The 998698-nt window shown below is 36.1% G+C and overlaps 2 protein-coding genes across 2 annotated transcripts; one reads left to right on the top strand and one right to left on the bottom strand.

Annotated features, from left to right (window-relative positions):
* Positions 1–215504: 215504 nt before the first annotated feature.
* Positions 215505–968526, bottom strand: LOC101393374 (catenin alpha-3). The gene is made up of 9 exons (XM_087433001.1): positions 968428–968526; positions 948885–949077; positions 906147–906313; positions 888365–888484; positions 679700–679963; positions 624802–625005; positions 226318–226398; positions 216367–216519; positions 215505–215612 (listed from the first exon to the last, which is right to left on the bottom strand). Exons 1-9 carry the CDS (start codon positions 968524–968526, stop codon positions 215505–215507), a joined length of 1389 nt encoding a protein of 462 aa, XP_087289127.1.
* On the top strand, positions 369337–373852 carry LRRTM3 (leucine rich repeat transmembrane neuronal 3). The gene is made up of 2 exons (XM_004427081.3): positions 369337–369844; positions 370183–373852. The coding sequence occupies exons 1-2, from the start codon at positions 369841–369843 to the stop codon at positions 371718–371720; spliced, it is 1542 nt and encodes a 513-aa protein (XP_004427138.2). The 5' UTR covers positions 369337–369840; the 3' UTR covers positions 371721–373852.
* Positions 968527–998698: the final 30172 nt, after the last annotated feature.

Raw genomic sequence — 998698 nt, 5'->3', positions numbered from 1 at the left:
GTCAATGCACTAAGAGGTGCAAGAAATATAAAGATAATTGGTATCTCCCTTTAGGGAGCTTGTATATTACTCAATGGGAAGGGCAACCTATAACTGTGACTCAATTCAGTATGCAATACATGCCATAACTACAAATAATGGTCAATAGTCTTTGGAGAGCAGAGAGGTCATTTTAGCAGAAATTCTAAGGACAGGCTTTAAGGAAGACTAACATTTTAACTGGTCATTTGGATTCACATTGCACAACCAGGTAGTGAATGCCCACTACATGCAAATCACTGGAATAAGATCTTTGACTTCCTTGCGGACTTGTAGAATTCCACCAGTAGAAATTCATTATTTATTAATTTATCTATTTGTTTGTGCACTCATTCATTCAATATTTCAAATGTATTCTGAGTGTCTTTTATGTATTAAGCACTGTTCTAGGTTTTAGGGATATGGTGATGAACAAAACACAGGCAAAAATCATTGTTTTCATAGAGCTTATATTCCAGTTAGGGGAGACAGGCAATTAGCAAGTTAAATAAGTAAAACATTTAGTCTGTTAGATGGTTATAAGAACTAAGGAGAAAAAATAAAGCAGAGAAGGATAAGGAGTGGAGTGCTGGTGAGGATAGGATGTTTGTAATTTTAGGAAAGCCTTGCGTTGAAGCGAACATTTGAGTAAAATCACTGGTGGGAGAGAATTCTGGGACAGAGAGGCAGCAAGATTCAAAAGGTGAGAAAATAGGGGAAAGGCTGTGAAAATAGTGAGCAGTCTCACCTAGAGCCTGGGTATGCAAAGTGGACCAGCAGGAGTCCTTGACTGCCCTGCTCAAGACTGGGGCCTTATTTGGTAGGCACTGGAGAGTCATTTTGACTTTTGAGCAATTTGCTCAGAACTACACTTTAAAAAAATTAATTTGGCATAGGAAGCTACTGCAATAAAGGTTACAGGAGTAAGAAAGAGCCTGGACTACAATGGTGGAGGTAATGAAAAGGTTTTCATGAGACTTTCAATTAATTAAAGGAGGATGAAGATAGGTCAACTATTGCCAAAAATACGCAGCAATTAACAAGTCTGTGGAAAACAATATTTAAGGACATGGAAATACACCACAACAGTGCAATAACAGTAGATTATAAAACATTATGCTTCATAGAATGTCATTTCTAGCAAACATGCTAGAAATAAAAGTTAGATGAATACATGCAACAATTAACAATGATTCTCTCAGAGTGGTGGAATTTCCAGTGCTTTTTATTTTATTTTTTGTGTGTAACTGAATTTTTCAGATTTTCTATGGTGAATACGTTTTAGTTATATAGTCAGAATAAATGAAGTTATTCTTCAAAGAAAGATGATTACTAAGGGTTTTCCAGGAGTAGTGGGGAACATGATTATAGTATTGACAGAAAAGGAGAGGCCAGAGAGTTAAAAAGTCAGTCAGGGTTGTAAAAGCAGACTTGGGCAATAGTTTTGAAGGATAGCGTTGATGAGGAGTATTAGATGTCAACTTTCCTATTAAGGAGGTTGAATTTGAAGTGACTCTTGGCTTTCCATACAAATTACATAGTGACCAATCAGTGATATGGAATTGGAGCTCATTAAAAAAGTTGCCATTCATTTACCCATTTATTGTTCATGCGTTGAAAGAAATTAGTGCTGTACGGCAACAATGTATCAGATTCTACACTGAATAATAACTAATGACATCACAATGAAAAAGATTCCACTGTAGTTTCTAAAACAGCCCATAATCTAGTAAGGGAATCAGCCAAAAGCCAGGCAATTGCAACATAGCAGCGATTCTCAGACTTTAGCCTGTATCAGAATCACCTGGAGGACGTGTTAAAACACAGATTTCTGAGCCACTTCCTAGAGTTTCTCATTCAATTGATGTGCTTTGGAGCCTGAGAATTTGCGTTTCTAACAAGTTCCTAGGTAATAGTGATGCTACTAGTCTGGGGCTCCCACTGTGAGAACCACTGCAATATATAAGTGCGATAAGGTAGGAGCTATTGTAAGGGTAAGCACAAGATGCCCTATAACATATAGGAGAGGTACCCAGCTCCATAGGGAAAGATGTCCCGAAGGACTGAAATCTGAAAAATAAGTAGAAATTAGTATAAGATGATATTGTTTTAGGAAGAGGCAGTAACATGTGCAATGTCCTAGAAGCGAGATAGAGCCTAACCCAACTCCTGGGGAATATTCAGCAGAGAGGAGAGACTAATAGAGTTGGAAGAAAATCAAAGAAGACAATGGGAAGAGGAAGGAGAACACACCTTTGGAAAGTACTAACACGTACAAGGAAAGGATAAAGTGGAAGTGATAACGATGAGAGAAGGAATCATCAAGAAGGAGGTAGAAAACTAAGATATTAACGAGTTAAGATGAGGAAGAAAACTTTTTCAAAAGGTCAAATGCTGTAGGAGAGTCAAGAATAATGAGGACTAAAAACGGTTTTTAAACTGGAAAACAAGAGTCATTGGTGCAGCAGAATGTTGGACAAAGAATTCAAATTTTGCCAAAACATAACGGCAACAATCAAAAGAACTTTTTTCTATTCAGTAACCTAAAGCCTGCACCATACTTAAGTGACTTTCACCACTTTATTGAAGGTAGAGGTGGGGAGAAATTAGTTGCTTGAAAATATTATGTTGATATTCTCTTGTTTATTTTTTATGAAAGAGGAATCCATTAAATTTTAAGGAAACACTACTTTTAGAAATAACTACTGTGCAGTATCTGTTGACTTCCGTTTTAGAGTTTTATTAACTTATTAACTTACAGGGTACGTTTGTGTACACTGAGAAGGCTCAGGTCTCTGGTGTTTCATTGTCCCTGCAATTGGACAACTGTGCACACATGTGGTTGTGCTGGAATTATGCCTTCACAGAAAGCCATACTTTTAAAGTACTGGTGCAGAACCCTCAGTGGGGATATAGAGTCAGAAATATAAGGCAGGTTATATTTTGTAAGAACATTTTCAGTTCTGCTGCTGATCTAATTTCTCTGATTCAACACTGTGCACTATGAGAAAACTTCATCCTACTTGACTCTCTTGATATTTAGCTTAAATCTAACAGCAGACAAAATTCAGATGTGCTAACCCTCTTAAGGCAGAAGAAATCTTCGTCCCAACAACACACTCCTAGCATTTCAGCTGTATATCTAGAGGGGGTAAAAAAGACCATTCTTAAATCCTCTTCATGCATAACTAAAGATGACTGAAATGAATTATGCTGCTTTCTGAGGCATTTTTCTTTAGATTATGGTTGAGATATATATATGTCAGAATCACCCTTGATCCTGTAAATCACCTAGTCAGTCAGTTCACCTCTAAAACAGTCTCTTGAACTTCAAGACCTCATCATATCTTAACAAGACTATTTTAATAGCCTTCCAAATAGTTTCCTAATTTTAGTCCCTGTTTACTCTAAGCCATTCTGCTTACTATAAACACATTTCTTTTTCAAATGCAGAAGTGATCGTGTCCCTGCCTTGCTGAAAACCTTTGATAGAATCCTAGTTGACTAAAGATTGAATCCAAATTCTTTTCACTGATTCAGTCTATAAACCTCCACAGCTGGCCCTTACCTACAGTGTACTGTGCTGTAATAACACCCTCATTACAGCCTGGGTTCCAGCCATACTGTCTTCAGCTCCATTTCCTGACCATACCATGTATCTTTATACCACTATGACTTTATTTTTACAATTGAATCTGCCCTAATGCCCTTGTTCCATTCCTTTCCTGCTCTGGTCCATCTGAGCAAACATTTCTTATCTTTAACAAACCTGTTGAAATGTTACCTGCATACTGTGAAATCCGTCCCATCCCCTATACCCAGGAAACTGAATTGTCCTTCTGTGTTTTTAAAATACCTTGTCCATATAACTAAATAGTACTTAATCATACTGCATGATTGTTTATACATGTCTGCTCCATACGACCCTCTTCGTAGGAGGCACTATGTCTTACACACCATTGCTTCTTGGTATACTAAGTATGTTAATCATAGTTACTGCTATATTCATTAACTGTTCCTAAAAGACACTATTCTACTCGTAGTCCACTCTGAGAGGATTGCCATCGGGAGCCTAGTTTGGTATCATTTTCTTCCTCTTCAACACTGTTTAGGTCATAGGCTAGCACCCAATATGAGGATAGCCAATCTGTAGGCTGGCCAGTGATTGGTCAAGACATGATGTAAAAGGTTGAGCTGTTCAAGTTTCTCTTGAAAATTTGAACTAGAACTGACGGAGAAATAGTTAGTTAGTAATGGAAACTAAAGCTGAAAATATATATTTAGAGAAGCCATCTAGTAAAATCAGAACAGAGGGGGCTATTGGAGCTAAGGTCCTGAGGGAACTAGAGTAAGCCAGATTTGAAAGGAAGAAGAAACTGTGAGTAGACTGAAGTTACCGGATAAAAAAAAAAAAAGAAACAGAGTATAGAGTAAAATAAGCCAGTGGATTGAAAGAGAAGAATGGAGAAAATATGTAAAGAGAATCAAAAGCACAAACAGGGAGAAAACAATACTTAAAGAACAAAAAAGACCTGGGAGTTGACTTTTTGAGAGCATCCTATTTTGAATTAAAAGTCCACAGAAAAAATAACAATGACAATAATAATAAATATCAACACTCAAATTCCATACTTCGTGCCAGACACCATTCCAAGCACTTTCTATTAACCCATCTAATTTTTACAATAACTTTATGAGGTAGGTGCTATCATTTTCCCCATTTTTCAGACAAGATCATCCAGTTATTAAGAGGAAGAATTGTCGATCTGACTCAAGCTCATGCTCTTAACTGCCACACCGTACTATCTCCTGCAGTAGTCCTATTACAATTTATGACGCCATGAGTGAGTCTATGATCCTTAAAACCAAAGGGGCCTCACTGAAGAACACATTACTATGCCTGGCATGGAAAAAAAAAAGTTGTGTGTGTGTGTGTTAAAACACATGTAACATAAATTTGACCATTTTGACCATTTATAAGTTTAAAATCCTGTGTCATGAAATACATTTACATTATTATACAACCATTATCACTATTCATCTCCAAAACTTCCACCTTCCTCAAATGAAACTCTCTACCCATTAAACAATAACTTCCCATTTTCTCCTCCCTCCAGCCCCAGTAACCACTATTCCACCTTCTGTCTCTATGAATAGACTATTCTATATACCTCATAGAAATGAAATCATACAATATTTGATCTTTTGTGTCTTGCTTTTTCACGTGGAATACTGTCTTCAAGGTTAATCCATCTTGTAGCATGTGTCAAAATTTCATTCCTTTTTAAGGCTGAATATTTTCCACTATATGTACACATCATATTTTGCTTAATCATTGATCTGTCAATGGACATTTGGGTTGTTTTCAACTTTCGGCTATTGTGAATAATGCTGTTATGAACATCGGTGTACAAATATCTGGTTGTGTCCTGGCTGTCAAATGTTTTGGGTATACGCCCAGAAATGAAATTGCTGGGACATATGTAATTCTAAATTCAATTTTTTGAGGGAATACCATATTGTTTTCCACAGTGGCTGCACCATTTTAAATTCCCACCAGCAACGCACAAAGGTTCCAATTTCTCCACATCTTTGTGAATACTTATTTTCTGTTTTTTTGATAATATCCATCCTAATGGGTGTGAAGTGGTATCTCATTGTGGTTTTGATTTGTATTTCCCTAATGATTAGTGATGCTGAGCATCTTTTCATGTGCTCATTGGCCATTTGCATGTCTTCTTTGGAGAAATGTCTATTGAAAACATTTGCTCATTTTTAATTGGATTGTTTGTTTTTTTTGTTGTTGAGTTTTAGAAATTCTTCATATTTTTTGGATATGAATCTCTTAATAGACATATAATTTGCAAATATTTTCTCCCACTCTGTGTGTGGGTTGCCTTTTCACTCCCTTGGTAGTGTCTTCTGATACACAAAAGGTTTTCATTTAATAAAGTCCAAATGACCTATTTTTTTCTTTTGTTTCCTGTGCTTTTGATGTCATATGCAAAAAGTTATTGCCAAATTTAATATCATGAAGCTTTTCCTCTGTGTGTTCTTCTAAGAATTCTGTAGTTTTAGCTGTTATGTTTAGGCCTTAGATCCATTTGGAGTTAATTTTTGTGTATGGTGCAAGGTAAGGGTGCAACTTGATTATCTTGCATGTGGATATCCAGTTTTCCCAGTACCATTTGTTGAAAAGACTGTCCTTTACCTATTGAAAAGTCTTGTCACCCCTGTTGAAAATCATTTGACCGTATTTGCAAAGATTTATTTCTGGGCTATCTATTCTATCCCATTGGTCTACAAGTCTGTTTTTATGCCAGTAGCATATTGATTTCATTACTATATTTTGTAATAATTTTTGAAATTAGGAAGTGTGAGTCCTCCAACTTTGTCTTTCTTTTTCAAGATTGTTTTAGCTATTTGAAGTCCCTTGAGATTCCATATGAATTTTAGGATGTATTTGTCCCATATCTGCAAAATTATTGTTGGGATTTTGATAGGGTTGCATTGAATCTGCTTTAGCTAGTATTGCCATCTTACTGTTATTAAGTCTTAGAATTCATGAACATGGAAAGTCTTTCCATTTATTTAAGTCATCTTTAATTTCTTTTAGCAATGTTTGTATCAGTGCATAAGTCATTCTTCTCCTTGGTTAAGTTTATCTCTAAGCATTCTATTCTTTATGATGCTATTTTAAGTGGAACTGTTCTCTTAATTTCCTTTTCACATTGCTCATTGTTAGTGTATAGAAACACAACTGAGTTTTGTGCATTGAGTTGCTATCCTGCAATTTTGCCAACTTCATTTATTCGCTCTAACAGTTTGTGTGTGTGTGTGTGTGTAACCTTTAGAGTTTTCTAAATATAAGATCTTGTCATCTGTGAACAGTGATAATTTTACTTCTTTTCCAATTTGGGTGCCTAAAGAAAAAGAGTTTTTTTGAGTTAGATTTTGTCAGGCAAGTTAGAAGGGCAAAGGAGTTGAGTGAGGTTATAGGAATAGAACACAGCACCCCAAGGACCTGCTGAGAGCTCTTGTCAGCCCCTTCCTCTTCATATCTGGCTTCTGCTATCCCTACTACATTCCCTACACATGCTTACTGAGAAAGGCTGTGTTTGATGTTAACTCTCTTTCTGACTAATTTTCATTTCTCTTCTTCACAGAGCCTGTTCAAACTAGCTCCTATGAGACTTTGTGCATTGGGTTATCTGGCACCCCTGGAACTAGCCACTTTAGTTTCACCAGGTCCCATTCTACCTTCTTCAGGCTCCCTACCATTTCTACTTATATATGTGGCCAAGACGTCAGCATGCCTTACACTAAGCACCCCCCTCCCCACCGCCATTTTTTATGTTACATCAGATAGGGTATTTTTATTACATCCTGCTCTTATTTGCCTTGAGAAACTCTCAAACATGTAAACTAGATTCAGAATATTTAGGATTTTCAGATGTCTCAAAGTTTTCTTTGTTTCCCTCCAGGTATCAGAAGTTTATAGTTCAGGACCTCTCACTTAGAGGCCCCATCTAAGACTCCCAGAGAGCCCCCAGAAATGTGTTAACATGGTCATTTGTTCTAGTAAAATTTGCCACAAGTATTTTGGGATCCAGCTAAGGGAAGTTGAGTTGGGTATACATTTAGTTTGGGTTTAGTGAGCTAATTTTAAGAGGTTTACAGTCACTTCCTTATATGTCCTTTACTACCCTCATACCTGTGGTACTGACATCATATCGTGAGAGAACATTTGTCGCCCCTAATTGCATGCCCCCTCTTTCCTCAAACCTTCTTAGACAAACTATATAAAGACAAAGACTGAATCGTCTTCCTAGTTTCTCTACAGAAAGTGATATTACAAAATAAATTATTGTTATTTAAGAGGTGATCAACAGTGTGCGAAAGAAAGAAAGACAGACAGACAGAAAGAAAGAAAGAAAGAAAGAAAGAAAGAAAGAAAGAAAGAAAAAAAGAAAAAAAGAAAGAAAGAAAGAAAGAAAAAAAAAAAGAAAAAAAGAAAGAAAAAGAGAGCAAGCAAGCAAGCAGAGAGAAAGGATAAGAAAAGGTAAGGGAAAGAAAAGAAAAGAAAGAAAAAAGGTTCATGGATATGCATCTGGCAGATAATAATATAAATATTATATCATTTTTCTGGATTTTGTGATATTTTGGTATTTGTCAACATTTTAAAATGAGTAACCAGTTGTCATTTATGTTTGCATTCTAAATAAACACTCACTTTTTCCTAAAGAAGGCCTTTACAAGTGTATGAGCTTCAGGCTTCACACAGCTTGGTCCACCAGAGCCAAACTGTATTTTTCATAAAAAGCTACCTATTGCCTGAAACGATAAAAGGAACACAGATTCCACTGCAATATTTCATCTGAATTCTGTCTTGACAACAAGGTGTTGACTTTGCTTCCTTAGGGAAAATAGCAATGCCAGATAAAGAAGCCTTTTTTAATATTCTACATTATTTAATCCTTTGTGGAGACAAGCAACTCCTTTCCCTCCACCCTTTCCTTTGGTGTGATAAATTTTTTTAAAGGATTCCTTTTTATTTCTAAAATTTGGTTGCAAATGGAAAAATAGTGTAGTAATCATAGGACTAACACTACTGAGAGCCTGCAACATTCCAGGCATGATTTCTAAACACTTGATTTGCAATAATGTTTTTAATCCAATGAAGAAGACCCTACTAGCATTCCCATTTTACTGGTGAGACCACGGAGGTACAAAGAGATTGAATAATTTGTGCACAGTTATAGAAGAAACTCTAGATTGGAAAGCAAGGGGCTTAAGTCAGAGTTTTACTTTCCTTCAAACTGATTGTATGTCTACAGAAGAGTCATATTAACTCTCCCAGCACTCATTTTCCCAGAAGCTATAGGTATGTGTGCACTGGGGTAGGAGTAGGGGGCAGTGTTTGAGTTAGCTGATCTCTCTCAGGTTCCTTCAGATATGAACACACAGATTTAATGCTATCATCTGATGTATATACTTCTTCTCTGAAAATTTCTGAAAACAGTTACCTAAAAAGTGAAAATAAATCTATGTAACAATTTTTCCTCAGAGATATTTCAATATTGGCATTGATACAAATAATCTTAAAAACCTCAGTTAATATAACAAAAGCATTTTGTGGATTAAAAAGATGAGTTATGTGTAAGTACTTATAGGTCTGATTACCTCAGTGTCATGGCATGTAGAGAAAATTAAAATAACTAGATATATGATACCTCAAATACATCTAAGCTAGTGTGTGAGGGGAATTCATATGACATCTATTTAAATTGGTAACATCATAATAATTTTGGAATTGTAGCAACCATGGTAATGACACCAAATTCAATGCTTCAATTCTGTGCATTCTTTTCTTAGTTGCTTAGTGTTCTCCTACCAAATGTTTCCCACTTTCTATGCTGGTTTTTCCACATTTACTTAGTTTTGATAACTTTTTCTTTTTTGTCTTCTCTGTTACTTTATTTATGGAAATTATCCTTGCATTTTAAAAGTAAGCCATGCAATATTTGTCATCATGAATCTCCCTAGTCATATCTTTAGTTAAATGGCAAAGGCATTTCGGGGCTGGGGACGGGGTGGTAGTGAGGAGACATAACTCGTCATGGACTCCCACAGGTTTAGAGACAATTAATTAGACTGCATTCAACTTGAGCTTCACAACATTGTAATCTGGTTACTCCATGAAGGGATGATCCCTGCATGATAGGATTACTCACACTAAAATTTCTCAAGAGGCTTTAACTCGATTTTGGATACTCATAAAAGAAACCAAAATAACCTTCTCTAGGGGTTAAAAGCAATTTTTGAAAAGGGAAGTGGGCAAAGCTTATTTCTGGGAGTATATGGCTTTCTTTTTATATATTTCTTTTACATAGTCTAGTATGAGCTTTCTTATCTCTTAATCCGTACTGCCAGAGAAAAGGAGAAAAATTCAACCTAGGACTATTTAGGTTATGGAAAATGTAATAAACAGGAAAAATAATGCTCCCCAGAAGGTCTGTAAAAGGCAATAATTTCACATGAAAATCAAACTGTTTATTTTCCTGTCTTCTATACTAATTACTAAGACAGGACAACCTATTAAATCAAATAAGTAAATGAGCAAGGAAAAGAATATCAAGTGAATTGTTTAGCAGAATAGAACAAAATCACCAATAATTAGGTTTTGCAGACAAATGAAAATGAAATTTGGGGTGAGGTTCCCACATTTTAATCCAGCTCCATTAGTTATTAGTTTTGTGTGATTTTACACAAATTATTCACTCTCTGAACCTCAATTTCCTTATCTGTAATGGTTATAAAAAGGCTTATTACAAAGGTCTTTGGCAGAATTTAATTAGATTAGCTAAATAAAACAACTAATATTCACCTAGCACAGAGTTGGACATTTTATGAAACCATGCAGATAGTTTGAGAAAAAATACAAAGAATACTTCGTGAATTTAAACACTATATATACAAACACAAGTACACACAGATTTTACAATTTTGATAGGCTCAACAATTATTTTGATATGTTAATTATAAAAATGTGCCTTGGTTAAATAAATATGAATTTAAAGAAAATTGAGTCTACAGAAATACTATAGTTTTGTGACTTACCTATAACATAAAACTAAAGAGAAAAATTGCCTTAAAAAATTCTGAAATCAATAATGTAGATTACAACATAAGGTAATGAAAAATACTTTAATTTCCAATGATGAAAAAGCAGAAACAACAGAGATTTTTGGAGTCATTATCATCTGCCACTCAGGGATTTAATAAGTCTAGAATTTGGAGTAAAAGAAATTTCTACTATCCAAACCATTTGGGTTCAAGTGGAGGAATTAAAAATGAATTTGATATCTTTGCCAAACTAATAAATCCCCTTTTTTATAAAAAGAAATTTTATGTCAGAAACATCTACAAAGTTCCTTTTAATGCACTATCCAATTCCATATAAACATAAAGGCAAAATGCAAGCTATTCATTAATTGCCAAAATGTGTTTTATAAGAGGTTGGCAAAAGTTAAAAAGAAAACTAACGTATATATTTGCAATGTCTGAATGCTTGGGATTAGATTTTTCTCCATATATTTGGAATTTCTGAAGATTTAATTTGGTTTTATCTAAAACCATGAACTAGAAAGAGTTCATATAACATTAGGAGATTTAACTTTTTTAATTGTCAAAGAATATTTGCTATGTACCTACTATTTATCTAAGGTAGAAAACATTAGACAGGACAACTCAGAAAATATTTTGTTTTAAGAGTGTTAAGAGAGAAAAGTCATGCACAAATATTCAATAAAGGCTAACAAGTATATAAAATCCAGATCATATAAGCAATATTTCCCCTGAACTTTCACGATGTGTTAAGAAGATACATGTATACGATATAGGGTATAAATTGGATTGAAATAGTCAAGGATGACTTGCTCTGTCTCCCTTTCTCACCGATTTTGTGCTCACTTTTTCTCTCTCCCTCTAATGGGTTCCTAGAAGGGAAATTTGCTTAATATCCTTGACATAGTACTTTGACTTATTATGTCCACTGCCACGACCCTACTCTATGTTACCATTATTTCCCAATGGGATAATTGTAGCTTTAACCCTGCTCCTAGCCATTCTCTATAAATTGATATTTCCAAATAACAAATCTCATGAAGCTCCCATTTCGCTGTTTATCTAAGGATAAATTCAAAAGTTCTTAATTTGGCCTAAAGCCCTGAAGTATTGGACACCTGTTTATCTCTCTAGATCATTTACCATCAATCCTCCTTTCTACTTTTCTTCCTTGCCAGGGGGCATTCATCTATGCTGCTCCTTCTGTATAGATCTACCTCTTTCCAGGTAACTCTGATTCATCTAGTAGAGCTCACATCAAGCATCACTTCCTCGGGGAAGCTTTATCAAATCTAGGTCAGGTTCCTTGATGATATACTCTCATAAAACAACATCCCTTTCCTTTTGAGTACTTATCTCACTATGTAATGGGATGCTCATTAGAGTGAACATTGAGTTCATTTGATAAATGTAGGCTCCCCATCTCTCATTTTACTGAAAAGCAGGGATTTTAATGTCATTTCCCCAGGGTGTGCAAAGAGCATCGAGTAAAATCCCCTTCCCATATAACTGAGGATCCAGTCTAAGGTACCTTCTACTTGACAGGCCTACATATTTATTAAAACTTTTTCCCAAGTGAACAAGTCCATTCCTACAAGGAACTCTTATATTAGTATCTAAGATGATGAAAATACATCCATATTGTTTTATTTATAACTGGACACTGGAGTCATAGAAAAAAATAAGGGCACTGATAAGATTTGTATTCAACAGACAAAGTGTTGATCAAATCTCCATACTAAGATATTTCAAGGGCTGTTCCAAGCTGAGAAACAGCTGCCAATGGACTGGATCACCAGGCTTTCCCTATTTATATACCCAATGTTCAATTCAAGAGAGAGACCAGAGTTAGAGAAAGGTAAACATTAAAATGGCATTTTCTCCATTGAATTGCCCTACTCAAAGATTTGCCATTTTGCCAGTTTTTCAGATTTTAATTATGTGACTTTGTCAGCTAGAGGTCATAACAGAAAAATAAGAATGAATTCAAGCTGGAAAGTCCATTTGGAAATACTGTGGCAATTTTATCACATGTTTAGGATAAGTAAGAGAGAGTTCTATAATCTATTCACATTGCCCTGAGACAATAAAACTAAAGACTTTTATTATGAATCTATACATGGAAAAGTAAAAATGAAGTATTAAAAAATAGTCGGATGCTACCAATAAAAGAGAATATTGTTGAATTTTTCTCAGCTAGTATTTTATAAAAATCATCTCTCTATCTTTATACATATATATTTACATATTTAAATATATATAAATTTAAATATATACACATACACATATACATATATACACACTCACACACACACACACACACAGACCTATTGAGAGAGAGTGAGAAACAAAATTCCCTGCGAATGAAGTAGTGTTGCCTTTCTCAAATTAGAAGCTTTATCTACAGTTTGGGCAACTCAATCTTTGTATCTCGTTTCCTTAATCTGTCAAATTTGGAATATATCTAGCCTACAGAATTATTAGAACTGAATAGTAAAGTACAGTGGGAGTGATTTGAAAACATAAATGAAGTATACAACCTTAGAGTATTATTATACCAAAAAAATTTTCCTGATTCTTTTAAGTTATTAAGAGTTAGAGTTGAGGAGAATGTCATTTTCATTCTGGAAATGGAAGTAAAAATAATCATGTTTCCCAATCAAATAATTATAAACATTATTGTTTAAAATTGACAACTACAGGGGCCAGCCCCATGGCGCAAGTGGTTAAGTGCGCATGCTCCGCTGCGGTGGCCGGGAGTTCACCAGTTCGGATCCCGGGTGCACACCGACGCACTGCTTGGCAAGCCATGCTGTGGCAGCGTCCCATATAAAGTGGAGGAAGATGGGCACCGATGTTAGCCCAGGGCCAGTCTTCCTCAGCAAAAAAAGAGGCAGATTGGCAGATGTTAGCACAGGGCTGATCTCCTCACAAATAAATAAATAAATAAATAAATAACATTGACAACTACATTGGAGAATACTACTTCTTGGTTACAATAGACTGTAGAAGTTCTGGATGTTTATTTCACTCTCTAGGACCTGGAGTCCTTAATTGCTGAAGCATCCTCACTGGTGCATGCAAAGCACCACAGCGATGCACTACTTATTCTAATAATCATATGTTAAAGAAGCCATGGCCTACATTCAGGAAAACTCTCTTTGTGAGCATGCTTCTTAAGGAAAACAAACAAACAGTCTGAATTCTCAGTTACAAATGACTTAGTGGATAGACAGGTATTACCCTAGGAAGATATAATGATACTATACACTGGAAAATAGCCCCTCTTTGTTGAATGTAGACCTGAAATTCTGAATTTTTTTTTTTTTTTTTTTTAAAGATTTATTTATTTATTTTCGCCCCAAAGCCCCAGTAGATAGTTGTATGTCATAGTTGCACAGCTTCCTAGTTGCCGTATGTGGGACACGGCCTCAGCGTGGCCGGAGAAGCGGTGCGTCGGTGTGCGCCCGGGATCCGAACCCGGGCTGCCAGCATCAGAGAGCACGCACTTAACCGCTAAGCCACAGGGCCGGCCCTGAAATTCTGAATTTTAAAGTGCTACTTATTCTGTGCTCTGCAGGCTTGAGCCATAACATGCATAGTAAAAGACAAATAAGGCTGGGGTTTTTAATTACAGACTTGAACACACTGGGCTATGTATAGAACTCAGGAATAAAGTACTACTGCTTCCTGGGAGTTGGACTATAAAAATTAGATTGAGTAGTAGGACACAAAGCCATGAATAGGAGGGAATTCTCTCTGGGGAAATATAGGTGACAAACCTACAATGGCCTTCAGCAGCTGGCAGGGTCTATTTGAAGAGCTAATGTCATTTTACATAATGGATTAGGAAGAACTGGACGCTCTCCATAATGCAGGCCAAGCATAATTTCCATGATGACACAAAAGACATTATGTTTCCTTTGATTTTCTAGCTTCGTTTTCAGCCCCTGTGGTGAGGGATGGAAGAGAGAGGTCTACATTTCTTCATAGTCAGCTGAGGCTATAACTGCAGCGAAAGCAATATTCAAGGGATAAATAACATGCAGAATTCACAGAACTATGACCAGTCGAATGGGAAGGATGAGAATTAAGGAGTCAAGGATAGTCCCCATGTCTCTAGCTTCAGTTACTCAATTCATGGTTCCAGTGATGGAAATAAAGAATACAGAAGATATGGTTTCGGGGAGCAAAATTATAAGTTGCAAAAGCCCAAGATTAAATTAGAAGCAAAACATTTTATGTGGAACAAAATTTTTACCAAAAAAAAAAGACATATGAAATATTAAACGATGGGTGGCTCATTTAGTTGTATGTGTCAGATTTTTTTCTTTTATAGAAATTGTTTCCACTTTCCAAATAATCTGAATGATTTCTTCAGTTCGAAAAGTGGTTATAAAAACTAGTTCACAACATATGAGAAAATGTAGCAATCAGTTCCTGTACAAAAGCTGATCCTTAAACAAATCTTAGGAACTAACAATCAACAACAGTAAGGGAGACTAGGATTGGGATCACACTCACAAAGACCAGAGGGTATGGAGTTCACTTACATTCAAGGTTCAGTATTGAATGCATGATGGGCAATAACACAGATCCCAGTCCATAGAGTGACTTTATTCATTAACTTTGGAAAATCCTCCACTGAAATTAATCCTCCACTTAGTTTATCTATGTTTATGAAAGATAAACTCAAGGCAAACTTTTGTGGCCCCATTCATTTCCCTTTTCATAGTGCTTTAAGAATGGGGTCTTTTAACGATGTTATTAAAATCAGCAAAAAGGGTTAATATTTTCCTTAAAGCAGAAAAAAAAAATGGAACACCACCTTCTTAGGTCTTTCTCTAAGATCCTTTTGCTGTACTGAAAGTGTAAAAGACATAAGTCATTCCTTAGGGCATATCCCAAATCCACTCACTGCCTCCCCCATCCCCAGCCCCATCCACCACCACATGGAGTAATAACCACCCTTTCAGCAAGTGAATCATACATATTTTCTTAACGTTAGATAACACACTCTTTCTTACAGACTATCCCCTAAGGGTAGGAGCACACACATGGTCCCACTGCCTCAGGATAATCAATTCCTCACTGGCTACCCTTTAGAGACACAACATTTTTATTTTTTCCCTCCCTTTTATTTAATTTATCTATATAAAAGAGCAGACTAGGGCAGTCTTCAGATCAGTAACCAAAGAAAATCTTTGTCATACAAGTCAGCAGAAGCCCTTATTCTGGCATTTCGGGGTAGTGGCCTTAGAAATATTAGGGTAATTGGACTCATTGGACTTAGCAGAGACAGATTTGCTATTTCTGGGGAAGATACGTTTCCAGAGTTTAGTGCTTGTGAATCTGCTGTGTTTGGGACTGTTATATTTAGTGACTTTGGACCTATTGCCTTTGAGCTTGAGCAGCCCTTCCTGTGGCAAATTTTAAGAATGGGACAGCGTTGCAACCAAAAGAAAAGTGCTAAATCAAAGGAAACTAAAAGGAAAGTGCTTGATTTTCCAACAGTTCAGCCTGACTGCTTCTAGAGCAGACACATGATGCTACTGAATCAGGCATTTGAGATCTACTGATGAACATTTTAAATTATTAGGAAAAGGTCACTTGCATATGGCACTGAATAGACGAACCACCAAAAGCATGAAGAAAATTGCTGATTTTAAGCATCCTGTTGACGGGAAGTGCTGTGGATTTAAAGAAAAGATAAATGTCTCCTGTTACAATATTGCCTTAATGTAAACAAAATCCATTCTAGCTAGTGTTTAGCTGACTAGGAAAGGAGCATTTTTAGAGATAGTTAATACACTTTACTCTTCAGGTTTAACGCATTTTCATTACGGTGGGTTTTTTTTTTTCCTTGCCCTATTAGTTTATTATTCCTTAACTTATCAGTTTTATTTGTTCACTTACTAGATCTATTTTACCAACCTTATAGAACTTTCGTTCCAGTAAGATGGTGTATGTTAAACTACTACTGTTATTGTCATCGTTGCTGTCATCATAATTATATGACCTCATAGAGTTGTGTAAAACCTTGTTACTCAAAGTGTCATAGGCTGACTAGCACCAACAGCATCACCTGGGAGCTTGTTAGACATGCAGGACCTCAGGTCCCATCCCAGACCTACTGAATCAGAATCTGCATTTTAATAAGATCCCCAGGTTATTCACAGGCACATTAAATATTTAAAAGAACTAATCTAAAGGATTAAAATTACTTAGGTAAAATACCTATAATAGTTCCTCATTGATGTTTAATAAATGTTTCCTTCCCTTCCTTACTAACTCAGAATATGGATTAATCCATTTTTCCCCTCACCTTAGAAAGCTGAGCTTCTTTTATTTTTATTTATCATCACACAAAAAAAGAACCACTATCATCACAAATATCAATAATAAAAGTAGGGATTAAATATCTAACTATTTTAAATACTGGGGATATAAATACAAGCTATGATCCCTGAAATAGAATGTATGATCTATATGAGATGACAGGACATTTACATAGAAAACTTAAATGTGAGGTACTTGTATAAATAATATTAAATTTCTGTCCGTGAATAATAGCATCACAACAAAATGACTAGGTGGCTGGTACGTTTGGAATGGTCTCACTTGAAATAAGGGTTATTTGTAGTTCATGAAATTCACTTTGGTAGTTTCCGGTTTAGAGAAGATCACATCCCAGAAAGCTAGACGGTCATCTTTGAGATCAGCAGAAACTGAGATACAATACAGGAGAGGATCACTGACCACTGATTGAGAGAGACATGCCACACGTATCTGTTACTTTGGACAGAAAAAATAAAAATGATTTCTGGGACAAGACCCAAATTGCAAGTCCTTAGCATAGGTGTTCTAAATAGCAGAAATGAGGTGGAGCCATTTCTCACATAAACTACTGTAGGTGAGAATAAGCAGCAGTATCTTTAGGTTTGTTTTCCTTTTAAAACAATTCTTAAAAAAACAATACAGAGACAACCACCTAGTACAAGGTTTCCTGGAATTTGGAAGAGCTGGATCTAGGTGGGGGCTGATTGACAAAATGCTGCATTCACACTTCTAGTCTATGAATTGATAGTCTGTGTTCACCTTTTTATGCCTTTCAAAACTATATGAAATTATTCCCTCTCAGACTTTATCTTTTTAAATGGATGGTCCTCATATACAAATTCTTCTAACTGATAATTTTCCTTAATTTTACCTGGGTCTTTTCCAACTTTTTTAAAAAATCAAACTATAGCAACTAGATCTACATGCAATATTTATGACATATGCTAACATTTTCTGGGCTTTTTCCTCTCAAAAAACCTCAAATAAACCTTAATAATTACCAACATTTTTTAACCCATTTTCTAAAAAATCAATCCAGTGATTTCAATCTACAGTGACACTCAGTTTCCTCTTCTTTGTTATTATTCCCTGCCCAAATTTCATCTTCGTTCAGGGGTGGCTTCAATTATTTCCTCTTAAATCTATTTATAGCAAAGGAATCTGATCTCTTTCATTTCTGCTCAATCTCTCAGAACTGTAAATAATTCCTCAAATTTAATCACATCAATTTGGCATCTTCTTGGTGTTTTCTTTCTGTACTTCCACTTCTGGATCACTGGCAAAAATATTAGTGTATTAGAATCCCAATAAAAAATTTTTTTCTATCAAGTTTTCATTAGCTTTAAATTTGTTCCCTGCATCTAAGCTACTTCCATTCACTATAAAAACTGTTTCTATAATGAATGCACCTCTCACTCAATCTTTTATTAACCCATGAAAAAATTTTGACATATTATTAAGCAAAAAGTTCTTCTATAGAAGTTGTCCAGTCTTTTCTCCATAACGTTTTTCCTTAAGTATTCTGTGATACTAAGACTTTAAAGTGGTCTTGACTTCTACAAAGCCAAGATTTTTTTTTTCATTTAATGGATGAACTATTACATTGTAAAACATGTGTTTACTCCAGGGGAGAGGTGTCTTTATTCTTTCCCTTGCTAATCAGAGGATTCTAACTTTATAACATTTAAGCGACGCATATTATCAAACGGCTGCTAAAGACTTAAGACTACGTTTATGTGTAAAAAGTATTTTGCAATGTATATTTAAAAATTTTAAATGTGCACACTTCGAAATAGAAATTCATTTTATAAATTCCTTTTAATGAAATAATCAAAGATGTACATTGAAATTTAACTTAAAGACATCACAGAAGTGTTTAATAAATAAATAGTACCTAATAAATGACCAAAATGGAGATTAAGTAAATTATAATACAGCTCTTTAATGAAATACTATGCAGCCACGAAAAATTTCATTGCAGAACAAGATTTAGCATCATGGAAAGGGGTTCAAGGCATTTAAAGTGAAAGAACAGGTTAAAAATACAAGTGTGATACAATTTGGTTTTATGTATAAAAATATCTACCAATCATTGAAAAATTTAAAAGGATGTACACCAAAGTATTCTCTTCATTATTTCTGGTAGAGGAATTACAAGAGATTTCTATTTTTTAATTTATTTTTGTTTGTTTAAAAAACATGAATTACATTTCTAAAGATTGGGGGGGATAAGGCTCTATTAGAGCTATCCAAAATCTTTCCTTTCAGCTTCTCTGTTTCTCTTTCAAGCTCATTTCAATTATGAGGGAAGCTGTGAGTAGCATGTAACAACATCTGATTCACAATAATGAGGGGATTAAAAAAGTTTCTTCTCCTGTTGTGAAATACAAGAATTTATGAAAATTTCTGAATTATCCTTCTTCAGAATTTACCTAAGCTTTTTGATATATATATTTGTTCTGCAGCATTTTAATTTTATTCTATCTGCTTTTGAGCCGTATAAATACACAACCTATTCTATTTGCCACCTCCATCAGTAACTTTATTTACTGCTTCAGCCCTTGAAACAGATTAATGCAGAAGATTTAACAGTATTTTAGGATTTACTTCACACAGAAAAGTGACCCAAGGTTTCATCAGCTATAATGTCCCCTTTTGTATTAAATATTTTAATGTGCTAACTTTGACAGATACAGGATGGCCAGCTTCCCAGTAAATGGCCAGCCTGCTAGCAAATTTCCCTCTCCCTCTTTGTGTCATGCAGCTTATCAACCTACAAAATCCTTTCTCCTCTAATACATGCAGGAGATCTTTACTGAAGACTTGATTTTGAACATTATCTAAAGCTGGAGAAGACCCTATCTCAGGAGTGTGGGAAAGGATAACTAATCATTACAAGCAAACTTTGAGTTGCTGAGACTGCAAATGTCACTTTGGTCCATTTTCTATTTCAGTGATTTTGTGAGTATGAAACTCAAAAACCAAGCCAGACGAGCATTTTAATAAATGTAAATTGGGATTGCTTTTGTAGAAAATATAAGAAATTCATACCTTATTTTTAGTAATACATTCTAGGTCAAAACTAATTAATCTCTTGAATATTCCATACACTCAACTTTTACTACCATGTCATGTGAGTGAATAAGCCATCACCTCAGGAAAAATGAAATCAACACTCAATTTATATCTGTGGGATAATAGTGTTTTGTTTTGCTTTTATCTCAAGTCCACAGCCTAGTAAACACAAAGCTATCAGAAGAAAGTTTAGTAAAATATCTCATTCTATATTGTTAAGTAATATTAAGAACCTTCTTGCATTTCACGTAAAGAGAGAATATATCTTGTGTGCTTTGCATTATTTTAAATTTGTCGAGGACCAAACCAACCAACAGTGTTCTATCGCCCTTCCACTAGTTTGGGAAAAGATTTATGTAACAAGGTACTATCTTCTAGTTAGAAAGCATAAAAGATGAAGACTGTTGTTCCTGTAATTAATCATACTATGGTGTAAACCTCTCTCACAGTAACTTGACAAAATGCGTGTAGATATGAATCTTAAATATTGAGAATAAATATTAGAGATGAATGGGTAGGATATTTTCTTTTTTTCTTTTAAGGATTTATATAGTGAAATAAGACAAAATAAAAAATATATAAAACAAACAGAATGTATGGCTTTAAAATCATCATAGCCAACCTCCAAGGTGAGAAAGAGAATATAGCTATGATTCATACATCCCTATAACCTTATTTTTCTTCATAATTCTACTGCATAAATATACATTTCTCAACACTATAGTTTAGTTTTACCTGTTTCTGAAATTTATGAAAACAGAAAATTTTAAGCCTATCTCCTTTTAGTCGATGTTATACTTGTGAGATTCACCCAGGTTGTTGTATGTAGCCTACTTAGCTTACTTTTCAAATTAAGGTCAGAGACTTGTTTTTGTATTTTTTCAGGATTTTTAATTGTGATCCATGAGAAGAGTGGGCTATAGTGAACTTATACCACTATACCAAAACCAAAATTGCTGGGGTTTTTTATGGTTCCAAACCCAAATAGTTTATAATTTGTCTAGGGATTGAATATTCATCGACTTCAGAGATTGGCCTATAATTTGTCTTTTTGAAATGACCCTATCTATTTTTTGGTCCTCACAGAACAAGTTGAGGGGTCTTCCCTCTTGGTCTAATTTTTGGTGGAATTTGTGTAATATTGGTATTTTATCATTCTTAAATGTTTGGAAGAAATCATCAGTGAAACTACTTGAGCCTGAAGTTTTCATTGCAGAGAGGTTTGTTAATTGCAGATTCAATTCTGTTAATACTTACAGGACTTTTCATATTTTTAATTGCTTCTTTTGTCAGCCTTAGTAGGGTGTATTTTTCCTGAAACGTGTCCACGTTATCTAAACTTTCAAGTTTATCAGCATGAAATTGTTTATAATATTCTTTTAATATATTTCTAATCTATAAGATCTATAATGATGTCTCCTTTATGTTCCTGACACACTGATGATTTCAGAAATCTATTATTCCGGATCAATTTCATTGGGGGTTTATCAATTTTATCGGTCTTTTTAAAAAACCAACTTGAGTTTTGTTGATTTCATGTTTATTTCTACTTCATAATTTCTGCTCTTATCTTTATTATTTCCCCACTGCAAATGTGTGTGTGCTTCTTTTGCTGGTTTTTTAACTTCTTAGATTGACGCTTACTTACTAATTTTGTGTCATTCTATGAATTGGAAAATTTTCTCTACTGTTTGTTTCTAATTTTTTTCTAATGTTCATTGTGACATTCTTTGACCCATGTTTATTTAAAAATGAATTGATTAATTTTCCAATATATTGAAATGTATCAAAATTTGATATATATTTAAATATATTTAATTTCTTGTTATCTTTCTGTTAGTGATTTCTAGTTTAATTTCATTATAGGCAGATAACCATACTGTATAATTTCAAACCTTTGCGACTTGTTGAGACTCACTTTATGTCCAAGAATATAGTCAATCTTTGTACATGTTTTGAATGTGCTCAAATAGAATGTGTCTTTGGACGTCGTTAGGTGCAGGGTTCTACTAGGGTCCATTAGGTCAAGTTTTTAAAGTGTTATTCAAGTCTTCTCTATCCTTGCTAATTTTTTGGTTGCTTGTTCGACCAATTACTGAGATAGATGAGTTAAAAATCTCATAACGTGATTGTAAATTTTTCTATTTCCCCTAATAGTTTTGTAAATTTTAATTCATGTGTTTTGAGAACACATTTTAATTAAGTGCATAGATACTAGATAGGGATGTATGTATATTTATCCATCTTTAAATTTATCAGAAATTTTTGAATCTATTTTCAGATTTAGGTAATTCTCAGCCAAAATGTTTTTTAATATTCATTCTCTTTTCTTTTGCAACTTCCATGGTAAGCATGCTAGAACTCCTCATTCTATTTTTAACACCTACTACTCTTTCTTTTGCATTTCAATCCTTTGTCTCTTTATATGCTTTTGGGGGAGTATTTTGTGGCCTACTTCCGAGTCCTCTATTTACCTGTACGTAATGTGCTTTTTAACCCATTCACTGAGTTCACAATTTCACCTAGTTTTTTCTCACTTGTAGAATTTCTAATCAGTTCTTTTTAAAAATGTAGTATATCACTTTCTATAAATTATAGTCCCCATATTCAATCTTGTTTTTTATCCCATTCACATTGAAAGCATAGACTCCTTCCTTCTTTCCTTCTTATTTTCTCTCCTTCCTTCCTTCTTTCCTCCTTTCTTTCTTCTTTTCTCTTTCTGGTGTCCTTGTGTTTGTACTTCTTTGTTAATTTTTTTTTCCCTGCTGTTTCTTGTTCATATAATTTTAGTCTTATGGCATGCTTAGTTCTTTGATTATGCACTGGACATTTTATTTAAACAATATTTGTAGGCATATTTGAGACCCAGGATGTTGATTCCATCTGAAGGATTTTCATGGAGTCCTGGGCATTATCAATCCAGGATTACCTTAGTCCAATCTCAAGATTTAAGATTTTTTTGGCCACTCAAATGACTTGAAAATAGGCTCCAGTCTATGCAGGGACTCGTTAAATTTTGTTTTATTCTTATTCCTACGTATAGTTCTTAAACGTCCCAGCCCAAAAGAGGTGGTGTTTCTTCTCCCTTTGGCAGTTCCTTATTCTGACTTTTATTCCATATTCTTTTTTTTTGTGAGGAAGATTAGCCCTGAGCTAATACCTGTTGCCAGTCTTCCTCTTTTTGCTTAAGGAAGAGTGGCCCTGAGCTAACGTCGGTGCCTATCTTCCCCTATTTTGTATGTGGGTCACCGCCACAGCATGGCTTGAGTGGTGTAGGTCTGTGCATGGGAACCGAACCTGCGAACTCAGACCACCGAAGCAGAGCACACCAAACTTAACCACTACACCACCAGGCCAGCCCCTGTTCCGTATTCTTGAGGTGCTGTCAAAAATTCTGTTCAGCCTTTCAACTGCCTCTTCCAGAGCTGCAAATGCCCCTAGTTTTAGGGTTGCCATGCTTAGAAAATAAAAATATAGAATTCCTGGTTACATTTACATTTCAGATAAACATTGCATACTTCTTAGTGTGATTATGCCTCATGCAATATTTGGAAGATACTTATACTTCAAAAAAAAAAATCACTGTTTATCTGAAATTCAAATATAACTGGGCATCCTGTGCCTTGTGTGATAACTCTACCCAGGTCAAAAGTGACCAGAATGACTGGATTATTTAGCTGGATTTCCATTTTCACCTAGACCTTAGCCTAGTCCATCCTTACTATTTTGTTAGCTTTTTGATGCTTTTCAGAAGATATTTTAAGCAATATTTTATCCAGTTATTTTAATTGTTTTCAGTGAGAGGTTTAGTCCAAATTACCTAGTCTACCCTCAGCAGAATCAGAAAGCTAATATCCCATTTTCTAGGTAGATTTAACATCAAATATACCAAAGATTACATCAAGAAGCTTTAACATTTGAAACGATGAACACAATACTTTGTAACTATTTTTGCTTTTTATAGTCATATCGTTTATTCCTACTAAGTACCTATTAAGTATTGCTTTTATGATTTCCTCAATTCAGAACTAATCTTCCAAAAGAACACGCATTCTCTATTTTTCATCGGATTAAATAATACACATATTATGCGTGCATATAGGGAGAATGGTTTGCATGCTACAAAATGACAAAAAACAATATGTATTGTTATTTCTAGAAGATCAATTTTCCACAAGTTCTCTGAAATATAAAGGTACCATAAATGGGGCCCAATAGAGTTGACGACTAAGTGACTCCTTTGAATAAATGATCATTATCTACCTTTCAAGCATTATTCACAAAGATGAAGATAATGGTGTCCATCAATAGCTATTCCAGATATGATCTGATAAGGACACAAAAATTGTTAGATACCATGTTCAGTCTCTGGTCATCAAACACATCATTAATATGAGAAGTATACTTCACAGTGAGGGTTTGTTAAAATAATGACAAAGACATAGAATGATGAGTGAATTTTCTGCAACAATGGGGTTTTTGTTTCTCTCAGTATGCCATCTGATTGATAGCAATGTTGAAGTGAACTAATAGACAGGCCTAAGTTATTTCTGGCTGTTCATATATGAAAGTGTACTGCCACAGCTGGAGTGCCTATATTTATCTCCTTCCTTGGCTTTTAAAATGTTTCTGTTACTTTTTTCCTGATTATGAACGAAATATTCTTAGTCTGTATTCTTTATAAAACATTCAGTATTGGAATAGCCTGATTATCAGATTATGATTTTAAAAATATTTCTTTTGCTTTTCTCCTGTTACCAATTTTAAGTTGTTTTTATCTGATTCATTTACTTCTGGTGATTAAACTCCTGGAGAAACAGCTATTAGCTACAACAATTGGCTAGTAGTTGAGTCTGTTCAAGTATTTCCAGTATACGTATTCAAAAAAAAAGTATTACTACCTTCAAGGCCAATTATACTCCTTAACCTTGAGAATGACGTTGTCAGAGACACTAAGGACTGCCAGAGAGCTGAGGATAGAAGGTGTAAAATGAGAAAATATGTGCTGGGGAACCCTGGGATATGGATGAGCAAATGCCATCATTTGGATAAGGCTTGGGTACATTTGGCCAGAGCACTAGGTTTCTGGCCTTGACTTCCCAGGTCCTGCTGTCAGACATGAAGTCTTCAGTTATGCTTGTAGCAGCCTTCTCTCTGCCAATTCCAATACTTTACAAAAAGCCAAAACACTTCCACTTTTCTATGTGAGTTATGTTTTTAATTTAACTGTCTTTCTTTCCTACTCTTGCCAGGATTTTGTTCATATTATAATTTTCTTTTGGGGAAAGGGAAGAAACAACTGCTTTACTGCTTAAAGAGGCATATTAGGTATTGAAAATCTTTGACACTTTTCCAAAATTCACCAGTAGCCTACAGAATTCTGGGTGAACAATTTAGCCAATACTTCCACCTTACGATAACAATTAGGTATCATATACTGTATACATTTCTACACGGAAATAAAGACTAAAATTCACATCTTGCTAGACTCTACTTTTTATCCTTCACATCCCATATGTGTGTGTGTGTGTGTGTGTATGGGTGTGAGTGTGGGTGCATACACACATGTGCATGCACTGTGCTTTGTGTTCTTATTCCATTAATGAATAAATATAGAAAAATATTTAAAATACTTGACAACTTCATCAAGGTTTATGGCAAACCTGACAGTAAGAGTCTAGAAAGGAATTTAAACTGCTATGGGGAAGGTTACTGGTCATGACTACAACTTCTTTGAGGGTAGAGAAAATTTCTTACTCAATTCTACATCCACAGTTTTAATTAATATCTATTAAAATTTCACTAAAACATTTCTATCTCAGTGTCTCCTCTGAACTCTAGATGCATATCCAAATGTCTTCTTGATATTCCAACTTAGATTTTAGAAAAGTCACTCAAAAAAACATGGCAGTCATCCTCATCATCAATTTTTCTTTTTGTGTTCCATACATCAGTAAATGACACAATTCTCTGCCCATCTATGAAAGGCAAAACTGAAGATTCATCTTTGACACCTCTTTTTCCTTCAGACTCCTTATATTCAGCCCAAATATCTCTCAGGTCTATCTTCAGTTTTACATTTATACCAGAACCTCTCTACAAACATCTATTATTACCTATTCAAATAGCCTCCTTCTAACGATTTTCCTTGCATCGATTCTGGTCCTTCTCCAATCTATTCTCTACTCGGCAGCCACACAGATACTTTCAACACAAGCCTGGTCTTCTTGTCCCTTTTTTTAAGAACTCTTCATTGGCTTTCTTTGGTTCTTAGAATGAGGACAAAAATCCTTGAATTGGCCTACAAGGCCATATATGATCTGGTTCTTACCCACCCCTCCAACACTATCATATAGGTTTTCTTCAACAGGGGGCAATTTGCCTCCTCCCAGAGGACACTTGGCAATGTCTAGAAACATTTTTTTATTGTAACGACTAGAGTGGGAGATTTACTACTGGCACCTAGGAAGTAGAGGCCAGAGACGCTGCTAAACATCCTACAATGCCCAGCACAGCCCCTTGCAAAACAAACAAACAAATAAATAAATAAAAGTTCCAAAATATCAAAAGTGCCAAGATTGAGAAACCTCGTTCTATGAGTTTTAGCCATAATACCTGTGATGGTTATGGTGATGCTCTGTTTAGATTCTCTCGCAAAGAAGGACTTGTTGGGAATGCTTATCAAACAGGTTCATCTGTCAGTCCTGTCAGGGATTGATTACCTCAGCTGAAGAGCACCTCTTCACACAGGACGGCACTCTTCCCAGAACAGCTTTCATCCAATGCCTGATGGAAGTAGGGGTTTTAAGATCTGGCCATCTCAGCCTAAAACAGCCTTTGATGGGCCACTTTAAGTTCTGTAGTTCCCATAGAGTCAGCTTAGCTTCTCCTTCTGCCCAATTCTACTTCTTTCCATTCCCTTCCCCACATGTTAATCCCAAGCACACTCCCTAAATATATCCTACACTCTTATCAGCATCTCAGAGAACTCAGTCTACTATGTTGACTTTATCTTTTAGTTTCTTGTGCCACCATGCACCCCCACCTCATGTTTTAGGACCTTTACACATGCTCATCTCTCTACATGAAATGCTCTTTCCTCATTTACCTGGTTAACATGTACTCATCCTTCAGAGCACAATTTAAATCATAAGGGTCCTCTTCTACTCTCCCTGACTAGATCAAAATTGCTCCCCCCAGCTTTTTTTTACAACACCATGTAGCATGTCATTTTTAGTGCTTCTCTTATCCAATTTTACTTTCATTGGAATAATATTTGGATAATGTCTGTCTCCACTTCTACATTGTAATCTCTTATTTTGTTCACCATTTTATCATAATTCCTTATCCAGTGCTTGACGCATAGCAGGCACAAAATAAAGACTCATAGGAAGCAGGGAGAAGGGGAGGGGTTTTGTGACTCAAACAAAGACTTCTCAGAAATGTTTGAGAAAATAAAGCCATAATGTACTTTTCCATCTTTTTAAAAGTTTAAAATTAACAAATAGGAATTATTCCCTAATATTTCCACTTTTTACTCAACAGATCATAGTGAAAACTCCCTCCCTGTGTTCCAACTTCTAAGCAAAACATTACAGAGGATTTTAGGTTTTAGAGTCAGATTGCTCTGGTTTTACATTTTGAAATGGAGGCTTGAGCAAATTTTCTAACTTTTTGAGCCTCACTTTTCTTATCTAAAAAACAATAACCTACCTCATATAGCTATTGTCATTTGAATTGCCCGCGAAACACTTAGCACATAATAGATGTACTATAAGTAGTTTTCTAACTATTATTATGCTAACCCCAACGCTAAAAAAAATAAGAAAATTTCCTCTATGTCTTTGCAACACATGTTATTGCAGAAGGTGTTGTAGCACACGGATACGGAGTGTTACACTCCCACTCCTATAGTATTATCGTGACTTTTTGCACTTTATTCTTTTGAAATCCATTGCTGCATATCTTAGACTATTTATAAAGCTAAATCTATATCATTTATAAATTCATTATTTCAATAAGACCATTATGTGCTCAGTCATGATCCATCATAGGATGATTCTTTAAAAAGACATTTAAACTTAAGAAGGAAAAAAATGCCATAGAGACATCATTATAAATTAAACATTAACAAGTTATAAAATAAAGAGTTTTATAGGATTTTTATCTAACCAAGGGAGTTAGAATCCTGAAATCTATCAGTGTTCCTCTTCAATTTTTAAATTCCCTCTTTTCTTTTAACATAATATGTAAATGGACTAAGGGAGCAAGATAGAGGTCCATGCACACTAGAAAAACTATATTAGTGGATTTATGTTATATCTGACAATTATTATTAAACACTTGCATTGTAGTAGGCATTGTACCCAATACTTTACATATATTGTCTTAATTAGCCATCATGGGAAAGACCTACTATAGGAGAATATTATTTACCACATTTTACTCAGATACATGACTAAACCTGCCCAATGTCACTTGGTTAGTGCATGGTAGAACCGAGTTTTCAAACTCAGACTTTTTAAAACATAAGCACATTTTTCAAATTACTTCAATAAAACTTCACCAATGTAATATAATTAGTGATAGGAGGAAAAAAGGCTCTTTGTCACCGTAGCTAACATCTGATGGGAAATTAGAATAGATTTTCATAGTACCTTCTTTTATAGGATAAGGAAAGCAAAATGGACTGTAGGTCACCATTATCTTCAAAGGGAGACGTAATATGTCTTAATAACAGGAAGAAAATATAATGTAAAACTTCCTTCTTTGTAAAGTGACTGGAAGAGAAGGGTTTAACCAGAGAAAAAAAGGAGTGTTTGATTATGCAAAGATAGAACCAGAGTTAGGTGAGACTCTGCATAATACAGGAAGGGATTAAGGGAGAAGTCTGAGCAGAGAAAACTTTGAAAACAGGAAGCAAGGAGATTTTGTTGACCTGGATAAAGGGACTAAAAAGAACCAAACAAAAATGCTGCGGGGCTTTGAAAATTTTATATAAAGGGGACTTTTGAGAAATTTTCAGTGTTTGGGTGGCTGTAGGATTTATGAATAGGTATTTTTCACATCCAAATTTTAATTGTTTGCATTATTCTATATTTCATATATTCCTATATGGTTTGCATTGTTCTATATTGCTTAAAACCTTTAGTCATATTGGCAATATACTTTGTGAGTTTGGTTTAGAGGGAAAGGGAAAATCAAAGACAAGGAATTGAGTACCATATATGGGATAGGTTAGAGCAGAGGGAAAAGAACAGAGGTGGGAGATAAAATCTAAGTGTGAACAAGAGTTCAATGAATGGAACCTGAAAGCCATCTATAGATTCAAGGCAGTCCCTATCAAAATGTCAGTGGCATTTTTCACAGAAATAGAAAAAATAATCCCAAAATTGGTATGCAACCAGAAAAGATCCCAAATAGCCAAAGCAATCTTGAGAGAGAAAAACAAAGCTGGAAGTATTATGCTCCCTGATTTTAAAGTATATTACATAGTGATAGTAATCAAAACAGTATGGCACTGGCATAAAAATGACGCATAGACCAATTGACAGAATAGACAGCCCAGAAACAAACTCGTGCATATACGATTAGCTAGTATTTGACATGGAAGCCAATACTACTCAAAAGGGAAAAGATAGTCTGTTTAATAAATGGTCTTGGGAAAACTGGCTAACCATGTGAAAAAGAATGAAACTGGACCCCTATCTTACATAACTCACAAAATTTAACTCAAAATGGATTAAAGACTTAGACATAAGACCTAAAACTGTAAAACTCCTAGAAGAAAACATAGAGAAGAGCTCTTTGACATTGATTTTGGCAATTATTTTTTGGACATGACCCCAAAAGCACAAGCAACAAAAGCAAAAATCAATAAGTGGGTCTACATCAAACTAAAGCTTCTGCACAGCAAAAAGAACAATCAAAATGAAAAGGCAACCTACAGAATGGGAGAACACATTTGAAAACCATATATCTGATAATGCATTAATATTCAAAATATATAAGGGATACATACATCTCAATAGAAAAAAAAATTGATTAAAAACTAGGTGGAGGATCTGAATAAATATTTTTCCAAAGAAGCCATACAAATGGTCAACAGGTATGTGAAAAAGTGCTCAGTATCACTAATCATCAGGGAAATGTAAATCAAAACTACAATGAGATGTCATCTCTCACCTGTTAGAATGGCTACTATCAAAAAGACAAGAGATGACAAACGCTGGTGAGGATGTAGCAAGAGGGAACACTTGCACAGTGTTGGTGGGAATGTAAATTGGTGCAGCCACTACAGAAAACAGTATGGAGGTTCCTCAAAAAATTAAAAAGAGAACTACCATATGATCTAGCAATCCCACTTCTGGGTATATATCTAATGAAGATGAAATCACTATCTCAAAGAGTGAGTGAGCTCTCCTATGTTCAATGTAGCATTATTCACAGTAGCCAAAATACGAACACAACCTAAGTGTCCATGGACGGATGAATGGATAAAGAAAATGTGAGATATACGTATTTGTTATGGAACATTTTTCAGCCATAAAAAAAAGGAAATTCTGCCATTTGTGACGACATGGATAGACCTTGAGGGCATTAAGCTAAGTGAGATAAGTCAGAGAGAGAAAGACAAACACCATATGATCTCACTTATTTGTGGAATCTAAAAACATTGAACTCATAGAAACAGAGAGTAGAATGGTAGTTTTCAGGGGCTAAGGGGTAGGTACAGCATGGTGACTATAGTTAACAATACTGTACTGCATGTTTGAAACCTGCTATGAGAGTAGAGTTTTAAGGTTCTCACCACCACCACAACAAATTGATAATTATGGGAGGTGAAGGATGTGTTAACTAACCTTATTTGGGTTAGCATTTCACAGTATATATGTGTATCAAATCATCGCATTGTACACCTTACACTTACACAATGTTATACATCAATTTTATCTCAGTAAAGATAGGGAAAAAAAGAACAGAACTCAGAGTCAGAAATTACAATGAAAACATAAGGCCTGGAATTTTATAAAAAATAATTAATTAAATATATACACATATATAAATACATATGCATATATATTAGTGAGGACACAAGACATTGCACATCTCATAGAATGCTGGTGTTGGAAAGGAAACTGAGGTCAATTTTATTGATGTTTCATTGATCAAGAAGAACTTTAGCTAAAAGCTCTGCATTGTTATCATATATAAGGTAATTCACAAATTGCATTCATACACATTGTTTTTAATTCTTACTACAATTTTATAATGTAGATATTATTATCTTTACTTCAAAGAGAGGAAACTGAGCTGGGATAAGGTTAAGCAACTGGCTGACATTCACTCAGGTAAGTAGATGGCCCAGGTGGGGTTTCTAACTCCAAATCCAGGGTAACTTTCCCCACACCATATTTGTACCTCATTAAGAAATAGTTAAGTCCTCTTTATCCGTTAGGCTTCTGAGAGTTCCTAATACAACCATTTGAAGAAAATTGTAAAGGATTACTATCAAACACACATCAAATTTTACCACACTCAATTACTTCACAGTATTTAAGACTACGTTAAATAATATCAGGTATATAATAGCCCTGCCTAGTGGCTGGAACATAACAGAAGCTCAGTCTTACTTGTGTTGTCCTTGCATTGTGTGAATACATACTGAACGAACATCATGTTAGGCTATCTCTTTTAGTTTATCGACTATAAAATATTTTAATAGCTATGATCATTATTTTATCAAAAATAAGACTTTTAAGTATAAAAAGTATTTTATTCTCCTAAAAGTTCAAAGTATTTCACTGAAAATATCTTTACACTATTTGATCTATAACTCATCTTTCATAGTCAGTTACCTTTCATTCTGGCTCCAACATAGTATAACTATTAGTGAGGATTCTTATGGTATTTCTCAAAAATTAAAATAACTTTTCTTAAAAATAGGTAACATGAGCTTGATCCCTATATACACATTTTAAGGGAGGGTGGCTCCATGAACACATCATCACTTGCTTTTGCTTTTTATGGGCTGGTGCAGAACCGTCGCTGCAATGTAACACAGCCCGCGACTTTAGAGCACTCAACCTCCCTTGACCTCCCTTTGTGTTCTGTAAATTATAGGAGCTTTATAATTCCAAAGTTCATAATTATATTAAATAACACAGTATAGAATAACTACCAGTCTTTTCTTCCAAATCCCTGTCATTGATAAACATCCCAGCCCTCCACACAGTCATAAATGCATTAGGCAGCACAGCTGTTTTAGACTAGAGCACGGTTTTACAAACATGGAGGAGCAAATCAAATTAAATAAGCACATCTCCTTTATTTTGCAAATTACAGAAGAATTAAAAGTAATTTTTCTTACCAAAGATTTATTTTTCTCTATGAATAAAGGCATTCCAAACTCTGATTTGGTTTTCTGTGCTGAAAATATGCTGTCACTTTGCAATTCATTTAAAAAGAAGAAGAAAGAAAAATAGTTGCATTTCAGAAAAAAAAGATTTTGTAAAGACCTAACTACATAATAACTTTGCTAGTTGTTTTGTACTCTCTGTCATAGGAAGAATTGATAGCATTTTACCCATAGAGATAATGAGGGCCCTGGCTAATCCTCTCCCTGTCTTGAGAGACTTTGCCAAAAGTTGTCTGCTGTGGTCCATCTTCCAAAGCTGCAAGGCTTGTATTGGCTCAGAGTTAAATGGTGAGAAAGGTCCTTACTGCTGTGCTTGTGACTACCACAGGCAAGCCTTCCGGCCAGAGCCCATAACCAGCAGGTGCACAATGGCCAAACTACAAGAAAAGGCCTTGGTGTCATTCAGGAGTTGGCTAGGCTGTGGCGTCCATGGCTACACTCCCCCATTCCCACTCATGGGCTTTCTTCATTCAGAATCCAATTCTCTTCCCTCTAGCCTCTCCAAGCTCCTCTGGAAATGGAAAGTCACACCCATAGGGTGCGACTGTCCCACTGCTCAACTATGTACTAGTTGGCAAATGAAGAGTGCTAGGTCGACATTTGTAAACTGAGTCAATGAATGGCTGTCACAATGTGAATGCTGAAGTCTTCTCTTCCTGATTTTTCAGGGGCCTGTAAACCGCAGAACCTCTCTTTCTCAGTAACCTGCCCACGTACTCAACTCCTGACAAGTTGCCTAAAGTGCTGATGCGATGAAGGACGTAAGAGGAGAGAGAAGGACAGGGAGAAGAGCTAGGTAATTTATATATGATATTTATTCAATTATTACAATGAATGAGCAAGGGGAGTATTATATTTTATTTTTCAGGTGAGAGAAATGAGTTGCTCTTAAGTGAAAACACTTGCTCAAATAATAGAGCTAGTAAAAGTTGCAAATAGCATTAGAACCCGTGTATCTGGCTATTTCCACTGGGCAGCTCTGCTTTTTCTATACATACTTGAGAATCAAATACATTCTACCTTCTTTCTCTTTGGGAAAACACATTCCAAGTTTTAAACTACTGAATCATAAAATAATAATTGAAATATTTCACTTCCTTATAATGGAAACTTCTTGTATTAATGACATTGTAAAAAAAAGAAAGAGACAATCCTTAAATATTTATTATATGAAGCCAATAAAATTGACAGCACTTATAAAACAATTACTCCACCAATTTGCTATTAGGTACTACTTGATCCAATGGATACACTAAATTCTTACTGTTCTGAGCACCATTTTAGGTTCTGGGACCACAAAAGAAACAAGAGATAAAGAGAGAAATATAGTCAAATATGCGTGTAACAATGAGATAGATGCTAAACAATAACTAATGCATATAAAATGATATGAGAACTGAGAGATGAGAGCTATTCATTCTTCCAGGCCATGAGGTTCAAGAATAGGAGCCATAAGCAATGTTAAGAAAGACTGTCCTTAGAAGTAGTATTCGAGTTGGATCTTGAATGATGAATACTCCATAAAGCAAAAGAAAAGGGGAAGATAATTAAACAGAAAGTTTTACCAAGTATCTAAGGAAGTAGGAAAACCTGGGGCAAAGGCCCAGGAAAACTTGCAGCAGGTTGAAGGATGGCAGGTTACCTGTTGCAGATAGCGTGGGGTCTCACCTGAAGTCACTGCAATTCATTCTCCAGATCTCTGCTTTAGCAACAGAAACTCAAGAAACTTTTTCTAAGCCCCAAGACTAGGTCAGGTCCCTCAGGCATATGCTTTCCTAGCTCTGAGCTCCTTCCTCTCATAGCACTGATCTTTGCTTGCAAACAAACACTTGTATAATTTGATTATATGCTCACTCCCCCAGTGGGCAGTAAGCATTATGGGAAGAGGAACCCTGTCTGGTATTGTCCTTCATTTTATCCCTAGCACAGTATCTAACATATCTAACATTAGCAGGCATTTGAAAGAAAAAACAAAGAAAAGTCAAATAAAAAAATGTTGAAAGAAGACAAGGAATCATGAAGATGGTAGGGGCCAGAATGCCAAGAGATTAATGATCACTGCCCTGTGGACAATGGGAATCACTAAATTTCATTTATTTATTTTCAGCAGGAGGAGAACATGATCAGGGCTGTTTTAAAGGTTAACTTTTGCTGCAATGTAGAGGACCAATTGCTGAGAGCAGAGCCTGGGGGCAAAAAAATCAAATGAACAAGTGTTTTCATATTCACACTAAGAGATAATGAGGTCCCAAACTAGAACAGCAATTAGAGTTGGAGAAAAGGAGAAGGACATGAGTGATGTATATTCAATCATTACTATTTGGTGATAGATGGAGGAGTGGCAAAGGGAGGAGTCAGTGATGATCATCACTAGTGTCCTAGATCACGTCAGTGAATACAAAACTGCTTGAAATTTAATGAAAAGGATCAGTTCTTTTCAATAGCAACATTTTGAAGATAAATATCTGCTCAGATTCATAGGCAGCTTAGCTTACAGAGTTGAAATCATCATATCTTAAATATTCAAACAATTCAAAATCAAATCCCAAAACATTTCTCATGAATTGAGTGAGACTATTTATTTCATTTTGGGGTTGCATGAAAAATGTTTTTGAATAGGTAATACAAGGCAAGAAAAATATAGCAGAACGAAGTGTATACAGTAAAGAGGGAGTCTCTATCCCACTCATGTCTCTTAGTCCCCTATACACTCTACCCAGAGGCAACCCCTATTATCAGTCTCCTGTGAATCTTGAGCAGGAATATTATGAATCACCCAAAAAAGGTCAAAAGAGAAACTAATTTCTTTCCAAACAGTGATTTGAAGTAAACTACTGGAGATTGTCAGTGAAAATGGATATTAGCAAATAACTTTAAACTACAGATACATCATGGATGTCTGCTTTACCTCTCTTCTGAATCTGAAAATCAATCAATCAATCAATCAATCAAATGCCTAGGTAAATTTTTAAGCCTAAGGTTCATTTTTCAATATCACTCAGTGCTATGTTGAATCACGCAAGGGGAACTCACTGACAGTTGAGGGACATGAACAAGGATTCCTATTAATAAAGTAGACAGCATGGAGTCCTATGGAGGAACACAGAAGAGATGATGTAACTGCGTATTAAACATTCTCCAGAAACCAAGAACTCCCATGATCTATCCTCCGCTATCTGACATCAGAGTAAAACAACACCCTGAATGAAAGGGAATTTCAAGAACAGTGCCTGAAAACAATTGCAATGATGTTGCAGGTGAGACACCATTTCCCTTAATGGCAAAAATTATCTACTTTACATAAATTTATCATCCTGGCATTATACTGAGACTGTTTTCCCACATCCTTCTTTTAGGTCATTGCCACTCGACCATATTCAGTTTTGCTATCCTCATCTATGAGTTGGCTTCTATCCATCTAGGTTGATCATGCATGTTCTCAGCTCAGAGACTCAGGGTCCCACCACAGCAGTTCTCCAGGTTACAACAGTAAAATTTTCATTGGCTCTGCTGATCAAACAATCTGGGCCCTGAAAATGTTGTAACTGACACAGCTGCAGCACTATCCATTGAAATAACCACATTAAAATATAGCGATTCTTCAAACATTCATACTTCCCATCTGCAGTAGTCATTGTGGCTTTACTTTCATTCGCCTCTCTGTTTTCCTTCACCTTGCAATGAAGTAATCAAGGAGAAGTGAGTAATAGACAGGGCCCAATGAAAGAGCAGATAAGTCTTAGTCAGAAAAGTGATGCTTTACAAAACATTCTTTCCAAATAGAAGTGGGGCAAGGACCTAAAAAACTCATCTTTCATATCCAAATTGCTGCCTAAGTGAAGCAGTAGCTGAGAGTGCTTCACTTAAAACTGGTCAGAGACTAACTTGATTGTAGATAGAGTCATTTCAACAGAACTGACAGGGAATACATCTCTATTTTGATAATGTTTACATGCAGGAGGGGAAAACACTGGAGAAACATCCAAATAAGGCAATTTCAATGTGTGAACTATGTCTCCTGAGTTCATGGACAACATTACTAAGTGCTGACATCAATTCCACTAGGGTTGCTTTTTTCACCCCTCTGGAAGTGATTGCAAAATTTATTAATGACATATCATAGGGTTGGCCATCTCTACATGTTGAGTTGCATACTGAACATAGAATTTTTAGAGCTTGGAATCTGGGTCAACTGCCCTTCATTGCACAGCTGAGGAAATTACAGTCCAGAAGGGTTAAGGGATTTGCCTGAGGCCACGCAAATTTGCTGCTAGGAAGCAGTAAAACCAGAGCTTAAAGTCAGCAGTGCTGGCTGCAGCCCTGGCCTCTTTTTTGCATTCTTCTACCTGTATCAGTTGGACACTAGCAGGAACAGAGGAACACTCAGAAATGGTGACTAAAGAGATACTGATGACAGAACAATTTACAGACATGGGTAGAGGTAAGGGAAATTAACATGGGAGGTGAGTCCACCAGGGCTAGCAGTAGAGGAAGACTTTTCTTCCTATCTCTAGAACCTGAAGGAATAAAGAGTGGAGAGAGGTTACTGAAATCCAGAAAGAACTGTATCTATAGCCTAGGGCCTGCAGGAACTGTGGCCTTGGAAAGGAACATAGCCTCTGATAAACTGTGGCTCTGTTAGGAGAAAGCTAGGGAACAAAACCCAGACCTCACTTTTCTCCTATCCTCCAGTCTCCTACTAGTGCTTCCCATTGGTCTTGCCCAATCGGAGGCCAGATGGCAGAGGAGCCCCACTGAAGCTATTATCCTAGGCCAGCAGGAGGAGAGAGAGAATGTAGAAAGGCAAATGGAGAATATTCAGTACAATACTTCTCAGCTGTACCAGCCTTTTGCTTTGCAATCTTTTCTTCCTTACTATCCCTTACTTTCTTTCATTGAGACAAAAATTATCAAGGTTAATGAATAATGATAGCTCATGTAAAAATAGCATCATACTCCACGATGAACTTCATCTAATATTTACTCAAGTGTAATAGAAGTCTGTAGAGTACAATAAGCAACAGGCATACTTTGCAATATTTAAAAATAATTAATCTCAGAAGTGATCATCTCAGTACTATGACTCAGCTGGAATAAAACACAGTAATAATATATTTTGTGCACGGAACAATTTTAATTAATAAGCAGGACATACTTATTCAAAAATTATAATAATATATGATAATAAGATATCTCAGAACATGAACTTTGATGGCAGGTGCTAGCATCCTGTTGAGTTCCAGAGAATGAATTTCTGGATATTAAACACGATTGCTTAGAGACCTCAAACATATCAGCCTTGTGCAGTCAGCTATTATCTACACTGACAATTGTTTATGGCTGTGAACCACCCATGCCTGATGAAATGTCCAAAAGTACTTCAGTAAGATATTATGAGCAATATCAGATGTGGGTGGTGTAAAAGTCATTTCAGTAATAAAACAGAGTTCAAAGAGTTGACTCAATGTAGAGGTAGTACAAATAAAATAATATAAGCAGAAATCTAAAAAAAATGTGTTTCCTTTCTTTTTAAGGGCAATGTTATAAGAGGAGAGGTGAGAATAGGAAATTTGTCTGCAACCTCTAAGACTCTCGACCTTTCTTTGGTTTAGCACAAATCCATGCAGGTATTAACAGTGACTCTAATCTCTTGCCTTTCCAAAATGAGGTGCAAGGGAATCACTCTGTTATAGTCAGAAAAGATGATACAAAAGCAGTCTGACCTGAGACTGGATCCTTTTTGACCTTCTGACTTTAAACTGGACCTGTCTGACTTTAGTTAGAAGATTTAGTTCTGTGTGGGTTCAGTGTACCTCCCCTAGAGGTACCACTGAGACCTAGGTCCTGGAGAAAATCCAGGATTGCCTCAAACTAAGTTTAACTTATAACTTAAAAGTTTTCTTAAAACTTCTGATAATTTTTTCTAAAATATGGGTTCAACAAGGCCAAACACATCAGAATAGACTACCTAATTTGACTTTTAAAACCTACCTGAATTATAGACAAGATTTTATATTATCTGATGAAAAAATTTTCTAAACTACATGAGCTAGTGAAACGTATCCTTTATCCTATAAAAGAAAAAAGAATCAATTGTTTCCTAGCTGAACAAAGTGCCTTGAGCAAAGTGTCTGTGAGCATACATTTTTAATATCCTCGAAGGAAAACAGTTTTGAGTGAAGGGCTCTCAAAAAGGTATCCTGATGTTCTCCTAATACAATAAGAAATAAAATTTCTCCAAATGCTGAGAGTCCCTTAGCTTTTGGTATATGTTCCCAATTGATCTGGCTCTAAAAGAAACATTATTTAAGCAAGATAATAATCAAGAGGACTGAGTATCTTAAAAATTACTTTACAGCATATGCTAAGGCTTGGCTGATAAATATTTATTCTCTTTCCATTATTTTCAGAGGCAGAAATAATGTCTCCATAATTTGAGTTTTATCAAAGCATTTACTCTGGAACTTTCTGATGTGTTAGCATGTTCTACCTTTAACATAGTTGTATGGGTAGGTGTCTTATCACGCCTGCTAGACCACAAGAAGAGAGCCTGAATCAGTCACCTCATTCTTTTTTGAGACAAACTATCTCCAAAGGCATTACAATCTGCCTTGTATATCAAACTAAACACATACTTTCATACAAATTATCTCATTTGGTCTACATAATAACCCTGTGAGGAAAACAGGGCAGCGATTATTGCCGCCATTTCATGGATAAGGCAACAGTCTTCCGAGAGTTAAAGTGGCTTACTCAAAGTCGCAAGGCTGAACAGTTATGGATCTCTGACTCATAATTAAGCCCAGTTCAGGAAAACACATATTTACTGAGTGCTTTAAAATCACAATCCTAAGTCTTTTGGATACAAGGCAGGGTACAGATAGTAGACTAACAGATAAAAAGAAAGATAACACTTATACATTACTTATTATTTGAGAGGCCGTTTTATAAGAACTTTATAGATTTATTTCAGTTAATCTCATAACAAGCCTATGGGGTAGTACTACTGCCATTGTCATGGGATAGACGAGAAAGGTGAGTAGATGACTAACTTGTACAGGATCACGGAGGCAATTTTGACTTCAGAGTCCATGTTATTAACCATTACACATACTGACTCTGGAGATTCCAAATTGTGTAGACAACTTTTCATTACTACATGGCCTCCCATGGCAAAGTATGAATAAAAATTAATATGAGCCTAGCAAAAACACATACACAGAAGCATATAGATAGACATAAATTATTTATCTATCTCTATATATGTGCATACATCTTACACTAAGGGACTTGAGTATGATTGATGATCTCCTTGTGTATGGCTATCACTCCATTTAAGCCAGGATTCCAAAAAAACCTAGATGAGTGAGATATTCTAAGCCTGAACTTTAACTGGGGAGAAAAAAAGAAAAAGAAATAAAAACTTCCCTGATTGGAGACATACCTCTCCATATTTAATTTTCAAAATCATCTTCCTCAAAATATCTTTGTATTTAAAAGAATCCATCAGCCTTTGCAAAGAGAGAAGAGAAAATAGACTTGAGGAAGATGTTCTCTTCTGTGTGACTCAGGAGACATGCTTCCTCTCTGCGACGCTGTACCATCATCTGCCAAAGACGTGTGTGCAAATATCAGTCCTGCAAACAGACAATGTTTGCACTACACTGAGGCCAACTTGCCATCTGGTTATCAGATGTTTGGAGTCCAAATTGTACAGTTTCCCATGTGTTTCCTCTAATGACAATTGGAATGATGAGGCTCTAATAACAAGTATGCATGCACTGGACCGATACCACATCTTTCTGCACAGTAATAGGAACAGTGCATGTAAGAGAAATGGCTTTTTTTCTTCTTTTCTTTTAACCAATGGTTTTACATGGGTTAAAGAAAAGAAGGAAGTATTTTCTATAGTTCAGGTTCACATGAAATATAAACCTCTTAGTTCAGAATGTGATGTATTCTTCTCAAAAGTTAGAGAATATACTAATGTTCTATGCAATTGTATTTCAGTGTTAGGTCTTGCAGAGTACATCAACTAAAAATGCAATCGCAGTAAAAAATCATAATGATATGCACTATTTCTGAACAAGCAACTGCCAAAAGCACAATCTCAACATAATACGAATGATGTGATTGACTACTCGGGTTGCTCATAACCCATAGTTTCAGGTAAGAATCTGTCTCCCACCATTAACGAGAAAAGAAACAGCATTTTCTGTTTAAAATTAATAACTGTAACAGTCCAGGATTATAGGAAAAATTCTAAATGTTTCACACAAAGTGCTTCACAAAATTTTACAGAAGTTCAACAGAATCATTACATAACAAATACATATGAGAAATTCTTCTTTATGGCTTATTCTACTGAATTGCCTATTCATTTTTACCTGCCCCGAATCTATAATTTTCAGCAAGATGAATATTAGCAGAAATAAAAATATACTCTTTATTTTAATATATCCTACTCTCAATTGGGAAAAAAAAACAGCTTAGTCATTTAATATATTAGAATTTTCCTGGGCCAGCCCTGACGGCCTAGTGGTTAAAGTTCAGTGAGCTCTGCTTTGGCGGCCCAAGTTTGGTTCCTGGGCGCAGAACCACACCACTTGTCCCTCAGTAGAGACAGCTCACACAGAAGAATTAGAAGTACTTACAACTAGAATATACAACTATGTACTGGGGTTTTAGGGAGGGAAAAAAACAAGAGCGGAAGATTGGCAACAGATGCTAGCTCAGGTCGAATCTTTCCAACAGAAAAAAAAAAACAAAAAAGAGAATTTTCCTTACTTACAATGGCTCAGGTATTAACTATATTCTTCTATATAATGAAAACTATTGTTTTTAGTAATAGGAAACACCATTCATTTCTAATTCATGTTATGTCTTTTTGGATGACTTTGGGCATTGGATCACCATCAGTAATATCAATAGAATAACATCTTTCTTTGAAGAACTGTAATAGTAATGTATTTTACCTTCATAAATAGTACGATGCTTAATATGCTCTTAAACACAATAGAAATTAATGATATTTCAGGAATTTCTAAATTTGGGGAGGTTACCAAGATTATCTATCACTCTTCAAATAGCAACAGCTTCCTCAAAAGACTATCATGTCTGCTTTCAAGACTGTGCAGATAGTTGAACACAGAGGAACCTAGTACCCATATATCCATTTTAATTATCTTTCCGGTTGCTGTCCTACTAAGACAAATTTAACTCAGAAATAATGGTGATAATCCAGGGTACAGTAGGGCAGGGTAGAAAGGGAGAAAAAAGAAAAGGATAAACAATGACAATGAATGATACAGTCAAGAGGAAAGTTAAAATGTAGTCACTACTATGTTTTAGTCAATGATCATTGAAAAATTCAGTAAGATATGGAATGAGGTCAAAGTTTCTGTGATGTTTTTATAAAGAAAGAATAGCCCACTGGAATATTAGAGGGAAATGAAGTCAAAAGTACCAATGGAATAAGTAAAAATAAAAAAGAAGAAATCAGAACAGATGAAAAGAGGAAATATATTGCTTCCTACATCTGAATAATATTTTTTCAGTTTATGAAGTGTAAACCACAGATCTACTATCCAAAAACATTTCCTGATTAATCTGAAGAGAAAACCTAAACCAGAGTGTTGAAAAGGGGTCTGAACCAAGTCAATTTTCCTCCTAGCATGTTACTACCTCAAGCAACCAAATTGTGACCTCTGACTTATTAGGCAAAGTATAAGACACTTAAACATCATTTCCCATCATTACTTTGAGTTTTCTGCAACTACAGCAGTTTTTCATTATGATTTTTCCCTCTAAAAACAGAGATGCAGCTTACAGATTCAGGGATGCCCATGCCATAGTCTATGATCAAGAGACAAATCTCAGTCTGTATTTAGACCCAAACAGAGTCTAAAACTAACCACACCCATTCTTTTAATGTTGACTCTATTGCATGGGTTGGAGGTCCCAGGAAGGCACTTAACTAGACGTGTAATTTCAATTCAAGAACCTAGAAAACATGACAAACTAGTTTCCAGAACAAATAATCACAATCCTGATTTTACTCAAGAAGACTGGAGTCTTGTGGCTCCATCATCAATCATTTGAAAGCTGCAATCATGATTTAGTCACAAATTGAATATCAGCATTATGAACCAGAATCTGATTGTAAATCCACGCACTGTCCTACCCAGTATCTGAGGAGAGAGGACTGGGGACGTGGAAAAGGGTATGACGGGAGGAGAAAAGGTGAACTAAATTCTTTTAGAGCCTTACACCAATCCTTGAGGTAAATATTACTACCCCTTTCTTTTTTTTTTTTTTTTAATTTTTTGTTTATTGCAGTAACATTGGTTTATAACATTGTAAAAATTTCAGGTGTACATCATTGTACTTCTGTTTCTGCATAGATTACATCATGTTCACCACCAAAATACTAATTACAACCCATCACCACACACATGTGCCGAATTATCCCTTTCACCCTCCTCCCTCCCCCCTTCCCCTCTGGTAACCACCAATCCAATCTCTGTCCCTATGTGTTTGTTTATTGTTGTTATTATCTACTACTTAATGAAGGAAATCATACGGTATTTGACATATGTACTACCCCTTTCTTTACGAAAATATGAGGCTCAGAAAAATTAAGCAACTTGTGCCAAAGCCACAGAGGTAAGAAATACTAAGGCAGGCATTCATTCCAGGTCTGTGTGCCTCTGAAGTCCACTTTATAGCTTCACAGCTGATAATTCCGCTCAGAAGATTTAAAATTAAGTTATTAGTAATAATAGGCAAAAATTCCTGTGTCTCTGACACTGTGCAAAGTGATTTCCCCAAACTGAAAATAATAATAGTTGCAATTTGTTGAGCATTAACCATGTGGATCATTTCAATTAATCTTGACAATGCTGGTCAAGGGAGTATTATTATCCTTGTTTTGAACATGAGGCTTAGGGAGGTAAAATAACTTGCCCCATATCCTACAGCTGGCAAGAGGCAGAGGTAGAATTCACATCTGCTTTCTCTGAAATTCAAGGCCTGTGCCGTTCCCAACCCTTCCATTCCCCCTCTCCTCCACAAGTTCCCATAACAACCATTTGAGTTCAGCAAGTAGGAATTACTTCTGTTTTCAATGAGGAAATAGGTTCAGAGGGAATGCTACTTGCTAACATCATATAACTAGTGTATGGCCAGGCAGGGATTAGAACCCAGGTCAATTTGTCTCCTTAGCCTCTTGTCACTGTACCCTGCGGACAAGGGCAATGAAAGAGAATGAAAAATGTGTGCCCCTCAAAGCAACAGATCTGTGCTTTAAAACCTGCCATCACAGCTGTGGGATCAAATGCCCTGGAGCCTTGAACCAAGCTGAATACAGAGCCTGAAAATATCCTTGTGAAAATAATTGTGTGTGTTTGGCTGCTGAGTTCAGCTGGATATCTCACCTATTAGGAGATGCTAGGCTGCAGTGGACATAATGGCAATGGAATTCCATTAGAAAAGGCATAGAGGTGTGGGAGGAAGCCCGGCACAAAATACTGTGTGTGTTGATGAAAGAAATCATTCCCACTTTGCCCACAGCTGGTGGCATTGATGAAGGTCTCTCGTACAATCTAGGGCTAGTGAGTCTCAGTCTCTGGCATGGACGAGAATCATCTGGGAGCTTGTTAACAATAGAGTTTTAGTGTCACTTCATCTGAGATTCTAATCTAGTAAGTCTAAGGTGATGTGAAGGAATCTGCATTTTACAAATATTCCAGCTGATTCTGATGTGAATGGGCTATGGACTTCATTTTCAGGACCCTGATCGAGTGGATGAGGGAGTCTTTTGGTGAAGCTGCCAACATCAAGCTTAAGTCTGGTCAGAAGAACGCAAGATAAAAGTTAAGGTCTTGGGGCCGGCCCCGTGGCATAGTGGTTAAGTGTGCGCGCTCCGCTGCTGGCAGCCCAGGTTTGGATCCCAGGCACACACTGATGCACCGCTTGTCAGGCCATGCTGTGGCGGCGTCCGATATAAAGTGGAGGAAGATGGGCACAGATGTTAGCCCAGGGCCAGTCTTCCTCAGCAAAAACAGAGGAGGACCAGCATGGATGTTAGCTCAGGGCTGATCTTCCTCACAAAAAAAAAAAAAAGTTAAGGTCTTAAAAGTCAGGAAATTGGCCTTCCCTATATTCCCATTTATACTGCATACATGTACTATAGATTGTTAGATTATTAAAGTCTGGAAGAAATAGACTCAAAAAAAGGAGAAATGCAGGAACAAAAGAAAACAAAACATCTTGTAGTAGGGAATTATTTCACTATGTTCATTGCAAACATTTTTTTCCCTATATTGTCACAAACCTAATTTAATCAATTGTTTCTTAGTTAAATTCCACAGTAATCAAAGTAGTCATTCTTTTAGAGAAGGTCAGCTGGTGACAATTTCTTTTAGTTTTCCCTTATCTTAAAATATCTTGATTTCCCCTTCAATACCGAAGGATATTTTTACTGGATATAGGATTCTGAGTTGACAGTTCTTTCCTTTCAGCACTTGAAAACTGTTGCATCATTTGCTGCTGGCTTTCGTGGTTTCTGGTGAGAAATTCAGTTCCATTTGAACTGTTTTTTCCTCTATATGTAATGTGATATTTCCTCTGGCTGCTTTAAAATTGTTCACCAGAGGGGAAGGGGGGAGGGAGGAGACTGAAGGGAGTAAAAGGGCATAGGTGTATGGTGACGGACAGTAATTAATCTTTGGGTGATGAACATGATGTAATCTACACAGAAATTGAAATACAATGATGTACACCTGAAATTTATATAACGTTATAAACCAATGGTACCTCAATAAAAATAAATAAAAGTAAAGGAAAAAAATAAAACAAAATTTCTTTTCTTTATCTTTAGTTTTCAGAAGTTTGACTATCATGGGTCTTGGCGTGGATTTCTTTGGGCTTATCATGTGTGGGGTTTTCCCAGCTTCTTATATCCGCAAGTTTTGGGGGCTTTGGCCAAATTTGGGAAGTTTTCAGCTAGTATTTCTTTAAGTGTTTTTTAAGCTGCTCTTTTTCTCCTCTCCTTCTAGAGTTCTAAGGATATAAATATTAGATATTTTTTTATAGTCCTAAACATTCCTAGGACTGTGTGTGTGTGTGTGTGTGTGCGCGCCCATATGTGTATGTGTATGTGTTTCTGTCTGTTTTCTCCCTGTTGTTCAGATTGGATAATGTCAATTGCTTCATCTTTTAGTTGACTGATTCTTGCCTCTGTCCCCTCCATTTTTCTGTTGAGCCCATCTATTGAGGGTTGATGTTCTTTTTTTTTTTTTTTCAATCTCAGTTATTGTATTTTTAAGCTCTAATATTTCTATTTGGTTCTTCTTTGGTGGAATTCTAGTTCCCCACTGGGCCTTTGCTGGCATGAGTGGGATGGGGCCACCCTTTATTAAGTATTTTTTTTACTGGAGTAGAATGGTTTTGTCTAAAAGTTTTCTGACTTCCTAGGCTGTCCGTTTCCTGGTCCTTTGACTAAAAAGAGAAGGCTTTTATTACAGTTGCGTTTGTTTGCCTGTTTCTGGGTTGCTAGCTTCCTCAGCTCCAAGTGTGGAATATAGGAGGTAAAAAGAAATCCCAGGGATCTTGCCACCATGTCATTCCTTTAGACTCAGGAACCCTAGCCAGTCTGCCTTCTTCTCTCCACCTTTCAGAGTCTTCTTATGTTTGCTATGTATATCACGTCCAGAGTGTTTAGTTGCTCACAATGGAAAGAATAGGGAAAAGTATGTCTACTCCATCTTTCCTGGGAGCAGAACTGTTCTTTCTGGGTGATTTTAATGAATTACTTCAGTTTTTATCCCACAGTTCCTTGATTATCAATGAGGACACCACTATAGGCTGTGACAGTACTTAGTCAGCAAACATTAGCAGATTTTAAACCGCATTCTAATCTGAAAATTTTTAAATGAAGGAGGAGAAAAATCCCCAAAGTCATGGCTCTCCTATGAATTTTTTTCATGGAAAAAATGGAACACATGGAGCACATGGAACCCACTAATTGGTTCCAATATGTGAATTAATTTTTTCTTTCATTTTCAATCTTTCATTCAACAAATATTTGTGGAGAGCCACATAAAGAGTCTTAATTAAACACAAGGGATATACGATTGAATAAGATGTGTTTTTTGTACTCATAAAGTTTATAATCCACTGCTTCAATAAACTTCCTCAATTTCCTTGTCTGGGTCAGGCTTTGCCTCTGCTCTTCTGCCCATTGTACCCTGGGTTTTCATACTATATTCTGTATCAGTTTATTGTCAATCTTCTCTAATAAGCTAGATATCTCCTGTTAATACAATTCTTAAAACTTCTGCAATTTGGCTTCCTTCTTTATTACATTATTTGGGGCCAGATTGATATTGAGGTATGGGCTTAAAGATTAACTAGTTAGCATATTAGCCTTATTTCATTTATCTTATTAACCCATTAGTTCATTCATAATCCAAAAATCAGAGACACGCAGGAAGAGGAAGAGTACTAGCACATTCGGATGGGAAAGAAAGAAGAGAGAGTTCTTGAGCATCAAATATTATGGGAATTAAGCATGAATCTTGGCTAATCCAAGGCACAAAGAGGGAGTTTGCTTCCAAGGATGGAAAAGGCAAAAAATTGTTTAAAATGTACCTAGTTTTAGGGATTGAGATGAGCGGGCAGTGGAAATGAAAAATCCTTCATCTGAAACAAGCTGTATCAGTTAAGTTGCTTTTGGTTGCAAGTAGATAGTCAACTCGAATTAGCAACTAAATAAATTTGTTAGCTCACGTAACTGAAAAAATTCAAGCTATGAGTGGTTTTCAAGTGAGGATTGATCTGGAAGCTCAATAATGTAACTGAAAATGTGTTGTTTCTTTTCTCTTGATTTCCACTGTGTTTCCCGAATTTCACTTTGTCCGTAAGTTGGTTTTCTTTGTGGTTGCTAGAAGGCTGCCAGTAGCTCTTAGGTCTATTAAATGTCTTTGGTCACATCACATTCAGAGACAGAGATGTGGTGGTGGGGGGGTGGTGGTGAGGAGAAGAGAGGAGAGGAAGGAAGACCCCCAGCTACCTAATGAAATTCTTCTATTCACTTTGATTGTGACAATATACATCACATGCCCAACAGGGAATTGTTGGTTTAAGTTAATCAGTACCCCCCACCCCACACCACAACCATGGAACTTAGGAAAGAGCTAGAATAGGTGTGGAAGAAAACTGACAATATTTTCTACATCAGCATTTTCTGTTTTACAATAAATACCCATGGCTGTTGCTCTACATATCATTGTGCATCAACATCACCAAGACTTCCCCTCCCTCAGGGTAGGAAACTAGCATACATGTGTGACTGGGTTTAATCAGTTAGTGATAAAAGCAGAGATTCCTTTTTACTATTTTCCAGAGTGGGACATGCACTCTGAATTTAAAAAATAGCATACAAGTTGAGATGTGTTAATATTAACAGAAATAATGGCAGCTGTTTAGTCTGTTCTAAAACAGATGGCTTAACATGCTTTGACTCATTACTTGCTTCCATTGCTTTTGCCCTTAGATGAAAACACTTAGGGAAAAAAATAGTGTTCATCAGATTAAAAGAAGGACCATTCCACATGTTTCAGTGGGAAAACAAGCGGGCTTAGAGTGCTATGTTACACGGATTGTTTTGTGACTCCCATAATAAATGTGTCCCTGTCTTTTTTTTTTAACAATGAAGTAGGACAAAATAAATTACTTTCTTTTAAGGTATGCAAAAAAAAAATGAAAGGAGTAATATTTATGAAGAAAAAATATTTAGTAGTATAAAAAATGTTTAAAAAATATTGAAGGTTGTGAACTGATGATTCAAGGATATCATTTCAATCAGTCAAATTATAATATAAAATATTTGTTATGTGTTTAAAATATGTTATACTGGTACAAAATTTTACCAAGTTAAAGACCTCCTGAAATTATAGAATTTTAGATTTAGAAGGGACCTTAGAAATCTAGTTCAAATCCACCAGTTACAAAGGAAAGATTAGAGAACCTGAGAGTCGAAGGTTCAAATGACTTGCCTAAAGCCACATAGTCAATTAGTGTAGAAGACTAGAGTACCCATTTCCAGACTAGAAGCCGAACTGCTCTTTCTACTTTTGACCTACATGAAATATGAAACCACCCATACAGAACAGCTGGATACCAGCAAAGACATGTTGCATGTTTCATTTTGAGAAAAAATGAAATCTAGATTATTCTACTACTTATTAAGACATATACCTAAAGCTATATACATCCATCCAGATACAAACCTACTGATTATGATTCTGGTAAAATAAAGTGAATGAGGAAAATGTATAGAATAAGAAAAATGAAAAAAATGAATCAGAAAGCCAGTTTTATATTGAATTCAGTGAGACCAATTTCATTTATTAAAATTGCTACTCCACTTATTTTTTTAACATAGTTATGTAACATATGGGGATAATGTAAAAGTGACTATAGTTTGCCATACCTCTAAGGAGGGAGAGAAAACAGTATTAAGGAATAGTAATTATAAAGGCCATAAAGTATATCATTGATTGATGATGCATTTGATTAATAGAGAAATGGAAAGAAATGGCTTATATATGTGCAGAGAAGGCGTTGCTAATATACTAGAAGCACTTAAATTGTTTGTGGAAGCTAAAAACACAGGGACTTAGTTTTGTATGCAGAGTACAATTTAATACAGTTTATAACTGAATGGGAGTGGTTTTAAATGAGAATTATTTTCCTGTCTTCTCTTATTAAGAAAATCAAACAACAGTTTTGTCCTATTTTGCTGAGGGTGGTTTCTGCAGTGTGATTGCTACTCAGGCGGGAGTGAACAGAACATCATCTGTATCATTCTAAGAACTTGAGTTGGCTCTTAGAAATGTTTATAATTGCCCTTGAAAAAGAGAGCAGCCTCAGCAGGTTGGAAAATTACTGATCAGTCAACAAGTGTTTATTGAACTCCAACTATGTATTGAGAACAGTACTGAATAGGACATAAAATATAATGTTTTTTTCACCTTATTGGGGACTTTCAGTGGGAGGAGGGATGTTGGAGAACACTATCAATGCACATGGAAGGAAGAGTAATTAAAAGCCCTTTAATTATTAAATATGGTCCATCAGTGCAACTACATATCAGAAGGGGGAAGATCATTTTGAGTAATAGTAGCCTGAAGGCAAACAAAAGAGATAATAAAATGCCAGAATCTTTAAACATGGAAAATGCTTTGCTTGATCACATTCAATGATGAGATGTCGCCTGTTTCTTGAGGCTACCCATTTCACTGGTGAGCTGCTCTGACTCCAAGAAAGTTTCTCTTTACTTTGAGCTGAAATCTACCCCTCTTTAATTTCCATCCATCTCCCTATCTTCAGCTCTCAGCTGCTCCAGCCTTTCTAGGTGACAGAATTTCAATGCAAGTAATAATATTACCTTTCAGTATTCTCTCTTTATCCTGCCAAGTATGATAAAGATACCATCCTGGTACTCGTCATTTTATGCTGTATAATTTGTCAAAATCTTCTTAAATATAATATCCAAAAATGACACAATACTCCAAATGAATATTGGCTAGTGAGAATACACAAGGAAAATTATTTTCATTGATCTGGATGCTAGATTTCTGTAATTGCAAAATAAGAGCTTGTTAGCTTTCTTAGCACCTGTATTGCCCTATCAGCTCATATTGAGCTTTGGGGAATTTTATTTGACCTCCCCCATGAACTGCAGTCAAGAAAATTCTGTGAGAACTTATAAATATGAAGGATACATTTCATTTGAATATAGATTTTATAGTTATTATTGTTAAATGTGCCTTGCTGATTTTTGACTCATTCTTCTAGCTTAGCAAGAAGAATGGTGACTCATGACTTGATCATCCATAACATTAGTTTTTCTCCCAGATTTATGTTAACCATAGATTTGATAAATTAGATTTCTGAGTTTTCAAGGGACCCATACAATAATACCTCATCATGGAGTTGCTGTGAGAATACAAATGAGATAATATAGGGAAAATGCTTATCACAGTGTTTAGAAAATAGTAGATGTTCAATAAATGTTATATCTTTTCCTTTCTTCAAAATAAGTATTTTAAAAGAACATAAATAAGTACAGAACTTCCTTCAGAATAAAATTGATCTCCTTACTGAATGAAATCTTTTGTGTTAACCTGCTGTAATTTTCCCTAATTGTACTAACACTTGGCCTCCATTTTTCTGTCTTGGATATAAAGACATAATTAGAGAGCTTGGTCAAATACTTGTTGGTAAAATAAGTCATTGAGTTGGAATGTGTAGGACAGATAGAATGTATATGGAGGCTCAAGAGGGATGGAATGAAATAAATGCAGGTCAGGTCTCCACAGGGTTATGAGCAAAAGCTTAGACATAGGAATAGAGTAGGTGGATTCAAAAGATGAAGGGATGGATTCACGTTGATGTGAAGTGGAAAACATCTGGTAATTGGTGCTAGGTTTTCAAGCACAGAAAGGAAATTGGAATTGATATGGGAAGCAATAGCAACCATTAGATAACCTTATGTCTGAGGTGGGAGGAGAGAAGAGGGAGAAACCAAAGAGTCTGCACAAGGTAACTATGTTAGACAGATAAATAAGAGAAGACTATCATGGAGATAAGCTGTGATAATAATGGAGGCCAGAAGTAATGAAGATCTAGATTAGAAGAATGGTAATGATAATGGAGTAGAAATTGTGACTTCCGAATTCACTACTTATAGGGGATGAAGATGAAAATAAATTGAAAGAGAATTTTAAGGATCATGCAATTAAGAAACGTATAAAGGGGAAAGGAAGAACATTCGAGAAGTATGACAGCAGAAAATAAATTTAGTTCTGATGATTCTTGAAGTGTGGTCCCAGAATCAGAAGCAGCAGCATCACTTGAGAACTTGTTAGAAAAGAAAAATCACAGGATCCACTCCAGACCTACTGAATTTACCAGTAGTGGTAATAAAGGAATAGAGAGGAGGGGAGCCCTCGTTTGTAACATTTGGGGATTTCTGATTTCTATGGAATATATACTCCCACCATGGCCAATTTCAAGCCACCAGTGACATGGAGTTGGCAAGAGAGACACACAAACAGCTCTCCAGACCCTGTAATACGCCACTCGAGCACACCACTGTCCCAGGTGAATCTGTAGCACCCATCAGAATTGCCTGGTAGACTTGTCAAAACATAGCTGGGCCACATCACCAGGGTTTCTGATTTAGTAGGTCTAGGGTGGGGCCTAAATATTTGTATTTCTAATAAGTTTCCAGGTGGTACAATACTGAAGGTCTGGGGGCCTCACTTTGAGAATCACTGCTCTAAGGGTCCCTTGGGCAACCTTATTCAGAAATTTAATTAACATACAGAGAGAGTCTTAATTACTAAAATCCTATTGAATCAAGTTTTGTCTGTTACAGCCGTTTGTGACCAAAATCCAAAGAGCGGTTTTCAGCTCTCATCTTACTTGAAGTCTCAAGCAGTAACTGACATAGGTTAAACCCTTCCTTCTTGAAACTAATTCTCTAGTTTTCCGCTATTCCAGTCTCACGGTTTTCTTCTCACTTCTCTGGCTATTTTTCTCTATTGCTTTTTGTGGGTTTCTCCTTCTCTGCTGTTAGGTGAATGTTGTGCTCCATGATTCTAGGCTTCCTTCTTTCCTCTTCTGAGGGCTGAATTCTCCTTCTGTGTTATATCATCCATCCAATGGTTTTAAATATCATTTATATGTTGACAGTTCCCAATTCTGACTAAACCTCTTCTCTGATCTTCACACTGGATATCTCTCCTTCACCTGACATTTATACTTGGCTATCTCATACCTAATATTACCTAAATAGATTTCATTTTTCCCCTCCCCAAATGACATTTCCCCAGATCTTTCCCAGTTCAGTAAATGGCACCACTATTCACTCTGATGCTTAGTCCCAGAATCCCAAAGTCCATACTCGATTGTGTTCTTTTCTCACCTACCATAACCAATAAACCTTATCACCATTATTTCCAAAACATCTTCTCAATGTTACAGGCTTCACTATCTCCACAGTCAACGCCATAGGTTAAGCCATTATCATTCTTTCCTAGACAACTGCAACAACCTTCTAACTAACTCATCAGCCTTCTTCCACTCTCATTCCCCTATAACCCATTTGCCATACATCAGCCACTAATCCGATTAAATCCTCCAGTAGTACTGTATTACTTCCTTAGTATGGCCCTACATAATCTAGTCCCTGTCCTCTCCTTTCCCATCCTCCCTCAACCCTGCACCTCTTCACTCAAACAGGTCGAGTTCATTCCCATCTGGGGCCTTTTCCACCTATTTCTTCTGCCTGGAAAGCTGTTCGTCCAGAATTTTACATGGCTTGTTCCTTCTTGCTATAAAACTATCAACTCAAATGTCACCTCTACATCAAGGTATTTTTTGTCCATTGTCTCTTTCTATCTTAAAACTTATCTGATCTTCCTCAGAGTGCAGTAGGCAATTTGGTGGGTGAGAAAACCAAACTACCCAGGTTTGAATCATAGCTCCCCAGCTTCTTCTCTCACTGACTTGGCAAATTACGTGAGCTTTTTTGGACTTCAGTTTCCTCATCTTTAAAAATGTGTAAATAATAATATCTGCTTCTTAGGTTTATTGCAGGAGTTAAATAATATATAAAAGGTATTTAGAACTGTTCTGCCATATACAAGAGCTACATAAATGTTAGCTACTATTATCTAAAATTGTCTCATTTCTGTGTTTGTGTCTATATTTATTATCTCTAGCTCCCACCTAGAATGTAAACTCCAAAAGGACAGGCACTTGGACTGTTGTGTTTGCTACAGGATCCTTAGTGCCTAGAAAAGAAGCAGGGACTCAATAAACATTTGTGAAATGAATGGATGAATCTTCTATATTAAGTGGTATGATTCCATTAAAAAAAGAAATAACAGGCCCAAAAATGGCCCCCATGACAGCAAACCGAGACTTACTTGCAATGTTCAACCTATCCCAAGAATATAACCTTTGAATAGTCAATCTGAAATTTCCTGATTAGCACCAGGGAGGCAATCTGCATGATAAAACCCTTGCTATTCCTTTCTCCCTCAAAAGAGGATGTCCTGGCCTAAAAATAACCCCTTCTTTTCTTTTGTTAATAACTCCCTTGCCCCATCCTCCTTCCTATAAAAACCTTCCATTTTGTATAGTTCCTTGGAGTGCCCTTCTAGTTGTTAGATGGAATGCTGCCTGATTCATGAATTGAATTATTCAATAAAGGCAATTTGATCTTCGAATTTACTTCATTGAATGAATTTTTTTTTAACAGATTTGGTGGCAGCAGTGGGACCAAAGTGAATTTCTGAAGGCATTCAAGGAGGAGAGACAGAAGTGTGGTGCCCAAGAACCCCATTTTGAGTTTACTGTTTTTCTCACCATTTGGGGAGGCCATTAATTAGCGTCTTTTGGCTTAAGCTCCACTTTCTTTTTGCTTATGAGCTCCCAATCTAATTGGCTTTCTTTTACAGGGCAAGTCAGCTTAAGCTGGTAGACAATTCTACTTGGAGCCAACTGAGCTTGCAGAGAATTATACCTGGAGCCAATCAAGCTGGTAGAGGATTCTGCTGGAGCAAACTGAACTGGCAGACAGTTCTACCTGGAGCCAAGCTCCTAGCCTTTCAGACCACAATTCCCCAGGTGGAAAACCCCAGCCTTTAGCTCTGTCCCTGGATTCCACACTGGGAACTGCTGACGATTTAGTCTGCAATTCCCCACTTGTTTGGAATCAGCTCCCAGATTCCATCTTGGGAATTGTTGGTGACAGCTGCAGTTCTCCATTTTGTTTGGAATCAGTCCCCGTTCCTTGGGGTTTGCTAGTCCAGTCCTTTCCCCCAGTCCAAGGTTCCCTGGGAATTGTTGGCACAGGGCCTTCTTTGTCCAGGATGGAGTAACATCTCTTGGTTACTGTCAGTATCTTTAGGTGCACAGGTTTGTTTGTCTTGTTTTGTGTAGACAAAGGCTAGCTAAAGAAATGAGATCCTTTATATCCAAAAAACTGAGCATACCAGCTTCTCACACCTGTTTAATTTATGTTTAAGAACTATAGTCCTGGAAGCTGCAGATATCTAGCAGGATGGTAAAATTTTATGGGGAACATTCCAAATAGATAAGATTATTTAGAAAGCACACTTAAAAGCAAGGGCTCCCAAATCAAACAAACACATGGGATGCTTACTTAAATTGGTATGCAGAAGCTTCCAAAGGCTTCAAGATTCATTGAAAGATTCATTGCAAAAGGCTGATGAAAAATTAAAGATAGAAGAGGTACCTAAAATAAAGAACTATAAGACTGATGTAACCCTTATTGCTCCCCTCCATCCTCCTTTATTTGAGTACTTATTCTATTAATCCTCTGTCTGAATTGTTTTTCCACTCTGAAAAGACTACATGACTGTAAAAAAATGCTTGTCAAGTTAACGGCTTCACAGACATCCCCATATCTACCTTTGAAGGAGGACTCCTGTACGGGTCCTTCCCAAAGTTGGAAGGACTCTCAGAGATTTCCTGATAAACTGCTATGTTATTCCCTTAAACAGCCAAAGGGAAACAAAAATTAAAATTAATGGGGTTGTTCAATACTGTCAGAAATATTTACGGTTTGTTCTGGCCAAAACCTGACAAGATATTTGAAAGGATTTAATAACTTTATGATCAGAAATTTGGCCAAATTGGAAGCTGATATTCAGAGCCTGATAGGAATATTTTTTAGGGCTTCTCCCCTAAGCTAAATGCACTCAGAGAGAAAAAAAAGAAAATTGGAGAAAATATAGTTGGATGGGAATGTCAGTACAATTCTTTAAGGAATTAAAAAGGCTGTCTTTGTTTTACAAACCTAATTTTTACAGGACCAAAGGTGTGGCTCCAGAAGTTAATACTTTTTTTATGTGTTTCTGACGCAGATTTTCTATCCTCATCTTCTCTAGGACCTAAGATCCACTCTAAAATGCAAATATTTCTCATCAGAAGGGAAAAAAAAAGAGGGAGGAGATATTTGGAAACTGGGCAAATGAAAAATCTTAAGTGTCTTCTCCAGATATATTAGTAATTATAATCTCTGCATCTGTCTATGTGTCTGTCTATATGTGTGTGTGTGTATATATATAGATAGATAGATATACATATATATAGTAAATGTGAGATATTTGTCTACCTCTGATGGTTTGCCAAACTTAATTTATAAAAGAGCTCTATTTAATTGGGTTAAAAATCAAGCACTTTTAAGGACTGGGCATGTTAAAGTTCTCAGAAATATAAGAGAAACTAACCCACATGCTTTCCAAGTTCACATGATCTGAGGTAATCTTCGGTAAATAAAAGCTAGCTTAAGTTTATTGGTTTAATTAAAACAGACATGTCTAAATTTTTCAACACTGAACATAAGAGATAAACAACTTTTGTTCTACCCAGGTTTACTAGTCAAGTTCATATTATTTCTGTTGTAAAATTTGTCAGCAAAAAAATAATTTAGAATGGGGGCTGATTTTGTCTCATGTCTTATGAAGTCTTTGTGGGCAACCTAAACTTAATTACTGGGGGCAAATAATTTAGATAGATGTAAGTGATACCAGCTCAAGACAAGGTTGACATGAGAGAAGCCATGTTGGAGAAAAGAAACCTTACTATAACTTTGGATGACCTCTGACTAATGAACCCAGCCAGATATGCACCCTCCAGGAGATCTAACTGCTCTGTAGATTTTACAGCTCCTGCTTGTGCATGTACCTCCCAGCTGCGATAAGATAACTTTGTTCTTTTGAGTTCCTTAGGAATGTGATGACACCCGAACAGAGAGTCTATGCTGTTAGCCATCATCAATGAAATGTGAAAGATCTGGTGTGGCAACTCCCAGTCTGTAACACCAGAAGGTCAATATTCCTAACCCCCTCCCCTATAACCCACTGGCCTATATAACTGCTGTAAGATTCTGTGCCCCCTTAAGCTGGTTCTTTTGGACATGAGTCAGCCATCTTCCCTCTTGCTAGCAAGCTGTAATAAAAAGTCCTTTTTCTCCTACCACCTTGCCTGCTGACTATTGGCATGTCTTGCGGCAGGCAGATGAACCCCCTTTTGGGGCAGTAACATAAGTGGGATAAGAGTTTTTAGATGAACTGTTTAGCAATAATTATATGGTATGTGTACTTAAAAATAGTTTCCCAAATCTCTTCGGTAACTTGAAACTTTAGAGTTTTGCTAAATTAAATTAAATAATAGGAAATTCATTGAATATCTAGATGATTTCTAAATAAGATAAAATGGTGAAACATTTTTAAATATAATTACTAAATATAGGTACCTCTACTTTTGGCTTCTCATTGCAGACAAGTTAAAGATATTTCTGGCTATTAGTAAACATGTTTTGTGTCATGCTGAACAATGTCCTATGAGAAAGTACATTTCTGAAAATTATAAAAAGTATTTATAAATCTTCTAATCCATAGAATGCTAATGTAAAAGACAGTTCACAATTGCTTCCAAAAATCAGATTCTAAATGAAGCCTTTTTGACAGGGGAGAAACTTTGGGATTTTTTCAGGGGGCCCCTGGAACATTCCAAAAGATATTAAATTAATCAGGATTATCTGGTATGTTAAATTACATGAGAAGCATTGTCAAATAAGTAACATTAAGCCTTCTTGATGTTGTGTCTATATATAAGAGTTCTAGAAATTGTGTGAAATTCCTAGAAGTCTGATAAGTCCTGGTATAAAATTGTGTGTCATCAAAATTGAGGCTCACACTAAAAGGACTGAATCTGAGTATCAGAGAAATGCCCTAGCTGACTTTCATGCAAAAGCAGCAGTAACAAAATCTATAAAGACTGTGGCACATGTGAATGAAGTCCATTTTGCCTCTGCAAAAAAATGACCCCTCATTGCCATACTTTTGCCATCCTGATGTTCTTGTAACATAGCAACGGTCTGTTCCTAAATCAGAGAAAGTAAGATAGGCAAACAATGGTTGTAAATTAAACAGACCGTTAATGCTATGGGAGACCCAAGGCGGCCTCTTGGTTCTTCCCACCTTGCTGGGAAACCCCATTTTTTGGTTTTTGCATTCTTTCACTCACCATAGAAGAACATTTTTTTTGTCCCCAGAAGTCTCAGACCTCCTCTCTCTGGATCCTTTGAGCACCTGCAGCTGGACTTCATTCAACTGCCACTTAGTATGGGTTATCAACATGTTCTTGTTACTGTATGTATGTTTTATGGATGGGTTAAAGCCTTCCCCTGCTGCAGGGCTCATGCCCTCACAGTGGCAAAGAAATTGTTAGATAATGTATTTTACGCTTGGGGTATACTTCCCACAATCTCCAGTGATCGAGGCACCCACCTTCACTGGGAAAAATCATATGAGCCTTAACAAAAACCTTGCAAACTTCTTGGCATTTCACTGTCCCTATCACCCTCAATAATCAGGCAAGGCCAAGAGAACTAATGGAAAAACTAGATTCAAGCAGATCAAGTATTAATTACATGGGACTGCATGAACTGAGGAGAATGCTCTAACATTTCATTTTTCCAGATTTAAGGAAACCTTTTCTCTTAAGCTATATATAACTTACAGCAATTTGGTAAAATATACCTTTGTGAACAAAGATGAAAATATTTACTTTTTCTCCCTACCTGATCCCTCCAGAACTCAGAAACTCTCAGTGAATCTTCTTATTTTCATGACAATGTATTTATTTGCATAAGTTCAATAAGAATCTCTTCTTCTTGTAACAATGAGAAACATCGGCTATATTACCAAGGCTTTGACTAGAATATCATATTTGAGATAGATGTGCATAGACTTAGATACCACCAGACAGCTTCAAGAAACTGCTTGGAAGTATCGACCTGGAACCTTGCTTATAAGGTTCCAGTAAAGCAGTCGTAAAAAGAACTTACATGGTCAATCACTGTTATAAATAATCAGGCCAAGTTTCATGCAAATAAATTCAGCTTTACTGTGATTATCTTTGGTTAAAAAAAAAGAGGGTAATTGTAGAGAAAAAAATTATGCACCTTTGTAGATATTAGATTCTAGTCCTGTTAATTGTCTTTGAGGTTTTGTTATACACCTGTAGACTGAACTCCCCTGGCATAAACTACTGCCTTTGATCTTGCCGACTGTTTGCAGTACCTACTTTGGAAAACATAAATTTACTCCACAAGAGATAGTTACTGGCAGACCAATGTCTATTGGTACACAATCTTCTGCTGATCCCTTGTTTTTTCATGCCAGTATAAGCAGCTTCTCTAAATCTCTACTGTCTTATGCTCTTCTTTCACCAACAGGTTAAAGAAGCTTTCCTGGATCCCAATTCAAAGATCTGGTTGGTCACAGTCTAGAGCCTGGTGACCGGGTATTCTAGATGCATCATCAGAGGAAGACAGCCCTCAAGCCCCACTGGAAGGGACCTTACCAAGTGCTCCTAACCACTGACACTGCTGCAAAACTAGAAGGCATTGAACCTTGCATACACATCTCACAGCTAAAGAAGGCTCCACCTGACGTCCAGTCCTATACAAATGCTGGAGACCTCTGAATCAAATTGATGAGGAAGAGAAGTAGTTGACATTGATGTAGACTGCTTTCACCCAAGGCAAAGATCAAGACTTCACACTTTAACTAAACCCGAAACTCTTTCTTCTTTTCTTTCTTTCCTTTACTCCAGCATTGCCCTGGAAAGATAACGCCATCATCCATATCTCCCAGGCCATTGCTAAGGAGGGGAGAGGTAACCTTTGGAATTTAGAACAACTTTTTATTTCAGGCTAAGAGAAAATCTAAGTGACTCCTGGCTCTAACGAGCAAATGCAACAATCCCTACAAATGAATCCGTTAACATTGCCACCTTAGTAGGAGTAGTTCGTGCCCTGAAAGGCTCCTTGGGCCTATGAATGCCTAGATGGCTGATGCACAGCTGGGCAATGCCTTCTAGGTTAATTAATTGTGTGCTTAACTGTTCTAGAAAGGACCTTCTAGGAGGCTTTTATGATTAAGGATTCACTTCCTTTGGCAGGGCCCTACTTCCTCGTTTAGGAGTGAATACAAATGAGGCTATGGTCAGTAACCTCTCCTTAACTCTTGGAGACATGGCAGATTCTGTTAAGACATTAGTTGCCCAGCAAAGACCTTTAGACTCTCTGGCCAAGGTTGTTTTTGGTAGTAGAATAGCCTTTAATTATCTTTCAGCTGAGCAAGGAGGTGTCTGTGCTATGGCCAACACCAACTACTGTACCTGGATCAACACATTTGGGGAAGCTGAAACAGTTGCATAAAATGATTGAGCAAGCCACTTGGCTTAAAAAGGTGACTCTGTCAATGGAATCTTTAACTTATTTGATTTTGATTGGTTTGAGTCTTGGGAACCATAGCTCTGAAGTGTACTACAAACAATGGGAATTGTCCTGCTTATAGTTATCATAAAAATCCCCCTGGCTCATTGTATTCTCTCAAAAGCTTTAAATGCGTGTTTGTAGCCACTAACTACCAAGCAAATAATCTCCCTGAGACTGAATGTCAGAAAAGAAGCGAAGAGAATGACCAACTTAAAGGTTGTGAACCTGGAACCGTGAACTGAGAGTGTCATAGGTTTAAGCAAAATGTCATAACATGTGAATATCACATAGAGGATCAGAAAAAGCTGAGAGAACTACAGAGCAGTAGCTGAGAGTGGCTCCAATGCCTTAATTTTTCATCATATCTCTTAGTTAGGCTGAGAGTCTTGATCAAAAGGGGAAAATTGTTAAAAAAAGAAATAATAGGCCACAAAATGGCCCTCATGACGGCAAACCAAGACTTAATTGCAATTTTCAATTTTCAACCTATTCCAGGAATATGACCTTTGAACAGTCAATCTAAAATTTCCTGATTAGCACTAGTGAGGTAATCTGCATGATAAAACCCTTGCCATTCCCTTCCCTCAAAAAAGAAGTCCTGGCCTAAAATTAACCCTTTCTTTTCTTTTGTTAATAACTCCCTTGCCCCAGCCTCCTACAAATAAAACCCTTCCATTTTGTACAGGCTCTTGGAGTGCCCTTCTAGCTGCTAGATGGGATGCTGCCCAATTCATGATCACTCAATAAAGCCAATTAAATCTTCAAATTTACTAGATGAATTTTGTTTTCTAACAGTTCCCAAAAAACAATACCCAGTGACTTACATATAATGTATGTTAAAAACCCTGTGCCTCCCAGTGAGATCTTCCTAGTAACTGTTTATAAAAACTCTGTCTTGAGAAAGGCTACAAATAACTGCAACAAATGACCTCATCTCAATCATACTTTTGTTCAGAATGGTTTTCAAATCTTTGTTTCTGAATTTCATGATTTGTAGGAAACATCTGGCAAAAACAGAAATCATGATTATTATTTGTTGGCAGTTGACAGTGTACTAAGCACAGAGAAACAAGAGTTTCAACAGGAAAATGGCTGTCATCTCTTTATTAATTTATCAGCAAAGCTTTGCTAACAGGCACTTTCTCCCCAGGTCACGGATGTAAGTATTTGCTTAAGAGCAAAACCATGAATTCTTCCTGGACTGCTAATGGGCAGTTTTGGACTCATGAGCTGTGATATTCCCTTAGATTTCTGACTCAGTTCCCCTAGGCTGCCTCACACTACAGTCTGCTATTCTATTTGAGGGCCCCTATTCTCAGATTGGTACCAGACCTATCTGGAAGCCAAAGGCTTTTTCCTTAAAATAGTTTACCTCACTATTGTATTATCTATGAAATATATTTTTCTATACAACAATACTGCTGGAAAATGCAATAATACTTATAGCAGACTATAAGGGTTTTGAGCAGGGAGGAAAAAAAGGACTCTAAATAGAAATCAAATATTCCACTATAACAAGGCTCTAAAAACTGGCTACAGGTAGTTTTCTTTTCTTTTCCTTTTTTTTTTTTTTTTTGGTGGGAAGGGGTGACCTCAAAGTGTTTTTAAAAAGAAATTTGAAGGCCTTAAAGCAAGCATTTTCCAGTTTGCCACAGTTTCTTCCAGCCTTATGCCCTGTCTGTTCACATATTAAAGTAACTTTTCTGGACTCCATCTTCCACCAACATCATTTAAATATCTTCAGCACCACTACCAAAAATATTCAAAAGCACTTACATGTGAAGGACAATAGATGTCCATTGGGTCCCTATGTCACCTCCGAAGGGAGCTAAAGTCTTGGGAAATATTTATTATTTCATTACTTGTTTGTAATTAATAACTGGCCAGATTAGAAGAATGATTTGAAATGATTCAAAATAACAGGCATATATACAAAGTCACTGTGGATATTGAAATAAATAATCATAATGAAGTAGAAAGAAGAAGTGAATTTAACAAGCATCAAGGCTAATATAGTTACTGAGATCGAACCTTAAATTTACTCTGAACTCACCTGTAATAAACACTTAAAGATAAGTACATGGTTACATAATTTTATTATCTGATGAAAGATCCAATGTTCTGAAGAGTAAGAATTTTTTTTTATGATAGTAAATTCTTAAAAAATTAAGTATATTGTCATGGTTCTTAAGCAGGGGATTTTAATATAAAAGAATGTCTTTCAAGAAAATAAGGATACATAGCTTAAAACAATTCAATATTTTAAACTCAAACTGTTCTTTCTAGCATCATCCACATATGGGTTCAAAGAGACAAATTTTGGTCTATTATCTTAAATATACCCAGCTACTTGCCCAGAAAAGATCCTTCTATTTTTGATGAAAAGCTTTGACTATTAAATATTTGAAAATATTATACCAAAAATACATGATTAACATGTTGATCCACCTTTTTTTTTGCCCATTCTGTTAAGTAGACAAAGATGTTAATTGAGTGATTTTGGAGGACAAGAATTATATTCCAACCTTTTTCCCCAGTTTGCTGTGTAAACTCAGAGAACTCACTCAACCTCTCTGAGATCAAACCTTTCTGAGTGTGATAGTTTAAAGAAATTGCAAAGCCTATTTTAATAATAAAGTGATATATAAATGTCAAATAACACTGCTATTCTTTGTAAAGGAACCAAGGCCTAGAATTCTGAAATAGCAAGTCCTAAATACATGAGGGTCAAAAAGCATTACAGACTCAATGTTGAAAAGAAAGTTTCCTGGGAGATTTTCTTTATCACCTTTTTTACAACAAGGAGAAATAGAAAAAAAGTCTATGTTCTTTGGAGAATTACACAAATATAAATAGATAAAACTCTGACTGTTGAAATAATTCCTCTAAAATCAAGAAGAATGTTAGTATCCAAATCCTAAAGCATTTATTTTTTGGTTCTTTAACTTTAGGCAACTCAGTTAACATCTCTGAATTTCTTCTTGTATATAAAATGAGTCCAATAATTCTTATGTCACACGACTATTGCAAGAATTAAGTATGATAACCCTGACAAAGCACCTGCCACATAACAGATGCATGAGAGAGGGCCATCTCTTCCTCAGTGGACTTTGTTACCAAGTACACACATGTACCCTGCACAGAAGGTGTGTACATGTTCAGAAGGTGTGTATAAGTTCAGAAGCAGATTCAGGGTTTTAAAGTAGTTTTCAAACAGCAGAGATTAACAAAAATGATATGTTTATTTTGTGAGCAATTAAATTCATCTTGTCTTCCATTAGGCAAAGACTGGAATTTTATTGTGGCATAACTACAATGATTTTATTTCTAAAAGAGTAGGCCAAAACAGATATTAAAAAACTATGCAATGCCATACAGATACCTTGCTACTTACAACAATATTTGACTCTCATAAATTCCCCAACCTAGTTCATTCTGTCTTTTGGAGCAATTATCTTACAGCTCCTGGATCCCAGTACAGTTCTCTTTCCCTCCCCTTGATCTGGTTTCTGCACACTGCCTTTTATACTGAGCGCACATGATAATGGTATGTCTGTTGAAATGGTTCCAAATTCTCCTTGTCCTTTTCTCCCTGGATTACCCAAAATGCCACAGTATTTTATTTTACGGAACATTGTCAACAAAGGCAACTTTAGAACAGAAACTATAAAATTAAAAAAAAATTGTTGGGGGGCAGCCTGGTGGCGTACTGGTTAAGCACAACTGCTTAGGCAGCCCGGGGTTCATAGGTTTGGATCCCGGCATGGACCTATGCCCCGCTTGTCAAGCCATGCTGTGGAAGGCATCCCACATATAAAATAGAGGAAGATGGGCACAAATGTTAGCCCAAGGCCAATCTTCCTCAGCAAAAAGAGGAGGATTGGCAGCAGATGTTAGCTCAAGGCTAGTCTTCCTCACCAATAAATAAATAAATAAATAAAATAATGATTTTTGGTCTATGTATATTTTTTCACATTTATTCTTAAATCTATTTCATTGCTCTTTTATTTATTTATTTATTTGCTGAGGAAGATTCACCCTGAGCTAATATCTGTGCCAATCTTCTTCTATTCTTTTGTATGTGGGTTGCCATCACAGCATGGCTGATGAGTGGTATAGCTCCGCACCTGGGATCCGAACCCGTGAACCCGGGCTGCTGAAGCAGAGCACACTGAACTTAGCCACTAGGTCACGGGGCCATCCCCTCATTGCTCTTTTAAAACTGACTTTCCCAGGTCATTATCCTACCCAGTTTATGTTCCAAGAGACTGGAGTCATCTGCCAGTGCCAAGCTTCTGGTTCAGTGTGAATACAGAATTGGAACTCTGTCCTCTTGAAGAGAAGGCAGAAAAACCCTCTCAATCTAAATTGGAATGTAGGGGTCAGTGGCATTGTCAGGTACAACACATATAATGAGAGCTCAGTGTCTTTCAGTTATAGGATTATAATTTGGAATCTTGGTCATGCACAAGGAAGAGGACAAATGATTGCTTGGGTCTGTATAAGGTGCTTTGTTTTCAGGAAACACGGTTACAGATAATTTTCATTTAATCCTCAAGGCAAAGTTCTTGGGAGAAACATTCACAGATATTCTCCATTTTGTTAAATATCCTGGTACTAATAGATATTTCATTTCAGACTCATATTTAAAATGACATTTAAAAGTAGTGTGACCGACCAAATATTTTCACCACTAACATTACCTTCTGAATGGCATAGTGGTATCTGAAGTTCTAAAGCTGTTTTTCTTATCTATGTATTTAAGATTCATTTAAGTTTTAATCACCTGCAAATCCAGGATATCTTATTTATTACTTATTAAAAATTTGTGGTAGGTCCTATTAATATTTAGCTCCATGAGCCTGAGCTCAATGAATAAAAACATATTTTAGAGAATACTGCCGGAATTGTTTTCAAAACCTAATGCACTACGTAGATTCTAGAGGTGAAAAGCAATATTGAAAAGTTAACTGTAAGTATAAGGTATGGTAGGACTCTATGGTAAAAGTGCAAATTGGGGCTTTCCAATGTTTTTCTTTTCCACAGTTAGGTTTACTTTTCAATTCCTGGAGAAAAAAAATCTGGAAATATATCCTCCGGTCTCCACTCTCTCTTCCTTTCCACAATGCCACCAGAACCTCTCTTGTTAAGATCACTGCTGACTTCTTAATTTCCAACTCCAACAGAACTTGTCAACACTCCTCCCACTGAACCTGTCTGGAGCACATGGCACTGCTATCCACCAAGTTGATGTGCTCCACTTGCTAGGCTTCCATCAAGCCACACATTCCTGACATTCCTCTTACTTTGATGATTGTTTGTTCTCAGGTTCCTTTTCTTCTCCCCTAGATGTGTTTTCTTAAGGTTCTGCCTTTGATCCTTTTATTCTCTCTTGCTCATTAGCAATCTTGTTCTACATGTACAGTTCCAAGCATCACCTCTATATGAATGGCTACCATATCTAGCTGTGACATCTCCAAGTTCTGGTACAAGTTGTTTGCTAATTTCTCCTAATAGAATCACTATCTTCCCAGGTGCCAAGCTAAAACCCTCAAGTTTATCCTCTTTTTCCTCCATCATTATCATCATCTAATTTGTTTTCAATTTCTAGTCAATTTATACAGTCCATTTACAATTTGTCCCACCTACAAATTTTTATTTCTACATCCCTTATTCAAATTCTGAATTCTGCATATAATATTAAATAAGCTCTTCACTGGTTCTCTTATTCCTTTTTCCATTCAGTTGACACACAATTTCCAGATTAATTTGCAGGAAGCTCAGCTGTGATGACGTCATTCTCCTACACAAAGCATGTAATGACTTGTCGTACTCTACTAAATTGCAAATCTAAATTCCTTCACCTGGTAGTAAGGGCTACTGCCTATGTTTCAATTGTGTATCCAACCTCTCCCTTTTCCACAGCCTATGCCCTCCCATTTGTTCTGAAATGAGGCAGTATCTCCTGGGAGGCACCTGGAAATGTGTAGAGGCAATTCTGGTTATCACAAAGACTGGGCTGGGGGAGGTGGTGGTTGTGTATACAGTGCCCTAAATTCTGGGTTTTCTGGCATGTAGAAATGCCAGATAGTCACCTACCGCTGTGACTATCCCACACAACAAGAATTGTCCCACCCAAAATGCCAGGAGGTCCCCTGTTAAGAAACAAAGTGGCTTAGACACACTCAATTATTCATTTTTCTCAGCTTCTGTTATATGCTTTTCCAACTCCTCTGCCTAGAACACCGTTTTCATATTTTCCCAAACCTCCAAATCTTGCTTATCCTTTAAGGCCTACAGAAAATGTCACTTTTCTGAGAGCCCTCCCTGAATCCCTTAACTGACACAAATCTCTCTCTAACTCCCATGGCATTTCAACATATTCCTCTCTAACTCGACTTCATTTCTACCTGGATAATTCAGTTTCCCTTCTCACTGGAAACTTAAAGTAACAAAGCTCCATCTTTGTTTTTCTCTATGGCTAGGACATTGCCAAGGCTGGCACAGATCCTTTATGCTAACATGCTTAATATTCCAGCACATACCATGAGCGTAAATGAGGGCTCCAGCACAGACTCTCTGGTTTGTGATTAATTCTGAAATTCTTTCCTCAGCCTGCATGTTAAATCATACTTAGTTCTGCTAATGACTTTTAAGTCATTATCTAATTTTTGACCCCATGTCCCCACTAAAATTTAATGCCTATGACCTCTTCCACAACTTCTGTTTCTTCTTCCAGGACACACTGCCTCAGATGTTCTTAGATAAAGCCCCTCCTAGTTGAACCCAGACCTTATTCCTCATAACTGCTCCAGTAGGTACTCCATGAATCCCTACTCCCTGCTCCTGGATCATCCTAGCTTCATGGATGCTCACAGTAGGTGGTCAGCAAATATTTGTTTAATGAAGAGATCCTTGGAATGAGAGAAAGGGAGTGGCTGACTATGTAATTGGTACAGGACTCAGAACAATGATAGTACAATAACTGAGCCTAATTTCCAGGCTTGGAAAGCAACAGTGTTCACAGCTGCACTCAAGCACTGTCTCCGCACATAAATATCAGGGCACCACAGGTAAGAGATTGATCCTAGGCTTGTGGTCTAAAATCATCCTAGACAGTCTTGAAGATCAATCATTCAATCATGATCAGCTTTAAAAAAAAAAAAGATCACCTCATTTTAGCCTTTTTATAATCTTACATGACTCTTGGTTTCCAAAATCTTAGAGTATTTTTTGCCATTCTCGGAAGAGAAAAGAAATAAATTAGGTATAATTGTAAAAGACCTGTCATAATTCTCATATGTACACCCTGGGATTCTTAAAGAATATGATTATTTCAAATTGATTATTTGAGTCCTATATTGTTTAGCTGCAAACAAAACATCTATCATCATCATCTACAGAAGATATAAGAAAACATTTCTGCTTCCTCAGAGCATGATACTTAGAAAACTAAGTGCTTTCAATTCATAAATATGGCAGCTTCTCAATCACAAAAACAAACCAAAAAACGCTCTACAAATCAGGGCATGATTTTCTGTTTGAAAGAGATACCAATGCCCTTCTGAAGCGTGTACTAAATACAGTAACATCATAACTTAATCAGAACAAGCTGCTGTTATAACAAAACAATGCTGCCCATGCAGAGGGAGATAATGCCAGTCACTTCACATGATTTGTATTGCAAGCAGACAAAGTGTCATATGGGGATCTTTTATCACTTTGGTTAGAAATTGGGAGTTTCTACACCTCCCAGAGTACAAAGAAGGATGAGGAACAGTGGTAGCTTTCAATATTAACTTGACAATGTCTACAATGCAAAGTAAGTTCATGTGATATAATCATTCACTCCATAAATACGTACTGAGTGCCTACTATGTGTCAGGCATTACTCTTAGGATACATCAGTGGACCAAAAATTCCTGCCCTCATGGAGGTTATATTTTTCCATGTTTAACTATGAACACAGCTGATCTCCAGAGCACAATCTCCCTCACGCACTCTGTTCTTTTTATCCTTCACAAGCTTCTATGTCTGGGGCAACCTTGACTTTCTTCTCTACTTTTCAACACACCCAATATACAACCCTTTTAGAAAGTAATTATAGATTTCCAATAAGCAACTTTTGAAAATATATCCCCAAGCACATCACTAAAAATAAACTACATGCCTTTGCAAGCTGTTTTAGCTCTTTCAGGTCTTTGGATACCATTTGATAAGAGGGGTAGTACTAGATATTGATTCAAATGTGACAGTGATTACAAAACTTAACTTGATTTTTGAAAAGCTAAGCACTTGTGAGAGTCTGACTGAGTGTACGTGTATTCACCATAGGGAAAATATCCTAGGTTTTCACCATGCTTTCTATTAATTAAAGAATCTTATTTATAGAAAGAACATTTAAGCCCATCTAATACCTCTACCACCCAACAACAAAATTCTCTTTCCAACATCTTTGACAAGGCACAGCCTATCTGGTTTTTTTTTAGGCACTTGCAGTTTTTAGGTAATAGTTCACTACAGTTTAAAACAACTCATTCTTTTTCTGCCTAGCCCTTAAACTACACGGCTTAAACCTAGCATGATATTCTAGCCATGGACATCCCTGTGCCAAGTACACTGTGAATTTTCCATTTCACAAGTAAGCATCATGATCATTTTAAAGCCGTAAGATGGTCCTCATGTCATGCTACTGACTTACATAGTTGAGTCATTTAAATTTGTACTGTTAATTTTCTGGATTTTTCAGGCCACAAATATTTTTGAAAGAAGGAGGTAGAGGGAAAAGGGAAGTAACTGACATGGGATTGGGAAATTTTTATTTTGCCCAGTAAAGAAAATAACCATATGACAAGCTATTATCTATTTTCATTATTTTTTCATAAGTCAAATGTTTTTGATGAATATCAAACAAGTAGAAAGTATATAAATTTCAAATAAAATGTTGAATAAATTTTACTTCATGAAAAAAAGCTAACTATACTGACCTAATTTCACTACAGACCATGAAAATGCTTTCATAGACCAGTGTTTGGAATTCATTGAACTAGATAACAAATGTCCCTCTCAACTCCTGATGCCCCAGGTGCTTCTGATAAGCTATGTTTTTCTTATCCACTCGTGCAATAGATTTCATTTAACCTAAGGCCCTGATTTTATATTTACCCTTATTAAATTTCAGCTTATGAGTTTTCAAATATTAATCCAAATTATCAACACATTTTAGAAGCTTGAATTCTGTCTGTCTTTCTCATTTTTGTCTCATATGCAAATATAAAATGTTTACTTTTAAGATATCCTTCCAAGTCACTTGTTAAAAAGAAACAAGGGTCTGTATCTTTCCACCTGGTTGAATTCAAAGAGCTATAGTACTCTAGCAATGCTATCATCCAGATCACATTTCTCTCCTTTATGTGAAAGACAAATTCATTGGAGGGTCTCAGGATTGGGCATTAAAAGGCTTGTAGGACAACTACTCACCCAAAGCTTGTACCCTCGATTCAGTACCTTGGGCAAATGGCCACTCTTTTTGTGTTTAAATGTCTGTGGTGATGGGAAACTCCAAATCCTTCCTTCTCAACAAAGTCCAATTCCTTTCAGGATAGCTCTGTTAGAAAACTCATTCTATATTGAGAAGAAATTTGTACCCTTCTAGTTCCTGCTCATAGGTTGTAGTCCTGCCCCTCAGGGACCTTTAGAACATGTCTTTCACGTTATAGTCCGTTAAAGATTTGATAACAGTGATCATGTTTCTCCAAGTCTTACCTTTTCCTGGCTAAAAATTCCCTGTTGCTTTTGTGAGTTTTTCATATGACATAGTTTCAAGTCATGTCACTGTGTTAGATACCCTCTGCCAAATATGCTCCAAGTGACAATTTCTCTTTAAAGTGTGATACCTGTAACTGGGCAAAGCATTATAGTTGTAGTCCTTTAGGCACAGTAAGAGCCAGGATGATCCAATTCACTGAAACCTAGTGAACTCAACTGTATTTAACAAACAGGAATTAAGCGCCAACCTGTCACCTCCTCCTGACCCTGTGTTTTCTCAACCTGATTCACTCCAGAATCAATCTAGAAATGTTTTTAATTGATTGGGTCTTATTTAGAAATTAATAAAATACCTATTTCTATTTATTAAAAGAAATAAAATGGAATGTAAAAGTATTCCTCCTTATTCTTTGTTCCAAGTTTCAATTCTTAAAAGTAACCACTACTAAAATTCTCATGAGAATCTTTTTGAAAAATTTTTTATAACTACATAAACATATAGCTCAATCTATCTCTTTTTTTTTTCCCACATAAATGGGATAACATACACACTCATCTGAAATTTGTCTTTTCACTTATCATGGGTATCTTCCATACCAAACATACATTCAGCCAATTTACTACTTTAAACAGCTTTTAACGTTCACGGCTAAGAGACATTTAGGTTGGTTTTAGCTTTTGCCATTAGAGATAAAACTGCATAAAAACCTTACTCATAGACTTTTGTGCATGCGCACACATATATCTGTACCATAAATCGCTGGAAGTGGAATTAGTGGACCCAAATGTATGTGTATGTTTTATTTCAATAGATATTGCCAAAGTGGAACTTACATGTGCACACACACACACACCCACACACACACAACTGGGTCGCACTCCAGACCTACTAATCCTGAATTTCGGGATATACTGTATAAAAAGTATGCAGTTTAAAAAATAAATTTGAAGTGCAGAGAAAGTTGAGAATAAGATTTAGAACTTATTCTTTGATGAAAAAATGTCAAATCATATTAGTTTTTCTGACAGCTATATCACACTCTTGATTTACATTGAAATTACTGTCAACTAAAACCTGTAAGCCTTTTGGAGTGTCAATTTTTTCTAAGCCATATTTCTTCCATTCCCTATTTTGAAATTTGTTTTATAGTGCCCAATATATATGGTTTAATATTTATACCTATTAAATTTCATCTGGATACTGAGATTTAGTCCATATTCTAGAATATCCCAATTCTCTGTGACTGGATATTTCAGCTAATATATTTCCTTTATTCTCCTATTTTTAACTGAAAATTTTAAGAACATTATTCTATAATTTTATCCAAATCACTAGTAAAACACTGAAATGAGCTGGGTCAAGAGCAGATCACTGCAGCCTACCAGTAGAGGTCTCACCCGTGGTTACCAACTGTACATTAATCATTCATTTTAAGGATTTTTTTTTCATCAGTTGCAACTCAAACTAATTATACTATACTTTTTGTTTTTCATCTTGTCAAATGAAAATGAAATGTCAAATGAAAATTCTCTATCTACACACTAGATAAATATTTTTGGTGAAATTGATAGGACTTGTTAATGGATTAGATAGGAAAAACAGCTATTAGCTATCAGAATATAAGCTTCACAAAGGCAAGGATTTTTGTCTGTTTTCTTTACTATTTTCTCCCCAGATGCACAAAGAATGCCTACCACATAGCATAGGATCAATAAATATTTACTGAATGAAGAAAGGAAAATCTCCAGGTTTTTCGCCAGAGCAACTAGGTGAATGGCCATGCCATTAACTAAAATCAGTAAGACTGAAGAAGAAGCAGAATAAGATGCAGATGGAACAATCAGGAGTTCCATTTTGGCTATTTTAACCTTTAGATTTCTTCTAAATATTAAAGAGAAAATGTCAAAGGGAAAACTAGATATTTGAGTCTAGTCTTTAGAAGAGAGGTCTGGCCAGGAGAGAAAAATCTGGAAGCCATCAGCATATAGCCATGGAATTTATTGTAATAATTAATAAAAAATTAAAGAGTCCCTGAAGGACATTAAAAAAAAGATCTGATTATGGAGATCCATAAAACATGTTTACTAATGGAAAGATTCAACATCTCATAAAACATGTTTACTAATGGAAAGATTCAACATCTCAAAGGAGTCATTATTCCCTAAAATAATCTAAAATTCAAAACATTTTAACAATTTCAATAAAAATTCTAACATGTATTTTCATGGAACTTGACAAGTTGATCCTGAAAGTTATATGAAAGAGCAAAAAGTAAGAACAGCAACAATTTAAAGCAAAAAACAAAGTGAGCCAATTTGCCTAGAAGATATCAAGATTCAGTACAATTAAGACATTGCAGTACTGTCACAGGGATAAAGAAATAGAGCAGTGGAACAGAATGGAGAGCCCAGAAACTTGTATACTTTGAAACGTATTTCAATTTGTCTACCAATCTATATTTACATATGGAACAGTAGTAAAAAAATTATACACATTTGATATGTATGTATTATATATGTATAACATATTATATAAAACATTTATTGGGGGCCAGCCCAGTGGCATAGTGGTTACGTTCGGCATACTCTGCTTTGGCAGCCTGGGGTTCATGGGTTCGGATTCCAGGCAAGGATCTACATTACTCATCAAGCCATGCTGTGGCAGCAACCCACATACAAAATAGAGGAAGATGGGCACAGATGTTAGCTCGGGGCAACTCTTCCTCAAGCAAAAAGAGAGGAAGGTTGGCAACAGGTGTTAGCTCAGGGCCAATCTGAGCTAACACACACAAAAATTATTGTATATGTATGCATGTATTATATATGTGTATAGTATTACATATATGTGCCCACAAATTTGTGTAAAATAATGTAAACATTTAAAAAGTGTGTGTGTGTGTGAGAAACAATGGTAGCATTTCACATTAATTGGGAAAGGATCAACTATTTAATACATGATGGTGGCCCAACTGTTAGCGCTGCAAAAAAAGAAAGAAATACATCCCTACCTCATGTTAGACATAAAAATAAATTTTAGATGAAATAAAGATCTAAATGCTAAATAACAATACTTCAATTTTTTTAAAAGAAAATGTGAGAACTATATAACATTTTTGTTGGAAGAATTTCTTAACAAGGCACAAACCAACAAACCCTGGCACAGGGTAGGTGCTCTATAAATGTCTACTGAAAGAATTAAAAGATGGATCATATGTTTACATTAAAGTTCTTAAAATCCTCTATGATTAAAATATTATTTTAAAAGTTAAAAGAAAAGCTATGGTCAACAGAAGATATTTTTAACAAACCTAAGCAATGCAATAAGAAAAAGACAACACAACTAAAAATTGGCAAAGGGTTGAAGCAATTCACAGAATTAGAAAGCCAAATGGTCAATAAACATTTGAAAAAAATGTTTTCTTTAGTAATCAGAAAATTATAAATTAAAACCAATGAGAGATATTTAATACTCTTCCGATTCAAAAGACATTTTAAAAAGTGACAGCACCAAGTGGAAAAGTGAGAATACTCATAAGCTGTTGAGGGGAGTAATAAGTGATTTAACCACTTTAGAGACCTCCTTCCAGTATTCTATTCCCTGTGGGATCTCACAGAACACTGACATCACTTGTGAGATCTCAGTTGTAGGTCCTCTAGATGCCACTTCTCCAAGTCAGTTTTTACTTGTTAATCAACATTAAGTCAAAGTTTTAACTTGTCAATCATCATTAAGTCCAAAGAAGTGGTATCCCTGACTGTTTCCTCAATATTCCTAGAGATGAAATTGTCAGCAAGGCAAATCAAGAATTTATCACATACTCTGCTTTTAGTAAAATGAGAATCTCAGCAGATGTCCAGAGACTTGAAGTCTCTAATCATTGTCATATTTCACATCTGTACAACATTTGTGGTCTCTTTTAGGAAGTAATTATCCATATTATTTCTTGCTTATTCTGAGACAAGGTGTTTATGATTGCCCTTATGTGTATCCTGATTCATGACTTCAAGACTACTAGTCATCTAGAAACAATTCCTTAAAAATGTGTTGCTCCTTAGATTTTAAAAAACTCCTGAATTGCAGACAAGAAAATATTTCTTGGCTTTTTTCAAACTCATGTCTTCTTTAGATAAAAGGAAAAAGAAAGTCATTCCTTTCATGCTATTTGAGATTTTGAAACAAACAATGACCAAAATAAATAAAATCTATCGGATAAAGCACTGCCTTGATTTCAAACTATACCTTTCTCTTACAAGAATCTGATATGGTCCCTTACAGAATGTTACAAGAACCAAGTGCTAAGTAAAGAACTAGGTGCTTAGTAAAGAATAAGACATGACCTTAGGATGAGTCATCTTCTGTGTTTAAAATAAATATTTTAATACCTTTCCCATATGTATAAAAGTCTGAAGCAGTACATATAATTTTTATAGCTGGTTTAATGAAAGAGACAGTAGCTTAGTTATCATACCTGTGGACACAAGGTTTCCAGGTGATTGGCTGCAGTTTTGACAATTTTAATCCCATCTTCATTTGTTGACATGGAACAAGCAAGATTTGCCACCTTAAATACAATCCAAAATAATGGAAATTATTTCAGATTATCAAGGAAATTCAGAAACATTTTTTATCCTAGACAAATAAGAGTATGTACACATTCATTGAAAATATCAGTGACAACAGCATTTTTATAAATGTCAGTGGTATCTGTTTTATGGAAGTATTCAGAGAATCTATTAAAAGAAATAACAACAAAGAGCTCTAGAAAATTGTTTAAAACAAAAAGGAAGACTGGTGAGTGAATCAATAAACCCTATACAGTCTCTTGGTATCAACATCTAACCCATAATAAGATGCTAACTATTATGGTTTCCTATGAGACTGAAAAAAAAAGTTTATCTATGGATTGAATGTTAATAGGTTCTTGGAATCTCATATGATTGTGGTTTATTTTAAGTTTGTAATTGGTATATTATTTCCCAGAGATCTACTACGCATACTTAAGTTGCATTAAGCATGACTGTATCTTTATTCATGTTTTATTCAGCATCAAATATACTACAAAGCTGGACAAATACAAGATAATTAAATTCTTCTTCCTGTTCTTGATTTTCTACTACAATTGCATGAGCACTCTTTGACTTTCCAGCGGTTGATTTGATTCAAACAGTAGTAACACCCAAATTCCTTTATATGTTACTGCTTTTGAAACGTATACTCTTTTCTAGGGAAATGGGTGCTCTTTTAAATAAGTACCTTTATGTCCATTACCTAAGTCTGATATTTACAAATACTTTCTTTATGCCATGAAACAGTCATGTGAAAGAACATGAGATTCCTTTCCCTTCCTTTGAACCTCACTCTTATTCAACGTCCCTCTTACTAGCAGGTGAGTGTGTTATACAGAGCAGCGTTTTCTCTGATCTACAAACTACGTCATTATCTTCATCACTGCAAGGAGATCACCTTTCTAACAATTATTTTTCTAACTTTTCTCTGTTAGTTATTGTATACTTTAACATGTTGTAGATTTTGCTGCTCAAATCCAAAACGCATTCAGTTGCAGAGAAACCGTATATTAGCTGCATGCAATGGAAGTGAACAACAAAAATATTTTTGGATCACTATTTGTAGAGTACCACAAAATGTTACTTAAATGGATTTATAGTCTTTGTTTTTTTATAGCATTACTTTTAGTATGTCAAAAGTGAAACTACTCCTTGGTTTGCATTTACATATAATGAAATAACAGCCATACATCATTTAACTGCGGAAGGGCATTGTTCACTTTATTAATATACATGGAAATGGCTTACTTGAAAAGGTCTTTTGCTGGCTTGAAGGTCACAATGCCTCAACTTTCATATATGAACCATAATTAGCACATTTTCACATTATTTGAAAAGGGCAGCAGTTTCTGTGCCCGTCTCCCCTGCCTCCCAAGCCCCACTCACAGAAAGAGAAATTCAGCAGTCTAATTGCTTTAATATGTTTTATAATAATTTGCACTGAACTTGCAGAAAATAACTACCTGTAAATTTGAGCACCGTTGGTTTTAAGTAAAAAAATTAAAAATCAGTAGCTCAACCTTTTGGTCAAATCACATGAATGCTGGTTAATTGAAAGTTTAAAAATTACAGAAAGGTGCCCCACATAGACACTCTTTTACTTTATTTTTTAATTCATCATCTTTCTCTTTTTTTTTCCTCTTTTAAAAACAAACATTCTTGTTCTGGACATTTGCTGGCCACCATGTTTATTGTAGGCCAATTTAGTGACTAATGTAACATGGAAATCATACCAACCACAAAGTTTCTGTTTATATTAACAGACTTAAGTTTTATAAAACTCCTAATTGAAAATACAACACAACTAAAAGTTTTCTACCCAACTAATGATCATACTAACACTCTTTCTGTCTTCCTTTATTCAGACATACCTGAACTACTCCTTAACAGAACTGTTCTAAGTCAGGTAAACTTTCTAGATAATCAAGTACTGGTTTCAAATTAAGTCATGTGGAGTTTTAGTGACATTTTATATAAACAACTTTGAAATTGTAAGATAGCTGTTATTTTTTGACAAAACAGAATATGTTAAGTGATAGAAACAAACTCTCGTAACATTTCTAATTTGAGTGATTTGTGACATATTTTCCAAAGTCACATCAATGTGTAAATGAAAGCCAAAATTTCTTCTAACAATATTCCTAAGTTCTGCGTGGCATTTTAGGGGGTCAAGTAGGTTCCTGAGCACAGTATGTAGCCAACTCCCTACTGGTCAAAGAAAACAGCATGCAAATAAAATATTTTGTAAAATAGCTTGATATATTTGGACATCTGACATCTTTCGTATATCTAATTTTGACAATGTTTGAAAAGTCTATATAAAGCTTCATTATTCAAGACTTTCTTGTGGAAAGTTTCTACCCACTAAGGGAAATTAGGCATAGGAAGGTTTTGGGGACAAACAGATCCGGATTTAAACCTCATTCTCACAATTAATAAACTTTTTGGCTATGGACAAAATGTTAACTTCTCTGAGTCCATTTTGTCACGTGTAAAATGGGTATGATAATATCTGCCTCACTGGAGTGCTTTGAGGATTAAATGAGATGGTGTGTGGAGATGACCTGATACCAGGTAGCCCTGGCCATGTATGGATTTCTTTCCAGCTCATCTATCTCTCTATTAATGGGGATGGGAAAGAATATCCACTCTCTGAAGAGGTTCTATAGAATTAAAACCTTAGGAGCCTAAGGAAATTTGACAAAATGTATAAAATGAGAGCCACAAACTCAAAAGTGTTCAGGACTCATGCAAGGAATATAAACATAGAGTCTAGATGTAACTCAGTGGCTGGGGTGGGTCCCCAGGCAAACATGAGCGCCTATGCCCTACCTCAAGGCATTAGAACTCATTAAAACAAGATGAAATAAAAGGAAAAACTCACTGTCTTGAGCAAACTAACAGTCTGCTGGCTTACTTTAGTTCATAGGTCACCATTTGTGATTTCTGACTCCATTCTCTAATTCTCTATTGTATAGAGAGGAAAACAAAGTCAAACGGGGAGAAGAAATATACTCAAACCATCCAGTGACAGGGAGACTATTAACTAGGGATACGCATGTGCTCTTTATGCCACCCTAAATTAAAGTATTGACAAATGTTCCTGCATTGAAATGATTGACCAGATTTTTTATTGATATTGTGCTATATCCTTAGCCAAGTCCAAGAAAATCAGAGTCTAAATTATCCTAAAGAAATGGGACCAGGGGCCGACCCGGTGGCGCAAGCAGTTAAGTGCTCGCGCTCCGCTGCAGCGGCCCGGGGTTCCCCGGTCTGGCTCCCGGGCACGCACTGACGCACTGCTTGTCAAGCCATGCTGTGGCGGTGTCCCATATAAAGTGAAGGAAGATGGGCACAGATGTGAGCCCAGGGCCAGTCTTCTTCAGCAAAAAAAAAGAGGAAGATTGGCAGATGTTAGCACAGGGCTGATCTCACAAAAAAAAAAAAAAGGGACCAAAGGCACTCAGGTAAATTCACAAGTTTATTAAAAAGAAAAGACTGGCATTTAATGTTCTGTCATTTTTTACAAAAGACTAAAGTATATCATTAAAATCATTCCTGATACTGTATGTAATAATTGCAAAAATTGAATAAAAAATCTTCAAACAGGGCCATATTGGCGTGTGACTGAGAGGGGAGTGATTTTTTTACATCGGCACCTCTCTCATAAGCCTCTCTCCTTCTCACCCGTCCTTCTGTCCTCTAAGATGTGTGTCGCATCGTAGACCCTTTAAGCTTGACTAAATTTACTGCCCTATCTGGTCTGTAAAAAAAAACGTGTAGACAACGAAGCCTGGCCAGATGATTCCTGAACTAATTATCGTCCTATTGACGTTTGTTCTCGTCTTCCCGGTTCCTAGTTCAAGTTCTGTGTGCCAGTTTTGTATGTTCTTGTCATCCTTTCTATCCTGGGCTTCAGTGTTTCCCTTTTTCCTGGCATAAAACATGTCTTAGGTGAAAAATTCCCTGTTCTGAAACCTGCCTCATAGGCTAATTCTGTCCCTCACTTTCCATCAAGGTCAGGGAGTTGGCCATACTTGACCCAAAAGAATGACTCACTAGTGGTAGAGCCAAGGACAGCTATAAGAAAGATATTTGGGGATTGAACATTTTCTCAATGACCTTACAGTCTACCATGCCATAGGCTTAACTCTGCTTTTCGTCATTACTTTGCACTGATCTGGCAAAGAGATTGCATTTTAAAAGTATTGAATACCAGAGAATGCTACATTTTAACATTCTAATATCAAGTTTTATTTGAAATCTCAGGAGCACTAGGTGTCCGCTCAGTCATCTTAGAGAACTGAAATGGTATCGTTACTAGGAACAAGCTGACTATTTGGACAGCTGCTCATCATACATCATTCAGTCTGTCACTAAGGAGTTCTCACACAGATATTTATCTGTGATATAATTTCTCAAGAACATGAATCAAACTTCATGTTTGGTGAGATTTCCATTGTCACACATTCATCGTTTATATATAGTTCGCATAGTTAATTGTGATATCATGTCACCGTGTATCCTAGCTCTCAATGAGGGAGAAAGGTCACTGTCTCATTTTCATTCATTTTCCTTTGTGGCATATAGTCATGCAACTTCCTTGTAAACACTTTCAGAGACAGAGAATTCACTGTTTTGCAGGGCAGCCTATTCTCTTTGCAGGATAGTCCAAGGTTACTGTGCAGGATTGTCCAAGTTAAGAGGTTCTTCGTTATAAGGAGGTAAAATCTTTCTCTCAACCACTTTCTCATAGTGGTCATAGAAGCCAGAATGTCAAATATCTTCAATAGTAGAAATAAGGTTGGGCCCATAGAAAGTCTATATTAGTAATCCTCAATTTGTGGGATAAGTTAGATGGTGAGCATAATAGAATCACCAGTAAATAGCTATCGAAAAGAAAAGTCCAGGTTCCTTCTGCCAAGATATTCTAATCTATTAAGTGTGCCTATGGGTGGAAATTAAGGGAGTGTAAATTATGTTTAATTCAATTTTTAAAAGTTCCCCAGGTGATTCTTATATACCACCCTGCACACACACACACACACAACGCACAGATAAACATTCGGACTTTGGGTTGATTTTCATTTGTTTGGACAGATACTACATTTGAAGGTTAATGTAAAGGGGTGAAAATCTACAAGAGGTATGATCTGAATATATAAGGAAGGAAGTCATAGAAAAGGCTTCACAAATTAGAGACAAGAAATAATGACTTATATTACTACCAGAGAAATAGTGCTTAGTCTATTAGGGCTACTATAACAAAAATACTATAGACTGGGTAGCTTATAAACGACAGAATTTATTTCTCACAATTCTGGAGGCTGACAAGTCTAAGATTTAGGTGTTGGCAGATTCGGTGTCTGGTAAGCACCAGCTTCCTGGTTCATAGACAATGCCGTCTAGCTATAACCTCACACGGCAGAAGAGGTGAGGGATCTCTCTATGGCTTCTTTTAATAAGAGCACTAATCACATTCATGAGGGTTCTGCCCTCATGACCTAATCACCTCCCAAAGGCCCATCTCCCAATACTATCACCTTGGGGGTTAGGATTCCAACATAAGAATTTTGGGGGACACAAACATTTAGTCTATAGCAAATAAAGAAAAGTTTAAAAATCAAAATACCCAGGAAACAAGAAAATCAAGTGAAGGAGAAATTTCTGGTCTTCTACCCAGAATCCAATCCTCCTCCTGGCAAATAACACTCTGATTTCCCTTTGGAGACCTGTTCTCTCCTCCTCTAACCCCATCGTCTAAAGTCTTGATATGACAGTTAATCAAGGCTCCTAGTCCTCCCCTAGCCCTGGCATGGGCATATCCATCACTTCCTACTGCCAAGAGTCCTGGGGCAGTCCTTGTTCTTGCTCAATCCAAGCCCTCTTCTTTCCTTTTGCCTGTACTTATGTGCAGTACCTTGTGTCTTTCAAGGAAGTCACTTCTGTTTTCTACTTAAAGAAGCCAAATTCATTTTATGTTACATGAAACCATAACTGAATGTAGTCCCGAATCAGATATTTACACACCAATTATGTACTACTTTCTGATGGTTACTCTCAGCAAAGGTAAATGCTGGCAATGCAGAACCATAATCATTTAAGTGAAAGGCACCTTCTAATCAAATGTCTGCCTTTGGATTTACGCAACCTGAATGTCCTAGTGTCAGGGGCAAATGCAAGGTAGGAGGTGTTCATTTCAGTTCCTGCACATATAGATAAATGTATTTATACCCGTCTTCCTTTGAATATCTAATCCCTCAATGTCTATTAGAACATTTTCTATATCAGGTACAAAAGAACATCTAATTCTTGAAGAAAATAATTTTGCATTTTATCCTTTAATTTGTTTTTTACTTAATTTTTGGGTTTATCCTTTTGCAAGCTGTTCATTCTTTCTAAAAACCATCCTTTGATAAGCTCTTTAAGTTCATACCTATACATCAAGGCCTGGATCAAATACCATCTCCTCTACAACCTTTCTCAGATGCCCACAATCAGAATTCATACCTTCGCCTTCCATTCTTCCACAGTTACATATAGTACATACTTCAGTCTTCCTAGACTCACTTATGTACCTTTCAGATGGTAAGCTGCTGGAAGGTAAGGACAATGATGTATTCTATTTTAAAATTATTTTTCTTAAGATAAAGTATCATAAAGAGTATTTACTCCATGTAAATAAATAAAAATAATAATTTATCTTTGTTCATCTGAAAACTGAACTATCACGGATAGAAATGATTTTCTACTGGGTCTTAAACTCACACATTCAGTGAATTGTGTTTCTTAGAGGCTTTAGTACAACTTAATTTATTCATTGGAAACTGTGTTCTTCCTCTGTCCTTTCCTCATCAAAAAAAGAAAAGTTCCTAATTATCTTTAATATGAGCATAAATGTAAGTATTATTACTTTAAGTTATGGAAGAAGAATACTTGAGAAAAGAAACCCCTTGGGTCATTAAACTTAATTACCTTGAGTTGATTTCAGTCTGACTGTGTATGTTTATTGGGAACATCAAAATCTGACAAAGCAAAGATACAAATGAACACAGGCAAACTTTGAGTAAGGGTACAGAAATAACATAGCTGAAATGAGTTCTTTATTTTTAACTTGGTATTTGCAAAGGAGATTTGGATTTCTTTCTGAATTTAGAAAAGAATAAAGGTTCACAAAATTTTGTAAAGAGGCATGAAGAAGGAAAAGAGGCCTATCCCCTTTGGACACAATAAATTGCAAAATTATAAGTCATTGGCCAAATCATTGATAGAAGGAACACTGGAAGTTCTTCAGGTTGCTGAGAAATGTCCAGAGTTGGACTAGATACTTTGAATTTGAGTTGCCATTGAGATACATAAGTAGACATAACCAAAAGGTAGTTAGGTGTTTAGTTAGGAGGAGTGTACAGTGGATATTAATTAGCAAGGCACTAGCTTGTCAATGGTAATTGGATGTGATTGTGTAGGGAGTAAATATTCTTAGGAGAGTATCTAAGACACCAGTATTTATCAGGCAGATAGAAGAGGATAATCCTATGATGAGTCTCAGAAAAAGTGGCCAGAGATAGAGAAGGTTACCCACAATATTTTCAAGTCATAGAGGCTGGGAGAAGAGAAAGTTTCAAGAAGGTGGTCTCAAATACCAAATACTGAGAAGTCAAGTAAGTAATCCCTGAAGTTATCCATTGATTCAGCCATTCAGAGGGTCATTCTTAGAGTGTTTAGGCAGAATGAAGATGGTGAAAATAGCCTAGTGTGGACAGAGGACTGTGTAGGTGGTGAGGTAGTAACTGATGTCTTGTGTCTTGTGACTCGTGACTCAAAGCAAAGAGCTAGAGGCTGCCTGGACAATACTCACTCTCCCATTCCCATATGTATCCATTTCTTTTGATTTCACTTCTCAAACATCTCCTGAATCATCTACTTTTCTTGTTCCCCACACTAGTCAAGTTTGTCAGTTTTATTTTTTCATTCTTATGTCCAGTCTTAGCTTTTATTCTCAGCCACTGCGCCTTCCATACAATATGTTCACCATACTGCAGCAGACAAATTTTTTCAAATGCAAATTTGATTCCCCCATCATCATCTTCATCCCCATATCATATCACTTCCCCTACAAGGTCCAACACAGTCTGGTCCAAGACTTATCACACATAGTTCTTTTTCTCTCTTTGCTTCAGCTATATCAACCTACTTTCAGATACCCATGTTTCCTCTGCAACAGGACATTTGCATATGTTGTTTTCTTTAGCCTGGAATGTGCTCCTCCTCCTTTTTCACTGCTACCTTTACACCACTTAGACCTACTTAACTGCTATCCATCAGATCTCTGCTCAAAAGTAATTCCTCGAAAAGTTTTTCACCAATACCACAACCCCCACCCACCCCTGAGACCTCCTCCTACAAAGTCAGGTTTTTCCTTCAGAGTATGATTCTCAGTTTGTAATTATACAGTCACTGAAGGGATTATTTAATTAGTGACCATTTCCTCTGCTTTATAAGAGCAAGGGCATTACCTGTGTTTGCTCACCATTGGGTCCTCAGTTCCTCATATCTGATATATGGTAGTCAAACAATAAACAGTTCTTCAGTGAATAAATAAATGCATGAATGCACGAATTATTATGCTTAAGAATGTATCAGCCCCAAAGAGAGAACAAAAAATGGAGTTTAGAGGGAGGAGACAGCAGCAAAAATCCAGGACAAGCGAGAAAGGGGAATGAAATTTCCCTTTGATTTGCAATATTCTGCAAAGGCTTAGACAGCTGGACTTCAAAGAAAAGTAACACTTTTCTTCCAGGCTGGTCATCATACTTAACAAAGTTTGGGGGAGCAGCTTCTTTCAAGTTTTACTTTCACTTAAGATATCAGATTGGGAACAACTGAGTAGCTCCCAATTTAGCTTTTAATTTATTTGTTTTTAATCAAGTAAAATAATTCTTCAAAGGGCCCAAGCTGGCTGCCAAATGCTGGTGAGTATGGCAGATGGAAAGAGGTGCGGTAACTCCTGTCAACAAACCCAGGAGCTTTAGTGTCTCCTGCAGAATATAATGTAACGCATGCTTTGTTTCCAGGCAAGTCTAGCTCAGAGGCTTGGGGCTAAGTCTGAGAAGTGTAGAAGGGGGTCTGTGATCTCCCAGTGTTGGCATCCAAGTGACCTCTGGCTAAACAAGCCAGCTCTTCTATTTCTCCTGGCCAAACAGTGCTGCTCTGCTGCTCCTTGTAGTAATAAGAAACCACCATGAATTATGAGTTTTGAAGAAAATTTAACTAATAAAATTGTACTATAAAATTGCATAGCAAGATGCAGGCAAACAGCCTCCTCACGTAACAAATATTGATTATGCACCTATTATGTGAGCTGGGCACTGCCAGGGAAACCAAAGACAGTGGAAGTGGATCTCAAGAAACACAATCTATTTAAGGGGACATACGAAAGAGTCAGAGAATAAAACTGTAGTTTCTAAGCACAATACGAAGCTAGAGGTAGGTGAACCTCATAGAGGCGAGTGTAGTCAGGGTTTTTCATGGAAACAAATTGTTAGCCAGGAACTTCATATTCTCTTGGACTTTGCATCTCAGGCTGCCTCCCAAACTTTATGAATCTTAAATCACACAATCCTGTCTCTGATATTAGTTTTGCTAATGTAACCATTTACCTCTCTGTGTTGCCTTATCCATCTGTAAGATGAGGAACAGATTAATTATTTGATTTCTAGGCCCCCTCCCATTTCAATAATTGCATTTTACCGATTATGTAACCTGACAAAAAAATGAGACAGGAATTAGACAGGGGGCAGAGCTATCAGAAACTTTCGTTGTTAATTTGAACATAAAATTTCTAAATAAATAAAATATTAGCAAATTAAATGTAACTAGGTAATAAAAGAATAATAATACAGCGAGACAATGTAGTTTATCCTAGAAATAAACCAGTGGCTCATGATTGAGAAATTTAACAATGAAATTCCCTATTTTACTATATTTCAACAGATTTTGGAAAAGCATTTGATAATAGTTTTATGCCTATGTTTATTGAAGCAAGAACAAAGCTAAACAAACAAAAAGCTATTCATAGTGAGCTATGCATAGAAGGAATCATTCTTAACCTGAAACAGGTCAAATTCCAGAAATTTACAGCAAATATCCTGCTCAAAAGTCAAGATTAAGACAAGCATTCCTACTATCACTGAGGTCAATCAATATTTTACTCAAAGTTCTAGTCAATGCATACGAACCTGAAAAATAAATGATAGCTCCAAATATTGTAAAGAAAGAGGAAATATTTATATTCTCAAGGGACTAAATTGTCTACCTAGAGAATGAAAGATAATTATCTGAAAAGCTGTCATTACTATTGAGTATTCAGTAACATGGCTTAATATAGGACAAATAATGTGTATTACTTTTCTATACATCAGCTAGCAACAAAATAAAAGTTTTAGTAACACAATGTCTCTGTCATAATAGCAACTAAAGTTATAAATTTCATAGTATATATAAGTATTAAGAAATAGGTACAACTATATTATATACAGGCATATATGCACATCTTTATATGCATATGTGTATATGTATTAAATTTTACTCAATGACATAAAAGAACAACTGAATAAATGGGAAAAATATCATATTCCTGGATGGGAATACTCAATATTGTAAAATAAAACGTTAACTCACACTAAATATGTCTACTAATTTAATAGATCTAAATTGAACTTAGGTTAATTTTAATGTACATCTGGAAGAATATATGAAAGACTAGCAAAGATGATATACAAAAAAGAAGAATGAAGGGAAGTATAGTGAACGAGTAATTAAAACACACAGAAATTTAGTGCTTTTCAGAGTAATGGGAAGAAATAATGGTGATGGCCCAACTGGCTACTACTTGGTGGGGGGTGAAGGAGTTCAATGTATGTAAAAAGACTGGCACACATGACTGAACAAAAATTTTTCAAATTTCAAAATAATGAAAACCTATAAAGTCAATGCAAAAGATGGCCAAAAGTATTTGTGATATATAATAACTCCCAAAAGATTATTACCCATAAGGTATAAATAGCTCCTAAACATCAATAAGGAAAAGAAGCCACTAAAAAATGGACTACAGAGGGGGCTAGCCCAGTGGCATAGTGGTTAAGTTCATGCGCTCCGCTTCGGCAGCCTGGGGTTCACAGGCTGGGATCCCAGGCTTGGACCTTTCCACCACTTATCAAGCCATGCTGTGGTAGGTGCCCCAGATATAAAATAGAGGAAGATGGGCACAGATGTTAGCTCATGGCCAATCTTGTTCAGCAAAAAGAGGAGGATTGGCAATGGATGTTAGCTCAGGACTAATCTTCCTCACCAAAAAAAAAAATAAATAAATAAAAAGGACAAAATAGGTTGGCCCCGTGGCATAGTGGTTGGGTTCAGCACACTCTGCTTGGGCAGCCCAGGTTCACGGGTTTGGATCCTGGGCGTGGACCTACACCATTCGTCGGCCAGGCTGTGGCGGAAACCCACATAAAAAGTAGAGGAAGATTGGCACAGATGTTAGCTCAGGGCAAATCTTCCTTAGTAAAAAAAAAAAAAAAAGGACAAAATATTTAAACAGATACTTCACCTATAAAATACAATGAATAATAAATACATAAAAAGATTCCTAATCTACCCCTTGATCTATTAAGCAGTAAATGCAACTGAAACAAAAAAATGATATTTTTGGCTACTAAAGTAGCAATAATTAAAAAGTCTGATATTATCTGGTCTTGCTGAGGGTATGGGGAAGCGAGTGGAAGGTAAATGGCCAACTTTTCAGAGGGCAATTTAGCTTCATCTATGAAAATTTAAAATTTGCCAAGCTGCAGCAATTCAATTTAATGTAATCTTCAGAAATCCTTGCATATGTGAACATACAGCCACAGGTAAGTTCATTGCAATTTTATTCGTAAAAATGAAAAGGAACCTAAATATTTATCAATGGAGAATAAATTAAATTATGTAATGCTATGAGTCTGTAAAAAAAAGGAAAAAACTTTCTGCTAACAAAGTATCTCAAATATGCAGTTTAAGTGAAAATATTGCAGAATGTATGTAAAGTGTGTTCCTACTTAAACAAAGTTATGTATGTACAATTATGCATAAATGCAACATGTGAAGTCCACGGTGACAAATCCCAACTGGTAACATGAGTTATATACTGGAAAGGAAGTGGATTACTATTGCCATGAAGAGAAGCATCCCATTTTAACTGTATGTTTCTAAATTGATTGAAATTTTTCCAAGTATCTTTTTTCACTAATAGTTATCTAATTTTAAAAAAGGTGATTTATGAAATAGTTCTAAATGTATTGACTTGGAAACATGCCAATGACAAGTAAAACAGAATGAATAACATGATCTCATTTATTAAAGATGATGAGTATATATGTGTATGTGCGTGTGTGGGTGTGTGTATAAAAATGTGGTATCTAAAATGTTGTTCACCAAAATGGTAATTGTGGTTATATCTGAGAAGCAAGACTCAAGATAATTTCAATTTTCCTTTTTCATACTCTAAAAAAATGTATAGTTTGGGTTATTACAATGAGAATGAATCATTTTTATAACCAGAAAAAACAATAAAGTATTTTCATTTTGAAGAGAATAAAAAATTTCTTTGATCAGGAGGATCATATTAATCAAGACATTTACTGTAAAATCTGAGGATCCAGAAACATTTAAAAATAGAGTTTCCAGAAAATACAGATATATGATGATTCAGTGCTACTACGTAGAAAATAGTTTTTATTGTCTCATATGCTGCTATATTTAAAATGATGATTCACAAATATGGTTGATAATTCACAGTACAAGAACCAGGCACTGGTTTTACCTCATGCTTATTTAATATAATGGCAAATAGCAAATGAATCAAAGCCTATTGCCAATGACAAAATCAGACCACCCAAAAGTGATGTTAATAATGAATAAAAATTCAGTTTGTTTGAAATGCTAAAGGGATTCCATACACAGGGTGTGTATGTATGTGTGTCTTTGACTGTGTCTTTGTGTCTGTCTGCAGTAGACACAAGATTCTTGTGATTAAGGGATTATAATATAGTCTTCACTTCTTTCCTTTTCTTATCTTACCCATGCCATCCAACTCTATTCAAATTTGCATCTGCACTTCTTGTTCCTCTCCAATGAATCATTAAAGATGAAAATATTCATTTGTCTAAGAGGACATATGTCAATGTTATTCTAAAAAAGAGGCATTAGTATGCTGTGTCAGTATGTGCCATCACAAAGAAACAAATGGGATGAAAACACACACACACACACACACACACACACACACACGACTGTTAGAGAGTTGTTTCCAATAAATTATCTGAAGTATATGTACCAGAGCTCAAATTGAGGTCTGCAATGTATACTGCTCTAAGAGTCCCATTTACCAAACACATTTCTCATCTTTTATTTTGGAACAATATATAATGGTACCTGAATACACGTACACCATATTGATATGCAATGTAAATTATAATGGTAAAACTAGCTAGATGGTCTCCTCAAGGTCCCTCTCTAAATTAAGCTATGATTTACCTCAGAATCACCACCCAAAGGATAAAAGTATGTGCCACCTGCCAAGTAAAGATAACATAATAAACAGCATCAAATAAAATCCTTTAACTACCAAAGAGACAATACAAATCTAAACCACAAATTAAATTAAAGACAAGATCTGTGTTGTTTCCTGAACTACTAATGTACTTTGTTGTCTGCTGAGGGTCAAGCATAAATATGAAGCATGCTGGTCCAATAAGTCTTTATTAATAGGATCAGTGTGTAAAGGGCAGATGTCAAAAGATACTATAATCCGCCTTCATTATCACTGAAATTGACATCAAATTTCAAAGCAATTTTTTGACCAGTGACCTGATCTGTCAAGTGGCAGAAAGAGAACTGATTTTCTTAAAGAGAGACAAAATATGCTGAAGCCAATACTGTATAAAATTTTCAGTGAGTTTAATTCTGAATTAACATTTTTTGTACATATCATCCTATTCAAATGCCATGATGGAAACAGAAGTTGTCATACACTGCAAAGTTAATTCAATCATATTGTATAAACTTCGTGGATATGGGTGAGACAGCTGATATCACCTGATTTCCTAACTAATCAAGACATCCACACACAGATACACTCCTTACTTTCATAAAAGAAGGGGTCTTTTAGTAGAGTGACAGTTGGCAATCAATTGTCTGACAGCTTTTATTTTGGAAGACATCAGAACAATAACCTGTGCAACTATTTTTTTCCTTGCAGGCATCTGTTTATGATTAAATTCTAACTTTGAGGGAAATAGGTAAACAAGCTTTAAAATTACTAGAATTATAATCCTGGAGAAGGACTCTTGTCTCTCAGCATAAATGGCCCATAGTGAGTAAGACAAAGTGAAAGAACACATGTGTGAGAGAGTGTGTGTGTACCTGTGTATGGAGAAGTGGAAGTGCGGTTAGTATGGTGGTGTATATGTGTATGAAGCCCTCAGAAAAATATGCCTACTATTAAAATTTTAAAAAAAACTATTAAAAACTAAAAAAAAATATACTACTATTAAATACTATAGTTTCTATATCCTCTCATCCTAGGGTTCCCCACGTGTTGTGAGGGCCCTTTGGATGGGTTCTGGACTTAAATTACATGATAAATAGTGGGGTGTATGTAAATAATGAGATATAGGATGAAAAGAAAATCAAAAGAAAAGAAATTTAGGCTTGTAACTTTTGCAAAGATATGAGTTATTATATGTTTGATCTTAAGTACCCCTTGGACCTCTACAGCATACTGAAACATTGGGTCCATACTGTGAGTAGCGGCTGTCATTAGAAGATATGATAATGATAAGATACTTGCCATGAATTCTTGGCAATGTTTCCTGATATTACTAACAGTTCCCAATAGCTCTAGAAGGGAGGAGGGAGATGAAAGGAGAGAGAGACTTTATTTTACTAACCTTCCTTAATTAGGGCAAACCAATACATTAATTCTATCTACACAAGGTTAAATTGTGAAGTCCTTAGCGACAGAAACCATCTTACCTCTCTTTGCAGTTCTAAGATTTTGCAAGCAATGGTGCTCACAAAGCCTCCGTCAAATTGAATGAATTTAAGCCAATATTGCAAATAAAATATTTTTCACATTGTCTTCTCTATAAAGGTTTATGATTAACCTTTTTACAGAGGGCTAAAGACAGCAACAGCAAATTCCACAAATATTTATCATGTATCAGGTCTATTTTAGACATTCAAGGAAGAACAGAAGATGGGGAAAAAGTAGTTCCCAAGCTTCAAGAAATAAAAGATTTAGGGGCCAGCCCAGTGGCGTAGTGGTTAAGTTCACACACTCCACTTCGGTGGCCCGGGGTTTGCAGTTTCAGATCCCAGGCGTAGACTTACACACCGCTCATCAAGCCATGCTGTGGTGGCGTCCCACATACAAAACAGAGGAAGATTGGCACAGATGTTAGCTCAGGGCCAATCTTCCTCAGAAAAAAAGAAAAAAGATTTAGCTATAAATACACATAATAAGATATTAAATGAGTAAAACACTGATTGATGAGTTTCAGAGTAAGGAAATAATGCAATGAAGCTTTAAAAAAATTTAGCTGAATTATCTTAAAGAATCTTAAGAAAAGCTTCTATATAACAAATGAAATATTTTTTAAACTATGAATATGACCATCTTGATAAAAGATATGTGTTAATAGGAAATATAAAAGTTTTAAGGAGCCAGCCTGGTGGGGTAGCGGTTAGGCTCGTGCGCTCCTCTTTGGCGGCCCAGGGTTTGCAGGTTCGGATCCCGATTACAGACTGACGCACTGCTTGTCAAGCCATGCTGTGGTGACGGCCCATATAAAGCAGAGGAAGATGGTCATGGATGTTAGCCCAGGGCCAGTCTTCCTCAGCAAAAAGAGGATTGGCAACGGATGTTAGCTCAAGGCTGGTCTTCCTCACACACACACACAAAAGTTTTAATAAATCTTACTAAAGTATCAGAAGACTTCTGGATGATACAAATCAGAAATTTCTAGATAAAATAAAAATTCCTGTTTAATAAATAGTGAATGGTCTAATGAAAACTAATGTTATTCCAAAAACCTAAAGTTAAATTTTATGGTATTCCATTTCTATCTTTACATTTCCTATGTATTTACTTGTTTTCCATTCTGATCTCAAGGGATGTGAAACTTGAATCAAATTCAACAAAGCAGTGCTGCTCTGAAGCCAGCTCCATGCACATCAGCTACACAGCTCCAGATGGCTGCAGAAGCCAGGGCTGGATTCTCACCAGCACTGCTTCAAGGTCTGGAGGCAGAGCTGCAAAAGTTGGAGGGCATTTTGCATCTAGTCCAGTTATTGACCCTGCTTCAGCATGCTGGCTTGCTTGCACTGCACCTGGAGCCTTTCAAACTGTTGTCAGTATCAGCCTCTGAAGAAAGAAATCCCACAGCGTTCTGGCCTTGCTCGGTGTGTGCAGTTTTGTTCCAGAAGTCAGGAGACAGGCTGCTTCCTTTCCCGGTTCTTGGGGACAGAGGCTGGCTTTCTCACCTATGAGATGATAACCTTACCAAGTGCCTCCCTCTTGGGACTGAAAGGAGAGTACAAAGTGCCCTGGAATGCTTAGCAGCCAGAAACAGAGAGTGCCAAATAAAAGCCCAGTCCATTTTTCAGCAGCTTCTGTTCGAGTCCTACTTCACCTCCAGCCTCTGACTATTGTGCATTCCTCCTGCCTCAGGCTGCCAGGCTTTGGAAAGCACACCCACACCTTGTACCTCTGTCTCCTATTGCTTAATTAACACCAATGGGCAGCTGTCGTCCCTGCATAAAGCCACAGCCATCGTGGGATGACTTGAGGGCTAATTACGCTGTTTGTCCAGGCCCGGTGTTTCTCTTCCTTCCAGCAGCCTACCCTTTGGACCCTTATTGCTCATTATCACCTCCAGCAGTGGAGGAACAAGACAAGACTGTCAGCTGTGCCACTTCTTACATTTCAAAGAAAAAGCTTAAATCTAAGCAATGCTACTCTAGGCTTCCTCTGTAGGGGTTTTTAGCTCAGCAAAATCCCTCTTATAATCTTTGTTCATAATTTCTCCCTAAATGCTGAATTATATTATTAAGAACTAGAAATCTTTTCTGCAAATGACTTACTTTTAAATTTGCTTTTCAGGCATCTCTATGGGTCACTGGCAACACAAGTGCAATTCTTTATCTTCTCTCTTCTGGCACATTCTATTCAACCTATTTATTTCAATTGGATGTATTTTTCTTCCTCATCCTCTAGGAACAAACTTTAAAATCTATTGCTCTTTCTTTTCCCATAAGTAGACGAATGCCAGTCCCTACCATCTTCCTCCATTCATCTTCCACACTAGTCTTCCTTTTTCAATGCCACCCCATCATCTTCCTTTTTCTTAAACTAAACTCCTCACTCTCCACATAATCAATATACTGCCACAATCACAGCTGGTCCTTCCGGACTCTCCAGGCACCACCGTTAGCTACCTTTATTGATTTCTAGGCTCTGAACCATCCTTTTTTTTTTCCTCACTCCTTATTCTCTTCACACAATTTCTTCCCCTCTCACCAATTTTTCCATCTTCCAGATTCTTCCCAATTTTTCTCTCATTCTATTCTTTTCACTTCACCGCCTCTATGGCAAATGAAACATAATATATAAACAATATGGATTCTTTTCTCTTTGTACTTTAAAGATAGCATATTTATCTGCCTTCTCCTTTGGCGAATAATTCATTTCCTGCTGTTTTGCTAATACAGTCTGTGAGACAGGGGCTAGTTTTACATGTATGTTTAGTAAATTGAATAGTAGAATATTTTGTCATAATGCAGTAAGTGTACCGGAAATCACTCTTTTGGGAGCTGTGAATTTCTGACGGACAAGATTCAAATGCTATGATAGATTAGTTAAACATAGAAAAAGTAATTAATTATAATTGCAAATCCAGTTAAATATTATGAATTACAGTGAGTGTTTAAGCTAGTTTTTAAAAAAATTCTTTTATTATTTCAAGGCTTCAATTCTGGTGACAGTGGCCACTCTTTTAGTAGGCCCAGTAAAGTACTCAAATTTATCTTCACTCTCTTAATAGGTACAGATGAAATGGAGATTGCTCTAGGAAAATATGAAGCAGCATGATTTGAAAAAGGAGAAATGGCAGTATGGATACTGGGATCCAGAGATTGAACTCTCTGTGCTATGATCTTGTATTTTACTTATAACATCTACCATGCAGATGACTAACCTCAAAGGTCATACTGTCAGTCTAAAGTATTGCCCTCAAATATGTCAGGCTAGTGGTAACACATCATCTCTTAGAGTATTATTCACTAATATAAATTCAAATCCTTCTAACTCTCCACTCTTTCAAAATATCCAGGAAAAAATTAAGTTTGAAGCATCTATTTAGAAGTCACTGTGCATACACTCTGCTTTGGGACTTCATAACTAGCTTAAAACGATATAATCTGGAACAAGAATCATTCTAATACAATGTGTCACTTTATGGTTAAATAAGTATGCATGCGAAAGCAAAAATGGCCCTACTAAATTCACCAAGTTAAATTTTCTACTTCATAAATGTTACTTTTAATTCATCACAGTAATCATGTAAAATTCCTTAGTAATTTGAAGAAAGACTTCTTTTCCACAACATCTATCATACTGTGGATGAACTCTTTGTACACATATATTTTTTTACTTTAAATATTCAAAAATTTAATGATTTTAAGATGAATGTGTGCTTAACGTTAAATATTTGTGAAACACCATTAAATATAAAAGAGTAGACACGTTATCAGTGTGGATAAGTTGGCTCACCTAATGCCTACTCTCGAGTCCTCTTTCCTTTCACTTTTTCTATCACTCTAATGCACACGGTGGAGCTCTAGCCAGATCCCCTCTTCTGAATGAATGCACTCATCTCCCAGCTGTTGGGAATATCTGCTGTTGACCATGTACGGCTCAGTCCTTCACCAGGAACTGCCGTTGGCTGTAGGAAACCACCTTCCCCAAGTTAATGCCCCTAGCCAGGAGGCACTTACAATTAATGACAGCCTGAACCAGTAAAGGGCTCAGCCCCCTTGCCTCAATTTGTGACAATTCTCAAAGGCCATCTGAGTTCCGGAATCCCCAAGAAATCAGGTGAGATCTCAGTTGCCACCACATTGTAAACTAGCTTCTCCCTCTATTCAATTCTGCCTTTCTTCCTGCCTTACAGGTTTATCTCCCCAAACCACACCCCAATAGACCTTCTGCATGCAATTTTCTATATCACAGTCTGTTTCTAGGGGACCTATTTTAAGAAAACTAAAATTCCTAGAAAACAAAATACTCACTTTTTCTATCTCCCTTGTTGTTCAGCTGGACCATGTTCCAATGAATTTAGGCACGATTTCCCAGGGAAGGATTTTTTTTTTGCCTCTATTCATAGCGAAGTTTACCTAGGATATGTTCTTTTTTCTTCTTCCCTTTTGTACTCCTCCCACCATAGATGTAAACAAGCTGCCTGAAGGGCAGCAATATCAAAGCTCACATAGCAAGGATCCAAAAAACCCCCAGATCCTTGAAAATACCACTGAGCAAATGAACTTATGCCAGCAATCAACAACCCCTAAACTTTTGGATAAGTGGGAAAAAAACAACTTCTTTTTAAAGTTGATTGTTACCTGCAGCCACATGTAATTCCTAAATGATACAATTAAGGAATCATTCTATCTACAAATATATGTATGTGTGTAGGCAAGTGTTATTTACAACAACAAAAAAAATGGAACAGTTGTGTAAATGGTAAATTGTGACCTATCCTTAGGAAAGAAAATTATCCATATTAAAATAATCTTTTGAAGGACACATACACACCTATATACATTTCATGAAGCCATCAATCTTGTGAAACTTCTTCATAGACAAATAAATTTGCCTGCCATGGCATATTGTATTTTCTAAAGATGATTACACTATGGTATATCTCATCTCACATGCTCTTCTAAAAATGGGTCTAACACAGTTTCCACTGAAGGGTGAGGTCTATATTCCTTCACCTCAACTCTGGGCAAGGGCTTGTGACTGCTCCTGACCCAGAGAAGACAAAAAAGATGATAAATGACTCTTGTTGTTTTAAGTCACTACCTTTTGAGATGATTTGCTATGCACCATTAGATAACGGGAACATCTGTGGATTATCTCAGTTATTATCTGATCTTTCAAAATACAGTTTTTAAACTTGAAAACTGCAGAAAAGTTTATAGCTGTATTTGAAACATATTTAACATGTGCCCATTACTCCTTTTAATTGTGATGAAAAATGAGAAAAACACCTTAAGGTTAGCTTGTTAGGTGGTGGAATCCAGGACCTTCACCCTAGAATTACTGAGTCCTAGCAGTTAAAACTGCACCTGGCAAAATAATAATAGTCAACATTATTGTGCCTTTGTTAAAAGTGCTTCAAAATGTGTGCCAAACATATTATTTCTTCTACCAGCAGGCTTGTCATTCCTTGTAGGGACTCTGTAAACAAAGAAAAACTAGAGCAGAACATATTTGGATCTATGAGTAAAACTGTAAAAATGCCAATTCTAGGCTAAGGTTTGAGAATACAGAACTTACTTGAGCCTGTTGCCTCCTTCTGTGAAAAAGCACCCTGGTGGGTAAACGGGCAGCAGATACCTCACACTGCAATGTCATGTTATGCAGATAAAATGCAACAAAGATCAAGAAAGCACCTTCCTTCTAGATGTTCTTTGGGTCAGGCTCATCTATCCCCTAACTTCCCATATGTAATTTAGACAACCACAGTCTGAGATAAAGATTACTAAAATTCTCATTTCCTTCAGAAAAGTCTCCAATAAAAATGGCAATATTTCTTTAACACATGCACACACACCCTTAAAATCAAATCTATAGCCCCTCCACTGAGAAAATACGACTGGGTCATTTAAGTAATACCAAATATATTCAGAGAAAATCAGCAGGTCAGGTAGAAAATCACTCACCCTACACACTGGTTGTGCAGAACTTTGCAGGGTCTGAATTGCTGCCAAGATATTTGGCATTGGCATATCTCCACTTTTCAATTTGCTACAATGCACTTAACCTACCACTGTTATTTAGTGTATTATAACTGCAATGCAAGTGCCTGTGTGTTCACCTGAGCTCAACTATTCCCTTGGCTGGAAATATTTCCAAACAGGGTGATAAATATAAATGCCTGCCATTTTCAAAAGTACATAGAATAAACATTCCTGAAATACTTTGAAAGCCTACAGTTAACAATATGCTTTTGTGTACACGGATTAGAGAATAAGGGGAAAGGAAAATTTTATTAGCACACTATTAAGTACTTGATTTATTATTTCTGCAGTAATATCCTTGCATGATTTCTTCAATAACATGAAAAGTCAATATCTCAGCTGTTGAAGGACCTGTTTAGAATCCCAGGGGCATACCAAAACAGGTTTTAGTGATTATTCATGAAACAAACTGTGCCTACACCCAACTCATTAAACAGACCACTGAAAAGACCTTTTCAAATCTTACATATAAAGGAAAGCTTAGATAGATAGATAGATAGATTAGATAGATAGATAGATAGATAGATAGATAGATAGATAGATAGATAGATAGATAGACAGATAGATAGACAGACAGAGAGAGATCAGGTGATAACAAAGATCAGACGATAAAACTAAACCACAGGTGGTCCAGTTAGCTAATGGAGAATAATAAATCATCCAAAAATTTAGTGATTTAAAACAACAGTAATCATATAATTTACAAGATAAACTTGTAAATCCTACCAATAGAAATTGGGAGTCCACTTTATCCTCATATCCAAACAAAATTTTATTTCCAAGTAGAAAATATTTTCTTTCTTAACTCTATGCTGATATGAATGCAGTATGTCTGGTCTCAGACATGAAGATAGGCAACTTTGTTCCTCTCAGTAATTGATGACCTTGTTTGTGACTCAGAGCATGATATTAATGTACTTCAAATCCTCATTTCTTAAATGAATCTACTCCTTGTCAACACTTAGCTTAGAATTTGAAAATTCTGTAAGCATAGCTTTATTTGCCCCATAAATTCTAAATGAGAGACTATTTACAGGCATCTTCTTATTTCTAGTAGAGTTGATATCATTATTACCAAACTATGTAGGTAGAATAGGTATCTAGCCTAACCTATCTCCTTTTATAACTTATGGACAATTTCCCATGGTCCCTTGCTCTATTTTTCCAACTGTTTTAACACACAAAGGGGTCTAACAAATACTTTATCCTAAGCTTTCTCTGCTGTAAATCAGTTTATTAATTTATTTCATCGACAATTACATCAACAACTACTTGCTATCTGTCCTCACAAATTCAAAATCAGCCATTGTAGAAAGGATACATATCCCATTGCCTTTATTCCACATTGGTTATATCTATTTTTCTACTTTCAAAGATTTCTTTTATTCCCAATCATGATACATTCAAATAAGCTGTATACAAAGAAGAAAGTACAATAGTTATATTAGTCCCAGTAAAGTATATTTCAACTGCTCCACAAAAAGAAAATGACAAAATTATGGTGTGTTCATGCAATATAATACTATACTATTACCTAAAATAAATTTTAACTGAAATATTTCTTGAGATAATTGTAAATTCACATGCAGTTGTAAGAAATAACACAGAGACATCTCTTGTACACTTTGTCACCTTTCCTCCTATGCTAACATTTTGTAAAACTATACTACCAGGATATTGACAATGATGTAATCTACTAATCTTATTTATATTTCCCCAGTTTTACTTGTACTCTTTGTGTGGGGGAGTGGGTAGGTATGTAATAAATTCTATATAATTTTGTCACCTGTGCAGGTTTATGCATTAACCACCACAGTCGAAGTATTGAACAGTTCCAAAATCACAAGAATCTTTCACATTGCCCCTTTATAACCATACACATCCCTCTCCACAAAACCAGTTATCTGTCCTCCATTTCTAAATTTTATTATTTCAAAATATTGTATAAGTGGAATTATACGGTAAGTAACTTTTTGGGATTGGGGTTTTTTTTCACAGCATAATTTCCCAGCAAATTCCAATTTGTTATGTGTATCAATAGTTCATCTATTTTTATTACTGAGTAGTATTCTATGATATGTTTGTACTTCAATTTTCTATCATTCTGTAGCTTGCATTTTTATCCTTATGTGAGCATTTACAGAGCAAAAGTTTTTAATTTCCTTTGGTCTAATTTATCAGTTTTTCATTTATGGTTCATGATTGTGGCATTAAGGCTATTGTGATATCAAGTCTAAGAACTGTGGCTAGCCCTAAATCCCCAGAATTTTCTACTATTTTTTTCTAAAAATTTTATTTGCATTTGACTATGATCCATTTTGAGTTTATTTTTGCGTATGGTGTAAGACTTAGTCCAAGGTTCAGTTTTTTTTTGCCTATGAATGTCGAAGTGCTACAGCACTATTTGTTGAAAAGGCTATCCTTCTTCCATTGAATTGGTTTTGTACCTTTGTCAAAAATCAGCTGAGCATATTTGTGTGGGTCTATTTCTGGATCCTATATTCTGTTCCACTGATCTGTGTATCTACGTCTCTGCTAATGCCACACTGTCTTGATTGTCGGAGCTATATGGTAAAAATTTGTTGTAGCTATCAGGTAGAGTAATTCCTCCCACTTTATTCTCCTTTGCTTAGAGTCTTCTAGCTATTTTAAGGCTTGTGCCTTTCTACATAAATTTAGAATAAGTTTATCTATGGCTACAAAAACTTGCTAGGGTTTTTAAGGAATTGCATTAAACCTATAAATCCATATAGGGACTATAAATTGAAATTGGAGAAGGAAACAGAAATGGTCTAGCGTTACGGAGCAAAGAGAGATAATGTTGTGATACTGGAAGAAAACTGATGAACTAATTCAGGATGAAAAAAATTGATATGAGAAAATAGGATATCTATTTAAACCATACATATGGATATGTGTGTGTGTGCATGTGTGTGTACCAAAGCACAATTGACGAATCGGTAAAAACAAAAAATGCGATTGTAGCAGAAAGAGTTAAACTTAAATATATAGCCATCACAGAATGTTGCTGGAACAAAACCAATAACTCGACCGCAACAATAGAAGGCTTGGCTTTGTTATAAAAGTACTGACTTTGTGTGTGCGTATGTGTGGTTTTTTTTGGGGAGTTGGGGGAGGAAAGTAGGAAGTTGTCCATAACTATATGCCTCCGTGGAAATCCACATATCTTGGGTTAGTAGTTTGCTAAAGCCATCTACTTTTGTTTAAATGCCTCTTATGTAAATAAAGCAATATCATTTTTTCAACAGCTTTATTAAGGTATAATCAATATACCAAAAAACTACATATTTAATGTATACAATTTGATGAGTTTGGATATATGTGTATATCCATGAAATGATCACCACAATCAAGCTAATAGGCATATCCATCATCTCCAAAAGTTTCCTTGTATCCCTTCTTTTTGTGTGTTTGGTAAGGACACAACATGAGATCTACCCTCTTAACAAATTTTTAAGTACACAATACAGTATTGTTGACTATAGCCTCTATTCTATGCAACAGATCTTTAGAGTTAAGTCATAACTTATGTAACTGGGAGTAGGAAATGGAGAGTTGTTGTTCAGTTGCTACAAAGCCATGTACTTTTAAAGGTAAAAGGAGAGAGGAAAATAATGATCTTATTAGAGTGTGCTCTAAACTGTCAGGCAAGAATGAGGAAAGGGATGTGGCTTTCCTGATTGAGACTCTTCAGCTAGAACAAAGGTAGCACAGAGTAGTGACCTGAGCTTCAATCACTGGGTTCCCGCTGGAATAAAGCATCCTTGCCAAGTTTTGCTCAGACGGAAAGGCAGTACAAGAGAAGTGCTTTTCAATAATCTCATGCTAACCAATCAGAAAGAATTTGTGACCGAAGCAGTGGAAACCCTGAGCAAAGTTACTATGTTACTTTAGAGTTTGTAGCAGCTAGAAATATGGAAATGGTGGATTCCTAAAAGTTCAGAAAAAGGTAGGTATAACTCCATGGCCTCAAATTCTATAAAAGATGACAGTTTGAGAGGGTTTGAAGGCTTTCAAAAAAATTCTCTGATCATAAGTAGGAAAACATAAGAATAACATGGCTACACCTTAAACTCCATAAGATGTTCATATATAAAATGGACAAAATTGAGATAGAAATAAGTGCCAAGCACAGGTCCTCACACATAAGATGTGCTCAATTTATGTTCTGGTAAAATAATGAATGGATTGTGTAAAACAAAGATAAACATGTAAAACTTGCATATACTAGGGGCTAGCCCAGTGGCATAGTAGTTAAGCTCAGTGTGCTCTGCTTTAGTGGCCCAGGTTCATGGGTTCAGATCCCAGGCATGGACCTACACCACTCATGAAAGCTATGTTGTGGAGGTGTCCCACATACAAAATAGAGGAAGATAGGCACAGATGTTAGCTCAGGGTGAATCTTCCTCAAGCAAAAAGGGGAAGATTGGCAACAGGTGTTAGCTCAGGGCCGATATTCCTCACCAAAAAAAAAAAAAAAAAAGTTGTGTATACTATAAGCCAGGATAGTCAAAGTAAACATTATCTATTCACCTAATCATTCAGTCCAGAAATACTTATTGAACACTTGTTATGTACTTGAAAGCAGGTACTTTCTGCTTTCTGGAATCTCACAGTCCACAGAGAAAGACTGATATATAAACCAAAAAAAAAAAAAAAAATCAAAATACAGGAAAAGTAAGTACAAACAGATAATTGTTTAAAGTGCTTTGAGAATAGGCAGGATGGAGTTATTAATTAACTGAGCTTGGGGAAAGGAAGACTATAAAAAACTTCACCTTGTAGTTAACATTTCAATAATGTTGAAGAGCTAAGATAGAGTTTAAAAAAGAACTCCATATAAGTTTAAAAATGAGAAAAATGTGTATGCTGTTTAAAAACCAATGGTGAAATGTTAATGAGTGCAGAGCAATGGCAAACAAACAAACTATCTGCATAGGATTTAGAAGGCTAAATTGCACCATCCCTGGCCAGTTCCAAAGACACAAGTACCCTATAAAAACTTGGGGCAACTAACACTACAAAGGTTGAAAAAACTTTATCTTTGATATGGTTCTTCCCTGTCCCCTTAAATTTCATGTTTCCATCCCATTGACCCTACTTTTATGTATCCTCCCCTAGCCTAGCAATTCTCAACTAGTGGTTTTAAACCCCGGCAGCTTATTAGAATGACTGGAAGAGCTTTTACATAAGATTTTTGCCTGAGTCCATCTTGCAGAGATTTTGACTCAATTGACCTAGGCTTGGGACCCCCTGTGCTGCCCACAGTGAGTGATCTGCTCAAAAGCTCTGTGGGAAATCACTCTGGCCTTCCACAGTGAATGAGTGTCCAACAGAAGAGGGTAAAACAAACATCAGAAAGAAGGAATTAATGTCATGGAGTTTTACATCAGTTCAGAACTTAATGACTCATGCTATCATACAGAGAGAATTTGCCCAAGATAGCTCTGTAAATTGCAGCCAGGATCTTTAACAAAGAGTTGAACATGTAAATGCTACCTAAAGACTGGGAGACAAGTGACTATTATTCCAAATTTACCCTAGGCGTAATGCGGAGCTACTGAAAAGTTTTCTGGAGCACATTGACAATTTAAGATTTGCACATTACAAGAATTATTCTGGCTGTATCCAAAAAAATTGATTGGAGAAACATAAAGATGATTCCCAGCCTTTTTGTTTGGGAACCCAGCTGAATGTAGATACCACTCACTGAGAGGTAACAGAGGAAGAGGTACAGGCTGGACAATGAGATTAGAAGGGAACATGACAAGTCCTCCTCTGGACATGTTGACTACTGAGTAATCCAGGAGAAAAATCCAGATGCAAGATATACAAATGAGATCCATTTGTATATAGCTGGGTTTTCAGTCATAGGAATGTGTGAGCTTGCCCTGGGAGGTGTGGACTTCTCTTTGAGAGAAGAGAGTCCAGGACAAAATTTAAAAGAACAATAAAATTGGCAGTAGAAAAACATCCACAAAGCAGATTAAAAGAAACATAGGAAACAGTCAGAGAGGTAGGAGGAAAACCAGAAGAGTGTGGCATAATGGGTGCCAACAGAAAAGAGTGTTTACAGAACGAGTTTGTAGACAGAGAACAACAGTTGTCAAATGTTGCAACAGATTTAATAGAGGATAAAGTAGAAATCTTACTATAGTAGATTAAGGAGTGGATGGGGGATAAAATAAAAAGTAGAAACAAGTACAGTTACTTCTTAAAGACATTTGCAAGGTTGATTAAAAAGATTTTCCCCTTTCTTTTTTGAAGCATACACATATACAATATAGTATAGATATTTTTTTAAGAAGAAAGAAATGTGAACACTCTAGTTCTAGTGAACAGAATCTAGAAGAGAGAAAGATGGTGAAACTAAAGGACAGAGAAATGATAATTGTTAAAATATAGCAAAATACCTGGGATGGAAGGAGGGGAGGTGGAGGGATTAACCTGAACTTGGCCCTTGGAGGAAGAAAATTCCAGAATAATGGAAGAAAGCATGAATATGCATGTGGTATGACTGGAGCATAGTTTAAGGGGGCAGCTCTGGTCTAATGGCTTCAATTTTCTCCTTGAAGGAGGAAAGGTCTAATAGTGAGGAAGCAACAGTAGAATCCAAGATTTAGGGAGCAGAATGCGTGCAGAGAATCTGAGGGAGAGAACTGATTGGGAAGTGTAGAAGAATTGCCAAGGAGCATGGAAGCCCCACTATTCTTCTTGAGTTAGAAAGAGAAGTGTATAATTTTAGGGGTAGTGATATGTAAATGGCAGAAAGTATGTAAAAGCTATACAAGTATTGGCTAACTTGAGGCTCAATTCCATGCAACAGAAGGTTAGGACTCACAGAAAAGCAAATGGCATTCGTTATTAGAAGTACAATAACCAAAGCAAAGAAGATGTGGCTCATATCTGCCATAGGAATAGCAGTAGTAGTAGTAGTAGTAAATATTTATTGAGTACTGACTGATTTTTTAAAATTGTTTTACATAAATTATAGTACACAGGTGGTAGGTACTGCTATGATTTTCAATATTCTAATGAGGCAACAAAGGCACAAAGAAGTTGAATAATTTTCCCAAGGTTAAGCAGCTACAAAGTGGCAGAGTTATTGAACAGCGAATATAAGTTATGTCCAGAGGAAAGTGAGCAGGACAGCAAAGGGTCCAGAATCTCTGAAATATGAGGAAGAGTTTGATAGTTGAGGATATTTTGCCTAAATAAGACAGGCAACAGCAAATAACTGTTACTTCAATACTTTAATAGTTGCCATATGGAAAAGGAATTAGACTTTAATATTATGTAGCTTCGGGGAGCAGAACTAAAACTAATATGCAGAAGCTGCAAGGAGGTAGGTTTCAGCTGGAAAGCATGAAGATTTTTGTAGCCATGAGAAATATGGATAAAGGAGAAGCAGCAGCTTCACAAGTGAAGTTCCAGGGACGGAGGAGCTTGAGCCAAGGAAAGGGGTCTTCGGGAAGGAGTTCAGACCTAGGGGTGGAGAGGACAGGCTGGCTTAGATGAAGCCCAACACCCTTTCTAATACCGAAAGTCGGCGTCTAGTGTGCATTTTATTAATGTACAATAAACATTTACTTTTTTATTTTCTCCCCAGAGTAAGACCATCTGGCAGATACATAAAGCATTTGGATCACTGGTATGACAATATTTGGATATAATAGATAAGAAATAATGCTGTGCCAAGTCTGCTAGATCTGGGCTTTCAATTGCTTCAGAAGCTCTAATAATTCAGATGAAAGAAAAAGGGTGAGAGAAGGGAGCACTGGAGAGAGGGAGAGAGGCAGGGAGGGAGGGAGGAAGAGAAGGAGGGGGGGGGGAATCCTTTTAGCTTGCAATTTAGCCTCTTCCCAAGAGCAAGCAAATATTGTACAGACAATTGTAAAACTGTTTCCTGCCAAAATTATCCTTTTTGAAGTTTTTAAAAAATAATCCATATTTCTCCCACACTTCTTCTTACTCTCACCCGTTTACACAAAAATCTCAAACAGGAGATTTTGAAGCTTTTTTCTGAGTAGATGTCAGCGTTTCTGGTGCAGCGCCAGTTTTAATGAGATTTTCTTTTCTCTCAAGAAGAAGGCACGAGAGAGCTGCATGCTAAGAAGTAAGATAGTCTCTGCCTAGACCTGATGCCAAGAGACGGCCCATGCTATATTTTATTTGACATTTTTAGCCGTGATCTGGCTGCCAACTTTATTGAAAAGATTAATATTCTCTATAGGTTTTAGACAGCAAATTTTGAGTTTTGATCCTGTCCTGCCTTAGAGAACCTTTCCTTATAAAGCAGATTTTGTTTGTTTATCTATTTGTTTGTTTGGGGTGTTAGGATGCCACAATTAGGTACAGCCATCATGCCAATCCATCATTATCCACAGACAACACATGTAGCCACTAATATGCACAGTAAATCTTGTAAAGATGACCCTTAGATTTTGAAGTAAATGACATTCCTCAACTTCTCATTTCAGGAGCTCCTTTCCCTCATTTGTCTCCTTCTCCAGGAGCTGTAATCTTTGCAATTCCTCTCAAATCTGGTCCTATATTATTGAACAATATACTTGCATATTTTAGTCTTTATGGACCACCGCATACATGTTTCTTTATAAATTTTAATTTATTAATTGAATATAGACTTCTACCCATTTATCAAGAACATAACATGTGGCAGTCCTAGTCAACAAATAATGTTAAAAAATATGTCCACAATTTTGCTACCTGGAAATCAGATTATTGTTTTATTCTTTCCTTCAATATTGTAAGGTAGAGACAGCATGCAATTAGGTTCTGGTTATTAACAGTTTCAGGAGGAAAATTGCCCATGGCAACATCACAGCTGAAATATTTACATTTGAGTCCCTAGCCGCCTTTTTTCGCCAATTGTTGGAAGCAAATCCAATCAGGAATGTTGGCAGTGAGTAACCGTAATATGAAACAAAGATGGAGATGTGCACACTCATCATGCAGATGGGTATCCTTTCAATTTACATTAATCTGTCTGATGAATAAGGAGAGAGGCATTACTGTTTTTGTTTTGTTTTGGGGTTTTTTTTTACACCTTTCATCTTACTCTGCGTAACTTGTCAGAAGACCTGGGCTTGAGTCCTGTTTCTGTCACTTGTCAGCATGTAACTAACAAACCGTTCTCTCTCTCTTTCTCTGGACTTCCATTTATTCATTTGTAAACTCAGGGGCCAGATTAGATAATCACTAAAATCTCATCCAGCTCTAAAATTCTGTTTCTATGAGATACTATTTCTGGATGAGCAATTAGGAAATAAATAAATATTTAAGTGTTACGATAATCAAGAATATGTAACTAAAAGGACACGGGAGAATATATTATCTTTTTTAATCCCTGAACAATTCAGCGGGGTAATTATTCTGCTTCATTGAAAACATATGAGAGAAGGGTAACTTTCTGCATTATAATCTTTTTGACACACCCAGTCAGTGGGGCCACAGTCAAGTGCCAGCATTTGAGAGTTAATACATCAACCCAAAATGGGTAAAAAGCGGGAAAAAGAATAAGTGTGGCAAGCGGAGGGTAACCTGAACATCTCCAACTTGACTATTTCTATTTTCTTCACAGTTTCTTTCTCTCTCTTTTCTTTCTCCCATACTTCCCTCCTCCCTTCCTCCTTCCTTCTTCCCTCCTTCTTTCTCTCCTTCCTTGCCTCTTTCCTTCTACTTTCCTTTTCTTTTCCTTCTTTATTCATTCAACACGTATTCATTGAACAGCTATTTATTAAATACCTACAAGGTAACTGAAACTCTTCTAAGAACTGGAGCTATGTCATTGAACCAGAAAATTTCCCAGATGTTATGGAACTTACATTTAGGAAGGTAAACAAAAAATAATAATTAAGAAAATACTTAAATATATAGTTCAATTCAGGTATGAATTTCAATGCTTGAAAAAAATTGAAGCAGACTAATGAGATAAGAACTAACTAGGAGAGAGGCTATTTAGTTAAAGACAGAGAAAGTCTCCTGAGGAAGTGACTTTGGGCAGAGACCTATATGAAGTGAGGGAGAGAACTGCACAAAGATTTCTGGAAGGAGCTTAAGTTTTGTCAACTTAGTGACTGAGATCTTTGCTTCCATTATATTTTCTAACTGGTTGTTATTAGAAAAGACTTAGGAAGACATTAAATGTATACTTCCAAGGTATATTTAAATGCAAGGAGACTAGGGGATTTAACAAAAATGGAGTACTTCTAGAAATAAAAATATTATTATGGCAATATTCCCGGTTCCAAGAGAGAATAGAGAATTAGCCTATCTACTTGGGTTCCAGGCTCTTCCCTGCCCACTGGTCCACGTGGCTGGTGACCAAGCATTGGCTCAAGGAGTGGAGAAGCTCTTTCTCTGTCAAGTTGTATACCTCAAAGTACCAGTGTGTTGCTTTGAGATCCCCAAATATTGTTTGAAATTCTTTTAACTGAGTGTATTTTGATTCATGAGGCAATTGAGATAGGCTACCTTATGATATGCTCCAAACCTCTAGTCTAAATCCTAAGGGTGGCTGGGGCCTCCATAATTCCTTAGGGACAACCTTCAAAGTGCTGTAGTTCTCAGAGCTGTGAGAGTGAGACTAGGTTATGGCATTGAGCCTTGCAAAGATCAGTGACCAACTCGCCATCTCAGAAATAGGTGGTTAGTTACAGAGGGGCCCTGATAAAAGAATGTGAATGCATACAAAATTTATTCTAAATTTAGAATTCAAGCATGTGTTATTTATGATGTGAACTGTAATCTAGTTTTATGATGCTGGCTTTATTTAGGATGATATAAGAAATAGCCACATGAAGAATTTGCCTCTTCTATAAAACAGTTGCTGCGGATATCTATTATACTTTTCAATGTTGCTTGTTGCAGCAATAATTTTCTCTTAGATGGAGTCAGGATGGTATGGATGATGAAATGTAAAACAGTCAAACATATCATACAGAATTAGGTAGAAATTCCAACTTTGTCACTTGAAAACTGAAGGAACTTGAGAAAGTAGTTAAACTCTGCTGGCCTCAAATCCTCTTTCTGCAAAATGGGGAACATAATACATAAAATGAGGATTAAATGAGATATGACCTATAATGGACCAGGCGTAAGGTCTGACACACAAAATAAAGCTTTTAATATCCATTATTTTTCTTCTGATATTTTAGTTTTTTTGAGGAATGTTAACTCATTCAGGTACCTTGGGTACCAATTAGCATTTTTTTTTTCCTAGAAATGGATTAGGGCTTTGAAATAATGCAGATTAATAATCATAATAACAAACTGTGGCTTTAAGTGCTTAAGGCCATAGGAATTATAGGTGTCCTCACAGTAGTGGGTTCAAATTTAGGTTCTGTCTCTAATTATTTTGTGATTTGCGGGCTTCCCCCCAGCCTCATTTGTTTATTCCTCTTCATCTTCTGACTTAATATTGTATTGCTGCAGAGCTCAGTTCTTGAATCTAAACTCTTGCCTATCTATTCTCACTAACCCCTTAATAATAACCAATATTATGGCTTTAAATAAAATTCCAAAATTTATATCTGTAGTCCAAACTCCAGATTTATATGTTCAACTGCCTACTGAACATTTCTACTTGGGTGTCTAATAGAATTTAAATTTATCTTGTTCAAAACAGAATTCCTGATGTTCCCTGACAAACAGACTTACTGCAGTCTTCCTCATTTCAGTTAATGGCAACTCCTGGCCCTCCAGTTGTTCAGGTCAAAAACTTTGGAGTCAGCCTTATCTCTCTCTTTTATACCCCTCACTCAACAAACCAACAATCTTGACAGTTCCACTTTCAAACTATAGCCAGCATCCAACTACTTCTCACTATCTCTTCTGCGTGCTCCCACCCTGGATTACTGCATCTCTCACCAGATTGTTAACACAGGTTCAATCTGGCCTTTCTGCCTCCTCACCTGTTCCCCAGCAGTCTGTTCTTAACTGCCAGAGTGATCTTTTCAAAATTAAAGTTAAATCAGGTGACACATTTATTCAACACCTCCAATATCTTTCCATTTCATTCAGAGTAAAAACTAACATTATTATAATGGACTACAAAGCCCAAATGGCACCACCTCCTCTATTTGACCTAATCTTTTCCTCATTTCCCCTTTGCTCACTCTATTCCCAATACCTTGGCTGTTGATTCAACATGCCATTGATGTTTTTCCCCCTAGGGCCTTTGTATTTGCTGTTCCCTCTCCCTGGAATGCTTTTTTTGTTTTTTTGCGGAGGAAGATTGGCCCTGGGCTAACATCCAGGCCCATCTTCCTCCACTTTATATGTAGGATGCCTGCCACAGCATGGCTTGATAAGTGATGCATAGGTCCGCGCCTGGGATCTGAACCCACGAACCCAGGACTGCCAAAGCAGAGTGCGCGGACTTAACCACTACGCCACTGGGCTGGCCCCTGGAATGCTTTTTTTTTTTTCCCAAATGACCACATGTATCACTTTTTTACCCCCTTCAGGTTTTTGCTCAAATATCAATAAAGTCTTCCTTGAGCTCCCTATCTAAAATTGGTCTCTATTCCCATTAATCCCTGTCCCCATTTCCAGCTTTATTTTTTTCCAAAGCATTTCCTACCATCTAATATCTTGTTTACTTGTTTTTGATTGCCTTTTGCCCATGAAATGTAAGCTCGATGGGGTCAGGTATTTTTGTATCTTTTATTCACGACTATTCCAAGGCCTAGTGTGACCAAAATTTGTTGAATGGATTCATGAGTTCCTATCATGTTTTTGCTAGAATTTAGTAAGTTAAATGTTCAGTACAGTAGCTTGTACATAATAAATATTGAATAAATCATAGCTATAATAATTACTATTAAGAACCAACTGAATCAGTATATATATTTTTTTGATACGAGGATACTGCTTTGTCTCCAGAGTTTAGATAAATTCACCAAAAGAAAAACTATGTACTCCTCGGCCACCATTGCTAGACAGCTTACTTTTATTAGCCTGAAGGTTGTTAATGCAGCCTTTATCACTGAAGAGATTAATGTAAAAGTTGCCGAGAGTCTGTCAACAGGGTAAATATTCCCAGAGAGATGGCAAGAGCAGCAAGCTAAGATATTTAAGTGCATCAGCATTTCTTATTATTTCTTAGCAAAAATATTTAAATAGTTGAATTAACATTTGGCAGATTTACAATTCAGCCCAGAAATTAGTTTATGAAAATCACACAGCTTCAAAAAGTCTGGTTCAAAAAGTGGTGCATTGCCCACCATCTATACACATCAGGAAATGAATAAGAGTCCAGCCACCACAAGTGACCCCCACATTTGCAGATGGAAAATTTATGAACTTTAGCAAGTAGGAACACATGGTAAAAAATTATTCATTGCTTATCTAAAATTCAAATTTAACAAGGTGTCCTACATTTTACCTGACAACCCTATTCACAGGAAAAATATATTCTCCAAAAATTCTGCCGTTAAACTATTGCCCTCTTAACTTAACTTTCCTTAGAACGATAGAAGTACTGGTATCCATAAAACAACATTAATTAATCAATTAATTAAAACATACATTTCTCACAATTAGAAAACACAAATAATTTGCTTACCGGTCTCTCTGAACTCATGACCACCAACTTCATGAGGACACTTAGTGTAGACCTGCAATCCTACTACCTCTCTCTGGAACTTGCCCACACTCCTAGATGACCATGTCCTAACTTTTCTTCTCTCCTTAAATATGTAACAACCTTACCACTGTCCTTTGTCTTTGCAGGTAAACTTGCTTCCTCTTTCATTGAGAAACAGAAGCAATTGGAAAAGATCTTCCATATACTCTCTTCATATCTATTCACCCCCACTCCCCATTACCTATGGCCATGTGCTGTGTCTTCTTTCTGTCTCAGCCCTATGTAAGGCCACCCCCTCCTTTGATGCACTAGATCCCATTTTGCCTCTCAGGGGTATTTCTTCCACAGTTTTTGCCTGTCCCTCTCCCAAAATCAACTTTCTCTTCTCTAATGGATTATTTCAGTCCGCATTCAAACATGTGGTAATATTTTCACCTAAAAAGAAAGAAAGGAAGAAAGAAATGGAGGGAAGAGGAAGAGTGAGAGAGAGGGAGGAGGGAAGAAGAGGGGAAGGGAGGAAGAGAGGAGGGAGGAGAGAGGAGGCAGGGAAAAGAGAGAGAGGGGAGAAAGAAAGGAAGAAAATGCTTCCTTTGCTCTCCTAACTCCCTTCAGCTATGATCTCATTTCTTTGCTTCCTCCTTTACAGAAATACGGCTTAAAAGATTTACCTGTACTTACTGCTCCCAATTCATTCCATCTTCTCTCTTGTCTTGAACCCAATACGATCAGAATTTTAACCCTTCTCCTCCACTGAAACTGCTCCTGTCTAGTTCACCAATAATTCCACCTAGCTGAATCCAAAGGCAAATTCTCAGTACGCACCTGATTCTCTATATTCTTTTCCTAGGGCTGCCATAACAAAGTACCACAAACGGGGTGGCCTGAAACAACAAAAATGTGTTATCTCACAGTTCTGGAGCCTGTAAGTCCACAATCAAGGTATTGGAAGGGCCATGATCCCTCTGAAATCTGTAGGGAAGTCCTTCCTTGCCTCTTCTTAGCTTCTGGTGCCTTGCCAGCAACCTTTGGCATTCCTTCTCTTGCAGGTACAAAACTCCAATCTCTGCCTTCATCATCACATAGCATTCTCCATGTATGTCTCTGTCTTCACATGGTTATCTTATTATAAGGACACCAGTCATATTGAATTAGAGGCCTACCTTACTCCAGTATTGCCTCTTGTTAACTAATTGCATCTGCAAAGCCCCTGTTTCTGAACAAGGTTACATTCTGTGGTACTGAAAGTTATGACTTGAACATGTCCTTTTGAGGGAACATATAATATCTCCATTTGAGTGTTGGATAGTCATCTCAAATCCCATATCCAAACACCTAATAAAGTCTCCTAAATGTTATGCTTCCACAGACTTCCACATCTCAAAAATGGCTACTTCATCCTTCCAATTGTTTATGTATAAAAATCTATGAAGTAATCATTTCCTCTTTTCTCTATGCACTCTACATCAGCTCCATCATAAAATCTCATCAGCTCATTATAATTCCTAGCACCTCCATTGCTACCACTCTGGTCCAAGCCCACAGTATATCTCCCGTAAACCATTATAATAGCTTCCTGACAGGTTTCCATACAACTAGTCTTACCTTACTACAATCTATTCTCAACACAGAAGTCAGAACCACCCTGTGAAAAAGTCAGATCATGTTACTTAGCCTAAAACCCTCTAATTATTCCCCTTTCTTTCAGAGTAATTGACAAAGTTCTTACAATGGCCTAACAGCTCCCCCCACCACAACCACGGACCCCCAAACAAACACACTATTCTCCTTACATGCCTCAGAACTTACTCTTCCCATTTTGGGGGACTCTCCTCCTCCAAATTTGTCTCAGATAACTTCATCTCTCTCTCTCTCACCTCTTTACTTCCCTGCAAAAATATGCACTTAGCAATAAGATCTTCTCTGATAAACCTTCTTTTTCTTTTTTTTTTTACAAAGCAACTCCTCTCCAGTACCCCATTATTTCTTTCCTGCTTTATTTTTCACAATAGCCCTAATGCCATCTGAAACACTACAAATTAATAAAACCATCTCTCTTGTTTTCTGTCTCTCTGGTTTATTGCCTTTCTCTCTAGTGGAACCTAAGTTCTAAGAAGATCAAGATTTTTATCTGTTTTTTCCCCCACTACTAGTGCTGAAAGAAGGAATCAATGAATCAATCACAGAGAAAAGTGTCAAAAATTAAATGGAGTTCAATTTTGTATACCAAGTTCCGTGTCTTCTGATCAGTGAATGCTCAAATTGAGCAAAATAAATAAAAGTTGTAATCTAGAAGCCATAAAACTACCAATACTTAGTAGTCTTACATAAAAATTAAAGGTCATTATACTATGTAAATTAAACATAGTTTTCTTTTTTTTTAAATTATCATTAGTCTCCAATGAATCTTCTCTGGTTGCACAGACTCCTGTTACTTATATATTCTCCCCTCTGTCACCTTAAAACGTGACATTCTTTGCCAGTTAACCTTTTGTCCCCCTTAATAGAAGATTAGAACTTATGTAGTCACTTCAACATAAAAAATTCAGCCTATACCTCTTCTGCCAAATGTCTTTGGTACTAATTTTATATTTTATATTAATTTTTTATCATATACAAAAGGTTAATCTTTTATACAAAAGGTTAATCTTTATTCTCTGTCCTGTTGAATACTTATCAGAAGTTTAATCTCTCCCAGACACTTTTCTATGAATATTTATAGGGTTGATGTTGAATAATAAAATGAAATCCTATGATACTCTTGCCCTGTCACATCACAAGTAGTTTTAAAAAAAAAGTGTCAGGGCCGGCCTGGTGGCGCAACAGTTAAGTTCCCGCATTCCACCTTGGCAGCTGGGGGTTTGCAGGTTCAGATCCCGGGCACGGACTAGGCACTGCTTATCAAACCATGCTGTGGCAGGTGTCTCACATATAAAGTAGAGGAAGATGGGAACGGAAGTTAGCTCAGGGCCAGTCTTCCTCAGCGAAAAGAGGAGGATTGGCAAGAAATGTTAGCTCAGGGCTAATCTTCCTCACCAAAAAACAAAAAGTGTCAAGCAGCTTTATAGCACTAACCAAGTCACAGATTTGAACATTGCTTGAGGACCCTAAATTAACCAAACATAAAGGAATAATTTTAGAGAATGTTTGGAGCTTGGTATGTAACTGGTGGAGGCCTTCATGGATACTGGCCCCATCTCTGTGCAGAGAAGAGCAACTCTTGGCCTCTGATCTAGTTGTGAGGTCTGATGAGACTGGGTTGGTAGTTCTGAGCTTTGCGAAGCCCTTTGGGAAACCACAGGTACAGGCTGGTCATCTTTGGTGCCATGACTACGACAGGCCTAGAATCTAGGAGCATGACTCTTAACTGAGTGGAATCATCTAGGCATGTTTTGTCTCTTCTGACTCCTCCTAGTAGGGGGCAGAATGTAGCAATCAGCCGAGACACTGCTGTTAGTAGGAAGAAAAATTCCATGGAAGAAATATCACCCATGCTTTCCCTTGGGAAATGTTCACCTGAATAGCCCCTTTCAGGGCTCTTTGACAATATTACTCAATTTTGTCTTCACAATAATACCAGAAAGCTTTGGTTCTCAACCATGGCTGCACATTTGAGTGACCTAAAGAGATTAAAAAAAGAGAGAGAGAGAAATCCAAGCTCTCCTACAAACTAGGTTAGGGCATAGACATCTCTATTTTGAAGATTCTCCTTGTGATTCCGATGGATAACGAGGATTAAGAATTATGTAAGAAAGATTGATTGGGCCAATGTTGTCATTCCAATTTACTGGCAAAGAAAGAGAGGTTAAGTGACCTTTCCAAGGTTACACTGCCAACATAAGAACTTTTCTTCCCATTACATCACAGTGCCCCTTCCAATCTCCCTAATCTCTGCTATCACACATAACTTTTCTGCCTTTTCAGCTAATGAAGCATATTTGAGGTCACAGGAGACAAATGCTAAACAAAGTTGGACTAAAGAGCAGGTAGGAATGGTTCATGGAGAATAGCCAATTATTATGTTATAGTCACCCAGCCCTCCCAGCCTAAGTCAGCAGTGGAGAGCAGCCAGACACTTTAGGGTGTGAAACAGAGGTAAGGAAATCAGGCGAACACTATTATTACTATTACCAGTACTACTACCACCAACAATAACAACAAAAACAGAAACAACAACACTTTTAGTACTTCACACATTAAAACCCTGTTTATGTTGTAATTTCAATAACATTTCCCACAAATGCAAAAGCCACACAACTTTATCCTGGTGTTTTTTTAATATACTTTTGATTTTAGGTACTCTATGCAAAGGCTTAGATCTCTACTGAGTAAACTTCGGAGAATCTTTACTCAACGATGAGTTCGAAAAAGTCAACTGACAGATTCTTATAAACCCTGTCTAACCTCTCTGACACATTTTAATTCCTGCATAGGCCAGTAATGCCACCTTTGTCCAGAGAAACCTTAAAAGCCTGATGTTCTAGAAGTATAAAAGACTCCCAACTGTAGAAAGACGGTAATGGCAAAGACTGAAGCTAGCAATGTCTTTATATGACAGTAACTTCTACTTTTTATCATAAAACACCTCTTTAGGTTAATGAAATTTCTCTTCCTTCTACTCTCCCTGAGATTACACTTTCTAAAAGATGATATTTTTGTCACATATGACAACTCAAGGTCCCAGTAGGGTAGTTTATGATTTATAGGTACTTTGTGAATTGCTTGAGCTGATGGGAAGATTGGACAATAGGAACAGCATCTTTCTAGCATAGATTACTGAGTCATAGAATCTTAGATTTCTAGAAGTAGAACAGATAGATGTAATCTAACCTAAATCCAACATATTGCAGGTAAGGATGTTGGTGACTTGCTGGGGTCAGACAGTGAATTTTGGACAAAGTGGCTAGCAGAAGCCAAGTCTGTACACCCTGATTTCCATGTCTAAGAACCCAGAGTGCCTACTTTGGATATTATATCCTCTAAGCATATCTAAATCTGTCTTTTCCTTCAAGTTTCAGTTCATCTCCTACTGCCCAGTATCACAGAATCGGGACCATGTTCCCCACCACAGGGTCATGTACATATAGTACATCTAATGACAAAGAAAATCATTCCTAATGAAATGACCCTTTTCATCTTTGGATACTTTGGACTAAGTAACTTATTATAATATTTAGCCAAAATATGTTTTTCTAAAGTAATTGCTCAATAATTAGATCCATTTTGTCATATAACAGCCTCTTATATATTTGAAGATAAGTATAAGGACCGCTTTAGTTTCATTTTCCCCAGAATAACGATTCCCTACCCTTTAAAAATTCTTCATGTCATGCCATCCTTATTGCTCCTCTTTGAACACCATCTAGTTTTGAAATATGTCTTAAAATGTGGTGTGTTCAGAAGTGAACACATTATTTTAAACACTAAGAACAATAGAATTTTCCTTCCCTCATTCTAGAGTATTCTCTATTAACAAAGCCTGTGAATTCTCAATGAGGGTGGTATTGCCCACAAGAGGGTAAAAATTGATTCTTGTGAAAAAAACTTACTCTTTTTACGTATAAAGCACAGACATAGATATAGTACATTAAAAGATATACAGTATATCTGTGCCATTAAAGTTTCATTGGGGAAATGATTAGGAAAAAAATTTCTAAGAGGACTCCTTAGAAGGACAATAATGAAAAAAGGTTGAGAAACAATGCCATAGCCTAAGATCACACTAGCTGTTTTATTGACACCATCATACTATTAACTCCTATTCAGGTTATAGTCAAACAAAATCCTTAAGACTATTTCACTTGTGCTGCTGCTAAACAGTGTCTCCTCTCTTCTGTGGTTTCTAGTTTGGTTGGTTAGTTGGATGGTTGGTTTTGGTTTTTAAGGAGTGGTAGATTTTGTTTTGTTTCTTTACTACAAGACCACAAGTTTAAATTTATTCCTGATAAAATTGTCCTTGTTAAGTTTTGTGTATTCCTGCCTGTCCTCATATTTTGGAACATAATTCAGCCATCTAATACATTCAGTATTCTTCCAAGCTCTGATTATTTGCAAATTTTATTTCCTTTCATCTAGATTACTCATGGCAGTAATTTAAAGAACCAATGTTGAAGAAAGAAGGGCTGAGAATATTGTCCTGTACATCCCTCCTCCATTTTGTGTTAACTTGTTAATCACTATGCTTTGACTAACACTTATTCATCCACTTAATAATGTGACTAGCTATACATATCCACGCATAAAATCCATAGTTTTCTGTTTTTGTTCATTTGTACACTGTGAGAAACTTTGTCAAATGTTTTACAGAAATCCAGATATCCTGGCTGCATTACACTTTCTAACAGTCTAGTAACCCAAGCAGGAAAAAAAAAAACAAAAAACGAAGGTTTAGTCCTTTTTCTTTAATTATCCTGTACTAGCTCACTATGATTACTTCCTCATGTTCTCTATACTTATAAAACCTCTTTTTAATAATCTGTAAAGCCACACTTCTTTGTAGCAGGGGTTAAATACTCTATTGATTATATTTCTTCTTATACTAGTATTTGTCAGTTATATTCAGTTGACTCTCGTTTTGTTCACTTATATTTCCGTGGATATATGTCTTAAGTTTCCAAAAAAACTGTAAATGCCCAGGGCTGAAGCCTGAAGCCTGTATGTCCCACAACTGCCCATCAAAGTGCCATAGAAGATAGTAAAAATATACTATTTTATTGACTAATTAATAATATCGCTTGATGTCTACTCACTAGCAAGTCAGATCAATGATAGGAGCATAAATCACACTCACACTTGAGACCAGGTTTACAGATTGTTTTAAAGACTTGTCCTAATAAGAGAATATAAACATCATCCAGTTCAACTCTCAGTTTAGCAATTTCTCACCAAGAAATAATGTTTTCACTAACTAATAGGGAAATTAAAAACTGACAATGAAAAAGGAAAAGGGAATTATATAGGTTGTATATGCAAAATGCATAGGATGTTTCTTTAGGATAGGGAGTCTCCTTCCATTTTCACAAATGAAAATCATTTTAAAATAGACATATCAGGATGGGCTCCTAAGACATTTTTCTAACTAAAATTAAGCATATATGTATAATTTATTTAAATTATCATGCAGCTCTGTGGGTGAGGCTCTCAAATTAGACATTCTGACTGCATTAAAAACACATCGACTGCTTGGTTGAAAACTGGCTTGCTGAATTATCTAAATGAGCCATTTGTTTGCCATTTGATGATGGTGCATTTTTATGTCTTAGATATTACATATATTCTGCGTGTATGTATTCTGACATTCGAAATCTATAACGCAATTCAATTATTTGAAAGAATATTAAATGATCAGGGATGCAGTCTCTAAAGATATCCACACAGGAGGTTCCTGAACTCCTACCCTCCCACAGACACACTGAATGAATAGCTACACATGGAGCAATTCCCTCTGAAAGAAATCTAGAAACCCACTGAGCAACTCTTATCTATTGGGTGAACAAGAAAGTAGCCACATCAAAACAGGTAAGAAAGGCTGAGGTACACTCATACCATAAACCCCACCCCTAGCACAGTGCCATACAATTGGGAGGGAATCCCCAACTCCCAGCTTCTCCCCGATGAGTGAAGTGTTTGGACCTCACTTCTAGTGTCCTCACTTTTAAGACTCCCACCCAAGGGACGGGCCCCCAAAATACCTAGTTCTGAGAGCCAACAGGGCTTGCGTCCACGAGACCCACAGATTACCAGAAACAAAAAAAGAGTTGTTAACAGGCATGAGTACTCCCTGAACTATCATCCCAGGGCCTAGCACAGAGGGTGCAGGCAAAAAACCCCCATCTCCTAGTCTTTCCCTGAAAGGGATCTATTTGCATACTTCAAAAGCTGCTGCCTCAGGGCTAGGCTTCTAAATTGGCATACATTTAGGGGTTGACTGCCTCCTCCCTGGAGACCAGGGAAGCCTGCATAAAACTCCTCCACCCTCTCCTTCCTGCCTGCCCCAAGTCACCAGTGTCTCCCTGGAAGGAGCTTTTACACACAACTGCACCCCAGCTTTTGTGGCTACCATTGGAAGGATGGGTCTTCATATCACCTGGCTCTGATAGCCAATGAGGCTTACATTCAGGAGTCCCATAGGACTGTAGCAAACAAACAAGAAGTTCTTAATGGGTGCAGGAGCACCCCTCTCCCACCACACATATCACAGCTGTATACCCAGGCCCAGGATAGAGGGAGCAGGCAGAAATGCCCACCTACCAGTTTCTCCCTGGAAGGGACTTAACTACATACATTCTCAGCTGCTGCCTGAGGGTCCAGCTTCCAACTAGCCTGCATCTAAGTGCTGACTATGATCCTCTCCTTTGGGAGCTGGCACACTCACAACTACTGGGAGCTACTAAGAACAAGGATAGCAACTTGGAAAACCAAAGGATTAAGAGACAACCAGGAGCATGGGCTGGGCTGACTGACAAAGTTCATCTCCTACACAAGACCATGCTGTCAAGACTGGGAGAGGTGGCTGTTTTATCTAATGTACAGAAACCAACACCAAGAGTGAAGGAAAATGAAGAAACAAAGGAATATGTTCCAAACAAAGCAACAAGATAAAATTCCAGAAATAGATCTTAATGAGACAGAGACAAGGGATTTAGCTGATAGAGAGTTCAAAATAACAATGATCAATGAGGTCAGGAGAACAGTCTATGAACAAAGTGAGAATTTCAACAAAGAGACAGAAAATATAAGAAAGTACCAAACAAAAGTAACAGAGCTAAAGAATACAATAACTGAACTGAAGAATTCAGTAGAGGGTTTCAACAGTAGGCTAGATGATGTGGAAGAACGGGTCAGAGAACTTGAAGACAGGGCAGTGGAATTCATCCACCCAGAGGGGCAAAAAGAGAAAAGAATGTAAAAGAATGAAGCTAGCTTAAGGGACTTATGGGACATCATCAAACAGACCATTCATTACACCCATTGTAAGAGTCCCAGAAGGCAAATAGAAAGAGAAAGGGGGCAGAAAGCTTAGTCAAAAAAATAACGGCTGCAAACTTCCCTAACCTGGGGAAGGAAACAGACATCCAGATCCAGGAAGCCCAGAGAGTTTCAAATAAGATGAATCCAAAGAGACTCATACTGAGACAATTATAATTAAATTGACTATATTGAGAAAAAAGAAAGATCTCAAATAAACAGCCTAATTTTATACCTCAAGGAACTAGAAAAAGAAGAACAAAGTAAGCCCAAAGTTAGTAGAAGGAAGGAAATAACAAAGATCAAAATGGAAATAGATGAAATAGAGACTAAAAGAACAATAGAAAAGATTCATGAAACTAGGATCTGGTTTTTCTGAAAAGACAAAAAAAATGACAAACTCTTAGCTAGACTTGCCAAGAAAAAAAGAAAGTGGACTCAGATAAAATTAGAAATGAAAGAGGAGATATTACAACTTATATCACAGAAATATGAAGGATCATAAGAGACAACTATGAATAATTACACACCAACAAATTGGACAAACTAGAAGAAATAGACAAATTCCTAGAACTCTACAACCTACCAAGACTGAATCATGAAGAATGGAAAATCTGAACATACCAATAAGAAGTAAGGAGATTGAATTAGTAATCAAAAACCTCCCAACAAAGAAAAGGACCAGAAGCCTTTACTAGTGAATTCTACCAAACATTTAAAGAAGAACAAAAGCCAACTCTTCTCAAACTTTTCCAAATAAAGAAGAGGAGGAAACACAAACACAAATTCATTTTACAAGGCCAGCATTACTCTGATACAAAAACCAGACAAGGATCCTACAAGAAAAGAAAATAACAGGTCAATATCCCTGATGAACATATATGCAAAAATCCTCCACAAAATATTAGCAAATCAAATTCAACAATAAATTAAATGGATCACACACCAGAATCAAGTGGGATTTATCCCGGTGGTGCAAAGATGTTTCAACATCCACAAATCTATCCTTATGATACATCACCTTAACAGAATGAAGGATAAATATGATATGATTATCTCAATAGATGCAGAGAAAAGCATTTGACAAAATTCAACATCTTTTCATAATAAACACTTTCAACAAACTTGGTATAGAAGAAAAGTACTTCAACATAATGAAGGCCCTCTATGACAAGATCATAGCTAACATCATCTTCAACAGTGAAAAGTTGAAAGCTTTTCCTTTAAGATCAGGAACAAGACACAGATGCCCACTCTCACCAAATTATTCAATGTAGTAGTGGAAGTCCTAGCTAGAGCAATTAGGCAAGAAAAAGAAATAAAAGGCATCCAGATTGGAAAAGAATAAGTAAAATTATTTCTATTTGCAGATGACATGATATTATAATAGAAAACCCTAAAGACGCCACCAAAAAAAATTGTTAGAAGTAATAAATGTATTCAGTAAAGTTGCAGGATACAAAATCAATGTACAAAAATCAGTTGCATTTTTACCCACTAACAATCTTCAGAAAGAGAAATTAAGATAACCATCCACTTACATTACCAAAAATAATAAAATACTTAAGAGTAAATATAACCAATGAGGTAAAAGATCTGTACACTGAAAATTATAAGACATTGATGAAAGAAATTGAAGACACAAATAAATGGAGAGATATTAATATTGCTAAAATAGTCAAACTATCCAAAGCAACCTACAGATTCAATGCAATCCCTATCAAAATTCCAATGGCATTTTCCACAGAAATTGAAAAAATAATCCCAAAAATCTATTGGAACCACAAAAGATCCTGAATAGCCAAAGCAATCTTGAGAAAGAACAAAGCTGGAGGCATCACACTTCCTGCTATCAAACTATATTACAAAGCTATACAAAGTAATCAGAACAGTGTGGTATTGGCATAAAAATAGACACATAGATCAATAGAACTGAATAGAAAGCTCAGAAAGAAACCCAGGCACATACGGTCAATTAATTTATAACACAGGATCCAAAAATATACAATGAAGAAATAATAGTCTCCTCAATAAATGTTGTCATGGAAACTGGATAGCCCCATGCAATAGAATGAAACTGGATTCCTATCTCGCATTATACACAAAAATCAACTCAAAATGGATTAAAAATGTGAATGTAAGACCTGAAATCATAAAACTCCTAGAAGAAAACATAGGGTAAGCTCCTTAACATTGGTCTTAGCAATGATTTTTTTCGGATTTGACACAAAAATCAAAGGCAACAAAAGCAAAAATAAACAAATGGGACTACATCATACTAAAAAGCTTCTGCACAGCAAAGGAAACCATCAGAAAAATGAAAAGGCAACCTGTGGAATGGGAGAAAATATTTGCAGATAATATACACAGATAAAGGGTTAATATCCAAAATATATTAAAAACTCATACAACTCAATAGCAAAAACACAAACATCCTGATTAAAAAATGGACAGAGGAACTGAGTAGACATTTTTCCAAAGAAGACATATAAATGGTACATAGGTGTGTGAAAAGGCATTCAGCATCACTAATCATCAGGAAAATGCAAATTAAAACCACAATGAGATACTACCTCACGCCTCTTAGAATGGCTATCATCAAAAAGACAAGAGATGACAAGTGTCGGCTAGGATGTGGAGAAAAGGGAACCCTGTGCACTGTTGGTGGGAATGTAAATTGGTGCAGTCACTATAAAAAACAGTGTAGAAGTTCCTCAAAAAATTAACAATAGAACTACCATATGATCCAGCAATCCGACTTCTGGATATATATCCCAAGGAAATGAAATCAGGATCTCAAAGAGATATCAACATGCCCATGTTAATTACAGCATTATTCACAATGGCCAAGATATTGAAACAACTGAAACGTTATCAATGAATGAATAAAGATGCCATATATACATTTATTATATCATAGATATATTTATATATATACATATATATTTGAATATTATTTGGCCATGAGAAAGAAGGTCATCCTTCCATTTGCAACAACATGCATGGAACTTGAAGGCATTATGCTAAGTGATGTAAGTCAGGAGAAAGACAAATACTGTATGATATCACTTATATGTGGAATCTAAAAAAGCTGAACTCATAGAAACTGAAAGCAGAGGGGTGGTTACCAGGGACTGGGGGGTGTAAGAAATGGGGAGATAGTGGTCAAAGGTTACAAACTTTCAGTTACAAGATGAATAAGCTCTGGGGATCTAATTACAGCATGTGATTTTAGTTAATAATACTATACTATTTACTTTAAAGTATCTAAAAGAGTAGATCTTCAATGTTCTCATCACAAAAAAGAATAGTAACTATGTGATATGATGGAGGTGTTAGCTAAAGTTATGGTGGTGATCATTTTCCAAACATATAAGTATACCAAGTCAACAGTTTATATACCTTAAACTTACATGATGTTACATGTCAATTGTATCTCAATATAAGTAGAAAAAAAGAATAAAAATGGGCCGGCCTGGTGGTGTAGTGGTTAAGTTCACACACTCCACTTTGGCAGCCCAAGGTTTGCAGGTTCAGATCCCCGGGCGCTGACCTACGCACCGCTCATCAAGCCATGCTGTGGCAGGCGTCCCACATATAAAGTAGAGGAAGATGGGCACGGATGTTAGCCCAAGGAGAATCTTCCTCAGCAAAAAGAGGAAGATTGACAACAGATGTTAGCTCAGGGCTAATCTTCCTAGCCCCCCTATAAAAAAAGAATTATAAAAATGATTAGGAAGGGGAACAAATGGAGCCTCCATTATTCTTACCGTTTCTTTCTTAAGCTGATTGGTGCTAACAGCAATGTCCATACATTACTCTCAAAGCCATTTTGTATGTCTAAAATATTTCATAATACAGTATTACAGTAGGTTATTTGTGATATCAGATGATATTAAAAAAGTAAACAAAAAAAATCTGAAGTTGTCATTCCTTCACTCAACTTTATTTGAGTTTATTTTTTATAGCTTTATTCATGCTCAGCACCTCTCTTCTGGCTGCTGTTTTTAATTGAGGGAGGGGAGCATTCAGTGGAGGATGATATGAGCACACTCCTTCCCAGTGGACTCTAAATAGCAGTCCCTTTAGTATGTATTCTCCAGTGACCTGACAAGAGAATTGAAGAGGTGAAGAGAGGATTAATCTTTAAGTTATTGTCAGCATACAGTTAATTAAACAGAGTTTATTCTTTCTCAGCATTATAACCTTTAGACGTACGGAATGCTGAGGACCTTAAATGTTGTCAGCAGGACAGTGAGGGTAGGGAAAGGGTGGCAGGAGGCAAAAAAATGCATGGAAAATAAAATAAATTCTGATATTTCTTAAGAAAATAGCTGGTCCAATATTGAAAACTGAGGAGAATTTTGAGAAAGAAACATTTGAATACATAGTATTGATCTCCTCTTACCCAAAAATTCTTTACGTTCTTCTTTCAATGGCTCCTGAGTTACTAAGATCCACTATCTGAGAGCATTATGTCCACAGTTTTTCTGGAGTATATATTAGCTTCCTGTTGCTGCCATAACAAATTACTACAAACTTAGCAGCTTAAAAACAACACAAATGTATTATCTCATAGTTTTATAGGTCCGGATTCTGGGTAGGTTCAGCTAATTCCTCTGCTCTGGGACTCAAAAGGCCCAAATCAAGAGGTTGGCCAGCCTGAGCTCATATTTAGAGGCTTGGAGGAAGAATCCACTTCCACACTCATTCAGGTTATTGGCTGGAATCAGTTCCATGCTACTTTAGGGCTGAGGTCTCCATTTCCTTGGGGCTGTCAGCCAGGGGTCATTCTTAGCTTCCAGAGATCATCCAGATTCCTTGGTTCATGGTCCCCTTCCTATATCTTCAACGGCTCAACAACGGGTTGAGTCTCTCCCATTTAGAATCTCTCTGACCTCCTCTTCCACCTCATCTCTTCTGTGCTCATCTCTCTGACTCTTCCGCCTTCCTCTTCTACTTTTAAGGGCTTATGTTATTACATTGATCCCACTGGCATAATCCAGGAAAATCTCCCTTTTTTAAGGTCAATGGATTAATAACCTTAATTACATCTGCAAAATCCCTTCACGGCAGTACCTAGATTAGGGTTTGATTTTAACCAGGAATGGGAATCTTGAGGGAACATCTTCGGAATTCTGCTTACCAGAGAGTGTGCCCATCAGGTTCAAAGTGAACTAGATTTACAAATAGTGGAAGACACTTGAAGAGATATTTGCCTGGAGGAATGCCTCTAATACCCCATTTATAAATGACGCACACACCACACACACACACACACAAAACATGGCACTCAATCTCTTATTCGACAAACTGCCAATTAGAAAATTGAAAGATATGTGTTTTTACAATCTGTAAAACATAAATGTTTACCTAAATAAAGTATTCTCAAATATTATTTGATTACTTGAGTGGATAAATTCATGGCTAATGATAAATCTTTTCTATTAGGAGTTTCAGTTAAGAATGCTTTTATTTGTTTTGTTGTATTTTTAAACAGGTCATGGATTTCTTGGAAGAAGCTCTTCGAAGAAGAGAGAAAGGGTATTCTGTGATTACAATTAGAGATGTCCTTTTGTAGGAAGCAATTATCAGTATAAGTAAAGTACCAAATAGCAAATTCAATTATTCTTAAGTAGTTACTAGAGAAACATTAGTTTAATTGTAATTCTTCTGGAAATTAACACCAGAAGAAATGTTATAAAAACATGAATCGAGTTATCATGGTTAAAAGTATGATGCAATAATGATATTACAACATCTATCTAATCCATATTAATTTTGTACAATTGCTAAAAACCATTTATTGAAATCATATTGTTAATATTTAAATTGGAGTGCATTAGGTTACTCCTTTTAAGATTTATGTATTACCAAAGAAAGAGGAAACCAATTGAAATACCAATTAAATAAAGATATTTAGTTAAATAAATCTTTCAAATTCTCCGAATTCTACCTTGCAGTGAATTTACTTATTGTGGAATCAAAGCATTTTTGAAATGATGGAAAGGACCAATCAAAGTAATTTTGCATTCTCTCTTTTGTTTTTCTTGTTAAACTCTAATTAGGTATAAAACTTGTAATGAAAATGCTCCTTGTCACTGACCTCCACAAGAGTGGCGACAGGACTTTTTCACAGTTGCGTATATTCTGCTGATACCTCAGGCACAGAGGGAAGTTTTTAAGAATACAGGACTCTGGAGTCAGACTATTTGGATTTCAATCCAACTCTGTCACTTACCACCTGAGTGTCCTGAAGCAAATTAGCAGCCTCGCTGTGCCTCAGCTTCTATCTGTGAGATGGGGATAATATTAGAACCACATCCCTCCTAGGGCTGTTCCAAGAATGAAATAAAATAATACATATAAAAATACATATAAAGTTGTAAAAGTGCTGGACACTTAGTATGGGCTCAGTCAGTGCTACTTATTATTATTCTTAAAGTGATGTTCATCATTAGGATCCAGACTGTGACAAACAGAGACCTACACTGTTCAAATCTATGTGAACTTTAGAACATGCAAGGGTACAGCCTTGGCCTCGGTAAAACTGTCCTGTCATGAACGCAGCTGGTCAACAGAGAGGATAGAGGAAGAGGCTGAAGAGACTCCAGCAACCAGTTTTGCACACCTACTAGCCAGCTATGTTTGCACTGCTGCAAAGACATTGTCGGTGTTGTGTCCCTCATTCTGGCCATTCACCTTGGTCATTCATTATTTCATCAAAAAATTAATGAGCTTCCATGATGTTACAGGCTTTGTGTATCTCTGTGGAGATACAGAGGTGAATATAAAATGTTCTGCCCTCACAGAGTTCTCAGACTTGCAAACACACACTGGCAGTGCCAAGCCATCCTTACTTCTGACTCACTGTTTTGAATTTAACAAGAAAGCCACTTTTCTATTTAAAGTAATAAAATTTTGGGAAAATGTTGAAAATTACATCATGAGATGTGGAAGTTGAGATGCCATCAACGCTTTTTGGGATATGTATCAAAATTTTTAAAACTCTTCTTGCCATGGTACCACTCACATTTTTATTAAAACAGAAAAACTCCAGATAGCTATGAAAGGAACACATAGTGTCTCTGGCTCCTATAAGGTGTTTGATTATAGATGGGAGAGGAAACATAAATTATCGTTTTACTTCCACACACCCACACCAACTCTCCATCACTTCTACCCTTCCTCTCCCTAACCCACTTTAACCACTATCTCAAGACCAGGGGCTATATTATCAACTCAGTTATGCTATTTCCAATTTAGGTTCAGGAAATTTCAGAAGGGTCCTTTAAGATTAGCAATTTAAATTCAAAAAACTCTTAGGATTGATCAGCCTTCTATCATATAGCCTATATTCTGAAGATCTCAGAATCTTAGGCTTGAGAGGAAAATTTAATATCTAATACAATTATTTTCTTTTTCTGGATATTTGAATAATTTTCCCAAGGGCCCACAAGTGGTTGGTTTACAAAGCCAGGACTAGAACCTAAATCCCATTCCTATTTCAACTTCTTTCCACATCAGCTCATATTCTAATTGGATGTAATGGGCATTTACTATTGCAGAGGATAGATTCTAAACTAGTGATTTAATCCACGGGTAATGAGGCATTAAATGTCCACAGCTGATAACAAATAGCATGTAAAATACTTGAAAACTGAATTTGTCATCAATTTACCATAACTTTAATGGGATTTTGTACCACCTTTGTTTATGTATTTCATCATGCTTATCTCTTTGTTAAAGATTTTTGCTCATTGAATCGTCATATAGATAAATTATATACATTAACGAAATCATAATCTTGACTTTGAGGGTTAATATAGCTAAAAATTACTGGAAAAAGAAGAAAAGATTCATTAAATGTTGCTAAATTATGTCAGGCCATGTTATGCTCCCCCCAAAACAAAAGAAACAATCACATTACAACATTCTAAAAGTAAGACCTCAAAATAAAATGGCAACACCCTAATAAACCAGGCTTGACTGGATTTGAAATTTTTCTTTTAGTTTAGGATACAAAACTTCTAGATGCTTGTTTATTAAGAATCACTTCATTGATGGAAAATGATACATGTAAGCTTCCAATTGCTCAATAATTAAATTCCTACAATTAGATATAGCAAATGCAGCTATATCATCAAAGGATACATTACAGAATCTTGAAGGCAGTGCAGAATATATACGGACCTTATTATATTCATCATTTCAAGGTAAACATCAAAAGACATCTGAATAAAATAGGGGCATTTTTCTGCTTATTTCAAGTGCTTTCCACGTACAACGTCTGACTTAGAGTGTCAGATTAGAAGTTCAATGCCAATTTGATTCTTGCCTTTGTAAATATTTTTGCATTCTATCAGGAAGTTTATAGGGTTTTCTCTTTATTTTTGAAATCCCGAAATCTCACAAAATAATGTCTAGGTGTGAGTCTTCTTTTATTATTACTGACTCAGTTCTTATCAATTTTTTTAGTCTAAAGCCTCAAGCCTTTAGCTCAGAGGAATACTTTTTTTCTATGATGATTGTTTCTCCTCAATCAACTCATTTTATTTTTATAAGATTTTATGTATTGGATCTTTGTGTCTAAATTCCATGTTTCTAATATTTACTAAGATTTTCTAGCTCCTTGTTCTTGAATCTAACGTATGGGATAATTCCTTGAGTTTGCTTCTGCTTTTTATTTGTAGCTGTTCTGCTTTTTACTTTTCCTACTAAGGTATTTTTGTTTGTTTGTTTTGTTGTTTTGTTTTTCCTTTAAAACAATAGCTACCCTCCAGAGTATAATAATTAAGGGCATGGGTTCTGGACTTAGGTCCTTTTGAGTCTTGGCTTAGCAACTTAATACCTGTTCAAACTTGGGCAAGGTATATTACCTATGCCTCAGTTTCCTCACTCCACAGAGATCAGAGTAACACATCCTTCATAGGGTTGTTGTAAGGACTGAACAAGTTAATGCATCTAAAGAACAGAGAACAGTGCATGGTGCGTAGTAACCTTTCAGAAAAATGACTCTATTGCTCCTTTTACACAGCATGTGCTATTTTAAAGAGTGAAAACAAGAAGAAGAAAAAGACAACTTCTCAAATATCAATGAGGACACTAATTAGAATTTTAAATAGTTCTCTTCTGGTTATCTGCAGTATCTATACTTCATTTGTTTCATTAGGAACATGTGCTCTGACTCCCAGCTTTCTTCTTTTTCTCCCCAGTGACTAGTGACACTTCATTATCTTTCCATATTTAAGTTTGCAGGTTTAGCCAGCCCATACTGGTGGGTGGCATGGGCTCCCTATGCTTCACCAATATCTGATGGCATGAAATTGCAGTGTTCAGGGAACAGAGAGAAGCAGAAAGGCTGATTTCCTTACAGGTACTTGCACTGGGTGTGAACCTGACAAATTTGTTCCAAAAAGAAAAAGCAAGAGTGAGGTGGGTAGGAAAAGGTCCAACTGCATTTAGGATGCTGATGACACCAACAGGAGGAAGCATCAGAGCAAATTTTGTTCAACATCTCTCTGCAGAGTTCTGATAAATTCTAGAAGTCCTATTGTGTGGTTCTTACTGATACCTCCATTCCTCTCAATGTGGGTTAAAAAGTGCTATAATTTCCCAAGCCTGGGGTTACATCAGTTTTCTGTTGGAGAAACTTGCTTGTCTCTCAGGGTTTCCCTACTTTGCTCATATTAGGCTTAAAAAAAAAAAGGCTTTGTCAGCTCCTCAGTAAACCCAATACATCTGCTCCGTTTTTTAAAAATAAAATCCTGCAAGTGTCTGCTTTATTGATGTCACTCTTCCCTGTTTTCCAGCATTGTTACAGATTTTCTTTTGCTCATTTGGTGCTTCTTTAGTCAGTTCCATGGGATTAGAGTATGAAGGGAAAGAAAGGAATACGGGTTGGTTTAATTTTCATCCTGAAGCTGGAAAGCCTATTTTAGGTCTTGAAAATAACGGAGACGTTCATTTTTTCTACGGCAATTGAGTAAGCTGAGGAATAGAATCTACGGGGTAATGTCACGTTAAATTGCTTACTTAGCTAAAATGATGCAAAGTAAATAGTTGTCAACATGATTAAAATTATTGGCAATCTGAATTTAATTAATTTGAGAGCTATGTTATTTTCTCACTTCCTCCAGCCTCTTGACCACTTAATTAGTAAGATTTACTTTTAGTTCACCTCAAAATGTCTATGTTCATGGTGAAGAGCAGTGGACAACTCAAAAGAGAAAACCAGCCTGAAACATTTTTAATGGCATATATGCCCATTATCTGACTGTTTGGGTTACAGTTTGCCTTCCTAATTATATTATCTTCAAGCTAATATTAAAATAAGTTTTAAATCCCTGTGCCTATGACCCAGGATATCTGGGAGAGAATAACTAAACAAAGGGAAAGCCAAGCCAGCCAGGTATTTGAATCTAGAAGCACAGAGGTCAGAAACTGACTGTATATGAAACCAAATGGACCAAAGACAGGTGCAAGATCTCAGAGTTATTGTTTATATAAAGCCAGTCATGTCTATATCATTGATAGAAAGCATTTGGTACAATGGAAAGATTTACTTACTGTTAACATAAATAATGGCCATTTATACAAGTTGCATTTAGCACCTTTAAAACACACACACACATAATTGCAATTGAATTTATCTTATTCCTTCCAGCTTGTGAAATGGACTGCAAAAAAACAGTGACAGAGAAAGAGGTTAGACTGACTTGTTCAGGTGTGGGCAGGCTGTCAAAATTGCAGCTGAGATGGGGAGAGTACTCAGCCTCATGCAATGAAGGAAGCTCTGCAGATTCCACCTTAGTATCTGTGGAGTCAAATGGTGTGCACCACACTCTACTTCCTAAAATTTATATCCAGGTGTTATGCTAGTTATGTACCTTAATCATTAATTATGACTGTGGCAGCAGGAGAGAAAAAAAATACTAGGACACATGAGCTGGGGCGATAAAGCGAAAGCATCAATCATGCATGACAAGAAAGGCAAAGATACCCTTTCTGCCTGGGATGCTTTCATTTGTGAAGCTGCAGAGTTTCCTTCCCAACAGACTTCAAACTTCAGAGACACCATTTCTCATAGTCTTTTTTTTTTTTTTTTTTTTTTTTGCAACAACCAGCTATGGTCACTGGACTCGGATGAAAACAAAATAAAATCCATTTGTTAACAACGCCTATACTTGCTAGGTAGTACCACCAGGCTCTCTCTAGATGAAATTAAAGGCAATTTCCACAAACAAAATTGTTAGCCAAGAGTTATGATTCTTTCAATAAGAGGTAAATAAGTTACGGCAAGAATGGATTTTGGAGTTAACAGTTAATAGTCATATTGGCAGCACAGGTTGGCCCACACTTTTTCATTTTGCTACAATGTTGTAATAAGTATATTGCATATGTCATCTTAAGAAAGTGGGCAGAGCAGGTGAATCTCCTCAAAGTCCCATGACAGAGGATAGTGCATCAAAAGCTCAAGACGCAGAAACACAACCCCATTCTGGTGATAGCACGTTGTGTAAATGGGGCATTGAGAAGCAGGAAGAAGACGCTATTTTGGTTGGGTGGAAGGAAACTAAGTGTTAGATTTCAATTTGCTATGGGATCTTGGATAGATTATTTCACTTCTTTAGTGTTCAGTGCTCTTGTCTATAAATGACTAGTTTTAGCCATATCAGCAGTCCTTCATCTGGAGTCCACATATGAGCTTCATGAGGATCTGCAGACACTCAAATTACATGGGAAACTTTGTTCATCAGATTTTTGAAGGGTTACTAAAAAGACATGCACCAAAGGCATACTTTTCTATGTGTCCTGAAGAACTAGTTCTTTTTGATTTTCAATCTGTCATGAACCAATGCTTTTAAAAAATATACGCAAAGTATGAATTACTAAAAAATGAAATAAAAAAGAATATACACAAATCAAATTTCAAATTTTTCTATTCGATTCAACAGGTATAAAATTACTCTGTCAAGTGGCTATAAAAATTTCTAAATGCTTCCTATCAACTGGGGTCATTGTTATGGACTAACCAGGACTAGTCTATGGACCACACTTTAGGTAGCCACTGTGCTAAGGTTTCTTCCAGCCCTAACCTTGAAAGTTTCTATAACAAAGGATATCCTTACATCCATTCTGCCGCAACTCCTCCTACTCAAATCATACAATCCAACCTGTCATTGCATTCAGCATAAGATAAAGGCCTGTCTTCCTTACAAAGCGATATAAGATTATAAATAATAATGACAACAATAACAAAATATCTTTACCCAGCCACTTGTGATTACTTGTTCCCTGAACAATAAGGGTAAAGAGGAAGGAAAGTCTGCAGAACTAATTACCACAGAGCCCAACCATCTGCTACCTGACCTACTAGTTCCCTCATCTATGCTTCTCTGTTCATGTGATTATCCAGACTTGGAATGTCTTTACCAACCTTTCCACTAATTCATATTTACAGCTTCATTCAAGATGCCTCACTGCATTTATTAGGCACTCAAAGCATATCTATTGAGTACTTACCATGTCCAGGAAGGGGGAAAAGAGAAAAAATATGGTCCCCTGTTCTCTAGTTGTTCAGAGCATACTGGTTCTTATAAGTGTATTGTGCTAAGAATCACAACTGGGGTATGCAGAGAGATTAATGAGAAAGAGATATCAAAGTTAGACTGAAGGGTCACATAAGGCTTCTCAGAATAAATTTTTTGGTGCTGTGTCTTGAGTCATGACTCCCTGGTAATCTGCCTGTAATATTAAAGAAGTTCAGTCATCTCATTAGTCTATCGTTTGCGGTTCACTACTTCCCTTACTGCTACTGCCTTAGTTAAAAAGGATGTCTTTCCCAGGTAGTAGACCCTGCTTCAATTAAGCATGCTCTAATTGACCAACAAAAAAAGTTTGTGTGTGTGTATGTGCTAATTTTCTGTGTTTGGCAGGAGATAAGCAAAGAATCAGCAAAACAGTATATGTAAACTGAGTGGCAAAGAGTATCATAAAAATATGACTCTATCAAAGAATGTGGTAGGGAGGGGGGAGGCAAGTGTTGAGAGATGACACTGGAGAAAGTAAAGAAGGGCTGGGTCATGAAGCATCTGGGATATCTTCCTAACCATTCTGGATTCATCTGGAGGGCGTTTTTGACTCACTGAAAGGTTTTAAGTAATGATGTGATAGGATCAATATTCTGTTTTACAAAGATCACTCTGGTAGCCTTGTGAAGGATGTCTAGGAAGTGAGGAGGATGGAAGTAGGAGTGCCAAGAGATTCATCTAATGATTCAGAAATGAGAAATCATGAGGTCCTAGACTGAGTCAGTAGCAGTTAGGAATGCAAAGAATGGAACATATTTGAAAGACACCAAGAAGGTAGAGTTAATGGCTACGGGGGGATGAATGAGTGGAAGGAATCATGAATGATTTTCAGGATACTGGCTTGGGCAATTTGGAGGTTGGTAATTTCATTATGTGAGAGAGAAAATGCTGATGTAAGTGCAAGATGAGAATGGAGAGAAAGAGTTCAGACTTGAATATGTTCAATAATTCAAGGTATCTGCAGAAAGTTTAAATGGAGGTGTCTGTAGGGAGTTGGAAACGGGAATCTGTGGCTTGGAGATGGGTCTGGGCCGGAGTAAGGAAAGCTGGTCAGCAGTAGTTGTAGGCATGAAATGGGGGTGATCATTTCAACAACCCTTGCCTGAGGAACTTTATTATACTCGAATAGAATCTATTTTATTCCATGAATATTGATATTTTTATCTCCTTTATTTCCCCGCAAAGTATTAAGGGGTCATACAAAAATACACACTTTTTTGCTTAAAATTAAGTGGGAAAATAAGCTAAAGTGTAAATGATGTAGAACAATAAAGTTAAAGCTGGACTGAGATTCACACATAAGCGGCAAGCCACTCGACACCGTTTGCTGCCTAGGGTTGGGTCAGACTTTTGGCTCAGGATTTTCAAGCAGTAATGCAAAGGAGGAAATTACAAGCTACATATTTAATATCTATAAAATAAAAATAAAGCAATTTCTCAAAAGCACAATTATTTATGGTACTGGGAGCTGAGAAAAATTTCTCTTGAGGGTCCTCATAAGAAAAATACTGCAATATAGTTAGCAGTGTTCTTAATAATAATCCTAAAGTAAATAAAAAATGAGATTTATATAACTATCACTATATCCATCAATGTAGGGTGATGACACAATAAAAAGAGGAGTAAAGCAAAGGCAATTCAGAGGAGGAAGGAAGGCAAATAGTGTAACTCATCAATAGAGGCTGGTAGATTGGTATGTACAGATGGACAGCTACGTTCCGTTCAAGTATTCATCTAGAATACCCTGAATTATATTTTATCTCCCAAACTAGACTGGTATGTCCTCATCTACCTTGTCACTATTTGAAGTCCACAACCTTCTTTGAGATACATTCATTTGTCCCTTCAATATTCAATGACCATCTGAACTAAAATTAAAATCTATGAGAGAAATGACACTATTTTGAAAACTCCTCTAAATCCAGTGGCTTGGATGATACCTGGAAAATAGTACTTGTTTAGCAAATATTTTGAACAAATTAATTTAACAATTTATTGAATAAATAAGCCAGATGATATGATAGAGGCTAGTAATGATATACTGTTTCTGCCCTCTAAGAACTAACAATCTAAACATGAGACAATAGAACTGATCATTCTTTCAATAAATATTAATTGAGTGCCTACTCTGGGACACGTACTCTTCTAGGCATTGGTGATACAGAAAGGAACAAAACAGATAAAATGCACTCATGGAGCCTCTGTTTCACAGTGGGAGATTCAAAAATTATATGTATATATATACACACAGATCTTCCTCAACTTACAATGGGGTTACGTCCTGATAAACCCATCATTAAATTGAAACTATCATAAGTTAAAAATGCATTTAATACACCTAACCTACCAAACATCATATCTTAGCCTAGCCTTCCTTAAACGTGCTCAGAACACTTAACGTCAGCCTATAGTTGGGCAAAATCATCTGACGCAAAGCCAATTTTATAATAAAGTGTTGCATATCTGATGCAATTTATTGACTACTGTGCTGAAAGTGAAAAACAGAATGGTTGTATGGGTACAGAATGGTTGTAAGTATATCAATTGTTTACCCTTGTGATAGCGTGGCTGACTGGGAACTGCAGCTCGCCGCTACTGCCCGGCTTCATGAGAGAGTACTGTAGCACATATTGCTAGCCTAGGAAAAGATCAAAATTCAAAGTATGGTTTCTACTGAATGGGTATCGCTTTCAAACCATCGTAAAGTCGAAAAACCTAAGTCAAACGATGGTGAGTCATCTGTACATATAACTTGAAGGAAATGAGAGGGCAAGCCATGTAGATATTTGGGACAAGATTGGTTCAGACAAAAGGAAGAGCAAGTGCAAAAGTCCTGAGGCAATGCAGCAAAAATGAACTGATTCTAGTAGAGTGTTGTCAGAGACAAGGTCAAAGATGGCGGTGGTGGAGTTGGTGAATGTCAGAGACGTCTAGGCCATTATAAGGATTTTGGCTTTTCCTTTGAGTGACATGGGGAACCATTGAAAGGTTTAGAGCTAAGGAATGACACAATTTGTCCCAGTGGTAAGTCCAGTGATTGTGATATATATATCCAATGTATTATACATACAGAAAGGGAGAGTTATGGAAGACTGAGTTGTAAAGGACACTAAGCAATTATCCAGACAAGGTAGGAGACAGGGTGGGAATAGGAACACTTCCAGACAGATGGACATGTGGCCTGAACAAAGGAACTAAGGTGAGAAAAAGCTTGGTGTGCAAAGAAATACAAGCAATTTAGCATGGCTAGAAAGCAAACGATAAGGCAGAGGGAATGATGAGAGAGGAGGTTAAGGAGATAAGCAGAAGAGCACTGAAGGATTTTTATTCATATCCCTAATCTTTGCAAATATACTTAAATTTAACTTAAGTATATTAAGTATTAATATTAATAATTTTATTAATATTAAGAAACTTAATATTCTTGGGGACAGGGAACATATGTAACATAAGCTGTGTCTGTGACACAGAGGTAATCTTCAGTGTCTATTTAAACTTTTGCAATTGCATTGATGAAACGGTTTGCACCACGGCTCAAGAAAAGCATTTGGATACATATTTGTTGATTGATGTGCCAGAAGGTATGTTTGAAATATATCATAAGAGGGCTTTTTAGAAGAAATTACCCATTTGTCTATTATACAAGAGAAAAACTGTTTCTGTACCCCCAAATGAGGCTTTGGGGAGCAACTGCATGTTATCCTGACTCATTTCACCATCGATGTGCTGAAGTCACCATTAGAGAACTGCTCCACTTCAACTCACTTAGACATGATTTTGGTAGCTTTAAATTCCAACAACCTCACAGAATACGCCTGAGAATCCAAACCAGAAACTGATCTTTATATTCCAAATAGGAATATATGTTCTAGAAAATGAAATCTAACATAACTTTACTGATCTCTACAAAAGTCAGACTGGAATAAGTGGTCTCAAAATGAATTTATCTAGAAAACTATATTCAAAAGAAAAAAATAAAACAGAATGATACTGGTGCCCTGGCCTAAATAAAGTGATTGGTTACTACATCCCACCTCAATCATCTCAGGCTCTTGTAGTATGAGGACTTTTACCAATATCAGTGCTAAAAGATTCAGTAAGGACACAATGTATTGTTCCTGTCATTTAGTGGGGCAACCTAACATGCTAAATAAGACTGAGTGTTTGTCTGTAGTTGGAAGAGAAACCTTAGGGGTTTCTTAAAAGATTTCATCTTTTCCTACTTCTCTAAGACTGGTTTTAACCTAAATCTGATTTTTTCTTTTGATGTGTACAAAGTATCTTTTTTTTCTTTGGTTTGTTTTTATTTCCCCCAAAGAAGGCTTTTCAGAGCTCTTGAATTTTAATGGAAATTTATTGCTGGGTGTTTGATAGCCAAAAGGAATGCTATTCAATCACAGGCAAATGGGAATGTTCTCTACAGCAGCACAGCAGCAGACTAGTGCAAGGCCACTGCAGCTAGCAACTGGTGGGAGTGCGGGGTCCTGAGTGTCAGTACCACTTGCATGAACCCAGTTTCTAAGTGGGCTGAGAGGAGGCTGGATCCTACTAAGCTTCAAACAGAATGTCAGCTCTTCAGCTTTGATGCAAATTCCTTCAGAATTACCCATTTGTCCATTCGTGGTAAGAGATTTTATGAAACGTGAAATCTAAGGGGCACTGTCACACTTTCTGTGTATGGATAGCTTTGGAATGACTCCTGGCTTTGTTGAGACTAGCATTTCCCGAACCAATTGGTCTTTTCATATGAGATTATACAATGCACATGTATAAGAATTAAATGTAAGAATTAAAAGAAAATGAATAAATGTTATTATGTAAGAATTAATGAAAAACAAATATAGAGGCTATCTCCTCAAAAGGGAGCCTCTAGATGGCCACAGATTAAAATACGGTTGGAAGGGAGAGTGGGAAAGAAGACGCAGAGTGTGAGAAGGAATCTAATACTACATACTTGGTATGCAGACAACAAAGCAAGTTGAGTAAATTATTTTCTCAGGAGATTGTGTCACTAAATCATTGAATTCTACTCTCTGTGAATCCCAGGGAAATCTTTGTTCTCCAGTATGTACATGGTGAAGCCTCTTCAACAGTTATGCAAGCAAGACAGAGAAATGCAAAATAAAAGAATACATTGAAATGTGAGGCAAAAGACCTAAATCGAGGGCCAATACTCATTTGCTCTGTCACTTCACTTTTCTGTGCCTCAGTTTTCTCTTCTGAAAAATGGAGGTCTTAATAATACCTGTCCTGCTTGCTTCACAGGGTTGTGGAGCAGATGAGATAACGAGTATGGATCAATCATCTCTAATTCTTAAAGGGCTATATAAATATTAGTGACTTAGGAAAGTTATGTAACTCCTATGAGCCTCCGTAAGTCCATCTGTCAAATAAAGCTCTGATACTGGCCTGCCTACTTCCAAAGTGATCTTGTAAAAATCAAGAAGTGGTGTCAGCACGCTCTTTGAAGTGTAAGGTGCAATCAAGTATAAGGCTTTCAAACCTATTCAAACAACTGGGTGGAGGAAAAGATTATAGTTGACAAGAAATGGCAAAATCTTAGACCCATTCTATAATGTTAGGAAATAAAGATGGTATGTATGAAAACCCTGCTGATGATACAAAAATTTTCACCTCTAAGAGAGAAAAATATAGCAGCAGAAAGTTCCACTGTCAAAATTCTAGAACATTAACTACCAATACTATTACAAGTGGTTAGGAAACAGTAAATTAAACCTTGTAATGCTTTCCCAAAGGAAGTGGAAATACACAGTCATTACTTAGAGTTTAAATTGGACTGGGAACAGTAGGCCAGCATGCATTACAGAGAAGGAATGCTTCAGTGGTAGCGAAGTGAACAAAATGACACTGCAGATCTTTTCCATATTTAATGTTTGACAGGCAAAAATATTTGCATTAATGCAGTAATGTGCTATGGAAGTCATCACCATGGGAATGCTCAATCAAAACTTTAATACTATTTAATAAGCATCACACTATGAAAGCATATTTTCCCTTTCAAGTGCAACTCATTCAAGTTTGAGGGAACTGCTAAATTGTCACACTTGGCAAAACTTTGAATGACAGCCCGATCTAAACAAAAGCAATCATTTTATATTTAGGGCTGGTTTGAAGAAAGATAGGGAATGTGGGGTAGGCATGGGGATTTAGGATACCCCGAAAGCAACAAAATCAGACAAAATTCTTTGCTACATTACAAAGGTAGGGCAGACAGGAGAAGGCATCAATGTTTTGAAATAGAGGACCACAATAACTAAAATATACATAGTGATCTGATATACACAAAAAAGAAGATGGAACTTAAAGTTAATTTGGAGGACTGGAGGTATGACACATGGCTCCTAAAAACAGCTGTGTTAATGACTAGTCATCTGACCTGCAATAAAATAAGTCAACCTCTCTATGATTTTGTCTCAATTTGTGTTTTCCTAAACCAGTGGTTCTCAACTGGGGGGGGCTGTGTAATCTTACCAGTGATATTTGACTTAATTGGCTTGTCACAATAGGGGGAGGATGGTGCTACTGGCATCTAGTGGGTGAGGGCCAAGGATGCTGCTAAATATCCTACAATGCACGAGACATTCCTTTACAACAAAGAATTATCTGGCCCAAAAGTCAATTTTATCGAGATTGAGAAATTGTATTCTAAACTGAAACTACCCAAAAAGTATATTATAGGGTAAATAAGGACCTCATCATTCTCAGCATGAAAGCAATATTAAAAAAAATCAATATTTTATTGATATTATTGTTATTGCTTAAGCTTCTTTTCCATCTGAGTTTCATTTTAATTATAAAGCACTTGGCAGAAAAATAAGATTCATTTCTATAGTAGGCTTAGTGCTTTCTTTTTTGGCCATCTTTTCTTTCTTTTTAATTAATTAACATTTAGCTGCTTTATTATAATGAATGCCAAAAAATGAACTATCTCCCCAAACTTTTCAGGAGAAGTTATAAAGCTCAATGAAATTATTAAATTTTTTTGATAAAGACTTTGTAGGATATAAATTTGGAAGGTCTTTCTCCCTCAAGGATGTTATTTATAAACATTTCTTGGAAGTCTGAAATAAAATCAAAAACACATATGAGGAATTCTGGAGGCTACTTATGCTAAATTCATGCTGAAAATAGAATGTTAGCACTGGACACTGGAGAATTTCTTCCTGAATGTGTCAATGGAGATGAGGTAGCTAAGAGCTAAGGCCATACAGTGAATCAGAGCTAAACCCCAGGTCCCCTGATGCCCAGTTTCTAAACTGATTCCTGTTCATCCTAAACATAAAACAGCCTACATGACTAATAAATCATTCTAAAACAAGAATTGAATTTTTATTCTCTAAGTCTTAGAATGATATTATATTAACAATATTAGAATCAGGGCTCATCATTACAAAGCAGTTCCTTGATGCTTATAACTAAAGTTTATTTGATTTGCCACATAGAATTAAAAAAAAAACTGAACTGTCATTTATGAGTAATTATTTAGGAGTAAACATGTTGTGACAATTCTAAAAATTTTGTTTTATAATCTTTGTTGGCATTTACAAAAAATAAGTGAAAATAAGAGATAACCTAGATGTAGTTCATAGATTTTCTATCATGGCTAATAGTTCATGTTTGGCAAACTGTTGGTTTGATTTATTGCATTTGCTACATATAAAAATTGAAAGTTTGTAAAAGAAAATGAATAAAATAAAATATTTAGATGTAAAGCAGGGAGAGCTACAATAAGGGATTCTTACAAGAACTATGGTTTTTGAATTTTGCCACTGTAATCAAGACCAAGAAAAAGAACCGACCAACAACAATTTTTATATATCCACAGGTTTCTCTTTTTACCAAAATTAAAGAGTGGAGTACTGGAAGCAGCATAGAACTGGAAGCCATGACACTTGGATTCTTCTGCTCACCTTGGAAATTTCTGAGATGTTGAGTAGGTTCCCCAACCTCACTGATTCTTCATTCACTTAACTTTAAATAATTGGGATTCGATAGAGAGATGCACAAAATCCTTTCCAGCTCTAAATTTTTATGGTCTTTATCAAACTTCAAGCTCAAATTTTTTTGATCTGCACATAGGGTCTATATAATTTTCATATCTTTATTTCAGTAAGGACAATTTATATTATGACAGAGGAACTAACTGAAACTAGCTGACTCCAATAAGGGAATTTATTGGTCCATCTTCCACACAGTCATCATTTGATGATTCGGTCATCGTTTAGATCTTGCCCCAGGGACCCAAATGGCATCCTCAGTACTTAGTGTCTCTTTATCTCTCAATTCTGTTTTACCTCATGTTGGTTTAATCCTTAAAAATATACATAATGATTTCCTATTGCTCCAAGAACGATTCTTCTCAGTTTCAAACTCCGGAAAATAGAGATGAGCTTGTTTCTTTCTCTCTCTACTGTCCTAGCAAAAGTCAGCTTCTTTCTAATTTGCTCTGATTAGATAACAGGCCCTTCTCTAAACCAACGACTGCAGTCAGAGAAATGTGCTACACAGATTTAAGTGGGGTGAATGATACGCTTTCTCCTGGAACCAGAGATGAGGTAACTGGAAAGGGGCTTCTTAGAGCAACAGGAAATCATAATGTATATTTTGAGGATCAAACCAACATAGCATAAAGCAGATCATAGAGATGGAAATAAACCAAATAATGAGGATGTTGTTTGAGTCCCTGGACTAATCCCTGCATGAATACTGAGGCTTTATAGAGGAAAAACCAATAAACCTCCTTTACTTACTTAAGCTAATTTAAGTTGGTTTTTCTGTCATAACATAATTAGTACCAACCGAATTAAAGATATAAAAATATTTTTTAAATTATAGAGTATTATATCCTATATCACACCAGTGAATGATTTTAAGCTCAAAAAACTCAATGATATAATCAATATATATGACATACCTTGTATTTAATAAGCACTCAGTAAATATGTATTTTTTGATACAATGTAACAAAGATGGAATTAAAAGAAATCTGTATGTATTAAGAGAGTATGTACTAAGTAACATAAGAAGGATATTTTCCTACCTATAAAATAATATGGGGAAAAAATATGAATAAACATATAAAAAATGCAGAAAAGAGGCAAAAAATTATATATTTCAAAATTGAAACACTCAAGACATCTATGTTGTTCCTCGTCTTATCGTCTCGACTCTCTCCGCTTATTCCCAGTGAGTTTCAGTAGGTACACACCCATCCTCATAGCATTTTAAGAAATAGCTTTAAATCCTCTTTTCCTCCATTCTGTTAGAATGTAAGCTCCGTGATGTCAGAGATCCTTGTTTTGTTTACTCAGGTATATACTATACTACTAAGTAAGTCCCTAGAATAAATAAGAACATAGTAAAATAATCATCAAATGAATTACAAACAGGTGATAAAATGAAGAGGTAAGAGGAGAGGACCAAGGAAAACATGAACTCTTCTAAACTCTTTCTTCTACCTTCTTTCTCACGCTAAAAATCCTGATCCTTATCGCCTGTCCTTATTCATACACACACATAACATTTAATAAGCTAGATTCCAAGATTCAGAACATATGAAGAAAGTGATTATCTTGTAGAAAGTTATATTCAAATGAAAGAGGATATTCTGTATTTTATTTTTTGGATATTTTTACATATTTCATAATTAGGGAAAGTTAGAAAAAATGAAACTGAGGCCAATTATGCTATAGAGTTTATAGGATAACTTTCCTAAATGTGTTAAAGTTTCTAGGTTTGTTGGGCTTGCAAGGGGGAAGAAAGAGAGATTTTTGTCAAGTATGAAGTCAGAAGCTGTTCTGGGGGTAAAAGATGCTAGAAAAGAAAAACAAAGTGGTAGAATGAAAGTAAACAAATATGGGATATAAAAGAAATTCCCTACAACTGCTTTTTGACCCCTGCCCTGGTGGAAAGGCCCAAAAGGGAACAGAGCTTACTTGGCAGGATAGCAAAAGGGGTGTCTCTTAGATATTTGCATCAAGAAAAAACAGAGAGCATTTCCACGAGTATCATCAAATCATGCCACCCTTCTGATCAAAAACAACGAAGAGATTCCCACACGTTTTAAAATAAAACCCAATGTTTCCCCTGCCTACTTCCTTCATCATCATCACTCATTGTTCTCATTATATACAGTCACACTGGCCTTCTTTCTTACTTCAAACTCGCCATGCTAATTTTCGTCCTATAGGATTCCTACATAGGCTGTTCCCACTCCCTGGAATGCTCTGCCATTCCCACTCCCCCAATAGTCCTGTGACTAGCTCCTTCTCATCAGTCAGGTCTCAGAGCAAATGTTATCTCCTTAGAGAGGCCTTCTCTGACATCATCTACAGGAGCCTATTCACCAGTTACTTTCTATCACCTAGCGTGCTTATTTCCCTCTTCCTACCAGAAGCTTGCTTGTTCATTTATCCTTTTACTTTACTGTCTATCTCATTTTCTAAAATGAAAGCCCAACAAGAGCAAGGGCTAAATGCCTATTTTGTGTGATATCCCCAATACCTAGAAAAGTGCCTGGCACATAGCAGTAAATCAATTACCATCAGGAAAAAAAATCTTTTAAAAGGGTTTTTTGGCTCATACCACTGGCACATAAAGCTCTCTCCAAAACTGGAGACTCAAAGGAAAGGATTAATCCATGAGAAATTGTCTTGTGTCGGTTCCATTTCAAGTATTTTTACCATTTCATAATCACTTTTATCCGAATGGGTTTAAATGGACTTTTGGAATAAAGATCCCAATTATTTGTTAGTGTCCTTGCTATTAATATTAACATAAACAAAAGAAAATTTAAAGATGTATGCATTAGATCATATTAAAATATTGTGGTCAGTTTTCCAGTGGCCTAAGTGTCCTGGGAGCAGTTTAAAGAAATTGACTATTTAGGCATCTTGAAGCTCTTTGACATGTTAATGACATTGAATGAAACTCTACTTCTTAATGAGGAGTTCATAATTTTCTAAATCACAAATAACAAGTGGACTCAACTAGATAATAAGACAGTAACCGCTGTTATCAAAAGGTAATCAGAAGACCAATAAAGGAGAATGCAGCAAGACTATAAGGAAGAGAGAGAAAAAACTGAACAGACAAGTATCTGGATGCAGCTGGGGTTTCAGAAGATTTCCAATATTCATGACCTAGTCCCACAAACACAATAGAAAGTACACAGAGAAGGCAAAATCCTACAGATCTGGCTTTGTTTTTACCGTTGTTTTAAAACTTTCCGAAATTAAAACTGAAAAATAAGGGAAAGAGGATAGCAGTGAAGCTGCGGAGGATAAAAGGACAAGGCTGAGGAGTTTTAGGCTCAGGGAAATTTGTAAGAGGGAAAGTAGACAAAAGAACCTTAAAGCTTTTCAAACCATCCTTCCTAAATAAGGACTATGAGGTGTGCGTGTGAGTATGCATGTACACGTGTGCATGTGCATATGTGGGTATATGTGCACAATCACATGTTGAATGTGACTGTGAGGGTTCATCAACAGTGGCTCTAGAAATAGGTTGTAAGAGGGACTTGGATGCAGGCTGCATTCTAATAAAACTTTATTGATACTGAATTTCGAATTTCATACAATTTTCGTATGTCACAAAATATTATTCGTTTTTAGATTTTTTTCAACCATTTAAAAATAAATAAAAAACTATTCTTAGGTTGTAAGACATACAAAAACAGGTGGATTGGGCCCCATAGGGCATATTTTGCCTCTGCTATGAAAGAGTAGCATTCTATAATCTACACCTGTGAACTTCAAGGGACCACAAAGAGACAAAGCACAATGGGAGTTAGAGCAACAGGGAAAGAATAAGTTCTTATTACTATTGCCAACAAATAGCAAATGCTACTTTTAAATTTGCTATTTCCTTCTGTGCCTCCTCGGAAATTATTTTAAATTCCTTTCAGAATTTATTTATTATTAACATACATAGTTTCAATATGAGATTTCCTCATTGAAGTGATTTTATTTTGAACTGAGGCAAAGAAATACATTTGGCTATTTACTAACTAGAAAATATACAACCAGTGAAAGGTCTATGGTATGTGAAGGATTTGACTACTTTCTTATCCCAAAATGTTCTGATACCTCAATGTCATTGAAAAAACGCTAGAGATATTTCAAGGGATTCCTTTTCCTTTCCAAAGAAGCCCGCTAAATAGATTGCTATGTAAAGCTGGACACATCATCTGTTCTTCCTCAAAAGGGGAATGTAGGTATATGCATGTTTGACTCCCGCTTCCCCGGCACTGTGGCTGAGGAATAAAACAAGCAGTTGAAGATTTTTTGTGATTGGCAAATCTTGGTTCTGCTTCCTAGGAGGTACGTGTTCTCCTGGGAAAAATGGAGTCATCGTTTTCTCTATACTGAAAATTGGACCTTAGCTCCCTCACCTCTAAAATGGAAATAGAAATTCCTACTTCCCAGGGGAGATGAGAGGTTTAAATAAAGTTAAATGAAATGAGAGTATAGGTAATGTTCACATTGCTAGCACAATGTGTAGAATCTATTATTATTCCTCAAATAGCCTCTGTGATACAGGTAGGAATAGGCACAGCTTGACCCAGCCACCTAGAAGTTGCTGGAGAATAGCTCTATATCTATAATGAAAGTCATTCCCAGAATTTGTCACAAGGATAGGAGAGATGCTGTCCTGAGTATATTGAGACGCAAAGACGCAAGAAGGCAAAAATGGAATTTTTTCTTCAATATTGTTATTGGCCTATCTGATCTTAAAAACTAGATTCCTTTTTAAATATTCATGACTAATTCATAGTGTGAAACAGAAGTTTCCATTTCTCAAGAGAACCAATGTAATGCAAATTCTGGAGTCTTTTTGTGTAGTTTAAAACTAATGGAGATAACCTAGCCCATCTGAAAATAGGATGAAAGAAGGACAGGGGAGGAGGACAATAATAATATGTTTTTCTAACTTATATAAAATATGGCCTCTTCTGAACTATGTCCTAAAGATAATTAACAGGTGAGTAATATTTTTGAAATGTCAGGTACAACAAGGCAAATCATTTTATCAGAATGGAAATCACCCTTTTAGCAGAAAAACCAATAGTTATGTGAATTTCACTTCAACTTTAAGTGCAAACAGCAATATTTGGTGAGTTTTCTAACCATTTTTAGATGTCATCAGTATTTCGAGAACTGATTTCTTTCATTTTGTAATAAAGAAATGTTATCCACTACATCACTTTCCAGCCTTTCTGATAGGGGAAAACTCATGTCAGAAGGAGACAGAAAAGCTGAAAATGTCTCAGTATAGACTATCCACTGCTTAAACCTCCAGGCTGGCAATATGTATTTAAATAATATGTCATAAAAACCTCTTGATATGTAATGATGTAATAAATATGAGAACCCCTCTAAGGCTAACTAACTTATTTTCCCAATTGCTAGGTTACTCCCTGCTATGATCCCATCACCAAGTGAAATTTTAGGCATATTCCTTTGGGCGAAAGAAATAGTGATAGGGAACAAAATATTACTAATTCTAGTTGGAATGAGAAAACAGCCTCTTAATCATCTCAAGTGTTCTTCGTGGTCAGATTTCTCTCTGCTTAGGTCGATTCAACTACAAAACTCTCAGTGATTTTTTTAATGTTCAATCTTCCAAGATACCTAGGTGGAATTGTTAGAAAAAATTGCCCATCCACAAAGTATACCTGGAGAACCTGAGATTTCATTCACTGCATTTAAGAAAGGAAACAAAAATACCCCCCTCTCAGAAGAAATTTAATCTAATCTCTCTCTATATATACACACAGAAGCTTTTACTATATATTATATATATAATCTTTTTCTATATATACGTATATATACAGAAAATTTTGACATCAGAAAGCAAAACTTATCTTTAGTCAAATGTAAATTGTAGTGGGGTGTGGAAAAACGAATGCTAGGAAAAGCAATTATATATATGTATACACACACTGCCCAAATAAATTAATCTTGAGAAAAAAATTATATACACAAATATCCATACACAGAATACAGTAACTACATACATTTCATATATATAGTGATTACAGGTTTGTTTATCAAACCCTGGAAAACTACTTCAAAGAAGTAGTTTCAGGAAAAATGCCAGCAAGTAGCATTTTACATAGCTGCTTGGAATTGCAATACTTCTGATGATCATAAGCTTTAAAAATGCCCAATGAGCTTCTCTGTGAATTTTAATATGGGCATAAATTGAAACATATTAACCTTTTTAAAAAAGTTGCATTCCCAGTACATGAAAATACACTGTCCTGAGACCTCCTCTTTGAAGTAGCTTTCAAGGATTTGGAAAGGACTACTATGAACAATAAATTAAAACTGTTCAGAGAGCTGTGTGTATAAACTCTGTGAACCTATCATGAATCTTTGGTTCTAATCACATCCTAAGCATTGCCAGACTGGCTCAGGCCAATGGTTCATTTAAAAGGATGTTTTTATCTCTATAAACCATTGATTCTTTTAGAACACAACTCATTGTAGAGTTTCAGGTGACTATTTAGACTGCCATTCCAAGGAAATGGGCCTTGTGATTTTGAAAAATCTGCAAACAGAAATTTTTTTTCAGAGATATATGCAAACCAGCTCTGCTTTTATCTATGTCAGAACATAAGTAATGATTTTTTTTTTACTAATAAGAACTCAGTATTTGTAAGCATTTCCTTAAACAGATGCACAAATGTTCTTAATGCAAAATCTTCCAGATTTAAGTTCCATGCCAAAAAGAGAAGTGGCCTAGCAAGAACTCAGCTTTCCATATCTGGTGAAGTATTTCTCTCCATGAGTGCCATAGGGAGTTACGCTGAGAAACAATGCATCTGCTCCAGTTCACATGGCCACTCCACTTCCGATGAGACTTTGAATTCTTGGTAAATGTAGCCAAGAACTTAATTCAGTCTTCTAATGTCTATGTGTTCTTATCCTTTCAATCTATCACCTACCTAAAATACCTGCAGGTGGCATCAGAAGAGAGATTTGAAATGCCTATGGAACTGATTACAAAAAATGTTAAGTAGTGTTTCATATGGTGGTGGAGTGGGCACATTCTTGCTTAAGATTCATAATTCTCATCAGTATCACAAGTGTATCATATTCAGAAGATAAAATCATACTGAAGTAATAGAATGAATTGTTCAGAAACAGCAAAAAATAGTTCAGCTCAGATGCAAAATCTTATTACAAAATGAAATCCTGAACTAACAAATAGATGTGTACTGATATCAGGCCCTAAAGCTTATATTACTGAGAGATAAAATGTCAGAGACAGAAACTTAGAGATAGGGCCATGCATTAAATTCATGATTACATTAGCTAAAAAGAAAAAGTACAAGAGATAAAGAAAAACATCGAAGAAACTCATCAAAATTTGTGCTTCAAGTAATGTACTAACATCCCAGAATATCAAGATATGAGGAAACTAATAAAAATATTGTTATTCTGTTGGATCATTTTGAGAATTCCATTTGTTTTGAAATCAAATAAAAATTAACTGGACTGCCTTGAGTAGAAGAGGAATGTATACTTGACACTTCACATATGTGTATGTCTATGCATGCCTCTTTCTCTCTCTCTCTCTCTCCATATATATATATATAATATATATGTGCTGCATGACAATGTTTTGACCTATGACAGACCAATAATGGTGGTCCCAAAAGATTAGTACCATATAGCCTAGTTGTGTAGTAGACTATACCATCTAGGTTTATTTAAGTACACTCTATGATGCTCACATGATGAAATCACCTAATGACACATTTCTCAGAACATATTCCCATCATTAAGCAATGCATGATTGTGTATATATATATATACACGCACACACATATATATACATGCACACACATATATACATATATGTATGTATACACACACACATACAATCACATACACAATATACTCTGGCTCCTCTATACTTTGTGTGGGTAGTTCTAAGATCGGTTTTTAATAAGTAAAACAGATCTGTTCTTCCCCAACATTTATTCATGCTTACTGTGAACCAGCAGGCCCCAGTAAAAGGGCTTTACATATTCATTTAATTCTTCCAACAACTTTTGAGGTAGGTACTTCTATTATCCCCATTTTACAGATAAAAGAATTGAGGCACAGGGGCCGGCCCGGTGGCGCAAGTGGTTAAGTGCGCGCGCTCCGCTGCGGCGGCCCGGGGTTCGCTGGTTCGGATCCCGGGCGCGCACTGACGCACTGCTTGGCAAGCCATGCTGTGGCGGCGTCCCATATAAAGTGGAGGAAGATGGGCACAGATGTTAGCCCAGGGCCGTCTTCCTCAGCAAAAAAAAGAGGAGGATTGGCGGATGTTAGCACAGGGCTGATCTCCTCACAAAAAAAAAAAAAAAAGAATTGAGGCACAAAGAGGTTTAGTAACTTGGTGAGAATTACACAGCTCATAGCTGGCAGAGCAACTATTTGAGCACCAGCAGTCTGACTCCAGAGACTCTGTCCTTAACACCATACCACACAGCCTCTCAATAGAAGTGGGAGATGCAAGAAACAGTAGGAATTAATCACCAGAAAGAAAAGTGTATTACAAAAGATTTAAGGGCAGAGAAAATTGGACTGATTCCGAATATTCCTCTCAAGCTTCAAAAATCAAAGAAACAATAAAAAATATTACTGGAGAATATACTATGATGCAAATATATATACAGATGATACCAGAAGGGTTAAAGCTTTGGTAGATGGTTATTTCTTTACTCAACAAACAAGAACCTCAGGTTCTAACCAAATCGATGTTTCTCTGCCGTGGCCTAAGGGGAAATCTAACAGGATCATGATAAAAACACATTCCAAAATTTATTTGAAAACACCAGCCACTTTTCTAAACCACTTTGAACAACATAGTGGGAATCAAACCAAGATTATAGGCTTAAATTTGGTGTCAGCATGGAAGAATATTCCAGGATACCTCTATTTCAAATCCTTGTTAAACTAAGACCCATATCTTAGTGGTCTACAATGGAAACTATTTTCTGCAACAGTGCTAGAGAAACAGCAGTGAGTGAATCTTGAGTCAGCTAGGTTATCACATCGGCCTGAAGGTAATCATGTCAGAAGCAAGTTAGAAAACATTCAAAAATAACAAACATGAGACTGGGCAACTTCAGTCTTGGAAACAATGAACAATGTCTCTTAGATAATTTTCAGAACTCTGGCAATTTTGAGCTGAACAGTCTATGAAATGAACTGCAAAATCACATTGAAGAACTACGATAAAAAAGAATACTACACATAAAAAAGTCCTAGAATACAGTACTTTACTTTCACTATGAAAACTCTACCTCAGATTGAATGTTAAAATGGTTAGGAAGTTGTCAGGGAGTATGAATTCACATTGTTTAGTTGTTGATATTTGTGTTGCAGGAGGAGGGGAGTGGCTTTGTTTTATTTTAAATGTGTGATCTAAATTGATTTGAACAGTGAAAAGATATGCCCTAGTCCAAGCTGTTCATTTTGCCAGGTACTGCTTGTACTTTTGCACCTTGCAAAATGAACATTAGAATTTAGGAACATTGTTTACCTAATTCTATACCTGTAATCTGGAATACATGATTTTGTACTAGAGCAGAAGCCATATATACCTCAGGCTTAGAGAAAGTAATATAATGTCATTATATAGCACATGATATAGCTAATTAATGGCATTCTTCATTTTGTTACTGTTCTTTTTTCTCCTTTCTCATACTTTCCTCTTGTTTCTTAACAGTTTTATTGAAGTATAATTGGCATAGAATAAACTGTCCATATTTAAAGTGTATAATTTGCTATACGAAGTTCATTTTTTTATATATAGATAACCAACTGTTTCAGCACCATTTTTTGAAATGTTCATCCTTTATCCACTGAACTGTCTATGTAAATTTGTAGAAAATCAGCTGTCCAAATACACTATTTGTACTCTATTCTCTTCTGATGATCCATTTTTCTAACTTTCCTTTAACACTACCCTGTCTTGATTACTGTAGTTTTATAATAAATCTTGAAATCAGGCAATGTTAATCCTTCAATTTTGTCCTTCCTTTTCAAAGTTGTTCTGACTATTATAGATCCTTTACATTTCCATATGAATTTTAGAAAGAGTTTTTCAATTTCTACAAAAATGCCTGCTGGGACTTTGGTTGGGATTGCATTAAATCTATAGATTGGTCTCGGGAGAACAAATATTTTAACCCTATTAAGTCTTCTAACCAATGAGTATCTCCATTTATTTAGGTTTTCTTTAATTTCTCTTGGCAATATTATATAGTGTTCTGTGTACAGGTCTTGTTGATTTTTTTTATTTAAAAAAATTATAAACCAACACATGGACAGAGAAAACTGGACTGTGGTTACCAGGGGCAGTGGGGGTGGGGGGTGGGCACAAGGGGTGAAGGGAGTCATATATATGGTGATGGGCGAACAAAAATGTACAACCCAAAATTTCACAATGTTGAAACCATTAAAACATCAATTAAAAAAAATGGTTAATTAAAAAAAAGTGAGTATTTATATTTCATATTTTTCTATATAACTGTGAATGGTTTTAATTCTGTTCTAACTTCTCTTGACAGTATATACAAATACAATTGAATTTTGTATATTGGTGTCGTATCTGGAAACCTTGTAAAACTCAGTCTTCAGTTGTAGTATATAGTACTAATAGATTCTATCATATTTTCTACATATATAATTATGTCACCTGCAAAGTTTTACTTGTTTCTTTACAATCTGGATGTCTTGTACTTATTTTCCTTGCATTATTGCACTGGCTAGAACCTCTGGTATAATGTTGAACAGAAGTGGTAAGAGTAGACATCCTTGCCTTGTTTTTCATCTTACAGGGAAATCATCCAGTCTTTCAGCATTAAAGAAGATTGCTGTAGGCTTTTCATAGATGCCTCTTACCAAGTTGAAGAAGTTTCTTTCTATTCCTAGTTTTCTGATAGTTTTTATCAAGGATGGATGTTGAATTTGGTCATATTTTTACCTCTTGAGATAAGCATATGGTTTTTCTTTTTTAGTTTATTAATATGGTGAACTTATAGTGAATTTTTTTGTGTTAACCAAACTTGTATTCTTGGAATAAATTCCATTTTGTCATAATGTATTAGCCTTTTTAGACATTATTGGATTAGATTTGCCTACATTTTTAAAAATAAATGTTTGAATGATTTATGTTCATAAGAGATATAAGTCCATATATTTCTTTTTTTAATGTCTTTGGTTTTAATATCAGGATAATATTGGTCTTAGCCAATGAGTTGGGAAGTATTTCCTATGCTTCGATTTTCTGGAAGAATTTATATAGTATTGGTAGTATTTCTTTCTTACACGTTTGGTAGACTTCTCCAGTAAAGCCATTGGGGCCTGGAGTTTTCTTTGTGGGAAGATTTTTAACTACAAATTCAATTTCTTTAATAGATAGAAGACTATCCAATTATCTATTTCTTCTTGAATGAGCTTTAATAGTTTGTGTCTTCCAAGGACTTTGCCCATTTATTCTCAGTCGTCAAATTCATTGACAAAAAACTGCTCATAATATTACCTTATTATCCTCTTACCATCTGTAGAATCTGTAGTACTGTCTCTCATTTCTGATATTGGTAATTTGCATTCTCTTTCTTCTTCTCCCTCTTCCTTCACTTTCCCTGTTCTGATAAGTCTGTCATCTCTCTCTCTCTTTTTATGTCTCTCTCCTGATAAGTCTGTCTAAAAGTTGATCAATTTTATTGATTTTCTCCAAGAATCAGCTCTTGATTTTATTGATTTTCTTCATTGTTTTTCTGTTTTTTATTTCATAGATTTCTACTCTAATATTTATTCTTTGACTCATAAGTTATTTAAAAGTGCGCTTTTTGGTTTCCAAATATTTAGAGACTTTCTAAAGAATTTTCTGTTGTTGATTTATAGTTTAATTCCACTCTGTTCAGAAAATATATACTCTGTATGACACAAATCTTTTTAGACGTATTGAGACTTGTTTAATGGCCTCAAAGATGGCCTATCTCAGTAAATAATCAGTGTACACTTGAAAATAATTTGTATTCTACAGTTTTTGAATAGACTGTTCTATAAAAGTTAGTTGGATTAAATCGGATGATAGTGTCAATCAAGTCATTTATATCCTTACTGATGTTTTGGTCTACATGTTCTATCAATTGTTGAGAGTGAGGTCTTGAAATCTCCAAATATAATTGTAGATTTGTTTATTAGTTCATCTTATTTGTAAGAATTCCCCTTCCTTTAAAACATTACCTTCTCTTGGTCTATTTGTATTTTTACTTTTCATCATGTTCTTCTTTGCTCTTTTCAAGGATATTGGTAGTACTAAATAGCACCCACAGTTACATTGATTTTTTGTCCTAACTTCATGTCTTCATTTCTAAGCCAACTAGGTCCTTCCACCTCTGTTTGAAACAAAATCTTTGATTCTTCTCTATGAAATGGACATCCCTTCAAATCAAAAGCAATATAATATAATCCTCCTGAACACAAATAGTTTCAAGCCACAGGATCATCTTAGACGTCCTTTTATAGAAAATACATCTTCTCAGTTCAATCTTTATTCAACTGGTGCATTGTGCTCCCTCTATTACGTTATCAGTGCATGATCCTAGTTCATGCTGTGACATCTTAAACTATTGTGGTAAACCACTTCAGTGTCTAGAATAGTATTCTGCATATCATTAGTGTGCAATAAAAACAAGAACATTTCCAGGCTCCCCGTTGTCTACAAAGCAGAGACTATTCAGGCTCAGTTTTTACTCAGGTTCTAAAATAGTTGTTCTTTCTTGCTTTCTCTCTTTTGCTCTCTCTCCCTCTCCATCCTTCTTCCATGTCTTCTTTTTCTCCCTTCAACAAATATTGACACTCTCTCTAAAACTCTCTGCTTTCATGCAATTAATCTACTCACTGTCCTCAGAAGACAGCTTATGTTTTCTTCTTTGGACCACATGATCCCACTTCTCTCTCTCCCTATGCAAGTCCTGCAAGACACATTTTTAGCCTGGCTTCTGAATGAAGATTTTCTGTCTTCAAGAACAGAGATTTCTTTCTTCTCTGAGCATATTATTGTCTGTGTATATAAGCACACTGAAAGGCAGTGGGTTAAAAGGGAAAAACACAGAAACCACTGCTGCCTTTACCAGTTATGTGTGAATGGTCAAGAATATGACTTTTAAAGTGATGGAAATGGGAAGGGAAAAATCAGCTTGCTTCTTAGAGGAATTGTCTTCGTGATAGCACTGGTGGAAAGATAATCCTTTTCCTAAACAACAATAAAGAATTATGAGTAATATATAAATAAATAGCCCTTCCCACCATGCAGAGCCCATATGAAAAGTGGGAGCTCACCAAAGCATAAATAGAAGAAAAAGTTCAGTTTGTCTGTAGATGTTCACACAAAAAGAAAAAATTTGAAGTCACAGTAATGAGAGGGTGATTCAGTAGAATTGAGTATAAAATTTGCAGGGGGAAAAACAAGGCTTGAGATATACAGAAGAGAATGTTTAAAATAAATGAGAATAAATAATTATATATGTCTAATTTAAGCAGTTAATGATGCTTATTTAAATAAAGAATAAGCCATTATTTAAAAATACCTTCTTCATTTTCAAGTTCCAAGATAAGAACATTATGGAGATATTATTCCTATCAGTAAAACAAACTTCAGTTAGACCAACTCATTATCTGATCATATTATTAATGTTTAATAAGGCTGATTTCATAGGTATTGCCTATATCTACCCTATATACAAAAAATGGAGAAAGTGGCACTGTAAAATTAATGTCTAAACAAGGATGAGCACAGAGCATTTGGGTATGACCATTTTTACAGTCTTATGTAATAATTATATTTTAATGTTTTGTATCTTCTCTTCCCAATTAGATCTTATACTCTGTGAGGCCAGGGCTCTCTTACACTCTGCATATCACATATAGTATCTTGCATGGTAGACATTAAATAAAGATTTGCTGATTTATTCTGTGGTTGTTAATCTTAGTTGTAGGAATTCATCAATGTTTTTTCTATTGATACCAACCTATCGGGAATGCCAGTATCCTTAAGATTAGATCCTCGGATTAGAGACTATAATAGAAACATTTCCTTTAGTAGGAAACAAACTAACTCAAAGTATCAATCATTTGGGGGGAAAGTACATGGATGACAAAGTGATAAGAGTGAGCTACGTATTTCAAAAACATATTCCATGTGTCAGTTGATGTTAACTAACTAGGCGACTACTGTGGATGTAAACAATCACTACACACAACACTCTCCAAGTCTTCAAATTGTACTTCCTTAGAAAAAATCTACAGCAAGTAGGACTGAAACGCAGTTAAACCTTCTCAAAATGTTATCACTTTAGATTTACTTAGGGCAAAGTGTTCTGATGTATTCAGTGTTAATTGGTAAGGAATTTCAATTAATTTTCCATTTGTTATAATGCCAAATTCACACAACCTAGGGTCTTGGCAGGTTTCTGTTTCCTGAAGAACTATGAAAGGTACAAATAAGTTTTAAAGAAACAGTAAAATCCCAAGCATATAATAGAAATGATATTGCTACTAACTGGAAAACGTACTCAACAGTAATATTGAACATTAACTCTGGCAAGACCTTGTTCTGGGGGTCATGTGATATAAGGCCTAAAACTGAAAAATGTATTGATGTGATCATTATACAGAGGTGTCTTAGTTTGCTAGGTTTGCATAAAAAAATACCACAGACTGAGTGGCTTAAACAACAGAAGTGTATTTTCTCAGTTCTGGGAGCTGAAAATTCAAGATCAAGGTGTCAGCAGATATGGTTTCTTCTGAGGCCTCTTTCCTCAGCTTACAGATGGCTGCCTTCTCTCTTTGTCTCCACATGACCTTTCCTCTGGATGTGCACATTCCTGATGTCCCTGTGTGTCCAAATTTCCTCTTCATACAAGGACACATCCAGTCATGTTGGATTCAAGCATACTCTAACAGCCTCATTTTAACTTAATCACCTCTTGAAAGGCCTTAAATTCAAATACAGTCACATTCTGAAGTACTAGAGATTAGGGCTTCAGGATACGAATTTGGGAGGGCACACAATTCAGCCCAGAACAAGATGCCAAAGAGCTGTCAGGAAATTCCAGGAAAGATAAAGTTCTCTCAGGTAATATTTTTACTGAGTAGCACTGAATTTTGAGCCAGAAGCAACTAAAAGTCTATTGTGTCTAACCACCCAAGCAATGCAGAAATCTCTCTTAAAGCTTCCCTAACTTATGGCAGTCTCTGCCTCTTTAACCAGGGAATTTACCACTCCCATGAAAATGAATTCCATACAGATAGAGAGTTTCTCATTGTTTGGTGGGATGATGTTTTGGAAATATTAACCAATGTGTTTTGTTTTCTCTTTTCCTTTTACTGCCTCTGATATTTTCTTTCTTCCCCAACTCCAGTTAGCTTTGATTCCATACTTATCACCTCAGGGAAGTGATACACAGTAGAAATTAGTGGCTTTTGTGTCAAAAAGTGATATACAGTAGAAAGTAGTGGCTTTTGTGTCAAAAAATCTAGGCCCGTGGAGATCAGGAAGGATCTAGCATATGTGCTCTCCCAGGCCCCATTTCCTCCAGGTCAAACCCAAATGGGTAAACAACAGTTGCAGAGACCTTATATGGACTTGAGGAAGAATATAGGGGAATAACAAGATCTTGGGGTAGCATGCCTGGGCTCTGTGCCTCCTCAGGTGGACCTACAAGAATCCATAGAATTTCCTGTGCCTCAGTGTGGCCCAGGAACATGATTCTATCTTCCAAAAGGTGTCTTGACATAGCTGATATAGGTCTGTGAGGATGAGGACAGGAACAAGTGTCGATTCAGCAGTAACTTGCATGGGTTAAAAACTATACAGGATAATGAGTCTCAGCAAATGCCAGATAAAATGGGAGATCAGAGGTTCTCACCCCTGAGCACTATGGAAACTCCCAGGAATTAATTGGAACCCTGGGGAAAAGTTGTGAGAATGTCCAAGTGGCTAAGGTTTAATTTTTTCCATTCAGATCAAAATCAAAATGTAGAGGGAAAAAATTAATTTTTGAATACTTGAGTTTATGACTCCCCTTATGTAAACAAATATTTGCTTCCTCTTCATTACTTCTCCACTCACTCATATTGCCTACAACAGCGTGGATTACACCAAAATTGTTGGCTATCACAAACAAGAAATGGAATTAGATCAATTAGTATATATGTTCTTATACATGGGTAATATATAGCAATTTCAATGCCTACTCATTAAGGCTTCATGAGCTGGTAAAATAGGGCTTCCTTATTCCCTATGGATTAGAGGTTTGAAACTGTATCAACAACCATGGCTGATTAGGAGCCTCCCAAAGTTTTCTTTAATAACATAAGAAGAACTCTAACATGTACAATTTCACCATTCTAATGAGATACAATGATGATATTTGAAATGCCAACTATTAGAAATTCAGAAGGAAGCCAATAACAGAATATGCTGCTCTCTCCCTCAACAGAGCAGTTATAAAAATAAAGTCCATATGTCCATCCTCTGAAATTAAGGTCAATTGTAGCAACATAGAATCTTGGAATCAGAAAGGTTCTTAGAAAACATCTGATCAAATACTCTCATTAACAGATGTGAGAATTGAGATCCAGAAACTTTAAAAGATTTGTTTACGTCAATAGCAGTCACTGGCAGATCCAGTCTGGAAGATGGTGTCTCTGTATTCCCCTTCTTTTTCTGCATGCCTTCTCATGGTCAGAACAGAATCACTTCTTCAAGGTTTTCCTATTCTTCTACAAGGACAATTACATGACTGGTACTGATTTAAACTATTTAAAACTATTCACCATTGTGAATGAGAAAACAGAGTCAGGAGACTGGTTTATCCCAAAAGCCGGGCTTTCATCTTAACCTTTACCCATCAGTAATAACATGCTCTGCTCACAGAATGATGGCATGGCCTCAATTATCTAGAATATGATAAACTCTGTGTAAAGAAATCTTCAACAATAATGTAAATTGAGTTTTTAGAAATTTACCTGTAGGGCCGGCCCCGTGGCTTAGCGGTTAAGTGCGCGCGCTCCACTACTGGCGGCCCAGATTCGGATCCCGGACGCACACCAACGCACCGCTTCTCCGGCCATGCTGAGGCCGCGTCCCACATACAGCAACTGGAAGGATGTGCAACTATGACATACTACTATCTACTGGGGCTTTGGGGGAAAAACAAAAGGAGGAGGATTGGCAATAGATGTTAGCTCAGAGCCAGTCTTCCTCAGCAAAAAGAGGAGGATTAACACGGATGTTAGCTCAGGGCTGATCTCCCTCACAAAAAAAATAAATAAATAAATAAAAAATAAATAAATAGAAATTTACGTGTAGCTCCTAAAGCATTCATAATGAAATGTCAAATTCTTTAATAACTGTTTTTTCCTGAAGTTATCTCTGTGATAATTCAAAATATATTTTTAACATATTTTAACACGTTTTGAATATATAATTCAAAATATATATTTGAAATATATTTCAAAATACAATGAAATATAATTTGAGGTAAGAACTAAATAACTGTTTGAATTATTTGTAATTCAAGGTTGAAACAAATTTTAAAACTTCATTAAGGATTTATCACACCAATTATAGTTTTGGAATTCTCTTTGCATCAGGTATGTTGCAAATAATACCATTTCTTCATACATTTACCATTTTCTATCTGTTAGAATATCCTTTAAATATACTAATAATCTTATTGAGCTTTGTCACAGAACCTTTAAGGAAAGTATTAGCAGTTCATATTGCAATGCATTTTTTTCTTCTTGTTGTAGATAAACAGATTCAGGGTGAGCCACTCAAAGTAGGTAATGCTTAAACCTACTCTCAAAGACATTTGCAATGGATGAAAATAGTATTCTTTTCTACCAATTGACACAAACTTCAAAGTGATTTATTTGTTAGAACTATACATTCTCTGTACAATCAAGTAATATGAGACTTGGAATACACAATTAATCTCGTCAACAAATTTTAGCAAGATAACACAAACACACCCTACCCTTTAGCTTCAGAAACTTCAAAAAGGTTTGAAACAATGTAAATAAACCAACTATATATCATGAAATTCAAGAAATGTATAGATTTAAGCACTTGACCTTTCCAATAAGGTATCATCCTAAGTGTCTCTCATTCACGTCTTTTGTCATTCAATCCTCTTTTGTCTTCCTTGTGTTTCTTTATGCTGCTTTCCCTGTTCAGCGTAATTTAGGATTATTTGGTCCACCTTACTTTCTATAGTTCTTACTTTTCTCATGTTTTTACTCTATAGGAGAATATTTGGCTGAGGGTTTCTACTCTTCCCAACTGTCTCTCCCCTAACTCCAAACCCAATTATCTTTTCTGGCGTTACTCATGTTCGCTAGGCCAGAACCTCCCTACACCAAAAATAAGTTTCCCTAATGCCCTCTTGTTAGCATCCAACACCAGTATAGTTTAGGTAAAGCCAATGCAGTTGCTTACATTCTCTAACTTAATTTGAATTAGCCACAAATCTTAGAAAGGCAAGGATGGTGAGGAGTTCTCTGAAGATGCTCAAATGCTAAATAGTAAACATTTAATAAATCCAAACTGAGATTCATAATGAATGCAGGGAATGTCCAAAAACACACGAACTTCAAAATAATATCAGTGATTTCCCTTGGGAGGCTTAGAGCACAGAATTTTCTAATTCCTAATGAGAAAAGAGGAAGGAATTAAATGAGAGGTAAACATCTGACCTGCTTATTGAGTAAGAATTTATTGTTCCAAAGAGCTGCCTTTGGCTCTAATATTTCAATATTGTTCAAGAGAGTAGCACATTTTCATGCTGAGGTTTTAGAAGTGTCTAACTTTATGTGAAAGTTACTAGCAATTCTTTTCCAACAATGTGGAGAAGTTAATATATGTCAAATCAACAAATCAATCAAGATCAATCTCTCACACACACACACACACACACACACACACCCAACATACCATGGCAAAAGACATTTGAATACACTGTCAACTCTCCTTGGCCTACAAATGCTAAGACACACCACAGTGGTCTCTTTCCTTTAGAGCTCCAAAGTAGCATAACGAAAACCTTGCTTAAAACTGAGCAACACATTTTCAAGCTGAATCACTTTATTTTACATTTCCTCTGATACAAGTAGAAAAGACATCTCACATTTGGCTTCCTATGCTAGACTGCACCACAGATGACACATACCTTTAGAATGTGTCTATATGATAATAACAACTGTGGAGAGCATAAAATTATCCACATACTTGTTTCCTATTTCTTCATTTTCTTATAACATCCAGGAACCACTCTCCAGGTAGTCTCCTTGGGGGCACTGGGAAGAGTCGGGTGCTCAGGAAACTCTGGGTAAACTTTTATTAACATACTAATACCTCTACTAAGGAGTCCTCCATATGTTCGAGGGACTTCTCCAACCTCCTCCCAAAACCCTCAAGATAACAGAGCTTTAGCTCCACACAGTAGGCCTGAGAACCACAAAGCTAGCAGGCTGCTGTGATCTGGGTCCCTCTGCCTGCCTTGTCTGCCTGTATGTTATTTTCCCTCCTTGTAAAATAGAAATAAGTTCCAATGCCTTTTTAAATTAGTTCTCTTCCAATATTAACTGGCAGGACCTTCACCTTGGTTCCTGTAATTGCCTTACCTCCCATCTTTATTTTTAACCACCAGTGGCTTTTTTTCTTTTGGGTTTTAGTTCCACATGTAACTCAAACCAGAGAATCTCTTATTTGACAATAATAAGCAGATTGGTACTTTAAGTGTTTTCAAGTGTGGCTCTTGGCAGGGCTTTTTTTTTTTTTTAATTTAATTTAATTTATTTTTTTCCCCCAAAGCCCCAGTAGATAGTTGTATGTCATAGCTGCACATCCTTCTAGTTGCTGTATGTGGGACGCGGCCTCAGCATGGCCGGAGAAGCGGTGCGTCGGTGCGCGCCTGGGATCCGAACCCTGGCTGCCAGCAGCGGAGCGCACGCGCTTAACCGCTAAGCCACGGGGCCGGCCCTTGGCAGGGCTTTTTGTTGTTTGGTTTTTGTCCTCATTGTGAGCAATAAGGATCTTAATTAAAGAAATTAATGAAAATATCACCCTGAGTTGGAGGCTCAATTTACAGAAATGGGTTTTCAATTCCTCTGCTGATAGATTATATCCTGGCAACATCGCTATTATACACCACCAAAAAACTGTGCTGGAATCTTCCAGATCCACCATAGACTCTCATCCTCACTATTATGTCTGGACTCCAGACTCAGGGAAATCCAAAGTCTTCCTCAGTCCATCCTTGTCCACCTATATTCTATTCTCCAAACAGTGCCTAAATCATCATTTAACATGCAAGTCACTCCTCTCAACAAAACCTTCCAGTGGCATCCCACATCATTCAGGGTAATCACCATAATCACCATGGTTATAAAGCCCTGTTTCATCTGGCCCCCTAATACCTCTCTTTTGCTAACTACTATTACTCTTTCCTTCACTCACTCCTTTCCTGTGACGCTGAATCCCTTGCTATTTCTGAAACAACATCATAAATTCCTAATTGCCTTTTCTCCCACACCCCTCTCCATTTATCTTTCTCCTGTTCGCTTCCTCCTCCTTCCTTCCCCATCTCCATCCACCTCCCGTAGTCCTTTCCCCCTTCTTTCCCTTCCCTTCTCACAGGCCCCTCTAGATACCCAGTTAGGGTCTCCTCCTTCCTACACTCTCCCCTTCCAGGCCAATATGTCTAACCCCCTCCCCTACTCTCAGCTCCAGTCTCCCTGGGGCCTTTCTTTAATTGTGTATTTTATACACAATTTGATTGTGTAAGGAATTTATCCTTTATTTGATTTCTCTAATTTGAATGCCTACTGAGAACAACTGTTCCACCAAACGACGGGTATTTCTAAGACATCAAACTTTGCGGAGAGGAAGAGAGTCAAATGGAGGGTGCTGAGGAAAATAAAGTTATAATTTAGTATTTTTCTCTTTTAAAGTATCTAAAATACCAGTATTAGTACTTGATATTTAAAGCTCCTCCTGTATGCTCTGCCCTTCACCCCTTGCTATATGGAACAGTACTCCTGTGTGCTTAAACATCCCTAAGTAACAACATCGAGGCCTCAGAGAAGAGATTCTAAACATGTGTTGCCCATTTCCTTAATGTCTTAAAAAAAAGGGATGAGGTGGGGAGGGGGGTTGGTGGTAGTGTTTCTAAATGACATGATGTGTGTTTTGTTTCTGTCTGGGTTGCAAGGACACTGCTTCCTAGTGTGGAGAGTATGAGCAATGGAACTGCTTAGGGAAGAGAAAAGACAAATTAATGATCTTGTCAAATCAGTCTCTCAGAGAAATGCAATATTTTCTTGCATTCAGTATTTCGTCCCAGGTGTACAGAGTATCCATTTCCTTTTCTCTCTTCTTCTAATTCTTTGCTTCAGAGGTCCCTACAGTAGTCACAACAGTTCCACGTGATGACTGAGCAATATTTTACAATATTATATTCATATTACTCTCATATATATGTAGATCTAGACATATCATACATGAAGTGTGATATCAAATCTTTATGTAAGCAATTCAATGGCTATTAAACACTATAAAATATAAAAATATTTAATGATTTAGATAAACTTTTAAAATTTCAGTTTTAAGTAATTCTGATTTTGAGTATTGATAAGCATAAATTATAATTTGTACTTTTTTAAATGTTACATTGGAAGAAAAAACTTTTAGAAACAAAAAGTAATTCTATTTTTTTAATTTTACATTTTCTTGACTATATATTTTTGATATAAAGTTTAAATTTTGCACATTTGAGTACAATTATGTTTTATATTTCAATCTTTTAAATCATTACTGTCAGTAGAACACAAATTATGTTAAAGCTTATCATTATAATCTAATTAGTAATTTCACTGAAATGACATAAAAATGTTATGAAATTAATGTATAACATGTATGAATTATGTCTGTCTACATTTTAAGACTCATCCAATCACCAGAGGCCCATCAATCAAAATCCCAGAGAGATGAACAATGATAAGCAAATCTAGTCATCTTGATGTATTGCCAAGTTTAAATCATAGAAAAGGCATAGCCTTACGCACGTTTTAAAAATGTGTTGTTATACGGATCTGTGTGTGTATGTGTGTGTGCATGCGTGTGTGTGTGAAGGCAAAGGAATAGAACATATTTTATTTAAGAGTTTGTTAGCCTGGTTTATAACATTTACATATTGAGACAAATGGAAGGGGCAGTCTCCATTTATACTTTTGCCCCGGTCCATTGGAATGTTAAAAGTGAGTCTGTCATGGGCCGGCCCTGTGGCTTGGTGGTTAAGTGCGCGCGCTGCAATGCTGGTGGCCAGGGTTCGGATCCCGGGTGCGCATCGAGGCACCATTTCTCCCTCCATCCTGAGGCCGAGTCCCACATACAGCAACTAGAAGGATGTGCAGCTATGACATACAACTATCTACTGGGGCTTTGGGGGGAAAAAATAAAATAAATAAAATCTTTAAAAAAAAAAAAAAAGTGAGTCTGTCTACTTCTCCCTGTGAAAGAGAGTAATATTAAATTTGACTAAACCTAAAGTAATATTTAAAAGTGTAAAGACACTATTTAAAGAGAAAAATCACATAATAGCAGCATTGCAAGGCAAAAATGCTCATTCTGACAGTTTTATCTTGTAAGAGAGAATTTAAGTCATAGACTTAAGGCAATCTCCAAAAAGGAGATAAATCCTTAACCACACTCAAGATGATGAAATAACTATGAAGGTATGTTTACCATAATAGATGAATAAAATATTAATATATTAACAATATTTACCCCAAACCTTTGCTAACGGAGTTAGTGTATTCTGTAGACAAATGACCTTTCCCTCTTCTTTGGTTTAGCATACCCAAAGTTGGTGACCCAGAGTTGTTGTATGATCTTCAATTAAATTGCACCTTTATATGAGTGACCTGGAATTAAAATGGAAATCCATTCTCTCTCGTTCTTTTGCTCTCTTTAGATTACAAATCTGGGCTACGTCATACATCCAAAGACAAATAAGCCAGATATACAGTCATCCTCAACACCTCTGTCTTCCTTACCTACACCCTCCAAGGGGTAACCAAGTGTCTTGACATGAGTACAGCCATGTTTGGCCGCTCCATTGACCTACAGCCACCAGCACAAAAAGAAATATAAAAGCTGCTTTCTGCGTGGTGGGAACTGGCCCTTCTCCCACGGAGATAGTTGCAATGTGTAAACATTTCAAGGCCCTTTGGGCGCCGCAGCCTGGGGCAGACTGGCCATCTGTTCCGGGCTGGGACGATCAACAGGGTAAACAATGCATGTACACAACTGCTGGGCTGGGATGATAGCCAGGAGGCTCAGTGCATGTATGCCACTGATAACCATTTATGCATGAGAACACTAAATGCTTGCTCTGTAAACTCTGTAACTGCTTATATAAACCGCTGGAAATCGAGGCCTTGTGAGAGTCTCACCTGTGGAGGGGACGCCCGGCCCAGGACCTCTGATGATGGGATTCCCGCCCAGCTGTGTCAATCAAAGGGACTCTCCTTGGCAGTGGGGCGTGGATGTTGTCAGTAACCGCTCTGAGGTATTCTCTTTTCAGTCAACCTGGTGTTTCTCTTTCCGGTTGATTTGTGTCATTTCCCTTCAGTCAATGTGGATGTTTTCCCTTCCAGTCGATCTGATGTTTTTCCCTCTCGTTATATGACCTATACGAATCTGCTGCTATCTTAGCCGATGTGGATATTTTCTCTTTCCAGGCAAGCTGATGTTTTTCCCTCTTAATATTTGACCTATTCGGATCTGTTTGCAGACTATCACCTTTACTATCCTCTATATAATAAAATATACCTTCAGTTCATTTGTTTGGAGTGGAAAGTTTTTTTTACATCTCTGATCGAATCCCCGAACCTCTCATAACACCAAGTCAAGTTATTATTTCCTAAAACTCTTTTATTTAGACCCTTCATCATTGCTTCTGTAATAAAATTCTCATTATTGTTGCCTGATCTATTGTAATAATCCCCTATCTTGTACACTCAGTGTAGTTTCATCTCCTTGAACTATTCACCATTCGTCCTCTTTTTGTTGAGCAGTGTTTCTTAGAGTATGGTTCCTATATCAGCAGCATAGCATCACTCAGGAATTTGTTGAAAATGCAAATTCTTGGGTTCCACCCCAGTCCTACTGAGTCAGAAACTCTGGGGGTGGGGCCCAGCCATCTGTGTTCCAACAAGCCCTCCAAGTGATTATCATGCATGCTAAAATTTGAAAACCAAAGTTCTAAAGTGATATTTTTAAAAGGCAAAACCAATCATGTCACTTGCCTCCTTGAAACTCCTTTAATGATTCCTTACTATATAAAAGATAAAGTCCAAGCTCTTAGGAAGATGTATAATACCCTTTCAGTTTTTCAGCTCTTCTCTTTCCATTTCCTCCCTCCCACCCAGAGTTTTAGTCATATGAACATTCTGAAACTTTCTAAATGCACCCTCCTTCTATGCCTTTTCCTAGTGCACCTCTTCCCACACACAATTTACCCACCTGGAGGAGTTCTATTCATCTGTCCAGATCCAGCTCAAATGTCTCCTTTTGTAGAATGATTTCTGAGGGCTAATTTCAATCATTTACTTACAGCCTATTCCAGTTCTTCTAGGCCCACCTACATAATTTTCCAAAATTAAAATTTTTTAAACATCCAGCTCTTAAGAAAGAAATAAAGTCTGTTGACTGGGTGCAAGAAGGTAAAGGTAGAAATAGAAATGGCACTGCGTATTCCACCTCCCAAGCTTCCAGCCCTGGCTCAAGGGTTAAAGATTGCCATTCAGCTCTTGGAATAGTCATGGCTCCTTAAGGATATTGATGGCTTCTCCAAGACGTGGGCTCAACTGTTTAGCCGTGAGCCCACTCCTACATTTGCAGGACCCAAGGAAAGAATACAAATGGAGGCCCACATACCACATGTCTAACTATTTAAAAGTTATAAATAAAGTAAGAAACTTCAATAAAATATGTTCTGTCATAGTGCTACCTTAAAAATATAATTTCTTATTGACAAATCAACAGTATATGTAAAGTAATGATTTTTAGATGATAGAAAGCTGGCAAAATATCAAAGACATTAAATTTAGTACTCAATGTGCTTATCTGGGTGTTCTGTTGATGAGCTGGCAATGATTACATAAGTAATAAAATAAACATAATTCATAAACTCATATATGTATTCCATAAATGTATATGTTTTGCCTTTATTTTATCAAATTATTATGTTGTTATAATCAAGATTTGTAATTAATTTGTGTACTGTTGATGATGATCCAAAAGATTTAAAATAAAATATAATTTTATTTAAATGGCAGAAAATGCAAATATATTTTATCAAAATCAAATTAATATAGAAACAAAAACAAAATTCTTTTTGTTTCAAAATTATTTTTTCTTAAATATTCAAAATTATCTATTAAAGTTAAAAAGTAACACGTATATAATAAATATCAAATTTTAATTTCAGAATATTTTATTAAAGTTGATATTTTCCCATTTTTAGTCTCATTTAACATTGCTTGCCAATATAAAGAATTTATAGCACATTCCATGCATGTTTTCTCTAGTCCTACATATACACAAATTTAAGAATAATATGGATTGTTTAGTAATGCACTATATACCTCCATCACCATGTGAAAATACTATGATAATTTGTATGTACTTTCAAATTCACCAATGAAACATGAACAGAAGCAAGAAAATTAATGCTCAGCTCTACTTGGGGAAATGATTCTTGGCTATGCAAGAATTTAGTGCATTTATCCTAAGAGGAAGAATCTGAAAAGTTAATTTATTTTTCATTTCTATTACACTGCTCAAATCTCCCTTCCCAGGGCCCCCATTCTTCAAAGCAAAATGTTTGTCTCCATTGATGTCCACAGCATCTCAACCTGAACACTTTCCTGGCATTTGAGCTCTGTTGTCTTTTGCTTCTATGATGTAGGGAGTGATGTGGAGAACATTTTCCTGGAGCCTGAATCATGTTAACCAGGAGACTGGATGTGTAGGGTTACAGTTTTCATTGAACTAGTTTCGAAGTCCAGATACTAAGTTGTTTTTTTTTTCACTGCAAATTGTTTACTAAAACACAAAGCAATGGACAGTGAAAAACATCTTGATTTTTTAACTTTTTGGTGGGAGTAGGGTGGGGCATGGAAGGTGTAGGGACAGAAGGAGACAGCCCGGAAGGAAAGACAGCTCTATCTACCCCTACTGCTTTCCCCAGGCCAGCCAGGTTCAAAGCCCCTGAACCACATCTCACTGTGTTGCTGTAAATGCATGTTGTGGCTACAAAGGGTTTATGTTTGCACGTTTGTGATATGTAGGGCCTTCTAACACATGGGGCCCAGGACAGAGACCCCTTTACTTTGGGTCTAAGCACAGAACTACTTAGGTGTTTGTTGTTCTCATCCTAGCCAGAACCAGAGGAGTAGAGTTGAGTTTTAAGGTGCTATTCTAAGGAAATAACCTCAATATATCCAGCAGTTAGAAATTTTATACATTCGCAGTGCCTCACCCAACTTCGGTCCACAGAGCAAAAGAAGCTTTTATCTTCTACTCACCATCCTCTCTCCTCATCCCCACCCCAAAAGATCGTCATATCAAAAAAGAGAGTCTCATTTGTGGCTTAGCTGTCTTCTAAACGGAGATAGAGAAGAAACACCTAGTCATGTTTCAAGAGATTTATATTTAATGTTTTATGTTTAATATATTTTATAAAACATGTTCATGATATATAAAACAGTATGCATTTATGATTGACTTCCTTGGTACAGTTACCATTTGATTCATTATGTTTGAGCCAAAACATATTCACTGAGTATCATTATAAGGCTTTGATGTTTCTGTGGCCATAGATGTGAATGGAAGGTGAAAGAGAAAAGAGAAATTTGTAAGGGAATGTTTCCACATGTAGTCAGTGTGATGATGGTTAATTTCATGTATCAACTTGGCTAGGCTATGGTGCCCAGATATTTGGTCCAACAATTGTCTAAATGTTGCTGTGAAGGTATTTTTCTGTAGATATGATTAACATTTACAATCAATTGACTTTAAGTAAAGGAGATTGCCCTTGATAATGTGGGTGGGCCTCATCCCATAAGTTGGAGGCCTTATGAGCAAAAACCAGGTTTCCTGAAGAAGAAGGAATTCTGCCTCAAGACTGCAACATAGGAATCCTGCCTAAGTTTCCAGGCTGCCAGCCTGCCCTACAAATTTTAGACTCAAGACTGCAACATCAACTCTTGCCTGAGTTTCTAACCAGTCTCCTCTACAGATTTCAAACTTGCCAGCCCCCACAATCACATAAGACAATTCCTTCTTGAGAATCCTGACTGACACAAACATTATTTCCATTGTCTTCTCTTATCCCAATCCCCAAAGGTAGATAATCACAAAGACAACGTAAACATACATATGTACTATATACCTTCTCTCTTTTCTTTCCCATAGTATATCGTACTAAGACTTTCTTTGGAATTTATGGCACAATATTGTAAAAATAGATTTAGAAGTCTGTCTCCTATTCTACACTGTGAGCTCCTTATGTGCAGAGGCTGTGTTATCATTATTGTATTTCCCAAGGGTAGAGATTGCCCACCACTTAATAGATGCTCAATAAATGTCTGCCATATATTAGATGAGCAAAATTAACGTGTTACCTAGATCAGCTGGCATGTGGTAGAGGATAGGAGTAAGGGATGGTGGAAAAGCAAAGAGAAAGAAAGAAAGAATGGGGAGAAAAGAAGCAGTTTCCCTGAAGCTAAGACGCCACATGAGATGGTACTCAGCCAGCTTTCCCAGCTCCTAGCACAGTCTTAATCACCTCTCTCTCAGCCCTTTGATAGCTCTGGCTAAGGAACTTGGTACCTGCAAGCAATTAACTTTAATAAGCCAGCAGGTGATTTTCTTAAAAGAATGCTGACGCGTTGATTTGTTGACAGCAGCTCTAGATTTTCTGGTTACTCAGCCATGGCTTTTACCTCTGCCCTTCAGAACCCAATCTGTGGTTGTGAGAATGAAAAGGTAGCCAGGGTGTGATTCTTTTAACAGTGAAACTTGTAATCAGCTTTATGGCATGATCATATATTACAAATAGTACCAAAAAGTCTTTTCTAGTTATGAATAAAAGCAAAAGCCCACAAGTGGTGAGATCTCACATTGGCATAGCACTTTATAGTTTTTGTTAATGTTTGTTAAATGAAGGGATATGAAAGTGCTTTCACCTGTATTAACCTGCCCCTGTTTTGTTCTCTGTCCCTATCATCCCATTACCCAAGGCAGAATCCTAGGAATGATTCTAAACTCCCCTTTCCCCCATATCAATAACTTCTAAATGTTTCAATTCCCTTATGGTCCTATTTATTTACTTATTTATTTTAAACGCAATGGCAGCCTAATGGGTCTCCCTGGTGTTAGTCTCAGGTATCACCTATCCTACAACATCACTGCTTGTGTCCTCTTTCCAAAATGCAAACATTATTTCATTTTTATGTTCAAAATTTTCAGTAGTTCCCCATTGCTGATTGAATATAGTGGAGTCAAATCTTACTCAGAGTTAAGTTTTAAGGAAAAAAGGCAAAAATCACATTTTATTCAAAATTAACAGCAGATATGCCTTAATTGCCCAACAAACAGTATACTCCCCATTATATATGAAACCCTGGGTAGTAATACACGTGTTTGTGTAACTTAAAATCTGTAATAAAGAGAATGTAAACTTCATCAGGGCAGAGAATTGCACTTGTTTTGTTCAATGATGTACCCCAAGGGCCTAAAATAGGGCTTGTCATATAGCAGGAGACCAATAGATATTTATTAAATGAACAAGGAAAGTCATTTTAAATAATACTATTTAAATTATTTTCTCTCTTTCTTTTTTTTTTGTAACACATGTACCACTGAAGTAGCATAAATTAAGTCTCTCTGTGGTGCTACATCACTAAATTTACATATCGTTCTATGTACTACATACGGTCTTGCATGATCTGTGCCATCAGTGCTGCTCTCATATTTAATGCGCCAGTGTACCAAATCACTCAACGTTCTCCATATATGCTGTGCTCTCACCTATATCTCTATCTTTGCACTTTGATCCCTCAAGCCAATTTAGGTGTCCTTTGCTCTCAAAGAACTTTACTTTTTCCTTCACTTCAAATATTTATTATTTAAATTATTTAAATATGGATTAAATATTTAAAATGAATTGCATTTTCATTGTTTTCTTCTGGGTCTGCCTTCTTGATCAGATTTTAAGATCCTTGAGTGAAAAATCTATGTCTCTTTAATCATTGTTTCCATAGCGCATGCCTGGCATATTGATAGACATGTACGGAGCATCTGACTTGTATTAAGTGTATATCTGTCTGTCTATTGATCTCTAAATCTATTGTGCTTTGCATGATCCCTCATGCTAGATGCTCCTTCTAAGTTCCATTATGGCCAGGTATGTTACCTTAGACAAGTCACAACTTTCTGACCCTAACTTATCATCTGATAATGCCTGTTCTACTCTTTAGCAGCAAAAGATACACTCAAATTATTTGAAGAAATTAATGAGTAAATACTTGTAGTGTCACAGTCAGGCTGCAGTAAACACTCTTCAGTCCAGTTTCAGGCCACTGTAAAGCAGCTTCAGCACATGGGACACACAGGGCACTACTTCAGGAAAACTTCTATGCCCAGAAATATTGCAGAGAGACCAGGGTAACCAGCAGCTCAATGATCTTGAAATATCTGCAGCAGCAGTGCCTGGCCTGGCCAAACCACTCTTAAGTGGTTTGTGGTTGTTGTGAAGAGGTCAGATGGACATATTTTGGGACTTATTCCTGTGCAAATGTGTGCCTCCCAGGGGGCTCCTTGAAATGACAAAGGGGTGCTTTGCTGTGGGAAAGAAGAGACATGTTCTTTGGCCTCAATGGTAGCCGCTGAACACTAGTGCAATTTAAATTAATTTTTAGATGCCTGCATTTCAACTCACACCCCAGGTAGGAATGTGAACTCAGGCATTTAGAAAGCTTTTTCACAATGAGGGCCAAAGGAACAGGTGGAAGCAGAAGGATGGAGGGGAAAGGAATAAAGGTTCCTGGTGGTTAAGTAGTTGCTAACATACATACATACATGCATACACACAAATAAAAATAAAAGCTCAATGAAGAACGCCCCTTCTCAAGCATTAATTAAATGTTTACTTTACTCTGATTTAGGAGGTGTCATCACACCAGCAAAAATATTGAAATTACATTCTCTCTCCTCATCCTACCCTCAATAAAAAAAAAGAGGGACAAATGAGCTCCTCACCATTAGAATTTCTTTAAAATGATGATAAGTTGAAGGGTTGTTCTGAAAGGGAGAAGGTAAAAATAGTTATATTTTATGCCCCTCTCCGTCCCTTCCTCCTGCCAATCATGCATTATATTTGTTGGCTCCCACAGCCTGCTTTATAAACAGTTGGAGAGCAAAGCAAAACTTCAGCTTTGGAAGAGCAAGGACACGCCATCCTTTCACCTGCAGCAAGGTGACAGGGCTGCTGCTATGCAGACTTGGCTTGGCCCCCTGGGGCAAAACCCTGCATCAGGATGCCTTCACCAGAATGGGGATTCAGAACATGGCCATCCTCTCCCCAAAGTGACTGAGGAAAACTGAAGGAAGGTAGACAAAGCAGACCCTTTCCAGGAACCTTTGAGGCCCAGATTCCCAGCATGGGGGTTGACCAGGACCGGTGGTAAATGGCTTGCTTATTCCAGTCCAACACCTAGGGCTAAACTGAGGAAATGAAGAGTCCCTTGGCAGCCTGGGGCCAGACTCATGGGGATTTTTATTTAATTCATCTGAGATGGGGCTTATAGACTTTTTTAACTTCTCCCTAGGTTAGTCAAATGTACAGACAAGACAAATAACCACTGGGTTACAGGGCCAGCATGAGAGCTGGAGTGAGATTTTAGGCTTCTGGTCTGCAGACAGAGACAGACTATCAGCTTTCGTGGTGGAAAGAAATCCAAGCGAGTGAAATGCATTTTCTGGAAGGTGACTTAGGTACTTGGTTTATGGGTGAGGTGGTCTGATTAACAACAACAACAAAAAACGATAAATCTCTAGAGCAGTGGTTTTTAAGGTGTGCACCCCAGATGGTGTACAAGATGACCCCTTAAGATATGGAAGAAAATAATTGAACTTACTTATATTTTCTTTCCATTTAAAAAAAATTTCCATCTGTGTATGCTTTAAGATATATATGGCTTATTAGTATATCAGTTCATATGGATGACTTATAAATAAATAAACATATATTAGGGGTATATCCTCAACAATATTTTATTGATAGGCATGAATGATTTAAAAAGTTTGGAAACCATTGTTCTAGAGAAAAACCATGATTCCTTACTGCAGGCTCTGCTGAGAAAGCTGACATAAGTGGTCAAATTCAGAGATGAACTAGAGGTTTCCTCCACCCAGGTGCCTGGTAAGAATGAGAAATATCCTGAATTGCTAAAAAGAATAAAAGACACAAGCCAGAAGATGGCAAGAGAGGCTGCTCTGCTGGGGGACGGTGGTGAGACCATGAAAACAGAACACGGAAGCAGCAAGAGGACCTCTTTATCACTACTGTTAACAACAATAGCAACAAAAGAAATAATTGCTAATACTTATTGAAGCCCTAGTAAGGTTGGACACTGTGCCAGCCACTTTGCTGGCATTACTATTAGTCCTCATGACATACCCATTTTACAGATGAAGAAAAAAGCGGAAAGACAATAAGTGGTGCAACAAGGATATTTTGCTCCAAACCCAGTGTTCTTGGCACTGTGTCACGCTGTCTCAAGAGCATGGATCCTGAGTGACATTAGGAAATACTCAGTACGAGCAGCACGTGTTATAGTACTTCAGGACAGTATAATCTGACCAGGTTATATTTATCGGCTATTTTTTCTTTTAATTAAAATCCTAAACTGTGGCCAATGTGTTCTGACAGCCACAGTGAACTCCTGAGCACTTCCCTAGGGCTGTCTCATTTTACGCCTTTACTCAAAGGCACACCTGTGAACTTGAAAGGAGTTTCAAGGATCAGCAGAGCAACAAGGATCATATCTTTCCTGAGAGAAAAGTATAGCTGTTGAATAAATCCAGACTTGGCAGCCCCGTCCTTGTTCATGTTTGAGGGCTGCGTGACCCCAGCGAGGTCAATGTCCCTTCTGTCCAATCGTGATGTGAGACCAGGTGATTTCTGATGTCTTTTCTGCTCTAACGTTCTAGATTCTTAGCCACTCCCTTTGATTTTCATGGACTTTCTTTTGATCTGCTCCTGTAGAGCAAGAAAGAATAAAGAAAGGGAGAGGAGGGGGCCGGCCCTGTGGCTTGGTGGTTAAGTGCGCGCGCTGCAATGCTGGTGGCCCGGGTTCGGATCCCGGGTGCGCATCGAGGCACCACTTCTCCGTCCATGCTGAGGCCGCGTCCCACATACAGCAACTAGAAGGATGTGCAGCTATGACATACAACTATCTACTGGGGCTTTGGGGGGAAAAATTAAATAAATAAAATCTTTAAAAAAAAAAAAAGAAAGGGAGAGGAGGACACAGAAAGGAGCCAACCACATAGACAATCACTTTATAACTATTTGGATATAAAATTAGCTATTTCTTTCTCTACACAGGGTGTGAGATACATGACACTTGTTTTTAGAGACATACATTTTCTCATTTGATTTTTTGAAATTTTTTTAAAGTATTCCGTACTTTTATGACAGTTAGGAAGATGCCGATGTTGCATTTTTACTTTTTGTTGCTGCTTAAATTCCATGTATCACATAGCCCCAGAGACACTGAGATCTTGTTCTAGGAGTAACAAAAAGTGATGCTTCAAGAAGCAGAGTCTGTCGAAAGAAGTCTCCTTTCTGAAGATGTTCTCTAGCTTGAGAGCTTTTGGCTTAGCTCCTTTGCTCAAACCTATAGGGAAAAGTCTTCACAGCTCTTTCTACTCTCAAATAGATTAGTGTATGTCTCTTCAGAACTACACATCTCTGAGCCCCATGAGAATACTCCAATTTATCTTTGCAATATCAGTAGTCCCATGACACAAAAAGGAATTAGATAAGAAGCAGACTTCACATGGGCAAGTTGGTTTGTCAAGTTAACACACAGTGAACATTTGATGTTTTTCCTTTCTCAGTTGAAAAAACAAAAATAAAAATGCCTTCTGAGCAGATTGTTTTTTAAACCAACAAAACTTTTGCCTGGGCTTATGAGAACCTCCCCTTCCCTCAGTCCCCCCACTGCCTTCATTCCCCTTTTCAGCTCCCATTTCATCCCAGTCTCATCTCAACTCTTCCCTGCTAGTCTCTCTCTTCCCCAGTTCTACTAAGGTGGCTTTACTGGTGAACTCCACCTGCGAGGCCAGGACCATTTCAGGCTCCTAGTTAGTCTTCACTGGTTCATCAAGCATCCTGGCAGGCTTGGCTAAAGAATAAGCAGGAGTTGGAATTAAGTTGTGTTTCAGCTAAATCCGGGATTTACAGTGCCAGCAATGAGCCTTGAGTTTCCATGGAGCCCTTAAGATGCACTATGCTGGAACTCTGCCATATGTTGGTCCAGGTTTTAGACCACAGTATCTGCCTTGATCCCTGCTCCATAACCTGCCTAGTGACACTCCTAGCCCAGTTTCTTTCTAGAATTGGGACATGCATTTAACTCAGTCCCTCTTTCTTGTTTCTTATATTTTGTCCAGCTCTTGACTGCTCTCAGATTCCAGGCATGGAGTGTGGGAATCTGTTCCCCCTATTCCAGATCATTGTCTGGAGGTCCTGGTAGTAATAGTTCTCGAAAAACTGTTTCATCCCTCACCCATTTACAGCCTGGAATCTTTCCATGTGTTGCTTTACTCACCACACTGTACCACCTAGGAGAAAGACTGGTTTTCCCTTTGAACACTATGTTTCAACTTCCTTTCACAGCCAGGCTCTGCAGCTGCATTAGGTTCCCTCAACCTAGGGCAATGACTTGTTTCCAACATGCTTTGTGGCTGAGTCCATTCTCTTTGAGAAAATATATTATTCCCTCCATTCTGCTGACAAGAGTGTTCCGTGTGTACGTGAATTAGTAATAAATTCCTGTTCAAGTCTTACTTACCTTTTACATTAATTATAATAATATTGGTCTTCTAATCCAGGAGTAGCATACTGGAAGCCTGATCTAGTCTACCAAAATACTTCTTTAGGAAATGAATTTGTATTCCTTACATATCTGAAGAGCCACAGGCTCCACTATTCTCTGTCACCTTACACCTCGCCTTCTCATGGAGAGGTATTCTTTATCAACTTAGTCTCTAAAGGCATTTGAATTTTTAACCATTTTTGTAAGCCTTCTAACAGCTTCTCCTCACTCACCTCACTACTTTCATTTTTTGCTTTCACTTCTATCTTTATGTTCCAGTGCAGCTAAGTGAATTTTCACCAGCCTCTATGTCACTCTCAGTGGAGCTGGTGAAGGCACCCACACTGCCCATCTGTACATCACTAGAGCTACATGTGAAGAGAAGACCCACTGAATTCTAGCTGCTTACAGTCAATCCCCCTCACTCTCCACCCCATGGCCTAAACCCTCATCACACAAACGGTCTGAGAACCATCAGGATTAATCCCACAAAGCCCTTTGCCCCAGTTTACTTTAGCCACTATGAGAAGCCCAGGACTCATCAGGCTACGCAGATCTTCTAACCTGATCCAATTCCAACCCCTTCCTTAACCACTCACAAGCATTCCACCACATCTTCTAGAAATCATTAGCAAAATCTTCTGAACATTCCCTTCAGTATCTTGCTTTAAATGATATCTGATTTCCCCTTAAAGGAATCTCTTACAAACCTCTCAAAGGGTGGCTATTTTCTCTTCTAAACTCCTCGGTTATTGGCCTGTAGGGGGGTGGGTTATGTCTCCTTCTTGTCACTCCATAAATATTTTTTCCCCTTCCTCAAATCCCCAAATCTCCTTTGAATCCTGAGCCGTCGGACGTAATTGCAATTACTAATACCTCTCACAGTCATTTACTGTCTTTCTTCTACATCTAGACAGTGATCACCATGATAAAGGACTGGATGCTGATTTGTTCGCTGCTGATTTTGCAAGCCTTAGATCAGTGCTTAACATATAATAGATGATCAGTAAATATTTCTTGAATGAGTAAATGAATAAAATCCATCCAATATACCTTCCTTCCTTACCTTGATCTCCTAAGTCAATACCCTCTTGTGTCAAAGGTATTACTCCTGTCACCAAAGCTGGTGACTTTACCTCGTTGAGTTTCAGAATCCCCAAATAGCTGTCCAGGACCATGCCATTCCTTGACCTCTCAGCCACACATTTGTTATAACTGGCCACCTCTTATCTTGAAACTAGCTCCTTCAGTGTCTGAATCCCTGGGTCTTCCATCTCTATCTCTTTTCATCCCTGCTTTGGTTCCTTTATCTTCAGCTAAATCTTCTCTGTTTGGTCCTCAGATGTTTCCTTTTTCCACCTTTTCATTCTCTCCTTTGATGACAGAATCTACTCCCATGAACGAAACATAAAATCTGTGTTTTAAGCCCCACCTTTATTTTAGGTTCCAATCTCTCATGTTTAACTCGCTGGAAGATATCTATACATGTATCCCACTAATATTTCAGATTGAACATGTTTAAATCAAACTTACCATCTTCCTCCCTAAACTGTTCCTTCTCCTGTTTTTCCATTCTATACCTAATAATGAAGTCATGATGCTTCTAGTCACCCATATTTGAAACTCCATAGTTATCTTGAATTCCTTCCTCTTCCTTTCCCCCATAACCAATAGGTCGTATAATCCTGTCACTACTACTCCTGTCTCTGATGTTAACTTCTTCTTTCTACTCTGCAATCACTCTTAACTGGGACATTCTTTATCTCTTGAATAGACAACCCTAATACTCCATCCCTCTTCTTGAGAGAAATTTTCCTAGAGCACATTTTGATTTTGTCACTTCCCTTCCTCAAAAACCTTCATAATCACCCCATTACCTATAAAATACATTCCAAACTCTTTGGAAAGGGACTCCAAGATTTATTTACAATGTATTTTTCTCAAATTCTTTCAAACTCATTTTTTTATATTTACTTTATTTTTCAGTTAAAGTGAACTCCCTACTATTCCCAGTTTAGGTACATAAATTTTCTCTCTTTCTACTGCCCCTCTTGTAGTTTTTTTCTTTACAGTTAGCATTCCCTCCCACCACCCTGCCTAACGCCTCATCTTTCTAAATCCTACAATCCTCTACAAATGGAAGCAATAGCATTATAGCTAATACTTCAAATTATACCCTTGTGTACAAGTACAGGCCTAGAGCACTTTGCCTTATAGCTACAGGACACGATTAGGAAGAGCTAAGGTCATCAAAAACATTGTTAATTCCAGTTCACTGCACAGAACATTCTATAGTCATCTTACTTATTCCTGATAAAAACGAATCCCAGTAGAGACTAGAATGGTGACCCTGATTGTGAATAATGGCACACATGCAGTGCTCTGCAAGGGCTACTAGAAAACAACAATGTTAGTTAATAGCTTGTGCTGTCTCTTAACTGTCCATTGCCAGCAATAGGTTTTGCTCTATATAGTCTAGACTCCCAGCTGCAAGAGTCTTCACTCCTATCAGGCAGAAGTGCTATAATGAGAACAAGCCGAGAAGGGAACGATGCAGGCAACAAGCCAAAAACTGGATTGTGTTAGAACAGCCTAGTCAGGAAAGCAGAGGAACAAATAACTGAAATTAGAAAAACTAGATTTTCAGAGGTGGGAGCAGTCTCATAAATCAGACTTGAAAATGTACTTTGAGGGCTTTTCTCCTTCTTGCATCATATTTTTTCCCTCCTGGAGTTGTGCTATGGGCCTGAACAGAGGAAGTGGAATGTAATTAATCAATGTGAATCTGCTTCATTAATAGATTGCTACTCCCTATATCTCCTCTAGTCAAGAATGTTTCTAAAAGTGCTCTTTGGCAACAATACTACATACAGTCTGGATAACAGTCCATGGCAGGAGAAGAAACACTGAACTACTTGCTCGAAGAGAGAACATGTTTGCTATTGACTGATAGAGAAATTTAGTTACTTAGCGCATTAAATGTTCTGCCTACAAATACTACTCATGTTTTTTAATCAATTGACATTTGTCCAACCAAACCTGATTTCTCACATCAATTAAATACTCGGATGTCGCCACAAGATAGTGAGATGTGAATTTCCCTTTGCAGTTCACAAATGGTCCTAAGATCCTTAGAAAACATACACATGGATGTGCATCTCTATGCCCACAGAGAATATGCCATTAATCTGCACTAATAAAGGGCAACAGCAGGCTAATCATAGCTCATTTATATTTGGCTTTGGAATGTGTTATGTGGTTTTTGGCAGAAGATTTACCCTACTAATTATGTCTTACTTAAATTAATAATACAGTTAATTTGCATTCCCTTAGCACACACCAGTTGATAGTGAAAAGAAATACGCTAAGAGATGAGGGAAAATCATCCTGGAATTTAAAAGCTTCTCTGAATAATTTGTGTGTGTGTGTGTGTTGATGTTGTATATACATTTAGAATAAAAATCCTCCACATATGAGGAAATAAAGGTTAAAATCATGTGTGAAAATTCCTGTCACCTATTGGCTAATTTGCATTATCATTGTTTCTCTGTAGAGAAGAATGATGAGAACAAAAAGAGAAACTTACTCCTTCTGAGACTAATAAATTAGAAAGTTAAACTTGTAATCAACAAATACATGTGTAGGGCACCTGTTATATGCTGAGCACTGTGCATGGTGTTGTAAAAGGTTTTGAAGAAATATAGTCTATTTTCTGCTTTAAGATGTAAAAATATGAAGGGAAAATATTAAGAGACCCATTCCTGATATGCTCTAGTTGATAATTGCCTTGTTTCTACAGATAGACATACTCTTATAAACCATCTCCTACAGACCATGGTTGCTGATATGGGGGAGATGGTAGTAATCCCGGGTTTACCTTTGAATAGAGTCAAGGAAGTTGAGATGATTTCCCAGTATATGAAGTCCATGAGCACAATAGACACATGTATCTTTGCTGAAGCTCTGTAAAGTGGAGCTTTAACTCTCCTCCCACAATTTAGAGTCAAGAGGAAGTAATATCCTCTAGCAATTCTACTCTGGCATAATCACATTGCTCACTTACTCTACTTTTGATACCTTCCCAGACAAACCCAGACAGTTGGTCACCCTGGCAGACATGAAGATTCTAATATTCTTCAACTGAATAAAGTGTCTGATAATGTAATGTTGATCCACCTGCTTTTGCAAACAATCATTCGAAATTAGATATAGAAAGCAAACCTCACTTGTTTTACAATTCATAGATGTATTTACTAGAGAGATTGCAATACGATTTTTACCTCTCACACTTTAAGTACAAGCATTGCATAAGACCCTTGCAAATTCAGATAAGAAATATCCCTGAGTCCTTTCTTTTATTTAAGTCTGATTAGTTAGTCCTTTGGGTGAATATATATTCATTGATATCATTATGACATTGTAGGAAAAAGAAAACATGGCTGGATTTAAATCTCATCTAAACTTCTTTCTTTATGAACTTGGACAAATTACTCAATTTCAATGAGTAAAATATGTATACTGATACCCACATTATAGTATAGTTATAAGAACTAGAAATAATATATGTTAAATGCTTTAGCAAAGTGCTTTGTTGTTTTACAAATACTCCCTTTCTTTGAGTGGAGCCATACTTAGATTCTTTTTCATTGCAATGATAGAAATTTTAGGACACAAAAATCAGAGAATGGTCAAAGGATTTCACAGTCTCTTTTCATAGGATAAACAGGAAACTAGAAAAAATAAATATGATGTAATTAAATAGCTAAAGCGTGGAATTCAACCACTTATTAATACATAAAAAGTATACGCCAATACTAAAGCTCAATAGAAATGAACACTATGACATGGCTTTGAAAAGCTAATTCAATAGAGCTAAATTAATAAAGTGCTGAAGTAAGTGAGATGATAGACTCATATTGTATTATGCTACTTGGGCCAAGCCAGGAATACTACAATCCATTCTGAGCACCACCTGGAGGAGTATCACCAAAAAATAAACTGGAAAGTGTTCAGAGAAGAGTGATTCTGATAAGGAAAGAGCTAAAAGGAATCACTGAAGGGACTACAAAATTTACCTCAGAGAAGAGGGAGTGTATGGAGTACACGAGAGCTGACTTCAAATATCTCAAGGGTTGTCATGGGAAAGAATGCCTATAGGGTAGACAGATTTTTTTTTAATTTATATAAGTATAGAAGATTCATCTCTCTCTCTCTTTTTTTTTTTTGGTGAGGAAATTGGTCTTGAGCTAATACCTGTTGCCAATCTTCCTCTTTTTGCTTGAGTGGCCCTGAGCTAACATCTATGCCCATCTTCCTCTATTTTGTATGTGGGACACCACTGCAGCATGGCTTGATGAGTGGTGTGGGTCCACACCCAGGATCCAAACCCACGAAGCGGGACTGTCAAACTGGAGCATGCTGAACTTAACCACTATGCCACTGGGCTGGCCCCAGATTCATCTTTTTGAAAAAAGCATGGACATAGGACCCAACAAATCCAGGAGAAAGTTTCACCTCCCATTAAGCAGCAATGTGACACTGGAGCTCTTTGAGCTTATTTTTCTAATCTGTAAATCATGTTAACAATAAGGTTAGTATAAGGATTAAATGAAGAAACATGTATAAAAGCACCAGCATAGTGTCTTGAGCTTAATAGATGCTCAATAAGAATCTCTTTCTGTTTCTATCAGTCATATGTCAAAGATGTTCACAGATGGAATTTAGTGTTACGGGAGACAGTGATTTTCTCATTCTAGGAATTGCTTAAGCAAAAGCTAAATAACCCCTAGAAGAATATAAGAGAGGAGAGTCAAGCTTCAGAACTGGTATTAACTTACTTTCAGGATTTCTTTCAGCTCTAAATTTTATGATCTTGTGATTCTAAACACACACACACATGCACACACACAGACACAAAATCTTGGAGAAAAGATCAACGAGTAGCAACAGATATATTTGCAAGAGTAAGGACAAACTGACCAATATTTGGGAAATTATTCTATCTCCCTGTTAACTCAAGGTATATAGTGGTCCACTTTACACTGGTCAAGGGAAGAAAAAATAAATGAAATTGGTAAATCGCAGTGCAGACCATGTTTCATTAAATAAGCATATCTTTCCTTGCTAGATGTACAGATCTGTTCTACATTTTCAGAGGACACTCTGACAATAATCAAAAATAATAGCCTACTTGTCCCATTCCTTGGTATTTACATTAAGGAAATATTTTTTTTAAGAAATGAGTCTTTTAAAAAGTCAACTGGTAGGGGCCGGCCCCGTGGCTTAGAGGTTAAGTGTGCATGCTCCGCTACTGGCGGCCTGGGCTCGGGTCCCAGGTGCACACCAACGCACCGCTTCTCCAGCCATGCTGAGGCCGCGTCCCACATACAGCAACTAGAAGGATGTGCAACTATGACAGGCAACTATCTACTGGGGCTTTGGGGGGAAAAAAAAAAAGGAGGAGGATTGGCTGTAGATGTTAGCTCAGAGCCAGTCTTCCTCAGTAAAAAGAGGAGGATTAGCATGGATGTTAGCTCAGGGCTGATCTTCCTCACAAAAAAAAAAAAAAAAAGTCAACTGGTAGAATAAATCCAAGAAAGGGACGGTATATAGCAAAAAACAGAAAGGAGTTTTAGTAAATCAATGAGTGGAATTTTGAATTGAGCGGTATAGTTTTGACTAATGCCATGAACTCATCCATCATATATTATGGAGAAAAAAGGGAAAATGATTTGTTAAACCAGCAGTCCAGACTGCTAGGAACAAATGTACATCAAGGGATAGGTAATATTGTTTTATAAAATTTAAAAGGTAATTATGGTGAGAGCTTTATGTAACAAATGTAAAACTTTTAATTCAAATGTGATACAGGATATATTATAGAATCACTCACGCAATGAAAATGTCACTTACTTTTTTTTTTTTTGGTGAGGAAGATTAGCCCTGAGCTAACCTCTGTTGCCATTCCTCCTCTTTTTGCTGAGAAAGATTGGCCCCGGGCTAACATCCATGCCCATCTTCCTCTACTTTATATGTGGGACGCCTGCCACAGCATAGCTTGATAAGAGGTGCATAGGTCCATGCCTAGGACCCAAACCTGCAAACCCCAGGCCACTGAAGCGGAGCACATGAACTTAACCACTACACCACCAGGCCAGCCCCTAAGTCACTTACACTTTTTTGGTTAAAACTTTATTTATGTGAGGAAATTTGGATATTGGAGAGTAGTAGGGCCCTTATATCATATCCTGCACTAAATAAAGGGTCTACTGTTTATGAAATAATGTTAAATGAGAAAGTAGAAGATAATATTGCTTATACATTGTGACAGAGCCATTAGCTGTTCATAAAATCCAGTGTTTCCTTCTTCATTAGTAATAGATTTGTAGCTTGGCACATGGCTGCCAGCATCACCACATTTGCCAATCTCCCTTATTGTTAGAAGAGGTCATGTGACTAATTTCAATAGAAGCTAAGCAGAAGTGATGTATGTCACAGATAGACTTACACTAGCCCTGTCTTCTTCACACTCTCTCCACTCCTTCTTATAGGCTGGAATGATGAGAACCATAGTGATGTTAGATACCCCATGGTGAAGAAGGCAGACCTTCCATCAGCCTGAGTCCCTGAGTGACTGTGTGGAGTAGAGGCACCACTAACCTGTAATACTCATTTGTGACTGCTACGTGAGAAAAATAAATTTCTATCTTGTTTGAGCCACTGAATTCTAGGACCTTCTTCATCGTTACAGTAGCTTAGCACTTAACCCTAAGAAATACTCTGATTAAAACTGCAAAAATGTATGTTTATATAACAATGCAACGACAAGAGACCCTAGGGAAGTATAAACAGTGATTGTTTTAGGTAATGTTTTATAAAATTGTTTAAATATTTTCAAAAGATATAACAAAATTTCTTTTGGACAATCAACTATTATGGACCAGTCAAGTGTCCATCAAACACAATAATATTTCAATATATTCTGTGTTCCTCTGAAATCCAAGGAAGGCCATATATTAAAACTAGAAGCAAATTGCTAGAACAATTCACATTTGATTCCTAATTGCACATTTACCAGAAGAAAATTTGGCATTTGAATTCAGCATTTAAATTCACTACTATTCAGCAGCAATCTGAATCCCTAAGTTCAATTAAAAAGGTCATTACCCTCTGGAACTGAAGGTGCTCTTTTAATTACAATATTGCTAATGAATTGAGAGAAAAGACAGTTTGGCTTAGGGAAATTAGCACATTTGAGTCAAAGCAAGCTCCTGTGAATATGAGTGACTTTCCCAATGGATTGTTTTTCTTTTTCTTTTTCTTTCCCTTCCTTCCTTCCTTCCTTTTTTTAAATGGGGAAGTTTGAACATAAATCTGACACTTAATTCTCCAATCTCCGTTTTATCTGTAAATTGCTGCTAAGTTGTTAATAGCTAAGTGCATACAACATTTTGTTTTACAAAACTCTTCAAATCTATATGAATATTGACAAAACAGTTTGATGAGAAATTTTTAACTTTTAGCTTACATAAACTATGTTTTCTCTAGCGAAAAACAATAATTATCCAATTGCTTTATCACGCTAGACTGCACACACTGTGCCATGGAAAAGGGAAAAAAAAAAAGTCGCCATATTTGGCTCTTTATCCAAGAGTTGTTTATCAAGGTCAATCTTTATTAGGAAATAGGTATTTCATGATGACATTCCAAAGTGAAGAATACTTTCCTGTAGAGAGCTCTGAGCTTTCCTATTGGCTAGGATTCAGATGAGTTTAACTGTAAGTTTTCAAGTCAATAAGAGACAGTATATTCCTCAAAGTGACTTGTAAAGCTCAGAAAATTAACTCTTATGTTCAAGCTAATAATAGCAAAAACTCTGCTACCAGATTAAATTTAAATAAAGTTTATAACAGCTGCTTGTAACATCTGGATTTTAACTTCAGGGGAAATAGTTGATTCTAATTTGCCTAGGTTATTCTCCTCCTTCCCTGTGCCAGTAGGGGGCTTAGAGAAGTTGTCCATGCAAAACCATGCAAAGCATGCCACAGATTTGAGTCAGCTGGACTGGGTATTTTACTCATTCACTCAACAAAAGCACCAAGTAGCCCGCTGTGAGCTTGAAGCTAGGCAGCTACACAGAGAAAAAGCTAGACTCCCCTCTTTTTGTAAATTGTCACGAAGACCTTCTCTCAGCAGAGGAGGAGTAATTTCCCTCTAATTTACCACTGCACTCACAGACATGCATTCAGCACATCCTCCTCCGACAAGCCATCTATATAGCCTCGTATCCTGAGCAAAACCTTATCTTTTTTTAATATTCTTTCTTATTATATTCAATTAATAATATATGTTCTTTAAAGAAAATTTGGAAGTAAAAAAAGGAAAACAAATATCCTCTCTCTTCCCTGAAAGAAACAGTATTAACATTTTTCTTTATTTCCTTTCAGATTTTATCTCTTTTCTTTCTCTCTTGTGTGTAGTTTTTTTTAAAAAAAAATTGCAATTATACTGTTTTTGTTCATTTCCTCAGTGTTATCACAAATTTTTCATAAAAAATTAAATGGCAGTATGTTTCATAACACACCATCAATTTTTCTTATTGTTTTCCTCATTGGGGGTTATAATGAGATAATCATTTTTGTAAATAACATTTTCCTCAGAGTAGAAGTATTGTCAAAAAGTAAATATATTTATTAAGTTGCTTCATTTATATTGTCAAAGTGTATTCCCCAAGGATAAAACAAATTGCACTCCACCTAACAAGATAGGAGAATGCCCATTTAATTTCACTCAGGTATATACATAATACATAGCTTATGCAGATGTATGTATAATTTTCTAATGAGATAGGAAAATGATTGCATGTCATAGTTATTTTAAAATTTCCCTATGTTTGTAATTAAAGTTTAATGCTCTGTGAAAGCTTCTTCACCTCCATTTTCTATTATGATGTTACTGATTTTTTGTCTATTTTTGCTTCTTTTCAATGGCTTATTGTGGATGAAATACACTATGATGAAACAATCAGGTTACTTTTTAAATTAATTTTTAAGAATGCTGTACATATTAAACGTATGAAAGTATGAACTTATATGTGGTCATATTTATTGTAAATATTTTTCAGATATGATTGGATTTTAATTTTATTTCTGACATGTTTTATGTACAGAAATAATACAATTTTTATAGCTAATTGAGATGTATTTCAAGATGTTTTCTTCCCATTTTTTTTCCAATTCTGATAAACTTCTATAGTATTCACCACAGAGTCCCACATATTTTTTGTTATTCCTAGGAAAACTATTGATTTTTAAAAGTCTTTTCACATTATTGAATTTTATTCAAATTTTAATTCAAATAAATTGTGGTTAATTCTCTTGTATGTATTTCTGTATCTATCTATCATCTGCAAACCACACTGTAATTTGTTTCTTTCTCCAGTAATTATCTTTCCTATTTTTATTCTTCTCACAGAAGCCCAAACTTCCATAACTGTATAAAATAAAAAGAAGAAGGAAGAGGTGGATGGGAGGAGGAGGGGATAAAGAGAAGAATCCCTACTGTTAGTTGTTGATGTAAGATTGGTATTATCTAGCATGTTAAGGAAATACCCTTTTACTTCTATATTTCTCAAAAGTATTTTCATGGTGGTGCTGGTGAAGAAATTTTTTACATTTAAAGCCAGAAATAGGTGTTCCATTTTATCAACATTTTTTGACATCTACCATAATGATCAGAATATGTTTGTTATTTTTATCTCTTTTTGATATAATACACATTAAAATTCTCTTGATTACATAATATTAAAATAATTCTTTTGCCTGATTGACTAGGAAATGGTAAAAGTTTCCTGAATGTTTTTTTATTTCACTTTTCTAGTATTTTGTATCGGATTTTGACATCTATAACCATAAGAAATATCTTCTATAATTACCACTTTTATGTTATCTTTGTCAGGCTTTGCTATCAGAATTTTGTCTGGATGCTTAAATAAATTGGTAGTTTTATATCTTTTTGCATGTTCTGTGACAAATTCTATAGCATGGGAATAATCAGTTCTATCAAAGGTCTATAAACTTTGGGGCCAACGTCTTATTTGAAAGTAATTATTTGATAACATTTTAATATTATTCATGACTAATAGCATATGTAGAACGCTTTTACTTCTTGGTTCAATTTTGGCAATGTGTATTTTCTCAGAAAATTGCTTCTGAGACCTTCAAATGTATTAAGATTTAGTTGTACATAGTATTTTCTTGCAAAGAGTTTTACTCTGTTAATATATTCTATTTTAATTTATAGCATTTATAATTTATATATTTAGCTCTTATTATTTGATTTGTTGTGGTTTGGTCCTTGTTTTGTTTTAAATAACCAGAGTTAACGTACACATAAACTCTTCTGATATTGTTTCTAATAAGTAAATTCTTGCTTTTATCTCTGTCATTTTCTTTTCTCATATATGTTTTTTTTTTTTTTTCTGTCTGTGGGCATTAAAAGTTTTGTTTTTTTTTTAATTTTTTGTTTATTGCAGTAACATTGGTTTATAACATTGTAAAAATTTCAGGTGTACATCATTGTACTTCTATTTCTGCATGGACTACATCATGTTCACCACCAAAATACTAATTACAACCCATCACCACACACATGTACCGAATTATCCCTTTCACTCTCCTCCCTCCCCCCTTCCCCTCTGGTAACCACCAATCCAATCTCTGTCCCTATGTGTTTGTTTATTGTTTTTTTTTTTTTAATTAGAGAGGAGATCAAAGGAGAAATCGTTATTTCTTCACAGTTTTTCCTTTGTTCCTGTTCTTGCCATGGTTCACAGTAGGCAGAGTAACTCCCTGCTCCACTGACCTAGGTTTGGCCATGAGACTTGTTTTCAGCAATAGAATGTGGGTAGAAGAGAAAGGATGCCAGGTCCAAGCAGCGGCTTTAAGAAACGTTCCATATGTTCCTCTTCGTGTGTCTTGTGTTCTGCCTTTCGCCTTAAGAACATATATCCCACATAGGGGGTGATCCTCCAGTCAGCATCACAGAAATAAATGACACACGGAGCAGATGTGAACCCAACCTGCAGACTGGAGTGGAGCCGCAGCTCCTGACCAGCCCCCAGCCTCAGTCAGCGTGTTGGGGAAATAGACATTTACTGTAGCCATTGAAATTGCACACCGTCATGCAGAGCGACAAATGAAAAGCTACAAATGCAATTTTATATGAACCTTTCTATCACAAGTTGAACTTCCACTTCATTTATGTTCTATTTTTCTTGTTTAGTAAAAAAAAAGCCAAAATTTTGCCACTGAGTATAACTTTGTTAATATGTCAGAAATTTTATATTTCCATTTTTAAAACTTTCTAAAAAGTATGAAATTATAGTTATTATTCTATTTGACCTAATATTTAAAATACATATTTTAAAATTTTTTTAAAATTTCTAGACGTGTTTTTTAATATTTTTAATGTGTTATTCATTTACAGCATTATTGTAGCGTTTTCAGAGAAATGTGACCTTACGAATTTTGTCATGCTGAATAAATTTAGGTTGTCTTTATTGCCCACAATATATTTTAAAACTGTTTTGGTAAACAGTTGAAAATAATACTTAATTGACCTTTAGTTACACTTTATATTTAGATATTTTTTAACTTAATCTGAAAATCTGGATTTAATTGGGAAGATAAATTGACTGTCTTTATTACTATGACTGACAAGTTTGGATATATCTCTGCATTGTTTGCTTTCATTTTCTTTAGTGATACAAAAATACAATTTTTATATCCTCCTAAGGTTTCATTTTTGAACTGATTAGCAAATTTAAGGAAAACACAAAAATATTGGCCCACCAACACATCCCCTGCCCCAACTTAGTGTAAAATGAAGAACATGGAATGTTTTTTCATTTCTAGATAGGCTAATTACTAATAACATATATTTTGGGATTATAGATGTTGATTATGATTATTTTATGACTAAAATAGTCATATATTTACTCTCTCACATTTTTTTAACATTTGCAATATATTCAGTGGCTAGCTTTGCAAAAAATTCTTGTGAATTACTTCTTTATATTAAACTGGAATCATGAATTCTCCATTTTTCAGTTGTCAAGTGTTCTTCATTTTTCATTTGGTTAGAAAATATTTTCAAGCAGGATTAACCAAAAATGATTCATCAGTAATATATTTTGAATCCTTGCATTTCAAAGATTGTCTTCACATACAAATGACAACATTGCTACATGTACAATTAGTGAAATGCAATTTTTTATTTCTTGTAAGACTCCATATAAGCGCTTAATTTTCTTCTGGAGTTGATTACAATGCAAACAAAATCTGATACTAAGTTAATGGTTGTGCCTTTTAAGTAACAGCTCTCACTCCTCCATACCGAAGGCTATGTCTTTATTAATGGAATTTTAAAATCTAGCAGTATATTTCTAGACATGAGTCTTTTTTTCTTTAACTTTCCATGAAACATAGTGATCTTTAAACTTAGAAACTCAAAATTTATCAGTTCAGAAAATAGTTCTGTTTTTATGACTTTATTATTCTTTTTGGTCAGTCTGTTTGGTTTTATTCCCAAAGATTGTCAGCTATCTATAAATTGCATCTTTGTTTTCTCTCCCACATATTGATTATATCTTTGATTAATTCGCATTCTTAGTGTTTTTCTAAGTTGTTCTTTAAGTCACTGATTGGATTTCATGGTTTACCGATTCTGTTTTTACCATCTCCCCTGAATACTTTTATCATTTCATAAATTTTTATTTTTCTAATTTTCCCTCTTATCCCAGATTTCTTATGCTTACAACCTGTATCTCTGCAAATGACCATTTTATATCATCTTTATCATCTTTCACCTCGTCTTCAGATATTTTGTGTTTCCTAGTTCCTTTTTGAGAAAGTAAAGAATACGCATTCTAGAAAAATTCATTCCTAAGATAATTATTTATCTTTGCAATCTTAAGACCCCCAAATCCTTCTTATGTTATTAACTCTTTCCATAGACCCTAATTTGGTTTTCATTGATTTGTATGAGGGGATCTCTACTCAAGCCCAACATGTTTCAAACAAATGGGTGTGTATGCTCCCTTTAATTTCCATCACTATTTACCTAGGTACAGCCAGATATTCACTTTCTGATCTTGTCAATGAAACCCAGCTTTACTGAGGTTGTATCTTCTCCTGCCTCCCTAATCTTTTGAGTAAAATAGGTGAATTTATTTCTGGATAATTTTAAGCAGCCCATTGTTTTTTTCCCAATAGCCATGGTATTTTACTGTTCTACTTACAATTTACTTCATTTAATATGTTGTATATTTTCCTCAATCCTTTTCTTTTTTAAACTATTTTTTGATAAAAATTGTATATTTTTAAGGTGTACAGTATGATGATTTCATATACATATACATACACATAGTGAGATTACTATAGTCAAGCTAATTAACACATCCATCTCCCCATATAGTTACCTTTTTGTGTGTGTAGTGAGAGTACCTGAAATTTACTCAGCACATTTTTAGTATTCAGTACAGTATTATTAATTATAGTCTTCATGCTGTACATTATACTTCTGTACTTATTCATCCCACATAACTCCAAGTTGTTCCCTTTGACCAACATATCCCCATTTCTCCCACCTCCCTACCTGCCCCTAGAAACCACCTTTCTATTCTCTGCTTTTACATATTTGACTTTTTTAGATTCCACATATAAGTGAGGTCATGCAGGTTTTTTTTTTAATTTATGTGGCTGGCTTATTTCACTCAGCATAATGTCCTCCAAGTTCATCCATGTTGTGGCAAATGGCATGATCTCCTTCTTTTCTAAGGCTGAGTAATATTCCATTATATATATACCACAATTTCTTTATCCATTCATCCATCAATAGATACTTAGGTTGTTTCCATATCTTGGCTATTGTAAAGAATGCTGAAATAAATATGGGACCCAGATATCTCTTTGAGGTACTGATTTCATTTCCTTTGGGCATATACTCAGAAGTGGAATTGCTGGATCATATGGTAGTTCTATCTTAGTTTTTTCAGGAATCTCCAATTGTTTTCCATAATGGCTGTGCCAATTGACATTCCTACCAACAGTGTACAAGGGCGCCTTTTTCACCACATCCTCATCAATAGTTGTTATCTTTTATCTTTTTGATAGTAGCCATCCTAAGAGGTGTGAGGTAACATCTCATTGTGGTTTGTTTTGCATTTCGCTGATGATTACTGACATTGAGTACTTTTTCATATTTCTGTTGGCCATTTGTACGTCATCTTTGGAAAAATGTCTATTGAGGTTCTTTGCCCATTTTTTAATTAGATTGTTTGTTTTTTGCTATTGAGTTGTATGAGTTCCTCATACATTTTGGATTTTAGCCCCCTACTGGATATATGGTTTGCAAATATTTTCTCCCAATCCCTAGGTTACCTTTTCATTTTGTTGACTGTTTCCTTTTCTGTGCAGAAGCTTTTCAGTTTGATGTAGTCACAATTGTTTACTTTTTGCTTTTGTTGCCTGAGCTTTTGGTATCATACCCAAAAAATCATTGCTAAGGCCAATGGCAAGGAGCTTTTTCCCTATGTCTTCTTCTAGGACTTTCACAGGTTTAAGACCTGACAGACATATACAGAACTTTGCACTCAACAGCAGAAGAATACACATTCTTCTCAAGCATATATGGAACATTCTCCAGGATAGATCACATGTTAGGTCACAAAACAAGTCCTAACAAACTTAAGAAGATTGAAATCATACCAAATATCTTTTATAACCACAATGGAATGAAACTAGAAATCAATAATAGGAAAAAAGAATGATAAAATTCACCAATACACGGAAACTAAGTAACATATTCTTGAACAAATACTGAGTCAAGAGGAAATCAAAGAGAATTTTAAAAATATCTCAAGACAAACACAAATGAAAACACAACTTACCAAAACTTAGGTACACAGGAAAATTTCTTCCGTACAATAAACACCATTTATGAAAAGCCCACAGCTAACATCATAATCATAGAAAAACTGAAAACTTTCCTACTAAGATCCAGTACTAAGCAAGGATCTCTACTCTGGCCACTTCTATTTGACATAGTACTGGAAGTATTAGCAAGAGCAATCAGACACAAAAAAGAAAGGAAAGAAGGAAGGAAGGAAAGAAGGCAGGAAGGAAAGAAGAAAGAAAGAGAGAGAGAAAGGAAGAAAGAAAGAGAGAAAGAAAAGGAATCCAAATAAGAAAGGAAAAAAGTAAAATTATTTCGCTTAAGGATGACATGATCCTATATGTAAAAAACCTTAAAGATTCCACAAGACTGTTAGAACTTACAAGTGAATTCAGTAAAGCTGCAGGATATAAAATCAACATACAAAAATCAGTTGTGTTTCTTTATACCAACAATGATCTATCTGAAAAAGAAATCAAGAAAATAGTCCCATTTAGGATAGTATCAAAAAAAAATACTTAGTTATAAATTTAACCAAGGAGATGAAAGATCTGTACACTGAAAGCTATAAAACATTGATGAAAGAAATTGAAGAAAACACAAATAAATGAAAAATACTCTGTGTTCATGGATTGAAAGAATTAATAATGTTAAAGTGTCCACACTACCCAAAGCAATTTACAGATTCAACATAATCTCTATTAAAATTCCAATGGCATTTTTAACAGAAATAGAAAAAGCAATTCTAAAATTCATATGGAACCACAAAAGACCCTAAATAGCCACAGCAATCTTGATGAAGAAGAATAGAGATAGAGGCATTACACTTCCCTGATTTCAAATTATATTACAAAGCTATAGTGATCAAAACGGTATGGTACTTGCATAAAAGCAGACACATGGACCAATGGAACAGAACAGAGAGCCCAGAAATAAACCCAAGCATATACAGTCAACTAATATTTGACAAGGGCACCAAGAACACACAATGGAGAAAGGTGTTGGGAAATGAACAGTGTTGGGAAAACTGAATATCCACATGTAAAAAAAAGAATGAACTTGGACCCTACCTTACCCCATACACAAAAATCAACTCAAAATGGATAAAAGACTTAAACATAAGCCCCAATCCATTTCACTTCTGATCGTGTTGTACCCTGTATGGTGCAGTCTCCAGAATGGGATACAGAAGGAGAAATACTGATTGTGGTTGGGGGATGTGGAGGAGAATAGGGAACTATTTCAGTCATCTTAGTCACCCTTAGGCCTGGGTGACCAGATTCTCTGGATGTATACACAGATTATAAATCTCTGAACAAAGGATCAAGAATAGGATGAGTGGAAGACATCTCCTACTCCCTTCCTACTGGACCATAAAGCTTCAGATGTCTAATCAATTGTCCACTAATCACTTAACCATTTCTCAATCCATTCCATCTCTACTGTATTTAGAGCAATGGTTCTCAAACTTTAGTGTGCATCAGATCCACCTGGAGGGCTCATAAAAATTTTTTTAAAAGATCGCTGTCACACTCTGAGAGCATCTGATTTAATTAGATTGAGGTAGGGCCTGAAGATTTGCATTTCTAATAAGTCCCAGGTGATGCTGATGCTACTACTCTGAGGACCATGCTGGAGAATCACTAGTTTAGAGCAATTCTCCCAAGGAAGTAGCCAATCAGAGATTGAAAAATTTTTTCAACTTTTCATCAGCACATATGAAGATAGAATTAAGCCCAGACAAAAACCCCATATATATATATATATATATATATATATATATATGAACGTTTTTAAAGGAAGAATTCTAATTTCCAGCTGTATTAAAACATGAAGAACAAAGCCTTTCTGGGACTACAACAAGCGTGCCCTAGATGACATGGGAATTGGGTAGAAAGGGCTGCTTGTTCCTGGCTGGCCAGATTCTGATTCTTTGAGAATTCATGCCTTGAGAGCAGAATTGTGCGACATTGTGTCTCTGTTTCTATTTGTTGCTTCGGGTTATTGGGAAAAAAAAAACTAGGCACTTTATTAAAAAGAAAATGGTGTTACTGTTTCAGTCTTATCCATGTCTTGAAAGTTCTATTTCTCTACGGGTAGCTAGGCATTGTGAGACTTTACTCAATCAATAAGAAGAGCACCATGTACTTTAACAAACTAAAGAAATTAGACTTGAGGCTGTTGTGAGAATAGTTTCTGAGTGACAATGCAAAATCTAACAAACACAGAGATGCCACACTGACACAGCATCTGTGAGGCTCAGGGGTATATATGCTCCTTAGGTTTGGAAGATGCTATCTTTCAATTCCAAAGAGAGAAAGTTCCAGATTACCTTTAAGTGATTACACTGTAATATTCATTTCTGTCAAATTATTTTTCTTTTATACATTGAACTATTCCTTTTTTCCCAATTCTCTTAAGAAGTAACAAATTTGCATTTTCCAGCACATGGTAGTTCGCCTTAAATGGAATAAAAATGTGCTCTGTTCACTTCTCTTTTGCCTTCTATAGTTTGTTTTTCTCTGTGTGAAAAGGACATTTCTTTTTCAGATGTGTGCTCAGAAACACAAACAGAAACTCCTTTTGCAATTGAATTGCCTCTCTCTTTTTTTATCTTTACAAAATTATCACTATAGGGATTTCACGAGCTAGAAAATAAGCATGATTAAATTCTACTTGACCTTGTTTGGCCCTTTATTCATAGAATATTTCCTAGAACAAGGAATTTGAGGGAATATAGAGATGAAAAACAATCTTGCCCTGAACTCTGAGGAGCAAAACTCCTCCCCTTAGTTTGTACTGTTGTTCTCAAAGTGTGGTCCATGAGCATCATAAGCATCATCTGTGAGCTTGTTAGAAATGTCAATTCATAGACCCTTGTGAACCAGAAGCTTTGTTTAAACACGCCCTCCAGGTGATTCTTATGCACACTAAAGTCTGGAGACCACTGCTATAATACAAGGTAAATCATGATTAAAAAATTTTAAAAGGATGTCTTAGTAGATTTTCGACGTGGAAGCGATGCCTTCTGATGTAGATAAGGGAAGGCTTCTGGAACTTGAACTGGAAAGTAAGGAGGGCTTTTTACAGGCCCTGATGGGGAATAACTATGTAGAAGGGAAAGAACTGCACAGGCAAATGTCCAAGGCCAGGGAAATATAAATCTGTCATTGTGGAGAGGGCAAGTAAGTCCAAATACAAAGCCTAAAGACATTATCAAAATACTTCATGAAAAAAATGTCTGATACCAAGAAAAGTGAGGGGAGGCGTTGTGGAGTAGCTTATATAGTGCTGGATCAAGGAGGGTAATTCCCACTCACAATGGTCACATAAACTGAAGACGGAATACACAGATTTAGATTTTTAAAGCTGAAAGAGGCCTTCAGGATAATCTAATACAACTCATTACACAATGCATGAGTTCTTCCTCCACAACATGTTGGATAGTGTTTGTGTGGCCTCTGTTAGGTTACATTGCATGCTACCGAGATTCCCTTAAACAAAAAGAAGATACCTAATTAGCAAGACAAAGGGGTCCTCCTCTAATGCTCTCAATTTCTTTTTGTTTGTCATTTTCACCTGCTCATGAGTCAGTATCTCTAGATATAGAATATTTTTAATATATGTTATTCTTGCCTGTTTTATTATACTGCTTAATTGGTAGGCTTGTATTTTATTTCATTTCTTCTTCCCTTAGTTTTGTACCATTTACTCATTGAATTTAAAGTAACAACATGAAAGACCAAAAAACTAATTTCCATTGATATGGAATGAATGGGTATAAAATTAAGTTATGGGACATAAGATCCAGGATGGTCCAACACACAGGCCAAGGTTGCACTTACCTATACAGTATGATCAAAGGAACACCAAAAGGCTTGACTGACCCAAAACACCTCACTACTGGATGGTTATATGGTTAAATAAGATATACATACTTTACAGGGATAAGCCTAGGTGATGAGATTGCTTCAGATATCTAAAATGTGAATAGGCTTCACCGCATCTGTTTAAATACAGAGTAATTGCTAATATCTAGAGAGTGTAGACCCCTAGCATTAGGGAAAAAGACCTCTAAAGAAGGTAGACCTCTACAAATAAAACTAATATAGTCATCAGGATATGACTTTTTACTTGTATGTAAAAGTTTGCTTATACGTAAATTAACCCCCATTAAGAGATTTTGTAAATACTTTCTGAAAAATTGAGACATCTTGTGGTTTATCTGAGATAGATACTCTAAAGCCACTTTGGACAGACGCTAGAGAGTATTCTCAAAATGACCCACCTTTTATATTTCTGCTGTAAGGAAAACTATCATACACTCAACTGAATTGTAAAATGCCTGGTGTGAAGTGCTCCCAGTTATTGATAAAAGAGAAAATTGCACAGGAAGAATGCACTCAGAGAGTGAAGAATGCTCTAGAGAGGAGAAGACAGGCGGAAAAGCAGAAGGAGGGAAGGGGAGAGAGTAAATTGTAGGTGGGAGGGCAGCAGCCTCTAGAAGAGTGACAGCTATTGTGGAGCAAAATCATTCTCTAAGACCTATATCTTCTGAAAGGATCTGATTCCATGTTGGAAAAGGAAGCTTTGGATCACTTACTAGGTTTTTACAGATGATCTGGATGAGCCAAGGACTGATTAGGTAAATTTATTATGAGAGGTTTGTTTATTTATCTCTTCTTAATACAGGTTTCCATTTCTTTGAATTGGTCAAAAATACCATTCATTTGAATAATTAAGGTCATTTACTATGGAGGACATAAAATGATGTCATTTGCATATGACCTTCTTTACATCATAGACTTAAATGACGGAATTTTAGCGCTAGACGCACCTTATTGATTACCTATCGCCACATCTTTATCTAATTGAATGGTTAACACTTCGTTAAACTCACTCAGCTAGTTAGTGAGAGAGCTGGAGAGGACAGAATATTTGTCTTGTGACTCAGTGCTGCTCTCTTTCTGCTGTTCCATATTGCCTCTTTCTAGATATGATCTAATGGTCACTGGCTACTCAGAGGTTAGTAGAAAAAAATTGTTTGCTTTGCATTTATATTTAAAAAATTTAGCTTTATGTTATTATATAATTGGTTATTTTAGTTTAAAATCTCAAATACTGTTCCATAAAATAGGATTATTACCTAATATATGACCCCAAAATAAAATGCTTACCAAATGATATAGAGAAAAATAATCAGTGTAATTAAGCCTCCTTCGTGTTTCAATAAATGAAACTGTTCATTTGAGTTTATTCTTGAGTCTGAAGTGTAATCAATATGTCTTTAGGAGTTCTAAGGGTTTCTTTATATTGGGAAATGAATTGCAATAAAGTATTTCAGAAGTCATCACCCACAAGTGATGGTTTAATGACCTCTGAAACATCTTACTTCAATTCTAGTGCTAAATTCTTGTAACCACACCAACACAGAAGCTCTTTAAAAGCCAAGAGTCACAGTTTAAGACCCTGGCTTCATTATTTTACATGGATTGGCATAAACTCAGTCACCTGTTCACAGTCAGCTCTGCCCTCAGCACTTCATGGCTCTCATTCACCATGTTGTCATCTCCATGCACCTAGTTATCAGTCACAGCAAGGTCTGTGGCTCTTCTTACAGTGCATCACGTTATTTCTTATCCTCAAGTTCAGTGCCTTTTCAAGTTTGGCATCTGCAGAAATATCAACATTGATTCTAAATATTTTAAAACTTGATGTAAAGAGTTCATATTTACCTTGTATTTGGTTATTCTGCAATTGCTCAGGGCCAACCAGTAAACTTGGTAAAAACCACACTAGAGAACGAGTTCATCTGCTGGCATTAACTCTACCATTTGGAAACACATTGTCAAGATGCACAGCATATCTGAGGGACTAGAGTATCTGCATACCATCCTTTAAAAGCCAGGCCTGATTCTAAAGGATGTCCTCCACATGTATTCACATTTATTCATTCATTCAATTAACAGAATTGCTGTTATGGGGAATTGCTACCAAATGCCCCATACATGGAAGATCTGATAACGCATAGAGTCAGAATTCTAGGTGCTGATGACTTAGCTAGAGAGAAAGGACACATAACATTACTTCATAATAAGACAAGAGATTATGAGTCATACTAACGGCATTTACAACAGCGGGATCTGGTGATCATCCTCGTACCAACTAACTGTATGCCTTAGGCATGTTCCTTAATTTTTCTATTTTCAAAATAAAGAATGCAGACTAGAAGCTCTCTCAGGCTTTTTTATTTGGCTGTCCCCTATCCAATCAAATGTAATAAAGTTGATTTTGTCATTTGGAGTAAATGCTTACACATTACTAGGTAATATTTAAAAAACAGATTTCAAGGCCAAAATCATTTCCCAAGACAAAGAAGGATATTTTATAAAAAGTATAACAGAAGAAAAAGATTCTGAGCTTTGAATCCATTCAGACCTGTGCACATACTCCAGCTCTGTCGTCTTCTAACTGTGTGACGTTAGTATGCTGATTCACCATTCTTAACCTTCCTTTTCTATAAAGTGAGGCAAATAATATCTAAATGAAATAATGCATGTAACATTGTCTGGCACACAAAAGCACTTACACAGGATAGCTATTACTATAAGTATTATCTGCATAGTGTTTTTTTTCCCCTTTTCTAAGCCCTTGCACGTTAACCATATAATTTTATCTTCACAATACTCTGTAAGGTAGTATTATTCCCATTCTGCATTTGAGGAAACTGAACCACAAAGAAGTTCAGTCACTGCCATAGGGCATATTAGGAAACAACTTCTATGTCTTTCCACAAAAAGGGAGCCTAAAGTGAGAGTTCCCTTGACTCTCCGTGAGTGTCAAATTTTGCACAACTTTTTTCATCCCGATAAAGTCAATCTTAAAAAGTTTGCTCCCACAATTTTAAATACCTACCTACCTGCTGAAAATAGATGCACTGTGGTGTGTGTGTGCATACGTGGGTATGTGCTGGAAAGACAGTATCATAGAATTGTGATTGCTGGAAGGGGTTATTAGTTGCATATTTTGTACACCTTTGGTCAATAATCTCAAAGAAATATCCAAGAGAAAAAAATATTCTTTTCCTTAGGATGACGGAGACAGAAGGCACAACAGAAATAAAATGCTAGTGGACTGTTACTTACCCAAAAGCATAATGTCCATAGTCCAGTGGCAGAGCTAGGAATAGAACCTTATTAAAATATTTTTACTTTATATCACTTGAATGTTGCTTATAAGATAAGCAAGTGTCTATCATCTTGGGCCTTAATGTTTCTATTTTTTCCTATGTGGTCTGTAACTTGGAGAAAGAAAGTATCCAGTAAGTTAACAAGGTAAAAAAAAAAAAATCCTTCCCACTCCTAGGAAAATAATAAATGAGCTGGAAATCATGGCCACATTTGTGAATAGGAAGTTGCTAAAGCTGCATTTATGTAATGATCACACCATGGAAGCCTGGAGACCTCTCTATTTAGCTCTTGTAAAACTACCTGCAGGTCACACTCTGACTGCAGTACTACAGTTCTTTTTTTAATTCAGCAAGTAGTTTTATAGCTGTGAATCTTCTGAACGCAGATTGAATTATGGAAAGCTGATCTTTGCACCACCGCTTAGGCTATCTGCCAGTCACAACTCAGATCTAATCTTTACTAGGTCCCTGCATAAATGTCTGAAACTGACCACAAATTTCAGAAGTGACATGCTGTTTTGTCATGAAAATGTGGTTTTCATATGCTGGAAGATTTAGAAAACAGGACTCCAAAAAAAGGAGACTTCTGCACCAGTGGTGAATAACTACTCTAGTGTGGGTTGTTCTGTTACAATTCTTAGGGAGGAAGGTATCCTAGAAACAAGCATAGATATAGATGGATCTTGGGTGATCCCTATGCTTTTCCTCATTTATCTTCCTCTTGCTTTTTAAAAAAGGTTTATAGCAACCATAAAAATAATAAAATTAGGTACACAATGAGAGGATATTGTTTTTCCCACTGGCATGAACTCATAGGTCAAATAGGATGCTTATATTGACAACAGTCCAGACATCTAACCAGAAGAATTGATGGTGACAGTCCGTTTCTTAAAGAAAGCTGCTGATGGTGCTTCCTGCTGTTAGTTCTTGCCATAGACCTCATCGACTCATCTCTGGCATCAAAGGTATCAGCACTACCTCTGCCAAACCTAAGCAATATTTGGAAATTGGAAAGTATGATAACATAAAATGCATGCATTCTGGAGATTAAAAGCCTTCAAAGTTCTCAAAACAAGAATGCCAGATCCATTTGTGTGTTTCCAAGCTTATAAAGTAATTCCATAGCCATTTTCACTGACTTCAAGGTTACCTTTTTTTAAAAATACTACTGCTTTAATGTTTCTCTTTTGGTCCTTGCCAATTTTGCTAAAAACTGTTGAATTTTTGAAATCAGATAAATTTGCGAATTTGAGTGTAGATGTCCCCTTGTGGCTGCTTTTCTAGGTGTATTTTATATCCTAAGTGCTGCTAGCTGACAGATACACTACAGTTCTTAGCTAGTTAATATCTGGAGATTCTGGCTATAGTGTTTATACAAAAACATTGAAATAATATTGGTCAACTGTTGATCAGAGATAAATGAAAATGTTCACTAATAAAAGACACTTAAAAATGAGACATTATCTTAGAATTTCTTTTTTATATTACCAGATTTTCATTTTTACCTGGGATTCTTAAATTAATAAAATAATAAATAAATTCTATTTTTTAGAGTCGTTTTAGGTTCACAGGAAAATTTAGAGGGAATCCAGAGATTTCTCACATATACCCTACCCCTACACATGCATAGCCTCTCCCACTATCAATATTTGCCACCACAATGGTGCATTTGATACAACTGATGAACCTGCATTGACATATCATATCATACATATCACTCTTGGTGTTTTATATTCTATGGGTTTGGACAAATGTATAATGACATGTATCAATCATTATGGTATCATACAGAGTATTTCCACTGCCCTAAAAATCCTCTGCGCTCTGCCTATTCATCCCCTACCTCAACTCCTAGTACCACTGATCTTTTAACTGTCTCCATAGTTTTGCCTTTTTTAGAATGTCATATAGTTGGAATCATACAGTAAGTAGCATTTTCAGATTGGCTTCTTTCACTTAGTGATATGCATTTAAGCTTCCTCCGTGTCTTTTCATGGCTTGGTACCTCATTTCGTTTTAGCACTGAAAAATATTCCATTGTCTGGATGTACCACAGTTTATTTGCCCATTCACCTATTGCAGGACATCTTGGCTGCTTCCAAGTTTTGGTAATTATTAATAAAGCTGCTATAAAATCAATGTGCAGGTGTTTGTATGGACAAAGTTTTTAACTCCTTTGGATAAATATCAAGGAATGTGATTGCTGGTTTGTATGGTGAGAGTATGTTTAGTTTTGTAAAAAACTGTCAAACTGTCTTCCAAAGTGGCTGTACCATTTGCATTCCCACCAGCAGTATATTAGAGTTCCTGTTGCTCCACATTCTTGCCAACATTTAGTGTTGTCAGTGTTTGGATTTTGGCCATTCTAATAGGTGTATAGTGGTATCTTACTGTTGTTTTAACTTGCAATTCCCTAATGACTTATGATGTTGAACATCTTTTCATATGCTTACTTGCCATCTATACATCTTCTTTCATTAGCTATCTGTTCAGGTCTTCCGCCCTTTTGCCCATTTTTTAGTCATGTTGTTTGTTTTCTTATTGTTGAGTTTTAAGAGTTCTTTGTATATTTTGGAAACAGTCCTTTATCAGATATATTCCTTGCAAATATTTTCTCCCAGTCCGTGCCTTGTCTTGTTATTATCAACATTGCCTTTTGCAGAGGATAAATTTTTAATTTGAATGAAGTCCAGCTTATCAACTGTTTCTTCATGTAAATGCTTTTAACGCTTTATCTAAAAAGTCATCACCATACCCAAGGTCATCTAGGCTTCCTCTCAGGTTATCTCCTAGGAGTTTTATAGTTTTGCATTTTACATTTAGGTCTATGATCCATTTGAGATAATTTTTGTGTAAGGTATAAGGACTGTGTCTAGATTCATTTTCTTCGGTGTGAATGTCCACTTGTTCCAAAATGGTTTGTTGAAAAGACCATCTTTGAAAATATTTTCTCCCATTTGATAAGTTGTCTTTTTATTTTGTTGATGGTTTCCTTTGCTGTGCAGAAAGTTTTTGGTTTGATGTAGTCCCACTTGTTTATTTTTACCTTTGTTGCCTTTCATTTTGGTGTCAAATCCAAAAACTCATCACCAAGACCGGTGTTAGCTTACCGCTTATGCTTTCTTCTAGGAGTTTTATGATTTCAGGTCTTACTTTTAAGTTGTTAATCCATTTTGAGTTAATTTTTGTGTATGGCATAAGATAGTGGTCCAGTTTCATTCTTTTGGATGTGGCTGTCCAGTTTCCCCAACGCCATTTATTGAAGAGACTTCCTTTCCCCATTGTATATTCTTGGCTCCTTTCTCATAAGTTAATTGACCATACATGCGTTGGTTTATTTCTGGACTCTCTATTCTGTTCCACTGATCTATGTGTCTGTTTTTATGCTAATACCATATGGTTTTGATTACTATAGCTTTGTAATATAATTTGAAATAAGGAAGTGTGAGGCATCCAGCTCTGTTCTTCATCAAGACTGCTTTGGCTATTCAGGGTCTTTTGTAGTTCCATACAAATTTTAGGATTGTCTTGACTATTTCTGTGGAAAATGCCATTGCAATTTTGATAGAGATTGCATTGAATCTATAGATTGCTTTGGGTAGTAAAGACATTTTAACAATATTAATTTTTCCAATCCATAGACACAAAATATCTTTCCATTTATTTGCATCCTTTTCAATTTCTCTCATCAATGTCTTATAGTTTTCAGTGTAAAGATTTTTCACCACCTTGATTAAATTTGTTCCAAAGTATGTTATTCTTTTTGATACTATTGTAAACAAGATTGTTTTGTTAATTTCCCTTCTTGATAATTCATTGGTGTATAGAAATGCAACTTTTTGTATATTGATTTTATATCCTGCAATAGTACTGAATTTGTTTATTATTTCTAAGTTTTTGGTGGAGTCTTTAGGGTTTTCTATGTATGATATCATGTCATCTGCAAACAGAGACAATTTTACTTCTTCCTTTCCAATTTGGATGCCTTTTTTCCCCAGTTTTATTGAGATATAATTGGCATATGTGACTGTATAAGTTTAAGGTGTACATCATGATTGTTTGATTTACATATATTGTGAAATGACTACCACAATACGTTTAGTTAACATTCATTATCTCATAGAGACAATAAAAAGAAAAGAAAACAAAATTTCTCCTTGTAATGAGAACTCTTAGGATCTACTCGCTTAACAACTTTCCTATATATCATACAGCAGTGTTAGCTATAGTCATCATGTTGTACATTATATCCCTAGTCTTTATTTATCTCATAACTGGAAGTTTGTAACTCTTGACCACCTTCCTCCAATTCCCTCTCCCCCCACCCCCTACCCCCCACCTTTGGTAATCACAAATCTGACCTTTTCTATGAGTTTGATGTTTTTGTTGTTCTTGTTTTATCAGATTCACATATAAGTGAGATCTTACAGTATTTGTCCTTCTCTCTGATTTACTTCAGTTAGCATAAAGCCTTCAAAGTACACCCATGTTGTCACAAATGGTAGGATTTCCTTATTTTTTTCTGGATGAATAATATTCCATTATAGATGTATATATTACATATGTGTATATATATATACATTGTGTATATAATAATATATAATATATACCATGTTATGTGTGTATATATATTATACCATATATGTATTATATATATATATATATTATACATTATACACTATCATTATGTACAGATTTTTTACCTCCTTGGTTAAATTTATTAGTATTTTATTGTTTTTAGTGCTATCGTAAATAGGATCGATTTATTTCTTTTTCAGAAAATTTATTGTTAGTGTATAGAAAGGCGACTGCTTTTTGTATATTGATTTTGTATCCTGCAACATTACTCCATCTGTTGACTAGTTCTAAAAGTGTTTTGGTTAAGTGTCTAGCATTATCTCTATATAAAATCATGTCATCTGCAAACAGAGACAATTTTACTTCTTCCTTTCCAATTCCAATGCCTTTTATTTCTCTTTATTGCCTGATTGCTCTGGCTAGGACCTCTAGTACTATTTTGAGTAAAAGTAGTGAGCATGGGCATGCTTGTCTTCCTGATCTTAGAAAAAAAGTTTTCAGTGTTTTCTTATTGTGGGCTTTTCATACATGGCTTTTATTATGTTTTGGTACGTTCCCCCTACAGCCAGTTTGTTGAGAGTTTTTATCATGAAAAAATGTTGAATTTTGTCAAATGCTTTTTCTACATCTACTGAGATCATCATGTGACTTTAATCCTTCATTTTGTTAATGAAATGAAGTATATTTCATTTCAAGTATATATATATTTGTGGTGTTTCATATTGATTGATTTGCAGACATTGAACCATCCTTGCAATCCTGAAATAAATCCCACTTGATCATGGTGTATGATCTTTTTAATGTATTATTGATTTTAGTTTGCTAATATTTTGTTGAGAAATTTTGCATCTATTTTCTTCCTCAATAGGAATATTGGCCTATAATTTTCTCTTTTTGTGGTGTCTTTATCTGGCTTTGGTATCAGAGTAATGCTGGTCCCAAAAAATGAGTTGGGAGTGCTATCTTTTCCTCTATTTTTTTGGAAGAGTTTGAGAAGGATTGGTATTAGTTCTTTTTTGAATGTTTGGTAGAATTAACCAGTGAAGATATCTGGTACTGGACTTTTGTTTGTTGGGGGGGTTTTGATTACTGATCCAATCTCCTTACTCGTTATTGGTCTGGTCAGATTTTCTATTTCTTTGTGATTCAGTCTTGGTAGGTTGTATAGTTCTGGGAATTCATCCATTTCTTCTAGGTTGTCCAATTTGTTGATGTATAATTGTTCATAGTAGTCTCTTATGATCCTTTGTATTTATGTAGTATCAGTTGTAATGTCTCCTCTTTCACTTATGACTTTATTTATCTGAGTCCTCTCCTTTTTTTTCTTGGTAAATCTAGCTAAAGATTTGTCTATTTTGTTTATCTTTTCAAAAAAACAGCTCATAGTTTCTTTGATCTTTTCTATTGTTTTTTCTGGTCTCTGTTTCATTTATTTCTGCTCTTATCTTTGCTATTTTCTTCCTTCTGCTAACTCTGGACTTAGTTGGTTATTCTTTTTCTAGTTCCTTGAGATGTACAGACTGGTTGTTTACTTGAGATCTTTCCTGTTTCTTAATGTAAGCATTTATCACTATACTTCTTCTTAGAACTGCCTTTGCTGCATCCCATAAGTTTTGGTATATTGTATTTCCATTATCATTTGTCTCAAGATATTTTTTATTTCTCTTTTGATTTCTTCTTTTACCCATTGGTTGTCCAGTAGCACGTTGTTTCATCTCCACATATTTATGAATTTTCCAGTTTTCTTCTTGTAATTGATTTCCAGTTGCAAACAATTGTGGTTGAAAAAGATGCTTGATATGATTTCAATCTTCTTAAATTTATTATGACTTGTTTTGTGGCCTAACATATGATTTATCCTGGAGAATATTCCCATGTGTGCTGGAGAAGAATATGTATTCTACTGCTGTTGGATGGCATGTTCTGTATGGGTCTGTTAGGTACATCTGGTCTAATGTGTAGTTTTAAGTCCAATGTTTCCCTGTTGATTTTCTGTCTGGATGGTCTATCCATTGTTAAAAATGTGGTATTGAAGTCCTCTGCTATTTTTATATTGCTGTCTATTTCTCCCTTCAGATTTGTTAATATTTGCTTTATATATGTAGGTGCTTCTATGTAATGATTGTGTGTTTTTAATTTCAAATTCCACTGGTCATTGCTGGCTATAGAAAAGTGATTGACTTTTGTATGTTAACTCTACAATAATCAACTTTGCCATAATCGCTTATTAGTTCCAAGAGATTTTTGTCAATTATTTCATATATTCTGTGTAGACAATGGCATCTGTGAACACAAACAGGTCAATTTCCTCCTTCTCTACCTGAGATTTTTTATGCTAATATTTATTGCAACATTAATATATTGCCAGACTTTGTCATAAAAGCTTTACAGGAGCTACCTCATTGGATTCTCAGAAATATGCTATTATCTCCATCTTCCTAATGAGAGATTAGAAGCCCAGAGAGGCTTAATAATCTGCTTAAATTCACACAGTATTAGAATCAGAATTTATTTTTCTGACTTTATGCTTTCCTACTACATTAGTCTGTACTGCCGTCTAAGGTCCTTACAAGTTTTAGTATTAAAAGCAGCATGAAACTTCTTACTTAAATTAGTTTTCAAATCAGACCAGCTAATTAATGGGCAAGTTTTCTGGAATTCTTTTAAGTGTACCACACACACACACACACACACACCCCCACCCATATACTAAGAAAATAAGTAGAAAATCTTACAATGGATATTTTTAGTATAATAAATAGGTTAACACTATTATTATTTAAATATTTAGCAACTAAAAATGATTGGATACTGAAAACTACAAAACATTGATGAAAAAATCAAAGATAGTTTAAATAATTGGAGAGATATACAATGTTCATGGATTAGAGAATTCAATACTGTTGAGATGTCAATTCTTTGTATACTGAATCTAAAAATTCAATGTAATTCCATTAGTAATTCCAACAATAGTTTTGTAGGAATTGATGGCCTCATACAAGAATTTACACAGAAAGACAAAGAAAGTAGAGTAGCGAAAACAATTTTTAAAAAGGAAGAACAATGTTAGAGAACTCACAAGACCTGATTTCGGGGGTTACTATAAAGGTACAGATTTAAAAACAACATGGTACTGGTGAAAAGTAGACACATAGAGCAATGGAATAGGACAGAGAGACCAGTGGTATACCCATAATATAGGTCAACTGATATTTAACAAAGGTGCAAACATGATTCAATATAGAAATGATATTCTTTTCAACAAATGATGCTGAAGCAATTGGATATTCATATGCAATAAATAAATAAATAAACAAAACCTTGTCCCTCTACCTTGCACCATATACAAAAAGTACCTCAAAATGGAATAAAAACCTAAGTATGAAAACAAAACAGTATAAAACTTGTAGAAGAAAACATAGGAGAAAACCTTTGTAACCATGGGTTAGGCAAAAGTTTCTTATATAAAACACAAAAGTATGATCCATATATGATAATATTGATAAATTTGACTTCACCAAAATTTAAAAGTTCTGCCCTGAACAAGATACTATGAAAAGATTTAGAAAGACAAGCCATGGATACAGAGAAAATATTTGTGAATTACAAAAACAACAAAGGACTTGTATTCAAAATATATAAAGATCTTTTAAACAATACAAAAATAAGTAAATAAATAGCCCAATTTAAAAAAAGGTAAAATGTTTGAACAGATACTTCACCAAAGAAGATATTCACATGGAAAAAAAACACACACAAAAAGATGCTCAGGGAATTAGGCATGGAAATAAAATTAAAAACATCCTAATTGGAAATTAAGAAGTACAATTATATTCGCAGATGACGTGGTCTTTCATATAGAAAATATTAAGGAATACATCCACACATATATAGAAACTAATAGAACTAGTAAACAAGTTCAGTAAGGTTGTAGAATGCAAGATCAATAGACAAAATACATTGCATTTCAATACATTGCATTTCAATACATTGCAAAAAAGAACCTAAAAATGAAATTAAAAAACCATACCATTTACAGTATCATCAAAAACAATAAAATGTTAGGAAAAAAATTAACAAAAGAAGTGCCATTTTATACACTGAAAACTACAAAACATTGTTGAAAGAAATTAAAGCAGATCTAAATAAATGGAAAGACATTCCACGTTCACAGATCAGAAGACAATATTGTTAAGGTGGCAATACTCCTCAAATTGATGTACAGATTCAAAATCCCTATCAAAGTCCCAGATGGTCTTTCCAGAAATCACATACTTAGCCTAAAACTCATATGGAAATTCAAGAGACTCGTTAATAGCCAAAACTATCTTGAAAAAGAACCAAGTCAGAAGACTAGCACTTTCTGATTTTAAAACTTACTACAAAGCTATGGTTTCAAGACAAAGAGTGGTAGTGACATAAGGATATACATATAGATCAATGGAATAAAATTGAGTCCAGAAATAAATCCTCACATTTATAGTCAATTGATTTATATCAATTCAATTGGAAAATAATAGCCTTTTCAAATTATGCTGGGACTAACGAATAACCACATGCAAAAGAATGAAACTGAACTCTTACCTAAGACACATACAAAAGCTAACTCAAAGCTGATCAAAGACTTAACTTAAATGTAAGAGCTAAAAGTATAAAACTCTTACTAGAGAACATAGGAGTAAATCTTCATAATCTTAGATTAAGCAATGATTTCTTAAATATGAAACCAAAAGCATAAGCAACAAAAGAAAAAAGAGATAAATTGCTCTTCATCAGAAATTAAAACTTTTGTGCTTGAAACGATACCATCAAGAAAGTGAAAAGACAACTCACAGAATGGGAGCAAATTTTGCAAATTATATATCTGGTACGAGACTTGCCTCTAGAATATGTAAAGAATGATTACACTTCAATAATATAAAAACCAAATAATCCAATTTTTTAAATGGGCAAAAGATCTAAATAAATATTTCTACAAAAAAGATATATGAGTGGTCAATAAGCACATGAAATGATGTTCAACATCATTAGCCATCAGGGAAAAAAAAATCAAAGCCACAATGAGAAACCACTTCACACCCACTAGGGTGACTATAATCAAAAGCAAACAATAACAAGTGTTGGCAAGGATGAGGAGAATTGAAACCCTCATACACTGCTGACGGGGATGTAAAATGGTGCAGCCTGGTATCACTGGAAAACAGTCTAGCAGTTTCTCAAATGGTTAAATACAGAGTTATTATATGACCCAGAAATTCCACTGCTAGGTATAGACCCAATAGAAAGGAAAACGTATGCCCACACAAAAACTTCTATTAAAATGTTCAACAGAATTATTCACAATAGCCAAAAAATGGAAACAACCCAAGTGTCCATGAACTTTTGAATGGATAAATAAAACATGGTATATCCACCCAACCGAATTGGCCATAAAAAGGAATGTGGTACTGATACACACTACACATGGATGAACCTTGAAAACATTACGCTAAGTAAAAAAAGCCAGTCACAAAAGACCACATATTGTATGATTCCCTTTATATGCAACATCCAGAATAGGCAAATCTATAGAGACAGAAAGCAGACTAGTGATTGCCTAATTTGGGAGAGAAGGAAATGTTTTAAAATTGATTGTGATGATTGCACAACTTTGTGAACATTCTAAAATTGACTGAAATGTGTACTTTAAATAGGCGAATCGTGTGGTATGTGAATTATACCTCGAAAACGTTGTTACAAAAATAAATGTTCAATATCATTAGTAATTAGGGAAATGCAAATTAAAGGCAAAATAAGATAATACTATATACATAGTAGAATGGCAAAAACAAAAACAACAAATTTTACAATACCGAGTACTGGCAAGGATATAGAGCAACTGGAACTCTCATTCATTGCTGGTGGGAATGCAAAATAATATTCTAGCCATTTTGGAAAACAATTTAGCAGTTTCTTATAAAGTTGAACATACACGTACCATATGACTACCTGTACCATATGAGAAATTTGAACTTTTTATTTCTGGATCTTAAATGTGTCAGTCCTTCTGTCTCTGAAATATCCCTCTTTGCCCATCTCTTTTGCCTAATTCTACTTTAAACCTAAATCCTCTTTAGTTTACAGTTTAGAAGGCAATTCCTCAAAATTGTAATGTTTATCCTAAAGTAATCCAATCACCACAGATGTTCCCACAGGACCCAGTAGTTCATCCATCACATCACTTATCACAACCGTATACCGTTGCCATTTACTTTTCTTTATTTTCTCCTAGATGGTTAGCTCCAATAGGCAGAGTCTATCTTTTCTCTGTCTGTGATTGAATCCCCAGCACCCAGCACATCTGTTTTAAAAAAAATATTTATTTGTGGGGCCGGCCTGGTGGCGTAGTGGTTGGGTTTGCACGCACCGCTTCAGCAGCCCGGGGTTCGCGGGTTCGGATCCCGCACCGCCTATCAAGCCATGCTGAGGCAGGCGTCCCACAGGTAAAAAGTGGGCACAGATGTTAGCCCAGGGCCAATTTTCCTCAGCAAAAAGAGGAGGATCGGCAACAGATGTTAGCTCGGGGCTAATCTTCCTCACACACACACACAAAATTTATTTGAGAAACAGATGGCTTTTTGCAAACATAACGCAAACTCTTTGGACACCATGTTGCTAGCAAAGGAAAATTAAAGCAACCTTGACACAATGAGTAATAATTTCGTCTGACTATACCAATAGTTGGAGTAAAAGAGTGAGATTGAGAGTTAAAGTGAAAGAAGAGGAGAAGAGGAAGAGAACTTGTAGTAGTCATTTACTTGGCTAACTCAAAGCACAAAAGTCAAGTGCTCTAAGGATGTTCTGCTTTTCTTTTGGAACTCCATGCATAATTTCACAAAAATATCACAGTGATTTAGAAAACCTAAGTCTCTTTTCAAGCTGCTTTTCCTTTAGACAAAGCGATCAATGGAATGTAGAGTAAATTTGACTTTGTTTTTCAGTAATGGGAGTATTTCTTGAGAAGCATCAAATCTAATGCTTCCATCTTGCAGAAAGCACCAAGCCTAATTGTTTTCTTATGAAAGGGATTTTCTGGATATACACAGCCACAGCTTTAACCAGGTCTAACATACATGTGAATGATCCTTTGGCAAGATCCCCCTTTCTCTCTCCCCACTCCTATGCTAGCACTGCTTGCAAGCAACAGAGGAGATAAGAGGAAATAGCTGATCTTCTCTGTGCCCTTAACCTTTTTCAATTTGCCTCCTGTTTCAAAGTTAACCACTATAGGAAAGAAAACTAGAAGGAACCCACTTCCTCAAACCAAGTTCCCTTCCTGTATTTTACCATATACCCGCAATACCAGATTCTCACTAACAGGACATCTTTCATATCTTATCTACATCACTTACAAAAATCCATCTTGCTGAAGCTTGTCTTTCAAAACTTGACCTTAGAGCTGAGACTGCAAAACTAGTGGTCCGTGGCATTATGTAGTGGCACAAATGACAGGATTGTGTTTTTGGCTCTTATTTTGTTTTAAATTGATTTAGGTGTCTACACTTAGAAATCAAGAGATTTTTACATTAAAATCTATATTTCTGGGTTCTTGTAAGAAATTGTAGTGTCTGACAACACTGGGCCCGCATTCATGCACAGCAATAACTGACCAAAGAAAAATTGAGGCCAACCCTTTAGACTGGGCTTATGCTCCCCATTTTATCACAGGCCCACCCTACAGAGCCCTGTCACTCATTACTTGTTTGTCCCCTACTGTAAGCATTTGAATTTTCTGTGCCTACCTTAGGAATGTTCTACACACAAGCCTGAGAGGGGTTTGAGCGATGGGCAGGGGCACCTCTAAATGCAGTTTAGGTTGGGAAAAATACTTATAATAAAATCATCTGCAATTTTTTACTTCTATTAGGGACTCAATAGGTTTTTGTGGACTGACGAAGCTAAATAGTATACATACCACTAATAAAAAGGCAAAATATATTCCAAGTTCCAAACAATCAACTTCCAAATGGACTACTTGTACTTTCTCATCAGAAGATGATGCCTAATCTTGCTTAGCTCTTATATCCTAGGCTAATCACTAAGCATGAGCTAAGTAGCTACCTACGAGTTACAAAGAATAACTCCATGTGGAAGGATTTCATGGGCATAAATGTGTGCTTCTGGCTTTCTACTTCTCTAGTTTGGGGAGGTGGGACAAGACTAGAGATTCTTAAAAAAAAATAAAGTCAATTCTTGGCTTGATCCATTTAATGTCAGGTCTCTTGTCCAAACGCATTCAGAAAGGTTTCTCCTCTCTCTATCAAGAAATTAAATATATAAAACTTGGGCTCACTTACCATTTTCAGATTTATTGCGCTATCTTTATTCCTTTAATCTCTGCCATTGATAGAATGGAGTTGATTCCCTACTCTTCTCTTTATTAGCTGTGTGACCTTAGGGAAGTTGCTTAATTTTTCTCAGCCAAGGTGATCTTATCAGCAAAATGGTAATAAAAGTATTTATCTCAATCATTGTGAGCATTGATATAATGAGGTAATGAGTACAAAGTGCTCTGCATGATGCTGGTACAGATTACTAAATGTTTTATTTATTTTCCTTTATTTTCCCCCTTTTTATTATTTGAAATAAAAGTTATTTTTGTCCTATAAAAGCCAGAAAAGAACCACTCCTCCAATACTTCTGGTTAACCAGCCTCCTCCATCCACCACCAGGTTACCTACACATATAAAACAAACAAAAGAACTCTTCTCTCTAGTTTCTAGAAATTTGAATGCCAGGAATGGAGAAGATTATTTAATCCTTCATTTTCCATTTACAGATAATGAAACTGAATTCCAAAGAGGTTTAGTGATTTGCTAAAGTCACTTAAGAAAGGGAGTAGAACTCACCTGTTTTAAAACACAAAAGACAAAAATGAAACCAGGTATTAAACAGCAGGGGTCTGTATAGATGAGCTCTATAGAGCACACTGTAGGGAATCACTGTATTTTTTTCAATTGAGTGGAATAGTGAATTAAAAGGAATAGATCAGCTCCAACTTGCATGATCAGACTGGTGATTGAAACAAAGTTTGGCTTCTAGGCCTGGGATTATTCACTGGTAATTGTCAGTTACCATGAGTTAGCATGTTTGTTTTTTAACTCTTGGCCAAATAACATCACGGAGAGTAATATTGGGAAGTCTCCAGTTTCAGAGAAGTTTCACACACCAATTAGTTTTACGTCAAAACTTTGGGTACATAATTTCAGCAGGAGATTTTGCACACGCCATCTTTTAGCCTGTTAATGTTCCTGAAGAACACTTTAATCTGTATTTGGAAGTTGGATATATAGGTCCAACAATTATAGTATATTTGAAATTACCTTATAAAATGAATTATCAAAAGGAAAATTTCATTGCTCATCAGAGGTACTGGAGATTCACGTGATCTCTTTCCAGATAAGAATTTGAAAGAAAAAAAAATGTTAAATAGGAGAAAGGAAAGAAGACTAATATGCACTGAACAATGATGTCCACATCATGTGGCATTTGGTAGTTTAACGTGTCATCCCATCCGATCTTACTATCATCTTTACAATACATTTTATTCAATAAGTCATGCTGTTTACCATCTTTTAAGATTTTCTATAAGATTAATGGACAGTCTACTTCATCTGTTTATACACTAATCCATTCAACAATGATTTATTGAATGCTGCACTTACTATATCTCAGGATAGGGAAACAAAAACAAAGACTCTAGACAGTATTCCTAGGGGCTAGCATACATAATATATGGTACACAGTAGGCACTAAAGACATATTTGTTGAATGAATGAATAAATGAATATACTCCTGTCCTCAGCTTGCTAATCATCTATCTAGAACTGCACTGTTCAATATGGAGCCATCAGCCACATATGGCTAATGCACTTAAAACGTGGCTAGTGTACATTAAGATAGGCCGAAATACACATCAGATTGCTAAGATTTAGTAAAAAAAAAAGAATGTAAAATTATAGATTATATGTTGAAATGATAATATTTTGGACAGATTGGATTAAATAAAACATATTATTAAGATTAGTTTCACCTGTTTATTTTTACTTTTTTTAGTATGGCTGCCAGAAAATTTAAAATTATATATGTGGCTTCCCTTCTATTTGTATTGGATAACATTGATGTACTGCCATTAAGTCCTGGGGCACTTGCTTTTCTGTTCCAATTTTATTATTAAAACTAATTTTCTTCTCTCTCTTTAATGTATGATAATAAGTTAGGTTTTAAGTCTCTGATTTTTCTATAATTGTATCACTACCCTTTTCCTGTATTTCAAAGACCATGAATGGAAAATATATAAAGAAACCTCTAAAACATGGAAAGGAACTCACTGTGCATTCAGGTTAGGCTTTTAAGGACCGTGTTTAGCAATGTCTTTTAGCTGAAAGAGGATTAAACTGCTGAGCAGTTTCTAATCCAGGGAGTGGGCAGTCACACCTGTGTGTTCTATTCTGCATAAGCAAAAGCACTCCTCACGTAGCTATAACATCCTTTCCCCACCAAAAGAGGAGAGCTGCCAAGATGCTCACTGAGAACAGTTGTTGGTTTGTGTACAAGTGTAAGTATGGGTTTGTTCTTTCTCTTTTTTTCTTTTCAAGGGAGGGAAGGAGGAAGAACGGGATGGGACTCTAAAAGCTTTATTTATAACTGAACATTCCTTATTTGATAACAGATAATCAATTAAAGCAATGTGTTACACTTGAACAGCATTCTGCCAAAAAGCAAAGATATTAGTAGAGCTGATAGCAATCAGCACTTCTTGCAAACAGCAAGAGTCCCCTCTAAAGCCTTCTCTCTTGGCGCTGGGGCTTTGTTAAATCTGGCTCACCATTTTGTGAGTGGGAACAATCAGCTATGTAGGTTGGAGGGAAGTATTATAATTAAATGTCCACCCACTTTTTCCTTTTTGATGAAAGGCTCCCATGAAACTTACTAAAATAAGGTGCATCAAGACAGATGAATTTTTGATGAATAAGTCAAAGCACTGACGAAGCTGGCTTTTCACAAAGAGAAACTTCTCTTTAATTCACAGAAAATTTTCAGGCCTAGATCATTAACAGTGTCATATGTAATGATAATTAATATGGCAAAACCCATGGGATAACTGAAGATTTCACCATTTTAGTTGGTAGCAGCTACAGTGTTCAACCTGAACTGACTTGCTGAGAACAAATTATAATAGGATTCAAAAATAATAACAGAGTTTTTAAAAATTAATTTTAGAGAAATATTTAATAAAAGCCATTATAATAAACAATGCATTCATTGAACGTAATGGCATGCTTCTGAATAATAGTTATACTACCACATTAAAGTTATCCCCATTTCAGAGATATGGGCAAAGTTCTTTAAAGATGTTATTAAATTGTCACTCAGTCCTTCTGAGGGAGATCTGGAGCAGAGTTTACAATACCCGCTTTTGATAAAGGGCAAAAGCATTTACTAACATCACTGTCAAGAATTATTTTAAAGTATCCATGTATAGTAGAGTAGGGAGGTACGCTACAAAAAAAATGGGCTCAGGCATATATCTCAAGTCCAGTTACTGGAATCCCCAAAGTCAACTTTCTAGAAAGAAAAACTGAGTTGCTGGTATGAATGTTCCTTCATTCAATACAGATTTATTGAGCACTAGCTGAACAGACTTTGCTATTAGAGGAGGCTCAAAGCAATAAAAGATAAACTCCTTACTGTTTAGATTACTGAATATTTTTATTTTTAAGATAAAATTAATATTTTAAATTTCCTGTTTAATACGTATTATTGGTGGAAGCCAGTAGAGTTAATGGTCACCATCAGCACAAGATCAAAGTACCGGGGAGCATAATTCAATGAGTACATTTGTCATTAACAGCTAATCACTATGTGACGATGATTTTTAAAATGCCAACCTCTTGACTCCTGCTTCTCATTTCCACTGTGGCTTGGTGGATCCAGAAGCACAGGGTACCTTGCATGTTCAAAGTAGGAAAAGCTTTACGTAATAGCTACTTAGTTAAGCATAACTAAGTTAAAATTAGCCACAAGGATCTAGGTTCTCCAGTTATTGTCACTCCCCAGTGGGTTATTAAACCCAGTGATGGTTTAATAACCATCATTTCACCCATGATCATTTTATACAAAACTACATGATAATATAGCAGGAGACCTCAGACATGACCCACTACAGAATGGGAATATTCAGGCCCAATTTATAGGCCACTCTGCTCTTCATTTCCATTTTTTTCTCCAATACTCCCAATCCTTTTGGTTTCCAAATTTCTATTACCATGGAATTTCTTACTGCTTTGTGTTGGGCTTTGTGTTCAGTTCCACTTTTTATTATCTTTTTTGTGAAAGTTACACGTTGATCACTATCTAAAGAGTTCCTTCAACAGCATGGAGTTTTTCTTCAAAGATCTGATAGGAATTCTTTAAAAATGGACTTTTTTTTTCCATTTAAGTCTTACTTCAACAAGTTCACTGATTTTAGATTTCTCTGACAAACATAGTTGAGGTATCAAAACCCAGACATGTTGAAAATAGCTTTTTCTTGAAGTCATTTAGAATCGAAGACTTTCTGTCCCGCTATGTCAAATTACCCAGCCTGGGAATAAGATGGGTGTATGTGCTTGTCTGTGTAGTGGACAGGGAGGCAGGAGGGAGGAGGAGGATTAGTAAGGAGTCTATACAAAGTGACTCACAATGTCCTCTAAAACTCATATATTTAAGCTCTCCTATTTCCCTGGACTCTGTCACAGACACTTCTGTCTCAATGTTTGTAGTAAATTAACAATGATTTTCTCTGTTGCTTTGGTGAGACAGCTCCTTTCAAAAAAGAATTTTCCTGGAGGACAAATGCAGTGCTTTTTTTTTCCTTCTTGATATACATAAACAATCTAGCGTGCAAGCAGTATACTTAAAAACCATCTTCCTTTTCTCCTATGTCTATATCTCTTAGAAAACTAGAAGTCTCTCAATTGTAAAAAGTATTTGCTAGATAATAGAATTTTAGAAACTGCTAGTGACCTTAGACATTATTTTGTTTAACCTTCACTTTATAGATAAAGCAAACGAAGCCCTGACAAGAGAAGTGTAGTAGATTAAAGGTGGCCACACATACATTACTATTCCTTCCACTGAGAAGTGGAGTCTCACATGCCCCCTCCCAGACCCTTGTGTTTGGGCAGGCTCTGTGATCGCCTTGACCTATAAAATAGAGTGGAAGTGGCACTCTGCCAATTTCTGGGCCCAGGCCTTAAGAGAATGTCAGCTTCTACTTCCTGTCTCTAGCTTGCCTTGGGACTTCTCATCTCAGAACCCAGCAACTGTGCTGTGAGAAGCTGAAGACACGTGGCGAGGCCCTGCATGGGTGCTCCAGTCGACAACAACAGCTAAGCTCCTAGCTGTCAGCTAACACGTGTTGAATGTGCCATCTTCTATGTCTAGCCTGGTCAAACCTTTGGAGGGCTCCATCCCCAGCCAGTATTTGACAGCAATCACATGAGAAACTCTAAGAGAATTGCCCAGCTCTGCCCGATCAACGCACAGATCAGTGAGAGAATAATAAATGGTTATTTTAAGCCACTAAGTTTGGGGATGGTTTGTTATGTAGTAAAAGCTAACTGGAACTGAAAATGACTTACACCAGTTTCTAAGTAATACCAGAGTGAGAACGAGAAGTCTCAAAAGCTAGCATAGTCTCATTATAATGTGTTAAGGGAGCACACAGAGTTAAATAAGACCCATTCTCAGTACCCCAGTAGCTCAAAATTCCAAAATCTTTTATTCTTTCAATATTTATATGAAATACAGAATTTTCAAAATCCTCAAATATTTAAAATAGATTCTTAGAGCTCTTTCTGCATAATAATAAACTATCATTTGGTAATAAATTAAGGTGTATTCTCAAGTGTTTCTTGAATGCAGTACCTTAGTAATAAGTGTCATGAAAGAAAGAGTTCCTTAGGTAAACTGATTTGCGGAAATTCTAACTTAAACTAAAGAAGTGTCTTTATCTCTGGATCTTTCAGAAATGTAAAATCTCCAGGAGGAGAAATAGATATAACTTTTTCTCAAAACTGCGTCCCTTCAAGGGGCTCCTCTTTATTGAGCTCTTCATGAGACTTATGTTGCATAAAAACACTAAAAGGAGAAATAGGACTAGGGATGAAACTTTATTCACAGAAACCAACTTTTAATTTCAGAATAATTCACCAAAAAGTTGTTTTCATAATTTGATGTGTCTTCAGCTTAGAGAATACATTTTTAGACAAAACTTTTACGACTGTCAGGGACTACACTTAGGTGTCTTTAGTGACCTGCTCCCTCTGCTCTGCTGTCTTACTTTTAACATTTTCCTGGGGAATAGCTAACAAATATTTGAGCAAGGAGTACAAGAAGGAAAAAATAAAATTAGATAAATAATAAATAACTGAATGAATTAGTTAAAAATTGTGAACCTGGAAATCAGCTCTGACTCTAATTAGTTGGGTTTTGTACCTTTATTTCCATATAAGGCGGATAGGAATTGTATCAGTTGCCCTGTCTCACAGAGTTCTTGGGAAGTTCAAAGCAGATTTCAAAGTTGGAGGTGGGGCAGTTTTAGGGCTGAAATGATCTTAGTAATCATCTATCTATCCACTCCTTTCATTCTCAACATGTGAAGACTGGAATCCAGAAAGAGAATTTATAGTGCAAATGTTGGCTACATTGGAAACTTCCTTCCCAGTGGATCCACGTTAAAGATGTTGGGAAAGTCCTCTATTTTAGTAGATGTTATATTGAATGCTGTGATTCTAACTCGGGTGGTGACTATTTCTAACTCACAAATTTTATAAGCAATTTGGGCACCAAAACACATATGTCACCAGAGTTCATGGCTAACATAGGAAGGTATGGCAGTCAAAACGTTTAATAAGTAGTATGGCATGGGTGCTGACAGTGAGAATAGAGGCTAGCCATATGCAAATGGTCCAGTCATACTGATAAGTAGCAGCAGTATATCAGCTCTAGTATACAGATCTGGTCAATCACATTTTCCCCTTCCTGCCGCTGGTTCCTGACCATTAGAGTACTATCACCCTTCTGGTGTTAGAAATTCTTCCATTCAGAATTTCTTATACTGTGGCTCTTTCTTATAATGTGGCTGCATTATTGATGCCCATAATACAGTAGGTTCTGTTAACTACCTGCTGGGACTCGCCCAGCACTTCATGGCTCCTTCAGCAATATGCCACCCTGCCCCCCAAATCATGGGACATTTCCATGTTTCCAGTTTCCAAGCAAAAGGAAATTATAGTTTTATTACCTCCTCTTACCCCTACTAGGACATGGACCAATCCATTATCCCTATTTAATTTTCCTGGATCTCTCTACCCCTGTATTCTTGCTCTATAGTCACATTACATAGTTGAATATGATTTGAAAGGCTCAAGGAGTAATATAGCCATGAAAAGATGGTAGAGAAACAATAAAATGGCATGAGATAGAGTCTTTGATACTTTTAAGTTAGAATGGGAAGAAAATATTTGTAAGGATAAAACAAAGTATCTGTATTTAACCAGTTTTTTGTGTGTAGCTCTGAAAAAATAAGCATTTTTTTAAAAAACAATACTGATCATAGTTTCATAGCTCTTTCTAAATAAATTGTTCCTTTTCCAAGCCACTGGGGGATGGTTTATACAATTTGACAAATATACCTTGAAATTACCTTGGTCCAACTCTGCTTCATCTGTAATAAGTTGTCAGAAGTTTTTATTTGACTACAATTCAACTGTTAATGGGGAATGAGAGCCTCATTCTCCTGGATTTAGAGTAGTTACAGTTCTAGTTCACTTACCTCTACAAGCCTGCTGGTGTGTTCACGAAATATTGCAGCATATTCTTTTATTTCCTTTTCCCGGCCATTCTTGGCAGCTTCAATAAGAACCAAAAGTGGGACTGTCGTATCCAAAAAGGAGTCTGACACATGATCTATAATAGCCTTGCGGAGCTGAGAAGAAATAAAAAAGATTCAGGGTTTTTTTCCTCAGAAAGTAGTTCATGTTATTTCCTATTTTTACAATCTCAATAGTTACAAAATTCATTTTATATATTTTTTGCATAATCTCTAAAATCATAATATTTAAGATGGTGTATGAAAGTCACTTACAAAGCTAAAACAAGGAAAATATCCAAGAAAAAAATCATTGAGCAATAGCTCTTTTGCTGTCAAAAATCATTAATTTTTTCTTAAATTGTATCTAGCCCAGAGGTCAGATTATAAGTGATAATCCTCCATTTTTCCCTCAAAGAAATTACACTATTGTAATGTTTATGCACATGTACAAACAACATTGCACATCATGTATTTTCATAATTACAAAATTATAAAATGTTTTCTACCTTGTTGGAGGAACTGATGATACATTTTGATTAACTAAATTGCAGACTTCATGGTAATTAAACCAAGTTAGATCACTGATTATGCCAGCTGATAATAGATTAATAGAGCAAGGAGAATAATAAATGAATTTGATGTCCAATTTTCTCTGTTTGCATTAATTGTTCTTGCCCTCACACCTTAAATTATTAAACAAGTATAACATTCTGCTACAATTAGTTCTTTTAAATTTGATTAAGTGTAAGCTTATACATGACAATCAGGCAATTACTCTACTCAGCACATATTTTCTGAAATTTAAAACTGTGTTGGAAAATTAATGAATTTTATTTATACTTCATTGAGCCCTTAAGGATCACAGTATCTTAAAATGTTTCATTAACAATGCCAATGACTATGAATGACCCTAAAGTTTTTTGGTCAACCTCTTCATTTAATTTAATAACCTCTATACAATAAAACAAAGAGTTAAATAGATATCAGACAGGAAATCTATAATTTGCCTTTCATGAAAATTATATTTTAGGGTATTTTTTTAAACCAATAAACACTTACCCTAGTTTTGGATTACATGAGAATTAATAATATATTTTAAAGGGGTTGAATGATGTAGGTGCATGAAAAGCACTATCTTCCCATAATAATTATAGGAAAATAAATCCATAATAATTATAGATTTCTGGGAGAAAAATATCCCTGCATAAGATGGTAGAGCTTTCTCAGAAGAATTGAAATTTTCTGGCTACCAACAATTTCACAAAGGCTGTAGGAAGATCCTCAAAGAAAGATTCTGCTTAGCATGTAGAAAGGCAAATCACTAATGGCAATAAACTAATATTTACTGAGCACTTACTAGGACAAGATGTAGGGTGCCAAGGGGTTAGGAGGCAAGAAGAAGACCTTGAGTAAATGAACAATGTGTTTGATGTCCATGAAGAATGGACCAGGGAAGTCAGGCAAGAGATCATAAGCTGGGAACTATAAATTTTGTTAGTTCCAGATACATAAGAGAAAAGTAGAAGGAATCTCTCAGAGGAGGAACAGTTTTCAAGCATGGTCCCTCCTCTTTAATCTTTTTCTTCTTTCATTTGTAACCAGGACATGTAGAAAGAGGGCTAAGAGGAGATCTGCATTAGAGATATGTGATCGAAAGCCAGCACACATAAAGGAGGTAATTCAAGCCGAGGATGTAGGTAGGATCATTTGGAGAAAGATGCACAGTGAGGAGATGTCCAAGAATGAAATCTTATGACATACTACCATTTGTGGGAGTCATGCAGATGGAAAAGTAGGACATAAAAAGAAAATGAGATGATGGCCAAGAAACAAAGAGAGCAAATGACCCAAGACTAAAAGATAAACTTTCAAATAAATATCTATGTCAATACTCTCCAAATGAACTTATCCTAACAAACATAACTATAATACCCACATCATGGACTTGCTGAATCTTCTTTTCCATGTATTTGATTTCATTCAATTCAACAAATATTTCTAAACACCATTTCCTTATCTTTTTACCAAAAGCAAGGTATTGTGAGAAATGTCAAGATGGAAACACATGGTCCCTTATAATCTAGTGGAGGAGTGAGAATCATTAAATATCACAATAAAGGAAAACCAGGAGATTGAAAGCAAAGAAATTTCAAGAAGATAATAGGTTTCAGAGTCTAATTTTAAAGATAAGTTAAATAAAAAGAACCAATATTTGTCTGTTGGATTTGACCACTAAGAGGTTATTGATGAACTTAGCAAGAGTAGTTTCAGTGGAAAAGTGAAAGCAGGAGTCCTATTGCTATGGTTTGAAGAATAAATGGGAGACAAGGAGGAGGAGACAATGAAAATAAACTCGTTTCCTGTACAGTGATGCATCACTTAACAACAGGGATACCCTTTGAGAAATGTGTTGTTAGGCAATTTCCTTATTGTGCGAAACACCATAGAGTGTACTTACACAAACCTAGATAGCATAGCCTACTACGCACCTAGGCTATATGGTACTAATCTTATGGGACCACCACTGTATATGCAGTCCATCCTCAACTGAAACATTGTTGTGTGGTGTATGACCGTAATGTGATTACGACATGAAGAAGCAAGACTTGGTACTAACTACATTGACACACAGGTTTAAAGAGAGAGAGTTTCTCCTATAAAAGACTTTGATGTAGGTTCCCATCTACAACTTTACCCAGAAAGTCAGGCTGTCCTCTTGTGCTTTTCAAGAAATACATTTTAATTTATCACCATACAAAAATCTAGAGAGAGAGAGAATAACTATTGTCATAAATTGTGCCAATTTTTCTAACTCCTTAAATAATTATAGCAATCTTCCTTCAGCACTGGATGCATTTGCTATGATCTGTGTGTCTCTACTCTGTGGTGCTACCTTTTGTCTTCTCTTCATTTTAATAGCATTTACTTCCCTGTTCTTTTTTTATTTCTTCAAGGTTTCAACTATATTTTCCCTGCTATTCACTCAAGTCCTTCATCCCATATATGAGTGTTGAAACACTGGAAAAGTGAGGCTTGAGGAATAGCTGATTTACTATTAATTAAACAATAAATAAATAAACTCTTTGGCTAAATTACTTTTTAAAAAATTAAACCAAATTAGGATTACATTTTTTGCTTCTTTCTAAGGCATATTGCTAACTATATAACACAGTAAATGAGAAAAGGTATACCACGGAAGGGTGATATTATGTTCAGTAGGACAAAACAGAAGGACTGGAAAAGGAGCTTTCAAATAAGTTGTGTGCCAGTGTTTTCAAAATTCTGTTGGAAAACGGACTGAAATTACCTGACATAATATAACATCAAATATAATGAGAAAAATAAATCTTTTCTGTAGTTGTGTATTCATTCAATTTAATATATGCATTTTGAACTTTCTCTCTAAGGGCAAGGCACCGTTCTAGGCAACATGGGGAAGGCTAGCATGACAAAAACAGGGTAACTGTTAAGGAGTGAGAGATACACACAGTTTGATGAGTATCTTAAAAGAAGCGCAAACAAATAAGAAACAGTTAGATGTGATTGTCATGGTTAAGAAGGTTTCTGTAAGGACAGGACATATGTATTCCATTTCAAAAGCTGAATAGCATGTTACGAGTTAGAGCAGGGAAGTGGGAAGCAGTGCATTCCAGGAATAGAGACTATCAAAAGCAAAGAAAATAGAGGGATCCTCAAGACATCACAAATATCTAGTGTGACTTGTACAGAGTGAGGACTGAAATAGGATTTCGTTAAGTACAATGGAGGTACTGGAAAGCATTTCAGGTAAAGAACAAAATAAGACAAAAAGATTAAAAGATGACAGAAAGAAATGGCCAGAAATTGGTGATTTGTGTTAAACATGTGTGATACCTTTAAGAGATAGTATAGTCAGCAGGCAGGGAGAAATCTTCCTCTTCAAAAGCATTTTAACCCATGCAACAACAAATAGTGCAATTAATTCAACCAACCCATGATTTTCTTACCAAATTGTCTGTCTTGCTGATTCCTGATCGTTTACCATCACATTCATAGCTACGATTATGGACTCTATTAGGGGCTTTTGGTGTTTACTTCTCATCTACTGGACCAGGCTCTGATTTCAGCTATTGCTATGGAAAACAGTTCTATGTCCTCTGAAGATATCCCATATCAACTGCATTCCATGCTTGTCTTTGTTATTCTTTCTCAGGGCCTGCTCCAAGTCCCTGTAAGATTCTCAGCCCAAGCACAAACAGCCTGGAAGTTCTGGAGAGTCAATACCACTGGGAGCAACCCTCAACCAACGGGGATGGGAGCTACTGGATAAAATTCCCAGCCTCCATCCATTGGTCACACAATTCTGGGAGGCATTGTGTCCCTTCTCAGAGGTCCTTAAGCCCCTGTTACCTATAGCAGCAACCTCAATAGCATATCCTTTCCTCCTTGCCTGCCTGTTTTCTTACATTTCATGTTCTCTCACACTTGCTTCTTGGAATCACTTTCCAAAAAAACTGCCTGCACTAAGGTCCCAGTCTGAGTATTCTGCTTTCAGGGGAATCCGATATAAAATAGACATATAGACATATTTGTCTGGTATTAATGTTCTTTTGTCATGTACCAAGTAACAGACTCCAACGTCTTACATAAACTACCCATTGATGACCACACTTTGTCGCTTCTGCTTTGCCCATCGCTGGGTTTGATTCTGCCATTCCTTGTTTTATGCTGACTGTGAAAGAGAAATTATTATGAGCTAGGACTAGAAATGCAGATGAGGACAAGATATGGAAGGCCTTGAATGCTATGCTAAGTAATTTTCTATATGTGTTCTGACATATTCATATGGGATATTTTTTCATTTAAATTATACAGTCATCTATATCTATGACATCTAAGTAGTCTCTACCTTATTTCCATATTATTTTCCTGCCCAGTGGAACAACTCATTCTTTTCACTTGGGTGATATACAAAAAACTTTAAAGGAGAATTCAATATGCCAGTGTAGAAATAGGGCACTCTTAGAAGCCACAGCACTAAAATCTGAATTTAGAGGGAGGCCAATAGGAGTTAGAGGTATGTATTTTCAATAAATACCTGTTTGTGGCCAGGCATGAAAGATGTCAGGCACAAAACCAAACTGAGGGGCTTTCCATCTTTTTCCACCACAGTTTAATAAAAGGCTTTGAGACATCAATTTTTCTATTTCCCATTGATGTAAGTGCTTCAAGATCTCAAATAAAAGAATATATTTCTCTACAATTGAAACCCAAAAGTGAAAGCTGTATGTGAAAACTATAAGAAACCCTGCCCCCACCACCACCAAATAAGGGAATAGAAAGAATGAGATTGTGAGGGGATGAGGAATGGAAAGAGGAGAAAGTGTTTTAGAAAAGAATCATATTCAGTGAACTAGAAAAACATATATTTGTGAATATTGTCATTTTGGTTTTAAGTAAAATAGCAAACTATGACTTCTCTGAACTTAATTGATTAATAGGAATTAAATCAACTAATAATTAATTCAGCATATACCTACTGTGTCAATTTAATGGGACTTACATCTTATGAATACTTAATATTGTTTGATGACGATGAGGAGGAAGAGGAATAAGAACCTACATGTTTTTTTCTGAGTGTGGCGCTGGTACTATAAACATGGAGAAGCAAAGGATATAGCAATTTAGCAACTCAGCAACTAAAGAATTAATCAAGTTTTTGTTTTGTTTGTTTGTTTTTACCAGAATCTTATTTTATTTGGCATACCTCAACTCCTTACTTTGGTATTTACAAAATAGACATTTTTTTCTCAATATACACAAATAAAAATTTTAAGTTGCTTTTAGTGAAATCCAATGTATATTTCACTCTGCATAATACAGTAGAAATGGAATATATTTGATTGTTTTAGTTTTTTAATGAAGTAAAGGAGGTTTAGAAATCTTCCTCCCTTAGTAAGAATTTCAGTAGGTATGCAGTTCTCAAATGAATGCTGGGAAGGGAGACTAACAGAAGAAGAAAATTTAAATTTAAAAAGGCATATAAAGTAAATAATAAGGAAAAAAAATTATGATAGTAAAATCGGTGTAGTAGGCACTGGGAGTTCTGAAGGTGATTAGGCTATTTTCCCTGGCCCCTGGCAGGGTGGTTACAAATTTGGGTTGGGGTTGGTACACCTGGACTCAAACCTTGGCTCTACCAGTTAGTTGGATAATGTTCAGTAAATTGACTCACCTGAGAGATGGAGATAATAATACTATGGCATTATTTCTTATTTTAGGGATAAAGTCAATAATGTAAGGACCACAGTTGGTAAAGAGCATTTTGAAAGCATTTAGTAAAGGAGAGATGTTGTCATAACTATCATTTTAAGGATTTAAAATCAAGTGGGAAGAAAAATCTATTAAAAAGAAAAATGCAAGCAGAATACGATCATTGCTGTAACAGAATTACACGTGCTATAAGTGGTCTGGGAAGAAAAAGATAAGTTCCAGGGTATGAAAATGGCAAAGGTTTTGTGAGAGAAGTAGCTTTTACATTAGTCTTGAACTTCCTTGGTTGATTAGGGATTGGGTAGGGAGAGTAAGGGGTACGGTGAAGGCACCAAGTTGAACAAGCCATATATACAGACATGTGTGTGTTTGGGGGTGAGGAGGGTGGTGATGGAAAATGTGATGAATGATAAGTAGACTCTTTAATCAGATAATAGGTTAATGTGCTGGTGTGGTGAGGAGGAGGAACTGAGAAAGAGAGTGGAAGGAGAAGGAACATTAAGAAAAATGGGGATTAAGTCATGGCCAAATCACAGAGATCCTGGAACACCATGCCAAGGACTTCTGTCTTTGTTCTCTAGTACAACAGACAAGAAAGTCACAGAGCAAGAAGGATGAAACAAATAAATACCAAGTCATCTCCTAGGACACTTTGTCTTATTGCCCTAAAATGTATAACTTGCTTCTCCCCAGATATGTCTAAGTGATCTATCTCATTCCTGGTAGAAGAAGTCTAAAGATTCTCTGAACCAAAGCTAAAATGTTTCTGTGTTGCTGATGGACAAGCCATGGGTAAGACTGGGCAGAAAGATGGGCTCTGCTTAATTTTTACTAAAAACAAACAAACAAACAAAAACAGATCTAGAACAAGATATGAACATTAAATATTCCAAAGAAAAACATTTTAAAGGTAGGGGCTTTCTCCTTCCTGTGTGAAAGAGTGTATATCAGATGCTTAAAACAAACTGCTTGATAAACTTTTTAAGAATAAGAAGAGGTGGAGATGACTCAGGTTGTTGTTTAAACTAGTTTTTTTTTTTTTTTTTTTTTTTTAAAGATTTTATTTATTCAGTTTTTCCCCCCAAAGCCCCAGTAGATAGTTGTATGTCATAGGTTCACATCCTTCTAGTTGCTGTACGTGGGACTCGGCCTCGCGTTGGACAGAGAAGTGGTGCCTCGGGGCGCTCCCGGGATCCGAACCCGGGCCGCCAGCATCAGAGTGCGCGCACTTAACCGCTAAGCCACGGAGCCGGCCCTAAACTAGTTTTTATTATTGCCCAAAGCATAAACCTCAGGATGGAAAACAAAGTCCTAGTGAAAGCAAGTAAGGATACTGAGGACAAATCATAGCAGCTGCCTCATTGACATTGAAGACTATGGATGTCTCCAAAGACAGCTCCTAACAATCCCACCCCTTCCTGTACACACATGCCACTTCTCCCACAAGAGATAGAGCTTCTACTTGCTCCTGTTGAACTGGGGCAAGGTTTGTGACTATTCTGATCTATAGAAAGTGGAGTAAACAACATTCTGATGACTTTGGAGCTCAGGCATTAAGAAGGCCTGGTAGCTTCCATCTCTCCTTTCTTGGAGCTTTGAATCCTCATGTAAGAAATCCAGGCTACTCTCCTTGAGAGAGAAGCCACAGAAAGAGGCCCTAGAAGCTTAGACACCACCTGGAGAGAGGGAAGAAGAAGAAGCACTGGGGCCTCAAATACCCAGCCATGAACCCAGATACAGTCACCATTTGACAGTCACTAAATGGGAGACCAGAAGTGAAAACACTACAGAAATGGACCTGCTGACCCCAGCCCACCCATGGAATCATGAAACATAATAAAATGGTTGCTATTGTTTGTGGTGGTTTGTTAAGAAGCAATACTTAACCAAAACAATGAAGATGTTGACCTGTGAAACCAAAGGAAATTTTCATACCTCTAGAACACAGCAGTTCTCTACAAGCTGGAAACTTCCCCTTACTATGAAGAAAAGTATCAGTAATCCACTGTGCTCTTTCTATATCTCACTGATGGTAGGAAGGTGGAAATACAAGTAGGATTGTGAGATAAAATACAAGATGCCTGATTAAATTTGAATTTCAGACAAACACAACTCTTTTTTTTTAATATAATTATGTCTCATGCAATATTTGGGACATACTCATACTAAAACACGTTTGTTGTTAATCTGAAATTCAAATTTCACTAGCCATTCTGTACTTTTATTTGCTAAATCTGGTAATCCTACACACAGTGGTTACTTTATCTTGACTTTAAAAAAATAATAATAATGATTCCAAAAGCTTTGGATGTATAGATGTAGACGATCTTTTTGTGCATAACTTTGTTGAAGGCAGTAACTTTGTTGAAGGAATGAGACTGGAATGAAAGACATAATAGTTGATAGTTCATAGAAACAACTTTTCCAAGTCCTGAGAGGAGCAGATGGGATAGAAATCCTGATGAATATGGAAAATAGAAGTCACGCAATGAACAGGAAGGACGGCCTCGAGGGTGAGGCCTGAGGTCTGAGTCTCACGTAGGTTATGACCTGGTGTAGGTTCAATGCCTGTTCTTCTTTAGGCAGGTCACCTCACCACACTGGCCTGCTTTCTCATCTGCCACATAAGACAAGCTGTGCTAAGTTCCTTCCAACTCTTACATTCCATGATTCTAAGTGCTGACAGTAGAAATAGAATTCACATTACTGCCATAAAGTTGAGAAATTGGAATTTCCCCAGCTTTCAAAATTATGTTTTTACACAGCTAATGTTAACTGGCTGAGGGTCCCTGTTTATTCCATTTCCAAATCTACTTCTGAATTAAAAGATTGCTCATGCCACTTTACTAAATCTTCCCATTAAACTACAATAACATATTGCATTAAAAGCTTATGGTTGAAAAGCTTTTGCCCCTCTTTTATGAGTTAATGGTGACCAAGCTAAAGTTGTACATGAAAAAGAACTCTGGTTATTAAATAGCAGAAGGGAATGGAAAGCAAAGGTCTTTGAAAATAGCTAAGTCTTCATATTTCTGGGGAAAAAATTTTTAACTTATAGAATACTGGACTTCTAAATTATTAATGAAATCCTTTCTAATCCTGTGTTCCTGATGACCCAAGGTTAAAAAGTAGCCTTAACTTAAACAGAAACTAATTTTTTAAGCATCCTGAAAAGAATTGTAAGGGGAAATTGGTAGGGTCTCTGAATTACTAGCTGTTGGCTGTAAGCATTTGGATGATAAACTCAGTTATTAATGTAATAGAATCAATTTATCCACATTCCCTAAAAACCTACTATGTACCAGGCACTGAGAGTCATTTCACTTAATCCTCACAGCCCTATTAGGTATTATTAATTCTATTTTATAGGTTCAGAGAGGCTCAGGAAGATGAAATCTGTCCCCAAGATCATACTGCTGATGAGGGCAGAGCTAGCTAGCATCTGAATGTAACTGCCTAACATTAAGTCACGTGTTCTTTCTTCTACTTTATGTTTGCCACAAACACAGCTGAGGTATATAAAGGTGGAAAGTATATATTTATTATTCTTGTTTTGTGTCCTAAATTAATTTAAAAAGAACAAAAACAAAAAACAAATACTCCAGCAATGGAAAAAAGCTTCTCTTTGCATTCTGTGTCCATGTCTCTCTCTTCGCTCACCTGTCTGCGAAGGTCTCTTGTTTTCTTGCACATGTTGTCAATTGCAATATTCAGGGTATTACTCCTTTCCTTTTTTCCAGCCTGCAAGGGAGAAAAAAAATGGCATAAGCAATGGTATCAAATTACTCTTTATCACTTAGCAATTTGCTTTCTAAATTTCCTGAAAATAACAGCTTGAAAATTCAAGAATAGGTTTCAAAACTGCTATGATATTGCATATGATTCATAAGCACTTCACTTAAGACTAAGTAGAATGGTGATTAAAGCTCACATTATTTTCTTCTTTAAGCTTCTGTAATATTTCTGATACAGAGTTGGCTTGCATTTAGTGTGGCAGTAGGCAGAGCATTATCTCCAAGAAACTCTGATCTTCATTCTTAACAAGTTGACTCTAACCGCTAAGCATACAATTAACTTAAAAGCATTAGATGCCCAATTTGTCAACTTCTGTGGGAGTTTCTGAAGTCATTTTCACGGTGTATTGTGTAAGTTATGCAGAGCCATATTGGAGTTTTGCTAAACACTAAATAAAATATGCAGCGCAAATTCATACAATTTGCAAAAGTTGACCACAATTTTAGCTGACAATATTCCAAGAACAAATTGTTTCAAGTAAGAACTGGATGCTGTTTATGGCTCTTTAAGATAATTTGTGCAACACCTTTTCATTCTTTAAGCAGAACAGTTCTCTCTGTATTATCCTTTACCTAAATCTTTAGGCTATTAAGCACATAGAGTGTCACCTTGGTTGGTATTTTCTACATATTACTTTTGTGGGAGACAACTGAATTGAATCTAATCTTACTTTTTTCAGTGATATCTTTTATAAAAGAGATTGAAAAAAATCATTATGTGATTCACCTCTAGGAAAATTGCAACTATTTAAATTAATAAACTGAAAAGGGCTCTTGAGGGGAGACCTTGAAAATCCGTAAGGCAAGTTTAAGCAGCTGACAACTGAAGAAGTTTACAGCATGAACTCTATGAGGAAGGACATTGAGGCAAAGTACAGACTATGAGGCAGCATGCCATATACTACACCTAAAGACTAAATCCATACATAAATCCATACCTTCAAGTGGAAAGACTTCTGTACAAGATGTTCAAGACTGTCTATACTCTATCCAAACATAACTTGTTAGTCCTATCTTCTGCCACATCTTCTCAAGTACTATCCTTTACCGTGACAACATTCCTATACTTTTCCATCACTTCTCCCAAGTTCTTGCATATAATGTACCTTTGACTTCATCTAGTGTCTCCCCAAATAACCCCCTTTTGAAATCCTACCTGTTCCTCAATGGTTTCCACAAAGAGTGCCCCCAACAACTCTGGTCAAAAGTAAACTCGCAACTCTCCTTGTTCCAATAGCATTTTGAAAATTTCCCAATATACTCATTTTGTTACTGTGCATTCTCAGCACCCTTACTATACTGTTAGAATCTTGATGGTGGCAGGTATATATTAATTTTTTTTCTTTTCCTGATAGTAACTTACATAGGATTTACTGAATTACCTCAACTAGTTTATAAATGAATAACTTGATTCAAAACACAACATAGTTTTATTAGGGACCTGTTATATACCAGAAAGATGTCCTATTAGATTCTGGAGGAGATTTTAGCATCTACCCATGAAGGCCCAGCTAAAACACTCTATTAGCTGAGGTTGCTGGTACCCACCTAAACCTCATTTAGACCTATATTTTCTAGGTAGTAGTGTTATTGATATTTAAGATGGGAAAAATTACCATCATTTCAGACCATCTTATACACTGCAAAATGTTTGGTATCCATGGACCCCTGTCTGCTAAATTTCAGTAACAACTCCCAGGCACTATGACAGCCAAAAATTGGCCCCACACATTCCCAGATGCCTCCTACAAGGAAACACAGTAGAGGACTTCTAAGTCCTTTACCACATTTTATTTCTGAGAGTGAGTGTGCAGTATGTGCATAATGGAGACTATGTCTAATGAAGGAAGTGGGGAGAAGAGGGAAGGAGAGAGAGGAGAGAGAAATAAAGTTCTGGATGTCAGAGCGATAAAAGCAATGGTGGCAATTACCCAGATAAAAGTTGTGGCTACCTTCACAGCTCCTACCCAGCATTCTCCATACTAGCAGTGGAGAAGTGTAAAGTTAATGCAGGGCTATATAAGGCAATGGCATAAACAGATAAACAATGGGCTATAAGGCAGTTTCTAATTTTAGCTCTTGGTTGTATCTCTTTCCACTTCATGAAAGCAGAGATAGTCAAAAGGGGGCAGGAGTGGCACAGACAAAGAGACACACACACATACAGAGCATTAGGAATAATGTGGGAGACTCCTGTTGTGTAGGCCATAAAAACTCACTAGCTTCTATGATGTGATTCATCAGAACAACTAAAAGATGCCAGCTTTCTCAGAGCTAGCAGCAGTGACATACAAAATGTTAATAAAGGATGACAGGAGGTGACAGCATGAAGAGATTCAATAAGGACTATAAAGATGATTTCCTAATTTCTACCCAGAGCTTAACCTTAGTTTAAAATGTTTCAGTGGGTCAAAGATATTTTGTTCTGTAGGTAATAATAAACAGTCTCTATCACTACAGAAAGTGTAAAGTTCTCCCTTCTTTCCTCCCTTTCTCTCCCTCCCCCTCCCCCATCTTTCTTCTTTTTCACCTCCAGCTTTTATTGGGTCCTTGCTCTATTTATCCAGATTTATTTGGCTTCAGTCAAGCCATTTTATGGTTCTTTATTCCTTTTGCATGGCATAAAAATAAATAAAGCAAGTAGAAATAGCCCGTCCTGCTTAAAAGCTCTCATTCCTTCTGTTTTCAAAGCCTTAACAAATCATCAAGCAATGAGCTAGGACTGAAGGTGAATTGTGTGCATTGAGGTAAGGGACAGAAAGGGCAGGATATTAAAACACAACCACAGATAACAGTCAGAGCCTGCCTATATCCCAGGTGCTCAGAAGAGAGGATGCTCCTTAAAGGCAGCCTTGACAGGAGCCATCATTAAGTCAACAGAGCCCTGCTCTGTTGGAAATGGTACCACTTACACTGGAGTGCCAGAGGAAAAGACACAGAAAACATGGCATGGATCAGCACTGTATAGGGAAACTAATCACATTCTTCATCGGAAAATAAACTGCCAGGAAAGACTTTATTGAAAAGAACAGTTCTGAGCATAGACTTCATTCAATGAAATTTCATTAAAATTATTATTGCATATTATAAATACTGCCCCAAGGTGATCCAGGCTTATAATCTTAAACATGAGTCTTTCCCTCAATTCTGCCTCACCACTGCTCCCATGTAACTACCATGGTTAACTGCATTCTCTTGTTGTTTCCTTAAAGCTGCCCACACATTTGGAAAAAGTCTCTTTATAAATAAACTCTCCTTGAATTATACTAATTTGAGTGTTCCATCTGTTTCCTGCTGGGACCCTGCTAGAGAGAACTTTCTAACACTGTATTATCCAATATGATAGCCATGGGTCACATGTGGCTATTTAAATTAAATTATATTAAAATTAATTAAAATTTGCATTGAAAATTCAATTTCTCAGTTTTTTAACTTAAAGTGAGCAACAGCCACATGTATCTAGTGGCTACTGTATTTTACAGCACAGTTATAGAATATTTCCCTTATCACAGAAAGATGTAATAGATAGCACTGTTCTAAAACATATCTTTGTTTATTCAAATGTACGAGTTCCGACTTTTACACGTAACCTTTAAGAATAAAATAGTGAGCAAGAAACAAACAAACAAACCCCTCAAGGTGTTTACTCTCTGGTAAAGAAACTTGAGGTCTAATTATATCCCTTCTTTGTTCTAAAACCCTTCACTCTATTCCCATTGCCGATGGAATTAAGAACAAACTCTTGATCCTGGTGTTCAAGGCCCCACATGATTTACTCCCATATTTACTCATAAATCATTAACGAGATACCTTAATGGGTCCTTTATTTTCTATGCAATACAGTCACAACTCAGGAATTCTGCTCAGGTAAAAACTTCATTTTTGTACTTGTCTCCTACTTTTCTGATTATAGACTTCTTTTAAGACTCAAATCAATTACTAAATTTTTACATGGAGCCTTTTTTGATCTTCTCGGTTGGAATCAATTATTTTCTTTCATTAAACTTTCTTATACTTCTTATATTTTTTAATAACACTTGGTTCAATAAAAAGTACAATCTATTTGATAAATCTTTATTATTTCCTAATTATATGTAAGGCATATTACATGCCAGGCACCATACTAAGGACAAATGATACATTAGACATAGTGCCTGCCTTTGAGGAGCACACATCTAATGGTAGAAATAGATATACACATAGTATTGAATAGAGGTATCCAGGGTAACATGTGGATCAAGGGGAGCAACATTCCCATTAAGGATGAAGGCAATATTCCTAAGAAGGTAACAAATGAGTATTGAAGAATGTGTAGGAGTCAGTCAGGTGAAGATCAAAGAGAAACTCATTTTAGGGGGACAGAGATAGCTTCAGCAATGGCAAAAATCCTTAAGGAGTATTTGGTAACCAGTATAAAAAGTATGAGGGGAGGCCGGATCCTGGAGGTTTGTGCCACATTAAGAAATGAGGTTGATCCTATTGACAACTAGGAGGCATACAAGTTAAGCAGGTGAGTGACACAGAAAGACCATTATTTCAAATACATCAGTCTGGCTGGAGGGTGCACAATGTATTTGAAGAGATTAAGAACAGAGAGAGGCAGAAGAGTTAGATGGTCACAGCAACAGTCCACAAAAGATGAAAAGTGTTAAAATTAATGCACTGGCAGTCAGGATAAAGAAAATTGACAGACTGAAGGACTCGGAATGAGTAAACTGCGTAGGATGATGACAGGCAGATGCTGGGGGTGAAGGAAAGAGAACCATCTAGGCTGGTGCCCAGGTTTCCAGCAGTGATGACTGGCTAGATAATGATGCTATGAACTGAGAAGGTCATTTCAAAGGGAAAACCAGGTCAATACGAGGATGATGATATCAGTTTTGGAATTGTTGAAGGGCTTGTGGAGAGCTTACTTCATTAGCATGTGTCCAGTGGTTAATTGCTTACCTGCATGCATCTCTCTCACTAGACTGCATGATGCTTGAGGGAGAGAAACATCTTACACATAATTTGTCCCTGACAGCATCTAGCACAGTGCTTTGCTGGGTGCTCAAAAGTTATTTGTTAAATAAATAGAGAAAAGAAAGACTGGATAAAGATTAACCTTTGGCAAATTCCATAACATTTCTGGGCCTTAATTTCCACACCCATAAAATGAAGACGGGCCCAAAATTATTCCTATATTCCTTTCTAACTTTAAAATTCTATGAAAGTACTATGTTCTCTAAAAAGAATTATAGAATAATATGTTACTTTTATTGTACAATTTCTTGCATAAACAGCCATTGAAAATGTGTTGGAAACGTATGTATAATATAAATCTGCAATGGTACAAATAAAAGAAGACATTTGAATTAGGAAGGTCATGATGCTGACCTCAAAAAACCTATGAAGACTTGAAGACTAAGTGGTGAGGTTTAAAACAAATGAAAATTTACCTAATTCATAATCAAATGAAAATGTTAGTGCAGAGAGAAGCCCTGTATGGAATTAAATGACAAAAAAAATGTTTTTGCTGTTATTTTGTTGTGTTTTCTTTTTGTTTTTATTTTTTAAATGTGTGCCATTTTATTCAACTTTTTAAAATGACACATTTCCCTTTAAATGGGAAATCTTTATTTCATGGTAAAGATGAAATATGACGCCCTTAACTTAGTTCTTCTCTGCAGAAATAGCTTTAAAAATATTTTATGCTTAACACATAGGAGAGGCACAGATTCTACTCCACATTTTTCAGGCATGAGAGACACACAAATAGACAAGCATAAAAAATTGAAATCTCTTCTAGAATGCCACTGTACTGAATGGTACGTCAGGAAAACATCCTGACAAGATATCCTGAAAAATCTTTCTGAAGCAAGGTCTGTGCTATGAAAATAAAACTAAAACAAACAAAAAATTAACTCTGAGACTTGAAACGAGGTTTTTAAAAAGAACTTTGTAAGACTAGAATGACCTAGCTCTCAAGGGAAATAGGTTGAAGGTTGCAAGTGTCTTGCACTTTTGTGTTGTTTGGGAAAGTAAGATGCCGCCCCAGGTAGCTGCCTGCTGGGGTGGGACTGGGAGTCAGTGAGGGGGAACAACTTTGTCAAATATCTACCACAGCTAAATATTTGCAGGGATTGTCTCAAATGCCATTCAGAATAACTCTTCACACATTTGGATATGAAAACACTGAAGTTCAGTAGGTTTAAATATCTTACTCCAGGAGGAAATGCAGTTAAGTGGTACAATCAAATTGAGCTGAGTCTAATCTCAGGCTTTATCCAGAATACAGTAACAACTTGAAGAGCTGTAACTTAAACCCAAATTAATATTTTATATAAATTATATAAATTTATTTCTTAAAAATAAGGAGCCAAATAGCATAAGAGTTTGTGGAGTTAATTAAAATTATGTTTGAATCTGTGATCCAACGCTTGATGGCTATGTGTCCTTGGACAAGTTCTCTCCATGTCTTAGTTTCCTTACCTATGAAATGGAGATAACGGAGCAATTATATTATAGGGTTATTGTCAGGAATAAAGAGATGAAGGATGTACAAGTTCTGGCAAATAGTAAGGGCTCAGGAAATGTTAGCCGTTATTATTGTACTTATCAATAGTGTCACCATTGTTACTAACACTTGCATTTCCTGAACTACACCAGCTGGCTGATTTTCCTATGCTTTTCCAAACACTAAACCGTTATCCTGAAATGCCCTAATCTTTTCTCATTCAACAGGAAAATTGTTACTCCATAACTTGAGACTCAGTTCAAGTGCCTCATCCTCTACATCATCTTCTCCGACTCTCCTCAATCTCTACCCTACAATAAAAAATAAAACATAAAAATTAAAACCCCTTTCACTTGTGTGTCCACTAATTTCTCTACATATTTCAGTTATAATATTTGTGAAACTTTTTGTCATCTTTTATTTACACTCTGCCTGATCTTTTAAATTGTCAAGTCTTAACTCGGTAATCTTAGTATCTACTACAGTGTATGGCACTCAGTTAATGGCTGTGGATAAAATAAATAAACGGAAGAATGGTTAGCCACACTTTTATTAATAGCAAATAATATTCAAACAGTTTTATCAATAAAACTAGTGTTTATATTTTTAACAAAAGTAAGTAACACTCATCCTGTTCGCTATCATATGTTCTATTCAATCGGTGTTTTTATTCAAAGACTGTTATCGTTATTTCCTACAAGAAGGTACAACATAAACTTTGTATAATAATGGAATCTAATCTGTGGATCAGAAAATTGGAGTTCTGAAATAAGCTCCCTGGGTGACCTTAACTAAGTTGAATCACCTCTCTAGTCCTTAGTCTCCGCATGTGTTAAAGGTGGCCATTACACTAAATGATCTCCAGAGTCCCTCCCAGCTCTAAAAGCGTGTGGTGCTGGAGTTTTCTGTTGATACATAGTCTAGTAAGCGTGTAGTCAAGTACTGAGAACACGACACTGCAGCCTGTTGCGTGAGTTCTCAGACCAGAGATGCTTATGGCAGACTGCAGGATTTCAACTGATAGGCACGAAACATAAAAGAAATTCATGGGTTTGCAGGGCAATAAAATTCAAATCGTTTTACTAGTGATGTTACTCACCTCTTTTGAATCTCAACGACGGATATAAAGAATGGCCTTCTCTTTTTTTTTTTTTTATTTTCCCCCCAAAACCCCAGTAGATAGTTGTATGTCATAGTTGCACATCCTTCTAGTTGCTGTATGTGGGACGCAGCCTCAGCATGGTCGGAGAAGCGGTACGTCAGTGCACGCCCGGGATCCGAATCCGGGCCGCCAGCAGCGAGCGCATGCACTTAACCGCTAAGCCACGGGGCCGGCCCATGGCCTTCTCTTTTAAAGATGCTGCCATGGAAAATCAGTCATACATACGTGCAAGTGCAGATGCAAAGATACAACCCAGCGACCAAGAGGTAACTTTGAAAGAGACTGGAAAGTCAGGAGTAAACTGATACTTTATTTCCTAAAATCATTGGCCCTTTCACTATTTTCACTTCAAGCTATTATGATCTGTAATAACTTGCCTCAATCCCTGTCTCCCATTTTTCTTCTCTTCCTGCTAGAGTTTTTTATCCTCTTCTTAAGCCCAATGAACTCTGGAATCGACGTTGTTCTTAATAAGGAGAAACTGAAAAGACGGAGTTTATTAATTTCAGTGATTCAGCATTAAACTGAATTTGCTGTGACCTGGGATCTTATGGGTTTCAGATCTTGCCAGCTCCTAGGTCAGTACCTATTCCTATGAATCATGCTATAGTTACTATTAAATGAAGGGAATATTTCAAAATTGAAGATTTTACTTAGGTTCAGGGCAGGATGCAAAGATATTGTGTATATTAATGGTTCTTAAATATCTGTCTCAGGACTCATGTGGTAAAAATACAAAAATAGAGATAATCGAGTTATTTAACCATAAGAACTGTCTTAATGTGAGAGTATTTCCATTTTTTTATGTTAAGGTTTTTGTCATTTCTTTTATAAAATGATGGTTTTATTTAATGGTAACATAATATTTTTATTTGATATAGCAAAATGATAGAAAACTGTCAGTCTTCTAGGTTGTATGTGTGTGTGTGTTCTTAATAAAATGCATAAAAATAAAATAAATACATAGCTTTGAGGATTAATGGTTTAAAATAATGAAATAAGAAATCTGCCTAATCTCATAATCAAAATGGACTAAATCAGTCAGTTGTGATCTTGGCATATAAACAGGGATTAAAATAATTTCTGTGCTTTTGATACTGGACTTATTTTCTAACTTGTTCATGATATTTTATATCAATTGCATTTCATTTAAAATAACATTTGTGTTAAACTGTTATTAAAAGTTGGTGTAATAGTGGAATCAGATAGATATTCTTCAAATCTTAGTTCCAAGACTTATTAACAAGGTGACCACATGCCAGTTACGTAAACTAAGCTTCAGTGTCCTCATCCATAGGATGAGGATGACAATACTTGCTTTAGGGGTTGTCATGAGAATTAAATGAGATAATATACATAAAGCATGTAGGCAGTAAACACCTTATAACTGACATTTAATAAATTATATTTATTATTAGCAATAAAAATAATTGTAAGATCACTGAGGGTAGGAAGGATAAACTATTTTATTCACTGTTTATATTTTCAGCAGTGCTTGGCCATAATAGATGCTCAATATTTATTTATTTGAATGAATTAAAAAAATGATTGAACTGATAAATGAATGAATGAACATATGAAACATGATATAGATCTATTTGAGGAGGATTTGCTTATAGCCATCACAAAAAGTGTAGAGATCTTGTTACACAGGACATGGAACCCTTGAAAATAGTATAATCTTTAGGACAGTCAATGTAGATATCCAGGCCAAAGTCCACAAATTGTCTATTTTTAATTAACGGTTAAATTGTACATTATGTCTTTAGTGACATTTCAATTTCCAAAATCCCTTTATTGACTCGTTGTCAGAGATTGTTAGCATATTTCAGAAGGAGATCTGGCTCATGCTAGAAACCTTTTTGATGTTGTGATGCCTGACCCAGCAGCCAGCTTCAGGAGACTCCCTACCCATGAAGACAGCAGCTGTGATGCTCATATAAGAATGTCTGTAAGCAAGTGGAAGAATACAATGTTTCATGTTGTCAATTATACCTTCAGTTCTTATAGCAAATATTTTTTCAAATGATATTCAAAACTACTACCAGAGTCTAATAAGCAATGATATGGCATTATACACATAGACCAAATAAATTTTTTTTCCATCTTTTACATAAAACCGCTGTTCTCTAGCAATTTTTCTGTCTCTACAGTGCTTTGGGAATTAGAGTACTAGAACAACACTGATCTCATTAAAATTTTATCTTCTGTCATTCCTCCAGTTTCTTAAGTCTAATTCCTACTCTTTTTTGTTTCCTAGGCAAGGTTTTCATAGTTTAATTATATTCAGTACGTTAAACTTCAGCCGACAGTGGGCTTTACAGAGTTTGAGTTATAGACTATCCAACAAAGGTTTTCCACAGCCCATACATATGAAATCTAGACGAGATAGTCTTCTACCATTCTGAATATTGTTTTCACTTTCACCATCAACTGTAATCTGTGTCTCGCAGACATATTTACTTTAACACTATAAAATAAGAATACAATGGATTTATTCTTTACTGATTAAAATAAATACTTTCTATCTTTGCTATCTTCAGTTAGCACTTTCAAGCTTCATAATTCAAAGAGTTTCAGATTCTGCGACATGGAGGAAAGTTAAATAAAGATAGGTTCCACTTCAATGAAACTTGGCATACAAACATTTTTCCTTCAAAATAAATTAGCAGGTAATGATTTTCTTTACAATTAAAATTGCTTTATAGACTTCTTATAGCAAGTCCACTTAGCCTATTGAAAATATTACTTATTATAAAACTTGATTTGTGCATACCTCTTTAAAAAAAATCTCATAAACAGGATCTAACTTATGTGCAGTCAGAATAAATACTGATCTATATGGTGTAATTTGAGAAGCACCAATAGCTCCTGCTCGAAAATATTCTCTCCTTCCCATGCCCCCACTCCCAGGCCCTACCCAATATATGAAATTTTCCATTCCTTTTTATTTTATTTAAAATGTTTAGCTTTAACTAAAGCACCACGATGCACAGAGGGCGTTTCACACTGATGTGCCAGACCAAGATAATGATTTTCAAAAGAAATAATTAAAAACAAGTTACATGATTCCAAAACTTCACATCTATAATGAAGTGTAGACTGGGAAAGATTTTTTGGAGAGGATTTATACGGATAAAGCTAATCTTGGATAACCATCCTCCCCCCTGCGTCCTAACACACAAGTCTGGTAAGAAAGACTTCAATCGGGCCATTTAGAAAGCATGATATGAGTCCTTGGCAGCTGAGATTCAGTGGGCAAGTGTAAACTCTCTCCCAAGAAATCTGCCTGGTGAGAGGTGGCTGGCTAGCTGCTAATGAATAGATAGAAGAAGAGGAGACTAAATTCCAGTGTTTAAACATTTTCCATGGTCCAGGTATGAGCTTCATGCAAAAGAGAATCGGTCTGGGATCATCTTCGCTTTTGTCCAAGATCATACCTAGATCAGTGAATAAAGCTAAGCTGAGAGGAGTTAGAGAAACTGCTGGATTTTGAGAATAAGTAGTCGGCTGCAGGAGAAGTTAACACTCATACCAAGTGAATTGCAGGTGAAATGGGACCTCTAAGAAACCGTGTAATCACCTGTGCCACGTTTTTCCATTTGCACCTCCAGATCCACTCACCACCCTTTTTCACTGCACTCTCTGCCCCCACAGCCCAGATTTCATCAAGATGCTCCCTTGTTCCTGCTTTCAGGTGGGTTTAGCCAATGGGAGGCACAGGAGGGTGGGAGGAGAGTAAGGTTGGGATATTTATTTTCTGGTTGCTACCCTGAGGGGTTGCTATAAGTTGACTATATCCCTCTCCTGAAGACCACAGCTCCTGTCAGGCAGCCTTCTTCACACAGCTACCTCCTCAAGGCCCAGGAACCATTCCCTCACTTGCTCCTTCAGGCCTGGGGGTTGCGGGGGTGGGCTCCCTGCAGTTGCTAGCCCAGGGTCTTGCTCTATCCCTTGTTGATTCCCCTAAATGTTGTCCACATCTACGTAAGTGGGCCCTTTAATACATTCTCCTCAAATTACCAGCTTGGTGTACCATGTTTTCTCTTGCTGGGACCCTAACTGATACAGCAAGTCTAGGGGAGAAGTCAGCTTTCAACACCCAAAGAGCCAGTAATAACTTTCCTGTTCCCCTTACCTCCCCTCATTCCCCTTGCTCCATGCCAGAAAAGGAGAGAAAAAAGAAAGAAAAAGCCAATAACTTCTGTTTTCCAACTGCTGATTTCCTACCTGCAATAGGCTTGACCTGTGGGAAACTGGGGCCCAATTTAAATCAAGATAGAAGTTTTGACAATTACTTTCTAACAACTGATTAGAAGAGATGGAGTGACGCAGAAGACCTAAGATAACTAGAAAAGTTTTGAGATTGCTTGACTTTTCATCCAGGGTTAGGGGAAGAATTTATCCACTCTATAAAATTAAAGGGATAGTGAGAGATAAAAATATAATTGCTTTGTTTTACTTGCTTTTTGAACATCCAAGTTATTTTAGTTTTAAATTTCAAAAGCTGCCTTAGAAGCTTCTGCATGTTGGATATGTGTTATTGGCAAAACATAGTAGGAGGAAGAGGATTTGTTAAGAAATATGTAGAATATTGACATTCTCAGAGAGCAGGTCTGCGGATGGTGTTCAGGTCAGTCAAGAGGAAAGGAGGCCACCAAAAGATAGAAAATCTAAGGGCACTGAGTCCAACCTTAGAGTGCTGTCCCAGACTCACCAAGTGCCCTGCTAACAGAATGATGCAAATTTAAAATTCTCAATGCAACTTCAAAGAAAATCCTTCTCTATTCAAACTGATAGTTCTAAGACTAATTCCAAATACATCTTTCTAAGCTTCTTTTTTCATTCAGAATACTGATGTAGAGAAAAACATCTCTACTTAGCGAGTCAGAGGAGAGGGTTTAAGTTCTAACTGTTCCACTTACTAGATGTGTGAACTTAGACAAATCACATAGTCTCTATGGGTCTCAGTTTCTTATTCTATACAATGAGGTATAGGAACAGACCTCTTGGGACCCCTTCCAGATCTGATCTCTTTATACTAAATATTACCCCATTAAAAGTACTTATTGCCTTTTGGTTGTATTTCCCTACGAGGAAGAACATTTTTATTTCACTCCTTAGAAGAAAATACTAGTGGAGGAATATTTCCAGTTTGTTGGTCCCTAAAGGAGGAGCAACTTACCAGGTGAGAGAGATTGGACAGAAGGTGGAGAGGTCTCATTCATAGCCCTATCTCTTGTGGTTTTTTCTCTCTACCTTGTTGCTCCTTCCATGGCAGAAGATGAATTGCTGAACAGGCTTTAATTTAGGGAAGAAGGAATAGGATGCTCTTTATGATGAAGACCAATCCCCTTGTCAAGTTTTGTTAGTTCTAGTTCTCCTGGAAGGGAGGAGGGGCAAGTGACAGGCCACAACAAAAGCACAAAAGTAGGTAGACACTGGTGGCAAAAGATATTCTTAGTCCAATCAGCGAGATTTAAAATGAAATATCATTTGGTCTATGGCACGTGTAATAGATGCATGTGCTATCACATCCTTTCAAAAAATGCAAATTTAGTGAGTGATTCTTCTACAGACAAGGTTCTTCACTAAGCTTCTATTAATGCTATCGAACAGAGCCTAGAAAACACCCAGGTATCTAAAAGGCAAAACTAAATACTGTATGTTCAAGAGGGAAACTATAAAATAACTATTTGAAATGTGCTTATGAATGTGAAGCAATTACTGCCACTATTTTCCCATCTTTTCAGGAGATTTGTACTTCACTCTTCATCTTAAGTTTGCAAGGCAAACTAGGCAATACCTTTGCTTCATTCTTATTTAGCACTGAACAAAACTCAGTAAATTTAACTTAATAAATTTATCATCTAGTTTGGTTCAGGGTGGTTCAGAGTCTTAAATGTTAGGTTTTTACTTGTTTAATGATCATTGCTCTCTTTCCCAAGGGTCAACTTTCCGCCTCACTGAGACTGTGCAAACTGGCCTACCCAGTAGAAGAGACGAACATCTGGGGAGTCATAAACCGAGGTTCTCTGATCTGGGGTGATTTGAACGTGGTGCTATATATCAGTTCCAGATGTCAGGGAAGACTGATAAAGCAGTGCAAAACTCCCAATGAAGCCCAGCTGAGTTGCAGGAGACTGCTGTGATGATAATCTCCAGAACAAACCATAAATTCTGGACTCAGAATTAGGAATGACCTGTAAACATCAAATAATGGGTGTCTAACTTGAAAATGAAACTATCTGTTGCCTGTAATATTTCTTGAAGGGTGGCTTAGAGAGCCAGTAACGTTAGAGACAGGCGTGATCCTTTTCAATGTCTGCTGTTAGAAAGGTGAGGATATTAACTCCTCCTTCCATCAACCTCAGAGAAACAGAGCTAAATGAACTAGCTAGAAATCATGGGGCATAAAATACAGATTTAACATTATGCAGCAAGAACATTCCAAGTTAACAAAAAATATAGAGAAGTACAGTAACGCATTTGAAGAACCACACTAGCAAGCACTAAAGGAACAAACTCAAAAGATTTACATGGGTCTTTCAACACTCATCTATATATATATATATATATATATATATATATATATATGAAATTGACCTTCTTGCACCTGATTGTAGGGAGGTGTCAGTCAATTTAGTAAGAATCTATATTACACAACTATTTTAAGGATATGGAAGTTTGGAGATCCAGGATAATTGTAGATATGCACTATTGAAGCTGGGCCATGACTTAAAGGATGTTTTAGGCACTTATTAAATAGGTAGGAATCATGTGTAATAAGTGCATTTTTAGTTCAGTAGGATAATTTATAAATAACAAGGGTGTTACTTGTTACAAGTGTTACAAGCAGGTGAAAAAAATTTTTTCTACCATTTTATAAATAAAACAGCTTTTTTGCTCTATATGCTTACTAAACCCTTATACTTATGAAAAGAAACTAAAGCTAAGATTTATAGATTAATGGCATTTAAATTTATGAAAATTTATTATTACCGCTACTAAATAAATGTAAACATACAATCCATTTATCTAAGATTTTAATTTTTATAATGACTTGTAGAAGAACAGAAGATGTGATTCTTGTGGGTTGTTGGTACTGTAATTAAGCAGAATATTTTCAGTGCTGATATAGGCTAATACTGTGCATGAAGCAGTGAAATGGTAATGTGGGGTGGGGGTAGGGACAGTGCTATTCAAAATATTTGACAAGCAGCAGGGCATGAGCGCCAGCCCTTCAGCATAGGGGCCAGGGGCAGCAGGATAGGAGCTACTGCCCAGCAGAATGAAAGGATCTCCATATTTCAGTAATCAGTGTTCTGGTAAAGGCAAGATGCTGAATGCTAGCTCAGAGGCACTTGCTGCTGGTGAGGTGAAGGGAAAAGATATTAAAATTGATACACAGAAACCACAAGGCACACCTGGTGACTATTTATAAGCCTTGTGCCTCAATTAGGAGGTGTCTCTACACAAAAGAATATTCCCTATCCCCATTTCCATGGCTCTACAGGCCAGAAATACTCAAGTTAAAGAGAAAGAGAGCTAATAGAGAAATATATTATTTCTGAATTAACAAGTAAAGCCATGGCCAATATTTTGCAGAGTATACGGAAGAGAAGCAAAGGCTAAATAATACCCATAATATAACAACAATAATGTCAAATATTAATAGTTTACTCATAACGTATCAAGCACTGAATCTATATACATTATTTTATTGAATCTTCTCAAAGACCCTATGAAATAAGTACTGTCTGTTTTTGACATAAGCATACTGAGGCTCAGAGAAGCAAACTGTTCTTCACGAACACAGAGCTAGTAGGTGATCGAGCCAGGCTTAGGACATAGGTGTGTCTGACTCCCGAGGTTTTAATTGCTATGTTACATTGCTCCTATATTGCTAAAAACCTGGTTCTAAAAATACACCTTAAGTTATTAGATTAGCAGATATTAACTAAAAATAATCCATGTACAAAAAAGCAATATCCCAGCAAAGAAAATGTGGGACAAAAGCAGGGTGAGACACAAAAGAGGACCGTCAGGCAATGGAAGAAGAGGCACAATCTTGTACAGAACATAAGTTAGTTTCTTTGCATCCTTTGTGCAGAGGAACTTGAGTTTAATATCAAAGAACCACTGGAAAGTTTATATATTTGGTGATATGCCATAGTTAATATACAATCAAATGTACATTATTCTCATCTTAGGTAAGAAGATTGGTCATCCTAATCAAATAATTTTATTATCCTCATAGAATTTGAACCAAAGAATATCTTTATGGCTAAAACCAAACTCCTGACCTTCTCACTCAAATGTGGATCTCTTCCCCACAGCCATGAAGGGCCGCACACTGGAAATCCAGATACCATCCCAGCTCCTCCTTCTTCCCCCAATAGCTCATCAAGGCCTTTCGTTTATACTGCTGGAATCCATTCACTTTTATCTTCACCACCACCACCACCTTAATCCTTTACTGCCTAGACTACTGTCATTTTTCTCTAACTGGTCTACCTGTAATTCTCACCCTCCCAATCTCCTAGCCAATGCATTCTTCACTTTACAATCAGTGTGATTTTAAAATAAATAAATGATAAAAAATTCTCTGCACGTCATGTCCCCCTCTTTAAAACCTATAAATGGTTTCCCTTTGAAGGATTTTAATCAGAGACTCAAATATTTACATCCTAAAGCTCCGTAGGTCTTATATCCTATGATATGGCCTCTGCCTAACCAACTCTCCAGCTCCATCTCAGGCCACCTCTTTACTATTTGTGTTCCAGCCATTAAGGCTTTCCAAATTCTTAAACATGCCATTCCCTTCCTCTCCGCAGGGCTCTGTCCATGCTGATCTCTCAACTCAGGATTCTCTTCCCACTCCCCACACCCTGTAATCGCATCCTGGTTATTTCCTACTCATCCTTACAATCTCAATTCCAATGCTGCTTCTCCCAGGAAGGCTTCCCAGACTCACAACACTTACAAATGCTTTTTATAGTTTGCAATTATAAATTGACTTTTGTGGTTAATTGATTAATGTATATCTTCCCAAATAAATATACTGAAAATACTAAGAGGGCAAAGGATTGAGTCACTTAACGTTCACCACTCTCTCCCCAACACTTAGTAGAAGCCTGACACTTATAAGCTGCAATAATTATTATTGATTAATTAATTACTCATATTAAAAGGATGTTGGGATTTGTATAAAATATTTATACAAACATTGGGACTGAATGGACCTTATTACAATCAAGATTTTCTTGCCAGAATAAGCAGTACTCTGTGAAAAATACTACCTCACCGACATTCATTTCTATATGGGTGGGCTACATATTACACTCATCCACTATAAACTGGTACATGTTTAACTTGTACAACTGCAAAATATACAAGATTTCACTGGGAAGATGGCACACCACATGAGAGAACAACAACACTTCTATAGCACTATTTTGTAAAATAATTTTAAAAGACTGTTAATATTACACTTACAAATTATAAATTACGATGACACATTTACCTCTGAAATTTATTTCACCAGTTGTCTCTGTCATTTTAATATACCAAATGCTGACTTAAAATATCTTATTTTCTAAAAAGATATATATATAACCTCCTTTAACATTTAGCTTGTCAAAGAATTATTTTTTCTGAAAATGGGTAATTGACATTGGGTTGGTCTTGAGGTTAAAAAAGGTACTTGAAATCAACAATCATTTACAAGAACAACTAATGTCATCCTGTCTATTAATATTCCTCATATTTCATTATTTTCAATTTGTGACCCAGTATCAATAATTAATATAAAGCACAATTTTAATTTTTAAGTATTCCAGAGCAGTGTTTCTCAAACTTCAATTTGCGTAAGAATCTCCTGCAGATCTTACTAAAATGTAGCTTCTGATTCTTTAGGTCTAGGTGGGGCCTGAAATTCTGCATTACTAACAAGCTCCCAGGTGATACTGACACAGCTCCATGGACCATACTTTGAGCAGCAAGGATATAAAGTAATTAAATACTCCTACCTAAGTCCCACACTGTTCAGATACCCAACATTTTCTGTTTTTTCTCTTTTTGCTTTGAATTCTGGCACACAAACATATATAATCAATTTAATGTTATCAATCCCAAAAATCAAAAGTCAATCACTACATGGCAACCTATCCTATCTATCTGTTTTTGAAATACCAAAAGCTATCCTGGAGTAGTAGCTACAATACTAGGCAAAATCATGGAAGATATTATCAGGAGTAATTATAGTATTCTAGAACAAACTTATAAAGATTACCTGGTCACCCAAGTCTGGGCAGGTGTGTGCCTAAAAGTGATTCTATTTAGGTAATCAGAAACTTCTTTTCTAGAAATTCACAGGCGTGCTGAAAGGTTTTCAACTAATGGCTTTTCATTGACCAACAGAATATGGAAAACAAAAAAATCGTAGTAAATATGTACAAAAGCCAGTTCATTTTATAAATGTGGAAACTGAGTCAGAAACTCACCAAAATTCAACAGCTGGTTAATGATAGAGCTGATATGAAAGTTAAGTTTGTAATCCACCAGTGCTAGATGCCCAATGGTAATCCAGTGGTACAGTATTTTTATATTCTGAAATTCCTACCATGAAAGTGGGATTTTTTAGCTTAAAATAACTTGTCTAAATAATAATTATCTAATTGTCCAGTATCTATTATATATCAGGAATTGTGTTGTTTTCTGTATATGTGTTTTATCTACTTTAGTAGCAACTCTGAGGTAGATTATATAAGAGGAAATAGGGTCATATACATTAAACTTTTTTTTATGAATAGTACAGTCCATATTCTTTACACTATTCACTACATATTTTAAATTTTTATCAGTATTTTTAACATTTTTGTTGCAACATCCTTTGAACTTGAGCTGTTGTTTAGATCCATATTAAATAGGCTCATGACATCTGCTCTGTCGAGGTGTCAGTATTAATATTTCTGTAGCTACATCAAGAGCACTTCTATTTATTCCCCGTATTGGGATCACATTCCTGACCTTTCCCCCTACTAGAGTTATATCCAGCTTGGTTCTCTCATGAGACATTAGTCACAAATTGAGTAATACACAAGCAAATTTGGAATTTTGAGTCACTAAAGATCAAAGTGTCCCACTCACCTTCTGTTGAAGCAACCATTTAATTCCAGGCTAATACATTTTAATACTAAGCATTTAAGATCAAATTACCTGACCAGAAATAGATCCTGAAAGACCTGGTTAAAGCAAAATTAGGTCATGGTTTAGAAGGTCACAGAGATAATATGGTAAGAGACCTAGAAATGTAGAGAAGACCCCACAAAACTCTAATCAAATGATTCAATTTTTAGGCCTTAAACAACAACTATCCTTTACCTGAACAATGCCTCGGAAGGAAATCAAGTATTAAGCAAATCTAAATGATAGCAGTCTCAAAGACCAAGTAAATATTAATAATGAATGAATAAATGAATGAATGAATGAATAAAATAAACCTCAGCTGTATGCAAAAGCACAGAGGCTTCTGAGGCCATGAGCCATATGACAAAGTAAAACTGATCTCAGCAAGATGATCTAGCCACCACTCTCCAACACAGTGTCAATGCTTTGATCTAGTCCACACATGTTCTGAGCTACCTAAGTTTTCATTATTATTGTTTTTATTATCCTTCATCATTATCTTTTTCCTTTTGTATTTCTAGTCTTCAAACACCTGAATAGTAACTACTCATTGGGTTTAGAGTCTGTTGACACAATTTCAAGAAAAAAACAACTGTAATTAGCGAAGAGCTTGTAAATTTATTTCCTACTGAACAGCAAGGGCAGAAAGTTAATTTGTTGACCACCAAAGTGCCTCAAGCGATTATGTTTTCTTTCTTTATTCTCTGTGTTTATTCCCAATTCCTCAGAACCAACCAAAGTCCCATCACAGAAGAGGCATATTTCTTGAAGCTGGAAAAAAATTTAAATGTATTACCTCAACACTTATATGGTGGCAAAATACCTTCAGCTAGGTGATGCCTATGTAGTAGTTAAATTATGGTTCCCAGGATGGCAATTCTGCTTTTACACCATGCTAGCAGCCCCACAAAGATACAGTTCACTGCCTCAATGGATTCAGCAATAAAAAAGAACACATTTAAATACTAAAGCCATTGTGCATGAATAAATGGCAAAATAAAGGAAACCCTTTAAGTGCTTTCCAGCAGCTTAACCCAGAACCATTCAATTTCCCTTTATTTGTTCCTCTTAACAATGTTTTTCCCTAGGTAAAGCTGGGAGAGCACAGTGCCATTGTGACCTTGAGTTTGGTATAAAGCCAATAACACATATTGACACTGTCAATAGTTATGTGTGTGTGATTTTCCTGTTTTTAAAGGAGAATTCTTTTTAAGGAAAACCAAACCAAAGGCTTGGGGTTGCTCTTTCTAAAGTTTTTATGATTGTCTTGCCCTAGGCCTCAGGTTACTTATTTCAGTTCCTTTGGAGAGATAGAACAGGGTTGTCCCTGGGTTGACATTTTCTTCAGTCTACAAATTAAGTTAAGCTCATGGAGTAAAGAAAGTAAATTAAGCTGAAAATTAACATAACAATAATTTGCACACGTAAAATTTCATAATTATCTCATATTTATTACCTCATTTAACACTCCCCTCAATCTGATAACGTCAACAAACCAGGTACTACAGCCCTTGTAAATTATTATAAATTCATTCATATATGAACCTAGATTGGACTTTGATATATATCTTAACACAAAAAGACTATTAACACTGTATAGGTTACCTACTTTCTTCTTGATATGTTACCTACTTTCTTCTTGATATTTTTACTAATTAGCTCAGCAGAGATAACTACCCACTTGAATGTTGGAATTTTCAAAAACTGCTTATGTCTCCATTGTCAATGAAGAATTAAAGCTTGGAAATACCAAATCTCATTTGGCTAGCAAATATTATTCAGTCTCCTCTAAATCATTAAAATACCCATGAAAACATATGAAAAAAGTTGAAAGTTAATAACAGTACTGATAACTGTCTTATAATTAACCTGTGTTTAGAATTATTGACTATCATTACTTAGGATGAAGTCAGTTTAAAAAAAAGTGAGCTGATTTAAAGTTCATTTAAAGGAAAATAATAGGCAAATAATAGTACAGGTGGTGTTTAGATGTGGAAAAAATTATGAAAATGGTGTAAGAGTGATGGACGTTTAGGAAACTGTAGTTCATTGCACTATGAACTACAATTCTACTACTATTTTAGGTAGGCAAAGGATTGTCTAACCCAATTAAGATCAGTAGCTCTTTCTACATCTAGTTTGAGATTCTGTATCACAGAAAATATTGGGTAGAAAATGGAGAGAACTAGGGATAGTGCATTGAATTCTAGGAGTTAAGGCCCAAAGAGGTAAACTTCTGTAAGTGGAGTGTTCATACAAAAAGATTCTAATATCACTGCGCAGTGAGTATGGCAGTCTTTTTGCCATATACTTCATCTGTTCAAGGTCTCAGAAAGTCAAAAATTTGGATAAAATATAATATTTCAGGCCTATTAAGCCATATTAGATGAAAGCCTGCTAGACAACTGCAATTGTTCTATGAACCATATGCATTAATTTGTCATTCATCTATAGCTCTAAAGGGGGATTCAGCCAGCTAAAAAAAATAGAGCGTACAACTAAATAGAGTATAATTCAAAGATAATACATATACACTGTTTCTTAATAAACAACAAGCCATGAGAGAGCTTTCCTTTCTCATAGAGGAAAAAGGAAAGGGAAAAAATTCATCATTTAAAAATTACAAAGGGAATCTAAACCAAGCTTTAACAGAATCAAAATGATCTGCCAATGATTTAACTCACTATAAGAACAAAATTCAACACCCTTAAAGGAAGATTAAAATAATCCAGAGCCTCTAAAATATATGGTCCACAATATTTAGCTTACAATAAAAATTAAATAGGCATGTAAAGGAACAGGAAAAGGTGACCGAGAAGAACTAACATAGCTAATAGAGATTCTCAGAGATTTTCCAGATAACAGTGTTAATGGACAAGGACTTCAAAAGAGCTATGACTAATAATTCAATGAAAATGAGTAACAGATGAACAAAATATATGAAAATATAGAGCATTTCCACAGAAAATTATATTCTACCAAGTAACCTATGGACATTTTAAAGTTTTATATACTATATAATCCTCAGGCTCTGAATCTATTTCAGAATATAGAAAATGTGGAAAATTTTAAAGCACTATAACATTATATGTAATTCTGTCTATGCAATTTTAAAATTTGAATAAAATGGATGTCTTTATGAAAAAAATATGACCAAATTGACTTAAGACAGGTAGTCTGAATAGGTGAATTAGTGAAGTAGCCAAAAGATTTCCAAATAATTCCAAATAGACTTTTAAGCTCAGGTGGCTTAATGAGTGAGCTCTTCTAAACTTTTAAGGAATAATAATTTTTAAAAACTCTCATGTAATATAAATTGTCCCAGACTAAATAAAAATGGAGAAGCTTCTCAATCTATTGTACTTACTAGTATAAGCTTACTTTTTAAAATTTGACAAAAATAGCACCAAAACAAAACAAAAAAGACATAGATCTCATCTATGAAAACAGATGCAAAATATTCCTAAATAAGGTATAATCATGTTTCACACCTAAAAATATTCAGAGTTAGATGGCTCCACTAGTGAATTCTATCAAAAATTTAAAGTCATTCTAATCTTACATCAAGTCTTTCAGAAAATACAGAAAGAACATTTTCCAACTTATTTATGATGCCAACATGACTCTAATACCAAAATCACACTAAATCATTACAAGATAAGAAAATTATAGGCCATTTTCTTTCATAATTATACATGCAAAAAATTTTAACAAAATGTTACAAATCATATTCACCACTGTATAATAGGGATAATACACCTTAGCCAAATAAGCTTTATCTCAGAAATGCAAGATTTGTTTAATATTCAGAAATCAATATCATTCATGACGTTAACAAAATAAAGGCAAATAATTACATGATCATTTAAATACAGAAAAAGCATTTGAGAAAATTCAACACTCTTTTATGATAAAATCTCTCAGCAAACTAGGAATAGAAGTGAACTTCTTCAACCAAAGATAAATCTATAGCTAATGTCAAAGGGTTTTTCTTCTAAGATTGTAATTAAGACAAGAATATCCATTCTCCATACCTCTATTCAACACTATGCTGGAGGTCCTAGTCAAGGCAGTGAGGCAAGAAACAAAATTAAAAGGCATAATGAATATAAAGGAAGAAGAAAAACTCTCAGACAACATGATTCACAGATAACATGATTGTGTATATAGAAAAATCACAATAAATCCATTATTGAAATATTAAAACCAGTAAGTAAGTTTAGGCAGATCATAGGCTACAAGGTCAACGTAAAAAAATCAATTATATCTCTATATACTAGCAACGAATGGAAAATGGAATTTAAAAAACAATACCATTTGAAATAGCATCAAAAATCATAAAACACTCAAGGGTAAATTTAATTTTAAAAATGTGCACAAGTTTATACTGGAGACTGTGGAATATTTCTCAGACAAAGTAAAGAAGTCTTAAATAGATAGCTATGACTTATACATATATTGGAAAAGTAAATATTGTTACATTGTCAAATCTCCCAAAATTAATCTATAGATTCAATGCTATCTCAATCAAAATCTTAGCAGGGTTTACTGCAGGAATTGGCAAGCTGATTCTAAAATTTATATGGAAATACAAAGAATCTAGAATAGACAAAATAATCTCAAAAAGGAAGAACAAAGTTGGAAGAATCACAGCACCTTATTTCAAGCCTTCCTATAAAGCTACAGTAATCAAGAAAATCTGCAAAAAGATAGTTACATAGATCAATGAAACATAAGAGTCCAGAAATAGATCCACCTTTATATAGTTAATATATTTTTTACAAAGCCTCCAGAGTAATCAATGGGAAAAAGTGTCTTCAATAAATGGTGCTAGGACAACTAGATAACTATATTAAATAAAAAAAGAACCTTAATGTCTTTCTTATACCACACACAAAAATTAGTTTGAAATTGTTCATAAACGTAAAACTCAGGAGTAGAAATCTTCTTGAAGAAAACATAATATAACACATTTGCAATCTTAGATAAAGTAAAGATTTCTTGGACATGATATAGAAACTAACTTTTATAACTATAAAAGAAAAAAAATGATAAATTAGACTGTTCACAAAACATATGATCCAGCAATTTCATATCTAGGAATTACCCAAAGAAAATGAAAACAGGATATTGAAGAGAGATATGCATTCTCACGTTTATTGCAGCATTCTTCACAATAGCCAAGATATGGAAACAACCTAAGTACCTGTCAATGGATGAATGGATAAAGAAGATGTGGTATATAGATCCAATAGAATATTATTCAGCCATGAGAAAGAATATCCTGCCATTTGCAACAACATGGAGGGAACTTGAAGACATTATGCTAAATGAGATGTTAGACAGAGAAAGACAAATAGTGTATGATATCACTTATATGTGGAATCTAAAAAAGCCACACTTATAAAAATGGTGGTGTAAAAAATGGTAGTTACCAGGGGATGGGGAGTAGGGAGATAGGACAGATGTTGTTTAAGGGTAGAAACTTGCAATGAGTAGTAAATAAGTCTTAGAGATCTAATTCACAGTACAGTGGATATTGTGAATTGTATTATAATTGTATAATAAGTGTATAATAAATATAATTGTATAATAAATACAATATCATATTATAATCTTCAAACTGGCTAGGAAACTAGATCTTAATTATTCCAACCACTAAAAAGAAACAATAATTATGTGACACGATAGAGGTGCTAATTATTGCCACAATGGCAATCATATTACAATATATAAATGTATGAAATCAACATGTTGTACACCTTAAATTTACACGATATTATATGTCAAATTTATACGAATTAAAAAAAAGACAAGAATAAAAATAGGCGTGCCACAAATTGGGAGAGAATATTCACAAGACATATATCTAACAAAGGACTTGTATGAAGAATATATAACTCCTTCAACACAATAATAAGAGGATTAAAAAAACAATAAAAATGGATAAAAAAATTTTTGAACAGAAACTTCACAAAAGATAAACGAATGGCTAATAAACGTGAAAAATTACTCAACACTGAATATTATTATGGAACTTAAAACCATTTCAACATCCACTAAAATAACTAAAATTAAAAAGACTGACCACACCAAATGTTAACAAGGATGTAGAATAACTTGGAACTCTCTTACATTGTTGGTGGGAGTGTAAAATGGCACCACCTCTTTGAAAAAAGATTTGCCAACTCTTATAAGATTAAATATATACCTATGACCAGACAATTATACCCAGTATGCATCTAAGAGAAATTAAAATATGTATCTACAAAAATAATTGTACAAAAATATTCATAGCCATTTTAATCATAATAGCCCAGTACTGAAGACAACTCAACTGTCCATCAACATGAGAAGGGATAAAATTGTAGTTTATTCATTCAAAGGATTACTATGCAATAATTAAAAGGTCCAAACTATTAATGTAGGCACCAACATGGAGAAATCTCAAAAATATTTTGCTGAGTTAAAGAAGCCTTACACATTTCATTTATATGAAACTCTAAACTGAGCAAAACTAATCTATGATAAAAGACATCTGAGCCTGAGGGGGTGTGGTGTATAGGGTCTGACTGCAAGGAGGCCAAGTGAACTTAATGGTATGTTGTAAATATTCTATATCTCTATTCCATATCTTGTTAGGAGTGTGAGTTACGTGAGAGTATGTGTTTTTCAAAAAATATCTAACTGTAACTTGTAAAATTTCTACATTTAATTTAAATATACCTCATTTTAAAAAATGCAAATGTGTTTCAACTAATTATTTACTCTTAAATACATAATTCACTTGTTTGTCTTCCCCACCCCCCCAAGCTGAGAGATTATTAATTCATTTTGGTTTGATTCTGGCTTTCCACTTGAATCTCTTCTCCTGCCTCTAACTCACATTTTACAACCACCCATATCAACGACTTACAATTCCCCAAACATACATTTGCACATGAATTCCGTCTGCTTGGAACGTCCTTTCTCTCCTTCTTCACCTACAGAACTTTCACTTGTAATTTTTAAGACTCTGCAGTGAGTTCACTTCCCCTCCAGAGCCTTTCCTGCTCTCCTAGTAAAGGCTTTGGAGAGGAAGTTAATCTTTGGAAAGACAAGGTTAATATCTTCTACTTCTGTTCAATTCTGCACCTCATATCAACTTTTATCACTGCACATTGAACATTTCGAGAATTTATTTGCATGTCTCTTCCAGGATACATAGTCTTTAAGAGTAGGGACCATGTCTATAGCACCTACTACATAGTAGCAACAGCAAGAACATGAACCATTTATTGAATATATACTTTATACCAGGCATATAGAAAAATACCTTTTGTAAATATTTCATTTAATTTTCAGCATAATTACCATTTTACAGATGATCAAATTGAGGCATAGAGAAGTTGTGTTGCCTATCAATAGTTACAAAGACAGCGTATTGAATGAAGTTAAGCTTTCAACTAAGAGCTCTCTGATTCCAAAATCCATACTCTTAACCACTAACTAAGATTAACTACCTCCCAAATTTCCTATGATAAAATAATAGAAATTAAACAATGATTGCACTAAACTGGCCAAAAAATCGTACCCTCCTCACAACACTGATAAACAAACTAAAATCGGTCAAAATCAGAGATGCCAGAATTATTATTATTTTTTTTAAGCAGGGGTGTGCATGTATTGTTTTTCTTTCTCATCTTTTGTCACTGACGTGTGAATATTTTCAGGCAAAAGTGTATTCTTTGATCTCCACTAGGCACTGATTTAATTTTTTCTTAAATACTGTCTGCCGTAATTGGTTGTGTGTGTATGTGAAAAATATTTTTTGTCTTAGATATATTTCAGTGGTTCACCCCAAGAAACAAAAGGAATATACTACAAGCCCTTAATCTGGCTTCCAAAATATTGAAACCCTGTTTGACAACCCAAGAACTCCCTGGTTTCATCTTTCAAACAGATTAGTTTTGAATTTTTTGTTTTGTTTTGCTTTGTGTTTTGAGTCTTTGGGCTTTGTGACTTTGGCCCTGGTATCTCCAGCTGTCCTAACTCCTTGTTAGTGAATGGCGGCATCATCCCTACAAACTCTCATCTGTCTCCTCCCTCAGTATCATATCTGGCAGCACTCTGTCTGCTGCCCTCCTGATAATGAGAATGAAACATCAAATCCTCTGTCCTGCACACCACATAACCCTTAGTCACCTTTTTATGTCCATACATACCCTTTATTTAACCTTTTTTTTCTTTGTACAATCTCTGAGAAGTCTAGTGAAAGGATCACTCCTTTCATAAAATATTAGAGAGAGAAAATCATGGCACTAATTTGTTCCAAATTGGCACTGAATAGATTAATTTTTATTAAACTTCTATAATATAAAATCTATATTGCTCTCTTCAATTATCTTCATACCTGATCTTGTTGTATAGTGGCTGTTATTAAAACAAGATTTTAAAAGATTATACAGATTTAGAAATATGCTAGATTTAGCTTGTGTGCAGAAAAGAGTTAGCATAGCAGGCCTGAGACTGCTATCTCTAGAAAGCCACTTTGCAAGGTTGGCCTTTGACTGGAATCTAAGAACTTGAATGGTAAACAGTCCCCCTAGAGTGATAAAATTTTCTCTAATTAATAAGAGTAGTTCACTGTGCCTAAATGTTTGTACAAAAAATATGGTTTATGCTGAAGACCAGCTTTCTTTCTGGGAGTGTAGAATTTTGGTACATGTTAGGCAGAGAGTGATTACATGGCCAGCTCCCAATAAAAACTGTAGACTTCTAGACTCAGCCAAGCTTCCTTGGTAGTTCACATGTTGTCACAATTTGTTGCTGGAGGAATTAAATGTATCTTGTATGACTCCATGGGGAAAGGACTTTTGTAAATTTGAGCCTGGTTTCTTCCAAACTCTACCCCTTTCATTTTTTCTCTTTGCTGATTTTGCTTTTTATATTTTCAGTGTAATAAATCATAGCCATGAGTACAACTATATCCTGAGTCCTCCTAGTAAATAATCAAAACTGGGGGGTGGTCTTGGGGATCCTTGACACAGCTAGTATTTGGTTTTCTTCTTTAAAAAATAAAGAAAACGGGGCCAGACCCGTGGCGTAGCGGTTAAGTGCGCGTGCTTCGCTGCTGGAGCCCAGGTTCGGATCCTGGCGTGCACCGACGCACTGCTTTTCAAGCCATGCTGTGGTGGCATCCCATATAAAGTGGAGGAAGATGGGCACGGATGTCAGCCCAAGGCCAGTCTTCCTCAGAAAAAGAGAAGGATTGGCATGGATGTTAGCTCAGGGCTGATCTTCCTCACAAAAAAATAAAATAAAATAAAATAAAAAATAAAGAAAAATAATAGAACATTCTGTGGAAAATCTCCTTTCCTTGAAGAGTACATTTAATTATGTATTAACGGATTTTTTGGTCACTTTTTGTCTCTAGACTCTTTTTTTATAAGATACTCTTCAACCGTATTCTTGGTAATACAAATAAGTAATAATGGTAATTTAAGGACGAGCAAAACATAAGGAAAGACACACTGAGATGTTTATTTTTATCAGAAAATTCAAGCCACCACTTTTATATATTCATCTGTAAAGTCAAATTGCTAAGAGGAATTGATAGATCCAGATAACAGCCAGAAAATACCAGTTGAAGTTTTAAGATTTGGTTCCTTGAAAATAACCATCATCTTCAGCAGGACATAATGCTTTGAAGGAATTATAATATCTATCTTCCAGGAAAAGAATGTACATCTGTGTGTTGGTACTAGGAGCAATGAGAGAGAATGAAATGCAACTAGTATAGTGGGAACAATGAGAGGTACGTATTGACTGGGTTCCTGTGATGTAGCTGAAGAAAGTTTCTTCAGCTTTCCTACTTACTCTTCGTTTTCTAATCTGAACAGATTAGGTGACACTCCTCTTCTTATACCATTCACAAGGGTAATTTGGACTATTTCAAAGCAATAAAATGGAAAATCAGGAGAAAAGGTCATTCTGATATACTAACATGAAATGCTCAATGGTGAATTATCAAATAAACAGATATTTGATTACATGAGTGCTTTTGGGAAATAAAGGAGCAAACGGAGAAGGAAAATTTAAAAAGCAGTAAATGCTGAATTTAGAACATGACATAAATAACAATTCCCAACAACATAGCATTTACTATGTGCCAGACATTGTTCTATATATGAACTCATTTATTCTTTGCAACAACTCTAAGAGATAGTTGATATTATTATCAACCACATTTCAGCAAAGAGGAAACTGAGGTCAGAGAGATAAATAAGAGTCACTGAAAAGCAGACATTGAGTAGGAGAACTGGAATCCAAAGCCAGACGGTCTGACTCCAGAATCCAAGCTCTTGACCACTATACTACATCGCATACTTAAAGACAAGGCATGGTATAGAAAGATTTCTCAAAATAGTGATAAAAAAAATTTTGGCTTGCTTACCAAATTTGTAGTTTTATAAGGAACTAAAACTGGGTAGAAAGACTAAAACTAAATTATTCTAACTTTTCTCACAGAACCAAACACTATTCCTTCCACACACAGATATACCCCACAAAAGGCTAAGACTTTTCTGAGGCCACATTCTCTGTGGATCTTTCATATGATTCAGAAGTATTGTGAATGGTGAGAACTACTTCAGGTTTATGGATAAACATTTCAGGAAATAGAGGTCTCTATGTTGATACAGACCACACCACCAAAAAACGAGTACATAGAAGAGAGGTGACTGGAAAAACTATGAGCTAGGATGCAAATTAACTAAAACAACAAACCCTAAGTGGTGCAGGCAGAAAGGGTAAAAAGATAATTCTCATGAATACTTAAAAACTATTTTCTAGCCTCAGACATCTTAGGCTGGCGTCCATCAGTGACTAGGGCCAAAAGTTTGAACCTGTGTTTGGAGGACTAATGTCTAGATGAATGGAATAATTAGGCCAGTGTCCATTAGCCCAAAACTCCTTTCTTTCAGTATGAGTGAAATTTCTAGATCTATTTTCTGAAAAAAGCAAAAACAAAACAAAAAAAACATATGCATTTAAAGAGCCAGACAGGCAGTTATTTTCTTTCCTGGGCCTCAGTTTCATCCTTTGAGAGCTGAATTAGAAAGAAGCTTGAGTTTTCATATGCTCTGATACCTTCTTGCATTTGTTAATAAGAGCTATATAACCTCTCATATCTATTTTGACTTAAGCTATCAAGAAACTCATTTTCAGGAGCTTCCTTTAGTCTAGGTTTTCTATTAGTATTATCTCATCACTCTTGCTTTCTTGGTTCTAACCTCAGTATGCTTAATTTAGTTATTTTATTGTATTTGGTGCTCTCATGATAAGCCAACACAAATTTTCTTCTGAAGTATATTAAATATAATAGGTTTATGAAATGCACTGCCCAAATTGAGGATAAGAAAGATCTGTCTCATCAGCAAAAATGTAAAATAACAGATCCAGAGGTTTTATTGGACAGTAAGTTCAATGTGGTTATTAGTATGCTGTGACTGCTAAGAAATCAACTCCATTTTCCTTAGGCTGCATTCAAAAGCATACAGTACCTATGATAACAAAGAATGTGTCCCTAGAAAAGTACTCAGCACATAGCAGACCAGTGAGGCAACAAATGTTTTGTAAATTTAATCTGATATTCCTTTTCTTTATATCACACACAGAATATTGTGTTCAGTGAGTTAAACCACATTTTTAAAAGGATATGTCGGGCCCGCCCTGTGGCTTAGCGGTTAAGTGCGTGCTCTCTGATGCTGGCGGCCCGGTTTCGGATCCCGGGCGCACACCGACGCACCGCTTCTCCGGCCACGCTGAGGTCGCGTCCCACATACGGCAACTAGAAAGCTGTGCAACTATGACATACAACTATCTACTGGGGCTTTGGGGCGAAAATAAATAAATAAATCTTTAAAAGGATATGTCAGGGCTGGCCCCGTGGCTTACTGGTTAAGTGCACGCGCTCCGCTACTGGCGGCCGGGGTTTGGATCCTGGGTACGCACCGACGCACCACTTCTCTGGCCATGCTGAGGCTGCGTCCCACACACAGCAACTAGAAGGATGTGCAACTATGACATACAACTATCTACTGGGGCTTTGGGGAAAAAAAAGGAGGAGGATTGGCAATAGATGTTAGCTCAGAACCGGTCTTCCTCAGCAAAAAAAAAAAAAAAGAGGAGGATTAGCACGAATGTTAGCTCAGGGCTGATCTTCCTCACAAAAAATAAATAAATAAATAAAAGAATATGTCTGACCTTACCAAGTGTTGGCAAGTAGGTGACATTGCTGATGCAAATGGAAAATGGTATAATCACTTTGGCAAACAGTTTGGCAGTTACCTAAAAAGTTAAACATATATCTATCACATAACCCTGACATTCCACTCCAAGACAAATGAAAACATACATCTACAAAAATACTTGTACGTGAGTATTCATAACAGCTTTATTTGTAATAGCCAAACATTGGAAACAACTCAAATGTCTGTCAACAGGTGAATGGATGAATAAATTACGGTATATGCATACAACAGAATACTATTCAGCAATAAAAAGGAACAAACCATGATACATGTAAAAATATGGATGAATTTATAAAGCATTATGCTAAGTGAAGAAAGCCTGACCAAAAAAAATTACATAGTGTATGATTCCATTTATATAAAATTCTAGAAAATGCAAACTAATCAATAGTGACAGAAAGCAGATCAGTGGTTGCCTGAGAATGGAGTTGGAAAGAGGATGAATTACCAAGGCCATGAGGAAACTTGAGGGGTTTAGAAATGCTTGTTGCTTTGTTTTGATGATGGCATCTGGGGTATACACATACGACAAAATTCATCAAATTTTACACTTCAAATATGTGCAGTTTATTGTATGTCAACTATATCCTAATAAAGTTGTTTAAAAAAATGGAGAAAAAATAAAAAGGATAAGGACAAATTAGAACTATCCAAAGGAGAGTGATATTGGTGGTTGAAAAGATCCAAAACCATGTCCTCATTGAGGAAGTGAGAATATTTGGCTTGGTAAACAGACTCCCCAGCAAATCAAAATAGTTAACATCAAAGCGACTTCAGTGGAAAAGTAATTTTATGTTTCCTGAATAGTCCCAATAAGCAGTCATGAAAAAAGAAACTCCTGATTTTACCCCACTGTGGGATAGAAACTCAAAACAAACTAGCAATAAACTTATTTCTCCCTCAGCCCTTTCCATCAACAAGCGGCACTACCATCCACCCCGTTGCTCACGCTAAATACTTTTCCCACAGCCAACATTCAGCGGGTTGTATGGGGTTTACCCCCAAAATACGTCCTCAGTCCATCTACTTTTCTTCATCACTTCCACTACCACTGCATCTCTATCTAAAAACAAATATGTATTTGTAAGTGTACTATAAACCTGGATCACTGCATGATATGCCTCCAAATGGTCTCCCTACTTCCACATTTACCCTCTTCCTGTAAAACCCAGTCTCCACAGAGAAACCAGGTTGATCTTTAAAAAATATAAATCAGATTATATAATCCCCCTGATTAAAACACTCCAGTGGTTCCCTATTATACTTTGAATAAAATCAAAACCCCCTACCATGTCTTACGTGGTCCAGCACCGTCCATCCTTATCTCACGCTATACCATCACCACTACTAGGTACAGTAGGCTACACCCTGACTCTCATTCTTACTATTCTTCAAATATACCAGAATTTTTCCCTCAGGGCTTTTGTCCCAGCTGTGGTCTCTGCCTGGAAACTATTCCTCCAAATTGTTGCCTGTCTGGTCCCATCTCTTCACTTTAGGTTTAACATCCCCATTTCAGATAAGCTTTCCCTGTCCATGGATCTAGAGTTGTTTCCCATCCACAGTTGTCCTCTGTCTCATTAGCCTACTTTGTTTTCCTCATAGAACCTAATGCTGATACATAATTTATATATGTGTTTATTTATTCATTGGCTGTTCCCTTGTAGAATATAAACTCTATAAGAACAGGGGTTAGGTCTGTTATAGACACTTGAGTACCCTCAGTGCTTAGAAAAATGACAGATTTACAGTAGGCAGTCAATATTAGAGAGCCATATGTTTGTTAAAGACCAAGGGTTACTTTCTAATTAAGAGTTACTCAAGCCTAAGTAATATATAGACTACTTAATAGGAAAAGAAAAATTTCTTAAGCACTCCTGGTGTTGATTTAATTACTTTTGAGTAAAATGTTGCATAATTATTTCTAACCAAAAATTTAGAATGAATTCTTTGCTTGTAGCTCATTTAAAACTACAAAATGAAAACAAACTCACTGATAAATATATCAGTAAATATATATTCAGTGAATAGATCAGTGAATATCAGTGAGTATTTCAGTCACAATCGTAAACAAATATTCTGAGAGAGCATATATTTAAATTGATAGATGATGTTGCTTTATTGAAAGCAAATTATTTCTTGCAGGATGAATATGGTACTACCAGCTGTTACAGCGGAGTGTCGTTAGCATTTGGTCACCTGAACCACTATGTATTATGTAAATATATTCACCTTTATTTCATTGTGTTCTTATTTGAACTTTCATAAAATCTTCATTCTTAAAACTCACTTTACCATCATTGGGAAATTCTCAAATATTTATTCTTCCATGGGAATTTTACAGTAGCTGTGTGTGTGTGTGTGTCTGTGTGTCTGTGTGTGTGTGTGTTTTAAATCAGGTACTTTGATTGGAATTGTATCACATTTATATATTGATTTGTCAAGCAATGACATCTTTATGATATTACGTCTTCCCATCTAGAAACATGGTATTTATTTCTAGTTATTTAATTCCTATTTTATCTCCCTGAATACTTTTTAAAATATAGATGTATATAATTATTAAAAGTCTTCCTAGTTAGGGACCAGCCTGGTGGCATAGCGGTTAAGTTCGCGTGCTCTGCTTTGGTGGCCCAGGGTTCGAAGTTTCAGATCCCAGGCTCAGACTGACGCACTGCTTGTCAAGCCATGCTGTGGTGGCATCCCATATAAAGTAAAGGAAGATGGGCACAGTTGTTAGCCCAGGGCCAATCTTCCTCAGCAAAAATGAGGAGGATTGGCATTGGATGTTAGCTCAGGGCTAATCTTCCTCACATAAAAAAAAAAGTATTCCTAGTTATTTTATGTTTTTATTGCTAGTGTGAAGAAATTTTTTTTTAATTATTAACATTTTACTTTACTAACATTTTCTTGTTTCTGGGCTTCTCACTAAATTCTCATTTTTGTTCTCAATATATTTTATTTGAGTTGTTTAGATTTGTCATCAAATCAGCTATAAATAATGATTAATTTCTTTCTTCCATTATTTATAAGGCTTAATTCATTTACTTATTATTAACCAGAAATGCCAAACAATGTAGAATAATCATGATGGTAGAAAGCATCCTTGATTTGTGTCTATATTAAAAAGTCAGTCTTTAGTATTTCTTCACATTATATGATGTCTTTGGTTTGGTGTTAGAAGGTCTTTCGCATACTTAGGAAGTTTTCTTCTATTTCTATTGCATATATGTTTTTACCCAGAATAGCTACTGATTTTTATCAAATGCCTTTCATATCTGTGTTTCTACAATTATATGATTTTGCTCTGTAATTCTCTTTTAATATAACGAATAATATTGGTATATTGTTAATCGTGAAATACCCATCTATCCATGGAGTATATACTTTTTTAAACAAAGCAGTCAAAATTATAGTTCTAAAATTGAAGAAGACACAAATACATGGGAAGATATTCCATGCTCATGTATTGGAAGAATTAATATTGTTAAAATGTTCATACTACCCAAAGCAATCTATAGCTTCAATGCAATCCCTATCAAAATTCCAATGGCATATTTCAAAGAACTAGAATAAATAATACTAAAATTCTAAAATTTGTGTGGAACCACAAAAGATCCCAAATAGCCAAAGCAATCTTAAGAAAAATAAACAAAGTTGGAGGCATCACACTCCCTGATTTCAAACTATACTACAGAGCTATAATAATCAGAACAGTACGGTACTAGCACAAGAACAGACACATATATCAATGGAACAGAACTGAAAGCCCAGAAGTAAACCTACAGATACATGAACAATTAATTTATGACAAAAGAGCCAGACCATACAATGGAGAAAGGACAATCTCTTCAATAAATGGTGCTTGGAAAACTGGACAGCCACATGCAAAAGAATTAAACTAGACCATTATCTTATACCATATAAAAAAATTAACTCAAAATGGATTAAAGACTTGAATGTAAGACCTGAAACCATAAAATTCCCAGAAGAAAACATAGGCAGTAACCTCTTTGACATCGATCTTAGTTTTTGTGGATCTGACTCCAAAGGCAAGGGAAACAAAAGCAAAAATAAACACATGGGACTATATCAAACTAAAAACCTTCTGCACAGTGAAGTAAACTATCATCAAAACAAAAAGGTAACCTACTGAATGGGAAAAGATATTTTCAAATCATATAGCTGACAAGGGGTTCATATCCAAAATATATAAAGAATTCATACAATTCAACAAGAAGAAAACAAACAACCCAATTAAAAAATGGGCAGAGGATCTGAATAAACATTTTGACAAAGAAGATATACAGATGGCCAACAGGCACATAAAAAGATGTAGAACATAACTAATCATCAGGGAAATGCAAATCAAAACCACAATGAGATATCATCTCACACCTGTTAGAATGGCTACTATCAAAAAGAAAAGAAATAACAAGTGTCAGAGAGGACGTAGAGAAAAGGGAACCCCTGTACACTGTTGGTGAGAATGTAAATTGGTACAGCATCTATGAAAAACAGTATGGAGATTCCCCAAAAAATTAAGAAAAGAACTACCATATGATCCAATTATTCCACTTCTGGGTATTTATCCAAAGAATACAAAAACACTAATCTGAAAAGATTTGTGCATCCCTATGTTCATTGCAGTATTATTTACAATAGCCAAGATATGGAAACAGCCAAAGTGTCCATTGATGGATGAATGGATAAAGAAGATATGATATATATAGATATATACCTATATATCTATATATATGTGATATATAATATATAGAGAGTGATATATATATGTGATAAATATATATGTGATATATAATATGTAGAAAGTGATAAATATACATATGTGATATATATATATACACACACACACAAACACAATGGAATACTACATACATACACTATACACCACAATGGAATACACATTATATATATATACACACACATATATATACACAATGGAATACTACTCAGACATAAAAAAGAATGAAATCTTGCCATTTGCAACAACATGGATGAACCTCGAGGGTATTATCTTAAGTAAAATAAATCAGAAGGAGAGATATAAATATTGTATTATTTCACTCATATATGGAATCTAAAAAAACAAAATAAATGAAGAAACAAGACAAAAAAAAACTCATAGATACAGAGACCAGACTGGTGGTTACAAGAGGGGAAAGGGATTGTGGGGATGAGTGAAAGGGGTGAAGGGAGTCAAATGTAGAGTGATGGATGCTAACTAGATTTTTGAGGGTGATCATTTTGTAGTGTTTGCAGATGTTGAATTATAATGTACCTCTGAAACATATTTAAAAAAAGAAAGAAAATGCTTTGATTTTGGATGGCAGAAAAAGTAAAAAAAAATTATAGTTCTAACACTTAAATGTACAAATATAGTATGGAGGTGTTCAAGCTTAGCAGCAGTTCTTTCAAACTCATTAGTTCCCCTACACCCCTAAAACCACTCCTCCCCTGCATTCCCTACCTTTCTGGAATATAACACTCTCCAGCCAGCCAGAACACTGAAGTCATCTTAGATCACTCTCTTTCTCTTACTCCCACACCCAATCTGTCCCTACATTCTGTTGATTCTACTTCCTAAACATCTCTCAATTCTAGATCTCCCATCCATTGATTTCTTTAGGCTCTCAATATTTCTACCACCTTAGCTAGAGATTTCTAACAGGGTTTGTGGTCTCTCATATTGCTCCTATACCACAAAATATCTCCCACACTTCAGCTAGGAACTGAGTATGACATTTTGTTGCTTAAAATGCTTCAATGTTTCCACATAATTAAGATGTTTTTCCAAACTCCTTAAAATGGCACATAAGGCCCTGCATCTGCCCCTCGCCTCTCCCAGTCTCTGCTTCCATTCTCCATGTGTGTAACCCACGAATGCTGTAGAAATAGCAAGCATGTTAGCAATCTCTCCCTACTCATCATGATCTCAAGTGCTCCTTTGCAGTTACACATGTCCTTTCAACTGCCTAGCTAATCAGCTTCCTGCCTATGTGCTCCTTCCCACAACCCCTTCCATTAACTTGTGTCCTTCCCTCAAAGAAATATTTCCTGATTTCACTCTCATAGAATGAGCTACTCTTAGACTATTAGTTTAATCATCCTCCTCCTCTTCATTTCATCTCTGAATCCCCAGTATATGGAAGAGCGCATTGCACAACGTGGAGATTCAATTGAGTTTGATTGTATATATTGAAACTTTAGATAAGCACAAATTGAATTTAGCAAAGTACGTCCTGATTTGCAAGTTAATACTAAAGGTCAAAGTAAACAATAAAGTCACGGTGTGCTGTGCAGATAGTACTACTCCATGTGGCATGGGACATATACTCTAAGCAAAACCATGAAAAATTAGAATAAGTCCACAGAAGGCCGTATGGTGACAACCCTGATAACAAGAGCACATAACAAGCTTTTCAAGACGTTTCAGCTTAAGAGAGGACTAGCAACAGAGCTGTAGGAACTTGGAATGTTCAGACCAGAGAAGAGAAACAATAAAGGAGACAGAACAATTATCTCCAATACTTAGAGTCTTCAACTTAGAGTTAAAGAGAAGAAAAGGAATAGAATCATGGATCACAGAAGGAAGAGCCAATTCTCACCTTAGGCAAGAGAAATTTAAGGAACTTTCATCAGTATCACAGAATTCATAGCAATAAAATAGCTATAATTCTTTAGCTTCTCCCAGTATTTCTCAAAGAGAAGTGAATGGCAATTTTGAGTAGAGGAGTTCCTAGCTGTATAGAATTATTCCGGGCATTGCAGAAAATTTAGCATCTCAGATTCCCACCCACAAAAATCCAGCAATGATCAAGGGTCATTGGGACAATCAGAAATGCCCTCAAATGCTTTTACTTGAGAACCGCTGCAATTTACACTATGTTTTTGGAACTGTGCAAAATATTTTTAATACATTTTTAATCCTCTCAATAACCAAGCAAGATAGGAACCGTCATTTCCATGTTAAGATGAAGAAATTGAAGCTATGCTACTAGCAGACAGACCTTTCTGAATCAGATTGCCTGTTTGTATCTCCGACAGCAGAACACTTTAAGATTTCTTGTGGATTACGTGGTCTATTCAGTTAACTGAAACTCTTATGTTAAGGTTTTGAGATGCTGACTATTGGTTTCACTTCTGAGTATTTTCAGTGGCCAAACCATTCACATTCAGGTTCCTGCCTCCTGAGCTGAATTTACTTCCTGTGTAGCTCTATCACACCGAGACGATCTAGTTTGATGTCCCATTCCTTCCTGGTTTGACCCATCTCACCGCAGTCAGCCTTATCATGTAACAGTATGTGAAAATTCCCTCCTTACTAAAATAAATCAAGTGGTTTAAGTACAGGGAAATGAGGCAACTTGCCAAAGATCGTAAAGCAAATGAAGCTGGGGTCATATCCATATGCCAGTACTGAAACCAATAAATTGAAGATAAAGGGAGTTATATTTTAGTCTTGTGCAACAAAAATGTTTATAGCTTATATATATATACATATTCTAGGAAAATGTCTTAATTTTGATTGCTAAATACAGAGATTGCTAAATACATAGAATTCTGGTATTTTATTACCATAAAATAGAATTATATGATATTCTGCCACAAAAATAATGCTAAATCCTAATTTATTGAGCAAAAGGGAGTGAGAGACAATTTAATGTAATATAATGCTTAAAAATTCATGAACTGGAGATTGATCATCTGAGTTTTCATCCTAGCTTGATATGTTATTAATTCTATGACTTTGGGTAAGTTATTCAAACTCCTATACCTCAGTTTCTTCATGTGTAAAATGGGATAATTGTAATATCTACTTCATAAGTTATGGATTAAATAAACTAATATATAAAAAGTGCTTAGAATATTTTCTGGCACATTAAAAATTCTCCTTAAATTTTAACTATTATTATTATTAAGGAGCTGTATAATTCCAACTCGACCATTTGTTATCTTGGGGAAAGTCATTTTATTTCTCTAGGTCTGTTTCCTTGTCACTAAACAATGATTTAAAAGAGCGCGTTCAGAAATTCTAGTTTTATAAACACAAACTCATCACAATTTTCTTTTATTCCAAAAAACTTTGACTGGATATATCTTACTGATGCATCAAAACAAGGGTATCGATCACTGGTTGCACATTTCCTTTTTGAAAATTACATAACCATTATTTTATATCACTATTTTGCTGACACCCAAAAAGTAGTTATTTTTGTTGTTCCTTGAATTAATAGGTTCTGTTAACAACTTATGACAATTGTTCATGTTTCAGTCTTTGTAGCTGCCCACGCAAGAAACATAAAGTGCAGACTGGCTATCACAGCTCTGTTTAATAATGAGAAGGGGAAAGGATATAATGCTTGCAAGTACAACATGTTCAGAGTTTCAGAATATTCAATTGATCTTCTAAGAGACTTGCTCATGAAATGTCTGTTTTATGTCTTAATCTAAGACAATTTTCTCTGCAAAATCTACACTCCAATTGCTGCATTTTATCATGTCAGCTGCCTCTTTGGGATCTTGTCTAATAAAACATACAAGAGTCTTTTTTCCCTCCTATTCATTATCACTAAAAGTATTTCAGTATCTTATTTGATGATAACAGGTATCTACTCAATTTGTGAAATGATAAGAAATCTATGTTTTAAGTCATGCTTGTCAACCACCTGAGCTTCCACTAGAGTTAGGAAAGCTTTACTCACAAATGCTGCTTTAATAAATCAGCTCCATGAATTATTCCATTTAGCATGAAATAAGAACTTCAATGAAAGGAGGAAATTTATATGTAATTAGTTAGTAAATTCAAAAAATTCTTCTAGAGGTTACTGGTCATTTCTTCATTAAAAATTAATTATGCTTTTATTATATTCCAGGCACTGTGCTGGGCATGAAAATTTTTAAAAATTAATATAACATTGCTCCCGCCTTTGACAAAAGGATCATAGTCTGATAGAGAGATTAAAAGAATTCTAAAAGAAAATCACCTTTTGAAAGATTCTAAGTATGAAGTTGGAAGGGGCAGGATCAAATTTGCCTTAGAGAACAATTATTCTGGGGAAAGTATGTGTGTATGTGTGTGAGAGAGAGAGAGCGAGAGGGAGTGAGACAGTGTGTTAGTAAGTAGAGAGGCAAAGAAATTCAGGCAAGATGCTTTCACATAAAATTAAGAAAGCCTGAATTAAGGCAGTGACAATTGAGACAGAAATAGGCAGTACAGACTGTAGAGATACTAGCAAATACATTCAATAAAATTAATGACAAATTAGATGGGGAGAAATATCAAGGATTACTTTACAGGTTGTTAGGCCAAGAGACTGGGAGGATGATGGTGCCTTCAAGGAACCTGGATATATAGAACAAGAGTTCATGTGAGGTATCTGGGATGAGTATAGAGATGTAAAAGGTAGCAACAATTTAGGGAAGAGTGGAAGCCACTGGAGTGGGTGACATCATTCTCAGGAGAATATTTAGAGAAGAGGAAAAAATAACAAAGACACATCAATTTTTCAGAAATGTGCAAGACAAAGGAGCCTAAAAAGACACTAAGAATGAAAAGTTGGAAAGAATTAGAAATTTCCTTTAGCATTTCATTTATGGTCAAGCTTAAGATGAATGATTTATATAAACATTCCTTCATTTAAAAACATTAAACAAAGTTCAAATACAAATGAAAATCTGGAGAAAATATTTAAACATATGTGACAAAGTTTAATATCCTTAATACACAAAAAATAATAAGAAAAAATAATCCAAAGGAAAAAATGGAAAATTAGCATAAACACACATAGATGGTCAATAAATGCATTTTAAAAACTTTCAGCCTAATTAATATTCTGCATACTGAAACAAAATGATGGAAATCAGTAAAATGGTAGCCTAAGGACCTCCAAAAATTCTTTCCTCCATAAAAGTGATGAGAACACTAGCAAAATGGCCATAATCGACTTTTTCAGAACTCTGGAAATTAACCAAATACTCGCAGCAATCTGGGGATCAAGTATTCCAGAAAAACTATTGAATCTCAATAAGAACAGCAAATTATGTGGTGTATTAATTTTCCCTAAATTAGATATTCCAAGGTAAAGAAAAACTAAGAGAATTTGTTGCTAGCATACCTTCCCTACAAATAATATTAATGGGAGATTTTAAGGTTAAAGTGAAAGGATACTAGGCAATAACTTGAATCTGGATTAAAAAATTGATGAGCACCAATAAAGGTAACTACATAGGTAAATACTAAACACAGTACAGCTATATTTTTGTTTGTACCTCTTTATTCTCCTATCTGATTTAAAAGACAACTGCATACGCCAATAACCAGTACTCTGTGTTGATGGGTATATAAGGTATAAAGACATAACTTGTACGACAATAACAGCACAAAGGATTAGGGGAAAATGGAGCTACAAAAGAGAAAACTTCTTGTATGTTATTGTAATTAAGTTACTACTAATTTAAATTAGATTGCTATAATTTAAGGTGTTAATTATAATTCCCAAGGCAACCACTAAAAACATAACTCTGAAAACATAGTAAAAGAAAATAGAGGGAATTGAAACAGTACGCTAGAAAATATATTTTAACACAAAAGAAAGCAGTAATGAAAGAATAGAGAAACAATATATACATATATACACATGTGTGAGATATATACAGGAAACATAATTTAATCCATTTACATTTAAATGTTCGAATTAAAAGGCAGAGATTGACCTAATGGAATTTTTTTAAAAATGATCCAACGACATGTTGTATACAAGAGACACATTTAGATTCAAAGACACAAATAGGTAGAAAGTAAAAGGATGGAAAAAGATATACCATGCAAACAGTAGACAAAGAGAGCCCCAAATACATGAAGTAATATAAAAATACATTAAGCAAAAGTGACAGAACTGAAGGAAGAAATAGAAAATTCAACGCTAACAGTTGGAGGCTTTAATACCTCACTTTCAATAACGGATAGACCTAAACAGAAGATCCACAAGGAAAAAGAAGACTTGAACAGCATTATAAACCAACTAGACCTAATAGACATTTACAGACCCCTCCAACCAAAAACAACAGAATGCACATTCTTCTCAAGTACACATGAAACTTTCGCCAGGATAGATTATATGTTGGCAAATATAAAGTGTCAATTAATTAAAAAAAACTGAAATCATACAAAATTTGTTCTCCAGTCCATGATGGAATGAAATTAGAAATTAATAACAGGAGGAACTTCAGGAAATTACAAATATGTGGAAATTAAAAACACAATCCTAAATAACCAATGGGACAAAGAATAAATAACAAGGGAAATTAGAATACTTTGAGATGAATTAAAACAAAAACATAACATACCAAAACTTCTGGGATGCACCTAAAGCAGCTCTTAAAAGGACAATTAGAGCCATAAACATCTAGGTTAAAAAATAGATAAGAGGGGCCGGCCAGGTGGCACAAGAGGTTAGGTGCGCGTGTTCCGCTGCGGCAGCCTGGGGTTCGCCGGTTCGGATCCCAGGCGCACACTGATGCGCTGCTTGGGGGGCCATGCTGTGGCGGTGTCCCATGTAAAGTGGAGGAAGATGGGCACGGATGTTAGTCCAGGGCCAGTCTTCCTCAGTAAAAAAAGAGGAAGATTGGCAGATGTTAACACAGGGCTGCTCTCCTCACAAAAAAAAAAAAGGAAATAAATAAATAAGATGTTCACTCAATAGCAGAATCTTCCTCCTTAAGAAGCCAGAAAAAGAAGAGCAAACTAAACCCAAATCAAGAAGAAAAGAAATAATAAAGATTAAAATGTAAATAAAAGATATAGAGAATAGAAAAACTATAGAGAAAATCAGCAAAACCAAAAGTTGGTTCTTTGGAAAGATCAACAAAATTTACAAACTTTTAGCTAGACTAACCAAGAAAAAAAGAGTTCTCTTGAATTATTGAAATTAGGAATGAAAGCAGGGACATTACTACTGACTTTACAGAAATAAAAAAAGATTATAAGGGAATAGTATGAACAACCATATGTCAATGAATTAGATAACCTAGATGAAACAAACCAATTCCTAGAAAGACACAAACTACACAAACTTAAGAAGCAATAGACCTATAACAAATGAAAATATCAAATTAGTAACCAAATAAATTACCTACAAAGTAAGGCCCAGGATCAGATAGACTTGCTGCTGAACTCTTTCGAACATTTAAAGAAGAATACCAGTTCTTCACAAACTATTCCAAAAAAAAAAAAAAACAGAATAGAAGGAAACATTTCCCACTCATTTTATGAGGCCAGCATTCCTGATTAAAAAGAAAAAAAAAAAAACAACATATGAAAAGAAAACCACAGACAAATATCCCTTAAAATATATGTAAAAATTCTCAACAAAATACTACCAAACCGTATCCAGCAACATACAAAAATGATATATACCCATGATCAAGCGAGACCTGTCCCAGGAATGCAAGCTTGGTTCATCATATAAAAATCAATCAGTGCAATACAATATATTAATAGAATAAAGGACCAAAACCACATGATCATTTCAATAGACACAGAAAATCATTTGACAAAATCCAACACTCTTTCATGATTGAAAAAAAAATTAACATACTAGGAATAGAAGGGGATTTTTCTCAACCTGAAAAAGGATACCTACAAACCCCCCCCACAGCTAAGAATATGCTTAATAGTGAAAGACTGACAGCTTCTCCCTAAGATCAGGAACCTGACAAGAATGTCCACTCTTGCCACCCTATTCAACATTGTACTAGAATTATAACCAGGCAATTGGGCAATAAAAGTAAATAAAAGGCATCCAGATTGGAAAAGAACATAATTATTTATATTTGTAGACGACATGATTTTGTATATAGAAAACCCTAAGGAATCTGCAAAAAAAGATTTTTGCACTAATAAACAAGCTTTGTAAGGTTGCAAAAGGCAAGATCAATATGCAAAACTCATTTGTATATCTATACAGTCGCAATGAACAATCTGAATATGAAATTAAGAAAACAACTCCACTTACAATAGCATTAAAAAATAATATTTAGCAACAAATTTAACAAAAGAATTACAAGACTTGTACACTGAAACCTACAGAACATCATTGAAAGAAATTAAAAATGATTTCAATAAATGTAAAGACATTCTATGTCATGGATTGAAAGACATTATTGTTATGATAGCAATAATCCCTGAATTGATCTACAAATTTAATGCAATCCTTATCAAAATTCCAGCTGTGTTTTTTTGCAGAAATTGACAAGTTGATCATAAAGTTCATATGGAAACATAAGAGATCCAGAACCCACAAGAATCTTGAAAAATAACAAAGTTGGAATATCTACAATTTCCAGTTTCAAAACTTACTAACAAGCAACAGTAATGAAGACTGTGTGGTATGGACAGAAGAATAGATATATAGATCAATAGAATGGAATTGAGAGTCCAAAGATAAACCTACACATCTATCGTCAACTGGTTTTTGACAAGGGTGCCAAGACAATCCAAAGGAGTAAGAATATTATTTTCAATAATTGGGGCTGGGAAGACTAGATCTCCATATGCAAAAGAATGAAATTAGACCTCTACCTCACACCATATACAAAAGCTAACTCAAAATGGATCGAAAACCTAAATGTAAGAGATAAAACTATAAAACACTTGTAAGAAAACAGGTATAAATCTTGTGACCTTGGGTTTGTTAATACTTTCTTAGATGTGACATCAAAAGCATAAGCAGCAATAGAATAAAGAGATTTATTGAATTTCATCAAAATTTAAAAGTGTTTGTGTTTCAAAGAACACTATCAAGAAAGTGAAAGAATGAACAGAATGGAGAAAATATTTTCAAGTCATTATCTGATAAGGGTCTACATACAAAATATATAAAGCACTATTACAACTCAACAATAAAAGAAAAAACATTAAAATATGGGCAAAGGATTTAAATAGACATTTCTCCAAAGAAGACATACACATGGCCAATAAGCACACGAAGAGATACTCAACACCACTGGTCATTAGGGAAATGCAAATCAAAACCACAATGAGATACCATTTTACAACCACTAGAACAGCCATAAAAAAAAAAAAAGCAAAGAAATAACAAGTGTTGGCTAGGATGTAGAGAAACTGGAACCCATGCACACTGCTGATAAGAATGTAAAATGTTGGGGGCTAGCCCCATGGCCTTGTGGTTAAGTTTGGCATGCTCCACTTTGGCAACCTGGGTTCACAGGCCGGGATCCCATGCGTAGACTTACACCGCTCGTCAGCCATGCTGTGGCGGCAACCCACATATAAAGTAGAGGAAGATTGGCCCAGATGTTAGCTCAGGGCTAATCTTCCTCAGCAAAGAAAAGAAAGACTGTAAAATGTTACAGCTGCCATGGAAAACAGTCTGGCACTTTCTCAAATGTGAACATAGAGGTTAACATAAATGTTAAACATAGGGCTACCATCTAAAACAGCAATTCCACTCCTATTTATGTACCAAAGAGAATTGACAACATGTGTTTACACAAAAAATTGCACGTGAATATTCATAACAGCCTTATTCATAATAGCAAAGAAGTAGAAACAACTCAAATGTCATCAACTGATGAACAGATAAACAGAATGTAGCACATCCACAGAAAGGAATATTATTCAGGCATAACAAGGAATGAAGTATTGATTCATGCAATGTCATGGATAAACCTTGAAAAGATTACGCTAAATGAAAGAAGTCAGTAGCAAAGGCCAAATTTTCTATTTATAGAAATGCCTAGAATAGGCAAATCCATATAGAAAGTAGATTAGTGGATGCTGGGGGTTGGAGGAAGGAGGAATAGAAGTGACTACTAATATGTATGGGATTTCTTTTTGAGTCGATGAAAATATTCTAGACTTATACAGTGATGAGAGTTCCACAACCTCATAGTAAAAACTAACAAATTATACATTTTAGTAGGGTGAATTTTATGAAATGTGAATTATATTTCAAGTAAAAATAAATGAAAAACTTGTACACATACACACAGATACATACATATAACCCAGGAATTATTAGGTGCTTTATAAATATTTGTTGAATGGCTGAAATGACTAAGGAACAAAAATGTGTAACACACATATTAAAAAGGAAATAAAAGGAATAAAGTGTCCATGTTAGTTATAGATTGGTGATGGAATTGTGAGTGGCTTCTACCATCTGTGATCTGGTATTCTATTTCAAATTTTTTATTACTTTCATTATCAGAAAAAAAGCCAATAAGCATGGTTTAAAATTATTTATAAAACTGGTTCCTAATCTCCAGCTATGACCCAAATAACATTGATTTATATACAAAAAGGCTTTCTCAGAAGAACAGTTTTTAGAAATAAAAGTCCAAATATTGGACCAAAGTTCAGTTAGATATATACGTGACATGTCTTTCTTACAAAGCATTCTGTTATAGTCATGGGCTTCATAACAATATTTTGGTCAATGATGGACCATGTATATTATGTTGGTCCTATAAGATTAGTACCATATAGCCTAGGTGTGTAGTAGGTTATACCATCTAGGTTTGTGTAAGTATATTCTATGATGTTTGCACAACAATGAAATCTCCTAACGACGGATTTCTCAGAGTGTATCCCTGTCGTTAAGCGACAAATGACTGTACACTTTGCCTCAGTTCCAACATCATTAACTTACTAGTCTATATCCATCCACTACAAAGTGCTTTAAAATATTAACAGCATACATGATTACTTAGAGAGTTACTTAATTAGAGATACACCTGAAGTTAATTTAAATCTGTGTACACATGTATGCATTCACATACAATCATAAGTACTCATCTGGGTCTATTTATACACACAAGTTCCTGGACTAAGAGGCAGCAAATCTATAGATTTTGTTATGATGACATACTTGAAAAAAACTGCTTCGATGTGCTTGGCATTTTAAAGCAAAGGGAAATATAGACATGACAAGTTAACCAATTTGAAAACCCAGAAGCCCATATAAGGTATGGCATGTCAAATTCTTTCCAAATGTATCATGCTTTGCCATCAGGTCCTGTATCTTTATCGGCATATTCCAACTATAAATATCTGAGTGAGTACAAGAGTTTGGACAACAGAGATCAATACAAAACAAAGCAGTGGAATTTAATAGGAATTGTTGTGGGAAAAGGGGCATGGAAAGAAAGAGGTAAGGAATCCAAGTATTCAGGAATTCACAACTGAAATTTTAGAGGACTATCACTGCAATAATAGAACGCCAACAACATCCTTAACCATATAGCTTTTCTACATACTAAAGGGCACTATCCTTTTCAATAGGGTTGCTTTGAATTATAAGAGCAAATGATTCCTAAGTGTTTACTGTTATTTCTAGAGACTGAAAGGACATCATGTTTGTCACTCCTTTGAAAATGTTCCTCGTGAACTTAATCAGAGTTAATTGCTTCTTCTTTTCTGTGAATACTCGATCTAGTACACACATTTATTATTGTATTTATTAGGTTTCTGTAATAGTTTTCATACCATCTCCTCTAGACAACAGAAGCTCCTCAGGACAGACGTAAGAACTTACTTAGCTCTAGATCTATAGCACTTAGCATACATTAGTTGCTAAGTAAATTTTGGCTGAAAGAAGGAATGAGTAGAGTATTGCTTCTGTAATTTATATTTGTCCTGTATATTTTATGAAGCACAAGGTTCACATTTTTTATACTCTGGAGTGTAAATAATTATAGCTGCTATGCCTTGGTCCAACATAAATGGTGATTCCAGGGATGACAAATATTTAATAATGAAATTGTCATTTCCTTGTCCCACATCCATGGCAGACGTTTTTAATAGAAATGGCATTTTTAGTATAGAGTTAGAATGGGTCTTCAGAATCCTCCTCAGTGTGTCCTAGGGAGCCAACACTGATTAATCAGAGTTGGCACAAGAGTTCTAAGCAACTGCTTTCCCTGATCTTCTTAACACTCTCAGAGGAATCTCCTTTGGAAACTCACTACTTTTCAAGATTTACAAGTACAATTCATGAAACATAACCCTTCACCTGTATATATCAAGAGTTCTCTAAAACACACTGTGATACTCTTTATGTTTCCTAGAATTCTTCTTTTGCAATGCCATGTTAAATGAAGCTCTGGTGACACTTCCTGTAGCCTATAATTAAATGTTTTCAATATTAGACTATTATCAGTAGTCATTATTTTTAACCACAGGGCACAGGTCCCATTAAAGAAAGTTACTACTTGTACTTCTCATGAGGATAAAGGGAAAGAGAAGAAACATAAATGCTCATGGATGAAGACTCTTAAACTATCCCTCTGCCAGCAAGGCCTGCCAGGAATGAAGCTGCTGCCTTGGCTGTGCAGAGCAGGCCCCGCTGATTGATTTAGCAAGTAAGGAACCTTTGCATTCCTGTAGTTGTGGGATTATCCTCTTCCTGCTGCTCTGAAGCATCTGATCCGCAGGCCAGGACAAAGAAAGCTACGTTCCTTAATTGAGGCAGAAACAGACAGAACAAGAAAGGATCTATGGCAGGGCATACTGAGAAGACAACTAAAATGAATACTCCCTGCAAAGCTAGGATTTGTCAGTCCTGGCAGGGGGCCTGTAACAGCTCTGGTAGTGGCACAGACCCAGACAAGTCTCTCAGGGCCTCCAACAAATGCAGAATTGTATATAGGGGTCAGGAAAATCTGTTTATCAACAACTTGTCCACACCGCTCGCTGGTGGTGAGAACAGAGCTGTGACTCTGAGACAATGCCAATCGTAGAAGTTAGTTCCAACTGACCTAAAAAAAAATAAAACAGAACCTGATACTCTTAAAAACTCTACTTCCTCATAAATTTCATGTGATCTCCAAGGCAAAATTCTGTATGCAAAATCCTTTTATGATTAATTTCTTAATTCAAATAGATTTTATGTGGATTTTTAAACATATTTTTTTTAAACATTATTTCTTTTTAAAACTGTGGAAGCAGTCATTCTTCTTCTGCAAGAAGGGTGAATACAGAATTGTGGTGGAGGGTTGGTGATCAGACAGTTGAAGGCTGGAGCGGTGGGACACTGGCCATCAGAATGTCTGAGCAGGATATGAGGCAGTGAGCGCAGTCAACACATCGTCTGCTGTTATCGGAATCTTGGCTGATGCATCCAGTTTTTTCTATTAGTTTATATGCTAGATACGAGGAATAACGGTAATAATAAGAACAGCTAATGCTTATTGGGCTGTTTTTTATGCTAGACACTGTGCTGGGCATGTTACATGCTTTATCCCAATTGATTCTCAAATCAAATTTGGAGGTAGACATTATTATTTAAACTTTATGGATCAAAACACCAAGGCTTAGAGAGGCTACGTGACATACATAATGTCATATTGCTAATAACCAGAAGGACCAGAATTAAACCCAAGTATAAGTTTAGAGCATACACTCATCCAGGAATAAAAAGGTGAAAAGTCACCATATTTACTTCAAGGGTCTTAAAAGCCAGAATGAATTCAGATTTATAAAGTGAACAAATAGGAAGAAAATGTGACTGCTTTTTCTTTAGTCCTAGAAAAAAGAAGAAACCCTGTGGATATACCAGGCCCCCTTTTTCCCAGGGAGTGGGCCCAAGTCCATTTCTTAATAGTTAAGGAATGTTGTGTTAAAGAAACAGTACAGGGTTCCTATCTAGGATCTCCTTGCTCAACTTTGGGTATTTCAATTCCTGGAAAGGTTTGAGAGTATATAAGAAAATGGCACAGTGGCCTGTGTGGCCACATTTGTACACTGTCACCCCAGTTGCACCTATCAGTGATACGGCAGCTAGCATCTTGCACAAAGTTCAGGCTAAACCATATGATGATTCAATTCATGAAACAGAGCACAGCTAAGCATTTAGTTTCTGTTACCGAACCACAGAGGTGACTGAATTATAACTATCAAAGGCCTTAATTTCTTGCAATCCATCATTCAAATCCTTACTGATTTGATTAAAAATCCTTCTTTCCAGGAAACCCTAGTTGGCTGAAACAATAAATGTGACACCTAAGATGAATAGGTAAGGCAATAGATACCTTGGAAAATGATTTGAGGAGAATATGAGGTCCACTGTTCAAAAAATATTAAAGTTATGCAAAATCCAAACATAAAGTTAATTAAGTTAAACTTTTCTTTTGATTTGTGGATAGAACTTCCATTTGTTATTTCAAAAGCACATAGTATGAGGAAAACATCAGATACACCCAAATTGAAGGAAATTAAACAAAATATCTAACCAGTAATCTTCAAAATTGTCAAGATTATCAAAAAGAGGGAAAGTCTGGGAAACCATCACAGTGTAAGGAGCCTAAAGAAACATGGTGACTAAATGTAATGTGATCTCTTGGATGGGATCTTGGGACAGAAAAAGGGCATTAGATAAAAACTAAGAAAATCCAAATTAAGTCTGCAGTTTGGTTAAATAGTAATGATCTAATGTCAGTTTCTTAGTTTTGACAAATGCCTCATGGTTATATAAGATATTAACAATAGGGGAAAGTGGATGAAGGGTATATGGGAACTCTAATATTCTTGCAACTTTTCTGTAAATCTAAAATTTTCTATGATAAAGTTTATTTTAAAAAACAAATCTCACACGCACACACACACAAAGGAGCCACTGCCCTTAAAATGGCCACATATTAAAAGCATATTCATTAGCACTTAAACAATGCCTGACATATAGCGGGCATTCAATAAATATATTTTTGAATAAATGAATGGATCCCTTTCCCTAGTTAAAAAAAAAAACAAAAAACAAAAAACAATGCCCTTGCTTGTCCCTCATTATCTTAAATCTACACTCAGCCTCATTTTCAAGAGTCTCTACACAAGCTAGTCAACCCTCAAGATAACTCTATTTTCTACAGATCATCAGCATATTACTTAAAGAAGTCTTCTCAACGTCCTAGGACTGTGTGGTCTTAGGTCCTGGCTTAGTTTTGTAGTCCCCTTGCCGCAAAGCTAAAATGCTCTTCCAAATCATTCTATTTGTTCCAGGCTGAATTCAAGCTCCTCTGGCTTTAAGAATTGTTCCTAAACATGCCTGTCTTTTCCTGAAATTTTCCTTCTCGGAATTCTTACAGTCTACCTTTTCATTTCAACATGTGTATATAAAATTGTTTAGAGTGGTCAGTCTAATGAAGTACACATTTAGTTCCCTTTTGATCCAAGAGTCATTTAGGAGAGATTTTTAGAGACAGGAAGGGGTAGGAAAGAGGGATTACAACAGGACATGAGGAAAATCTGGGGAATGATCAATATGTTCCTTATCTTGATTATGGTGATGGTTGCATGAATGTAGACATATGTGAATCTTACCAAACCATACACCTTATATATGTGCAATGTATTGCATGTCAATTATAGAGTGATAAAGCTTTTTAAAATGTGATCGAAAGTTTTGGTTTCTAATTTATTTATTTATGGTTTTATACAATTACTGTAAGATATGTATTATTATTTTCTGCGTTTTTGGTCAAAAATAAACCTAAATCAATTATAATTTTTGAAAATGTTACATGAGCATTTGAGAAAAAGTATGAGTGCACTCTAATATTAAATAATTTGAGACATATTTTATCTTATTCATCTGTTAAGGACTGATAAAGTTAAAGTCTTTTACTACTATGCTATCCTGGTAACCTTCAAATTGATTACACCTTTTAAAAAATTAGCAAATCAGGTCATTTCCATGGGCTTATGGTATAATACCAATTATGTGTCATGGAGTCACATCTTCATCTGGCTCTTCATCCTTCATAGCATCCTTAAGAAATTTAAACCCTTCAACCACTTTCCAGTTACTGTTCCCACACTTCATGCTCTTTTATCTGGAAACAGTGACATGACTTGTGTGGCTGAACTGTACCAAATTACTTATGATTTGTTAAGAACTGACTACATCCTGACTGTGGATTCCTCACTGACCAGCACCTGTGGCATCAATTTTGGCTCTAGGTAATTGGTATGTAAGAGGTCTCAACCTTAGAACGAAGGTGGCACAGGCTCCAGCTACAGTCTTCCCATTGGGGCTCAGTCTTGTTAATCAGCTTCCTGTCTAGGTCCACTCTCCCTTCAATAGCCCCCTGTCTTCTGCTCTACTGCTGACTCATGTCCCTTTGCAATTTTTACTCTTTTTTTTTTTTTTAACCTACCCTGCTGGCTGCAGTGCTGCTTCATTAAACACTAATTCAGCTCCACCTTCTTGCCCTGCTTCACCAAACTCACCTACCATATTGAACCTGGTATGATTATTAGTTTACTTTCTTTCATGCCTTGCCCAATCTCATCCATCCAAACCACTAGCAATGATACTTACAATTTTTGCATTTGCATTGCCAAACAAAAATTCTCCTCCTTCATTTTGATTTCCTTTTATACCTTACATATAGCAAGATTATTTTGCGAGGCAATATAGTGGAAAGAGCTTCATAACTGGAGGCTGAAGACTCTCTAAGTACTAGTTCTGTCGCGAACTAGCTGTATTATCTGAAATAATTTGCTAAACCTCACTAAGCTCCAGGTTCCTCATGTTTCCAATGGCATTGTGCGAGTTAAATGAAATAGTGCAGGTAAAATATTCTGTAAACTACAAAATGCTATACAAATGCAAGATGTTGCAAATAGACAAGATGTTATTTCTCAATGCAGGTATATTTCTTTGAGCTCTTTGAAAAACTAAGTAAAATATTCCATTTCTGGGACTAAAAGCTATCAAACCTTTCTGAAAGCCTCACAGTAGTTTGGTAGATATAAAACTGGAGACAAAAATTGCCTTTTTGAATACTAGAGCTTTATGTAGGAGATGAAGCTGAGAAAATATAAAACACAGGCTCACTTCAATATGGAGAAGGGGATAAAATTGAGGTACTAATCAAAATGTTTGAAGACTGTCATCCTTCTAAGAATAATGCCATGCTTAAGAGCCATGTGTTCAACATCTGCAAACCAAAAGCAAATAAAAAATTCTATTAGCTTGTACCAGAAATGTGAATACTCAGCTGAAACTAAGACTATTGTGGGGGGTATAATTCAAAGTAATATCAGGATGGAAATGATGAGTGAGGAGAAAAGGTAAAAATTATTACATAAACACAATTTATTTTGGAAAAGCATATGAGCACATGCAAGACAGCAAAATCTAAACTTTCTCTTGGTAATTGAATAGCAGAGTCAGCATAGGGTTTCAGAAGAAAATCAGAAACCAAACTAAACCAAACCAGACCAGTTTCATCTAGGAAATTTTTCCTGATTCTCCCAGACCAACTTAGGTACTTTATTTTTTATGTGCGATTGTCCCTTGCACTCACTTCCATTGTAGCTATTACCACAATGTACTATAACCATCTGTGTATGTGCCAATTTCACTTAAACTGCCTTTTCTGAAAGGCAGAAACTATGTCTTTTTTCCCTTTGTGTCCCCAGTGCCAAGCACATCACTTGCCATGTGGCGGTCAATAAATTGTTATGAAATGATGAAGAAACTACATTTTGGCCAGTAACATGTTGGACAGTGAATCTCAGCTTATTCTCAGGACAGCAAATAGAGATACACTCATTTTAAAATACTTAAATGTTGGTGCATGACTTATGGAAACAGCTTCTTTATTTTATTGAAACCCAACAATTTTTGTGCAGTCCTATTCTAGACAGAGTTTTAGGGGCCTATCTACCATTCAGAGAGTCATAATCTGGGCAAGATCATGCACATGGTTGATTTCTGATATCAGTGAAAGCAAAGTCACAGGGTCCACCCCGACACATGTCAGACAGAGTGGCCATGGAAGGTTTGGCAGGTTATGTACTGCACAGCTCTACGGGGGTGCCATTCACATAAAGTAAATGTGAAGAGTCATGTAACGCAATATGCACAACCCACACAGCGGTACTGATGTCAGATAGCTTGTTGATGATGAAATTAGCCTATTTTGCAGCCAAAATATTTATCTTTCTTTCCTCATCAACTTCACTATGTGTGACTTTATTTAAACAATAAAGGATTAATATTTTTGGACCACTCCATGATGCTGTATTTCAATGATTATAAAAAATGACGCACATCTTGTAAATTTCCATCATGGAACGCCAGTTTTGTGGGCTGTTAATAGATATCCTAGTAAAAGTGGTTGAGGGGCCAACTGAGTCAGAAAACACAGGAATAAACAAAGTTAAACTAATTCTTTCATTCAGAATATCCCAGAACCTCTAATATGTTAATATATTAATCTATAAAAGACAACATATTACACAGTGCTTCGCACATGTATTGTACTTCAAACACTTTTTTAAGAAACATTTTGCAAGACGAGTGTGATCTCATGGACCAAACTTGAAAACACTGTCCTAGAGCACAGCATCCATCCCTGTCTGCCTTAGACTCCACCTACTGATCAGAAGCTGTGAGGAGGAGACCAGGGATCTGTATTTTTAAAAGCTCCCACAGAAGATTTTTGTGGCCAAAAAGTTAGTGAACAACTGTTTGGGAACAACCACATACTTTAGCCCAATTTCTCATTACTAAACATTTTTATTCTCAGAAGTTAAATTTCTGTGGCTCATCTTTCACAGACCCCCAAATCTCCTCTCATGTCTATATGCAAAATAGAAAGACAGTTTGATTCTTATTCCAGATTTACTATATTTTCTAGGTTTGGATTTCTGATACTGTTAGCAAGGCTTCTCACTTGTTGCGTCTAGAATTTCAATATGCATACCAATAGGGATTAAAACAGTATTAAGATGTTCAAAATGCAAATAAACACCTGGAGGCTTTTCTCCCATAGAGTTCTTTTAAACAGGCATCCATGGAATCATGGAAGACTAAAATTGAAAGGAGTCCCGAAACAAGTTAAGTTATTTACCCACAGTCAGAGGTCATTAGTGGCAAAACTGGTGTTAAATTCAGAGCTGTGATATTCTGGTGCTCTTCCTTCTACTCACATCAACACAGCATCTAGAAATCTATTCTGAACATCTAAATCTCTCACAGCTACAAATCTATTTCTTGGGCAGGTTTTATGTCTTCAAATTAGGAACAGTAATAAAGAAGAAAAAAAGGATTTTTGTTTTATTTGTTTCTTAACAATAGCTTTAAAGACAATTATCTGAAAAGGAAATAAAGGATCCAAAGCTTTGTAGAGATGAAACACGTGCCAGTATCCATGCCACCCCCCAGTTCAATGCTGCTGCATCATCATCATCATTATCATCATCATCTCTTACCTGGACTAAAACAATAATCCCATAATCAATCTTGTGTCCCTCCAAATCAGTTTCCACCCTGCAGAAAAAGTGATCTTTCAAAAATGGAACCCGAATATGTTCTTTTCTTTCTTTCAATTTTCCATGACTTCCTATTATTCTTTAAGTCCATAACCCATAAGGCCTTTGTAAGATCTTGCCCCTCCAATTCTATTTCTGGCAAATCTCCCCTCATGCACCAGGCTTCAGCAATACTGACTTTTTTGCTTCTTAATTGTGCTATACTTTTTCCCATCTTAAGATTTTACTGTATGCTTTCCCTCTGTCTGGAACATTTCCTACATTCAACCCAGGCTCAACCTCTTTGTTTAGCTAACTAAATCAACCTTTAACTCTCAGGTTTGAAATCTCTTCTAGGATGCCTTCTCTGGCCTTCATTATTGAGCTGGTTGCTCTACCACTCTGCATTTCAATTGTTTCTTTTTTTTTTTTTAATTTTTTGTTTATTGCAGTAACATTGGTTTATAACATTGTAAAAATTTCAGGTGTACATCATTGTACTTCTATTTCTGCATGGACTACATCATGTTCACCACCAAAATACTAATTACAACCCATCACCACACACATGTGCCGAATTATCCCTTTCACCCTCCTCCCTCCCCCCTTCCCCTCTGGTATGATTCCTCTCCTAGATTGCAAGCCCTACCACTAAGGCAGATACCTTACCAGTGAATAAATCCTCAGCCTGCTTAACACACAGCGGTGATCCAATAAATACTTCTGGACAGAAGAAATGAAAGGGAAAAGAGATGGAAGGAAGGAGGGTAGGTGAGAGAGAGGAAGGCAGAGGAGAGAGGAAGGAGAAACAATGCAGAGGGAAGAAGAGAGGGGAGCATGAAAACAAGTCACTATCTGCGCTAACACAACACCTTTAATATGATGAATTCCCGTCTATCTGGTATGCTGGTATGACTGGGGAAGAGATATTCTAACTAATGCCCATTCATTTAATTAATTAAGACACAGTTCAAGGTTTCAAAAATTAATGAGAATAAGGCAAATACAGATAAAACAACACAAGAAACTCAATTGTATGGAATATTGTATCAACTCTATATCAAACAAATAACATAATGAAATGAGTGAAATTTACCAGTTGCATTAAAACATTGAACAACTTGCCTATGCATGCAGCCATTCTTCTAGAAAAACCTGGCATATTCTAAAACCCAAAGGCACTGTAACCATCAAGTCATTCACTGCTCAATTAAAGCTTATATTAAAGAAATAATACTTCTAAAAGTTAGAAGCAATACTCATTTTTTGGCAGCAAAAATGACTCCTTAGTTTTGATGATAAATTGTTATTCCTACAAAGAGAGGTCTGAGACCTTGTGTATGTCTATAAGCAGTAGACAGGACCTTAATTTTGAAAGTCTCATGCTAGACATCTAAGACCACACACTGTAAAAGCACATACAGCTCAATTTATCTGTCCTGGAAGGAAAGTGAGCCAGCTGGACCCTGCTGGGATTTGTACCTGAAAGTTAAAGGAAAATGTGAAGTTCCAGAAAAGTTCTTAAGGCACACCAGTTAAGCAAAATAAGTTGAGAAATACATTATTTTTGAGGAGGCCATTAGCTGAGCTAACAAAATTAAATGCCACAATCACTGAGAAAATAAAGAGATATATACATATATATTCTAATTTTAGGTCTCTGTTATTTCTCTGTAATTGAATATTTTTTCTACTAGCTGTAGATATATCAGTTCTCAAAAAAAAAGGGCTTTTTATGACCCAACTCAGAATCACAGATTCTTATAGCTGGAAGCAATCTCAGAAATAATTTAGTCTAAATTCTCATTTTATAGGTTAGAGAAACTGAAGCCAAGAGATATTAAATGACCTGAGCAAGGTCACACTGTGAGATATTGGCACAGTGATTAGATATTCTAATCCCCTGACTCAGAAGCTCGATTTCTGAACACCAGATCACTCTAATGAGCACGCATACTCTATTCAGTACTTTTTTTTTTTAAAGCAAATGTATCACGTTCTATTTGAGCTTGTAGACATCTAAAACCCCCAGATGGTTTCATATCAACTTCCTCCAAGGCAAATCACTTGCATCCTGAATTTGCGCAATAGATTATTTTTACTCTAAATGAAGAGTTTTATTTATATCCATGTTATATTTTATCTTGGTGCTTTCAGATCATTGTTCCTGCCTTTTGAGATCAATTTGAATTTTAGATCTGTATTCATGGTATTAGCTACTCCTCTCAGGTCTGAATCACCTATGAGTCTGAAGAGCATGAATCCAATGGCTTCATTCAGGTCACAGAAAAGACACGGAGTATAGAGGGCAGAACTGCAGCTACCCCATCTGCCAGGAGGCTGATGCATGAATCAAGACCTACTGCATGCGGCTGTTCAGGAGGCACTGAAGTCATCTAAAGATTCTTTCATTCAACCCACATTTTTCCAGCCTTCTTAAAATTCTATAATAAACACAATTGCATTGACTACATATAAAGCCTTATAGAATAAGCTTTTGGAAAATAAAATATTGTGCTTCTAGCATGTTATATAATTGACGAAGTAATTGTGCATACATTATTTCATCTGCAACTTAGTGAAGATAAACAAATCAAGGATTATTATTTCTATTTTGCAGATCAGGAAACTAAGTTTCAGACAGGTTGACTATCTACCATCAACAAGCTAATAAGTATTGAGGCAGAGTGTCCCCAGACACTTGTTTTGGCACTTTTTATGCTATTTTGTTTTGATAGCATAGGTAAAATTGTCAAATACATGACTGACATGAATTTCAGGGCACTGTACTACAAAATCTCAAGTGCATGATACATTTGATTTTCTCAACGCCATGAAAGCCCAACAGAGAAAAGAGAAGTATCTTTTAGAAGACTTCCGTGTGTTTTCTCAAGATGGACTCTGTAAGATTTCACAAACCCTGTTTCAAATATTTACCATAAACACACACGTGCACGCGCGCACACACACACACACACACACACCAGTTTGGTATTTTCGACTTTGAATACCTAGGATAGCCCACCCATCCTGCCCTTTGTTCCAGTAAGTATGCCTTTATAGTCAAGAAAAAGGTCCTAGTTGTCAGGCCAAAAAGTTATTGGGGAGGCAGTTTACCAAACATCAACAACAACGTGTACTGTTTCTCCATTACTCCTGTTATTTAAATGACACATACACTCAATTTCTTGATATCTCCATTGTTTCCAGGTAGAGAATGTCAAGCAAAATTCCAAAGGCTTGCAGCCAATCTCCAATTTTTCCTGCCTCCTAAAGTCTAACTAATAACCAGCTTTTGTACCTACTATTGTATACTTGCATCCCATGCTCAGGTTAGGTATTAGGCAATAATCAGATTCTATTTTGAGTGTCAGCTTCTACAGATTTATAAAGACCCCACACATACATACACAAGCCAGATATCACATCTTAAGGCTCTACTCTGTATTCTGACCATGCTGAGTATTATAATGGACACATGTAATGCTTTACAGTAACACAGCATTTTATAGTTTACAAAACTCTTTCATAGATATCATTGTGATCCTCACATTAGTGAAATGAAATAAACAGTACAGATGCCATTATTTCCATTTTATAGATGAGGAAACTGAGACTCAACAAATTAAATGACCTACCCAAGGTCACAGAACTACTGAGTGCCCAAGATAGGTCTTAAGTCTTCTCATTCAAGTTTAGTGGGGAACCTAACAAGTAATGCGAAGATGTGACTTTAAAAAATGAAACAGTCAGATAACAACATTAGCCACCCATATTCAAATGCTGCACTATAAGAGTTCAGGAAAAAAGATGTAGACATCCCACTTGATCTCAACAGTAAGGCACACAAGGCCTCCTAGAGCCATCATGACAGTCTCTTAAATCTTTTAACCCCAGATCATAGTTGAAACCAGTTAACACTTTAAACTGTGCTTTTCATGCATTGGAAAGAGCTCCTATTCTGTTGTAGAGAGTTAAGTAACAAGAGGATGAAACCCAGGCGGATTAAGTTATTCTATTCAAAGGAAATAAATAAATTCTACGTAAAGAAGGAGAAAAATACCTGTTCACCCTAGTGAGTGATCTGGATGGCAGTGAAAGATGTGAATCATAAGGTCACGAACACTGCAATGAGGAAGCAGCTGAGTTTCATCTGACACAATAGCAAAGTGCCAAGGCTGTAAAAACTTAGTAGGAGAATGAAGAAAAATGACAAAGTGCGTTATGACTCTGAATAACATCTTGACAGGAAATGGAAGGCTCAGCAGGCTCCTGCACATTAAAAATCATGCCCCATATGATGTGGGCTGTACCTTCTCTGAGGAGAAATCACAACCAAGCTAAATGTAGAACGGGGGAGAACAAAAAGCTGAGAAGCAGCAACTCACACAAAAACAGACCATTCAAAAGATGTTCTAGAGCAGTGTTTCTCCAAGAGTGGTCCCTGGACCAGCAGCATCAGGGTCACTTGGGAAGTTATTTAGAAATGCAAATTATCAGGCCCTACCCAGGGCTACCAAATCAGAAACTCTGGGTACGGGGTCAGCAATTTGTGTTTTAAAAAGCCCTTTAGGAGATTCTGCCTTTTAGCCCAGCGAATACAGTAGTCCAGTTACCAAACTTACCCAAATCACTTGCGTTTTGGTAGTACTTTCAGTTGAAAAATGTGAACATTAGATGATGAGTGGTGTGTTTCCATCTGCTATGAGCCCTGGAAATGATACAGTTTTGACACATCCCCACCATCCGCTGTGGGTGCTATAAATAGCAGTCCCATTTAGCATTATCCTCTGAAAGCTTGATAAGTGAAATGGGACAGTTATGAGATAATTAATCATTCAATTATGGTCAGCATACAGTTAATTAAACATAATTTACTCTTCCTCAATCATTTAGTCCTTAGAGCAGTGGTTATAGCACTTTAGCACATATCAGATTTACCCGGGAGGGAGGGTGTGTTAAAAGATTCCTGAGATGCCCTCCCCCCACACCCCCGAGTTTCTAATTCAGTAGGTTAAGGGTGGGGCCTAGTAATTTTCATTTCTAACAAGTTCCCAGGTAATGCTGATACTGCTGATCCAAGGACCACACTTTGAGAATGCCTGTAGTAGAGAACAAATTAAAAAAAAAAAAAAAAATCAGTGTTTTAGGTACACTGGCCCAGTGGTGTGCTGGTAAATGTTTAACAACTGGCTCTCCAGGAAGGGCAAGAAAAACAACAATTATTTGTAGTGTTTGCCCACGTCCTAGTATAAACATTCCAACCATGGCCCATACATATCATGCTACCAACAAGATGTCAGTGAGCTCAGAGTTAGGAAGAGACGTGTACAGTCCACTCGTGCACAGTCCACAATAGCCAACTCTGGTGCACCACTGTGGCCACCTCACATTTTTCTGGCCTCGATATGTGTAAAAACTGCAATATCTCGTTGCTTAAATTCCACAGTTCCCCAAAGAAGGAATTTGCTGAGTCAAACAGATGTTTTATGTTAATTCTGCCTCATTCTTTGGTGAGTCACTGACTCTAGCAGGAGGTGATGTAAAGATCCATTTCTCACAACAAAACTTATAGTAAATTTCCCCAAATAGAGATGCATCATCCTGAATATCCACACACAGAATTTGATTTGGGAATGACCTTGGCAGCAGACTAAGTAGAAAATGGTTATAGCATAAAAGTAAATGGGAAAATATAAAAGCTGTATTGCCAGGCAAGTCCTGCAGTGGGGTTTCTAAAGTAAGATAGAGGTGATTAAATCTAAGGAAGAGTTCAAATATCAAATGTGGTCAAACCACTATGAGGCACATAGCAAATAACCCAGTTCCTGCTTAAATATGTGATAAATGTTCCTAGAACGAAACACTCAGAAACCTTAAATAATATCCAGTAAGAAAAGATTTTTTAAAAAGAACCATATTCTCCTTTCCATTCCTTTTGAATCTCTACTAAACGTACATTATGGAAAAAACTCTTTGTTGACTCTGTGAAATCATGGCATCCTCCCCCACTCCCACTCAGCCTTTTTAAAGTGCAATTTATGCTCTGCCAACTGACCAATCCTCCATTTTGGTTAGTAATCTTGGTCAGAGTCCTGACTCACACACTGGATAACTAGCCCCTGAATAAGCAAAATGTGACTGTAAAAGTGAATTCTGTCCCAGGTCTTTCTTGATTTGTGAAGGTACAGAAGTTTTCTCTGTTCAACATGCAGAGAAAACATAGATCAGCAAACCAGGTGCCTTTAAAAGAGTCCTTTTCTTCACATCTACTTATCAACAAATTCTCCTGACCATGAGTTCCCCTGGCAAAATTATCATTGAATATATAACATCTGGAAGTTATTCATATTTATTATGAATAACCATCAAAAGCCTTTTGGCTATGGGTAAAATGTGTAATGACACCCAATTTGAATAACAATTTTTTCCATGTACTAAAGAAAGTAGTTACTTTTGACCCACATTTTCATCTAGTACTAAGGCACAAGGATAGCTGGTCCACGTATCACTTGCCAACCCGACTTCCAAGTTTTCAGCCTCCCCTTTCAACAAGTTGCCATTAGCAAGCAGTGACCCCCTGCCTGAAGAGCTTAACCTACATAGAGTTCACATGGAGTCATTCAGCACAGCTCTGTAACTTCACACTTGAAAAGTCTTTCCTGTTGTTGGACAACAATCAGAACAAAATTAAAGCGTTTCCTATTCAGTTTTGCCAACTGCAAGAACTCATTCACTTAAAGCTTGATGACAATGAGTCGATTCAATTGCCATTCAAGAAGAAGCAGTTTTGTAAAATGTGTTTCTTGTCAGCAGCCCACACTAAGCTTCCATTCTCTCTGCCTCTCTCTCTCTCTCTATTTTTCCCAAAGATTTAGAACAAACTGCATCCTGAGAACTAAGCTATTTTGGTGGTCCCATTGAGGAGAAACAGTCACTGGATTCCAATACACATACTATCATATACCATGTACATACCATTGTGCTCCTGAGGAGAGACACAATCAGCAAAGTCTAGAAACCTCCCTGGCTCTCTGCTTCCACTTGCCCATGGCTCTGCTTACAGATTTGTCCTTACTCATAGCTTTTAAACCTATGTGAGTTATTCCTTTCCTTAATCCAAACCCCAATGACAGTACAGGTTTAAGTCTGAAGGGTCTTCTTCATTATTCTCCTCCTCCATCACTCATTGCATCAACAAGGGCAATAACATGTTTTTGAAAAGAAACTATAGAGCAAATAAGACCTAAGTTGTTTACTTTTATGTAGAGATTTTTGGATAAAACTCAAAAGTTACAAAGTCTTTTATGATGCCTGACTTAAAAGAATATGAAGCAGGCCAAGAACCATGGACCAAACAGAGGGAGCGAAGCCATTAACCACTTATAGAATGCTCAGCACAGTGGAGATTACAGAGATCCATGCTTCCTAAAGTTAAGAACATACTGAGTTGATGTTAGGTGGTTCATGTATAAGCAGTTTTGCTTTAATAATTATGTGTTTTGAACCTACAACTTAGTAATAAATGGTATCTATTATTGGTACTATTATTATAATTATGTTCCTTTGTCTTCTAGAAGCTAATTCTTTAAGAAAACTACTAATCTCTGGATGGCAAAAAGGTTTCAACGTGCATGACAATACTCAAAGATAAATAGTGGATGCCTGGAGAGCTATGTAGGGGCAGATGTTGAAGCCATGTTTAAACTCAGCAGGAAAAAAAATGTCTTCATCAATTAGAGACAATTATAGGTTTGGATAGCATATCTTTTACACATTTGCCCCCTTCCTGCCCACCTCCAGCTCTAAACTTTAAGGTTCTCCAGGAGAGGAACTGTGCATACACATATGTATATGCATGCACATGCTGGCGTGTTTTACACTGCTCGTATTATTAATCTTTGGTGCATAGAATCTAATTCATAAATTTTAGTTAAACTGACTGCATTGACATAGAAGCAGTAAAATGTACCGAACAAACATCAGACAAAATGCAGGAGGTCTATGTTCTGGAACCAGCTGGTAAAAGCAAGTATCTGTAAGCTCAGACAAATCACTGAACTATCCGAGGCCAGTGTTTATAAGAAGTTGAACAGGATGATCTCTTAAGTCTTTTGCAGCTCCAAAATCTATCATTTCATCATCCCTTCCTTTTTATTTGGAGAAGACATTTGTGACCTACGCTATCAATATATGTCAATATACTCATACTTCAACAAAATAGGATCAAGGGTAAGCTCTGAAAAGGTTTGACATTTAAAATAGTCGAAAGTTGTGAAAGTATCAAATAGAATGGACTGTGATAATCCCAGAGAGCCACAGAAGATTTTAAAGGAGAGTCTGAACCTTGCTTTGCTTTTTAGAGCTGAGCCTCTTAAATCTGATTCTCTTTATTCTGTGACATTTATCAATGACCACTACTGATCACTTGATGATGTCTGAGCTATAGGTTTACAATCCGGTGATTGGAAAGGGAGGGAAGAGGCAGCTGTCAGAAATGTGACTAGAGAAAGGAGATCATAACCTAGAAGACAAAAAAAAAAAAAAAAAAAAGAAGGCAAAAATTCTAGTTCTCAGATGACACATGATACAGATATGAGCATTTTACAGACAAGTCATAAAATTGTACAGAACTACGAAGGATGCAACAAGTGAAACGTAATCTAAAAAATGTCTTATCAAAGCAAAAAGACACAAAAACCTCACAATAATAAAATTTTTCATCCATGCTGACCATCTAGGCTAGAATCCAAAATAATACTTAATGTCTAATAAAAAAGTACACATAGACAACTGGTCCATCATATTCAGACAGCGTGAAATGTGAAATATGAAAGCACTTAGGATGACTCTTCAGATGTCAATCTCCTAATTTCCTCAAAAGTTTCAAAAAAGAACAGTCAGGAAAGCACTAACTGGAAAAGGAAAATGAAGAGACATATGGACAGAGAAAGAGAACAAATCATAATAGGCAGATATCTTCCACATATAAATAAACACAAAAGTATTCTCTTCTGTCTTAAAATGCTGTGTACTATATTACTCAGTGATGATCTCCTGGACTTTTGAAGACTTCAGCTCTAACCACAAATCTAGAGTTGCCTCATTCATAACTGTCTATGAAATTCAGATGCTTAAAGTATCTAATTTTTGGTGGTAGGTGTTTACCTATTAATTAAGCAATTCTAGTCATGAAAATCCCTCAAGTCATTTGAATTAGAAAGCTTTTATGTTGCTTTAAAAACTATCCCAAATAGGCCAAGTGTTGACCACTTGAGAAGCTAAAGCTGAAGAATTACTTGAATAGTGTTCGGGCTACAATGCTATTATTCATCCTGAAATGAAAGAAGCCCTCACTGCCCAACAAGAAGTAAATGATCCCAGACCAGAGTTAACCACCTGAATCAGATGGAATATTTTTCAACTGATATTACCTTCATTTCTTTCCATGTTGTAGACAATGTCAGACCAACTCTGGCTTACCCTTAAGGACTTAGGTCCTACATTGCTGCTTCCAGGAAGCCATCTTTCACACACACACGCGCACTCTGGGTTGGAAGCCCTTCCTCAGTACTGCCTTGACACTCTTTGCAAATCTTTATCATACCACCTGTATTTTATTTGCTTTCTATTCCCAGCACCTGGAAGTACCTGGCACATTGTAAAAACAGAGAAACAAACAAGAATAAAATATAATCAATGTTGAATGGAGTCTTGAGTGTAGTGTGCCAAAATCTTTACAGAATAGCCGTACCTTACTTTCATTGAATGCATGAATTAGAAATTTTAATTTATTTGCTTTCAATGTAGAATTGCCTAAGGTCCCTATATCAAATTAATAGTTAAGGCTGTTATTTTTCATTAAACTTATATTTTCATTTCCACACTTGTTATCCTCTCTTTCCCTGTTTTTATTTTTAACTTACATTACTCATTTGATTTTCACAAAGCACAGAATTAAGACTCAGGGACACCAAAAGAGAAGCCTGGCTTGGCCCACGACTAACCACAGGCACCATATAATAAATCAATTTCTTCCTCATCTGTAAAATGAGAGAGTTGGAATAACTGACACAAGAGGTAGGTTTATACTGCACGGTTACCTGGCGTATGATATCTATTCAAGAAACCACATTAATTTAAACTATAGTAATTCGGAATGGGTCAGAACATTGACTGAGATAATCAAATCTATTGTTTTGTTTCTTTGTTTATTTCCTCTCTTAAAGAGAAGAGAAGGCTGGCTAAATAAATTAACTACATAACAAAAAAGGTTGAGGGCACCTCTACTCTGCTAAGAATGCAAACTGGTCTTTAAATCCTTTAGAAGTATCTATTTACTTACAAACAATGTAATTGTAATCTATGTAGGGCTGACACTGTTCAGACTAGTATTTTGATGAGCTAATTAGCGATCATCCTTATCTATTAATTAAAACTCCACTGGGCAGTGTTTGAATAGTTATAATAGTTGCAGTTATATGTTCTTAAAGAGATTAAAACTAAAGCAAGTATTTACCAATTTAATTAGTTTTCCTTTCAATTCACTCAAATTTGACTATGTTTATGTTAAACAAACTTACTTTGGAAAAAGTAGCTGCATTAAATAAAATGCAAGAATTTTGATAGAATGGGGTCCGCCCGGTGGCACAGCGGTTAGTGCGCACCCTCCACTTTGGTGGCCCAGGGTTCGCAGGTTTGGTTCCCGGGTGCACACCAACACACCGCTTGTCAAGCCATGCTGTGGCGGCATCCCATATAAAGTAGAGGAAGATGGGCACGGATCTTAGCCCAGGGCCAATCTTCCTCAGCAAAAAGAAGAGGATTAGCATCGGATGTTAGCTCAGGGCTAGTCTTCCTCACAAAAAAAAAAGGAATTTTAATAGAATGTTCATTAGATCCAAATTTCAGGATTGCAATAAGAAGAGCATTCGATAGGCAATCTTTATTTCCCAGAGTGTAAGGATAGCTCAACAAAAAGGGCACTTGTCATGATTTAAGTCTGTCTACACAAATCCATTCATAGTAGTATTTTGTTGAGTTGAAGCATTCTCTATAGAATGAGTGAATAAAGCATTTCAAATCAATAATCATGCATTGAGGGCTAACATTTCCTAGGTCCTGTGATAGTATAATGTATGGGGAATACATAGATAATTACTTTTTGGAATTTACAATTAAGCAGTTACACAAGAAAATATAATATAAAGTACTATAAATTGGCATAAGACATATATGAAACAAAGCTCTATGAGCTTCAAAGTTAGGAAAGATTATACCTCTCTGCCAGAAAAGAGGAAAGGAAACCAATTTTTATTGCCATGCGCAAAGCTGTTCTACAGAGTTTCCCATGTGTTCCTTTCTCAATCTGCACATCATCTCTTTAAATAATATATTAGTGTTGGAATAAGGAATAGATGTAAGATATAATCAGATGAAAAGAATGACAATAAAAAGGAGAAACAGTAATAGCTTGCTAACAATACGAGGCAGGAATAAGGAATCAGGAAGAACCAATTTGAAAGTTTAATTGGGGAGGTCCCATACTGAGAAATGGAAGAGAACAGAATCACATGGTGAATAAATGCCAGTAATCCAGGTGGAAAGCAAAGATGGGGAAAACTTACTCAAATCAAAATTGGTCAGTGTGGTTCTGTCACTGCAAAGCAAATACAGGAGAACTTACATGGCTTTGCTGATGAAGGGCTACAGGTGAGCATGATGATCTATGAATATTTAAGCTGCTGTGTGATTGATGGGAAGGGATTCAAAAGGTGTGATTAGTAGACCTAATTGGCAGTTGGAAGTGAAATAGATCATCGTTGTGTTTTTATTCTAAGTAGAATTTTTATATTATAACGAAGGGCATCAGAGACTTGGGAAATCGCTGTTTAGGGATGACTCTTTGGAATCCTAGTGGGGGGAAGAAAAGATAATCCATCTATCAAAGAGGTGAAAACATTGATGTTGAAGAGACCCAAACACGGATATCTTCAAGCTGCCTGCCCTAAGAGATTTCGATATGATTAGCCCAAAACAGCAGAAAGGGCTTGGTTAAAGTGGAATGAGCTGAGTTTCCATTCACTGCTCAACAATAGCAGTGATTAATGCTATGATCAAAGCAAGATCTCAAGAAAGAGAGGCTAGTAAAATCCAGAGCAAAGAGTCTCTTAATAGTCAAACATTTCTCTCCCAGACTAGACAGACTGGAGTCTCCCCTGTGGGAACTGTGCACCCCAAACATAGAGGTCAGGAAACCATTGTCCCCGTGTAGTAGATAAGATGTGGTATTGTCCTAAACAGGCAGTGAAACAGAAAGCAAGGGATAAGCTACCCCATGGAAGGAATAAAAAAACAGTCCAACAACTGACATCCTCACTTTATAAATGAAAAAAACAAAGCTCAGAGGGTTAAAGATCACAGGATGATCAGTAGTTCTTAGGATTCAAACCCAGATCCCTATAATTCCAGAGTTCATGTTCTTTCCACTAACTGCGTACTCCTTTATGGAGCAGGTAGAATTTGAAAAGAACCACCGGAGAGCGTTTGTATAGATATAAAGACATCAAGGCATAAGAATCAGGAGCAAAAGATGGGACAGAAAACATGAGACATGGCTAATAAACATAAAATTTGTTTTTCAGGAGTACACTGTACTTTGTGAATCATCACTCAAATAGATGATGAGATTGAGCCATGAAAACGAATTTCTTTGCAAGGAAAGATCAGGCTTCTGAAGATGTAGAGGAAGGATGTGACTACGAGAAGATAGAAAGAGGTTAATAAAGAAGACAATGGAGGGAGGAACTTTTCAGAGTGGAGAGAGCATCTTGATCAGGCAGTATCACAGAAACTAAAGAAGAGAATTTGGGCATGTTTTTAAAACACCTAACTTCATAGTCAGGAAATTACTTACTAATAGAGAAGGATATGATCCTTTTACCTGTCTCCATTCTCTTCATCTTTCCAGGTCTCCAGGCAATTTTCTTCTTCATTCCCTTCTCATTACGTGGATCACTTTTGGAATGCTGATTTGGGAGGGAAGGGCATGTAGTATTTATCAGCGTTTTGATTTAGAAAGAGAACCTGAAATATTCTATTTTCACTAAAGGAGGATGAAGGGTAAGAGAACTGTTTGTTTGTTTGATAAAGGTTGATACCAAATAGGACATTGGAGAACAATAATATCTAATTTAGAGCTACAGCTCTGTGGATCCCGAGAGCCCTGCTTTGCCCCTTGTCAGAAAATACCAAGCTTGTATAGCTGGCTAGTAATATTTTCAACTGCCATTGGTTTGAATTTAGGCATAAATTCTTCTAATTAGATTAGATTTCTTCTAAATAAGAATTTACTGTGTACTCTTGAGTTTCACTGCTCACAGGAATTAAAACTCTTTCCCAAGCTTATTCCCATCACTACCCTTATTCTTTTTGAGCAGTTTATGGCTTTTCCAAATAATATTCATTAGGCAACTCAATTACAGGGTATGGTTCTGTTCCCCGGTTATTCTTGGTCGATACTTGAGTGAAAGTAGAGTATCCTTTTCTTTCTGCTGTTTCACACTAGTCATTTATTTGGTAACAGACTAGCCTATTGATTGGTGAAGGCTTGTAAAATTAATGACTAAGAAAACCACTTAGCCTCCTAGCATTCAATGAAATCCCCAGAGTTCCTTGAACCTTGTTTGCAAATTATTGTCTTTGTGTCACTTGCTTTTACATATATACAACAGTTTTTTGTTTAAACCTTGGAAATTTGCTTCATATAAAGGTTTTTCTTCAGATCCGTGATTGACTATTCCTTTGTGGAATCTTCAGAAAGATTTATATTGAGGAGTCAGTCAGTAGCCTAAGAGGTATGAAGAAATTGTTTCATGAATCAAACCATTTGTGTCAGTGGGAACATTTTCATGCTGTTCCTGATAGAGTTCATGATTTACAATGTAATTCCCCCCCTCTCTGGTAGGGAACAGGGACTAAATTAATATTCCCTCACAAATAGTTGTTTGCAATATTTGTTTAAAGATAACTCTCTACTTTAGTTCTAACATCTTAAAAAGTTAAGTTTCCTTCCCACTAATTGCTATATTTGGTTCATAATCACTCTGGTTTCAAATAGTAAGAGTACATTGGGTGCCGGAAAGAAGTGAAGTGAAAACTAGAAAATGTTTTAAGTACTTACAGGCATTTTGTGGAACCAAGAAATACGTAAGTCTAAGCAACACAAACAATTCACAATTAAAGATACAAACTATGTGTAGATTATAGTGCCCTGTGTAATTTATACAAAAAAGGAATCCATACAAACAATAAGGAACACTTCCTTTAGGAAATAAGACTTGAGCTGGGCTATGAAAAATAAGTAGTGTTTGCATTGACCTGGAAAGGTAAGAGAAGGCATAGTAGGCAATGAGAAGGAAAGAAATAAAAGTATGGGGTGGGCATGACCTATATATGAAATGATGAATATACCATCATGATTAATATGTTTTTTAATATCTACTAGATCAAAATTATTACTTTTGTTGTTTAAATATCTTTTAGGTTTTTTTTTTTTCCTGCATGATGTATCACTTTCTGATAAGGGTGCTAAAAATTTCTCATTCTGATCATGGATTGTCAATTGCTCTTTGTAACTAGCAATTTTTGCTGTATATATTTTGAAGCTATGTCATTAGGTGCTTATAAGTTTATCAGTGTCACATCTTTCTGATAGATTTTTGCTTTTATTACTAGGTAGAGTCACTCTTTATTTGTAGTAAAAATTTCTTCCATAAATACAATGTTTTCTATATTAATAATGCTATTATTAATATCTTCATCATATTAATATTATTTTTAATAATAGACAAAAATAAAATCTTTCTTGTGATTAATATTTGCATGATATATCTTATTCTATTTATCTTCAAACTTTCTGGGTAGATTTGTTTTAAGTGTGATCCTTAGAAGCAGAATATAGTTGGATTTCTTTTTATAAAATTGGATTATCTGTCTTGTAATCCACATTCATCTGTTATGATTATTGATATATTTGGACTTATTTCTATGATCTGATTTGCTACTTCATGTTTTCTTCCTTTTTTCCCCTTTCCTGATTTCTGTTTGGTTTATAAAGTTGTTATAATTTTTTTCTCTCAGTGTATTTGGAATCTATAGACTATATCTCTTTCCTTTCATATTACCTTTAGCTTTTAACATATGTACATTTTTTTTATAGCAAAGTTTCTAAAGTTATTCAGTATTTCTCTCTTCCTCCAGGCACAAGACCCACACTCAATTTACTTAGCTACTTGAATACTTTTTATTTTTGTCTAAGATGTTAATTTTATCCCTTTTTAACCAAAAAAAAACCCTAGTTATTCTTATTTTTCACAGATGATAATTGAGTTTAACTTAGGTTTTTGAGCTCACTATTATTTCTTGTGTCCCATGTTTTCATTCTAGATTTAGTTTTCTTATTGCCAAAATGCATCTTTTAGTAGTGCGTTTACTGGTGGTTTCTATGGAGTAAATGTTTTCAATCATTTTATACATGAAAATATCCTTATTTTGGCCTTTTGAATATTAATTAGTTTTGGTTTATTAAAATATAAATCCTAATTGACAGTTGTTTTCACTTAGCACTTTTAATACGTTGTTCCTCTTTTCTGGTGTCCATTTTTGCTGAGAAATCATCTGACAGTCTCATTGTTTTTCCCTTGTCGATAATCTTTTCTCCCTACAGGTTTTAAGATTTTCTCTTTAATCTCGATGTTCGATATCTTCATAATAGTGTAACTAAGTATAGATTTATCTTTATTTTCTTGCTCAGTACTTGGAACACACTTTCTACCTGAGTATTTACATTTATTTTATTTTTTAATTTTAGAAAACTCTCTTCATATATTGCTTTACTATATTTACCTAATTTGTCTTCCTCTGGAACTCTTAGCATACTTTTGTTAGAGCTTCTCAACACTTCTCCATGTCTCCCAACTACATTCTAGTCTTTTCTTTTTATTTCTTTTTTTTGTCTTCTAGGTTAATTCTTCAGCTTACAAATTTGATTTATAATTATCTTCGATGTAAAATTTACCCCACCTAGCAAGTATTTTATTTCAATGACCATAATTTTTATTTACATTTTTATTTTTATTTGGTCCATTTTCATGACTACCTGTTCTTGTTAAAGGTCCTGTTTTTATTTATAATTTTCTGTCCTTGTCTATGGATGTGTTTCCTTTATTGTATATCGCAAATAAACTTATTTTAAAGTCTTTGTTATAATGTTGCATAAGACTAATTTCATCAGAAATAAATTTATGCTCCAAATGTTGATTTTGTAGCTCCTTTACTTAGGAATAGATTTCTTTATGTGTTCTGGAATTTTAGCTTGCAGACTCCTCCAAACCACCCGTGTGTAAACCATCAGTGCCAAACCAGGCCATATAATAGCCATTTGCAGTCTCTGCCCTGAGGTGATATCAGGAATACTACAAATCCAGTTATGGAGCCAGGGGTGGCTTGGTTATATTCTTGGTCTCAAGACCCATTGGTGCGTCTTCCTCCTCTAGGGCCAGCAGCTTACTATAAGCAGTGGTCCCTGGTCTGCTTTCAGAAGCGTGTTTTGTCTCCATACATGAGCAACAGAATCACACAGGAGCTTTTGGCTTTGAACAGTGAGCTTGAATCTAATGGCCCATCTTGTATGGACTATTTTAATTCCCTCCTACTACAGGGAGCTAGGTTCCAGGCTGCTACCAGAAGTATGCTCCACTAGTCAATGACTTTAGCCTTGCCTAACATTTTGTGTTTATGTTCTATTTCCACTCCATGGAGATGTTATTTTGTTTTTGAAAGCAGCAATGAGTTTTGCGTTTATATGATTTATATTTTCTGTTTTTGAAACAGAGTGTTCTTGTCAATGTGTGAACTTACCCTGCCACATTGCCTGACAGTCTTTTTAGGGCTGTGTCAATCATCCCAAGCTGCCATGAAGCCAGAAATAAAATTATACAGGAAACAACCATATATTAAATGTACATATTGAATTTCTTAATTTATGTTAGTCGACCAAATACTTATGAGCATCTAACATGTAGAGGTGATATAATACAATGGTTAAAAGCATAGAATTTATAGCCAAGCTGCTTGCATTTGGATGCTAGCTTTGTTGTGTTTGTTTGCTAAGTTATTTTACCTCAAAGTGTTTCAATTTCTTCGTCATTAAAATGACAATAAAAATAATACCCACTTCAGAGGTTTGTTGTGAAGATGTATTAGTTGGGTATGTGAAGTGTTTATAATAATGCCTGTTCTAACAACAAGTATATTTAAATTATTGTTCTTGTTTATTCACCACCAGCTAAAATGGTACTAGATTCTGTGGGAGATATAAAAAGAGTTCAGTAAACATGTTCTGCATGCATGAATTTTATTTTGAGTTAGTAACGGAATAGATTTGAAACAATTAAAGAATGATAAAGCCATTAGGCCATATAGTTCCAAATAGTATTTTATCAATTCTAAAATTTAATAGGAACTAATAGATAATATAATTTATAAAGACTGGGATAGCTTAGAAAAATGTCTTGAGGAGAAGAGACTTGAGATGTGTTAGATGAGACAGACAGATGGAAAGGGATCCCAGAGTGGGAAGCAATACAAATCAGAGCTTCGGAGAGGAAACAAGGGTGATGTACAGTGTGAATATAGTATGTGTGGAGAACAAGGCAGAAGATCTGAATTGTAAAGATGATGGAAACCGCAATGGATTAGCATGGATGAGATTGGGGTAGGAACATCTAAAAGCCAAGTGGAAACGTTTAGACTTTAGGTAAACGATTTTCAATAGGGAGCTACTTTCAGGTACTACTCTGGAGCAATGATAAAATGGAAATGGTATTTGGGCAAGGTTTTTTGAGGTAGTTGCACTTAATTTAATAGGCCACAGACCTAATGTTAATGCCCAGGCAACTACAAGTTTGTGTGTAATCATCTTTTGATTTTAAATAGGAATGATCTAGTCCACCCTGTATAAGGTGTTAGTAATGTGAGAAAAGAGTACCCTGGATCCTCCCTCTCATCTGACAGTGAAGGGCGCATTCCCATCACTTCTTATTTTCACCCATCAAAAGTGAGAAGTACAGGGGTCTGGCCCAGTGGCATAGTGGTTCAGTTCACGTGCTCCGCTCTGGTGGCCTGGGGTTCACAGGTTAGGATCCCGAGTGCAGACCTACACACCACTTATCAAGCCATGCTGTGGCAGGTGTCCCACGTATAAAATGGAGGAAGATTGGCACAGGTGTTAGCTCAGGGCTGATCTTCCTCAGGAAAAAGAGGAGGATTGGCAACAGAAGTTAGCTCAGGGTTAATCTTCCTCACCAAAAAAAAAAAAAAAAAAATGAGAAGTACAGGACCAGAAACATAACTTCATTTAAATCCACTTTGCATTACTACCAATGAAAATATTCTATACTCTCCCTGTGGCCCCTAAGCATTGTTTAAAGAATGTCACCATCAAACAAACACCAAATACTTACAGATAAAATATACTTCATATTATGGAGTTACCTAGGATTCACATCAGGCTAATCAAAGAGAACATGTTGACATTGTTAAAGTTAATGTATAGTAATTTAGTACTTACTGAAGATGTATTTGAAACTTATCAGAACAGTAGATATGTTGAAACACCTTGGACATCAAATAGATTTTTTGGTGTGTCCTTGAGGAGTATCTGTGCTGCCATATTAATTCTGGAAAACCACCAAATGTAACTATAATGACAATGATACTGTTAGACCTCCACAGAATTATTTTCAGATTTTATTTCATAACTGAATCATATTTTATTATTACCCTAAGATATTTATATTGCACAATTGTGCATAAAATCCTCCGCCAGAGAATTCAGGAAAGAAAGAACGAATTAGAAGGAAATAATGAAGCCATCCTCAAATTCCAGATGGATACAAAGCTAATTTGATCTTTAAGGTCCTGCCATCTGTTCTTTTTATTTATTTTAAGCATTACACATTTACATACCTTCAAATCAAGAAACCAAAAAGCAGACGCGTTTATGATGGAACACTTCATTCATTAAGAGAAAAGGCCAAAAAGTATAATTTCTTTTGTAATGGTTTGGTGGATTCTGGTTGGATATTTGAGGTATGCAAATTTTTCAAATAACTGAGAAATAATCAGGCCAAGAAGACATCAGGCAATGGGGAAAGAGAAGAAACAATAAAATTGTAGCAAATCTTATAATGTAATAGCTAAATCATTAATCTGGATTTTAAAATTTGTTCTTGTTGTTTGTTATATTTCTTCCCTATTTGGTAAGTTTGAATGAAGATATTGAAACTTTTTAAGCTGATACAGTGTGTTGAATAGTGTCCTCAAAAATTTATGTCCATGTGAAACTTCAGAATGTGACTTTACTTGGAAATAAGGTCTTTTCAGATATAATCAATCAAGTAAGGATCTAGATGAGCCATACTGAATTGGGGTGGGCTCTAAATCTAGTAACTCATCTCCTCATAAGAGGAGAGGACACAGAGAGACATAGAGACACAGAGAAGAAGTCCACGAGAAGTCGGAGGCGGAGATTGGAATAATGCAGCTAGAAGTCAAGCAATGCTACGAACTGCCATGCTAAGAATTGCAGGGAGCCACCAGAAGCTAGGAGAAGGTAAGAAAGGAAGGCTTTTCCCTAGAGCCATCAGGAGGAGCATGCCCTCCCAACACTTTGATTTCAGACTTTTAGCTTCCAAACTGAGAGAAAAAAAATTCTACTGTTTTAAGCTACCTAGTTTACAGTACTTCGTTATGACAGTCCTAGGAAACTAATACAGCCAAAAAAATTTATTGAATGTAGATTCTGAAATCTTTTGAAAGGTTAAACTTTTGACTTTGGAAATCTTTACATAGCCACGAGAAAAGCAGCATGTAGAAGTTTGAAGATATGAAAGCTTCTTCTGCACTGCGAAAATATAAATCAAATCAGACCCATGAGGAAAGTCAATTTAAAAATTTACATATAGTCCCCATTCCTAAACTACTCAGAATGTGTGTAGGTACTATTTTGACTAAAGAATTCATGCAAAGGTTAAGGAAAAAAAAAGAGATATAAGGAAGAAAGTTGTCCAAAAGTATTTTAGAAGGAATAAATGGAAATGAAAAATCTGATAAGATCCTTTGCTGCTTCCCTGTTGATCTAAATATTTCATCTTATTTCACAGGGTATGTTTTGAATCTGAAAATTAAGATAATCAATGCCTAATAATCAATACCTGATCATTATCCCTGCTTTCAACACTGTCATGTGTCTATGGGAACCAGAAGATTATGAGGGTAGAGAGGGAATAATGTGGAATAAATATCTTTCACTTTACTCTCCAAATTTAAGAGTCAGCAAGTTTGTTTTCATTTTTAAAATCTAAATTTTATTTAATCTTCTGTTAGGTCAAAAGCTTTGCTATTCTATGTGTCTCATTCATTCTTTGGGTGTGTTAATCAATTTGCAATACTGTGTGGCACTGGATTTAGGTGTATGCCTCCATGTGGTAGCATATCATATGTGATTTTTTTCTTTGATCACTTCCTTAATACCACTGTCTTTTGATTACTATTCTTAGATAGCAAGGCAACCATTTTTGTTCTTTTTTTTCCTAGCTGAATATTTGAACTATGAGAAAGAAATCTTAATTAAAATCAAGGCTGAAACTGAAAACTTATCAAGCCTGTTCATTTTAAGAAGCTCAGGCCATTGAAAAAGCAAATCTTACTTTCTGGCTTAGTTTCAGGTGACCAACTCTCTGAATCCTACAGTTTGCACCTCTTCTTCCAAAGATAGTTTCAAATTTCCTTCAGATTACTGAAAAGAAATGCATGCCATCACAGCAACAATCAATCAGTCAAATAGCATTTTCTAGGGCCATTTCAAGGATTTCAAATTAATATTTCTGAACTATTATATCTTGCTTTCATCATGCCCCTTTCTACCAAAAGCTTTGCATGGCTTCTAATGCCCCGTGAAAGAAAGCCCAAACTTCTCATTCTCATAACCTGGCTCAGAAGATACCTTTGCATACCATACATCTGATAGGGGGTTAATCTCCAAAATATATAAAGAACTCATGCATCTCAACAACAAAAAAACCAACAACCCAATTGAAAAATGGGCAAAAGACCTGAAGAGACATTTCTCCAAAGATATACAGATGGCCAACAGGCAGGTGAAATGATGTTCAACATCATTAACTATCAGGGAAATGCAAATCAAAACTATAATGAGATATCACCTCACATCCGTCAGAATGGCTATAATTAACAAGAGAGGAAACAAGTGTTGGAGAGGATATGGAGAGAAGGGAACTCTCATACACTGCTGGTGGGAGTGCAAACTGGTGCAGCACTATGGAAAACAGTATGGAGATTCCTCAAAAAATTAAGGATAGAACTACCATACGATCCAGCTATTCCACTGCTGGGTATTTATCCAAAGAACGTGAAAACACCAATGCGTAAAGATACATGCGCCGCTGTGTTCATTGCAGCATTATTCACAATAGCCAAGACTTGGAAGCAACCTAAGTGCCCATCAGGGGATGAGTGGATAAAGAAGATGTGGTATATATACACAATGGAATACTATTCAGCCATAAGAAACGATGAAATCCAGCCATTTGTGACAACATGGATGGACATTGAGGGTATTATGCAAAGTGAAATAAGTCAGAGGGAGAAGGTCCAATACCATATGATCTCACTCATTAAGTATTAGATAATAACAACAACAAACAAACACATAGAGACAGAGATTGGACTGGTGGTTACCAGAGGGGAAGGGGGGGGGAGGAGGGCGAAAGGGATAATTAGGCACATGTACGTGGTGATGGATTGTAATTAGCATTTGGGTGGTGAAAATGAGACCATGATGTAATCCATGCAGAAATAGAAGTATAATGATGTACACCTGAAATTTATACAATGTTATAAACCAATGTTACCGCAATAAACAAAAAAATAGAAAATAAATAAAAAATAAGATACCTTTCCAATTCTTCTCCTGGGATTACGTATCTAAGCTCTATTCTCCATGGAGTTAGTCCCATCCATTCACCGTTTCTAAAATATCTTATGAGCATCCCCGCTTCTGTGATTTTATTCACCTCCATCTCACCAGAAATGCCGATCACACTTTGCATACATCCAAGTCCCCCTTTCTTTAAGCCTAATGCTTCCTTTAAACTCACAGCTCTTAATATTTAGCCCAAGAATTTGGCCTTTAATCACAGAGGGCTCACAACAATGTGAAAACACTATTTTTTTATTACCAATTAATGTGCACAATAGATACTTTCACTGCCTGCATGAGTCTCACTCCATGTTCGACCATCATCCCATGCTTGACCAACTGATCAACTGAAATCTGAATCACAGAGAGTGAGATGAGGTATGTCTCAAAGATTGGGTGAGGGATGAGAATGAGAGTCCAAGTTGAGGTGGAACTCAGGAATAGATTAAGTATCAAGATGAAGGTCAGGTATTATCTTGCAAACATACTTATTTACATTTTGAACTGGCTAGGTCAAACACCATTCATGACAAGGAAACCAAGTTCAAATGGCCATGTAAAAACTATACTGCTTTGACTACATATTATTTATGGTATCTTCTGTTATTTCTTAAATTGTCTTATACGTTATTTCTGAAATCCAATGGCTAACACGAATATCAACTTGAACATAAAAAACATGATAGAAGGACCTTTCTCTGACTCCTTTCATACTTTTCAGGATGGTGCCATCTGTGGTTGTAAAAATATTTATTATTGGGTGAGTCCTAGACTCTTAGAGTTTTGGGAGGTGGGTAAAAGTCCAAAAGAAAACAACATACTTGCATTTGGGAATATATAAGAATGAAACCTAAATGTCAAGGACTAATCCTTTAAAAGGCAATAGACAAATCAAAATGGGTTAAAGACTTAAATTTAAGACCTGAAACTGTAAAATTCCTAGAAAAAAACATACAGGGTAAGCTCCTTAACATTGATCTTGGCAACGATTTTTTTGATTTGACACCAAAAGCAAAGGCAACAAAAGCAAAAATACAGAAGTAGGAGTACGTCAACCTAAAAAACTTCTGCACAGCAAAGGAAACCATCAAGAAAATGAAAAGGCAATCTATGGGATGGGAGAAAATATTTGGAAATCATATATCTGATAAGGAATTAATATCCAAAATACATAAATAACTCACACAACTCAATAGCAAAAAAACAAAACAAAAAACAAACAACTCGAGTTAAAAATGGGCAGAGGAACTGAATAGAGATTTTTCCAAAGAAGACATACAAATGGACAATAGGTACATGAAAAGGTGCTCAACATCACTAATCATCAGAGAAACGCAAATCCAAAGCACCATGAGATATCATCTCACACCTATTAGAATGACTGTTATCAAAAAGACAAGAGATGAGGGCGGCCCCATGGTGTAGTGGTTAAGTTTGATGTGCTCCACTTCAGCGGCCTGAGTTCAGTTCCCTGGTGTGGACCTACACCACTCATCAGCAGCCAAGCTGTGGCGGTGACACACATACAAAATAGAGGAAGATTGGCACAGATGTTAACTCAGGGCAAATCTTCCTCAAGCAAAAAGAGAAAGATTGGCAACGGATATTAGCCCAGGGTAAATCTTCCTCAGCAAAAAAAAAAAAAAAAAAAAGACAAGAGCTGACATGTGTTGGCCAAGGTATGGAGAAAAGGGAAACTTGTGCACTGTTGGTGGAAATGCAAATTGGTGCAGCCACTATGGAAAATAGTATGGAGGTTCCTCAAAAAATTAAAAATAGAACTATCATTTCATAGGTTGCCTTTTTATTTTGTTGATTATTTCTTTTGCTGTGCAGAAGCATTTTAGTTTGCTGTAGTCCCACTTATTTGTTTTTGCTTTTGTTGCTTGTACCTTTGGTGTCATACCCAGGAAATTGCTGCCAAGACCAATGTCAAGGAGCTTTTTCCCTATGTTTTCTTCTAGGAATTTTATGGTTTCAAATCTTATGGGTAAGTCTAATACATTTTGAGTTCATATGTCTGAGAAGGGGTTAATATCCAAAATATATAAAGAACTCATGCAACTCAATAGCTAAAAACACAAACTGATTAAAAAATGGGCAGAGAAACTGAATAGACAGTTTTCTAAAGAAGACCTACAAATGGCCAACGGGTACATAAAAAGGTGCCAAACACCACTAATCATTAGGGAAATGCAAATCATAACCAGAATGAGGTATTACCTCACACCAGTTAGAATGGCCATCGTCAAAAAGACAAGAGATAACAAGTATTTGCCAGGGTGTAGAGAAAGGGGAACACTTGTGCACTGTTAGTGGGAACATAAATTGGTGCGGCCACTATGGAAAACAGTATGGAGGTTCCTCAAAATATTAAAAATAAAACTACCACATGATCCAGCAATCCTACTTCTCGGTATATATCCAAAGGAAATGAAATTAGGATATTGAAGAGATATCTGCACTCCCATGTTCATTGCAGCATTATTTACAATAGACAAGATATGGAAACAACATAAGGGCCTATCACTGAATGAGTGGATAAAGAAGATGTGAGATTTTGTACATATATAAACAAAATGGAATATTATTCAGCCATAAAAATGAAAGAAATCTTGCCTTCTATGACAATATGAATGGACCTTGAGGGCATTATGCTAAGTGAAATAAGCCAGACAGAGAAAGACAAATACTGTCTGGTATCACTTATATGTGGAATCTAAGAAAAAGTCAAACTCATAGAAATAGAGAGTAGAAAAATGGTTGCCAGGGGCCCAGGGTTAGGGGGAAATAGGGAGAGGTTGGTCAAAGGGTAGAAACTTTCAGCTATAAGATAAATAAGGTCTGAGAATCTAATGTATAACATGGTGACTATAGTTGATAACTCTATATTGTATAATGGAAATTTTTTAAGAGAGTAAAACTGAAAATTTCTCAGCAAAAAAAAGAAAGATAAATATGTGAGATGTGTAGGGTGATGGATATGCTAATTAACTAGATGGGAGGAAGCCTTTCACAATGTATATGTACATGAAATCATCATGCTGTACACTTTAAATATCTTACAGTTTTGTCCATTTTACCTCAGTAAAGCTGAAAGGAATTTTTAAAAAACAATAGGTACAGGAGAAAAAAGTGGAACATTCTCAGAAGGAAGATAAATATAATTCTCCATAAAGTGATAGCAATACTTTGGTCCTGTCACCTCCTTTTACAATGAAGTGATATAAGATGAACACTAGGGAGATGCATGAAGAATGTTAAAGTGTATTAATTTTGCAGAATATACTGTAGTATATTTTCTAACATGGATAGTCAATAGGAAAATCAATAATTTAAATTTACAAACATTTGTAATAGTATTGTAAAATATAAGTGCACTTGGCAATTTAAATGTAAATCTTATTTTTTTCCTATAAAAGATATTCCTGCTGCTGGTAAAGATTTTTTATATATATTTTAACTTCACATGGGGTTTTTGAGGCTTTGCTTCAGCACTAATATTTTTGTTAATTCGTCTCATCATCCCCTGTAACATTGAAAAAGTTCATCACTAATGGAAATTGTCATAAGACAATAAAAAGCAGCTTTTAAATCCATAGTTAGAATTTAAGATAGCAGTGGGCCAGCTATGATCCATGAGCCACATTTGGCCTGATGCCTGTTTTACTGTAGAAAAACAAAGCTAGGAGTGGTTTTTACATTTTTAAAGAGTTGAAAAAAATCGAAAAAAAAAAATTTCATGATGTGAACATTATATGCCATTCAAATTTCAGTGCCCATAAATAAAGTTTTACTGGAACACAGCCATGCTCATTCATTTATGTATTGTCTGTGGCTACTTTTATGCTACGGGGTACTTGCAGCAGAGAGTGTGTGGCTCACAAAGCCTAAAATATTTAGTATCTGGCCCTTCATAGAATAAAGTTTGCCTATCTCTGATTTCTGAGAAAGAAAAACAAAATAATTAAGCTTTACAAAATAGGTTGTATATTTCAAATAACTTTCTTCCATGTGCAATTAAATGAGAAAATTCTATCTTCCAGTTATATATATCCCCAGAACACCTAAGCACATACTCCACTTAAAATGCAATAAAATTAATTTAAGACCAATTTTTTCACAATAACATTTAATGTTTTTATTTTAATACAAACCAGTACACAAGACACTATATACCAGTTGTGACCTGTAATTTACGAGCAACAACCACTGGTCAGGAAAAACTCACTGGTCTGTATAATCTCTAACAGGTACAAAGTGGTGCTATCTAAAGCAAACAGAATGAAATCACCCATTGTGGGAATCAGAATGATTTTCTAAATTAATATTAAGGCAAAAAACTCTACCAAGGACATCCTAAGAAATAGTTTTGTCTCCATTTTTTCTCTGCTTTGCTATTAGAGGCTCTCTGAGCATTGTTTCTCCTAGATATTGAGAAAAGTGCAGGATTTCTGATAAGTATGCTACATGTATTAGTGTTCTCTTAATGAGTACAAGTTGTAGATGCGCTAACTGCATCTGAAATGCATTGAATGTGAAATTCTTATGCATAAATGTGAAAAGGAGATGTTCAAAATAAACGACTGCTGCTATTATCCCATTTGCAATTATACTATCATCCCACATCAGCACACATATATGCACTTTTCTATTCTCTTTCCTGTTGCTTAAGCAAATGACCAGGAACAAAGAAATGCCCTATTTCTTATTTATCAGTCACTTACTTTCTTGGTTTGCGTATAAAATCAAAGAATCCATAAAATCTCTTTAAAAAGTTGACACATTTGGGAATCAAATTATTTTACACAAAATAGAGATATTTCCAAAAACAAGGATGTTTTGCACTATATCTTATATGTGCATTCGGGTTCTTTTCCTGTTCCCAAGTATAGAATTGTAGGTGACTTTAATCAAACTGCTTATTCTTTCTTCATTCATTGTGTTTTCCTTTAGCAAACATTTTTTTCAGCATCTATAATGCGCCAGGTACTGTGTGGGATGTTATACAGAATAAAAAGATGAATCATTCACAACTGTGATCCCAAGGATCTCATAAACAAGTAAGAGTATTAATCACACACACAAATAACTGTAAGGTAGAACATGATGAGTGCACCTGGGAGAGGTACAGACAAGACACTTAGAAGGTCAGAGGGAGAAGCGATTACTTCCAGCTGGGAAGATCCAGGAGGAATTTATTGATGAGGCTGCATTTGAGCTGTACCTTAAAGGATGGTTAACAAAGGTAAATTAAATTGGCAGGGTATTCCACAAACTAACAGTGTGTGCAAATGACAGGTGAGAATGTATGTGGTGGATATGTGTGGGTGAAGAGGAAAATGATACTTGTTTGCCCATAGTTTAGGATGTGTAACATGGGGCAAATTATAGATAAGTCTGGAGATGCAGCTTGAGGTCAGAATATGAAGGCAGCGTAGTTCTTCCTTGAGGAAGGAAGCCTTGAACTCAGACAGGTCTGGGTTAGAATCCCGACCCTCACATTCATATTCATGATACTGGCTATCTGGGTAAACGAGGACAATTTACTTCACCTCTAAGTCTAGACAGAAAGTCTAAAAAATGTTTACCTAATTTGCAGGCTCATTGTAAAGATGAAAAATATATATGTATATTTTCTAACAAAATGTCTGGCACATTGTAGGTGCTGAACAAATGGTAGCTATTATTGTGTCAATATCATATTGGATAATAGGATAAGAATTTTAGATAGTTCTGTAAGAATTTATTGTACCAACTATAGGAAAGTACCACAAGGTTGTCAATATCTGGAACAAGGAACTATATGGAAAATAAGACAGCCAGGGAGCTAACTAGTACTTTTTAATTGAGACTGCCCATTACAATCACCTGGTCATCTTTGTAAACATTGGCATGACTGAGCCCCACCCCAGAACAACTAAATCAGAATCTCTATGCTTAGAACTGGACACAGTATTTTTTAAAAGCTCCTCAGCATTCCTAAAGCATAGCCAGGGTTGATAATTACTATTGCTTTAGATGCAAGTTGTCATAATTAAGATGAGAAATATGAGAAATCCAGCAAAATATATTTTATTATAAAATTTGAGTTATTTTCACTCTACTACATTAATGGATGTCAGTTTTCCAGATTGTCTTTCCCTGTCTCTCTGCTATACTATTTTGCTTGTCCAAAGATCCATCTGGTACCTAATATAGAACCTGACACAGTAAAGGCCAAATATATGTTTGTTGAATGAATACATTATTGACTGATATTATTTTTATTCCCTACTAGATGAAAGTGACAAGCTGAAGAACAATATAAGATAGGTACTATATAGCAATATTTAAAATATTTACCCTTTAATCTTTGTTTTCATTTGCAAAAGCTGTCTCATTTATTAAAAGAGTTAATGTGTATGTCATGTTCATAATTATAATTATAATGAGAAATCAACTACATCTGAAAACTAGGATCATGAAACAAAACATGCAAGGGTAAATTCAAGGTTGGTAAATACATATCTTTAGACTTATTACTAACAATATCAAAGTGATGTTGTTAACTTTTTTTAAAAAACTGCATTCCAGATTGTATTTCACCTAGACTCTCTACATAGCAATGCTTTTTAAAAATTTTTATCATGCTTCATTTCAATAGTCCTACCATATTATTTTGTGGGGCAACTAATGTGTCATAGTTATACTGTTAAATTTGCTAATAATCTTAAAAGAAAAAATACTTTCATTCATATTCCAGTTTGAATAAGGAGATATTGCAGTATGCTAAAAGAAACAGACTGAGGAATGAGTACTAAGGGAATCACCAGAGACCTGTGGCTTCTTAGAATTTGAAGAGACTTTAGAGATAATCTGGGAGAATATCTCGCAAAAAGCAGGAAATTCCCCTCCTCCTGAATCTAATAGCAAAGAAAAAAACTACTTGCTTCTTGTTAAAATATTGGGAAAACATATCGAAACATCAAAGCTCACTTCCAACATGGAGGCCTGGGTTTGGGGGCTCTCTCCTTATATCTTAGTGGATTGATAGCACGTCTAAGGGCCGACCTCATTCAAAAATATAGCAAACAGATGGCAAATCCTACAGTCAGCAGAAGTAATGGGGATATTAAAATGCTACTAGCAGGCTCTCTAATGGCTCTTGTTTTGACAGGTGTCTACTCAGGTGCTTGTGTTTTCCAAGCAATGTTTCTCTATTCTTGTGTACAAGCGGCCTTCACCTTTTTATGAGTATCTATGCCATCATAGTATTTACTATACATAAGACAGTCACAACCATTAAACTGTCTCTAATCCTTTCCCCTTGGTGGTTATATAAATTATTTGTTTATCCTGAGAGTACATGAAATTTTTATAGGCACAATCTAGGATTGCATCTATCCAGCTTTCCTCTCAAATAAATCTTCTGTAAATATTTGAATTCATGTGTACCTCAATGTAACCACATTGTAAGCCCTATCTGTTGCTTTCACATAAACAATCCAGCTGGCTAAAAGACCCACCTCATAGCCAAGAGAAGAATACAATGATCAAATTCTAATTCCCTCGTTTGGTTCATTTCATAGCCTTCTCTCTTCTCACAGAGGAGGCCAAGAATATCCTGTAAACAGGGTCTCAGGGAATTCATTGCAGTCATATCTTCTTAAACTATCATATGTGAATTATTTCCCCTATTAGGCTGTAAAGTAGGTCATTTATGCAACAAATTTTTGTTCTAGGGATTGTTTTAGGCACTGAGGATACCATGATGAATAAAGGCAAAATTACTGCACTAAAGAAAATTGTATTATAGAAAACAAATAAGTATAAAGGCTTGAAGTCAGATATGTGCTATGAAGAAAAATAACACATTAAGGGAGACAGTGAATAGGGCAGGGAATACTTCTCTATAAAGGATAGTCAAGAAGTCATCTTTGAGGAGGGAACATGGAACAGAGATGTCAAGGTAGTCAGGAGATGAGCCAGGCCATTATCAAGGGGAAGACCATTCCAGAAAGAGATATAAAAGGAATCAGAAAGCCTGGAGACTAGAGTGTACTAGGAGAAAATGAGAAGTAAGGAGGCTAGAGTGCCTGAAACAGAATGGGAGCGATGGAGAGTAACAAAAGATGGGATTAGAGAGATTTGGATCTGTGATGGTTAATTGTATGTGTCAATTTGACTGGGCCATGGGGGTACCCAGATATTTGGCCAATTATTGGGTGTTTCTGCAAGAATGTTTTTGAATGAGATTAACATTTAAATTGGTAGTCTGAGTAAAGCAGATTACCCTCCCTAATGTGGATGGGTCTCATCCAATCAGTTGAAGGCCTAAATGGAACAACAAGGGTGACTCTCCCCCAAGTAAAGGAGATTTCCTCCTGCTTGACTGCCTTCAAAACAGGACACAGGCTTTTTCCAGTCTTCAGATCAAACGGAAACGTTGGCTCTTTCTTGGTCTCAAGCCTGTCAGCCTTTGGTCTGAAACTACACCAATGGTTCCCCTGGTTTTCAGGCCTTCAGACTCAGACTGGAACTAACTCATTGGCTCTCCTGGGTCTCTAGCTTGCTGACTCACTCTGTAGTTCTTGGGATTTAGCCTCCATAATCTCAGAGACAAGTCCTTGATCGATCGATCTATCTATCTATCTATCTATCTATCTATCTATCTATCTATCTATCTCCTATTGGTTCTCTCTCTCTGGAGAACTCTACCCAATATAGGAGTTTAGGAGTGACACGATCTACTTACTATTTAAAAGGATTACCCTCTGTATAGTATGGTCAGACTGTGGTGGGGCAACTGTAGAATCAGGTGAAGTAGCTAAAATGCTATTGCAATAATCCAGGCAAGACACAAAATGGCGGCCTTTACTAGGGTGGTAGTAGTGGAGATAATGAGAAGTAGTGAGAGTCTATATATATTTGAAGATTGAGCCAACAGGATTTGCTGATGAGGGACAGGGGAAGAAGAGAGAAGTTGAGAAAAATTTCCAGGGTTTTTTTTCCACAAGGCAAAACTGGTGGAAAAGAGTTTCCATTTTCTGAGATAGGAAAGGCTTGAGAAGGGCAGGTGTATAGAAGAAATTTAAGGTTCAGCTTTAGAGCCACTTATTTTGAGATATCTATGGGACAAGCAAGTGGAAATGTTGAACAGGCAATTAGACACATTAGTCAGAAGTTCAGAGAGAAAGTTAGGGTTGGGAGGTCTAATTTGGCTGTAATCAGTATATAGACAACATTTAAAGCTAGAGGGCTAGAGGAGTCCTCCTCATGAGCTGATGTGGACATAGAAGATTTCCTCAGAAATAGGGGTCATCTCACATGGTTGGTAGGGAATATTTCATAAATCACAGAGCACCTAACACAATATAGTCTACTACAGAATTCAGTAAAATGTAGGAATTACATTGAGATAATAAGTTGATAATGGCTTTTCTATTTTATGGTAAGTCCTACTGAAATGCTACCACATCATCAGTCACTTCACTCATTTTATGAGACATATTAAAGTTATTCAAGTATGTGATTAATATGCATACTGTAATTTTTCTATGCGATTATTGTTTTCACATTATAATGGTCTAGTAGGCATGTACCTCATACAAATATATACTGAAGAAATTATTCTGATAATTATACATTTTCTAGGCTAACATTGACTTGTGATTTGTCTCCAGACAAGTCATCCCTATTTTTGTCTTTATCTAAAATAATTTATTTTGGTTTCATTATCTATAAAGAACGTTTTTATTTGACAAAATTATAAACACTGCAATAGGAGTTACTATGCCCAAACTCTGTTAAAAAGTCCTGTTTAACATGGAGGTAGTTTGTAGATAGTTTATGTAGATGCAAATAAATTTAACAACTTCTTAATATACATAGAGAATCTAAAATGCATACATATACACCCCCTTTATATACTTGAAAGTGTAATATAATATAACTCTAATATAAAAATGATTGTCACATTAAGATACATAATTTTTTAAATTTACATGTTTTATAGTTATGTTGTAATAGAGTTTTTCTACTTTTTCTTCCCAGAGGTTTGAATGGCATATTTTAAGGAGAAACCACAGAATAGTGGAAAGAGAATAGGACTGAGAGTCCCAACTATGCCACCTTTGATATGATATCGAAAAATCATTTAACCTCTTGATATCATTTTTCCTTATTTATAAAATACAAGTATCAGAATAGATGATTGCTAATGCTACTTCTGACTCTAAGATTTAAGAATGTGAATAGTTATTTGTGTGTGGTTTTAATGAAGCTCTGAAAACAAGCATTATGTTTCTCCAGGAGAATTTTCATCAACCATATTTTATGCAAGCTATGTATCAGAAGTAGGCATTTCTATCATCATGTAAAAAGGCATATATGTACAGATTCCAGCAACTTCTCAGTAACTAATCAGATACTCAGTCCTGAATAGTAATTTTTGGCATGTGTGCTTTTATCACAACCACAGTATTTCATTAATGTGTTTTTTCTTGTTGAATAGTCTCAATTCCTTTAAATAAATTCTAGTTAATTAGTCACTTTATGTATATAATTATCATAATTATACTTAATTATGTTCATAGCAAAATTTATGTAATCAAATAATTTCCATATGCAATTATATTATATAAAAGCTATAAACATATTGGAAAAAATTCACAGAAGATGTATTTACTTAGACATTTTCTTTTTCACTTTCAGTTATCCATATTATTTAGTACTGACTTTAACAATTTTTGTTTTTAATTCAATTCACTAGATATCGAAGAGGAGATTTTATTCTTAAAGGAAAAATTAACAGTAATTTCCCATAGAGATGGTATATTATTAGAATATACCATAGGTAGAATGCTCTAAGAAAAATTATATGTAATATACAGTTTTTTTTCAGGTGTACTCAGGGAAAATAAAATTTCTTTTTTGCTTTTACCCTTAATATTCTTAATTTAAATGCATTAATTTCACTTTTAGTTGGACACGTCTTATCTTATCTACACCTTTGGTGGCCTGTATTTGAACATGGAATTATAGAACTAGAAAAATCAAAGAAATGAAAATAAATGTACAGGTCATCTAAGACACATCCACCTTACTTTATATATTGAGAAAATGAGGTTCCAGAGTTTGAGCACACGTGGTCACAAAGCTAGTTAGCAGCAGGACTTAGCCTGAACTCAGAACTCCTGCCAGGGCAGTCCAGGGCTTTTTCCTTCTACAGCAAGAGGATATTCAGTTTAGCACTTAAAGTACTGTATTTCAATGATCTGTTTTAGTGTTTATGTCCTTCCCTTGATTGTGAGACCTCTGAACACAGAGATTAGGTCCTTACCATTGTATTCCTCTGGAGCCTAGAAGAGTGCCTGAAACATAATTATAATTGCTCAACATACAGTTCTTTGAAAACTCTTTTTTCTCAAATTTTGACCTTTTTTTAAAAAAAAAGTTTTTGTCTCCTCACCTATTGTAGTGGGTACGCAATAAATGTTGGCTTAATGACAACTGATTGAATACCTCCTTGTAAAATAGAGACTAAATATTTGAAGCATATATTTTATTTGGCTTCATAAAATATAAAACTTTTTTATGTAAAATATGTCCGAAAACTCACACTTAATGGTAATTCTAGAGTATAAGCTAGAAGCAACAGAGTATAATAAATTCTCTGGCACTCCCGTGGCACAACTGTTTAAATGATGAACTTCTATTTATATCAAAGTCATCCTAATTCAAACACTAGTGAAAGAAAAACAAAAAGAATGGCTGATAGGTGGAAAATTAACACCACCATATGTATTTTCATTAGCTGCAGCATCAATACTTTCTCTTTGAAACCACTCTATATAAAACCATATGTGTATTGGCACTTGGATATTAAGTAAATGCTTTTCTGGGTTTCTATTCTGGAGGCTCCACAGGGTAGATTTGCTTTTATTTTGTTTCTGTTGAGAAATTCACAAAAAGTTAATGGTTGGTTGATGCCAAATCAATGACAAGGTTGAAGCCCTTAATGGCATATTGCCCTAGTATGTGCAAATAGGAAATAAGGCACTACCCAGGGCACTATAAAGACTAAACTGAAGGAGGGATTAAGGGACTTCATTAACTCTCACATTCCATATGTCCCTTCTATGGGGTGTAACTTGGGCTTCAGACGATGAAGGTACAGGGCAGGAGGAATTCAAGGCACTCTGACTCCTCCTCTCTATTTTCCATAAGGAAGGTAGCTCTTTTTGTCAAGAATGAAATATAAAACAGACCCCATGCTTAAGTTCAAGCCTCACCATGTCATTACTGAGAACACATAACAAGTATCAATGAACAAAATAAATAAAACACTCTGAACACGCAATATGCATCTGCTACGCCTTTTGAAGTCAATATTTTTTTGTTGTGGAAATGTCTATTTATGTTTCAAAAGAATCGCTCCAATTCTCATTCTCTCCACATTTCTGCCACACACCAATCTCACTGTTGGAGACCAAGCCAAGGTGCCACCAAAATAGTCTTTTAACTCAGTAGGAAGAATTGCATAACGTCAAATATTTTGCTGCTTTAAATTTGAAGGTTTTTTAATATTTAGAATACACACTCCTTAAGGCCTGGGTCTGCTCAATACATTCACGATATTAAGTATTTATGATAATGATTATGGAAAAAATTGTCATTCATTGGCAACCACAGGCTGACTGACTGTCCTAGGCTCTGTGCATTAATACAAACATTCAGACACAGTCATTACTCTCAAAGAGCTTACTATGAGCATGGGGGAGACAAAACGGTCATAAAATACATTCAACTCTTTGAGGCATTGAAAAGCTAAATAAAAGATGGAGATGATGAGCACATAGAAGTTTAAAAAATGCTAAGAAGAACAGAAAATTTTCCTGGTTATGAAACTTACTATGGGTCTTGAATAAGGGACAAAATATAGATTCAGATGTTGCAAACTTTGCCTATAAAAGTCCGCTGAATATTGCTGAGTAGGAGGGTAGATGCAGTGTTGCCATGTTTTTCAAGAGAATCTGAAATTCCAATTTCTCATGCAACAAATCCTGACTTTTTAAATAGTGTCAATTAACTCAATTGAAAAAATTAAATCCTGTCTAGGCCAATAAAACACTATAAGCTTATGGTTTGCCTGTTTTTATTTTCTTTGTCATGTCCTCAAATTTTGGAGCAAAAATGAGAAGGAACGAGAGACTGCATGAGCTAACAAGCTGTGATGACACCAGATATAATTAATTTAAAAGAAAATCAGAAGACTGGTAAAGGAGGTAAGCGGCAGGGGAGATAAATTGGGGTCATATTGGAGATGATTTTGGGATAGGAATAAAAGCATTTATGTTTAGTCTGTAGGTAGGTTAGAGAAAGAGTGGTGTAGGGACAGAGGTATGAGAGTTTAAAGTGAATCATCTTGAACAAAGTCAAACTTCTCTTCAGATTGATATTAATCTTTTTGCCTAGTTTAATTGCTGAGTATAAGCCATGGCATCTAAGATATTTTAGAAGTAGTAGGAGCCAAATACCACACACAGACCTTAAAGAAATGTTGCTATGTAAGTATTTTTTTTAAATTCTATTACTGGTAATCATAGAATATTGATTGAAAAAATCAAGACTGTACTAATATTTTCTAACACTATATTCACTTCTAGCAAATTATTGGCTGGTTAACATTTGATAATTCAAATTAAAGGAGTTTGAAAACTTTTTCTAGGATTGACCATGGCAATATCCCAAGTAAACAGTGAGCCACCAGCTTGGCCAGGCCACTAGGCCATGTTTCCACTGAGAATGTTTTTTCAAACTTCATTATATAAACATTTGGTGTCTCCTATAAACTGACAATCCAGTTTGTAAAAGATACATTATGCAAATTATGAAATTAGCAACAAATTACTTCTGATGCTAGTCATTACTATCTTGTTCTCTACTTCAGATTTGCAAAAATGCAATAATGCAGTAAAATCTACCAACGGATGGTTTGTTACCACTATTAATGGACAATATTTTATTGTAATGTTGAATTTACTGCAAAACCCAGGAATTTATAATGGCATACATTATCCTATGCAATCTAATATAATTCAATTTCTTTCATTCTATGAGAAAAACAAATGAATGCAAAATACATTGTAAACATATTTACTCGAGCTCAAACTTTTCCTGTTTATTAAATATTCAGTCCAATTCAGTATCACCCCAAGAGCTGTGAACTAGTTTTATATTCTTCAATGGAAAATTGAAGAATTTACAGTCTTTAGAATGTTGGTGAACATTCTAAGCTTTAGCCATGCTTTTTCTGCTCAATCTAATTTTAGCATCTCTCCTCTGTTCATTGATTGTTCCTATTGTTACTCCACACACTGATGCCAAACTCCCACTCCAGAGGTAGCGAGTACATCAGAAGCCATTATTGTAAATGTGTAGTTCAATCTTTCTTTCTTTTGCTGCACACTTGTTTATGCTTTTCTTCGTAGGTCCCTTTGACCATCAGTTTCTCTACCTAAATTTGACAACTAGGTCTTAAGTGTTTCTGTTTGGAACACCCTCACCAACGTCCTAACATGCCTGTACTGAGCTAAAAACCTACTATGTAAAAAGCCCAAGAGAAGCCAGATGACACATTTGACGCATCATAAACTGAAGACAGAAGCTGCTAACTAACTTCTCAGGTATTAATAAAACAGTCCTGAAATGCACTTTAGAAACAGGGCTTTTTTGTTTGTTCGTTTTGCTTTGCTTTGTAGGTTTTGTTTATTTTGTTTTGTTTGTTTGTTTAGGCAGCCAAAGTGCTTTTATATAACTCATTGGTAGAAAACACAGACGCAAAGTGGGAAAAGTCCAGCAAAGCTGACCTTCTTTTATTGAAGAAAGTCTTACAAACATTAAGAAAGCATCATCAGATAATTTGCACTCTCTAACTGATTTAAACTACTGTTCTGCTTTATACAAAGAATTTATTCAATGATATATTTTTCTAACACGAGTTCATATGGAGTTTGAAAGAACTGTCAAACTTTTACTTGGTGTTTTGTGTTTTAAAAATTCTAAAATACATAGAAAACTAAAATAATTGAGTTTTTCTCTGACTTCAAAGGAAAACAAACTCATCTTCCTTAGTGGAAGAAAGATATACAAATATTCACTCTCTAGATGGAGAAATTTCCAAACAATGTTCTAGCAAGCCTAGAATATCTGGATTCCTCTAGTGAGATATATGGTGGCATAGAGATATAAAACTAGGACTCTGTCTTCAACCTTGATGTTTAATATATCAGACAGAGCTATGTGTTTCTCAGGCTCAAATGGAAGCATATGAAGACACACCTTTCTCTTTACAGGCATGTGACTATCTAGAAAGCTATTTGGACATCTGGCTTTTGAATAATCTTTTAGTGCAGCCATTTGTCAGATTAAAGATAACCAAAGGTAAATCATTATCATACCTGTATAAATAATGAAAGTATAGTATTTTTTCGAATACAGTAATTTATAGCTTTGTCATGAATTCTTTTCATTTCTCTTAATTATTCCAAAATTTATTATGTAATTACTTCTTACTCTTAGATCATAAAATAAACCAAGATAAAATTAAATAATTGGACATAAGTATTATAAAAGAGAAAGAGACTTAAGAAGTCTGAAACATTGCCTTTCTAATTTAATGACTTTATTTATTTAAGGCATTTAGTATATTGATTAGTAAATAGTATATACCACAAATCTACTAAAATAAGAAGAAAAAAACACAAAGAATGACTTTCTTTCCAAATTTAGGTTAAGCAAGGAGAGTCTAACAGACTTCCCATTCCCAGGGTTCAAGCATGCAATTCACAAATAAACAAAAAAGTGATGATATTTTTCTTCATGTTGTTTCAACTAGCTTAAGATACTTGAGAACATCTGGGGTCTGCTGAGGTTTGGGGAACATGAATGCTGTAAGAAAATATTTGCTCTAAAGGAGATTTTGTTTCAAAATCCTGGGTCTTGCTAACAAGAATCATGATCATGTTCTTCTACATTCCCATCGATCTACCCTTAATGTTAGTTTTATTTTATTGTCTTTGCATATGGAGAGCAAGAAAAAAATTAACTGCCTTTTTTGGTGATAACTAAGGAGGTATTTGATCACTAGCTAAAGACACTTTTACTGACACCATTGCCTGGCCTTCTCACATGTGAAACATCTTTATCTCAAAACTAAAATTATTAAAACTTTTTTTAAAACATTTTGTTTATTGCAGTAACATTGGTTTATAACATTGTATAAATTTCAGGTGTACATCATTATACTTCTATTTCTGCATGGATTACATCATGTTCTCATGTTCACCACCCAAATACTAATTACAAACCATCACCACACGCATGAGCCTAATTATCCCTTTTGCCCTCCTCCCTCCCTTCTCCCTCTCTGGTAACCACCGGTCCAATCTCTGTCTCTATGTATTTGTTTGTTGTTGTTATTATCTACTACTGAATGAGTGAGATCATATGGTATTTGACCTTCTTCCCCTGACTTACTTCACTTTGCATAATACCCTCAATGTCCATTCATGTTGTCACAAATGGCTGGATTTCATCGTTTCTTATGGCTGAGTAGTATTCCACTGTGTATATATACCACATCTTCTTTACCCATTAATCCCTTGATGGGTACTTAGGTTGCTTCCGAGTCAGAAATACAAAAGACTATAAGAGAACACTATGAAAAGCTATGTTCCAACAAATTGGACAATCTGGAAGAAATGGATAAATTCTTAGAATCATACAACTTTCCAAAACTGGATCAAGAACAAATAGAGAATTTGAATAGACCAATCACCAGTAAGGAGATCGAAACAGTAATCACAAACCTCCCCCAAAATAAAAGTGCAGGACCAGATGGCTTCTCTGGTGAATTCTACCAAACATTCAAAGAAGACTTAATACCTAATCCTTCTCAAACTCTTCCAAAAAATTGAGGAGAGAGGAAGCTCCCTAACTCATTCTACGAAGCTGACATTACCCTGATACCAAAACCAGACAAGGACAACACAAAAAAAGAAAATTACAGGCCAATATCACTGATGAACATTGATGCAAAAATCCTCAACAAAATACTAGCAAATCGCATACAAAAATACATTAAAAAGATTATACACCATGATCAGGTGGGATTTATTCCAGGGATGCAGGGATGGTTCAACACTTGCAAATCAATCAATGTGATACACCACATTAATAAAATGAAGAATAAAAATCACATGATCATCTCAATAGATGCAGAGAAAGCATTTGACTAGATACAGCATCCATTTATGATAAAAACTCTGAATAAAATGGGGATAGAAGGAAAGTACCTCAACATAATAAAGGCCATATATGACAAACCCACAGCTAATATCATCCTCAACGGTGAAAAACTGAAAGCTATCCCTCTGAAAACAGGAACCAGACAGGGATGCCCACTCTCACCACTCCTATTTAACATAGTATTGGAAGTCCTACCCAGAGCAATCAGGCAAGAAAAAGAAATAAAAGGGATCCAAATTGGAAAGGAAGAAGTGAAACTGTCACTATTTGCAGAGGACGTGATTTTATATACAGAAACCCTAAAGAATCCACCAAAAAACTTTTAGAAATAATAAACAAATATGGTAAAGTTGCAGGATACAAAATCAACATACAAAAATCAGTTGCATTTCTATACACTAACAACGAAGTAGCAGAAAGAGAAATCAAGAATACAATCCCATTTACAATTGCAACAAAAAGAATAAAATACCTAGGAATAAACTTAACCAAAGAGGTGAAAGATCTGTACACCGAAAACTATAAAACATTGCTGAAAGAAATTGAAGAAGACACAAAGAAATGGAAAGATATTCCATGCTCTTGGATTGGAAGAATTAACATAGTTAAGATGTCCATACTTCCTAAAGCAATCTATAGATTCAATGCAATCCCTATCAAAGTTCCAACAACATTTTTCATAGAAATAGAACAAAGAATCCTAAAATTTATATGGAACAACAAAAGACCCCGAATAGCTAAAGGAATCCTGAGAAAAAAGAACAAAGCTGGAGGTATCACACTCCCTGATTTCAAAACATGCAACAAAGCTATAGTAACCAAAACAGCATGTTACTGGCACAAAAACAGACACACAGATCAGTGGAATAGAATTGGAAGCCCACAAATAAACCCACACATCTCTGGGCAGCTAATCTTCGACAAAGGAGCCAAGAACATACAACGGAGAAAGGAAAGTCTCTTCGATAAATGATGTTGGGAAAACTGGACAGCCACGTGTGAAAAAATGAAAATAGACCTTAAAACTTTAAAAATTGCTCTAAGAGAGGTTTGGACTTCTAAAAGGAAATATATATAAATTTTAAATATGATTTTATAAAAAAATTAGCGAATAAATATACATATTTATTTAAAAATATATGTCAATGCTACTTCTAGAAATAAATTAGGTAAATAGTAGATGCATTAACACTTTTAGGCCAGTGAAGCCTGATAAAAGAAAGAGTGAACAAGGTGCTCTGATGTAATAAATAGACAAAAATACTCTGAAAAACTAAGGGTAAAAAGTTCCCCACATTAATTGAATGGTATAGGGTTGTTCACATATGAGACAACGCCATATCCTCAACCTCTGAGTAGAGTATTGATGAGCTAAGGTCTATTATATCCTCACAAGACGTCAAAATTCTACAATCAGGGAAAAAAATCCCAACTTGCTTTCTTTTGACTGTCTTCCTTGTTGGAAAACTTGTCGATTAGCATCAGTAGTCATGGTATTCAATTCAAATGGGAATTCTGTTCTCCATGAATGCAAGATACACAATCATGAATTATTCTAATGAATAATTGTACTTATAAAATAGGCAATAACAATAAAACAAAAAATAGAAGGGCAAAATATTTCCATCAAAATTTCGAGATAGAAGAGACAAACCTACAAAACTAAGTGAATAGCGTGCCATTGAAGGGGATGTAGCATTTTGGAATCTTCACCTAGAAAAACTACAGAATGATAAATGTCAGAAAGGAGAAGTCAGCTATAACTGGCATCTATTAGAAATTCTGAAATAATTATAAATGCTAGAGTTTAAGAAAATTAATTATCTTTGACTACGTGACTGTCACATCATTTTATATGTTCAATTTCATGCAAGTATTTCACCAAAATATACAAATCGATAAATTTTGTACACAACTGTAGTACTCTCTATTCCAGAACCATGCAAGTTGCAAGTTCTGACACTATATTTTTCCACAGAAACAGGAACAGCCAATTACTTTTGTAGCACAAAAAAAAATTGTGATTTTAAAAAAACACTTACATAATATAGTTTTAAAATGTCTATCCACCTGAGAAATAAATGCTGCTTAAACTCCCGAATCCTAATCTTCTCGATTTTTTTGCTTATTTGGGGAAGCAATTTCTCTTTTTGTTTTTGCTCTTGTGTACGTTATCTCACTTAATCCATGATGTAGGTGTTATTAACCACGTTTTCTGTATGAGAAAACAAGACTAACAGAGTAAACTTTTCTAATTTCATATAGATATTATTGTAAATACCAGAACTCAAATTAAGATCTTTCTAATTCTGGAGATCAAGTTCTTAATCCCTACTATACATCACCTCCTGAGTGTATATAATATGAGCTTCACTTTTCCTCTCTTTCAATCCATCTTTTCCTCTCTACACTCCTTATGCTCTAGTCAAAGGGTCTGACTCTCCATCTGCCAAGTGTAACTTTTGCTATGTCTCTTTATTTTCTCATACTGTTTCCTCTTGCCTCTCCCATTCAGCAGGCAGGTGCCAGTTCTTAAAGGAAAATGCAAAATCTGAACTCCTTCTTGAAGACCTACCCCTGGAAAACATAACCTCTGCCTCGACTGTTCCTTCACGGCCCTCCTCCAGCTGTTTGTGCATACATTATCTCCGTCCTTTCTCAAGGGCTTTTGATGGAAGGATGAGTTAGTCTGGATCCTCTGAGAAGCAGATGCCAAGACAGGATTAAATATATAAGAATTTTGATCAGGGGAGGAAGGCTAGAGAGCTGTCAGACACCAAGTCTGATGCAGAGACAGGGAGGGAAGTTTGGGTAGAATCTTCCTAGACTGCAGAGTCTAAAGAATATTTAACAAGGCCGTTGGGAATCCTCAAGCCAAAGTCAACCAATGAAGGGGTCCGTGTGTCCCAGGAATAGATTTACTTTAGAATCTCTGCTGTGCTCAGTCATTGGCTAGACGCAGCCCTTGGAGAGTGTGTTCTGGGTACAAACATGGCAATAGATTTCAGAGCAGAGCAGCTGGAAATCCTGGTCAATTACACTTCCCATAATTGGAGGACTGCAAGGTGCATTCATAAGACTGCCAAGAGGAACAATTCCCAGCTGGGCCACTTACAAGCTCTGTCACATTGGGAAAGTTATTGAATCTCTCTGAGTCATTTTGTAAGAGTAGAACTGTCATAGGAAATAAATGTGATAAATTATGTGAAAGTACCTACTGGAGGAACTATTCAAAAACACTAGGTGTTTGTATCTTCTCTAACATTCAGTAGATTACCTGTGCATACTAGGTACTTAACGTTTTCAAAAGTTATTTTATGTATACATGTATAAATAAATACATGTATATATAAACTTTCCATGCACATACAAATAGAATGAATATAACCTTTGTTTCTATTTCTATGTTTAGAATTTAAAGAATATTTCTACCAAATTTCACGTTTCATCTTTGAACCAAACGTTTCCCCGCTTATACCAATCTATATTATTTGCTTTGTTTCTACCAAAGAGATGCTTGTACAAGTGAAGATACTAGGTCGACAAGATCCCGTCTCTTAAAAACAAATAAATAATAATAATATTATAAACTTCTTTACCTGCTGTGTTCATTCATTCACTCATTCATTCATCTATATATTCATTCCACAAGTACGTAATACTCTGTGCCAGGTACTATACTAGGGAAGCAGAAACAGACACTACTCGTATCTTCATTCAGCTTACGTTCCAGTAGGAAAAGATATTAACCAAAGGATCACGTAAATAAATGTGAAACTGCAGCTGCCACAGTGCTATGAAGGGCAAGTGCACTGTGTAATGAGAGCCCATCATGCATGGATTGGATGGAGTCAGGTGGTTGCCAACGGCTTTCTCGACCTTGTAATATTAAGCCCTAAAGGATGAGGGGTTTATAAGGTAATGAGGATAAGAAAGAATGTTCCAAGCAGAGAAAACAAACACGCAAAGTGAGAAGATGAAAGTGGGAGAAGTTTCACATGGAGAACAAGTAGGAGGGGAGCAGGTTGAGAAGCTGAAGAAATCAGGACGGGCCGTATATGAACATAATGGTTACAAAACTGTCCCAAAGGACTGTACCTGAAAGACAGATTCAGATCCCGCTCCTGGATTTTCATTACTCTCAGTGAATTACGACTGTCCATTTTGTTACATGTGATTTTAATCACTGATTTTAAAAAAAGAAAGAAAGCAAATAGCAGGAAACATGGGGAAAATGTCAGTCAGCCAGTTGCAAATCATCCAATAATATTTAAATGGCATTATAAATGTGATCACAAAAATGCGTCCTTTCAAGCCTCTTGCTCATTCTATCTCTATATATCCAATATCTGATTTAATTGTTGGACTATATAAAAGGTAGTTATTCAATAATATGACAACATAATAGAAAGCTTTAAAATAATAAAATTAGACAATCTGCTAATCCCATCTCACAGAGCAGAAGAATAAAATTGTTACTTGACCTACGAATACTGAGATATTCTCATTGGTAACCTATTTCAGTGCCTGAGGCACAACAACGGGACTAATGCAATTACTGAGGAGAAAGAGTAATAAAAAGAAGCAATCAACAACCGGCTCAGAGACCATCATTGCTAAGACACTGTATGGATCAAAAGAGTCCTTAAAGAATAAAAGCAGATTCAGAGTTTTATGTACAGTATAAACCCTTAGCTGTTTTTCAGTGTCATGTGCCTGCAGATTTGTAGTGTGTGTCTCCTTGGCTGATGTGTAAAATTCCCAAAGGTTATATCAGGCAGGCCTGAGCCTTGTTTAAGACAAATTGAGACCATGCCCTCAGTCTCTTAAGGCAGAGGTATTACTAAGTGGGATATGTAATAAATATCTACCTTCTTCCAGAAGAAAGATGTAGTATTTTCCTATTTTTCTTTCTTTATGTCTTCAGGGAAAGATCTGGATAGGTGGTAAGATGGGAAATAGAGTGGCTGCAGTGAGCATTCCTAAGAATTTCACTCTGAAAACTTGCTGGAAAAGAAAATAAAACACAAACTAGTAAAGCAGAAAACTAAGCATATATTAGCTTAAACAAAAAAAAAAATGCCAGTCAGATCACTGAGTCTTCTAAGAAAATAAATAAATTGAGACAAAGGATCATTTGGAAAATGTCTTCGTTTTTAATTTAGTTTTCAAAGCCTTGGAAAAAACAGGTATTTTCTGAGCCACTAGGTATTTCTGAGTCATTATTTCGTTTTAAAATGCCTCTGCCTACATAATATGTAATCCTTATTTAACGTAGTTCTTTCAATAATGCATTAGCATGACCTTGATCAAGAATATAATGTGGAGGGCCAGCCCCGTGGCTTAGCGGTTAAGTGCGCGCGCTCCGCTGCTGGTGGCCCGGGTTCGGATCCTGGGCGTGCACGGATGCACCACTTCTCTGGCCATGCTGAGGCCGCGTCCCACATACATGCAACTAGAAGGATGTGCAACTATGACGTACAACTATCTACTGGGGCTTTGGGGGAAAAAAATAAATAAATAAAATTATAAAAAAAAAAAAAGAAGTCAGAGAAGCCTGGCTTGGAATCACAATTAAAAAAAAAAAAGAATATAATGTGGATATATTCTCATACACATTTATATGCCTGCAAGCCAAATCTTAGAAAATATTAGTCTTCAACCCACCTGCAGCCATGATTGAAATCTGAGACCTATTAGGAATTAAAAAAAAAATAGAGCAATCCTACATTTAACCCAACAATGTTTAACTTTGGCAGGGTCAAGAAAGACCATGGTTGCTGTTAGGTGAGAAGAAATATAAATAAGGGCAAGAAAGCAGAAGCAGGAGATTAGGAAGAGTAAGGAAAAAAGGAGGAGAGAAGAAAGAAGTCTCCAGGCACAGTTAAGGAGGAAAAGGGCATTCTAAAAGCAGTCATTCTGTGACATCTGAACTCCGGAGAACTATTTGTATTAGGTTCCCTGCATAAGCCTGTGCTTTCCCCAGGAACAGTTTTGTTTGTTTTGTTCTTTTAAAGACCAGAGTGAAGTACCTAGGAAGTCCTGAGACACATAATACAAAGAGCATGATTGATCTCCGCCTTTCCTCTGAAGATGCTCAGGACTGAGTCTTGGACTGGACTGTCTGATGTTCTTGCCTCTGCATCACCTGACACCTACCTCTCCCTCCGTTTGCCCCTACTTCCCAGTTAGCCAGCTTGTTTCGATAAGACACCCTGCCTCTGTTCCCATCTTGACCCTTGACTAGACCTTATCACATTAGGACTCTAGGCAGTGTCTTCTGGCTTAATCTTAGCAGGTTCTAACCAGTAGATTGACCAAGACTCCAAAGGTAATGCCAACTCCAGAATTTCTAAAGAGGTGGAGCAGGATGTGGTGGGGACACGGAAGTGGGAGCTACAGAGCCACTCTTGAACCTGTTCTTTTTCACAGGAAGAAGACTGTTTTTCGCTTGAATTTTTTTTCTTGAAGTGGACTGGGGCCAGGGATTAGCTCCAGCTCTGAGCCTAGCTCCAGTACCTCTCTCACCAATGCCTGCTGCCTTCTATTACTGTCTCATGAGCTGTCATCTATCGGTGCTTGCACTGAAGCCAGCACTGGTTAGCAGAGTAGGAAGACAGAAGCCTGATAAGATTCTCTCACCATTTATCTGTAAGAGGACCACTTACATTGCTTCCAGGGAAGCAATGAGGAAATCTTCTTAAGAAAATAAATCCAGCTTTCCTATTTCAAGCTTCATGACCATTCTCAATTACTGACTCTTTGAACACAGTTTACAACCACTTCTTTTTATTCTATATCCTATACTCTTGCCTTGATCTAGAAAAACAAGAAATTTCAAATTTAGGGAAGTAATTTTAGATCCTACCAACAATGCAAGAAAATTGATTCCATTTTTGCATACAAATCTAACCCAGAGATTAAAAAATGTTGCTTATAATCCAGATCTATATGGATTTCTTATATTTAAAGCTTAAAAATTTTAATTTGAAAACCTAAATAGTTAAAGCTGCTCAAGTACCAGTGTTTTGAATAATATCCTTTCAGGAAGAAAGGAAGAAAATGTCCTTTAAGACATCCATGGCAGTTCTCACTGGGCACTAGGTTTTCAAAGGTCAGGAAAGGAAAGGCAGAAGCTTGGATAAAACTAAATGAAGAAAGCATTGCCACTCACTACTCCCATTGTCCCTTCATTTCATTTTCCCCTTTCCGTAAACACGCATTTTGGATTTAGTATCAAATCCAACCTGCCACATTTTGCTTTTGTGTACTTGCTGAAGTCCTTTCTCCCTTAAAACTCAGATAAATCTGTATAAATCTGTTAAATCTTTTAGAATACAATGGAGTTACAAATTCTGCTCACAGCAGCCTCAACCCCAACTTTTGAAACAAGGTATCACACTCATAAAAATGTATAAAACAGAATGGTGCCTAAAACCGCACAAGCTTCCCAGTAATTCAAAACATTTGTAAATTCCATTTTTTCCCTGCACACTGCCAGTATTCACAACAAATTAAATTCTCATTCAGCTGCTCCACTAGGAAGCATAACAAAACAAGACTGGGCATGAACCAGACTGTCTTCTTTTTATTACTTTTTCTTACTATTTATTTTGCTGTCCTAAATGGAGCTCCCCTCGGTTTGTCAAGAGCTATTATGGTTTTACAGGATTGTAAGAGCAACCGTGGTCGAGGTTGTTACATTACAGCCTCCTCCCACAATTAACCATATCTCTCATAACCCAGGCAGCCCTGGAGTCACTGCAGGGAACAGTTCCAGCAGCCCAGTGAGCCAGAAAGAGGAGGCTCCTTCTTATCTGTGCAGTGGTCTCAGCATGTGAGCTTTGGTGGGGCACCTGCTGCCAAAATTCTTCTAGATGGAGCCCTGTCTATGACTCTCCGCCTCCACCTGCCTCTGTTTTGCAAAGAAACTCCAGAAAGATACAATGTTGCTTTTTAGACTAGGAGAGTGACATTTGTATTTTCTTAAATAGCATAAATATTAGCAGTAGACTTCACTATTTTTGAGCAATAACTATCCATAAGGCACTGTGCTAAGTGTCTTGGAGACTTTATATCATCTCACCATCTTAACAATTCTATGACAGAGGTAGATATTATCACCATTTTACAGAAACTGTAAAATGGCTCAGGAAGCTGAGTCCCCAAAGCACTTAGCCACGTGTTGCAGGTTCTATAATTTGAACCCAAAACCGTCTGGCTCCAAAGCCTTGCACTCTTAACTTTGTAGTCACTTCCTAACCATGGTATTAATACATTGATTTAAAGCAGAATCCAATACCAAACATTCACTCCCATGAACCATGAACTTTCCTGGGTCATTAATTAAAAAAACTTCAAAACGTTGTTTATGTAAAATGAAGCAAAGATTTTATCATTAGGAATCACAATATTCATCTTAAGACTTCTAAGCCACAGACCTCACAATGTCAACATTCAATAGAAATAAGAATATAAATCCCTTCATAACGTTAAATACACTGCTACATGACACCAGGGCTTATGGAACACCTCAAGCAAATTAGGGCTCCCTAGTCAATCATTCAGGCATCCATTCTTCTCAACAAATCTTACCATACATTATGTTTTTAGCTTTTTCCTGAGATCTTTGAGATATGCAGGAATAGATATAGCTCCTGTCTTGCAAGTGACCTAATAGAAGAGATAAGACAAATACCCACAAAGAGTTAAGTAATGATAACCAGTCAGCAATGCATGTGCCAGCTGAGTGACACAATAATAGATGGAATGGGGTTATGGCAGAGACAAAGAGCAATCGCCTTGGGTTCCTGGACCAGAAACACTTCAGGGATAGATAGAGGTGGAGAGCAGAGTGAAAATAATCATGCAGAGGTAGACCTGGGCAAGGCATGTTTAGGAGACCATGAGTATGACTGGAGTTGAGAATTCAAGTTGAGTGTTAATATTGGAGATGCACAATGATAAGCTTAGAAATGTAGCCTGGAGCCAAACTGTAGTCTTACATGACACACACTAAGGTATTTATACTGCGTTTATAATTAACGATGGGAAAGGGAGTGTTGAAGATGAGGCAGCAGAGAACTGATATAAGGAAAGCAGTGTTATAAGATTAGTCTGGCAGCAATGTTTAGAATATACTGAAGATGCCAGAGACCAAAGCCAGGAAGTCCAGTTTGGAGACAATTGCAAGCAATGAAATAAAGATAAAGTCTAGAGAAGGGAAATGAAGAGAAGGAAGTGACAGCATGGCAATGATAATGCTCCGTGTTTACCATCTTCCTCTTTCTGGGCACATATTACCCAGTTAGTTCTGGACTATGAGCTGTAAGTGGAAGATTAGGTACAACCTCTGCAAGGCTCTTTCTTTTCCCTGCTGCAGGGACCTAGAAGCTACAGGTTGAGATGACAGAGCCATAAGATGGTCGCAGAGTGTATCCCCAAGTCGCTGATTGAAGGGAGCTGTCCTGGAGAGCCACTGGACAGACAGTAGACTTTGCATGAGTAAAAACTAGACCTGTGTACGTTAAGCTATTGATGTTTTAGGGTTCATTACTTAAACATAGTCTAATGTCTTCTTACTAACACAGAGATAACTGTGTCAGAATTGATAGCTGTGCTCAGAGACTTTGAGGACCCTGGCCTTGGAAGCAAACCTAAAAATAGCTTGGAGCCAGAATTTTCCAGTGACTTAAATAATGGCACTAACACATTACATTTAAAGAATACCTGCTGCTCAATGAAATCAATGACATTTGTTTTTCTCCATTGCTATTTCATAGATTAACTATGGGTATTTTAAAATCATAATTTTATATTAAGTAATCGACAAAACATAGAATTCCTTTTAATAACAGTAATAGCAACATAATAGTTTTTCTAAAAAGCTAAACTGGAAGCTGTGAAGAACCACATATGGCTCTGAAATCATAGCCTTACCACTCGTAGGAAAGTTTTCTTTATCTTCTTACTATACAATAGCAGAACGGAGGTGGAATAGAAGGGGAAAGCTGCAAGACACACTTCAGCATGTGTCAGTACAGGGAGGTGTTGAATTAAGCAAGTAGAGTTCATCCTGCCACTCAGTTCATAACTCTATGTCAGCTATGTCAGACATTATCAGGCGTCATTCTGGGTGACCTACTGGCAGGTTTTCTCAATAGTTATAATTACCCAATTACTATACGCATGGATATTTTTACTCTTGGAGTCTCTAAAAGGAAGCAAACAGGATGAAAATGACATGAAAGAGTTTATACTAACTCACTTCCAACATTACTCAAGATTATGTGCTGGTGCCCACACATGCAGCCAAGTAATCTGAATTATACAGTCTTCCAATGTAGGGAATGCAGAGCAAATGTAGACAAAGTCTACAAATTATTATATACACTTTTTTTTTGCCAGAGAGAAGTCACTTGCAAGTGCCCTAGCAGCATTAAAAGAACAATTTGTGATTATGCAATAGAATAAAACTAAATAACCCACATGGAAACCAAATCCATGATCTTGGATGTATTAGGACTGAACTTTAACCAACTGAGCTAATTATGGGAACAATAACCAAATAAGGTATGATTAAAAACTTCCTTCTGAAAACTAGATTTTGGACTGTATCTTTATTTTAGACCAAGACCTAGCCTGAAATAGTTCTGAAAGCCCTGACAAACGACCTTCTCAGGGTTGTGGACGAGCGCCAAACACCCATGCTGATTCTATGCTACGTTAGGTCACTGGCATTTGCCAAGAGGACACCTACAGATTCTCTACATAGGACTCGGATATGAAAATGCCCTATACATATCAAAATATTTAGCAGCAACATGCCACTTTGGATGGCATTTTAAATTGGCTTCTTGGGGGTCTTTTGTGGGGAATAATCAAGGGGTGGAGACGTCATTACACTAATCCTGATCAGCCAAACCCAAAATGTACCTCGTGTGGTCATGGAAACTATTTGTTTTAATTCAAAATTAATTAAATTTGAGTTAGAGCAGAAAGGGAGCGGTCCCATAGCTTTAATTGCAGACATTCAATACAACACAAAGACTGGCATCCCAGTGCTTTGGCCTTGAATTTCTGCCATCAAAACCATTAGTCAGTTCAGAGACAGAGCTTGAACACTTGACTGCCTACACTCATCCCCATCTGTTATGTGCACCATTGCCAGTACGTAGTCCAGTATGCCAATAGCACTGCACATTGATGGTTCTTATGGAGCATGCAGGATGCCTACGTATTTCCACCAAAGCAACATGGTGTCATCTCTCCTGCTGGAAGAATAATCTATCTAAAAGCGACACCATAAATTTATACTTGCTTATTCCTTTCTTATTACTTTAAAAAGTAGAATATATGACCTCAGTGCAAGGGGCTTGGGGTCTGGGCAAAGCAAGAATAACAAAATTAGGAACTACAGAATAAATGGGTCAAATGTATATTGAGAAAAATAAAACAATTTATCAAGGGGAAAAACAAAAATGAAAGATCAAAAGCATGGAAAGATAAGATTTAAACAAGTGTTTTTAGACTATTTTAATGTCAGACCATTTGGTCTAATGATTGTTGTAAGAGATAAAATTATCAATCTAAACCAGCAGTTCTTCACATATTAGAAATACCCGGGGAGCTTTTAAAAACCCCAGATGTGTAGGCACCACCTGGCCTCCAGACCAATTAAATCAGAATCTCTGGCATGGGACCAGGCATCAGGAATTTTTAAAGTGCTCCTGGAGATTCCAGTGTACAGCCGTGTTTGAGAACCACTGACTTAAACAAAAGAATGAGGTATCAGTTCGTGAGGCACTGTTGTTTCTATTACAACTGACTCACTGTGCTGCAAGAAAGAAATGTGTCCCTAAATTTATATATGATGAAAGATAACTTAAAAAAGTTTGCCTAAGGTCGCAGAGCATAGGCAGTAGAGCAAGAACTCAGAGCCAGAACCCTATACGGACTAACATTTTCACTAAGATACACTGAAGCCTCTGGGCAGGATCACTGAGGGCCTGGCTGAGTGGGGGCTGGAAGTGAGCCTTTGGACTGAGGAAAGCTCTGATAAACGTTGCTTCAGACCCATCTGCCACAGTGATTCCCACCACTTAGAAATTTCTTTAAGTTATGCCAAGGCCACCAAAAGTTCCCAAATACATTGCAATGGCTACTATAAGAATAATCAATGTTATTTTTATAGCTACCAATTATTGTGAACCAGTAACATATAAAACTCTGTCTTCTTAACAACAAAAAAACTACCAACCCAATTAAAAAATGGGCAAAAGACCTGAACAGACATTTCTCCAAAGAAGATACACAGATGGCCAACAGACACATGAAAAGATGTTCAAAATCACTAACTATCAGGGAAATGCAAATCAAAACTACAATGAGATATCACCTCATGCCCGTCAGAATGGCTATAATTAACAAGACAGGAAACAACATGTGTTGGAGAGGTTGTGGAGAGAAGGGAACTCTCATACACTGCTGGTGGGAGTGCAAACTGGTGCAGCCACTATGGAAAACTGTATGGAGATTCCTCAAAAAATCAAGGATAGAACTACCATATGATCCAGCTATTCCACTGTTGGGTATTTATCCAAAGAACTTGAAAACACCAATTTGCAAAGGTACATGCACCCCTGTGTTCATTGCAGCCTTATTCACGATAGCCAAGACTTGGAAGCAACCTAAGTGCCCATCAAGGGACGAATGGATAAAAAAGCTGTGGTATATATACACAATGGAATACTACTCAGCCATAAGAAACGATGAAATCCAGCCATTTGTGACAACATGGATGGACATTGAGGGCATGATGCAAAGTGAAATAAGTCAGAGGGAGAAGGTCAAATACCGTATGATTTCCTTCATTAAGTAGTAGATAATAACAACAATAAATAAACACATAGGGACAGAGATTGGATTGGTGGTTACCAGAGGGGAAGGGGGGAGGGAGGAGGGTGAAAGGGATAATTGGGTACATGTGTGTGGTGATGGGTTGTAATTAGTATTTTGGTGGTGAACATGATGTAATCTATGCAGAAATAGAAGTACAATGATGTACACCTGAAATTTTTACAATGTTATAAACCAATGTTACTGCAATAAACAAAAAATTTAAAAAAAAAAAAAAAAAACTCTGTCTTAGTTGCTTTACATACATGACTTCAACTCCACATTACATTCTGCAAGGTAGATATCAAAATGCCCAAGTAACAGTTGATGAAAGTAAAGTTTATAAAGGTTAAATAACTTTCCCAAAGTCATATAATTATTAAATGGCACAGCCATGATGAACTGGCTATATGCTCTTTTTTAATCTTTATACTATGTTGCCCAAAGGAGCTAAATATTTTAACACAACTACACTCAATTATTAATTTATTTAGGAGTTTCATCATCAACTAAAGTCATAAGACATGAGACAGGTGAACTGAAGGCAAGTATGGAGTGTGGGGGATGAGGTGGTTATAAAATATGTCTACCAATTCTTTGATATTTCTCCCTTCAAGAGATGGAGCCTGATTTTCCTTCCTTTGAGTGTCAGCTGGACTTAATGACTTGCTTCCAATGAATAGAATATGGAGGAAGTGACAGTATATGACTTCCAAGACTCAGTGATAAAAGACATCACTCACTCTGGGAAAAGCCAGCTGCCCTATCAAAAGGCCTCCTGCCAGCAGCCATGTGAGTGAACCATCTTGGAAGCAGATCTTCGAGGCCCAGTCAAACCTTCACATGACTAGAGCCCCCATCAATAGCTTGACTGCAACCTTACGAGAGATCCTGAGCCAGAAACACCCAGCTAAGCCACTCCCAAATTCCCGACCCACAGAAACTCTGAGATAATAATTGTATGTTATTTTAAGCCACTAAGTTTTGGAGCTATCTGTTATACAGCAATAAATAACTAAGACAGAGGAAAAATCTGAGGGAGGCAGATAATAAAACGTCCAGATTATGGGGCTCAATGATGCATATGAATGAACAATCTTGAGAACCCAGAGATACCAGGAGGGCACTGGGTAACTGCATAAGGACATAGAAAGGGATTGGGATAAAGAAAGAGCAAGGAAGGTCATAAACTTTACAATAACTCTTTTTTGAAGGAAAGAAAGAAATACTGGTTTGAAGGTGAATTCACTTTCCCAGGTTATTACAGAGTTTGACAGCACTCCATATGACATAGTAAAAGGCACCCAAGCATCTGAAGCAATAACGCATCATCCAGAGTCAAGCAATTTCCTCAGTGGCAAGAGATGACTACTATATCACAGAGGATCAAAAGACAGTCCCTCAACATGCAGAAATAGAAGGCAGGAAAGTCAAAATCACTTGCAGCGAAGCTTGTGTTTCTAAAATAGATGTAGATTCACAAATAGTCCTCTTCGGACATATAATATTCAAAGGTTGAAACACTAGGACTTTTAAAGTCCTTTTGCTATTTTACATAGCTCAATAAGACAGGTCATAAGAATACGATGTCATTAACGTGGACTGCATTGACCTGAGGCTAAGAATTACATGTAATATCCCTTTACCTGTTTACCTTAAGGTAAAATGTTATTTATATCCTAATAAGCAACTGTATCTACTACAAAGAGATACAGATGTTTGAGGTTCAGTTTTTCACTTTTCCTTGTTCAGGCTTTCAGTGAGGGAATGTCCAGATTCTAGACTGAAGCCCCCTCTAAATTCCATGTATGGCGTTCTAATGAGTCTGTTAGGGAAACATTGGGGAGATAACAGGATATACTGATTTTGTTCTTGCTAGTAAATCATCTCCCCAGGTAACTGTTCTTATAATAAAAATGCCAGCTGGGTAGCAAGTGTCTATGCCAAGAAAAGGTTGTATTTTAGCTCTCTCGTGCATTCAGTACAAATTTCAAAATCACAAGGAAGAGGAAAAATGAACTCCTGCTGAACAAGGGATAATAGAAGCGGGAAAAGGAAATAATTTGAGAAGACTCTTTGTAATGCACCTCTGGCCTTGCAGTTGATGCTATAAAGGGCAGATACCTTGTGTCTCCTTAAGAAAATGAATTGATCACATCATTGACTGATAATCCAATCTCTGTTTGCCCAACTGGATAATAGGACTTTCTTCTCTTGATGATCATTTGTAACATCCCCTTTCAAAAATGTACAGAAATGTGTATGGCAGGACTTCCCAAAGGTTAAAAACAAAAACAAGTTTCCCTTTTTTATTTTCCTTACTGCCCCTATTTCCTCATAGCCTCTAACCCTTTTGCTATGAACCGAAGAAGTAGAAGGAAAGAAATAGAAATGGTTTAATAAGTAGGATTGGAGAGGAGAGGGGGATAGAAATGTGGCGGGGGGGGGGGGCGGGAAGAGTGCCATGAGTTTTGGAGAAACTTCTGGGGTAGTTTTTCATCTCCCTGTGGCTGGGTGCTCAGCCTCCACTTATAATCTCACTATGATAAATCCTGCTGTGACCTCAGAAAGGATGGACTGAAGAAGCTCTGTCTCAATGTTCTGTCACTAAGCATCAAATCAACCTGAGGGTTGTTTGGTTTTGCAGTCATATATCTTTGCCCTGATCCCAAGCCCAATGTCCATCTTGATCACACTCCTGATACTTGAATTCTGTGAGGTACTGCCTCACTCTGCCTATGTCCTCACCTCCAGTGACTACAGATTTCTGTTCCTCGTCATTGCCTGCTCATGGATTCTCCATCAACATGTTGAATCTTACTCTGAGGACCATCCAATTCACTTTTCTTCTGCCAACATCCTCAAGTAATTAAAAGTGCAAGCTCTCAGAACCTAGATTTTCCATAAAGGCTAGGATTCGTTCTAAAACTCCTTCCACACCTGCATCCCATTTCCTTAATTCCAGCTTACCCCATTTTAGGCTGCCCCATGCCACTGTTATTACGTCAGGCCATATTCTGAGATACAACATTTTCCTTAGCCAATGTGAAGTGATGGAATTAAATGCAAGGCTTTCCTTTCCCAGAATATAAACAAGGAATAGTTTTTCTTCACTCCGTCAAACTTCAAACCCTGAGGCAAATTTGTTTGTCTCTAAAAAAATTGTACTATTTTAAAAGACAGACTTTGATTAATTAATTGATTCACCAGTCCCAAACTAATGTTGAGTTGCAAATAGCAACGACATTTGTAAGGGCTGTAGTGCATCTCCAAATACTAAGTAATGAATATCTGTGGAGTTTCACCAGACCAAGAGAGCCGTCACACCACTGGCTCTATTCTATATGCTCTACTGGATTGCTAGTTAACAGTTATGCAATATATATTTGCTCACTCTCCCTGCAAATAGATCAAGATTGACACTTAAAAGCTCAACATTAGGAAAGAAAGAAATCCTTAGGAACTCAGAAAAATATAATTTAAAATAAACTTCTGTCTGAAAAATGACTGGCGTGCTCATCCTCTCTCAGTAGCACTGCCCTCTTTCTATGCAGGATTCTCTTTCAAAATCAGTAGCCTATTAACTCCTTGTGCTAAAACAAAAGGTCTAGTATTAGAAGAAAGCAATGCAAATACATTTTCATGATTACTTTTGCTAAACTCTCACGCAATTCTCTTTCTTACTCCCAACAAAAGAGTGAATGCCAAGTACAGAAAAAGTATTTAATGTGCTCAGAACTTGTCTCCCTCCAATATATCAGGGACCAATGTCCCTGGGAACCAAGGACCAAGCCGCCCAAACATATAGATTTGAGAAAATTGATTACCATCATACTTGTCAGATTCAATCTCTTGTGTACAGCTTCCTTCACCCCCTAATTCTCATAGCTTCAATTCACTGAATCCCTACCTATGGGTTCAGTCGAACTTAGTTTCAGAACCAAACTTGACTAAGTCTACTGTCATGCAAAGAGTCAAGGGGAGAAATCCCCGGAGCAAGGCCCAGGAAATTCAAAGTTTCTGAGGTAGGCAACTGCTTAACAGGTTTGAGAAGAAAGAAGGCCATTGTGGCTGGAGAGTGGTGATCAAGGTCATATGAGATGTGTGTGGTAGGCAGAATTAATGGCCCTCCAAAGATTGTGTCCTCTGGAAGCTGAGAACCAATGGCACAGGGATTTTGCAGATGTCATTAAGGGTACAGGTCTTGAGATTGGGAAAGTATCCTGGATTATACAGGTGGACCCAATTTGATCACTCAAGTCCTTAAAAGTAAAGAACCTCCCAGGCTGCAGTCAAAGACAGATGTGACTATGGAAGGAAAGTCAGAGAGATGGCAGCCTGAAAATGGTAAGATGTCCTGTTGCTGGTTCTGAGATGTAAGGGCTGATGTGCAAGGACTAGAGAGAGGTCTCAAGAAGCTAAAGGTGGTCCCAGGCTGACACTCAGCAAGGAAATACACACCATTCTTACAACCATGTGGAAGTGAACTGTGCCAACACCTTAAAAAGCAAGAAAACAGATCCTTCCCTGGAACTTCCAAAAGAGCACAGCCCTGTGGACACCTTGATCGTAGCCCAGTGAGACCCATGTTGGACTTCTAACCTGCAGAACCCTAAGATAATAAATTTGTGCTGTTTTAAGCAGTGTTTTTTAAGTGTGGGTAGTTTGTGGTAATTTGTTATAGCAAGAATATATACCTAACACAAGATGAACCAGCTATACATGTGCCAGATCATGCAGGCCATCCAGGCCATGATAGAATGTGTCTTTTAAAAGCACTGGGGAGTTGGTTATGAGTTTTAAGAAGGGAAATGACTTTGTTAAAAGATTACTGTGGAAAAAATGCTCCACACCATCTGTCATCAGAGAAATGCAAATTAAAACAACAATGAGATACCACTACACACTTATTAGAATGGCCCAAATCCAGAACACTGACAAGACCAAATGCTGGTGAAGATGTGGAGCAAAATGAATGCTCATTCATTGCTGGAGGGAACGCAAAATGGTACAGCCACTTTGGAAAACAGTTTGGCAGTTTCTTACAAAACTAAACATACTCTTTCCATATGATCCAGCAATCGTGCTCCTCATCCAAAGGAGAGGAAAACTTATGTCCACACTAAAAGCTGCACATGAATTTTATAGCAGCTTTATTCATAATTGCCAAAACTTGGAAGAAACCAAGATGTCCTTCAGTAGGTAAATGAATAAATAAACTGTGGTACATCCAGACAAGAGAATATTATTGAGCGCTAAAAAGAAATGAGCTATCAAGCCACGGACAGACATGGAGGAACCTTAAATGTATATTACTAACTGAAAGAGGTCAATCTGAAAAGGCTATATACTATATGATTCCAACTACATGACATTCTGAAAAAGACAAAATTATGGAGACAGTAAAATGATGAGTGGTTGCCAGGGGCTAGAGGAGAAGGAAGGATGAATAGGAAGAACCCAGAGGACTTTTAGGGCAGCAAACTACTCTATATGATACTATAATAGTGGATGCATGTCATCATATATTTCTCCAAACCCGTAGAATGTATAACACCAAGAGTGAACCTTAGCATAAGCTATGGGCTGTGGGTGATAATTATGTATCAGTGTAGGTTCATCAACGATTGTAACAAATGTACCACTCTGGTGGGGGATGTTGATAATGGGGGAGACTATGAATGTGTGGGAGGAGGGAATATATGGAAAATCTTTGTACCTTCCACTCAATTTTGCTGTGAATATAAAACTTCTCAAACAAATAAAATCTATTATTAAAAAAATGGTCAGGGCCGGCCCAGTGGCGCAAGCGGTTAAGTGCGCACACTCTGCTGAGGCGGCCCGGGGTTCACAGGTTCAGATCCCGGGTGCGCACCAACGCACCACTTGTCAAGCCATGCTGTGGCAGCGTCCCATATAAAGTGGAGGAAGATGCGCACGGATGTTAGCCCAGGGCCAGCCTTCCTCAGCAAAAAAAAAGAAAGAGGAGGATTGGCAGATGTTAGCACAGGGCTGAACTTCCTCACACACACAAACACACACACAAAAAATGGTTCCTGCGGTTCCTAAGTGGATTGTATGTGTGGAGTAGCAGGTAATAGCAAGAATAAGAAATAGGAAGATTTAGATGAGCTTTAGAGGTAGAACTATCAGACTTTATGATGAGTAAGATATAGGGATGAGTGAATGAGAGGAACATATCAAGGATGGCTTTTGCATTTAGGGCTTGTGCAAATTGAGCAGAGATGGGGAAGCGAGTGTTGATTTGGAAATGAAAATTTCCACCTTGGACATATTAGATTTGAAATGGCCTTGAGATATCTAAGTAGAGATGCAGAGTAGATAGATACATGAATGAATCTGGAGCTCAGTGTTGAAGGTTAGGCAGGAGACATATGTTTGAAAATCATCAACCTATAAGTGCCTTTAAACCCACGGAATTGAATGATATCACCTAAGTAGAGAAGTGTGAGAGAGAGCGTAGAAATAGAAGAGCAGAGCAGAGAAGAGAAGAGGCTCTGAGGCATTCAAAGATTTAAAGGTTAGTTAGAGAAAAAGAATAGCAAAGAAGAGGAGACTGAAGACACTAAAAAAATGTGACTATCTAGGAGGGCAAGAGAAGAGAGTGATTCAAAATGGAGAAAGTAGGCAACCGTATCAAACAATGCTAAGAGATGGGGTAAGATGAAGGCAAAGCAGTGGCCATTAGATTTGGTAATGTGGAGATCTTGGACAAGAACAATTTCAACAGTGCAGTAGTGAAAAGATAGATTGGAAGCAGTTTGAAGAGTGAATGGTATATAAGGAATTGGAGTTGATGCAGATAGACTAAACATCTAAAAGGTTATTATATAGAGGAGAACATAGATGAGGGATTGTAGTTAAAGGACAGTCCAAGGGAAAGCTTTGGGTTTTCTTTTCAAGATGAGAGATTTTGAACAATATTGGTGTATTAATGGAAATAATTCAGTAGGGAGTCTGAGGATGGTGACGCAGAAAAGATGCCACCATTGAAGGAGAGAAGTGAAGTCTTTGTGAAAGAGTGAAGGTGTGAAATTCAGAGCACAAGGGGAGGAACTAGGGGAAGGGAAAGAGTCATTTGCAAGGCCCACCCGATTCAATTCTGGAAGAGATCTCTGGCCAATCCCCAAGCCCTTCTCCAACCTAAGATTCACATTAAAACCCAACCTCTTCCCCTCCCATCCTTCATCCATGGACTTGTGAGTGAAAGAATCACCATATCTCCAGTCCATATCTTAAGATATGACAGGAATAGTTATAATAACCTACTTATCCCAGTAGAATCAGTACTTCTCTTTCAGTTTTTATTTCGTCGGCTATGCATTCCAAGATGTTAGCTCATCTAATTTATCACCACAGGAACAAATACATTTTACTTTATTTTTACATATTGAGATTCAAAATACAGTTTAGGAGACACTGAAAGGGTACAGAGAAATTGAAAGAAATGCCAGGTTACGTATTTCTTCAGAAGTCAGTCAAAGTCAGTTTAAGTTCATGATAAATGGGTCTGATGATTTTAAGAACAGTAACTCTTGCTATGGAAGGTCTCATTCCAAGGAAGTCAAACTTTTATACAAATATCTAGAAAATAATTTTGAAGGGTATTTCGGTCACATCATTCATCACTTTTAATCATATTCCGAAAAACTTCAAACTTTGTCTTCAGTGTAAGAGATCAATCAATATGATATCTCCTAAAAGAGTGTAACCTTCTCTGTTATAGATGTCATACAATTACTTCTGTACATTTTCCACAATCTCCTTCTTTGATTTATCTTTGCATGGGTTTCAGAGAAAGGTCCCATTCTGCATATTTTAATAAGTGGATTATAACATGTTATGGAATAAGCCATTAGAAATCAAGATCCAGATTTAAGTCCTGGTTTTTCCATTTACTAATTATGCAATTTTAGAAAATTCTTTACCCTTTTCTGAACTCTGGTTTACTCATCTATTCAATGAGACGTTAAGAATTTTCCTATCTAGTCTATTAACATTATTGTGAGGTCCACATGAGGGTTTATAAGATTATGTGAGGCTCAAATGAGTTTGGCAAGAAAGAAGTTGGGAGAGTTAGACAGGAGGGAGGGAGAGTATAACGAGAGAGAATTTTTAAAATCACAGAATGCTACACAAATGTATAGTATGATTGCATGTAAATAAGGCTCAGGCTAAATCACCACTGAATTATACAAAGAAGTTTCCATTTCAATACAGCCCCTGAACTAAAAATTTCATATTCCTATTTTCTGGGATTCCACAAATCAAGGGATCACAAGCACTGAAAGTCCAAATAAGGAAAAAAGCACTAGACTGGATATCCAGAGGCTAGAATTTTGGTCCCAGTTCTGCCATTGTAGAACATGTAATCTTGTGCACGTCACTTCACCTCTCTGATCTATACTGATTGATAGTTTTGCACATTGTGTAATAATATTAATCACTAAATAAAAATATCAAAACCAAAATGTTAAAATTGATAGAACTGTAAGACACTTATTTTTATAACAGAAATAATTGCAGTTTCTTTATGTCTTTTATTTGAAAGGTAAGAACCTCTATTTAAAGAAAAGAGAAGAAAAACCTTAAGTACAATGGTAACTAAAATGGCAAGCCAAACAAGATGAAATTGCTTCCAAAGCACTGATCTTTTAATTAGAGACAATGTCAAAATGCAACGTGTTCTCTTAGCTTCATTATTTTGAATCTTTTTCTTGTTTCCCAATAAACTGAAGAAATAAACAGTGATTTTTAAAATTAATTATGTAGTGCAATTTTCCCCCAGGAAAACCAATATAGCTTAATTTTCATTAACTATATTGTAAATCGCATTACCCTTCTGGAAAACATTCAAGGGTGCTTTCATTTATAAACCAATAGATGAGAACTGTAATGCATATCTATTGTGTCTGGACACTTTCAAAGAGGGCTTCTTATTTGAACAAAGTAAGTAGATCAACAATGATACTTTTCCTTCTAAACTTTTTAAAATGAGAAAACCCAACAAATCCTCTAAGCCAGAAATAGTGGCATCTAGGGTTAAACTGCAGCATTCAGGATGCTAATTATCTAACCATGACTGTATGTATAACGAAGATATTAAGCTTTCTCTAAGAACATTGGAACTTGAAATTCAAATAACTAACATTATGAGATAATTGGGAAATATGATTACTGATTTAAACACTACTGAAAATGCAGCACAATTCCCTTTCAAGAGGAAGAACAAATATATTCTATAGACAATGCCAAAATCAGAATTACCACGTAGTCAAGAAAGGAGGTGACTAAGAGTACATGGGTAACCATTTTGAATAAATCACTTTAAAGCTAGTCACAGTGTGAATGAGGATAATTATATGGCTCTTAACTCTGCTCGTGTTTTTTCTCTTTCAATTGCAAATCCCCTCAACTGTCATGTTTAGTTGTCTCTTTGAGATGTTACTATACATGGTAACAGATGAATGTGCTCTTCTGTGCCTTTTAGAAATGATCTTAGCTCACGCAGCAAAGGCATTAAGATTAGATTAGGAAAGGCTTGACCCTTGGGTGCTTGCACGCAGTTTTCTATCGCAGAAAAGCTTTACAAAGCTCTATAGGAAGATTTGAAAAAACGTCTGAAAATAATTTGAAATGCAGAAAGTAACCAAGATGTCCTGTACCTTTTCATTGCTTGCACTGATTGCATGTTTACATATAAGAGTAATTGAATAAACTATTTAACAAGTGATTCCTGATAAGAAGGTGTATTTTAACAGGAATGGCTAATTTGGGCCCTCTGGGTTCTTTTAGAATGTTTCAGGTAATTATATATAACCACCCTAATAATCAGGAGATCATCAATAAAAAGAATTTAATGAAATCAGTCTAAAGCATGGATTAATGTGCAAACTTTCTAGAGGAGATGACCAAGAGAAAATTGTAGGCAACAAAATTTCAAAATAGAAGCCCTATTGAACAGAATTATAAACAAGCACTATGGAGACATAAAAATCATAATCAGTCTGCTTGACAGGAATTTATACTTGTAATTGCAAGATCGCTCCAGTGACTGGTGCTTACTAGATGCCTGTAAGTGTGCGACGATGATAAAGGCTAATAAGAAAAGCAAAACTTCTGGGATAAGATTAGAGCATTAAGTTAAGTCCATCCAAGAAAACAATGAAAAGAAAAATAGAGGAAATCTAATACACTAGAAATTAATGCAAGGTGGATCATTTCAGTACTGAATGAAATACTCCAATTATTTTGCCTAAAGGATCACAGCCAATCAAAACTAAATCCAAGGCAGACAGAAAAATTTGGCAAGTTCCTTGCTATAGGGAGGGTATCTTACTCATCCTTAGATTTTTTGCATCTAATTTTGTCGAATGAGCAATAGGTGTTCGATATATGTATATATTTTTAATTTTATGTATGAATGCCATTCTCTACAGAGTATTTTTGCAGATTAAATTGTAACAGAAAGAATAAAAGTTATTGAATATTACCTTAAATCATTTCTAGAAAAAATATATCAAATAAAACAAAAATATTAATTAGGTACTTACTTTATCTATCAATTTACTAGTTACTGTTACATGTTTTCAAAACAATCTGAGAGGTAATTTATACGTGTTAATTTTTAGAAATAAGGAAGCTCAGTTCCAGAGATCATTAATAATTTGAGCAGAGTATTATAAGTAAAGGAGTCTGAAAAGAACTCATGATTGACAGATATCAGAAACTATATTCTATACACTTTATCACTCTAAATTATCAAGATTATCCAGAACTCTGATTTTCTTTGTTTCTTTAAGTTATTCATTCTTATGTCTTCTTTTATAAGTGTTTATTCTATTTTACAAGTTTCCCTACCTTCACCCTTTCCCTCGAATATGGATAAATATTACACAATGTCTAACTTAAGTTAAACTTGTTTCTTCATAGACTAGATCAAAAAAAGGTCATCAAAAAGACACATAAAGAACATAAAGACAACTTAATATAGTGTAAACGAAGGATTTTTGTAACCAGAAAGTTAAAAAAATAGATAATAAAAATAAAACATTTAAATATAGGAGGCTATTTATATAGTAACTAAAAAATTAGTTATTTTTGTCTCCATATTTGTATGGATTCATATTTTAATTGACATTCACAATTATTTTTATCATAATATTTATCACTTTGATTCCATGTTAGATATTTGTGCAGATTTTTTTAAAAGCACAATAATCTCAACAAAGAAACTTTGACATAGGACTCAGTAGTTCCTGCTTTTTATATATCCTTGAAGCCAATTAACTGTGGCATCAAATCAGAAAATCTTGTTTCTCTTGAAGTAGGTCTTTGCAAATACTGTACTTTATGTATGCACAGTAGGCTTTTCATTTGCAAGAAAATTAGAAAAATGATAAGCGCTTTGGGTAACTACTGAAAAAATGAAGAAATTCACAATAAAATTGGAGGTAGTTCATTGAGCAGCCATGTTTCTATATAATTGTGCCATCTGTGAGGACTACAAAGAAAAAAATAAGCGAAAATGACCTGTTTGGAAGTATGCACGGTAATGCACTGTCAGAAGTGGATTCAGCCTCAATTCCATCTTTCATTTCTTTGGGGCTTAGAAGCATTGAGAATTAAACATGATCCCTTCAGAGTGACCATTGGTTACTTTGGGTCTCAAAGGCCCTAAAGCTCTGCTCCAAATCTCAAACTTGACTGTGTGAGACAGGAGGCATGAGTTGCAGCCCTTACTTTTCACCCAAACAATTGTGTCACTACCTTTGCAAGACTTCAGGTACCTCATCTGTCAAGCACTGGGTATCAAACAGATCTTCAACCACGTCCTTAAAGAATATTCAAATTTTTTGTGAAGCAGATCAAAATGTATTATCATTAAAATCAAATAAGATTTGTCATTAAGTGAGGAAAATGTTAATGACTGAAAATTTCTTAATACAAAAAGTTTTTTCATATATTTTCTTCAACTGTGTTATCTCCTTCTGCTTATTTATTTCTTTTACTATATTCCAGAAGAGGGAAGCAATGTGATATACTCATTAACAGCATCCACCCTGGAGTCAGAGTGGCTGGGTGTGAATCCAGTCCTGCCCATTCACCATCTATAAACTCTGGTAAGGTCATTAACCTCTCTACGCCTCATTTTTCTCATTTATAAAATGAGGATAGCACAAGCGCTTCCTTATAAGGAAGTCATGAGGATTAACGGAGACAGTACATACAAAGCGCTAGCAAAATGCCTGTCTGAGCACTGTCATAAATGATAGCATACAGTAAGAACAAGTTTAGGACAAGATCAGATACGTATTTTAAAATTCAAACGTAAATATTACATGTTGCTCTGCAAGAGGGTCATGATTTTTAGGTGCTTTACAACTGAACATATCCTGCCTTCCAGCTCTAAATGGCTATGACTCTGTTATGTGGGTTAAAGGACCTTATGAAACACAATTCATATTTTTGTTTCTTTAAAATTTCTATATTTAGATTATATAACAAGTTTGGGGGGAGTTAGCCAGATGGTAGGTAATTGGGCCACAGGTTGGTTGGTAGGATGGTTAGTTGGTTGACTGGTTGGTTTACTTTAATAATGTTATTTTATTAAATTTTTATTCTTTCCATGCAAATTTTACAGCATATCCAACATGCAATGTTCTGATATTTAAGAACATGATTGACAGTGACATGGATTATAAATCATTTCTTAAATAATGTTGGTAAACAACTGAATGAAGGGTGGTCTTTCTAAAATGTAACTCCTGTCTCAATAGTTCCATGTTAAAGTCCTTTCCTTTCTAGGCTACTGAGACTTTTCAAGGCCACATCCAGACTCCATGGCCCAGATTACAAGGACTTCACTGGTCAAGACCCTCCCTACCTGTTTCTCTAGCCTCATCTCTCTAGGGTGCATGTTCTCATTTCCTGGTTCATGGGAATTCATGTGTGCCTCTCCCTCGGCCTGAACCCTTCTGTCTCCACCTTTAACCTGGCCAACTCCTATCCATTCTTTAGGACTCAGCTCAAGGCCTCTCTGGTCTTGATGTCCCTCTTGTGGGCTCCTATGGCAGCCCTCTGTGCTCACTTCCATCAGAACTTATAAGTGGGGAGTAATCATTGGTTTAAGTGTCTTTTTCTGATATTAGATCTCAAGCTTCATTATGACAGAAGCTGTGGTTTATTAATCTTAGTATCACAAGAACACCACACCTATTTTTATTGAGTTCTCAGTAAAAGTTTGTTGAATGAATGAATGAATGAGATTGCCTACCCTGATTCCTGAATAGGTTCCATGCTTAAAATGTCTGCTTTTTGTAAAAAGAATGAGGAATATTATGAAATACTGTTAGGATATATTTTCTCAGTGAAAAGAAGCAAGGTGTTTAAACATAGGTAGTATGCTACTTTTTATCAAAGAAAGGGGGGATAGCAATAGATAGATAGGTAGGTAGGTAGGTAGGTAGATAGATAGATAGATAGATATAGATATATTTTTTTAAAAAAAAGGAAAGATAAACCAAAAACTAATAAAAACGGTGACATCCAGGAAAAAGGGACAAGGCAGAGAAGCTAAAGCTTTTCAAATATGCTTTACTTTGAGGTTTTGACTTTGGAAATATAATAGTTTTAAATAATTATTAAACAAAATTAATTCAAACTAAAAAAGCAATCCATAAAAACCAAAAGCAAAACAAAACAAGGGAATATAAGCGTGTATGAATTAGAAGCTTAACCACACACAAATTATTTAATAAAGTGGCATAAACCAATAATTCGATTGTATACTCTTGGTGGGTATATCCCAAGGACAATAAGAACTGCAAAGAAATCTTAAATTGTTTTTATTAATCACATGGTTAATAATATTATTGTTGTTATTCTAAAATTATTCTTAAATTATTATATATATATACAATCATATGGAACTAAGATTTTCAGTTTAAGAGGAAAGAGATAAACATACGAAATGAATTACAAACAAAAACCTATAAACTGAAATTTGAATTGGAAATATGGAAAGTATGGAAATATCAATAGAGACATACAAAGTATCTCTCTTTTAAAATCTTTCCACAGAAAGGCCTAGAAACAGTGACCAACTGAGAAGCAACAAGCCTCCCCAGTGTCCAGATTGTGGACTGCGAATGTCATTTCCCACAAAAGGAACCAAGATGCCTTAGAGATATGGCTGTTTCCTGGTCTGGGCAGAAAATATAAAAAAGCCTGGGACTGCTTGCCCTACTAGAAAATGAGGATGAATCAATGACTACTGGGATCATTTCAAAAGAACTCAGAAGTGAAATTGAAGGGACTGATTTTGGCAAAGATAAGCTAAATTCGTCATAAAGAACAACAACTGCAGGGGCCGGCCCCGTGGCTTAGTGGTTAAGTTCGTGTGCTCTGTTTTGGCTCTGTTTTGGATTTGCAGGTTCGGATCCCAGGCGCAGACCTGCACACCACTCATCAAGCCATGCTGTGATACAAAATAGAGGAAGATTGGCACAGATGTTAGCCCAGGGACCATCTTAAGAAAGAAAGGAAGGAAGGAAGGGAGGGAGGGAGGGAGGGAGGAAGGACGGAAGGGAGGAAGGACGGAAGGGAGGAAGGAAAGAACAACAACTGCAATGGATTGAAAAGTATCAAATATGATAAGATCAATGAGGTTATAATGACATATAAAAACAACTCAATAGTCATCTCTAGAGAATTTTAGAGAACCAACCTATTATTATTGATGCAGTAAGGTTCTTCCAGCTAATAAATGAAAAAGGAATGATAGAATTAGGATCTTATTATTTTGCAATACCTGTTGAAAAAATAGAACTACATAATAATCATCAGTGACAGCTAACCATTAGGTGGTAAAAAATTGATACAGAACTTTATAATGGATGAATCATGCTAATTATACATAAACCTGTGGCTCAATCTTAACACCATGATAAAGAGACATTAGACATTATGGGCTTCTTAATGTGATGCAATGAGAGGGACCCAAGATCCTAAATGAAATATTCTTGCCAAAACATCAAATCTGGATCTGATCAAACCTCTATGTGTAGACACAGCTTATAGGAAATAGGGGTCAGAGGAAAATTTTAAATGATATCATGGAGAGGCACACAGCAAAATACAGTATATGGGCTTCTACAAGACAAGTAACACAGTTTATTTAACAAATAAAGTGCAAGGGGAAAGTAGAGAGAGGGAAAATAGAGGGAGAGAAGACTTTATAGTTCAAAGGAATTTTAGATGTATATAATGAAATGCAAAGTGAGGATCTAGTTTGGATCCCGATTCAAAAAATCCAACCATATATGTATGTATATACGAGTATGTTTGTGTGCATACATATTGAATTTGATGTTGACTGGTCTTTGGTTTGAAGTCATGAAATTTTTGCTAACTAAGAAGTGAGAAAATAGCATCATAGCAATACCTTTTTTTAAAAGAGTATTTATCTTTTAGAGTTACATGTAGGTGAATCATATGATGTCTGGGATTTGCTTCAAAACAATCCATGAGGGTGGAGTGATAAGTGGGGGTATAAATAAACGAAGTTTGGCCGTGTGCTAATAATTGCTGACAGTGAACATTGGTGATGGGTACAAGAAAGTTCATTACATTATTCTCTCTACTTTTGTGTATGTTTTGGAAATTTACACAATAGAATGCTTAAAAATGAAAAATATTATTAAAGCACAGAATTAAACACAAAAATTCCTGTTGAAATTTTCATCCTGTTGCACTGAATTTATATACAGATTAATATAGGCTGTTGAGTCTTTCAGTCCAGAAACCTATTATCTCTCTTCCTTCTGTTCCTCAGTGGCAATTTATTATTGCTATCACTGCTGCTTTTGTTTCTATTTTGTTGGTATAGGTCACGCACACTGCTTAAGCTTAGTCAAAGGTGATTCATATTTGTACGACTTTTTCTGTTTTACTAGTTTATGTCTTTTTCTGTTTTACTAACAATAATCAGTTTGAAAACAAATAGGAAGCAATTGTTTTTGTATACTTACTTTTTTATTTTCCTGGTTTTATTGTCCTTCTAGTTCCAATAACTTTTCAATCTAATATCTAATGTTCTAATATCTAATTTTTGTGTGTGTGTGTGAGGAAGATCAGCCCTGAGCCAACACCTGCGCCCATCCTCCTCTACTTCACATGGGATGCTGCCTCAGCATGGCTTGACAAGTAGTGCGTCGGTGTGCGTGCGCCCGGGATCTGAACCTGCAAACTCTAGGCCACGGAAGCAGAGCGCATGCACCCAACTGCTTGCGCCACTGGGCTGGCTCCTCTAATTTCTAATTTAATCTAATCTAATTTCTCAGATATTTCAGGTGGACAATCCATAATCTACAAATAAAGAACAATTTTTCTCCTCACTTTACAAAGTATGTGCTGTGGACTGTATTGAAAGGATTGGTACCCCTTCAGTTGTTTCCTGAGATCCATATTTTGAGAGGTTTTCTATATTAAAGCAAACAGAAACTTGTATTATGTTCTTGCCAAACTTGGGGCTCTCAATATCTCATATTAGGAAATCTGAGATTAATATATCTGATGAATCCCCACAATGACTGAAGTTCTCAATTCATCCTACCATCCATTATACTTCAGAGAACACCATCAATATCCAATAGTTGAGAATAGCTATCCCCAACACATACCAAAATATGCACGCCACTACCACTGGAAGATTAGATAAGAGAAGACTTCCTTAATTCTTATTTTCAGGCTGATGAAATAAGATGATTAAATTAAAAAAACCCAGATTGTCCTTTGTCATAAAGTGGATGTGGAGAAAGCTATCAGAGAAACTCACTAAAAATTTTGAAGCCAATCTCAAAACATCAACATGAGTTTTGTTTTGGTGTTTTTTACCATAAGAAATGTATTTTGTAGAGAAGTTACATTATAATTCCAGAAGACATTATCTTGGCTTCACTACACACAGCACATCTGGGAATTGTCTGCTTGAAAGCCTTGGCTAGAAGCTCTATCTGATGGCCTGAAATTGATTCTGATATTGAAAAGTCTAAAGGAAGTCAGTGCCCGCCACACGCCAGGATACTTGGCATAAACTGCCTAAGACATCTAATTTTCCCATGGGAAAAGATCAAAAAAAGTTGGATCAGGATTCCATATTGATTTTGCATTATGAGATAAAAACTTTTCCTTTCAGAATACTGCCTCTCACAATGACTTTAAGTGCTTTTGCTTCGACCTCAAGCCTCTGCGGTGACAATGTGACTCTATGCCAGTTTTTTGCAGCATTCAACCTGCCAGACACAATTATTTTTGACAACAGGTCCACATTTGTCTCAGTCAAGTTACGGTATTTGTGGACAAAGATCTTATCCAAGGTGCCGCCATTGCACCTCATCTGTTTCAACGAATGTTTAGGATGAAAGGGTGGTGCAGACTACCAAGGATGCCCAGAAGCAGATTTTTGAAGATACTGACCAATAATTCTTCCCTGGTTTTTCTTTGATCAATATGTTACAGATGTTCACTAACAAGAGTTGGTCATGCTGAATACTAAAGTTAGGTTAAGTTTCATAGCTTGTCTCAATCATCTCTACTGAGAATAAACTGAGAATTTATAAAATGAGTAAGAAAGTATTCTTGATGCTGCTCTGGCTAGATGTACTGATCATTCATTTTTTTTAATGATTCACTTTTATCACTGTAGTTTTTTGTTGCTGGGACTTAATTTCAGTCCTTGCCTCTGCAAATCGAGTTTGGATAGGTGCCATCTCTATGAAGTCACATAGAGCCCTGTGCTTTTTTCATGATAGCACTCACTGCCCACCTTGTAACAAGTCCTTTATCTGTATACCATTCTGGATTATAAACACTCTGAGTGAAGAAATGTGTTTTTACTTTTCTCTTAATTCTACCTCCAGCACTTAGAATGGAAACTGGCACAAAGTAGACACACAAGGGCCAGATTATCAACAGTCCTTTAGGTCAGGCTTCTTCAAGCTGGCTTCTAAAGCCAGACTTCCTGATGCTGTTTGGCAAGTTTTTGTTTTTTTTTTTAAAGCTATAGATATTCCAGTAAGGTCCTTAATGAAAGCCCTTTTAAGCCAAAAGCCACCTGAGATAATATTATGGGTGAGAAACAGGAGTAAACAGCCCCAATAAATAAAGTAATAAATAAAAAATTTGTCCCCAAATTGCCCCTGCACATGTTGATAAGCAACCTCAAATAAGGAGTTGTTTTTCTGTGAATACAAGATTACCATCTTCAGACACAAATGTAAGTGCCCTCAGAGTAGAATTGCTCAGGTTGGAAAGGAATAAGGGAGCAATAAAAATCCATCTGCAATGCTTCTTAGTCAAATACAAACTGCAAATGTTGAAAAATAAACCAGTATTCTGGCTTATTAACTCAAATTTTGAGTGTGTGTCATACTCAGTACACAGATTCCACTTATACTTGAATATATCTTGGGTAGCGTAGACTTGTGAATCAGCTACAGATATTCCTTCCAGGACTCTTCATTATGAAAGAAGTATCTCTCCTTGAATCACCTTGATTTTTTCCTTTCAACAAACACATATTGAGTATGTATTATCTCTTAACAGCAGATATTTAGAGATGAATGAGATTCCACCATCCCTGAATTTAAAGAATGTTTTGTTGGAAAAATTTACATACAAACAATTATAATACAATGTATTTAAATGTCATATATACAGCATACAACCCAAAACTACTTCTGAAGAAGCTACTAAAATCCCTAGAGAAGGTTTTACGGAGAATATAACATTTGAGATACATCTCATAGAAGATTTCACCAGATAGAAAATGGGGAAAGGTTGTTCCTATAAGAGAACAGCATAAATAGCGACTTAAGCATGATAGAACACAGCTTGTTCAGAGAACGATTAACACCTCAGTGCGACTGGACTGTAGGTTGCCACATATTGGATAGTGAGTGGAAGCAATGACAAAAGGGTAGATTTGGACCAGACAGTAAAGGATCTTTGTATCAGGTTGCATCCATTGTCCTTCATAACTGCAACTGGCCCTACCAAAAGCACCCACGAAGTCTTATACAACATGACCGTGCCAACTTCACCGTGACCCTCAACCCTTCATCACATCTGATTAGACTCAAGATGATGGCCTTATCCAAGAACAACTAACTCATAAGCTGGATGTGGTGGCACAACATAAAAGGATCAGAGTTGTCTTCTCCAGAATTTTAAACTGAAAAGTATTGAAAGAATGAGCTGATTTGCAGTGACCATGAAAGCATTACAAGGTAGTGTGTAGGCAGTGAAGATATCATGGCAAGTCAACTTCATCAGGAGCAAAAACCATGAATAAGCTAGAGCTTTGAGGCAGAATAGAGGTAAATGCAGACAGGTGATACAAATGGAGAACAGCAAAGTGCAGGTCACTAAACTGAAGCTACAGTGCCCTCTCCAATAAGGCTCCTACTCTTGATAGCTGATTGGCTTTATCTAACAACAAAATGAATGAAATCAGAAGAATCTTATGTGTCATAAACACGAGTCTGCTGTTTAACTGGAGGTGACAGTGAGCTGGCCAAGGTATTTAAGCAAGACAATAATGTAACCAAATTGGTGGTAGTGTCTTAGGAAAGGGGTAAGACCATTCTGGAGTTGATATTTGGGCCATGCCACTGAAGATTCACCAAATCTCAAGAGAAGGAAGCAATAATTCTTTTCTGGTTACCTTGTCCCTTAGCATGGAATAACTTGCTATTTAAAAGATTAGGGCCGGCCCCGTGGCTTAGCGGTTAAGTGCGCGCGCTCTGCTGCTGGCGGCCCGGGTTCGGATCCCGGGCGCACACGGACGCACCGCTTCTCTGGCCATGCTGAGGCCGCGTCCCACATACAGCAACTAGAGGGATGTGCAGCAATGACATACAACTATCTACTGGGGCTTTGGGGGAAAAAAATAAATAAATAAAATTATTAAAAAAAAAAAAAAAAGATTATGTTAGCCATGTGGGAGAGAAACTACGTGTATTAGAATATTAGCAATTTCTTTCCTTTTCAGAGCCAATAATTTACATGTTTCAGTGACTTAAGGGAAGGTGAGCCTCAATAACTCAACATCAATAAAGATTGTTCTATAAACAGAATTTCCAATAGTAGAAGGAATTTAAAATATTTTTTTTGCCCACTGCAAGGAATGTGATGCATTAAATTCAATTTAAAGAAAAATTTATATAATTGCCAACATATTAATAGGGATTATCTTTGGATGGTGAGACCATGGTTTGTATGTTTTATAATGAATATGTATTGCTTTTATAATAGTAGGGAGACAAACACAAAGAATAGTTTAATTGAAGACTTATATGCTTCGTTACTATCCAATAAAACAGATTTTAAGTCTTAGTTGTCTGGATAAATCTATATGAGGCTAGTGAAAAAAATTATCTATTAATGTCCACTATTGTTTTTGACGTGGTACAAAGACTTTGGTTTAGATTCAAAGACCACAGAATGGTGTAAAAAATACACTAGAGTCAAAGGATTTAGGTTCCACTCAAAGTTCCTGTACTTATGTCATATATGAAGAGAGCTAGTTACTTCATATCTCTGGGTTTCAGTTTTCTGATATGTAAAATATGGGTGAGACAAAATAATCTCAAAATCCTTTCCAATTCCATGATTCTCCAAGCCTTTATATCACTATTATTTGGTATTACTACAGTATTTTCCAAGTTTAACTTGCAAAGCTTGTAAGCCACTAGAAACTATGTAAAAGCTCTCAAGTCTTTTAGAAGTATCCACAGAAAACCTACAAAGCTTAAGAATTAGGACTAATGGCCTAAACACATAATGACATGTTTGTTTTGGTTTCTCTAGGCAGAAACCTAGAGTACCTCAGAAGGAAAACACCAAGACTGGAAATTATATACACTACATCAAAAATATTTTATGATTTTAACTAAATACTGTAAAGACAAAAAATATAGAATCAATATAGGTTGTCGCCTTTAAGATAAAGTCTGTTCTCAAATATAGCCAATGAATAGAAGAAATAATTTATATGACCATGTGAACACTATTACTACTTTTTGAATATAGGCCTACACTGGATTATAAGAAGACACAACCTTGGATCATAAATAAATGGTTGCTTATTTGAAATATTATATTTACTTGTAAAGCTCTACTTCCTAGAGATGTAAAAACACACACACGTACACATACACATACACACATGAGTGCATACATACACACACACACCCCCCCACACCATATAAATATATATCAAGTTCAGGTTTTTCTAATTTTTTACTATTAAGTCACAAACATAAATTTGAAAAACTCAAAGTATATATTTCTTAATTTGAAAATTCATTCTAAAACATAAGTGATAACTGAAACCAAAATTTTGATACCAAAAAAAGTGGGAAAACAAATCTGTATTTCAGTTCAGAATATAGCTGGTTTCTTAAGAAAACATATACATAAAATTCTATTATCTCTATTTCATTATAAAACTTAAATTCATTCTTTCAAGTAAACATTGAGCTCAGGCAAATTAAGCATATATACAGATATTGAAAATGTTTACATTTGCAAGTAGTTATAATAAATACAAAATATGAAAAGTGAGAGAAATTTAGCTCAAATAAACATGATAGGCTGAAAAGTCATTCTATTTCCACCAAATATATTCCCTCAATAGCCATGGCAAGATATAAACACAAAAAAGGTATTTAAAAAAAATTTTTTTCCTAGCACTTTTGGAGGCTACTGGTGTGCAGAAATGAACTGGTTGGTCGAGGCTAACAGGAGGATGTGGGAGAAACCTCACAACAGTCATAATCAAAGTTCAGAAATAAATGAACAAACAGGAGGATACTTTAATCGCAACCCACAGAAGAGTAAATGAAATAATGGTGGACACACACTGAATCATACAGCCAAGGAAGGCAAAAGTAAGTACTATATTATATTACAATATTATATTACTATAGTAAGTAATATATTCAAGTTTCTTCTGATTTAAAAGACTGTATAGAGAAATATGTACATAGTAAGAAACCTTATAATGATGCTGGTTAAAGGTAGCCTGGAAGACACTAGATACAATGAGGATAGCAGCTCACTTTTTTTTTTTTTTTTTTTTTTTTAAAGATTTTATTTATTTAATTTTTTCCCCCCAAAGCCCCAGTAGATAGTTGTATGTCATAGCTGCACATCCTTCTAGTTGCTGTATGTGGGACTCGGCCTCAGGATGGACGGAGAAGTGGTGCCTCGATGCGCACCCGGGATCCGAACCCGGGCCACCAGCATTGCAGCGCGCACACTTAACCACCAAGCCACAGGGCCGGCCCAGCAGCTCACTTTTATAATTAAAAGCCTTTACCTCCATGTTTGTCCCTGGATTACAGTCCTGGTTTATATGGCAGCTTTGCAGGTCTCTTTCCCATACTCCTATCATCACCTCCCATGCCTGAAGTTTGTCATGAAAAATTCATATCCAAAACATGGCAGATTGATTGCACACTTTTATAATTAAAAGCCTTTACCTCCATGTTTGTCCCTGGATTACAGTCCTGGTTTATATGGCAGCTTTGCAGGTCTCTTTCCCATACTCCTATCATCACCTCCCATGCCTGAAGTTTGTCATGAAAAATTCATATCCAAAACATGGCAGATTGATTGCACACTTTTATTGTATCTTCCTCCTCAAAACTCATGTAATGACAAATGAATACAAATGAGGATGAAGAGGAAGAATGGATGAACGATTTCTACAAACTTGTGGAAAACATAGAATACATGATGGATGAGTCAAGTTAAGAAAGCTACAACCTAAGTCCTTACTGAAGGGGGTCTCGACATTATGCAACAAAGTCTCGAGAGATTCCAGAAAGATGGGATCACTTTAAACATGCTTTAAAATCTTCGCGAGGAGTGACTGACTGCCAGATCCCTATCTTCACCCCAAGAAACCAAGAAACTATCTTCTATAGACTGAATGGTTGTGTCCCCCTCTGCAAATTCATATGTTTAAGCCCTAATCCCCAATGTGATAGTATTTGAAAATGGGGCCTTCAAGAGGTAATTAGGTTATTAGGAAGAGCCTTCATGAGTGGGATCAGTGACCTTATCAGAAAAGACATGAGAGAGATGACCTCTCCGTCCACCATGAGAGTATATAGCAAGAATGTGTCTATCTGAAAACCAGGAAGAGGAACCTCACCAAGAACCCAAACATACTGGCACCTTGATCTTGGACTTCCAGCCTTCAAAACTGTGAGAAATAAATTTTTGTTGGGTAAGCCACCCAGTCTATGGTATTTGTTATATACTCAGCCTGAGCTGACTAAGACACTATATCTTTCTTCCAGCAGAGAAGAAGTTTATTTCTGGCAAATTCAAACATGAGAAGCTAGACCCAAGTATATGAGCTGTGAGGCTTGGGACTGAAAATGGAGGAATTAAATGAGAATGTACAAAGCGAACTTAGGGACCTCAGCACCCTTCCCCTGCCTTGTCCCCAGAACACTGGTAGCGTCCAGCTCCAGTGCTGGAGGTTGGAGGTCTTCTCTGGGGCGAAAACACATCCATATTCATGGATCTGGAGATTCCTCAGTGAAAAGGCAAGCTCACTGTTTAATCATGCTACCACAAAATCTATAGCCAAGACCTTGCCCCTACACAAGGGACCTTCTCCCAGCTTTCAGTGCCTCACTCACTAATCTGAATAAACACACAAGAAACGTAACATTTGAGAAAAGCTTCCAACATGAAATAGGCCAAAACGAACTGACTAAATTACCTCAGAGGAAACAGTGACATTGCAGCAAGCAGTATGCTACCAAAACACTTCATATAATATCCTCAGAATGAGAAAAGATGATGTCACATCCACAAAAGTAAAACAGTATACTCTGAAGAAGGAGAATAAAGCTCCTGGAGATAACAAACAGGACTGCGGGGAGAGGGAGGATCGGCAGACTTTTCTGCAAAGGGATACACAGTAAGTATCGTAAGCTGACGGGATTTAGTCTCTAAACTCTGCCAACGCAGGGTGAAAGCGTCCACAGATAACACATAAGTGAATGAGCATGAATGTGCTCCTTTATTTACAAAAACCGAACTTTATTTATACCACTTGACCCAGCAGCCTCATTGCTGGATTTGGTTGTGTCATAGTTTGTTGACACCTGATCTAAATTATTAACAAATAAATACATAAATAAAAGATTGCGACATAAAGCTGAGAAAATCACCTATAAGTAACACAAAGAGATAAAAATAGGAAAGAAAAACCAAAGAATCAATTCAAGAAGTTCAAAATCTGCCCAATAAAAGTTCCAGAGAGAGAGAACACAGAAAATGGAGAGGGGTAATTTAAAAAAAAAAAAAAGACAAATTTTTACAGAACCGAAGGACACAAGTCTCCAGATTTAAAAGGCCCAATGAACATTCAGGACAATGAATGAAAAAAGGCCCAAACCAAAGTATGTCCTTGCCCAATTTCCAAATACCATGGAAAATAAAGTATCGTAAAAGCTTCCAGAGAGAAACAATAGATTACACACAAAGGAGTGGGAATCAGAATAGCATCTGATTCTCCGCAGCAAGAGTGGGTGTGAGAAGACACTGTAGCAATGGCTTAAAGATTCTGAGGGAAGATGATTTCCAACTGTGAATTATATATACAGCCAATCTATTGATCAGTAAAGATAAATTAAAACAAAAAATTTCAGACATGAAATTTTTATTTCACATGTGCCCTTTCTTAGGAATCTCTTAGTGGATATGCTTTCAACAAAATGAGTGGTAAACTTAGAAAAAGAATATGTGGGATCCAGGAAACAGGGGATACCACCACTGGAGAGTGGTGAAGGGGAGCACTAGGTTAACAGCTATGATTAGACACTGGAGCAGAGGAATGGCGTGCTGCAGAAAGAAGGGATTATCTGAATTCACTGAGTGTTGGGAAAAAATTAGGCAATTGACAAATCTTTTAATATTGGAAAAAACAACTAGCATTAGGTACAGACTAAACTAAGCAAATTTGAGAGGGAAAGGGGGTGAGAAAATAGGGACAATTCTTAACTGCAAGAGAAACAAAAAATTAAATAAGAATGGAAACATAATCCAGTACACCACTTAATCCAGCAGTATTATTGCTTACATAGAGATCTTAAATTAAATGCTCTCTATTTAATACTATGTTAACATGGGAAATGGAAAAGCGAGACAGAGTACGATACTAAATTTCAGTTAAAATAGCAAGAAACGAAAATATCAACAAAATTTAGAAATATGAGAAGGAAATAATAGCTAAAAGAAAGTGTCTGAATCTGAAAAGAGTAATTGTGAAGAAGCTGAGAAGGAGGAGCAAGTATGGATGTTTTCAGCATAAGCCTTTTCTCATATTTGCTTCTTAAACTATGTACGTAAAATTCTGTTCTCTGTGATTCCTTAATATTTTCCATTTCTCAGAGTGACCTATTAAATTTCAACACACTGAGAGAGCTAATACAATAAGCCATTATCAGCTAATGCCATAGTATTCATTTGTTGATAAGCGGAAAAAATGTCCAAAAAGAACTGGGTCACCATAGGCACCTGGGGACAAAGTACTAAAGACAAAAGCAAATCACTGAGGGCAAGGTAAGGAAGTAGCTTGGGGAAAAGCTTCTCTTTTTATTGTGTATGAAACTCTTGTTTGAACATTGGGCTTACTGTGTGAGCAAGATACGACTGATGAGGCTTGAGTGGGTGGGGTCACATCTGATGAAGAAATATTCCTGGTGCCAACCCCCAATCAGAAATATGGATCTAAGAGAGCCAGCTCTGTGTAAGACATTTTATGAGTCATGTTTCTGTTTGTTCTCTTTGTGTTATCTCCTGAATTTCTTCAATTTAAAAAAAAATGCTTAAAATTTTGTTTCAAATTTCAGCTGTACTACTTGTTCCAAAAAGAGAATATATCTACTCTTGGGCTGGAGTGTCAAAGGGGGAGCAGTGGCTGCCCAAAGCCACTGTAAATGTGTCGGTGGTGATCAATGAAAACCCCAAAGGGAGATTACATCTGAGGGGACAGAGAGTCATATGAGTTGCTTCCTACTTGCTCTAAAATGTGAACTCCTTAGAAAGGGATTTTCTGACCACTCATCAAACTGTCACCAGTCCTTATCCTCTGTTATTTATCTTCATAGCACTTGTAGTTGACATTGTAATGTGGGCCTAAGATGTTTATTTTTGACTCTCTCATCAACTAGAATTCAAGTACTCTGACTGTAGGCACTTTGTCTTATTCACTGTTTTATCCTCAGCACTAAAAACAGTGAAAGAGCTTTATAAATATTCATTGAATAAATAAATAAATTCTCAACCCAGTACTAGATAAGGAAATTTTATTTTTATTAAGGACCCATGGCATTTGCTTCCAGGGACTAAGTTAATTTCTGCCTGAATCACAATTTTGCCACATGGGGGCTCTGCTGTTAGCTACAAGAGATTCCTCAACATTCCTCCACACTCAAGGGAACTACTTTCAATCAGGATTAAGCATTAACAAATACAGAGAATGGTTCTCCAGCCAGCTTAAGAGAGTCTCCAAATAGACTGATATATTTTAGTGTAATATAAGGACCCACAGGCTCCCATTCTCTGCTACAACACTGCAAACTTATGCAGCGTTTCCCTTTTCTCAGAAGTTTAATATCTCTTAAGTCTGCAGACTAAAATAAAAAAATCAGACATTGCTTCAGAAACAAAAGTAGAACTAACCAATGGAACATGATGCTTTTTTAGCCAAATCAAGATTTCTATTATCTTTCCCAACCTGGTGTTTAGGGAATTTAATTCTTAATGCTGATATATTTGTCAGGAAGGCAAATTAAAAAATATAATAGTGTACCCAGTTGAAACTATTATACAAAACGCTTTAAAAATACAACAGAAAATGCTATAGACTGAATGTTTCTTTCCCCCACTTCTGCCAAATTTATATGTTGAAACCTAATCCCCAATGTGATGGTATTTGAAGGTGGGGCCTTTGGGAGGTGATTAGGTCCTGAAGGCAGAGCCCTCATGAATGGGATTAGTGCCCTTATAAAAGAGCCCCTGAGAGCACCCTTACCCCTTATGCCATGTGAAGTTATGTGAGAGAAGAAGGCAGTCTATGAACCAGAAAGCAGGCCCTCACCAGACATGGAATCTGCCAGCTTCTTGATCTTGGACTCTCTAGACTCTAGAACTTTGAGAAATAAATTTCTGTTGTTTATAAGCCACCCAGTCTTTGGTACTCTGTTATAGCAGCCCAAAGGGATTAAGGAAATTTTCTTAAAATATATGTGAAGCAAATATAGCAAAATGTTTATTATGATACCATTCAAACAATATTGACTTTATATTCAAAGCACAGCCATACAAGCAAAGTAAAACATCAAATATTAAGGTGCAAATTTGGTTAAGAGACTTTTATAGTTACTCTAAAACTCCTTTGTTCTACTGTGAGAAACTATAAGAAATTTATATATAGGAATATATATAAATATATATTGAAATTTATATATAGGAATATATATAAATATATATTGAAATTTATATATATAGGAATATAAATTTTACAGTGTGATTCTGGTGCCACATGTTCCTTCATGGAATTTGTTCTAAATGAAAAGCTAGAAAACTGATTTCTCTCAATATAAATGACAACAAACAAATTTTGATTGCTGTTCTCTTGATAGGAATTCCTCTTTTAGAAGAACATCTCAACATCAATACAAAAATTAGCAGGTTTGTTTAGCAAGGAACAACATCAAGTAATTGCTTTGCTGACTACGGGCAAAAAGACAAGTGTGGTGGAAAGGGAAGAACAGAAATACCAGTAAATATGAATGTTAAACCAACATAGACTCATGGCACCTTAATATTAATTATTGTTCCCAAACTTGTCATTTGACCCATTACTGAATTCCCTAGTAGTATAAATACCACACAATAAAAATACATATTTTTCTCTGAGCTCTAAGTCTCATATTACTCAAAAGTTCTGCAAGTCTCAAATTTGCTACCAAGAGTGAATAGATGCCCAAGTATCCATTTGGGGCTAGATATCCTGCTTAAATTAATGAATAGACTCTTGCTCAACATATACGCCATTAAAAATTATTCCCTGAAAATTAAATGACACAATGGGAAGCAATCAACCAAATGCAGAACATGGAACAAACTATAATTCAAATGACCTGGTACCTCCCAACAAATCAATGGCATTAAAAAATTAAAGAGACTTCAGAAACATGGAAACCAAATGCAATGTCTGGGCTTTGCTTAGATCTTGACTACAAACCAACTTTAAGAACTTATTGTTAATTTTGTTGGGTGTAATAACGCTAGACGGTTAAATTAAAAGTCTTTATTGATTAGAATTGTATACTGAAATATATACACGGGTAAAGTAACATGATTTCTGAGATCTGCTTTTAAAGTAATCCAGAAAGAAAAAAAAAAATGTGTGTGTATGTGGGAAGGGAGGTGGGCAAAGGTGAAACAAAATTAGCAAAATATTGATAATTGTTGAAGTTGGTGTTTATTATACTATTCTCCCTACTTTTGTGTATGTTTTCAAATTTCCACTAAAAAAGATTAAACAATTATTTCTTCAAAGTCATGTGATCTGTTCAGTCTTCAGAAGTCCACCACTAAGTGTTATACTTTAAGAGTTTGTTATTTTTCCCTATCCCCAAATTTAGCTTAGGAAGTGACAATGAAGAATGCAATAAAACCTGAGAATGTGGATCGACGCTGCAGCATAAATATATCTTCAGGTAAGGGAGAGGGAGATGTGTTGGATAACTTTGTAAGGTCTCATTCATTTGAATTTGCCTCATTCCAGAAAGAGACTGAGAAACCATTTTAATGGTCAGACCTGGAACTTTCTTCATCATTTATCTAAGTCAGAGATGTTTACTCATAACCGTATGTGAGCAGACAGGGTTTTTTTTTTTTTTTTTTTTTTTTTTTTAATTTTTTGTTTATTGCAGTAACATTGGTTTATAACATTGTAAAAATTTCAGGTGTACATCATTGTACTTCTATTTCTGCATAGATTACATCATGTTCACCACCAAAATACTAATTACAACCCATCACCACACACATGTACCCAATTATCCCTTTCACCCTCCTCCCTCCCCTCTTCCCCTCTGGTAACCACCAATCCAATCTCTGTCCCTATGTGTTTCTTTATTGTTGTTATTATCTACTACTTAATGAAGGAAATCATACGGTATTTGACCTTCTCCCTCTGACTTATTTCACTTTGCATCATGCCCTCAATGTCCATCCATGTTGTCACAAATGGCTGGATTTCATCGTTTCTTATGGCTGGGAGTGCAAACTGGTGCAGCCACTATGGAAAACAGTATGGAGATTCCTCAAAAAATCAACGATAGAACTACCATATGATCCAGCTATTCCACTGTTGGGTATTTATCCAAAGAACTTGAAAACACCAATTTGCAAAGGTACATGCACCCCTGTGTTCATTGCAGCCTTATTCACGATAGCCAAGACTTGGAAGCAACCTAAGTGCCCATCAAGGGACGAATGGATAAAAAAGCAGACAGGGTTTTTAATGGAGCCCTTAAAGCAAGCAGATGGAAAGGATATTTCAGAGATGTGTTAATGCTCTGATGGAAGAATAGGATATAATTACAAATGAACAAATACATATAATGCACATGAGTATTCTAATCAACTAGAAACGAAGAAAATTTTCATAGCTGTAGGGAACTCAGTGTTAGCATTCTGACTACCTTTTTTTTTTTTTTTGGTGAGAAAAATTGACCCTGAGCTAACATCTGTGCCAATCTTCCTGTATTTTGTATGTGGGATGCCACCACAGCATGGCTTGATGAGCAGTGTGTAGGTCCACGCCTGGGATCTGAACCCACAAACCCCAGACTACGGAAGCAGCACACATGAACTTAACAACTACGCCACTGGGCCAGCTCCATGACAACTCCTTTTTATGATAGGGTAACTGAGTCAAAAACATTAAGCTCTTTACAATATCTAGATCAAATGCATTTATTGGTGAAAGCACCTAATGAATTAGAACACAGAATGGCAACGACATATGTTGTATAATAAATGGTTGTGGTATTAAAATTATAGTAGAAGGGGAATACTGAGGAATTTTTTAATAATATTGGTAAATTCTGATTCTGTCCTCGGTCATGTTCAGGACCTTTGATATATGTTTGTTCCAGTATGTGCTCATGACCAGAGAACCTAGCCAGAATGAAAGGAAAATTAATTTTCTCATAGGTACTGATTCCAGAAATATATAACAGCACTTTACAGTTTACAATGTATTTACACATAAATTACGAAAATTGATTCTAAATAAAAGCCTTAGAAATTCATAGCACAGGTTTTATGAGTCCTATTTTGCAGATAAGCAAACTGAGACCCTGAGAAGTTTGGCCAGAATGTTCCAAATTCCAAATGTCAACTGACATATGCAATAAAAAGTATATGGCATTCTCTAAATTATTCTAGAAAGATATTTTGGATTCACCGAATTTATTTTCTAGACTGCTTAGTCCAAATGTTCCCATATCTGGTCTTGATGTAATTTTCAGTTTTCACCAAAGCTTTTGGTTCCATTGCCTTCCAAGGCCATATGCAAGGATGTTGCCTCTATCTACACCACCTGAATAGAAATCCATGTTGCTGTTGTTTAGTGTCTAATTTTGCTAATCATTTCATAAAATATTTTAAAAATATATAGCAGTGTTTTGATGCCTAATATCAAGAAGATGTTTTAAAAATTAAATTAAAATCTCATAAAATTGAAGAAAAGTGAGAGCCAAATTGAGACAATTCAAATGTATTAAATTCTTGATCTTATTCCCAAAACTTGACCCACGAAAGCAGTTGATGACTTCACCATCCAGTTGCTCAGCCCATAAAAGTAAGAGTCATCTTGGGGCCAGCCCAGTGGCGTAATGGTTAAGTTTGCATACTCTGCTTTGGTGGCCTGGGGTTCGCAGGTGCAGATGCCAGGCGTGGACCTACACACCGCTCAGCAAGCCATGCTGTGGAGGCGTCCCACATACAAAATAGGGGAAGATTGGCACAGATCTTAGCTCAGGGACAATCTTCCTCACCAAAAAAACAAAAATGTAACAGTCATCTTTAATTTGTCTCTTTATCTCATACCTCCACTTCTAACCCATTGGAAAACTCCTATTTGTTTTACCTAAACATATATCCAGAATCTAACCAATTCTCACCATTTCCACTGCTATCACACTGGTCCAAGCCACTGTCATCTCTGTCCTGTACCAATAACCTCCCTACTTTCACTCTTGTCCCTTTAGAGTCTATTCCCACAACAGCAGCATGAGTGATCCTTTTAATAGGTAACTTGATCATATCTCTACTCTACACAAAATCTTGAGCTGGCTCCCAGTTTTCGCCAGAATAAAACCAAAGTTCTTACAATGGCATACAAAGCCCTCCATGGCCCAGTACCTAGTACCACTCTGAACTCATTTCCAGTTACTATACCCCTTGCTCTCTTCACTCTAGACCGATTGGCCTCTTGGCTGTTCACTGAACACATGATCTGCTCTCACCCAAGGGGCATTGCACTGGCAACTCCCCATATATATTTAAGGTTAACAACCTCACCTCCTTCAAGGGTTTGCTCAAGCCACTTTCTTAGTAGCTCTAACCACTCTATATAAAATTGCAATCCACCTCACCCCTTGCATTCCCAATCTTCCCTATCCTTATTACTTTTCTTTTTTCTATAGTACATATGATCTAATAATATACTATTTATTATTTTTTTTATTGTCTGTCTAATCCCTTTAGAATGTAACCTTAGCTTTTTGTTTTGTACACTGATATACTCCAGGTGTCTGGAATAGTGTCTGGTACATAGTGAGTACTCACCTATTGATAAGATACCAGTACATCCTCTTTAAGCTCTGATTTTTTAAATTTATATTTGGCAATTTGGTTTCATATTGGACTGACATTTGGCATTATATACTGAGATTGGATTTATTTACCCAATTTAAACAAAACATATTCAGCTATTTGAAGTACTATAAGTGCAACAAAAAAAAAGTCTTTAGATACTGACCATTGGTCTCTTCCTCAACAGTAATCAGTAGCCATTCATGGATTGGATCTGACTCCAGGCTATTTCCCATGGAGAAGCAAGGAAAGTGAGGAGAAAAATCAGAGGCTTTCAAGCATCAGATATATGAAAGATGAGTTATAAATATGATTCCCTTTAGTCTTTTATTTAATAGATACAAGTTGTCAAGCCCCATTTGGGATGTTAGATGATAAAAGTTGTAATGTGCCAAAGGGAATATTCAAAAGTATACTTACAGTTCTAATGAAATTTATGGTTTAACTATGAAGACAAGAGATGTCTATATGAAAAGTGAAGATCACTTGCTGACCATCTGAGTGTTTCCACTTTTCATTTTCTTGCCTTTTCATGCACATTCTGTAAGAACACTTTCTCCAAAATTGTACCCAATCTCACTGGCTGTGGAACTCCACAGTGATCAATCCCACGTACACAAGACTAGTATTACATAACCAATTTACCTGACATCAAATGTAGTTATGACCCCCACAAAAATGTGTTTATTCAATAAACATTTATTGAGTATCTATAACATGCCAAGTGCTGTTCTAGGTATTAGGGAAACTGAAGTAGACAAAACATTGTCTTTGTCCTCATGGAACTTACATCACAATGTCATAGGTTTGTACACCCTGTCTTCCTACTAGGAAGAAATTTATTCTTTTTAATCATTCCCCACCAGTACATTTCTTAAACCTAGTTGTCCATCAGAGTCTGTTGAATAAGTGGGGCCTCTTCCATCCCCTTGAATCAGAATCTTAGCAGAGGGATTGGGAAATTTATCTTTTTAACAAGCTTTCTGGGGGTTTTATATGGATTCATGGCATGCATAATTTGGGGGGAGCCACTGCCCTATTAATAGCTCACGTATCTGAGGAATTGGTCATTTTTATTGGACTATATCTGTGGGACCTCTTTTGATTGTCATGACTGTCACCAAACTTCTCATTCTTAGAGAATATAAAAGCTCTCCAGGGTTTTCCATAGCCAATTCACCTAACAAAGACTAACAACAAGGCAAACTTTTAAAGAAGTATACCATTTATTTTTAAACAAATGATTTTCTCTATGGGGCAGATGTTATCATATTCTGCTTTGGGGAAGAAAAGAATTACACATTAATTACGAGTTACGATCTATAGAACCAAAAGATTCATTTTAAAGATAAAGTTGAGATGATGGAGATTTAGATGTTTTCTCATCAAAGAAGGAAAGACTGAGTAAATCTCAGAAATCCCTTGTGAACAATACAAAAAATGTTCATTGAAGTAGTTCTTTGTGAGTTAATGACAGTCAATGTAGTCAATATTCATTACTACACAACATGCAATATCAGCAAATACAATAAAGTTGATATTATTCAAATAACAGCTAGGGCCAACCCCAGTGGCCTCCTGGTTAAGTTTGGTGCATTCTGCTTCAGCGACCTGGGTTTGGTTCCTGGGTACGGACCTACACTACTCGTCAGCGGCCATGCTGTGGCAGCAGCCTGCATACAAAACAGAGCAAGATTGGCAACAGATGCTAGCTCAGGGCGAATCTTCCTCAAGCAAAAAGAGGAAGATTGATGACAGATGTTAGCTCAGGGCGACTCTTCTTCAGCAAATAAATAAATAAATAAATAAATAACAGCTAACACAGGCTTATTATGTGCCTTACACTATTCTAAGTACTTTACACATATTAAGATGACTTAATTCTGAAACCTTCTATGAAATGAGTTTTTGTTATCATGTCCATCTTGTAGAAGAGAAAACTGAGGCATAGAGAAGACAGGTAAGCTACTCAAGGTTACATAGCTGGTAAATTGTAGCCAGAATTTGAACCTAGGTGCAAAAATCCATGCTCTTAATACTAGACTCAACTGCCCTTCCTTAGTTTTTATAATATTTCTTTAGAAGGCTCATACCAAAGAAGTTTATACAAGTCTATTCTAGGAAGCAAGAATTTTTTTATTACAGCTTCCCTGCCCCAATGCTTGAATCAGGCTAATTTTCATTTGACTCATTTGAAAATGAAAGAGAACAATGTTGTTGAAACAGGATCATCTAGTGGTTAGTGGCTCAACCATAAGAGAGATATGGTTCTGAATCTCAGTTCTGCCACTTGTTTGCTATATGACCTTGAGCAAGTTACCTCTCTGTCTCAGTTTCCTCATCTTTAAAATGAAGGTTATAATGGGACCTACAACATAATTTCATTTAAAGATAAAACAAGATAGCCCATTTAAAGCACTTAGATAGTGTTCAATAAATATTATTAGTGTAAATAAATAGCAGCAGCATCAATAAGCTGAACCAAATGATCTCTTGATTCTTCTACCCACACTAAATATGGTTTATTTCTATTCTAATTAAAAAAAAATGACAGCAACCATAACAACAATAAACCAAGGCGTAAGCCATTAAACCAATTATGTCTTTTGTGGGAAAACCAGAAAGGCTATCGGACACATTAATTTATATGTCATTAATTATCCCCTGTATTCTAAAACGTAAGTATCCTAGCATCTTGAGACACCTTGCATAATTTAATCACTGTGATTCCAAGAGGTCAAATGGGCAGGCAGTTAATGCTTCTCTGTGAAAAGCTCAATAATTCATTTTATAAATTTCTGTTCAAAGCCTACGCTGAGGTTAAGAAAAATTGACATTCAGTCTGTGAACTTAACGTCAAGCTCCAGAAAAACTCTGGGCAGCACATGTTTAGCAATTAAGTGGACACAGACAATAAAGATGTTGCCAAATTGTAAAACAACACTCGGAAATAACAGAAAATGTTGCTAGTTATTGATTAAGGTGATCATTCAGTTCCTATTGAGCCACCCAAAAGAATCATTCATTTTCCAGCAGAGAGCCTGCTCATTTGCAAGATAAAAGAGAGACATTTCTGCACATGCCCATAATGTTCTTCACCACTGGGGGCAGCTTTACATAAGACTGCATTCACTGAAACCAAAGCAACAGTCGGAGCAGCTTTCAGAATGACAGTCTGCAGAAGTGAGCTGAGCGTGTGCGCGATACAGGGCTCTCCTGCCTTCTGGGCTCCAACACAGCTCTGTGGCTGAACTGGGTGCTCACCATCAGAAATGCTGGGCTATGGAATACAGATGTGGCAGCTCAGGTAGCCCCACGTTGCCTGGAGGAATACATCATGCTTTCCGATAAGAAGAAATTGTAGGAGGCAGTTTTTTTTTTCCTAACGCCCCCCCCCAAAAAAAAACTGTAAAGATGCAAAAACGTAATATCCATGAAGATCCTATTACCTAGGAAGATTTTGATGTTTTGCTGCGAATGCGGTGTTGGGATTTATTTGTTCTTGGAGTGTTCTGCGTGGCTGGCAAAGAATAATGTTCCAAAATCGGTCCATCTCCCAAGGGGTCCAATTTTTCTTCCTGGGTGTCAGCGAGCCCTGACTCACTACAGTGCAGCTGACAGGGGCTGTCATGCAAGTGGCCCCCTAAGCCAAAGCAAAAGACGTGAGGACGACCTTTGAACAATACAAAGGATGGGTATGTTTTGTCATTTTTCTTCTTTCCTTCTTAAAAAAACAAAAACAAAAAAGCCTCTAGTCTGTATTAATTCTGCCTTAATTATTTTAGAGATTACCTTGCTCTGCTCTAAGACTATAAATTCAATTGCTTAGTGAACATGTTTCCTTGCTTAACTATTAAAAAAAAAAAAGCCTAAAGACAATTCTCTTTAAATTACAAGCAGATGATATTTGACGTTAAATATTGTTATCTAGATTTAAATTTTTAAAAGAAAATACATGCCTATTTTTGCTTGATTAAAAATGAATGAATTCTTTTTTGGGGGGATAACTTTTCTAAGTTGTTTTTATTTCCAGGTTTCAATGTAATTAGGCTACTGAGCGGATCAGCTGTAGCACTGGTTATAGCCCCTACTGTCTTACTGACAATGCTTTCTTCTGCCGAACGAGGATGCCCTAAGGGCTGTAGGTGTGAAGGCAAAATGGTATATTGTGAATCTCAGAAATTACAGGAGATACCGTCAAGTATATCTGCTGGTTGCTTAGGTTTGTCCCTTCGCTATAACAGCCTTCAAAAACTTAAGTATAATCAATTTAAAGGGCTCAACCAGCTCACCTGGCTGTACCTTGACCATAACCATATCAGCAATATTGATGAGAATGCTTTTAATGGAATACGCAGACTCAAAGAGTTGATTCTGAGTTCCAACAGAATCTCCTATTTTCTCAACAATACCTTCAGACCCGTGACAAATTTACGGAACTTGGATCTGTCCTATAATCAGCTGCATTCTCTGGGATCTGAACAGTTTCGGGGCTTGCGGAAGCTGCTGAGTTTACATCTGCGGTCTAACTCCCTGAGAACCATCCCTGTGCGAATATTCCAAGACTGCCGCAACCTGGAACTTTTGGACCTGGGATATAACCGAATCCGAAGTTTAGCCAGGAATGTCTTTGCTGGCATGATCAGACTCAAAGAACTTCACCTGGAGCACAATCAATTTTCTAAGCTCAACTTGGCCCTTTTTCCAAGGTTGGTGAGCCTTCAGAACCTTTACTTGCAGTGGAATAAAATCAGTGTCATAGGACAGACCATGTCCTGGACCTGGAGCTCATTACAAAGGCTTGATTTATCAGGAAATGAGATCGAAGCTTTTAGTGGACCTAGCGTTTTCCAGTGCGTCCCGAATCTGCAGCGCCTCAACCTGGATTCCAACAAGCTCACATTTATTGGTCAAGAGATTTTGGATTCTTGGATATCCCTCAATGACATCAGTCTTGCAGGGAATATATGGGAATGCAGCAGAAATATTTGTTCCCTGGTAAACTGGCTGAAAAGTTTTAAAGGTCTGAGGGAGAATACAATTATCTGTGCCAGTCCCAAAGAGCTGCAAGGAGTAAATGTGATCGACGCAGTGAAGAACTACAGCATCTGTGGCAAAAGTACCACAGAGAGGTTTGATCTGGCCAGGGCTCTCCCAAAGCCGACCTTTAAGCCCAAGCTCCCCAGGCCGAAGCATGAGAGCAAGCCCCCTCTGCCCCCCACGGTGGGAGCCACGGAGCCCAGCCCAGAGACCGATGCTGACACCGAGCACATCTCTTTCCATAAAATCATTGCAGGGAGCGTGGCCCTTTTCCTGTCCGTGCTCGTCATCCTGCTCGTTATCTACGTGTCATGGAAGCGGTACCCTGCGAGCATGAAGCAGCTGCAGCAGCGCTCCCTCATGCGAAGGCACAGGAAAAAGAAAAGACAGTCCCTAAAGCAAATGACTCCCAGCACCCAGGAATTTTATGTAGATTATAAACCCACCAACACGGAGACCAGTGAGATGCTGCTGAATGGGACGGGACCCTGCACCTATAACAAATCAGGCTCCAGGGAGTGTGAGGTATGAACCATTGTGATAAAAGCGCTCTTAAAAGCTAGCAAATAAGTGGTGCTTTATTGAACTCTGGTGACTATAAAGGGAACGTGGTGTCCTCCTCCCCTTCCCTCTCCCTCTCTCATTGCTGGCAAGGTCCTTCTCTGTCAGTTTTAGTACATTCATAATACTGGTCATTTTCCTCTCATACATAATCAACCCATTGAAATTTAAATACCACAATCAATGTGAAGCTTGAACTCTGGTTTAATACAATGCCTATTGTATAAGACCTTTTATTGATTCCATTAATGTCACACTTGTTTTAAGATAAAACTTCTTTCACAAGTAATCCCCCACATCTGCTGTTATTCTTCTGGTAGGACCAAATCTACAGTTCTAGAAGGTTTGCAGTTTATTGGGAAATCAAGGAAGAGTGAATGATCCCAGGTACTTGGAGCTTGAACTGATTCTAGGAGGTGACATGATTAAGGAACATTTAGAGAGAGAGCCTTAAAACAATGCCTGGCTTAAAAAGAAAATTGCAGGAAACTACAAAAGATGGTGCTCTGTTAAAGCAGCACCAGGAGCAGTTTCCAGAGGTATTTGCATTGTAATAAGGCAAGCCTAGGGAAAAGTGCTGAAGGGTTCAAATGCTGCAAGTAGACAACTGGAAAACATGAGGAGATGGTAAAAATACAAAGTTTTAGACTTGAAGCCTTGTCTTTGATACCCATCCCTGTAAAATCAGACTAGAGGTTTCACTGTCAATTTCTTCTAGCCTCTATGTTCCCTAAATAAAGAAATAAATAAAGCAGGCAAGAGGCAAATTTGAGGAGGTAGATTTCCTCACTGCTCCTCACCTTAGGGAGTTTTCAGAGAGGAGGCTTGCAAACGGGAAGGCAGCTTGATAAATGCATGTGATTGGGATCTTACTCGAATTCCTCTTTCCAGCTCTTTCAAGGACCCTCACGTAGTGAGTGGAATCATTAGCTCTGTCTGTTCTTCTGTTTGGGATTTGTCAGGCTGTCCTGTTGTGTTCCATTATATGCCCCGTATACACATCCTCTGGTGAGTGACACTTCAATCAGGTGTATAGAGAACACATTCCAAGACACGCTTTCCACCAACAGCCTCATTGGAAAGGATGACTTTGATAACACCTTAATAAATGTATAAAATAAATCTTAGAGGAAAAAAGACCAATCCTACGGCGGTTGTCTTTTGCTTTTCTATTGCTGATGTTACAGTGTCCATGCATTCATCTGTATTGTGAACTCATCCATCAGTACGATTCTGTACAGACCCTCTTGGCAATCTGCAAGCTGCATGCATGTTTTTATGTCATTGGTGAAAGTTTATTGACTGCAGCACAGATATCATAGCTTCTGTATTTAAGTAACTTTGACCACAGTTCATTAAGATTTTAGAAAAATGTCTTAAGCCTGTATCCTTTTTCATCTTCCAAAATGAACAGTTCTATTATAGGAGCAAAAATCAGGAATTGCAACATTGAGTCTGTTTCATTTAATTTGGCTTGCCAAGCCCCACATCTTTAACCATGTCCCTGTTCCTTCAAAACAGAATCGCTGCAGCAAAAAAGAAAAAGTGAATGGCTATTTTTACCAGCATTTTTATATAGTTTGGAAGCTTTTCATATGCTGAGAGGAAAAATCTAGGCAAGTCACCATGAAATATAATTGCAAGGAAGCCAGATTATAAAAATCATACTTTTATAAGCAATAAAGAAAAAGGAACACTTAAAGTGGGTTTCTCAAGGTACTTTGATTTTGATTAAATCTTAAAATAAATGCCAGTTTAGAAAAGCATTATAGCTACAATATATTTACCCTTGAACAATTGTTGAATATACATTTATTAATGGCAAATATTCATAGATTCCCAATTGATTAATAATGCAGATACTTCCTTACAGTACTATGAACTGGATGACTGAGCCTACTGTGATGTTTTTCACTGAAGTTGTAATTTCACATTTTTCATAAAATGTCAGTAAATATATATTCCATCTAAAAAAGAAATTTTCTTTGGTCAGCCTCATTTTTATCTGTACTAAAGATGATTGTATTAATTAAATACAGTGTTAAAGTGAAAAAGCCCATTTCTATTCTTTGACTTGACATTTTGCCTCATTTGTCATGGATACCAGATAAATTTAGGCAAGGCATGTTTACACTTATACTTTTGAATTCTTGCACATTCTCAACGCTGTGGTACTGCTAATATATATACAATATGTTTGCTGTATTAAAAGTGTTTCTAAAATTCAAAGCCACTTGGTGTGTAAGATTAGATGAATGACCAACATTTTGAAGGCTGGTCATTTTTTTAATGCCTAACTTTAACTACTAATAAATTTAATAATAGATATGAACCAAAATAAAATCTTTTAGATTATAAAAGTTATTTTGATTAGGGACACGAAATTAGAAAAAAAAAAAGATCTTTTCTCCCTCTTTGGGAATGAAGCTCGTCTAGTTCTCAGTATCTTCTGAGCTCAAATATATAATTCTTGTAGGTTAGACAATAACTAGTTCACCACTATAAATTTAACAAAGCCAACTGGCGAATGTTCTCCTGCTCAAAAGTTGTTGTCCCCACCCCCCACCATGGCACTTTCTGGACTACTAATCTATTTTCATAAGTATTTCAAACTCATTGCATATTAGAGAAATAATTGATATTCCATTTTCTATTCCAAGTTTACATGAAGTATCTGACTTTCCTCCAAGACAACAACACTTAAACAAACAGCCTGACCTGTTGAACTATACAACAGAGACACATCGATGTAGAATGGATTAGTCAGTACTTCGAATGCTTTACCAGAGAGAGAGGAAATGCAGTTTAGCCTCTGAACTGCATGGGTTTTTCCCCCATTTTTATGAGCCGCGGTACGCACAGTGCTACCGCAGCACGGAGTTAATAGTCCCAGTGCCACAGTCTTCTAAGCAATGCTTATGCAAGATATATTCCTTTTAAATGAGTTTATATTTTCCGAGAATGTTGACATTACATCTTTTCAAAGAATTTAAACCATTTTTACTTGATTTGGTGATTCAACTACCTAAGTAGACAAACAGGCAATAAATTGTATTTCTGTGGAACAGCAGTGACCTCCAGTGGCTGATTAGACTAACCACAGCTATTCATACACATTTTATTTAGTTTTTTATCCTGAATCCTTATGGAAACGTGACTTATAACATAGAGTTTTTGATCTGTGAATCAGATTTGAATCTTATTTAGTCCATTTCCATGGGAAATATAATGTAATTTTTTAAAGTTATATTTTGCATATTGACTTATTTAGTAATGCCTAGAGGCCACAGAACTGGTATCGAGGGCTAGAAATAAGTGTCCATAGATGAAAAGCAAGGAATAATGTAATCAGAATAGACAAGAAACATTTAAAGTATTTATACTCATCAATGTTGGCCAAATATTCTGATATTTTCATTAAATGGGTTAATATTTTCCATAGGCAGGATACTGAGATGATGTAATTTAAGTAAGGGAAAACAAATTTCAATATTAATATGAAAAGAATCAGTACCAGTTATTTACCAGCTAGTAGGAATGTCTGAGCTATGAAGGGTGGGAGGCCTCTCCTTCTGGATCTAGAGCTCTCCAGTTTGTTGATCATGCCAGTGACCTATGCTTTGCCCCAGTGCTCTCTCCTTCCCTCCCCCTTTTCAGCCAGCTGAACACTGGTTCTATTAGGCTCTCTGACAATGATGTTATAGTCTAAGAGGTGATGATTCATGGATAATGAAATTATGCTCTCTTTCTGGGGAAGGATAATGCAGAGTCAGATTCGTAGATTTGGCAAGGGTTTTCAGGATGCTGTAGGTGCGGGAAATATCTTCTCTTCCCTTGACATTTCCCAAGAAGAGAACTTAAATCGTTTATTTAAAGTATGGATTAGACTAGCATCGGAAACAAGCATCAGGCCGTGAAACCTAAGACAAAATAAGTTCCAGACATGACAAAATGAAAATTGAGCCATGAGAAATGAAAAATTCAGAAACTGTTGCTTCTTTTATTCTCTTTTCCCTAGATTCTCATTAGAACTGGATGTGTAGGAAACCCATGGAGTTTTGCTATTCCTGTATTCTCTTAGCCACTTACATTAAAAATCAGAGACAGCTGGAAGAAACTATGAGCATGAAAAATAATATCAGTAAATTTAAATTACAAATTTGTAAGAGAAGTAGAATTGATGAAAGCTAAATAGCTCGTATTAAATGATTCTTGAAAACTAATAAAAAATAATACACAAGTGAAAGTGACAGCTTTCCTAATCTAATCACAATTGCCTACAGAATTGGACCTAAATTTTGCTTAATCTCCAAAATCATTAGTGATTTTTGCATAGTTGGGTAGAATACAATAAAAATACTATGGAGAAAATCTACAGAAAAATAGTTTATAATCCTTATTGATTTGAAGAAAATATCACAACCATATGTGGTAGAGTTTGGGCCTTAGATTCAAGTTTCTTTGAGTCTTGCTAATCAAATGATCTTAGGCAAATTTCTTAGCTTTTCTGAACATGACTTTCCCCATCTGTAAAGTGGGCATATATTATTGACTTCACATGGTTATTGGGAGGATGAAACTTGAGACGTACTTTGTAAACTCTAAAATTGCAACTTTTCAAAGAGCACTTAGTTAGATACAGTCATGCTACATAATGATATTTCAGTCAATGATGGACTGCATATGTGACGGTGGTCCCATAAGATTAGTACTATATAGCCTAGGTGTGTAGTAGGCTATAGCATCTAGGTTTGTGTAAGCACACTCCGTGATGTTTGCACAATGCCTAACAACACATTGCTCAGAATGTATCCCCAGCATTAAGTGACATGTGACTGTATTCAGCTGTTTTTTGGTGTTCTGTGTTTGGCCAGCCTGGGTTAAAAAGACATCACTAACCTCTATGCTACAGAAGCCCAAATCCATTTTACATTAATATGAATTCTGAGACGTGGCAGCGAGTCTAGAACTTAATTTGGCTTTGACCTTTAGTTTCCATAAAAACAGTTTCTTCCATCTCATATTATCTAAGTCTAGGAGTTTATCAGTAATGATCACAATGTACAATAGTCATAAATAAAGACACCAGACAGAGAATTCTGCATCAAATGCTTATCAAACTAAATCAAAATTCTAATTGTGTCCCAAATCAGGTCATTATAGCAAGGGCTTTCAATCAATATAGGTTACTTGCCCATTCCCTCTCCAGTGTCACTATTTAGAGCACTTGTTGACTTTGTACTTTATAAATGTAACATTTATGGGAAGATGACATAGTTATTGAGCAAAAGGTAATTGCTCATAATATGTTACAGTGGGATTAGCACACATTCCAGACATTAATCACATGACATCTACTCTGTTCTTTCTTTTTCTTTTCCCCAATGAAAGGTTATCTAAAATATCCTCCTAGTATAGAAATTACTATTGACTTTATCTATCAATTAATCATTGAAAATGACTGGATTAAAACAAAAGGAGCATAAAAATACAAAGGCTTTTTTTATGAGTAACAACCTATTCACTTATGCAAAATTAAATACTTTAGAGTACTCTTTGTGGTCCTTTCATCAAAAAATGACCAATGTAATCACAAATGTCTCTCCACTAGCTGTAGCTGGTCTTACCAAGTATGATATGGCAGATGTATTTCCAAAGTTCTTACATTTTAACTAGTCAAGCTATTCCTTTTTGATAGCTGAGTTTCCATGAAATCTCTGGAGAACAGAGAGAAGATGGTGGTTTTTCAGGAGAAAAAGCATTTGTGAATTTTGTGCTGCTTTACCTTCATAAGATGGTGGGTGTGCTTGAGTTAGGTCTCCTGAACATGTGAGGAGAATTCTAGGAACACAGCAAAAACAAGAATATCTGGGTCACAATATAAGACCAAGCAGAGGCAATCTATTTTATAACTGTACTTTCTAATAACAGAACTTGCATATTCCATAACAATCCATTTTATTGAAAAGAAGAAAAGACAACTCTCTATATTTTCTTTTTATTTTTCAGTCTTCCACTCCCCCCAAGAAGGAATTTCCTTTATTCCTTTCTCCCACTCTTAAATCCTTGTTCTCTACTTCTCATATTACAAAACATGTCTTCCCTCATATAAATCAGCACATTTAGTCATCTCACTCAAAGGAGCAGCTTATCTCCAGTAAAAAAATTAGACCATAAAACAAAATTTAAGTCTAGTTTACCCTTTTCCATTTCCTCTACACCCTACAAACCACCTCTTCAGTATCTTCTGATTTTCAGTGGAAGAAAGAAGAAATATATTTGAATTATAGGCTGGCAAAATAGTAAAGCCTACTATTTTCCTTCTTAATTAACTAACTTTTAGAAAACAAAATATACGACTTTATGTATGGGAGTGTTCAACTAATCAAAAACATTTCACCAATCAAACACACCCCTACCAACAATAAGAATTTTGTCTTCTCAGGAATCAAATGCATTTTTTTTTTTTTGCCTCACATATAAAATGATAAGGGAAATACTACATTTAGCAAGAGCAATTTCTGTTAAAGCTTTATCTCACTAATTACATCTATCCAGGGTGTAAAATACATTTTGCCAGTAAAGAGCAAAGGACTTCAATTAAATATAAATCCTTATTCAGCACTCTTGGGGCTCAAACTTATTAATGAAGTAGGGGTAAAAAGAAAATGTCTTCAGACAGTGAGGCTGTAGTATAGGGAGACTGTACTATAGTGTTCATGGTTTCAATTGGGTGGTCCCCACATGTAGCTAAAAAGTGCTTCTTGTCATTAACATTGATCTGTTACACTTTCTGAAAGAAGAAATTTGCTTATCCCCCTACTTTGATGCAATCAATCAGAATCTCACAAGAACGTTTAAAGGAAACTTGTAGAATATACCATGCTGAGGTTGAATTAGTAGAGTGACTAAAATCTCTGATAAACTTGTGATAAGATTATCACAGTAAAAACTCTCTAAGAAGTTTAAAAACTAACTCAGCACTTTAGGATCAGTGTTGGCTTGTACTCATCAATTTGTGAAAGGGATTTTGCACAATTTCTACAAAATTTTAAAGTGAAAAGGTATAAATACTTCATTGGGGCACTGCCATTTATCTAATGGAAGGTGAGATAACATCACTGAATGATGATTAAAATGGAATAATTAAAGATCCTTTTAATGTGGCAAAGGCCATATTACACAAGTATATTGTGTTTTCTACCAAGGTAGGCATGTTGTAGATGCTTAGGAAAAATAAAAAGAATCCATATCCTTTCTATAAGGGGATTATTCACATTGTATTACACATTTGTGTATATGTGTGTGTGTGTGTTTGTGTAATTGAGTCCTTATTATGTGCCAGGATTGTGTATATACTTTTTTAAAAAATGTAAGAACAGAGTCCTTATATTGACTCTGTTTTCCTCTAAGTTTCATCCATTAATCCTATATTTTGTCCCTTCTTTATAGGACTGCCCTAAAATAATTCATAAACCCACCCACACAAGGCTTCTCAAGCCAAATTATCCATCTCCAGTTCTCATTACAAAATGGTTTCCAGTGATTTACCATTAGGCTATCCCTCTGCTAGCTAAATTTTAATCTGCCAATATAGTCTTCTTCCCAGCCTGTGGCACCCACTCCAGCCCATCTCATGTCATTAAAAGGCAGCATGCACTTAGTCCTATGGACTTTTACAGGGAGGATTGAGCAGTAAAACGTAAAAATCTACATATATTTTTATGGGCTTCACTTTGGTTGTTTTTATAGTCTAACACACAGAGATGTGTGGGGTCTTTATTAGTTTACACTGAAATGCAAAAGCATTAAACTAGCTATAAATTAAAAATAAAAAGTCAAGGTAGAAAAATAAATAAAGTACAAAGCTCATATTATATATTTCTTAATCTTAACAATAATCTTAAGTGATGAGCATCCTATATTTCACCTTCCTGACATCTGATTTTTACCCTCGAAGTTTACCATCTTATTCTTGAATTTAAGCTTCACATGCCTTCTATTTTTCCATTTCTAACAGAAAAGTTTCTTTTGTTTGTTTTTGGTTGTTTTGTGTTGTTTTCTGCCTGCAGATCTTTTCCTAGTTCTTCTAGCATACCACTTTGCCTGCTTTTCTAGAATCCCCACTCGAATTTTGATCCTGTTGGAAAGTCACAGGGAAATTTATCAGTTTTATGGTTAGAGCAATCAGACAGACAAGACTGGGTTTGTCTCTAGAGTGCAATCTTGTCAAGTCTGGGATATCTGCCTTCTGTCTTCCCAGCCTCCCATTTCCATGCCTTTTCTCCATTTAGAAGGATCATCCATACTGAAATTCCTCCCTCCAATGGTACCCAGGGTGCTCTCAGTTGCGTACTCTTTACCAAATACCTATTTCCAGATCTAGACCAGTATTATTGTCCCTCCTGAGGGCACTTTCATTTAAATAGAGATAAAAACCTTTAGCTAAAGGTAGGCAAGTCATATACTAAGAGCAAACATAACCAGCAGGGTTGAGGAAAGTGCTTCTGGGGGCAAAAGGTTTTGCAAGCACCTCTGAAATCATCCTACATAGATACCTCCGTATTTTTGTCGATCATGAGGTTGGGCCTTCCCAAAGGAACAAAGGCAGGGCAAATAATTCAGGTTTCGTTCAGTAAGCTATAGTTTGAGAAATATCTTCAGTGAATTGCCATTACACAGGCTTTCTCTTTAGTTTTTCTCCACAGAGAGACTATATTGTATTCTAGAAAGAACGTGGGCTATCGGTCCAGGAAGATCCAGTTTGGATTCTGGTTCTGGGACTTAATAACTGCAAAATCTTGAGTCTTAGCTTCTTTATCTTAAAAAAAAATGTGTAAAACAATATAATTATCACAGGATAATTGTAAGAGAGCAAAGAATCAGCATTTCTTGAATATTTTTATGTACTTTGTTTTGGCACATTGCATACATTATTTAATTTAATACTCGTAAAGATCCTATGATAATTAAATGAGATGATATAGATAGAATCACTTAGTACAAAGCTTGGCACATAATAGTAACTTTCTTCTTCCCTTCATTAGCTCTAACTGCTCAGAATTTCAGTATCACAGTATGCTTTAATAGCTGTATCCCACTATCTATTTTTATACAGAATAACAAACAGATCCCCAGTAGACTTTCAAGAAATAGAATCGAAACTGCCATAAGCTCAGGGGAATCTGGGAACACGATTAATACTGAAGAGTAAGGTGGTATATAAAATCGATATCCTAAACCTCCCATCAAAGCCCAACTGTATCTCCACCTTTATTTCCACACTACTTCCTGCGCTCCAACACTGGCCAGTTCTTGAAGTAGCATGTGCTTTCCTACCTCGGTGCTTTTGCTCAAGCTATTTCCTTTGTGAGAATTGACTTTCCTCCCTTCCAAGTCCTCCTGTCAATCTGTGAGCCTTTCTATAATAGATCCAACTCAAATTCCACTCATTCTAGGAGTCTTTTTAATCTTTCCCTTCCCTGTTTTCCATGATATTTTGTACCTCTATTGGAGACTACCTCACAGGCTGCCTTGTGTTAGAGTTATTAATGTGTCTGTAGTCTTTTTTTGAGGAAATGAACCACCTCTTCTTTTCTGTCTTCTTTCAGTGGTGATTGGTACAGTCTTTTATTCATGGTAGATGTTTGTTGAATTGATGTTCTTGTGATTATTATAAGGTTATTGTCAATCTCATATTTATTTATATAATCTACATATACATTTTTATTTTTTTATATAAACTTTTTCACATATACAGTCTTCTCATTTATCATTTAACTGGTTTCAAAAATTATTCTTAAAAAAAGATAGTTTTTAAGAATCATGTTCTGAGTTAAATTGCTATTATGTTGTGAATAACCTACCAATGATTTTCCATTGATAGTTACCAAGGGTATGAACATTTTAGGGGGTATGTTAAAGTGACTAAGAGCTAAAAAAAAATTGTGAGGAAAAGAAATATTTAATTCTAAGTATAAATATATCTTGATTTTAGTGGAGGCTGAGTCGTCAACTTTTGTTGTAAAAGCCATATATTTGTCACTTCTTTTTGTCCACTGCCCCTTGGGAAAGGCCCTTTTCTCTTTAGCTTGGGTGTCTCCTCATCCCATCCCCAGTTCTGCGGGACTTCTGCTTTAGACACATTCCAAGGCCTCTCCTCTCTTACCAACAAAGGAGCCACCTACACTATCACAGAGGCAAGGTCAGAGGTGTCTGGCTTTCTGATTATACACATTTCACAGTAATTATTCAACTGGAGGCTTCAAACATCAAAGACTCAGAAGTTGACACTTAGCGATGCTCACCTTTCTTACCTCCTGAATGTCGATTATGCAGAAGGTGCATTTGATCATATAGGATTGAAGCAACCGCCCTTTTCTGGGTCTCTCCTTTCCTCTCTTCTGTTCATCCTCTTACTCCTTTTCACTGAATTTTTTTTCTTTCTCTCCTCTGCACTTAAAATTTCTTTCAATTTTTTCTTCTATCCAACTTTTATTTATAAGTCAGTCTATACTACTTGAATATGCATATTCTGGCTGAGTTAAAAGGAAAATACTAATGGCTTTTATCTTCCTAGAAAAGCAATAATTAAAATGACACACTCTAATAATTTAATTTAAAAGGCAGTCAAAAACCTATTTGTATTCAGCAGCTTTGTTTAGTTCTATAAATGAAGAACTGTAATTTTGTAAATTGTAGTTTAATTTCAGAAATAGAAATAACATCCCTCCCTAAGATATTTTTAAGTCACATTTTAATTCTGATTTGTAAGGCAGGGAAGATTTGTAGAGCATCCCAATAGTCCTTTTCATGTGAGGTATTGTTCAGGCTCTGGACCAGGGTAATCTTTGCCATGAACAGAGCAGATTCATTTTTGGAACATATGTAATAAGAGAATTGAAATGAAACATTTATTTAGTCATAAAAACTTGTAGCTATAAGGATTTTTGAGAACCTTGCAGTCCATTTTCTTAACTTCTATTTGAAATTCCAGGCTAATTTAATTGTATTTTTAATGATCTTCCAAGAACTGCATTCCTTAGTCCCTCTCTCAGTTATCCACTCCAAGTTTCACTACGAACTTTGCATCATTTTTTACCTCTAACCTAAATCCTTCTTGCTTAAGATATACCCAGTAGTTACTTAAATTTTATAAAAGAAAATGTTTTTGTTTCCATTCTTATTAAAAAGGAAGAAGTATAAAAAAGTAGTTGGGTTTTATTTTTGTTTTTAATTTTCAGTGCTGGAATCTGCTTGGTCTAGTTCAGGGAGAGGGTCCTGGGCTCCATGGCACATAGTTTGAAAAGATGAAAAACCACTGTTCTGAAATTACCACTAATCTACTTTAGATTCAAGAAACTCTGCATAGGGTGACAGCTGAATGAAAGAAACCCAGTGCTTCACTAACCTATAACCAATCATATAGGCAAGAAGTTTCCAGCAGGATGCATTCAGCACTTTTCAATACCAGGCTCATAAATTATCTCTCCAGAGGTCAAATTTGCACATAACTCTTTGAACCAAGATTATCTCCTCATATTCAAGTCAGTTTAACATCCAGCAGAGTGGTATACAGAAATAATCAATGGTTAAATTATTCCCATTTTGTTGGCTCAGCTTACAGTAGCCCACTGATTAATTTAAAAAAAAAAAAAAACTATCTGATCTTCAGTTTGTATTTCAACTGTACCCAAGTGCAGATGCCATCTCCGGTAATATGACAAAACCGATTTAGGTTTATAAATGTTTCTATGTGCTCCTATAACGGCATGCATCCTTCACTAATATATTGTAGCTCCAAGTGTTGTAAAAAATGCAACTGAGTTTGCTGGAGAATCATTTTAGAGTTAATTAAACCTTCTCCACCTTTAATTTAAGAAAAAAGAAAAAGCCCAATACTCTTAAAGACCATGAGGGAAAGGCAGTTTAAGAAATAAAAGTCCTCTGTTTATCCAGGGAGGTACTTTACAAGGCAGACAGCTACACCACAGTAGAGAGACAACATTTCCTCAGCTGATTCGGTTAATTAAAATGCACAGTTACACCAGGCTTTCTTAGAGCCTGCAGCTGAATGACCGAAGTCTCCATTTTACTCCAGTGTCACACAGAACGTGAAGAGGCAAACATACTGCCCAAACACAATTTGACTCACTAAAAACCAGCACTATAAACACAAAATACATTTCTCAGGCACATTTTAAAAGACATATTATCAAGATTTATGGCATAAGGATAGAAATAATTTCCAGCTAGGCAGCTCCAGGAGACTATCCTAGGTTCCTCTCAAAGTAGTTTTAAGTAAAATTTACAAATAAATCCTAAGGGTAGAGTCCACTTTCAATGTAGAAATCTTCAACTCTTTCCTTTCAAATGTATGCAATGTGAATCTGACAAAGAACCTGGCTGTCGCTAGAATTTATGAGTGATATGAAAAATCAAAGGCCACAAAAGCTATTTGTCAAATAAATTCCAGAATACAATATCAGTCTGCAGGGCTCATTTGCAGAACTCATGATGAGCATGGGAGGAGGGGATACTAACAGCTGCAGCCTTGACCGCCCTGCCCGTGCCAGCCAGAATTCAAGCCGCGTGAGCTGAGTGTGGCTGAAAGAGGGGGCTGACAAATGAGGAAAAAAAAAAAGACCCACAACAGAAGAGGGTCTTATATCTAAGTTTTTATTAGATCAGTACATCCACATGCAGAGATGAATACCCGCAAAACCAGTTTAAGATAGATGGGACCTGCCGGTACTCAAACTAAATCTGTTCATGGAAGACTATTTTTATTTCCTGGTGTAGGAGAGAGATTACAGACGTTGAATCAGTTAGACGAGCAACATGGCATGGCGTCAGTTTCCTCATCTGTAAAATGGGAACATTGCTTGACATGCCAGTGCGATTTTGAGGATAAGCTGAAACATACATTTGTGGGCAAGGCAGGTGCTCAAAAGTTATTCTCCTCTCTTTCACTAGGTACTTTCAAAATGCAGCCGGTGGATATGAGTGGCAAAGTGCAAGTTCCCATATTAACCATTTAAATTATCAACTCTGCAATCTATAGAAAATGATTAAATATCCCTGGAGCTTAATTAATCAATCATTAAATCAAACCCGAAAAGGGCTTACCAGAAATTTGGCAACCCTCTGTTAATATCCGTTAATGGAATTGCTGTATTAAGTATTGTTCTGTTACAATTTTGCTTAGTACCACAACAAAAAAATTCTGATCTTAGTATTGTTTTTTCCTAATAATTCAGCATTTCCTTTCATAAACATTACTTGAAGAACTGACTCCATTATCTTTCATATCTCTCTTTAAAACATTTCTCTTTAAAAAGAGAGAGTCCATCTCTCTCTTTTTTTTATTGATGTTTTAATAGTTTATAACTGTGAAATTTTGGGTTGTACATTTTTGTTTGTCCATCACCATATATATGTCTCCCTTCACCCCTTGTGCCCACCCCCTACCCCATTACCCCTGGTAACCACAACACAGTTTTCTCTGTCCATGTGTTGGTTTATATTCCACATATGAGTGAGATCATACAGTGTTTGTTTTTCTCTTTCTGGCTTATTTCACTTAACATAATACCCTCCAGGCCCATCCACGTTGTTGCAAATGGGACGACTTTGTCTTTTTTTATGGCTGAGTAGTATTCCATTGTATATATATACACCACATCTTCTTGATCCAATCATCAGTCAAGGGACACTTAGGTTGCTTCCACTTCTTGGCTATAGTGAGTAATGCTGCAATGAACATAGAGGTGCATAAGCCTCTTTGGATTGTTGATTTCATGTTTGTTGGATAGATTCCCAGTAATGGGATAGCTGGATCATAGGGTATTTCTATTTTTAATTCTTTGAGGAATCTCCATACCGTTTTCCATAGAGGCTGCCTCAGTTTGCATTCCCACCAGCTGTGTATGAGGGTTCCTGTTTCTCCACATCCTCTCCAACATTTGTTGTTTTTTGTCTTGGTGATTATAGCCATTCTAATAGGCGTGAGGTGATATCTTAGTGTTGTTTTGATTTGCATTTCCCTGATGATTAGTAATGTTGAACATCTTTTCATGTGCCTATTGGCCATCTGTATATCTTCTTTGGAGAAGTGTCTGTTCATTTCCTCTGCCCATTTTTTAATCGGGTTGTTTGTTTTTTTGTTGTTCAGTTGTGTGAGTTCTTTATATATTATGGAGATTAACCCCTTGTCAGATATATGTTTTGCAAATATTTTCTCCCAGCTAGTGGGTTGTCTGTTCATCTTGATTCTGGTTTCGTTTGTCTTGTAGAAGCTCTTTAATCTGATCAAGTCCCACTCACTTATTTTTTCTTTAGTTTCCCTAGTCTGGGTAGGCATGTCATCTGAAAAGATTCCCTTATGACCAGTGTCAAATAGTGTGTTGCCTATATTTTCTTCTATGACTTTTATAGTTTCAGGTCTCACCTTCAGGTCTTTGATCCATTTTGAGTTAATTTTTGTGAATGGCGATAGCAGATGGTCCACTTTCATTCTTTTGCATGTCACTGTCCAGTTTTCCCAACACCATCTCTCTCTCTTTTTCATTTTTCTCCCCAAAACATGGATATCTCACACCCCCACACTCAGTGCTAAAGGGAACATGCTATTACTATTGTAGTAAACCAAACGGCCTATACTGTATCACTTAGCACCTAATTCATTTCTAGTGGGAAATAGTTTAGGCATTTGGAGGAAAGATACACAACATTAATATTTATGTTTTCAAAAATTCCAACTGAGTCGGTGACATGATGGCTGAATTATCCCAAGCAATTTATCCAAAGAGTTACAACAGGGGAATGCCACTGGGCATTGACTGAGCATCTACTACATGCAGGCATACAAGTGGAGTTTTGTTTTTCCTCAAGGCAAACAAAACATAATAGAGACCAAAGGATATTTGAAATTTGGAGTCATATCACCAGGAAAGCCATCGAATTATTGGACTGGTTTTGGAAAGTCACTTTTTCATAAAGCATTGGATTTTCTCTTCTCTAGAGAGAGCTTTTACACGTGCCCTTCACTGGAGATGTGATAATAATTAGTTCTTTTTAAAGACTTTGAAAAGAGCAGAGATGAAAAGAGCTATAAGAGTTTCTAAATGACACAAGATCTGTGAAGTGGTAGATTTTTAACACAAACCTTATAGAGCTGTTATGTGGATTCATTAGTTAATTAGTTAATCACTTTGAAGTGTTAAATCTTATTAGATGTTTTTTACACTTTAACACATGTGAGAGAGAAATTACTCTGTCTGAGATTAGAAACTGACTATACCATTCAACATATTGGATCTTTTCATGAAGTACCAACAAGATGTTCTTTCCTAGTCTGATTTTTTTTTTCCAGACAACACCTGAAAAGCCTATCTTGACCCTGGTCCCCAGTCCTTTTATTTTTCAGTATTGGCATTGGCTTCCAGTTAACACTAAGCACAGAATTGAGAAACCCTCAGGGTGTAGTATTTTGTGTAATAATATAAGGTGTTATTTGATAATAATAGCATCAAGTGTTAAACATAGTATTTAAATGCACTTTTGTTCCTCTGCACAGCTAGGGAGAAAAAAATGTTGGGTAAATCTGAGAGAAAGACTAGGGAAGGAATTGAAACCCAATGATAACTACCTTGCTCTTTGGAAATAGTGACTAATTTCTCTCCTGCATGCTAGGAAGTTGAGAAAGGATGGCAGAGGTATAACTAGGTTAGCAATATTCTAATATGTGGGAGACATTTCTATAGCTTAAATGAAAACTTTTGGTTGACATATTATACACAAAGAAAAGTGCTCGTATCGTCAATGTACAGCTCAGTGGATACTGGGCATGCTTATGTTCTCTGCACCTAGATCAAGAAACAGAAGATTTCCAGTTCTCCAAAAGCCCCCTTGGTTCTTCCAATCACTAGCCCTATCTCCAAGGGTAACCACTTTTACCTCTAACAGCATAGGAGAGTGTTATCTGTCTTGGTACTTTATATAAATGGAATCATAAAGTATGTACTTTTTTAAGTCTTGTTTCTTTCTGGCTCTACATCATGTTTCATGAGATTCATCCATATTGTTGAGTGTAGTTGTAGATCTACAGATTTCTATTCTCTGTCCCTCCATCTCTCCCTGATTTATACACACACAGAATTAATCCTTTTTTTATTCAAAGAATGGCCATGGATCCCTGGACTAGGAAGTCCTTGATGAAGTTCCCATCTCCTATATTCCATAGCATGGAAGACTCAGGAGTTGCTAGTGAATAATTTCCTCCAGTCTTTCTTTTTCTTGCACCAGTAAATATAATGCAATCTTAAATTATTTTACACTTTTAAAATCTGGCCATGGACAGAGCCAGCTCTAAGGAGCACCCTGAGGTAGTCATCTTTTTCAGTAGCCCTTGTTTTCAGCCCCGAAATTCCCTACCTCAGCTATCCTCCCGAGCAAGGCCCTCTGGCCCTGGCCTTCAGCTCCCAGAAAGCCTGCCCTACTCTTAACAGTAGGATAAAAAAACAATTGGGTAAACTACTTCACATCTAGGTGTAAATGCCTAAATCATTAGCTCTCCAAGGTATGGCCCCAGGATAGTGCTGTAACAGAGAGGTTCAATTACTCTGATTACTCTCTAATGGAGTCTCTTGTAGAGCTGCAATTATTGACTTGTGCTATGAGGTTCCTTTACATTGAAGGACTCTAAGAAACAGATCTGTGGCATTCAATGCTGTTTTTACCATTAGAATGTTATTGCAATTACTATTTCACTATATCACACAGTATTCTGAGAGCCCAGGGAGGAAGGGAGAATAACTTTATTCTTCTAAATAACTTTAGTTTAAAATACGTTGTTATTCATGTAAGTAATCCTGCCCATGTACTGCCCTCTCCCTCTCCCCACTTCTCTCTTTCCCTTTCTACGGCTAAAAATCTCAAAAACATCAGAGACAAACACTTCTAACCAGTGTTCAGAACTTTATAACTTGTATTTTTGGTCTGCCTTCCTCAACCTTGGTTTCATCTGCTTTTTCTTATGTTCTCTGTTCAAATGCCTTTGCATTTTTTAAAATCCTGATGAATTTAGGAAGGATATATACTAACTCAAGAAAGTATGCCATCTCTGAAGGAAAAAATTTCAGTCACTGACATTAGGCCAGGAAGGCCAATGGAGAAATATATAGTTTAGATAGAGGGCTCTTCCAGCAATTTTCAAATTATACCCCATTGGTGGGCTGTGCTCAGAGAGATTGGAGGAGGTGATATCTGAGGCACTGTATGGTGTAGTGCCTTACACAACATAGGTTTTGACAAAGCTTTGTTGAATGCATTGACTGAAGATAGGTTCTGTCAAGCGAAGTGGACAGAATGAGAGAACGTCTAGGAAAAATCTAGATCAAGAACAGGATAAAAGATAAATGTACTTGTGAGAAAATATGAAGTCATGTTTTCAAGAGAGTGGAACTGTTACCATATTTGTTATGTTTTGCAACTACTAGTCCATTCTTATTTTCAAGGCTCTCAATTAGAGTTCTACTTGGGAAGATTTGATTAATGCATTATTTATCTAAGCATCATTGATTTATGGAGCTTAACCATAAGATACAGCACAGCTCATTTTCTTTCTAATATTTATATCTACAGGAAGAATACCACAGTGACGTGGGGGTGTTCTAGCCTTGACTGGTGATCTACATAAGCAATCACCCAAACTGATAATATTGAAAATATTAAATGTTAACAATCTGTTATTTGTTCCCTTCATTGCTAGGATCCTACTATTAAAATTAAGTAAAACAAACCCCAGAAATTCAGTGACAATCCATAAATCATGCCACAAAACGGTCCAATACATATTCCAGTGAAATCTTTTCTATGAAATGGGGAGGAGATGATGTCAAATGTGGATCTCTTAATTAATTCCTGTCTTAATTTTTAGATCAAAGAAATAATTCCAGCTTGGATAAATTAAAATTGTGGCTTTTTTTTTCTTTGGTGTTAAAGCTATCTGATTATGAGACTCTGGGAAAAGCATGTAGTCCGGCAAAAAATAAGAACAAATTTATTATCAGAGATGGTGTGAGATTAGCAGAAATTTACAATCTGTGCTGATGATATTCCTAAGGTGTTCAATGGGGCCATTCAGTAATTTAACAGAATATAGTCATATTTATGTAATTTTTATTTATTCAAATATATTTTGCCAAATCCAAAATAAATTTATTGAGAAACTATCACTCCTGGAAATACCAAAGAAAACATTTCTTTTAAAAATCACTAAATCCAATAAAAAAATTAGGAACTATTAGGTTAAAATTTTCTGATCGGCAGTGACTACAAAATTAAGCATGATTAGAGTACCACTGTGTATATTTCTAATGCTGATAATGTACAAAAATTAACGCCTATTTGTTTATGCTTGGCAAACACCAGCAGACTTGCTGAACCCCAGCAACCTCCAACTTCGCAAGGCCTGCATGCCCAATGCACACAGGAAAGGATTTCTCTTTTAAATACTTTGTGATTCTAACAATGTGTACAGAGAGGAATAGATACAAAACTATGAAATGGAAAAGCATTTTACTAGATTTCTGAGTGGTTCAGAATCATAGGCCCCAAAGCCAGACACTACATAGCGAACTTGTCACCTCACAGCTCAGAAACTTCTAACATCTTCTCATGACTTGTCTCAATCTGGGTCAACCTAGTCTTTCAGTTTCTCTTGCACAATTACCCTTATACCACGATGCTCCAACAAAGCCATAATTTACCATTCTTTGAACATCTCCCTCAGAGCCTACCTCTAATTTGCTCACATTTTTTTCTTCTGGCTGAAACATTCCTTTTTGCCAAATTCATCTTATATTTTATGACCAAACTCAACTCTTTCATGAACTATTTTCTGATTATTACAGCTGGAAGTAGTTTTCTTTATCCTTCAACTTCAAACATATATTATTATTATTGCTGTTACTATTATCATTATTTTACTTCCACAGTCATTATCATTTTCTAACTTGTATTATATTTAGTTATGTCCATATATTATCTTGCTTTCAGGGAAATTTTACATGGAGAAAATATGTCTTACAAATGTTTTTTTTTTTAATATCCCAAACATGCTTAAGGCAGGATATGAGACATAGTATATGCTTAATAAATATCTATTTAATGAATTAATGTGTGAATAAATGAATGTCACACTTGTGAGAGTCGTGCTGAAACTCTAGAATGTTAAACAAGAGATTCTTATTCCCTATCCTTGCCAAAAATATTTATAAGAGGTTTGGGATACAGTTCATACCATAAAACATTGTACTACATATATTTCATATCTTTTCCGCAAGTGTTTACCATTTACAGCTATGTGAATGGCCCTACATGGCAAAAGAAGCATTGGAAATATAAAGGCATCATCCTATGAATAATAAAATCATTCTTGAATTATAAGTGGCCTTAATTGCCACATGCAAAACATTTATTGAGCTGCAACCATTTAATCTTTACCAAAAAGTCATGATTTCATGTAGAGGCCACTCTGTGGAGGGCTCTGAATGATGGGCACAGAAGGAGCTTTTAGAGGTTTTGTACAGGGTAGTAAGTTGGCTATTATTTTATAGGTAAAGAAACTGAAGAATAATCACACAGAGCTAGAATTTGAATCCTGATCTAATTAAACACCTCTCTTATAGTCACCGAACAACAATCTCCTCTCTGAATGTTAACTTCCCTGTGAATAGATGGGAAGCTTATTAAATACAAGACAAGCCATTTTGCTCTGCGGCATAGTATATACCATAAGCCATTGCCAGCTTTTTCCATAGCATTTTCTGTAAAAAAAACAAACAAGGGGCCAGCCCGGTGGCGCAAGCAGTTTAGTGCGCGTGCTCCACTGTGGCGGCCTGGGGTTCACCGGTTCGGACCCGGGGCGCGCACAGATGCACCGCTTGTCGAGCCATGCTGTGGCGGCATCCCATATAAAGTAGAGGAAGATGGGCATGGATGTTAGCCCAGGGCCAGTCTTCCTCATCAAAAAGAGGAGGATTGGCAGATGTTAGCTCAGGGCCAATCTTCCTCACAAAAAAAAAAAAAATAAAAAACAAACAAAAAACACACAAAATTCTCTCTTTGGAATGGCTTACTATGTTGGAAGCACTACGCTAAATGCTTACCTTAACATAATTCTTACAACAACCCTATGAGATAGGTACTGTTAACTCATATTCAAGATAGGGAAACTGAAACATGGAAACTTTAAGTAATACACTCAAGATCATAGAACTAGTAAGGACAGGAAAGAGAATTTGAACTCAAGTCTTTCTTATTCCTGAATCCAAGTTCTTAACCACTCTACTTTATTGTCTTTTATTCCTTTTTACTAACCCTTAAATGAAATTTTTTTTCCTTTCTTTTTTCAAGAAAATTGTATTATTTGAAACACTCACTGTTTAGAATAGTTATTTTGGCATGGGAAACATTTAACACTACACTTGGAAGAGATCTAGAGGACAGAAAATGGTGGTCAGGATGGATATAGAAATAGGCTCACCTCACCTGGTCTTATTAAGCTGTTTACCATTTTTCAGTCCAAGCCCAGTCCTAAAATGACACTGAATCTTGATCTTTAATGGAGAGAAGACCCCAGCCCAGGGCCACTTAGATAAACAGAAAATTCATCAGGGAAGCAGCCAGTGCCCTTAACAAATGGCTCGCTTGCTGCTCATCCCAGATCTGTGACTTTCAGAAGCTAAGCGTAAAATGGAAAACAAGTCAATATTTTCCAACACGTTGAGTCTATTTCCTCCCCTCAATATTTTTAAGTATAAGACAGGTGCAGAAATAATTTCAGCCACCATTGGAGGGGTGCACAGCAGCTGTCACACAGCCACACAGCAGCAGAAGTCTTCACTAAGATTCAAAGCGAAAAGAATACTCATTGTACTTGAAACTACGCAGGGGACAAAGCTTCCCAGATGCACACAAGAATTCTGAGGGTTTGAAAAGGGACAGATGCCACTTTATACTCAAGCTAAGAGATACCACCTTTCAACAGCTCATAAGGAGGTACAATCAAGTCTTGAGAGAGAAAAGACATAAGCAATACATCTGTAGTATCCAGAAGTCAATCTTTTACAAGCTATAAGGGGCCTTGAAGATGATTCTGGGTATGCCCTTTTGTTTTCCATTAGATGACAACCAGGTCTAGAGAGGTTCACATTTGTCCAAGATGACAAAGCTTTGGCATTCAAAGGCCTTGATTTCTTCATTTCTTCTACCCTGCTGCCTCTAATCTGCTTTGTTTTCTTTTGTTCAATTTTAGTTTTGTTGCTTGTTTTGTTTGTTTTTTAAGGGTTACTTAATGATAGACAAGTGTGACATGGCACCAATACAAGAGGAATTTCTTCTAATACAGGGAGTTCTATACATTGAACGTCCCTCTCCTGGCCAAGGCATTTAGTTGCTTCTGTGGCTAAAACAGAAAAAAGTTATGAAAAGTCAGAAGTTCACAGCAAGGAAATAAACTGAAACAGGTATTCCTCTGAATTGTGAGTGAGCTCAGCTCTCCCATTGTGAAAGGACACCTCCTTTTGTTTAAGAAATCTGAGTCTCCTCTGCCTGAAATACGAATTGTCAAATCACTGCTCTGTTTTATAATGATTAGTTTATACACAGATCATAAGAGATTTATGTATTCATCAAACCAAACACACATTTGTTCAGTGCTTGTTTTATACCAGACTAGATGCTGGTACTACCAAGGTTAAACATCTGATATATAATACAGCCATTTTACAATCATAGGAGAGTGACATCCTGCTCTGTGGTACAAATGATCTCAGTCAATAGTTATTCACTCACTAGTAATCAATTAATAAACATTTATTGAATAGGTTGTTATAAAAAGACTTATGATAGGCACTGTAGGAAGATACCAAAACATAAGCTTAAAATCAAATGGAGAAGATAAAATGAACTCATATGAAATGATGTCAAAACAGAATTATATTTTAATAATTGTAATGATATATTACAAGGTGAATTTATCAGTATGGTAAGATTATATAGGATTATATAGCGTAAACATAGGAAAAATATGGAAGGCTTCCTGAAGCAAGTGTTTTGAAAAAGGGATGGTTGGAAAAAGAATGGATGGAAAGAAGAGAGACCATCTTAGGAAGAGAAAATGTAAGAAAGTAGGTCCAAGTGTGGAGATTTGCAGAACATTAATCTTACTAGATTAGCTTGATTAATTGAAGTGGTTTAATTAAGATATTATAAGCAATGGAAAAAAAGTAACTCTGTGTGTGTGCGTGTGTGTGCGCGTGTGTGTGTGTGTGTGGTGATTTACTGCTTACACAATAATAGGCCATAATGAGTGGATAAATTAATTAATTCTAAGTTGATATTGCCACAGTCAGATGAATTCAGGATCTCCCTGTAACTAACTCCATTTTCATTTATAATCTGAGAAGTAATCACTATGGGTGTGCCCATTGTTTACAGCCAGGGGCTCTTCTACTTAGTCAATGTTTATGTCTTACTAGTTGTCAAGTATTTCAAAAATTGTCCCAGCTTACAATTGATTGTATAATTTCCACAATTTTCAGAGAAGCCTGATAACAAAATCAAGTTTTTTCCCAGTTAGCTAACTTAGAGTGAATAGCCAGCAGAAGAATGAGATAAACATTCCAAATGCAGGGTATCCTTTGAAATACTTCTCCTGGAAGAACTCTAAGTAGTTTTCAAAAGTCTGGAACCATTAATATGATTCCCACTTAACTTCCTTACCATCCACTGGAGAAAATAGAGCCCATTAAGAAACAACTCCAAGCATAGATAAAAACCAATCAGCAAAACTAATGGAAGTTCCTATTCACGTCTGCCCGCAGTTATCTTAAACACTAATTTGACCCATTATGTTTCCCTGAGGCATTAATAACCTAGTTCTCTCAAGATCTTCTAACTTTTCTGTGAGCAACACATCAATCCAGAACATCACGTCCAATATCCCAGGGAAGTAATGGTTTTGAGGAAGGAAATCACTAATTGTCTTCAAATGTGCTCCTGCCAACAATCTATGTTTTTAAAAACAAAAAACTTCCCTACTAAAGGCTCACTGTCAATTGTCTGAAATGAGAGAGTTGAAAATGAATACATGAATCAAAGAGGTTTATTTTAAGATTTTCCATATTTTTGTCAAATGCAAATGATTACATTATATTTTTTTCTCTACTTTCGCAACAAAGAATAAGTCATACCATCATGTTCTTACAGAATGACTCTTTTCTTAAAACAATCTTACTGGAGCCCCATGGATAGTTATGACTCACAGATTTTTTTTAAGATAGACATAAACTTCACAGATACATTACCTCATAAAAATAATAAAATAAGTAAAAAATATTGCTCAGAGAGCTTCATCTGTTTCCTACATAATAATGTCATCTTTGAAACTTCAAATAGGTATCATCTAGATTGTATTTCTGGCATGTTTTATGACAGGTGACATTGTCCTCCTAAGATAATATTAGATCATATAAGTTTATTTTTTTTTAAGTTAGCCAAAGGCATTTGTAGCCTTTGATTAATATAGTTATTAAGAGCACAGGGTCCAGAGTATATATTCATTGGTTCAAATCTCAACCAGAAGACCTGTGTGACCTTGGATAAATAACTTAACTACTCCAAGCCTCCATTTCTTCTGCTATAAAATCAGGATAAAAATAGAACCCACTCAGAAGGTTGTTAAGAATATCACAGAAGTTTACAGATGTAAAATGGTTATAGCAAAACTGGCACATAGTAAGTGCTCATAAAGTATTAGCCGTTATTTCCTTCCTGCATATACACATCATAATTCCTAACTTAAAATGGTGATCAACAATAGAATGAAATCTTCTGCTATTTAATATTTCAAGCCTCATCCAAACAAAGTTTTTATTTAAAATAAATAGTTTCCAGCATTGAACTTGAACAATACGGATTTTTCTTTGTACATTTCAGTACCTAATTTATGAATTGTGTATAACCATATATTGTTTGGCAGAGAGACAAATGTGAATCATTTTGTAAACAATATATTTGCATTTTATCCTAAATTTGCCATATGTCTACTTAAACTAATATTAAAATCAAGGATGCTGCATTATGAGCTTCTTTTGGGGCTCTTTGGTGACTGAAGAGGGGAAAAAATAACATAGAAACAGCTAAAATAATGTGACAAAATTTCTTCAAAGGCAAGGCTACCATGTACAGGAGAGCAGGTAGTGTACTGCACAATGCTACAAGGCATCATTCATGTAGATTACAGTGTTAATGCTGACCCCTTAGGGCAAAATGCATGCACTGGCCGTGGTCAAACAGTGAATATAAATACATAAACTTGGCTTCAGTTAAAATTATGTCAAATCGTTAACAGAACCAATTTGGATTATTATCCTAATATGCATACTTATCAACATATACCACTCATGTTATCTTGGCCTAGTTAGTTAACTTCTCTGAATCTGTTTCCTCAAAGGCCCTCTTTCCTATTGAAGGGGATAGAAGAGTTCCTTTACAAATATTCTACTATATATTCTATAGCAGTTTACTGTGTGCTAGCAGATGTAAAAAATGTTCACCAATTTCCTAAGAAAATATCATAGCCCAGGTAGACCCTCCCATCGCAAATTCAACTGCTACTTTTTGTTTTGTAATTTTTAAATTGTTCAAGGCCTTCCCACAAAGGAAAAGCCTTTGGTTAAGAGTAGAGATGCCTTTTCGTTTTGTTGATGGTTTCCTTTGCTGTGCAGAAGCTTTTTAGTTTGATGTAGTCCCATTTGTTTATTTTTTCTATTGTTCCTCTTGCCCGGTCAGACATGGTGTTTGAAAAGATGTTGCTAAGACCAATGTCGAAGAGAGTACTGCCTATGTTTTCTTCTAGAAGTTTCACAGTTTCAGGTCTTACATTCAAGTCTTTAATCCATTTGGAGTTAATTTTTTTGTATGGTGTAAGGCAAGGGTCTATTTTCATTCTTTTGCATGTGGCTATCCAGTTTTCCCAACACCATTTGTTGAAGAGACTTTCTTTTCCCCATTGTATGTTCTTGGTTCCTTTGTCAAAGATTAGCTGTCCATAGATGTGTGGGTTTATTTCTGGGCTTTCGATTCTATTCCATTGATCTGTGTGTCTGTTTTTGTGCCAGTACCATGCTGTTTTGGTTACTATAGCTTTGTAGTATATTTTGAAATCAGGGAGCGTGATACCTCCAGCTTTGTTCTTTTTTCTCAGGATTCCTTTAGCTATTCGGGGTCTTTTGTTGTTCCATATAAATTTTAGGATTCTTTGTTCTATTTCTGTGAAAAATGTTGTTGGAACTTTGATAGGGATTGCATTGAATCTATAGATGGCTTTAGGAAGTATGGACATCTTAACTATGTTAATTCTTCCAATCCAAGAGCACGGAATATCTTTCCATTTCTTTGTGTCTTCTTCAATTTCTTTCAGAAATGTTTTATAGTTTACACCTGAAATTTTTACAATGTTATAAACCAATGTTACTGCAATAAACAAAAAAAAAAAGAGTAGAGATGCCACTGGACTAGAAATCAGGAGCCATTCTAGCTTAAGAACTGCCATTGGTTTACAATGTAATTTTGTGTTGATTTTTATATATAAAATGAGAGTAATAAATTCTGATATCAATTAGGAAAAGTATCAAGATAATAGATGTAAATGTGCTTTGGAAAAAATTGGAGCACACTAATATATATGGTATACATCTTTCCAAATTTCTCATCATATAATACATAGCAAACAAAAAAACAGACTTCCCCTAACCTCTGAAAAGTAAGAAACTTTAGATGTCTTTGTTCTTTTGTAATCTTATCCTGAGCGTTGTTTCTCTGAAAAGATCAATTTAATTCTGAGTCATGTACTATAGAAGACAGGAAAATAAATGTTATGTACATAAATCATCAATAGAGAATAAGGAAAAAAAATCATGATTACTTTGCAGTATCATTGTATCATGTCTCTAAATAACACCTACCAATTATTGATTACTCACTATGTGTCAAGTCCAGTAGGCACTATAGAGATACAGATCTTTTTCCCACAATCACCCTATAACGTAGGTGATAAGATAATCTCATTTTCCAGATGAAGATGCCAATTCAGTAAAGTTAATCATCTTGCATAAGGCCAAGTATCTAGGAAGTTGGGGAAGCCAGAATTTAGGCACATGTCTGTTTGGCTCCAAAGCCCATATTCATTCCAGGATTCCTCATTGCCTCTCATAAAAATTGACACAGTCAACACTCAATAAATATTGACGGATGAATGAATGGATAGATAGAGACGAATGGACGGATGGATGAATGGACAATTGACTGACCTCTGGGAATTGCAATCTATAAGAGCAAGACTTAGGTAGCCTAGCTGAGCTCTGTCACAAGTGGGAGTTTAGCTTCTATTGTTCTTCCTCTTCTGCAATTTGAAAACCCCAGGTTACAAGAATCCCTTAGCAGCTGACACAAGCATCACTTGTTCTCCTGTTATTTCTGCTCCCACAGATGATGAAAAATTTCAAATTCTTGGAACCCATTGTGCCTCATCTCCCCACTGAGATCTGACTAGAGGGTATCTCTCTAGCAAGACTACAGCATAGCATTTTGCTGTTTGCTCAGGCAAAGTTTGGTAATTCTGGTCATGGGACAGTCCCTACAGGAAAGAGGTCCTCAGGTCTAACTCTGAGAGCATCTGAGTGAATTTTACAGAAGCTGCCAAAAGTAGAAAGAACACTGTGTAAGTCCAGAGCCTTGGCATTTGGTTTTGCATTTTACGTACTTTACAAATCTACCTGAAAACTGAAGGAAGAGGCACTTTCTTACTTGTTAGACTTTTTACTTCCTACATGTCGGGGGCTGCATCTGCCCAAGAGTTCCTCTTTTTCTAATTTACACAAAAGCAATGTATAGGCCAGGGGCTGTCTTGTACAACTGTAGGATGGCCAGTTCTGAAGTAATGATAATAGCAGGTACACAGAGTAGACAAGACGTAGTAGGATTAGTGCTGCATGTTACTGTAATTTCAAGAAAGGCTCCTAGAAAGCATATTCACTCGGTCATTCATTCAGCAGCATGTGTGTGTGTTTTGGGGTGGGGCTGTGGGTATTCGGAAGGTGACCAGACAATAGATACATCCTATAATTTGAATGACTGGCAATATAGTCTGACTCATAAGAAATGACAATACAATGTGATTGGTGCCATGACAGAGGTTTATATGCAGCAGAGGACCAGCAGCGTCAGCTTCACCTGGGAACTTCTTAGCAACGCACATTCTTAGGTCCCACCTCTGACTTACTAAATCAAGAAACCGTGAGGCCGAGCCTGGCACTGGTTGTTTTAATAAGCCAAACCCACCAGATGATTCTGAAGACCGCTAAGGTTTGAGAACTACCAACAGAGAGCGTTTTGGGAGCAGAGTGGGGTGTTCCCAGCGGAGGTCATAGTTAAACTGAGTCTTAAAGAATGAGTAGACATTTCCTGCTGTCTTGGTAGCAGTATGGACCCCACAAAACCAATTGATATCCAGATTTAACTAAATCTGTAGATTTAGTTCTTGTATCTCTGGCTTGCACAGTTTGAGCTAAGAATCTTTGCAAGTCATCCAGGCAATAAACAACAATTACATTATTTCCACTCCTTAGCAAGGTAGAGGCAAGCTTTGCAGGCAGCTAGTAAGTGTTGTCAGTTTCCCTTCAGTGAAATGTTCTCTGCAAAAAGTCAACAGTCAACAGGCATAGTGCTGTCATTTCAGGGTGAAATTAATGCTTCTTATTATTTTTACCTGTTGCTCTGCTTCCTCGAAGAGCAAATCTCAGCACCCTGGATGTTTCTAAAATAGATGCATCTGTATTGTTCCAAAGTGGTTGCGTAATTGCCTTTGACTGAATTTATCCATGACAATTTACGCTTCAAGAGGAGCCTGAAAACTGACCCAGTGACAGGCTCAACAGTAACCACTGTCGGGTTTACTCCTAACCGTTAGGAGAGCAGGTGGAGGTCCCATCCTCCTAAAGCATGAAGGGAGTTTAACACCTTTTTGAGGAAATGGTGTAGTGAGAGGTATCAAAGAGATCCCAATGGTTTTGCCTCAGGTAAAGAAAAGCAGTGGTAATAAAACTGAGAGAAGTAGGGGATCATTAGAAAGGGAAAAGTAGAAAGAAGGCACAATGCTACCTAGCTCTGTGGAGATGATATGTATCAATCACACATTTCCTGACACATCATCTCCCAACGAGCAACAGAAAACAAATAGGAAGATCTCAGCCATCAGCTTATGTGGAGACCTTGGCTTGGTGTTCCTATCTTGGTCAACAGAAGCCCAACTTAATCAAGGGTCCAACACTTCCCCCTACCCCAAACCCCAATCTGTCCACACCAAATGGATAAAAAGAAGTGAGATGTAACCTTTCATTAACATTTTATCTTAAATTTGCTATTTGCTTATTTATTAAAGCAAAGAATATGTTACTTCCAGGGCAGAAATAAGAGACAAGTAAAGATACTTCAAAAGACATAGATCCAGAAGTTTTATAGATGTTGGTTTGATCTTGAAAGTAGGAGATTGCAACGTTTTTAGCCTGTTGCAAAGTGCAAAGGGTATTAGAATGGGATAAGGAGACCTGGGTCCTAGTCCCAGAACTAGTGCTTACCAGAGGTATATCAGCCTGGATTCTGGCAGGAAATAGATGACACACTCAAAAGGGGTGACTCAAGAGAGTTAATGGAGCAAACTTTTGCAAAGCTGTCAGCAGAGAAAAGGGAGCCATCAAGGATGGTGAAACACTTAGGGACAGCAACAGCAAGATGCCATTACTACCCTACGGCGGAAGGGCAAGGGAGGGTAAAATTGCCAGAACTGCTGAAAGATGTGCCTACAAGAGATGGGAACCAGAAATGCAGCCAATACTAGCCTAGTCAAGGAGTGAGTGTGATGGTCTGAATGTTTGTATCCCCCAAAGTTCATATGTTGAAATCCCAACTCCCCAAAATGATGGTATTAGGAAGTGGGGCCTTTGGGAAGTGTTTAAGCCATGAAGGTAGAACCCTCATGGATGTGATTAGCACCCTTATAAAAGAGACTCCACAGAGATCCCCAGCTCCTTCCACCATGTGAGGACACAGCGAGAAGGCACCTGCTATGAAGCAGGGAGAGGGCCTTCATCAGAATGTGATCATGCTGGCACCTTGATCTCAGACTTCTCAGTCTCCAAAACTGTGAGAAATAAATTTTTGTTGTTTATAAGCCACCCAGTCTACGGTATTTTTGTTAGAGCAGCCCAAATGGACGAAGACAGTAAGTTAGAGAAATAAGAATCTTGCCCTTTGTCTCCTTCTGCTACCTAGATTTGTGCTTGTAAACTCAATATATGGCTAAACCCAACCAGAAGTAGCACGAGTGGAAAGGGACCCTATGAAGGATTGCATAAAGTTTAGCCTCTGGGTCCTGGAGCAGGGTGGAGAGGGAGGGAGTGTAGGGAGTATAGTATGAGCACACCAGCTATGCAATTTTGATCATTTATCCTTGCTGGCCTTCAGCACTTTCTTCTAGAAAATTAAAGAATCTGGGCTAGATAATCTCCAACGTTTATTCCATCTCTAGCATCATTTGTGAAGACTCAATAAAACAGAAAGAAGAAAAATAAATGTTCTAATTTGCCCAACAGATTTATTCGAAATAGGTAGATTTAGTAACTTTGCTTTATTGGTTAACAAACCATAGGTCTTTTTTCTCCACCTGCCTTCTTGTAAGAAAAACTGTCTGTGCCTCAAGGTTATTTAGAAAAGCTTCTGATAACTATTAATAGAAAGCAGATTTAACCCAGTCTCTAAAAGGCTTAACTTTGTGTACGATAGTTCTTCCCTTGAAGAAAAATAAAAAAGCTTTTTAAAAAAATAGCATATAACTCAGATTATTAGCTATCTCTTTGTCACAAATGTGCAGCTGGGTTCAGAATTTGCATGTTTCCCAGGCAAAAGAATTCAATAAGCAAGTAAGCGAATCCTGCCATTTTATTAAATACTTTCAGAAAACAAAAGCAAAGCAAGCTTTCACTCAGCCAGAACCAGAACATAATCCCCAGAGCCAATAACACATGTTAAAATTCCAGCACCAGAGCCAAATTTGGCAAACGAACCTTCTCTATCCTACTACCCCTGGAGCAACTACCCTGATTGTGATTCTCACCCTCTTCCTTTTTGAGATCCTCCAAACACGGGTGCTCAAACAAGGGAGAAGGGAATTAAGATAGGGAGAGCTAAGATTTGAGGCTTAAAATGCACTTTTAAGATACATAGTGAAGAAATGAGCTGGATATCATTTAATTTGTCCTAGTAGTTATGTTTCTGTTTGGGAGGAGGGAGAATGAAAATGAACTATCTCCTCCCTACAGCCTTTCAACACACCCTTCTCTCTTAATTACACACAGCAGCACTGCACAGTTCCTGCTGAGCACTGGTATCCACAGGGTGGATGTTGAAAAAATCATAAATGCTGTGTTTAGCCTGCTGCTATTAAACCCGCAGACTCAGGGCAAAGGCTTACAGCAGAAGTCAGCTCAGCGTCCTAATGCAGCGGATCCATCTTTCTGACAACCTTTTATTCTTTTCAAAACTTCTTCTTCTTTATAGAATTTTATATTTCCAAATCTTCAGTGATAATGGTGGCATTCTCAGAGAAAACTTCCAGAGCATCCAACAGCTGTCTGGATTGATAGTTAGGGAACTCTGAACTAGAAGCCAAGATAGGATTTCTATTTTTATTCCTGTTTCAATCTTCATGCTCAATGAAGATAATGAAATCTTTCTTAAACTCATTTATTTTATGAAGAGGAGTAGGATTATCATTCTTTCCAATTTTCCAATGGCAGTTGAGTCAAAAGACAAAAAGCATTGGAAAGATTGAAAGTCCAGTCCCTGAGTTCTAAGGGCTCTGCCCCTTATTTGCAAGAGACTTAACCTCTCTGGATTATGTAGAAAATAAAGTGGTTAAAGTAGATGATTTTTATAGCTACTTCCTGATTTAACATTCTATGACCTTATTTGCCCCAATGCCCTCCATCCATGTCTTCTACTCTCAGTGTAATTGAACTTACTTTTCTCTCATTGCAACCTTTAATATCTTGAGCTCTTCCTAATTTCTTAGCCCATTTTTCTTTTCTAGCTTCTGTTTTCTCTCTATCCAGCCTGAAACTCAAGAGTAAGACACTTTGCTGATACTCATAAACTGCTATCTTTCTTGGCGCCATTGTCTTCTACCAAAGCCATTTGGCAAGTCCCCAATCTTGGATAAATTCTGCACATCTACATTCCTACATCCAAGTTTCCAGGTATGAGTTGGCATCATCTCAAAGCTAGTCTATGCTAAACTGTAATTACTTCCTTACCTAAGTCTCACTAAGCCAGGTATGTAAGCTTCATGTGTTGACCCTCATAGCTATTTGGAAAGCTTTTTATTCACCTCTATCGGACTCCCTAAATATATTTCTTGCTCTCCTCAAGCTCTTGGCCTTCTCTCTGCAAATAACTTTACTTTTCAGTAAAGTGATTACAATAAAACCATTTTCATAATGAAAATGTTTAAAATTTAAAATATAGCAGCTCATTTTTAGTTCATTATATTAACATAAAAAATGATCTCAAATCTTCTGCAAAAATCATGGGACATTTCTGCATTTCTACATCACTTCCAAATCAGCTCCATTTTGATTTATAAGCTTGACTACAGATCTAGCTGTCAGAGCAGATGTTATATGGAAAACACAAGCTAAGTCTGATTGGATTTTTCAATCTGCTTCATTCAAAACCCTACAGCAAAACAGAAGTAGTTATGAACTTCAAAAAGTTTTAAGGCATAGCACTAATTGCTAATTGGAATTGTTTTTTCTCAGACAATATGTAGCATGAAAATACAATTTAATAATTCATAAATGCCTATAAGAGAAAAGAGAGAAAAACATAAGACATTTAACTGAATCAAAATATTATGAACATATTCCATCTTTGACATTCTAAAAATTATTGGAAGTTCATCTCATTTTTCAAGCAGCACTTCATAGCACAACATTCCAAACCAAATTTTTAAGGGGGAAATATGAAATAGAGTGGTGTAGGAGCTGTGGTGGATACAAAAGTTTTTTTGAATTCCATTTTGTCAGTGTCATTATAAAAGGGACAGTGGTAGGTTAGGAATATGGGCAGTGTTGGTAAAGGGGAGAGGGAGAAGGGAATGATCTATAGAAATCTTGATGGTGACCCTAAAACAAGGGTAGATCTTAAGCTTTTGCTAAGGACTACTAATTAATCCCATGGAGCCTCAGAACAACTTTTTCAAATGCATAAAATAAAAAACAGGATTACAAATGAATTCAATTATATTGACATAGTTATCACAATATTAAAACCACAAATTTGTGATATAGTATTATATGTGCTAATTTATGAAATGTTTAATAGCAAGATCTTGCAGCAGGTCTGATAATTGCCATCATTTAAAAAAATGATGAACATAAAAACTCTCTTTAAAGCTAACTGCAATAACTGTAGTGTGTTATGATAATATTAGTGATTTCTATTGTTGTCTATAATCTCTGACCTCCAGTTCATGTCATTGTCTCTCCTTAACTCACTCCAAAGTTTTTTGCCCCACAATTCTACTGAAACTGCTCATCTTAAGATCATGAGTGAATTCTATGTTGCTAAGTCTAGTGTCAGTTCTCAATCCTCATCTTACTTGACTTATCAGCAACATCTGACACAATTGATCACTTCCTCCTCCTTGACCTACTATCATCATTAAATTCAAGGACACTACTCACTGCTGATTTTCTTCCTACCTCAGTGGCCTCTTCTGTAAAGTTTTCTTGGCTGATTCCTTTTCATCTTACAAACCTCTTAATGTTGGAATGTCCCAGAAATTAGTCCTTGGATCTCTTCTCTTTTGTGTCTAAATTTATTTCTTTAGTAATTTCATCCATATTACTGATACAGACATATGCAGATGACTCCAAATTTATACCCATACCCTGGACCTCTCCCATGAATTCTAGACTCATATATCCAATTGTCTACTCAATGTCACCTCTTAAAGGAGTAACATACATCTCAAACTTAACATATGTAAAACCATGATCTTGATCACCACTCCCTCCCCACTAAACCTATTCATCTTCTAGTATTCTCCAGCTCAGTTAATGACATGCTCAAGTCAAAGTCTTTGGAGTCATCCTTGATGCTTCTCCTTCTCTCTCAAACCCATTATTTCCAACCCATCACCAAATCCTGTGATCAGAAGACTCCACGTGCTAAACATAACCAGAGTTTGGCATCTTCTTACCAACTCTACTACTACCACCCTGACTCAAGCCACTAACATCCCTGGCATAGTTTATTGCTATAGCCACCTAATTGGCTTCCACCCTCATCCCATATGAAAATGTCAGTTAGAGTGATCTTTCAAAACATAAATCATAGCATGTCACTCTTCTGTTCAAAACCCTCTAATAGCATCCTCATTTCCCTCAAGTGAAAGGCAAGATCATTACCATGGCCTCAAGGCCTTAAAGAATCTGATATTTATCTTCTCACTGACCTCATCACCCACAACTTTCTCCCTGCCTCATTATAGGCAGGCACCTTCCTCAGGGCCTCTGTACCTGTTATTCCCTCTGCCTGCAACATTCTTTCCCTAAATGTCCACATGGCTTACTTCCTCATTTCTTCTAAGTCTTTGCTCAAATGTCCCCCTCAGTAAGGCCTTCATGATCCCCTCTACTTAAAATTGTTTTATTTTTCTCCTTGTTTTATTGTTCTCCAGAGCAACTATCACCATATAACATAATATACATTTTGCTTATTTATTTCTTTATGTCTTTCCCAATAAGGAAGCCCATAAGGGCAGGGATTTTTCTCTGTTATATTCACAGATATATCCCCAGTGCCTGGCATAAAGCATGCATTTGATAAATAACTGCTGAATAAATGAATGAAAGGAGAGTTTCTTTGGAATCTTATCTTCTGTGAAGTCTAGCACATTTATCCATTGCAGTAAGATGCATACATAATTTAACTTGCCAAAACCACATCATGCTCTGTAAAATAACTATGATTTTTTTAAACATGATGTTTGAAATGAAACAAAGCTAGTGCTTGGTATTTGCTATAGAAATATCATAAACACTAAGTAGCAACTAACAACTGCATGGGATGGTGCATTCACAAAAAGGATGCTGCTTGATGTCATGGAAAGAACAAGAGCTTTGAGACAAACAGACATAGCTTTGAACTCCACCTTTGCCACTTGTGAGCTGTATGATGTTGGGAAATTATTTACCTCTCTAACACTCAGTTATTTGTCTAAAACATGGAAAATATCACTAATACATCTTAAATTAAATTATATATACAAAGTATGTGGGCACTTGAAAAAGGTGCACCTCGCTCCAGTCTTCTCCACATGCCTATTACTTTCTAGGTAGAAGTGAGTAAATAATAGGGTACTTTAAAATGATCAAAGAAATGTGAGAACAGGACAGGAAGGACTAGTGTCACATGAATTGTCAGTTGCCTCAGGTGGTGGTTAGGGTAGAGAGGCTTATTGGGTTCACCCTAACCCTGACAGTTCCAATGAAAATGATATGTAGGTCTCTTTTCAGGGTAAAGTATAGATGGTGTCTAGAAAATCAGTCTAAAAACAGAAGGAGGTCAAGATTCCATTCATGAGGAGTAGCAGGGTGAGATAGTATCATCTGAGAACACAAGGGGCAAAGCAGAAAGGTGAAGCTAGGCAGAATTTGTGCTAGAAAGCAAAATTGCCCCATTCTCAAGGATTTATTGTCCAAGAGTCTTTATCAGTGTATAGATATCAATTTGTATCCATAGCAATTTCATAGGAAAAACTTTGTCACACAGTTTTGGGAATCAGTAAAAAGATTCTTCTCTCTCCTTAGACATAAATAAGGTATGAAAATTCTGTAATGAAGAAGAGAGATGTTTTTCTGCCTTCAGTCAATCTAGATTTCTCAGTTACTGAGGAAAAAATAAGTAAGAGCAATGTGTTTTTCATAAATCAATCTAACATTGTTTCTCATACTTTATATATTTAAAAAAACTGGCACAAAGATAACGTCTCGGGAGAATACTAGATAATGGATAAAACATTCATCAGCTGATAGCAATTGTAAATACTCATAAATTGGGGACCAGTATTCCTATTTCCCAGGAAGTGTGCCTAGTCTGGGAGCAGCCTCACTTTAGAGGTGATGCTTAGAGATTTTCACATTTACGCATTAAATGTGTCTGTCAGGTGACTCTTGATTCATTTCAGAGAAACTGTCATCTTTGATGACCATCACAGGCCAGAGTCACCAATTAGCCTGGAGCCTGCACTTGGCTTTCTTCTCTTACAAAAACTCATGATTCCTTCCTAAAACTGTTAAGGCAGCATAGGAGTAGGAGGGAGAGATGAAGAGAGAAAGTAGAAGGGGTACAAACCGCAAACCCAAACTGGCTCTGTGATTACTAGGCTTTACCCTTCACAGATCAGTCAAGTTCAAATCAAATCTCAGACTTAAACCCTGTCTAATATAAAACCTGTGCTTGGAAATACATTTAACAGAAAAATTACCCTTTCAAATGACAGAAGATGTAAAGCTTATTAAAAATTCATGAAACAGGGTGAATTCTACAATAAGACTGCCACATTCCACCTGTTGAATTAAGACACACGAGCAAATGTTTCCTTCCTCGAACTTCCTGCCTCTACTCTCCTGCCTACCATTTTGTGAGTGCCACTTGTGGGTCAGGCTCTGACCCACATTCTTTGTCCCATGCCAGAGAGGCAGCTAGGGGTTAGGGCGGAGGCAGACAGTCCCCTGGATTTAGGCACTAGTCTTCTCTGGGTTGTGTTTAAAAGCTATTTTCTGTATAATTAAACCAAACTAAATATTTCCCAGGAGAGCAAGATGACTTCCATGTAGAAAGAAGGATTACTGGTTGCCCTTCTGAAGCAAAATTACAACAAATCACTTCACAAAATTAACTCTCTCTCTCTTTCATCTTTGCTCTTACTTCCTTGCTTTGTCAATGGATGCATATGTTTCAAAGAACATGATATAGGAGAGCAGAACAGCTTCTTTATCTTTTCTTTCTATGTTAAGTGCAAATATTAATTTATGAAGTGTGCCTTCTTATGGTTGTAAAGTAATTTTGGAAAAAGTGAATCCTCCTTGGCTGTTTCCGAAACCAGTAGGTTGCTTTGCAGGCATTACATAAGTCAGGGCAGTGGCATAAACTTAGCATAGCCCAGTACAGTAAAACCAGTGCATGGCATTGTGGTCAGGACTCAAGATTTGAGTCCTTTGTCTCCTGTGCATTAAAAAATTACTCAAGATGCCTGTACCTCAGTTTCTTCATTTGTAAAATTGAGACAATTACAGTTTTTATTTCATAGTGCTGTTGTGAGAAATAGTGAAGCTTTTCATACATAGCAAAACTTCAATAAATGTTAGCCATTTTAATCATTGGCATTAGTAAAAGAAAACAATTTCTTATATTCAGAATTTGTTCTGAATTCTTATATTCAGAACAATTTTATTATATTCAGAAACTTTATAAAAATTTCCTGTTTCCCGTTAGAATTTAATAAAGTGCCTTTTAAAACACATTTTTAGCCAATTAAATTAACCTTTTAAGTAATGATAATCTTATTCCCATTTTTGATATACAAAGTTTTACCATCATATAACTAATCCTTAAAGATTCTTTGTATGATGCAATAGAAAATAAATTTATTTGGATTTCATTATTTTTTAAAAGAACCAAATGTCATATAATTGTTTATCATTTTAAAGAATTAGCATGCAACTGGATTAACTCAACCATGCAAAATGGTTTTGTAAAGGAATTTTTCAGGAAGTACTTTTCAGATGATACAAAGAAATAGCTAAAAGTAAGCTACCCAACTCAAAGAAGATTTTTAACATAGCCAACTGTGGGTTAGTTTTAGTTATAAATCTAATGGAACATACACTTAATTTGGGAGGGGAGCAAGAACTACAATTAACAACAACAACAACAAATGGCCCTTCTCTAACCACTAATAGAAGAATAAAACCATAACAAGTTCAACATGATCATTGATTGGGGAGCCATGTACTTACAACTTGCTAGGAGAAAAAACCAATATGAACCAGTATGCACTCACATCTCCACATCTCTGCATTACCCCACACAAAACTAGCAGTCCTTCTAAGACTACTACTAAGACTACTAAAAACTACTAAACTACTACATGTTTTGTAGTTTTTCCTATGCTTTCCATAATTCATTCGCTATTTCAAACTAAAAGAAAGGTGATAAGGAGAATAGAAATATTTTGTATTTGGACAAGGTGGTCTCTCTTACATTTTTGTATGGTGTTACAATTTTTTTTAATATAAGTTACAAGAGCAAAAGAAATATTAGGCATAACATACAACCTGGTCCTATTTATTATGATCAAATGATTATTAACACTTCATTGGAAGTATTAATAGTTCTGGTAATGCACAATGGGGATGGAAAGCCACAAAGAGGATGGAAAAAATAGATTCTTTTTCTAGAAATGAAAAACTTTTATTGATATGTACATGCTCATATACAGATACATTAGCCTTGACATGAACCATGACCTTTCATTTGTTAACAATTAAAATATTGTCTATTATATAAGACCAGATCCTCCATTAGTGTGTGTGTATGTATATACACACATATATATATAGCATTTGTATAAATTACAATAAACCAACTGCCCCATCTGGCTGGATGAATTAGAACATGGCACCTTTTCCTCAGCACTGCAGGATTTCAATCACTATTTGCATCCCCACCCTCCACACACCTTTGAGCCTTACACAAAAAAAATACAACCATATGTGAGGCAGTACTGTGAAGACAGTCCATTAAAAATCACTTTCCCAGACAAAATAAGAACTGATATTTTTAAAAAAATTATTAAGATCATAAAATGAAGAATCTAAGAATGAAGTCTTGAGAATATTCTGAAGTGAATCATAAAGTAAGATTAATGTGTCAGTGATAAAGAATAAAGTAATCTCTTTAGTAGATTTGAATTATCATTAATTTTATGCAACACTTGCAAACAGTATCACTTAAGGGATATTAAATATAATATGTCTGAACATATAAAATCCTGATTAAGATGGAATATACCCCCCTTAAAAAGTTCAGTTCAACAATACTGAGTAGTTAATAGATTCTTAGAAGGGAGTAAACTGCTGTATTACTGAGTTGTAATGAAATCTATGATTCAATGTATTTCAAACATTTAAGAATGCTATTTGATGAATGGATTTTTTAATAGCTACTGAATTGGTTTTGCCCTCTTTATTTAAAAGGACAAGACTATATCAAGGAAACATATACCCTGAGCATCAAGTTACCACTTAAAGGCAGTTCTTTGCCCCATGACTGCTGAGGCTGAAAGATCCAATCTGTTCCCAGAAAAACTTGCCAATAAAACCCACAGGATTTATTGGAATTATTCAAGATAGCAGCACCATCTCCACTGTCATCAAATAAGATTAGTGTGTCACTGGCTATGGATTCTACTACAGTTTTAAAATTTTCAACCTGTTTGCAAAACAAAACCAAGACAGTCTAATTCTAGGCTATAGCAAGTAAGGATTATCTAGGACTGTTTTAGAGAGTATATCTGAATAAATATGATAGATATGATATATCTAAAATATGTATACCTACATATACATGTTAGTTTGACATTAAAGGAAAGAAAGTAAAAAAGACAATGAATTTAAGCTAGAGAAAATCCACTTATAGAACCATATTATATTTTGGAAAGAAAAAAGTGAAGAAGTTAGATATGAGTAAAGTTAGTAAATCTGAAGATAATGTGGTTAAAAGAGATTGGATCTAGGAGTTTCTATCAAAAAAAGATTGTCTAGCAAGTGTCACCAACAGCACCTAAGACAGAAAAGCCATTCAATACATATTCAGGTAAAGAAGTATAAATAAATGACTATGAACTTGAGTATATAACACCAGATTGAGTGCAAAAGGTTCACTTTTAATAGGTGGAATTTAAACATGTACCTTTTTATTTTATGAGCTATTTCTTTCAAAATAACATCTCTTGCTATATTTTCTGATTGCAAAAGCAAAAATGCTTACTTCAAAATATTTTTAAAATATCAAGTATTAATAAGAAAATGGAAAGTAAACATAATGTCAAGAGAAAGATAAAACCACCAGCAAACATTCTTGTATCTATGCACAGGCATTAATTATACGTACATACTTGAAACCATACTGTTTTTCAATTTTATGTCTTGTTTTATAACTTATAATTACATTGTGAGCATTTCTCATGTCATTAAAACTTCTTCAAAAACATGAGTTTTAATGGCATCATATTGTTCCAGAAAATGAATGTGCAATAACTGAATTATTATGTTATTGATGTACATTTCAGTAAAGTTTAAAATGAAAATATTGAGAGAGGAAATTTTAAGTGTCTTTGTAAAACATTGATTGTATCTTTTATTATTTCCTTAGGACACATTTCTATATGCCAAATTGCTATATCAAAGAGACAGATTTAGCATTTTTGATCCATAGTACCACATTGTTTTCCTGATAATGTATATTATAATTACTTCCAGTAGTTATGAAAGTACTTATTTCACCAAACTTGAAATGTAGACATTTTAAGATCACTTTTACAGTTTGGCAGGAAAAAATTGATATAATTCAAATTTGCTGATGAAATGAAACATATTTTTGTATGTTTATTGGCTATTTGTATTTCTTTTTGCAAGAGCTATCTGTCTCACGTTAGAGGGGGAAAACTACCTCTTACAACACCCATAAGGTTTCATCACACTGGAGATTCTCAATACTTCCATAACATGCTTGCTGTGTAACTCCTTCTATCAGAAATATCTTTCTGAAACCACATAAAAGGTTCTGAATCTCAGGGTTACTACACAAATATGAGAGGAATAATAGTGACCTACCTCTAATTTCTGCCACAACACAATTATTACAAAGTACTTTGAGACTAGATCTGATTGGGAATCAGGGCTAGTTACATACATATAATGAGTTGCAGATATCTCAACAACTCCAAAATCATTGTAGCGTGTAATAAATCTCTAGGATCTTATGAACAGCCATATCTTTAAACACACAAACAAGACAGATACTCTGAATTACATGAAGTTTAGAAGCCCTGAACTATATAGCAAGATCAGATGTGGTAAGTGTTAGAGTCAAGCATCCACAAAAGTCTAGTCTGTCAGTCATAAGTACAACCATTGGGATTTCTTTACAGTTATTCTGTTGTATCTTGTGAATTTATACTTTGGTTTTACGACACCATCTCTTAGGAAGACATCCATATATTTCTCACATACATGAATCTCCTTCTCTGTATGTAGTAGGTGTTTAACAACTATTCTTTTCTTCTAAGACATTCACAGTAATATAATAGTAAGTTTAGTGAGACAACTGGTGGCCAGAAACCAATTGGTCTTCTTCGTACCCCACAAAAGGTCTATATCTTCGAAGAAAAAATGTTTTCTATTAAGGTAATTTTCAGTACTTACTTATTTTCACATAAAATAATAATAATGCCAAGAAAATATGTTTCAAAGCCGGAGCTACAGAAATTTAGACGTGATTATGACCTGAAATATCTGTTAAATATAACCAGAAAATCTGTGTCTAGATAATGACAGTATTTTCACAAATCATCAAAACGGTGTTTTAAAAAGCCAGTCTGTCCTTTCCTTTGCTACAGACAGAACTATTTCAAACATTAACAGATTATTGCCCAAATAATATTTGAATTCTACCTGAAAGGAAACTCAGAATATAGATGGCAAATATAGATCTCCATTCTCAGTATACTTATTCTTTCCTCGTTATATTCCTTCATCTTCTCAAGATAATAGAGATAAGATTTCATGAAGTCTCAATGTTCAAGCAAGGAAATGTCCTCAACCAAATGAAATAGAAAGATGTTATCTATTTAATTATGCCAAGATTCCAGTTGTTCTCTTCCCTGACTTTCTTCTTCTCTTCACGCAAATTTTTTTGCATTTCTCTGAGTTATTGCATTATTTGTCTCTTTCTAGCTCTTTCTGCCTTTCCATGATCAATGGTAAAAATGAAGATTTATCAACTTGAGATTTCTTTAATTACATGAGGTATAGCAGAGAGGCAGGACAGTGATGTAGACAAAGCACAACTTTTAGAATAAACACAAGACTATGCTTAAATCCCTATTGTACCCTCTATCATCTGCGCGGCTTTGTGCCATTTATTTAACTTCTTCAAGCACGTACAATGAGGAGTATAATTCACTCATCTGCTGTGAGGATTGCTTTATGTAAAGCACCTAGCAGAGTGCTTAGGAATAGTAAGTGCTCAACAAATGGCAACTGTCATCATCATTACTGTGCTGGCGAGAGCAGATGAGGATGTAACCACTCCCATTTCACAGAGTTTGCAGGTAAGCCCCACCAACTGTGAACACCTGGCATTAATATGCCATCAACATAATTTATTTTAATTACAAAAGACCCTGTCATCTCTATTCGTCTTATAAATTCAGATCAGGCTTTTTTCTTCGATATTTCTCATTTCTTGGCCCACATCATTTTCCTTATCTACAAGGTCAGAATATATACTTTTGTTTTAAAACACTCCAATTTCGTTCTGTTGGTATTTGTTTCAGGAACTAGAAATTAAAAGCAGTTATGTTCCTCTATTTAACCTCCAGGACTTTTGAAAATTTTCCTCATTATCCTTGAAGCTATGGTGTTTAACAGTCTTTGTGATGTCTTGAATGAACTCTACACTCCACTTAGTTTTTAAGCTTTTTTTACATGTTGCCATTGCACATGTACTCTCCAATCTGACAATATGTCACTGATTTATTGTGGTTTTCATGTTCCACTTGGATGAACAAAGTTTTATTTCTCTCACAGGCTGCTCTTTTGCCTCCTTTTTTTAAATTGTGATTTGGTAGCTTAAAGCCTTTCTTAATCACATTATATGATCCATTCAAAATTTCTTGTAATACATAAATACTATCTTATAACATACTTTATTAACTTAAAATATTAAATCTTTTCCTCCTTTTTTTCACTATGAATGGTCTTTTTGGTGCTTTTGCCCTCGGAGAATAGTTAATTTTGGCCTTAACAGGCCCATCTAGATTGTTTTATTACTTCTTTCAGGTGATAAAAATTTATTTCATAATTTACTGTTTCTAAGAAAGACAGTAACATAAGCAAATCCATAATATTAAAAGCTTTATATAGATCTTACTTAAAGAGTCTACAAAATAGAACTTTTAAACATGTTTCATAGATATAGAAAAATAGGATAAAAAATAAATAGAGAAAAATAAGTACTTTTCAGAAATGTCAGCATTAAAAATTGTTGGGCCAGCGCCGGTGGCCTAGTGGTTGAGTTCAGCACGCTCCTTCGGCGGCCTGGGTTCAGTTCCTGGGCTCAGACCTACACTGCTCTGTTAGCAGCCATGCTATGCTGGCGGCGCACATACTAAAAAATAGAGGAAGATTGGCACAGATGTTAGCTCAGGGCGAACCATCTTCATAAAAAGAAAAATTGTCAACCACAAGCAGTTTTGATACCTGTCAAGAAAAAATATGCCATCATATTTGAAGATGGTTAAGAATAGCTCTTTTTATTGTTCAAAGTGATCTCATATCCTAGTCATCAATTTATTAATTGAAAATAATTTTTTAAACTTTTATAAACAAATGTCAGAAATTTCAGCTTTCAGTTGAAATGAAACAATATTGAATAAAGACTATAATTCTTGAGTTTTGATGAAAAAAATTGACATTGAGCAGAAAATTCCATGTTGTTCAATTTACCAGGCCTTTCCACATTTTTTTGGACATGACACTAACATTAATATTACAAAGACGTCTCACTAATTTGGATTAATAAGTGACAAGAACAATCTGAATTAAAATGGAAAATAAAGTTTGCTTGGAAGCATTAATTTCACCATAACAAAACTTTCAGTAATCAAGTATTTCTATATGTAAACCTTTTAAGTTTGCTCTTTAAATCTGCTTTAGTAACATTCTCATTTATAATTAGCAGCATATAATTTATGTTTTTCAAAGTGCTAAAATTCTCTTGTGTAAATTAAATATGCTCTAAAATAATTTTGTTAGACTCTTAAATTACTTACCTATTCCTTTCCTTTATTTTAAGTACATTTTATTGAGGTATAATTTTCATACAATAAAATGCACAGACTTTAAGTGTATGGTTTGATAGGTTTGACAACCATATACACCAGTGTAACTACCACACAATTAAGATATAGAAAATTTCTATCACCAAGAACGTTGCCCTGTGTTTGTCTGCAGTCAATCTCTCTACCTCCATACCAGACAACCACTGAGCTGTCTCTATCACTGTATATTAATTTTTCCTGCTTTTGAACTTCATATAAATGGAATCACTCAATGTACTCTTTTGTGTTTGGTTTCTTTGGCTCAACACAATTTTAGGCCCAGTCCTGACTCAGAGATTGTGATGACCTGGGCTGGAGTAAATTGTTCCTTAAGAAGAAAGGAGTAATATAAAGAACTGATTATTAGCAATTCATTAATTTTTATCGCTAGGTAATATTCCATTGTATATTCTTATGTAGCACACTTGTTTATGCATTCACTTGTCGGTGGACATTTAGATCGTTTCTTTGACTACTATGAATTAAGCTGCTCCACAAGTGTACAAGTCTTCCATAAACATATGTTTTTATTTCTCTTGGGTAAATATTTAGAATTGGAATTGCTGATTCATAGAATAGATACATAATTTTCTTTTTAAAGAATCTCTCAAGCTGTCTTTCAATGTGACTGTCCTATTTTATATTTCCATCAGTAACGCATAAGATTTTCATTGATTCACATCATCTACAACACAATATGTCAGCTTTTTGTTTTTGTTTTATTTTATTCATTCTAGTAGGCATGAAACAGTATCTCATTGTGATTTTAATTTGCATTTCTCTGATTATTAATGACACCGAGCATCTTTTCACGTGCTTATCAACCATTTGTATATTTTTTCTGATTTGTCTGTTCAAGACTTTTGCCCATATTTTATTGAGTTGTTTTCCTTCATATTGAATTTTAAGAGTTCTTTATAATACTCCTTTCTTTTTAAGGAAAATCTTATTCCAGCCCAGGTCAATACAAGCTCTGAATCAAGAGTGGGCCTAAAATCCACAGAAGCAATTCTGAAACATTAGGCTTTGAATCAAAGGTTCTTGATGAAGAGGAGATGAGTAATCTGGTATTTTAGACTCCATTAAGACTTGCCATTTTCTATCTGACCAAAACCATCACTCTTCAGTCACATTTAAAATCAGCATTCCACCATTTAGAGAAGCCGGCTTCAATCTAAGCAAATCACGAAGTGATTCTGCAATTGACGGCTCACCCAAGTAGTGATTTGTTTGCTAAGAAGGAGCACTTACAAAATACATAGCTCTCATCACGGCACCTTTTCTAATAAAGACGCTCACATATAATTAGTAGTAATAAGTAGTACCAGTGAGTAGTATAAACAACATTCATGCTACTTTCTTCTGTAAAGTATTAAAGCAGATGGCTAAGCATTGTGGGAAAGGATGTACTTGACTTAGCTGTGATTTGATGAGATGTTCCATGTTCAGAATGGCTTTTGAATCACCAGCTAGTGGTGTAAATGAAAAGCAAACTGGAAAAATTTTCCTTTCCTGAGGTTTTCTATCAAAGCCTGATGACTATTTGGCTGAATACTGTGAAGAAGAATCCAAAATTGTGAAGTGATCTGTCTTGAACTTCTCTCTGGACTCTCGGATTCTCTGAATCTATGACTGTCAAGTACACAGTGCTTGTGCTAATGGTTTGTGCATAACTTTTAAGGATTAATGGTGGCTTTGTGCCAGTCCATCTGCAAGATTGTCTGGTTCTCCATCTAACAATCAGCCAAGGTCACAGTCTTTCTGCTAAATCCTCAGCCTCCTATTTTCTGCTGTTTCCTCCTTTTAGTAGTCCTCTCTTTTGGCTTCTCTAAGTTAATACACGAAATTTCATTTCCTCAAGTAGTACATCAAAACCGCTCACAGGAAAATATATAAGATTCATTTATTCTAAAGTTTAAATGATGGACCAATAATTGTTTAACAAGATATTGAAGTTCAAAACATGAGTTATATTTGACTCTTTCCTGCCCACTCAGCCCCTGTCATTTCCCTGTATACTGAACAATTCAGTAAAGGCCCAACCATAGGTCAGTTAGTCCATAAAAATTTAAGTACTTTTCGGTTAGATGCTAGCAGTATTGTAGTGAATAAAACAATCATGTGGATCCCTGCCCTTGTAAGACTTAAAGTCTGGTGGGGAAGACCTTTAAAAAATAATTACATATAACTAATTAAATAAATATTTCTAACTGCAAGGTAAAGGACATAGTGTTGGAGAGCATATAAATGGAGTGGGGGTGCTAATTTAGGGGATGAAGGAAGACTTCCTTGGAAAAAGGACATTTCAGCTGAGACCTAAAGTTAAGGAATCTGTGAGGCAGAGAGAGGAGAGAAGAATATCTCAGATAGAGAACAGCACGTGTCAAACATCCTCCAGGCTCTGGAATCCACACAACCTCTGTCCATTTTCCTCACCACCACTTTTATTCCTGCCCACATCACCTTTTCCATAGGTTACCACAATAACCTCATTACCAGTCTGCCCTATAAAATGTTGAAAGATCTCTTTATATAATATTGCTGTAACAATGTCATCCCTTACTTAAAAATCTATAATGACTTCCCTAATGAAAAATGGTCAAACTTCCAAGTTTGACATTTTTAGCCCTCTTCAATCTGGACCAAATTTACTTTTCTAGTCCTATTTTTCATTAGCTACCTATCAGATTGATCACTTTCTGCTCAAAATAATTTTATTTTCTGGACTGAGTGCCTTTGTTATCATCATTCATTTCATCCACAAGTCTTTAAATCTCATGTTGAAGAAGACTTATTGGCAAAATGTATAAGGAGTCACAGGCTTCTTAGTAGAAACCATGCCTGTATTTTTTTTTTCAAACAACGTTTGTTTCCCAAATAACTAAACATGGGTTTATCATTTGGTTACTGAAGTGAATCAAAATTGACATTTCTAGTATGGAGAAGTTCATTGGACGTTTCATGTGAAATTCAATGTAATATCTATATCTAAACATTTCCATGAGAGTTAGCTAATTGTTGGTGGTTTCATTGTCTAAAATAATGACCTAATATAAATTAGTGGGAAATATCTCAAGGGCTTAAAACAGCAAAATTTGTTTAAAGGACCTAAAATGCATGGGATATATGAGGGTCTTATGATATGACCCTGAGCCTAAGCTTGGCAATAAAATTTTAGAAATTATAGTACTGGACCCAGTTCAGAGCTAACAGAAAGAATGATTGCCTGTTGTTCGTTGTCACGTGTAGAATAGAAAGCCAGAAGAACATCAGCATTCCTATCTAAAGAACTTCCAAATGTGTTCTAAATTTGTAAAAATAAACAGGGTCTTGTTTGTTTCAGAAATGACAAAAAAAACTTAAAACAGCTATCTATCATTGTTAGATAAGGAGTCACTGTTTTGCCATAACAAAGAGTAAAGGCTGAGGAGAGGAAAAAAGATTCTCCTTCTAAGATGGGTGGATAGTTGTTGTCCATAAATCCTGTGCTTCAAACTGTCAATGAATTTAAGATAAGTCACACTCTATAACCTCATATATGTTAGGATCACCTATGTTTTAATTTGTAAACTGCACAAATAGTTCACAAATTTAAGTATTCTTGCTTAATATTTATGGAACCAACATATATTTTAGGAAAAATGACACATAGTCAAACTTTTATTCCTAACTGTAGAATAACAAAAGTTGTATATAGAAATCCATACTTTTGCATACCATCATGGGTGACATTAATGTATGTCTATACATACATGCTATCAATGACGTTTCTGAAAATACGATCCTGGAGAATTAAGAGAATGGGGAGTTTCTATTCATGGGTATAAAGTTTCAGTTATACAAGATGCACAAGTTCTAGAGATCTGCTGTACAACATTGTGCCTATAGTTAACAATACTGTACTGTGCCCTTAAAAATTTGTTAAAAGGGTAGATCTCATGTTAAGTGTTCCTACCACAATTAAGAAAGAGAAAGATAGAGAGAGGGGAAAAAAGGACTGAAAGAAACTCCAAATAGCAACAAAAAAAGCAATTCAGAAAGTTTCAATGAACACATTTACTAAACATGTTGCACTATTTCATAAAGGATTTCTATTTAATTAAATAAAAAGTAGCATGAAAGCAAGATTTGACACACATAACAAACGTGGTTCTAAAATTATTGCCTACCTGAATTATTATGAAATGTATTTTATATGAAGTGTACAAAGCTTATCATTTGAAGGAAGTCTTTACTGAATCTTCCTGATAAAGTGACAAGCCCCTTCATAAAATAGCCAGTCCTAACATACCTATTTCTTAAATATGATTTTTAGAATTGGATCATTCTAAAGTGAGAAAATCATGTATTTATTGATTAAAATGGTATTCTATTGGATTTCAGTTTGTTCATAGTATTAGAACACACCTACAGAAGTTTTCCCCATTTATGTATTTTAATAAAAAATTAAGTAATATAAGAGTTTCCAACATGAGATTCTATATCTCACAAGCAGGAAAGTCTAGGTCCAGAGTGCAGACTCAGGCATTAACTTGCTGGTCTGTATAATGGCTCTGCCACGCTCTGGCCATGGTACATGGAAGAGTTAGTTAACTATACTATGCCTCAGTTGCTGCATGAGGAAAATGAGAAGTAAAACAGCACTTATAACATAGATTGGGGGGCGGGGGGAATGAATGAATTGATATAGGTAAAGTGCAGATAATACTGCTGGGCATGCATTGAGAGCCCAATAAATGTTGGCTCCACTTTATCATCATCATCATCGAACTCTAGAGTTTTCAAAATTTATCAATGTTTGCAAAATTTTCTTCTGTGGAAAGAAAGCCCTTTGAAATGGCACTGTCATTTCCTGGATTTTGAAACATCACACTCAAAAAAATCAAAAAAACTGGTTTGTTTTGAGTTTTTTTTTGCCTTGTTTTGCTTTGCTTTCCTGAAGCACTGATGGAACAGCAGGTTGTTAACTGTCAGGTTTTTATTCTTTTGTGTTCAAAAGCAGGGTAAGGAAAACAAGGTTATACCTTGGCAAGAGACACTTTTTTTTCCCTAAAGTTTGCAGAGGCCTAGCATGTCCCCAGTAACTTGTAAGGCACCAAATACATCTCTTGGTTACTAATCAAATCAGTCAATATTTCATTTCTGAACCAGGGAAGCAGACAAAAGTTACAGATAAAGGTCAAGAGGTTTGACTGACCCATGATGGTCACTAACCAGTTTTTCCTCCTCCACCAATGAAGTCAATTACGATTTAGAGACCACTGTGCTCTTTGTCTATTCTCCTAAGCAAAGTGTACCACAAGGCAGAGAAGATAACGGTTTTAGGGAGCTGAACACCAAGATGAGGGAAATGCTTACTATCTGCTCGCTCTGTTAGCAGCAAAGTGTCCTGGGGAAGCCACCTTCTGGCTCACACAGAGGAAAGAGAACCCTGGCATTGCCACAGCTGTCACTGGCCTTTTCCGTTTCTCAAGCAGAAATCAGAATTGAATGAGAACCAAAAACGGAGACCTTCCTACGCACCTGTGACTAAATGAGCCAAATGAGAAGCAAAAAGGCAGATGGCCGTGGAGTCAATGAGAATCTCACAAGCCCACAATTCTGTTGAAATAAAATTTTGCCACCGCAGTTTTCAGTACAAAATTGAACCAACTGAACCCTCCAAAATTTTTCCCCAGGATGGGACTAGTTAATCTCATGAGGGTCCCTTCTCAGCAGACAGCCTTCAAGTCCAAGGGTGCTTAAGATAGTCTCGAATTCTGTCGTAGTCTAGGTTTGCTCTGACTCTTTGTACATCAGAAATTTTTCTCAGACATTGATCACTTCAAGCACCAATGGTTTTTCTAGCAATTTATTCCTAAATCAATAGCCTCCCTACAGTAAGTCCTAAAGATGAATTATCACATTTACAGCTATTTTCCTTATGCCTTCATTTATATCTGTAAGCATTGTTCTGATTAGACCTCTTGTTTTAAAACTTCATCAGCTCACTCAGGCATCACTCACCTGTATTCTCCACTCTTTTCCTGGGCTTCAAGTCTTTTGAATTGCTATTGACCATATGAATTACCCTCCCCCACTTCCATTTCTGTCTTTTTTGGCAGCTTGACCTCAATTTCTTTCTCCTCCTCCTCATTTACAGCATATCTCCACTGATCTTCTGGCCAACTTCCATAGCACAACATTTTCTTCCTGCTGTAGCTAAATCTAAATCTGCAGCTGTTTTAATATGGCATCTGTGGTTAATTTTTGGTACAATATTGCACATCTTGAATGACAGTAATGTCCAAGGCTACTTCAATATTATGCAAGATTTCAGATGGATGGAACCTATTAACTCACTGTAAACTCATGCGTTATGGATGTGGCATGACAGTTAACTGCAAGATACTGTACCGGCATGGGGAAACTCCAGGTGCCTTCAATCACTTAAGAAGTGAGGACATTGCATCATTTTCCTGCTGCTGCAGTGCTCTATAATTTTACCACTTACTTGCTCCCAAAGTAGCATCAAAAGAACAAAGAGAAGATGAAATCCACGTGAAGTTCCCAAAGGTTGCCTATTTGGCTCAGCTCTCTGTTCATTTTTCTAGGTTATGGGATTGTTCTTGGTGACTTGTGACAATATGAGAACACTTCCCTCTACCTTTAATGATGAGACAAGGGGCTCCGTACACATACTATTACATAGATGAGAACTCAGTGAAAAAAACAGTAAGCCGACCAATATACTAGGGTAGACCAAATACATTTGCATTGAAATAAATACACTTGCATTCTGGCAGTTTAAACAACAGAGTTTTTTGGAAGAGTGGCACTAGAGAGAATGAGCCCGGTTAAGGGCAATCAAGAGCTAGATTTTGCTAGTTAAGCATTTAAAGTAAAAAACAGGCAATTGGAAGCATCATTTGGTACTAGAGAAAAGAAACACAGAGTTTAGAGTTAGAAAGAATTACTTTTAAATACCAGCATTGCCCCTCAACAAGTGACTCAAGCAAGTTACTTAACCTCTCTGAATCTATTTCCTCACCTGTAACCAGGGATAATACTTTCCTTAAATGCCTCTTGAGAAGAAAATTTAGTGTAAATCCCCTAGGACTATGCCTACTTACAGCAGTAACTTCAGTTTTTAAAGATGGCAAAGAAACATAATTATAGCAGGGTTGGCAGGAAGGAGTATAAAACGTTGCCTTAAGACTGAAAGAATAAGTGCTGTAATTAGACAAAAACAATTAAAATAGCAAAAAGAAATTTTGTTCACCTTGCAAGCTTATAAAAAATGAAAAGAAAAGAGATCAATGAGCAGACAAAGCCAGACAGCAAAAGATAAGCTAAGTAAGACAAGCTAAGAGAGAAAGGAAAAGGTGAGAGGAAAGGAAAAGTAGCAAATAGATTAAAATGTCAAAAGACAGGTGTAAATGGAGCCTTGCCTTTCCAGTAAGGTATTATGAGGACATTAGGGACTGTGAGAAAGAAGCTGAAGTCCTTCAGCTGACCTGGGTAGGAAGAAAGACAAGGAGACAGCATAAGACCCCAGGGAGACAATGCAAGCTACATCTTAAACAGTCTGTCTGCAGAGGGCTGGAGCCTTCCAGCTCTGACAGCGTCCTTGGCTCAGGCAGCACTAAAGGAAGTGCACTAATGAGCAGAAGGGCACGGTGCTGAGAGCAGCGACTGCCGGGCTTACTGGTCAGACAGAGGCTTTTCATTTCATAAATCAATTACAATCTGCTATATTGATTTCACAAAGTCAGCAGGACTTAAAAAGTTAATGAGCAAAATATTTTTTTATTATTTTTGAAAACACTGCAGTGTCCACAGCGTAGCTCATTCGGCAGAAAGACAAATGGAGGCTTTGGCTGCCTCAGATGTCATTCCCGTCCTGGCCCCCCTTCCACGTTCCTCATCTCAGCATCGGCAAAGAATCTGGAGCTGGCATAAGACCCTGGTGCGTTATGCCAATAAAATCTCTCTCTGGTATCTGGAGCAGGGGCAGCCCCAACTAACGCGTCTGTGTTTAGGCGCTGTTGAGTTTCGTACCCAGTGCCCAGGCCTCTCCAGATGGAGCAAACAAGCAAAGGAAAGAGAAATCCACCTGACGAAGGATACAGAATGCAGCAGGACTGCATTTGCGATTGTGGTTCTTGATAAGCAGTTACAGCACTATTCTTCTAAATGGTAGTAACATCTAAACTGCAGTTTTTAATAAGCTATTTCTTTTGGACAACACCAAAAATGGGAAAATTGCTGAGGATTTTATTTTGCCAATTAACCCCTGGCCCAGTGCCAAAAGCAGCAGAAATACAGCTCAAGTGGAGGGTAGCATGGATAATTTAGCTTTTCTCCACAGTGAAGAAGGTTTCCCTTACAAACAATATTCAGGAAAAAATACAAAGGGAGAAAATAAATTGTGGGTGATTAGTATTAGAGAACTTGTACAAAATAAGCTCCTAGTCAATTTTTAATTTTATAAATATTCGTACCAACACAATGCATCTTAAAAAAAAGGAAATCTTCTTTCAACTAAGCCACCTACAAATTTTAGTAAGAACTCCTTGCTTTTTATGGAAACTTTAGAAAACACCATGATTACGCTTAGAGAGAAAATCTTTCTTCATGAATCTTCCCATCAAAATCAAAATATTTTTTACTCAATGACACCAAATATAAGCAATTTTAGAGTCTCCTTTCATATACTTTTCCTAAATAAAATATTGCCTTTTCTAATAACATTTGACATTTCAAGATCATGTATTATCTTTTGCTTAAAATATTCCATGTATTGGCTGCTGAATTGGCTTTTAATTAACTCAGCTTTATTTATAAAAATATATTTCCTTTAACTTTCCCCATGAGCTCCGGAAAGTAGCTACATGAAAGTTTCCTATACATAAGTCCTCCCAAGATGCTGTTAGGAAATGGACTCTATAATACCCAGAGAAATGTGATTTCAATGTATACCGTACGAAAAATATATAATGAGAATATTGATTCCCTCCACGCTCCCACTATCCCTGTTCATTCTGGGATGTCTATGGCTGACATATAGTTTAGTACACACACACATACCAAAAATAAAAAATCCTCAGAGGTTATAGTGCCTTTGTATAAAAACACAAAAGAGAAAGGATTGAAATTACATTTAAATCGTCCATTCAGTGGACAGAGAGTTCCTGATGTTTGAAATAACCAAAGATGTGCACTGATAAAGAGGCTGTGAAAGAGAAGCACCTCCATCCACAATCCAGTCCAAAGCATTAGGAACACCATGGTGGTGCCCAGGCAAGACAGCTTAAATGGATCTGAGCTTGCTAAGGAAAGATTTCAGGGTCCCAGGACCAGGATAGATGATCACAGTGTAGTAAAAAGAACAATAACCAAGGAAAAAGAGGTTTGGATTCCATTCTAGCTCTTCTACTATCAAGGTCTGTAAACTTAAGCAAGTTGCTTCATCATGGGTATATCAGAAAATAAGAGAGTTTTAAAGTAGACTGTCCTTAGATAACTCAAGTCCAAAATTCCACGATTTTATTTAGAATGCTCCATTTTAATTAAGGCAATAGTGCTACTTGCTCCAAGAAGTGGCATTGTGTTATAATGAATCTACAGCTTTATGCTTAGTGGAATTGACATTATCTCTTCATGGACCAAGTACAGGTGGAAAGGAGTTATCAGTAAAGAAAGGTTGTTATAAAGAACTAGCTTGTCTCCGTGGTAGATAGAGAATTCCATGTTTTTTAAGAGTAATGTGTTCCTTTAATATTCCTGAGTTCTATTGGGTCTTTTATTTATATATATATATATATAGTGTCTTATTTATAGGTATACATACACACACACGCACATATATATTGAGGGTAATTATTTAGATTTTTTGACCTCATCTAACACACATTAGTTAATTGGCATCAAAGTTAACTCCTGGAACAATAATAATAATGCCAAAACAGTTCTAATTTAAAAACAAACAAACATACATACATTCAGTATTTTCTCCACTAGTTGGGATCCAGGTGACAGTTGCATTCTTCGTCTAAACACTATGCCATTAAGGAATTATAAAGAAAAAGAGTAATATCACTACACTTGAACATATAGCCATATAAATGATAAATGGGAACAAAGTATAGTACAATTTAACTTATGTCTTGGAGATTTCTGCTTTCCACCCCCTCACTCACTAATAAGTTAATATTTATCTTTAAATGTTTCTGATAAACAATGAAAAAATTTGGCAATAAATAAATCCTGCTAAAATTTTACTGTTAAAATTTACTACCTGTTAAAAATGCACTATTCTTGGGTTATAAAATAATTACTGTTAATAATAGCTAACATTTGAGTGATTGCTATGTGCTAGGCTCTGGTTAAACCCTGCGCATGCATTACATCATTTAATTCTTAGAACAATCCTAAAGAGTGGACACTATTATTACCTTAATTTTATAGTTGGTAGTAATTGAGGTCTAGAGAGGCTAACTATCTCCCCCAATGCCACAGAGTAAGTGGCAGTTTTAAGTCGTCTCTTTACCACTAGAGCCTGTGTTTTCCAGCATTCATTCCATCAGTGAACATTTATTGAGCATGTAACACATGCCAGGCCTTATTCTAAGTGCTATCCATTACCAAAACCACACTTTAGATCAAGACAATGCATTGACCAGAAATGAATATATTTCAGGGACTAATAACATTCTTTCAGAATGTGATTTCATTTATTATCAGGATAGAGAAGAGAACCAAAATTGCAGAAGATAGTTGATCAACTTGCTAAAGGAATGCCAGGAGAATAGCAAATATTATTCTGAATATGTAAATCCTATAAAATAGAGTGATATATAAGAGGATGGGGGAACAAGAAGGAAGATAAGAAGGCTAAGAAGTTAATTTCATCTTGCATGGAGGACAGAGGTGAAACTGACCAAATGTAAATATGAGAGAAAAGAAGATAACTAACGTTAACTCTAAGGAAAATCTGCATTTCTTAGAAAGTCATTTTGGTCTCACAAACAGAAGAAAGCAACAAAAATAGATTAAAAAAATAATAAACTGCTATATAAACTCGACCTTCAAATTATTTCTCAATGAGTTAATGATTCCTTTTAATATTATGAGGGTATATAGAATGTATAGCCTGCAGAAGTTTTACCCTATTAATTATTTACTTCCTTTATGCTTTTTTCTTGTTATAATACTTAAATGACTTAAGAAAATGTGCTACAAATAAAAGAAAATGTAAATTATTTTTAGTAAGTTTCCTTTCACTCCTCACAGAACTCACAAATAGGCAAAATTAGGTAAAGGCACGCCACACAAAATATTACCATTTACTGATACATTTTTCTTGCTTTGTTTTTGTTTTTGCTTTTCAGTACCACAGGGATATTAATGCAAAGTCAGAGATCTGGCACCTGTCTAGATCCCACCCTTATTTCTTATAGACCTCCCCCTTGCTCACCATACTTGAGCCAAAATCTTTCAGTTCTACAAATACACAGAGCTCATCCCTACCTTAGTTCCTTTGTCTCAGATGTTGCCTTTATCTAGAATATTCTTTCCTGGATCTTCTCCTCATGGCTGCCTTCCTCAAGACTCACATTATCTATTACGTCATCAGAGAGGCCTTTCATAACTACCTTTATCAATCATGAGTGAGCAGGAAATAAATGATGCAATCATAAAGTATAATTAACAAAAGGACTACTTGTTATAGTAGTGTAACTATGATTTATTATAATATGTTAGGGAAAACCAACCAGACAGAATGTAATATTCAGGTACTACAGGAGCCAAGGAGGAGTGGTTACCTCCCCTACGGGTGAGAGAGTAAGGGAAGGAGCAGTTCCTAAAACTCAGAGCATGAAAATGTATGGATACAGTCACCCAAAAGGAACATGGCCTTAGATAGAAAGAAACGCTGACTTCCCACCAGTAGGGACCTGGAAAGAAGATTCCAGGGATATATATAACCAGCTCTCACCCTCCCCCAGTTTTCAAATCTTCTGCTAATGGTTCCTATTGTTCAAATAAAACCAGAGACAATGGCAAAGGAGCCCAATGATACAGTCCATCAAAGTCAGCCTCCTGAAGTATAAAGCAGTGTATAAAGTATACAGCAGGAGAAGGGCAAAGAGCAGGTCAGAAGGGCAAATGGAGAATATCCAGCACACCATCCAAAAGGGTTACTCCTTGTCACTTTCTACCACATCACCTTCTTTTAATTATTTGCATTGCACTTACAACTCTAATATTTTCTTCTTAATTTGTGTATCTGTTTCTCTAACTGTAAACTCCAGGTTATTCTGTCTTGTTCATCGGTATGTCCTAGAGACTGTATATATTAGGCCCTCAATAAGTATTTGTTGAACTAATTAGACTAGCAAGACTTCTATGATAAGAAAAAAAAATTACATTGAAAAATCTAATCATTCATGAGGAAATACTCTGTAGATTATAGGAGAATGATACAAAATGATATCTCATTTCACCTAATAAGAATTTTAGAGTGAATCAGTCATAGTGAACTATAATGGGTTTACAACTCCATGGCTGGCAAGTCGATCACTTTGACTTATCACATCTATCAAATGGAGATTATGCCACCTATGTTAGAGTTAACATGGAGGTTAAATGACACATATGATAGTCATTCATTTCTTTACTCATTCATTTATTCATTCAACAAATATTTATTGAATACCTGCTATGGCACTATACTTGGCACTATAGCTGAATATAGCAGTGAACCAAACAGCCAAGTTGCCTATCCTCATGATGTTTACATTTAAGTAAATGGTCGGGGTCAGGTGGTCAGAATAGGCCTTACTAATAAGCTAACATTTGAGCAAATATCTGAAGGAAGCAAGGGAAGGAACCAAGCAGATATCCAGAAGAGTGATCTGGATAGAAAGAATGGCAAGTGCAAAAGCCCTGACATGGTGTCTGGAGCAAAGTGTGTAGGTCATGAGCAGTGGAGACAAGGCAGGATTGATAACAGAGGGGAGCAGAGTGTGTTGTGAGGATTCAGCTTTCCCTCTGAATAAGATGGGTGGACAAAAAGAGACACGTGACATGATCTGACTTACATTTTAACGGGAGAATAAGGCAGAATTAGAGAGCCAGTTATAAGGATATGACATTAATTTGGGTGAGAGATGATGATGTGAGAAGTGGTCAGAGTCTGTGGATCTATATTTGAAGGTAGAGATGAAACAGTTTCCTAACGACAGAACATGAGGCTGAAGAATGAGAAAGGAGTCAAGGATGATGCTGAGGCTTTGGGTCTGACCAATCAAAGTTGCTCAGGAATGGTTTGTTTGTTGTTTGTCTATTTGATTTGTTTGTTTTCTATTTCACTATTTTCTATTTTATTATTGAGCTCATTGCCATGAAAACTCATCCAGTTATAATTGTTTCATTGCCATGAATCACTGAGGAAATGTCTGGTCTTTAAACTTTGTGAAGTCAACTTTGGAACACCAATTTTTCATCAAAGATGTACCACTACACTTTAAATTTAGAAAACTTAACACAGGGTAAGACTTTGGCAAAGTAGATATTTCAGAACTATTTCATTTCTGTGAATTTCCTTCATGATAACTAAATTTGGATGTTTTGAAAAATGAATATTGATCCAGATTTAAGCAGTGGCTTTACAATTTAATGTTATTTACGATAGATTAAAGTAATCCTTTTTATTCAGAAGATTTTGAAAAATCGGGTTTTCATATTAATGTAATGATTTTTCTTTTTTTTTGGTGAGGAAGATTAGCCCTGAGCTAACATCTGTTGCCAATCCTCCTCTTTTTGCTGAGGAAGATTGGCTCTGGGCTAACATCCATGCCCATCTTTCTCTACTTTATATGTGGGATGCCTGCCACAGCATGGCTTGATATGCAGCACGTAGGTCCATGCCTGGGATCCGAACATGCAAACCAGGGGCCGCCGAAGCGGAGCACATGAACCTAACCACTACGCCATCAGGCTGGTCATAATCAAATGATCTTTTTAATAAATATTTCCATCATATCAAACATGGGTTAGCAAATTATAAAGACTTAAAATACAATGATATGCAATTAGCACTGAAACTTTGTTTAATATATTTTAAGTTTTTGGTAAATAATTCACCATGCTTTATTTAGAGCAGTAGAGCCAGTGTAGTACAGTGAAGGAGAACAAGCTTTGGAGACAGAAAAAAATTCAAATTTCCAGCTCCTTTCTAACGTCCTAGCATCATGAAGTTGGATCAAGCTCCCTAATCTCTTAATCTAAATGTCTTCATTTATTTAAAAATGATCCCCAAAATAATGTTACTGCATAAGGCCATTGAGAAGATTATATTCAAGTTTTTGTTTATTTTGATTCAGATAATTTGGAATTTACTAATTTAACATAGACCATGAATTTGATAGAAATCTATCAAAAATGACATTTGAGCCAACATAATGATTTTCCAGCTATTACACAGACATTTATCTAAAATTAAAGTATAGATCTTCTACTGCTATCTACAAACTCGGTCATTCTTACTAAATTAGAAAGCTCTGACCTCTGAATATTGTGTATTTTTTTATTCATTGGTAAGCACAACAATTAACAATTTTATTCTGAAGGTAAACAGATTTTTGGACCAGCATGCAGTATTTTATAGCTTGGTGAAGAAGCTGGTATTTTCATTATGGTTTACCATGTTACATTAGTCTTTCTGACTGCCAAAAATTATCAGTTTGTGTTTAAAAGCCTCCCAATCATTCTGCAGTCTGATTAGGTCTCCTCTCAATACTAGAAGCTAAAATAATGCCACGGCTAAGGAAAAAGGAGAGGGGTGAAATTTGTTTTTCCTACCTAAGGTCTTTTCCCAATAACAACACTTACAGTGGATAGATAATTATAAACCTCTCTCCTGAAACTGCCCTCTCCCCTGATAGTGCCCCCTCAACATACACACTTAAAGGACACCAGGGTCACCTCTTCACTCTGACCACCCATTGCAGGCTCAGATCTCTCTTCATTTCCTTACACATCAAGGTGCTCCCTAAGGTCTGGCCCTCAGTTCTCTATCATGTTTATAAAAAATCAATTTCTCCGGCCAGCCCTGTGGCTTAGCGGTTAAGTGCGCGCGCTCCGCTACTGGCGGCCCAGGTTCGGATCCTGGGCACACACCAAGGCACTGCTTCTCCGGCCGTGCTGAGGCCGTGTCCCACATACAGCAACTAGAAGAATGTGCAACTATGACATACAACTATCTACTGGGGCTTTGGGGGAAAAAAAAGGAGAAGGATTGGCAATAGATGTTAGCTCAGAGCCGGTCTTCCTCAGCAATAAGGGGAGGATTAGCACGGATGTTAGCTCAGGGGTGATCTTCCTCACAAAAAAAAAAAAAAAAAAAAAATCCATTTCTCACCTCCCTTCTGTCAGTCTCATTATCTCTCATGGCAGTCACGTGTTTTCTCCCTTCTCTGAATTTCCTGGGCATTTTATCTGTTTCACTTTGATGGCTCATGTCTAACAACTAGAAATGAAGAATCAGATACAGATTTGGAGTAAAAACTCTTTGAAGGTGATCCCAAAATCTTATTGCTCTTTTCTCCCCCACTGGGCCTAGCAAAGGACACTGTACAGACTTGATATTTAACTCTTGAATCAATCAACTGCTATTTCAGAATACAGCGTAAAGCTCTCACTTATTCCCTGAAGTCCACAGAAACAAGCATCACAGCAGAGGAAAATCATCGAATGTGAAAGATTATTGTTCCAAAAACTTGCTTCTTGGATATATTTTTTATGTGTAACAGAATTAGACTATTTTAATGGCTAAATTTGTTTTTATTTCATTTGTGGAATGAAATGGATCTTGCAGATGCCATACTATGGTTAGACTGTCACGTATGTTTTGTCATGTACTTTTAGCCTGATACATGCACCAGCTCAAATGTCCATGTTAGCTGACATACAAGAGATTGCTATACATTTTGAAGGAGACTTTTGTATACAGATGTGAATAGTTTATCTAGCACAACAGACAATTTGTACATAATTAGGCTACTTATTTAAATTTTTAAAGAATTTACCTCTAGAATGGGTTTTGAATGAATTTTCTTAGAAAATTCATCTCCATGGCACAGAGGATTGCCAAATTTGGCTGCTGGTCTGAGCCCATCCAGGAAACAGAGTTGAGTCTTTTTATTACTGGGTAGAATGTAAGATCTCAAAGAAGAAAAATTACATTATTATTTTTTTTAGTGGTACCAGAACTTACCATAGTGCCTGACCCTTAATCAGTGTTCAATAAATATTTGTTGAACTGAATTAAGATAACCATTTCAATATCTTGGTTTATACACACATTTACAGGAACATGTATATTACACAAAGAAAGACACAGCTATAATCCTTGCACAAAACAGATAACTCCAGGAAGTCCATCTCAATATGAGACAGGTTAGCAAAGTCTTCATTTTCTATGAGTTTGTATTTCAAGCTTGTGAGTAGACAGAGTTGAATTACTGTCAAATTCGTTCTGTTGCTCAGTTGAATCTGTTTTATCAACCAAGTCAAGTTCTCTTTCATGGTAAAAATAATGCGGTGGGGCCAGTGTGTCCCACTGCCTCCCAACATCCACAGCAGCCACCCAACACCCTGCAGTGCTGCGGCCAGGCAAGGGGCCTCAGAAAATGCAGGCCTATCTTTTGAGGCTACCACAATTCTTCTCTGTTATTCTGAATAACCACATCTTTGTTTTCAGTTCAATAAGAAAGAAGCACAGAGGCTTAACCCACCCATTATTTCATGATTTCAAGAAATAAAGGATAAAATGTACAGTTGTTGAAAATATTTTCCATAAGGAATTTCTAGTCACCAAATTATTCCAGAGTTCCAGAAAGTATTTCACATGGATTGCTCCTAGATTATCTGCACATGGAGACCTAGAGAGTCACAGAAAGAATTAGAAATCATCTATTTCTAGTATAATACCTGCATTTAGCATTCAAGGTAATCAAGGAATAGAAAGGTCAAATGTCACTCAAGGTGACCCAGCAAGTTAGGAGCCAGGTATGGAACAGACAAGTGTCCTCTCTTATACTCCACATGAATATTGCATATTTATAGCAAAGCTAACATTGAACCCTTTAGGGTTCATTTGGACAATCCAGAATTTGTATATCTCACTACATGTTCATAGATTGAATGTATAACCCAAAACTGCCCCTTTCCAATGCTGATATATCATTCAATGAAGTCAAATTTCACTAGAATTATGGGCATCTTTATCATATCAGTCTTTGTAAATAAAGTATAGTCTTTAGTTAATTTGCCTTGAATGGGAGGGCAAGCGCAGTGTCATTATGCCTGTTAACACTTAATGGTTTTTCAGTAGTCAAATGGCATGCATTAAAATTTTAGTGATACAAATACTTGCTGGTGGTACTAGTCTTATAAGATATCCTGCAGCAGAACTTCCAGAAAATCATCTTTGACCTTGTAGAATAGATATCCTAAAACCACACATCACAGGGGTTTTGTACATGAACAGCACTTTAGAGTTTCCCCAACTTTTTCAAAAACTCAATAAATTTAAAATGCCATTATGCCAAGTTTTCTAAACTTCTGTCTTTTAAATTGATATAACTTGAGGGAAGTTATTGGTTTCTAAATGATCTGCACATTGCTCAGCAAGACATAGATTTCTATGTGCCAATGTCCAGAAAGTAGTTTGCTCTTCTGAGATGATACTTCTTTTAAAAGGGACATTTGATCAATATGAATAGGCTATCTAAGAAAATTACATTGACATTAAATAACATAATACAGTCATTTTTATGTCAATCTCCATCTATTTTGATTTTTGAAATATTTTAAAAGCACTTATTTGAACATTTTAAAATACCACTAACAAATAAATACAAAGATTTCATAGACTTAGTAAAAACAAAAATTTTATCCACCATCAGTAACATTTGTCAGAACTCTGTGCTGTTTAAACTTAATAAACATACAGGATGTTTTCTAGTCCCTTCTATATATAATTGCCAGGATAATTTCAAATACTGTTATTTCATCAGTTCTGATTATTTTATACCAAAGACAATCTTCTCATTCTAGAAAACAAGGCCATCTATTAACCACTTCTGTTGACTGTTAGCCCTCTCACCCTCTCAGTGTCTCTTAGGTCTTCTTTCATTGTGTCTTTTTGGTAGTTAGTTGATTTGATCCAGTCCCTGTCTTTAAATATAATCTAAATACTATTGACTACCAAGCTTCTATCTCTAGTCTTTACTGCTCCTATAAGCTCCAGATTTGGAACTTCAATTGCATTCTCTCCTGCATCTCTGGTGTCTCACTGTTAGCTCAAACATGACATGTCCTAAACTGAACCCTGCAACTCAGTCTCGGCCATCACTCCCCCAAGCTCCACCAACCCACCCATCCCACCCACCCCATCCCAGATTAAGACATTGTGGCCAGACTGATCCTTTTATAGTAACTAGAACATTGAGGTTATTTCTCATTCTTTTCCCTGCTATTAACCACCCTGTGGCAACACATCCTTGTATGTCTCCTTAAATACTTGAACACTTAGGATATGGACTTCCTCAGCTTTACCAGATGTTGCCAAATTGCTCTCCAAAGAACTAATATCAATTTACATTCCAACCAGCAGTGAACAAAAGTTTCATTTCTGCACCACCTAGACATTTGGTATTGTCATGCTTTAATTTTTAACATCTAATGCCTGTGAGATGCAATCTCATTATTGATTTAATTTTTATTTCCCTAATTACTGGTGAAGCAGAGCGTCTTATTATACATTTATTTGTCCTTTGGTTTTCTTTTTCTGTAAATTGCTTGTTTATACCCTTTGTCTATTTTACATTAGGTTGTCTGAGGCTTTTTTCTTCTTTTTTTTAGTTTCTAGTTCATAATACCATCTAGATACAAATTCTTTGTCAGCTTGATGTATTACAAATCTCTTCTCAGTTTGTGGTTTCTTTTTTAACTTTGTTTATGGCAACCTTTTATTATACAGAAGTTTAAATTCTAATGTATTCAGTTTACCAATCTTTTCATTTAATATTTAATGCCTTGTTGGATAAAATCTTTTTATCCCATAGTTTTAGAAATATTTTCTTGAATTTTCTCATCACAGTTTTAACATTTGTTGATTGCATTTAAGTCTTTAATCCATCTGTTGTTTATTTTGGTTCATAGTGTGAGGTAGGAATCTAATTTTAATTTCTCCTTGTAGATACCTATCATTTATTAATTAATCTATTCTTTCCACCCTTTCTCCAATTTTTAATGCCTTTTTAGTTGTACCCCGAGGCCCTTATAAGTGAGAATTGCCCTATGGCTCTCTATTCTCTTCAACTTGATGATTTTTCTATCCCTGTACCATTATCACACTGCTTCAATTATTATAGCTTTATAATAAGCATTTACATTGGTGTTTCAGTTACCTATTGCTTCAAAACAAACTGCTCCAAAACTTAGTAGGTTTTTTTTTAATCCTTTTTTATGATTTTGTGGGTAACCACAAAATTCTACTTTCCATGGTATCTGCTTGGGCTCTGGGACAACAATGAGCTCCAAAATAGCCTCATTCACATTTGGTGCTGGATGCCAGGTGGGAGCTCAGCTGGGGTTGTCAATCAGAAGCTTTTGTCTTCCTCTACTTGGGTCTCTCCACATGGCTGTCTGGGCTTTGCAGAGCACCACGGACGAGGTCCAAGAAGAAATGTTCCAAGTTGCAGATCTCTTAAGGCCTAGCCTCAGAGGTGACTCAAAGTCATCTCTGCCTCATTATATATTGGCCCAGTAGGTTCAAAAGGAGATAAAATAGACTCTACCTCTTGAAGCGGAGAGTGGCAATGTCACATTGTTAAAAAGCACATGGGAAGGGAGATAGTGTTGTGGCCATATTTGGAAATACAATCCACAACATTCTGGCTCGGCAAGTCTTCCTTTTTATTATGCTTCTTTAACACCATTTTGTTATTTTGTCTTCCATCTGTGAATCTACGAATTTTGGGTTCAACTAGTCAAGTTTATCCAAAAATCTTTTTAAATGGGATTTTGAATCAAGTTTTAGATAACGTTCATTCAACAAATATTTATTGAGTGCCTACTATGTGCGAGGCACTGTTTTAGTGCTACTGATACATAAATGAACAAAAAGGTCAAACTGCCTTCTCCAGTTGAGCTTAGGTTTCGGATAATTTGAAGAAAATAGACATCTTTATTACCTTTTGTCTTCTAATCAATGAACATATTTTATTTCTCAAAATTAGTTAGGTTTTCTTTTCTATCCTTCATTGAAGCTTTATAATTTCTTCTTATAAACTTGTACCTTTTTTTCTGATTTTTCTTAGGCAACTTATTGGCTTGTTTTCTCCTGCTTTGAGACTAAGCTCTTCAAAGGCAAAAGTTTTAACTGCTTTGTGTCTTCTCATACCACTCAGTACATCACCAGATACTGTAGAACAATATAACTTGTTGAATGGATAACGGATTGAATGAATAAATGCACACTGAAGTGAAAGTTTAATTTTCCATTTGGAAATCTTAACAGTGCCAGGTCAAACTTTCTGAACTAAGCTAAGTTGCTAGAAATGGGCAGCATTTGTGTAGCAGGTGGATTGCCATCATCATACAGTTATGGAGAGGCCCCTATATAAAAGCCAGTAACTAATGGAAAGAAGCAGCGTACCCAGTTACTTCAGTGGTTAAAAAAAAGAAAGAAAACGCTTTCTAATCATTATATGGACATTTAAAGAAGCTAAAAATGTGTTTGTCTGGCCTTGGATAATCACACCTTTAAAAAATAACTTTGAAATGTACTTCTAAATTAGTGATGGTAAGGAACGAATTAGTTCACATTATAAATGGAATAAAGCTCAGTGTATGTCTCTTTAAAAATATAAATCCACAAACATTCTTATTTTCAGATCCCCAATTACCAAATATCTACAATTCTTAGTTTTACAAGCATGCTGAACTTCTAAAAGTGTGAAAAAAGTGGGCGAAGTAATAACACAACACGAAATGATCCAAAAAAAATAGTGTTAAGTACTGAGAAGACATAAGATTCATATTTCAATTCTGCACTCTCAAGAGGGTAGGTCTGACACCAGGCAGTGTCACCATGCATCAAAACTGTTGTCAAAATCTTGACTATGCCGTCAAACAGAATTTCCAAACATTTCAAGTTGTGATACACAGATAAGGAATATCCTAATGACAATTTCACTATTTTCAATACCATTTATAGGTTATAACCACAGCCCTTTGTATATCTCAGAATTATTGTGAAGAAAGTTTATAAAACACCAGTCCTTTGAGAAGTTCAATAACTGTATAAGTAATTTGAAATCTGCAAAATGCTACAATATGAAATGTAAAACTAGGAAACCAGAATGGAAAGAGTGGGAAATATAAGCTCAGCTAACACCAAAACACACTGCTAAAATGGAAACTTCCACATAGTCTCTCTTTCTGCCCCTTCTGTGCTGGTTCCCTAGGGTTCTTTTCTTCTTGCTCCAAGTGCATGCTAAATAACTCCTAAATCTAAATCTTTAGCCAAAGATCTGTCAGCTGAGCAACAGATCCATGTTTCTAACTCCCCCGAGGTATCACTGCTTGAATGTCACAGGAACACCGCAGACTCAGCAATCCCAAAGCAAACTCGTGATTCCCACCCCCACCCCATCTGCACCTCCTCTTGTATTTCCTATCTCAGTGAATCGTACCACCATCTACCCAGGACTCTATACCAGAACACTGAGTGTCATCGCAAACCCCTTTCTCTCTCTTATTTCCCACATCCAATTGATTACCAAGACTTGGCGGTTATACAGCATCTCATCCTTTAATGAAGTATTGCCTAGTTTTCTCTTCCTCATACCCACTGCTACAGCCTTGGTTCAAGCCCTCATCATCTCCTACATGGACCATAGTGGCGGGCACCTAGCTGGACCCCTTGCTTCTAGATGTATCTCCTTTAGTCCATTCTCCACACAGTTACCAAATGATCTCTTTGAAATGTACAGAAGATCAAATTACCCACCTGTTTAATACCTTTCAAAGGTTATCAATGTTCTTGCAGGATAAGGTTCAAATCCTTAGCATGACTTGCAGGGTCCTCTATGACCTGGCTCTTCCCTACATCTCTAGCTTTCACATTAAGTCCTGGTTCTCTCCTCAACTCGCTACCTACCCATGACAGACTACCTAAACTCACTAATTCACAGCTTTGCTCACACTGCTCCTTCTGCTTCAAAGATCCCCTCCTTATCCTTAACCTAATGAATTTCTACTCATTCTCAAAGTCCAACGCAAGCATCATTGCCTCTACAAATCTTCCTGAAATCTATATGTGGAATTATAATATATATAATAAGAACTAATTGTGCCATAAATATAATAAGAACTAATATTTATAGACTACTTGCCATGTGCTAGACATTGTGCTCAGTGGCTTATTTCATTATTTCATCGTTGTACCCTATAGATAAACTTATAAACTCCTTCCACATTACCTTACTACTATATCCTACAAATACAATTATAAATAAATTCAGGACACTTTATTTTACCTACTTATTTATATTTTGTATCTTCTTCTACTAGCCTGACAACTATTTAGGGCTGAACTATGTTTTATCTTGCTATCTATTACCTAAAATCCTTCACCGCACAAATAGTTCTCAAAGCTTTGCTAATAAATGAAGTTTAAAGGTTCCAAGGAGATTGACACAATAGGTATAGCTTCAATAACCTTGTACGTACTTAGAGGTTCTCCTAATACAACTAGAGATGTTATAAGAAACATTTTTTAAAAATTTAAAAATGCATCCTGGATCAAAGCAATTATCTACCTAACTGACTAGCTGTTCAACAAAGGAAAAAGAGTATGATTGCCATTCATGATATCAATCTCAAAGATAAGCTAATTTAATAATGCATGTTTATATTAATCACTTATGCATTTATCTGAGTTAATTAAAGCCTATACAAATTTTCTCCTTGCTCAACTTATTGGAAGAAAATTTTTTCTAAGGGCATATTTAAAAATACTGTCTAAAGTAGCATTTGAAAATTTTATCCTGCAATGGTATTATTAAACACAGTAATTCTAAACAATTCCATTTTAGCTAACACCTGTAAACATTCAGCAACAATCCACCAGTTGAAAGTCTGTGATTCAGCTTTGTGTTAGTGCTTGTGACATTAAATCAAGAGATTTGATATCTTGGATTAAATGCAAAAGACAATAAAGAATAAGCCAGTCATATAGCTGCCTGACAGCAAGGGAGTTATAGATCTGTTGATACTAATACTAACAGAGTCACAACTTCCCAAAACATTTAGCTATGGTGGCAAGGATAAGAGTAGAAGATGATTTGCATATCAAACAGCCTCTTCATCCTTGCTTAGTGTACTAATGTTTGGCAAAATGACCCTTTGTCTTATTTCAGCATTTTAGGGGTCTAATTATCCATGGTTGTGACTATAAGGGTAACTTACCCTATGCCATTCATAGGCCGAGGCCATGAAAAAATGAATATAATTGAGATACAATGTAAGCAGGAGGTACTTATTTATTGCCAAATAACCATAAATATTTTCTTGTTTGTAAAAATCTACTTACCTTTATTAAATTGTTTCAACTATAATGATTTTAAAACCAGCACTTTAAGAATGATGCGCCCCCTTAGCAACTAATAAAATAAAATTTTCTGAAGCATATCTGTGTTTTGTTAGTGCCCTCAAGTCAATTTTGACTCCTAGAGACCCCGTGTACAGTAGAGCAGAACCCTGCCTGGTCTTTTTGTACCATCCTCTCACCTTCCAGCACTATATTAGACAATGCTCCACTGCTATTCATAGGGTTTTCATGGCCAATTATTTTGGAAATAAGTGGCCAGGTCCTTCTTCTTAGACTGTCTTAGTCTGGATGCTCCACTGAAGCCTGTCCACTATGGGTGACCCTGCTGGTATTTGAAATACTGGTGGCATAGCTTTCAGCATCATAGTAACATGCGGCCACCACAGTATGACAACCAACAGACAGGTGATGTGGTTCCTTGGCCAGAAACGAACCTGGGCCTCAGTGGTGAGAGTGTCAAATCTTAACCACTAAACCACCAGGGCATATCTAGAATATTTTAAACCAAATTCTTGTCTGTTCATAATTCTCCTGTAAAACCTTTATATGCCTGCTATTTAAATAAATATATCTCTTAATGTTTATTTATATAATTAAGTATTCTTCCTATACATTGTTTTCACTAAATTCAGGGCTCTGGATGTTCTTCCGTCTCTATTAGGAAAATATCTCCCTATTATTGGCATTCTTTCCTAGGCAGGTTTGTCATCTGAATGCCTCCTTATACTTTATGCCATCATAACGATCTATAAGAGAAACACTCCCCAAGCAGGGGCAGTCCTCAAATTTGCTGCTATATCCTAATTTCTTCATTAGTGGCTTGACCATGTTCTCAAGCACCTAAGCCAGAAACCTGTAGTCATCCATTCCATTACAACCATAATTGGTCATTAGGGCCTATTGATTCTTCCTCCCGAATATATTGTAAATCTATTGTTCCTCCTCAAGTTCACTACAACTGCTTCATCACTCATCACGTGGATTATTGCTGTGATTTTCTCATTGGCCTCTCTGCTCCCTAGCCTCAGCTTCATTCCCCATCCCAGTTCATTCCTCTATAACAACTGTAATTATATTTCTAAAGTGAAATGGATAATGCTATTCCCTTGCACAAATACTGCTGACAATAACCCATGGGATGAAAGCCAAATTCCTGAAGACAGCATAGCAGCATGGCCTTTAGGTATCTCACCAGACTTATGTTACATCATCTTCCCACATACTCCCATGCTGCAATTCTCTTACTATAGGCAGAAATATGTGACTCCTTACTCTATGTTTATGCGTACTTAGTTCACATTGTTGTTTTAGTACTAGCCACAAGAAAAATTAAAATTTTTAAAAACTAAAAATAGAAGACTATTTTTTTAAGCAGTGAGAGAGTAGCACAAATAGATAGTACAACATAAAATGGTAGAAATAAATCAAAATATATCAATAATCAAGATAAATACAAGGGGAATAAATTTGTCAGTTCAAGGACAGATATTGTATATTGGAAGCCACGCAACTAAAATACACAATGACACATAAAAGTTGAAAGTAAACAGAAGGAAAAAGATAATGAACAAAAGAAAGTGAGATACTCATATAAAGACAAAACAAAGCACATTGGAATAAGGAAGTTTCTGTAAAGTAATAAAAATGATTCAGGTGGAAAATACAGTGATTCCACATTCATATATAAATAATAACATTGCATCAAATATACAGAGTAAAATGGAGAGGATTAGAAAGAGCAATCATCAAAGATCAATAATAGCAGGAGATTTCAGTATACTTCTCTCAGTAACTGATAGACCAGGCAGCAAAAAGAATCAGCAAATTCTGGAAGATTTAAACAGCACAATTAAAAAGTTTGATGTAATGGACATACATAGAACCCTGTACTCAACAATGAGAGAACACACATTCTACTCAAGTATATCATGAACTTTAAAACGGAGCATATGTTAGGCTCACAAAGCAAATCTCAACTAACAAAAAAATCAGTATCACACAGAACTTTTTCTGTGAAAATAAGACAATTAAGTTAGAAATATAAGTGTTAAGACTTTAGTTATGGTAAACTGGAATGAGAGGCAGAAGTTTATAAAATTGAAGCACTATAGAAATATAGAAAGGGCCAGCCCAGTAGCGCAGCAGTTAAGTGTGTGCACTCCGTTTCGGTGGCCCAGGGTTCGCGGGTTTGAATCCTGGAAGTGCACCAACACACCGATTGTCAAGCCATGCTGTGGCGGCAGCCCATGTAAAGTAGAGGAAGATGGGCACGGATGTTAGCCCAGGGCCAGTCTTCCTCAGCAAAAAGAGGAGGATTGGCATGGATGTTAGCTCAGGGCTGATCTTCCTCACAAAAAAAAAAAAAATACAGAAAACTCTAGGGTTTGAGATTTAAAGGTATTTAAATTACTTTTAATTTATCACTTTCAAATGATGGTTTGCCCCAAATATTTCATTAATCAAAATCTTGATTCTTTCAAGGACATTAATATTATTTTATGCTTTCAAATTTCTCAGTTGAGACTTGTGACTGAACTTCAATGTAGATTGATTAATGAAATAATGGCATTAATAAATGTACACTGGAAGCTGAACTATTACTGGCCTTCTGGCTAACACTTCCAAAAGAAAACTTAGGACTCCTGAAAAATAATATATAACTGAGTTATTTAGATAGATGAGCACCCAATAATTAAATTAATATCATCAATTTGCACTAAATTCACAGAAAAGTGGGGTGTTACTGACTAATATGGATTAGAATATCATTAGGCAATAAAATCTATTCATCTAGCTTCAATCACTGCTGCCTCTCTTATCTGACTATAGAAGTGATCAGACAGCATTCCTTTTAGGTCATAAAAGAAATCCTATTAAATGCCAGCCTATAAGTGGTGCTCCTGGAGACATAAAAACCGGATCTGGCTTAGTTTAGGATGAAATGGGCCTTAACTTGGATAGAAATGGAAATGAATAACGTATATTTCAGAAGTCTTCATGCAAAAGATATTGGCATTTCACTGTATTTTATCATTTTAGTTTAGCTGAATTTCACATCGCTGACAAAAAGATGACTTGACCATCAATTTTTCAGATTTGTATAGTACTACTGGTTTTATTTTCCTAAAATCTTTCCTTCTCTAGTAACAGAAACCTATTCAGAAATGGTAATTAAAAGGCATTGAAGGTCATCTGATTTGTTGTATTGGCTTTAGATCAGTGACTAGATTTTACCAGTCACTGCTCTGTCAGCTTTAATACAAAGCACACATTTATCTTACTAACAGTTGAATTTGTGGGATAGCTGTTTTTCACAATTAAAACCACCGAAGCTTTAATATACATGGAAATTATCATGATAGCATTCTCTCCACATTTTTAACAATGCTGGAAGTCTCTATTATATAAATATATATGGAGGACTACAGCTAGTTTTCTGAAGACAGCTTTTAAGATTGTTATATGATCTCAAGAGAAACATTTACATGAATCTTAAGATAAGTTACTGAGTGCTGCAGAAATAAGACCATTTGGAACAGATTTATAGAAACACCCTTACATAAATTATTGGTGAGAGATTGAGTAGGAAAGGGCTCGTCATACTCTTGGTGATGAAATGGACAAGACAGCTGATTGAGGAGAGTTGGGGGAGAATTGACATAAGAAGGTTAATTGCAGGAGAAATGAAGCTAACCCGCTCAGTGTGATGATGTTGATTCTAGTTGGTTCTATGAGAGAAAACACCTACTTACACAAAATCTTCCACTTAATTGTATTTAAGCCCAGATCAGTAACCACAGAATTATGAAGAGCTAGAAAGGAATGTTCAAGATCACCTACTTCAGCCCCTGTATCTATGAAGAAACCGGGAAGTTTCATAATTTATCCAAGAAATACAAATCAAATCTGCTATCTCCCATTACAGGGTTATTTCCAATGAATTAAATTGAATTAGATGTGTGGATTCAATAGAAGCAATCTTGCTGTAAAGTCAATTAGTATGAATACAAGGCCCTCCCCCCCAACATCTGACAATTACAATAAAATTCTATGGGGAATGCATTATGAAGAATAGAAAAGAATGCCAGTGCAATTCTGCTAAAGCTAAGGCAATCTGAGAATTTAATTTTGGCGTGTCTAGCCAAAGTCAATTACTCATGCACAGGCGCTGGAAAGTGACCAAGGACCAACTCAGCAGCTTTCAAACTCTACTGTTGAATTAAAAAAATAAAATAGGAAAGTGGGGAGAGAGGGTGGGGAAGGAACCATGCAGGAAAAGGGTATGAACTAAATACATTAATAGCGTAATAGTAAAATAGTGAATACCGGGCTGTGAATTGACTACAAGAATGCTAGGTGCTCATGGAAACTTATCTAAAATCAAAAGACGGCAGAGTAGCATCGTTGTAAACTTTAAATATATACAATTTTCATCTGTCAATTATACCTCAATAAAGCTGAAAAATGTAAAAAATAAAAAATGCATTTAAATCTATTAAAAATTTTTTTAAAAGGATGATGAAGTAGGAATTAGAGACAGGGATGGGAGGACAGGAGGGTGGAGAAATGGCGATGGGAGCAACAGATGTGGGAAAACTTTAGAGGAATCTAGAATTTTTCACCAGCTTGAAGTGACACTTTCTCATTAAAAGAAAAAAATCTCTAATATATAATAACTTCATAGCATTACAAACAGATAAATTTAGTGTTTAATATTCAAAAAGAATCATTTTATGGAGGAAGTTACCACAGGACTCCTCTAGATAGTGGATCCTAGTTGTATTTATAATTTGATTTATAAAAATGTGATTTACATGCAGCCTGTCAGGAACACAGCCAGGACACAAAAAAGTACACTCATATTATTTTAAAGCATGAAAAACAAGGAGGCTATAAAAAAAGAAATCCACCAATTCTACTGGCTATAGCTCTTCCTTTTCTTTATTTTTATTCTTGTCATCTTCACTGAGAATCTTAGGAAACTTGCTCATCCCTATAGCTCCATTTTCTACAACCAGGCACTTTTCTTTCAGTTAGGGCTTCACTGTGGCTGAGAAATGAAAATCGAGGGTGCAGAAATGGGTGCTAGTCTTGGAGTCTGAAGACCTAAATTCTGAGGTGGTCACTACCTAGTTGAGTGACCACACTCAAGCACGTCATCTCTTAAGAGCTCAGTTTCTTCATCTAAAAAATGAAAAGGTTGGATTAGATGATCTCTAAGCTCTCTAACAGCTTGAAATGGAGTCAATCAATTACTTCTCCTGTTTTGAATTTTCCTCACATTCTCTTTAATGTGGTTAAATAGGTAGCTTCTGCAAAGAAATAAGTACTTCTTTCTTATCTATAATATTCTACTTACATATCAAAGTTCCCCAGCCTTTGCCAAAGGCCTTGGTAGACAAATAACTTCAAATAACTACTAACTCTCAGAGCAGTACAAGTCATCTAAGGTCACCGTTTACATTCTACATTGATAGAAAGGTTTTTGCAAAAGTGAGAAATGTTTTTAATGCTTACTGAAATAATTTAATGGTAGGAAAATTAATGCTTTCTACAAGGATGAATCTAAATTCAAGCCATAGATAAGAGCTACTTCAATTTGTATGATGTCTGTGGTTGAGGAATAGAAAAAAATCCTTTAAAAGTTTTTGTTTATGACAGTCTAACACTACGGCTTTGACAAAATGGACAAAGGTAAATTATCTTGGTGCTGTGTTTAATGGCTTTAATGGCCAGCTCAGTACTGGGCCATTTATCTCAGGATACCTATTTCTTTGTACAACTCATTTCCAAAAAACAGGTTAACATGGTACTAAGTTACCATGTAGAGAAATATTTTTAAAATTCGAGTCACTGCAACACATAATCACTGGGTAAAATAAACATACTTAATTTTTATTTAGCATGTATTTGATTACAGATGTCTTCATGTAAACAAAAACAATTTTTAAAATAAAATAAGTAGAATAGGAATACAACTTGTGATAAGAACTTAATACCATTATTATTCAAACATTACAAGGCTCAAGGTTCCTTTACTTAAAATGTAGTCTTAACAAGGCTTGTGTCTGCTGAAAAAAATTCAATCATCAGAGGCAGCATTGCTTGCATGGTAATTATGATACTGTTTATAATGTCACGGTTCCGTCCTAAGGCCACTAATATAATGCAGTCTTTTAGCTGCAATACTCAAACAATGACACCATAATTACAACGTTCCTCTCCATTCAAATACTCTGTGCATCCTGCCACAGTGACTTCATTCCACACTGGGCCGCTTGTAGAAACATGCTGCCCCAATTATTCAGCCACGATGCCTGTGCCTATGACTAACCTGAGATAAAATTAATGTTCACAACTTCCTGTCTGTTTTTGCCACTCCTTTCCTTTCTTTGGTGTCTTCTTTAACCCTCATACTGAGTACTCTTCAACTACTCCTGGCATAAAGAGAGCCTCGAATGCTATGAAGTCCTCAAGCCCTACACCAGTACTTCCCAAAGAATGTGCCAAACACCACCAGTCTTGGGATATTTACCAAAAAAATCAAAGCGAGTGTGGAGAGGTTCCAAGATCCAATACTTCTGGGAACATTGCATACTACATTCCCAATCCTGAGGAGTCCCTAAATCGATTAGCATATCAAAGGCTCTTAGCAGTCCTGCAGTAAAGAAATATTTTATCTGTATTTAACCCATGCAAACCCCAAATTTGTTTAACCATGGAGCCTATTCATATCCTTTTTTCAAATAAACTCTATTAATATATCTGATAACCAGTGGCTAATATTAGGCATTTCTTTGCCCTCATATAGAATTTAACTACTGAGGTCGAGCCCCTTAGAGATTAGTTAGATGCTGGCTAGTTAACTGGAAAAATCCATACAAATCAAGAGGTTAATTTTTTATAATAGATTCATGTGTTACCTCTATGCGAGGATGGTTAATTTTAACATACATTTGCAATGCATCCGTCAAAGTGCAGAATAAAATGGAAATTTCAGGCACTAAAGTTGTGAGATGACACCCTGCACGTGTCTCTCACTGCATGTGTGAGTCGTGTATTGGTTCTGGAATTTCTATGTTCAAAGAGTTAATATTCTGAGGCAACAATTACAAAGATTGAGTGAGGATAATATTTGTAGACACATTTAATCAAACCATTTTTCTCACCTAACTAAGAGAAATGGATTTAGTCATCTGACTTTTGATCCCCCTCTGCCCCCCCTTCCCCAAAAAAGGCACCTGCCAAGATCTGGCTGTGGAGCCATGGATGTGTCTCAACCATTTAACAGGGTCATTGAATTCAGAGGAAGTCTTGACTTTTGATTTCTACAAAAAGATTTCAGAGGAAGATTTTTGCTTTGAAAGTCTACTTGTCTTAGGAAACTAGCCATTTGAATCTGCTCTCTCTACAATCCACCATTTACAAGATTTCTTTCTATCTTTAAACAAAGTAGAAACATGGAGAAAAGAGACATAAGTCACCTATTCATATTCATGTGAATCAAAGGATAAAATGGTGATGATGAGGATGAGAAAAGGTGAGCGAGTTCAGGAGTCTTTAAACTCAAGTTGGAAACGGTGCCAGAATATGTTTTTCCAGGGCATTACTGATACATCTTGCTTCTCTGTTAGAATGCTAGCACATATAATGATGGCCTCCCTGCATGGGGTCTGACAATTTCTCTCTGTCAGCTTTTTAATCCCATATGTGTATGCCTTTAGAAATGCTGATCACAGAATTTTTGAAATACAAAATATTTATAGGCATTTTTTTTTCCAGTGGAAACCAGAACTGTTGCCTGCAACCTCGATCCCCTCTAATAGAGGATTGCAGAACTAATCCTGCAGTAAGTCAAGACAACTGACAGCATTGGCAGGTGGCTGAAATCCTTAGTCTAACAAAATAATGCTTCTGAAAGACTAGTATACTTACTGAAGAATGCTTTTTAAACTTATATTATGTTAATTATTTGCAACCTCTTATTTTTATAAACTATTTGCTGGTTCTGAGAAACTCTGCCATTTCTTGATTCTGATTCTTTGCTTAAATATTAATATGATTTTGTTCAGTCTTACAAAGCCAAAAGGGAAATACCTTTGTATCTCCAGCCTAAGGGAAAATATCTCTAGTAAAATACAATATTTTTGGAATAGATGCTGTTGTTAGTCTGTATCACTCTAAAGGAAAGGAAAATATTAGGAAGACTGCATTTTTTACTATTTACTAGCTGAAGCCCCAAGATAGTTTTATAGCGATAATCACAAAAACAGGAATAGTACACACACATGGTTTTATTGTTTCTCCCACACTCATGGGTGTCCTTTTTCTTTCTTATTGACATTTTTTTCTAATGGAGAGAAATGCTAATACTTTTTTGAATAATATATTAAAAGTAATTTCTTAACATTTTACTGTTTGCTTTTGCATTCTATTTAAGATGATTCCCAAAGCCAGACAATGATGCTATTCAATGGAAAATGATTTTTGATCACAACTCTGCCCTTACTAATTTTCCCATGTTTTTACCAATCTCCTAATCAATGCAGAAGTGGAATAGTTGAATGAGAAAAAGTGTTTGATAAATAGACCTCTCCATCCAAATCACTGTCCTCAACCACATAGTCTCCATCTCAGCCCCTAGTTCATTTCCTTCATTGAGTTTCCTATTTGAAATTACTTCTTTCTTTACCTGTTCATCACATCTCTGATCCCATAGGCCACAGGTTCCATATGGGAGAGAATTTTCCACACCTAGTGGCTGCCATATGTTATTGCTGAAGGAAGGAATGAATGAGGGAAGTGTGGAGGGATATATATGATGGATCAGAAAAAAGTCATAGTATGGTCTCAAACAGTAATTACTCTCTAAATGTACCAAGTAAAAATGAAAGTAATGTTTTTGTTTGTTTAATTGTTTTACTCTTTTTTTTTTTTTTTTGCTGAGGAATCTTCACCCTGAGCTAACGCCTGTTACCAATCTTCCTCTATTTTATATGTGAGCCACTGCCACAGCAAGGCCACTGAGATGAGTGGTGTAGGTCCACGCCCGGGAACCAAACCCTTGCCGCTAAAGAGGAGGGCACCAAACTTAACCACTAGGCCACCAGGGCTGGCCCTTACTCCATTATTTTTTGTTGATCATTTATTTCTGAATTATTCAGCATCTTTCATTATTCTATTATTACAAATAATTAGCTCCCACCTGTTGAAAAGTACAGGGCCAGGTACTTTACGTACAATTTTGCAACCATCCTGCAAGGTAAGTACTACTATACCTATACCGGGGAATCAAGGCACACAGGATTGAAGCCACAAGGTCATATAGGCAGGAATTAGTAGAGCCAGGATTTGAACTTACTTCTGCCTGACTCCAAAGCTGTGCTCTCTCCTCTATATCACTCCACTTAACTGTTTTTATTTAGTTTGCTCTACACTGATTGGTGTTTTATTGTGTGTTGCTTATAGGGATGCTTAGAGTTTTGTTTTTAAAAAATATCCTTCTTATGTCTTACTCACTTGATAATAAACTTGCTAAAGGTAGAAACTGGAACTTTTTTTTACCTGATGTGCTATGTACATATTCCTGTACATCTTGAAAAGAGTGATTTTGTGTTCACATATTCTGTACTTTATTCAACCATATTTCCACAAACTTAGCTACCTTTTTCTGGGGCAAATCCTCCAGATATTTTTTATTCTGTTATAATTTCACTCTTTAGCCACTAAAGTAGAACTCTAAATTATCTGGCTTAAAAGATTCAGAATTGTGTATTGTAAAGTTTACAAATTACATATTGAAAATTTAAATTCATTTAATCCCTGAATGATTATAATGCCATCAGTACAACCACCACTACAAGATTTAAAAATTTTAATAGTGAAATATTTAAAAACAAACATCTTTAAATGTTCAAATTCTGCTTGATATACTTGTTCCCTGTATTTCTTCAAAATTACTATCTTAAAAATCATTTACAGGCATACCTCGTTTTACTGTGCTTCCCTTTATTGTGCTTCACAGATATTAAATTTTTTACAAATTGAAGGTTTGTGGCAACCCTGCAATCAAGCAAGTCTATTGCTGCCAGTTTTCCAACAGCATTTGCTCACTTCGTATCTCTGTGTCACATTTTGGTAATTCTCGCAATATTTCAAACCTTTTCATTATTATTATATTTGTTATGGTGATCTATGATCAGTGATCTTTAAAGTTACTAATGTAATTGTTTTGAAGTGCCAAGAACCGCGCCCATATAAGACGGCAAAAAATCAATCAATGTTGGGACTGCTCCACTGACCGGCTGTTCCCTGTCTCTCCCTCCCTTCAAGCCTCTCTATTCCCTGAAACACAACAATATTGAAATTAGGCCAGTTAATCACCCTACAATGACCTCTAAGTGTTCAAGTAAAAGGAAGAGTTGCACGTCTCTTACTTAAAATCAAAAACTAGAAATGATTAAGCTTAGTGAGGAAGGCATGTCGAAAGAAGAGATAGGCTGAAAGTTATGCCTCTTGCGCCAAACAGTTAGCCAAGTTGTGAATGCAAAGGAAAAGTTCTTGAAGGAAATTAAAAGTGCTACTCCAGTGAATATACGAATGATAAGAAAGAGAAACAGCCTTCTTACTGATATGGAGAAAGTTTTAGTGGTCTGGATAGAAGACCAGCCACAACATTTCCTTAAAGCAAAGCCTAATCCAGAGCAAGGCCCCAACTTTCTTCAATTCTGTGAAGGCTGAGAGAGCTGACGAACCTGCAGAAGAAAAGTCTGAGGCTAACAGAGATTGGTTCATGAGGTTTAAGGAAAGAAGCCATCTCCATAACATAAAAGTGCAAGGTGAAGCAGCTAGTGCTGATGTAGAAGCTGCAAGTTATCCAGAAGATCTAGCTAAGATCATTAATGAAGATGGCTACACTAAACAACAAATTTTTGGTGTAGACAAAACAGTCTTATATTGGAAGAAGATGCCATCTAGGACTTTCATATTTAGAGAGGAGAACTCAATGCCCAGTTTCAGAGCTTCAAGGACAGGCTGACTCTCTTGTTAGAGGCTAATGTGGCTGGTAAATTGAAGCTGAAGCCAATGCTGATTTACCATTCCTAAAATCCCAGGGCCCTTAAGAATTATGCTAAATCTACTCTGCCTAAGTTCTATAAATGGAACAACAAAGCCTGCATGACAGCATATCTGCATACAACATGGTTTACTGAATATTTTGAGCCCACTGTTGAGACCTGCTGCTCAGAAAAAGATTCTTTTCAAAATATTACTACTTATTGACAATGCACCTGGTCAACCGAGAGCTCTGATGGAGATGTACAACGAGATTAATGTTGTCTTCATGCCAGCTAACACAACATTCATTCTGCAACCCATGAATCAAGGAGTAATTTAGAGTGTCGAGTCTTATCATTTAAGAAATACATTTCATAAGGCTATGGTTGCCATAGACAGTGATTCCTCTGATGGATGTGGGCAAAGTAAATTGAAAACCTTCTGAAAAAGATCCACCATTCTAGATGCCATTAAGAATATTCATGATTTATGGGAAGAGGTCAAAATATCAACATAACTGGAGTTTGGAAGAAGGTGATTCTAATCCTCATGGATAACTTTGAGGGGTTCAAGAATACAGCAGAGGAAGTAACTGCAGACGTGGAAATAACAAGAGAACTAGAATCAGAAGTGGAGCCTGAAGATGGGACTGAACTGCTGACATCTCATGATAAAACTTTAATGGATGAGGAGTTGCTTCTCCTGAATGAGCAAAGAAAGTGGTTTCATGAGATAGAATTTACTCCTGATGAAGATACTGTGAAAATTGTTGAAATGACAACAAAGATTTAGAATATTATATAAACTTAGTTGATAATGCAGCAGCAGGGTTTGAGAGGATTGACTCCAATTTTGAAAGAAGTTCTACTATGGGTAAAATGCTATCAAACAACATCGCATGCTACAGAGAACGCATGCTACAGAGAAATCATTCATGAAAGGAAGACTCAATTGAGGTGGCCAACTCCATTGTTGTCTTATTTTTAAAAATTGCCACAGCCACCCCAACTTTCAGCACCCACCACTCTGATCAGTCAGCAGCCATCAACATCAAGGCAAGACCCTCCACCAGCAAAAAGATTGTAACTCACTGAAGGCTCAGATGTTGGTTAGCATTTTTCAGCCATAAAGTATTTTTTAATTAAGGTATATACATACTTTTTAGACATAAGCTATTGCACACTTAATAGAATACAGTATAGTGTAAACATAACTTTTTTTTTTGGCTCCCCAAAGCCCCAGTACATGGTTGTATATGCTAGTTGTAAGTTGTTCTAGTTTTTCTATGTGAGCCACTGCCACAGCATGGAACTGACAGACAGCTGGTGCAGTTCTGCAACTGGGAAGTGAACCCAGGCCACTGAAGTGGTGAGCGTCAAACTTTAACCACTAGGCCATCAGGGCTGACTCTAAACATAACTTTTATATGCACTGGGAAACCAAAAAATTTGTGTGACTTGCTTTATTGCAACATTCACTTTATTGCAGTGGTCTGGAACCAAACGCACAATATCTCTGAGGTATGCCTGTATTGTTTATAGGTTCCTTACCGTGGGCTCAGGTATGCTGTCAACTGTGTTTGCGTGACTCCTAAACCAGATTTTGCCTTCAAACTCTTGGGTCTCAATTCCCCTCTAGCATCAACACACTGAATGGAAAGTAGAATGTAACTCACTGTGTATTTTCAGGGAATTGACAAATTGGATCTTTCCCCTCTCCCGTTATTTGGATATAGAAATTAGTTAACGTAGCTAACTTTAAATTAGTTTCTGAATTAGTTCTTCTCTTTGACCAATCTATCATTAGCTTCAAGCTGACTCTTTTAACATAAAATTGCCCTTTAAACGTAAATGAATATCAGCTGTTTTTGTTAAACTGCTAAAAACATGAAATAAAATATTTAACAAGCTGGATCTTCACATTTTATGCAATTTAATTGCCATTGAGACTTTAGTTAGGTCAAACTTGTGATCCAAAATCCTAAAATGATAATCAGAGAAAGAGAAAACCTAAGAACACAAAGCAAAGACCTTTCTCTGGAACCACTGTCAATATTTCCCTGTAAAATATTTTAGCTTTCAGTGAACACCTGACATTTCGTACCACTTAAAAATCCATAATTTATTACAAATAGGTATGGAAGAAAGGTTCTACCTAGTACTGAATATATTTATTAAAATAAGAATTTGATTGGTTTTTTTCAATATCTTTACTTAAAAATATTTTAAATGATTCAGAAAAGTATAAAGAATATAAAACTCATTCACTCCCAAATAACCACCATTTCAGCTATTTTGATTCAAATATACATAGGAGGATATGTAAGAAGAAAGATCAGCAGGTAAGGTAGATAGGTGACAAAGAACAATTTTATAAAAATGGACACACTACCTCCTGCTATATTAAATATATGTACTATATTAAATGTAACTTTACTTGAATTAATCAAAGAACAAGATTTTTAAATGAAATTAATAGAATTCCTGAAATTGAGATAAATGTTGCTTTACCCAAGAAATATATTAAATAATAAAATATCACTGATTAGTTAAGGAAAGATTTATGAATTAAAAAGTTGGAGCAATTACTTGCTACAAAAGCCAAGGAACTGAACATATTAATGTTTTCTCCTACTGTCCTTCCACCAATCTGAATTTTTTTAGTTACATTATTATTTTCATTGTTAAAGTTTATATTGTTTCTACTTTATTCAAAAAACCGTAATGGCTTCAGTTTTGAAATTTCAGTTCTGAATTTAAATTGATTGAAGAGGTATCTTCAGATTTTTAGTTGGGATCCCTCTATACCTGCATTTTTTTGTCATGATTCATCTCTTGGTAGCCTGAATTTTACTGTAGTTTTTGTTGTTGTGAAAGGGTGAAGGAGTTATTTGTGCTTTGTCTGTTTTTTTTACTTAAAACAGCAAAAATTTATTTGCTCATAATTCTGTGGGTCATCTAGGCATTTCTTCCCATCTTGGTGGGCTTGGAAGATCTCTGAGCTCATTTGGCAGCTTTGCTGGGCGTAGATAGTCTAGGACAGCCTCACTCATACGTCTGGCTATTGCAGGCTAATTGTTCTAAGGAGACTCAGCTGGGACCGCACATCCCTGCTACACGAAGTCCTCATCCTCCAGTAGACTAGCCCAGGCATGTTCATAAGCGGTGGTCTCTGGCTTCAAAAGAGCAACATGAGAGAGAAAACTCCAATGCATAAGCGCTTTTCAAGGCTTTGCTTACATTGTGATTATTCAGTTTTTTTCTTTTTGTTTTTATTCACAAGATAATTTTCTGACTTTTTTTTTTTCAAATTAAGACTTTTGGAGCAGTTTTAGGTTCACAGCAAAATTGAGAGGAAGGTACAGGGATTTCCCCTATAATCCCTGTCCCCACACATGCATAATCTCCCCCATTATCAACATCCCCACCAGAGTGGCACAGTTGTTACCAGTGATAAACCTACATTGGCATATTTTATCATACATGTCACACTGTAAACCACAGTTTACATTAGGGTTTACTCTTGGTGTTTTACATTCGATGGGTTTAGACAAATATATATTGACATGTATCCATCATACAGAGTAGTTTCACTGCCCTAAAAGTCCTCTGTGCTCTGCCTACTCATCCCCCCAACCCCAACCCCTGGCAACCACTGATCTTTTTGGTGTTTCCATAATTTTGTGTTTTTTAGAATGTCACATAGTTGGATTCATACATTATGTAGCCTTTTCAGATTGGCTTCTTTCACTTCGTAATATGCATGGAGTTTCCTCCATGTCTTTTCATGGCTTGATAGCTCATTTCTTTTTAGTGCTGAATAATAACTCCATTGTCTGGATGTACCACAGTTTATTTATCCATTCACCTATTGAAGAACATCTTGGTTACTTCCAAGTTTTGGCAACTATGAATAAAGCTGCTATAAAACATCCCTGTGCAGGCTTTTGTGTGGACATGAACTTCTTTGGATAACACCAAGGAGCACAATTGCTGGATCATATGGTAAGAGTATGTTCAGTTTTGTAAGAAACTGTCCAATTGTTTTCCAAAGTTGCTGTACCATTTTGCATTCCCACCAGCAATGAATGAGCATTTTTGTTGCTCCATTTCCTTGCCAGCATCAGGTGTTGTCAGTGTTCCAGATTTTGGCCATTCTAATAAGTGCATGGTGGTATCTCATTGTTTTTTCATTTTTTTAATTTTCCTTTAATTTGGGTTTATACTATAGTATTTAACTTCTAACATGCATGAGAATGTTTGTGCATTTATATATATATATATACATATATATATACATATATATATATATATTAAAAGGACAATTTGGGTGAGTATAAAACCTTAGATTACACGTTCTTGTCCTCAGAATTTTTAGACATCATTCTATAGAATTTTGGCATTCAATGAACGTGTGGGAAGGTCTAATATTAACCTTTTTTCTCCCATGTGACTTGGTACTCATGATGAGATGCACATATAAATTTGTTCATTATCTTTAAAGTTTATTACCCTTACTTTGATAAAGAACGTTCTTACAACTAGATTTAAACTTTTATTTCAGAAATTTGTTTCTCTTCCTTTTTTTTTTTTGGTGAGGAAGATTGTCTCTGAGCTAACATCTGTGCCCATCTTCCTCCACTTTGTACGTGGGACGCCACCACAGCGTGGCTTGACAAGCAATGCATAGGTCCCTGCCCAGTATCTGAATTCACAAACCATGGACCACCAAAGCGGAGCACATGAGCTCAACCACTACACCACTGGGCAGGCCCCTCATTCCATTTTTTTTTAATTTAGGAATACCGATCATATGTACCTCAGTTCTTCTTTGTTTTTCTTCCACATCTATCATCTTCCCTTAATAAATTTTATATTGTTGACTTTAAATTTTGTGGGTTTTCTCAAGGATTTTCTCCATATTCCTAACTTTGTTTCAGTCATATTTTTTCCTTTGTTGTTGTTATTGCTTCTAATATCTTTTTGTCTATGTAAAAACTTTTATTTTTCTCTCACATTTTTCTCTTGACATTTATCACCTCTGTCATCGCTGTTGTTCATTGAATCTCAACTTTGATTCCTAGAGCTATCTTTTCATGGTTGTTTTTTGTTGGTTTGTTTGTTTGCTTATATCATATAAAATTTCTCTGAGCTAATGGATAATTTTTATCCTAATTCTTCCTATGTTTCTTTGGGAACTTTTTCTTGTGATGTTTTTTCATATGGCTCTTGACTGTGTTACTATCTCTTCAGTTTCCTTTCTAATTATTACTCATATATCACAGCGCAGATTGAGAAAAAGAACAGGAGCAGGCTAGAGTTTCTTGTTAGATTTTTTTACTTCAATATTTTGTCATCAAATCTCTTATTTCCTTTTCCCAGGCCACACGTCTCCATCCGGTATATGTGGCTAACAACAAATCCTTTTACATCACAGACTTTCTATGTTATTATTTGACTTACTGTCTTTTCTCCCTCCTTCACTCTTTTTCATCTCTGGTACTGTCTGTCTCTGAAACTCGGAACTAAATAAGAACCTATCATTTCAATATAGATTCTTCTTCAGTTATAGCTCCCAGAAGCTTCAAGGATTCAAACTTGTTGTTTTCATGGGCTTCTATTACCATATGTCCCCTCCCTCTGAGTCAGGGACCTTTTGATACCTTGTGAGATTGTGACCCTTCCTTTTGAGGAACTATTTATCAACTCTAAAAAGCAGTATGGAATTACAAGGAAAATAAACATATACACACACACACATGCATGCACCCTAGGGCAGAAGATTGCACATATCATTTATAAATGTCACTCTTTAGAAAAGTTATTATTATAGCAACTAACATGTTGTCTCATAATTATATGTAGGAAAGTATGTCTCTTCTCATATTAGTTAGGCTTGTCTTTGGATACAATAAAAGAAAACCTAACAATGTTTTAAAAATAAAAAAAAAATGTTTATTATTTGTCTTACAAATAAAACAAAAGTCAGAACATAGTGGCATCTGGTATTGGATTGCTGACTAAATGATGTGAGGTCTAATGTCTCTCCAATTATTTTTGGCTTATCACCTCATAGTCCCAAGATGGCTGCTGTGCTGCAGGCATTAGAACTGTGTTCAAGGCAAGAAGAAGAGGAAGGGGAGCATACACACAACTTTCCTCCTTTAATAGGAAAACAGAAGCATCCTTACTACTCCTACCACCACTATCACCTCCAGAAAATTTCTGCTCACATCTCAGTAGCCGCTAGGAATTTTTCAGCACTACGGTATAGGCATGCAAGACAGAAGACAGTTAGGAAAAAGCTATTGATTCAGCCAACCGATAGTGTTTGCCATACTACAAATGCTACTCCTCAACAGAAATGATTAGAGCTTACCCATCTTTGCATGCCCAGCACTTAGCAGGGTTTGACACATTTTTATATGCTAAATAAATATTTATTGAATTATAACCCTTTATGGCTAACATTATTTATTGCTCTCTGAACCTACAATTGAATTAACATTTTTAAAAAACATTTACCATGAATCTTGAACAACAGTAATAGGAGTTTATAATATAAATCTAAAATTTCTTATACTATTAAATTGAAATTAAAACTCTATTCATCATAGATGTCAATCTAGCATTTCACATGACCAAAATGATATTAAGAGAGTAAAATCTGTGCAATATAGCATAGGTTTAGAGTGACAAACAGAATGTGAAATTAGGTTCAGGTTTTGATTGTGAAATGCTTTTCTGCTTTATATTTCCTGTGTGAGCTCTTACTCCTTATCCTGCAGAGCTAGGCTACTCTGTTCTTAATAATAAATTATTAAGGAAGTTACAAATAAAGTGGAATACACTACTGCTAATACTAATAATAGGAATTAAGCTGTAGAGTGCATTTGGGGTGCCAGAAAGTGCTTTACAGTGCTGCATTGGGCTTTATCATCGATATTTATGGAAACCTTTCATTCTAGTCCATAAAATATACATGTTGGTTCTAATAAAAAATAGCATTTTTCCTAATTTTTTTAGCAGAATTAAAACTTAAGGATGATGCACTAAGTTCATCCTGGGCTTTGTGCAACTATGATGATGATGATGATGATGATGATGATGATGATGATGATGATAGCAAATATGCAGCATGATTATACGTGCCAGGCACTTTTCTAAGCGTTTTACATTTGTGAAGTCATTTAATTCTCATAACAACCATAGGAGGTAGGTACTGTTATCACCACACATACAGAAGAGGAAGCTGACACAGAACTTGAAGAAGTGACTTGCCCAAGGGCCTGCAGGTAGCAAGAAGCAGAGCTGAGATTTAGGCCCAGGCCATCTGGCTCCCAAGGTTGGGTTCTGAATCACTTGTCCCTAAAACCCACTATGGATCCCCAGGAGCACTCATACCTGGTTTTGGCAAACATATTATCTCCTTTATCATTTCAAGCATTATTATATAGGCATTATTTTCTACATTTGATGTACCAGGAAACAAAGGCTTAAAGAAGTTATAACAACTTGCCAAAAATCAGAAGACCAGTGAATATGATTCAAACACAACTTTCTCTGACTCTAAAACCTACATTCTTATATACTGTCCAGTGCTCTGTACTGCCTCTGACAAACGTTAAACCTTCCACTGGGATATACTTCCTGTGTCATAAAGTATGAAGAATATCACAAGGTCACAGAATTTCAGAGTTGAAAGGGATCATCTAGCCCAACCTACTTATTTTACAGGTGGGGAATTAAAACCCAGAGAAGGCAGGAATTCTACCACCTCAGTTCAGATCTCCCATAGCCTCACCTAAGGCTCAGTCCTCTCTAAAATCTCTTCTCTCCTTTTCCCTTTATATTGGTTTTCCATTTAAAAATTCTTTGAAATAGCATAAATTGTTATAGGTCACAACTGAGAGGAAACTGTAAATATTCACCTTTATCATTTTAGAAAGAAAACCTTCAGTATTCCACAGACTTTATTTTCTCCAAAGCTTCATTTCAAAAGTGTTATCTCTGTTTGTCATCTCAGAAAATATAAAATCTATTTGCTGGAAGGGCATGCAGTGCAACATGTATCAAACTTGTCTCCAGGAACCCTAGGAAGACAAAATTGTGACAATTTATACCCAGCATCCATGAAGAACCCTGTCCATGGAGTCTGCATTTATTGATTGTCCTCTTACTTGGACAAATATAATCACTTAGGTCTTGGAGTGATTTCCACCTTGACATTGGCCTTGGATATACTGTCCTGCAAAACAATCAAGTTTTCTGGTTGTCTGAGATTTGCAAGTGTTTGTTAAACTTTATTGAAAGTGATCCCAGAAAACATAACTAGAGCTTGTTATAATATATTCTGCAGGTTGGAAAGATGTTATAGCCCCATGAACATAAAGCAATTACTCATTTGCAGCAAAGACATGCCATTTTCAATCTTATTATTTCATCATGAAAATCAGCAGCACTTCTCCCTTTTATTTTCCAGGCAAGGATTCTTACGGGTTATTATGTACTGCAAAGGCCGTTAAGTGATATTCATTAAGTGATATTGTCATTGTGTATTATTATTTTACAACAATCGTAAATTAGATAGGAAGGGTATAATCCCTCATTTTCTAGGTGAACTTAAAGCTCAGAAAGTTTAGGTGAAAAGATCAAAGTCAGACGCTAACAGGTGGAGGAGCCCTACTGAAATTCAGGTCCATCATCTGCAGCCAGTGTCCTTACTATGGCATCAGGTTGCCTCCCCTCGTTTAATAAATTTCTCTACCATCCAAAATTAAAGTTTTATATCTGTAATATTTGCTCTGTTTATTTCAATGAGTAGTTTTTTAAAGTCTTTCACTCAGATTTGTTTTCCTTTATTAGAATTTGCTAAAACAAAACATTTTTCTAATGCCTTTAAATAATCGCTATCGTTCCCAAGAAGCAAAGCAAACTATTTAAAGAGACAGCGTCCTTAGACATGCAGTGCCACTTCAAAGTCCATCCACTTGCTGTGCAAAAAGTCACATTAAAATACTTTATCCTGAACTGCCCCATGACCTCAGAGAACACCATACTGCATATTCATTCCTACAGGCACAGTTAGTTACACTAGTTGATGGCCATAAGTAAAGATTATTTCCTTTCTTAATACAAAATTATTAAAAAAGTATTAACACCATGTAGTTAACTTTGAAGAATAGTTTATTTTGAGGAAGGTTCTATGATCATAGGTAGCTAAAGTGGTTCAGCGTTATAGCTGCAGATACAATACAGAAAACAAGATTTTCCTTTAAAGAGGTTGAAAGTGACTCTGATATGATATCCTGAGATAGTTCATACTAAATGTGCACTGCTAATTTGCATGAATTTTAAAGCCATTACCTGTAAAGGCAAGGAGGAGACAGACTCACTCTTTCAAGGGTGTAGAGGGACCTCTCACCTTCTAAATGTGCTATTATGGTTGTGGAAAGGCAGTCAGAGCCAAGTCTAAGGACCTGCTAAACTAGGCCTCCCCAGTGAGGCTGCTTGGTAAAACACTAGCAGCTCCATCTTTAAAAACAAGTGATTAAGGATAGAGAAAAGGGGACATGCAAAAAACACTTTTTCCCTTCAAAGCAAAGAATCAATATGATCAGTTTGTATTTTGGTTCAATACTAAAGTCGATCACCATTGTGCACTATACATTTCACTAGAAAAAGGATTTATTTTCCTAATATTCTGTACCATGCATACCTCAGTGCTTCACAGATGTACTAGTAATTTCCTTAAATTTATAACTACACTGGGCTTATATATATCCCTCATAAAGTTGATGCAGGAGTGGTAATAGGTTTACACAAAAAGTGTAATTTATGTCATGCTGTTTTGTGGAAGAGAAGTTGGCTTCTATTTATAGCTTTAATAAGCTACTGTATGCTTCCAAACTATGTAACCCGTGGGGTTATGGGATATGTAAATTGAGAAACACCTTTATCTAGGAACCCCAGATGGTGTCTGCTTGTGGTATATGCTTTCTTGAAACATATTCTTCTAGAGAAAATAGGTTTTTAGATTAAAATATTAAGGAAAATTTATGTTCCTATAATATTTTTTATTTTATACTTCAATTCCAAAATTTATAACATATTTGCCAGAGATTTACTATAATAGCTAATAGAAAAAAATCTCTAAACAGAGATGGTAGTAATGCTGCAATTTTTAAAAATTATGACTTTATTTTTTATTGAGATAAAATGTCCTTTGTAAAAACTTCAAGTGATATAGAAAAGTTCATAGAAAGTTTCATCTTAGATAATCCAAATCCCATTTATCAGAAAAAAATAACCATCTCCAACACCGAGTAAACATCATTCCAAACATATCTAAATATCTATTGAGATAGAAAGATGGATCAGGGAGATGTAAACATACAGAAACCTTAATTTTAATAAAAATGAAACCAAATTATATATATAAAATGTCACATTTTCTTCTTCTTGAACTTAACTAAAAAATATAGCACTGAAAACTTGAGGAATTACTGAAATTCAGATAAATGTTTCTTAAACACAAAGCATAATGTTTTCTTTTCTAAAAGGGCACTCCAAAGTTGAGAAAAAAATAGCAAAACTTTAGGAGATTGGATTATTTTTAATTATATACATCAATATTAGGTAGTAGCTATTAACCTCGTTATGAATAAAAGGAAATTAACTCACTGATACTTCTTCCAATATTGCCTTCACTTACCCCCAATCATTGCCATTAATATGTTTACATTATCACATATTATAACATTTATATTCTATTCTATGACTATAATTCCTAAACTTGTTATTTTTGATCCATAATTAGATAAATTTGATGCTCACCAACTATTTAATAATCAGAGTTTCTCCATTCTTGAGCTATTGATATTGATCCATTCCGTGTGTGTGTGTGTGTGTGTGTGTGAGTGTGTGTGTGTAAAGAAGGGCTCCAGGGCTCTATATTGTCTAGGTCTTTTCTTGCTTCAGAATGTTTCTCTTTGACATTATATTAAACTGGAAATAAAACTTGGGTCACACTTCCTTTCCTTCAGAACTGTGTAGAGGGCCGGCCCCGTGGCTTAGCAGTTAAGTGCGCACACTTTGCTATTGGCGGCCCAGGTTCGGATCCCAGGCGCGCACCGACACACCGCTTCTCTGGCCATGCTGAGGCCACGTCCCACATACAGCAACTAGAAGGATGTGCAATTGGCAATAGATGTTAGCTCAGAGCCGGTCTTCCTCAGCAAAAAGAGGAGGATTAGCATGGATGTTAGCTCAGGGCTGAGCTTCCTCACCAAAAAAAAAAAAAAAAAAATGGAAATTACAGAACTGTGTAGAAATTGTTTCTGGCTTCTGACAGTATGTGGAAATTGGAGGCCAACCTATTTTCCCACTTAACATGTATTTTTTTTTTTCCTTAAATATTCATACAGTTGAGTCTTTCTTTATCCTTGAAGTTCAGGAAACAGTACTAAAATATCTCTTGGTATTCATTATTCTGTGTAAATTTTCCTAGGACACAGTATGATCTTTCAAGATCAAATCTTTGTAACAGTTTTCTTCTTTTTATTTTTGTATTTTTTGTTGATTCATTTTTTTTTATTCTCAGAAACACAAATTATGCATATGTTGGCTCTCTTTTCATTGTCTTCCATATCTTTCATCATTACAACAATTTTATATTATTTGTACACATTTCATTTTTACAGAGTTTTTCATACCTATTGTCTATGCCTCTGACTTTGTTTTCCGTCAAGTTCATTCTATTTGTATTGTTTCTAGTGTGTATTTTATTTCTGTTATTTTTTTCATTTCCATTTTCATTTTTTTTCTTAACTCTGCTAGCTCTAATTCCACCTCCTTTTATTGTTGTATGCTTTCATCTCTAACTCTTCTGTCTCTCTCTGAACTCCTTTTTTAGGAAACATATCTCTTGTGATATATGCTTTTCATAGCTGTTTTCTTGTTCTCCTCTCCTTACGTGAAGGGGAAATGGCAGTTTTTATGCAATGGATTTCTCCATTGGTCCCTTTCTGATCACCACTCATCTTTGAATGAGGCTGGCAAAAAAAAACAAGTAGTATAGTGGGAGTGAGAAGGGAGAGGGGCATGGAATGGCTAGAAATTAGCTGGGGAGTTGGCAGCCACTATTTCCGCTTATGACTCAGATGACTTCTTTCCAAATCTTTGTTTCCTTAACATTGAAACAACTTCTTCTCCTGGGTTTTTTCATTAAGGCATCTACGTGGATCTCAGCAGGTTCTGTCTATACCAGTATGCCACCTACTTCCTCCACCTTCTTCCCTGACCGGCTGCATGGACTTAGAGACCAAGTGGTGGAGAATAGAATGATGTGCTGGCAGGATGTCCCTCGGAGGCTTCCCTCACCTACAATTCATGGATGTTCTCCATTTTTCTTATGCTCCTCAGAAATCAAACTCTCTTTAATCAAAGACTCTCAAATACGCCTTTCAGGGAACAGTATATATTGTTGAGGTCTGAGGCAGCCAGTGTCATCTCTCAGTAGGTTTGATTATCTAGGCAGAGGTTACAACATTTAATACTTGAACTTCATAATTTGTATCATTGAGATTATGGAAGATTGCATGCTTCCTCGGAGATGGCATATTTCTCTCTCTCTCTCTGCCTTCGTTGATATTTTAAGTGGACTTGGAGGGAATGAGGAGAAGAAAAATGCCTCTACAACGTCTAAAACTGGAAAACTGGTAAATATTTTATATTCCATGTTTCATTTTACCATCAAAATGTCTCGTTAAATGCAAGGGATTTCTAGTCAGTTCACATAAAAAAGACCAACAAGTACCTTCTATATACTAGAAGGACCTATACACTTGGCTAGGTGCAAATGTCAGTACAAAAATTAACAAGCCAAGATCTGGACTCATGGAGCTCACAGATTCATAGGTAATCATTGCACAATGTAATAAGTTTTATCATAAGTGAATGAACATTGTAGTATGAAAACATGCAATTTAATACTTTCCAATTTCTGAAGTATTTTCGAATCCATAACTAACATTCATTGAAGGCTGATTATGTTAGATCTAGCAACATTACTAATATTGCCAACTTCAGATAAAGAAACTAGGCAGAAAGAGGTTAGGTTAATTGCCAAGGACATAGAGACATAGAGGTAGACTGTTTCTGAGTGAAGTTCAAGATTCTTTTCCACTACATCATGCCCCCCTGAAAACAAGAACTGAGTTGATTACATGATGCAAAAATAAATCCACTCTGTGAGCCATAATTAGTCCTCCATGCACCACATGGGGATCCACAATCTATCTTCTGTGGACCACGCTGGGATCCATGATCTGTCCACTATAGACACGCACTGTGATCCATGATTTGTGGTCTATGGAGCACACTGTGACTCACCCTCCTGGAGCAACAGAGACTCATAGCTCCACTCAGGACACCAACCATAGTTCTAATGTTTGGATAGGTAGGTATTTGGAAATATTTCTTTCTTGCAGCTCAGTTGATAGGTCAACCAAGAAAGTTGGCTAAATCGGATATCACAAAAAATTATCTGTGTATACATGTATATGCGTTAAACATACGTATTTTAATTTAAAATGTATAAATATTCACTCATTTGCCAACTATTTTATGTAGGGCTAAGGCTTTTAATTTTAGTGATGGTTTTATCATTAGAAATATATTTTTGCATTTTCCACTTTCATTTATTTTTAAGTATAATGAGAGCATACTGATACATGAGGCCAACTGCGTAAATGTCTCTCTTTTTACAATATACCTCTACTCTTTTAGTTTTCACCCATTTCTGATGTGGGAGCCTTTATAAAGCAATTCTCCTTAACCTTACAAGTGTATTCAATTTAGTTTACAAACACAAAATCACATTTGCATTTTGCATTCCTACTTCATTGTTTTATATGATATTTAAATGACATAACAAAAACTAGTCCAACTTGTATAAACATGCTTGGGAACAAATACAACTGACCTTTCAATAACCTTTCAACTCAATTATTGAGAACAGGAATAGACAGACCTGCTAGTATTGTTAAATAGTGATTGAGACCATGGGCTCTGGAGCTAGACTGCCTAGGTGTGAATCCTGATATACCATTTGCTAGTTGTGTTAACCATGGACAAGTCACTTAACTGCTCTGTGCCTCAGTTTTCTCATCTGCAAATTGGGAATTATAATAGTATGTACGTTGAGAACTTGTTGTGAAGATTAAAGGAGTTAATTTATGCAAAGCACTTAGATCCTGGCAAGTGTTAAGTGCTATGCATAAATGTTAGCTATTATTACTAGCCAAGCATTCAGTGCACAATGGGCATTGGTCAATGTGTTTTGCAGAGGGAATGGAAAACAGCTAATCTGGCAAGTGGGTTAAATGCAGGCTGTTAAGAAGATCTCTTATTTTCAGTATTTGCTTATTAACTAGTGACCCTTACTAGATCATAAGTATCCTGAAAGCAGGAGTTAGATCTGGTTTATTCACAGTGCCTGCACTTACTGAATATTTTCTAAGTAAATGAATGAATCAAGTTCAAATATGGTAGGATGATAAAGTTTCTACAACATGATATCAATACTGCCTGTAAAAATGAGTTAATCTACATTTTAAAAAGTTCATGTCTCTTTCCTAATTTGATCCTTACAACAACTTTATAGCATATGTAATTATCTCCATTTTATAAATAAGAAAACTGAGCACAGGAAGGATAAGTAATTTGTTCCAGGTCACACAGTGAGTCATTGATGGAGCTGGGGCTCAAATTGAGGACTCTTATTTGGACTTCACCCATGGAATGTCATTCCCTCAATTCAAATAGTCCTAAAATAATCTCAGCTAGTCCTTTACTATCTCCATGAATGCTATCTCCCTTGTTCGTCCCATTTGACTTTTGGTGTTCCTTACTCACTTTAAGTTCAAATTCTAAGCATCTGTTTATGAAGGTATCACTTACTCTTCCACTCATGTCTAATTTTCTCTATTGCTGTAACTCTATCATAAAAACAGCCAAGCATGAGATTAAACGTGGTTTATGAAATAAGTACGTCACTTGTTTTAATTTGCTTTAAATACCTCACCTTTGCTGCATTTAACAACATAATTATGTTAATAACAATACTACCGCTTTACCTCCCTGTGTCAAGAAGCACAATACTTTAAACTCTGTCAAGGTCACCTTTTCTTGCAATGCAGTCCCAAATCACCGATGATAAAAAATATGTTATCAAAAGCTGTGAATGTACAGTTTTATAGTAATTTATATAATAGGAGTTTAATGAAATTAAATGGCTGGGCCACCTCAATCTAGGCCAATCTTTAAAATATCATCCTAGCAAATGAAATGAATAACTGAAAAGGTAGGGTGTGTGTGTGTGTGTGTCTGTGTGTGTGTGTGTTTCGAAGGTTTTTTAGGAAGAACAAGAGCTCAAGTATACAGCCTCTTGTTTAAATATAATGTTGAGAAGACAAAGGCTTCTTTATACGTGTAACCATTTCTCATAATGTGTTCCTTCTATGCTCTTATTATGTTAAAGGGTTCTCTCCTGCATGAATGGCAACAAGGATATTGTAACTTTTCCCAGTAGAAAGGTTATGTGAGGTTCATCTCTGTTCATTTACAGGGCCCAAGAATTTTTACCTTCTACAAGTTTCAAAACAACCCAAAATTAATTGAATTCAAACAATTAAACAAATATTTACTAAATTTTGTTATGTTTTATCCACTGTTTGGGGGACTATGGAGAATCAAAGACTGCTTAAGGACAGCCCTTTACTACAATGAACTTACACTTAAATGGAAAATTCAGATCTGGGTGTCAAAAATTATTTTACAGGAAGAATGGGATAAATAAAGCACAACAGGAACGCAGACAAAAGAGATTAATTCTAATGGGAATGATCATGTAAGCTTCAGGGGAGAGGTAGTATTTGATGGTTTCTTGACGAGTAGAATTTGAACAGAGAGGCTTCAGGTGAAGAGAAGAGAGTTATGACACGGAAGAGGAAAATAAAGAGCCTAAGGAATAAGAGTATGCCACTGTGACTGATAGTTAGAATACTTGGAAGATAATGGGACAAAAGGCTAGAAGGTTAAACCTTGACTATGGAAAATAGGGAATACCAACTGAAGGAGGTTAGCCTTATTTGGTAGCTAACAATCAGACATTAAAAGTTTTCCATGTTTTGTTTTTGCAGTCACATAATTTCCTAGGTTTTGTGACTGTTACTCTGCCAGTGGAGGGAAAAATGTGATGGAAGAGGAAGGCCAGTTAGGATATTGAAAAATCTAGGCAAAAATTATAGATCATAAAAGGAAGTTCAAGTAGCTAACACCACACTGGAAAAAAAAAGTTGAACCTTGTTAGTTATTAAACAGAGGCATATTCAGAACATAGTACTATCTCACCCCTTTTAATAAGCCAAAATTTTAGCAATGATTATGAAGTAAAAATATATATGGAGCATTTGTATATAATCAGTGAGTAAATTAGTAAAAAACACTTTTGGAAAGAAATTTAATAATATATTTTTAAAGTCACATGAAACTTTTCATTTATTTTTACTCATTAAGAAAAAATCCAAATTTAAAAGATCATTTATACAAAGAGAGTCACTGAAGTATTATTTGTGATAGAAAAAACATTAGAAACATCCTAGACATCTAACAAAAAATAAAATAAAACATTTGATGGGCTCTTATGTAGTTATTAAAATCATATTCCTGAAAGCTATGTTGTGATATAAAAAATGTGTAAAAATAGAATAAAGTTGTATCCATAATATGATGGCAATTAAAAATGTAAATATATATTCTGAAAAGAATGGGAAGAATGCATACAAAATGAAAACAGTTGAAATACTGAAAATTTTCCTCTTACCATTTCTGAAATTGTTAAAATATGTGTGATAAATAATTTAAAGTGTTCCTGAATTGCTGAATTAGGACAATGGCCATCCAAATGAAGAATTGTAAAGGGAAACGTGGAGAAGTAAACAGGAGGAAGTCAGAACGGAAGACTGAAAGGAAAAAGCCTACTTGGAGGCTAAGAGTCTGGTAGGACAGTCAGAGAATTTAAGTAAACTAAGAACTTTTATTCATGGCAATTAAAACAAACCAGTTCAGTTTTGACTATTAAGGTGCAAACAGATCTTTCCTAAGTATTTGGAAATGTGATGTGCATTTCTGAAGAAATAGCAATGCTAAGCTACAAATCTTAAACTTTTCCCAAGTAGCTTAAAAGCCAAAGGAGTGGGGAAAAACTCAAATTCCAGAGTTTAGAACAAGAGAAGCCAGCTTTGGAAAGAACACAGAATAACACTTCCGTATAGAAGATGGGAAATTTTTTAAAAAGGATCACAGAAGCATAGTAGGAATGAGTAGTCACTGGTAGAGATCCAGGTTAGTACTCTGTCAGGGCAACGGAGGGAAACCTTTCTGTGTGCGTGCGTGCGTGCGTATGTGTGTGTTTCTATGAATGAAAGATTTTATCCACATATTATAGAGAAATGCAAGAAGAGACAATGGAAGCTGGCTTCATTCATTTTAACCACTTCAAAAAGTAGTTTTCATGAACTGGTAAGAGCAAAAGGCAGACGACAAAGGAAAGAGTGGGAAAGTGGGGAATGAAAACTGCCTTCAAAAAGTGAATTTAGGGGCCGGTCCAGTGGCGTAGTGGTTAAGTTTGTGCGCTCTGTTTCGGCGGCCTGGGGTTCGCGGGTTTGGATCCCGAGCGTGGACCTATGCACCGCTTATCAAGCCATGCTGTGGCAGGTGTCCCACGTATAAAGTAGAGCAAGATGGGCACAGATGTTAGCCCAGGGCCAATCTTACTCAGCAAAAAGAGGAGGATTGGCAACAGATGTTAGCTCAGGGCTAATTTTCCTCACACACACAAAAAGTGAATTTAGTAAAGTTGCAGGACATAAAGTAAATGTTACAAAAAATAAGCATACTATTATGTGCCAACTCAAATAATTGGCAAATTGAAAACAAAATTTGCTAAGTGAAATTAAAGAAGACTGAAATAGATGGAGAGATATACTATGTTCAAGGATAGGAATACTCAATGTTTTAGAGGGTCAGTTCTCCCTAGTTGAGCTAAATATCCAATTCAATTCCAATGAAAATAACAGTAGACTTTTTGTAGAAATTAACAAGTGAATTATAATATTTTTATGGAAGTGAAAAGGACCTAGAACGGCCAGGTAAAGGACAAGATGGTATGGTAAACTTGAGATGGTATCAAGATCAAGAATCTAAGTAATCTATGGGGCTGGCCTGGTGGCACAGTGGTTAAATGCACATGCTCCGCTTTGGCAGCCTGGGGTTCACAGGTTCGGATCCCGGGCACACACCCATGCACCGCTTGTTGGGCCACGCTGTGGTGGCATCCCATATAAATTAGGGGAAGATGGGCACGGATGTTAGCCCAGGGCCAATCTTCCTCAGCAAAAAAGAGGAGGAGTGGCATCGGATATTAGCTCAGAGCTGATCTTTCTCCTCCCCCACAAAGAAAAACAATCTAAGTAATCTATAATGAATAGGGTATAGGAGATAGAGAGGGAATGTGTAGTTGCTGAAAGGTTTGTGTGGAGAGTAGAATAAGGCCATCCTCCATAACAACTTTTCTTCATGGCTCTTCATGCTTCCTGAAGTCAAGCACTTCAGGGAAGATGTGTCGGACTGCAGCAATAATTCTCAACCCTGGCGATCCAACAGGCTTACTTGTGGACATTTTACATGTAAAGATAACTAAAATCTACCCCCAGATTATTATTATTTAATAGAATATTTTCTAACTTAAGGAATTAGGATAATACATGATTTTCTGCCTTACATACCCAGGAGAAGGTCTAATGCTATCAGACAAGCTGATGATCCTCACTTCAGAAAGACTTGAGGTAAGAATCATCAAGGGTACTAAGTCCCATCTCTACATTGTCATTACAATCTATGAAGAAAATCAAAGCCAATGTGTATTGATGCATTTCCAACCTAAAGATCTTCTTAGAAGGACACCAAGGAAAAATTACATGTAATATTAATTACTGAAAAATCCTTGGGGTTTTACATAACACAATATGCAAGAAAGTATATTAGACTGTAAGATTAGGATATCTGGGTTTTACAATTTTGCTACAGATTGTACAATTTTAGGCAAAATGATACTCAACACTTTGACTGTATTACTTATGTAACTCATGGGTAAGGAGAAGTTGGACTAGATGATGTCTAAGGTTACTTTGAGCTATTATTCAGTTTCCAAACCTCAGGGTCTGTATCAGTTTTCTATCGCTGCTATAACAAATTACCACAAATGTGGTGGCTTAAAACAACACAAATTTATTATCTTGCAATTCAGGAGGTCAAAAGTCCAAAATCAGTTTCACTGGGCTAAGTCAAAGTATCAGCAGGGCTGTGCTCCCTCCAGAGGCTCCAAGGGACAATATATTTGCTTGCATTTTCCATCTTCTAGAGGCTGCCTGCATTCCTTGGCTCATGGCCTCTTCCTCCTTCTTCAAAGCCATCAGTGTAGTGTCTTTAAATCTCACTCCTCTTTCACTGCTTCAGTTATCACATTGTCTTCTCTGCGAGTCTGACTTGACTGCTTCCATCCTTACATTTTCTCTCTATGTCTTTGACCTTCCTATCTCCCTCTTATAAGGATCTTTGCAATTACATCATTGAGCCCACTTGGATAATCCAGTACAGTCTTTCTATCTCAAGATCCTTAATCACATCTTCAAAGTCTCTTCTGCTATATAAGGGTGGTATAGTTGCGGGTATTGGTGATTAGGACGTGAACATCTTTGGAGGGCCATTATTCAGCCTACCACAGGATCATATTAAAATATCCTTTAGAGGAGTTATGTGTCTAAGTTATTGCTATAAAATAATTTTTCTAATTTTGAAAGAAACATAATAAAACCAACCATACAGCCAAGTGGGTTGTAACTGGCAAAGAAGTCACCTTTGAAAAATAGTAAATTGGTTCATTGATCTTGTCATTGCTCAGATTTTGGTAAATTACTTATTTGGAAGGACTTTCAGAGCCTACTATACATTCTTTTGAAGGTCATCAAAGTTGCTTTTAATATTTCGACTTGCTCAAAAGTTATTCAGAACCAATTATTAATGAATAAAATGAGGCGTTTCATACTTTTGAAACACAAAGTATGAATCACAAGAAATATCTTCCAGTATCACTCATCAATTGGCACTGAAGGTAGTTACCGAAGAGGAGTTTTCAATAATGTTCCGTGTGATGTCAGCATCATGGGAATAAGTGTATAGAAGTTTATCATGTCAAGCTTTAGAGAACAAGACTCATTCTGCTAATCAAATTCTAGTACATTTGTATTTTAAAGTTACTTGATTAGTTTATAAGCATATTATTAAGCACTAAAAAATATCTCCCCCCCAAACTTAAAAAGTTTTATAAAGGCTATATATCAAAACTTTTACCTCTGCATATCTAATTTTTTAAAAATATTTTTCTTTCTTTTTTTTTTTTTTGTTTTCTGGTGAGGAAGATTGGCCCTGAGCTAACATCTGTTGCCAATCATCCTCTTTTTGCTTGAGGAAGAGTGGCCCTGAGCTAACATCTGTGCCCATCTTCCTCTATTTTCTTTGTATTTGGGATACCACCACAGCATGGCTCGATGAGTGGTGTAGGTCTGTGTCCAGGATCCAAACCTGTGAACCCCAGGCCACCGAAGTGGAGCACACCAGATTTAACCACTGTGCCTGTCCCCAATATTTTTCTCTCTTTTTTAATTTTTTGAGAAATCTCCATATTGTTTCCATAGTGGCTGCACCAGTTTGCATTCCCACTAGCAGTATATGAGCATTCTCTTTTCTGCACATCTTCTTGAACACTTGTTATTTCTTGTCTTGTTAATTATAGCCATTCTGATGGGTGTGAGGTGATATCTCACTGTAGTTTTGATTTGCCTTTCTCTAATAATTAGTGATGTTGAATCTTTTCATGTGCCTGTTGGCAATCTGTATATCTTCTTTGGAAAAATGCCTGTTCATATCCTCTGCCCATTTTTTGATCAGGTTGTTCATTTTGTTGTTGTTGAGTTGTATGAGTTCTTTATAAAATTAAAAATAGAAATACCATATGATCCAGCTATCTCACTACTGGGTATTTATCCAAAAAACACGAAATCAACAATTCAAAGAGACTTATGCATCCCTATGTTCATCGCAGCATTATTCATGATAGCCAAGATGGGGAAGCAATCAGAGTGCCCATCAACAGATGAATAGATAAAGTAGATGTGGTATATATATATAAAGGAATACTATTCAGCCATAAAAAAAGACAAAATCATGCCATTTGAGACAACATGGATGGACCTTGAGGGTATTACGCTAAGTGAAATAAGTCAAACAGAGAAAGACAAATACCATATGATTTCACTCATATGTAGAAGATAAACACACAGAGAAGGAGAACAGATTAGTGGTTACAGAGGGGAAGGGGGTGGGTGGAGGGTGAAAGAGGTAAAGGGGAACATACGTATGGTGATAGATAAAAACTAGACTATTGACGGTGAACGTGATGCAGTCTATACAGAAACTGAAATATAATATTGTACACCTGAAATTTACACAATGTTATAAGCCAATATGACTTCAATAAAAAAATAAAAATAAACAAATATTTTTCTCTCACAAGTGCAATACTCAGGAAAGTAAGGTCATAGCATAATAATCTTGCAAAAATTCCAGACTTTCTATATAATAATATATTCAAGTTTAATAGAAGAGTGAGAATGTATTTTGCCTCTCACTATTTGTAATGCTACTAAGAAAAGTTCAGTTTCTGACATTTTTTTATCCCTGTGTGAAGGAGACTCTTTGAATATATTCAGCAAGCTGAAACATTCTCTAAAGTACTGTATCATACATAACAACAAAAAAAGTTACTCTTAGTTGTGCTTTGAAAATCTAGACAAGTTATAATGCCTGTTAATAGATGTTCTTAATTTTCACTCTAATACCAATGACCATCTGGCAATCCAGATTCAAGAAGAGTTTTATGAGGATAAATAAATTAATAATTTGGGAAATATTTCATAAATATACATTGCTATCAATAGAGCTAATGAATTTTATTAAATGCTATTTACAACCAAACACAAAATAATATTTATAACAAAACACAAAAAAATACAAAATAAAAAAACAGTGTTAAATAAGTAGTATGGAAAATAAATAAACTGTTCTAAAGCTAACAGGGAAAACATTCAAGAAGACGTTGTCATCACATTACTCCTTAAACATCAGTCAAAATTGCCTCTCAAGAAAGAAGAGTCTTCTGAATATTCATGTTCAAGGGAAAGGAACTTAGAACTTGGGAGAAAACCAATCTCTCCATAAAGAGTTTCTTTCTTTCACTTTGAGCAACTGGTGAAGAATTGGTTTATTAATGCCCATCATAATTTTCACTTAAAACCTCATCTGTCAGGTCCTTAGCTGTTCCAAGAGTTGATTGACACATAGAGATCTATGAAAAATAAAACCTTTCTCATGTTTTGACTAAAAGAATTTAGAAACCTAAAATCCAAAAAGCTTATTTTCCTCATATAAGCTGAGAGGTTGTAATTTAAGATCACGTTAAAATAGCAACACTGTATATCAGAGCTCATGACGTCTTTATTGTCCTATATGGGATACAGTTAATTCTGGGTTCTCAGAAAATAAATGATGATGAAAGATCTCCTCTTACATAAATCACAAATAATTCCCAATTGAAAACTCCCTGAGAGCAGAGATTTTTGCCTTCCGTTTCTTTTATATTCCTTATAGCATCTCCGAATTCTGCTGATAGAGCAAGTGCTAAATAAAATGGGAAGAAAGGAAGAAGAGTAGGAGTGAAAGAAAGAAAGGAAGAAAAAGACAGGAGGAGAAAGGAGGACAGGAAAGAGGGGAGGAGGAAAAGGAGGAGAGAGCTGAATGAGTCAACTAGATCTTTTTTATTACCCATGTGGAAGTTACTGAAAGTTTCACATCTGACATTCAACTGACATTCATCTGAAATTGGTATTCCTGGATTATTTTAATGACTCACTCAGAAAATATCAAATACAGATATTTCTGTCAATGATAATGACTTGTTTCTTGCTCTTTTAGGACATTTTCATATAATTGTTCATAGGTACTTCTCTCTGAATTTGCCTAGAAAATATAACAAGTCCATTAGAGTGTGCAAAAAAAATACATTTTCTTTTTCCTTTCGAAAGCGTTAAAATTCACACTGATAGGTATTTGCTTTTTGCTTCTGAATGATAAGCTCTTAAATGAATGTCATGATGAGGAGGAGAATGACTGTCACTTTATATTTGTAAAGCACTTTGTGACTTATAAAGCCTCCACCTATGTTTCTCCCTTGACTCTCTTAACAATCCGGTGAAGCAAGTAAAGCAGTTGGTGTTAACTGTATTTTGCAGATGAAAAAGATGAACTGAAGTTCAGACCAGAATTCATCCTCTTCTGATCCTAAGACACGTTACCTTCCTCTAATGGTAGAGTGCATGCTGTGCTGCACTGGATGACTTTATTTGGAGCTCAGTCTTTTCACTGGACTTTTCTGTCCATTCATTTCTTTCATTAAAAAACTTAAGCACAATGTCACAGGCAGAGAAATTAAATTTGGTCTTCAGAGCAACAATTTTATTGACTCAAAAGCCAGAAAGTAGATATGGAGACTAGGTATCGCCCAGGGCTTGCATGACTTCCTGTATTTAACGTTTCTCTACCTGGCTAAAATTGAGGATTTTTCAAATCAGTCTTTACCAAAAAAAAAAAAAAAAAAAAAGTCTAGGAAGCAGCACTTGGGAGTGGACAGCATTTGGGGAACTATGAAGGGAAGACTCCAAGCAAGAAGACTGTGGAATTGTATAGACCCTTGAGTATAGAATGTAGTTATTTCAAAGAGCATGTGCAATGGGACAGAAGTGCCAGCCCAAGAAGCAAGTCAGAGATAACTTATACAACAACCTATTTCTACTTATTAAAAAAAAGTTCTTGAAATTTCTTTTCCCTTAATATTTAGCAAACTATTTTAGGATATTCAAAATCTAAAACAATTCAGATCTTCTAAGAAAAATGGAAGCAGGTTAGTGAAGTAATTTTAATATTTTTCAGGCTTCTTCCCAAGCATTCTACAACAAGTAATTAGATTTGGAAGAAGGGAAACCCCTGGGTAGACTGTTAGCAGTTTAGTATAAAAATATCAAAAGTAATGAGTCATTTTAACATTTGGGTGCAAGCACAAGGCTAAACTCAACTTTTCATTCTACCACACACTTAGAAATTAGGCAGAGTACTTCAAAAATCACAGCAATCACATTACGACTCATAGTAACCAAGAACTCCCCATTAAATGTTCTCACTGTGCATTCCATTTATAACATCACTAGTTCAGGAGTACATGTGGATGTGGGAGCACATTATATGAGTTCAAAAGGTGTACTTTGCCTATCATTGATCTTGCCTAACATCCCCCTACTGTTCAGCTTAATCACATCTTTTATTAGCTGATGACTTCTGTCCAGGCCATTATTTCATTAGCTAAATAGTAACAGCTATTTGAAAATGTTCACTTATGCCCTAGACAATTCTTAAATAAAATATACATTTTTAGTTGAAATAGGAAGTTTCAACTAAGCAACCAAAGCAAATTCATTTGGAGGTTGTTACATTTACAAGCAAATAGGATCACAGATATTTTGGAGCTGGTTCAGAGCAGGTTGACTCAAGTTGGAAAGACCTATAAAGAAAGTTTAAAGCAATTAGCATTTGGCCCTGGTTAAGGGGTAGTTTAATTATAGTGTTAGAAAAAGAATGGTGACCAGCAGGTCTTCATCTACTCTGAGTAAAGCATGCACACACAAACCTGATTTAAATTATAGCACTAAAGATTTTGAATGTCATGAATGAGTTTTGACATTGGATTATTTAACACTTGTGTAGGTTACTACAGAGAAGTTTGTAATGGCTTTTTCTGGTTGCCATTAAAAATAAATTTTCATTTTTTAAAAAGACTTGTGTGGCTCTACTTAAGTATGGATAAAAGGACTAGATATTCTTACAAATTTCCTTTTAAATCTCTGATTCTGTATTAAAAATCAGTCTATACCTGAGCTGTCCAATAGAGTAGTAACTACTCTTATGTGGCTATTTTAACTTAAAATTAAAAAGCCAGTTCCTTAATTGCACTAGAAACCATGCTCAATGGCCACATGTGGCTAGTGGTTACTATATTGGACAACACAGATATAGAATATCCTCTCTATCATTGCTGAAAGTTCTATGGGACAACACTAACTATACGTGCATATTCCAAATGCCTCATAAGTGCTTTGTTAAGATATTTATGCCCTACATTTCAAACAACCTGAAGGGAAAATTATTTTCCAAAATAAAAATAACCTTGCAATAGTCATATAGAAGGTATATTTTAATCATCAAAAGAATCTGTTTTCAATGTTTAACTAAATTAGTAGCAACAAATAATCTTGTCCTGAAACACCAGTTGGATGATTTGCAAGGGAAACCAGACCTTCATGTACTGCATTTTTACACTTGGCAGCTTCACTTGAACTTTAAAGCATTCTACTATACAGAATGGTGCTCTGTTAAGCAATGTTGAAGGTTAATAAACATCTGAGGTAGAGTTATAATGTAATCATACATGTGTTACCATTTATCTAAAAAACTTTTGAAGTATTTTTAAAATTTCTCAATTACAAAATATACGAAATATTTAAAAGCTCAAAATTTAAGATATTTTGTGAATTAAGGAATTAGTCTTGAACTATTCACATGTATATATATACACACACATATATACACACACACACATACATACATATAAATAAATTTACATATATAAACTAGTACTGAAGTGCCAAAACTGAATTATTTTACATATTTTCATGACGAAATAGAATACACATATTCATTTATCTCCATTATTATTTATCCATAAAGATAATGAAGTAGAAGCAAAAAAGGAAGCTAGTTTAATCCAGGATATCAAGAAAATAAGTGATTTGTTTGTGTCACACTTGGCCTCTGAACACAAATTTTATATCATCTCACTAAGCTTCTGTTTTCTCATCTTTTTAAAGAAGAGTTTAAACTAGATATAATCTAAAGTGACCTTTAATTATGAAATTCTATCATTCCAGGTATAAATAAACCCCTATGATTTATACAAATTGGTATATATCAATATATAGCTTTTCTAAGTTCTTTCCTAGTAAAAGAGCTCAACATTAAAACGAGATAGAAATTCACAGATTTAAAAGTTTTTAATAACAGAGAAGGGAAATAAAAAGCAAGAAGTGGGGCAGTTTGCAGAAGATGATAGAAAAAAATCAGTATCAGATCTAAGAATATAATTATTCATCTTCCTTGGTACATTATCCTTTTCTACTATACAATGTACTTATCACAAATACATTGAATTAACTTCAAAACGTGAGCTCTCTTTGAAGATTTTCTAGCAAATTTATCATTTCACTGATAATTTAATAAGGAAATACTGCTAAGTCAAGTCACTAAAAGACTGCCAGGGACTACTTAGAACCTTTTAGAAGACATAATATAACAGTACTTTTAGAGAAGTGAAGTAATTGGAACTTGAGTGTTGAAAGTTTGGAATATGCCATTCGTAACTAAACTGTCAAAGACAGCAAATTAAAATATGCGCTTTGAAAAAGCTAAGACCTTAGTTTCTACACAAAGCTAATGTAATTCTTGTGTTAAAGATCCAAGAAATGAGTGTGAATTATTCTGTTCTTAGGATCATATTCCAACGTCACAAGATCATAAAATCATCAAGCGGGACGAACAGATCAGAGGTCATTTTGAGCAGTCCTCTTCTACTTGGCAGCAAAACATATCAAATAAATTTTTTATACTTATCCCCATGTAATAATGGCAGTTTAAGTCCAGTCTTTATTAATAATAACAATTACTTTAGCAATTACTTTTTAATCAAGGAATTCTATGATTCTGAGTAGTAATAAAAGCCTATGGTTTATATAAAATGGTTCATAGCAATACATAATTTGTCTGAGTTCTTGTCTAATAAAATAAGGTAGGTTGTGCATTTTCCATATATTGGCTCATGAGATCCTCACTATTTCCCCATGAGGTTTGTCTATATCATATACGAGGAAACTGAGGCCTAGAGAAAATATGTAACTTGCCCATGGACACACAGCTAGCAAATGGTTACAGCCAAGGCTGAAGTCTCATTACTGTGACTCCAGAAGTGGCATTATTACACACTGTGCTACATTGGTTCTCTTTTTTGTTTCATGAACAGTGGTGTGACCTATGCAGAGGTAACTGACTTATAGAAATTATTCTTAAAAATCAAGTAAAGAAAATTCACCTACTTTACTTGATAGCTCTAATAAATCATGTTTGATGGACTGATTTGTAAAATATTAGTTCAATTTATAAAATTTAAGAGAATGAAAAGAGAATGTGTGTGTGATTTATGGAGGTTATGCTACAGTTAATGGGAGGATCTCATGAATGATATGAAAATAGTATCTACAGATATGTCTTTTTATGTATGCCTAGCATACTGCCAGGTTTCAGCATCAAAATAGATGCTATTGATGTTTTATCTATAGTTATAATTTTAAACATTAAAATTGATAAGTATTTAGTGGAAAAATATTCAAATTATATCTCTATCATATTTAAGGTTTCTGGTTTCATTATACTTTATTCTACATAAAAGAAGTCATAGAATAAAACTCTTAGATGTATAAAACCAACAAAAACAACATTTTATTTTTTGTGTGTTCCCAGTTCAGTTAACTCCCCTATCAGAACACACTGATTCTAGCACATTCATTTTCTGAAATACAAGCTTTCTGACATATATTAGAAAAGCTAAGGTGCTGGTACTCCAGAATGACATGTTCAATTTAATTTTCAGCACACTGCAGAATTTTAAATGATTCACAATGGATGGTTTTTGAAATTACTTTGAACTAAAGCACCTTAATTTTTACCTGGATTATTTTATGATATTTCCATCTGTGCATAAAGCAACAAAGACAATATCTATTTTTCCAATGAGGTTTCTGGAAACCCACAATTTTTAAAAGAATTATTTTAACAAAAATAAATGGAAAAAAACTTAGGCTGATTTTAATTTTAGATATCATTTCTTTCAAAGATACACTTTTCAAGTCTTCTTGACTTTTGAGCTGTTTTTGAAATCAAATTCTGCTTGTAGAGGACTTTCCTTCTGAGGAGTCTGAAGCATTTCGTGTGTGAGTGCATTCCAGTGTTCAAAAGCATTTAGCCTTAGGTCATAACCACATTTCCACATGTGCAAATCTTCCCTCACCATGGCTTGTGGCACAGTTATGCAACATAAATCTTAATGATGCCTCTCTCTTATCAATAGGGACTTTAGGTGTTGCCCAAATCAGATTATCATCTTTTCCTTAATCCTCGGTAAGAAAAATCTGCCAGCGAACCAAAACTATACACTGCATCAATATAAGATGTAAATTAAAATTCAGTGCTCGTATACATAGTTCACTTCTACTATTTATAACACATATAGTGCCTAATATGTGCCAGGCACTGTTCTAACTACATGTAGTAACTCATTTAATGCTCAGGACAACACTATGAAGTAAGTACTATTATTATTTCCATTTTAAAGATAAGGAAACTGGGGCACAGAAAGGTTGATTGACTTGCCCAGGATCCTAAGTGGTGGGGCTGGGATTCAAACTCTAGCAGCCTACTTCTAGAGTCTGGACAAGTAACTTTATACTGCTTCTTAAAATGAGAAGCAAGCTGACATACTGTTAGCCACTCCAATGCTTTTAATTATCTAACTAGTGCCAATAGATATATCCTTCACCATTAAAGTCAACTCCAGGGCAACCAAGATCACTTTCTTTACCCACACTGAAGTTTATTCTATGCAATCATTTGCCAGGCAACCACTTATTCACTCACTTAACACGCACAAATCGAGTGCCTATTGTGTGCCTCACACTTTGCTAAATGATGTGATTACAACATCCAATAAAAGATAAGCCCAAGTTGACCTCAAGGAGCTGATATTCCTTCTTTTTGATCCTTGTATGTTGGTTGAGGATCTATCACATCTTCAAGTATCCCATGCCTATGCCCTTTAGTGTCCTATGACTTCACTTACTCATCTCTAGATGTAGGCATCATTTCAATCTCTCTCCCTCCGCTAACATGTTTAGTTTATCTTTTTAATTCCTCCAACATCATCATCCAAACTCAGGTCTTTACTAAAATCACACAATTATATCATTGTAATGGTCATACGTTTTCTTCTCCCTACATCCAATCTTTCTCTAAAGTACCTATTACCAACATCACCACTCCCCTGCCTAGACACAGAAACGAACTCCCTAGTGACTGTATAATAATGTTAAAATTCCTTCATGTAGTATTAATACTGTTTACAATCTAATCCCCAAACTACAAGATCAGTCTTGCCTCCTACCATTTGCTTCACATGTACTCCAGTCTAATAAAACAGGACTATTTGCAGTTACCTGCTCACTATTGATCATGTTGACATATCTCTTGGCAATGCCATTTTTCCTGGCATTCTTACTGCCTGAAATATCCCCACCCATGTCTGCACTTGGAAATCTTGGAAGGCCCAATTCAGATGTCACCTATTTCATGAAGCTCTCATTCAGTCTATCAGTTAGAAGTGCTCTCTCCATCCTCTGAATAGCGATAGCTTCTTGTACCCATCATCTGATGCTCACCTGTATTATCTGTGCATATTTCCCCTCCTAGACTGTCATATCGCTGGCAACAGGAGCAATCTCCTTAGCCATATGTATGTAGATGTATATAGCATAAGTGCTCTGTGCATAGAGTGTCTGTTAAATATTGTCTAAATAAGTAAAACTATGACTAAAAAAACCCTTCAGGCCATGAGTCTCTGAATTTCGCAAAAACATGGATGCAACATTACCATATTTGCTATGGTAAAAATACCACGTGGAGAATGGTTTAGAAGGAAGCAAACTGGAGCTAATGACTTTGGAATGAGTTTATATTCACATGCTTTATTTAAGGCTAGGTTCTTTTGAAGTTTTTTAGTGCTGCTGTTGTAGATGTTAGTATTTTTCAAGAAAAATCTTTATTTGAAAGTTAGAGGTCAGGGAGAAAGTAAAGAATACAGAGAAACTTCACTTGTTTTCTAGTGTGAATCAGTAAACTCCAACTGGGAGTACTTTTTGACATGCAATTCCTGGCTTCCTATCAGAAACTTTGACAAGAGAAGCAGTTATGTAAGAAAAAAACCCTAAAAGATATGCTATCAATTCACCTCACTCGGTACTCAAAATTCAATCTTTCAATCAAATTAAGCTACAGACCTGAGCCACATCAGCTGAATATATCACAGAAATGCTTTCACTGTATTAAGCTTTAATGTTATTCTTTTAACTTTTATCAAAGTTTGCTTTAAAAAAATCCGTAGCTTAAGCATCATCTGCATTTTACAAAGAAACTGTTCACTAAATTATTTTTATTCCCTATTTAACTCCACCATTGGAATTTTCTTTAAAAATTTGCTCTCCTTTCTGAAAACTAGAACTAGGTAACTTCTCTTTTCTTTTTTGACTAAAAGAAAGCTCATGGAAAACTTTGATATAGAATGAGAGCAATTATGTTAACAGTTAACGACTGTTGCATTTGCTTCTTCTTCATCTGTACCTTATTTATATTTTATTAACCTTATTAGAGATATTCTTCACTGTAAATTATTTCAAATCATTTTGGGGACTTATTTTTAAGAGCATGCTATCTGAAGAATAAATATAGAGGATTTACTTATATTTATTCCTTCATTCAACAAGTGTCTATTATCTTTTAGATTCTAGGGATACAACAATGAGCACTAACAGATAAAAGTCTCTACCTTCGTGACACATATAATTCTAGCTGTGGAAAACAGATATTAAATAGGATAAAAGCAAAATATATAGAACATTGAATGGCAAGTTGTGTTATAAACAAAAATAATAAAGCAGAAAAGGAAGAGGGGAAGGGTTGCAGTTTTAGATAGGAGGAGATGACATTTGATTAAAGATCCAAAGACAGTGAGCCACACGGCTACATGAAAGAAGATCCTCAAGGCAGGGGATCAAGTTATCAAGTGCAAAGGCCTTAGAGACTTAGGTATTCAAGGGCCAGCAGGAGACTAGGTGGTTGGAGTGGAGTGAAGGAGAAAGAGAGATGGTCAATTGGGTAAGGACTGTGGAGGCTATTGTGAGGACTTTGAATTTGACTAATTAAACACATTAAAAGAGATGTTTACTCATTTCAATTGACAGTAATTGGTGGGTTTTAAATGATGTTTATTTGGAAGTAATGTATTTGTCAACAAGTATAAGCAAAAATGGGTACTTTAGATATATGTCGTTGCCTAGTTTTATGGCATCCTTTTCCTTGATTAAGTCATTAATTCATTTACTCAGCAAAACTATATTAAGCACCTACTATGTGCCAACCACTGTAATATAAAACCAAAGAATATGAAAAAAGAAAAAAATGATCTATAACCTCAAATAAATGTCTCTCAAGTGACAGAGATAAATAATTATTTGTTATTAAAATATCTCTTCTTTATCTTTTAGGTAAAGGAAGCCACATAAGATGTTTGGGGAGGGGGGTGATAATCATATTTGCATTTCAGATAGATTAATGTGTAGAAGAGATTTGAATGGAGCCTCACTGAATACAGGGAGATGAATTAAAAAGCTGTAAAAAATGAATAAAACCTGAACTAAGATACTTACAGAGGGTGGGAACTAAGTAGAAAGTTACAGGCCATTTTTAGAATGGAGAATTGACAGGACTTTATTACTAAATAGGTGTAGGTGGTATGAGGGGGGATGAATCAGGAATAACGAGTTTTCTGACTTGAACAATTACATGGTTGGTGGTTACAGTTAGTGAGTTCAGTTTAGGACAACTTGAGACATATTGATAAGCCATGATTAGCCAGTAGTTGATGTCATGGAAATAACTGAGATAATCCAGAGACACTACTCAATTAAAAGAAGGTCGAGGACAGAATCCCAGGAATATGAACAGTTAAATAGTGAGCAGAGAAAGACTTGCTCATACAGAGGACTGAAATGAATAGAGAAGAAGGTTTTCACGGAAGCCATAAGAGAAGAGAGGTTTTATGTTTTACCCTACTGTAGCCTGTGTCTACCCACAGTGACAAACTCAACATGATTATTCATTTAGCTTTACAGCATTGTTTGTATGAAGCATTTCAAATCAAGAGTGCCCAGTTATTCAATTTATAAAGATTATCAAAGATTAAAATAGATATGTTCTCCTAAGTTTAAAATGTGTTGTATATATATTTTGTCATTGTTGTTGATTAACCATCCTAAAAAAACACTCCTGCAATTAAAATATATTGTAAAGTTATTTCTTTCAGTCCTTCAAATAGAATCACCTCAATGTGCCCTTTAATATTTTAGTTTACGAAAACAAGTTACTACATATCAATCAACATTATTTCCTATAGAGAGAAGCAGCAGTGCTACAAAGATATGAAAATCTGTGTTACAAAAAGATGAAAACATGTGCTCAGGAATCAGAAAATCCCAGGCTACTGTGTGAGCTCTGAAAATCACAACCCATCTATGAAAATGAGGTTAATATACATTCTGATATCATGGGGATTTAAGTGGATTATAAAACTAATGAAAGCCCAATGTTTTGAAGAACATATAAATCTGTATAAACAGCAAGTAGTATGTTTTTCTTATAAGATCTTTCACCCAAGTATTTGTCAATCTAGAAGTGTTTACAAAAGTTCCTTGTACTTTCCTAAGGTGAGGAAAACTTTGATAGGGTTAACTATTTATCCAAAACCATTACCAGATCATTGTCAGAACCAGGATTTCAACAGGGGGCATTAAAAATTTTTTTGCCTTTATATTTTCTGATATTTAAAGTCTTTAAAAGTAAATGCATGGAATGGAAACATCAATATATGTCTTTACATACTATGCTATGGTATAATAATACATATAAATTTAGTATAAAGGAACAAACTACCTATAAAAGTCCAGATAACATTTAGCATGAATCTGAAATAGTTTTTTTTTAGAAGACTTACAATAGATATTAATTTTTCAGACATAATCAAGAATTGGAATTTGAAGTATAGAAAATTCTGGATAGAAGGATTTAAGAGGTCGCTGTATCTGCAGAGAAGTTCTCCTTTATTTTTACAGCATCTCCACCTATCGTTTGCTCTACAAGAACATGTGCACAAATGCCTCACAGTGAGATTATTACAAAACCATAAGCTATACTATTACCATACTTCACATTATAACCAAAATTACAACTTTGCAAATTGTAACTAGAGGAAAATTACAGGTTATACCAAGTGTAGCAGATGTATAGAAGAGTGTAGCAGCTGTTAGAAATCCTGACTATTACACCTTATGAAATTATATTTTCAGTTAACATAAATGCTGAAACAGGTTATTCATCCTAACAAGTTTTTTTCTGGAGACAAATATTTCCCTGTGCATCAGATAGAGCCTAGTATTAGAGAAGCCTGCTCTTACAAGTGTATTTGAATGTTCAGAACTGCAAATGAAGTGTATGGTGCCACTTAATTAATCTAAGGATATAATAACTTAATAATTATGCCTCTATTCACCTAAGGGTGAGGCATAATATTTATTAGGAGACTTTGCTATAATACTTGTTGTGTTTTAAAAAAAAGAATTATTGGATAACTAGCTCAGCATCATTAGAAAAATAATATCTAGAAGTTAGAAATTAAAAATTAGTAAAAGGACCAGAAAAATTAAAAATCATGCTAGAACCTAAGTGTCCATCAAGGGACGAATGGATAAAGAAGATGTGGTGTATATACACAATGGAATACTACTCAGCCATAAGAAATGATGAAATCCAGCCATTTGTGACAACATGGATGGACATTGAGGGTACAATGCAAAGCGAAATAAGTCAGAGGGAGAAGGTCAAATACCGTATGATTTCCTTCATTAAGTAATAGATAATAACAACAATAAATAAACATATAGGGACAGAGATTGGATTGGTGGTTACCAGAGGGGTAGGGGAGAGGGAGGAGGGTGAAAGGGATAATTCGGTACATGTGTGTGGTGATGGGTTGTAATTAGTATTTTGGTGGTGAACATGACGTAATCTATGCAGAAATAGAAGTATAATGATGTACACCTGAAATTTTTACAATGTTATAAACCAATGTTACTGCAATAAACAAAAAATTTAAAAAAAAAAATCATGCTAGAACACTGGTAGCCATGTAAACAGTTGAATAAGTCAGGCTGAAGAACCCATCCCAAAAATGCAGGTGCAAAATCTAAACACGCAAGAAGAGGTTAGTCCACTACTTCAGAAATCACCACTTCTTTGTTTAAAAGATAATTATTGATTGCTCTAATATACATTAATTTATCCAGAACCATTACAGATAATTCTGAATACCTATGACCTCAAGCTGAATATCTATGGCATAGAACACTTTAAGACAGCCAACTCACCACTCTGTCATAAAACATACTAGCTGCCCAGGGAGTTGCCAATGCCTCACGAAAGTCACCCTGTCCTCTATGAGCTGGTTAAGTTGGAGGTTAGTGACACTCCATGCCCAGACATCATTGTTTTTAAGTAGTGTAATGAGTTCAGTAATCGCTCTAACAGTGTTTGTTACAACAACAGCATTATTCAGCCCCATCTTATGCTAAAAATGTCAGTGTTAAATGAAGAGAAACAAGCTCTGGTGGTGCTCTCTAACATCCTGAGACCATAGACACTCTCTGTGAACTTGACATTTTCTTGGTCTACATTTGGTCCTAAGGATTCCAGATAAGATTCTTTAATGTGTCAAAGTCATCTGGCATGAATGGCATGAAATCGTGTGCTGGAACAAGAAAGACTCCACCATTAGTAACTGAGTAAGGATTGTGTTGGTTTCCCATTTGATAATGGGGGCCACTGCACAAATGTCAAACCTTTGGATGCAAGGCGTCCTACTTGCCATCACAAATTTGAATTGGGAGTACCATGAAAATGACAAGCCAGCATGCTGCCTCTTCCTCTCTGTAACATTTACTCTCTTTCACCCATTCTCCCTCAGTTTTTATGGATTCTTATGAAAAGATTAGATGGATTTTTTTCCTAGATGAATTAAAGAAATAATATGTCTGTAATTTTAAACAATATACAACTGTGATATTATTAAGATAATGACAGTGATCCAAATAAAGACCTCTGAGACTCTTCAGTAGATGCATTGATAGAATGGGTTAACCATTATGGTTAACCAATATAATAAGAAAAATGAATCCTGGAACATCAATATAAAAGTAGAATCCATACCCTGTTGTATTTTTTAAAATTATACCTGTAATGTTAAATTATCAGCACAAATCAGTTCAAACTAGCAAACGTTCACTGAACAACTATGTCATATACCGAAGATACAAAGATGAGAAGACCTAGATTGAGCTTTCAAGGAGATTACACAATCCTTCTGAAGAGACAAACATATAAGCCACTAATGATAAGATAATATAAACATTTTACATATTTTTTTTAGATTTAGAAATATTGCATAGGAAAAGATGCAGATCTTTTTATAAACACAGTGAAAACACTTTGAATTTTATTGACGCTAAGAATAAGTGTTATTTGACCCGTGGAGACACTCAAGGTATTTTAGTTGGATGAGCAGAAATAAACAGAAAATGACAGTACACAATTACACAAGTCTGAGAGCTGGGAAGTTTAGCCAAAAATGGTTCTTGAGCATGTTCTGCCATAGCAAATAGACAATAAAGAAGTGAATCAAACTTGTTAGAAAATATTTGCTGAGATATGATGAGCTAACACTTGAATGTGAATCTACAGTGGCCTTATGGAGAGTTCAGACTCCCCAAGCTGCCCAAGGGCTGTTGTGTTACCTATATTGATACCTATTTTGCAGATATCACCAGAAAGGATATTGGAAAAGTAATTACCATCAATTTTTTGTGTGTGTGTGTGAGGAAGATCAGCCCTGAGCTAACATCTGCCAATCCACCTCTTTTTGTTTGCTGAGGAAGACTGGCCCTGGGCTAACACCCCTGCCCATCCTCCTCCACTTTATATGGGACGCTGCCACAGCATGGCCTGACAAGTGGTGCGTCTGTGCGTGCCCGGGATCTGAACTGGTGAACCCCGGGCCACCACAGCGGAGCGCACACACTTAACTGCTTGTGCCACCAGGCCAGCCCCTCACCATCAATTTTTGTATGCCTAAAGTTTTCTTCTAGTTCCCTTTTTCTCCACTCAAGAAATAGTTTCTGGATATAGTTTGGAAAACAAGTACAGGAACTTAATGACTCATAAAAGCTATTAGAAATTAAATCCCAGCTGTATTGCCACTTTCTGACTCATGGTTTTTAGCTATCTAATACCTCTAAGCTATTAAAATTTACATATGTCTATTAATTCATTCAACAATTCTTTCATTCAATGCAATAAAATTCAGCTTCTATTACCTGTGAGGCCTTGATGACTCACAGATGAATAAGATAATAACCTACCCTCCAGAAGCTTAGAATCTAATAAGGAGAGGAAGACAATCACAATAAAATGCTGTGGCTGATATAATGAATCATGTGCAGGGTACCATAGGAGATAAGGTTATAATGATTAATTCTCTCCAGTGGAATTAGGATCAGCTTCATAAAGGAGATATAATGCTTGTGCTGGGGGATCAAAAACCTTGCAAGGGTAAAATAGCAAGATGCATCAGGCAAACATAGTAGTTTGATAAGACTTAAGCTGACCTTAAGACATGTGTGACAGAATAGGAGATATGGTAAGAAATGGGGTTGAGAGGTAGGAAAAGGCCTATGTGCTAAATTAAGAATTTAGACTTTTCACACAAAGAAGGGAGACTATGAAAGGGGAGCAAGAAAGGATTTTTGAACAGAAACTCTAGAATGTGTTTTAGGTATACACTAAAAAGAACAAACCTGGATGTTGGGAAGCCAGTTAGATTGCATTAGTGTGGATGAGAAGCAGTGAGGGTCTGAACCAAGACGGACAGCCCTGTGATACAGAGCCAGAGAGGAATGATGTTTGAGAGGTAGGATGGACATAACTGTCTATCACTTGGATGTGAGACATGAATAAAAGAAAGGATTTGGAACCCAAGTTTCTGGCTTGGATAAGCAATTAGATGGCAATGTCATTGGGAAATAAAGGGAATATCATATCCTTCAAAATACAGATGTGTTGACTTTGCCATGTCCTCTAGGCATGTGGATTTTTAGGTCTGGACCTCAGGAGAGAGATTTGGAGTCATCAACATATAAGACATAGTTAAAGCACGGAAGTGGATTAGATAGTCTGAATGAGAACATGGAAGTTCTCCTGAGAAAAGGTGAAGAGCAAGGCCCTGAGAAATGCCCTGTACTGTCAGAAGCCGAGAGAAGAAAAGAAGTCATGGAGGAGAATGAGAAGGAAAGACCAAGGAGGCTAGAGAAAGGTAAGAATCAGGAAACTACAAGAGGAAAGGAAGAACTGGTTGGCAAATTTGGTTGCCATCGGGAGGAAAAGAAGATGGAGGACTGACAGAGTTTGTTAGACTCAGAAACCCAGAAGTCTGTGGTGTCTGTTGTCACTGGTTAGAGAGTAAATAGGAGTTAAGACCTTTAGTTCCAATGGGGATATGACGAATAGGAGGTAGATAAAGGGGAATGGACCGGAGGGTTTGACTGCGTTTCCTGGTACAAATTTGAGTATGTTCAAAGGCTATAAGAAAGGAGCCAAATAAAGTGAAAACTGAACAGCCAGACCCAAGTCTCAGAGGAGTCAGCAATTGGTGGATGAGCACAGAAGTACAGGTTAAGCAGTAGTTAATCAATGTAAACAGGAGAAGGGAAGTCAGCAAAGACATTTATAAATTACTTGTAGGTGTGAGGGCTAGCAGTTGAGGGATTTCATACCTCTAAGCTCAATTTTTTTATGTGAAATAATATCCAGGTGCACTGCCAACTTTCTCCCTATATTTCACATACCTGAAGTGTGTCAAGGACACTAGATATGGCAACATCCCACAGATGGTGAATGGTATGAAAATGACCCAAGAATCCACATCATTCATATAGCGTCTGATTGCTAGAAATTTATTCCATTATGCTCAATAGCAAAATGATTATAGAACCATAGCAACAATGGTCACTTGCTCAGTTAGCCAAAACATGCCATCGAAAATCTTCTTGTGTCCCACAAAGAGATGGTCTAAGAAAAACTTTTCCTGAGGGAGTAGGTTTCCCTCCTACGCTGAATGTCATTTATCTCTTTTCTTACTATTTTTTCTAGCATAGGGTTTATTTGAATAATCTTTCTTCTTAACCTGATGCTGTAACACCTCTGGATCTCACATCTTTCATCAGACTTATTGACGTGGAGTTGACTCAGTCTGCCAGATAAGCAACAATGATTTTCTAAGAACAGTTAACACCAATTCTTACAGTGATGCCTACCCTTCACTCTCTGACTGCTCCAAAAGAGAATCATCCATCTTTATAAGTCTTTTCATCAATCACTGGTATTCGTGCTTTGTTCTTTCTGACAGTTTTCAGTCAATGTGACTGACTTCTATGCATGCCAACCCAATAGTACAGATTAACTGTGATATACTAGAGACTACTTTCTCTGTTTACTTCCGTGATACAAATATTCTGTTTTGTAAGCAATTTAACAATTGGGGAATTTTAATGTAAAAATAATCTAAAGAAAAGTTACTTCCTTTTGTTTAAAAATTGAGGAGTATCTGGAGTATAGATGGTCTCTGAATTTTTCAAAGTAGTTCGAAGATAAAAAAAAACTACTAGTTTTGGATCTCTTTGGCTCATGATACTTAACTGAATTTTTTACACAGAGAAAAAAATTCTATGGCTTAGAACTTGATCCATGGTACTTTCAAGTTCTAACCAGGCTACAGTATATTTAGTAGGCAAAGTTCATATGCAAGGAAACCAGAAATATATCTGATTCCAATCTAACCCACATAGTTTTGTTACTTTATTTTATAAATTAATGGAGGGGGAGAGGGTTGTGTATTTGCAAATTATTTAAATGTTTATTTCTTATAGAGTTTTAAAACTAGCATTGTAATGTGGAAACACAAAGTAGCACTAACTTGGCAGAAATTAATAAAAACCTGCTTTTAAGAATAGGACAATTGGGGGCCGGCCTGGTGGCGTAACAGTTAAGTGCACGAGTTCTGCTTCGGTGGCCTGGGGTTTGCTAGTTTGGATCCTGGGTGCAGACCTACTCACCGCTCATCAAGCCATGCTGAGGCAGTGTCCCACATAGAAGAGCTACAACTATACAACTATGTACTGGGGCTTTGGAGAGAAAAAAAGAGAAGATTGGCAACAGATGTTAGCGCAGGGCCAATCTTCCTCCAAAAAAAAAAAAAAGAATAGGACAATTGGAGTAAAAATGGATCGTCTAAAAGTAAAATGCAGTGTTTGCAAGATCATATCTGAGGCTATCTAGAAAGTTTCCCAGATTCTCCATTGAGCTAATCTCTGTAAGTGTTCATTATGAGAACTGATAGCTGTCTCTCTGGCCAGAGTGAGATTTTGTCTTAATCTTTGTTGACACAGTTTGTGTTACATTAGGTCAGTGAAATGAATACAAAAGCTATGATAACTTCTATTTTTAATGACTTGCACAAAATTTTTAGAAGGACTCATAGAGATGATATAAAGATAATGGATTAGCAGACATTTGGCCCTGTCCAAAATGTCCATAAGGCATATTTGGTCCATGTCAAATGGTTTTGCAGAGGACCAAATATCAAGGACCTTTTGCTGTGAACCAAACATTTCCATGGACCTTTTGCACAAGACCAAATATGACAAATATCAAGGATCTTTTGGCGTAGACCAAATGTTTCCATGCATGTTTTGGGGAGGACCAAATATGACCAAATATTAAGGACCTTTGGTGTAGACCAAATGTCTTATGGACGTTTTTGACAAGGCCAAATGTCCTGCAAGGGTATAAAGTAACATAAGCGATATTTTGCTCAGTAAAAAGCATGATTCATCATAGTACAGTGGAAAGATCATAGTCTTTGGAACCAAGAAAGAATTGGATCTAAATCTCAGCCACCTCAGCTCTTCCACTTTCTAGTTTTATAACCTCAGGTAAGTTTCTTACCTTCTCGAAGCCTCTATTTCCTCATTGGCAAAAGGAGGATAATTGTACTTACCTCACTAGGCAGCTGTGAAAATTAAACAAGATTTGATATCTAAAGCACCCTGTCCAAAGCCTGACAACATATAGTAGATGTTCAATAAAAGTTAATTTGTTCCCCCCATATTACCAATAGCATAGCTCTCATCCTGTAGATGCCAAATATCAAAGAACTGAATATACTAACTACCAGCTAGATGATGCTAACTAGCTACCTCTTAGATGTAGTAAATATTGAAACATAACAAAATTCTATTCCCTTCCTGGACCATAGCCTTCTTTGTTTTTAAAACTATTCTAACAATATTCATTAAACTATAAAATAGCTAACGGACTTTCAATTCAGAGACGCTGTTTCATAGTCTTAGCTTTAAATATTGTCTGCCCTTTTTTCTCCTTAATTTACCACATGCTTTATTCAATTCTCATCTCAGGACTTTGTTGCTACCATAAGTCTAATAAGACAGGTTTCAAGTTTCAGCATACAGGGGTAGATGTGAGAAAATAGCTTTTTGATCACTCTGTTATCTTTACCAGAGACCAAGGATTCCCAACACTTAGGACTTCTAATCTAGCCTAAGTTCAGTTAACTCCAAACTTACAGCTACTGCTGCAATCTCCTTATAGAGGCACAAGGAAAAAAGAAAGAAAAGGAGCATAAATGCTTTTCACTCCATTGCTAAATGCCTTTTGCTATCAGCATCCATTATTGGTATTTTATACATCTATAACCTCCACCACCCTAATAAGACTTCAGAAAAAATTTTGAATAATTTCAGCAGGAAGGATGGGAAGCATTGTACTAGAGATACTATAAATTGGGATGGGAGAAGATAAATGCACTGGCTCATCAGTTTGTCTCCATTAACTTTCACTCTAAACTCCATTACTGAATAAGCAGAAGCAGGGACTCAGATCCTGGCAGGATTTCTGGACTCTGAATGCATGCCTCAGTGGGTCAATGTATATAAGCAAGGGACATTCCAAAGGAGGGGTTTAAGAGGCAAATCAGAGTCAAGAATTAAACAAGCAGCCCAACAGAGGCATCAATCTAATGAGGCTTGGAAGATACTGAAAAACTGGGTGTAAAACAATGGAAATGGAATCCAGATACACTGGAGAGAGAAGTGGGAGAGAGTAGTGATTAAGAGTGCCAGCTTCAGAGTCACAGGGTTCAAAACCCTGACCCATTACATAGTAGCTAGTTGTTTAATCTTGCTGAGTTTCAGTTTCTTAAAATGTAAAGTTGGTATAATAATTTTTCCTACCTTACTAGGGTCAATATGAGGATTAAATATATTTACAATGTTTAGCATAATGTCTGGACTTTACTAAGTGCTCAATAAATGTCAGCTAATATTATCAAGTCCACTGGACCTTTTAAGAGGACTTCTTGGGTGAGTAGATAGGAATTAAGAGCCTAAAGACAATTTAGGCACTATCTTCCTTTAATATCAATGACTTGAGGAGAAGAGAAAAGAGGTTGGGATGTATAAGGAAGAAATAATTACAAACTGGGCTGAAGGATATAGAAGAGAGAAAAGGAACAGCCTCTTATTTGCAAACATTGCCTCACTGAATTATGTATATGGGGTCCAGAAACCTTGCTCATATCTGATTCCCTGCTTTTGCTTATCCAAATGAAGTTTAGACAGAGGATAATGGAGACAAAATGCTCAGACAACGCACTTATCTTCTCCCATCCCGATTCATAGTATCTCTAGTACAATGCTTCCAATTCTTTCTGCCGAAACTGTTAAAATTTTTCTGGAGTTTTATTAGAGTGGTGGGGGCTCTAGATGTGTAATATGCCAATACAGATGCTTAGAGTGAAAAGTGTTACCAGTGAGATGAAGGACAGACATGCTCCTCTTCTTTCCAGGAAACTCCTTGTGCCTCTAGGAGGAGACTGATGCAGGGTGTCTTGGCTTGGAGTTAACTGAAGTTAACTCCAGGAGAAAAGACACAAAGCAAGAGGGAAGAAATGAAAGGAGAGTGCTATGTGTGAAGGAAGACCAATAAGGCAAAAAGTTGACATGGAAATGTTTAAAGATATTTATGGGCAAAAGTGTTACTGCAATGTATTTAAACGTGCTTGCCACGAGGAGGAAAGGGAAGAAAAAAATAACCAGAAAGATATTTGCTTTCATCTGGCCACTTGTCTATCAAAATCCAGTTCTTGTACCTTCTCCTTTTTCATTTCAGCCTCTAAAATAGATAAGAAAAGATGCCAAAGATTCAAGTTGCTCCTAGGAGATCCCATATGTTCCTGAAATAAATACCAATACACTTTCAGATGCTAACATAATCAGCCTAAAAGCTATTCCATTTGATTAAATTAAATTGGTATTTCCTTTTCTAGCTTTCAAAGGCAGCTTTCTCCATATTCCTTCTCCTCCATGGTAACATATTCTCCTAAAAATAAAAGTTTTAATCAGTCTTCCCATTCTTAGTTCAATGTCATCCTAAAACAAACAAACAAAACAATGGCCCTAACATCCCTGGATATTGAAAGAGAATCTTGGATTATTGGATGAGCTGACTGAAGTAGTGAAGTGATGTTGAGCAGGGGAAATATTAGATTTTCAGGAAAAGTGAAGAATACGTGTTTTCTAGGAATGAAAAATTTTCTAATCTTAAGCAACTACCTCTCTAATCAGGTTAACCTGGTCTAGACCAAAAAATAAAACAAAATAATTGATTTCTTTTAAAGAAATATCTTCCCTTCACTGTCTTTTTCCTTTCTCTACCTCTATTCATCCCCTGCCATGTCCATGGGAAGCAAATAAAAATAATAAGATTAATTAGGAAGACATTAATGAAGGAAAATCATTTATATAAATGAGGAAGCAAATTCTGCCCAAATTGTAGCAAATCAAGGAATATCCTCAAATGCGTCTAAAAGATAGATAGATTTCCTACAAGATGATCAACAGCAAGGAAATCCTTATTCTACCTGCATTTAACATAAATATAAAGAATGATGATTTTCATCCACTGAGAGGTACAAAAGCAGTAACATATGCAAATTAGGAATCCAAAAAATATTACACAGCTCCCCAATACACCACAAGCTACTAATCAAGTAAAAAAAAAAAAAAATATCTTGAGGACAAATTATACAAATGATCACAACACTCAAAGAATGAAAATCACTCATTCCTTTGAAAAGGATGATACCTTTTACCGTGAGAGCTTCAACACATGCTGTGAAGCACTGCCCAGCTCTTACAATAAAACTCCAGGATCAAAGCTCAAAAAGAGGTACATGATAAAATGACAAAGTACACAACAGAAAATGCCAAAATGCCAGGAACTGAACATTCTTACTCCTAGGAATTGCAGCATCTCATAACAGTAATAATAAAGTATTGTTTCTAGCTCATCTTAAGATGTTCTAAAGCACTTCTCCTTTTAAAAAAATTTTATCATCCTGCTCAAGTGTTACTCATACAACTAGATATGATATATTTAATTATTCTTTAACACTATCTCCTTGTAATAGGGTTAAATATTCCTGTATCAAAAAATTTATGATCATAACTGGATTTTTTATATCCTTGTTATCTTAAAAACGCCAACCCGAAAAAAAATGACATTTATAACTTGTGGGTCTATTGAGCAAAATCAGTACTCATTCCACGTAGGAAAATGTTAGTCTACCAAATGAGGTGACATCATTTAGAGAAGAGGAGGATAAGAAAAGAGAAAGTAGAAACAAGAAGCAGGTGTCATTTATGTCCACACTGATAATGTAGACTGTGACTCATGAGGTAACAGGGCTATTATTGCTCAACAAACTCAAATAATGACAAGGGCTCAAGAGAACTAATAACAAGGAAAGAGTGCTAAATCTGAAACCCCATTATCCCAAACACAGTTATTTATGAGCTACATACAAAACATAAATTGAATTTACAAACCACATACAACTATCAGTATAATTACTCTGTAATCGAAACATTATCTTTGACTCGAGGCAAATATCTGTTTCCTACTACAGAAATTTACTCACTCAGTTTACTAATAATTAATTCCACCAAGGTTTAGATGATAAGATTTCAAAGGTTTATTGCACCAAGATGCTTTGCATTTTACTTGAAGAAAAAAAATAAACCCAAAACAATTGTAAAACCAAAAAACATGAATTTTCAACGGTGGAATTTCAGGAAGGAAATTGTCCTTGTCAAGCTCCTATTACCCCACATAGAAAACTGCCCACTCAGCCTCAATCTATATAGAAAATCTATGCTGCACAGATTCTATGTAGCAGTACTTACCGTACAAAGGTCAAAGGTTAAATGTCAATGTGTGCATGTGTTATATACAATACATATTGTAATTAATATATATACACACATTTACCACTAGTGCATGTTATTCTAAGCATTAGTCTTAGCATAAGGTGAATTTCATATTTAGAAATCCCTAAGTATGTTTAGAATTATGAGATGTATTGCTTGTAACTTATCTTTAAATTCATTAATTAATGAGATTTTCACTTATAAATGAGTAGACTCTGATCTCATCAACTCATTGATTGGGACTAGGCATATACAAATTTCATGCAATTTTAAAGATCATAAAATTAATATACATTTCCTCCCTCTGATTTCCATTGCCTGGATTCCTTGCACTAAGCTATGATGCTCTGTTGCACATACTGCATGCAGAATGCATGCAGAACATGCCACAAATAATCTGCAATGCAGATAAGAGGGAAGCATTATCCTTAATTTGCATATCACACCACACACAGAACTGATTTGTCAAATATCAAAAATTTACATATTCTAGGCTTCCTTCCTTCCCTTTCTTGCACATTCGGTTTCCTTTTTTTTTTTTTTTGCAACTGAATTTTATAGAGAGGAAAATATATCTTTAGCTAAGCTGATGTAATTTAAAAATATGAGTATTAGATTTCTCCAAACGACTTAAGAATATTGAAAAAGAAAAAAAAGTGCACCTTCAGGTTAGATTGCAGAATGGATAAGGAGCTTAAAAGGCAAGCTCTGCCCTGAGAATTAAATTTAGACTGCCAGTTCCTGCAGTGAAATGTAAGACCACCTTTTCTCAGCAGCTTGAGTGGGGAGACATTGTTCTGCTGTCTCTCCGGGCTCTTTTGTACGCTGAGGCTGACGTGATTCCCCAGACTTGTGTCCTGCACAGAATTTAAACTACTTTTGTAACAGCAAAAGGAATTTATTGACTTCCTCTCAGGCTGAAAGCAGAAGTGACCACTTGCATCAAATTAACCACTTGGATTTTTAGCTTATTAAAAATGGGGTGGGTTGTGATTGATGTTGATTTTTATTCAGTGGTCTCATCTATTCTGATACTTTAGGATCTTAAAATGTTTATGCAAAGCTTTGTTTGGATTACTTAAATGCTTGTGACTATTCTTTATTTGTCAAGGTGACAGCACAAATCACATTATTTGCAGAGGTAGGGGAGTCTTTCCCACAAATCAGCCCCATAACAACAACAAACATTTATTTATTGAACTCTTGGAATAGCTACAAAGAAATATAAGACACAGTTTCTGTTTCAAGAACCTTATAACACAGAGAGATAAAATATTTACAGATACAAATTAACAATAAAGACAGTGATCCCAGGGATGCCACAAAGCAAAAATCACAGTAGAGATTGTGCCCTCACAGGAATGAGATCTCATTACCTGGGTGACTTATGATTCTTCTAGTTCTCAGTCTTTGTCTCTAAAATGCATAAATTGGACTAGATTATCTCTAAATTCTCTCCCAATCTAAAAATCTTAAAAAGTTAATACCTAGTCTTCTACACCTACCCTTAAATGCCTTCATAATTTTACCGTGTGTCTTGTCACTGGCAATCTAAGGCAAAGGGAAGTCAGTGGCCTCCAAAAGACACTTCCATTTTATCTATTTTCTCTTAGACACTTTTAACAGTTTGTAGACCAAGAAGGAATGCCATCCAATTTCTTAACACATCTATATACACGAGGAGTGAACTATTAATTACCTACATACAACTTTTATGCATTGTGGTTTATCCATACATTTTTTAATGTAATTTTATTTGAAGGGGACATTGAGAGTCTGATTTTTAGGTAAAGAAACAAGCTTACATCATTACAAACATTGGGATTTCTCTCTTTGGCAGGCCCTATGGTATATCTATGCTTCACCTAACACTGTTTCTGAGTTCTCAAAAGAAATGCAAAGGGATATACCAGCCAAATACTCAATTTTTAAAAAATTTCCGGGGCCGGCCCCGTGGCTTAGCAGTTAAGCGTGCGCGCTCCGCTGCTGGCGGCCCGGGTTCGGATCCCGGGCGAGCACCGACCTGCCACTTCTCCAGTCATGCTGAGGCCGAGTCCCACATACAGCAACTAGAAGGATGTGCAATTGTGACATACACCTACCTACTGGGGCTTTGGGGGAAAAAAATAAATAAAATTAAAAAAAAAAAAAATTTCCGAGATGATTTTGACTGCAAATCACTGCCTCCTCCTGCCCTGTGCAGATTATCAAGGTGGGATAACACAGAAGAGCCCTCCAAACTTACCACTCTCTCTCTAAAAGCCCTAAGCAGCCAACACCTTGCTCTCCGTCTCCTGGACTCCACTAGCCTGGCATCTCTTGGCCCTAGAAAACCAAACAGGACTTCCCAAGTAGAAATCATTCTAATCCAAATTGTACTTCTGCAAGTCTTAAAACCCAAAACACCACAGCATGGGGACCAAAAAAGAGAGCATTATCACAAATCCCTTCACTTCTTCCATTAACAGATCTCTTTCCTCCTTGTGGCATTGTTCCAAACTGCTCCGTTACAGGTCCTAAATTATGCTAGGGCCTCCCCATTAAGAAATTGAGGAGAAAGGAGGCAGGGAAGCATGGAGAAGATGCTAACAACTAAATGACACAACTAGTAAATGGTATTATGAACTGGAATCCACATCTCATGGCTCCCAGTACACTGTTTTTTCTTCGTACATTTTGCTATTACCTGTAATTAAGAGCCACTGTAAATAAAAGCCACTCTCCCCTAAAAATGTTAATATTACATAAAATAAGAATTATCTTTTCCTAATCTGCTACTTTAAATAATACACAGATTTTCCTAGACATTAGCACATTTGACTTTTAAACAACACACATCGCCACAGATTACGCATCAAAACTCCCAAACTGACTATTGTAATGAGGTTCAAACTTAAATTCAAATGATACGCTTTTCAAATTTTCACATGATGGTGTAGCCTGCCAGCCACCACGTTTTGCTGCTACAAAAAGCAAAGTTTGCAACTCCTTTCTCATATTTTGCTCTTGCTATTTTTTTAAATGTTATTAGTCCTAAGTGTAAGTTTCATAAATTGCAAATATAATACAATTGAAATAATAATAGTACTCCTTTGGCATGCCTAAAGTGGTAAACCATTCATCTCCATAGGATGCTCATTGCATTTAAGTTGTATATACTTGAATTGACTATGCGTTGAAGTTGAAGAAAAATAATATTAAAGAGCAGGTATAAAAATTTATTCTAGGATACTTACAAAATGTTAGAGATAAACTATGCTCTAAAACAGGAGCTTTGGAATAATGCTTTATAACAATAATAATACAACTACTTTATCATAATATTCTGTTTTCTGGGAACCAACCATCTCTTAGAATATTAAGGTCTGTTCAGCTTTCATACAATTAACTTTAGTATAAATAGGAAAGAAGAAGAATGCTTAAATACTATGATACAGGGTTTCCCAAATATGCCAATCCTAGAACTCTATAAAAACACAAATACATAGGATATTCTCTGGAAAAATCTCATTCCATTGATCTAAGGAGAGATATAAGAAATCTGAATTTTTGAAAAAGGTCTCTAGTAATTCTTATTATCTGGCAAGCTTGGAGAACGTTATTAGAATGCACTCAAAGACAAATGCTAAGAATTTTAGATTATATTTACCAGGCTGTCCATCAGTCAGTAACTATATGCATATCATCTGAAGGAGCTTGAAACAGAGTTACTAATAAAAATATTTCCTTCATTATCTATAATACAAGCAGCATAAATTCATTTATTTTCATCTTAAGCACTTTTTGCACTTTGAGGGTATGCAGGTAAATTGTAAATTCCCTGGAAATATTACCAGTCAGTATCTTTGAAGAATTAGACAATAATATTCTAAGAGCAAAGACAAATAGAAAAACAATGGGTAGGGGCACCAGAGGGGTGAAAAAAACTCTGTTGAAAGAACTGCATGAGGAATTGACTCAGTTTCTCATTGAGATTAATCTTTTAAAATCAAAACAAAATCTGGTGGGGCCACAGATTTAAATGAGCATGAGTTTATATATGACTTGTGCTAGAAACAGCTATGTAACCATGATTGTCTCCCAAAAGTTCAGTGAAAATTTAATTAACCTTTCCTTAATGACATTACGTCAGCAACACGTCTTAGAATGGTACCTCCTTCCCCCACATGACCTGTATATCTCTAAAATAATCCACTGGCCAATTTCCTTAATTTTGTCCCTCTTTGTAGATTCTAGACACTTAATATTTATAGTTTCAAAAGTAAGCGGGCTGGTACCCATAGCCCCTTTGTAATTCTTCATACTCACACAGGAAGGTGGTGATAATTCAGAAAGTACTTCAAGATCAGTCAGCACCTCCTAGCTATAACAATAACTTTGTTAATAAAGAGGATATACCCCAGTGATATATATTTTTCACCAGAATTGACGTATAAAAATTTATTCCAGGACATAAGGAAGAAATATATAAAATAAAAGTATCGAAATTTAACAAACACATAGATGTGACCTATAGGGTCTTTAACAGTAATTATACAGCATTATAATAACTATAACAGTTATTATACAAAGCTAAGTGACTGACAGGACTGCAGGATCACACCATTGATCCACAAAGCCAATCTGAGCTTCTTCTTCAATCTCTGGCCTAATGCCTTATTATAGTATGAATTCCCCCCCGCCCAAATTATACGAATAGGGGTTCAACAACTGTAACTTTTTTAAAGTGAATGCTTGGCTACCTTACCTATATTAGAATACATATATATACACATACAGTGCTTTATAGATTCCTTAACAGAAACAGGCAATGCTCATATGATTAACCCTTGTCTTATTATTCTTCTCTCCAAGTTTGATAGGATGCAGTATTCTCAAATGGTGGGCGACAGAGAAAAAATGTGACAAGTCGGAGAAGTATTATGAATGATGTCTAGCACAATTCACCCTTCTTTCCATTTAGCTGAAGTACTTTTCAATCCTCCAGATGGCTTTGGGGAACAATCTTATCTCTCTTAATGCTGCCAACCCAGCAACCTGAACTGTTCACCAATACTACTTTTGAGTACTTGTGAGGTAAAGAGCTCAACCTTTCCCTAGAGACCTTTTAGGATTTTATAGGGACTATAAGGAATGTTGCAAATAACCTTCACTCTAATGCTAAATCTAGCATATATGCAAATCCCCTTCATCTATAAGATAACTCATCTCCAAAATATTTCCACAATAAATTTTTTTTAATCTTAATTAAAAAATAAAACACAGTTGACTTTGTTAGAAAGAGATTAATTAACCAGGACATCACAGTTTTTATTTCGTCAAATAGAAGCAGTGAAAATAGAGGGAAAAGTCTTTAGGAGCCAGCAAGTCCTGGATCCAAACCCAGTTTCACCACTTCCTACCTGTGTATCTTTGAGATATGCTCTTTGAATCTCAACTCTGCACATAAAATGTGGTACCCAGCATGGAACACAAGTTTGTCCTTCTCCTTTCCACAGGTGCCATCATTAGTACAGATACTACAGCTGCCCACAGTTTCCCATCGAGGTACCATGTTTTTGGAATAAATCTAATAAAGTATAGGGTTTGCGAGGAGAGAGTAAAAAGAGTGGTGGAATTACTAGACACAGAAAGCAAGGATGGATGGAGATACATAAGAGAACCTTTCACAATTCCCACTACAAAGGGATAATTAAGAAAACAATGAGGTAGGTATTGTTTTGACTAAAAAGGCTAAGATAAGGAAAAGGAAGTCTGCAAAGATGGAAAGGAGATAATGCTGTGAGCAGGCTAGGATGTTACAGAAAATTTTCTAAGCAATAAAAATTTAACATAATGCAAAATTTAATCAATACAATATTTTGAAGGCAGACAATGCTTCCAAAAAGATAGTTGGGATATCACTTACCATGGGCTTTGTTCTTTGTAAGAATTTGCTGGTATTTTTGTGGTAGTGAGGCCTGGGAATTTTAGACCTCAGAGCTAACACTGAGCAGAGAAAGAAAGATGTATCGCAAAGGTTCTTAAAAGCCATAAACATATGGGGGCTATCTTAAATTTCTCAAGCAATTTCCATATCCCTAATGATAAACTGCTATTGTAAATGGTTGTTCTAAAATCCATCTTGAATATGGATTTAGTTATTGACAGGGGATTATGGTCAAGGAGGAATATTTTCATGTTTTATTTACACTGATAATAATATGTTTTCTCAAGAGTATACTACTATACTGTCACCTCACCTCTTATGTTCTAAAGCCACCATATATGTGTATTATATTGCTGAGGTGGGGATGCAAGAATGCTTGTAAAGTATTGGGAAGAAAAATGTTATGGTTTTCCGTCCTCTGAGAAAATAAAAAGTTAGCCTACCTACAGTGTAAAATAAATACTATCTCACATTCACACAGTTGATATCACATAAGAGTTGATTATCTGAAACTTAATGACGGTCATAAAATATGGTTGGTATACAAGTTCTAACTCAAGATAAAAATTTCTTATACCAATTTGTATATCTAAGGAACTAAAATATTTATTCTAAAATCTCCAGATTAGAAAACATTGTTAGTTTAAGTTTAAAATGTTCAAGGAAAAGCAACATTCAAATCAGGAATGATACATTGGCCTGGAGAATGCTCTAACTGTAAATTCATTAGTTTTCTTTTGAGGAAAGATGAGCGTCTTATTGCACACAGCAATAAAATGAAGACTTGCCTTATAAAAAGGTCAACATTTTCTTTTTGACCAAAGAAAAATGACCCTGCTGAATAAAGTTTTGTAAAACATTTTATTATGACTATAGATTGTTTTCCACACTAAATTTTCTGATGAGAAGGAAAGTTGTTCCAAAACATGAAAATAACAGTACTTCAACGTAACATACAATTAACAGTTGCCAAACTCTATAAATTCATACAATGTGCCTCAACAAAATCAAAATTTTCTATTAACTTTTTAAGTAAGTAACTGACTTAAGCTACTTTCTAGTCAATTCATCTTATTTATCCATCTTAATCTGATAATCAATAAAATTACAAGAATAACAATGTAATTTGTATGTGTACCCTCAAAAATATTAGTTCAATAGGCTTAGCAACAAGAATTTACTTCTCTTTAATAATACCAGAAGATTAACCCTTTCCAGCATGAGCCATAAAGATAAAGCTACATTTTATAACATTACTAAATACGCATGCCTCCATTTATACAAGATTACTCTACTGATCTAGCCTCAGGGTATTTGTATAGACTTGTGCTATCACTTCCATGTTCCATCAACTGGGCCCTTTAGGAGTACGACTGGTTCTTCTCCTGTTGGATGGCACTAGAGTGCTTGTAGACCCACTGGGACATGGTTAAGGGGAATATGTTTGGGACTTCTTTTTTTGGTAGAAGGCTATATTTCTGTGGTTGGCAGTTATGTCTGTGTATAGTTAGTCATTGCTAGGCTTCCTGGTGTAGGAAACAGTCCAGTAATACTCCTACCATCCATTTTTGTAACTAATTTTGTATTCTTTTTCTTAATGAGGGTCCCTCAAATGTGTAGCTTCAGGCCCCATGAAACCAGGAACTCCTGATCCGTATCTCTGAACACTGTATCTCTTAAGCATTTCTATAATTACAGGTTTGAATAACATCAAAAGACATTCACAAACATTCACATTACTATGGATGACAATAAGGCTTTTCCAAATTAAGTGGTAACAGAAAAACAAATGCAAAACTAACAATCCTCCACCCACCAAATGTCAATAATAATATATAACAACTTTCAGTCAACATGATTTTCAAGAACTATACCTAACCAAACAAATCAATGAATAAGTAAATAAACAATATACAATTTGTTTAACCAATACACTTTATGCATAGTTGGATGATAGAGCTCTGCCTACACTTTATTCATAAAGCCTTAGAGTTCAAAAGATCTAAAGTTCTTCTAAACAAACTACCTGCCTCCAGGCCACAGCATATAAAGGACATAAAACAAACACAAAGGCATTCATTCACTTGATGCTAAAAGACATCCCAATAGTTGGATCTAGAATGATTCTTCCAGTCAAGAGGACTCTTTGCACTAAATCTGTCCTCCACTCTCACCCATTGATTCTACCTTGAAACCCTAAGGTGACTGAATATAAACTACATCTTCCTGCTATGCAATTAGTTGATATTAAAATGTTATAAGATTATCCTTGGCTGTATGTTCATGAAACCATTTTTTTCCATAAGCAAGACACTGCTATCTGAAGTCAATAAACACACACATACACACACATATACACACACACTGACTCCAGTCTAAATAACCTGGTAGTTAGCTAAATCCTGGCTAAATAACCAGTAATTACAAACCATGTATGTTTAGCATAGTGAGGTCAAATGAAACTAGGTCCACATCCCAGCTTCACCCTCTACTAGCTGTGTGACACCCTATACTTATTTAAATTCTCTCTGCCTCAGGTTTTCCATCTTGACAATGAATTTAATAAAATCCATCTACCTGGGTTGTTGTAGGATTAAATGTGAGGGTATATAAGATTTTGAGCATACATAATAAGCAACATTCATTATTTTTACCAATTATAAATGCTTACTATATTTCAGGAGACAACAATGATAAAATTAGCCTGATTAGTGTCGTTATTGGCATTTCTGTTATTAAAATAGGAATTAGCATTAACAAGGACAAAAATAATAATAACTGTGACTGTTAGGCTCTAGTGGAAAGAGATCATGCTTAAAGGAGCAAATTCAAATATTTTATATGACACATGACTGTGATATGAATCAAACTGCTACAGTAGGATGAAACAAAAGGCAAACTATGTCATTTACTTGTATAATCTAGATCACCTCAGGAAAGTGCACATGAAGTTATACAATATCAAATTAAGGATCATGTGATGGCCTGGGAGAAAATGGATTTTCTCATGCTCCTGGGTACAAAAGAGTGGGAACTGACTCAGAGTGATTATCTTTATTCTTTCTTGACAGCTTAATTAAGTCCTCTAATTAGTCACAGTCACTAAGCACTACATTACCAACTCTGCTTCCTGCTGGATTGGCTTCTTCTCTAGTCTGATAACTGGTTAGAAAAGTTAGTCTGCTCTAAACATTGTCTTAGAATTGCAAAGAATTAACCCAGCAACCCAGCAACACAAGTTTGGCTTATTTCAAGATGTGCTATCTGTAAAGTTGTGAGGTCGCTGAACTGGGTCCTTAGCACTCACCATTCTACCACCATCTCCACACTGAGCTTCCTCCTAGCTTTCTCTCCCATTCTTTGGGTGTCTCGTTCTTCTGTCAGATATTAGTCCTTTCACACGATCTCAATCTCTTCTGCCATCCCCGGAGGAAAGTAACTACCAAATACAGAAGTTAAGGTGTTTGAGTTCATACCCTACCCCACTAAACAGTTCTTACAAAGAGGACTTCCGAGAGGACAATGCTTAATTCAGAGAAATCACTTTCTATCTGCAGAATTATAAGCAGTCAGCAGGAATAAGTGACCATCCAACGCTCCTCACATCATATACAAACCAAGGAAACAACAACATACCTAAAGCCCTGTCATGCCCTTCCAATTAACCTTTTCTCACAAGCCAGTATTTCTTAACTATTATATCCAGTGCAGTAACATATTTTATACACATAATTACAGATTTCTATCATCTTTGCAAATTATTTTGTGATCAGATTAGTAGTCATAGTATCTCATGAAACATCCTTGATGACTATACTGTAGTAACTTATGTCGGGGGAAGAGGGAGAATCTCCCTCTGCCCTTTCCCTTAAGGTTCTTCTGGCTGGCCAAATAATCAACAAGACAGGTTAGCAGGAGAAAATAATACCAAGTTTAATAACATGTATACATGGGAGAAGCTCAGAAATGAGCAACTCGTCCCTCTGTCTAAGCTGCTTGCTTAAGTATTGCAGCTAAAGGCGAGGAGCGTGTTGGGGGTGGGTAGTGGCCTGGGACTTCAGACGGCAGGAGGACAACTCTTTTTGGGGTCATCTATAGATAATGTGGTCAGGGAGAGACAGAGTTTTTGATAAAAGGGGCTTGGTGCCCCTCCCATTGTAACATCTATTTTACATTATCTTTATAGCCATTATGATAGAAGATCTGTTCCAGGAAGGAGCCACCATGTCAAATTCTTTAGGCAGTTAGTGGGGGAGGTCAAATGTCCTTCAGAGAAAACAATCAAGGTAAAGAGATATATTTCAGGGTGGCCAAATTTTGATCTCTCACAGTTACAAAGGTTTCTGGGATTATGGAGATAATAAATTTAATCTTTATCTACTACATTATTTTCACTAGAAAAGTTTGTTCCAGGTTTTTGTCAGATAGCATATTTTTTTTCTTTATCTATTGCATTGGTTTCATCAGAAAGTTTATAATTCTTTTTTATTTCTTGTTTTAAAACCTACCACAGGCACAATTTCTGGCTCTAAATCACTACTTACAAACAACAGCTATAAATAAGCAGTAAACAACATTTGAAGTAAATTAAAACATTTTTAAAGTAATATATTTGGCCTTGTCTCCACTATATTCAGAACTGAGTGATTGGCTCATGTGTTCTTTGAGCTAAATTTCTCCTCTTTTTTCTGAATCCTGGAGCACAAGGAACACCCTCTCTAAGTTTAGAGAATATGCTGATATATAAACATGAAGGATGACTATAGTACTTTTGCAAATAGTGCAAGCTTGCCCAACTAATGTTCCTATTTCCTTTTTTGCAAGAGTCCGTGTTGTATATCTGAGGAATCATGACTAGAGTGGCAATGTTTGCTTCACAGAGTGTCTACAAACCAGTTTGTTCTAATCTGACCTGTAATGATTCTTAGACATGTGATCAGTTTCTATGTCTGTGAAATGCAGATAGTGTTACCAGGCTTGCCTATCTCCTAGGGCTGTGTCAAAGACTTTGTAAACCATAAATCATAACACAAAAGCAAGGAATTGTTTTTATCATGATTGAAATGTTTGTTCATCTTCCTTCAGTCTTTAAATTCTGCTAATGCTGCCAGCTGAGAGGAGAGCATTTCTCATGAAGGACTGATAAATATCATCAGCATATACAAATGAGTCCTCTTAGTCTTGAGAATCTAATCCTTCAGTGGTAATTATCTTGGTCTCCATTCAATCTAATTTAAGAATTCTAGTGACAAGGCAATATAACATACACTTTTCAAAATGCTGGGAAGAAATGCACTCTGACCTCAAGTTACTTACATTGTAATTGTTACACGGTACATGAACCAGATCACCATTTTACAAGAATATGGTATCTTGATTATGAATGGTCTAAACGAAATGATACCATGTTAAATAGTGAGAAGAGCTTTAAAAAGGGTAGTCACTGCTATTTCAGCAGAGCAAGAGCAAAATAATGTTTTAAGACCAATTGGGTTTAAGAAAATGGGGAATAAATGAAGAATTGAGAAATGCTGATTAATTGCAAAAAATATAAGGGCTATCTGAAGCTAGGCAGATTATAAGAGAAGTTTGATGACAAGAATGAATTTAGACTCAAGGTAACATGCAATTGGGCCATGGAAGGTTTTAATAAGAATGATATGTGGTCAAAGAAAGATTATGTTTGATGCCATTTGGAGAATGACCGAATCTTAAAGGATTTTTAAATGATTTCCTTCTTTTAAGTTGGGATGGAGAAAGTAAATCTGTCTTCTTGTCTTCAAGGCTAAGGAATAAAAATGGAGAAAATCTGAAAATACATAAATCTGTCTCAAAATTAAGGGGCCACAACTTTACATTTATACTCACATATAATTGCATACACAGTAGCACACATGTCTTTATCCATCATTTTGCAATTAATATATGTAAATATTTTAGGTACTATAATAGACACTGAAAAATAGAAGATGCTATTTTTGTTCCCTAAGATTTTACAATTTCGTTGGGGCACAAAAATCAGCACTAATAAAAAGATTTTTTAAAAAGTGTTCTGTAATTGTAGACAATCAACTGCCAAATAATTAAACAGACAACATGCTATTGTATATGCAAATATTTTTTAGTATCAAAGTACTTTCATGACATTTTTATTTATGCTCAAGTACAGTCACGTGTCACCTAACGATGGGGATACATTCCGAGAAATGCACTGTCAGGCAATTTTGTCATTGTGCGAACATCATAGAGTATAGTGAAGGAGAACAAAACTTGCCACCCCAAAATGTGTCTCTTTAACATGAGGATTATTTTAGGCTAATTATTTTTAAGAAAGTTTTTCTTGTTACCTCACCCTTAACTGCCTAAAAGAATTCAGGAAAAAAAAAAACCTGTCTCAGAAAGCAAGCTATCACCTTAGCTGATAACATAACATGAACTAGATGGTAGACAGGGAGGAACCTAGAAAAGCCTGTTTGTTGGGCTCCCCTCTGTGTTCTTCTCTGGTTGTGTGGCCAAACAAACACTTGTTTTCCAAATGTTTGCTCCTTTTCACCTATCTGTGATTGCCTTCCTTCCATTTGAAGGTCCTGACTCTCTCCACCCCCAACATCTTTTGTCTTTAGCTGAGAATGGTATTTAAGGGGAGGGCTTCAGCTATTTTGGCAAGTTACTTGGTTTTCCTGGGTTTCTCCCATGTATAAATTAAACTTTTGTTTTTCTCCTGTTAATCTGTCTCATGTCAATTTAGTCTTAGACCAATCAGAAGAACCTAGAAAGGTAGAAGAAAATTTCTTCTTCCCCTATAGTACTTACACAGACTTAGATGGCACAGCTTCCTACACACCTGGGCTATATGGTACTAATCATATGGGACCACCGTCATATATGCAGTCCATCATTGACTGAAACGTCATTATGTGGTGCACGATTATACAAGCAAGTAAAAGGGAAAGTTTCCAAATGTGTCAGAAATAGCCATGCTCACCAAATATTCCATTTGGTCTTCTATGTTTCCCAGTGCCCTTGCAGTTAGGTGCACCAGGTGACAAATTCTGGCCAATGGGCTTCCAATGGAAGGGATTTGTGTCACTTCTAGGTTAAGGCAGCAAAAATCCCAGGTGCTTTTGGCCAGTTTCTCTTCCCCTGAATGGGCTCCAGTCTCTCTTTTCTTCTACCATGGCCAATGGGGAGTCTAGCCATCACTCCAGATGACGTAGCTAGAAAACTGTAAAATCTCTCCATCAGTCTGGGTGCCTGAGTGACTGTGGAATAGAACCCATGTCACAATTAGGTCCCCTAGTCCAAATGGGGATATATACATAACATGAATAAGATATAAACTTTTGTTGTATTAAGCCACTGAACTCAATTTGTTTTTTAATTTTTATTTTTTCGTAGTGCAACATAGCCTAGCCTATCTTGACTAATACAATGAACTAAAGGACATAAATGAAGGAAAAGGCACCATGAAGTGACCTGTCAAAATAACCTCAAAGATTCATCTGAATCTTTGAATCAAATAAAATGAAATCAAATAAATGATTCAGGTAAATCTACCTGAAACAAAAACACATTAATTCTATTAAATCAACGGAAAACTAAGGCTAAGATGTTAATGATCTGGGGAGAAGCCAGAGAGTGAAAAATAAAATAGAGCTTTGAGAGAGTTTTCATGTCTTCTCTATGGTACATGGCATCTTAACTTCTACCAAGACTCAGAGAAGCTGACCCAGAATAGAAACATTTTACCTTAAGTCTCTCTAAGTACTAATCACCCTTCCTTGGCCTCCCTGAGAAGAGCAGTCACTTCACCTAAATACTGCTACATGGATAGTGCATCTATGGTATACGATGACACCACTAATTAAAAACCAGAAAAGTTTGATTTATCAGCAAGTTAATTTTTATGTGTTATCAAAGTTCCATTACTGTTGATTTCCCCTGTACTAGGTTTTATTTTTCCTTTCTCCTGCTTCTCCCCAAACCATTCAGCTCTTAGTACTTAGCTCTTTTCTGCACTGCCCCTAGGAATAGAGCCTGCAGTAGTAGCTTAATCCTTTAATTTGCACATTAAAAAGATGGATACAGGGGCCGGCCCAGTGGTGCAGCAGTTAGGCCCAGTGGTGCAGCAGTTAAGTTCACGCACTCCACTTCGGCGGCCCGGGGTTCACGGGTTCGGATCCCAGGCGTGGACCTACGTACCGCTCATCAAGCCACGCTGCGGCAGCGGCCCATATATAAAGTAGAGAAAGATTGACATAGATGTTAGCTCAGCAACAATCTTCCTCAAGCAAAAAGAGGAGGATTGGCAACAAATGTTAGCTCAGGGCTGATCTTCCTCACCAAAAAAAAGGCGGGGGGGGCTTGATACCAGGAAAGCTGCCCATGTTGAAAACCGTAGTAATGTTTCAGCAAAAGAAAGAAGTTTCAACAGAAGTGGTTTCTTTTACTTGCCCTCACATCTGGTCAATATAAAAAAGCTGATGCAGGAAAAATATTGTCTAAGGAATTGTGTACATACAAATGTGTATCTTTGTTTCTAAAATTTTTGATACATTCTTGCTTAAACCTTAATTAGAAATAAAAAACAGATTCCTCTTTAGCAAATAAGCAGATAAGAGAGGAAACATTTAAGATCACTGATAAGGATCATTCACTGGGCAATGATGTTCTAGATTCATTGAACATTTAAAAGAACTGGTACAGAGTCTTAGAAAGAAAATATAGGAAAGCTTTATTATTTATTGTACAAAAGAAAAAATCTTAGGAAATACCAACTCACACATTTTTCTACCTACTTTTCCAAAATGAATGTTCAATCCTTGGAACGAATATTGGAGAAATGATGGAAAGGGAAGTGAATAATGTATTTGAGAACCCACTAATGGCAACCACTTTTACATACATTATCTCATTCTATAGCATAACAAAGTTTGAGATAGGAGGATATTATTGTTATCCCCATTTTATAGACAAGGAAGTTAAAGCCCACAGAGAGTAACTTGTTGAAAGTTGTACAAGTAGTAAACCTCACTTATTCTGATCCAAAGCTCATATTCTTTACCATAATTTACAGAACATCAGCTCCTGTAAGAAAAATAACATTGAAAATGTCTTGCCTTCTACACACAGAAGCAGTGCTATTCCTCACAGAAATAATCTGCACAGGTTTCAAATTAGTGATGGTAAATATCAATGATATAAAGACTTGATCATGTTTAGCATTATCTTGTAAGATGATTAACTTTTAAAAATAATACATTTTATTGCTTTGGCATTTTTCTAGCCATTATTTTTGTTTGCAAAGTGTGTGTGTGTGTGTGTGTGTGTGTGTGTGTGCACGCGCATACAGAATATTAAGGCAGGCAAATTGAGCACACCAAATATCAAAAAAGAAAGAAACATTTAGATGAACTCAATAGAATGCCAATATTCTGAACTGTCTCTTATGAATTCACAATCATCTCTGCCCCTTTCTACATATTCCCCTGGATTGCCTAGAAGCTACACTTCAAGAATTCCTCTCCAGTAGGGTTCCAGATTCGATTCTGCTAATGAGGTGCATTTGCAAGAGATTTAGAAGGCAGAGAAGAAGGAAAAATCATCATTCTCTTCCAACAATCACTGGCAGGCAGGTGTCAGATGTGAAGTTTGTGTGGGCTTCAGGCATTCTGAAAATCACCGACTTCGGTGCCCTAGTAGCTAAGATCAGCAGCAGTTCCCTGCATTTTCCCAGCTGTCTAGTCTGCTGAGAGCTAATGGGAATTTTCTCTGATACTTGTCTCCTAGACTTTCCAATGGTATATAAGCACCTAACTTCCTGAAGTTAATTACTTCTGGCTTGAAATTTCAAGACTGGTTCCTGTTTTCCTAACCAAACTGTGACAAATGTAGTATGTCCAATAAGAACTCATTATCAGATTATCAGGAAGACTTTCTTTAACAAAGGCTTATATGGAAGGCAATTACAAAGTGTGGACGCTCAAGACAGCCTTATAGCAGCACATAGTAAAAAGTGCTTCATAATAGTTCTGATGTAAATATGTCCAATTTTTTTAAAAAGATGTATTAGTTCCCACTTGTTGCATTAAGTGATTTGGGGCAAGAACAATAATCTGAGACAGGACAAAACTGAAAAATCTAACCAGATAAAGCAGCATATGATAAATATTTATGGTTTCGAAAAGTTAGGAATCTCAATCAAGTAGTTAAACTCATTAAAGAAAAGGGTATGAGTACTCTAAGTTCCAGTAGACAGGCATGGTCAAGAGATCACTCTGGCTGGCAGAAACAGGCAAGTAATAGAGAATGTGCCTGCTTTAGATGTAGGGGAGGCTATCACTGCCAGGGAGATATGAAGTGGCACTACTGAAAGGATTGTGCTAATGAATATCTGTCCTAGTTTTAGATAATGCATATGACATGCCTTCACCCACTGATCAGGGCTCTTTCAACAATAAATATTCAGGCATCTAATAGGTACAAAGTCATACTCACAACTGGCAGGAGCCAAGTGAGGTTGACCTGTACCATATATAAAATCTTATACTGTCTGTGTCATAAAGAATTTCTACCGGGAGGCTGCTTGGGTTAAAAAATCTCTAAAGTGCCGAATTCCACAAGGTCTTTATAGATAGAAAGTTCTAGAATGATCATGCTAGCAATCAATCTAATACCCTGAGCTCCTCTAGAAGGGAACTGATCTGATGATACATTTATGTGCCGATTTATACTTTGTACATGCACACACACACACACACACAAAACACACTAGGACACCAAAAATAGCACATCCAGTTGGATGGAACTTGAGAGTCTCTTCTGCCATGCATGCATGCATTAGGAAAATCAGATACACTATACCTGATATTTTAATCTTTCATTTAATAGTTCATTTATTTCTTTTTAGCCTTTGAGTCATCTTCTGAAACCTGTTAGCCCATCAAAATTGTTTTTTTCATGGGTATGGTAACTACTTCTCTTTTATCTTATATTATTTTGACATCTGAATTGTTAAAATTCCATACATTTCACTATGATTGTGTCCTGTAATCTCTGAAATCTTAGGTTGCTGGAGCTCCCTTGTCCAAAGCTGCACTATGTATTAGCATTCTGGTTAAGTTTAATTTCATTTTCTACAATGATGATCCTTTAAACTCCATAAATAAATATGCTGAGCATATTTATTGTCAGTACCAGTGTAATTGAAATTAACAAACTCTAAGGAATTTTTATGAACTTATGAGTTTCAGAACAAATTATTTTTAAGAGAATTGAAGGATGTTTAAGTTCACATTTAATTTTTGTCATTTATAGACCCTCAATTATTAGTCAGCATTTTTGTATACAATTAAATGTGCAAGCTTTATTGATAGTAATTCTCCATAACATCCTTAATTAGAACAAAGTAATTTTGACTTGTTCTCCTTACTCAACAGTTTGTGTTTTAATTTCTGTCCATATCAATAAGATTATTCACAGAAGGCAAAGGAAATGTATTTCTTAAAGGTTTGTTTTGCTATTTAAGTTACATGGGGAATCAGGAATTTCAGTTAGGATGAGTTGTATCTGAGATGCTTATTAGAATCTAGGTGTATAATATTCTTGAAGTAAGTATGGAAGATGATAGTAATTCCAATCTCACTTTCATTTCATATACATAAGATATGGTGACATCTTTTAAATGAGAGGGCAGGACGAATTCTCTGGGAAATTCATACATACATATTCATAGGTAACTTTCAGCAAGATCTGAACATTATGTGAGGCCGGAAGAACTTTCAATAAAGAAAAGGAGTATAACTACACAGATCCTCCTTGGAGTTGTACAAGAGCCATATAATTTCTTCAGCCTCCATATGCCATCAGCATCTATGGCCCTACATAGCAAGTCTCATAAAGCATAAATGGACATGTGACATCCACAAAGCAGAGCAATGCCCGTGATCCCATGATACAAGGTAGAAGGTTCAAAGCACTACTATCCCCTCTCACACCTGGGAAAATACAATTGTTTTTTTCCCTAAAAGGAAAAGGTATTGGAGGTATATCAGGAGACACATTTTCCAATCCCATGTTGACGACATATGTGCTCTACGGCCTAGGGCAACACATTTTGACCTCTATGAGTCTCTGTTTCCTCACCTGAAAATTGAGGCTAATAACTCCTATCTTCTTCGAGTTATGATTAAAAAGATATCATGAAAATGAGGGACTTAGTAAACAATAAAGCTATATAAGGGCATTCAATGTTTTCTCAACTCTTTATAGGTATAGGTCATTCCAATTCCATGGCAGAGAAAGAAAATAAATATTGAAAAGTACTATGGCAGAAACCAGCTAGCTGCTTACCAAATCTGTTTCATCTTACTCCTGGGCTCACAGAAAGTCTACATTTCTCAGCTCCCTCCCAGTTAGAAATGGCCATATGACTGCATTCTAACCAACGAAACACGAAGGAAGGGATGCGGTATACTTCTAGTCTTGGCCTATAAAAATTTCCCATGCCAGGCCATCCATGTCCTTTCCCTTTTTGGGGGCTAAATATAGAGGACTCCAAGGTCCTAGAAGAAAGCTGAGCCACAAGAGAAAGGAGGAATATCTCTGAATGACCAAGTGGACAGCCTCTCACTAACCAGAGACAGTAGTTTTGGATTTCACATGTACAACTTATGTTACATCATTTAGAAGTACCTTAAGTAAAACAAGATATAGAAAAGTTAAGTGTCAAAAAGAATAAGTTCTGGGGATCTAATGTACAATTTGGTGATTATAGTTAATAATACTATATGGTATATGTGAAATTTGCTAAGAAAGTAGATCTTGTGTTCTCACCACAAAAAAAGGAGAAAACTGTGAGGTGATGAGTGTGTTAATCGTACCTCAATGTGTCAATCATACCTCATTAAAGCTAGAAAAAACAAAACTACTGCCCCAGAGCAGGCTGCCACTCAAGGAAAAAAAATGCCATCAAGAATATAGATGTCAACTATAATTGCCACGTTCTGACAAAAATACTATTAGTAATAATAATTCCTTGTTTTAGAGAACTAATGGTCTATGAGGATTTTTAGGGTTTATAGATTTTAGTTTTCTCAGTCACCTTAGGGGAACATGAGGGGACTGAGATGAGATCTAAGATTTAACTTTCTCAACACTATCATTCCTTTCCCTATAGCTACTGCTACTCTTGCTGAAATTGCATGTTCTCTAAAATACAGTTAGCCATGCATTTATTGCCCAAAAAGAAACGAACAAACAAAAAAATGTATATATGTATAGCCATTAAAGAAGCCAAAATATCAAGTCTAGATTTAAAACATCTGCAGGTACCCTAAAATTCAAATCACTAAATATTAAAAACCATGAATGTAGTTTTCTCATCTTGAATAATTATTAAGCAAATATCCTTTTTTCTTTCTGCCTTCTACTCTTTTTTTTCTCATTTTGAAAGCTTTTGTGTGTGAATTATAATATGTTACATGTAGCATTTAGATGAATCCCCTTTAGCTTACCACCTAATAGAGGAAATGTAAATAAATAATATTATAATATAGAAAATCTGCCTTTAATTTTCAAATTAAGGGTAATGGTAGAGTAATATGGGCATTTTGGCATGGGCAAGATTTCTTTGGACAGAGAAGATAAGACAGGTTCTACTAATGTGGCATTGAGCTAGAGCCTAAGCTAAGACTTAGACAAGTGAGGAACAGAGGCAGACAGAAGGTGTTGTGTTTTAGGAACCAAGAACTTCACAGGCAAAAGCCTGTAGGCTGGACACACAGAACAAGAAGCTCAGCTTAGCTATAGCATGGCACAAATGATTGTAATATGACACAAAAGACCTCTGTCATACGGGTAAAGTTAAGCCTCTACATTTGTTATTGCATTATGGAATATCTTTACGGAAAAAAAAAATAATGCATTCTACTGGAGGTTTCCAGTGTAAATTTGAGTTCATAACGTCATGAGTCTTAGGCTTCTACAAGTTTGTTATATAATGTAACTTATTCACAAGTTTGTTGTATAATGTGAATAAGTTACATTATACAACAACCCAGTTCCTCACCCATAAAACTGGAATTAAAAAAAATTTACCCAAACAAGAATGCTGTAAGCCATAAGTGACAACACTACATAATCAGAGTAAAGTGCTGCCTAAAGGCAAAATAATATCAGGAAAAAATGCCACTGAACCAGGAAGCATAGTTACAAATAGGCCAGACTTTTGGTTTACCAACAATTCCATAAGAATATAAAGCAAGAATAGAAGACGATATAATCTATGGTATTCTAATTTTATAATTTAGCCTTAAGTATTTGGGTCTAAAGAACAAGAACTATTTTCCTGAAGATTTTCATAGAATTCATAAGGAGATTTTTTTTCAGTTAGAGGTCTTCTGATTTACACCACTGAACTCAGATGGAGCTGCATTCAAATAACTCAATGGCATGTGTAAAATATATATTTAAAAAATAAGTGAACACTCTCTAAAACCTATATCAAGAACCACAATAGCAATTCCCATCCTTACCTATCAAGAAACACTTCTTATCATGAAAACCAAATCTCTCTTACCTCAAATTTAACTTTTCTTCCCCAGTTTGTTACTCATAATCCCTCAGGTAATATGTTCGAAGCAGCACCACACAGCTTTTTCTTCCCTCTCTTTAAAATGAATCTTGTCCCTTAATTTATCAGGGTGAAATTTTTGTTTAATAGGTGATTGTGTGCCATTGGATGGCAACCACTTCTTTTTTTTTTTTTTTAAAGATTTTATTTATTTATTTTTCCCCAAAGCCCCAGTAGATAGTTGTGTGTCACAGCTGCACATCTTTCCAGTTGCTGTATGTGGGACGCGGCCCCAGCATGGCCGGAGAAGCGGTGTGTCCGTGCGCACCGGGGATCCGAACCCCGGCCGCCAGCAGCGGAGCGCGAGCACCCAACCGCCAAGCCACGGGGCCGGCCCCTGGCAACCACTTCTAAATGAAGATGCTTTGAGTATATTTGTGTGATTTGAGTGCTTATTTTTCCCAGAAAATCATTATGCATTCATGAACTGTGAACAAAAAACACAAGCATGACAGTTTTCACAAACGATATTGAGCAGTATAGCACATTTAAAGAAGTGAAACATTTAAAAAGTATATGTGTATATTTATATATTTGTGTGTGTGGTATTAGAACCATTTTATGACAAATGAAATAAATCAATCACTGAGTTAATACTGATCATTTCATATTCATTGAGCAATACACCATACACTAAAAAGTTACTAAACCCCCAGATCAATTGCTCATTTTCATTTTATCCCTTATCTAATGCTTCAAATATAATTGCTTATTCCATATAATAACATTTCCATAATTCATTTCAGGACCAGTGATTAGTCAACAAATTTTGACAGGTCTCAGGTCAGAAACATGTGCACGAAAATGTTTAGTGCTTGAAAGACATTTAATTTTATTTCAAGTAAATAAATTTAGATAATAATCTAGACCAATGTTCCCCAAGTTTGCCTGATAGAAAGAATCTCCTGGCCCTTTTCCTAGACAATGTCTGTGGTGAGGGCCAGAAGGATGTATGTTAAGAAGCACTCAAGTGATTCAAAATGAGAAATTAGAAAACACAGATTCAGACTAACCTCAATTCTCCTACTCATTCATGCAATCATCCATTCACTGTTTTATTCACAACCCTGGCACACTTGTGTGCTGGATATAACAGGATAAATAATACATATTCCCATTCTCACACATAAGTGCAATGAAATGTGACAAATGCTTGGTCGAAAGTATGTACAGGGTGCAGTGGGTATACCAAGGAACGAGTTGTCAATTCTGCCTGAGAAGTTGGGTAAATGTCAGTTCTGGCTTCATTGAGGAAATAGCATTTGAATTAAATCTCAAGTGAATAAGTGTTCATTGAGTCAAGAATTGAAGAAAGAACATCTGACTAAGAGAAACTAATGTTGGCATCATTATGCAGAATGAATTGTCTGAGTATGAAACTAGAAAACAGATTTTTTTGGAGACTATTTGGAGAAATGATGAGGGCCAAACTAAACTCAACTGAAGCAGTGAAAAATAGGTTGGAGAAGAAGGGAAGAATATGTAATGTTAAGAAGGAAGAATTGGAGGAGGGGAAAATGGGGAGTTGCTATTCAATGGGTATAAAGTTTCAGTTATGCAAGATAATTAAAATCTACAGATCTGCTGCCATACAATATTATGCCTATAGTTAACAATACTGCATTACACACTTAAAGATTTGTTAAAAAGGTATATCTCACGTTAAGTGTTCTTATCACAATTTTTTTAAAAAGTGTTCTTACCACAATTAAAAAAAAAAAAAAAAGGATTGATTGGACCTGATTGGATGTGAGATGAAGAAAGGAGAGGAAATAGGAGAATTCACAATAGCTCCCAGTCTGCCTAAAACAGATGAGATGGTAATACGACAGGAATTCAGTCTTGCGCATGAAAGTTAGAGGACGTACAGATAGATCTGTTCATTAAACAGTTAAATATGTAAGTCTGGGATCCTGGAGAAAGTTCTGAGTTTAGAGACATGGATTTGGAAGGCAGGAACAGGTGAATGGTGAGTGAGGTCTTAGGAGTGGTTGAAATTATACAAAGAATTCTATAGCTTGAGAAGCAGACTAAGAATAGAACTTTGGAAAGTCCTAATATTTCAAGAATGAATAGAGGAGAAAAAGAGACAAGAGGAGAACAAAAAGAAAGTGATATTAGGAAAGCTAAGGGAAGAGAATTTTAAGAAAATGAGTCCTCACCAGCAAATGACCCAAATATGTCAGAAAAAGAATAAAATAATCCATTAGATTTGGCCATTGAGAGGTCAATGATTGAGAAATGGTATGAGTTGAAGAAGGAGTGGGAGGTAAACTGGGAACAGAGAAAGTGGGCTATGGTCTTGAACTCAATTAGTCAAGAAAAACAAATATGTAGATGGCTGTTCAAAGAATATCCTTTTTAAAAAATCAGAGAATCTCAGAATTAAAAAGATTTTGGAAAAACATCTGGTGCATTTCCTTTTAACCCAAATGCATAAGCCCCTTCCAAAGGTAACTGTCCAACCTCTCTGCTTGAATATTTCCAGGAATAAGAAGCTTATTAACTCAAAAGATAGTTCATTATACTTAACTTGTTTTAGAAGTATAAGATGTATAGAAAAACACACACAAAATGATGGTGAATATTCACAAATTGAATAAACATATGTAAGCAATATCTAAATTAAGAAACAGATATTATAAGCAGAAGTCCACATGCCCCCCCACCAAGAATAACCACTATATTGACTTTTAAATACATAGACTAGTTTGGCCTGTTTTTGATCTGTGTATAAATAGAGTCATTCATTATATGCTTTGTTGTGTCTGGCCTCCTTCCCTCAATATTATGTTTGTGAGACTCATTCATATTGTTTTATGTGGTTGATATTTATTCATTCTCATAACTGTATAATATTTCACTATGTGAATTATGCCACTTTACTTATTTTGCTTAAAACGACACAAATTTATTTTCTTAACGTTTCTTGAGGTTTTGACCTCCCTCACCCATTTCTCCCAACCCACTCCCCTGCCTCTGGCAACCACCAATCTGTTCTCTGTATCTAGGAGCTTGGTTTTATTTTTGTTTTTTAGATCCCACATATACGAGAGATCATACAGTATTTGTCTTTCTCTGTCTGACTTATTTCACTTAACACAATGCCCTTGAGGGCATTTTGATGAACAACAGTTCTTAGTTTTACTATAATCCAATGTATATATTTTTTCTTTTATGATTAGTGTTTTGTGTTCTAATTAAGAAATCCTTGCCTACTCCAAGGTTATAAGCCTTTCTCCTATGTTTTCCTCTATTTTCTACTATTCTATGCCACTATATTTATCTGTTGTTCCATTGATGGGCATTTCTCTTTGGTACTATTTCAAAGAGGGCTGCTATGAGCACTCTAGTACCTGTCTTTTGGTAAATATATATATACTTTTTTTTTGCTTATACATCTGTAAGCAGAATTGCGGGGTCATAGGATATGCATTGTTACACGCTGCCAAAATTTTTCCAAAGAGGCTGTTTCAGTTTACACAGCCACCAGCAGATCATGAGAATTCCCATTGCTGTACATCCTTATCCAACACATAATATTTTCTACCTTTTACATTTTAGCCATTCTAATGAATTTGTGGTGTTATCACATTTTAATTTAATGTGCGTTACTATAATGACTAATGAAGTTGAATAACTTTTCACATATTTATTGATTATTTGGATATACTCTTTGTGAAGCGTCTGTTCAAGACTTTTACTCATTTTTCTACTCAACTGTTCGTCTTTCTCTTTTTTATGTGTAGAAGTTGTTAGTATAATCTGGAGATGAGTCAATGGTCAGATATTTGCATTGAGAATATCTTCTGCCACTCTGTGAACGTCTTTTTATTCTCTTAATAGCCTATTTTGATGAACAAGAGTTCTTAGTTTTAATATAAACCAATCTATATATTTTTTCTCTTATGATTAGTGTTTTCTGTCTCCTAATTAAGAAATCCCTGCTTACTCCAAGGTTATAAGGCTTACATCAACGTTTTCCTCTATTTCCTACTATTCTAATTGTCCTGTCTGCTATGTTCCTTTTTTTCTCATAACTTATCGTTGTATTAATCAAATATTTTTTATCATTCCCTTTATTTCTTTCTATTAACATATTAGTTATACTTTCTTTAACTATTCTTTTAGTATTTACCTGAGGAATTACAACATGCATTCTTGAGTTGGTTCAAAATAATACAATTACTATTTTTACTATCTACTCAGTGTTGCTCAACCATAGACCTTTATAACTTCATTTACCCCTTCTTGCCTTTTAGGTTATTATTGTCACATATTGTTCTATGTGTATTTTAAACTCCATAAAGTATTACTCTTATTGTTTAATATAGTTAAGGACCATTTATATTTAACATGTGGTATTCCTTTTACCACAAACCCGATAGTGATGCATTCCCTTAGTTTTTGTTTTGGTTTTGTGTTTCTGGTGTTTTCTTTTTTTATTGGAAAACATCTTCGTTTCTTTAGTTTTGAAGAATATATTTTTATTAGTTATAGAATTGTAGGCAGGCTGTTATTTTCTCTCAACACTGCATTTCATTTACCTTCTAACTTCCTTTGAAAAGTCAGTTCTCAATCTTATTTTTGCTCTTTGAAGGTAATGAGTTCTTTTTCTTTGACTTCCTGTAACATCTCTTTGTCTTTGGTTTTCAACAGTTTTACCGTGATATGTCTGTAAACGTTTTTATTTTAGTTATCCTGCTTGGGTTTTGATAGGCTTCTTGATTCTGTGTGTGGTTGTCTTTCTTGAGTTTTGGAAAATTCCTGGCCTTAACTCTTCAAATAACGTATCTTCTCCATTTATTCTCTCCTCTCCTTTGCGGACTTCAATTTTACGTATGTTAAAATTGTTGAGCATATCCCTAATGTCTTTTACATATTATCTTATTTTTCCTTTTCTTTTCTTTCTATGCTTCGTCTCGAGTGTTTTTCAGTTTGCTGACCTTGTGTTCTACTGTGTTCAACCTATTTTACTTCTCCATCAAATTCTTATTTTCAGATAGATTTTATGTGAGTTCAAGCATATCTGTTTGATTTTTTTTATGTATCCCAATTTTCTGATAAAATTTTATATCCATTCATTCTATTTCTATTCATTCATCTATTTACCTTCTTTTCTATTTTCTTGAACATATTAATTAATCACAGGTATTTTAAAGTCCTTGTCAGTTACCCGCAATATCTGGATCATCTACTTGTCTGCTTCAAACGTCTGTTTTTTTCTTTTGATTATTGGTCATAGTTTCACCTATTTGTATGTCTAATTACTTTTATTATATGACAGAAATCATGCATAGAGGAACCTCAGAATCTCCAAATGACGTTATCTTCCACCAGAGCAGGTTTTCCCTTTCCATTGTTAAGCAGATAAGGGGCTAGTAATCTCAAACCAATCAAGGATTCAGCTGGGTTCGGGTTAGGATGCAGTTTTAGTAGGATATAAACTTGTATATTTCTATTTTTAAACCACGGCACTCTGTGGATTTTGATTGAGGGCCCGGTAGATCTTTATTTTCTCAGCCTTGAAAGAATACAAGAGGTACTCTTTCAGAAGTTTTCAGCTTATTTCTTTATCCTCAGGCCCAAACAACTAAAAACTTTGGCAAATGTCTTCAAGAAGCGTTCAGCTCTGTGTTTGAGTCTGGTGTGTCCCTCCTGCCAAGTCTTTTATTTGTTTGTTTCCTAAATACCAAAAGTCTGCTGAAGCTTTCACTCTGCCTTTTAGAAGCTTTTAGCCTAGCCCCTCTGCTTCTTATGTGGCCTCAGAACACAGCAAACATCCCGTGGAGAAGGCTGGCTGTGTGATTTAGATCCCTCAAGTTTCCAATTTGTCATCCCAGCCTTGAACAATCACTAAAAGTTTTGCTGGCTTTTCTTACTCTCAGAAGACACCTTCTACCTGGGCCAGGTCCAATCCTCAGACCATATGCAGAATCAGTAAATGACCTCAGGGAAAGAAATAAATGACAATCGGCAGAATGCCTTAGAATGGTTTGCCTGCCTGAAATTTTCGTTCATTTAGTCCTTGTTGCTTCCACAGTTCTAGGAAGTACACCTAATTTATTTGGGTTGTTCTAGGTATTGTAAAAGAAAAATTGGCCTGCCATAACATACCTGGAAATGAAAAAGCAATTACATTTTAATAGCTCTAATTGTTTTTTAAAACTCTTTATATTGAAACAAATTGACTCTCGTGAATTTTCCACTCATTGTCTTAATTTTGAAATTTGGAACAACATAGAAATATTTTACCCTCATATTTCTTCATCTATTCGAAGAATCATCTCCTTTAAGTCTTTTTTCCTCCAGTCTAAATACCAACAAATCCTAAACTTATTTTTCATATTTAAATTAATTTCCATCCTGGTCATCATCTTCAGGAAACACTCTAGTTTGTCAATATCCCTCTTAATATGCAAATATGAACAAATATACTAGATGCTGTCATTAAGCTCAACAAAGGGAAAAAGAATCATATAAAAATTAATATAGTTATAAAAGAAGTTACCTGATGAGTTGTTTTTACAATCACATGAACAAAAGAGCAAAAAAGAATGCAATCAAAGACAGAAAGAAAAAATTATTCAAAATAGAGATAGGAAGAATGGGAGGAAAGCTTGCAAAATGAATAAAAGCTGATGAAAAACACTGAACATAACAAAAAGAAAACGTTGTTCTTTTCAAAGCCTTTTTTCAATTCATTTTCACAATTCAATCACAGTTTATAGATTAGTTAACTCAGATTATTTAAATGACTTTTGCCCACTGTCAACAATGTAATGAGAGAGATTTTCTTGGTTCAGATACAGATGTTTATTTTACACTCGGATCTACCAGATTATCAAAATAGTGCCACGTGAACACTTTTAAACCTTATCATAAAAATTTAGCTAGAGCACATGACCATCTAAAAACATAGACAATTCTATTATTCAGAGAGAAATGTGTATAGTAAGTTCTCTCTTATACCAGCTAAAGACATGTATATAGAACCACAAAATGCAGTTCATAATATTACTAAGGTTTTAGAGAAGAGAGAGTGAGAGGATTTCATTATTTTATATATATATATCACAAATTTTAAGAATCAAGCTACTCATTAAAACGGTCATTATTTTAACAAGGTAGATTTAACTCTAAAATTATGTAGCTCTCCAAGTCCCTCTTACCTATTAAGCAAATATCTGTGTAACGGATCCCCTCTCTTTAAGTACTTAGGGATGCATTTGGCACTTGAAGTGTCTACTTTGAGCTTCTAATAATATGTTTGTTTTCCCAGAGCTGTTGGTGCCTGAACAATTCGAAGATACATTTGCAGCTGACTATGGTTTAAAGAAGAGAGATACAAATTTGGCTGTTTTGTGTTGCTTCTAAGAATTTCTCTGCAAATAAATGTCATTTAAAATGTTCTTAACTGAGCAAGTTTAAAGTAGAAGATAATGGCCCAAAATCTTAAATTTGAAAAAGAAATTAAATCCCAAAGCCCCGTTCGCCTGTCAGTAGGGACAGTAAGGATCTAAATTCAAAACTATATTAACAGGAACAAGTATTTTATCGCACAAGTAGAGATGAGATAAGGGAAAAAGTAACCCCGGGGGGAGATGCCAGTTTTACTTAAATTTATCGTATGCGGTAAATGAGAGCAGAGTTGACTTGGGCCTGGGCACAGGTTTGATACCTGCCATTACTAAGATGGAAAAGAGATAAGAGAGGTGAAGTTGGAGATACTTAAGGTAAGCTTCTCTAACTTTATGAGACTGCATGCTTGCAGTTCTGCCAATGTTTAAAATTTTCTCCAAGTAAGATACAGATGACGTTCTCTAGTACAGGAAATTAGATGGGCCCAAGCTGCCATTAGGAGGCAAAGGAAGCTGTTACAAACATGTGGACGTCTGAGCTAACGCAGAGTACCTGATATGTTGCCTGGTACCTTGTAAGTGCTCATCACTACTAATTAAGTTGAATATGAATTGAATTATGGGTTTACTAAAAGCATGCTTCCTTAGTTAGGAGGCCTGGACAAATGGGGCTAAAAATTAACTCATAAATTCACAGCCATCTATTTTTAAAATGCATGGTAAATAACACAGGAAGCTTTTACAACTAGCCAGCAAAATCTGAGCTTTCAATCAACAGTTTCTTTCACCGAAGGTGTGGAGCATGGAATGGATCCAGAAGCACAGATGGTATTTTACATCTGCACATGCAATTTCCTTTTTCTCCATTTTTATATAAACCTCTATCTCATTTTTTTAAAAAGAATGATAGAATTTACCAGAAAATGCAGCACTACTTAACTGCCTTTGGAAATGTTGCTCACCTCCATTTCACATTTTTAGCAGCAATTTAACTGTCTTTCAGTACGTGTAGAAAGATTTTAAAAAATGAAAAATAACCTTATAAAGTCCCCCGTACTATATGCCAAATAATTTCAGAAGATTCAGTCTCTCCAGAGATCTAAAAGTTTTCCAGTATTTAACATAAGTGCCTTTGCCCATTCTTATCTCTGTTTTCTTAGGATTAATGCTAACTTTTTACAGAAGCTTCAGGCCAAAATGAATCTTGGAGATCATGTTAGTGCACCCTCTCCTCAATATATGAGCAATGAAGGCCCAGCAAGGCTGGCGACTTGCTCAAGGTCACTTTGCTGGACAGTGCAGGGGAGATGAGAAAAGTACACTGGCCTCACAATCCACAATTACAGAGCCACATGTAAGAAGAGCAACACACAACCATATCTCCAAAAATTCATTTCCAGGACGCCATCAGGATGCAAAGCCCTTATCCTTATAAAGTAAGTCAGGGTCATTTGAGGATATAAGTTTAATTTTCAAAATCCAAGGGTATTTCTCAAAAAATTGAATACAGATATCATGTTTCATAATCATATTACATTCAAACAAAAAATAAAGCATTAAAATAATATTGGATGTAATGTACAGCATGGTGACTATAATTACATAATAATAATAATGATAGCAATAATAATAATAGTAATATTGGTTGGAATGAAATTCCAGGTAACCGAACACAGTACAGGAAACCGAATTTGTAAATTTTGGTAAGGTAGTAAATAACATAATACTACAAAATAAACTAGGAAAATGTTTAAAAAGGAATGTTCAGTTTACCTTTAGAAAAATACTCTATTGAAACAAAGAAAATCAGTTAATATGTCCTATGACTGTCATGCTGATTACTCTGGCCCAGACCTTTCTTCTGAGCTCCATAATTGAACAAAGTCCCTCCCCAACAGCTCCATTAGGCTATGTTAAAATCTCTATATGAAGTCTAACACCAAACTCAGAGCCAAAGCAACTGTGAACCCATTACCTTTGCAGTGTATCCTGTTCCAGTGAATGCCCCCAACATCAGGACACTTGTGTATCCAGAAACCTAAACATCCTTGAGATCCTCTCACTTACCCCCATTCCTAACCCCTTCACCAAATCCTATCTTACTCTACCTAAATGCCAAGAAACTTGTTGAATTCCCTCCACCTCATGGCCACCACCTCCATCCACGCTGCCTTTTCATTTGTCTAATGGATCCTCCAGTAGTCTCCTGACAGCTTTGCACCTATCCACTCTTGCCTTTAGTTCTCTCTCTTCTCCAGAATGGTCTTTTTGTAAATACAAATCAGTTCATATCACTTTCCTGGTTAAAATCCTTCATTGGCTTCCAATTGCTTTATGATAACATCTAAACTCTTTAAACATCCCTAAAAACTTAATAAAATGACCTACAAGGAACTAATGATGTGGCCCTAATGACCTCTTGGACCCATCTCAAGCCTTCTTCCCTCCCCTCCCACACTTGTCCCATTACCGTAGTCTCTAGTCCAGCCATTCTGGACTCTCCTTCCTGTGCCTACCTCTGATCATTTGCATAATATTACCTCAGCCTGAAACATGCTTCCTCCCACCTTCACTCATCTGTTCACTCATCTCAACTCCCATGAAACTTTCTTAGGGAAATCTTCCATGATGTGCCTCCCCGTAAGACTAGTTCCCTGTGCTTTTCCTCCATAAGCAACATAAAAATTTATAATAATATATTTGTGTGACTATTTGTTTAATGTGTATCCTCTTACTATAATATCTATCACTATTTATTTACTGATCCCACTTGCACCTAGGACAGTAGCTGGCACATAATACATCTTCAATGATCACTTATTGAATGGAAGAATGAGTTAATAAAGAAGAGAGAAAGGGAGGAAAGGAGGGAGGAAGGAGTAAGAGAGCAGGAGTGATTTATAATATAAAACTCACCAAGAGCTTAGAAAGTTCCATTTCAGGCTTATCTGTTAGCTTGGATAATTGTGAGCTAGTAGGACATATACTAGGTCATAGACCAGGGTCACACTTTGATCAAGTTGGTCTGAGTTATCCAAACTTCAGTCAGTTTAAGAGCTTTCCCTCAAGGGTAACAACCATATACAAGAGTATCTTGAAAGCCCCATACAAAAGAACAGCATTTTTAGACTTTTTGCTGAGCTCAGTAAACACCCTAAAACGGGCATGAAGAGTAACTTTCCCCCAGTGCAACTCCAAATCCTGAAAGACTCATGTGTACTTCCAAGACTCTATAGCTACAATGCCTACTAACTGGCCAGTAAACAATGTAGAAAGCCCTAAAGCGTCATTACTTTAAAGCATGATTGCTATACAGTTTGTGTGTGTGTGCATTTGTGTCTCTAAGGAGGTAAAGGAGGAAATGATCAGCAGGGAAGTGATTAAGGGAGATACCAACAAAATGTTACTCCCCTTGAATTATTTAGGAAAACAGAGTCAAGACAATTATTGTGGTTTATAAGCTTTCTTCTGATGTCTTCTTAACACCAGAATCCTCAATATTCAGAGCAAGGCTAGCAGGCCAAATATAATTATGAGAGTGCAAAGGGAGAGAGAGACAGAAAATGCCAACGCCAGGCAGTAGAGCACTACATTTGATTATGTGACTTAGAACATTGGTATAGGGCCGGCCTGGTGGCTTAGCGGCTAAGTGCGCGTGCTCTGCTACTGGCGGCCTGGGTTCGGATCCCAGGCGCGCACCGACGCACCGCTTCTCCGGCCATGCTGAGGCCGCATCCCACATACAGCAACTAGAAGGATGTGCAACTGCGACATACAACTATCTACTGGGGCTTTGGGGGGGAAAAAAAGGAGGATTGGCAATAGATGTTAGCTCAGAGCCAGTCTTCCTCAGCAAAAAGAGGAGGATTAGCACGGATGTTAGCTCAGGGCTGATCTCCCTCACAAAAAAAAAAAAAGCACATTGGTATAATTTGGCTCTCATTAAGAGTTTTCTGAAATTGGGATACAGTTTCTAAGACACTCTTAATCCACTTCAACTAGAACCTACGCCGTGAATTTAAGTCACCAATAATTCATACTATTCGGGAGGACAAGGTATAATCCATATTTATAAGTTTTACAGACAAGATTTGCATTCCCAGTTTGGTTTCTCTCATGCTCTGCTGGCCGTATTTTTTATGTGGGGATATGTGTGAGGTTGATTCATGAGGAGATGCTGTGCACAAGAAAGTGTGCTTTATACAACAAGGGGAAGAGTCCTAGGAACTGAAGAAACCACCATAAACACAGACACCATGTCCATGGTCCAGCTTGCTGCCAGCTTTCTGCCACAGGTACAGAAGGAACACAGGCGATAGAGCAGGGCCTAAATCTAAGATCTACAAGATGTGCATCTCAGGTAAGACTTGTATCTCTGGAAAGCTCCAAGGAAGACAATAAATCTACAAATATCTCCTCAGGACCAGGCAAGACAAGAGAAAAGCAAAGTAGCTGCTTTCAAGCGTCTGGGTTATAATTGGGAAGATAAGACATAACTCATCGTAAAATAGTCACTAATGTTAACAGCAGCATCTATGAAGTACCAGGGGGGGAGTAAAATAAAAAATTGCTACAGTTCAGAAAAGGATGGTTGAAGAAGTTTTTGTTTTTTCTGAAGGCTTCATACGGTAGGTAGTATTTAACCTGGCTCCTGGTGGGATCCAGAGGGGCAGGGAAGAGATAGCAAGAGGAAACCAGGATGAGGGACAATCCCAAATGCTTGCACTTCTTTATAAAGGGTCCTCTTCTCTCAACAAAAAAAAAATCATCCATGTTACATAAACTAGTAGATTGCTTTGCAGGTTAGAAACATTTTCAGCTGGATTAGGTTTTAAATTAAATATTTTTCACTTATCTTACAGCATCTATATGTGGGTGGAAAGAGAAGCATCAGCAGGTTAATTTCTACCTTTCACAGAGATTTTGCTGCTTATAGTTTAAAACAAAACTACTGAAGTAGAGAACAAAATTGTGGAAGTCAGGAATACATTTGGAGAAACTGACGTTAATGAAAAAACTGAACTACGTATATAATTCTCACTTAGAGTGTTTTATTGTTAAGTTCTAACATCAGAATAGATCTGCTGACTCAAATTTTTTTTCTCCTCAGAGAGGAAATTATTATTTTATTATTTATCATTCTTATGTTTAAGCGTGCTCACTGGTATTTAATCAGCAGGCCTTGTTGTCCTCATTTTATAGATGTGCGTAGAAAAGGTGAAACAACATGCCGAAGCTAAACAATAAATCTGTATCCTATATTGGAATTAGAATTCTCAGTCCTTTTTATTTAGTTGGATATTTGATATTTGAATTATAACACTTTCCACTACTAAGCCAACCATTCTAATAATGTCCAAATGTTTCTCTCTCCTTCCTTCAGTTCTGATAGAAAGCTTATTAATTTTTGAGCACTTCAATTTAATTGCATCTCAAATATAGATTAATGTGGCAACAGTAATAATTATTGGAAAAATGACTGTTGGTAGAAGCATTTAAAAATGCTTAATTCTCTGAGCTCATTTCAGCTATATATTGAACAGTAATATGAGAGTGACAAGCAGTGAACTATGTAGCAAAAGAAGAGGGGACGTGATGGAGTATTTCCATCAATCAAGAATAATATTATAATCATCCCTTTCATTTACTGATAACTTACTCTTCCAGAAAACAGACATGTATTATCTCCGGTGCTAGCAACAAAACTGCAAGGTAGGGATTGTTATATTCATTAAACAAACACAAATATTGTGGCTCAGAGAGGTTAATCAACTAGCCTAAGGTCATCCACCTAGTAAGTGATGGAGACTGACCATTTCTTTTCATCCCCATTGCCAGTACCTGGTATCTGACCTCAGGCCCTCATCATCTCTTATCCACCATTTTGATGTATTCTGATAACTCTGTGTATACTTGCTGTGTATACCTCTTCCATACGCATCACTTGCTCCTGCCATTTTGAGTAATTCCAGTCCCCTGGACCAAGCATGCTGTCTCATGTCTCTGTGCCTCTGCCTGGAAGGGTCTTCTTGCTTTTCTCCTAGTGAGTTCCTAGTCTTCCTTCAAGGCTGAGCTCAGGAGTCTTCTCTCTGAGGCCTTCCCTGACCCAGCCTAGCAGAGCGGATCACGCCCTCCTCTGAGGCCAGTGCACAGCCCCACTAAAGCCTGAGCTTACTCCTTGTTTATGTTTATATGCATGGATCCCTCTTAGAGAATGGGAGCTCCTTGAAAACAGCAACCATGCTTCAATTATCCTTGAATTACCAGTACCTAGCACAGTTCCCGAAACCTAGCTGGTGTTCAATAAATAGGAATACTTGTACTATCGTGGGGAGAAGTTAAAGCTAGACCCAAAGTGATTGCAGATGACATGGAGTATGTTAATCATTTTCCCACTACAATGTCATTGAGATTGCAGTCATCAGTCTCAAGAACCAAAGATTTTCTTTCAACGCTATGGAGAGAATTTTTAAAAATTACAAACCAGAGAATATTCATGCTGCATTTTAGTTAAAAATTAGACCAGTTACTCCTTCATTTGCTGTTCATTTCCCCTGTTACATTTATTAATTATCAAAGATATTAGTTGGTTTGAACAACTGCTTGCTCCCTTATAGTCCATCTGTGCTCTCTTCTCAATAATGCATTGAAGTCATAAGTGCTGGATTTATTGCCTCGGTGATTTCCATGGCACAAATTGTAATTTCACCACAGCACTGAGCAGAAGGGAGAGCTAATGGGCGAGGCAGAAAATGCTTAATCAATATCACTCGCAGCAGAAGTTTAAAACCCTAAACCCCCAAGCAGATTTTGAAAAGGGCTACACTCAAGATCTCAGTCTTTAGAAATGCATTTACTGCACCATCAAGTTGAGAATCATTTCCCTTCCTCCCAAATTCTCAATTACTCCACAGGCCTCTTAGAGATGCACTGAGTCTATGAACAACTCAGCTGACCCATAGGAGAAGAAATCCCTGAAGGAATGAAGTGGGAATGTATTATTTCCAGAAAAGGCCTTTCCTCCCCAAAATATATGCTTCTTTTCGCGATAAAATAAAGTATCTATTCTGCATCAACAAAGAGAAGAAAATTTCAGAATTTGAGTGCTGAAAGAGACCTTAAAGATTAGATATCAGCCCTGGAACTGGTAGAAGCACCCTCTAACCTGGGTAGTCCAGGAGATGGACCAAAATATTATGAGTCAAGAAATTATCAGATTTTGGTAACTAAGAGCCATCCGCCTCCTATATTAATTAAGTGCTCATGAATAGGAGTGTAAGTGGAATGCTGAACCAGGCAGGTATTTCTTCTACAGTCATGCATTTCCACAGAAGCCATCTGCCTCTTCTGAAAACAAAGCAGGTGTGCATCTAAAGATCAAGAGGAGCGAGTATGATCAGGGGACCACTAAGCATCCTGGTATAAAGACTTCTGCATTATTAAACTTCTTGAACTTTGACTCCCTTTAAATACCCACAAGAGCTATCTAATTTATTAGAGAGAGATTTTTCTTTTCTTCAAAACCATATTGCTAATGTCATCAAGTAAAAAGAAAGGGTCTAAGATATCGCACTAGCACCATGACACAAATATAAGCCACATAGCTGCCTTTTCATTGACCACACTGTGAGGAACAAGCGATCAATATCATGATTAGCAAACAGGTCCAATAAACTTTTCAATGTTCTTTAATGGGGCTATCACCTAGGACATGTTGTCTCAGGACTAAAAAGTATAGTCTTATTTTTCCTGCCATCCTCATCCCTAAAACAGAATGACCCTATCCCCATTGTGGTACTTTTATTGTCTACCTCAACACAACATTTCAACAATGTCCTTGGAATTTAAACTACACTTGAATTATATGTGAAATGTTTTTATTTTCCAGAATTTTTCCGTTCTTAGTTTATATTTACAAATTCCTCATGAGAAGATGCTAAGAAAACCTGCATTATTCAGACACTAGACAGTGATTACAGCTCAACAATAAGGACCTAGTACTTTTACTAAGAAACTGTGCAGCTTTCCTCCTACTTTGTCACTTATATGTGGCTCATTATCATGCCCCATAATAAAAAAAACTAGGAAATCATTAAAAATAAGCCAATCAAAGTACGTTAGTTCTCCCCATAGACATTTGGGACGGTTTCCATTACATACTTTTAACAGTTTGATTTATTTACAAAAGCCACAAATATTTTATTAAAATGTAAGCAATTGAAGCAAATAAAAAAGCATATCAGAGAGAAATAAAAATAAAAAGTAAGAAAATTTAATCAGTGCTCAATTAAGATGAGAGGCAGACATGATAAATTCAGTTGGGAATATAATCATTTTTCAAGGTCAATGCCAGAAAAGTTGCCTTGTTTTGACAAAATTTCTCAGGAAGAAGGTGGAATCAAGGGCTCCAGTGTTTCCTTACAAACAAGCACGAAATATCATACACTAAAAGCCTTCTCTCTTTGCATCTATACTCACAACTAGTCTTGTTTACCTATTATTGTCTAACTTTTTAGTCACATACTCTGAATGATGATAGAAGCTCAGAGACAGCAGGCAATCTATCCTCACACCTATTGCTCCTTGAATTATCCTCAAATGTTTGGCACAATTCTGTGCCTGGAGTGAGAATTCCACAAATACAAACGAGCGAGGAAAGGTAATAGGAAGAAAATGCTCCTAATGGGAAAAAGGTCACTAACTATTACATATTTTATGTATATTTATATATATATAGATATATCTACATACACATACATATCATGCTTATATACATAAAATATGTGTATATAATATATATTATAAATTATATATAATATACTATATATAGTATATAATGTATATTATAAATTATATATAATATACTATATATAGTATATAATATGCTTATATTATCTCATATAATATCAGAACCCCATTAATAGATTTTAAAACTAAATCTGAAGGGAGAGAACTAGATATTAAGAGTATATTAATTTAAAAATTAACTTATAATTTACTCTAAGGTTCATTCAAGTGAGAATGTCTTCTTTAGTAGCCATGAGAAAATAAAAATTATTTTGACTCCTTAGATTAGATTTTCTAACCCTTACATTAGACTTCCTTAATCATATATTTTTACAAGATCCATTAGCAGTTCTTCCTTTCAAATCTTGATACTTTGATAATACACACTTCAATAATAGATACTTAAACAATAGAATGAGAAATGATGAATTGTTAATACTATCCACAATGGTATAAGATTAAAGTTTTTCACAGAGAAGTATCCCAGAGAGAATCTATCTGGAGTATACGTCTATAAATTAGGATTCATCCTTTTCTTCATCACTGATTTTATATCATGCAGATTATTGATTAGCAGTATAAATTATAGGACCTAACAATAATGAAACAGTAATAAAAACTCATACATAAAACTCCCTTGTATTATTTTATATTTATTCCTTCTATATCACTGAATGTCCAGCTATGTTAAAAGAAGCTAAAACATATTCTCTGAGTAGAGCATCCTGACGATAGTGAAGATTGTTATGCAACATCAGGCTTAAGTTTTACTGCCCAAACATGGCCTTAGAGATTTTCTTTCTTTTTTTTTTTTTGAGGAAGATTGGCCCTGCGCTAACATCTTTTGCCAATCTTCCTCTTTGTCTTTTTCTCTCTCCAAAGCTCCAGCACATAGTTTTGCGCCATAGTTGTAGAATAGTAGCTCTTCTATATGGGATGCCGCCTCAGCATGGCTTGATGGGCGGTGAGGAGGTCCGCACCCAGGATCTGAACTGACGAACCCTGGGCCACTGGAGTGGAAGGCGCAAACTTAACCACTACACCACCAGGCCGGCCCCAATTTTGATTTTTTTAATGACATTTGATATCTACTTTGAACAGTGAGTTGAAACCAAATCATAAGATTGTTAATGAAACAAGGTGGACCATTAAGAAATAACACCTCATATTTTTTCTTTATGTAGTTTATTTTTAATTAGTTTGATCAAATCCATAATTGAAAAAATATTGTCTGAATATATATGTGGCTAATTACATAACACTGATCAAAGGTACAACCACTTGACCTGTTCATTATTACTAAGAAACTAAAGACAGACATACAAAGTCCTATGAAGTAAGGTAAAAGAAAATGAACCCTAGAAAATGACAGTCTGCAAATGCCAGGTGTAACTATGAAAAAAAAAGAGAGTAAAATTAAGTGAGAATACAGGTAAAGCACTGAGACAAGCTAGATACTTCCCACCCCCAACATTACTTCCAATCAGTCCAATGATGGTCACTCCTCATATAATCTATATTTGCTAACACAATTCAGAAGTTAATCTTTATTTAAATGTCCACAAGAAGGGTTTTACTGCAGTATAATAAAAGCTACATTGTCATGACTTTAAAGTTCACAATATTTGTGTCATATAAAAATTTGAACAAATTAATGATTATTATATTAATAATTAATTATTATATTATAGTTATCATTATTATATTAATAAATTGTTAGTGACAAATTAAATTACCTGTATATTTTAGCTCATCCTTATCTCAAGATATGATATCTACATTACAAGCATAAGTATATAAATATAAACTTCGTCTGTGAGAATTAGTTCTATTCCTCACCAATTTTTCCACTAATAAGAATTTTCAAAATTTTACTAACACACAAGCCTGCACAACCCCTAATAAGTCTTTATTCTCTATCAAATTTACAGTCTATATAGATAGATAATGTTAATATAAATGAAAATAATGGCAATATGCAAATAAGACCAAGCTGGCCAGCTCAAACATGGTGTTATCTATATAACGGCTCACAGCAAAGGCAGCAGATCTTTCCCTCCACTCCCTCCACTCCCACCACATCCTACACTCACTTCCACCCACGGAGGAGAAATAGTGTTTTACAACTGCCTGCTTGAGAAGTCAGGAAATTGGTTTTGTTCACTCAGGATCCCAAGAGTACTCAATAACGAATGGATGGATGGATGAATGGATGGACGGATGGATGGATGAATAGAAGGAGCAGTACATATTGATACTTAACGTGTATATAAATTCTGAAGAAATTCATAGCAGGAGCTCATCCTTACAGAATCTAATTCATCTGAGGGGTTTTCATAAAGGAAGTGTTATTTGAACTAAATCTCCAAATGTAGGATTTTTACACAATTTAGCAGATGTATATAGAATATCATCCCATTTAGTTCGGAGATAATGTCATTCAAAATCTGAATTCATTTAATAATAAAGTTGAAGAGAAACTCATGTCATTTGAAAGCCTATTTGATTGGAAGACAGCTACCAGGATTTGAGGAATCCTGAGGTGCTGTCCTCTAGGTCCAAGACAGGAATGAGAACTCCTAAGAAAGCTGGGATATCAAAGTCCTGCCAAGGCAGGACAAGCTCTCTAGATCAGGCACGACAGAAATGCAGAGCCTGTTTTATGAAGAATGCCAAAACTATAATAAGATAGTAGGGAGGAAAAAGCCAGTTGGAAAGCAAGTAGGATATCAGAAATCATGACAGAAGATCGAATACAAATGCGATGTTCAGCAAAATCCCCTATAGAGCCTCTCCATGAGACTAAAATGCCCTGTCAGTCATAGATACAAAGAGTTCTTTTCACCAGTTACTTCTGTAGCAGTACCAAACACTGTTATTTGTTGTTTGTTTTCTCATGTTTAATATAATTGGTGATTCTCATTCTCACAGTTTTTATACAAACCTAAATGAAAAATATCAACTCCTGTATCATCATTTTAAGATCCTTAAGTGGACTATTTTAACTATTTCCAGGAAAAAGAAAAATGAGATGGTTTTCCAACTGATTAGCAACTGCACCTCACTGCACAGCAGTATGAAGAAACAGCTTTGGAAACACAGCATCAAGATTAGTGGGACCTTTGAGCTATAGTCTCAATTTGAGTCCCATCACTTTACCTGGCAACAGTGCCAATTTAGCAGGCATCGGGCTGTGCAGCAAGATTTGCATATAAATGAAAACAGTTTGGGGCATTTTGCTTTGCCTCAGTAAAAGAAAAACATCACTTTTCACTGGCACTACAAAAATAAAACAGAGGTTAACGCAGAAGGATCCAGGGCAGAGTCCATTACTGGGAAAGCTAATTTGGCAAGTGCACCAAACTCTTGGAGATCATGGGCCATGCTTCTGGGGAGCACGAAAGAATTTTGAAAATGCAGGTGTGGAAGGTATTACAGGACAAAACACAGACATAACATTCTGAAATATATAGGAGGAAAATCACCAAATTAAGAATAATTATTTTATTTTTAATATTGTTTTTAAAAGTTTTATGTTTCAAATTTATACCTAATATTTTATATAATAAAATATATTAAAAATTTTAAATAAAAATTAGTAACAAAATTTTTTTTTAATAATTAAAGTAAAATAAAGAAGGATCCCAAACATTATAATGCAGTGCCGTGTGCCTCATTGTTAGTGTGGGTTTTTGAAAATCCCTTGTAGCCCTCTACCTCTATCCTAGAATCATAACGGCCTGGTCTTGACATCATTAGACTTGAACAGATTATCTCAGTCATATAGTTTCCATGAAGCCCAGTCATCTTGGGATGAAGGGTTTTAATTTCTTCCCAGATTATACTATGTACCCCTTATTTTACCACTTCATTCATTCATGTATTCATTCATTCAATAAACACATATATAGTGCTTTCTATGTTTAAGAGATCATGTGAACCAACATGAGACATAGAGAAATGCGGTTAGTCATAGATTTTTGCACTCAAGAAGGTTATGGTCTGATATAAGACAAAATAGATACACAAATAAAGGCCACAGAAGACAGAACTTCAAAATATACATACCATAAAAGTAGTATTGAGGAAGTACCTTGATAATTCAAGGAAGAGAGAGAACAAGAACAAGAGTGAATAAGTGAGTGAGTGAATGAGTGAGTAAATGGAGATGATAGATGGGGAGAAGAGAAACCCTCTTCTTACATTAAGTCCTCTCTTGAAGTCCACTTGCTAAGCGTGTGCGAGAGCGGTTTATGTTCTGTCCAGAAGCCTTGTGGACAAGGACTTGGTGTACCTCCAGCATCTAGCACAGCACCAGGCTGAGAGAAGGCATCCAACAAATGGCTTTGTTGAAGTGAATAAATTAATGAATGAATATTTCTATTTCATTTTGTAGACAGTAGCATGTGAATTTATGAAAACAATGTATATAGCCAACCTCTATTTATTTCTTGTTGCAAAACTGAAATAGAAACAAATTGTTTTATAAAGAATAAAATACATTCACATCTGGCAATATCATTTAAATATTTAGATACATTTTTAAAAATTGCAAAGATAAAGGGACCTGCATTTTATGACTCCCCCTGCCACTTAGATGAAGTGGGGGCACTACTGAGATTACAAATTTGCAAGACACACACAAAGCTATTAAAATTCAGGATTTTTTTTTTTTTAACTCTAAATACACTTTGGTGCAAGGAGAACTATGATCTTTCAAATGGAACTCAATTTTCTTTTTTCACTCTATGATTTCACTCTGCAGGAGTTCACCATAATGTACTTTTCACACAAAAGGCACTAGAAGAATTATTATCCTCCTGTAAACAATGTTTTCTTTCACATTATTCTCAAATTACAGACACTTGTAAATTTTCAAAATAATATTGAGTTCCTGCCTTATTATCCTATACTTATGATCTCAAGATACCAATTGTTCCCTTTGCTGGCAATTTAGCTCTTTAAGAAAATACCAAAATTAAGTATTAAGGCCTAGATTACATCTAAAAACTTAAAAGTATAAAAAAGTTTGTTTTTTAAGTTTAAAAGTAGCATAACATAAATTCAGGCTCTTAAGTACTTCCTGAAAATATTTTTTTAAATAAATTACTAGTAGAATCAAGATAATTAAAATTAACGACCCAACAGTCTGTTGTACTCACATGAATTAACCATTAGCATGCTAAAGAGTTCCAAAAGACAGATTGCTCTTCAAACAAATAAATCAGTTTCAAAGTAAAATATATTATCTCTGTGGGAGAGTCTACAAAAGTAAATATTGAATCATTTCTCAGCAATATTGACTCTCGCCAATAAATCTGAAAAATAACAACATTATTTCCAAGCAAGAAAGATGGCTAGTTTCTTTTGCACCCACAAAGGATGAATGATACAGTTAGTAGAATCAGCCAATCGGAACACAGTATGTATATTTGGCTGATGTATATATATATTATATAGTATATATATTGGCTGATATATACATACATATATCTCTCCCTATACACGCACATAGTAACTTGGCTCCCAGCCCACCCCATCCATTGCATTCCTTTACTTTCTTGCATTATTTGTCTATCTCCCTCACTAGTCTAATTTTGCCAGAGAGCAGAAATTATGTCTCATTCATATTTGTTTCTCCACTTCCCCAGTCCTGTTCTCCCTCAGCACCTACCTATAACTGTTTTACATAAAGAAATCAAAACAAGTATCGTTTAATATAAAACAAAATAATCAAACTACAGATTGATTGAAGTTTCTAACTTTTTGTATCTTTTGTTAAAAAGAAAAACTAACATTATTTAATTGGAAATATTTCTACCAATTTCCAAGTGAACATAGAAATTTATCTTTAAAATCCCTAAGGTTCTCTCTAAACAATCTTACACGTATTTGTATCTGGGAGTATATGTAAGGTTCCTGTCCCAGTCCAGAATGTTCTCCAGATTAGATCCTTCTTACAATTTGTATTGGCCAATATGAGTTTAGTAAGAAGCAGAGGGATCTGATTTTGAGCTGTCACCATCTACCCACATCATGAATTCTTGATAAACTATATATTTCTTTCCTGAGGACCCAATGTCATAAAGCCATAGCGTAGCATAGGATATCACAGTGTTCACCCTTCTGGAAATAAGATCCAAATGTTGAGAACTAGTGTTTAAATAGCATTAGACACATTATATCGGTGTTCTCTTCTCTAGGCTCCAAGGCCAGTATGAATTAGATAAAGTGATAAATCAGCAGTAAAGCATAGTGGTTAAGAAATCAGGCAACCACTGCCTCAACTCACCAGGTGAGGGATTTTTAGACTAACTACTTAAACTATCTAAGTTTTAGTTTTCTCAACTGCAAAATGGGCATAATTATGTTTATCTTACAACGGCCTTGGGAGGTTAAAATAACATGACCTAAGTCCAGCATGTAGCATGGTACCTAGCACACAGTACATGCTCAATGAATGATAGTGATGATAAGGAGAAGGACGTTAGAGACGTGTCCAGGCAGGTGTTGAACAAGAGATGAAACAGATGCCCACAGCTGCTCAGGTGGTTAGGCAGAGAAAGCACTGCAGAAATCCTAAAGAAATTAAGGTAGGACCTGAGGTAACAGGTAGGCAGACTTTGACACTCTGCCAGAGAACCAAGCTGCAGTGTGATAATTGCTTACTCTACTTCTCCTATAACACTTACATTTTATCAACTGCCTCGATACTTAGAAACCAAAGTAGTGATTAGTAATAAAAATTTCAAGATGGGAATCACGCCAGTAGGAAAGGTCTTTTCCATCAAGAGTTTCTTAATATTACTAAAACAATATCAAAGATGCAGCTTCCTATTTTGAATATTAGTAAAACTACCAGCCTGTACACAAAGCTCATGTTTGGTAGGACTGAAACAAATGTTGCTAACCAACCTCTAAAACGTATCAAATCGCACATACACCAGCAACCCAAGGCTAGTCTTGAAAATCAGCTTATGTAACAGAAACAGAAAGTAGAGACATCAAGATGCACAAGAATAAAGTCATTAGCAAGTGCATTTTTAAAAAATTAAAACACTTCTTTAAATAAATTGAGAATTTACAAGCAGTGGTTTTATATATACACACACATATACATGTGTATATACTTATATACATGTATATATATATATGTATGTATACTCACATGTATCTATAAGTACGTTTAAAATAATGTATTTAAGGAAGTCAATTTCCAAGAATAAAGTATATTTCAAATCCCACTTCTTTCCAAAGACAGAGTAATGCTTCAGACATGACAAAAAAAAAAAAGAAAAAGAAAAAAGCATTCACTATTTTCCACATGTTGACTACATTCAGTTAAATAAAAATATAGTTAATCTTCTCCAGAATTGAACTTACAAATGTCTAGTTTTATTTGTCACTCTGCTGATTAGAGAGACCACTCATGCAGTCACTAAGATAAACAAGGTGATATCTTGAGCCAAGATTGTGGCAACGGAAATGAAAGAATCAGGTACATGTAAAAGACACATGTCACTGATGTCAATAAAGTAACTGGCAAATAAAGAGACATTTGAAACAAGGGACAGGGAAGAGTTTGACTTAAGACAAAGCTGACTTAACTTGGTAAGTGTTCCCCATAACAAAATAGGGGCCACGGGAGGAAGAGCCAGTTTGGATCCAGAGATGACAAACTGTTTGAGACACATTTAGAGACAAATTAGAGAAATGTTATTAGTTTGAAAAATATTATAATGCCTGTTCCTTCTTTTATATATTAATAGAGAGAAATAAACTCAGTTGAAAATTCATTAAGTTTAGTAGATGAAAAACAAAAGTTAGATATTAGGACTCTGAATTACAACATAAAATAGAGAAAAATGTCTTGATAGTGGTAAGGGCTGCATCTTAAATAATGAATTCCTTCACAAAGCAAGTCCTTTTTTTCACTATTTACAGATTATTGAAAAACAATAGCTACAAAAACCCTGAAGTATCATCCTATAAACAACCTAGAGAGGTAGAATACTTGCTAAATAACACTTGGCCTTATAAAAATGGAGGATTTTCCCTGTAATATATGGGAAAAGCATGGGCATTCTGCTCAAAGATAATCAGTGGAAATATTTATACTTACTAAGAACTCTATTCAGAAATAACACTTAACAAGAAAATATTTCCTATGTTTTACAATTCTAGAGAGGGTAAAAACAGCCTTTTTAATTATTTCCTTTCAAAAGTGGACATTTTCTGTTCTTTAGAGTATTGTACTTAAAATAATCCTTGCTATACAACAGAAGAGATGTTTAAATGGCTTGTAACCAACTAATTAGAATATGAGCAATATATATGCATGTTCATATGTACACACATATATTTGTACAAATATACAGAGATATTATTTTTGCAGTGAATATAAGGTTAAAATGACCATTTTTACTTAGTCTCAAATTGGAAACTTTAAAAAGCTATTCTTTCCCTTTAAAATCACAAACTCAAAATTATATATGATGGGGAAAAGACCATTAATAATAAGTTATTTTTATTCATCTAACTTTATAAAATTTTCGTATGTGAAAGATATATATCATTGACACTGAGACACTCACCGCAAAATTACTGCTAAGGAAAATATCATTGATGTCAAGACAGTAAGTAGTTTAGCAGAGTCGAAATTTTTCCTAAGGGGAATTTCCCACATAATGGGCCAGCTACTATCTCTCATCATTAGAATACCATGTAATGATTTCTTAGCTCAGACTCTAGATGATATTGCTTTCTGGGGAGTAAGTTTTCATATACCCGGATCTCTATCAGTTATGCCTTAAGAATAATTACCTCATCTGGAAAACACTGACAAAGGATTGAAGGAAATCATAAAGTAACTATAAATAGGAGTTTACCATGTTAAAATACACTGAAAGAAACTGTTATCTCTCAGAAAGCTATGACAAAAAGATTCTACAGACACTTTAAATAGAGCCTTCTAACAAAAGGTCTGGGAAGCAGAGTCTTATTAGTTTTAAATCTCCCACTGCTCTTCCTGGAACCATTCTGACTAGCTAGTTAGGTACCTATGGTCACTGTTCGTTTTCATTTTATAAAATAACATATTTGGGGGGCTGGCCCAGTGGTACAGTGGTTGAGTTCACAGACTCCACTTTGGCAGCCCAGTGTTCGCAGGTTCAGATCCCGGGCATGGACCTACACACCGCTCATCAAGCCATGCTGTGGCAGCATCCCATATGTAAAGTAGAGGAAGACTGGCACAGATGTTAGTTCAGGGACCATCTTCCTCAAGCAAAAAGAGGAAGACTGGCAACAGATGTTAGCTTAGGGCCAATCTTCCTCACCAAAAAAAAAAAAAAAGAAAGAAATAATAATAATAACATATTGGGGTCATCTTCAGGTAGGTTGACTAAGGGATTATTGGTCAAAATTGGATGATAAGTATAAACTGGGACTGTCCTGTTGAACACCCTATCCACAGGGGAAAACATGGCTGTGTGCCTCTCTTGCTTTGGCATATTAACATAAATCAGGTAAAAATGGAGAAAGGGACAGAGACAAAAACAGAGACAATGAATAGAGAACACCAACGTCAGATTGGAAGGAGAAAAGAAAACAAAGGGCACAAGGTCGTTAGACGGTTATGAGAGGAAGGAGAAGGGGCTGCTGTATTTACTGACTTGGTGACAAGAAGGGATTTACAGGGATTGTATCTGAGCCTCAAAGTGTTTGTTTGATGACAGTGGATAGCCTCTCCATCACTACCCAGCCACTATACATATATACATATATATCCACACACACATACGTATATATGTAATATATCTATAGATATATCTACATAACATGTCTTATATACATAACAAATATGTAATAGTTGTCCAAAACCAATACATCACAAAAATTTGTATTTTCCATACCTGATTTAAATGATTTTGAAATCAGAAGTAATTGGCTATAAGATTATACATATATGTGTATTTATGTATATATTTATATATTGTGTATTTATGTGTATGTCAATATATCTGTGTATTCCTACAAATACACATGTGAGTATACCCAATGCTAACTCTTAGATTTTAAAATCATTTAAGTCAACCTAGGAAAAATCTACTGTGATGTTGTATTCGGATATCATTAGCTGTTAAATTCTACTTACTGATTCACCTCACTACATTATTTTCTTGATATTAAGATGTCATCAACTTTAAGAATCACTTTCAATTGCAGGGAAGAAAATACATGTTAAACATCCACATTGATTATAAGTACTATCCCAATTTTAGAAGTATTAAAATATGAAAAATACGACTTGACATTGAAAAAGTATAACCATGGGGTTAGATGTTTTAAAATAAGACATATCCCAAAATAAGAAACTCTCTAAAGAAAATATATGGAATTTTTTAATAAATAAAGAGAGCTAACTACTTAACTGATATGGTTCAAATTAGGTCTTCCACTCTGGGTACCAGCAGCCCCTAGATATTAAATCAAGCAGAAAATTGTGTGTACACACACACACACAGAATAAATGTATCATGGTGTATTACTTTTCATAAATTGTCACCATAGAAATTACAAATTATTCACAGTAGAGTTAATTCCAAGTAAGCCAAGAATGATATAGCATATATAAAGCATAAGTTTCCATGACAAATAAGAACAAGTATATAAAATCCTACAGATATATGACCCATAACACATTACAGAGCATTGATTTCCCAAAGGCTAATGCAAAACTCATGTACCTAATAACAATTCTATTTTCATTCTGTCCTATAACTCAAATCTATTCATGCTGCACACTTACTTTTGCATAATAATATATTTTAGTTACCTGAGCCATTTCATCTGTAACAACAAGAATTCTTACTTATTTTAAAAGAGCATCTCTGGAAACATCCTATTATTTTCTTTATGATCTTTCAGTCACTTTGACCATTTTTTAAAGTATATGATGTCTTTTATTCACATATCAGATAACTGCGTGCTTCAAAGAAAAAAAAATCCACATAAATAGGAAGAGTTATTCAGGAATTTAATTTGATGAACTGGATTACGTTTCTGTCTCCAAGGACTAAGCTCTACACATTTGATACACTGCAATGTTCATATTAAAAACAAATAATAATCTCAAAAGAAGTGAATACTTTAAGAAAAAACGAGATATTTTCTCAACCAATTTCTTTTGAAGGAGAAATAAATATGGGTAGAAGGGTAGGGATAGAAAGAAAAGAGGCAAAGAGGGTTCTTAGGCATGGAGAAAAAGGATGAAGAAAGTAAAGGAGGAGTTAATAAAAGAATAAAACCCAGACATTCTATTTTTCTGAGCTTCAGGCTCTAATCTCAGCTGAGATCAGAAAGGAATTTAATCTGATGTGCTCAAACAGAAATATATTTCATCCATTCACCAAACAAGAATGGTAGGAATTTTTATCCAAGGCAATTCAACAACTTGAATCAGTGATTAGTATATTAAACAGAGATCAGGGCTGAGGGTTTCTCAAATCTGCCTACTTTTTAGGAGACGTTTTTATCTTATTGAAAAAAATGGAAATAATCTTTAGACTTTGACATCTGATTACATTTCAGACTACGTTTTATAACATGTATGTTTCCCTTCTGCTCACAATGGTCACTCTTGCTTTTTTTTTCTCATATCTTTAGAACTTGCTTTCTTTCATTAAGCAATTAGCAAGAGAATACCTTCATCATATATATCACTGGTTCCTTCAAACTAGCATCATCCTTTGATGCCTTTTAGACGTTCATAGGAGCCATCGATTCTTCCTGAGAGTTCTCTAAACCCTAAATCCTAGACATACGGACCAAATTAAAGACATTAATGTTTCAAAGAATCCTCATGGTGAAATAAATATTAAGAAGTTATTGGGTAAGAAGAGCCAGAATGACTTGCCTAGACAATTCTCTTCCGCAGTGGTTCTCCAAGTGTGATGTGTGTGTGGGGACTAGGGGTGGGGGGAGAGCGGGCTCACTGGAGTTGAAGAAGGGGAAGGTGATTTTTATGCATGACAAAGTTTGAGAACCACTGTTGTATTGTATTCCAATACCATACATAACCAAATGATAGTTTCCTTTGTTCTAAAACCACAATTTTACCCCAGTGAGGAAAAGCATTTTTCTGACTTTTCTAATAAAGCTTTTAGCATTTTCAGGAGCACTTAGGCTACTATTTATCGGAAGGTTCTAGTTAAGAATTGAGCAGCTTCATTCTAGGCTTTAAAATGGTTGCATTGTGCTTACTAGCATGAAAACAAAGGACATTAGTGGGACAACGTGGGAACGCTTGAGCCACAAATGTAACCATAGAGGTTAGTCAGGTCAGCACTTCACAGTCTCTATATCTTGCCCCCAAAGTTGTCTGTCTTTTTATAACTGATTTTTCTCATGTCATTTTTTCCCAGATACCTTTATCAATGAATGTGTCAACCTTTCTGGCATACGACCAGCCCACAATAAGTTACTGTGGGGTTCATCATGAACTTCTCTCTCATAAGTCCTTTGAAACGAATGCACAGGAAGATACGATGGAAACACACCTAGAGACTGAGCTGGACCTGAGCACAATCACAACAGCTGGCCGAATCAGTGACCATAAACAGCAGCTGGCTTAACTGAGCTAATCGGTAGCCAACGGTTGCCACCAAACTTTGTAACCTCAAGGACAAAATGAGGAAGATTTGTTCATTGTGGACTCCAAAAACAAAACAAAACAAATCCCCTGTTAAAATAAACAAAAATCCAAGATTGATTCATGAAATAAAGAAGACATGAATTGTTTCAAGTCTACACTTTGTAATTAGCTAAGTTGTGCAGTATTTTTTTGACTTAGAGTATGACCCTGAAAAAATAAAAAGAATCTTTTTTTCAAAACTCATCCTACCTACCTATAAAAACTGTACAGAGCTAATGTATTTTTCATATTGTAAAGTTTCAATTATAGAAACAACTGGTATGTACAGTACCATAATTTAATTACATTTTACTTTACAAACTTTACACATTTCAGTTTCTAAAATTTTAAATTAACAAAAATTATTTCTTGTGTTATTCAGTTACTCAGTTTTGTAGGGACTGTTTTGTTACTGCTTTTGTGCCCAGAAACCTTGATTCTAAAATTCTGTGCTGTGCGAAACATGCACGATTTTTACCATGCTTACTGCGTAGAATTTTATCTACTTGTTCCAGAAATAATACATTAACCAATCAGACTTAACTGTTGCCTTGAATTACAGCCTAGTTTCTAAGCAGTGAAATGTAATGATAAAGAGGGATATTTTAACAACATATTTCCGAATGAATGACTCATTATTTCATTCTTTTGAGTAACCCATTGTTAAGGGTGGGGGGAAGCATGGACAAAACATCACTGGAAACAAAGGCTGTAACCACAGCAACAGACTTTGATACACTTAAAAGGTGCAGCTGCCAGTGACAAAGAAAAACTTGTTACATCTCATTATTTTCAGGCCAAGGTGGGAGGATAGAGCATGATAATTGTACAGTAGCAATTTTTCTCCTAATTAACCCAAAGTGGTTTACCTAAAAATAACCATCAGTCAGTGCAAAATGTGCCTGGTTTTTAAGACAACTTCTCATTTAGAACCGTGAGGCTATATTTTGGGAACATCTCAAAGGAAATATATGAAATTTTTTGCTTTGTATGCTACATCGATTCTCTCCTAGGGAGAACTCTAAACAGCTACAGCTCATTCAATATAGATATGAGCCATGGTGGAGAATTTTGTCACTCAAGTAGACTGTAAACATCTTTAATATGTTCTAAATTGTTCATATTGTCATCTATGATGAGATTCACCTTCAAATTATCTGAAAAATAACCGAGTAATTTGAAACCACCCTAGATCATATATTATTATGCAGTTGTATTGTAAAGTTAATTCAAATCAAATAATGAAAACCTGACTTTTCAGAGGCTGAAATAATCAACTTGTTTCTGTTGTTTGCTTGACACAGGTTATTGTTTGACAATATTGTTATTTTATCTATGGTATTCACACATTCTTCTGTGTGTATTTTTAATATAAAACTACAAGTTTCAATTGCTGTTGCACTAGGAGGAGCACTTTTTTATGTTGCCATTTTATATTCATGACATCAAAAATAGGTTGAGAATATGTCAATCTAACAGGAGTCAAACACCATCAAAAGCAGTGAAGAAAAGAATTTGTAAAAATCAATGTCAAACTTTTAATTTTTATTTCTTCAAAAGAAATTATATCTGCAAAAGTATAGTTTTATGCAGATTTATCACGGCAAATTTAAAAGCAGCTTCAAGAAGAACGAACTTTAAAAATGTAAAGCAAATTTTTGTTGAAAATATACAGTCAGAAAGAAAAAAACCAAAATGTTGGAAGAAGCAAAGTCTCTTACCAATTTAAATGAAACTAAATGTCACAGCACTTGTATCAACTATTTAGCATCCCAGATTTTGTAACATATTTTGCATAAATTATTTGTTATTCAAAAATTTTTGTCATTTTTATCTAATTTTAATCTTTAATTTTTTCAATTTCTAATTTCCTTGCAATGTATTATTGTCAGAGTATTTTTAATCCTCTACACTGAGATTTTGCTTTGCACAGTTAGCAAATTTATAGAGGGTTAATTATAAATCTATTATTTGTGGGTCTGAAATCGGATGGAAAATTTTATTTATTATGTAAACCAAAATGTCATTTGCAATTTTTTTCTCATTAGAAGTTGTCCTTGCAAAGATTCAAACACCTTTTAATTCGCTTAAAAAAGCACTTTATACCTATTTCCAGACATTTTCAAATTGATAAATGATTTTTAGAAATTTTAAGGTTTCAGGGAGCCTCACAAATGTATGCCCTTGATTTCCTGAAGCAAACCACTTTCTTTCTTAAACATTTTAAGTTCATCTAAAGTGAACACCTATAAATAGAAGCAGTCACCTTGGAACCATAGCTCTGTGTATCTGAGGATTTACTACAGTAAGAGCCAAATAAATGAAGAATTTTGAGATTTCTCATATTTGAAATTAAATCCAAAGGATCTTTAACAAGAAAAAAAGAAGATGCTGGGTTATTGGTTTGCTTAATTTTTATTCTGCCGTGTCTAGGGTGTACAGGGGGGATGGGGAGGAGGGAGTGAAAACCTCCTAGAGGAGATTGTTTCTGGAATCTTCATCATATATTTGCAATTTATATATTTGTGTCTAAAATCCTTACTTCTAACCTATCTTTTCCAGCTTTCAATAATCTCTCATTTCCTCTTTCTAACCACCCTGTCCCCATGTCTCTCTTCCCGTCTATTGCTCACCTATTTAAACAACTGAAATGTTGATGTGTTTGGAGTTGAAAAATGCAGAATTTGATCCAGTGTGGTTACAATAACAACAGCAGCTGCAGCAAACAATAAAGTCATGCAGTGTTTTGAGGTTTACAAAACACATTTCACATCAATTATCTCATTTTGTCTTCAGAATGACCCTATGAAGACACATTAGTCTCAAAGAAGTTGAGACTCACCCAAGAATACAGGGCTAATAATTGGTGGAGTTCAACCATTCTCAAAATTCAGGAAAGACTAAGAAATTACTAAAGGCCTTCTTTCTCTGATCAGAGCCAGAGAATTTCCAGAGATAGTGAAAAGAATGAAAAAAAATGTTTGACATGTTGTTTAGTCATCCCTAATTTAACTCAGATCCTCTCTCTCTATAATACACGGGCTAAATGAACTCTGCGTATTACTCTGGGCTCTCACATTAAAACTCTGTTCAAAAAGTATAGCAGCTCACAGATTTCTTAACATATCATATCATTTATAAATGTGCAGAACAGTTACTTCCAAGAAGTGGATGTATATAGGCCCCAAGGTATAGACATAAAATCGAGAAGCACAAGAAACCAAAGACCATCTACATTGAGACTGCACGGGTAGTTATAAAGCAGATCCGCAGTGCAAGGCTGAATGCATGTTCAACACATGTTCAATTCAGAGCTAACTGGGAAGACCTTTATAATTTTTTTTCCTTTTTCTTGTTTCAGCAAGAGCACTTCTTGAACCATGAATTCTTATACCTGTCTTAATTGAGAATAATATTCTCTATTCTCCTTCTAATAAAAATGAAATGTAATTTATCCAAACTGATGTATAGATGATAAAACATATGCCAACAGGCAAATAATACTTTACTGCTCAGCTCATTTTTATCAAGTCTCTATCCCTACTTCCTCCTGAATATTCTAGAAAACTATAAAACCATACAGATTAATGTAAATTATATTTTTAAAAGGAAAGAAAACTTGTCCAAATTTACATTCAAGACAAATGACATAATCCTGATTTGAAATCAGATCAGTTTGACTCCACAGACTACTTAAAAGTAGCAAAATCTTTTTGCAAAAATATTTTCTCAAATAAAACCACTGTATATGGGAGTAAAGATATATATTTGTTTTTGTCTGTTCCTGGCTGGAAGACAGGTATCATCTCTCAAACTAAACATTCAAAATAAGTAAAGAAACTGAAAGCATGAAAATAGGTACCTGATATGATAAGTAATCTGGAAGAAAGAAAATCAGATGTGCTGGGTAGATGGCAGCACATGAATGAAGAGGTAATGGGACTGGCAGATATTTGGCCTCAGGAAAGATGATGGGAAATCTCTAGAGTAGATACAATAACATCTTACACTGGCATAGCTCTTAATAGTTTATCAATCTAGGTAATAGTATAACAACCTTGTACGCATAAAAAGTCCCAAGGTCCAGATGGGTTGGTTATGCAGTAAGAATCCAGAGGAGTTGATCTTGCACTAAGAGCTTCCAACTACTTCCATTACCTTCTCAACTCACCACAGCTATCAACTAGAGAGGTGCCAAGGGCACGGGATCCAGGAACAATGCCTTCAAAACTCTGGCATACCCACAAGAGTAGAGTAGATTGACAATCAGCTATTGTGCTTCATTTTACTATCAACTGTAATGGGGAAAAAACATTTGAAAAAATTTTTTAAAAATACCAGGGTGGTGATAGGTTGTTTTTAAAGGTCTCACATGGTGGCTTGCATTATGATTTTATTGTGAGATAGGAGGCTGCTTATATTTAACATTTTTTAATTTAGGGTAAAATTCATCTATAAAAAGGTCCACAGTTGATTAAATAATCTTTCTATTAAAGATAGTGACCTTAACGCAAAAGAGTGCCTCAGCCAACTAGAACTTAGAGACCTCTTGGGTTTTACCCCCTTTCCCAAATATTTGTAGATTTTGTTTGTATGATATGTGTCTTCCAGAAAACCTAAGTGAAAATTTGTTTTGTACAAATCCAATAATATTTCAAACGCATCACAGGACCTTGTTATAAAGGATCCTTGAAGTAAATCCTTTTTGTTTTCCAATCTGAAACATCACGCACTAATTTATCTTTTGTAAATTGATTTCCATACATCTTGTGTTGTATAACGCAGCACAGTTGTACTGCACGGCCTTGAATGTTCGATGATGCAGTCTTTGCCTCAGATTATAGAAAAGGAAGCACTGACTCTAGGTTTTGAGCAGGTCTGTAGACACTAAACAGTGATCATTTTCAGTCAGTTTCACTTATTCAATTTATTTCTCTAGATTTATGCAAAAAATAGTATTGAGATAACATGGATGGATAAAGTTAATTTTGTTCTCTCTTTATTGGTAACTTGTGCCACCTATCATATCCTCAAAGTTGCTATTAAGAGATCAAAATAATCCCAAATCCCTTGGGTCTATACTAGACGTATTGAATCAGAATCTCTGGAGCTAATCTCTGATGCACGCTGAGTTTTGCAAAATATTGTTCAAATTAATTTTCTTTTACCAAGTTATTCAATTGCTTTTTATCCTAGTCTAAAATGATCAATTCTTGTGCTTTCCTATGCAGTGTGAATCTGGTTTGCTAAGCCTGGCTGAACATTTTTCTTGACTGGAGGAATACATAACAAAGGACAACTATACATAAAATGGTCAGGTTGTTTCCTGACAGACTGTGCTGTTTATAGGTTTTGCTCCCCGTTAGCTCTTTCAACAGGAATATCTGTCTTAAATCAGCTGGATTATTCACTTAACTAACCTATTGTTTGCTCCCATGAATAATAATATAACAGCTGAAAAGCTGGAGGTGGGGAAAGAGGAAAGAATTAACTTATGATATCAGGCACTGTGCTATCCCCATCTCATTCTCAAACCAGCTTAGGAAATAGGTATAGCCACCATTTTAAAGAAGAAAATGAGGATCAGGATAGCTGAATAACTTGCCAAGGCTCATACAGTAGAGTTGGGGATTCAAATCCAGTTCATCAGACCCTAAGGATGTGCTCCTACCACCTAATAGTACATTTTCAAATGTGAAAAAAGACCATAATCAAAATTAGGTTCATAAATTTTAATAGGGGGTATGGATACAGCAAAAAAGAATATATCTTCTTATTCCTAAACAGAAAAACTGTATAAACTATTTCACGCTGTGTACAGTTTTCCTTCAATATCCCAAGTCAGCAGTTAATGCAAAGAAATATCCATTACTTTCTTGAAGTTTTATACATTGTTTCTTAAAAAGAGTTAAATTTGAAAGAAAAACCCTTCAAAAGATAAATACTCCCAAATATTCATGTTTTATTTTCATTTCCAATTTTCCTATGTTATAAAATTATAACAAAAATATGATAAGTAGATATCCACAATACAATTTTGGCCAGTATTTTCAACTGGCCAAAAATGGAGAGAAGGTTGTCAATTGAAGCAAAAACTGTATAGATGAACAGTTGATAAATAACCAAGTGCGAATGACAACATGAAGAAAAACACCAATATTCTCCAGTCACAAAATGTTAACTGGCAATGACATGGCTTGGGTTGCAGAATATTTCCCATGAATGATTTTATGTGAGAATATTTTTTATAGGAGCATTATTACTTACACAAATGATATGGGATCTGGGAGCACACTACATAAAGGAGATAAGAAGATAACCTTTATAACAATGTAGACTGCTTGTCCTATTACTCGGAACATAACACAGAGTTTAAATAAAAAATAAATAGAATTTTCTTTGTTAATGCAATGCAAATGTTTTCATCATTATGTGCAGGTGGCCAAATAAAATTTTTCAAGTTTATTTTTAAACTCACATCTTCAAATAAATCTTCCTCAGTCTCAGCTATTAACAAATGATTCTTAAATAGTCTCTTGATTCCATTAGTGTCTCCAAGAGCTTTTTATTAAACCATTGGGCTAACAGTCTCTTTTATTTCTCCCTGAAGTTGCACAAGCTCAAGGTAATGTAATTGGGAAATTACATTAGCATTTTACTCCATCACACTATCTGAAGATGTAGCAACCATGCTAAACATGCTTTTCTTTCAAAAAACATGTGGGATTCAAGAGCCAGTAAAATAATCTGTAAGTGACATTTCTACTAAAAACTACCACTACTGTAACTGTGACAAAACTATGCTATGAATTTAAAACAATTATTAAATCCAGCAAAGAAAGAAGCTCTAGTATCCTAAATCTGATATCATCACATCTGTTCATTCTGACACCACCACCACCATACAGAAATTTTATCTGAAATATCTACAGTAATTCTGATTTTGGACAACAAAGTTGCTCCTGGTATCTGGGTTGAAGATGTGGTGACAGACAATGAAGAGGACAAAAAATAACACACACCAAGAGGTAAGTGAAGGAAATGTGATTTATTGTCAGTAGATAATCTGCAAGTAATTTTTAAAACTAAGATTAAGAATTAAAATTTACAATAACATTTATGCCATCAAATGTCATCACTAAAGGTCAATATGGACATTAGGGACATAAAAGCAAACAGATATTTTTGATGACAATACATATTAAATAGACAGATAGAATTAATTCCACCAAAAGACAGAATATTTAGAATAAAAATTAGTTCAAGAACTATCACTATTATATCTCCAGAGAGAAATTGAAAAATCAGAATAAAATATTCAAACTAAATACCAAATGCTCTTTTCAAGATCAACTTTGAAATAGCCCAAAACTATAAACTCCAAATTGCTGCTTCAACATCATGAGTGATTACATTAATTCACATATACCTAGTCAAATTCTGATGTTGAGAAATAAATTGTATTTTAAATATTCTTAATTTGTTCTTACTGTTTTACTTCAATGACATATTTGCTTTCAATTACAGATCCATAAATATAATGCCCCAGTCTAATGAAAATGTGGTGAAAGATGGGATCAACTCTGTTGTTCTGCTCTACTATGAGGTAATTATTAGAGTAGCCTGCCCACCACAGTGGGAGCTGGAAATATAGTTTATAGTTTCTAAAGTCCTCTCTAGCAGTTCCTGACCTAGACACTTGTAGTATTCATTATCTATGGGTCTTATTTTACATTCATTTATAAAATAAGGAAATTACTGCCTTGAGATAAGAGCCTAGAGTCCCATCCCAGTTCTAGTCTGACTACACTTATAACATAGAGGTCTAGGGAAAGACATTGAACATCTCTGAACTCTGTGCTATCCGGAAAAAAACTTAAGATCTTTGTGATGTCAACATTTTTTCACCTTTGGATTTGGTGGAATCTTAAGTTCAGTGTATTGGATACTCTTTGAAACCCCTTGCCAGTTTCCTCTTCAACAAAATTCAAACTTGAGTTTCTTGAACCAACAGATGGCTGTTTCACAATGAACCCTTGTCAGACTTCATTTTGTGGAAGAATAACATAAGTTTGGGGTAGCAGCCCTTATTGACATTTTCCTTGCCTTTAATTTCAGTTATGGGATAAAAACGTGTGAGCTCAATATGTCACCTTGGTACTACCATAAAGGGATTGGAAGAAGAGCCTTCTAACAGATAAACGCTTTAAGTTATATAAAACAGAAATGTAGTTTGGCGTCACTTCTTTTTTTTTTTTTTAATAATTTTATTTATTTATTTTTTTTCCCCAAAGCCCCAGTAGATAGTTGTATGTCATAGTTGAACATCCTTCTAGTTGCTGTATGTGGGATGCGGCCTCAGCATGGCCGGAGAAGCAGTGCGTCGGTGCGTGCCCGGGATCCGAACCTGGGCTGCCAGTAGCAGAGTGCATGCACTTAAGCGCTAAGCCATGGGGCTGGCCCTTGGCGTCACTTCTTTTTAACTTAATAATCTGATATAGTTTTCAGATAAGTGCATGCCTTCCTGCTATCAAGAATATAAATGTTATCCTCTATAATGATGGCATGGTTTTATTGTCATATGCTTTTGCTTTCTGAGGATGGACCTCAGACAATTGATCGTGCTCTATAATTGCCACCAGAAGGAACTTCTATTTAATTATTTCCAGAACGAATGACAATACTAATCACTTTAAGACAAAATAATAACTAACACAGTGAATGTTTACTTTTTTACACATTTTACATATATTAATTTATTTAATCCTCATTAATATGGTTAATAGGATTAATAACAACCCTATGAAGTAAGTACTATTGTTATCCCTGTAAGAAGATAAGAAAAATGATGCTCAAAGTGAATAGATAATATACAGCTACTAAATTATGGAGCAAGAATTCAAATCCAGATGATAGATATATCGACAAACTGACCCCTACTAAACTGCCCATTTAAAGTCCACTTCGTAAATCCAACTCTTAGATTTAAAAGTCTATTCAATTAAGGCTATGATAACTGAAGACATTTTTATCAATATAATGGATGTTTATTAAATACATAATACACATCTATCGGAAAGTAAGAATCTTTGAGAGATACCAAAGAGTATATAATATAGTCCCTGTTTCCAAGGAGCTTACAGGCTTAGCAAAGAGAAGAGACATTCATAGTAAGCAGAAAAAAATTTCAAGCTAAATTGATTACCTGCAAGTGCACACAGCAGTCAGAAGATGAAATCAAAGTTAGGGGAGTTGTTGAGGATAACTCTGGGCAAAAGTGAGAACTGAGATAGAATGTATGGCTAACAGCATTCAGATAGGCAAAATAAAGGAGAGAGGAAAGTGAAGAAAGAAAATTATATTTTTATTTGTAGACATCCATTATTCCAATAGTATTTGTTAACGTCATGCTTGTCTGGCAGAGAAATATCAAGCTCAATTTTTGCCCTGATTGCCTAAAAGTTCAGAGCCAAATTTTACTTTCACCACAGCAAACCTTTTGGTCTTTATATATGGGCATAAATATTCCCTACCTTTTTCTTAACTCTATTTCTCTTTATAGTCCTACTTATTCATTGTGTTTTATCTTTCTTTGGGGGGGAGGTTAAATCATATTAATCCTTTATGGAAAATATTATGTTGGTTTCATTAAAATGTTCATAAACATTTTGAAGACTGATTCAAACAACCCCATTAATTTAAAATAATTATGTAAATTAAATCAAATAATTTCTTAAAAGTTAGTGATTGTAACATCCTCAGCCAAATTACTCTTTGGCATCAGGTGACAAAATGGCCTATAGATTGATTAACTTTTTCTTTTTTCAACCTTTTTGGTCTTTATGTTAATATTGGTGAATACTAATCAGATTTTTTATTCCAAAGAATAACAACAAAAATCCTTCTGATTGCAACATTTTACAAATAAAGAAACTAAAATAGAATATGATTAAAGACCATGATCAAATCACTTTGGTAACAGAAAACAGACCCACTACTAGAACTCACATTTACTCAATATTATTTTTCATTACAGCAAAATATTTGATGAACTTATCAAAATTTAACAAAATATGCAGAATTATTTCTGCCTTAAAAGTACAAACAATTGTCAATAAAGTTATTTTTAAAAAATACTCTCAAATAAGGTTGAAAATGTTCTCTTTCCATCAAATTTTGCTCATCATTTGACTATTCAATTGCAGCTATCTCTGTGTTCACTTGATAGTTAAAAATTTTCATGCACAGGTATTTATTTAGTGCGCCTTTCCTTTTGTATAGCAGTTGTCTTTTATATTATATCCACAATACTTCGGTGTTTTTAATGCAATTCGATCAAATAAGTAGTTATTCATTTGTTCAGCTTTTACTACAATGTGTCAAGGACTGAGATAGGCAATAAAGCGATCAAATGCTTAAAAGTGAATAAATAACTGTAATTCAATGTGATATTTCTAAAAATGAAGTATGTGCATGATGCTGTAGGATTGAAGGGGAGAGAATGATTAATTTTCTTGGAAGAAAATCAGAAAAGGCCTCAGAGTAAATGCCATTTGAGACCCTGGATTCTAAATCTTGCCAGTCACACGACTCACACCTGTCCCGCAGGCTCCACTCCCCAGTCTTAACTAGAGTTGGAGCTACTTTAGATGTCTATGGGTATTAGTTTCGGGAAATGCAGGATTCTAACAGTTTCTGAGTCTGGTATTTTCCTCAAATAGCCAGCTACTCAGTTTCTTTCCATATATAAATGTAAAGGAGGATTTAAAAAAAATTTTCCCCTCCCTTCCAAATTTTTAAATTTAGAAATTAAAATCTTCTAAATTTAATCCCTAAATCAAAAACATTCAATTTAGCCATCCCATGATGAATATGGGACATATGCAATTTTATTAAGTAATAATAAGTAATAAATAAATGTAATCAATTGTCAGAAGTTTTTTGTTTTGTTTTGTTTATAACATGTCCCATGCAAATCCAATCTGTGTGTGTCAAAAAGCTTATATTGCAGTAGTGACCTCAGGAATATAAAAAAATGTGGAAAAGGTGTATTCAACTGAACAATTTAAGTTTTCGCCACTTACTGGTTATGACATGACTGATATTAAAGTGAATGGAAATTAGGTTATACATAGTCTTTTGTATTTTATTCTACTACTATCAAATGATTCTTAAAGAATTCTTGGAGAATTCTTAAAGATTTCTTAAAGAAAGTGAAAAATTATTAGTAAGGTGGCAATACAGCAATAAGCACAGTTGCTCTGGTAAGCTGTTCAGTATCATTAACTCTTCACTTTAAATATGTTTTTTTTCTTTAACAAAAACTTCCCTTTATAAGAATACTATTATTCTCAAAGGATTCCATTGTTTGTTTGGTGCTTAAGGTGATTTCTTATTAAATCCTCAAGAATGCAGCTTGCATTAAGCTGAGTGAAAGTAGTAAAAAGCGAATTCAGTAACTAGTTCAAGGCATAGTTTTCTGATCTTCCCACTTAGGAAAATGAATCTATTTTAATTTTAGAATTTCAGAACATATCAATATTAACATGAAGAGAGTTCATCATGAATAATGCTATTTTAATGAATGCTGAGGGAATTGTGTCTTAATGTTCTTCTCCTAAAATACTCTTATGGAGTGTGCAGTATGGCAAAGGCAGCCATGAGGGAATCCTCAATATAAGGAACGTATATTATACTCAAACAATAAATTTTTAAAAATAAATTACGTATAAATTTTCACTCTAAATAGTTATTTATAGCGTGGTCTCATGAGCCTGTAAAACCAAATTCATTAGGCTGCAACTATTTCTAATATATTAAACACCTAAAACATCCTCAACGTGAGTCTGTTGAATGTAATCTTTGAAACGTTACATATGTAGGGTCTACAATTTGTTAGTGGCTATAAAAGTATAACAGCCTTTAGGTTTCTGAAGTTTCATGACTGTCCCTCATTCCTATTAAGAGGCAGTAAAATCTAGTCTGGGAAACTCTAGTTGGTTTACAAAGAAAATTAATGCGCTTTTCATTTCGGGGGGCCCTCAGACTGTTAGGATTAGTGTGAAATACTGACATGTACATTCCTGAGCACAATAGGAGCAGGATGGAATGGTGATGGCAAATAATTGGATAGTCTCCAGAAAGGCTTTGAGAAATACTATTAGATCTCCATCTGCTGGTTGGAAATTCCAGGTTCATAAGAGTATAACACTAGCTAAAATACAAGGCTTTAATGATCTCTACCACTCCTTTTTAGGTTTGTACCGTATCTACTTCCAAAAAGAACTTGTGACAATTTATAGATTAAAATATCTTCATCATTAAACATTTTAAGCTATTGATCACTAGGAGGCAGACTATATTTTATTATTGCTATTGAATTTTCCATATTACATTTACGATAAATTCATTTCCCAAAAAAATCTTGCCTTGAAAACATTTACTAAAATAGAAAGGACAAGAAAATAAGAAAAAGGGCAGAAATAGGCTAAAAACTAAATAAGGGTTAACAGTAAACTTATCATGATCTAATTCTAAGTAATATGGCATAAATAACTTATCATTCCTTTGAACTATGTGAAACAAAAGTATATTAAATTTCTCCATTCCATTAAGACACATCATGGATGACTTTGGTAGAAGAGTAAGCAAGGAACAGTTAGTTTCAGGGCCTTAAATAAACCACAGAGAGATTAATATATTATTCTGCTTATTTTATTTTTCTTCATGTCTACATCTTCTTTCCTTTTCTCATCTCTCATTTGATATATGATATACACATATATGCTGACATAGTGAGGAAGAGTGACAAGACTTGGAGAGGAAAAGCTTACATTAGTTTACCTTGCAATATGAATTGTCCAATTGTACAATATTATATAGCTCTTTTAGCTCATGAAAAAGTATAAATAAGGTTATATTTAACTCAGTACCAACCAGATCTGACAACCAAACCTAGATTCCAAAATAAGTCTTTTTTCCAACAAACTGAATATCCCAGAGCTTATACAAATGCAGATAAGGCTCAAAGCTTCCCTTTTAAAAAGATCCTTTGACATTTTTCATAAAAGCAGCTCTTTGCTTGTGGCTGAATTTTAGGACTTCCACGAATCCCTTGAATAATCAAAGACTGGCTTTACATGACTGTACGTGTGGTATTCTATAAAAGATCCAGAAGCTCGTTAATGAGAATTGCTAAAAAATATTAAAATATTTCTTAAAATTATTTTTGTCAAACCATTATGTGGTAAAATGTTATCCACTGGAGTCTATTTACATGTGGTTACTGTCATGGATGGCAAGATAAAAAGAAATCCACTACAGGACATTCCCACTTCTCCCCAGAGTCACTGTGTCCCAGACAACACACCAATCTCTTCAGGAATACCAATATAATTTTTTAATATATGAAAAGTATCCACAATATTCACCTGTTACTGATTATTAAATTCCCAAATGGTAGGGTTCTTACCAAAGCAAACCCTCAGGCATCTAGCATTTAAGCTATTTCATTCTGGGAATAAAAAATTGTCATTTAGAAATAAGTATACCATTTAGTAATAAATTATGTGCAAGTCACTCCAGCACAGTGTATTTCAATCACTTCAGTATTTTTATCTCCCCAAAAAAGTGTCACAAATGAGTCATGAAAAGCTATTAACTGAATCATTCACACATTGAATAGATGTTGTTGTCAGTTTGTTCTTTCAATGGAAATAATGAACAACTGATTTATTCATAACTGGTAATTATGATAATACACCTTCATTTCCCACCCTTTCCAGTATACTATACATATTTTATAATTGTCTTCTTTTATACCTGATCTAAAATCATATGCTTCCATACAAATTTCTTCTTTCCCAGGCTTTTCCTTAACTTCCTTTGGCTTGGGGAATAATTAAAATGTTTTAACTGACTTGGTTCCCCTGCCTTGTCTTCTCTTTCAATTTTCTGCCTTTCCCCCTGGTAGAATTGATCCATACCTTAAATTTATGCAACTGGTGGCTGAAATTTAACTTTTAAGTAGATGGAGAATACATGTTTATAATCACTATCGAGTGAATCTTGTCAGCACTTACTTGGTCAAGTTTACTTTGTTTTCTTTCTGGGATAGAAGGAAACAGTAGGTAAAGAAAGATAATAGAGGCTGATTTGTACGTCAAAGAAAAGAAATTCTTGGTCTTACGAATCTTGGCAAGAAGACATATTTCATCCTATTTTTCAATTTTTTTAGAGCAGAGAGGAACATTTCCCTTGAACTTTTCATCTCTAACCCTGAAATAAATTTTATATTTCCTAGACATTCAACAATTTTTCTATTTTGCTGCCTAACATGCTACATATACACTGGACTCTGCCCTCAATGTGTACTACAGGCCCATATAAGAAAAAGCCTTTGAGGATATGCTTCTATGTTTAATTGGGACTTCTACATTTAATGAGGAAAATATCTATCACACTACGGAACATAATTTTGAAACGAACACATGAGAAATGTATTTCAGGGCTAGGTCCAGGAAAAATTCCTTCTGAGAAATGGTTGTGGTTTGTCCCCCATGAATGCTAGAGCCCTGTAACACATCCTAGTTTCTTTACATCTCATCTCAGGAATCAGAGCTGGGTTACAATTGATAACATGGTAACCAGGTTAACCTTTCTCTCCAGTGTCCTGGTTTTCTCCTTTTTTACATTGTTTATTTCCAATTTGAAATCCTATTCTGTTCACTTTATTTCATATGTCTTTTGTTATAAAAGTCTCAGATTATTTTGGGAGGAGCAAAAAGTATAAATAAGAAAACAAACTAGAGTTGCTATTCTGAAAGCACTTTTGAATCTTACTGCAATGGTGGTAAAATCTGAACTTTGGAATGCTAACTTTTTTTCTTTCTAGTATCATGCCCAATTTCCCCTACCCCATCATTGAGTCATCTTTAGGTTTTCAGTTCCTTAATTTGCATCTTACTTATGAGTTGTGAAAAAAAAAAAAAACAAAAACCTTACCAACACACACACACATATACACACTCACTCACACAGCACACTCCTCTTGTATATTGTTCTTCAGATATAAAGATCACTAAGTAAAGTAGGACATACATTTCAAGACAGTTTCCACTTGTAGAAACATATTCTCAGATGCTGAATTAAAGAGACCAACAAAGTGTATTTTCAGAAGAGTTAACTAGGGTTAAAAATGAAGTTGTCAACAATTTTTTTTTTTTAAAGTATTTTCTTGGTGTAAGCTAAGAGTCTATATGGATGGTTATTAAGTTGCACTTAACTTTTTTCAAATATTAAATTTTACCTTCTTTTATTAACACAGTTAACCTAATTATAGCTTGTAGATCATAAACCATGATAACTATATTCCAAACATTCATTCTTCCACTTTCCTTGATAGCCTAAACCCCTCTTTCTGAGCAGCCCATCTATCCCTCCAATCCCAGCCCCACATTGAAAAGAGGAAATATTTTTTTTAAGTACATCCAAGTTTATCCATATAAAAATATCTTCAACATAATTTCATGATACTATTTAAAGTGTCTCCTTTCACTTACATTCAGAGAATTGGGGTTAATAAGTTTCAGTCAAATACTGAAACTTAAAATGTAGGTTTTAGGAACCGTATTAATAAACTATGAAATAAATATGAACAAAATCCCCCAAACTGAAATTTAAAACGAATGTATTTTTCATATTTTATCCAAAATTTAATTGTAATTAACTTTAGTCATAGTCCATAAAAAATTCATGTAAAGCGAAAATAAAATAACATTTTATCCGTAACAATATAAGAACTCGTTCACACGTAGCATTGCAGGTGTATTTATATGGTTAGAATTTAGTCCCGCTGCCAGATTTATGAAGCATGCAATAAAGACAAATTTAAAATATAAAAATTCTCACTTGGCATGCAAATCCTATCCTTAGTTGAATGTCCTAGTCCCCCATTACTCCTTAAAGTCAGAGAAAAGAGATCAGGTGAAAGAGGAAAATCAAGAAAATGTTAACAAAATATTGCATTCTGTTTCCAATTATTATATAAATCCTATTTTACAAACTTTCTTTGAAATTAAAGAAAGAATAAACGAGTATCAATGTACAAACTATATATCTATAACCAATACATTTAACAAGTTAAAATTTTGGAATATAAGGCCTCTACATTCATAGTTTTAAATTACACAGACAAGGTTCTGAATTACATTTCAACTCTGTTTAAAGAGTAAAACCTTTATAAAAACAGAGATGTCTTCTTTATAAATAAAGTAAAATGAATTTATAAACCTATGCAATATAAAAATACAAGTAAAAATCTTATTTAAGTGAGTTATTAAGTCTAGTTCAAACAAAATATATCTATTCTGGAGTCTCCATAGATTTTTTTATTTTCTTGTTTTTCCTGATGCCATTAAGTTTTGTTATACTATAAATATGGATGCAGTTGGAACTACATTACTACCAGCACATACTTAAAGTTGGGTAAAACGTTTGGATTAGTGGTTCTCAATTTTTTTCTAATCCTAAGTACTTAAAGATGTAACACACTACCAGTAACTCATCACAGCGATGGTTCTCAGTGGCGTGTGTGTGTGTTTGTGTGTAGGTTGGTGGTTTGTGTGTGTGGCAGGGGTGCGGGACCAGACTTGGAGAGGGATACCACCTTCTTTGCTTTTTCTTAGCTTTTCTCTGCAAAGAATCAGCCCTGAAGTGTGTACTTCAATTACCCTCTTTTTAAAAATCTCAGATCTTGGTTTGGGTCTGAAGCTGAGTACTATGGAATATAATGCAGCTTTGGATCAACCTTGATCAAGGAGATCCCCAGGAGAGATTGCAGTCTGGGAAAATTTAAAGGTGGATATCCCAGAAATGAGATTATATATCTAAGAGGCCAATAATAACCTGTCTTGGAGGATCCTGTATATATCAGTTCAGAACCTTCATAGTTCTCTCATAGAAAACCCAGGCCATTTCTCTGGGAGCCACTTTGGTCTGTACACACTATAGACTCCACCTCTGGTCCAATATTTGACTAACTTCAAGATTACATCAACACCACCTATCTAGGCATTACAAAAGTCCTCCTGAGAGCAATTAATCTGACAAGAGTGCAAATGAGACAATTATGATCACCCAGGTGATCACAAAAATGGCCACGGGGGAAATAAGGGAGAGAGATTCAAGAAGTATGCTATAGGGGCTGGCCCCACAGCGTAGTGGTTAAGTTCAGCACGCTGCACTTAGTTGGTCCAGGTTCGCGGGTTCAGATCCTGGGGGCAGACCTAAACCACTCATCAGCCATGCTGTGGCAGCGACCCACATACGAAATAGAGGAAGACTGGAAGAGATGTTAGCTCAGGGCTAATTTTCCTCAAGCAGGAAAAAAAAAAGATGAAGACTGGCAACAGATGTTAGCTCAGGGGAAATCTTCCTCAGCAGAAAACAAAAAAAAAAGAAGGATGCTGTAGATGTCACTTTTCTCAGTAATAGATTTACACTAATACTTTTAAAGGATTCTACGATGGGAAACAGAGTTAAGGGGGGTGAGGGAGAAGCAAAAACTGGATCTTCAGACCCTAGAAGCAGAAAAGGACTCTCTCTTACGACAGAGCTGCTTCTTTAGTGCTTTTGTAGTAATATTCCGTCTGACACTTCCTAGGTCAAAATATTCAAATAAACATCTATAGAGAAATTTAGCAGTTTAATCCTTTCTGCTTGCTCCTTTACATTATTTTTTAACTTACGTTCCTGCTCAGTATTCATATGCTTCATAGGTATTTGACAAACAAATTTAAATAGTTACGCCTTTCTTTTTTTTTCCCCCTAGCATGTTAAAAAACATTGAACCACATTTGACTAGATGAGTCAACCATTCCCTAGGTATAACTTCTAGAGTTGTATTAGTTTCATTTGCTGCAGTGGTATAATAATTTACTATTAATGTCTTAAATTACAGCATTTGAACATGCGCCAGGAACTAATACTTTTCCCCAAAGCAGATGAATCATGAACCTGAAATACATAATGCACCTTGAAGGTGCTTATAATTCTTCCCAGGAGTGACTTATCCACATGATAGAACACTGACCATTTGATTTGAGTGGTGACCTTCCAATAGCAATGAAGAGCATTTCAATGCTTTTGAAATGTTACTATTAAAAATAAGTTAAAATAAATATTTAAAGTATGTAAACACAGAAACTTTTCCGGTAATGCTTCCCTTGGGAGGCAGGAATGCTGGGGACTAACAGCAGTAACAACCTTGGCTTCCCTTTCCTGAGTTTTTGTAGAAAGGCCCTTCTCTATTCTCCAAAATAGTTCAAATATCTATGAGAGAATTTGGTTGGATTTGAGAGTCTTAGAGCAAGTGATATTAAAGTTTACATAAAGAAAATATACAGTCAATATCATAGCAAAATTCAGTACTATGTAGTACAGCAGTTCAAATAAATCTGAGTATCCACAAGCCTAACCATTTGGGAATCAGTTTTGGAAATCAATATATATAATATGCTTTGTGATCTTGTTTTCTTGACTGATATAGATCCATGAGATAAATAAAAGAAACCCAAAACGCTGTAAATAACCATAATTTCATATGTATGTATATATATTTGTGTGTGTGTGTGTGTGTGTGTATATATATATATATATATATACTTCTGTCTGCTAGATATACAGTGTGCCTCTAGATTTAGTCATCCATTCAATACATATTTATTGAGAATTTACTATATTCAAGGCACTATTAGAGATTAAAAGAAATATGAATTAGATATAGATGGAGGTCTAAAAAAGGCTTAAAAAGGAACTCATGTCAAAATTAAGAATAAATGAGACCAAAAATTTAATTACCCATAGTGGGAAACAATGATGATAAAAACCTAAGCCAGGCTACAGTGGAATGAATAATTGAATGAAAAGCAGAACCCTGGCTCTACTCAGTGTGACCTTCATCAAGGTCAATTCACCTTTTGGGGTTCTGCTTCTCTATCTGAAAAATGAGGGAAATTTAACCATGTGATCTTCAGAGTCCCTTCTAGCTCCAACATTAGATACAACTATACTCCATAAGCTTGATTTAAACCAGAAGGTGTAAACCTCATTCTTCACTTGTAGTGGCTTCACTGATGAATGAATAGCAATGTCAGCTAAAATGAATTTTCTCTCCTTTTTCCTTTCCTGACTCCAGTTTGATGGAGGTACCAGTTAGCAATAAAATAGCATTGAGGAGTTGGGAATCACAAAAAGACAGAACTGTATCCAAAACGATAATACTGTGATTATAGAATTATAGAATTATTGTTTCCACACCCTAACATTTTGAAAATAGCTGATGAAAATAAACAATGAAGAGTAAGTAGACAAGGAAAACATAAGTGAAAACAACTGGGAGACAAAAACTTTTCTTGTTTGAACTTTTAACAAAAATGAGTGAACTTTTAAGAAAAATGAGTGTCTAGTGATATTTCATTCAGAATATTTTTAAATGTGCAAATTCAATTATGGAGCCATGGCAACCACAATGATAAAAGGTAAAGTTTTATCATTAATTTGAAAATGTCTTGGTTTGAAAAAAGTTTGGTAGTAAAATCAAGGTTAAATGAAATATCATGAAGCTGTGCCATTAGGTTCATAATGAGGTGCCTCAGGGATCAGTGCTAGCACAGGTGTTCAATATATTTATTAATGACTTAGAAGAATTGTGAATAACATGGAAGCACATTTGAATGACTTCAAAGATATTTATAGCAATCAAAACAGGTGAATGACTGCTTTTCTTGACCCATTCAAGAGCAATTATTGAACATATATTACAGCAAATAATCAACAAGAGCAAATTAATGTGAAGTGGGTGGAATTACCCAAGTTTTCTTAATATGCTAATAGCTACTGAAATAGTTATTGCTTTTCAGGCAAGAGTGGGCAGTTCTAAGAAGACATCTGTACAATAAACAGCTCTTCATGAAAAATGAATACTCAAAAAAGGCTGCAAAAAAGAATAATGCAAAAGAATAGTTATCTAAATCAATTAAGTATTGCTGAAAAATTTTACACACCAGAGCTGTGCTCTATTGAAGGACATTGTTGGGACAGGGTGTGGTTCCCCAAACCACATCCTAGGATTACCAGGTGTCTTATCTGGCAATTTTCTAAATAGTTTCCAATTATTATTCACTTCTCTCTAACATCCATTCACTGGAGTTCCCAGATGCCTCTCAGGTAGGAATGAAGTTTACAAGAGCATCCACTTCTTACCTCTACTTTGCTCTGTTCCAAAAGATTTTGCTGACGTTAACTTTTATGCATTAATCTTCCCAAATTGAAGATCTCAAGGCTTTAGAAATATTAGAAGTACAGTCGACCCTCCTTAACCGCAGATTTCGAAACCACAGATTCAACCAACCGTAGATGGAAAGACACTCTATGGTCGTGTCTGTACTGAATACGTACAGACTTCTTTTTCTTGTCATTATTCCCTAAACAACACAGTATAACAACTATTTACATAGCATTTACATTGTATTAGGTATTATAAGTAATCTGGAGATGATCTAAAGTATACGAGAGGATATGCATAGGTTATATGCAAATACTACACCACTTTATATAAGGAACATGAGCAACTGCTGATGTTGGTATCTGGGGCTGGAAGGGGCGGCGGTCCTAGAACCAATCCCCTGTGAATACCCAGGAAAGACTGTAATTCCTTTTCACACAAAAATACATTACCACTCAATAATAGTATGAATTATCTTATATCTTCCCCCTGCCTTGAGGTTAATTATTGTGTGTACGATTAAATCTTAAATGTAGCATAGTTTCAGTTTTAACTCACACATTGAAAAATATTTTCTGCATTCCCATTTTATCTAAGGTATAATGGTAACAAGAAAAACGAAAAGAACTAATAAAACATGGACCTGCCCTAACAGAACTTAGAAAGCCATGTCTCTTCTCTCATGAACTAAGCATTTCTCAATCCTAGTCCAATTAGATCACATATAAATATGTAATTTCATAATAAATTTGAAATATATTAAAATTAATAAGAATAAGAACTGTTTCTCTAGGAATATATAATAATATTTTTAAAGCCAAGGAACCATTTTCTGCTACCATGTATCTTTTCTTTCAGGGGGAATACATGTTGACCCACGGTATTAACCCTCTCATTTGAAAAATTAACTTAGATACTCCTCCAAATTTCAGAGAAAAATAAAAGATGTCTAGTGTGCATGGAACTAAGCTGGTAGGCCAATAAAACTAGAATGAAGCCAAATACTAATGCAAACATCGAATTGTCTCCAACTCAGCGCTACAAAATAATCCATCAGTAAATCCACTGACAGTATGGAGATATGTGTGAAGCACTGAGAGTGAGAATTTTTTCTTTTTTAAGATTTGGTCAAGCATCTCTACTCTCTATACATGCCCACTTGGAAATTTCAGATGTGAACATCTAGAATAATACATCCATGGTCAAATAAGAATTCATAGACTCTTGGAATCTCATTGTTAAATGGGACCTTAGACTTGAAATATTGCTTGAGCTATACATTTTTTCTATGCCACCTGACACATCACCACCAGAAATTAAAAAAAAAAAACAAAACTCATTAATAAAGCCAGAGACTCATGGTAAAAGGTAAATTTGGGGTAAATAGGTAAACTATGAATGTTGGTAGAATCTCAAACATATTTATTAATGAGATTTACCAGAGGGATTAGAACTGTCTATCTGAAAAATAAAATCTACCATTTGGAGAATAATTCACATATAATAGGTGTGACATTTCTGTTAATTTTTCGTTCTGGATCTTTCAGTAGCTGTGAGTTATTCTGCAATGTGATTTAGGTATAATTTTAGCAAGAGAAAACAAGTAGTGAATGAGAATTCATTAGCAGATGGTCAAGTGTAAATAGTCATCATGTTGTTTTTAAGCATCAGCAAATTTAATTCCATCTCTAGGGAGGTAAACTCATACTTTAAGGTATGTAGTACATCATATTTATTTTTAAAGAACATTTTAGAATGTGCCTAGATTATAACATACTAAAAGTATTTCGCCGGTTAGGTTTCTTATGCAGGCAGAAAGTAATGATGTCTCCAGTGCTAATTAGGACATTTTACAACAACCAAATAATGTTTATAAAATAATAATATTTCACATCTTTGCTCTAGATAAAGAGATTTGTCATGGTAAAAACAAAAAATCTGACTCATACCCAAAACTATGAAAGAGTACATGAGAGAGATCCAGAGATTTGTACTGATTTACAAAGAGAAGGCAGCTCTGCTTTTTTGCTCAAAAATTTTGTTCAAAATTGAATCCACAATGATTAAAAAAATTTAATAGGCTTTCACTCAATTCCAACTTTTAAACGTCAGCCAATTGCCAAGAGATAACTTTTTTTACTTGCATAATCCATTGTGTATTATATTCTATCCTAAATCGAGTGAACAACTCAAGTTAGTTTAACCAAACATTTTTTTCACCCTATATTACAATGGAAAGCAATTATCTTATCCATACCACATGGTATTAGAATTTACAAGCTCACTCTGGTGAAGCAAGGTGTACATATTGATTTTAGTATACACATAGACTCTTCAAGGTCAAACAACAAATTAAAGGGAAGAAGAGTACCCTGAATGAGTGCTAATACTCTTCTTCTGTACCATGGCTTTTGGACCTTAAAATACTCTGGCACTTCACGGGAAGTTATGTGGAATTTGAAAACCCTCTGAAACCGAAAGAAATTTCTGATGCCCAAATGGAGCATTCAAGAAAATTGAACACTATCCAGAAAATAGAAGACTTCATATTTCAGGGCACCCTCCTGAATGACAATGAGAGTCACAAAAGAGAACAAAAAGATTCCACGTACTGCATATATCTTGTTTATTGCCCATTCTTTTGATGAATATGATGGGAAAATACAGGCTGATGAGATTCCTTTACTGCACAGAGAAAAGTTATCTTTGTTACATAATGCATATCATAAGTCTTCCTAAATACAGAGACTACGTTTTAGTTGTTATTCAACTATATGGAGAAAGAACTGACAGTGGGGGCATTGAGTCACAATATTGTACTCTTGAGGTACAACTGAAGCACACATTGCTGGCAGTCACTAGTCGCTAGATTTCAAATAGGAACTGAGATTTTAAATATTTCAGAAAGAATTTCTCTCAAGATTTCTACTATCATTGTGTCTCTTTCAATCTTACCACACCAACAATAACCCCTGAGCAAAATTCTGAAACTCACACAAAAGCATTTCCTTGAATGCCTTAAATCATCCTCTGTTCTCAGTTTCTTAAACTAATGGTAGTTCATCAGAACTCTCCCAATGGGTCCATTCTGCCAAAAAGCTACATTTAAAACCATCTACCATATTGCAGATTTTTTTTTTGACCAACCAATAAAATTTTGGTCTTGTCAACAGTGCCTTAATGTAGGCACTGTTGTAATTACCAGCTTTGTAAGGAATGTGTGGAAAGGACAGACACTCTGAGCATGCACTCATTGATAGACATCAGACTGAATCGTAAATAGAGACAACCTGATAGGGAATCAAGGGAGTCAACCTGTAAACAGTGACAGTAGATTAGCCAGGGCATGGGTGAGGCAATGACATCTGAAGAGATTGTTAGCCCCAAAGTATCTCCTCCACAGATCACAGAACCTGAAATTCCTAACCATTAGGTTCATTCCTCTAAGATACTGCCTGCAATACAAACTATTTTAGTTGAAAGTATCATATTTGGAACAGAAAGCACATTACAAAGTAGTTTATAATAACCCCCAAAATTTTCAATAGGGTAAAATTAAAAATAAATTATGAAGGAAAGACATAGAAGAAATGATGTTAGCAAAAATGAAATAAAGTATACCAAATGTATGCTGAATATAGTCAAAAGAATAAAAATCTCATTAGCAGTTAATTTATAAAACTGATTACTATGTGCATGGGGAGGGGACGAGCTGCTCATTATTTTGCAAAGTCCATTTGCTTTTTTTTTAATACAATTTTGTCTTCAATGCGGATGAATATATGTTGCTCATAACTAATCAAGTAATAAGTGCATATCAGAATAAAGAAGCATTTTTATATAATTCGACTGTCTAGGTTCTATGTTTTCACAGTAAAAAAGTGTTATTTTTAAAGGCTATCTTTGTGAGGCAAAATAGAGGGCAGAACAGATCCCTTCCTACTTAGGATTTTAATACTTCCTTGGCTGAAAGAGAAAGATTTTCAATAATAAGAAAAGGCACGGTGAGTTACAGGAGCACTGGTCTGATGAGGCCATATACAGGATATATTACCAGCAATATTCCAACCTAATGTGTCAGATTGTACAGCTCTTTTTAAAAAGCTACATTAATAAAAAGTAAGCACTTCTATGAAGATAAATTGATTGTTGTTATTCTAAAGGAGATAAAAAAAATAGGGATGATGCAGTATCAGCAGTGGTAGGCATTAGTGTATTCTGGTCTAACTTCAACCCAAAATCCAGACCATTAAATACAATTTGGAAAGGCTCAGCTCTCAGAGTATCAGAGGATGCACAGCCCATATGTAATGAAGAAGCGCTCCCAAATCAGTGGATGAGCATCACGCATTCTGATGAACCAAGCATAGAGGCTGAAATTAACTATACAAAAACTCTCCCTCCTTACCCAGCTTCCCTTAATAAAACTGGTAAGCTACGGCCAGGGGATAGGTCTCTGCATTTAATTTTTTTTAACAAATATTTATTATCTACTACTTGATAGGTGCCAGTCACAGAAAAAAATTATTCCAATGAACTCCCAGTTAATTCGTGCCAACTCAATAGGTTCTATTCTATGTGGAGAGTCAATTTACCACCGCATCATAATGCAGTTACAATAACAGCTTCAGTTAATCAAAACCATAATTTAATTTTATTTTTATGATAAAAAGTTTGTTATCAAAAACCATTAACAGCAGTGACATCAGCATAATGGTGGAGTGAGCTTCCCCCATTGAATTCTCCCCCTCTAAGACACAACAAAAAAGACAGTCATATTCCAACAGAAGCTATTCACACAATGTAGGGGACGTCTGAGGCACCCAGGCAGCCATATAACCAAGGACTGAGGTGATGGAATCCCCAGAGTAAGTGGAAGGAGGTAAGAGGAGCTCCCTTCCTTCCCCAAGGACTGCAACCCAGAGACTGAGACCACGCGGCTCTCAGAGGATGGGGAGGGGCGGCTGGCGCCTGAAAACTGGCGCTCTCCAAGATCCCTCACAGCCTGTGGGGATCCCCCTATGGAGGGAGCAGAACTGTTGTGAGGGTAGTTTCAACAAGCTAGCCCCTCAGGATAACAGAGACCAACAGTGAGGCAAGAAACCTCTGAGATCGGGGAGGTGAAAGTAAGTGCCCCTCCCCAACCTGGCCCGCCTGACTAATGCTTCAGCACAGTGGTGGTTCAGCTCAGCCCCATCCCCAGAGGCAGCGGCCCCCAGGTGCCCAGGCCCGACCAGTAGTGGGGCAAGCCTGTGCCCCCACACCAGAGGCAGCAGCAGCTCAGTTCCCACCACGTCAAAGCCCCAGTTGCTCCAGCTGGACCAAGCCACCGCCCCAGCTTCCCCAGCTCCCCCGTGCCACAGCCCCAGCTCCTTTGGCTGGACCATGCCCCGCCCCCAGCTCCTTCAGCTTGACCATCCTCCCTCCCCCCAGCTCCAGCTGCTTTGGCTTGGCCTGTGTTCAGGCTCCAGCTGACTTGGCACCAGCAACTTCAGCCCAGCACACTCCAGTTCCAGCTTCTTTGGCCCAGTGGGGCTCCAGCTCCTCCTTCTTTGGCCCAGCGCACTCCAGTTCCAGCTTTTTTGGCCCAGCAGTGCTCCAGCTCTTCTTTCTTTGGCCCAGCACACTCCAGTTCCAGCTTCTTTGGCCCAGAACACTCCAGTTCCAGCTTCTTTGGCCCAGCACACTCCAGTTCCAGCTTCTTTGGCCCAGCAGTGCTCCAGCTCTTCCTTCTTTGGCCCAGTGCACTTCAGTTCCAGCTTATTCAGCCCAGCGGCACTACAGTTCCTGCTTCTTCAGTCCAACGGCACTTCAGCTGCTGCTGCTTCAACCCACCCACACCCAAGCCTCAGCTGCTTCGGCCTAGCTGCGCTCCAGTCCCAGATGTTCCCAAGCTCCAACTCCAGCTGTTTCCACGCTTCCCCCCAGCAGCCTCCACTCAGCCATGCCTCAGATCAGCCAGGGGCCAACGAGAGTGCCCATGGATTGAGGCAGGCCAGAATACACAGCCCTTGGCTCTGAACCAGTGGCAGCAAGAGGAAACTGCAACCATATATTTTCACTCGGAAGAAAAGTAAGCCAACATCAACAGGCACTATGCAAAAATATATTAAATCTCCAGATCAAAAGGAAAAGGACAAGCACCCAGAAGTCAACCCAGAAAGCACAGAAATGTATAACCTTAATGACAGAGAATTCAAAGTAGCCACCATAAAAAAGCTTAATGAAATACAAGAAAAAACAGATAGACAATTCAATGAAATAAGGAGTTTCTTCACAAAAGAGATTGAAAGTATAAAAAAAAATCAGAAATCTTAGAGATGAAACACACAATAGAGGAGATAAAGACAAATCTGGAAGCCTTAAGCATCAGGGCTGACAATATGGAGGAAAGAATTAGCAATACTGAGGACAGCAATGCAGAAATGCTCCACATGGAGGAGGAAAGAGAACTAAGACTAAAAAGAAATGAAGAAACTCTCTGAGAAATATCCAACTCAATTAGCAAACCCAACAAAAGGACTATAGGTATTCCAGAGGGAGAAGAGAGCGAAAAAGGAGCAGAGAACTTGTTCAAAGAAATAATGGCTGAGAACTTCCCAAACCTGGGCAAGGAGCTGGAAATAGCAGTGAATGAAATCAATAGATCTCCTAAATATATCAACACGAAAAGACCCTCTCCAAGGCATATAGTAGTAAAGCTGGCAAAAGTCAACAACAAAGAAAAAATATTAAGGACAGCTAGACAAAAAAAATAAATAAATAACATACAAAGGATTTCCTATCAGGCTTTCAGCCAATTTCTCGACAGAAACTTTATAGGCTACGAGAGAGTGGAACGATATATTCAAAATTCTGAATTCTGACAAAAACTTTCAGCCAAGAATACTCTATCCAGCAAAAATATCCTTCAGATATGATGGAGAAATAATAACTATCCCAGATAAATAAAAGCTAATGGAGTTCCTTGCCACAAGACCCCCACTATAAGAAGTGCTCAAGAAGGCCCTCATCCCTGAGGAAAAAAAAAGACAAAGGAGATTCAAAGTTTTGAACAAGGAGGAAAATAGGTTGACAAAACCAGAAAAATTGTAGTCCTCTATCAAAATAGATTAGCAAACACTTAATTATAAAACCAAAGATCAAGAGAAGGTAAGCACCAAGCATAAATATAACCTCATCATGTTAAACACAAACTCACGACACAAGAAGGAATAACATGTCACAACAATAACTTTGAAAGGGAAGAGGAAAGGGATCGAATTGACTTAGTCTAAAGGAATAAGAGGCCATCAAAAAATGGACTATCACAGCTGGTGGGAATGCAACCTGGTGCAGCCTCTATGGAAAACAGTATGGAGATTCCTCAAAGAATTAAAAATAGAGATGCCCTATGATCCAGCTATCTCACTACTGGGAATCTATCCAACGAACCTGGACTCAACAATCCAAAGAGGCTTATGCACCCCTATGTTCATTGCAGCATTATTCACTAGAGCCAAGAAGTGGAAGCAACCCAAGTGTCCCTCGACTGACGACTGGATCAAGAAAATGTGGTATATATATACAATGGAATACTACTCGGCCATAAAAAAGGACAAAATCGTCCGATTTGCAACAACATGGATGGGCCTGGAGGGTATTATGTCAAGTGAGTAAGCCAGAAAGAGAAAGACAAACACTGTATGATCTCACTCATATGTGGAATATAAACCAACACATGGACAGAGAAAACTGTATTGTGGTTACCAGGGACAATGGGGGGTGGGGGTGGGCACAAGGGGTGAAAGGAGACAGATATATGGGGATGGACAAACAAAAATGTACAACCCAAAATTTCACAATGTTAAAAACTATTAAAACATCAATAAAAATAAATAAATAAATAAATGGACTATCACATCCACGATATTTTTTATACAAACCTCATGGTAACCACTAAGCAAATAACCAGAACAGAATCAACATGATAAAGAAAGAGAAAACTAACAGAACCCCCATACAGAAGTACCAAACTGAATTGGTAGTCCAAAACACATGGGATGAGAAACAAAAGAAATGCAAAAGAACTGGAAAAAGAGGGGAAAAATAACAACAAGCCCCCATATATCAATGATTACCCTAAATGTAAATGGATTAACTCTCCCATCAAAAGACACAGAGTGGTGGGATGGATTAAAAAAACAAGACCCAACAATATGCTGCCTCCAGGAAACACATCTCATCTCTAAAGACAGGCACAGGCTCAGAGTGAAAGGATGGAAGACAACACTCCAAGCTAATGGCAAACAAAAGAAAGCAGGTGTTGCCATACTTATATCAGACAAAGTTGACTTCAAGATAAAACAGGTAATGAGACACAAAGAAGGGCAATATATAATGATATAAGGCACACTCCACCAAGAAGACATATCACTTTTAAACATATATGCACCCAGTAGAGGAGCACCAAGGTACATAAAGCAACTATTAACAAACCTAAAAGGAGATATTAAAAACAACACAGTAATAGTAGGGGATCTTAACACCATACTCTCATAAATGGACAGATCATCCAGACAGAAAATCAATAAGGAAATAATGGACTTAAACGAAAACTTGATGAGAAGGACTTAACAGATTTATATAGAGCACTCCACCCAAACACAGCAGATTACACATTCTTCTCAAGCGCACATGGAACGTTCTCCAGAATAGACCATGTGTTGGGAAACAAAGCATGCTTTTATAAAATTAGGAAGATTGTAATCATAACAAGAATCTTTTCCAACCATAATGCCGTGAAGCGAAAAATCAACTATAAGAAAAATATCGGGAAAGTGAGAAGGCTGTGGAGACTCAACAACATGCTACTAAAGAACCAATGGATTATTGATGAAATTAAAGGAGAAATCAAAGCATATCTGGAGACAAATGAAAATGAAAATACACCATACCAACTCATATGGGATGAAGCAAAAGCAGTCCTGAGAGGGAAACTCATAGCAATACAGGCCCACCTTAACAAACAACACAAAGCCCAAATAAGCAACCTCAAACTATGCCTAACAGAATTAGAAAAAGAAGAACAAACAAAGCCTAAAGTCAGCAGAAGGAGGGAAATAATAAAAATCAGAGCAGAAATAAATGAAATTGAATTTAAAAAAACAGTAGAAAGGATCAATGAAACAAAGAGCTGGTTCTTTGAGAAGATAAACAAAATTGACAAACCCTTAGCCAGACTCACCAAGAAAAAAAGAGAAAAGGCTCGAATAAACAAAATTTGAAATGCAAAAGGAGAAATTACAACAGATACCACAGAAATACAAAAGATTATAAGAGAATACTATGAAAAACTATATGCCAACAAATTGGACAATCTAGAAGAAATGGATAAATTCCTAGACTCATACAACCTCCCAAAACTGAATTAAGAAGAAATAGAGAACCTGAATAGACCAATCACAAGTAAAGAGATTGAAAGAGTAATCAAAAACCTCCCAAAAAATAAAAGTTCAGGACCAGATGGCTTCTCTGGAGAATTTTACCAAACATTCAAAGAAGAATTCATACCTATCCTTATCAAACTATTTCAAAAAATAGAGGAAGATGGAACACTTCCCAACACATTCTATGAGGCCAACATCACCGTGATACCAAAGCCAGGCAAGGACAATACTAAGAAGGAAAACTACAGACCAATATCCCTGATGAACATAGATGGAAAAATCCTCAACAAAATATTGGCAAACCGAATACAGCAATACATTAAAAAGATCATACACCATGATCAAGTGGGATTTATACCAGAGACAAAGGAATGGTTCAACATCTGCAAATCAATCAATGTGATACACCACATTAACAAAACGAGGAATAAAAACCATATGATCATCTCAATAGATGCCGAGAACGCTTTTGACTAGATCCAACAGCCATTTATGACAAAAAATCTCAACAAAATGGGTATAGAAGGAAAGTACCTTAACATAATAAAGGCCATATATGACAAACCCATAGCCAACATCATACACAATGGGGAAAAACTGAAAGCCATCCCTCTGAAAGCAGGAAAAAGACAAGGGTGCCCACTCTCACCACTCTTATTCAACACAGTCCTGGAGGTTCTGGCCAGAGCAATTAGGCAAGAAAAAGGAATAAAAGGAATCCGAAACAAAGGCAGTGAAATGAATTGCCAATTAGGCAACAAAGAAGTGAAACTTTCACTGCTTGCAGATGACATGATCTTATATACAGAAAACCCTAAAGAATCCATTGGAAAACTATTAGAAATAATCAACAACAGCCAAGTGGCAGGGTACAGAAATCAGTTGCATTTCTATGTACCAACAACGAACTAACAGAAAGAGAACTCAAGAAGACAATCCCATTTACAATTGCAGCAAAAAGAATAAAATATCTAGGAGTAAATTTAACCAAGGAAGTGAAAGACCTATACAATGAAAACTATAAGACATTATCGAGTGAAATCAATGATGACATAAAGAAATGGAAAAATATTCCATGCACTTGGATTGGAAGAATAAAAATAGTTTAAATGTCCATACCACCTAAAGCAATCTACAGATTCAATGCAATTCCAATCAGAATCCCAAGGACATTCTTCACATAAATAGAACAAAGAATACTGACATTCACACAGGGCAACAAAAGACCCCATATAGCTAAAGCAATCCTGAATAGAAGAACAAGGACAGAGGCATGACAATCCCTGACATCAAAACATACTACAAAGTGATAGTAATCAAAACAGTATGGTACTGGTACAAAAACAGACACACAGATCAATGGAACACAATTGAAAGTCCAGAAATAAAACCTCATATCTATGGGCAGCTAATCTTTGACAAAGGAGCTAAGGACATACAGTGGAGAAAGGAAAGTCACTTCAATAAATGGAGCTAGAAAAACTGGACAGCCACTTGCAAAAGAATGAAAGTAGACCATCTTCTTTCGCCATACACAAAAATTAACTCAAAATGGATCAAAGACCTGAAGGTGAGACCTGAAACTATAAAACTCCTGGAGGAAAATATAGGCAGTACACTACTTGTCATCAACCATAAAGGGATCTTTTTGAAGTCCATGTCTACTCAGACTAGGGAAACAAAAGAAAAAATAAACAAGTGGGACTTCATCAGATTAAAGAGCTTCTACAAGGCAAATGAAACCAGGATCAAAACGCATAGGGAACCCACCAGCTGGGAAAAAATATTTGCAAACCATATATCTGACAAGGGATTAATCTACATAATATATAAAGAACTCACACAACTGAACAGCAAAAAAACAAACAACCCGATCAAAAAATGGGCAGAGGAAATGAAGAGACACTTCTCCAAAGAAGATATACAGATGGCCAATAGGCACATGAAAAGATGCTCAACATCACTAATCATCAGGGAAATGCAAACCAAAACCACACTAAGATATCATCTTACACCCGTTAGAATGGCTATAATCACCAAGACAAAAAACAACAAATGCTGGACAGGCTGTGGAGAAATGGGAACCCTGATCCACTACTGGGAATGCAAAATGGTGCAGCCTCTATGGAAAACAGTATGGAGATTCCTCAAAAAATTAAAAATAGAAATACCTCATGATCCAGCTATCCCACTACTGGGTATCTACCCAACAAACCTGAAATCAACAATCCAAAGAGCCTTATGTACCCCTATGTTCATTGCAGCATTATTCACTGTAGCCCTCGACTGATGATTGGATAAAGAAGATGTGGTGTGTGTATATGTCAGCCATAAAAAAAGACAAAATCGTCCCATTTGTAACAACATGGATGGACCTGGAGGGTATTATGTTAAGTGAAATAAGCCAGAAAGAGAAAGACAAACAGTGCATGATTTCACTCATATGTGGAAGATCAACCAACACACGGACAGATAGAACAGTTTGGTGGTTACCTGGGGCTAGGGGAGTGGGGGGTGGGCACAAGGGGTGGAGGGATGCACTTATATGGTGACTGACAAACAATAATGTACAACGAAAATTTCACAATTAAAAAAAAATCATTAACAGCAACAATAAAATGTTACCAGACATCTGAACAACTTTTCTTTAATCCATCTCCACTTTTAAATCTACAACCTTACACAGTAAAAATCCACCTCTAAGTAATAACCTTGGAGCATTGCAAAATATTCAACTATAAAACACAAAGTAAATTTTCATAGGATGAGCTACTTACTGAGAAAGAAAAGCAATATATATATACTTCAAAAAGTTCTTTGATGGCAAGGAAGGAAACCAAAAATTTGTAATCTCCAATTAATCAGATAATTTAACTCATTAGACTGCTTTCTTCTTTTTCCTCTAGTATTCCAGTTAAATGCTTTAGAGAATATTATAATATGCTATTTTATTAGTAAACACAACCCTGAGGACAAGAAAAGAGGAATTGGAATCTATCATAAATTCTGCTGTGAATTACACACACACACACACATACATATAAATATATACACCTGTGTGTTTATGCATGTGTGTTTCCATCCTTTGGAATCACATCTCTAAAACTGAGAAAGTGTGCATTGCCCCCATATCTCTAAAATATGGATTTTCAAAGTATGGATTTCAGACAAGTATCACTTGAGAACTGGTTAGAAGCCCAAATTCTCAGGCCCAACCCTAGATGTACTGCATCAGAAACTCTAAGAGCAGTGCCCCAAAGTCTGTGTTTCTGCATAAAGGGGATTTTGATGAATGCTAAAGGTTGGGAATCATTGCTCCAAAAGTAAAGAATGATAATATAAAATGTTCACACTTCTGGTGATAAGGTTTAAATTATAAACTTTAGAGTTATTAGTTACTGTTCCAAAATTGACAAAATGCTTCAAATTAGGAAAGTTATCAAGTGCTACCTGCCCTCATGGCTGTTACTTATGATTAATGAGAGCCAGTCTTTTTTTTCTCTCTCTCTCTCTCTCTCCCCCTCCTTCTGTAGTCTATAAGTGAATGTGAAATAGTCTATGTAAACACTCTTTATCCCCAATCATCAAAATAAATCCATGGGCCAGCCCGGTGGCATAGTGGTTAGGTTCGCACACTCCACTTTGGTGGCCCAGGGTTTGCAGGTTCAAATCCCAGGCACAGACCTATGCACCACTTATCAAGCCATGTTGTAGCAGGCAGTCCCATATATAAAATAGAGGAAGAGGGCCACGGATGTTAGCCCAGGGCCAATCTTCCTCAGCAGAAAGGGGAGGATTGGCAACATCTATGTTAGCTCAGGGCGAATCTTCCTCACCAAAAAAAAAAAAAAAAAAAAAAGGAAGTAGCAAAAAAAATCCATATGAGGGAAGTAATGCAAAAATCCACTTCTAGGTTATATTTCTCACATAAAGAATAACCAATTTCCAGTCACTTGCCATGGGTATATAATCTGTAACTAGAACTGCTTCATGGTGAACTGACTATCTCAAAAGAAAGATTTGTAGCTTCCAGAAAAATAATCCATTCAGTGTTCCAGGTTTTATAGTAAGGCTTCCAAAATCACAGAATGTACTATACATTTTTACCAGTATATTAAGCTATCATAAATTCATCATTCCTAAATCAAGACAATTCACGTCTACCCCATCCAAAACTTATGACAGACTAATCATGAATCACGTTAAATACCAAGTGTTGTTTTCTTCACATAATTTCACAAAGTCAGATAAACTTATTTGCCAAGGGGCTTACAAAATACTGTAATGTGACACATACTAACATCCAAACCAAAGATTATCACCAATAATGTTGGCATTAGCGGCTAAAGGGGCAGCGATAATTTTACATCAACAAGGTCTGAATAGGCCTCACACAGGAGGATTGGGCAAAATCATTTATCAAATTAAGCCAGGTGAATCTGTAATCAATGACCAGAGCTCTTCTGCAGCTGCTGTGCCTCGTAGGAAACAAGTTGAGTTACGAGCTACAGAAGAAAACATTGATTGTTGCTTTCACCTGTTTATTTTGCCAAATAGAATAGAAATGAATATTACTAATTTCACTTTGAAAATATCTAATACAGTTTTCACTAGGCACTATATAACCAGTAAGGAAACTATAATAACCACAGTTGAATGTCCTATGACATTAACAAAGCTCAAGAACTTAGCATTTTCCCAGTGACAATAAGTAAAATTAAAATATTGATTTCAGTGACCTGAGTGTGACTGTCATTGTGTAAAATAGACATTATAATTTAGTGAGGGATGAGCTCTGAAAAATACTTTGTTTCCCAACATCTCAGGGCCTTCTTTTTTTAATGAGTCACTAGCAATTGATGTTCTTTCCAAATACGTTTAGTGCCCCTAAAACCAGTACATCATAGAACAAACATATAATTCCTCAAACCTACATCTACAAAAGCTAAACTTTTATTGCTTGACTATAAAACTTTTCTCCAGACTATGTCAGTATCTCTGCTTATAAAAGATTATAGGGAAAGATTAAACAAATAGAACCAAAACATCTAGAGTGGAGCTGAATCATAAACACATGTAACTTAGACAACTTCAATTCTATAAACTGAAAAGAAAGGTAACAGTGCCAAAGATTCTGCCAGCCAATTTGTATGGCCTGGATATAGTGTGAAATGGGAAATATTAATCTATTCTGCCCTCAAGAGTTCAGAGATCCCAAATACACCCCCGCATATGAGCAACTAGCCTTGTTGAAGGTGACTATGGGATTTAAAGATGTGTATTTTCACATAGACCCTTGAAAGAAAGACAACTACTTCTGATGCTTAACCAGAGAAATGCTGAAAGGAAAACTGGCTATGCTGAACTTACTGAGACGTGGTATGTTGATCTCCAATTTACCTCTTTGTAAGAGTAATTTTAACTATACTTGGTTTTTCCTTTTCTGCTAATTTTGGAATCCAATCTCTGATCTTTCCTGTAGATCAATAACATTATGCAATGCCTTTCACTGCTTACAAAAACAAAAGTGTCTTTCATAGTGAAGGATATTATAAAGAAAAGCAGAAATACTAATTTTATTATGTACCTTTAATGAAGAGTTAAATCCAAACTAGTGAAGAATCTCTGACATGACAACAGAATGATAGGTGGGCTGGCCAAAAAAACAACAGACAAAATCATGTGTAAAAATACAAGAATTATAATTATAACTCAGTTTCCTTTTCAAAGAGAATCTTCATGCCAGCAACATATTCAACATACCTTAGCCACTAGACTAATAACTGCTAACTAAATTGTACCTTCAAAGTATAGTTGAGTGACTAATTGCAGACCAAAACTCCCAACAAGATCCATGTGCCTTGAGTTGAATTTATTTTGGTTAATAAATGGTTAACAATGAAACACTCTGGGCCTTGCTGGATGGTTCAGCTAGACAGGTATTCTGAGAAGCCAGATAATGACAACCAAGCAAATTGGGAAGCCAGTCATGCATTGTTTTGGGATTTTCTGTCTCTGTTTTTGTTTTTTTCTTCTATTAGGGAGTGAAAGTCTCTCTAGTAGAATTCTCCACTGGATTACATCAGTCCCCTTGACACAACTACGGCACACATTTTCTGCCTGACAATTCAAGCCAGCAAAAACTAAACATTCATTTCTATTTATTTCTTTCCTGTCTCAAGAGGTAACAGATAATTATTCGCTTCTTCTATTTTGATGTATTTTGTATATTTGTATTTAGACTTTAACTCATTATAAACACATATCAGGTATACTTATTTATTTATTTTTTTTTGTGAGGAGATCAGCCCTGTGCTAACATCCGCCAATCCTCCTCTTTTTTTTTTTTTTTTTGCTGAGGAAGACGGCCCTGAGCTAACATCTGTGCCCATCTTCCTCCACTTTATATGGGACGCCGCCACAGCATGGCTTGCCAAGCAGTGCGTCGGTGCGCACCCGGGACCCGAACCAGCGAACCCCGGGCAGCCGCAGCGGAGCGCGCGCACTTAACCGCTTGCGCCACCGGGCCGGCCCCTTAGGTATACTTATTGACTTACTATATAATGCACATTTAATACTGATTAAAACAATAATAATTCAGTACATAAATAATACAAGGGGTTCCAAAGCTTGTGCTTGACTCAAGAGAGAACCAGACTTGTGCTCTACCAACCCTATTCACTTATATAAAATAAGAATAATCATCCAGAATTTAAGATTCCCATCCTAGTCTTCACTGCCTTCTCTAGTGCTGACTTCACACTAGGATGATTAAGAGTGGGAATATCCATTCCTTCCGGGAAAAGACCATTCCCACAGTCAGGGATGTGGTCTGATCCTCTGCAACCCCAACAAAACAATCAGACCTCCGATCACTCTCCAACATCTGAGTTATAACACTGGGAATATAACATTGTGTGGGGAACACCACGTGTCCTGTCCAGTTGCAGCTGTACCAAGCTCAGTCCAGTTCCTTTTCAGTCTCTCCTCAGGACCTAATCTCACCCACACTCACCTTTTTATATTATATCCATAACAAATAATAAACATTTCCTTCACCCTCTGACTTAGAGTTATTATTACCCAGTCAGTAGGGAAGAACTTGAGACTGTGATCAGAATGTTTACAGGTCTATATGTGTACATATATATTTAGGTACATCAAAAAGACCTTGGGTTGAGTCATTTACATTCATTACCTCACATTACTACTACTCATGCTTTACTTCACATCCTCAACCTAGCAAATGAGACTAACCAGTTGCTCAAACTCAAACTTTGGGAGTCATTTTTGACACCTCCTCTTCCTCAATCCCTATATCTAATTAATCTCCGTCTTCTAAAATCCAGATCTAACATTGTGATGTTTAATTTTATGTATCAATTTGATTGGGCCATGGGGTGCCCATATATTTGGTCAAGCATTATTCTAGGTGTTTCTGTGAGAGCATTTTTGGACAAGGTTAACATTTAATTGGCAGACTGAGTAAAGCAGATTGCCGTCTCTGATGTGGATGGGCCTCATCCAATCAGCTGAAGGCCTGAATAGGACAAAAGGGTGACCCTCCTGCAAACAAGGGAGAATTCTTCTTGCCTGATGGCCTTTGAACTGGGACATCAGCTTTCTTCCTGCTTTCAGATTCTAACTGAAACATCAGTACTTCCTGGGTCTCAAGACTGCCAATCTTCAAACTGGAACTACACCATCAGCTCTCCTGATTCTCAGGCCTTCGGACTCAGACTAGAACTAAACTATCAGTTCTCCTGGGTCTCCTGCTTGTCAACTCACCCTGCAGATCTTGGGACCTGCCAGCCTCCGTAACGGTGTAATCCAACTCCTTATAATAAAACTCTTTCTCTCTCTCTCTATATATATATATCCTATTGATTCTGTTTCTGTGGAGAACCTTGACTAATACATACCTAAATATTTCTTGAATCAAGCAGCTTTTCAATCACTTTGCAACAGTCAGATCCAAGTGAACATCATCTCTCACTTTGACTACTGCAACAGCCTCCTCAGTTGTTTACCAATATCTACTCTGACCTCATTCCAAACCTAAACGTTTGCTATACGTAGATTCCTGAATAATGGGGGCCCTACTTGATATCATAAAGTCAGAACAGGGAAAATGAACTCAGCAGCCTCCATTCACCCACAGTATAATTATCTTCATAAGGCTTATTTTTGTCTATGATACATATATCTTGCTTCTAGGTGTCAATACATATCTCACCATATGGATTATCCTCAAATAGCTGGTAGAAAAGGCAAATAGGTTCTAAAATTTGTTTAGTATTATTCTTTTATAATGTATAAATCACATCTATAAGTGCTCAATATTTATGTAGAATGAGAAAAAGGCATGATTCAGAAAGGATGTGTAGTTTTCCCGTAATCAAATCCCTCATAAAAATCTTCATTCTATTCCTACCATTAAAAATAATTCACTTCATCACTACTTCTCTCAATAAACTGATCTTTTTTCTTTAGAATTACCATAAAATATTATTCCCCAAGTTAACAGAACTAGTAGCCCGTCTGCAATTTTCTCTACCAAGATCACTTGCAGACTGCACTGCGCAGAGCTACATTTTAGAGTAGCCTTAGGCAGAAACATTTGCCTCTTTTTCCTTTAACATTTTTACTCCCTTGACAATATTTTAAAATAATCAAAGGCTTAATTTTTCCAATTTCTTCTTCAGTATTACTTTGGAAAAGGTTTGGTTATTAAGCCAGGTAGAAATCAAAATTCTCTATGTAATGGTAGCCCCCAGAAGATGTCCACTATAAAAACAAATAAGTGTCCTGAGCACAAAGTATTTTTTCCATAGGTAAACACCTATTTGAGAAAATAAACACCGTAATGCCACAACTATTTAAGATTAAGAAAAATGTAAAGGAAAGGAATACAATTACTCATTCCTTGGTAAAGTGACTACATCTAACAAAAAGGTGTTTTTTCCTTTTCCTTCTAAACATAGAAAATTGAAAAATTAATGCAAGTTGGAACTGGGCTGATCATGAATAAAGCGTAAATTAAAAATGTACATTAATTTAAAAATACATCTGACCATATCAATTATAAAAGACTGCAAATATAAGGAAGAAAAATAGAACTGTGAAAATTAGACTGCTCACTCCTTTGAAACCCTTTGATAAAAAGCACTCTATCTTCTTTGGACTGTCACCCCCATGAGGGAAGGGATTGTGACATTTCATATTAATCTCTACACAGCACCCACCTCTTTACTGTGCCTATGACAGTACTTCATAATAAAACATCTTCAGATTTTTAAATAGAACCATTTCCATTAAATAAGAAACTAACAAGATGTGTTTGCCATCTCAATTGCCTTGGAACATTAACCATTTCATTCCAAATGTCACCACTTTGCTCACTAAATTCACTTCTTCCTCTGATTTAAGTTAAAAAGTATCTCAAATCCAGAAGTGACTTTTTAATTTAGCTTTTAATTGTCTCCAGTCATTTACTTTTAAAGGACTAACAACTCTGACACTGTAGCTTATTAACCACAAAAAATATCATTACGGATTATATCAAACACAACCTTCAATTAAACATCAAATGCAAAGTCAAACAGGATTTCTCCATGTGTTTATATAAGAAGCTTTGAAATGTACACAACAATGATACATGAGCCATTAGTAGTACAAAGATGAGAAGAATTTTCAAAACTAGGATCTTACAATACAAAGAGCACTGGAATTTACTCTATACTAAATTTCACTGCTTTTAGATGTTGCTTTACTTTGTTACCACCCTCATGGAAACACAACAGAAAGGAAGGTGCTAAATGGAATCTCGATATTATGAGTAGAAAACCCCTGGCTGAGACCCAGTCCCATCCACACATTTAGCAAGCATTCATTGATTACTATCTATAGTCAAAGACCGTGCTAATGCAACATAACCCCACCAGAATTAGGCCTGTTAAGGCACCATCTGTAAGGGGTGGCTCCTGCCTGTTATTGCCCATTCAGAAAAATAAATACTGACCATGAGAGTTAGCCAGGATCCATCATAAACATACTTAGAAATTTTCTGATTTATGAGATTAGAAAGATTTATGAAAAGAACTGCTCCAAGCTCTGAAATTTGAACTATACAGAGTATGCTAGGCATTAAATTTAAACACACACACACACACACACACATACACATACACACAACTATTAAGACAGCCTGATGAGGTTCTGATGTCATCTTCTTCTTCTAGTTCCTCCTTACTAATGAGCTAAGAAGAAGTCTTCACCTTTTGGCTAGTGGTATAGCAGTGCTTTTCAGACTATGCATGAGAACCACCTCGGATGTTTCCTAAAATTCCAATTCTAGGATCCAAATCCCAGAGATTGTGATACAGTAGGTCAATGCAGTCTCCAGAAATCTGCACTTTATCATATGCAAGCCACATGATTCTGAAACCTATGGTCCTCAGGTCTTTCGGTCTAGGGTCGCCATTCAGGTCTGAATCTCTTGCACCTCCCACTTCTGCTGATTCTTCTTGAATTTAAACACCACTTTTATATAAGTTTTATTTTATTCCAAACTGTTTTATAAAATGGTACCTTCTCTTTTTAACCTGTAAATGACTTTGGTCTGCTTGTGTGGCCTCACAGTACTCCCTCTCATCCAGATGTTCCTTGACTCATAGCAAAAAAGCAGCCATGTCTTCCACACTCCATTCTCTCTAGGGCTCTCGAGGGTGTGGGGAAGGAAGGGATTTCTTTGCGGGCAGGAAAAAATGCCTCTGGTTAGAATCCCCTTAATGGCAGTAAGATGACCCTCCCTGAATAACATTTTAAAATACCCTTGGGGTTTTACAACTTAGCCACTTCATACCCACCATCGCATGAGCCACATTTGGCACTAGGAATACAAAGGTGAAGAGAGGCAGGATCAGCTTTCATGAAGCCTGCAATCTGGTGGAAGAGACAACTGAGCTGGTCTAAATTATATGACCATGTCACAGTGTCCTTATAGAACTTTCAACAATGTGCTCTCAGAACAGGAAGAGGCACTTTATTCAGTCTAGAGGACCTAATAGGGAAGGCTTCCTGGAGGACACAGTGTACAACCTGAGTCCTGAAGGACTAAAAGGAATTAGATGCATATGAAGGAGACTGTCTCTGAAATCCATCCTATCTTTCCAACATCATTATTGTTGTTCAAATACCCACCACCTCTCCCCTAAAGGATTTGAGTAGCTTCCCGAGGGGTGTTCTTTCCTCAGTGTTGCTCCTCTACAATCCTCTTCCCACTACCAAGAGCACCATCTTTCTAAAACCTGACCAGAAGATCACTGTGCCTTAAGCCCTCAGTGGCTCTTCTCCACCAATCAGATGAGATCCAAGCTCCTTAGCTTGGCTGATGAGGCTCTTTGTGCCCTAGACCTACTCATAGCAGAGAGGTCAGGCACCTGCTATAAGGGAAGTGAGAAAAGGGTAACCTACAACTTTTGCTGACTCAAAAGGCTTCTATTTCTGACACCATATAAGCAAAGCTGGTCAATAGGAAGATAATGAATAAATTCACATAAGGAGTCCCTCTAGGAAAGAATGACTGAGACTCCAGACCATAATTCCCATGATTTAAAATTAAACAAACCTTCTGGAGTGGACACGTGGCAAATAAGAATGGTAAGGCTGGGGCCAGCCCTGGCAGCCTAGTGGTTAAGTATGGTGCGCTCTGCTTATGCAGCCCAGGTTTGGTTCCCAGCTGCGGACCTACACCACTTGTCAGTGGCCATGCTGTGCTGGTGGCCCACATACCAAATAGAGGAAGAGTTACAACAGACATTAGCTCAGGGTGAATCTTCCTCAGAAAAAAAAAAGGAGATTGGCAGCAGATGTTAGCTCAGAATGAATCTTCCTCAGCAAAAAAAAACATTAAAAAAAGAGCAGTAGGGCCAAAGAAATGTACTCAATACAAGGGTCTAAGAATTTGTTAAAGAGATCTGTTTCAATACATTGTGTGGTTCATTGTCTGGAAGCTTTCTTAGACGATTTCATTTTAGCAAAATGATGATGTTGAGCATAGAAATGGAAACTAAAATGATGTATAATAACCCTGTAACCTGAGCTTGGAGTATCAATGAGCCCTGGCCTGGGACTTGCCACAAAAGCAGAAGATAAGCACCTGGTTGATGATCTCCAACACCAGCACTACATAAAAGTAGAAGCACTAGCAGCAACGGAGACATCAGACACCATTTCTTCCTCTACTTGAATCGCATGAATTCCTTGGTATTTGGACAAGCCTCAGAAAGGTAGGTCATTCAAGAGGGTGGAGAAATGAACCAAGAGTGGGACAGACATATTAATAGGGCATCCAGGGTCTGGGGCAAGTAATTCAAAATATTAAAGAAACTTGGCTTTATTTTTATCTTCTCCTGCTTATAACTGCAATATTTCTGGGCATGATTTGTCACTCTTCTTCCCTTCTCACTTTACCCTCATTATCACAAAACTCAGAATGTGTTATGTGTTCCATTCCACACCTCCTTGCTGTGCTCTTTTCTTTGCCCGGAATGCTCTAGGAAGCCTTTCCTACACCAAGTGGGTTGGGTTAGATACCCTTCTTCTATGTCTCCATTATATCCTGAGCATATGTTTATATGACACAATTTATTTAAGTAACATCCTCTATATGCCTCCATTTACTCACTAGTAAAATGGAGATAATAATAGTATATACCCCATAGGGTTGTTCTGGTGATTAGATAAGGTAATATAAGTAAAACCACTTACAACAATACCTATAAGAAATAAATACTATATAAGTAATAGCTATTATGATTATTTGTTATTATTCAAAAATATTAAATGTTTGATCAGGCACTATGTCGCAGTCACTATGTTGGGTGTTGGCAGACGTTGGTGAACAAAGGAGGCATGGTCCCTGCTCCAGGGGCGCTATGTAAAATCACCATTCATCAGTCTGTGTCTCTATCCCTCCTAGTGGTCAGGGATAAGTCTGAGTCATTTTTGTGTTCCCAGCATCTAGCAGAGGACCTATTACACAGATCTAGGCATATGGGAGTTGCTCAAACACAATTAAAAAATAACCCCAGAGTGTCCTGAGCAGAGGGAAAAACATGTGTTGTATGGAGATGTGCAACAGTATTACATACACAAGAACTATGAGCCTGTGGCTGGAACCTTGCTTAAGTGAGGAAGAGTGAGATGAGATGCAATTGAAAATAAGCAAGGACAGATCACAAAGGGCCTTATACCATGAAAAATACTTTAACTTCACCTTCAAGGCAATGGGGAGACACAAAGGAGTTTTTAAGTAGGGAGGATGATACTCATATTTCCATTTCAAAAAGAATATTCTGGAAAACGTGGAGAACACTGATTGAAAGAAAATGAGACTTACTGTGTGACAAGCTGGAAAATAGGACACTATTTACCGTAATCTGGGCAAGATATGATGAGGGTTTGATTTAAGGCAGCAGCAGTGTGAATGGCAAGAAGAAGCTAGAGAGAAATTAAGACAGTAGATATGACAGGCCAACGGGATGTTAGAATCTGAGAAAAAGATAGGAATCTAACACGACTCAGGTTTCTAGGTTGAGTGCTAAGTACATCAAAAATCATTAAATGAGATGATAATATAAGAATATCATAAGATGACAAAATGGAAAGCATGCGTTTAGTTTTGGGCATGTTAAGACATCTGTGAGATCAAGGAATAGAAACCTAACATTCAGTTGGTTATATGCATGTAGGTATCAAAAAAGAAACTAGAAAGTGATCTTAACTGGAAATATACACAACCTTGTATAAGAGATCCTGTTTCCACGGAGATGAAACAGAAAGAGGTAATCATGGATATAAAATGTGTATATAGATGTACAAGGAGTTGAGGGAGTTCATAATTGATAATATTTTCCTCTAATATTTTAGGCAAGATTATCAATTCAATGTAAATGGGAGAGATGTGGGTTAGAGATTGACGTGGTTAGTGATGATTTGTGAAGAATGGAAAAACACATAAAATATATCAGGCAATATGCTCTAGCTAAGGCTATAGAACACTAATTTGTAGAGTTAGCAACACAGAGGAACAGGGAAGGTAAATGTTTGGATTAATTCAAAGTTGGAGCTTTAGGGAGTCAGTGGTGCAGAACTACTACAGAGCAAAAGAGTGGAGGGAACTGCATGCGTAGGGGAGCGTTTACTCATGGGAACTACGTCCAACAGAGAAAAATGGTAAGCAGAAGAGGAGATGAATAGACTTGGGAAAAAATGAAAGTATCAGGAGATTAAAACTTCGGGTGAATTTGGAGAGTAAATATAGCAGGTGAACTCAAAGGATAAGAAGATATGATTAGAAAATGAGATGTAGTTTAAGATTTCAGAGACCAAAAAATTCTAAGCAAGGATAAGATCTAACATATAGCCATATGAAAGGGGGTTGCAACTTGCATTTTTCAGAATCTGTAGGCACTGTGCTTGGTATTTTACATATGCCATCTCATTTAATTATTTAATTACTTTTATAGATGAAGAAATCAAAAGGAGGAAAGTTACATGACTTGCCCAATGTTGCACAGCCAGTCAGTAGCAGAGCTGGGATGTAAACTCTGATCTATTTAACTCGGAAGCACATACTCTTTCCACTATAACACACCAATTGCCCAATGTGAGAAGGCTGCCATGGAAGAATGGGGCAAAGGTTACTAAATTTGAGTAAGTGAAAGATCTCTGAGACTAGATGGTAGATGGGGCGATCCATATAGACATAGAAGTCATTCACCTGATGGTTGAACTTGAATGGAAAAGTCTACTAGTCAATTTCACAATCATTAAAAAATATGGAGAAAGGATAATGAGGCTAATAAATTAGAGCAATGAATAGGGGCTGGATAACCCATGATGAGTTCTGCATAGGTTGGCACCATGATGAGTAAGAAATAAAACAGGCAAGTATATTACTGTAGTGTATCATGAACTTCCTCATAAAATAATTTGGTGGACACTGGAGTGCTGATATAGCCATTCTTCCAGCCATTCACATTAAAAAGCAGAGAGACTGAAGTTCTGGGCTACTCTGGATCTGGTGGCTTATTCAGTCCCTGCTTGTTACATAAACCACTGAACTTTGGGCATCCACCAAGAGTGCAAGGGAGACACTGGGGACCTGCATCCACTCAGTCTTATCCTCAGACTAGCAAGTATCTTGTGCTTGACAGTTTGGTGGTAGGCAATATTCAAAGTAACCTTAAACTAAAGCCAAGTAATTTTACAGTCTTCTAATCTGTAACAATTGCTGAGGTATGGTTTGCTCAGGATAGGGCAGGAAATAGCCAAAAGTTATGAGCTTCAGAGAAAGAGAGATGTTTACATGACAGAGAAGATACATTCTGTGGCTGTAGTAGTAAAGGGTAAGGTAATGAATGCCCTCTAACGCCACGGAGACTCATGATACTCCAGAGGGTGGGAATACGAGTAGACTCTACTCCAAATGGTGGCAAGAGAGATCTCTCTTTCAGTTAATGAAAAAGGATGGGGAGGTGTGTTCTTTAAGGAGGCTGAGTTTGTTTTCAAGGTGATATGGCTCTAGGGGATGATGGGAAGCATTTGGAGATGAACAACAAACAGAAGAGAAGTCTAGAGCTACAAAGAATAAAGTAGTATAATAATAAGATTATTAGTGAGCATGGGTGACCCTGGGGGCTTGTATTTTGTAAGGTGACCACAGATGGCAGGGAATAAAAGAATGATGGTACTAATTAATTTCAGGTTTTTCCCTATATCTCTGATATAATGCAAACATAGCCTTTCAGCAGAGTGTAATTCCCATCTTACAATAAGAGTAAACTTTTTTTTGAATCACAATAGACCTAATCAGGTATATGCAGTGACACCAACGGACATACGTGTTATGGAATAGTAGGATGATCATTTTTACCCCCCACACCAAAAGCATTGGTTTAAATCTCAAAAATCACTCACAGTCTGGCAAATATCTCAACTTTCCTTATAAATAATAAAATCTATTAAGATCTAGCTCATTCAAATTTCTTTTGACCCAGTTATATGCCTTCCTACTCTACTATACAACGGCATAACAAGTTTCATAGGTGACACAAAAGAATTAGAGCAGGTTTTCTGTTTTGACTCATGCATGTCTCTTTTTTTTTTTTTTTTTTTGCTTGAGGAAGATTAGCCCTGAGCTAACATCTGTGCCCATCTTCCTCCATTTGTTTTGTATGTGGGACGCCTCCATGGAACGGCTGATGAGTGGAGTAGGTCCTCGCCCAAGATGGAATCCTCGAACCTGGGCCGCCAAAGCAGAGCACGTGGAGCTTTTACTCACTGGGCCACGGGACTGGCCCCATCGTGCAAGCCTCCTGTAAGCTTCAAATAATAGCCATGGATTGTTCTTGTATCCATGTATCGAGATTTGGAGAACAAGATAATTTTAACTCTTCTTTTGCCTTTTCATCATTTAGCCTTCAATCATACCTCTTTTAAGCTTTCAACTTTCCAGGCTAAACAACACTGTTTTTGTGGTTTGGGAGGGTTTTATTTTGTTGTTTTTTGCTTATCTGTTTCATTTTGGGTTTTTTTTTTTCTGTCAGTAATTGAATATTTCTATCATTCCTGAAATAATTAATTTCTATTTCTCCTACATCACTATTATAATATTATATTCTTTCTTATGGTATAATGATTTTTGTGTCTGCTTCCAAAGATAAAACTCCTAAAGAGCAGAGACTGTGTCCCTGCCACCTTTATTTATTTGTTCCCAGAAAATAAAAAGTTATACTATATGTTTAATTGAATTTCTATGTAATTTGAATTTTTCAAAAGTTAGTTTTTCTCTGGGAAAGAAATCACCATAAAGAGAAACAAGTAAAAAAATAGTGCACATAGAGAAAAGAAAGGAATGATAACAATATTCTAATTACCAACAATACTAGGAAGGGAAAAATACATATATCAGAAGAGTTTTCGTTTTCTCTCTCCCACCAGCTTTTGACCATATTTTCAGTAAGTATTCCTAGATTAAAGAAATCAAGGAAACAATATTCTAAGAAAAGGCCTTTAATTGTAAGGTGACATAAACTTCTTCTAACCATACTGAAGGTCCTCAAAAAAGAAACTGTTGAACCTGTAAACCCAGCAGAGGAAAGCTTGCTAGGGTGAAAATATAGAGAGAAATCTTCTTAGCCAGGGGAAAGAGCAAAAGCCAAATTTGGGAGTAAATTTGAGAGAATTTGGGTGTAAACACAAAAATGACTGGGATAACATGTCTAACTCCCTCCAAGAGAAGAAAAGGTAATGAGTGCAAATTCAGCTTTTGGTGAGGTGGTAGGGGGCTAGCCCTGGGACTGGGCAAGAAGAGACCCCAAGCAAAACTCTAAAATTGTGGCAGAAGAAGCCCTGACATTACTTCTTACTTGCTGTACTAGATAGCTGTGTTTGAAGATCATGGATTGGATGAGAAGAGGTAACAGAACAGACCCTAAAGTTCAGAAAGACACAATGCCCAGGCCAACAGGCCTACAGCAGTGACACAATAGTGTGGCATGAAGGGCTTTGGCAGAGGATCTCTCCGGGAGTTTTGAGACAGTGTCTAAAGGTAGGTGAAAAAGTCTGTTAGCTATTGTGATCAAAGTTTATACTTGCATTACCACCAGGAAACAACTTTGTTCCCTTTGCTATATTTAAAAAATAAAAAAACATTTTGGATTGTTCTTACATAGTTCCATAATTAGATTGAGCCCCTCTAACATGTTTCAATTTTATTAATTTCATTAATCTCACAAATTGTATTAATCTTTACAGTTTGAGGCATGATTCCTCATCCAACAACTTATTTTCCTATAAGTTTCTAAACTTCTTACTAGGGGCACAAGATAGGGTTGAGACATCCTTACTCCTACATGGAAGTCAGAAAAAAAGTTTTATTTTTGTAATAAATCACAGCATAAAACCCAAATGACCCTAGCCACCCCAAAATTCCATCTCACTCTCACAATCAATTTTGAGATTCTCTTTTCTCTCTACATAACGTTCCTTTGTCATAGCTACTGAATAGAAGGAACCAACAGAAGTTCTGAAATTATGTAGGCTTAGTAAGAGCAACTGCAGAGAAATGAATGTGTTTAATTAAAGCCTTTTTCAAAAAAAATGGAAAAGAGTTTAAACAGTATTATTCTGTCTCTCACTTTAGCCCTGCCAATTTAGTGATTATATCTCTATTAAAAAGGAGGATTTGTATGAGTAATCACGACATGTACCACTAGATTTTAACAATTTAGTGATGATAAAATAAATTACATAATTTATTTTATATATTTATATAAAATATTAATATTAATCCAGAATAAAAAGTCCTAAGGTTCAAGTTTATTCACAAAATTATATCATATCTCTGGATATGTGATATTCTGGGCATGGTCATTTACTTATAAAATAGGTATTGCATTTTATAACAGGAAGAGATTTCAAAGTTCATGATTATTTAGTTTCTCCCCTTCAGATGCGCCTCCAAGAAGAAACACTGGATTTATATACATGTGTGTATGTGTGTGGGTGGGTGTTTTAAAATTTGTGAAATCTATAGTGAAAGTAAAACAGTTAAAACCTATAATAACTCTTAGAATTAATGAGGATTCAGAACTAGGAAACACAGACCCAAGTTCCATTCACACACACACACACACACACACACACACACACAGCAGTGGATCCTTCAGGCATCCACTGAGTCTCTCAGCACTCTATTTCTAACAAATATTCCTTCCAACCAAAGGGTTTAAATGTCAGCTGCCATCTTTCAGATGATTTTCTCATGGTTGAGTACCTAACCCAAACTGGGTCATCAGAAATGGGTCAAATACAGAAAAAGAAAATGAGCTGCTTTATAGTTTACTCTGTTTTGTGTATGTTGGTCTGTCCTTTAGTATCCATGTATTTCCCATTGTGGGATATCCTAGAGATTTTATAGAAATTCAATGTCCTAAGCCCTCTATCTGCCCGGGTAGGAAGAGTGGACAGGACACTTTTAAATGATTTTTCTTGGGGGCTAGAGATAATCACTGATCTTGGACTGCTTTGGTATATTTAGCTGACATATATCTGTTTACAATAAATATGAAATAACAAAATTATGCTCTTACAGATTTTCAGGTATACTAACAAAATAAATTAGAGTATGAAATAAAGGATATGTATTTATGTGATTTTTAAATTTGATATTATGGGTCTTCACAATATTTCTAATTCAAGGCAAAAATAATAAATCTAAAAGCCAATGCAAATCCATACTTTAGTGGATGTTGAAATACGGGAGTAAATAATGTTATAATCACTATATTTATAAAATAGAATACCATTACGTTACAAAATTTAAAAGATAGAAAAAATTGAATGCTTAAATTTTTGTCCCCATAGAAAATTTTTATTAATTCAAGTGGAAATCTCTGACCAATGTATTAATTTTTTCTAATTAACATTATGGGATTTCTAAGCCTACATTAGATACTCAAGACTTTGATCTGTTTACAGAATGCTTTCTTTAATTCTTTGAACAATTTTTTAGAAGCCTCAAAGTGAAAATACATTAGAATAACTCTGACTAAAGAGATACAGCAGAAACGATGGGATGTTTTATTCCCTACCTTTGAAAACTTCCCTTATTTCTGCCCTATTATATAACACATAGCTTCATCTGTTCATTCAAACTGCTATTGTAAATAGCCATAAAAAGAAAACGTCTTAAAATTGGTAATCTCCCACTTCTCTATAAGATGGTTTTGATTGTAAAATATCAATTGTATAAAATTCTCTTTTGAGCGTTATGGTTAATAATATATTTGAGGATTTAAATCCATCTAAAAGTTAGACAAATTGTCGATATTTCATCTTTATTTTGTTTTAGGATATCAGAATGTGCTGCATTAATAGTCCAGCTCTAATACACACAAAAAAATCATTCAACTTATGTTAATAATTATATACAACTGGTTTATAAATTATTTGCATATATTCTCATATCTACATATATAATGACTAGAATTTAAAATAAATATTTTTTTTAAAAAAAAGAATTCTAACTCCAAATACACTAATTATATGTACAAGGAAAGATGGCCTATAAGCTAGAAGAAAACAAGTACAATTTAAAAGAAAGCTTAACTACAAAGTATGAAAAGCAAACACATTTAGTTTCTAACTTCAATATGGTCTAATAAAAAACACTGATATTAGCAAAAATGGCATAACAAAGCCCTTTTTGGTACTATAAATACCAACATTCTAAGAGTAAGTGAAGTCCTATCTGATTTCATATGCCATGTTAAAGGGGAACCCCACTTTTCCTCTTCCTGGCAAGGGGGCCTTTAAAAGTTCACAGCAGTAACGTGTATGAACAATGCCTTCTACGTCCATGGAAGCATCGTTATATATGTTTCATCTTTAGGCCTATTTAATGTGTGAGGTGTTGACTATAAGCCAAGAAAGACATAACAGAGCATGAGGAGTATACACAGAAAGATGATTAAAACGATCCCATTCATGACAGAATCAAGAGCTAAGCAAATAGAAAAAGCTCTCAAGGACCTTAGAATGTAATATCACCTCAATGTAGAGGCATGCTCCCTTGCCATCTCAAAGACAATATTTGATCAAGCCAGATTAAGGAATCCAAACTACTTCTTTTTGTAGTCAGCTCTGTCATTTAACCATAGTCTAATCATCCAACTCCGAATATTACTGTAAAAAAAAATATCTCTAAAATGCACACCACATAACAACACTTACCAGCCTAAGAGGAATGTTGCTAGGTTTAATTAATGCTTGTAAGAGCACTTTAAGATTTTTACAAACAAGTGCTATATAACAGCAAAATATCTATTATTCTTCTATCATTTTCCCAGCCAAAGCAAGTTTTGGCCTCCCAGTACTGCTGGCAGCAAAATAAACCTGACGTCATTCTTCTAAGCCTAATTGGCAGGCCAGCTGTGCCATTATCCCCAGGAAGAGTGGTCATGTACGGTAATACCCACATTATGGGTCTATGACCAAGCCAAAATTACCCCCTTGGAACAGAGTTCAGCCTCTGAGAATGTGGAGCTGAGAAGACCTGCTGGGTTCTGCAGACTAGTCGTGGTGAGGGACATTTTAGTCTGATAATGGCCCTAAATTACTGATATCAACTTGGTGCCTGAGACTCAGGGCAAAAGCAGCTATTTCCTTTCTATGTGAACATTCACCAAAAATATGAATGCAGCTGCTTTAGTTTTGATTTTCTTCCCTATTTTTATGGGATATTTAAGGTCATGACTATAAATACAGATAAAATTTATATAAAACACCAAATTATGTGGAAAGAATTTTATATATTCTAAAACACATCTACGCTATTTCTTATATATAGATTTTGGAGACATATAAAACCCAGGCCCCAAAATAATTGACACTTTAATAAACAACCACACAGTTGTATATTTTCAGGTGTAAAATATACCAAAATGATAAGAGACTGGTAATTCAGTGTATTACTTACAGCAATAGGTTGGTACAATTTTTCCATATGCTTGATTTATGAAAACAAACTCGTATTCTTCAAAGGGAAGATTCATCTTCCTACGCAAATTTAATCGTTATGAAAATAAAAACTGTTTCTATACCAGGAGGAAAATAACATTTATCAGTGCTTTTTAATTACATATGGAAAGAGAGAGATTATAAGAGAATAAAAGAAGAAACTAATTCCATAATCCCTTTGCTCAGATTACGGCTTGTTGACGTTTTTTAAAGTAAAACATGGTCAAGGTAAGTAAAGTGAAAGGTACATCCTCCCCTCCCCCACAGCTCTCTCTCCTGAAAAATAATAGTTTGTAATAGTTTCCTGAGTTTCCTTCCAGAAAATAAAAAAAGTTTACTGCATGTGTCAGCATATACATATGTAGAGAGTGTGTGTGTGTGTGCGTGTGTGCATCCACTTTTGGTTTTCCTATTACAAACAGTAAACTTCCTGGGTCAAAGGGTACATGTCTTTTATTTAGATAAAGACTAGATATTCCAAACATTTTGCAAAGCAAAAAATCATCTTTCATACAATTAATCTTTACATAAATCCAGGAAAAACAAAAAGTTTGCTGAACCAAAGGAAAATAATTTAATGTTCATCTGATGATACTATCAAATGGATGAAAGATGAGAGGGATATTCTGCAAGGAAATATACTGAACTTCCTGACTTCCTGTCTCAGATCTCTTTAATTTTGAAAAACTGGGCCACTAGATCTCACCTATACATCTCACTCAATTCTGAGACCAATCTTTCCCCCATTTGGGGAAAGTACAGGGAGTTAAACTTGCTAAATATCTGACCTTTCACCTTGGTTCCCTCTTACCCTAGATCTAAAAAAGGACTTTATTTTATTCCAGTAACTGGATCTTTGATCCTATGTCTTAGTTCCTTTTTGCCTAGTGTTCCTGTTCCTGCAACAAGGAGATACTTTTTCCTCAAGCATCACCAAGAACTGGAGTCCTGATAGTGAATCCCCATCCCCCTGGATGGCTCCCTGCCATCTGTCCTTCGTGAAATTCCCTGCAAACATATTAAGACCTCCTCTATTATCTACCTCTAGATCTCCTTGACAATAATGCCACGACCTATTGCTATGGCCAGTTGCTTCAGTCTGAAGGCAATGACCACTCTTTCCGTGGCTGGCCTCTAAAATCCTGTTAGCAATAAGATGAGCTTTGGCATGAGAGCAAAGCAATTTTCAGATTTCTACTATAATGATATTATAAAAATTCATGTTCATCTCTTAGTAATTCGATTCCTCTTTATAACTTAAATACTTCAAAGACTTTAGTCCACTGGAGTACCATTTAGTTAATTACCACTGAGGCAGAATAAACTGTAACCCATAGCAGCAAATAACAAAAGCATCCCTAAAAATGCTGAACTGCTCCTTCAGAGAAAATTACCACCAGGAAAACGTGGCTGATCAAATTAAAAAATAAAATTGCTTCATGTGCCTATATTGGTGTCTGCGTACAAGATGAAAGTCTGCATTTCTGAATGAAAATTTAAGTATCCAGATAACATTTACTCACTGTAGTCAGATTCTTAGCTACTCTATCTGTTATTGACGCCTTTGTTAGACCACTTTCTCCCACATCTACCTACCAGGAGTTACCCATTGTTCTGCTCCTCCCCATTCCTTGGGTCAAGCCCTTGTATATGAGAAGGCCAATACTACTCAATGTTGAGAGTGGCAACAAACTTGTCTTTGCCTTGTGTTGTAACATCCCTCTGGTGTCCCCAGGGATGTGTGCCAACAGTCCAGTATTCTTGGCTTTTCCATATATATCTGGATATTTCTGTAGCCACTGCACCAGTTGGTGTTCAAACCTCCAGAGGAGGAAGGAAGAGAACATTGTGCCCCTGACCTATTTGTTTTCCCTCTGTCTCCTTCTTCAGGTGGGAAAGAGTGGCCTTTTCTTGTACTTCCCCCTCCCATGTACTTGGGACTTCCTCCTGATAAGGCAAAAAGACAGGTCTAGGGCTTTCCCCTTCCTGCATAGCACATCCTCCTTTGTTCCAATTCCTGCATCAGTTAACTCAAAATAGTTGTTTGTTGAAGGGGGTAGAGAGGAGGAGGGAGACAAAAAGCTTAGTAGTAAGGGAACTAAATTGGGAGTATTTTTTATTATACCCATTATAAAGGTATTAATTATAAATATATTCACTATTATCCTAAACTAATACTAACAGGAAAAAAGTCACCACCGTGAAAAAAGCTAAATGTATAGTCAGCAAATATGTCTAATATTTATTTGCAGTTCTTGGTTCTTACCATACTGAGGATTTACCCAACCTTGAAGGTTTGGGAAAATGCCACTTCAGAGAGGGTATTCTGGGGGGAAAATTGTCTTCCTTGGCCTAATAGACTGCAAGTGTTGTCAGGTGTTCCAAATGTGAATTACTGATTATTGTACTGAATCATCTTCTGTGGATCTATGAGCTGCACCCTCCCCCCCAACACACCCATCAGATACTTCCTTAAAAGTTGCATTGGAATAATGATGAAATGACTTGGATCAAAAGCATTAGATGAAGATTAGGCATTAGGAAAAGCAAACCTTTAATTATTCTCCTCTGCGTTAAGTACATAGCTCTCTATGAATTGCAAAGTTTTTAAGAATATACCCATAGTTTGAAAACCTACAGGCATATAGGAATTGTCTAAGTGATCCAGGGGAATACAATTATTATAGTAGTGAAGTAAAGTCTGTGGCTACAGCACCAAGGCAGTGTCCACCTCTTTTGTCTCCTCCATTCCCCAGGCTGTGTAACAGTATCGTGCCATATAGCATAAGGACACCTTAGGAAGGTAAAGTGGGTCACTCCTGAGATTTAAAACTAAGAGTAGGTTGGGCAGCAGGGCTCCAGGTTTACTGGAATTCCCACAATACACCCTACTTTCAGTGATACCAGTAAGATATCAGAACTCAATGAGAGAAGAAAGAAGGGTTTCAACTCACTGCTGGGCAGACATAGGTGAGTTCTTTCTCTGAACATCATTGTTTGGAGATCAGGAACTAGATCCAAATTAGCACTAAATTTAAGTGCTAATTTTCCAATCTATTGGATAATATTTTAAGAGTCTATTTCTGTATATCTACCTAGTTGCTGAGAGAATAGCAAAGAGATAGCAAAAAAAGCACACTCACATTCTCTTTGCTTCAGGAATATAAATGAACATTCAGACAGAAATATATACACAACTCTCCCATGCACATCATAGCCACACATATCATAGCACTCACATCCTCTCAGAGAATAAAGAAAATTATTCAGAGGTCAGCTGGTAACCATTTAGAACTCCTAAATTATGTAATTCTGTAAATGGCAAGCACACAATTTGTGGGATTTGAAAGGAAGAAGTTTGCATAGGTTAGACTTTCCTGGGATTTTGTCAACTCAGGCAGTTTGAGACCAAATTTTCCAGAAAATATTTTACATGCAGAAAATTCTGGAAAACTTGTGTGCTATAATTTTCATATATACCCATCTGTTACTGAATTTAAATCTTTCTCCTTGCCAAATTAAAAAAAAAATACAATTGTCTCTTGCTCAAATTGCAATTTTCTGTCCATTAAACTAATTCAACTCAAGTAGATTTGAATGAATGCAGCACTGAGAGGCAAAAGAGCCTGGAGTTTGAGATCCTGGGTTCTGGAGCAGACCAATGGGTGACCTTGGACAAGTTATTTAACCTCTCTGTGCCTCAGTTTTCTTGTCTGAAAAACTGGAATAATAATAGTATCTACTTCATAGAATGGTTATGAGGATTAAATGACATGCAAAGCTCTCAAAACAGTAAATAGCACTAAGTAAGTATTCTATAAGTGTTTGTCAACTAAATAAATATTGCACTAAAGCACAAAATGTATCCTTTGCTTCCAAGTCAAAACACAATAATAGTTCTTCAAACAGCCTGCTGGATCTAACAGCAGGAGATGAACAGCTTTAAAAGTAAATTGAGAAAAATGAGAAAAGCAAGACATTTTTGTCCTCATTGTATCCTGGTTTTCAGTATATGTGGGTTTTTGAATCAAAATAGTACATTTTACTCTACAATTGTATTTTTCTTCTTTTGTTTTGCTCTTCTTTTAATTGGGCTCTCTTTTTCTCTGGTCCCCAGGAAATTTCAAGTTTGGTTCAATGCTGACCTCAGAAGTACAAAAACGAGAAAAACAAGAATATGAGAATATTACTAACTCTTCCTTGTAGTATGCTAATATTGAAGATGCTTAGATTGACCATTTAGATATCAACTGCATTTCTCTACAACCTGATATCATTATCAATTAGATAAGCATCAAAAATATGTAAAAGAATTACTATTATTTCTTCAATAACCTCAGAATAAAAGCAGGGCTAGTGGGGTGAGTGGGCCAGATTGTTCACATCGGTGTTAAAGGGGGTCATCTGCCCGTCGCAAGACATGCCAATAGTTGAGAAGCAAGGTGGTAGGAGAGAAAGGGTTTTTATTACAGCTTGCTAGCAAGGGGGAAGATGGCTAACTAATATCCAAAAGAACCATCTTACAGAACAAACACTATAGGCTAGTTATACATAGGGCTGGTCTCTGGGTGGGGGAGGGGGGCATCTGGTCTCCAGGTGGGGCATACATCTGGTGTTAGCTCCTGATAATCTTTTGTTTTACTGGATCAGAGACCAGAACAATGCCCTATACCCAGATCCTTCAGTTGTCATTGATGACAGCTATGGCTATCAGCATAGACTCTCTGCCCAGGGGCCATTACATTCCTAAGAAACTCAAAAGAACAAAGTTATTTACTTATTGCAGCTAGGAGGGGCCATACAATCTACAGAGCATATATTTCTCCTGGAAGGTGCATATCCAGCTGGATTAGTTAATCAGAAGTCATTCAAAGTTACAACATGTTTTTTTTTTCTACAATACGGCTTCCCTTATGTCAACTTTGTGTTGAGCCAATATATTTGGCAGGGAGTTCCTAGGACATGACAGTATCTGAAACTGGCCCTTATGATGGGAAGGGCACTGGGAAAGACTTAACTATCAAAATATCTGTTCCATTTATTATCACCTGCCCGAAATTCCACCAATAGAGATACATTTATTTGGATCATAAAGATACTTTATTCTTTAAGAGTCTCCAATTTTTTCTTCAGGTGGTATACAAATGTGAAGATATCATTAAAATAAACATTCTACTATGAAGACTTCTCCAAAGTCCCTAACCAAGATTTGTCATTTCATCATCTATTTTTTCACAGCATTCAACTCATAGCACAAAGAAAACACATCACATAATATCATGATTAGTTGTCTGTGTGCCTTTCTGCTCTATTACAAATTCCTTGAGAACGTCTTTTTTGAATATCTTTGAATTCCTTTCACTGAGGGTAGTGGCTGTGACATACATAACATTCAAAATTGGTGCCTAGTAGACGATAAGGGACCAGGAGCATCCCTTTGACAACATTTCCAAGACTACTCTAACTAGGTAAAAAATTACTAAAAGTCAAAACACTTCTTGCAATTGTGGTATTTAATAGAATACTAAAATTGGCCTTGTCACAATACAGCATCAGTTACAAAATAATGAGGAGTCCACTTCCTTTCTCAACTCCTATAGAACTAATTTATTTTTATTTCACTTAGATAACCTTAAAATTTTTTAGCCTTGAATTTATTTTACTGTCAGTGTACATAAAATCTGATTTGAGAGAAAATAAATCCTCAGAGAGACATGAACTTTCGTCAATTGAAAATAATTAGATCCAAACAGGATAATTTATTTATTGTATGGGATGGAAGCCACAAACCACAATCCCATCTTTAGTTCCAGAATCCCCTATAAAGAGATGTCACAGTAGCAATGATTCTAACTTTTGTGTGTGTGTGTGTGAGAAAGATCAGCCTTGTGCTAACATCTGCCAATCCTCCTCTTTTTTTTTTTTTTTGCTGAGGAATACTGGTCCTGGGCTAACATCTGTGCCCATCTTCCTCCATTTTATATGGGACACCGCCACAGCATGGCTTGCCATGAGGTGCGTTGGTGCACGCCCGGGATCTGAACCGGCGAACCTCGGGCCACCGCAGCAGAGCATGTGCACTTAACCACTTGCCCCACTGGCAGGCCCCCTAACTTTTCGATATTTTTGATTTAAATGTCTCAGGAAGGTAAATTATTCAGCAATCGAAATGACTTGTTGAAACAAAAAATTCATTCAACAAATACTTCCTGAATATTTATTTTATGCACTTTCTAGGTGCTAGGGATACAGCAATGAACAAGACGCATAGATCCCTGCTCTCTTGGAGATTATATTCTAGCGAAGGAAGACAGTGGATGGATGGATGGGTGGATGGATGAATAGAAAGCTAAACAAATGGGCAAACAAGAAAAACATCATAAATGCATAAGTGCCATATAAAATGTTAAAAATAGGGCAATGCAACAGAATGATTGAATGACTGCTTTCGATTAGGTGGTAGAGAAGTTCTCTCTATGCATGTGATATTTATGACAAGACAGAGCCAGGCCGGCCCCGTGGCTTAGTGGTTAACTGCGCACGCTCCGCTACTGGCGGCCTGGGTTCGGATCCTGGGCATGCACCAAGGCACCGCTTCTCCGGCCATGCTGAGGCGGCGTCCCACATACGGCCACTAGAAGGATGTGCTACTATGACATACACCTATCTACTGGGGCTTTCAGGAAAAAAAAGGAGGAGGATTGGCAGTAGATGTCAGCTAAGAGCCAGTCTTCCTCAGCAAAAAGAGGAGGATTAGCACGGATGTTAGCTCAGGGCTGATCTTCCTCACAAAAAAAAAAAAAAAAGTATATGAAAAAAACAAAAAAGACAGAGTCAACTATGAGAAAATGAGGGAGAGGAGCTGAACTAGGCCAGAAGGGTTTGAAAACTCGGTAATAATGACTTTGGCTGCACTTAAGGTTGCTTCCATTTCCTTTCACTACCCAAGCAGCAAACAAGTGGTACAAATGATATATCAAAGATACCAATAGTATCTTTCTCCACTTGGAGGCTGCCTATGTGTAATGTTTTAAGTCAACAAAGAGTAAGGAATCCACCAAGTGTGAGCCTCCTGCCTTTTATACTTTGGGGAGGCTTGGGAGAAGGAATGCCAACACTCAAGGGTCTACCTTATTACCACATAGACAAATTCTTGCTGCACCACTGTTACATACTTCCAATTTCATACATTCCAAGGATGAGATTTAATGTAGAGTCCTTGAGAAGGCAAAGGGCCTGGTTGCTCAGGAAACAGAGAATCTGCCAGTGGATTTGGAGCTAAGTTGGAAAGGAAGATAGACATGCTAGACATGTTAAAATAGATCACTGGGGCCAGATTATATAGGGCCTTATAAGCCATGGTCAGGAATTTTGATTTTATGGCATGCCCCGGGAAATCATGGGATGTCTTAAGCAGGACATGATGTGGTTGGCTGAAAAGACTAATTTTGCTACTATATGGAAAACAAAAGCAAAACCAGAGAGATCAATAGAGGGCAGTTTCAGTAGAATTGGCAAGAGATGATGATGGCTTAGATTAAGGTGGTAGTGGTGCAGAAGGAAGGAAGTAGCCTTCAGGATGTGTTTTGTAGGTAAAGTCCTCAGGACTTAATGACAGATTAATGTAGGATGAAGGAAAGAGGAGGCTCAAGTATCGATATTAGATTTTCATTTGTTTGTTGATGATGGTGCAACTTAGTGATATGAGAAAGAGTAAGGCAGAACAGGTTGCAGGAGAGGGGACATTTTTATCCTATTACAGAACAAGAAGGCTGTTAATTTTCTCCTATTGTTCAGATGCACAGGAACAAGCAGGTGGTGCTGCTGAAACAGAGACAAAAAGGAAAAAAGCCTCGTACAGCCAAGTAATTTAATGTAACAGTAAAATTGACTGAGATCCACGACATTTAAATATTGAGTAAGAACAGCTCCAAGAAAATACTACCAGCTAAACATATTACAATGAATCCAGTGATTTGCTGAAAGATATAAGGATATTTATAATAGAAGAATCCACTACAGGATAGGAATGGTGGGGTCTAAAGAGTTATTTTTGTTTGGCTTGTGTTTCATTATTTTTAAAAAGGTAATTATGTAACAAGGAAAAATGTAATATGCAGACACAGAATTCTTTACAATTCTACATATTACTTCTAAGGAACCAAGGATCTGGGAGTTCCCTAAAGCCTATATCCCTAAAATACAACTGGGTTGCCACAGGAAAGATTTTGAGTTGAAGAAATTAAAAGTCAGAGACAAAAATGGCAATAGAGTCTTAGAGCTTACCCACAACGTGACATATTCTAATCTTAGCTTACCAATGGACTAGGTACATTATGCCATTTCAAACTGAATTTTTATGGGTAAATTTAAATATTATTCTATACCTAGCTCTTGCCACTGGGGAAGAAGATTAAAGACTCCTACCAAGCCATATTTGCAAGAAGGGCCTAGAATGTGGAAGGCTCAACCAAAAATTTCCTTCAGTTTTTTGATGGAAAAAAATTAATTTTAAGAGAGCTATTTTTTCCCATCATATATAGCATTCACATTATTGATCTGAAAAGTGGTAAGTATCAGCAAATGGACTGATTTTCAATTCTCTTGTTAATGTTTTTGGGAAACTTGAGAATGCTCAATAATGGTTTATTGATTAAAAGGTCTGGGGTGACCAGAAAGAACTTTTTCATAGAAATCTGTAAGAATTATAAGTACTACAGACAAACTGAGCTCTTACTTTCAATATAAAATTACTGACGTGAACAAACAAAAGAGTAACACAAAGTCATACTATATATATATATATATATATGTATATATATAGTATGTATAGTATATCACTATATATAGCATAGTATATCACTATATCACTATATATATAGTATATCACTATATATAGTATAGTATATCACTATATCAGTATAGTATATCACTATATATATATATATAGTGAATATATATATATTCACAATGAGGAGAAAACGTAGAATAGAGAAGGCTATCTATGAACCAGCAAAATAAGAAAAATCTCATTGGGAAAACATTGGCTTCAGGACATACATACACACAAAAATCCTCACATACATTGTTTTCAGAATTTATAAACTGACATTCTCATTCCATTCACCCATCTTCTTAAAAATACACACAGCTTTAGGACAAGGGACTATTATATTTCCTGAATAGCCAGCATCCTCCCTGAGGTCCTGAATGAACTAATATGCTTCTCCAGCGGGCGCCCAGGCCAGTACAGCAGGAAAAAGCTGGCTCTCTGCCTGCAGCGCCACACACATGGGAGTAATATGATCATTTAGAAACCTGGTGTAAATTGGAGCAGGTGGAAGCACAAGTTTCTCTTTATCAGATAATAGGGTTTGATAAAATGACTTTGATTACCCCAACTTCAATCCTAGCTTGCCTGAAAATGCAGGCTTGTCCTCACTGTAATTCCTTCTTCAGAAAAATATCTCTAACATCCAGTAAGGATAAAGAAATAATATTCAGATAAGACACATTTACTGACAAACATACCACGTCAAGATTTCCTCATCCAAAGCACTGCACTCTCCTTTAATATGACAGCTAATGCGACCCAAGGCCAAAATCTTCTGGGTAAAGGTTAAAGTATTCCAACAATGCAGAAGCTTCATGGGTAATTTGCAGTAAAGTTTGCAGTAAGCATTATTGCCAAGAAATGGAGCAAATCCATGATAGGACTTCTATCACAGCTGTAAGAACTGGATTTGTGATAATTTATACTTTTAAGCTAAATGTCTTGTGTTTCACGTTTGGCTCCTCCAATTTTCAGCATATTCAATACTGAAAAATAAAGCTTAAATTGATGCTTTAAAGGGTAAATTGCCCTTATAGCCAAATTCAAAATCTTGATTCAGCCCTCCACTGTGGCCATTGTTAACACTCAGGTAATGTGAAGGGCAAGAAAAAGCACGGGCCTGACATAAAGCGTGCTTTTCAAAGTAAACACCCAATACCAAATCCATACAATATTCCCAGTTCACTCTCAGGCAATCGTGATGCTTACTTATTTCCCACACGAATATATCTTGGAGCCGTCATTGATCTACTGCAAGGTACTAGGAACAATCTTAGCTTGAAAACAGAACATTTCTTCCTCAACCATGAGTGAGGGAACGATTTGAGCAGAAAATCAAAAGACAGATGGTAATATGAAATTTCTAAATTAAGGACTTATCTCCTGTTAAAAGACAACTGATTTGCACGTGAAGATGGTAAGTACCTTGCCCTACATCACACAGCAAATGCTTGAGTCTGAGACTTTTCTGTGAAAACTAAATAAACGAAAATATGTCAAATGCTCAGACAGTGTGTGGTCCATAGTTAATGTGGAGAGAATGTCGATCCTGCCCCTGACCAAACTCCTTAATTGCGTTTTTGATGTAATATGCTATCAATATACTCTAGCATTTTGATATTTTTTTCTGAGTTTGAGAATGAGGAAACAACAAATAATAAAGCATTTTTACTCAGAATTGTAATAAATCATTGGCATTATTCACAAGTCATATACAAATTGTATACAGAAAATTTCATTGCACATTTATTCAAAACGGCTTCACTAAATTAAATTATCAAAAGATCTTATCAAAAACCACTGAGTATAGAAAGGTTATAAAAGACCATTTCACTTAAGACCAATTATTCATTTGAATAATATATTGCCAGTGTTTAATATTAATCTCAAAAAAAATTATTTTTAATAATTAAATTTTGAATAGCAAGCAATCTCTTTTTTTTAATAGCTAACGTTAGGAATGTTTAAAAAGTGTAGTTGGAAGTTTTGTGGAATTTTTATTTTAAAACCTCCGATATAAGGTTCTTAAATATTTACATTTAATTTATCTGGAATAAATTAACTTTAAAATACTCAAGAGATTAACTGTATGTAGAAAATGAATAAGTATAAATGAATCAGCATATACAACAATGCTAATTTTAATCAGAATATGACTTTATTGTGGCTATTTGGTTAAATACATACTAAGTAACATGTATTTGAGGAACGAATAATACATCTCCACTGTAATACAACTGCCCCTCATCCTGTGAAGATCATGTTAGTAACTATCTTGGAGATTCTCCAAAGGAGAATGAATTCAATTATTAAACCATTCCAAATTTGAGCTTCTAAACTAGAAAATGGAGTCAAGAAGATTCAGAACAACATCAGTTAAGATCATTAGATGTCCTCAACAACCATAAGAACATTCTCTTTTAAATGATGCTGCATAATGCAAAACTTGTGAGAGTTTACCAACTCAAAGCCAGTGATAAATAGGGTAATAAGACTATGGACAGATTCCATTATCTGCATGCACTGCATTACCAGGAGATGTAAAAAGGCCAACAACACATCATGGTTAGCAGATTTATCAACTTTATTTTGAGATTTGGCATGAAGAAAAAAATAAAAAAATATTTACTTGAAATTCATTTTCAATCTACATGGCTAGCCTTTTTTTCTTCTGCTTCATAAATGGATAGCAATAGGTATCTCCCTGCCCCAAGTCCCAGCTCTACATACATCTTCAAAAAATTTTCTTCAATATCTAATGAAATTCTTTTCTATGATGTACAGATGGCTAACTCCCCAGCCTGTCTTCAAAATGCAAACACTTTTTCTCCAGGTCCTCCTAAAAATCAAAATGACATTTTTCTATCTTTTCAAGACCATGTTGCTGGTAGAGCTTGCTTTTCTAATATTTCTACCGTCTAGACAAAGCAAGAAGAAAGGCCTTCCTTTGACTATCTTCCGCAAAATAACTCAACCAGGAATACAGAACAGTAGAGAGAATCCTCAAATGTCACTTTGCTTTTTTTTTTTTTAATTTCATCTGTGAGTATGTAGAAACAAGAGAGAATTATACCATCAAATTTTTCATCACAGTGCAACCTTTTGGTAAATCAAAGAAAAATGAGGTAATGTATTTTATTCATTTATTATTCAGAAAGCAAAAGAAAGAATTATTAATAATAACATGACACCAAATATCATATGGAAAAGTTTAAAAGTGAACAGTCCACTTTAAATAGGTTTATAAACAAAAAAGATACTTTCAGTATTCAGATGATCAATAATAAAACAAGCTTCATCTTCCTCACACATCCTTTAACTCATCAACTAGAGCTGTCCTTCTTTTTTCAGTCTAGGTAATAACTGGCTCAAACTCCCTTTCTGTGACTTGTATAAAGCCTGATGCTCTTCCCAAGGTCTCTGCAAATCAATGAGGCTTATATGCTCAGGCACACATTTTAACTTTTGCTTCTATCAAAGAAGTTCAGTTTATAGATTATCACAACATTCTTCAGAGCAGGACCCATATGTAGAAATCATCCTTTTTCCATGATTCACACAAAATAAAACTTGGTGTTTAATAAACTTCACTGAAGGTTTGCATTATAGAATGCAAACTTAAGATTACTCATTAAAAATTCTTGTTCTTAAAAGTCGTACGAGCCATTCCACCATGTCGCTATGCCATCCCCTTCCTGTCCCTCCTTTCTTCTCCCAAATCCTTTTCCCCCTTCTCTACTCTCCCTCAAACTGCAGAGCAGTTTAGCTTTCTCTTTTGTGCTTTATCTCCTGCTCACTCGTACTCTCCAATTGCATTCAGCCACCTAAGTCATTTATCAAGATATTTTCTTAACAAACACAATTCGTTCTCCAAGACAAAGTCTGAATAGTTAACATATTTTTTCCTTTCTCACTGTGATGTACTCTTTAGCTTAGTTCCATATTGTAAGAGTTTATAATCTGAATCAGTGTTTGTCAAACTTTCTTTTTAGCAGAGGATTCTTTTTTCAAATAAACCTTAATATATGACACATAACATAGAACACATTACACAGAACCATAACACGACTAAAAGCAGAGCTGCTGTTTGAAGTGGAGGCAGGGAGTGGACCTGCAGAATTTCCTTTGGCTTCATCTTCCACCTCCCTGGTCTGATGGCTCCCAGACACACCTCACTGGAAGGTAAGGTCTCCATATAGCCAAGTTTGAAAAATACTAGATTACCTCTGGAACAAAAAGAAACTGCAGAATTTGGTAATTGATTGTATTTAAAAAATACGAGAAAAATGAGTCAAAGTTGACCTGAGGATTATGAACCTGTTACATTCAAAGAAGGATAACACCATTTTTAGAAATAAATAAATTGGGGAAAGTGTACATTACTTTTAGTGTCATAATTTGTGACCAACATGTGGATACTTTTCATTATGCAATTTGATGAAAAGAGCATAAAAATGGTGACTTGAGAAATGACAATTCTAAATGCATTTATCATAAAACTTATTGTCACATGAATAATTAATGTCCACATTCATCTATGCTTCCTACTATTATAATTACACATGTTTTTAATTAAATCTCTGTTGACATATGACAAATTAAATTAAATTTCAACATTTAAGTCTAAAGAGAAGGGGCTACTTAAAATTCTCTATAAAATAGCTTCCAATTATTATACTTTGAGAAAAGAAATTATTATATTTTTCCTATCTTCAGTAAACCTTATATATAGCTTATGGCTTATCTTTCCAGAAGGGTTAAGTGTTATATAAATTGAAGGCAACTAGCTTATAAGAGGAAGAGAATGGAACTAACATTTATAATACGCCTACCATAAGCAAGGCACCGTTCTCATGCTTTTACATCAGCAGTTTTCATTCTGGCTACACAATAAACTCTCCCAGGAATCTTTTTTAAAACATCCCACTGCATGAATGCTGCCCCCAGGGATTCTGATTTAATTGGTCAGAGGTGGCACCTTGGCTTAAGAATTTTTTAAGGCTCTCCGGGTGATCATAATATACAACTAGGGTTGAAAATAAGTTTTACATACTTTATCTCACGCCATCATCAAAACAATCTGACCAGATAATTTTATTATCTCTTTAAGAATAGAAATTGAATTTCAGAAAAGTTGAGAAATTTGCCTCAGGACATAAAGAAAGTAAATATTAGAGTTGGAATTTAAACCCAAGTTTCTCTGACTATAATGACCTTTCTAATCCCCACTTTGTCAAATTCAAAATACCAGAATTATTAATATGAATTAATGGTGGATATCTATATTTTATTTTACTCTTAGCTTTAAATAAGATGGAATAAAGTATCCTTTATCTTTCATTTGCTAGCAAGATACCATTTTCTTTATTGAACTAATTAAATTGCCACAGAAGACGAAGTTGTTTTGTATTTTATGCCATTAAGGTATGGCATATCTTCTGACTTTCAAAGTGTTCCTGGGTTTTTTTTTCATAGATAAACTATGTTTAAAAATTATGGATTTTAGAGTTGCCTATCAGAGATAAGAAGGAAAATGCAATATAAGAGTATTTGAGGAACATACCAAGTAGATTATATTTGGCAACCATTTTATTGTGTCTATCACCTTTCAAGGAGAAAGGTGATATTTGTTATAAAATATTATGATTTGTTAAATAGCAGCCAACCTTGAAAAAAATTCTTAATAAAAATTTGTTTTTTAAATATTTAATGTAAAATTATGTAAAAATACAAATACATATCACATTTTGTTTAAACTTTAAACAAGCCTATACATTTTGTAAGCTAATTTATGAATGTTTGATAACTTTTGTGATACGAGTAAAAGGTTAACATGTGATTTCAACTAGCTATCTGAAAATAAATATATAAATAACACGCATTCTACTGCTCTCCATCTTAAAATATATCATCAATGGGCTTAAAAAAAGTCATATCAAAAGTGATATTACCAATTCCCTAAGGGCAACGAATTCCACTAAACTAGAATTCATATTTCAGAGAGGAGATGGATAACATCTCACAATTCAACCTCAGCAGGAGTCATTAAGTCAGGCTCGTATGTGAGGGCTGTATTTCTCATTGGATTACAAATCCAATAAGAGCCTTGCCTTTGAGTTACTAGCACTACAAAGATTAAATCAAGGTATTGCGAGAAAAGGAAAAGCCTCAGATGCTTGGAGATTTCTAGAATAAAACACTTATGAATTCTTTAGCTCAAATGGACAAGAATAGACATCATTTAATCCTGCATTTTTATTATACAAATCACCCACAAGGCCTTTGCAAGAAGTGCACCCTTCATTCTGTTTTTTTTTTTCTCATTTTTGTGAGGAAGATCAGCCCTGAGCTAACATCCATGCCAATCCTGCTCTTTTTGCTGAGGAAGACTGGCCCTGGGCTAACATCCGTGCTGATCTTCCTCCGCTTTATGTGGGACGCCGCCACAGCATGGCCTGACAAGCAGTGCGTCGGTGCGCGCCCGGGATCCGAACCCGGGCTGCCAGCAGCAGAGCGCGCACACTTAACTGCTACACCACGGGGCCGGCCCCCACCCTTCATTCTTGACTCCCTCCAATCCTGTACCCACTGCATTTAGCTTAATATTCCAACTGGCTGGTATGGGCTGCAAGGTCCAGCACAACCCTGTCCTGCCTCATTCCACACCACATTTCCCTTCAATCTCAGGACCAAATTCACTCTGGCCTTCTTGCAGGTCTTCATAGGCACTGAGGTCTTTCCCACTGCAGGATGTCTACATAAACAATTACACTTGTCTGGAATGTGTTTTCTCATCTTCACCGACCCCTTCACCTGGCTAAAATTTACTTATGACTTACGCCTCTAACAAAGAGAGGTCTTCCATATCATCTCTCCTCCTTTAATTTCAAAGTTGATCCTCCTTCCTAAGCACTCTGTACATTTATTTCACCTCTATCTCAATTTGTAATTATATATTAATTTGGGAGACTATTATTTCATGTCTGTGTCATCACTAAGCTATTGGGTTCTCAAGAGCATGGAACATGTCTTGCTAGTTTATCCTTATATCCTCATTTTTTGCAATGCCAAGTGCATAACAGATGCTCAATAAATATTTATTGAATGAATGAATTAACTGGATACTAAAGGAGAGTGGTTAAGAGCAGAGGTTCTGCAGTCAGGTTGTCTCAGTTCAGTCATTGGTTCAATTACACAGTGGTTGTCAATTCTTTCACCTCTAAAATAAGAAATATAACAGTAACTACTTAAAGGGTTATTGTAATGATTACATGATAATAAGTAAACTATCTACCATAGGACATCAAATAAATGTTAGTTATCATTAATAATTACTATCAAGACACAGGTAATAGTCCATTCATGCCTTACGGTATATACATATATTTATGTATGATGTATGTATGCATATGCATATATGTGTGTATATATATAAATATATATATTTATGTATATAGATGCATTTTCCATTTATTATTTTTCTTTTAGTAACCAAATAATACCATCATATAGATTGGGATATATCCCTTTATCTACGATTGGCTTCTATTTCCCTTATCAATAATTTTCTCCCTAAATTTTCCTATTATAAAATAGGACTTACAAACTTTGGCATCCCTAGGTCATTTATTATTATCATATCATCAGCATAAACAGCACACCATACTATTACTAATCCTCTTGACTCAACTCAGTTTTGGATTATCACTAGCATTGTTAGAGAGATAGTAGAAAATTACATTTTCACTAGTATATACAAGAATTCCTATTAGAGTACAAACTGTCTATGTTTGGAAAAATACTAAAATAAACCTTTTAGAGTACAAGAAAGAAAAGCAACATCAGATAAAGTAGACACAACAAAGGAGGAATGATTAAGTGGCTCTGCATTAAAAAAATATAATGAAACTAACATATTTAATGGTGAAAGACTGAATCTTTCCTCCCAAGATCAGCAAGAAGGGAAAGATATCAGTTCTCACCACACTTATTCTACATGATGCTAGAAGTTCTAACCAGTGCAATATGGCAGGAAAAGGAAATAAAAGGCATACAGCTTTAAAAGGAAGAAATAAAACTGTATCAATTTGTACATGACATGAACTTCTATGTAGAAAACCCCAAAGAATCTACAAAAAAAAACTGAACTAATAAGTGAGTTCAGCAAAGTTATAGGATACAAGATAAACACATAAAAATCTATATAATGGTGATGAACATGTGGAATTTAAAATTTTAAATATGATACTATTTATAAGACCTGAAAACAGTGAAACAGGTATACACCTAACAAAACATGTATAGGACTTGCATGCTGAAAATTACCAAATGCTGATGAAAGAATCAAAGAAGATCTAAGTAAACAGAGAGATATACCATGTTCACGGATTGGAAGACTCAAGATAGTAAAGATGTCAATTCTCCCAAATTGATATACAGGTTTAACATAATTCTTATCAAAATTCCAGTAGGATTTTTTGTAAATATAGATAAGTCTATTCTAAAATTTACATGAAAAGGCAAAGGAGCTAGAAAAACTAAAACAACTTTGAAATAGGAGAATAAAGTAGGAGAAATAACTATAAGCAATTTCAAGACTTAATATAGAGCTATGGTAATAAATTCTGTGTGGTATTGATCAAGGGAAAGACAAATAGTTCAATGGCATAGAATTGAGTACTCAGAAATAGCCCCATACAAGTACAGCACACTGATTTTTGACAAAGATGCAAAAAGTAATTCAATGGAGCAAGGATATCCATTTCAACAAAAAATGCTAGAGCAATTGGATATCACTCGGCAAAAAATGAACCTTGAGAAAAGTCTCATACCTCATAAAAAATTAACTCAAAATTCATTATAAATGCAAAATGTAAATTTAAAATGTCAAACTATAAAATTTTAAAAGAAATCTTTGGGACCTAGAACTTGGTGAACATTCTTAGACATAAAAACTATAATACATGAAAAAAATGATAAAATTGACTTCATCAGCTACAGACTGTAAGATAATATTTGCAAACCTCATATCTGAAAAAGGTCTCACATCTAGAATATATAAAGAGCTCTCAATAATTAACAGTAAAATACAAGCAATCCAATTACAAAACTGGCAAAAAACGTGATGAGCCATTTCACTCAAGAGTATATGCAAGTGGCAAATAAACACATAAAAAGAGGTTTAACATCACTAGTCATTAGGGAAATGCAAATTAAGATCACAATGAGCAATGACTACACACCTATTAGAACAGCTAAAATAAAAAAATAGCAAAACTACCAAATGCTGGTCCGAGTATGGAGTAACTATACCCTTTGCTGGTGGAAGCATAAAATAGCACAGTCACTCGAAAATAATTCTGGAAAAATTTTTAAAATAAAACCATTCATTTACCCTATGACTCAGTAATGGCACTTCTGGGCATTTATCTCAGAGAAATGAAAACTTATGTCTACACAAAATTCTGTACACAACTATTCATAGAAGCTTTATTTGTAATAGCCCAAAACTGGAAACAACAAAAATGTCCTAGAGTAGGTGAATGGTTAAATAAACTGTTGTACATCCCTACCATGGGATACTACTCAGCAATAAAAAATAATAAACTATCAATACATATAACTTGGATGGATTTCCAGGGCATCACACTAAGTGAAAAAAGCCAGTCTCAAAAGATCACATACTATATGATTCCATTTATAAAACATTTTAGAGATGATAAAATTATAGAAATGGAGAACATTGTTCTCCATTGTGGTTACAAGAATTAAAAATATGTATTAAAATTTCTGATTAAAAAAAAAAGGACCAAACTGTGATGGGGCAATTAGCAATTTGTAGACCACTAACAGTCTTCTCCAATTGATTATTAAGTGTAGCCAATAGCCAAGCAAATCAACTACACAAGTTGCTTATCCATGTCTGACCCTGCTAAACCCACTTTAGGACAGAAGTAAAGCTACAAGTTGGTCTGTGATCTTAAACTTATATCACAACAGTACGATAACTTTTTTTATTCAGAGCTTAACTACGAATTCATTAAAAAATACTGAATAGATATCAATGGTCAAAGGTTCTAGTACCAATTCCAATGTAGAGGGGGAAGATGTGCCCCACCAACAAGCAATTCTTGAAACACTGGCTGGGTGTCCTACAATTCAACTCAATTCTGACACTATCTACCCCGAGATAGCCTCAGATTCCACAGGTTAAGAGTTCAGTCCTACAAGACTGCCACTGCTCCCAACCCCTCACTTCAGATGCCAATCTCAAGTCCAGGTTGTTACCTGTACTTCTGACCCACTGACAATAAATCAGAGGTTGCCATGACTCCCTTTTCGGGTTTGATTAATTTGCTAAAGCAGCTCACAGAACTCAGAGAAACATTTTACTTACTAGATTACTGGTTTATCATAAAAGGATATAACTCAGGAACAGCCAGATGGAAGAGATGCATAGGGGAACTTATGTGGTAAGAGGCACAGAGCTTCCATGCCCTCTTCGGGTGTACCACTATCTCTGGATCTCCACGTGTTCACCAACCTGGAAGCTCTTCAAACCCCTTTCTTTTGGGTTTTTACGGAAGCTTCATTACACAGGTATGATTGATTTAATCATTGGCCATTGGTGATTGAACTCAACCTCCAGGCCCTCTCCCCTCCCCAGGAGGTCTGGAGGGTGGAACTGAAAGTTCCAACCCTCTAATCACGTGGTTGGTTCTCCTGGCAACCAGCCCCAGCCTTAGGTCCAAAAGTCACCTCATTAACATAACAAAAAAAAAATTCTATCACTCCCATCACTTATGAAATTCTAAAGGTTTTAGGAGCTCTGTGTCAGAGATAGGAATGAAGACCAAATGCATATTTCTTATTATAAATCACAATATCACAAATGGAAATTGATCTATAAAGATAAAACAGCTAAGGTGATATTATGAGTAACTCATAAAGATTAGCATTAAAGAAAGATAGGCTTGAATTGAAATTTGGCTTGGAATTTTGAAAAAGTTTATCAAATATTTGAAAGAAATCTATTTGCAAATTAACAGTCTGTACTTAGTCTCACATCCCACCTTTCCATCTCTCCCCTGCATTTCATCCAAACTAAATTGTTTATATTCCCCACAACAAATGTACTATGCTGATCCCTGCTTCTGTGCCTTTGCACAGGCTGTTACCCTTTCTGGAATTCCCACCTCCCAGTGCTTCAAAAGCCAGCATAAAAGCTTTCTCCTCTGTGAAGCCTTCCCTGATGGACCTCAGGGGAGTTAACCACTTCCTGCTTGGTGCTATTACTGTACTTAGTATTGACCGCTATTACACCTCTTACTGCATTCTACTTCACATACTTGTTTATTTGTCTGATTCCCCTTGACAACTAAGACTGCAATTGTTCAGACTGAAATCACCAGTTCTTAGCACAGTGTCTCTAGAAGAATTATGTGACTAGAAATTGCAACAACACTAATAGAATTTTAACTCAAACTTTATATTTTAGCTATCTTTATGGCCAATGCAGAATCTGTCAATAAAACATGTTAAATTCCTCTTAAAATACTTCATATGTATTATCCTGCCTATGATACATATGCAGTCACATAATTTCTAGGTGATCATACACCTCGGTCTGCTTGGAACAGTCCTGATTTATGCCTTTTGTAGATCAATTAAGGCCTGTGAATTATTTTAGAGTATCTTTGTCTCTCAAAAGTATCCTGGCTTGGGGGTCGGCCCGAAGCGTAGCGGTTAAGTGCGAGCGTTCCACTACTGGTGGCCCGGGTTCGGATCCCGGGCACACACCGCTCATCAAGCCATGCTGTGGCGGCGTCCCATATAAAGTGAAGGAAGATGGGCATGGATATTAGCCCAAGGCCAGTCTTCCTCAGCAAAAAAAAGAGGAGGATTGGCATGGATGTTAGCTCAGGGTTGATCAAGTATCCTGGCTTGGATGACAAATTATATGGTTACCCTAATAATTTCCTGAACATTACCAATAGCAAATTAAATACTATGGAAGGCCAAATATACAAATGATCATAGTTGCTAACACAGGATAATATCCCATCATACAAGGTCTACTAAAATAAATTTTTTTATTCTTGCAATTAACTGTTACAGTGGATTCTGTGGTGCTTCACTCAGATCCCCTTTTCAGCTGAAAATATCAGCTACTGATGGCTCACAGCTCAGTCTCTCCCCAGGAATTGCCTTCTGCTGCAGCGAGCTGCCTGGTCCAATGTTACACTGCTCCCAGGAGTGACCCGCAGGTAATGACTCACAGTTGCAGGGATACAAAGACACTCCCCTGTCTCAGTTTGGGACAGCTCTGAAGGGCCATATTAGTTCCAGGTATCCCCACAGGATGGCTGAGACTTCTATTGCAAGTCACCTTCTCCCTCTGCCCAGTCCTGCCTTCTTCACTTCCTTACATGTGTATCTCCAATAAACCTTTTCATGCTAACCTTTATCTCAGAGTGAGCTTCCAGAGTACCTGATCTAAGACAACAATCTTTCTCTTCATTCTAATATCAGCTCCTAGCTAGGAACTATGCTAGGCTCAGGACCCTTATTTTTTGTCCAAGTTTCAACTAACACTTCATGCCAGGACACTTGCTTCCTACTTTATTCCTGTCATCTCTATCACTTAACTTGGTTCTCTTTTTATGTAACAAAGAACTCTAAGTCCAATGTTAAAAAATATATATATATAGCAGGAACTTCTAAGAACTATATGAGAAGTGCCTGAACACTGAAAGGAAGGAACCCATTTCCTGGGAAAGGATCAGTTGAAAGAATCCACAAAGTCAATAACTGACTTGCCCCACAAATATTAGAAAACATGGCTGTCTCTGCTGGAATGCAAAAGATGAGGACAAAAGACTCTCAGCCTTTAGGCTTTCTGGCATAGAGGATGTAACCTTCAGGGACTTTCACCTGTGCATTGCTCTCTGCCTGGAATCTAAGTCTTGCCACTTTAGGATATCCTCCATTACTTTTTAGTTATTTTTATTTTATACAATTTACCTTATTCTCCTCCTATGCTCTGGCTCTATCTGGTTAGTTTCTCTCTCTTTTTTTTTTTTATAATAATGGCTGCCTACTTTTGTTATTTTAGCTTTTCTTATTAATTCAGTAATCATGTAGCTTGCATTTGTGTAGGGTTCTCTCTATTAACTTTTACTTTTTTTTTTTTTTTTGCTGAGGAAGATTCACCCTGAGCTAACATCTGTTGTCAAGCTTCCTTTTTTTGCTTGAGGAAGATTCACCCTGAGCCAACATCTATGCCAAACTTCCTCTATTTTGTATGTGGGGCGCCGCCACAGCATGGCTGCCGACAAGTGGTGTACGTCCATACCCAGGAACCGAACCTGGGCTGCTGAAGCGGAGCATGCCAAACTTAACCACAAGGCCATGGGGCTGGCCTTATTAACTTTTACTTTGAAGAGAGACAGGACATTAGAGCACAAAGAAGAGATGTATGAGAAGAGTCCATTCACTCAACAGAAAAATCTAGATGCCTCCTTTTCCCCAGTGAACACTGCACAAGCCCCATTTAAATCCCGAAGTGGACATTCTATGCCAGATTTAGATAACTCCAAACTTAGGTTGTCAAGAGACTCAGAGTCATTATTTAACAATCAGTCATCCAAGTAACTTAGGAACGTTTAGGCGAGGAATAAGACTAGACCCTAAAACAGCTTGGAAAAATAATAGCTGAAACAATAATGCTATCCTATTACCAAAACAATTCATAGACTTAAATACCTGCCCACATCTAGTCCTTAAATTAGGCACAGAAAAGAAAGCAAGGAAGACAAAACTCATTTTTTCACATTTAGCCAGACTCCCACCATTTATTATTTCTCTCAACTCCCTGATTGTTGAATTCTAGGTCCTATATACCAGCATCAATATCTGTCTCCCATCTCCTTGATTTTGACATTTCCTTTATATCTTCTTGTATTTTGATCTCATGTTCCAATCTGAGTTTGGTTCATCTCTCTGATTTTGGCATATCTGCTATTGTACAAACCTATATAGGATACTATTTACTTCTCTTCAGTTAGCTGAGGTTGTAAAATCCAGATATCTATAAACTGAAAAACATGGTCTCCAACATAGCCAACCACTCAAAAACCAGCCACTGCTGTGGTGTAATGGTCAAATTTAAGAATATAAAAATGTAAAGTATCTAATACAGTGTACCTGGTCCAATAACAGTCCAATTCTAATACGCAGTCATAGCAAAAAAAAAAAAAAAATAGATTTGGAAGCTGCCTTTACATGTTTAGAATTTTAATTCTAATCTGTCTCTAGTATTCAAAGAGTCATTGCATATAGATTGTCCTAACTGCTTTACCTTATCATCATGAGAAATAAGGAGAAACTAACTAAGACAAATTATTTCCAAAATAGATTTTCTGGAGAGAGGTGGAGACCCTAGACAAAAGAAAAATCCCATAACATCTCTTTGTTGGTTTCACTGAATCTTTATAATTCCCCAATACAGGGAATGCATTAAACCCAAACATACAAATGAAATAGGTCTCTGAATAACAAAGGCCAGCCCATTTGATTATTTACTTACTCAACAAATATATAATGTGAACCAACAATGCACTTTCACAGAAGACATCAAGAGAAGAAAACATTGGGCAATTGAGAGGTCTAGAAATGCAAATTGGTCCTTGCATGCAGCCCAGGCCTGACTCATTTACTCTAGCAGTGCCATCTCTCCCCCAACTCTCTAATATCCCCCCCATAGTAAAGTATCAATCTGAGTGTTAATTTCACCAATAATTCTACATCACCTAAAGATCCTGTCCAGCAACACATCCAAACTTAAATCAACATGATTTCAACCTACCTCCAAAAAAATATACATGTCTGCTGATTCTTAGAACTAAAGCATGATGACTACCTACCTCCAGCTCTATTTCCACCGATTATAGAAAGACCACCATTTAAAAACTGGTTTCCTCTAAGACCCTTCCTTCTTCAGAAGGCCTCCTTATTCTGCCCCATCCACATGAAGAATTCCTTAATTATGTTGTACATCAGAGAATATGGACTAGACCTAACAATCTTGGAGGTCTAATAAAATCAGCAGAAATATCTTAGGAAAATATATTTCTAAGTTTTAAAAGACAAAAGTTAAACTTTCTCTGATTCTGAATGTTCTCTGGAGTATATTTTTTAACAAGTAAAAATCCTGTTTTGAAATATGGCTGGGTGTGGATCCAAATGCAGAGACTGTGATGAGAAAATTTTGTTTCTGAATATTCACATTGATTTTTAGAAGAGAACTATTCTTTGCAAAATAAGACCTTTTATAACAGGCAGTCCATCAGATAAATTTAGTAGATGCTTGAAACTCACCTGGTTTAATGTCAGAGACGCTGTTTCTTCATTACATGGCATATACAATATGCAACGATTTCATTCATTCTTTTATTCAAAAATAAAATTCAGCTTTTTCTAAATGCCAAGCACTGTGCCTGGGGCTTGGGACAAAACACTCAATAAAACAGACATGTGATCTGCCTGCATAGAGCTTAAACTAAGTGATACTAACTATAATAGATTCAAAATGTAAGGATTGATGATGATCCCACAGAAGAGACTAGGGAAGACTGGTATTAGTGTATGTCATGGGCCTCCCAGGGATGTCTATATCCTAATTCCCCAAACCTGTGAGTATATTACTTTACATGGCGAAAGAAACTTTGCTGATGTAATTAAGGTTAATTAAGGCTTTGTGATGGGATGATTATCCTGGATAATCTGGGTGGGTCCTGTCTAATTATATGAGTCCTAAAAAGCAGAGAACTTTTCCTGGCTGTGATCAGAGAAAGAGATGTGAGGACCAAAGCAGGGTCAGAGAAATGTGACATTGCTGGCTTTGAAGATGGAGGAAGAGGGCATGAGTCAAGGAATGTGGGTGGCCTCTAGAAGCTGGAAAAGGCAAAGAAATAGATTCTTCCCTACAGACTTTCATTTTTAGTCCAGTGAGACTGGTGTCAGACTTTTGACCTACAGAGCTGTAAAATAATTATTTGTGTTGTTTTAAGCCACTAAGTTTGTGGTAATTTGTTACAGCAGCAATAGAAAACTAAGTTTGTTTATATATATATGTATGTATACATATATACATACATACATGTATACATATATACATACATATGTATGTATACATACATATATATATAAATTAAAAGGAAAATATTCAGGCATACATGTTAAGTGGTGGTCTGTTTTATCTGTTATAGACTCATATGGTCTCATTTCCTACTAATTTCTTACTAATGTGACAAGACATTGAACTTAGTGAACACAAAACTTCAGTGAAAATATAATTGAGACTTGCTGATCTGTTTAAGGAAGTAAAGTTCTTTAGACTCAAACTGGTCATATGGGCTGAGCCTGAGAAAAACATAAACTTTATTCAATTCCCACTGCTGAACTGCTCTGGGATCAATAGAATTGCAAAATTTGAAACCTTGAAGTCACATCCACATAAGAGATCCACAGATTCTTATGAGTATTAATCATGCTTTAAGTTTTCGTGGTTATCTTTATTATGTCTCAATTATCATCAAGCATTTACTCTACCAACATAGCTCAATTACAAAAGTTCCTAACTAATCTGAAAAGCAAACCAGGCCCAGCAAGGGAGACACATATTCCTTTAACTAGGAAGTTGAGGATTTAAGTACAAGAACTATCCAAAAATCTTTGAGCAAACTCAGATAGGTTCGAGTTCAGCTAGTTCAAGGAAAGTACATTCCCTTTCCTAAAAGCTGATGAAACAGTTATAGCGAAGCATCATTTGTGATATAAACCTATAGTAAAAATAAATCTGGAAATGTGTTCTGATAATACACCCCACAGTTTTCCAGATTGGTTCCTGCTATTTAATTCCAATATTCATTGGCTCGGTCAGATACCAGTATTAGGCCTAAAATTCTTCACTTTTAAATGAAAAGAAACTAATAGACTATTTTTGGAGTGCTTTTTAATAATACTATAAATTCATATTTTTATTATTAATAGGTTATACTTATCAACAAAATGTTAATATAATGTGCACATAGACGGGTTTCTGATCGTGGGGACCACCACTGCATAAATTTAGCTCCTCCTGCTCTGAACTCTACACCAACATCAGGGCAGATCACCAGACATTACCCACACACATAATAAGTCTTTCATTCCCTGGAAAAAAATGCCTTCCTCAACAAGCACTTCATATTACCCCCTAGGAGAAAGAATATATACATATACTTAGATCACCCAAAGAACAAGCTTCCTCACCTCTGTGCTCTTCTTTGCCTATGTTTCTGTTCTCGCCATTAATCCTTCCCATCTTTTCTCCACGGTATCATATAAATATAATAAATAAATACAAAGTAATTGTTTCAGGGATATTGTCATTTTAATTAAAAAACTGAGAAGAAACAAGCATTAAATTCAATGTACCTGTATCCAAATAATAATTAGTGAGCATCTGCTACCTGAAAGGCTCTGTGCTAAGGGCCAGGGACACAGTCCCCGCTTTCCTAGAGCTCTTGTCTAGTGGAGAAGGCAGACGAGTAAACACAGGAATTCCATCAGGGATGAGAGCTATGAAGGGGGAAGTTTATGAGGGAGAGGTATTTCAGGCGGTGTTTGCACTCCTTTGCTGGAAGGGGAGAAGAGAACACATGGAGGAAGGAAGAAGAAAATAGCCTCCATCAAGCATGAAGAGTAGTGCAACATAATCAATTAACAAACAGAAATATTTGAATTCCTACAATTAAGTACACCCTTAAAAAAATGAAAATTAAGATAATTATCTGAACAAGCTAAAAAAACCCTACTTACCTTTGATCTAAATTATTTGGATATTATAAATGAAAAAGTTTCTTTCCATTTCACTCTTCTAATATAGAACTTACCTTGTTTTAAAACCAAAATATCTAACAGAAGGATATTAGTAACATAAATAAGTTTTGTGTACTTGACAAATGGGCCTTGAAACTGAACATCAGATTAAATTCTCGTTAAGGAAAAGAACAGTAAGACATAGAAAAATATATACATATTTTCATTGCCTTACTTATTATATTTGATGCCTGGAATAGACACTTTTTAAACATCTCCCTCCTCTTTATGACAAAATTACTTTTTAGTAATAATCAGTAATAATCATTATTTTCCTGATTTATTTTTTAACTTTAAAGCAATTGACAATTTCCAAGAGGAGGACAAATTTCAAAGTTATTATTCAAATTCAATGAAATATTTCATGTATGAACCTTGCATGTAGGAAATTTGGATTTACCTAACAAAAATATTACCCCTGGCAATTCACACTGTTTCATTGCTATAATTTTTAAATTCAAATAAAAATTCCAAGTGATCATATAAAATAACATAGTTGAAGTAACTCTATTTCTAGTTCTTTGTCATTATAATCACTGTGGTGTCATCATTGTTTATTTTAAATCTACTGTTTAAATGCATGAAGAATATAATGTTTATTAAAAGCTAATCATAAAAATATGCTAATTTGAATCATACATATATATTATTAAAACTCAACAATAACCACGGCAATTGTTTAGAACTTAGAGAAACAAAAGAATTTTGTGAAAAACATTTTATCATTGATGTTTAGACTTGCTGGTACGTGGTGATAGTAAAAAGCAGACCAACTTTTGGTTGGTTTTATTATTGTTTATAAATTTCTAGAGACAATGCACCTTCTTAATAATTGCACCCAGGGCAGAATGCTCCCATCACTTTACCCTTGGGATGAATACTTCTTAACCCAAATAGTTTTTAACCCAAAGTTGAAGAAAACCATAAAATCACCACTGTTTTTATGTGATATATGTTTATCATGTACAGGACCAGCTTCAGGGGGCTGTGACTGCACACAGAGCCCCATGCTCAGAAAGGAGCACCATGGTTGGCTTTTAATGCTCTACTACCACAGTCTTGAAATTCTCAACAATTTTATCTTTAAATTTGTGTATATAAGTGAAGTCCAATGGGGCAATAAAGCATATGCCCTCCACTCACATGCAGTCATGCCTCACAGTGCCTTCAGCGACCTGCTCCCCCACTCAGTGATTGCTGCCACCCTCCACTCCTAGGGGCAGCCTTGGCACAAGGCAGGGTGGATCAGGGTCATGGGGCAGGGCTATGGACACCGTGAGGGTTCTGCATGTCCCACAAGTATCCCTATGCACTAGAGAACGTAATATCAAATAGTAAATAAAAATAATCTGTCTTGGGTCAGTCAAGACTGGATTGGAAAAAGCTTTTTTTTCCCCTGCTTTTGAACAAGAAGTCTTCCATTTTCATTTTGCACTGGGCTCCACAATTATGTAGCCATCCCTGACTATGTACATGGGTGAGTGTGTGAATGTGCATCTGTTTGTGTTTGTATCCAAAAGAATAAAAGAACTTTATATTGTATAAAGTGAATTTATCTATAATTTTACAATTTATAGATAAAATAAACTTATATTGTAACTTTATTATATTTTTATTTATAAAGATGAGAATAATAATTTTAATAGTTCACAGATCAGGGGAGGTGAAGTTCAAATACAATATCATCTTCCGAGCTTCCTGTAACTGGTGAATTCCCTTAAAAAATCTTTAACTAAGAATATATTACATGCTAAAAATGGAGATATTCTAGCTTCAGAAGCAGGACATGACATTACCAATATGTTCTTCTCATTAACAAAATCTGCTTTACAACTTTGACTTCTTGACAGGCAAGAGCTTTTTGGTCAGGAGCCAAAGTCATCACATATTAAGAGTAGGGAGATAAGTCAAGTGTGTTGAAGGGTCCTTAAAACTCACTCACTAATTTTAGCACATTTCAATTATTTACATAAATTACTTACACTGAACAATCTTAAATCTTCAATTTCACACCCAAAAAGTCATATGCTTTATAACCATTTTCAAAACATACCTTCATAACTCTTGAATTATTCCACTAATAATAAGGCAGATAAATAAAATATACCTATTATAAATCTTTCATTTTGTTTAGCTCTATTATTTAAGGAGTCTTCGTGATCAATATATAGTTGACAATGTCTTCAAGACTTTCTTCTTCATTTTAAAAATGGCACTAAGACTTGAATGCAAGAATTGTCAAAGATACTCCATAGACAGATATAAATATATATGAAATGAAATCAAAAAAATCTTTGAAATAAATATTTTTGCATTTGTCTAGATTTAGACAGCATTTCTAATATTCATGGGAGATAGCTAAAACTTCAAAAAGTCTATGACATTATGTTACGTTCGAAAAACTTTGAGCTGTCCAAACTACATGAGCTCTTTACACATTCAAAAATAGCCCTTGATCCCTGCAGCATTGACTTTATCCACAACTCTCTAAATTCTAACTCTTATTCACCAACATAATCTTGAACAACCACCCTTTTCTTCATCTTCTTTTTTTCCTTTAAGTTGATGTGTAACTCCAGTTTCCTTTCTCCAATCTTGACTCATTTCTTCAACTAATATTTAGATACTGCCTCAAACAAAACAATCATATGTAAATAATCCTCTGATTGGACTCCATCCCTAGAAACTCCTATCTCAATGCAGTACCCTGTAAGTAACCCAAGCAGAGCCTACTCAGAAAGCCAATCCACATAAAATTATGTACTTATTTGTAATTTATCACATCTGCACACAGAAAGAACACCAGTGCATACCTAGTGCATGGGGTGGGGGGGAACCAGTCACCTACATTGTTCATGTATTCTGAAAGCAGGTCCTGGAGAGCCTGGCGAATGGCATTGCATTCTGCGATAATCCGCTCCCGATGAAAATCCCTCGTGCATGAAGAGTCAGCCAACAGAGCAGCCCCACTGATAATGGCTTCAAGACGTTTCTCTAGTGATGGTCTTATTTCCTCCTCAGTCACTGTGAGTGGATCCAAGACAATTAAATTCTAAAGGAAGAACACATTTGGATAGTTAGAACTCCATAGCATTCTATTTTTAAGAATAGTAAATATTATTTTATTTTCACATTTAGAATTCAGATGTGATAATAAAGAGAATTCATTTATACTGCCTCATCCAGTTCACACATAATTCTATGTAGCTATTATTGTCCAGGTGAGTGGCAAAAATTGTGCAATTATGAGCATCAGTTCTAGTGTCAGACAGACCTGTATTCAAATCTTGCCTTTCTCACTCACTGATAGTGTGAGCTCACTCAGGTGTCTTACACACTCTGAGCCTCACGTTCCTAATCCATAAAATTGAAATACTAATGTTGCTTGTCTCATAAAACTGTTGTGAGAATGATATGAATGCTTAGTATAATGCCTAGCATATAGTAACTATTATTGACAAGAGTCACCTTTATATAGAACTTCATTGTTTACATAATATTTTCACATGTATTATCTCATCCTGACAACACTATGAAGAGTTGGGCAGTAAAGATATTGCTAACCACATATTTCAATTGATGATGACTGAGAGTGAAACCATCTTGCCCAAGGTCATTGAGCAAGTAAATGGTGAAGTTCGGACAAGTGTCCAAGTCTTATAATACCTAATTCAATATTATTTTCATTATGTCTCACTGTAAATCATACACTCTAATTAACCTTAACACTATATATCAAAGAGAATTCTGAATTTTAATTATTCATTTAACAAGTAAAACTCCATCTTCCAGTTGATTTATTATAACTTCCAGCTATTTCCCACTATTGGAACCTGACATGGTATTTTTAAGGTTTCCATTAGATATAAGTCTTTGGGTAATAGAAATCAAGATAATCTACAGCCTCTGAAGAAAGGATGGAGGGTATGAAGCTCTAAGAGTCCTTTACTAAAATACATCAGGAGAGGAAGCCTTTCCAAGGTTTAGGCATAATGTGATAATTGGAGAAGGAGTTAGTATCAAATAAAAGCTCTCTGAAGAATCCCTAACATAAAATGAAATCATATAATGATCTTCAAAATGTGTGTGTATTTGTGAGTCTACAGACACACACAATGAAGATCATGGATCTTCAAGTATGTAATCTTATGTACAAGATTTTATATATATATGTATATAAATATATACACACACACACATAGAGAGAGAGGTATATGTTAACTGTGTGTGTGAACAGTCATGTGCCGCATAACAATGTTTTGATCAACAACGGACAGCATATATGACAGTGGTCCCATAAGATTAGTACCATATAGCCTAGATGTGTAGTAGACTATACCATCTAGGTTTGTGTAAGTACGTTCTATGATGTTTGCACAATGACAAAATCACCTAATGACACATTTCTCAGAACATATCCCTGTTGTTAAGTGACGTGTGACTATATATATATATAATCTTACATTGATCATTGTGTTACATTACATTATTATAAATATTTGGGGATCAAAAGTAGCCAGGATAAAATTTTAAAGGCTACAACTCTAAGACCAAGCTAGGAAGAGAAAATTATTAAAGAAAGAGAAATAATTTTAAAACAATTAGAAAAAAAATTGGGACTGTGTAATGTTCACATATTATATAATGTAATATAAAATATAAACTAGAAATAGATCCTATATAAAATTGGTTAACTGTCTTACAATTATTTAGAATATTTTTTCCTCTCATGACTCTATCTCCTTCCTATTTTTCCACTGCTCTAATGAGTCTCTCCATTTTTCTCTTTTAGGTGGACAAAAAATTTTAAAAAACAAGAAATTAATTTTACAAATGCCAAATTTAACATTTTCTTTATCCAGTGCATAATCTTTTTGACGAGACAATAATCCCAACCACAGGTCTGGCCATCAGTCAAGAATTCATTTACATTTAAATCTACCTCCTTATTCCATTTGCCATTTTTACCATGTCTTCCTTTGGCTCACTAATTTAGTACAAACATTCCACTCCAATGTTTCATAACAATAATTAAGCCAATTAAAACCTTTCTGAAAATGTCCCTCCAATGTGATATCATCATTAAGAAGAGACATTGAGGGCTACAGAATTCCTCTTTGATTGCTCAAATGCAATTAGAAGATGTGATAGGAACATTTAACATGTCTCCAGCATTGTGATGATAGGAAAAGTTGACTAAATTTCAAATCTGTTCACCTATAAGCATTGCAAAAAGAAACTAGTAATTTTAGGTATTCTGGCTTTGATATTATGTTAGAAAACAGCCTCTATTGTAGAATAAGTTCACTCTAATTCCTGATCTACAGAGCATTCCTCAAACTATCCTAGCCTTTGGATTTTTACCTCCTTGACCTTTAAAACTTCAGATTCTTCAGGCTCATCTGAACTCAAACCATTGCCTGCTCTGATACATGATACCCATATGCAGGCCTCTTGCTTCTGCCTAAAACTACTGTCCTTCTATTCACATCCTATAAAAGTTTTCTCTAACTTTGTTATTAAATCAATAAAAAGGTGAGTTTTTTTTAAATAACTTGAATGTTTTATGAAATAACTCTGAATATTTGAAAGCTACTGAAACAATTATCTCTTCTGGACATCAGTAAGATAATCAAGACATCAGTGTTTCTCTGGGGGAAGGAAGTCTCATACCTCATAACCCCAGAGAAACACTGATTTTAACAATGACATATGGATGAGAATACCTTTCTGGAATGCTGGGGAGTACAGCTAACAGGTTCCAGCACCCCAATTGAGCAAAAACATTCAAAGAATAGAAGCATTGCAGAGGATAAGAACAGTTTCACTTTACTCATGACACTCCTCTCCCATGGCTGCACAGCTCAGGGCCAAAAGAGACTGCCTTCACCTGCAATTTCTCCCACAGGGGAAAGTGAGAGCAAAATGAGCCCTTAGCTTTCCCGACCTTGTGGGATGCTGCCCAAGAGGCCCATTTCCATCTCTCCACACTCAGAACATTGAAAGGATTGGGAAAGCTGAATAAATTGGGGACAGCTAAGAGCATAGAAAAGGGGAGGGAGCTCACAGAAACGAGTGCACAGATCTCAACAACCAGTCACAAATCCTACTTACTGGATTACAGACTCTAACCAGAACCTTACCCACAACCCAGTAGGACCCCCATCTGCAGATCCCACAACTAGCTGACATGCAGCACCAGCACTCCATGCACCCCCCTTCCTATAGCCAACACCCCATGTTCCCCTGCAGATGGTGCATGCGAGCTCCCACAGGGAGCACACAAATATCAGCATCAAGCTGGATTTGCTGGATTGGGAGAAGGTGCACAACCTTGAACACTTCAGGGCATTGCCCTAGGAAAAATAAATAGAAGGCTCTCCACAGCCAGTCTGGCTTTGAGAGATCAAGAGAAGGCACACAATCTAAGACTTCTCCTCCAAGGGGAACAAGAGGAATGGAGCAAGTGCATCCTCAGAAAGAATCTGAGAGACCCCCAGTATCTCTAGCCAGGCTGACTGGTGAAGATCTTTCTCTCCTGAAGCCAGTCAGTAAAGACTGGAGGAAGTGACTGCTTCTTCAAATGTGAAGACAGCAATGCAAGGTTTCAAGGAACATGGAGAATCAAGGAAATATGACATCACCAAATGAACAAAATAAATCTCCCATAATGGCATAACTGATCCCAATGAAATGGAGATTCACTAGGTGCCTGAAAAAGAATTCAAAATAATCATCTTAAAGAAGCTCAGCGAGATAAGAGAGAATACAGACAGGCAACTCAACGAAATAAGGAAAACAATACAGTAACAAAAGAAGTTTAACAAAAAGACAGACACCATTAAACAGAAATCCTGGAGCTGAAGAATGACCGAACTGCAAATCCACTAAAGGGGTTCAAAAACAGACTAGAGCATGAAGAAGAAATGATCAAAGAACTCAAGCACAGATCATTTGAAATTACCTAGTCAGACGAATAAAAAGAAAAAACAATTAAAAAGGGTGAATAAAGCCTACAGGACTTATGGGACACCATCCAAAAAAACAATATACACATTACAGGAGTCCCAGAAGGAGCAGAGAAAGAGAAAAGGTCAGAGATCTTATTTAAAGACACAATGACAGAAAATTTTACAAATTGGGGAGGGAAATAAACACCCAGATCCATGCACCCCAAATAGATTGAAGATAAAGAGATCTTCACTGAGACACATTATAATCAAATAGTCAAAAGTCGAAGACAAAAGGAGAATTTTAAAAGCAGCAAGAGAAAAGCGACTCATCTAATACAAAGGATCCCCCACAACACTGTCAGCAGATTTCTCAGCAGAAACCTTCCAGGCCAGGAGAGAGTGGAATGACACTCTCAAAGCGATGAAAAAAAATGTGCCAACCAAGAATACTATAACTGGCAACACCGTTCTTCAGAAATGAAGGAGAGAGAAAGACATTTATAGACAAACAAAAGCTGAGGAAGTTCGCCACAACTATACTTGTGTTATAAGAGATACTAAAGGGAGTTTTTCAAGTTGAAACAAAGGATGCTAATTAGCAACATGAAAACATATAAAAGTGTAAAACTCACTAGTAGAGGTAAATATATATTTAAATTCAGAATACTCTAACATTATAATGATGGTGGGTAAATCACTTATAACTTTAGTAAAAAGGTTAAAAGACAAAAGTAATAAAAATATAGCTACAAAAACTTGCTAATGGATACACAACACAAAAAGATGTAAATGGTGACATGAATGATATAAAATGTGGCAGGAATAAAAGTGTAGAGTTTTTGTATGCAATCAAAGTTATGTTGTTATCAGTTTAAAATAGACAGTTATAACTATAAAAATGTGTTATGTAAGCCTCATGGTAACAGAAAGAAGAAACCTGTAGTGGATACTCAAAAGATAAAGAGAAAGGAATCAAAGCATACCACTACAAAAAAAAAAAAAAAAATCATCAAATCACAAAGTAAGATAACAAGAGAGGAAGAAACGAACAAAGGAAGTACAAAATAGTCAGAAAACAATTAACAAAATGGCAATAGTAAGTCCTTACCTATCAATAACTACTTCAAATGTAAATGGATTACATTCTCCAATCAAAAGACATACAGTGGCTGAAAACATATATACACACACACACACACACACATAAAAAAACAAGATCCAACTATATGCTGCCTGAGAGAAATTTATATTAGCTTTAAGGACACACATAAGCTGAAAGTGAAAGGATGGAAAAAGATATTCCATGAAAATGATAACCAAAGGAGAGCAGGGGTCTGTAATTATATCAGACAAATAAGTTTTAAGTGAGACAAAGAAGGACATTATATAATGATAAAGTGGTCAATTAATCAAGAGGATATAAAAATTATAAATATATATGCAACCAACATCAGAACACCCAAATATGTAAAGCAAATGTTAGCAGATCTGAAGGGAGAAACAGACAAGAATAAAATAATAGTAGGAGACTTCAGTATCTCACTTTGAGCAATGGACAGATCAATCAGACAGAAAATCAACGAGAAAACACTGAACTTAAACTACATGTTAGGCTAGATAGACCTAATAGACATATACAAAACATGCCATCCAATAGCATTATAACACACATTCTTCTTAAGTGTAAATGAAACATTCTCCAGGATAGAACATATGGTAAACCACAAAACTGGTCTTAACAAATTTAAGAAGACTGAAATAATACCAAGTATCTTTTCCACTCACATGATATGTGGTATGAAATGAGAAATCAATAACAAGAGGAAAATTGGAAAATTCACCAATATGTTGAAATTAAACAATTCGTTCCTGAACAACCAATGGATCAAAGAAGAAATCAAAAAATATCTTGAGACAAATGAAAATGGAAACAAACCAATGAGATGCAGCAAAAGAAGTTTTAAGATGAAAATTAATAGCAATAAATGCCTACATTAAGAAATAAAGATCTCGAATAAACAACCTAAGTTCGCACTTTAAGGAACTAGAAAAAGAAGAACAAACTAATCCCAATGTTAGCAGAAGGAAGGAAATAATAAAGATAAGAGTAAAAATAAATAAAATAGAACCTAGAAAAACAATAGAAAAAATAAACAAAACAAAGAGTTAGTGTTATGAAAAGATAAACAAAATTGACAAACCTTTAGTAGACTAACTTAACAAAAAGAAGATTCAGATAAATAAAATTATAAAAGAAATAGGAGACATTACAAGCGATACTACAGAAATACAAAGGATCATAAGAGACTACCATGAACAATTACATGGCAACAAATTGGATAACCTAGAAGAAATGGGTAAATTCTTAGAAACATACAGACTAGCAAGGCTTAATCATGAAGAAATAGAAAATCTAAACAGATTGAATCAATAATAAAAAATCTCCCAACAAAGAAAAGCTTAAGACCAGAAGCTTTCACTAGTGAGTTCTATCAAACATTTAAAGAAGAACTAATACCAATCATGCTCAAACGTTTCCCAAAAGCTGAAGAGGAGGGAACACTCCCAAACACATTTTGAGGCCAGCATTACTCTGATAACAAAGCCAGACAAATATACTACAAGAAAAGAAGGGTAGAGGCCAGTATCCCTGATAAATACAGATGCAGAAATCCTCAACAAAATGCTATCAAACTAAATCAAGAGCATATTAAAAGGATCATACACCATGACCAAGTGGGATTTATCCCTGGGATATAAGGATGATACAACATATGAATCAATAAATGTGATATACCACATTAATAGAATGAAAGATAAAAATCATTTGATCATCTCATATGATGAAAAAAAAGCATTTGACACAATTCAACATCCTTCATGATAAAAACTCTTAACAAATTAGGTATAGAAGGAATGTACATCATCACAATAAAAGCCATATATGACAAGACCACCATTAACATCATACTTAATAGTGAACAGCTGAAAGGTGTTTCTCTAAGATCAGAAACAAGACAATAATGCCCTCTCTCATCACTCCTATTCAACATAGTACTGAAAGTCCTGGCCAGAGCAATTGGACAAGAAAAAGAAATAAAAGACATCCAGTTGGAAAGGAAGAAGTGAAATTGTCTCTGTTGGCAGATGACATGATCCCATGTATAGAAAACTCTAAAGACACCACCAAAGAACTGTTAGAACTAATAAAAAATTCAGTAAAGTTGCAGGATAAAAATCAACCTACAAAAATCAGTTGCATTTCTATATACTAACAATGAACTAATTGAAAAAGAAATTAAGAAAACAATCTCATTTGCAATAGCACCAAAAATAATAAAATACTTAGGAACAGTTTAACCAAGAAGGTAATAGATTTGTATACTGACAACTATAAAGCATGAATAAAAGAAACTGAAGAATAAATGGAAGGATATCTAGTGTTTACAGATTGGGAGAATTAATATTGTTAAAATGTCCATATAACCCAAAGTAATCTATCAAGTCAATGCAATCCCTATCAAAATTCCAATGGCATTTTTCACAGAAATAGAGAAAACAATCCTACAATTCATATGGAACCACAAAAGACCCCCAATAGTCAAAACAGTCTTGAGCAAGAAGAACAAAGCTGGAGGTATCACAATTCCTGATTTCAAACCATATTACAAAGCTTTAGTAATCAAAACAGTATGGTACTGGCATAAAAGCATCCACATAGACCAATAAAAAAGAATAGAGAGGGCCGGCCCCGTGGCTTAGTGGTTGGGTGCGGGCGCTCCGCTGCTGGCGGCCCGGGTTTGATTCCGGGCGTGCACCAACGCACGGCTTCTCCAGCCATGCTGAGGCCACGTCCCACATGCAGCAACTAGAAGGATGTGCAACTATGACATACAACTATCTACTGGGGCTTTGGGGGGAAAAAAGGAGGAGGAATGGCAATAGATGTTAGCTCAGAGCCAGTCTTTCTCAGCAAAAAGAGGAGGATTAGCACGGATGTTAGCTCAGGGCTGGTCTTCCTCAAAAAAAAAAAAAATGAAAAGAATAGAGAGCCCAGAAATAAACCTATGCATATACAGTCAACTAATCTTCAAGAAGGGTGCCGAGAACACCTGATGGGGAAAGTATAGTCTCATCAATAAATGGTGCTTGGAAAACTGGATAACTGCATTCAAGAGAATAAAATTGGACCCTTACACCATACACGAAAATCACCTCAAAATGGATTAACTACTTAAATGTGAGGCCTGCAACTGTAAAATTCATGGAAGCAAACAGAGGAAAAGCTCCTTGACATTGGTCTTGACAATGCTTCTTTGGATATGACACCAAAAGCTCAGGCAACAAAGAAAAACAGAAAAGTGAGATTACATCAAACTAAAAAGCTTCTACACAGCAAAAGAAACAATCAACAAAATAAAAAGGCAACACACAGAATGGGTGAAAATATTTGCAAATATGTCTGATAGCAGGTTGATATCCAAATTATATAAGGAACTCATACAACTCAATAGCAAAAAGCCAAATAACTTGATTTAAAAATGGGCAAAAGACTGTATAGATATTTCTCAAAAGAAGACATACAAACATCCAATAGGTGCTCAATATCACTAACCATTAGGGAAATGCAAAGCAAATCCACAATGACATATCACCTCACATCTATTATGATGGCTATTATTTATATATATATTAATAATATAGTTAATTAACTATATAGTACCAGTTAATATATAATTAAATATATAATTAAGAATATATTATTATTAGTGTTGGTGAGGATGTGAAAAAAAGGGAATCTTAGTGCACTGTTGGTGGCAATGTAAATTGGTACAGCCATTATGAAAAACGGAATGGAGTTTCCTCAAAAAATTAAAAATAGAACTACCATATGATCCAACTACCCCACTTCTGCATATTTATCCACAGGAATTGAAATTAGGACCTAAAAGAGATACCTGAGCTCCCACGTTCTTTGCAGCATTATTCACAATAGCCAAGATATGGAAACAACCTAAATATCCACTGATGGATGATTGATAAAGAAAATGTGGTATATACATACAATGGAATATTATTCAGCCTTAAAAAAGAAAAAAAATCCTGCCATTTGTGACAACACAGATGGACCTGGAGGACATTATGCTAAATAAAATAAGCCAGACACAGAAAAACAACTATTGTATTATCTCACTTACGTGTAAAATCTAAAATAGTCAAACTCACAGAAGCAGAGAGTAGAATAATGGTTTTCAGGGGCTGGTGGGAGGGTGAAATGAGGAGGTGATAGTCAAAGGGTACAAATTTTCACTTATGCAAGATAAAAAGTTCTGGAGATCTACTATACAGCATAGGACCTCTAGTTAACAACACTGCATTGTGTTCTTAAATTTTGCTAAGAGGGTAGATCTTATGTTAAGTGTTCTTACCACAAGATAATGATGATGATGATGATGATGATGATGATGAAGAAGAAGGGGGTGGGAGAAAACTTTGGGTGGTGATGGATGTTTAAGGCCTTGATAGTGATGATTGTTTCATGAGTATATACTTATCCCCAAAATCATCTAGTTGTATACATTAAATATGCTCAGCTTTTTACATGTCAATCATACCTCACTAAAGTGGTTTATAAAAAAACAAAGCTCACCTTTAAAAGAAAAGAATTACCTATTTTGAACTAGTATAGCAGTGTGTTGAAACATTTTTTCAGTGTGTTTTCATGGCATTAAGTCCATGAAAGACAAACAACAGGATATTATATTTTCAGGATCCCACTCTATTGAACATAGAAAATATTTTCCCTTTTTTCTAGGTTCTGCCCAATATACACTTACCTCGCTCACATTTTGATTGCTGACAGAAAAATATTTTTTAAAAAAGTAAGAGTCCTAACTTCATTGTCTTCTATTAGATTGCTGTATTTTAGGAGACAGTATAGCTTAGGGATTAAGAGATCACATATAACTCCTGGGAGCAGTTAGCCTGGATTTGAATTCTGGCTCATTAGCTATAAGCAGATTTATCCACATTTTTAATCATCCTCTGTGTTCTCATCTCTTTCAGCATATCTTGTAACTTTGGTTAATGAATTTGATTCCTCATTTTCCTTCATACTACTTCTCAGAATTGAAGACTTGAAGTAACTTGAGTAAGATCACTCAGCTAGTAAGTAGCAGAAACAAAATTCTATCCAAATCCATTTCCAGTTTCATGTTATAACTATTATGCAACACTGCTTTCATTGTTTTATTTAATCATCACCAACCACCTTGTGAGGTATTATCCTCACTAATTTATAAATGTGAAAACTGAAGGTGAGCAAGATTATGTAACTTGTCTAATAATATGCTTAAAAAAGAAGATTTAAGATACTAATCCAATTTTATATAACCTTCAATCCACACACTTTCTACTACTCTAGGGAAACTGAGATGTGACCACCTGGTAAACCTCTCCACTCACTTCAATCTCACTATACTTTTCCACCCATTTTTTTCTTCCCATCTGTCTTCAAGAAAGATCTATCCCTCTCCCTCTCCGTCTTCGTCTTCCCCTCCTTCTCTATCCTCTGTCCCATCGTTTCAAGGCTAACTTCTCTTTCTGTGCTCTGATCTCAAGTCCCAAATCCTCTTCAATTATTCCTTCCTTCCATTTTCAGTCCCTCTTCAGAGCCTCCTATGTGCCAGGTACTATGCCAGGAATTGGTAACGGAATGGAGAGCATCTCTGACCTCTTCACAGGGCTCACGGCCTAAAGGAACTGACAAATATTAACCAAATAATTGCATAAATATATAACTACAATGCGGATATATAATATAAATAAAAAGAATTGAAAGTTAAGTATAGGTTGACCAGGCATAACTCTGTGCAGCTGGGTGCAGAATCAAGGCAGCTAAAAGCAAAGAAGCCATGTAAGCTCAAAGGGAATTCACAGGATTCTCAGGGAGGCCTTGGATTTCCCCAGAACACGGAATTGAAAGTTTGGAGGCAATCTTATTCAGATCTTATTTTATCAAGTCAACTTGAATAGGCATCAGGGTAATAATTATGTTGAACTTAGAGCAAGAGGCAGAGGATTGTGAAACCTGAAAACAAGCCAAAGGGAAGAGATGAACTTTACCCCTAAAACAATAAGTTAAAGCACCCAATCTGAACTTAAAGAGGACACAGAAAACTGCCTGAAAGGCAAGGAACAGGTCTGTGCAATCAGAAGGAGTGTCTACATGGTGTATTTATCTCTAGAATAGGAGTACAGGAAATCAGACTCTGCAAAAGAATGATTAAAATTAAATTGGAAAATCATTGGCACACTCATAGGTATTTTAAAATATAAAAGATGTATATGACCCATGGACTGAGAGTGTGATAACCAACCCAAATAATGATACAGGGAATGACTTAAAACGCATTAAATCTTTTAATGGAGTAGTTGTAGTTTAAATCGGCATTGCTGATCATTTTTCTTTTTCGTTGCAGCCTAAAGCCTATCTTTCAGGAAAGAACGTATAATGTAAGGGTTATTTCAGTCAATATGAGTTACGGTGAAAGAAAACTCTGTGGCCTTGAGAAACACGGAAATAAATGCTAACTTTCGAGAAGATTGAGATCATGGCTCTATGTGTATTTGGAGTGAACAGTGTGAGGTGAATCTATACAAAATAAACTGGAAAGATTACCAGAATATATTGTAGAGTAAAAAACAAAAGTTGCAGAATGATATGTACAGTGACATCATATATATTAAAAAAGCAAGCAAATAACAATATTTTAGATTTTTTCTGAGTAGACATAAGTATATAAGAACCTAGGAAAAGGTCTAAAGAAAACATACCAATGCCATAGCAATTGTTATCTCTGAAAAGAACCCAGATTAGGGTAGAGGTCAAAGTTTTAATTTTATGATAATAGCCTAATCGCGTATTACTTATGAAATTTACAAGCTAATTAAAAATTAAAATTCTTAAAGTTTTAAAAAGAAAATGATAATTATGAATCAAATATTTATTATTCTTTTAGATTCTAAATATTAATCAACTAGTTATTTTGGAATCATAATAGAAAAAAACAATGCTTCCATTATTTACCAGAATGAAATGTAATATTAAGTTTTCATATTAATTAGTTTGAAGGAATTCAACTAAAGCTATGTTGGACTTCATCATTACAAATACATTTTGTAAATATATGTCTTTTTAAAAAATAAAGACACATGACCTCAAAGTACCAAGGCTCTCTTTTTTAGTGGAGATTTGGAGTCAGAAAACCTGAGTGTGAATGTTGGCCCTCCACTCATACTGAGAAAGTGGTTTAAATTGCTTAAGCCTTTATTTCATCTCTTGTAGAGTGGGGAAAATAAAATTTTCACCTGTCATATAGGATTTTATTTAATGTAGCTTTATAATATGTTTTAATATCTGGGGCCGGCCCAGTGGCGTAGTAGTTAAGTTTGCACACTCCGCATCAGCAGCCCAGGGTACGCGCGTTCGGATCCCAGGTGCAGTCCTACACACTGCTCATCAAGCCTTGCTGTGGTGGTGTCCCACATACAAAGTTGAGGCATGGATGTTAGCTCAAGGACAATCTTCCTCAAGCAAAAAGAGGAAGATTGGCAATGTTTGTTAGCTCAGGGCCAATCTTCCTCACCAAAATAATAACAACATATTTTAATATCTGGTGGGATAGGTCTCACCTCATAGTTTCCTTGCTAATACTACCTTTACCTTTATATGCACTATCATCTATTCCTGATGAACAGAGCCATAGAGCACTACGAAGGAAGCTACACTTCCTAAGACAGAATACTATATATACCACACAGGCGTGTATCAGATAATCATTCATTCCACAAATATTTATTAATTATCCAGTATACTTCAGATTCTGAGCAAGGCTTTGGCCATGCCTTAGCAGGACATGTAGGGAGCTACAAAAAATTCTTAACAAGCTAAAGCATAAAATCAATATGGTTGGAAAAAGTTTTCTGTATTTTAATAAACATGATGTAATAAACCCTACTTATCATTCACACACTCTATATTCTATGATGAAATTGATCCAATTTACATTCAAAACACTAAAAATCTTACACCTCTTCTCCAAAGTGAAATTGCCTATCAAAAGAGATGTAGCTATGATTATAATCAAGTACCAACATTCGTCACAAAAACACATGCAGTGCTTCAAGTTGAGAGCAGCAGAAATAATAACCACATAGCATAAATAATGTTTCTCAAGAAACTACATTATCAATCTTCAGAGTAAGTGATAAGAATGGAATAAAATTTCTCTTTATGATTACCAATAGAAAATGCTGTTGAGAAAACTCATAGGCTCTCCTTTTTCTAGTATATCCCTTATTTTAATGCATTTCCACTTAATCTAAAGAATGGAAGCTTTAGATATAAAAATGTGAAAAGAAGGGAAAATGTGAGCAATAAACTATAAATTAGCAAGATGATCAACAAATATTATTTATACTAATTTGGTAAATTAGTGTAATTTACATATACAAAGTTAACTACATATTCAGTTATATTAAATTAAAATATACATAAATCACATTCTGTTGTGTATTAATTAGTATAACAGGAAAATTTAAAATATTTTAGAGAGATATTCACTATGTTTATAAAATAAATTAGAGATATACAGACTCCCTTACATTTTTTTCTCTAAATAATGGGTGTAGAAACATTTTAAATGGATCAATGAGCACTGTGATAGTGGTTTTACCAGAACGCTAATAAAAATTTCAATCATCTAATTCATTTCACCTGAGGTACTAACTTCTACTAAGACTATTTCTGTCAGAATTAAGCAATTCGATCTTGGCGCAGCACCACATCACGAATTGTTTGCTTCAGTTTTCACCTGGTTATATCAAAAATAAAATAAACTTTCAAGGATTTTCTACTTTCAAAACTTCTATTTAAAAGAATCGTAACATAAGCTCTTCAAGAAGCAGCTTATTTTGTTGTAATATTGAATATAATATTGAATGAATCTTAATAAACATTCATACTACAATATTGCTAAATGAGGCAATATATTTTAACGAAAGAGCAAGTTAAGTCTTTGTTATTAATTATCTATTTGGAAATACGTATTTACATGTTTGTTTTATCTCTCCTCATAGTCTGTTTTTAAACCATGTGTAAAAAATCCTAAAAATATGTACGTAATAATGATTAATTTATGCTGTCTACAATGAACTTAGAGAAAATACGTATAATTTTTATACTCAATAATATTGTGACTAAAAATATAGCATACACTCCAATATTTTTAAGTACGTAGTGTTAATTCTTCTTAATTGTCTCTGTAATGTCATGTGTGTCCTATCATCTATATCCATGAGTTTTACTAATTGCAAACCCAATCAAATACAAATCTGCAAAATTTAGGTAAATGTTTGAACAGTTTCTACCATTTCCAAGGTCTATGCCAGTTGTTATGCCTGTGGGGTTCTCCCAGAAAGCAACTCATTGACAAAGGAGAAAAAAGGTACACGGGGGCAACTGGAAAAAATAAGTAATCCCGTTTGTGCTCTATTTCTATGATTCTACCTTCCACTTCTGTCTATAACTATGTCCTTTGGGAGAAACAGCAGGTTAAGTACAAGCCCTGGATTCATGGGTGGATTGTGCAGAGTAGAGCACAGAGAAAAGGGTAGCCAATGTAGCACAGTCATATCTAATAACTGTAAAACCCTGCAAGTTGTGTCTGCCCTAGAATCCCTTGAAAAATGATGAGTGAGAGCATGACTGTTAGGTGGTGACAATTTTTCAATAACAGCATCCTTGAGATGCTATTCATGTGGTCCCTAATTCCTCCCTCATGTTCTCTAGAGCACCTCTGTTTAAGGATTGTGGAGATGATATTCTGAATATCTTGAAGTTACAACCAACTAAAGACGTTCTTGGCAATGAAAAGAGTTAAGAATCTGGTTTTTTCCTGGAGTTGAATATGCAGTTAAATATAAATCAACTCAACGTTTCTAAGTAATTTTCCAGTTAACTGGGACTAACGAAAAAATATTTGCTTGAGTCATTGTGTTTGAAAATCTATATTTAGAACATATTAATCTTTAAGTGCCACAAAATTATTATTTTGGATTTTCCATAGTCTTCATAAAAAATTGGGATGAAACTGTATTGATTCCAAAGTATAATTTAGAATGCTGTTCAAAAAAACTTTCTGTGATGATGAAAATTTTCTATTACCTACAATAGCCAATACAGTAGCCACTAGCTACATGTAGCTATTAAATACTTCAAAAGGGGCTAATGCAATTGAGGAACCGAATTTTTAATTTTATTTAACTGTGATTAGTTTAAATTTAAATTCAAATAGCTACATTTGACAAGCAGATACTATATGGAACAGCACAGCTCTAGAAGTTGGTTTTCATTTTGTTTTCCATGATATGAGATTCTTTTGTTATGATATCCTCTTAGCTGCGTTTCAGCAGATAAAAGGTAGTGATAACTCCTATGTTGCAGGTAGAAGAGATCAGTACCTCTGTACTGTCACTTGTTGCTGAGAAAAACTCCTCTACAACATAGAACCACCATAGGTGCCGATATCTATACCAAAAGTGGTCGATTGATTGTGATTAAAAGCACTATTTCCCTAAACTGGTGGGTATCTTTGGAGAAAGCACTGGGGAAGGACAGAATTTTATGCTGTTGTCTGTCATTAAGGCCTTACTTTATCAGGTCCTTTTCCCGTATGACTAGTTGGGAATAAGTTAGTTGAAGTAATTAGAAAGAGGCAGCTCCAGAGAATATGAATCACAAGCAAGTCTTGGGTGGTTAGGATATAGATACTGGGTTTCAGTGGGAAAAGAGGAAACAAAAACCGGGGGGGGGGGGGGGAAATTCTGAAAGGAAGATGAGAGGACCATCAAAGATAACATTTGCCTATTCCACAGTTTAATCCATGATGTTCCATTTTATGTGCTTCTCTTTTTTTATTCAAGAAGGATGTTTTTGGTGCTGTTCATAATAGGGTGTAGGTGTGAGACTAAAAACATCAGTCTCTGGCTTAATGTTCTTTCCAAATTAAGAATACCTGTAGAAAAATCAACTGATTATGCACTTACTGCTGTTCTGATCTTTCTGCTTTGCTAGTTACATAATGACATACTGAAAAGTTGGTCAGAAAAATGTTAAACCAGGATCATCTCTTCTGCTATATTTTTGATCTTTTAAAGATTTTACCAAAGGGCCTTACTTTTTCCCTTGGTGTCTATTCAATCTGATTTAGATTTTTAATTCTACTAAGGAACAAGAACATGTGTAATACAAAGAGGAGGAGGAGAGAAGGAGAAAGGGAGGGGAAGGAGATGCAAAGAAGGTAAAGGGAGAAGGGAAGAGAGGAAAGGATGGGAGGGAAGTTGAGGAGGGGACTGTGAGGAAAGGAGAGAGGGGAGGGAGGAGAGAGAAAAGCAGAGGAAGTGAGAAGAAAGAAAGTCAATGTGACAGAAGCAGTTTGCTAAAAATCTCTTGTATCATGCACATGGGCAGTAATGAAACCAACATGCTCCTGTGTTTAATGTTTCAGCAGAACATTCAGGTGATAAGAGAATGATTACAAAATTACTTGACAATTCAGCCAAAAAAATCCAGTTTTCATCACTAAAGAAGACATTAAAAGCCAACTGGTTTGTATATTTTTGTAAACAGTGGGTGCTAACATGTCCCTTTAGAATGTTATAATCTTATAGCTTTGGTAAATGGAATACAGAACAACATTAAAAATAAAATTAATGTTAAAAGAATGAATTTGCATAACCAGACTATTTTTCAATTAGATATTGACCTTATGTACTGTGATATGCTATTAAAGAACATAAACAATAAACTTTAAATTTAGCAACACATCATGCCAGGAAGGAAAATTTCATCACTGGATCACTGGACTTCATTTCAGACTTTTCTAATCAGGATGTCATAAAACACTGGTTTGCCATTACGACTGTCAAGCAAAATTGTCGTAAGGACTCTTTCTCCCTTTTCCTTGCAGACAAGGGAAAAAATAATCGAATATGAAGGCCAAAATCAGTGCTTGGAAAGGGTGCCTTACCTAAAGAGAGACTAGCAGGAGTACATATCAGGATAGCTAATGGGAGAGAAATATTAGGTGCCAATGAAAACCGATTTAAGAAAGAATGAACAGGATTATTTTTCTGTAGTCTGGATGAGAAATTATTAAATTTAAAGGGTTTTCCAACACCTGTTGTTTCCTGTCTTGTTAATTATAGCCATTCTGACAGGCGTGAGGTGATATCTCAATGTAGTTTTGATTTGCTTTTCCCTGATAGTTAATGATTTTGGAAAACAGTATGGAGATTCCTCAAAAAATCAAGGATAGAACTACCATATCATCCAGCTATTCCACTGCTGGGTATTTATCCAAAGAACTTGAAAACACCAATTTGTAAAGGTACATGCACCCCTGTGTTCATTGCAGCGTTATTCACAATAGCCAAGACTTGGAAGCAACCTAAGTGCCCATCAAGGGACGAATGGATAAAGAAGATGTGGTATATATACACAAGGGAATACTACTCAGCCATAAGAAATGATGAAATCCAGCCATTTGTGACGACATGGATGGACATTGAGGGTATTATGCAAAGTGAAATAAGTCAGAGGGAGAAGGTCAAAGACCGTATGATTTCCTTCATTAAGCAGTAGATAATAACAACAATAAACAAATACATAGAGACAGAGATTGGATTGGTGGCTACCAGAGGGGAACGGGGGAGGGAGCAGGGTGAAAGGGATAATTCGGCACATGTGTGTGGTGATGGGTTGTAATTAGTATTTTGGTGGTGAACATGATGTAATCTATGCAGAAATAGAAGTATAATGATGTACACCTGAAATTTATACAATGTTATAAACCAATGTTACTGCAATAAACAAAAAAATAATAATAATTAACACTATTAATAAATATCATATATATGTGTAAAATAAATAAATAAATAAATAAAGTGTTTTCAATTTAACTTAATTGTGGCCATGCCTGCTAGTTCCATATTTGAAGATCTGGCAGGGGAAAAGTGTGTGGAAATTTCAAAATATCCTCAGGAATTACAAGAGTCAAAAGGAAAGGGGAACTCCTACTACTGAGGAAAAGAGTAGAGCATCCAACATCCCAATTTAAAAAGACTTTTAAAGCAAGGCAAGGCAATTTGATGCTCCCTCAAGAAAGGACAAAATTTCTTCAGAGTCAGGATCCTTGGTTGATAGAGTGTCTGCATCAGCACTTTGATTCTCCCTGTAATCATAGGTGGTTCCAAAGAGGCTCTTTGGAAAATTGTAGCCTGTTTGCTAGAAGTAAGGTGACCCTATCTCCAAAGGTCTTCATGATGAGGACCAGTGAGTGGGGGTCTGCAGCAGGTCAAAACTCTCAGGCCTTCCCCAGCTCAAGCCCCTCCTGCTGTTTCATGATCAGAGGCCCATGGATCATGTACCAGATAGTTAATGATGCTCCCTCTCTTGCCCTTTCCTCACTAATCTCCTCAAGCCCACAAGAAGTTCATGTATACACTTTTCATTCACCTTTTCAATGACAACTGTAACATAAACACCACACACATTATACCTTATTACAAACATTGTAAGTCCTATGCTTAAATTAGGAATATTCAGACTTAGAAATTCTTCCATATTAGAAAATGTGAAACATTTCTAAAACAGACTATTCTCACTGCCTTCAGTATGATGTGTCTCAGTACGATGTGTCTCATCTGTTTTTCATCAAGAGGTCAATTGATCTCAACTGATGCTCTCTCAGTCTCGCAGTCACTCTCCCAATGGCTGAATCTATTTATTACACTGCCTCATCCATCACCAGAATTCCCACTCTGCCTCCAGCCTCCCTCCCTCTCTGTAAGGCTGACCTCATATACTGGTCCAATAGTCACGTGACTAAGAGAGTAATGTGAGAAGAAAAATATGGTCAGACATTCTAAGCATTGAAGAAGCCACTATGTCTAATAGAGACAGCATGGTTCCATGTGAAACAAATAAGATTAATCTACCTCCCACAAAACAACTACCCTTCTTCAAAACTCATGACTATTGGCAGGCTGCTTAGCAAACATAACCTCCGGCAGCTGCATGACAGATCCATGCATCTGCACTGTTTACATTTGCACAGGCTGCTTTTCCATCTGCAGGATGTGACATATGCCAGTTGACTGGCTTATAGTATACTTGGAGAGGAGTCAGAGAGAGTGTTGGCAGGCACCTCATGTCTATTCAATGCTTTTCATTTTTTCCCTTTGCTCTGGGGCTTTTGGTCTTTGCTCTTTTGGATCCTGCCTGCTAAATTATTCATTTAACTTCAAGTGGTCATTTGTGGCTAACAAAGCTGAGATTTTGTGAACATATAACTTGAACTTAGTCCAAACTGCTTAGATGTCAGTAATCAACCTAAATTAGCAAGCTTCACTTTAATTGCAATTCTATTTTGGATTTACATGGTAAAAGTGAGCTAGGATCAGGTGATGGGAACTAAGCAGAGTGCAAGTCAATCTGAAAGTAGCCAAAGGATTTAGGCAAGATCAGCTACATAATTTGGGGGACTCAGTGCAAAATGGAAATGCAGGTCCCCTTGTTCAAAATGTATTCAGAATTTCAATATAGCAACTTCAGATAATTAAACCTAACACGAGACCCTTCTAACCATGGGGCCCTATGCAACTGCACAGGTTATGTACCAATGAAGGCAGCCCCAGATTTGTGGAAGAAAACATGAGAAATTTTTGCCATTTCTTGTAAACATTAAGCATACTTATTATAAAAATTAATACATTGGCAATATTTTCTTCACAATCAATAGTATCTTCAACAAAAAGTTTCTGTTTAGAATTTACAAAGACTGTTTATTCCTTTTCAACTGCTCTCAGAAAACAAGCTTTGAAATTCTACTCATAGCATGAAGTTTAATGAAGTTTCAAAATATAATTGCCTGCCACCTCTCTTGCCTTTCCAAATCTACTATAAACACTAAAATGTGCAAATAAAGCTTGTAAATGATAGATTCATGGCTAGATTTAGGCGACCCTAAATCTTAAACTTATCAGTGAACACCTGCCACTAACAAAAGCTATAAATGCCAAACTCTAGGAATAGCACGACCACTGTACAATGTTCTCTGTAATAAAGCAATAATCAATATCCTAAGGAACAAAGCATGGTGCTCTACTATGATCCACACTACTAACCAAATTTTATCAAACTCTGTCCTACAAACAAAAAAACTAAAATTTTCCATCCTCCATACTTTGACTAGAGCAAAAACAAATTCCTCTAAATTAAAGCTGAAATTCACATAACCAAACACCAATAAAATTATATTTTACTAAATTTTTTTAAATGAGAGAAGTAGATTAAGAACTCATGGGCTACTTCACTTTTCTTGATTTCAGCTTATTCTCAGCAGATTTCACAAATAAGTATCAATCCATTTTGAACAAAGTGCTTCATCTAACAAATTGACCACGCTAGATAGAAAGTTTCCTACAAAGTGACTGTAACTGGTCACTTTACATGGTAAATATAACCTTCCAAAGGCTTTGTGATAATCTAATTACTAATTGTATCTACAGCTATAAGAAAAAGGAACCACGAACATCTCTAATTAAATAAAGCTGGAGACAAAATAGACTTTAAAACAAAAACTGTAAAAAGAGACAAAGAAGGGTATTACATAATGATCAAGGAAACAATCCAACAAGAGGATATAACACTTGTAAATATCTATGCACCCAATGTAGGTGCACCTAAATATATAAAGCAATTATTAACAGACTTCACAAGAGAAATAGACAGTAACACAATAATAGTAGGGGACTTGAACACTCCACTTACACCAACGGATAGATCATCCAAACAGAAGATCAATAAGGAAAGATTGGCCTTAAATGACACACCAGAACAGATGGACCTAGTAGATATATACAGAGCATTCCATCCAAAAACCGAAGAATACACATTCTTTTCAAATGCATATGGAACATTCTCCAGGATTGATCACATATTAGGTCACAAAACAAGTCTCCATAAATTTAAGAAGATTGAAATAATACCAAGCATCTTTTCTGACCACAACGGTATAAAACTAGAAATCAACTATAGGAAGAAAATCAGAAAAGCCACAAATACGTGGAGATTAAACAAAATGCTGCTGAACAACGACTGGGTCAATGAAGAAATCAAAGAAGATTCAAAAATACCTGTAGACAAATGAAAATGAAAATACGACATGCCAGAATTTATGGGATGCAGCAAAAGCGGTTCTAAGAGGGAAGTTTATAGCAATACAGGCCTATCTCAACAAACAAGAAAAATCTCGAATAAACAATCTAACAATGCACCTAAAGGAACTGGAAAAAGAAGAATAAACAAAGCCCAAAATCAGTAGAAGAAGGGAAATAATAAAATTCAGAGCAGAAATAAATGAAATAGAGACCAAAAAACAAACAGTGGAAAAAATTAATAAAACCAAGAGCTGGTTCTTTGAAAAGATCAACAAAATTGACAAACCTTTAGCTAGACTTACCAAGAAAAAAAGAGAGAAGGCACAAATAAGTAAAAACAGAAATGAAAGAGGAGAAATTAAAACAGACACCTCAGAAATACAAAAGATTATAAGAGAATACTATGAAGAGCTATATGCCAACCAATACGACAATCTGGAAGAAATGGATAAATTCTTAGAATCATACAACCTTCCAAAACTGGATCAAGAAGAAGTAGAGAATTTGAATAGACCAATCACCAGTAAGGAGATTGAAACAGTAATCACAAATCTCCCCAAAAATAAAAGTCCAGGACCAGACGGCTTCCCTGGTGAATTCTACCAAACATTCAAAGAAGACTTAATACCTATACTTCTCAAACTCTTCCAAAAAAACTGAGGAGGGGGGGAAGCTCCCTAACTCATTCTACGAAGCCGACATTACCTTGATACCAAAACCAGACAAGGACAACACAAAAAAAGAAAATTACAGGCCAATATCACTGATGAACATCGATGCAAAAATCCTCAACAAAATACTAGCAAATTGCATACAACAATACGTTAAAAAGATTATACACCATGATCAGGTGGGATTTATTCCAGGGATGCAGGGATCATTCAACATCTGCAAATCAATCAACGTAATACACCACATTAATAAAATGAAGAATAAAAATCACATGATCATCTCAATAGATGTGGAGAAAGCATTTGACAAGATACAGCATCCATTTATGATAAAAACTCTGAATAAAATGGGTATAGAAGGAAAGTACCTCAACATAATAAAGGCCATATATGACAAACCCACAGCTAGTATCATCCTCAATGGTGAAAAACTGAAACCTATCTCTCTAAGAACAGGAAGCAGACAAAGATGCCCACTGTCACCACTCCTATTTAACATAGTACTGGAAGTCCTAGCCAGAGCAATCAGACAAGAGAAAGAAATAAAAGGGATCCAAATTGGAAAGAAAGAAGTGAAAACGTCACTATTTACAGATGACATGATGTTATATACAAAACCCTAAAGAATCCACCAGAAAACTTTTAGAAGTAATAAACGAATATGGTAAAGTTGCAGGATACAAAATCAACATACAAAAATCAGTTCCATTTCTATACACCAACAATGAAGTAGCAGAAAGAGAAATTAAGAATACCATCCCATTTACAATTGCAACAAAAAGAATAAAATACCTAGGAATAAACTTAACCAAAGAGGTGAAAGATCTGTACACCGAAACGATAAAATAGTGCTGAAAGAAATTGAAGGAGAAACAAAGAAATGGAAAGATATTCCGTGCTCTTGGATTGGAAGAATTAACATAGTTAAGATGTCCATACTTCCTAAAGCAATCTATAGATTCAGTGCAATGCCTATCAAAGTTCCAACAACATTTTTCACAGAAATAGAACAAAGAATCCTAAAATTTATATGGAACAACAAAAGACCCCGAATAGCTAAAGGAATCCTGAGAAAAAAGAACAAAGCTGGAGGTATCACACTCCCTGATTTCACAATATACTACAAAGCTATAGTAACCAAAACAGCATGGTACTGGCACAAAAACAGACACACAGATCAATGGAATAGAATCAAAAGCCCAGAAATAAACCCACACATCTATGGACAGCTAATCTTTGACAAAGGAGCCAAGAACATACAATGGGGAAAAGAAAGTCTCTTCAACAAATGGTGTTGGGAAAACTGCATAGCCACATGTAAAAAAATGAAAGTAGACCCTTACCTTACACCATACACAAAAATTAACTCCAAATGGAATAAAGACTTGAATGTAAGACCTGAAACTATGAAACTTCTAGAAGAAAACAGGCAGTACGCTCTTCGACATCGGTCTTAGCAACATCTTTTCAATCACCATGTCTGACCGGGCAAGAGAAACAACAGAAAAAATAAACAAATGGGACTACATCAAACTAAAAAGCTTCTGCACAGCAAAGGAAACCATCAACAAAAAGAAAAGACAACCTAACAACTGGGAGAAGATATTTGCAAACCATACATCTGATAAGGGCTTAATCTCCAAAATATATAAACAACTCATGCATCTCAACAACAAAAAAACTAACAACCCAATTAAAAAATGGGCAAAAGACCTGAACAGACATTTCTCCAAAGAAGATACACAGATGGCCAACAGACACATGAAAAGATGTTCAAATTCATTAACTATCAGGGAAATGCAAATCAAAACTACAATGAGATATCACCTCACCCCCATCAGAATGGCTATAATTAACAAGACAGGAAACAACATGTGTTGGAGAGGATGTGGAGAGAAGGGAACTCTCATACACTGCTGGTGGGAGTGCAAACTGGTGCAACCACTATGGAAAACAGTATGGAGATTCCTCAAAAAATCAAGGATAGAACTACCATATCATCCAGCTATTCCACTGCTGGGTATTTATCCAAAGAACTTGAAAACACAAATGCATAAAGATACATGCACCCCTGTGTTCATTGCAGCATTATTCACAATAGCCGAGACTTGGAAGCAACCTAAGTGCCCATCAAGGGACGAATAGATAAAGAAGATGTGGTATATATACACAATGGAATACTACTCAGCCATAAGAAACGATGAAATCCAGCCATTTGTGACAACATGGATGGACATTGAGGGTATAATGCAAAGTGAAATAAGTCAGAGGGAGAAGGTCAAAGACCGTATGATTTCCTTCATTAAGTAGTAGATAATAACAACAATAAACAAACACATAGAGACAGAGATTGGATTGGTGGTTACCAGAGGGAAGGGGGGAGGGAGGAGGGTGAAAGGGATAATTCGGCACATGTGTGTGGTGATGGGTTGTAATTAGTATTTGGGTGGTGAAAATGATGTAATCTATGCAGAAATAGAAGTATAATGATGTACACCTGAAATTTATACAATGTTATAAACCAATGTTGCTTCAATAAACAAAAAATTAAAAAAATAAATAAATAAAAATAAATAAATAAAGCTGGAGGTGCATTTATCCAAAGAACTGGAAATTAATGATCCTAAGAGATTTATGTATCCCTATGTTCACTGCAGCATTATTTACAGCAGCCATGACTTGGAAGCAACCCAAGTGCCCATCAACTGATGATTCGATAAAGACGATATGGTATCTATATACAATGGAATACTACTCAGCCATAAAAAAAGCCAAAATCATACCATTTACAACAACACGGATGGACCTTGAGGATATGATGTTAAATGAAATAAGCCAGACAGAGAGACAAATACTGCATGATTTCACTCATATGTGGAATGTAACAAATACATGGATAAAGATAACAGATTACCGGTTACCAGAGGGGACAGGGAGTGGGGGTGGGTGAAAGGGGTAAAGGGACACATATGTACGGTGACAGACAATAATTAGACTACTCAGGGTGACCACAAAGAAGTCTACTTAGAAACTGATAAACAATAATATACACCCGAAATTACACAATGTTATAAACCATTATGATCTCAATAAAGTTACTGGGGAAAAAAAAAAGAATGTACTCAAAATTAAGAGAAAAACAGAGGCAACAGAAATGGACCTATAGGAAACCTAGGTATTGGAGCTATCAGATATGGACTTGCAAATAACTGTGATTAAATAATAAGATGGAGAATTTCAGCAGAGACTTGGAAACTAAAAAAGTAAAATCAAATGAAATTTTAGAACTAAAAATATAAAAAAAAAATTAAGCTCGAGTCTAGAGAAACTACTGGACTTGAAATAATTTTAACTAATATTCTTTAAAGAATAGTTATCAAAATGGTAAATTGCTTATTTCAGGTCACATACCATATATACTTGTGTTCAAATGATTTCCCTTCATAAGACTAACTCCAGAAAATATATTTGAATACTCAGAAACTTATAAAAATTTCTTTTTGGCTGTCTCCTTGCTTCATATCCTGTCTTCCTTCTCCCAACCCAGTTCATCCTCCTATTGAGGATGTGATGCACATTCTTCCAACCATATGTCTATTTGATAACTAAGCCATCTTGGGCCACGTCCCTTTTCTCACCCTTTATAGTCACTACAACTGTCAATTCTTCCTTCTTTATATCTATCCCTTCCCTTTCCATTTCAACTGCCCTAGTTTTAGTCCTTATTACCTCTTACTGGAAATGTTACAAAAATTTCTTGATTCTTCTTGCCTCCATCCATCTAACCCTGCAAGATAATCTGTACATCATGACTGATGAATTTTCCCAAAACGTCTATTTGATTTTCTCCCTTCCATAATCAGACATTTCTCATTTAATAAAGTCCAAATTTCTTAGCTTGGCATTCAGTATGGTTCCTCCAAATTTGGTTTCCAAGCCAGAGCATCTACCATTCTCCTACTGCAGACCCTATAGTACAGTGTTTAGGAGCATATGCTGGGAATTCCAATTTCATCACTGCAGAAAAGGAGTAATATTAGCCCTCTCTTTAGAAAGGGAAAATATGAACTTAGGAATGTGATTTCCCCAAGGAAACAAGCTTTTATTAAAAGGAAATTTTAAAGTAAATCTCTTAGATCTAAAAGTAACAGATAAGTACTATGAAATGTCTTAATCACTGCTAATAAGAAAGCTGAATTTAAAAACTCTTGAACTAAACAAATTACTTTGATTTACTGATTAATCAAACTGACAGGACAGTCCCAAGTAAGACTAACCTCAATTTTGTTCTGCTATTCATCCTGAATGATGTGTTTCTGATTCAACAAACCCTTATAGGACAGGTACTATGCTAGAGATTTATCCCTCAGTTATACTCACACTTGTATATACAGAGACCACCTGTGGAATAATACACTAAGAATGGTTTAAAAATGCTTGTTTATGGGGAAAAGGAAAGATAAATATAAATCTGAAAAAGAAAAAATAATTTCCCTGGGGCTAAAAGGGAAAGAGACTGCTCCCACCCTTTTCTTTCATTTACTTTAGAAAATTTGTCACTGTAATTTTTTTCTCTCTCCCTTTGAAATGTATCTAAATCTTTTTAAAAGCCATATAAGCTTCCTACCAGCTTTTCAACCCAGGAGTGTCTTTCTCAAGGACCTGGGAGCCATCTCTTTGAAATGTAATCATCAAAGAAGATGGTTTCCATGGGAGGGGAGGAGCCTAACTTCTGTCAGCACCTGGCTCCACGTTACAAACATAGCTCCTGTCATAAAGACATAAGAAGTTTAATTTTCCTGTGTGGATAAAGGCAATCAACTAACACAGATTGTCATTCCACTTACCAGGTTAATTTAGGATGAACTATGTATGTCAAGTTCTCTTATTTGAGGACTAGTTATTGTTTATCTTGAGAACGTGTGTAATGGGTGGTGTCTGCTTAGCTATGTAAATGATAAGATTTCTTTCTGTATCTGCAATTTCTTTAGCAGATTGCCTGTGATTCGGATCACATTCTGGTTCAATGCTTACTCAATAATAAAACTTTTCTTTCTCTTCTACCTTTGTGAAGAGGTTTTCTGGGTAGGCAGGAGATGTTGTTTTTAATTTTATTTCCCCAAAACTCACTAGAGATCACTGTATTGTTTAAAGTTGTAAACGTGCACATGTATTAACTTCTCAATAAAAAACCAAAAGAACAATTTAAAAAAGAGAGGATGGGGAGGGAAAGTGTGGGAGGTGAAGGGGAAGGAAGGAAAGAAGAAGGGAGAGAGGAAGAAAAAAAAGAACAGACCAGTGGTAAAACTCAAGGAAAGGGCATTTCCACTTAGGCAAAAAAAGACTTCAAAAAAAATTAAGACTTTCCAACAGAACTCTAGAATCAGAGACTTTAGGAATTGAACATATTGTCTGCTAAGTAATTAAAGGGCATAATAATTAAGCCAATGTCCAGCTCTCAGAAAAACTGACTCAGCAAGTGACCCAGACTGAAGTCACAAGTCAAGTACGGAGGTTCTTAACCTTTATTGTGGCCTGGACTCCACTGCAGTCTGGTGAAAATTAAAACCTCTTCTCAAAACAATGATTGTAATGTATAAAATAAAGGACATAGGGCCGGCCCCGTGGCTTAGCGGTTAAGTGCGCGCGCTCCGCTGCTGGCGGCCCAGGTTCGGATCCCGGGCGCGCACCGATGCACCGCTTCTCCGGCCATGCTGAGGCCGCGTCCCACATACAACAGCTAGAAGGATGTGCAGCTATGACATACAACTATCTACTGGGGCTTTGGGGGGAAAAAATGAATAAAATAAAGGACATAGATTTAGAAGGAAACTAATTACAATAACAGTTATAAAATATTTTTTAATTTCTCATATTAACACATGAAATACATGATCTAATAACTTCCATAATTTAGAGGTAGTGACAAGCATAAACGATACTTTGTATACCTGTAATGTAGTATGAAAATATCTGTAATTTCTATTGGCGACAAAGTCTTAGGTATTGCCAACACTACTATGGTTTGTCACTTATATTAATAATTAAACAAAATGCTAAATTTCAGACAGAATTTTGAAAGTAAAAATCTAATTTTTTCCCATCCAAGTCCACAGGACACCCTGGATTCTATATATGGATCCCCACAGATTTCAGGTTAAGAAGCCCCACAGGAGTTGTAACTTTAGAATCCAAAGTGGGTTCTGAGACCAGAGAAGCTTGGTAACGTCCAACACAAGAGACAAGAAGCTCCTGTTCGAGGAAGATAAACCACTTTCCTGGTCTAAAAGAGCACCTACATCTCCCTTCTCTCCTTCCTCCAGTATAACAGCTTGACCTATTCACTCCTGTGATAAAGACCTTACAATGACTGCAAGGAATTTCATGAATACTTAGTTTAACTGGAAAACACCCTCCAACTACTAATACTGTACAATCTAGATGAATGGTTCTCAACAGTTAGTATGCATAAAGATCACCCGAAAAGCCTGTTTCTTGAAAAAGATTTACGACCCCATCATCAGAGTAGATCTAAATGAGGAACAGAAATCTTCATTTTTATCAGCATCCAAAGTGATTCTTATGCAAGTGGTTAATCACCAAAGATTTGAGAGCCATTAACAGAATTAAAGAGAGTTCTTAAACTCAACAAACAGAAGAACTAAACTCTTACGGAAATATAATTGGTATAATTAATATCCTCAAAGAGATTTAGATGTTTACTATAGCTGTAAAGAGAATAGCCACAATAAAATCAATGGTGTTCTTGGAAATTAAAAACAGTATTGCAGAAATAAAAACTACACAACTGAAGACTTGAAGAGCAGAATGAACACACCTAACAGCAAAATTAGTCATGAGGAAACAGAGCCAAAGAATTTTCCCAGAATGGAAAATGTCAAGAATATGCAAAGTATGAGAAAAAAATTAAAAGCCAGGAGATTCATCCAGACAGGCCAACAACCATCTTAATAGGATTTTCAGAAGGGGAAAAAAATGTGTCTCTGCCTAGAAAAGGGTCTGGAAAACATACACTAAACCCTTAATAGCAGTTATCTCTGGCAATAAGAATGGAATTGAGGTGGAGTGAAAAAAGACATTAACATTTCCTTTACATATTTCTGTAATTGTATGATTATTTTACAAGAATAAATTCATGTCTTTCTTATGAAATTGATTAACTTAATCATAAATGAAAAAAAATTTATGTCAAAGACATACTAGGACAATGGTAATACAAAGAAAACCAGGAATATCAATATTAATATCTGACAAAATAGACTTCAGAGCAGATAATATTAAACAGGATAAAGAGGATCATTTTATAATGATAAAAATCACATCCATCAGGAAGTCATGACAGTCAAGAACATCCCCGAACCTAACAATATAATTTTCTAAATGTATTGAACAAAATACCACTAGAAATACAAGAAGAAAATGGAATTCCATTGTGATATGGGAGACCTCAACTCCCCTCTCTCAAACAAGTGAGGTAGAAAACAACAGTAAAGAAGCAGATAATGTATTTATTACAATTAAGAAGTTCAAGATAACAGATTTTTTAGAATTGCCTATTAAACAAAGAGAGAATACACATTTTTTTCAAATATATATGCAACTTTTAAAAAGAAACATGAATTAAGTCACAAAGAAAATCTCTACAAGTTTCAAAAAAATTACAAAAAAATCTCCAAAGTAAAACCTATGTTGTCTGATGAAAATTCAATGAAACTAGATATTAATTAAAAAGGAAGACAAAAACAAACAAAAACCAATTTTTTAAATTTTAAAACACCCTTCTAAGACTCTTAGGCAAAAAGAAAAAATATAAATCAAAATTGATGCCTATTTTGAAAAAAATGAAAGTACTTGCCTCTCAAATTTTGTCCAGAGGAATACTGACACCATGAATGAATTTATTTAAAAACAAAGAAGAAAAACAAAATGAGGGAGACTAAAAATAAACTAAATAAGTGTACTTAGGATACTATAAAAGACCAGCAAAATTAACCTTCAGAAATTAGAAGGTAGGAGTTAATAAAGATAAAAGCAGAAACTAATTAAATTTTAAAATAACTAAATAGTAATCTTAATTACCAAAAAAATCTTTACAAGGAATAAAATAGAAAAATTCATGTTTTAAAAATTTAGCTTAAAAAAAGGAAGACATATGTTTCTAATGTCATACATTTATTGCTTCTTTTCTACTTTGCAGAATTTATTGGACTTTGTTACCTTTGATCTATTTTTGTGTGGGTTCCATGGATATTTGAAAGGTGTGTGTTCTGTTGTGCACAAAGTTCTATACATCAAATTAAGTTGCAAACTGTGCATTGTGCATACTGGTAGTCAATAAATAATAATAAAGAAAAACAAAAACTTCTCTATTTTGAGGGCCTTTATAATATGTCTTAAACCAACTTTCCTAAGCTAGATTCCAAGTAGTATTAAATGTGAATTGCCCACTCCTATTATGCAGTCTCTTTGTCACCGCCAATATTTCTTTTTCCTCCATACTTTCTCTCATTCATATTTTCCACTAGGGTACTCCCTAATTAACACTCAATTAATAATAACTACCACTAAATTCCATCCCAGAGTCCTCTTCCTAGAGAACCCAACTTCCTAGTGACAAGTGAGTGAGGATTTGAAGGCAGAGTGCTGGGCTTGACTCTAATAGTTTGGTTTACATTATTCTCATCTTCTGTACAGGTATGCAATTCTTAGGATCAAAGACAATTTCTTTTACTTTTTTTCTAGTTTCATGAAGCATATGACACTGTGGGAACTGAGAACAGTTACCTGATAAATATTGATGATTAACTGGTTGCAGTGAAACCCATGACACAGACACTTTATAAAAATTTGTTTTAAAACTGCTCTGGATTTCAGTTTTAGCTTTTTCAAGTTTTGGAGAAATAAAATAAAATCATTATTATATCTGGCCACCTAAAAGGCTTCTCTATGCTTGATATCAGGTTCATGGAACCATAAAAGTTGAACATTCTCCATAAAGCCATGTACAACATGTATCTAACAATCCCCAGAGGCCAAGAGCAAGCAAGGTCTAGCAAGCATTATTATCCACATATTTTATTTACAAGACACTCAACCCTTTCCATGTTTAATCATCAAGATAAAGAGATCTTGTCCTTCTCTTATTGGGTAAACATTTATTAGATGCATTAAAATCTCTCACTAGGTTCTCAAATGCCAGCAATTCATTATCTTTTCAATAAATATTTATTAAGCAATTACTATGTACCTGGCTCTGTGCTAGGCAGTTGGAAATATAAATATGAATAACACATCATTCCTCTACTCATAGACCTCATCATTTAGTAGAGAAAGACAGATACATTAATAAATAAATGTATTAAACTCAAGACCTAACTGTATTCCAACACTGTCCATCATGTGTCACAAGAGATATTACTCTGAAAGGGCAATTATTGGGGAGAGAGGGTCATGAGAAATGAGTTCAAGTTATAACACTTCTAATTCCCGTTTATTTGATCTTGGACAAGTTATACAACTTAAAAAAGAGAAATTTGCTGCTCTACAAAGCACATAATAATTCCTGACCTATTTGCTTTCAAGGTAGTCTGATCCTAATAATAAAATGTGCAGATAAACACACCAAATATTGCAAATGTAAGGTGCTATTATTAAGCCAGTACCTAGCACAATGCCTCACACAGACTAGATTTAACAAACACTTGTTAAATTTAAAGAGTACGTTATAACATCCCCTATTCTCAGATTTATCATCCTATTTTAATACATTTCATTAAATTTTAATAACTACCTCATACATAACAGAGTATGTATGAATAAAGATAATAATAATAATAAAATAATCCATATAACAACCCAGCTTAAGCATATACCCAGTGGCTTTAAAGCCCCTGATGTGGCTATGTACCCATTCTCTCCCCACTGCCTCTGCTCCTAGATTTTTCATTAATTATTCTCTTCTTTCTCTTTATAGCTTACCATATATTTTTGTACCACTAAAAATATATATTGTTTAGTTTTGCATGTCTCAACACTTATATAAATGGAAAAATGTTGTATGGATTCTTACATGGCTTGCTCTTTTTTGGTAAAGCTTTATGATTTGGTACTCATTCATGTTAATGTGTATTGCTATAATTTATTCATTTTCATTCATTATGGTCTCATTCCTAATTTTAAGGGGAATGGTTTTAATGACAAATGTAAGTATGAAGTTCACTGTAGAATTTTATAGAAACAAGAAAATTCACTTGTGTTCCTAGCTTGCTAGAAGTTTTAAATAAATTATATTGAATTTTTCTAATGCTTTCTGTATCCTCTGAGACTAAAATATAATTTTTCTCTATGGTAAATAACATGAGTAGATGTTTTAAAGTTGAACTAACATCACATTTCAAGAATAAATTCAACTTTGTCATAATGAGTTCTTTTATCAATTGCTGAACAGGTTGTTCACATTTTGTTTAGGTATTTGCATCCTTAGATAGGCATGTGAATTTCCCTATCTAACCTGTTTGGTGTAGGTAGCATTGGTTTCACCGCTTCATGTAATAAATTGGTAAGCTGGTACTTCTTTTGCTGTTCTCAGGAAGTTACTATAGAAATACATTGACATATCCTGGGCAGGGTTTGTGACACTCCTCTTAACCATATCTGGGCCCGGTGTTTGATTTGAGTAAAAACTATTCACTACTAATTCAATTTAATTCTTTAATTCACATTGTCTATTCTTTTTTTTTATTGTGGTAACATTGGTTTATAACATTATATAAGTTTCAGGTGTACATCATTATATTTCGATTTCTGCATACATTACATCATGTTCACCACCCAAAGACTAATTACAATCCAAATTCATACATATTTGGCTAATCACCCTTTTCACTCTTCTCCCTCCCCCCTTCCACCAGGCCAGCCCCCTGGACATTTTACCTATGTTAATTCTTCCAATCCAAGAGCACAGAATATCTTTCCATTTCTTTGTTTCTCCTTCAATTTCTTTCAACAATGTTTTGTAGTTTTCAGTGTACAGATCTTTCACCTCTTTGGTTAAGTTTGTTCCTAGGTATTTTATTCTTTTTGTTGTAATTGTAAATGGGATGGTATTCTTAATTTCTTTTTCTGCTACTTCACTGTTAGTATATAGAAATGCAACTGATTTGTGTATGTTGATTTTTGTACCCTGCAACTTTACCATATTCATTTATTATTTGTAAAAGATTTTTGGTGGGTTCTTTAGGGTTTTCTATATATAAAATCACATCATCTGTAAATAGTGACAGTTTCACCTCTTCCTTTCCAATTTGGATCCCTTTTATTTCTTTCTCTTGCCTGATTTCTCTGGCTAGGACTTCCAATACTATGTTAAATAGGAGTGGTGAAAGTGGGTATCTTTGTTTGGTTCCTGTTCTTAGAAGGATAGCTTTCAGTTTTTCACTATTGAGGATGATATTAGCTATGGGTTTGTCATATATGGCCTTTATTACGTTGAGGTATTTTCCTTCTATACCCATTTTATTCAGAGTTTTTATCATAAATGGATGCTGTATCTTGTCAAATGCTTTCTCTGCATCTATTGAGATGATCATGTGATTTTTATTCTTCATTTTGTTAATGTGGTGTATCATGTTGATTGATTTGCAGATGTTGAACCATCCCTGCATCACTGGAATAAATCCCACTTGATCATGGTGTATGATCTTTTTAATGTATTGTTGTATTTGATTTGATAGTATTTTGCTGAGGATTTTTGCATCAATGCTCATCAGTGATATTGGCCTGTAACTTTCTTTTTTGTGTTGTTCTTGTCTGGTTTTGGTATCAGGGTAATGTTTGCTTCATAGAATGAGTTAAGAAGTTTCCTCTCCTCTTCAACTTTTTGGAAGAGTTTGAGAAGGATAGGTGTTAAGTTTTCTTTGAATATTTGGTAGAATTCACCAGGGAAGCCCTCTGGTCCTGAGCTTTTATTTTTGGGGAGGTTTTTGATTACTGTTTCTATCTCCTTGCTGGTGACTGGTCTATTCAAATTCTCTATTTCTTCTTGCTTCAGTTTTGCAAAGTTGTATGATTCTAAGAATTTATCCATTTCTTCTAGATTATCCAATTTGTTGGCATATAGATTTTTGTAGTCTTCTCTTATAATCTTTTGTATTTCTGAGATGTCTGTTGTAATTTCTCCTCTTTCATTACTGATTTTATTTGTTTGAGCCTTTTCTCTTTTTTTCATGGTGAGTCTAGCTAGAGTTTTGTCAATTTGGTTTATGTTTTCAAAGAACCAGCTCTTAGTTTCATTAATTTTTTCTGTTTTTTTTTACTCTCTATTTCATTTATTTCTGCTCTGATTTTTATTATTTCCTTCCTTCTACTGATTTGGGGCTTTGTTTTTTCTTCTTTTCCAGTTCCTTTCCGTGCACTGTTAGATTGTTTATTTGAGATTTTTCTCGTTTGCTGAGATAGGCCTGTATTGCTATGAACTTCCCTCTTAGAACCGCTTTTGCTGTATCCCATAAATTCTGGCATGTCGTATTTTCATTTTCATTTGTCTTGTCTCCAGGTATTTTTTGGTTTCACCATTGATTTCTCCGTTGACCCAATAGTTGTTCAGTAGCAAATTGTTTAATCTCCACATATTTGTGGCTTTTCTCATTTTCTTCTTGTGGTTGATTTCTTGTTTCATACCATTGTGGTCTGAAAAGATGCTTGGTATTATTTCAGTCTTCTTAAATTTATTGAGACTTTTTTTGTGGCCTAATATGTGATCTCTCCGGGAGAATGTTCCATGTTATTTGAAAAGAATGTGTATTCTGTGGTTTTGGATGGAATGTTCTGTACATATCTACTACGACCATCTGGTCTAATATACCATTTAAGGCCAATGTTTCCTCATTGATCTTCTGTTTAGATGTTCTATCCATTGGTGTAAGTGGAGCGTTAAAGTTCCCTACTATTATTGTGTTATTGTCTATTTCTCCTTTTATGTCTGTTGCTAATTGCTTTATATATTTAGGTACTCCTATGTTGGGCACATAGATATTTACAAGTGTTATATCCTCTTGTTAGATTGTTCCCTTTGTCACTACGTAGTGCCCTTCAATATCTCTTGCTACAGCTTTTGTTTTAAAATCTATTTTGTCTGATATAAGTATTGCTACCCCAGCTTTCTTTTCATTGCCATTTGCATAGAGTATCTTTTTCCATCCCTTCACTTTCAGTTTGTGAGTGTCTTTAGGTCTGAAGTGTATCTCTTGTATGCAGCATATGTATGGGTCTTGTTTTTTCTATCCAATCTTTCTTTTTATCCATCTTGTTATTTTTTGATTGAAGCATTTAGTCCATTGACATTTAAAGTAGCTATTAATAAGTATGTACTTATTGCCATTTTGTTACTTTTTTTCTCTGTGTTTTCATAGTTCTTCTCTGTTCCTTTCTTCTTCTCTTGCTCTCTTCTCTTGTAATTTGATGGCTTTGTTTAGTATTATGTTTGAGTTCCTTTCTCTTAATTTTTTGTGTATTTATTATAGGTTTCTGGTTTGTGATTACTATGAGGTTCATATATAATAACCTACCTATATACAAGCTATATTAAATTGATGTCTCTTTAGTTTGATCTCTTGCTAAAAGCTCTACTCTTTTACTACCCTCCTCCCACAGTTTATGTTTTTGATATCATATCTAACCTCTTTATTTGTGCGTGTGTAGCCATTACTCTCTTATCATGGAAATAGATAATTTTAGTACTTTTGTCTTTTGACTTTTGTATTCTCTTCATAGGCGGTTCATCTGCTACCTTTACTATATATTTGCCTTAACCGGTGATTTTATTGCTTTTTTTTTTATAATTTTCTTATTCCTATTTGTGATCTTCTCTTTCCTGCTTAAATAAGTCCCTTTAGCATTTCTTATAAGGCTGGTTTCTTGGTGATAAACTACTTTAGTTTATGCTTGTCTGGGAAATTCTTCATTTCTCCTTCCATTCTGAATGATAACCTTACCAGGTAGAGTATATTTTTCTGTAGGTTTTTTCCTTTCAGCACTTTAAATATATCATGACACTCCCTTCTAACCTGTAAAGTTTCTGCTGAGAAGTCAGCTGATAGCTTTATGGGGTTTCCTTTGTATGTAACTTGTGCCTTTCTCTTGCAGCTTTTAGGATTCTCTCTTTACCTTTAAGTCTTGACATTTTAATTATAATGTGTCTTGGTGTGGTCCTCTTTGGGTTTATCTTGTTTGGTGTTCTCTGTGCTTCCTGTAGCTGGATGTCTGTTTCCTTCCTTAGGTTAGGAAAGTTTTCAGCTATTATTTCTTCAAATAGATGCTCTGCCCCTTTGTCTTTCTCTTTTCCTTCTGGGACACCTATAATATGGATGTTAGTGCGCTTGATGTCGTCCCAAAGAACGACTGTCCTCCTTCTTTTTTATTTCATTTTTTTTGTGTGTGAGGAAGATTAGCCCTGAACTAACACCTGTTGCAAATCCACCTCTTTTTTTGCTGAGGAAGATTGGGCCTGGGCTAAAATCATGCCCGTCTTCCTCTACTTTATATGGGATGCCGCCACAGCATGGCTTGATAACCAGTGCGTATGTCAACACCTGGGATCCAAACCCGTGAACCCCAGGCTACCAAAGTGGAGCGTGCAAACTCAACCGCTACGCCACCAGGCTGGCCTCCTCTTTTTTCTTTTATCTGTTCAGCTTGGGCGATTTCCTCTAGTCTTTCATCCAGCTCGCTGATCCATTCTTTGATATCATCTATTCTGCTATTGAGTCCCTCTAGTGAATTTTCATTTCCAGTATCGTATTCTTCATTTCTGATTGGTTCTTTTTTATATTTTCCAATTCTTTGTTGAAGTTCTCACTGAGTTCATCCATTCTTCTCCCAAGATCAGTGAGCATCCTTATAACTTTTTGTTTGAACTCTTTGTCAGGTAGATTGTTTATTTCAGTTTCATTTAATTCTTTTTCTGGGGTTTTGTCCTGTTCCCTTTACTTAGAATGTATTCCTTTGTCTCATTTTGCCTCTTTCTCTGTGCTTATATCTATGTATTAGGTAGGTGAGCTACATCTCCTGATCTTAGAGAGATGGCCTTATGTAAGAGACTCCCAGAGTGTGCTTCCCTCTCGTCACCAGTTCCAAATGTTCCAAGAGTGTCCCCTGTGTGGGCTACATGTGTCCTTCTGTTGTGGCAGGGTTGCCCTTGCTGCAAGTGCCCAGGGAGGCTAGGCTGTCCCCCTGGCCAGCTGGTTGTAATGCTCAGCTATGTGTGATTGCTAGGGACCCTTCAGTCACTTTATCAGGTGTGGGGAGCCCCAGCACATTTGGCTGCAATGTCTAATAGCACATTCCTGTTGCAGTTTTTCTGTTAAGCGAGTAGGACCCCAGTGTGGCTGGTTGTTAGGCTCAGGGGCTTAAAATTGCTGCAGGCCTCCAGCCTGCAAGGCTGTTATCAGCTCTCTCAGGAGTGCAGCTGAGTGGGGCTGGCCCCTGGCATGGGAGCACCCAATTGTTTCAGGCTTTGGAAGGTGGGGCTGATCCCCTATGTGGCTGTTTCAGAAGTGATGAGTCTGCTGCAGCTGACAAGCCCCACCGCCCACAGAGCCACTCATCCCATCAGTACAGTCCTGCCCCATGTGCATGCCCCAACCCACTGAAGCGGACCCAGTTGCCCCACTGCAGAGTCCCCACACACTCCATCAGTGCCCTGTACACTCCACCCACTCCTCACGCATGCCCTGAACTACAGAGGCAGACCCACTTGCCAGGCTGCAGAGGTTCCATATGCTACGTCTGTGTCGGCCCACAAGTTGCCTGAGGGCTTGCTGTTGGGTGGGGCGAGTCCCTAGGGTGGGCTCCCTGACCTGGCTGAGCTGGATTAAATCAGTGTTCTAGTGGATGGAACAGACCCTGGGCTAACAGGCCAGCCTCTGTGTCAGCATGCCTGCACTAGGTCACAATAATGGCTACCACCAATGTCTCAGTCCCTGGAGAGGTCTCACCTCTCACTGAGATGCACCCAGAGCCTATCAGGTGAGTTTCTTTTCACCAAAGGACTGTGCACCTTTCTTTCTGGTGATTTGAGGTTGCTTTCCAAAATGGGCGAATTTGTACATTGGCCTTTTAAGAGCAGGGTTTTTTTCCCTTATGTCCAGCTTTTCTGGTCGTGTATTCCCCGTTGTTGTCAGTAGCCAGCAAAGCCAGATATTATGACACTCCTCTCAGTTGTGCTGTATCCAAAAGATGCTTACAATGGTAACGCTCAGATCCCCCGCTCCTCCAGGGAACACTTCATACCTTAGGATTGCTCTCGGCCAGCTGTGAAGTGCTGCAGCTTGCAAAGGTGGCTGTTTTCCCTCTCCAGAAAGGAATTTATGCCTCTTCCACCTCAGTCAGCACTGTCCTTTGTTGTGGGGGTTCTTTTTATCCAGTTTTCAGTTCTCTTTCAGGGGTAACTGTTCCAAGAGCAGTTGTAAATTTGTTGTGTCTGTGGGATGAAGTGAGTTCAGAGTCCACCTACGCTGCCATCTTGACACAATATCCCACATTGTCTATTCTTGTGTCAGTTTTGGTAAGTTATATTTTCCTAGGAGTTTTTCCATTTCATCCAAATTTTCATTTTAATCAGTAAAAGATTGTTCATAATATTCTCTCTTAGTATTGAAGTATTTAGAATATTTAGTAATATTCTCCATAGTTATGCTCCCTTTTTCATTCCTACATGCCATTTTCTGTGTGCTCTCATTCTTCCTACTCTATCTCATTAGCAGCTTGCTAATTTTATTAATCTTTTCCAAAAACACACTTTGGGCTTTGTTGATCTTTACTATAGTATCTATGCTTGTGATTTAATTAGTAATTTCTACTCATCTTTATTACTTTATTCTTTCTAGATTTTTTATATTGTTCTCTTTCAAACTCAAAGTGAAAATTTACCTCATTAATTTTCAGCTTTTCTTCTTTCCTTATATAAATATTTTAGGTGATAAATTTCCCTCTAATTATTCCCTTTAGCTATATCCCTCAAATTTTATTTTCATTATTTCTCAGTTATAAGTATTTTTTCTTTCAATTACAATTTATTCTTTGACCCAGGAGTTACACAGATGTGCTTTTCAAAAAAGATTCCAAATAGGAGAGTAATTTCACTTATTCATCTAAATATATTTCTAGGTAGCCTGTATGATACTAGTTCTTTGAAAATCATTGGCTTAGTAAGTGGTCAATTTTCATTAATTTTTCATGTGTCCTTAAAAAATATGTTACAACCTTCTGGTGAATTTCACCTTTTATCACTAAATAGTAACCATCATTAGCAATTTATTTTGACTAATATTAATACAGCTACACCATATTACTTTGATTAGGATTTGTTGGATATATGTTTCTCATCCTTTGACTTTCAAACATCCCCTGCTTTCATGTTTTAAGCGTGCTTTTCATAAATAACATATAGCTAGATTTAGTTTTCTAGTCTATGTTGTCAGTCTTCATGCTTTCAAGAGTTTGGGGCTTTTTTGTACATTTATTATGATTACAGGAATATTTGAATTAATTTTATTGTCATATTTTCTAATATCCATTTGTCCTATTTTTTCTGGGTTTTTTCTTCCATTTGTTTCTTCTTTTAGATTGACTGAGTTCCTTGTTTTCTTATTCCATTTTTCCCTTCTCCGTGTTTTCAAATTATACTGTCTATTGCTATACATTTTTTAGTAGTTACTCTAGATGTTTTAACACACTCATTTAATATCTAAAGTAAGTCAATACCTTTATCTTTCCTCCAAAAAAATACTAAGATCCTATAACATTTAACTCTCATTCCACTCTTCTTTAATTAATTGTTATTGTTTCCATGCACATTTATTCTGTATTTTTAATTGCAGAAAGTATAGTTATTAATCCTTTATAAAATTAGTATTTGAGCAGTAGTAAACCCATATATTTACCATTTCTTCCGCTTACCAATTCTTGCACTTGTACCTTTTTTCTTTTTCTTTAGCAATTTCTTCAGTGAAGTTGTTGACAACAAACTATACAAGTTTGAGTTTGGGCACAAAATATCTTTAATTTATCTTTGTTTTTGAAAGATAGTTGCATTGTGTACTGAATTCAAAGTTAATAGTTATGTTCTCTCAAGACTTAAAAGAACAACAATTCCACTGTCTTACAGCATTTATATTTGAGAAATTGGCTATTGGACATTATTCACTTCTGCATGTGGAGATCCACTTTTCTTAACACCATATATTGAAAAGATTATTCTTTTCCCCATTGTGTATTCTTAATACCCTTGTCAAAGATTAGTTGACCATGAATGTTTGAATTTATTTCTGGGCTATCTGTTCTGTTCCATTGGTCTACACATCTGTTTTTTTTTTTTTTCTTTTTCTTTTTAAAAAAATGCTTCTTTTTTTTCTTTTGTTTTATTTGTTTGTTTGTTTGCTTTGAGCAAGATTGGCCCGGTGCTAACATCTGTTATCAATCTTCTTCTTTTTATTTTTTTTCTTTTTTCTCCACAAAGCCCCAGTACATAGTTGTGTAACATAGTTGTAGAGTTGTAGCTCTTCTATATGGGATGCCACCTCAGCATGGCTTGATGAGCGGTGAGTAGGTCCATGCCGAGGATCCAAACCAGTGAACCCCGGGTCGCTGAAGCAGAATGCATGAACTTAACCACTACACCACCAGGCTGGCCCTTATACATCTGTTTTTATGCCAGTTTTGTACTGTTTTAATTACTGTAGCTTTGTAATATATTTTGAAATCAAGAAGTGTGATATCTCCAGCTTTGTTCTTCTTTCTCAAGATTGCTTTTGTTATTTGGAGTCTTTGTGGTTCTATAGGAATTTTAAGATGTTTTTTCTATTTATGTAAAGAATTCCATTGGGATTGTGATGGGGTTCAGATCAATTGAGTAGTTTGGACATTTGATCAATTTGAGTAGTATGGACATTTTAGCAGTATTGAGTCTTCCAATCCATGAACATGAGATGTCTTACAATTTCTGTGTCTTTTTAAATTTCCTTCATTAATGTTTTATAGTTTCGAGTAAACAAGTCTTTTACCTCTTTAGCTAAGTTTATTCATTCGTATTTAAATTTTTTGTTGCCATTGTAAATAGGATTGTTTTCTTAATTTCTTTTTCAGATAGTCTGCTGCTAGTGTATAGAAATGAAACTGATTTTTATATGTTGATTTTGTATCCTACAATTTTACCGAATTCATTTATTGGTTCTAACAGTTTTCTTGTTGAGTCGTTAGGGTTTTCTATATATATGATCATGTCATCTGCAAACAGAGATAGTTTTACTTCTTCCTCTCCAATCTGCATGACTCTACTTTTTTTTTTTTCTTATCTAATTGCTCTGGCTGGGACTACCAGTACTATGTTGAACAGAAGTTGCAAGAGCAGACATCTTTGCCTTTTACCACATCTTAGAAGAAAAGCTTTCAGTTTTTTGCCATTGATCATGATTTTAGCTGTGGACTTTTAATATGTGGGCTTTATTGGGTTGAGGTATATTCCAACTCTACTTAATTTGTTGCGAGTTTTTATCATGAATGGATGTTGAATTTTGTCAAATGCTTTTTCTGCATCTATTGAGATGATCATGTGGTTTTTATCTTTCATTCTGTTAATGTGGTGTATCACATTGATTGATTTGCATATGCTACACCATCCTTGCATCCCAGGGGTAAATCCCACTTGGGCATGGTGTATAATCCTTTTAATGTACTGTTGAATTCAGTTTACTAGTATTTTATTGAAGATTTTTGCATCTATAATCATTAGGGATATTGGCCTGTAGTTTTCTTTTTTTGTGGTGTCTTTGTCTGTCTTTGGTAATAGGTGCTGGCCTCATAAAATTTGTAAGTGTTTGTAAATGTTGTCTCTTCCAAAAAGTGTTCTATTTTTTGGAAGAGTTTAAGAATGATTGGTATAAATACTTATTTGAATGTTTAGTAGAAGTCATCTGTGAAGCCATCTGGTCTTGGACTTTTCTTAGTTGAGAGGTTTTTGATAACTGCTTCAATCTCCTTATTTGTAACTAGTCTGTCCAGATTTTCTATTCCTTCTTAGTTCAATCTTGGCAGGTTGTAAGTTTCTAGGAATTTATCCATTTCTTCTAGATTATCTAATTTATTGGCATATAATTGTTCATAGTAGTTTCTTATGATTCTTAGTATTTCTGTGTTATCGGTTGTATTGTCTCCACTTTCATTTCTGATGGATTTATTTGAGTCTTCTCTTTTTTTTCCTTAGTTAGTCTAGCTAAAGGATTTGTCAATTTTGTCTATCTTTTAAAAAAAATAGCTCTTACTTTCATTGATCTTTTCTATTGTTTTTCTGGTCTCTACTTCATTCATTTCTGTTCTGGTCTTTGTTATTTCCTTCCTTCTGCTAATTTTGGGTACAATTTGTTCTTCTTTTTCTAGTTATTTGAGGTGTAAAGTTAGTTTGTTTATTTGGAATCTTTCTTTATTCTTAATGTAGGCATTTGTCCCTATAAATTTCCTTCATAGTACTGCTTTTGCTGCATCCCATAAGTTTTGGTATGTAGTGTTTTCATTTTCATTGTCATAAGATATTTTTTAAATTTGCTTTTGATTTCCTCTTTGACCCAATTGTTGTTCAAAAGTGTGGTGTTTAGTTTCCTCAAATTTGTGAATTTTCTTGCTGTTATTGATTTCTAGTTTCAAACTATTAAATTTGGAAAAGACACGTAGTATGATTTTGACATTATTATATTATTAAGATTTGTTTTGTGTTTTTATTAAGACATTTCACAAATAGTATGCTTTTGCTGTTGGGTAGAAAGTTCTGTATATATGTCTACTAGGTCCATTTGGTGTATACTGTTGTTCAAATCCATTATTTCTTCATTGTTTTTCTCTCAGAATGTACTATTCATTATTAAAAGTGGAGCATCCTACTGTTACTGTATTGCAGTCAATTTCCCCTTCCAGATCTGCAAATATTTGCTATATATATTCAAGTGCTCTGACATTAGTCCAAATATATTTACAACTATTATATCTTTCTGTTGAATTGACCCTTTTATCATTATATAATAACCTTCTTCTCTAGAGACAGTTTTTGACTTAAACTCTATTTTGTCTGGTATAAGTATAGCCACTCCTATTTTATTTTGGTTACTATTTGCAGGGAGTAAATTTTCCATCCCTTCACTTTCAGCCTATGTGTGTTCTTAAATTCAAAGTGAGTTTCTTATAGACAGCATATAGTCAGATCTTGGTTTTTAATCCATTCAGCCACTCTCTGTCTTTTGATTGGAGAATTTAATCCATTTGCATTTAAAGGAGTTATTGATAGATAAGGACTTACTATTGCCAGATTGTTAGTTTTTTCTGATTGTTTTGTAGTTTCTTTGTTCCTATTTTGCTGTTTTCTTTTGTGATTTGCATTTTTTGTAGTAGTATGCTTTAATTCCTTTCTCTTTATCTTTTATGTATCTACCGCAAGTTTTTTCTTTGCAATTACCATGAGACTTACATAACACATCTTATAGTTATAACAGTCTATTTTAAGCTGATAAAAACTTGACTTTGATTGCATACAAAAACTATACACTTTTACCCCCTCATATTATATGTTATGATGTTACAATGTACACCTTTTTATATTGTGTAGCCATTAGCATAATTTATAGTTATTATTACTTTGTCTTTTAACTTAGATATAAGAATTAAAAGTCACTTATCCATCACCATTATAGTAATAGAGTATTCTGTTTTGTCTATATAATTACCTTTTCCAATGAATTTCATACTTTCTTATGTTCTCATGTTGTTGTTTAGTGTCCTGTCATCTCACCTTGAAGAACTCCCTTTAGCATTTCTTGTAAGGTAGGTCTTCTGTTGATAAACTCCTTCAGCTTTTGTTTGTCTGAGAAAGTCTCTATCTTCCCTTCATTTTTGAAGGACAGGTTTACCAGGTACAGTATTCTTGATTGGCAATTTTTTCATTCAGCATTTTGAATGTATCATCACATGCCCTTCTTGCCTGTAAGGTTTCTGCTGACAAATCCATTGATAGTCTTATGGGGGAGGGGTGTTTCCTTGTATGTAACAAATTGCTTTTCTCATGTTTCTTTCAAGTTTCTCTTTGTCTTTAACTTTTGACAAATTGATTATAATGTGTCTTGGTGTGGGTCTCTCTGGGTTCATCTCTTTTGGTATTTTTTAGACTCCCTGGATCTGGATGTATATTTCCTTCTCGGGTTTAGAAAGTTTTCAGCTATTATTTCTTTGAATAAGCATTCTGCCCCTTTCTCTTTCTCATCTCCTTCTGGGACTCCCATAATGCATATATATCCACATGATGATACACCACAAGTTCCTTAAGCTATCTTCACTCTTATTTATACTTTTTTCTTTTTGCTCCTCTCACTGTATGATTTCCAGTGACCTGCCTTTGAGTTCACTGATCCTTTCTTCTATTTGATCTAGTCTGTGTTGAAGCCCCCTACTGATTTTTTCAGTTCAATTACTGTATTCTTCAGCTATATGATTTCCATTTATTTTTTATATTTTCTCTGTGTTAAAATTCTCACTTTATTCATTAATTGCTCTCCTGACCTCAATGAGCATCTTTATAATCAATATTTTGAATTCTCTGCTGGGTAAACCACATATCTCCATTTCATTAGGTTGTTTTCTAAAGATATAGTTTGTTCTTTTACTTGGAATATATTTCCTTATTTTTTTTGACTCTCTGTGTTGGTTTCTGTGCATTACATAAAACAGCCACCTCTCCCAGTTCATAGATTGGCCTCATGTAAGAGATGAACCTCAGCAATCAGCCCATGCAGAGATTCTGGATGCTTCTCAAACTTTTGTGCTAGTCTAACTGGAAAAGTTGGGACACTAGATGTGCCATCTAACCCCTTCCAGGAAGAAACTAGTAGCTGGGCTTTATTGCTGGAGAAAGCCAAGGGAAGAAGTCATGGGAAGAGCCTGCAGGGCTATTCAAAACTGCTACTTTGTTCTGTGTAGACCCCAGGGAACTAGAGAATGCTGGGCCCCATAAGGTCCCACTGGCAGGTAAGTTGGAAGCCAGACCTTCAGGCAGTAGCCAGAAAAGTCAAGATACTAGATGTGCAGTCCAACTCCCTCCAAGGAGAAGCTGGTGACTTGGTTATTCCACTGGAGCAAGCCAGGGGAGAAGTCATGGGAAGTGCCCACACAACTTTTCAAACTCCCGGGGGGCTAGTGATCACCTGCCCCATCAGATCCCAGAGACAGGTGAGTTAGAAGCCAGACCTTGGTCAGCAGCTGGAAAAGATAAGACATTAAATGTGCAGTCTAACCTCTTCCAAGGAGAAGCTGGAAGCTGAGCTTTATTGCCTGCTCTCTCTGCACTCAGTCAGGGCAGAGAGCCACAGGAAGTACTTGCACACCTGTTTAAAACTGTCTCTTTATTCTCTATGGTCCAAAGGGACTAGTAAATACTCAACCCCATCAGCTCCCAAAGATAGGCAAGTTAGGAGACAGACCCTCTGGTAGCAGCCATAAAAGTTGGGGCACTAGATATGTGGTCCAAAACTTTGCTCCTCAAGGAGAAGCTGGGAGATGGGGGTTCCCTCTTAATTATATGGTACTGTGTTAGGGGTGGGGTTTATGATGAGAGTGTGTCTCAGCTTTTCCTACCTGTTTTGATGTAGGTATTTTCTCAGCTGTCCAATGTGCAGGAATCTCTCAACTAGTTTCTGGATTTCTATCAGAAGAAATTGATCCATATGTAGTTGTTTATCCAGTGTGTTCATGGATTGAGGGAGAGTCAGGAGCCTTCTATTCTTCAATCTTGTGGAGAATAAAGCTCTCCCTATTTAAAAATATTCTTTTTGTCTTTGGTGTTCTTCAGTTTCACTACAATATGTGTAAATGTGGATTTCTTTTTATATATCTTGCTTGGGAATTATTGGACTTCTTAGCTATGGAGATTAGTGTCTTCCATCAGTTCTAGGAAATTCTTAGTAACTTTTTTATACTTTTTTCTGTTCTGGACTTTATACTAGAATATTTTAGAACTTGTCACATCATTCTCCATGTATCTTAACTGCTTTTTAAAAAGTATTTTTTCTTTTTGTGTCTTTCTGTGGTGCATTGTAAGGAACTTCTTCAAATATATCTTTCAGACCATTAATTCTCTATCTAATCTGTTTTGCCTAACCACTAAATTTTTCACAATTATGTTTTTCATTTTAGATAGTTCTGTCTCGTCAATTTCAACAGTCTTTGTTCCTTTCTCATACTCCTCATACTTTAGTGAATAAATGAGGGAATAATGTATATTAAGCGTACTAATTTATATTCAGTATCTCATAATTTCAATAGCTGCAGTGTTTGCAGATCTGATTTTGTAGTTTGTTCTTTCTGCAAAGTCTCATTCATGGTGCCTTGATTTTTTGTGTTTGGAAACTTATTTTCCTTGGAACTGCATGAGAATATTTTGTGGGCTGCGTGTAAAGTACAGAGAGAATTCTGAGTTTATTTCTGGCAGGTACTTGGAGGTATTGCCAAGACAGGACAACTTTAAATTAAATTTTCTGCTGGGGTTTTAGAGGCTCTACAGATAATATGAATTCTGACCCAAAGTCCAGATAAGGACAGACTTATGGTTAGAAAATTTCCAACATGTTTTGTATTTTTTTTCCTGAGCCACCTAGAGCTACGGTTAAGCCAGCCAAGTTTTCCTACTATCTTCTGCCGTAGGGGCTAGTGTTTTTCTTGTTTATCCAATGAAGTGGTCAAATTTAAGAATTCTCAGCTTCATGCAAGGGTCTCATGTGACTTTCCAGTTGGCAGGCTATAGGCTTTGTCTTTTGTCCTCACTTCATGGTCTTTCAAAATCCACGCTTCAGGCCATAATGGAAATTAAATTCCCCCTTATCCCCCAGCACAATGCTGGTGCTGGTTTGCTAGTCTGGATTTGTGCTCTCTTTGTATCTGGCTGGCCTCGATGAATTTTCCTAATTCATCTATCAGATTATCCATGTATTTAAAAATATTTTATCCACAATTTTTAGTTCTTCTGTTTTACTATATTTCTAGAAACCAAACCATTTTTTAAAAAATCATAATAAAGTCCTTCTAGATATCAGTGATATTCATTTTTCTTTAGCTCCTAAATGCTAATCTGATTGATAGAGGTCCTGTTTTCTCCTTCAGGTGAAAACATAAGAATATAAGGACTACATTTCCCAAAATTATTACTCTTAATAAAAGGCAGCATATTTTGGCTGTTGCGGGGTACCTAAACTAAGCCTAGGCAGCTACAGAAAAAAGAGAATTTTTTTTTTCTCTTTGTGCTCCCTTATCACAGAAAACAATCTGGGCAGCAGATTACTTAGATATGTTTCTAGTGGTTTCCCTCACTATAAATTCATGTCCCAGTTAAAAGTTAGGTAAAGTAGGGCCACACGCCCCAAGTTGGCTACACTACCAGTTGTAGAAAGAAGAAAAAAATAGGGTAAAAGAAAAATGCTCTTTACTCCAATATCACAAAATGACATGCAGCATTCCTATACTCACCCTTTTCTTCTTTCCTTCATTCATTGATATTCACCTGGCACTTACCATGTATAAAGCATTGTTCTAGGTGTTAAAGATACAAAAGTGAATTAAAAAGTATATGAATGACGAAACATAAATGAATATATAAAAAAGGAATATAAGAAAATAAATATGACAGCTCTTTAAAAACGAGAAAATACCACAGAACTCCTGTTTTGTTATCATCTTTATCATAAGCGGACCTGGATAGTTCTTGTGCACCATCATTAGAACAGGTGCTTTTTCCCTCCACATAAGAGAAAATATGTCTTAAAGGACTTAGAGTTGCAAAGCAATTTTCACTGGAAAAGTTTCTTCCCTAAAGACATTTTCAAAATTCTGTTAATCTACAATTTGACACTTCTCAACTCTCATTCAGTCAGAAATGCACAGGGAACACCCCATAATTCACATTAGCCTTTCCAGTAAATCAATCGATTTAGTCTATGTAGTGTTCTAATTCAACTTGTATTTTCTCCACCAATAAATCTCAGGTTTCATATCCACAAGCAGCCGTGGACCAGAATGAAAGATTTAATGAAGCTTCAGCGTGGTAGTTGTTGAGTAAGCACTCTGATACATTTCCACACTATAAACATTTAATGAGACTTACTCCCAACAGAGTATTTACTACATCAATTTATTTCATAGTATTATATTTGCAGACGCAAGAGAGCAAAGGTTATTTTGGATCCTTTACCAATACAGCTTCCTGTAAATAATGAAAACTGCAACCATTTAATTTACAAAATCATTTAAAATGGCTAAATGCTCAATAAATTCTGCTTTATCTAGTTCAGACAGCCTCAGCAGCTATTTATAACTCAGATGTAAAAAATATTTAAAACCCAGGCGTTTTGTACTAGTTTGGACATCCCTAGCTTTGACTGAAACTGAATTTCAAAGGTAGTTGAGACAATATTAGGATTTCAGGAAAATATCTTTGGGACTCCTTCCTGCCTTGTTCAGAAGTGAGTCTGCCACATATCTTGAGGAAAAGAAGACTTCATCACTATGCCTATGCCCACTCCCATCAAAACTGCGCGCGTGCGCACGCACACACACATTTTTTCCTCCTTTCTAACCACTGCCATTTCTTGCCTGTAGCAGCCACTTTCAACTAAAGTGAGAAAAGAGAAGTCCTAGAAGGAAGAACCATTTGGAAATCTTCTGTCTTCTTCAATAATGATAAGAATATAGAATGCAGTGTCTGGGATGAAACGGACCTCTTATGCAAGCATTACTAGCCACTCCCCAAATACAAACTATTTCTACTTAAATGACCCAGGTACAAAGCCCTTTTCACTAAAAAGTTATTCCATTTTCTGGACTTATATTTATATGTTCTCTGATGATTTGTATAGACTAAGAATCTTAGCATAAATTGTGTTGAATTTTAATTAAGCACATTAAGTTCTATCTCTGAGAATTCAATATAGCACAGAAGTTAGAAATATCTTATGGAATCAGAGAGACTAGATTCATACTCTGGCTACTACCACTTACTAGCCTTCTGCTTGAGCAAGTTCCATAACCTATGTAAGTCTCAGTTTTATTTTCTGTAAAACAAAATAAAAATACTTATCTTATAGGGACTTGGTAATAATTAAGTGATAAATTCATGTTAAGAGTTTAGCTATCAAGAAATGTTACATGTTAATTTATGGGGGACCTAACATTCTACTAGTATCACTGGTATAAAATTAGTGAGAAACAGTATTGCCCACAAGGAGCTTTCAGTCTTATCATGAAGACAAGACACACGCATCTAATGGACAAGTTTATTGAGTGCTCATTACACAGGGCAAACAATTAGATGATGGGATATTATTAAGGAGTCACCACAAACAAGAAAAATCTCAAATTAATAATCTTAAACTGCACCTAAAAGAACTAGGAAAAGAAGAACAAACAAAGCCCAAAGTAAACAAGAGGGAAATAATAAAAATTAGAGCAGCAATAAATGAAATAGAGACTAAAAAAAAGAGTAGAAAGGATCAATGAAACTAAGAGCTGGTTCTTTCAGAAGATACACAAAATTGAAAAACCCCTAGCAAGACTCACTAAGAAAAAAAGAGAGAAGGCTCAAATAAATAAAATCAGAAATGAAAAAGGAGAAATTACAACAGAAACCACAGAAATACACAGGATTATTAGAGAATACTATGAAAAACTATATGCCAACAAATTGGATAACTTAGAAGAAACGGATAAATTCTTAGAATCATACAACGTCCCAAAACTGCATCAAGAAGAAACAGAGAATCTAAACAGACAAATCACAAGTAAAGAGATTGAAACAGTAATCAAAAACCTCCCAAAACACAAAAATCTAGGACCAGATGGCTTCTCTGGAGAATTCTACCAGACATTCAAAGAAGTTTTAATACCTATCCTTCTCAAACTATTATGAAAAATTAAAGAAGATGGAACACTTCCTAACTCGTTCTAGGAGGCCAACATTACCCTGATACCAAAAACAGACAAAGACAACACAAAAAAGGAAAATTACAGGCCAACATGGCTGATGAACATAGATGCAAAAGTTCTCAACGGAATATTAGCAAATTGAACACAGCAATACATTCAAATGATCATACACCACAATCAAGTGGGATTTATTCCAGGGATGTAGGAATGGTTCAACAACCACAAGTCAATCAATGTGATACAACACCTTAACAAAATGAAGAATAAAAATCACATGATCATCTCAATAGATGCAGAGAAAGCATGTGACACAATACAGCATCCATTTATGATAAAAACTCTGAATAAAATGGGTATAGAAGGAAAGTACCTCAACATAATAAAGGCCATATATGACAAACCCACATCCAATATCACAGTTAACAGTGAAAAACCGAAAGCCATTCCTCTAAGGAACAAGACAAAGGTGCCCACTTTTGCCACTCTTATTCAACATAGTACTGGAAGTCTTGACCATGGCAACTAGGCAAGAAAAAGAAATAAAAGGTATCTGAATCGGAAAGGAAGAAGTGAAACTCTTGCTGTTTGCAGATGACATGATTCTATATATAGAAAACCCCAAAGAATCCACCAGAAAACTATTAGAAATAATCAACTACAGCAAAGTTGCAGGGTACAAAATCAACGCAAAAAAATCAGTTGCATTTCTATATACAAATAACGAACTAGCAAAAAGAGAAGTCAAGAATACAGTCCCATTTACAACCACAACAAAAAGAATAAAATATGTAGGGATAAATTTAACCTAGGTGGTGAAAGACCTATACACTGAAAACCATAAGACATTACTGAAAGAAAACAAAGAAGACGTAAAGAAATGGAAAGATAGTTCATGCTCACAGATTGGAAGAATAAACATAGTTAAAATGCCCTTATTACCTAAAGCAATCTACAGATTCAATGCAATCCCAATCAGAATCCCAATGACATTATTCATGGAAATAGAACAAAAAATCCTAAAATTTTTATGGAACAAAAAAAGACCCTGAACAGCCAAAGAAATCCTGAGAAAAAGAACAAAGCTGGAGGTATTACACTCCCTGACTTCAAAGTACACCACAAAGCTATAGCAATCAAAACAGCATGGTACTGGCAGAAAAACAGACACACAGATCAATGGAACAGAATTGAAAGCCTAGAAATAAAACCACACATCTATGGACAGCTAATCTTCAACAAAGGAGCCAAGAACATAGAATGGAGAAAGGAAACTCTCTTCAATAAATGGTGTTGGAAAAACTGGACAGCCACATGCAAAAGAATTTAAATAGACCATTATCTTTCACCATACACAAAAATTAACTCGAAATGGATTAAAGATTTGAATGTAAGACCTGAAACCATAAAACTCCTAGAAGAAAATATAGGCAGTACACCCTTTGACATCAGTCTTAGGAGAATCTTTTTGAATACCATGTCTACTCAGGCAGGGGAAACAAAAGAAAAAATAAACAAATGGGACTACATTAGAGTAAAAAGCTTCTGCAAGGCAAAGGAAACCAGGAACAAAATGAAAAGACAACCTACCAACTGGTAAAAAATATTTGCAAATCATATATCCAACAAGGAGTTAATTTCCAAAATATATAAAGAACTCATACAACTCAACAACAAAAAAACAAATAACCCGATCAAAAACTGGGCAGAGGATATGAACATCTTTATGAAGATATGTATATCTTCCAAAGAAGATACACAGTTAGCCAACAGGCACATGAAAAGATGTTCAACATCACTAATCATTAGGGAAATGCAAGTCAAAACTACGAAATTTCACCTTACACCTGTCAGAATGGCTATAATTAACAAGATAAAAAATAACAATTGTTGGAGAGGATGTGGAGAAAACGGAATCCTCATACACCACTGGTAAGAATGCAAACTGGTGCAGCCCCTATGGAAAGCAGTATGGAGATTTCTCAAAAAATTAAAAATAGAAATCCCATACAATCCAGCTATCCCACTACTGGGTATTTATCCAAAGAACACGAAATCAACAATTCAAAGATATGTATGCATCCCTATGTTCTTCACAGCATTATCCACAATAGCCAAGATGTGGAAGCAACCCAAGTACCCATCAATGGATAAACGGATAAAGATGTGGTATATATATACAATGGAATACTACTCAGCCATAAAAAAGACAAAATCATGGCATTTGAGACAACATGGATGGACCTTCATGGTATGATGCTAAGCAAAATCAGCCAGCCAGAAAAAAACAAACACTATATGATTTCACTCATATGGGGAAGGTAAACAAACACATAGATAAGGAGAAGAGATTAGTGGTTACCAGAGGTATAGGAGGGGGTGGGAGGCGAAAGGGGTAAAGGGGTACATGTGTATGGCGATGCATAAAAACTAGACTATTGGTGGTGAGCATGACGCAGACTATTCAGAAACTGATATATAACAATGTGCACATGAAATTATTCAATGTTATAAGCCAATATGACCTCAATAAAACAATTAAATTAAAAAATGAGTCATCACTAATCTTCTACTGTATTTAGACAAATAGTTCCTAAAATTTTCACATAGATGCTAATAATTAGGAATTTAATAAATTTTCACATGGATGTCAATAATTAGAAATGTAATAATGTTGGATTAGAAATGATGAGACCTATTTAAAGACATGTAACTAAAGAAAAAGCATATAGAAAGGTTATTCTAAATTTAAATGAATTAAGTATCTAATAAGTTTATCATGAAAGTAATAATGTTAGGAACATTATAGGAATTATGAGTTTATTTTTTTAAGTCATCAGTAAAATTTTATTAAATTTAATTGCATTGATTTCTTCATTATGGAAGAATCTGCCTCCAAATAGTCATCTCCACTAAAGATAATGAGAGCAGAGACCTATTAAGCAGTTACTATGTGCCAGGCACTGCTCTAAGCATTTTTATATGTATTATTAATTCACTGATTCTGATATAGGTCCTATGATATAGGTCCTATTATTATCCCCATTTTACAGGTGAGAAAACTGAGAGTTAAATAAAATAACCTTCCTCAGGTCACATGGGCAGTAAGTGCCACAGCTGAGAAAGGAACCCAGGCATTTGGGCTCCAGAACACTTACCCTTAAGCACTACACTCTGTTGCCTCCCATTAAGGAACTACATGCCTGACTTCGATAGCCAATGATCTTTGACATCATACTTAAATGTCTGATAAATATCAACATGTTGAAAACTGAGTTTCTGATCTTTCTGTCAAAATCAGCTTCACACAAAGTCTTCCCCATCAGAGTTGATGAAAACTTCATCCATCTAGTTGCTCGAGCCAGAAAAAAAACCAAAACAAAACCTTGTAATTATCTGTGGTAGACACAGAGGTGTACTGCTCATATCCCCCATCCAGGTAGGACTTGCTGTCCAGCTGTGGGAAATGAGGAGCGCAGACAGCTCCCAGCTGTCAGTTCCTTCAGAATCTGCCTCAGCTCCAGGGGGCTGCTCCCCACTCAGTCCCTGGAGGTCATACACTTCCCAGGGCAGGGTGATCTGCTTCCAGTCCGAAAGAAGCATAAAGGCCTAGCTATTTCTACCTGATGAGGTACACTCAAGGACCAGGCTCTCTCCAGAGCTCCCTGCTGATTGGTCCAGGCTTTGTGGGTCTGGCTCACAGGTCAACTTCTTCCTCTGCTCAGTCCTGCTCCCTCCCTCTTCTCTTCACACACGTTAATTCCTAATAACTCCTTGTATAGCAAACTCCATCCACTGTGTGCTTCTGGAGAACCCAGCCTGCTACATGAGCCATGACTCCTCCCTTTCTCTCAAATCCCACATTCATCCTGTCAAATCCAGCTGGCTCTACCTAAGAAAATTTAGCCTTAATATTCACGGACACCACCCTAGTCCAAACTAAAATGTGAGGTGGAATGAGGTGGTGCATGTAAGCTACAAAGATGAAACCTGTGCTACTACAATAGTCTCCTGCCTGACTTTTCAGTTTCTCCCTTTGTTCCCCTTCAGTCTATGCTCCACATGCAGCCTTTTAAGATTCAAGTCTCAGCGTGTCACACCTCTGCTTAAAACCTTACAATGGATCCCATTTAACTTAGAGTAAAAGCCAGAGTCCTTAAAAGCCTACATGGCCCTCTAAAATCTGGCCCCATTGGGTCTCTGACCACAGATCCTACCACTCATCCCCTTCTTCTCCCCACCCAGGCACCCTGGCCTCCACGCTGTCACTTAAACACTGGGGGCATGCCTTCAAGCTTTTGTTCTAGATCTCCATCTGCCCAATTCTCTAACTTCCTTCAAGCCTTTGATAACATCTCACTTTCTCAATGTAACATTCTATACAATTTACTTATCTACAACGTTATTGTTTTTGGTTTTTGCCTATATTCCCTTGCTAGAATGTAAGCTTCACAAGGGCAGTGATCAATTATATCCCAAGCACAAAGAACAGTATCAATAATAAGTATTTATGGAATGAATAAATCCTACATTTCATAAGTTGATCCATGTAAAATAAAGTCATCATTTCAATCTAATTAACAATCACAATTTAAATTCATTGACTTCCTTGGCAAAGATGTAAAGGAATCAGAAGCCTACTGATACAACATTTTCCTGCTAATCAATTCATTGGAAGACACAAGATAATGACAGAGACTGACTGGATAACTGGATCTTTATTTACTCACAGTCTAAACTCCAACACATGGATATGAAAACCCACTTCTGTTTATTTTCACATTGGGACATCAAATCACATTTTACCTTTCTCTCAACTTACCTCAAGCTCATCAAGGGCACTTCCCAGAGTTGCTGCCTGGGGTTCTGGTGGGACAAGCATATTCTGGATACCTTGTGAAGCATTTGAAATTACACTGAGGGCATTCTGAATTTCTTCACAAACTGTGTCCTTGCTGGCTTTGAGGGAAGCAACATCAGAATGTTCCAAACAAGCGGAACAAATTGAATGCAAGAGCGGGGAGTTCTCCTTCAAGGAGGCCCGGGCCCCTGCGATTTCATCCCTCTGATTTGGCGATTTTAAGTCCTGAGGAAGAAAATAAAAAGAGAGGTTCCTTACAATGGGTGATTAAATCTACAATGGGAGAAAGATTTATATCCATTTTTCTGTCAATATAAACAAAAAGATAATAGACACTAAGAATTTCAACTTCAGCTATAAGTTGAAATCAAGGGAATCAATTATTTTTACACCCCTTCAGATCCTGAAAAAGTTCTGATAGGAAAGCTGAGCCAATTAGCAAATAAAAGTCACAATGGTGCAGATGTGTAATAACTGAGTAGATCTTTCATTTGTCAGTCATATCCCTATAAGTCAGAAAAATACTCTGGCATTCACATTATTAAGTGCATTATAAGAGAGCTTAAATTACAAGGATGTTGATTACCTATTTCCGTAGATGCTGATGAATGCATTTAACCTTTTCATTAAAATTGAACCAATTCAGTTAATAATACTAAATTGAACCTCCCACCATTTATCCACTCTTTTTCAGAAACACTTTCTAATAAAGTAATCCTGGATCTTTCTTTCTTTGACATTTATTCAACAAATAGTTATTAAGCATTTAGCATATGCTAACCCTTGTGCTGGATGCCGAGTGTACAGATGTGAACAATCCTACAAGGACCTTGTTCTCCCGAAGTTTATGCTCTTGTTTGAGGAGAAGGGGGCCTACAGACAACAATAAACTGTGTAAACAAATACACAAGACAATTTCAGGTGATGATAAATGCAATGAAGAAAACACAAAAGTGAAATGTCATAGAGGCTGACTTGAGAGGAGAAAGCTGGTTTAGCTCGGGTGGTCAGAGAAGATATTTCTGCAAAGATGACATTTGCAGTAAATATAAATGAAGAGCATTTCAAACAGTAAGAAGAGAGGAAGGAAAGCCCTATATAAGTGATAGCTAATCAAAACTAGCTCAAAATGCAGTGGAAAATTCTGACAAGCACTACCATAACCAAGTGATGAAAGTTAAAATCATCAGTGATGTCACATGGATAGAGTGTACCCCTCGATATATCATGACAGGAAGAGCACTTCACCTCTCTGGTGTTCTCTCCAAAAGCCCACAATCCCAGTCTAATAATGAGAAAAACAACAAACAAAACCAGACTGGGAAACATCCTACATGATACCTGGGCAGTATTCCTCAAGACTGTTAAGGTCACGAATAACAAGAAGACTGATAAACTGTCACAGACCAGAGGAGACTAGGGAGATATAACAACTAAATGCAACCTGGTACCCTGGATTGGATCCTGCAATAGAAAGAACACATTCGTGGAAAAACTGGTGAAGTCCAAATAAAGTCTAGAGTTTAGTTAATAGTGATGCATCAATATTTGTTTGTTCGTTGTGGCAAATGTAAGATATTAACAATGGAGGAAACCAGGGGAAAGGTAGAAGGGAACTCTCTGTAATATCTTTGCAACTTTTCTGGAAACCAAAAATAATTAATATAAATAAAAAGTTTATTTTAAAGAAAACTATTTCAAGGGAACTTAACAATAGCTTATGTATTCCACATACAATACCTCATGTAATCCTTATAAAAACTCATGATAGATATTATTCCCCATTTTAAAGATGAGAAAACTGAGGCTTAGAGAGAATAAGTTCCTGAGTCAAGTGACAGAGCTAGACGGTGGCATTTCTTACATTGTAATCCAAGTCAGTGGGACTGCTAAACCATGACCATAATAACTGTTATACTCTTTCCTGCACAGGAAGGCTTTCCCTTATTTGCTACTATACAAGGATGAGGACTTGTATTTGTATAAGGACTTATAGTTTATAAAGTGCTCCTAGATAGTATCTTATTGATCATCACAACATCCTTTGAGGCAGTAAAGTTGGTGTTATTAGCCCCATTTTAGCGAAATAGGTATTTAGTGTAAGGAGATTAAAAGAACTGAGATCTAAACCTAAGTCTGATTGCAAATCCCATGATTTTTTCACAAGACTCTGCTACCTCTGGATAATGTTGCCTGAGGTTAATAAATGGCTGTGCTGCTGTATTTTTAGTTCCTTCCTTTCTGAAAATAAAGGCTGTCTGCTACTTCATGCAAGCTTTGGGGGAGATTAACTTCTTTACAATATGTAGGGAGGACAGTTAGAAGAAGCTGTCAACCCACTGTTCTGACTCACTCATTACCCAAGAAAAGACACTTTGTGGTTTTCTTGGCTTGCTATGATTTGCCCCTTATATTTCTGGTCTGTGTTCTAGTTTCAGCTCTTTCATCACCATTATGAATGGGGTAAGTCTTCTACTCTTTCAGTGTCTGTTTTCCCATCTTTAAAAATGGGGATAATGATGGGGGCCGGCACCTTGGCGTAGCGGTTAAGTGCGCACGCTCCACTGCTGGCGGCCCTGGGTTCGGATCCCGGGCGTGCACTGATGCACCGCTGTCAGGCCATGCTGTGGCAGCGTCCCATATAAAGTAGAGGAAGATGGGCATGGATGTTAGCCCAGGGCTAGTCTTCCTCAGCAAAAAAGAAAAAGAGGAGGATTGGCATGGATGTTAGATCACGGCTGATCTTCCTCACCAAAAAAAAAAAAAATGGCGATGATACTTCTGCCAACCCTCTTGTGAGACTGACCAGGTAGCACATCAGAAATGGAATATACTTGGAAAATAGTAGCGAATTATAGAAAGAGTACAGAATTATTTTCTTTCTTAAATTTATCAAACTTCACGTACTGTTTTTGTCCTGTGATGCTCTTAGTGATTTTCATATTCCCCACAATTTTACAGCACGACCTATATTTATCTCAGTGTGACTTAGAGGATAAATAATTTAACATTTGAAAGGATTCACAATTCCTCAAAGGAATAACAATAAAAAGTATAAATATGCAGAAAGAGCTGAAGAAAATTCTCTGCATATTACAGTATAATCAAAACTAATTACATAATTCCCTCTGAAGTGATCTACATATTATACTTCTCTATTTAGAATCACAGGGTCAACCTTTAGGTAGTTTCTGAAAGGTGCAAGTCTGTGAACATATATTATTACGAAGAAGGACAAAGTTAAAAATATTATATCTTTTACTCTGATGGTAGCTATGTATATCCGACTGTTAATTGTGGTAACTTTAATGCAGTAGGGACTTTGGAATTTAAAAAATTCTAATGTATTTTGGCTTGTGAGCCTATGCTTTGTTATCTCTGCCCAAGGCAATTACAGAATCCTTAATGAGCACTATTACCCCAAATAACAAGCCAATAAAGCCTGTGAGAAAGGACAGGTTCAGCAAACATAATAAAAATAAGATATTATGGCAGCAGGTGGGGTTAGAAAGGCAGGTTATAGAGTTTAGATAAGGGAAATTGAGAAGGCAAGACCATTTCTCCTAAGGACTTCCCAAAAGATAAATTTAATGTACTAAATAGGCACAAAGATACAAGGGGAACTAATGAATATCATCCTTCCAAACAAAAGGTTGTGGTGGTGTTTGTGGTTGCTTTATTTTGTCATATACTATGGGTTCGAAGGTTCATAGGTTGCCTATTTATCCTAAAATTTTAAACAAGGTCAAAATAGGAATTAAATGGTAATGTCAATTAGGGATTTCTCTGGACGAAAAAGCATAAAGAATTCAGCTCCTCAGGGACTGATAGTTAATATCTTTTTTAAAATGCTCCAGAAGAAAAAGCTCACATGAGATTTCCAAGTTAAGGAGACAGTAAATGCTTCCAGCTGATGAAGAAACACACAGATGGGATTAAAAAAGAAGACCTCACAAGTCTGTGCAAGTGGGTAGAGAAATAACATAAGAGTTTTAACCCTGGCAAGAGAACAAAATATATTTAGGGATTTTAAAGATCACAAAGTATAAAAATGGAGGGCTCTAAGCTATGAGTTAATTAATTCAACCATTCATTCAACAAATATTATTGAGCCCCTACTATACATCAGGCAACGTGCTAAATGTTAGGAATGCAAAGACAAAGAGCTTATAGATCAGAAGGGGAAACAAATTTATATAGGAGTTAGAACAAAGTTATTCATAGCATAGAGAAAAGTCCCTCAGCTTGAAGGGATTGAAGAAAATTTATCAGAGGAGGTGACTCAAACAGTGAGTAGAAGTTATTCCTATAAACAATGCAGAACAAAACAACAAGCAATGAAAACAGCATGTGCAAAGGCCTGAGGCATGAGAGAGCAAGGAGCATGCAGCCCACTGCAGGCGTTACTACAAGTACAGGGAACCTGAGCAGAAATGATGATGAATCCAGCTAGAAAGGTAAGCAGGAGATACCTCACATACCATGCTAAAGAATAGTGAGACCAACAAGCTCAGGTGTGTATTTTCAGATTGCTCTAGCAATGGCCTTTTGAGCAGAGAATAAAATTGCAGTCAGGGAGACCAGGCAATTAATTCAGGCGAGAAACAATGAGTGCCAGAACGCTGAATACTATTGCTAAGCTGTAGTAGGATGGATTCAGGAATATTTAGGAGGTAAAAATGGTAAGACTTTGTGATATTTAGATGGGGGGCAGGTATTTAAAAGCATCTAGAAAATTGTTTCAGCAATTGTGTATACAGCGATGAATTCTCCAAGAGGGAGAACACAGAATGAATAATGTGTTTGGAAGAGAAAGGTGAAGTATATTTCATCATCTGCCAAATGCGAGATGCCAGCATTATATCCAAATGAAAATATACTATACATGGATCTAGAATTCAGAGGAGAGTCTGGGCTAGAAATAGAGAACTGTGAATCACCAGCTCATAGTTGGGAGCTAAAGCCATGTGTGTGAAGTTTACAGGGCTTTCACCCAGGATGAATGTTACAATAAGCAGAACCTAGGAGTCATCATAAATTGTTTCTTGAGGATATAAACTTGATAATTTTATGCACTAGCACAAAAGGCCAAATATATGTTGTAAATCACCAAGAATGACATCAGAAAATGCTGAACTCAAAAAAAACCAATCAATCAAAAAACACAGGCACACTCTAAAGTTTAAGACCTGAATTAGTGTGGATAATTATGGTCAAAATTCTTTAAGAAAAGAGAATTAAAGAAAAAATTTTTAGGCAATTTGGAATGATAAGATGACTTCTGTATCCGGGAATTAAAAATATGGGATCTGTTCACCTTGAAAATGGGAGACGATAAAAAAAATCTAGAAATCATGAATGAATTTGACAAATTGTTAATGGACTTCTTTACCAAATCTAGAAACAATAGATCAAGGTAGCAGCTTTTTAGATGTGAGTGAAATAAATTAAAAATATATCTGTTCATATTGCTGTCTCCCTCACTTTATCATAATTCCCTTGAATCAAGCATTATGGCTTACTCATTTTGTATCCCATTATCTAGTAGTATATGGCACATATTAGGAGCTTAATAAATTTTTTTGAAGAAACAAATAGACAAATGAATAAAGTAAATAAGAGGAAGTTAAGCTGAGAAGGGGTAAGAAACTTTGGATATGATTATTCCCAGAAATCAAATTTGTGGAAAATATACATAACCCAGAGAGTTTGGACAAATTTGTGTATGACAATATCACAGACAGCTAAAAAGTAAAATTAAACTATACCTATCTTTACATTAAATGTTAGTGAAGCCATTGGTACAACTACTTTGGAAAACTGTTTGACAGTATCTACTGAAGCTGAACATATATACACCCCATGACTCAGCTATTCCACTTCTAGGAGAAGATACACACATACGGAAACGTGTTCCTATGTTTACTAAAAGACATAGGCAAAAGTGTTCATAGAAGCACTCACTCTTCATAATAGCCTCAAACTGGAAACAACCCAACATAATAAGAATGAACAAAACGTGGCTACATGCAACAATATGAAATATGGAATGAAAAACGCCAGACACAAAAGAGTACATATTATTTGATTCCATCTATATAAAGTTCAGACTCAGGCAAAATTAATCTATGTTTTAAAAATCAGAATAGTAGTCACTCTTGAGGGCTGATCAGAGACTGGAAAGGGGCATAAGCGATCTTTTAGATTCTGGTAATTTTCTGTTTCTTGCTTTGGGTGCTGGTTACATGGGTGTGTTTAGCTCGGAAAAATTCACTGAACTGTACGCTTATAAGCTGTGCATTTTTCTGAATGTACTTTATATTTCAATTAAAAAGTTTACATAAAATCAAACAAAACAAAAAAATGTTAGTAACGCCAAGCAAATACTCATAATTTTTGACTTCTCTAGACAAAGGACACTGACCGGTATAAATAAGCTATGGACCTGCTCTGGTGTCACCTTTCCCATGATGTTAAGGGAAGGATGAGAAAATTGGATATGTAGTCCATTTGCAAGTATCTTCTACCCACTTTGAGGGCTTTTATTAAAAAAAAGAAAAAAATCTAAATGTTTGTAAAACAAAAATAACAGAAAGCACCCACAGCCTGGACATTGAAAAGGGCAAAGTTAAAGGATTTTCATAGCAATTGAGTCCATGTACCCTTGAACATATCCTCATTTCAGAGAACCAGAGAAAACTTCCTTACTAAGCTACATCCCTGCCCAAGTGGAATACCTAAGCAGATACTCTGCTCAACACAGCAGAACTACAAGCAAATTATCGAGTTTCTCTTCCAGGTTTTTAAATGAGGTTTTTGGAACTGACAAAACCACTCTGGTAGGGGAGGGAAGGGAGCTTATAAAGAGCAGTTTTGTTTTCTTAAGACTAAGAAGATGTGCAGCAGAAAAGCCCATGGATACTTTGCTATTTGGATTCCATTCTTGGTTGGCTTCTCTCCCCAGTCATTTCTCAGTCAAGATGCTGCCTGCTAACTGCTTCACTGGTCACTGGGCAGCTTCATGTTCTATCAGAAAACATAATAGTGCAAACACCTGCTAATGTAAATGTTTTTCTCAAACATAAATTCAGAAATGGAATGCTTAGCCTTAACTGAGCTGAGGGATATAAGATGGTGAAACAAGAGTAGATCATAGAGAAAAAGTTTTGAGAAAAAAAAAAGATAGAAAAATAGTGCAAGATTTTACAATCAAAACATTATTAAGCAGCAGAGAGAGGCCTTTCCTGCTTTTCTATCCTTATTTCCCATTTTCTATTTCAGATTAACAGGACAAATTCAATAAAGGAGACAATAAAAGAATTCTTCAAATGCAAATAGAAATCTGAGAAACCATATAATAAGAGTATTAAGATACCCCCAAGCTATGCATCCTGGGCCATTAATGCATAGCTTGGGTAGTTGAAATACACCAAAGTGAATATTATTAACTCCAAAGAAAACTTCTAAGAAAACATTATTACTTAACTCTAATGCAGACTACCATGTTAGTCAAGAAAATGTATATATAAAGTCAGAAATGCACTACATTCATTTTCTATCCATCTGAAGAAAAAGCAATATGTGTTACATCTGGGTCTTGTTTGCGTAGAATTTACATCTAAAAAATAAGTTCTGTCTGATGTCATCTACCATATGATTAAAGTAAAGAGAATAAACACAAAAATAATGAGCCACTTCAGCAAGATCAAATTACTGTACTTCATGCTTTTCTTTCATTTGTGTGCATATTTCATCACTTAATCTAACAAGATTCAAATATCCATAAGTCGGAAAACTTTTCCTCTAAAGTACTGATTAATTAACATCTATGAGAGTTAAGTTGGATTTAATACCTAGTCAAAGATCAATAAATATCATTATCCTTACCATCCCTTCCTATTAAAGCTTCTGTGACTTACTTATGAGAAATAGACCACCATTTTCCAAATATTCTGGTGTATCTGAGAGAGGAAATAGCATCACTTAGTCCAAATCGGACCCAAGTCCAGGAATGTTGATGCAACTTCCTGGTTAATCATCCCTTACATTCATGTAGTGGTTTGTCCTGTTTAACATGTTCCCAGTCATTCTTTCACAAAGAATCCCATGAGGAGATATGAAAAGTGTTATTATCCCTAATTGCTAAAAGAGGAAAAGAAGACTTGTTCAAAGGCACAAAAGATTAGCAAAAAGCGATGGTAGTGGTGATTATTTTTAAGACAGCCAACATTTACCGAAGAGCTATAATGCTTCCTAGACCCAAACACTCCCTATTCACTTTCTCATTTAATGGTCCAGCTATGAATAGGATCCAGAATTGGCTCCCATCTGAACACTATTTCTACCCAACTATATTTGTATTTGTTGTCAGTAGCTTCATCATCTGTTCCCAAAGTCTGTCAAAGGACTCTGCTATAACCCTGCCATTCTGTGGTGGCCCAGTAGAGAATACATATTTCAGGCATCTCTTCCTGACAAATAAGTGTCCTACTTAATACAATTCAGAGTAAAAACACTTCCTTAATTCAGTTTCAGAATAAGACTAATAAGAAAACCTCAGGCCAGGGGCTGGTCCCATGGCCAAGTGGTTCAAGTTCTGGGCACTCCACTTTGGCGGCCCAGGTTCATGGGTTCAGATCCTGAGCACAGACCTACTCTACTCAGCAGCATGCTGCGGAGGCATCCTACATACAAAAAATGGAGGAAGATTGGCACAGATATTAGTTTAGAGCTAATCTTCCTCAAGCAAAAAAAAAAAAAGGAGGAAGATGGCCAATGGATGTTAGCTCAGGGCAAATCTTCCTCACCTAAAACAAAAAAAGAAAACCTCAGGCCTCCATAAGGTCATTTCGATTGCTCAAAAATATAAGTCAGGGGGCCGGCCCGGTGGTATAGTGCTTAAGTTCAGGCACTCCGCTTCGGCGGCTCAGGGTTCGCAGGTTCGGATCCCGGGTGCAGACCTGCTCACAGCTTATTGAGCCATGCTGTGGCAGGCATCCCACATGTAAAGTGGAGGAAGATGGGCATGGATGTTAGCCCAAGGTCGATCTTCCTCAGCAGAAAGATGAGGATTAGCAACAGATGTTAGCTCAGGGCTAATCTTCCTCACCAAAAAAAATATATATATATATAACAGAGATACATGGAAAAAGAGTGAAAATAATAAGTATCATCTTGACTATTTCAAATTATCTTGGATAAAGGAAACACTCTAAATACAGCATTTTAGTAATGATAGCTTAATAGTTGCTTTTCCCATAGAAAAATCTTTGGCTTTTTAGTTTAATTCAACATGTTTGAAACACCTGCTATAAGGTGTGACTTTAAAGCTAAGGCTATAAACTCAGATGTTTATTCTAAGCAGAAAGCATGAATAGCCCAGATGTAAGTCAATAGGGAGTGGTGAGGCACTGGCACACTACAGAGTATCTGCCCCATTTAAAAACATTCAAATCGGCCAAACAGAAAGAATCCTTGATCTCTGCTCTAAAGTACTAGCACAGATGTTTGTGTGAGCCTTATGAATGCAGTCTCCATGCTTTATATTCTTATCATTTGTGTAACTGACCTTGGAAGAGACTGAAAAGATAGATAATGCTTGTCCCTGGGTTTGAGAAGCCTATAATAAGGGAAGAGGAGTGAGGCAAATGCTGAGCAACTCCAAGGCAGGAAGTCTGTGTCATTATAATAGAAATAGCATAAGCACTGGGGTTAGAATCCCAACACAAAACACTCCAATAACAGGAGGTTTTGAGTAGAATAATTAACCTTACTTCAGCTACAAAATGGGATTAATAATTCCTACCTTACAGAGTATTAATGAGGTTAAATGATTTAATGTGAAACATTTTTCCAGCATTTGCCTACTTGACCTCTTTCTACGGAGCAAACTATTGGCCATATTCCCTCCTTAAAATGTTTCCCCCTGTCATCTTAGATGACAGTGAATATTAAATTTAAATTGACAGGTATTTACCTCTTTTCTGAGCTCCATGTGTTAACTCAAGTTGGATCTCAAAATAAACATATCTGAAATTGAACCCATTGCCTCTCTCACACTCCCCCCACCCAAACATGTCCCTCCTCCAATATTCCCAGACTGAATGGCCCCAATATCCTGCTAACAAGAAACCTGAGGAATATCCTTGACTCTTCCATTCCCTCATCCCCACCATTAGGTAAGATCTGTTATTCTACTAATTAAATATTTCTCCAATATGTATCCTTGCTCTTGTCCCCTCTACTGGTACTAGTCCAGTAGATAAATTAGGGATAAAACTAAGAAAGTGGTTGTGAATACCAGGAGGAGAGAACAAATTAGAGAAATATTTGACAAGAGACAGAACTTTTTGACTACTATAATCTTTTCTCTATAATACCATCAGAGGATTCTCTCTAAAATTCAAATATGATCATTACTCCCTAAATTTAAAATTTTCAAGCAACTGTTAAGCCACACAGAATAAAGCTCATATTGTTTATTATAGACAACATGATCTGACTCCAGCTTTTCTCTCTAGCCTGACTTCCTACCACATCTTTCACAGGCACCTTTTTCTCCAGCCACATAGAATCACATGAAGTTCTACAGGTGCCATTGCATGAGCTATGTTCCAGTCTCACTGCCACATCTCCTGGTAAATGTCTATTCATCCTTCAAGACGTCTTGGATTCTCATGTTCTGTCACCCACAGATGCACTCATGTGCTCTAACAGTGCTTGCATAGATTAGTGCTCACATAGCACTAATCTAGCTAGCACTAATCTAGCACGTATTAAACCATAACCCTTTGCTATAGTTATTCATGGACACTTCTGTGTCCCTCACTGAATTGTTTTCATTGGGGTCAAAACAATGTCCTAATTCCTTCATCTCCTGAGCCTTGTAGAGGAGCTGGCACAGAGTGACCAATGAATTAATAATACCTCTCACCATTTTAAAAACATCGAAAACTTTGAGGGTTACTGCCATAAAATAATGTACTTTTCCATGAAATAAAAATTCTAATTTTGGAAAAGGAAATCACAACTACAAAAAGCTAAGATATGCTCAGTCTAGAATGGAAATGTTCTTCATTAACTGTGTTTCCAATTAGGCTAACTGGATTTGCCAATGAGCTATTCTTCAAAGTGTTCTGGCCTGGCCTCTTCTAAAAAGCTGATGGTGACAGTTTTTAGCACTTATATGAAAATGTGTCATTCAGTGCTTATTGCTATGTATCTCAGGCTGTTCTATAAAATATTTGATTTCTAAATACATCCCCCAGCAGGAAGCAAGATCTTGAGCAGAATGCAGGTAAGGATGTCCCATATTCGACATGCCTTTCTGAAAGTTAAGTTAGTGCTCTCTACATTAACAGATACATCTGATTGAGGAAAACAGAAATAATTTAGGTTAATAATCTTGAGTTTTGAGTATTCTGGATTATTGATTTCAACAAGTATTTATACAGTGAAATTGAACTAAGACCTGTGAGAAAATACGAATACAAAGTAAAAATAAGCACTTTCTCTGAAATCCTCTGCTCTCTGGAAATTGTTAAAAAATAATACACTAAAATAAAATGGCCTAAAATTGGTGGAATAGATCATAATTACTATAGGAACTATAAGGAAAAGCATGGGGAGGTTAAGAAATGCTTCATAGAGAGGCAGATGAGCATTTGGAAATGCACCAGGTAAACAAGAGCCCAAAAACATGATGTAAAAGTCAGTTGTCTCTCTAATAGGCATCTCAAACATAACACATCAAACTCCAGATCCTGCTAGTGTCCCTCAATCCACTATTCCCACAGTCTTCACCAGTTCGGTAAATGGCAATTCTTCCAGTTATCCAGGCCAAAACCTTGCTGTCATCCTTTACTTCTCTTTCTCTCAAATCTCATATCTGGGCTATCAGCAAATCTTATCAGTTTTATTCTCATTTATCCAAAATTTGACTTCTTACCACCTCTAGCAAGTCATCATGTCACTGCTTTCCTCAAACCATCCTACATGTCTCTCTAACCTCATCCCTACTACTCTCCTTGCTCACTGTGATCCAGCCATTATGGACCTCCTTGCTGTTTCTCTAAAAAGACACACATTTTCATACATTAGGCCATCCCATTGCTGGTATGCTTCTAGATACATGACTGGCTCACTTTCCCACTTCTTTTGAATCTTTACTCAAAAATTAACTTTTCAGTGAGCCCTCCTCTGATCACCCTATCTAAAAGTTCAACCAACAATTCCACTTTCAATATGCCATATCCCCTTTCCATGCTTTATTTTCTTCTTAGTATTATCACCAATATATTCTATATTATAGTTATTTATCATGTTTGTTTTCTGTCTTCTCCAATGGAATGTAAACTCCACGAGGTCACATGAAAGGTACTCTATACATATCTATTTAATTAATGAAAGAATGAACATCAACCCAAATTAAAAATTTGCAATTGACAATTTGAAACATCTTACTGACCCCCACATACAAAAACTTATCCTATCACATATGGGAATAAAATAACAGAAAATTGTCTATTTATATCTGAGAATAAAGACAAAGGGCACAGAAATAGATCACAAAACTTCCTGATCCCTTCCTCTCATTCCAGAGACAGATCTTAGAACAAGTGCACCTGTCTATCTTAGTATTCACTTGTGGGGTTTACTTAGGTCATGTTGAATGCTTACCAGAATGCGTACAGAAAGCTTTTGAACTCAAAACATCATGGCTGTAGTTGAAAGGTCAGCTGTGTATGCCTGCCTATTAGAAAGTAAATTGTATTTAAAATCCAGATACCTAATTAACAAAGACTTTGCCTTACTCGAGAACTATATACCAAGCACGGATCATCTATATGTGGAGTATTCACTGTTTAGTTTTTGCTTGTTTAAATACTCATGTCTCCAGGAATGGCTACAATCCACTCTGGTACATAAAATAAATTAGCATTCTTGCACTCTAGAGAAAAGTATGTGTTTAGCACCAAATGGAATCAGCAGATGACTAAATACTCTCTTTTTTTCTGCCTTGTTTCTATCATAAATACAACAGATGCAAGATGCTGGAATGTGCACAACCCCTAGAAGGTTGGTGTTTTCCTCTAATGCAGAAATAAACCATTCAAAAATGCTTTCCATATAGCATATCCAAGTCAGGAAGAACCCCTTCATTTCTTTATTGCCATCAAAATGACTTTATGACTAAATATATCACAAAGGCCTCCATAGTCCAAACAAAGCACAAGCCTACCTTTGATGTTAAACATCACTAAATATCTTATAAATTTATAGCAATGGTTACTCAAATTCAAGATAAGTGACTGTCACATAAATGTTTTACAGTTACTAAGGTTTACACTAAATGCTGAACATTACCCAAATTCATGGGACACTTAAAGGCATGAGGCATGAATCTCTAAAAGATAAGTTAATAGAGTAGGATTGTTTCTATATTAAGTATGAAAAAATTCTCTTACTAGGAAGACCTAGCTCTCTTCAATATTACCTCTTTTAAAAGCATAATGCACAAGGAAAATGACATCACCCTTTGTCTAATTGTCCAGCTACATTCCTCAAGTTTCTCTAGCTCCTAATTACCTCAATGTGAGTTGAACTTTCATTCCCATTTTTATTCACTGTTGGATTTGTAAGAAATACATTCTCAGAGACATTCAATTTCAGTCAAAAAAGACAAAAACATTCTTCAATCTGATAAAGAGAATCTATGAAAACCCACAGCTAAGATCGCACTTAATGCTGCAAGACTAAATGCTTCCTCCATATGATCAGGAACAAGCATGTCCTGTTTCACTTATATTCAAAATTGTACTAGAAGTTCTAGTCAGATAATATAAGAAAGAAAAATAAATAAAAGGCATCCAGATTGGAAAGGAAAAAGTAAAACTTTTTTATCTCTATTTGAGGATAACATGATCTCATATAGAAAAAGTCCTAAGGAATTCACTAAAAACACCTATTAGAGTGAATAAACAAGATCAGCAAGGTTGCAGGATGCAATATTAATGTGCAGAAATCAATTGTATATATATATACTTGCAATAAATGATCTGAAAATAAAATTAAGGAAACAATTCTACTCACAATAGCAGCAAAAAATAAAATACTTAGTAATAAATTTAACAAAAGAAGTGCAAGGCTTCTACAATAAAAACTACAAAACATCATTAAAGAAATTAGGAAAGATTTAAATAAACAGAAAGACTTTCCATGTCATGAATTAAAAGACACAACATTGTTATCATGGCAATATTCCCCCAAGTTGAGCTATAAATTCAGTGCAATTCCTATCAAAATGCCAGCTGTGTTTTTTGCAGAGATTGACAAGATTAACCTAAAATTCATATGAAAATGCAAAGGACCCAAAATAACCAAAACAATTTTTAAAAAGAAAAACAAAGTTGGAGATCTCACACTTTCCAATTTCAAAACTCACTAAAAAAAGCTACAAGAAGGTGTGTTACTGGCATAAGGATAGACATAAAGATCAATGGAATAGAATTGAAAGTCCAAAAATAAATTCTTAAATTTATAGTCAATTTATTTGCAACAAAGGAGCCAAGACAACTCGATGGAGAAAGAATAGTCTTTTCAACAAATGGTGTTCAAACAACTGGATACTTACATGCAAAAGAGGGAAGCTGGACCCCTACCTCATACCATATGCAAAAATTAACTCAAAATGGATCATGTACCTTAACGTAAGAGCTAAAACTATAAAACTCTTAAAAGAAAACATAAGAGTAAATCTTCATTACCTTGGATTAGACAGTGGTTTCTTAGATATGACAACAAAAGCACAAACAATAAAAGAAAAAATATATAAATTGAACTTCATCAAAACTAAAAACTTTTTGCATCAAAAAATACCATTAAGAAAGTGAAAGGACAACATACAGAATGGCAGAAAATTTTTGCAAATCATATATGTGATAAGGGCCTTGCATCGAGAATATATAAAGAACTATTAAAAATCAATAGTAAAAAGACAATCCAATTAAAAAGTGGGCAAAGGATCTGAATAGACATTTCTCCAAAGAAGATATACAGATAGCCAACAAGCACATGAAAGATAATCAACAGCATTAGCCATCAGGGAAATGTAAATAAAACCACAATGAGATACCACTTCACCCTTACTAGTGTGAGTGTGATCACACTGTGATCAAAAACACAGACAATAACAAGTACTGGTAAGGATGTGGAGAAAAGAGAATTTTCACACATTTCTAGTAGGACTGTAAAATGATGCAGCCACTTTGGAAAACAGCCTGAAAGTTCCTTAAAATATTAGTCATAGGGTTACCATCTGACTCAGCAATTCCTCTCCTCAGTACATACTCAAGAAAAATGAAAATATATGTCCACATAAATACCTATACATGAATGTTCATAACAGCATTATTCATGATAGCCAAAAAGTGGAAACAACTCCAATGTCCATCAATTGATCAACAAACAAATAAAACGGAGTATATCTTGACAATGAAATACTATTTGGCAATGAAAAGTAATGAAGTACTGATACATGCTACAACATGGATGAATCTGGAAAAGTTTATGCTAAGTCAAATAAGCCAGTCACAAAAGACCACACTGTGTGATTTCAGTTATATACAATGTCCAGAACAGCCAAATCTATAGAGATGGAAAGTAGACTAGTGGTTGCCTAGGGCAGGGGGGTGAGGAGAGTGACTGACAATAGGTTCCTTATGGGAGTAATGAAATGTTCTAAAATTAGATTTATTGATCATGCACAACTCTATAACTATACTAAAAACTACTGAATTGTATACTTCAAATGGGTGAATGTTATAGTAGGTGAACTATATCTTAACAAAGTGGTTAAAAATAAATACAAAGACATAAACATCGACATGTTATCAGAAAGAAGAGTGAAGGGACAGTCTGTCATAATTAGTGGGGCCCAGACTTGAAGTATGCTAATACTTTGGAAACTCAGAACCAGTGAGGAAAAAGAGGAAGCCAAGATCAAAAGAGATAGGGTTTGGAAAACTGCTGGCTTAAAGCATCTAAATAGGCCAGTTCATATTTGTCAACAGAAAGCAATCTTAGTATAAATTACAAATAGAGTCTCTTCTATAATATGCAATCAGATAGCTAGGTCCCAACAGTAAGGAATTCCAGATTTGGGGGGGTGGGGTGGGCAGTGTTCATTTAAACACAGATGAGAGTGGTGTTCAGCATGAGGAAATCGATCCATTTTCCACAAAATCCTCACCAGTGGCCTGGATGTTTGAGGAACAGCATGAAGCCCCAAGGAAAAAGGATGGTAGTTATTATGTTGGGAATTAGAAGCTCATCTACTGTCTTGGGTTTAAAAGAGGAAGTGTTTCTAGATCAGACAAAGAGGAAGAGACAAGGAAAATGTGGAGAGGAAATAGCACTACAAGGGGTTAATCTACAGTCTGAATAGTCTGAAGAACATGGTTTTGAGGAGGGGTAAGGATGACAATTAATATGCATCCTTTCCCTTTCCCTCTCTCTCTCTCTTTCTCTCTCTCTCTCTCTCTCTCTCACTCTCTCTGCTCACTCTCTCTCTTGTTCTCGCTCTCACTCTCACTCTTACCTTGTTCTGCTTCTCTTATGATTAGGTAAAGTCCTAGAAAAGCAAACATCTACAATGGAAGCCATGAAGGGATTTAGCTCTTGGGAGTAGAGAGTAGGGAATGCGGAGTCATAGGAGGTAACAGGGAATGCCAATACCATAGGAGATCAGAGCTTTTCCTTGCAGCGTTTTCTCTAACAGAGCAATACCAAAGGAAATCACAAATGAAAAAAGTAATGATTGATGATGATGATGATGATGACGACGACGACGATGACAACAATGATAGAGATGGACACAAACCTTGACTGGCAGAACAAAGCAAGAAAGAATCCTAGTTCTAAGCCTGGGCCAACACAGGAGGGCTGGAAATTGAGGCAATATGAGGGTCACTCAAACATCCATAGTTCACTTTTGATTGGCCAATCAGACTCAGGATCCAGCCTACCAGGGATGAACTATGGGAGACATGTATTTAGTGTCTATTATATAGATGCCAGAGTTGCAGGTGCTTTCTCTTCTTTCTATGCTTTAGGTATAAAGAGAGAGTTTCTTTATTTAAGCTGCAATACTGTTTTCTTTCTCACCAATTTGTTTTCAATTATATTCTCTAAATCTTTATAAGCTCCTGTGTTGTCCTTTTCAGGATTTACCATCTTGCTACCTTTGGTATTGAGAATACCAGCAGGAAAAAAAAAAGAAATCCAAAGTTGAGTTCAAAAAGGAAATGTCCCAAAGTGGCCCTCAAGATCAGTTTAGATTTAATTCAAAATACATAATGACTTGGGGGCCGGCCCGGTGGCGTAGCAGTTAAGCGTGCACGCTCCGCTTTGGCGGCCCAGGGTTCACAGGTTCAGATCCTGGGCATGCACCAAGGTACCGCTTGTCAAGCCATGCTGTGGCGGCATCCCACATATACAGTAGAGGAAGATGGGCATGGATGTTAGCCCAGGGCCAGTCTTCCTCAGCAAAAAGAGGAAGATTGGCAACAGATGTTAGCTCAGGGCTAATCTTCCTCACAAACAAAAAAAAATACATAATGACTTGTAAGTTAATAAAAGGTACTAACAAGTTGCGGATCTAGGAAAAGCCACTTATCTAGGAATGAGGAAGGGACAAGAGGGAGAGATGAATCAAAACTAACATGTATGGGGCACCTATTATACAGAGGGCAGTGTTCCAGGTGCTTTCCTTTCCCTGTGAAGTAAGAATCCTTACCACCATTCTATGGATAATAATAACAGGAGCACAGAAAAGTTATAACTCATCCGAGGTCATAGGACTGCTACTGTAGTTGGCACTGGAACCTAGATATTTCTGATCTAAATCCATACTCTGAGTACAATGCAATGGTACATCTATTAACACATCTCTCAAATTCACTTTTCTAATATATCAAGTGAGATGTCTAAATTTTGAAGTGTCACTCTAAAATAAATTTTTGTGTGGTTATTCCTATACAAATACAAAGTGGTACAAAACTATAATAATTTCTGAAATATATTATAACTCTGAAATTCTCTAATTATGTCTTAATAAAAAATATGCAGAGGGAAAATTATACAGCCTAAAATCCCAACAATACTGACACTGTGTTTCTTCTACGTATTATATAAGCACATAGGCTAATTGACTCTGTATATAGTGATTACTATGTGTCAGCACTTCTATACCCACCCTATATATATTAAATGTTTTAGCATCCTAATAACCCTATGGAACATATTATTATTCCCATTTTACAGATAATGTTAAGTAACTGTCCAAAGTCAAGAAGCTGGTAAGTGGTTGAGGTGAGATTTAAACCAAAATATTCTGGCTCCAGAGCCCAGGTGCTTCACCACTAGGCCATTAAACCTTCCAATGAGAATTGAAAACATCCTAGTAGAGTTTCACAGTGTTTTAATTTCTATACATTTTCTCATTTGATCCCATTATATTGTGCTCATTGCATAGATTAAGAATCCTTACCACCATTTCCCACCAGGGAAAAAATAATTTAAATATTATAGATATTATATAGATAGTAATAGATACAATAGATAAGAGACATAATAAGAATAGCAGCAGGAAAACTGTGGTTTCTCTCCTTTGAAATTTTCACACACTGTTAAATTTCATTCTTTTCTCTATCACTGAACTGGGCTAGATTACACTAAGAACTTTGAAGCTTAGAGATTTAAGCTACTTAATTAAACCACTAGGAAAAACATTTGCCACCAATTTTCCTGTGCTTTGCTCTCTTTCTTTAATTTGGCATATATTAGTTTTTTCTGACTTCATTGATTGTTCACTGAACTGGGAAACCTACTCTTTTTTTGGTGAGGAAGATTGCCACTGGGCTAACATCTGTTGCCAATCTTCCTCTTTTTGCTTGAGGAAGATTTTCACTGAGCTAACATCTGTGCCAATCTTCCTCTATTTTATATGTAAGACACTGCCACAGTATGGCTTGATGAGCAGTGTGTAGGTCCATGCCAGGGATCCAAACACACGAACCCGGCTGCCAAAGCAGAGTGGGAGAACTTAACCACTACACCACCAGGCTGGCCCCTAGGAAACCTATTCTTGATAGTAGAGAAGTAATGCCTTGTCATCTTGATTTTATACCAGGAATTTGCTTCAGTCTGAATTGTTTACCTAATTACCTTAATTGCCTTACCAAATGACTTCTTTTGATCCATTTTGACAGCTAAAAATATTAGGGGATTGAATTTATATTTATTATTAAATTAACAATAAATATAATCCATAAAAAACCATGTTTCTTTAGATTCTTTTTATCTGTCATTTATCTGAATGAAGCAACACCCAATAAGGATGACAGTTTTTTCCCTAAAATCTTTTTATCCCTACATTCAATTAAATGACATAAGATGGGATGCTCTAGCAATTTTCTTAGGGTTAATTATCAGGGAATTTAACATTGCTTTGAAAAGTTTCCAAGTGATGTTAGGCATTTAATTTATTTCCCACCAGGAATGAGATACAGAACACAATATAAAATATTCTATCTAAGCTTTAATTAAGATCATTTAAGATCAAATAAGGGGGATAACAGAACAAACAGGGAGGGAAACAGCAAAACCTCAACGTCATGGACACTGAAAATACCTAGTGGTATTTTTTAATGAAACTCAGAACAAAATCAACTTAAATGTTTAAGAGTTAGACAAGATTTTAGTTAAATAAAAGATATTTAAAATGGCAAAAAGCAAATTCTGTTCATTAGTGTCTTCCTTTAAATTAAAAAAAAAGCATCCTTGCTGATATTTTATGCTTATATAAGCACTTGCTTCCTTAAAAGAGTTATACACTTTACAGCTATAAACATGTTTATAATTTTAGAATTCTGATAGTGGATAATCATTTTATAACTATAAAACAATATCAAACAACGGTTATCTAAATAGTTTCTTGAATCATCATGTGATGCTTACACAGCTGGGCTTTTTAAGACCAGCGTGTGAGTGATAACTACATAGCTATAATTCTGAGCCTGTTGTTTTAAGAACAAGCAGGCTCTTGGGGAGTTAAAGATGGGGTTTGTGGCTTTTTAACTCAAAAAATAATCTAGAGAATAAAATGTATAAAGTCTCCTAGAGTGCGATGCTGAAAGCACAAATTCCAGTTTAATCTAGAGAAGGCAAAAGCTAATGTTCTCGTGTCCACATTAATTTTCTCACATTAATACCTGGGCATTGTTCTTGCTTCTAATTATGTTCCTACATGAATGCCTTATTACATATAATGTGGGAAATATTACAGTGAGATATCTTGCATCTCTTGGCTTATGTTTGTTTTATATTTATAACCTTAATGTTTTACACAGTGAAGTTTTGTATTTAATAAGGATGCTCCAGTACACTGACTCTGATCCACCAAACACAAGTAAAAGGTTCTCTTAAACAGTGGGTGGACCAGTGTTTCAGGCATAGTTTTTGTTTTTATTTTGATCATTCATTCAATCCCCTATTTTTTTCATGCATGGTGTTTTGTCTTGTTTTGTTTTGTTTTGTTAGACTATTTGGGTAAGGAAAATGGAATTTGTTCTTTAGTTAAAAGCAATGATGAACAAACAATATTACAGAGAATATAAAATAGAATATAGAATTGAGGTTTTGTGTAGATTTCTGTAAATATACTGAGAGCTTTTCTGAAAGAGAGAACAAGAAGTGTTCAGGTATGACTTCCGAGACCTGAAAAGTAATAACTGTTTAGACTCTACTTACATCATCATCACAAAGTTTAACAAAACTGACTCAAATGTCCAAGAATTCATGAAGTCATTCATTCCCTCAATATTTATTAAGGGCCTACTGTGTGTCAGAGAATCTGTCAGGCACCTGAGATACAGAGATTAACAAGGATAAGCCCTTCCCTTATTCCCTCTATAAATGCAGTCCCTCTTCAAAAATCAGAGTTTCATCCCTCATTTCAACAATCACTGTTTCTGAATGTATTTTTCAAAATACTCAAATTTTCTTAAAGTAACCATACCTAGTTTTCCAAAAGTGAATACTTAGCAATCTTTCATGGCATTTTGGTTAGCCTGCAATTTTTAAATCTTAAATGATATCCAGTTTATTATATCCATTTTCATGAAAATCAAGGCCCCATTGCTGAATGGTTCTTAAAATTATCAGTCACTTTCTCAGTAGAAAAACATTTAAGTATTCATCGCATCAATATATAACTTAGATATGCTCCCTTTTAGGCCAACTATTGATTTTGGATGAGAAGCGTTCAAATGTTCTATCAAGAATACTCTCTAAAACATACTTAAAATGTTCACAATTTTTTAGCTTTTAGCTACATATTATCACTATAATCCGAGTTCCCATTGTACAGAACCTAAACATCCCACAGAGTGAAACCTAAGATGTTCAGTCTTTTAGTGTGTCTCTTGGTTGTCTCTCCATGTTTTTAACCATAAAGATTGGTGACATACCTTTACATCACCTTCTTTATCAGCCTTAGGACTCAAACATAAATCTCAAATCTCAAATCTCAACCTTGATCCTGAAGTTGTATTATGCAAAGACAATCAAAAAAAGCACTTAGAATGAAAAGATCTAGATATAATCTTGCATCACCTGCTTCTCAGCAAGACAGCAAGACCCTGAGCAAATCATTTACTCCAGAGGCTTGGATCACTTTACAAAGAATGAATAATCCTTATCACAAGGAGAGTTTGAAAAGGTTATAATATGATAATATGTATGTGAAAGTATTTAAACTGTAAAGTATATATACATATCCCTGAGATTGCTGCCTGCTCCCTACTTCATGACTATTTTTACACTACTCTGTGTTACAACTTCCTCGTTTCTAACTCTCATGACCCTCTATGTTTTTGCCAAATTAGCAAACATATTCTCAGTTTCTCAGCCACACGATGCTAGGTGAACTTGTTCTCTGATTTTGCCTCTTTCCTATGATCACTCAAGTGGAGCAGCTTCATAAGTAGCACAGGCATTTTCCTATAAAGTATGATTGGAATGGTGTTGGACAGGCCGTCTTTCCAAACACACATCCTCTACTACTCTGCCTAGTGTAGCAGTTCCACCACTATAAATTCATTCCTTTGGATTAAAGCATAATCTCTTCAGCGGTCCTTTATTAGACGCCAGTACCCCTAAAGCAGTAATTAATCAAGCAACATGTATTTGCTAAGCATATTTTATACACCTTAGCATTGTGCTAAATAACAAATGAACCCAATAACAAGGGTCGTTTCCTCAATAAGAACCATGATCTGGAGGGAGTAGGACCACAGGGGTTATATGTCTCACTCAGGGTGATGATGGAATAGGAAAGGGTGAGCCAGGAACCTAGGTTCTGAGGAATGCAGACTCGTGATGAAAAGGGGATGCCACATTTGGAAGAGGATGTGAAGTAGCCAGAGTTCAGAACAGAAGCCTGAGTATGGATAGGACTCAAAACACACTATGGCATTTGCTGTTCCTTTATAAATAGCTTTCCCTTTGTAAGTAGTCCTAATGGAGAAATTTGGCAAGAAATGGCAAGAAATGTAAAATACTTTCTCCACAAAATAATTTTAGGGACTACCTTAAACACAGAAAAGGTGGTAGCTGCGATTTGACAAGTACCCAGAACGTCCCCTCACTCCAAAATATCTCTCACATGTAGCACTAGAATTTCTTTCTTAATCAATTAGGCAGGAACTGCCCTCCCCATAATGTCATCTTTGAAATTCGAATGTTGCAGTTATGGATAACCTTGAATCACAACATGTTATGTGATTGCCATTGATAAAGCCATTTCTTTGTTTGATAAAAAAAAATTTAAAGCATCAAGTGCTCTGATATAGAAGAGTGTCAGTGGTCATTCACATGGTTAGTCTGCCTATAAGTTAGTTTGGAGAATGGTTTTTAAGAAGCAGAGGGCTTCCTGTGCTCCAAGATTTGCCTAGGGCCCCCCCTGACAACCCTGATTATTTATGCATGCACACATAGCTCACACTGGCAAACAGATGCGATGGAATGATGAGACTACAAAAAGCACACGGAAGGTATTCAAAAGCTCCCCAAACTTAATGCGAAGCCAAGCTTTAAAATCAAGAGGGATAGAAATGCTAAGAACACTGCTTGCAATTAAACTGGGTTCAAGGAGTTAAAAGGTCTTCGAATTAACCATGAAACTTGAAAAATATCTGAAGGGTCTTCAAAAACAACATTTGGAAAACTGTGCATCAAAAATATAAATACTGTGGGTGCCAAGAGGGAGGCATTTTGCAATGACTAACAAATTAAGGCATCTTAATGTGAAGACTGATTATATAATGCATAATAAAGTGGAGTAAGGAGGAGACAGAGGTACGCTTTCTCATTAGTTCAGGCTTAGAACCACATTGCATAACATCACCAGATTTATGAATATAAAGCATCTAAAAAAAGCTATGGCTTTTCCCTGAATCAGACCACTTTTATAGCTCAAAGAGGCTGTCATTTCAAATACCTACATTTATTCAAAATATTTTCATTGTCTCTATTTAGTACAGAATCTCAAAACTACAGTACTCAGTATGGTCAGCAAGGGGTAATTGGAATAGAAAAATAATTCAGAAAAGAGAAATCAGAGGAAAATCCCTCATTTTCAACGATAAGGCCTCTAGTTCATGTGTTTTTTCCTTTTCATATGCAGCTACACAGAGTTCTGCTATTTGAATAATAATGTGCACGTTTTTAAAAGTCAACTAATAGTTAACACCAATGTAGCACTTACTATGTGCCAGGCACCGTTCTAAGAGCTTTATATATATTACCTTATTTAAATAAACTACTCAATACATTTTAATAGTATATAGTGTAATACTATTTGTATTTATGAGATAAAGAAACAAAAGTAAGGGTGTAATTATTAGTCAAAAGCTCTGGAATTGAGTTAAGGACAAGAGAGCAAAGTACAAATCACTAAATCCCACTCAAGATGACAATAATCTCATGCTTTTTTAGACTAAAAATAAATGGAAAAAGAGAAAGAAGAGAACGGTGATGATTATTATTACAAATCATAAATTCTCACATAGAGTGAACATTGTATTGGCGTTTAAGAAATTTAATTCCCATAATAAATAACAGGAGACCTTACTCAACCTAATTATTTTCTATGTTATAAAAATTGCTATATATGCAGGATAAAAAGGGGTGATTTTCTTGACTTTTCTATAACTAATTTCAAAAGTCATATAACAGAACATCCATTCAAGGAGAACAACTGGCTCTGCAGCTGAGTGGAGACAAAAATGTGGATTTTGAGAAGAGAGGAAAGTTTATTACTAGTGACCATGAGATTCTCCAGCTTACATTAGTTGGAAATAGGACCTACCTCAGGACAGAATACTAAGTTATAAGGATATTTTACAAAGGAAATCAAGAATACAAGATGTTGACGGGATTTATGAATGTCAGAGAACTCTATATTTCCACAAATCCAAAAACTATAACTGTTTTAAAAAAGGAAGCAAACAGCTCACATTCCTACTGTGGTTTCACAAAAGGCTGCCTGTGGATTTTTGGGAAAGAAATGTCCCTAACAGAGGAAGAAAGAAGAACAAATTAAACAAGAATATAAACCTAAAATGATTTAAAACTTATCAGGAAAAAAATTATTTCACAACAAGAGATAATGCTAAAAATAATAATGCAAAATAATACAAAGAGGAGGTGAAAAATAGCACTGATAATCAGCAAAGGCAAACATCATAGTAAATTACTGCTCATTCTGAAATGACAGACTCCAGGATTCTTTAAATTAGTCTTCGATGGGAAAATATTTTAAAAGAAAGAACTGTACACGTTCAACTAATCAACATCTTACATGTTTAAGCGAATTACTTGGTGCGGAGAAGGGGAGAAAGCTTGATGCCACAACACAGCACTTGTAGAAAATTAAGTCTATACAGGTTAGCAGGGCCAGATGGTAAGCAACCCAAAGTGATATAACAAGCAGTGGCTAGAGTATTTATTCAAACTAGCCAATCATCGCTGCAAGGCCACGGCACCCTCCTTTTACAAATGAGCTCTTGCTTCAGTCTTTGGTTTCATCGCCTCCCCAAAGCCCAAAACAACACTCTAGTTTAAAACTGGATGGAATTGCAGTGATTTCAGACCTAGTACTATTGTGATCTGGGATCTTTTTATTATAGCAACACAAACACCACTTTCAACAACTTTCCTGGATGTCTCAGCACCATTCTGAGAGATATTAAGCCAGAGGTGGAGAAAAGGTTACAAATGCATTGATTTGTGGCAAGGAGAATTGTGTAGAATTTCTTCCTTTGGTATTAAAGTCCAAGGGGTATACTAACAAACGCAGATGGTTGCCTTCATTCTTTCTTTACAAGCACCTATTCATAAAAAAGGAAAAACGCCTCATCCTTCAAGGGAGGATTTATAGTGCTACCAAAAGACCTCGATCTCCCTCTTTCCAGCCTCCCTGCTTCATCTTGGAAAGGATGTTGTTCATAACCCCTTCTTCTATGCCAGGGAAAGAATATGCACACTAAAAAAGAAGTACCAGATGTGAAATTCTATAAAATGCCAACTGATTCACACCCCAGACTCTGAGGATTTACACACACTTCCACTGCTGGCAGGGCCAAGAGTAATGAGAATTCTGCTGTTGTTGGTGAAGAACTAGCAAATCAGAGCAGAAAAGGACATCTACCCCAGGGAAGGACAACTTCAACTCCAATAAATGAGGCAATGCTGATGAGATGAAATTTACATTTAAGTCACAAAGCTACTGGGACTGGATTGTAATAAAAAAAAGTGTCAGACAATAAAGCAATTTGGTAATGTCAGCTTTTTTACTGCTGTGTATCTGTTAGAAAGCTTCTTTTAAAAAATAAACATTCAAACTAGGATTGAATGGAAACTATTATGTTGTAATATTTTACATTCAGTAAATACCAAAAATTAATAATTGCTACAGTTTATTGAGGACCTACTACGGATCAAGGACTTTACACATTTTATCTCATTTAGTATAGTTGATTCAGATAAATCCATTTTTAAGAAGAGGAAAGAAGCTCAGAGAGGGTCAATAACTAGTCCGAAGCCATGGTATTAGAAAGGAGCAGAAGTGAGACTCGAACAAAAGCCTGCCGGACTCTTAAGATCTTGTTCTTTGTGCCTCAGAGACCCTTTGCAAAATTCACTATTAAATTTTTAAAAAGCTGTAATAATAACTATTAAAGGCTTATTATGTTCCAGGTACATTATCTCACTATATCCTCTACATAACTATATGAGGTACTATTTTACCTGTTTTAGTTAGGAAACTGAGACACAAAGAAGCTAAGTAACATGCCCAGTAAAATAGTGGGAGAAACATGATTCAGATCCAAGCCACTGCCTCCAAAGCCTCAGCGTGTTTCCAAATTCATAGCCGCTATTAAATGCCTAGTCTTTGGGAAATTCTTCCATTTTGCAAATTTTAGATTTCCACCTGTCTGGCTTTATATTTTATGTGTTTATTTTCCCCTATCTTCTCATTATAGAAACCATAACTGCCTAGATTCACGAAATTTAGAGATGGAAGTTCACCACCTGATAAACTGACCCACAAAAGACAAAAAGTACGTTATTAAAAAAGTACAATTTACATCCCAAATTGCCCATCAATTGGGTAACATTCCCACTATATGATGCCATAGTTCATCATTTCTGATGTAAATAAATATGAAGGCATCTAAAAAAAGACTAGAAAATCCAATTCTAGTGTTTTGAAGGTAATAATTAGATATAATGATTCTGTATCAAGGATAAATTTTTGAAAGCAGCCACTACTCTAATAAGATTTTCTTACACTTAAAAAAAATGTCAAAACACTGTAACCCAGCTTTGAAATCTCTCTAAATGTGCTCCCAACCAAGCAAACCCTGTATACCAGCTCTTCTCATCTTCTTGCCACACCTTCTCTGTCCTGCTTCTGGAGCCACAATAGCCCTCTCCACATTTCCATCTTCTAAAATAATCAGACTCAGCCATTCATTCTCACAAAGTTCCTTTTTTTTTTTTTTTTTTTTGTGAGGAAGATCAGCCCTGAGCTAACATCCATGCTAATCCTCCTCTTTTTGCTGAGGAAGACTGGCTCTGAGCTAACATCTATTGCCAATCCTCAGCCTTTTTTTTCCCCAAAGCCCCAGTAGATAGTTGTATGTCATAGTTGAAGATCCTTCTAGTTGCTGTATGTGGGACACAGCCTCAGCATGGCCGGAGAAGTGGTGCATCGGTGCGCGCCCAGGACCCGAACCCGGGCCGCCAGTAGCAGAGCGCACACACTTAACTGCTAAGCCAAGAGGCCGACCCTCTCACAAAGTTTCTACCACAAAGTCCCAGCTATAACCTGTGGATGGCCCATATTCCACTACTTTGAAATTCCATCAACAGATTTAGGGTGATTTGATCATAATATTTTTTCTCTCCCCTCTCCCCCAACATCACTAAAATAGTAAAGGGGGAGAGAACACATAGAAGGAAAATAAACGACATCATTGAATGAGATTTTCAACATATTTGGGGAGGGGAGCTAACGAAAGATGGATAACACACTTAGCAGGAAGGAGAAAGATATAGCTGAAAGAGGAAAATCGAGGTCAGAGAAGAGCCGATTCACTTCAGAGAACCCTTAGAGAGGTTCTGGATTATGTCATTATGGAGTATAGAATACCCACACACATCTCGCTCCCATCCCCAGCATTAGACACTAGCACCAAGAGTGTACCACAATTTTCATGGGAAAAATTTAACTGGAGAAGCTCAACACCCAAAGACTTCAGGTAGTGTGGAGGGCAAGGGTGAGACCTAAGGTAAGAAAAAGATGGATTAATTAAAAATCCATATACTGAGTTATGAGAACTTTCCCCCAACAGCTTCTGTCTCCTTGTGTGCAAAAAGCTGGGAACGAGGCATCTTCCAAACACACAAGAAATCTAAGATTACTTCCTTGAAAAAACTGAACTATCCCAAGAAAAATATCTTTATTCTCAGGTTTGAGGTTCCCTAGCAAAGTGCTGGTTCTCAATACCCTGAAGACTATAAATGAAGCAGGCCAATCAACAAGACCTAGAAATAGATCCTCAAGTGACCATTGTAATGTCTCATTCAAATGTATGACAACCAAGAGTCATCAAATATTTGATGAAAGACTCCAATGTGAAAGATAGACCAAAATAAACAAATAGAAAAAAAATAGACCTGGAAGAAACTGATTTATGCGAAAAACAAAAAAGTCATGAAAAAATTTTAATCAGTATCATCAGAAAGATACATGGAGAGATTAAAATTATAACCTTAATATAAGAATGGGATACTATGGGAAAAGAAAAAGCAGAAAACAAGAAAGCACTAAAAAATTGAACTTACATTTTAACTAATGCATGAGGTAAACTGTATTATTGTTCAAAAATATTCTCTGCCCTCTCACAGGGAGAAGACTTTTCTTCTCCGCCCCATCAATGGCAGGCTATTTGCCACTGATTTCCTCTGGCTAATGAAACGTGTTTGAATGTGACATTTCACAGAAACCTTAAGAGCAATCATGTGGTTCACATTTCTTTCCTCTCTGACAATATGCTAGATAGCAGTTGCTCCAGCAGTCTGAATTCTCAAGGAAAGACGATGTGGCCAGGTCTGCAGCTGACCTACAATGAAAAACCACTGTGATTAAGAATTAAATTTTTATTACTGAAAGCCATTGAGATCTTGGGCATGCTTGTTACCACAGATAAACTACTGTATTCTGACATTATAAAATGTTTGATCACACTGATAGGAGCATCAAACTTTAGTCCAAAAGCCTGAGGCAGAATTAGTAGGTACATGGAAAACTAAGCAAAGAAAAAACAAACAATTATTAACTTTGGAAAAAACAAAAAGTTATACAGGAACAAACTGTAATCATATTACACTATATGACTCAGAGTAAAAAATATTTACATAGTCATAATAACATAATCACTTGATACCAGCTGAACCAAAACTGAAATAACTCAATTGAAAGGATAGGAGGAGGATCAGTGTATACGTGTGTGTGTGTGTTTGTGTGTAGAAGTGGTAAGAAAACTAAATCCCAGTCTTCTCTAAAAGGAAGTCAATAGAGATCTAATATTGAAATCATAAAAACAGTACACTATGTGATCTTTAGAAATATGGATGTAAATACTAAAAGAAACAAAGATTTAAAATAGTTGCCTCTGAGGCGCGAGAACTATAAGATAAGAAGCTTGAGACAGAGGACTACCATTTTTCAATATAGTATTATTTGACATTCTACATGTATTATTTTGATAAAAGCAAAAATTAAATGAAAAAAGCAGTTTACTCATCATTTACAAACGTGGAGTTAAAACAGCCAAAAGAGTTTAAAAATGGCTGTCTACGAAGAATTGGAAAGTGGAGAAGGGCTAGCGAGTCAAGGGACTGCTATTTTTCATTTTAAGCTTCTCAGTAGTATTTGATTTTTTAACTTTGTGCATCATAATTGATAAAACTTTAAAAATTAAAATTTTCTAAGAGAAAATAATCAGATCTAATAACTGAAATCTTTGAAAAAGTGCAATTTGCTTTTGGTATATTTAGTCAAATCAGAATACAAACTCATATCAGGAATAAAGTAAACAACTCAATACTTGTTTATATCCTGGTAAAATCAATCATTTAAAACTGTGGGTCCCCCTATTTTTTGTTTTGTTTCCTTTCAATGAAAATTTTTAGTGAAGTCATATAGGTGCTTTAAGAATCTCAATCATTATTCTGGTGATCTAATGTACAGCATAGTGATTATAGTTAATAATACTGTACTATATACTTGAAAGTTGCTAAGAGCAGATCTTCAATGTTCTCACCATAAAAAAGTGGTAATTATGTGACGTGACGCAGGTGTTAGCTAATGCTACAGTGGTAATCATTTTGCAATATATAAGTATATCAAATCAACACATTGTGCACTTTAAACTTTACACAATGTTATATGTCAATTATATCTCAATAAAATTGGAAAAAAGAATTGGGGCTGGCCCAGTGGCACAAGCGGTTAAGTGCACGCGCTCCGCTGCGGCAGCCCGGGGTTTGCCGGTTCGCATCCCGGGCATGCACCGATGCACCCCTTGGCAAGCCATGCTGTGGCAGTGTCCCATATAAAGTGGAGGAAGATAGGCACAGATGCTGGCCCAGGGCCAGTCTTCCTCAGCAAAAAATAGAGGAGGATTGGCAGATGTTAGCACAGGTCTGATCTTCCTCACACAGGAAAAAAAAAATAAAAGAATCAAACATTATCAAAAATAAATTACTTTCAATATGCAGTACTATATTTACTAAGATTGGGTAATGCACATCTCAGAATTATTTTCAACAAACTTTGAACATTTATACTTAATCTTCAGTTAAACCAGTATTGTAATAACTTTACTACAAATACCAGTTAAATACAATAAAAATAAATTAAACACATTATATATGTGTATGAGATTGCCCTAGGCTTTGTAGGGGATAAAAGTTCAAATATCTCAGTTTCTATCATCAAGGAGTTTATAATCTTATAAGAAACATAAGATATGCATAGCAATAACTATAATAAAATAGAAAATTATATAGGGGCATAAAGGAGGCAGATAAAGGAAGAGAAGAGAAAATTACTTATAATTCAGAGGACAGTGGTCTTTGGAGAAAATTACTTATAATTCAGAGGAGATGGCCTTTGAAAATAGGCAGGAATTGAACATGTGAAGGTAGAGAGAGGAGAATTATCTGAGAGTAAAATAATATCAATAAAGAATCTGAGAAGGAAAGTGTGGTGCATGTCCGTGCAGCAAGTCATTCATTTTGTTTGGATCATAAAGTGGGTGAAGAGGAGCAGTAAAAATAAATGGGGAAAAGAGTCTGGGAGCAGATCATAAGTCTCCTTGAGAGTCAAGTTAATCATTTTATAATTCACGTAATAGAAACATCGGAGTCATTACAGATTTTTGAGAAACATGTGACCTGTCCAGAATTATTATTAAGGAAAATTAACCTAAATGTATATGGGAAGGATTAAAAGGGAAGAAACAAGAGTCATGCCTTATTTAACATTGTTAGATAATAAGGAGAAAATCACATTCTCTGAATAGATATCTGGACATACATTTTGAGAAATATCATCACTCTCAAGCAATGTGTACATTTCAAATTCACATCAATATTTTGTGAACAGGATGAGGTGTTTTGCAGAAATCATAAGCAAGCCACACACATTTACTTTTATGAGCTCCATATTTATAATACTGGTCAAAATAGTTCCTGCTTATCTAAAGGAGGAATAGATGTCTTCAAGTAGAAATGAAAAATCCAGAGTAGATATGAAGGGGGGAAGTCAAGATGGTGGCGTAGGCAGACTCTGAGCTCACCTCCTCCCGCAGACACAGCCAATTTACAACTACTCGTGGAAAAATTGCCCCTGAGACAGAAGTGAAAACTGGATAAGAGGAACTCCTGCAACAAGGGACAATCCTGATTGAGGTGGAAGAGGCAGAAACTCCCTTCCGGAGAGAAAAAACGCTGCCTTCACAAGCCGCCAGCTTCGCAGCCGCCTGGGAGCAGCCCAAAGGTACGCAGCCTCCCTGGAGGCGCGGGGCCCTGAGCAGGGGAGCGCCCCCGCTGTAGGCATTTTGTGGACCCAGCACAATCGAGACCAGAGGCATAATATCTGACTTTGCCTGCTACTAAAACAGTGGGGAGCACTCCCAGAAAACCTGGTTCACAAAGAAATTAAAACCGGCTCTTAAAGGGCCCACACACAAACTCACCCGTTTCAGAAAGCATCCTAAAATGACCAGAAAGAAAGGGGCATAGTGGTTGGGGAAAAGAGACTCACCTGATAGGCCCTGAGTGCATCTCAGTGAGAGGTGAGACCTCTCCAGGGACGGGGACATTGGCGGCGGCCATTGTTGTGGCCTGGTGTGGGCGTGCTGACACAGAGGCCATTGGAGTTCTCCCTGGGGCCTGCTAGCCCAGGGTCTGCCCCACCCGCTACAGCACCAATTTAATCCAGCTCAGCCAGAGCAGGCAGCCCACCCTAGAGACTGGCCCTACCCAACAACTAGCCCTCAGGCAACTTGTGGGCCTGCATAGATTGGTGACTGGATTCTCTGCAGCCTAGCAACTGAGCCAACTTCAGTGGGGCAGGGCGTGCACAAGGAGCAGGTGGAGAGTGTGGGGCAGTGGTGGACTGTGTGGGGCTCCCGCCGTGGAGAGACTGGGTCTGCTTCGGGAGGTCGGGGCACACACACGGGGCAGGACTGTGTTGACTGTGTGTGTGGACCTGTGGGTGGCAGGGCTTGTCAGCTGCAGAAGACTTGTGCTTCTCAAAGACCCACATAGGGGGTTTGCCCCACCTTCCAAAGTCTGAAACAATTGGGTGCTCCTGTGCCTGAGGCCAGCCCCACCCAGCTGCAATCCTCAGAGAGCTGACAAGAGACCTAAAGGCTGGAGGCTTATAGCAATTGTAAGGCCCTGAGCCTAACAACCTGCCATGCTGGGGGCCTACTCACTTAAAAGAAATACTGCAACACAAATGTGGTATTAGAACTTGCAGCCAACTGTGCTGGGGCTCCCCACACCTGATGAAGAGACTGAAGGGCCCACAACAACTACAAACAGCTGAGCATTACAACAGCTGATGAGGAGCATAACTCGGCCTACCTGGGTGCATCCAGGGAGAGTAACAGGCCACAACAGAAGGACACACGTAGCCCACATAGAGGTCACCCCTGGAACATTGAGAACTGAGGGAAGCACACTGCAGGACTCCTAAGGCATCACTTGTATAAGGTCACCTGTCCAAGAGCAGGAGACGTAGCTGACCTACCTAATACGTAGACACAAGCACAGGGAAAGAGGCAAAATGAGGAGGCAAAGGAATACATTCCCAGTAAGGGAACAGGACAAAACTCCAGAAAAGGAACTAAGTGAAACAGAAATGAGCAACCTACCCGACAGAGAGTTCAAACTAAGACTGTTAAGGATGCTCACTGATGTGGGGAGAAGAATAGATGAACTCAGTGAGAATGTCAACAAAGAAATGGAAGATATAAAAAAGAACCAATCAGAAATGAAGAATACAATACTGGAAATGAAAAATTCGCTAGAGGGACTCAAAAGCAGAGTAGAGGATACAGAAGAACGGATCTGCGAGCTGGACGAAAGACTAGAAGAAATTACCCAAGCTGAACAGGTAAAAGAGAAAAGAATTAAAAAGAGTGAGGACAGTCTAAGGGACCTCTGGGACAACATCAAGCGCACTAACGTCCGTGTTATAGGTGTCCCGGAAGGAGAAGAGCAAGACAAAGGGGCAAAGAATCTATTTCAAGAAATAATAGATGAAAACTTCCTAACCTAAGGAAGGAAGCAGACATCCAAGTACAGGAAACACAGAGAACTCCAAACAAGATAAACCCAAAGAGGCCCACACCAAGACACATCATAATCAAAATAAACCCAAAGAGGCCCACACCAAGACACATCATAATCAAAATGTCTAGAATTAAAGATAAAGAGAGAATCCTAAAAGCTGCCAGAGAAAGACAAGTTACATACAAGGAAACCCCATAAGGCTATCAGCTGACTTCTCAGCAGAGACCTTACAGGCTAGAAGAGAGTGGCATGATATATTTAAAGTGCTAAAAGGAAAAAACTTACAGCCAAGAATACTCTACCCAGCAAGATTATCATTCAAAATGGAAGGAGAGATCAAAAATTTCCCAGACAAGCAAAATTAAAGGAGTTTGTCACCAAGAAACCAGTGCTACAAGAAATGTTAAAGAGACTGATTTAGGGGGAAAAGAGAAGACCACAAATAGGAAAAATTATCTATTTCCATGATAAGAGGGCAATGGATACAAATGCACAAAAAAGAGGTTAGATATGATATCAAAAACATAAAATGAGGAGGGAGGGGAGTTAAAGAGTAGAGCTTTCAGACAGAGGTCAAACTAAAGAGACCATCAATTCTGTATAGAAGGAGAAAGGAACAGAGAAGGACTACTAAAACACTAAGAAAAAAAGTTAAAAAATGGCAGTAAGTACATACTTATCAATAGCTACTTTAAACATCAATGGACTAAATGCTCCAATTACAAGGCATAGGGTGGCTGATTGGATAAAACAACAAGACCCATATATATGCTGCATACAAGAGACACACTTCAGACCTAAAGACACTCACAAACTGAAAGTGAAGGGATGGAAAAAGATACTTCACGCAAATGGCAATGAAAAGAAAGCTGGGGTAGCAGTACTCATATCAGACAAAATAAACTTTAAAACAAAAACTGTAAAAAGAGACAAAGAAGGGCATTACATAATGATCAAGGGAACAATCCAACAAGAGGATATAACACTTGTAAATATCTACGCACCCAATGTAGGTGCACCTAAATATATAAAGCAATTATTAGCAGACATCACAAGAGAAATAGACAGTAACACAATAATAGTAGGGGACTTTAACACTCTACTTACACCAATGGATAGATCATCCAAACAGAAGATCAATAAGGAAACATTGGCCTTAAATGGCACACTAGAACAGATGGACCTAGTAGATATATACAGAGCATTCCATCCAAAAACCAAAGAATACATGTTCTTTTCAAATGCACATGGAATGTTCTCCAGGATTAATCACATATTAGGCCACAAAACAAGTCTCCATAAATTTAAGAAGATTGAAATAATACCAAGCATCTTTTCTGACCACAACGGTATGAAACTGGATATCAACTACAGGAAGAAAATCAGAAAAGCCACAAATATGTGGAGATTAAACAAAATGCTACTGAACAATGACTGGGTCACCGAAGAAATCAAAGAAGAAATCAAAAAATACCTGGAGACACATGAAAATGAAAATACGACATGCCAGAATTTATGGAATACAGCCAAAGCGGTTCTAAGAGGGAAGTTTATAGCAATACAGGCCTATCTCAACAAACAAGAAAAATCTCAAATAAAAAATCTAACAATGCACCTAAAGGAACTGGAAAAAGAAGAACAAACAAAGCCCAAAATCAGTAGAAGAAGGGAAATAATAAAAATCAGAGCAGAAATAAATGAAATAGAGACTAAAAAAACAATAGAAAAAATTAATAAAACCAAGAGCTGGTTATTTGAAAAGATCAACAACATTGACAAACCTTTAGCTAGACTCACCAAGAAAAAAAGAGAGAAGGCACAAATAAGTAAAATCAGAAATAAAAGAGGAGAAATTAAAACAGACACGTCAGAAATACAAAAGATTATAAGAGAATACTATGAAAAGCTATATGCCAACCAATTCGACAACCTGGAAGAAAGGGATAAATTCTTAGAATCATACAACCTTCCAAAACTGGATCAAGAAGAAGTAGAGAATTTGAATAGACCAATCACCAGTAAGGGGATCGAAACAGTAATCACAAACCTCCCCAAAAATAAAAGTCCAGGACCAGACGGCTTCCCTGGTGAATTCTACCAAACATTCAAAGAAGACTTAATACCTATACTTCTCAAACTCTTCCAAAAAATTGAAGAGGGGGGGAAGCTCCCTAACTCATTCTACGAAGCTGACATTACCCTGATACCAAAACCAGACAAGGACAACACAAAAAAAGAAAATTACAGGCCAATATCACTGATGAACATCGAAGCAAAAGTCCTCAACAAAATACTAGCAAATTGCATACAACAATACGTTAAAAAGATTATACACCATGATCAAGTGGGATTTATTCCAGGGATGCAGGGATGGTTCAACATTCGCAAATCAATCAACGTAATACACCACATTAATAAAATGAAGAATAAAAATCACATGATTAACTCAATAGATGCAGAGAAAGCATTTGACAAGATACAGCATCCATTTATGATAAAAACTCTGAATAAAACGGAGATAGAAGGAAAGTACTTCAACATAATAAAGGCCATATATGACAAACCCACAGCTAATATCATCCTCAATGGTGAAAAACTGAAACCCATCCCTCTAAGAACAGGAACCACACAAGGATGCCCACTGTCACCACTCCTATTTAACATAGTACTGGAAGTCCTAGCCAGAGCAGTCAGGCAAGAGAAAGAAATAAAAGGGATCCAAATTGGAAAGGAAGAAGTGAAAATGTCACTATTTACAGATGACATGATTTTATATATAGAAAACCCTAAAGAATCCACCAGAAAACTTTTAGAAGTAATAAACGAATATGGTAAAGTTGCAGGATACAAAATCAACATACAAAAATCAGTTCCATTTCTATACACTAACAACGAAGTAGCAGAAATAGAAATTGAGAATACAATCCCATTTACAACTGCAACAAACAGAATAAAATACCTAGGAATAAACTTAACCAAAGAGGTGAGAGATCTGTACACCGAAAACTATAAAACATTGCTGAGAGAAATTGAAGAAGACACAAAGAAATGGAAATATATTCCGTCCTCTTGGATTGGAAGAATTAACATAGTTAAGATGTCCATACTTCCTAAAGCAATCTATAGATTCAATGCAATGCCTATCAAAGTTCCAACAACATTTTTCACAGAAATAGAACAAAGAATCCTAAAATTTATATGGAACAACAAAAGACCCCGAATAGCTAAAGGAATCCTGAGAAAAAAGAACAAAGCTGGAGGTATCACACTCCCTGATTTCAAAATATACTACAAAGCTATAGTAACCAAAACAGCATGGTACTGGCACAAAAACAGACACACAGATCAATGGAATAGAATCGAAAGCCCAGAAATAAACCCACACATCTGTGGACAGCTAATCTTTGACAAAGGAGCCAAGAACATACAATGGGGAAAAGAAAGTCTCTTCAACAAATGGTGTTGGGAAAACTGGATAGCCATATGCAAAAAAATGAAAGTAGACCCTTACCTTACACCATACACAAAAATTAACTCCAAATGGATTAAAGACTTGAATGTAAGACCTGAAACTATGAAACTTCTAGGAGAAAACATAGGCAGTACGCTCTTCGACATCGGTCTTAGCAACATCTTTTCAAGCACCATGTCTGACCGGGCAAGAGAAACAATAGAAAAAATAAACAAATGGGACTACATCAAACTAAAAAGCTTCTGCACAGCAAAGGAAACCATCAACAAAACGAAAAGACAACCTAACAATTGGGAGAAGATATTTGCAAACCATACATCTGATAAGGGCTTAATTTCCAAAATATATAAACAACTCATGCATCTTAACAACACAAAAACTAACAACCCAATTAAAAAATGGGCAAAAGACCTGAACAGACATTTCTCCAAAGAAGATATACAGATGGCCAACAGACACATGAAAAGATGTTCAAAATCATTAACTATCAGGGAAATGCAAATCAAAACTATAATGAGATATCACCTCACCCCCGTCAGAATGGCTATAATTAACAAGACAGGAAACAACATGTGTTGGAGAGGATGTGGAGAGAAGGGAACTCTCATACACTGCTGGTGGGAGTGCAAACTGGTACAGCCACTATGGAAAACAGTATGGAGATTCCTCAAAAAATCAAGGATAGAACTACCATATCATCCAGCTATTCCACTGCTGGGTATTTATCCAAAGAACTTGAAAACACCAATGCGTAAAGATACATGCACCCCTGTGTTCACTGCAGCGTTATTCACAATAGCCAAGACTTGGAAGCAACCTAAGTGCCCATCAAGGGATGAATGGATAAAGAAGATGTGGTATATATACACAATGGAATACTACTCAGCCATAAGAAACGATGAAATCCAGCCATTTGTGACAACATGGATGGACATTGAGGGTATTATGCAAAGTGAAATAAGTCAGAGGGAGAAGGTCAAATACCGTATGTTTTCCTTCATTAAGTAGTAGATAATAGCAACAATAAACAAACACATAGAGACAGAGATTGGATTGGTGCTTACCAGAGGGGGAAGGGGGAAGGAGGAGGGCAAAAGGGATAACTGGGCACATGTGTGTGGTGATGGGTTGTAATTAGAATTTGGGTGGTGAACATGACGTAATCTATGCAGAAATAGAAGTATAATGATGTCCACCTGAAATTTATACACTGTTGTAAACCAATGTTACCGCAATAAACAAAAAATTAAAAATCCGGGAGAAAAAAAAAAAAAAGAGTAGATATGAAATTTTCCCTTACTTATTTCCGAACAGGTGCTCCTCCAAAACTCTGCAATTAATTAAGTTTCAGAAACACGAACATATCTGAATAGTAGACATATGGCCAGAGCGGCAAACAAGCAGACCAAGCTGAAGTCCTAATTTTTCAAAAGTAAGCATGTTAGTATTACCAATCTGTTAATGTTGACAAGAAGACTCATTTTGACTGTTCCTTTTGTATCAATAAATGAGTGGATTTCAAATACTCTAAATAGAATTACTAAAAGCAGCTCTTCTAAAAGTACTTTACAACCTAATAATTTTGAATGCTGTTTCGGTATATCCCACAAACATTTGCAGGACATCAACTCAGAAGGGAAAACATGTCTTAAGCCCTTGAGATCTGTACTGAATGCTAATGTATTTGTATATGATGGATTTAATACAGAACTGAGAATAAATGACTTTCAGCAGCTGCACTCTAGACCTATAAATCGCTCTGAGTACTACAAAATCCATACAGAGAAAGAACAGCTGGATAATTTACACCACCAGTATTTGTCAAGAAAAAGCTGAAAATACAGAACTTGATTCCTCCTTTTTTTTCAGAGTGCACACTTATACAAAAATTAAAAATTATCCTTCTAGAGAATTTATTTGGATAAGCGCATCTATTCATCTTGACAGGTTGCTCCTTTAAAATAGACAATCCTTAATTCCACTCATTTTAAGGAGCACCTTTTAAAAGGATAAAAACAGCAAACAAAAAAAAACGTTTTTTATAACCAAACGCAAGCACAAAGAAAAGTCTGTTAATGTTTATTTTCTGTTCCAATTGCTGGGCTCTGGTAAAATCCTACAAAAGGAAACACATTAACCAGATGACTTGCAGAGCACGGTGATACCAAAAATAGTACTTAAGTTAATACACTAATTGCAAAGTTGCAGAGATTAAGTTCATCATTCTAGTTCTTAGACTTTGGAGATAGTGTATTTAAAGTTTAATATAAGGGCTGTCGTAAGCTTCTTAAAGAAGAATACAAGCAGTAAAAGGGTGTTCCGGGTAAGAATTGAACTCCAGAAATAGACAGCTGCAGTCACTAAAGGAATATTAGCTCTTGTCTAAGCAACCAAATTACTTGCTTGCAACTTCCATAGAAGTCGGTAGTGCCTAAGTGCTGATTTTGCTTACAAATATACCATTGTTTGAGTTTTCATATGCAGCTGTAATTCATCAAGAATTCATTTTACCTTGATAATAATGCCAGAGAAAAATCTCCATGTGGAGTATTATGCCCTATACATAGAAATTTGACAATATGCAAAAATGTGGACCTATTCTCAAAGGGACCTTGCTCAGGTTTAGAAATATAAGTTCCCTTAAAAGAGTGATCATAAGAAATTCAACCAATTGGCTTTATTCTCCAAATTACACAATCTAGTGGACTTGAACTGCAATATTATATAAACACTGTGCTAGGTTACACACAGAGTGACAAGAGAACAGGCAGCTTTATCTGCCTGCCAATTTAACATAAGCCAAAAACAAGAGATGGGTAAGGTTATTCTTAATTGATTCCTGACAATCTTCCTTCCCCTATATCCCACTCCTCTAATCACTTTATTTTAAAATCAGATAGCTGGGAACCCAAACAAGGTTGCCTCTCTGTCAATTGTCCTTAAGCTGAACTCAAGTCTTCTCAGCACACACATAGCCTCACAGGATGTGTGTTCATTGAGCAGAATGCCAGGGAAAGAATCATAGGTATCTGATAGTAGAAATAGACATGGACTAACAAAGAATACAAGCCCTAAAGTGTCACAAAGGGTTGAAGAGTTTAAAAAGAAACAAATGAATTTATATGAAATTAGTTTCATTCGTAGAAACAGAAGGATTTAAACTGCATTTCTTTTAAGTTATACTACTTACTAGTTCTGAGCATGAACCACCAACAAGATGGGTAATTGCAAAGCAAAACTACCAAAGGAGAAATTCTAGCACTGCTTTAAAATGGGAATAGAGGGCTATCGCTAAATATACAGAAAAAAACAAGTAACATTGCTTATAGGCCACTAAATCCACAGAACTTTATACATTTACATGGTTCTCTTCCCTGCACTTCTGACCGGACTTTGAATTTCTCCTAGAATCTCTCTCAGGAGTTCACCCCACAGAACTGAGTTAACTTAAATGCTCTACCATTCTTACTGTTGTATAATCACTGGAATTGTCCTAACTCCTCAAGTTAAAATATCCAGTGGTTCCAAACTCACCCCAACTTATTTCAAGAATGGTAGTACTCAATTTTCTTAAATGCCCATTAAATAAAAGTATTAAGCAAAATCAATACTTTATTAATTCACGGTTGTGGAAGCCAAAGCATTTTAGCAGTAGAGGACAGAGAGTAATATTTAAGAAATAGAGAAGAAAATTTTATTTCTTATAATTTGTAATGCAGTGAAGCATCTTGGCTACTACTTGTTAATTTCTGGTCTATCTCTTTGTTATTACTCCATATAGGAATATATGTATCCTTTTCATGGAGGTATTTTTATAAATCTCTATACCCCACCCCATACCACCACTACTTAATAGATGGCCACCTAAATCTTAGTCATCAAAACCCATCATTTCCACTTATTATCTTAACCATCCGAGCCCCCAGAGATCCCTCTCTCGCATGAAGTCCCATACTATTTATTATTTGCAGCATAATGTAATAGTTAAGAGCATAAGGTGTTGCTGCTAGACACCCCTGTATCAGAGTCCTATCATTTATTACTTATGAGACTATGGGTAAGTCACTTAACCAGCATAGGCTTTAGCCTCCTCATACATAAAATGGAGATAATAATATCTATTTCATCAGGTTTTTGTGAGAGATGAATGATACATGAAAATGCTTATAATTCAATAGGAAGCAGGAAATGATAAAAATAAATTTTTAAAAAATACAACTCGATGATAAAAAGACAAGCCAATCTTAAAATGGGCAAAATATTTTTTGTGTGTGTGTGTGAGAAAGATCAGCCCTGAGCTAACATCCGTGCTAATCCTCCTCTTTTTGCTGAGGAAGACCAGCTCTGAGCTAACATCTATGGCCAATCCTCCTCCTTTTTTATTTCCCCAAAGCCCCAGTAGATAGTTGCATGTCATAGTTGCACATCCTTCTAGCTGCTGTATGTGGGATGCGGCCTCAGCATGGCCAGAGAAGCAGTGCGTTGGTGTGCACCCGGGATCCGAACCCGGGCCGCCAGTAGCGGAGCGCACGCACTCAACTGCTAAGCCACTGGGCCGGCCCCAAAATATTTTAATAGACACTTACAAAAGAAGATATATAAATGGCCAATACCACATGAAAAGATACTCAAAATTATATTCATCAAAGCAATGCAAATTAAATCACCATGAGATGCCATTACACATCTACCAAAGGCTAAAATTCCAGTAACTGGAACTCTCATACATTTGTTGGTGAGAGTAAAATGGTACAACTCCTTGAGAAAAAAGTCTGGCAGTTTCTTACAAAACAAAAAATACACCTACCCTATGACCAACTAATTCCACTCCAATGTATTTACTTAAGAAAAATGAAAGCATGTTCCACAGAAAGTCTTGTGCACGAATATAAATAGCACCATTATTCATAATGACAAAAAACCGGAAATAGCCCTGGTGTCAACCAACAGAAAAATGTTTAAACAAACTTTTATATTACTACTCTCCTATAAAAAGTAAATAAACTACTGGTATACGCAGCAACATAGATGAATATCAAAATTATCATGCTGAGTGAAAGAAGCCTTAACACAAAAAAGAATGAATATATTATGTGGTTCCATTAATATGGAATATATGAATAGGAAAAACTAATCTACGATGGAAAAAAATCGAGAATAATGGTTGTCTCCAGAGGAGTGACGCAGAGACTGGCTGGGAAGAGGCACAAGGGAACTTGAAACTATCTGAGGTTATGGGTTACATAGATGTATATACTCATCAAAACTCAGAAAATGTACACTTAAGATTTATGCGTTTAAATGCATGAAAGTTTTACCATAAATTTACTATAAAAATAAAGAAAAATAGCTGTAAATTAAAAGCAGAAAACAGAAATAAATCTAAATATGTCGGTAAGCATAAATTAGAGTAAAATAATTAAACTGAATAGACTAAAGAAAGATCTCAGAATTTTTTTCTTAATTCAGGCTTATGCTGTTACAAGAGAAAACAATAAAATATAACATACACTGAAAGATGCAAAGAAAAGAAAAGTAAGAAGACTTACAAAGCAAATACTAAAAACCAGAATGATGAATAAATCAAAAATAAAAGAAATGCCACTTTTATATCAGACCAAAAAAGACATTAAGGCCAACAGGAGTTACTAGGACTAAAGAGGGCCAACAGATAATGACAAAAAGAATATTTACCAGGAAGTAATCACAATTCTCAATTTTCATTGACCTCAACAGTATAAACACAAAATATTTAAAACAATAATTGACTTATGAGATGTTGGCAAATTTATAATCAATGTGAGAGATTATAATACACCTCTTTTGGTAATTAAAAATTAAGAAGACATAAAATTAGTAAGATACATAAGATTCAAACAACATAATTAGGTTTAATCTAATGAACAATTATAAAATTCCACATCCAATTACAGAAGACATATTACAGCACTCATGGAACATTTACACCATAGACCACTCATTAAGCCATGAAGCAAAGCAAATCTCAACAAATATGAAGAATCAATCGATATATACCAAATGCTGGTGAGGACGTGCAGCAATAGGAACTCTCATATATTGTTGGTAGGAATGCAAAATGGTACAGAGACTTTGGAAGACAATTTGGCGGTTTCTTAAAAACTAAACATACTCTTACCATAAGATCCAGCAGATCCAGCAATCACACTCCTTGGTATTTACCCAAATGAGTTGCAAAATTATGTCCACACAAAAACCTGCATGCAGACGTTTATAGCAGCTTTCTTCATAATTGCCAAAACTTGGAAGCAACCAAGATGTCCTTCAGTAAGTGAACGGATAAATAAACTGTGTTACATCCAGACGATGGAATATTACTCAATGCTAAAAAGAAAGAGCTATCAAGCCATGAAATGACATCGAGGAACCTTAAATGTTTATTAATAATGAAAGAAGCCAATCTGAAAAGGCTACAAACTGTGTGATTCCAACTATATTATAGTCTGGAAATGGCAAAACTATGAAGAAGATAAAAAGATTAGTGATTGTCAGGGGTGAGTCGGGGAGTGATGAATAGGCAGATCACAGAGGATTTCTGGGGCAGTGAAAATACTCTGTATGATATTGTAACGATAGGTATCTGTCATTAGACATTTATTCAAACCTATAGAATGTACAACACCAAGAGTAAACCCTAAGGTAAACTGTGGACTCTGAGTGGTTATGATATGTCAATGTAGGGTCAACCTTGGTAACAAATGTACAATTCTGGTGGGGATGGTGATAATGAGGGAGGCTATGCATGTGTGGGGGCAGGGAGAATATGGGAAATCTCTGTAACTTCCTATCAATTATGTCGTAAACCTAAAACTTCTCTGAAACAAATAAAATCTTTTTTAAAAGAAAAAAGAATCAGTATTATACAGCCCACATTCTCTAACCACAATGATATTAAATTAGAAATCAGTAAAAATGTTCCAAACAAATAATAGTTAACACATATGGCTCTTGCTAATATTGGGCACTCTTCTAAGTATATTAGCTATGTTAGCACACTCAATCCTCATAAAACTATATAAGGTAGGTACTGCTATTATCACCCCTGTTTTACAGATAAGCAAACTGAAGCAGAAAGAGAATAAGTAAATTGCTAATTAAACACACACACACACACACACACAAGTGGCAGAGCTCAGCTGTGGTCCCTGGCAGCCTGGCTCAGCAGGTAACTCTTACTCCAACCAGCATTAGGAGCAAAGAAAACTTCTTAATGTAAATTAGATAACACATAGATGTGAAACTTGGATGGCAATACAACAGTTAAATATTTCTTGAGGGAAATAGTGAGCCTTAACTATTTATGTTAGAAATTATTTTTTAAATGACTAAAAATAAAGATGCCAAGCAGCCAACTCAAGAAACTAAAACAAGAATAACAGTAAATCCTAAGAGGATGGAAGGAAGGAAATGATAAAGATAGACTCAGAAATCAGTGAGATGGAAACAATCTTGAAAATCAATAAACTCAGATGGCTACATCTAAGTTCAAAATGTCATACCAACTAGAATTTTCCCACTGGGGTTTACAATATTTAGGAGACATGTATCACATTATAAGCTGTTCTAATGTCTTCACATATGTTCCTGAGCTGTCTCTTCTCCAGGTTAAATCAACAATTTCTTTATCCATCTTAACTAATACTGCTTTTTAGCCCTTCATTAACTTCCATAACCGTCTTCTGGGTTTTTTTTTTCCATTTCTTCATATTCTTTTTAATTTATGTATCCTAAAACTAGCACAGAACTTTAATGAGAATCTGAATGGTACTGAGCATAGTTGGAAAATTACTTCTGGGTCTCACATTATAAATATTAAGGATGATTGTATAAAATGAACTGTAATATATTACAAGAAACTTAAAAAATGTTCAGATAACACTAATAGGGCTTTAGAAGAATATCACCAAAATAAGAGACTTCCAAGATTGTCTATTCATTGTCATTAATTGTAAATTTAGTCTGTAAGCATCACCCTCAAGATTATACAATTGATTTTAAAGGATTATGGGGCAATTTAGGAAAGTCTATACATTATAAGAAACTCCTGAAACAACTTTTTCATCTGATTGGAGATCATAAAGATTACTTTATACAGTTTCCCCATTTGCTTTTCAAACAAGGTATCAAAAATTAAAGAACAGTCCCCAGTTAGAAGGTGTTGCACTAGGCTTCAAATACCTTTAATATACTTATACTTTCATTTCTAGAAATTCTATTTAAAGGAAATAGTCAGAAATTAAAATAAATATTTATGGACAAAGATTCTCAATGCAATATTGTTTATAATGATAGAACAAATGAAAAGCAATAAAACTAATAAGGAAAGTTAATATATTGAGATATATCAGGAAGCCATTTTGGTTTAAAACTGATTCAGCCTGAACTTGTTTTTCCAAAATGGCCTGACTTATGGCCTGTCAAGCATGCACTGCACATCTCCTTTAAACATTAAACACTATCCCAAAACAAAGAAAGCTGCCTTTAAAGATAGAGAGGAATGCCTCCCTCCCATTTCAGCATTTCTTTAAAGATAAACATTCCTTCCCAGAAACCAGAGTCAGATTGACCTGCTGTGTACAGAGCAAAACATCTTGTGACTGTAGTAAAAGAAAGAAAAGTATCCCTGTCATGTTTGACATATGTTCCACAACAGGATATAACCATGCTGTACACCTCGTTTCTCTAGAGTGCTTTCTTCCCTCCACTCCTGTGGAGATTGCTCCCCTAGGCTATAGTCCTCAGACTGGCTCATAGAACAAACTTGCCCCATTTTTAATCTATAGATTGATTATTGGTACTTGCATCAACAATAATATCAAAACCCAAAAACAAACTAAATATCCAACAATAGAGCTATCGTTAAATAAATAATACTAAATCCATACAATACAATATTTTGCATCCCGTTGTGTTTTTGTTTTCCCCAAAAAATTTAATTCTGTGGAGAAATGTTACCAAGTTAAAAGCATCCAGGTATTCCAGGACACTACATTCACTCTGCTTCATTATGTCAAATTATCTTGAACTCTTAAACTCATAATTCTATATGTTGACTATTTTTACCATGAGAATCCCTCTGGTTATTTGTTCAGTGTCCACTGCCCTCTGAGGAGACTCCTCCCAGTACATCAGGATGGCCTTTTATTTGCTGAGCACAATGATGGGTGGTTATGTGCAGTTTGAACGAAAATAGGAAATTGTTATGTAAAATAAGAGGAAAAGAAACCTAAAGTTGGATGAAGGTGACCTAGAGGACAGTAGTCAAGAGTCAAGGAAGCTGAATGCTTCTTAATCCTAGGAAGCTAAAGCAGAAAAATCTCCTTGACAGTGTTATAGGAAAGAGATCATTTTTGGAGAGAATACAGATCTAACAAAGATTTTGAAAGTAGTTTGTTATGGAGTGTGCAAGGCTCTCCTCCTAAATAACTTGCAGTAAAATGTGTGTAAAAGCTCTCCTCCTAAATAACTTGCAGTAAAATCAACATTTCTCACCAGCGTTTTGGATGTGAGTCAATTTTCTGGAGAATGCAAAGAGGTGTTGAGTCCTGAGTTGTCTGATTCAGAGGCGGTAATTACAAGAGCTGACATGTGGGATCCATACTAAATAAGGGACATTCATCAGTCACCTATATTGCACACCAAATATGTTGAGTCAATCATTAAACCTGGAGTCTAAGAACTCTAAATGGTTAAATAACTTGCTTAAAGCCATCCAGCTAGTTCCAGTCACAGCCAGTATAAAACCAAAGTTTTTAACTGCTCTTTCCCCTACCGTGAGTTTATAAAGTGTATTGGGAGAGGTGGGCTGAGAAAAAACTGAGAAAATGAAAAGATGTGACAGTGAAAAAGAGAGACAGGGAGAATTTCATTCATTGAAAATAATAGATGATTTCAATCCTTACTGTATAAAAGTTCCCAAAATCTTACTATTACACAATTATTATATAAACAATATATTAATGTACCTTATTATAAAAGTATATCTTATACAGTTTCGCCTTTCATACTTGCATCATTATCCTCCCTCTACCATTCTCTCTTTAGTTTTTCCTCCATAAGTGATATTAGTTCATCTTTATACTTTTGGAAAAAATGGGAAACTAGTCAAATATTTTTCACCCCAAAAATCAAATAGCAAGACTGGACTAAATAAATAGACCAATAGCAGCCATGAAGAATTGTCTAACATTTTAAAATTTATTCTCTAACAAAAATGTTCACTTAAGCATTGTCTCTGTTCAATAGGTTATGGATTGCCTAATCTATGTAATTCATTACACTTAATTACTTTGATTCAGTTGCAAATCCTTTTGTTTTCCATGTGCAGCACCCTCACTAAATGTAAAATATATAAGCACCTTGAGTGCTCTTTATTTACACTTCTGAGTGACTAGGGAAATTTATTTGATTGCAAACCTTAAGAAGAAACCAGTAAGTCAGAAAAAAAATGTGTAGCACTGCTTCTACAGGTAGACTAATTTTTTTCTAATATGTGTAATGCTTTGTAATTTGAAGATATTTTGAAATATTTATAATTCAGTAGGGATTCCTTATTAATAAAGTTTATTTGGAATAAAAACTACTTTTCCAATATACTTCAATTTCATAGATTGTTACTGTCATTTATGTAATTTAGCATGAAAAAATGTCTAATAGGACAATCACTCACTATTAAATGATTAATCATGAACAACTGATATATAATCAAATCATTTCTTTAGTTCTGAATATAAATATTCTACCAGCCAAATGAACCAAATTCAATTTACCTTATTTTTTTAGAGGATACCTGCAATGTAATAAGAAGGATAATCATTTCCAGGGAAAAGGTCTTTGGATTATATTTCCACAGTATGTATTCATTCCTTTATTGATCCATCAAATAAATATGACTACTCACTACAATACAAGACTTTATGCTAGGCCAGATAGCATGTATAGAAATGCAACTAAATTTTGTATGTTGATTGTCTATCCTGCTACTTTACCAATTTGCTTATTAGTTCAAATAGATTTTTAGTGGAGTCCTTAGGATTTTCTACATATGAGATCATATAATCTGCAAACAGAGACAACTTTACTTCTTCCTTTCCAATTTGGATGCCTTTTATTTCTTTTCTTGCCTAATTGCTTGGCCAGCTAACTTCCAACACTATGTTGAAAAGAAGTGGCGAGAGTAGGCACTCTTGTCTTCAACCTGATTTTAGAGGGAAAGATTTCAGCCTTTCACTGTTGAGAATGATATTAGCTGTGGGCTTGTCATATATGGCTTTTATTATGTGGAGGTATGTTCCTTCCATACCCAGTTTGTTGAGAGTTTTTATCAAGAAAGGATGTTGAGTTTTGTCAAATGATTTTTCTACATCTACTGAGATAATCATATGATTTTTATCTTTCATTCTAATACTGTGGTTTATCACATTAATTGATTTTCATATGTTGAACCATTCTTGTATCCCAGGGATAAATCCCACTAGAAACAGTATATGATCCTTTAATGTGCTGTTAAATTTGGTTTGCTAGTATTTTGTTGAGAATTTTTGCATTTGTACTCATCAGGAAGTAGGCCTATGGTTTTCTTTTCTTGTAGTGTCCATATCTGGCTTTGGTATTAGGGTAATGCTGGCCTCATAAAATGAATTTAGGAGTGTTCCCTCCTCTTAAATTTTCTTGGAAGTGTTTGAAAAGAATTGGCATTAATTCTTTAAATATTTAGTAGAAAATATCAGTGAAGCCATCTGGCACTAGGCTTTTCTTTGTTGGGAGGCTTTTGATTACTGATTTAATCACTTTACTTGTGTCTGTTCAGATTTTCCATTTCTTCATAATTTAGTCTTGGTAAGTTATATTTCTAGGCATTTATTCATTTTTTCGAGGTTATCCAATTGTTTGGTATATAATTATTTATAGTACTCTCTCATGATCCTTTGTATTTCTGTGGTATCAGTTATAACATCTCTTTCCTTTCTGATTTTGAGTCTTCTCTCTTTTTTCTTCATTAGTCTAACTAATGGTTTGTCAATTTTGTTTATCTTTCAAAAAAACCAGCTTTTACTTTCAAGATCTTTTCTATTGTTTTTTGGGGTCTCTATTTTGTTTTTTTCTTCTATTATCTTTGTGATTTCCTTCCTTCTGCTAACTTTGGGTTTATTTTGTTCTTCTTTTCTAGTTTCTTGATATGTAAAGTTAGGTTGTTTATTTGAGATCTTTCTTTTTTCTTAATGCAGGCATTTATAGCTATAAATATCTCTCTTAGAAGTGATTTTAATGCATTCCATAAGTTTTGATATGTTGTGTTTCCATTTTCATTTGTTTCACAATATTTTTTTATTTCCATTTTGATTTCTTCTTTGACCCATGGTTGTTCAGGAGTGTGTTAATTTCCACACATTTGTGAATTTTCCAATTCTTCTCCTGTAATTGATTTCTAGTTTCATACCACGTGGTCAGAAAAGATACTTTATATAATTTCATTCTTACATTTGCTAAGGCTTTTTTGTGACCTAACATATGACCTAGCCTGAAAAATGTACCTGTGAGTTTGAGAAGAATGTGTATTCTCCTGCAGTTGGATGGAATGTTCACTATATATCTGTTAGGTCCATTTGGTCTAAAGTAAAGTTCAAGCCCAATGTTTCCTTGTTAATTTTCTGTCTGGACGATCTATCTATTGTTGAAAATGGGGTACTGAAGTCCCCTACTATTATTGTATTGTTGTCTAGTTCTCTCTTCAGTTCTGTGAGTATTTCCTTAATATATTTAAGTGTTCTGATGTTGGGCGAATATATATTTACAACTGTAATATGCCCTGATGAACTGACCCTTTTATCATTATAATGACCTTCTGTGTCTCTTGTTACAGATTTTGGCTGGAAGTCTATTTCCTTTGTTATAAGTAAAGCTACCCCTTCTCTCTTCTGTTTTCCATTACATGGAATATCTTTGTCCATCACTTCACCTTGAGCCTATGTGTGTCCTTAAGCTGAAATGAGTCCTTTGTAAGCAGCATATAGTTTGGGTCTTGTTTTTTAATTCATTCAGCCACTCAATGCCTTTTGATCAGAGAATTTAATCCATTTATATTTAAAGTAATCATTGTTAGGTAAGGACTTACTAATGCATCTTACTGTTTTCTGGCTGTTTTGTAGTTTCCTTGTTCCCTTCTTCCTCTTTTGTCTTTCTTTGTGAATGATGATTTTCCATAGTGGTACGCTTTGACTCCCTTTTCTATATCTTTTGTGTATCTACTTTTGTGTAGGTTTTTCCTTTGTAGTTACCATGAGGCTCACATAAAACATCTTGTAGATATAAAGTCTATTTTAAACTGATAAATTTACTTCATTTGCATACAAAAACTCTACCCTTTAATCTCTCTTCCACATTTTATGTTTTTGATATCACAATTTACCTCTATTTATACTGTGTACCCTTAACAAATTATTGTGTATATTTATTTTTAATACTTTTGTCCTTTAACCTGTATGTCAGAGTTAACTGATTTACACACCACCACATTACAGTATCAGAGTATTTTGACTTTGACTATATAATTATCTTTACCAGTGTGTTTTATATTTTCATATGTTTTCATGTAACTAATTAGCGTCCTTTCAATTCAGCTTGAAGAACTCCTGTCAGCATTTTTTGTAAGGCTGATCTAGTCGTGATGAACTCATGATGAACTTCTTTGTCTTTGATTTTCGACCATTTTATTATAATTTGTCTTTGAAAGGATCATTTTTGTTTGAAACTTTAGGGTCATCTATTAGCATCATGAACTTGGATGTCAAAATCTCTCACCAGATTTGGGATATTCTCAGCCACTATTTCTTTAACTAAGTTTTCTGCCCCTTTCTCCATCTCTTCTCCTTCAAGGACTCCAATAATGTCTAATTTTGTCTCTTACGGGTATCCCATAATTCACATAGGCTTTCTTTATTCTTTTTCATTTTTTCTTTTATGACTGGATAATTTTGAATGAATTGTATTCTTGCTCACTAACTCTTTATTCTTCTTGGTCAAGTCTGCTGTTGAAGCTTTATATTGAATTCTTCAGTTCAATCATGTACAGGCATACTTTGTTTTATTGTGCTTCACTTTATTGCGCTTCACAGATATTGCATTTTTTAACAAGCCCTTCCACCAGCAAAAAGATTACAACTAGCTGAAGGTTCAGATGATGGTAGCATTTTTTAGCGATAAAGTATTTTTTAATTAAGGTACGTACATTGCTTTTTTAGACATAATGCACACTTAATAGACTACAATATAGTGTAAACATAACTTTTATATGCACTGGGAAAACAAAAAACTCATGTGATTCACTTTATTGCAATATTTGCTTTTTGCAGTGGTCTGGAACCAAACCAGCAATATCTCCAAGGTATGCTTATGTTCTTCAATGTTAGGATTTCTGCTTGTGTTTTTTTCTTATGGTTTCTGTTTCTTTGTTGAACTTCTCATTTTCTTCATGCACTGTTTTCCCAATTTCATTTAGTTGTCTATCTTTGTTTTCTTGTAGTTTCCTGAATTTCTTTAAGAGGATTATTCTAAATTCTTTATCAGACAGTTCATAGACCTCCATTTCTTTAGAGTCAGTCAGTGGAGCTTTATTAGTTTCCTCTGGTGGTGGCATGTTTTCTTTGTTATTCATGATCCTTGTGGCCTTGCATGGTGTCTTCACATTTGAGGAAGTATTCACCTCTTCCAATCTTTACAGAATGACTTCAGTAGGCAAAGAGATTCTGGATGGGCCATTTAGTGGTTTCCACAAGTGGGCTTACAGCCAGGGTCCTTGGGAGGGCAGATATGGTGCTCGGGTCAGCAGTTGAGCTAGTCTGGTGTTTGGATCCATGAGGAACGGCCTGGTGCCTGGGTCCTAGGGGTGAGCCTGGAGCCTGGGTTCACTGGGGCAGGCCTGATGCTTGAGTCTGCAATGATGGGCCTGGGACCTGGGCCCATGTGGACAGATTGGGTCTGGGTCCACAGGACCCAATCGGCAACCAGGGACCAGAGGGGTGGGTCTTGTGTCTGGGTCCTTGGGGGCTGACCTGGTGCTGGCGCAAGCCAGGAACCTGGGTTTGTGGGAGTCGGCCTGAAGCCTGGGGCCTGAGAGGTTGGCTTGAAGGTTGGGTCCACAGGGGACAACCTGCCACTGGCACTAGCCTGGAACCTAGGGCCACAAGAGGAGGCCCATAACCTGGGGCCTCAAGTGCTGAAATGGAGATTGAGTCTGTGGATGCTGGATTGTACTGGGGTAGAACGGGAGCTTGGGTTCATGGCAGCCAGCCTGGAGGCTGGGATCTTGAGGGCCAACCCAGCACTGGGGCAGGCTGGGAGCCTGGGTCCACAGGAGTCCACCAGGAAACTGAGGCCACTTGGCAGGCCTGGTGCTGCAGCAGGATGGGAGCCTGGGTCTGTGGGAGCCAGTATAGATAGTAGGTTTGTGAGGGCCAGCCTCATGCTGGGTGAGTTTAAAGCCTGGGGCCACAGGAGTCAGTCCATACTCTGAGGCCTTGAGGCACCAGCCTGGAGGTTGGGAATGCAGGAGCCAGCCTGGCACTGAGGTGGGATGGGAGCCTGTGGCCACAGGAGCCAGCCTGACTCTGGAGCAGTCTGGGAGACTGGGCCTGTGGGAACCAGTCTGGATGCTAGGTCCATGGGGCTTAGCCTGGCACTGGGGTGTGCTAGAAGCTGTGTCTGCAGGAGCTCATCTGGAACCTAAGGCCATGGTGACTGGCCTGGTGTTGGCATGAGCCAGGAGCCTGAAGCCATAGGCACAAGTCTGGCTCTGGGGCAGGTCAGGGTCCTAGGGACACAGGAGCCAGCCTGACATTGGGGCCAGCCAGGAACCTGAGTTTACAAGAGCCTGCCTGGAGCCTAGGTTCGAGAGAGTGGCCTGGAGTCTAAGGCCACAGGAGCCACCGGGGCTGCATGGGTTGGCCTAGAGCTTGGCATTTCACTCTCCTTCCTTCACAGGAAGGGTGTCTCTCTCCATACTGGCTGCCTAGCCTTGGGGAAGCGGTGATGGAGGTAATGGAAAACTATCTTTCCTACCCTCTTAAATGTATCTTTTCTTATTTCTATGCTCCATTCAGATGCTGTAATCCTTCACCTAGCATCATTAGCTCTTGTGAGGGTATTTTTGTGTACATATAGTTGTTCGAATTGATATTTCTTGGAGGGAATAAGCACTAGAAATCCCTATATTGCCATCTTGCTGATATCACCTATTATAGAGTTTTAAGAGTTCTTTATGTATTCTGGATAAAATTCCATTGTCATATATGTCTTTTCCCATGCTGCGGGTTGTCATTTTTACTTTCTTGATGGTATCATTTGAAACACAAAAGTTTTTAATTTTGATGGAGTCCAGTTTATCCATTGTTTTTATTTTGTCGTTTGTGCTTTTGATGTCATAGCTAAGAAACAATTGCTTAGCTCAAGGTCACATAGGTCTACTCCTATGTTTTCTTTGAAGAGTTTTGGTTTGTTTTTTTCTTTTTTGGTGAGGAAGATTGGCCCTGAGAAAACATCTGCTGCCAATCCTCCCCCTTTTGCTTGAGGAAGATTGTCCCTGAGCTAACATCTGTGCCAATCTTCCTCTATTTTGTATGTGGGATGCCTCCACAGCATGGCTTGATGAGCGGTGCATAGGTCTGCTCCAGGGATCCGAACCTGTGAACCCCAGGCCACCAAGCAGAGCATGCAAACTTAACTGCTATGCCACTGGCCTGGGCCCAGAATTTCATAGGTTTAGCTCTTACATTATTTGATACAAATTACATCTTTATACATTGTAAGTTAATCAATACAGTTGTATAATTATTATTCTGTGCAGTTGTGTTTTAAATCAGATAAGAGAAGAAAAGAATTATAAACAAAAATACATTATATACTATCTCTTTCACATTCACCCATGTAGTTACACTTACTGGTGCTCTTTATTTCTTTGTGTGGACACAAGTTACTGTTTACTGTCCTTTTATTTCATCCTGAAAGATTGTCCTTAATATTTGTTGTAGAGTTAAGTCAGCTAGCAACAAATTCTTTTTTTTTTTTTTTCTGGGAATATCTTAATTTCTCTTTAATTTTTGAAAGGTAGTTTTGCTGAATATAGACTTCCTAGCTAACATTCTTTATCTTTCAGCACTTTGAATGTCACCCATTTTTTTCTGGCAGCCATGGTTTCTAAAAAGATGTCAGCTATTAATCTTATTGAGGACCCATTGTACATGAGGAGACATTTTTCTCTTGCTACTTTTAATTCTCTCTTGAATTTGGCTTTCAACAGCTTGACTATGATGTGCTCAGGTGTGGATCTCTGAGTTTATCAGACTTGGAGTTGATATTCTTGGCTGTGTAGGTTAATGTTCTCCATCAAATTTGGAAAGCTTTCTTCAAAAAGTCTCTGCCATTTTCTCTCCTCTCTTTCTGGGATTGCCATGATCCATACGTTAGTATACTTGATGGGGTCTCATAGGTCTCTGAGGCTCTATTCATTTTTCTTGATATTTTTTTCTTCCTGTTCCTCAGACTTAATAATCTCAATTGACCTATCTCAAGTTTGCTGATTCATTCTTCCACCAGTTCAAATCTCTTAAAGCTCTCTAACAAATTTTTCATTTCACTTATTGTACTTTTTAACTCCAGAAACTCTATTTCATTATTTTTTATAATTTCTATCCCTTTATTTATAATCTCTATTTAGCAAGATTTTTTTTTCATACTTTCCTTTAGTTTTTAGATATAGCTTCCTTTATTTCTTATAACATCTTTAAGTTAGCTTATTTAAAGTCTTTGTCTAATGAGTCCAGCATCTGGCCTTCCCCAGGTACTGTTTCTATTGACTGTTTTTTTTCCCCAATATATGGTCCATACTTTACTGGTTCTTTACATGTCTCATAATTATCTATTGAAAACTGGACATTTTAATTAATATAATGTGGCAACTCTGGAGATCAACTCATCCCTCCTCCTAGGGTTTTTTTTGTTGTTGCTTTTGTTGCTACTGTTGCTGTTACCCTTTGTTTTAATGACTTTCCTGGACTAATTATGTAAAGCCTGTATCCTTGTGTAGTCACTGAAGTCTATGCTCAGTTAGTGTTCAGCCAGTGTTTGGACAAAGATTTCCTTACATGGCTTGAAGCAATATGTCTGCCCTTTGTTGAGAGAGAGAGAGAGTATGTATGTGTGTGTGTGTTGTTATACCATCAATGTCTGGCATTTTAAAACTCTGTTTTATCCTTAACTTCCTGCTTGCACACAGTATCAAGATGGGCCAAATGTGAGAGATTAGGGCCTTCTTGGGTCTTTCCTGGGCATGCTCACAGCCCTACATATATGTTTGGACTTTTAGTTCCCCAGAAATATTCAGAGCTTTTCAAAACACCCTAAAAGCATCTCATTCTCCAGATTTTTCTTTTAAGGGCTTGGGTCAACTTCTTGTTTCTCTAAATAGTATCACAGCTTCAGGCACCTACGATGTTAAATAATAATTGCTGCTGATCATTTTCAATAAACCCCCTGGAATTGGTTCTTTCCCACTGAACAGCTCTAAGTCAGGTCAAATAAAGACAAGCCCTATGAATGGGCCTTCCCAAAGAGCTGTCAGACAGGTCAAATAGTGACAATTATCTCACAGGAATGGGGGTCTGGGGGTAGCTCAAACCCATTCTGCCCCCTCCAGTGCGTGCTAAGCTCCTGGTTTCACAGCTATCTTGGTTGTGTGACTATTAACTTTCAAGGCTACTGTGAATCTGGGGAAAGGGAGATAGAAAGAGGGCAAATTCATTGTTCTTAATGAGATCCAGCCATTTTTCTTCTTGCAACCCCGTGGTTAATTTCCAGAGTTCTGAAAAAGTCGATTTTCAACATTTTTTCCAGTGTTCTCATTGTTTTTATTAAGGAGTGGATTTTCTGAGATCCTCATTCTGCCATTTCAAAAGTGCTTCCCTGAGGCTATGTTTTCAAATTACGTTTAACAGTAAATTGATTTAATGGAGAACAAAGAAGTACCTCTAAAGTAATTGACTTTTCAATGAAGACAGCAGAATCCATGCAGCCAAATTAGTATTATTGTTAACATCAACAAGGGGGTTCTTCTACTCTCCGTAAGACAAGCCAACAGTCGAGAGGCAAGGTGGTAGGAAAGAAAAGGTTTTTATTACAGCTTGCCAGCAGGGTGGAAGATGGGGGACTAAAATCGAAAAGAACCATCTTAAGGGGGGCACAGAATCATGAAGCAGTTATATAGGCCAGTGGGTTATAGGGGAGGGGTTAGGAATATTGAGCCTCTAGTGTTAAAGACTGGGAGTTGCCACATCAGATCTTTTAGTTGTCATGGATATCAGCATAGAATCTCTGTCCAGGGGTCATCACATTCCTAGGGAACTCAAAAGAATAAAGTTGTCATCTTATTGCAGCTAGGAGGGGCCATAAAATCTACAGAGGATGTATATCTCCTAGAGGGTACATATCCAGCTGGGTTAGTTAATCAGAGGTCATTCAAAGTTACAATATGGTCTTCCCTTATGTCAACCTTGTTTTGAGCCAGTATCATTATTTTGTTCAAAATCACCATCTTAGGAAGAATTACCATTTATTCTATGGTGGTTCACATATTTAAAATTATTTTGACTTTTTTATTTTACTTAGCATGAGGTAAGAAAAAAAATTTTTTTTTAATATTTTAATAATGGCCAATTAGCATTCTTTGGGAGAAATTTAATTGAAAAAGTCTAACTAAAAAGTTATTTGATCAGGGTGAATATATAATCATTTGTAATCTAAACCAAGTGGTGGCTATAAAGTAATCAGAGCAATATTTGTGTTTGAATCATAATCTAACTACAAAAAGCTCATTCCAAAAAAGTAACTTCCTCAAAATGTGATAATACTGGAATAAGTTTATAGCATTCTCAGTGGACACATTTGGCTTAACAAGTTCTAAAGTGAGTGTTCAAAATATCAATCTCGTTACTTTATTTTCAGATTTTATGAATGTTAAAGGCCTTTCTACAAACCATCTATATTAAAACTAGCCAAGCAAACTGAAAATTAGCAAAACACCTACAGTGCCTTTTGAATTCCCTTTTTCCATTTCATTTATACTCCTATTATGCTAGTTCAGGACTTTATTGATTCAAACTACTATATTATTAGTAGCATGTATACCTTCTAATCTATAAACCCTTAAAGAAAAATTATACCATATGTTAAGAAAAATGAAAAAGAATTATATGTCATGACATCTCCTCTGGAAGATTTTACAAGTTAGTTGATGAGGTGAGATGTAATTTTATTGCCAAAAAACATAATATAGTTGCCAAAATTATCTAAATGATAAATACAATAAATACAGGCAATGAGAAAGTATATAGAGATCTAAATGGTCTAGAATTTTTTGGAAAGAATTCATGTAGGAAGTAAGGTTTAAAAAGGCTTTCAAGGATAACTAGAATTTAAAGGTTTATCCCTTTACTCATTCCTTTAACCATGTGCACAGTAAGTATTCAATGAAGATAATAGTGAACAAATGTTCACTGGATGATTTTAGATGGATAGTGTGGAGAGAAAGCACTCCTGATGGGAAAAACAGAACGATCAAAGGCATAGAGGTAGGAATAAGCATGACAATGTAAGGGGATAGAAAACACTCTAAGCCTTATTGCATCAGATGTTACATGTCTATCTAGAAATTATGGCATTGGAGAGCTAGCTAAAGGCCTTTAGAAATCATCTTTAAACCTCACATTTTTAATATAAGGAAAATGCGGCCTAGAAAACTGCCCAAGGTCATTCAGCAAACAGATATGTAAAAAAAAATCAATGGGCACCTAAGAAGTGCCTACGATGTATCAGGCACTGAGGCAGACACTTCCTCTCACAAAATAAAACTGTGAGTTGGGCATTATTACAATGATATCCAGTCTCCTGCTCTTTGCAAAACTTCACACTGCATAAATGAATGAATTCTCAAATAGGCATTAAAAATAAAATATCCAAAGGAGATAGTCTAATGAATTTTAATAATTTTTTCCCTTTTTTTTGTGAAGAAGATCATTCCTGAGCTAACATCCATGCCAATCCTCCTCTTTTTGCTGAGGAAGACTAGCCCTGAGCTAACATCTATTGGCAATCCTCCTCCTTTTTTTTTCCCGCTTTTTCTCCCCAAAGCTCCAGTAGATAGTTGTATGCCATAGCTGCACATCCTTCTAGTTGCTGTATGTGGGATGCCACCTCAGCAAGGTCTGACAAGCGGTGTGTTGGTGCGTGCCTGGGATCCGAACCTGGGCCACCAGTAGCGGAGCGTGTGCACCCAACTGCCAAGCCAGGGGGCTGGCCCCAGAATTTTAATAATTTTTTACATAACACTTGTTTTGTAAAGAAAGAAGGGATGAGAGAGGAAAAGAGAAAAACCACTCTATATAAAACATAAAAATGTTTGTACTAACTCAATTATTTAAAATTAAATATGTGTGGCCTACGAATATGTCTCTATAAAATTAATGTCTGTTTTTTACAAGGTTTCCTGCAGGCAGGAAATACATTTTCTTTTTGTGAATACTTCAGATTTCATCAAAACAGCAATATAATGCAGAACTCAATGCAAAATAAGAAAGAATACCACGCCATCAATTTTAGCTCCTATTATACTGACAAAGCTTGTTAAGAAAAGAGGTACGGTTTTATTTTTCATGAATAGGGAGAGGATTTTAGTGTCTATTTTGGAATAGCAGGTAGTATTCCAGCTGTTTGGGGCCACTGTGGGCTCTAGGCACTTTAAAATTAATGGGCTGGGCCAAACAAAGGGTATATTTTCGTTCTGCATCCAATGCGTATGCTAGTTCCTAGCAGATACAATATGTTTCTGCAAGTGTGGTGCACATTTATTATTCCAAGTAGTAAATGAAGACATTTGCCTTCTCCTAGAGAATCAGCCCTTGAGTCAACTGAAAGACACCAGCAAGTAAAACTCAGTGACTCTCATCCCCACACAGGAACACGCTGATTTCTCATGAGAGCTGTATTCAATCCACAGCTAAACAATGCCATTTTCAATGCCCATCTGTGGAAAGTACAATACTGTGGAATGAATACGAGATTTGGAGCCAGAGAGCTCAAATCCCAGTTCAAATCCCAGTTCTAACATTTTCTAGTTGTGTGGCATTTAAATAATCCCTTAATTTCTCTGGACTTCAGTTTCCTCATCTGTAAAATGGGGACAATGTTACATACCTCATAGGGTTAATATAAGGATTACATTGTACATTTGTAAAGCACTTAGCTTCTGTAAGCACTTAGCAAAAGAGCTGGTATATATAGGCCCTTAATGAATAGTGACTATCATCTGTCTACTCTGATATGTAGTTAAAGGTACGTATTATTTCAGCATCTTTCAGTTCTAACCAAACTTTAAATTAGTACCCAAAAAATTATCTAATTTTTCTCCTATGGTATTGAACAGAAAAAGAAAAACACTCGAGAAATGGGAAGGCCTTCAAGAAACAAGTTTTCATGGCTATACAATTAACTGTGCATTAACTCCTGGCTTAAAATACTACAACAGAAAACTAGTTACAAAACATTAAAAGAACAGATTAATCTACCGTTGATATAAAAATACTAGTTGTCTCAATTTAAGGCATTTCAAGGACTTAAGAATTATTTTCGGTTTGATTTTACAGCTCTGCTGAAAGAAATCCTTTCCCTATCTCTTATTAAACCCAGAAAGATTCTTGAACACAATTTCTTGGCACTTCCTTTGAGATACCAAAAAATCAAGAGCTTCTGCTAACTTACTCCATGATAACTGGCACATGAAAAAATGTCTTATATATATTGTCTTTTTGATATTCACACCCATTCCAGACTAACAGTCAACAGATTTGCCATCACTTACACACAAATATTTTCTGAATATGTTTGCATATAGTATGCTATAAATATAGTAAAAACAATCTTCTGGAATAACTGTATGTGTACCCATAAAAGGCATCCCTTATGCACATATAGCTCAAATTGACAGCACATAAATGACTTGAATTCATCAGATGGTTTTTCTTCTTTCCATTTATACCCAGCTCACATCCCAGGCCAATCTGCATCCTCCACATGTAATCAGATGATGTGATCAGCCTTGAAACACTCAAGAGATATATTTTCTAACATATATTCTTGGTCCAATATAACCTTGGATGTGCGGAAACAGAATACTACTCAGAACCCTAGCATATGACATTGTGTTTCAAGGACTATAGAGAAACATATGGTTATAATGACTTTAGTACTCCCCGTGATTACATAATCAGGGTGTAGTTTTAGTCTTAAAGGAGTACCAAATAGGCTTCAAATCACCAAAAAAGAACAGCTTTTACTGAGAGTGGTAGAGCATCTCATCCACCATAGTAATATAAGCCTTTGCAGTCAAAGTGAATTTACCCCATTCTGTAATTGACAAGGTTCATAAAAACTATTTAAAACCATTTTACGTTTTGTTACTATGCACAACTTCAACACTATTAAGTAAATCATCAGTGTCAAGAACAGTGGTTTATGATCATTGAAAAAGACTAGTCCAACTCTCAAAATAAACAACTATTCTGTAAAACTCTTTTTTCCTGGTGCAAATAGAAACACTATTATGAAATGGCTTTGAAATCCAAGAGGACTACAGATTTCTCCTATAGATTACAGTTTGGCAAAAGTTATCATAATCCTAAATGAAGTTAGGCTCAATGGAAAATCTCTCTAGCATATGTATTTGAGTCCCAAACACAAGAGTACAGACTACTTCTTTGCATGAACCTCTATTTATTTGCCTCAAAATGAAATAAAATCTTCTCAGCATATGAATTCCAACAAGTAGCCTTACATCACTCTTCATTAAATACAAAAGCAACCAATTTAAACAGAATTTATTCAGTTTAGAAGGTGGAGGTCTTGTGGATTGCTTAAAAAGAGTATATACAATGGATTTGTACTGCATATTTTCTGTGCATTTTTTTCTTTTTTTCCCTACAAGTAAAATTACAATCTTATTAATAGAAGATGTAGAACAAATCAGCTTTCAGCAAGGTTGTTCTTTCTTTAACAATGACAAAAAACAACAACAAAACTATACTAAAACTATGTGGAAGCCCCATTGCAGGAAACTGCAAAAGTACAAAAGAACCAAGCACTAACATTGACCCACATTGCCCTCTGACACCCTTAACTAAATTACCTCCTTATGACCTACTTAAATTCTGGACCCCAAGAAAGTTTTCAGAAAGAGCTTTTCCAAATTCCTCTTTCTGTCACTCATAAAGCTTCATTCAGGTACAAAACGATAGGCCAATAATCTCCAAACTTTTTGATCACGCACGCCTGTTTAGAAAAAATAATAGCATTCACACTCAATATACTTATTTATTTATACATTAAATACCAATCTTAGCCTTTATATTAAATATTACTAAACCTAAAATTTTTTGTTTTCTTAAACAAAAATTAAATATCACTAGACGATACACATATTTCAGATACCCCACTGGATCATCATGCATACCTCCTGGGTACTCCACTTTGGAGAACACCATACTATGTAATAAGTCAGGTCTAGATTATTAGCTGTGGAAGAGGCAAAAGATAACTTCAGTTAAAAGCCTCAAATGTGAAAAAAGAAGGAAGAGAGAGGACAGAAAGAAAACACCAGGTCACAAATAGCATAAGTTGTAAAGTCCATGAGCATCATTATAAGCCAGCCATTGCACATAAATTATCTCATTTAATTTTCAAAAGAACCCCTAAAGGAAGTATCATTTTTTGCTCTTATATAGATGAGGAAATTAGGATAAGGGTAATTACACTTAAGGTCTAGATCTCAAAACCCATGATTGTCAGAAGCCTGGAAGAAAATAAAGGAAAAGCAGACTATCAAACATTCAGCCCTCCTACATTCCAAAATCCTTAAGATCTCTTACCACAGAAAAGGCAAGTCTAAAGACTCATTTATTATTGGGTTCTTCTATCTTTGACCTAATCATTAAAATATAGCATGTTCAGTAAATTCATTTCAAGGCGCTAGAGACAAATGGTAAAATATACTAAATTACTCTCAGAAGTTGAGAAAATCAATTATCTTTTTTTTTTTTTTTTAAAGATTTTATTTATTTATTTTTTCCCCCCAAAGCCCAGTAGATAGTTGTGTGTCATAGCTGCACATCCTTCTAGTTGCTGTATGTGGGACGCGGCCTCAGCATGGCCGGAGAAGCAGCGCGTCGGTGCGAGCCCGGGATCCGAACCCGGGTCGCCAGCAGTGGAGCACGCTCACTTAACCACCAAGCCACGGGGCCGGCCCTCAATTATCTTTTGATTGCCTATCATTTCTTAAGCAGGTAACATGGATCCCACAAAGTCTTTAGAATCTCTATAAGCAGTTTTTAGACCTGTGGTGTCCTTCATTCAATATGCAAATATCAGCAGCTCCAACAATTCCATGCTCAGTGTTAAGAAATGTAGTAATATCTGTTATTTTCTGAATTAATTTGGTTAACTACAGACCTGCACAACCTGTGTGACCTGTAGCCCCACAAATCCTATCCCATTATGTAAACTTCAAACAAAATATATTAACTGCATACATTCATGAACACATATGCTTATCTGCATGACTCCCTTACACTATAGCCCGAAATATTAGTGGCATAAAGGTGTGGAAATAGCATAACTTCAATCAACATAGACAAAAAGATCTGACTCTAATGATCAGAAGTGGTGATAGACTTTTAATAGTTTTGGAGAAATAGTAACTAAGATAATAGCATTTTCAAGAGAATGTAACAATATATAACATTTTTCCAGAAACTGAATCATCAAAAGAAAATTATTCCCAAAAAGTCTATACTATCTGGTTAAGAATATTAGAAGAAACTAGATTTTCTAAGCACGAACCTTTTCCTCATACTTTTATTTTATAATTCACAGAAAATTCTTACCATTCCAGTCCCTAGTATCCAAGTAAATATGCAGTCTGGATCAAAAAAAATTAATATATGATGACATACATGTACAATGAAACAAAGAAGTAGAATAAAACAATAGATAACTATTTAGAAAACTACAGTATCTTAAAAACAAACTCCTCATAAAAGTCAATATGGTTTCAGGAGCAATTTAAACCAGATTCAAATAAAATTCAAATAGGATTCAAAGATTATTCAATTCTAATAAAAAAGAAAGTTCTAGTCTCTTATAGAGAGTAAATAAAATTCACTACCAAATTACATTGCTTTTATAGGACTCTAAAACACAAAGCCTCATAAAATCAAGAATTCAATAAGATATGCAAAATGATAATAATGGCTAAAATTTATAAAAACTCTTCTATGTGCCAGGCTCTGTGCTAAACATTTTATGTGTTATCACTTTGAATTGTTACAAGCACCTCATAAGGTAGATGCTATTTGTGTCCCCACTTCCAAGTGGAAAAACTGAGTGGTTAAGAAATATTACCAAGGTCACATCATTAGTAGAATAGCCAGACTTTGACTCCAAACTGTCTTACTTCAGACCCTCATCTACAAACTACTACACATATACAGTAAGATAGTCCAAAATACTGCAAAATTTTAATGAATGTGTAGAGTGAATGGCTGACACCACCAATTAGTACCCTGATCAACCTCCAACTAGTTCTGTAATCCCTCCCAGGCAGACATCCTAAAAACTTCTTTAATCTACCCAATATATGTCTCAGAGATAAAATGATGATTCTTCTAATACATTTTCAGTCTGTAACACACAAATTGATGTGTGTGATGTTTGATTTGCTTATTTATTCACCCTTTCTTACGTAATACAATATGTGACATGACCAAGTATAGAAGGATGTGCTTTGGAGTCAGATACATAAGGATTCACATCACACCTCTGGCTCTTTCTAGCTGTGTAATAAATTAATCTCTCCAAGTCTGTTTCCCCTTATATAAATGGAGATATTAACATCCACTTCATAAAATATCTGTGAGGGTTAAATAAAATAATATACATAAAGTGCTTAGCACAGAGCTTGGGACATAGTGAGGTTCCAAAACGTGGTAGTTAACGATTATTTGTGGATCAGCTGGAGCTAACAGTGTGACCTATGGTACAAGGACAAAGGAAAGGTAATTGACCTGCTGAGTGACCAAAACTGTGGCCTTGGCATGAAAGAGGAATGAAATTATCTAATCCAGTCCACTGATTTTCTGTAAGTCTCTACAGCACTTGCTCACCCACCTGTTTACAAAGCGTTTCTCCTTTCTCTAGCTTATCTCATTGTTATCTCTAACTAGAGATTTATTTTCATTTCTTTCTCATTTCCTATGACCTGAAGATCCTTGCATATCCACCCTTATGAGCACCCAAATAGTTTGTTATCCCCTAACACAATACTTAGTCTATGTACTTGATACCCTGGGATTCATTTTACTATGCAGCAATCTACCTAGAATGAGCCTAAAGATTGTTGAAAAGACCACCTAAAAGAAAAAGAAAACTTTGAATATTACCATAGCCTTTACAAGATTTACCAATGTTAACACAGCTTTCCATGAAAAATAAAAGTAAAACTGGAATCCAGTTGGTTCCCCACAATTTAGTGTAAAACAATAAGCACAATGATTGCAATATACTGCATTTACTTGTCAAATATGAATATGAAGTGGCACCACATCGTCTTACCTCTTCAGGTTCCATAATCAGTCCCCCTCCCATTTTTACTTCTATAAACTCCTAATTCACTCTTCCTTTTTTTTCTTTGTGAGGAAGATCGGCCCTGAGCTAACATCTGCCAATCCTCCTCTTTTTTTGCTGAGGGAGACTGGCCCTGGGCTAACATCCATGCCCATCTTCCTCTACTCTATATGGGACGCCGCCACAGCATGGCTTGACAAGCGGTGTGTCGGTGCATGCCTGGGATCCGAACCGGCGAACCCCGGGCCACCACAGTGGAGCACGCGCACTTAACCGCTTGCGCCACCAGGCCGGCCCCCACTCTTCCTTTTGAAGAGCTACGATGAAACCATAATTTAAGGGATAGAACTATTTCACCAATATTTCTAATAAATACTAAAAAGTATTTATTTTGTTTGCTTTACAGAGGAAGCAATTAGAAAACCATGAAACTGTTTGTACATTTCAGATTCAAGTGAAAACAATAATGGCTTTGAAAGACCAACATTTCTGATTAGCTCTATGAAATAGGAACAGATCATGTGATTTGAGTTGCATTTAACCCAGAATGTTCTTTGTGGTCACTATATATCACAATTACTGTAATGTTATCCAGTAACTCTAATGGATTCATTGGGGTTTGAAGCTCTGGTAACTATCAGCACTTACTGAAACTTTTTCTTCATTATCCAATACTAGATAAAATTAACTATTCCAGTTTAGAATACTGAATTATATGAATTACTGTCGAGACCTAGTAGATTAGGAACAGTGAATAGAATCATCAGCAATGCTCTAAATCAAAAGGAGTTTTTAAATACCTATTTTCTTGATGATATTATGTTCTATATAAAAGAATAAAAGAATTATTCTTGAAAATAAAGTTGCTAAGCTTGATCAAATAGACTTTATTTTTCATAAGTATATTAGATTTGTCCATCATAACATTTTGAGAAAAACTCCTTCACAGGTCTTCCTAGTAGTGGTTGAAAGGAGCCCCAGTAAAGGTAAAATCTATAAAGCTAACAGATAAAAATCCGCTTAAATTGTTTCCATCAGTAAATGTCAATTTTTATTACAGGGCAGAATTTAATTAATTTTGTTTCATTTAATAAATATTCTCATATAATGTAGTTACTGTACCAGATATTATCTCATATTTCTAAGTATTTCAAAGTATTAAAGATTATTTATGACTGGAACATGTTACCAATGTATATATTAAGTTTTCTTCTCCTTCTAAATTACAATTTTAAATGCTTTATGTCCAATTGACTCTGAATATGGTGAATGGACTCTAGTTACCAAAGAATCCTCTGAAGCTTATATAACACCAGCCAAGGTTATAGATTCTATTTGGAAGATTTTACTGTTATACAACAAGGATGGGGTCTTATTCATCCCCACCCACTCTCTCCCAATGTTAGCATAATGTTTAGCACCCAGTGGGCACTTAATAAACGTTTTCTGAAAAAAATAAATCAATAAGTGTTTAGAGACTCAAATATACATAAGGAAATCTCATACTCAGAAAAAATATACCAGTGGAGACAAGATTTAAGCGGAGAAAAAGATAAATTATTGGCACAATTTCAGGGTAATTATACACATACAATCATCCAATAATTTCAAACTTAAAATATATTCAACTACACCAAATTAATTATCTCAATAATGTTCCCCTATGCCCCCAAATTTCTCTCCTTTCACTTGGATAATTTTTTTAACTTACACTAGCAATTCAAGCAACGTTTTTACAAATGACATGTTTTGATTTGATTTTTAAGAGGAATGGATACAAACCTATATGTAATGTCAACTCAAATAAACAAATTCATTAGGCACCTGAAATTTGCACCAAGGAAAAGAGTCATACAAAAGTTACTCTCAGTTCTGTCACTGAGATAGGAGTTAAAAAGATTTAAAACATTGCCAGCTAAATCAATCTCAATGATCTTTTTTATTGGGAGGAAGTATTGATTTGATTTATAAAAGTTTAATTTCAAATTAGAACAGCTGTAAATATCCCTTAACCATTATTTTGTTATACATGGTAGGAAGATAAGCAAATCAAAATTTGGACTTCGTGTCTTTCTCTGTGAGGACAAAGCACTGCCTCCTCCATCCACATACCACTGGGTAGCTGGATAGTCCCATGAGGATGACGCCATATCAGGAGTTCAATGTTGGTACCTGATCTTGGCAAGTCAGATACTCAGCAATTGGTGGAAACAAAATCAGCTTTGGGGAGGGAAAATCCATATTTCTGAGCCTCACATACCTCTATTCAGCTACCATATCCATGTTGTGCATGGGCTCTTTGAGCAAGCCGCAGGAGTCATTTAGGGATCATCTAAAAATTGAGTGCTTTGTCCACTGTGGATCTCTTTGGTAGGCATTAATGTGCGACAGGAATATCTTCACACTCCATTTACAATTCTTAGAGGTCTCCTCCAGATCTCCTTGTCACCAACTTCACAATTTTTTCTTTCCAAGTCCCTAATGAGCCAGTCAATGTGTTAGGCACTGCCCATGAAATAATGTCTATTGATACCTTAGGATATCTCTACTTCTACACAAAATTAACAACTAGATGTAGTGCTCAGAGTTCAGTCCATTGGAAGAATCTCCCTTCCCACTGTCTTTCATGGTCATTGCTGCATGGGGTTGTAGTGCAGCAACTCTCCCCTGCACCTGATTTCAGTATACTATACAAATCCATCCATAAATCAGGACCACGTATGTTCTTTCTCTATTAACATGTCATAGGAAACTCCCCATGAAGCTATAAGTATGGGTTGAGGAAGAGGCAGACAAATAGTAGGACGAAGTACCATGGAAGTGTAAGTCATCTACTTATGCAGTTTACTTGTGCCTTCTGGGCTTTCTCAGGCCTGCTCTTGATGCATAACCTCTGATTCATAGTGGAATGCTGCTGGGCACATCCAATTTTATGGTTCACTCTATTATATAACACCTAGTTCATAATGAGCAGTTCAGGTCACATACTCACTTTGTGCCCTGTGGTCAGGAAGGAGTTCAGTCTCTATTAGGGTCCATAAGCAAGCCAGTAAAACTGTTTTTCAAATGGAGAATAATTGTTGACAAAGGAGAGAGGTCTGTGCCATGATTCTACTTTGGGGTTTGCCAGAAGCTCCAAATAGTATCTCTGTCACATATATTTCCATACATTGAGTCTTCTGGATCATAAAATTCATGAGGTAGAACAGTTTGCCCTGCAGATAAGACCTACTGCAGAGACCTTTTATTGTCGTGGCTTCACTCAAACTGGTAGCCTTAGAGTTTATCCAGTCAATGGGCAGCAGCAGCCCACCCAAAGGTAATACGTGTTGTATTCAAAATCCAAAGAGACTCACCAAGTATTATGCCTCACTCTTGGTGGTGGGTGACGTTTAAGTACAGGTGTAATGATTTGTTTCTCACTTTAGAAGAAATAGCCTCACTTAATCTCACCATAATCCTAGAAACTTCACTGATGCAGCAAGCCCTTGAACTTCTGCAGAGTTTATCTCCCACACTCTGACATATATATATATCTTACTAAAGTGACTAGGATACTTGATACTTCCTGCCCATTAGGTTAAATCAGCATAATACTATCAATGTTAAAGACATATTTGATGTTCTATTGGATCTAAAGGAAACCAAAATCCCTCTGGATTATGTATGACAGTGATCAGTTGAATTTACTTATGGTAAAACTGTAAACATATACTGCTGTCCCTGCCACATAAATGTAAATGACTTCCAATTTTTCCTTACCAATGGAAATGGAAAATGAAACACTTCCAAAGGGCTGTGTTAGTTTACTCTCATAAAGATACCACAAGCGCAATTAGAATCACCATCTGAGTAAGTTTGCAAAAATATACTTTCATACTCCCTGACCCATATGACTTTTGCACTTGCCAAACAGTCGAGTTAAACATGAATAATTAGCCCCTGCATTTTTTTATGTCTTTTATGGTGGTACTAATTGCTGAAATTCCCTCAGAATGTAGTGTTACTTCTACTTTCTTGGGTGGGTGGGGGATGCCATTCCAGGAGCTTCTACTTGGCCCTTTTTATCATAAATTCCTTCATTCCGTGGATCAGGAGACATTTATTTTTCAAATTTCAAAGTTTTCATTCTTTTTGTTTGTTTGTTCAAATTTCCCTTTTACAGTAAAACTATTGAGGTGATGGCCATACCCCACCACCTCCTCCATGGCAATATCAACTTCCCGTACCCTGGAAGGAGCTGAGAACTACAGCATCAGAGAGATGACTTGACCTCTGGTGGACAAAGCAACTATTTTGGCTGATTATTGAGGTGGACGACTTAGTGTCCAAGGGCAGCTCTGCTCTAACGAAACTGAGCTGGAAGGAAACTGAAGCAATAGCCAGTTGTGCACTAGAGGGCGGGAAGTGGTATAAGCTGGTCACTATAGAAACAGTGACAGTTGCTAAGAACCACTGTCAGCTAGACCAGTCAGCAGGCCATCATTCTGGTCACTAAGAAGGGAGCTGTGCTGAGTTGAAGGGAGTAGGAAATGGAGAATGTGATGAACAAGACAGCCATCTAGATTACTAGGGGACCACATGTGGGTTCTTAGGGTAGTCCTACTGATTAACAGAGATTATACTGGGATATGGAATGGGAAGAAGAACAAGACAAACTGGGCCTGCCACAGAAGATGGCAGTCATCTTAGATCATGGGTCAGGAAACCAATGTGTTGATTCTGCCAGTTACTAATTATATCTACTCCCATTATATATTCAGGGACAGGGAACTGCTATTGGGCTCAGAATATTATCATATATCTCTAGATCTCCATAAATCTCTACGCTGACTGGTGTACCGTGGTGGTATTTAAGGTATCTGGGTATCAGTATAAGTTTAGAGGCAGAATCTAATAACTCAGAGGGTCTAGGTATTTCTGTTTCTCCAATGTACAGTCACCCTGGTAGAAGGCCACAGTGTTCTGTACATTGTGAAGATTTCCTTTTCCCACTGGCATTCAGGGTCATCGCTGCATTGGTTGTAGTACAGCACCTATCCATTTATAGTTGGTCTCAGTAAACCATAAAGATCCATCCATAAATCAGGACCACAGTTTTTCCTCCTCTATTAATATATCATAGGAATATGTCTAGAGATGGCTTGGATAAAAATGCACAATATACACCCATGGCTACATCGTAAGGTCCTTTTATAAAGGGACCTGGCCTCTCCCTCATTTGAGAGGCTGTGGGATGTGAATTGGAGTATATCCAAAAACACTAAGGTGACTCATTTCTGCCCACAAGACCTGCCACAGGCAGGATTTTTCTGTCTATACATGTCAGTCAGTACATTGGAAGGCTGCACATGTATTGTATTCTTAGAATTGCAAAATCAGTCAGCTATTGCTATAGAATAGCAGTTCGTAAAGTGTGCTCCCCAGACCACCAGCATCAGCATTACCTGATCAGCATTTCAATTAGAATTGAAAAATCTCAGACTCCACTTCAGACCTATTAAATTAGAAATTATGAGGGCGGGGCCTAGAAACCTGGGTTTTAACAAGCCCCCCCTAAGTGAGTCTGATACATAGTAAAATTTAAGAACCACTCCCAAAGATCCTTGCAAGTCAAAACCCCATCCCTGTGGCTTATTGTGGTAGTTCAAACACCTTGTTTGTAATTATTAAAGGCCACCAGCTGGCCTTTATCACTCTGAGGTTACCATTAATCATATTAGGATCAGAGAACCCAAATACATTATAGCATAACCCACTGTCATCTCCTTCCTACAGAGGATATCAACCACAGAGCTAATCAAAGACGTTGTCATCCCCTTCACCAAGGCATTTCTTAGTGCTTTCATAAAAAGAGCATCCTCTGGCCTTCCTAGGGAGTATAGTTAGGAGTTAGCTAATCCATTCTAGCATTTTCATTTCCCTAAACCTTTGAATTCCTTCTTCTACAGTATGTCAGGTAATCTTGGACATTTCTACCTCATTAACTGTAGGTCATCATTGAGTTCAGGCTTCAATTAATATACTTCATAGATTATTAATGCCTCTCCCAAGTGCCTAAGCCACTATATTAAATCCCAAATCCCAAATGAGTACGCCAACGTCAATGAATTTAGTCTGATAGATCTTAGCGTCCACTCCACTGTGTGCCAATACAGACGGGCGAGGTCTTGAACTCTTTTAGTGTATAAACCATTCCTCTTGGGGTAGGTCTTGTACCTCTCCATCTAGGCTACGTTGAGTCAATACAAGTTGGCAAAGGTCCTGAGGTTAATCAGCATTAGTTTGTTAGGCAAGTAAAAGACTTTGATGCACTGAAGAGCTAGATCTTAGTGGGGCAGAGGGAGTTAGGTTTAGGGCTAGAGGTTCCTCAGCCATATCTGTCCTAAAACTACAGGAGATGAGAGGTGCCTTCATTGCAAGTCTGTAAAGGATGGCTTCTTATTTGTCCACCCATGTCCTTAATTGTATGTTCACAGTTTTTCATTACTCCTTTTCCCTATTTACCCTCCTTAGCATCATAAGAAGAAACTAGAGGACTCTACAATCTTTAGATCTGTTATCATTGCCACACAACTAAGTATCACAGTCACTTGATCTCCCAATAGTCTATCTTCCATCTATACTTCATCCCCTGTTACCACCAGTGATACTTTGAGTAATTATAATGCTACCACATGCCATGAATTACCATGTTCCATTTTCCTCCTCTGCACTCCTTGAATATATGATAAAATTAATTCCAGAATTCCATTTTGGTTCTGTTTTCTGGGACCACTTTTGATATAGTAGGAAGGAGTAGTAGGCAAGGTCCCATAGGTAAACACATGGCACACCCAAACTGGAAGAATAAAAAAAGAATTTTATAAAGGGACAATTTAATAAAGCTGTGGGCAAGGTACAAAGAAACCATAAGGCACTGGTTCTCTAAGTGTGGTATCTGGACCAGCAGCATCAACATCACCTGCAAATCTGTTAGAAATGCAAATTTGGGGCCTCACCCCAGACCTACTAAATCAGATATTCTGGGGGTGGGGCTCAGTAATCTGTTTTAACAACTCTTCCAGGTGATTCTAATGCACAGCAAAGTTTGAGAACCACTGACATAAGATATAATGCGTTAACCAGATGCTAATAACAGTGGAGATTATCATCCATAGGCCCAAAGACGCAAGAGAACAGAATAGTAAGTGGAACCCAGACAAAGTTATATAGAAAGAGCCACTTTGAGAGGATCAATGCCCTTTGTTCAAGAGACCCAGCCTACCCTAGAAAACACCATAACAAGAAGATAAGATAATTATAATCTCACCTCATTTACTCACTTCCTCCAATTTTCAACCTGGGCTCTCAAGTGGCTAAACTTAACCAGAAGCCAGAAGGCAAGGGAACGTAATGATTCCATCCATTTGAGACAGGCTCCCAGGGCAGAAAGCATTAGGGAAAGAAGATTATATCTGAAGTGGCAAATGGAGGAGATCCGTCATGCATGCCTAAGATACTACTGTAAACACACCCAAATTTTGGCAAAACTCCAAAGCATTTATTTGAGCAAGTTATAGATTTATAACATTTTATAATCTCTATGGCAATAATTGTTTCTCAGGAATAGTCATTTACTATTTAACCTAATACCTGGATTCAGTAAGAAAGTTCTTTTTTCATTCCTGACTAATCCCTTGCCTTATACCCTGTGGCTTAACACAATACGTGGTCCATTGTAGGCATTAAATAAATGTTAGAGATTACTACTACTTTCATTTTATAATCACCTCCTTTTCCCCTATATAGACATTTAAGTCCCTACCTTGTTTCCGTACTGCATCCACTGAGCTGAAGATGCAACTTGTCATGAATCCTGCTAGGATTTCTGCTCATATCAGGACCCTCTTCTAAGCGCCATAATCAAAGCTCCATTCACCCACAAGCTACAGCCTACTGACTCACTCAATTCCTTTTTCCTTTATAGACTTCTTGACTTGTGTTTAATCTCATGTACTATTTTGGGCCTACTCTTGCCTTTGGTTAGACAATCAAATAAACTGCTCTAGCCTCATTCTAGTTCTTAGCTCGATTCTACTCTCTTACCATTGGCATTGCCTTGATACTTGAGATGTGAACATGCGTAATGTAGAATTAGGCTAAATTAAGTGTCTGTATCCCCAACATTGACTTCTAGATCTCACTGTTGTCACTGTGCCCTTATCTGGATCTATCTCTACTGCACAATGTTTGTATTCATCTATTCAGAATTTACCTGAATTTCAAGTCTCAGCTATCCTCGTTGGGCCCATCCCTTTACCAATGTTGCACTAGATATTAGAAGTACAAGTGTTTTAATTATAGACTACTTTACCACACACATTCCCATCAATGCTTCATTTTTCACAACACTGATAAATTAAATAAAAAAGGATCCTGAAGTTAGCATATAATCATTTCAAACTGAGTTTTTACAGAAAATCAAAACAACACTGCATTGAATATTGTCTGGTTATTATGAACGTTTCTCTCAAATATTTCTTGCAAATATACCTCTTGGCTTTCTCTAAAATAAATGGAATATATTTACAATTATTTTTGTTAATGCTCTGCCAAATAGTAAAAGATACATCTTTTGAGGTGTTGGAAGGATCAGCAAACCAATCTCACCCAGTCCTTACTTGGCACCTGCTATGTGCCCAACATTATGCTAGTTGCTAACGACTCAAAGTCAAACGAAAAATGTTCTCTGCCTTCAAAGGGAAATAAAAAATAAGCAGATAATTACATTGGTATTTCATAGAAGTACATGCTGGGTAATATACTCTAGACTCTGTGATCCAGACTCTGTCATCAGAGAAAGCTTCCCGGAGGAGATTTCCCAGAACTGGGTCCTAAAGAAGAGTAGACTTAGCCAAGAAGAAAGAGTGGGAATAAGAGAAGAGGAGGAAGTATCAGTAAGGAGCTGCATATACAAAGGCATAAAGGCAAGAGAGAGTATGAAACCTTAAAGTTAAAGGTGAAAAGTGAAGGGGGAAAAGTCTAGATGGGTATTTAGGAGGCAAATAAACAAGGTTCTTGTACCCTATGCTAAGAGCTATGCTAAAGGCCATAGAGAGTCATTGAAGAATTTTAAATCAGGGAGTTGAAGAGTGGTATTTTCCTTTTTAAAATATCACTTTACTCGTTGTTAAAAAAAAAAAAAAACTAGACTGGAGAGGGGTAAGACCAGAAGGGAGGAGACCAGTTAGGATATCATTAGAGTTAAAACTCTAATGCAGGGCAGTGGGGGAAGAACCTGCACTAAAGTGGTGGATGTCGATACGGAGAAAAGTAGATGAATTTGTGAAAGATTAGAGAGGTAGACTCAACAAAACCTGGTGACTATCTGAGTGAGTAGTCAGAACACACACCAGGAGACACTAATACATGACTGAGCTCAAAATGAGAAATAGGCAAAGGAGATGAAAATAGAATGACCAGAAAATACAAGGCAAACTATATCATGGCATCTCACACCAAAAACAAGGAAAGAGTGGTCTATGGTATAGGCTGAGTAAACAAGTCTGAAAAGGAATTTGATAATTAGGAAGTCTTTCGTGAAATTTCCCAGAGGAGTTTCAGATGGGGAGGTGAAGGTAGAAATCAGATTACAGAGAAATGAGGAATAAATAGGAGGAAAAGACAGAGAAAGCAAGTACCATTTTCTCTTCTAAAAAAGCTTAACAATCAGGAATAGAAAAAAAATGATAATCAAAAGGGTTTAGAGGCCAGGGAAGGTGTTGGCTTTTTTTTTTAAGATCAGAGGAACTGGAATTTCTATAAATACGGATAAGTAAAAGCAAATAACAGTAATCAAAATAGTATGGTATTGGCAAAAAAAAAAAGACACATAGACCAAAATAACGGAAAAGAGAGCCCAGAAATAAACACACACATATACTAACAACTGATCTTTCACAACAGTGCCAAGAATACACCATGGGGAAAATATAGTCTCTTCAGTAAATGGTGCTGAGAAAACTGAATATCCACATGCAAAAGAATGAAATTGGACCTTTTCTCACACCATACACAAAAATCAACCCAAAATGGATTAGACATTTAAATGTAAGACATGAAAGCATAAAACTCTTAGAAGAAAACATAAGGGAAAAGCTTCTGAACATTGGCCTTGGCAATGATTTCAGGATATGACACCAAAAGCCCAGGCAGCAAAAGCAAAAATAGAGAAGTGGGATTACATCAAACTAAAAAGCTTCTGCATAGCAAAGGAAACAAACAATAAAATGAAAAGGCAACCTATGGAATAGGAGAAAATATTTGCAAATGATATATTGAATAAGAGGTTAACTTCTAAAATATATAAAGAACTCCTACAACTCAATATCAAAAAATAATAATAATACAATTAAAAATTGAGCAAAGGAGCAGTCTTTAAAGATGGCAACATAGGAGGCTCCTGAATTTCCCTCCTCCCATGTACACACCAAATGAACAGCTACACACAAAGCAATTCTGTCTGAAAGAAATCCAGAAACTAGCTGAGCAACTGCTACACAACAGGTGAACAAGAAAATACCCACACTGAAATCAGTAGCAAAGGTTGAGACACACTCTCACCATAAACCTGACCCCCAGCACAGTTGCCATACATATCTCAAAGATGAAATTTTCAGATTCATCTTAAGGAGTGAAAAGTTTGGACCACATATCTAGTACTTTTAAGATTCTTACCAGAGGGATGGGCCCCCAAAATATCTAGCTCTGAAAGCCAACAGGGCTTGCATCAACAAGACCCACAACACTATAGCTGCAATCACTACAGCTATCACCCTAGGGCTCAGGGCAGAAGGAGCAGACAAAAAATGCCCATCTCTCAATGTTTCCCTGAATGGGGTCTATCTGCATACGTTAAAGCTGCTATCTGAAGGTTAGGCCTTTAATTTAGCAAACATCTAGACACTGACTTCAATCCTCCTCAGAGACCAGGGAAGTCTGTGGACACCTCCCCAACTCTCTCCCCCTGCCCACCTCATGTTGCCAGTATCTCCCTGGAAGGAGCTTATACACTCATCTGCACCCCAGGTTTTGCAGCCCACCCAAAGAATGAGCCCCTGAATAGCCTGGCTCTGGTAGCCAATGGGGATTGCATTCAAGTCCCATGGGACAGAGGCAAACAAAGAAGCAGTTACTGATGGGTGCAGAAGCACTCCTCCCCCCATGGCTATACACCTGGGCCAAGCACAGAGGGAGCAGACAAAAACACCCATCTCCCAGTTTCTCCCTGGAAGAGGCCTAACTATGTATTTTCCCAACTGATATCTGAGGGTCCAGCTTCCAATCAATATGCATCTAGGTAACAACTGCAACCCTCCCCTTTGGGACACTGACGAGTCTCGGCATACCCTTAACTACTGGAAGCCACTAAGAACAAAGAAGGCAGCTGGTACAATCACAAAGGTCTGAGAGACAACCAGGGGCACAGGCCGGGCTGACTGACAAGTTTCATCTGCTACATGAAACTGCTGTCAAGCCTGGGAGAGGTGGCTATTTAATGCACAAAAACCAACACAGAGAGTCAAGGAAAATGAAGAAACAAAGGAATATGTTCCAAACAAAAGAACAAGTGAAAACTCCAGAAACAGATCTTAATGAAACAGAGATAAGTTCTTTTTTCTTTTATCTGTTCAGCTTGGGTGATTTCCTCTACTCTTTCGTCCAGCTCGCTAATCCGTTCTTCTGTATTCTCTACTCTGCTTTTAAGTCCCTCTAGTGAATTTTTCATTTCCAGTATTGTATTCTTCATTTCTGATTGGTTCTTTTTTATATCTTCCATTTCTTTGTTGACATTCTCACTGAGATCATCCATTCCTCTCCCAAGATCCGTGAGCATCATTATGACTCTTTGTTTGAACTCTCTGTCAGGTAGATTGCTCATTTCTGTTTCATTTAGTTCCTTTTCTGGGGTTTTGTCCTGTTCCCTTACTTGGAACGTATTCCTTTGCCTCCTCATTTTGCCTCTTTCCCTGTACTTGTGTCTATGTATTAGGTAGGTCAGCTACGTCTCCAGATCTTAGAGAGGTGACGTTATATAAGTGATGCCTTATGAGGCCAAGCGGTGTGCTTCCCTCTTGTCACCAGTTCCAAATGTCCCAGGAGTGACCCCTGTATAGGTACATGTGTCCTTCTGTTGTGGCAGGATCGCTCTTGCTGTAGGTGCCCAGGGAGGCTGAGCTGTCCCCCCGGATGGCTGGTTGTAATGCTCAGCAGCATGTAGCTGTTGTGGGCCCTTCAGTCTCTTTATCGGGTGTGTGGAGCCCCAGCACAGTTGGATGCAAGGTCTAATAGCACATTCCAGCTGCAGGTTTTCTATTAAGTGAGTAGGCCCCCAGCATGGCTGGTTGTTAGCCTCAGGGGCTTACAATTGCTATAAACCTCTGGCCCATAAGGCTCTTGTCAGCTCTCTGAGGATTGCAGTTGGGTGGGGCTGGCCTCAGGCACAGGAGCACCCGATTGTTTCAGGCTTTGGAAGGTGGGGCCAATCCCCTATGTGGCTATTTGAGAAGCACAAGTCTTCTGCAGCTGACAAGCCCCTCTGCCCACAGGGCCACACACAGTCAACACAGTCCTGCCCCAAGCGTGTGCCCCGACCTCTTGGAGTGGACCCAGTCACTCTAAGGCAGGAGCCCCACTCACTCCACCAATGCTCCACACTCTCCACCCACCCCTTGCACACACCCTGTCCCACAGAGGTAGACCCACTCGCCAGGCTGCAGAGAATCCAGGCAGCTTGCTTAGCAGGCCCACTAGTTGCTGCAGCTCTTCTTGTTGGGTGGGGCCAGTCCCTAAGGCAGGCTGCTTTCCTTAGCTGAGCTGCATTAAATCAGTGCTCTAGTGGGCGGGGCAGACCCCACTACAGGGAGAACTCCAATGCCATCTGCCAGCATCTGTATCAGCACACCTGCATCAGGACACAACAATAGCCACCACCAATGTCCCAGTCCCTGGAGAGGTCTCACCTCTCACCAAGATGCACCCAGAGCCTATCAGGTGAGTCTCTTTTCACCAAAGGACTGTGCACCTTTCTTTCTGGTGATTTTAGGTTGCTTTCCAAAATGGGTGAGTTTGTGTGTGGGCCCTTTAAGAGCCGGCTTTAATTTTTTGTGTCCCAGCTTTTCTGGGGGTATTCCCCATTGTTGTTAGCAGCCAGCAAAGCCAGATATTACGACACCCGTCTCAGTTGTGCTGGGTCCAAATAATGCCTATAGTGGGAGCGCTCCCTGGCTCAGGTCCCCTGCTCTTCCAGGTAAGACTGCATAGCTTTGGATTGCTCCTGGGCGGCCATGAAGCGCTGTGGCTTGTGAAGGTGGCGTTTTTTTCTCTCCAGAAGGGAATTTCTGCCTCTTCCACCTAAATTAGAGTTGTTTATTATTACAGGGGTTCCTCTTATCCAGTTTTCAGTTCTCTCTCAGGGATAATTTTTCCTAGAGTAGTTGGAAATTGGCTGTGTCCATGGGAGGAGGTGAGTTCAGAGTCCGCCTAGGCTACCATCTTGACTTCTCTCCAAAACAGAGAGAAGTTATTTACTTGACAGAGAGTTCAAAATAACGTTCATAAAGATGTTCACCAATGTCAGAAAAATAATGTAAGAAGAAAGTGAGAATTTCAACAGATACATATAAAATATTAAAAGTGCCAAACAGAAATGAGAGAGCTGAAGACTACAATAACTGAACTGAAAAATTCAACAGAGGGTTCAACAGCAAACTAGATCAAACAGAAGAAAGGATCAAAAAACTTGAAGATAGAACAGTGGAATTCATCCAATCAGAGGAGCCAAAAGAAAAAAGAATGAAAAAAAGTGAAGATAGCTTAAGGGACTTATGGAACACCATGAAGCACACCAATATTCACATTATAGGGGACCAGAAGGAGGAGAGAGACAAGAGGATAGAAAGCTTATTCAAAGAAATAATGGCTGAAAACTTCCCTAACCCAGGGAAAGAAACAGACATCTAGAGGCCTAAAGCCCATGGAGTTATAAATAAGATGAATCCAAGATACCTACACCTAGACACATTATAATTATGTTGTCAAAATTTAAAGACAAAGAGAGAATCTTAAAACCAGAAAGAGAAAAACAGCTTGTTATGTACAAAGGAACCCCTAAAAGAGTATCAGCAGATTTCTCAGTAGAAAGTTTACAAATCAGAAGGGAATAGGATATTAGATTAAAGTGCTAAAAGAAATAAAACAACCAATCAAGAATTCTCTACCTGACAAAGTTGTCCTTCAGAAGTGAAAGAGAGATAAAGAATTTTCCAGACAATCAAAAGTCAAGGGAGTTTATTACCACTAGATCAGCCTTACAAGAAATGATAAAGAGAGTTCTTCAAGTTGAAACAAAAAGACACTGATTAGTAACAGAAAAACATTTGAATGTATAAAATTCAATGAGAAAGGTAAATATATATGTAGTTAATTCAAAATAATCTAATGTAATAGTGGTGGGTAAATTACTTATAATTGTAGGATGAAGGTTAAAATACAAAAATATAAAAATAATTACAACTACAATAATTTCTTAATTGATACACAATGTAAAAAGATTTAAATTGTGACATCAAAAACAAAATATGGAGGAGGAGAGTGTAAAAATGCAGAGCTTTAAAATGTGTTCAAAGTTAAGTTGCTATCAGCTTATATTGGACCATTATAAATATAAGATGATTTATGTAAGCCTCATAGTAACCACAAAGCAAAAATCTACAGTAGATATATAAAAGAGAAAGAGAAAGGAAGCTAAGCATATCACTAAAGAAAGTCACCAAACCACAAAGGAAGAGAGAAAGAGAAGAATAAAGGAACAAAGGAAGCACAAAACAGCCAGAAAATAATTAACAAAATAGCAATAGTAAGTCCATACCTATTAATAATTACTTTAAATGTAAATGGACTAAATTCTCTAATCAAAAGACATAGAGTGGCTGAAGGGATTAAAAAACAAGACCCAACTATATGATGACTACAAGAGGCTCACATCAGCTTTAAGGACACACACAGACTGAAAGTTAAAGGATAGAAAAAATATATTTAATTCAAAAGGAATCAAAAGAAAGCAGGGGTAGCTATACTTAGACAAAATAAACTTTAAGCCAAAGACTACAATAAGAGACAAAAAAGGCCATTATATAATAAAAAGGGGTCAATCCAACAAGAGGATATAACATTGGTAAATATGTATGCACCCAAATAGGAGCACCTAATATATAAAGCAAATATTAACAGATCTGAAGGGATAAATATACAATACAATAATAGTAGGGGACTTTAATACCTACTTTCAACAATGGATTGATCATCTAGACAGAAAATCAATAAGGGAACAGCGGGCTTAAACTATATGTACCAGATGGACTTAATGGACATTTACAGAACATTGCATCCAAAAGCAGCAGAATGCACATTCTTTTCAAGTGCACATGGAACACTTTCCAGGATTGATCATCTGTTAGGCCACAAAAGAAGTCTTAATAAATTTAAGAAGATTGAAATCATATCGAGCATCTTTTCTGACCAAAATGGTATGAAACTAGAAATCGATTACAAGAAGAAAACAGGAAAATTTACAAATATGTGGAGATTAAAAAACATGCTCTTGACCACCAATTGGTCAAAGAAGAAACCAAAAGGGAAATCAAAAAATATCTTCAGACAAATAAAAAATGGATTCTAAAATGTATGGAATGCAGCAAAAGCAGTTCCAAGAGGTAATTTTATAGCAATAAATACCTGCATTAAGCAAAAAGAATGATAGTAGAAGAAAGGAAATAATAAAGATCAGAGTGGATAAATAAAACAGAGACTAAAAAGGAAATAGAAAAGAACAATGAAAGTAAGAGCTGGTTTGGTTTGGGTTTTTTTTTTTTCTGGTTTTTTTTTTTTTTTTTGGTGAGGAAGATTGGCCCCGAGCTAACATCTGTTCCCAATCTTCCTCTTTTTGCTTGAGAAATATTATCCCTGAGCTAACATCTGTGCTAATCTACCTCTATTTTGTATGTGGGACACCACCAAAGCATGGCTTGATGAGCGGTACGTAGGTCCATGCCCAGGATCCAAACCCGCAAAACCCCAGGCTGCCGAAGCAGAACACATGAAGTTAACCACAATGCCACTGGGCCAGCCCTGAAAGATCTGGTGGTTTTTTGAAAAGATGAACAAAACAAACAAATCTTTAGTTAGAGTAACCAAAGAAAAAAAACAAGAGAGAGACAGAGACAGAGAAACAGAGAGAAAGAGAGAGAGAGAAGACTCAAATAAAATTATAAATGAACAAAGAGACATCCAGCTGATACCATGGAAATACAAAGGATCATAAGAAACTTCTATAAACAATTATAAGCCAACTGTGGGCCAACCTACAAGAGATGGATAAATTCTCAGAAACATACAACCTACCAAGACTGAATCACTAAGAAACAGAAAATCTGAAAAAATTAATTATTAGTAATAAGGTTGAATCAGTAATCAAAAACCTCCCAACAACCAAAAGTCCAGGACCAAATGGCTTCACTAGTGATTTCTACCAAACCTTTAAAGAACTAATGCAATCCTTCTCAAACTTTTCCAAAAAATAGAAGAGGAGGGAACACCTCCAAACTCATTTTGGTATCATTACACTGATACCAAAACCGACAAGGACACTGTAAGAAAAGAAAATTACAGGCCAATATCCCTGATGAACATCGATGCAAAAATCCTCAACAAAATATTAGCAAACCAAATTCAACAGTACATTAAAAGGATCATATACCATGATCAAGCAGGATTTATTCTGGGGATGCAAGGATGGTTCAATATCCACAAATCAATAAATCTGATACACCACATTAATGAAGAATAAAAAATCACGTGATCATCACATGGATGCAGAAAAGGAATTTGGCACAATTCAACATCCTTTCATATTAAAACTCTCAACAAACTAGGTATAGAGAGCTGGGGCTGATGCCGTGGCATAGCGCTTAAGTGCACGTGCTCTGCTGCTGGTGCCCCAGGTTCAGATCCCGGGTGCATACCGATGCACCACTTGTCAGGCCATGCTGTGGTGGCATCCCATATAAAGTGGAGGAAGATGGGCATGGATGTTAGCTCAGGGCTGATCCTCCTCACAAAAAAACAAAAACAAAACAAAAAAACTAGGTATAGAGGGAATGTACCTTAACATATTAAGGCTATGTATGACAAGCCCACAGCCAATATCATACTCAACAGTGAAAAGCTGAAAGCTTTACTTCTGAGATCAGGAACAAGACAAGGATGCTCACTCACACTACTTTTATTCAACATAGTATTGGAAATCCTAGCCAGAGAAATTAGGAAAGAAAAAGAAATAAAAAGTATCAAAATCAGAAGAGAAGAAATAAAATTGTCTCTATTGGCAGATGACACAATAGTATATATATAAAATCCTAAAGACTCCACCAAATACTGTTAGAACTAATAAATTCAGTAAAGTTGCAGGAAACAAATCAATATATAAAAATCAGTTGTGTTTCTATACAATAACAATACTCTATCATAAGGAGAAATAAAGAAAACAATCCCATTTATAATAGCATCAACAAAAACAAAATACTTAGGAATAAATTTAACCAAGGATGTGAAAGATCTGTAAACTGAAACTCTAAGACAGTGATGAAAGAAATTGAAGAAGACATAAATAAAAGGAAAGATACTCTGTGCTCATGGATTAGAAGAATTAGTATTGTTTAAATGTCCATACTACCCAAAGTTATCTATGGATTAAACTCAATCTCTATCAAAATTCCAATGGCATTTTTCTCAGAAATTCAAAAAACAGTCCTAAAATTTGTATGGAACCAAAAAAGACCCTGAATAGCCAAAGCAATCTTGAGAAAGAAGAACAAAGCTAGAGACATCAGCTCCCCGGTTTCAAACCATATTACAAAGCTATAATAATCAAAAAAGTAGGATATTGGCACAAAAATAGACACACAGATCAATGAAACAGAATAGAGACCCCAGAAATAAATGCATGCATATAGAGTCAATTAATTTACAACAAAGTAGCCAAGAATATACAATGGGAGAAAGGGTAGTCTCTTCAATAAATGGTGCTGGAAAACTGAATAGCCACATGTAAAAGAATGAAACTGGACCCCTATCATACACCACACACAAAAAGCAACTCAAAATGGATCAAAGACTTGAACATAGACTGAAAACCATAAAACTTCTAGGAAAACACATAGGGGGTAGGCTCCTTGACAGCAGAGCCAATGGTTTTTTGGATTTGACAGCAAAAACAAAGGCAACAAAAGCAGAAATAAACAAGTGGGACTACATTAAACTAAAAACCTTCTGTACAGCAAAGGCAACCAATAAGAAAATGTAAAGGACACCTATGGAATGGGAGAAAATATTTGCAAATCTCACATCAGATAAAGAGTTAATATCCAGAATATATAAAAAACTCATATAATCAATAGCAAAAAATAAACAATCTGATTTAAAAATAGGCAGAGGAATTGAATAGATATTTTTCCAAATAAGACATACAAATGGGCAACAAGTACATGAAATCGTGCTTAACATCACTAATCATCAGGGAAATGCAAATCAAAACCACAATGAGATATTACCTTATACCTATTAGAAAAGCTATTATCAAAAAACAAGAAATAACCAATGTTGGCCAAAATGTGGAGAATAGGAAACCCTTTTGCACTGTTTATGAGATTATAAATTGGTATAGCCACTACGAAAAACAGTATGGAAGTTCCCCAAAAAATGAAAATTAGAACTACCATATGATCTAGCAATCCCAGTTCTGGGTATATATCTGGGATCTCAAAGACATATCTGCATCCCCATGTTTATTGCAGCATTATTCATAATAGCCAAGACTTGGAAGCAAACTAAATGTCCATCAATGGATAAAGAAGATATGTAATAGAATATTATATAATAAATATATTATCCAGCCATGAGAAAGAAGGAAATCCTGCCATTTGTGACAACAAGGATTGATCTTGAGGGCATTATGCTAAGTGAAAGAAGTCAGAAAGAGAAAGTCCAATACTGTATGATCTCACTTATATGTAAAAATCTAAAAATGCCAAATTCATAAACAGAGACTAGAATGGTAGTTACCAGGGGTTGGGGAGTGGAGGAAATGGAGAGATTTTGGTCAAAGGGTAAAAACTTCCAACTGTAAGATGAATAAGTTCTGAGGATCTAATGTATGGTACAGTGATTAAAGTTAATAATACTGTATTATATACTTGAAAGTAGCTAAGAGAGTAGATCTTAAATATTCTCACCACAAAAAAGAAACGGTATTTTGTGATGCAATGGATATGTTAGCTAATGCTATGGTGGTAATCAATTTGCAATACATAAGTGTATCAAGTCAACACGTTGTACACCTTAAACTTACACAATGTTATATGTTGATTATATTTCAATAAATCTGAAATAAATAAATAAATGCTGGGCAGAGGAACTGAATAGACAACTCTCCAAAGAAGACATACAAACCACCAAAAGATATGCGAAAAGTTGCTCAACATCACTAATCATCAGGGAAATGCAAATCAAAACCACAATGAGATACCATCTCACACCTGTTAGGAGGGCTTTTATCAAAAAAACAAAAGGTAACAAATGCTGGAGAGGATGTGGAAAAAGGAAACCCCTTTGCACTTTGTGGAAATGTAAATTGGTGCAGCCACTATGGAAAACAGTATGGAAGTTCCTCAAAAAACTAAAAATAGAACTACCACTATGATACAGCAATTCTATTTCTGGGTATACATCCAAAGGAACTGAAATTAGGATCTCAAAGAAATATCTCCATCCCCATGTTCACTGCAGCGTTATTCACAATGGCCAAGACATGGAAGCAACCTAAATGTTCATCAATACTTGAATAGATAAAGAAAATGTGTTATATATCTACCACGGAATATTATTCAGCCTCAAAAATGAATGAAATCCTGTCATTTGTGACAATGTGGATGAAACTGGAGGACATTATGTTACATTAAATGAGTCATACACAGAAGGACAAATACTACCTGATACAACTTGATGAATCTAAAATAGTCAAACTCATAAAAGCAGAGAGTGGAACGGTGGTTGCCAGAGGCTTGAAGGAGGGCCAAACAGGGAGGTATTAGTCAAAGGGTATAAAGTTCCAGTTATACATGATAAATAAGTCCAGAGATCTAATTACAGCACAGTACCTATAGCGAACAATACTACATTGTACACTTAAAAATTTGGTAACAGGGTAGATCTTATATTAAGCATTACTATCACAAAAGAATAATAATAGTAAGTAAGAGGGAGGAAAGTTTTGGAGGTGAGGGATAAGCTTATGGCATAGACTACAGTGATGGTTTCACAGGTGTATACTTATCTCCAAACTCAAGTTGTATACATTAATTATATATAGCTTCGTGCATATCAAAAAAAATTTTTTAAGATCCAATAAAAATGGAGGTTGAGGAAAGGATGATGGTATTCCCTTCACACCAGAGATTAGGGTGTATACAGTGAGAGACACTCCTGACACAAAATGTCTTTTAAGTAATGTCACAATTAACCCCTAAAAGCTTGAACAAATACTTCAAAAAAGTGATGAAAGACACGACATAGATTGTTAAAGAAGAGCTCTTTATTAATCCAAAGAAAAATCACAGGTATTTCCTGCCTGACATTTTTAAATGGTGAAATCTGGCTAAAGAAGATATCAAGGGTCCTTAATTAATAAAACCTGGATCATAAACCTCAGGAACAAGAATTTTTAAGAAATTTTACAGAAGTTTCCCAAACAGTAATAAGTGGCCAGAAAAAGATGCAAGATTTTAGCATGCCAATGCCGATGGTATTTTACAAGTTAACAGCTCCCCAAGACTTCATGCTCCTCCACCAGTTCCTCCAACCCCACACTAGCCATTTAACTGCCTAGGACCATTGCCTTGATAGCTTTGGCTCAGAACTTCTCTGGAGCCCTCTGCTATTGGAATATGCAGAGGAAACAATATGCAAGGATTAAAGAGTATGCCTGTCTTCTAGGTCGTGGTCTATCCAAGTTAAAACTGAAATCATTCTTATAACTGACTTTCCTGGGAAGAGTATTCCAGACAAAACAACTATTTCCGCTTTAATGTAAATGTACATGAGAAGTGGAAGTAAACACTTTGCATGCAGAGAGAAAACCTATAGAAGATCCAAGGAAGGGGATAGGGAGGAGGGAAGAGACGGAAATGTAAAAACTAAGAGGAGAAAGTATAGCATTGTGAAGGTTCTGGACACAAACTATCGGAATTCAAACCCTGGCTTTATCCTTTACCAGCTGCAAGACTTTAAACAAGCTGCTTAATTAGTATCTGTGGGCCTCATTTTCCTCATCAGGAAATAACTCTTAGAGTTATTGTGTGATTAAATGATTAATAAATGCAAAATGCTTGGTGACGTCTTCCATCTAGTCTTGCTAGCTGTTCAATTCTCTCTTCAGTATCTTTCTCATAGAAAAGCAAGGGAAATCAACTTGTCAACTAGTAAAAAAGTGGTATCTACTAATTGATTAATTATACTAGTAGTATACACGAATTGATTGATACTAATTGATTAAAAGTCATAAGATATCTTTATACACTGAGTTAAAACAAATGGCATGAAAAGCTTTCCAAGTCCTGAATCTCTACCTTGTACATAACATATAACTGGTTATTTTTTTTTTTACTTCAACAATTGAGTGCAATGTCCCATTAATATAAACCACAACACTAGTAGCAGAGAATCATTCAGTCACAGTCCAGTCATTTCACCAGGAAAAAAAAAATATGCTTATTTTGCAGAACATCCTTGAAAAGCTACACTAGTTAAAACTCAGTATTCAAAATACACCTGTATTAGACAGAGCAGGGTCCAGCTCTGCCTAACACCTGTTTCTAAGAGAGAGTGCACAACCTATCGCCTCAAACTTCAGGCTATTTCCTGAGCATTTCGAAATAGTCACTAGGTGATCCAGCACATAAAGCTCTGTCCAATAGGTGGAAATAAAAATTGGTTAGGCAAGTCAGATTTAATCACTCTGGAACATAAGAGGAAAAATATGGACAAAATCAACCAGTGGAATTAGAAATTAACACACAAAAAGAAACAGAGTCATACTAATGGTACTACAGTAAAGGTACTAGAGTAAAGATCCAAGAAACTTGTGTCACTCACAGAACAACAGCATTATCTGGTCCCTATTCCTAAGGTCCTGTGAGAGTCTGCCACCTATCACAAGTGTTCTCACAAGACTCCTGTTATTCATTTTTTCTATGATCAGAAATTGCCAAACTAACACATGCTAGCATTTAATTGTCATTCCCCCTCCTCATATGACCTACATACTTGGATCACCCTTTCAATACCCAAGAAGAGGCTAAATTAAAATATCACATCTTTGAGACATTTTTCCTATCTTAAAAGCTAAATGGGAGGCCAGCCTGGTGGCGTAGCAGTTAAGTGCGCGCGCTCCGCTTTGGCGGCCCAGGGTTCACAGGGTCAGATCCCGGGTGCGGACCAACTCACCTCTTCTCAAGCCATGCTGTGGCGGCGTCCCATATAAAGTAGAGGAAGATGGGCACAGATGTTAGCCCAGGGCCAGTCTTCCTCAGCAATAAGAGGAAGATTGGCAATGGACGTTAGCTCAGGACTAGTCTTCCTCACAAAAAAAAAAAAAAAGTTAAATGGTATGCATAATGAGTACTGAAAGACTTCATTAATTAAATGTGCCAGTTAAGAGGACCAAGCATAATGTTCAGAGAAAACAAAGAATTCTAGAATTGAATCAAACTATTTAAATATTGAAAGTTAACTTAGAGACCAATTAGTCTAACCGCTCACGAGAGTAAGGAAATTGGGAGCTAGGAAGTAAGTCACTAGGGGCTAAGAGACTTGCCAAAGTTGACACAGCTATTTAGAGGCAGAGGCAAAACCAGAACCAGAGCTACAAATTTCTACTTCAAAACATTTTTTTTCTATAACCATAAAGAAGTTTCAATTCTCAAAAAGTTGGCCTACACCCTTGGTCTGAACTGACTCCTGTTAATCTGTTTACCTTAATTCCAACATCTTTGAAAGGCACTAATATAATTGTGACTATGGGAAGAATGTTATTTCATTTTGTGAAGAAGTTTGAAGACAAATAGCACCATTACAATTATGACTCATCTCTAAAAGTTTAACGTTTCAACCTTTGCTTCTTATTGTCTTTTTATGCAGCATGATTAATGCAGTCTCTTTCTTATGACTGTCACAAGAGCCACAAAATCTCTCACTTCTTTTGTAGTGACTTAGTTTGAAAACAGCATGCACAATAACAATTTTTCCATGAATGCTTATGTACATAAATTTATCAAATAAAGAGACTATACTATTCAGTCACCATCATCAAGTGAGGTAGTATTTCATCTTACAGCATCTCCTGGCTCAACATTTGTGACAAGTCTAAATTGCTTCATAAACCTCTCCTGCATTGCCACTCTAGGAAAATCTATGGGAGGTGGCAATATGATGTAAGAAAAAAAAAGAATAAAGGGGGGAAAAAAAAGGAAATGAATGTGGATGATAAGCCTGGGAGACAACAGATAAGGTGCAAAGAGAGAAATGAAGATGGATAATAAGAATAGATATGTGTATGTCGGGGTGTGTATAGGTGTGTGTGTTTGTGTGCAGCTGATCACAAGGATACAGTCAGAAAGAGGTCATCATTACATTGTTTTGACTGATCTGTTGCAGAACAGGAACTGTAAGGAAACTGCAGCAAACAGGGTCAACTCAATTCTGATCAATACACAGTGACTATAATAAGTAGTTATGTATCAATCCATGATTTCTCCAGAGATTTTAGGTAGAATGATAACAAATCAAAAAATGCTAACCCAATTAATCACATTGTTGCTGGCCAAAGGTAGCAGCATTACACTCCTGAGAGTATTCTAAAAATGTCAGCACAGCATTGTTCTCTACCAAGAATTGTTGTCAGCCTGCAAATGTACCTTCCCTTTAAAAAATTGCCGCCAAGGCATCTAAATTAGAAAGGAAGAAGTAAAATTTTCTCTGTTTGCAGATGACATGATCTTATATGTAGAAAATCCTAAAGATTCCAGAAAAAAATTGTTAGAATAAACAAATTCACCAAAGTTACAGGGTAAAAATCGACATACAAAAATCAGTTGCATTTCCATACACTAACAATAAACACTCCAAAAGGAAATTAAGAAAACAATTACATTTACAATAGCATCAAAATATAAAACACTTAGTAATAAACCTAATCAAGGAGGTAAAAGACTTGTACACTGAAAGATCTGTACATTACAAAACATTGCTGAAAGACATTAAAGATACAAGTAAATCAAAAGACATCCCATGTTCATGGAGTAGAAGACTTAATATGGTTAAGATGGCCATTGTACCCAAAGTGATCTACAAATCCAACGCAATCCCTATCAAAATCTCAATGGCATTTTTTTGCAGAAATATAAGAATTCATCCTAAATCCATATGGAATCTCAAGGATCCTGAATAGCCAAACAATTTTGACAAAGAAGAACAAAGCTGGAGGATTCACACTTCCTGATTTCAAAACATGCTGCAAAGCTACAACAATAAAAACAGTGTGATAGTAGCATAAAGACCAATAGACCGGTGGGATAGAATCGAGAGCCCAGACATAAACTCTCATGTATATGGTAAACAATCTTCAACAAGAGTGCCAAGACCACTCAGTAGGGAAAGGAGAGTCTCTTCAACAAATGGTATTGGGAAAACGATACATCCACATGCAAAAGAATAAAGGTGGACCCTTATCTTATACCATATACAAAAATTAATTCAAAATGGATGAAAAATCCAACCATAAGACCTAAAACTATACAACTCCTAGAAGAAAACACAGGGGAAAAGCTCCATGAGGGAGCAGTGTCAGCAAAATGGCAGCATAGGAATTTCTAGCACTCATCCCACCTCATTCTCCCTGCAGAAACATCAGCCAAGAATTCAAGGTGAGGGATTATAGCACCTGAATGAAGCACAGAAACAAGAAAAGATGCATTGAGGAAGCTAGGAAAGGTAGATTCACATTACCCCTTCACCCCTCCCCCAAATCCAAGTAGGTAGCTCAGCATGGAAAGAGACGCTCTCCCCATGGGAGAAGGAATGTAAAGTGAGCACCGAACTCCACCACAGACCACAGAACCAGCCCACCCCAGCACCAGGCCAACTCCATGCCCCTAGGTGGCCCCGTGCAGCCTCCCACAAACACAAGCCCCCCGGCTCACCCCAGGGCCTGCCAGCTCTTACAGCCCCAGGTGGCTTCCCCAGCACCAGGATCCCAGTGGGCTCTGTGAACCCAGGCCCCCAACTGACCCAGCACCTGCAGCTCCAGCAGGCCCAGGTGGCTCCAGCAGCCCCAAGCAGATCCTGCAGCACCAGGCTCCCAGTGGGCTCCTATAAACCCAGGTTCCTGGCTCATCCCAGTGTTGGCCAGCTCCTGTGACCTTTGGTGGCTTCTGTGGCCTTCTGTGGATCCTATGGACTCAGACTCTCAATCAGCTCCCATAAATTCAGGCTCTAAGCTGCCACTTGCAAACCCAGACTTCCAACTGGGCCAGCACCAAACTGACTACTGAAGATCCAGGTTTTCAACCCACTCCAGCACCAGGCCAGCTCCCACAGCCCTAGGCCCCCAGCCAATCCCAGCACTAAGTTGGCCCCTAAGGACATAGACTCCAGACCAGCTCCCATGGACTCAGACTCCCAGCCTTCCTCAGTACCAGGCCAGCCCTCATGGCCTCAGCCTAGAGGCCAGTCCCCTAGGCCCCAGGTTATAGGCCTACACCCATAGACCCAGGCTCCAGGCTAACCCCAAGCCAAACTGGCCTATGTGGCTGGAGCCTCCAGGTCAGCTTCAGTGACCAGGCTCCTGTCCCATGCCAGTAATGGAATGACCTCCACAGACCTAGACAATGGGCACACCCCAGTGGTCCCTAGCACCTGGTTGGCTCCTGAAGACCCAGAATCTAGATCTACCCATGTAAACACAGGTCCCAGGCTGCAGACTCAAGTGCCAGGCTTGCCCCAGTGAACCCAGGCCCCAGGCTCACCCCTGCAGACCAGGCACCAGGCTGGTCCCCATGTAACCAAGCACCACGCCTGCCCACCTGCTGACCCAGACACCAGACCTACTCACCAAGGACTCCAGCAGCAAGGCCACCCACAGACAACATCAGACAGCCCATCCAGAATCTCTGGATGGATGACTGTGAAGGACTTTGCCTACCAAAGCCAGTCTGTAAGGACTGGAAGGGGTGAATACTTCCTCAAAGGTGCAGACACCAATGCAAGGCCATAAGGTTCATGAATAATGAAGGAACATAACACCACCAAAGGAAAGTAATAAAGCTCCAATGACTGACCCTAAAGAAATGGAGATTGACAAACTGTCTGACAAAGAATTCAGAAGAATCCTCTTAAAGAAATTCAGTGAAATACAAGAAAAAGATAGAAAACTAAATGAAATTAGGAAAACAATGCATGAACAAAATGAGAAGTTCAACAAAGAGATGGAAACCATTAAAAAAAACACAGACAGCCAGGCTTGATGGCCTAGGAGTTAAAGTTCGACACTCCCACCACTTTAGTGGCCCAGGTTCACTTTCCAGTCATGGAACCACACCACTTGTCTGTCAGTTGCCATGCTGTGGCAGCAGCTCACACAGAAGAACTAGAAGGATGTACAACTAGGATATAAAACCATGCACTGGGGCTTTGAGGAGTAAATGAAAATCAGAAATCCTTAAAGTTAAAGAATACATGGCTAAACTAAAGAAATCAATAGAGATCTTCAACAGCAGACTCAACCAAACAGAAAAAAGAATTAGTAAACTAGAATACAGTTTATTTGAAATCATCCAGTCAAAGGAGCAAAAATTTTTAAAAATGAAAAAAAGAGTGAAGAAAGCCTATATCAATTATGGAACACCCTTAAGAGAAACAACCTACACATTATTGGAGTCCCAGAGGAAGAAGACAGGGCGAAAGAGGCAGAAAGCCTATTTAAAGAAATAACGGCTGAGAACTTTCCCAATCTGAAGAGAGATTTAGACACACAAGATCATGAAGCTAATAGATCACTCCAAATTTTAATCTAAAATGATCCTTTCCAAGACACGTTATAATAAAACTGTCTAAAATCAAAGACAGAGAAATTTAAAAGCAGCAAGAGAAAAAAAAAATCCTGACATAAGGGAACTCTCATGAGGGTATTAGCAGATTTCTCAGCAGAAACTTTGCAGGCCAGGAGAAGGTGGCATGATATATTCAAATTGCTAAAAGAAAAAAACTGCCAACCAAGAATACTTTACCCAGCAGAGTTGTCTTTCAGAAATGAAGAGAGATGAAGCCTTTCCCAAATAAACAAAAGCTGAAGAAGTTCATCACCACTAGACCTGCCTTACAAGAACTGCTGAAAGGAGTTCTCCAAGCTGAAACGAAAAAATGCTATTTAGTAACATGAAAATATACTGGTAAAGGTAAGTATACAGTCAAATACAGAATACTCTAATACTGTAATATGGTGATGTGTTAAAGACTTCTTAACTCTTATACAAAGGTTAAAGGACTAATGTATTAAAAATAACTATAGCTACAATTATATAATCATATGTTAGTTCACAAAAGAAGCATTAGCAAATGTACAAAGATTGAAATAATACCAAGCATCTTTTCCCACCACAATGATATAAAACTAGAAATTAACAACAGGAGGGGAACTGGAAAATTCATGAATGTGGAAATTAACAACACATTCCTGAATAACCAGTGAGTCAAAAAAGGAATCAAAAATAATGCAAAGAAACATCTTGAAATAAACAAGAATGAAACACAACATATCAAAACTTACAGGTTGCAGAAAAAATAGTTTTAAGAGAAAAGTTTATAGGGATAAATGTCTAGATAAAGAAAAAAGAGAGATATCAATAAACAACTTAACTTTACACTTCAAGGAACTAGAAAAAAGAAGAACAAACGAAACCCAAAGATAGCAAACAATGAAAATAACAAAGATAAGAGCAGCATAAATGAAATAGACACCAGAGAAACAATAGAAAACATCAACAAAACTAACAGCTAAGGAAAAGATAAATAAAAAATAAACAAAATTGACATTCCATTAGGAAGACCAAAAAGAAAAAAGGAGGGAAGACTCAGATAAATAAAATCATAAATGAAGAAGGACACATTACAACTGACACCACAGAAATATAAAGGATCATAAGAGACTACTATGAATAATTATACACCAACAAACAGGATAACCTAGAAGAAATGGATAAATTCCTAGAAACATACAACCTACCAAGACTGAATCGTAAAGAAACAGAAAATCCGAACAGATCAATAATGAGTTAGGAGATTGAAACAGTAATGAAAAACCTCTCAAAAAAGAAAAGCCCAGGACCAGATGGCTTCACTGGTAAATTCTACCAAATATTTAAAGAATTAACACCAATATTTTCAAATTCTTACAAAAAATTGAAGAAGATGGAATACTCTCAAACTCATTTTATGAGGACAGCATTACCCTGATACCAAATCCAGATAAGAACATTACAGGAAAAAGAAAAAAAACTACAAGCCAATATCTCTGATGAATATAGATGCAAAAATTTTCAACAAAATACTAGCAAACAAAATTCAACAGCACATTAAAAGGATAAGACACCATGATCAAGTGGGATTTATCCCTGGGATGCAAGAATGGTTCAATATACACAAATCAATTAATGTGATATACCACTTTAATAAAATAAAAGAAAGAAATCATATGGTTATTTCAATGATGCAGAAAAATCATTTGATAAAATTCAACATCCTTTCATGATAAAAACTCTCAACAAATTCAGGATAGAAGGAATGTACCATAACATAATAAAGGGCATATATGCCAAGCCCACAGCTAACATCATACTCAACAATGAAAAGTTGAAAGGTTGAAAGCTTTCCTGCTAAGATCAGGAACATGACAAGGGTACCTACTTTCACCACTCCTATTCACCATAGTACTGGAATATTATTTGGCCTTAAATGTGTATGAAATCCTGTCACATGCTACAACATGAATGAACCTTGAGGACATTATGCTAAATAATTCCACGTATGATCAAATATTGCATGATTCCACTTTTATGAGGTATCTAAAGTAGTCAAATTCATAAAAACAGAAAGTAGAATGGTGGTTGCCAGGGTTTAGGGATAGGGGATAGGGAGTTGTTGTTTAACGCATATAGGGTTTCAGATTTGCAAAATGAAAAAGTGCTTGAGATCTGTTTCACAACAATAGGAAAATACTTAACATTACTGAACTGTAAACTTAAAAATGGTTAAGATGGTAAATTTTGTGTTTTTTTACCACAATAAAAAAGAGAAAAATTGTCACCAAAAGTAGATATTAAAGAAGCAACTAAATAGATGTTTCCATTTACGTAAACAAGCTCCAGAGGAACTTATGTGCAATGTCTCAGGCAGGATGAAGCTATTTTTCACTCAGAATTAATAAATACCCAAGGGTGTGATTTCCTGTGCTATTCAGAGAGTGATGGAATGGTTAAATAAATCAGTAGATAAAAGGAAAATTTTAGAGGTTCACACCTTGGAAGATATTCAAGTAGGAAAGCACATGCAAAGTTCACCAGATTGTTCACAAGTATACTTTACCATTATAAACCCTCTAATTAAATACCTAGCTCTACGTATCTTTCGACATGTAAACCCAATTAAATGCCAACTGAGATAGCATCAAATTACTACCCCTAAATAATTCCCTCCTACTTGCATAAATAAAGCAAGGAAAGTAAATGGCACTAAAAACAGCTGTGATGTCCATCACAAAAAACTCTTCTTAAAACCGAAGTTTTCTGAGGTGTCAAATGTGTTAGAGGAAAGAACCAACATACTCAATGCTGATAATCCCCCAAATGTGCTTGCAACTATTCTTTATTTTTTGATATTACTTAATTCATTCTTACTCCTAGTTATTACAAATTAGAGTCGTTTTGTAATATAGATAATTTTGGAAAATAAGCTTAACTGCCATCTTTTGTTTTACTTTTCCTCAGTTTCATATACATTACATGGGTGCCATGGAGAAGGTAACTAATATAAAGGAGTTTACAAAATTGTAATTTAGGAGGCTTCTGTTGCACCTTCAAATGGGCCTTAAAAGAAGTGATATAACTGAAGTTTGCGGGTAAAAAGATTTTGACTCTGGAAGACACTGAAGCCCCTTGGGCAATCACTTGTGGCCAGAGTCTATAGTAGACTTACATAATAGAAAATGAACTAATAATGGTATCTGAAGAGGAAGAATGAGACACCTAGAGTGAGTTTTGGAAAAGCAGGAAAGAAAATGAGGCAGATTAAGGAAGAACAAGATCAGCTTCCAAGCTCTGTCTATAGAGGAGCATGGAGGGAAGAGGACAGATAAGAGATAACTTTGAACAAGAAATATAGTATTCAAATCAAATCGCTGAAAAAAACTAATTGATAGTGACAAAAGCACATTTGTAGTTGCCTGTGGCCAGGGGTCGGAGGGAGCTTGACTACAAAGAGGTACAAGGGAAATTTCTGGAGTGAGGGAAATATTTTATATTTTGATTGTGGTGGTGGTTACATAGGTGGTACATATCTCAAAACTCATTCATCCATTAAAATGGGTACGTTTTATTGTATGCAAGTTATACCTCAATAAAGCTGATTTTTAAAAATCAAATGCCTGGAAAAGCACATTCTCAGTCATATATCTGACTAAGTGTATAAGAAAAAAAGAACACCCAGAGGCTGCTAAAAAGAAACTTGAATGAATAAATAAAGCAAGGAAAGCATAAAACTATCCCATAATCTTAAGGAACAATGTGTTTTAGAAGAGTAAATTTTATAGAATATTCAAGCTTATGTTTTTTTAAAACCTCCTGTTTTTCCAAGTCATTTCCCCAAGTATCCCAATCCTAACATTCTTACTACCCCACTAGGTCACCAAATCCATCAATCATGTCACACATACACACACACCCTACCCCACCACCACTACACCACACCCCTGTCCCATATCCTCTCTTAACTTGGATTTTAAGAGCTGATTTTTTTTTTTTAGTTATATCTGAAAAGCTTATGAACAAAAGATTTAAATTACATTTGAGGGAAATTATTAAAGGTCTCTTGGTTTTCACTGGAGCCCCCACTCAGAAACAGGGAATAAAGAAGTAATAACCAAGCTGAGTATTCATCAACTTGACAAAATGAAGAAGAGCATTCTAGGCAGTGGGAAGAGAATATACCAACAAAAGAAATAGTTCAATGCATCAGGGAACCATAAATAGTCAATTTCATTGGCCACTGTGAGGAGAGAAGAGGAGATTGAATAAGTACATGTCAAAGAAAGGGCTTAGAAATCTGAAGCTCTATGGTCATTGACTCTGTGACAGCAAAACCTGTGTTTTGCTCACTAGTGTATCCCCAGGCCCTAAAAAAACAATTCCCTAGCAAATAACGATGCTCAACAAATATCTGACAAATGGATGGACAGATAGATAGATGGATGAATAAATAAATGACTGGCTTGAACCATGGAGGGCCCAGTATGTTATGGTAAAGAGTCTAGACTGGTCTAACATCCAGGTTTTATCAATCGTGGTGACAGATGGCCATTTATGAAGTATGTCACAAGTAATTTGTTAGTAATTAAAGCCAAAGTACTACAATTTGCAAATGATTTACTTTTTAAACATAAATAAGAGCCTGTTCAAGATTGCCCCTATACTATTACCCTCATGTTCATTCCAATATACTTTATTGAGTGTAAGAATAAAGGATAGAGTTTTAGCTAGGTCACCAACAAATGTACATAATCTACAGCCTATCTATCCTAAGCCATAACTGTTAGTAAATCACCACTGCCAAACTATCAAACACCATGGCAATTATAAATTATTGAAGCCTGCATTTCCTAAAAATAGACTTTGGAGTTTTGTCAAAATTGGGGTATACTCACTGAAGTGTATTAGGCATGTGAATATTATTGGTCATGTGATACTAGTGAAGACAACAAAGAGTCATTGAATAATGTTAAGAAAAAGATTGATATTATGTAATTTGTGTTAAAGAAAAATCATTTTTATGACAATGTAGATTAGTGGAGTGTAGATTAATGAGACTTAAGGCAGAAGAGTGTTACAAAACTATAGGTAAGAGATGGTGTCTTGACAGGAGTACAGCCACGTTCGGCCGCTCTATTGACCTACAGCCACCAGCACAAAAAGAAATATAAAAGCTGCTTTCTGCGTAGTGGGAACTGGCTCTTCTCCCATAGAGATAGCTGCAAGGTGTAAAAATTTCAAGGCCCTTTGGGCACCGCAGCCTGGGACAGACTGGCCATCTGTGCCGGGCTGGGACGATAAGCAGGGTAAACAACGCACGTACACAACTACTGGGCTGGGATGATAGCCAAAGGGCTCAGTGCACGTATGCCACTGATAACCATTTGTGCATGAGTACACTAAATGCTTGCTCTGTAAACTCTGTAACTGCTTATATAAACTGCTAAAAACCGAGGCCTGGTGAGAGTTCCACCTGTGGAAGGGACGCCTTGCCCAGGACGTGTGATCCTTGCCCAGCCGTGTCGATTGACAGGACTCTCCCGGCAGTGGGGCGTGGATGTTGTGAGTAATTGATTTATTGTAAAGTAATTGATCTGATGTGTTCTCTTTTCCGTCAACCTGGTGTTTCTCTTTCCAGTTAATTTGCGTCATTTCCCTTCAGTCAATCTGGTGTTTCCCTTTCCGATCGATCTGATGTTTTTCCCTCTTATTATATGACCTATTCGAATCTGCTGCTATCTCAGCCGATGTAGATGTTTTCCCTTTCCAGTCGAGCTGGTGTTTTTTCCCTCTTATTATTTGATCTATTCAGATCTGTTTGCGCACTATCGCCTTTACTATCCTCTACATAATAAAATATACCTTCAGTCCATTTGTTTAGAGTAAAAAGTTTCTTTTACGTCTCCGATCAAATCCCCAAACCTCTCATAACAGATGGAAAAAATCTGAACTAAGGTAGTAGCAATGGATATGCAGAAAAGAGAATTAAAATAAAAGCAAACAGGCAGTAAAATCAACAGACTTACACATCAGTCAGACGTGCTAGCTTGGGCAAAGTGAATTGGCTTGAATAACGGTGAAATATAGAACCTGAGCAGGATATAAAAGAGGAGGGCCACAAGAGGCAGGAAAAATAATAAGTTCTATATTAGACATGTTGGGTTGGATACAAGGATGCCAAACTCAGAGAATTCCTGGCATGGAGACAGTGGATGGCATAGCTTAGGGGGAGTACGTGTGTAGAGTTAGAAAAAGAGAAAGTCAGACAGAACTCTGAAAAAAAAAAGTTTTAAGGGTAGGACAAGTAACAGAAACCCAAAAAGAAGGTGCACATACTTAGAATCATAGACCATGAGTTCCTCCAAGTATAGTTCTCATCAGTGTCATTTCTGGCACAGTATAGGCACTTGGTAATTACGGTGAATAATTAGAAAGCAAAAACTAGGAAGGAACTATAGAGATCATCTATACTGGGGCTTGGAAATAAGCTTCAAGACTGACTGCAGTCAATTGTGCATAACTATCTAGAAAACTGTCAACAAACTGGGCTCCAAAGGAAAGACTCTCACCACTATTATGTAACATTATAGCCATGGACTCAGGATGGGAGAAGGAATCACTTATGGGTCACGTGTTGCCACCAATGATACTTTTTTTTTATTATATAAAGTTTAGTACATACTTTATTTTTATTTTATTATATAATTTTAACGTTGAAAAGAATACAAGTTCATTGTAATGTCAAATGATACAAAGATAAATAAAGAAAATATTAATAATCTCCACCAAACTGCTCTGGTCTTATTCCCCTGAGGTAACCAACACCCAACAACAGAAAAATGTTTTGCATTTATGCTCTTACTCCTTTCTCCTGCTCATCCACATACACAAATATAAAGGGTTTTGTTTTGTTTTTGTTTGTTCATAAAATTATTGACAAAGGAAGACACTATGGCATACAGATAAAATTGCCAATGTCCAAATTTATTGCTGGAATTGACTATAATTTTTTTTTAATATTTTAAAAATACTGTCTATAATTGTATATGATATTACATTGTTTTTCACTTTTTTTCTCTAATCAAGCTTATTGGTGGTTTGCCAGCTCCATTTTCTTATCAGGGACCCAAATAACTTCTAAGTGGCCTATTGCGATGTTCTATTTTCAGTCTTTGTCTTATTCAGCATTTGACATACTTGGTCACTTTCTCCTTGAAATTTCAAGCATGTTTTATTCCCAGCTTAATGGCAGCTCCTTCTCAGTTTCCTTTAGCATTCTTCCTCATTTTTCTGAGCTCTAACTCACAGAGTGCACCTAGGGCACAGTGCTCAGACCTTCCCTCCTCTCCACCTACTCTAACTCTCATCCAATTCAATGTCATTAATTGCCATCTCTACAGTGTCTACTCCAAATGTTTATCTCCAGCCCAACCTCTCAAGTGAACTCCAGATTCCTATCCCCTACTGCCACTAAACACATTCACTTCATTGTCTAACAGCCATTCAAACTCACATCAAATCTAAACTCCCCACTTTCTCCCTATCCCAAAATTTAAAATTGATAATTTCGTTAAATTTGGTGAATTGGTCATTCAGCAAATTGATTGACAACTTAGCAACAAATTTACCTCCACTAATGCTACTTAAAAAGTCACCACAAATAATATCTAAAGTATCTTAATACCTAGTACTTAATACTTATAATACTTAATAAATGCATAATAAAGTACTAAATACTTAATTTTAAAAATAGAATTTTATACACAGGCAAGCTGTCCATAAACTATAAATTAAATTAACAATCTCAAATATATAAGAACTTTGTAAACAGAACATTTATGAGTACTTCCTTAAAAAATTCCTAAGCCACAAAATCCAGCCATCCAAGAACAGAATCAAAACAAAGAACTTAGTAAGAGAGAAATAATAGTAAAAGGGCTGGAGACAAGTACAGAATCAATTTTTAAATGGAACAAATAACTTTGATAAACTTTTCAATGGATTAAATAACTTTGATAACTATGACTATAGAACAAAAGGAAAATATAATTAATCAAGACAATGTATAGAGAATAATATATCAGAAATTAGAGGGTGGGGGAGGGGATCTGGTAGAAAGTATATATATGTTATTTTTTCATCTTTCATAGCAAACCACTAATGGCTACACTGCTTTCTGGATATATGCTCACTTTGCTCTCTATAGGCTTCTGTATCACTCCCAACCATGCCTTGTTCCTGTGACCACCACTGCAAAAGTGGAACAGAAAGTAACTGAAATAGACTCCAAATAAGTAAAGTTTTACTTGACTACAGGAAATACAAAGTTAAAAAATAGTGTTGATTCTAACCTCTTAGAATGTTTTATACTTTTCATAACAATAATGTGGTCTTTCCTCTATATTACTTGTGGTAAAGAAATATTTTTCTGAGTCAAGTCAACAGCTCCTCTAATTTTACTTCAATCTCTTTTCTTGCATTAAATTCACATGAAAGAAAATTAATACTTGGTATTTAAAATGCCATGTATACTGTGATCCCATTTTCCTAAAATTATATCTAGCTATATTTTGCTCAATATAGACACACTGAGAGATGTCTGGAAAGATGTTCAAATGTTGAGAACAGTTATTTCTGGAAAGTAGAATTTGGAGTGATTTTTCTGCCTTCTTCTTACTTTTCTGTGTGGTTTAAATTTTTATAATAATCATATGTGATACAGATTATAAATCATAAGTGATATAGAGCATAAAAGATTTACAACAAAACATTGAAATTTTTGTCTAGGGCCTTAGTACAAACAGAATGATTCTAATTGCCAAGTTTACCCCACCATCACCAACAAAAGGAAAGCCTTGCATCGTTACAAACACATGCAAGGAACCAAAACTACAATGGAAAGTCCTCAAGATCTTGTATTTTGTGTGTCATATCAAACTTATCTCTTTAATAGTGATATATATTTTATTCTTATACTGGTTTGATGCTATCTACCTGTGACAGAGCCATTTATTGCATCATTGGCTGAGACAATATGGCATAAAGTATTTAACAGCAATATCCCAAAAGATTGCAATATAGAAATATTGCTTAATGAACAGAGAATTTTTTTATCTGTGAAATAACATGCCATGTCTTACCTCCTCATATTCAGAGGAGGAAGTTAATGATTTTCTCCCTTGAAAATAAAAAGTATTTTTAAAATGCCTGTACTTCCAAATCCACATAATAATTAAATAGCTCTGAAGTTAACCTTTAAAATTTATTTTAAAGGGCTCTTTTTACTTTTTGTTTTGGTTATCAAAACAACAACATAAAGGCATTATTAAATTGCCTTCCATAGCTGTCACCAAAATCATATCTTTAGTCAACATACACCACAGATCTATTTGCATCCAACATTCATTTCTTTTTTGTTTAAAAGCAGTAAATGTTTGAAAAACTGCCAATCATCTTTTCAGTCTGATTTCATTTTGAAAGAAAAATTTAGACAGCAATTATCTGTTGACTTCATAAGCAGCTTATATCATCTTGGGTTTTAAGGTCAAACCTACTGCTTTCTGAATCTATGTTCACTAGATGTTCTTTGGCTGCATTTCACACACCTTTCAACTATGCCTGCTTGGTGTGATTATTAGGGAGTTGCCAATGAGACAGTAGGCTTTATTTTCTTTCTACAGCCCTCATAAGAAACTGAAGTTGAATCCTTTAAAAGCAAGAGGCAGCTTACTAAGCCTTTTCTTTATCAAAATATAGTCATAATGGGGACAAAACAGGGAAGATCCAAGAAGCAATGAAAACTAATTTTTTAGTAATTTTTTTTAACATCTTTTTTTTTCTTTTTGTTGAGGAAGACCAGCCCTGAGCTAACATCCATTGTCAATCCTCCTTTTTTTTCCCCAAAGCCCCAGGAGATAGTTGCACGTCATTGTTGCACATCCTTCCAGCTGCTGTATGTGGGATGCGGCCTCAGCATGGCCCGAGAAGCGGTGCGTCAGTGTGCACCCAGGATCCGAACCCGGGCTGCCAGTAGCAGAGCACGCACACTTAACCGCTAAGCCACAGGGCCGGCCCTGAAAACTAATTTTTTATGAGGGAAGGGATAGGTACAAGGTGTAAAAACATTTAATTGCATTATCAGACATTCAAATAATAAGGGAAAACATCCCTATTAGGCCTTTAATATTTGTTTTACCTCCCACTTAAACCCAGAGACTGTGCACTTTAATCACTCTCTGTTCTAAATGGAGAGAAATAACTGAACACATTCTGCCTAAACTACCCTGAAGCAGTTTGGTGTCCATTTGATATCAATTACACTAACTTTAGTAAAATGCAATTGTATAAGTCACCAGGATTCTCTCGAACTTGGGGGACACAAGGATTAAAACATTGACATTCTACATTCTATTCCCCATTCTTTGCTGATAACCATATCACCTCAAACAAGACATCTGTCATTACTTAAAGTTTAGTTCTCCAACTGTAAAATGAGGAATTTAGCCTAGATCTGCAGTTATTAAATGTTGGGAGCTCAGAGAATCTAAAGAAATGGAAACTATTGGGTCTTTCCTCAGTGAAATGCACACATACATAAACCAAAGAACTAACAATGTCCTACAAGGCCCAATACAGTCTGGCCGCCGGTCCCCTCACCCAATCTTAACTCTCTGACTTCATCTCCATGTTCACTCCACTCCAGGTATACTGGCTTCCTTGCTCTTTCTTAATTACGACAAGCAAGCTTTCACCTTAGGGTAATTGTATTGGCTGTTCTCTCTACCTAGAATGTTCTTTTTTTAACCTCCAAGACTTTGCTCAAATGTCACCTTCCCAATGAGGCTTACTCTGATCACCTTATATAAAACTGTAATCCACATCCCTTTCCAGCACTACTGGTCCTTGCCCCTTGCTCTAAATTCTTTCCCCAGAGCACTTATCATAATCTAGCTGTGCACAAAAGAACTAATACAGCAGGCCTGACTGCTCTCCTTTGAAAGGCCTGCTTAGAAGGCCTTAGAAGGCCCTTTGCTGATGTCTAGAACTTGAATTTAAGAAGTGTTCTCACATCCCCAGAACTGATAAGAATGGTTCATTGCATCTAAACTGTTTGTGTAAACAATATGGTTTATGCTGAATACCTGTTTTCCTTTGAGAGTATACAGATTTGGTATGTGCCAGGTAGAGGGTGCCTACGTAACCAGCCCCCAATAAACACACTGGGAACTGAGTATCTAATGAGCTTCATTGGTAGACAACATTTCATTCATGTTGTCACAACTCACTGAGGGAATTAAGTGTACCCAGGTGAATCCAGAAGGAGAGAACTCTGGAAGTGTGTGCCTGATCTCCCCTAGACTTGCCCCTTGTGCTTTTTCCCTTTGCTGATCTTGCTATGTATCCTTTCAACCGTAATAAATCTTAGCTGTGAGTATGACTGTATGCTGAGTCCTGAGAGTCCTCCTAGCAAATCACTGAACAGTGAAGTAGCCTTGGGAACCCCTGACACCACAGCACACTAAAAAACTTACTTATGAGTTGTTTACTTTCTGTCTCCACCTGTGAAAATGTAAGCTACACGAGGGTAGACATGTTTTGTTCATGGATGTATCCCAAGAGCCTAAGAAACTGCCTAGCACATAATAGGTGCTCAATAAATATTTATTGAATAAATGAATACACACAAAATTTTGCAATTACCTTGAGGAAGTTAATGGAGCTCCCTAAGGAAGTCCTAACCATTGATGCTGGTGAGAACTCCTTGCCAAGATGGTGTCTAATGCCCTTAACAATTTCAATATTCAAAATTTTAAGCAAGAAGACCTGTCTATGAACTAGTTTCTCTTCAATTCCCTGAAAACAGCCAAATTTGAGGAGAAGAGGTAGAAGGAACTGTACATGTTTCAGCTGGGCAAGCTTGGCAAAATTGTTCTCAGAATTAAGTGTGATAATATGTTGTAAAACTTTGTAAAACCCTGGCTATACACAAATCTTTGACAAAAATATGTTTTCGTTTTTCTTGGATACTAAGCCTTCAAAATTAGACTCTACAGATCCTCCTAAAGCCAGACTTTTGAAGCTCAGTAATCTTATGAGTCAAGTTAATCTAGTGGGAGTCTCACAGCCTCCTTTAAAATAAAAGAACATGGAAAGTTAAAGAAATTTTGAGGAAGAAATTTCAAGAAGCCAACTCTGAGAACAGAGCCAAATATTCATTGAATATGTGCAGAACAGATCGGGGGAATTGGGAGAGGAGTGGAGAGTTGTTATTATTGTTAGCTGAATCCTAAAAACAGTATGCAAAGCACCCTAATGTCCACAATACTATAAGAGAGATAACCGTTGGCTTGGGTGCAAGGCCACATCTTAAAATATTTAATCTCTTTCTGGTAGTAAAACACATTGGGCAATATATTTATTTTAGCAAGAAAGTTGCCCACTCACAGACTCACAAAACTAAATTTCATGCTGGGTCCACCAAGGAAGCATATGAGTAGGTTCAGTTATGGATGGAATGGTAGGAATTCCATAAATGCTGGTGAAATTAATAAGCATGCCTGGTAGGTAATCAATGAGTGTTAGTGAAACGAATAAACATGTGCAAGACACTGGGTGATGCACTGATGACGACCTCAGTGTAAGCCAAACAGGTCTTAGTTACTTTCTGTAGTAAAACTAGTCATATTACAGGATTTGGGAGGCTTAAAAAGGCAGTCTCTTGGTCCGTGAATTGAAAGAGGAGAAGTCAGATTGGAAAAAGAAATTTCTGTTGTTTTTAATTAGTCAAATCCTAAAATAATTATTTTAGATGTAAAAATAGATGCTAAGTCTTTATTCAATTTTTGCAATTTTTGTCCTTAACTTCCTTAGCAATAGCTTCTTCTCTAAACACTCTTTCCTCTCTCTCTCTGTTTCTCGCTGTCTCTATCTCTGCCTCTCTCTCTCTTTCCATTTCTCTCTCTCTCTCTCTCTCACACACACACACACACACACACACATACACACACACACACACACACATTCCTACCTTTGGTTCCATTAAACCTGTAAGAGTCTTGAATTTCTTTATAGGAAAGTTCTTTGTGGCCCAACACTATAGTAGTATGAGATTGTTAAAAATTGTGAAGATCAAACACAGCTAATTTCAGAGAGAAAATATGAGCACCAATCATTAAATCACCAATCTCTGTGTTTATAGTTGCAAAGTGCCATTATTTCAGAACTAACTTTTATGGTTTTCTCAAAGTAGTCAAGAGAAGACAGATTAAAGAGATATTAAGGATGCAAAAAGAAACATTCTAAATTCTTTACACATTGAATTCTTTGCATCTCTAGAAGAAGTCCTTGGAATTTTCACATCAACAGCTCTTTGATGGAAGCATTTACTTAATTCTATTCTTTTTTTTTTTTTTTTTGTGAGGAGATCAGCCCTGTGCTAACATCCGCCAATCCTCCTCTTTTTTTGCTGAGAAAGACGGCCCTGGGCTAACATCTGTGCCCATCTTCCTCCACTTTATATGGGACACCGCCACAGCATGGCTTGCCAAGCAGTGCGTCGGTGCGCGCCCGGGATCCGAACCAGCGAACCCCGGGCTGCCGCAGCGGAGCATGCGCACTTAACCGCTTGCGCCACCGGCCCGGCCCCCTTAATTGTATTCTTCATTCCTGCATATGACTTTAACAGCCCAGCTCCCCAGGTAAGACTCTGCATGAGTAAGTACCATCCTAGAACAGATGGCACGGGTCAAAAGCAACAAGTAGACTAGCGGTACCCAGATGGAAGAGAAATCCACACTAGATCCCAACACACACCATAATCTTTTGACCATAACATGTAAATTTCTTACCATATTAACCAGGCTGGTTTCAGAGCCCTCTTACTCTATACTTTCTTCCTAGATGACTCAAATATTCCCATGACTTTAAAATATCATCTCTAAGCTGACACCTCCAATTTTTTTTTTCTCAAATGCGAACATCTCCTCTGAAATACAAACTCATATATACAACTTGATTTCTATTCTTGAGTGTCTCCTCACAGGCATCTCAAACTCAATATATGAAAAATGGAACTGTTGGTTTGCTTCCTTCCCCTTACCACATACCTGAGACCTGTTCCTCTTCAAATTCCTCCATCTCAGTAACCAAAACCTGCATCTACTCAGTTGCTCAGGTTGAATATGTGTGTCATATTTGATTATCCTTTCTGCTTCACATCCCCCCTCCACAACAAATCCATCAGTCAGGCCTATCTCTGTGTTCTACACAGATCAAAAACCTGTCCAACCCCTCCTTCTACACTGACAGGGTCATAGTCCAAGATACTATCATTTTTTACTTGGGTTTCAGCACGGGGAGAAAATTCCATGCTTACAGTTGAACAAAAATGAACATTTTATAAAATTAACATACTAAAAATTTAAAATAGGCATTTGAGAAAGAAGCCTCAGGGCCGGCCCGGTGGCTTAGCGTTAAGTGCGTGCGCTCCGCTACTGGCAGCCTGGGGTCGGATCCCGGGCGCACACCAACGCACCGCTTCTCCAGCCATGCTGAGGCCGCTTCCCACATACAGCAACTAGAAGGATGTGCAACTATGACATACAACTATCTACTGGGGCTTCAGGGGGAAAAAAAAACGAGGAGGATTGGCAATAGATGTTAGCTCAGAGCCGGTCTTCCTCAGCAGAAGAAGAGGAGGACTAGCATGGATGTTAGCTCAGGGCTGATCTTCCTCACAAAATAAATAAATAAATAAATAAATAAAAAATAAATGATCTTTTTAAAAAAAAAAAGAAAGAAAGAAGCCTCATACTTGTAATTCAATGGAACATAAGTTCTTTTTTCTCCTTTTTTTTGACGATTATTAAGACACTTTAGACCTTATTTAATGTTTAGAGCTCATATATATATATATGTAAATTTTCACTGTACCATAAACGTAATGTAATGTTAAATACGAGAATACTGATTAGTAACATTCCAGATAAATCTGCTTTTTACAGTCATCATTCTTTCTAATTGATTTAGCCATTGAGCCCACCCCACTGATGTAACATTTAATTTAAAATGGCAAATGGTAGTAAACAATAGCATACTTAAAGTACATTTGGCTGCTACATGGACATAGCAGAGGCGTTATACTTTTATACTTGTAAGTTGTTTTCTATCTAATATTTGGATTTTAATCATTACTTTAAGGGAAAAAAAAAACTCAGGCTCTATTTTTGTCCAACTGTATTATATTTACAGAATAATTTTGCATGTAGGTACTGCTCTTATAAAATAACTCAAGTAGATAATTCTGAATATTTAAATGAGAAGAAATTGAAAAATAAACCCAAATCAACAAATATTTCTTGAGTGCATACTATGCACAAATGGTAATCCACATTGTCAAGTAGGCATGAAATAAGGAATTAGTTACCTGCAAATTAAAGACACTCAAAATTACAGTGCTTTAAACGAGACAGAGGTTTACTCTGCTCGCACATAAAAGCTTGAAGGTACGGTGGTCCAGGGCTGGTACGGTGGCTCTGCTCCATAAAATAATCAGGAACCCAGGCTCCTTCCAGCTTCTCATTCCACCACCTTATCCTCATAGTCCAATACGGCAACTCGAGTTGCCACCATAACATCCACATTCCAAGCAGTAGGATAGAGGCAAAGGATACATACAAGCTAACTTTTAGGAAAGTTTGCAGAAGCTGCCAAATAAAAATTTCACTTACATTTCATTAACCTTAACCACATCTCAAAGCATAATTACGGGGGCCGGCTCCGTGGCTTAGCGGTTAAGTGCGCGCACTCTGCTACTGGCGGCCCAGGTTCGGTTGGGGGCGCACACCGACGCACTGCTTGTCCGGCCATGCTGAGGTAGTGTCCCACATACAGCAACTAGGAGGATGTGCAACTATAACATACAACTATCTACTGGGTCTTAGGGGAGCAAAAGGGAAAAAAAGGAAGAGGATTGGCAATAGATGTTAGCTCAGGGCTGGTCTTCCTCAGCAAAAAGAGGAGGATTGGCATGGATGTTAGCTCAGGGCTGATCTTCCTCACAAAAAAAAAAAAAAAAAGCATAATTATGGCTGTAAGGAAGGCTGGAGATATAGCTCTTACGGCTGTTAGTCATGAATCCAGCAGAATTCTGTTATTGGTAGATTAGAAAACTCATATTGGGGGCAACCATTTCACTGCCACATCACTCCTGTTTCTTTCCCAAAATTCACATTGCTGAATGCTCAGCAACTAGTTTTCCCAGCCATGCTATAGGAGAAAGCATGGAGCAATTGTTAAACGCATAGGCTCTGTAATTAAACTGCTTAGATTTGAATCCTGTCTCCAATGTGTCCACATTTGTGAAATGGAAATAATAGTAATATCTACTCAGAGTTGTGAGGATTAATCAATTCATACATATAAAGCTCTTGGCACAGTGCTTGGCACATTGAAAGATAAGCTCAATAAATATTACTATCATTATATCAACTTAGTCAAGAAGAAATGGGAATAACCTAACTGCAGGTTCAATATCTTCCTACTCAGTGTCAAGGGAGGTAGTCAGAAGACCAGCGAGCTACCACTACAGATTTCACAGAAGTCTTACTGCCACCCTGATCTAGCTCATAAAGAAAATAAAGAGGAACTGACTTGTATAAAGTTCTATTTTATCCAAAAACTGCTCCTGAATCACTACCACATTAACAAGAAAATCTGAACACACAAATCATTCCCAATACCATCCTCAGACAATGCCTGGGATAAATTGATATTTCACCTTGCCAGAGAGAAATAGAACAGATAAGTAAGAAAAGCAATTAGGACAAGTGTATTTGTTAAAGACTTTCACCACCAAAGCTAAGGTGAGAATTCAATATCCTCTCCAGTAATCCTGTGGACAAAATGGTAGAATTTATACTTGCAAAAACCACCTTCACCTGAAAATACTGTGAAAGTACCTTAAACCACAAACCAGGCAATAAAAATAATGTGAAGGGGGAATTTATTTGGCTTATTTCTTTCCAATATATATTCAAAATTACTTTTAAGCCTTTATGACAAAAGTGACTTTTTTTTTTTTAAATAAATCAGCAGTGGAAAAGTTACCAGATTACTGAGTTGGAGTAGTGTTTCTGGGCTATCACCTCTTTTCCATATTTTCCAGGCTTCTAATGTTAAATTTAAGCTCCCATTGGCAAACTGTTTTTCCTCTTTTATCTTTCTTCTGGCACAAAATTATTATCTTACTTCAACTGCCACAGTCCAAGCTTGTAAAACACAGGATGAAGAAAAATGAATAAACTGCTGTGCTTCCATTTCTCAACATCACTTGTGTGCAGTGGGAAGTCCCAGGCATAAGCTACAGGAAAACATCACGAAGAGAAAACAATTCATTTAGGACTTATTTAGAAGTATGTTAATTTTAATTTATCTCCCAAAGGTTGTCTAGTCATAGTATTTTAATAATCAACATAAGATTCTTGTCCAGGTGGGAAAAAAAATAAGAACAGAATGGACTAGTTCAGAATTAGAACAGTGTGACCCAGAAGGCAGTTTTATCACTCAACTTACCCAAATGATGTGACCATCAGAACATCTTTTCCTTCCTTGGTAGCTGAGTAAGATGAATATATATCTGTTAACATCCTTGATATGAGATATGGCATCTTTTCTAGCCAAACATAACTTCATCAAAGCCAATTTCTTCCACATGCTTTAGCATAGGAAGAATAATATTTTTAGAGAAGTTGAGAACTTCTAGAATTTGTCACTAGACATGAGTTTCATGCAGTGAAGAGGATTCCTGGGGAAAGTCTCAAACATGATTTCTTCCAAATGAATTTCATCTGTATTCCTGAATCTGAGGCAAAAAAAAGCAACTGGAATTCCACAAACATGACTATGGCATCACTGAATGAATGAGGTGCTGAGATAAAGAGCAATTTAGAAAGAATGAAATATGTAGTTATTTATAGAAATCTGTGTGATTCAGTCTAGGGGGAAAAAAAGAAAGAAAAGTGCATATTAGTTTAATGAGATGTAGATAAAATATTTAAAATTGGCCCAAAGTGTTCTGGTTGAATTATCTTGACTAATAAAAGATTAAATTTCCCATAAAATCTCTGTCCCAAAGTAGAACGATTTTCTAGTTCATACTTTTGATGCTTCATAAAATAAAATCAAAAGAGCATTTACCTACTCCTTTTTTTTACCTTAGGATAAAATCGTGCTAAAAAATAAAAAGTGAGCCTTAGCAGGGTTGAGTTTGGAAATTTAAATGACAAACCCAAGAACTCTCTGAAGGAAGGTGAATTGGGAAATCACGTTCCTTATAACAGAGCTCCAGTGCTTGAGAAGAAAAGGATAAAGCTATTTTCTGTGAACTGCGGGGATATATTTCTCTAAAATGTCCTACTCCTACATATTAACTGTTGATCTATATTTTTAACAAGCACCCAAGGTGTCTCTGATGGTAAAAATTAGGGAGGTTGAACTGTATTTCCATGGAAACAGAATCCACTTTTTGAGAAATGTGGACTGAAAAAACTTTCCTGTCTTATTGATGCAAAATAAAATCAGATGGAACCATCCTACGCTTCCTTAAAGTCTACTCAAGCTGAGTTTATCTTCTTAAACTGGATCAATTTCTTTTTCTTTACAAATTTAAAAAATAGATATTTCACTCATTTCGTACTCTGTGAATTGGAGTAGATTTCCCACTCTCAATGAGAAGGTTCTTACAGTCTTAACTCTGGAACTCTATTTCAATAACTTCCAAACACTCAAGAACCATTATGCTCATATCTCTGAAAGTTTTCTCCTACTTTAATTTAATTTAGCTCTAAACTATAGCACTTGAATGCCTCTGCATTCTTTACGTGACTCTTTATGTGAAGTCCCTACACACTGGCTTCTCTGAAGTTCCTGTATGATCCACACAGTCAATACATAAGTCAACAGAAATGTGGAGGCAAAGGAAACAGATTAGGTTTTAAATGGTGGAAATCAGGAAGAGAAGTCTATGCATACTTAACTTTACCAAAGTGGTACTACAATGAAAATTATAAGAATAACTGTTTTCAAAAGAAAAGGTTCCTAGTATGTTCATTTCCTTGTTCTTCAAGTACTAGTGGAATCTGAAAAAGAGGAAACAACCAATCGTGTACATTAGTGCTTCCTTCTTTCTACAAGTTCCAACAGTCATGAGCCTCTGATGACCAAACAGAACTGAGATGACAGCGCTGATGCTCCTGAAAACCTCCCAGTTGACTTAGATAATAAACTGAGATCAAAAGTAACAATGGGCAAATACAGCTTTTTCCTCCAAGAAATTCTGTTGTTGCATTGTTAGATTTACAGTTACAATGGGATGTTAAGATTTCTTGCTGTATTTTTATGGTAATCGCAGTTTGATATACATGCTCTTTATCATCGACAGCTTATATATTCTGTATGCAGGTTTTATGAGTTTGAATGCTCTTCAGGGAACTGTATTTTTTTCCTCCCCACTTTAAGAGACTGTACACAGGTCAGATAATAATAGCAATAACTCAGAAACCTGAAGATTAAAAAATTGAGTAAGGATGACTCTAAAAGTCATACTCGTGTTATTTTGTTTGCTGACTGAGTAGGATGGTGGAGTTAAAGAACATTGAAGCTAAAATACGGGAACATCAGCTCTAATTCCAGCTATACCAGTGTCCTTTAAGACCTTTAGCCTCTTTGGGCCTCAGCTGCCTCATATGGAAAATGACAGGTCAGACTAGATCATAAATGGTACTTATTTTCTTCCCTTACATGAATTCCAATCAACTGATAATGACTGGCTGAAGCACTGTGTTAAGAATGATTCTGGCACCAAAAGTAAAGAATATCATGTATGATTTGCTAAATCTTCCATAAGCAAAAATAGGAGAGCAGCTATATGTATGCAACATATTTTCCTTATTTGACCTAAGAGATCAGTAGGGTTTCTTTTAGTTATAGTCTACAAAGAATTTTATATGACAAAATATCACAAGATATTTTAAACAAAATGTTTGGAAGTACAGATTGCCTATAAAGCAACTCCTACATTTAAAGTTACTTAACTATATGACACCATTCCCTCAATAATGCTTAGATAGATAGATAGATAGATAGATAGATAGATAGATAGATAGATAGATAGATAGACTTTAAATTTATTAATTCATTTGTTTTATCTTCAGGAGTGAGACCACTTCTTCTCTTTATAATACAGATGCCAAAAAAGCCCAGGAAAGAAATGCACCAAATAACAGGAAAAAAAAATGGGTAGCTAATGGCAATCACTGATCAAGAATCTTAATGAGATGCAGAACCTTAAAAGTCATGCAAACAACAGAAAAGTGGAAACAATCTTCTTCCAATAAATGTCTTGTAGGTGAAGGCAAACTGCAGTAGCTTGCCTACAATAACAACATCATCTCACTCTGAAGATGGCTGTGGTGAAAGATACTTCTGTCAATCTTTCTGTGGCCACCGAAAGTCACAAAAAATAAAAGTCTCTTTAATGGAAACATTTACTTCCATGTAACAAGCAACCTATGCCTCAACTGATAAATAGAGCACTAGATTAAGAGTCATAAGACTTGAAGTTTAGTCCTATCTCTGCCGCTAACTATTACTGTGGTCTTACTTAATCCATATCCCATCTAAATCTCAAGTTACCTCATTATAAAAATTAGGGAGGTTGAACTTTATTTCTCTTTCAGCTCATACAAAAATAAAAGAAAATCTTGTGAAATGGAGAAGTGGTCAGTTGTGTTGCATAAATCCTTGGAGAGACTCTAGAACAGTTGGTTGTCACCTATAAGTAGCCATGGTTGGCTTCATGTAATCACTTATTCTTCAGAGTAAATTCTAGCTCTGGGTAAAGAAAGCAAAATCTTGTCCTTATTAACGCTACACTTTTGATTGCCTCATTTTTTGTCCCAAGTAGACACAAATTCTAGCTTTATTGTGTATTAGTAAAGCATATGTAATCAGAGCAAATTTGTAAATAGGAAAATTTGGGCAAAGATAGTGACTTGTCCAACATCACACAGTGATTCAGTAAAGAAGTCGTGTCCCAATTCCCAGATCGTATTTCAACTGAATAATGGCAATATTCCTACAGACAATTAGAATATACATTGTATATCCTAAGTATTATAGGCAAACTCAAATAAAAGCATATAATGTCTAGTTAGAGTGACAACCAGAAATGTTAACACTTACTCAAGTCCAGTATTCCATAAAATATCCCAGTTCCATGTCAAATGAGTTATACCTACAATACTTTCTTACTACCCAGAACTAGAAAATCCTAAAATAAAAAGAGAATTAAATAAAAGATTTTTCTGCTATCTTATGTTTTGGCCAATGAACACATTCCTAATTCACAAAGTCTGTGAAAAAAAGAAATACCCTTACATTGAATAGCTATTATTAAAAGTGAGCTCTCTTAGAATGAAAATAGATCAGATGTGACAAATCTCTAAGCAATTATTCTTGTTCTAGCCACCACTTTGTGATGAAGATGTATTTTGTTTTGATTGATTTAGAAAATTATAATAAATAAAGTGTTTAGTTTAAATATGATGTTTACTCCCTATGCCAATATATGACAAAAAAATTTTTCTCACTTCAGCCTAAACAGATGTATTATTTATTTCAAATAAATGTGTGATTTCAGTTTTTCTTCATCTCTAAATATTTAAATGCTTAATAAAAAATAAATATTGTTCATTAATGTATTAATTACCTGGCTTTAGTCATATTTCCAATATCCAACTATAGTCATTTCAAGTTTAAGAAATATAAAAGCCCACTTGGGATCTTTGCTAAGATAGGAGCGTGTGTGTAAACTGCACATTTATCCACATAGCTTTGTACAGATGGAATGTAATACCTAATGAGGGGTAGTGAATTTGTAGGTTTGATTATTACATTTTTAAAAAGTCAAATTTCATTTAAAACTATGGTTAAATAACATTACCAGAATATTTCAAGATGAAAATCAAAGAAAAGAAAAAGAAAGTTAAAATTTTGTCAAATTTATCCGGCTTTCCCTGAAACTCTTTGGTATCGCCATAGACTGGATCTAAATGTATAAAACTGCCCAAGCAGTGTCCAGGCTGAAACCCACTTCAAAGTGCTCAGCATACTAACATGTCAGGTTCAAAAAGTGATTTAATGACTGCTTTTCTTAAGACTAATTCAGGCAAGGACTGTCCCTTGATTTGCTGTCCTGTCGTGTTTTTACAGGACCAGATCCCAGTTGCAACTTGGCCTCTACAAGGCAATGATTTGCCCCAGGCAGCTCAATTAAAAGGCCTTCCTTTTAGTTGGGGCAAGACCAGCCCAATTCACTTGCTGCTGCTGTTTCTCCAGAACTTCAACTGGAAATAAATGAATCAAGTTGTTAAGCAGTTTTACATAGGCTGTGGTTTAAATAGATAGCTATATAAATAGAATGAAATACTATAATAAGTATAATACTTCACTTAGAAAAGGAAGAAAAGTGGATACTATCATGCACGATGTTCCCTTTTTGGTGTCAACAGAAACTAAATGATGCATAGGCTCCAACATTTTTTTAAAATAATCATCACGTTTATATAGCATCTTATTGCAGAGAGAATGTTCAGAAATTAGGACCCCAAATCCTAGAGCAAAATTTCAATTCAAATAACATTTCTTCTGTTCCTACTGTATATTCAATATGAAAGGCAAGAGAAGGGTAAACAAAGTAAACAAGGATGGCAAGACATACGAGTATAATTTCCCATGGATTTTATAATCTAGTTATTGACCTAAGACACATAAACATTTTAAAAGCATAAATAAACAAACAAAAACAAATAAAAGACTAGACCTCATTTGGAAGAGGTAAGGCTTAGACCTCCTTAAAGGGCAGTACCTGGACAGACAGATTATATGGAGAAACTTCTAGGTATAATCTGAGTTTTTCTAGACCTTGCCAATACTGTGGACATAGATGAGAGCTCATTAATAGAAATAACCTGAATTTCTTAGCCCCAGCAACCTAATGCCAGGCCTCTTTCCTTCAAAATGTCCATAAATCCTCAAAGAGTGTCAATATCTTTCACTCTTGAGTTCATTTGGGAACCCTTCTCCAGGAGAGAATACAGCCACATCACTGTCCCTGCTGCTGGTGCCCTCAGCGCAAAGACTGTAGGGATGTGGCACTCCAAGAGCTGCCTGCCCTGGAGAGGTCACAGTGACACTGCACTCCCTGGAGTCCTCCTGAGCCAAAATCACACTGATGAGTGAGAGTGCACTGTAGCCTTCTTTTCCCCACTCTGCGGCGACTTGTTTCAACTAAGCACCAACACCACACTCATAAAAACAGCTCCTTCAGCACTGTCTGTGCCCCTCATCACCAGGCCAGGAATGTCAATACAAAAGACAAGCAGCATGCTGTAACAGCTGTCCCAGGCTCTCTCTCAGAAGGCTTTGCTAATGGCTCCCCTCCAGCCTCAGCCTAGAGCGCCCAGGCAAAGCAGCTCCTTATGACCTACCCACGAGTTCATCATCCATGCTCAGACATGGTCTAATCTCACCTAAACGAGAACCCCTGCAAACAAGAATTACACAAAGGTGTCAAAACACTCAGGAAATTGGCTTACTTATGTTAAAAGATTTGCAATGATGTGGTGTGGCAGACAAGGCTAGCCAAATAAAATGAATGAGTCCTATTGCAGACAGTGTTCACGTCCTCATTGCTGACATAGACTGAATCCTGACCACTTGGTGCAAAATGCTATATGCAGGTCTTACCATTACCGTTTTTAAAATGAGAAACTGCGGTTTAGAAAAATTAATTTGTCAAGGTCACTCAGCTGGTACATGGCAGAGCTGAGAATAAAACCATGTCGAGCTGTTGCCAGAGTCCCTGCACTTAAGCACTAGACTATACCAGGGTTGTGAGGGAATCAGTGAAGGGTTGTGAACAAATGATGGCGTGAGGAAAGCACTGTAGAAACACTGGACCACTGGGAACAATGTGCAGGAGAGACCAGAGGGGTGAGAAACTGATTTAAAAATATAGTTGAGAGGGGACCACATTGCTTTCATTTAGTGTGAAGTCATAAAAGTTCACTCCTAATTTACAGCAACACTTATGCTTTCTCATAGTACTATGAGTTTCTCCTTGATAAATGGACTAAAGCAGCTACCTAGAATACCAGCATTAAACTTAAGTTTTAAGATTACAGGCACACAGGTCTCTGTGTTAATGATTAACAAAAGAGAAGTAAGAAAAAATATTTGTTTATGTAATAAAAACCCCACCAACAACAAGAAAATTATCCAAGATGGTTGAGAAATATCTTTATACAACGATACACCTATTAGAATGGCTAAAATAAAACAAACAATATCTGGTGCTGGTGAGGATACAGAGCAACTAGAATTCTCACCAGTTTCTGGTGAGAACGTAAAATGGTACAGCTACCATGGAAAATGGTCTGCCAGTTTCTCATAAAGTTAAACATGTACTTAGCATACAATTCAGCAATCCTACTCCTAGGTGTTTACCCAAGTGACATGAAAACCTTAGTTCATACAAAATAAATAAATAAACCCTGTTTGTGAATACTTATATCACTTTCATTCACCAAAAGCTATAAATAAACCACATGTCCCTCAAATGAAGAATGGATGAACAAACAGTAGCACATCCACACTATGAAATACTACTCAGAAATAAAAAGGAACAAACTATTGATTGATACATGCAACAAATGGATGAATCTCAAATGTTTTATGCTAAGTGAAACAAGCCATTCTCAACAGGCTAAATAGTGTATGATTCCATTCATTTATATGACATTCTGGAAAAGGCAATTAAATCAGTGGTTGTCAGGTATGAAGGGTGGGGGAGGATTTGATATTAAAGGGATAACATAAAGGAATACTAGGGGAAAGGTGTTGTAAATGTTATGTATCTTAATTGTGGTGATGGCTACACGACTCTATACATTTGCCAAAACTCATAGAACTGTACACTAAAAAAGTGAATTTTACTACATACAAATTAAAACAAATTTTAAAATAAAAAAACAAAACATGTCTCCTACAACTAAGCATAAGGCAAAAGCTTCACATTTTCTAAATGTTATAAACCACTGAAACATCATTTCACAGAGTACCATCTACAAGCAAGATAATGTAACTGAGTATTTACACCACAAACTAGGCTATAATTTTTCAAAAACTATATACAAGGCATAAAAACGTGTTTACTAAAAGTATAAGTGGTTGGCCAGAATGTTGTTTACCACCTCTGAATAACTATCAAATGTTTATAGATTTTTATACCTTTCACAAATAAAGTGGAGTACATTAATGCAAAATTACCTTTCTGGGAAAAGCTCTCAAACTTTGCACTTTTTGGCCAAAAGGGAATTTGTGACCCCCTGTTATGTTAAATTTGGTACTAAAGCCTGGATGAACCACCTCAAATGGGCTATTCACTATGACAAATACTGTTTCCTAACAAGAAGAAAAGAGGTGGCCTGGGAAGATAACTGCTGGGATTTTAATGTGCTCTCTGAAACACTCTGACACACTCTGCTAGAGAGAATAATTTAATATCAACCAGAAATCAGACTCAAAATTCCATTTCCTGAAAAAGATCATCAAAAAACAAATGCAGTTTAATTTACCAAACACGTATTAAGTATTTAGCATATGCCAAGCACTGTGCTAGGCACTAGGTTAACGGAGTTGGAAAAAAACACAATATTTGCCTTTAAAGAATGCACAGACTAGCAGGGGGGAGAGACATATAAACAATTACACTTGCCCACAATAATTTAAGTGTAATGATAGAAGCGTGTTCAGGGTACAGGGATGACCAGAGGAAAAAGTGAGTCTGAGTATCTAACTAAAAGGATATCAACTGGATCCTAGGACCCCCTAAAATCTGCCTTTAGCGATGACTACAATGCTAACAGGGACAAGTAGAAGGCTGCATGGCTTGAAGAGGCCACTCTTTGATATTTGCCACCACCCCCCATTACAGTTGTGAGAACACTGAGGAGGGGATACCTATATGAATGTATTTATCTCCTTGACTTGGACAATTTTCTAGGTGATGAAATTACCACAGAGAAGAGGAATAGTACTCCAAAGGCACCCTTTTCTGGCAAGTAAAAAAGTTCCAAGCAGTATGTTCCCTTTCATTGAAACCTAAGATCCCTTTGTGCAAAAAGAGAAAAGAAAGGTATTCTCAAAGCTCATGCCAAGTCCCTGCAAGCTAACCATCCTATTCAAAATTAAGATAGAAAGGTAGGAACGACCCATTTCCTCTGTTTGTTAGTTGTGGTCATAGGTGACACATAATTCCAATTCACTGTGTTTAGTAATGTTGACTATTGCTCTCAGCATGGATTAAACAAGTAAAAGTGAGCATTCTGAAATGATACCATCTCCTACGACTTCAAGACCTTCCCTGAAACTTCTAGCCCTAACAGGGAAGATTACCCAGAGGATCTTCTTTCCTCCCTTCTTCTTATTCTATCCATCACAAATATTAACTCCAGGTATGTACACCAGGGGCAATTGGCAGGAGAGAAATCATCAGAAAGTGTTAAAAACAAAATGGTGGGGAAAAAACACAAGTGCCACATATTTGAGGGTGATACCATGTCTCAGAAACGGGAAAGGTTTCATAGCTAGAAGATCTGGGTTCAGATCCTGCCTCTTCCATTTACTAGCTGTATGCCTTTAGACAACTTACTTTACCTGTATGAATGTCAGTGTCCCCATCTGAAAAATATTGGCATGATTATTCTTGGGATTAGGTGCCGTACAAGAGTGGTTCTCAAGCCTGCTGTATACCAGAACTCAGGCCCCACTCTGAGATTCTGTTTTCATTGGTCTAGGGTGGTGGGCTTGGACCAAAAACAAGCTCCCCAAGGTATTCTACTGTGCTGGGGTAGACAACCACTGGATTACAGTATTTAAGAGAACTCCTTGAACTCTAATTCAGGACAACATTTAGCAATTTATTATTGTGTTTAAAAAGTACTATTGAACTCATCCTATTATGCAAGTTGCATGTTCTAAAAGAGGCCTAGTAATTCAATAGCTAAATTTGATATTTACCTATAATGCCTCACTTGAGAAGCAAATTATCTTTATAATCAACAACTGAAAATTGGTCTAAGGAGCTGAGAAAATAGGACATATACATTAAATGACTAAAGTCAATTAATATGTGCCAAATATAAAATGACAGATGATGGAATAAAGTTGACACTGCTTGAGGTCAGCTATCATTTTTTTTTAATATGTCCAGCATCCTGTACAGTGCATGGAACTCAATAACTATTTGTTAAATGAATAAATGAATGTGAGAATGAGCAAAAGAATAAGACAATTTCTAAAGGAATTTACCAAGAGCGCCACTGTCAAAGACTGGAGTGTAGGGGAAGGTCTTTTTATTGGAAAAATAAGTCTCAGTCAGCTGCCCACCAACAAGCCTACTATAATGAGCCTATAATGAAGAAACCCAAATTTAGTTTTGAAGGGTAAATTAAGCAGCTCTTGGTATTTCCAGTTAAATCTTTTGACCAGTAGCGCAGCCTACCCGCATTCTTGGCTCCAGACCTGACTATCCTCCAATCTTGTTACAATAACAATCAACAGGAAACTAACCTTTCTTTTTTTTTTTATTTTACTTTTTATTTATTTTTGCTAAGGAAGATTGTCCCTGAGTTAACATCTGTGCCAGTCTTCCTCCATCTTGTATGTGGGACACCACCACAGCATGGCTTGATGAGTGGTGTGTAGGTCCGTGCCTGGGATCCAAACCCGTGAAGCCTGGGCCCCCGAAGTGGAGCACGTGAACTTAACCACTACACCACTGAGCCAGCCCAAAGCTAGCCTTTCTAAAGCAATTTCACCATTGTTAGGAGCATTATAAAAGTCCTGCTTTCTGGGCATTGTACACCTGTTTAAGAGCAAATGAATGCACAGAATAAACCAAAAAAAAAAAAGGACTGGATGTACCCAACTGGATCAGCCAATAGGCCCAAGAGATGAATGGACCGCATACCATTTCACATTCTCCATAATAACCCTTGATGGTTGCTGCAGAACTTAGATTAAGGAAAATTTATCGCTGAGTTTATTATTTTTTAACATCCTTTTTCTGAGCACCTAGCAACCAAAGTGATAAGTACCTTCAAACTTGCAAGGATGAATGCTGCAAATATCTAGGCTGAATTACCTATTTGTATGCTTGGAGCTTGAATTATTCATTTACATTTTTTATTTTTTAAAGAGGAGAATAAACAAAACTACAAAGAAAGGAAATACTAAAAAATCTCATTTCTGTAGATTTAAAGCTTTTCAAGGCGGTAGGAAGCCAAAAGGCTCCTTCAGCAATAAACAATAGATTTATTCTACAATCTAATTAATATTCACCAACCATGTTACTTATGAAACAAAACAACACATCTAGGGAATGCAATTGCTTACAAGCAAAAGTAAGCATATTAATGAGTGAAAAATCTTACACAATTAGACTAGGAAAAGTATGTACATAAAAAAATCATAGTTTTTCTTCAAAACTGTACTTAAATATTGAGAACAATGGGTGGGTCCCCTTTAAATGCTGGTTTTGTAATAAAGCATATGTTTAAATTAGAGTGACAATGTGAGCTCCCTGTGAGAACTCTGTAAAGAACAACCTAGTGTATCAATTTCTTATTTGAAAAGGAATCAAGTGCTTCCTATATCTATGTGCAAATGATTATGTAAAACCATGCAAATTCTAGACCCATAAACTTACCAATTTAATTAATTAATTAAATTCCAAATTAATATCTAGTTATTCTCCAAGTGATATTTTACAACTAACATTGATTTATTTATTCCTGTTTCCTTACTATCAATAACAAACACCAGCTTGTCAATGATCACCAAAGTAGGGTTGCCACTAGGACGTTGAGAAGAAAATATCAACTTCTACTTGTATTTGTTTTTATCAAAAAATAGAAAGAAATTAAGCTTTATTGATATATAACAAAGAGATTAAAATGGCCCCTTCCCTGTCTTTATGTCAACTGTAAACAAGACAGGCAGATTACATGAGATATGTAGAAGGAAGTGGGAGGAGTTGATAGTGAAGCTCTCACTCATCTATTGGCCTTCAGCACAAGGCAAAGTACCATACTGTGTGTAGCTACAGGAAGTGAATTTACTGATTATATTACGTAGTTTTATCTAAACTAACCCTAAAAAATAGAAAAATAAAAAAATATTCTTGCAAAGAAACACTGGATTGACAATTATGCTAATAATATAGGCACAAAGAAATGATGGAGCTATCACCTCTGCTCTTATGGTGAGTTCTTCATCATCCATGATTTAATGACAAGAAGTCAGGCAAAAAACTTTTTTTAATATTACTAAACTATGGATTTGGATTTTCATCACCCGTCATTAATGGTAAAGGTCACATTGGTAACATAGCATGCCTTAAGATATTATGTAATGATAGTACAAAGCTACTGTGATTATTAAACCTTGTTAAAATGTTGCTTATTTCATCTTTATCCCACTCTTCTTTGCATATGTTTTACTGTGTACATTCTGTATTAGTTCAGTAGTATGTGCATATAATTAATAGTGACAAGGGAGCCCCAGACCTTCTAATTCCCCAAGTCATGCTGCCTTCTCCCAGCCTCCACACCATCATCTGCAGGAGTTAGACAGCCCCAAACCTCTGCATGCCTCCCCCTACCCATTCAGCTTTAAAACTTTGGAGACCATCAAGGATAATTCTATCCTTTTTGTCACCACAGGAAAGCCAAAGTTCCTTGGCTGTCCTTCACCACTAGATCTCTCTGATCTATTCGACCCTTAATCTCATCCTATGTATCCATGTACCTATATACCCATTATACTATGCCCCCTGGAAATGATAAAATCCCTCATATGTTCCATCTTCTCCTGAATATTGTTGCCATCATTTTGCTCTAATTAAAACCCAGCTGGAGTGAGGAGTGATGTCAGCAAAATGGTCATGTGGGAATTTCTAGCACTCATTTTCTTCCAGAAACATCAATTTGAACAACTACCTGTGAATGAAAATACCTTCACAAGAGCTAAAGATTCCGGGTGAGGGATTACAGAGCCTGAGTGAAGCACAGATATAAGAAAAGATGTGTTGAGGATAGTAGGAAAGATAGATTCACACTACTCCCATCACCTTTTCCTCAAGCCCAGGCAGCCCACCATGGAAAGAGACACCCTCCCTGTGAGAGAAGGAGAGTAAAGTGAGTGCCCAACTTCACCATGGATCCCAGCACCACCACATCCCAGCACCAGGCCAACTCCTGCAGCCCTAGGTGGCTCCCACAGTGTCAGGCAGCTTCCGTGGCACCAGGGTCCCAGGAGTCTCCCACAAACCCAGGCCCCTGGCCCACCCCAGCACCTGCCAGCTCCAGCGGCCCCAGGTAGCTTCCACAGCATAAGGCTCCCAGCGGGCTCCTGCAAATGAAGGCTCCCAGCACACACCAGTACCCACAGCATCACAGCTCCTGCAGCCCTGGTCTGCTCCTGTGGTGCCAGATTCCCAGTGGACTCTTGCAGACCCAGGCTCCCAGCCCACTCCAGTGCTGGCTGTCATGGCTCTGGGCAGCTCCTATGGCACCACGCTCCCAGTGGGCTCCCTGCAAACCCAACCTCCCAGCTCACTGCAGCACCAGCTGGCTCATGTAGCCCTGAGCAGCTCCAATGGCACCAGGCCCCCAATAGGCTCCTGCAAACCAGGCTTCCAGCATATCCCAGTGCCAGCCAGCTCCCTTAGCCCCAGGTAGCTCCTATGGCTCCAGGCTTCCAATCCTGTGCTCTATGAATCTAGGCTCCAAGTGGGCATCCAGGAACCCAGACTACCAGCTAGGCCCAGCACCAGGCTGACTGCCGCAGACCAGAGGTTTCAATCCATTTCAGCACCAGGCCAGCTCCCATGGCTCCAGGCACCTGGCCCATCTCAGCACCAGGCCAGCACTCATGGACCATGAACCCAAATTCCAAGCCACCCCAATGCCAGACCAGCTCCCATGCCCAGCTTCAAGACCAGCACCCACAGACTTAGGCTCCTGGCCCATCTCAGCACCAGACCAGCCCATGCAGACCTACCTCTAGGCTAAACCCAAGGTCCTGAGTTAGAGGCTGACTCCTGTGGCCCCAGTCTCCAGGCCTCCCCTAGCACCAGACTGGCCCCTGTGGCCAGTCTACAGGCTGACTCCTAACAAACTAGGCTCCCGTCCCATCTCAGTAATGAACTGACCCACTTGGAACCAGATGCCAGGCCCACTCAAGTGGTCCCCAGTGCCTGGTTAGCCCCTGTGGACACAAGATCCATGTCTGCCCCTGCAGATCCAGGTCCCAAGCCCATCACTGTAGACTCAAACTCCAACCCCACCCCAGTGAACCAAGGCTCAAGGCCTGCCCCACTGCTGACCCAGTCACCAGACCTGTCCACTCAAGGATTCCAACAGCAAGCCCACCCACAGACAATACCAGATGGCCCACCCAGAATCTCTGGATGGGCTGACTGGTGAAGGCTTTGCCTACCAAGACCAGGCTGTACAGACTGGAAGTGGTGCCTACTTCCTCAACTGCACAGACAAAAATGCAAGGCCACAAGGATCATGAAACATCCAAGAAACATGACACCACCAAAGAAACTAATAAAACTCCAATGACCAACCCCAAAGACATGAGGTCTATGAACTATCTGACAAAGAATTCAGAATAATCCTCTTTAAAAAATTCAGTGAACTACAAGAAAACACAGATAGAAAACTAAATGAAATTAGCAAAACAACACATGAACAAAATAAGTTCAACAAAAAAATTAAAATGATTAAAAATAAAGAAAAACAGAAATCCTAGAGCTAAAGAATACAATGATTGAACTGAAGAATTCAATAGGGAGCTTCAATAGCAGATTCAACCAAACAGAAAAAAGAATTAATGAACTAGCATACAGTTCATTTGAAATCATCCAGTCAGAGGAGAAAAAACAAAAAAGAATGAAAAAAAGTTAAGAAAGCCTACATGAATTATGAAATATCATTAAAAGAAACAATTCACACATTATTGGAGTCTCAGAAGGAGAGAAGAGGGAGAAAGGAGCAGAAAGCTTATTTAAAGAAATAATGGTTGAGAATTTCCCAAATCTGGAAAGAGATTTGGATATTCAAGTTCATGAAGCTAATAGGTAAACCCAAAATTTTAACCCAAAAGAATTATTTCCAAAACATATTATAATAAAACTGTCTAAAATTGAAGACAAAGAGAGAATTTTAAAAGCAGAAAAAGATGGGCCGGCCCCGTGGCTTAGCGGTTAAGTGCTCGCGCTCCGCTGCTGGCGGCCCGGGTTCGGATCCCGGGCGAGCACCGACGCACCGCTTCTCCGGCCATGCTGAGGCCGAGTCCCGCATACAGCAACTAGAAGGATGTGCAGCTACGACATACAACTATCCACTGGGGCTTTGGGGGGAAAAAATAAAATAAATAAAATCTTTAAAAAAAAAAAAAAAAAAAAAAAAATAAAAGCAGAAAAAGAAAAAAAAATCCTCACATATAAGGGAAATCCCACAAGGCTACCACCAGATTTCTCAGTAGAAACCTGCAGGCCAGGAGAGAGTGGGATGATATATTCAAAGTGCTAAAAGAAAAAAAAACGGCCAACCAAGAATACTCTACCCAGCAAAACCAACTTGCAGAAATGAAGGAGAGATACTTTCCCAAACAAAAGCTGTTTATCCATCAGTTGGACCTTGAAAGGTATGCAAGGTTGCTATTGTCATCTAATGAATACAAGTCAGGGATGCTCCAAAATCCTACAAGGCACAGAACAGCCCTCACAATAAAAAATTATCCAACACTAAATGTCAATAATGCTGAGTTGAGAAACCCTCTCCTAATGAAAAGGATACTCCTCTATCTCACTGAGAGTGGACAATGACTATCATATGTTAATTAGGAATGTTTTTGGCTAACAAAACCTGAAACAAATGGTAGTTTATTTCCCTGAAATCAGATTCATAAGAATGACTGCCCATAGTTGAACAGCATCAAGGGCTCATAGCCTCAAAGTCACAAGATGGTTACTACAGCTACAAGGATTGCTCCTACATTCAAGGAAGAAGGTAGAGATGGGGGAGAAAGCAGTACCACTAGCCACACCTGTGCCTTTATCAGGAACAAAACCTAACATCTCAGTGTGCAGATCTACCTTTAAGGGACTCTGTAGACAATTCAAAAAGTGGTACTCACTTCTATAATTGACTTCTTTAATTGACTCACTGGTCACACATTCTGCTTTATGTTATTCTATGATTAGTTATTAACTTAGGGAGTAAACAAAAGCAACTGGTAAGCCACGCACCCCTCTTTCATTACAGAGTGAGAGACAAACTAAAAAGCTATCAATCAGAGACTAACATAGTGAAAAATCTTGGAAATCCTCTTCAGGAAACACTTGGGAAAGCAGCTTAATTACAGAGAACTATCTCAGTTGTTGGCAGGAAAAGCCATTCTTGAATAACCTGCCAGGGTCCTTCAGAGATATTATAGCCTTAATAAGGGAAATTCAATGTATGTCAAAGTTTAGAGATATATGTTAGAGCCCATAGGTATGACACCTTTTGAATCTATACAAAGCCGTCCCAGCCAGTGGTATAAATTCAAGACTCTTTGACTTAACATTTAAAATGAAAAAGGCATGTTTGTGATCCAGTGCATAGATAAAACAGCCCTCTTCCTCTAGGGAAGCACATATCCTAACCAGTCTAACATACTTTAATTTGGATTTCTGTTTGGTACATAAACAATACAAACCCTGCTTAACTTTATGTTAGCCCCAGTAGATGTAATATATTCAGATTTTCAAATGGATCTAAAAAGATTCAACCTCTGAAATTGCTGCTGAAAAGAAAAACTTATGAACTAGAAAGTAAAATGAGTATATAGCAGCAAGTAGGCAGAGGAAAGAAGGTATCTATTAAGAAGGAGATAATGAGAAGCCAGCAAGAGGGAAATATGTCAGAATAGGTAAGAGTTGGAACTAGTTGAAGCCTCCCAGGTCTTTTCAGTTTAGCACGTCTAGAGGGAAATACTCTAGTTAAAGTAATTTCATATTATAAACTTGAAATTCTCACATTAATACTTTCCAAATAAAATTTTCTTTCTACTGACATTCAACAACTGTTTAAAGTACAGGTTCTGGAAATTTCCAGATAAATTTTTTCAAACTTCTAAGGGTTGCTGAAATCTGAGGTTCAAATTTTTGGTTCAAACTATTCGCTTACCACAATACAGGGCTTATTTTATAGATCATTTAATGCTCTTTAAAATTTATTTAGTTACTACCATAATAAGTAGGATAAAAAAGAAATTTATTTGGGGCATTTTGGACTAAGAAAGGTAACTAAGCAATTATGAGATGCTAGTCACATAAAGTGCACCTGATGCATTTTTGTTGCCATTCATCATATTCTATAGTCATTTGCCCACAATGACAATTGCAGAACTTCTTGGCTGCATTTATGTACCTAACTACGCATATATCATTTAAAAGGGACCTAAAAATGTATGTCTAGAGTTTCTAAATATAAGATTTGACCTTTGGTGAGAAACACTCACTACATATATAAGTACATAAAGTATTTTTCAAATATGTTTAAAATTGCAGTACAATACTGTACAGTCAGGCACTGTACATTGACATTTCGGTCAACGACAAACCACATATACTACAGTGGTCCCATTAGGTTAGGTATGTAGTAGGCTATACCATCTAGGCTTGTGTAAGTACACTCTATGATGTTCACACAACAGCGAAATCGCCTTACGATGCATTTCTAAGAATTTAGAAGCATTAAGTGACGCACAATTATATTCTGATAAATTCACTATTGGCCTAATTCTGTTGTATTATTTTTTAACAATCTTTCAAAAGCCACATTGTATAGTGAAAAGAACCTAAAACTAGGAGTCAGAATACCTGTGTTTTAGTTCTAGTTCCAAGCTTGGGCAAGTCACTTAAAACCTTCAGCCTTAGTTTCATCCTCCGAAAAATGGAGACGATATTGCCTGCCTGCCTAATTCACAGGGCAGCTGTTGATAACTACACGCTATGATGGTCATGAAAGTGTTTAAAAATTGAAAGCCATCATACAAAGATATTATTAATATGAGTAAATACAAATAAGAATATAGCGTGAGGGGGGAAAGTGGTAGAAAAAAAGAACTGAAAATATATTTAGAAATCATCACGTGAACAAGATGAACAGCAACACGTTCCTTTTCCCAAAGGCAAAGCAGGCAACAAGTTCAGATTTTAAAGGCTTTTGGTCACTTTTTTTTAACAGGGTCAATATGTGACAGGTGCAAACTTAATATAAGCCACATGATCCAAATAAGAAACCCAAGACTTTAGAGAAATGAGGTAAAAATCCTAAATCCTAAGTGGAGCATAGAACTAATCTGTGGAGCAGAGCACAATAATAACAGAGGCCATATGCCTATTGTTAAATTAACCTGATTTCCATACAAGGCATGTTCTTTTGTATTGTGCTGAAGATGAAATAGTAGGAATCTGAGATGTTTTAGGAATCAATTTCTGGAAGACTATGTTTTTATTCAAAATGGACCAGATAAAGTTCTCAAGTCTAAGAAAATCTAAGGTATGATGTGAGCAATACGAAATTTTTCAATCTACTTAGAAAATCAAAAAAGAGAGAACATATTCTAACCTCTGAAATAGGAATGAAAAAGAAAGACAAGTAGAACCTTTTCACAAAAGATTATTCAATGAATAAAAAACTATGCCTAGAGATTAACCGTAATCTGTGATACAGGGCTGCAAAAGTGGCCTCTCTGATGAGCTGCATGTAAGATTAACAACAGATATTCATTACATTAGTACCTAAAATATTGTACATTATAGGTGGGGAGGAATGTATTTAGTAATGATCCCTACTATGCTCATGAAATACTAAAAGACCAATATTTTTTTTTGCATTTTTTTATTGATGTTTTAATAGTTTTTAACATTGTGAAATTTTGGGTTGTACATTTTTGTTTGTCCATCACCATATATATGTCTCCCTTCACCCCTTGTGCCCACCCCCACTCCCATTGCCCCTGGTAACCACAATACAGTTTTCTCTGTCCATGTGTTGGTTTACATTCCACATATGAGTGAGATCATACAGTGTTTGTCTTTCTCTTTCTGGCTTACTTCACTTAACATAATACCCTCCAGGCCCATCCATGTTGTTGCAAATGGGACGATTTTGTCTTTTATTATGGCTGAGTAGTATTCCATTGTATATATATACCACATTTTCTTCATCCAATTGTAAAAGACCAATATTTTTTATAAATAAAGGAATGTTTAATATACTCAAGTGTCTAAATGAGTGGTATATACATATACCCACAGAGTCTTCAACATTTGCTAATGAGTGCCAAGGGCAATCAGGAAAATGAAGACAGTTTGGAATACATAAGAAAGACTTCATGCAGAAGTGGATGCCAAAAACTGGTCTTAGAGAATTGGTATGATCCGGGTAGGTGGGAGAGCAACTACTGTAAGAAGAGCCAATTACTCTTTTGCAATCTTGAAGGGAAACCTTTAAGGAGCTGCTTCCATATTCATCTTTCTTTTTTCCTTTGTAACTCTTTAGAGACTCAAGTGGGTTAGCAGAGGTCACTAAGAGGAATCATACCAAGAACTAGAATCCTAAAACCATATTGTTTCAGGGTACCAAATAACAAATCCATTAACCTGACCTCAAGCCCCCATTACCATGGTTCTGATGAGTGTCTCTCCTCTGCTTGAATACCTCCCAGAACTCACAATTTCATGAAGCAATTAATTCTGCGTTCTGTTTCAGAATATCTCACAGATATGAATTTTAAGTCTCTAAAGTGTTTTAAGTATACAGACAAATATTTCAATTTTCTGTCCATAAAAACATTGAAAATTCAAGGGGAAGTATCTACATAATAAAATGAAAGACTTTCATATAATTTTCAGATTTCAAAGCTAGACAATCTGTAAGGAGACTAAAACCCAGACTTGCCTAGGGTCCCAAAGCAATTTCACGGCAGAACCTGGTCTAGAAATTCAATCTACTGCTTCTTAAGGTCTTTAAGTATACATTAACTGTCCCTTATACTCTAATCCAAAGGACACCAACTTGTGCTCCTTATCAAGAACTAGATGCTTTGTTACACAGCCTTCTGAAAATAAAAAAAGAAGTTTAATAATCTCTTGAGATGTGCTTCCCTTCCTCTATGCATTGTAATTCTTTCTGATAAAGCAAGGTCAACAGCCACTTTATGTAGCTCTAAAAATTGTAAGAGGTTAATTGAAAGATCTAGCATAAATCTTTAGCTAAATATACCACCCCTCCGCATGCCACCATCCTCTCCACTGCCATCTTGCATATAAAAAAGAGTATATTTGGGGCCAGACCTCATTGCCTAGTGGTTAAAGTTCAGCATGCTCTGCTTTGGTGGCCCAGGTTCGGTTCCCAGGCATGGAACCACACCACTCGTCTGTCAGTGGCTGTGCTGTGGCAGTGGCCCACACAAAAAGAAAAACAAGAGGAAGATTAGCAACAGATGTTAGCTCAGGGCAAATCTTCCTCAACAAAAAAACAACAAGAGTACATTTTAACTTCTGTTATCCATGCACCCTCTGCCTATGGAAATTACATGCACAATATACGTATGGAAAGTCTACAGATTCACCATTTCTATATAAACACTTTCAAAGGAGAAACTGCAAGCATTGGATGCTTTCTAGAATTGAAAACACTCAGAAATGGCATCTCTACCCCTTCTTGACAGGTGAAACCCTAGCCATCAATCATTGCCATATTGCCTTGTTTTCTTTCTTTTTTTTCCTTTGGTGGTATCAATTGGAAAATTATTGCTATCCACCTGTGAGCTTATCCAATCATATTCACATGTTCATTGGAAGTTCTTTGGTAAGTAATTTAATACTTAAAATTATTACATTAGTTTCCTTAAAATAAACCACGTCCAACGACAAATAGGTCATCAAAAAGCCCTTGTCCTCAGAAGCTGCTCCACTGATAGTTCATCAGAAGCCAATATTAGTTTCTTCCATACCAACTTTTTACTCAGTTTAAACTAAACATAGTTAAGGAATTGAGGTTTTTGTCAGCTATCCGAGTCTCTCAAGTTTTCCAGGATGTCTTGTCTAGTTAATTCTTAAAATATCTACTAAAAACAATGCAATAATTCCATAATCAATACAGAACCCAAAGCACTGAATCCCGTTAGTCATAGTGCTCACATGGCACACCAAAGAAAATTTTTAATGAAATTGCATTTATTTTTATAAATTTATCCTATTAATCTTTTAAAAAGATTTAAAGCAGTGTATAATAAATATATACATAAAATAAGCACATTTAAAACAAGAATAAACTAAAAATCAACTAACAAAGGTATATGATAGAAATTATATCAGAAAACCTTAGCTTGTAAGAACTATCATAATTAAGCTCAAGGCTTAGCCATTAGCATCCTGGCAACATAGCTCTCGTCTACTAAAAGTGGACCCATTTGTTTTTTACTATATATACATTTACGTGTATATGCCTCCATAAGGAGACAGTGTAATGTAATGGCAAAAGCATGAACTTTTCATGTAAGTCTTGAAACTGTATTCTTTACTTAGTCTTAATATTACATTTCTTAATAAATATAACTGCTCTTATTAGAAATTAATGGTTCGTAATTTTTAATGTACTAGATGATTTGTTTAAAACATGTTTCTAAACAGGGAGTATAATGTTCTCAATCATTTCTTCCCTCATTTATTCAACAGGGAGATAACGGAAGCTAATTTGTTCAGGACCTACCCCAGCTTTACATGCATTATGCTATTTAATCCTTGCAACAGTCCTGTAAAGAAACTATTACCATACCTATTTTACAGCTGAGAAAACTAAAGCTCAGAGAGATCAGGTCATACTGATAAGGAGTAGAGTTGGGATTTGAACTCATTTGCCTTATTGCAAATTAATATTCTCACCACTACATGATGTCATAACAAGTATATCTCATAACAATTACAAACTGATCATTTATTTGGTACCAAAAACCAACTTAAAAGACAGTATAGAATCAGAATCAAAACTAGAATATGGGGGGCTGGCGGTTAAGCGTGTGCGCTCTGCTTTGGCGGCCTGGGGTTCGCAGGTTCGGATCCCGGGCGCACACCGATGCACTGCTTGTCAAGCCATGCTGTGGTGGCGTCCCATATAAGTAGAGGAAGATGGGCACGGATGTTAGCCCAGGGCCAATCTTCCTCAGCAAAAAGAGGAGGAGTGGCATCGGATGTTAGCTCAGGGCTAGTCTTCCTCACACACACAAAAAAAAAACCTAGAATATGGTCTTTGAATTTTAAGGAGTTTACACTCCACTTAACCTCACTAACCTAACTAGAGCTATGGCAGGTATATAAATTCAAATACATAATCAGCCAGTAGATATATACTGAGTTCTACTAAATGGCAGCAGCATGCAAAGCACTGAATATAATGAATAAAGCAAAAACAAATCACTTCTAACACTGAACAGTGATGTTCACTAAAATCAAAGATGTAGGCCATTTAGAGGTAAAAATAATCTGTAGGATTTTTTTTTTTTTTTTTTTTTTGTGAGGAAGACCACCCCTGAGCTAATATTCAATGCCAATCCTCCTCTTTTTTGCTGAGGAAGACTGGCCCTGGGCTAACATCCAGGCCCATCTTCCTCTACTTTCTATGGGACGCTGCCACAGCATGGCTTAACAAGTGGTACGTCGGTGCGCACCTGGAATCCGAACCGGTGAACCCCGGGCTGCCACAGCAGAGCGGGCACACTTAACCACTTGCGCCACCGTGCCAGCCCCCGGTAGAATTTTTTAACTTTTCCTCCAGATGACTGGAGAATTTCTCTTCCACCTAATGTCAGAGCAGCTTTCCTGATTTATTTCAGAATTAGGATTAACACTCTAATACTGAGGACCACTACCAACTCCTCACTGTTTGCACCATTAAACTCTACAGAATTAAGATAAATCTACACTCGTGAAGAGACACTGCTGCTTTGCTCCTCATCATTATTTATATATTTATACATCACCTTGTACCAGAAAGGATATAGAGTGTTTTATCAAGATATATAAAATACAAATTAGCATAAATTAAAAGTTGATTGAAAGAAAAAATAAAAGTGAAGACAAAGTTAGTTATATGTCACTGTGGTAGGCCACAAATTTGGCTCTTTTCTTTTTAGTAGCCAACCTGAAATAGAAAACTTATCACTTACAGGATTTACAATTCCAAGGGATTTTTTCCACTGCCTAAGAGAAATACAGTTATCCTTGGTATTAAGATGTTTTGATGATTTCTCCAAAACATCTTAAAAAACATGTGTGTGCTAATAAATAACTATCTTCATTCTTCATTTACACAATATATGCAACAATATTTTCATAGATCTGGTTTTTACTGTTCCTAGAATAAAAGAAAAAATATTGTTACATGTTTATAATCTTATGGATCCTCTAAGAGAACAGTTATTGTTTGTTTAACAAACTCCCAGGCCCTCTTCCATTACACAGGCTCAAAGTACTGAGGGAGCAGGAAAACTGAAACAGGTTTCTAAGGCTAGATTCATCTATTTAATAAAACTCTGAGTCAGACAGGAAAGGAAAGAAATATATGGAGCTTGTATCACCCAGGTTAGAGAAAGAGCTTTCTAGGAGCTTATAGTGGAATGAGAGAGAGAAATTCTGGAGCTGCTTCATGTGGGAGATCTTGAAAATGAGAAAATAAGAAAAATATTTAAGAAAGTTTTACTGTGTTATATGTAATTATTCTGCTCTGGCTGTCTAATTAGACAAAGTAGTAAAGATTTAAATTTCCTTTCAATTATTTTGGTTGCAACTTTGTTGTTTCTTTGAAAGTGAAATGCTTCCAAAACACGGCCATGAGATGGCTAGCTTTTGTAGCTTATATTCTAATAAGCTCTGTATAGAATAATAGCATCCCAGGCCTCCCGTGGTTCCAACCATCTGCCCACTGTCTCACAATGGACAAGAAGAGACTTCTCCATCTGTCTAGAATTCACTTACGCAAGAATGAGACTTTTTAATTTTTTTAAATCCCAGAAGTTTTCTTTCAGAAACTACAAAGAGTATAACGGGGAAATTTGAACCCAAAAGAGCACTTCCACCAAATATAACTTCCGTGGTGTCTCAAATCTTTGTAGAGACCCAGAACCTCTCCGTGATCATGCATTGGTTAGAGTAGTGATTTCCAGTCTTCTTCACAAACTTTCATAGGATAAAGTTTGTACTATTATCTTTGATTGTAAAAATTCATGTGTGTGTAGTGAGAATCACTAGTTTAAAGAAAGAAGGAATAATATACTGGACAGTTCTCCAACTCTCCACGCATCCTCCTTCCTTCTTCTCCATCCTATTCTTCTAAACCAGGTGTGCAAGCACAACTTGAGCATTTTGAGCTCCAAGCAGCACCACCACCGGAGCAAGACAGTTTTGTCCAAGAACCACATTCCCACAGATGGTTTGGCAGCAGGGACGGTACCATAGTACGGTGGGGACACACCGTACAGGGTCTCAAAAACAATGCGGGGAGTTCTGGAGGAGAGCAGAAGTCTCACGGCCATGCAAGTGGACTCCATAGGCCTTTGCAGTAGATGTGCAATGTGGCCTCCTAGGTACACTTAGGGCTGTAAGAGGATATTTAAACCATACACAAAATGGAAATAATGTCACCTGACCTGCTTATATCTCCACATTGTTTTGAAGATTTAAAGACGCAATGAAGGAAAAGGTGTCAGAAACTGTAAAGTACAATATAAGAATATGGTAATGCTATAACTAACTTCCAAATTTTAAAAAATCACTTATAAATTGGGTGCAGTGCTCACCCTGATTATGAATATCTAAACTGCCATGCACTGAAAGGAAGGTGCTTCTAAAAATACACAACTTCTTTGGAGACTCTGAACAAAGCATGGGAAGTTCTTACTTTTAATAACCAGATATTGAATTTCATTTAATTTATTTATGTTCAGCCCTGTTCTCAACTATTGGAAATTCTTCTGAGCAGAAATCTTTCCTTACATGGCCCTTACATCACACACAGCCTGATGTCTCAGGCTCCACATCCCCCTCCACGTTCATCTCTTTCTGCCATCCTAACATGCCATCCTTCCTACCCTCTCTTCAGATGGCAAAACGGGCCTTCCTTGTATTCTTTTACCTTAAGATCAGACTTCAACACTTGTTTGAACTGTGTCAAAGGACTTCATTAAACATCAGCAAAAACAGACTGTGACAAAATATCCCAGGGGACAATAAGCAAAAGGGAGAGAAAGAGCATTGGGGAACATCTTCTTAAAATATTGTAGGAAAAAGATAGAAAAAAGACTTATACTTTATTACCAATGGTTTGGTATATGTTTTGAGAAATGTGACAGTAAATGAAATATGAGGGATTTTATTTATTTATGACTAAAACACTGAGAATGATAAAAGAAGGAAATAATGCCTGTACTTACTAATTACATGACTGATATTAAGTAACTTAAGGAATCTGGCCACAGCATTAACATGAGTTCCACATAATGTTAATCTCAAAGCAAACCATAAATTAATTTCTTGTTCATTCAAGTCTGATCAAAAACTTATAGAATCCTCACAAAAGTTAAGCATTTGCTCAGACCTCATTCCAAAACCTCTACCCTACCTACCTATTCTCATTTAAGTCATCTAAAGTTCTGACTTGCAATGGGAAGCCCATTAGCTAAATCAGCAGGGGAGGCAGGCACTGCTGTCAAACAGCAGCTCATATCAGTGTTGTAAAATACAGAAAATCTTTCTTAAAATGGAAGATAGCATGGATACCTGTAACAGACGTTCTTGCTTTGAAATATTCCCTAGGAATCTTAGCACTACACAGAACCTACACAGAATTACTTTTTTGGAAGGAAAGGGTAATTCTCTAAAATCCTAAAATATTCCTGCACAACACTGGCTAAGGTCACTTTGATCCTGTATGACTCAGCCACCTGTTGCATTATAATATCTATGTTAGAAGGATGATTTCACCTCTAGGATGTTAGTCAAGCAAGATTCTGATTACTAACTCAAATAAAAATACAGGGAAGGAGCATCAAGTATCCAAAAAAATTGTTTACAACAACAGTAGTTATTCGAGTTATTTCTAGAGAAAGCCTATCCCCTGAGCCAATGTTTCTCTGGCATTTTTTTTATTACTACATAGCTCAAAAGTGCCTTTCATGCTCAGCAGGCATATAATAGGCAAAGAACTGATAAATTGAAAAGCTATCCTAAGAATACAAATAAAAAAATTCTATAAAATTTGGCTTATGTGCCCAAACACGTCAAAAACATGATATACTATATCAGTTATTCACCACCAACCAAAGGAAATTGAAAGCATTATGTTTTAATCCTGATTTTATCCATATAGATTTTCCCCCACTATATTTATATTAAATGATACTTGTATGCAATATTTCCCCAAATAAATATTTTATTAGCATCTTTCCCTTAAACATGAAAAAAATCATAACAGTTTCTCTTCACATCTAAAAACTTGCTCAGTAAAAAACACGACCAATTAAAGTTTCTTCTCTAAAAATAAATCTAATTCTTAACCATAGGCTAATGATGCTTAAAGGAATCTCTTTACAAGTTGACCACCAGATGGGACATCTCTCCTAGACTGCAACACAAGGCGAAACTGATGAGAAAATCTAAGCGATTCTTTGTTAGGAGAGGTAGTATGAGGGATACCACAGGAGGAGCCATTTATAATCATTTTCTCCTCAACATAATTTAAAACTGTGGACCAGGAGCCAAATGATGGCAGGGGATGCACCTCCCACTAAGTAAGAACTAAGGTAACCAGCTCTAATATAAGCAACACAGAACTAATTATTTTCATAAATTCCCTTCACACTGTTAATACAAAACATCAACATTATGATGCTGACAGCAGCAGGCAGGGAAGTGGTAAAAAATTTAGATTCAGCACTTTCCCTTACAGTTAGGTTTGCATATCATATTGAAAAAGTGCAAACAGAACTAGACAGAATCATGATAGAACAAGTTTGGGAATGTGAATAGCAGGAAATGTTTTCAAATTATAATAACATAGATTCTAAATGATAAAATTACACTAACAACAATAGCTAAGATTTTTGAACATTTACATTAAATTCATTATCCAATTTAATCCCCCCAACAACCTGTGTGGATGTAATTATTTCTCTACTTAACAAACAAGGAAACAAAGGCTTTCAGGGTGAGCTCAAGGTGACGACTACCTTAATGGCAAGGCCACTAGTCTTGGTTTCCATTTCAGAGCTCTTTCCAATATATCAAACTGCCTATATATATATATTTTAGTATTTTTAAGTTATAGTGAAATTTTGAGACTATTAGTGTAATCAAAAAGAAATAATCAGAAAATTATCTATAGACAAATAGCAACATTAACTTGTAAACATCAATTATCCAGAAAGGTAATAAAATACATCCTAGGAAGACACAAAGTTCAAACTCAATTTGCATCTAGAGAAATAGGATTATATGTTTAAACTTATAATTTATTTGATATGAGACTATTCAAGAGAACATCCAAAATAAAATATTAAATGAGATACTTCCAGCATTTGACTTGAAGTTTTATAGATACTGTAATTATTAATATAGTATCATTATCATCATCATAATCATTGTCATCTTGATAAAATTAACCTCCCAGCTATATAATTTTATTGTGTTTTATTGTGTGAAAAATCAATGTAACTGAATTTATTAAAGATTGACAAATACTACTTATGGTCATATTTTAAAACATTATTATTAACTTCATAGAATTTTATCAGTATTTTTCATTAAGCGTATCAATACACAATTGCTACATTGAACTCCTAGACTCTGATCAAAATCTTGAATCGCTTTTTGGTAGTTAAATAAAATTTGCAATTCTTGAGTAAGACATTGAAGGCCCTCCATGCTCTGGCCCCTCCTAACTTTTTCAACATCATTTTCTATCCTGTGACACAAACATACTGGATATTTTATGCTTTTCCAGTTTTATAACTTCTTCCCTAAGGTTTCTTCCAGCTGGAACCCTCTCCATCACTCCTTGTTAAAATGATACTTGATCTTGAAGGCCCAACTTACAATGTTGTCTCCTTTACAGTGGCTTCCCTGGTCCTGTCAACTGTAGGAGATCTCTGTCCTCCACCAGGGCACCTATCAAAGTTTGTCTTACGTTTCTGAGAATTGTCATACCTCCCAAATAACTATCAGCATCATGGGAACAGACATTTTTTCAAACTTTGTATCTAACACAACACTTATTTTAGTACCTTGGATCAAGTTATGCATTCACGTAGTCTGCATGTACTACAGAGTCAGAAAAAGTAGAAGAATTTATATCCTGATTAAAGTCTTCTAAATCGAATAAACTCTTGAATACATATACCAAAACTTTCAAGATGTCCTAAGAATTTTAACTCTGTTGTAAGGGCTTGTCATTTATAACTAATTTGTTCCCATATCTAACAATCTATTTTATCACCCACAAATGTTCTGTACTACTAGAAGGTATGAAAAGTAATTCTCCCATATCTTGAACAGATTTACTTTTAAACAAGTTTTACAAATAACGGATTAAGAAATAAGCTTATAGACACATATATTTTGACATCGTGCATTGATTACGAGAATAACAAAATAAACAATTCACAGAAAAAAGTTCCAGATATCAAATCTTTTCCCCTATAAATGGTACATCCTAACATCTGTGGAATGAACACTTTAGGGAAAAGATAATACTGAGATCATACCACTTTGTTTGGTTACCAAAACAAAGGATTATTTTTCAGATAGAAAACTTTTAAGTGCTAATAAATAATACATTGTAAACCATTTATTTTTTTAAAAATAACCCCAAAGTTATATACACAAACAAGTTGATTTTAGTGTATGTGTGCAATTTCTATAGGCAGTTATACCACTCTAATTAACATAATAATACCCTATAGGGTATTATAAGAAGGTAATTTTATTAGGTTTTTCTTTTAACATGCTAAACAACACGGGCTAAATTTCAACCATTTAGAAAAGAACTTTACAGTTAAATTACAGAAAAATTTACAATTAAATAAAGAAATTGTCAATTAAAAATCTTTATTAGCATCCTAAACTGTAAGAGCTCATCTAATAACAGGACGCTGGACTAATAAGTGTTTTGTTTATTTCAGACATAAAATTTTCATGTAGACTATTCCTAGGCCAAAACAAAAATAAACAAAAAACACCAATTACTAGTGATCACATATTAAAATAGTGACATCACAAACATGCATAGTACAAAAGCCAGGGATTATCAATACTAAGACAAAAATACATAATGAAAATCTAAATAAAGTAAATGCCTGAAGACAGAGAAGGTATTAAATCAGGGCCTGAGTTTTCAGAGTGGATCCGTACTACAAAGCCCCTATATAAAGTCAGTTTCTTTTATGCAATAAAACAAGAGGAAGGAATAATTCTAACAGAAAAGATAAGGTTGTTATATATTATTAAGATGCGGTTTTATCCATATACAAGAGAGAAAAAATACCTTAATGAGGGCTACTAAGTCCAATTCACAACCCACTTACTGCATGACTAAGAGAAAAATATGTTACATTTTTTTATATTTAATCTCTCCATTTGAAATCCTACATATGGTGAACAGAACCAAATTTCTGTCCAAATATCAGCATAAGTATAGTTCAACATGAAAGCATATGTCCACACAAAAATTTGTACACAAGGTCCATAGCAATATTATTCAGAACGGCCAAAAAGTGGAAACAACCCAAGTGTCCATCAACTGATAAATGGATAAACAATATGTGGTATATCCATGCAATGGAACATGACTCAGTAATAAAAAAGAGTAAAGCACTGATACTTGCTACAACATGGATGAACCTCAAAAACATTATGTTCAGTGTAGGAAGTTAGACAGGAAAGTCCACGTATTACATGATTCCATTTACATGAAATGTCCAGAAATGGCAAATTCATAAATATAGAAGGTAGATTAGTAGCTGCCTGGGACTATATGTGGGAACAGGGAATAATTGCAAATGGGCCTAGATGATCTTTTTGAGGTGATGGAATGCTGCAAAAATTGGATTGAGATAATGGTTGCACAACTCTGTAAATTTACTAAAATAATTTAATTGTACACTTTAAATGAGTGAATTTATGGTATATAAATTATACTGCAATAAAGCTGTTGATATACATATATTTCAATAATTTAAAAATAATGTTTAATAAAGCTAAACTGAATTTTACGGCTCTCTAATCTTCATTAATAAAGACACTGATTGATTGTGCCTTTGAATAACATGTCAGAAAATGCTTAAAAATAAATTTGCATACATTGGTTCAATCACTTCTCACAACAAGTAGGTGAGGGGAGCAGAGGGCATTATTAGCCCCATTTTACAAACGAGGAAACTGAGACTCAGATGTTAAATGACTTTATTTTAAGATTCCATGTCTAATGGTTAGGAACTAGACTAATCTAGTACTTGTCCTACTACCCCACACTGTGTTTCCATTCACATAAAATGGAAGAATGAAGACATTTAATGGAATAAATCTTAAACGGATTTTCTAATTAGATAGGATAACATTGTAATATGCAACACCCTTGCCTTCAAATCAAAAGGAGATTTTTTTCAGTCTTCTATACATGCCTCTAGAGTAATTCTGTCATCAACTGAAAATAAATTGAAGCACTTTCTCATATTCAGGGAAGAATGTAAATGAATATCAGCAAAATAATTGGTCTTCAGAAATTTGGAAACCAATGTAATTTTACTCTTTCCTTTTCCAGGGAACATATGTGCCAACGGAGATACTCCAGAGTTATAATTCAAATTTCATTCTTTTATAAAAACAACAGTACATTAGCTATGTTCATAAAATTCCTTTTCCTAAATTAGGCACATGTCTAATGTACTAGTATTCCTTCAAGGTTAAACAGGATACATTAAAAGCCAGTATCAACTAACAAACTAGCAGCATTTTATTTTTTCTAATGAAAAAAGATTTAAATCTATTTGTGTACTTCATACTTTCAATCCCCTAAAAAATACTAAGAAGAATTAACAAATGGTTGTTGTACAAATTATGCATGATAGTATGAATTTTTAAATTATTATTAGAATAGTATCTTTTAAAATGTCTAACAGAGTACAAAAACTTTGCAGCAACAAGTTAGTCTAATTGGTAACTGAATAGAGGCAATTTGTTAGGACCCTGGACTCACAAGGCAGATTCCCTAGGTTCACATCCCAGCTCCGCCTTTGCTAGCTATGTGACTTTGGAAAGTAATTAACCTCTCTGTGCCACATCTGAAAATTGGAAAAATATTCGTATCTACCTCATAGGAGTTTAGGAGGATTACATGAACTAATATGTATAACAACATACTTAGAATGCTTCCTGGCACATAATAAGTACTTCATGAGTTCACTACTATTATCTTTATTTATTTTGTCAGAGCACAGAGTATTGTTATAAAACATTAAACTAAACGGTAAAATAGCTGACTCTCCCTTTCCTATTATTAATGGAGTATAATGTTTATTATTCAGGAGCTATTGAGTTTCAGTTGAAGTAAAGATTGTCTTTTTATCAATATTTAATAGTTTTTGTTGTTGTTGCTGTTTTTAAGAAAAGCAATTCCAATTCATTTACTATAAAATAATGGAGTATGCCACAGATACAGTGTACATGTAAAAGTTTCTGCTTCATAATGAAATAACTAACCTTTATCTTATAATTTTAGAACATTGCCTGACAGCTCTTCTTCACTAAGGAAAGTCTAGAGAGTAGAAAAAGAAGAAGCTGAATTATTTTCAATCATTTGAATCAAAAGCCACCAATAAAATCCATGGAGCACACTACATGGATTGACAAGAAAGACAAGGTCTTTCACTAATACTAAAGTGAAAGAACTGGAAATTTTGAGATAGTACTGCTACTTGTAGGTTGCAGGATGTTACACTTAGCGGTGAGGAACGCCAGTACAAAATGGAAAACATTCCATCATAAATTCAGCCATGGAGATTTTTCCCTATAATTATAATTTCTTGGATAACTCATGAAGTAATTTCTTTCTACAACCAAGTATTTCAATGGTTTTTTTTGTAGACCAACCTGCATCTCTCTAACTACCTCGTAGATCGTATTTGAAAAGTAAACATGCCTCAAGTACAATAATACATCAGCTTCAGAAGACTAACCACAAGGGTACCTTTTCTGTAGTCATGTTGGGACCATGTATACCTCTCTACACCTCATGGGCTTTGTGTTTTTAGGTACATTAAGTACTTAATTTACACAACAACTTTTTTATGGGTTTCTTGAATAAACTGAATATTGATTTCTTCTTAGATTGCTTACAAATCTTAATAAATTATGTTTTTCATCACCAGATGAAAGAAGTCAATCAGATTAATAACACTTTTCTGACACACATATTTTCTCCTACTCTTTCTGAATCCTACAGAGTGACTAATAAGATAATCTGCATGTTGTGTAAACTAAAATAAGTGTATGCTGAATGAATGTATTGATATTGGTGACATCAGAATAAACTCATAGATTTTTATAGAAATACAGATGTATATGTGTGTGTGTGTGTAATATCACTAATATTGAGACAAACCAACATCATGTGCACACTGAGAAGGACACGATATTACTTTTTGGCTATTCTTATCAAAAATGTATAGCCTGAATCTAATCATGAAAACATGAGACAAACCCAAATTGAAGGACATTCTCTCAAATAACTGGCCTATACTCTTAAAAAACAACAAGGTCAAGAATCACAAAGTGGGGGCTGGCCTGGTGGCGTAGTGGTTAAGTTCACGTGCTCTGCTTCAGCAGCCCAGAGTTCACAGGTTCGAATTCTGGGCGCGGACCTAGATGCCACTCATCAAGCCATGTGTGGCGGGGTCCCATATACAAAATAGGGCAAGATGGACACAGATGTTAGCTCAGGGCTAATCTTCCTCAGCAAAAAGAGGAGGACTGGCAACAGATGTTAGCTCAGAGCCAATCTTCCTCACAAAAAAAAAAAAAAGAATCACAAAGAAAATCTGAGAGATTTTTCCAGATGAAAAGAGAACAACTAAAGAAACAAGAAAACACAATGCAATGCATGACCCTGGATTGGATCTGGGACTGAAAAAATAAATAACCACAATTTTGGGACAACTGACAAAATTTGAATATATATGGACTCTAAATTACATAATAATATTCTATCAGTGTTAAATTTCCTGATTTTGATAACTATATTGAGGTTATTCAGGAAAATGTCCTTGTCCTTAGAAAATATACAATGAAGTATTTAAGGGTAAAGGAGTATGGTGTTCCAATTTATTCTCAAAAAGTTCAGAAAGAGAGAGAAAATAATAAAGTAAATGGTACACAAAGTAAACAATTAATGAAACTGGGTAAAATGTATGTGGGTAAAGAAGTGTTTCTTGTACTATTCCTGCAACTTTTTGTAATTTTTGAAATTATATCAAAATTAAAAATTACACAAAAATGCATCTATCAAAGAGAAATAGAGGAGTGCTCTTTCCAAAATGCCTAGTCTTTCAACAAAGAAGAAAAGGTAATTGATCTTTTGGATAGAGGTGATTTCTAATATAACTTAAAATTTCTTGATTTTACAATCTTTGGTCAAATTTATTTTGCAAAGTGATATTATATTTTAGATTACTTTTAATATATTTAGGAGTTTTTTTCAGATAAGTTACAAAAACAACCAAGTTTTACATATATTTGTGGTAGACATCTGTTGTTTTTTGCCTGCCAGCATCTTTCAGTTCTTCTTCAGGTAACAGCACTTTTCTTTTCCCATTAGCACACTGCCCTTCCCTCAACTCATGTCATTCTATAAAGGCTGTCAGTATTTTCTCCTTATCTTTCTCTCCTCAGAGGTGGGCACAAGACCTAGTCTGACCAATCAGAACATCTTGGCCTAGGGTTTTACACGGCCCAGGCAGAGCCAATCAGAGTGTTTAGGGAGACTGACATAGAGGAAAGAGGTAATCATCAGCTGATAAAAAAAACAAGAACAATATAAGCCTGTGGATGCTGAGAGCTCCCTCTTGGGAGAAAGTCAGCCTAAGAACGGAGCTAACCCAGAGGCAAGCAAAAGCGAGTTTGGGTTGTATTCCCAAGATAGAGTCATGTCTAATTCAGAAATGAAATACATGAAAGGCTTTTTTAGTTTTAAATCAAATTCAGAATGAGAACTTCAATATTAATTTTATTGTGTTATTGCAAACTTCTCCCCAACCAAACACATAAAGAAAAGAGCCAATACAATGGCAGTACACGAGACAAAATTAACATTACTGTGATGATTGACGATAGTGTGTATATTCCCTCAGATTCATAGAACAGAAATATACATACAGTGCCAAGAACAGGACTTGGCACATAACGGAAGCTCAACCAACGTTTGGTGAATTCATGAAGGTTGGGGACACTCAGCTCTCACAAACAAATATTGTTTTCAAAAATAGAAGTGCCTAGAAATAATAACTGATGGAGAATGCACATATCATCTTCCCTTTGAAATATATTCTCAATTTCAGACAGAGGTCTTTCTGGATCTTCTTATTAAGGAAGCATAAATGCTGTTTCAGTTATGAAAATAAGTAAATACTCAAAAAATTAGCAGGTCTATGAAATTTAGGACAAATGTCTATTAATATGATCAGCCCTAATGAGTGTTCTGTTACTTTCTCTCAACTTCACCGATTTTCTCTCAGTGTGTAACTGATGAGGATGTTTAGATGAATAGACAAATGGATGCCTACTTCTAGACACTTCATATTACTGTTAACATTTATGAACAAGCATTCAGCCCCAATTCTCCTCAACAATAGATTTTAAAAGATAATAAAATTCTTCAACAGACTTCCAATTAAATGCTCTTGTCATTGTAACAAAGCAGCATTACAGATTAAATGAAAGGCAGATATGACAGGGAAACTCCTGCTGAGCTGGGAATGCATGGCTATTCTTTCCTTGATGCTGATATATATATGAGTTTTTGCTTTCCTACAAATACCGTGAATAAAACATTCAATAGAAAATAAGTTATTTCATTCCCCTTATCAAAATGGTTCCTGTAACAATGCTTCATTTATTAATACCTTTAAAGATAACTGAAGGATTCTGATTACATAGCACTTGCTAAGATTTCAAGATACCTTGAATAAATTTCCAAATACCTTTCTTTATGTTTTGACACAACCAATTTCTTTTTTTTTTTTTTTTGAGGAAGATTGGCCCTGCACCTACATCTGTTGCCAATCTTCCTCTTTTTCTTTTTTTCTCCCCAAAGCCCTAGTACATAGTTGTGTATTATGGTTGTAGAGTTGTAGCTCTTCTATATGGGATGCCACTTCAGCACGGTTTGATGAGTGGTGAGTAGGTCCAACGCCTAGGATCCAAACCACTGAACCCCGGGCCGCCAAAGTGGAACACACGAACTTAACCACTATGCCACTGGGCCGGCCTCCAAGACAACCAATTTCTAAATACTGCTTCTTTCTAAACTCAAACTAAACTTCTTTCTAAACTAGACTAAAAATATATAAGCATCATTATATTTGATAATTTTCTTCCTAGCATTTAACACAACTTTCTAAACAATTTCTGTACTTATTTGTTTAATTACTCTCATCCCCTAAATTGTAAGTTCCATGAACAGAGACTGTTTGATGGTGTTGTTAATCTTTGTTAACTAAGCATCAAGCCTGGCACATAGTTGGTGCTCAATAAATGTTTGTTAAATGACTAAATAGGTTTGCCAACTTGCCCAGTTCTTTTGAAAATATTCAAGAAACATCTCATTCAACCCAAATTCATTTAGTCCCTACTATTACCTTTAAAAAGCATATATTAGAAATGATTCCAGAATTAATTGGGGACTTAGGTATCTGTGTGTTACTCAAAGCACTAGCACAATGCTTTCTAAGGCACTCACTAAGTGTTAAATTGAAACAAATTACATGTAATAAAAGTTACTTTGCTTTATTTGTGAAATGCAATAGCGAAAATTTAACAACATAGCAGAATTTAAAGATGTCTTAACTTCTTTTTGTTCATTTGTGCCATGTTTGTTCATTTGTGCCATGTCTTTCATTCACTCAATATTTATTACTTCTCTACTTACTAAAGGCCAAGCATCATACTAGGTGCTGAAAATACCAAGGTGGATGAGGCACAGGTTAGTGAGGGAAACATGTAAAAAAATAACAATGGCATACATAATATGAAACCTCTATAAAAGAAGTATACGCAAAAGAGCTGATGGAGCACAGTTTAGTAGAGAGGCACTCTCCCTGTTCAGGAGGAAGAATCAGGAAAATGCAAAGGGGATGAGTGATCAGGCAGAAAATATGGAATTATTAATTCTATACAAAGGGAATAGAGTGTATTCTTGGTTCTACAAAGTTGGAATGCCTCTTCTTTTAGGTCAATGCTCTTTTGTGATTTTTTTTTTTTTTTTTTGACAAGAAGAAAACTACAGAAGCAAAGTCTAACTACTAAGGACTTAGTTTTCCTGAACTTTCTATTAAATATAGTAGCAAGCAATATCCATATATTATCTGCCTTGCCTCTGTCCTCCATCTGAAAGTAGAATTGTTAAAGTGCCCAAATGGTGCAAAGCACTGAAGCTGGTATCACTCTCTCTGTAATGAGCAGAGTGGTCATCTGCTACTCACAGCTGGGCCACTGGGGCCACAAGTCACCATTCTGAGGTGAAGGGGGACAGAGAGAGGTGTTATCACCATTTTTATTGCTTTTAGCAGAGTGAAAATTGTTGGCCCATGGTGCTTTCCAGTCACAACTGCATCACCTCATGTTCTAATCTGAGGGGCAAGTTGTTGCCTATTCTGTTATACAGAGCACAGCAAACATGATTTATAAATAAAAGGACTTTAGGCAGGAGATTTGTGGGTACTATATAGTCACCCATGTTGCAGAGAGAAATCCTGTTTCTGGGAAGGGCCTTGAAGACCAGATATCTTGGCTTACTTGAGAACTAGGGTCACCCTCTGTTAATTACACGGCACTATGAGAGTGTTGCAGTCCCAAAGGAAAAGAGTTTACTCAAAGGTAATAAAACATGAAGCAACACACGTGTGTTCCAGTACATGGAATGTTCCAAGATCAGCAGGAAGTCTCATGTGGCTAGAACATAGAAGAAAAGAGCAAAAGCAGCAGAAAGTGATGTTGAAATTTTAGCACTAACTTGCAAAGAGATTTACACTCTATTATAACAAGATTATTATGACTATCCTGCTATAAATGGGGAACAAACAACACCTTCAAAGCAGAGAAATGAAGCAATATGTTTGGATGATAACCATGGTGGCAGCGTAAAAGACAGATTGAAAAAGAGAAGACCCTGGGAGCAAGGGAGATGATTTAACTGGAGAAGCTAACTCAATATAAAGGAATGAGTTAACATGGTAGACTCAACAGTGGGATTTCTCAGCTCATAAAACAGAATATTCTATCTTGGCTATATCTTGACCAGTTTGAAAAAGCATCATCTAACAGTACTAAAATTTCCTGGGTTTGTCTACTCATTGGTTAACATTAAGACATAAAATCTCTCTATTTATTAATGTTTAAGTACCACATGTATGTTTCTTAAAAATCACTTTTCTTACTTCAGAAACTGGAAAACAGAAGAGTAATATAGTGACCAAGCAAGGAAATTAAAAAGCACTATGCTGTAAATTTGGTCACAAAAAAAAGTGAGAATAGGAAAATTAATGTTGGTCTAGAGAGCTATCTCTAGAGTTATCAGATATTATTTCAAAGAAATGCCAAGGGATTCTTAACCAGCACATGAACAGCCACCAAAGATAATATGATGGGAATTTAATTTAATGTTCCATTGTAGGATATATTGGTTTTACTGTTTTCCAATATCAGTGAAGTCTGTCAAGCCTCTGTTTTTTCATTGAGCCGTCAAAGCCACAGAAAAGACCACTCAGAAACTTGTGTTATGGCAATAGTAACTTGCAGCAACTCTAAGCTATCTGAATTACTTAAAATATTTTGTCTTATCTCACTAAGAATGGGTTAAGAAAGTGACAGCTTGGAAGAGTGGTTGAACCTATTTGGAAATTTGTTTAAGCACTTGTTTGTTCCCTTAAATTATAAGCATTGTCTAAAACTTGCTTTTTCTAGATAGAGTAGGTGTGAAGATTATCTCTGAAGGAAAAGAAACATACTGGAAATTTTAGATTCATTGTAAATAATAAAATCCTGCATTTTTAAGCTGTTTGAAATGGAAACAATTGTATGTAACATCTCAAAATTCATTTAAGAGGGAGCACTAAATAGTTACTTTTGGGGAGAGGGAGACTAAAATAAGAAAGCGTTTATTCCAGCAATTCATCTGGCTTACTGGCTAGAATTTAGAGAACTGAGAAATCTTTTTCAAAAAAGAAAACTTCTTTTACAAAATGAAAAGTAGATTTTGGGAATTGAAAAGAATCCTGCTCTGGACTGTAATGATAAATTCCTTTGTAATCTAATTGATGCATAAGGAAATTGCCACTATGGAGGTAATGACTAGAAGACGACAATTGGGACGCCTAAGAGTGTTTTGTTTTATAATTTGGGTACTAAAAATCCAAGATTATGTGGACTGCTGTCATTTTTGCCATAAAAAGGAAAAGTATTTTCACCAAACTGCTTTCTTTATCTCCTCTTCTTCTTCCCTGATTTCCCTCCACCTGAATACCTGAAATACTGGTCCATTTCTCCAAAAGAAAGTTTTTTGTTGTTTTTATTCTAACAGTTATTGGAATTTTCTCCATGTGTTTTTTCAGGATCAGAAAGCACCTGTGTGGTATAATCAGCTAAAAGCAATTGTGACCAGAGTCAAACTTCCTCACCAGGCACAGGGTAAAATATGAATTACTCCTGGAAAAAAAAAAATCACTGTAATCATCAGCTGACACCTTATAGTGCTCTCTCTTATCTTCTTTTCTAATTGCAGGATTCCCAACCTAATGCAAATTTCTGCATGTCATCATTCCAAACATCTCTCAACACAGGAATTGTTATGGACACACGCAAAGTAAGGAAAAAGAATATTGATCATATACACTTTCTAACTCATTAAGGATTCAAGTTTACAGGTCCCAGGTCACAGCAGCAATACTCCTGGGTAGATCAGCAGTGTTGGCAGGTGGAAGAGAGCAAGGAAAGATACCTGTAACCTAGGGCAGAGACTCTCAGACTTCAGCGTGCATCAGAATCACCTGCAGGCCTTGTTAAAGCAGAGATTGCTGAGCCACATCTCCAGAGTCTCTGATTCAGTAGGTCTAGGATGGAGCCTGAGATTCTGCATTTCTAACAAGCTCCCATGTGATGTCAATGCTGCTGGTCCACAGACCACACTTGAATTAGCAAGGTTCCTGATACATCCTTAAAATCACTTTCAAGAGTAAGGAAAGTGTACAAGTTCATTTAGGAAAATTAGTCTCTGGCTGCGAAATATAACTTTGTTAACAATTCCCCACGATCTATATATAGGGAATATAGATAATTAAAGCTGGAATTAGTGTGACTTTGTAACAGTACAAAGTTGTAAGAAAATCTTGAAACAAAGACGCAATTTCCTACCTAACCAGTTAGCACGTTCATGATACACCAGGCTGAAAAATTTCAATGTATAGGAAAAAACTCTATGTTTTTTTCTAGATTCTCTCAGTTATCAAGAGACTGTCAACTTGATTTTGAAATAGAGTATTCAATTATCATTTCACTTAGTGCAGGGTAATTAATTTTTCATTTGTCTAAGATAAATGGACAGAAACCAGGCAGTTTTACTTCATGAGCTTTAAGAAAATTATTTTATGTCACTAATGGTCAGAGCCAGTCCTATTCTACCTGACTCTTTGTAGGCACCAGGCATCTTTTGGAAGATGCCTAAAAGATCTACTAATTTTTCTTCTAGCAAAAGTCTGAATAAAATAGGAGTGACTAGGCACACACTAGAGCTAGACAGTTCCTCCAGGAGTTTTCACTCCAAAGAGTGAGGAGATCTGCTCCATACAAAACCACCCTAGAAATCCACTCTCAGTCCAAGCCCCAAATAAGCTTATATGTTCCAGAATATTCCTGAAGGTAATAATATGCCAGATGCAGGAAGTACTAAAAAGTGCAAAGTTGTGATTAAATATCATATTGTTTGATACCATCAGACAGCATTCCCACTGAAATTCTGGCCCCTTCACTTTACAAAAATACAAGAAACTGATATTACTGCAGAGAAATCCCACTGCCTTCTCAACAGATTCTTTCTCCTCTCGACTTTTATAGTAGTTGTAGATATTTTTCTCATATATACATATATTGTTTTTATATCAAGTAAACAAAATAAGTAGGATTCAAAATAATCAACTCTGTTAGGTGCAGGGTCTCATTATTTCTAAATTAATGAAATGAGCAGGACAAATCGTGTCAGTGAGTTGGGGGTCTGAGGAATTCAAACCCATCCGTTCCCAGCTGCAGTTTGGCACCACCTGTTGACAGCTGTACTCTCCAAACTTCAGCACAGATGGGGGTGATTCTGAGTCTTGTAGCTGGCTCGACTTGCACAAAAGTAGTGATCACAGAAAAACGCTATTGATTGGCTCTCGTTCTCTTAGCCCAATCCAAAGAGACCGGGCTTAGGGTCCACCTTTCATCTCCCTCCTCCTACAGAAAAAGTTTCTCCATCAAATATCCCCCTTTCCCCCAGAAATTTATTGTACTATCTTGAGAACAAGGGCTGGGAGGAAAACAGGAGCCAATCATTAATCGTATTATATCTAAATAAGAATCCAAAATCATTTAGCATAAACATTCACAAACAGTATTTATATGGATAAAGATATCAAATATCTCTTGACTGATAACCAGAGCACATAAATGTAGTAGTTCAGAAATTAACAACTGGCACCCTAGGTTAATACAGTGAATTAAACGTTCTTACCTAATTCCATAAGGTTGCCTTTATAATTATGGAGTGATTTTACTATTTAAAATCTTTTTCTACTAACTTAAAAACCAATAAAAGGGAAATCATTTATATACCATTAATGAGTTGAAAATATATAAATGAACAAATCACTTTTTAAATGGGCCTTAGTAATAGAATTATAGACATGCAAATTAATTAAGAACATATTTTAATAGGTTTTTCCCAGAGCACAACTTTAATAATTGCAATTGTAAAGAGAAATATTAACACTGTAATACAGCATAATAAATGGACAAATATCTGGGGAAATGAATTAATTACTAAAGTAGCTTCAGTTAAAACAGAATAATTGGCAACACTTCTTTATTCCCGCGAATCTCAAATAACATATTCCTTCCAGAACTTGATTATGATAATATTTGTTTTCATCCTTTTTGGGATACGGTAATCATACATTAACTCTATGAACTGGCTTTTGCTTTGTGTTTTTCAAGTACTTATTAAGTTACTAATTAAAACTTGAGACCCTCTTTACAGATAGAAGCCCTAAAAATTATCAAAATTAACCTCTGAAACTTCTCTCATTTACCTTCATTAAAGTAGATTAAGAATCAAATGATCTGGTTTGCATCTGTCTTTCTTCCATATTCTGATATATTTTAAAATATTCATTATAAAAGTAAAACAGCCTCAGTAGGAATAACTGAAATTACAGTTTGACTATAATAGTGGTAGTGCAATGCTATTAACCAATAAGTGATATTCCCTGTATGAAGATGTTGTAATCCCGGGAGTTCTATTTTCTTAATAATCTTGAGGAGGAAAATGAGAACGGATTAATGATTCCTCAATGTAAGAAGTAGCAGGCATTTATGTTTGTTATATATAGTTAGCCAAATAGAACTCATTATTAGCTAATGGAACTCATCAACCTTGCACAATAGTCTGATCATTATTTATTTCCATTTAAATTTGCTAGAAACAGAGAAATCAAAGGCAATACCAAGAAAAAGTTAACAACATCCAGGTCCTGATCAAGTGTGCAGGTCTTTTCCCCATATCAAGGCCTTTTTGGTGAAGTGAATATAGTCTACCCAACTCAGAATCTCCCCTCTCCAAACTGGTAAGAGAATAATGTAGAAGACTATTCTGACAAAAACAATTGTAAATGTCCTGTCAAAGTAAGTAAGCCTAGCAATTTGGAAGCACTGGTTTTTAGTTTACCACTTAAAAGAGAAAAAACAAAACTGAGCTAAGAAAAAAGATACATCTCTCTCTCTCACTCATTGGATAAAAGCCAAAAAGTCATCAACTAAGAGAATTGCCAAGACTTAAATGATAAAGGAAAATAATAGACTACATTCATCTTTCTTCTGATGTCAGCAACTGAAAGAGCAAGTACATCCCTAGCCTGAAACGGAGAGGGATAGTAATTATCCATGCAGCCTTATTCTCTGGGTACTTGCTTTAAAAAAAGTTCCCTTTGGAATTTTCAGGGTCTGTGACTTAAGATTATTTATCAATCAGCATCAGAGTATCAGCTTGTAAACCACTCCTCCTAGTTGTATTTCACAAATCCTTCTAAATGCTTTATGCAAAATGACTTATTTAGTCCTCCTAACAATCCCCATGAGGCAGGTACCTGTGTTATCCTCATTCTACAGATGAGCAAACTGAGGTTTCACAACTTATATGGCAGACAGAATTAAAGTCAGGCAAGCTGGCTCCATATTCCATGCTTTAACCACTTAGATACGGACATAACTATGCAGCAAATGGCAAGAAGATACACACTAAGGGGCATACTTATGAAAATATAAAATAATGCAAAGCTAGGACCCTCCTGGCTCACATATATAGTATTCTTGCCATACTAAACACCCATTCAATTAAGATCACTAAATCTCTTGTTTAAGAGATGCGGGGTTAGGAGTGTTACTTTTCTCTAGAAAAATGGATAAGAATGAAAGTGAACCCATATGGTTTGCAAATGAGTCGATCAAACAGAAGCCTTGCCAGAGACAGAAACACTATCTTCTATGCAATTCAATCCCATAATCCAAAACTAAAACTATACCTAAAATATGTTCCTCCTCCAAGGTTCATAACCGAGTAAATGGCACCACTACTCACTTAATTAGAAACCTAGATACGATCTGGGGTCTACCATCTCCCCCACCCCTGCATTCAATCTAAATTCACTTACGCTCTACTCCTACAGAGCTCTATAATCCAGCCATTGATGCAGCTCAAGCCACCATGACTTTGCTCCTGGACCACCATAGTGGCTTCCTAGTCTCTCAACATTATCCATCCTGCCTCTCCATCTCTGTTAATTCCACACCAAATCCATTCTCCACAGCCAGAGATGTCTTTAAAATGCAAATCTGATCATGTCACTCTCCTGCTTAAAACCCTGCAACGCCTTCTGGTTACCCTTTACAAAAGCAGTCCAAAATTCTTAGCATGCCCTGATGCCCTGACCGTCTGATCTGTCTGACCCACTCCCTTATTTCTTTATTTCCTCTCCCTCCTCCTCCCTCCCCCTCACTTCTCCTCACTCTCTCTCCTTCACTCTCTCCCTCTGCCTCTCCTTTCCCTCTCTCTCCCATCCTTACTCTTGAATACACTGTTTGCCTCTGCCTCTGAGCCTTCAAACAAGCTAATTCTTCTCCACCATATGTCCTGCCTTCCACTCTTCATTCACTTCATTTTGCTAACTCCTACTCATTTTTTAGGTCTCATGTTAGAACTTACATCCTTAAGAAGATGCCCTGAGCAATCAGAAGCTCCCATCATGTAAGACCATAATATGCTGTGTTTCAACTTTGGTAGCACTCATTATTCTACCATTTATTGTTTCATGTCTATATTCTGACTGTAAGTTTCATTGAGAACAGTGACCTTATATATCTTGTTTATTGCTATACCCTTAGAAAATAGGAAAGTTCTCAGCAAATAAAAGATGCTCAATAAATATTTGTCCAATGCACAATAAATGACAGTTCAAGGTGTGGTCCTCGGGGTGAGTGGCTGAAGAGGAGAGAAAAGTATCTCAAGTTAGGGAAGACAGTGGAGTAACATCTTGAAAGTGTTGAAAGAAAAAAACAAAGATGTTTTCAGACATACAAAAGCTGAAAGAATTCATCATCAGTGGACCTATATTACTAAAAATGTTAAAGGGAGTCCTTCATGAAGAAGGAAAATGATACAAGATGGAGATTTGGATCTAAACAAAGAAATGCAAAGAACCAAAAATAGTAAATATGCAGGTAAATATAAACAACTTTTCTCAATTTTTAAATGACTACAAAAGATAATTGTTTAAAGCAAAAAATAAAACAATCACAATGCATTGTGGGATTATAACAAAGGTAAAAGCGCATAACAACAATAGCACAAAAGCTGGGATTTGAGAAATAGAAGTATTCAGTTGTAAGGTTCTGACATAAAGTGAAGGTAAACTGTGATAAATTAAAGATATACACTATAAGCTCTAAAGCAATTACCATAACATAAACAAAAATTTATAACTAATTAGCCAAAAAGGAGATAAAAAATATATAATTAGTATATGTATAGTAAACATGGTCAATTAATTCCAAAGAAGGAACAAAAAGAGGGAAAAAAGAAACAAAGAGCAGATGGAATAAATAGAAAACAAAGAACGAGAGGATACATTTAAATCCAACTCTATCAATAATGACATAAATATATATGTTCTAAAGATTCTAATTAAAAGGGAGAGTTTGTCATATTGGATAAAACATCAAAATCAAAATATCGCTACCTAGAGGCCAGCCCCGTGGCCTAGTGGTTAAGTTTGGCACGCTGTGCTTTGGCAGCCCGGGTTCAGTTCCCGGGCGCGGACCTACACCACTCATGGGCAGCCATGCTGTAGCTGCAACCCACTTACAAAATAGAGAAGACTGGCACAGATGTTAGCTCAGGGTGAATGTTCCTCAAGCAAAAGAAGGAAGATTGGCAACAGATGTTAGCTCAGGGCAAATCTTCTTCAAAAAAAAAAGAAAAGAAAAAAAAATATTGCTACCTATAAGAAACCAGCTATAAATATAAATAGATTAAAAGTAAAAGGCTGAGGGCCAGCCCCGTGGCTTAGCGGTTAAGTGCACGCGCTCCGCTACTGGCGGCCCGGGTTCGGATCCCGGGCGCGCACCGACACACCGCTTCTCCAGCCATGCTGAGGCCATGTCCCACATACAGCAACTAGAAGGATGTGCAACTATGACATACAACTATCTACTGGGGCTTTGGGGAAAAAAAGGAGGAGGATTGACAATAGATGTTAACTCAGGGCTGATCTTCCTCACAAAACAAAAAAAAAAAGAAAAAAGTAAAAGGCTGAGAAAAACTATGCCATGCTAACAATAATCAAAAAAAAAAAGATGGGGTCACAATATTAATATCAGGTAAAGCAGATTTCAGAGGAAAAATTATCATAAGAAATAAAGAGTATCATTTCATTAGTGATAAAGGAGCCAATTCAACAAGAGGACATAACAATCCTGAACATTTATGCACCTAATAACTAAGCTCAAAATACATGAAGCAAAACGGATGGACTTGATAGGATAAATAAACAAATCCAAAATTATTATTGAATATTTAACACCACCATCTGAATAACAATAGAACAAGTAGATTGAAATCAGGAAGGATATATAAGACTTGCATATTGACATTCTAATTGACATTTACAGAACACTGCATTGAACACCAGAATACACATCCTTTTAAAGTACAGTGGAGGGGCCAGCCCCACGGCTTAGCAGCTAAGTGCACGCGCTCTGCTACTGGCAGCCCGGGTTCAGATCCCAGGCGCGCACCAACGCACTGCTGCTCCAGCCATGCTGAGGCCACGTCCCACATACAGCAACTAGAAGGCTGTGCAACTACGACATACAACTATCTACTGGGGCTTTGGGGAGAAAAAAAAAAGGAGGAGGATTGGCAATAGATGTTAGCTCAGAGCCGGTCTTCCTCAGCAAAAAGAGGAGGATTAGCATGGATGTTAGCTCAGGGCTGATCTTCCTCACAAAATAAATAAATAAATAAATAAATAAATAAATAAATAAAGTGTAGTGGAATATTTACCAGGTTAGATCATATTCTAGACCACAAAAAAAGTCCAAATAAATTTAAAAGAAATCAAATAATACAGAATAACTTCTCTGACCATAATAAATTAAATTAGAAATTAATTACAACAAATTAATTAACAAATTAACAAAGAACTATTTAAAAAATTCAAATATTTGGAAACTAAATATTACAATTCAAAATAACACATAGGTCAAGAAAGAAACTAAAAAATACTTTGAACTGAATAAAAATAAGAACATAGCATATCAAAATTTGCAGGTGCAACTAAAGTAGTGTTTAGAGAGGAGTTTATAGCACTAAATGTCTATATTCGAAAATTAGAAAGATCAGAAAAAAATTACCTAAGCTTCTACCTTAAGAAACTAGAAAAAAAGAGCAAATTAAAGCCAAAATAAGCAGAAGAGGAGAAATAAAAACGTAACATCAGAAATCAACAACAACAACAAAAAAAAAACAGGAAAACATAAGAGAAAATGAATAAAAGCAAAGTTGGTACTTTCAGGAAGAACAATAAAATGGATAAAACTTTAGTCAGACTGATCACAATTTTAAAAAGTCAGGGAAAGACATAAACTACCAAGTTCACTCAATAAAAAATAGATAACCTAAATAGCTCTATATCTATTAAAGAAATTGAGTTTGTAATTAAAAATTTACCCACAAGCAAAACATCAGACCCAGATAGCTTCACTGGTGAATTCTATCAAAGATTTAAGTAAGAAACAATACCAGTTCTACACATACACTTCTAGAAAATTGAAGTGAGGGGAAAACTTCCCAAATCATTCTACAAAGCCAACATTACCCTAAAACAAAAATCAGACAAAAACATTGCAAGAAAGAAAAACTACGGAATAGTATCCCTCACGAACATTGTAGTGAGCTGAATGGTGACAGCCAAAGAGATATATTTATGTCCTAATCTGTGAATATTACCTTTATGGCAAAAGAGTGAATATTATCTTATGAGGTAAACTATGTGATTACGTTAAGGATCTTGAGAGAAGGAATTTATCCTGGCTTGTCCATGTGGCCCTAAATGCAATCATACATATCTTTATAAGAGAGAGGCAGCGTGAGTTTTGACACAGACACATGGAGGAGAAGGTGATGTGAAGATGGAGGCAGAGATTGGAGTAACCTGGCCACAAGCCAAGGAACACCTGGAACCACTGGAAGCTGGAAAAGGCAAGGAATGGATTCTTCCCTAGAGCCTCTATAGGGAGTGTGGTCATGATGACACCTTGATTTTGGACTTCTGCCCTCCAGAACTGTGTGATAATAAATTTCCATTGTTTTAAGCCACTAAGGTTGCGGTAATTCATTACAGCAGCCCTCAGAAACTAATACAAACACAGATACTAAAATTCTTAACAGAATTATAAATGAAAGGAGTGTCTTACATATGAAATAAGGGCCCCAGAAAGTACCGAGGAAGGGTGTTGGAGTAGAGAGAGAAACAGTGAAAACCAAGTCACAGAAAGGAAGCACAGAGCATTATGGAGATGAAAATATGGGAGAGGAGAGTTAACAATAGTAACAACCTATATTTATTGAGCACTTACTCTGTCAGAAACTGTTCTAAGCAATTTACATTGAACCTTTGTAACAACCCCACAAGGTAATTATTATTGCCCCCATTTATAGATGAAGAAAGTAGGGAATGAGAGGTTAAGGAACTTACTACCATACAGCTAGTTAAGAAGGAGAGGAGGGATTTAAACAAAGGCTGATGTGGCTCCTGAGTTGATGCTTTACCACTTGAACTCGGATCAGAGAGGCTCACACCCTGGGTAGTAATTAGGAATAATAGGGAACTGAGGCATGACGGGTTTAGCTGGCTGCAAGGTTTCCTAGAAAATTAGTCTAAGCAGAACCATGGTGATGGGCAGACACTCTTGGGAATCAGCAGAAGACTTGACTTGATTGCCCTTCTGAGAGTGTCCTTGTCTCGGATGGATGGGGAGGCTCCAGGTTCTCTGGATGGTATAACCTAAAGTCTGGCTGATTATGTAGCCTCTGGAATTACATTCTCTACTTAAGGCTGCCAGTACTCAGACTTTTCTGGGTTAGTTACACAGACACTAAGATGGCACATGCTAAGGCTGGCAGACTGGAGCCATTCTGGCAGAAGGCAAGGCCAAAAAAAAAGGCAATTTTGTTACTCATCAACTATAGAGTTATATGGAGTTCTATGAGAAGAACAATAAAAAAAAAAAAACCCTAAAAGGGCAACATCCCAAGAGAAATAAAATGGCCTAGTGGACAGATAGTAGTCCATTGGAGCTGCCCATGCCCTAGGAGAACTGGTGGCAGTCAAGAACCATCCTCAAATCCATATTAAGGAGGATTCCAAGATGTTGGGTAATCTGAGGCCTCTCACAACTCTAGCCTCTTCACATGGCATACAAGGTCCTTCATGAGTAGTGACCTGCTCATCTCTCCAGGCTCATCTCTTGCTGATCTTCTGTGTACCTCTCAACCTCCAGCCACACTGAATCACTCACATGTAAGTTCTTAAGTGAGTCAAGTTCCCTTCTGCCTCCAGGTCAACGCTGCTCCAATTCCATCCCTTCCTCCACTCTCTTCATCACCCCCAACTCCATTTTTTCTCCAGGACAATGTCTGCTAGTCCTCATTCTTTACGTCAGGGGAAGACATCAATAACTCCAGGAGGCCTTCTTGCTAGTTAGGTGCCCCTCCTGTGTGCTTCCACTGTACCCCGTTCAGGTTTAGTAGCTTTACGACCTTGAGCAGGTCACTAATCCTCTACAAGTGTCAGCTTCCAAGTGTGTAAAATGAGGATAGCAATACCTGCCTTGCAGAGCCATTGTCAAGATGAAATAAGATAATGTACATAAACAACTGAACACAACCATAGGTTCCTTGGATCTGTTCAGTAAACGGGAACAAAATTGCTGTTCTTGTTGTAGTTATTCTGCTTTTGTTGCAGTCATCACATTGTATAATAATTGTTTAATTTTCTGCCTTTCCCACTAAACTGTGACGAGGGTAGGAATTAAGTCTTATATTTTTTGTATTGTCTGTATCAAACACATTAAACACTTATAGTAAATATTCAATGTATTGAATGAATACGTATTGAAATATGTAATGTATTGGATGAATACATAATGAAAAAGTATTGAATGAATGAATAAATGAATAAACAAGTGGAAGTTCCTGTTTGTGTCATCATTATGTACTGCTTAGACATCACACCCCACAACAGCTTGGAGTGGACAGATCTGAATCACCCCTACCACACCACCTCTCTGAAAAGCGGAGTTTCAAAAAAAAAATTGATTTCTACATCTACTAAGTACTAGACAGTCAGAATCGCCTGGATTTCTTGTACCTCCCTCTAACATACCCTTTCTCACCTCTGAGCTTTTTGCCTAGCCCGACAACAATCTCCTCAACACACTTTTATAATTTTGAAATTTCAGTGACATTTTCCTATTGAACTATAGATTAGTCTTTCTTGTCTCCCCTATTAATCTGAAACTCCTTCAATACAGGCATTTGACTATTTTTAATATATTTCTAGAACCTAAAAGAATAAAAAAGCCCAACTGTGGAACGAGTCAGACCTAAATTTGAATCCTAAGCATTTGTTACTTACAAACTGAGTAGCCTTGAGTAGTTACCTCAAATCTCCATCTCAATTCCTCTTTGGAAGTTGGCAATAATAGTATCTACCTTGTAAAGTTGTCATTAGTATTAAATAAGATAAGGTCCATAAGCACCTATCATAGTTTCTAGCACATATTAAGAACGCCATAAATGGTATTCAAGGTGTAGGTGCTTAATGAATAATAGGGTTATTTTTGCTTCAGGAAAACAGGAAGTTTTCACAAGATATATATTTTAACCATCCAAATTAAATCTATTTTAAGTCTGGAAAACATTCCCTATTATTTGCTAAATTGACTATATTGACCATAAAAACTTAGGGGGTGCTATATGTCTAGGTGTGTATGTGTGTGTGTATTTGTGTATAAGTCCATCCTAAAAAAGAAATTGCTCCTAATATACGTACCCCCATTAGATTACCTATATTCACACCAAAACACAAATGAAGTCATAGAAATTTAAAGCTGAAAACTATAAGGGATCCCAGAAAGCACTTGATTCAGCCCTTCATTTTTCTGATAAGTAACCTGAGGTAGAGAAAGGTCATAACTTATCAAGTCCATACAGTTAGTCCATGAGCCTTGTAGCTGCCTCCCAGATTGGAAAATATTACCATTTTCTATTTAAACCCCCATTCCCTGAATCTTCAATCTCCTAAATACCTGTGAAATCAGAAAGCAATATTAATAATAACAGAGAAGTATATTACTTCCAGAGCAGTGTGACATTATGCCTACTATTCTGATGTATTGCTAGGAATACGCTCCATTTTCTACAATCTACCAATAAAGCATTTCTCTTTGTTACATATTCAAATGTTCTTAGCTTTTTGAAGGACTTCTCTCCCTTTCTCTCCTTACTTAACTTTTACTTGTAATTAGTGCTAAGACATGAGGGCTTCTTTTTCTATTAAGTTTTAAACCCAATTTCTATTGTAATTTCAGACGTAATTACTGCTCCTTTCTGGCAACGACTCTGAAGTGAAACCCACATTGATTCTGCTCTACAACACAAACTCAGCATACAGCCCTCATTCTCTTTCGCATTTTATCCTTAAGGACTGATTGTGAAAGGCAATATACAGCAAGCTTGAGGACCAGTAAATAAAATAAGAAGAAACAGCGGGGGCAGCGGGGGAACGGGGCTGGGGGAGCACTGTTGGCTCAAGAGTAAAGATGTAATTCCTGCTTATTAAGCACTCAGGAATTTGGTTATGGAGAGATGTTTATAACTGCCACCGCCACCACCACCCCTGCCTTAAATGAGAAAAACTTCTTTGTATGTCAACATAGGTGAGGCAAGGCTGCCCAAACTATCACTAGAGTGTAAGTTTCATGAAGGCAGGAATTTTTGAGTTTTATTCACTGTTGAATCTCCCAGAACAGTCGGTGGCATACTGCAGGCTCTCTCTAAACACAGATCCTACCTGCCTTAGCATCAGATCTTCATAGTGACTCTTTTACAACATCACGAGGCATCTAAAATTAAGTCCAACTTATAAGATTTTTGTCTACAATAGAGTCAGAGACAGTTCACCTCAGATATAGGAAAGAAAGGGAGAGAGAGAGAGAAAGAAGTCTTTAGTTCTTAAAGCAATACCAGTATTTCGAGGCAAAGTCAAAAGTAGCCTGAGTATAAGCAGACATTCTTTGGATAATAATAGCATCACCAATAGAACTTTTATATTTGCGACAGAATTATGGAATTGCATATAAATTTTATCTGAGCAAGTTAGTACATATAGCTATCACAGAATTTATCATCTTGCACTGAAATTGCCCATACACTCATGTACCTCCCCAAGTAAACAGTGAGCTTCTTGAGGGCAGAGAAAGCTTCTCATTCATTTTATCTCAGTATCTGGGACATGGCAGATGTTCAATAAATATCTGAGAGAGAAAAGGAAAAAGGGACAAACCAGTTGACACACTGATCTATTCCCTCAGATGATAATGAAGCACAGTGTGCAGGTTAATCTTTCATTCAATGAACATTAGATACAGTCTCTTTCCTCAAACACTTTACAATACAGAATGGAAGAGAAGGCAAATGTGAAGAAAGAAGTCTGGTTTTTAAATGGTATCAGTCATTTGTGAGCTCCGTACATTCCCTCATCTGACTGAAGCCCCCACCCCTCCTAACCTCTATACCCTTCCACTGTGTTCACTCAAATGCCTGTTGTGTCACAAGTAAAGTGCTCTCTTCCCCTCCCCTTGCAGCACTCTCAAAGACTGAGACTTCCACCCAAGCTCTCCTAGAGCAGCCTCTTCAACTCTCCACAAAGCAGACGGTTTCCTTTTAAAATCCTGAAGAAATATGTCCTTCTTCTGCTCAAAACATCCCAGGGCCCCCATCTCACTCAAAGAAAAATCTTAAATTCCAGCCATTTTCATATCATCTGGTTCCCTCTCTGACTCATTGCCCATGTAAGCACAAATAAAAATTAAAAATAAGAGGCTTAATTCTCCCCTGTTGAAAATAAGGAAAGAGATTCCACCCCCCCACCCCTTTTACTTAGAGCATTTACTTTAGCAAACTTGTAATTATAGTACTTTCTCCTCTCTTGGAAATATATATAAATCCTTTTGAAAACTAGATAAGCCTCTTTTGAGCTTTCTGGCCCAGGAATGTCTTTCTCAAGAACCTGAGAGCCATCTCTTTGAAAGGTAAACATCAAGGGAAATAGTACCCCTACCTCCCAGTTTCTGCAGAAGGGTAGGAGCCTAACTTAGGTGGGTGCCTTGCTCTAAGTCGCAAAACTACCTCCTTTCATTAAGATATGAGATGTTTGTTTTTCCTCTGAATGAAGCCAATTAGCTAACAGACGGCACCCCAATTACCAGATGAATCTAGAATGAACTATGCGTGACAAATGGTGCTAAGTCCTCTTCCTTGAGGACTAGTCTTGTTTATCTTGAAAACATGTACATATGTACATAACACAATGAACTATTATTCACCCGGAAAAAAAGAATGAAATCTTGCCATTTGTGACAACGTGGCTGGACTTTGAGGACATTATGCTAAGTGAAATATGTCAGACAGAGAAAGATGACTACAGTTATGATCTCACTTATATGTGGGATCTAAAAAAGAAACAAGCTCATAGATACAGAGAACAGACTGGTAGTTGCCAGGGGCTAGGGGTGGAGGGTGGGCAAAATGGGTGAAGAGAGTCAAAAGGTACAAACTTCCAGTTACAAAATAAATGTCATGGGATGTAATGTACAGCATGGCAACCATAGTTAGTAACACTGTATTGCATATTTGAAAGTTGCTAAGAGAGTAGATCTTAAAAGTTCTCATCACAAGAAAAAATATTCTGTAACTACGTGTAGTGACGGGTGTTAATTAGACTTACTGTGGTGATCATTTTGCAATATATATAAATATCAAATCATTAGGTTGTACACCTGAAATTAATATAAAATTGTAGGTCAATTATACCTTAATAAAATAATAATAAATAAATAAACTGGAAAAAATGTATGTAATGGGTTGTATCTGCTTAGCTATGTAAAAGGATGAGTTTTCTTTCTGTCTCTGCAATCTCCTAGCAGATTTCCTACGACGCATATCACATTCTGGTTTAATACATATTTAATAATAAAACTTTTCTTTCTCTACTATCTTTGTGGAGAGGATCTCTGGGTTGGGAGAAGATTTTGTTTTTAATTATAGTTCTCCAACACCTACCACTCTTCCCCTTGCTCCTTTCTCCTTCAAGGAATAGCCTCCACCTTTGCACTGCCCATCTGCTGTGTCTAGAACATTCCTCGCCACCACCCCCTATATCTCCACGGCCCATTCCCTCCCCAGTATGTCTCTGCTCAAATGTCTCCTTATCAGAAAGATCATCCCTGACCATGATGTCTCAAATGACACCACTTAATCATCATGCTCCTCTTCTTACCTGGCTTTATTCATCTTCACAGCACTTTTCACTGCTTGATATGTAAGTGTTTGTTTATTTGTTCATTATCTCTCCCTGACTATGTTAAAATCTCCACAAGAGCAGAGACTCTTCCTGTTTCATTCACTTGTTGTATTCCCAGAGCCTAGAACAGAGTCTGGCACAAAGGTCATGCTCATTCAATATTAGTTCAGTGAATAAATAAACGATCATTACTAATTATACAAAGTAAAAGAGGTTCAAATAAAGTGCTATTAGAATGAGCCACTCAACTTTGCAGAAAGTGCAACTCTGTATAGTTAAAGCTACAAAAGAGCTAAGCTTTTGGCTACAGAAATACCTGAGTAAGAATTTATTACAGCTCAGTGTCTCTTGTCACCCTTTCTTTAAAAATATCTACAAACTTGTGATTGGTAGCAGAGAGTTGTTATCCTCATGTACCAATATAAGGTCTTATCTCACTAATCAAATAATTGGGGGGGACTGATCTTTAATAATGAAAAGTAAAATTTTAGAATATGTGAATAAATGTCCTTTTATGAAAAAAGATGTTCCTGAGTGTGAAGACAAAGTAGAGTATAGATAAGGAATTTTGTCATTTATAGGTTTACGCAATTCCAATAAAAATCTCAACGTAAATTTGTTCAGAACTTGGCAAAATAATTTATCTGGAAAATTAAGCAAGATAATTCTAAAAAAAAAGACAGTAAGCATCCTAAAACTATAATCATAAAACAAAGCAGTGCTGATATAAAAGTGGATTAATAAAACAGGATAGGCCGGCTCTGTGGCTTAGCGGTTAAGTGCGCGCGCTCTGATGCTGGCGGCCCGGGTTCGGATCCCGGGCGCGCCCCAGGGCACCGCTTCTCCGTCCAACGCGAGGCCGGGTCCCACGTGCAGCAACTAGAAGGATGTGAACCTATGACATACAGCTATCTACTGGGGCTTTGGGGGGAAAAAAATGAATAAATAAAATCTTTGAAAAAAAATAAATAAATAAATTAAATAAATAAATAAAACAGGATAGTCAGCCTAAAATAGAGAGAGAGAATTTAATTCATAATTAAAAAGACATCCTTATTCAACGAAGAATGAATGAGAAAAGTGATCATTTAATCAATGGTTTTGTAATAACAGATTATACATTTGGAGAAAAAATAATTAGAGCACTTGAGTTATATTCTACACTAAAGAAATTCTATATGAGTTAAAGAGTTAAAGACTGAATCATATAAAACTTGGGGAAAAAAATGACTATTACAGATATAGAGGAGATGGCCTTTCTAGGCTTATAAACTATAGAAATAAATTTAAAGGACCAGAAAGATGTGACATTAAAAATCCAAAGTAAAAAGTAATTTTAAGAAAAAGTTTTTGTAGTAAATATGACAGATCTAGTTTAATATGTGGACTATATAAAGAGATCAAACAAGCAGATAAGAAAAAAAGCACTATAATCTCAAAAGACAAATAAGCAAAGGTCAAACACAGACAATTCATGAAAGAGGAAATACATCTACATCTAGCAAAGAGACGTGGAGCAGGTTCTGTCTCATTTCCTGGATTCTGCTTCTGGTATCCAGCCCACTGAGCTCTTGGTTTCACACTTCCTGACAGCCAATAATTGGCCTCTGTTTTGCTCTTCAACTCTGCCTTTGCTTTTCCAATGGAATTTGATGTTTCATTGCTGCTTCTTCCATTTTGACCCCTTAGACAATCTCAGGTCTCATTCTTGCTATGCCCTGCCTTACAGAAGAGGTAAGAAAACTACAGGAAATCTCTACTTTTCCCTACTTTATATTTTACCATTTTACTAATTCAGTGCTGCTATATAAAGGCTTATATTTTACTGTTCATCATTTTTACTTTTATATACAATATCCAAACAGGTGAAGGAATCACATACACATTGCACAATGATCCATGTTATGCTGTTGCAAACACATGGTTAGGGCTTAGTAAGTATTTCCCAAGGAAGGAAGAGAGGGAGGGAGAGAGGGGAAGACTCTCTATGCAACACCTCAGTTTAAAGTATCCAAAGCAGCTATGAACTCCAGGGTGTTGTTAATCTACGAGGCACTACAGTTTTGAGGACTTAGAATCTTTTCAAGACCCTATGAAAAACTATTATTGACATCAAAATATAAAAATAAATTATGAAATAAAAATTAATTACTAATTGTCCACAAACGTATTATGGTGACTCTATTAACTTTAAATTGTAGTATTATAAACAATTAATTATATTCAGAAATTTCTGTTTGTACATTAGATGACTTTACTACTACAAAAGATACCTAATGATGGCAAAGAAATCACAGCCACTCACAAATTAAATGAGTCATTCATAAAAACATAATTTCAAAGCACAATTATAAAAAACATTTCCAAATTTTTCTATATCAAAAATACATATAATGTTGGATTATGAGTACATTTAATATGTTTGCTATGAGGTGATCGAAGACTCCAAAAATAAGAGTACATAAGGCTGCAAAGGTCTTCAATAGTCCTGGTGAGTGTACCGGAAACTCACACAAGTTCAGGAGGAGGGAAGTGTTCAATTTGTTTAATGGAACTCACCTTGAAGAAAGAGATAGTAGGGTACACAAATCTGATCCACAGATAACAGGTTGCAGTTGAGGAGTGATTTTGAAATAGCACAGTAAAGTGCTGTTAAGATTGCCCTCAGACTCAGCTAAAGTCTGGGAGTAGGGGCGAAAAACTGCAACAAAATGGCAAATAAAAAAAACAATATAACCATATCAGTGGCACAAGGAGTGGTGGAGAGAGTTGGCCACACTTCAACATGTGGCTGTCAGTGTGTTACTTTAACACTTATCCCGTGGAGAACGAGAGGGGCCATGTTACCAGATCAAAAAGGAGGCAGCCAGTGATATAGGAGCACTGCAGTCTGGGCACTAGACCAGCTGCTTCCACTGCTCATCAGCCTGGGAGCTGGGGCCATGCAGCCACTTACCAGCTGAAGAGAAAATAGTGACTGTACAGCAAGTGCTAAACTCACAAACACACGTGAAAGACATGTGAAAGTCACACAATTATGAAATTGGCATACAAAGACATTTTGATGATAATGATCATGGTGACTCTATTATACCCTTTGGTGATGCCTGGAGAAACATAGATTGTATAGGGAATTCTATTCATTAGACACACAAAAATCCTTGACTATGCATTACAGAATAAATGCTGAGAGTCAAATGGTCAACTTCTTCATATTATTTCTGAAAGAATATGGTACTCAGTTTGTGGGAAACTTTCCAAGGTTTATCTTCTGCTTTTGACCTTGTGAGGATTGTTGTTGCAAACTCATAGTCAAGTATCAGATCTAGATTGACAAGGATACCACAAGGTATTTTCAGCGTGGAAAACAAACTTCACTCTCCAAATTCCAATTTTGTCAAACCAAGTGATGCATCCATTTGGAAAACAAAAGAAAACAAGGCAAATCCTTCAGAGTGAGACTTCATTAAGGAATGCAGAACAGTTTGCTGCATGCAAAAATGTGCAGAAAGGAGGGGAAGAAAAAATCTGCAAGATTCCAAGGCCTCGTTGTGATGAATGTACCATGACTGTCAAAACAAGCTTGTAAATAGTATAATGTGAAGGTCCTTCTTGATAATTTGGAATTTGAATATTTTAAGCCCAATTTCCTAAATGCAAAAGTGACCAGTCCTAGAACAATATGATACTGTTTCTTGGCAATGTGGATAGAAACCATCACAGCCATACGTATACCGTAAAACAGTAGACAGCTATTTTTATTTGCTTTATTTTTTTTATTTCTTTGAAACCACATACACACAGAATAAGAATTCCCTCTGTATGTGAACAATATAAATAAAATATACATTGCATATGCAATAACATCATATGACATCGACAGAGGGAGAACTATTTCTATTTCTTTATCAGGCAAAATCACTGTGTTAAAGATGAGTGGATTCTCCCAAGACTCTCTTTCAAACACTTTCAGACTGCCTCTCCTTTAATTTTAAGGTGCATTAATAATACAATATTTTTTAGACTTGATCCAAGAGATTTTAAAAATGTACTGATGCCTCAATAGACAGAAGATGGCTCAGAATTCTCTTGGCTATTTAAGACATACCTATATATGTGAATTCAATTCACAACTGAGCATATGTTTCCTCCATGATAATAAAAATGCTGAAAACAAGTTACAAGGGGTAAATTTCTCTGGCTCTATTGGACAGCTCAGGCCAAAGTCAAAAAGAAAGGAAGAACTAAAGCACTCTAGTTTTTTCCACATAACAAAAGCTCTATTTCAAAACAATGGGATGCTGATTCACTGTGAAATTTCCAAGTCAAATAAAAATGAAGCATTGTTGTACAGTAAGAACATTGGCCTCACAGTCAAAAGCCTTGCATTCCAGTCTCACTCTGTTCTTGCTAGCTGATAACCTGTGCCAAGTCTCTTATGTGCCTTATTAAATAAGGAGTGAATTAGATCATTTCTAAAGGTGTTCAACTCTAACATTTTACGATTCTATGAATCTCTACAAATGGAATCAAGGCACAAGAAAATGAGCCAAACAAAAGAAAGTAGGACGGTATTAAGGAAAATGGAATAACTGACAGAGAACTGTGCTCCATTTACATTCAAAAGACAAAAACTTTTGTACCATCGTAATCTCAGAAATAAAATATAATCCAATCTACTTTGTGTAAAACATAATTTATAGAATTATGAAATAAGGATAACACCAAAATCTAAATACTTTATTCTATTATATATATAACAAATTTCAAAGTGATTTAATTTGGGGTGATGTTCCCAATCTTGTGAAACAGAACAAAATTATCTTAAATTATTGCATCCAAAATTAAAGAAAGAATTTCTTCACTGTACAGTTAGTAAAAAGCATTTCTAAAGCAATTTGTGAAATCGCCCTCTGGAAATTCATATTGTGCTTCATATCATATTGCATGACATCAATCTTAACACACATTTTTTTTCACATTTTTACAATTCTCAAATTAGAATATGTCTTCCAAGTGATGACATCTTAAATAAAATGAAATATGACAGTTTTTTATATGCATGCATTATCTTCTCTACCAGATTGTATTTGAGAAGGGAAAAAGAATATAACCTTTGAAGAAATCAAAATCAAGCCATAATAAACAAATGGGGGAAAAGAGACAAATTTCCTTACACAAGAAATCCAACTAATTTACATAGATACTTCCCCTCCAAGAGGAGGACCTCAACTCCTGCTTTCTGAGCTACACTATGAATTTAACTCCTGAGTGTGAGTTCTACTAGTGACCTGCTTCCAAAGAGCAGAATATTGGAAGGTGAGAGGAGTGGAGAGAGAGAAAGTAACCTTACGGTGGAAAAATCAGGCAAAGACCACCTTGGCCAGTGATCAAGATTAACATCATCAGTGATAAGACATGTCGATAACATGTACCCTTGATATGATATGATGAGAAGGACACTTCACTTCTGTGGTCTTCCTTTCCAAAACCCACAACCCCAGTCTAACCATGAGAAAATATCAGACAAACTCTAATTAAGGGATATTCTACAAAATATCTGACCAGCACTCCTGAAAACTGTCAAGGTCATGAAAAACAAGGGAAGTCTAAAAGACTGTCACAGAGCACAGGAGACCAAGGAGGCATGATCACTAAATGTAATGTGGTATCCTGGATTGGACCCTGGAACAGAAAAGGGACATTAAGGAAAAACTAAGGAAATCTGAATAAAGTGTGGAGTTCAGTTAATAATAACATATGGATGTCATCGTCTTAGTTGTGACAAATGTATCATAGCCAAATAAGATGTTACAATAGGAGAAACTGGAAGAAAGCCATATGAGAACTCTCTGTACTATCTTTTGCAACTTTTCTATAAACCTAAAACTATTCTAAAATTAAAAGTTTATTTTAAAAAATCAATCCATGCATAATTTCATACACATATTCCACAATAAATTGACCCTATGGATCAAAAACAGAAACACAGAATTCAATCCTAAACAATTCCAGGTTCTAGAAAAATAACCAAACTAATAAGTGTAATAATACAGAAAAATAAAATGCACCAAGAATTAAGAGGCTCTTATCACAATTCTTACTGAAGGTACAATTTTTTCGTTTGTGACAAGACCTAAAGCATACGTTAGCTCATTTAATACAAAGTAACCATCAAAATAGTTAAATCCTCAACTATTGTACACTCCTATGGGTAGTAATATTTCTAGAATAATGAACCTTGTCCTCCCTTTTTCTGATAAGCCATCATAACTCTGGATGTCTTGGGTTTCCAGGAAAGACTTATGGGAAAATGTGTGAAATAAGTCATTAAACTTGGGCTTCAACTGCTGTACAGCTCATAAAACAAATAGAACTAAACTGATTTATTTGAGCCATCCCATTTTTTGCTCAAGAGACTAGGCCAAAACCACTCTTTAGGGTTCAAATGGTAATATGCTTTCTCTGTATGAAAGTCAGCAGTGTAGTCAACAATTGCTATGTAGTCTAATTCACTAATAGACATAAATACCATCAGGCCCTACCTTATAATCAAATTGTGTTTTAAAGTGCTGTCTTATCTGTTATGTGTAATTTATAATACATGCTCCCAACGACAACATTCTTATAAAGAATTGTTAAATTCATAGTGCAGCACAGAAAAACTTTTTAACTCATAAAGTACATGAAAGATGTTAAGAGGAATGTAACCAGAGCGACTACTGGACTGAGGATTCTGTTTCTCATGCCCTGAAAATAGATAGCGAGCCAACCGTAGGATAGAAAGAGCCAAAAAAAAGAATGTGTATATCCTGAGTTATTCCCTACTCAGACTCCACCTCATGTTTTCTAAGAATGGAAAGTAAGCATGAGGGCAAGCCAGTTTCAGAGAATAGGAAGATGTACAAAATGGGATTTGCAATGGATAAAAAGGAAGGGCTGCTAATATAAGAAATACCCTGGGAACACGATTCCTTTTTTCCTGACTTTCAGCAGCACTGGGGGTTTAAAGAACTCTACCTGGAGGCATTTCCAAGGCTCTGGATGGAAAGGCACGGAAAGCACTCCCCTGCGAGGGCCAAGGTGTGGTCAGGAAGAACTGAAGATGCTTTGAGCAACCAAGAAATGCATCCAGCTAGGAAAAGATACTAGAGTGACCCACTAAGACAGGGAAGACAGTCCTGAGCCAGGGACCTCCCAAGGACATCTGAGGGTTCCAGGTAATAATTTAAGGCAACACATCAGAATGTAGGCTTTAGAAATGAACAAATCTGGATTTGAATCCTCTGCCTTTGTGAGAATCTTAGTTAAATGCTCTAAGTCTCAGTTCTCTTATTTATAAAATTAGAATAAAAATACCCATCTGTAGTAGTTTTATATTGGTGCTATAACAAATTACTACAAACTTGGTGGCTTAAAACAATACACATTTATTATCTTACAGCTCTGGAGATTAGAAGTTCAAAATGGGTCTCACTAGGCTAAAATTAAGGTATCAGCAGGGTTGCATTATTTCTGGAGGCTTTAAGGGAGAATCAATTTCCTTGCCTTTTCCAGCTAGTAGAGGCCACTCACATCTCATGGCTCATGACCCCATTCCTCTATCTTCAATGCCAGCAGTGACAGGCCAAGACCTTCTCTTGCTGTCATTTCTCTTGTTCTCTCTCTTCTGCCTCCCTTTTCCACTTTTAAGGATGCTGTGATTACATTGGGCCCATCCAGATAATCCAAAATAATCTCCACATCTTAAGGTCAACTGTTTAGCAAACTTAATTTCATCTGCAACCTTAATCTCCCCTTTGCTATATAACATAAACATATTCATAGGGTACAGGGATTAGGACACAGATATCTTTGGGCGACCGTTATTCTGCTGCCACACCATCATATAGAGTAGTGAAAATTACATGCAATAATGTATATCAAGTGACCAGTATAAAATTTAAATCCAAAAAATAAAGGCTCTCCCAGCCTCCCTAGGCTCCCTCCCCATTTACCATCAATGCTTTTCCTTTAATAAATCTCTTGCATATAATTCACTTGACATCTGCTTCTTGAATGACCTGATTACCCAGGTGTATCAGCTCCAGCAGAGCGTCCATACTGTCAAAAATCACAGTGTTAGAACTGAGAAAGAGGTAAGAAATCCTCTACTCCAATCACTTTCTATTATAAGACCAGAAGGAAGGAAGCTTGCCCAAGGTCTATGATCAGTACGCAGCCTAGCTAGTGCAAAAACACCTGTAGCACCCTTAGGATTATTTTATGCTGCCTGTGGAATTCTGGGACAGGAGTAAGCTCTTTTCTGGCTACAGGGGTTCTAATGCATAATTTCTGGAAGTAAAAAAGAGGGTTCTAACAGTAACTATTCTCAAGGGAGTAGAGGAAAGGGGTCCTCTGATGACTACTTGGTGGTAAAAGCTCCTGTACAAGCTCCAGCAGGAACTGCAGAAGTAGTATCAGCCATGATGCTTATCTGTTCATAAGTGCGAGACTGCTTGTGCTATATCCTAAGTATAAGGGAAAATGTTTCCAGGGAAACATTCCTAAGGGAAATGTAAGGGAAAATGTATCCAGAGCTCCATCTAGGAATTCAGGCTTTTTGAAACACCCACTATTATTCATACTTCAGACGAGGGTCTTTCCCCATCCCCAAGAACATAGATTCTTTCTTATTTTACTTCTTCTAACAACACTTTTTCTCCAACTCCCTAGAAGTGGTGGTAAAAGAAGGGAAGTACACACCATGGCAATAGCATCAAACAACAGTTTTAAGGAGGTGATGCCTAAAACAAAACTAATTTGTGAGAAAAGGGTACCACCATTAAGTATGTGAATACTGAGCACTGTCTAACCATATATTCAACGTTCAAATTATATCTACAATAGTGCTATCACTAAGAAACTCACTATCCTTGCTGTAGTACACTCATTATTTTCACTCTAAATACTAGAGTCCTTTCCCCCAGTTGGCATGAGTCTGGCTACGGTGGAACTTCCCATGTAATCAGGAACTGACAACAGCATGCAGATCCATGACTGATGTATTCACACCGTGTTTGAATCTCAGTCTTTGCTTTGGTGGAGGGATTGGGGTTAGGATAATATCAATGTCTCATTTCCGCGCATGTGGTCCGCCACCATTAGCAGCTTTTTGCAGAAAAGTGAATACGTGAAAATCAATTTGAGCTTCTCTTTCAAATAGGCTGTTTTCATCTTTTCAAGCCGAGGCACTGCATTTTTTCTTTGATGAATGTTTTATAGGTCCTCTCTATTTTCTCTCCTGCATAGCAACACTTCTACTGGAAATGAATAAGATTTAGAATTCATGACTGGCTATGACATGTCCTGAAAACTAGTTTCACTACCTCAGATTATAAACTGTACATGTCTCATGTCCATGGAGCAAAAGCAAAGTGTCTTCATCACTTTTTAAAATTACTATGTAAGTAAATTACTCCTTTGACATACACCTTAAAATTACCTTTTTATCTGTTGGCAAAGATAAATGCCTTAATTTTTCCTTTGCCTTACAAAGATTTAACTCTACTTGATATACTCCCGTCTTTGAATTTTAAGATTCTACATTCCAACCAAGCATGCTCCAAAGTCAAGGGGTCTCACATATTCCTCCTCTCTCTTGAAATACTGTATATCAACTTTCATTTTTATGACTCTCTTTATCTATCCTCACATTCTTACCACGTCTCATAAATTCCTTATCCTTTTTTGCAAACATTTTCATAATTCCCTTATCTTGCCCCAAGAACAAGATTAAGAAGCTCTAAGAAGGCTAATGATGTAGTGTTCCTTCATACCCCCATTGTTTAAATATGTATTTGACATTTGTTTACATATTTAACACCGCCTAGGAGAAGAGCAAAGAATGAAGATAGAACTTTCCCGTAGTTTTGTTTTCATTCTGACTGATGAGTTAGAGGTAAGCTTGAGGTAAGCTTTTAACTTCTAGACATAGGGCCACTATCTGGACCTGAACTCAAATGAGTTGATGTTATTCCCAGTACATAGTCCAGAGAAGAAAAAAAACATACACACAGCGGTGTAATTGACTAATGCTTGTAATATGTCAAGTGTGTAATAACAGGACATTGTTTAAATTTGCCCAAGAGATTTTTGGTAGCTGATAACCCTCCTTTTCTATCTATCTATCTCAAAAAAGGACTCACTGCAATTAATGGAAATTACTTGAGAGGTTTTCAAGACATATAACTTATTATTGCAAAGGGAAATAAGTAAGGTAGATTGCTTACTTTTTCATTTTTATTACTTTCCTTTCTAGGATAGTAATGTGTTTTAAGATTTTTTTTTTCATTTATTTATTTTTGCTGCTGAGGGTCTTAAGACTTCTTTTGGCATCCTTTTTGATTATGGGGGTAGAAAAAAAGCTTTTTCAAAAAAATAAAAGGCCATTTATTTTTCCAATACAAATTTCATTATGGAGGTAATATTAATCATAGCAGAAGATACTAACCAAAAAACAGAACAAAGAGAAATTACAATATATTGTGTCCAGGTTAGATGATCTCTGAGAAAAGACAACTCAAAATCTCCCAACACTGTACAGTAAATTACTAAGGTAATAATTTTGCAACATTCATTCACATGAATGTTGTGAATGAATGTGAATGCCCATTCCTATTATACTTCATATGATTTGTGAGTTGGTGGTGTATGAAGCTGGCATTGAAAGCAAGATCAGTGAGTAAGTTAGCTTAAACATGCTGAATTTACAGAATTTACACCACTTAGATACTAAAAATTGTCAGGCATTCTGTCTTACTAAATGTTACTGGGAAAAGAGGCAAGTTCTTCCTAGAACAGCAATTCTCAAGCTATGGTCTAGGAACAAGCACTTTTCTGAACATTTGGTTTGGTAGGATAGAATGAACATACTATAGAGGGAAATATCCCAAGAGGATATTGCAAGAACATTGATTTATTAGGTTATTTCTCTTTTTCAGTGAGTCTTCAGAGTAGGACATTTAGAGAACAACTGACCATGAAAATTGTATTCCAAGATCTTAGAAGGAGATCCCAAGAATCTGCCTTATGTTCCTTTCAATAATGCACCCCAAACCCACCATTCATTACCTACATATCATGCAGTCTATGAAAAAGAACAACTGTAGGATAAAGAAAAATGGAAAATGGTCAATGTGGTATACAATCTACATTTTTCAATTTGGTGTTTATTTATATGACCACACTTAGGACACCCTCACTATTTGTAGTTTTCTGAATCACCAAAAATGAATAAATAGAGAAGCAAAAAAGTTTACACAGGAGTATCTACAAAAGAGGCACTAAAGATTACTTCAAAATTTCAACAAAGGAAGCCATCATTAAATAATTTGTTTCCCATTCTCTATTCCTCTTTGAGCTCTATTTAGTGCAAGTTTTGCCTAGTCAGTAAACCTCTAGGCAATGTCATTAATCTAATATTCATATCGTTGGATACACTGTCTTAAGTCTTAGAACATATATACTCCTTTAAACATCCCACAACACAAGCAACATGACAAGTTAGGAGACGGCTACTCCTAGAAAGAGAAGCTCTAGCTAACCTTGCATTATTTTCTCACATAAGAAATATGAGTTCACAGAAGAAGCCTTGGAGTGGGTGGCCACACTGAGGCCAGCTGTGCCATCAACCAGTCTCCAGAAAAAAAGTGACCTGTTTTTAATCACTGCTTTCCAAAGAATAGTTCAATAATCACATGACTTCCTTGGTAAATCAAGAGAAGCTGAAATTCAGTCCAGGTTCAAGGTATCACATCCCTAGGGGAGCAACAGCAAAGAACAGGGAGCTCAACACTAGCTCCGTTACAGATTTGGGGATTGCATCAAATATACCCAGGATATTTTGACCACTGCTACTGCTTGACCCTGTGGATATGTTCTTTCAGGACTTGGCATCCACTGCCAACCCTCTTCCATCCCTTATCACAGGAGCTGCAAAGCTAAAAACTACACCTCCCCAAATACCAGTGAACTAGAATAGCCTATATGCAAACAGGATCTGCCGATGAGATGCATTCTTGAGAGATTCAGAAAGCAAAAAGAGAGATAGAGGCCATCTTCTCACTGTTTTGGTACTGGCAAGGAAAGTTGGTGGGTCACCCTTGCAGTAGCCAGATGCCTCATTATATTTCTAGTCACCAGTTTTGTGGGTGCAAAAGGAAGCTGTTGTAACATACTGGTGGTAGCAGCTTCCTGACCTCTGGATCTCATCTCTGGATCTCAGTTTCATGATATCTATAGTCCAGAGGTAGCCCCTCTGGCTTCCACTGCCCTAGCCACTCTAGCAGGTGTTAACCACCTAATTCTCTCTGTTCTCTTGATTTCTACTGAAAGTACCTCGAGTGGTTGCTATTTCCTGCACTGAACCCTGATTGACAGTTGCTTTCTCTAGCTCTACTTTTTTAGCAGGAGACACTACAAATCAGTGTTACTGCTCAACATTCAGGGAATTAATATCCTCAGTTAACTAACGCACACTCCCAAACTCTTTACCACCTTTGTCTTGCTTATGTTAAACATATCCACATTGATCTGAATTCATAAGTATTTCTTCATATTATTTAAGATCACATCATTAAACAGGAATGGAAGGAGAATGGCACTATAAATTTAAATACTTCCTCTCTACAAGAGAAGCTAGAATGAAGCAGAAATTTTAGTCTCTTATACAAAATCTTAGGGCAGGACTCTTATTGTCTCAACTTGGATTTGGCTTCTGGTCTGTGTCCCTGGACCAATATATTGCGGCTGGAAAGAAGTTCATATAGCAAAAAGAAACCAGCTCTATAGCAATGGATGAAGGGAATCAGTGGTGCCCTGAGAAGGTGAGATGGACAGATATTCCAAGAGTTTCACTATATCTGTACTCAAATCCTAGCTCTCCCAATTACCAGCTGTTGGCCTAGGGTTTGTTATCTAATATCACTAACATACAGTTCACTTTTCTATCAAAAGAAGATAATTTAAAAATTTACTTCTATCACAGGATTTTTGTGAGGATTACATTACATAATATAAGCAAAGCAATAAGAACAATATCAATATACCGTAAGTGCTCAATAAACCTTAGTTTTTTTGTTTTTATCAGTCATGATGCTTCAGTCAACTGGGAGCATTGACTACCAGTATGCTTGGCAAAAGAAACTAAAATTTACCCTTCACTGCATTTGCTTGAAGTCTAGACCCTGCACTTGGAAGCCAGCTAAGAAAACTGACCACACAAACTCATATCAGGTTATCAGCTCAAAAAGGACATCACTTTTCTAGCTGAACTTAAATGATACAAAGGTAAGATAAAAAAGAATCCATGACTATAGTCCTGTCCTCTAGGGGAGAGAACAATGCACATTTATTTCAAGATAGATGTTCAATTTAACTAAATTCGTGAAAGATCAGGTTTTCCTGGAACTTGTTGCTTGCACAACCAGCATGTGCAATCAGAAATGAGGTTTACTTAACTGATTTATCTGGAATTACCTAATAATTCCAGACCAAGGATCAGCAAACGTTTTCTGTAAAAGACATGAGACTAAATATGTTAGGCTTTGTGGGCCATACAGTCTCTCTTGTAAATAACTCAACTCTGCACTGAAATACAAAAACAGCCATAGATAATACATTAAAAAAAAAAGAGAGAGAGAGAGCACAGCAGTGTTCCAATAAAACTTTGCTTATAAAAACAGGCAACAGTCTAGATTTGGCCCACAGTTTGTATTGCCAATCTCTGGTCTATATATAAAAGTACATGTGGCTTGTGTGTGTGTGTGTGTGTGTGTGTGTGTGTGCGCGCCTATGAGTGAGTGGTCTATAATAGGGAGTAGTGGTTCACCTTTCAAGGGAGCCACATTTCTAGGAATTTGTTAATGTCATCTAAATATTTATATTTATTCTCATAAATCTGTTTATAATAACCTCTCAAATTTGAATGTCTTAAGGATCTGTAGCAGCATACCACTAATTGCTGATATTGTAATTTTTTTCTAATATAAGCATTTGAAGCAATGTTTCTCTCTAATAATGCTTTTAAAAAAGAAAAATAAATAAAATAACAGTACATGTGGCTTGTAAATCTTGAAAATGTCTCGAATTTTGTTAGTCATACTTTGACTCAGCCCAGGTGGGAAAACATCTCCAATATGAAACTTTCCTCAGTCCTGCCCTCACTTCCAACATCTTTCTGCCCCTTGCTCATGCTCCTCACTTATGTTTATAAGAGCCCATAGGTCTATCTCTGAAACAACCTTCCTCCAATCCCCTCTACTTCAGTTCATTTTACATATTGCCAACAGACGCGTCTTTCTAAAACACTGTACGTTTCGCACACACCACTTTCCCACACACCACTTTCCCACTCAAAATCCCTCAACTGCTTTCCGTTACCCACAACAAAAGGTTGAAACTCTACCCTGTCATTTAAAACAGTCTATATTCTGGCTCCAACTGATTTTCCCATTTTATATCTCTCTTGCCTGCCACAGAAATCATCCCATAAACTGATATACCCTCATTCTTGCACTTGGATATTTCTGTCTTTATTCTTTTCCTCATCTTTTCCCCACTACAGTAGCCTTTCCTTCCCCATCTTCTTCACCAATTTAAATTCTTCATATTGTTCTAGGTCCAGAGAACAGAAAAGTTAACTCCCAAATACAAAGGTCCTTGATCCCTCTGCCTGCAGCAATTATCTCTCCTGTGACTCTGAAAATAAAAGTTATTGTTTACACCACTCCTACAGCCCTTGTCACATACTATTTTCTCATGCAATTTGTGTTGTTGCTGCAGTTGCTGCTGCTGCTGTTGTTTTATTGGAGCAGCAGACAGACTGCATGTTTCTTGAAAGTAGAGCTGAATCTCAGACTTCTCTGAACTGCCCAGCAGACCTTTCAGGGTACTTTGTGCATACACTGACTATACAGCTCATTAAGGCTAAAGGACAAGAAGATATCTATGTAGCCCTCTTTGCAGTAAGTGCCTTTCAGCAATTTGTGGGCCTTTTAACAGAAAAGCGTTTGAAATGATCCTGTGAAGAAAAGGAAGGACACTTTGTCCCCAAGACAGAATGCCAGGGAATGATTATTCAGGATGTGCAAAACTCTGGACTTTTGTTTCCCTTTTACCTAAAGCCCTCTATGTAGACCATTTCCATCATCCCTATCAAAAGTGTAGGCAAGAAAATAAAAAGAAAAGACAAATCATTCAAGATTGTTCCTTCTTAGAAGCTTCAGGGGAAAAAAGTTTGATGAGGAAGAAACTATAATAAATGCCTAAAAGATTTTTAATGCTTTCCCAATGCAATTGTCTGTGTTTTTGCTGTCTCTCATAACCATAAGTGAGTAATTGAGAGCATTGCTTCTGTCAGGTGCCATGGAAGCATTTAGTTTCAAGAGAGAAAGATTCAGTGACATTTTGCATCATTTTAAATAATAATGCCTAATTTATGTGGTGTCATTATAAACAGTAACTTTCGATATTTTAAAAGGGTTGCATTCTATTTAGAAAAGAATTCTTTTTTTTACATAGAATTTTATTTTTAAAAAAGTGGCTATATTACTCTCATTCTCCAGACTAAAAACAACCACTTTTCAGCTTTAATTACCCAACATAAGAGTGCCAGCTATAATACTCTCATGCAATAGAATGATAGTTTCAAAGCCGTCCTCCTCAACTATTTCACAGTAAGAGAGTTTGTATTCTTGATTATAGGCGGGAAAAGAAAAGGAAAGGAGGGAGAAAGAATGAGACTACAATCAGTTTTCCTAGTAAAGTTTCTTTCCTAAAACATAACTATCTACAAGCCCAGGTTCTACTTAGCTTATATATCAATTTATGATGCCCGTTGTTAAAATGGAAAAATCCAAAACAAACAAACAAATAAATAAATAATAGAGGTTTTAAGTAAATATCACATTTCAGAAAGGCTGTAGTTTTCAGGGAAAGATTGACCATAAAACAATTATCCTTGATAACTATCACATGTCCCTGTTCCTAGCTTTGGTTATAACTCACATGGAGGTCAACTCAGCACCCTGGGGAGAGAACTACTGCCTATCAGGAAAATAAAACACATGGGAGACTGTGGAATGTTCTTTGTACTTGAAGAAGAAGAAAAACAGCCTCTCTACTGTACATATACAAAAATTAATAATAACCACATGAAAATCAAGCATTTAGTTATTTTTTCCCTAAGTCAAAAGACACCGCCATTTGTCCTGTCAACTGAGAACAATTTCTCTCCTCCCAAAGTCATATTTTTATTTCAGTTTGGATATTATTTTCACCTGTATAGTTTTATCTCTGTAGAATTTCTGCAAGTTTTTTGTCTACCTGTCAGGTTACTTTTCACATTATCATTTTAGTTTGCATCTAAATTTTTGTATATGCTTCCAAAGAAGAATCAAGCCTTATTTTGAAGTTAATTGCACCCAATTATCAAATGTTCCTTGGATCTAAAGACATACTAATATGCACCACAATTTGTTTCTGCCAAAACACATTTTCTCTTCTCATCTGTGCAATGCCGTTTTTTCTAATTATATGTGATACCTTATTAATGGTATCTCATAGGGGAAATATGTTCAGATTCTTTTTTAAAATGTAAGCAATCTAAATATGCTCAAAGTTGTACCACAGAATAACACAATAGAGTTAGAAAACAATACAACAAAAGTTTTCTGTGAGACTAACCCAGTAATACCTTTACATAGTCAGTCAACTAATCAAATATAATGGTGAAGTATAAACACTGTGGCATAACCAATTGTTTTTTCCTCTTACTACTTAATTATAATTGTTCCATTCTGGAAACGTTTTGGTGCTGCCATTGCTTTTAGGATAATCAGATATGCAGAGCCAAAAACTAGGATATATTTTTCTCACTAGGAGGAATTTCAAATTTGGCAGTATATTCATGTGTGAACAAATCCAAAGAAGATGGCAAGAGTAAAATGTGAGTTTGTCTATCTCCAAAGGGGCACAAAATTAGCCTAAGGGGAAATGAGGGTAGGAAATATCACAAAATTTGCGACGCAAAACAGTGTTTGAAAATCTAAATATTGTTCGTCAGTAGCCAACGCATGCACATAAAATTGTTTCTGAAGTTTGATAAATTGTTTCTTGTCTTCGTAGATTTCCATCACTTTGCTACTGGTTTCTTAGAATAATTGAAATATCTTATAATCTACCAGCACTTTAAATAATCATAGTCATACTATAGTGAAAATCCACAATAAAATCGAATAGTCACCGGGTGCTCCCTAAATTTCAATGTGGAACGATGAGGAAACAGATAGAAAAGCAAAAGACATACTGAACAAAAAGAAAAACGTTGAACTGGAGCCAAATCACACAACAAGATTTCACATCTAAAAATTTCAGAGGGAAAAGCTACCTTAATTGCTAAAAGTCTGCAGTCTGACCATGCCTAGTTAAGTTTTTGACTACACGTTACTATCTTGGTAAACCAAACATTGTCAGAATCTCCCATCTTTTTCCCACGCCCAACAACTGTAATATATATATTATGATATCAGTCCTGTTCAAGTTTGGATGATCTTATTCCTTCACAATTCTCCCTACCTTTAGATTTTTTCTCTATTAGACTTGTATACCACTCAAATGTTGCTTTTTAAAATTCCTTTTTTATATATTCTCCATGCATCATTTCAACCAGCCCCTACACCTAAAATAATCATCTTATTCCCATTCATTGAGCTTTCTAAGTTATTTTTTTATTTAACATTTTGCAGAACATGTGTTTAAAAACATGAGCTCTGTGGTTGACTTTCTGGATTGTACCATGCATGACCATGTGACAGTAAGTAAGCTTCTTAACCTTTCTGGGCCATGATTTTTTCTAAAATCGAGTAATATTTGTACCTACCTCATTAAAATATTTTGAGAATAAAATGAGTTAATACACTTGGAACTCACGTTAATATGCGTAAAAATACATGTAAATCTGACATGGATTATATATTCAATAAATGTTATAGCTATAAAATCCCAACTTTCTTAAGAGAGTAGGAAATACAATTTTAAAAATTAAAGAATTTTTAAAAATATATGTACCACCATCATAGATATGTGACCACATATATCGAGCCAAAGAGAGTTAGGATATAAGTCTAAAAGAAATTGAACAAATTTTATGTGCCATGCTCTGCCCCTCCATGGTGCAGCCTTGTGGCTTGAAGGCAGCTGCTCAGGTCTCCTTGTTTTCCCTTCTACTGGTTAGAAGCAGATAATGCAGAGGCCACAAGATGGAATAAGCTGAATTTATTCTTGGATCCCTGAATCACCAGGTAGAGGAAAGCTGCCCAGTAACCAGGAACATACACATTGGATTGTTAAATGAGCAAGGGAAAAAAATCTATTGTGAACTCCCCACTGAAATGAAAGTGTTTCTTTGTCACAATAGCAAATGATACCTTAACTAAAACAACCCAATTCTTCTCTATTCTTGCCACTGCTTTGATGAAAACTTGTGTTGGCATAATAAGGAAGCTTAAGCACACTGCTTTGAGGCAGATACTTGATCTTCTGTCTACTGGGGTAGCTGGGATATAAAGAAGGGTTGGAAGAGTGTACCTTGGGACCAATGCTAATTTCCTGACCATTTTATGAGCTGGGAACTCCTACTAAGACCCACAGAAAGAAATCTTTTCTGGTCACTTAAACCTTTCAAAAGCACTGCATAAAAAAAATGCATGAGAATAAAAGTTGCTAAAAGACATAGTGCTATTAATTATTTCCAAATTCATTCTGATTTCCTGATTTGACTACTTACTTTCAAGGTTCTTTCTACATCCTAACATTTCTCAAAAATATATAAAACAAAATAATGGAGAGTCAAGGATTTCTAATGAAGGACTTATCAGTCCTCCTAAAGTTCAAATCAATTTAATCCTCTTTGAAGCTGCTACATTCACTCTCTGAGAAACATACATATGTTTAAGAAACATTTTTTAAATCAACTTCTCAAAGTTACTCCAGTCTTTCAGGTAAATACATAGTTTAGTTGATTTTTAAAAGGCACAAATGACACTATATACCTGATAGATCACTTGGAGCTTGTCTAGACACACAGATTGCTTTAAACAAATGATGTTTCCTTATCCAACAAACTAGAACTTGTGTTATCTGGCAAGCTTGCCACACATACACACAGAGCAATGAGACTATAGCTGCGACCTAACTGGCCCCATCATCTGGTCCTTCCTAGACCAGTACCATTCAGTAGGCTGGTAATAAACCAAACCAAACATCTGTTAGTTTAACATAGGATTTCCCAACTCCAGCACTATTGACATTCTGCGCCAGATAATTCTTTGTTGTGGGGGCTATCTTTGCACTGCAAGATGTTTTCAGCATCCCTAGCCTCTACCCACTAGATGCCAGCCACATTCCTCCTCCTTCTCCTACCATAGTGAAACAACCAAAAATGTGTCTAAACAGTGCCAAATGTCCACTAGAAGGCAAAACTGCTCCTGGTTGAAAACTACTGCACAAGCAAAAAAGCTTTTATTCCTCTTAGAAGATCAGAACATAATTAAGAGTGTACTAAGCTCGCATAGCAAGCATCCATTATGAAGCTAAATCTGAACTTCAATGGCTTAAACTTCTGCTGAAGCAATGGTGCTAGACTGTAGTCTATAGCTTTAACTCTATGGATTCAGGAATTCCTTCCCAATTACAAATTCCTCTTTTGAAAATTCTATTACATGAAAACTTAATTCTATTTAACTCTTCAGCAACTGAAAAAAATTTTGGATTCCCCTAACAAGAGTTGCAAATCTCTCTTGTTAAAAATAATAAGAGAACAAGGGAATTGGGGTTCAGGACAAGAAAAGAGGTGAAGAAAAGAAAAAAGACGAGTAGTTTTTTGCAGATATGCCTTCATCTTGCCAAAGGAAGATGAAGCAACGTACATCTTGGCCTTAATTTTGTATGCTTTTGTCTCTGTGAGGACAAAGATATATTGGTTAGTCAAAATAGTTATTATGTCCCTATTAAGGGGCCAGCACTGTTCTGGGTCTTTCTGCAAAGAGAAGGAGAATGTTTGCTACAAGTATAAAATGATAATCAACTGTCAGATACACAGACAAATGATGGAAACCATTGCTCATCTGTCTCCTACAAACTCTTTGTTAAGACAAAGTAGCAAATTTGTGTCCCTCCTGAATCAAGTTCCACCAAAAAACTACATCCTCATAATAGGAATATCTTTCCAAAATCACCATGTAACTCAATTCAAAGATTGGTTATTTACTAGTTGTTAGTCACCCTGGCAGATGTGTGAAAGGTACAATGCATGGATTCACTCATCAAGGAACTTACACATTTTTGAGAGCGGTTTGATTTATAAACAGCCTACATTCTAACCATACTAAACTACCTGTAGTTCCTAGACTTGCCCTTCTATTTCATAATTCTGTGCTTTTGCACATATATTAATCACTATATGCATAGAATTACATGTTTCCCCTTATCTGCCTGTCCTATCCACCCTTCAAAATGTGACTTAATAGTCACCCTCTGTAAAACCCCTTCATGACCCTTTCTCCAAATGGAATCGATCAGGTCCTCCTTTGTCCTGCCTCTACAGCTGTACATATGCTTACTTAATTATTACAACGTATTACAATCACTTGCTTCTATGTTTCTCTCTCTTCCTAAACTATGAGTTCCTAGAAGACTTGGAGTCTATCTTTCAATGTTGTATCCCTGTAATATAGGTCAACAAGCTAAATAAATGTTCGACGCATAACAAAATGAATGAACAATATATGTAGTGAAGATTTATAATATGATAAAGTGCTTAACTAGTATAATCTGGATAAGCCTAAATCTATAAGCCATCTGGAGTCGCCCTTTCCTTTAATATCCGGATAAAATGGTTCAAGCCTCATCACACACGCTTTGCAGGATTTTTAAGGATTTCCAGGAGGTTTACACTCCCTGGACACCTCTCACAGAATTCTCAATTCCTGTTCACTGTCTTACCTTCTGTAGATGCTATGCTTTTCATACATGCTTACCCTATGCGTGGCCACCATTCCTCTTCCACTATTCTTCAAACTCCACTAAAAATCTATAACAGACTTTTACTGTACATTACTGATAACAGAGAATGATACAGCATAACACAAAATGTGAAACTATCTAATATTCAATATTTGATGTTCATGTTCTGCCTATTACTTTATTATGCAGAACAATTAGCTGTCACTTTCCATCTAAGACTAGGGCCTAGGTGCACCTTTGCATAACTTAAGAGGCTTATTAAATTATACTGCTATTTTTAAAAAAAAAAAACAACTACCCCTCTGTTATAGAATGAATTGTACCCCATCCTCACCCCCCTCAAATTCCTATGTTGAAGCGCTAACTCCCAATGTGACTGCATTTATAGATAAGGCCTTAAGGAGGTAATTAAGATTAAATGAGGTCATAAATGTGGGACCCTAATCTGATAGTACTGGTGTCCTTAAAGAGGAGGAGATACCAGAGCTTTCTCTCTTTCTCTCTGTGGGTATCCACAGAGAAATGGCCATGTAAGGACGTAGTGAGAAGGTGCCATCTGCAAGCTGAGGAGAGAGTGCTCACCAGAAACCAATCCTACAGGTCTGAGATATCTTGTCATGGCAGTCCTAGCTGACTAGGACACTCTCCCTCCCACTTAACAATGAAAGAGGAGAGAGAAAGAGAGAGAGAGAATATCTGTGAAATTATAAATTTTGCTTTAACATATCAGAAACCAAATTCCTATCTAGGAATAGAATGAATGAGTAAGTTTAGCAAGGTTGAAGTCTTCAAGGTCAATGTATAAAAACCAATTGTATTCCTATATTTTAGCAATGAACAATAAGAAATTGAATTTTTAAAAGACAGTATCATTTACAATAGCTCCAAAGAACAAAATAATTATGTAAATCTAACAAAATACATGTAAGATCTATATGCTGAACACTAAAAGATACTAACAAAAAAAAATCAAAGACCTAAATAAATGCAGAGATATACCATGATAATAGACTAGAATGTTCAATATTGTTAAGATGTCAACTCTCCCCAAAATGATCTATAGAGTCAACACAATCCCAATCAAAGTCCTAGCATAATGTTTTGTAGAAATGAACACGATGATCTTAAACGTTATATAGAAAGGCCAAAACGATTTTGAAAAAGACTTACGAGAAAGCCGTAGTAATCGAGACAATGTGATATTGGCTTACGTGCAGACATATAGACCAAGGGAACAGAGGAAAGAGTCTATTAAAAGCCCTGTACATGCATGACTGATTAATTTTTTTCAAAGATGCAAAGGCAATTCAGTAGAGAAAGGATAGTCTTCTCAAGACATGGTGCTGGAATAACTATATATCATATACAAAAAAAATGAACCTCAACATATATCATATACAAAAATCAACTTTAAATGGATTATAGACCTAAAAATCTTAACACAGTTAAAGCTCAAACAACGCAAATGAGAGCAATTAAGTAAAAGTTTTAGAAGAAAACATATGAGAAAGTCTCAGTGGCCTTGGGTTAGGCAATGACTTCTTAGATATGACACCAAAGCACAATCCATGAAAGAAAAATTGATAAATTGGACTTCATCAAAACTAAAACTTTTGCCCTTCAAAAGACACTGTTAAGAAAGTGAAAAGACAAGCCACAGACTTGGAAAATATTTGCACAGCACATTCTCATAAAGGACTTGTATCTAGAATATATAAGAAAGTCTCAAAATTCAATAACAAGAAAATAAACAACTTCCCTGTGATGGGCTGAACTGTGTTCCTTCAAAATTCATATGAGCCCTAACTCCCAGTAACTCAGATTGTGACTGTACTGGGAGACAGGGAATTTAAAGCGGTGATTAAGTTAAAATGAGGCCCTTAGAGTGGGCCTAATTCAGTCTGACTAGTGTCCTTATAAGAAGAGGAAATTTGAATACATAGAGTCACCAGCATAGTGCATACACAGACAAAAGACCATGTGAGGACACAGCCAGTAGCAGCCAAGGAGAGAAGCCTCAGAAGAAACCAAATCTGCCAACACCTTGATCTTGGACTTCTAACCTCTAGAACCGTGAAAAATAAATTTCTGTTGTTTAAGACATCCAGTCTGGGGTATTTTGTTATGGCAGCCTAGAAAACTAATATACTTCCCTAAAAAAAGATGGGCAAAAGATTTTAATGGACACTTCACCAATAAAAGATATATGGATGGCAAATAAGTACATGAAAAGATGCTCAATACAATTAGCCATTAGGGAAATACAAATTAAAACCACAATCAGATACCACTAAATTCCTATTAGAATAGCTAAAATTGAAAACTTTTTTTAACTCTAACTACAAAGTGTTCAGAAGGATACAGAGAAAGTGAAACTCACGCATTGCTGCTGGGAATACAAAAAAGGTAGAGCCACTCTGAAAAACAGTTTGGCAGTTTCTTATCATAGAGTTATCATATGCTACTATATGATGCAGCCATCCTACTCCTGGATATTTACTCAAGTAAAATGAAAACTTATATTCACAAAAACCTGCTCACAAATATTTATAGCAGCTTTTTTCATGAGAGCCAAAACTGGAAATAACTCAAATGTCCGTCAACTGGTGAATGGATAATCAAATTGTGATACATCCATACATGGAATATTACACAGCAATAAAAATAAATTATTGACATGTGCAACAAGTGGATGCATCCCAAACGCATTACGCTAACTAAAAGAAACCACACTCAAACAGCACATATTGTATGGTTCCATTGATGTGAAATTCTGGCAACGGCAAAACTACCAAGACAGCCTACAACGCAACTGTTGCCAGGAGCTAAGAGTCAGGGGAGGGGTTAGCCACAAGGGGCATGGGTGAATTTTTTGGGTGGCAGAGCAATTCTATATTTTTACTGTGGTGGTAGACACAAACTGTATACATTTTCAAAATTCATAGAACTGTACACTATAAAGAGTGAATTTTGCTGTATGCAAATTATACCTCAAAAAAACAGACTTAAAAAAATTCCTGGCTAAGGCTTTCTCTCCCCAAATCCAGAGCATACCTGGAAAGACGGTAGAGAAGGTGGTGAGTTTTAAATAATTACAGGAAGACTATATCCCTGTAGTATTTCAGTGATTGTAAATAATTTTTAAGTAAAAAAAAGCAGGAATATACAGAGAGATATATCACTTTTAAGATTCCCATCAAAAACAACAAAAAATGTTAAGTAATTCCCAATACTGGGAATAGTCACTTATCTGAAATCCTTAATCTCAAAGACTTCCACAGTTCATTATTGATTATCACGAGTTGAACACATTGCAAGTTCAAGACACGCAAATAGAGGCAACAGGTTAAGGAGATCAAGCTTCTATTGGGTTTTTAAATATTAGGAAGTAGTTTGAATTAGATCTGACTAGAGGTGAGAAATCACAATTTCTTTAGCAGGGGGAAGAACATGATGAAAATTGTGTGTTAAAAAAATTAGTCGAGCAGCATGTACAGAATGAATTTGAAGGAAGATATTGAAGCAAGGAAATAAAAGATACCTGCAGTGATGAAGAGGGCCCAGGCTAGAGTGACGGCCATAGGACTGTATTCATTAAATCCAAAATGCATATTTTTTCCATGTTTTACTGAATACCCAAAAACAATGTCACATTTGCTATATTAAGGTTATATGAAATTGAGACGCAGAGGGCAACTTGGCCTACAAAATTAAAACTCTCTAGTGACTGTGTTGACTCATGTAAGGTCATAGCAAGGGCACCCAAGTCAGGTGGCGGTGGTACAGTGCAAGTTAGACCTGGTTATGATAGAAATTAATCCCAATTTCATTTTCTCATCATTGGCTTTTTGTTTTCTACTAGTAACAGGTATTAATCTCCCCTTGGAACAGAAATATGTGGCTTCACTGCAGCATTTCTAGTCAGAGGCAGAGGCTAATGGCACACCCAGCCAAGCCCACAATCGACATAAAAGGCCCAGCTTTGATCTAAATCCACTCAGAAAAGCTCTCTTTCAAATGATGCAACTAGAGGTCTCTTCCTTTGAAGACCAACTGTGATCACCTGATAAGATAAACTTCTTTGTTGATTTTCTCTTGTTTCAGTCAGACTAGTATTTTCTCCTGCAGGAATATCAATAATACCATACCTTCTGTTATTTAAAAATTCCAAATTAGAAGCCTCTTGTCTAATAAAGCTGCTAAAAATCAGCTCAAACCTAAGGGAATTTTAAAAGGCAAGTCATTTGTGACATAGGTGTCCCAACTTAAACTGCAAAGTCAAAGGTGTTGATTTATGTGGCAACAATGTAATTGGATGGGTTACCAGAAGCAATCTTCTCCCAATTCATTCATCTGTTCTATTTACGGGACTGCCCATGCCCTGGGAACAAGGGTCTCCTTTAACCAGGAATATACATATGCTTTCTGAATGAAGCTGAGATTTGACTCTATAATCAGTCTTTTTGTAGATGTCACTTCACATCTGATTAAAAACATTTCTTATCTGGATACTGACCTTCACTCTCTTCCTTTACCATATGGGTTCATGATCCCCCCACCCTTCGCCAGTCCTCAATTCCAACAGCTCTACTGGTTCCTGATAGTTAGCTAGACACTTAACACCACTCTTGCTTTACTGTATATTCTTAATTTCTGTATTCTTGCTTGATTTCTGACCTGTGACTTACTTGTATTTGTATACACATTCAGTCTCTGCTTCTCTCCCATACTTTGATAGGTATTCCCCAAGTTTAACTTCTGTGATCCTCAGTTTTCTCATCTGTTTAAGACGAGGAAAATAATAATATTATTGTAAGGTTAGTTCAAGGATTAAATGAAGTAATAAGTAGAGTGATAGCACAACCTGAGATAGAGAAAGCTGCTAAATAATTGCTAGCTGCCCCCAAGCATAACTACACCTAGACAACAGAGCATTGTCTTCTGATTTTGTTCTGCATTCATAGATGTAGATAATAGCCATTTTCTACCATAAGGGAAAATTCCTTCTTTTATGCATAAAAAATTATGGAGTCACTTCTCACTCTTCTCTTCTGAAGGTTAAGTAAATTCAATTTCTTTCCAATGAGTCATGTTTTCTTACTCTTTAGGCATTTTTACTACTTTCTTCCATTTATGTTCTCCAATCTTATTTTAGTTTGGGAAAAAGATACTAGTTTCCAGTAATGTTGATATCAAATTCAAAAAGCACTTACCAAAACCTATCCTCCCAAATGATTATCTTGCACCCCCAATCATTATGTAGCCCCCTTCCAATGTCCCAGGCAGCGCACCTCACTCTGGACAAGGCTTCAGAAGAACCAAGATACTACTAACTGTGCTAAGCTCTGAAGAGCTGCTCTAGCACCTGGATGCAGGAGGAAAGAGCAGCAACAAGGAAGCCTGCAGGAAGTGTCAGCTTTCTGTGTGTAGTTCAGTTAGGAGCTAGATAAAACTGACCACCCTAAGCATGACCATTATACTTTGACAGTAGGACATCCTCCTTGGCAAAGACGTCTCCTCCACCGGCTGCCAAGTTTCCTGATCATCTCAGCACCACCTCCTGTGCTGGCTGAGAGGCAGCTGGCCCTTAGAGCAGGAAACCCACAGAAGAGTGTGTACTTGTGTGTTCTCTCTCGGCTTCTGACTGAGTCACCCAAGTCAAACAGTCCCTGAAACATAAAGGTGGCTACCTTCACCTAAGTTGAGTGGTGGGGGGAGAAAGGAACGCAAAATCATCTTGGTCAATCAAGAACTATTTTCAGGGAAAATGGGACATTTGTGTTTAAGGTTGAAGGGGAGCAGAATCTGTCACCCCAAAATATGCCTCTTTGGCATAAGGATTATTTTAGGCTGATTATTTTTAAGAAACAGCAGACACAGGAGAAGCCCTGAAAATAGAGAAGTTACCCTTTTATAGGAGACATTTTTTTTAATATTATTTTCTTACTTTTTTTTTAGTGAAGTATAATTGACATACAAACAATATCATATTGGTTTCAGGTGTACATTTATAAGGGAAATCTCCATCTGTCACGGTGTCTCCCTCTCTGTACCAGGAAGAGGGGGATGACTAAATCTCTAGAAACTCTTATCAATGGAGAAGGCAGAGACTTAAATCTGCATAACAACCATACTCTCATTTACTGTGCTTTGGCAGAAAACCTCCCATAACTGGCTCCCCACTCTCCAATATCTTCTTTTGTCTTTAGCTGGAGATGGTATTTAAGGTGGTGGCTTGGGCCATTTTGGAGAGTGACTCAGTTTCCCCTGTGCATCTTCCATGTACACAGGAGGTATTCATGTTATTAAATTTCTGTTTGTTCTTCTCCTGTTAATCTGTCTTTTTACTACAGGGGGATCTCACCCAAGAACCTAGAAGGGTAGAGGGAAAATTACTCTTCCTCCTCTACAAGATCTAAAACTAAGCTACCTCACACCCTGGGTAGCTTCCCATGGGAGGAAAGAGGATTCGCTTGGAAGAGTTGGAGTTATAATCCATATCTCTAGGAACACGGATAGAATCAGTGGGAAGAGCACATAACTGATAAAGAGTCCAGCAGGCAACCTCATTCCTGTGGGAGGAGCAGAGTCCTGAGTCCCACTTCAACCTACTGCTAGCACTCCCACACACCTGACCATCCCCAGCTTCACTCCTGGCCATCCCCAGTCCCTAAGTATCACGGGATGTCTAACGGAAAGACACAAGAGTGTTCAGACTTGCTGCTATTAGAGATCTGTGGATGAGGGGGCTCTAAACTCTGAGGACAGACACAAGAGTTCCTCCCAAGCTTGAGACAGAAGGAAGAGGGCATTGCTGCTCATACTCACAATTTAACAGGTATTACTGCAACTGAGTATGTGTGTGAGGGAGGTAGAGGCTGGGAAATTAGAAATACAGATTTTTGGCAAGTTTCTAAATTGGAGGTTCCTGGGCAACAAGAGACAGCATGGGATCACAGAGTATGCTAGGGGAGAAGAAGGGAAAGATGGGAAATAAATAAGTAAAAACCTGGCTAAAACAGTACAAGGGTACAAGGATGGTATTCAGAAAATATAAGAGAATATTAACTTTTAAAAGCAAGAAATTAAGGTATTGAAAAGAAATCAATGGCTCTCTAAGAGGCTTTACAGGCCAGAGATTTCTTGAATCAGCTGATTTCTTATTGCACTTGATTCTTTTTCCCTAACATGTATCAGTACAGCAAGTATTACATAAGTAGCAAACCAACTAAATTCCCTTTATAAAACAATTATCTCTATATCCCTATTAGTGTATCTTTTACAGATTTTCCTGCGAGTCTTTTATTACATATCTAAGACCTAACTTTCACTTGCAGTAAATTATTCAAACTCAATTCAAAGTGAAACGTGTTTTTGTTTAATTACTAAAATACATTTTGTAATGTCCAAAGCTGATTAAAAGGGAATAATTTCCCACACTCCTCACCCAGGCCACCTCTGCAACTACAAGCCACATAAACCGATTAGTTTTTTTGGTTGAGAAAAATGAACCATTACATCTCAACCTAAGTTGCAACTTGTCATTTTGCATTTGAGCATTTATTCACTGGAAGCTTATGTGGCAGGTGATCTTTGTTCTTTTGACAGAAGCCAAACATTTAAGCACGGAAAGAGGCCAAGAAGAGCACCTTGGCCTACCTTCTCAGGGGCTTAGATAAGTATCTGGAGAAAATCAATATCATGGAAATTAAATGCCAAATTGTTTTAAAAGTGCTTAGCTCTCACTATTGCACCTAGTACTTAGCTATTTTTCTTGAAGAGAAAACTCATCACAGATGTCTTTAGCATAAAGCACCAATCTTGATGTAATTTTATTCTCATGTCTTTTTCCACTGGTCATAGCTTCTGAATTCCCTAATTTACTTTCTATCACCTCTGTCCTAATTTGAATTTGTCCAAGAGTGAAACTAGTGCTAAATCTCATCTTTTTTCTACATCTCTTAATATGAAGTACCTTATTTATTTCTTAAATTGATGCTGTTAGACAATTAGTCACACAGAACTGTTACAACACTTATTGAAGAATATCTCAAATTATTTTTTTAAAGAAATAAGATAAATTATATTACCAGGAGATAAATGGGAACCTTGTTTTTCAGTCTTTTTAAACATTTATGATCAAATTCTGGATAGCCAAAGCACTGGCAGCTGTATAAGTCCAAATCTCCCAGCATAATCTCCGAAAAACATTTAAAAAACAAATAAACTACACAAAACCTACGCCCTCAGCATAACTAAAAAAGAGAGAACAACCGAAATTTCAAATTACATGTAAATAGAAAATTAACACCAAATCTTGGCATGCTATCTCTCACACTCCTGGTGCAAACTTTCCTGGAGATCAAGGACAGTCAGGGGAAAAAAACTGCAATGAAAACAGAAAAGGAAACCCAGCAGCAATATTTACCAATTGGTCTAAAAATCACAGCTAGATAGGGAAATCTCACCTTAATTGCAAAAATACTGAAAAAAAGTCCTGGTAGATCAGAGCCAACTAGAGGGAGGGACTAGTGCATGGGACTCTAAAAGGCAGTCTTGGAAAAGCTTTGGGGGAGAAGAGGGTAAAAAGGAATGAAGAGGCGCTCTCTGGAAACTGCACGGTGAACTTAAAAAAGAAAGGGAAATTCAGGATCCTGCAAGACAAAAGATATTTTAAAAACTGAAGGATTAATAACCCCTCCCCCCCGACCCCTTCTGAGAAAAGACATACAAGAAATAAACTATATTTTGCAAGTTTGACAGAAGAACTTGAACTAGGAATCGTGTAAACTATCCCAAACTATCTCTGCAGAAATAAAGAGGCTCAAGCAATCTACAAGTATACAAGTCTAATATACCAAGAAAACAGAAATAAGAAGCAAAATAATTCAGTTGACGAAAATATTCCCCCCAAAAAAATAGTGAAGCAAAAGATAATGGTAACACAATACTCCAAACTGAATTAAATAGCCTCAAAAGATTCTGAAACCTTCCCACCAAAAAATATAGAGAGACAGAGACAGAGATACACACACACAAAATTACTATGCAATTACTTGTTCACTTGACAACCAGTCATTAAAACATTAAAACCAAATTTGTCCCTGGCACTGTCCTAGGTGTTGAGGAATAGAGAGGAAAGAGTTTTCTCTATGATTTCAAGGCGCTTATAATATAGTGAAAGGAGACAGAAAAATAAAGTACGGTATGACGAGTGATGTGACAAAGGTACCCATGGAATGCTTTCAAAACACCATAAAGCAATATCTACCACAAATAACGAGCAGTCAAGTCTGTAACTTGAAGTATAAGTAAGAGTCAGGCCAAGAGAATCTGGAAAGAAAATAATCACACAGAAGTAATAGTATACGTAAAGGCATGAAGACAGAGGAAATGTGATAAATTCAAAGAACAACAAATATTCTGATATCGCTGAAAACAAGGTTCTTATGGGAAAATGAAGGGTCTTAAATGCCTTATAAAGATTGGATTTTATTCTAAAGGCAATGGAGAGCCACTGAAGGATCTTACATGAGAACATGCTCAGATTTGCACTTTTAAATAATCTTTCCAACAGCATTATATAGGCTGATTAGGAAGGGGTGAAACTGAATGCAAGAAAATCAATTAGCAGGTGTTTGCTAAGGCGGGGAATACAAGTGGAATGAAGGCATAGGAATGGAGGGCAAGAAGAGATAATATTAAATTTCGAATATGTTGAGCTTGAAAAGCCAATTAAGTAACCAAATAAAGTCTAGAGTTGAAGAGACATATTTGGAGTAGAAATGAAGATATGGGAATCAACTAATCATCAGATTAGAGATAGTTATTGAGTGTATGGGTGTATATGAGATCACTCCACAGGGTATACAGAGGGTGTAGAAAAAAAGGGAAAACGAAGAGGAAGGGAAGCACAGTCATGTTCTGGGAAACATCAACACTTACCCTGAGAGAAACTGAGAAGTGTCCAGACAGGTCGGAAGAAAATTTGAAGGGAAAAAAAAAAGAAAATTAAGATTTATAAGTAGGAAGGGCAGTTGACGGTGTTCAGTGCCCTATAGAAGTTACATTAAAAGGTCTGAAATATGTTAATTAGATTGGTGATCATAATAAGAACAGTGTTAGTACAGCTGAAGGGCAGAAACCAGATTACTGAGAAGTGAAAAGTAAACTGGAGGTTAAAAAAAGTACTATCTACAAACTCCTTAGAAAGGCTTGGCTTTTGATTCACTGGTATCATTAACCTTTCATATCATTCATTTCTTCAACAAATATTTAGTGAGCACCACTCAATATCAAGAGAGACAAGGTGCTTATATTCTAATGAGGAAAGTCGGGCAATAAACAACCAAAAAAATTAAATGTACAAGGTAATTTCATATAGTGATAAGTGCTCTGAAGAGGCCAGTAGGGTGAGGGGGGTTCTTCCTTAGATGGATCAAAGAAGTCCTCTCTAAGGAAGTAGTATTTAAGCTGAAGCCTGAATTATAAGAAGAAACCATGCTGTGAAGCTCTGGTGGAAAAGGATTCCAAGAAGAGGGAACAACAATTGCTAAAGAGAAAATGGTAAGTACATTCAAAACCTCCAAAACAATTACTAAAACTGGTACTTACATCTGCCTAACAACTGCTGATAAAACTATTTCCTCACCGAGTCCATTGGCAGTGCTGCTGAGCTGGTCAAAATAGGGCAAATCAGCTGACTCATATTAAAATGAAAAAGCAAGGAATCATGAAAGAAATCATCATGGAAACCTTCCCTCCCTTACATTTAACAATTCAAAAACTGTTGAAGTACTTCACTGCCATAGAATGAACAAAAATGTTAACAACAGATTGTCCCAAACCTGAATGCAGTTTTAAGATCCTTGAAGCAATAAAAAAGCCTGTGCTTTCTGAAGGTAGCACTACAGAGAAAAGAAGGGCCTTTCAGGCCACACTTCTTTGGTCTATTTTCAGAAGCCTCACCTAGCCCAACCCATGAAAAAAACTCACAAAAGGAATATATATATAGCATAGCTTTTATATTAAGACTTTGGTTTTATATGCTTAACATATTTGAGAAAACTTATATTTATATTTGTTTTCATTTATTTTCATGGTCAATTTTAGAATTTTTATGGTATCTGATACTTAATGGGAACAGAATGTCAGTTAATAACAATAATTAGCTACAGGAAATATTCAACTCCCCCACTTCTGTCCAAGAACTGATGCAGATTAGCTCACCTAAAATCTTTCAGAAATTTAGCTATGAGGAACAGAAGAGAGATAGGACTGTCACGGGAGGGGATACTGCTTTGAATGAAGGTTGCCATTGTTGTCATTGTTCAAACCCAACTTTAACAGATATACTAAGGAGGGAAAATGAGCAGGAAAAGTTGAAAGTAAAGAGAAAACAGGCATGCTTAATGGAGCAAGGTCCTCAGAGGACAGAAGGAAATGGGATCCAGAACACCGGATTATTCTGAGACACAAGAGGAAACTAAGTATACGGAAAGGAGACTTGTTGTGACACTGGGATCTCAAAATAGTTACTGAGAGCCAACTATCCAAGCCAGGTGAACAATCAAACCGTATTCCACTGAAGCAGAAAAGTGAGGGTTTTTTTTAATTGCCTTATGATTTTAAAGTTGCTAATAATTAGAGCTATTTAACTCAGCACAACATTCCTCTAAATGACATCATTGTGTCATTGCACTATTTTGGCTAAACTCCCACTGGTTTAATTTCAGAAACATGCTTTGAATAAAATGCCAAGTTAAAAAGAAGTAGTACCTCATGATCTCTTTAAAATAATTCAACTAATTTCAAAGTCTTCCTTCCTAGAAAGGATTTCTAAGTTTCCTTCTATAGGCTTGACCAGAACAGAAGAGTACATCAGAGAAGACAGCAGCAAGCTACCAAACCACCCAGATTTTAAGAGTACTTTTTTCTTTATACAGTAAATATGTTCTGAGAAGTTCTTTAAATATTGAATTTATATTGTGGAAGCTATTTGGACCTGGAAAAACCTAATTCTGCCACTTACTATTTGTGTGTTCCAGAACAAGTTACTAAATGGGTTACTTTCTTGTAATTTGCTTAAACTTTTCCATTCTGTCTGGACTGATTTGGCAGCCTCAGAGAGCCAGCCCAGCCCATCAAGATGAACCAAGAATTGCCTCTTCTATGAAATGTAATATTAACACCTCATGTGTGGAACCCACCTGTCGTCAAACTTCACAGACTGATGGAGTAAAGTGCAGGCTAGTTTCATGCCTTCACTAGCTACGTGCACCAAAGAGTACGGTTGCCAGATTTAGCAAATAAAAAATTAAATACTCCCAGTTAAATTTCAATTTCCAACAAACAATGAATAATTTTTAGTATAAGTATATCCCATGCGATACTTGGGACATACTTATGCTAGAAAGTTATTTGTCATTTAACTGAAATTCAAATTTAATTGGGCACACTATACTTTATCTGGCAACCCTAACCAAAGTGATAGCTCCTCTCCCAGCTGGCTATGGCAGAAGTGGAATACAAAAGCCAAAGTAAATGATCAAGCTTCAGGTGCTATACACACACACACACACACACACACACACACACACACACTCACCCCCATCTAAATCTCTGCCATATTTCCAAACATCACAATGTTCCCCATTCAGTCCTGGGTTTGGAACTTTATAGCAGATACAAATTGCACAATCATAAACATGGATGTACAAAAATGTAACTTTGTTTCTTTTTTTTCAGCTTTATTGAGGTATAATTGACAAATAAATAACTTTCTTTTCTATAATAAAATAATTTTTTTTACTCCAAGCCCCATTTTGCTCAGCACAGAAATTTAATCTTATCCCTTTCAGGTAAACTCAGCCCAATTAAGTGATTTCTCAGTCTGTTTAGGTTTACAATTCAATCACATTCAGATTTAAATTCCTCTCTCAGATTTTTCTCCTGATTCCTCATCCCTGGGGATGAGTCTAAGCCACAGGAGGGTTCATGCAACTGCCAACCCAGGATAGTTGGGAAGACAATCATCTACACATTCATCTGGATCTGCCTTGGTCCTTCACTGGCCTCCTGTTCCTGATGCAACTCCTCCCACCAGGTCTTCAGCACTGGACAGCACTCGCTCAAATGGCAACTGGACTGTCTGTAGCTCTCTCAGTTCCCACTACATTCTATGGCACCTGTGATCCCTGAGGTCACCTATACCCTCACCCATCCCTCTTCTATCTGTTTCCCTTCTCTCCTCCATGTAACCAAACTCCCTCACCCCCTCCTTCAGATGACTTCTGCACCACTCTCTGGTCTCAAGGAAATTTTCTGATGCCCTTCCACACTATTTCAGAATAGAAAAAAATTCTGGCTGACAACATGGCAGAAAACACTCACTCTGCTCCTAAGAACCCTAGAAACCTTTCTACTCTCAGAGGTTCAGATTATACTTGGGATTCACTGGTCATCTCAGATTCCCTAAACTTCAATGGAGTAAGTTCTATTATGTCTCCTGCCCTAGGGGAATGGGGAAGTAGTGGTAGACAGTGGCAAGAGACAGGAACAACAGCGGACTATGTCTAAGCTTGTTCTATTCCCATTCAACTCTCCTCCTCTGCTCCAGCTTGGAGGGTGTTTCCTTGGGTGGCAGGGAAGAGAAGGAAAGACAACCTAGTTATACGTACCTGCCTTTCCTTGCAAGATATCAAGAATTTGCCATTTTTTATTATCTAGGCCTTGTTTGAAACTTCCATCCAGGGTGGGTGGTCCAGAAGAGAAAATAGAAAAGAGAACATAATGTCTCAAAGTAAAATTATGCCATACAATCTTGCATTTTGCTCTAGGAAAGTACTCCAATTCCATATTACCCTGAACCCTAACTTTTACATATCAATCTCCCTTCTTAATATTCCTTTAGCAGCTAGCACTTACTCTCTAGACCATTGGTTCCTCTACCTAGGACTCACTTTTCCCTTATGGTTACGACGTGTTCCTCCACACCTCTCCTTGTTAAACAGTTTGCCCTTGGCACCCGCTACAGACAATCCTACTGCTTGTACATTAGCATTAGGAGTTCTATTTTAGTCCATGTCATAAGAAATTGGGAAAGGATGGAGAGGGTAGGGACTAGAATCAACAGGCCTGGTCTTATGGGACACTATCAAAATGTAACCTACTTTCATGCTTCATTTCATGGCTCAGGTCATAACGCTATAACATTCCCATCACATGATTATTGTAATAATTAAATAAGTTAAATACCTAACCTGTATAGTAGGCATTCCCACAGCTTCAGAGATGGAAAATCTTCATTACTACAGAATGTCCAATACGCACTGTCTCCTAACATTTCGACCTCTCTGTCAATAATCTGTAAATGAACATGTATGTGCACTAGAAGTCCCTCTGTTATTATGTGAATAATCATCATCTAGTTTTTCTTCATTAAAGCAAAATGTTGCATAGGATGTTTCTTACATCAGAGCACCCTAGTGAAAGTATTTACATAATTCTGGGAAGAGACTATCTTCTTTCCATAAAGTCATTTTCTTTACAATTCTATTATTTTTTTACAACTCCTTCTAGTAGAAAATGGTTTCCATTCATAAAGAACATAGCTTTTATCTTGCTGCGTGACAGACTCATATGCCTTTTTATGTTCAGCAGACTAGCCTTACACACTGGTGGGGATTTTATTCATGAATACATAGCTTGTGTTAGTGCTCAGGAGGAAGATAACTTTAAAAAATATAAAGTATTTCTGCCTTTACTGAAGCCAAATTCCAGGTTTTTATATGATTTAAAACATTAACTCATTGGGCCGGCCCTGTGGCTTAGCAGTTAAGTGTGCATGCTCCGCTACTGGCAGCCCAGGTTCGGATCCCAGGTGCCCACTGACATACTGCTTCTCCAGCCATGCTGAGGCTGTGTCCCACATACAGTGACTAGAATGATGTGCAACTATGACATACAACTATCTACTGGGGCTTTGGGGGAAAAAAAAGGAGGAGGATTGGCAATAGATGTTAGCTCAGAGCCGGTCTTCTTCAGCAAAAAGAGGAGGATTAGCATGGATGTTAGCTCAGGGTTGATTTTCCTCACCAAAAAAAAAAAAAAAAAATTAACTCATTATTTTTTAATGCGTTTGCCTTAAAAATATCCAAACTTCCCAAACTACTGCATAATAATTTTGAGTTTCCTTTTCAACAGGAGGTTCCCACTCCCTGTTGTTTACTAGAGCCTTGGCCCAAGAGAACCTTTTATAAAGCCAATTTTTAGAGTATGGTTAAGTTAAGAAGAATATTCATATAGATGACTAGATATGAAATGAGCTATGGTTTTGAGAATATGGTTATCTGTTATGAAGAAATTTTTAATTGCTTCTAACATGATGCAATGAAATGAATTCTTAGCACTGTTCTAATTCAATCAGTTTTAGAATACAGTTCACAATGAGATGTAGCAAATAAGAAATGTTGATTATATTTTTTATTAATAATCATAAGCTATATATTATTTCTAGTGTCTGTAATTCCCCTGATACACACTTATTATTTTCACAGGGCTCCTAAGGAATATGCTCTCCACTTTCAACATGCTATATATCAACCTTAACTCTTTTTTTTATTATTCTGGTGTGTGACTGCTCTTTCCAGTTTATTGGTCTTCAAAACAAATACGTTTTAATGCTAAATTTCATACAAATAATATGTTATCTGTCTCATCTATTTATCCTAAAAATACTCACAATTACTCATGCTCTTCAGTATCACCAAAAGTTTTTTAAGTCTACTCTAAGAGCTTGATCTTAGAGAGTGTTCATTGACCTCAGGTCTCACATAGAACCATATGCAAAAGGACTCTAAAAATGTAGGATGATAACATCTATTCCACTTACACTAACATTTTTGAAAATTCTCATCTTCAGTTTTTTTCATATTGATATCCTAGTGACCTTAAGAAATTAACTAACTTTCTATAGCAGCAACGTGCACGAACAGTTCTCACATCAAGGGTTAGAAATAAACCATTCCAAAACTTCTTAAAAATACACAGTAATAAAGATGTCAAGATATTCTCTATGTCTGCAAGGCCAGATGTTTGGAGTAGAAGAAAAGGACAAATATCCTAAGTATCTTAAGCCAGGAGTTATGTACTCCCTGTTTTCAAGACAAAAATGTTTCCTGATAGGTTTCAAAGAGATTCCAAATAGATCATTTCTTCTAAGTTTAAAACAAAGTTCAGGTATGCTTAATTCATTTACTTCAGTATAGTCTTTAGATTTAATGTTTCCCATGTCCTAAATAAAATAAACATCATTCCCCAGTGATCAAATGAGTTTGACCTTAAGTGTGCCTACTCTCACTAGATGGTATAGACGTATATTTTTATTAGGAGCAAGCAAGAGGCAAGCTAAAACTTTGTGCAATTTTCTCTTTTAGGCAAGCTAAAATTTTCTCAACAAATGCACACTGCTGCTTACCAAAAATTCACTTTATTCACATGACACTGTATCATAGCCCCAGGACTTGCTGGAGGTGACCTTGCTGCTCTGACCCGAAGTGAGAAGTGATGCCTTTACCCTGAGAAAATGAGCCTTGAACTTAGACTCAAAAGCTAACAAAGAAGCCCTAAAACTTAAAGATTTACCAGAGTAATTTATCATGTTTAGCTTCTCTAAATTCACACATGACAATTATTGAAATTGTCCAAAGCATTCTAACCATTCTTCACGACTCTAACTTTGAAACTGGGGAAATGACCTAAATTCAATTATCTTTAATTTTACAAATTAGGATGAAGACATAAGTGTATAACTACTAGCGATGAAACATATGGTGGACCATTTCATTCTGCACCAACAAAAATACCAAGGAAGTCTTCAGTACTCTCAGTGTTTGGATGGAGAGTTTAGCACAATTGAGATAAATACAAATATCTAAATCAGAGTAAGGAAATATTACAATTTCTTCATTAAGCAACCAGTAAAGTTAAAACAAAATATGTAACTTAAATTCAGAGCACAAAAAAAGCCCTCAAAATAGTCAAAACAGTTTCTCCCCATAATCTAAGTACCTCCTATCAACAATCAGCACCACACTTGGAAAACTAGCCACAGGTCAGCTGTTGATGCTATATGGATGCAGCCACAGACCATTACCTACTTAATTGTGCATATATCTAATGGGCTCATTCAGCTCTTTTGGAACAAAGGTTTTATAATGGAGTAGACGACAAATACTTAACTACGGCATGACCAGATGCTATAATAATAGGAGCAGCATTTATATAGAGAACATTAGCATGTATTAATGCTGTATGCTACAACAGAGGAAAAAATTAGATTCATAAAAGTACAGTTAAAAAGAAGAATGCAATATACATTACAGGTTGATATTGTGGCATCTTGCTAAAATCCCACAAGTGATACTAAAAATATTAAGCAAAATATAGTTAATTTGGTCAATGAATACAAGTGTTAGCTGCCCAGAGGAGGAAGAAAAGCTATTTACATTGTAAAAATTCAAGATACCCCATCTAAATTATAATATGACTCTGGACAATATTAATTAGATTAATTTATATATTTTTGTCATTTAAAACCAGAGGCTATGGAAGAAAACCTATACATGCACATACCCTTCTAAATCACTGAACAGAATGTGGAGCAAACCAGCAATACTGCTCCATCTTCTGGTGATATTTCCCCTCATAGACGTATTTCTGCTTAAGTGTTTCTGCTGCTGTCACATTTGAAGCACGAGATATAATATGAAAGCTGATTAGCTTCCTCCTAAATAGCAAACTTGAAACTGTCCAAATATAGTATTTTAGAGAGCAAAAATGAGTCTGCTTTAAAAAATAAAGGCGTAAACTGAATTTCTCATTACATATTAAATTAGCTCTCAGGCAATCAGCCCCTAACAAACAAACAGCTTAACATCTACAAAAGACTGCATGATTGGCGTGTGCGCGTTTAAAGCTCTGCTGTCAGCAGAACTGTTGGCCTCATCTAAGCAGCATCAACACTTCCTTTGAATTTTAGCCAGTAGTGCTCTAGGCATGCTCCCAGCACTACTATTAACACGGAGAGCTACTGTAGCTGTAGCAGCAGTCTTTTCACCCGACAAGTACATGGTAACAGTCATTGTGATGTTTTCTGATTGTGCACGCAGGTAGAAATGCACAGCTTGAGTACACAAATTTAACAAGAATAGGTTTAAGATTATAATTTACATCAGTTGTATAGTAAGTATGTGATTGAGCTTGCTTTTCTGGAACAAATGCTGCTGAGTCGATACCAGCTCGTCCCATGGTCAGTTTGACCAAATCACAGTGGACCCTGCAGGGCTAAAATACTATGTTCTTACTCTTCTTCGGCTGCCTGTAACTTCGACTCAGCTGCTTTCATATTCGAGCTATTCTTTTTCACATTTGGCAAAGCGATGTACAAAGGACAACTTCTACAACTGCTGAAATATGTTATCTACAAAAACACAACATGTATTGTGAAAAAAACCTGTCCTTTCACATGGCAGAGAAACATCAAAATAAACTGTAAAATTTGTGATAAAGGATATTATAGTAAAGATAGCAATATCTTCTACATCCTACACATAGACATAAACCTTACTATTGGATCATCACTCAAATCCAAAATATTTACTACACACTTATAGTACACAGCTTATAGTACAAAATATTTACTACACACTTATAGTACTACACAGCTATAGTACAACAACAACAAGCCTAACACCACTCAGTTTTGTTTTGCTAAGTATTGTTTTCACAGGTGCCCTACATTATTGTCTTGTATTCTCAGAGTTCTTGACTGCCAGGGTAAGCCTAGGATAATTTTCTACATGGTCAGTCATTATCCATCTGGAATTTTATTTTTCAGTACAAAGGTGTTAAAATGAAGTCATTCTCACTAAATAAATTTCATCTAATTTATTTCTATTTTTTTCATTGCTAAGGGATCATTTTAAATTCAATTTCTATCCTACAAGGTATTATTTCCTATCCTACAAGGTATTATGTACTCTTCTGGTTTTGGAGTTAACTAAAGGGATTAGGTAACTCAGCTCAGTAAAAGAAAAAAGCAGCTGTTCACTCCTAAACATCAACACTAAAGAGAGAACAATATTGTGCTGAATGATACCACCTGGAACCACAGGGAAGTTTAAGTACACAGGATGTAATTATTACATGAATTGGAGTTTAGCCAGAACACTGGATCTACAACCCTATTTCCACCACAGATTGACACAATACTCAGGAACTTAATTTTACTGCCCATCAAGAGACACCACCTTAGAAACACATTAGAACCAAACACAGCAATCCCTTCACCAAGAGGTATCAACATATTTTTGTGACACAGATCACCAACTGCTAGATTGTATATATCCAGAAACATTCCATCCTATATGTTCAGAATAGCGCTGGACCCTATGTACAGTATAAAAGTATACAAAATGGAGAAAATTTCCTTATGGAACTTACAAACCATTTAGAAATATGAATTATGAGAATAATACAAAAACAACATTATAAGAGCTACCACTTATACCAACCACACGCCAGGGACTGTGCTAAGTCCTTTATATACTGATTCCTTCATGTATTTTAAAGGACTTAAAGCATATATGTACTTTATACTTTATATATTGTTTTCTCAAAACAGGCTATAAGTTAGACATTATTTTCCTAACATTTTAAAGAAGAAACTGTGGTGCCCAAGGCAATATAAACAGTCTAATCCAATTTGGCTGACTATAAAGCCCACACTCTAACCTGCCACTACATGGATCCTCAATGAGTGTATAATCAAATCAGATGCTAAATTGTATGGCACGGATAAAAGCTAAGAATGGCAAAAAAGGAAGAATTTACATATTAACTAGAGGTCATAGGATAAAGTGTCAGGAGGGAGGCTAGACTTTAATTTGGCTTTAAATAATGATTAGTAGTTACGTAAGCAAATAGAAAGGAGCTAGATATTCTAAACACCAAGTTATATAAACCTTGTGAAAAGGTCAGAAGGCAAGAGTAGCATGCCATGTACAAGGAGATAAGAGAGAGATCAAGGATATATGATGTGTTCCTACATGGATGTGTATCTTAAGTACAATATTTTAATTTTATGTATTTTCACATCAATGTGTAAATGTGCTTTAGTCTATATAATGTTCAACTCAATAATGTCAACTTTAATTTATATCAAAGGACTTCAGAAGCCTCTGGGAAAAGGATGCATCTTACAATGCTATTATAAGTATTACAGGTAGAAGAAGAGAGAAAGAAATTAAATTAGAGTCCAAATTACCAAACTTTATTTTATTTTAGTCCACAAAACCAAAGCCCCAAGGAAATCTCTTGATTTATAACCTCTCAAATTAATACATAAATCTGGGCTCTATATAACAGCTGAAGCTTACTATTACCATTCGTATGTAACATCATCCAGGAGGATAAAAACCAAACAGTCCAAGCAGATAAACTCCAAGATTGCATCTCCAGATAGTAAAAACTGAAACAGTCTCCAGATTCTTGGGTTAATCCTGCACTGTCATCCGTTTAACTTCAGGCTGACTCCTGGAAAACCCACCACCTCATCTATCCTGGCCTCCTCTCACCTTTCCCAACCAAAGCTACTTTCAACATTAGTCTTTTTTGACAGTAGGAAAACGGAGAGATGCTTGTGCCCTGACCTAAAACATAGCCTAAGGAATAGCTGAAATGTAAGCACCCACTCTTAAAAAAAAAAAAGAAAGAAGAAAAGAAAAGAAAAAGTTAAGCTCATACCTAGGAGAGAAAGCACAATAACCCCAAAAAGAGAAGTAAAAGAACAGCGCAAAGTACACCAGAGATCTATCTGGCCCAGGGAAAGAAATCTCTCCAAATGATGTTTAAAACATCATAGAAAGAGGCAGAAAATAAAATCTAATGAATGAGTCCAAGAAAATAATTATAGTCAATTCATAGAACATCCATAATTCACAGTTAAGGTAAATTGGTATTTAGTGTTTGTTTAAAAAATGGATGAAGAATGAAATATGTTAGGAGAAAACCTAAATAATACATAAGGCAAGGGGCAATCTATCAGCCTTTGGCATCCGGGAAGCCTAAGAGTTAATGCGTTTCTGAATTTTAAAAGTGCAGTAAAACACATCAATTTTAATTGCCTGTAATCTGAGGCCAAAACTTTTGGCACACTTCCTTGTTCACAGCAACAATAGCACCAACAACTATTTATTGAGCATTTGCCATGGGTCAGATACTGCTGTGAGCACTGCAGAGGATACAGCACTGAAGGCGACAGATGAGGCCCTGTCCTTACGGAGCTTACGTTCTGTCACGAGGAATGATAAATATGGTTGGACCAGACAACAAACCATGACTAATTCTCTGGTACAAAGAATCCTGCCTTATAAGGCAGAAGTTTTCTTGCTGAATTGCAATTTTACAGAGACCTGAATCTTTTCTAGTAGGAGAAACTTTCTAGTGTGTGTTTAATAGGCTGTGTGGGCTTTAAAGGAGGTAGGATGGGAGAGAAAAGACTGATCCCATCAAGTCAGGGAAATTATGTTCTACCTCTTTGAACCCTGCCCATCTAGGAAACACAACAGGTCATCTGTGGCTTCTTACAGAAGAACTTGCTTAATATTACAAATTTCTAGGAAGCTCTGCTACATTTGGAAGTAAAATGGAGAGTAAACAAAGTTTGTCTTTGCTATTCTCTGCCATCTCCCTCATTCACTATGTCTTCTTGTATTCCTCTCTTTTTTCTTTTTCTATTTTGAGATTTTTTTTTTAATTCTTCAAAAATCAATGTTTTAATTTACTAGATGCATACAGTATAAAACCAAGTATAGTTTAATTTCCCTCACTTTATCTCTTTTGTCTTACCCTTGTAAGTCCTTTTCCCTCTTTTTCTATCACTCTGGTCCCTGACTTTCTTTCTACTCTGTCATCCTTCCCTTTCTGACCACTTCCCTCCAACTCCCCTTCCATCTTTTCCAGGTAGGAAAAAAATGATCACTAGACATAGGGAAAGGTGGAGTAGAGTAAGACAAAGGGTTGACAGTATGCTATGTGTGCAGGTAAGTCTATTTCATAAAGATTTGTCCCTTTGAGTTTAAAAAATTGCCTTGTGTGAATAAATTTCACTAGAACTAGGGTTACCGGAGATAACACTTAGAAGATTGTAAAAATAAAGTTCTATACATTTTCTTAGCTGTCTAAAGACATTCTTTCAAAAATCCTTTTGTGTTTTTGTATATATTGAACAATTTGATTGAGAGAAGGAGAGGGAGAGAGAAGGGGCCCTGTCTTTTTGTGTGTGTGTGTGAGGACGATTAGCCCTGAGCTAACATCTGTTGCCAATCCTCCTCTTTTTGCTGAGGAAGATTGGCCCTGGGCTAACATCCATGCCCATCTTCCTCTACTTTATATGGGACACTACCACAGCATGGCTTGATAAGCAGTGCTTCGGTCCACACCCAGGATCCAAACCGGCAAACTCCAGGCCGCCGAAGCTGAGCGCACAAACTTAACCAGTATACCACAGGGCCGGCCCCAAACTGGACCTGTCTTTTGCCTCTCATCAGATGCCCATTTTCAAATGTCTCTTCAAGCCCTTGGTCTGGCCTCTCCTAAAACTGCATCATACTGCATGCTTAGAACTCCTCAGTTTACTATCCCCCAACCTAGCTGCCTGCAAGGACATTGGGAATGAGACTTGCAAAATGTCCAGGTTTGGAGTCAGACTGATTTAGATTTGAAGACCAGCTTCATGTCTTAATAGCCCAGTGGCCTTAGGTAAATTACTTAACTCTCTTAACAGTTTTCTCTTCTGTAAAATGATACTCATAAAACCAACCCCATTATACTGTTATAAGCATTTTATGATCTAATCCATAAATGTATTAATCACACTATGTGGCATACAGTTTTCACTTAATAGTATATATGATTTATATATACACATACATAAGAATACATATATATATATATCCATCCCCCATGTGCCCATCTTTTCTTCACATATACAGGCAATTTACCTATCGATCTTCAATGCCATTTCCCAGACTTCTGCCCTTCTGCCCTTGAAGCATTCACATTTTTCCAAATTCGCAATTAGCTAATGTAAGAATCTAATCACTGAGGATGTGCTAATGAGAAAGAATAAGAGAAGAGGATGGTAACTATTGCCTGCCAACTCAAATACCCCTCAATGGTAAAATATGGCTCTTGGAAACAAAATTGTACTAAAAATTGCATAGGCCCGAGTTGTGATTCACAGTGTGAATTTTAAGCCGCAGCATTTGGGAACTTACTGTAGTAGCTCGCAGTAACTGTGACTGCTTCTGTTATGTGTGCTAATACGTAGGCCACCACTCATTTAAAAATAAATAAATAAAACTTAAGTGGATATTGTGTCCTTTTTTACATAAATTAAAGTATCTGCAGACATATTGCATTTGCCCAGGAACATTCTACAAAACAAATATAAGTCCTAGGAAAATAGGGACATGGGAAGGTTAAATGCCCATGTAATGTCTATGATAAAGCAAAGCCTAGAACACAAGTCGCTTTTCAAGTCAGTATGTCTAGACCATACCATGTTGACTTTATGAGGTGTAACTAAATATAGGAAATCCTGCTTTGAGCGCTCCCCATCCAAAAGATCCAAAATTTGTGAATTAGGCAATGGCAAGAGAGTTACACCCTTTGCCACATCAGCAGGAAAGACAAGTAATGGACTCGGTGCTTGGCCACACGAGTCAGCCACTTAGTCATTTCTCTAGATGCTATCCATCATTGAGCACATTCTTGAATTTCATGCAATCTAATTTAAACGTCTAACTGGCTGTTCTGATTGGAATAAACATTCGATCAATAAAACCTTGACGAGACTGACACCTAGTGGCTATGAAGAAAGTAGAGAATATCCAGTTTGGGACAAGTAACTACCGTGGCAGCATCTCGCAAACACACAGAATATAATGATTATTAATATTATAAAATACTAATTCTAAAAGCAACCCCATAAAAGCCTATTTTGGCTCTCGATTTATCTTGCAGCCTAGGCAACGAGGCAAAAAGACTTGCATTTTTAAAGTATCCTTTCCTTCAACCTTACACATTTAGCAAATTTTTACTAATCTTCAGAGATCAAACAAGAAAACTAAAGATAAACTAAAAAAACATATTTTGGCATATTTATGACTCTTTTCCTTAATTTTTGCATGTATACCCACATCTTTTTCCTGTTCTCGAAATGATTTTTCTCCTCCAGTACCCCCTGTCAAATATAAAAGCCATCTGTCCACACTATCATAGAGGTTCCCTTTATGCTACTGAAGCATCCTTAGTCAAAGGGTAGTTGGACCTTCACAAACCAGCAGGAGTTTTCTTTAAGAGAAGTGTAAGGATACATGTGGAAACCCCTAAAGTGCACATCTAAAAGCAAGGATCACACTGAATGCTGCAGGAAGCTGTATGAACACGGCAGGTCAGCACAGCACAGCACAACTTATTTCTGCCCTAAACATTAAAAGATAAGTCTCCCCAGACCCACCTGAACCTCTTAACAGGCAGGCTGGCAAGAAGACTAAAGTGTTCATCTCCTCCACCAAGGAGAGCTCTGACTCCTACCTGCTGACGTTTGAAGGCTAAATAATCCAGATTTTCCAGCTCCTTCCCAAGCTTCTGGTAGGTTTGCTGGAGGTCAGATTTGTTGGAAACATTTTTAAGAGACTCAAGTGTCCTTTGAAACTGAAATTGAAAACAAAAGTAAGTCATTAGGATAGCAGCATATTTTTCTCAAATTTCTAACCAGCTAACACAGAGAAATAGTCAATACTGAGCCTCAGTTTCTCCCATTCATAATACGGAGATAGCATATGCTAGCTAACTGCCTTTCAATGAAATAACTAGGCACAATTATAAAGAATTAGAAACTGTATCCTAAGTACAACCAACATTGTTGCATGAGTGAAATGCGTGGTTAGCCCTCATTCCAACAAAAGACCACAATGCATTTAAAAAAACTCTTCATGTTTTAGGATACACTGCTACATTTAAAGAAACAAATTGCAATGAATGTATAATTTCAAATCATAATGAGGAAGTATTAAAAGAGTTCTCACATTCCAACCATGGAATAAATTTATGTAAAGGTAGCTGCTTGCCTCTGTAGAAGTATCTATGCAGAATAGGCACCCAGCAAACTTCAACCAGGAAGATCTCTCAGATCTTACATTTTGAGAAGGAAGGAAAACTAACATTTTGATGATCAAAGCATATGTAGCATGTTCAACAAACGTTTATTCATTTCTGCTCTGTAACACAGATGAATTATGAAATCAGTTTTGCTGAATCAGAATGTTCCTGTTCATTTTTAAGTCAGATACTTGATAAACACAAAGAAGACAAATTGCAGTGGGTCATAGAATATTGTTCTGCTACTAATAATTAATTAAGCAAAGGAAGCTCACAAGAAATTGAATTCTTGGTTTATTTTAGTAAATTAGAACATATTTTGGAGGATTCGCGATTGAAAATGTCAAGTAATGTCATTTGCGGGACATTTGTCTTTGCTCTCTCTTTATGTCTCTTACTTCCCATATTCTCACTGCATGCCGTTAGATAGATTTCTACAGATAGAGACTTCACCATCTTAAACACACCAGAAATCCACTGTGACTATGATGCTATGAGACAGGCTAATAAGATTTTATAGAATACAATTAAGTTTCCAGGGAAATTATTTGACCCTTACTATTTAAAACACTATGGAATGTCATATTATAATGGTATTCTACTGAATTAAATCCTCAATTTCATGAGAACAACATGTTTATCTCAATTCAAGGTGACAGAGGAAAAAGAAATGGGAAATAACAGTGCTAAGTTTCCACAGCAGGACAGTAAATTAAATTCAACAAATAATCTTTTAGAACCTACTATGCACAAGGCACTATGAATATAAAACATGTTTCCTGCCCTAAAGGAACTTACAAACTACCAAGGAGACTAGACATGAAACTCAGAAATGAAAAAAAGCACTGACATTTATCGAGTGCCTGCTCAGTGCCAGGTACGTTATGCTTTCCAATTTAATCCTCACAAAACCACAGGAGTTCCTATTTCTCTTCCCATTCTACAAGTGAGCAAACTGGGACTCAGAAAGTTTGAACTGGGTTTTTACTACAACGTTTGTGATCTTTCCGCTCTACCTTTCTAACTCTAACACAAGGCGTAGTAGTAAAGCGAGTGCAAGAAGAGATAAAAATAACATGTGGTGAAACAGAAAAAACTCATTGAAACTAATTGAGGGACTCAGGCCACATAGAAGGCATAAGAGAATTTGAGTTGGGCCTTGAATGACAGGAAGAGTTTTCAGAGCCTTAAAATGGGAACCGATTCTACACATCAGTTTAAACATAGCCAAAGCCTGCTAATTTTCCTCCCTTTGTAGCATAGTAAACAAATTTCTTTAACATAATTTTAATAACCTTTATATTAACTACTTATCATGTTGTATGATCATTTCTACACGTTGCCCATTTCTTGGTCCCTTCTCACTATGTTCAAATGAAAATAATACCAGATCTAAGATTCTAAACAATTTAAGTAATTTTACCTATAATTATTATAAACTATTTTACCAATCTGTTTAATTCTAAGCACTTTCTCTTCCCTAAGAAATATTAGTTCTACTTCTTAAATATTTCTTCTTCACATTTGTCTCTGTGAACTTCATACAACTCCAAATAGGAACTGTAGGGTAAACACATTTGTAAGACTTCAAAATAAGAAACATGAAAACCAATACTTCCAGGTAATATGTCCATAGCCAAAGAAGAAAGGAAGAAAATCCCGTAATGATACATCACCACAAAATGTTTTCATTAAAGGTCAGAGTTTGCATAATGTGGAGATTTTAGCTCAAACTTTCATTATCAGGACTTATATCCTCCATTTATTGATACTAAATAGCTCAAAATATTCAAACTATGATGATTCATTCACTTAAGTAGATTTTTTTTTCACTTGTGACAACAAATAATTGTCAAGGAGAAGTCATACAAAATCTGTAGTGTAACTTTGGGTTAGATCCTTATTAAACACACCCTATCTTCATCTGCCCACACACACCCTTAAAGATACTAAGGAGTAAAAGCAATAATTTTACCTTGCAGGGGAAGCTGAAGTACAGAAGATAAAAATAAGATAACGGTCAAGATGAGGTTTAGATTTTACTTAAAGAGATTTGATGTTGACTTGATTTGAGGATGTTTTGTTCCAACAGGCCACTGTGCTTGATCATTGAAACAGACCTCTTGAGATTTTCATTGGTTCGGTGCACTGTAATTTCATTATATTGACAATTTCCCAAAATAAATAATCTCTCAGTTGAAGATAAATTGGGAAAGAAAGCACAATTAATCGAAGCAATTTTAATATTTCTGGGTTTTACCTGTTCAAAGTTTTGAGAGGGAATTTAAAATGAGCCAAGAACCCTAAAATAATTTGTTGAACATTGAATTTATCCTGTGTGAATATTTTTAACTCACTACAAACCAAATTCTAACTTAAAAAAAAGCCCAACGAATAAATATAAACCCAAAACAAACCTAAGTATATTCTAAAACTGTTGAAACTGAATATTAAAATGGTCTCTGAACTGAGAAACAAATCCAAATTCTGTCCTATTTGACAACCTTATCAAATACCACAGGGCAGACAAACCAAGAATGAGAAGATGCAAACAGCATCTCTAAGCCCAACATTCACCATGAAAGTAAGCATTATAAACACTCGCAGAGTGTTTTATCATCAAATTCCTTTCTGGTCAGAAGTAATAAAAATAGTAATCTACCAGATAAAACAACAGAGACCATGATTGCTCATCTCCCACTAAAATAACTGAAAATCTGTTTTGCAGGAAAGAGAAGCATGAATAAGGCAGCAGAGAAAATGTCTAGTTTGACTCAGCATTCCCTCTTCACAAATACATTTTCCTCCTTTTCCTGACAACATATTTTTAAATAAATCTAAGCCAATGTTCTATACAAACTACACATTCAATGAGTTCATGAGAATTATGTAGATTCATGGAGTAATTTGAGAAAGAGAACAAGAAGAGATCGGCTGAAGCAGAGGAAAAACTGAAGCCAGGGCTCTGGCAAGCAAAGCTTCCCTGGCCCTCACTGCCAATGTCCTGGCTTCCTCTTGCAGTCAGATCAATAGATTCAAATACCTGCACAGCTCCAGCAGCCTACTTATTTTCATAATGAAAAAATATTGAGTACCATTGCTCCAAAAGAACAGCCAGCTCAACAGCTGTCATTTTTCCTTATTTAACGTTTCGTGCATTTGTACAAGGTGGCTGGGTGTTACCTGTAACATAAAAAGAAATCTCACACTCACAGCATTATGTGTACAAAAGTGTATCCAATAAGTACCTGATCTGAAAGCACTGAACCACCAAGTGTGATCTTAGTGTCCCTATAATGCCAGCTTGAAACAATGCCAAAAGATTCTGGGGACTAAAGCAGAAGGAAGGAATAGTCAAAAGAATAATATATTAATGCTCTATAAATATTAATGTTTAGACTAAAAAGAAATTGTTTTAAGTATAAGAAATGGCTAATCCACCTTACTTAAATATGGCAACCACAGAGAAACCAAAGTGAAATACTACTAAGAAAAAAAAGATTTCATTTTTCTGAACTTAATCCATTGACCTTCATATGTATTTTCCAAATGAACTTACAAGATGATAATACCACTCATTAAAGGGAAGTTTACAGCTGAAGCAGAAAATTAAAACACACATATATATCTCAAGTGATTTTTTACTGTAAGGAATAACAAAAGTTAAATTAAGAACATAGAACAAAATTGGGCTTGAGACCTAAATTAGAAATAGTCCTATGGAGTTGAAAGCACATTGGTCTTGAAATCTGGGTTCAAGTCCTTGCTATGTCATTTAAAATTTCATACCTTTGGACAAGTCACTACTACTCCAATTCTTGATGGTGTTCTCTGTAAAATGGGAGAAACTGTCCTTGCCTGCCTACTTTAAAAGGTTGTTTTTAAAAACTGAACCTTTTAAAAAACTGAAAACAATTCAGGAAAAATGAAAGACATTCATTCAATGAATATTTAGCATAGGCCCAGCAACATGCCAGCCACACAAGAAACGGAGGACAGCAAAAGAGAAACAGCTCTTGCCCTAATAAAGCTTACAATCTAGCTTTACAGATTATTGCCCTGCAAATTTTAAAGTTCCATAAAAGTGTAAGAGACCGTTGTCTTTAAACTCATGACATCTTGCAGGAGTGGATGAAGACTGACCAAAACAGTCATTCAACAATTCTTTATTGAACCTCATCTCTGTATAAGGTATTTCTTGAGAGAAATAGAAAGATATATTTAATAGATTGTTTCTTCAATATTTCCACAAAATTTATTTTATTTACTTATGTTTAATTTTATTTTATTGTGACAAGAACACTTAACATGAGATCTACACTACTAAAAATTTTAAGTATACAGTACATCATTGTTGACTATAGGTACCATGTTCTACGTAAGATCTCTAGTTTATTCATCTTGCTTAACTAAAACTTTATGTCCATTGATTACTAACTCCCCATTTCCCTCTCCTCCTTAGCCCCTGGCAACCACTATTCTACTCTTTGATTCTATGATTTTTTACTATTTTAGATACATAAGTGCAATCATGCAGTATTCTTCTTTCTGTGACTGTCTTAGTTTACTTAGCATAATGTCGTCATCATGTTATTGCATATGATGGTATTTCCTTCTTTTTTAAGACTAAATAGTATTCCATGGTACATATAATCACATTTTCTTTATCCATTCATTTGTCAATGAACATTTAGGTTGTTTCCACATCTTGATTATAGTGAATAGTGCTGCAACGAACGGGGGAGTGCTAATATCTCTTTGAGATCTAGACCTCAATTCTTTGGGATAAATACTTAGAAGATGGATTGCTGGATCATATGGTAGTTGTATTTTTAATTTTTGTGTGTGTGTGTGTGTGTGTGAGGAAGATCAGCCTTGAGCTAACATCCATGCCAATCCTCCTCTTTTTGCTAAGGAAGACTGGCCCTGAGCTAATATTCATGCCCATCTTCCTCCACTTTATGTGGGACGCCGCCACAGCACGGCCTGCCAAGCTGTGCATCGGTTCATGCCCGGAATCCGAACCAGGCTGCCAGCAGAAGAGCGGGCGCACTTAACCACTACGCCATGGGGCCGGCCCCTATTTTTAATTTTTTGAGAAACTATCATACTGTTTTCCATAGCAGCTATACCATTTTGCATTCCCACCAACAGTGTACAAGTGTTCCAATTTCTCCACATCCTCACTAACACTTGTCTTTTTATTAGCCATCCTGACAGGTGTGAGGTGATATTTCATTGTGGTTTTGATGTGCACTTCCCTGATGATTAGCGATATTGAGCATTTTTTCACATACTTGTTGGACATTTGTATGTCTTCTTTGGAGAAATATCTATTCAAGTCCTTAGCCCATTTTTTAATCAGCTTATTAGTTTTTTCTATTGAGTTGTAGGAGTTCCTTATATATTTTGGATATTAACCTCTTATCAGGTATATGGTTTGCAAATATTTTCTCCTGTTCCATAGGTTGCCTTTTCACTATGTTGATTGTTTCTTTTGCTGTGCAGAAGCTTTTCAGTTTAATGCAATACCACTTGTCTATTTTTGGTTTTGTTGCCTGTGTTTTTGATGTCATATCCATGAAATTATTGTCAAATCCAATATCATGAAACTTTCCTCCTATGTCTTCTTCTAGGAATTTTACAGTTTCAGGTCTTACATTTAAATCTTTACATTTTGAGTTGATTTTTGTGTATGGCATAAAATAAGGGTCCAATTCCATTCACCTACATGTGTATATCCAGTTTTTCCAACATCATTTGTTGAAGAGACTCTCATTTCCCAATTGTGTATTCTTGGTACCCTTGTTGAAGATCAATTCAATATCAGTTTATATGCAGGGATTTATGTCTGGGCTCTCCATTCATTTCCATTGGTCTGTGTGTCTGTCTTTATGCCAGTACCACAATGTTTTGATTACTGCAGCTTTGTAATATATTTTGGAATCAAGAATATAAAGCTAGTGATGCCTCTAGCTTTACTCTTTCTTTCTCAGTATTGATTTGGCCATTTGTGGTCTTTTGTGGTTCCATATGAGTTGCAGAATTGTTTTTTCAATTTCTGAAAAAAAAATGCCATTGGGATTTTGATAGGAATTGCATTGAATCTGTAAATTGCTTTGGGAAGTATGGACATTTTAACAATATTAATTCTTTCAAACCATAAACACAGGATGTCTTTCCATTGGTGTCTTCTTTCATTTCTTTCATGAATGTTTTATAGTTTTCAGTATTACAAGTCTTTTGCCTCCTTAATTAAGTTTATTCCTAAGTATTTTATTCTTTTTGGTGCTATTGTAAATGGGATTATTTTCCTAATATCCTTTTCAGATAATTCATTGTAAGTGTATAGAAATGCAACTGATTTTTGTATGCTGATTTTGTATTCTACAACTTTACTGAATTCATTTATTAGTTCTAACATTTTTTTGGTGGAGTCTTAAGGGTTTTCTGTATACATTCATAGGCCACATAATGACATTTCGGACAATGACAAATCACATATACGATGGTGATCCCATAAGATTAGTACCATATAGCCTAGGTATGTAGTAGGCTATACTACCTAGGTTTGTGTCAGTACACTCTATGATGTTCGCACAACCAAATTGCCTAAGGACACATTTCTTAGAACGTATCCTCATCATTAAGCAACAATGACTGTATAATATATCTGCAAATAGAGATAACTTTATTTCTTTCCTTCCAGTTTAGATGCTTTTAATTTCTTCTTCTTGTCTAATTGCTCTGGCTAGGACTTCCAGTACTATGTTGAATAGAAGTGGTGAGAGTGAGCATCCGTGTCTTGTTCCTGATCTTAAAGGAAAAGCTTTCAGTTTTTCACCATTGAGTATGATGTTAGCTGTGGGCTTGTCATATATGGACTTTATTATGTTGAGCTACTTTCCTTCTATTCCTAGTCTGTTGAGGGTTTTATCATGAAAGGATGTTGAATTTTTTCAAACGCTTTTTTTACATCTATTGAAATAATCATGTAATTTTTATCCTTTATGCTGTTAATGTGCTATATCACACTGATTGCTTTTCATATGTTGAACTATCATTGTATCCTACATAAAACCTACTTGGTCATAGTGTATGATCCTTTTGATATGCTATTGAATTCAGTTTGTTAGTATTTTCTTGAGGATTTTTGCATTTATATTCATCAGGTATATTGGCATACTATTTTCTCTTCCTGTAGTATCTGTATCTAGCTTTGGCGTCAGGGTAATGCTGGCCTCATAAAATGAGTTTGTAAGTGTTCCCTCTTTCTCAATAGTTTGGAAGAGTTTGAGGAGGACTGACATTAATTCTTCCTAAATCTTTGGCAGAACTCACCAGTGAAACCATCTGGTCCTGGGCTTTTCTTTGTTGGGAAGTTTTGACTATTGATTCAACCTCCATATTAGTTATAGGTCTGTTCAGACTTTCTATTTCTTTATGATTTAGTCTTGGCAAGTTGTATGTTTCTAGGAATTGATACCTTTCTTCTAGGTTATCCAGTTTATTGATGTATAATTATTTATAGTAGTCTCTTATGACCCTTTTTATTTCTGTAGCATCAGTTGTAATGTCTCTTCTTTTATTTCTGATTTTACTTGAGTCTTCTCTTTTTTTTTTTTCAAGGAAGATCAACCCTGAGCTAACATCCATGCCAATCCTCCTCTTTTTGCTGTGGAAGTCTAGCCCTGAGCTAACATCTATTGCCAATCCTCCTCCTTTTTTTCCCTTTTTCTCTCCAAAGCCCCAGTAGACAGTTGTTATGTCACAGGTGCGCATCCTTCTAGTTGCTGTATGTGGGATGCTGCCTCAGCATGGCCGGACAAGCGATGCGTCAGTGTGCGCCTGGGATCCGAACTGCCTGTTTCTTTTTGGTCCTGTGACTGAAATATTTCCAATGACATCTCTTCAAGTTTGCTGATCTTTTCTTCTCTTTGATCTAGTCGTTGTTGAATCCCTCTAGTGAATTTTTCAGGTCAATTATTGTGTTCTTTTGCTCCATGATTTCTGTTCGGTACTTTTTATATTGTCTATCTCTTTGTTGAAATTCTCGCTTTGTTCATGCATTGTTCTCTTGGTCTTGATGAGCCATTATATGCCTGTTCCTTTGAACTCTGTCAGGCAAATCATATAACTGTTTCATTAGGGTTAGTTTCTGGAGATGCACCTTACTCCTTTATTTGGAACATCTTTACCTGATTCTTCGTTTTCCTTGACTCTCTGTGTTAGTATCTGCATATCAGACAAATCAGGCACCTTGCCTAGTCTTCAAGGACTGGCTTCATACAGGAGAAGACTGCCACCAACCAGCGCAGTGTATAATAACTCTTTCCCTTCCCAGGGAGAAACAGGCAACTGCGGTTTTTGTCTGTTTGCTCTGTGCTGAGCCGGGGGGAGCTGTGGTGTCTACCAGCCTAAACTACTCTCTCCATTCCCTCCCCAGGTGGCTAGACTGTGCTGGATCCATCAGACTTCCAAGACTGGCAAGAAATAGCCAGTCCTCTGGGGAGTCCCCTCATAAAAGTAGGAGTGCTGAACTCTGAACCTACCCCTGCCTCCCCTAGGAGAAGCTAAGAGCTAAGTGATCTCTACCTGATCACATGGTGCTGTGCCAGGGGCAGAGACTCCAGTGAGAGGGTGTCCCAAATCTCCCTACTGAGGCAAGACTGAACACAAACCTATTGATTCTTCATTCAGTCAATTTTCCACTAAAACACAAGGTCTCAAAGATTTGAGACCAAAGCTTTAAGTTCACACTATAAGACTTCCCCAGGTGACCTCATACAAACCTATTGCTTGTCCTAATGCTTATTTCTTGAGGCTTTCCAAATCTATCTCTTGTCTTATTTGTTCCAAACATATTTTTCAGTATTTATTTCTCATATGTGCCTCAAATTCAATACGTCTAAAATCCATAACCTGCTTCTCCTCTACATAAACAGCAAATCAATGTCCTCAATGCTCAATTAGATTGCTGGAAGGCCACTTGATGCTTCCCTCTCCCTCTGAACAGATTTCAATCACTTTCCAAATTGTAGACTGTTCCTCCTTCATTTTTCTCATCATTCCCTACCCCACACCATCATTTCACAATGAGATGACTGCATCAGCCTCATCACCAGCCTCTCTGCCTCCGCTCTGGCCCCCTTGTCCACTGTTGCCAGAGTAATGGTCCTAAAATGCAAATCTGTTTATACTATTTCTCTGCTTAAAAATCATTAATGGTTCCCCCTTAGCTTTCAGACTATAGTTCAAACTTTTTAACTTAGCACATAGGCCTTTCACAAGTAGGTCTATGCCTACCTCTCCAGTTTCAACTCTTGTTCCTCCTACACAATCATCCTTCATCCCAGCCATTCAGAAGTACTGCAGGTCTTTGAGCATGTACTGTTTCCTCCAGTTAAAATGCTCTCTGCGTCCATTACCTTCTTTGTCTGGTTAACTTTCTCCAAACTTGGCCATGCATTATTCACTCAAAACACTCCCTTGATACAATTACCATCATGCCTCCATAACACCTTACACCAATTTCTATCATAGCAATTTATATTGTTAATTTTATTTCTTACCTAATCTATAAATTCTAGGAGAGTAGGACCATGATAGTGTTTTTTCTAAATTTGAATCTGTAGCACATAGTATGGTGACTGGCACACACAAAAAAGGATCATTTGCTGAATGGACTACTTAATTAATCAAACTGGAGCTACCTGGAATGAGGCTAGTCTTTTTGAAAAGTTAAAAGTTTTATACGGCTTAAATTTCCTTTGTCCCTAAAGTTTTCAGTATGAAATTCAGCACAAATTCAGGTATTTATTCCCTATTTGTCTCCATCTTCTTGTTTCTCCTATTCCATCTTAAATATCAGTCTTGAGACTTGCTTTTTTCTTTAAACCTTAATGTCTCCCTGTGTATTTTGCCTAGGATCTTCTGTAGAATAGACTTGGCTTCTACCAGCTCTTAATTATCCAGTAATTTCTCTCCTTATAAATTGCTGATATTTTTAATATGAATAAGCTTTAGAAAGTCCTTTTGCTGGCATATACCTGCCTTTTAATAAAGAGAACGGCCTCAAAAAGTCTCACCTACCAATATGGTAATGTGTGATTTGCTGTGAACATTCTGAATATTCTTCATATTCAGAACCATTGTTCAGTGCACAGATGCTTTATAACAATGTATATAGCAAATATCAAATACGTATTTGACATAAGGAGTTAATAAATACCGGACCCATTTCGTATAACGACATTGGTCTATTCCATAATCCAAAGGGATCAACATTCTCATTTAAAAAATAATAAAACTGTCTATGGTGTGACAAATGAAAAAGTCAGAAAAGTTTGTTCAACTCGGGAGTCAAATTTATTTCCCTTCATTTTTTAGTAATAAGGACAATATTGAGTAGAAGAGTCAAAAAGCGGGAGCAAGGTACCATGGTGGAGAAAGGTAGGACAGGGAAAGGAAGGAAGGTGAAAGAGAATTTACACCAGTTATGTCCAGATAATTTATACATTATATCATTTAATGTTCACAGGACCCTTTCAAAATATTCAGATTAAGTTTTATTATCCTTATAGCTCAGAAGAAGAAACCAAGGCTCACAGATTCTTAACTTTCCCAAAGTTATCCAGCTAATCAACAACGGAGCCAGGATTCAAGCAAGGTCTCCCTGCTGCCAAAAGCCATGTTTTCTCTTCACATTGTCCTGACCCCTAAAGAAAGCAAGAGACACCCAAGCCAATTTTCTCTCACATAAAATTGACCCTTCTAAAATCTAGATGCCAATAAAATAGGATGCGGAATCTTGAGAAGTATAAATTGACAGAAAAGTTCAAAAAACTTGAACAATACCAAAGAGAAAAAATTTTTAACTTAAAGTCCCATAGAAAATTATGAGCAATGGTGATAATAAAGCCAAACTGCCTTTCCAAGTTTCTATAATTAAATATTGAAATAACATCATTTTTTCTCTCTGTCATCTCTTACCTTTGATTTGGACCTATTTGCCCCAGAAGAAAACGTGTATTTCCTTAAGGAAGTAGATACCTTTAAAACTACCAAGTCAGGGGGCTGGCCTGGTGGCATAGTGGTTAAGCTTGCGTGCTCTGTTTCGGCGGCCCAGGGTTCACGGGGTCAGATCCCGGGCGTGGACATACACACCGCTTATCAAGCCATGCTGTGGCAGGCATCTCACATATAAAACAGAGGAAGATGGGCACAGATGTTAGCCCAGGGCCAATCTTCCTCAGCAAAAAGAGGAAGATTAGCAACGGATGTTAGCACAGGGCTAAACTTCCTCACCGAAAAAAAAGAACTGCCAAGTGACGAATCCTTGATATATTTAATTATATATTAACTCTCTGTTGGTTGGCAGCACTTGTCCTATTGAGAGTTACCCAGTGAATCATATTTGTACTAGTTGGTGGTCTCAGTGTACCTCCTCGTAAATGTTTGATCATAATTTCATCTCTGGGAGCAATCTCAGAGGAAAGAGAATAATTTAATAAAGATAAGAAATTATAAAGAAATCAGGAAATGTATAGGTACAGACTATTAATCAAAAGTATAGTAACATCGGGGCCAGCCTGGTGGCATAGTGGTTAAGTTCGTGCACTCCACTTCAGCAGCCCAGGGTTTGCAGGTTCAGATTCCAGGCACAGACCTGCACACTGCTTATCAGACCATGCTGTGGCAGGCATCCCACATATAAAACAGAGGAAGATGGGCACAGATGTTAGCTCAGGGCCAATCTTCCTCACCAAAAAAAAAAAAAAAAGGTATAGTAACATCTCATTTTACCTGACACCTAAAAGGAAATATACCTCAATAGGAATGAAAAATTCTGTTATTTGGAAAAAATCATAATAAGGAAGAAAAGAGTAAGGCCACTAAAGGAAACATTGTGATAACAGAGGAATTCTTTGGTACTGTTCCATAAAGAATAAACACAAAAAATGTAGCAGGAATTAATATAAGAGTGCCAGGGGAAGAAAAGCCCAATATGCGCAGAAGCTTGCATGAAATAGTAAGATAACATCGGAGAAAAGAAGGAGAGGCAGGCTTCTGTCCTTTATACGCAAAACAAGAGCAAGAAATAAAAATGTAGCCCACTGCTTTTGAAAGAAGAGTGTGTGCCCAGAACAAGAAATCTATATCTTTAAAGTTGACACCCTCCTCTCAAAAAACATCTATAATAGGTTATTATATAGTAGGATGTGTGCGTGTGAGAGAGAGAGACAGAGAGAGAGAGAGAGGGACAGAGAGACAGCTGACTACAGAATTCTTCTTAGGAAAGAAACTGTCTATATTTAGGAAAATACCTTAGGGAGTAATTTAAGATGGATAGTGATATCTGAGGGCACAAATTAGCAGAAGCCAAGTCACTGGTGGATAAATAGAAACTCTTACCGCATTCAAATGAATAGGAATTTAGGGGTGTGAGAGAGAACGAAGGAGAATAGGTAGGGAGAAAGGACATGGAAGAACAATGAGAGGAAGTTGTTAAAGGATTTCGAAGATTTCTAATTTACAAATTTAAGCCACATAGAATATACTGTTACACTATAGAAGCCCCTCCCTTCCATCTTCCCAAGTTTCTAAAAGGTTTGCCACATACACAAACAGGGAATATTGGAAAGTGTGTGTGTGTGTGTGTGTGTGTGTGTGGTAAAATCAAGGGGAAAAGGGTCAACTTCCAATTATGGATTAACTCACTATAGAAGAGGGACAGAAAGACTATCCATAAACTACAGTAACTCAGCAGAAGCAAAAGCTTGGAGCCAAAGATGACCCTGAGAATACGAGCCGCAAAGAATTTGCAGAAACCTTGGGGAGAACATCATACATGACAGGACATGGAATGAAGGTTCAAGTCAATTATATCTAGATCTTAAGGGCAAGGAGATCCCAGCACACAAGTGGTTTACAATCATAAGTAAGTGGAGTGTGAGTAATTGAAAAATGAAGGTCCTAAAAAAAAAAAGGAGGAAGGAATAAAAGCAGGCAAGCAACGGTCACTTAGAGCTCTTATGGGGTTGTTAAGAGTAAGTCATGCCAAACTAACCTCATTTCCTTTATAACTGGGGTTACTAGAGTAATAAATCTGTGATGTCACAGACAATACATCTTGATTTCAGGAAGGCCTTTGAGCAAGTGCTTGAGGATAAAATAAAGAAACATGGTTTATATAGTTAGTAGACCAATGAAGCAAGTTTGAAGCTCATTTCAACAACTTTACTCAAAATGTGTTAATATTTGATTGATGTCATCTGAAAGGAAGCTAATATCACTGCTTTCCAAGTCATTAAACAATTTTTCATGAATACTTTGGTTAAAGAAATCTGAAAATGACACCAGGTTAGGAGGAGAAGACAAAATCAAAAATCAAAAACATCTGGATGAACTGTGACAAAAAGTGAAAATTAACAAGATAAAATTCAATTAATATAAATGTGACATCTACTTTTACATATAAAAAGATAGAACTAGATCAGAGGAGGAAGACCTGGATTAAGAGTAGTTTGAGTTCAGAGGCTTGGAGGTTTTAATTGCTCACAAAATCAGTATGAACCAACAGCATGACAAGGCTATCATAATAGGTAAGATAATGTTAGATATTAAATCAGGGAGGCAACTGTCCAAGTACAATACGGAATGTTCACATCAGAGAGTTTTTTATTTCAAGATGTTTTGATTTCAACATTTTATGAGAGTTACCTATAACCTACAATATGCACAGAAAAGGATTTCAGAGATGATTTGGAAGACTTCTATTTCTTGTATTGGCAAATTAGTATTTCAGTCCAATCCTTCTACTGAAGAAAACTAATAAGATTTGATAAAACATAAAATACTTCATTTTAAAAACATCAAAGAGCTAATAAAACAGTGAAAAATTTCCTGAGATGAGCTCCAGAAGAGGTAATGTTTAGCACACAAACAGCCATTAACGTGAGAAGACAAGATACCATGAGCAAAAACGGCATAATGATAGCACAAGCAGACACCCAGGGAGCCCAGACACTGAAGTTTTCAAACTTTTACCATAAAACAAACCTGCTTACCAAGTTCAAGTACATCAAGATCAAGACTGAAAATTTCATCAGGAAACTGAAAATCATACAAGATATGGAAATTCTAGAGTTTCCAGAGTAGTCTGAAACTGTCATACAAGGAATGTTCAAGGGTCAAGAAATTTTAGCCTAGATAAGAGAAGACACAAGTAAGGCCTAAGAGTAATCATCAGTTATTTGAAAAACGCATTTTCCTATTGCCTTGACTCTGTGTTGCTCCAGAAAGCAAAACTAGAAGCAGTGAAGGGAAGTAGCAGGGAGGCAGCTTTAAGCTCAGTTTGAGAAAAATGTCTCCAACAATTAGAATTGTCGAAAATCAGGTTCACTATCTCACACAATTGAGATGGCTATCACTGTTAGGGATCACATATATTGTTATACAGTTGTGTGCATTGCATATTGCAGGAGAATCTATTTCAGTAAGATATTAGACTGTAAGGGTACTAAAGATTCTCCACTACGATTTTTTTCATTCCAAGTAGAAATTTAATATAACCATAAACATTAGAAATATTCTAAACCACTATTTCCTGAAGTATGGTCTCAGAAAGTTCCAGGATCAACATATCATAGAAGAGTTCTAAGGTCAAGAAATTTGGGAAACTCTGGGTTAAGCAAAGTCAAGTTTCTTTGCTTCGATATTTCTCATCGATTTTAATGTGCTAATGTGCATCAAAAACATTCAAAGGGAATTTCTGTGTGCAACATTGACCATTAAAAAAAACCTTTTTTCATGTTGCATATTGATATGATAGGTTCTGCAGAATACTTTTGGGGGAAGTGTTGGGCTAAATAATCCTAATCTTGATGATCTCAAAAAAATTGTTTGTCTTCATTCTATGTGAAACCTCAAAAGAATTGAGTTGATAATGCAATTCAAATATAAATTTTTCATAAAATGAAATAATGAAAAACTATCACAATTTATCACAAAGGTCTTCCCTTTTTCATAGATGAGGTATCATTGTTGTACTATACACACTTATAAGTGATTTAAATGATCTAGCCCAAGTTCAGGCTCTGATGAGGCAACAACAAATGTGGGAGAGGGTGGTTAGAGCTAAGAATGCCTCCTCCTCCTGATATACCTAACTAAATTCCTTTAACAACCTATTATAGGCCCATAAACTTGTCTAAACATTTCTGAAAAGCTATTTATAGTTAAAGCTTTTCTAAACCTTGGAGTTCTAAGTCCCAAAAATTGTTTTTTCCTATTGCCTTGAGTAAGTTTCTTAAATTCAATATGCTTCAGTTTTTTCATCTGTAACATAGGAATCATAATCATAGGGCCGTTGTGAGGATTGAATTAAAGGACATAATTCAGCACAGTGCTTGGCACATTACCAAAAAATCATTAAATATTAACTATAATTTTTATTGCAAAAGATAGTACCTTGGTTTCTTTGATCTACACTTAACTCCTGCTTCATTTAAATGATATTATGTGTGTGAATTACCTAGCACTGTGCCTAGCAGTTAGTGGCATTCAATTAAAATGGTAGCGAAGGTGCTTGTGGTGTATATATATATATACCACATTTATATATATATAGTTACCTCCTAATTGATTATGAAGGTAGCAGTTTTCACTTTACAAAAGCCTTTCATTCTGCACTATATCAACAAATCTAGAGTCTAAAACATGGAAAATATTGGGTCATTGAAACTAGGAATTACCTGGCACTTAATCTTTCATACTCATTTCTGGTTATAGCATTTATTAATGTCTGTATTCACATATGAAAACAATGAATCTCAGAAATGTTCAGGTATTTAAGGTATTCAACAAACCAATAACCAAGTAACAAGAAACATTGCTCAATTATCTCACCTACAAATCCACTAGTAGATAGCTGCTACTGACAAGAACTAATCCCTTTCCTAAAAATCTACTTAAACAACAAAAAAGAGTATCAAATTCTTTCTTGCAGTAATAAAACTATCAAAAGAAAGGGAATATGAGAGCTTAAAGGGAAGGTCAATGTGCTTAACGGTTAAATAAGCATTAATGAGGGGCCGACCCGGTAGTACAGTGGTTAAGTTTGTGTGCTCCGCTTCAGCAGCCCGAGGTTCGTGGGCCCGGATCCTGGGCATGGACCCATGCACCTCTCATCAAGCCATGCTGCGGCGGCGTCCCATATACAAAATAGAGGGAGATGGGCACAGATGTTAGCTCAGGGCCAATCTTCCTCACCAAAGGAAGAAAATAAATAAATAAACATTAATGAATAATAGAAAGATGCAAAGACAGGTTTAGTTTAGCACTTAGAGAAAATGATTTTGACAAGGTCCATCAGACAAGGCCATCATTTGCTTAATGGAGTAGTGATATTACAGTCACCAGGTACCTTTACAAAAATGCAGATGTATTTATGGAAGGAAGAACAAGGGTCTTATCTAAAGCAGGAGATAGAACAGAGACTCCAAGAGGTTCTTTGCAACCTTTTCATCTGGACACTATTAATGTCTTGGTCAAACTAAATAAATTAAGAAAGTAAAAAATGCTTTAATAAAATTCTCTTTCTACTAAAGCTTTGCTAAATGGATTTGTTTAGCAAAATAAAGCAAGCAGGATATCTTGCTGCCTTTGTAGTCTCCTAGTTAAAATATATTCTTTACTCTTAATCCATTTATACTTTTTCATTAATGGATTACTACAGATATCACATGATACCTGTAAACTGTTTATCTTGGATCAAGAGGAGCTAGCAAAGTAGTATTGATTTACAAACTAGGATAAACTTCCAAATGTCTTAAGCTTTAAATTTTCTCTTTTTCAAATTATTTATACTTATATATTTATTTTCTATATTATTATATATATTTATTTATATATTTATATAGGACATAATAATTTTTGCATAACCATTTGGTCGAAAGCCTAGAACTTTCTCCTAGTCATTTCTTTATCAGTAAGTCATCTTATTTTTTTCAATCTCCCACTGGCTTTACAACAAACTTTTGGCTTTGTTCTTTTGAGGTATACAGTAGTTTCACAACCCAATTCAGTCAGCTTCTAATGGGTGACATTAAGAAATAAGAGTGAGGTTGGGATGCACTAGGATTGATGCCAGGTTCAGAGAATGGAAGTAGAAGTGACAACAATGCTAAGGTAAACTAGGCCATCTTTTACTTACAGCTGACACGTGCTGCAAAAGACACACGACATCAATCATGTCTGCGAGGATAAGGAGTCTGGTAACTGCAGCCAACAAGGCACGAGCAGCTTGAACCACAGCCTCCCTTTTCGGGAGATAACAGGGGTCATCTGCAAATCTCTCAGCTGATACTTTCAGAGCTTCACCTGAAAAACACAAGCCCCAATAAGTTATAATTTAAGTTTCAGCTACGCCTATTTCAGCATTTATCATCCAACGTAATTCCAAGTACATTCCATGACTAAGCATAATATTAAAATACTGTCAGTTGACACTATAACTTTGTGTTTCAATAAACAATGCAGTTTCAAATTGACATTTCTTTGTGATAAATGCTCTGGAGTTTAAGAAGCATGATACCATTTTCCTGGAAGAAAACCATGTTCAATTGACTAGCAATATCTAGTAAATTTGTCATCAACTTCTACATTTGCTGAATCTCATTTGCTGTGAAAGGTTTCATTACTAAGACTTCAATCGGAAACAATCTTCCTTATAAAAATAAGGTAAATCTTCATTGAGTTACTTTCCAAAGCAATAGATGTTAGAAAAGAACTAACCTTTAAGATAATAAGACAGCAGCTCTCTGACAAAAGTTTAACATAGGCAAATTTATCCTAAACTGTCAATATAATGAATAAACTATATCCTAAACTTAGGGTCACAGAAATATTTCATAATTTTTAGAGAAATATGTCCACTATTTTTAAAGTTTTTTCATTTAAAATATGTTCTATTATAAAAGTAATGTGTACTCATTCATTTTCAAAAGCTCACAGTTCAGAAGGGTATAAAATGAAAAGAAAAAGTCCCTTTACACTTCTCCAGTAAAATAATTGTTAAAGATTTACCACATTCACTATTTTTTGTTTTTCAATTTAAACTTATTTTTTTTAATTGATGTTTTAATAGTTTTTAACATTGTGAAATTTTGGGTTGTACATTTTTGTTTGTCCATCGCCATATATATGTCTCCCTTCACCCCTTGTGCCCACCCCCCACCCCCATTGCCCCTGGTAACCACAAGACAGTTTTCTCTGTCCATGTGTTGGTTTATATTCCACATATGAGTGAGATTATACAGTGTTTGTCTTTCTCTTTCTGGCTTACTTCACTTAACATAATACGCTCCAGGTCCATCCATGTTGTTGCAAATGGGACGATTTTGTCTTTTTTTACAGCTGAGTAGTATTCCATTGTATATATATATATATACCACATCTTCTTGATCCAGTCGTCAGTCGAGGGACACTTCAGTTGCTTCCACTTCTTGGCTATAGTGAATAATGCTGCAATGAACATAGGGGTGCATAAGCCTCTTTGGATTGTTGGTTTCAGGTTCGTTGGATAGATTCCCAGTAGTGGGATGGCTGGATCATAGGGCATCTCTATTTTTAATTCTTTGAGGAATCTCCATACCGTTTTCCATAGAAGTTGCACCAGTTTGCATTCCCACCAGCTGTGTATGAGGGTTCCTGTTTCTCCACATCCTCTCCAACATTTGTTGTTTTTTGTCTTGGTGATTATAGCCATTCTAACAGGAGTGAGGTGATATCTTAGTGTTGTTTTGATTTGCCTTTCCCTGATGATTAATGATGTTGAACATCTTTTCATGTGCCTATTGGCCATCTGTATATCTTCTTTGGAGAAGTGTCTGTTCATTTCTTCTGCTCATTTTTTGATCGGGTTGTTTGTTTTTTTGTTGTTCAGTTGTGTAAGTTCTTTATATATTATGCAGATCAACCCCTTGTCAGATGTATGTTTTGCAAATACTCTTTCCCAGCTGGTGGGTTGCCTGTTCATCTTGATTCTGGTTTCGTTTGTCTTGTAGAAGCTCTTTACTCTGATAAAGTCCCACTTGCAATTTAAACATTTTTATTATGAAAGCAATTTGTGCTCATTACTTTTAAATAATTCACCATATTGAAGAGTATAGAGTGAAAATTTTTTAAAAGTCTCCATACTAATACCCAAAAATACCCATTAAGTTTTTGTAAGTCCAGAAATTTTTCCATGAATGTATGTTTTATGTATGTGCATATGTATATTTATAAGTACATATATTCATATGTATGTTTTATATGTGTGTGTTTTATGAATATATCCACATATATTCATATAAATTCATATTTATGTATATTTTATACAAAAAGAGAATTTATGTCACAAGAAAACTTATATAGAGATATTTTATATAAATGAAACATATAGAAGATATAGATATAGAACCTTTTCACAAATGGTATAATATAAAAACTTTCTACAATTTGTTCTTTTCACTTATCAATTTATTTCTTTTCCCATTGGAAAATAGATAACCAGGAGGCAATATAGCACAGTAATCAAGTGTGAGCTCTGAAGCCGTTCTGCTTCAGTGTCTCTGTCCGACTACCTTGGACAAATCACTTAATCTGTTTATGCTTCATTTTTCTCCTCTGTAAATGGAGCTAATAATAATAATGCCTATAATTTTTATGAAGATTAAATAAGAGCAGTGCTTGGAACTTAGTAAAGACATAATTAGCTGGTATTGCCATTCTTTTTTTTTTTTTTTTTGGTGAGGAAGATTGGCCCTGAACTAACATCCCTCACCAATCCTCCCTTTTTTGCTGAGGTAGATTAGCCCTGAGCTAACATCTGTGCCCATCTTGCTCTACTTTGTATATGGGATGCTGCCACAGCATGGCTCGATGAGCCCTGCATAGGGCTGCACCTGGAACCTGCTAACACCGGGCTGCCAAAGCAGAGCATGCAAACTTAACTGCTACACCACTGGGTCGGCCCCCTTGTCATTCTTTACAATGCTTGAAAAAAGTTACACTTTCTTGACGACTGTAACTTATTTTACTAAGTCCCTACTGAATACATAAATCACTTCCAACTCTTTCCTATTTCAAACAATACTATAAAGAACACCCATGACACATATCTTTGCCTGCATGAGCAAATTTAGCTGTAGGATAAATTCTTACAACCAGAATTGCTGAGTCAAGGGGCAAATGAATTTTTGTGGCAAATGAATTTTTGTGTGTGTGTGTGAGGAAGGTCAGCCCTGTGCTAACATCTGCCAATCCTCCTCTTTTTTTGCTGAGGAAGACTGGCCCTGGGCTAACGTCCATGCCCATCTTCCTCCACTTTATATGGGACACCGCCACAGCATAGCTTGCCAAGGCGTGAGTCGGTGCGCGCCCGGGATCTGAACCGGCAAACCCCGGGCCGCCGCAGCAGAGCGCGCGCACTTAACCACTTGCACCACCAGGCCGGCCCCGAGGGGCAAATGAATTTTAAGTTCTGATATATATTGCCAAAAATTTTTCCAACACACAGCCATCCCACCAACAGCATATGAAAGGGCCTGTCTTGTCTACTTTACTCCACGAATATTTTAGTTTTCATTTACTCATGAACTTCAGCATAAAGAAAATGGAATACATTATTTGTATTAAATATAACAAAGAATAATGTTCCTTATAATGGACAAAACCTGTGAAGAGGGTTTGAAACTGTCTCAGCATGTTAATATATCACATTTAGCTCTCTTAAGCAATACCAAGTTAGGAACTCAGACTCTGAATTCAGACACTTCTGAGATCAAATTCTTATTCTAGTTTTGAGACTTGGGACACTTAAATACTTTCAGCCTCCTCGTCTATAGAAAAGAGATAAAAATATTCCTTATTTCACAGTGTTTCTGAGATGTTTACATGAGATATAGTCCATAACATATAGTTAGCACAGTATCTGAACATGGAAAGCATTCAACAAATATTAGCTGTTATTTTCTTTGTAAACTTCTAGTAGAGATGGTAAATTTTTAAGATTAGTAAATGGTGATTTTTATGTGTTTCTCTGCAAGTCAGAATTGCTGCTAGGAGACTGTGAAAAATTAAAGTTACCTCTGAAATTTAGAGAGCAGATGAATTCCCACAAAAAGAAGAGTATCTTTTCTTGTCATGATTCTGAATTGGAAAGTTATGATAGCCTTTTTAGAATACTGTCTTTGATTTCATATACTAAAGCTAAATATATATCAAAAAAGAATTATGTGTTCTTGACTCTAAAATGTTGGGATGTTGAACAACTGGCTGAAGAGCCATATTCAGATAAAGATCATTTAAACATTAAACAACTATCACAGTCTTTGTCTCTATTAAGGTAATATGAAGAGTCAACCAAGCAGCACTGTTGGAAGAAAAAAAGTTACTCTTGTAATACTTCAATAAAGATGCAGTAAGTAAAGTTCCTATTACCGGACTCATCACCTTCCCTCCCCCACAATACTCCCAACACTTTTCAGCTGGTTTCAGTTCAGACTTCTAGCCCCAATGTAAACATCATCTCCTCTGTAAAGCCTTAGACCCTCATTACTAAGACAGGTCTTACAGTAGGATTCTATGCTTCCTATCATAACTCATATCATCATTTATTGCAATGACTTGTATTAACGCCTGTCTTTTCTTCTGAATCAATAAGACTAGTGAAGTAAGAACTGCATTGGTCCTGATCATCACAGTATTCCCAGGGTCTAGAACAGTGTCTACTCTATGGCATATATTCAATACACTGAATGTGTGTTGCTGAATGAATATGTGAATGAACATTATTCAACTTTCCTTTGACAAACATTTGTTGTTCCTTATATAACACAGAGGCGTTCCCAGCATTCAGGATATAGAAATCAATACGCAGCAATTTTGCAGCCCAAGAAGTTCACAAATGAAAGTCAACTAACACTGTGATATAATCTAAGCAGGGCTCAGGTAGAGAACTGTACAGAGCACTGAGGAACAGAGAAGGACCTACCTCTGCCTGAGGTGTCAGAGGACACATGAAGAAATGTTCTAGGTAAAGGCAACATGTTCCAGCTACTGACAAAGATAGCTTCTTTATAGAAGTTAGCCAGTTCACTGCCAAATTGACTTGTGTCAGGAGAAAATGGCTATATTGCTAATTAAATAGAAAAAAAGGTTCAACAAATTTCCTTTCTATCTAGAATATTAGCATCTGTGCTTTAGAAAGTCTACACTTTGCAAGTCTATTGTTTTTGAAATGTAACTCCCAATCTTTCTTATAATAATTTTACTTTGAAGTTTAATAAATAGGAAATTTCACTTTTAAAACACATACAAATAAAAAACTACTTTTTTCCTTCAAGAAAGCCTACTCCATACATAAAAGCAACTTACTAAAGGTCTTGAAAATACCACAAGAACTAGATTCAGAAAGTTTCTTTCTACTGGATTTATTCTGGTCCTTTCCTATCAAATATGTTCTTTTTAATCTTCGAAAAAATCAGGGGCCGGACCGGTGGCATAGCAGTTAAGTGTGCATGCTCCGCTTTGGTGGCCCGGGGTTCACAGGTTCGGATCCCGGGTGTGCACCGAGGCACTGCTTGTCAAGCCATGCTGTGGTGGCGACCCATATAAAATAGAGGAAGATGGGCACAGACGTTAGCCCAGGACCAATCTTCCTCAGCAAAAAGAGGGGGATTGGCATCAGATATTAGCTCAGAGCTAATCTTCCTCATAAAAAAAAAAAAAAATCAGTTAACCAAATGCCTGCTTGAAAAAGGTACTAAGGTATATACTCTACAAAGATTTATACAGGTGCATCTTGTGTACATATAAGTGTAATATATGAAAACTTCTGAATATACAAAAATCTGATTAATAAAAATTTTATATGATCATATGAATAAACTCCAGAATTATAAAAAAGAAAAATTCTTGGCCAAATAGATAAATTAAAAAATATCTTCACTTTATAAAAGATACCTACATGGTTCATTTAAATAGCAAGTTCCTTTGCTACATTTAAAAGTACAACTCCACTTTCTATAAGTGATTATATTGATTATAACCTTGAAAATCAAAGAAAACACTGTATAAGCGAAACATCCAGAGGAGAAAGAATAACCAAAATAAAAAGGGGCAAGTACTGATGATCAAAGTTCCTCCAACTTTTATAATTATTATATTTATGATTCAATTAAGATTCCTAGTATATGCCTCTCGCCACCCCTCTGTATGTGTTTTAATATACCACATGCATGTACACGCACTAGTGCATATTAATTGACTCAATTTATAATAAATACTCTGGTATAATGGGGTTCCCAGCCTATAACTGGGCACTAGGGGTTTGGTTTTATTTGTTTTTAATTGGGAAACAGCCATTTAGAATTTGAAAGCTCCTAAGAGGTAGGAGCTTGAATTTAACTTTGGAGCAGATTGATCTTTTTTTGGCAGAGAAGAGGGAAGGATGACTTCAGCTAGGTCCTAAACTTACACAGATGTTAAAAAAAAAAAAAAAGCAAAAACCCTCCTTTAAAATGTTTGAGACAGTTTGACTGCAAGGAGCAAAAATGTTTTGTATGATACAGAGAAACCATATCATGGCAAGAGCGAAGGGCCGAAAAGCTAGGGCCGCTGCTGTGTAGACTCAGGTTTGGGAGCTACAAGGACATCAGTGAGACCTATGGACTCAGAAGGCAGCTGCATATGGTTGCCACTGCAAACTATTGGCTGTGTTTTATTTCCCTTTCATTATCTTCAAACTTTCAGGAAACTCTTATTAAAAGTTATAATTTGGTTCCAGCCAAAGCAGAATAACAAAGACCAGATTTCTTTCCCACCTTAAACAACCAAAAAATGGACAAAATATATGAAAAAATGGTTGTGAAGTCACTAAGCATAAAGCAATAGAGGACAGTAATCTCTGAGAAATGGGAAACAAACAGGATGAGCCCTTTGATAGCCCCAGCTTACCGCCTTGAGAGACTTTCCAGGCCACGGACAGGAAGGGGAAACTAAGACAGAGCCAGGCAAACTCTCTGAGCTGAAGAGACAAAGCTGAGATCCCAGGACATTATGGCAGTGAAAGTATACAGGACAGAGAATGGGAAAGAAGAGAACTACACAGAGAGAGAGTTCAGAAGATCTGCAGAGGCTCCCCTTTGAGTATTCAGCTGAATACTGACCAACCTATACATGGAAAGAAACTACCCGAGGCTAAGGAAAGAGCCACCCGAAAGGATTTGAGGTAACAGTGTTTGGCACTCCCACAGGGCTGGGAATAGGGTTTCTTTCCACCAGCAGAATGCAAAACTTCACAACTTGTGGGACATTGGGTAGAGTATATAGAAGGGTCTTGCCTCAGTAGTGGGGAATAACTATCCCTAACTGAGCATTGTCCTGGTTCCCCCTAACAAAGCATTTCAGAGAAAGAGCAGCATTCTCACGTTCAAGGCCAGCAGCAGTCATGCATCGGAGAACAACCGTGGCCATGTAAAGGCAACAGTAGGACAGCATATTGAGTTAACTAAAGTAGAAAGACATAGGCAACCTGCCACCGAGCCCTGCACCATTGAGAACAATCAAAATGAGCTGGGGAATTATTTGATAGGGCTAATTCTATAAAATTATAAATTTTTATAAAGTATAAAATTTGATGGGGCTAGTTTCTATAAAACTGATGGAAACATCTCTCAACATCATAGTTGGGATATAGTAGCAGCTCTCAAGAGACGTTCTCTTTTTTTTTAATAATTTTATTTATTTATTTATTTTCCCCCAAAGCCCCAGTAGATAGCTGTATGTTATAGCTGCGCATCCTTCTAGTCGCTGTATGTGGGACGCGGCCTCAGCATGGCCGGAGAAGCGGTGCGTTGGTGCACGCCTGGGATCCGAACCCGGGCCGCCAGCAGCGGAGCTCATGCACTTAACCGCTAAGCCACAGGGCCGGCCCAAGAGACATTCTCTTAAACGTTACTCTAGCTTAATCAACTCTTTTTATTCTCTCTCAGCAACATATTAATAATCCCTCCTTCCTGCTCAATACTAAAGAATTATCTCAAGTATACTGGAGCCTTTCTGCTCCCACTAATTGAGGTGTACCAAGAGTCTGTTAGTTTGTTCCTCAACCTTTTCATGTGAGTTGTAATTACGTAATTTTATTAAATATATAAACTTATCAAATAATAATACAAAAAATATCTGTTATTTCCTTGAAAACTAATTTGAATGCTTAGAGACACTCAGTAAAGGTGAGTTGATAGAAATGTCACCAGGTCGAGTGTGGAAAGAAAAAACGGTAAAAGTTGGGGTGAAGCGAGGGAAAGTAAAATGTCAAGAAGGATTCTGCAGTTAGGTAGCTTTTCAAGTTTCATTAAGTTCCCTTCCATAAACATATCAAAACTGGAAATCTTAGTCAATGTAGTATAGGTGTGGTTTAGGCAAAAATAATTGTATGAGACGCAATCAACTGACCTATACTAAAAGTGGGCCTGGACCCATCAAGAGCCCATCAAGAGATTGGCTGATGGTCACCCTACATCCATTAAAATAAAATAAAATATTTAAGGGGTGTGTGTGTGTAGAAAAACTAATGAACTTTTCACTTCCAATAATGAGAACAAATATATCTAGAAGCAAAAATTGTCTCATATTTTAAAACTGGCAATATCTTAAATTTCAGCCCTATTTAGGCAAACTTTAATTATATATTCATACATAAAAATACATTACTCCATATAAAAAAACTTTATTAACGTCTTTTTATGCATAAAATATTTTATACAATATACCCATAAATTATCCATCTAAATATATTGCAATATAAAGAGAGCTTTTAAAATAGAGCTAAATGATGACACTTCAGAATTTTGAAGAAGATGAATTTTTTTAAAAATTGCCAAAGAACTGACAAAGTAATTTCATGTCATATTTTAAATTGACAATAGTTTTAAGGTAATAAAATATATCTGAGTATTAGATGTAAGATTTCAATTCCTACAACATGATCTCCTAATATTAGGAGTATCACATATTTAAAGCTATTTATAGTAAAACAAAGTGACAACAAAACATAGCAATCCATATTGTAAAACAAACAATAAAAAGAGAGAATAGTATGGATTTACAACTTAATTAAATGTCCAAACTTGCGCTGAAATAGCTGCCCGTAATTGCTATCTATTGAATTTATCTCCAAATAACCTATTGACTAATATGCCACCAGTAAACATTTCTATAGTATTATTCTTGATGTCAATTTAATTTTTTTGAGAAGAAAAACTAAACCATACAACCAAGATGCCAGACTAATGTTAATTATCCATTATTTTTTCCAATATTTCCTTTTCTTACTAAATATGAGCAAGTCTAGCTTCTATTATATTATGATGAATTACCAAAAATTTGTATCCTTGATTTTTTGATATCTGCTGAAAGAATCTCATTCCAGTGCTTTAAAATTGAGAGTGACACTGCTATCAATTTTTTCTAAAAAATGATACCTAATCCTTACAAAGTGCTCATTCACTCATATAACAAATATTTATTTACCAATACAGTGTACAAAGCACTATGGAGTATAAAATGATGACCAAAACATGGTCTCTGCCAGGTATCTCCAAATAGGAAAACAAACTACTTCAATGATAAAATTCTTCTGTTTGGTTAAATGTCAATATCTTCATATATATTCCCTTAAAGTATATTAAAACAAAATTCCATAGCTCCCCCACCCAAAAAAAAATACATATACATCATAATAATCCTCCATATGCACAGTTCCTAAAGGCCTCACTATTATTTTACAAATCATTAAAAACTTTTATGAATTACTTTCAGGGTTCCAGTTCAAGAAGGTGACATAGAAGGCTCCTGAACTGACCTCCTCCCATGGATACCCCAAATATACAGCTACATATGGAACAATTCCTTCTGAAAGAAATCCAAAAACTACCTGAAAGACTCCTACACACTGAGAAAACAAGAAAAAAACCCACACTGAAACAGGTAGGAGAGGCTGAGACACAATGTCACCATAAACCCATCCTTGGCATGGCAACATACAATTGGGAGGGAACTCACAAAACCCAGCTTCCACCTGAGGAGTGAAAAGTTTAGACCCGACATCTAGTGCCCCAACCTCCACCTAGGAGATGGGGCCCAGAAACACCTAGTTCTGAAAGCCAACAGGGCTTGCATCCATGACACCCACAAGATTATAAAAAACAAAGAAACAGTTCTTAATGGGCTCATGAGGACTCACCATGGCTGTCCCTCCAGGGCTCAACACAGAGTCAGCAGACTAAAACACCCAGTTTTTCCCTGAAAGAAGACTATTTGGATGTCTTAAAAGCGGTAGCCTGAGAGTCAAGCTTCTAATTTAACACAGGTCTAGAGGCCAACTGCAGCCCTCTCCAGAGACAGGGGAGGTGAGTGGGCACCATCTTCATGCTATCCCTCAGACCCACTCCGGGTTGTAGGTGTCTCCCTGGAGGGAGCTTATGCACACATCTGGCACCTTGGCTTTTGCGACTGCCAGCCAGAGGACAAACATCTTGGTCACTTGGCTCTGGTGGCCAGCAGGGCTTGCATTTGCAGTCTCCTCAGGACTATAGCAAACAGAGAAACAGTTCTTGACCAGCTACCATCCGGGGGCTCAGCAGAGAGGCAGAAGTCAGAGGCACCCAACTCCCAATTTTTCCCTGAGGGAGGCCTATTTGCATTTCTTGGGGGCTGCAGTGGTCAGGCTTCTAGTTTGACATACAACTAGGGACCTACTGCAATCCTTTCCAAAGACCAGGGAGGCTGGCAGGCACCATCTTCCTGCTCTCCCTCTGCCCTACTCCAGGTTACCAGTGTCCCCAAGAAGGGAGCTTGAGGCCACATCTGGCACTCTGGCTTTTGTGGCTACTACCCAGAGGACACATCCCTTGATCATCTGGCTCTGGTACTCAGAGGGGCTTGTGTTCACAAGTTCAGTGGGACTATGGCAGAGAACTTCTTGGCTGGGTGTCCCTCTGGAGCTCAGCACAGAAGGAGTGGACATGAAAAATGACCATCTCTCAGTCTTTCCCTGAAAGAGGTATATTTGCATACTTTAAAAGCTGCTGCCTGAGAGTCCAACTTCCAATCAGCCTGCACCTAGGTACTGATTGAGATCATCCCCATCAGGACACTGACAGGTCTTGGCACACCCTCAACAACTGAGAGCCACTAAGAACAAAGAAGATTGCCTGGATAATCACAAAGATGTGTGAGACAGTCAAGAGCTAAGGCCAGGCTGAATGATAAGGTTGATCTCCTGCACAAGGCCACTCCTTCAAGACTGGGGGAGGTGGCTATTTAATCTAATGCACAGAAACCAACACAGAAAGTCAAGGAAAGTGAAGAAACAGAATAATATGTTTCAAATCAAAGAACAACATAAAACCTCAGAAAAAGACCTTAATCAAATGGACATAAGTGATTTACCTGATAAAGTGTTCAAAATATTGGTCATAAAGATGCTTACTGAGGTCAGGAGAACAATGCATGAACAAAGTGAGAATTTCAACAAAGAGATAGACAATACCAAACAGAAATCATAGTGCTGAGGAATACATAACTGAACTGAAAAATTCAATAGAGGAATTCAAAGCACACTAGAGGAAGTAAAAGAAAGAATCTGCAAATTTGAAGACAAGGCAATGGAATTAATCCAACCAGAGAAGCAAAAAGAAAAAAGAATGACAAAGAGTAAAGATGCCTTAAGAAACTTATAGAACACCATCAAGTGGACCAATATTTGCTTTATAGGGATCCCAGAAGGAGAAGAGAGAGAAAAGGGAGCAGAAAGCTTATTTGAAGAAATAATGGCTGAAAACTTCCCTAACCTGAGAAAAGAAACAGACATTCAGATCCAGAAACAGAGAGTTCCAAATAAGATAAATCCAAAGAAACTCAACCAAGACACATTATACTTAAATTGTCAAAAGTCAAAAACAAGGAGAAAATCTTAAAAGCAGCAAGGGAAAAATAACTTCTTACATACAAAAGAACACCCAGAAGACTATAAGCAGATTTTTCAGCAGAAATGTCCAGGCCAGAGGGGAGTGACACAATATATTCAAAGTGCTGAAAGAAAAAAACTATCAACCAAGAATACTCTACCCAGCAAAACTCTCAGTCAGAATTGAAAGAAAGATAAAGAGTTTTCTAGAAAAGCAAAGGCTCATGGAGTTCAGCACCACTAGACCAACCTTACAAGAAATGTTAGAGTGACTTCTTTAAGTTGAAACAAAAGAGTGGTAATTAGTAACAGGAAAACATATGAAAGTATAAATTTCACTGGTAAAGTAAAACACATAGTAAAATTCAGAATAATCTAATGTTGTCAAGGTGGTAGGTTAATCACTTATGAATCTGGTATGAAAGTTAAAAGACAAAAGCAGTAAAAATAACTTTACAATAATTTGTTAATCGATAGACAAGATAAAAAGATGTAAATTGTGACATCAAAAACATAAAATGTGGGGAGGAGAGTAAAAATGTAGAGCTTTAAAATACACTCAAACTTAAGTTGCTATCAACTTAAAAGGGACTGTTATAAATATAAGACGTTTTATGCAAGCTTCACAGTAACCACCAAGCAAAAACCTATAGCAGATACACAAAAGAGAAAGAGAAAAGAATCTAAGCATACCACTACAGAAAATCATCAAATGGCAAAGGAAGAGAATAAGAAAGAAACAAAGGAATTACAAAACAGCCAGAAAAAAAAGAACAAAATGGCAGTAAGTACATACCTATCAATAATTACTTTAAATGTAAATGGACTGAATTCCCCAATTAAAAGACATAGAGTGGCTGAATGGATTTAAAAAAACAAGAGTCAACTATATGCTGCCTACAAGACACTCACTTCAGCTTTAAGGACACACACAGACTGAAAATGAAGATATGGAAAAAGATATTCCAAGTAAATGGATATCAAATGAAAGCAGGGGTAGCTACACTTATACCAGACAAAACAGATGTTAAGACAAAGACTGTTCTAGGAGACAAAAGAAGATCATTATATAATGGTTAAGGCATCACTCCAACAAGATTTTGTAACATTTATAAATATTTATGCACCCAACATAGGAGCACCTAAATATATAAAGCAAATATTAACAGACCTGATGGAAGAAATAAACAGCACAACAATAATAGTACTTCAATACCCCACTTTCAACAATGGATAGATGATCCAGACAAAAAAAAATCAATAAAGAAACACTGGACTTAAACTATACATTATACCAAATGGACTTAGACATTTACAAAACATGCCATTCAAAAGCAACAGAATACCCATTCTTCTCAAGTGCACATGAAACATTCTCCAGGATAAATCATATGTTAGGCCACAAAACAAATCTTAATAAATTTAGGAAGACTGAAACCATATCAAGTATCTTTTCTAACCACAGTGGTATGAAAATAGAAATGAATTATAAGAAGAAAATGGAAAATTCACAAATATATGGAGATTAAACAACATACCTCCTGAACAATCAATGGGTCAAGAAGAAGTCAAAAGAGAAATCAAAAAACACCTTGAGACAAATAAAAATGGAAATACAAGATACTAAAACTTATGGGATGCAGCAAAACTTATGGGATACAGTTCCAAGAAAGAAGTTCATAGCAATAAAATCTTATATTAAGAAACAAGAAAGATCTCATATAAACAACCTAACTTTACACCTCAAAGAATGAAAAAAGAGAAGAACAAATGAAGCCCAAAGTTAGTAGAAGGAAGGAAATGACAAAAATCAGAGCAGAAATAAATGAAATAGAGACTGAAAAGATCAATAAAAAAATAATTGGTTTTTTGAAAAGATAAACAAAATAGGCATATGTTTAGCTGGACTTACCAAGAAAAAGAGAGAGGACTAAAAAAGAATTATAAATGAAAGAGGAGACATTACAACTGGTAACACAGAAATACAAAGGATCATAATAGACTACAGTGAACAATTATATACCAACAAATCGGAAACCTAGAAAAAACTGGATCAATTCCTAGAAACATACAACCTACCAAAATTGAATCATAAAGAAATAGAAAATCTGAACAGACCAATTATTAGCAAGGAGATTGAATCAGTAATCAAAAACCTCCCAACAAATGAAGGTCCAGGACCAGATGCCTTCAATGGTTAATTCTACCAAAACTTTAAAGAATTAATACCAATTCTACTCAAACTCTTCCAAAAACATAGAAAAGAAGAAACACTTCCAAATTCATTTTATGAGGCCAACATTACCCTGATACCAATAACAGACAAGGACACTACAAGAAAACAAAATTACAAGCCAATATCCCTGATGAACATAGATGCAGAAATACTCAACAAAACATTAGCAAACCAAATTCAACAATGCATTAAAAAGATCATACACCATGATCAAGTGGAATTTATTCCAGGGACGCAAGGATGGTTCAACATCTGCAAATCAATCAATGTGATACACTGACTAACAAAATGAAGGGAAAAATATCACATAATCATCTCAATAGATGAAGAAAGAGCATTTGATGTAATTTATCATGAATTCATGATAAAAAAAAAATAACCATCAATAAAGTGTGTATAGAGGGAAGGTACCTCAACATAATAAGACAATATATGACAAGCCCACAGCTAACATCATACTCACTGGTGAAAAGCTGAAAGCTTTTCCTCTAGATTCGGAGCAAAACAAGAATGCCAACTATCACTGCTTCTATTCAACACAGTACTGGAAATCACAGCCAGAGCAATTAGGCAAGAAAAAGAAATAAAAGGCATCCAAATTGGAAAGGAAGAAGTAAAATCATTACTTATAATATTAAGTTATTATAACATTATAATATCATGTTATTATAACATTATTGCAGATAATATGATATTATATATGGAAAACCCTAAAGACACCACCAAAAAACTGTTAAAATTAATAAAATTAACTCAGTCAAGTTGTAAGATACGAAATCAATACATAAAAATATGTTGTTTCTATATACTAATAATGAACTATCAGAAAAAAAATTAAGAAAACAATCCATTTACAATTGCATCAAAAAGAATAAAATACCTCAGAATAACTTTAACCAAGGAAGTGAAAGACCTATACACTGAAAACTATAAGACACTCATGAAAGAAACTGAAGAAGACACAAATAAATAGAAAGCTATTTCATGCTGATGAATTGAAAGAATTAATATCGTTAAAATGTCCATACCATCCAACGCAATCTACAAAATCAATACAATCCCTTATCAAAATTCATTTTTCACAGAAATAGAACAAACAATTGTAAAACTGGTAGGGAACCACAAAAGACCCTGAATAGTTAAACCAACCTTGAGAAAGAAGAACATAGCTAAAGGCATCACACTTCCTGATATCAAACAATATTACAAAGCTATAGTAATCAAAATAGTATGGTATTGGCATAAAAACAGACACACAGATCAATGGAACAGAATAGAGAGCCCAGAAATAAACCCATGCATATACAGTCAATGAATTTATGACACCAGGAGCCAAGAATATACCATGGAGAAAGGACATTTTCTTCAATAAATGATGTCGGGAAAACTGGACAGCCACATGCAAAAGAATGAAACTGGACCACTATCTTACACCATACACAAAAACTACCCCAAAAAGGATTAAAGACTTGAATCCAAGACCTGAAGCCATAAAACTCCTAGAAGAAAACATAGGTGGTAAGCTCCTTGACATTGGTCTTGGTGATGATTTTTTGGATTTGACACCTAAAGCAAAGGCGACAAAAGCAAAAGTAAACAAATGGGACTACATCAAACTAAAAAGCTTCTGCACAGCAAAGGAAACCATCAACAAAATGAAAAGACAACCTCCTGAAAAGAAGAAAATATTTGCAAATTATGCATCTGATAAGGGGTTAACATCCAAAAAATATAAAGGACTCATACAACTCAATAACAAAAAAACAAATAATCTGATTTAAAAATAGGGGAAAATGGGCAGATGAACTGAATAGACATTTTTCCAAAGAAGGCATATAAATGGCCAACAGGTACATGAAAAGTGCTCAACATCACTAACCATCAGGAAAATGCAAATTAAAACCACAATGTGGTACACCTCATACCTGTTAGAACAGCTATCATCAAAAAAAAAAAAAAAAGAGATAACAATCGTTGGCAAGGATGTGGAGAAAACGGAACCCTTGTACACTCTTGGTGGAAATGCAAATTGGTACAGCCACTATGGAAAACAGTTTGGAGGTTCCTCAAAAAATTAAAAATAGAACTACATACCATATGATCCAGCAATTCCACATCTGGGTATTTATCCAAAGGAAATGAAAACACTAACTCAAAAAGATATCTACACCCCCCTGTTCATTGCAGCATTGTTTACAGTAGCCAAGACATAGAAACAACCTAAGCTTCCAGCGACAGATGAGTGGATAAAGAAAAGGTGGCGTATATATATAAAATGGAATATTTTTCAGCCATAAAAAGAAGGAAATTCTGCCATTTGCAACAACATGTTTGGACCTTGAGGGCATTTTGCTAAGTGAAGTAAGTCAGACAGAGACAGACAAATAATGTTACAATATTACTAATATTTGAAATCTAAAAAAACTGAACTCATAGATACAGAGAACAGACTGGTGGTTGCCAGAGGCAGGGGACAGGGGTGTGTGAAACGGATGAAGGTGGTCAAAAGGTACAAATTTCCAGTTACAACATTAATAATTTCTAGGAATGTAATGTACAGCATGGTGACTAAAGTTAACAATATTGTATCATATATTTGAAAGTTGCCAAGAGAGTAGATCTTAGAAGTTCTTATCACAAAAAAACAAATTGTAACTATGTGAGATTATGGATATTAACTAAACTTATTGTGGTAACCATTTCATAATATATAGATCTATCAAATCATGTTGTACACATAAAAGTAATAAAATGCTATATGTCTATTATACCTCAATAACACTGGAAAAACTTACTTTCCCTTACAATTGCAGTGAAGAAATAAATCTTCAAAATTCAAAAAAAAATTCTATGAGGAAGAAATAAAAAATAAGAGTGACTACATTGAGGCATTGCTTAGTCATTTTAAAATAAAATCACCAGTTCTCACTTATAATCAATCTTAACAAAGCTCCATTCATAAGGAGGTTAAGTAATAAGTAAAAGTTAGCCTTCACCATGCTGGAAATTCAAGTCCCACAGCTGTGATCAGAGCAATAAATGTCTAGCAAATTTATCCTTTCAAATACCATGTCATTCAGAGAAGTATTGCTGTTAATCAATAAGGTCAAACTTTTCCCAACTGTAATTGATGCACTCCTTATGTAGAAATGACAGAGTGATTTTAGGGCCCAATTGTATAGTCTTAGCTCACACAAAATTCACAAGGAAGTCAAAGTAGTTAATTGTACATACTGAAAGTATTCAAACCAAAAAGCAGCATAAAAATGTATCGGAGATAAACATTTAAAATTCTGAACAATTACAACAGTAAATACATTCCATTCACAATAGTATCAAAAGAAAAAATACTTAGGAATAAATTAAACAAAATCAGTGCAAGACTTGTACATTAAAAACTACAAAACATTGCTGAAGGAAATTAAAGACCAAAGGAAATGGAATGATGTCCCATGTCCATGGATGAGAAGACTTAATATTGTTAAGATGGCAATATTCCCGAAATTGGTCTACGAATTTAATACAATCCATGACAAAACACTGCTGGCTCTTTTGATGAAATTGACAAGCAGATCCTAAAATTCATATGGAAATGCAAAGAACCTGGACTAGCCAAAAGAATCTTGAAAAAAAAAAAGAGCAAAGTTGCAGGAATCACACTTTCCAATTTCAAAACTTACTAGAAAGATATAGTAATCAATAGAAGTGAAATCCCAGAAATAAACCTTTACATTTATGGTCAATTGATTCAACAAAGGTGCCAAGAAAATTCAGTGGGAAATAAATAAATCAAATAAATAGTATTTTCAACAAATGGTGCTGGGACAGGATATCCACATATAAAAAAAAAATGAAGTTGGACCTCTATCTCACACCATACACAAAAGTTAACTAAAAATAAATCATAGACCAATGCCAGAGCTAAAACTGTAAAACTCTTAGAGAAAACCATGAGAGTAAAAATTTTGTTATCTTGGATTAGGCAATAATTTCTTATATACGCTAGCAAAGCAATTTTTAAAAATTGACCCATTAGACTTAACCAAAATTTAAAACTTTTGCCCTGAATAGCCAAAGCAATTTTGAGCAAGAAGAACAAAGCTGGAGGTATCACATTCCCTGATTTCAAAACATATTACAAAGCCAAGTAAACAAAACAGTATGCTACTAGCACTAAAAACAGACATATAGACCCATGGAACAGAATAGACAGCTCAGAAATAAACCCATACACATGAAGTCACTTGATCTTCCACAAAGGTGCCAAGAGTACACAATGGAGAAAAAATAATCTCTTGAATAAATGGTGCTGGAAAAATTGGATAACTACTTGCAAAAGAATGAAATTGGACCCTTTTCTCACACCATACATAACAATCAACTCAAAATGGATTAAAGACTTAAATGTAAAACCTGAAGCAATAAACCTCTTAGAGGAAAACATAGGGAAAAACCTCCTAAACATTGGACTGGGCAATGATTTCTTGGATATGACACCAAAAGCACAGGCAACACGGGCCGGCCCAGTGGTGTAGCAGTTAAGTGCACGCGCTCCGCTTCAGTGGCCCTGGGTTCACAGGTTCAGATCCCAGGCACACACCCACGCACCGCTTGTCAAGCCATGCTGTAGCAGTGTCCCATAGAAAGTGGAGGAAGATGGGCATGGATGTTAGCCCAGGGCCAGTCTTCTCCAGCAAAAAGAGGAGGATTGGCATCAGATGTTAGCTCAGGGCTGATCTTCCTCACCAAAAAAAAAAAAAAAAAAAGCACAGGCAACAAAAGCAAAAATCGACAAGTGGGACTACATCAAATTAAAAACCTTTTGTATAGCAAAGGAAATAATTAACAAAAGGAAAAAGCAACCTATGGAATGGGAGAAAATATTAGCAGACCATCTATCTGATAAGAGGTTAATATCTTCTACAACACAATAGCAAAAACACAAATAACCCACTTAAAAAATGGGCAAAGGACCTGAATAGAGAGTTCTCCAAAGAAGACAGACAAATAGCCAACAAGTACATGAAAGGGTACTCAACATCACTAATTATCAGGGAAATGCAAACCAAAATCACAGTGAGCTATCACCTCACACCTGGTAGGACGGCTATTATCAAAAAATCAAAGGACAAGTGTTGGTGACGATGTGGAGAAAAGGAAACCCTTGTACATCATTAATAAGAATGTAAATAGGTATAGACACTATGGAAAACAATAGGGCGGTTCTTCAAAAAATTATACATAGAATTACCATTTGATCCAATAATCCCACTTTTGGGTATATATCCAAAGGAATTGAAATATGGATCTCAAAGAGATATGTGCACTTCCATGTTAATTGCAGCATTATTCACAATAGCAAAGGTATAAAACAACCTAAATGTCCATTGACAAATGAACGGATAAAGAAAATGTGGGATAATCCCCCCTTATTTGCAGAGGATACGTTCCAAGACCCCCAGTGGATGCCTAAAACTGCAGGTAATACCAAATCCTATACATACTATGTTTTTCCTATACATACATTCCCATGATAAAGTTTAATTTATAACTTAGGCACAGTAAGAGATTAACAACAAATAAAATAGAACAATTATAATAATATACTGTAATAAAAATTATGTGAATGTGGTCTCTCTCTCCCTTTCTCTCTCTCTCTCTCAAAATATCTTATTGTACAAATTTAATGTCTTTTCCATCTTAACTAAGCACTTATCATGCACTGTGGCCGTAACTTTTCCACTTTGAGGTGCAACAGCAAAACTAGCACAAACTTCTTTTTTTTTTTGAGGAAGATTCACCCTGAACTAACATCTGTTGCCAATCTTCCTCTTTTTGCTTGAGGAAGATTAGCCCTGAGCTAACATCTATGCCAATCTTCCTCTATTTTTTTGTACGTGGGTCACCATCACAGCATGGCTGACAAGTGGTATAGGTTTGCACCCAGGATGCAAACCCACGAACCCAGGCCACCAAAGCAGAGCATGCCAAACTCAACCACTAGGCCACGGGGCCAGCCCCCAAACTTCTTTTTTCTTCTTGACAATTTCACAGACAGAAGATTTGTCCTTATTGTAGATCTTAGCAACCTCAGCATATGATTTTTTTTCTTTTCTTATTAAGTCAAGAACTTTTACATTTTCACTTAAAGGAAGCACTTTATGGCTTCTCTTTGGCATATCCAAGTCGTAAGCATCACTACTCTCACTCTTTAGTGCCTTATTAAGCAAAATAAGGGTTACTTGAACACAAGCATTGCAATACCACAACTGTCAATTTGATAACCTAGAGGGCTACTAAGTGACTAACGAACAGGTAGCATATACAGTATGGATACGCTGGACAAACGGATGATTCACGTCCTGGGCAGGACAGAGCAGGACGGCATGAGATATTATCATGCTACTCAGAACAACACAAAATTAAAACATATAAATTGTTTATTTCTGGAATATTCCACTTAATATTTTCAGACCACACTTAACTGCAGGTAACTGAAACCATGGAAAACGAAACCATGGATAAGTAGAGACCACTGTATATACATACAATGGAATACTATTCAATCTTAAAAAAGAAGAAAATCCCATCATTTGCAACAACACGGATGGACCTCGAGGGCATTATGCTAAGTGAAATAAGCCAGACATAGAAAGACAAAGAGTGCATGATATCACTTACATGTGGACACTAAAATAGTCAAACTCATAGAAGCAGAGAGTAGAATGGTGGTTTCCAGGGGCTGGGGGGAGGGGGTAAAGGAGAGATGTCAGTCAAAGGGTACAAAGTTTCAGTTATGAAGATAAAAAAGTTCTGGATATCTACTGTACAACATAGACCTGTGATTAACAGTACTATACTGCATACTTAAAATTTTGCTAAGAGGGTAGATCTTATGTTAAGTGGCCTTACCACAAAAGGGAAAAAACAAAAAAGGGGGAGAAGGAGGAAACTTCTGGAGGTGAGGGATAAGTTTATGACATTGATTGTGATGATGGTTTCACAGGTGTATACTTATGTTCAAACACATCAAGTTGTGTACATTAAATATCACAGTTTTTATATGTCAATAATCCCTCAGTAAAGTGTTTTTTAAAATTTTTTTCAACTTTTGAACTTCAAAAGACAACATCAAGAAAGTGAAAAGACAACCCACAGAATGGGAGAAAACATTGATAAATCATATACCCAATAAAAGACTTATATCCAGAATCTATAGAAAAATTCTTACAAAATCAATAATAAAAAGACAAGTAATCCAATTTCTAAACAGGGAAAGGATCTAAATAGACATTTCTCCAAAGAAGAAATATAAATGGCCAATAAGCACATAAAAAGATTTTCTACCAAAAATATAATCTAAATTATTAAAGCTTAATTTAAAACGTACAAAGGCTTTAGTAAGGCCCTCTGTAGAGGCCATTTTTTTATTGTTAAAGATAGGCACTTTTTTAGTAGTCAAAAGCAAAGGCTAAAAGCTCACCTACACAGGAGATAAAAGAAAAGAGAATGAATGTCTACGACTGCGTATTGGAAACTGTTGCTATAATAACTGCTACATATGGTGAATAATTATTATAATGAAGTAGTAGAAAAGTAGCATTGACAGTGCAGCTAACTTCTCTCCACGAGGGAAATATCAAGATCATTAAAAGAGTCGGAGTGAAAGGATGCTGAAAACTCGCACTTACGACAGTGCAGCAAGACCCTGAGCAGAATGCATCTCCCTCAGAAACCCCTGGAAACCCTACAAAGCCCCCTATGTAGCTAAAACACAAAACTTGAGCTATAAAAGTTAGTTCTCTTTTGCAGAAAAACTAACAGCAGCTTCATTATCTTTTCATTTTACTTTTCCCACCAATGATGAATTTAGTCTGAGAAACTTAAGATTCTTAGCAAGCAACAAGTGAAACAGTTTTGGAACTCTTTGGATTCTCAGTTCTTTTATCTAAGCCCAGCTCGGCAAACTATGGAAAACAGGCCAAATCCAGGCTGCCCTGCCTATGTACAACCCACCGGCTAAGAATAGCTTTTACATTTTTAAATGGCTGGGGGCAAAAAATCAAAAGAAGAATAATATTTCATGACGTGAAAATTATACGAAATTCAAATTTCAGTGTACATAAATATGTAAAGTTTTATTAGAACATAGCTATGCTTTTTTGCTCTACGGCTGCTTTCCCACTTCAACGACAGACTTGAGTAATTGCGACATACAGCATATGACCCACAAAGACTAACACACATACTCTCTGGCCCTTTAGAGAAAATGTTTGCTAACACGTCATCTGAGATAAACGTACTAATATACACTTATAATCTCTTTTTAAAAAACAAACTCAAGTACTCCACAAAAAAAACAACAAAGTTCATGCAACTAACAAGTGTCTCCATTTTGATGTACATGAATGTGGCTCTCAAAAGCCAATTCTTTTTCTTAAAATCTTTAGTTGGCTTTCATGTCTTAAAGTAAATGTATGGACTAAGCCTGAAAATCCCAGACAACATAAAGACTGATTTATCCCTTAAAAGTATAATATTTGACCCAGCATTCTTTTGGCTACAGTATTTATATATCTAATAATTTTAGCATCTCAGGAATTTTCCATATGTCTCATTTAAATGGTTCCCTGAAGAAAGTTCAGCCAGCTCCAAAAATGCCCCCAGTATAATACCAAAAGGAGTTATGAATTTTCTTCTCACCTCCAAAGCATAATAGCGAAGAACTATACTGCAGGCTCAATAGCCAGCTCGCCTGGTTTGTTCACTAACTTTCTGTGAAATCCTGAGCAAGTCACATAATTTTTCGGTATCAATTTCCTTATTATGCAAACACAAAGATTTTGGAAACACAATAAGGAAAACAAGTGAAAGCCTCTAGTCCCTAGAGAAAAGTACTAGATAAATGTGTAGTTCTTAAAAGGCAAAAGTGTTCTCACTGCCGTATTATTTTATATCGTTTTTTGTGAAGATTTATCACATCAAAATCAAAACTTTTCCCGTAAAACTTCCAAAACAATTTCTTAACCGTGGAGCTTCAGCAAACTTTCCCATCTCAGTCCATCATGAACCCCTTGCTACCAGCCACACAATTTTAGGGGTTCAACTGTCCATAGACAGAAGACTATAAACAGGACTCTCAATTCCAAATGCCTCCCTCCAGAGATGGCTGAAACAGATATTTACCAAACTAGGTAAATGCCATAGGCTAAGGAAGAAAGGAGAGGTCAAAAATACAGGGAAAACAAAAAAGAAGCAATGAAAACTTTTGGAATGTAGGAAGGAAAGGGTGAACCCAGTAGGGAAAAACGTAGTTAATGCTTTCTTTTGGATTATCACTATAGGTTGTGAGTATTTGGTAAGGAAGATAAAATAACAAATCTCATTAACAGCCTCCAGCATCAAAAAGCAAAAAAAAGCAGGAAGTAAATATCATGGTATAACACGCTAGCACAGAGAAAAGCGTTAAGTATAAACCTTCAAGAATACAATCTAGCAATTCAAAGATTCATTTGATGTTATAGGTCCATGCATATTTAAGTACAATCATTCCTAATTTCATAGTTTCTTATAGTTTTCTCTAGCTGTTGTTAGTAGTTAGACTAGGACGGGCCAAATCCGTGAACCAATTTAGAATAATGGTTGCAATTTTCATGAAGTACTATTTTTAAGTGGAGTCTTCATTAAAATTTTCTGTCTCCAGCCCTTTTTTAACCCCATATTCTTTAGCACTCATTCCCTTTCACTGCCAGAAACTTGTTCCGTGATATTAAATTTTCACTGATTTGGGGACACTAGTGCGCCTCTCGGTTTTCTCATATAACCATGATCACGATTTGAGCATGAATTTAATATTGTGTGTGTGCACGTGTGTGTGTGTGATAAAAACAGTTTTGCTGTAAATAACACACTTCAATTAACTTCAGTAACTCCTTTCTCTCCATAATGACTACTCAGGCACTCAGATGCACTAGCTCCTAAAATCCTTTGTAACTAAACCCCTTAGATGTATATTTCATAATATTTTACTATGTGGGAAATTTAATTCCTTATACCTAGGTTTATACATACTCATTGGTATAATATCACTGATATTTTGAAGTCAATCCAGCCTCTCTTAATACTTCTCTCATTAGAAATGAGTTAATAAGCTCTGATTCTGGAGGAACACCTTGTGTGACCAGTTAAACCTGAACATTTTACAATCCTCTTTAAATATTACTATTAATTAACTTAGAGAGTATCTAGTCCAAAGCGTCTCACATTGGTGTGGGAGAAATAATAGTAGTCTGGATGTTAAGAGATCTACTTTCTACTTATTAGCAGTATTTGAAGACTGGCATTTGAAAATATGGGAAAGAAAATTATCCTCTGGGAAGTAAACTCTGTAGTCAATCCACACAATGGATTGGAGGAGAGATTTACTCAAAAGGGAAAAGAACTTTCTTCTCACATCCAAGAACATGATAGCAATGAATTATATTGCTAAGGTCACATGATCAGTCACCTTAAGAACCAGAATGGATCCCAGGCTACAGTGGCTAACCTTGACTACAAATTGATTAAAAGCATTAGCATGTCTAAAGAAAGTCATTGTCAATCAAAAAGGGATTGTGTCAACCATGGAAAAAAAGAAAACCATAAAAGTTGGTGATATCCACCCAAACATTCTCCAACAGAGTAAGAATTTTATACAATAAACTTTAAACGCTATAACCCCATCGGTAAGATTATCTCTATAAAAATGATAGATTAAACATGATTTTTAACTTTATACCATCAAACACTCAATTTATCCAGCTTCCTTTGTTCTATTTCCATGCTCACTAAGCAATCTTCTGGTTATTGTTTATGTTCCCAAATTGGTCTGTCTACAATGAGAAAACATACTGGTTGTGTGGGCATATTTTGTTCTGCATAGTAACTTTATTTTTTATTATAAATTAAAACTCAGTTCTTATTTTATATCTTAGCTTCATGATCTTGGTTAATGTGAGTACACTCCTAAGAGACAAATCTGGTCTTGGCATATGTTTCTGACAGGAATCATAGTTGCAAGTAACAGAATCCATTCTGGCTAATTTAGAGGGAGAGGAATTTGTTCTGGGTTATTAGGTTATTTAGAGAATTTCCGTGAGATTCAGAAAAGCCAGGTTTGAATGGTACTCAGGCACGAACAACATCAGCCAAGAAAAACTTTCAATATCACCACAGCTCTATTTTAGTGGAAACCCCACTACCGCCACAACCCATCACTCAATGCCTATGATACTAGAAACCAGACTTGAGAAGCTCTCTTAGGACTGCCTCAGAAGAATGAAATGCTTCTGCCACTAGACTGCAAGAAGAGCCTATTTCTCCATGTGTGGCCCCTCTCATGTTGTTTACTTCATCCCTCCAAGTCTCACGGGTATGCATCCTTTTGGCAGAGCATGGGCCACATTCCCAGCTGCAAGAGAGCCTGGGAAGTGTAGTTTTTATTTTTCCAACCTCTTCAGTACTAAACAGGAGCTGGAATACGTCAAATGAACCAATCCCCAGCATCTATCAAATTGTTATACCGCTTAAAACACTTAAACTAAAGGATTGTGTGATATTGGACATTTTTCTCCCTCCCTTCTCCCTCCCTCTCTCTCTCGCTATCTTTCTCTCTGGTTCTCTTTCGCAACTTTTTCACTCATAAAATTAGGATATTAATATATATCCTATTTCCTCACAGAGATTGTTATAAAGATCATGCCATTGATAAAGACCATGCCACTGATACATGTCAAAGTATTTTGAAAAGCATGAACCTATATGAATATAACACAGCACTGTCATAAAAATTACTAATTACTGAGAGCTTATCATGTGTCATTCACAGAACTAAAAACTTTAGATTTAATATAACAATTATAGTAGAGGAAGTAGGGGAAGAAATTAATCTCTATGCAATATTGCCTCCTGTCATTATTTGTTATATGTGACTATTTAAAACAGTTAAATAAATTCCCAGATACTTTATTCATCTATTTACTTAGGTTAAATGACTCTCAAGCTCCTTACTTGAAATTAAACCAGAAATGTAAGTAAAGAACTGTTTATTTTTTATAGAAACCTGTCCAGAAAATGGCCTTCAGAAGTTTAATGCTTTTTAATAATTAAACCTAGCCTGTTAAACTATATTCATAACAACATTCAACTGCTTAAGAACTTACGGTTGTTCCCTGATCTCTAAGATATCAAATGCAATATTTTCTGTTTCAAGGCATGTTCAACTCTGAATCAACAAGTCCTAAATTATTCAGTTTCACTTAATTCATTCTCTGTTCCAGGTAAACTATTTACCACATTCCTGTTAACCCTATTAACTTACATTTGCTCAGACCTTTCCCTCCACCAGAGGTCCACTATGTCTATCATTCCTTTCAAGATGGCATCCTGAGCACTCTTATTTAACCAGGTCTTTCCCCAGACTTCACTGAGATGAAAATAGAAAAGTACAAAAAAGGAATAAAACCATAACAAGATTGTTAAGGGGAGTCAACAGCAGTTGAGAGTCTTCTGGAAGATGGAAAGTTGATGGAAGGGTGTTGACAGATGAAAACAAGAAGAGAAAGCTGCAGTCTAGAATATGCCATGAGGAGTCTGCAGAGGATGTTGGAGTCATTTTGCCCATTGGAGTCCAAAAAGGCTCTAGCCTGGAGGTATGATACAGGGCAGAAACGAGCAGGGGTCTGAAAACCGGAGTGATTAATTGACTTCCTGTATATGAAACGCTGTGCTCCCTGCCCTTTCTCTATTACTGTATGCAAAGCAGCAGGCAGCCCAGCAGTTAGCCACAGTCATAAAAAAAGGGGGGGAACTTTTTTTATCCGAAGAAATTAAGGAAATCATGTGGGGAAAACTGAAGCATCTAGTGTGTTATTGGACTCCAGAGGAAAGCCCTCCTTATTCTGACATACAGAGAGGTTCACAGCTATTTTACGGCAAGAAAGAGGGACAATGCCAGAAAAAGAAATACGTGGAATAAAGGACATGGTGTGCCTAACCCAGAGACGTCTGCAGATGATAACCAAGTTGATACATCATTGAAAGGAAGACATAGGGTTTCAGAAGAGGTGTCTCTGAAGAAAAAAAACGAAAAGAAAGACTCCGTGAAACAACTATTAGGATTGAAAGAGAGGCTAAACTTTAGAATGTGGTAAAGAGATTCAGAATCTCTAGAGAAAGCAAAATATAAATATAGGAAATGCACAGTCCAATTAGGAACTAGATCAAATGGTAGCAGAATTTTAAGCAATGGGAAAAAAAATCGATTTGACCTTGATCATGGAACCATTCCCCTTTGGCACAGGGGTTGTGACATTGGACCCTTAGAGGAGACACAATTTTAGCGTACTACTACTTTATCACGTAGTGAATAAAATGTATAGAGTCACAATAACATTAACGTGGTGCATTGGTTTTCAACTTTACTATCAACTAATGAACAAATGCAGATGACTTTCACTATGGTTGAATATCAGAATTAACATGTTAAAACCTTGACAATGTAAGAGTAAAGTTAAAAGTGACAGAAAGTAGAAGTAAGGACAGAGGGAATGAAATGTGGTGCTGTTATTCTTACCATACACAAAGGAGAGTCAGGATACTGACTAGATGGAATACGAAACAGGAGGGTAATAGTAAAACTAAAAATAATATCAAACTATCAAACACTGGAAGGAAGAAAGGTGGAGATAAAGAGGTAGTAGATATGAAAAAGTTTTCATATTTCATAAAAGAGAGTAAATGGATAATGTCTTAAGTTGATAAGTAAAGGAAAAGAGTTATAAGCATATAACTTAAAGTTATAGAATAATGACCAGAAGATCAAAAATCAAAAAGGCCTCCTCCAGGGCAAGGGACTGGAAGTAAAGGATTTTCTCTGACCTGTGGGACTGAAGGTAGCAACAAGCAGGACAGGAGATCGCTGCTTTTCATCATAAATTCTTCTGCATTATCTGATTTTCTGTGATGTACCTATTTTCCGCTAAAATTTTTATAGATTTGATTCAAAGTTCAACTTCTCTGAAACAATTATCAGTTAAGCCTCTTCATTCTGACCATTCCACCACTATTATGTGCTCTCTTAACACTTTCATATTTGAAGGTACTGTAATATCTAGAACTTGTTCATCTCCTACAATGATTCTCATTTAATTTCCTAAAATTTTCTTTCTTTCTTTCTTTCTTTCTTTATTTTTTTGTGAGGAAGATCAGCCCTGAGCTAACATCCATCCTCCTCTTTTTGCTGAGGAAGACTGGCTCTGAGCTAACATCCATTGCCAATCCTCCTCCTTTTTTTTTTTTTTCCCCAAAGCCCCAGTAGATAGTTGTATGTCATAGTTGCACATCCTTCTAGTTGCTGTATGTGAGAAGCGGTGCGTCAGTGCGCGCGCGGGATCCGAACCCGGGCCGGCAGTAGCGGAGCGCGAGCACTTAACTGCTAAGCCACGGGGCCGGCCCCGTAAAATTTTCTCTAAAAAGTGTGACTACCAAAATATTTTAAACTGTATATGTGGTTTACATTAGTTTTCTATTGGAGAGTGACGAGCTCGAGTCTATCTCTGCCTGATCCCACAGGGAGCTCTGGAGAATGAGTGGCACGGGAGCCAACCTATTGTGTCCCAGGATCAGTTAGTTTCAGATCTAAAGTCTAAAGTTTAAGATCTCTGAAGTCAGGGATCAGAACTTTTTTCATTTCTTCAACTTTTTTCATTTTTTAATGAAATACTAAGTATTTGATACAGAGTACAATGTATATTTAGTTTGGCTAATATATTAAGTAGCCAGCAAAAAACAAACAAAAAACCTGCCATGCAAACTTCTTATCTAATACTTGATTCTCTTTAGTCCATAATCTAACATTCTCTCTTCATTTCACAGGCCAATGTTTTATTCTTTTCAGTTTTTAATAATGTTTCTGAAATGATTTTTTAAGAGTTCTGAGATATTTCAGGGAATTCTCTATCCAATCCTACCACTTCACATAAGATAGGGAGGATGCACCTGTTCTCCATCTCAGAGTCTGATCTCAAGAGGGTGAAAAGAGAAGACAGAAACTATGGAATGTTGTCTCTTTCATGTACCCCAAGCCTTATCAGCTGTCCTTCTCCAGGCAAGCCTTAAACTTGATTCCTTTTCTGCCCAGATTGCATGCTTACAAACTGGGATAAGAAACAAAGGAATTTTATCTCTGACGCTGAGAATTATTTTTTGCTGGACTTTTTCCCTTTCCTTGAATGCCAATGAATTGATTCTATCTCAAACCCATCACTGTCTGTACACCAACTCCTAATGACCCAAAAAGCATAAGAGAATAGCATAGCTTTTAATCATAATGTTCTCCTTGGGACACACAAGCCAGAAGGCTCTTTCAAGAGAAATCAAAATTATTGACAGTTGTCTAGCACTTAGGTATCTCAGAAACAAGCATCAACACAGGTATGCAAAATTTTGCCACGTCTGTGTAATGAGTTTCATGCTTAACTGCCCGAGAAAGACAGACACCTAAGTAATAAAATGTTACATGAAAAAACCATTGGAGTATGGTGACTTCCATCCTTTAAGACTTATTAATTGTATAGTGGCCTTCAGTCAAATCCAATATAGCACATAGCAGACCTGTGGTCAAGTTTATGACATAAGTTTATAACATAAGTTTATGACATAATCTCCAATATATTCAAACCTGCATTATGCCTGGAAGTTACACCTTGAGGAGGGTAAAGAGAAGAGTGGCCACCAGCCAATGACTAACTGATCTTAGGACACAAAAGGTTGGCTCTCTTACTTCAAGGGGAGACAACTCCAGTGCCACTCATTCTCCAGAGGTCCCTGTGGGATCAGGCAGGGATAGACTTTAGCTCAGCACTGTCCATAAGAAAACTAATGTGAGCCACAAATACTATTTAAAATATTTTGGTAGCCATATTTCTAAAAGTTTTAACATTAAGAAACATTTTTAAAAAGTAAACAGTAAAAAATATTAAATATTAAAAATGTAAAAAGAAATAGGTAAATTGAGTTTTAAAACTATATTTTGTTTTACTAGTGTATTCAAAATATATCATTTCAACATGCAATCCATATAAAAATTATTAATGAGGTATTTTACATTTTTTCATACTAAGTCTTTGAAATACATTATGTATTTTACTCTTACAAAACATCTCAATTCAGATGCTAAATTTTCATCAGAACTACTGGATCTATATTTAGATTTCATAATTTACAGTTGAAAAAGTAGATTCGCATACCCATATTTTAAAGTTTTCTAGTGACTAAATCAAGCATCCATTTTTAAAGTTTAAATTATAATTAAATAAAATTAAAAATTCAGATCCTCAGTTACGCTACCCACATTTCAAGCAGTCAGTGGCTACATGTGGCTAGTGTTTGCCATACTGTACAGTGCAGCTTTAGCTAAGCTTTGCTCAGCTTCTTCCTCGCCCTATCCTGCTTCTTTCATTCCCTCATAGGTTTCACTTGAGAGGACTCCTTAAGCAAATCACTTGCACAAGAACCCCCATCACAGGTTCTGCTTTTAAGGAACCCAACCTATCTATATAGATTATAATCTATTCCCCTCTTAGAGATTTGCGATGCAATTTAGCATTTTAAAAGCAGTGAGTGAGAAAAACTCTGGTAAAGATCCCTACTTAAAATTTTTAATCCAGAGTTCTATAACTTTATGTAACTGCTTTTTCTCACAGAAGAGCTCTTAACATCTCCCTGTGCACTATTTTTCCAAGGAGCACAATTTGAGGCTGTACTAGAGCATTATTCTCAAGCAATTCCAAAGACACTTGGAGTGATAAGACTAACGTATATTAAATGACAGCAGAAACAAAGGGAAATATATATGTACAATTACCAAATAGCCAACAAATTTTTTTTTAGTATAGCATCATAAAAAGCAGTCCCAACTCTGCCAACTAACTGGGTGACCTAGGTGAGTCATTTTTTCTTTCTAGACTTAAGTCTCCTCAATTGTACAATAGAGATAACAATAATAGCTACTTCACAGGGTTATAGTGAGGGTTAAGGTCTGTGTCCACTACTGTGATCAATGCTTTATTTGCATTATCTCATTAATAAATACTAACTAATATTATTATTGTTGTTGTTGTCATCACTCAATTTAGAAAGGCACTGTGGAGACGTAATCTATCTTCTATATATTAATGCCAGATAAATCTTCCTAAAGCACAGATCTAGTCCTGTCACTGTCTGACAAAAAATTTCCTTTGGTGCCCCAGCATCTTGATCTTGGTATTCAAGGACCTCCAACATCTATTCCAATCCATTATTACAGGCTGATTTCTCACTTTGCTTTCCATGCATCCTATGCAAGGATCAGGATTTAAGGAATCTCTACATTGGATGACCATTTTAAAAAGGATGAATGAAAAAGGAGATTGAAAGGAAGTATCCAAAGAGATAAAGATGGAAAATCAGGACTGTGTGCTGCTCCATTACTCAAAGAAATCGAGTATTTTAGAAAGAGAAAATAATCAACTGTGTCAAATGTGCTGAGAATTCAAGTCAGATGATACTAGAGATATAAAGTTTGTTTATACATGATAAGTGTAAGGTAATATCAAAATAGCCAAGTGGAACCACCTAGTAAATGGTTAGAGCAGTGGTGTTGACCACAGTGTGTATCACTTCTCACTGGAGGAGAAAGGAGTACAGTTTCAACTGCTGTGTTGAGCACCAAACATTCACAAGAATGATTATTATTCGTGGGAGTGAGTTGAGCATGATTATCTACATGTTAATATAGAAAAATGATTGAAAAGCACACAGAGTTTGGTAGTAGAGCTTTATATGATAACTAAAAAAATGGTCAACAAAGCACTTATAAAGTTCTGGGAATGAAAAAGTTCCCCAAGGAAAAGAGAAAATAGAGGAGAGGACCAAAACTAAGGCTTGAGAAAAATCACAGGAGACAAGTGGAAGAAGAAATCAACAAGGAAAGAAAAGGCAAGTGTGAAGAAGTAATAGGACAATTTAGTGTATAATGTCCTAAAAGAGAAGGGAATGAAGTTTCAAGAAGAGCAAATGAATATCAAATGCAGCAAAGGAATTAAAGAAAATTAAAATTGTGCGAAAGTAATTGGCTTAAACAACAAATAGGCCAAAGCAGAAGAACAGATAAGGTAAAATAGAATTAAGTTTAAGAAGAGCGTAGACTAAAAGGAAATGGAATTTTTTATTAAGTATTTGCCAATCATCAAGCAGGGGCAAGCTAATATGTGTGAAGAAAGAACCAGTGAAAAGGAATATGAATGAACAGTCTAGAGAAAGAGAAGATAACTGTAGAATAAAAGTCTCTCAATAGAGGAGAAGAGATGATCTAGGATGCAGGTAACAATTGGAAAGATTAGTTTTAAAGAGTAAAAAGAAACACTACTTCCTTTGAAACTGAAGAAAGAGATGAAAATAAAGAGTTAAGGACTCTAAAGAAGAGAAATTCTAAAGATTCTTGTTTCTGACACCAAGAAATTACAGACAGCTTAAGGCACTCTTTAACACTAGAATATGCAACAAAACAACAATGTTCAGACTTATCTTCTGTGAACATAAACTTTAGATCACTCATGAGCATTATACCAACTCTGCTATCTTCACACACATGTATGAAATGGTTACAGAGTGGTGCCATCTCTCTAGCTGTGGAGGACAGCAAAGCCATGGCTAATATATGAATCACACCTTTGATTTCAGACTCTGTACCAGCTGAGATTTCAGGCCATTTTAGTTTCTGGGACTCATCACTTATAAATCAATCTGTTAACATGCATTAAATCATTGCTACCGCCTTGGAATCATACATCAAAGTAAATGGTATGTGGCTCATAGAATTTCTCTTACTTTCAAAATTGACATTACTGTTATTTCTCAAATAAGTCTGTCTATATGTCATAGGTCCAGCATATCAAGTGACTGAAATTGAGATAGCTGCACACATGCATTAAATACTTCCCAATTGCCCACACAACACTTCAAGATGGGCAACACTGAAGAGTTTGCTGGGAATATCAAATGCACTACAAGAAAAGCCTGCTGCAGATTTTTCAAGTGAATGCTAAGGGATGCCATGTTGAGTGTTTTCCAGCAATTAGTAGTTTACAAGCAATGTAGCTAATTAGCTCATCAGTCTTCAGTGGAAGTGTTTCCACAAACATTCTGCCAGCTACAAGACACCATGCATGCATGTTAAAATGTGTTAGAACAAGAGTTTATCATCCCCTTTCAAATGAAGAATGAACTGCAACTCCTGAAGCACACTATACTTGGTTGAAAAGATTATTGTATTTGTGACTTTATGCTTATCTAAGAACACTCTTGATATATAATAGTTAAATACACACAACATCAACATAGCAATAGATGGAAATAACGAGGCAGCAGCTGTTGCCTTCTGAAACCACATATAGGCTATGAGCAATTGGTGGTAAATACTAAACATTTTATCTAAGTCCTAACTGCAATGTTATTAAACAGAGTGGATAGAGCTGACCTGTTACTTAGGGGTGGTTAAATAAAAATGAACTGCTATTTTCTTTTATAAATGAATGTTCAATACAGCTGAGTTTCAAAAGATAAGATCTTTCAATACAGGTGACCCAAAATGGACACCAGTAAATTTTTTAAATCTCTATTTTCCATAGGATACAATTTACTTCCGTGAACTCCCCAACAATGCATTGAATAATCAGAGAGGCAACAGCAATATTTTAAATGTTCAATATTAGAAATTCTATAATGGCATTTGTTGTTTAAGTAAGTACCCAAGTATTCTGATAGGAAGATTAATTGCACTTCCAAGATACCATTTTCCAGGAATAACTGTTTCTAGAAGTAATCATTTTCTCTGACTAATATGGATGATAGTAAGCCTTGATTTCTAATTCCTGCTGGGAAAAAAGTCTGCAAACCCAGGGTCTTGCAAATTATGGAGATGAAGAACTATGAAAATGTGGAAAGAGGGATAAATTTTTAAAATATCCTGAATACATGTGTAGTGCATGTGAGGAATGTGTACAATTTTAATACAAACGTTTACTTTCCACCAGGGAGAGAGACAGTCCCCTACCTACTAGCCACATCATCTACCCTGCTAGAAATACTCATGAGCCATGCAAACTGGGGCAAGTTGTCAGCTGCTGCTGGCCTAAGCTTTACAAACATGCAGTTGGGAGGCTCCTGCATTAGTAGACTAGACAGCATAGCATTTCTTTTAGTATAAAATACCATGGCCCCATATTTGGGAAAGAGAGCTATAGTTAGAGGGCCCCTGATTATTCAAAAAGCTCTTCATTAATCTTCCTAGCCTTCCAACTGGCTCATGGTAGCCTTGGTGGAGGCCTACGATTAAAAATAGATGGGGAAGTATTTCAGCAGTGGCAGGATTCCAACAAATTTGCAAGTCCTCTCCTGCTTGACATACATGAACATGAAGCCTATGGCACATATTTCCTTTTGCTGGGTCTGGCAGGCATAACTGCTAAGACTATTGGTGTTAGACTGCACATTCCAGCTCCAGATAATTCATACCAAAGTACATGGGGATTTGATTACTGCTATGCTCCACATGTGTAGGCATCTTGGCTTGTCTGAAAAGTATACAAAAGAGTTGAACCTTAATCTTTCTCTGAACATTCTTGAAATCTCAAATTACTTATCCCTTTATATTTATTTTATTTTACTAGGAATCTATAAATGTGTAATTATTAAGATAAAGCATAAAGTTAGTATTTGCATGAGAAAACTATTAATATTATTTTTAAATGTTCCAATGAAAAAGAATCTGATACCCTTTAAGAATTAAAAGGAAGCTTCTGTTTACTTGTTTATTGTCTGTCTTCCCACTAAAATATCAGTCAACTCCATGAAGGCAAGCCTTGTTTGACTAGTTCACTTCTGTGAGCCTAGCACATAGAACAGAGTCTGGCCTATAAAAAAGGTTTCAATAAATATTTAAATTTTTAAAAATAGAAGAGAAGGAAATGCAAGTCTCTGACAAAACACAGGCTAGGCATAAACCACATCTTTCTATAAATTATATACATACTTATCTGTACTCATATGGGAGAGATTCATCTTTCCCTACTTAATGGTAAAATAAAAGAAAATGGAAGAAGTTTAAAAACACTATTTTCTTGCTCCTTCATATGTGCTTCCACAGCCTTTTTGACATACCATTATAATGGCATTTATCAGACATTATTACAGCTGTTTATGCATCGATTTTTCCCAATAGACTATAAGTACCTAGGGTATATCATATTTATTTCTACATTCTCCAGGCCCAAAATAAAACCAAATACAGATACCCAATATTTAACAAAAATAGGTAAATATTAGGTACTCAATAAATGTTTGCAAATGAATAGAGAAAGGGCGTAAGAATCTAAATATGGTTTCTTTTGTAACCCTCTCCTCTCCCTCGTAATGACACCTCAAGGAAATACTAACTAATCACTTCCTTTCCACAGTCCTTCTCTCTCGTAGTAAGACCATATTTTATTTAAGATTAGAACAAACTCCAAACCAGGCTTATTTAATATTCTACATAATTTTTGTCCTATTCCTTTTTCTTTAATCAAGGAACTGATGGAAACACAAGAGAATGTCTTTTTTTTTTTTCATTTGTAATTCAAATCCATAATATCATCTAAATTTTGCTTTTTGACTAGCTGAAGGCAAAAGCTAAAACCTGGAAAATTGAGAAGCTTACCCTCTATAGGGTAAGCTCACCTATTATAGGTGAGTTATCCCAGCCACCATAATAGACCATGTCTCACTATATATATCTTTCTATGTATTAGGAAAAGCAGCATCTCTAGAAGTAGAGAACTGAAACAGCATATATTCCTAAATGTTTATGAATAATAAGTATATATATCTTTGTTACAACAACTCTCTGTTCTTTGCCATTTTGCGTATGGACAGCAAATGCCATATATTGTATCACATCACTTTCGTAAAATTTGTTTCTCACATAAGCCAAATAAAGTACCATAGTCTTACCATTATAAGGGATCCCAAAGAAACAGGCCATGTACGTATGCATGTCTCAAACGTTTCCTTCTTTTTCAAACTATCATCCAAATGTTTCATTTCAGAAATAACACCTCAACAAGGACCAATCTAAAGAAGTCTATTGCATTTCTACAGACCAACAACACCAGAAATATAATTGATTTGAGTCCAGAAACATACCTATATGTATATGGAACTTTGGTATTGAACAAAAGTGACACATCAAAACTGTTTTTCAAAGATGGACCAATTTACACTCCAACATTAGCAATGTATAAAAGACCCTGTTGCTTCAAAGTCTTTCTAACATGTCAGGCTTTTTAATTTTTCCCAATTGAATTGCAGAAAATGGTATCTCAAATGCAAATCCCTGATCATTAGTGAGGTTGAACATCTCTTTATATTTTTATTGGTGTTTATTGTTCTATAAAATTCTTTTCATGCCCGTTTTTCTTTTGTTTTCCTTGTTGATTTGTCAAAGTTCTTTATGTGTTCTTGTTACTAATCCCTTGTTGTATTTATGCCAATATCTCCCCCAAGTGTGTCTTTTCATTTTCTCTAAGAATTTTTTTGATATAAGAAAGTTCTTAATTTTGATATAATAAAATGTATCAGTCTTTACAGTTTTGTTTCAAGTTTAATAAATCCTATGCTACAGCCAAAGCCTAAAAATATTCACTCTTATTTTTTATTGAGTTTTTAATTTTTGTTTTTGACATTTAGATCCAAAAACTACCTGGAGTTGACATTTTGTATATTATTATAAGAAACCAAATAGTAAAGAGATTGAACAAGAGAGAGGCCAAAAGAATATGGCAGCTGAGAGAATGACAAGCTAGGCAAAGAATTTTTCCCTCCTTCAGGAAATTGGGAAGATAAAATTGGAGTTCTGAGCCTACCCAGGAGGAAATGTCCTATTAAACAACCCAGACTCTCAGTTGGGACCTCTGAGGTGCTACAGCCAAGAGTAAGAGCTAGCCAGAAATAGACCAACCTTTAAAAATTAATTCTATAATTTTTCGCACACAATGCCTAGTATCCAATCAAAAATTATCCATAGGAAACAAGATAAAATACTTGAAAAAGCCAAAGAAAAAACAGACAACAGAAACAAACCTACAGGAGAGCCACATATTGGACATGTCAGATACAGAAATTAACTGTAATTGAGATGTCCAAGAAAAATAATGGTAAGATGGAAATTTCAGCAGGGAATTAGAATTTGGAAAGAAATTAAAGAAATAAAAACTATTTATATTTCATAGAAATGAAAACTATTTTTAAAAAACAAATGAAAATTTAAAAACTAAAAATGTATAGCAACTGAAGTGAAAAGTTCACTGGATGGACTTAAAAATAAACGGAAGAAGGCAGAAAAAAAGTATTAATTTGAAGACAGCCTTAAAATTAAAATGTTTTAAAGTACCATTTACAAAATCATAAAAAATGAATTATACATTTTGAATCAGAAGACTCATTACCATTAAAATGTCAGTTCAGCACAAATTGATCTATAGATCCAATTTAATCCCGAACAAAATCCCAGCAGGCTTTTTTTGTAAATATCAAGTAGCTGATTCCAAAATTTCTATGGAAATGCAAGAGATCTTAGAATAGCCAAATGAAAATAATTTTTATTTCAGTACTTACTATGAGGTAAGTATTATTAAAGCTGAGTGTATACAGTAATCAAGACAATGTGTTATTGGTGTAAAGACAGACATACAATCAATGGAACAGAACAGAGTTCCAAGGTAGACTCACATAGATACGGTCAATTGATTTTCAACAAAGGTGCAAAATTAATTCAATTGAGGAGTAGTTTTTTTTTTCAATAAATGGTACTGGAACAATTAAACTTCCATATGTATCCATACGATACTGGATTAATTGAATTCTCATATTTAAAAAAAATGAATCATGACCCTAACTCACACCATTCATAAAAATTTATTTCTAGATAGACTGTAAAAATGAAACAGTAAAGCCTCTGGATGATAACATAAGAGAATATCTTCTTGACTGTAGCAGGCAAAGTTTTTTTAAGAGAACTGAAAAATCTCTATCCATAAAGGAATAAACTAATTAACTAGAATTTATCAAAATTACTTCTGAATATCAAAAATGCTTAATATAATAAAAAGGAAAAGATATTCTTAATATCTGCAACTAGCAAAAGACTCATATCTAGAACATACAAAAAGTTATCAGAGAAATACAAATTAAAATTACTATGGGATACCACTATATCACCTGAATTAAAAATGCTGACACTTGTGGGGCCAGCGCCAGTGGCCTAGTGGGTAAGTTCGGCATGCTCCACTGCGGCAGCCTGGGTTTGGTTACCAGGCACAGATCTACACTGCTTGTGGTCATGCTGTGGCAGCAACCCACACGCAAAATGGATGAAGACTGGCAACAGATGTTAGTTCAGGGCGAATCTTCCTCAGCAAAATAAATAAATACTGACACTTGCTAACTCCAAGTTAGTAAGAATATAGAGCAACTAGAATTCTTATACATTACTGATAAGAGTGTCAATTAGAAAGTCTACTTTGGAAAACTGTTTGGTACTATCTATTAAAGCTGAGTGTATACCTTATGATCCAGCAATTTCATTCCTAGGTATAAACCCAACAGAAATGTCTACATTCATGCATCAGAAGTAATACATAAATATGTACAAAGCAGCAATGTTCATTAAGGCCAAAAACTGGAAAAGCTCAAATGTCCATCAACAGTAGAATGGATAAATAAATTATGATCTATTCATTAATGAAATGAATGAACTATTACATGGTAAGATCTCACAAACATAACACTGAGCAAAAGAAGCCAAACTAAAGAAGCCCAACATAAATCTTTATGATTCCACTTACTTATATAAAGTACTGTATGATTCCACTTATATAAAGTACTATATGATTCCACTTATATAAAGTTCAAAAAGAGGCAAAAACTAGTCTATGTAATAACCAGGATAATGGTTACCTTTGAAGTGAGGGAGTAGTAACCAACAAGAGGCACACAGGGTGCTTCTAGGGTTCTAGTAATGTTCTATTTCTTGATCTGGGTGAAGGTTACATTAGTGTGTTCACTATGTAAAAATGTATTGAGTTGCTCACAGTAACATGCACTTTTCTGTATATATATTATTCTCAATAAATCATTAAAAAAGTTAAATATAACCAATTGTGTGACTTACAAGCAATGTCTATAGATTGTAGGGAAGTAGAAGCTATACAAAGGCAGTATATAGGCTATAGGCAAAACAGGTAATCCAGACATTATAAACAATTCTTAGCTAATCCCTAGGTAATTATTCTATGAATATTCTAAAACTATTTAAATAGAATACCAGATTTAATACTTTGCCATTGTATAGACATAAGCATAGGGGTAAACTATAAGATCATGAGTGACCATAAATAATCTCTATGTGGCCCACTTTTGCTGGATCTCTGCAGTTCTACTCACATATCACCTTTCTTTTCACCATCCTCCCCTAACACTATCCATGTCCCATTTCCACAGGCAAGTTCTTTAGGTAACCAAATGCCCACATTATTTATCATTTCAAGCCTCTAAAGACACTAAAGGCATTAAAACAGAATCCTACTGTAAAGCTACATAAATTACACTATGTCTTTATTAGAAGAAGAAATTTTCTAAATTAGTCTCAAAATTCTTCTCAAAAAAAGTCAATAAATATATAAATAAAAATATCCTCTACTTTCAATATTTTTTCACTTTTCCAAGTACTTTAAACTTATTATTTGTTCTTCATTAGTCTTTCACATTATGCCACTGGACAAAGCCCTTAAAAAAAAAGAACCAAAGCAGAAAACTATTTAAAATTTGTTTCTAGTATCATACAGAGTTGCTTGGAAAAGAATTCATTCTCCTGATACGTCAGCTCCATCACTGAGCTAAAATTCCTTCCAGGTGTTTGGGAACAGTGCTCTCACCATCGTTATCTCTGCTATCCATAGGATAAGCATTGGCTATTCCCCAAATTCCAGAACCATTTGCCATTTCACTGCTTTCCTCCCACACTCAAGTGGTGGTAGTTCAAGTTGGCAGTTTGTCAAAAAGAATCAGAATATAAAGCACTTGATGATCTTTAACCAAATGTATTTGTTGTGTATACCGCATACGCCATATATATGTATTTCACACATTATAATAGAACACAGTGAAGAATATACTGCATAATCCTAGAATCCAAACAGACTTCTCTTTGAGGACTTCTCTTTAAAATAATTTACTTGTATTGAGCTAAAAATGTTGACTTATTTTTTAAAAAATACCATTTCACAACTATTGCAATTATCATTCCCTTCTAAGAATGACCAATGACTTACATATTTATTACCAGATGGTTTATGAAAACTATGTTGTCAAATAGATCACGTTTTCTGAAAGAAACAATACCAGAATAGGGTTCCTATTCTTACCAAAGAATCAAAAAGGAACCATAATTACTAGATATAATTTGTCATAAAAGCAAAGATAGCATTATAAAATTTTATAATATAAAGTGACAAAATGCTTCGATTTTTTAATTTATTTAACAAACCTTTATCAAGTGTCTCTTATGTGTCAGGCATTGCTAATCAAATAAGGCCTGGTACTTCCCACCTTCAAGGCATTAAGAGTCTAGATTTATTGAACAAGAAAATCAATGTTTGGTGTAGGGGGTGGTAAGTCCTATGAAACAGAGGTGCTCAGAGTCTGTGGGGACACAGAAGAGGGGCATCTAAATCAGCATCGAGGAGTCAGTATAACACTTCCTGGAACAGATGACCTGGGCTGAGCTTTGCTGCGTGAGTTAGAATCGGCTGAATGAAAAAAGCAATCCAGGTGAAGGAAATAGCTGGTAAGGGAGGCACAGAGGCATAAAGCAACATTCAAGATACTGTGAGTTCTTGTTTGAAGGAAAGTTTGAGAGGGTGACAAAATCAGGAAATGAGAAAAGAGAGAATGGTGGAAGACAACTCATGAAATGCTATGGGAGCTAGATTTAAACGTTTGAACTTAATCCAGAAAGATAATCCCCCTAAATCCTTCAAAAACTACCAAAACAGATTTTAAGCAGGGAAGTAAAATGAGTATATTTTCATTTTTAAAAGATGTCTTTGGCCAAAATCGTCCCATTTGCAACAACATGGATGGGCCTGGAGGGTATTATGTTAAGTGAAATAAGCCAGAAAGAGAAAGACAAACATTGTATGATCTCACTCATATGTGGAATATAAACCAACACATGGACAGAGAAAACTGGACTGTGGTTACCAGGGGCAGTGGGGGTGGGGGGTGGGCACAAGGGGCGAAGGGAGTCACATATATGGTGATGGACAAACAAAAATGTACAACCCCAAATTTCACCATGTTAGAAACCATTAAAACATCAATAAAAAAAAAAAAATGAAGTCTTTGGCTGTGGTATGGGGCAAGAATAATGCAGTAATCCTGAATTCAAGAGACAACATTAGTAATGGAGAAGAGGGAAAGATCTGAAAGACAAAGGGAGATAGAATGTGTTGAATTTAGAGATTAATTGGAAGGGAGGGTGGAATGAGAACCAAGAGTCTAAACTGACTTGGTGACTAACTGGCTGATGGTACCAGGGCAAAGAAGACAGGACAAAGAGGGGGTCTGAGACAGTAGGGATTAGGGAGGAATGACAAATTCATTTCAAATTATCTGGGGCATTATGTTTTTTATATATTGTCTGAAGAATCTCTATAAAATATAATATAAAATATATAAAAAATAACTCCCTTGTATTTGACCTAAAGTTTATTATGGCTAGTATATTCATTTTAATTATTTAATTAGCAAAAATTTCCTTATTTTTTTAAAGTTATGTTGGGGATGGAGAGAGAGAAATATTTGAACACAGCAAGTTTCTTTTACAAAGCTGAACACGAAAATTTAAGTTTTCTTATCCTCTTCTTATTCTTTCTTGCAACAAGCTGATATATAAAATCATTCCACTGACAAAAGAATATTGAGCAGTTCTTCTCAAAATAGGCTGCAAATGAAACTTTCATTCATTAGAAAACTGTTGTATTATTATAAGTATAATAACAGTGAAATATACATTTTTATTATGTAATATTAACATAGCAGCAACATGAGTTCTGCATAGTTTATGCAAAGCATTATGTTTAGGAAATCTAAACCTCCAGAAAATCAAAAAATAAAAAATGTACTTCTGAGGTGGTCAGGTCTGAAACTTCTATCTCCGATCGTTTTACAAAGAACTTGATAATTTATTTGTATATGGGAAAAGATGTCTTCAGCTTCATTAGTCATTTCTCATTATATTCTATGACAAAAAAGGATACACTTCTCTGTGTTTGCTACAGATAATCTACGGCATGGTGAGGGGAAGAAGTTGCCTGGAGTCACTGAACAACTAAAGGGAAGAACTAGGAGTGGGACTCTGAGCCTTGGAGCTGTCTAATGAGCCACTCTGCCTCCCACAGCTAGCTCCTCAGAGCTGGACAAAAGACTAAGGAACTCAAGTCAACAAAAACAAAACACTCACAAATCTAATTCGGTAACACCCTAAGGATATGCAGTTTGCTCCTGACCAGGACTAGAGGACTCACTTTCTTTGCGAACTTCCTCAAGTGCAGCAGTAAGCTCTTCCTTTAAAACTGTGGCTTCCTGGGCGATCTTCTCTCCCTTGTCTAATAAATTCCAAGTTGCTTCCTCCACAGAAGCTAGAAGGACTCTGGCTCGTTTTGAACGTCCTTTTTTCCTGTTGGAAGGATTCTGGGGACAATTTACAAGTGTAGTAACCTGAAATCAAAAAAATACAAGTCACTCATTTGACAAATTGTGAGGATAAACGGTCCTGGGATATCATAGCCCAGAACAAAAGGAAGTATTTCATAGTAACATGATTCACTTCCAGTACTATTGGCACACTCCCAAAAGTCAAGTGAAGGCACCAAGAGCAATACTATTAACCACCACAGAGTTCCCAACTAAAGATGGAAGGAAGGAAGGAAGGCAGGCAGGCAGGAAGGACAGAAGGAGGGAGGGAGGGAGGGTGGGAGAGAGGGAGGAAGGGACACAGAGATTAAATCTCATTTTACTATTGGAACAATGCAATACATATTTTATATATATACATATATATATATCAAATAATTATTTATATCACTTTGTAGCCAGCAATCTATATTAAGAGGAAGGCAAAAATAATTATAATTAAATCAGTAAGTATTAGTCTATTTAGGCTGAGAATAGAGTTTATTAATGTTGGGTGGGGGGGCAGAACCACTCTGAAACATATAAAACAGTGGCTACCTCAGGAGAACAAAATCCAAATCCTTACTATGACCTACATTCTAGACCTTTGTAAACTCTCTTACCTGTCTCCTACCCTCTCCCCTAACTCAGCTGGCCTCTCAAACAAACAGGTCCCACTCAAAGTCCCCTATCAAAAGGCCTTTCTCGACCACCCCCATCCCCAACCTTCTCCCACTCTGTCTCCTCACCCCACTTTATATTTCCTCAAAACACTTATAGAGCCTGACATTTTTTTATTTGTTTATATGTTTATTGCATGCTTTCCATACTAAAATGTAAACTCCATGAAAGCCGGAAATGTGTTTTTTTTCTTCCGGCACCCAGAAAAATGTGCAAAGTAGGTGTTCAATAAATATTTATTATAAAAGTGGCTTAATGAATGGGGTAGTTGAAAAGAGGGATTTTTTAATGTCTGTATTTTGAATTATCTGTATGTATTAATAATGAGCATGTATTACCTTTGTAAATTTGTTTAATAAGGATAAACTCATGATAAGAGCATTATTTGGAGATAGAAATTAAGCATCTGTATTTGGAAACAAAACCTCACAAGAAATTACATTATGAAAAATATCCATTTCTTAACTAAATCTTGGACACCAATAACAAAATTTGGTTAACATTTCATAAGCAAAGCTAGAAGATCCTCATTGCAGAGGAAGAAAAAAACAACTTGTATTCAATATTTAAAATAGAAGCCCTGAAACTGAAAGCCAGACTCCTGCAAGTCATCACATAGCCGAGGCTTATAACAATCATGCACCACATCTTTGACAAGAGACTATTTATAACCCTTCCTGCTCTGCAACCCCTAGAGATTTTGCTTATTTATTGTTTATGGAGCATTAAATATTTGTTTATTTGGATATATAGACCCAGTTTTTTAGCTAGGAACTGAGAAAGAACTTACAAGCTATGGGGGAAATATGTGGATGAAAATAATTTTTGTCTGCCCCTCTATTCTATTCTCGCATCCCATAGACCCTCTGCTTTATTCTAATTTGCTTTATTCTCATGCTCACAACCCAGAGTGAAGTGCCTTGTAGCAAGACTTTGTCTCTTCTCTTGGAAAACAAGAACAATCATATTACCCTATACTACTGTGTGAAGATTAAATATATAAAATGTTTTGTAAAATGCATTACATGACACAAATATTGGTTGAATTTAATGTATATTTTCTAGTCCATTCCCCACGCGGCTATAGAAAATCTGTTATGGGATCCTTGTCAAAGGTGTTCTCTCTGGGTCTACCCTTATGCTAAAGGTACTATCTTGGGGTCCCTTGTGCTAAATGTGATGAAGTCAGTTGATAAAGCACATTCTATATGCTTTACAAGCAGCCAAAATAGAGCCACATGTCTTTGTCGTGCATTATACAAAGATGATAATATTCTTGATTTATTACATGGCTTTTCACATACTCAAAAAGGCAAATATCTCACTATTGTCAGTCTAATTTATATATCAAGAGTTAAAAGATATTTGTCCAGATTAAGACAAATTATAGCACCTAGTTTAAAACCTTTGTTTAAAATGAAGAATAAGCACTATTGTCTAAAATGTTCCTTCAGAATGTATTTTAAGTGCCACAATTCATGACGCTTCCCACTGAACATTCCTCTATTATTGTTCAGATCCTCCAAGCGCCAAATGTTTTCCATAGAATAGCCTGAACTTTGAAATTAAAATGAGCATTCCAGAAATGCTTTGTTCCTTATAATAAATGCCAGAGAAGTAAGAAATGTGAAAAGAACATTGTATAGGAACATTGTGCTTCCATCAAAAAAATGCAATTGTGACTTGCAAGTTATTCACTTTCATAAACCATTTATATCTGCGTCTTCTTTTAAAATACCCCAATACAGTTATCTAATGTTGATTAAACTAAAGTCGTGACACTTTCAATGATTTATCTTATTTCAGAAAAAAGGTAATCCTGCAGAAAAAAGAAAGCTAAACCTATTTTTTTTCACCACAACTCACCTACAGGATCTAACCGATTCTCATCAGTGGCTGGTACTCACTATAGCAGAGGATTCTCACTAAGGGTTGGAGTGCATATGTTATTTGAAAAAGTCTCTCATCTCTTGAAGGAATACCAGCAACCAGTAAAAATTAGCTTTCTAGTTATTCTATAAAAGAATTCCTGTTTCCTCATTTTCTTTTTCAATATAAAATCAGTTATATTTTATAAGGAACAAAAAAACTTTAGTTGGAATTTACAGCAAAGATAATTCTAATGTACCGTCCAAGCCCATGCCTTGCTAAACTTTCTTTTTGTCAGTGGTGCACAACCCTCCCCTTTCCCTCTTTCTCAGACCCTAGGGGGTCTCTCTCATATGGACAGTCTTCAATTCCAAGCTCTTAAAGAACTTGGGTTCACTTACTTTCCTTTCATCTGTAAATCTATGCCAGGATACCAATACACCTTCATCATAGACACATGAATGAGCTTCCCATTGAAATGGTCCTAAGTTAGATACTTCAAGTAACATGAAAAGAAGAAATCCCCTACTTTATTAATTCTGTACATTTAAAATTCCATAAAACAAAGTGTATTTTTTTTAAAGATTTTTTTTTTATTTATTTTATTTTTCCCCCCAAAGCCCCAGTGGATAGTTGTGTGTCGTAGCTGCACATCCTTCTAGTTGCTGTATGTGGGACTCGGCCTCAGGATGAACGGAGAAGTGGTGCCTCGATGAGCACCCGGGATCCGAACCCGGGCCACCAGCATCGCAGCGCACGCACTTAACCACCAAGCCACAGGGCCGGCCCAACAAAGTGTATTTTTAATGGTGTGTGATATTTACATATGAAAATTTAGAGGACCAAAAAAACGATTTTTCTAATCTTTCCTAATCTCAGTATGCTTCTCTAGATTCTCCAAAGATACTGAAAATTAAATTGATATGCTTAGTGAACCAAGCCTTCAACTGTCATTATATACAGCAACGCCAATGCACAATGGGAGCATTGCAGACTACCACGCGAGGTTGTGATTTACTTTCATTTGCTGCATCGATGCAACAATTGCTTTAGTACGTCAGACACTAGCTCTGTAAAGTCTTTTCCTATGCCAATTTGGGTAACACATTTATATTCTATAACCATGTTCTTTCCAATCTAACTCTAATTTCTTTTTAATTCTACTCTCATTGTAGTATAAAAAGGCCATGTTAACAGCCATCTCCTTTCTTGTTTATTAGCTAAAACACTTTGAATTTTAACCTTCCTCCAATAGCTCACAGGAGCCTTCAGGGTTACTTTTGCTTCCTTGAGTTAATTTTAATCTGCGAAATAAAATATAAGACATTTAAACCATGCTAATTAGCTGAAAACTTCAAATAGAGTTCTGAAAGAAATTAAAAGGGTAGAAAAATAAAATTGTTCATAGATAAGTAAAACCAGTGATCTTTTAAAGTAAAAGCTATCATCTAGTCTTGGGGAGAGGGAGTCCCTTCTTCAAGGCATTGATAATTTCAACTGTGCATTATTTCCTACCAAAAACAAACTTGACTACGTTAACAAAAGTACTGGAGAAGATTGACACGTTGGGAACCCAACATATGCATATCCTTTAATTAACATTCAACACTCCCCCAAAACCAACTACAATCTTCTTTTAGTCCATCGCAGGCCAATTTATTGAGCACACATTATGTCCAAAACAATATCCTAGACCTTTAGAAAATAAAGAAGAGTAAGCTCCAGTATGGTGATAGGAGAGATTCACAACTAGCTGCAGTATAAAAGGGAGAATGGTAACTGCTTATACTTATAAAGGAAGCACTGAAGAGATTGCAAACATTCATAAGGATTAAGCAGGGCTTCCAAGAAGAGTCTTTAAGGATAGATAGTTTTCTGACAGGAGAGATAGAGGGGAAGGCAAGCTAGGTGAAGGGAACCATGTGCAAAGGGGCAGAGATGGAAATTATTTTTGTCTGAGAGTAGCAGATAGTCAAGTTTGGCAGACTGTGGGGTAAAAACAGAAAATTGAGCGAGCAATAAGGCTAGGAAGTACGTTGTAGCTTAAATATGAAAAATGTTAAAAGCCAAGGAGAGAGTTAATAGTTAATTCAATAGGCAATAGACACTTCAAACACAGCATGCCCAAAGTGGAAGCCTTCTTCCACCCACCTACCTCTCCTCCATCTGTGTTCTTACCTCAGGGACTGATACCTCTAACATGAGGCAGAAACCCAGAGGTCACCCAGGCTACTCCCTCTCTCTCATCCTCCTCTCCAGGTTCTTTAAATTGTCTTTTTAAAAGCTTTAGTTTCTGTCACCTCCTTTCCAGCCCACAGCCATTGCTTCTTATAGCTGCCCCCTGGATTATTGCTCTAGCCTATGCTCCCTCCAAGCCATCCTCCATGACACAAAAACAGGGCCTCAATCTCAGCCCTATCCTCCACTCTACCGTTATGAAAAGTATATGCATCAGTTCTGGCCCTCATCACGTCTCCACACCCATCCCACACTTCCATTAGAGCCACCTCTCTACAATGCAAATCGAACACACTTGCACCAGCTTAAAACCCTCCAGTGGCTCCCTGCTGTCTACAACATAAAGCCCAAAGCATGGTTTGGACAAAGTCTAAAGCATGATTTATGAGTCAATTTATTATCTGACTTCTGACTAAATCTTCACTCTCATCTTCCTTTCCATTGTGGAGTTTGACCACAAATTACTTGTTAGACCCAGAATGGGAAATGTTTAGCATTCTCGACCTGGAACAACTCCCTCTCCTCACAGCCGCTTGTATGTACCTCTCACACCACTCATTCCAGTGTTTTGCAATTAGCTGTTAACATACTGCCTCCCCAGCTTTACCATGAACTCAATAAGGGCAGAGGCCATGCTTGACTCATCCTGAAAACCCAGAGCTAGGATACTGTAAATAATAAATAAACAGGGGTTGAATTATGAAAAGATGAATGAAACTCCAGATTTTAGAAATCTTAAAGCAAGAGCCACAATGTTGAGTGATTGGTACAAGGTCACAAAGAGAGGTGGTAGTTAAGCCAAAATTAAAATTTAAGTTTAGTGATAGCATATTTAATCAAATGTAATTTAACAAAATCAGTTTTAATCAAGAGGAATTTCTAATGCAGGATATTCTGTAATTTCCCATGTCTAGTATCATGGAAAAGAAAATTTTTGTAAATTCTGAATAAACAAGTCTCCATCCATATAGTTTATTTGGGGTCTGATCAGTTCAAAGTGATCTAGAATAAAGTATACACTAATATTCAGTCTTTTTTTTAGCAAAAAAAAAAAAGAGACAGGCTACATAGTTCTTTTTCAAACTATAAATAAAAACAGCAGACACAAATTTTTATTCCTGATTTTCACTTTTTAATCCTTGTATTAGGGCTGCTATAACAAAGTACCACAGAGTGGGTGGCTTAAACAACAGAAATTTATTTTCTCAAAGTTCTGGAGGCTAGAAGTCCAAGATCCAGGTGTCAGCAGGGTTGGTTTCTTCTGTAACCTCTCTCATTGGCTTGCAGATGGCCACCTTCTCACTGTAACATGGTCTTTTCTCTGTGTGCATGCATCCTTTGTGTCTCTGTATGTCCTAATGTCCTCTTATAAGGACAACAGTCATATTGGATTAGGGCCCACCTTAAAGACCTGATTTTAACTCAATAAACTCTTCGAAGGCCCCATCACCAAATACAGTAACATTCTGAAGTACTGAGGACTAGGGCCTCAACATATGAATTTGGGGGGGACACAATTCAGCCTTAAACAATCCTCACCACAATGACATAAAAAGTATAAAACAACCATCATCTTTTAAAATGTAATTTAGGGTTCTATTTGTTTGTTAGATGAACAACCACTGCTAACTAGAGCTATTACTTGGAACTATTGAGAGATGATAACAAAACACAAGTAGATCCCTCTCCAATTCCACCAGCCCTCTGGGCCACACAGATGGCATAACGAAGCAAAGATATTCATACGTCAAATACATAAACAGTTGTTGCTAAATGTGCTAATCCAGGAAGTCCACTTATTCTTAGAAAAAATATGAACTTAAACACAACTAGGAAAAGACCACATGCTGAGACTAATATCAAATATTAGTTTCTTCCAGTTTTTACTTAGCTACTTACCACCCAAAAACAAACAAAAAAACAAATTTGGACTCTCCCATTAATTTATTCAACAAATATTAATGGTGCGCCTGCACTGTGCCAAGAGGATACAGCAGTGAGCCTCATTCTACTGAGGGGAGACAGAGAATAAACAAATACATAAGTAATTGTCTAACACAACAGTGGGTATTGATATGTGCTATGAAGAAAGTGAAGAGGGTAAGGGAATAAATAGACGAGTGATGGGGAAGGTCTAGTTTAGATTTGGTATCAGAAAAAGTCTCTCTGAACAGGTAACAAGGACCCCAAGGAAGTAGACAAGTAAGACATTTGAATATCTGGGGAAAATATTCCAAACAGAGGAAACAGCAAGTGGAAAAGCTCCAAAATGGGAGCTTGACTGGTGTGTTCCAGGAGCAGCAGGAACACCGGTGCACCTACTGCAGAGTGAGGGGAGAGCATAAGAGATGAGATCAGGCTGGCATCTAGGCACCAAATCATGCAGGCCTTGTAAATCACCAGCACTCTCCATTCTATTCTTGTGATTGGGAGATATGGAAGGTTTTAGAACAGGAAAGTAACATGATCTAACCTAAAAGTTAAAAGGATCATTCTGGCAGATCTGAGAGAATAGTCTGGGGATTGGGCAGGGATTGGAGGAGAAGGGTGAAGAATGGAAGAAGGAAAAGTAGTTAGGAGGCTATTGTAGTAGCCCAACTGGAAACCACACTGGCTTGTTCCAGGGAGCAGTGGTGGTGTTGCTGAGAAGTGGCAGAATTCTGGTAATTCTGAAGTGAGTCCACAGGGTTTGCTGATAGATTGGATATGGGTTGTGACAGAAATACGGGACCAAAGGTGACTCTATGGCATATGGCCTGAGCAGCTGGGAATATGAAGGTAATATTTACTTAAGGAGACAAGAGGAAGGAGGGGAATTAAGAGTTGAGCTTTACGCATGTTAAGTTTGCCTATTAGAGTTGCTAAATTGGAGACTAGTATACAATTCTAGAGTTGAGAGAGGTAACAGCTGGAGACAGTCTTCTTGTAGCTTACATTTTCATTTTAATTATTCACATATCAATGGTTTTGCCGGTCTTACTACAAATTTCAAAGATATTTGAACAGCATTTGTTTTTTTAAATCATGCGACTGGATGAGACCTCCTAAAAACAAAGTATAGCTGGAGAAGTTATAGGGCTGAGCTTTGGGCACTCCTCATATTTAAAGGGAGTTATTTATCAGGAAACCCAACCCCATGAACCTATTCATCCCAGGATATGTGGCTGTAGCCATTTCAAATGTAACTACTATTTTAAAAAGATGCTTGTTTTATACAGAGCAATGATTCAGAGACAAATTAGGCTTCAGTAAAAAATGTAATGTTAATTATAGTCTCCTTCTCTACAAACAAATATTTCAAAAAATGAGAAAAACTATCAAGATATTGAGCTAAGCAAACTAAGGAGAAATTATATTCATGCTGCTATTTACACCTAAATCAGACATTAATCATTCCGGTGAAACAATAACCAATAGTTTATAGTAGAGTACTGATTGAAAGAAGTGCCGATCAAGAAAAGGCAAAAGGACAATTCTTTTTCATCAATAACCATTGACTGCTTGAAGAAAACAAAATAAGAAGTGAAAAATCCAATCAGGCCAAAGCTGGCCCTAAAATAAAGAATGAGTTGACCTCACATGTAGTAGTTTAGGCATGTTTACACAGTCCCTTGGTCAATCCAGCCCAGCATTCCACTTCTAGCAGTGAGTGATGGTGGGATACAGTTATGAACCCTAGTTCTGTGTTCCAGCTTTGTTTAATAATCATTTATAACCCTATCAACCATAAAACTGAATCAACTATGCCAATATGCTTTGCCAACATAAACTTATGAAGTTTCATCTGCATTTTGCTGCCCCTATCTGTTGCCAGATTCCTTTTTTCCCATTTACCCTAGACCATCAGATTTACTCCTCTTCTCTCATAACAACACAAAACTCCTTTTTATTGAACATGTCCATGGAAAAATATACATAATCACCTGCTCATCATATATAAATAAGAGATAACAAACGTTAAACAAGAAAGACCACAGGAAATAGTGATTAGATTTGTAGGGCTCTGTGGTTTTATATGGTTTTATAGGTAGGGCAACACAAATGTGGTTTGAATACAACCCACCAGCAATTTAAATTTTGATGCTTGGTTTAAAATTGATTAGGTTGTGTCCACCTTATTTGTCAGGATGGCCTGCAAGGTGACAAAGCCATTTTTGCCTCATTTTTTTGTAAACATTAAATATCAGTCACCAATTTTGAATCCTTTTGGCCAGTGCTCGATCTTTAATGCCCTAAAGTCCCTTCTTCAAAACATCAGGATATTACCATAGTCCCTCAATTCCAAAACACCATCAATTATAACACATACCATCAATTTAACCACTCCTTTTCAGAATGTAAATGTGGAAAATATTTTGTCAATATTGAACCTTTCAAATCCAAGGCTGAGCCATGAGGCCTATTATCCCAGAGAAGGAGATAGCAGAGAGAAAAAAGATATTATTGATCATCTCTGAGTTTAAAAGCTAACTTTCTTGAGGTCTTAAGCAAAAATAGTTATGAAAGCCATTAGAGAAAGAGAAAATTACTTTCTAGACTTTTTATCTCCCATTTAGCAAAAGCTAGATCTGATAGGCTAGAGCATAGAGTCTTATGAAAAAAGATTTGGTCAGATAGGAAACAGAAGTGTGGAAGCTCTCCTTGCCCAGACCCAAGAGACTATTGGAGGAAGCAGTTGACAGGTAAGAAAGACAAATAAGACACTTGTCCCTAAAACTCCTCTCTGAGCTACACACAGATTGGGGAGCTATGTTAGCATGATTGAGGGGAAACATTGAAAGCAGAGGGACTTTGGTTCCATTTATCTTTGGGACTCTGGAAGAAAACTGCTTCACAAGCTGCCCTTTACAAACTTTGGGGTAGCCACAGTGTAACCTTGGCATCACAGTGTAAATAGGTAGAAGGAAGTTCAGCTTAGCTTTCTAAGCCACTCTTGATTCCTCTGAGGCATGGATAAGACCCAGACCATGCTAGATACCCTGAAGGACAACCAAAATGTGGTTGGATTGAAGACTGGTGGGCCTGCCCACAGCTGACCATGGTGAGGAGCAAGGTGATCCTACAGCAGAGGCTGAGAGGTGGACATATAATGCCAGACACTTGAGAAACGATGTAGCTGGGACTTAGGGGTCTGAAGCACTATCAAGGGCCAAGGTGAGGCTAAGGCATTCTGGGAAAACCATGGGCCCTAACCAAGTCGAGAGAGAGAGTAGTCCACAAATTTTATCAGTTATAGACTACATCCAGAAATATACAGAGGTGCCCACAAGATGGCCATACATGGGACTGGTCACCCCTCAAAGGTCACCAGTTCAGAGAGCACCCCAGAACAGCCACTCTGCAGCAATAGGCACTAGCATCTAAAGGTTACCACGTGGATCCAAAGGCCCCATCTCCCACCCCCATGAAGTCACATAAGCAAAACCCTCACCTCAACCAGACATTTCTAATCATTTTATCTAAAAGTGACTGAGTATTTACCAAAAGGGACTATTTACATTGCTGAATCACACAAGTTTACCAATCTTATCAGCTGAAATATAAGGCATTTTCCTAATCTTCAGAGAGTGGGAGTTTATGAGGAAGATAAGATCACTTATGAAAGATAAAGGAGCTAAAGTGTACTGTGGGTAAATCTGTGATTCTCTATACGCATCAAAAAGGAAAACTACATTAAATGTTCACATCCATTGTAAGATGCATCCTAATTTCAGAAATGTTGAAAATCTGAGGTAGAGAATGTGGGAAAATGTGTCTAAATTGAAGAACTACAGTACCTTGCAAATCAGAGTTAAGAATGCCAATTGTTTCCTAAAAGAAAAAACTCTTCTGAAAATCACAAACCACACCTGTTAAGACTTAATTTGTAGAGCATTCAATACTGTGAGAGATACATATATACACCCAAAGTTAGCTATAACAAGGTGAAGTAACTTTCCCAGAGATAAAAATTATGTCTAGATTATAACCAACTATGTCCTGGTTTCAAACATCCTTGAAAATCTTCTCATTTCTCAGATCATGCTTCCTAGTGCCCCAAAACCATTTCTGGGTAGAACAGAATGACTTGGTATAACACTGACCACAGGCTTGGAGAGGGAAGAGAGTAAGGTGTGCCTAAGGTGGGGTGTGGGAGAGACAGATCCTCTTCAGAAGAAATGCACCAGTCCTGCACAATAGGACAGTCACTCTTGGACAGTCCTTTCAAGGACTCAGTTGCAGAGCAACGATATGGGTATCAGAGTTTAGAAATTCCCGATGACTTCATCATTCAAGCACCAGCAGGCAGCTAAAGGTGTAGGTCAGTAGTTTTCAACTCTGGCTACACAAGGTTGCAATTTAAAAGTTGAAATTTACAGTCTCTTACACCAGTTTCTCAAACTTTAATGTGATACAAATCACTTGGGATCTTATTACACCATAGATTTTGATTCAGTGGGTCTGGGGCAGGGCCTGAGGGTCTGCATTTTTAGGAGCTCCCAAATGAGCCTGATGCTGCCAGTCCATGGACAACACATTGGTGGCAGCAAGGTCCTACTCCAGTGGCTGTACAATAAAATCACCTGGGAGGCTTTTAAAAAATACAGTTTATGTGGCCCTACTCCAGAGATTCTGATTTAATTGGCTTTAGCTGTGGCCTGGGTATCAGGATGTTTATAAGTTCCACAAGTGATGTCCTTTTGTGGCTAACGTTTAGAAGCACTGCTGCAAGTGATTGTAAATGCAAGCTCCTTTATGTGGTGTGACACCATACCATACTTTCAGACTTGTGCATTATGAATCTCTTTCCTCACGGTCACTTCTTCCACCCTAAGCAGAGTCCACCATAACCTAACCCATACGTGAATCTAAAATGCTGTGTAGCAGTGGATTGCTGGGTAAGGGAGAGCTGCAGAATGTGGACCCAAGAACTCTCAGTCACAGTAGTTTTACTAGAGTTGCTAGTAATAGTCCTTCTGGGACCTAGGAGGACTAACTGAGCATGTTACAAACAGAGTTGATGCAGGAGGTTACTCAAACGAATTCCTTACAAATTTATTCCAGATGGGCACCATCCAACTCCATTAAAAAGACAAAGAAGCAGCCCCATTCTAGGGCAAGCCTTGGGCCAAGAGGCAGAACAATGCTCACGACAGACTGATATAATGGCCAGCACAGCAGTTCTCACGTTGTAATCACCAGGGAGCTTTTAAAATTACTGCCTGCTCCTACTCCCAAAGATTCTGATTTAATTTGTTTCCCTGTGTGGCCTGGGCATCGGGATTTTTAAAAGCTCCCCAAATGATTTTAATGTGCAGCCAGGGTTGAAAACCACTGGGCTAATACGATCTCAACAGTAACAAGAATTTTCTGAATTGCCTAGTTAGCACTCTTCCCCTAAATGAGGCTTTTGTGTCTCTCACACGGCTTGGTGACAAACCACTCCATCATAACTTATCTCATAGGAGGTCTCAACTGTGTGTGGGTTATTGCCCATTTCTTACCCTTCCTTAACCAGTGAGTGCAGAGTATCTCCAGAAAATGGTCAGTCTAGAGCAAGGACTTGCAAATTAAGTACCCGAGGCCAAATCTGGCCACTTGCCTGTTTTTGTAAATAAAGTTTTATTGGAACACAGCCACATCCATTTGTTTATATATTGTCTATGGCTGCTTCAAACTACAACAGCAGACTCATTGCAACAGAGACTCTATGGCTGTCAAAGCTGAAACTATTTACTATCTAGACCTATACAGAAAAAGTTTGCCAACCACTGATCTAGAGTCATGGAGTTGTCAAGCTGCAGCAATATCTCCTGAGACACATTGGGTACTCTGAAATATCCCAGGCAGTTCTATGAAGGGCAGAATCAGACCTCAAGCAGTGAAAATGACCACATCTGGGGAGATATGGACTCTTCTATATTTTCAGCCAACTGAACCACAAGTGATCCCATCAATCTAGCATTTTCCAATAAAATGGCAAGTGGATCTGGGCTTATCAGTCTATACCACCTGGCTGCCTAAGAAATCAGTTTATAAGAGAAAGATCTTATTCCACAGCTAAGCTAGAAGTGGATATCTGTGGGATCAGTCTAAATTTGTGGAGGAAAGATAAGCTGTGATTGAAAGATAAAATATTAACAGAAGTGGAGTGGATTGGGGGTAGGGGGGCTGTCACATAACCCAAAACAACAGAGCAGCAACGTTGGAGCGAACAGAAAGAAAATTAGAGTCTGACAGAATAAAAAGTCTAGGAAGCAAGCTGAGAAGAGGTGAAGCATGTGCAGAGACTGACGTCTGCCCACAGCTAATCTCAAAGCTACCAGGTTCTAGTGGGAGTGGGGGCATCCCATATATGCTCAGCCGTGCACACTCCCACTGGACTTGTGCTATTTTAATCAATTAGCTACTAGTTTTTCTTAATCCTTATTTTAATTTAAAAAATGGCTTCCTTTTTCTCAACTATTTGTTTCTCAAGTAATACTATAGCCTAACAACTTTCCCATGGGAGCAGTTTTCTGGCAGTAAAAGAATGCAGAAACTGAAGAATTCACTTTATTAGAATCAACTCAACTATACTGAATCACCTTAAACTTTAAAACATTATTGAGACAGAATTACATTTATTTCTTCATCCTACCATGAAAATAACATCTTCATATTTATTAAGCTTTGAGCCTACAAGTCTTTAAAAAACATTTAATTTACTAACTTTTAAGGTTACTGGTAAAGCTTATAGTCAAAACTCCAATATTTGCTTATAAAGTAATCTACAAGAACACTATATGTGTGCAGACTTGTCTTTGAGATTTCTTTGGAACCTTCAAGATTAATTCTGATATAAATTCTATTAGAATAATAAGCAAGTCTACAAAGGAAAAAAAAAAAGCTTGGAGATAAAACCAAGGGAACATAAGTAAACAGCATCATACTCATTCAAAATGACCTACAGAAATGACAGAAAACAACCACCAACAAACGAAACTTGAATTCTTTTCTGAAAGAAACAAAGGAAATTATATACTAGGAGGCCAAGAAGCCAAAGCATGTCCTCTCCTTGCTACCTAGAAGTCAATCAGATCCGTCTGTAGAACAGCAGGAAATGAACCCTTTGGGCATCTGGGCATCCACTTGCATAAATCGATATGCATGACTGCTTTTTTTTTTTTCCTTTGGCTAAAGTAGAGGAGAAAGAAATTATGTTGAGAGTAGAGTATGGCAGAGAGGTTCGGCATAGAAGCCAGGGAGGAAAGAAAAACATGGTGCTTGGAGGAGTAAGGATTAACTGTTCTCCATCCAGCCACTTGAACTGAGTTTGACTCTAACAAGGAGAAGGGAGAGACTAGGGGAACAGCCGAAAGGGATTGTTTTCATAAGGAATTTTATGTGACTCTAGGTGCAACCATTGCTTCATGGGGGCCCATGCGACAGAGTGAGCACAGTTGAGAAGAGAGGTATTCTCCCCTCTTTTGTAGGAGCCCACTGCCAATCTGCCACTTGAGGATTGGCAGCTTTGGAGGCATTGGGACCTTGGCATGTCCATTTCCAGTCTCACAGTGGGCAACACTGGCAGTTACCATCCACCATCAACAAGAAGAAGCCAGATAAAATGAAAAAACATGGCAGATAGACTGGTTTGGGAGCACAGGTGAGTCATACCTCAGAGACGCCAAAATTTGTAGATGAGGGAAAGAGCAGAAGACAGGCTTTGCAGGAAAATTTCCATTCTAGCATAAGCAAGTTAGGGCAGTCCCAAGAACCCTGGATTAGTGCTACTAATGGAACTTCTTTTGAACTTTCAGCTGCTAATGAAGAGGTAGGAGGCCAGGGAATCAGATTACATAAGGAAGACAAGTATCTGGCCTACATGGCCAATGCTCAAGGGAACTGGAAACAGAGGCTAGAATATAATTCTGAGACTAGAATGTGGTTTGGAAATTGGAAGGATCCATTAAAACTCTGGTAACTGGGTAATCTTATTGTCCCTCAACAGCAAGAGTTTGTGCATCCAAACTTAAAAATTGCTCCCCTAGAAATCTTCTGCATGTCTCTACTTCCTTCTGTGTGTCTTTCAGCTTTGCACGATATAACTGTTTAACGCGAGGTACTGACTGCTTAACTCTCAGTATGTAGTCAGTTCCCCCAAAGAGGCAATGGTGATACAACCAACTCACCATCATCCCCAGAGACAGAGCTCTCATGCCAGATTGCCTCACAGGCTTCTTGCCAACCTATAACTGAGTGTCAATAAGTCAGCTGCCTAATCTGATAAAGTCAGCTGTGATCAGGGCGGAAAGGTGACTTGACGGCAGATGGAGACTTAACAAAAAAAAGAACCCCTAAAAAGGAGGCAATGGGAAGGTAATAGTTATTAGGTCTGTTCACAAATATTCCCATTCTCCTGGGCACAGGACAGGATCACACATCCCGCACCCACACTGACCACATGACTTGCTTTGACAAAAGCAATGTGAGTGGAACTGACATACATCACATCCAGGTAGACATTTTAGGAGCCCTTGCATGATTCATCATGTTCTCTTTCTCCTGTTGTAACAACAGTGGAAGTAAATACTGAGATAGAGCTTACATTAGCCTGGGTCCCTGAGTGCCTATAGTAAGCAGAGACCCCCAACCAACTCACATTGGACATGTAGCTTGAGCAGGAAATGAACTTTTGTTAAGCCTCAGAGATTGGGGGGTTGTCTTCTTATCACAACATAACCTAGTTTATGCTGACTGATAAAGGTTTGGCAGATATTCTTGAACTTGATCCAGTGAGGATTATAGAGTATATAAAAGCCATCCCCAAGGGACTCCCAGAAATAGAAAGGAGACTTTATGTAAGTGGAAACTAGGAAAAGGCCAAGAGGTCCTACAAGAGTTAGGGGTGAAAGCCAAAGGAATAATGTTTATTACTATTGATCTAACTCTATATTTACGTCTTGAAAACACAGGATATATTTACATGAGAAAATACATTTGAACCTTTGACCCAAAAAAACACAAAAATCTTACTGGAGATAACACATTATAAGGAGTTTGTTATTGTTTTTATCTTAGAGGATTTCGAGTAAGTCAATTCTTTTAGCTCACATTCAACATGAATCTAACACATAGCAAATTATATTTTGTGGCAAATAAGGTCATAGATGGTTCCATTATGTGATGACTATAGCATGATCTAGCAGTTTATATCTCCTTCAGAGAGTATACAACATTGAGATGTAAATTCTTCTAATCGCAATTCTGCATAAATAGACTTTCTGCACTGCATTGCCAAACTTGGATCTTGAAAGTGATAAAGTGCAGATGTCTACAGTTGCAATCATAAAAATGTAATTGCTGAGAAAAAAATTATTTCTGATCCATTGGAGGAATTTATTACAGAGAGATGCAACTGTGTTAAGTTATCACACAGAGAAAATGAAAGCAAATGATTGAAATATATTCCAGGCTGAACATCCCTGCGAAATGACCTAGTGATTTACCTGTGCCCAAGAGAAAAAAAAAAAACAGATTAAAGATAAATCAGGTTTGGTGGGGAAGCCTCTGGTAACTATAAAAAGAGTAAAGACTTACTAATAAATGAATTTAGAAGTCAGAGTGACATAATAGTATCTATGACCAATTACTCTGAACATTAAAATGTAATTTTGACTTTGAGTAATATACAGAAGTGGTAAGTAATATCTGTGGAAGCTTGAAAGCCAAGGAATATAATAACATGAAGATAAATAATGAGGAAAGGTGAGAATTTTCTTAATGGGGTTACTAAATTGATAACTTTATCTGGCGGCACAATGAACCTAAAAATCATTAACTTCTTTTGGAATGTTTTCCAGTATAATCAGAGACTATATCACATACTTAAAATAAACCATGTAACTATTTCAGATTAAACACTCTTTGGAAAAAAAAAGAATGTGATGAGATATTTAGTATGATGCTATTCTAGAAAAAAACACCTTTAATATAATTTAATGGAATTTTTTACTTGTATTGATAGGTGATACATGATCAAAGTGACAGATACAAGAAGGCTGTGTATCCAATCCAAAAAGATCAGTAATTTTAATAACACTTGAACTTTGAAATGCATTAGTTTTTCATAAGGAGAATCCATTATAATGAAAATCAAAAGTGTGTTCAAATAATTTTGTTGTACTAGAATTCTCCTTTATGAGATAATTCCTGAACATAGTAAATATTCTATAAATTATTAATATTTGTAATTTAATTGGACTTGAATATTGCTAAGATCTAGAAACTTTTTTCCTAACTGAAATATTGGTGAAGCGGTATACCCAAACTGCCTTTAAGAAATTAATAAAAATTTTCAAAAACATTGACAACAATCATAGGGAAAATAATTTTAACAATTTACACTTACATGTAACTGAGAACTATCTGGTATAGAGTAAGTACTAATTTCTCTTTCCCTGACTCATCTACTTGCAGATCATGAAAAGTATGAGTCCAGGCACCACATTAAAAGCCCTCTAAAATTAGCATAATCACACTTTTTAAATGAGTTAAATTTCTTTCCAATCAAATAAAATTACTTTGGGTCATTTTCACCCTTTTAATTTTCTAGGTGGACTCAATAAATGTTTATAGATTAAATAGCTTTTAAACACACCAGAAAATACACACAAACTGTGAACAGCATACTCTTTAATGTGAATTTACCTAGAATACTCTCTACTGACTGCTACATCAATGTAATTGACTAAAGCAAAACATCTATTGGTTTCAGTTAGAATAAAAAAGTAGTTTCTCCATAATGATACCTTCTCTGTTCATAAGCAATATGTCAGCAGCCTTTGTGATTGGCAAGTCTTAAGTGATCAACTCTAATGTTCCATTGTTATGGGACAAATAAGGGTTATGCAGTAGCATTAATGCACTTGCCTTTACCAGCTATCTCCAAAATAAAGGCCATTTCCCCACCCCACACCCAGTAATTGCATAGGAACAAAATCTTAAATCACTTGTGAGAACTTATTTCAAACTCCCCCCACCCCTAAAATTGGTGATACATATGAAAAAACATAAGAATTCTCATATCTTGGCCACTTACTTTTACATTTAGCAACTAATTCTAGGGAAACAATTTGAACTGATGACAAAAATTCATACACAAAGACATTCAGCACAGCACTATTTATAACAGGAAAAAAGTAGAAACAACCTAAATGTCAAAAAATGAGAGACTACTTAAAAAAACTATGGTGCAGCCATATGATGGATAAACAGCAATTTTATTAAATCATGCTTACAGAGAATGAAGAAATTATCAAAATATCCTTTTAAATGGAAGAGTAAGATATAACCTACATATACAGTACTATCTCCACCTTGTTTACATATATTCTTTATATATATATATGTATATATATTCTTTAATATGATAAAGTACTAAGGTAATAAAAATCAACCACAATTTTACTGTACTGGAAGTAAATGCATCCAAATATGAATGTTTACCTCTTGGTGGTAAAACTGTGAATGGTTTTTTATCTTCTTTTTGTTTTATTTTGTTTTCCTTTTCCAATTTTTCCAGTGAACTTTATTAGAAAAACAACAAATAAGTTTTTTTGCTTCTTTTTAACATAAGACCATTCAATGGGTGGCTAAGATGGGACTTTAATGTAGTCTTCATAGTCATGTAGTATCAGTTTCATACCAGATCTTAGTGCCTTTTAGACTGCCAAAGTTCATGATTAACCTATGATCAGTGAGGCATATGTTTTAAATTGTCTTTCCAGTAGCAGATATTGACTTGTGCTAAGCAAAAAAGCGTACAAAGTCTATTCTCAGGGCTACTCCCCTCCGCACCACCCACCCCACAGAGAAGATAAGCAGAACATTTTTGAAGCATCAGAGGTAAGGTCAGTGTAGCTTCTCACCCAAGTAACCACTGAATGTTTCAAAGCCTTAAAAAAAGGGACAATTTGTCTTAGGGGGTATGATGTAAGGTAAGCCCAAAGGGGAGTTCCCTCACAAATTTGGGGATAAGGATAAAAAATTTAAATCTATACTATGGTATAAGTTTCTTCAAGCTCTGCTTTAAGAAAATCAAATAAATAAAACCTAGACTTACATAATAAGTAAGTTGGAGAATCATTATGCATGCTACCAAAGGATTGTTCACTTTATGAAAGACTTTATCACAGAATTCCTTAAATAGCTGCTTTTCTCATAGATTTTGGTATTTTAAAAATAATTTCCTATTTGACAAATGAGACACCAAGTACCTTGGGGCAAGTCACTGAAATTCTCCAGGCTCAGTTTCCTCATCTACATAATAAGGATGGTTTTAACCAGGCTACCTGCCTCACTCAGTTCATGACTTTCAAACAAGATAATTTATATAAAGGTACTTTGAAAATGACATATACATGCCATTACTGCTATTGCTTTTAAAAGAGAAACTGTGGGGAGGACTTTCAGAATTTTATTATTTTTATTACTAAATACATACTTTTTTACATTTTAACAACACTTGATGACATGATCATTCTATAAAAAGCAAATCTTTCCTTGGTTCATTATCTATTTCCCCCACATTTTTTAGTTCTTCTGCAGTTACTACAAACACTGTAATTTCCATGGTATTAATACCTGGATTATGAGAGGCTCCAACAGCTTCTCCACAGTGAATGTTTGGACCCGCAAATCCTGAGGATCAATATTCAGTGTGAGTGGTGTTTCAGCTGACATGTTGCCTGTGGACAAAAACAAAAAGACACTTACTAATAAAGAAAAATACTTTCTAAAAGAGAGGACAAATGAATATCATAGAGTACGTGAGATTTGTATGCAGCACCTCTTTCTGATATCAGCTGTAGCCCTCAGAGGACCAGGGTGTCAAGTCCACCAACAGAGAAACGAGATACTCTCCAACTGTTCTTCGAGGTCATGCTGTCTGGGCCTAGGTCCTCTAACAAATTAATCTATGCTAGTATGTTCATGACTAAAATAATAACCCAGCACAGGTGGGTTTGCATTTGATCAGGAGCCTGAAGCGAAAAAGAATGGCTGAGTTGGTGAGACACAGCTTACAATACACAAGTCCTTTGACTTCCATGAAATTATAGCAGTGAGCCTGCCAGAGCCCATATTTTGCCTGTTGTTGTTAATGACGACTCAGATGAGGAGCCAGGTAGGACTTTGAAAGACATGTGATACATCCCTACTTGTTTGGGGAATTGTTTATTTGAGGGTTTTGATTGGAGAAGAAAGTTGGGGGCAATTTACTTTCTTGTACAGAAAAGAAATGAACATAAATTGGCATAGTTATTATAAAAAGAGGGAGAAATCTCTGAGAAGGCACTGATATTTGGGCAAGACAAAATTTTTTTAAAAAAAATTATAAGCCATTCTTTAAGGCATTAATATTAGTCTTAAAAATCAATTCAGTTAGATTTTTCCATAAGAATACACATATATACCAAATGACCATAAGTGGCATATCATAACATATTCAAAGTAACACATCAGCCGTGAAGACTATTACCCAAATCACTAAGCCTAGAAATTTGTATTAACTTGTTCACAATCAATAATCAACCAGCAAGTATTTACTGAATGTCCACGGAGATAAACAGTAAGAGACACCTCTCTCCTATACTATATAACTTGGCCTGCTAAAAAAATAAATTTATAGTCCACATAAACAAGTATTACTATCAATGCAAAAACCTTCCCACTTAGCTGTTACCTACTTTGTTCTATAGTTTCCTATATTTGCAGGCTAAGAGAACATAAGAATCTGCCCCTAGAAAATATCCTGATATTCTCTATGATACCCATAGAAACCAAAACAAAAAAGAAAGTATTACTTTTACTTTAGTTTCTCTATTTATTATTTTAGATATAAGAGTGGATAATTGTTTTCTTTTTAATTGACTGATTAGCTCCATGAACGGACAATGGATGTATAGATGAATGAGTGAATGAATGAGCATACATTTTCCGGGTGCCACTCTTATTCAGAATCAGTCCCTCAATGATCCTCTCACTCTCAGTGATTCTAGAAGAGAGGATTGTTCTTTTTCCTATACCTCTGCCTCCAACCCCTAAGGGATATCTGAATCTCAGTGTAGGGCCCACGTTTCCTCCCAACTCCTTCCCCTGAGAGTCTACCGCCATTCTTCTTCTAGCCTTTTTCAAATCCCACTGGCCTACTTCCATAAAATCAACATCTCTTTGCTCTTCAACCTCTCCTACTCCACTGGATCCTTCCCCTGGACCCATAAATGTGTTATTGTATATATTCAAAGATAATCATAATCTCTATACGTATGCGCAAGTGAAAAGATCAGTGCTTCACCAAGGCCTTTCCATACCGTACACCTGATATACACACAGAGAGAGAGACACACACACAAAACCATCCTGTAACTAAAAAATCATCCTCACTGACTCTTACCTTGACATACTCTAATTCTTAGGTTAATAACATAGTTTGTTTTTTAAAAATAGAGGCAAATACTGTAGAGTAGAAGCCTTACTGCTCTTCAGATGTTATGCCACATGATGACACTCCATGATTCTCTTCCTATAAAAATGGATATTTGAAGTATTCTTGAGAATAATAGGAATCTGCCAAAAGGCTGTCCCCAGTGACTTAACTTAGAAATCTGTACCTAATCAAAATAGTGAATTTCAAAAATGCTTAAAATCAAATATACTCATAGTACTTAAAATTCTTTCATGTATCTTCAGCAAAGTTTGACATTAAAAACAAAGACAATTAAGGTGAAAGTCTCAAAAGAACCAATTATGACAAATCTAAAAATTTAATGAAAGCATTTAAGTACAATTACATACTCCAAATTTGACTATACTATTAAAAACACTAATGCATACTAATCCTTTTGTGTATAGTATCAAAACATTTTCTAGTCAACTCAGGAAATTATAATAAGCAATTTGAAATGGAAAAAAAGGATAATTTATGTGCTGAGTGTCCTAGGATTACTCTAGCCACATTTTCAAGTAGCTATAATACATTATTTATTCATCTACTAGAAACTACTGTCATCCCTCAGTATCCCTGGGGATTGGTTCCAGGACCCCCGTGGATACTGCAATCTAGGGATGCTCAAGTCCCTTATAAAAAAATAGCATAGTATTTGCATATAACCTACACACATCCTCCCGTATACTTTAAATCATCTTCAGATAAGTTATAATGCTTAATACAATATTGACGCTATGTAAATAGTTGTTATACTGTATTGTTTAGGGAAAAATGACAGGAAAAAAAGTCTATACTGTACGTGTTCAGTACAGACGCAACCACCGTAAGCCTTTCGCTCTGCAATTGGAGGAACCTCCGGATGCGGAACCCACCCCCGCCCAGATGTGGAACCCCAGGATGCAGAGGGCCAATTGTACTGTAAATGTTGAGGGATTTATATAAAACCCAATAGCATTGCTGACCACAGAGATAAGAGTATACTTTCTGAAATGTAGCACATTCCTAGATAGTTTTCTTATTAAACACAACCCAAACGGCCTGTTCAGGACCTCCTTGCCCACTTTAAGATTGTCACGTATGTCCTTGTTCTCAGTCTATGCTTAACTGTACTAAAAGCCACTTACACAAAAGTACCTACAATTCCTTTACTTTTTAAAAGCCATTTTTGCTTGAAAAAAATTACTATTCAAATTATATTAAGTGAAAATATATTATTTTAATTTCTTTTCAAATGAAAGTATAAATTACTGTTATTATCTATAATACACAAATACAAAAAGATACAAAGCCCTCTGATTTAGCCCTTTACTATCTTGATTCTCTCTGTTTTTCACTGGTTTTATTTCCTTTTTAAAAGTAGAAACGTGATCTCTTTTCTCAGCTTTTCATCTGAAATATAGGAGATATGCTTCAAGATAGGCTCCAAACTATATTGCCAAGTGATTTCTCTCAAATGCATTTCAAGGACTGAAATGATTTGTTTGGGTTTGGGTTTTGGTTTTGCTTTCCAATCATTCCACTTACCACTTTGATTCCCTCTAACACAAGCAAATCTAAATTGATAGATAGGATATTCCCATGGTGACCTTTCTGCATAGCCCAGAGCCAATCTATCAATAAAATATGTCCTTCAGTCTCCATAACCACAGGGTTCTATCAAGTGAGTGCTCACAAAAGGGTTTACTAGTTACTCCTCTCATGACAGGTACTATCTACATATAAATCAAGTCAAGGTTGCTGATATTGCTTTGTTCTCTCATCTCAGGGAAACGAACTAGAGGATACTCTTGTGAACTAAAATAAGATCTAAGTGAACTTGCACAGCCTTTAAAAACATGTCCTTTCACTGCAGAATTCATAATGGGTTTTCAAAGCTATATTGAGCACCAGAAATTGGAGACAAGGAAAATAAAAAATTAAGGAGAGTAAAAATTATCCACATCATATGTAATCCTGCTAGAAGAGTGTTTTTCAGCCAAGAGATAAAAGACAAACCTAATTTAGCCAAAGTATCTTCTAAATCTGTGATCATGTCTTTAATATACATTAAGTAAAGAAAGTTGTTGAGCTCTTTTTTCTATGGAAAAAATCATAAAATAATAAACCAACAAGTCCTTAAAGAACCTTGACTACACATAATTATTATTCTTTGAATAAATGCTGTTTCTTATAAAAATCTTTTGGATCTTTCGCATCTGTCCTATTCAATAATCCTGATTGATTGAGGATCAGGGCAATAATAGAGAGAAAACTGCAGAATTTTGCAAATTAAGTCAAAGCAAGGTCAAAGTCTGACAAATTGTTACCAACCTCTTGTAGCAATATCACAATGTGAATCCAAAACAAAACTCCTACGAGGTTGTGGGTATTACACACCAAGGCGCTCACATTCTATAATCCATAAAATCTTAAGAGTTAGGGAGTACCTTCCAAACAACTCAAGAATACCATCTACAACATCCTTCATTTCAACAATATACTAGGCTTGGATTAATATAAATGATGAGATGCTCACTATACCATTAGATGCTGGTGATTACTTTTATAAAGTTCTTCCTTATGTTGAGTTGAAATCGGTCACTATTTAAGAATCCAATAAAAAAAATCTAGTTTGACATAACTTGTTCCTGGAGAATCCATGCTGACTGTTCGTAATTACTGCCATTTTCTACAGTTTGGTGTAGGTACATGGTACGCAGGCCTCCAGTTGTACCTTCACTCTGCTCACTACAAATGTTAAGGATAGGCCTGCCCAAACTTTCCAGCACTCCATATCACCACTTCTTCCTTATTGGTCAGATTTGCTTCTCTCACTGTTTCTTCAAACTTCTAAGACATACAGTGGTCATAGATGGAGGATAAAAAGTCATCAGTTATTCCACTTTTAAGAAAAGACTTCCCTGAAATTCTTTAAATGTATTATCTCACTATGTTACTGTAACGGTTTTTTAATCTGGAGCAGGAAAATTCTTGATACAGTAAGCTTCTGTAACAAAATCACTCCTCTTTTCTTCTCTTTTTTCCTCCCATCCAAATGCTCTCTGCTATCATTCTTTTCTTAAGTTTATGGGTTTCCATGCAAGAGTATATATTCACTATATGTGAATATATATTTCTCTACTTTTATACTATACTACTATATATTTCTCTACTTTTTTTTTAAATTATTTTGTGAACATTCAACACTACATTCATGAGAAAATAAATAAATATGTTCAAGACTTAAAAAACACAACAAAAACACTCAATTCATGATTTACTGACATCTATGAGATTCTATTTAATTTGTGTTTTTTCAGATACCTCTATTTATTATTATTTATTATTGGCCTTCTCCCATACTATTTTCTCTGAATAATTACTATGCACCCTCTCTATTAACATGGTTCTTTCTATGCCCTAATTATTGTCATAACACTAACACACACACATGTGTGCACATTCATACACACATGTACGATGTGTGGCTTGATCTGGGAATAGGTTTCAAGTTTAAAGCACTTTGATCATTTCAACAGGTCTACCAAAAGTATCTTTGGGCTTTATGAGATCTATTCTGGATCTCATTTAGTGAAACTCTATTTAGTGAAGTATAAAGGGAAAATATTTTTGGTAGGTACCAATCCCCACTATCATCACAAATGTTAATCTTATCTAATACTCTACATTTCCAAAATATCAGAAGAAAGGATGTGCCACTAGTGAAAGGTTTCCAATTATTGAAATAATGTCATAAAAGAGAGCATTTATTTTCACTGTCATTAAAAATTTATCTTGAGTGCATAACAAAACTTTGCAAGCCTCACTCTCCCTCATGGTCCCTCTCAGAAGGGTTAACATAATGCAGTTAGGAATAATGTGAAGGACTGTCAAATGTTAATTGACAAAAAAAATCATCTAAATCATAATGAACAAACTTAAGTAAAGAAAAGGAAAAGGGAGCATGAGGGATTTGCTGCACAATATCATCACAGTTGATTTTATACAATTCAGTCTTGGCTAAAGTGAGATAAAATGGAAAGAGGACACCATAATAAAAAATTTCCACTACAATCTCTATACACACCTGTTTTCTAAGCCCTCCTGCATCCCCAACCCTAACCCTACCTCGATGCTTCCAAAGCAATCATTTGCTGGCTTGTTTGGCCTGTCAAGAAAGAAATACACACATCTTTACTCACTTGGTAAACAGAAGCATCTCAGGTTTGTCAGAGTCAATAAAATCAAGCAATTGCCTAATATATATGATGGAGAAATAGTTGGGTTTCTTTCTTTTGAGATGTTCTTCTTACACTTTACGAATACTTTCCATGCATTTATTTAGAGATCAATAATCTGTGTGAGCTCTTCTACTAGCCTTTTCATCAGCTATAAGAGCAAAATGGTGTGAGATCAGAGGCACCCCTAGACCATAAGGCATCATTCATGTATTCATTCAACTTATATTTATTGAGTTTCTACTTTATGCCAGTTATGGGAAAGGGAGAACATAAAAAACAAACATAATAAAAAGAAAACTGTTTAGTAATTGGAAAATGACATATGCTATGGAAAAAAGAAAAATTTAAACAGAGTAAGTGGGATCAGGTGATAGAGAAGTTTGGAGTAGATTGCAGTGTTAAATAAGATCAAGATTAGCCTCATTGAAAAGGGGACATTTGAGCAAAGACGTGAAGAGGTGAGAAAATTAGCCAAGCAGATACCTGGAGGAAGAGTGTTCCAGGCACACACAGCAGTTAGAGCAAAAACCTTAAGACAGGAGAGTATTGGCATGTTTGCCGAACAGCCGGGAAGACAGTGTAAGTGGGGTGAGGTGTGCTACCCCCTAGGGTGAGCTACAAAGAGTATAGTAAGAGAAAAGGTCAGAAGGTAATGGGGGGTGGGGACTGCAGATCATGTTGAGCCCCATGGGAAATACTGCAGGGATTTGAGCACTAGAGAAACACGACCTGGTTTATACTTTGGAAGATCACTCTGATGAGTAAAATGAAGTATGGGAGGCAAGGGTAGAAGTAGGGATACCATTGGGAGGCTCCTGTAGGAATCCAGATGAGAGAGAATAATGGCTTAGACCTGAGTGATTGCAGTGGAAGTGGACAGAAGTGGTCAGATTGTAGATATATTTTGACAGTTGAGCCAATAGGAATTCCTGACAGACTGGACATAGAAGGAAGAGAACTCAAAATATCTTTAAGTTTTTTGGTCTGGAGCAACTGGAAGGATGGAGTTGCCATTCACTGAGGTGGGGGCAGCTGCAGGAGAAGCAGGAAGATGAAGAGTCCAGTTTGGGACATGATAGATTCGAGACGCATATTAGACATCCAAATGAAGATATTAAGTAGACAGTTGGATATACAGAGTTTGAGAGAGAAATCTGGGATGAAAAGATAAATTTTAGAGCTGTCAGCAGAAAGGTGGATGGAACGAGACCACCAAGGGAGAAAGTGGACTGGGAAGAGGCAGGTCACAGTCAAAGGATTTTTGCAAGTGGTACTCAGAGGAGGATTATAGAGTTAAGATTTGCCTTTGAGTGAGTTAGAAAAACATGCCCCTTCTGGGCAAATGAATTAGAAAAAGGTGCCACTCTCTGGGGAGACACAGCCCTGCAGGTGTTAGCAGGAAGGCCCACAGTTTGCCCAGCAGAGGAAGGGCTAGCTTTCAGCTCTACTCAGCCCCTCAGCAGCAGGGTAATATGGAGCAGCCAGCAAGAGACATCCTGCTGCCCCCCACTATCTGCTAAAGGGTTCTTAAATTCTCCTACATCGCATCACTACTGGATCTCAGTAGTTAAGAGCATTGGCTTTAAAGTTGGACTGCCTGGGCAAGAATATAAGCTCTGTTCCCTGCTCACTGGTGACTTTAGACAAGTTACTGAACTTCCCTAAACATGAGTTTCTTCATCTGTAAAATAATAATACTACCCTCCTCAAAGGGATCTTGAAGGTTAAATAAGAAAATCCGTATAAAAGCCACAACTTAGCCCATATCTCTGACACCCAGCAAGAGCTCAACAAATATTAGTTGACATTACTATCCCCTCTTCTGTAGGAGAGCAGAGCCTACTTGTCTACAGTTAGGATAAACATATCTCTTTCATCTATAAAGCTTTCATTGTTTTTTCCCATAACGAAAGAGTTTAAAACAAAGCTCCTCTCTGGTACTTCATTTTATTAGATCTCTTGACTTCAAAATCTAAGGCATATTTCCTACATGTGCGTTAATTAGAAACGCAATATGCCTAAATACACTTTTTAAAAAATTCCTAATGCACAATAGCCTCAGAGAGGATCTTGAGCCCTTTGAAATCAATTCCAGAGTGGTGCATGAAAGGTATGCTCCAGCATGAAGGCCACAATTGTTAAATGCACTACATATCGGAATCCTCAAGAGTCTGCATTTTTTATTTCCTTAGTTTCCAAGAACTCTGGGTTTCAACAGAACAAAACAATGTTACATTTTATAATAAAAAGTACGTATCTATAGCACGTTGTAATTCAAACTTTAAAAAGCTTCTTGGAAGCATTTGAAGTTCTCTTTACTAAACCTTTAAATAGTCACCTTATTGTCAGTTCTTTGAAAAATAATCAAATTTAGCCCCTCTCCCCAAAATTTATGAGTTTTGTGGATTCTTTATGAGAAGACCCAAAATTAAACTAAATTAAAACATTTGCTTAGTCTAGCCATAGTAACCAAAATAAAACTTGCTCCCCCACACATACAACCTAGATGAGAGCTACAAAAATAGTAAAAAAACACAAACAAAAAACAAAACAAAACAAAAAGCAAAACATCGCCTTAAACAATATGAAATAAAACAAAGGAAAATAACAGATTCTACTTATATTTAGGTCTTATATTACATCCCTCTTATCATGAATGGCTGGTCAAGTCTAATCTCCCTCCAAAATCAAGAAAGCAAAAAGTTATAATTCAATTCTGATTTAACTGAAAAGTAATATTGTATATAAGAATTTTACAAGATGACCTCATTCCTCTCTCTTTTCATGTTATTTAATAAAATGCCAGTTCACACTAAAAGCTCATCCCATTTTTCACAATGGCACACATTTTCAAAATTGCAGGTAGAGAGAAAGGACAGAAATGCCCCATGGTTATTCTGTGTAGCAATACCTTTCAGGAGGAGGAGATTAGTGATCAGCGAAATAGTTATATGTAGACTCAAATATAAATTCACACAAATACACACACACAAATACATATACACACACATATACACAATATGTTCTTTCTTTTAAAAAGAACTCGAATAGTTGCAAAGTTTCAAAAAAGAGATAAAACACTTTAAGGGAACGAAAAACAAGACAGAAGAACTCAAGAAACAAACTGAAGGAAAAAAATAAAACATTACAGAGATAAAAGTAACATTAGAAGCATCCAATACACACGGACCAAGAGTATATCTGGGGATATGGTGGACAGACTAGCAAAATGATACATCAAACAAGATAGAAAAGCCCAAATACTCTCCTTTCCTCATGTTTCATAGCAAGGGATCAACAGATATTACTCAAAGTTTAGGGCAATATAAAATAATTTCTCATTCATGGAAAAATATGCAAACAGCCCTTAAGCACATAAAAAGCTGCCCAATCTCATAATAAGATAAATGCAAATTAAAACTATGCTGAGATACCATTTCTCATCCTTCAGATTGGCAAATATCCAAAATTTTGATAACAAACTCTGTAAAGAATCAGAAACCCTCATACATTGCTTGTGGATACGCAAAAACATTGCCCCTATAGAGAGTAAATTTGCAATACATGTACCTATATGTGTGTGTATGTATATATATATATTTACCCTTTGACCCAGCAATCTCACTTCTAGAAATCTACTCCAAATATAAACTAGCAAAAATAAAAAGTGATGTATGCCCAAGGCAATTCATTGCAGCAATTTTTTTAAAAGGAAAGAAAGGAAGAAAGGGAGGGAGGGAGGAAGAAAAAGAAAAAGAAAAAAGGAAATTATCTTATATCCACACAAACAAGTACTATACAGCTGTAGAAAGGAGTGAGGAAGTTCTCTCTATATGCTTCTATGGAGTGATTACCAGGTTACAGTGTTAAGTGAAAAAGCAAGGTACAGAATAGTGTTTACAGTATACTACCTTTACATAAGAAGGTGATATTGCAAAAACATCTGCATTCTTGCCTATATTTTCAAAAAAAAAAAAACATGAAAGATAAACCAAAAACAAATTTAAATTGCTGTCCTTAGGAGGAGAGAAAGAATAGAGGAGACAGAGATGAATGCTAGACTTCTCTGAACATGCCTAGTTTTAGAGTTTTAACTTTGGAACCACGTAAATTTTTACATAACTAAAAAACAATTAACTCATAAATCAATCCCAAAAAATCTAAAGGAAAAAAACCTTAACTATATTTCATGTTAGCTTTGTAATCACATAGAAACAAATAACTTCAAGAACTTCAAAACACAGTATTTACTCTAATCCCTAGAGGGATATCTTCTAGGACAAAAAGAACATCAAAGTAATCTTAAACTGCATTTAGTATTCATATATATATTCTTATTATATACATATATACACATATATATACATATATATATATACACATACACACATATGTATACACATACACATTAGGATAAAGCAAATAAATAATTATATTCACGTTACTAGGAAATAAGATTTCCAGCATAACAAAAAAAGAGATACAAACATAAAATCAAAAAAATTAAGTTAAAACTCTGTAATCTGAAGCTTGAACTGGAAATATCAGTATGATCTCATTATATATTTTTCTTTTCCTAAAAAATATCTATTGGGTCAGCCCTGGTGGCCTAGCGGTTAAGTTTGGTGCACTCTGCTTCCGCAGCCTGGGTTCAGTTTTGGGCGCAGACCTACATCACTCCTCTGTTAGCGGCCATGCTGTGGCGGCAGCTCACAGAAAAAAAAGAGGAAAATTGGCAATGGATGTTAGCTCAGGGTGACTCTTCCTCAGCAAAAAATATATATATCTATCTATTTCCTAGCTCTGTTCACACACACACACAAAAATGGGCAGCAATGGCAACCTAGTGCATAGACTGTGTTGCCTAATTACTATTTCCCAATAAAAGGAACTAGGTTCCTTGGTGGAAAGGCTGGTTGAAGGTCTGTGGCAGGAAACGTACAAAATGAGCCTGGAACATCTTGTGCTAGAAAGCAAGGTCCACTTGGGTTTTGTCAAAAGGTTCAGGAGCCAATTTAAAGGGGTTCTCAATGGTCAAAAAGGGGAAACTGCACATCAAAAGAATAAAGAATGCAAACGCTGAAACATATCCAGTATATAAAAATTCACTTGCTCGAAAAACAAAAACTCATTGGTCACCTTTCAGAGTTGCTAGAATACTGTCCTATTTTTCTGAAAATTGATAAATAATGGAAAATAATCAAGTATTTTCCTGATTTTCTGGTATGAACTATACTTCAGGGTAATGAAATAGTAAAGAGGCAAAGAGTTCTTCTTTATAAAATAATTCCAACCAATAAAAACTAATAAAGAATTATAGAATGATAAAATCACCATTTACAACCCTTAAAAATATAATACATCTAGACAGTGATCATCAATGAAGGCTAAAACCATTAGGTGAATGATTAATGGGGAATTTTGAGAATCAGGCTTACAAGGCCTGAATGTACTCATCAATCTTAACATCACCTAAATTAAGACAACTCAGACTCAATGCCTCCGGAAGTGATGCAACAGTACACCACACCACCTATAAAGCATTCTTGCCAAAAGAATTGAACCTAAATTTAATCAAGCCTCGTCTAAATCTAACTACCAGAAGCAACTGGAAAACTCACACATTGCTAGTGAAAATGAAAACTGGTACAGCCACTTTTAGAAAACAGCTTGGCAGTTTCCTATAAAGTTAAACATATACCCATACTATGACCCAGCAACTCCACTCCTTAGATATTTACCCAAAAGAAATAAAGCATATGTCCACAAAGAGACCTATATGCAAATGTTCGTGGTGGCCTTATTCATAACAGTAAGAAAGTGGAAACAAATTTCCATCAACAGGTGAATAGATAAACAATTTGTGGTATGTTATGCAAGAGAAAGAATGAACTGTTCACACAGGCAAGAACATGAATATCTCTCAAAAGCATTACACTAAGTGAAAGAGTCAGACAAAAGTACACACTGTGTGATTTCACTGATACGACATTCTCGAAAGAGCAAAAATATAAGGACAGAAAACAGATCAGTAGTTGCCTGTGGCCAAGGGTGAAGGGAGCGGATTGACTGCAGAGGGTACAAGGAAACTTTCTGGATCAACGGAAATGCTCTGTTTGATTACAGTGGTGGTTATATGACTGTATACAATTGCCAGAACTCATCAAACGGTAAACTCAAAAGAGTGAATTTAATGTATATAAATTTTTTCCTCAATAAATTTGACTTTCAAAAAATTTTTCTGTTCATCTCTTACCCCAGTGACATAGAAAATATTTCTAGATTATTTCTTCTACTATATAATTACAAATTTCTACTGATATCCATTGGTTCTATAAGCTCTTTGAGTGGATCTCACACTAAGATCTCTGAACCAATACTTTCAAAAGTTAATTCGCTTTTCTTAAGCATTCTTGACCCCTCTGGTACATCACTCAGTTTATCTGGTGCCTAAACCCTACTTAACTTCTTAATAATATTTGCTTTCCAGCTTTAAACCTGTGTTTCCAGGTTATCCTCAATGTTGTCCCATGCATCTGAAGTATTATCTGATTTATAATTTTTTCTGAAGAACTCTAAGTCAACCTGCATATGTGTTTACAGTACAAAACTACAAAAAAAAAGCTGAGCATTTTCTTTGTTTTTGTACTGCTTTTTTAAAAATAATTATTTCTTATTGATCTTATTTTTAACAATGGAATAAAAAAGAAAGAGCCAAATGATTGTCCCTGACTCATCATGTTAATCACTGAAGATCCTTAGCAAAATTTTAACTGTTACACTTTTGTCCTTTTTCAGTACTATTGGGTGAAAGCGCTGAGTTTCTAAGCTGGCTCACTTACACAAGCCGGGTTTAGTATGGTGCACGGCACAGAACCCCAAGTCTTCAACACAGTAGTTGTTTTTTGAGTATTTGAAGATCAAAATACATTAAGGAGTCCTGCCTCTGAATTCCTTCCTCCTACCCAACAACTTTTTTCTCAGTTAGATTGATCCAGTTAATTTTGACCTAACAGAAGTTGAAATTCAAGTTAAATTTATCACTAGATTGAAAGAGTGAAAGGAAGGGCAGTAACCAATCTCATTTACAACAATCTATTAGAAAAAAAATATGACGACTCGATTCACACAAAATTGCTAAATACATTTTATTTTAAACATTGTCTTGATCATGTCCATTCTAATACGTAGATATTTGACCTTATTTAGATAACTTATTGTTGTTTCCAAAAAACTAAGCCTCTTTAATCTTTCTTCTGAATTAAAAGTCCAAATTTTTTTCTGCTCCTAGAAAACTTGGATCCACACTTATGCCCACATATATCAGTGTGTGGGTTAAAAGGGCAGCAGTTCTCAACTTTTTTTTCCACCAAAACACAGTGACATTTAAAGTGCAGTTAATATTCACTGTCCAACATACTCTCCTCACTCTGGACTGCCACCCTTGGTAAGGGAGACAGCTAGTTTGCATGAAATTCCCCCATAAGATTTCCATAACCCTTTACTTTCTCTCTCATCAATCCATAATACACCAGTATCATAAACCCATAGTCAAGAACTGCTGCATTTGTCGCCTTATTCCTGCCTCTGTTTCATATCTTCATACTTGTTTTTCTTTCTTTTTACTCTCCACTTTTAATTTATCCTATCTCGAATTTCACGTAGCCTTGTAAGTCACTTTAAATCCTTTCTAGAACAATGTAAGGAATAAATAAATAATCATTCCATGTATCTGCAATGATACCCTAGATGAAGCCTTAAAACTTTAACTCCTTGCTGCCTCTTAACTATTCTCCACCATGTTGAATATACAAGTATCAGAATCCACAAGTTCCTTCTTTTATTGGAAGGAACTTTTATCAATTCTCTGCCTAAAAACATTTAAGCCTGCATACAAAAAACACAGGAAAAGCATCCACGCACAATTTAAGCTTAAATTGTTTGCACAAATAAAGAAACTGCTTGCTGCACAACTTTTATGTCTATAGAATGTAAAGCTTCCACTGTCTTACATGCAGTTACTCAAATAGTAATAGCTCAGTTACACAGTAGGAAGTTTTAAATGCTCTGATGTAAGACTACTATAGCTTGGGCATTGGCACATGAGAATTTGTTGTAGCACTATTTTTAAAACCACTAATAAACACTCCAAATAGCAGAATTGAGCCTTTCTGCTCAATTGAGTCTGCCTGAGTTGTTGTGAAAGAAAAAATGTGTAAGAGAATCATATTTTTATCTAAATCTGAAATGCCGGTTAATCTACTTGGAAAACTAGATATTTACAAAATTGGAGCTTTCACAAAATAGTTTAGAGTTTAGTGTTATTAGAAGGAAAATTAGTTATAAAAGTAATAAATGCAAAACATAGTAGTTTCTATTCATCCCACTTTATAGAAATAATGTCCTTTAATTTCCCCCAAAGTTATCTAACCAAACAACAGATAATCTACAATTATTAGGATTTGCTTTATAGCGAAGTTTGATTTTAAAAAGTTTGACACTTCACTCACCTACTGCAGGACAGAGTATTGCCCATAGACAGATACTAAACCAACTGTCTAAGCAATTTCTTGTATTTAGAAATTCAGTGCCACTATTATGGCTCACAATTTGGCTTATGATGCATCTGTAAGCAAACAGCCTGACAAGCACCCTAGTGTATTTCAGGATGACTGACAGGACACAGTGGCTCAAGCAGGAAGGGGGGATGGGTACTCTTAAAGCAACATGCCAGTGAAGAGTAACATCAAACAGTAGAATGAGACTTGAAATTATATTTTTCAAATTTGCAATGAAATAATAACATATTGTCCAGTACAAGCTTTTAAACATAACTTCTGTGTGCATTATGTGCCCAAAACACTGTAAATTCCAAAATGGCTTTAAGAATTTAAAAAGTAGAAAGGAAAAATTTAAAACAAACATGCTATATGATACTTCGTTGAACTTATCAAACTTCTAAATTACTTAAGAATATTTCAATTATTTTTAATAGAAATTAAGACGGAGTACCCAGAGAAAAGCAGTTCTTATCTCACCTCTACATATTTGCCAATTACTCTTACAACAGTAATTTAACTAATGAAAGTAATTTAAATATCTTGGTTAATCAGAATTAATATGTAATCAAAATTATATATGACATTTGTTATTGGAGGTGGGCAGGAGACCTACGTATTTTACTCCCTACTGTGTTCTTTCCCTATGGCCTACATCCATGGTTAAAAAATAGATCAAAAGATGAGGAAATTTCAATTATGGGTATTTCCATATTAGTTGCACTTCAGGAAATATTTATTTAAATAATACATTAGCTTCATTCTTCACATTTATAATTTTTCCTAAATTATTTCTCAATACTCTGCACTGCTCAATCCTTTTACACAGCAATCAGCTCTATTTAAAAAAAAAAAAAAAAAAGCCACTCATTTTTTAAATGCAATCCCTCATTTAGCCAACAGAGGGTATCACTTGATGCTGCAATCCCACAGTATTGCACCCAATGACACTTATTTTCATACTTGAACTAGGAAGTAGAACACACCATCTCAACTTCCCTTATTAAATGCGTTTAGAGATATACCACTTTATTTTGCCCATACAAATTTCACTTACAGAGCCCATATTAGTGTTTAATATCTCTCATCTGTGACAAAGTCTACCATTATTTCTTCCTCTATCAGCTTAGTTAGATACATCTTCATGGTAATAAAAGAAAAGCAGTAGAAGGCCAAGAAGTAGCCTTGGAATTGGGTTCAACCATCAGAATGACTTTCCACAACCCTAGATTTTTCTGGGACAAAAAAACAAACAAAAACCCTACATAAAGATTCCAAGCCCTATTAGTAAATCCAAAACAAATTCCAAAGAAAATAGAACGACACTATAAAACAAAATAATTTCTCTTCAAAATTACATTATGACATTTATAAACTGTTTAATATTTTTAATTGCCCTGTTTAATTTTTTCTATTATATATTAGAAGCTATAGGCTAATTTTAGAAGATATGTTTCCCAAAAAGACAGCATTATTATATTCTTCATGATCATGCAATGTTATGATTAATAAAGTCCTCACACAAGCTACAAACTCCTTATTTTACAACTTAATACCCACTTAAGTTTGGAAAAGCATGTACATTGATTTGCCTGATTTACTCTAAAAATAAAGATTTTAGCATCCATTAGCTAAAATCATTAACTACCACAAATTTATCTTGACATAAGATAAAAATTTTCAATGCTTCTCTGAAGCTATTGTCACAAACATCAAGTTTACTAAGTTAACGGTGGCAAAAATAAAACAGATCTAAAGGCTCAAAGAGTGATCTCTCTTTTCATGCTCCCAGACTTGCTACTAATGACACATCCTTTATGTTAAAGTATTAAATTCTCCAAAGAAATAAGAAATAATCATTCTCTTCCTCAATTGTGATTCAAAATAGGAAATTATAGCTTCTTTTCCTTTAAAAAAGAATTCTATTTCTGATAATGAAAACAAGTTTTGGGTTCTTCACTCTATCTTTGCAAAGATAGTACTTTGCAAAACTGTTTTTAATATCTGAATGTGGCAGTTTCTTTCCTCATATAATAACTAATGGTAGTCATGTAAAAATCATATTTTACATTTGGAAATAAAGTATAACATCTCTTCAACTGTTATTGAGTCTTTCATAAATTTTGTATCTCTAATTTTCTAAACTGATACATTCTTTATAATATAAAAGAGAGAATTATTTCTCAAATTAATTTATAAGATAAGCATCCAGAAGAAAACTGGAAAATTAGTTTTTCCAGTAATTTGTTTATCCTTTTCACCAATCATCTACACATTTTAGAACATACAGATAATGAATTTTTTTCTGTTTTCATCTAACCACGCCATTCCACTTTACTTTCCAACTCTTGAGTTTCGGTTCTGACACATCCTGAACTATGTCTCATTCAGCAATTTTTGGTTTCCTCAGGTGGCTTAAGAACCTACATCTAAAAGGTCTTGTTAGTCTCAACTCATTTTTGGCTAAAAAAATTTTTTTAAACAAATGCTTTGAGGGGGAGGGGAGATTGAATGACTAGTGACTAGACACTACTTATTTAAAATAATCCTTTTTACTTTTAGCAAAAATGCCTCCATACATTTTACGCTCTATTTGAATTTTCAATATACTTTTAATATATTTCATTTTATCTTGAAAACAACTTATTATCTCCCTAAAAAGATAACATTCACACCAATGAGCAGGTCTAGAGTAAGCTTTAACTCTGACATATGTTAGGTATGATGAGTTTGAGGTGTGACTGGCATGCGCAAATGGGTTATGTCCCATGGGCAGCTGAAAACACTGAATCATAGAGCTCAGGAGAAAAATCAAGCCTAGAGATAGAGATATGATAACTATGCATCCATGTTACACCCTAAACCAAGTCTGAGAGTAGAGAGACATAAGCCACCAAGGATAGTACTTTGCAAAACAAGTACCTGTTAAGGGTAGGAAAAGAAGGTAAGTCATGAAAAGAATAAGCAGAAACTCAAGGTTCAGACTCAAGCTCTAGTTTACTCTGTCTGGCCTCATCCACATTGACCCCCATTTATCCTGCCTTCCTCATGCTGTGAAATGAGACCTGTAAGGTTGCTATGAAGAATTACTTATAAAATTACCCATAGACTCTAATAAAGTGCTAATTACACTGCTAAATAATTCACTAATCAATTATTGTTATTTTGTAGAAAGATGGTTTTCTCTTTGAGAAATTCTACTTTTCCAAATCAAATGCCATAGAATTTTAGGAGGCTGCTGTGAGAGACAGCAAACAGATTGCCTATCTGACTTAAAAATCAATGAAAAGTCATTAAGTTGACACATTTTTATTTAGCAAATTAAATTCGTTTCACCAAGGGAAGTCATCTACCCCATCCATGATAATAATTATAATTAGGTAACAAGGAAACATGGTCCTAAAATGAAAGAGCTTAAGAGCTGCTTCCAAAGTTGTAACAAATGCTTAACAGAAAAAACGAAAGACACACTAACACATACTAATAAATTGTGTATGTTTATTTAGAGGATTGGGTATGGGATGGTTAAAGAACAGAATACTGAACTAAAAGCAAAAGAATGACAACAAGCAAAAAATAGAAACCTCTGGTGTCTTGTTCCCACATAAGACTTATGGAATTGTGCCAAACTGCTTCATTCCAGAGCAGAGAGCCAGTCACTCGCTGAGGCTATATTAGAGATAGAGGAAGGAAATCCTTTCTCCCACTCTGTTTCCAAAGATAATAACAGAAAACTAGAGAATGATGGATTTCACTACCAAGTAGCCATGTTTATTTTACTCATGTCCCCCAGTGACTCTCTAAAAGTCAATTCTACTAATTCTGAAGTACAAAGCAAAAGAGATATATACACAAAAACAAAGAAAATCAATTTTGCAAAACTTGTAATATCCCTATATTGCCCAAAAAATAAGTGCTATAGTCACTAAACTTAAACTATAACATCATTCCTATCAGGCCTTCAACTGTCCTGAAAAGAATGGAGCTGATCACAGAGTAAGGTAAAATAAACCCAGTCGTAAACATAGTGAATCACATTTCTTCAACTCTAAAGAAAAGCCCTGCCCAACAGTCTGAGTAACCCACACACACACACACCCCCAAGCCATCCCTGCTTTTTTTTCTCCTGGGTCTTTTTTTTTGGACGGAAGATCAGCCCTGAGTTAACATCCATGACAATCCTCCTCTTTTTGCTGAGGAAGACCAGCCCTGAGCTAACATCTATTGCCAATCCTCCTCCTTTTTTTCCCTTTTTCTCCCCAAAGTCCCAGTAGATAGTTGTATGTCATAGTTGCACATCCTTCTTAGTTGCTGTATGTGGGACACCGCCTCAGCACGGCCGGACAAGCAGTGCGACGGTGCACACCCGGGATCTGAACCCAGGTCACCTGTAGCAGAGCGCGCGCATTTAACCTCTAAGCTACAGGGCTGGCCCCCTCTCCTGGGTCCTGAGTGCACAAAATTAGATTGACACAATCAGTCATGCTCCTCAGTTAAAGTTCAACTGATGGAACTGGCCCTTTAAATCCTGTTTTATTCTATTTTTTATTGTCATATTCTGTATCCCCCAGCCTCAGTTCCATTCCCTCCTCCCTTCCTATAGCCATCCACCCTGTAGTAGTTAATGGGTACCTTTCCAGTCAACTTTCCATAACTTTTTTACATATGACATATACCGTTACAATGATATATAGCTTTTTGTGTGTATGGATTTTTAAATTTACACAAACAGTATATTGTACTTCCCATCTCTTTCTACTACTCTCTCTCTCTCCCCCTCTTTCTCTCCCCTCAATATTATGTTTTCGTGGTCTATCCAGATGCAGTAAACACCACAGGTTACCTCACTCAACACATCATCCTAGCTCTCCCTTGCCTTTCACAGCTTTGGAAGCAGGACATTAGATTTCCTAGCCTTCTTTGCAACTCAGAATAGCACGTGACAGAATTCTGGCCAATGAGATGTCAGCAGACATTTGCTGAGGGGGTTTCTGGCAAAGCTTTTACTTTCCCTCTAAAAAAGGGAGTCATCGCCATGGCCCTTGGCCCTTCTACTATTTGTGGTATGATGCCTGGACATAAAGTATTCTCACTGCAAAGCAGAGGAAGAAAGATGACAGAGCAGAACTATAGAAAGAGCTTGGGTCCTTGATGTCACCAGCTCTGAACTTTGTACCTATAGATTTCTTGTTATTTGAGAAAAATGGGTTCCCAACTAATATAATTGATTTAGTTTATTTTTTTGTTTGTAGCATTCTATCAGATGCATTTATAATGTATTTTATCTGTCCATGTCCCTATTCAAGACTATTTAGGTAGTATCCAATGCTTTGCCATGGGAAACAATGCCATAATAAACATTCTCATACATGTCTCTTTGTGTACCTATACAAGAGTCCCTCTAATATATTCTGTTATGGGCTGAAGTGTGTCCTCCCCAAAATTCATGTTTCTAGTCCTAACTCCCTGTACCTCAGAATGTAGCTGTATTTGGAAATAGGGCCTTTAAAGATGTGATTAAGTTAAAATGAGGCCATTAGGGTGGCCCCTAATCCAATGATTGGTGTTCTTATAAGAAGAGGAGATTAGGACACAGACACATACTGAGGGATGACCATGTGAGGTTGAGGACATAGTGAGGAGACAGCCATTTGAAAGCCAAGGACAGAGGCCTCAGGGGTAACCAAACCTGCTGACACCTTGATATTGAACTTCTAGGCTTCAAACCATGAGAAAATAAATTTCTGTTGTTTAAGCCAGCAGTCTGTGGTATTTTGTTATGGCAGCCCTAGCAAACTAATACAGTTAGAAGTAGACCTTCTGGGTCAGAACGCACGTGAGTATTCAATTTCAACAAATATTACCAAATTGGTCTCCAAAATAACACCACTAGCAGAGCACGTGGATTCACATGTTCCCATCTCACCAGCACAAGATACTGCATGACATTTCAACTTCTGCCAACACAAGAGGTACAGAGTGGATCTCATTGTTGTTTTAATTTGCATTTCTGATTATCAAAGTAATTGGTGATCTGTTTTAGGTTGACTAGACAGTCGTTCAAGTATCCCTTCTGTGAACTGTTTATGTGTATTTTTTTGCCCATTTTTCTCCTAGGTTGCCTGTTTTTTCTTACTGATTTCCAAGAATTCTCTGTATATTCTATACATAATCCTTTCTCAATAATATTCCTTGAAAATATTCTCTCCCTGATACGTCTCTCCTTGTATCCTTAAACATTCCACCATCTGTATACAAAAGTTCCATTTTCTTCACATCCTTACAAATACTAGGTTATTGCCAGACATTAATTTTTACCGATCTAATAGGTATGATAAGGTATCCCATCAATGTTATAATCTGCATTTACCTGATAATTAGTGAAACAAGCTAAACGTCATTCCAATTTTCTCTTCTGCGAACTACTTTTTCACATATCATTGACCTATTTCCCTGTTGGATTGTTCTTTTCCTTATTTTTTAGGAGCTCTTTATAAAATCTTATACTAAATCATTTTTGTTGAATGGTCTATGAGTTGGCTATTTCCACAATAATGCTACATAACAAACTACTCTAAAATTCAGTGGCATAAAGCAACATTTATTCTCTCTTGCACATTTTCAGGTTGGCTGGGAGTTGGCTAATCCAGGACGGACCTGGCTGGGCTTACTCCACGCTGTAGTTTTGGAATCCAGATCTGTTCTACATGTTTCTCATTCTTCTTGGATAAGTACGCTACAAGGAGCATGTTCTTCCCATGGCAACGACAAAAATACAAGAAGGGCAGGTGGAAACGTAGAGTGCCTCTTAAGGTATAAGCTCCACACTGGCACTCTGCCTCTTCTGCCCACATTTCAATGGGCAAAGCAAGTCACATGGCCAAGTCTAACACTAACGGGGCAGGGAAATATACTCCTCCTGTAGTGCGAAGAACTGCAAAGTTACATGGCAAAGGGCATGGACACAAGGAGGGAGAAGAATGGGGAAGAATAATGCAATCCACTTTATTATGGATGACTTGTACCTATATCTTCTCAATTGGTAGCTTTTATTTATCTTCTTTTACGGTGTTTTTATTTTCACAAAGAAAGTTTTTATATTAATGTAATTAAATATTTCAGTCTTTTACTTTATTGCTTATGTTTTAGGGGTCCTATTTAAGAAATTATTTCCTATCCTAAGATCATAAATACATTCTCCGATATTTCTCCCTAGAGGAACGCAATCACGAGGATCAACAACCTATATATATATATATATATATATATATATATACACACACACATATATATACACACACACACACACATATATATACACATATATATACACACACACATATATATGTATTTTTTTTTTTAGAAGGAAGATCAGCCCTGAGCTAACACCCATGCCAATCCTCCACTTTTTGCCGAGGAAGACTGGCCCTGGGCTAACATCTGTGCCTACCTTCCTCCGCTTTATATTGGATGCCGCCACAGCATGGCCTGACAAGTGGTGCGTCGGTGCGCGCCCGGGATCCGAGCCCGGGATCCGAACCCGGGCCGCCAGCAGTGGAGCGCGCGCACTTAACCCCTACGCCACGGGGCGGCCCCAACAACCAATATATTTTAAATTAGCATATGCATAAATGCAAGATTATATGATATAGACTAAGGGCCAAGGAACCAAAGTTAAAGAAGTAATCAAAGTTAAAAATAATTACCCAAGGATGACTACTTATTATAGGTGAAATTTTGAGCTGGGTCTTCTAAAAATATTAATGGATACAAGCTGACAAAGAAAAAGACGTAGGAATCATAAAGAATCACAAAGCTTGATAGTCTTTCATTAACATATCTTTATTGATCTAAACTATATATTCAAAACTGGAAAGCACAAGACCACAGGAAAATACATACAGTCTTCTCAGGTCATGATATCTTGAAAAAAGAAACTTTTACAGAAATTAACAATTATAAAACAATATATTTTATGATGACATATTTGTAAAATATATATGTATACGTGGCAACAGTAGGATCTACTTCAATAGTTTTGGGTAAAAATGAGGTCCCACCTATTAATTTTTCAAATTAAAACCACTTCCCAATTGCCAGACTGGCAGGGAGTCCAGTATCTCTCTTGTCCCTCAAATTGTTCAAAAACGCCGAGGGCCTCTTGATCCATCTCAGAGGGAGAAAACTAGAGAATCTGATTAGAATACAAGTTGAAGTCTACTGGTGGTCTGCTCCTGGCACACAGTTTACTGATGAAAACTGATCCCCCACAGTCCAGTGTGACCTTTTCGCCTACTGTGCTCTGGCCTTTGCTGCTGCAGATTCCAACAGTGGCCACAGTGATTCTTCAAGAGAGAAGCAGCCTGCTCCTCAGAAGCATGGCATGGCATCCACGCCAACAGCTTTTTAATTTACCAAGCACAGTGGCTGGGTCAGGATGGCCTTCTGCCTCCAGTCATGCCCATGACCAAACAGCCTCTCCCATCAGGTAATGCAGGCCACAACAGGGGTAACAGTTTTAGGTCTTCAGTGTTCTTTCTTATTAGATCCTTTCTTAATCAGGACCAGTTCAATGCATAAAAAACTTTCTAATAATAAAGACACCGTAAAAGGAGGAGTCCAGGTCTCCACTCTTTTCCTCTTTGAAGACTCCCAGACTCTTTACAAATTTCCTCCAGTCCTCCCAGTGTTGACCAGCCCTGCAGGTGAAGGAAGACTAGGAAGAGCAACCTTTATCAAACCAGAAAAAGACCCTGTTACACCAGTACCTGAGACACAAAAGGATAAAGACCTCATTAATGATTTGCAAACACTGGAGGAAATTTTCTCTTACCTTATGGTTGCTAGATAAAATACAGAATGCCCAGTTAACTTTGAATTTCAGATAAAGATGAATAATTTTCTGGCATAAGTATGTCCTATGCAATATTTGGGACAGACTTATACTAAAAAAATTATTGGTTGTTTACCTAAAATTCAACCTAACTGTGTGTCTTTTATTTTTATTTGCTAAATCTGACCATTCTACCTTATCTACTTCATGAATGGGACAAACTTGGGGGGTGGGGAGCTAGAACTCCCCTGTGCCTAAATTTAAAGGAACCACAGAGCCAAACCCTCACATCTGTGTATCCTGACATTCTATCAAAGACTTGGGGCTGACAGAGCCAAACAAAAAGCCAGCTCTCACCCCCTTACTGCACAGGAGCCGCTTTTTTGATAGCCAGACATGTTTCCTGGCCACCTCTCAGCAATGCATTTCTAACTACACTCTGTTGGAAGGTTTTAGTTCCCAGAAATGCAACAGGATAAAAAGGGAGGAGGGAAGAATAACTTATTGTGCCCTGGAATATGAGAGCCACAACAGTAGGGGCAGACATAATAAACACTGGCAGAAGCGTATTCTAGAGATTAGGTTTGGTGCATCTCTTTTAGAAAAGTGAATCTAAATTTTAAAAAGTGAATTCAAATTATCTAGGGTTAAATTCACCTCACCTCTTGTCCAAGTAGAGGACAAGATGATAGAAATAGGAGAATAGTTGCCCCAATGGATATGTACCTCCTGTAGCCCAGAAATTTAGCAAGATACTTGCCCTCCATGTTAAGATTTGAGAGAGAAATTCTGTAGTTCCAAAGTTGATAGTTATGGAGCTCAAAGGGATATACATACCTCACTTATAACAAACACTAGGACTGAATAAATCTCTTGTCTTTCAAAAATAAGTAAATAGAAAAATCCAAAATTAAAAGACCGTATAACATAAAAGAGGAAAGTAATATCTTAAATACGTAAGGGGAAATTATCCTCAAGACAAAAGAAAATTAAGAATACATCTACTCTGTGTTCTCAGTGAAATATACAAACACATAAATTCTAGGAAAGAAGTGATGGAAAGACTAAATGAAATGAAAAAAAAGTTGACTGAAATGAGAGGTCAAGATGGCCTGACAACCGGTGCGTCAGTCCGCACCCGGGATCCGAACCTGGGCCACCAGCAGTGGAGCACATGCACTTAACCGCTCTACTACAGGGCCGGCCCCAAGACAGGTGTCTTAGATTGCTTAGCAGTTCAGAAAAAATATAAGACCGTCCCAGAGCCAGAGATTCTAAAATTAAAGACAGCTCAAAAAATAAAACTCACTATTGCAATCACAAATGAGGAAAAAATGGGAGAGATCATATGCAAATATAATCAATGTGGCGTACAAGGAGATTTCTGAAGAGCTGAGATTCTTAAAGGATGTACAAAAGAAAAATGAAGAGGGTAAAGGTAAGGATGAACACATCAGTTAGATGTTAGAAGGTTTCCTATTCTCAGCACTATTGACATTTTGGGCTGGATAATTTGTTGTAGGGGGGCTCTCTTGTGTCTTGTAGGATGTTTAGCAGCATTCTTGGGCTCTGTACACTAGATGCCAGTAGCACAAGCCTCCTAGTTGTGACAACCAAAATATCTCCAGACATTGCCAAATGTCCCCTAGGGAGCAAAAGTACCCTGGGTTGAGAACCACTATATTACAGAGCACTGAAAAACTTGCATATTTATCACAGAATTATTGTTGGCATTTTTGAGTAATCATGGCATTGGAAATTGACAAATGTTCTTCCATACATCAAAAAAGTAGGTTCTAAAAATTAAAACCAATAAATTTGATGTTGATTCCCAGAAAATTTTAATACAGTATCAAAACATTATCAATTGGAAAAGAAAGAAATGATCTCATGACATCTTGGTATAGTTTCATTAAGAGCCACTCATACTAAACTAATTTAATTTTCTTCTCTTCCTTTTTTTTTCAATATCATCTCTAAGAAGGATAAGCTGGTTTCACTAAATCATCTTTTAAATCTTTTGTGAAATTTTCTTTGACAAGATAAAGAAATGTGAGCTGTCTCATACACTGTTGCTTAAAGTGTATATTGGTAAAATCTTTTTGGAAGGCACTCTGGCAATATACAGAAAATTTTATGGGTACAAATTCTTAGACTCAGCCACACCACTTTTAGGAATTTGAACATGTGTACAAAGATGCATGTCAAAGACTGCAGTACTGTTTGTGATAACAAAAAGCTAGAAACAACCTAAATGTGCATCAATGAAGGACTAGTTGAAAAAACTGTCATATATTCCTTCATTGGTGTGACTTTTAAATGTGACTAGAGGAAAAGCCTTAGGAAATATACAGAATCCAATTGGATGTCATCTGCCTAGTAGTAGGGGAGATGTTAAAAATATTTAACAATCATCATGGCTTACGCCCCAACTAAATAGAGCTTAGCCAGGAGCTGGGTCTTGGAAGGCCCCTGCTGTGCCAGGTGTTCACCCTTTAGTTGCTGGGTCTAGGAAAGGTCTAGAGGGTCCCAGGCAGAGGTCAAGTGGAAGAAAGCCACTAGAGATAGGGAGAGAGAGTGCAAAAGCATTTTATATTTTAACAATTTGTATGGCCTTACTAGGGAATATCAGTCTTCACCAACAGACAGGAACAACATTAAAATAAACCAGAATAGCATGAAGCAATAAATTGGTTAAATTTAACCAAGTAGCAGCTATAATAAAGAGTAAAGTAAATTTATATGTACTGACATGGGACAATTTTTTTTTTTTATTTACACCAGAAACTGGTAGCAGTTGCCTCATGGGAAGAGGACCATGGAACTGAGGGCTTGGGGTCAGGGCAGAAGGGAGACTTATTTTTATTGTATATCCTTTGAGGCAGCTGTTATACGTTTGCTAACACCTCTTCCAGCCCTGGCCCAGCTTTCCTCCTCTATAGAGACTGGAAAGCTAAGAAACCTACTCTTCTCAGACTCCCTTGCAGGAGGGGGACCCAGATTTCACCAAACAAACACAGCTTGGGTGAGATTTTAAAAGGTCGCAGGCATCAGATCCTTCTGGGAAAGCTGTGTGGGGCTCCCACAGCTTTCCAAAGAGCCAGGAATGGTGGAAGCTAGTACATCTGGAGGACCATCCCTCAGGTGCAGCTGGACATATTTCCTAGCTGCATTGTCTTTGGCTATTTCTCTGGCTCTCCTGGAGAATCTATGAGCTATCTAAAGTCATTTATGAAATTCTTTCTGCTGAAGCCAGCTAGAACAGACTCAGTTACAAGCAAGAACCCTGGCTAAGATACCCTTTGGTAAAATAAAAAATAAAAATAAATGTGCATATATAACTTTTTCAGTTTAAAAAATTAATTTTTATAAATATTTAAAAAAAAATAAAAGATGCAGGCTGGATTGTTTTACAGTTCAGGGAGGAAACACCTGGTTGGAGAAGCAAATCCAAAAGAGCCAGCCTAGCGATCCGGGTCCCAAAAGCCCATCTGAACATCAGCTGTGTCTCAACTACTGGAGGCACTTCTTAAAAATACAAATGCGGACTCAGATCAATGGCTCTCCTTTTTACAAATTATAACCAACTTAACAATATGAGGGAAGGAAAGATACTATTTATGATAGCAACCAAAGTTTATAAAATACTTGTGTAAAGACAACTTTAAAACTCTACTAAAGGACATAAAAGAAGAATTAAATAAACAAAAAGATGATGCATAGGCAGACTAAACATTACAAAGCTGTGACTTCTCCCAGAATTAAAATACTCACAGGCTATTATAAGAATTTGATAAAATGTTTTACTAAAATTCACCTGGAAATAAACATTATGTGATTATATCTAGGAAAATCCTGAAGGGACAGAAAAGAACAAGGAGAAGAATTAATCCTTCCAGGTATTAAAACACGTTACAAAATAAGATTATTTTAAAAGTAGGAGTTGGACGGGCCAGCCCCGTGCTGGCACTTAACTTAGCGGTTAAGTGCGTGCGCTCCGCTGCTGGCGGCCTGGGTTCGGATCCCGGGTGCGTGCCAACGCACCGCTTCTCTGGCCATGCTGAGGCCGTGTCCCACATACAGCAACTAGAAGGATGTGCAACTATGACATACAACTATCTACTGGGGCTTTGGGGGGAAAAAAATAAATAAGTAAAATTTTTAAAAAAAGTAGGAGTTGGAGAAAAGTTAGATAAGAATATTATTAGACAGGAAAGAGAGTTGAGAAACAGACTCTAATACAAATTTAACTTACAATAAAGATGGCATTTCAAATTAACAGGAAAAAGAGTGATTCTTAAATAAATCATATTGGATCAGCTGAATAAACATTTAAAAGAAAAATTAAAATAAAAGTGGCTCCCAGCCTCACTCTTTTGCTCAAAATGAATTGCACATACGGCAAAGATTTTAAAGTTCTGAGAAAAAGTATGAGTGAATTTATGTATGATACAATTAGGTATAACAATTAGAGTAGAAAGCCCTTTCTAAGCAAACACAAAGCCCAAAAACCATAAAAGAAGAGATTAAAAATTTGAGTACAAAAATATTTTATTTTCTGTATAATTTAAAAATAAAACATAAAAGCGAAAAAATAAACAACAACTTGGGAAAAAATACTTGCAACACATTAAACAGACAAAAAGCTAATTTGCCTAATTTACTCTGGGTGGATAAAAATTTTAAAAACGAGTGCTGAAAGTCCTTGCCAGCTCAATCAGACAAGAAAAAGAAATACAAGGCATCAGAATTGGAAAAGAAAATGTAAAATTGTCTCTATTTGCAGATGACATGATTTTATATATCAAAAATCCTAAAGACTTCACAAGAAAACTGTTAGAGCTAATCAAGGAATTCAGTAAAGTTGTTGGATACAAAATTAACATACAAAAATCAGCAGCATTTCTATACACTAACAACAATTACCTGAAAAGCAAATTAAAAAAACAATTCCATTTACAATAGCATCAAAAACAATAAAATACTTAGGAATAAATTTAACGAAGAAGGTGAAAGATCATTATTCTGAAAACTACACGATATTGATGAAAGAAACTGAAGAAGACACAAATAATTGGAAAGGTATCCCATGTTCATGGACTGAAAGAATTAATATTGGTAAAATGTCAATATTACCAAAAGCCATCTCTAGATTCAATGAAATCCCATCAAGATTCCAATGGTGTTTTTTATAAAAGTAGAAAAAACAATCCTAAAATGTATATGGGACCACAAAAGACCCCAAATAGCCAAAGCAATCCTCAGAAAGAAGAACAAAGCAAAAGACATCACTTTCTGATTTCAAGCTATACTATAAAGCTATAGTAACCAAAATAGTATGGGACTGGCAGAAAAAACAGACACATAGACCAGTGGAAGAGCATAGAGAGCCCATATATAAACCCAAGCATACACAGTAAACTAATATTTCATAAGGGAGCCAAGAATACTCAATGGAGAAAAGACAGTCTCTTCAATAAATGGTGCTGGGAAAATTGAATATTCACATATAAAAGAATTAAACTAGACCCCTATCCTACACCACTCACAAAAATTAACTTGAAGTGGGTTAAAGACTTAAATGTAAGACCCGAAACCATGAAACTCCTAGAAGAAAACATAGGAAAAAAGCTTCTTGACAAGGGTCTTGGTAATGATTTTTTGGATATGACACCTAAAGCACAAGCAACAAAAACAAAAATAAACAAGTGGGACTACATCAAAACGAAAAGCTTCTGCACAGCAAAAGAAACAATCAACAAAGTGAAAAAACAACCTATGGAATGAGAAAAAATATTTGCAAACTATATATCTGATAATGGGTTAATTTCAAAAATATATAAAGAACTCATACAACTCAAAAGCAAAAAAACAAACAATCCAATTTAAAAATGGGCAAAGGATCTGAATAGACATTTTTCCAAAAATGATATACAAATGGTCAACAGGTACACGAAAAAATGCACAACATCACTAGTCATTAGGAAAATGCAAATCAAAACCACAATGAGGGGCCGGCTCAGTGGTGTAGTGGTTGGGTTCGAGCACTCTGCTTCGGCAGCCCGAGTTTCGCAGGTTCAGATCCCAGGTGCAACCCATGTACCACTTATCAGGCCATGCTGTGGTGGCATCCCATATAAAATAGAGGAAGATGGGCATGGATGTTAGCCCAGGGCCAGTCTTCCTCAGCAAAAAGAGAAAGATTGGCAACAGATGTTAGCTCAGGGCTAATCTTCCTCACGAAAAAAAAAAACTATAATGAGACATCACCTCACACCTGTTAGAACGGCTATCATCAAAAAGACAAGAGATAACAAGTGTCAGTGAGGATGTAGAGAAAAGGGAATCCTGCGCACTGTTAGCGGGATTGTAAACTGACATAGCCACTATGGAAAACAGTATGGAGTACTCTCAAAGAATTATAAATAGAACTACTATATGAGCCAGCAATTCCACTTCTGGGGACATAACCAGGAAACAAAAACACTAACTCCAAAAAATATCTCACCCCCATATTCATAGCAGCATATTTACAATAGCCAAGACAGGGAAACAACCTAAGTGTCCATCAATGGATGAATGGATAAAGAAGCTGTGATATATATATACACAATGGAATATTATTCAGCCATAAAAAAATGAGAAAATCCTGCCATTTACAACAACATAGAAAAAGAGATTAGATTTGTGGTTACCAGAGGGGTGGGATGGGGGGAGGGGGAATTGGAGGAAGGTGGTCAAAAGGTACAAACTTTCAGTTACAAGATAAATAAGTACTAGAGATGTAATGTACAAC

This window comes from Ceratotherium simum, chromosome 6, assembly GCF_057802395.1.
Source record: "Ceratotherium simum simum isolate JZ-2026a chromosome 6, ASM5780239v1, whole genome shotgun sequence".
NCBI classification, from domain to species: domain Eukaryota; kingdom Metazoa; phylum Chordata; class Mammalia; order Perissodactyla; family Rhinocerotidae; genus Ceratotherium; species Ceratotherium simum.
This window is presented reverse-complemented; position numbering and strand designations above follow the sequence as displayed.

Excerpts from the sequence above, each read along its gene's own strand:
- LOC101393374 (XM_087433001.1), bottom strand. The coding sequence starts at position 968,526 with ATGTCAGCTGAAACACCACTCACACTGAATATTGATCCTCAGGATTTG. Across the intron at positions 679,964-888,364 it reads TAGCCTTCAAACGTCAGCAG|GACTTAAAATCGCCAAATCA; the intron begins GTAGGAGTCAGA and ends TTTCTTCCTCAG. Across the intron at positions 215,613-216,366 it reads ACACCAGCAGGCTTGTAGAG|AAGGGTGATAGTACTCTAAT; the intron begins GTAAGTGAACTA and ends TTCTAACACCAG.